Source organism: Ambystoma mexicanum, chromosome 12 (assembly GCF_040938575.1).
Source record: "Ambystoma mexicanum isolate Mex_15411 chromosome 12, UKY_AmexF1_1, whole genome shotgun sequence".
NCBI classification, from domain to species: Eukaryota; Metazoa; Chordata; class Amphibia; order Caudata; family Ambystomatidae; genus Ambystoma; species Ambystoma mexicanum.
The window spans coordinates 1,162,615,930-1,163,641,540 of NC_090936.1; the positions used below are offsets into that span (position 1 = coordinate 1,162,615,930).

Genomic DNA, 1,025,611 nt, shown 5'->3' on the forward strand with positions numbered 1-1,025,611 from the left:
CCCACAGTCCCATATCACACAGGCCTGGGGATTAGGGCCACCCAAGGGCCTAGGGCCACACAGACCCATATCCCACAATCCCATATCACACAGCACTGGGGCTGAGAGCAATGGAGGCCACCTAACAGAGGCTCGGGGCTTAGGGCCAAGCAGACCCAGATCACACAGGCCCAGGGCTTAGGACCAAGCAGACCCACATCACACAGGCCCGGGGCTTAGGGCCAAGCAGACCCAGATCACAAGCAGACCCAGATCACACAGGCCCAGGGCTTAGGGCCAAGCTGACCCAGATCACACGGGCCCAGGGCTTAGGGCCAAGCAGACCCAGATCACACAGGCCTGGGGCTTAGGGCCAAGCAGACCCAGAACACAAGCAGACTCAGATCACACAGGCCCATGGCTTAGGGCCAAGCAGACCCACATCACAAAGGCCCGGGGCTTAGGGCCAAGCTGACTCAGATCACACTGGCCCAGGGCTTAGGGCCACGCAGACCCAGACCACACGGGCCCGGGGCTTAGGGCCAAGCAGACCCACATCATACAGGCCCGGGGCTTAGGGCCAAGCAGACCCAGATCACACAGGAACAGGGCTTAGGGCCAAGCAGACCCACATCACACAGGCCCGGGACTTAGGGCCAAGCAGACCCAGATCACAAGCAGACCCAGATCACACAGGCCCGGGACTTAGGGCCAAGCAGACCCAGATCACACAGGCACAGGCCTTAGGGCCAAGCAGATCCACATCACGCAGGCCCGGGGCTTAGGGTCATGCAGACCCAGATCACACAGGCACAGGGCTGTGGGCCACACAGACCCTAGGGCCACACAGACCAGTATCCCACAGACCCTTATCACACAGCACCGGGGCTGAGAGCCACAGAGGCCACCCCGCAAAGGCTCGGGGCTCTTAGGGCCACACTGGTCCAGACCCCACAGGACCAGGCCATTGGCCCACACAAGTCCATAGCCTACTGTCCCACATGCCCGAGATTTAGGACCAAACAGGCCCATAGCCTGCAGTCCCACACAATTCCACAGTCCCACACAGTCTTTATCTGGCCCAGATCACACATGCCCGGGATTTAGGGCCACACAGACCCCTATCTCACCAGCCCGGGGCTTAGACCCACACCGGACCAGGGATTAAAATCCTGCAGACCCCTCTCACACAGGGCCATATCCCTCAGGCCTCGGGTTCAGGACCACTCGGGGCCTCTCACTGAGGCTTGGGCTTAGGGCCACATAGGCCAATATCCCCTGTAATTGGCCACAGCACAGTGACATTAACATCTATATATGCCAATAGAGCGCTATAGTCCAGGCTACAGCTGCAGCAAAAGCTTTGAGGGGGCGTGGGGAGGGGAGTGGTGCAAGCACTCCTTTCTGTTGTCAGATGGGCTAGAAAATGAAGCGAGGGTATACGGTGAAGGACTCAGGATCCCCGACAGGATGGCACACAAGCTAGGAGACCGAGCAATCGGGAGAAGAGGGAATAGGAGGTAAAATGGAAAGGATGGGTGCTAGAAAAGGTATGGGCACCCAGTGAAAGTGGGGTGCCAGACAATTCTTGGGGAGAGCCAAACAGGAGCCGAGTCAGCAAAATAGCCTTACCTGGTCTCCTGCTTCTGTTTGTTTGTTTGTTTTATTTGTAATGCGCGCCAGACCCAAGGGTAACAGTGAGGAGAATATCAAAGCTTACAATGTTATATAAAATACAGTGTTACATAAAATTACCATGTTACAAAATATACAGTGGTAGAGGGATACATATGTACAGTCTTAACAGCAGGTAGACCAGATCAAGAGATTGAGGAATTGCTATACAGTGAGGCAGTCAGTTATATACAGTGTTAGTATGAATATTTACACATGTGGTATATCTTAGTAATGCATATATGCCTTCAGATGAAGTAACGTGATACAAGTATCTAGCAGTACATTACATATTTTTGTCATTGAGGTGTTTAATAAGATTTGATCTGAAGTGTGGAAAAGATGGTTGGTCTGATCTCAGATTGTGTGGCAGGGCATTCCACCATTTAGCAGCTAGTACGGGAAAACTGGTACCACCAATTTTAGCGAGTTTAAATCTAGGGGTTACCAAGCAGTTGGATTGGGGGTTCTTGTAGGCCTGCTAGAGCTTTTTCTTTTTATTTTATCCATCAGGTAACTGGGAGCAGCATTATTAAGGGCTTTGTACGTCAGGGAGATCATTTTCAGATGGATTTTATTGTCGGTGGAGAGCCATTTCTATTGGTGTCTGAAAGAGGAAATATGTTCCCTTTTGTTTATGCCTAAAGCAGCTCTGAAGGCATTATTTTGTAGGATTTGTAACCTTTTGGTGATAGTTTTGTTTGCACCACTATAAAGGGCATTACAGTAATCAAGTCGGGATAATATTAGGGCTCTCGCTAAGATCATGCAGCTATCGTTAGATAAGAAGGGTTTACCTGCTCTTATTAATTTGCAGGTATATGCTGTGTTGGAAGCTAAGGAGTTGACTTGTTTGGTGAAGGACATAGTAGAATCAAGATAGAAACCTAGTGTTTTAATTTCTCTCGAGACCTTGATGCTATTGCCATCTATGTTGAACATAGAGTAGTCCTTACCTAACTTGTTGATGTTGGCCTGGGTACCCAAGATAATCAATTCGGTCTTATCATCGTTCAGGCAGAGGCCGTGGGAGGCCATCCATGCCTGAATAATGAGGTACACCCTATTCACCAACTCCCTATCCTTGCTGTGATCCCCAGAAAGCGGGAGGAGAATCTGTGTATCATCTGCATAATTAGTGTAGGTGATACCTAGAAGGTCCAAATCATCGAAGAGGGGTTTAGTGAATATGTTGTATAAAGTCGGTGAAACACAAGAGCCTTGAGGGACTCCACAAGTGATAGGTGTAGGGTCGGCTGCTGCAGAAGGGGAGAAGACTCTCATTGTTCTCTCGCTCAAGAATGATTCAATCCATTTGGTGGCATGGGTAGAGAAGTGTGCAGCAGTGTCTAAGTGTATGCAGAGGACCTTGTGGTCCACTAGATCGAAAACGTCTGAGAGATCAAGTAGAAGGAGGAGTGCTGTCTTGCCTTGATCTCTCAGTTCGTCTATTTGGGTCTTTAAATCAATGAGGGCAGTTTCAGTTCCGTGAAGTGGACGGAAACCAGATTGTCTAGCACCCAATAGATTATGCAATTCAAGGTGTCTTTGAATTTGTGTGTAGGCAACCTTGTCTAGTATTTTCAGTAAGAAAGGTACCGTAGTGATAAGCCGGTAGTTGGTGGGGATGAGGGGGTCTAGAGTCTGCTTCTTGAGAAGCGGTAGCACCCAAGATTATTTTAGATTAGCTGGGATGTTACCTGTGGCAAAGGAGGCGTTTATCAATCTAGAAATGAAGGGTGAAAGGTCTCTGGCATCGTCTTTTATTAGTTGCGCTGGGCAGATGTCACCTTTGCAATTTGAAGGTTTGAGGGAGAGAATAATTTTCTCTACCTCTAAGGTAGTAGTTTTAGTGAAGGAAAAGTTATTGGTAGGGTCGTTAGTGGTGTTGTTGGGAAGCAGCTTATCATGGAGGTTTAAGGATTCTTTTTTTAGTTGGATTTTGTTTTGCAATGTGGTAATTTTGTTTGCTAAGGCAGTTTGGATATCTGTACACCAAGTCTGGTCCTTATTACAGGTGTCTGGTGTAGCAATGGGAGACTCAAGTTCTTTCAAAATGGAGAAGAGTTCCTTCATACTGAAGTTAGAGTTTGCAATGCGATTATTATAAGAATTACGCTTTGCTAGGCAGATTTCATTTTTATAGTGCCGAGAGATGTTGGTTAAATTAATTTTGTTCTCCTTGGTTGGATAAAGTTTCCAGTCTGATTTGCATTTTCTTTTGGTCAGGCGCAGGGCTTTAAGTTCTGGCGTGAACCATTTGTTTAGGTGTGCCTTAGGTTTACTTGTTCGCATTTTGAGTGGATCGATTTTGTCCATAGTGGTACGCATGATGTTCTTGTATTCGTTGACCAATACACTAGGGTCAAGGTTGTCTGGCAATGCATTTAAAGTTGGAAAGATCAGGGGAATAATATTACCCACTGTAATATTCTTTTTGTTTCTTGTGGGGCCGGGAGGAGCCGCTTGTGGGGCCGGAATGAGTGGTTTAGTGGTGAGAAGGTTAAAGGACACCAGGGAGTGGTCGGTCCAGGATAAGGGCATAGTAGATGAGACTATGGCTGAGCAGTTGGAATCAGCGATCCAGTCAAGTGTTCTGCCCTTCACATGGGTAGGGGTGTTGACTTTTTGGGTTAGTCCTAAGGTGGTGAGGGTATTGGCAATAGTTGATGCTTGAGCATCTGCCTGGTCATTGAAACCAAGGTTAAAGTCCCCTAGTAGCAGCAATTGTGAAGTAGTTTTGGTGTTGTTAGACAGAAGGCTGTGCAAGTCCCCCTCAAAGGTTCCAAGTGGACCCGGTGTTTTGTAAATTAGATGAATGGATAGAGTTTGGGTATTGTTTATCGGGATTTTTGCAGTGAGAGTTTCACAAGATTGCATGGTTGTGGCAGAGGCTAGGCGTAGTGATAGGTTTATTTTGGATATAATGGCGATTCCACCTCCACGGGAGCCTTCTCGGTCCTGCCTAGATATGGTATAGCCATCAGGAACGGCCAGCATGAGTGAGGGGCCTGCCGCATTATGTAACCAGGTCTCGGTTATAGCAATAAAATCTAGATTGGCTTCCGTAATTAGGTCTGCTAGGTCGATAGCATGTGCCACTAGGGATCTTACATTAAGGAGAGCTACCTTTAAGGAGTGTTCTTCAGGGTCCATTTTAGTTGGGGCAGTATTTGAAGAATTAGTATTTGTCGTAGGTTTACAGGTTTTAATATTTATGTTCACTGGTAAGGAATGAGGGGGATTGGGACGATTGTATATCCCAGTATGTTGGCCTTTCAGCGTGCGCTTTATAGCGGGAAGGGATCTTCTAAGTGGTTTGTAAAGTTTGTTGAGTCTGGCCCGTAATTTGAGGTTTCTCTTGTGAGTTGGAGTGGGCTGCGAGGAGAAGGCTAATTGGCCTGGTAAGGCCTGGTACATGGTGCTAGTATGGTCGGAGTAGTTGAATGCATTACGAGTGGTAGATGTGAGAGGAGGCGCAAGAATTGACTTACTTTGTTGGACTTCAGTGGGGCACTTCTGAGTGCTGAGGGCATGGAGCACGGCCATGGTCAATATAGTGTATATTTTAAGTAGGCATGACATAGTGTAAAGCTGTCACTAGTGACTAATAATGCCACTTGGTGCGAGCAGACTAAAATTACGGGCAGTCTGGGTTGTTAAATGTCAGATGCTTACATGACTAAGGTATGACCAGTCATGGTGGGTACAATGGCTAGGAACATTTATCAAGTGTGGCAGAATCTGTGCAATCGGGATGCCATTCACTAGTGGGGCACAGATTTATAAATTGTGAACAGGCACGTTAAAGGTGCTAGGTGCGATTTATCAAATGTTACAAAATCTAGTCAATCTAAATGACATTTACTGATGAGGGCACAAATCTGCAAGACACAACAGGCCGACTGGAATGCTAAGGAACATTTTAGGTGAAACTAGGTGCAGAACATAAACAAACATTTACCAGTTAACTAAAACAATCTAGGTGCCATTTACCAATGAACTAAAGCAATCTAGGTGCCATTTACTGATAGGGCACAGATTTGCAAGGCACAGACAGGCAAGTTGACATACTAAAGAACATTTTAGCAAGTGTGGCAGAGACTAGTCAATGTAGGTGCCATATACTGGTATGTGCTCATGACTATATAGAACGATCAACCACATTGCAATGCACGTGGACTAGCTGAGCGATCAGACCATATGAGACAGCCGATGCATACATTCTCTCCTCCAAAATACAAAACCCATACATGGTATCTTGCCATCCAAGGATCCACATAAAAAAAAAACTCATGCCCATAAAAGCCAACATGCCCATTCCATTCAGGGCATAGTAGTCCAGTCCTGATTTTCTTTTCTTTGCATTCTGGGATGTGTTGTCCTGGATTCCCCATTATAAACCCTGGACTACTAGTCCAGACTGCAATATGAAAAACCTTAACTGTACTATATCTCAACTGGAATGGGGCATGTTGGCTTGTGTGCATACCTGGTGTAGTGCCCCAACACAAAACCAATTCTTGGTCCAAGCACAGTCAAGCCTAAACCTTTTGCACCCTTGTACACTCAAGAACCCAACTTCAGGAAACCAGAAAAGACTTGGCAAAAACCCTGCAGTGCATCCAACTTTGCATTGCTCAAGGAGCGTCATGCTACACACAGACGACTGATCACCACTGCCAAGTCTAACTGGTGTCCAGTCAAAGTTTTGAAACAATAGTTTCGAATGTCAAAGGTTCTGACACAAAAGTGCCGAAAAAAAAAAGTTTTGAATTTATTTTTTTTTATATTAAAGGGTTTATTTTAATTTTGTATTGTAAAATAAGTGTTTAAAAAAAAATGGAGGTTTGAAGGATGGAGGCGGGGGAAGAAAAAATGAAAAACAAGAAAATCAAAACTTTTTTTTTTCTGCACTTTTGTGTCGGAACTTTTGGCATTCGAAACTTTGACTGTCGAAACTATCACTAGGAACCGTCTAACTACCACAAAAACACCATAGCTAAGGCCAACTATGAAAGCAAAGCCCTCTTTAAAGCCATCAAGCATTGCATCAACCCTCTGCCCTATCCAACCGTACCATACTCCATATAACAATTCACTAACATGAACTCTTTCTTCAACAACAAGATCAGCATGACGTCCCAGCACATAGACACCAACGCCACAACTGACAACACACTATACATCCCATCTTGCAAAACCACAACTACCTGGACACGTTTCAGAACAATACTATGGGAAACGTCACTGCCACCCTAGCATCCCTCAATGCCACATCACACACAGACGACATCCTCCCTGCATCCGTATTCAAGACCCTTCCGACTGACGCTCTCCTCCCTTACCTGGCAATCATCAATGGCTCCCTAACTTAAGGCACCTTCCTCTCCGTCCTCAAAACCAGACAAATCCTCCCGCTTCTCAAGAAACATACTGGACACTGAGCAACTACTACCCCATTAACCATTAGGTAAGGTCCTTGAGAAAACGGTAGCCACGCAACTCCTGGAACATATCAATGCCAATAACCTCCTTCATTTCTAGCAATCTGGCTTCAGACCCCGATGCAGCATGGAAACAGTTATCATCAAGTTGATTGATGATGCCCTTAAATTCTTCAGTGATGGACATTCTTGCCTCCTGGTTTTCCTTCACCTCTTTACAGCATTAGACACAGTAGATCATCAGACACTTGCCAACATTATTCATCGCTGCCTGGGGATCAGCGAGATCATTTTCAGGTGGTTCAAATCCTACCTTGCTAACCATCACAAGTTCATTCAAATGGATTCCTCCGGAACGCCAACTCTACCCATCATCCGTGGAGTTCCACAAGGATCCATCGTCTTCCCCATGATCTTCATTCTTTATGTGGAACCCTCCTGGCTCCCCACAACATTCACACACCAACATGCAGATGACACGCAACTTTATCTCATGATATCCTCCATCAAATACATCCATAGGCTCAAGGCCTGCCTCACATTGATCCAGTCCTGGATGTCCAGTGCTTACCAGAAGCTCAGCCCCTCCATGACTACTGCTGACCAACAACCCTGAACACCTTGACTTCCAGACCTGACTCTCTTCTATGAACCTCAGCTGGCCACTTGTACCAAGTCTCTTAGATTCAACATCGACGGACACCTTTCCTTCAAATCAGCATGTAGGAAGACACAAACAGCGTGGTACCAATTTTCTCTCATGTGGGGAATCAAGCCCTTCATCACAGAAAGCAACTTCAGAAAGCCTCTTCAGATCTGCTTTTCCTCGCCGACTCCCACCTGGCTGGTGGCAGTGCCCTTGTGGAAGGGCTTCCAGCAAAACCCTGGTACCCGTGAGATGTGTCCTGCATGCTGCAGCAAGACTCATCAAAAGACTCCACAAATTCAACCTCATCACCCCGACCCTCGAACTGCACTGGCTCACTCTTGTGGGGTACCAGAAGGAGGAGTCCGGTGCATTGAAGATTTTTCAATGGTTCTTTATTAAAAGAAAAGAAACAGCCTAGCTATCCCTATCGCTAAGGCGATTGCCCCTGCCTAAGAAATTAAAATAAGGGTGCTAGTCAGTCGTCCAAAAATATGTCCTCCGTCCAAAACCTAATTTTATCTGGCCCTATCATTATAGAAAACAAACCTAAAGACTGGAGCACTGTGCTTCTGGTTAAGACGTCCTTTGGCCGAACTTAGCAAGCTTCTTCTCAGGGTACTGCTCAAATAAAAAAACGGGTTTTAGTTAAAGTCAATAAAGAAAGTTCCTTGATCCTCCTTGTACACTCCAAGAGATTCTGTAACTCCTGGTATACATATAAAGTGTTAGCATCCTTACACTTATGGATCCTTCTCGTATCCTTCCTCCAATCCCTTGTATGCTTTTCTTGAGCTTTCTGTTGTAATGGGCTGAATCCTCCAGATTCTATTATATTAATTACTTTTCCAGTGTCTCTTATAGGGCCCTTGAAACCTTCATGATTCCTTGTACTTGGCAATACTCTGGGCTCTCACCAATGTTCACACTTCAGGTTTCTTGGCTCCTGTAACCCACATCCAGTTACTTCACTTGTTTTCAGTTGCCTACCCCTTCTCTGGTCCACCACGCTACTTTCATCAGCAGTGGGCTGGTTCCTGGAGTTTGGCATTTCATTGGGGTGTCTTCCCCTAGTTTCGCTTTCTGGTATCTCTGGTATCTCAGCATCTGTCTCTCTCAACTCGTTCATGTGCTCAAAGCACACAACTGGATCCCTGTGGTCACACAACAAGCAGGACGGTCCTCTCTACCGCATCCATGCAGCAGTTGCTCCACTGTTCACCTTGATGACCTTCCAGCGTGCGTCTCTGATCTTTCGATCCTCTCACGCTACTGCTGGCTCTGCGAACGGGTATTCCTTCGTCAGAGGCTCTCCTCTGCATAAGGTTCTCGCCCCCTCTCGTTGGGTTCTTCATGTCTTTCAGTTTGCTGCCGACTCTTCAAGAAGCGTTTAGTTTCTCTTTGTTGGTTCTGTGAAATCCAGCATCGTCTGAAGCCAAGGAGATGGGAATTGTATTACTGGTTGTTGAAGTTGATACAACAGTAAGTGCAGGCCCATTAATTCCGATGTAAGCGGATAGTGTTTCTCGTATAGGGAGTTCCACATGGGAATGGCAGCCCTTGTCCCCAAGAGGGAAGTCACTCCCAGTGAGGCCCCACTTGCACAGACCCCTAGGGAGGATCTTACTTACAGGGCTCACCTCCCTAGCCTCGAAGGGGGGGTGCTCCCCCTATGGGGATAAGGGATGAATACTGTATTTTTGTCACACTCTGCAAGCACGTTTCATCTTTAAATCGTGCAGCATCATCGATAAGGTTGGCATTCTCAATTTCCCAAGTTATCTCACTGAGAAACTGAGCATCTCTGGAGACTGGTGATCCACAAGAAGTAAGGACATTTGCAGACTTGAACTCTGCCAGTGCAGGAAGGGAAGATCCCAAAGAGAGGGTGTTTACACCCAGTCTCTGGAACCTCCTCCCCATCAACACCAGGCTTGCACCCCTCACTTCTACATTTCAAGAAGGAGGTCAACCCCCTTCTCTTCAAGAATTGTCTCTTCTCTAACATGTAGGTTAACACACTCTCCAATCTCCACCTAATCTAAGACTGGGTGATCTGCTCCCCAGCATTTCCTTCCCTAGTTGCTTGTAGATACATTGCTGCTAAATTGCCTGCTCTCCCCCTGCCTGGTTGTGTGCTCTGCGCTTCTTGTGTCTCTGCTTCTGTCACTGTGTCCTCCCCCCTATGATTTGTGAAGTGCTCTGTTGCTTCCTGAAGCTAGGTCCGTGCTTAATAAATACCCAAATAATAATAATATTGTGGGCACAGCTTCGTGAAAGGAACAACTTACTTACCTGTAACTGTTGTTCTCCAGCATGGGTCTGGCATGGATTCACATGCTCATGAATATTCCCCGTCGTCAGGCTGGGAATCCTCGGAAAAGAAAAAAATCAGTATCAGTTTAGTTTCTGATCGGTCTTTCTTAGTAGTAACCAATCACTGGTTTCTGGGTTATACTGCCCCAGCCAATGACTGCCCTCTCCCTAAGCCCCGCCCCTGTCAGCCATCCTCAGATTTGGTAGCACGTAAAGTGGCAGTATGACCAAGTGAAGAGCCGCAGAGGGGTAGGAGGGAGGGTTCGCATGTGAATCCATGCCAGACCCATGCTGGAGAACAACAGTTACAGGTAAGTAACTTGTTCCTTCTCCAGCATGGAGTCTGGCATGGATTCACGTGCTCATGAATACAGAATACATAGCAGTCAGAAACAGTAATTGTTCCACCACTAGATGTGCTGCTAGCTCACACAGAATAAACGTATGATTGGTTAGCGATTGTAAATGTCACAATTTATCCAAGTCAATATACACAAGTGCTTCTCAAAGGAGACTCAAATAGATATTGAGTTGTTTTATTCTGTTCATTTTCTGTGTTCAATTGTCAGAGTGATTTGCCAGAATACATAGCAGTATACACATGCACAACCACGGGAGGTGGCAAGGCACAACATTAAGCATTACATAAACTCAACATTAAGCAACTCTTACCTCCTCACCAGGCCCACCTTCAGGCGAACAGGTTGCTCAGCACTGCTTGGCCGACTCTGGATTCCTCCCAGGAATCCCGGTCGAGGCAGTAGAACTTCGTGAAGGTGTGCGTCGATCTGCATGTAGCATCCCTGCAGATGTGCAGCACGGGCACACCAGACAAGAACGCCGTAGTAGCAGCGATCGCTCTGGTCGAATGGGCTCTCGGACGGCCGGGCAATGGTCGGTTTGCCAACCGGTGACAGTGCATGATGCAGCCGGAGAGCCATCTGGAAATGGAAGTCTTCGAGAGAGCCTTCCTTTGATTCACAGGTCCAAAGTTCACAAAAAGCTGTGATGTCTTCAGAAAACTGTTTGTGCCGTCCACGTAGAACTTCAGCACTCTAGCTACATCCAGCGAGTGCAAAGTCCTCTCAGCCGGCGACAAAGGCGACAGGAAGAAAACTGGCAACACCAAGGGCTCTTAGAGGTGGAAGTCCGACGGCACCTTGGGCATGAAGGAGGGGTACGTCCTCAGCACCACCCTCGTCTCGTGGAAAGTCAAGTATGGAGGATTGCAGGATAGGGCCTGGATCTCTCCCACTTGTCGTTCGGAGGGGATGGCCACAAGGAACGCTGTTTTCCACGACAGAAATTTCAACGGTGCCGAATGCAGAGGCTCGAACGGAGCCTTCACTGGCCGGAACGATCGCAGCAGTCCCTTCATAAATTCCTTCACCAGGTGATGAGACCACAGGGATGACCATCCCGTAGTTCTGGTGTAACGGGAAATCGCTGCAAGATGGATCTTGATAGAAGCGTGAGCTAGCCCCGCCTTGGCCAGCGACAGCAGGTACGGCAGCACTTGAGGGGCTGTAATTCGCAGAGGGTTAATCTTCTGTGCATGGCACCAGACAGAGAACCTCTTCCACTTGTGTCCGTAGCACTTTAGAGTTGTGGACGCCCTGGCCTTTGCAAGCACCTCCTTGCAGTCCGCCGGGATATCATACCCTCCAAACTCTAGTGCTGCAGGAGCCAGGCCTGCAAGTTCAGCAACTCCGGGTCGTGATGGAGGATGGCGCCTCCTTCTCTGGAGAGAAGATCTGCGTCCGTCGACAGTGTGACTGGGGGGGATGCTGACAAGTCCAGAAGGTCCGGGAACCAGATCTGTCTCGGCCACGCCGGTGCGACGAGGATCCTCCTGCACCGGGACCTCTAGAGTTGATTGACGAGTCGGAGCAGCAATGGCAACGGGGCAAACGCATACAGGAACAGGCCGTCCCAGGGGAACGAGAAAGCATCGCCAATGCTCCTCAGCTGGGGAAACCTGCTGGTGAACCTCTGGCACTTGGAGTTCGTCGCAGTCGCAAACAGGTTGATCTGGGGTTTGCTGCATCGTTGGAAAAGTCGATCCACTTGATCCTGACGCAGCTCCCACTCATGGCACAAGCGCAGCTCCCTGCTGAGTGAGTCGGCAATGACGTTCTTTATTCCTGCTAGATGGAAGGGCACCAGAAACATCCCCTGGGTGACGGCCCAGTGCCACAGATCCTGGGCCTCCTTGGACAGGGCTGCGGATCTGGCTCCTCCCTGCTTCCGGATGTAGAACATTGTGGTGGTGTTGTCGGTGAAGACCCTCACCACCTTGCCCTTGAGGGACGGGAGGAACAACCTGAGGGCCCAGAACACGGCTCGGAGCTCAAGGATGTTGATGTGGAGTGACCTCTCCTCCGGGAGCCAAAGGCCTCTCGTGTGCAGATCTCTGATGTGCGCTCCCCATCCCTCCAGGGAGGCGTCCGTCGTCATCGTCTCCTGATGTACCGGGGTCTGAAAGTCCTTGCCCGCCGCGAGATGCGCGCGGGCGCCCCGCCATCGGATCGCTTGGCGAAAAGCCTCGTTGAGCGGGATCCTGTCTTCGAAGCTGCCCGTCGCTTGTATCCAACGGGCGTCAAGGAACTCTTGTAGAGGACACATCCGTAGCCTGCACAGGCGCACCAGGTAGATGCATGAGGACATCATTCCAAGCAGGGACTTGATGGATCTCACCCTGGCCACGTCCGTGGCCAGCGGGCGCTTCACCTTGCCCAAGATGGCCTTCGTCCTTTCCTCCGAAGGCGAGTCCAATCGCGCCACTGTATCGAGCTTGGCTCCCAGAAACAGTGCGACCTGTGACGGAACCAGGTGGGATTTCGAGTAGTTGATGGAGAATCCCAGGTCTGTGAGAAGCTGGACGGTCTCCGCTGTTTGTTCGACGGCGAGTTCTCTTGTCCTTGAATGGATGAACCAATCGTCCAGGTAGGGGTAAACATGGATCCCCCCGCAGGCACAGCCGCGCCGCCACTGGTGCGAGGCACTTGGTAAAGACCCTGAGTGCCGACTTCAGCCCGAATGGCAGGGCCTTGAATTGGTAGTGCCGCCCCTGGACTACGAATCTGAGGAACCTTCGGGGCCCTTTTAGAATGGAGATGTGGAAGTAAGTATCCTCCAAGTCCAGCGACGACAGGAAGTCGCCCTGCTTCAGCTGTCCCAGCATGTGCTGGAGGGTGACCATCCTGAACTTTTGCGCCTTGATGTATTTTTTTAACTGCCGCAGGTCCAGGATGGGGTGCCAACCGCCTGTCTTCTTTCTGACGAGGAAGTACCTTGAGTATACTCCGGAGCTCGGAGCCTCTTCGGGATGAGCTCGATGGCACCTTTCTTGAGCATCGCCCTTACTTCTAACAGTAGTTGAGGGACGTGACTTTCCTTCCTGGCCACGGGAGGAATGCGGGGGCACTTCTTTAGGAATTTGAGAGTGTGCCCGTGGGCCAGGGCATCCAGCACCCAGCGGTCGGTGGAGATGGACTCCCACACGCTGATGAACTTTGCCAGCCGGCCTCCCAGCGCAGTGCTCAGGTGGGGGCCCGACGCTACGGCCGGTTCAGTCCTGCTTGGAGGCGGCCTTGCCACCTTGGCCACCTTGGCGACGACAGCGGGATCCTCCTAACTTTCCGCGTCCTCTGTAGGCCTCCTGCGACGAGGAGCGGGCTGCCTGGCGGTACGTTGAGGAGCCGCCGCCGGATCCCTTGGAGGCACCCTGTCTGCCTCCGGCGTTCCGAAAGGGCGACCGTCGTTGCTGCAACACTCCCAAGGCCCGAGCCATCTCTGTGTCGGTCTTGATGACCTGACGTGACTCATCTACTGTTTTTCCAAACAGGTTGTTCCCGTCAAAGGGCATGTCCAAAACTCTGGTTTGCACGTCCTGGCGGAAATCAGTTGCCTTGAGCCATCCCCGCCGTCGAAGGCAAACACCGTTGCCCAACTGGCGAAATCCGGTGTCAGTGATATCCGTGGCCACCGTTATGGCATGGTCCGACGCCACCTCACCTTCCTGTAGGATCTCCAGGGCCTCCGCCCTCTTGTTGTCCGGTAGGAAGTCCAGCAGGGGAGCGATCTTGTACCACAGCTCCCTGTCGTAGCGGACCACAATTGCTAGGGCGTTGGCCGCCTTAATTGTCACCGCAGACAAGATCACTCATTGTCCCATGGTGTCTAGCTTCTTTCCCTTGCCGTCCGGTGGGGAGGTCGAAGTTGAAGACGACGCCCCAGCCGCCTTCTTCTTGGCTGCCGCCGAGATGACCGAATCTGGGGTCGGCTGTGCCCTAAGGCACAACGGGGCAGAATCGGGGAACCGGTACTTCTTCTCGTACCGGTCCATCTTGGCAGGCGTCGTGGACGGGTTCTTCAGGAGAGCAAGTCCCTCCTCCCAGATCTTGTCAATCAATGGTACTGCGAGGACAGTCTTCCTCTTGGCCTCGCGCCGCTGATATAGGAAACCTTCCTTCTTCTGTTCCTCCGGGCAGAGCCGAAAAAGTTTGGATGCCCTGGCAATCATGGCGTGGAAGGAGCCAATTTCGTCGGGCGAGGAGGCCCATCCCGTCGTCACCACCGTTGTCATCCGTGCCCGTCGTGGCCGTATCCATTCCCGTGTCATACCTAGGCTCAGCGAAAGGAGGTGAAGGCTAAGCGGGCCGCGAGGGCTGGAACGGCGGGGGGTAGGGGTGAACTCTCCTCCGCTTGTTCAGAGGGCTTCCCGACGGGCCCAGTTCTGTCAGGTCGTCCACAGGGGTGAGGGGCAATCTCGTCCTTATCTCCGTGCATAAGGTTTGGATTGCCATCAAAATGGCCACCAAGTTGTCCTGGGGCTCGGACACTGGCTGCGACGGGTGCAACGGTTGCTCCTCCTCCACGGGAGTCTCGTCGGTGCCATCGTCGCTCTCTTCACCCGCCTCCTCGGGGTTCCCCGCGTGGGACCGGACCTCCTCGAACCTCTTGTTAAGGCCCTTCACGACTTCAAACAGCTCCTCCTCAGAGGCTGTATCCCTCTTTTTCCACCGGGGTCTTCACGGGGGTCTTATCGATGGGCTGAAAAGAGGATTCCCTCCGTGGTGGCAGGGAAACTCTGGGCCCTGAGGTCGCCTCCACTGGATTAGCCTCCACAGGATTCGCCAGGGCCGCCGCAACTCCCTCAATAGAGGCCTTCACTGGGTGGATCAAGGCCTTCACCACTTTGGGCGTGCTTGAGGCCTTCACCTTGGGGGAGGGGTCACCACCTTGCTCCTCTTCGGCTGATACCTTCGAGATCGACAAAGCTTAGCCAGGTTCTCGGATTTTCTCTTCCCCGAGCCAGACCGTTGGTTCGTGGTTGATGGTGTCGGTGAGAGTGCGCTCTGCCTGGCAGCCAAGGAGCCCGACTCTTCGGCGCTCCCGGTGCCCGCGGACTCGCGGTACTTTGCCTTCTGTTGGGCCCCCATCGTCGGGGCGCCCTCACAGGACGTAGAAGACCGCTCAGACTTCTTCTTCTTCTCACCCGCTGAGCCCTTCTCCAGCCAGCTGGCGAGGCGGGTCCTACGATCCCTCATAGTCCGTTCCGACAGGTTCTTGCAAAACGCACAGTCCTTTTCCATGTGCGTCTTGTCTTCGTGAAGGCAGTAGAGACATCCGGAATGCTCATCCTCCTTGAAAACATTCTGTAATCCGCATCCAGGGCAGTTCCTGAACAGCTTGGATCCGGGTGTCGAGCTTCCCTTGTCCTGGGCCATGTCCACGAGGTAGGCCTCAGATCTTCTGGAATCCTCCAAGAAGCGTAACTCGACGAAACTTCGCCCTTGAGGGGCGTAGAAAATTCCAAAACAGGTCCCCGTTGATTGGAAGTAGAAACGGTGGAGCTTGAGGCTCGATTGACCGAAAAAAAGAGATAAAACTCTGAAAAAACGCAAAACGCAGAAAAAGCTCGAGAGCTATAGCACGAGGACTCCCAACACTTGAGTGTGCGGTAAAAATCTGAGGATGGCTGCGAGGGGCGGGGCTTAGGGAGAGGGCAGTCATTGGCTGGGGGCAGTATGACCCAGAGACCAGTGATTGGTTACTACTAAAAAAGACAGATCAGAAACGAAACTGATGCTGATTTCTTTCTTTACCGAGGATTCCCAGCCTGACGACGGGGAATATTCATGAGCATGTGAATCCATGCCAGACCCATGCTGGAGAAGTGTTTTACAGTGGCAATGCTTTCATATATTGTAGACACTGGCATCATAAAAATGTTGCATTATGCTCTTGTGCAACATTGTGATGTGGTATCTATTGGATTTATTCATGTGTTACTCTAGCGCAGTGCTCCTTAAACTGTGTGCCAAAGCCCATTGGTGTAAAGCAAAGTAGTGGCAGGTGAGCTCTGCCACTCAGAACCTGTCTATTGCTGAAGTTTATCCTTTATAAATGAATGAATCAAGGGGCATCACAGATCATGTCTCAACTACTAGCTGTTGTGCTTTCATGAAAGTACATTAAAACATTTTGTAAAGATTTACCTGCGCGAACAACTGGCAAAGTCACTCAAACACTCTGCGACTTGCTACCTGATTTATTTGTTGCTAAAATCGTGGAACTGCATAACAACATCCATTTGTCTAGTCAGAGGGATGCTAACACGGCCCTCACCAAGGAAGAGGTCACGGCTTCACATATATGGTCTCAATTCCATGTGTTCTCTTTGGAAACGGTATCAAATGCTGTTAGACAGCTTAAATCTGCTGCTCCCTCTGATCCCATTCCCTTGGATATACTGAAAGATACCATGTGTGGCATGGTCTCTTGTGTAACTAAGGCCGTTAATCTGTCCTGCCAGTCTGGTTCCATTCTGATGGCGCTTAAACAGGCCATTGTCATCCCTCTTCTTAAGATGCCGTCACTGGACTCTTCTGTCCTGACAAGTTTTTGTCTAATTTCTCTCCTCCCCTTCTTTATGAAATTGTTAGAATCTTTGGTATCTCCTCTTTTTTGGAAACCTCTTGTTTTTTCGACCTCTTCCAGTCAGGTTTTTGTCCGGGGAGCGGCACAGAGAGTGTCCTAGTCTCCGTAGTTGATGACCTGGTTGGTCAGGGTGGAGTGGCAGCCCTGATATTGTTAGATCTTTCGGGTGCGTTCGACACTGTCAACCACTTCATCCTGTTGTCCCGCCTGGCCTCGTGGGTACCTCTGGGCCCATGCTGGCGAGATTTACATCATCCTTGACTGACAGAGGATAATCACTTTCTCTTTCCCCCGTTGTCCTCTCTTTCTCATGTGCTTTCCTGTGGTGTCCCTCAAGGCTCCGCCTTGTCCCCTATGCTATTTAACATCTATATTCAGCCTCTTGTCTGTCTCATCTGCTCCTCTGACTTCCGAAGCTACTCCTATGCCGTCAACACCCAGATTCTGTTCCGTTTAGATCTCAACCATGCTGAGGTGTCGTTGTGCTTGTGTGAGTGCTTGGCGGCCATGAGAGGGTGGATGAACAGCGACTGACTTACGCTCAATTCGGACAAGACAGAGGTTCTGGTGGTTGGTTCTCCTCCAAATCCTCTACTATGGACTCCTTCTTTCTGGCCATCTGTTTTGGGTGACATTCCTATGCCAGTGACGTTGGTTAAGAACTTGGAGGTATACCATTCGTAGTCACTTTCGATGGCCTCTCAGGTTAGTGCAGTCTGCAAAACGAGCCATTTTCATCTTAAAGTGCTTCACAAGGTGTTGACATTTCTGCCTAGTCCTCTACGACCCTTGGTAGTTGTAGCACTACAGTAAGCCGTATTGACTATTGAAACACCTTGTTTTTAGCCGGGCCCATCGGCCTTATTCACCGGCTGCAGCTTTTGCAAAACCTCGCTGCCCGGGGGGGCAACGAATACTCCTTATGGATTTCATATTACTCCCGTACTCTGTTCACTCCATTGGCTCCCTGTGGCCAAGAGGATTGAGTTTAAATCTCTCTGCTTGGTCCACTGGGTGTACTATTGCGAGTGGGCCGTTTATCTTCAAGACAGGTTTGCTCCCTATCTTCCCAGGCGGACTCTTCGCTTCAGCAGCACTTGCTTAGTCTCGGTCCCTAAATGTTTCCTTTCTAGGGTTGGGGGCCGGCCGTTCTCAATTGCTGCTGGCAAGTTGTGGAATTACCTGGCCCATGAAGGGCACCCTTGCCCTTGACATCAGGTGTATTCAGAACCACCTTGAATTCAGGCACTCACTAAAGGCATTTCTATTCTAGGATATTGTTGTGCCTTGTTCTGGATTTGTGTCTCCCAGCGCCAAGATACCCGTGGGTGAACGTGCGCTATACACATTTTGCTAACATAACAAAGTCATTTTTCAAATTACAGGTGAATTGAAGCTAAATCAAGCAATTGAATGGAAAAATTGGAACGTGTGCTGCGATGGATGCCTAATGTATAACATGTTTCAGCTCAAACAGAACAAAACTAAATGGAATGGTTCTACTCTCTGATTGTTTTAGTCACTGCAAAGCACTATGGCCAAGAGTTTGCTGCATCAGTATTGGGTCAACGTGTCAAAATGGATAATTTAATTAAGTCAAAAGATCTACATTATCATATATTTAAAATTCTTTGTGCAGCAATGGAAGCTGAACCACGTTCTCTACTACTTCACACTGAAATACCCTGGATATTCGAGGAAACTTGTTGACGTAAATATTTGAACTTTGTAAGAAAGTTACAGCATTCTTAATTATTCAAAATGAATCAGATTATACAAAGTTGTTTCATGATAATCCCTGGTTGGCCGAGTTTGCTTATATGGCAGAAGACTTTAAACACCTGAATGAATTAAATTGCAAGATGTGAATGAGAATTTACTAGCCTGAATATGAAATAGATCTAGGTTGCAAATATAGCACGAGGAAGTAAAGCGTGGATCACTTGAGATTTTTAAGTGGATTGTGAAGTTGGAAAAGTCTGACAAAGTTAAGCTTTTGCAAGTGGATGAGAAACATTTGATCGTGATCCAGGGATAATGTTAGAATTATTTTAAGGAATCTGCTCCTGACTATTGGGACTGGATCCGCATTCCCTCTGGGGCTGAGACCTCAGTCACACTATTCTTTTTCTTTCAAGATGCAAGTTGGCCGTTCCCAGGAGCAATCGAAGTTTACAAATGAAATTTAGTGGAAGGATGTTCTTTGGCTTCAATTGAAACGTCAATATCCAATTACTTCTTATGAAGCTATTTTGATTCTATTACCCTCTAACAATTTATCTGGATGACCTCGGCTTTTAAACATTAACATCAATTAAACATTTCAAAGGGGCAAGAAGTTTGCTTGGTTTGGACCAAAAACTACGAGTAGCTATTTCCAATATAGAGCGAAACATACAGCAATTGTACTACACAAAGAGTCATGCATGTGTCTCATCAAATGGAACTATAATGAAACAATGCTTTTTTTTATTTTCTATTTATTTTTCAAGGCAAGAGTACATATGCTTTTAACAGTTAATTTGTAGGTATATTATTTATAATTCGCAGGCATTGCACCCGGGTGAGCTGTAAAGTTATAGTGAAGACGCAAGTTGAAAGAATTTACAGCCCACTGCCCTAGTGAACCAATTGTAAATGGTATGGCTGTTTACCCTATTTTTATCAAGAATCATGTGTGTATAACATTTGAACCCATTATTTTGAGCAGTTTCTCGGGCAGAGCCCTGAACGCCCCCAATGTGAATCAGGGCCCTCCCTTGCTACGGCCCAAGCTAATAGATATTAAACCCTCTGCACTGAACATATTGACCAGCCACCATTGACCTTCAATGCTTTAGAAACAGGATGCCCCTCGGCAGAGGCGTCGCTAGGGGCATGTGGGGAGCTATAGCCCTGTTAGAAGCTCAGGGGCTACAACCAAAAGGCTAGCTAGCCCTGAGTCCCGACAGTCCCTTCAATGCTTCAGAAACAGGATGCACCTCGACAGAGGCGTCGCTAAGGGCCTCTGGGGAGCTAATGCCCAGATAGAAGCTTACGGGTCACAACCAAAAGGCTAGCTAGACCCGAGTCCCGACAGTCCCTTCAATGCTTCAGAAACAGGATGCCCCTCGACAGAGGCGTCGCTAAGGGCCTCTGGGGAGCTAATGCCCAGATAGAAGCTTACGGGTCACAACCAAAAGGCTAGCTAGACCCGAGTCCCGACAGTCCCTTCAATGCTTCAGAAACAGGATGCCCCTCGACAGAGGCGTCGCTAAGGGCCTCTGGGGAGCTAATGCCCAGATAGAAGCTTACGGGTCACAACCAAAAGGCTAGCTAGACCCGAGTCCCAACAGTCCCTTCACTGCTTCAGAAACAGGATGCCCACCAGCAGAGGCGTCGCTAGGGGCATGTGGGGAGCTATAGCCCAGATAGAAGCTCGGAGGCTACAACCAAAAGGCTAGCTAGCCCCCAGTCCAGATAATCCCGACATTAGCCTAGTCCCGGATCTTTTCCAGACCTAACAACACGAAGCCGCCCCCCTTCTGTCATTCCAGCCACTGAGGGTGGTGGGGATAACAGAGGCCCGCGCTGCATTTTGCAGGGGGTGCCCTTCACTTGCTGTTATCTCGCTGTGTGCAATGGTGGCATTAGCGAGGCAGGTGCTACCATGCTCAGAGAGCCTACTTTTCCAACTTCGAGTGAGATTACCAGCAGTGCCAGGGCGCAGTGGCATAGTAATGGCATTTCTTGGTAGGAAGCAGGTACTGTGACTGAAATGGCCAGGCCTACACTTCTTTTTTCGTTCGATGTCCACTTGGTTCATTGCCTGCAGGTGAGACACACAGCAGAGCAGAATGCCTGCCATGCAGAGCCTTTGCAATCTGCATATGAATGAGGAAGTGCCACCTGAAGCGAGCAGCAGTGCAAGGAATGTGGAAGGTGCATTTTTGTGTCTGCGGGCTGGTGATGGAGCGGGGTGTGGAGTGGCTAGGGCAAGGGGCATTGGCAATCCTAAGGGGATCTTAAAACCGTGTGTGCGTGCGTCTATACTAACCAGGTTATTGCATTAAAACTAGAAGATGGTATGTTTATTAGAACATAGAAGTCATTATTGACTTCCTCTAAACTCATCTGAATGCTCCAAATGACATGATATGATTGGTTATTTACAAAGTGCTTAATACCCAGAGGTTTCTAAGCGCGGACCCCGGGATCAAACCTGTGTTGCTCTGTGTCGTCTTGCTTCCAAGGCGAGCATGTTGCCCCTGAGCTATCCTCCCGAGACTGCAGTCAATAATTGAGGTTTATGAACATATCGTGTGGGACCCAAACCCAAGTTATTGCCTGAGGAGAAACAAAGAGCCATATATTTGGGAAGTGTCATTATCCCAAGTGATCAGGGCCTCTCCCAAGGTCTACAGGTCTACTAGCCCGCTGAGTTGTGCAACTAAAAAGGAAAGTGAATAATTTGAGGCGGCTGCTGCTGCTCAAGTCAAAATGTTTGCAATGAGGCCTATACCACAGACAAAAGACTGTATTCTAAATATTCTGATTGACAGAGAGGAAGTCTATTAATGCAATCGATATGCTAATATGACAATAATGCCTCCACCAGCAAGATGCGCTGGTAATGGCCTATCAATAAAAGTAATGGCCGACGCTGTAGCAATTAATTACCAGGCTGGATAGGACCTGCCACATCATCTATTATCCAAAACAAAAGAGGTGATGGCTGGAAGGTTTAGAATGAATCCTAACCTCTGGCATTGCTCTGGGCACCCTCCAGACCATCGTTATTTGCCTGCCAAGCCATTACAGAAAGGGGAAAGACCATATGCAAATCAGGCTTGGTCCCACCGCCAAAGGGGTATTCCAGCCCAAACTGCTAGGTCACATCCCTTCTGAACGAGACCACAAGCAATCCCAGACATGTTTCGGCCTCATTGGGCGTCATCAGTGAGGCCGAAACATGGCTGGGGTTGTTTATGGTCTTGTGCAGAAGGGATGTGACCAAGCAGTTCGGGATGGACTGCCCCTTTTGGGATCGATCCGGTGTTCCCCTTTCTGTAATGGCTTGGCAGACGAAGAACGATGGTCTTGAGGGTGACCCAGAGCAATGTCTGAGGATAAGATTAATTCTAAACCTTTCCACCATCCCCTCTTTTGTTTTGCAACAACAGCTATTATAGACATAAATCCTAGCTAGGTTTTATGAATGGACGCTCATAAAAGCACCCATTCATAAAAAGAGATTTGGGCCCAATCAAACATGGCCACTGAGCGAAGAGGGAAAGGACGCTCGAAAACAAGGCCTTTTTCCCTTTCCCTGGGGCCACGAGAACACAAAGGAGCCCGAAGATAACGATGTGCAGTGATCGATGCGGGTACTGGAGCGGCAGATAAGGAGGGTTAGGTGCAGGGGGCAAGATGCGGGGCAAGCAGCAGATAGGGGAAGACTGGGGGTGAGGAGGAAAATTATCAGCCCTACCAATGAATGTGGGAATTATATCTGCAAATAATGCAAGCATTCCCAACAATCCAATGGCTGGGGACCTACAGGCTTCTAATCTCTAATTCCAAGCATTGGGAATTCAGAAGCAGCCTAACAGTGGACAATGCATATGCTAATTTAGCTTTCCCCCAAACTGCTAATAGCCTTATAGGCCTTGGGAGCAGTCATTATCACTTATGATAATATTGGGGCTCATTACGAGTATGGGGGTGTGGGACAAAAGTAGCAGTAACGGAATTACCGCCATTTTTCCTGCTCCACCATACTACAAGAAATGGCCCTGGAGTGGGGGATTTACCTCCAGAATCATGCTGGTGGTAAATCCTCCCACTTTCCGCCAACAAACCAGCAACATCGGTGGTATTACTACAGCGGTAATTCCACCGTCGGTAATGCCACCGAAATCCCCAATGGAATCCTATGGACTCCAAATTAATAGGGACTAACACTGTTACCACCACTTTTAACCTGTCGGTAAATCCACAAGACCAAGTGGCGTTAACGGCAATTCCATTGGGTGGTATTCAAGCAGATTTACTGCCGGAATACCGCCCAACTCGTTATGAGGCCCAATGTCTATAAGGGCTAGGTCTTTAAGGCTCAATTAACAAACAGACGTCATTACTGACCTCCTCTAAGCTATCAGGATGCTTGAATGCGGTCAATAACTCCTGGCATTGACTGCATTCCAAGCTTTCTGATTTCCAAGGCAGAGCGGGAACCAGCCTAGAGCATTTCTCTGCAGTCCAGGAAGGACAATGTACTTTCTGATCCAGATTTGTTTCAACACTACACAGCCTTTCTGGAAGGATCTTTTTGCACAGCACCTCCAGCTTGACAGACAACATACAATTCAATGCATCAAAGCGAAGGCCAAAACTTTGAAAAATGCTTTTACTTTCAAATAGAGAAACCATTTACGCATAATTCATTCTCATGTAAAAAACGTTACAATTCAAACAAGTTGGCAATTAAAACACCTTATAAAGATAGCTTTGTTGTTTAACATATAACAAAATAAATCCATGTTTAATTAAGACTTTTTGTCTATTTGCTTAACTCACAATTAAACTACAAATGTTGGCTTCACCCCCAAAAAATCCAAACCTATATTGCCAATACTACTATGGGCAAAAAGCTTCATAGACATCGGGGTGTGGGGTCATTATCACTTGGGATAAGGACCTTTCCCCAGCCTCGGGCCCTCTGTCTTCTAGTCACTTACTTCCATTTTCAATACATTTTAGTTGGAGATTTGTCTGCTTATTTATATTTATACGTATTAGCGTTTTCTCCATGACAATAAATTCAAACAGTCTGCATTGCAAGGTTCATAGGTTATGTGACAAATCCAGGGTATTTGTCCTTTCTTCCCAGGGGGGAGCCACCCCATTTGTCGCTATGGAGGTGTGCCCACTCAGCAAGACACTCCCTAGGGGTCTGAGCAAGTGGTACGTCACTGAGAGCGACTCCCTTCTCGGGAACAACGACTCCCATTCCCATGAGGAACTTCCAGACCGGAATACAATGTCTACCTATACGAAAGCTGAACAAGCTGTTGTTACTTCTGTTTTGAATGCTACTATTTTGAAACAACCAAACAGTGACTTTTCTTCCATATCTTTGCCTTCAGGTAATGCTGGATCTCGCCTGAACACCAATGTCCAAGAGCATCAACAGAACCCTCTTACTGGTGATATTAATGTGGATTTCCTCAAACTCTTTGGCTTCAGGCAATTGTGAATTTCATCTGAGAGCTATAGTCAAAGAAGGACACACCCTTTTTTTGTTTGTGAAGACTTTTATAAAACCAAGAGGAACTTTGAATCAGAGAGAGACTCTTACGGAAGGAGGAGAACCGCTATGCAGAGGCGAGCCTCCACAGAATCGACGTCCAGGATGGGCGGAGTCACGCAGGGCTGTGGAGCCAGTGGCAGCAAGTAGGGTGAGCAAAGCGCTAGCCGAACGCCTGAAGGATGGTGTTTTTACTAACCAGGAAGACAGTAATAGACACTGAGACCCGATTGTTGGAGGGAGCCTGAGTCCCTGGTCTCCACACAAACATCATACCGTAGCTATTGTAAGAGAGGCATTGTATTAACAGTAAGACAGACACAAATGACCACAGTTCAAGGGTGTTTATTGAACTTCAACAAGGGTGTGATAAATGCCTAACTAATCTTAATCTACAGATGGGAGCAAGCTACAACCATCAAATAATAATAATGCAGTCCTAGTGGAGTCTCGTCGAAATAAAAAGTAACTATACTAAAAAACATATTGCCAATCCTTGCCGCTAAATACGAAGAGTGTGGGATAGTATTCATGAAAAAGAAAGAAGTGTTCACAAAATGATATGTCAGGAGGTTCGGGCCATTGGCTTCCTTTCCCCACGTTTTCAGCACGGGAACAGGTGGTTCCCTCGAGCAAAGCACACACGCTGGCTTCTTCAGCACAAGGATACAGTTCCATTACAAGCAACAGGGCCATCTGTACCCAAGTATTTACTTCTAAAGTTTCATGATTCAGAGGTCCTGATGTACCAACACAAAGTTCCTTTCCTCTTATAAGTATTCAATTCCGGTGATTCACTCTGGTTCCCCCTCAGTCGGGCTCAGATCCCTTTTATATCATGATTGTTACTGTCGATCCCCCTCTTCCAGGCTCAAATCCCCTCTTTTCACAATCTTCAGAGAATATTCTTTCTCGGGTGACTCACGGTTCACCCCGGATCCCCCTCAGCTGGGCTTAGATCCTCTCTTTTTACACAATTAGTCTCCCTCAGCCGGCCTCAGACCAATTTCAGTTCACATTAAATGATCGAAGACTTTCAAATGTGCAGAGGGTTTTGCAGGACCACTTCGATCTCAAAATTCCCTTTTCCCAATTGCCAACCAGTTGGATACCTAACAGAGACCTTTGAAGAAGCACCCATGTGGCGCTGGACCACTCTGTCTACGGTATCTTTCTTGGCCTCCAAAGTTCAATCACTCCTCTGGTTTTCAATTATATTTGCGTCGCACGTCACATACTAATGATGTTAATGATAATGATGTGTTATATATATAGCATCTTAATCCAAAGCGCTTTAAAGAGCACATATTTACATACAATATCACCCAATCGAAATTAGTACTCTTATCGACCTTGGAAGGATGAAGGGCTGAGTTGGTCCTGCCGGGATTCGAACCTGCGACCTGCAGATCACGCTCAGATCGCAGCAGCGAGCGCTCAACCTGCTGAGCTACTGTTCTCTTTAGATTTCTTCATACAATGTTGCTGCTTGCAACCTTGGTTCTAACCCAACACAGGCAGGTCTGATATCAGTCTCTCTGACTCACCGGCTGTGCTCTCTTTACTGTCTTTGCTTTGTTGTAGGAGCCAAGGACAGTACCACAGCGGCAAACACTCCTACCTGCCCTGGCTATCGATACAGGTGAGCCCCAGGTACTTCCGTCACACATTGCAGGTTTCCTCAGCTTTAGTCCCAGATCTTAGTTCTTGTTTTCCAAGGTTAAAAAAAAGTAATGGTCTCAAAAGGTCAAGGGTAGTTCCCTCCTTGCAACCCTTTCTGGTCTCGCCGTTTTTCTCCTCATATTAAACTGTCATCTTGGAACTGCTGCTTCCTTGTGTGCTCTGCCTTGCCCAGAGTGTGCTTTTGTGCTCTGCCATTTATCCGTGTGAGGAAGTGTGTTGGAATTCAGGTGTGTGTAATGATCAGTAATTGCCTGACCTTGCCTGACCAGTGTATTGGGACATGTCATTTATACGGCTCTGGTGTTTGTCTATTTTCACTCACGGTGGGATGTCCGTGAGAAAGTTTTTGTGTCGGTAAGGGGTGTGGGGGCTGAGCTCCTAAGTATCCTAATTGGTAGGATGGGAAAAGGGTGTTACAGGGAAGGGGATACTGTGTCTCACCATCCAGTGTCCCACACCCAGAAGACCCCTCATTCAGGTGATTCTCCTGCACTGGTCCACCACCAGGAACTGGATCCAAAAGCGATGGGCGTGTCCTGGCCACCTGGATGACAGATCCCCAGGGACTAACAGGTGAGACACCTTCTGGTTTCTCACACTATGGAGAGAAGTAGCCGCAGGGAAAGCTATAGAGGTTACGGGAGCCTGAGAAACCTGACGCAGCGCCTACCATTACAAGGCAAGAATATTGTGAGTAAAAGGCTAGGAAAGCTATCCAGGTTATGGGAGCCTGAGAAACCTGAGTGTGCAAATACCCTATAAAAGAAGGATTGAGAATAACAAGAACATTGAAAATAATAGCTGTGGAAGCTATCCAGATAATGAGAGCCTGAAGAACACAGGTGTACAAATACCTGAAAAAAAGGGGAGTGAGAAAAAACAAGAACGCTGTGAGAAATCACCGTAAAAGCTTTCGAGGTTACGAGGGCCTGAGAAACCCGAGAACGGAATAACCCTATGAAAGGGGAACTGAGAAAAAGTATCAATATTGTGAATAATGTCTGGGAAGCTATCTAGGTTATGGGAGCTTGAGAAACCGAAATATACAAATATCATATAAAACAGGAAAGAAAGAAATATGAACATTTTGAACTAAGACCAAGAAAGGCAAAGAAACTGTAAAGCACTGAATAACCAGGGTGGTCCATCGCCCTATAGAAACAAGGTGTGATAAAAAAAAAATCAGATGTCTGATGATTGCAGGACATTGGGGGGTCCCAAACGCCCCGAGGAATGAAAAGACAGAGGCAGTTCAATGTTTCCAAGCCATCTTGGAGGATTTGAATTATTTACATAAAGAAACAGATTTTCTTTAAGGGAACAAGAAGAGATTGAAACATTTAATTTGTGTACAGAGTATCCTGCTTATAAAAGAGGAACTTTCTGATGATTGGAGCTACTCAAGTATGAACTGGGCCAGGCAGAAGCTTTGCTGAGGCTGGTGCCATACCTTTCCCCTTTGTTTAATTAGGTGTTTTCTAAAGTGATGGGGCCAGTTAGTTGGTTAGGAGTCAGACTTTGTTTTGGACCTTTGCATCCATCCTTATATTTTCCTTTGATAGGTAGGGAACTTCGGTTGCAGAAATAGGGCAAGGCAGGAGCTCTCCTTGTATTTAAATAAAATCACATTAAACATGTCACTAAGTCGTCTGACTCCTTCTTCTGGCTCGCCACAGTAGCATTTGAAATTGTACATCAGTGATGAAGACATACAAGCATTGTTGGAAACTTTAGAGCATGGAGGGCATCACTGACCTCCTCTCAACAAATCAGAATGTGCGGAATTCAGACAATAACGTACAATATCGAGTGGATTCCAACTTCAGAAGGAGACAGGGGAAACAACAGAAACCATTTCTTTGCATTCAAGAAACACAATGCAAAATCCCCAGCAAGATTTCTTTTAACCATGAAAGATAACAGTCAATCTAATGCACTAAAGTGAACGCTAAAACAAGCTACAAGGCTTGTGCTTTCATACAGAGAAACGGTTCACTCTTACATTCCAATACTCCCCCGCCCCCCACTTTAACTTTCAGATCCATGCGAGTGCCTGGAGACCATGATAATGTCAGCAGTGCTGGGTGTAACTCCCAATGACCGAACACCTAATGTATGGTCATGGTCAAACACTTTCAGTTCATCTGAAAGTTTACAATTAACATGTTTTCCTATTAAGACGAGGTTCATCACTACAGAAATTGATCTTAACCAGAATGTAAGGTTCAGTGGAGGCCCCCCAGACGCTTGATTTAGGGGTGGCAGGCTTGTCCTTGCACCTCTGCTTAACAGCCAATCAGAATTCAGGAGATGTACATGGCAGGGAGGGGGAAGAGAGAGAAAGAGAGATATCCATGATCATCAGGTCTCTGAATCTCTGTGGGTGAGGCATTGCAACCAGAGAGAAAAACAGAGTAGGGAGTATGCCCCTCAGTTTCCCACCCACACATGCGCTGCATGCTGACTTAGCCCCAAGTCTAATAAACAGCGTTAGTGCCCCCCCCAAAAGGTCTTATCAAGGACAAAGAGAAATTACAGGCCATGCTTGAGGCCTCAAACACTGCTCATCTACTCCTGCTCAGTCACCAATGGGAGAGAAACTCATTTGTAAGCTACAGAAACAGCCTGCGGCCAGCCTGCACACAAGAGCGAGACTCTGGCTCCCGACAAGGAGCCCCATTCTGGAACCATTACTTCTGCAGGACTACAAAATGGTGACGCAACCTTTAACCTTCAGTTAATGCTGTGAAGCATGTCATTTGCACTTGAAATAAATTACAGTGCGGAACCAATTCAAGGATTCAGAGAAACACCTGTCAGTGGGAGATTGGATTTAGAGATTGGCCAATCACTGCCAGGGATTTGGGAAAAAAGGGGGAACAGCTGATTAGAGATCAGATTGGACCATCAGAGAAATCATCTGCCCTACATGGGGTTACAGGGACCTGCACGCAGTGTGACAGACCTGGCTGCCATCGTGAAGGCAGGTAGACGAGGAAAGGAGAGATAGTCCCTTGTAGAGACCAGCAGACTTGAGAGAACCCCATCAGGCCTACATACTCACCCACTGGCCGAGACTAATCACAGAGATAGAGAGATGGGCAAGAGCCTGCTGAGGACAAAATCTCATACACAGGCTGAGAGAAGACACAAAGGGAGTTAGGGGGAGAGGAGACCAAGAGTCTTCTGAGGGCTATATCAAAGACCCTGGCTGAGACAAGTCCCAGAGGCGAATAGAAGACCAACAGCCTGCTAAGGGCTATTTATGAGATGCTGGCTGAGAGACGACCCAGAGGGGAAGAAAAGACCTAGGACCTCATCACGAGTTGGGCGGTAATCCAGCGCAATTTCTGCCAAGCGGCAATATCGTTAGCACCGTGTTGTGCAGCGGTATTAGCGGTGCATCACAAACTGGTGTGAACGCGCCCCAGACTTCGACGGTAACGCTATTAGTGCCCGGCGGGAAACTGCTCTGAAATAAGGGTTCTCGCCATGAAACCGGTATCAATAGTACTGCCGCCGGCAAACACGGTACTAATAACGCCAGTGTAAATTGCGTCACCGCCAGAACGGGAAGCATTGCGGTGGCCATTTTGAAAAACACAATCCATTAAATATCTCCACTTCCTGTAGCCATCCTGACCTGGAAACAAGACAGAATGTCCCAGGAGAGGGTCAGATGCAAGGGTGCCCAAGATCGCCTAAGAAAACCAAAATTCAGCGAGGGGAAGTTGGTGGTGCTTGCAGATGAGGTGGTTGCACATCATGATGAACTGTATGGACCCGGGCAACACAAAACATCAGCCCAGTGGAGGACAGCCATCTGGCATTCCATCAGCCAGAAGGTGACAATGGTGGCCAGTGTACTCCGTGATGGGGATGAGTGCCGTGGCTGGAACGACTTGAGGGGCAGGGTTCGCAGTTTGCTGTCCCAACACTGGTGGGAGAGCATGGCAACTGGAGGAACTGTGGGGCCACTGTCCTCACTGCATGGGAGGAGAAGTGCAGCACAGTGCTGGACATGGAGGACATTGAGGCAGTTAGAGGTATGGAGGCGGGTGGCAGCAGCCTGGAGGCAGGAGGTGAGTCAAATTCCCCTCCCCCCCAGGACATGTGCATGCATCAATGACAGGATAGCACAAGATACCCCAGTGGACAGACCCAGGTCATGGCAATAGGGTGCAGTGAGTGGGTGCCACATCAGCCACCTACCACAGTGGCATGTGCCAGTGCACCAAGGCCACTTCTGTGAGTCAGAGCAGTGACGAGGGGAGCCAAGGGACCCATCCAAGTGCCATGCACTACACACCAGTGCTGGCAGCACAACAGTGCTCCATAGGGACCTGCCAGTGCCATGTAGCAAGCCACCCGAGGAAACAGAGGTATAAAACCACCTCCAATATCAACGAACGCAGTAGAACAAGACGCAGCATGCAACCCTATCCTGGGTACGGAAGCTCTCTGTTATCCAAATATGGTTATCTTGGGCATCTTTAACATCTGATGCAACAAACCTGAAGACGTAGATTGTATGCATCTCAAAGATATTTTGCAAACACACGATCTTCAACTTCTGTCTGACTCAGTGACCCATACTGGTGGTCACTGCACACACCTTATATTATTTAGAGGCATAAACTCACACCATCAAGAAAACATCCCAGTTAGCTAGTCAAATCACAGGGGGGAATCCTGCGGATCCCTCACCAATACCCTGCCTAAAGTCTCCTCCCAGGAGGCCAGGAGAAGGCAGATGCTTCCTGATCCCAATCCTGGGGAAGGGGTAACGCAGGAGGAGCCCCTGGATTTTGACAAGGCCCAGGATAGTGGGGGATTTCAAAGGATGAGACACAGTACTTTTCATGGGTGAAGAATTTGTTTACCCCAAACTTAGAGGAGGAATTGGCGTATTGCCATTAGGGGCAAGACCAAAAACGCGGGTAATGCCATTATTGCAGAAGGGAGGAGGGGGAGCCCATTATTTGCCCTGGCAAACAATGGACCGGGATAACCTAATATGTAGTTTAGCTCCTCTCTTGGCCGGGGCCAGTAAATGGATACAGGCACTAGAGAAAAAGACAGCAAGAGTGACACTGGCCATAGGGGATATGAAAAGTTTGTTTGCGCAATCATAGGAGAACAGGCAGATAGAATTTGGAACCAGGCGGGCTACAAAGAAGTGAAATTGAGCACCAATGCTCATGACGGAGCTCCATTTAATAATTGTCGAGCACATGTCTGGGAAGTTCTAAGAAGCATGTATCCAGACAGCTATGACCTGGGACATTGATGACAAAATGGAAGGAGAAGACGACCCAGCAGAATAGTTAAAGAGAGTTCAGGATTTATAGACACAAGAGACACAAAGGTCCGGGGACGAATGTATACATGTGTTCTATCACATAGTAGTGAAAGGATTGCCAACAGAAGTACAGGCATCCTTAGACAAGATAATGGGCATAGAAGCTAAAGGCTGGCCCGAAATACGAGCCACAATAATACACTACTGTACAAGGAAGCGAGAGGCAGGCAGCGGAGAATGCTGCGAAAGCAGAAAACATATTGATACAAAAGAAGCTGGCTAAATACACAATGGAAAGAGCACTGTTAGTGCCAGACGCTGCTGCCATGGCACCAGCACCGTAGAGAGGGTTCCCCGTAGGACAAGCACCACAACAAGGAGGGTACAAGCAGCCACAGTATGTGCCACAATGGGGAATACTACCACAGGGGAACTACATGAATTGGGGATACTTCCCATACGGGAAGAGGGTTTTCACTGCGAGGAAGAGGGGGGTATCGAGGAACAGGGTATAGGGTCTTTGGAGTGTGCTACGTATGTCAGAACATGGGACGCGTAACACGCATTAGTCTGTTTCTGCAACAGGCAGAGGCGCAGGACAACCAAATAGCGCAAAAGCAAGGACTTCAATGGCAGCAGATAGAGTCCTCCAGTGCAGATAAAAGCACATCAGGGGGAGTGCAGCCCCAAGGAGGAACAACTGACAGTGAGGCAATGGTCCCAGTGCTGACCAAGCCACTCACAGTAGCAGGGGGAACCACAATGGTGCTAGAGCAAAACATGGTGCCCACCTACACAGGAGTCAGCTTGGTCGGAGGGAGTCTCTTTCCCTTCCCTTTCGAACAACACACAGCAATAGGGGGGCCCACAGAAAGTCTCAGCGTGACCAGTCCTTGTAGTAACTGACGACCCCAAAGAGGAACCCAAGGTGACAGTGAAAATAGGACCCAAAGAGTTCTCATTTCTCATAGCTACAGGAGCAAACAAATCCTGCACAAGAGGGAGGATTCCCACTATCTAACAAAGTCATGAATATGCAGGGGTTTTCTGGGGCAGTGGTTGCAGTGCCAGTAACAAAAGATTTACCATTTACTATATGGACGCAACATCTCAGACCTTACTATACTCCAAAAACACACCCATCCACATATTAGGGAGAGATTTGCTCAGTAAATTGAATGCAACTATATCATTCACAGAGAAAGGGACGGGGTGCTCCACGCCCGGCATTTACTATGCCCAGGTAGCAGCTTTTCTCCTGGCAGCATTCGCCCAAAGCACCTTGCGAGCACAGCCAGTATATCACAGCATGTTCCTGTATGGGGTCAAAGTTCCGCTATGATGGGTCGCGGGAATACAGGGGAAGGTGTTCCGACTGGCTTCAGAATTCCTATTCAGACCACAGTGCCAGAAAGATGACTTAAAGGGAAAAACAATGGTGTTACAGTTGGAAGAAGGAGTAATACGCAAAGACATGGTGATTCTGTGTGGCACAGATGATGACAACATGGAATGGCGAACAGTGCTGTGCATTGACCGCACGTTGACAACTACAGGCGTGTCAGACGAACAACTGTTTGCCGATGACAAGGAGTCCAGATACAGACACCATGCCCAGTTCAGATAGTGGACAAACTGGTGCCCATTCTAACACAGTTAGTGAAAAAGAAAAACAAACACACAGAGGGATATCTCAAAGAGGTACCAGATGAATTATGGACAGTGGGAGCTCACAATGTAGGGGTACTGAAAGGGATTAGGGCAGTAAAAATAAAACTGAAACAAGGTGCCCAGCTGCAAAACAATACCCATTGACCAGAGAAGCAGATGAGGGGCTATATTCCACTCTGCACGCATTATGGCAACAAGGCATAATTCAGACATCAACATTCACCTGCAACACATCAATTTACCCAATAAAGAAATCAAAAGGAGGGTCGTGGCATTTCATTCAGGATTTGTGTCCCCTAAATGAAGTGGTAGAAGCAGAGTTTCCTGTTGTTCCAAACCCTGCCCCACAATTGTGTAATATACCAGCAAAGGCAAAATACTCTACACCCTTTCACCCAGATTCAAGATACCTGACCGCCGTCACGTATCGAAGAATCAGGTTTGAACATACTCGATTGCCCGAGGGGTATTGTGAATTACCCAGCATCTTCAATAGAATAATACAAATGGATCTATGCAACATGCAATCATCAAGCACAGTGATTCAATATGTAGTTGACCTGCTAATATGCAGTAAAACAGAAGAAGAGTGTAGAACAAATTCAGTACACATTTTGTCACTACTCGCACAAAAAGGGTACAAGGTGGATTAGTAAACATTGAGGTACTGTCTCAAAAAGGTAGTGTACTTGGGACAAATAATCTCTATTGAAGGGCGAAGAATAATGCCTGAAAGAACACAGGCAATGCATTCAACCGCTCGCCCACGAACAGTGAAGGAAATGCAGAAGGTCCGAGGTTTATGCAATTACTGCAGAGCTTGGGTATTTTATTATGCCCCATTCACTAAACCCCTACTGCAGGGCCTTAAGGAAGCACAGAAAGAGAAGAGGGACATAAAATGGACATCCAACATGAATGAGAGTTTCACAGAACTAAAACACATGCACCAGTGTTAGCAACACAAAACTATAGTGAGAAATTCTATTTGTTCCCGCATTCAGACGGCTCACTGATGACAGCTGTCCTCACAAACGAAGCCGCAGGGGCATCAACCAATAGCTTACTACAGTGGAAGCCTAGACCCAGTAATGCAAGAAAACTTCCCTTGTGATCAATCGCTTGCGGCTGCAGTGTTTGCAAATGAGGAGGCATCAACGATTACCGTGGGGTGTCCTGTAGTACTGTACATGGAACACTCATTATTCGCTTTTCTTGAGAAATCAAAAAGCACATTGACCTCCCAAAGGGCATTGGGACATGAGGTCATACTGACAAATCCAGACATAGAGGTGGTAAGGTGTCGAAGTGTAAACCCAGAAGTCTATCTAGCAGAACCAATAGAGGAAGGGGATTCCATACATGATTGTGTAGCACACATGGACAAGATGGAAGGGGATGTACGGGTAAAAGAAGAAGAAATAGCAGGGGCAGACATGGTCTACATTGACGGGTCCTCAAGTGTTGACCCAGAGACAGGAAGGAGACATACTGGTGCGGCAGTGATATACTGCACAAATTGGTAATATGTAATAGCATCCCAGCAGCTGCTACCATCGCATTATTCAGCACAGGCAGAAGAATTGGTGGCGACAATAAGTGCACTCAAAATGACAGAGGGGCATGCAGCAAATATCTTTTCCAACTCTGCCTATGTCACATTAACTATCTATTCTGGGCTGGCACGGTGGGAAAGAGGGGATTTAAAAGAAGTGATGGTTCTCCTGTACAACATGCAGAACTATTAAGGGAATTAATTGAGGCATTAAAAGCTCCAGCAGAGGTGGCAATACTAAAATGCGCCTTATACGGGAAAACAAGATAGGGTATCATCAATGGGGAACGAATTAGCTGTCAGAGCAGCAAAAGCAACAGCATATTTACCAGAGGAAGGGGGAGTGCTGAGGTCCCCATGGGGAAGAGAAAAGGGTGCCACTGTTCGCAGCAGAAAGCAAGAAGAGTGGGGAGGAAGAAAGGGAGGAAAGTTTCAATATGATCGCCATAGAACACATAATAGAATTACATGGAGAAGTGCCAAAAGAGGGAAAAGAATTATGGATACACAGAGGGTGTTACCCGTCACCAAGAGACCTGATTTAGCAGCGGAATAGCACAGGGAAGCCTGTGATGCCATGAACATTGTTAAATTTTGCTTTAGAACAGCTGCTTGTCCCTACTCATGCATCAAAAGAGAGCAAAGCAGCAGAGCTATGTGAGGGATGGTACGTTCCACACATGCAAGAGCAAGTAGATTAGTTTGTGTGAAATTGTATGGGGTGCAAACAGTTTCTGTCTGGTCACACATTGAAAACCTTAAGGAGAATGATACCACGCCTGGGAGGGCCCTTCCGGCACTTGCATATCGACTATGACAACATGCACGAGAGATGTGCCTCCTACAGGTACCAAATAGTAGTGTGTTCATTTTCACGTTGGCTTGAGGCGGGACACTGTGCAAAGAATGATGCCAAATCCGCTGCAAGGTTTCTAGTGAGGGAGGTATTCCCAAGATGGGGAATTCTGAAGAGATAAGACCAGATAATGATCAGCACTTCGCCAATGACCTCTTTGAGGAGCTAACACATCTCCTGGGAATTAAACAAAACTTTGCTCAGTTTATGGGCTACAGGCAAGCAGGATTGTGGAAAGAATAAATGGCTTATTAAAAGAGTGTCTGGCTAAGCTAACAAATACTTTGTGTCAAAATTGCCTTTCTTTGGATCACCACCTGACTCTGCATGTAATTGTAACAGGAATGAGAATGCATGCGCCTGTCCCTCCTTCACAATCAATTTCAGACACTAACCCTGGATCAGAAACCCTTGCAAAGGAAATGAAAATCTATCTGACTGAGATGACAAATTTGCTTGAAGAGAGTGCACAAGCATTTCCACATACACAGTCACACCATCCGGGGGATTAGGTCCTCTTTCGAAACAAAGTAAGAAAGTGGAAAGAGCCTTGGTTTTGTTGCCCATTTGAAGTAATCTTCTCAACACCCACAGCAGTGAAGATAAAAGAACGTCATGCATGGATTCTTCACACCGATGTTCAACGAGATACCAGCAAAACATTGGGAAAAGGAGGAGTGACTTGACGGGAAGTATAACCCAATTTACATTAACATTTTGTACTATAATAAGGTGTTACAGGAAATCGACAATCAAGATGGACGATGGACAAGGAAAAAGAAAAGGGGCTGGGATTGATGAGAAGAGTGGAGGAAAAGTAAAAAGTATTATACTGTTCTGCATCTTTGGTTTCTGTCTTATTTTTCTCTTCTGGTATTTAGCACATAAGGATAAATTGAGCCCATCAGCTGTAGGTGAGAGGGAAACACACACTAAGAGAAGTGTGGCTAGCACACTGGAATTATTAAACACTGTCGGTGAAGGAGTAGATCTGGCCTCAGAAAATATATGGTATGGGGAAATTAAAAAAGTGGGACGGGGAGCACCAATGATACCTGCTATGTGTGCGCACTGATTCCACACTTCAGAGGAACGCCAAAGCAATTCTTGCCACAAGAGATGACATCAGAAGAGGGAGGGTGTCTGGCACATCTGGCCTTGTGCAGAGCCAAGAATATGTTCCATGTACATACGATAGAAGTAAAGTGGATTGATGAGAGGGAAGAGGTGTATGAAGACAACTTTATACAACTGGAAAACATGGCCCAGGAGGATAAAAAGAAGCACATAGTTCTGGAATATGTAACAGAGGGGGCCGAAAGGGGAAAACAGGTGGCCGCTGGCCATAATAGAATATATTGTAAAAAGTCCACAGGGAATGATGTGCCATGGTGCCACATCAGTCCCTTGATGCAAATCCAGGGTTCAGTGCTACACAACGGGAAAGAGGGATGACACAGTGCCGTGCAGAAGGGTTGTTGTTGGGCTTTGAAGAGAGGGTGGTTGAGAAAATGAATGGTAGATGTAAGAACATTTGGAACAGTTATATACATGCTTTAACGTGGATAAACGAAAATACACGTCCAGAAAACAAAGCCTCTTACACAATATTCTCTATGTTTTCGGGGAAATGGAACAATAAGGCAGGGAATGAATACCAGCTGCAGGAGGACGATAGACTTTGTGGCGTTGCAGAAGGGGGCCTCTGCTGTGATGGACACTTGGAGGGCATGCAGAAACAAGAGCATACGCCCAACTAGCACCAGATTGGAAGGGAATTTGTGCACTGGTGACTCTTCATAACCCAACATCAGTGGTGCCCCGTGCAGACTTGATACCGCTCAATGGGCTGTCCAGGGCTAAGGAGAAAACGGCAGCAGAAGAACAAACGGACCAACAAAAGGTAACAAGGAAGAAAAAGTCCAGTAGTAACTATCTCGGCAAAGTCCACCAAGAGCTTAAAGAACATTCCATCTCATTTGAAACTGTTCAGTTCAGAAACTGTTTTGTTTACTTCTCTCCTGGTACTGGAAGTGCAAGCTGCAGCCAATGCAAAATGGCTGCAGATTACCCACTATGAACTGCTGCAATTGGCAAATGAAACTGAAAAGAGACCCAACGCAGTGTGTGAAGAACTACGGGCTCTACGGTTGGTGACCCTCCAAACCCGTTTTGTTCTCGATCTTATGATGGCAATGGAGGGAGGGGTGTGTCATAAGATAGGCAGCTCATGCTGTACCACAATTCCCACCAATGACATTACGTATGGAACAATCACAAAGGTAGTAGAGGAAATATGAGCAATACACGAGAATGACGAAAGAGGAGCAAGACATTTCATCAGTATCCTGGTTGGATTCATTGTTCACGTGGGGATCCAACTGGCTTGTGGCTATGTTTAAGACAACTGTCTATCTGCTTGTTGCGATCCTCATCGTCACTTGCATCAGTCGTCTGATCATCCAGTGGTGTAAATGCCACCAGCACAAGAAAAGGTATGCAATGTCAATACAAAAAATGCAGGTCAAGGAGGTATTAGGTGGGATACACCCCAGTGAATGAGAGAGAGAATGAAGAAGAAATAATATTTTCAGCAACACCACCAGACTTAAAGAATTACCATGCATTATGGGGGGAGTGTTCACCTGACGGAACAAAAATATGAATTTTTGGGGAATTCTTGGACAGGTACGAGGAAGAGGGTGAAATGACCATGACGCGTAAAGAAAAGGAAAAGGAAATGAAAGGGACAGAAGTATTGTGTTAAAGGTGCAAATTCAGCACCAGATAGGGGGATGCACCTTCCAACTACGGGAGTAAAGAAGATGGGGGTATAACACTGTTACTCTGGGCCGCAGACACACTGTATAAAAGACTTAACCGGGAATGGTAGGGGGTAACGATACATTGGATGTAAACGTGGTCCTGTAAGAAAAAAAATGGGTGAAATCCTCTTTTTTAGTAAGGGGGCTGACTCTAGAGGGTTAGGAGATATACTGAAACAAAAAGAGATAGAGTCATAGGCTACCCTAGACATAGACATGACTCAAGGTCACCACACATTTGCAGCGGGGCCAGGTGACTGCTGGTTCCCAGAAAGGAATGTCACCGTGGACTAGAAGAGTGATAAGTGAACAAGGATTTATTAGGACTAACAGAAAGACATACATACAAAGGGTGCCGTAGCACGTGGAATATGCATGGTCAAGTACTTTGCAGTTTGCATATTTAGTGGGTTAGTAGGCAGAGTGACAGATTATTTGATTTCTTGCATTGTTTTACAGTAGCAATGCTTGTTTGTTTGTTTGTTTTATTTATTTGTATAGCGCTCCAAAGCCAGAGGTAGAAGGGCGCTTAAAGAAGACGGTTACATAATTGTGAAATATACAATTTACAGTTATATGTTTAAACAATATACAATTTGCAATATACAATTTCAATATACAGCCATTTACAGAATATACAGACGTAGTTAAGAAGTGAGCCGAGTACACGTGTGTCTGGGTGGTACTATAGTTTCACATACAGCAGTTAGCCGAGCAGAGGGAAGTGTAGCCAGGTATGCTTCCTAAAGATCTGGAAGGACTCGATAGTTTTAATGTTGAGTGGTAGGGTGTTCCAGAGTTGGGAAGCAAGTACTGTGAAGCTAGCCCCTCCAGCTCTTTTTAAGTGGAATCTGGGCACTGTCAAGCATAGAATGTTGGAGGATCTAGTGGTTCTGGTGGCTGGTTTCATGGTGAATTTATTAATTAGATATGGTGGAATAGGTGATTAAGGGACTTATACGTGAGGCAGATGGTTTTCAAATCAATTTTCTGGCGTATGGAGAGCCATTTGCAAGATTTCCTAGCAGTGGAGATATGCTCTCGCCTGGGAATGTTGAGGGATACGCGCAGTGCGTTATTTTGAAGTACCTGTATTTTGTTAATTATGGATTTGTTAGCACCTAGGTACAGGCTATTGCAGTAGTCCAGTTTGGATTGTATGAGGGCTCTGGCAAGAGTGATACAGCTATTGGATGATAGGAAAGGTCTACTAGCCCTGATGAGCTTGCCGGTGTAGGCCGAGGCTGAGGCGATCATATTGGTTTGTTTGGAGAGGTTGGTGTTGGCATCAAGGTAGAAGCCGAGGGTTTTCACGCTTTTGGCAATAGGGATGGTGTGACCATCGATCGTGATGTTATTGTAGTTAGGATTAAGTTTAGTTAGGTTGCTGGGGGAGCCGGCAATGAGGAGCTCTGTCTTCTCATCATTCAGGCAGAGGCCATGAGAGGCCATCCATGCCTGAATGATGGAGAATATTTCGTTGATCCGGGTGACGTCTGCTTGGTAGTTGTCTGTGATGGTGAGGAGTATCTGGGTGTCATCTGCGTAGTTCGTGTAGGTGACACCCAGACAGTCCAGTTGGTCAAGTAGAGGCTTTGTAAATATGTTGTACAAAGTGGGGGATACACATGAGCCTTGTGGGACCCTGCATGAAATGGTGATGGGGTCTGCTGCAGCTGTTGTTGAGAAAACCCGCATGGTTCTGTTTGCCAGAAAGGATTGTATCCATGTGATGGCAGAGGAGAAGTGAGCTGCGGTGGCTAGGTGGCTGCAAAGAATTTTGTGGTCGACCAGGTCGAAGGCCGCTGAGAGGTCTAGGAAGAGTAGAATCGCGGCATTGCCTTTGTCTTTAATTTCATCAATCTGACTTTTGAGATCAACAAGGGCAGTTTCTGTTCCGTGTTGAGGTCTGAAGCCAGATTGACGTAATTACTAGCAGTTGGTTGGATTCCAGATATCCCTGAATTTGGATGTAGGCGACTCTGTCCAGGAATTTTAATAAGAATGGAACTGTGGTGATGGGACTGTAGTTGGTGGGTATGGCTGGGTCTAGGGATTGTTTTTTCAAGAGTGGGAGAACCCATGATTGTTTTAGGTTGCTGGGGACTGATTTATTGATGAAAGATAGGTTAATAAGTTTGGTGATGAAGGGGGGAAACTCTCTAGCTGCGTCTTTTATGGTCTGGGCGGGACAGCTGTCCCCTTTGCAATTCGAGGGTTTTAAGGAGGTGATGATTTTTTGAACTTCAACCGTAGTGACTTTCTTGAATGTGAAGCCCGATCTGGTGTTGTTGGGCGTTGGTAGGCTAGGGTTGGTGACCTGGTTATTGGAGAGTTGTTGGCGTTTTTCCTCAATTTTGGTTTGGAGTCCTGTGATTTTGTTGTTAAGGGCATTTTGGATGCTGGTGCGCCAGGGTTTGTCTTTCAAGCAAGTGTCTGGTGGTGAATTGGGATTTTCTAGTTCTTTTGGAATTTTAAATAATTCTTTAGTGCAGGACCCTGCCTGGATCAATCCTGGTGTTGTATGCATCTTTTTTGGAGCGAATTATCTCACTTTTATATAGAGAGGATATATTCGTGAGATTTGATTTGTTTTCCGCAGAGGGGTTGGTTTTCTGAGTAACTTAAGTTCGGGGGTGTACCACGAGTTCAGATGAGCCCTTGGTTTATCTTTATGTAGTTTCAGGGGGGCAATGGTGTCCATCGCCTTAGCCATGGAATCATTGAAGGTGTCAATCAGTAGGTTTAAATCAACGTTGGCTGGGAGAACGTTGAGGGTGGGTAGGACCAAGGGTAGTAGGGCTTTGGCAGTAATGCTACGTTTGTTCCTGGTAGGAGAGGCTGGTGCCAAGGGGCATCTTTTGGGTAGTACATGATTAATGTTGATCTCAAGAGGGATAAGCTGATGATCTGTCCATGCCAGAGGTTGGGGGTCCTTACAGGTTGTGTTGCAGTTGTAAGTCGCTACCCAGTCGAGGATTCTGCCCTTTTGGTGGGTGGGGTGGACATTGAGTTGTGCAAAGTCATGTTCTGTTAGGACATTAGCTAGGGATGCAGCAGGTGTGTCGTTCGGGTCCTGGTAACCAAGGTTAAGGTCCCAGAGGATAATAATTTGTGCTGAGGGTTTGGAGTTTTCAGCAATGAGAGATGTGATGTCTTCTTCAAAGACCCCAGGGGGGCCTGGGGGTCTATATATGAGGTGGAAGGTGATTGTGCTTGTGGGGGAAGTTTGCAACTTGGCTGTGAGTATCTCACAGGATGTGAATGACACTGAGGAGGCTGATCTGAAGTCTAAGGAAGATTTGGAAATGATCGCTACGCCTCCTCCCCTGGCGTTAGGTCTATCAGCTCTGAGGATAGAGTATTTGTCCGGGATGGCTAGCGATAAGTGTGGTCCAGACGCTTCATGAAGCCAGGTTTCTGTTAAGGCTAGGAAATCGAGATCATTGGTAAGAATGATGTTGGAGATTTCTGTGGGGTGGGAAGCCAGGGATCTGACATTGAGTAGGGCTCCTTTTAGTGGGGGTGGTATGGGCTTATTAGGCGCCTTGTGCTTCTTGTTGGTTTTGGTATTAGGTTTGGCATTAGGCCTACTTGTTGTAGTGGGAAGCCTGGTGCCTAGTCTGTCGGTGCGGGCTATGAGGTTAGGAGTGAAGGAGGAGGGGGTTGAATCAGGAGGCTTGGATGGGGTAGGATGTTTAGTGTTCAGTTTGGAGTCGTTAGGCTTAGCGTTAGGTCTAAGGTGGCTGTGGGTTGTGTTGGCGTTGGCTGGGAGGCCAGTGTTTATGGGGGATGTATAAGGCTGGTGGTGAATGGGTGGGAAGGGGGACAAGGATGGTAGGAAGGGTGTGGGGCAAGGGATGGGGTGGTGTCTTGGACATCAGAGTTTGGCTAGGCTGTCCTTGTAGGCTATGTAACTGTTACCGCTGCAGGGTACGTTGTCCAACGTGACGCAGAAAGGGAACATGATAAGAGCGAACCAGGTGATCATGGTCTGGCTACGAGGGTGCGTAGTGCTGGAGGCTAGAGTTGTAGATCTAGTTGGAAGAGCAACCCAAGCTATGACTAGCAAGTAGCTAGTTTGAACTAGGTAGGGGGGCAGGCCTGTAGGGCAGTAACTAGATTCCGAGTAATGCACACAAGACAATATTAAAGCCAGAAGCAAAGGTGATTTCCCACAAACCATGGTCAATCCCTTTGGTGTTGCGAGAGAAAGTAGAAAAAGAACTAGACCGAAGTAGTGTCTTGTATTTCCTTCATACCCTTTGTGTGTGTATAACCCTGCTAGTAGTTCTGATGTCAGAGTGAGTGTGGACTGTGTGCTTATGAGTGAAGGTTCCTAACACTAGGTTCCAAAAGAGTCTGTTGGAGAGATAACTGGGTGGTGTGGACTAGTGGGTCTTCTTCTCATTATATGTACTTGAAGTTCATGTACCCAAGACCTATGGACCTACATCTGAAGACAAAGGTTTTCATTACTACAACAGGCTAGAGATGGAAGGGATCATTGAAAAGATTGAGTCCGCAGAATGGATAAGTTCCATAGTGGTTGCTGTAAAGAAGAATGGACATTTAAGTATTTGTGTCAGGATTTGTAGGACATCAATAAGAACATTCAAGTAGACAAGTTCCCATTGCCAAGTATTTCAGAAATGCTAAATTGCTTGAGAGCAGCAAATGTGTTTACGACCCTTGACCTTTTTGAAGCATATCACCAAATAAAGCTAACGGAGGACTGCAGGGATTTGACCGCATAAATTTATCGCACCTCTTGGATTATATAGATATTACAGGATGCCATTTAGACTTGCATCTGCGGCTGCAATATTCCACAGAATGATGGCCATGTCTTTGAGGGTCTACAAGGAATTTTGACATATCAAGAAGACATTTTGGTTTGTCGGGACGGGGAGGAATAATATGAACACGGGGTACAAGAAGTGCTCAATAGGTTTGGATAGAGAGGTCTAAAGATTGAGGAGAGTAAATGCAAATTTGGAATGAAGGAAGTTGAGTGATTGGGTTATGTGGTGAGGAGTATAAACCCAAGCAGATGTAATGAGAGCAATTAGAGAAGTGCCAGAACCTACTAATAAAGATGAAGTAAGGTTGTTTTTGGTGTTGGCATAGTACTACAACAAGCTTGTTTGGAATTGTGCCAGCATTACGTTACCAATCAGATAATTATTGAAAAAGAACAGCAGGTTTGAATGGAATAAGGACTGTAGGCAAGCTATGAGAGTAGTGAAGCAGACATTTGTGATGGTAAAGAAATAATATTGATAGTGGATGTGACCAATGAAGATCTAGGAGCAGTTATGTTTCAATTGATAGGGGGTGAGGAGACAACGGTGTGTCAAGAATTAGAGCTAACTAGCTACTCAGTAATAGAGAAGAAATTACTGGGAAGTGTTTGGGGCCGAGTTACTTCAGGAAACATTTGTGGGGTGGTAACATCACTATACGCACAGACCACAAACCATTGGTGGATATGTTAACTGTAAAAGGTATGAGAAGAGCAACACCTAAGCTTGTGAGGTTCCGCTTGAGGCTAGAGGAGTATGATTATATGGTAGACTATGTGCCAGGGGTCAAGACCCGTGTTGCTGATATTTTATCAAGGATGCCAGTAGATGAGGTGGCAGACAACAATAAAGAGGAAACCGAAATCCTTGCTTTGTTACAAGGGGTAGCGTCTAAAGACAGATGGGGCATAGATTTAAGGAGAGATATGCTGTTGGAACAAGTAATGAAATTCACTAGGGAGGGTGAGAAAGGAAGAATCGTCCATAGAAGGAGGAGTGCTAGCGAGGGGGCAACAATGAGTTCCCCCAACAATGAGAGAGAACATAGCTCAACTAGTGCACGAGGGACACCCTGGGATAACGACCACTAGACATACGGTCAGAGACAGGTATAGGTGGCTGGGATGTGATCTATTCACAGAAAGAAGAGTAAGGAATTGTTGAGCATGTCTAAATTCTCACAAGAGTAGCAAGACCGTGTGTCACAGAGTGGGGGTCATGACATCTCCTAAAGGGGTGTGGAAGCGAGCGTTGCATAGATATTTTAAGAAGAGTGTGTGTTCGGGAGGCACAACAGTATAGAGCAATTCAAGATAAATGTTCAAACATAGTTCAGTAACTTGTAGACGTAAAGAGTTGCTTCAGGTGCAATAGGAAGAAGTCTTGAGGCCACTCGAGACAAAAAGACTACACAAAACACAACCGGTTGTTGTCAATAGGTAATCCTAAAATGCACTCCTCATAGTTATGTTAGGGCCATAGCAAACTTTAAGGTCAGAACAGTGGTTTACCATGGTGATGATTGACCATTATTCTCGAAGGCAAGAGGTGAAAATGACTGTTAGGAAAGATTTCGTAATTGTAGGTAATTTTCCTTCCATGTGGCAACCCCTAAACCTTTTGCTGTTGTTTTTCACCTTGTTCTCGACTTTGCCAGAGAAGTGCAGCCTTCTGCCGCACTCCTCTGGGCTTTCGCTCCTTTCTTACGGGGAAACTGACATGCCCTTAAGACTGTCAGTACCGGGGAATGCTGTTTCCCGTAGTTTCTTTTATCATGTTGCGGCTTTCGTGCAACATGACACAAGAGGGCACTGTAAGCTAAGTTACAGCTCTCTTGGGTCTCTAGCCTTCTACAGGCCCTAGATACTTGTTTAGGATTGTATCTGATCGGTGCAAGTGATTCAGGGATGGGAATGGTGGCAGCGATCGTTTCTTGTGTTTTGAGCTCCTTTTGGCGTTCTAAGCGCGTTTCTCGCCCTTAACCCAAAATGGTGGCCTGGCTCCCAAAATGGCCAGACCACAAGGCTCCTTTGTCCTGTCCGCTGACCATCTTGCTCCCTTCACCTTCCCCAGGTCGAGCCGACCCGGGGCCTTCCTTATTTGGGCATGTACTTTCCCGCGAAACACGGATGCTTTCGCGGGCTTCTACATGTCTTATGTGTGCCTCCAGGATGTGGGCTGGGATGTCTGGTCCCAATACACATCCTGGGTGCCAGAGAGTCTAGGGTGGTGTGAATGCCTGGGACCACCGTGGTCCGTGATTGGTCCACCAATGGTGTGAGTGTTGATGAGCGGATCTCCCATTGGGTCCCCTCCGTTTTGGCGCGAAGGGAACCGTGGATAAGAGGGGGCTGGAAACACCACTACCATGTCGATCTCCTGAGTTCTCACGAACGAAGGAATACAGGAGCCAAGTATCCTGCAACCAAGAGGCTGGACCGAGGAATCGCTGGTGACCCGCTGAAGGACTTCTCCTCTGCACTGCTGTCGCCTTGTGAAACCCTTTTCACCTTTGATCGAACCAGAAGGCCTGTACTGGTACTTCGACCCTTGGAATAGCGGGAACAGCTATTCTCGGCATCTTCACCATCCCCTGCCAGTAAGCCTTCGGAAGCGTCTCTGGGCCATCCAGCTGACTGACCATCTTACACGGGAGTCTTGCTCTGTAACCGCCGCCAGGTTGTGTAGTATTTCGAGTCCTTGTCACTCTCACACGCTTCGTACACTTGGCGTTCCCAGGTCTGAAGTGAGTAGTGTACATTTGGCTCAGATACACACGGCCGCTCCGTTGCCCTGCTGTGGTAACAAACTGTGCGGGTTTCTTCGATTGGGACGTCTTTTTACTCAACACGACGACGAGGCGTTCCCTGCTCTTCTGAACCTGCCAGCTGCTGAAACTGACGCGGAGAAGCCTGGGTCTGCTTGCATCGGGGACCGGTGAGTAGCAAAGCTAGGATCTGGTTGCCCTCCTGCAGGAGCCCATTGCTTTTCCCCGCTGTGTCAAACACCAGCGCGTGCAGGTACTTTTGAGCACAAGGCTCCACTCTTCGGAGGGCTCGGACTTCCATCTAGTTAGGTGCCTCTGAAGGCGAACTGGGTCTAAGCATTATTGCGCACTGCCTGTTTTCCCTCCCTTTTAGGTGGACTACACATTTCGTGCATATAACGCTTGAGACTTGTTGTATTTGTATATATATTGTGTTGATATGGTATGTGTTGGTTTACTATCGTTATATTGTGATTTTCTCGCTACGGTCATTGTTTTAAAGGCCTTGAAATAAATGTGTATATATTTTTAATATAACAACTGTTTGGAGTAGTTTGTAAGTGTTCTTGCTTTGTGTGCTCATTGCCGGCTGTCAGTCACCCTCACCCCTCTTGAGACCTAGTCTTGACCGCCGCGATCGCTACCTTGATTGGTCTGGCTCGTCCAGAGGTTACCCTGTTCCAAGTAATTAGGTTGGCCTTCTGAACTTCTGCGCCACCAGGACAGAGTTCAGAAATCCATCTTAACAATGACGAGAAATATAAGTATATGATTTATAAAACAGTCCCGGAAGTAGCCATAAGTGATAATGGGCCACAGTGTAGAGGGGAGCGAATCAAGAGATCTGCAGAAGACGCAGGCATTACATGGAAACATTCTGCAAATTTCCATCCAGAGACCAACAGAATGGTAGAAAGATTGACTATGGTTATAGTGGAGACTATTGAACAGACCATACACAATGAAGGGAAAGTAGAGTAGGCCATAGAAAGGAAATGATGGAGTATAAGGATGTCACCAAGAGTGGTGACCGATGTCTCACCTTTTAGTTTAATGAAAGGAAGGGAACCTGCCACAACGTTAAGGCCTGTGTGAGTAAACACCTTGGTGGAGGGAGAAGAAATTCCCATGAAAGAAAATAAGAGAGAAACAAGTGAGGAGTTCAAGAGACAACTAGCCAAAGAGATTGGGTGAGGATAAAGAAAGACCAGGTTACGGTCAAGGTGATGTCGACATTTTCTAATCCAGTTTTAGTGAAAGTATTCAAGAACGCCATCAGGATAAGCGATAGTCCTAGATGGAACCTTAATAGAGTGAGTGTGTTTGGCGAATAACGACGTGAAAGTCAACATGGCAGCAAAGGAAGCAATATGGCAGCAAGCTGGCAAGTGTGGGATGAAGGAATTGGTGGGAGGAGTTCCGAACTAGGAGGAAAGGAACGTGTGGAGTGACAGGATAAGAGAGAGCAAGCGGCAACCTTTTGTACAGGAGGGCGGCGTTTCCACTGACGGGCCCATAGGTCAGTGCTCACCCTCTAGTACCTGTAAGACAAGATAGGTGCACCATGTGAGGAATGGGGGTGCAGGATTCACTTACTCCAACACGACTCAATAATGAGGACTCAGTAGTTTCACAAAGGAAAGTCTGTTTAATGACAAGTACATCAAACAGGCAAACAATTGGAAATCAGCAGCGTTGTGATCCCCTGTCTCGCTTCAACTCCCTCGATCTTCATTCAAACAGCAACAGTTATAGTCTAAACTCGTCATCAATGACGTCTAACTCTACGAGTTTGTCATGCAATATAATTGGTTGGAAAAGGTAACTTAAGTATAGGTGCTATATCTGTATATGACAATTGAGCATGCGGATTGGATAACTCTTATCGGGTGGGCATCTACGCCCCTCCATCTACATCACACGTGATAGACATCACTACAAGTATGACGTCCTATTGGTTCTACTATCTATAGGATCCTAGATAACTTGGTCCATTGTGATTGGGCAGGTTACACCCCTAGACATAAATCTCCATTTTAATTAGCAGCATGCAGAATGGACACCCAGGTGCCTTGTGTCCCAATATTCACCCTGCCTCCCTTCCATCAATCAGTACCCTTGGGCTATGTGTCAATTAGTTGGCTGAGTATGACCTTGAATCTGTAGCCTCTTATCTGGAGAAGTTATGGCATCCTTGGATCTGGGTGACATCAGACGTTGGTAACTCTTCGCGCCTGGCTGGTCACATGTCTGTTCACTGTGAATCTGCTTCAGTTTCCAGCTTTTCGTGTATTTGATTCTTCTTTAGCCTCGCCACCTGCCTGGGCCCCCCTTATCTTGACCTTCATGGGGCAGGCTGGTATGCTCTGAAGTTTCGATTTTCCAGCGTTGCCGCTCTCCCCCCTTCCTTGGGTTGACCTCGAATTCCCAGGCATGAGCTGCTCTTTGTTGAATTACGATTCCGCTCCTTCTCCTGGCTTTGGCTGGGATATGAAACCTGGCCTGTTAGGCCTCTGACCGCCTGGGCATACTTCTGCTTTACAAAATGGAGTCGCACTTGTATAGTGTGCCTTATTGAGGTAGATATATGGTTGGTGCTTGCCGCTCTATTCTTCTACTAAGCATTGCAAGCAATATTGTTTTCTTAGCTTCTTGCATTCCAAGCCTATTTACACGCATTAACTGGTTAGCTACTTCCATCTTGTCTCATAGCAACGTTTCCTTACGTTTCAGCATCGTCTCTTTTCCTGTGTCCATTACATCTATTTTCCATAGCTGCTCGCACTGGCGTGCTATCCTTGATAGCCGTTTTCGTTCATCCGCGAGTCTGTCCTGGCCCTTGTGTCATTTCCACTGGCCTTCCATTAAGGCTTTTTGGGTCTCTTCGTGGACCGTCTGTAGGTACTCTTCATTTCGTCTCAGCTGCTGGTATGGTTGTATAAGAGGTTATCATGCAGCCCATGGTTGTCTAGTTACGGGTGCTTCAACAGGTATTGCTCTTCTGATGTACACTGGGCAGAGCTCGAGTGCTGCTCTCTGTTGGTTCATTCGCTCCTCATACATCACATAACTTGGCGAGTACGCTCCTGGTACCTCGACATGGGGGGCAGGGGTGCATGCCATGTCTGGGACCTCCTCTACACTCCCCCTCTGGTCGGTTCATCAACCACTTCTGCGTCCTCCTTCGTATTCATCTTTTTTGGTTCATCAGTGTCTTGTTCGTCATCTTCAGGGTTTGTACACGATGGTGTGAATGTGTGCGTCTTTGGAGTGCATATTTTAACCACACCCTTCAAACTTCCTGCTGTTTTTACATGTTCATCTTTATTCCATGTCATTAGCTGGCATTGTTCATTTGGGCTGCAATAGATCCATTTTCCTTCATACTTTCTTTGTTTCCTGGGATATGTAAACTTTGTTCCTTCTGGCGCAAATTCACTGGCTTTCACAAAGTCTCTTATTTCTTCATCAGTCAGGTCTCTGGGCTTCTATCCTGGTTCAACATCAACCATGATTTTCATCCCGATGGCTTTCTTCGCAGTTTTCTGGCACTGTGTGATGATTATCTTGATAACACAGAATCCTAGCAGTATCATTGCTAGTAAGGCTCCCAGAAACTTGAATATATCCGCCATCCATTGTGGGACCCATGCAAACAGGGCTCCAAACCAGCTGTCATCGTCCACTTCAGCACTTCCATCGATCATCTGGTTCTTTAGGTTTGTCAACATACTTATGGCTTCTGTTAGGATTCCATTTTCTTCATCGTGCGATGGTGCAAATGTGCAACACGATTCGCCGATTTTTGCACAAACATCTCCATCCATCGCTGTGATCATGTCAAGTGCATATCTGTTCTGGAGGGTCATCAGTCTGATTGCTCTCAGTTCTTCTTTGATCGTGTTAAATCCTTTTATAGTGGTGTTGATGGTCTGCAATAACTCCCATCTGGTTTTCTGCAACCATTTAGCATTCACTCCAACTTGGATGTGTGGCAAGAGCATTGTTGAAGTGAGACTGAACAGCCTGTGTTCGTATGGGATTGCATGGAATGCCTCTTCTGATTTGGCAGAAAAGTAATTTTCTCTCTTCATCCTGGATACCAGTTCCACAGATCTCCTTTTCCTTAGATGAGCATCTGCTTTCGGGAAACTGTCCAAATTCAGGTCATTTTTAGGGATCACTAGTGCGGGAACATGGACGTTCACCAGTGTGCATATGCCTCCCCAGTTCTTCGGTAGTCTTATATATGCCTTGCATCCACACGCCCAGTAATGGTCCATAATGACTGCGGTTCCTTGTGTCATTCCTGGGGCTTCAAAGATTTGTCCGCAGTTTACATTCTCTCCCATCTTCCTCGTGCCATTACTTCTGAAGCATAGTTTCGGGCTTTCCAGTGGTACTATTTGCAGGGGTCCCCCTCTGTCTTCGACCCATGTCAGCAGCTTTACCAATTTCGGCGATAGAGGTTTGCATAACCTCTGTGAATTCTCTATTGCTTCTTGGCAGGCTTCAAGGACCATCCAAGCTCGGCAGATTACTACTCCTTCTTCCCATCCATTTGGGGAAACCACTGTTCCCCAGATCTGCATTTGGCCTCTGCTCTTCCAGATTTGAGCCTCTTCTGCAGTTTTCCCTTGAACGTTTAGTCTCAGGTTTATTTCCCATCGTGTTCCTGATCCTTTAACTTCAGGGTTCTCGTACCTGATTACGTGATTCCTGGTATGTGCTCCGTTTCTTGTTTTAATGACCTGGACGTAGTCATCTCCATCATGGTAATCCTTTTCAGTGGCCCATATCAGCGAGGCATCCCTTCCAATGAATTGCCCTCTAGTGTTGCACATTGCTACGTGTGACATACAGTGTGCTGTAGGGACATCAATTTCCACAGCTACAAAGATCTTGGATTTTCCCATGCTGTACGGTAGAAGTTCAGAGACGAAGCATTCTCCTTCTGATTGCCTTCTTCCTACTTCCTTCATGTGCTGGTACCATATGTTGTTTCCGAGATGGGCTGTGCTGTCCAGGTAATCATTGAGTTCATTGTTATCTTCGTGCAGGCTTCTCTTGATTCTCAGCGTTCTTCTGTAGTCTGTAGTTTGCTATAACTATGTCCTTGAATGCGTCTGTGCTGCTTTTCCACTATAGGCGTCTCGTGGAGCAGGTTTCCTTGGCTATATCGCTCTGGTAGGAGAAGGTTTTGCGTTTCTTTTCCTTTCCTTTTGTAATCTTTCATAGATGTTCTGAAACCTTGATAGTCGTGCAGATTATGTGATACCTCCGTCCCCAAGTACCTCACAGGCAGAATATAATCACTGCCTGTGAAGTCTTTGCGGCCACAGGTGAGTGGTAGGTCATCAAGGTGGAACCAGGAACTGCCGAAGAGACCCCTTGAGCGCTGAAAGGAAATAGGCAAGTAATCAAGCAGTGCAATAATGGCAAACAGAATACACAGGTGATATAAACACTGCTTACCTAAGGATGCGTATGAACTGGCAACAAAGGAGTAGAGGGGACTTGGCACCAGGTAGGAAATATGAAAGGGGTCTCAAATGACAACCAGCGGACAGGTGTTATGTTGCAGTCTGGTAGGAGCCAATAAAGTTGTGAACCATGGGAAACACACACACACCAGGATCAAAAGGGAGTCAATCCATGTGGTATCTGTTGAAACAAATCTGTAGGGAAAACCATTAAGCAAAGTCCGAGGTCGGTAGGAGGAAGGCAATCGATATGTCCAAGGCGACGTAACAGTTCAGGGGGCAGAGGCCAGAAACAAAATCCAAAAGATGTCCGTAGTCGTAGGTTTCGAAAATCCAGTAGAATACAAAGCGCCACGCAGTACTTGAATAAGCAGCTGAGAAGCACCGTTTCCGAGTTCTCAGCGGGCTTTAAACAAAACAGCAGCAGTCACGTGACAGATCCACGAAGCCACGGTCGACCTACAGGAGAGTCACGTGATACTGGCTGCCGATCACGTGACACCTAGTCCGTTTTGCCGTGACGATTGCGCCGATAGCTGCGCCAGAGGAAAGGGTACCTCCATTTCAGTTGCCAGAGGAGGGAGGGTCGGTAAACACCTGAACTACCAAATATACTAGTAGGGGACCATTGCCTTTGCCTGTGGAATCGTGTGTGAGCATGTGAGTGTTTAAGGTTCTGTTGGGTTGCGAGTGACTGCGGGTTGTTCCTTGCATCAGTGTGCACCCTGGTCGACGTGACAGAGCCCCCCCTCAAAAGGCCCACGACCCCGTGGGCTGGAGGGATTGTCCCTATGAAAACGGGAAATCAGCAGAGGGGCTTGGACATCACAGGAAGGAACCCGGGAGCGATCCTCAGGACCGCAACCCAACCAATCCACTAGATACATGAGCCTATCCCTGTGCAAACGGGAACCCAAAATAGCACTGATCTCGTAGACATCCGGGGAAGACACAGAGACAGGGGCAGGCGGTACAAGGAGACGGGTAGGAGCAGGGCAAGGCTTGAGTAAGGAAGTGTGGAAAACAGGGTGGATGCGCCAGGAGGGAGGAATAGAGAGGCGATAAGCCACGGGGTTAAGAAACTTGGCGACCCGGTAAGGGCCAACAAAACGAGGCAGTAGTTTGCGACAGCCGGGAATACGAAGATGACGTGTTGACAGCCAGACACGGTCGCCCACACGGTAAGTAGGGGCTTCCGACCGTTTGTTGTCTGCCTTGGCTTTCATTGCTGTCTGGGCCTCACGTAAATGGACAAGGGCATGTATGGTAACTAGATCCTGTGCACAGGCGTTGGCAGCAGGGGTTGCGGAGCCAAACTCGGGAAGAGGTAGTGTACGCGGATGTTGACCGTACAATGAGTAGAATGGGGAAAAACCAGTAGATGAATGCTGTGAATTGTTGTAGGCAAATTCTGCAAGATGGAGTAACCAAAGTCAGGAGTCCTGATATTGGAGGGTCAAGCATCGTAAATATTGTTCGAGGGCCTGGTTTACTCTTTCGGTCTGGCCATCACTCTCTGGGTGGTAAGCTGAGGAGTAGTGTGAATCAATACCCAGGAGTTTAGTAAGTGCCTGCCAAAACCGGGACGTGAATTGCGTGCCGCGGTCTGAGATTATGACCTGCGGTAGGCCAAACAGACAAAAAACGGACTCAAAAACAACCGGGCTAGGGTTGGAGCCGACGGTATCCCGGTACAAGGTATAAAACGGGCCATTTTAGTAAAGGAATCAACTACAACCCAGATTGTATCATAACCTCGTCTGCGGGGCAGGTCTGTGATGAGGTCCATAGTAACTGTATGCCAAGGCTTGGGAGGAATAGGCAAAGGGTGGAGTAAGCATAACGGACGACCCCTACATGATTTACTTTGTGCACATACTGAACATGTGTTTACATAGTGTTCGACGTCACGCCTCATTGATGGCCACCAACACCAACGTTGTAATAGTTCTAAGGTACGACATTGTCCCGGGTGACCGTTGATGGCTGCGTCATGGGACCATGCAAGCGCTTGGTTTCGTACCTCACAAGAGGGAAGAAACAGTTTCCCTTGGATGAAAGGCAATCCCGCCTGAAGTACCACATCCCATTCTGTCAAAGCATTCGGGTGATCGGAAACCCATTGTTTAATGATGGAGATCATGGGAGGGGACGGGGTACACACACAAATGACATGACCTGTGTCTAGTATGGTATCAGGAAACTGAGACAAGAAATCCCCCCCAGGAGAGCGAGAGAGAGCATCCACTTTACCATGGGTAATGCCAGGTCTGTGCTTCACCACGAAGTCGTAGGCTGCAAAGAACAAGTGCCAACGGACCTGTCTACTGTTTGAACATTTTAGGCTGGCCAGATCCTGCAGGTTCTTGTGGTCGGTGCAGACCACTGTCTGATGCTTAGCCCCCATAAGATGGTGTCGCCATGTTTGAATTGCGTACTTGATGGCTAGCAATTCTTTTTCGGTGACCGTGTAATGGGACTCTGCTGATGTCCACTTTCGTGAATGGTATGCCACCGGATGCAGACGACCGGTGGTCGGGCAAGGCTGTGATAAAACGGCCCCCATGGCAAAGGAGGATGCATCAGCTTCTAGGATAAACGGGAGGTCCGGGTTAGGGTGTTGTAGAACAGGGGCCGTGGTGAACCTGGTTTTAAGCGTTTCAAAGGCGTGCTGTTGCTCATGCGACCAAGAAAATGGAACAAGAGGACTAGTCAGGGCTGTAAGCGGGGATACAATTGCTGGAAAACCGGCGATAAATCGTCGGTAAAAGTTGGCGAAACCAAGAAAAGTTTGTAGCTGTTTTAGGGTAGATGGGACGGGCCATTCAGTGATTGCACGGACTTTGGACCGGTTCATGGACAGGCCACCAGGTGTTATGTGGAAGCCCAGAAAATCCACCTCATTGGTATGAAAGATGCATTTTTCTGGTTTGGCGAACAGGTGGTTACTTTTAAGGCGGGATAACACTTCCTTGACATGGAGTATATGTTCCTCCAGAGATGACGAAAAGATCAAGATGTCATCCAAATAGATCACTACGTAAACATCAAGGATATCTGTGAATATTTCGTTGACAAAACGCTGGAACGTCACAGGGGCGTTACAAAGTCCGAAGGGCATTACTAGGTATTCGAATAAACCCTGTCGGGAACAGAATGCCGACTTCCACTCGTCTCCCTGACGTATACGGACCAGGTTGTAAGCACCCCGCAGGTCTAATTTGGTGAAGACGGTTGCCTGCGACAACCCATCCAGCAACGTGGAGATGAGTGGAATCGGATATCTGTTCTTAATGGTAATGGTATTCAATCGTCTATAATCGACACAAGGGCGTAAATACCCTTCTTTTTTTGGCACAAAGAAGATAGGGCTAGCAGCAGGGGAACAAGAGGGTCTGATATGACCTAACTTCAGTGCTTGCTGGATGTATTCCTTCAAAACCTTCTCCTCGGACTGTGACAAGGAATAAACACTACCCTTTGGAATCATAGCATTCGGTACCAAATCTATAGGGCAATCATAAGGTCTGTGTGGTGGCAAACCTTCGGATGTGGCTTTATCGAAGACCATTAAGTATTCGTGATATTCGATGGGAATGCTAGTTATCACTGCCCCCACAGTGTGTGCTGTGGGGACGTCAGGTGCACTGTCAGCAATATGGGAAGCGGCCATAGCGCCGAGGAAACTAGCCGGAGAGGTGGTTAAGTCGGGTTCTGATAAACAGAAATGTTGGCAAATGTCCGATTCGAAAACCACCTGACCTGTTCCCCAATTGATTAAAGGATTGTGTTGTCTCAACCAGGTAATCCCCAATATTATACCAAACTGCGGAGTAGTAATGAGGTCAAAGGACATGGTTTCTTTGTGGATATCTTGGATTACTACTTCCAATGGTGCGGTTTGGTGGACGATTGGACCAGAAGCAAGAGTGGTCCCATCCACCGCTTGCACGGGTTCTGGATGCTTTTTCATTATCAGTGGTAGATTGAGCCATTGTGCTAGTGAGACGTCAATGAAGCACCCAGAGGCTCCGGAGTCAATCACTAAGTGTACTGGGTGGGTGATTTCCTTGGTGGGTTTTAGTACTGCTTGGACTACTATGGGTCTAATGGGATCAAAGCTGGTTCAACGGGGGTTGTTGAAGTGCTCATCCGTACCCCCGATGTTAAGGGCGAGCCTTCTGAAAACCCGTAGTTTTATTTCTAGGTCGGCGGGGGCATTCTTTCACGTAATGCCCATTTATCCCGCAGTAAAAACAGGCATTGTCTGTCCTCCTGCGTTCCTGTTCGACCTGAGTTATGGGACTCCGAATTCCGCCTATTTGCATGGGTTCTGAGGTAGTGGTTGCAGGTGCCAGACTTGGAGAGGATTGATTGAAATGTAACAGTTCAGGGGGCGAGTTCTCAGCGGGCTTTAAACAAAACAGCAGCAGTCACGTGACAGATCCACGAAGCCACGGTCGACATGCAGGAGAGTCACGTGATACTGGCTGCCGATCACGTGACACCTAGTCCGTTTTGCCGTGACGATTGCGCCAATAGCTGCGCCAGAGGAAAGGGTACCTCCATTTCAGTTGCCAGAGGAGGGAGGGTCGGTAAACACCTGAACTACCAAACGTACTGGTAGGGGACCGTTGCCTTTGCCTGTGGAATCGTGTGTGAGCATGTGAGTGTTTAAGGTTCTGTTGGGTTGCGAGTGACTGCGGGTTGTTCCTTGCATCAGTGTGCACCCTGGTGGACGTGACAATAGATCTCCTTTAACCACCATTGGCTTGCCAGTTGCCCAACGCGTGGCTGTGTCGTGGGCTTGGCGCTTGTTCCTTGGGCCTCATTACAACTCAGGCGTTAAGGGTTAACGCTGTCGTTAACCCTTAACGCCTGATTCCAATTTTAACAGCTGCTTTTAGCAGCCGTTAATATCCATGGCGCTAAACCGCCTTGGTGCTAAATACGGCACCGTAATTTACAGTGCCGTAATTAGCGCCTTCCCCACTCCCATTATGCCCTATGGGGCAAAAATGGGAATGGGGAAGGGTAAATGGGAAATGGGGATTTACCGCCCCACTCACCTTGGAATGGGGCGGTAAATCCACCATCCACCATGGTGTAAACATAGTTTACACCATGGTGGTAAAGTTGGTGTACTTACCGCCTGGGTCGTAATGACCCCCCTTGTGTTGGAACTGGTGTGCTTGTTATTACGGCTTTGGCGGGTTTGTCTTTCAGTTCCTCGTGCAGTTTCTTTGCTCTAACTATAAACAGGAATAAATGATTTATCAACATTTGTGTTTTTTCTGTGAATTCTCTTGTGGCTGCTTCAGTCCTTTTGAGTGCTGTCGATATCTCTTTTTTAATCGGCCTTTCGCTTGTTTCTTCTTGGTCGCTTCCACTGTTTTCTGGGACTGGTTGTTCGGTAGGCAGTCTTGCACCCTCTGTTGCTTTTGTTCGAGGTTCTATAGCCATTGACACTTGCCCTGGTTTGTGTGCATCCTGTGGGTGGGAGCGTGCAGTGGTCAGTGCTACATTTTCATTCATTCTGTGTTGACCCTGTCTCCAGCTTTTCTCTTCATTCGTTACCTCAAGTGTGTATGAATCACTGTTAATTACATTTAATTTTAGTTTGTTAACTTTACCATCAGGTTTTCTTGGAACTGGAATAACTATATAGGGTCTGGGTGCTTTTGTGGGACCCAGGCGTTCATTATCTGGTGGGTGCACTGAAATTGGGGCACTTTGTGCACCGATAAAAAATGTAGTTCTGATGGTCAACGACAGAAACACAATGATAATTACTATGCATATACACATAACAGATCTATAACATAGCTGGCAGCATTTCCTTCCAGGGAAGCGGGGGTGCCCCTCTGTTGGTGGTAAAACCAGGTTACTGTTCTGGGCCCCCATTCTGAATATAAGTCTATTGTCACCGTTTAATCCTTTTTCTTACTCCGATTGCGTTGCTCAAGAGTTTGTGAATTACTAAAGTGATGAGTGCTTCTCAAGCGTCCCCCCTCTTGCGGGTGATGATGGCAGTCTCTGGGTACGGAATACAGTTCCTTTGCTAGACTATGGAAAAAGGTTAGGCTAGTATCTTTGACACGTCACATTCATTATGCATATCTACAATAGGTAAAATCCCAGTGCACTCCTCGAATTTGCTTAGTTCCTGAGGACATGCTGGAACCTGTTCAATGGGAAGGAATGAAAAGATGGAACTGCTAAAAATCACACAAAAATAAAATGTTGTAAAAATAAAAATAAAAGTAAACATGAAAAAATAAAAAATAAAAATAAGAAAAAATAGAAGAAAAATAAAAGTAAAAAAGAAAACAAGATGGTGGAGTTCTCGTTTCCGCTCTTCTCGATTTGTCCCGCGGCAGAAAGATAAAGCACTGTCTCTCTGTCTCCTCGATCTGTGCCACAGCGGAAAGTCTCACTGGAACCTCCTTAGGTACTCTCGCTGGAAGTTAGATAGCTGTACCTGGAGCATGATGCCGTGGAGGAGTGTGCCCATGTGTGAGATATTGGCTGGATCTCTGAGGAAGGTGATGACGTCAACATCTGCAGGCCTTAGGGGGGGCGCTGTTGCGCACAACGAAGATGGCCGCCTGAATCCTGAGCTCCTGCTCCAGTACAAGATCCGTCCAGAAAACATCTGTTTTGGAGCCACCTAAGCACCCACAAATGGCATTGTAGACGAGCCGAGGTCTGGTCCCCAACGTCTCCAAGTCCTGGTGGAAATCGGTCTCTGGCACCGAAGTTACGCCGCTCTGAATTTGGCCCGACTGGTGTTGGGAGCGCGATCTGGCTCGGAGTTCTAGGCAGAGGCAACGCGGAGCCGTGGACTCTGGCGAGGAAGAGGCCGAGTGGGGGCGGGGCCATTGTCAGCAGCCCGCGCCTGACTCGCGCCCACGCTGAGCAGCTGCGGACTGAGAGCTGTTCGGCCGTGAAGATGAGGAGACGTTGTGCCCCCCTCAGGTACGATACCCGCTACTCTTCTGTGGCCCCACACCCCGGAATTTGCGGCGGAGACGCCACTAGACACGGCGGTGACAACCTGTTACGGGGCTGCCCGTGGCAGGGAGCCGGCACCTGGGGTGCGGAGGAATTGGCCCGAGTGATCCGACACTCCCGGTGGACGGGAAGCCGGTCTCTGTGTTACGTACGGGCCCACGCCCGCTAAGACATTACATAAATTTACGGAGGCCAAAGCCCACGGCTTCGTGAAGCAGCAGGAGGTGAGGGGCCCCTGTGCCAGTGAGGGGGGACTGACGGAAACGCCCTACTAGCGGGCAACATTGCTCCTGATATTACATTGCACGCCCTTCATCCGTGTAGTCTGCTGCGGAGTCCTTGCCTCCCGGTCCCCATCCAGAACTATCTGTTTGTCGTGGGTGCACATACGCAGGAGATTACACTACCTTTGGCGACTTCAGGCACGGTCGCCCTAGCGCCTGAAGCCCTGTGCTGGTGACCTGGCCGATCCCACGCGCTGGTGGACACCCAGTCATCTATATAGGCACTCTTTGGCGTAAACTGTGGTGCGCCCTGAGTTTTGACACCTAACTACGTGGGATAAAATATCCATCGCTGGTGCCTAACATTGGGCCTTGGTGCCCTGGTACTGGGGTCCCTGCCGGAAAATCTACAGACGTCTTGGGAGCAAGGGGGGTGAGGCGGAGGACCCCTGTTGCCCCAGCTGCAAACTCTGTCGTCCTGATCCAGGTGGCTTCGCTGAATATCCACAAACAACGGGCCGGGCTGGCACCATGGGCGAGCCGCACAGGGCTGGGAAGGGAGGCAAGACGCCCAGTAACAAGAGGAAGGGTCCCATGGATGCATTTACCGGCAGCCAGGCGCCGGACGCCATAACTGAGGTGCACGCTGACGCTAATGAAACCCCACCTGCAGACATTGAAGGACAGGAGGACAAGCTGACCATGCTTGTGGAAAATGGATTCCAAGCAGTGAACATGAAACTGGACGATATAGTGTCTACCATTGGCTCCCTGAAGGCAAGAGTTGGAAAAGAGAGCATACATGTTGATTGATGCAAAAAATAGAATTAGTAGTAACAAAGACGCTATCTCACAACATGGTCGTGACATCGCTCAGTTTAAGGAAGCCATGACTAAAATGCAACATAAATGCAAGGATCTTGAATCTAGATCAAGACGTAATAACATCCGTGTGGTCGGCGTGGCAGAGTCATTTGGGAAAGGCCAAATGGAGAAACAACTTGAACAACTGCTTAAAACACTATTCGGTCCTGAGTCATTCTCCGAACATTTCTTGGTGGAGAGAGCCCACCGTACTCTTGCCCCAGCCCCCAAACCAGGTGCTCCCCCTCGCACAATAATTGCACGGCTGCTTAACTATAGAGATAAGGACACAATCCTGCGGCTGGCCAGGGAGGCTGGTACACTTCAACACGAGGAATGCCGAATACATATATATCCAGACTTTTCTGCCGGGGTCCAGGCGAGCAGGCGATCATATGAACCAGTCAAGAGACTCCTTAGAGACCGCCAGATTCCATATGCTCTGATGTTCCCGGCAAAGATGAGGCTCCAACATGCGGGTAGGGTGCATTTTTTCAAATCCCCGACTGAGGCCACACAGTATATAGAGACTTCCATACCTCTCCCCCCGAGGGGGGGGCAGGCCAGCACAGAACAATAGACCAAGACCCGAGGACTAGGGCTCTCCGGCGACCGGATTGGTCTGTATTCTTATGTAGTATCCACTGCAGCCTTATGGGTCCTACAAGCAGGGCGGCTCCATTCCATGTGACTATTGGAGATTGGAGCCAATCAGGCGGCCATGTGAGGCAACATGGCTACCCCGGGAATGTTCCACGATTGTTTTTGGGTACATCGTCAAGTTGGGGGTGATGATGAGGGTGGGGGGGAGTTAAGAGGGGTTGGAAATGGGTGTTCTTGGTGTGGAAGTTTGGACCACCTGAAGGGGTTTCATTCGAATACAAGGTTGGCTTCGGCCGGAAGTTTGGTCAATGCCAAAACAAGCTCGACCACGGTTATTGAGTGGGTCAATATTCCGCAGTTGATGTGGGCGGTGGGTGGGACAAAGTTGGGGCAGATGTTGTGGTTTCCTGGTGTCAGATCGGGATGGTTTTGGGAGTTTCTGTTTAAAGGAGTTCGATTGTTAAAATCAGAGAGCGGTTGCATGGCAGAATGGCCGCATCACTTGCGACAGGGGCGAGGCTACGGACAGATGATTTTTACAACATGCCGGTATGGCACAGGCTGATAGGGGCTTAGAAGTCAAGCTACTCTCTTGGAATATTCGCGGGCTTAACAACCCGGTGAAGCCGAGGAGGGTGGCAGCATATGTTACACGCCACGATCCTCATATTCTTTTCATTCAAGAGACGCACGCACTGGGTAATGTCAATTCTGCATTCCTGACAACATGGGGCCCCCAGAGATACTACACGGAATACTCAACACAGTCTAGGGGAGTGTTAACCCTCATACACCCCAAGCTGTGCTTTAAATACCACTCCAGTAAAATAGATCCGCTTGGCAGATATGCACTAGTCTGGGGGGAGTTGGCGGGATACCAATTAATACTTGTTAATACATATGGGCCAAATGTGGACGATCCACAGTTCTGTTGTACGATACTTGATATGCTAACTACGTCAGGGGAGGCACTGATAATCTGGGGCGGCGATCTCAATACTATTTTGGACCAGTCCCTTGATCGGTCCTCTACTGCCCCCAGGGCCCCCTCCAGAGCCGCATTGGTTGTGCGGCAGTTGATGGAACAGATGGATGTGGTAGACGCTTGGCGCACACTGCACCCTACTGAGAGGAAATTCACCTTTTACTCTTCTGTCCATGATTCCCATTCACGTATCGATTACTGGTTCATTAGCTCACCCCTGGCCGGCATGGTCACCAGTTGTGAAATACACCCCCGCACCCTCTCTGACCACTCACCAGTAACACTTGGCATTCAGCTGGGTGATGCCCCTCCTCCAGTTAGACGGTGGAGAATGCCCCCGTCATACTCAGGGACACTAATATTTGCGAAGCCCTCCATACTGAGATCACGGAATTTATTGAAATAAAGGAGGGATCGGTAACCACTTATGCTACTCTCTGGGAGGCATTCAAGGTCTGGATCCGGGGTACTATCCTGGGCAAGTCCACGGGTATGCTTAAAGCTGCAAGACGGGAGCTGGGCGCAGTCGAAACTAAAATAGGCCTGTTACAAACTGAATATAGCGCCACACAGGACAAGGTAACACTATCGCAAATGCATGTTGCGTTGAAGGAATTCAACGGGTTAGCCAGCAGGGAAGTCTTATACATGGGCTGCGCCTGCCAAGGCCCGTAGATATGGGGAGAGTAATAAGGCCGGGAAATTCTTAGCCACCATGCTTAAAACAGATAGACATCGGAGCCCAATCCCTGGTATTTTGATACCCACAGGGGATTTGGTTAATAAGGAGCAGGACATTAATTCCACCTTCGCTGAGTTTTATTCCTCCCTTTACTCCAATCATGACATCAAAAGTAAAGAAGACACGTTCCGGTATTTGGAATAGCCTAGACCTCCCTACACTGACCACTGAGACCCGTAACATACTGGATCAGCCCATCACTATTGAAGAAATCATAGAGGCCATTAAATCTCTGTCAGGGAGCCGCGCCCCCGGCTTTGGATGGACTTAGCGCGGAACTATATAAGGAATTTAGGACTGAACTAGCCCCCCTACTGTTAAAGGTGTGGGAGGAGGCGATGGATCAAGGGAACCTTCCAGAATCGATGCGCGAAGCTATTATTACTGTCCTCCTGAAACCCCGTAGACCTGCACATGACATGGGTTCGTATAGACCGCTCTCCTTGATTAATACCGATGCGAAAATTTTCGCCAAGGTGTTAGCCACCAGGCTCCTGCCGTACATGTCAATCCTTGTTCACACAGACCAGGCGGGCTTTATACCAACTAGATCTACAGCTCTCAACCTGAGGCGCTTGTTTAATGTTATGGCACACATTGATCCCACAACAAAGGCTGCCGTGGTGGCCCTTGATGCCGAGAAGGCCTTCGATTCCGTGTCCTGGTCTTATCTCTTCCTGGTGCTTGAACGATTTGGCTTTGGCCGATACTTCATCAAATGCGTACAGCTACTATATACTCACCCGACTGCTAAGGTTCTGACCAACGCCACTTTGTCCACCTCGTTTAGGCTCTACAGAGGTACCAGGCAGGGCTGTCCCTTTTCACCTATACTTTTCGCACTTACTATCGAGCCGATGGCGGAACATATATGCCAGAACCACTCACATAGAGGGCTTAGGCTGACCGCCCCCCCCCAGATCATTTCACTATATGCTGACGATACCCTGCTATATGTCCGCGACCCAGTAGAGAACGTACAGCACATAATGTCGGACATACATGAGTTCTCTGAATATTCAGGGTACAGAATCAATGTTCCCAAGTCCGAAATATTTCCCCTTACGGATTGTACGGGTAACATCGCTGCAATTGCTGGGCTTAGGCCCACCCCGACTCAAGTACGTTACTTGGGTATTATGGTGGCCAGGGACAAACAATTGTTATATACACAGAACCATGGTGAACTGTTACTGAGTTTGACGACCAAGTTCCAAACGTGGGCTAGCCTTCCCTTGTCCTTGTATGGTAGAGTGGCTATTCTCAAAATGGTAGTCTTACCCAAACTCTTATATTATTTTAACAACATTCCGATATGGCCCGGCAAGTCCTTTTTCATGAAACTCAAGTCGCTCGCCTCTAATTTCGTTTGGAATGGGAAGACGGCCAGATTGGGGTGGGATAAGATGGTGGAACCATTCTCACGGGGTGGCATTGCTGCGCCAGATTTTGAACTATATTATCTGGCTGCACAGGCTCAATTTGTTAAACACTGGTTTGACCCTGATCACACATCTCCCCACATCCCCATGGAGAAACATGCTGATCGCCCCAATGACATCAGATCACTTCTTCTTAACCCTGTCTATGGAGACACATGCCCGTTTGACCCGGTATATACAACCATACGCGCCTGGGCCAAGATATATAACAGATTAGGCCTTGAGACCCCCCTATGACCCGGAGGTCCCCCTGTGGAACTTCTCGAGTATATCCCCAACATTTGATAAAGCCATTCAACAATCCTGGGATCCTAACAAGTTATTCACACTAAGGGACATGTTCCCAAATGGCACATTCTGTGAACTCACTGACTTCATCGGGATGGTGGGAGGAGGCCCACTTAAACGCTTTCAATATCATCGTATGAAAACTGCTTTTGCGGCTAGATGGCCATCTTTCCCGTTGGAACCCCAGGTACATGAATGCATTAGGGCAATAGTATCCCCTAATAGTCACAATAAAGGGGTCTTGTTGGTATACTCACTAGTACAAACCCACTCCCCGTCACATAATACGATAAGAGAGACCTGGGAGCGGGATACAGGCACTCAGATTGATGAAATACGGTGGTCACGCTTCTGTCAACTCACCAGATCCGTCTCTATGAACGCGGGGCTACGGCTGATCCAGTTTAAAGTTCTGAATCAGCTCCTCTATGCCCCCGCCAGACTGGCCAAATTTGTTGAGAGTTGCACGGGAGCCTGCCCCAAGTGCAATGCACCAAACGCTAGCCCCTACCACATGTACTGGTCATGCCCTTTGATTATGGAATTCTGGCGGGAGGTGGCAGAACTCCTCGAAGACATAACGTCGATTTCGGAGACCCTGTCCCCCTTAAAGTACTTGCTTGGTGACATTGGTAAGGTGAAAGAAACTACGAGGCGTTTATTTAATATTTCATGTGTTGTCGCCAAGCGCTGTATCCTTAAATCATGGAAGTCTACAACTGCACCATCCAGAGCCAATTTCTTAAAAGACTTATGTTTGGTAAACAACGATGAAGAACTTTTTGTTTTATCGGTCCCGACACAGTGTCGGCCCAAAGACATTTGGTCGCTGTTGCGTATTTATTTGTGTTCCCAGATACCGGACGAGGATGCTACGCCTCTCCCTTCGCCATGATGTGGGATGTTTGATGTGTTTTTCTTGCTACTCTGTATATATGTGCCAATACTGTACATGCCTCAATACCTTGTCAAATTCTTTCTTTAGTGGACGGTCTGAATGCTAACCTGCTCTCTTAATAAAATAAATGTTTAAAAAAAAAAACATCTGCAGGCCTTCCCACCATTTCTGGATAGACTGTGACTAGTCTGAACAGGACATTATGTGCCAGCTGGGTGTCCTCGGGTGACAGGGACATGTGTCCTGTTTTGCTGGGTCCTGATCACAAGCTTTTCTTTTGACTCGAACAGTCTCAGCACTTTCCTGTTGCGTGGATTGCCACTAGGTAATTTAGCTTAGTCCACAGCTGGTTCAAATGTGCTAGGTTTCTTGGTTCTCTGATGAAAGTGCGTGTGTCCGTGGTTCTTCCGACAAGTGCTGGGCACTTCTCGATTATTTGAAAGAACAGCGTGAAGGCGAGTTCATCAATGTCTGCCGGTGGTGGAAGCATTTGTGTCCTTTTCACTGTGCTCGGGTAATTCGGCGAAGGCTTCTGCGATGACAGTCAGCAGTTGCCAGATTACTTTCTTGTTAGCAGGATCTCGAATAAAGTCTGTGACACTGGTTACTCTCCCTACGAGTGACGGATATGATATTACCACTAACTGGAAATAAGTGAGTACATCCCACGTGAGATTTCTGCTGGGAGATACCATAAGTTCTGTAAACAAAGTCTTGACACTGGTTGCTTCAGGATACTGTGTTAAGCTCTCAGAAAAGTCTTGTCTGTAGTTTATCAGTCTTAGTTTTTCACACTGCTTGGGTAACTTGATTCGAAAGTTTGTGTTATCAACGTTGTTGTGGCTTCGGATGCGCTTCTCTTTACCCTGCAACTTTTGATGCACAGAGTGTTCGTTTTATTGTCCTTTATCACCTTTCTCTCTTTTTTCCAGCAGAAATATCCAGTTTTGAAGGCCCCACTTTAAACAGAGTTCTTTTACCTTGATTTTGCTGCTCATGCGTCCTTCTTCCTCGCCATGGATCTTGTCTGCACGTGCTGATGTTCTTCCCCGTTGTCTGTGATTTCTTTGCAGTTGCATGCAGCAGGAGGGCTCTCTCCTATATAGGATTTAATGTCATTTAGGAAGAGCCATGCCCTTCTACCCTGGACTTTGACAGCAGAAGTAGTGCAGTCCTCCACAATGAAAGGGCCATTAAATCTTGGTTCAACCCACCTTTTGCTTGTATAGTTTTGGATTACAACAGCATCACCAGGGAAGACGAGAGGGGTACATAGACTTTGAATTGGATCTGTTTCAGCACCTCCTGCTGTGTTTTGTGTGCGCTGCACCCTTTTCGCCGTCGCTGCAGTTGGCCTGTAATGACAGAGATGATGGATGTCATACAGCTCAAAAATTCCTGCATCTCGGTCCCCAAGACCTCTCTAGTTGGCTGGGCATCACATCTAGCTCTATCTTGGGGGGCAAGAGGGGTCCTCATCCTTCTGCCCCTGACTGTCTCGTGCGGCGTGAGATGATGGTCAGAGCCAGGTTGGTTCTGAAGTGCATACAATGCCAGTGGTAGACAGTGCAGCCATCCCTTTTTTAATGTGAGTTTCAACTTGGCTACCCTCTCCTTTAACAAGCTGTTGCGCCTCTCACATATGCCATTTCCTTCCGGATGATACGCCGACGAGAGCTTGTGCTTTATACCAAGCAACAAGCTGATCTGTTCAAAGACTGCGTTAACAAAGTGAGCCCCGTTATCTGGCCTCATTACCTCACACACCCCATCTAGGGAACACTTCCCTCACCAGAAATTTGGCAGCACAGGTAGAGTCTGGGTTTGTACAGGGACCTGCTTCTATCCATCTAGAGAATGGACACACCACCACAATTAAATACCTGTACCCATTGCACACTTGAATCATGTCGACATAATCGATATGCAAGTGCTGGAATGGCCCATGGGGCTGGGGGATAACTCCAGTCACTACTTTCAATGTGTGCCCAGCGGTAAATTGCTGGCACATTATGCAGTTCACCATGAAGAATGCAACATGCTCTGCCAAATTCGGTGTAAAGCAGTCTTCTGCGAGCGTTGCAGCAATATTTTCTTTTGACATATGAATAGGGTAATGTAATTGCTCCAATGTTATTTTTAGCAGGGCGACAGGCATTACTGGTTTACCAGTGCTGTCTTGCCTCCGCAATCCGTCAGAGGGATTTAAGGAGCACCCTCGACGCTTCCACAGATTCTTCGCCTCCTGAGGTGCCTCCCCTTGGAGCTCCATTAGCTGAGTCTGCCCCATGCTGCTATAGGCCTCAGATGTGGCTCGTGCTACCATCATCCTCTCATGGGTACGTGCCACCTCCACGTCCATGATTGCTTCACTCTTGGATGCCATACGCTTGGCTTCCGTGTCCGCTTCATGATTTCCACGTGACACGAAATCCATCCCTTTGGTGTGGGCGGTGCATTTCACAACCGCTATGCCCACTGGGAGCTGTAGTGCTTTTATCAACCTGTCCAATCAGGCTGCATGTTGCACTGGCGTGGTGTCCACCTGGAGGTAGCCCCTTCTTTTCCAGCGTACTAAGCCTACATGCACGGTAGATGTCACATAGGCGGAGTCACTGTACACTGTTACTTCCTGGTCTGCATGATTCTCAATGGAGAGTATCAGCGCCAATAGTTCTGCAGCTTGTGCTGAATAGTGAGATGGTATTTGCGCACTGACGAGCACCTGAAACTCTCCATTCGCTAGGTGTTTCACCACGGCCACGCCTGTGTATCTTTGTCCATCCTCTTGGTCGATTCTTGATGAACCATCAATGAACACGATCTCAGCATCTGCCAAGGCATTTTCTTTTACCCTGCGGATTTCATCATAGAATTCCTCATAATTCGCACAGTCGTGTATAGGTTCTCCCTCTGTGACTGGCTCAGCTATGAACGTAGCTGGATTTACAGTTTTACATCAAACTATTTTAATCGATGGGTTAGAGATAATCACCTCATAGGCGGATGCTCTCTGAGATGTCAGTGTGCCCTTTGGTTTTTCTAGTACAAAGTCCTGGAGCACCCCATTACAATGGATGATGCCTTCTCAATGGCGAATGCGACGACAGCTAGATTTTGTTCACATGGGAAGTGGCCTCTCATAACCGGGTCCAGACTCCCGCTGTAATACGCTAGGGCTTATACCCCAGCGAGGTTCGTTGAGCGAGTACTGCCATCATAAAATTGCCATCAGTATGTGAAAACAGGTAGAATTCCTCTGCATAATTTGGAATCCCTAAAACTGGGGCCTTAAAAATCGCCCCCTTGAGTTCTGCAAACCCCTTTTTCATTGTCTCAGTCCATTCAATTTTTTCCTTTGTTGCCTCGACTTTCTTCAAAGCCTGAAGCAAGGGTTTGGTATACGAGCTGTAGTCGAAGACCCATGCTCTGACATAATTGCATAGGCCTAAGAAGCTTTGCATTTGTTTTATTGTGAGCGGCTTAGCTGTGTTCATGATAGCTTCAGCCCTTTCTGGGGTTACTTTTTTCCCCTTGTGTGAGATTAGTTGACCTATGTATAATACCTCTTGTTGACAGTATTGTAACTTTTCCTTGTCAACTTTATATCCTTTCTTAGCCAGTATAGTCAGTAGCTGGACAGAATCGCACCTGCATTGCTCTTCAGTGGTGCTGCAGATCAGAATATCATCCACTTACTGCAAAACAACACTGTCCACCGCAATATTGCTTAGGTCCATTTGTCTGAAAGTAAATGACGTCAGATTTTGTGAGTCACGGTGCAACGGGATTGAGAAAAACGCATTTTTCAAGTCAATCACAGTGAAATATTTTGCCTCAGTGGGTATGTTGCATAGAATTGTGGATGGATTAGGGACTAGAGGGAACTCGGCTTCAACAATATCATTTAATGCTCTTAAATCTTGAATTAAACGCCAAGACCCTCCCTTCGATTTCTTGACGGGGTAAATCACTGTGTTACAGGGTGATTCTGTTGTCACTAGGATGTCCTGCTCCATCATGGCAGAAATTGTCTTTGCAATCCCTTCATCTGCTTCTCTGGACATGGGATATTGTCGCGCTCTTCGTAAAATTGCTCCTGATTTCAGTTTAATTTTCACTTCTCCTGCCCCTTTCAGGAGGCCTACGTCATAGGGCCCTGTAGTCCATACAGTGACGGGCACTTGGGCCATGTCTTCCTCCAAGTACTCTGGACGTATCAGTGCCAACATCATTCTCTGTGGTACCTCCCTTTTGATCATTTTGACCCAAAATATGAGACTCACTTCCACCCTTGTCTCTTATAGGTCAGGGTGTTCTTCGAACAGATCGTCATCGGTGACGTCAGTCACTCGATACCCTTCTTCGATGGCGATAACCATGCACCATTGTCTACCTTTGTCATCGTATCCTTCGACCAATGCTACTTTCCCTCGCACTGCGGCAGATTGCATCATTAAGGGAAATACTTGTCCCTCTTCTTCATGCATCTGTATTCTTGGTCTGAATAAAAACTTATCAGGGGTTCTCATTGTTCTGTCTGCGAGGCCTAGCAATCCTGCCATAAGCACCCGCACGCCATATGCGAAAACGTCTGGCTCTAACGGTATAGCCCTCATGGCTATACGTTCGGTGTATGCTCTGATCATTTTGCATACCGTTGAATAATGCATTCCTGGAGTAGAGCATACTATGCCCTCCTCCGTGAACGAGATAGTCATATTCAACTTCGTCATTAAGTCTCAACCCAGAATGTTTACCGGGGTCTGACGTGAATACAATAGGGGTACATTCATTTCGCACTCTCCTACAGAGACTGGGAGCGTGTCTGTAAAGGGAACTCTACTGTGAGCTCCTGTGAAACTCTGAGTATCTATGGCCTCGCCGGACAAGGAAAACTTGCCTTCTCGTATGCACGAGCGCATTGCACCCGTGTCAACTAAGAAGGAATATTCTTTACCCCCTACGACGACATTCACCCTAGGTTCCCTATTAGGGTCTGGTGTCACTGACAGGATAGAGCACATCAGAGTCCCCCGTGAGCTGTCCTATTTCATATATAAGTTTGGCCCACTGTATACTTGTGGATTTCCCCCATTTCCAGGGTTGACTCCCCCTCCGGAGTTAGTGCCCTGAGACGTTTGCGGCAGTACCTGTTGGGATTGTCCCTGTGGCAAGTTCCCCATGTTCTAGGGTTGAACCCCTTGCTGCGCACCTTGCTGCAAGCCTGACGCCTGCTGCTGCACTGTGTGATTCTGTGCACCGCCTTGTTGTGGGATGGCAGGCTGATTCACCATGCCTGTTCCCATTCCTCGTCTATTTTGCCACATGCCTTGGCTTCTGCACACGCGCGCCACATGTCCTGTCATTCCACACAGCCAACACACTGGCGGTGGTCGGGCTATCTGTCCATATGGCGTAGCTGGACTGCCCATCTGCCCATTCTGAAAGCCACCTTGATTAATCTGAAAACCTCCCTGATTACTTTGAAACCCTCCCTGATTACTCTGCCATCCTCTTCCTCTAAATCCCCTTCCCCTCAGGTAAAATCCTGCGCTACCCTGGTTATTCTTAGATGGGTTAGTTGCTTGTTGTGCGCTTGGTTCAGCTGGGCTTGTCAGCATGGCTCCCTCGAGAGCATACTTTGAGAGTTTCTTTTACACCAGCTTCGCCTCCTCACCCGTACGAGTTGCCTCCTTTTTTCGGTTCTTTTCTTGCAACAATCTACAGTAGTGTGCAATTGTCAACTGTATCTCGGCCCATGGTTTGGCTTCTATTCCTACCAATTTCTTGAGCTGTTTTTGCACCGGTTCAGGCAACCCTTGGCACAATATATGGTAGAATACAGGGATAGATTTCATCCAAGACTCATGCGTTTCGAGCACCCATGCGTCTTGAAAATTCTGGATATAAATCAACGGATCCTCTGACTCTTTCATTTTTCGAGTCATTATAGCCCCCATATCGGACGTATCTGGATATAGCGTTCGTAGCGCTTTCCACACTGCTGCTCTACAATTATTAAATGGCGCTCCATCATGGGAAGTGTTAATTATGGTTACCCTAGGGTACCCAGCTCGTTTCCATACATCGTCTGCCCTTTCACCAAGTATGGCGATCAAGAGGCCCTTAATGTCCCCTATAGCTAAGGTGACACCCCCCCGTCATTTTCTCTAACTCATGTATCCACTTCCCGGCTCCCGAAGTCAGCATTGGAAGCTTGTTTTTCAGGTTTTCTCGATCCATGTGTGGTTTTGCTCCCCCCTTTTCTAGCAGCGGGAATTGGAATGCGCAGTCTTCCTTCTCTTTCCCCATAGCTCTCCTGTCTATCGCTGGGGTAGCATTCCTGCATCGCCGTCTACCTGGCAATTCCCTTAATCTGTCTGCATAGGCAGGTGCTGACACCCCCCTCTGACTGTGGGGTGTTCCTTCATGTCGGCCGGACTGCGCGGCAGACTTCGGTGTCCTAGTTGCGGACTTGCTAGCGTCTGCCCATCGTACCCCTTGGTCCCTTGGGAGCCGCTTTTCGCGCCGTCTCCCTTCTTCGTGTGCCTCATTCTCAGTCTCCCCACCAGAGTCAGATTGTGATTGTTCCCAGTTTACGCAACTCCTTGCATCTTCTTCGTTCTGACCAATCTCCAGCCTGTCTAGGGACAGTCCCCTGCTCCCACTACTTCGGGTGACATCCTCGGTGTCATATAGCTGAGTTTTCTCCAAGTGCTCGTCTTCCTTTCCCCCTTGGGAAATTTGTTCCAGCCCCATCTCATCATATATTTTATCAATTGTTTCCCCGATGCTTCTGGTGTTGAAGTAATCCTCAATATTTGTCCCACTCGTACCTGGTACCGAGTCATTTGCAGGAAAGAATTCTTCTATGTCTTCCCATTCTACAACATGATTGGGTTTTTTAACTTCCCGCTCCAAATATTCCAGATCTCGTGCCCTCTGTCTGCGTTCATGTTCTATTTCCTCATCTACTTCCTTGCACTTCCTCGCTTCTTCTCTAGCCTTATCTTCTTCCTTTCTCCTTTCATTTCTACGTTCCTTTGCCCTTCTAACTTCCTCCTCTTCTCTTCTCTTCACCCTCTTCTCACGTACTCTTTGCTCTTCTTCCAACCTTTGCTTATTCTGTCTGTACTAGTCATAGGCTGCCTTCTGTTTGCGATCGAGCTGTTTCTCTAGCTCTTCGCGATGTAGGTGTTCTCGCTTCAGCCTATCCTTCCTTCTTATCCTTTCGTCCTTCATTTACTTCTCCTTTTCTCTCTCCCTTCTTTTCGTCTCATCAGACTTCTCTCTCGGTCTCACATCATTACTTCCTTTTCCATCAAGTTTCAATAATATCTGTCCTCCCATCCATTCGTCTTTTGCGAATGCTATTTCATCTGTTTTACCTTCGCTACCCTTCCATTTCTTTCCCTCTCTCTCCTTAACGAGAGGTGCACAACTCTGTGCCTGGTCCTTCCTTTCATCATTGCGTCTCTCCTTGTCCCTCGGGACTGCAGAGGCAAGATCAATTTCCTGGTCATTTCCTTTATTGTCGTCACTACTGTACGTAGGCGTCTCATATGCGGGTTGCTATACCCCGTGGCTGCCTTTAGTTCCCTTAGCGGGTAGAGTCCCTCTGACTTACTTCCCTCGATGACTGGCTCAGGCGGGGCTGGTGGCGCGGTAGGCGTCTCACCCCCCTCCGTGCATACATTTACTATCCAGTCTGCGGGTGGTTCTTCCTCCTTCGCTTGTTCGAACATCTTCCAAAGTTCTAGAACAGCGAGGTGTTTCTCAAATTTTTTTCCTGTGTATTTGGCATGTAGGTAAGTCGTCATGTGTTGTAAGACGGCTTTAGATAAGGACCCATTTTGTGGCCATGGCATAAACATCTTGTGGGCGGTACCCTTAACCCACTCAGTATTGTACTTTTTAAGCTTAGGTGCATGCATGGGTAACTGCTTGCACAGGTGTGCAAGTGGGTTAACTTCCTCCATTCTCAATTTCGTCACCAACAATATTTATGCAGTTTTTATCCTTCCAATAGTATGAGCGAGCACCAAATACGCAAGCTCCAATTCAATCTTTTCCGGCCAAAATGTTATACTACCACTTTACTCAAGAACATCAATTCATTGGCGATTCCCTCCCAGTTACAGAATCATGTAAAACCAAATTTTATTTCAAACAATCAATGATACAGTTCTTTTTACATTTGACATACAACAGAACACATATGACAGACACTTGACAGACTAGACGGACACCAGCTGGTCATACATATACCTGCCTTCTAATCAATACCGCGCCATGGAGTTTAAACGAACCCCTTTGATGCCGCCTTTAAACGTCACCGTAGTCTAATTTGTCCCCAATTATGTGGGCTCTGGGTTCACATTTCTTCTGACCGCTGTATTAAAGCGCAGGAACAAGGCGAATCCTTACTTTTTTATCTTAGGTGTCCCTCCTGGTATCCTTCATTTTCTCTCGGATGTCCCCCTGGTAACCACTTTTTCCTCTTATACTTGAGTCATTAACCCCTTATATATATATATACAGTCGTCTCTACTTCTGACTATTTTATTTTTTCTCCGCCACCCTCAGTTACCTTTCTCTTACTTGTTCTAATGCCTACAAGACATTTGCCAAAGTAACGAGTTTATTGTTTCACTCACCGCTCGCACCTTTTCCTCTCTGGAACCTCGGAATCACCGTCCCTTCCTCTTCAGCCTCTTGCGGTCGTTTCGTCCGATTGGCTGCCCATGGGAAATAAAAAGGGTTATGCTTGGAAAGCAGGTTCCTTCAGACCCACTGCGGATTTTTTGAAATTATTCTATCATTGTCCAGGGGAAGCTTCTCAGTCTACTCAGCCGGAATGGCGAAAGGACTCGTGATATTGCCTAAGGCCTAGAGTTACTTTGTGCCGTCGGTCTATAGGTGTCTTAGAATTATATAATCAGTAATCGAAGGCCGAAACTATCCTCACTCTACCAAGTGTACAGGAGGGCAGTGTTTCTACTGACAGGCCCATAAGTCAGTGCTCACCCTCTAGTACCTGTAAGACAAGATAGCTGCACCATGTGAGGAATGGGGGTGCAGGATTCACTTACTCCAACATGACTCAATAATGAGTAGTTTGGCAAAGGGAAGTCTGTTTAATGACAAGTACATCAAACAGGGAAACAATTGGAAATCAGCAGCGTTGCGATCCCCTGTCTCGCTTCAACTCCCTCGATCTTCATTCAAACAGCAACATTTATAGTCTAAACTCGTCATCAATGATGTCTAACTCTACGAGTTTGTCATGCAATATAATTGGTTGGAAAAGGTAACTTTAGAATAGGTGCTATATCTGTATATTACAATTGAGCATGCGGATTGGATAACTCTTATCGGGTGGGCGTCTACGCCCCTCCCACTACATCACACGTGATAGACCTCATTACAAGTACGACGTACTATTGGTTCTACTATCTATAGGACCCTAAATTACTTGGTCCATTGTGATTGGGCAGGTTACAACCCTAGACATAAATCTCCATTTTAATTAGCAGCATGCTGAATGGACACCCAGGTGCCTCGTGTCCCAAGATTCAACCTGCCTCCCTTCCATCAATCAGTGCCTTTGGGCTATGTGTCAATTAGTTGGCTGAGTATGGCCTTGAATCTGTAGCCTCTTATCTGGAGAAGTTATGGCATCCTTGGATCTGGGTGACATCAGACGTTGGTAACTCTTCGCGCCTGGCTGGTCACATGTCTGTTCACTGTGAATCTGCTTCAGTTTCCAGCTTTTCGTGTATTTGATTCTTCTTTAGCCTCGCCACCTGCATGGGCCCCCCTTATCTTGACCTTCACAGGGCAGGCTGGTATGCTCTGAAGTTTCGATTCTCCAGCGTTGCCGCACTCCCCCCTTCCTTGGGTTGACCTAGAATTCCCAGGCATGAGCTACTCTTTGTTGAGTTTCGATTCCGCTCCTTCTCCTGGCTTTGGCTGGGATATGAAACCTGGCCTGTTAGGCCTCTGACCGCCTGGGCATACTTCTGCTTTACAAAATGGAGTCACACTTGTATAGTGTGCCTTATTGAGATAGATATATGGTTGGCGCTTCCCGTTCTATTCTTCTACTAAGCATTGCAAGCAGTATCGTTTTCTTAGCTTCTTGTGTTCCAAGCCTATTTACATGCGTTAACTGGTTAGCTACTTCCATCTTTTCTCATAGCAATGTTTCCTTACGTTTCAGCATCGTCTCTTTTCCTGTGTCCATTACATCTATTTTCCATAGCTGCTTGCACTGGCGTGCTATCCTTGATAGCCATTTTCGTTCATCCGCGAGTCTGTCCAGGCCCTTGTGTCATTTCCACTGGACTTCCATTAAGGCTTTTTGGGTCTCTTTGTGGACGGTCTGTAGGTACTCTTCATTTCGTCTCAGCTGCTGGTATGGTTGTCTAAGAGGGTATCGTGCAGCCCATGGCTGTCTAGTTACGGGTGCTTCAACAGGTATTGCTCTTCTGATGTACACTAGGCAGAGCCCGAGTGCTGCTCTCTGTTGGTTCAATTGCTCCTCATACGTCACATACCTTGGCGAGTACGCTCCTGCTACCTCAAAATGGGGGGCAGGGGTGCAGGCCATATCTGAGTCCTCCTCTACACTTTCACGTGGACTTACAGACGCGACAGGATAAGAGAGAGCAAACAGCGACCTCCCACGTGGACTTAGCGAAGTGACAGGATAAGAGAGAGCAAGCAGCAAACTCCCACGTGGACTTAGAGAAGTGACAGGATAAGAGAGAGCACGCAGCGACCTCCCACATGGACTTGGGAGATTATAAAATGCAATGAGTAAACACCAGTAAATGCAAGTTAATTGTAGTTGTAAAGTTAAGATTAGAGATCCCTTATAGTGTTAGTTTAGGATGAAGTGAGTGTTATTAATACTTTACTTTTATGTACTCTCATGAATGACAAAAGATTGTTCGAGGGGAAGATGTGTTGTATTCTAGATTCGAGCGACATGATTCCAGGTTCTAATCTAGAATCTAGAGCATGGAATGTGCATCCCTTGACTCGAGGGCAGTTGGAAAGTTGTTGAGGCAGGAGGAAGGTGGACTTGCTGCAGGTGTAATAAACTACACTTACAAGTGAGAACCAACTCATCTACCATCACCACACATACACCCATCTGTGAGCATCTTGATCCAGTAGAAACCGTTTGGAAATAGTCAACTGGGATGCAGGCCAGCATGAGACTGGAGAGGCTAGCTACAGCAAGGGGTGGATGGCTCAGTTGGCTTCTACTGGATCCAGTTGCTGACATGTGCTATGTTTGACAGTCAGGCAAACTATCCAAATGTCAGAAAATAAATAGGCACCCTTTTTATGCATGATCACAAAAGTATGTTGTGAAGTACACACTTTGTTCATTAAATGTGGAGCACACATACGGTCATGAGTGCGCTTTCCACGCATGCACAAAATTAGTTTTTAAAGAAGACATTGTAGTTTTGTTCCAGTTTTAATAAATGTTTCTTGCTTTCGAAGTTTAGGCTGAGTCGTGCAGTTTTTTTTTTTAATGAAATGCTTCGCAGAGAGGAAAACGCAGACACCCCGTTGCCTTCTGAATTACAGGAAAAGATTGGACACTCCAAGGACGCGGGTGGTGTCACGCCGGGCATTTGCGAGGCACTGGACTCCTGGGGAATCTCACAGCCTTGCTGGGAGTCAGGTCACCTCTGGCTGACCTACATATACCTCCATGATTGTGCACTACAGCCACCCATTAGGCACAAAATAAACGTTTCTAATTCTTCTGCAAGTTACAGGTTCCACCCAAGCTGCAACATGCACGTGACTCACCTTGCTGGCAGGTGGCACAGGGCAGCCATTAAGGTGACATAGACATGTGTCAGCTGCAGACACGTCTTCTGCACCAGCAAGACCGTGTGATGTCAAGTCTGTGCATGCTCCAGGAAGGCAGCGTTACTGTCAGTGCTATAACTCCAACACTTAGTTTATGGGCAGGAGCAATGGTTTATGCCTCATTACATACATTCCATTTACATCCTATAGATAGAACATGACGCCCGAATGCATGAATTAGCGATTTACAGCATTATAGTAATAATAGCTGTGCTTAAGTAGCACACAAAACTGGGTCATCACGAGTTGGGTGGTAACCCTTAAATGCGGCGGTAATACTATTACCGTCGCATTTAAGGGTCAGCCAAATCACAGGTTTGGAAGTATTTACCCCCAGCTCCGGGGGGAAATCCGCCAGGAATTTGATGATTTTCGGCGTTATTACCGTGCGGCAATACCGCCAATGGTAATCGCGTTGAAACTTCCCCATTGGGTCTAATGGGGAATGGGCCCAATGGGAACTGGGGAAGGACCATTCCGCCAAACCCGTGATCAGGCGGACCGGGTGGCGGTAGCACTATTAGCGTGGTCGATATATCGCCCAACTCGTGATGAGACCCTCAGTCTTTGTGTTTCACGTGCATGCACCAGGAAAAAAAAGGACTCCCCCTGGATGTTTTTTCTGGTGGATACTGGGCCTCATTACACGTTTGGTGGTATCCCGCTAGTAAATCCAGCGGGGTACCACCAAATGGTAATAACGTTGCTGCCACTTTGTCTGCGGGAATTACTGGCAGATTACAAGTGGCGGTACGTTTCAGAAATTCCACATTCCAGTGCCATGGGACTCCATAGGAGGAATTGGCGGTATTACAAGCACCAGTAATACCGTCATTTTTTGGTGGAGGGGTGCCGGAGTTACCGGCAGCTCAGGACTGCAGGTAAATCCAGCCACCCCACCAGCAAACCTGTAGTATGCCGGGGCGGAAACGTGCTGGTAAACGTTATTACCGGCTCATTATTTCTGCACCGGCAGAAATCATTCAACAGCCCACAGGGGGTTTCAGGGGGCCTCTAACCTGGCTCTCTAATGCCACCTGGCACTGAAAATGATGTGCCACGGATAGGTAAATGGAGTACACGTGCCCCTCTTACCTTAGTTCCCTGCCATTTTCCCTGCTCCACAGAGGCCAAAAGGTCTAGCACAGGGGTCTTCAATCTGTGGCTCTCCAGATGTTTTGTGCTTCAACTCCCATCATCCCTTACCAGCCTAGTCAATGGTGCAAGATCATGGGAGGTACGCAAGCTCCAGACCGCTGGCCTAGCAGATCAGCCATGATTGCAAGAATACAAAACACAGATCTGAGTTATCACATTGAAGCACTTACATGCACACAGACAGGCGCACATATACATGTAGTATGTGCAGGCAAGAGGGTCAATGGGGGAGAAAATGTATCCATCGGAAGGAGCATATCAGAGATAATTCATTTTCTCAAGTAATGGATACCTTCCTCCGACAGATTCCTCATCTTCAAAGGATACCTTCCTCCCACTGATTCCTCATCTTCAAAGGAAACCTTCCTCATCTTCAAAGGATACCTTCCTCCCACAGATTCCTCATCTTCAAACGATACCTTCCTCCCACAGATTCCCCAACTTTTTTAAAAACACTCACAAGTAGCAATTCTACAGGATGGTGTGCTACAAATCACTAGAACTGGTTAAAGAAGAGACTGCCCAACTCAAATGCCTTTCCCCCACCGAATTAAATTAAACACGAATGCTTCGCAAAACATTAGTTTCACTCCCTTTTCCTGTATGAAAGATTTGCCTTTCGTTCCATTCACTCTGATTCTGCTTTCTGTCTGCAGGTATATTTCCTTAATCGCATCCTACCTTTTTCTCCCAATGCCATTTTGGAGGGGTTTTCGCAACAGTCTAGGATGTCAGACAGAATCTAAGGCTTTCTGAAAGTCTACAAAAAAAAACTGCAAAGACATTTCCTACGCACATATTTACCCACTAGTGTTTGGAAAGTCTATATGTGGTCCGTTGTGCTGTGGTTCGGGAGGGAGCCTGCTTCTCATCTATGTGGAATGTGTTTCTCCAGTAGAAAAGTATGGACAGACCTCCAGTTGGCACCCTGACTGATGTCAAACAATAAAATCCTCCCTCTGTAAAGCAGAAGTGGCCACCTGACTCCTGGTGACCCGGGACCTCATCTCACGAAGGACCTCCTTGTTTAGCAGCTCTTAACGCTCAGGCCTGTAATCCACCCTGGGGCATTACCTGACTGGAAAAGCCCCCTCACCTCCATTGGTTTCTTGCTATCAGCATCCCAGCATACTTACGGGGAAGCTAACAGCTTTTTATTTAAAGGTGAGAAATAGCGCAGTTGCCATCTGTCAACTTAAAACAAAAACTACAAAGCAAGATGTCTGCCAGGGTTAAGGGTGAAGAGAAACACACTAGTCCCTTCTCCCTTTCCATGGGGGCCATTTGTGCCAGGTGTGAGGGGCCAGGTACGGTATGTGGGGCAGGGTTTGGGGGAGAGTGGGTGGGGGAGGTGGGCATTTGAGGGGTGTGTGAAGGGGACGCAGATGCACCTATCTGTTGATTAGCGGGGAATATGGCAGCCTCCCCCTAAGGAGGTTCAGTATGTGGGCTTTGCATGAAGAAAAGCCCCCTTTCCAAGTAGCGGGGTGGTCCCCTGACCTCTCTGTCAGCGTGCTAATGCACATGTCAATCCACCCAGAGATATTCAACTTGGCAATAGCCTTCACCTTACGGGGACTGACAAAACATATACAAATATGTCAAGCAATTCTATGCTTCTTATAGCATGGATACAGATAGAAGATGAGGGCCTTCTGCTGGTTAAAAGCCATTACAACCTACGATCAGTCTCATACAGATGCAGAGGACCAGGGAAAATCAGAAGATGAATTTCCTGAAAAAGGTGAAATTCAGGGACAAGGTCAATAAGGGAAGCCATGCTCTCAACTTAGTTTATCCTTATCTCAAGAATGAGCGAATGGAAGACTTTGTTATTATATGGTAATGATATTTGTATAGCACTAAAACTGTACGGTAAATAAGCGCATAGTAACGAATGAAGGGGTGGTACGAAGAGCGAAGACAAGATGGAACTTACTATTTTAAAAGAAAAGTGTATAGGACTTTTTTCAAAAATCATCAAATTGGGGAGTGAGATAATGCTTTCAGGTACATTATTTCATTCTAGGTCCCCCTGTACTGGAAATATTTTTCCCCCACAGATTTTACATTAAATCGTGGCAGAGTCTCAAGGGTTAAACAAGAAGAGCTAGAGTTCGACTAGGTTTACTGAAGTCAATTTAGGAACAATGTTTGGTGATCCATGAATGCCACCTTAAATTTAATTCTGGAATTCATTTAATTCCGGATTCCTAAAAACATGGCTATTCACTAGGCAGCAAAAAAAGAAACCTACCCCGAGCAAGTGTTTGTTTCCGGGGAGGATGGGGCAAACTTACAAAGAGGGGGCATGTCCCAAACCCAGCAGGACAGTGAGACCAGCAGCAGCGAAAGTTATCACTGTGGGTCGGGGAGAACATTGCTTAATCCAGGGAGATCAGCAAGTGGACACGCGCCAACCAGCCAATGGCGAACCAGGGCCTTCTCAGCGAATAACCAAGCAGGACGACAATACCTGGGGGCGGGGCCTCTGGCCACGCACGGCCCACGTGCCCAAACTCACCGGAACACGGAAGCCGGTAGCTTCCCGTCTGCGTACACAAACGCGCCAGGTTTTACATTCTGCTTCTCCTTTTCCTCCTATCCCAACTCGCCCGTCTGTCATACAGGGCCTAGCGCCAAGAGGCTGCCCAAAATAGCAGAAGCTGTGTTATATAAAACCCAGTTACACTAATTACAAAGTTATGATCCCTGAAGTGCCGGAACAGGCATCACATGCGCGAATACCTTACTATTTGTTTTTAAATCAGAAAAGGGTCCTTTATATTTAGAATTGTTCTTTTCTTCCATACTATTCTTTACAAATTTGACATTCCTCAAATATTTCAGCACGTGTTTCACTGCCGCATCTGGAGCTTCTTCAGGGGGATTTTATGTTTACATTTTTTTTCTCAAATACTGCAGTCATGTTTGGGCAGGAAACAGCCCCAAACTGCTTGTGGTCAAAAATAGGTTGTCCACAGCTCTGGTGGCATTAAGGTGTAACGCTCCCTTCTGTTTTAAACATTAGTGTGGGGGCAAACGCCTTTCCAACAACAGGAGTGGCAGCACAAGTGAGATCACGGCTGCTGTACTGATGCCCAGCACTGCAGCCCCTGTTGCCTTCATGGCTCTTCGGTTAGATCTGCCGTGTCTGCCCCGTGGCCTCACACATCCCACAACCTGAGGAGCAAGCACTCAATCAGCCCCTGTCTGACTCCACAAAATGCATGGCTCATTGTTCCGCTTACGCCTGCATGAAATAGAGCCCATCTTACTACATGAAATAGAGCTAGCGACTGGCAGCTAGGACCTTGCCGCATAGAAAAAAGACCACACCCACCACCATATGCCTTTGTGGCTTGGAAGAGAGACCATGACCATACATGCCAACATTCCGAGGCACCTGGGAGGGAGATTTCGTCCGCGAAATTGGGAGACAAAGTTTCCCATTGGAATGAATTGGGGCTGGAATTATTTTTGGCGGGAGAACGTGAAAAATAGCAACATTTTTCACATAAAAATCGGGAGTCTCCCGCCTAAATCGGGAGGGTTGGCATGTATGCATGACCGCCACCATCCTCACAGCAAGGCCCCCTACAGAAATGTTATGACACCAAGCAAGATCAGGTATCTCACCAAAGCCACTTTTCTATAACACTTGTATTGTAGTAGTCCTTTATATAGCGCCCTTTCCCATTTGTATGGCCTCAAAGCGCTTTGTGGTACAAATGCCCTCGGGGACTCAAGTCCAGGTATGGCAAAGTTCTAAGAGGAGGCTTAAGATGCATCTGTGCATTTGGCCAAGATTAGGACTTAGGAGGGCTAGCGGGGCTCCAGTAAGCAGCCCAAGAGGTCAGGCATGCGGGTGGGTGCTGATGGAGGTCACGACAGAGCACTAGTGCAGGAGACTCGATATGTACCCAGCTAGACCGAAATTTGTCATAGGTTATCGCTGTATTCTAATGGCAGAGGTGTTGAGGCGGATGTATACGAATTGTTCGAACTACAATTGTTCAAATTACAATTGACCTTTGGACAATTGACCGAATTGTGAAGGTCAATTGTTACATATATGCGGGGGGAAACCACCCGCAACCCTCCATTATATATATAAATATATATATATATTACCAAACCAATATATATATATATGTGCGGTCAATTGTGCAAAGGTCAATTCGGACCCTCGACTTTCGGTCAATTTGGTAATTCGAACAATTGTGTTCGAACAATTTGGGTAATACCGTTGAGGCAAGGCTGGTGTTTCAGTGCGAAGCGGTTGTGTGACCAGCTAGACCGAATTTCTCATAGACAAAGCTGCATTTGAGAGTTCGTGGATGGATAGCCGTGCCTGTGGCAGATGTCCACCCAAGTGGTGCATTTATACATGCCTTAAGCACAGATGAAACTTGCTTTTGATGTCGCTGTCTCATCCAATCTTCACCACCTGATCCTACCAATAGTAAGTGGACTTAGTATCTACGCTTCAAGCTGGAGTCCTGTCTGACTTCTGGCTGCCGAGATCCCAGACAAAACCCAGCTATAACCAGCAGTTAAAATGCACTCTCTTGTAACCCCAGTCAGGGTCACAATGCTGAGCTTGCGTGATGTACATTTTGCTGTGTGCATGGGTGGATGAACGGACACAAGCTGCACTCCTGGGTGTGGTGTCTCTACCCACATAATGTGCATACAATTGGTGCCAACACTGCACTGTGCACTTAAATCTGAAATGACGTGAGCGCATTTTTGCAGCTGTGCCAAGCTGACTGGCCTCAGAAATAAAGTGTGTCTTGAGAGTAACCCCGTTTCGTTGGACTTCTAAAAGCTCACATTAGCATTGACACAATCTGTGAGATTTATGAAGACGCCATCTAAACGTTCCCTCATTCACACAGTAAACCGCATTTCTGGAGGCACATTTTCTCTCCCCTCCCACTGAATTCCTACTGGAGGGTTACTTTCCACTCAGTGGAAGGGCACTTGCCTTTGTGCTGTTCTTGAGTAACAAACCCTTTTCATTTGACAATTCAACAGCGATGGCACTGTCACCAACAGGTCAAGCCAGCAAAAGCTACTCCCCAGGAAAGGGGCTTGGACAACGCAGGCCTGCTTCTCAGTTCTTCCCATGGGCAGTGGTTTGTAATCACTCGCTCTAATATAGGGCTAGCCTGATAGCAATATCTATCCCTACCTTGCAGTGTTACTGAGCTCAAGGGGAACCCCCATTCCCGGGCCTGCCACGATAAAGCTCCCAAGCTGCGAAATGCACCATGTGAAACCTTATCTTCCTGGGAGATAGAGGAACGACACTTCATCCCTTTGCGCAAGCCAGACCCACACCACCTCTCATTCCATCTGCTTCAGGGTTCAAAGCTCAATCCAGGGGGTTGCCTCCCCCACATGGATCCCCAACCTTTCACCAATGCTGCTGTTGCCTAGCACCAAAGCATCCTTCAATCATCAGCTCCCATCAGGTAAGGCTTCCCGGGGCCATCCCTCTGGTACCTTCTGCTCTTGGCTCCACAGGCGGAGCATATAGTCTGTGCAAGCATGGTGTCTCCACACGGCCACTACTTCACCCCTCATCACCCACTATGCCCCACAGGTATGCCTTTAGCCGGGGGAAACAAGTAAGTCTGTAAAGATTCTGCATTTGCACCCAGGGAAGGGCCATTAGCCGATCGGGTGCCTGAAACAGCGGGCAAGAATATCCATTCTCCGCCCGCTGTGGCAGCCACCCGAGGCACGGGTGGCACCATTTTGTTTATGTGGGGAGGCCACAGGGAGCCTATCTCTGTTGCCTCCCTACCTTCCACACCCCACCCCCTACCAAATCACCTGCGAGACTGGAGCTTTGAGCTCCAGTTCCAGCACTCCTTCCGATCCTAGCCTCCACCAAAGAAATGAAAAAGGGACTTTGTCCCTTTTACCTATGGCTGTGGGCATCTTTTTTCAATTCTCCCAACCCCCCTCGGAAGATTGGCTGCGCAAGCAGCGCGAATCTCCTGACGGGGAAAAAGAAACAATTTTCACCCCAGACAAACCCTGAGTGCAAATGGCTTTCATGCCCCAGCGGGGAGACAGACATGGCCAATAACGGCTCACAGTCCTTGCAATTGCTTGGGCTGGCGGGCCATTACCACCCATGTCCGCCCCCGGCCAGGGCGTGAAAGCCGTATTACAGTCCAGCCCAGCAGGGGTATCCTCACCAGCACAGCCACACTGCGTCACCAGCCAGGCATATTAGCACCCTCCGCTCTTTAGAATCCACACTGGTGGCTGCCATTTTCTAGATATCCATTGCTCCAGGGGGTGTCATTGGTCAAGCCACCCTAATCAGCAGGCAGCCACTGTCCTGTCCTGCTTTCACCTGCCGTGGGTGGTGTGGCAGGTCGGAAGAAGGAGTCAGACACATTAAGGACATTATGAACTCTACTAAATGAAAATAAGTAAAAATGTCTAACTTTTCCTATTACTAAAGGGATCACCCTGCCTATCTAAAGAAACTAAGGGTGGTCGTCTGTCGCCAGGAAGTTCCAAAGCAAAACTGTCCTCAGTCCAAACCTAACCCTACCTGACCCTACCACTAGTTGAACCAACTTAAATCACAATGACAGCCAAGAAAAGGTCTTTCTTCTCTTGGGCTTCTCGTAGTTTCAGATAGTCTCTGTATGGCAATATCTCTCTCTTGTACTTCAGTTTAATACAATCTTCTTTGGTAAGTTCTGGATATCTATTCCATGAACTTGTGTAACTCTTGTATAACACTTCTGGGTTTGGTGTCCCCTTTAAGGGTATGCTGCATACAGCTTGTTTTGAGATAATTTCTCACACTCTTTTCTTCACTTATGACTCTTTCACCGTCTCTCAATTTATCCTTGGATACTTTGTGTGGGATTGTTTCCCGGTTATATTCCCCCACTCCTGGGTATTCTTGGTTAGTTATTTTCTTGGGTTATCTGGCTCTCTTGATAGTCCTTAGAAGCCATGCTTAGGCCTTGTTTTTCCCACTCTCTGTCTCTTCGTTCATAAGTGGTTTTCCCTTCTTCCTAGGGGATTTGTTTCCAGTCTCTCGTTATTCTCCCTACAGGGTTATTTGCCACATGTTTTATGAGCCTTTCACATTGGCAATCACACAACTTAACTCCTCGTATCTCATCTTTATGACTGGGATGAGTTGTGTTCTTCATAGGCTCTTACCCCGGTGGCCTCCTGCCTTTCCCATGCTTCCCGGTACCTTCATCTACACCGGGAAACACTGCAGGCCTCGGCACCCGCTCAGGTATTCTTCTCGGTTGTCGGTCTTCACATTCTGGAATTTCTGCAGCGTCTTGTTCTCCGCCTCCCCTGAGGCAGCAGCCATCTACGGACCAGGGCAATAGGGAGATTCTCACGCTCCCAGCTGTATTGGTTTCCGCGTTGTTTTGTGGGCGTCTCATCCACAATGAGGCGTTTGTGGTCACGCCACCACCAGCTCTTGGATATTCCTTGCTTCTCAGGCAGCGGTTTCCCTGTTGCTGTTCGCACCAGCTTGTCACTCTGGCGTTCCTTCTCAATTTGAAAGTCATGGACTCTGCGACTGGTCTCTGCTCCGCTTCTCCAAGGTGCGATCACATCAGGTACCATACTCCCTCTTTCTCCTTCCTCCACTCATCTCAGTTAAATATACATGTTGTCTTAAAGAGACATTCTCTTTTCCTTTTTCTGATGGATTTAGTTCAGCATTGCCTGCAGCCAAATATAAAGATGGCACATTCTTCTTCCCAGTAGGCAATCCCATATATTGCAATGTGTTGGGCAATCTAAGGGGGACGAATGCACCCCCCAGCCTCAAAGGGAGTGGCTCCCCATTGGGGAGAAGGGACAAAATACCCTCTATTCATCAGTGGGGAAGAGGGCACTGCACAACCCCACACTTATTTGACTGACAAAAACTTTGATTTGCATATATATGTAGGGAATACCAAATGAGCCCAACAACAGGAGCTCATGGCCTCACCTTTCGACAGCTGGCCATGGCACCTAGAGGTCTTTCACTCTGGGATTGTTTATTTTTGGGTTGGTTGGCACCCACTGGCCTTGAGGTTCTTTGTATGAGCAACTGGTTTGGGTTTTGTCCATTTTCAATATGAACCTCTAACTAGTTTGAGGTAGAAACAGGCTAAAAGATTTCCCAAACTATACAAACATCATGACCATTTTCACCTGGGTGTCCGTTAAAGGGTCCAGTGGATGAACCCCATGGGGGCGGGGATCTGCCATATACACGACCAGCTCCAAGTTGTTCATATTGCTTCCCACAGGCTAGCTCTGTAACATCAATCACAGTTCAGAGCAGGCACTGCAGTGGAGCTGATCCCAATCACCATGGCTCACAGCCCAATTTATTTTCAATTAATTTATTTGATTTCTTTTAGCTCAAACCTAGCTGAAGAGCAGCAGAGTGCTTTAAAACAGAAGTGTGCATTTTATACCGTAGCGCAGTTCTGTTGGTGGAGGGTGAGGTATGGGCACACATAAGAATCTTACACAACCCAATGTCCAGACAGGACTGGTTGCAGATCAGAGGTCCAGAAAGGAACATCCGAGAACCCTGAACAAGGTCCAGAAGAGACCGGGTGAGAAACATTATACGTCCATCAGGTATTGTTGAAAGAGACATGTGTTTAGTGTTTTGCAGATTTGGAGGACGGTGGGGACATTTCGAGCCTCTGCCAGTGTGATGCTGGAAATGCCTTATGGTGGGTCAAGCCTCCCAATCCTTGTCCTACCACTTCTCTGTGTGCGTTTTCTCTATGTTTTCTGACACTGAGGTCCAGCCTGGACCTGTGGCAGTGCAGCTCTTCTTGTTTTCCTTTTGGTGGACAACACCCATGGGATAACCCTTAGGGCAGCCATGGGTGGGGTACACCCTTGTACCCCTTACGTGTGTTTTGGGCATCTATATATTGCCCACAGAGCAGGGTATGGGCTGGTGGCATCTACATGCTGACTTGGCAGTGGCTCTGAGTGGCCTCCATTTTGGGACACCCAGGCCCTGCCATAGGAATCAATGAATTCCTGCAGGAAGGCAAGATGGCTCTTGTGGCCTCTTGGTTTTGATTGCCTTTTACCTTGTTTCCCAAAGTCCTGACTCTGTCCCTTTCTCCCGAGTGGCTGTGGGTGGAAACACCATGTATGTCTGTTCCCTTTCCTCCTGACTGGCTGTTGGGTGGAAATACCATATATGGCCCTGGGGCTGCCTTCTGTCAGACTGACTGGAGCCTTCCCAGAGGTTGTGTGTTGTGGCACACCCTAGGGGTGGAACCTGTATAAATGGAGTCTCAACTGAACTCACATTCTGTGTTATGGGTGTCTGGTTTCTGTGTGTGACACAATGACTGAGACAGCTCTGACAGAAACTGACCTGAATGCAGTGTAGTGTGCTGAAAGGCTGGGTACTTACCCCAATCCACATTCTTTGTAATGGGTGGCAGGGATGAGTGAATGGCCTGAATGCCAGTTAGCCTGATTGACTGCCTGCCTGCATGAATTCCCCTCTGCGTGATTGGCTCACTGAGACTGGCTCAGCCAAGGTCAATAGGGAACAGCTGTGTTTATCTATGGACCTCTCACTTAACAATTGATTCAGAAGCTAAAGTTGCAGTTGAAGCAAGAAGAAGCTGTTACTTGAAGCCCAGTTAGAAGAGAAAGTCTGTTGCTTCATTCTCTTCCTGCAATCCAAAATCTGCTGTGTTCTTCCAAGGACTGATCTAGAGAGGACCTGCAAAGGAGACCCCTCCCGAGCTACGAGTAACCATCCTGCAACCTGCTACTCTTCCTTCAAGTGCCCTGGAAGACAGTCCTGTGTGCCTGTCAACTGGAGAAGGGGTCTTTGTGAGTCCTAAAGAGGAGTGCCCAGGCATCTCGAGTCAAAGCAGTCCATTTGAGTCACCCATGGTCCGGAGGTGCATTTTGTGACAGCTGGAAGCCATTGCTGTCTATCGCCCAGAAGAGAGGGTACCCTGGCATAGTACTGCTGGACACCTGGAGCTGGGAAAGTTCCAACTGCCTAAAAACATTTCAAAGGACATCCATACCATCATCACGGACCACTTTTTCCCGCCGGAGAGAGTCCAGAGTCGCGGAGTGCAGAAGAAGGTCAGTCAGTGGGTTTCCCGCCACCAGAAGCTAACAAAGACGCCCCAAGGGTCCATATTTGGTGAGGGTCCAAGTTCCACTCCTGTGGTCGAGTCCAGGTCACCAGAAGCCATCCAGAGGTCAGTTGTGCGGCTGAAACACTGAAGAACTGAAATTGTGAAGCTGCTTGCAAAGGTGCTTGCTGTTCGTGTGCAGGGTGCAGTGGCAGCGACGGCAACACAGCAGTACGGTCTATCCATAGTTAGAAACACTGATGTCAGCTGATACCCATGCACGCGTATATGCTTGTGAAATATTGAAATGCGTTCTGTTTTGTTGATCTGAAGGGGTAGCCGGCTTTTCGCTGACCCGTAACATGGAATAGCGAACAAAGTGTGCCCTGATTGTGAAGTCCCGCCCCCTCATAGAGTGCCGCCCGCTACTTTTTCTTTAAGTAGCTTTCCCAGGCGCACCTGCGCCGCGCACCGCGAAGCACCAGCAAAGCACTGTTTGCTGTCTCCTGTCTCCGCGATGCGGCTTTGACCTGCTCGGAAGCCTTGCTGTTCGTCTGCTCCTCGTGGCTAAGGAGGACGTCTTTAGCTGGGACACCCATCTGCCTGACCTTGCAGAGGTGAATGGACTTTTTTGTGTATTATCCATACTATCGCCCATTGTGGTTGTGCAACAGGGTTTGTGTATTGTATGGTTGTGCTTAAACTAATGTAACTCGTTTGGTGTTTTATCCCTCCCTTTTCATTTTTTTTTTCTCTCTCTCTGAAAGGTGTGCCCTGATTGTGAAGTCCCGCCCCCTCATAGAGTGCCGCCCGCTACTTTTTCTTTAAGTAGCTTTCCCAGGCGCACCTGCGCCACGCACCGCGAAGCACCAGCAAAGCGCTGTTCGCTGCTTCAGTGTTTTTTTTTTACTCTTTTGGAATCCAATTACTTTTTCCCCCTTGTCCCCTTTGGTACCTGCGTGCATAGTCAACTTGGCATGAACTGATTCTAGATGGGTGAGTTTGTTTGAGCTTTTCTCACCTTGCTCAGTCTTATATTGCATTAACGTGGATTTTTATAATTATTATCTAAACCAAGATTGTTGAGTTTTTCCCGATTGTATAATTTTGTACACTTCTTCAAACCACTGCAACACGCGTGAAATGGCAAGCGGCTTGCGGAGTAAAACCAATGAACTTTTACTCACGTCTTTGAGTATTGACTCGCAGGTCTGCCACGGCCGCACTTCCTACATTGAACCCTATCACCCAGAAATAATAACTCCGGGTACTTTAGGGGAGCCGTTGGTTGTGCCCAAACCTTCACCGCGTGTGGCTTGGTACATGACACTGAAAACTCTCCTTTGGCACTTCCTCTTTCCCATGAGAATTTATATAATTGTGTGGGTCATCCCCAAGAGGAAGCTTACAGAAGTGGGTCTCAATCCCCCCTACCCAATTTATCCTTTAATGATCAATATGAGTCTACCATCAAAACTATGGCTGCCCTTGATGCCCAGGTGTCCTGTGCAATCGGTATATTAACTCCCCTTGTTAATGGATCCTTAAAAATGAGTCAACGGGCAAATCAATATTCAATGGGTGAGAAAAGTTTTGAAAAGGACCTTAACAGGGACAGCCCTCAGGTATCCAACTATGATCGACAGCCTCCATGTCCATCTTATTCACCAGATCTGATAGACGTGTCCACTAAGCCAATCCAAAATGAACCAATGGACGGTGCCATTGATTCTACGTAGAGGGCTTCTCGATCTCCATATACCTTCCCTGTTATGTTAAAAATACTTGATTTATTGGATAAGGGACACGATCTAACCCATCTGGAATTGAAGGATGTTAAAATAACGTTGCATCATCTATGTTCCCAAATGGACAAGATTGAAGGATTTATTATCGCCGCCGACACCCTTAGAACCCTTAATAAGCAGTGTATGGACACTGATCCATCTCAAAGTGAGAAAGGTACCCAATATTGTAATGAAGCACTGCTCTCTTCTCCTCAGATCCCAAATGCTCCTGTCATGCTTCCACAGTGCAATTGTATCAATGAAATTAAAGAACTCAAAACATCAATTGAAGGTATGAATTTGATAATATCTACTCATTTTGCTAAGTTGGACCAACCTATGGACTCATTGGATAGTCCCTCGACTTTGGTGAAAGCTCTTAATGAACAACAGCAGAAAGATAATGAAGGCTTGCCTAGCGATGAGAATTTTTCCTTCTTATCTCGCCGTGCAAAAAAGACTCATTTAAGAGCAGTGAAGCGATTCGCTAAGAGGAGAAAAGAAGCAATGGCTAAAAAAAAACCTGAATAACATGCCCAATACCTTTACATTGCAACCCTTTGATGGTCCTCTGTCTATCCATCAAGAAACTGCAATATTAATTTCCGATGAGGAAAGCATTGACCTTGGTCAATTATCCAAAGAAAGTCAAGAGGCTCTTATTCTAACCCCAAGTATGAATTCAAAAGTACTATCTCGACTTAAGAATAGTGAACCCATGTCTAAAAGATTAGTTGACTCTTTGAAATCGACTTATGTTACATCTCCTAAAGACAATATTCCTGTTAAAGCTTCTCGCCTCGACAATGAAACAGGTAAAAGTGCTAAGGAGGAAAAATTGTCAGAAACTGCCTTCGCGCTACAGCCTAAATTAAATCTGAAAAGTTACTTTCCGATCTCAGGAAGACACTGTACATCTAGGAAGGATCCTGTAAACACACAGCTCAGTGACACCAATAATGTTGAAGCTAATAACGAGTCCACTTTGACTAAAAGTAAATCTTATAGTGCTGTATGTATTGAGCCAATAGGCCCTCAAAGGGTTGAATTGCAACAGAACACTATCAAACATTTGAATACTTTGAATATGGCAAATGGCAAAGGAAAGGTCTGCCAACTTGATATTACTCCAAGGCAAGCCGTGATTCCTTCACCAACTATGTCAATTGACATAGGATTGAGCCCTTCTGCGGCTATTGAGTGCATTATGGGCTCTTCTATCGCTCCGAAAATAATTCACCTAATACAGTGTGAGCCCATAATAACGACCTTTGCTCCTAAGCGAATTTCCATACATGGCCCTGCACTTAGCAGGGTTATTGCGGAAAATTCCAAGGAGGATTTGGTGAAGCTCCCTTTGGAGTTAGATGCAATCTCGAGGAAAATCCTCGTGGATGGCTCTGTAAATGCAGAAACTCAGCTGAAATCACTAACTTCGCTTCCATTCGAGCTCACCACAGTGGAAACGACCCTTCCCTCTCGAATAGAGCAGAAATCCCTCGAGACCTCTCATTATGACATTCTTGAAATGCTTAGGAAGGCGTTATTCGAGGACTCTCTAAAGGTAACTCCACCAATCAAGGAGTATCTTTCACCTCCTTCACAGATGAGCAGGATAGGAAACCCCCCCCCCTACACGAATAGAAGACTCAACTTCTAAAAAATACATCTGAATCAGATAAAAAGCTCTTTCTTATTGGCCTTGAACGGGATATGATCTCAAGTGCTGGGAAGTGAATAAATCGTTCTTTCATTCTAGATCTATTCTCCCGCATTCCGCAATTAAGAATGGTAAAAACAGAAGATATTCTGAGAGTCTCTATTCCCCAATTGAATAATTGCAGAGCTGTATGCTATCTCAACTCTGAGTCCATTCTGAAGTACCTTTGGTTCAATCGAGAGGAGCTAAAAAACCAAGGTTTTAGTCTATTAACCTTTGAATGCGAAACAACTGCAAATGATTTCTTGGCATACATTACTCCTGCGATTGCTGAGACATTGACCCCAAATTTGCCTCCTAAAAATGCTAACAGTAACGCTGACAGTGATTTACAGGCGCTAATGACCCATGTAGCGTCAGCAAAAGGCATACCATGGCTTGCGCCCATGCTTACTGCTATTTTGGGGTCTATTAATTTGCCTTCTACCTCATAGCACCCTGAAAACACGTTATTAAAGGTTCTATCATGGAATACGTGTGGTTTTGTTAATCTCACCACCTGGTTCTCATCACTTTTATATGAGAATCAGCCAGTTATACTATTGTTACAAGAAACAATGAAAACGTGCTCCTTCTCACTTCCGGGATTCACTTCATATTGTATGCCTGCAACAAGATCTCTTCAAGGGCGACCACGCAGAGGCCTCTCAATTTCAATAAATAATTCTGTTAATATTCAATCAAAAAGGATATGGGAATCAACAAGCTTACTTGGTGTATTGTTAGAGACTAAATTGCCTAAATGCTCTGAAATTTTAATATTATCCCTTTATTGGAACCCTGCTGACATTTCAATTGACGCAATGTTAGATGAACTAGATGATTGCTTGGAGACTATATCTAACCAATATCAATCTTTAGAAATAATTATTGGTGGTGATTTTAATTGTGATGTTCGAGAGACAAGCGTTATGGGGTTACTTAAAACATCTAACTTATGAATTGGCAGGGGTGCCAAATTTAGAGATCTATTAAAAGACTGGGATATGGAAGTGGTTCTGAGCAAAGACTCTACACCATATTGTACTTGGTCCCGGGGTACTAAATCATCAATGATTGATTTTATATTTGTTTCTCGAACTCTTTTATTTTTTGCATCACCCCTTCACATCAGTAACATCTCATCTAGCGACCATGCACGCATTTCATGCACCTTGAAATTAAAATGTAAGTTGTTGGCTGTGGAACCAGCGTTAGCACTGGTAGAGACTGATCGTCCTAATCTCTCTATTAGATGGAGTCATTGGCTATGTCAGAAATTTGTTAGTCAAGTTGCTCTTAAAATACGCTCACTCGACTACTTAAATTGAAAAATGGATACGCAATTGATAAATTACCTACCTGAACTGATAAATAATACACTGATATCTTTTAGTAAGAAATATATTACGAAAAATCATCCCCATCCCTTTGACTTCAACTGTAAGTGCCTAAAAAGGGAGAAAAATAAGGCACTTAGACACCTTAAGTCAATGCGGCTGGATGTAATTGCAACTAGGAGTAAGCGCTTATTAATTCTTAAGACATATAAGGCCAATCTTAGGCACTTTCGCATTCTGAAATATAATCGAGACAATTGCGATCTCATACAATCCATTTCATCTCATGAGACCCGATTAATCTGGCGCACAATTAAAAGTGTTGATAAAAAGCTTGTGCTGGATACATCTAACTGTATATCGGATCTAATGTGGCGGGATTTCATAACAGCCAAATTTCAGATTCCAACTAAATTTGAGTCAACTCCAGGTGTAACAATATGTTATAGTAAGATTACCCGTTTAGAATGGTCATTTGAGGACCTGAAATGGGCGATCTCAAGATTATCTTACTCGAAAGCAGCAGGCTCCGATGGCCTTCCACCATACCTCTATAAAACAAATCCTGAATTTTGGGCTGCGATCCTGAAAACTAAATTCGACTCTATTATTAACTCAGGTACGGTCCCTTCTTCTTGGGTATCAGCAAATATCGTTCCAATATTTAAAAAGGGTGATCCGACTCTGCCTAACAACTATCGGCCAATTTCATTAATTGACACAGATGCGAAATTGTTTGCAATTCTTCTCCTGTATGATCTTGAAAACTTTATAGCTAAAAATAATCTCTGCTTGAAATAACAAACAGGGTTCAGGAAAGGCATGAGTACTACCTTAAACGCCACTATCATGGCGCATATGATAGCAGGTACTAGAGGAAAGAATTCCTATCCTGTCTACTTAGCCATGATAGATATGTCAGTAGCGTTTGATAATGTAGTTAGAAATCTTTTATGGACAAAAATGATGAACATGGGGATTCCCAGGGTACTGATCTATTGGTTCATTAAACTGCATACGAACACCTTGTATAAAATTAAAATTGCAGATGATGGCAGAACAACTCAACCAATTCCTACATTTCTCGGTCTGAAACAAGGATGCAACCTTGCGGCAACATTCTTTAACTTATACCTTTCAGACCTTGATGTAGTATGGAAATTGAAGAACCTATTTTCTGTTAAAATTGGGACTCTTCGCCTACAATGGGTTGCTTTTGCTGATGATATTATTATCTTTGACCCCACTCCGGCTGAATTACAAACGAAGCTTCTCCTTTTTGAGGAGTTTGCAATGGCGCATAACTTGACGCCTAATCCAGCAAAAACGGCTATTATGACTTTTGGTAATACAACTAATACCAAACGTTGCAAATGGTACATTATGGAGACTCAAATACCACACATCATCAGTGCAACTTATCTTGGATACAAGTTGTTGTCTCAAAACTCGATCAAGGCATGGGTAGAGACTATCAGAAATAAGACCAGACCTCTTATATCACAACTTAAGATTATATATGCTAAATATTGTAAATTCTCGTTAACACCTCTGATCGACTTCCTGACCTTGAAAATAGAAAGTGTCATCTTGTATTCCCTGGATATGTGTCTTTGTGACCTGAGTTCATTCCTAGATTCCACACAGGGATCCATTATTAAAACTGTAATGCGCCTACCTATGTCTGTACCAAATGCTATAATTCGTCATGAATTGGGTCTAGTCGCATTATCTGGACGCTGGAAATGGCGTCAATTATCCAACTATGCAAAAATCAATCTTCCCCCAAAGAACTCATTATATGAAGATCTGAAGGATATGTTGGATTCATCCTCCTCGGCTTCCTTTCTGCAATACCATTGTAAAATGCACCAATTATTGAATTCTTTAAACATATCTATTGACGAGGTATGCCAGCGCCCTGCTTATGCAAAAAAAGAGGCTCTTTGAAAATGATTGGAGGATGACTGTAGAAAACATTTCGATTTACAAACTGTACAAGGAATACGGGAATTTTGTCAAGTGACGTACACCAAGATATGATCATATTGTTTTATTCCCTTGTAATCATACTAGGAATACTTATATATGTTATAGGATGAACTTATTCCATACTAGGGAAAGAACTGCAAATTGGAAACAGGAAGAGGAGAGCAAATTAACTCAATGTCGTTTTCCATCCTGCAATGAGCCAATGGAAACTATGAAGCATTTGATTCTTGAATGCCCTCATTTTAGAATAAGAATGAATCGTTTAATGAAATTTGTGAATATTGATTTTGAGGAGTGCTTAGAATTTCTTTGGGCTCGTATGATGCAGGGCCTTCATAAACCGCTCATCTTCGAGCTGGTTAGTCTCTGCAAGCATATAGAAAAAGAAATGCTTAATTTTAATTAGTTCCGCGTTCTTAATTGGACAAGACTTCTTTTTGTCTTTGTATTGTAATTAGATGAACCTTTTTTTTCTCTGAAATGTGAATGCAAACTGTAAATTTTATGTTTTTAAAGCGCTTTATATTTTGTAAAGGTTTTTACTTTCATGTAATTGAACCAAAAACAAATAAAAAAAAAAAGTCAGATAACCGTGTAAATCCGAAACCCGACACCAAAAGTGACCTATGCACCTGTCACCACCAGAAGTCATCGAGGGGTCTTAATCTCATCTGCCAAGACTTTAAGGAGCCCACAGCAAGTTTCATCTTCACAGGACTGCTACAGCCTGGGAAATCGCCGACCAAAGGAGAGCACTGCAAAGAGTAAAACTGCTGCACTTCAGAAAGACTTTGGTTCCATTTTTCTCATTGACTCAGCATCCCAGCGGCTCCTTCCAAGGAGGGCCCATCCTCGCGGGGAATCGAGTGAAACCATGAAACTCTGCCACTTCGCCTGCCAAGGCACCAAAGGTACTGTGACGAGGAGGATCATCGTCTAACCTCAGGAGTCGTCCAGGGGTCCCCAATTCATATTGGATTGTGTTCTCCTGTGGCCTCTCAGGTACCTTGGAGTGGCAGAATGTTTTAAAAGAAAGCATAAGGTTATTGTACATTACTGGACTGGGCTTTAAAAGACAAGCTAGGTTACTTCCTAACTTTTCCATAACAGGTTGCCCAGGTGGGGGGGTTCTTCACACGTAATTGTATATATAGTCTAAAGAAAGCATTCTGCCACTGTGCACAATTAACTTGCCTTTCTTCCCTATTCTATGCTGAAACATCTCACTGAAAGCCTATTTAAAACTGTCTGTAGTTAGTGCCCCTATTACCGAATTTGAGTATTGTGTGGTACCATATATAGTGTATATATTTGCCATTCTTTGAATAAGTATTTCCAGTACAAAGTGTTATTATTTAAATGTATGTATATATATCCCTGAATCTTATTTTATATAAAGAAGCTGTGTTATCACCTACATAGTGTGTGGACATTCCTTTGTGGGGGCTTTGGGGATTCGCTGTACTTAAGAACCAGCTTGCATCATCTCCTGAAAGCTTAAGCCAGGCTGCCCGTCCATTGCTACCAAATTGAGAGCCTTGGCTGGGGTGTTCTGTGCCTTTCCCATACCATATAGAGGGCAGAAGTACAAATACCCACTCCAGTCTTTACACTAGTGGCAGCTGTGGGATCACTGGTTTTAAGACGCAGTGTTTAACCTATCTACTACTAAATATCCATACTTCTTTATTAATGTAGTGTTCTATTAGTGTATACTAATAACTGCACTATAAACATTGGAAACTATTGCAAATGGTAAAATTGACCAGGATGAGCTCAGAGGCTCTACCGAGTTCTTGTGAAGTGAGATAAATAGATTTTGAAGTTAAATCCAGGGCAGAGCGTATAGCTGCCCTTGTGGATGTCCAGGTAGATTGTGATACGCATGATGAAAATGGGGGGGCTCTAATTGGGTCTTTACCCCTAGTGAAGTCAGAGATGTTGCCACTAGGATTGCCACCTCTCCTGTCACTTCTATTCCAAAACCCAGCCTTGTTTCTCAGGGAAGTGCCTTGGAACCTGGGTTATTGAGAATGAAACTATCATTTGAATACAAAAGGTTAGAGACTGAAGGTTAGTTGCACGAGGAGGAGAAGTTGGCACAACAAGTTGTACCCCAAAACAGATCTTGAACTCAAAGACAGAGACACTGAATGTCAGAGACTCCAGCTAGAGAAAGCTAGGGTGCAGACCTCAGCAAAAACAGTTGAGTGTGTCAGGTCTCCTGCAACCAAGTTTATGAAAGATTTGGTTGGTTTGCATGCAGGATTCTGATAACGTCCAATGGATGGAAGCATTTGAGATGGCTTGTGGAATCCATGATGTTGACCATAGAGTTTGGTCTAAGTGTTTGTTAAGGAATAAGTTACTTACCTGTGAAAGATACCAATGCTGGAGAACCGGGGTTACAGGTAAGTAACTTATTCCTTCTCCAGCATTGTATCTTTCATAGATTCACAAGCTGTGAATAAATTACAAAGCAGTATTACAACAATACCTATGGGCGGAGGCGAGCTCCCAGCATAACTGTAGACATACCCACCTCACGCAAAAAGGTTCTGCAGAAACGATTGGCTGAGTCAAGATTCTTCTGCAGAATGTCTGTCGACACAGTAGAACCTGGTGAACATATGCACCGATCTCCAGGTGGCTGCACGGCAGATGTCAGGCAGCGGAATTCCAGAGCTAAAAGCTGTGGTTGCAGCCACTGCTCTGGTAGAATGAGCCCGTGGCCTGCCGGGAAAAGGTCTGCCGGCTTGCTGATGGCCGAATGAGATACAGGCCACAATCCAGAGGACTTTGAGAGAGCCTTCCCAGGCCCAGAAGGTCCAAAAGAAACAACTGATCCGTTGTACTTGCGGGTGCGCACCACATCCAGCGTGTGCAGTGCCCGCTCCACTGGAGACGTTGGTTAGCCAAAGAATACAGGCAAACCCACCCCCTGGTTTATGTGGAAAGCAGATGGCACTTTCGCACAAATGTTGGGTTAGGATGTAGAACTCGTCTTTGTGAAACGTTAAATAGGGCGGTTTTACAGAAAAGCCAAGATTTCACCCACTCGTCTGGCCTAGGTTATAGCCACCAAGAAGGCCCTTTTCCATGAAAGATCTTTAATAGATGCTTGGTGCATGGGCTCGAAGGGTGGCTTCATGATTCTTAGGAGTAGCACATTGAGCTCCCACACTGGCGCCGGGCGGTGGACAGGTAGAAAAGCCCGGTAGAGCCCCAGTAAAAAAAACTCCTTCACCAGCTGGTGAGACCACAGGGAAGGCACACCGACAGCACGGTTGTACATAGAAATTGCTGCTAGGTGCACCTTAAAGGAGGAATGTGTTCACCCAGACCGAGACATGGACAGCAGATTTAACAACAGATCTTCCAGGCGGATGGTTTGAGGTTGTAGTTGCTGACTCCTGCACCATACTGGAAAACGTTTCCACTTGTTCTTGTAGCATTTCAAGGTGGAAGGGGTGTCAAGCCCTGATCAGAATAGCTTGGCAGTCTTGCGGAAGGGACAGAGCCCCGAACTCTAAGAAGACAGGAGTGGGTCGTCGGATTGAGATGCCGGGTCGTGGTGCAGTACTGCTTCTTGATTCCTGGACAGGAGCGGTTGGTGCTGGAGCAGCTTGATCAGTGGTGCTGACGAGAGGGCAAGCAGCCACGCAGGGGCCACTAATATCAGTTTGCACTGATGCAGTCTGAAGGTGTGCAGGACTCGAAGCACCAGAGGAATGGGGAGAACGCATAAAGAAACTTCCCTTCCCATGGAAACACAAAGGCATCCCCCAAGCTCTTCGTATGGGGGAAGCGGCTGGCAAAGGTCTTGCAGCAACCGGTTGTCGTGGGTGGCAAAGAGGTCGATCTCAGGTGGAAGGTGGCCCTCAGGTGCTTCCTTTCCTGCCATAGACTAGAATAGAATTATGCGATGCAAAGCACCATCCTTCTGGAAAGCGTCTGCTTCGCCACCAACCTGTCCATCCTAGAATCTGTGTACCTCACAAAAGGTTTTTCCTCCAGTCTAAATTCATTAGTCCTGGACAAATATTAGCTCAAAGGTCTTTTGGGATTCCAATCTGTGAAATGTTTGCTCTGCGTTAGAAGGGCGAGTAGGAAGGTAAAACAAGGTGATCTGGATTTTCTTAGCCAAATGATGAAATTCAGGTACTACTTTGGGAAGGTAGAGAGGTCTCATCCTGAGGGTAACCCCTGGAGGGGATCTGTAGCTTGCTCATCCCTCATGCAGATGTTATGGCCAATCAGAGAAGGGTCTGCCAAGTCCATTGTCTAAGTGGACATGAAAACAGAGGCTGAAAGGGATCCCTCCACCCCCCACATCAGAACTGTTAATACCAAGTTTAGATGCCAGGCAGGCACAATAAACTGGACTTGCAGAAACATATTTGTCAGTCCTTTTACAAATTGCATCACTGTACGCATAGAGAAGAATGAGGTTTGCTCCGCAGAGCGTCTAAATGCGTACAGCGGTGCAAGGTAGCCTTTAACCGTAGACACTTGAAAGCCCCGACGGGGAGGGTCCAGCAAAAAAGATAAGACAGAGCCCATTTTACACAAACATGGGTCTAGCTGTCTGTCTATGTTCCGGCTGCAAAACATCTACCAATGGCAGCTGTATATTGCTTTTGTCACCAGTCTTTATGAAGGTCCCAGTCTCTGTACCTCAGCCTTTCAGAAGCCATGCATAAAGTTTGTGCTTGCCGAGGCTCGTGTTAAGTACCAAGCCTCTGGCATGAGGAAGTAAGTCCACTCTCATTGGAAGAGAAAGGAAGGGAAGATGGCCATGTCAAGAAGGTGCAGGTACTATTTCCTCCAAGTCAGAACGTGGGCCCTGAAGTTCCCCAACCTCATGAGAACATGACGGATGATGGGAACTGGTGGGAATGCAAACGGAAGCAGAAGGTGTTTCTCCTGGGTACAATTCCCTGCAGCAGAACAGTTTGCATTTGCTGTTGGAACTGGAAGTGAACAGATTAACTTGTGAGGTTTCCCAAAGGCTGAAGATCTCCATAAGGCCCTCACTGCACAACTTCTACTAGTGGGAAACAGAACCCTGCCTGCTCAGGTCAACGGCCAATAGGTTCTCTGGCCAGATGGGCTGCTGAAACAGAGACAAGGTATTGCAATGCCCAACACCAGAGCTGCATCGCTTTGCGGAACAAGGGCAGTAATCCCCACACCCCTTATTTGGTTTAGTTAGTGGAAGGCCACTGGACTATCCAATCAGGATCAGTTCACTGTTCCCCCAATTCGGAAGGGAGAAAATCTATAACTTCCAGTGGGATTGGCCGCAGCTTCAAAAGGGTTACATCCAGCTTTGACAACCCGCTCATGTCAGATTGCTCAGTTGAGCTCCCCAGCTTTTCAGGGAGGACCCTGTAACCCGCTCATGTCAGATTGCTCAGTTAAGCTCCCCAGCTTTTCAAGGAGGACCCTGTAACCACAGTCACTTCTGGCCACGGTTGCTTAAAAGGTTCTCTCACCAAGTTTTCCCTGTGTCCCCACCACAAAACGTCATGTGATACCCAGTTTAGGACCTGCAATAGGACTGTCATGTTGCCTGAGAACAGTGATCACTAAGACCTGAGAAGCAACTGAAGAGACTGCATTCTCAAGCGGGCCTCTGGCACCAACAGTATGCAGGAAGCCATGAGGCCTAGCAACCAAAGACATTGTGAGGCTAGCAGAGTGTGGCCATTTTGAAATTGCATGGCCATCTGGAACATACAGACCTGTCCTCAGGAGAGGGACACGCCCTCCCTGATGAAGAGTCCAGGACCTCTATGATGAATTGCAGCATTTGTGAGGGCATCACTTTGGAACTCTTGAAGCTCAGGAAGAAGCCCCTTTTGTGTAACAGGAAGCAGGTCTGGCTGAAATGGTCCTGAACTTGTTCCAGAGAAAATGCACTGATAAGCCAATGGTCCAGGTAAGAAAAGACATGAATCAGCCCCTCCCCTTAGACTGGCTGCCACCTCTGACTACGATTTGGTGAAGACCGTCAGGGCAAAGTTTAGCTAGAGCGGCAAGACCCAAAACTGCTTATGGGCACTGGCAGTCACGAACTTCAGGTACTTCCTGTGATTGGGATATATTGGCACATGGAAATAAGCATCCAGAAAGTCCAGTGACACCAACCAATCCTCTAACTCTGGGGCCTGGAGGATTTGTGTTAAGGTCTACATCTTGAATTTGTCCTTCCTGAGGAACTTGTCTGAGTACCTCAGGTCTAAGATGAAACGCAGTCCTTCATCTTCGTTTGGCATCAGGAAACAGTGGGAGTATCTCATCTGGCCCAGTCCATAGGAGACACTGTTTGTTTGTTTGTTTATTTGATAAAGCGCAACCAAACCTTTAGGTACCTGGGCGCAAGCATTACAAGTACACTTAGAAGCTTAGTTACACTGGTTCTATGGAAAGCCTACTCCAGCAGAAAACCAATCTCCTGCAGGAGCAATGGATCTGGTGGCCAATACATTTGGGGAGGAAGACGACAATCCGGTAGATGCCTTATGAAAGGAAGGCAGTAGCCCGGGGTCACCACTTTGTAAACCCCGACATCCAAAGTAACCATTAAGTGTAAGGCCAGTCTTTCTCCCACTGCAGAGGCATGGGAGAACTGCTCAAAGAGGCATTTATGTAGTTGGATGTCCGGAAGAGACATTAGTCATGACTGCTTGTGCTTCCTTAGCACATCTACCTCTACCTGGTCTAATATGCCTTGGTTGCTCTAGCATAGTGCCCAACTGACCTCTTCCCCTTATCCTGAAGAAGCTGAAATAGCAAAAGGGACATCCTCTTCAAGCCAGCGACGTTGTTTGAGTGGCATGTTGTCTTATTCCACTTATCACCCGCTTAAGTTTTCTCTAAGCTATCATCCACTTTGGTCCCCAATAAATACTTACCTTCAATGGGCACACTGAGCAGTTTTGCTTGGACATCTGGGGCAAACCCCAATGTTCTCAGCCAAGAAAACATCCTGGCTACTGAACTGGTGCCCATTGATGGAGCCATAAAAATTGTGGCATACAGCCCCACATCTAGGATTTGACGCGCTTCTTTTCCATCAGCAACCAGATCAGTAAATGCGTCTAAGTTCTCAATCAGGGAGATAGGGCGCAGCCTCAGATACCACTGCCCATAAAATGTATGCTTCTTTGCTAGGGCACAGCATGCATTAACGGCTCCCCGAGGCAAAATCTTTCTTCGCCATTGCCTAAAATGTCTTCACATCTCTAGGTGGAAGATTTGGGAAAGGTTGCCAACTTTGCTCCAGTCATAGCCACTCGGATAACCGGTCCGAAGGAGCTGGTTTACATTTCTTCACTAGATTTGTATTGACTGCTGGTAGGTCTTTACCAGAGCCCTTCAGTGCCACATGAAATGGAAGTACTGCCTCTTTTGTGGGATCCTTGTTGAGTTGGTCTGTAAGGTCATATCATTAAACAGTCTTGGAGGTGGATCCCAACCTAATGTCTCGGGGACTTTTACTATTGCCCGTAAGCAGTTCACCTGCACCAGGTCAAGTTCCAGGGAGCTGTCCAGTCTGCTTGCATCGGTCAAGTAACTGTCCAAGTCAGCGATTCTAGACCACTCCGAAATAAACTCCCCGGGGAAGTCTGACTGTGCACCATAGGAGGCCTCGAATCTGAATGGATTCAGATCATCTTCTTCATCGGAAATTGTCTGAAAGATTTGAATAACTCCTTTCTTGGCCAACACATTTCAATGTCAAACCAGACTCCCCCCTTCGACGTGGATGGCTCCTTTGAGGAGGCAGTGATAGCAGCATAGAGGAGGGATTGACTCCGACAAGGGGCACAGATTCAAACCGAGCAAGTTCGGTGCTGGGTACCATACCCTAGTTCTTGGGCATGTGGGAGTCAGTTTTTGAGGGCTCCAAGCCTATCTTGGTGATATGGGGGTCAGCCCGGTAGGACCGGTAAGCTCTTGCAGTGCCAACGCTTAAGAAGTCTGAGATGTTTTTGTATACACCTACATCTGGAGCGTGAACTGCTTCCTTTGTTCTGCTGTATCAGTTATAAAAAGGAAAACTTACCCGTCTACCGGTTTGGTGAGCAATCCGAGGAGAAGTCCCTGTGACGTCTTTTCTGTTTTTTGGATGAAGACAACGATGAATGGTGGGACTGAAGTCTGGAGCGAGAGGGTTTCTTATGGTTGTGCTCCTCCTTTTTTGATCTGTTTGGGGACTCTCCATCCTCAGTGACCACTGAGCGCCTGCCCTCTGATGATTTGACCTTGGAAGGAGTGGTCCATGCGGATTCAGAAGTCCAGTACTCCAGTGCTAATTTACATGATCTCTATCTACGGGACTTAATTGGCAAATGGCATGAGCTGCATACTGTGACCTAGTGGCTGATACCTAAACATATGCAGCGAGCAGTCAACGACATTTTTGCTTTGCAGTCTGCACAGCACTTAAACCACAAAGGTTAGTGCGTGGACATTTTTCAGTTATTTTCAAAGAGTTTTCCGACAGGAAACGAGATGATCCACAAAGCATTCCGAGCGCAGTACAAAAAAAAAAGGAACGGAGGTCACGCAGCACTGTGTGAGCTATAGGAGGATGCCAGCCTAATGTCCGCTGTCGACAAGTAGCCGCATAGAGAGAGACCGATGCTCATGGCGCCCTCTGATATTGAAAAGGTTTCTGTGTTCCAACTCAAGCTGCCACTCTCCATTGGAAATTTGTTTTAAAAATGTAGCTGATGGAATATAAAGTTAAAGGACCTTTAAAAATAGCTTTCTTGAAGAAAATTCAAACCTGAAAACATTGACAAAGTGCTCATAGATCAATTACTTACAGGGGGAAAAAATGAAGTGAACGTCTAGGCAAACTGTAAAGCATCTCTAATGAGCTTTCTGGGAGTTAATTGCACATTTCCATTGCAAATAGTGGAAATTATGCAAGATAGGTTTTCAAAATGTTTTAGTTTGGCTAAAGTGAAAACTGCTTTCTCTCGATTGAAGTGTTTGCAAGATTCCAGCCACAGTTGAAGATGTTCTAGGATTATGAAGGTTACTGAAGATACCATGAAACACGTGTACAGGCGCGTATAGATGACTTATCATATCATGGTATAGAATGAAGGGTCTAAACTGGATGCAGTGAATCAAGGGGAGCTGGATTGCCGGCAGCCTTCAAGGTGAAGCGTGCATGTTGTTTGACATGTTTTGCAAATTTAAAAAAAACAAGGACACTGAAATTGACGTATTATTAATTTTTTAAAAGGATTTAAATATGTTTTTAATGGTTTCCAGGATCCCCTTGAACATGCAGAGATGAGCCAAATGTTTATGAATTAGGACAATCCAGTGTTAAAGAACAAATTAGGGGTAAACTTAGTTCTGACGGCTACAATGTCTTCTTGTAAGGTTTGTAACATGTTGTATTGTATTAATTTGTCTCGGCAAAGCAATAAAAGCATATCCATAGTACATGAACAACAGTACACCGGGGGGCTGTGCCGATTTCTGCATCTCTATCGCTTTTCAAATCTCCAACAGAGAAAACTCAACAATGAGGACTCGCCATGTCCCTGCGAGTAAGAGGTTTTGAAATCGGAAGGATCAGAACTTTCATGGGGGGGGCATATAAGTTAGAAAAGTGTCAAACCCATTCGCTCTCAAAGGCCCATTCTTAGCCAGTTCAATGATATCGCTCTTGGCTTTGCGGCACTCCCTGTCATACCAGGAGTTGGCACAAGCAGTTGGGGCCTTTTCCAGCTTGCAGGGGTTAGCAACAAACGGACCCATCTTTTCCATCATATCCTCAAATAAGGAGGTCACACATCCACAGAAACATTAGGGCTGAACATGAGGTCAATCTCTGGCAGCACTTTCCCGTAGATAACAGGTTCTAGGTTATCCTCAACTATTTGCCATTTAATCTTTTTTCTTGCATGCCCATGAGCGACAATATTATGAAGGGGTGGGGGCGGGAGGGGGACACTGACCACAGAACAAGCTTGCTTATTCTTTTAGAACAATGCTCACACAGAGGGGTCTATGAATGCCGTCAGATCGAAGATCAACTTCCATGTACACTAATATGGGCCCGTCACTCATACTCACAAATACATCATCTATGAGGGAAGATTGAATTCCACTTGAGAAGGTGCTCCTGGCCGGCAGGTCGCTCGGCAGTCCCCCATTAGCTGCCCTAAGCTCCAGATTGCTCAGGACTCGGCTGGTACTAGGTGCAGGCTTATGCGAATGCGAGGGATAATCTGCTTTCAAGGTGAGAATAACCCACGATGCATCTTCCTCATCCAACACATGCAGGTGTGGGTGCAGGGGCTCCCCACGAAAATAATACAGGGTTCCCAGCGATATTTCTCCCTGGCCAACTTTACGTTTCAAAAGATTAATAGTGCACCTATCAGGCTTGCTACAGGGTCACTTATAAATGTGAAACACATTTAAGGGCTATACTTCACCACTTGCAGTGCTGTCACTAAAGCGCAACTCCATGCCCCCATTCCTGCCCGCCGCCATTGAAAACCACAAGGGTTCCTCCAGCTCCAAGATGGCCGCTGCCATCATCTCCCTGTAAACCCAGGCCGCACCGATTGCCAGCTTATCCACTCCTGAAGAGGCGGATCCTGATTCGCCGGAAGGCGAAGCCGACCCACAACAAAGGCACGGAACAAAGACACAGCGCCTGTCCTGCCTGTCCTCATTCCAGAAGCCCACCAGCAGACCCGGAGGCCGCACGGAGCTGCAGGAGCAGCTCCACTCACATCTGCCTGCACTGCAGGTAAGCCCAAGGGGCACTAGCATTTACATGCTTTCTCTCTGACCTCATCCGCGCATCGAGTGCATACGGAGCATATGCCCATAATTGCCAACTTGAGTAGCGCACTAGCTACATGAGCCAACATATTTTTAAATATGATGCCACAAGTGGGAAATGTCTCCATCCCTGCCCGCCGCCATTTAAAACCACGAGGATTCCTCCAGCTCCAAGATGGCCACTGCCATCATCTCCCTGTAAACCCAGGCCGCACCGATTGCCAGCAGCCCGCCCCACCAGCTGATTGGGCTCTCCACTCCTGAAGAGGCAGATCTGATTCGACAGAAGGCAAAGCCGGACCACAACGATTCAACTTCAACCAAACTTAAAGTACCACCCCTAAAAGGAGCTCTACTTAATGTCAGATCCCTTGTTGCCCACTCCACAGAACTTGCCGACACCATCCTAACCAATGATCTCGACTTCCTGGCCATAACGGAAACCTGGCTACATGAAGCTGCAGGGCCACACCTAACATTAGCCATTCCCGACAAATGCTCCATCCTTGGAGCCGACAGACCCGATACGCGCGGAGGACTAGCCTTTATTTTTAAATCCTCACTAGACATTAGAAGTCACCTCCCCTACACTAAAATCGTGTGAGCACCTCACAATCAAGCTACAAACTTCTCCCAAAAGTACGATTACCATTCACCTAATATACAGACCCCCAGGCCCGCCGGGTCCCTTTGAAGAAGATATAACCTCCCTTATAGCTGAGAACGCTAAGCCTTCCGCTCAAACTATCATCCTTGGAGATTTTAATCTTGGATACAATGATCCCAAAGACTCCCCTGCATCCTCACTAGACTATGCCGTAGCAGAGCATGACTTCTCACAACTTAGCTCCCAACCTACTCATCAGAAGGGGAGAACTATCGACTAGGTAGCGGCCCACAATTGTAACATTATCTGCAATACCCCTCAACCTCTCGCATGGACTGACCACTACCTTGTGCCCTTTGAGATTAATACTCCCATCCAACCTCTAATAAAATGCCCCACGGCACCCGCATGCCCGACCAGGAACAAGCGTAACATCACTGCTGAGGCACTACTACCTTTGGTCCTGCCCACCCTCAACGCACTCCCTGCTACTGCCAACATCAATCTACTTATCAATAGCTACAACGACACGATGGCCATTGCCACTGATACTGTTGCCCCATTAAAACTTCACAAAGAAAAACCCAGAGCTCATTTGAACTCCTGGTACAGCCCCGAACTTAAAACACCAAGAAAAAAGAAAGCTAAGCTGGAAACACTATGGAAAACCACACCATCTGCTGAAAATAAAACAAATCTAATGAATATCTCCTCACTCTACAAAAGAGAGATTATTCGAACTAAGAAAGAGATTTACAATGTCAGGATCAACCAGGCAGGCTCCTGCACCAAAGCGCTTTTCACTATACTCAAGGAATTAGAAAACCCTAACCCTCCTATTGATACTTGCACCAAAGATAAAACTTGGTGTACTAGTATCCAAAATGCCCTTGCCAACAAAATTGTTGGGCTTCAAACAAAAATAGAAGATAAAGGCAACAAAGTTACCAGTAGCATGCCCACTAACCCCAGTACACTAGCCTGTATCGACTCTAACCCAGGCTTCGCATTCAAAAAGGTAACTATTTTATTAGTTAAAATTAAAATTATAGCATCATTAAAACCTTCTAACTGCAAAGGGGACAGCTGCCCTGCCCAGATCATAAAAGACGCAGCCAGAGAACGATCCCCTTTTATCACAAAACCTATAAACTTATCTTTCTCCACCAACCTTGTCCCTAGCAACTTGAAACAATCCTGGGTCCTCCCCCTTTTAAAAAAAACAAAACCTAGACCCTGCTATACCTACTAATTACAGACCCATCACTACGGTCCCATTCTTGTTAAAAATCCTAGACAGAGTTGCCTACCTGCAATTTCAGGAGTATCTTAAGACAAACCAATTTTTAGGAATTCGTCAATCTGGCTTTAGAACTCAACATGGAACAGAATCGGCCCTTGTTGACCTCAAAAGCCAAATCGGTGAAATCAAAGATAAAGGTAACACCGTCATCCTACTCCTTCTAGACCTCTCATCAGCGCTCGACTTGGTCGACCATAAAATCCTTTATAACCACCTCTCTTCTGCAGCTCACTTCTCCTCCTCTGCTGTCACGTGGATACAATCCTTCCTGGCGAATAGAACAATGAGGGTCTTTTCCCCAGTAGCCACGGCAGACCCTATCCCCATCACATGTGGGGTCCCACAAGGCTCCTGCGTTTCTCCAACTTTGTACAACATATTTACAAAGCCACTCTTCGACAAATTGGACCATCTGGGTGTCACCTACACCAATTATGCAGATGACACCCAGATACTCCTCACCCTTTCGGGTAACTACAACGATGACCTTACCCGAATCAATGAAATGTTCTCCATCATCCAGGCATGGATGGCTTCCCATGGTTTATGCCTTAACGTTGAAAAGACGGAGCTTCTCCTTGTAGGCACACCCAACAATCTGCTGAAACTTAGCCCCAACTACAATAGCTTTATCATCAATGATAATATCATCCCTATTGTCAAAAATGTGAAAACGCTTGGTTTCTACCTTGATGCCAACACCAACCTCTCCAAACAAGTGAACATGACCGCCTCTGCCACGGCCTACACAGGTAAGCTGATCAGGGCATGCAGACCGTTCCTCTCCACAAATAGTTGCCTTACATTGGCCAGTGCTCTTATACAATCTAAGTTGGACTACTGCAACAGTCTTTACCTAGGCGCAAATAAATCCATTATCACAAAACTTCAGGTGCTTCAAAATAATGCTCTACGGGCAGCCCTCAACATTTCAAGACATGAGCATATCACCACTACCAGACTATCATGCAAATGGCTTACTATCCAACAAAATAATTGACTTAAAGACTATCTGTCTTACATATAAATCTTTAAACCAACTAGCTCCGCCTTATCTCACTAACAAATTCACTCTGAAATCCACATTGAGAACCACTAGATCCATCAACACACTATGCCTATCAGTACCCAGATTCTCCCTAAAAAGAGCTGGAGCCGCCAGCTTCACGGTCCTTGCCTCCCAACTCTGGAATACCCTACCTCTTAACATTAAATCTATCGGTTCGTTTCTACCCTTTAGAAAACGAGTTATCAGCTGGTTATTGGACAAATACTAGCGTCACAGACCGTTCTTAAGTGACGCCCATCTCTTGTACATTGTATATTATAAACCTGTAAACTGCTAACTGCATATATTCTGTACACTGTTCGTAATTGCACTTTGTAACTGCCTATAATGTACATGTAACCGTATTCATATGCGCCCTTATACCCCTGGGTCCGGTGCGCCATACAAATAAATAAACAAACAACTCCTGGAGATCATCTGAACCAGTAACCACATTTAAGACAGAAACTCTTGCGCCCTGCTGATCCATAATGTGGAACGTTTTATATTCCTGCAGGTGATATCTGTGAGGGCCTACATCTCCTGTAGAGAAATACAGAATTTCCTTATGAAGGACACCCACTCACTATTTTTCAAATTCTTGGCCAATCCCGCTATATTCCAGGACACCATTTCATCCCCCTCATAATCTCCTTCTGGCACCACCTCTGTCACAGCAGTGCGAGAGGAGAAGGGAGGGTAGGGCCTAGTCACTCAACCAAATCCATGCACACCTCCCTCAATCCCAGTTGCCGAGAGATTAGCAAGAGTGACCAATCTACATTTGCCCAATGGTACTGAATTAGCACCATACAAGGTTTTGTCTGATGCCAATTCAGGACATCTGGCGCTGGTACTTGAACAACACTACATTGTTGGTAGGCTCTAATTTCTATTGTACAGTCGGAGGATAGGATGTAAGATCAATGGCAAAAGCCCTTGCATCACTCTTTTCTCTGAAGTCAAGTCAAATAAAATGGAAAGCACTGTTTCCAGGAAATTGCACCCTAGTACTAGCTAACAAATCTTCCTGTATAACATATAAAACCACACACACAGTGAGACCAATGGATGCACTTATTTGTGAGACCTTCTCTGGTTTCGCTCTGATTTGGAGCTAGTTTCGGTACTTAGTGCAAAAAACAGGACCCACCATCACGCACCCCTTGCCTCTGACCAAGGCCCCTCCCGAACCCCGCAAACAAGTGCCCCTGCGATAGATCATGTGCCCTGGCCCTAAAACCAGGAGCCCTATGGGGAGCACAACCGTGGACAGATCCTTGCGCACGTCTGCCATCTCCATAGTTAAGGTTGGTGCCGAAAAATCGTCTCTCGTTGTTTGAGCCGCCTGGCGTGTTGGAATTGACATGAGTGGCAGTATTATATGCTGTAAAAAACTTGTGTCATGAGAAAATGTAGCAGTTTTAGGGCCCCAAAGGTAAAGAAACCCGGGAGCACTAGAACATGATCTCTGAGGTGCCCATGTAGTGGCCAGGCCCAGCCATGTGTTATAATGGTATGGTAAGGTCCAACATTTATCAAACGCAAAACATATCACCTCTGACTGAGGGATCATGGTGCTGAAACAAGTGGGCCAAAGAGGACCCAAACAGAAAGAGAGCTGAGAAACCTCCCCTTTCCCAACCGCCAAACCTTCGACTCATGGGGGGGAATAAAAATGTCTTTAATTTGTGACGAAAGTCCAAATGTCCCTCAATCCCCTGCAGATTTGAAGGTAGCGAGTTGCACAGCCATGTTGCCTGCATGTCAAATGAGTGGCCTTCACACATCTAAAAGTCGGTACCAAAAGTAAATTAGTGGAGGCACAACGCAGTCGTCTCCCTGGAACATAGCGAATGAGTTAAGCTTTGATGAAATTGGGCGATTGACCATACAATGCGCAATGTTCAATGCACAAAGTCTTGAACAGTATCCGGCTCTCCACCGGCAAACAGTGAGGGCTTGCAAGATTGTCGGTATGCGTTTTCTCCGACCAGCTTTCACCAGAACCCTGGCAGCTGCATTTGTAACTCTCTGGAGTCGTCCAATGGCCACTTTCCGCAGGCCGAGATATAACACATTGCAAAAGACAAGCAGACTGGAAATAAAATCATTTACAATTTGAATTTTGTGTGCAAAACCAAAAAACTCCAACAGACATTTAAGGGACCTCAAGTGAAAAAAGCATACACTGGAAAATTGCGATATTTGATTTTCCAAGGATAATGAGTCCAGCCAGAAGCCTAGATTCTTGGCTTTTTGCACAGGCAATGGACATTGTTATAAAGAAGGGGGCCAAAATGTGGCGACCCAACTGGACACTTCCAATTTCCCAACATTCCCTAGTCGTGGGCTGACTATATGAACAGAACATGTCAACAGCTTTGTCTTCCCTATATTAAACAAATGTTTGTTTTGACACATACAGACACTGACCTGCTCCAGACACTATTTCATCTCATTTTCTGTGATCACAAAATCCTCATGAAGCTGAAAAATTAGCTGAGCGTCATCAGCATAAATGTAGAAACGGACCCCAGCCGACCTCATTTTATGAGCCAGTGGTTTCACATGAAGATGAAAAAGCAGCAGGCTCAGAAAAGAACCCTGTGGATCTCCAGAGGAGATTGATCTTACACTAGATTCAAATGGTGGACAGATCACTACCTGTGATCTGTCAGATAGAAAAGAGGCGAGCCACTTGAGGGCACTATCTCTCACCCTTTAACTACTCAGTCTAGACAAGAGAATATAGTGATCCACAGTGTCAAAGGCTGCCGATAAATCCAATAGGATAAGGACCCAAGAACTCGTCCCACCCCCTGATCAACTGCCAACCTGAGGTCATCTACAGAAGACAGGACACTTTATTAAGTACTAGTGCCGGGTCTAAAGCCAGCCTGGACAGATATGATAAATAGATCCTGAGGGTCTCAGTTTCCCCATAACCTCCAAAAGGTGAGTGTTTCTGATCCATCCAAAAGCTGCGAATAGGCCCCCCACTGTTGGCAGGACTGAGACCGTCGCAAGATCGTCCCGTGGCTTGAGGTCTATTTCCTGAAATTCTTCCTGGATCTTATTTTATCCAGGAAAAACTCACTCAGATTTTCACAGCACTGTTGAGGAGGTATCCTGGTCTTTTAAAATGTCACTGGCTCAAACAACTCCTTCAAAACTGTAAACATTTCCTGAGTTCTATTCAGGTCAGAGAAAATCCAATTGGAAAAGTAACTCCTCTTAGCTTTCCTAATGATTCTTTTATAAGAATAGTGGGCCCACTTCTAGACAGTTTAAAAATGTTCCTCCTTTTTCCGCCACATACTTTCTGCCGCCCTAACGTTGTTTTTCTTCTCTTTAAAGACCGGAGAACCGTTTCTTTTTCTTGGCTCTATTTTTCATTTTCTTCAATGAGCCCAGTGCCAACTGCTCCACTGTCCTAGCGAGTTTATTATAAAATGCCTCCAACAGAACTGCCTTATTCCACTGACTACTCCTCATCCCTGAAATCTAGATTAGGGTTCTGACCACTCCTGGAGCTGTTCTCTTGTGTTTCCTGTTTGTCCTGTTTAGCGCTATTATGCCTATGGGCCTCTGCCCGAGCTCTTCATAACTAAAAATAAATAAACAAATATTTGGTCCAACTGGGGTGAATAGGTCCACATTTGGTTCAACTAGGCTATCCGCAGGATTTATAAGCTTAAAGAATTGTCTGAGCTTATCCATATCATTCCACCTCCCCCTGCCCCTGAATGGGAGAAGGGCTGAACTCCATTTGTTTTGTAAAAAGAATCCCTGTGTGATCAGACCAAAGAAGTGGTCTACCGAATTTGAATTGTCAAAGATGCAGTCTAAAGTGTGGCCAGCTAAAATGAGTTGGCCCCTCCACTAATTGAGCCAACCCTAGCATTCTAGAAGAGCTCAAGAAAGCCTGTGCCCGTACATTTCCCGCATCCTCCACCCAATAGTTAAAATATCCCAGCACAATCAACCGAGGGCGCAGTGGAATCATTTGGGCAACATCCGCCAACTCCAAGTGGAACTGGTTATCCACCTCAGGTGGACGATACACAAATAAAAGATCCACTGAAGAGGAGGCAGTGACCAGACATCTTACATGGAGTAGTTCTGAGCCCTTAATAATACTTTTTCTGGACAGCATTTTAAAACTTGCTCTAAAATGATTGCAACCCCCCATGCCCCTGGACCCCAAGCCTGAAGGGCACTTTGCCACCAATGCAGAGGAATCCAGGGGCACGATATTTTTTAGGGCCGCCATAGTGTGGCCTCTAAAACATGTTTCTGTGATGCAAAGCATGTCCAGATTCATGTCTTCAATCAAGTCATGTAGCAAATACAAATGTTTTTAACCGCTGACCGTGCATTTAACAGTAATGCCCTGATCAACCCTGGAGATAAAACCTCTGTCACACTCGAACCAGCCAGAAAAGGGGCCTGTAATTGTGGATCATGTGCGTCAGAGGTTTTAACTAACTCCAGGCACTTAGCTGCGGGGATGCCCTTAAGACAAACAAGAGGATAAAGTGGTTCCACATTATCAGACCTCTACCCACACACAACAATAAGAAAGGTTAACAACTTCATCTCCTCCAGGTCAGCCAATACAGCATTACACTTACATCCATTGAACCCCACTCTGTCTGTATCCGATATATTGCCAGTGGATAAATTGGTTGAGCTGGGGAGACAAAGAGGGTCAATATGGACTGTGAAACCAAACATTTCCAATGCAGATTGCCCTTTCTTCATGGGGGTATATGTGCTGGTGTTAATTTGTCATTAGCCATGAGAAGGGCAAATCTGTTAGAAGTTGGAATCGTATACTCAGTGATAAAATCCTGAGTGGTTAATCATCGGGCTAACTAAGGTGCTGCTTGGGACAGGAGGAGAGGTGCTAACACCTTTACCAGGAACAGTTTCTTCTTCAGCAAGTTCAGGTATTTCAAAGGGGGCACACTGTGCACACTCAGTTTCACTGGCCCGACGGCCATGGTGACCGTACTGGTGCATTGACACTGGTTACGGAGCGTCCACCATTAGGGGGAATCGGCCTGCATTCTTCATCTCTTCGAGGAAGCATTATCAGGGCTCTTTGAAAGCCCAATAAGTGATGTCATTCCTAAAGGGCTTGGTATAGTAAGCCATTATCCGCCTGTGCCACACATCCAGGCATAATGGGACCAGAGCCTTTGCAAAGCAGTGTCTTCAAGTTTCACACCCTCCGTTGTACACACACCTGACAATCCTGCCCTTGCCCAAAACTCTAGAATCACTATAGCTCGCCCCGCTCCCTCTGTCCCATCTTATTCCCCCTTCACACTCCGGCACTCACGTGGGCCTCCTGATGACTCCCGTGCACATGCACGCTTCACCCGCAACAGAACGCTCTCCAGGTTGCGTGCTTTTTTGCATTGGCAGCTTCCTTGGCGCCTAGGTTATCGGTGGAACGCTACTATGCTTCCGCGTCGCGTGATCAGCACTGTGTGCTCACGTGACCCGGAAATCCACTCACGTAATGCGGCAGCACGTCACGTAACGGGAAGTAATGCCAGAAGCGTAAGTATTTATACACGGCTCTCTGTGTACTCGCTGCTTCACAGCTGTTCTTTGCAACCTGTTTGGTGCTACATGTTCCTTTGGAATTCTTGACTCTTTTGGATTTTTGACCTCGGTTTGCTTACTTGGACTTCGCTTGGATTACCTTACTGGCTTTGTTACATTGGATTTGCCTGTGCTTTGAATTCGGACTGCTCTTTGGACTACAACACAGATTTCCCTTTTTGAATCTGGTTTTCTTTGGAACTTCTTGCTTTCATGCTCCACAGCTACCAAACCACGTTCTTGTCATCAGGTGGTTCTCACGCCATTATTTGGGACTACAGTCTACCTGCCCACGTGAGTCCCGGACCCCTACCTCATAGGTTCATTGACTTTCTCCTGACCCCTCTGGTAAGACCTTTTTCACGTTATTTTGGCACTGTCATTTACTGTCATTTGCTTGGTACTTAATCAGTATTTTCTTGCAGCGGATTGGGGTCCCAGAGGTTCGCGGTTCCGGAGTTGACCATCTCCACCTGTGGCCTCAACGGTCGCACAGGGAGTGACTGAGTTCTCTCTGTGTGGCATTTGGGGACAGAGGACTCTTCTGCCTACACGACATTCAAGTCTCAACATCAAGTTCCTTACCTCAAGGACCGCCTTTCTAGTGGTCATCATAGTGGCAATATATGTAAGTGACCTCCAGGCTCTGTCAGCAGTCAGGCCGTCTACGACTTTTGCCAAAGACAAGGTGTAGCTTCGGGTCAAGGAATCCTTCCTATCCAAGATCTGTCGGTCTATTCTGACCAAATATCTGCCATTGCAGCGTTGGCAAGTGTGGTGGCTTCTCTTTAAATAAAGGGCTTAGTTGTATTTGAACATTTTAAACAGCTATATAGTGGTTATTGTACTGTGCAGAACATATAGGCACAATCAGTTGTCTGAGTGTGAACACACTTTCTTTAAAGAAACGAATAAAGGTACTTAAAAGCATATGCTCACATGCTTGGCTGTCTAGAAAGGTACTGCATTAGTCTCCACAATGAGATCCCTCTCCTGCATCCATCTTTGTGGGGCAGGCACCAAGTGCACAGATCACCTTGGGGTTTTTACCTAACCTTAGAAATATGATTTCCTGACATGAAGGTATTCAAGATGTCATTTCTTTCAAAGATAAAGTGCCACAAGCCTCGTAATCAAGAATCCTGCCTTGGCTAGACCATCACATGCAGTGGCTCAGGTGGCCAAACTATGGACATACACCAGCCATATTTCCCAAATCTCAAACTCTAAATCTTAAGGAACACTCCCGGCAGAACACACTAAAATAAGAGCAACACTTGACAAATCACACATGTCCGATTATTTGACAAAGATAACAGGTGTAAATAGCGCATGTGGCATCATACATCACAAAAGTATAGTTTCTGGTGACACTGTGATCCTGCTGTGTAGATACTGCATCATCAGCAGATGCTGCTCTTTACAGATTTAGTACATGCTTTCAAGATCAACCAATTCAACATCATGTCTGTTCAGTAGCAGGACTTTGATGACAACCTTTGTCAGGTTCCTGTTCGCTTTGGAAGCATATTATGGAAATTATGGAATTATACATTATGGAAATGTACCTCATCAGCACTAAATAAAGAACATTTTACTGCAGCCTCATTCAAATATAAGGTAGCCACTGTCCAAGCTAAAAAAGAACATCCTGAAAGAGCAGGAAGCACCTGCCCAATCTCCTGATACCTGTACTAAAGACACCCTATGGTGCACACATATACAGAATGCACCACAAAATAAAATTACCTTGCTCAAAAATAAAATTGAAATGAAGAAAACCCTAATCACCGCCATCGAGCCTACTCCTCATTGATCAACCTGCCCCAATTTAATTTCACACCCCTCTCTATCAATGAGGTGGCAGCCAATGAATTTGCCCCCTTCATCACTTCTTTCATTAATGCTTCATTCAAATCTAGCATAGTACCTAATAATCTGAAAGACGCCTGGCTAGTCCCTTTATTAAAATAAAAAAAGACTTTAGTCCCCAACAACCCTGCAAACTACAGACCCTTCAAAACGGTTCCATTTTTGTTAAAAGGTTTGGACAAGAGAAGGCCACCAGGGGGCGCAGGCAAGATGGCTGCCTGAGCTGTGAGCTCCGTACCCAGCCCCCGGTAACTTGCGGAGAAGAGAAGGAACAGAGGTCCCATCAGCCACACGACCCCCAGTTGATGCCGCAGGAGTCTCGCCGACACTCCTGGGCCGAGTTCTGCAGCCCGAAAGTTTTCGCGGCCCCTAGCCCACAACTTCGCGCGACGCGCCGGGGGAAGCCGCTGCAGCCGCGCTCCACGCGGATACCAGGAAACTCATCGGAGCACCGAGGAGGGAGCCTACCACGGGGGAGGAGGAGGCCGTGGCAGAGAAGTGCGGAGTTAAAGTGGACAGCCAGTGGGACGCCGAGGCTCCGTGTCCCAGGTGGGCCCCATGTGGCCGTGGCTCTGCAGCCCCGTGGGACAGGAGCCCGGCACCTCTGCCCGTCCCGTGGACTCAGTGGCCGCATACACAGGGATTGATACGGAGCAGTACCTGCCCAGCCCTTGCTTCCAGGCCTATAGAAACTCCGGGGGGGCCAACGCGGGAGCGCACCCCCCACACCCCCCAACTGCGGCACACATTAATAGGGGACATCCGGGTCCCCAAACACGGACCCTCCACCACCTTGGGCGGGCCCCTTGAAAACGCGGCAGCGCGGTCCCGCCAGGCGAGAGCTCCACGCCTCCCCACGTCTCGCGGGCCCATAAGCCGCCTCCCCGGGGGCTAATACTGAACAGTGCCCACCCGGCCTCTGCTGCCAGGTGAATTGATGCGCCGGGGGGCCGACGCGGGAGCGTGCCCCCAACCCCCTGCTGTGAACATTGAAAGGGGGCATCTGGGGCACCGAACGTGGACCCCCCCCCACCATCTCAGCGGGGCCTGAAGCACTTCCACACATAACCCACTCACAGGCGCGGCCAACCCGGATCCCCAAGGCAGAGGTGACAATGCGACACAAGAATCTAGAGAGGCCTCACCCTCCCCCCCCCCCCCCAGTTCGGGCCGTCGCGGGAGCGCACCCTTGATCCTACAGACCGGGGGGCACAAGAAGCTACACACTACAGGTGAGGGGCCCTTTGGGCCAATACCCCCATACCCACCCCTCAGGATTTGAGCCCCCGGGGGAGGGCTACTCAGAGAGAGGCTTGGGAGCAAAGTGCAACACAGAGGACACTGCTCACGCTTGACCCCCGGACAGCCACCTAGGGTGCGTCCTGTCCCGGAGGGCGCTATGCCACGCTGCTACCGCCGCTACGAATCCGCACCCCTCTCGCCGAAGAACCCAGAGATTACCACCACAGGGGCACCTGCCCGCTTCAGGCAAACCTGACCCACACCAGGTGCCAATAACCACGAACAGCGCATCCCCACCCTCCCCCCATCTTGGTGAGTCCCAACACGCCCGCAGGCTAAACAGTGATCACCAATAAAAATCGACCAGAACGAGCACCCCATGAGTTGGAAAGAGAACCTGTCTAAATATCAATTTGTGGCCAACGATGGCACCAGGGTGACCGGGCGCCCATCCACCCCGCCTCCCGACCTAGACACCATCCAGAACAATATCCAGATGATCCTGGAGGAGATACGTGGGATAAGGACTGACATGGGCGCCAAATTGGCTGACCTCACAACCAAAGTCAACACCTTAGAGGACCGAATGGAGGGAGTCGAAAACAACCAGCTCTCCACAGCACTCCTAGAGACTCAAATGGAAGCCAGATTCCAAGAAATGCAACGGCGCGAAGCAGAACTCCGGCTCAAGGTAGATGACATGGAAAACAGGGAGAGGAGAAACAACATGCGCATATTTGGATTAGCAGAAGCCGAGGGTGAATACACACAAGGCCTTGAGGGCAAAGTACACAACATCATAAGGATTGTCATGGGGGCGGATGCCGATGGCGAGATCAAATTTGACAGGGTCCACCGCGCGGGTGTAGGGGGCAGAGGCCCACGCTCAGTGCTAGCTCGGCTACACTATTACAAGGACAAAGCCAAGATCCTAGAGAAAGCGAGGAAGCTCAGCAACATTCAATATGGAGATTCCAGGGTGGCTATTTTTCAGGACCTGTCAGCCCTCACCCTGTTAATGAGAAAGAAGTGTGGCAACCTTACCAGATGGCTTCAGAGGAAAAGGGGTCAGATACCACTGGGGCCACCCCTTCTACCTGGCATTCGAATGATTGGGGGAGAAAAACCACCTGGTGTCGGAAGAGGACATCCAACGGGTCACGGATGACTTAGTGGGTGACCGCGCCGGCTACTCCAGTGGCCGAGAAGGAGAAGCCCGGGACCTCCCACGAGACCCTAACAGACTGGAGAAGCTCAGCTACAAAGCTAAAGTTAAGGGGGCCCGCAAGTTCCAAAAAACCAGACACCCATCAACGACCTCTGAGGGCCACCCAAAGTAACAACAGCACCACCTCCCCGGAGGTGGAGGAAATTCTCCTACGCTCATCGACACCAGGCGGTGTCATTGGTGGAGCTGAGGGCCGGAGCCCCGAGGCACTACGGCTACGCGCCACGTTGGCGCAGTGTTTGGCCGGCAAGGTTGCAGGGCTGGTTGATGTTTGCTTAATGTTAACAATATTGTACAGCGGACAGCACGCGGGGTCCGAGTTTGAGGTTACAGGAAGAGGTGGGGGACCACGGTTCCAAGATCTCACCTCGGACACTTGAGCCGAGGTTTGCGTGGGGGTCATCCCACATGAAAAGAAGGAAATGGGATTCCCAAACACGAAATACCCGGGGCTGGGGTTAGATTCTCTGGTGGTTTGTTGACCAATCCCGACGTCTGTTGGGGGACGTGGACGAACGCCTTACAATGCAGGGGAATGGTAGGGGAGGGTATGGGGGGGGGGACCGGGTCATTGGAAGGACTAATGAAAAGGAGATGATGGAGACACCAAGAGGGGTTAGAGAGTGGGGGGGGGGACTAGTTTGATCGATCCAGAGTCTTGCGCGCTGCCACGGGCCCCACACCAAAACCACACAAAGGAGCAAAGAGAAGTAGACTCCAAAGACGACCATGGTTGAAGGCAAGATAGGCACACTAAATGTCAAGGGCCTAAACTCCCAAAACAAAAGATCACTGACTAGCAACATGTTCCGCAAACAACAGCTAATGGTGCTCTTCCTACAGGAAACCCACTATAAACAGGGGAAAGAATCACCCATCAGAGGTAAGGAAATCGAGTCCAACTTCTGAGCCCATAGAAGTTCAAAGAAGGAAGGGGTGGGGATCCTCCTGAATAAAACATTCCATCTATCAAACATAGAAACCAAGAGAGGTTTCGGGGGAAGGTTCCTGGGGATCAAGGACACCTGCGAAGGCGAACGGGTCACTCTGGCCACCTTATATGCACCCAACTCAGGCCAGATACGGTTCCTGACCCAGATCCTAGGGGTAATGGATGAGTGGGCAGAGGGAGCCATGATACTGGGGGGTGATTTTAATCTCATTAAGGAGCCCAAATTGGACTGGTGGACAGCGAGAGGGGTGGAGCAAAAGGGGGTTACCAAAGACAACCTAGCACTGCAGACCCTCCTAAGAGAACACTTCTGGATAGACGTCTGGCGTTCGGCGTACCCGGGCCCAGGGGGATACACCTTCTACCCCCCCCCCACTACACCTACACAACAATTGACTTGCTCCTGACCTCAGATGAGGGGAGGTGGGGTGGCCACCGTCCCAAAGGTTGAAGCAATAACATGGTCCGACCACGAGTTACTAGTGGCAAGCTGGTCGCTGCCCCTGTCCCCCAGATCGCCACGCTCTTGAGGGACCCAGTGTTTAAGGATTTCTTGAGAAATTAAATGGAGGCATATTTCGAAACAAATGATAATGGAGAAACTGATATGGTGACAGTGTGGGAGGCAGTTAAGGCCACCTTCCGTGGTCTCCTCATGACTGAGGGCGCTAGACGCAAACAGGAGAGAGGACTCATTGAACACAAGTTACGAACAGAGTTGAAGGCCCAACGGGCCAGGCTCAACCAGGATGGGGAAAACAGGGAATCCCTCCTGACGGAAATGAGAGAGAAGAGACAGGCACTGCACACAGTCCTCATAGGGGAGGTGGTCGAGAAAATGAGGTACACGCGGCAGAGGTATTATGAAAAGGGAGACAGGGCAGGAACACTACTGGCACGTAGAGCTAGGGGATGCAGATTGGAGAGGAGGGTCGCGCCTATTGGGGATAGAGGGGGCAACAGGCGCAACAAAAAAGAAGAAATAGTCGACTCCTTTGCCGATTTCTATAGGGAACTCTATACAAAGCAGGAGGGGGAATCAGTGGAGGCGATGCGGGCATATTTGAGGGAGTACCCACTACCCCGGCTGACTGAGGGGGGGAACTGCAGGAACTGGAGGGGGCATAGCAGTGGAGGAGGTCGAGGCAGCCATTAAAAGATTAAAAGTGGGAAAGGCCCCGGGGGGCGATGGGTACAGAGCTGACTTCTACAAACAGTTTCAGTCCGTGCTAATGGAACCCCTAGCCAAATTATTCAATCAAATTAGAAATCAGGACATGATCCCGCCCACCTTCCTGCAGGCCCTCATCACAGTAATCCCTAAAACGGGCAGAGATCTGGCAGAGTGTGGCTCTTACAGACCCATTTCACTCCTGAACCTTGATGCCAAGATAACCTGGGTAAATCCGTGGCATTCATAGGGGGTCACCTATTGGAAACCGAAACAAAATATGTGGAAGAACTCCCCTTCCGGCTGCAAAGAGGTGGGTTTCGACACTTGGGGATCCAGATCACAGCCAACGTCTTCCCTAATAACCGCACCCCACTATGGACAGATGTCAAGAGAGATATAGAGAGGTGGGCGGGACCAGGATTCTCATGGATGGCACGCCTCAATCTGATCAAAATGGTGGCCCTCCCCAAATTCCTGTTTCTCTTCCAGATGCTCCACATCCAGGTGCCCAAGACCACCTTAAATTCAATAAAACACACCTTGTTCAGGTTTTTCTGGGCGGGCAAGAAACATAGGATCTCATACGATGTACTAACGAGACCCAAGGAGGACGGTGGGGTGGGGTTCCCAGATTCCGATACATACTACAGGGCAGCCCAGTTGAGGATCCTCATAGACCATTTCAACCCTGGGACAGAAAAGCAGTGGGTGGCCCTGGACAACAGGTTACTCGCCCCGGTCACGCTTGATGAGTGGCTATGGGTCCCGAGATCACGGGTCCCAAGAAGTGTTATAAACCACCCAATACTGGGAGTCCTGTGGGCTATCTGGAAGGAGGGAGGTTACTACAGATGGCTCACAACCTGGCCCTCCCAGTTGAGCTGCATTTGGGCCCCTCCGTTCATAGATAAAGCGGCCGAACCAGCTGCCCATCAGCAGTGGTACAAGGCGGGTCTCACCAGGGTGGGCCACCTGTGGGGCGGGGGGGTTCATTCATGCCCCTACTGGACCTTGAGGATGCCTTGGGGTTGGGGAAACTGTTACCATTCCGTTACCTCCAGCTCAAGGGAGTTCTCACCGAGCCCTCATGGGGCAACACCCTCAGGAAGGACCTAACAGACTTTGAGAAAATGATCATCTCCACCCGGGGCTCTAAGGGGGTCATATCCTGCTTATACAAACTCCTCCTGTTTTCGATCCCGAGGGACCCCCCACCAGCACGGACGGAATGGGAGAAAGATCTGGGGGAGGCTATAGACGACAAAAGGTGGACGAAGATGGGCATCCGAGCCCACCGTTCAACGACCTCCCCTCAGTACCGACATCGAGCTTTAAAAGTGCTACACAGGTAGCATTATCCTCCACAGAGGATCGCCAGAATGAGCCTGGCCTACAACCCCCACTGCTGGAAATGTCACAAAATGAAGGGTGATTACATTCACATGTGGTGGACATGTCCCAGGGTACAGTCGTATTGGGGAGAGGTCCTGTCCTGGATCAGGGGTGTGGACGGAATCAGCAGACCTCTGTGCTCTTGGCTGCTTCTCTTTGGGATTGAGGTAGGAGATGACCATGAAGACTCTCAGGGGCACATGCTACAGGTCATGCTAGTGGCGGCCAGGTGTTGTTTGACACAAAGATGGAAGAACCCGCACATGCCTGAAGAGAAGGAATGGGTCACTACGGTTCAGGCCATATATGACATGGAGTTCCTAACACATGTTCTCGATGAGTCTAGGACCAACATTGAGGAACTCTGGCTCCCCTTTTTTGAAAAATACGAACGACCGACCTGAAGGGAGGAATCTAAACCTGGAGACATGTTTCGTCACCAGGATATAATGAAAATGATGCCCCACAGACACAAACCAACCTATAAGAGACCTCTTCAATGAGGTACCAACAAATCAAGCCCATGACATGCATGCATAAGATAATCTGACAGTCTGAGTCTGCGAACGAACTCTGTGGGCTTGTTGGACATACTAGAAATCAATACTCGATCACTGGCTAAGGCGCGGTGGGGGAGGGAGGATAGGGGTTATTGTCAAAATGTTTCTTTTCTCTTTTGAAAAAGTACATGGTTAAAACGGTAGACATGATGTAATAACCTAAAAAATGTTAATAAAACTTTATTTAAAAAAAAAAAAAGGTTTGGACCAAGCAGCTTATCTGCAGATACAGCAATACCTTGAAACCAACAATTTGCTAGGACTGAGACAATCAGATTTTAGACCCAGGCATGGGACAGAAACTGTGCTTATCGACCTGAAGACCCAAATCCAGACTCTGAAGGACGTGGGAAAATTAGCTTTGCTTCCGTTACTTGACCTATCCGCAGCATTTGATTTGTTGAATCACAAAATCTTATGCAAACACATCTCATCTGCTGCACACTTCTCGGATCAAGCAAATGCTTGGATTGAGTCCTTCCTTAACAGATCCATGAGGGTCTTTGCACCCTCAGCTTCTACCACACCCACTCCTGTTGCCTGTGGGGTGCCACAAGGATCCTGTGTGTCCCCTACTCTCTACAATGTGTTCACTAAGCCTCTTTTTGATAAACTTCACTATCTGGGGTTCACGTATACCAATTACGCGGACGACACCCAGATACTCAACACCATCACTGGTGATCACACTGTAGACAGCAAGACCCTCAATGACATTTATAGCATTATACAACCCTGGATGGCAAAGCATGGGCTCTGTCTCAACGATGAGAAGACAGAGCTGCTTCTCCTAGGGGCCACAGCCAAACTGAACAAACTGGGTATGCTATTTACGTCATTCAATATCGATGGCAATGTAATTAAAGTAGCCAACGTTGTGAAAACTAGGAATCTACAACAACTCCGCTCTCACGTTAACGAGACAAACTGGTGCCTTGGTATCATCCACAGCTCACACCTGTTGGCTCATTACGGCCTGCTGCCCATATCGGACTACAACCAACTGCATTACAATAGCTAGACACTAGTCCTATTGAAGCTCGATTATTGCAATGTGCTTTACCTGGGCACGTCACAACAAAACCTCAACAAGATGCAAGTCATGCAAAACAACGCTGTTAGATTAGCCTTAAACATTCCCAGGAAGCAACATATCTCCGCATCTAGACACTCAATAAATTGGCTTAACATTAAGCAAAGAATTGACCTGAAAACACTTTCCCTCTCCCATAAGTGCCTTTCCAACCAAGCTCCTACTTACCTTTCCAATACTATCTCACGTCACTCATCTACACAACCTACTAGAACAACCCAGTCACACTGTGTCCCCATTCCACGCTTTAGGCAACAACGTGCAGGGAGGGGTGAGGGGGGGAATGGGGATTAGCTTTCCAGTCCTCGCTGCTAAGAAATGGAATGCACTCCCCGTATCATTGGGAGAGGAACCTTCATTTCTTCTATTCCGGAAAAAGTTTGAAGCTTGGCTCCATGAGCTAGACCTTAATTTGGCTGCATAAATATCCAGGCCTATTGGACACAATCACCACCTATTGTATATATGTAAACCTGCCCATTGTGTAATGTTGACTAATGTACATATGTAAACACTTGTATTTAACCTGTATGCTCATTACCGTACTCCAGTTCTGCATTTTATCCTCCGCTGTAACTTGTATGAATAGCGCCCAGATGCCTCTGGGTTTGGTTGTGGTCTACAAATAAACTAAACTAAAACTAAACTATTATCATGGACTGCTAACTTTTCTAATAGCTTGAGTGCTTAACAAAATAAAATCCGAGTAGTGGCCCAAAGCGCAACAACGTTGATCCAGCAGGACGTGGCCTTTTCGGGGGCTTGGCACGGTAGATCCCTCTTATCCAGTTCTTGACCTGCGATGGCTGTGCGATGGCGATGGCTGCGCTTGGCTGTGTGTGCTTGGTAGGTGGGGCAGTCGGGAGGACGTGGATGGTCTTAGGTGCTGTGGTAGGTGTATACACATGTGTGTTGCCATCATCTTCCCTTCCATATGCTGCACCGCAAGAGGCCTCCTTTTCTCCTCCTCTCCCTGCCACACATGGTGCTCGCCTCTTCCTCTCCAGATCCCACATGCTCAGTAAGGTATCATGCATGTGTGGGTATGGAGCTTTGGAGGAGAATCATAAGGGGTAGGAGCTTGTCAACATCATTAGCCTTTTATAGATCCATAAGGTGAGCAGCCCCCTATACACTTGTATTGCATTTCCTGAATTTGAACTCAATTGCGCTGTCAACGTTGGCACACAAAGTTACTCCAGTGATCACCGAATGCTGCCAAAATATCGTGCATGGACATAAGAACAATGAATGGTTAAAATGTTAAAATGTTAAAATGCAATCTCAAAATTCTTCTGAAAGCAAAAAAACGAAAATGTTACAAATCTGAAGACATTATCCCACCCACATTATTCCGACATGTTAACTGTGCTCCTTCTCCAGAACTGATAAAAAAATTTACCTTTCCATTGAAAATTTAAAAAGCAGAAAAACAGGCAATGTGCCAGCAAAATCCTTGCGGATAACTCAGTCAAAACTCTCTCTCTGGGTTCATTAAAGAATGCGCACATTTCATTGAATATAATTTTATATGTATACAAGCCTGCGTATCAATCTTTTGAACAGTGATTCAAACAATAAACATGTTTTATGTGACTCACAATATATATACAAATATCTTTAACAAAGTTCGGTTGTCAGCCTTTGGCTGTTGGTGTATATGCATGGCTTCTTGCCTTCTTTTTGCCCCACAACTTTCCTGTCCCCCCTCCCCCACGGCCAAGAAGCACCATGCTAAGAACAACCCATGACCTTTAGGTCTTCAAAAGTGCATCCAGTTTTGGGATTCTGGCCCTGAACATTTTTGGTACACCACCTGAAAATATAAACGCTTATGTATACAGGACATACAATATACAGCAACAATTGTTCCATACAATAATGTTCATGCACTATTTTCGATGATTTAGTTCAGAATTAGGTTGGCATTTTTTGTTTATTTACTATCCAAGCGTTTTTGTTATCTCTTATTTAAACTCTGTTTTTTTAAAGATTCTTTTAATCACCTGTCCGAGGTAGCACCCACTATCGGGGTCTGGCTAAACCCACATTTGCACACAGTCTTGGTGTATATTTTCAGCCAATAAGAACATAACTGTTATCGACACTGGCTGACACTTTACCTATATTCGCAATGTGCAGAATTTGCACCAGAATCGACACATGGGAATGGAAGGTATAGGGCGCCACTGGACCGCTCCAACGAAGACTGGGACATGCTCAAGCCACACAAATACAGTCTTGGGGCTCTGCTTCTTGGGGACACATGAAACCCACAGCCAGATCTTTTGGATGCAAACCCGCTCCAGGCGCCTTGCCCGCGTGCTGCTCTCCTGGCATGCATTGAGGAGACACCACCACCCGACAGCAATTCCCATCTCCAAGGGCCACAGTGGATAATAAGCGCCAAAGACACATTTGACAAAAGTCTCAGCATGAAAAAGACAATTTGGAACTCATTGACAATATTGTTTACAGTAAATATTGTTTTTTTGCCTTTTTCAGTTCCATAAAAAATACACCATCAGGCGAGGGATCCCGATTTTGTCTCCAATGCCCTTCACAGCAGTCTGTGTTGTCGCAATCAAATGACCAGATCTTAGCCATGTGTTGGTTAAACACAGTCCACGTTGCGCAGGCCACCATCCATAGTCAACGAACCAAATCTGCAGGTAAAGAAGAGAGGCCATGGAACAGGTTATTCCAACTAAAGCACACTTTATAATACTTTATCTTAACTTTGTTTCTTTTGAAAGTGCCTGTACATGTTAAGTTACTTGCAAGCGTGAGGGTTTCCACATAGTCCCATCAAACAATGATTTGGTGGGGGATTTTATGAAAGTTATGAGTCCCCAAGCTCCAGCATCTCATTTTTGGAAAGCACAAAATGGGTCTGGACTTTGAACTATCCATGACGGCTCGTTTGACAAGAATATTGCTTCTATACCAGGCATCTAAGTGGCTGCAAATCCCAAGTCTCATTCTGCCAGTAACTGAGGCACTTTAGCCAATATTGTGCATTTCTGGAGCTATACGAATGCTAAAACCTTCCCCGCAGCCAGTCTGCACCACTGGGCTGCGCAGACCGCTACTTCTAATGCAAACGCAATGCAGAGAAGAAGTGAAGCAGGAATTTGGTGAAGCTACCCTGCGCGGCCAACCAAACCAACCATGAGCTGCTTGGTAATTGCATGGCCCAGCTGTGACCAATAGGCCTTGTTTAATGAATAGTGCCTCGTATAGCACTGGAAACCACAGTTTTAGAGCAGCTGGCGTAGGCCATTGACATGACCAAACGAGGGTCGGTGCTTACTATGCAGGTACTGGTGAGGCCCCTTCGGTCTGGGAGGAGTGGGCCCAGGAGCGCCACGTACAGGCTCCGATTGGGGACCCTGCTAAACAGCCCTAGTGACATTATCATCATACCCAACACACCAGAGACCTTTCCTCGAGCTTATGCAGGATTTCTGCTGCCTTGGGAGTCATGGTAGGATTTTAGCAGTGGAGAATAGAGCATTATCTGAAGCAAGGATAGGGAAAAGGTTGGATTTACTATGAGCATTTGTCAGGGGCTTTGCCAGACAGGCAACTGGGCGGGGAAAAAGAGAGAGTACACCACGATAAGGGTACAAGATATTTTATTTACAACTGCTATTAGAACAGGTCATTGTACATGCTAGTAGATTCAGCCCCATTGAGATTAATGATATTAGTCTTCTACTGTGAACGTGACCAAAGTATAGAGTGTATTATGGAACTAACTAGCCTCTCTACACCAACTGTTGCCACCCCCCACGTTCCAGCAATACGTATATGTTTGAAATTTGACCTCGTCTCTCATCATAGCTGATACTAACTCGCTTCTTGCCCTACAGTTAGTATGATTGAACTTGCTTGCTACTTGCCTCAGTATATCATCATATTAGCGTCCCACTATTAATACTTGATTTTACTTGCACCTGGTCTTAGCATACCACTAAGTAATTGCCGTATTACGAGTACTTTGATTCTGTCTTTACCTGACCTGCATACCTCCCAGTAGTGCCCTACTCGAGAATTTCTGATTCTGTCTTTACCTGACCTGCATACCACTAGTACTGCCCTACTGCGAGCACCTTTGTTTCTGCCTGCACCCTAACTTAGCATACGAATAAGTAGTGCCCTATTGTGAGTACTTTGATCTTGTCTGTACCTGGCCTGCATACCTCTAAGTTGTGCCCTACTGCGAGTATCTTTGATTCTGTACATGACCTGCATACCACTAGTACTGCCCTACTGTGAGCACCTTTGCTTCTGCCTGCACCTGGACTTGCATACTACTAAATAGTGCCCTGCTGTGAGCAATACTGACTTGGCCTGCAACCTGTCCTGGCACATCACTATAGTAGCGGCATAAACTTAGACCTGATTGCAATAGCCTTCTGTACCTAAGGGCTTATTGCCGTCAATCTGAATATAACTGCAATTTCACCTAGATGGTTAACTTCTCCACCCACAATACCTTAAGTTGACTGTCTCCTGATTTAGTACTCTGTATTGCAGCTGTTGCCTGCATCTACAAACATATTGAGCTGAAACTAACCTGCTGGCACCAAACAATACCTACATTAGTCTTAGCAATTTAAATAAGCGTTCACATCTAGCGGACCGATTTTTTACACCCATAGCGCCATACCGAATTATATTCAACTTTAAGGCACTATGTACGCTACCGTGATAAACCTAGTCTCATTAGTGACCCTAATTACATTAGATCCTTCAGCTAGCTTCACAGGACCTCCTACCCCACTAGCACCTGAATGTAAGATTACAAATAACATGGCAATGACTTCGGGTGGCTTACCCACCTCATCTCAGCCTAACTACCAGACCTATCAACAACTTAAAAGCAACCTGACCCACTCTCATGGTTCACCCAATCCTACTAGACCGTGCAATAGAGTGTCCAGAAACATTAGGCTCCGTTCTAGACTGTCCAAACTATACGAACCACCTACCAGTTCAGTGACCAATATAGACTTTAAGAGAAAAAGCACTCTAGTAGACAAACTACTAGCATAGAAAAACCCAAACCTATTGCCTTATCCTCTCTCACAACGCGCAGCCTTTGCTATAAAAAAAACCTCAACAGACTAAACCCAATATCCTATCAAAGTATTCGGGAGCTACTACTCGTACCTCATCCCCCCCCCCACTGCCAAACAGTTCTGCCCCAGCCCTTAAGGGAGCTCTAATAAACGTCAGATCTCTAGTTGCGCATGCCACAGAGATATCTGACCTTATCCTGGCAGAAAACTATGACTTTCTCGCCCTTGCCGAATCTTGGCTGCACGCAGCAGCATGCCATGCCCTTACGCTGGCAGTTCCTGATGATTACATCATTCTGAGAGCCGACAGATGTGATGCTCGAGGAGGATGTATAGCTATCATTGCTAAATCTAGTCTATCCATGAGACTAGCCTCCTTCTTGGACATTAAATCTTGCGAACCCCTCACAGCCGAAACTTCTCATTGCCAACTACCAAACACACACCCTTCACCTTATATACAGGCCCCCCGGACCCATTGGATCATTTGAGGACGACATCTCCACCATCCTCTCCGATGACCTAAAAAACACCTCACAAGTACTATTGGTAGGGGATCTTAATTTGGGATTTAATGAACCTAAAGATCAACAAGCAACCATTGTTGCCAATATCCTCGCAGTACTTGGCCTCACCCAAAGAGTTAACCTTACCACACATGACAAGGGGAGAACACTCAATTGGGTTGCGGACTACAACTGCAACGCCTCGATTACTGCCATAACCCCTCAGGTATGGACTGACCACCACCTCTTATCATTCACACTAGCAACTAAAATGCCCCCAATTAAAAATATTCTGTCTGCTCCTCCCACACTAACAGGGAATAAAAGGAACATTACGGTTGATAGCATTCTACCCCTTATCCTACCCACTCAACTCATTACCGGATAGTATGGATACTAAAATGCTAGATGAGGAATATAACAAAATTATGACCACCTCACTTGATTCCATTGCCCACTTAAAAATGAGATAAAGTAATCCTAAAATCCATCTCAACTCCTGGTTCACCCCACTCCTGAAAACGCAGAGATTGGTAAAAAGAAAATGCAAGATTTCTTGGAGGCTATCACCTTCCGCTGAAAGTAAAACCAACCTCACTAATATATCATCTCGCTACAAGAAAGAAATACTTTTGGCTAAACAAGAAACTTATAATAATAGAATAGCGTAAGCCAAATGAAGGAGCTATTCGTAATCTTAAAAGAACTAGAAACTGATCCCAGTACAAGACAACTGTGTGAAGGACAGAACCTGGTGCTCTAATATTCAGCAAGCACTAGCCAATAAAGACAACTGTGTCAAGGACAGAACCTGGTGCTCTAATATTCAGCAAGCACTAGCCAATAAAGACAACTGTGTCAAGGACAGAACCTGGTGCTCTAATATTCAGCTAAGCCTGAGCGCGCAAAGGGCATCGTCTGGGTGATTACCTGCTGTTGTGCTGTGGCTGCTACACTTTCGTCGTAGTTTGCAGCCTGAATCCACATCTTGGGCTCTCTATGTGGACGTTGCGGAGGACGCTTAAAGGGGTGTTGGAAAGCGGCGTGTGGAAGGCGGAAAGGCAGAAAAGGGAAAGATCTTCGTTGCGCCGTAGCGCTTCCTGGCCCGCCCCCTCGCCCGCCCCCTGCTCCACCCACAGGAAGGAAGTCCCATTTATTGTTCACCCAGACACCCTTGCGGCGCTAAGCCCGAGCGCGCAAAGGGCATCGTCTGGGTGATTACCTGCTGTTGTGCTGTGGCTGCTACACTTTCGTCGTAGCTTGCAGCCTGAATCCACATCTTGGGCTCTCTGTGTGGACGTTGTGGAGGCCGTTGCGGAGGACGTTTAAAGGGGTGTTGGAAAGCGGCGTGTGGAAGGCGGAAAGGCAAAAAAGGGAAAGATCTTCGTTGCGCCGTAGCACTGCCTGGCCCAGACCCATCGCCCGCCCCCTGCTCCACCCACAGGAAGGAAGTCCCATTTATTCTTCACCCAGACACCCTTGCGGCGCTTAGCCCGAGCGCGCAAAGGGCATCGTCTGGGTGATTACCTGCTGTTGTGCTGTGGCTGCTGGGCTGCTCGCTGCGGCTTCACTACTCTCTGTAGGCAGCAGCCACGCGAGGCCGGATTACGACAAGAAGCCTTGCACAGAGGAGCTGCACGACAATATGAAGCCTGCCGCTGCTCACTTGGATGTATCAGGAACTGGCTTGAGAACTCGCCTTCAGGTAAGGCAAAGATGTGCATCTCTCCCTGAAGTGAATGGAAGTCCTGAGCATGCATTAATAATGCCAGTGCTCAAACAATCCCGCTTACCCTTCTGCACTAAGAAGCGTAAAAGCTTATCTGTGGGGGCAACTACGGCCGATATGGCTAGCGACGAACCTCAATTGTCTGATGTGGTAAAGGAAGATTCTTTGCGATTGGCACCAAAGTCACCTATGGCTTGCACAGTCCCCACTACAGGAGTGACCATGAGTCAACTTTCTATCCCCCTCGCAACTGCGAGATTGCATGAGGATGGCATTGACCAGGAGAAGGTGGCCGATCGAACTATTGGTGAATCAGAAGAGATTAGCCAAACGGACTGTACCGCCCCCCCTAAAAGATCAATCCAAAAGCTCGGGTAAACTAAACCAACCTGCAGGGGATATACTCGAGAAAGCCTCAGTCATTCCTGCTAATCAGGTGCCTGAAAAGACAATGGAGATGTTAGATCCAATAAGCAAACTTGATGTTAGGAATGACTCGCTCAGCTCGATTCCACCTTTAATCTCCCCAAGAAATGAAAACGACTCCTTAAACATGCCAATATGCCGATCAATGAATTAGTCAGCGGTACAATCACATCTAGAGTTAACATATGCAAGAGCATGATGGGTCACTATATTAATCCGGTAGAGGCAACGACTTCCCCTACTCAGACCAGAAACGGAACCACAAAGGGATCTCTACTGCCAGAGACTGTACGGGAAAATGGAGGCCAGTGGGACATAATTGAGATGGGAAAATGGGATAAAGCCCTGCAGGATTCTACTAGCGAAATGGGAGAAATATGTCTACATTCAGAATCCATGGAGAAAACCCCAAAAACAATCGATATCTTCCAGCCATACAGGGAAGATTATAGAAATCAGGTTCCCATGGATAAAAGTATTCAAAAAAACACCCAGATGGGTGAAAGGGACCTGCTTTCAAACGACTCTACAGAACAAGAGATCCCGTCTATGAGTCTACATAAGGCTATATCTGAGACGCCTCATACTATGGGGATGCTCCCCCCTAAGGCACGGTTAGAAAAGAAAGCCCTGATAGATTCCGAAAGAGCCACTCCACCAAGTACCCCAGATACCAACGAAAATATAATGCTGCCGCCAGTCAGCCTGAGTAACTCAAGCTTAGCTAACAAAATCATGCAAGATCTTACTATACTGACGGGGAAAATTGAAAGAGAAAAAAGGAGGAGTTTCTTGCTAATAAGTGAGAGGATGGCAGTACTGGATAAGGAACAAACTAAAGAGATCTCCTTTGAGGTTGAGGCTGAAGGATCTGGGACATTTGCAACAGAATCCCAGAGAGACTATAGCTAATAAAACCGCCTCAAAGATCACCACTTGAGAGGGCAAACCTATGTCTTGAAGACAAACCGAAAAGCTCAAAAATCCAAAGACAACCGTCGGAAACTCAAATGATAACGAAAATGACTCAGACATCACTGTCGGAAGAACAAAATCAGTGTTCAGAGATCTTTTTGAAAGATCAAATCACATATTTAATCAACGACGCTTGCAAACTTGGAAGAGAAAAGGACACGGAACATATCCAACAAGTGGTCATGACTTCGTTGAATATCACACTGGCACCTTTCCTAAAATTGTACGAGGCGATAAAAGATTCCGTTCAAGAGGTGACTACTACTAACATACAAATAAAAGAGGCAAATATACAAACAGGCGTGTCTTTGCGGAATCTGAATATAAGAATGGACAAAGAAGCTGAACAGACCCAGCTTTGGCAATATCGCCTCACCGAATGAGCAAGAAGAGATGCTAATGACAAGTCTCTATTGATGGAGGCGGTCCTGGAGGACTGTAAGTGGATGAGAAGCCTGCACAAACAGAACAAAGATGAGGTCCACTTGGGAGAAAATCCCTGTCGAGGACAAGGTCCCATGAAACTGAATCAAGGCAAAGTGACCCACCCCAAGCAAAGTGAACCTATGCTTCAAGAAGTTATTCTGATTTCCCCCGGATGCAAGGGGGTGGGAAAACGTGATCCAACAATTCAATCAGAGAAATCTAACTTCGCTATTTTCCTAAGTGGTGCTTCCAAGGACCAGTCCCAAGAAAAGGGAAAAGAGGTGGGGAAAAAAAACAAATGAAAATGGGGAAAAAAAACAAATGAAGTTCTAAAACAGAAAATAAATGGTTCTAGAGCATTCCTGAGGAATTTAAGAACACCACCAAGAAGAGAAAATATTCAACAGGCAAAGAAGCCCAGGCGAGAACTGGTAATGGAAGAAATGAATGACTTAGAGGATGAGGATGTAAATGACGTGAGAGCAAGAAAAAACTCTGCTCCTCTAGCTGATGATAAAGATGAACAGATGGAGCAACAAGTAGATCTAAGTGACCTGATTGAGCTCATGGATAAAAATAAGGATGATGAAGAGTGGGAAAGTATCAGCTCATCAGAATGGAAAACTATGGACAATTGGGAGACTGCGGAGATGGGCTCAAATCCCATTGACCGCAATAAACCCCAACGAGATGTCCTGCCTAAGATCGTAAAGGAGTCAGGGAGAAGGTCCAATCCATTGGAAAAAGAAGAGGCTAATGAGGCCAATGACAATCCCACAAACATCAGAACTCTGGAACAAAAAAGAAAGGAGCTAGCTAACAAAGAAAGGAATGCACAAGGTCAACTTGAAAACACCCGACCAAAACATGATGGTAAAAACAGAGACAAAGAATTCAAAGAAGCCAAGGAAAGGCAAAAATTGCCCGCATCTCCCCCGAGGAAAGTTTCTTCTAAAGGATGCTACCTGAAGTTAGAGACTGCATCCAATGGGCCAAGAAGGGCGCTGCTCAACAGGAGCTATGTAATGTTGCTTTGCAATCAAACCTCAGCCCTACGCATGATATCAACTGAGGACACATGTAGTGGAATTCCCAAGAGAACAGAGGATGGATCAAGTCATACTGCATCTTAATTCAAATGACATTAAGCAGAAATTCTTGGAGGCTACTGATATCTTGAAAAAAAAAGGGCTTTCGATTGGCGGAATTAGACGCCGACATCAAACAAAATAATACAAAAATAACAAAGGATGGAAGAAAAGTGTAACTCTCACCTGATTCCCATAGAGGCGCCGGTCTTGACTGGGCATATACCGTATCTGCAAAGGTGATGTGTAACACACGGCTGGCTCTTTGGGCTGGACCTCTGTGCACTGTATGTCTGACTTGAAGGGTAAGATGTCTGCAGATAGAAAATATGGGATTAAGGAACTGGGTTATTGAATGTCTCTCTCTTCTTCCCTTTCTCTTCTCCTGTAGAACCCCATAGGTTAACGCTCTCACCTTAGGTAAGTGAACGCCGTGCTCTCCATCTGCCTCGGGGCAGGGTGCTGTAACCAGTTTCTTCACTGGATAAGGGGAGCAGGCCTCTTGACTTCAGAGGACTGCTGTCCGTCGTTTACTGCACGAACGGTAAGTTTCGAGTAATTCTAATGTCTTTAAAGTCTTTAGTAATGATGTTTCTTGTTTTGCAGGGTTCCGGCGATGGCGGATGCCGGGCTGAAGTGAGTTGAAGATGGAGCCCGTGTGATGAATAGAAGCGCCTGGAAGCACGTAAGTAAGCGCTTGTTGCCTGCTTCACGATGCGCTCTAACTGTCTTTTTATTTTGCAGGTACAAGTTCGGAGCGGCTGCAGGGTGCCGGAATACCCCCTGGGTTAGATGTGGAAAGGAGTAATGGCACGTGAGTATTAAAGTTCCCCAATGTCTTTAAACGCACCTTGTTTTGTCTTTCAGATGCGGGATGCAGCGCCGAAGGCCTCCGGAGCGTGCGAAGAGTTGGTAAGCTTTTGTCTTTCAGATGCCGGAATGCAGTGTGAAGACCTCCGGAGCGCACGAAGAGTAGGTAAGCCTTTGTCTTTCAGATGCCGGAATGCAGCGCGAGGCGTTGGTGACAGCCGATGGACCGGGTAAGTGAAGAGCTGTCACTGAAGACCGTAATGCTAACCTGTTCTTTCTTGTCTTTATAGGTGTTGCTGAAGACTGGATTCAGGATGGTAAGCCTTTTTCCTTAGGCCCAGGATCAGATGCAGAAGACACGATGAGCGTTCTGCTGCAGAGGATGCAGAATAACGCAAAGCAAGATTCATCCATCGGGTGTGGTTTAAATAGCCTCCTGTAGTGCTTAGGTGTCTCCTTCCACAGCCACGCCTAGATAAGAAAAGAGTTCCTGCTTTCCAGAAGAGTTCCAGTGTTCTGAATCTAGGGAGTGGCTCCTGCCCCACCCAACAGGAAAAGTAGTTCCAAACAGAAGAGGATCAGAGGCTCAACTGGCAGGCAAGTAAGCAGCATGGTCTGCTGCAGGTAAGTCCACCCAAGCATTATGAGCCCGGCGCTTCCAGCGCTGGGACTGGGCATATTTATGAGCCTGGTGCCACTGGCGCCAGGACTGGGTCCAAAAGGTCCCTATTGGGACTGGTTGGCACTCGGAACCTGGGTTATGGATCTGCTTCCAAGGGAGTTGGGAAAACCCTGACCTTTTGGAAGCAGAGATCATGACAGTACCCCCCCTCAAGGCCCCTCCCAAACCGGGCTTCTCCGGGGGTTTTGGCTTGTCAGGAAATGTTCGGTGAAATCTTTTGATTAGGCGAGGAGCATGGACATATTCAGCAGGTTCCCAGGATCTCTCTTGGGGGCCGTAGCCTTTCCAGTCAATTAGGTAAAATAGTTTAGATTTGGAGATCTTGGAGTCCAGAATGCTTTTGACTTCAAACTCGAGTTCTCCATCAACTAGGATAGGTTTTGGAGATTTAGTTAGTCGGGTTTGAGGTTGCACGGGTTTTAATAGAGAGACGTGGAAGACCGGATGTATCTTCATGTGCGGGGGCAAGTCCAACTTGACCGCTACTGGGTTTACTATGGTAGTGATGGAATAGGGACCAAGGTATCTTGGGTTGAATGTGCGTGGCCCTATTAGAGGTAGATATTTGGTGGATAACCAGACTTGATCCCCTACTTGATATTGAGGGGCTTCCTTCCGATGTTGATCTGCTCCTTTCTTGTATTGTTCTTTAGCCCTTTGAAGGTGAGAAACAGCTTCCTTAAAGGCTTGGGTGATTGTAGAATGCAGGTAGTCTACTGCTGGTGTTTCAAGATCTTGGAAGGGATCCAACTCCGAGGTTCGAGGGTGACTGCCGTACAAAAGAAAAAACAGGGTTTTCCCAGTTCCCGAATGGACAGAGTTATTGTAGGCATATTCGGCTATCCAAAGGATGTCTTTCCAAGTTTTTTCAGTTTGTTGCAGCATGCAGCGTAAATACTGTTCCAGAGTTTGATTGGTCCTCTCGGTTTGTCCGTCGGTCTGAGGGTGGTGACTGGTCGATAGTCTCACATCAATTTGAGCCGACCGACAGCAACTTCGCCAAAAATGAGAAATAAATTGACTACCTCGATCCGAAATTAGAACCGAAGGAAAACCGTGCAGTCGGACGATGTTTTCGAGAAATTCTCGGGCCAGAGTTGCTGCTGTTGGCAAGCCTTTGAGCGGAATGAAATGCGCCATCTTGGGGAATAAGTCCACGATTACTAGAATCGTATTGTATCCGGAGCATGGAGGTAGATCGGTGATGAAGTCCATAGAAAGCGTATGCCAAGGGCGAGATGGGATGTCAATAGGACGTAAGAGGCCTGCTGGTCTTTCCTTTTGACTCTTGTTTTGGGCGCATACTCCACAAGACATTATAAAGTCTCTGATATCTTTTTTCCAAGACGGCCACCAGAAGTAGCGCTTGATCTTTTCTGAGGTCTTGGCCATACCGGGATGTCCTTCCATTAAAGAATCGTGATAACAAGAGATTACTTTTTTCTGTAAATCTGTGCTGGGTAGGTATAATCGTTCTTGGAAATACAATAAGTTGTCCTTTACTGCAAAGTCCTTTCCCTGCAGATGCCAATTCTGTATGTCTGCTGGAGTTACAAGTTGCCTGGCCTTATCCTTAACTTCCTCTATGGATTCTGTGGCGATTACACCCAGAATTCTTCGTTCGGGAATGATTGGTACAGGTTTAGGGTTGATCAAGTGTTCTTCCACTCCCATCCGAGAAAGGGCATCAGCTTTACCGTTCTTTGTACCAGGTCGATAGATAATTATGAAGTCAAACTCGGCAAAGAATAATGCCCAACGGAGTTGTCTAGAGGATTGGGCTTTTGCGGTTTTCAAATATTGCAGGTTTCGGTGATCCGTAATCACAGTAACGGTGTGTCGGGCCCCCAGCAGATAATGCCGCCAAGCCTTAAAGGCAGACTTGATAGCCAGAAGTTCCTTGTCAGTAATCGTGTAATTGATTTCAGGAGGCGAGAATTTGCGGGACCAAAATGCCACGGGATGCAACTGATTGGTTACTGGGTCCTTTTGTGATAGAACTGCCCCCATGGCAAGGCTTGAAGCATCAGTTTCCACGATATAGGGGAGTTCGGGGCGAGGGTGTTTTAAGATTGGTGCAGAGATAAATTTAGTCTTCAAATCCTGGAAAGCTTGTTCCGCCTCGGTAGACCATTCAAAACGTTTGTTTTTCTTTAACAAGGCAGTGATGGGCTGGACTATTCGAGAGAATTCGGGGATAAACCTGCGGTAAAAGTTAGCAAAGCCTAACATGCTTTGCACACCTTTTACGGAGGATGGTGATGGCCATTTGAGAACTGCATCGACCTTCTTTGAATCCATACGCACTCCGCCAGGTGATAATATGAATCCCAAGAATTCAACTTCAGTCACGTTGAAGACACATTTTTCCAACTTAGCGAAAAGTTTGTGTTGACGCAATCTTTCGAGGACCATTTTCACGTGTTTCCGTTGTTCAGATTCCGATGAAGAATAAACGAGGATGTCGTCAATGTAAACAACAACACACACATCTATGAGCTCTCTGAGGACATCGTTCATAAAATATTGAAAGGCGGCCGGGGCATTGCAAAGTCCGAAGGGCATGACCTGATATTCAAATAGCCCATACTTGGTGCGGAAGGCCGTCTTCCATTCATCGCCCTCTTTTACTCGTACCAAGTGGTAAGCTCCTCTAAGATCCAGCTTTGTATATATGCATGCTTTTCTGACTTGGTCCAGGAGTTCAGGGATCAAAGGTAACGGATATCTATTCTTAACGGTGATCTGGTTCAGGGAGCGATAATCTATACAAGTTCTAAGGTCTCCTTCCTTTTTTGGAACGAAGAACAAAGCTGAAGAAGCAGGGGACTTGGAAGGACGAATAAACCCATTTGCCAGGTATTGTCGAAGGTGAAGGTTCTCAGGCTCGGTGAGGGCATAAATTCTACTACAAGGAGGAGTAGATCCAGGTATCAGGTCTATCTGGCAGTCATAAGACCTATGAGGAGGTAGAGAGTTAGCCTGATCCTTCCGGAAAACATCTTGGTATTCTAGGTATTCGGGAGGTAACTGGGGAGTCTCTGAAGAAATTGCTGCCAGTGCAACACCAGGTGGAGGGTGACAAGTAGAGACACATTCTGGAAACTGGACCGTTCTTGCTCGCCAATCGATCAGAGGATTGTGTTTCTCTAACCAAGGTATTCCTAGAATAATCTGAAACTGAGGGGCCTTGATCACATGGAACACGATCTTCTCCTGGTGTCCATCTTGACTTACTAGCGTCACCTCTTGAGTTGTATGCATTACTGACCCGGAGGCTATCTCCGTACCATCCACCGTAGTAATGACGTCCTTTACAGCCTTGGGACAAAGAGTTAGATTCATCCTCAAAACCATTTCATGATCCACATAATTGCCGATGGCACCGCTGTCGACGTAAGCTTCAATTGCATGTAATCGATCCGGATTATCTGGGCTAATGAGGACCATAGGTATCACGAAATGCGAGGTCACGGAACTGGTTTTCACGCTCGGCAAGAGGACCTCTATTCTTGTCGGGCGAGGTCGTTTCCCTGCTCAGAGTTTGTAACTTTGGTAACTGCAGCTCCTACTGCCTTCTTGGCAGGTTTCACCCGACAGTCTCGAAGAAAGTGCCCTGAGTTTCCGCAATAGAGGCATAATTGCAACTGTTTTCTCCTTTCCCGCTCCTTTTGTGTTAGAGGACCTTTCAGACCCCCTATTTGCATGGGTTCCTCGGAGTCTACTCCTTTGGAAGGAGTTGGCGGTTTGGAAAATACTCGAGCATCAAACTTGGAACGATCGGCCTTCCTGTTCTGCAGTCTGTGATCTATTTGAACGACTAAGTCTATATAGTCCGAACAATCTTGTGGAGGATTCACTACTTGGGCTAACACATCTTTGAGCTCTCCACGTAGACCTCTATAAAACAGCGTAATCCTTTTGTCCTCAGGCCATTGGGTTTCCACTATCAGTCTGTTGAAAGACGCAATATAAGCCAAAAGGTCTTGATTACCTTGTCGCAACGAAAGAAGCTCATTGTCCAAGGCCTGCCCCTGTGAATGTCTTGCGAACAGTTTTTCCATACTGAGCTGAAAAGCTTGAAAATCATGGAGGACCGGATCATCTTGATTTACTAGAGGGATCGACCAGTCTGCCGCATTGCCACTAAGGTACGAAAGCACGAAAGCTACTTTAGCTTGATCAGTTGGAAAGGCTGCTGGCCGGCATAAGAAATGCAACCGGCACTGATTGATAAATACTGCAAACCTCTTTGGGTCACCAGAAAATCGTTCGGGCGGAGCCAGAGGTACATTCCCAGGTAGGTTGATCTGCACTGGATTCATAGAGGATGTAGAAGGAAGATTTCCCCCAGATGCGGGTAACGGGGTCTGTCCGGCTTGTGACTGTAGCAATTGTCTAGCGAGATCATCTGTTCGCTCCTTGGAAATAATCAGTTCCCTTCTTAGAGCGTTCGTTTCCTGACGGGTTGCATGCACTTCTGCCCTTAGTTCCCCAAGTAACTGGGCTAGCTGGTCGGTATCCGAGGTTTCCATAGCGCCTGGACGGGAGTTTTGTGGTAGGCTTTGCGTTCTGTAACGCTCACCTGATTCCCATAGAGGCGCCGGTCTTGACTGGGCGTATACCGTATCTGCAAAGGTGATGTGTAACACACGGCTGGCTCTTTGGGCTGGACCTCTGTGCACTGTATGTCTGACTTGAAGGGTAAGATGTCTGCAGATAGAAAATATGGGATTAAGGAACTGGGTTATTGAATGTCTCTCTCTTCTTCCCTTTCTCTTCTCCTGTAGAACCCCATAGGTTAACGCTCTCACCTTAGGTAAGTGAACGCCGTGCTCTCCATCTGCCTCGGGGCAGGGTGCTGTAACCAGTTTCTTCACTGGATAAGGGGAGCAGGCCTCTTGACTTCAGAGGACTGCTGTCCGTCGTTTACTGCACGAACGGTAAGTTTCGAGTAATTCTAATGTCTTTAAAGTCTTTAGTAATGATGTTTCTTGTTTTGCAGGGTTCCGGCGATGGCGGATGCCGGGCTGAAGTGAGTTGAAGATGGAGCCCGTGTGATGAATAGAAGCGCCTGGAAGCACGTAAGTAAGCGCTTGTTGCCTGCTTCACGATGCGCTCTAACTGTCTTTTTATTTTGCAGGTACAAGTTCGGAGCGGCTGCAGGGTGCCGGAATACCCCCTGGGTTAGATGTGGAAAGGAGTAATGGCACGTGAGTATTAAAGTTCCCCAATGTCTTTAAACGCACCTTGTTTTGTCTTTCAGATGTGGGATGCAGCGCCGAAGGCCTCCGGAGCGTGCGAAGAGTTGGTAAGCTTTTGTCTTTCAGATGCCGGAATGCAGTGTGAAGACCTCCGGAGCGCACGAAGAGTAGGTAAGCCTTTGTCTTTCAGATGCCGGAATGCAGCGCGAGGCGGTGGTGACAGCCGATGGACCAGGTAAGTGAAGAGCTGTCACTGAAGACTGTAATGCTAACCTGTTCTTTCTTGTCTTTATAGGTGTTGCTGAAGACTGGATTCAGGATGGTAAGCCTTTTTCCTTAGGCCCAGGATCAGATGCAGAAGACACGATGAGCGTTCTGCTGCAGAGGATGCAGAGTAACGCAAAGCAAGATTCATCCATCGGGTGTGGTTTAAATAGCCTCCTGTAGTGCTTGGGTATCTCCTTCCACAGCCACGCCTAGATAAGAAAAGAGTTCCTGCTTTCCAGAAGAGTTCCAGTGTTCTGAATCTAGGGAGTGGCTCCTGCCCCACCCAACAGGAAAAGTAGTTCCAAACAGAAGAGGATCAGAGGCTCAACTGGCAGGCAAGTAAGCAGCATGGTCTGCTGCAGGTAAGTCCACCCAAGCATTATGAGCCCGGCGCTTCCAGCGCTGGGACTGGGCATATTTATGAGCCTGGTGCCACTGGCGCCAGGACTGGGTCCAAAAGGTCCCAATTGGGACTGGTTGGCACTCGGAACCTGGGTTATGGATCTGCTTCCAAGGGAGTTGGGAAAACCCTTTTGGAAGCAGAGATCATGACAAAAAGCTAAGGATGAGTTCTCGTCCAGCAAAAAAGAAAAAGCTACTGAAAAAAAGTGGGAAAAAAATGGGACTAGAAAAGGAAGACAAGAGGAGAAAGGTCTCAAGAGACCATGAAAAAGAGGGGGAAAAAACCCCGAAAATTACCCTTAAAACAACAAAGAAAATGTTGAGAAATTGAAAACTTTGAGGTTTACGGTGGACAATTCACAAAACCCAAGGAAGTGTAAAGCTAATGAGAACAAAGTAGGAAATAAAACAAGTGACTGGTCATCTATGGCAAACAGTTGCAATTTAAAAAAAAACAATAGAGTAAGGATGATTGAAATAGATCTATTCTCTGTGCCTCATGGAACACCAGAGGATTTCACCATCTATTCTCGAAGGATAGTTCTTTTCTGGCCAAATACGATCTCATTTCCATTCAAGAATCTTGGCTGTGTGACCCCCCCAGTGTGTGAAGGCTATGAAGTCTATTTCAACCCGGCAAAAAAGGGACCGAAAGGCCGACTATTTGCAGGACTCATTGTATTAAAAAAAAATGGACTGCCCCTTGCAAGTACATGAACATGAAACCCCCAAACCCCTATGTACAAATATTGAAAATAGCATCTAAAACAGAGGAGATGGCCAAAATGCTATTGATTAATACATACTGGAGGGAAAATATGCCTAATCAAGGGACATATCTAAAATCCATCATGAATGCCATTGACAAATCCATGACGGAGGAAAAAGACCAGCTTATCCTGTTGAATGGAGATTTAAACATCAAGCTCCTAGATAAAGGGCGTAAAATCAAAGAAACAGAAAACCTACTAGGAAAAGAAAGTCAATGGACGAAGGAAATGGGCATACATGATATGAGGATGTTAAATAGCCAAACAAAAGGCGACTTAATGGGGGCTAACACTTGACACAGTGGAAAATTGGGAGCATGCCTAGATTATTGCTTTGTAGGAGGAAATACGCTTGCCTGGATAAAATAATTTCTAATAATTAAACAAGTGAATAGCGATCATTGTCTATTAGAAACAGAGCTTGCATGGGATTCAAGATAAATTCTAAGGAGTGAAAGAGCGACGGAAACAGAGGTATCGTGGGGAAGAAACCGTTTGAGACAAAGATCAGGTTCTACCAAAACTGGCGCAAGAATTCAAGGAAGCCGTAGAAAAAGAGGAGGATGTGGTTGATTATAAATGGCTGCTGAAAGCCTTTGTGATCAAGTATGATTCAACCAAAGTGAAGCAGATAAAAAAGCAGCATGCCTTTGATGAACTCAGTCTCCAGACGAAAGTTATATAGAGCAGACCTCAAGCGTATAAAAAAGACAAATAGCCTAGAGAAATGTGAGCTGGTGAGGAAATGCCGACGAACTTATAAGAATTGGTTGTGCTCAACTCGTTATCTAAGAACTCAAAGAGATGCAGAACAAATGCTGGCGGCACTAACAACAAATACGAGAAGTACATGGGATCTAATTAACAACAGAGACCTAAATCAATCGGCTATAGGTGTTAACCAAGTCTCTGAGAAAAACTGGTTTCACCATTATACTGCCCAGTTCAAAGGGAAAACTAATGAAAAAGTAGTAGAGAAAAGAATGGAGAACGCCGTATGGGCGCTGGACTTTGACAGAGAAGACATCTTAATGCTTATCAAAAAATTAAGCTCTTCCAGGGCATCCAGCCCGGATGGCGTTTCTAACAAGATGCTGAAAGAAAATGAGGAAGGCTGGTCTGACCTAATATATGCACTCTTCAAACAAGTAGCGAAAGTCAGACAAATTCCAACTACGTGGACGGAGGCTTACATTGTACCTATTTTTAAAAAAGGAGACCGTGGGAACCCAAGAAACTACAGGCAGATTGCGCTATTAGATTCCATCGGCAAGCTGTTTGCATCTATCCTGTTAAGGGACTTAAAGAAATGGGCCGCTCAAACTGAAATCTTGGATGAGAGACCAACTGCTTTTGTGAGTGGTGTTGGCACTTGCCTCAACTTGTTTCTGATCAACATACTAAAAGCAAAGGCCATAAAAGGGAAAACACCAATCTACTTGGCCTTTATTGATCTCGAACAGGCGTTCGATGGAATAAATAAAGAGCGCTTGTGGCATAATTGAGAAACTGGGGATGTCCAGCGGACCTACTAGAGGCTATTCAGGCCCTGTATACGGATACCTCGATACAGGTGCAAACAACTGCGAAGGGAGGGCTATCTAGGCAGATTAAAACAGCCCGGGGAATCAAGCAGGGATGCGCACTTGCCCCTTTTCTCTTTGTACTATACATGGCTGACATGAAGACATTGCAAGATCGGATTCGTGCCTTTCCCCGAAGGTTAATGGAACCGAGTTACCATGGATGTTATACGCGGATGATGCTGTGTTCATAGATCAGACACCTATAGGGCTCCAGCGAAGGATAGAGGCTTTCAATAAATATCTAAAAGGCAATTACATGAAAATAAATGTAAAAAAAATCCATGATCCTGACTATGAAATCATTTCGTGGAAGGAAAACAGCAGGAAAAATTCAGACGTGGTCATTGGAAAAAGAAAAATTGGCGGAAGTGGATACCACGATATACCTCGGGATAAGAATCAACAAAAACTGCAACAAACAGGCACACTATACCCTGATTCGAGAAAAACTTACAGCTTTGGCCAACCAAGGCATACTCCTACATCGTAGATATGGAAAATTTTCCCTGATGCCGATAATAACCGTAGTGGCCGTCATTACATATGGAGCCGAGGCACTTCTAGCCCTAAGATGGGAAGCCTGGAACCTATGCGAATCCTATTTTTGGCAAAAGATCCTGCGGCTTCCAACTTCGCTACCATTGGAACTTATAAGATCGGAATTAAGACTGCAATCCATTGTCTCATTCGTGACGTGGAAATCACCATCTCTATTTAGAAAGTGTATTCTGGACAATCCATCCCAGCCATTCAGAATCCTAGCAAGACCAGGGGCATCCAATGACGATACAATTCTACAAGATTGGAAAACGAGATATGAAGTAACCTTGAAACATCTGGAGATCTCTGAAGATACTCTGAAGAACAACCCAGATGAGGCCAAAAGAACAAACTGGGAAAAAGATTGGGAGGAAACCCAGGAGAAGAAATTGTCGCAAAACCTATGTCATAATGTCATCTGGGAACGCAAAGCTCTAAACATGCTCCCACCGTACTTGATGAAATTTCCTTCACAACACTATCGAGATCTGCTCATGCGTTGTAGATTTAACATATGGCACTCCAGAGAAATAAAATGGCGAAGAAGGCTTATTGATAAATCAATAGCCTACTGCAGATTCTGCAGAAATAAGGAAAACGTGGAATCTATAAGGCATGTGATGTTAGCCTGCCCGAACCTGACATCGAAACAGCAGATGTACATGGGAAACTACACGAGCAAGATCTCGGAGGAGACTGAAGAAGACTATTGGGAAAGACTTGTTATAGCTGAGAAAGTGGGCCGAACTTTGGATGCACTAAAATTTGTTGAATCCTTGAAATTGGATCAGAAGGATGAGGATCCCGAAGTGGAAGTCATCCACAATTAGGTTGAATTGACTGGTGGACCTGGTCTGGGGGGCTTTATCTACAGAATTTGAATTTGAATTTAACCTAATTTGGGGGAGCTGGACTTCTTAAAGGAAGGAATGTTAAAGGTTTAACTTTGTTTAACCAATAAAACAAAAAAACAAAGAATTCAGCAAGCACTAGCCAATAAAGTCACCACCCTTCAGGACAAAACTGAAAAAAGAAAGCCTCCTTAACCACCACAACCATTCCTAACACTAACCCAGTGCCCACTTAACAACTGCCATCCCGCTTCAGCTTTTCCAAGATCTCCATTCTCGAGGTTGAAAAAGTCATCCTCTCCCTCAAACAATCGAACTGCCAGGGCGATCAATGCCCAGCCCAACTAATCAAGGACGCTGCAAGAGATTTAGCACCTTTCATATCGGAGCTAATTAATGCCCCTTTCTCCTCGGGCACCATCCCAAGTAACCTTCAAGAGTCCTGGGTTCTCCCCCTTCTTAAAAAACAAACATTAGACCCAACCATCCCGACTAACTATAGGCCTATCACCACAGTGCCATTCCTTCTCAAAATCCTAGACAAGGTGGCCTATCTCCAAATACAAAAGTATTTGGAGCTCAGCCAACTCCTAGGATCCCGCCAATCAGGATTTCGTCCACAACATGGCACAGAAACGGCATTAATTGATCTTAAAGTCCGAATCGATGAACTGAGGGACAAGGGAAAACAGCCCTTCTTCCCCTCCTCAATCTCTCAGCTGCATTTGACTTGGTGGATCACAAGGTCTTAGGTAGCCACCTCGATTCAGCAGCACATTTCTTTAAGGAAGCCATAGTCTGGTTCCAATCATTCCTAAGTAATAGGACCATGAAGGTATTCTCACCTTCAGCAGCCGCTGGCCCCATTCTTATCACCTGCAGAGTGCCCCAGGGATCATCTGTCTCACCCACACTGTAGAACATATTTACCAAGCCCCTTTTCAATGATCTAGACCATCTTGGTATCACCTACACCAACTATGCAGATGATACCCAGATTCTCCTACCACTTACCTGGGATTATGACAAGGATTTGGCCTTGGTAAATAGAGTCTACCTCTTCATCCAGGCGTGGATGGTTGCTCATGGTCTATGCCTGAATGATGACAAAACTGAGCTCCTTATCCTGGGTACCACATGCAACCTCAAAAAACTTGACACGGATTACAACTCCTTTAACATCGATGGTAACCCTATTAAAGTCGCCAATGAAGTAAAAACTCTAGCCTTTTACCTGGACCCAACCCTCACTTTCACCAAACAAGTTAACTCCATGACCTCTGCCACTCCATATACATGCAAACTAATTAGAGCTGGCAAACCATTCTTATCTGCGAATAGCTGTATAACCTTGGCCAGAGCTCTAATCCTGTCCAAACTGGACTACTGTAACTCTCTGTACTACGGTGCCAACAAGCAGATTGTTAGAAGAATACAAACGCTCAAGCACAATGCCCTTAAAGCGGCCCTAGGTATAGCTAGGAAAGAGCATATCTATGCGATAAGGAAACAGCATAATTGGCTATCTACCAAGGACAAAATCCAGCTGAAAACTGCTTCACTTACCTACAAATGTTTGAATAACACAGCTCCTTGCCACTTCACAGAGATTCTACAGAAAATCCTCGAACATGCCCACTAGAACAGCCAATACTAATTGCCTTACTGCGACTGCCAAGATTCAAACTTTCCAGGGTCGGTGGTAGCAGCTTCCCAGTTAAAGCAGCACAGCTTTGGAACTCTCTGCCTCCATCCTTGAGAGCTGATCAAACTTACATGAACTTCCGAAAGAATCTAATCAACTGGCTCAAAGACAATGACCAGTAACGCATCTGTGTCCTATCTCACCACACTGTAAAAAGATCTAGATTGACTTCTTAAATGTTATCCTGCATGTACAGTCTTTTTCTTTGCATTGTTTGTGCCTACCATCTTTGTACATCATGTTTTTGTATATCCTGGACTGTATTTTTATATGCATCTATGTAACTAAGCTTAAAGTCTTCTTGTATTCTCCTGCGCCCCGATACCTCCGGGTCTGGTGCGCACTACAAATAAATAAACAAACAAGGAGCTTCAACAGAACACCTCAACCAGATGCCACCTCTACTTTACACTGTCCAGGCGTGCTTGGGCTAAAGGGGCTCCTCTATCCAGTTTCTCAAGGACCTTCACGTCTCTTCTTTCAGGATTAGGCTTAATGGTCTCCCTATCCCTCTTTTCTGTAGTTGCTTTCCACTTTGAATTCATCTTGTACATGTTGCTGAGTTTCCCCAAGTAGTTGTTGGTGCGTGGTATCCTCAGCAACGCTTGGGGGAGTACCACAAGAGCAGTCCTCCCCCCTCAATGTCCCAACAAATTAAATAATTGCCTCCTTCATTTAGGGTCACTTCACAACACCTCATTGCTCCTTGTCTGGTCCTGTTCCTTCTTGGTTGTTCCTCATCCCTCCGGGAGCTTAGTGCATCAGTTCCGAATTGTTCCTCAACCCTCTTGGCCCTCCTTGAACTTTCCTTCTGTTTCAAACTAAAAGCCACTACTGTGCTTCTCCCACTTCCCCCTAGTCTCTCACTGCCACCACCTGCTGTTCACCATCCTCCTCCTCAACTTCCTTTACAAGCTCCTCAGGATATTCATCAACCTGCTGTTTCACCTTCCTTCTCCAAATGCTCGCCAACCTCCTCCTGATCTTCCTCCCCTTCCTTTCTCCCGTTATTCATACACCTCTATGTTCTCATCGCCTGCCGCCCCTCGTCTGCCCTCTATCCTTCAAACCCCTTTCCAACTTCTGTAAGCATCTTCCAGAATCAAAAACTCGCTCCAACCACCTGCCACAACCTTTCCAAGCACCCACACCTTCTAGCAGAGAACCTGGGCTTAAACAGCTCTGTAATTCTTTTTATTTTTTATTTATGTTATATGGTTAAACAATGTCCTTTAAAATTAGAAGATAAGAGAAGAATAAAATAAGATATTACGATGCATATTGCAAGAGGATAAACCCTTCACAGTGACCACAATTCATCAAGATAAAACGGCACATTTTGGAAATTGATCAGGATACTATAAAAAGAGAAAAGAATGTTAAGAACAGTACATTCTCTAAAGTGCACTGTCTGTTTCTAGCTGCAAGTATTTGTAAAGGAGGCATGGTATCACAAGTATGACACTGACAAAAGGTACAATTTGGAAAACCTTTATTAAAGTTTCAATGGGGTTGGAGAAACCCCTACTTTGCCCTATAGCTAGGATGGGAGTAGTTGACCATCAAATGATAGATAAAACAGTCTTAGTTGTGTCCGTCAAATCAAAATGGCCGATACTAACCAAAAACCTAATGCCTGCCCTATACCAGGTACAAAAATGTGAAAAGGGGAATATGTATGCAAAGAAAGATCAGTGTTCAAAATATTAAAAATAAATGTGAGAGTCCACTCTCCTCCCCACGTTGCACAGCACGGAGTAAGGCGGTCCCTGTACGTAAGAGGACATACTCTTGCTCAGGCACTCAACACAATAGGCAGTTCAAAACGTGGATCAAAGCCCACCTGGCCTTGCATGTTAAAGTCTCCTTCCTGGTTTCAAAACACAATTCGACAAACAGTTCACAGCGGCCCCCCTCTGTCGGGCTCAGACCTCTTACAGCAAAAGTTTACGTTGGTCCCCCTCTGTCGGGCTCAGACCTCTTACAGCAAAAGTTTACGTTGGTCCCCCTCTGCCGGGCTCAGACCTCTTACAGCAAAGGTTCACCAAACAGTTCCCATTGGTCTCCCTCAGTCAGGCTCAGACCTTTCACAGCAAAACAAAACACTTCCCGTGGTTCCCTTCCCCAAGCTTAATTCACCTCCTTTAGGGGGTCCCTTCCCCCCTCACCTTCTTACACTTTCAAACTTCTTACACTTTCGAACAGTCGAGCACTGACCATTTCCTGATGTCGAAGACTTTCAAATGTGCGCGGCTCTTTTCTACAGACCTCCGTAGGATCACTGCAACTTTCCAGCTTTCAATTCACAATCCTATGTTATTTGACCCAGTGCTTCCTGGTCTGGGTAGTTCACTACATTATGCACCAAAGTTCCATGTTCACCTTCTACTCTCCCCTTTCCTCAGGATCAATTTCAATCATCTCGCTTTTACAGTTCATTCACTTTATCGCTACAAACTTTTCACCTTATACAGAGACTTTAGAGTGGGCTACTTTCGCCAGACCACTCCGTTACTCCGCTATCGTCACTTCAAGGTTTATTCGCAGGTCTGCATTTTTTCACGTCTCATCTACACACATGCAACCTTCAATTGGGCAATAGATTGTTGCCACTTCAATCTTTCTCCAGCACACACCGGTCTCTCAGGTCCCTTGCCAACTCACCGGCTGTGGGCGTTTCTTTCCTGACTTTATTGTCTTTCAGTTTATGAGTCAAAGTTAGTACCACAGGCTTAGCCTCGCCTCCCCAACTATGCTGTTCGCCTGGCAGGGTCGCTGGCGTCCTTGAAACACAATGCAGCATTCTGATTTGGGATTCTGCCTTCTCCACGTGTCTTTTGCAGCCTTTTGGAGGCAACAACCTCCTGCAGGGAACTCCTGGGTTTCTCCACCTGTGGCTCTCGTCCCTCGGTCCGATGCTCTGCTCCTCTAGGTTTTCCTTTGACCCCGGACGTTCTGCTCTTAGTTGTGTTCCACCTTGCTCAGTGTGTCTCTAGGTTCCGCCTTTTATCTGTGCGAGGAGCGCTAATTGGCATCAGGTGTATGCAGAGTCAAGTGCCTGACTATGCCTGACCCAATTAGCGGGACATGTCCAATGCAAGCCCGTCTGTGCCCATCCGTGCAACAGACGGCCAGGACTACAGGCAGCTATACTCCCTCGCCCTCCTCAATGTTGTTTTTCCTGCGGGATGGAGGAGGCTAGCTAAACCTGCTATGCCAACATGCTCTCAACAGCAATCTTCGCAGGAACAGTTACCCTCGAACTTAATGTTGATGTTACTCAACAATAGATCCTTACAGGTACATACGGCAAATATTTACAATCTTCTAACAGACCTATGTCCTGATCTATTTTTCCTCACAGAGACTTGGCTCCAGGAGGGCTCAGCACCCTCTCTGGTACAGGCCATGCCAGAAGATTTCAGAATTATTAATCTAGATCGCCCCCCACCCCAAGCGGGTGGTAGGGTGGCAATAATGTTCAAATCTGCTCTTGTTGTCACTCAACTTTGTTGTTCTCACTCCTTGGCAATGGACGCTCTTCTGCTGAGGTGTGTGATGTCCCCTGTTTTCACCTGTCATTTCCTGCTGATCTACCGCCCCCCCAGGGCCTCACACTGGATTTCTCGAACCTTTGGTCGACCTGGTGGCGGATCTCCATTTGAAAAACACGCCTCTTGTGGTTCTTGGGGATCTTAATTTAAAATGTAATAAACCAAGGGTTCTTGATTTATTCTTCACTATTCTGTTGGACCTTGATCTCCTACAATTGGTACTTGGTCCCACCCACTCTATGGGTAATACCCTGGATTTGGCCAGCGAAGCGTTGCTATCTGTTCAAGCAGTCGAGCCAGTTCTGTAGGCCGACCATTTTCTGGTAACTTGTAAATTTAAAGTTGGTCGGGCACCTGTTAGGATCCCCCACCACTTGTATGGTCACGTAGATGGAGATCTGCTGGTCTGTCAGGCCTGGTTACGTTAGTTAAAGCTAAGTGCCAAGTGGTTCCAGAAATCTCTCTTGCTACTCTCTCTGGCCTGCTCCTTGAAGCTACAGATAATATTGTTCCTCGGTGGCTTGTTCAACCTCGTCGACTTCCCTCTAAACCTTGGTTCACTGAACATCTCAGAGCAGCTCGTCTCAAACTTAAACAATTGGAGCGTAAATGGTGTAAGGCATATGACTGCAACCTCAGAGATGAGTACAAAGCATGTTCAGTAGCTTATTTCTTGGCTATAACAGCTGCTAAGAAATTGTACTTCACCCAGAAAATTGAGACTGCATTATGTCAGCCCAAAGCTCTCTTCGCTGCAGTCAAATAATTGTCTCTGTCAGACAATTTCTCTCCTATGTTAAGTCCTTCTCAGGACCGCTGTGAATCCTTGTCTCAGTTTTTCGTGTCTAAAATAGAGGCCATTTGCATAACATTCTTGTGTCTGCGTCAGTACTTGCTCCTGAAAGGCAGCAGATAAGCCTATGAAATCTAGCTACAGCGGGAAAATGGTCTTTGTTTCTGCTCTTCTCTGAGGAGATGGTATCCACTGCCATACAACAAATTAGATATGGCTCCCCCCTTGACGTGGTACCATTAGTTACTATGAAAGAGATCTTGCAGGATCTTCTAACGGAACTCACGTCGGCCATAAATGTCTCATGTCAGTCAGGGGTTATTCCGGCTGAATTGAAGATCGCTACGGTCCTTCCCCTCCTGAAAAAACCTTCCTTGGATTCATCTCTTCTCTCTAATTTCTTCCCCATTTCCTTGCTTCCGTTTTCAATGAAGTTGTTGGAATCTTTGGTCTCTCCTCTTCCGTCTTCTTTTTTGGAATCCTCTAACATTCTTTACTCTGCCCAATCAGGTTTTAGGCCTGGTCGGGCACCAAAAGTGTACTGGTTTCGGTGCTTGATGACATGGTCAGACTGGTTGATGCCGTTGGGTTGGGCGCCCTGGTTCTTTTAGATCTGTCAGGGGCATTTGATACTGTAGACCACCCCACCCGGCTTACTCGCCTGTCTCAAATTGGCATCTCGGGCCAGGTGTTGGCCCGGTTTTCCTCTTTCTTGGCCGACCGTAAAAGGTGCCATCTCTTGCCTCTTTTCTCTCAGGCTCTTGCCGCCTTTCCTGCACCCATTCTTCTCAACATTTACATCTGGCCTCTGATCTTTCTCATCCGCTCCCTCGGCATTAGGTGCTATTCTTATGCCAACGACACCCAGATCCTGATACAGTTAGACCTTGATCAAACTGAGGTGTCGTCGTGCCTCCATCAGTGCCTGACTGCTGTTGGTGAGTGGATGAGTTGCAACTGGTTGAAACTGAAGGGGGACAAGACGGAGGTGATGGTGGTAGGGGCGCCTCCTGATCCCGCTCTTTGGGTGTCCTCTTTCTGGCACCGTCTCTTGGTGTTCTTCCTGTTCCTGTGACCAAGGTGAGGAATCTGGGAGTCATTCTTTCATCTTCTCTTTCTATGAAAGACCAAGTGTCGGCAGTGCGTAAAGCTGGTCATTTCCACCTTAAAATTCTAAAGAAAGTGCTCCCTCCATTACCGGCTATTCATCATCTGCCAGTGATTGCTGCCTTGGTGTTGAGCAGACTCGATTATTGTAACTCCCTGTATCCGGATCAGCCCAAGGGCATGATCCAACGGCTCCAACGTCTACAGAATCTAGCTGCCCGGGTGGCTACAGGGTCTCCTTATGGGGCACATATTTCCCCTGTGTTAAGGACTCTTCATTGGCTTCCAGTCATGCAGCGGATCAAGTTTAAGGCTCTGTGCATTGTACATCAGGCGCTGCATGGACAGGGGGCAGAGTACCTCCAGGTTAAATTTACTCTGCATCTCTGCACCCGCCATTTGCGCTCAGCCTCTGCTGGCTTATTGTCGGTTCCGACATTTCGTAGGACACGTATCGGAGGATGTGCCTTCTTGGTTGTCACCGCTCAAATGTGGAATGTTCCTCCTTTGACAGTTAAAAACTAGTCAAATCACCTGCTGTTCATGAGAGCACTCAAAACCTGTCTGTTTTAGTTGCTCTTTGCTTGGCTAATGACTGCTGTCCTCCCTCTCCAGCGCCAAGATACCTCCGGGTGAACGTTGTGCTCTACAAATTACATTAACAACATAACATAATGTGTAAGAGTTAGTATTGTTACTCTCAGTCGGCCCAGTGTTTGTGTAGGAAGAGGGAAGGAGACATCAGAGAATCCTATGAAATAGGAGGAGTCATGGGTAAGGGAAAGGGAGGGATACTGCGTCTTGCCATCGGCTGCCTCACCGCCACTCCGTGAAGACCTCTCACCCAGGTGATCCACCAACACTGGTCCACCCCCAGGGTCTGGCTCCAAAGGCAATGGCTGTGCCCTGGCCACCTGAGATAGAGATTTCCGGGGACTAGTGGGTGAGACACACTTTGGTGTTTTACAGATTGCAAAAATCCAGTTACTGCTAACACCGCAGAGGTTATTCAACCAGCTAAACAACAGTGCCAGTGTCTCTATATCACTCATTTCTAATAGATTTAAAAATCTTTTGAAGTAAATAGATCTTTTACTCAGCACAGACATACAATATGTCACATGTTTCAATTTCTCAATTTGATTTTCCACTTTGCAAAAATGGCAGGTGGCAAGTTTTGGCTACAATAGTCTATATCCAAGCAGAACTGCTCTAGTTGGTATCAAATTCCACCTGTATCGTAGAAAGCAACGTCTAGTTTTTCTATCTGGATATATACCAAGGTATGGAGCAAAAGTTCCAGCTTTTTTTAAGCTCACCTGACGGATAGTGCAAAGATTTGTGGGCATGCATTCCCTCCAGGGTATCAATCCAGTCTAGCCTAGATAATGTCTGTTTCACTTTCCCTGGGTTAGAAACCAGATCACACTCCGATAAACCAATTTCACTAAGCAGAATGACGCAAAATTTGGAATCCTCATTAACATATCCGTCCCCTTTCATGTCTGAGATGTTCTTTAGATCCGCATACAGCGAATCCTTCTTTGGACATAACGTTTTATAATAAAAGGATACACATTTCCAGCAAGCCCTCCATTGTAAGGAGTATGCACCAATTTCAGATCCCATTTCTACTAGCAGTACACATCTCGGTATCCAAAGGGCTTTCCTCCAAATTAATCATCCGAAAATCAGTGAATCTAAAATCCAAGGTGCTAAAATGTCAGTGCTGTATAAAATATTGGGGACAATCTTCCGCTCATAAAACCTCGATATTGGGATTTGGGACTAATGTGAATTGTCCATACTTACGTCAGTTCTGCACAGCCGATTCGAATGTGCGATCATGCGGGCCTCTAGCCTTTCCTTTATGTGGTTTTTGTGCGTTTTGCCAGGGATAGGGAATCCTAGATGAACGAAACTATCGACTTGCTTGATTAAAATGTTCCAACACGTCACTTGATTTTAGGGTTTTAATCCTGGCTCTGCAATGCAGGACCTTAGTTTTATTGGGGTTTACCATTAGAGTGTGGGCCTTGGCAAAGTTATAAAAGGCATTAATCGGGCGCTGCAGACCCAACTGCGAGCAGTCAAATAAAAGACAATCATCTGCATTGGCTGCAATTTTTGGGCTGGTAAATGCAGCTGACAATAAGAAATCACCAATATCGAACATATAGAGGTTGAACAGGCAGGGTGCCAGACCACAATTCTGCCTGGCTCCTCTATATGTCACAATCTTACGTGACAGGGTTCCAAGCTGGTCCAACCTAATTTGCACATTCAACTATAAACCAATGATTAGGTGCAATATGCCGTCTGGGATCCCCCACTTCTTTAGTTTGGCCAACAATAAGCTCCGATTGACCGCATGAAATGCGGCCAAAAGATCAATAGTTGCCAAATACACTGAATCGTATGTCTTATACCAGGCTTGGCCATGATGCAATTTAAAATAAAGCCATTGAGGGAGGTCCCTAGATGCTCCCGGAAGCCCAACATTTTTTTAATCCTACCCAATTTAGTTTGCCAATCCTCTAGATGCACCAACAGCAAGGCCGCAAAGACCTTGTTGTCGGCGTCCAGGATGGCTATTGGTCGATAATCGAGTCTTGGCGTGAGCCTTTTTTGTATATAAGCGGTTGACCAGGATTTAGGGAATTATCAGAAACTGCAATATATTCAAGTAAAATGGACAAGATAATCGCCCAAATACCTGGGTTCCCTTTAAACAGTAGATTAGATTATCGATTTGGCCCTGGGGCCTGAGAAGTACTTCTATAAGTGCAAACAGAGCTTTATAGTGCGCCACCCACACCTGATCAGATACAGGATTCAGTTGGTTTACCGGCAGGACACTCAAGATAGTTAATTAACTTCCAAAATGCCTGGAAGATTTTATTACGTAGTGTTAACATATGCTCAGCGTCTCTCTGGCTTTGTAAGGCACAATTTTCCCAAATCCAATTTTTATGTGTACTTTTCGATAGATGATAGATCGCTGGACCTAGAAATGGCTCTTAACTGGACCCTCCTATCCCTTTTCCTTGCTGCTACTTCAGGGTCAGAAGAATGTGCATGTTTCTTTCCCTGGTGGCAGGTTTGTATTTATCAGTGGAAAAGCAGTACTCTATTAGATTGTCTATAAATCCAGCATAGTTATCCAATGTTAAAGTATTATACTGCCATTCGGAAGATGTAAGGATTAGGTAAGTAGTGGCAGTTACGTTCACACAATCAACTGTGCTGGGATTGTAGAGCACTTGGCTTCCAGCGGTATTAATTCGAAGCCCACTGGAGACACATGCTAAATCTATACACTTTTGCCCTCCAATTACAAACGCAGCAGTCAAACTACAATCATCACTAAATCTGTTGGATTTATATGAAGAGACTTACATTTCTCAAAAAGGCTTCTGCTCACAAACATGTAATCTAACGTGGAGTGGGAAGAACCATTGGACCAGGTGAACTTACTCAGGATGTCATCATCAACGTCACCATTTCCCATAGTGAGGCACATCCCTATAAGATTTTTTTTTGATCATACATGTCCATAACATTCTTTTCACACTATCTGTAGGGGTAATCCCAACTTAACATCCGGGCACAGGCATGAAACATTTATATCCCCAGAAAAAAGTATTTGTCCTTCAGCCCATCTGTCCCTCCAATCATTTACACATCTCAGAATAGGGTCAATAAACACATTCAGGTTACTAAGGCCAGCATGCGAATAGACATTGAATATGAAGATGTCTAGGGTTTACTCTGTAGCGCATCGAATATAAGTGGCCAAAAAGCCAAAGTGGATGTTTAAGCATTCAACCACAGACACAAGTCTACATGATTTCACCCAGGTTAATAGTCCACCAGACGGATGGCCCTGCACGCCTTTTTTGGCTGGCTGAAAATTGGTGACAAAGCTGTCCATTACCGGGACATTCGTGAGCCAGGTTTCTTAGAGGGATGCAAAAAAAATTGGTTCTTAAAATAGTCCTACTATCTAATTAGTTACCAAATTAATATGGCCATGAGTGTTCCAGGAAAGTAATGTTAGCAGACTAGGACTAATGTTAGGCGGAATAAGCGACCCTCTGTCTTGCGCACTGGTACATAACGCATTGGTTATCCACAACCAATCCCTGATCTGTTCTAAAGCATTCACATTATTCTTAGAGACTTGGATCCTGTGATCTTGACCCTTGCTGGAACCCAAGGAGATTACCATCTCATTGGGCAGGGGCAAACCGTGAGTACCATCGTTCATTCTACCATGAGAATAATACCCATCTACATAGGGTGTTAAGTCGAATGCACGAACGGTGGGCACTTAATCCATAACCATGTCAAATATCATCTTAGATATAAAATATATGACTGCCTGACAGTTCTGAAATGATCTATAAAATCAATCCTATCTATGTCTCCCGAAGAGATTGCTCTTAACTTCAGAATCGCATTAAGGAGACACAGGGTATTCGTTTGATTAAGCACCACATGCTTATTTTCAGACAGTACACTTTCCATTAAAACTTTAAAGATCTGGACACTGTTTGAAATGTTCACTGGTCAATGAGGACCCTCTGACTCCATATTCTGGATCTTATCAGGACCCACAGGGAAACATGAATCAGAGTATTCAGGCAGAGGTTCCCTTCCCTTCGATCCTTTTAGGACACTGCAAACCTGATTGGGCTGCTTCCAGGATATTGCTGCTCCCTGTGTCGCTGATAAGTCTCTGTACGGGATTACCCTAATAATCATGGCAAATCCCGGCCTGGTTAAGAGCAGCTTCCCCACTTAACTTAGCAGGGGCAAAAATTGTCTTCTAGCCGCTAAACTATCTTATTTCTCAGATATCCTCCATGCCCAGTCAGCTCTTGCACAACGCCTCTCAAATTCTTTCTTATCTTCTCTCCCCTCCAACTCTGGACCATTCGCTTAACTCTTGTCTCCTTCACCAACATCATCCCCTCCATCTACTCTTCCTCCGGTTACCTCCATTTCTCATTTTGCTACCATCACACATGAAGACATCTCTCTTCAGATGACTCATGCTAATCCTACTGCTGCACCCATTGATCCCATTCCATCGGTCCTTATCTCCAAGGACTATCCCTCTCTTCAATCTCATCTTACATCTTTCGTTAATAATTGTCTCTTAATTTCAGCTTTCCCCTCCGCTTTCAAACATGCTTCCATCGTTCCTATTTTAAAGAAACCCTCTGCCGATCCCTCTCGTTTCTAATTTGTCCTATTTCTCTTCAACAGTGTCTATCTACAAGTCTCCTTATTTGTCTCTAATAACTCTATTCTTCCCCGTTTTCAATCTGGTTTCTGACCTATGCACTCAATGGAAACCGCTCTTCTTTCAGTTCTAAACTCGTTACTTACGAAAACCGCTACTCCAAACATTCTTCTCATTCTATTAGACCGTTCTGCCGCCTTTTAAACCGTTGATCACTCAATCCTGCTAGCTTCTCGGTCTTGGTTTTTCCGGTTCTTTTCTTTCCTGATTTAAATCTTACCTCTCCCAACAGACATTTATTTCATTTCCGCCTTTTCAACTTTCCACTGTATGTACTGCTCGCAATCTGGGACTTTACTTTGACTGTGCCCTATCATTCGAACATCACATTTCTATTTCTTCTCGTGCCTGCCGCTGTAATCTATTTGATATTTCAAAAGCCCTCTCTTTCTTAACTTTTGGTGCAACTAAACTACTCATATCTTCTCTAATCTTTTCACGCCTCTTATTGTTCCACTACACTTTTTGGTCTCCCAACCTCTCGACTTGCTCCTTTAAAATCTGTTTTCAATGCTGCTAGTCGGGTACTCTTGTTTGACCTCGCATGAATCAATATCCTCTGCTCTTCTTACTCTGGGCTGGCCTCATTTCTATGCACAGCTTAAATTCAACTTTCTTTGCTTGGTAGTTAAATCACTTTATGGTCTTACTCCTGATTACCTTTCCTCAATGGTCTCATTCTACACTCCCTCCTGTTCCCTTCGCTCTAGTTCTCAGTTTCGTCTTGTAGTTCCAGCCCCTCCCTGTGCCCAATCATGCTTTTGCACACTTACTCACCTTGCCCCCTGCATTGGAATCTTCTTCCTCTTCGCTCTATCACTACCTATTCCTTATTCCGCAAATCGCTGAAACTTCATCTGATCCAGCAGGGTTGATCCCAGGCTCCCAATGTCAAGCTTCATTTGTTTTCTATTGCATCGTTTTTATAATTTGCTATGTTAAGCGCTTTGGATTAAGGCGCTATATAAATACCAAATAAATACAAATACACTACACTCTAGTCCTTTTATGTTTTACAACACTTACATCAATGAAAGAGAAGAAGAACCAAAGAGTGTTGTAGTACAAAGGATAGTGCTTGAGGCAAGTTTGGCAGGAGCGCTGCAACTGATTTTAGAATGCAAGAAGCGTTCATACAGGACCCCGGCAGCAAGTGAAAAACCAAGTTGTGGCATACAGAGCGGGGTCACCGACTCGATACAGTGAGTAGCAGTTTCCAATCACGGGGGGCGTTTACAGACATAACAAACAAAAGTAAATGAGAAGCCCTGATGACAAGCCCGAGCGGAGACCACACAGGGTCAAAACAATCATACCGTCCATCCCGTGGAGTTGTTTAGAGGATGGGGAAAGACCACCGAGCATGGTCAGAAGAAGTACCTTCTCAGCTGGGGTTACCGACGGGCTGATACAAACCCCTAGAGAGGCTGGACTACGCAGAGGGGCAAGGAAGCAGGAAAGCGGAAGCGGATGAGCACGTTGACCGAGCAGCTGTTCAGTGCGCGATTACCAAGGACACCAAGAGAAGCAGAGTCAGAAGGCTTCATTGATTGGTGTCAACGGCGATAGGGGAAAATCAGCAGCAGAGACCCCTGGAGCAAATGGCATGTCAGACCGCTGACAGACAAACTGGAGTGTGACACTGTAGAGTAAGGTACAGTGTGGGGAGGGAGAAGGGGTTGTAGTTTAGAGATAAAAACCTCTGTTAAAGGACAACCTCCCCAGAATGGGACTGAAGTAATAGGCACTACACAAAAAACAGCCTATCCTTCAACAAACGACCCCAGTACCAGAAAGAAAACTAGTATGGGGAAAGAAGAGGTAAATAACACTTTTGAAAAATAAAAACAGACACCATTGCCTATAAAATCGATGCCTGTAAAGAGAAAGAAGAAGACGATAATTCTTCCTCGTGCCAACAACTGTGAGGAAATCACATTGATGCTATTCAGGAGGCGAGTAAAATAAATCTGCTAGACAGAAGGGAACAAATACTACCAAGGAAAGACCAGGGGATGTAGATTGTCCACGCGGGCACACCAAGGTCCACTTCACAGGGAAGTACATTACTTCCCCAGACATTGGGATAACTAACCAGTAAGAGTTTTACTGACAACTTTGCATGACTTTATTTTGGGAGAACATGGTCTTGTTTGCGCATTTTCGTCCAACAGTGGATATTAAGGTAACAGCGTGGAAGTTTGAATTACATAACCTTCATTGTAGTTTTGACATGAAAGACCAAGGATGAGGATTGTCCCCTTCGCATTGAGTTAGCATCCTGGACTGTCTAATGAGGAAGAAGATCACTTCCTTAAAAAGAGTTACTTTGGCGCCATGATACCAGTTAGAAGGTGGTGCATTCACGACGCAGAAAGGCTGCAGGAATGGAGCAAACATTATTTTCCCTCATAGTAGTGCTGTGGTATTTGAGTGGAAGGCTCAGAATAGGTTTTGACACAGGGCAGTGGATATTATATTTTGACATCCTAACGGCTGTCACATTAGTTAGTTTTGTTGAGGCTTGGGAACCCCTCAGAGATAGGGCTAGTTAGGTGTTTTTCCCAACCGTTCATTTGATAAAAGCATTATGTGCGAAACCCTTATCTGTGTCAGTAACTCTTTACTTCGGCCCCTCACATAAGGTGTCAGGAATGGGATGTGGCCTGGCTGATACACACTGAGGAACCCACCTAATTTGTAGCCCCAAGACGGTTGACTTAGAAGAGATGACAGACGTCTTCTTTTCATGCAGTTTGTCCTATGTCCAAGGACATAGAAAATGACCAGCCCCACTTTCATGGCGTAAGGCCACGAAGGCAGAGCTGGATGGAAAATCCTGTACCCTCTAGCCACCTTAACTTTACAGGAATCACTTTCTACCTCTTATCCTCCTGGGCCATTATGCCGCAGAGAAAAGCTGTAGAGTGGAATAGTTACAATGTTTTCTGTGCTTGTGAATATCTGTTTCCCGCCCGGAACAACGTTCTGATCTCTTTAGAACTCCAGGTAACCTTTCCGCCAATGGGGCCACATTTATAATGCTTCCTGGAGAAAGACTGGAAAAGGGGCAGTAAACTAGTACCCCTCCTGTCCTGTGAGGAAGAAGTCACTTGGGTCTTCTTAAACCTCTCATTAGAACCAATTAAGCTTAAATGAGGAGAAGTAATGGGCACTATTATATATGAGAACCTTTGCAGGTGGGCACCCAATAAGACCCAAGAAAATGTTCATGCTACATGGGAGGTAGTTTGGAAAACGATATACTTCCTCTGTAAAACTTGAGGAAGAGGAAGAACCATTGGGAACGATAAAAACCCCTAACACTAAGAAACCAGGAGGTCCCTCCCATAACCTTTAAGGCCGGAGAGTTATCTTCCCTTCCAACCATTAAACAAGGGGTCCCACTGAAAATTAGAGAGCCCATGTACGATGTGGAAAAGATAACACCCAGCTACTCTCGATTACCCTTGGATGAACCAGATTCCTGTTGGGAAGATTCTGGATTCCCTCCGGGATACTGCCTCAAAAGATGTGACCTGGGAATCCCCACTGACAACAATAAGTCAAAACCACCAGAAAAGGAATGTGAGCAGGTAACAGAGTTTCTAACATGCTATGACGTAGACACTGGTAGCCCTATGGAAACAACCCAAGAAGAGGATGATGACGCTAATGTTAAAGGAAATTCCGAAATGAGTCATCAGGCGGATGACCCCTTCTCTGGCTATCCCAAATATCAGGAGGAAAACAGTAATTTTCCTAAAAAAATAAAAGAAGATCTTCGTCCCAAACCGTCCAGCCACAAACCTGGATATGTGGGCACAGACAGAGCAATACCTATGGTGCAGAAACACAACCACCTATAGGGTACCTGCCAATATAGAAGGAATATTGGGCCCAATTAGATATTGGATGTAAGAAATCAGCAATACAGACATAATTACTACCAGTGGGATGGAAGAAAACAACGATAAGAGAAGTGGACTGTGTACACAGCGATACTCAGGAATACCCTGTGGCTGAATTCCCTATAACCATCCTGGGTAAGAAAACTTTGGTAACAGGCACAGTAATTTCCAAGTTGCCTGTCCCACAGATCACTGAAACTGAAGTTCCACAATGTTCACAGTGGGTCTCAAGTCATACAGATGGAGCTTGGAGAAAGAGCATCAGTGTTCCATGAACTCCCGGATGGAAAACCATCCTATGTGAACAGATCGGCCCTCCTGTCATTTTCTATAGAAGGGGAAGCCACTGAGTTAATGGGCAGGGTATGTGATGAACCTGGGGGCATCATCCCTTGGCCAACTAACAATACTCCCACACTGGGCAAACCATGTGTCTTGGACGTGTTGTCTAATTTTCCCATTAAAGACATTATTGGACCATATCAGGATAAGTATACTGCAAAAGAAACACCAGGAATAAATAGGGGTAGTACTGGGATGAGTAGGCCCTATATGGAGGTGCAAGATAATGGTACACAATGCTCTAGTCCTTCTATGTTTTACAACACTTACATCAATGAAAGAGCAGAAAGACCAAAGAGACAGGGTTGTAGTTTTAGTGGTAGCTGAAAGGATAGTGGTCTGAAGCAAGATTGACAGGAGTGCTGCGACCGGTATCAGAACACGAGAAGCATTCAAAGAGGACACCGGCAGCGAGTGAAAAACCAAGTTGTGGAGTATCGAGCGGGGTCACTGACTCGACACAGTGAGAAAGCAGTTTCCAGGAGTCTAAAGCCAGAGGCAAACAAAAGTCAACCGGAAGCCCTGAAGACCCGTCCGCACAGAGCGCTGAGACTGCACAGGGTCAAAACAATCATACCGTCCATTCCGTGGAGTTGAGAGGACAGTGAAAGACCACCGAGCATGGTCAGAGGAAGTGCCTTCTCAGTTATGGGTTACCAACAGGCTGAAACGAACCCCTACAGAGACTCAACTACGCAGAGGGGAAAAGGAGGAAGGCAAGCGAAAGCGGATGAGCACGTTGACCGAGCAGCTGTTCCGTGCCCAATTACCGAGGACTCCAATAGAAGCAGAGAGTCCGAAGGCTTCATTGATTGGTGTCAACAGCGGCGAGAAGGGAAAATCAGTAGCAGAGACTGGCATGTCAGACCGCTGACAGACAAACCTGAGTGGAATGCCGGAGAGGAAGATACAGTGTGGGAAGGGAGAAGGCGTTGTAGTTTAGAGATAAAAACCATTGTTAAAAGACCCGCTCCCCAGAATGGGACAAGGCATTACACAACAACAAGCCTATCCTTAAACAAATGACCGCAGTACCAAGAAAGAAAACTAGTACGGGGAAAGAAGAGGGAAATGAACCTTTTGAACAATAAAAACAGACACCATTGCCTATAAAATTGTTGCATGCAAAGAGGAAGACGATACTTCTTCCTCGTGCCAACAACTTTGAGGAAATCAAATTGACGCTATACAGCAGGCGAGTAAAATAAGTCTGCCATAAAGAAAGGAACACATTCTTAAAAAACCCTAAAGAAAGACTAGGGGGTGTGGCTTGGTCCCGCTGGCACACTAAGGGCTGCTTCACATGGAAGTAAATTACTTCCCCAGACTGTGGGACAGCCAACCACTAAGAGTTTTACTGACAACTTTGCGTAACTTTTTTTCAGGTGAACATAGTCTTGTTTGTACATTTTTGTTCCACAGTGGATATGAAGGTAACAGTGTGGAGGATTGAATAACAACCTTCATTGTAGTTTTGGCATGAAAGACCAAGGACGAGGATTATCCCCTTGGCATTGAGTTAGCATCCTGGGCCGTCTATCAGGAAGAAGATCACTTCCTTTAAAAGGGGTACTTTGGCACCACAATACCAGTTAGAAGGTGGTGCATTCACGACAAACATTGTTTTTACTTATAGTAGTGTAGTGGTATTTGAGTGAGAGGGTCAGAATAGGTTTTGATACAGGAGAGTGGATATTATATTTTGACATCCTGATGACTGTCACATTAGTTTTGCTGAGGCGGGGAAACCCCTCAGAGACCGGGCTAGTGAGGCGTTTTTTCCCAACCTCTTATTTGAATTAAAGTATTATCATTTGCGAAACCCTTATTTGTGTTCGTGTCTCCTTACTCCTGCCCCTCAGTTATTTCATATGTTTCAGAGGAGGATGAGAAGGATTTTGAACCGATGAATGCCCAGGCTGAAAAAGAGGTGCATCAAGCGAGAAGGTACTAATAATTGCTTCTGTCCTTGGCCAATAGTTATACTGTTATATTGTAAGAATCGTCAGCGAGATTGTCTGGTGGAATGGCTGCGCTGGACTAATGTCTATCAGCTTGGGGGACAGGTCGAGACAAGTTAAGATTCTGAATAGGGTCTGTAATGGACGCCTGAGCGATTGTATAAGCGTGGTAAGGTTTGATACGAATGAGTGCTGGGGATGTTTTCATACAGCGGGTAAGTTAGAACATATGCTATGGGAGTGTATTAAAGTGAGGCTCTTCTGGGAATGGTTGACTTTGATATTCAATAGAGTGCTGAGGATGTTACTTGATTATGATTTTGATACCTTAATATTGGGTGATGATCAGATCATTGATGATTTCACTGTTGCACAGAAAAAGTGGTTGTTTAGGGGCTCTTTGATGGGTAAGAAATTGATCTTGAGACACGAAGTCAACGATTCGTCCCGAGGAGAGCACATGGGTTGATGAAATGTGCAAGATAGCGGTGATGGAGAGAGTTATTTACAGACATCAGAAGAAAAACAAGTTATTTGAGACTATCTGGGGCAGACTTTTGGAATTGTACTAAACTCGGATCCACTGCGAGGGAAGAAAGGGGCGAGTGGGATTCTTGTCATCTGTTCTGTAACTCTTATAAATGTGAATTAAAAAATGCAAAATATTCAAATGAAAGGTAAGGAGAACGAACATAGTGCAAAGCCAGAAAATAAGATACAGAAGAGCAAGTAGGCAATATCTATGTTGGACAATAACTAGTAAAGCATAAATAGCCATGTTAAGGAAAAAAGTCCAAAGTTGTCCACCGGTTTGAAAAACCACCATATTGTAGATGCCAGACATTCATTTGTCTTACATATCCATATGGACAGCCATATGGATATGCAAGACAAATTAATGTGTCTGGCATCTACCCTTAGTTACGGTGGGGTATTTGGGAAGGACGAGAAAACGCCTGATGGAAAACCCTGGAGAAATGAAGTGCTGCTGAATTTGTCTCAGAAGGCTGCACGTGGATGAGGATGCTCTGATGTCAACATGGCGATGGGAGGGAATGGTCAGCCATCATGAAAGCCGTAGACCCCAATACCCTGGGGGAAGATTACACCGGTAGGCAAACAAGACACCAAACTGAAGGCAATGGCACAAAACGTTATGAGTGAAGGAAGGACACGTACACGTTACGGAGCTGCAAAACTTGTTCTTTATTAACAGTTTAACATCAGATTGGTTTCAGCTTCATCTATAAACGACCCTCAGCCAGGGAAGCTCTCATCAACTGCCTTCCCATACAATCAGAACATCCCTCTGCACCACTCTCCAAGTTCTACTCTGTAGCTTAGACATGCAGCCTGGTAACTATGTACACAACAACCCAGTAACTATGGACCCATACCAGAATGAACTTGTGGGTGGAAATGATTAACTATGTACAATCATGTTGGGGCGCATGCAAGCACTCCTACATGCAATTACAGGCACCTCGAACACACAACAACACCAATGTTCTACGAACACTCAGACGTGGGTTCTCGAAACGAGAGAGACATCTTTTAGTGGTCAGGAAATATCTGGTACTAGTTCACCTGTCCTTGCTCAATCTAGGCATCAGAAGCCATAACCCTATACAGCTCCATCCATTTCACACAAAGGGAACAAGGGCTACCTGTGAAAGTTACATTGGATTTCTAACACAGATGCAGTCTTTGGTGTTTCTAAGGCAATATCTGACCCCAACCAACAAGAAGACTTGCACAGGAACAGGGCGTCTTTGGAACACCTAAACTTTGAGAGGCCAGCGATCTCTTAGGTGCATATTACAGAGTCATACCACTCATAAGGTCTCAGATTTTGGACCCATTTGCGAAGCCAGTGAGGTAGAGTCTAGGACTTTCATTCTCTTGTGGTGCAGCTGTACATTTCATTGAAGGTGCAGCTCCCATACTGGGAGATGCAGACTATGGCGGCAGTTCAGTTAGGAGATTAATGCCTAGAGGTAGAGTCATAACTCTTGTCTCATACTTCAGTTCGTTGTGTCAGGTATAAACCAGAGTCCTCTGGCTCTGCTTGCTGCTAGTGCTCTTGGTGTCTGGTGCTACCGTTTCTTTATGTCAGGTCCACAAAGCATTGCGTTCCTGGGAGCAGGAGAAAGTCAAGTGATTGAGATTCAGCAGTGGCCACCAGGTGAACAAAAAGGTGTCACAGGTTTCTTGGTTACATAGTGTTGCTACAAATCCTGTGTCGTCGGGAACAAGGCAAGGCTTAGCTCTCTAAACAGCTCCCCGAAGAGTCCATGGACCAGCAGACCTTCCTCTTTGGAAAGGCGGTGTCTTTTGTACTTCGGAACTTGTTGCCAGGAGCAACAAGGTAAGGATGCAGACACTTTGTTTCTTTGGGGGACTGGAGGTTGAAAAGGCAACTTGTCACCCAATCAAGTGTTTACATGCTTTCAAATTCAGCTTTTGCTGCCTTATTTCCAGTATTTCTCTAAAGTGTGGATTCGAACCCGAATCTAGATATCATTCATAAACGCATCATATTTTGGTTCTGACAACTACAGCTCTTTATCTCAGAGGCAGACAGTAGAATTTGGACTACATGAGGAGTACCGTGGACTTAAGAGTTTGCAATTTGGATTGGACAGGGTGATTAGAAGAAACTGAACAATTAGAAACACCTTGTTGTACATTGCGGACACAAATTCATGCAGCCACAGGAACGTGAGGTGATTTAGAATTCGAGTGGTGCCTCGATGAACAAATCTGGAAAGTGGATCTGAAATTGGCCACACAATTGTCTGTTTGGAGAAAGACTTTTTCGGGCTGAAATACGTGTTGGCTACTAATTAAATACAAAATATTATCACAAGCGAATGAGTTTGTTGACAATGAATGAAGATGCTCACGTTTTTGTGGTGCAGCGCTCTGGTTGATAGCATGTCACTTCTTGCCTCAATACATTTCCGCACAACATGCATTTCGCGCAAAGAATCGCTTTATCAAGAATCCTTTTGTCTATGAGACCATACAGTTTCTGGTTCTGAAATTAGTGTGATAACTGGTGACATATTGAGAAAATAGTCTCTTTGTCTACATCAATTTCACACTCTTAATAGGGTTAATTCAGATGTTCCAGAGGAGGACAAGATTGATTTTGAATGGATGAAAGCTCAGGTTTCTATGTGAATTGACCATTTTTTAAAGGTCTCAACAGAAAAAGACTGAGGCATCAAGCGAGCAGGTACTACAAATCGATTCTGTCCTCGGCCAATAGTAAGACTGCTTTATTGCAAGAATGGTCGGCGAGATTGTCTGGTGAAATGACTGAAGTGCGCTGGGCTAATGTCTGCAGAATTGTAACTCTTCAATCAGCTTGGGGGAAGGTCGAGACAATTTAAGATCATGAATAGGGTCTTTATTGGAGGCCCGAGCAATTGTATAAGCATGGTTTATCTGATACGGATGGGTGCTGTGGATTTCTCATAGAGCGGGTGCGTTAGGTATGCAGCGGTTAGCTATTCCAAGCACCACTAAATTGTGGCCAGCAGTTATTTAGGGACTTTCAGGGGCACCCACTGGTACTGGTGTCCCCCATTGGGCCTTGGGTGACAACTCATCATGAAAAGAATCAGAGAAGTAAGGAGAAATCCCAAATACTCATGGCCTTGTGCCAGAAGTGCAGGATGGCACTATTGATTTCAAATGTTGGTACATGTGAGGTTAGGGGTATCTGGGGATCAAGATGCCTCTTTGGTGGTGGTGGCACTGAATCGTGAAAGGCAGTCCTTGGAGACACCCTTTCTGTCATCCAGGCTTTACTCGTTTAGGAGTGCTGCAGTGAACAACCATTGCTCCACCATTAAATGCTACGATGGTTTCTATGTCCTTTCATCGACAGGTGTTTTCTTTTAAAACACCTGTCCGAGTATCAACGCGATGCCCTAAGATGACTGAAACAATGGTTATTCATATCTGGAAATGAATTTAAAAAAAATGCTTGCCTAGCACTCATTGCAACCTTCGCAGCTGAGATTAAGATGCACTACCATAAATGTAGTGGCACTGTGTCACGTGTTTCCACCATCTAAGAGGCTTTTAAAATTTCTACTAGAGGCTTGTATGGTGGGCGGGGCTATTCCAGGAGAACTATTTTTACAGGTGAAGAAAATGTCATCATTCACAACAAAAAACAAATGACCATCACAAATGCTCACATGAAGTCCCATGAAAAGGTTTTATGTAAAGAGCATACAAAAGTAAACAAAGAAAACGAGGACGAGTATACTTGCCTTTCCAAAATGTGATTGTTCTCAGCAAGCTCTTTAACCACCCCCTGCATTTCTTCCTTCAGCTTCCTCATGCTGCAAATAAACAAATGAAGTTCATCGGAAGAGAAATGCGATCAGCGTGACGGGCAAAGTATTGAAAGAAAATACCTGAAATGCTAATTCTACTAGAGAGATACACTACTGTTCAAAGACATATCTTAGAAAATACCTGAAATGCTTAGGCAAACGTAGAATGCAAAGACCTACATGTTGAAGGACACGGATTTCCAGTGCAACAACTTAGTTTTAAAAAAAAACTGATTTAAAACCTACATTGTTATCAGCCATTAAGACAATGCAACTTAAAGTACAACGTGTGAAAAAACAGGTGGCCATCAAAAACCATGGTACAAAATAAATACTAGCAAAGTAAGGAAAACCCTGGACTACTGTTAGGAGGCAGATAGGTTGTTTAAAGGTCAAAGGGCCAGCCAGAGAAGGTTTAGGGAATGCCTTCTTGCCTGGGAGAGACATGCACCAGAGTTCCTCCCAATGATACACCAATTTATGAGGACCATGTCATGAGCCTGGGGCCCGACTTTTTGGTGCTTGGTATTAAAGTGATCTGCAGGAGGTTACAAGACAACAGTCGCAGTTGTACAGAGATTGGAAAGGCCAGGAGAGATTGAGAAGGATCTTCATGGTCAAGCTTCATCTGCGATCAACTAAACACCCCTCACTAGGGCCATTAAATCTACAGACCTTTCTTCGGTCAGATTCCACAATTGAGACTCTTCTCCGCATCAGGTCTAGGGCTTTAAACGTTATCATTTACCCAAGTTAAGGTTTAATTTCCTGGGGCCTCCCAATTTCGCATTTGTGCAGTTTGGGCCCAATTGGGATTACAAAGTTCCAGCTGTCATTTAGCAAGTACTGGAATTTCTTTTTGCCAAAAGGCATTCCTACCTGGGTTGTAGAGTTGTCCCTTGAATACTTTAACTTGAGGGACACACCAGATTCTTCCTTAACTAAACGTTACTTCACTAATAATCTTCCGAACGACTTCACTGTATTTGCAGGTACGATTTATAGCCATGCTTAATGCATTTAGGGTTTGATGCTGCATCTGTTTAGGGTCCCGGAAGTTGCTGCGCACCCGGCTGAAGCCATAGAAATTGGGAAAGCGGGAATGGAGGATTCAGAGGTTTCTATTAAATGTTTGAATCTTTGGAGGGTGAATTAAATATGGGCTCTTAAGATTGCTCGGTCTCCCCATTGTTATCAGTTAGTTATTCACAGTTTGTCTGCATTTTTTAGATTAAACAAGAAAAAGCAATAACTTGTCCACTGACATATATATATTTCTATCTCCTCCTTTAAGATTGACTGGCTTTGCCAAAGTGGTTATTCTTGCAGGTACTCCGTGGTGGCGACGGAGGAGACAATAGTAAAATAAGCATCAGCAACTTGATTCTTTGGTCCATTGCAAACCGTATGCTCTTTCCAAGCCATACTTTCAGACTAGCTTTGTAGGTTTGATTGATCACATCCAGATTCGGCTATCCTTTAGAGAAGGCATTTTCCTGGTTTGTAGGGTGCCATTAATGTTCTTTACAAACATGTAGCTGAACCCAACTTAAATTAAAAGAATGGCAGTTTAACAGTGCAAACTAGCCAAACAACAAAAGTATATTTGGACTTGATTATAGTAGAGAATAATATTAAGACACTAATACACAGAAACCACGTTGATCCCATCCAAGCAATCTGAAATCTTTAAAAACGCACAGAGCATTTGGTGAGTCAGTGACTCTCTGCAAAATGCAATTATGTCGTCATGATTATGAAACTAGAAGTAAATAGATTTTGTTGATACATTTGCAGAGCGTTAAATCTGCCTGTGACACTCCTGCACCAAGACCAGAAATATCCAGCAGAACACAGGATCAGGTTTGTTACTGGTTTCAGTAATGAGTATTAGTATTACAAGACAGCTTTCAGAACCCTTGGTATTACAAGACAGTTTTCAACACAGTTTTTTGAAACTTTGGCATTTTCTATCAGCTAATTCCCACCTTTCTTTAGACACAAAATACTCCACGATTATAAACCTATAAGTATACTCCATCCACAAAAGAACATTTAGGAGACTGCTTCAAGAATGTCTTTCAAATGAGATTGCATGTATTCACCATTTCAAATGTGGCTTTGTCCTCCACCATTTCAGCTTTTTCTGCATGTAGATATTGTACATTTGTATATATGCAATCAACATAATCAATGAATTGACGGTTCACCATCTTATTCATAGTAGCGACCAAGAACTTAAGTTAGGTCAGATGGGGAGTAATAAGTAAGTTTCTTACCTATAACTCCAGTTCTTCAGGATTGGTATCTTTCAAAGACTGAAAAAGAAAAACCTATCTAATCAAATTTACGATATATAGAGAAACATTCTCATAGGAGAAAGGTGTGGGGATTCCGCTCAGCATGATGTGCGTTTAGAATCTGAAAATGGCCTCTAGGGGTAGGGGATTGCCACCCACTCAACGTCCCATTTGCTGGGACCAAAAGCACCCATCAAGGAGGATGGATTACAAAAGAAACCTCTAACTGATGTGAGAAACTCATGGTGACAACAAGCAAGACAGACACAAGTGGTCACAGTTCAAAGGTGTTTATTGAACATTGAATTCTGTATGCAGGGTGGAAAAACGCCTATTCTGAACCTAAATCTAAGATGGGAGCAAGCGTTGCCCATTAAATGAAAATATAAGGCAGCCCTGGTGGTGTCATGTCAAATCAAAAGGGGCTATACTAAGAGATCTATAGCCAAACCTCACAACAAATACAAAAAAGGTGGTGTGATCGTTCTCAAGAAAAGAAAGAAGTGTTCTTAAATATGTCGGGATGTGGTAGCCGGGGTCTCCCTTCCCCACATTTTGGACACGGGATAAGATGGGAGCTTGAAGCATAGTACAGTCTCTGGCTTCTCCAGCACGAGACGACAGTTCCAATGCTAGATCTTTGGATCGCTGATGGCTAAGTCTTGTTTCCGTAAAAGTCTCTTGCCTTTGTGGTCTGGCGTGTTCAAATAACAAAAAACCACAAAAGTTCCTTTAACAAATGAAAGTTCATTTTCCGCGCTTACTGGGTGAGAGGGTCACCCCTGCGTCTCCCTCTTCTGGGCTCAGATCACTCTTGACTGTCAGTTTTTGGGTGAGGGTTTCACCCCTGAATCTCCCTCGGTTGGGCTCGGACCCCTCCTCACTGCCAACTCTTGGGTAATAGCGTCACTGCCGGATCTCCCTCCTTCAGGCTCGGACCCCCTCTTGCTTTAACAGGATTCAATTCCCTTGGTTTCTCAATGTTCACTTTTACTGTGGCATTCACTTCCCTTTCTCTCACTGCGCTTGTAGATCAAAGTCTTTCGATTGTACGGGGACTTTGCTTGACCCTCTGTATGACCACTCTGACCTATTTCGCTGGCCCTCCTATGGCCTTCTGGTACTTGCAGTTTCTATCATACGGGGCTCGACCAGAGTCTTGTTTTAGCACCCACGCAGTGCAGGTTTGCCTCTGCTGCTGGTGTCCCCTTCAAAGAAATGACAATTCTTTGTCGCTCCCACGTGCGACTTTCAGTTTATGTTGTTTCATCTGGTTTATGCAATACTTAAAACCTTGGGCAGTTACAAACACAGACCAGAATCAACTCACTGGCTGTGTCTGGATGCTTGTCTCAGCAACTGCTTTTCCAAGGTTCTGCGATCATTGCTGCCTCCTCTGCTCCTCCCAAACTCCGTCATTTACCCGGGAGGGGAGCCGGCTTTCTCTGGGCATTTCCGACAAGGACACCCAGTTCCCTGTTAGGCCGGGCAGGTTGCAACCAACAGGGACATTTTGCCTCTGCTTCTTTTGCTGGTTTGACTTGTTGACCCATTTCCTGGCCCTCCAGTCATGCTTACCTATTCCCCTTCAGCTTCAGGAAAACTGCTCCATTCTGTGGCCAGCCTTGCTCCTTCAATGCTAGGGAATGTGGTAGGGATGCTCTGCCGGACTCAGCCTTGCAGCCTCCCTCCAAGTCTCCCCAGAGCAACCACCTTCCTTCTGTCGGCAACCTCCTTTTATACTCCTGGGAGTTCTTAAGTGGCTGCAGGTGTTTGGTCTGGGTTGGGTCTGCCTGCCTTTGTCTGGCCTCATTAATGGGACAGTCTGTTGTTAATTGATGATAGTCTGTCCTCTGCGTCTCAGTAGGCTTTTCCTTGGTAATCTTCATTCCTTTAGGCAACCTCTTCCTCTTTTTTGTCATTTTCGGAATTTGGGGGAAGGGAGAAGGAGTTGAGAGAAAAAGAATAACCTTTAAAATGATATAAAGAAGTTTCAGAGAGAAAATGAGGATAGGGAGAAATGTATTTTGGGTAACTAGATGGAAAAAGGGGATTATGGGAGTTGTAGTTTTTCCTAAGGATTATGGATAAAGAGTGTTTGGACATGTCAGAAAAGGAGGGATGTCTTGAAAAATAAGATTTTGTTCTTTCGAGTGGATAGAGGTAGAGGTGTTAAATGTTCTTCAGTTTGTGAAGAAGAGTGGACTGGGTTGCTATTCAGGGTTACGTAATAGTGTAATTTCCTTGGCTGTTTTAGCCTTCCTTTTTTAGGGTAATGAGCTGGGGCCTGATGGGACTTGTAGGACACCATCCCATGAAAGCAGAGGGAAGATAGGATGGATTGGGGCAAGGTGGGGGTGGGGGATACCGTATTTCGCCTTCAGGCACTCTCTCCCCAGTCCCAAAGGACCACCTGCTCAGGTTATTCCCCCCCCCCCGTACGTCCGCCGCCAGGGTCGGGATCCAAGAGCGATGGCCTTCCCCTGGCCACCTGAACAAAGGATGCCAAGGGACTATTCATGAGAACACCCCCAGGTTTCTCACACTGAGGATTCCCGGCCTGACAGCAAGGAATATTCAAAGCATATGAGTCTATGAAAGATCCAATGCTGGAGAAATGGTTTGACAGAATAAGGTAATTGGCTCTCAGAGTCAGAAATACATCTTTATTGGGTAATGAAATGTCATTATGAATTAATGGTTTTTGGATTTGTTAACAATTCATGTTTTTGGGCGATTTCTTTTAGTGATGCAAAGAAATGAAAAATAAAAACTGATTTGGAACATTTTCCTATCTAATAAATCTCTTAAGTTTTTGATCTCATTCTGTTTATGAGATCTTTCTTACACCTTATTATTAGGGCCCAGATACATTTACCTATACTGGTTTACAGAGGGTTTCCTACGAGGCATCCTGGATCTTCAGTAGGTTCTGTGGCTGAGCCGTCAAAGCAACTCTTCATAAGGTGAAGGATGTTTTAAAGGTACACTAAAGCCGTTTGATTAAAAAAACTCAATACAGCATGGCCCACATAATATATCTGTAAAAAGGAGTAATTAGCTTTTCTACAGGGGGCATAGTGCATCTCGACTCGCCAGTAGATCCATCCTGACCCGACGCGATGCTTGTCGACGCTGGATGGGACATTGTACATAAACGTCACTATGCCCCCGTACCTCAGTTCCCCATCCACCACCCCACAAGCTCAGTCACCGCAGAGGAAGAATTTGGAGATGCAGCTGAAACAGCCACCACTCAGATTTTCTGTTTGTTTTTCAGTGAGGAACAGAACAGTCAGAAGCTGTAGAGAACGGAACAATTATAAAGGCATGACAAGCCAACTAAGAAATCGTAAATGTCATCCTCTCCTAAGAGAAGGTTAGTCATCAGAAACTGCAGGCACTTACATAGCAGGGCTGGATGTTAGGGTGATGAGGAATCTGCGGGAGAAGAATCCATAGAAAGAACATTACTGGTATGTAATTTCTCCTTCAATGGATTGCTTTCTCCCACAGATCCCTTGTCAGATAGACTCCCAAAGCAGTACCTAGTGCAGAGGCAGGATGAAAGTGCCTACACCAGGAAATTCTGCAGAAACGCCCTTAGTAAAAGGGCGTCAGAGCCACATGACACACTCAAGCAGTAATGCTTGGTAAAGGTGTGCACCGACGACCATGTCACCGCCCTGCCCATGTCTCTCACCGGTACACACCTTTGCAGTGCCGAAGACATGGCCATGCCCCTAGTGCAATGGGCTCTGATGCCCACTGGTAGCTCTTTCCCTGCCTTCTGGTAACACTAAAGTACAGAGGGTTATCCACCTGGAAATAGTCTGTTTAGATACAGCCAAGCCCTTTCTAGACAGGGAAAACGCCACAAACAGCTTGTCATTCCTCCTGAATTCCGCTGTCCTTGCTACATAAAAACAAAGGGTCATCTTGGGGTCCAACTTGTGTCCCCTCTCTTCCTTAGAAGGGTGAGCAGGGGGATAGAACACAGGCAGGTCTATGCAGAGGGACACATGGAACGCCAAAATTACCTTGGGCAGAAAGCCCGGCTGCGCCCACAGCGACATCTTTTCCTTCTAAAACCGGAGAAAGGGTTGTTTGCAGTCCAACACCTGCAGATCACTAACCCTTCTGGCAGATGCGATTGACACTAGAAAGGCAGTCTTCAACGTGAGCAACTAAAATGGATAAGAGTGCATGGGCTCAAAGGGAGCAACCATCAAAAAGGTAAGGACTAGGTTAAAGTCCCAGTCTGGGACAACAAAAGGAACGGGTGGGAACTTATTTACAAGGTGTGAGAAACCTGAGGGATAGACCCTGCAGATCTTTTGTTAAGATGGCCAGGGCACAGCCATCGTGTTTGGAACCAGACCCTGGGGGTGGAATAGTGCGGGAGGATCACCTGGACAGGGTGTCCTTGGGACTGCGGGAGGAATGCCCTCGGCAGAGATGCTGTAGTCCCCTCTTTCCGACACCCCCTCAGTCTACATGGGATATGTTAAACCAAGTGCCACGCTACCCCAGCACTTTTACCTAAAGGAAAGAAGGAGAGACTGATGGGAAACCAGAACCCCTGTACCTGCAACCCTACATCCACCTTCACCAATCCAACAATACCCTACCCAATTTTCCCATGATTAACAGAAAACCCTACAACTTCCCAACCCCCCCACACTTTTTTTTATACAAACACTGACACGAAGAGCACGATTGAGAGGATGAAGATCACTGAGAAGAAACACACTCCGACACAGAAGACAAGACTCTTCCCTTTTAACAAAAAACTGTCCCCTTGTCAAGGACAGGCAAGGTCAGGCCTCCCTTGACAATCAGTCTCACATGAGACCTATTAAGCCTCCCCCTCACTATCAAAGGCAGAGCACACAGGCACACTCTGAGCGAGCTGGGGATACTGCACGGAAGCCAGAGGGAGAAAATTCGAGCTGGAGAGACACTGGACCCTGGAGGAAAAAGGACTGCCTGATTGCCGGACCTGCGAGGACAGGGGAGGCTGCAGTGTGGAGAGGGAACTGTACCTCCAGGAAGCCAAACCAGGGGCAGCTGGGGTTACCTGGTGGTTCCCACACCAGATCCCCTCCCCTGGGCAAAGCAGGACAGCCCAGGCCTTTGAGGGGCAGGTGGAGAGACCCAGACCTCAACAAGTAACCCCATAAACTCCTGCAGCTCTGAAAACCGCCAGAATGCCAAAAGTGAGAGCTAGCGCAGTGGGAGCAAAATCAGAATGAACGCTTCTGGGACTGGAAGTCCAAAGACATTTATTTTTTTAACTTTGAGAGGGGTCCAAGCTCGACTGAGGGAGACCACTGGAGAAAACCAAGAAAGAAATGCACAAAGCTGGTGAGCTGGCAAGCGACCCGAGAGACTGGTGTGTGTTAAAGATTGAAGTGGCAGACCTGTGAATGAACTTTGAAGTACAAATATAGCTGTGAAATCAGCGGTACTGAGTAACAGAGTAATCACTGTTAGTTGAAGTGGTCCAGTGGAGGTCTGTAAAGCAAGTCTTTGACATCCGAAAGTGGTCTGAGCCTGACTGAGGGAGACCCGAAGTGTAATAAGCTTGGGGAAGTAGCCCTCTTGCAAGTCTTGTTGAACATTGTTTGAAGAGGTCTGAGCCCGACAGAGGGGGACCTAGGTAAATTTCGTTTTGAGGTCCGAGTCAGACAGAGGAGGATCAACGTGAACTTTTGTATTTTTTAAGGTCCAAGCCTGACTGAGGGAGACTGGCGTGAACTTTTAATTGAACTATATATTGAAGCTGGAAGGAGAGACTTTAGCATGGAAGGCCAGGCGGACCTCGAGCCACGTTTTTGTACTGCCTTTAATTTTAAAGAACCTGAGCCATAGTGCGTCATCCTGTCTGATGGGGCCACCTTTCCCTATGCTGTCCAATGCGGGGAGGAGAGCCGACTCAGCCACATTGATTCTTTATAGTTTTGCACATTATTCCTTTTGCATACACATTTTTACCCACACACATTTTGTTACATTAGAGTAAGGGCTGGAATTAGGTTTTGTTAGCATAGGCCATCTTGTTTTGACAGACTTCACTAGGCCTGTGTTATTTATTATTTGATGGCCGAGCGTGCTCCCATCCTAGACGTAGGGCAAGATAGGCATTCTTCCAACCCCTTTTTCGAGAACGATAAAGGTTTTCCAAACGTATCTTTTGTGTCTGTCTTGCTTTTGATACCATGCTTCCCTTACAAAGACCTTTCAGGAATTGAGCCATAACCAGGATTGTAAAGAAAGACCCTTGATCCAGTGACTTCTTGATAACAGACAAAGCCACCAAGAACCCTTTGACTGTTATAACCTGCAGGCCTGATGAAGCCAGTGCAAGAAGGAACTCCATCACTGAAGGGGTGGGGCAAGAGATGGGATCAATCACACGTTCCCTGCACAACGCCTCAAACCTGCTCCACTATGAATGCCTCCCCCAGTGCACCTCATGCCGGGAATTCCATCTAGCAAAACTACACTTCCTGTTGGATTCCGTGGCAAACAGATCCACCATCATGGTACCCCACTGAGCGAATATCTCCCCAAGAACTTCCTGGCACACCTTCCACTCTTGTGAGACCATGCTCTGCCTGCCCAGGGCCTCCGCTAGACGTTCCTCATCCCCGCCAGATGAACTGCCGCAATGGAGATTTGGTTCTCTAACCAGCCAGACTCACAGATGCATTGCCTCCCTGCAAAGGGAAATGGACCGTACACCTCCTTGATTGTTCAGGTAGTTCATGGCCACCGTATTGCCCATCATGATCAGGTAATGCTTCCCCATGAGAGAAGGTGCAAAGCCTTCAGGGCCAACTTGATCGCTCGCAGCTCTAGCCTGTTGATGTGTTTGGTAAGATTTTCATAGTAATGATAAATCTTCCTGCCCTGTGTCCACCACAGATCTTTTTGATTTTACTGGTGGATTATTTGTCATTATACCTCTGTAAGTGGGAACCTTTTCCCACACTCACAGAATCTTTTACTCTTTTTATGGGTGTCATTTTTAAGACTCTCCATAGTGTCTTTTAAAAGTTATCCTCTAACAACCTTTTGGCAATAAGTGCCTATTGTTGCTGGGTTTCCCTAGGAGCTCCCCTTTCAACTTTCTCTGGCTAACCTTGAGAGAACTACCATTCCCAAGGGTAGAAAGGATCTTTGGATCCCTTTTACATGTTATTTGGTGAAACCAGCACACCCCACCTTACGTTGAGTGCTGTGGAGATACAGTTTTAGCGTGAAAGGGGATACATTGTAACAATTCTGTTACAGGGACAAGATTACCTTTAATGGCTGGTGGCAGTGAAACCTTTTATTAATTTGGTGCACCTTTACCGCGGACTGTGTGTATAGCCCCGGTAAAGGCACCCATGGGTGCAAATTTTACCAAAATGGCCCCCGGTCTTGTTTTTTCGCCATTTTAGTGTTCCTTGTCCTTTGCTGTTCCTTCCCCTGACATTCCGGGTGGGAAATTCCTTTGTGTGATTTTTATCTTCTGCAGGAGTCCTGTGGACTCCCCACCAAGGCCCCAGAGTGTCTGTGAAGGCAGGAAGCAAGGGAGGAGTCCAAAACTCTGCAGCCCTTTGTCTTCCACCCAGAGTTTGAGATTCCAGCTCAAACTGGAAGGCTGGCTGTCCTGCAAGGATTGCCAACCCCCAAAGTTTGAATGTTGCAAGGCTGTTTGATTGGCTGGGTTTCTTATGTCTTCTTACTGAAGGAATTCCACAACCAGGTTTTTTCCTGCAGATCCTTAAGCCTTTGTGATTCCTGTATAGCTATGGGGTGTTTTCTGTGATTGGGAAGCCATTCATCCAGTTCACCCACGCCCCTGTGCAGCCCTCCTAGGGTCTCTTCTATGAAGCCCCTGGACCCTCAACTAACTCTAAAGTTCAGTACTCATCTGTTGGAACAGTCTTCCTTAGGAACTCTGAATTTTGCTACGTAAGAACCTATCTTGACACTGCCTGTTGGACACTAGACCATAGTGACCCTCCTTCGACCACTGAGAACACTCATGCTCCAAGAATAAGGGAATATGTGTTTAAAGGTTACTTACTTGCAAAAGAAGTCCGTTGGCCACCAACTCTGAGAGTGCACAGTTACAAAAGCTCTTACTTACCTTGAATGTGTGTTGCACTATTCTGAAAGTATATATCAGGTTGAGTTACTCACCTGTGAATTGGTTATGCCTCTTCCCCAAAAGTAATGCTGTTGGTTTCACTTTATTATTCCTGTTACGATAATTGTAGGAGTGTCCCCAATTAGGTCTTGCTTCCGCCTACTTGCTTTTAAGCCTGTCCTGAATAAGTCTGCATTAGGTTTTACCTACCTATAATAACTGAGTCATTCATAAAGTGTAACATTGGGTTTTAGCTTCTGTAAAAAGTGTATAGGTTTTACTTAGCTTGAGTAGAACTGTTATCTGTTAGGCAGAAACCTGTGCAGTTCCCTTAGGGAACACTGCAAAAGATTTAGGACTACAGGTGTTAGCAGTAAATCCACTTGGTAGCAGTCTGTACCACCCAGATTTACCTGGTAGCTGTGGCTGAGCAGTCAGACCTCTCTCAAGAAGAGTTAGGCAGTATGCAAAGTATACAGAATAGGCACTCAGACACACCAATACAAGCAAACACTGACCAGAGCTTTGGTATCAAAGTATATAATTATTTATTTAAAAACACACTGTTTGAAACACTCCAGCACTCTTGTAAAATATTCTAAATACAGTTACTATTGTAATATATACACCCCTTTTTCCTTATCAGGTAAGTCACAGTAAAACACCACTTATTTTCATACAGAGGTGAGCGCTTAACTAGATGGCACTCCAATAGTTTGTGAGAAAGGGAGGGAAAAAGACAGAATATGGAAAGGTACACCACTCTCAGATTCAAGAACACTGTTAGCAAGGCAGAAGAGCAAAAGTCACTGGTGAGCCAAAGTCCAAAGGCTAGGCCCACTCTTAGAGAGAGCAGAGCACAAATGCGCCCAAGATCACACAGTTACACTAGGCTTAGAAAGTCTTGCAGAGGGTTCAAAAAGAGTTTAGAGAGGCTTTAGGAAAGTTTAACCAGGGTGTCCCAGGCTAACCCAGGTTCGAAAGCCGGGGGCTTAATCTACCCCGTACAGTCGGTAGCAAGGGAAGCCAGGCGGGACACGGTACCTTTAGTGCGAAGCATCCTCCAGCGGTGGCAGTTGTTCCTGGAAGTCACGCCGTCGTCCAGGGGAAGAGAAGATCTCGACTTGGAGGAAAGATGAAGGTCGTTGCACTACCAGGGAAGAAACCAGCCGCTGAGTTTTCCGGTTAAAGGTGGTACCTTTGTTCGCGGTCGTGGTAAAACGTGGTATCCCGGTTACGGGGTGCTTGGCACAGGCAAGGCGGCCATGAAGTACGCCGGGAAGGCGAAAAGACGGTGAAACTGGTTATCCCCACCAGTCAAAGGAAGAAGACTCTCCGGTGGGAGATCTCCTCTGTCGTTGGGAAAAGTGGTGAGACAGTCCAGCAGGGCTCCACCGGTGGTGGCGTCGTGGCAGGTCGGCTCAGCTTCTCCCTCATCGGATTCTTAGGTCCTGTGGCAACTTCTGAAGTTCCAATCTCCAAAGCCCTGCTTTTATGCAGAAAACCCCCATTCACTCAGCCTAGCTGTCACTCAAACATGCTAAGTGGTGAGCCGGCCAGCTCACCACTTGGGCCAATCAGGACGGAGTGCGACTTGAGTTGCCTAGGCAACTTAGTCCAGGGTGCCTAAATCCCCCTCCACCCCTCCTAAGTACCCCAGACAGAGTGCACCACTTTGGAGGGCTTCTGTGGAGAAGCCCGCCAAAAAGTGGAACAAAGGGCTCGACTTGGGTTGGAGTCACAGAAGAGAACACAAACGCCATTTTAGAATCAAGTTTTGGCAAAAAATACCAACCGGAGAATTAATATTAATTAAATAAACCGGCAGTATGCTCGAGGCTACCGTAAATAATTAAATAAAGATAGTAGCCTAAAACAATGGGAAATCCCATAGGAAAATATTCGCGGTTGAATATAAAAAGTAGTATCCACTGCCAACAGCCAAAACTCGATCAGGGGGGACGGAGACGTGGCCCCTCGACTAAAACCCCGGGGCAATGGAATTGCCCCAGCCAGTACGTCCACAATATGATGGTTTGCACTGGTTCTGTTCAGAATTTAAGACTAGTAAAGTCAATGGTGACTTTACATGCCCTGGGAGACAGTAGTCAGTCCCAGGGTATGGAGTCTATACTGGGGGGTCACTATGACACCCCTGTGTTACTGTACTGAGGGTGCTGTGTAACACACATCACAAAAACACATGAAGCCCTATGGAGTAAAATACCCCCTAGCCCATTAAACACCTCTAGATTCAAAGAAACACACTCAAATCATGTCCAACAGTGAGGGTAAAAGAGTAGAGTCTCACTCTTGGCAGGAGAAAAAATGAAACCCCAAAAATCCAGCAAAGCAAAGGTTAGGAAATTCAGCCTAAGCAGAGAATTCTCCCTAACATTATCCAAAAATAAGTTTCGCGTTATTGCTTCTCTTAGTCTGAACTGAAAAGCAACTGTAATTGAATATTACACCCCACGGTCTAACTCCCCTAGAATAACTGTTATCCTGAATCAGGGTTATAGTTTTGTACTGTTCCTAGTATCTGTGTTTAATCAGAACAGAAAAGTATAATGTCCAGTTGATATGACTGTTATTTCTTGCTGAGCGTCACGGTACAATTGATAGGGTCTACTACCCTGAAATTGAAATTGCTGAAAGTAATCTAAAAGTAACTATTGGTTTTGACTTCCCTAGAACTCCTGTTAGGTGTTCCAAATAAAGGTCTGTGTACCTACAAGCATAGTGTTTTTTTATAATGGTGGTTACACATAATGTGATAGAACTTATTTCCCCCAAGAAGTGTCTGGGCCTACTTGTATTTACATAAACAATTTATTTTTACAGTACATAGTATTTCAGTGTTTGTTTGGACCATTTGTATTTCTTTGTACTGATTCTAAAGCCCTCTCTCCCTCCTAATATAAGCTTCCCTGCTCTGTCTACGGTACCATGAACTCAGGTGCTACAGCCTTATACTAAGAGTGGAGTCTTGTACTTCCTCAGTTGAATGGTTTTGCTAAGCCCTTAGTTGGACTTCAGAAAAACTGTCCTAACAATATGACACTGGCTCTCCATTGGAAACCAAAGGCTGCTGACCTGCAGATCGTCGCAGTGAGCATCCTGATCTTTCAGGGATGCATCCATAACCACCCTTGACTGGGGCCACAGAGGCCAGAAAGGTTCCCCCGCCATCATGTTGTTGTCACTGTTGACCCACCAAGTGAGATCGTCGGCCAACGGTCAGGACCCCTGTGAACATCCTTCATGGTGTTGAGATACTGGGTCCATTGACCCCTCAGTAGCCACTGCAGAGATGGCATTCGCAACCTGGCCTCTGGCACTAAAAAATGCAGGAGGCCTAAGAGGCAGAGGAAGGAGGCCGTTGGCAAGCTGTCGTGGCTCTGGAACCGATCAACCATTTGCCAGACACTGGCAACTCTCTCATCGAGGGGGTGGGAGGGGCTTTCCCCTCTCGAGTGTTCAGGATCGCTCCGATGAACTGGAGCCTCTGCGCTTGGGGTGGTGTGATTCTTCTGAAGGTTTAGTAAGAAGCCCAGCCTGTGTAATAGCAAACAGGTGATTTTGAGGAGAGACAAAACCTACTCCGACAACTTTCCCCGGACCAGCCATTCGTCCAGGTATGGGAACACATGAATGCAGGAGCTCCTTGAATTGGTAGTGCCTGTCCCCTATGAGGAATCGCGGCTATCTCCTGTGCCTCTGGTGGATGGGCACATGGGAATATACATCCTACAGATCCAACGACACCAGCCAGTCCTGCGACTGTAGAGCCTGGAGAATCTCGCGGAGCGTCACCATTGTGAATCCGTCCTTTCTCAGGAACTTGTTCAAGGCCCTATTATGGAGATGAACAAGTTACTTTCTTACCTGGTAACGTTCTTTCGATGGGATGGTCCGACGACGTATTCCATATCTATGACAGGTAATGTCCACAGCTGTGCTGCTTCAGAAAATCTTTGGCGTCTACGTCCTGCGTCGATGACGTCGATGCGCCGTCCCCGAGGACCTCCTTCGACGGCCGACGTCACCCGATGTGATAAGTAGGAAGCACAACGCCCATAGCCTCAGTTATAGTTTTTTCCCAGAACGTGTGCCACCAGTTTTCTGCCAGTCAGACACACAAGGCCTTGTGGAACGCAAGCTGCAATCGCAAAAGAAATTCTGCAGCGGGGAAGGCAGGGAGGGAGCGATATGGAATACGTTGTCGGATCATCCCATCGAAAGAACGTTACCAGGTAAGAAAGTAACTTGTTCTTCGAGGGGATTGGGTCCTCCGACATATTCCATAACTATGACAGACTCCCAAAGCAGTACCAAGCAAGGAAGTGGGAACGAATTTAAAATACAAATTTAGCATGCCCAATCAAATTGCGGAATAGAGAACTGCCTTGCCACAGGCCAGATCTTGCCCTCTGATGGAATCAAGGGAATAGTGACGTACAAAAGTATGTACTGAAGCCCAGCTGGCTGCATCACAGATGTGACGAATAGGAACTCCCCTCTGCAGGGCAGTAGACGCAGCCACTCCTCTGGTAGAATGGGCCCGCAAGCCAGCCGGAGGGTCCTTACCCGCCAAGCGGTAACACTCGGAGATAGCTAAAATAATCCGAGACAAAGTCTGTTTCGTCACAGCTTGCCCCAAACGCTTTCCAGCGTAACCAATAAAAAATTGATCGTCCACTCTGACCGGGGACATGCGCGAAATATAAAAGCTCAACGCTCTCCGAGGATCAAGCCTATGGAGCCTCTCCTCTTCCTTACCAGGATGTGGAGGAGGATAGAACGCCGGAAGAACAACCTTCTGGCTCAAATGAAATTCCGAAACCACCTTCGGAAGAAAACACAGTGAAGGGTGGCTTAACTGAAAGTACCTGTAACTCACTCACTCTGCGAGCGGAAGTAACCGCAACCAAAAACAGTTTTCAGAGTTAACAGCCTCAAGGGGCAAGAATGTAAAGGCTCAAACGGAGCACCCATAAGAAACTTAAGAACAAGGTTCAAATCCCAGCCTGGCACCAGAAAAGGTGACGGAGGGAACACATTAGTGAGCCCTTTCAGAAACTGCGAAATTAAAGGAATTTTAAAATAGGAAGACTCTTCAGACGAGCGCTTAAATATGGACAGCGCCGCCAGGTAACGTTTAATAGTCCCCACTTGCAAGCCCCTGTGGACCAAAGAAAGCAAAAAAGACAGAACCATGGGAATGTCACATTCAAAAGGATCCACATTCTGAACTCTGCACCAGTCGCAGAACTTTCTCCAACGGCAACGGTACAGAGACTTAGTTGCCGACCGCCTGGCCGAGAGCAACACCTCCATCACGTCTTCAGGGAGGTCCCAATCCTTATACCTCAACCTTTCAGAAGCCAAGCGTGAAGATTGAGGGATCTGATCTCTGGATGGAGAACCTGACCCCCCCCCTCCCATGAGAGCAGATCGTCTCGGTAGGGAAGACGACGTGGAGGGCAGATGGACAAGTCTAGAAGGTCCGGGTACCAGGTCCTCTGGGCCCACGCCGGAGCAATGAGGATCATCCGGGAACCGAACCTCCGTAACCTCCGCAGCACTTGCGGGATGATGGGGACTGGAGGAAACTTGTACAGCAGTGGGAATGACCACTCCACCACGAACGTGTCTCCTAAGGCTCCTTTTGGAGGAAATTCCCACAAGCAAAACCTTTTGCACTTACGGTTGACACTGGAGGCGAAGAGATCCACTTGAGGGGTCCCCCAAAGGGCGAAGATCTCCAGGAGAATCTCCTGAGCCAGCTCCCACTCGTGAGAGATCGTGCTCTGCCTGCTCAGAGCGTCCGCCGTCCCGTTGTCGTCTCCGGCCGGATGAACCGCTGAGATCGAAACTTCCTGCTGGATGGCCCAGAACTCGAGCTGCATCGCCTCCCTGCACAGCGGAAGTGACCCTGCCCCCCCCTTTTTGTTGAGGTAGTGCATAGCCACCGTGTTGTCCGTTAGAATCAGGACACTCTTTCCGCGCACAGTCAGCAGAAAAGCCTTCAGGGCTAGCCCGACGGCCCTCAGCTCCAACAGATTGATATGGAGTCTGTACTCCGACGAAGACCAACGACCGCTGACTGTCAACTCGTTGGCATGAGCTCCCCATCCCGTGAGGGATGCGTCCGTCATGATAGTCATCTCCGGCCAGGGCAGCCAAAATGGGGCCCCCTCTATCAGATTGCCCTCGACGGCCCACCACAGAAGGTCCCGGGCTACCGAGGGCGGCACCTGAACAGGGTCCGACGGCCTGCCGGAGGACTGAGACCCTGGAGCTTGAGTGCCCACTGCAAAGATCTCATCCACAGACGAGCCTCTGGCACCAGAAGAATGCAGGATGCCATGAGGCCGAGCAGTCTCAAGAATTCGGATGCTGGGAGATTCTGGGCAAGCTGAAACTTGTGCACCATCTGCTGAATGTGAAGAGCCCTCACCTGAGGAGGAAAACACTGCCCCAGGGACGTGTCGAGCACTGCTCCGATGTACTGGAGCCGCTGTGTTGGGTGTCAAATGGGACTTCTTTAAATTGAGGGAGAAGCCCAGCCTGTGAAGGGAGTGGCAGGTGACGGACAGATGATCCAGGACTTGCTCGGGAGAGCTCCCCCTGATCAACCAATCGTCCAGGTAGGGGTAGACGTGAATCCCCCCTTTCCTGAGATGCACTGCCACCACCACCATGAGCTTGGTGAAAACCCTCGGGGCGGAGGTCAATCCGAACGGCAGGACCCGAAACTGAAAGTGCGAGTCGCCAACGCGAACCTCAGGTACTTCTTGTGCTTGGGATGGATCGGCACATGGAAGTAAGCATCCTTGAGGTCGAGAGACACCAACCAGTCCTGAAGTTGAAGGGCCTGGAGGACTTGAGAAAGAGTCACCATCTTGAACTTGTCATTCCTGAGGAGTTTGTTCAAACCGCGCAAGTCCATGATGGGTCTTAATCCCCCGTCTTTCTTCGAAATCAAAAAATAAGGGGAATACCATCCCTTGTTCCTCTCCGCTACAGGCACCAGTTCTATGGCGCCTTTCTCCAGCAGGGCTTTAATTTCTTGCGTAAGGAGCGGATTCGGACACTTCAAAGAGAGGTTCCCTGGTGGATTGTCGTGAGGCCTCTGCCGAAAAGGAAGACAGTAGCCGTGGGTTATGATCTCCAGAACCGACACATCCGTAGTAATGGCTTGCCACTCTACAAGATGCTGCGCCAGCGTTCCCCCAACCGGCGAACCATGGGACCTGGCCTCATGACTGAGTGGTAGCGGCTGCGGCGTTGCCTGAGGGCAAAGAGGCAACTGCCCGAGCGGCCTTGGCACCTCCAGTACCTTTGTTTCCACCTCTGGCACTCTTAGGATGGCCCCTTTGACTGCTAGCTCCCCTCGCTTTACTGAAGGACGAGTAATAGCGAAAGGAACCTCCCCTCCATTGCTGTCCCCTAGGACGAAAAGGCAGAGGTTGGCGAACTGCAGCGCCCAACGACTTCGCTGCAGCTTTGGAGGTCTGCAACCTCTAAAGGCTCTCGTCAGCCTTGCTGCCAAAAAGGTGTTCACCGTCAAAAGGCATGTTGAGGAGCCGGGACTGCACATCAGGAGCAAACCCAGACTTCCGCAACCACGCAAACCTGCGCCGGCTGACCAATCGGCCTCACACATAGCATCCTTGCCATCCTGAACCATAGCAAGGAAACCATCCCGTTCGTCCCCTTCGGGAATATGATCAGCCGCCAATGCAACACAGTTCCACAGAGTGTGTGTGAAACGAGACAAGGCACATATGGAGTTGGCCGCCTGAAGCGCCATACCCCCCTGAAGAAAACACTTTCTTCGCCCAGCCGTCAAAACGTTTGTCGTCCCTATCCGGAGGGATGGTAGGATACGACTCCTGCTTTGCCGGGGCCGTAGCCGCCTGCACCACCAAACTCTCCGGGGTGGGGTCCCTAGACAAGTAGCACGGGTCGCTACTGGCTGGACGGTATTTTAGCGACAAAGACTTGCCCACTGCCAGGAGACTCTCCGGAGCAGTCCAAGTCGCCGCCACCCTTCTCTGCAGAGCCATATGAAAAGGCAAAACCGGGTCAGTGGGTGGACCGAGATCAAGGATGTCCGTGAGATCATCCTGAACAAACTCCCCTGGGGGAGCTGACTCGGTAACCCGAGACATAAGGTGCCGATATGAAGAATCGGCATGAGTGCCAGGCTCCGACCGACAAAACTCCACCTCCGGAGAGGTGTCCAGTCCACTGCCATCATGCAGCGACTGCCTCAGGTCATCAAACTGGCTATGGCCCGAGATAAGGTCATCTGGAACCGTAACCGGAACCAGGCCGCCATCAGAGCCTGCATCACCCTCTGAAATGTACTCCAGGCGGGGAGAGGAAGACCTTTGTGGACCAAAGCAGTACTGGACCTTAGCCATAGCCTTTCTAGGGGCAAACCCCGTGCCACGGGGCCCCTCCGACACCACCGCCTCGAAAGGCGTTGAGGGCGCCGAACGAGTCAGCGCCGGCGTCGACGGAAAAGGCGTCGAGGGTGCCCAAGTGGACAGAAAAGGCGTCGACGGCAGCTGCAGCGCCGCCAGTATCGGCGGCGTCGACACAGTCCTCGAAGCCAGGGCTCCGAGCGTGCCTCTCGACAACCTAGGCGCGACAACCCCCTCTGAGGCGGAGCCTCGAGAGAAATCGTCGACATCCTCGGCGCCCAGGCGTCGACGTCTTCTTCGAAGACGGCACAGGATCACACGGTCTCGAGCGCGTCGAGGACCGGGACCTGGCACGGGCATGGCGAGAACGGCTACCCATGTCGGGCGGGACCTCTTCCGCGAGCCGTGCCGACCACTCGAGCCCGAAGGCATACGAGCGGTGTCTCTCGACCGGTGCCGACCGACCCCACTCGGAGGCGCGGACGGACCGGTGCCCTGCGATTCCAGAATCGCTAGCATATGCTTCCCGAAGGAAGCCCATTCCTCCAGTGTCGCTTGCATGGAGGGATAAGCGACCCGCCGACGGGCGGAGTCCTCGGAAGAGTACAGGGAAGGCGACCTATGCCGGCGCTTCCTGGAATGCCTCGAAGAGGCGGAGGAGTGGCGAGACCGACTCCTGGAAGGAGACCCACTGGACTTCCCACGATGACGCGGAGAGTCGCCCCTTGAGTCATCCGTCGAAAGCCCCACAGACCTCGACTTCCGGGGCTTAGACACCCGGCCTACCGACAGCTTCTTCTTGCGTTCTCGCAAGGCCTTTGCCGTGAGCGACTGGCAGTCGACACAGTCGTCCGTATCGTGGGCCTCCCCGAGGCACCAGAGGCAGGCGTCGTGCGAGTCCGTGACCGACATCTTGGACCCACAGTCCCCGCAGTTCTTGAAGCCCGGACGCGGGGTTGAAGATGAGAAAGACATCGCCACGAACAGGTCTTCACACAAATCGAACAGGTTCAACGAACCGAGAATTGAAAACAGCAAACTCCAACGAGTCGAGGCGTACCGAGATTCACGAAGCGAACACGTTCACGGAAAAAACGGAACTGAGGCTATGGGCGTCGTGCGTCCTATTTATCACATCGGGTGACGTCGGCCGTCGGAGGAGGTCCTCGGGGACGGCGCATCGACGCAGACGCCAAAGATTTTCCAAAGCAGCACAGCTGTGGACATTACCTGTCATAGATATGGAATACGTCGGAGGACCCAATCCCCTCGAAAATATTATTTGTATGCTTCATCCGCTCTCCTAGTGAGACACCCAACACTGTTTTCTAGACCTCTTGACCTTTTTCTTTAAATCCTGAACGAGTGGAGAGTTTTCCCCCTCATTCATTCTTATGGGCTCTGTCTTTTGGAACTCTGTTCTCTGTGTTTTACCTTTACTATGGAGTCTACTTCCCCCATATCTCTTTTAAGGCATCTGTAATTTACAATTGCACACATCACCTTACAGTGAAGTGCAATTAGGATAGCTATCTGGCATCTGTGATAGTTCTACAATTTTTGTCTTTTTTGACTTGTGCACTTTTGCATTTACTGCGAATGGCTACTAAAGGTGAATAGCACCCTAAGAGGGGTGTGCAACAAGGTTTTCTGCTTGTTACTTGGCTTTCTTCCTGCTTTCTCAGGTCAGGAAATGCCTTATACGGAAATCCCTTTCCGAGGGAAAGCTGTGGCTTTCACAAGCTAACGGGTGTTGTGTATGTGAGCAACGTGAATGGACTGGGACTGTCTGGTCCCAACCCACACACTCTGGTGCCAGAAAGTCTGTTGCTGGGCAGGATTGGATAGCCACTGGCTGTTTAAACAGTGCACATCCTTACTACTGGTGGGCTTGCTCGAAAGCCTGAATCTTGGATTAAACGAGGACTGCTGTTCTTCAGATCATCGTTGGAACCAAGACTTCTATAAAGATGAGCAGCCCACTGAGGATGAGGACTAGGCCGGCAGCCGACTAGCATTGATAGTGTCTCAGTAAAGCTCTGCTCCTCGGTCCTGATCTCCAGAAGGCCGTTTGTTGGTCCCTCGGCCGGTGGGAACAACCAGTCCCAACCCCTCCTCGAGGATTTGTGCCTGCTGAGCTTTCAGAATTGTCCCTGGAAAAACCGGTGGACTGACCAGCTCTGTTCTGGGCTACCAATCTGCAGCCGTCATTCAGAGTAGAGCCTTTGAGAGCTTCAGGTTGCACCACAAGTTTCTGATCCTGCATTTACAGCAGTCCCACAACAAGGGAAGGTGTTCTGGGGCACTCCTGTGTTCACCGCTGTACAATGCCTGCCGTCGCCTGACCATGGTGGCCTTCATTGGATCTTGTCTTCGTGTACTCGGGGTGTTCTGTGGCCGTCTCTCCCGCGGAAGTCTTCATTCGCGTTAATTTGGGTCTTCAACTGGAAGCGGCCTGGAACATAGTCTTGTACATGCGACCAATTAAAACTAAAGTCCCTTGAAACAAAGTATCTATGCATCCAATCGGCCCTCACAAAAGGAACCAAGAAAGAATAACAAGCTTGGAACGAAGTCTGGGCCCTCCAATCGTGGTAGCCAGCAAACGGAGTCAGAGCAGGTTCTGGGGAGAGAAGGCAAATGTACTATCCTCTTGCTTTCTCCCCCTGCCTGCTATAGGGTAATTAGGGTGTTAAGTCCTGACCCTTACTTACTCGGGCCTCACCTTTGGTGGTGGAACTGGGTTGAGTATGCTTCACTAGTAGGTTGGATTGAGTCAAGTACTCATCTGAACTTTACTTGAACTTCTATCTAATTTTGGACGTGTTGCATTAATCATAACCACTGGCACTCCATTCCTGTAATAACCTACCCAAAGAGGTATATGCTTTGGAACTGGTGACTTTTGGACACAAGGCCTCCAACACCCTTAGGGTTGGGCTTTATAAGATTAAGGGAAGCTGTTTGTTGATTCTGAAGAGTTTTGCCTTTCCTCTGTATCTGCCTACACAACTGTATTGTACAGGTTATTGATCCATGTGCACTTCTGTTTCTCCAAAGGGTGGTTGTGCATACATGTTTTATAGGGTTTGTTTGTGACAAAACCTGCCTGTGATTTCTATACGCTTAGTATCTAAAGGTCACATAAATAACTGTATTTTGATATACTTACTGCGTAACTTGAATTACTGGTGTTGCTGTGTGTTGACTCATTGTAGCCCTAGACCACTCTTGCACTTTTCCTGAGACTAAGCCTTTGTTGCTCGCCTACCTAACCTTTATTGGGTTTTGACTAAACTATCAGCGTCTTCCCTGTTCCCCATAAATCGGGTGGTCTCTGGGGTTTTGCCAGTTGAATGTGAATTTTATTTGGGTTTACACATCGAAATAGGCCTATTGAATGAGTTTTCAGATGACTGTAAACATAGGAAACTCTTGTGTATTCTTCTGTGGCATTAGATAGCATGTGTCTGAAGAAATGCATGCCTGGTAAAACATCACACCTCAGAGCGTTAAGCACAGATTAACATTTACCAGGAATTTAACTCCGTAGGTCGGTACATTTTACGGTGGATTTTCGTGGTTTACATTTAGATTTCGATTTTCTCAATTGACCGGGAATAAATGCATATGGATACCTTTTCAGCAAACCCAGATTTGTCGACAGTTCTATCTACCACAGTCCTACGCCTCGAGGGCCTTCTTATGAACACTAATGGGACTCATTTTACCCGTTTGGGGAAGATGAACGCTTAGTCGTTTTCTAACACGTGAGCGTGCAGTTTTCGCAAGTATCTCTGCTGCAGATGTGGTATTATTGGTTTGCAGACATATGTCAGATACAGCGGCGGAAAATCTCTTTTTTATGTTATCAGTGGCTAGATTGGGACCCCAGATATTGTGGCTGCCCAATATTAAAAATGATAATGAATACTTCTACGCTCGGATAGAATGGTCGACGGTAAGTATACAATTAAAATATTCCAAAAATCACTGGTGACACCGAGACTAATATTATAACGAGTCAAAGCACCAGTGCAAGGATTTTTGGAATATTTGAATTGTATACTTACCTTCGAGCATCCTATCCGAGCGCAGAGGTATCACCCCTCTCAGTCATTATCTCTGCTGCAGATGCCACATACCCGACACCAATGGGGGAGCTACAGGTGTCACAGAGGTCTCTGCGGCAGGAGCATTAGTATCACACCTCTCAGTCATTATCTCTGCTGCAGATGCCAAATACCTGGCACCAATGGGGGAGCTACAGGTTTCACACAGGTCTCTGCTGCAGGAACTTTAGTATCACCCCTCTCAGTCATTATCTCTGCTGCAGATGCCAAATACCTGCCACCAATGGGGGAGCTACAGGTTTCACACAGGTCTCTGCTGCAGGAACATTAGTATCACCCCTCTCAGTCATTATCTCTGCTGCAGATGCCAAATACCTGACACCAATGGGGGAGCTACGGGTTTCACACAGGTCTCTGCTTCAGGAACATTAGTATCACCCCTCTCAGTCATTAGGTCTGCTGGAGATGCCAAATACCCGACACCAATGGGGGAGCTACAGGTTTCACACAGGTCTCTGCTGCAGGAACATTAGTATCACCCCTCTCAGTCATTATCTCTGCTGCAGATTTCCAAATACCTGACACCAATGGGGGAGCTACAGGTTTCACACAGGTCTCTGCTGCAGGAACATTAGTATCACAGCTCTCAGTCATTATCTCTGCTGCAGATTTCCAAATACCTGACACCAATGGGGGAGCTACAGGTTTCACACAGGTCTCTGCTGCAGGAACATTAGTATCACCCCTCTCAGTCATTATCTCTGCTGCAGATTTCCAAATACCTGACACCAATGGGGGAGCTACAGGTTTCACAGAGGTCTCTGCTGCAGGAACATTAGTATCACACCTCTCAGTCAGGAACATTAGTATCACACCTCTCAGTCATTATCTCTGCTGTGCATCATCTTCCGAAGAACGAATCTCACTGAAACCTTGGTAAAATCTGCTGGACCACCAGAAGCACGATTCCACTCCTTTAAGTCCCCTCACAAGATTGTTAGACCAAGAAAGGCGTCAATCGATCAGACGACAACCGTTCATCTGGTGTAGTGAAAAGGGCACCAAAATCACAGAGCTGCGAGAAGCACAACATAATCCTTTGCTGGGAGCCCTTTCCGCTTTACTGCTGCTGCAATTTACCATGCAGTGCCCTTTCTTTCATCTTAAGACCAAGAATCCAGAGACGGGGCTGTAGAGGAGGCGGTACCTGTCTTCTCCTTAGTCCCCGTCCCCTTGCCACCATCACGCTGGGATGATAGATGAAGAGCCATAATGGGGAACCCATGCCTGAATCCTTGTAATGATCCTGCACCTCGTTGAGGATATGAGAGACGATATGCACTCAGACAACCCTTCAGAGTGTACCCACAAGCTGACATAGTGGAGGAAAGTTACCAAGAAGGATGCACTTTGCCAAGCTGTCAAAATGCAGCCATGAACAGAATGGATGTGTTGAAACAAAGTCCGATGACAGTAAAAGAATGACATAAAATAAGAACCTATTCTGAAACAATATGAAAATACTTAAGAATGATGATGTAACTGAAGCACTAAAAAATACATACTCCATGATGCAGTACTTATGAACATAAAGAAGAATGAAGGGACTCACTGGTCAATACCTGTAAATACGCTGAAAAGCAAGGTAGAAAGAATACATAGAATCTTGCTTATGAGAGGTATATATTCAACGTTTAGGATGACCATTAAAAGAAAATGGACGACAGCTTATGTCAATCAACCCAGCTACCTAAAAATACGAGCCCAGGATCTTAAAGTGAAGAAGCGGTTTGCCCTTGCAAAATAGAGGAGTACTTTGGCCTTGAACCAAGGATGCCATTTCGAGAGATGGAGGAAAAGCACAAAGGGAGTATATGAGCAGACCATGTGCAAGGACATATTTTCCCAAAGATTAGGAGGAACACGAACATTTACTGATGCCAAATATTGGACAATTAAAAGGGCATGAAGTTAATATGGGATAGCGTGAGCAAGTCTCTAAAGGCCAAAAGGAGCAACTGCACCCAGCATAACTGATTCAAATGGTGTTTAATGCACTGTCAAAATGGACACATTCATGGTCTTGTAACACATGATGAAGAGCTCGCAAACAAGGGCTATTCATTAAGTCTGAAGCTAAGATAATGGTGTACCTACACTCCTGAGACAGTGCAGACTGGCAAGATCAGTCTTCAAACAGAAGACACTGGCATGAGGCCTACCGATGAGAGGATAGACAAATTGGGAAAACATGCATCTCCAAGCACCTGGGTTTTGTTTCTATGTATGTGCTGCTAGCAAGGCAAATGTCAAAGGCTTGATTTGGGTTGCCAACCAATCAGAAAAACCTGCCATGCACTTTTACATACAATGTTGCAAAGTATTATTCCGCTGCCACATTTTCTGCTAGGGCGAGTGTGTTATACCACATGGATAGAAGTAGCTCAGGGTGTGTCCTACAGAGAAGGGGCCGCCAATGAGAAACTAATATTTAGGCATTCTATATGTAGACATGTTCCCCTAATCCAATCCCACCCCTCGATAGGTCTTATGGTTTTGCCATGTAGGATGATGTCATAGATGACGCATCTAGCATTATATAAACTGAGTATACTCAAAAAGACATTGATTTAATGAGTGTTTATTCGCCCTGCTTTACTCCGTTGAGATTAAAGCAGTATTTTACCATCTCATTTGAGTCCGTCTGGTTATTTGGTCTGTGATATTTTATTGGTAATTCCATCTAGCACAGATGGTTCAAGGTGCTAGAGCACAGGGCTCTGTGGCTGCTGCATCATGAAGGCGTTCGTCTGCAACTTCTTCACTGCTGAGGTACTGTATGGCTTGAGGTAATACTGACCTAAAGTCGTTGTGTCTCTCCTGTGTGGCTAGGATGGTGGATTCACGTTTGGGTGTTCGTCCATACCATTTGCCCAGGCCCAACCCCGGAAAACATTGAGGGAGCCTTCTCGGAGGTCCCCGAACCCTTTTACCGACCATAAAGTACTGTAATTGTTATAAGAAGTATCAGGGGAATTATCCTAAAGTCCTACTGGTAGTAAGGCTTTAGTAAGGTATCCCAATGGTTTGCAGATCCCCAACTCGAAGTATCAGTCTGTACTAGCTCATGACCTTGGTAGTGTGGCAGAGCAGTCAGGCTTATCTTAAGAGGAAGATGTGAGCTGTAGTTAAGGACACTGAATCTTAGCTAGACAGGCACAGCAGAAAAGCATTTATACATATATGTATATAAAATATATATATTTATTATATGTACACCAGAATCAGATTAAATACTTCAGTCGTTTACGGTAGAACACTTTGGAATACTAGATAACACACTTCAAAGGGCACTTTCACTTTTGCCTTTGTTTGCAGTTACATTTGTTGCAACGTTAGAAAGGGAAAAGACAAGGTTATCGTATTAGAGGTAATTGCGCACTTATGCAGTTTTCAACGGGTTATACAGTAATGCATTTACTCTGCAGACACACATAAAAGTCACTTAAAGGGAGGAAAATAAGTGGTTAGTGCAACATGAGCTTAGTTCAAGGTTCTTGATATGGTTTCTTCACCTGGCAAGTCTTTAAGTCCAAAAACACAACCCTAGCAAGAGGCAGTTCGGAGAGGGCTTGTAGTCTTGACAAACAGCGGTTTATGAAGAGTTCCTGCACATGTCTTCCAGTGTATAAAGTTATTGAAGTAGCAAGTTAGCAACTAACAAAGGCGACCTAAAAACAGACTCGAGAAGGGGACACAAGCAGCGGCTTGGGTCAGAGGTAAGAGGGGGCTGCCCTGGATACCTCTACGTGCACTCCAATGCTCTGGAGTGACTTCTTTGAATCAGGTAAGCAATACCTTTTTCCCCACAGTACCTTTGGTTTGAAGAAGGTGTTTGTGTTGGCTTCTCCGCAATGTGGCAGCTCTGGACCAGACCTCCGGATTTCTTGGTCTGATGATGGAAGGCAGGACAATGGACGTTGTCTCTCAGCAGCAGTCTCAAGGAAGGACCTGTAGCACAGCTTTCAGCAACTTCTTGGATCACTCAGCAGTTTTGGTGCCTTTTCAGCAGCACCAAAAAAAGACATCGAACACCCAATCAATCCTCTTCGCTTCCTGCAGTCCCACACTCTGGTGAGGGGTCTGGGTGAGTTGGATCGGATCTCTGGAGTGTCCTTACGGGTTCAGCAAAGATTTGGACGGATTCAGCCTTTCCACGACGATGCACTCGGAATGGGCAGCAGGTCTACTGGTATTGGTGTTCTGCAGCTCTGGAAGCTCTTAGGACCTCGGGAGATGGCTTGTTTCAAAGTTCCTCTTGAAACTGGTTGTTCCCACCAGCCAAAGGGAAGAAGACATGCTCTTTGGAGTTCCTCTGTCGCATAGAAAACGGGGTCAGGACAGCAGCTTCACAATGTTGCAAAGGGTTTGCAGGCGTCTCTGGTCGTCGTCTTCTTCGGTTAGTTCTGTTTCCTGTGGTCGACTTGCTTTACACACCAGAAGCCTCACTTAATACAGTTCCAACACACATTCCTCTGGACATTTTACAGAACGGGGCGTTTGGCTGTCCAATCAGGACAGCCAGACCCTGTGAGGGAGCTAGACCTATTCAGACACCCTGGCAGACAAAGGAAAAGGGGGAGCGAGGGGGTGTAAGGCTCCTCCCCCACTTCCTGCCCGCCTAGACAGAGATACCCAAGGGTTCCCACCAAAGGCAAAACACCCCCCCCCCCCGCCCAGAATGGTAGAAGAAGGGTTAACAAAGAACAACCACTCTAGTAATGGCAAAAAAGGGAGGCCCCAAGTTGGTACTTGGGCACCCCTAATATACACTACCGAGGCTATGGACATAGACTGTGGCATAAAAAAATACACAATAGTTGGTATAACACATCCACTGCCACCAGCCATAACTAGGGGATTGTCAATGTGACTAAAACGTCAGAGGAGCAGAGAGAAGGGGAAACTAAGTATCCCTTTGGTAGTCCACTGAAGGTGGGGTGTGCCAATCTCTCAGACTATAGATTTTTGGGAGAGATACTAAGTATCTCTCTAGCTTTACAAACTGTAGTTACTTAAGGATATAGAAAAATAATCTTAAAGGAGGACCTTAGGAGACCCCAGTAACACTGCCCATAAGGAAGATGTGCGCTGCAGTATTTATTTATTTATTTATTTTTGGATTTGTTAAGCGCCCCACGGCCCGGGAGCAACGTGGCGCTGTTACAGAATATTTGATTTGGTAACCAGCTGACAAAAATGGTTACAGGCATAGATCATGTCTATTTGCGATAGGAGTATGGAGTTGCATGGTTACAGTGGAACAAAGTGAGAACAATTGTTATTAACGATAACAGACAGAGATGGTGTTCCGTGGTTACAGTGGAACTGCCTACTTATGTAGTATTGGAGCTAGGGATGGAACGGTATTACGGTATACCGTTAAAGATACCGTGAACCACTTAATTGAACAATAATAACCGTCACATTGTTTATACCGGTATACCGTTCATACTGTTAAGTGTGCTTTTCAATCTGATTTGGAAAGGCTGCAGTAAGCAAGTGCTGCGCAGTCTTGGTAAGGCACTGTTGGATGTGCCGTCTGCCAAGTAGTTTCAGTTTGAGCAGTTTTTAATGCTATTCCATAAACCACACGTGCCTGACACAAAATCAGTGTGTTAGCAATAGGAAGAATAAATACAGTGCCAAGAAGGAAAAGGGTTTACTTTTTTTTTTTAATTTACATTTTTCTTTTAAAGCGTTCACACAGCCCGCGGGCATCGAGGCACTGTTAAAGAAATTGTTTTTGTCTTAGTTGCGTATTTATAACGCGCTTAAACACCCAGAGGTTTCTAAGCACGGACCCGGGGATCGAACCTGTGTTGCTTCGTGTCGTCTTGCTTCCAATGCGCGCACGTTGCCGCTGAGCTATCCTCCCGGGACTTTGGGTTGGCGGCTTTGGGGTTTATATATTTATAATGGATAATGTTTTCTAAACATATGACAATGGGGGATTTCCCTGGTTCTATCATTGAATTTACATATAATAAGTCACACTACAAAATTTACTCATCTCTGTGCGTATTCCCTGCTGCCATACCAAAGGGTAACATGTCCTTGATTACTGAACACCTTTTGGCCCGGAAGTAAACTAAAGGCTGCAACGTAAAGAGAGTGTGCATGTGTGCGTGTGTGTATGCGCACAAGCGTATACTACCATCAGACTCCATTGATCTGTGGCATGTAGGTTATCAAGATGGCAACATGTTCATCTTCACCAGTAGCCAGTGGGGGAGCTAAAAGCCTAAATGACAACCTAAGAAAAGCTATTCAGTTCGCTTTGCCAGTCGCAGCAGGGCTCTCCTCCCCCCCCCCCTCCTCCTCCTCCTCCTCCTCCTCCTCTCCACAAGCGTGTTTGTGTTTGGTGGAAGCAAGGGGTGGCATTTCAGTGGAAAGTATGTTGAAAAGCCCAATTCTGGCCCTGGGTGCCTGGTTTTGTTTGTGATGATAAATCTGACAATGTATGACCTTTTAGAAAATATTTGTTAAGATTAGTTAACTCCACTTGCTATACCACGATAACCATGATATACCGTCATTTGGCAAGAAGGTTATTGTACCATCATAAAGCTAATACTGTGACACCCCTAATTGGAGCATAGTTTAGTTGAATAGTTTGGTTTTTAGCGTTTTTCTGAATGCGAGTAGGGATTCTTCTTTCCTGAGATTAGGTGGCAGAGAGTTCCAGGCTTTAGGAGCTAGGACTTCAAAGCTGGTACCACCAGCCTTAGTTCTGTTGAAGGTTGGGACTGAGAGTTGGTTAGAGTATTTGTCGCGTTTAGGTCTGTGGGATGGGGCTTGGTGTATTCTTTCCACTAGATAGGCTGGTGCTGTCTCGGCGAGGCATCTATGTGTGATCGTGAGGGCTTTGAACGTTATGCGATCTTTGATCGGGAGCCAGTGGGCCTCTTTTCTAGCCTGGCAGATGTGTTCTCTCTTAGGTATGTTGAGGGCTGCCCTGAGGGCATTGTTTTGCGCGATTTGCAGTCTGTTAATGTTGTTTGTGAACGTGCCAAGGAGTAGGATATTGCAATAGTCCAGTTTTGCTCCGATTGTGGCTCTAGCAATGTTTAGACAGTTCTTTGGCGAGAGATGAGGTCTTACTGCATTTATGATTTTTGATGTGAGGGTAGCTGAGGAGGAGATGGCATTGACTTGCCTATCCATGGACAGTGTGGAGTCCAGATAGACGCCTAAGGTTTTTACCGCAGAGGAGGTGGTGATGACTGTGTCTTCGATGATGGAGTTGTACGAGTCATCTAGTTTTTTTAGGGCTTCCTTGGGACCTACCAATAGTATTTCGTTTTTTTCCCCCATTTAGGCATAAGCCATTGGCTGCCATCCAGGCCTGGATGCGGGCATATATGCTTTGTAGGGTGTTGAGGTCTTGCTCATAGTTGCCTGTTATTGGGACTAGGATTTGTGTGTCATCGGCATAGTTTGTAAATGATATGCCGAATTCTTCTAGGTCATTGAAGAGGGAGATTGTAGAGAGTCGGGGAGGTGCATGAACCTTGTGGGACTCCACAGTCAATTGGTGAAGGGATGGCGGATGCTTGGTCAGAGTAAACCCTCATGGCTCTACCGTTCAGGAAGGAAGTATGCCCATAGTAATGCTGCCAGCCTGTGACGACAATTGATTCTGAGCCATCCTGTGTCCAAAATGGACTGCGCCTATAAGTGATTGCTGCCCTGCATCCAAAATTGATTGTGCCTATAATTGATTGCTGCCCTGCATCCAAAATTGATTGTGCCTATAATTGATTGCCGCCCTGTGTCCAAAATTGATTGTGCCTATAATAGATTGCCGCCCTGTATCCGAAATTGATTGTGCCTATAAATGATTACCGCCATGTGTCCAAAATTGATTGTGATTGCCGCCATGTGTCCGAAATGGACTGTGCCTATTACTGATTGCCGCACTGTGCCCAAAATTGATTGTGCCTATAATTGATTGCTGCCCAAATTAATTGCTACCACTCCCCTACCCAAATCCGATTACTGCACTTAATTAACTGCTGCCATCCAGTGATCACTACTGCACAAACTGATTGTGCATATAATTGATTGTTGCCATACTGTTAGCTACCACTCCCATGCCCGACCCCCCCTAATATTAACCATTGTTGTTTCTTGTGCACCTCACCCCGTATCATGGCCAACATTGCACTACCACCCTTTGCACTCATCCCGTCTATGCCCTTCCTTCCATCCTTCTCCACCAAACCCATCACACACTCGACACGCCCTAGAACTACAAATGCAAGAAACCAAATACTAGGCTTCCGTTCCAGATACGCACCTCAAACTTCACAAGCCAACAGTGAAAATAAACAAACCACTGAATGCCTCAAACTGACCGCCAACTAAACCAGTCACTGCACACCCACAATGAAACCCACTTCCACCACCAGGAAACCAGCCAAATGTCAAAACGTGATCTCAACCCCCATGCAACCCCCAGACCTACAATGTGTGCTGATCAATGCCAGATCTTTCCCTGCTCACACAACAGAAATTCATGACCTCCTAACCAACCTTGACCATGACATCCTTGCCATCACTGAAACCTGGCTCCACAATACTGCCGGCCCTGCCATCTCCCTAGCTATCCCACCACTGTGTCTCTTAGACAAGACAGAACACTAACCACAGGGGGGTCCTATATCAGACTTCCAGGACAACCTCACACATCTGCTAGCGGAAAACCTCAAAACTACCACCAAAATTATCCTTCTAGTAGACCTTAACCTTGAAGGATTAGGGTCCCAAGAAGCCACCGCCTGGAAGTTATCCAGGCGGTGGCTTCTTGGGAGAAGTGGGCCGTGTCAGTCAGATGTTTGCAGAGGATCTTGTGGTCAACCAGATCGAAAGTTGCAGAGAGGTCTAGGAGAAGGAGGAGGGAGATTTTGCCCTTGTCCATAGCCTCAAGAAGTTGGTTCTTGAGGTCAAGTAGCGCCGACTCTGTGCCGTGGCGGGGGCGGAACCCTGATTGTCTTTTGCCTAGGATGTTGTGACTTTCTAGGAAAGCCTGGATCTGTATATATATAGCTTTGTCTAGAATTTTCAAAAGGAAAGGCATAGTGGTAATCGGACGGTAGTTGTTTGGGGAGTCAGGGTCAAGGGTGGGTTTCTTTAGTAGGGGTCAGACCCAGGCTTCCTTGAGGGTGGGCGGGACAGTACTGTTAGCAAAAGAGGCATTGATGAAGGTAGTGACAAAGGGGGCAAGTCCGGTAGCACAATCTTTGATTAGGTTGGCTGGGCAGATGTCTCCTTTACATAATGAGGGCTTAGTGTGTTTCTGTTACGCTCACCTGACTGACACGCTGCTGTGACCTCTTCTAAGGTGATGCGCAGGGTTCGGAAGACGGACTGGACTGGGCCCCCAAATCTGGCTTGTCTGGCTCGCAGAAGTATCCTTCTGTAGGCGAAAATAGGGGATTAACTGTCTGCGGGGTAATGCAATCGGCCTCCCACTTTCCCCTCTCACCCTCCTTGAAACCCTTCTGTGATTTCTCGTAGCGTCTCACCTTAGGGTCTGGAAGGACGAGCTCTCCATCCTGCTTCTGATGCAGGGGCGCGTTGGTATCCAGTTACTTCACTGGATTTTCGGATTGGTGAGAACCAAACTTGCTTGGCTTCCAGGTAAGTTTTTTGATAAGAGGTTCCCCTTGTGTCCATGCATTAATGTACTAATGCTAGTGTCTTTTTCCCCATAGGGGCCGGGGTACGGAATGCCGGGGAACAGGCACTGACCTGAGATGAGCGGTGAAATCCTTGTACAAATCAGGTAAGTCTTTAATGAGTGTTTTTTGGTAATGTCTTTTCATTCGCTCATTAACGCTGGTGTCTCTTTTTCCCCTTAGGGGCCGGGGTCCGGAAATGCCAGGATGTGGCGCGGACCCGAAATGAAGAGGGAATGAATCAACAGGTAAGTCTTAACATGGAGATTTAGCTTTCCTTATTCCCTTCTCTCTCTCTCACCTTTTGTTCTGGTGTTTTTCTCCCTAAGCGCTGGGGCGTGACTGCGAATCCGGATGATCGCTGGTGAACATGGAGGCGCCCTGTAAAGGTGAGTGGAATGCGGCGCTGCAGCGATCGACGCAATGAGCTTTTAAATTAATGTCTTCCTTTTCAGGATTGTCGGCGAGATGTCTCCGGGATGCGGATTTAGCAGGTAAGGACTTTTCCTTCTTCTGTTCTCTTCTTCTCTTCCTTTGCAGGTGATCCAGGATGCTGGCAGGCGTGGCAGAAGTCAGGATGCAGGAGCAGACACGGTGAGCGTCCAGCTGCTAGATGCAGAACAACGCGAAGCACGTGTGGCTGTTCGGGTGGGGTTTAAATAGCCTTGGAAGAAGTTCCAGGTATGTATCCTTCCTCCAATCAGGTATGTATCCTTCCCCGACCACGCCCGGATGGTAAATTAGTCCCACAGGTAAAGTAGTTCCTTTCAGGCCTCAAGGAGGCCGGGATCTTGCAGCATGGTCTGCATCAGGTAAGTGCACCCAAGCATTCCCATAATGAGCCTGGCGCCCATGGCGCCAGGACTGATGTCTTTTATGAGCCTGGCGCCATAGGCGCCAGGACACTGTCCAAAGGGCCCCTATATGGGGTTGCTGGGTCCTTCCTTGGGGACTGGATGTCCGTTTTCGGGGACGCCGGGCTTGAACCGGCTCCCCGGGAGCGGGCATCATGACAGTTTCATGATATGTAGGACTTCGGGGATAGTTACTTCCCTAAAGCTAAAGGGTTTGGGTGGGTTTTTGCTGTCGGATGTATTTCCTACCGGAGGGTTGTTGGAGAGGTTGGGTGGCAGTGAGCTGGGTTTAGGCAGATTCTCGAGTTGGGTTTTGATTTTGTTTCTGAGTGTTTTGATTTTGTCTAGCATGGCATGTTGAATGTTGTTACACCAGGTTGCGTTTTTCTCGGTAGGTTGTGCCGATGTGGGGGGGATAGTAAGTTTGTTGTATATGGCGAAGAGCTCTTTGGATTGTGAGTTAGCTTTCTCTATTCTGGTGTTGTATGTGGCTGCCTTAGCTGTGGCGAAGGCTTTTTTATATAGTTTGGCCATGGTGCGGTAAGTCTCTCTAGTGAGAGGAGAGGGCTTGGACTGCCAGGCTGTTAGTGCTGCTCTTTTGGCGGTCTGTGCTACCTTAAGTTCTTCAGAGAACCAGGAGTTAGCATGGAGTATTTTTTTTGGCTTTTTTCCTTTCCAGTGGGGCTATGGCCTCCACTATCTCTTTAAGCGTGGTGTTGTAAGTCTCAGCTAAGGTTGCTGGGTCCTTAGAGGTGGGGCGGGCGAGGGCTGAGGTTTCCAGGAGTGGGAGTAGCCTGTCTACGGTGAGCAGTTTTTTAGATCTGGCCAAGGTGGCTGGTGCAGGTGGGTACGGGTTACCTCCTGTTTTTATTGGGATGGAAAAGTGCAGTAGGTGGTGGTCGGTCCAGGGGCGGGGGGTGTTCGAGCTGATGTCAGCTGTGCAGTTGTGGTCGGCAATCCAGTCTAGGATGCAACCTTTGGTGTGTGTTGGATCGTTCACTCGTTGAGTGACGCCTAAGTCTAGGAGGGCTTTGGCGAGATCTTTACTTTTTGTGTCTTTAGGGTCTTTGAACCCAAGGTTAAGGTCTCCTAAGAGAAGAACTCTCGAATTGGCTTTCAGGTTGTCTCCTAGGGTGTGTATTATGTTAGTTTGGAAGTCTGGGCTTGGGCCTGGTGGGCGGTAGACGATAATCATTGTGATGGTGTCGTTGGGAGAGGGTGATATTTTCACTGATAAGATGTCGAAGTTCTCAGCTTTGTGGGTCTTCAACTGCCTAGCGTTGAGGTTCTCCTTGAGGATTAGTGCAACCCCTCCTCCTTTACCGGAGGTTCTGTCTTGGCGTAAGATGATGTACCCATGTGGTAGGGTTTGGCAGATGGCTGGTCCGGAGGCTTCATGTAGCCATGTCTCGGTAATAGCGAGTATGTCAAGGTCTAGGTCCTGCGTGAGGTCATGGATCTCAGTTGCATGTGCAGTTAGGGAGCGGGCATTAATGAGTGCACATTGAAGCTGTATTTTCTGGTTGTCGCTATGCTTGGTGTTTGTGTAGGTATTAGTTGGGTTGTTGGTTTTGTTGGTGTTGACTTGCGAGGTGCATGTTTTTATTGGGGGTGGTGGGTTCTGCGGGTGTGTGCTTGGGTGGATGACAGTAGTGTCTGGGGCGAGTGGAGCGGATACCTAGATTTTGGTTCCTCAAGTGGACAGGCATGGGTCTAGTGATAGTTTGTGTGTTGGGGTGTGGCTTAGTGGTGGTGTTGTGGGTAGGAGCGCTTTTAGGGCAGTTGATGGTATGCGAGGGATTGGTGCTGGCAATAGTGAGTGCGGGTAAGAACCAAGTGGGTGGGATGTGGCGTGAGCAGGGACCAGAGGGTCCCATAGTCAGTTGTGGGCACTCTTTCTTAGGTCAGAATGGGGTAGGTGGGCCGTTAATGGGATGAGGGTGTGATCAGCTTGAGAGGCTATGTAGTTAGGTGGCTGAGCAAGGGATAGGAGCACAGTATATCAGGCGGACAGCAGAGCATCATATGGTGGCACATCATTGACCATAGCAAGAGCATTCATAGACAGAGTACAGTGTTGCAAATGCAGTGCCTTAAGATGATATAGTTTGCCGAACAGCTCACTGATAGGAGGACCTGGTAAAGGTCTTATCAACGGTGAGTAATCATTCAAAACAATCTAATGGTTTTACGAGTACCTTACAATTGTGTCCGGGATACTAGAGTCCTTTTGGCTGCAGTTCCTTTGGTGAGGAGGGGGGTGAAGCTTTCTGGGCACTGTCACGCACGGATGGGCACAGACAGGCTGAGCCTTGTAGGCGGTGCCTTAGAGGCGGGGTGCTGGCTCACGCCTTCCGGTCGTGCCGGGAGAAGTAAATAGCACGTAGCTGCTGGTTGCTAGGCGACATCAATAAACAAAAGCTCTCTGAAACATCGCGGCGGCCATTTTCTTGTGTGGATCTGGTCCACGCGGCGAATGGCGCAGCAGTGGGGTCTTGTGCTTGCTCTCTCCTCGGAGGTGGCGGTATGAGGCTGGGGAGCAGTGGCAGTCTACCGTGGGGTGAGCACACGGGATGAGGATCACAACGAGGTAACGCGGCTTCTGAGCGGCTGCTGCAGAACTCGTGCTGCGTCTCCGGATGCCGGCTGGGTCCAGGCTGTGGGATCTGATGGCGGGATAGCTGCTCCTGCAGCTATCTCGGGGGGGTTCCTACCCTGTTGCAGTGCAGGTGGATATTAATGCGCGGCAGTTTCTTGGATTTCTTCATTTCTTTGGCTAGGGGGCATTATTATCTCCACGGTACCCCGGTGACCCACAATCCTTTAAGACAGCCCTACATGCGTAACATCGTAGTAGAACACAGAGGCCTTTAAGAGCAATGGAGCAGACAGACTCCATAGTACTAGTAGAATACAACGTATAGAGTTCCAAATGACAAAGCCCACAAGAATGAATGAGTGGAAAAAGGCTCCACTCATTCAGGATTGAAATAAAAAGTTCCAGAAGTCCAGCAGAAAGTGCTGGGGGTCTCACTAGGAGAGGGGATGAAGCATACAAATGATTGATTAATCTCCCTAAAAGTCAGTTTCCCATAAAAGTGAGCAAAAAGCAAGGGAAATAAGGTGGAGGGCTTTACTTGCCTCCAAAAAGTCAGGTCAGAAAGAAAACAGCAAAAAGAAAGGGCATTTCATACAAGTCTATGGGAGGAAAGCAGCAAACATAAAATCTACCCAGACGCCTTGCAAGAGCTATAGCATGTAACACGGAGAGTGACGGAAGAATGGACTCCAACTAAACCATCATTAAATCAAACAGATTTTATTAACTATCAAATCTCGATCAGTAACAATACAAGGATACATCTTCCACACGTATACCCTTTGGTAGAAGGCTGGAGAGACTGGACACCCCGAACTGGCGCAGGTACTCACCCCAGAGTCATTTCCACTAGTGTGTTGGGACTTTGGTAAATCTGGTTCATGGCATGCTTCATTCCACCAGACGCTGCCAACATTTTCTGGGGCATCTAAAAAAACAGGTCATTGGGAAGATTAGCACCGAAATGCGCCCTGGCTTTGAAATGGGAACACATACACACCCACCCTACCAATAGCTGCATGGAAGGCCGCTTTACCTCATTAATATAGTGTTGGTATGTTGACACTTCCTTGTCGACGTCAAAACACTGCTTGCTGAGAGTCAGCAATTGCTTCCTCATGTGATGCATTGTTCTAAAAGGAAACCGAGACTGTTAGCAAACTTGGGATTGGTAAAAATTTACAGCAATAATAAACAGTAGGGTCTCTCAAAGAGGTTTCTGGGGGAGGATATTTGCACCTAGATCAGAGAAAACTACTTTACATTACAGTTTTCAAATCCACAATACAAACCATGTAGAAAACCTATTTTACTTCTTGAAATCACATCCAACTTTGACTAACATAAAACGGAATAACATTATGACAAAGTCAGATTTCATTTCGTTGAGCTAGTCTCTTTAAGCCAATCAGTGACTTTTTTTGTTATTTTTAACAGTAATGTTCTATCCATATTTTGGCTTTGCATAACATTATTGTCATTTAACTATTAAACAAAAATGAATGAGTAAAGGAGTAAGATAACATTCTGTTAGTGTAGTGTACACTTGCAGTGTTTATACAACACATTTATTAGATGTATGCAGGCCTCTTTCACTCTGGAAGGTCTAGTTGTAAGAAACAAAAATGACCACAAAGTATATTAATAATATCCATATACGAGATTGAATTCAAGGGAAGAAGTAGTCCGCAAGTGTGCAGTCCTTAATCGGAGGTTGTCTGGCTCCCTTCTAATTCTCTAGAGTTAGTCCAGCAGGTGACTTTGCTATTTGTACACTTTTTTTTAGAATCTTTATATTAAGAGCACTGCAAAGACAGTGGCAATTCATCAAAGCAGCACACATTGACAAATGTAGAATTAGCCTTTACAATTAGTCAGGTGATTGTTAGGAAAGATTTCATTTTTGCTGCTTTCCTCCATTGGACTTCTACGGGACACCCTTTATTTTTGCTTTGTTTTGACTCTGGACCTTGCTTTTTGGAGGTAAGTTAATTGTTCAGCTGTACTTCCCTTGCTTTGTGCTGATTTTTAGGGGGAGAGACTGGTCAGTACATAAGACTATCAGTGCCGAGAGACTATTCTCTTTATGGATTTCTTGTGCTTTCAGAAATGCACACATCACTGCAAAGTGAAGTGCGGTAGAATGCTGCCATTGCACAGATCTTTGCTGGATCCAAAACCACTTCGAAGAAGTGCAGCCTGCTGACAACCAGAGGACGACTGCGACTGCTGACCTGCACCAACTTCAGTGAAGAACTGCTCTTCTATCTGATCTCAACAAGACCTTTGTGGGTGCTCCGAAACCTGGACATGAGGGAACAACCAGCCGCTTGCCACCAAAACCTGGCAGCCAAAACATTGGTTTTTTATCCCCTAATGGGATTGGTGGGCTGCCAGAAAACACCCGCTGGGAGTGAAGGAATATATAGGGAAACTTTCCTAAGCTCAGAGCTGCTGTTTTTCCGGAGGATAATAATCAGGTCAGGCCATTTTCTGCCGTTGCTGCATTTTTAGGCCCTCTCCCAGCCATACTGGCTGGATGCAGTGGCCTGGGCATAGCTCCTTTTTCGATCCTTGGCTGCTGGTTACCATTCTTGAGATTGCCTAGTCCTGCTATCCGCTGGGGCCAGGCCCTCCATCCTAGGCTGTTTTTCTGCTGTTTCCCGCCAAGGCATACAGCCTCGATTTTAGAAGCTGCTGCTGGAAGGGTGTTGGTGCGCCCCAAATCCGCGCAATCTGCTTGCCTGGGTCGTCTTTGGTCGTCATCACTGTTGTCCTGCTACAGGGGGCGTTTTTGTTAGTATGCCGATCACACTTGACTGCGTAGCCACTGGGGTCTGCAGTGTGCAGGTTCCTCCATCCTCCTGGACCCATCTCAGTCGTGGATTCCACTTCTTGATGGTGGGTCCCACACCACTGAAGGACGATTGGCCTTTTGGGCAACTGTTGGCTCGGGGTGCCAATCCCTGGGTGACCGCAACCTTCATTTCACCCCTTAAAAGGAAGCTGAAACTCACTACGTTGTTTCTCCTTTTGGGAACAATTTCTGGAGGCAACCATTAAGTACTTAACTCTGGGCCCTGGGTTGGTGAGTTATTCCAGATACTCCTTTTCAGGGGTCACTGTGGTCTGCGGTCATTGAGTTCTGCAGGTCCCCGTTGTCAGGTAAGATTTTCATATCAATGATAAATGTTCCTGACCTGTGTGAACCCCAGAACCTTTTTGCTGGACTGGGAGATCACTTTTCCCTATACCTCAGTGAGTGGGAATCTTTTTCCACACTCAGAGTCTTGTACTCTTTTTATGGCTGTCATTTGTAAGACTCTCCATAGTGTCTTTTAAAAGTTATCCTCTTTGACAACTTTTTGGCAATAAGTGCCTATTGTTGCTGGGTTGCCATAGGGGCCCCCCTTTTAACTTGCTCTGGCTAACTTGTGAGAACTACAGTTCCCAAGAGTAGAAAGGATCTTTGAATCCCTTTTAAATGTTATCAGGTGAGACCAGCACCCCCCGCCTTCTGGGGAGTACTGGGGAGATACAGAGTATCCCCTTTCTCATTTTAAATGTAAGATTTATGTTACATGGACACACATTTAATGGCTGGTGACAGTGAACCTTTTTATTAATTTGGTGCACTTTTACCGCAGGCTGTTTCGACAGCCCCAGTAAAAGGCACCCATACCAAAATGTCCGATGTCTTCTTTTATCGCCATTTCAGTGTTTGTCCTTTCTTGTTCCTTCTGCTGACATCCAGGTAAGGAAATTCCTTTGTGTTAACTTTATCTTTGGCGGGAATCCTGTGGATTCCCCACCCAGGCTCCAGAGAGTCTGTGAAGGCAGGAAGCGAGGGAGGAGTCCAACAGTCTACAGCACTGTTTTCCAGCCGGACTGCGAGAAACTAGTTCATACTGGAAGGCTGGCTGTCCTGAAAGGACTGCCAACCCCCCTGCCCCAAGTTTGAATGTTGCATGGCTGTTTGCTTGGCTGGGTTCCTGCATAAAAGTCTGATCCTGGAAGCTGAAGAGGTAGTCTACCACTGGAAGCGAAGAGGAAGATAAGAACCACAGCTGAGACTATTTCCAGCGACGGAGAGCCTGCTATGTAACCAGAGCCTGCTGTAGCACTTCCTTCCAATCGACCCGAGGACTCCAAAAACAACTACCCCAACCCAGAGCCTGGTGAGACCCACTAGACTCGAGAGTACCTGCATTGTGAGCCATCCCACATAGTGCTGCAGCCTTGCCGGGCTGCAATACCCTGGGACCGCGAGCCATTGTGCGGTGCATGATCTTCTGAAATCATGAATCTTGTTGAAACTTTGTGGGCATCCTGCTGGATCACCACAGGCACGATTCAGTTCCGAAAGTCCCCTCACCAGAGTGCTGGACCTTGCAAATGACGAGAATCTGACTGGCGATATTCTGTCTTTTCTGTGCTCCTGAAAAGGTGCCAAATCCACAAAGCCACATCCAGCCGCGAGGATACTCTTGCCTGGAGGCTCCTTACGTGAACCTGCAGCAAAAAACGAATTGCGGAATCTCAATGGAAAAGTAACCACTCTCCAGCCAACAAATCATGTCTACTCCTGGCCACCCTTAACTACAAGGAAGCCATACTCCAGGCAAAAAAAGACGCATACAATAAACGTATCGAACAAGCCAAATCCAACACCAAAGAACTGTTTAAAATCCTAAAAGAACTTGAAACTCCCGTTACTACACCTGACACCTGCACCAAAGATAGCACCTGGTGCTCCAAAATCCAAGAGGCTCTCCTAGGCAAAATTGCCACTCTCCAAATTAAAATTAATAACAAACAAACTAGCCTCCAATCGAACCCTCTACCGATCCTTATACCTACCATAAACTACTCCATCCCTGACTCTCTGACTCCTTTTAGCTTCTCTCCACTCTCCATTCCTGAAGTGGAAAAGATCATCGCTAGCCTTAAACCTTCCAACTGCCATGGTGACCTTTGTCCTGCGCCTATTAAGGAAGCAGCGCACGACCTAGCACCCTTCATCACTACGCTCATCAACTCCTCCTTTAGCTCTGGGATTGTTCCGGACAACCTGAAGGATGCGTGGGTCATCCCGCTCCTGAAAAAACCTACTTTGGATCCCAGCATACCTACAAACTATAGGCCAATCACCACTGTCCCATTTCTACTAAAAATCCTTGACTGTGCGGCGTACCTACAAATTCAAGAATACCTTGAATCAAACAAACTTCTGGGACTCAGGCAATCGGGGTTTCGGCCACGCCACGTCACTGAAACTGCCCTTATCGATTTAAAAACGCAGATCGAAGATCTCAAAGACAAAGGCAAACTTGCGCTATTACTTCTCCTGGACCTCTCGGCTGCTTTTGATCTTGTTAATCATAAAATTCTTTGTCACCACCTCAAATCAGCTGTTCACTTCTCAGACAAAGCCTCTACTTGGATCAGTTCCTTCCTCAATAATAGAACAATGCGTGTGTTCTCTCCACTAGCAGCCGCCCCACCTGCTCCGGGCTCCTGTGGCGTGCCTCAAGGGTCCTGTGTCTCGCCCACGTTATATAACGTGTTCACCAAACCCCTTTTTGATATTCTGGACCATCTGGGTGTCACGTATACCAATTACGCGGACGACACCCAGATACTAATCCCTATCACAGGTGACTACACTACTGATTCCCTCGCCATCTACCAGGTTATCCAAGCTTGGATGGCGCAACACGGACTGTGTCTAAATGATGAAAAGACAGAGCTCCTCATTCTTGGCTCACCACAAAAACTCACTAAACTCGACCCTGCTTTTAAGTCCTTCACCATTGATGGGAATACCATCCTTATTGCTAAGGACACGAAAACCTTAGGGATTTACATTGACTCGACCTTATCCTTGACTAGACAAACTAACTCAGTCTCATCAGCAGCAGCTTATACCTGTAAGCTTATTACTGCATGTCGCCCGTTCCTTTCTACAGCTAACTGTGTGACCTTGGCCAGGACCCTCGTACTGTCCAAGGTCGACTACTGTAATGCCCTTTACCTTGGTACCAATCGCTGTAACTTAAATAAGTTACAAATTGTCCAAAACAATGCGATTAGAGCGGCCCTCAACATTCCCAGGCGCCAGCACATATCTGACACTAGGCGTAACCTTCACTGGCTCTCTATCCCAGACCGCATTTCCTTGAAGTCTTTGGCTCTCACCCATAAATGCCTTCACAACCAAGCACCCTGTTACTTGACGAACAGATTTGCCTTCCATAGTTCCACTAGACCTCGCAGATCGGCCCAAGCCAACTGCCTTGTCATCCCACGATTCAATCTCCAAAGATCAGGTGGAACCAGCTTCCCTATCTTGGCAGCCAAACTTTGGAACTCACTCCCTAATGAGCTGAGAGCAGAACCTTCCTTCCTGAAATTCAAACACCCTACCAAAGCCTGGCTGTCCTCCCAAGACATCTAACACTGCTCACTGCCCTATTTGTACTCTGACCTACCTTTGTTTTTGCATTCTGCTTAGCTTCTCACTGCTACTCTCCTGATTGCAAAATCTTGTAATTCTACTGTAAAAACATTGTTATACTGCCATGTTATGCATTTATCATGTTGTATCCAAGTTATGCGCCCGGTTGCCCCTGGGCCTGGTGCGCTATATAAATAAATAAATACAATACAAAGGTCCTTCCAAAGTCCAAAGGAATCCATCGACCAAGTTTTTGGCTGCAGATCCTGAAGTCTTCCTGCTGCAACTCTTCTTCGGTGCTGAGGTACTGTGTTGGCTTGAGTATTTTACCGACCTTAAGCCTTTGTTTTTTATGTATAGCTTTGGGGTGTTTTCTGTGATTGGGAGGCCACTCATCCAGTTCACCGAGGCCCATGGCAGAATCCTCCTAGGTTGTCTTCTCTGAAGTCCCTGCACACTCAACTAACTTTAAAGTGAATTACTTACTTGTTTGAACAGTCTTCTCTGGAACTCTGGCTTTGCCTGCAACTGAACCCTGTCTCACCCTGCCTACAGCTGGCACCTAGACCATTAGGGTCCCTCTACTGCCTCTGATTGAACTCATGCTATAGAATAAGGGAAGGACTGGATAAGAAAAGGGTCCTGCCTCGAAAGGAACATAACAAGTGTGCAAAAGTTACTTGGAAAAGAAGTTGGTTGGTAACTAACTCTGGGAGTGCACAGTTTCAAAAGTTGTTACTTACCTTGAGTATTGCACTATTCTGAAAAGTATATCAATATATACAGGTTAAGTTACTAGCAGTGAATTGGTTGTGCCTCTTCCCCAAAAGTAATGTTCTTGGCATCATTTTACTATTCCTGTTAGTATAAATGTATTTGTTTCCCCAACCGGGTCTTGCATCCCCTGACTTGCTGTTATTCTGTCCAGAATAAGTCTGCCTTAGCTTATACTTACCTTTAAGTTGCTGATAGCCCCTTTAAAAGTATATAGGTTTTACTTACCTTGTGTTAGCTGCCTGCCATCCTAAAACAAGTTAAAGAGTTATTGCTTAACTCAATTGGTGTTCCACTGATCTTAAAAAGCAACTGTAATAGTAGATTACAACATTAGGTTTTACCTGCCTAGAATAGCTGTTTGCCATTCCCGAATAGTGTTCCTTTAGGTGTAGCTGACCTTGGTCTGCCTGCAGCATCCAAAATGAGTGTAATGAGTTCTTGCTTGTCTTCGACTGTGTTCCACTGAGCTGAAAAGCAGCTGTAATTGTAGATTAGACCAAAAAAGGTCTTACTCACCTAGTATAACTGTGTGTTTTCACAAAGGTAGTAGAGGTATATACCATTCCTTGAATCTGTGTTCCACTATTCACAAAAGTATATTTGCAAGTTAGTTGACTATGTGATTTCATTGTTGAGCGTCACTGCATAACTGACAGCATCTACTACCCTTGTATTACTAAAAGTAATCAGAAAATAATCTATGGTCCTACCTCCCTCCCCTAGAAATACTGTTGGGTGTTCTAAATAAGGTATGTGCTTTGATCTGTGTATTTAAAGCATAGTGTTGTGTTTTATAATGTGTTTATATGCTTTATGATAGTACTTACTTACCCAAAAATCTCTTGGCCTGCATGTATATAGAATAAACCCTTTATTTTTTACAATACATAGTCTGTCAGTGGACCATATGTATGATACAATTCATTTGCACTAATTCTACAGCCCTCGTTCTCTCCTAAGATAAGCCTGGCTGCTGTGTCTACGCTACCATGAACTCAGGTGGCACAGCCTTCTACTAAGAGTGGAGTCTTGTACGGTCTAGGTTGAATGGTTTTACTAAGCCCTTAGTTGGACTTCAGAAAAAAAACTGTCCTAACACCCCTTCTACTGCATTTCTCCATTAGATAACATAGGGGACTGAATCCTGATCTGCTTCTTTGCTCCTTGGGCTGCTGGGTCTCAAACCTCCACTGGATCTCTTATTCTGGACCTCCTCTGGTATCCCCTGGGGTTCATTGCTGTCTTCTTGATACCAGTGGAAAGAAACAGACTTACCTGGCTTTTTCCTATGGGGTACTCTTCTCAACCCTGGAACTCTTAAAAGTGACACTGCAAGGTACTCCTCTGTACTGTGACATTTTACTAGGATCCTCCTAAGGTCTCAGGAGTTCCCCACCAAGCCCTGGATCTTTAGAGAATTTCATTGATGTGAAAGGGACTTTTCAGTCTGTACATTACACTCATTGATAGGTTATACATTGTATTCTTGTATGTTGTTTCCCGCCTTGATGTGTAATATGCCCTTCTCATTGATCGATTGTTTATAATGCGCTTATACACAACTGTTTCAAAGCGCAACCATACATGGGCGGGGAAGACATAGGGAAGACAAGACAAACTATCCTACTAGGCAAGGTACATTCAGATCAAGCAGGAGAACAGAACAGGAAGTATGTTTGGGGGGGGTGGGCAAAGGGGTGACAATAGGGACCCAAGTGCGCCAGTCCCGTCAGAACATGGGTTAAGTGAAGAGATCGTAACCGAATTGCAGTAGTGCTGCGGCAAGTGCAACACCCGGAGGCAAGTGCAGGAGACTGGCGAGGGAGGCTTGGGACCTGTGAGCCTCTGAAGCTACACCAGGCAACCAGTCAGCAGAAGTGGAGGAAGAGAGCGATAGAGCAGAAAGAGGTGGTTAGGAGGGGAGAGAGAAGGAGGAGGCGAGGGACTGTCCATCTAAACGATATCCTGGACATTTGTAGCCCTCCTGGCTGTGTTGGGCATTGTGTTCCCCTGTGCTCAATATCGAAGTGCTATACTGTGTTATATGTGTATAATACTTCATGTACAAAGTAATAGGAAGCCTGCACTAAGTTCTGTTTGGTACCTTTGGATTCTGAACCCTATCATCATTGCTGTGTGTAAAACAGCCTAGGGGTCTTTCTCTTAACTTGCATCTGAAAGCTTATATCAACGGGCACTACCACCAGGTATCGGCCTCCATTTTAGGTTAAAGATCAAGCTATGCCTTTACTGGCCATTTACTGTTTTTTACCTACACTATACTCTGCTTTGTATTCTGCATACTTATTTTTGTCCCCATCATAAATATTTGATGTTTACTTAATAATAAAGTGCATATTTGTACGTATACCAGTGCGGGGTGTTCTTGTGTGGTATCTGCTGGGACTAATTGCACCTCTCTGCCAACCTTCCTCGCTCCTAAAGGTAAGGCCGAGTGCTCTGCTACAGCTACCATTCGAGAGTCTGGTCTTTCCTTTTGGGTGACACTGCTCCACCATTAGGTTAGATGATTACACAGCCCCCACCAGAGGATTGTGCAGAAATCTCCCCAACTCAGACCAAGCACAGAAGACTGCGTTCCCAACAGACTCAGCAGTGGTCCCTGGAGAAATTTAGGTCAGGAGTTAAGTTAACATGCCTGTTCCTTTCCCCTGGCTCTTCACAGGGTCACATGGGCATAAAGTCCTGTCACTAAACTACTCTTTCCTGACTTTGGACAGTGGAGGCCTGGTCAAGGATCCTTTCCTAAGCCCATCTTAATGACTGGGATCAAGTCAGTTTACTTAGCTGAACTTTACTTACCTTTTTGACTCTGTGATCATAACCACTGGCATCATCCAAATCTCTTAATAAACCTACCTGAGAACTATAACTTTGGACCTGATGACTATAGTGAACAAGCCCCCAACCATCTTAGGGTTGGACTCATTAAATGTGAGGGGACCTCTTATGTGGTTATTCTAAGAGTCTTTACTGAATTTCAAGCATATAAGTACCCACTTGCGTTTCACTGGCTATCAAAGTATGTTTTCTTTCTTCTCATAATGGGGAATGTGGTTCTATGTGATTACAGAGAATACATAACAGAGAATGCTTTGTCAGCAAAAACAGTAACAGTGACAAAATATGGATCTTTTGCGGCGGGGGTGCCCACCCTTTCTCTTTGTGCTTAAACCAACCCCATCCCCATCCGTTTTAACCCCTTACCCCAACCACCATATCTATTTTTAAAATGTTTAGATGTTTTTTTCTCTGTTTTTGTTTCTCTGTTATAGCATTCTCTGTAATTGTATTCTCTATTATCACTGGGTACCGGGTAATGTATACATCTATTTTGTAGTAAGTGTGTGACTATGTTTGACTAAAAGCTTTACTTGCTTAGTGTGAATTTTTAAAGGCCTAATAATGTGTACTTACCTGTCTAACCTAATATGTGGTGCTCTCTGTGTACTCACTGCAGCCCTAGAAAACTCACACAGCCCTTCTGAGACTACGCATTGGCGCTCTGCTACCTCACCTTGATTGGGTATTGGCTAATCTCTGTCTTCCCTGTTAACCATAATAGGGTGGAGTTCCAAAATCCTATCACACTACATTGCTTTTAGAAGGTAGGCTGGTGGCAGCAAATATTTCGTGTTGGCTTCACTGGGGTTGCAAGCTGATTTACTGCAATGGAAGCCCCAAGTACCTTTATCTTAACCAATGGGGTGCTAATGGACTTTTTTAAGACCAACTGTCTGCCATTTTGTTTTAGGGATTCCTTTGTTCAGGGAAACCATGGGGCAGGTCTTACAATGCTCATCTTGCCCCACATGGGCTTTTTGTGAACCCAAGATGGCAGCCTTCATAGTGTTTTGGACTGGTAAGACCAGCACCTGGTCATGGGCAGGTCACTCAATTTCATATGGGGATGGGCCTGGGTGTTTGACCCGATTGGCTGGTGGCCAAAATCTTTGGTTTTAAATTCCCCAACGGGATTGGGGGACTGGCCAGTCCCTGTGAGTGAAGGGACATGGAGAGGAAAGTGAAAGAGCATCTTTGTAGGAGGCAACATGCTGACTGTATGAGGGATGAAGGTTCAGTATTTGCTTATTAATAATGCTTTTTAATCCACCAAGAGGTTGGAGCAATCCATGTATACATCACTGTTGCTGTTAAAGTGAACAATCCTCACAACATGAGAGTTGAGTATAAACCAAGAAATGCAAAGCATAGAACAGCTCAAATTAAGGTCACTGAAAAAAAAAAGAAAACGGACTGTGGCCAAGATTTTCACCCCTATGGGCTTTTTAAAGGCTATGTCATGGATGGCCCTGATTATTCATCACATGTAACTTTATCACTTAGGAAAAATGTAATATAATTCTGATGCAAAGTGTGGGTACTGTAATGAACTCATGGTGGAAACAGTAGACCAACAAGTGATCACAGTTCAAGGGTGTTTATTGAACTTTATAGTGCCGTCTTGTCAAAATAAAAAAGGCCTAGACTAAAAAATGACTATTGCCAATCCTTACCACTAAGTAACAAAAAGAGTGTGGGATAATGTTCACCAGAAAAGAAAGACGTGTTCAGGATGGTATGGCTTGGTCTCCCTTCCCCACGTTTTTAGCACGGGACAAGGCGGGACTTCTGAGCACAGCACACTCCTGGGCCTCTCCAGCACGAGGTTCACAATTCCAGTTCAACGATACCAGAACCTTCAGGGGCTAAGTCTCTTTTCTACAAAGTCTCTTGCCTTAGAAGGAATGATGGATCAAAACAAACAAACAAAAGTTCCTTCAGTAATCTTGCACCTTGGGCGATTGATCTTCGCCACTTGGATCTCCCTCTGCCGGGCTCGGATCCTCCTTGCAACTTGGGCTTCCCTCCGTCGGGTTCACTATGGCCTTTCAAATGCAGCTTGCAAAATTCAAAAGTCTTAGTCTCTTTTTAAACAACTTCCTACTGTGGACAGCCCTCGTCTGGTTCAATCTTGCCGCACAATTTTCACGGGTGTATTACTCTTCACCCCAACTCGCAGGCATCCCTCTGTCGGGTTCACATCTGTCGCCCTCACAGAATACTTTGCTTTATCACGATACAGGATTTACTTGCCTTAGTGCTTCCCCTTAGCTTCCCTCCATACTTGCCTTAATTCGCAACCTTCTTTTAGAAAGCAGGGTTTCCCTTCCCCTAGCTTTTCTCTGCCGTCCCTCCGTCGGGTTCACACTCGCCTTAGGCTTGCGTTCAGTATTTTCTCAGGAAGCGAGGGGGTTTCCCTTTTCCTAGCTTTTCTCTGTTCAATGGGTCAGAGACTTTCGATTGTACAAAGGATTTTTTATGTGACCTTTGTAGGACCACTCTGACCCTCACGCAGTCCTCTCCTTGGACCCTCTGGCACTTGCAGTTTCAACACATGAGGGCCAGCGAGAGTCCCTCGACTGATCACACCTACGGCACCTGACCACTGTACAGCTGGCCCCTCTCTGGGCCTTCTCAAAAGTTCAAACACACAAGTTCTTTGTTCTCAAGTTTTTGTGTTAATCTAATGTTGCCACTTGCAACCTTGGGCTCAAACACAGTTCATTTTCCTATCAGCTTCCTCCGACTCACCGGCTGTGTTGAACCAGCTGGTCTGTTTCGTCTCTGGAGTCAAGGATGGTACCATGGTAGCCAGCATGCCTCCCCACCTGTGTTATCTGTGCGGGAGGCCCCCGTGCATCATTGGCACCTGTCACAGCACACACCTGCTGTACACCCCGGTCTTGTAATTCCTTTATCAGAGGCTTTGCGGTCTTGAGTCGAAAAGGGGAAGGGCAACTCCCTTCTCGTCATCCTTTCAGGTCTCGCCGCTTTTCTCCTTCTCTTGAACTGACGGTCTGGAATAGCTGTCCCCTTGTACGTTCAGCCTTGCTCTAAGTGTGCTCTCGGGCTCTGTCTATTATCCCTATGGGGAAGAGAAAGGGCTGTTGGGTGTGTGTAGTCACTGTCAATTGTCAGACTCTGTCTGACCCTTGTGTCGGGACATGTCAGGTAAGTGTCTTTGGTGTTAGTCCGATTTGTTTCAAAACTGGGACACCTTAGCGGCCTTTTTGTTTGTTTGTTTTATTCGTATTTATATAGCGCACAACAGCCCGAGGACATCGTGGTACTTGTTACAGTACAAAGTTAGTTACATGGTCATTAGCAATATATATATATACAGGTTGCAATATAGTTATCAGGAATTATATCCCTCGTAGTCTTCTGGGGATTCTTTTTACCTCGTAGTTCATTAACCTCGTCCTAGAGGGGTTGGTCATTTCGGAAGGGTAAGATTTGTAGGGTTTGTGAAATGAACAGGAAAAATCCATAAAATAGTTAGACAGTTGTTTTGGGGAGGACCAGGATTATTGTAGTGAAATGAAAAAGGGGGGTTGTGAGAATAGTTGTGTTTGGTTAACCCCTTAAGTGCCAGGGACGAGGTATCTCGTCCTTGACATTACGTACGCAGTGCCAAGGACGAGATAGCTCATCCTTTTTGGCTTTTTGTTTTGAGGGATCCCTGCTTTGGATCTAACCCACGGGCTATGTGAGGGGGAGATTCCCCCCTCACTGGCAGGGGGCTGGATTACCTTCAGTTTCACGTCGGCGTGCGTAAAGCACGTCGACGTGAAAGTAATCTTCACTGCAGCAGCCATTTCGGGCTGCTGCAGTGAAAATAGGTGAGTATTCACCTTTCTCCCCTTCGATCTCGGGCTGTATTTCAAGCCGGAGATCAAGGGAGGTGTCGTTGGAAAGGGGAGATTGTCCCCTTTCCAACGACACCCTTTGTAACAGCATCACTGAACGCGGATCGGGCGCAGGGCGCTCGATACGTGGGCAGCAATGTCCTCTAGACACCAGGGAAACGTTTGTGATGTGGGGGGGCGTGGGGGCTGTTTACAGTAAGCTCCCCTCATTCCAACCACCCCACAAAGCATGGGGGCACATATGTGTACAACCTTGGGGGCAGATGGCTGATCATCTGCCCCCACGGAAGGGGGCAAAAAAATAAATAGAAAACGGAAAGCAACAGGGATGGGAGGTGGGGACGCCTGGGATTTTTTTGCCCCCTGAAATGGTGGTGGCCCTCCCCCTCCCACACCAAGTGGAAAGGGGGGCCACCCCTTGTGGCCCTCCCTGGGGGCAGATTTATGCCCCCAGGCAGGAGTACATGAGGTGCCCCCCCATCCAATTCGGAGTCGGGGGAGGGTCATCAGGAATAAGTGTGCAGGCCCCCAAAAGGATGGGAAGGGGGCAAAATAAAAAAATAAAAAACAGAGAAAAAAAATAAAAGGGAATTTTGGGTGGGAGTGGGGGGGGGGGCACTAGCCACCAGGGATATATTTTCCAGGAAAGTGGGTGGGCCCTCTCCCCCTCACCCCAAGGGGAAATGGTGGCACCCCTTGTAGCCCTCCCTGGGGGCAGATAACTGCTCCTAGGAAGGGGCATCTGACCCCAGGGAGGGCTGCATGAGATGCCCCCCTCTTATCTGCCCCCAGGGAGGGCTGAATGAGATGCCCCCCCTGCATTTGGTTTGGGGGCTGGGGGTAGAGGGCCACCCCCCATTACATTAGAAAATTACCTGGCGGTTTAGGGTGCCCCTCAGCCCGCCCTAAAGTGTAGTGTACCATTTTCCATTTCTTTGTCTATGAAACTTGCCTTGGCGCAGAGGGGCACATTGGTGTGCCAATCTGGCCCCGGGGTGCCCAAACCTTATTGCCACACCCACTGGGGGGCCTGTCCCACAATTTTTGGGGGCCCTCTCCCCCGCACCCCAAATGGAGGGGGGGGTGTACCTCACAGAGGCGTTTGTAGGAGGCCCAGGGAGGCCTGCATTTAGTGCCCCCGCCACCCATTTGTGGTGAGGGGGGAGAGGGTCCCAAAAGATTGTGGGACAGGCACCCCCAGTGGGTGGGGCTGTAAGGTTTGGGCACCCCGGGGCCAGATTGGCACACCAATGTGCCCCTCTGCGCCAAGGGGAGTTGGGTTACCAAAGGAAAAAAGTGAAAATGGTGGAACGCATTTTAGGGGGGGCTGTGGGGCACCCCAAAGGGACAGGGACATTTCTAATGGGATGGGGCGTTAACCCACCCAACCCCCACCCGCAATGGAGTGGGTGCCATGTCATGCAGCCCTCCCTGGGAACAGATATCTGCTCCTAGGAAGGGACGCCTGAGCTCAGGGAGGAGTGCAGGACAGCCCCCCCCCCTTATCTGCCCCCTGGGGAGGACTAAATTTTGCTGGTGTGACCGTAGGTAACACATGTTTTATGTTTTGTTTACAGATTTTTGTACGCGAGCAACTGCAACGTTATGTGAGTACTGTTTTTTATTATTCTATGGTTAGGGCCCACTGTCAGTGGGGTGGGTGAGACTGGGGCTTATTGTTGGTGGTGTGGGTGGGAATGGGCCGTCTGGGCAGATATGTTGGTGGGCTGGGACACAATTGCAGGGGCAGGCCACAAGTTGCCCCCATGCCAGCATAACATTGGTGTTTCCCTGGGAGCGGATCCCTCCCATGTGAGTTGTCCGTCTGCAAGCCCAGGCTCCATCTCTGGCTGTGCTACGTTACAGATGTCACCTCCGGGGAGGAATGGGGATCCTGCTGGGGCTCCCTGGAGCTGCTGCTGTGCTTAGGGAATGGCACACCCACATGGTACATGGATGTCCAAGGCCAGGGACATCACCCCCAACCGTCCTGGAGTTGCGGCTAGACTGTATTACAGCTTTTCCCCTCGGGGAGGTATTGGCAGGTTACCAGACATTTGTTCGAAAAAAATTGGTCGACTGGACAAATGGTCGAACCAATTTGGTCGAAAACCAAATGGTCTAATTTTTTATTTTTACTTCTTTTTTGGGGGGGGGGGGTCTAAATCCCTTTTTTTCCCTAAACTACAACCTTAAAAATATATATATTTAAATAAAAAAAAATTCGACCATTTGGTTTTCTACGAAATTACGTCGACCAAATGTCCTGTCGACAAATTCTTTTCAATTAAATGTCCGGACACCGTATTGGCACACTGCAGAGACTCCCTGGTGGGGAGAAGCTGTAACGCAGGGCAGCCAGGGCTCCAGCAAAGTCGGCGGTAATATCCCTGACCTTGGGCACCCTTCTCCCATGTGGGTCTTTGCCAGGGGTTCTGGGTAATAAATTCTGGGCCGAGTTGCGTAAGTCAGACCTCTGTGGATTCCCACGGGTGTCCTCTTTTGTGAAATGCATGGGCTTCCCTGTTTTCCTTGCTGGCTTCGACACCCGAGGCCCAAATCTGTAGGTTGCCCACATGAACAAATGTGCTGTGGCGAAAGGCTAGGGGTTACCAGCTGGTTACCCTTTTCCTTTTGTGCCCCCGGTAGGAGCACCCACACATGTGAGGTACCGATTTCATCGGGACACGTGTGAGAACGCGGGAAGGTAAGCCATGTGTTTTTGGCGCTGTGTTTGGTGGGTGGCCAGAGCGAAATGTCTGAGAATGGTCTTCATTTCCAGCCAATTTCAGAGACATTTCCCTGTGTCCAATCACCGAAACACGTCGCCAACAACAGATGTCATACCTTCTCGCGTTCCCACAGTTGTCCCGACGAGAACGGTACCTCACATGTGTGGGTGCACCTACCGGGGGAGCAAAAGGAAAAGGGTAACCTGCTGGTAACCCCAAGCCTTTGGCCACAGCACATTTTGTTCATATGGGCAACCTACAGATTTGGGCCTAGGGTGTCGAAGCCAGCAAGGAAAACAGGGAACCCCATGCATTTCTGAAAAAAGGACACCTGTGGGAATCCACAGAGGTCTGGCTTGCACAAATCGGCCCAGAACCCCCGGCAAAGTCCACATTTGGGTGTAAAAAACACAATTTCCAGACATTTCACTCTGCTCACCCACCGAAACACACCGCCAACAACAGATCTCAAACCTTCCCGCGTTCCCACAGGTGTCCCAACGAAAACAGTACCTAACATGTGTGGGTTCACCAATCTAGCCGCAAAGGGAAAAGGCTAACCCACTGGTAACCACACAAGGGTTTGGGGAGATAACCTACAGATTTGGGCCTAGGGTGCCCAAGCCACCAAGGAAAACTGGGAACCCCATGCATTTCTGAAAAGAGGGCACCAGTGGGAATCCACAGAGGTCCAACTTGCGCGAAGCGGACCTGAATGTTCATGTGAGGTACTGTTTTCATCAGGACACCTGTGGGAACGCGGGACGGTAGGCCATGTGTTGTTGGCGGCGTGTTTCGATGGGTGAGCCGAGTGAAATGTGCGGAAAATGCATTTTTCCCCCACATTTCGGACTTTGCAGGGGTGTCTGGGTAATACATTCTGGGCGATTTGCACAAATCATACCTCTGTGGATTCCCACGGTGTCCTCGTTTCGGAAATGCATGGGGTTCCCTGTTTTCCTTGGTGGCTTGGACACCCGAGGCCCATATCTGTATGGTGTGTCCGTCTGCCGAAAGTGTGCCATTCAAGTGTCAAAACAGACTTGGGGTTACCTGTGTTTTAGGCTTTCCCCTTGGCGCCCAGGTAGGTGCACCCACACATGTGAGGTACCGTTTTAATCGGGACACCTGTGGGAACGCAGGATGGTATAATATTTGTTGTGTTTGTGTGGTTTTCATAACGTTTTGACCCATTTGCTGGTGCCCTTTGTCACACAACCCTTTCATTTCCCAAATGTGCCCTACATTTAGTCGCTGCTTTAGGCAGCGTACACTTTTATAACCTGCACAAGTTACCTACCCTTGAAAAGGTCTGCCTGTGCTCTTTCAAAAAAAGCATGCTTGCCATTCCTCACCACATTGGTTTCCCGATTTACACATGCCAAGTGTGTCTGTTCAGGCTGTAAGCATAAATCTCCTGTGTACCATAGCTCAGTGTTTGGCTTGTGGTAATGCCTGTTTTGTAAAACACTGCAAAAAATGTGCACTTTCCTAACTGCAAGAGTCGGGGGAATGTAGCGGAGCATTACTTTACTCAAAATTCATAGAAGCCATTGCCGTACCAAGCCAACCATGTCCACCACATACCTTTTTTTCAGTCATTTTCCCGCTTTTCTCCCAATCTATTGCATTGTACTCTACCTAGTTGTTGCCCGACCTACGCAAATCACCCCTTCCTAAACTTGGAATTTTGTCTACTTTTCAGAAATATATGCCTTTCTGTCCTCCCAATTCGGCTTTCCTACCCTTTTCTTCCATTCCGTCCATGCATGTCCAATTGGCAAAAATGGCCAAAATCGCCTGCCTCTCACAAAACGGTTGATAACCACATCAAAATATATTTTTTTTCGTTTCCACTCAACCTGTTCTTGAAAGCCAGGAAATTGGGGAATTCAGCACAGCAAACCATTTGTCCCTAGCTCTTACAGGGAAAAAACACAGGCTTCTTTGTACATCATTTTATTGGCATTTTTTGAAAAAACACAACATTTTTGCCCTTTTTGCTTATTTTCTTTCACCCCCCCTACAGCAACCTAGGATTCCTGGGTGGCGTTACGACTGCCTACATGTGGGGAAAAAAGGAGCCAAATATGGCCGGGATATCTCATGTAACAAAAATGCTACAAGCCATTGAATGGCCACATACCGAAATCACCAAAAAAGACCTTGGCACTGGGGGGAAATACCCATGGTATGATATATGATCGTTTATTTATATAGCGCCTATACACAATGTGTTTCAAAGCGCTTCAAGACAAGGGAGGGAACAAGGGAAAATACAACCACATTCTTACAGGCCATGAACTGTAAGGATGTGAAATTAACTATGGTACTTGGCCTGATGACATTTCAGATAGTGCAAGAATTAAGACATAGATAAGGAAGGGAGGGGGAGAGTGGGAGTGGGAAGGAAATGGAAACAGACAGGGGACTACCGTACTAGGCCTGACGACATTTCTGGTAGAGCCGGAGAAGAACAAAAGGTGAGGGAGAGGGGTGCAGAAAGGGAGGGGAGGAACAAAACAAACGACTATCATACTAGGCCTGACGACATTTCAGATAGTGTTGGAGGGGTGGTGGGGAGGAAAAAAACAATAATGGGAGGATGCAGGAAACAGACGAGGTTGCTATCATATTAGGTCCAGGGACAATTCTGATAGAGTAAGTGCATAGAAGAAAGTAAGGGGAGGAGATAGGAAAAGGGAGAAGGGAAAGGAGGAGAGAACAGAGAGTAAGCAGTCAAAAAGAGTGCAGAAGCAAGAGATTCTCCATGGCACTTAAAGGGTTAAAGCAGACTAGGAGTTCGGGAAATAAATCAGGTACGTGAGAAGAATAACTGGGACTGCTAGGGTAGACAAAAGGCCAGCAGGGATTCTGGGAGATGTAGTTTCCCACAGCAGCAGGGTTTGGATTCCTAATAAGCTTACCAGATGCAGAGGCGTTGATGGATTTGGGTAAGGGGGATTCATTGGGTGGAAGGGAGGTTGATCTAGAACTGCCTATAAAAACTTCAGGGACTTGGTCCTCCTCGTCGTCTTCCCTTATGTCCTACCGCGTCTCACCTGCGGTATTCCCCCAAGCATAACCCGGGTTCCCCTAACAAGGTGATTCTCCCCCATTGGTCCAACCCCAGGACCAGGGGATCCTCCACCACGGGTCCACCCCCAGGAACTGTATCCAACAGAGAAGGCCGTGTCCTGGCCACCTGGAGAAGGGATTTCTGGGCTCTACTCAGGAGAACACCCTTAGGTTTCTCTCAGTACAAAGACGAAGAGTGATGTGTAGTAACTTATCATGGGTCCAGGTCCACTGGAGACAAACTAATTCAGAATCCAAAGTGGACGAAAGATTAATTAGAAAGTACTGCTGCTGGGGGCATTGCTTACGAACAGACAATTTGGACGTGTAGTCCTTCAGCTCGCCCAACAGAGCCTGGTTAAGTTTATCAAACTACTAATTTCAAGTGATATATATATACTTCTTTACCTTCATCAGCGTATTGTATATTGCGGATACACCCGAAGGTATAATAAATAATACTTTTGATGTCAGCGCCGAGAGGTGCTTTTCCCGACATGTTGCTTGTGACACAGCGAGAGACAAACAGTGAAAGAGGCAAGGAGAACAAATGCAAAAATCACCTCATGTCTCTTGGGATTGCCGGACGACGCATCTGCAGTGGCCCGGGCTGATTACACGCTTAATATTGTGCTCCTATTCGTACCAGTGACGTGGTACGCTAGAGAGTGGCTGCTCTTTTTCTTCAGGCCTACTCACTGATGCAATCCATTGTTTTAAATTGATATTTCAGCCACCTATAACTTCAATCTTTCTCTTTCTGCCTTTATTATTACAAATGCAAAAGTTCATATATTACCATATTTTAACTGAAACGGCGAATCAATCTCCACTCACTTCATCGAGAATACTCCATTAATAAGGGCATGGAAAAAAATATTGATGGAGCTTTCTACTATTCAATTTTCCATTTCAGTTTTAGACTCCAGATCTGTGTCCCTTCAAAATGGCTTTAATACCTTCAAAAACGATATCACAACAATTAATTCTAGACTGTCTGAAATGGAAGAAAGTGTCCTTTTCAGAACCTAGATTAGAAGGTCTTGAACAAATGCAGAACAAACTTTTCCATTTAGAAACAGAGGTCTCTAACTTAGAGGAAAGCAAGAGGAGGGATAATATTATGTCATTAAATTCCTGACAGACTGGATTTAGACCACGCTTTAGTACAAATAACGCTTCACAAAGACCTCTCATTGAATGCTTATTATATCATTAACAAGAAAGGAAATGTCTGTCAGCTGCAAAAAAAATCACTGCTGCTAACCTTCCAAGGCCACAACATTATATTCTGCGGGCACTTCTCAAAAGCTACTCAGGGCAAAGGTAAAAGAATTTTGGATTTGAGACCTGCATATGGTAACAGTAAATATGGTCTACTAGAGCTAGCAAGAATGTTCATCACACTTCCACAAGGCATCATTAAATATTTAGATCTGGATGAGATGTATGCTCTCATTAAAGCTCTTCAACCTTCAGAGATGGACACTTCGCCTACTGTATCCTCATCTGATGCGCAATAACCTCTCCATGTTCATAACTTATCTAGCAGTAATAAGTTTAAGCATGGGAATTCTCATTATACCAGAAATAGATTGGATGATACTACTTCTTCAAACCCCTATGATGGATCAGACGAACACAGACATCTAGATCCCCGATAAAAAAGCTTGACCCGGAGGAGCGATGCCAACTAATTGACTATTTTGTCTTTACTTCATAGGTTATTATTGTTGATTTTTTTCTCCTCTAAAATCCTGTTGACTATTTTTGTTCCCCTATACCGATTTGCACCGCTAGGGTCTTGTTTCACGTACGGCAACCCTAATGGGCAACCCGACTGGTTACTGTGAGGATGGAGGTTGCAGGCGGGGGAGAACTACAACTCCCATGTGTCCCAGCAGCAATATGTGCTGGTCACGGGCCACGTACTTGAAAAGAGCCGCACCTGCCCGTGCTCTTTCCTGATTGTTTTGTACATTGGAGGCACAGGCAGGATGCAGAAGCAATTGTGTGATGGAGTGGCCCTTGGGCATGGCAGAGATTCCTTTTGATTGTCCGGGCCGCGGTGGTGATGGCTGGCAAGGGACAGGCCTTGTGACTGGCTTGTGTGCCTTACAGCAACTCGCTCGGGGACACTGTGCTGGTGCCCATTGCAAGTGTTTTTCTTTGTTATGGGTGTCTGGCCACGTCCTTCGCTGAGAAGGGGAAGGTTTATGTTAATGCTGAGCAGCGTTGTTCGTACGCAATCTTGTTGGTTTTCATGCTTGGAAAGCTTTGTGCAGTAACTGAGCATCAATGGATGTAAACCTCACCCTGGGAGTTAACAGGGTAGTGGTTTGGGACTGGACCTCGATTTAAGGTGCAAATCATGAGTATATGAACCCTTATGACCTGGGAGAGTTGGAATACATGGAGGCAACTAGGGCATGTTATATGTTAATGTGAATCATTATGTCCTCATCACACATGGCTTAATGTAAATGTGCATTGTTTTCTATGATGTATGTATGTGGCAATTAACTGTCAGCTTATGTGTTAACGAGCATTGGAGGAAGGCAGGGCACAGGCAGCAGGAGCGGCAGTTGGTAACGGGTGCTGGTACTGAAAACTAGAAAGAGACGTTAACTGGCGCTCAATCAAGGGAGTGGAGTTCATGAAGGCAAGTGTGAGGGTTTTTCCCAACTTCCCCATACCTATCCATTTATGCATCCCTCACTAACCCTGTTTCCGGTTACCCTACATTCCTCCTACCCATCCACAACCTCTCCCTAAACCGATTCACTCCATTGGCTGTCTTGTGGTGACCTGTTTTGTTAATATCAGGGACCCGTGCGCAACCAATGTGGGAGGGTCGTACTCCCTTCGGCTTCCGTGATTGTGAAGGGGTTGCGGATACCCCTCCAGGTGTGACATAACAATCAGCCCCCATACGGGAAGATTAACCACCTAAGCCAAATGGAGTCTCCCTCGCCAGCAGTAGCAGATCTGCTAAATGTTATGCGGGACATACAGGTGGACGTAGCCCAGTGAAGGCAAGACACAATGGCTTTAAAAGCCCATATGAATAGTTTAATTGCCCGAATACCCCATCACAAAGAAGGGGCGGCATCGTCATCTGCGGAAAAACCTACCACACTGGTAGTAAATCATACACTGATTGTTCCGTTGGTGGCACCATTAGCATTTCTCAGGGGATCCCAGGATGTAATTAGCCTTTTTGACTCCGTGTCACCTTCACTTTTTATGCAAGCCAGTTGCCTTTGACACCACACAGGCTATAACAGCGTTTATCATTTCGTATTTATCCGGGGATGCAGCAGCATGGGCATTTCCATTAGTCCAGAAGGAGGACACATTACTGTATAACTGGGATCAGTTTATTACAGAATTTGGGCAATTATTTGACCAGAAACATGTTTAATTGGCCCACGATAAGGAACTGCTGGCATTACGCCAGGGAAGTCGGGACTTGGTAACACATGTGACACAGTTTAACAGACGTCTTATAGAACTCTGATTGGCCAGAAGCAACGCAAACAGTGCCATTTTTATCAAGGACTGAGGGAGAAGTTAAAGAATGCAATAGCACAGCTGGAACCCCAACACACTACTTGTACTTATATGATCGATTTAGCCCTGTGGTTGGACCACAGAATCAGTGACAGAAATGGGGAAAGGAAAAAGGTGGAGTTCCCATTTGTCCGATTAGTTTGGAGTCGGGAGAGCAGTGCAGAGTCGGGAAAGCAGTGCTAAGACAAGTGAGAGTGAACCCATGCAAATAGGAAGCATTCGCGTGGCGCTATCAGTGTAGGAGAAGGAGAAGCGTTTCAAAGATAATCTGTTTGCATTGTGGTAAAAGGGGTAACTTTATTTGGAATTGCCCCAACACGCCCCAGCAGAGAGCAGCGCTTAAATCAAAAGCGGAATCAGGAAACGGTCAGACTCAGTAGTAGACAGAACTACACGGATGAGTCATACGTATGATAGGTTCTCTAATTGCATTGCCAACACTGTTCAGAATAGGACACCTCATTTGTATATATTAATGACCTTGCTGTTTTCCACCTATAAGATAACAGTTTCGGCCATGATTGATTCACGGGCTACAGGAAATTTTGTGGATGCAATGCTAGCCGAAAAATTGAAATTACCTACACAGGCAAAGCAGGTCATGGAAACTGTTAGATCAGCAGATGGGTCCATGTCGGTCTCGGGGCCCATCACTACCCAAACTCTACCTTTTGCACACGCTGTGCTTATCAGGGTATGAGGAAGAGATAACCTTTGATTTAATTGCGGCACCACAATTTGGGGTCATACTAGGGATGCCCTGGTTAGTTGCCCATAATCCTTCCATTAATTGGGTTGAGCACACCTTGACTTTTGATGCCCCAGGTTGTGTTGAACATGTAAGGGAAGGGGCAGGACCGGACAGGTTTTTGGTGGCCCTCCCGGAAGTCTATTCGGAGTATTCAGGGGTTTTTGACAAAGGATAGGCAGAGTCCTTACCTCCACATAGGCTTTACGATTGTGTTGGTGATCTAGAGGCCAATGGCAAGTTGCCATGTAGTCGACTCTACGCTCTGACTGAGCAAGAGAATCAACATCTTTGAAAATATATACATGACATGGTTGGCTTGTGGGTTTATCTGGGTGTCTAAATCACCAGTGTTGTCACCTTTGTTTTTCGGGTCTAAAAAAGAAGGTACGTTGAGGACATGCATTGATTACAGAGCCTTGAACAAAGTGACCATCAAAAACAGATTCCCTTTGCCCTTGATATCAGTTTTGTTAGATCAGGTGAAGTCAGCAGCCATATATACAAACCTGGATCTCAGGGGGGCCTATCATCTAATCAGGGTTAAGGCCGGAGATGAATGGAAGACGGCATTTCGGACAAAGTTTGGTCTATTTGAATATCTGGTGATGCCGTTTGGGTTGTGAAACGCCCTCGCTGCATTTCATGCAGGACATTGAGGGACTACATAGACATTTTTGTAATCGTTTATATAGACGATATTGTGATCTACTCTGAGAACCAGAAGCAGCATGTCCAGCCAGTCCGGGCCATCGACCAACACTATAATGAACCTAGGTTGTATGCTAAATTAGAGAAATGTGTCTCCCATGCTACTAGGGTGGAGTTTTTGGGCTTCATTCTTAAATCACAGAGGTATTGAAATGGACAGCAAGAAAGTACAAGCCAGTGGCCATCTCTGCAGAATGTGAAAGTAGTACAGTCCTTCTTGGGCTTTGCCAATTTTTCTCAGATTATTACACCAGTCTCTCGGTTGCTCCGTAAGGCAAGTCAATTTAGATGGGACACTGAAGCAGAGTTCGTTTTTCAGGAGCCAAAACATTCATTTACTAGAGCACCAATTTTACAGCATCCAAACACAAAAAGATCCTTTCAAGTGGAGACAAATGCGTCAAGTGTAGCTTTGGGGGCAGTCTTGTCACAAATGGATCAAGAGGGCCTCTTACACCCAGTTGGATTATTTTTGCGCAAGTTAACAAGTTGTGACCAAAACTACTCTATCACAGACAAAACTCCCACCGATTACAGCAGCCATTCAGCAGTGGAGGCATTCCCTAATTGGGGCCCCACACCAGATAATAGTGTTGATGGACCACAAGAATCTGCAGTATCTTAAGACAGCCAAGACCCAGAAAGTGCAGTATTTGGAGAGTTTGATTTCGTTTTTACTTACAGGCCAGGGACCAAGAATGGGAAGGTGGATGCGCTTACCAGACAGCAAGCTCCTGAGACACTGGTACATGAGTCACAGCCCATTATCGAGGCCGAGAGAATTGTGGGAGCAGTTACACAGGGTCTGTTGGAGGAGGTAAGGCATAGTTTCAAGAAGAGGGAGCTGCAGGGTTGGACGGCCCAAGACACTTCCAGATCTATTTGCAATTGGTTACCCTATCATGCGGGTAGAATATATCTTCCTATAACCCAGTTGAGAGACAAAGCTCCGTTTTGGTGCAAGGCACACAGGGCAACATAAGACACAGCACATGTTGAGTACATATTTTTGGTTGCCGAATAAGAGTACACAGATACATGACTACATTCAGCCGTGTGACATTTGCATGAGGAATAAGGCAAATCATGGGAAGAAAAGGGTGCTGTTGCAACCATTACCATGGTCCCATCACCTATCCCTGGATTCCATTACCGAGTTACCAAAAGACAACCAGTACGACCCCATGCTAGTGGTGGCCAATTATTTCTCCAAGCAAGCACATTTAATTCCTTCTGTTGGTATCCCAAGGGAGTGCAGGAGTTGAGTTCATGACGGAAAGTGTAAGGGTTTTTCTTAACTTCTCCATACCTATCCATTCATGCATCCCTAGCCCTCTTTCTGGTTACCCTACATTCTCCCTACCTATCCACAACCTCTCCCACAGCCTCTCCCCCCCCCATTGGCTGTCTTGTGGTGACCCGTTTTGTCCATATCAGGGAGTCTGTGCACAACCCTGTGGGAGGGTCATACGCCCTTCTGCTTCTGTGGTTGGGGAGGGGTTGCGGATATCCCTCCAGCGGTGACAGTTACTTACCTTTTCCTGCATTCTTAAAATCTTTTACATATTCAAACTTTGCATTTTTCTTCTTTAACAAACTACTTTATCATCTTCAGTGTTGTCTACCCTATCCTGATGTGTTTACCTCTCCTTCCATTAGCACTCATTGCACTCTAGAATCATTCCTTCATGATATTATACATTTCCATTTGCATATGTTCTTTTTAAATTTCGTGCTGCCTTACAATCTATGTCTTGTCAGATGCTCCTGATCACTTATCCAACCCATCACTGATACGAGAATTAACATTTTGTCAAGGAACATTAAGGGATTAAATAACCCTATTAAAAGGCAAAGAATTCTTGCTCGCATGCGAAGAGTGGAGTAGATGTTGCATGCATTCAAGAAACTCACTTGGAATCAAATGAAGAAAACAATCAATTGGTTGAGTTATGGGCTAAGCATGCATTTTGTGCACCGGCTGTAGGGAAAAAAGGAGGAATTAGTGTTTTAATCCACAAAAGAGTCTTTTCAATCAATCAGTGAACACCACCTCATCTGGTCGCTGGTCCATCATTGAAGCTATTATTAATAAAATGTAATTTACTATCCTCAACATTTATCGTCCTAATGCCCCCGATCCATTGTTTTGGACAAACTTGAAACAAATTCTTTTCATTAAGGCCTTTGATCACCTGATCGCATGTGGCGATTGTTATCAAATTAGTGATTTTACCCTGCACCGTAAATCTGACACCAAATTCAGCAATTCCAAAACGCACAAGCAGTTTATTAATTCCTTTAATGATCTTTCCCTAGTTGATACTTTGCGCTTTTGCCATCCAGATACCAAAGATGTGCTTTCTTCTCCCCTGCTCACAGATTATTATCTAGATTAGATCACATCTTCATTAATTCAAATCTGGTCTCTAATATTCCTCATTCAGAAATTGGCCCGATTGTCATATCTGACCATGACCCGGTTGTCACTATTCTTCAATGGGAACCTCAACTGAATATCACCCCTCGATGGAGATTCAATTCTTTACTACTAAATCATTCATCTTTAATACAACAAATTAATAATTTCTATGTTGAATTCTTAACGGACAATAATGCTCAGGACACCTCTATTCCTAGTAACTGGGATGCATTTAAGGCCACTTTACGAGGTTTCACTATACAACATGTCGCTTTTAAAAAGAAACAAAATAAAAAACTATCACAGGATCTTCATTCAATCAAGACACTTGAAACATCCTATTACAATCATCCCACAGATGAAACCTTTAAAGTACTTCTCTCAAAATTCAATAAATATAATACAAAGTTTGCTCATCCTTGCTAAGAACCAAAGCTATGTTTTATGGGGATATAATAAATCTGGCAAGTTGCGGGCTTCATATCTTAAAAGAAGAAAAGAAAAGCCTATTATTACTTTCGTTGTTAATCACCTAGATATTAGAGTCACTGGTTCACAGCAAATTAATATTGCCTTTTAAAAAACTTTTATTCCCAACTCTATCTATTCAGACTATTCTTAATGAAGGCATCCGTAACTTTGTGCATCAAAACAATAACATTACTGATCATCCGTTAGACCCATCTTTTCAAGACACTGCTATTTTGTAACAAGACATTCAAAAAGCTATTTTAGATGCTCCTGGCAGTGGGCAAGGGGAAGAAAGCAGACTCATCAAAACTCTCACCTCACAAAACGTCAGATGAGAAAGGGACCCTCGCAACTAAAGAAGACCTTCAAGCCTTCATGTCCGACATTAAAGCAGAGTTTACATCCTGAATGACAGAACTTACCACTAAGCTCGAACAAACTGAGCAAAGGGTCAGTGACATCGAGGACAGGATGGGGGAGTCTGAAGACTTAGCCCAAGAACACTCCAACTCACTAGTGGAAGTGCAACGCGCAATTCAGACCCTAATGGACAGGAGTGAGATCCTCGAATACAAGCAGGAATATCTGGAAAACCGCACCCGCCGCAATAACCTGCGCATCCGAGGTGTTGCCTCCTCCATCCCGGAGAAGGAGCTACCCGAGTACATGGGCAATTTTTTCCAGTCGCTGCTACCGAACCTAGATGACACACAGCTGTCACTCGATCGTACCCATAGACTGCTCCCACGTCGGGGAACCGAGTCGGGCTCCCCCCGGATGTAATTACAAGAGTCCACTTCTACACCACCAGAGAGGCCATATCAGTGATAGGTCGCACCCGCGATGAACTATCATTCCTGGGCTCCCCTCTCCAACTTTTCCAGGACCTCTCTCCTTTGACCCTGCAGAAGTGCAGAGTGTTGCGCCCTCTCACACTTTTCCTCCGAGACCAACAGATCCGCTATCGATGGCTATTTCCAAAGGCTCTACAATTCTCACACAATGGCACCCTGTGAACCATAAGCCACCGCGAAGATGCAGCATCGATCCTACGCCCTGGCTCTCCGGGGAGGGGCAAAGGATCCTCCTCTCCCAGCCAAAAGACTACCAAACCGGGCACAGCTTCTCCCAAGCCTAGGTGCGCTCCCTTACAAGAGTACAGAGGAACCGCAAACCTAAATGAAGATCAACAGACTCCTTATAGGACACATAGCATTGGAACTGAGCCTTCTTAAGCTTGCTGCGGACCCCATGCGGTCCATACCCTCCTCCAGGGTGGATGACACTGTTTTCCCCCTGGAGTGATATACAACCACTTCGGCTGATGACAGCCTGGGTGGCGGGGGGAGACACCGATAAGTTAAAATCGGGCCCCTTGGCCAAGGTTCTGGCTCCCCCATTGGAGGCCATTGTTTGAAGTTTATTCCTCCCGTTGGAGATTATTTGAAAAACCTCAGCCTCAGAACCCAAAGCAGCTTGCCCCCCCACGACTATGGCTAAGAGAACCTAGAGGACCAACCCCCACACCTAAAACTGAAGTTCACCACCATAAATGTCAGGGGCCTAAATTCCCCTCCGAAAAGGAAATTGGTCCTGCAGAGGCTGCAGGACGAGGGAACCTCAGTAGCCTTCCTGCAAGAGACTCACTTGATCCGGGCGGACTTCTCCCGCCTGCGCAGCGGACCCTTTCCTCTACAGTTCTTCGCTTCCAACAGCACCAAGAAGGGAGGCACCGCCATCCTTTTCGCAAAGGAGCTGAAACTGCAGGTCCTGGACTCACTACGATGCCAGGAGGGCCGCTTCATCGCAATTAAGTGCATAATTTTTGACCAACTCTACACCCTTATCTCAGCCTACGTGCCGAACGAGCATCAGGAGGGGTTCTACCGAGACTTAGAGGAGTCTCTCCTCCCATTCATTGAGGGTGCAAGTCGTCATTGGGGGAGACTTTAACAGGGCCACAGGCCCCCTCAAAGACAGATCGCACCCCCCCCATCATCCAGGGACCCAAGACTGGCGAAAGACCTGCTCCACCTGTTTTGAATGCTGAATGTCGTTGACACCTGGAGGGTGTTATTCCCGGAAGAGAAGAGCTTCACCTTTTATTCATATGTGCACCGCACCTTCTCCAGAATCTACCTACTGCTAGCCTCCCCCCAGATCCTGGCATTCACGGACATCACCATTGGCCCCCGGTTCCTCTCAGACCATGCTCCAGTCTCTCTGATCCTGCAAGCTCACAACCCAGACCACGCCGCCGATGGAACCTATATGACCCTATCCTGGGTGATATGGCAGTGAGGGACTCCATTGCCAGAACAATAAAAAACGTCTTCATGGAAAACCATGACGAGTATACCTCCCCAGCCAACACCTGGGGCGCCATGAAGGCGGTGCTCAGAGGGGAACCGATCACCCAAGGCACAGCCTTCCACAAACAAAAACAGGCGGCCTGTGCCGTCCTGGAAGCCGAGGTCCGAGAGGCGGAAGCCATTCACAAATGAAAGGGCTGGTCCCCGAAATCCTATAGGCCCTTACAGGTAGCAAGGAAGAGACTGGAGACGCACTACGCTGATGCCACGGCAAACTTACTAAACAGAACAAAACAATGGCACTATCTCAACAACAACAAAGCCAACAAGCTGCTAATAAATAAACTGGCCAAAGTGAAGAAAAGAAATACCATCCTGGGCCTCCGCGATCGTCAAGGGGTGGTCCAATTCGTGGAACGCGAGAAGCTACGCTTGGCGGTTGCCCACCAATCGGAGATAATGACGGCAGTTCCGAGGAACCTACACGAACAACAGTCTTACATTCGAGAGGCAGCTCTCCCACTCTTCACTCCCGCGGCAAGGGAAGGACTCTAATTGCCCATCACAAGCGAAGAAGTCGAGGAACCCATAAAAAGCTTGAAATCCAGGACCCCAGGCCCATATGGGGTCTCCACCCGATTCTACAAACTCTTCCGTTCTCAACTGGTGGCCCCCTTAGCCCGGCACTTCAACTCATTCGCTGCCACCGGGAATATCACCCCCAACTATGCAGGAATCCATCACTGTCCTCATCCTCAAGCCTGGAAAAGTTTCCAAGGACAATAGCTCGTATAGATCCATCTCACTATTAAACCTAGACGCCAACATATACTCCAAGATTCCGGCCAAGCACCTTGCGCCTATCCTCCCCAGTATTATAGACCCAGACCAGACTGGGTTCATAACCCACAGGTCGATGGGGGATAACATCCGTAGAGCACTAGACCTAATAGAGATCACCAATCAGGAAGTGCAACAAATCGCACTGCTGGCCCTAGATGCAACCAAAGCCTTCGATAAAGTGGATTGGACTTATCTACACCTCACCCTTGAGGCCTTCAGCTTTGGCCTGACTTTCCAGAAAATGGTCCTGGCTAATTATCAATCCCCCAATACACGGTTGAGAGTCAACGGCCTCTTGTCGGATCTGATCCCTCTTACGTGTGGAACGAGACAAGGATGCCCCTTGTCCCCCCTACTCTTCGCTTTGGCCATGGAACCCCTGGCCCAACGCATTCGTCGACATCCTCGAATCAAGGGCCCTCAGATAGGCCCCGCCCAGCATAAGATTGCCCTCTACACCGATGACGTGTTGCTGACCATCACTGACATCAAGGCTTCCATGAAGACAGCCCTGGCCGAAATTCAAAGTTTCGCGAGTGTATCAGGTTTTGCCATAAATTTTGCAAAATCGGTGGCCCTACGGGTGGGCCTGGGCCCAGGCGAAAGAAGCCCTAGAGACGCAAAGCACATTCCAATGGAGCGCCAAATCTATTCCATACTTGGGGGTCCAGATCCCCGTCCACCCAGCAAAAGTATACCAGACGAACTTTCCCCCCTCTTCGGGCAATTGGAAAAGGACCTTAACCGCTGGCAGCCGCAGGAGATCTCCCTTTTGGGCCGCATTACGGCATGCAAGATGAACCTCCTACCACGGTTCCTCTACGCCTGCTCCTCCCTACCCACCTCAATTCAATTCCGCTCCCCCCCTGCAGCGGCTGCAAAGGAAAATGATTGACTTTATCTGGAGGGGCAAAAAAGCGCGCATCCGCGACAAACCAAGATGGGCAGCGTGAAATTGGGAGGATTAGGGGTTCCAGACCTCCGCAAATACCAAATCGCAGCACAACTGGCTCACTTTTAAGCATGGGGAATCGCTTCAGGGTGCCCAAAATGGGTGGAGATCGAACAATCCGGCCCCCCCCCTCCGCTTTCTCACGTTTATTCCCTCCGCACTTCACCGGTCTTGGCCAAGCATGCTGATCTCCACCAAACAATCAATGAGGGCCTGGGATTGGGCCGGCAGACAAAAAGGTATCCCAGGGGACCCGAGTACTTTCTCCCCTATCTTTATTAACCCGGCCTTCTCCCTGGGCTCCCGCCCAACGAACTTTAGGAATTGGGTGGCCGGAGGTCACAAATCGCTGGGGCATCTCTTCGAGGGCGACGCCCCTATCACCTTCGAACAATGCAAAGTAGCTTTCCAACTTGCGGAAACAGATAGGTTCACCTACGCTCAACTGAGACATTGGTGCTCCCACCCCCAGACCCGAGCTGCAGCAACACGGGCCCCTGCTCCTCTAGAGCTCACAGTACAGGACCTGCCGACCAGAGGGAAGACCTTGGCCCTTTATAAACTATTGCAAGAGGACCCCTTCTGCAGTAAACCCACTTACATGGCCCAATGGGAGGCGGATCTGGGTCACGTTAGAGGACCAAACCTGCATAGACATCTGGTCGAGAACGCGCACAGCCTCCCCCTGCATCACCAACCGGGAATGTGCCCACAAACTGCTTCTGCGCTGGTACTTCCCCCCCCCCCCACCCTCCGTCTTCATCACTTCCAGCAGGCACTGGATCCGCATTGCTGCGGCCTCCCAGGATCCTATCTCCGCATGTGGTGGACATGCCCTAAGGTAAGGGAGTTCTGGTCCCAATGCCTCGCCGTAATAAAGGATATTACTCAAGTGACAATACCGCTGGCCCCCGAGCATACCTTCCTGGGGATTCTGATCCCAGGCTCTTACCCGATAACAGGAAGGAAGGCAGTGCTGATATCCCAACTGCTGCTGGCGGCCAAAATCACTGTAGCACGTACCTGGAAGTCTGCAGAAGGCCCCCTGACGACCCTTTGGTGTGTACAAATGTGGACATACTAATAGCGAAAAGGTCACGGCAGCCAAAGCGGGCCTTCTTCATCGTTTTACAAACATTTGGGCCCCGCTGCTAGACTATGACCAGAACTATCCAGCCCTGACCTATAAGCCACGCTTGATCGCGAGAGCCCTCCACGTAACCAGCGAGTACTCGTTGCCCGACCCGGCCCTATGAGAGTGGTAGACCAGCGCCATCTGGGGATAACGAGGGCGGTAAAAGGGAAATGCCAATTTATATGCATTTTGGGGGCTGTAAGCAAATGTTCTGTATATGTTCGCCTGTGCGCTGATTAATAAATAAACAAAAGAAAATAATATTTTAGATCTCAAAATTGGTAAAGCCCCTGGACCAGATGGTTTTCCTATTGATTTTTATTGCTCCTTTTCTACTTTGCTATCTCCCAAACTCCTAGAGTTATTTAAGTTAATAATGTTATTAACAGTAGGACATAGTTCTGGTTCTTTTGGAGAAGCATTATTATTTCCCAAAACAGATAAAGATCCCTCTTATGTCAAAAATTATCGACCCATCTCAATAATACATTCTGAATAAAAAATGTTAGCTAAAGTGATTGTTAACAGACTAAATTACATCCTGCCAAAGTTGATCAATATAAATCAAACAGGTTTTATTAAAGGTAGGTTGGCATCCTCCAAAACTAGACTTTTATTGAATGTCCTTTATAATGCACACAAATCTTCTGATGATCATTTCATGTTTGATAGAGTTTCATGGCCCTTTAATTTTTAATCTTTCTTATGGCATGGTTCCAGTCCCACATTTTCTAAATAAATTTAGCTTTTTATACTCCACTCCTTCCACTAGACTTCTTGTTAATAATACTCTTTCCGATTCATTTCCCCATCTCTCGTGGTAGCAGACAAGGCTGTCCTTTATTTCCCTTTCTGTTCATTTGAGCCCTAGAACCCCTCCTCCAAAGCATCTCCACAAATGACAACATAAGTGGTAATTTCGGCATCCCGATTAAATTCTCTGCCTATGCCGATGGCATACTTCTCTTTTTAACAAATTCTGCAAATTCCATTCCTGTGTTAATGACAACAATCAAGCAATTTTCTAATGTCTCTGGCTATAAATTCAATTATGACAAATTGAAAATTCTTTCCTTAACCAGCTCTTGCATCATGGCTGATACTACTCTTTACGGTATGAAATGGTGCCCTTCATCTATTACATACATTGGTATCCTTATTGCCAAAGATATTTTGTCATTTAGATTCTATTAAAATAAACCTAGGGCCCATTATTCTTTATTATTTATCCATGATTCTATTATCATTGCCAGCGACATTCTTCAAAAAAAAAAAAAGAGAAATTATTGTCCAACTTTCTTTGGAACAATGAAGCCTCTGCCCCCCACCCACTCCTAGATCACTCTTAATCTTAATAACAATGCAAATAACTGATTGTGGGGTTCGATTTCCTGATTTTTCTAAATATCAAAAATCCTTTTTACAGATAGATTACTTTATTTCAATCTAATCAACCTCACTTGATTAATGTACCTTCCTGGGTTATTTCAATCTAATCAACCTCACTTGATTAATGTACCTTCCTGGGTTAAGATAGAACACCCAAAATGCCTCTAATCCCTTTTTATAGTTTAATAAATTATTCCTGCTCAGACCTAAACAAGATGTTTTGCAAAAATGGTACTTTGCCGGAATAACCTACCTATACTGATTCTCCAATTTTGTATTCAATTTAATCTTAATGGTACCGATAACAAAACTTTTCTAACCCTTACTACATTAATCACTAAAGGAATCCCTTTCTATTGCTGTGATATTCCCTCAAAATATCTGCGAATTAGACTGGGATTTGCATATTTCACCTGACACTTGGGATATCAATTGGAAACATTGTTTCGCCACATCAACTGCAGCGAACTTGACACAATCAAACTGCTTTATTCTACATAGAGCATGCCTTACCCTTTCCGGAGTTGCAAAAATCTCCAAAACAACTCAATATTTGCTGGTCTTGTCATTCCTTCCCCACCGGCTTTATTCTATTTTTAGTTGCAAATATGTTTTTGCTTTTTGGGAGGAAATCTGGATTTGCTTACGAAAGAAGTTTACTTTCCATGAACCTTTATCATTGTGCAATTTAATGATTGGTGTTTTAGTTATCTGTACATGGTATCTATATCCTCATCAGATTTCTTTAACTTTGTCTGTGAGCCTTTCATCTTATTGATACTAACTGCAAAAATGCACACAAATGATCTTATAATTTATGGTGGAATTCTATTTGTTTGTTTCATAGAATTGAAAAAAAAATGTATGCCACGTCAACCAGGACTCTTCCTAAGTTTAACAGTAAACTGAATGTAATGCTTATTTAGCATAATATATTTCTTTCTTTTTTGTATTTATGATTCCCCCCTATTTTTTTATTATTTGTCTCCAGTTTGTCTTGTCGTCCTCCCCCTGTAATTCTTAGTTCATCAATGCATATTACATACTCCTTACTATTGTTTGATTAATAACAAGCTTTTGTTCTTGGACACTATGCTATGTATCAGAAAATGCTCTCTTCACTATGATAAGTTACATGAAATACTTGTGTACTTAATTTATCAATTTCTTATTATGCTGTTTTGTGCATAAATATACCAATAAAAATGATTCAACTTTAAAAAAAGAAAGTACTGCAGCTCATCGTCATGAGACAAATCCCAAATCAACATTATACATTGAATTGATACAAGAAAAAAGTCTCACCGTAGGACGCAAAAGGTTCTGAATGTCAAGTCAAAAACCACTCAGATCATTTGTGGCCTTACAAGCTGCGGACCCTTGATGATTTCTCAATGGGTAACGTGCAGAGATTATTGGAGTGATTTTCAGCTTGACATAAAAGACCTTGCATTCTTCATTTCACCATCTCTATTTACTAGGTTGGTCTGCTTGCCTGGAACAGTGTTTTCAGGAAAATGCGCTTACCTCTGGACTTTGGGCTGGCGGGTACACATAATACCCACCCTCAGGACACCCCATGGTCGTAGAGTTCAGCGGGTTCCCTTCTGCCTCATTGGTTAACATATTGGGCTGAATCCTGCTGCGTCTTTCTGCAACTTTGGGCTGCTGGGTCTTGAAGCCTCCACTGGACTTTTTTTTTTTTTTGCATTTGTCCGGTGAAATCGATTTTAAGATGAATGCCTGGGGGACAGAGTTTAGAAGGCCACCCTAGTTATAGTGAACAGGGGTAACTGGGATTTTATCCAAACCAATTAAGATAGCATGGAGAGTGGTCAAGTCTAAGTCCCAGGAGAGGCGAGTGGAGTCAGGGGTCCACAATGAGTCCAGACAGTGAGCACACAATGATTACACTTATTAAGTATACAAATACGATATTTATCATAGGCCCCAAAACACACTAGGAAAATGAATCAAACAGGTAATGTTCTCACACAATGCTAAAAATATAAAACATGTATACAGTCACAGTTAGAGCAAAGTGTACAGTTCAAGGAAGCTATGTAGTTAACAATTACGCCAATAGTCCATAGGAATAGGAACCCTCATTTGAAAAGTCCAACCCTAAGTTGAATGGGGCCTTGTGCCCAAAAGTTCACAAGTACTTTTGTAAGCTGGGACAAAGTTAGAGAAATGTTCCAGTGGATGCGAAAATAAGTCCAGAAGACTTTCAAATTAATTTATTGGTGTGTAAAGTAATTTTTGCATATTTTGGTGGGCTTTTGCAACAAGTGTTGCCAAAGCAAAGTATTGTAAAACAAATCAAAGTTCTTCACAAACTTTATAATGGAGGAGATAGGGGCACCGGTAAGTATTGCAATTTCACAGGCAAATGCATGACCATAAAAGGAATTTCCTGACCTGCAAGGAAGGAAGAAGGCCAAAGAAAAAATGGTCAAAGAACAAGTGAACAATCTCGTGGCACGGCACCTTAGGATACTAGCCACAGTTACAAGCCAACCGTGGTAAAGGTGAGAAGGCCAACTAAAAATATGGCAAAACGGGTCAAAATGTAGCTGCTGCCACCAGCCTGTCTTTAGGCACATTTAAAAGTAACCAAAAGTCCTTTCAGTGTAGGTCTAGGGTGATAGAAAAGTATCCCCATTGCACTGCATTGAAAGATACATTATGCATTATGAAAAAGTTACCCAAACGGATAACATGTAAAAAGACAAAACGGAAAATAGTTTCCAAGTACTGACAGTCTGAAGGACTAGTCTGTTTCCCCATACAATGGGCAAAAGTGCTGTGGAGTGAAGCTGAAGGCTTCACTTCACTGGAAAAAGTCAGGACAAGGTGTAAAAACAAAATCAAATGGTTTGGGGGTTCCATAGAATACGGAGGGAAAGTTGCTTCAAGAGAAAACATTCCTAACAGTCGACTGCTTTCTTCTGGGTCCTGTGGGAAGGCACTGGGGCGTATGTGGCTTTTCAGCATATCCACAGGCCAGTCTGCAGAGATAAGGTGCACCTTCATCAACTTTCAATTACTGCAAGAGACACTAGAAGGGAACTACCTGGGCTGTGGAATTCTGCTAGGGCCACCCAGGGTCCCTAGAGTTCTTCACCAAACCCCAGATTTATAGTGACCTTCCCAGATTTATTAGGGATTTTTAAATATTTGTACTACACTCCAGTATAGGTTACACATTGCATCACTCTGCATTTCTACTGCTTCCCTCCTTGGTGTGTAATGCGCCCTTCTATGGACCGTCTTCCTAGAATGTCTATCCTGGACTTTTGTTAGCCTTCTTGGCTGTGTTGGACATTCTACTCCCCTGTTCACCACATTGAAATGCTACAACTCTGCATATGCATATCTAATATGTACAATACTTAATTTAGAATGTAGTAGTAAACTACTGTGTGGTACCCTTGTAGGCTTAACAAGATAGTAATTTCTGAGTGTAATATTATCTAGGGGATCTACTCTTTAACTAATATCCGGAAACCTATATGTTCTAACATCTTCACCAGCTACTGGCTTACATTTTAGGGTGAGTTAGGCCTTAACTGGCCACTTACTGTTTTTACTTACACTCTGCACTACTAGGTGTACTGTGTAGCCAGCATACATATTTTTCCCATCATAAATATTTTATGTTTGACCTTAGAAATAAAGTGTCTCTTTTTTCAGTGTGGCACATCCTTTTGTGGTGTCTCCTGGGACCGATGGTACCCTCTCCCCTCCCCTCCCCTCCCCCCCCCCCCCCCCCCGTCAGCATTCATGCCTGGCTGCTCTGCTACAGATTCCACTGGGGAGTCTGGTCTTTTCTTGTGGGTGGCACCCTCTCCTACTGCCGGGGTAGAGGATTACACAGCGCCCACCACAGGGTCGGGCAAAAAATATCATCAGAACAGCCCATAAAAAACATAAAACTGAGCCAAACAACAGAGCATATATTCATTGCATTCCTAAGAGTCGCTGTCCCATTGATTACCATATTGTCCAACACCGCTTCCCTTTCCCCTTCTCGCCAAACCGTCTATAGGATATAAGGAACTCATGGTAGCAACAGTAAAGACAGCCCCAAGTGTTGACAGTTCAAGGGTGTTTATTAAACTGTATAAATGGGTGAGAAAAAAAGCCTAATCTAAATCTAAAATGGGAGCAAGTGAAGACCATCACATAATAAGGCAGTCCTAGTGGCGTCTTGTCAAATAAAAAGGGCCTGTACTAAAAAAAGAAAAATATTGCCAATCCTTACTGCTATGTTACAAAATAGTGTGGGATAATGTTCACCAGAAAAGAAAGAAGTGTTCACAAAATAATCCAGGATGGCTTAACTGGGTCTCCCTTCCCCATGTTTTTAGCACGGGACAAGGCGGGACTCTAGCACAGCACACTCCTGGGCTTCTCCAGCACAAGCTTACAGTGTGTTTCCAAAATATCAGGGCCTTCTGTGGCTAAGTCTCTTTTACACCAAGTCTCTTGCCTCAGAGGGCCTGATGTACTATAAAAAACAAAAGTAAATGTCAGTAATCTTCCAGTCAGGTGATTTCTCTTCACCCTTGAATCCCCCTCAACCAGGCTCTGATCTTTTTGCAACATTGTCCTCTCTCAGTCGGGTTCACTACAGCCTTTGGTTCAAGAGATCAGCAACTTGAAACATTCAAGAGTCTCAATGTCTTTTTAAACAATGGTTCATTGTGGACATCCCTCAGCCCGGTTCACTCTTGTCGACACAATGTTTATGGGGTGTTACTTTTGCTTTCATTCGCGGTCATTCATCAGTGGGAGTCACACTTGCCTGTTTATAAAGAAGTTGATTTGGTTGCGACACCTTGTGGGATTCACTTCACTTAACTTTTTGCAGCCCCCCAGTCAGGCTTCCCCACAGCCCCCATTCAGGCTTCCCCTTCGCCCCCAGTCAGGCTTCCCCTTCGCCCCCAGTCAGGCTTCACACATTCACTGTTCACACAGCGTTTCCCTCAGCCGGACGCTAACACCCGTTTCACAATGTCAAAACGTTGGTAATGGGGTAAGGACTTTCGATTGTACATGGGATTTGTATGACAACCTTAACTCTATGCTGGCCTTACCTATGGCCTCTTGGTTCTATTATGTTCATTTAAAAAAAAAAGGGGACACGCGCCAGAGTCCTTCGAATGGACGCCCACGGGGCACCGGGTCACTCGACAGCTGGCCTTGCCCTGGGCTTTAAAAGTTAATAGCATGTTGCAGTTTGCAACCTTCGCTCAACACCATACGGTTTGTTTTTGGTTCCCCCTCCGACTCACCTGCTGTGTTGAATGTCTTGTCGTTTGTATCTGGAGTCAAGGTCGGTACCAGGGTAGAAAGCGCATCTCCCTGCCTCGGCGAAATCTTTGTATGGCGATATTTTTGCGGCGATATTATCACATGGAACCGTAAATTGCATCTTCCAGAATCCCTAACCTCCTGTTATCTACCCGGGTACTCCTAGTCATTCTTCTCCATGTCCCTCTGGTTATTTACCGAATTTCCAGTCTACTTTGACAAAACACTACCGTTCCCACAATCCCCCCTCATTTCACAAACTCTACAAAGCTCACCTTTCTGAATTGATCAACCCCCTTCCTTATGAATCCTTTTCCCCATTCTACCCAGTAGGATACTTAGAAACTGTACCCCTCTCCCCCTTTTCCGACAAACACTTTCTTACCCTGTGAAGGACAACGGACTAACATCATAGCTGTTTCCCTGACATGCCCCAACACAAGGGTCAGGCAATTGACAATAACTCCTCGTACCTGAAGGCCCACAGGGATAAAAGGCGGAGCACGAGAGCACACTTTGAGCAAAGACAAATGCACAAGAGGAGCTATTCCGTGATGGCAGTTCAAGCAGAGAAGAAAGTTGGCAAGACCAAAAAAGACAACAAGGAGGGAAGTGCCCTTGTCCTTTTCGACCCAAACCCGCAAAGCCTCTGTGAAAGCAATCATAAGACCGGGAACTGCAGCTGAGGTGCGGTGTAACAGATGTCAGCAGTGCACTAGGGTTCCATGTGATAATATCGCCGCAAAAATATCGCTATACAAAAATTTCGCCATATTTTTGCGGCGATATTACCCCATGGAACCTGCGGGGGACACCCCTGCAACCCCCATATATTTTAAAAGGGAGCGGGGGACACCCCCGCAACCCCCCCATCCATTTACCCCCCGTAAATTATCCCCACCAAAAATATCGCCTATGGCCGTTCCCGACGACTATATGTACGGCGATATTTTTGTTGGGGATATTATTACCTGATACCCAATTTATGGGGTTTGAGTTCCTAATCAGCTTACCAGATGCGAAGGGGCTGTTCGATTCGGGTAAGGGAGATTCAGTGGGCAGAAGGGAGGTAGATTTGGAACAGCCTACAAAAACTTCAGGGACTTTGTCCTCCTCACCTTCTTCCTCGGTATAACACTGCGTCTCACCTGGGGAATTCCCCCCCCAAGCATAACCCCGGACTCCCCTACCCAGGTGATCCTCCCTCGCTCGTCCACCACCAGGGTGGGATCGGAGAGCACCAGCCCTTCTCAGGCCACCTGAAAAAGGGACTCTTGGGATCTACTTGGGAGAATTTCCCCAGATTTCTCATAAGGAGCAGGACATCTTTCTCCCTTCATCCACCCTCCTCCCATTTCTTCTGAAATTTCCCAAGGGCTCCTCTTTGTCTGTATATAAGTGCCTCGGTTGACTTGCAGCAATCCATACCCTGCATCCATGCACACGCCGTAAGTATCTCCCCCGCAACCCATTGATCCCTCCTTGCCACTATCAACCTGTTGGGAAGGAGCCTAGTGCTTTTCTTCATTCCCAAACTTCCCAAGCGCTTTAGAATTAGGCAAGACTTCAGTTAACTGTTTTCTAAGCACTACCGGAGTCCAGGGGGGAGGAGGGTCACAAAATAAAGATAGGTAGTATTTCAAATATAAGGTGCAAATAACCATTGGTTGAAAACGCATGTAAATGTTATTCTGTGTAATTTTAAAATCTCAAAGCACAGTGAATGCAGCCTGTGCTAAAAATAGACTACAGGCATTGCGTCACCAAGGCTAGCTCTCTCAGAGCACACGAAGGGACTGAGCAGCTGTTCCTGTCCATCAAAAGCCAATGCAGACTAAGAATAGGAGTGTACAGATTCAATGCACGACATACACAATTATGAAATCAGGTTTAAAAGAGATTGTAGGACCACATAAAAATATGAGTAAGATGAGTTAAGTAAGAATGAAAATTAGTTATAAAATTGTTTAGTTTTTCCTGGGGGCTAGGCCTCAAGGGTTGTAAAAATCTGCAGGGCTGCAGTGTGTGTCTATGTAAGGTATTAATATGTTAAGTAGCATGGCTGCCATAAATTGCTGTTGATGAAGAAATGCTGGTCGGAAGAATAGCAGAGTCCTCTGCCATTCCACCCAATCCTCATCTTTGTACAGATTAAAGTTTGTTATCCTTGCAAGATAGACTCATGGCCTTAATTCCCTAGAGGAGTGCATTTCCTCTGGTGTGAGCATGCTCAGGGGATACCCCAATATATTTAAGGGTTACAAGTATGGGCTACCTTTCAGTGGTGACCTTGATGTGTTCTCAGTTTCAACCCTGTACTTTGTGAAGCCCCAGGCCAAGTCAGCCACATCCAACTATAGTGACCGGTCCCCTAAATAAAAAAAAAACATGTATCCTGAGCGGTTTTAGTAGAAACCATTTGAAAAGAAATCGTCTCTGCTCACAGAAGGAGGGCGTGGCTCCAGAAAGACAGCCCAGCATGAGACTTTGGAACGAAGGAAAGGCAAGTGAACAACCCCACGTGAGTATACTCTTGCAAGTGATAACAAAAAGGGAACATGCATGTATGATGTGGTGATGTGATGATGTGAATGGTATGGTGATGTGAACAACATATTTGGTGATGTGAATGATATACGAGGTCAATGGAATAGGACCTGGTGATGTATTATGGCATAGGACTTTTGGTGATGTAGTATGAAATAGGACTTTTGGTGATAAGGAATGGATAGATAGATTGGTTTTCAGGTGTTGTGTTGAGGAGTAGATTGGATAAGAGAAAGGGCTATGTATTGAAATTGTCACGTATTTCTGTTTTTCTACTTTTTATAATGGAAAGGGAACCTTAGCATATAAAAGACTGAGATGAAAAGGATCCCCAGCTTAAAAGGACTGGGAGATAAGGGATCCTCAGCCATAACAGGTTGAGAAGGTAGTACCACACATTATTTTTCTTATGACGATAAAAGTAATAAGTGGTATTACAAAAGTAGTGGCTCGGCATAAGGAATGGGCCTGGATTTTAGTCAATTATTTTTTGTATATTTTCTATTGCTGTCTTTTGTGTTCAAACAGGAAGGAATGTGGATGAGTCGCGGTGTGTGTGTGTATGTGTGAAATCTAAGTGGAGAAAGTGTAAAAGAGGGTAGGGAAAAATGTGGGTTGATCTGTATTTTTGTGTAAAACATTATGGAGGAAGAAATTCCAATAAAAAACATGCATAGGGTTATGCCACTGTGTTGTGACAGAATAAATAAACAATTGATAGTAGAATCAAACAAAGGGGGGGGCGTCCTGCTCCTGGCCAGAGCAGGGCTCCCATAACAGAAACATGGTAGAAAAAATGTCCATCTTTGTAGCAGCAAAATATGAAGTGAACAAGTCCCAAAAAAGAGAAGAGATTCTAGATCTCTGTCAATTAGTTGAGGATGTGGAAGATCAGGAAGTTGAATAAGAGATCCAATGTAAGGGGATATACCCCGTAACGCCTAAACCTGCAGTAGGGTATAAAAACCCAGTCTATAAGCCTCTAACGGTAGAAAGAGTGTCAACAGGATTATCAGGATTAGCAACTAGGGGGGGACTCAAGAGCTTTTGCACCTCCATATAACCTATCCTCAAGCTCTAATATGTCCGTAGCATTGGTGTACCCAGAGGGTCCACAAGTAGGCATAGACGAGTTAAGAGCATTGCAGGAAAGGTTGGTCAGGTTACAAGAACCTGACGAAGTATCACCAGAAATAAGGGTACTGGTACAGAAAATAGGGGATTGGAAGTCAGGAGATGTTTCGTTTAGGTTTTACCCTGGGGGAATAAGAAATGTTTGTGTTGAGAAAGATGATGGGCAGAGCGTATGGACGGTCCTGAGACGAAGTAGAAAAAGCAAGGGAAGATGGAGGGGAAGATCAAGGTAGTAGAAATAATGAAGAGGCAGGGCAAGAAGGAGATCAAGGAGAGGATGTAGCGAGAAAACCGTCCCTGCCACAAGAGACAGTGAGGAGGGACAGACCAAGAAATAGACCAGATTTAATCATGGTAGTTCAGGATCAGAAGAATACTAAAAGGGTAGAAAACAAAATGGATATGTAGATGCCTCTTATACATAAAGAAGTAGGGATAACGCAGCATGTGCCATGGCCTCAAATGGACAAAAATAATTTGATTAAAGCTCTCCCCCAGCTGGAGCTAGTAAATGGATCGATGAATTTGAAAAACAAACAGCAGGGGTGGCCTTAGCAGTAGGAGATTTTAAGAGTCTTCTGGTCACCATAGTTGGGGACCAGGCTGGGGACATATGGGCAAGGGCTGGGGTAAGTCTTGCAGATAATGAACATGATGGAGCAGCCTTTGATGAGGTAAGGGTGTGGGCTGCCCTACGAAGGATGTACCCAAATACCCCTGATTTACATTCTCTAATGCAGTGCACAATGGGTGATGAGGACCCAGTTAGGTTTATTCTTAAGTTACAGGAAATGTGGAGAGTTGAGACGGTACCATTTTGCCAATTTTGTTGTAAAGAGGGGACTAACAAAAGAGGTCCAGAAGGCCCTAGATAAAATTGTGGGAATTGAAGCCAAAGAGTGGGCAAAGCTGCAAAGTATAATAGTCCACAATTGTAAGAGAATCAAGGAGCGGGACAGGGAGACAGCCCAAAAGCGGCAAATGGACGAGGCAAAACTAGTGGAAAAGAAACTAAATAAGGTTGTCGTCCAAGCACTAGTGACGGCACCGGCTCAGGGGGAAAGGACAGGAGACACAACAAATTGGGAATGCCACAACAGCGGCACTATGGGATGAAGGAGAACACGGTCAATGGGGTGTGTGGGGGACAGTGCCCCAACCCACAGTGGCAGTATGAAGGCGCACCAAGGGGAAAAGGAGGATTTCAAAGAACAAGAGCAGTAGGCTTTGGGAGGATAGGGCCCCGTGGAGGAGGATTGGGAACATCACAGTGCTGGTGTTGCAGGAAATGGGGGCATTTCGCAAGGGAGTGCAGGAACAGGCCTGGGATGAGATTGAATTTGGGGCCATCACCTCCAGGGCAGGGGTTCCAAGGGCCTCAAGGAAAGAGACAACAGCAATTAGGTGAGGGGGGCAAAACCAGTTCCCTTATGGGGCTAACGGGCAAGGGCAACAACTATAGCAGGGTGAGGGAACACAGTTTAACAGGATGGCAGGGGGAACAGGCGCCCCATTCCAAGGAGTTGCAATGACGGGGCGGCCCTTTTTCTTTTCCTGGGACAAATACATATTCTGATTAGGATAGCCCACAGAAAGCACTCGCATGTCCAATTCTATTGATAATCACACACCCTGAAGAGGAGCCCTTGGTGGACGAGGAAACAGGAAACAGGAAATATATATTTATGGTAGATTCAGGTGCAACTAAATCATGCATCATGGAGGGGAACTTTCCATTATCAGGGAAAACTCTTTACATGCAGGGATTCCCTGGGGCTATTTCTACAGTTCCATACACTGAGGAGCTGGATATTAAAGTGGGAGGGGAGGTAGTACGAGCCCCCTTGTTATATTCAGAGAGTTTCCCTGTGAACTTGTTGGGTAGGTATCTGCTCAGTAAAATAAATAGAACTGTATCATTCACAGATCAAAGGGTAGTGTGTTCAACTCCAGGGATGTGTGTAGCTTAAGCAATGGTAATAGTCAATGCAATAGCAAGGGGGGAGTCAGTAGTTCATGGGGTTCCAGTGGTCCAGTGGTCCTAGATATATTTATTTGTATGGTATTAGTAAAAACAGTGCCTCAAATTGCAAAAAAAGTGTTGGTGAGTGCCTACAGATTTTATTTTGCGACCCATGGTGCCACCCGAGATGGTGGCAGGGACAATATTGTCATTAGATTTACATGGACTAGTAGTGTCAGAAAAAGTAGTCCTGATTGGAACAGGACGGGTGAGAGTGGCGCACAATATTATGTAAAGACCCGACAGTACAATTAAAGGAAATGGCGAATACATAATTATTTGAGGACAGTGAGCAAAATGGGAAGATTATTTTTGGAATCTTCATCCCTGTGGTATCATGGTGCAGTATAGGGAGGTACAGGGCCCCCTGATGGCAGTGGTGACCCAGTTGTTTTTATTTTTTTGAGGAGGACATACAATATGTGACAGCATAATTATGGACTGTTAATCCACATAATGAGGGGTTACTGAGAGATGTGACCCCTGTACAGATTTAATTGAAGTAAGGTGCTTAGCACAAATCATCCAGTATGTGGATGATCGGTTGGTATGTAGTGAAAATGAACATCAGTGCAGGAGGGATTATGTTGCATTATTGCAGCTGCTGGCTCTAAAGGGTATAAGGCAGATACAAAGAAGGTACCATACTGCCAACAGGAAGGACTATACTTGGGACAACTTATTTTTTGAAATGGGGAAACAAATTTATCAGATAGGGCGACGGCAGGATGCACTGCCCCTACACCCAGTACTGTGAATGAAATGTAGTAGCTTTTTGGGCTTATGTAATTAATGTAGGGCATGGATTCTAGACTACACAGTCTACACAAGGCCACTGTTACAGAGTCTCAGGGAAGGACAGAGTACGTTTGAATGGACTGACAAGAGGACTAGACGATTTGAGGACTTAAGCTATTTGCACAGCCCCTGTTTTAGCAACTCCGGATTATATACAGGAGTTTTATTTATTTTCCCACTCTGATGAACGGCTCATGCACTGAAGGAAGGAGACTTATATGTTGATGGGTCATAAATAATTGACATGGGGACGGGACGGAATCACACAGGGGCGGTAGTGGCGTGCAGTAAAGGGGAGAGAAATAATGACCACCCCTGTAGAAAGCGAGACCATGGTTCCATACACAGCATTGCCCATATTACAACTGGACCATTATTATCTGGGGAATTGATCAGCCCCAGGTTTAAAGGGTCATATGAGGTGGTGTTCTGTACTCCTCTTGCCGTCCGCATGAAGGAGTTAGAAATTGGGTGCATCTCTCAGATGTCCGAAGAGCACCTGAGACAAGGCAAAGTTTAATAAGGGCATAGCCAAAGAAGAGCCATTTCTGAGGATTCGTGCCAGGGTGGTGTGCACTGGCACACGCCTGATTTTTTGTTTCTTTTTTCATTTCATGGTTTTTTTCGTTTTTATCTTTTGTCAAATTTATTATCTTTTTTCCAATTTTATTTGTTGAATGTCTATAACCCGGTTGGCCATGGTGGAAAAAGGGTCTCTTTTTCTCTCTCTCCCTCTCCTTCCTTCTCTCTCCCTTTCTTACTTCCTTTCTCTCTTTCCTTCTCTCTCTAAATAACCTTTTTTTCTCCTCTCCAGGAATAAGCAAAGATGGCTGACCGACTTCTCGGTTATGTAGGGACAAGATTAAAACAAAAGTCATTTGTTCTAGGAACTATGTATTTATAAAGTACTATGTTGTTTTGCATGACACTGGTCATGGTTGTTGGGGTGGATGAAGGTATGTCTGTTATATGGGGTGGTCAAATAAAGGGGGGGTGGACAGTTGGAAAATAATGCTAGTATAAATATATCTATGAAAATATATCTATGAATCAAAAATATATCTCACTTTTTGCCGGCCACCCCTACAAGTTTTCTTAGACGAATGAAACGAGAAGTATGAATGACGTTTGATTTATATAAGGGGTTGGGCTTTGATACTATTTCTGACATCCAGAATGTAGAAACAATTGAATAGCTGGTACTCTGATATGCGCATTACAGGAAGGAATATTATCAATGAAAGCGGTTACGTGTGTGCACTTATCCCGCACACATCAGGGGCTCCTAAGGTTTTAGTTCCACAAGCAGTCCCAATTACACAGGCACAATGCTTGGTACATCATGCACTATAGGGGATAAAGGACAAATTCCAGGCACACAGCGTGCAGTCAGGAGCATTGATCTAGATCCAGCGTTATGCAATGCCAACACAAAAATCCGCCAGTGTCTACAAGGACCATTTTTTCCTTGGGATGTTACTCAAATGACAATGACAAATGGCAGGGCACCACAGTGATGTGCCTGGCAGGTGGGCTGATCGAGTACAGTGGAGAAGCTATATCCCAAATAGAGACCACGTGTGCACAAATATGGTCCCAATACATCACAAGGCTGACAAGGATTGCAACAATGAAGAAGCCAGTTCCAAGTACATAGAGCCATAGGCTCAATGAAGGAACAGATCCTGGTGACACAAACACACAGTGCAACCACACTCTTGTGATCCCTGACATGATGTAATGTACAGCAGTGATGATGGATTAATACTGGGTTTGTGGCCAACAAGCCTACTTGCACCTTGTATCTTGGAGGGGCAAGTGTTCACTGGCCACGCTGCACTCAGTGCTACTAGTAATCCTGGATGAACACCTGAAGGGAGAAGAAATGCCTGTTGAGGTGCCAACAGCCACTCTAGCAGGTAAAGAAGCAGAAAGCAGCTTGCAGGTCACAAGAATTTGGTATGCGGCCAGAAAAAGGACGATTTCAACGGCAGGGAAGAAAGAAGAGCTCAAACTGCCTCAAAAGACTGTTCCGCACTGCTGATACGAATATCTGCCAAGTATTGACTTTTTAGCTCAGCAGAGACTTTCAATTTTAATCTTTTTGGCTCCTGGGCTACAAGCATCTGCTGCACTTTTCTACCCCCGGAGGATAACGACAATGGGTCACTATGCCACGTCATCAAGGCAGTGCACAATCTAGGTGTTCAAATGATGAAAGAAGGTGGAGTTCAGAATACAGATTGGCTATTGCTTGCCTTTGATCGAGTCTTGTCATGGCTGGGGGCAGCAGTAAAACTACTGGTGTCTGTGATTGTGTTCTTCTTGGTTATCTTCTGCATGTGCCAATTGGGTCTATGATGATGTGTTCATATAATCCCTAATAGTGCAAAGATGATGGTATCAATTGGGGGATCTAAAACACCTTGCCATACAATAAACAGCAAACTCAAACTAATTATTTCTGGGGTTGTAATTATGTATTTTTTTCATTCCCAAACGCTTTAGAACTATGCAAGACTTCTGTTAACTGTGTTAACTGTCCTAAGCACTACAAGAGACCGGGGTGGGGGGTTGAGGTCACTAAATAAAGATATATAGTATTTAAAATAAGGTGCAAATAACCATTAGTTTAAAACATATGTAAATGTTATTCTGTGTAGTTTTAATATCTCAAAGCATGGTGAATGCAGCCTGTGCTAAGAATAGACTACAGGCATTGCATCACCGAGGCTAGCTCTCTCAGAGCACACAAAGCGATTGAGCAGCTGTTCCTGTCTATCAAAAGCCCATGCAGACTAAGAATAGGAGTCTACAGATTCAATGCACGACATACAGAATTATGAAATCAGGTTTAAAGAGATTGTAGGACCACATACAAATATGAGTAAGATGAGTAGAGTATGAATGGAAATTAGTTATAAAAATGTTTCATTTTTCCTGTGGGCTAGGCCTCAAGGGTTGTAAAAAATCTGCAGGGCTGCAGTGTGTGTATGTAAGGTATTAATATTTTAAGTAGCATGGCTGCCAGAAATTGCTGATGATGTAGAAAGGAAGAGACTGCAGAATCCCTTGAAAGGCAAGAAGAACAGTTTTGGATGAGCTCTGCCGGTATCTAGTGACCAAGTTGAACAGTATATAAAGGCATCCGCTTGCCATCAGTCTGCAGGAGCCAGCCATGGAAGACAAGAACGTTGGTCGGAAGAATGGCAGAGTACTCTGCCATTCCCACCAATCCTCATCTTTGTACAGATGAATGTTCGTTATCCTTGCAAGATAGACTCATGGCCTTAATTCCTTAGAGGAGTGCATCTACTCTGGTGTGAGCGTGATCAGGGGGTACCCCAATAAATTTAAAGGGTACAATTATGGGCTAGCTTTCAAACCCTGTACTGATAAGTTGTTTGATACCCCCTCTACCCCCAGAACTTTTCTGAGAAATTGGGCCCAGTCCATGGAGATGCTAACAGAGGTGGGCCTATTCCCGGTAGCTTATGTGATGCGTCCGAGGTGGAAAACTCGAGAGCTCCAGGATATGCAGAGGTGAAGAATGGAAGGCCTTTATGAGAGACCATACCTCAGTGCCAGCCAGATGGGGGTGCCAAGGGGTATGATTAGGCCACAGATGGGGCCTTAGGCAGAGACGTCTGTTGCAGATATTGGTGGAGCCCTCACCCCTTCCCCAGAGGTGGAAATAGCCCATGGAACCTCTGTCACCCTGCTCGGAAGTGCACAGGTGGAGCGGAGCATCCATGTCAGATTACATCGGAGGGTCCGGGTTCGCTCTTGCACCACTCTCAATCACCCTGGGGCGGCGAGGCCCTCTGTCTGGCCAGATCCACACCAGGTCATTGGCACTGGAAGGAAGCGTGGAGGTGGTGGCAGGGGTGCAAGGCCCAGAGCAATGGGGTGAAGGTCACTAGAGGTTATCCATCACTGTGGACAGATTACGGTACTCCATACAGTGAAGTGACCAGGAGCTGGGTGGTCACAGCACGGCTTGCAATGACAAGCTTCCTCGGAGGCTCAACAGTTGAAAGGCAGCTGGGGCAGTGGCTATTTGAGGAGTTGTTTGAGGGGCCTCCTGGGGAAGGCCTAAGCGGGTTTGGTTTTGTGAGGACCTTGTGTGCATAACGGGGGGGGCACAGGTCATGAGCTCCAGTTCGCAGGTAACACTTAACTGGGAAGTTGTAGTGCGAGCCTAAACAGCGGGGCTTCGTCGTGTGTATTCTTAGATTAACGGCCCACTTGAAAGGGAGAGGGGCGCAACGGGACCGGAACACAGTCCAGGACGGGGGAGGTGATGCAAGGCCTCAGTGGGTGTTCTCAAGGTTGGAGCTCAGGGCTCCTCTCAGCAGAGTCAACAAAGTGAGGTATCGCGTGCGCCCGCCTCCCCTCGGCTCCCCGCCGCAGGCACTTAACTTTGCTGGATGGTGAGGCGTCTTCTGCCCCACCAGGGCCGTGGTTCCTTCGCCCTCCTCCTAGGGGGAAATGCAGGGTCCGTCTGGGGGCAGCTGGAGCGGGCACTCAGGTTCTGCTTCCCCTCCACGGGTAGGCCCTCCTCGACCGCTTACCCCATCAGAGTTGTTGGCTGGCTGTTTTAAGGCTCAGGGCCTCCCAAAACTGGCAGCGGGTGTAGGGGAGGACTGGTCCAAGAAGACCCCCCTCGCCTACGCTTTCTCCCCAGGTGAGGACTATGGGTCCTTTGGGCGTCCCCTCATGCCACCCGGGCCCAGGTGGTGGAGGGTTCACCCACTGGAGACATTGCCCGCACGTATTAATTGCCCACACGTATTAAAATTTAGCTAGGCCTAGAAACCATTTTGTCTGGTAAAGATGGTGTGAGCTCAGCGCACTGTAGCGCGGCCCCCACCCTTGGAGGGTTTCAGTCATCCTTGTTGCCGCAGCACCCTGGCAGATCCGCTGCGAGCACGTTCCCACGAACAAGACGGACATGAGCTGGTGTAATACACTAACATTGTAACAGTTCACCTCCCGCAGTGTATCATCGCTCCCAGCATGACCCGGCCAGCAGGCCTAGGCAAATGAAAAGAACAGTAAAATGGTCGTTATATGCCAGACAATCTTTGTATATTAATGTTGAGACTGTTTGCAAAGGATGCTTTTCTCTCATAAAATCCCTTATATTACAAAAGCCTGTAAGATGTATAATTACAAGAGATCATGCCCCCATGATATAAGCGATGGTGAGCATATACCATTGCAGTTGGGTACTAATAATAACGGCACGCACCGGGAATCTGTTTGTTACGTGTATGACTGGAAAACTTACACCCCATGGGCTCGTGCCATAACTGAACTAATGCTGCTAGAGGACACAAGAAAACGAATGTAACCATACAAAGGGCCCATGTGAAGAATGCATGGGAAGGCGCATGTCATGTGTGCATGTCTAGGCCCCACATGCGCCACCACCGTCACGAACAAGTGACGGGTTACTTTCTATGTTCTCCACCAACCCTAACTCTACCTCACTTACTGCAAATATATATGCATATAACTAAATACTACACTTGTTAAAACATAATGTATGAATAAGGTACTCAGACTGGGTATAATCAAGACACACCCAGCAAAGTTTAAATGCATGTTTTGTAATGTTTTGAATAAGTATTATAGAGTGTTCAAATGGTTGTGATGTCTTTACCTAAATCGGCAACACACGAGGGAAATACCTTTGTGAAATACGTGCAAGGCCATTCCCACTCCCACCCTGCGAAGGCTGCTAAGGCATGAGCGCAGAGACCGCGCCGCGCTGCGTTACCTCCCCCAACTAGATTGGAGCTGCTTGAAAGACTTGTAACCCCCTCTGTAGCACCCAAGGCCACCACCCGCCACCTGCATTATTTACAGCACAGCAGTAAACCTCTGCCTGAACACACGCGCCCCCTCGTAAACCTCACAACCCACCGGACCATCTCGGACTTATGGCCCTGTGCAATCAGGACACCCAACACTTTGACAACACACAGCGGAACATACATTACAACTTCTAACAAGGCAGTAAGACATGTACCGCCCGTCCCAGGCCCCGAAGCTTAGCCCCTCGACCTATGGCCCCGGTCAACAGGACACTGGTAACCATGTCCTGACGTATTACCTCCAGACCCCTCACAAGGTACATTCCTCCTGTGTTGCATTAACCTGTTGTATAACCTATTGAAAGGTTTACTAAAGAAGATAATACTAGAATGTTTGAATGACTGCGGTGTGCACGGCTTAGGGCTAACAAGTCAGGAAAAGACATTCATCTCTGCCACTGGCCGCGATGGCCCCACAACACCGCCTGGATGAACTCTGCCACCCTGCCAGGCCCAGCCCAACCCACGAGGCTGCCCAGTGACGTCTTCCAGCCAAAGCCAACCACATCACAGCAGCACCTATAGTTAGTCATCGCCACCCAATCCCCATGAACTTGTGCCCCCTATAGTGTGTAGGTTCTTATGACGTTTTTTGTAAATATATACGCCTGTCTTTGCTATTGTCAGACAGAGCGCTCTCGGAGTTTGCAGAGTCCTTTGCATGCCCTATTCTGATTGATAAACTCCCATTTACGCTCACCCGCACTCTGTCTTGGCCTTATTCCCATTTTGGGAGAGTCCTTTATTGTCTCTCATTGCGGGGAGGATCGTGCTGTGTGGGGACGCTTGCCTTCACGGGGCAGGCTGGTTGACGAGACCCCACCCCCCCTGGAAACACAGTTTGGACGGAGAGCGCTTGACTCAGAGTTCCGCAGCGAAGGGGGCGGTGCTGCTGTGTAGCTGGTGTGCAGGGCGGAGAGGCCTCTCTGTCCTTGGAGTGTGCGAGCCGGCTTCTGCAGGGCTGCCTCGCAGAGGAAAAAATGCGGGAAGTCCACCTCTTTCTTCGGAGGCTCCTATCGCAGGTTCCATCGAACGCAGGAGAGTCAGGGTTTTTGCAGTCGGTGCCATGAGAGTTCAGGCGGCCACAGGGCGGCTGGGGGCCTAGGTCTCAGTTCCTGGGGGGACAGGGAGGGGCTCAGTCCCTTTCAGACAAGCCCAGAGGAGGAGACCAACAGAGATACTTCACAACATCTCAGCGCCCCCTGGTGGCTCCCCGCTTTTGCAATTTTAAACACATGCAAGAATATTGATCCAGTCCTGATGTCTGTGTGGTTGGCTGATTATTTGCACACATATAATGTTAACAAACTGAGGATCCCTGGGTAACCGTGCATCATACTGTGTTACACTAGACATTTATGACAACAGCCATGATTAAAAGGAAAAAGAAGAGATTGTCATTGATTGGAAGACAATGAACCTGCAATGCAATTGTGTTAAGGCAAAGCTTTCAGAGCAAGGCATCCATTTCCTTTTATACAAAATCATCAACTCACCTCATCCAGTCCTCTGCCTGGTTTGAAAAGGTTTCGTATTTCAGTACACAGTCATCCTTGAACAGAGACAAGGCTTTTGTTGCGTGCAAATATAGTTTCTGTCTGGAAAATGAAAAGTATACAACAGATGTTAAAGTCAGTGGTATTGGGATTACATAGTTGGGATTCCTCTCATCTGTGAGAAAACAAATACACTTTAATTCAACAGCATTTCTTTTCTCCAGTACTACCCATAGATTCCAAATCTTGGTGTGAGGAACCTGAGGGCGTCCTCCCTTCTTTTCCCCAGGAACCCTCCTCTCAGGTGGCCAGGGAAAGGCCACTGCTTTTGGATCCTGACCCTGTGGGTGGATAGGCGAGGGAGGATCACCTGGGTGGAGGGAACTTTGGGAAAGGGGAGAGGACGTTCTTTTTAGATACATTTGTGAGACACCTGAGGGTATTCTCCCAGGTAGGCCCGAGATTCCTCTATTCACATGGCCAGGGGAGGGCCATCGCTTTTGTACCCCAACCCTGGGGGTGGACAAGCGAGGGAGGATCACCTGGGTAGGGAAGTTCGGGGTAATAAATCTGGGAGACACTCAGGCGAGACGAAGTATCCAATTAGGATAACCGGGGGTAAGGAAGACATCTCCACTCCTTAGTATATTCAGGTCTATCTCTCGAATAAGGAAGGGAAGTACATGGATGGGGAAGTACTGGAACCAGAGGGAACAGAATCTGTTTGGCTATAACATCAACAGGTCCTTCCCCAACTCAAAGCAAAGGACGTCTTATCCATATCTGTCCAACCATTCCAAATCTCCAGTAAAGAGATGAAATTGGGAAAAGGGAATTATCCCGGTTATATAAAAATCAAACTGGGTTTTCCCGTTGTCCCCAATTTCAACCACCTTATTACCCTTCATCCAGCAAGAACCCTCACTGGTTTTGTCCCATCTCCCCTCCCCATTTCCAATAAGTAATAGGACGAGGAAGAGGTAATCGGGAGCAATGAGGATTACACATAGAAACAACATGGGGATACAAAGTGAGGCTTACCATCTAACACCATTGAATTGCCCCACTAATAAAGTCGGGCAAGGTCAGGCACATTTCCCCAACTGTGCACACCTGACTCCAATTGTCTCACCTGCAGTATAAAAAGCGTGGTTCTGCCAGAATCAGAGAGCAAGCTGGGGGTGTTGACTGGACCAGAGGGGCCAAGGAGCATAGAGCTACAGGAAGAGAATCCTGTAGGATCAGGAGGGGAACGACATGCCGAGATGCTGGCCCGTTGTTCAGGAGGGGCTGCAGCTAGGCTAGGGAGCTGCGTCCCCAGGAAGCCGGAGTGAGGCAGCCTGTATCATGCTGGCGATGTTTTGTAAAATGCTTGTTCCCCTTGGGACGTGTGCTGGTCCCAAAGAAGCACAGCAAGTCTTTTAAAGTCCAAAACGCAACCCTAGCTAAAACGCAGTTCGGAGCGGCTTAAAGTCTTGAAAAGCAGCAGAAGTCAAAAGTTCCTGTGGATACTTTCTAGTCTTTAGGAAATAACATGCAAGAAGGCTTAACCAACGTTAAAGACCCTATTAAAGGACTCGCTAAAGAGACATAAGCAGCGGCTTGAGTCAGAGGTAAGAGGGGTTTGCCCTGGACACCTCCAAGTGCACTCCAATGCTCTGGAATAAGGCAAGCAATACCTTTTCCCCCAAAGTACCTTGAAGAAGAAAACGTTTGTGGTGGAGGCTCCGAGAAGGTGCAGTTCTGAATTCGACTTCTGGATTCCTTGGTCTGTTGACTGAAGGCAGGACAATGGACGGGATATCTCAGCAGCAGTGTCGAGGGAGGACCTCTGGCACGGCTTTCATCACTTCTCTGGTAACTCTTCAGTTTTGGCACCTTTTCTGCAGCACCAACAAAGGGCGCGATTCGCCGGGTCAATCTTCTTCACTTCCTGCAGTCCCACACTCTGATGAGGTCTGGGTGAGTTGGATCGGATCTCTTGATTGTCCTTGAGGGCTCTGCAGAGATTTGGACGGATTCAGCCTTTCCTTGATGATGCACTTGAAATGGGCAGCATGTCTCCTGGTACCAGGGTTCCGCAGCTCTGGAAACTCACAGGACCTCGGGAGATGTCTCAAATCAAAGTTAGTCTTGGGACTGGTTGTTCCCACCAATGAAAGTGAAGGAGTTGTCCTCTTCGTAGTTCCTGTGTCGCACAGAAAACGGGGTCAGGACAGCAGTGGGTGCTTCACAGTGTTAAAAAAGGGTCTGCAGCTGTCTCTGGTCGTCATCTTCACTTACTTCAGCTTCCAGTGGTCGACTTGATTTTCACTCCTGGAGCCTCACCTTTTATACAGTTCCAGCACATGCTCCTCTGCAATCTCGCTACGCAATTTACAGAAAGGGGTGTTTGGCTGTCCAATCAGCACAGCGAGACCCCCAGTGGTTGCTGGTTCTATTCAGACACTCTGGTAGACAAAGGAAAACCGGGTGGAAACTCCTCACCTACTTCCTACCTGCCCAGGCCTCTGGAGCCTAGACGGGGACACCCGAGGGTTCCCGTCAAAGGCAAAACACACACAGTGGCCTCCCCCGCCCAGATTCATAGAAGAAGGGCTAACAAAGACAACCATGCTATTAATGGCGAAAAAAAAAGAAGGGAGGCCCAAAGTTGGTACTTGGGTGCCCCTATTGTGCACTACCGAGGCTATGGACATAGCCTGCAGTACAGAAATTACACAATAGTTGGTAGAACACGTTCACTGCCATCAGCCATAACTAGGAGATTGTCTATGTTACTAAAAAGACACAGGAGCAAAGAGAAGGGGGACACTAGGTATCCCTTGATCATTCCACATAAGGTTCTGTATGCCAATCTCTCAGAGTATGACATTTTTGGAGAGACACTAAGTATCTCGCTATCCTTAAGAACTGTAGTTATGGTAGGATAAAGTAAATAATATCAAAGGAGACCCTAAGGGTCCCCAGTAACACTACCCATAAGGAGCTGTGTGTTGCAATATTAAAATACAGATGCCTTTAAGACCTATGGAGACAAATAGACTCCATAGGATAGGTAAAATACAACGACTAGAGTTCCAAAAGACAGAGCCCAGAGGAATGAATGAGTGGAAAAAGGCTTCACTCATTCAAGAGTTCAGAAAAAGGTCCAGAATTCTAGCAAAAAGCGCTGGATGTCTTACTAGGAGAGGGGATGAAGCATTCAAATGATACATGTCCCTAACAAGCCTAAATATCCTTTACTTTTGAACTGTGTTGCTTGGAACTTGGGGAAGGGAACCCTGAGGATTGTGTGGAACTGTATTACCTTGAACATGAGAAAGGTAATTGAGACTTTTGTGGAACTTTCTTGAACTTTGGGAAGGGGAGCTGAAGAAGAAGGCTCAGAACTTTGTGTTGATCACTATTTCTTTGATTATTAACATCCCTAGACACTGTTTCACCTTAATTGTGAGGGAGTGCATAGGTTTTGGACACAGAAACTTTTTTGTTGAACTCTTTCCTTAGTTTCGTTCAGGTAGAGAAGAACAAGTTACTCTCTTACCTGGTAACGTTCTTTCGATGGGATGGTCCGACGACGTATTCCATATCTATGACAGTAATCACCACAGCTGTGCTGCTTCGGAAAATCTTCGGCGTCTGCGTCCTGCGTCAATGACGTCGATACGCCGCCCTCGAGGACCTCCTCCAACGGCCGACGCCACTGGATGTTATAAGTAGGACGCACGATGCCCGTAGCCTCAGTTGTAGTTTTTTTCCCAGAACGTTTGCCACCAGTCTTCTGCCAGTCTGACACACAAAGCCTTGCGGAAACATAAGCTGCAATCGCATAAGAAATTCTGTAGCGGGGAAGGTAGGGAGGGAGCGATATGGAATACGTCGTCGGACCATCCCATCGAAAGAACGTTAACAGGTAAGAGAGTAACTTGTTCTTCGAGGAGATTCGGTCCTCCGACGTATTCCATATCTATGACAGACTCCCAAAGCAGTACCAATGCAAGGAGGTGGGAAAATAATTTAGAAAACAGAAATTTAGCATGCCTAATCAAATTGCGGAGTAAAGGACCGCCTTGCCAAAGGCCAGATCCTGCCCCCGGATGGAATCGAGGGAATAGTGACGTACAAAAGTATGTACCGAAGCCCAGGTGGCTACATCACAGATGTTTCGAATAGGAACACCCCTCTGCAGGGCAGTAGAGGCAGCCATACCCCTGGTAGAATGGGCCCGTAAGCCGACCGGTGGGTGCTTACCCGCCAAGCGGTAACACTCATAGATAGCCAAAATAATCCAGCGAGACAAAGTCCATTTCGTCACAGCCTGTCCCAAACGCTTACCAGCGTAACCATTGAAGAGCTGATCGTCCACTCTGACTCGGGACATGCGTGAAATATAAAAGTTTAACGCTCTCCTAGGATCAAGCCTATGGAGCCTCTCCTCTTCCTTACCAGGATGTGGAGGAGGATAAAATGCCGGAAGAACCACCTTCTGGCCTAAATGAAATTCCAATACCACCTTCGGAAGAAAAGAAGGACGAACTCTAAGGACAACCCTGTCCTTATGAAACACAGTGAAGGGTGGCTTAACTGAAAGTGCCTGTAACTCACTCATTCTGCGAGCGGAAGTGACCGCAACTAAAAATACCGTTTTAAGAGTTTTAAGAGTCTCAAAGGGCATGTATGCAAAGGCTCAAACGGAGCACCCATCAGAAACTTGAGAACAAGGTTCAAATCCCAACCGGGTACCTGGAAAGGCGACGGAGGGAACACAGTAGTGAGCCCTTTCAGAAACTGAGAAATTAAAGGAATTTTAAAATAGGAACACTCTTCAGACGAGCGCTTAAATATGGACAGCGCCGCCAGGTAACCTTTAATGGTACCCACTTGAAGGCCCCTGTGAGCCAAAGAAAGCAAAAAAGACAGAACCATGGGAATTTCACATGCAAAAGGATCCACATTCTTAACCCTGCACCAGTCGCAGAACTTTCTCCAACGGCAACGGTACAGAGACTTTGTTGCGGGCCTTCTGGCCGAAAGCAACATCTCCATCACGTCTTCAGGGAGGCCCCAATCCTTATACCTCAACCTTTCAGAAACAAAGTGTGAAGGTTGAGGGACCTGACCTTTGGATGGAGAACCTGACCCCACTCCCGTGAGAGCAGATCATCTCGGTAGGGAAGACGACGTGGAGGGCAGATGGACACGTCGAGAAGGTCCGGGTACCACGTCCTCCGGGCCCACGCCGGAGCAATGAGGATCATCCGCGATCCGAACCTCTGTAACCTCTGCAGTGCTTGTGGGATGACGGGGATTGGAGGAAACGCGTACAGCAGTGGGAATGACCACTCCACCACGAACGAGTCTCCGAAGGCTCTGTTTGGAGGAAATTCCCGCGAGCAGAACCTCTCGCACTTCCGGTTGACACTGGAGGCGAAGAGATCCACTTGATGGGTCCCCCAAATGGCGAAGATCTCCAGGAGAATCTCCTGAGCCAACTCCCACTCGTGAGCAATGGTTCCCTCTAAGGTGCGCGACCGCGCACCTTTGATTCTGATGCCGCGCATATTGTTTTATTTACCGCGCACATCACTTTGCACATCCATTTGCCTGCCCTGCCCTCCCGTCATCATTAGTATGATATGCGCGTGGTTATCCAATCAGGACATAGAAGTGACAGACCATGCTTTATTATGATTGGCTGCCGCAGCACTTGGCTGCACGTGCCGTGCTACTACAGCCAATCAAACACGGCTGTTCCCTCCGCTCCGCCCCCATGCGTAAGGCGTGGCAGTGGCACCTGGCTAGCTCTCCACTTTGGTGTGGCTGTCCACGTTCGTGCTCCAGGCCCCAGATTGTGTTTCAGGACCATGCGCTGTCTGCCAGTGCCACTGCCTACATTTACTGGACTTGGGTGGGATAGGCCCTGTGATTGTTGGCAGCGTGAGCGTGACCCTCTCCTCGATGATTGACGGACAGATTAAAAGGTATGCAGCACAGTAGCGATTGTGCGCCTGGGAGCAGCTGTGGCGCTCCTTTGCAAAACAACATGTTTTACCATTCCTGTAATTTTATATTAAAATGAATCAGTTCCGGAACGGTTTCATTTCAATATAAAATTGTAGGAATGGTAAACCTTTTGATTTTGTTTTACAAAGTAAAGGCGCATTTACTTAGTAAAGCAAAACCAAAGGTTTTACCATTCCTGCAATTTTATATTGAAATGAAACCGTTGCAGAACGGTTTCCTTTTAATTTAAAAGTGAGGAATGGAAATGGGAGGAGCTGTCATGCACAAGCCTGCCACTCCTGTTGTGTCACTCCTGGTGGCAAGTTGGCAACTAGTCTCTACGGTGACAAGTCGACCACACCAGTCTTTTTGTAATCTGGTGGTCTGACTCATCGTCACTGAAGAGGCTTGTGCGTGACAACAGCTCTCAGTTCCATTCCTTGAAAGGGCCCGCCCTTTTTGTGAGCATGTCCCTGGAATTGTTCCAAACACTCACAGGCTCACAGCTGAGCCATGGAACAAGTTGGCACTCCAATTATTAAACCCTATATAAACATTCATTTTAAACAGCCCTGCCTGCTACCACCCATATGTATGTGTGGGGGTGCACAATGCTCTGTATGCTTGAACAAGAACACTTTTATTAAACGGATTGAATTTGTCAGAGATCTCAAAATGAAGACTGAGCAATAACTAGAGGGCTACCCAGACTAGAGCAAGAGTGAACCACAGAGAACGTGCGAACAAAACCACAGAGAGCGGGGGAACAAAACCACAGAGCGTGGGGGGAAGAACGAGAGAGAGAGAGATTGGCAGTGGGGAGAGCGAGAGAGGACTACACAGGAAAAGATCCAGAAAGAGAGAAAAGATGACCATGTGCTTCAATCAAGCACTCCACTCACAGCCAACATCTTCCCCAGTCTGCACTGCAATCTTCAGGCTTCTCTGGAGCACAAAGACAATCTATTAACCCGTGATACAGTGTCAAGGGACACCTTCATAGACGAATCAGGGAAGCTTAAAACAGCTGATCCCTGGTTGTCGCGTGGTGTGTGTGCACGAGATATGCTGTTCTTTTGCACAGCAGGAGGGATCGATTCTGGTCAAGTAAAAGCAGGGCTTCACTTCTAGGAAGATGCTCAGATCAGCTCCAGTCTATTTTTAACTAGTGGCTTACACATTTGAGCACCAAAAGAATATGAAGATGTGAGACTTGGAGGCCAAAAGGTCCTTTAATAGGTCCCTTGTTAACATACTTGCAGGCTGCAGCTCTTTCTAACCCCACAGCTTGGAAGATTGAAATGCACGTAGGTCTGAGAAATTCCAAGTCTATTTCCAACCGAGAAACACTAGTTTGGTTAACCAATGAAATGAGCTTTGAAAACTGGTGTCGATTCAATTTGCAAGTTTAACTTTTATGCTGTCAGGTTAAAATGATCAAACAAGTGGCTTGGGTGCGTGCGTATAGCATGTTCCCATGTCAATCTGACCCCAGGATCCCCCCACCCCTTTAGGCAGCGATGACGGGACATGTTTGCCAACACAGGTTTACTAAAATCGGCGATGGATGGCCCAGGTAATGACGGGCTGCATTCACAGCCCACTTTATCATGTCAGATATGCAGTCTGTGCACAACATTCTTGACAGCACAGCAGCACCCAAGGAAAAGCATTACATTTGCAGAACCAATCAATTCTACATCTTTTTTGAGCTCTCATTTTACACTTGCTTTTGTGCGAGCGTACATGCATTGTCAGCCAGATGACATACTTTTGGTGCACTACTTCCATGAAAGTGGGATTGATGTACATTGTGGAGTTTGGAAAGAAGCAGCTGTAGTATTGTGTGGCTCATAAGGGTAATAACAGTCACTCTTCTTGGCTGCAAAAGCCTGCAACTTCGGATGGCCTGTCAGGTTTGTAGTATTTAGTGGCTTATTAGAGATGCAGAACACTGCTGGCCTGCAGTTGCGGCTTCGATATTGTGGTTGCAGGCTGCAGAACACAGAATTGTTGGTTGGCCATCTTTTTAGGGATGTCTAACAATGATAATGTTGGGTTATTTAAATATAGCACCTATACCTGAACGCTTTACACAGAACATATATACATGATGATGAATCAAACCATATCACCCACTGGCAGTTGGTACTCATTTATTGACCTCATAACGATGAAAGGCTGAGTGTTGTCGGGATTCGAACCTGCGACCTGCAGATCACACAAAGATCACAGCAGCAAGTGAGAGCTAATTCCACTGAGCTATCTTAACAATGCTTAACTACCTCCATGGCTGCAGCCTTGCAGCACATTGCAGGGCTTCAGCGCAGGCAGTATTGGACTGCTTAATAGGGTTGTGGAACACTGCTGGTCTTGAGGACTGCAGTCATCATGGTTGTCCTATCAGGATTGCAGGGGGCTGGGGCTGCAGTATTGAGTGACTGACTACCAACTCCCTCTGCTTGGGCCCACACATGTCAGGGTGGTTAATGTAACCTAACACTCGTGAGAGATCGCGCTCTGCCTGCTCAGAGCGTCCGCTGTCTCGTTTTCGTCTCCTGCCAGATGAACTGCCGAGATCGAAACATCCTGCTGTATTGCCCAGAACCAGAGCTGCATCGCCTCCCTGCACAGAGGAAGTGACCCTGCCCCCCCCTTTTTGTTGAGGTAGTGCACGGCCACCGTGCTGTCCGTCAGGATCAGGACATTCTTTCCTCGCACAGTCGGCAGAAAAACCTTCAGGGCTAGCCTGACGGCCCTCAGCTCCAACAAACTGATATGGAGTCTGGACTCCGACGGAGACCAACGACCGCTGACTGTCAACTTGTTGGCATGAGCTCCCCATCCCGTGAGGGATGCGTCCGTCACGATCGTCACCTCTGGCCAAGGCAGCCAAAATGGAGCCCCCCCTCATCAGATTGGCTTCGTCGGTCCACCACAGAAGGTCCCGGGCGACCGAAGACGGCACCTGAACAGGGTCCGACATCCTGCCGGAGGACTGAGACCACTGGAGCTTGAGTGCCCATTGCAAAGATCTCATCCGCAACCTGGCCTCTGGCACCAGAAGAATGCAGGATGCCATGAGGCCGAGCAGTCTCAAGAACTCGAACGCTGGGAGAGTCTGGGCAAGTTGAAACTTGTGCACCACCTGCTGAATGTGATGAGCCCTCACCTGGGGAGGAAAACACTGCCCCAGGGACGTGTCGAGCACTGCTCCGATGTACTGGAGCCTCTGTGTTGGTGTCAAATGGGACTTCTTTAAGTTGAGGGAGAAGCCCAGCTTGTGGAGGGAGTGGCAGGTGACTGACAGATGATCCAGGACTTGCTCGGGAGAGCGCGCCCTGATCAACCAATCGTCCAGGTAGGGGTAGACATGAATCCCCCCTTTCCTGAGGTGCGCTGCCATGACTACCATGAGCTTGGTGAAGACCCTCGGGGCAGAGGTCAATCCGAAGGTCAGGACCCGAAACTGAAAGTGCGAGTCGCCAACCGCAAACCTCAGGTACTTCTTGTGCTTTGGATGGATCGGCAAATGAAAATAAGCATCCTTGAGGTCGAGAGACACCAACCAGTCCTGAAGTTGAAGGGCCTGGAGGACTTCAGAGAGAGTAACCATCTTGAACTTGTCCTTCCTGAGGAGTTTGTTCAAACCGCGCAAGTCCATGATGGGTCTCAATCCCCCGTCTTTCTTGGAAATCAAAATATAAGGGGAATACCATCCCTCGTTCCTCTCTGCTACAGGCACCAGTTCCATGGCGCCTTTCCCCAGCAGGGATTGAATTTCCTGCGCAAGGAGCGGATCCGGATTCTTCAAAGAGAGATTCCCCGGTGGATTGTCTTGAGGCCTCTGCCGGAAAGGAAGACAGTAGCCGTGGGTTATGATCTCCAGAACCCACACATCTGAAGTAATGGTGTGCCACTCTGCAAGATGCTGTGCCAGCCTTCCCCCAACCGGTTAACCATGGGACACGGCCTCATGACTGAGCTGAAGCGGCTGCGGCGTTGCCTTTGGGCAAAGAGGCAACAGCCTGAGCGGCCTTGGCACCTCGAGTACCTTGTTTTCCACCTCTGGCACTCCTACAGTGGCCCCTTTGACTGGCAGCTCCTCTCGCTTTACCAAAGGATGAGTAATAACGAAAGGAACCTCCCCTCCATTGCTGTCCCCTAGGACGAAAAGGCTGGAGGTTGACGAACTGCAGCGCCCAATGACCTTGCTGCAGCTTTTGAGGTCTGCAACCTCTCAAGGCTCTCGTCAGCCTTGCTGCCAAAAAGATGTTCCCCGTCAAAGGGCATGTTGAGGAGCCGGGCCTGCACATCAGGAGCAAACCCCGACTTCTGCAACCATGCAAACCTGCGTATCACGGTGCTCGCCGCCATGGAACGGCTGACGCAATCTGCCATGTCCAAACCCAACTGAACGGCCTCACACATGGCATCCTTGCCATCCTGAACCATGGCAAGGAAACCATCCTGTTCGTCCCCTTCGGGAATAGGTTGAGCCGCCAAGGAAACATAGTTCCACAGAGTGTGCGTGGAATGAGACAAGGCACATATGGAGTTGCCCGCCTGAAGCACCATATCCCCTGCAGAAAACACTTTCTTCGCCCAGCCGTCAAAATGCTTGTCGTCCCTATCAGGAGGGATGGGAGGGTACAACGCCTGATTTGCCGGGGCCGTAGCCGCCTGCACCACCAAACTCTCCGGAGTAGGGTGCTTGGACAAGTAGCAGGGTTCACTACTGGCTGGGTGGTATTTTCACGGCAAAGACTTGCTCACTGCCGGGAGACTCTCCGGAGCAGTACAAGCCGCCGCCACCCTCCTCTGTAGAGCCATATGAAACAGCAGTACCAGGTCAGTTGGTGGACCAATGTCGAGGATATCCATAAGGTCATCCTGAACAAACTCCCCTGGGGGAGCAGACCATCCCAAGTACTCGGTAACCCTTGACATAAGGCGCCAGTACGAAGAATCGGCATGAGAGCCAGGCTCAGGCCTACAAAACTCCAACTCCGGAGAGGTGTCCAGCCAACTAGCATCATGCAGAGACTCCCTCAGGTCCTCAAACTGGCTATGGCCCGAGATAATCTAGTCTGGCACCGTGTCAGGCACCATGCCATCATCAGAGCCCTCATCCACCTCTGAAATAAACTCCAGATGGCGGTAAGAAGGCCTAGAACTTCAACCAAAGCCATGCTGACCTTGGCCAGAGCCTTTCTAGGTGGTTCCCCCGAGCCACGGGGTACCCCCGTCGACACAGCCTCGAAAAGCTTTGAGGGCGTCAAGTGAATCGGCATCAACGACAGACGTGGCATCGACGGCGTCAACAGAGACATCGAAGGCGGAGCCCCGAGCGTGTCCTTCGACGTCCTGGGCGCCGACGACTTCCTCGGAGGCGGAGCCTCGAGAGAGTCCGTCGACGACCTTGGTGCCACAGGCGTCGATGTCTTCCTCGAAGACTTCACAGGTTCACACGGTCTCGAGCGCGTCGAGGACCTGGACCGGGCATGCCGAGAACGATTCCCCTTGTCAGAGCGGGACCTTTCCCGCAAATCGTGACGACCACCCGAGCCCGAAGGCATGCGAGCGGTGTCTCTCAGCTGATCACGACCGCCCCCACTCAGAGGCGCGGACGGACCAGTGCCCTGCGATTTGAGAATCGGCAACATTTTCTTCCCGAAGGAAGCCCATTCCTCCGGTGTCGCATGCTTGGTGGGGTAAGCGACCCGCCGACCGGCAGAGTACTCGGATGAGGACGGGGAAGGCGACCGATGACGGCGCTTCCGGGAGTGCCTCGAAGAGGCAGAGGAGTGGCGAGACCGACTCCGGGACCGAGACCCACTGGACTTCCGACAATGACGCGGAGAGTCGCCTCTCGAGTCGTTCCTCGAAAGCCCCACAGACCTCGACTTCCGGGGCTTGGACACCTTACCTACCGATAACTTCTTGTTGCGCTCCCGCAAGGCTTTCGACGTGAGCGACTGGCAGTCGACACAGTCATCCGTGTCATGGGCCTCCCCGAGGCACCAGAGGCAGGCGTCGTGCGAGTCTGTGACCGACATCTTGGTCCCACAGTCCCCGCACTTCTTAAAGCCCGGACGCGGTGTGGAAGAGGAAGTAGATATCTTTGCGAAGAAATATCTCACAAACACCAAACAGGTTCGAAGAACCGAGAAAACAACAGAAACGCCAAACAGTCGAGGCGCGCCGAGATTCCCGAAGCGAACACGTTTGCGGAAAAAACAGAACTGAGGCTACGGGCGTCGTACATCCAGTGACCTCGGCGGTCGGAGGAGGTCATCGAGGGCAGCGTATCGACGTCATCGACGCAGGAGCCGAAGATTTTCCGATGCAGCACAGGTGTGGTGATTACTGTCATAGATATGGAATACGTCGGAGGACCCAATCCCCTCGAAATCCCACCTTAGCATATGGTCAATTAGATCTTCTACCATCCTGACATTTAAGTTAATAAATATTTTTTATTTGAACTTTAAGCCAGTTTTCTGTGTCTTGCTTCATGATGCCTCCACAGATCTTACAGCCATACTTTGACTTATGCAGGGCCTATATGGACGATATTGTGATGCACAGTAAGACTTGGGAAGATCCTTCACATCACCTTTACACAGTCATGCGAGAAACCCTAACCCAAGAAAATGTAAGTTGACTCAATCTGCGATGAAATACCTGGGATGTTTTTGTGGGTTATGGCACTGTACATCCCCAGCATGACAATGTCAAAGCTGTCCTTGACACTCCCACACCAAAGAAAGATCTTGGGGCCTTTTTTGGTTGGGTAGGCTACTACTTCCGGTTTATCCCAAACTTCGAGTAATACCCCCCCCAAGACTCACAGATAAACTTAAAAATGCTTAGTTCCAAAAGATCAGGTGGGATGAAGATGAAATCTGTTACACCACTTTAAAGCAGACCCTCTGTCTGAGCCCCATTTCTAAAAGGTAGCTGACTTCTAAAAGAGTTCATTTTACAGACAGATGCCTACTTAACTGGACTGGGAGCAGTTCTCTATCAAGATCATGATGGACTAGAACACCCGCTATTATACATCAGTAGGAAGTTGTTTCCCAGGAGAATAATTATTCAGTTATCAACCTTGAGGGACTGGCAATGAAGTGGCCAATACTCCTCAAATATTACCTACTGGGTCAGAAATTCAGGTTAGTTACCGGTCATTCTCCTTTAGTGTGGATCAACCAAAGAAAAGAGTCTAACCTCAGTCATGCAATGGTTACTGGACCTTCAGCCATATTGTTTCACAGGGCAATGTCGACTTTCTTTCCTGGTTTCCTTGTGAAACATTTAGGTCCAACCCGCCTAGGGGAAGCGTAAGTGAGGACCTTGAGGGCGTCCTCACTTTCCAAACCCCCCTACCCCCCGTAATGCCCCCTTCAGGTGGCCAGGGTAAGGCAATCGCTTTTGGATCCTGACCCTGGGGGTAGATATGCGAGGGCGGATCACCTGGGTGGAGGGAACTAGGGGAGTGGGGAAGAGGACGTCCTTAGGTGAGATACGGTATTCCCCCATTCCCTTTCCAAAACTAACTTTCTATCCCTCAAGCCGGCATATTTTGTCAGCCCTTTCCCATTCTCTTCCTTCCTAAATGTCCCCCAAAATTATCACCTTGACACTGGGACGGGGAAGAGACCAACTAGGAGGACGCATCCTCATTTAGATGATAACTCCAAATTCACCATATGTTGGTTAATACAGACACACATCAGTCAAATACCAAGATGAGTAGGAGACAGCACAGAGCAATGCACACTTCCTTTACAAACCTCCCCAAAATCCACTTTGGTACTGTGACGAAGAAGAGGGCTATGGAAGTACACTGCTGGAATAGGCAGGCATTTCCAGCTAACAGGTTTCATGAAGGTCAGGCAATTGAACTAAATGACCCACACCTGTGGGCCTTTGCCAAGCCCCATAGCTATAAGAAGCCTGGCTGCACAGCAAGAGGGAGAGCACTGAAAGGAACCCTGAAGCGGGTTGCCGACACGTCCGGGAGAGAAGCTGGCTGGAGAGCGAGAGGAGCACGAGCAGTGTTGAGGGACGCTGAGGCAGAGGCCTGCCGCAAGAGGGTCTGGAAGACTTGACAACCCTCCCCGTGGGTGCATGCAACAGGGGGTCTGGGCACTGATACCCTCCAGCGGCCGCAGCACGCCAAGAGTGAGCAGTGCTCGCTCCGGTCTCCACGGAGGAAGAGCAGAGACACAATAAGTCAGACCACAGTGCGAGAAGCAGACAAGAAGCCGAAGGGCCGGTGAGTGATACAAGGGAAACAATCATGCCGGGGCACTCCGGGTGCTTGAAATACTCAGTCTTAGCTATCGAATGAATCAAAAATTATTATAAGCACCTTTGGAATGCAGAATGGGAAAGCGAAGAAACTGAAAGAGATAAGCAATTTTGAATGCTGCATAAAACATAAGCAAGGCATTTTGAATACCAAACAAATTGAAAGACATTGTGAACAATTGTGAATGCTGCAGAAGCAAGTTATGAGCATTTATGAACGGAAACGAGCTGGTGCAAGAGAAAGATAGCACAGAGTAAATTGTCTAAGACACAAGTGTTGGCAAAGCCCAGGAAAACCCAAGAAGGGTATGACAGGAGAAACCAAGTGATGGGCAAAGTTAAAATAGTTCAATAAACTACAGGTTGAGGGAAAACCGGTGTTGGCAAGAGTCCGAACAATACACAAGGTGTAACAAAGTGCATGGTGGCAAACCAGGCCATAGTAAAGTGTTGAAAGAGTAACATTGATGAAAGAAAAAAGTTTAACTATTCAATGAAAGCAATGGACAATTGTGGATGGAAAGCAGATAAGAAGGGGTATCGGTTATGTGACCTATAATGGCTGGACCGTGTGGTCTGACCAGTGCGCCTAGACCAAGGGTCCTTTATCAACGGATGCTTATATGATTTGGAAGTCAAGACATAAACTTGAACCAGTGAAGATTACTAATGACAAGAGAGTTGGGAAGTGTCCCAAGGAACTGTATTGTTTGAAAAGCTGCACGATTTCAACTCTTGGGGAAGGGAACTACAGTCTTTTGTGAACTGTCTTCAACTTGGAAAAGGGGAGCTGATCATAAGCCAAGAGCCAAAAGGAGCACTAGACTTTCTTTTGAACATTGAGTTTGTTTTGTTTTACTCTGCTATTTTATCTTTTCTTCGTGTGTGTGTTCTCATGTGTTTCTCTATTTAACGTATAAATGTTTTCATACATTTTTGTATTGTAGATGGTTTATATAAAACAAATATAAAAATAAAACTTTTGAACATTATTCATTTTGAAACCGACATCCCTACACATTGTATACGGTGAGTTGTAAAGGCAAGTATAGGTTTTGGACCCAAACAGTTACTTGATTTGGACATCGTGACGCAGACTGTCCTTAGTTTTCTTTAGGTAGCGAAATCCTACCTTAGCATAGGGCAAGTTAGGCCTTACTCCACCCTGACTAAGGGAAATAAACCTTTTAAGTACACATTTGAATCAGTTGTCCGTCTTGCTTCATGATGCCTTACCATTGGCAATTGCACTTCGAGCCGGATGATGGGGAATAAAACCCAATGTTTCAGGTTGGGGAGATGTATCATTTTTATGCTTCATCCCCTCTCCTAGTGAGATCCCCAGCAGTTTTTTGCTGGACTTCTGGACTTTTTTCATCCAATCCTGAATGAGTGGAGCCTTTTTCCTCTCATTATTTCTTGTGGGTTCTGTTTTTTAGAACTCTATTATTTGTATTCTACCTGTACTAGGGAGGCCATAGCTCTTAAAGGCATCTGTGTTTTACTACTGCAGCAAACAGCTCCTTATGGACTGTGTTACTGGGGACCCCTAGGGCCCTCCTTTAACATTCTTTTTCTGTATCCTCAAGTAACTCCAGTTCTTAAATCTATAGTCCGAGAGATTGGCACACACCACCTTCAGTGGTGTGCCAAAGGGATACCTAGTATCCCCCTTCTCTCTACTCCTGTGACTTTAATAGTCACACAGACAATCACCCAGTTATGGCTGGTGGCAGTGGACATGTTCTACCAACTATTGTGTATTTCCTATACAGCAGGCTATGTCCATAGCCTCAATAGTGCACAATAGGGGCAAACAAGTACCAACTTGGGGCATCCCTTCTTTCTTCACCATTACTAGTGTGGTTGTTCTTTGTTAGCCCTTCTTCTACCATTCTGGGAGGGGGAGGTCTGTGTGTGAGTTTTGCCTTTGGCATGAACCCTTGGGTACCCCCGCCAAGGCTCCAGAGTGTCTGGGCAGGAAGTGGGGGAGGAGTTTTCCACCCTTGTGTCCTTTGTCTGCCAGAGTGCCCGAATAGGTCCAGCACCCACGCGGTGTCTGGCTGTCCTGATTGGACAGCCAATCACCCCTTTCTGTGAAATGTTGAGAGATTGCAGAGTAGTGTGTGCTCGAACTGTATAAAAGGTGAGGCTTCTGGAGTGAAAAGCAAGCTGACCACTGGAAGCTGAAGTAACCGAAGAAGAAGACGACCAGAGATGCCTGGAGATCGTTTGCAACATAGAAGCAACCACTGCTGTCCTGCGACAGAGGAGCTCCAACGAGGACGACTCCTTCCCTTTGGCTGGTGGGAACAACCTGTCCCAAGACGAACTTTGAAACCAGCCATCTCCCGAGATCCTAGGAGTTTCCAGAGCTGCAGAACCCCAATACCAGGAGACCTGCTGTCCATTTCGAGGGCATCATTGTGAAAAGGCCAGACCCGTCCAACCCTTTGCTGAACCCGTAAGGGTACTCTAGAGATCCGATCTAACTTGATCAGACCCCCTCATCAGAGTGGAACTGCAGGAAGCAAAGAATATTGACTAGGCGATCCATGTCCTTTGTTGGTGCTGCAAAAGGCGCCAAAACCACAAAGTGAACCAAGACGTTGCTGAAAGTCATGCTACAGATCCTCCCTCGAGACTGCTGGTGAGAGATCCTGTCCATTGCCCTGCCTTCAGTCATCAGACCAAGGAATCCGAAGGTCGGGTCCAGAGATGCAACATCGCAAAGCATCCAGCACAAACATTTTCTCCTAAGCTAAGGTACTGTGGGGAAAAAGGTATTGCTACCAGATTCCAAGAAGTTGCTCCAGAGCGTTGGAGTGCACGTAGAGGTATCCTGGGCAGCCCCCTCTTACCTCAGACCCAAACCGCTGCTTGTGTCCCCTTCTCGAGGGTGTTTTAAGGTCTCCCTTGTTAGTTGTGACTTGCTGCTTCAATAACACAAATGGGCCTACTGATCAACACAGTAAACAAAAAAAACTCTATCTCAGACACCCTTGGAGCACTAATGGAAAAGCCCCACACATTTTATAGACATAATAATGAAGCGTTTTTCATCAATGTTGTCAACACAAGAATCTAATGTGAAGACTTTATTGAAATAAAAGCAACAGGGTATGTGCAACATTTTGGTTTTGAAGATTTAAGCAATGCTTACAACAGAAGAAACATTGATTACAAAAAGAGAGAAGGTGTAACACAATGTTTTGTCCTACTTGTCTGTAAGAATGCCCAAATAACCCAAAACTAGGAGCATGGCAAAATAAGAAGCTATTTCTTGCTTGATGCACCAGGGCCACGCCAGGCCCGCTGCAAAGGCGACACGGCACACACAATTTAAACTGTTTCAGCTCCATGTGCCGTGTTGAAATCAACTGCGGCTAAATCGTAATTATTTAAATTATGCGCTATAACAGTGCTGCCGTCTTGTAGGTAAGCTTTGCTTACATTTTTCCGGGCTGTATCCAATCTGTGGGCTATATCAGTTTGTATAGCCTGCAGATTGACCAATCACAAATGTCAAACACCCTCTACAGTGTTTTAATCATTGTTATGGTTCAATAAAACAGGGAAATGTGAAATGCCCACAAAAAGTCACAAAATATAAGGGATTGTCTTTCACCAATATGTATGTCTAGCAAGATGTTTTGTGATGGTAATGAGTGACTTAGAACCTCGCAAAAAATGATTGGAATAATAAGCTAAATTGATGCTTGCTGGAATTATAAATGTTAGGTCATTCTTTTGTTATCAATAACACTAGAAACTGGAAGAAATCCAGAAGAACACTTCATAATTCACTGCTTGTCAAGACTTCACGTCATCTCCGAACTGCTTGTAGCTAGGGTTGCGTTTTTTGGACTTAAAGACGTACTAGGCAAAGAAACCGTCACTAGAACCTTGAAACCATTGAAAACCACATGAGTGCGCAATAACCGATAATAAGATAACATTGTCTTTTCCCTTTCTAACGTTGCTACAAATGTAACCGCGAACAAACACAAAAGTGCAAGTGCCCTTTGAAGTGTATTATCTAGTATTCCCAAGTGTTCTAGTATAAACGTCAGTATTTAAAGTGATTCTGGTGTAAATATAATGACATGCATTACTCACCGTAATAGCATTTCTGATGATTGTATCCGCTTAGATTCCCATGCTGTGCATACTGCAACATATAGTGAAAACCGCGGGGTATTGCATCTTTGTTTCGAAGATCGAAAGGGGACGTCGACAAGGGCATGACTGTAACACTATCCCCAACGTGAAGTGTAGTGTAGTGTAGTGTAGTGTACCCAAAAGCCCTCACGCATCGAGGTCCCTCTGTGTTTTTTCTGCCACGAGGAAGCCTTGCAGTCAGCGTGAAATGCTATTACGGTAAGTAATGCATGTCTCCTGATGCCTGTGGATCTGCTTAGAATCACATGGTGTGCAGAGACTAGCGAGCATTACCCAGAGATGGTGGTGGGATGTGTGAAGGAACAGTAGCAAAGAGATGCACGTCCCACTTGAGACTCAGACCTAGAGTGTGTATCTAGGCCACAGTGTTGTATAAAGGTGTCTGCAGAATTCCAGGTTGCAATGTTTTGCATTTGGAATGAAGAAGAACATTTGCAATGAATGCTATGGTAGCCCCTGTGCCCAGAGTAGAGTGTGCTCCAGGTGTGAAGGGTAGATCTCTCTTGGCAAGAGTATAACAGTGTGATGCAGTTTACGATCCACTTAGAAATAGCTGATTTAGAGACAGGGTTGCTTTCTCTACCAGCTGCCACAGACGAAAAACTGGTTTGTTTTTCTTAGTGGCTTTGTTTTTTCCAGATAGTAGACAACAGCGCTCCTTACATCCAGTGTGTGGAGGCTTCTTTTCGATACGTTAGTGGGGTTCTGGAAAAAGGAGAGTAGTTCCATGGACTGGTTTACATGGAACTTTGAGATAAATTTGGGCGCAAAGAGAGGGTGTGTGCGCAAAACCACCTTGTCTTTGTGAATTGTGACAAATGGGTCCTGAATTGAAAGGGCCTGCAGTTCACGAACTCTCCTAATAGAGGTGATCGCCACCAGTAAGGCGGTGTGGAAGGGGAGTGCTTTAAGGCTAGCCTTGTGCAGGGGTTCAAACGGAGATCCCATTGGTCTGGTAAGAACAACATTCAGGTCCCATGCGGGAGCTCGGTTGGAGTAATCAAGTCTCTTTACCCCTTCCGTAAAGGCTTTAATTACAGGCATTTTCCACTGTGAAACCTTGCTTTGGGATGTGGTGTTCGCCGAAAGCACGGCTAAGTGGACTTTAAGAGAATTGAAAACTAGTCCTGAATCCAACAGGTAATTGGGATAAAGGACAATATCTTTAGGTGAGCAATCAACAGGGTTGATGCCTTTGTCACTACACCAGATGACAAATCGCTTCCTTTTGCTGGAGTAGCACTGCCTGGTGGTAGGTTTACGTGCCTCTGAGTATGTCCATGCATCTTTGAGGAAGCTGGAGGTGCCCGAACTCTATGACATCAGGAGCCGGGCTGCTAAATTGAGAGTTTGAGAGCATGGATATAGTGTCCCCCCCCCACGGTCTTGAGACAGCATGTTGTACGGGCAAGGTAGCTTTCTGGGAGGGGAGTCTGACATTGCTATGAAATGGGGCAACCAAGGCTGGCAGGCCCACATAAGGGCCACCAGAATCATTGTGACTGGTCCCTGGTGCATCTTGTGCACTGTTCTGTTGAGCAGGGTAAGTGTAGACAAATTTCCCGGACCATGTTATCCAACGACAGTTCCCCTTGGAGCGGTTCTGAGGGTACCTGGAAGCGTAATCTGGGCATTGTCCATTCTCCAGAGTGGCGAATAAGTCGTTATCTGGGAAGCCCCATTCTGCGAAGATGTTGAGTACAATGTCCTCCTGTAGCCGCCATTCGTGCTCTATGGGTAGGGGCAAGTCTCTGCTGAGTACATCTGCCAGAAGATTGAGTTCCCCTAGAACATGTTGTGAAAGGAGGAACATGTTGTGTTTGAGAGCCCACTTCCATATGTTCTGGGACAGTTTGGGCAGTCCTAGAGCGTGAGTGCCCCCTTGTTTGTTTAAGTAATACATGGCCATAGTACTGTCTGTGAGGACTAGAACTGTTTTCCTCTGGAGGTGTGTCTAGATGGCCTTCAGGGCCTTGAACACTGCAAGCAGTTCTAACAGGTTGATGTGATTAGATGCTGCCGCTGGGGACCACATGCCGTGCGCCGTCTGTTGAAGGAGGTGAGCCCTCTACCCCATCAGAATTGCGTCTGTGGTGAGAGTGGCTTTTACGGCGGGTGGTGAAGGTTTTCCCCTGCAGAAGGTTTTCCCTTAACCACCACTGCAGAGACTAAATGAGGGCTGCCAAGACAATCACTAGATCGTCCCACTGGTCGCTGGCCTGACATCATTGGCTCGAGAGCCACTCTTGCATAAGGGCGCATGCGCAGACAAGCGTGAGGAACTAGGTAGACGCTGGAAGCCATCATCCCCTACAGTTGATGGCTTTGCGTACAGTCGCGCCACAAAGAAGTCTGAGATCAATGGGTACAGGACTGCTGGTCATTCCCAAACACAGACGAAAATCAGGGCTGGGCAGAGCCTTCGTGGTTCTGGCTCCTCAAAAGTGGAACAGACTTCCTGAGACCTTGAGAATGGAGGAAAATCACTTGGCTTTTAGGAAACGTCTTAAGACACTCATCTTCCAGTAGGAATTCTCGGACTTCCTCTCTTACAGCGTGTAAGGATTCTAAGGGCGCATCTTACACATGGGATAGGCTAGGCTGCATTTGTGTTATGTTCATTGTGTGTTTTTGTCTCAAAGCGCCCTGATGCCCGCGGGCTACCGGCGCTATACAAAACCAAAATACATACATACATACATACATACAGTCACCTGGTCACTGGCTAAATAGTAAGGGATCTGGAACAGCATGTTTTGAACCCTCTCGTTGGAGGGGAAGACAAGGCAGTCTTTGTTCTGGATTAGAGCCCCCAGAAACTGTTTGACTTGATTGGTGTCTAGACTAGATTCTTTCTCGTTGATAGAGAATCCTAGGTTGAAGAAAAGATCTACAGTCTTCTGGGTATTTGTCTGGCATGTTCTGTACGAATCCCCTGTTAGTCGTCGAGGTAAGGATAGACTGGGATGGACTGCCTGCGCGTGTGAGCCGCTACTACCGTCAGTACCTTTGTGAATACCCTTGGTGCTGAGGCAATGCCGAAGGGGAGAACCTTAAACTGATAGTGGGTGTCCCATCATGAAACTGAGGTACTTTCTGTGCACTGGCAACATTGAAATATGAAAGTATGCATCTTTCATGTCCAATGTGGCCATGTAATCGCCCTGCTGCAGCAGTGGGATTATTTCCTGCAGTGTTGTCAATACGAACTTTTGAGGTTTGACATATTTGTTCGTGGGGCGCAGGTCTGGAACAGGGCGCATGTTGACACTCTTTTTGGGTACAAGGAAGTACACTGAATAAATACCCTGGTTTACCCAGGGAAGGGGGACGACTTATATGGCGCCCTTTTTCAGCAGGACCTGAATCTCTTCTAGCAGGATACGCAGGTGTTCTGGTGACAGGCATCTGTTTCTTGGTGGGTGGTATCAAGGTGGTTGGTGAAACTTGATGCAGTACCCATGGGAAACGGTCTTCAATACCCACTGTTCTGAAGTGATCCCCTTGCAGGCGTGGATGAATGACCTCCGACCGGGGAAGCATGGGAGGGGACCTGATCCAGCGAGTCACTTTGAGGTGGAGGCCGGGGAGCCTCTAGTAGTAGAGTTCCTGCCTCTACCCTTGCTGCTATGAGGGCCTCTTTGTTGATATTGGTTGTTACTAGAAATGCCTCGGCCGGAGGACCAGGGGGTACTCCTTGAGTCATATTGTCCATGGTGAGAGCGGGGAAAAAGATTGCCTACGAAAGGACCGGAGTGAGTTAGAGCCTCCATGCTGGTGGAAGGGCTTAGCCGTGATCTGGCTGAGCGACTTTAATGTTTTGTGTTCTTTTTTCGCAGTCTCCAGGGCGTCATCAACAGCGTTCCCAAAAAGGTTGGAGTCCTCAAGTGGTTGGGTGATTAGAAAGGCCTGAGTTTCGGGTTTAAAGCCAGAATTCTTTAATAGGTGTGTCTTTTAAGTAAGATCCCCTGGACTAGGGGTGTGTCCAGTGGTCTCAGCAGAGTCCAGAGTGTTCTTCAAATGTGTTCAGGGTAACCTGCCTGCCCTCAGCCATGACCGCCAGCAAGCGTGATCAAGTGGACTAGGCCCTATTGGATATTGCTGTAACTTGCCAGGAGAGTGGTATTATTTGCGATCCTAGTACAGAAGGCCGCAGAGGCGATGACCCGTTCACCCAGGGCAATAAAGCTTTTGACAGTCTTTGTCCGGAGGGGCTTCTGCCGAAGACAGTGGGACCCCCACCCTTTTCCGATTGGTAGTAACCACCAAGGAGTCCGTTGTAGCATGACCCCTTATGCAGAGTGGGTTGGAAGGTGATGGGCGGAATCATTTTTCAACCCAGGGGATGACCGCCCATGCGAGAGACTGTGATAGCAAGGACGGGACCAGGCGTCTCTTTATAGAGTTCAGTAAGGGGATGGTTTGACTAGCCGTAGGATTTTCCTTGAGGATATCCTCAACAAAGCCTGAGTCTGGAGCTGCCTCATGTGTTGCAATCTGGAAATGATCGGCTGCTCTTTTTAAAATAGCATCTGGTCATCAACAGGGGACAAATCCCTCTGGATCTAGACAGATGTCCAGGCCAGGGGTATGCGTTGGTGATAGCCAAGGGCCCTGATCCCCCGCCTGATCCTGATCCCAGTATGGGTCCTGATCACCTGTGTCATGTGCAAAGGGATTAATGTCCTCCTAGGTATCCTCCTGTGTTGGGTCCTCTGGGACATCTAAGATATCTTCCTGATGTCCCTGTGCAGAGATGGGGAATTTCTGCAGTTTGTGAGGAATGGGGCAGGAGTCCTCTCCCCTCTGTCTTTTGGGTGTAATGCGCCTGTCAGAAAAGTCAATAAACTGTGCCATTTTGTCCATGTATTGTTTAAATCTCTCCCTAGTTCATAGGGTAGTGGCAGAAGGGTCTGGAAATGGAAAAGGTTGCCCAGAAGGGGGAGATTTTCCCAATAAGGCCTCAGAGAGAGGCTGGGGGCTTAGAATGCCCCTCTTGATGAGAGGGTGTGTCCTTGTGCTTTGTGGCTGCCAAAATTATAGCTGCAAGGCTTTCGCAGATTTTCGGCGGTTGAATCGAAGGCCTTGACGCGCCTGCCGGCGCAGTTAGGTGCTTGTGCGCCCTTTAACAGTATCAACGACTGTATGTTTCTTAAGTTGAACACCCGTTCCAGAGGGATGCCCAATTCGGAGCCATGACTGCTGACGGATTCCTCCTCGTCCGAAGTGATGGCGCCAATGGGGGAAAGGCTTTCGGCCTGCATAGCATAGGCCGCCCACCATTTAGTCCGCCTGTCTTTCAACATTGAGTCGAAAGAGCTTACAGGACTTGCATGAGCGCTCGTCATGGTATCGAGGAAGACACGGATTGTATCGGCGATCAGTGTCCTTCCAAGGAAACCTGCCGTTACACGACGGGCAAAATTTAAAGGGCGTCCTCCACCATAGCAGAGGGTAGCGGCAGCCAGACCAAGAAGAGAATAGGAGGGGTAAAGGAAATACATTCTTAGAGAAGAATAAACCCAGGGCCCCACTCTCCCTACTGTAAGGGCCTGGCCGAAGGGTCAAGGCCACACTGTCGACAGTCGAACGGTTGAACAGTTGCCGAGCAGGTGTAGATGTCTTCTGCAGCAGGAAACCCACGAGGCAGTCGTTGAGAAGATTAGTCTGGACCGTAGGTCGTGGGGACAAAGTTAGCAATATAAAACTCTTGCGAGCTCCGCATAGGCGACCAAACTAGGTACCTCGACACGCAAGAGATTTTGGGTACACTACACGCCACGTAGGGGATAGTGTTACAGTCACGACCATGTCATGCCCATGTCGACGTCCCCTTTCGATCTTTGAAAGGAAGATGCAATACTCTGCGATTTCCACTAAATGTCGGAATATGCACAGTATGCGAATCTAAGCAGATCCACAAGCATCAGAAAAATAGATACTTTTAATATAATTATAAGTGTAGGTGCTTTTTTGTTATGCCCGTCTAGCTAAGATTCAGTGTACTTACCTACAGCTCACATCTCCCCCTTAAGATAAGCCTGACTGCTCTGCCACTCTACCAAGGTCCTGAGCTAGTACAGACTGATGAAAAGAGTTGGGGACCTACAAACCACTGGGATAGCTTACTAAATTCTAATAACCAGTAGGATTTAGGGAAAACTCCCCAAACAATTCAGCATCAGTGTCTTTCATAGACTCACATCCTTGGAATTCTGTCTCAGGATTGGGAATTGCCAATATTCCCTGCCCGACAAGGATGATTAGTTAGAAGGATGATTAAAGCATGGGAACCTATGCAAGATATGAATGATGGATACAAGCAGGAAAGATAACTCTGGACACACACTGCTGGGTCACTCAAGATATAAAATACATAAAATTTAAAAAAACAAAACGTGCAATACTTAAATATCGTGAAGTGCCATCGTAAACCAAGAACCAAAAAGGGAACTTCATATTTTTTCCATGGAGGGGACAACATGACACTGTATGCCAGAAAAAGTGGAGAGAAAGCAGAGCATGTCCTGTAACTAGGCTGCAGTGGGAGAACGAGAAGGGAAGCTGTGGAGAATCCCAAGGGACAAACGCAGGATGTCGAGTTAGCAGGTGTCGGATATAGACACAAGCAGCAGCCATGAGGATAAAGCAAGGCAGATACAATCACAATGCTTGGAGAGAGCAGCACCAAAGTCACTGGTTTAGAGGTAGGGGTGGTGAAGGCACTATTCTGATGAACAGGGACACACAATAAGGCCAAGCCAAACTATCTGGGTACTGTGGCTGAAGAGCAAGGCTTAGACTTAGGGGGGGCTTGAGTGGTGAAGGGTATAGTTAAGCACACACCGAATGCTATGAAAAACTATCAACAAACCCTCTTAAAACATTAGTCAAAGACTGGAGACTAATGACAACCCATTGGCTAGAAAAAGGATTTCTATCAGAAGATGACAATGACCATCTATACAATCCTATCCAATTCTAGGCACCATCTATTTCATACCCAAAATTCACAAACCCGTTGACAAGTTTCATTCATGCAGACCCATCATTAACAGTATTGCCTCACTTACAGAACCATTATCACAATTCATAGATACTCATCTTCAACCTCTCGTTACAGGACTGGCATCCCATATCAAAGACACTACACATTTAATTCAACAGCTCAAATCTGTAACTTGGGAGGATGAATTTAGACTAGTGACACTGGATGGCACATCGCTATATACCAGCATATTGCACAAGAAAGGACTGGAGAAGACGCAGTATTTTCTCAAAACAAGGTCTGTTTCATTTCTGCAACATAACGACATGCTACCTGAAATGCTCCAATTCACACTCCATAATAGCTTTACTTTTAATGAACACATTTACAGACAAAATCAAGGCAAAGCAATGGGCGCTAAGTACGCCCCATCACATGCAAATCTATATGTAGGACACTTTGAACTTGAATATGCATGGAGACACAAAGCCTTTACAACTGAAAATAGAATCATCTACTAGGGGCGGTACATCGATGATGTGCTCATCATCTGGAAAGGAAACAAACAACTTGAATATTTTACCTACCTAAATCAAAACGACTAAAATCTAAAATTCACAATAACAGAAAGCATCTCTTCCATCAACTTTCTAGACCTCAAACTGTATATCAAAAATAATTCCATTGTAATACTACATTGCATGTTAAACCAACAGAAGTTAACTCCATACTACATGCAACAAGCAATCATCCTGAGCATGTAATCCAGAATATTCCTTTTGGAGAACTGTTGCGCATCAAAATAAATTGCACCGAACAAGAAGAGTTTGAAAAACATGCACAAGCATCCATAGAACAATTTAAAAGGAGAGTCTATTCCACTCAACATCTGAATAAAAGATATAAAAAAACTGAATCAAGATCAAAACTACTCATTAACAAACCAACCCAGAGGTTATCCTTGGACCGATTCAACGTACAGTTTATCACCGACTACAGCACCAGCATCGGGTCGATAAAAAGAATTCCAACCAAAAATTGGCAAATCCTTACATCAGATGATGACATCACCCCCTTTCTGGACAACAAAGCTTTACTTTTCGCAAAGCACAAAACCGCAATGACTTACTCTGTCACTCACACTTCACAAGAAATAAGAAAGAATCAGGCCTTCCCTAACTGTGGAACCTATCCAAACTCAAAGGAAACGTTAAATGTGGAAAATGTTCAATATGTCAACATTCGATCAATGGAAAAAAGGATATTCTGTTACCAAATGGCATTACTGTACCAATGTCAGACTTTATCAATTGCAATTCCAGAAATGTTATTAATGCTATACAATGTGCTTGCCATTGTGTGTCCAAAAAATTGTGGATGAAAAGCTTGTTCTGGTCATTCCAGTGAAGCGATCTAACACTCGGGGGGCGACCTTAAGCGGGTCCGAGAAATACTGGTGTGCATTGCCGTTCTGGCATTTGTGGGCCAAGCTAAGAATTTTGTAAGCAATTCTTTGCTTGGCTGGCAACCAATGAACTGTAGGAGCCTTTCCTCACTTGCCATGATTTTTGTCAGGCAGACAAGGAAACCAGGCCTGCATGATCAAAATGGATGTCACAAATGTCACCTTACAAGCGTATTTCCTAATTGAGCCCTATTGCTGGGTCATCTCAGAATCTACCTGGTTAAGTCTAGTGTGAAAGGATTCATGGAGCCTGGACTATAAATAAATTACACGTCCCAACCCAAAGTCCAGGAACAGGCAAGCAAAGTTTGAATGCAACAGTGCCCAATGATTGGGTAAAGGTTCCTTCTCGAGTAGGTCTTGCTAAATGTATTTAAATAATGAAGAAGAGAACTATTTATAAATGATTAACACAATTTCTGTGAATTGGTATTTTCCATGAATACATTTCCTAGCACAGTAACCTTGACCAGGCTCGGACTGGCCTATAGGGCAATTCTTGAACCCAAAACGCAAAATGCTAGTGTGGGCCCATTTTTTTTCTTCAAAGTGGCCCACTTTTTTCGGCCTACGTGGTCCAGTTTGATAAGTTACTTCACCATGTGGTTAGTAGTTTTGACGAGTGTTACTGAATAAATGTTCTTTAAAATGCACAATTTGCATCACATTTTTATCAAAAACCTCCTCCTTGGGTACTACTCAAACAGTCTGTTACAAAAGGAATGACATTTGCAACGGTGGACCACTTTAAATGGCGCCCTAGACAATTTTACGCCCCCGTCCGACCCTAACCTTGACTAATACACTGCCACAACCAAGTTAGAGTGGGTCAGGTGCCTCGGAATCTTGCATGAGTGGATTGGAGTTAGGAGCTAGAACAAAGGTTTGTCACATTAACTGAAATTATAGTAAGTACAAAATTCAATGTTTCTCAGCTTACAAGAACAAAAAGGAAACTTACTTGTCAAACTTGTGGATCTGTTCTTCATTATATGGAAGTCCTACAAAACAAATGTAGAGTTTAGTACTTCGCATTTTGATATGATATGCACAATTTACTAGATGTTCTAAAAGTGCACACCCAACATACTCCACTCCCAATGCTATTAGGCTACATTCCACGCCTTCTAATTTACCCTGGTGGTCAGAGGGACTTCTGTTCAAAGTCCTTTGCTTCTCCATCCCTTTTACCACATTTATGCCTGAGGATGATGTTATCGCCGTGCATTGTTTCTAGAGGTAGGCTGGTGGCTGCTAATATTTAGTTTTGGTTTCAACAGTAGATTCACTTCATTATTAGCCTAATCTACCGTTTTGGTAGCCATTGGGGTACGGATCGTTTTTTTTTTTTGTTCTCTGTCGTTTGGTTTTAGGGAGCTTCCTTTATTCATGGAAACCACGAGGCAGCCAAAGATGGCAATTCTACCCACATGGGCTCCAGGATGGTAGTCTTCATCGCAGTTTGGACTGGTTTAGAACAGTACCTGGTATTGGGCAGGCAACAGCATTTCATGTGTTTGGAAATGTTGAGGCCAACCTGGTCGGCTGGCTACCAAAACCTTTGTTTAAAATGTCCTAATGGGAATGGTGTGCTGGTAGAAGCCAACCCCTCTGAGTAAAGGGACATAGCAGAAACCCATTCCTGAGCTTAGTGCTGTTGTATATTTGGTAGAGGAGCCGGTTAGCTTACCTGCTAGATGATTTCTTGCAGTTTCTGGCAATTGCTGCATTTTAGGCCGAGTCATACTGGCTGTGGTCTCGGCATATCTCTAGTTTTTAGTTTTGGCTGCTGGGCGTCCTTGCAGAATCTTTTCCGTCCTGCTACTGGTCCTCATCTGCTGGTGCCAGGCCTTACATCCTAAAACCATGTACTGGGCTCTTTTACTGCAGCTTACTGCATTTTACCACCATGATCCTCCATCGTGGATTTGGAAACTTCCCCCGAAAAGCTGCTGGGGTCCCAACACCCCACCAAATCTGCTAATCTGTCCTGTCTCTGGTCAATATCACCAATGTCCAACACCAGGACAAGGCTGCAGTGTTGAATGACGCAGGTGTTTGACAACGAAAGGGTCTGCCGCGCAGTCAGTGAGTGCAGATGACTCACTCTCCTGTCTGCGGCTGCCAGATAAGAAGTTGTCGGGAGTTGGCTTGCTCTGCGCTTCTTAGCCCTTTCGACTGTGCCTCGCCCCTGACTGCATCATCACCCTACCCCTACGACCTGCCCCTCTGCCCTTGCCCGCGTGCATCCCTTCCCGGTTGATTCCCACCTACACTGCCCCCCTCTGACTCCTCCTTTAGTTTCACCTCTTGCCCCTCCATCCTTGTCTTCCCCTATTCGTCCTCTCCCTGCGTGGTTCCCCCGCATTCCCAGAGTGTGTGTTTTCTGCGCCGCTTCCATCCTTGCCTGCCTGTGCTGCACGTTCCAGACCCGTGTGGGTCCCTCACATTCCTTGATCACGTGCGTTTCCGTGCCCTTTCCACCCTTGGCTATGCTCGCGCCTGAGTGCCCTCAGCCGCGTGGTCCCTTGCATTCCTTGATTGCGTGCGCTTCAGTGCCGATTCCACCCTCTGCTGCGCTTGCGCCTTTGCAGCCTTCACCCGTGCGGCTCCCTCGCAATCTCTGATCGCGTGTGCCTCACGCCGTTCCATCTTTGGCTCGCAAGCCCCTACGCGCCCCCTGCGCATCCGTGCTCCCCAGCAGCCCCCCCCCTGCTTTGTTGCTCTGTGTTTCCTCTTTTGGGCCCCTTTTTGCTTATTTCACTGTTCCTGTGTTTGCGTTCTTAATCTACTGTTATTTGTACTGCCTACCTCCATTTGTTTTTCACTCTTCTTCGCTTGTTCCTTTTGATCACTGTTCATTTATCTAGTCCTCGCTCTGCTGGTTGCTCCCTGCTGTATCCTTCTCTTTCAGATTCCCTCATTTTGCTGTATACTTGTACTGCCTACGTCTCTATGTTTTTGATCACGGTCTCCTTAGGTTCCCTTGATTGATCGTTCTGTTCTAGCCGCTGCTCTGCCTGGTTGTTCCCTTGCTGTGTCCTTTTTCTCTCCGGTTCCCTTGTTCATACTCTCTTACTGGTTGTTTTCACTCTACTTGACTGTCCCTCTGGTCCCTTGCGCCCATCGTCTAGTTAGCTTATTTTACATACCTGTTCTTGTCTCGTTCAGTCTCGTCTGCTTGCACGCCCCTCCTCTTGTGCCCTACCCTAGTGTCTCCCCTTACCTTATACCTTCCCCTCCGCATCTGCCATCTTCCCCCACCTCTGCATTCTTTATGGTGCTCTCGGTTTCTCCCATCTTCTCTAACTGCTTCTCTATTGACACTCCTGTCCTTGTCACCAAGTCTGGTAGGTAAAAGTTCAAAAAGGAAATCCTGGTCTCCAACCACCTATACCAGCGCTTCCCCAGACAGACCCTCACTGACATCCTCTTTTTCGTTACTTCGCCAGACCTATGGACTCCACATATGGTCTCTGTGCTATCTCCTTTTTCTTCCTCTCCCATTAATGGTGGCACCCAGTGGGAGGCCCTCCTGGCCCCCTACCATTCAAGATCATTCATGTTTACCTAAATGGCACCGTCTTAGTCCAAGGCCCTCAGACCAACCTCTTCTTTGATAGACGCTTTCCGCCCTTAAAAATTCCTTTCCTCTCCTGCTGTCCCTTCTCTTCCTTCTCCAGCTCCCTTGCCACCTTCCTATGGCACCCTCTTCCTCCTCCTTGGCTACCTTGCCCTCCCCTTCCTCTTCTGCCCTCCCTCTGGCTCCTTCTACACTTCTGCAGAGAGTACCTCTGACATGTACCCCTCCCAGGTAGTCTTTCACGGGTGGCAACCTTCTCCACATTGCCACTCTCAACGCTCACTCAGCTGTCAAACACTCCTCTGACATCTGCCGCCTCCTGGAAGAACTTGACCTTGATGTTCTCTGTCTCACCGACACATGGTTCACGGCTATGCTCGGTCGTGAGTTTTGACACTCTCCTCCATGGTGGCTACAAGATCCTCTCTGCCCCCAGATCCAACCTTTCCAGTGGGGGGGAGGGGGTTAGCCTTGATCTTCCAGGAGTGGATTCCTGCCTCTATCATTCCTATGCAGGCCTACTCCTCCTTTGAATGCCTGGTCTGCAGGCTCTCTCTTTCTCCTGGCCGCACTCTCTTACTGTGGCCACTATCTACCGGCCACCTGGTCAGGTAACTTCCTTCCTCTCCGAGTGGGCAGACCTCTCCTCCTCCCTCCTGGCCTTGACCACTCAACTCTTCCTCCTTGGAGACCTCCACATGGATGCTTCCTGTCCCTTTTCTGGATTCTTTCGCGACCTCTGTGACTCCCTTTCTTGCTCTATTCTTCCCTCGGGCCCGACTCTCTGCAGGGCACACTCTGGATGTTCTGATCTCCTCAGACCTCCCCCTCTCTAACCACTCCTCTCTTCTGGAGTGAACACTTTCTCCTCTCCTCTTACCTCTCTCGCTCTACCCATCAGGCCGAGACTATCCCCACACTGCCACCCACCTTCTCGGTCATCCGACCCATGAAGCGTGTGTCAGTTCAGGCTTTTGCTGCCACTTTCTTTCCCTCTCCTGCACCTCTGGCTGACTCGCATCCGGACACAGCCCTTTCCAACCTCCACTCTTCTATCTCTGACACTCTTGATGTACTTGCCCCCGCCATGAGGATCCGCTTGAAGCCTAAAGCCAAGTGCAACTCCTGGTACGACTCAGACCTTGTCACCCTTAAACGCAAGGGTAATGTGGCTGAGAGGAAATGGCTGGCATCTTGTACATCCTCTGACAAACTGGCCTGCCGCCTGCTCCAAAGGCAATACCGACTCTCTGTCCTCACTAAGAAAAGAGCTCATATCCAAGCCTGCATCTCTGCGGCATCTAACAACTCGGCTGAACACTTTAAAATCTGCAAGGAGCTGTCCAATCCTGCTGCAGTCTCTACCTCTGTCCCCTCCCAGGCCCTATGCACAGTCTTGGCTTCACAAAACCCAGGACATCCTGTCCACCCTCTCGTCCTCTCCTCCTTCTCGCTCTACTTTCTCCTCTACCTCTGGCCTCCCTGCGGCCACATCTCCTCCTCCTTTCTCTGCCTTTCCTCTGTTCACCCCAGACAAGGTTTCTAGACAAGTCTGATCTATGAAAGTCTTGTCAAAACAGGTTCTTCCCTGTTCATCCAAAACCATATCATATGATAGGTTATTTATAGGTTAACCATCAAGGACCACATTGACACCCTCGCTCCAGCCTTGGCTGACTTTTGCAATCACTCTTTCGCCACTAGAACCTTCCCTTCCCCCCTGAAGCACGCTTATGCACCCTCTTCATAAGAAACCCTCAGCAGACCCACTTCTCTCCTCACATCTCTGATGTCTCTAATAAGTCAAACTACCAGCTGCACCTCCTCAGAGGTATTCTTCCTTTCCTCTCCTTCCCCCAGAAGCTCACTGTCTCCAGAGCTCTGGTTCTCTCTAGGCTGGACTACTGCAACAGCCTCTTTCTAAATCTGCCTGCCTCTACTCTCAGTCCTCTACAACTCATCCAGAGCAGGCTTCAAGCCCAGGGATCATAACTCTCCAGCCCTGAAATCTCTCCATTGGCTCCCAGTGGTAGCAAAGTTCACGTTCAAGACCCTCTGCATTGTCCACAAGGCCTTCTGGGGCCTGGGACCACAATACCTCCTGAAGAGGGATGGGGAATTCATGACAAGGAAGAAGGCCAGGCAACACTGCAATCATCCATTCTATTTTGGACAAATTCCCAACGGACCAATGGTTGAAAAGTATGTCAAGAGATACCCCCTCAGCCAGCCATATGTCCTCAACAAGCCCTACAGACCAGGTGCAGTACGAGTTTACCCCAGCGTGGACGAGCACCAGGCTATGACCAAGAAACCTCCATTGACAGTCTCAATTAAGCGAACCGAAAAGCCATGATTGCGGACGTCATTGGAGACACCACGACTTAGCAGCGTTAGACATGAAGTACAAATGCCATCCGCACTCCGGGACATAAACGCACACCAAATACACGAAGAACATGAGCGCACCGTTCTATAGTTAGAGGACAGGCACATACCCATACTGTCATTGCTTTTATTATTTTTGTCACAAGCCAAATGCAGCAACACAGAAACCGCAAGTAGCAAGAGATCCTGAGCACTGCTTGCAGATACTTACATGCGCATAACCCTATGGAACTGCAGGAGCACCTATGGGATCCAACAGAACCAAGTGTAAATAACCTATGGAGAATGTAGTATAGCATGAACATTGTAGAAACCACATTATAATGGTTTAGGAAAATGACAGCAGGCCACAGGCCTCTCAGCAAGAGCCGAGCTCAGCTGAATTCAGGCTGGACAGGGAGCAAGACATGCGAGACAGGACCCGCAGCCAAGGCCACAAGATACGGATGACATTCCATTCCATAGACAAAGGCACCAGCTGCAGTAAATACGAATAAATCCTCATAATTCAGAGCTGTACAGCTCAAATCTGTGGTCTCTGAACACGTGATCCGGACAAAGCAGACAAAGGACAGCGACTAGCGCTGGAAACGAGAGCCAATCTCAGGCTACCAGATAGAGGACAGCAACAAATATGCTACAATGTGAGACAATGCTGCACCGAACGAAGGAGCACTCTCATAGACTAAGATGGTACACACAAGTTACAATACAGACACAGACATTACCTTGAAAAGGTACACAGAGAGCTGAGAATCTTTGCAGATCCCAGGCATGGGGGCGTCAGCTCTAGCCAATCACAATTCAGTATTCTAGGTGTGGGTAGCAACGGGCAAGAACCAATGGTAAGACTCCCTCCCCCCCACTGCAACATTGTTATAGATAGTGACTTGGGGATGGACCAGGCCAGCCACCTGACATGTGAGGGCCAGTAGAATAACATGTATAGTGTCCACTATAGGTGGCGAGAGGCTCAGTATCCAATTAGGAGGGCTGATAAGTTTTTGAAGACAGGCCGAAGTAATGACGGAGCAGTGATGTAATTTTGCATCAAAACTGGCCTGCGAGCCAGGAGACATTGAGGCGCATGGATTTTCCCTGTTCCTTTACTGATCCCTGTTGGGTGTGTCTGTAGTAAACTGCAGTTTGAACTTGCCGTTGACCTGTCTATCCTGAGAAAGGTGTTGGGCCTTCCGAGAGTCCACAAACTCCTTTTGGCCCTCTGGCATGCCTGGGAGTTTGTCCCAACACTGCAACTCTCTCTTCGGAAATATCTTTCAACTCAAGCTCTTCGCTCATCCACCTCCAACTCCTCCTTGAGGGTCAGTTGCTTCTCCAAGAAACGAGTTGGGGGCAGATCTCTTTTTGGCTGGTGCCTCCCTCTGGAACAGCCTCCCTGCCTCTCTGAAACTTGAGCAGAAGCATCTCCAGTTCCGGAAGCACCTCAAGACCTTCCTCTATGCTTCTGCCTTCTCTCTTCCTCTCCCCTGCTTATCTCTTGTCCGATACTGCACTGGTCACTTGGTTACCCTCTGAATTCGGGTCCAGGTCCCTGCCCGCCCAGTTGCACTCCCGCTCTGCTTCCTGGCATCCCCTGCACTTGTGTGTATCTGCAACCCCACAGTCCCCTTACCTGCACTTACTGACACCTATTGACTGAACTTTTAACACTCGCACTTGCCACCTGTTGGCTGCACTACTTGTTTGTGATCCCGTGTCTGGCACTTGCCCATACACCCTGGCCCCCCCCGCCACTTCTCCTGTCCTCTCTCCCCTGCACTTGAACAATCTCACTAAGCCTAGTAAGATCATTCTTTATGTCCTCCCTTCATTTCCCGTCCCTTGCCTCGTTGCGCCTTGAAACACTTGTGTATAGGCGCGATATAAATGCCTCCTCATATCCTGCTGCAGGGGCTGCTTTGTCTGGTGTGCCACTCAGGCTTGCCTGCTGAGCCTCTGGAGTATGCCATATGCATGTCCCTCGGTGCCGCCTGGAGCCATGTTGGTAGCTGATTCAACTTCCGGATGGTTGGTCCCACTCCTATGAAGGATACTTGTTTTTCTTTTGGGCCTTCGGGTCATCATTGGCTCAAGGTGCAAGTCCCTGGGGGACCGGATCCATCATTTCATCCGCTAAAAATCAGCCTTTATTTACTGGGTTCTTCTGCTCTCCTGGTACAGTGTTTTCAGAAGCCAGTAATGTGTGTACTTATCTCTGGGCCCTGGGTTGGCAGGTAATTTAAGATACTTACCCTCAGGTGTTCCCGTGGCCCATTGGTTAATGTTGGAGTGGGGGACTAATTCCTGCTTTGTTTCTCTGCTCCTTGGGCTACTAGCTCTCGAAACATCTCAGATATGTAAGATTTTCAATTATGTGAATAATCTTCCTCACCTGTGTCAACCCCGGAACTTTTGGCTGGACTTGGTAATTATTTTTCCTTGTTCCTAGGTGAGTGAGAATCTTTTTTTCCCCCTCTCACCTTGTCTTTTACTCTTTTTATGGGTGGCCTTTTTATGTCTTTCTATAGTGTGTGTATGGATGTATAGTTCCCTTTAACCTTTGGGCTGTATGTATTTTACTATGGCAGCACACAGCATCTTATGTGCAGTGTTGTTGGGTTGCATTTGTGCTTCCCTTTTTAATTTCTCTTGCTATCTTTGGTGAACTACTGTTCCCAAGAGTAAAGTGGGATTCCCATCCCCTTTACATTGGATATGTGAGACCAGCACACCCCACCTTATGTATCCCCTTTCTCACTGTCCTGGTAATATGTTTGTTACAATAGCAAGCTCATTTTAATGGCTGGTGGAAGTGAAACTACTTTAGGAACTTTTAATCAATATTACCCGCAGGCTGTCAAATCAGCCACGGTAAAGCACACAAGGGTCACCATTCTGCTAGAAGGGTGGCTTCTTTCCATTTTGACAATTTTAAGTATGCTTGTTTCTTGGGTCTTCATCTGTCGTCCTAGGTGGGGAAGGTCCTGGTTGAAGTTTTGCCTTCGGCAGAAACCTTTTGTGTTTCCCGCTGAGGCTCCAGTACGTCTGTGAAGGCATGAAGCGTCTGAAACTCTGCAGCCCTTTGTCTTCCGAGTTTGCCTGCAAGGAACCTTTTCCTGCTGGGGAGGTGGCTGTCCTGATTGGACAGCCAGCCGCCCCTTTCTGTAAACTGCAGGGAGAATTTGCAGAACTTGTGCTGTAGTTCCTGATAAAGACTCAAATGGGAAACTGCTGACAAGTCGGCCACTGGAATCAAATCCAGAGAGGAAGATGAAGAAAAGACATCTAATTCCAAAGACCAGATAGCCTGCTGTGTAACCAGAGCCTGTTTAAATCCTTCTTTCCAAGCCGCCTGGGAGTCCCAAAGATGACGGCTCCTACCCAAAGGATTGCGAGACGCAATAATTTTAAGGTGGTCTGCATTTAGAGCCATCCCTCGATGTGCTGCGACCTTGCTGGGCTGCAAACCACCAATACCAGCAGACCCTAAGCCACGGTCCGATTCACACCGAAACCTTGGTGGACTCCTGCTGGACCTCCAGAGACACGATTTGAATCCCTGAAGTCCCCTCACCAGAGTGCTGGACCAAGTGAGTAAAGAGAACCCGACCAGTGATATTAATTCTTCATCAGGTACCTGTAAAAGGGCGTCAAATAGGCAGAGCTGTTAGAAGCCTTGAAGAATCCTTAGTTGGAAGCGTCTCCTGCCGACTGTTGTCGCCAGTTCCCAGCCAGTGTCCGTTTCTTAAGTCACCAGACCAAGAATCCTGTGCTGCTGCCTCGGGAAGACTAACATCTCCAAAGCTCATCCTCTTTGCTGAGGTACTGTGTTGGCTTGGGAAATACTGATCTAAGTCTTGTGTTGATCCTGTGTGGATGAGCGGATGATTAGTGTATTCGGGAGTTCACCCATACCGTTTCCCCAGTCCTAACGCAGGAACGCTTATATGGCGGCTTCTATGAAGTCCCTGAACACTTTTCACTAACTCTGAAGCTGATCCTTACTTGTCAGACGAGATATCATCTGGAACTCGACTTTCCTGCATCTGAACCCTATCCAGACCTGCCTTCTGCTGGCTCCTAAACAAGTAAGGTCCCTCTTCTACCACCAAGACAACTCTAAAAGATAAGACTTCTGTCTTGAAAATAGAACGTGTGAAAAGTACTTACTTGTAAAATTATTCCTGAACAAAATAAGTTACAAAGTTCTTTACTTACCTTTAAGTTGCTCAATTCCCCTCAATAACGTATATAAGTAGTTGAGTTGGTATGGTTTTATTATTCTGAAACTGAATGAATGTAAAAGATTACCAATAAGGTTTATCTACATTGAATAACATACTGTCATTCTTAAAGTATACCATTTGGTTTTGCTTCCCCCGATATGCTTAGTGCATATCTAAAATATCTAAAAAGTCTTGAGAGTTATTACTTATCCTAGAGTTGCCTACTGCCCCTCTAAAAAGTATATAGGTCCCTACTTTTGAAAAGTGTGCAATACAATTCCAAGATCAGTAAGAACTCGAGCATATTTTTGAGAACGTGTCCTTGGTTAAACTGTCAATTCCTGTAGTAGAAATAGTGTAATAGTTTATATACCAATAGGTTATATTGACCTTGAATACCTGCTGCTCTTCTTAAAATTGTTCCATTGGGTTATGCTTGAGAAAGGCAATCAGCAGTTCAAGGTAAGTAAGGCTAGTGACGCATGTGTGGCTGTGGGATTGTCTGGTCCCACTCCCCATCCTTGTGCCAGTGGGTCTAGGGGTGGGGCACGAGTGAAACCAATAGTTGTCCCTGATTGTACAACTGCTGGTTGTTTAAATGGGGCAGATCCTTGCCATTGGTGGTCCTGGACTTGCTTCCAGGCTGGATTTTGGATAAGAGGACTCCTGTAGGAATTTCTTCGGCTCATCGTTGGAGCCAAGAATCCCTTGTAGAAGAACAGTCGACTGAAGATCTGAAGACTCCTGAAGAGGCCTAGCATCGCTTCCTGCACCAGGCCCGGTGAAGTTCTGTTGGACTACCTGATCTGCAAACACCGTGTGTGGTGCTTCAACCCTTGAGCTGGTGGGACCAACCAGTCTCAAATTATTTGGGGATCCAGCTATCCTGAGCCTTCGGAAGTGTCCCTGAACCACCCAGTGAACTGACAAGCTCTCCTGTTTACAGCCAAACGTTGGTGGTTGCCAGCTGGTGGTGTAATTTGCCTTCCTGACAAATTTCAGCCTCACAGGTTCAAGGGATCGTGCTCTGGAAGGTCTTTCTCAACTGCACCTGGAAGGACACCTGCCGGCGTCTGTGTGCAGCGGCCGTCGCTGGAACTCGCCTTCCCCGTCCTGTGAAGTGTCCTGAAGGTCTGCACCAGTGGTTTCTGCATTTCTCCAACACCCAGGGTTGCACTCTGCTCCTGGATCCAACCATAAATATCCTTGCACCTGCAACTCCTGGGCAACTCTCAAAGGAACCAACGGCAGAAACCCAAAGCAATGGTTCCCCCTGTCCTCCATAGGATAACATTGGGAACAAGTCTCCCTTTGTCCATTCCACTGCTTTTTTGTCGTCGCACCTCGGCCGCGAAACCTGAAAGAACAAATGTTTAGTTACCAGTAACTATTTCATCTTTTCTCTTGAATAATCACCACCACAAGTATTTTACATGTATCAGATACATTCTGGGGAGAAGCATTGCGACCTTTAGGCACAAGGCTCTACACTTCGTAGGGATTGGACATCTGAAGCTAGGCCATATGTGAGTTGGTTCCATTTTACTGCATCACTTACTTACCTCCTTTTATTCTTACTGCAACACCCACCTCCTTTAATTGATTGAAGTCATTTAATGCATTTTAAGAACGGTGGTGGGCCAAAGGGAGACGGGCACTCGAAAGGCAGGATTCCATTTCTTTTAATGAAAATTAGAAGTAGAAGGCATCACTTTCCCTATCACTAATGGGAGTACCCTACCTATCTAGAGAAACTAAAGGTGCTCGTCCGTGGTCATAAAGTCCTAAAGAAAATATGTCCTCGGTCCAAACTACCCTATCTGGCCCTGCCACTAATGTTAACTAACTTAAATAGACCAGGGGAATGATTTGTCTTCACCTGGTCTCTCCAGTTCATTCAATAATTCCTTTATTGTACGCCCTCTTGGTAGAACAGATAGTCTCTGTGATCAATTCTTGCAGTTCCTCAAGAACACCTTTCTTTGTCGTGCTTTCTGGTCTCCTTTTTAGAATATCCTCCAAGGCAACCTTTCTTAATACTCAGATTGTTCATTGTAGTTTCTTCCCAGGGCTTCCCTCCAGGAATTCTTGATCAGGGTTTTCCTCTTCCCCTTTCTAAGCTTCATTATCATCAGTAATACTCTGTCTTTTGTCTCTTATCTGACTGGGTATGTCCAAACCGTGTTGATTCAGCGCCTCTCTTCTAGGCTTTTCACCTCTGGGTTGAGTATATATTTGATTATTATTTATACAACTCTTGGCTTTGTTGCAATTTGATAGCTCGATCTTTGTCCAAGGACTAGGCTACAGATTCAAGTAACAACTCTGCCCTCTCTCGGTCCCTTGCTATTTGTCTCCAACTCCCATCGCATAACTTCAGCCATGATTCCACCTTCGTGTGACTGGGATGAGGTCTCTCATAATGGTATCTCGGGAGAATAGCTCAGTGGCAACATGCTCGCCTTGGAAGCAAGACGACACGAAGCAACACGGGTCGAACCACGGGTCCGCGCTTAGAAACCGGGTCCGCGCTTAGAAACCTCTGGGTATTAAGCGCATTATAAATAACCTATCATATCCCGTAGGCATCCGCTTCTCCCGGTTTTTGGGGCGTCCAGCCCACCAAGTCCAGCTTGTGGTCATGCCCCCACAGGATTGCTTGCTTCTTTCTCTGTCAACCAGAGACTCTTCCTGCCTCTGCACAAGCTGGTTTTCCGGCATCTCATCCTCGCATTCTCTTCCTCTCCACAAGTTGTGGGCTCTGCGCCTCCTGCCGGTATAATGTTAGGGGGCCCACCCCTGCGCATCAGGTTCTTCTCTCCTCTTCCTCCTCGACACAGTTAAATATGCATCTCACATTAAAGAGACATCCACCTTTTCTTGTGCCATTGGGTTTACTCTTGCATTGTCTTCAGGCAAAGACAAGGATGTCGTATTCATAGGCTTAACAGGTAGTCCAATGGGTATACACGCATTTCACCGCAGTATTTTTCATCGCGTGTTTTTTCATCACCGTTTTAATTTCGAAAAAAACACACTTTTTTTGGGGGAGGGTTAAAAAATTAAATATATGGTTGTGGGTGTAAGGGAATAAAACATTTTTTAAAAAAAGGGGGAGTTTGAGGGGGTAACCCCCCTAAAAAAACAAAAAAACCCCGTGTTTTTCGAGAAAAAAAACGGCGATGAAAAAACCTGCGGTGAAAAATACTGCGGCGAAATAACGTAGAACCGTCCAATGTACAGGAACGGCAGTCCTCGCCTACAAAGGTGGAGTTCCTCCGGTTGAGATTCCCCTTGCCTCAACCCCTAGGGAGAGCTTTGTGGAGCAGGCTTGCCTCCCTAGCCGTACATGGGGAGTGGGGGCTCTCCCTTGGGGAGAAGGGGCGAATACCTGCTATTTGACACAGAACCTATGGTGACTGTAAAGATGTTGATTATTGGAGTGGTGTGATGGTTTCATTTTTGAGTGTGTTTGAGGCCTAGAATAAATATACTATTTTTATTCATTCCAATCTATCTGCTCCTTTTCTATAGCGCCACTAACCCCTAGGCCTCAGGGCACTCACAAAAGCAAACATAGAAGACAATGAAAGGGGAGAACCTATACACAGAAAGGATAGCCATAGAAAATGAATTTTGTCATTTAACCAAGTTCTTCAACAAAGAGGAACGTCTTCAAATGTTTTTGAAAAGAGCAGTCCAATTACTGTCAGCAAGATGTTTAGGAAGTAGATTCCACAGAGCAGGGGCACAATAATCAAAACTGGCTCCCCCAGTTTTCTTCAGGCGAGTACGTGGTTAGCTCAATCGATTAGTGTTATTGGAACATAGGGTGCGTCTGATTCTTTGTTATTCTGGATATTAGATAGGACGGAGCCTCATCATGAAATCACTTAAAGACTGTAACCAAGCCCTCATAAAGCAGCCTCTGCTGAATTGGGAGCCAATGTAAACTCCTGCGAGCTTCAGTGACATGTGCCTGACGCTTCAGGCCACACACGGTGCCGTTCTGAATAATCTAGAGTTTTTTAACATTTGTCTGTGAGGTCCCAATCAATAAGCTGTTACAATCATCCAGTTTAGAGTTTATGATGACAGCTGCAATCATTGCTCGGTTCACATCAGTTAGGAAAGGACAAATCTGTCATAGTAGCTGTGTGTAATAATAACATGTGTGATTTTAGGTGACTCACGTGCCGGTTAAAGGATAACTGGGGGTCAAGAAAAATTCCTAAGGTCTTCACTAATTTAGAGACAAGAATAGTATGTTCAGCTACTGCAAAATCCTCATATTTAGGATCAATCTTTTTCAGTTTGTGTTGAGTGCCTAGAATAAGCTTGGTTTTAGAATTATTCAAGGCCAGAGAATTCCGTGTCATCCATTTTTGTATTACCAAAAAGATACTATTTATCTGATCAAAGTTATCAGTGTATACACCAGACAGGCTTGCTACAATCTGGGTGTCATCAGCATAGTTTGCAAAATACACCCCGAGACCAGACAAAAGATCGCATAGGTGTTTTGAGTAAACATTAAAAAGCAAGGGCAATAAACATTACCCCTGAGGGGCTCCGCAATTAAGAGCAGTCCTTCTAGAATGCGCAGTTCCTTTTACGACATTCATGCTTCTTGGACCAAGAAAAGATTTGAACCATAGTGTGGCAGAGGGAGTGCATCTACCAATGGTAGATAGTCTGTCTGCCAAAAGACAGTGGTCCACCAAATCAAAGGCGGCAGAAAGATCCAGAATCAGTGCCCCATCGCCCTCTTCTATGATACCAGTGATATGCGACTTTAGATCTAGTAAAGCCGTCTCCGTCCCGTGTTTGGGTGCGAAAACCAGATTGCTGGGCTGCAAGGATAGCCTGACCTTCAATGAACGTTTGATATTGCATGCATGCTATTTTATCAAGAATCTTCAAGATAAATGGGATGTTGGTGATGGGTCGATAATTACCGACCTCTTCAGGATCAAGATTTTCCTTCTTCAATAAATGAGTAACCCACACCTCCTTAATATTTTCAGGTACAGAAGCTTCTTGAAAGGAGCGATTTATGAACCTGGTAACCCAAGGTACCAGGGTCGGAATAAACTCTTTAAAGTAGGTTTAAGTTTTTGGACGACTTTCAGGGCTTCCTTTTTAGACACTGCTTTAAATGCAAAGAGTACCGACTCAGAGTCAAGGCCCCTACATTGGGGATGGGGTCAGCTATGTTAGTTAGTAAATGTATTTGATCTTGTATGTTTTTCTGATGTTTTTGTGTCTTCGCTGTAAAACCATCATGGACACGTTGGCGCCAGTTATTGTCTTTGGGTGTCGTGGAGGCAGTAAGACTTCCTGTTAACTCCTGTAAGATTGAGAGTCAGAGTTTAATTATTGTGTGCTTCACTGTGTGGACTCATTGTGGACCGATGACCCCACTCACTCGCCTCAGAATAGCCTTGGAACTGCTCTCCATTGCTACATTTGATTGGGTTTTGGCTAACCTCTCAGCGTTCCCCTCTAGGATGGTCTAAAATCCAGCCAGATTCTAGAAATCCATCTCAACACTCACCTAAGACAATACAGGGTAATTTTTGGGCATCCCGCCATCAGAAGCTTCAGATTGGTCAAAGGTCCCATTTTAGAGAGGAAAACACCCAGTGTGTATTGTGAAGAGTGCTCACAAAGGAAAAAGGGGGTGAACCATTCACATCTCTGGACTTTTATCCTAACTAACAGCACAACATGTATTTCTACTTCTCTACAAAAATAAAACTGGCCCGATACATGCCACATCAGCCTTTTCTAGCTATAACAGCTTCTGTATAGGACTTAGCAAGTTGCATACATGAGATGTACATATAACAAAGTGACAAACTTACTACGTTCTGCTTTGTCCTTTTTGAACTGATGATTAATGTCTATTATACAATTTAACAGCACCTGCAGCCTCTCAACACTGTTGGAAGAAGGATAAGCAGAGAAAATTACATAATAAAGTATTAAGTATGCAGACAAATAATCCAAGCAGTAATAAATGCAACAAACGGCCTACACTAAATACATCAGGTTATAAAAATCAAGCAATGGCTCTAAAGGACTCCATACAGATAATTAACACAAGAGCCTTGAATGGTTGAGGGATTTGGTATAGGGTTAAATAGACAGACTTTAGTTTCTATGCAATTCTACTGAAAGTTCATGGTCAGTAAAATAATGAATTTCACTGAGTCCTCTTTCTTCTATACGCTTGGTGGTGTCGCCCCAGGAAGGGGACAGGAACAGAGCATGGTGTGAGCAGTTTAGGCTGATGATATTTTTTTTAAAAAGTGAAGATCACATGTGCAACCACGGAGATGCTCCCTGCTAGGGATCTGCTTCATGTTTGCTTCCTGCTACATCCGTCAAGCCCCTTAGCAGCGATTCAGTGGGGAAAGTATTAGAGGGATGGCACATGGAGGCAAGGGGACTATGTGTAGGAGTACAGTAGTGACTATGTTGAGTAATCTAGGCGCAGGCCGCTTGCCTCCATAATCCTGGTAGATTGAAAAGAATCCTACACCAACACGGAGGATGGAATTACAACAGAAGAAACATGGCATGAGGACTAGAATGGACATCCAAATAAATGTATTTGCAGGTGTAAGGTGAAGGCCAAGTGGACAAATGTCTTCCAGGAACTTGCTTTTGAAAAGACACTAAGGCCACTTTTGCCTGAAATAGAGGGACATGTAAGCCTTGGGGAACAGAATTGTCCTCATCTTGCTGTATTCTAAAACACAATAAATTATCTTGCTATTGACACCTTAGAGGCTTTGAGCATGCGAAGGAGAAACCTTAAATCTCAAAGAGATGGTCTGAAGACCTTCAATACGTTATGAGTAAAACTGAGAGCACTGCTTACATCAAGGATCTGGGTTATGAAAAAGTCTGGTAAGGAAATCTCTGGGTCCAAGTGAAAGTCTGAAAGAAAGAAGAGTGACTTTTCAGCACCAATTTCTTTGCAGCAAATCTCTTTTGACCATATAGCCGGATGTTCACCAAGGAACATAGTTATCCACATAATCAAGCAGAGATCTAGAGAAGCCATGGGCTTGAAAGGCCTGTGCATCAACAAAGTCGTAATCATGTGCAAGAGCCAGGAGTGGGGGGATTAACAAGTGGAAAAAGTTGCAAGAGATCATTAAAGTGTCTTTTGGTAAACTGATAAACCAGGCAATATAATGAGTGAAGCCTCGATTAAGATCATCTCGAACAGTAGACAAGTCCTACACTAGTCAAGCTTTCTACCTGATTGAGCCAAGAAAGATATGAAGGACAGCACATAGCCCACATTAACCTTAATCCAAGTCCCCTTCCTAGCATACTGTGAGCAAGTAGGCTGCTTCTTGGCTGCTGTCAAGATGGCTACGTTTTCCTGAGCAAGAAAATGTCTCAGATGAAAATAACTGAAAACGATAAGGAGCTCATGCAGAGTGGGTATCGGGAGAATGCAGGAGAAAAACGTGTGCAGAAAGTAATGACAGAGCGTGAAAGAAAAAATTCCAAATGAAGAGTAGCCCTGGAACAGTGCGGGACGAGATATGTTATAGGGAACAGAGCTCAAGAGGCAGTGAAGCACAGGAGAGGGGCAATTGGGAGGGAGGAAATGGCACACACGGGGAAAGAGAGGCAGTTTACGAGATAGTGCTATATTGGCCTTTACACCCAGGACAGAAAAGGGATGGGAGTCGATCTCAGGATACAGCAGAAGTAAAGTAAGAAGGGGGGCCCAGATTAGTCTTCCACATAACTGCCTCCCCTCATAAAAAGTGCATTCTCGCCAAGTGCTGCAGTGTTTGCATCAATGCAAAACACATACAGGTGTAAAGGAGCAGAATTCAATCTGTAAACTAATCCTCTAGGGATATCAGCAGGCTTTCTGTCATCTTCTAACATCGTATCACACAAAACAGGGTATAAGCCGACATGCTTAAAAGCAATTTGCTCCAAACAACTTGGAGAGCAAGGATCAATATAAATGTGTTACCTATTGTGACCCTAGCTGGAAGAACACCCTGACCCTGCAGGATGAAACTCTCCCTAGAAAGCGTGTGGTGATCCACCTATCTAAAAGAGGATAGGTGGAGGAGGGAACTGACCCTACCTCTACAATGATTGATTGATCCGAAAGAGGCCCAGGGGATGTCTGGGCTATTTTCGGGCACAAAACACAGAAAAACATACATGTTAAAAACTAGAAGCTTAGAATTTAAAAAGATAGAACATATGAGGTGAGGTCACACCCGACGGGGGACTTTCCAGCTTTATCACCCTCCGTGGTGTGTGGTTATACCTCGAGAGTTAACTACTCCTATGAGAACCTTAAAAACAATATATCTGGCACCAATTTACGAAATGGGTGCAGGCATTCTTTTAGGATTTAATCCAGGATGCCTTTTCCGATCTTGTCTAGATCCCAGGCATTGCAAAAAAGTCAGTTATTGTTTGGATGGTGTCTTTTCTGTTGGAGACATCTGCTGGGTATCACGTCGACCGGTTTCGATGATATCTTGATATTATCATCTTCTTCAGGACCAATTTCTGATCTTAGAAAAAGCAAAGCCAGGGCTCTGGTGGTAGATAGAAAGGAGACTAATGGTGCCTGCTGTGCACTCCTATTCTTTTAGAACATTTTGAAAAACTCAGCAGTATTTGTTAATGCAATATTTATGTTCAAACAAACAATTGAAGAAGCCACTTACTTTCTGTCATTTGGATGCATGCCTTGGAGATTTTCCCACCCATCAATGAGCAATCCACCAGGAGACAAATGTCTTTTAATATCCAGCAGATTGGTCTCTATGGATCCTCTGGAACTGGAAAGCTGTGTGAGAAGTCATAATCCGGGTCAGCAAACCACAACCAACAGAGAGGGCCAGTCCTCTGCGGACATCACATGTCGCAACCTACAGCGAGGTGCATCACTCACCCTCCCCTACAGTTATCTTCAGCACCCTTCTGCTTACACTGGTCTTTGCCCACAGTTAGTATCAGCACTCAGTTTAGAGCAACCTATGGATTGATAACGATGTTCAGAACTCCATGGCTAGCAACATCATCTTAACCTAGAGTGGGCTTCAGTATTACAATGCCACCTTCCATGTGCTCAGAAATCCACTGCCAGCACTTGCCTTCAATCACAGTGAAGGTACAGCACTCAACATAACAAAACACAACACGAAGTGCCGAAATCCAGTGAGGTCACTCACCCTACAGTAATTTTGAAAAGCTGGCTGCACACACCCTTGAAATACAGTGAGCGGCTGCCAGCACATCTTAACTTAGAGTGAAGTGCTGGCAGCAGAGTGCTGACCGTTTATTATTATTATGGTATTTATTGAGTGCAGACCTCACTTTGAAAAACAACAGAGCGCTTTACAGAGGTGTACAACAATACAGATGCATAACAGAGCACTTTACAGAGCTAACAACAGAACAGATGTACAGTTGGGGTGGGATACAGAGGGGCAGAAAGGAGGAGTACTGCTCAGAGGAGAGGGGCGGGTGGCGTCTAGCGAGTCAGGTGGAGAGAGGGCCTAGGTGTTGAGGTAGAGAGATTCCTTGAAGAGGTGGGTCTTGAGTTCTTTTTTAAATTGTAGGAGTGTGGGGGCGAGTCTGGTGATGACTGGGAGGAGGTTCCATATTCTTGGGGCATAGGCAGAGAAGACTTGTTTTCTGGCGCTTTCCTTTTTGCAGTGGCAGATTTCAAGTCTGCATGTGTCCTCGCTTCTGGAGGTGCGCTGTCCGCCGGAGATGCCATGTTTCTCTGCGAGGTAGCTGGGTGACTTGAGAGCGAGTACCTTATAGATGAATCAGCAAGGCTTGAAGGCGATTCGTGGGTGCCAGTGAAGGTAGATGAGGGCCAGGGTGATGCAGTCGTATCTGCGCAGACCGTTAGTGAGGCGTGCAGCCGTGTGTAGGACTCTTCTCAGGGGTGAAAGGGGGGGGGGGTGACGGGAGGCCTTTGAGGAGTACATTGCCCCCATCCAGACGGGTTAGGACCAGTGCTTGAACATTGGATCTAAAGCTGTCCAGAGGGAGTAAGGGCTTTTTTCTCCACAGGAGGGAGGGCTGATATCAAGCTGTCTGAGTTTCCTTAGCTATGTGTTTCTTGAAGGAGAGGTGTTTGTCAATGTGGAACCTGAGGGACTTGGTGCAAGAGGTGAGCTCAGGTGTGAAGCCCTCAGAGTTCATAGTTGATAGCCAGGTGTGAATGTCTGGGTGTCAGTGTTGTTGGTGAGGAGTAGGAATTCGGTCTTGGAGGATTGAGCTTCAAGTGTGCATTGGACATCCAAGACTAGATCAGCGAGAGGCAGGTTTTGAACCGATGGATGTCCTTGATGGAGTCGATCTTGAGGTATAGCAGTGCGTCGTCAGCGTATTTGTGGATGTTGTGTGTGGCTAAGAGGGCTCCCAGTGGCTCCATGTATAGATTGAAGATCACTGGGGAGAGGATTAACCCTGCAGGACTCCACAGGCGAAGGGTAACATTGGCGATCTAGAGGACTCCATCTGAACAAACTGTTGGTGGTTGGCGAGGTACGACTTGAACCAGTGAAGGGCAAAGTTGCTGATCTCCATGTACCAATGGAGGGTGCCCGTAAGCGTCTGGTGGTCTACTGTGTCTAAAGCAGCAGAGCGGTCAAGTAGAACTAGAAGGCAGGGGTGGCCTTTATCAAGGATGTTAAGGGCATTATTGACCACCTGTATGGTTGCTGTATGTGTCTGAACCCGGGTTGGTAGGTTTGGAGGAGATTGTAGGGGTCTAAACTTACATAAACATCTAGAATTCACTATTCCCAGGTAATCAGGAACTGGAAGAGTTCAACGATTGGTAGAGATACTGTACAACATCTAATAAGATTATATTTAGGAATATTTAGGAACCAGACAGGAAGCAAAGTTACCAAAAGGATAATTTTACAAAAACATGCACATGACTCTCAAAGCAAGACCAGAGAAGAGGACAGAGAAGAGGGCGCGCATATTAATGTTCACAAATGTCTCAATCACACAAATCTCCATACTGAACAAAAACTGCTCAACTCTTCTGACGGATTGAAAAACCATTTAACTTCGGGGCCTACGAGGTAGACTCTGGTATTAAGTGTTGTTAAGGTAAAAACACTATACAAATGAGGCAATGGACTAGGGACAGTAGTCGCATTTTAATGGAGATGGGATGTTTTGCCAGTGAAGGCCTTGGTTTGGTGGGCATGCCATATGGCTACTCGAGGAACAGGAATCTGGAACCTGGGAGATAAGGGTGGAGCAAAAAAACTACTGGGACAAAGCTCTTCTGTGAGCAACTGCCAACTACAGCTTTTGGTGGGTCAATTTTGTAACCCAATCCTGGTGCTGAACAGTTTGGCAAATGCAAATATATTCTTGCAGCGAGAGGCACCTAGAAGATGGATCGTCCAAAATCAGTGACTGAGGTTCGGACTTCATTTCTTCCCTGAATTTGAAACCAATGAGGATATGGCAAAATAACAAATGGCAGGTATGGGTGCTTACGAAATCTTTATCAAGTCTGCTAGCACACAACTGACGGGGGGAGAGCAGGACCAATCTGGTACACCATTCTCTGCTCTAAAATAATATACCTTTACACTATTTAGTATTATTTTCGAGGGCACTGCTGAGACGGACACAAGGGCAACACCGTTTACTGCATTTCGCTATTGATCAGTGGCAGTGCTTACACTTTCAACCTCACTACTGGCTTGGGCAGCAGGATATATTGTACTAATGGGAAGTACTACTCTTTTTCAAAAGGTTGTTATTTTCATGCACAGTGAGAAAACTCATTAACACAATTTAACGCGCCATTAGAAAAACAACTACTATTTACAGAGAAATCTGTCATCAGTGTTATGGTTTCCTGATATGGCTCAACACCAAGCTACACTATTTGGCACTGCTCCCCAACAAAGTCTGATAGGAAAGATTTTCTTTTTAACCTGTCCTGACGTTCTGAAGGGAAGTAAAGACTACAGCTTCACTTCCCTTTTGCTCATGGTTTTCGGGAAATAGTGTTGGTAGGACTAGCCAAGGTCTCTTTTGGAATTCCTGTTTTTTACCAATTGTGCAAGGAGGATACTTTGCATACACTTAACTTTTGTTATGGTTCTTTGGTTACTTTTTATATGTGCCAAAGACAAGCTGGTGGCAGCAGTAACTTTTTTACCATTATTTTACTAGTGCATTTACCGCAAACTGCTACTAAAAGTGGCTAGCATCCAAAGATTCCATTGCACAAGGTTTTTGAAGGTTCTTTGGCCAAAATTCCTGCCCACTCAGGTGAGAAAATCGCATATAAGGTCATGCACTTTCCTGGGAAAGCTGCTGCTGCTGCTTTTGCAGGCTACTGAGCTTTTGCCTTTGTGAGCCAAAAGGCTAGGGCTGGGACTGTCTGGTCCCAGTCCACATCCCTTGGTGCCAGAGAGTCTGCTGCTGGGCTGATGTTAAACCAGTAGTTGTCCCTGACTGGTTGAATGTGGCAGATCCTTTCCACTGATGGGCTTGCTTTACTCAAGTACTGGATAAGAAGGTGACTTCTGCAGCCAATCCTTCAGATCTATGTTGGAGCCAAGATTGATGAGAAGAGCAACCTGAGAAGGACTTCTGCAGTGGACCAGCATCCTCTCCAGTCATCGGCCTAGTGAAGCCCTGCTTCTCTGGCTGATATCCGAAGCTCCAGCCCTTGGACTAGTGGGACCAACTAGTCTCAATGCTTTCTCAGGGTTGCATGCCCCAAGAGTCCTCAGAAGTGTCCCTGGACTGCCCGGTGCACTGGCTAGCTCCCTCGGGGGCTACCTCGCTGCAGCAGTCCCTGTTCCGTGTAAAACCTCAGAACAATGGTGGTCGCCAACTTGTGCCATAAGTCGCCTCCTCACGAAATGTCAGCGTCCAAGCACCAAATGAGGCTGAGTTGGAGCTACTTCTGTGACCATGCGTGGAAGATCACCTGTAACTGCCTACAAGTGGCGATTGTTGCTGGAACTCCTCTTCATCCATCATGTGAAGTATCCTGAGGGGTATTGTGAGAAACCTGAGGATATTGTCCCACGCAGATCTCGAGAATCCCTTATTCAGGTGGCCAGGGACGGGCTGATGCTCCCAGACCCCCAACCCTGGGGGCAGACGAGCGAGGGAGGGTCACCTGGGTAGGGGAACCCGGGGTTATGCTCGGGGGAATACCCCAGGTGAGATGCGGTATTATACCGTAGAAGGAGAGGAGGACAAGGTCTCTAGGGCTTTTGTAGGCTGTATCACATCTACCTCTTCCCCTCAAAGAATCCCCCTTATCCAACGTCCCCTCCATTTCTGATACATCCCCTAGAAGCCCAAGCCCTGTTGCACTGTTGCATTCAGAAACCATGTTTCCCAGAATCCCCGTTTTCCAGTTTTGTACCAGAATACTCCCAATTATTCTTCTTCACGTCCCTCTGATTATTCTTTCATAAACCCCCTGTCTACTTTGACAATACACTACTGTTCCAACAATTCCCCTGCTCATTTCACAATAATAATCCCAATCATTCCTGTTTGTTTCTCAAACCCTACAAATCTCACCTCTGAGTTTAACAACCCCCTCTAGCAAGAGGACTATACTTCCCTACAACACCTTTTCCCCATCCTACCTCGTAGGATATGTGGAAACTCTATGCCCCTTCTTTTTCCAATACGAACACTCTTACACTGTGACAAACGGACTAATACTAAAATTGTTTACCCAACATGTCCCAACCCAAGGGTCAGGCAGAGTCAGGCAATTGACAATAACCACACTCACCTGATGGCCCTCTACCTTCCTTACATGGATAAAAGGCAGAGCACGAAAGAACACTGGAAGCAAGGCCAAACGCACAAGGAGAGAGCTACACCAAACCGGTCGTTTAAACGGAGAAGAAAGGCAGCGAGACCTGGAAGGACGACTAAGGGGGAGTTGCTCTTGCCCTTTTCACCTCAGACCCACAACGCCTCCGAATCCGAAAGGGAAATCATAAAACCAGGAGTTACAGGCGGTATGCGAAGCATCAGATGTCAATGGTACGCAGGGCCTCTGGCTTTGACAACACAGGCGGAGAGGCAAGCTGGCTACCGTGGTACTATCCTTGACTCCAGAGAACAAAGAAGCCAACGGGTTCAGCACAGCCAGTGAGTCAGAGGAGAATGATAGTAAACCGAACTGTGTTGAGACCAAGGTTGCAAATGGCAACATTTTGAACGCAAGGAATCCCAAGACAAAGAACTTGTGTATGTGTTTGAACTTTAAAGAAAGCCCAGTTAAGATCCAGGTGCAGAGGGGTCCAGCGCCACGTAAATGCTCAATCAAAAATCTCTGACCGGGACCTGCTTAAGAAACCACAAGAACCAGAATGCCCTAGGAAAGGGTGGCGTGAGGCGTCAGAGTGTTCCTGTAAGGGGTTATGTCAAATCCTTATAACAATCGAAAGTCTCTAACCCATTGCCAGAGGAAAGCTAGGGGACGGGAACCCCGCTTTCCGATAAGATTGTGAACTGTGGAATAAGGCAAGTGTGAACCTGACAGAGGGATGCCGAGAGAAAGCTAGGAAAAGTTAAATCCTGCTTTCTGAGGACAATGAGCAATACATGAACTGTGTAAGAAGTACATGAACTGTATTAAAGAAAGGCTGTAGTGAACCCGACGGAGGGAGGCCCAAACTGCAAGGTGGAGAATAATACACCCGTGAACACCGTCGACAAGAGTGAACCCGGCCGAGGGTTGCTCACAGTGAGAAGTTGTTCAAAAGGACATTAAGACTCTAGAAAATTGCAAGCTGCACTTGACAGGCCGTAGTGAACCCGACGGAGGGAGGCCCGAGTTGCAAGAAGAATCCAAGCCCGGCAGAGGGAGATCTTAGGGGCGAAGAGCAATCGCTCAGGTGAAAAACCACCTAAGGAACATTTGAGTGATTATCGTCGTGAATCAGCAGGCCTTCTAAGGCAAGAGACTTTTGCAAGAAGGAGACTTAGCCTCTGAAGGTTTGATATTGTTGAACTGAACTGTGAACCTTGTGCTGACGAGGCCAAGACGAGGTGTGTGCTGTGCTAGAGGGTCCCACCTTGTCCCGTGCTTCAAATGTGGGGAAGGGAGACCCAGGCATACCATTTTCATTTTTGAACACTTCTTTCTTTTCTGGTTAACATTATCCCTTACTCTTTGTAATTTAGTAGTAAGGATTGGCAATATTTTTTTTTTAGTATAGGCCCTTTTTATTTTGACAAGACGCCACTAGGACTGACGTATTATTATTTGATGGTCGTAGCTTGCTCCCATCTTTGATTTATGTTTAGATAGTTCAATAAACACCCTTGAACTGTGATCACTTGCCACCATGAGTTCCTTACAGTATGCACCACAACAGCCTGCATTCTTCAACGTTCTGGTATTGCATCTTGCAGTTGGGCCCAACCAGAAGAAGCACTCGAACCCGCAACCCCTCGATTCCCCTTACCCAAACAAAGGACGGAAGATTGTGTCCCCAGCAATTCCCAGATGATCCACAGTGTGACGTGGGAAAAACAGTCAGGGGGTTTAGTACATTTAACTGTTCCTGGTTCTTCCACCACCCCCCGGCCTCCATAGAGTAACATTGGGTACAAAGACCATTGGTCCCCAACTCCATCTATGCTTACACCCTTTGCTCATCGAACCTTGGTCAGGTATCCTACCCCAGGGCTAGCCTTGGGCCTAGCATTGATAGGAATACTTGCATGTCTTTGGACAAATACTTACAATACTTTGAAATAGTTTGGAACCGTTTTAAATCGCCACCACCGAGCCATTACATCCTTTGTGAAAACACCTTCCCTGGAGAAACCTGTACTGGAGTATGAGACGTTTGGGCATTAGGCCCATACATCTTAGGGCTGGCCTTCTTAAGTAAAGGGAACTGGGATTGTTCTGGTTGGATTACATGTATCTGCATCTGATTACTTACCTGACTTACACAGGTAATTATTGATGAATGCATTGTAAGTGAATGTATATATTTGTGATCTATGGTTTTGTGTAATATTAGCTGCTAGTTTCATTTCTTATTGTGGTATTAAGGCCTAATAAATAATTGCATTTCTATACAATGTAATTGTAATTGTTTATTCATTTATGGTGCGCACCGGGCCCGTTGGCATCTGGGCGCAGTGCATGTTAAATATGACATGGACATCAAGTACAGTGTCTAACCTGAATGATTGTGTTACTCTGTATGTACTCTTGAGGCCCTAGACCACTCTCACTCACTCCTGAGACTAAACCTCAGGGTTGATTTTAAAAATCCATTTTAACAATATCTGGGACATTTATGAACAATATTTTATTACATCATAGAAGTGCATGAAACACAAAGTAGTGCAGTCGCCTTTGACGCTGGTTCAATTTGGTCATCCTTAGTATGATTATATTATCACTATATCTGATATTGGAATATCTACTAAAAAATATTACTCAAGTATTTTTGTTAAACCTGTAGAATAAAAACACTTTTCAGGATCTCGAATTATTAAAAGATTCCTTACCCGACGAAATTTGGTGTGTATATCTGAAATATCATCAAATTCAGATGCTTCCATATTGATCTGGATTACATTTGCAAATCTGTGAAAAAGATAGCAGTCAGTAAAAAAGACAAAATACAAACCTCTTGAATATAGTCAGGAATTCAATGCATTTTACGATTAGGAAATAGCCTCTGTGAGGGGGGTCAGAAATGCAAGACGGACACAAAGGTAACTTTTTCACAAGGTTTGCCATTTATTAAATAAAAAAGGGTGGGATAAATGCCTATCTTTCTCTATATTAACAAGGAGGTCCCTGCCTAGCAAACTAAAACTAAAGAAAAATGACTTAAGTGTCCAAACAGTCTCTGACCCTCACACTAATACACACAAAAAAAATGATACAAGGAATGCATAGATCATTTTAGTTCAGCAAAACAATGCATCAATTCAAACAAAGGTTTTGGGCTCCCTTCCCCTGGATCAATTCAGGAATACTTTGAGCACAATTATGATTCAACAAATTTCTATTCAAGGTAACTCAAAAAATCTCTTCCATCCACTGTGTCTTTCTCCTAGAAACAGCAAATCTCTTTTCTGCAATGTTTGTTCACAATTCAAAACAAGTGGTGTTTTCCACAATGTCTTTCTTTCATAACACAAGCTCAAAACCAAAGCAATTGCTCTTTTCTAAATGTCCAACACTTATTGGCATGTCACAACTTCTTCAAATGAGCTACTTTGGTCAGGATAGCAGAGCAACTACTCTTGGTGATGCCACAGCTTGTCAAACAAATGACAAGGTTAGTAAGTTATTTGATTCAACAAAGGTCTTTCCAACACACCTTTTTGCCACAAACATACCTTTTCAAAACATCTTCTTTCCTGGTATACTTGCCTGCCAGGACTAACTTTTAAAAATATTTTTATTGAATGTATAAGGCTAATACAATTAAGCCTTTTGCATACAAAGCATAACACTAAGTACAAAACAGTTAAAACAACAATTCATATGCTACAAATTCAAATGATTGTTCACTGGTAGATACATATACAGATTAATATTATATATATATATATATATATATACACACACACACACACACACACACACACACAAAACTACCTTTCAAATATACATTAGCCCAACAGTGTCCAGAATCTACCTCCATACTTATTCTATGGAATTGGCCCACTCACTTATTTGCGTTTTGGGAGTGTGCATTAATAGCATGCCTTGAGTGCGCTCACAGACATGCTTTGCAACTGCAGTGATCACAAGCGACTCTGCTGCCACAATCAGACCAATACGGATCTGTTACAATACTACCTGGCCATATGCAAAAGCGCTCCTAGCCCTTGATGTGAAGAACAGTTACCTTCTCACATAACGTCAAGACGTGCCTACTGGTTTCTATAGATTTGACACACAAGCGACACCATCTTTTTATTTTCATGGTATGTTCTGCCAGGAGCCAGTATATTCCAAAACCAGCAAGATATTTAATTGAATGTACATGATAAAGCGTCTTAGTGTGAAGGAGCGTGTGTAGGAGCATGTAACTGCATGGCTTATGATATTTTAAGCTTTGTTTAACATGCTCCTCATAGCACCGTTTGTTCTCAATAGATGTCACTCGATCCCCTTCCTGTGACTTGAGATTTAGTTTATGTAAGTAAAAACCAATATCTGCTGCCTCTATCAGGGGCAGCCCAATATTCTCCACATAGTCTTGTTCAGCCAGTTCAAGATGTGCTTCATTATCCATTCAGTAATATACATGTCCTTTGGACATAGAAAATATATCAGGGCTCTCCATAGTGACACTAGCTTAATTTACGTTTAATAATAACTTACTCCAGGTTAGTTTCCCAATATTAGATAAGGAGGTAGTGCCTAGTACCATTCTCAAAGCAGCCAGACGAACAGTCATGGATGAGCTCAGTAGTGCTAGGCAACAATGGTACTTCCGACCACCTCCGAAACTTCTTTACCAATGCGCAGGAATGCTCTGAAAGCAAGCTCCATTGGTCATCTGTTAGAACATCACTTACCAAATGAATATATTGCGCATTGAAGTCACCAGCTATAAATATTCTCCCCTTGGGGTTCTTCAATTTCCATGTTGACAATAATTCTGTCATTGCTTTTTCAGCAGTGAGGCAGTATGTATTCCATCAGGGGGATAATATACTATAATATATATATATATATATATATATATATATATATATATATTTTATTGTTTTCCCTGGACATGTCAGATGTTAATCTACTTTACATTTAAATCACACCAACTGAATTAAGGAAGATCAGTTTACAGATTGAAAAATATTCATACTCTAGAAAATGGGGCGCGCAATTCAAGCCATTACAAAACTACAGTCTTTGTGTAAAAAGGCATCATGCAGTCTTCTATCGTAATGTGACCATGAGAGGGATGCTTGCTTTTGTAGGCGCATTGTGAAGATGGCAGAGTTCCAACATTTGCTCATTGTGGGGCACACAGGCCACTGACTGGTTCTTGATGCTTTGGATTAAGGAGGGAATCCTACACAGTGCAAACACCAGACCAGGTGGAGCTTTTAACCCCAACCGCCTGTCTGGCTCCTCTACCATTTCACGTGTCATTCCTCCTTGCAACGGTTGCTGCTCCACTGGCACTGTAACAGATTTCTGCTGGTTGGCTGGCAAAAGGCGGCAACCGATGTCCCCAGGTTAAAAAAGCCTGCTCCTTAGAGAGGAGCATTGGCAGCATATAGCACACATTGCTGGGGAATTTGATGAAGACTGGGGTGTTCTGCGAGATGTGTGGGATTGCAATGACATCTGGATCATCAGGCAACTGAGAACCAGAATATCCAGGTGGCAGCTTTGTAATGCCTCTGCACCACGGACATCGCAAGTCCTTTTGGTTGGTCCTATCTGCTGGAGGCAGATGGAGCAGCATGTGAGCTGACAGTCCAGTAACATTGGCCTTTGCAGAAGGCTGTAATTGTTGAACCAAATTTGGCATTCGAGCAGCAAATCTTGTGAAAGAGTCTCCATCATAGCCAAAACCACTCAGTGTGAAGGCCGAATCCTGCTTTACAGCTTCCTAAAGTTTATCTATGATGCAATATTAAGTTGGATGACTGCCGCTGCATTTCATAACCATATACATTTAATATTAAAGTGCTTCCATTCCAATCAAAAAGGTTCTTAGTTACAACTGCGAAGCCACTGTCGCAAGATGTTCCAGTATTGTACCCCACTGTCTCGTAACCTTGTCCAAGGCCTATGTATAAGCCACCCTTGGATCTCCCCTTCCGAGCTCTAGTTGCTCACTGAAAAAATATTTGATAACCATCCAATGAGAAGGGAGACATCAAACAGCTTTCTTGTAACATAAATATGTCAGTTGTGTCAAGAGCAGTAAAGGATATTGGTTGTGTAGTGAACAATCTAAACCCCATTTTATTCCACGATAGGAGGCCCAATTCAGAGATGGCCGGTGGTCAAAAGCATGGCTCTTCAGCGGAAGATGCCCAAGACTTGTTGGGCAAAGTTTGCTATCGATTTCGACTACTATCCTAGGTAGCCCAATCTCTTTTTTGAGCAAGCAGGTTTTTGTTACTGCTTTTCCCTCCATGGTATATACAGGGGTCTTAAATCATTCCTCCTTCAGTGTGCCATAATATAGTGCCATACAGTGACCCATAGTATACAACTCAAATTGCATGAGCCTTTCCACCACCATGCAGCTGACAAACTTTACCACCACCCAATTAAATTGGCTATGATAGTCAGCAGTTCTAGTCTTTCAATATCTTGTGACATCAAGACAACTCAATTTGGTGGAACAGTGTCATCAGGTTTCCTCTATTTAGAAATGGGTTATGGCTGGTAGGCTGAATTTGATCAATGAAAATGCATCGTGGATAGTATGCCGATTTATCATGCTGCTGGTTATAGCGGTGGGTCCACGCACATTGGCTATCTTCCAACAAGACTCGTAAGGGGCCTAGTTGGTCCTCAGCTATCTTTGGCCTATAAGTAGGTGAGGGGGTCAGCCCATTATCAGAGATGGGCTTAGACATTGTCCTTGAGGCAACAAACTCAGTTGTCATCTGAGAGAGTTCACTGGCAATAGGCAATCTACATTGTGTACCCATATCAGAATGTATCTGTTGGCCCCTGATGACTTGAGCGTTCTCTTTGTGTGGGTATATTTACACATTTCATTGTTGGCCTAGGTGTGTCACTCTTCAGGAAATTGTAGCCATTTGTCCAAAGTAGCAGATCGTCACTTAAGTGTTTATTTTCAACAACGATATTCCGGGAATTGGCTCTCTTGATCTTCATGGGTGTCCCATTCTGGTTTACATTTGGGATAGCTGCAAATGGTGATGCATTATTAGGTGCTACTGCAGATACTTGTTTTTTTAACGTTTAGACGATTGTTTAGTTTTGTTTCTCTTTCTGCATCATGTGTTGTTTTCAAATGTTTATTGGGGGGGGAGGAGCTGCAGGCTCTAGGAGATTTTATAGCTGGCTGCTCATGCGTAAGCCTTCTTTGATTTGGATCCATAAATGATAGAGTTGTCAGAGAATGAAAGAGGGGTGTTTATCATACTTGGCTTAATTGAAGATTATTCATCCACCTCTTCTACAAAATCCACCTCTAATATTTCTCGCGTCGATCCCCTGTCCACTACACTATTCGCCAGAACCACATCCACGACACAGGCAAAATCCTCTTTATTGCTCTGTTCATTTGCCAATGTGGCGCATAAGCCAAAGATGGCATCCATTGTAACAGCATTTGTGTTCAAGCTTGGCATAAACCTAGAGTCACTAAAATGGTCTTCTAGTATCGTGCTATTTATTTATTTATTTATTTGCATTTGTTAAGCGCACTTGCAGCCAAAAGGCATCGAGGCGCTGTTACAGAATGTGAGGGGAACTTGGTGATTAGCAGAGTGGATGACCATAGGTCTCATAGTTACACATAGATATACAGTGGTATGCAGGAACAGAAATAGTACATAAGTAGAATCACTTTGGGAGGCCTTTTAGACAAAGAGCCTAGTTTTGATACCCTTACGAAAGGCTAGGTGTGACTCGATCAGTCTGAGATGAGGTGGCAGTGCGTTCCAATGCGTGGCAGCTTGGGTAGGAAAGCTGGAGCCACCAGCGCGCACTTTTCGCGTGGTGGGCATCACAATTGTGTTGACATAGCGTGACCATAAGGGTCTTGTGGCCGTGTGCTTGGTGATTCTGTGTGTTAGGTAGGGAGGGGCAAGTTCATGCAGGCATTTGTGGGTGAAAGCGAGGGTCTTAAAGACAATTCTCTGTTTGACTGGGAGCCAGTGAGCCTGCCTCCTGATTTCAGAGATATGGTCTCTTCTGGCGGTACCTGTGGCTGCCCTCAGAGCGTTGTTCTGGACTAGCTGCAATTTGGCAATGTTTTTATTGGAGGTCCCAACGAGGAGGGCATTACAATAGTCTAGCCATGACCCGCTAATTGCCCTGGCAATGGTGAGGCAGTTATGGGGGGACAGGAAGGGCCTGGCGGCGTTGAGGACTTTAGAGTAGTACGCTGAGGAGGCGGCGATAGCATTCACCTGTCTGTCCATGGATAGGTTGGAATCCAGGTAGACTATGAGCGTCTTCACGTAGTTGGAGACCTTAATGGGAATGTTATTGATGGTGAAGGAGGTGTATTGATCTCCGAGGTTGCCCAGCGTCAGTGGGGAGCCTATGAGGAGGAGTTCAGTTTTATCACTGTTAAGGCAGAGCCAATTCTCTGCCATCCAGGATTGGATGGAGGAGTAGATAGAGGTGAGGGTTTTGGTGTCAGCTAAGTAATCTCTGGTAAGTGGGATAAGGACCCGTGTGTCATCCACGTAGTTGGTATATGAGATGCCAAGGGAGTCGAGGATGTTGAACAAGGGCATTGTGAAGAGGTTGTAAAGTGTGGGCGCGATACAAGAGCCCTGAGGGACACCGCAAGTGATAAGGCTGGGAAAGGCGGCTGCTGAGTCAGAGAAGACCTTCATGGCTCTTTCTTGGAGAAAGGAGGTGATACATTGACATGCTTTGGTGGAGAAATTGGCTTGGGTGGCTAGATGGTGGCACAAGGTGTTGTGATCCACCAAATCAAAGGCGGCGGAAAGATCCAGGAGCAATAGGAGAGCAGGTTTGCCTTCGTCTCTGAGAACGTCCATTTGGTTCTTTAGATCAAAGAGGGCCGTCTCGGTGCCATGGCATGGGCGGAACCCGGATTGCCGCAGGCCGAGGAGACGGTTGTCTTCCAGGAATTTTTGGACTTGCAGGTAGGCTGCTTTGTCCAGTATTTTGAGCAGGAACGGAACAGTGGTGATGGGCCTGTAGTTCCCAGGGACCGTTGGGTTGAGTGAGGGTTTTTTTAAGGAATGGGCGTACCCAGGCTTCCTCAAGTCCAGACGGGACATGGCCTGACTGGAAGGAGGAGTTGATAAAAGCAGTAAGGAATGGGGCCAGGATGCGTGCCGAATCTTTGATGAGACTAGCTAGCTGGGCAGGCATCACCCTTACAATTGGAAGGTTTAATGGAGTTTAGCAGGGCAATGACCTCTAGCTCCGAGACATCTTTGAAGTCAAATAGCAGGGAGGGGGTTGGTTTGGCGTGCAGATTGGCTATAAGGTTGGAGAGGGCTTTTTGGGGTCCGTGAATTGTGGTTTGGAGAGTGTTGAGCTTCTCTAACATGGCAGATTGGGTGCTATTACACCACTTGGCGTCCTTGAGGACTGAGGAAGGGGGAGCAGGTGGTTTTTCCAATTCCCTTAAGACGGTGAATAGTTCTTTGGATCCCGACTTGGCATCGGTGATCTTGGCATTGAAGGAGTCAGCTTTGGCTGTGGTAATGTTTGTTTTATAGGATTTGGAGATGGCTTTGAACTTTTGTTTGGTGGCTTCAGAGGGGTTGGCTTTCCATGCGGAGAGGGCAGTCCTCTTTAGCCCAGGTGTGATTTCTGTGGGCATGTACCGGCCCATAAGGCTCACCTGTTAATTATTGATGATAAGCTCTCCGTCCTGCTTGTTGATGGGATCTAGTTCCTTCACTGATCCCCGGTAAGTAATAGTCCAGTCCAGCTGCGACTATGCTTCTCCTGGTTGGTAGTAAGTGTCTCTCAATGTCTCTTGTCTCTTTCCCTTTCTGTTTTCTCTTTGCCTCTTCTCGTTTTATGTCTTTGTATTATTGCTCTCAATATTGTTGTTTATTCCTGAATAATGTTTCTCTTCTGTTTTCTTCCCAATAGGTGGAAATGTGTCCCAAAAGCAGCTGTGGGGCGTGGAACGCAGCCGGGTGGAAGTTGGAGGAAACCGCAATGTCCAACAGCAGGTAAGTGATGGTTTAAAGAAAAGCGTGAGGTTCGGTGGTAGTGCAACCTTAAACTGAATGTCTTAAATGTCTAACCTTGCCTTTTCTTTTTACTTGCAGGTGCTGCAGTCATGGACGGTGCCAAGATGAAGATTTCAGCATTCTCGAAGATTTGAAGATGAGCTGCGGTGCCAAGAAGAAGATGTCAGCATTCCAGAAGATTTGAAGAAGAATGCCAGGATCAACGAAGACGCGCACAGGTGGGAGCAGATTCCCCAGGTGGTAAGTATGATGGCAGGAAGCAGGATTTCCAAAGGTAAGGCTAATCACAGGTGGCGGTGAGCGTTACGCTGCATGGAAGTGCAGAATAACGCGAAACGTCTGCCTCTGGGATCAGAGCAGCTTATATAGCTGTGATCGTGGGCACGCCCATTAGGCCTGGCTTGCCTGCCACACCTAGAGAGTCAGCATGTGCAAGGCAACCCAATTGCAGCAGCCACACCCAAGAGTACACGTGGGGCTACTTTAGTAAATGGAAGTTCCCATGTTAAATGCACTTTTCACCCAAAAAGGAGGTGCTATGTCCATAATAAAAGCATTCTTGTTCCAAATAAATGTTCTTGCTTACTGTTATTCATGCGCCTGGCGCCAAAGGCGTCAAAGGCGCCAGGACTGTGTCCATCCGGGCCCCCTGTGTATGTGGCCCTTTAATGTTTGCGTTCTTGGCCCGATGACCATGACAGATCCCTTTTTCCTGGTATACTTGCTTTCCAGGCAGAAAACTCCTACAAGTACAATAAAACTTGGCAACAATATTGATTCCAAGATTCTCCCCACCAATGTCTCTTGGAAGGAGAGCTGAACAATAACGGTCTTATCTTATAGTCTCTCGACTCTTGGTAATGCGCATTCCAGTTTTCCCCAAACTGAGAACTTGACATGGAAGCATTATTCTCAAAGTGCCTATTAACTATTTCTTCACAGTTTCTTGAGTGTTGGCAGTTTGGGTTACTAGTTTCCCCCAGTTGATATCTCAAAAAGGGAGAGTTGCGCCTTTGACGCCTCTGTATGGTTTCACAGTCTCTTGGCAATGCAGGATATAAGCTTGCCCCAATGGACATCTCCTAAAGAAAGATTTTGTTTGATTGTGGTTTTCTCCCAGCCTCTTGGCTGTTAGCAAAGTTGGGTATAAGCTTTCCCCAATTGTAGTTCCCTATAAGTGAACTTCCGCTCTTGGAACCTTTGCTCTGTTTCTTTAATTGTTCGGTATTCAAATTCATGGGGTTTCTGCTCGGTTTCATTAATTGTTCAGTATTAAAAATTAAAGGGTTGTAACAATTTTCTTCTGCGAAGGTCCCTGGGGACATCTGGCCAACTCACCGGCTTTCAGTATTACCCAAAATGATCGTTTACAATTGCTTCAATGAGCAAGTGACCGAATTTAAAGGGTCACAATTGACCATATATATATATATAGGGTTTTGGGCGGGTTTGGGTGGGGGGTTGCGGGGGGTTTCCCCCCACATATATGTTACAATTGTCCTTCACAATTCGGTCAATTGTGAAAAGGTCAATTGTAATTCGAACAGTTGTAATACGAACAATTTGTATACAACCCGGCTTTCTTTGGCAGCTCCTTTTTCATAGTCAGCTGTTGTGGCTGGCGTCCCGCCCGCTCTCTCTCCTGCTTCCGCGTACCTTCGGTGAACTGCACATCTGTCTCCTGGAGTTCTGACAGCTCGTTGATCTTCCATGCTGCTCTCTCAACAACACGTTGTGCTCTGAGTTGGGAACACGCCCCCTCGTTGGCTTGGCGCCTCCTCGTCAGCTGGGCTCCTTCTTGCTGTGCGTCCTCTGCAATGCTGCTCGCCTTCTCTCTCCATGACGGCATCAGCTGGCTTTCTCTCTGGAGCAGCTCACTCACCTCGGACAGATTCAGATTTAGCTACGCCTTCCACAGCACCTTCTCCATCATCTCCTTCTCCCAGCTCTCATTTTGGGATTTAAATGTCTTGCTCGGGCTCCTTGGTCTGTAACAACTAGACCGCACTTTGGTAAATAGCATTCGGAATATTCACTGCCTCCAGTGCTTCTTCCTCATTCCAGTACCATAGGCATTATGGTTACTAAAGTCCATAATGGTACGGGACTTTTTAGACTTTCAACCGTTTTCTATATTGAGAGTTCTTAGAGTGAGGGGAGGTTGTGAAAAGAGTTTGTGATTTAAGATTATAGCGAGAACTTCTAATTAATGCAGAATTAGGACAGTTCAATGTTTTCATATTTAATTCTTGAACTCCTGAGGCACAAACCTTATTCCGTCTAGATGAGTTTCCATGACCTGTTCTTTGAGTAGTTATACGGGAGAGACGTGGTACATTGATAACATGCCATTAGGTATCTGAGAATGAGGACTCATCCACAAAAGATGAATACGGTGTCTATCCCTGCAGAGTCACCACTTACCCCGAGATATATATATGATACATTACTCAACGTAATCGTATTTCTGATGCTTGTATCTGCTTAGATTCACATGCTGTGCATAGGCCGACATCTAGTGGAAGCTGCGGAGTATTACAGTTTGTTTTTCGAAACTCAAAAATGGGCATCGACACAGGGTGTGCCAGTAATACTATCCCTAGTGTGACGTCCATTGTACCCATGATCCCACACACGTGTAGGACCCTCAGATTGTATTTTTTCTGACATGAGGTAGCATGAGGAGAAGCGTGAGTACAGATAATCCAAGCAGATAGAAAGAAAGGTAAGACTACACGCATCCATGCGCCTTCTCTCAGAGGGGAGGAAGGGTGGGTCGCATGCAAATCTAAGCAGATACAAGCATCAGAAATACAATTACGGTGAGTAATGTATCCCTTCTGAGGCTTGTGGAATCTGCTTAGATCTCATGCTGTGCATAGATTAGCAAGCAGTACCTGAAGAAGGAGGTGGGATGTGAGAAGGGTCATGAGCAAAAAACCGCTTGTCTCACTTGGGTATCTGTCTTGGAATGGGTGTCAATGCAGTAGTGCTGAGTAAAAGTGTGAATAGAGCTCCAAGTAGCTGCTTTGCAAATGGTGTCAAGGGGGACATTTGCAATGAAAGCCAGAGTGGCCCCAATGCCTCTTGTAGAGTGGGCTCTTGGCGTGAAAGGCAGAGTTTTTTCAGAAAGGGAGTAACACAGCTGGATACAGTTAATAATCCACTTAGAGATGGCACCTATAGAGACGCGATCCCCCTCTCTTCCTGTAGCTACGGAGACAAACAGTTGGTCTGTTTTCCTTAGCGGTCTGGTCTTGTTTACATAGTAGAGGACCGCCCTACGCACATCTATGGTGTGTAGTTTCACCTCAGCCGAGCTCTGTGGGTCTTGGAAGAAAGCCGGAAGCTCGATGGACTGGTTCACGTGGAATTTAGAAATAAACTTAGGTGAGAACCTAGGGTGTGTGCGTAAAACCAGTTTATCTTTATGAACTGTAAAGAAAGGATCTTGCACTGACAGAGCCTGAATTTCACTGCCCCTTCCTTTAGATGTAATAGCTACTAAGAAGGCTGTTTTATTAGTCAGCTGTTTGAGACTGCTTTTATGCATGGGCTCGAAAGGTGGGCCCATGAGCTTAGATAGCACCACATTAAGGTCCCATCCTGGTGGTGGGATTGAAATAGGAGGGTGAAGTCTCTTTACTCCTTCCATGAAGGCTTTAACTACTGGTATTTTCCACAATTACACCTTGTTATGGGAGGTGGTGTATGCTGACAGAGCTGCCAGGTGTACCTTTAGTGAGTTAAAGACCAGTCCTGCATCCAGCAGGTGGAGCATGTATGTGACAATAGTTGAAGGAGTGCAATTAACCGGGTTGATTTGCTTATTCTGGCACCAGATAACAAATATGTTCCATTTGTCAAAGTAGCAGTGCCTCGTATTTGGCTTCCTAGATTCTTTTAGGATGTCCATACATCTCTGTGGTAAATTGAGATGTCCAAACTCTATGACCTCAGGAGCCATGCTGCCAGGTTCAATGAGTTGGGTTGAGGGTGTATCATGTGCCCTTGGTGCTGGGACAGTAGGTTGCACCAGCCCGGGAGCCTGATGGGTTCACACACTGCTAGTCTGCGTAGGTGTGGGAACCACGGTTGTCTGGCCCACAAGGGAGCAACTAGGACGAGCGTCATCGATTCTCTGTTCATCTTGTTGACCACCTTCCTGATGAGGGGAGTCGGTGGAAAAGCGTACGCAAACATCCCTGACCAGTTCATCCACAGGGCGTTCCCCTAGGAGTCTGGTTGGGGGAACCTGGATGCAAATCCTGGGCATTGTCTGTTTTCGCTTGTGGCAAATAGGTCTATAGTGGGGAAACCCCACTGAGAGAAGATATCTTCTACGATTTCTCTGTGTAGACACCATTCGTGTTCCTCTGGAAGGGAGTCTCTGCTCAAAGCATCCGCCAAAGAATTGAGGTCCCCTGGAACATGTTGTAATGACAGGAAGATGTTCCGTCTGAGTGCCCATATCCAAAATATCTGGGCAAGCTTGGACAGATTTGGCGAGCGAGTCCCCCCTTGCTTGTTCAGGTAGAACATGGCTGTAGTGCTGTCCGTCCGGATCTGCACTGACAGATTCTGCAGGTAGGGCTTGAATGCTTGAAGTGCTCTGAATACCGCCAGAAGCTCTAGTAGGTTGATAGGATTCCTGGCCACTGAGTGAGACCAGAGACCCTGAGCTGTGTGGTGAAGATAGTGAGCTCCCCACCCTATCAGGCACGCATCGGTTGTGACTACCGCCCGTTTCTCGGGATCGTAAAAGGGTTTCCCCTTGGACAGATTTTCTCTTGTCCACCAGTGAAGGCTTTGTACAAGTGTTGGCGAAACGACCACTAGATCGTCTCAATGACCACTTGCCTGAGACCACTGTTTCGCAAATCATTCCTGCATGGGATGCATGCGCAGGCGTGCGTGGGGGACAAGGTAAATACATGACGCCATCATGCCCAGCAAACGCATTGCTTTGCGTACCGTTATCTGGCAACCGGTCTGATAATGCGGAATTTGCAGTAGTATATTCTGAATTCTTTCCTCGGATGGAAAGGTCAACCCCTCTTGGGTGTCTACGATAGCTCCTAGGAATTGTTTGGAGGTGCTTGGCACCAGACTTGACTTCTTCTCGTTTATTGAGAAACCCAATTCGAAGAGGAGGTCGATCGTCCTTTGAATGTTTGTTCTGCAAATTACTGGGGTCTCCCCTGTGATGAGCCAGTCGTCCAGGTAAGGGTAGACCGGGATTGCCTCCCTGCGTAGGTGTGCTGCCACCAGTACCTTGGTGAATACCCTTGGAGCCGAAGCTATCCCGAAGGGCAGTACCTTGAACTGGTAGTGCCGACTGTCCACCTTCAAGCGCAAGTACTTTCTGTGCGCTGGGAACATGGAAATATGAAAATAGGCATCTTTCATGTCCAATGTTGCCATGTAATCCCCCTTTTTAGGAGGGGGATTACCTCTTGGAGAGTAGTCATGCAAAATTTTTGGGGCTCGACATACTTGTTTGCAGGCCGTAAGTCCAATACTGGGCGCATTGTCAAATCTTTTTTTGGCACAAGGAAGTAAATTGAATAAATATCCTTGTTTACCTGGTGTCCCGGGACGAGTTCTATCGCGTCCTTTGCTAGCAGATTGACGATCTCCTCGAGGAGGATCTTCTGGTGGTCTAAAGAATGCATTTTTTGTCGTGGAGGATGGTTCCGGGGACGCTCTAACAGTTCTATGCAGTACCCTGCGGATACTGTGGACAGAACCCATCTGTCTGATGTGATCCCTTCCCAAGCTTGGGTGTGGTTGGAAATGCGTCCCCCTACTGGGGTTGCGTGAGAAGGGACCCTGAACGGAGCGCCACCGTTTTGGTGGAGGCGTGCCGCCGCTTCTATTGGGGCTTTCTCTACCTTTACCACGTCCTCTTTTATTACCCCTGCCATAACCCTGGGTAGACTGCTGGTTGTTATTGTTCCATGGTGTACCCTGCCCCTGGGAATAGTTAGATCCTCTCTGGGAATTATGTCCGCGTAGGCAATGAAAATTACCATTCCCTCTTTGATTAGGGGGTTTATTGGTTAGTTGGCCTAGGGATTTGAGTGTCTCATACTCATCTTTAGCATTTTTCAGCGCGTCCTCGACCGCCTTACCAAACAACAGATCCGGCTCCACCGGTTTATCTAACAGTGATGCTTGGGTTTCAGCCTTGAATCCAGACTGCCGTAACCAAGCTTGTCTCTTGATAACAGTCCCTTCTGCTATCAATCTGCCAGTGTTATCCGCGGCATCAAAGGTTGCTTTTAAAATGCAACCGGACACGGCTCTTCCCTCTGCGGAAACTTGTGCCAATTGGCTCTTTAAGGGTTCTGGGGCGGAGTCTATGAGTGCCGCGACTTCTTCCCACTGGTGGCAGTTGTAACTGGCCAACAGGGTGGTGGAGTTTGCAATCCTTGCCTGGTAGGCTGAAGTGGAGGCTACCTTCCTGCCCAACCCATATAGTTTCCTGCTCTCTTTGTCGGGAGGAGCTTCGGACGATGACAAGGGTGTTCCCGGCCTCTTACGGGTGTTTGTAACTACCAGGGAGTCCGGCTTCAGATGCCCCCTTATGTATAGTGGGTCTGATTGGGCTGCACTGAAAAGTTTCTCAATCCTGGGGTTCACTGCCCTGGTGAGGTTGGGATTTACAAGTGAAGGGTCTATTCTTCTCTGAATAGACTTAAGGATAGGGATGGCCTGCGTAACAGGTCTCCTTTCTCCTACTAACTCCTCAGCAAAGTCTCTCTCTTCCTGAGCACCCTGGGTTTCAATGTGGAAGTGTTCTGTCGCTCGGGACAGAACTTCATTCAGGAGAGGTTGATTGTCAACCGGGGAGTCGGTAAGCGGGGGTTCTTTCTCTACCAGGGAATCTACTCTGTAGGTCTCCGGGTCTTCCTCTTCCTCTTCTTGGTCCTCATCATCCCCATAGTAGCCCATACCAGTTTGTTCTTCCAACATGCCCAAATATGGGTCCTCACAAAAGGATGTATCCTCTTGATATTGAGAGTAGGGCTGTATATAGAAGGGGTCCGAAGACCGTGTTGGGGCTTCAAACCGGGACTTCTTACTTGGAGGTATTGGATCCTTAGAGCCTGAGGGTGCTGACCCGTCTGGATTATAGGCGAGAAAGTGTTCAGGGTTTTTTGTGTAAAAATCTGCCAAAGATGACATCCTTGACATAACCCTGTCGATGTCCTCACTAGACCATTCTCTAGAACTGGGAATGACCCTTTTAGGGAAATTCTCCGCCTTGTCCTGACTAGACTTACTGGTTTTAGCAGGGGTCCTAGGGATAACAGAAGACTGGGACTTGTCTGTCTGTTTATGTGGAGTGGAAAGTTTTAGAGTTGTCTAAGGAGGCTGAGACTGCTTCCTTTGTTGTTTTCCCCCCTCCCTGTGGGCGGAAGAGTGTTTTCTCTGCCTTTTCGTCCCTCTGGATCCTTCCGACGCCTGGCGTCGAGGTTCGGGGGTGTGTCCCTATCTTTAGAACGTGGAGGTAGTGACTCGGGAGCTGCCGTTACGCGGTCTGCGGGCGCCGACTCCTGGAGTGCGGTCTGGGGATGGAAGTCGGCTTCGTCTTCCGACGATCGAACTTCCGTTACCTTGGGGAGCGATGCACTCTTGGCAACAGTGGATGATTGCCTGGAGTCATGCGGTGATCTAGATCGAGAATGCCCAGAGGACACCGATTCGGACCGTTCTCTATGTGCCTCTTTCCGAGAACTCAATGTGCGCGTTGAGTCTCGGATGGACTTCATGTGCTTTGTGGAAGTGCTGTGGGTAGCGCTTGTGTCGCCGGGGGTCTTCCCCATAGCCGCCCTGCCGGACGACCTTCCGAGGTCGGGGACTTGCTCTCGACTGTCTCTTGATGCCACGTTGCCCTCGCCGTCTGAAAGCACGGCGTCGATGCTATCGCTGAAGGTGCCCTCCGCTGCCATGGCCTCCCGACGCCTGGCGTGGTGGGCCCAACGCTTGATCGGACGGTCCTCAAGTGTTTTCGGTTTAAACCTACTACACGCTCTGCAGTTCGCCTCGGGGTGGTCCCTCGCCAAGCAGAGATTGCACGTGGCGTGTCTGTCAACCCAAGGGTACTTGCGGTTGCACTTGGGGCAGAATTGGAAAGGGGTACCCTCCATACACACCTTGTGGCAGCGGGCTGTTAGGTGTAGGAATAGGTGTCCGGTCATTTGGTCGAAAATAAAAGATCGAATGACCATTTGATCGAATCAAAATGGGCGAAAAAAAGGTCAAATGTTTTTATTTATTTATTTATATATATTTTTTTCCCGTTTTGGTCGCTTAAAAAATATTTTTAATAAAGAAAAAGGAGGGTTGGGAGGGAGCCCCCCATAAAATAAAATTAAAAAAATAAATAAATCGACCTTTTTTTTCGACCATTTTACTTCGATCAAATGGTCATTCGACCATTTGGTTTTCGACCAAATGACTGGTAACCGTAGGAATATATAAGAATGTACTTATATACCAATAGAGTGTAGAGTATGTCCTCCCCCACTCTCCCTACTTGCAGGGCCGAGGCCAGAGGCCTTCCTAGGCCCGGGCCGAGGCCAGAGGCCTTCCAAGGCCCAAATCCGTCTTGCAGCTGTCGACGGTCGATTTCTTCTCGATTTCTTCTCCGGGCCGACGTCGAGTGTGGAAGTTCGGTGACTCGACGTTGGGGTGGAGAATGGGGAAAATATAACGATAGTTTGCAAAAGTATGGCTAATGCCAGGGAACTCCGCGAAATGCTTCTGACCAGTATGACGGAAAAAAACAATCTGAGGGTCCTACACGCGTGAGGGATCATGGGTACAGTGGATGTCACACTAGGGATAGTATTACTGGCACGCCTTTGTCGACGCCCATTTTCGAGTTTCGAAAAACAAACTGTAATACTCTGCAGCTTCCACCAGATGTCAGCCTATGCACAGCATGTGATCTAAGCAGATTCCACAAACCTATATATATTGCCTGCTGTTGAATAATGAATTTATGCTTGAAAAATGATTTTAGATTACACGTATCAACAAAATATCACACTTGGTCCAACCTGTACAAAGACATTCACGTATTTTGTGTGCTTTGTGAAACTTCATCAAGTGATTTTATTCCACAAAAAAAATCAGTGACATTAAAAAACCTTTTGCATAATTCAAGAACTAAATAACAAAAGAGATGCATTATTCAAGCTAACATACAAAGTGACAAATAGTTCATTCAGACATTTGAGAAGTTCATACAAAAAAGGAAAACGAGAAATATGCGAGTGCAATCAATTCGATCAAACATTTACTTTCCATATGTAATTGCGAGAGAAAAAAAATTGTAAATGAAAGAATGGATTAAAATGAACTTTCTTTCAAAGTTCATGAAACAATTTAATGTAAATATGGGCACAGTATTTGTATGCCCATATGTGAGTTTGCCTACATGGAAGTAAAAGTCTTGGTTTTTCTATAGAATCCCCATTTCACATTTGCGATTCTATTGCACGTTTCAGCGTGGTGCCATCAAATTGGCATGATCCAGCCTTCCTCAGGGCAGGTGGGCGTACCCTACGGGGAAGCTGACAAAAATAAAAAGAAGCACACTTTAATACTACTGCCAGGAGTACCTGAAAGTGCTGGTGTATGCCCCATTTAAAGTTTGTCCCCAGGTGTGGACTTGCCCATGGTTTATGCGGTGGACTTCTAAAAGTCAAATCTTCAGTTAATGGACGCTATGTCATCCGGGTGCAGCCCTCATATGGTTAACGAATCCTGTATGGATGTCAAAAAATGAGTGGCAATGAAGCCATCTTATTGCTTGAAAAGCTTGTACAGTAGTAACAGGCTTAGAGCTTAAAAGCTTGAAGTAAAGCTGGTTGGCTTTGGAACGGACCTACCAACGTAGAACAAATATATGTAAAAGTAGCTGATCTAGCAGGTCCGCGTCTTAATGATGGTTTGTTTTCTGTCTCACGGGAGATCCTACTGCCACCGAGTTCGGAAGCGACTTTTAGCATTCTCCGGGAGTCCTATTGAAAATTAGAATACACTCTGTGTTTTCGTGGTTGTGATTTGTCAATCTGCGGGCTATACAAACCAATATAGTCGGTGTAATACGAACTGAAAGGGTTAACGTAAAGAGTTACCGTTCCGTTTCGTATTACACATAGGAAACCAACGTGAGCCACGTAGCCCCGCCCACTCAACTGAAGCAGGAAGAAATGCTTTCGCAAGGAAAGCGCTTCAAAGCGCCAACAAGGAAAAGCAGAATGTTTGTAGAACGTGTGCACTTACCTTGCCCCGACGTCCTCGGTGCACCGTTCTATGGGAATTGCAAACGAAATAGGAGATGTAAGTTGATTGTTCTTTGTTTGCATGTAAAATTAGTGTGTGTCTGCAAAGACACCTTGCAAATGGATTCCTACTCAATTAAAAGGTGCAATGCTTGAAAGGTAAAGGTTTTGGAGTGTATAAAAAAAAAAGACCTGAAATGTATTTAATTAGGACACTGGGCAGGCATACACACACCTGATTTTTCTTCAATGGCATACTCCTCCCACCCAATCACATTGCACCACCCTATAAAAAAACACAAACAAGTCAATGTGACAGAAACATTTATGTGTAATTTGGCATTTTTAACAGGTCTCATTTATTGTACTTTAATTAAAAATTGAGGGTGTTCTAATAGCTTTATAGACCTACAGCGAGGGCCGTACCGGGCGGTATGGTCCCTCATACCTCGTTAAATTCGGTCTTCAGGGCCCATAACGCCAGGTACGGCCCTCGCTGCAGTTCTATAATGCTACAAAAGACCGGACTGTGTCAAAAATGTACCCTTGTTATTTTAATATTGTTTATTTTCTGTGCAGTCAACCTTGGTGTCTAAAGAACTATTTAAAGAAATATTGATATCTGGATTAGGCGGCAAAGACAGCCTACCTTGGTGCCCGCACGGTGGTGTCGGCCTTTCAATCTGGTACATTTCTGTTTATTTCAAAGTGTTGTCGAGACTTGGAAACGGGGGCCTGTGAAGTCTCGAATACACGTTGTGAGGATAACTGAAAAAACGGTGGTTCATCAGTTCTCCCAGTTACTGTTGTGACACGGTGGTTCATCAGTTCTCCCAGTTACTGTTGTGGCACGGTGGTTCATCAGTTCTCCCAGTTACTGTTGTGGCACGGTGGTTCATCAGTTCTCCCAGTTACTGTTGTGGCACGGTGGTTCATCAGTTCTCCCAGTTACTGTTGTGACACGGTGGTTCATCAGTTCTCCCAGTTACTGTTGTGACACGGTGGTTCATCAGTTCTCCCAGTTACTGTTGTGGCACGGTGGTTCATCAGTTCTCCCAGTTACTGTTGTGACACGGTGGTTCATCAGTTCTCCCAGTTACTGTTGTGACACGGTGGTTCATCAGTTCTCCCAGTTACTGTTGTGGCACGGTGGTTCATCAGTTCTCCCAGTTACTGTTGTGACACGGTGGTTCATCAGTTCTCCCAGTTACTGTTGTGACACGGTGGTTCATCAGTTCTCCCAGTTACTGTTGTGGCACGGTGGTTCATCAGTTATCCCAGTTACTGTTGTGGCACGGTGGTTCATCAGTTCTCCCAGTTACTGTTGTGGCACGGTGGTTCATCAGTTCTCCCAGTTACTGTTGTGACACGGTGGTTCATCAGTTCTCCCAGTTACTGTTGTGACACGGTGGTTCATCAGTTCTCCCAGTTACTGTTGTGACACGGTGGTTCATCAGTTCTCCCAGTTACTGTTGTGACACGGTGGTTCATCAGTTCTCCCAGTTACTGTTGTGGCACGGTGGTTCATCAGTTCTCCCAGTTACTGTTGTGACACGGTGGTTCATCAGTTCTCCCAGTTACTGTTGTGACACGGTGGTTCATCAGTTCTCCCAGTTACTGTTGTGACACGGTGGTTCATCAGTTCTCCCAGTTACTGTTGTGGCACGGTGGTTCATCAGTTCTCCCAGTTACTGTTGTGACACGGTGGTTCATCAGTTCTCCCAGTTACTGTTGTGACACGGTGGTTCATCAGTTCTCCCAGTTACTGTTGTGGCACGGTGGTTCATCAGTTCTCCCAGTTACTGTTGTGACACGGTGGTTCATCAGTTCTCCCAGTTACTGTTGTGACACGGTGGTTCATCAGTTCTCCCAGTTACTGTTGTGACACGCGTGTTCACATATATCTTATTTCCTGTACCAGACCGTACCTCTGTATCGTCTGTGTCTTCGCTGGCGTCTGAACAAGACTGCAGGTCTGCATGGTCTGATCGGTTTCCTGTTGTGATCTAAACCTGGATACCTACATAAGAAGTGCAGTTTTTTGGGGTAACCCCTTTGCTGTAAACGTGAGTCTAAATGATTAGCATGTTTTGTAAAAATCTGCCAGATCGGTGCAGTTTCTCCGAATACGGAGGTACTGTCGTGCGGTCATTTTTCTTTGAGATGGCGGGGGTGAGCACTAGAAAAATTCAATAGTGTATTTCTATCATCTTGTATAACCATTTCACATAATACATTTTTTTTTTTTTTTAAAAAACCTACATTTTTCAGATTTCGAACGAAAACACATTGGTACACTTTTATACACCTTGAAACTCAAAAAGGTTCAAAGCAGCCCTGGATTTGCGCTGCTTGGTGCATTGCTGTGAAATTGGACTTTACGCATTACACAAAAACACATCACTGCTTGCAACTGAAATAGTAAAAGCTTGGTATGAACAAGAAAGAAATTAGTGGAATCCACAATTATGTAACATTTGTAAACCTGCTCCTTACAATTTTGCATCAACTGGTTCTGTTAACTACAGAAGCAGACATACCTGCACGCATCTGGCTCCAACTTCTATCTTGTTGGGGGCATGGCTCCACAGCCATGTAAGAGGATGTGTGTTCGTGTCTCTCCTGCTGAGCCCGAGGCATCCGTCGATGTATGGATGTCCAAACCGATGGAACTGCGGCTGGGGGAATATGTGAAGAGCACAAACATGGAAGCATCGTGCGGAAACGAGATGTGTGACTGCACTTGCCGAGCAGAACAAATGCGCGCTGATCCAAGAGCGTGACAAACACAAAGGTGCCAGCGCAAGAAGAAAGCAATGCTTACGGGCTGGAATAAGAGCTGGGCAAGATCGCAACAGGACCAGAGCGCAAGACCCCTATATGAGTGGGAGCGGACACAGCGGCATGCTAAGGACTGCACATACATTATTCTGTAAACACCTGGGGCCCGAGCGAGAAGAGGATCGAGTTTCGTGGCCAGGTGATCCGTGTCTAACCAGCAGGGCATGCACAGCTTCGGCAACAATCCCACCCCTACTGCGATAAGATGGCGAGCGGGGACAGGCATCTGATGCTCAGCAGCCCATGGCTGAAACTAATTGTGCCTCTAAATAGGGATGCATACACTGCTCCGCCTGTGCGACATTGCTGAAAGTGCTGGCTTGGATTTACAGGATGGGGCAGAACGTTGCTTCACCCCAATAATAGCAGGACCTTCCTCCCCCGATGAGAATAGCGCTGTGCTGCACCCATGGATTTCACTGTACGGCGCGACTTCAGAGCGGCTGCGGTAACTGACAAGTACCGCGCGTACTTAATAAACATTGGTGTAATCGATATGGGCAAGGATTAAGATGGTGGCTTGGAGAAAAAAGTGGGGGGTTAGTGGGTGCTGCTGCCACTAAGTTGAACCGAAACTGTCTGATGTGGGGGGGTTTACATGTAGAATAAATCAGTGGAGGCCGTGTGTGAGCCTGTTGGGCACATAAGTCTGTGCTGAAACTGGACGGACACAGCCTCCCCGACGACTGCAGGATGGTGTGACCCTCGTGAGGTCCTGGGCATCGAAGTGAACGCACCAGTGTACAAGCACGGTGCGAGATACGTGGCACCTAATGAGCGAGAGCTCACACCTTAGCTGAACCATCCGGAGAGGACGAGGCATTGCACGCTTACGAGGCTTGCCCATAGCAACATTCGCAGCCCAGCAAGCAAAAGATTATAACAGCTTGCAGGTCCAGGCGGCAATCTCTACCCGGAGCAATACGCGGCTTGAGGTGTAATCATAGCGCCCAGGAATAAACATTGTTGCAGAGCTGTCGAGGGTAATACACTGACTGAGGGGGGAACAAGGATCGTCCGTAGACAACTGTTGTGCTCTGATCAGTTTCGGACGCCTGTACACCGCAGATGAAAGGTCGGGACGCAAGCAATTGTGCAGTGAAAGAAAACACACTGAACGCTTGCGGCAGAGCACAGATACCAGAGTGCTAAGGACTGACAGCGGTAAGGGGCGACGTGAGCAAGGAAGGGCAAGAAGTGAAGAGGAAGTGGTTCAATTGGGAAGTAGAGGCCCAGCCCTGACAGAATGATGGGCACGCAGTGCAACTTGGACTGAAAGGTGAGGAGTGCAGCCCGAATAGAACATCCCGAACATCCCGAAAATACAACTAAAGGCACTGAAAGTTTGATTGAGACAGACAGACAACAGTGGGAGTTATAGTACGTGCCGGGCCAATGGAGGGCCTGACCAGAGCCGGGAACAAGAAAGCAAAGAAGTAACTCCACACTGATAGACACAGGAGTGAAGACCACATGAAAGGCCCTATGTGCTGTAAAACGCAGTGGGTGGACAGGGGTTCGTAAACACGACCACGGGCGAGGCTGGAGAGCACTAGGCTGTGTTACATCCACCACACAGAGGGAGGGCACACCGACAAGCCGGACATAATAATCGAGCAGGCAGAATAAACGCTTACTGGCAAATCCTGAGTGTAACGGAGAAGAACATGGTGACTAAGAGAGGCAAAGCTAAAGGCAGTCAACAATAGAAGAATTCACTAAGGCCCCCTCTGCGCCGGAAGGAGTGAAACCAAAGAAACAGGAAGCGCAAGGGGAAGGGCCCTCGGCACATGCAGACCATCAGGTCCTGGAAGCCATAGCCGAGCTGAAGACGTCCTGGGCAAGCAGGATGGACACATCCATTGCGGAACTGAAAATTGACGCTGTCTGCGTGAATGCAATCTCCTGAGGCAGGATATCAAGAAGTTGAGAGAACGCACAGGGGAGTTGGAAAAGGATGTGGCAGTCAAAACGCATACTAGTGCCGACAATGCTAAAGAAGTTGCAACAACAAATGCACAACCTGGAAACCAGGGTGGAGGAAGCACAAGGACGGGAACGCAGAAATAACGTCCGCATTATCGGCCTGCCTGGACCCGATGAACTATGTGGGGACTATGCTATTGCAGGAAATGGGTGGTGGTGCACTCTCGCAGGGATTTGCAGTGGAGAGGGCACATAGAGCCCAGATTAGACGCCTGAAGCCAGGGTCCCCCCCGCCCCGGCCGCTGATCGCCAAGATCCTGAACTATAGAGATCGGGAGAAGATATTGGAGCATTTCCAGAAAGGTGGGACGGTTAGTAGAGGGTCAGCGACCATCACGGCCTACCCGGACTACACCATTTTTGATGCAGAAGCAACAACTGAATTATGTGTCAGTAAAAAGGAGACTGCAGGATACTGGATACAAATACATGCTACTGTATCCACCGAAGCTCAAAGTAATACACAACAGCAGAGCGTATTTCTTCAACACCCTGGAGTGGCGACAACGTGGTTAGATGCACGGAATTGTCCAGCCGACGCGGATGACCAGATGGAGCAGAACAGATGGGTGAAGACTGGAGTCACATGTGAGTCATGCTACGGACCATAAATGACTGACCCCCTAGAGGGGATGCAAGGCGGTCACGATGAGCTCATGCAGGAGTACAGTGGAAGCATGTCGTTACCCCCGGTAGCTTAGGCTAGTAGTTAGGATATTAGAAGTTTATTATCACCCTGTGGAGCCTGAGATCCAGGGATGGAGCTGGGCATTTGTTTGGGGAGTTGGGGGGCTTGGGGTGAGGGTATTTTTGTTGAAGGGGTGGGGAGGGAAGTTGGGGTTAAGGGAAAAGGGATAGCCTGTGATCATGAGTCAGTTTTGACAGCGAGAATGTGAGCCTGCACTTGCGAGCCAACCGGGAGGATTAATGATCACGAGTTAGTCTTGGAAATGAGGACACAAGCCTGCATTCACGAGCCAAAGAGGAAGATTAATTGAAGGGAAGGGGGGACGAAGGGAGTAGGATATGGGTAAAATGGGTGATCTAAGAATAGTGACGTGGAATGTGAGGGGACTGAATTCCTATATGAAACGTAATAAAGTGATGATATATTTGAAGAGGTTGAGAGTTGATGTGGCATTACTACAGCAAACGCATTTAACTAAGGAACGGATGGGGGTGGTCATACGGAAGTGGAAGGGCACAACCTTGGGAGCTGCGTACTCAGCTTACGCATGGGGGTCCTTAAATGGATTGCAACACATGTCCCGTTTAAACTATTGCAATCTACCATAGATGGAGAGGGTAGAATGGTGATAATTAAAGGATTGGTGGAGAATGTAGAAGTGAACATTGTAAATGTTTACGCTCCGAACCATGACACGGGGGCCTATTTTAAGAACCTGCATGCCAAAATCAGCCCATACATGGATGGAGCATTTATTTGGGGTGGTGATTTCAACTGTACGTTGGACCCGAGGTTAGATAGGTCGGACGATAGACAGGAAAGGTGGGCCCCTTCTGCGAATGCTTTGCGTACCCTATTGCGAGACTTTCAGCTCAAAGATGTATGAAAGATGCAACAACCACAAGACAGGGTGTATTCGCTTTATTCTGCCCCGCAGAACTTATGTACTACATTGGATTACATGTTTGTGGGACCTGACCTACTACATGCTATGATAGAAGCCGAGTATAAAGCCATAGTCCTCTCTGACCATGCACCATTAGTAGTTACGTGGCAGATTTCAGCCCCCAGGGCGAGAATCTCGACGTGGAAACTTAGAGCAGAAGCATTAAAGGATACCGCCTTCAGCGAAAGCTTGAGGAAAGATATAGTGGAAAATTTTCAACTTAACATTGGGAGCGTTAATTCAGCTGGGACGCTGTGCAAGCCGTTTAAGGTGGTGGTGAGAGGGGCGGCCATATAACTATCTAATGGGATACAGGGTAGTATTATGTGAGACCTAAGTAAGGAGAAGAAAGAATTCGAAACCAAACTGCAAGAAGGGGGAGACTTCTCGGGAGGGGAGGTAACCGTTACCCAACTGCAACAAACATGTAGGGGGCACCGGGATAGATTGTGTAACTTGAATTATAAGAAGTATATAGAGAGACAACATGATGAGGGAGATAAACCGGGCAGGCTACTGGTGTGGTTATATAAAAGTGAGACTCCACGGCAGGCTATCAGGGTGGTTAAAGGAGCTGATGGGCAGATACGGGATACCCAGAAGGAGGTGAATACAAGATTTTATGAATATTATGAAGACCTGTATGCAGAAGTGGGAGATGAGGGAGATACAGACAGAGGAAGCATCGACAGAAATGACCCTGCCACAGTTGGAGGCGAGTGAGAGGGAGAGGCTAGAGGCCCCTGTGACGTTGGAGGAATTGGAATATATTATCAAGGCGCTACCCACTGGTAAAGCCCCAGGTGCAGATGGCCTACCAAGTGAGTTTTACAAAGCATTTTTGAGTTGCTCCCTCCCCTGTTGGCCATGTTAACTGAGGCGTTTGAGGCTGGTACGCTACCTACATCCCTTCGGGAAGCAATAATTATTCCACTGCTGAGGCCTAACAAACCGGAGGCGGAGTGCGGGTCTTATAGACCGCTTTTGATGCTTAATCAGGATAGCAAAATATTAACGGCATTGATGGCGAATAGGCTGAAGCCCTTTCCACATCGCCTCATTCATCCAGACCAGTCAGGTTATGTCACGGGGAGGAATATATCTGACAATCTTAGGCGGCTACACCATGTTATAGATCAGACCGACGGGAGTTCCCAAGAAATAGCGATAATCTCATTAGATGCTGTGAAGGCTTTTGACTCGTTCAAGTGGCCATGGCTGCTGGCGGTGCTGAGGAAATATGGAGTGGGGCCCGGTTACCCTAAATGGGTACAGCTATTATACAGTGGCCCGTTGGCTCGGGTCAAAACGGGGACAACTATTTCTGAACAGTGGCGATTGGGCAGGGGCACCCGACAGGGATACCCTTGGTCCCCAATGTTGTTTGTCCTGGCACTTTAGCCCCTGGCGGCATACTTACGTCAGTAGTATGGTGAAGTCGGGATTGATACCAAAGGAGGGCGGCACATGATCTCGATGTATGCCGATGATATGCTGCTATATTTGCAATACCCTGAGGAGAACCTGCAGTACGTCCTGGAAGTAATGGAACAGAACGCAAAGTTGTCGGGTATAACAGTCAACCCCAGTAAGTCCAGCACATTCCCTCTGGGCAGATATGTAGGTATACCAGTGGGTAAGCTCCCTGTGCTACAAATTGGGTGGGTGACAGATACGTTTAGATACCTAGGTATTGCTATTTAAGGTTGAGGTTGAATATAGGCTGAATATAGTTAAGGCAATGACTAACATTAAAAACATTATGATATTTTGGGCCAAGCTTCTGTTGACCATGATGGGGAGGGTGGCTCTGCTGAAAATGGTTGTACTACCTAGGCGGTTGCATTTATTTGCTAATATTCTATACCTGATACAGAGAATACTCTTTGTGGATATACACAGCATGTGCAGGGGGTTTATATGGGGTAAAAGCAGAAACAGGATTGCGCTGTGGAAACTGCAGAACCCATACGAACTGGGAGGAGTTAGACTACCTAATTTTGAGGCCAACTCCAATACGTGGCATGGTGGCTGGGAGAGGAGTCCACATCCAAGACCAGGCTGCTTGGTGCGGACTGTGGCCCCTACTTTTTGAAAGAATGGGTGTGGTTACCAGCTGGAGGGTGGAGAAGTGGGTCAGGATTGTTAGAGGTGGGTAAAAAGGTTTGGCAGAGAGCCTGCCGGCTACTAAGTAATCCGGAGCGTGCTCCCCACAGATGCCGTTAGTGGTGCTAGATGGAATGGACCAACAAATGCGAATAATACTCAGGGGGGACTGGGAAACTGTGGGCATAGTGACGCTGGGGGACATATGGCGAGAGGGTGCACGGATACCATTTGAGGAATTAATAAGGGACTCCGGATAACACCGGGGTCAGTACATCATGTACGTCAGGTTGCTTAAGTTAATTAAGAGTAAGTGGACAGAGTCGGCTATGACGCAGCAGCCTGACACTGTGGTGGAAACGTTCTGTGATGTATCTGAGGGTGGGCATGAAGTCTCCCGGATATACGAGTCGGTGATGACCCGGGTTGGGAAAGAAGTGCTTGGGGTGAGACGTGACTGGGAGGAAGAAGGGGGGAGTTAATGGGAGATGGGTTGTGACACAGAGAACGAGGGTATCATAAAAGGTTTCTAGGAATGTAAGGCTACAACACATTCAGCTGTTCATAATTCAGAGCGTATATGACCCCCGAAAATATAGCTTAGTTTAAAGATGCAGGGCTGCAGACGTGCCCAAAATGTGGAGAAGTGAATGCTGGGATGGCGCATATGTTCTGGACATGCTCGGAGGTTAGGAGATTTTGGGAGGAAGTGGCGTACCTCCTGGCGGATAAAGAGATTATACTTGATAAAGATTCTTTATGGGCCGGGATGCTCGCGGGTTCCCTACACCGTGTAACCTTAAACACGTAAGCAAGCTTAAGGATTTGGCGTATATACTAGCGAAGCGCAAGTTTGCCAGGAGTTGGAAAGCTAAGAAGAGGCCAAGCGCGGAGGCCTGGTGGCAATATCTCCGGAAATTGGCGAAAACCGAAACAACTGTGTGGAAGGAAGCCTCAAATAGGGGAGGGGAAGAGGAAGCACATGCTTTGATAGGCTGGAGACATCTAGTAGCATCTCTATTCGAAAGCGGAGGGGGTGATTCGGAGGACAGAGATTCCTCGCAGGATGACATTGTGGACAAGCCCGTAAAAGTGGCTGCAATGGATGGTAGTGTCGGACAGGCAGTGGGAGGAGGGGACAGTGTTTTTATACATATGATTCAAAAGTGTTGTTTTAATGTATGTTTGTATTCAAACCAATAAAAACATTGTAAAAAAAATAAATTTTATCTTGTTGGGACTCCATTAAATAATCTCATTTCCTTTTAGCGTTGGCTTCAGTCCTTGAGTTGGCTTTGTTCGAGTCCACTTTCAAGTAGGACCTTACCATGCTGATATCTTAACACATTTAAAAATGCAGAAACGTTATGAGATACATTTCTCAGCTCCTAAATGATTGTCATATTTGTGAGGGTTCAGAAATGTGAGGCAGACAACTTTTTGACGTTTTTTCAAAAGATGCCATTTTATTAAAGTAAAACGTTGGATAAAAGCCTCACTATTCCTAACCTGACAAGGATTTCCCTGCCTAAAGAAAACTAAAGTAAACACTAACAAAGGATATCTGTCCCTCATACTTATACATACAATAACTCAATGAAGTAATGCCTGACAGTTCAAAGGCAACAAAAATAATATAACAATTGAATTCGTAATATGACAACCGTCTCTAATTATAATATGGGTAAATTCCCCTTCTGTAGATTCAAGCAGGATTCTGCTCCACAGCTCCAAAAATAAATAAGGAAATCCTGGGTTGTAACCAACTTCCAACACAGTTGTCTGGGACTCCAACTTGACAACAGAAGGTTCCAACACTCCAAGCATTCAACAAAGAAAATGGAAGGTTCTCTTCTTTAAGCAAGATTAATAGTCAGAATGATCCTCTTCACATAAAAAATAGTTTCTTAGTTCATCAATAGCAATGATGATTGTCTTTGTCGGGATGTTTTGTCAAAACGGGGTATTTCTGAAGCAATATACCTCCTCTGCATCAGTTTTATACAATTCTTACTTCAGCACTACAAGCAATGCAAATTGTCTTCGCACTACTTTACAGCACTCACTTCCTCAACTTCTACCTGGTTTACTTCCATGCCAGGCCTACTACTTCAAAGGTTTGCCATTCGGGTATACTCCCCTGACCGAACAGCGATTCGCAATCAGTAAGTGCTTCTGTGGTTAAGATCAACTTATAACAACTTATAACAGCTTTACAACAGCTTCACAATGTTCATTATTCTGCAACATCGACATTTTAGCAACTCTTCAAGGAAAGCAAGATTCACATTGGTGCTCTTTAATACTCCTCTGCAAGTTATGCTCCTCTCCTTCTGAATAACCTTTTCAGAAGGGGAGCTTTCTTGCCACTCATTTCCCCACTGAATAAGTAACCAAATACTGACAAGGATATGGTTTTATTCTGCTTCTTCCTTGGCTTTGGCAATGTGGGTTTATACCAGCTTTTGTTATATGCTTCTCAAAATATGGGCAACAAGCTTCACAGCCGATGGACCTTTCATGAGTCCCCTTCTGCCTTTGGCAATATCTGTTGAATCTGAATTCTATGTCAAGACCGGAGGCTCCCATTATGCTTCTCTTTCTTTATTAACACATTAAAGAAAGGCTCAGCAGCAAGGTATTTTTGTGCACCGGTAATCATATGAGTAAAAACATAGAAAGGGGTGCACTAAACATACAATATAACAAGAAAAACATAACACAACCATATGTCCGTGGGTTTCTGAAAGAAGACTCCATTTCCCAGAGTTCGTCAATGAGTCACCAACATGTGACTCAGTCCTCCAATAGGTGTTCAGATCTCCACATAAACAGTCCTGAACATGAAGTAACTTCCTCTTTCTTTGCTGCTCACAGCAAGAGATAAGTACTTCATGTTTAGCACTGTTTATGACATACTTTTATAATTTAAAGACGTTATTTTCATAATTATTATATGTATTTCATTGTTATATTTAAGAGTGTGCTCTGTTCATATTGATTTACTTTAATTCGTATGATTATTACCTTGCTGTGCACTCCGACGCCAGTTGCCTACTACTGGCCTCGGAGACTGCGTGATACGAAGCTCTGCTTCGCGCGGTTACAGCTGATCAGCTGTCTTTGATCCGCTCGATGCAGGCAGATCCCTCGGCGGACTCGCGCCGGCTTCCCACGATCCTTCGGTGCTCTCCTCATGCGCAGGGGGGCTGACGCGGCCTAGCCGGAACACGCAGCACCGCCCGCAGACCACCAGGGGAGCTCCTGCTCTCTTTGGTCCTTTCCTCAGCATTCCGGCGCTCGAGTGCGCATGACCGTTATTATAGCGGTCCTTGCAAACTCGAGCGCCGCAATCCCTCTTCAGGTGGCAAACAATATTTAATTGCGAATTTCATCGCAGATTCACAGGAATATTCACGCGAGTGACTACATATATATTTAAATTCCCAATCTGCATAAATTTTTTTTAAAAAGGGGGAGAAAGAAATCTCCTGTTCAGCCTACTAAGGACAATAACAAGGCTGAACTGATATTACTGGGCAGTGAGAGAAGGCGTTCTAGAAGCTCAGAAAAAAAAACAAAAGAAACAAAAGCGAGTAAGGTGCCTTTATTTTTATCATGGCAGCGCAGTACTCACCTCAATCAGATCAGGCTTGGTCTGAGGGAGATCCCTACTATATAGATGAGGTGGCAATGGCTAATAGTTTACAGAAGGTACTGGGATCCTCCGTGGAGACCAGTATTAAAAAAGCAGTAACAGACATGCTCATTCCCATACAACATCACCTAGACAGATATGGAAGAGCATTTAAGAGGGACCTCCCCTCCTGGGAGAAAGAGAACACAAAAAAAGGAAGCACCTTACTGAAGGGGGATGTACACCGGCTTGCAAGAGCAAGAGCTCTACGACCCCCCCTCGCCAGCCAAATAACGCCACAGCTGCCATAACGGACACCTTCTCAAGGCTGAAACAAGCATTTATGAACAGGAAGGTAACCCCTTCCCACGAACCCTCTTACCCTGAGGAAGAAATCAGGGGAGATGGACCCTCATGCCCGGAGGAGTATGGACAGGGCACGGAAGACTACCACAATAGGGGAGTCTATGACACTGATTATTCCCACTCTTCATCTGAAGAGGAATTTCAAATAGAGGGTTCAAAGCCCTCAAGTTCAGGGATTGTGGCAGACCCCATCCCCAAGAACGCATCCGGGAATAAGTCTCCTGCAGAAGGGTTGTCCACTCCAGAAGATCCTATGCACCCCAGATCCACCGACTGGGAACCGTCTTCAAAGACAGCAAAATACATTAATTTCAGGCTGCGCAAGCCACTCGATAAAGTCAGGGCCAGACTTCGAGCCGAATGTCCACGTCCGGATATTCCAGACAAAGTTGCTCTAACACCTGAGCTAGATTCAAAGATGATCACCTTTTTAGGTAAAAACGTGAAAGACCCAAGGAAATGCATAGACTGTGCCTTGAAGTCCTGTCAGGACAAAGTACTGGATGTGGCGGGCCACTAGCCAAGATTTCAGATCTAGCAGAAACAGCCAGCAGATCATCTGATCCCATTGACCCAGTGATCCTCTCCAGTTGGGTTCAAAGGTCCCTTTGCCTGCTAGGCAACGCCAATTGTGCTATTTCAGAGGAACGTCGGAAAGGCATTCTATACAAAATAGACGCCAAACTGAGCAAATTAGCGCAGACAGAGTCAGGTCCAACGTCACAATGTCTGCTCTTCGGAGATCCTTTTATGAAGGAAATGGCTATATTTGTCGGAACATTTACAGCATTAGACAAAGCGCAGGCCTCTATCAAAAGAGTCTTCGCATCCAAGGTTTTCTCCAGGGCCGGACGAGGTAGAGGTCGCTCTGCTGGCCGTTACTTCTTCGACAAAAGACCTCAACACTCCAGAAGCCAGCAGAACACCTGGCAAGAACGCTCCGACACATTCTTCCCCTCAAGAGGTAGTGGAAGAGGGCGTCCCTGGAGAAGAGTGGCTAGATACCCAGCCCAACAACAATCTACAGGTCAGTGTACGTATAACAGCACCAGCGCCACAAACACCTATAGGAAGGAGGTTAATAATATTTGCAAATGCTTGGGAAATACCTTATCGGGAGACGCGTGGGTCAGGGACACAGCTCGGGGTCTGCGCCTAGAGTTGTTCGAGCAGCCCATCCAGACACGTCGCCCTACTCCTATAGTAATGTCTCAGACAGATCAAATCGCCTTAGACAGCGAAATACACGCTCTTTATCAGAAGCAAGCGATCCGCCCCTGCTTAACTCAGGGAGGTTTCTTCAGTCCCATATTCCTAGTACGCAGGAAGCAAAAAGTACGCCTGCTAACAAACCTCAAAGCTCTCAACGAATTCATCATTTGCCGCCATTTCAAAATGGAAGGTATACACATGCTCAGAGACCTCCTGAGACCGAACGATTGGCTCATGCGTCTAGACTCGAAAGATGCCTATCTCGCAGTGCTAATTCACCAAGCACACATAAGTTAGCTGAGATTTTCTTGGAAAAATCAGGATTGGGAGTTCACAAGCCTGCCTTTCGGGCTCTCCTCAGCGCCTTGGGTTTTCACCAAGCTTCTGAGGCCTGTAGTAGCTCACTTAAGAGAGCAAGGCGTCCGTCTTATAATTTAATTAGACGACATCATCTTCATGGCCCAGTCACAGCAACTAGTTCAAAAACAGACCAAACTAGCCATAAGCCTGCTACACAGCCTCGGTTTTCTTATAAACTGGGAAAAGTCAGTTCTTCTTCCATCCAAGAACATGGAATTTCTGGGGTTTGTAGTGGACACTCAGAATTCTCAACTTCGACTCCCATCAGCCAAGATCCATTCTACCAAAAGAGAAATACGCAGGATCTTGCAGATGGACCTGTTCTCTCTTCGAGAACTAGCAACAGTGATACTATCCTCCTCCATTCAGGCAATATTTCCCGGCCCCCTACACTATCGAGAATTACAAAGATTGAAGGGCCAGCACTTAAAACACGGTCTGTCTTACTCTCAACTCATAACATTATCTCCTCAAGCGAGGACAGAACTCCACTGGTGGCTCACTCACATGGACGCCTGGAACGGCAGAGCCATTTTTCGGATCTGCTCCAGATATCATCATAGAGTCAGATGCCAGTCGCTGCGGGTGGGGAGCGAGATGCGGCTCCATAGCCACAGGAGGAACTTGGTCCCATCAAGAGCTGGATCTACATATCAACTGTCTAGAACTTCTGGCAGGCTCATTCGCAGTACGCTCTTTTGCCAGCGGCAGAGCAAGTTGCTGTATCTTACTGAAAATGGACAACATTTCCGCAGTAAGGTACATCTATCATCTGGGTGGCACCAAATCAAGACCTTTAGCAAAATTAGCCAAGGATTTTTAGCACTTCCGTCTAGAACATCGGATCTCAGTTACAGCGGAATACCTTCCCGGCCTCACAAAGGTGGTAGCGGACTGGTACTCCCGTCACTCCACAGATTACAGCGACTGGAAGCTCGACAGAGGAGTCTTCCTCCGCCTCCAAGAGATTTGGGGTCCGATGTCTATAGATCTCTTTGCCTCCAGACTCAATACCCAGCTACCAAGGTTTTACAGCTGGAGACGGGATCCAGCAGCAGCGGCGGCAACAGACGCCTTTCTGCAACAATGGTCCCAGGGGATACTTTATGCCTTTCCCCCATTCACCATGATAGAGAGGACCCTGGCTAAGGCCCGTCTGGAACATTCAGATTTAATCCTCATAACACCAGTCTGGACCTCTCAGACCTGGTATCCAGTTCTTCTGGAACTTTCCTCGGATTCTCCAATCCTACTACCCTGATTTCCGGATCTCCTACAAGATCCCTCGGGGCAAAGACATCCCCTGCTTCTCAGCGGTTCTCTGACCCTAGCAGCATGGAGGATTTCAGGGCAAGATGGAGAACTCCAGGCATGTCCCACAGGGCAATCAGTCATCAAGGAAAGCTGGGCTCCTGGAGCACCTGGTGCCGAAGTAAAGGATTAAATCCAATTTCAGCACCTGTAGAAGAGATCTTGAATTTCTTAGCATCCCTAGTCGAAAGAGGGCTCGCCTACAGGACAGTGAATGCATACCATTCGGCGATCTCTGCTGGCCATGACCTTGTCGAAGGAATGCCAGCAGGAGAACACCACCCCGTCTGCAGATTACTAAAGGGTGTCAGACTTACAATTCCGCCCCCATCCCACTATAACAAACTTTGGGATGTTAATAAAGTATTGAATCTTTTCCTGCCATGGCCCCACAATGAAGAGCTATCACGCACAGCCCTAACTGGCAAACTTACTACCCTACTCTGCTTGGTCTCCTGCAGGAGAGTTTCCGACGTCCGAGCCCTTGATCTAGCGGGTAGAAGGTTTTCTCCTGACGGCATTGTATTTCACATACACAGAAGGACAAAATGTAACTCTAGGGTGATCTCTTACCCTGCCTTCGAACACCAACCCAAGCTTTGCCTGGTGAAATGCTTGAAGGTTTACAAAGAGAAGACAGCCTCACTTAGATCCTTCCCCAACGGACAATTACTGATAGCTCTGCGCAAACTGCACAAACCGGTTTCCGTACCAACCTTAGCACGCTGGGTGCGCTGGACACTATCTCAAGCTGGGACAGATACCCGCCACTTCGGAGCCCACTCAGTCAGAGGAGCCATGGCCTCCAAAGCCTTTCAGGTCAGAGTTCGATTACAAGACATCATGAGAATGGCAGACTGGGCAAGCGAATCAGTATTTAAACAATTCTACCTGAAGCCGGTAGATCAGCCGGCATCTATTGTGGTGATTAAGCTTTAAACAAGCATAATGGGAGCCTGCGGTCTTGACATAGAATAAAGATTTTCCATAACAACTTACTAGAAAGTCTTAATTCTATTAAAGACACGGAGGCGAGCATTAACCCACCCAAAGAGAAAATATTACTGTATATTACGCTTAATTGTGATTAAATGTATTAACATGATTTGCTGAAAACTTGAAATATGGTTGTGTTCTGCCAAAATAACTCCATGACATTTTCTCCCACCCCGATAAGGGAACTAGGGATGTAATACGCATGAGGTAATTTTCTGCTCTCTATCCTTTTTCGAAAGCCCCTGCTGACAAGACTGTCTGATCAGAAGTTCGCCAAATTTCTACCAACTACAAGTTATTACCTTATCATCTACAGCCAAGTTTGCAGCCTTCATGTTCAGGACTGCTTATGTGGAGATCTGGACACCTATTGGAGGACTGAGTCACATGTTGGTGACTCTGACAAACTCTGGGAAATTGAGTCTTCTTTCAGAAACCCATGGACATATGGTTGTGTTATGTTTTTCTTGTTATAGTGTATGTTTAGTGCATCCCTTTCTATGTTTTTACTCATAGGATTACCGGTGCACAAAAATACTTTGCTGCTGAGCCTTTCTATAATGTGTTGATAAAGAAAGAGAAGCATAATGCTCGCCTCTGTTTTTTTAATAGATTTAATACTTTCTAGTACGTTATTATGGAAAATCATTATTGCCTTACTCTTGGTTTCTCTTGGCTTGGGCAATGTTGTATGTATTAGCTTTTAATAATATTGCCCCACATGGTTGCTGGGTTCTCAACAAACTCAAACGCTTAGAGTTAGTCATTTGGTTTTGACAAATACGTTTTTAGCGACTTAGTATTGCTTCCACTCATATGTGAGTGTTTGCTACTGGCTAAAAGCCTGTGTTGAGCGCGCAAGCAGTCTCTGAGTGCTCCAGAGTCACCATCAGCTGGTGAACTCACGGGGTAAGGTGTGCGCTTATGATCCCCTTGTGTTCTGCTTCAGTGGCTCCTCTCAACCTGGCAAACTGCTAATCCTGGTCTGCCGTCGTCTACGCCACTTGTAAAAGGAGCTTCCTTTGCTCCAGAGGCTCTTTGGTGCTCGACAGCCACCGTAGACAGACTCTTGGAGAGGAAAGCTTCTCTTGTTTTCGCTTGGTCCTTGGTGCTGTGCAGCATCTGCAAAACCGGTCTTCAGAGGGCAAGCTTCCCCCCCCTTACGCTTTCCACTGCGTTACCACTGCAGTTAAGGCTTCTCGAGGTACATACATCTTTCTCAGTTTCTCGGTTATCTTATCTCTCAAATGGCCTAGGATCAGGTATATACTATTCAGGCCTTTACTTTGCCCCCACCTCTACCACTTTGTGAACACCCCTTCTCACCCAGTGTGTGGAGGTCGTCAATGACTTTGCCTTCCTTCTTGGGTTATCTTCCTCACTCTCCCCACTAATGATTGTATTCCTCCATTATAATCTTCATCAACCTCGTTCTACCTGCTTCTTGTCAGGTGCCCTTTTCTTTTTCTTCTTTCTTCTGGTGGCTATCCTCCTCCTTTCCTCTGTTATTCTCCCTCCTATCCCTCCGACTGCTTCACCTCCTTCTGACGTTCTGCGTTACCCTGATGTTTTTTCTCCGCCGCCTCCTATCTGGTCTTCTCCTCAACTACCTCTTGTTCCTGTCTCCATCTCCTTTGGGCTGCGCTCTCCACCTCGCCAGCACTCCTCCACTCTCGGCACTCCTGCACTGCCACACTTCAAATCCTAACACCTGCAGCTCGCCTCTGCCGTGCCTCCCTCAAAGGCCAGCAGATCTGTCAGTGTCCAGTGAAACTGATCAGTGTCAGCTGTGTGAGAAGGGCAAACGTGTCCGATTGGCTAAGACCCAGGTGACCTTTCAATTCCCCAACTGGCTCGTGTAGCATAGCGCACTGCAGCACGGCAACGCTCATCGAATTTACAAAGCAAATGTCTCCCTCTGCCTCTTCCTTTTCCTCTTCCCTTGGCGCCTGCCCCCATGTTGTCCCCCTTCTCTCCCATTGCACCGGATGAGGTCTCTAGAGTAGTCCGCTCTATGAAAGTCTCCTCCAAGCAGGGGCTTCCCTGCTGCTCTTCCAACACTATTAAGGACATCTGCTCCCTCGCCGCTTCCTTGGCTGACCTCTATAACCACTCCTTTGGCACTAGCTCTTTCCCACAACCCCTCAAGCAATCTCTTGTGCACCCTTTCCTTAAAAAGGCATCTGTAGATCCTTCATGCCCAGCTAGCTATCACTCGATCTCTATCACCCCTTTCTCATCCCTCAAGTGACCCACCAAACTGAAATCGGCAAGCTGCCTCCACAACCACAAGTATGGGTTCAGAGCATCCAGGAGGCACGGAAATTGCTTTCCTGAACACCCATGAAGACCTGCTCTCAAACCTTGATTCAAACTCTCCTTCTGTTCTGACCCTGCTTGAACTTTCTTCTGCCTTTGACACAGTCAATCATGACATCCTCATAAATTGACTCCGATATATCCTTGGCATCACGGACCGGGCACTGGTGTGGCTGACTCCTTCCTTTGACACTGACCTTGCCAAGTGCAATTGGGACCTTACCTATCCCTCCACTCACTCACTACCTGTGGCGTTCCCCAGGGCTCTATTCTATCACCATCTACCCTGCCCCTCTGGCCCACTAGATTGCCATCTTCTCCCCTCACTTCCAGTGCTATACCGATGACAAACAGCTCTCCTTTAAGCTCCCATCTACCTCCTCTCCTTCCTCTCTCATACCAGACTGCCTGACTGCTAATCAGGCGTGGTAATGATTTCTGCCTCAATGCCAGCAAGACAGATCATTCTCATTGGGACACCTGCTCCTTGCTTATTCCCACTCTCTGGCCACCCTCCTTTGGTCCCCTCCCCTCACCTTCTTGTGAGGCAAAAAACCTTGTGGTCATCTTTGACTCCTCTCTCTCCTTCTCCCCTCACATCACGGACCTTGCCAAGAAGTCCACTTCCAGCTTTACCTCCTCAGAGGCCTTCTCCCCTTCCCCCAGAAGCTCAATGTCTCCAGTGCTCTGGTTCTCTCTAGGCTGGACTACTTCAACAGCCTCTTCCTTAATCTGCCTCTTTCTTCCCTTTTCCCTCTTCACCTAATCCAGAATAGGGCTGCAAGACTTATCCTTGGCCTTAAGCCCAGGGACTGCATCTTTCCAACCCTAAAATCTCTGCACTGGCTCCCGGTGACCGCAAGGGTCAAATTCAAGACCCTTTGCATCATCCACAAGGCTGGCTGGGGCCTGGGACCTCTCTACATCTAGCTTTCCTTGTCTAAATACCTCCCTGCTAGAGTTCCATGGTCCTCCAGCAACTCTCTGCAGGTCAGATGCTTCTCCAAGCAGAGAGTGGGAGGTAGATCCCTTTCTTCGGCAGGAGCTTCCCTCTTGTCCTTCGTAGCTCCCCTCAACACTTGCTCATCCCCCACAGTCCCCATTTCGGCACTGCACCCCATCACAACCTCCCCCATTCCAGCCTGTTAGGTAAACATTTGGGGAAGTACCTTTAGGGTGCACTACAACAACCTCAGCCTCCTGGCAATAAGGACCCAACCTTTGGTATAAGTCCAAACTACACAGGTTGGTAGTGTGGCCGAGCAGCCAGGCTTATATCAAGAGGGGTCAATGTGAGCAGTAGTGGAGGTACACAGAGATTCACAGTGACAAGTATTCAAACAAACTCTGATACTCAAGGTTCCTTGATAAAACAATTATTAATTTATTTACCAGTCATTAAAATAGGCCTTCTTCAGAAGGGAGCAATATAAAGCAACACTTAAACACACTTCAGAAATACACACTCTTAGGTTCCTCAGAATTAGTAAAGATCCATTGGGGATAGCACACAGACACTTCCTACACCCTCGGGTATTTGTATTTTGTTTATTTGTATAGCGCACAAGGCCCGAAGGCAACTGGGTGCATTATTTAGTTACAGGCAAGTTACATACAGCCACAATATTTACCTTAAGATATACAAGATATACATAGTTACAGACACAGTATTTACCATAAACTATACAAAATATACATGATACATAAATTAAATGAAGGTGTGCAGTTTACACAGGCTTGGGCAATAGATAAAGTCAAGATAAGAAGCAAAGACAGGCTAAAATGCTGGGATGAATGTTCCAATCAGGTCATGCCTAGTCAAGGGTGGACAGCCAGGCTTTGGCCATATGCTTGAAGGCAAGGAACAAGGGTTCAGCTCTGAGTGGGTTGGGTAGAGTGTTCCACAGCTTAGCTGCAAGGACTGGGAAACTACGGCCTCCAGATTTTTGGAGGTTGAAGCGAGGGATGACAAGGCAATTGACGAGTGCGTTTCTGAGAGGTCTCCCAGCTGAATGAGTTGTGAACCTGTTAGAGAGGTAACTGGGAGCTTAGTTCGTGATACTTTTGTGTTTAAGTGTCAAAGCTTTAAGGGAGATTCTTTGGGTAACTGAAAGCCAATGGAGGTTACGTCTGTGTTCTGAGATGTGTGAGGTCCTAGGGATGTTAAGGGCCGCTCTAATAGCATTATTTTGGATAATTTGGAGTTTTCTAATATTGCATTGGTTGGTGCCTAGATAGAGGGCATTGCAATAGTCAATTTTGGATCGGACCAAGGTCCTGGCTAGGGTGGTACAGTTGGATGGTGACAGAAAGGGGCGGCAGGCTGTGATGAGCTTGCATGTGTAAGATGAGGAGACTGCATTGGTTTGTCTAGTTAAGGAGAGTGTGGAATCAAGGTACATACCTAGTGTCTTAGTGTCCTTGGCCACTTTGATGGAGTTACCATCGATAGTGAAGGACTTGAATGAGAAGTCAAGATTACTGAGTTTATGGGGTGAGCCTAGGATGAGGAGCTCAGTTTTCTCGTCGTTTAAACACAGTTCGTGCTGCGCCATCCAGGCTTGGATGACTTGGTAAATGGCGTTAATAGCTGAGGAATCAGTTTTGTAGTCGCCTGTAATGGGAAAAAGTATTTGGGTGTCGTCAGCATAATTAGTGTACGTGACGCCCATGTGGTCCAATATGTCAAATAGAGGTTTTGTGAAGACATTGTAAAGTGTTGGGGACACACATGATCCTTGGGGGACACCACATGTGACAGGGACGGTTCTGCAGTGGCGATAGGGGAGAAGACCCTCATGGATCTGTTATCCAGGAAGGAGGTAATCCAGGCTGTGGCTTTCTCAGAGAAGTTGGCTGCAGTTTTGAGGTGATGGCAGAGGATTTGATGATTGACTAGGTCGAATGCTGCGGAGAGGTCTAATAAGAGTAAGAGCGCCAATTTTCCCTGGTCTTTTAGCTCTTCTATTTGCGTTTTTAGGTCTAACAGGGCAGTTTCAGTGCTGTGGCGAGGGCGGAAGCCCAATTGCCCTAGACCCAGCATGTCATTGGTTTCAAGGTAATCTTGGATCTGCAGATATGTCGCTCGATCGAGAATTTTAAAAAGAAATGGCACCGTGGTGATGGGCCTGTAATTGGTAGGAATGTTACGGTCCAAGGTAGGTTTTTTCAGAAGAGGAATGACCCAGGCATCCTTAAGGTTATCCAGGACGATCCCCGTCCTGAAGGAGGAGTTAATAAGTGTGGTGATGATGGGTGCCAGGTTAGACAATTAGAGGGCTTAAGGGTGTTGATGATGCGGTCAACTTCAGAGGTGGAGAGATGTGAAAAGGAGAATGTTTGCAGGGATGCAGTATTGGATTTGTCTGTTTTTTTTTACCATTGATTTTAGTTTGGAGCATGGTAATTTTACCCAAGAGAGCCTCTTAGATGTTGGTGCACCAAGTGCTGTCTTTGGAGCAGGTGTCTGGAGGAGGGGCAGGGGATTCCAATTCCTTTAGGATTTTGAAGAGCTCCTTAGTGTTAGATTGGGCAAGTTCAATATGTTTATTATATGTCTCTTCTTTAGCAGACAGGATGGCTTCTTTATAGTTTAGCGTCGCTAATGCCATGCTAACTTTATTGGATTCAGTAGGGTGGCTTCTCCAGCGAGTTTCAAGGGTCCTTTTTTCCTTACGTAGGGTTCTCAGATGAGGTGTGAACCAGGAATTGAGGTGAGCCCGGGGTTTGGGTTTATGTAATTTGGCTGGAGTGATAAGATCTAGTGCTTTTAACATGGTCTGATTGTAGGAGTCTACCAAGACAGTAGGATCCGAGCATACTGAAGAAAGCTCGTTGAGGGCAGGGAGGATAAGTGGGATAAGTTTGTCGCAGGTTATGTTACGGTTGTTCCTGGCGAGTGTGGCAGGTGCGAGGTGCAATGTTAGGGGTGGAGTGGGAGGTTTTAGAGGGGGTGCTAAAGGTGATAAGATGGTGGTCCGTCCAGGCGCATGGTAGGTTGGAATTGACCTTCACGTCACAATTAAGGTCAGCAATCCAATCTAGGATTCTGCCCTTAGAGTGAGTAGGTGCTGTGACACGTTGTGTGAAGCCTAGGTTGAGTAGTAAACTATTGACATCTTGGGCAGATGCATCATTAGAATCGTGTAGTCCTAAGTTGAAATCACCTAATACGATGATTTGAGAAGTGGTCTTAGTGTTTTCGGATAGAGTATAGGCAAGATCCTCGGTAAAGGTAGCTATGGGGCCCGGGGGTCGGTATATAATGTGGACAGTAATAGTCTGGTTAGGTGAGATGGCAAGCTTAGCTGTGAGGGATTCTGCTGATTTGAATTGGCCAGGAGTGGAAAGACAGATTAATAGCTGTTTTGTAAATAATGGCTATACCTCCTACTTTTGTTTGAGCAGTGTTACGATCACTTCCGATGATGGTGTAGCCATCAGGGATAGCAAGGGATAGCAGAGGTCCTGAGGCTGTATGGAGCCAAGTTTCAGTGACCGCTATAAGGTCCAAGTCAAGAGTAGTGATAAGGTCAGCCATGTCAAGGACATGAGCAGTGAGAGACCTAGAATTGATCAGAGCTGCTTTGATAGTTGTTGACGGTTGTGTAATGGAAGGTGCGGTATTGTGAGTCAGTGGTGGGGCCCAGCAAGGGTGTGTCCAAGGGGGGTTGTGAGCATGGTGGTGGGTGGCAGTAGTTAGCTTAGTGTCAGAGGGTTTGGTAGACTGGGTGCTGATAGGGCGATGGTAGGCGATGTGTGACAATCTGTACCCTAGTCTAAGGTTTCTCAATGGTGCAGCGCAAGGTTGGTTGGGTGAAGTTTTCCTGGTGAAGTGTTGAAGTCAAAGCGCTAGATTGTTGAGGTAGGGGTTAGCCAGTAGGGCGTCCATGGTTAGGTAGAAAGGGAGTTGGTGAAGTGCGTTGAGGGTACTGCTGGGGCGTTGTGGGTGCGCAGGAGGGTCCGTGTTAGGTATTTGTTGTGATGCAAAGAAGGATGCCAAGAGAATGTGTTTTTAGTTCTGTGAAGGAGCAGCTATGGGTGAGTTTGGGCAAGGTAATGCTGAGTCTAGATGTGATCTGAGAATGATTAGCAGGCAAAATGCAAGTTGGATGAGGGTGGCTACTACACTTTGGTAATGCATAGTAGCGGGAGCGTAAGAAGCGGGTTATTGGTTACTCAATATGCTAGCACAAGGTAGGTAAGCAATGCAATGGTCAACATAGCAATTGTGGGCACTCAGTCAGTACTGGCAAGTAGCCGTGCGATGCAGTTAAAGGATTCACAGGTGATGAAAAGTGAATAATCGTACCCAGTAATGCAATGTGGAGTTCACAGGGTAGTGTCACAGGGCATATCAGTACAATAAGGGGTTCACATAGGTGGTGCAAAGCAAATGACCAAGCAATGTAATATAGAGTTCACAGGGTAGTACCACAGGGCATTTCAATACAATGCAATAAGGGGTTCATATAGGTGGTGCAAAGCAAATGACCAAGCAATGTAATATAGAGTTCACAGGGTAGTACCACAGGGCATATCAATACAATGCAATAAGGGGTTCACCTAGGTGGTGCAAAGCAAATGACCAAGCAATGTAATATAGAGTTCACAGGGTAGTACCACAGGGCATTTCAATACAATGCAATAAGGGGTTCATATAGGTGGTGCAAAGCAAATGACCAAGCAATGTAATATAGAGTTCACAGGGTAGTACCACAGGGCATATCAATACAAATCAATGAAGGGTTCACAAATGTGGTGAGAAACAAATGACCAAGCAATGTAATATAGAGTACAATGCCATGAGGAATTTACAAGGTGCTGCGCCTGATCACGGCCGAGCTAGAAGGACGGCGAGCCCTCAGTGTGCCAACCATGTACAGAGAACAAATAAAAAATGCATTGCGAGTGGTCGCATAGTCGCTCTAGGTGGCGGAGCATGCGGTCAATATGCGTTCCTTAAGCAGGACGCGAAGCGCTGCCGTAGCAGTGTCGGCGGCAGTATAGAAGTTAGACGCACTCGTTAAGGTCAGGAGCGCTGGCAGAAGCGGCTCAAGTACCCGTAAGGAGACGCCTGGGGCTATGTATGCGTCGGCCAAACTAATAATAAGGGCATACACGATGGCTATCGGGATGCAGCATGTTAGCGCATGGGGGAGGGTGCAAACATTGTGCAGAGTAGCACGGTAAACAACGTGGCATGCAAATCTTCCAAATTTATAGGCAGACTCACGTCACATAAAGGATAAAGAGTCAATATAGATAGCTTGCATCTGAAAAAGAAAAACAGATAGTCTTACTGTAGCAGAATCGGTTGGCCAATGGAGTGGAGTTCTCATTACGGCTCTGTTCCGTTCGTCCATGTGAAGTCTAGGTAACAGGTGCGGGGCAAAAATGGGCAGAGGGCCTTGCAAACAGCGAGGAAGGCTGGGACAGGCTTGGGACAGGAAGCCTTTATTGTCCTGCCTTCGTGGGGGTGCCGGCTCTCACCTCCCGGTTTACTATTGGCCTTACAAGCAGGGCTACAGCCAATCAGTGGCCATATGGAGCTCAGCACAGGAAGACAAAGGTGCTGGTGATCATAAATTTCGGCGGGCAGCCATCTTGGAGTAGTGAAACCTCATGGTCATCAATGGAGCTTCACGTGCAGAAAACAGTTGTTAGGGCCAGTAAAAAATGGACGGTCATATATAAATCGCTCTTGTATGCAGGTAGAGCAATTGTGGCAGCAGATTTCGGCAGAAATTCGGCATCAGGGGGTAGTTCACAATTTTCTTGCTGTTGGCCAGCACATTAAGCCTTAAGGCTTACCTTGCTTCAAGAAAAGAAGTGCCTGGACAGCTTCTCCATTAGCAGGCACTGCTCCAGCAGTGAGAGAAAGGGAGCTCCTGCTCCTTCAGAGGGATAGTGGAGGTGACAAATATCTAGGACACTGTGGACATTAATATGTTACTGTTACATTCCGAGTAGGCTTTGAGAGTGTCAAAAGAAAGTTATTAGAACAAGCACGACATCACAAATATTCTTAAAAGCAGACAAATACTTTTGGACCCCCCCAATGTGTAACAGAGGAGAGAAGCGTCATTCTAGGAGCCAGGCTAAGCCAATGTCAATGGGCAAAAGTCTATGTAGCTGAAGCACTTCTTGCAGGTGAGTAAAAGTCTTTGCACAATGTTCATAGAAGTCTTTAGTGAAAAAGATGAATCAAATGTAGGGTCACAACCCGGGAGACTTGTGAAGTAGAAACAAATCTACACAGAGAGATAAGTTCCCTCAGACTTTACAGTACCTTTAGGTTGAAGAAAAATGCAGCAGATGACTTCTGTTCCTGTGCAGCTCTGCAGATCCTGGTGTTCCTGGGTCTCAGTCGTGGGGCCAAGAGGGAGGACTTCTGGGGACTCCTGCACTACAACGGGACGGTCACCGATGGCAACAGGCAAACTTCAAACAAGTGTCACTTCGGTGTTTCAGCTCCTCGCGTCTAGCGCAATCAGCAACACTGCGGTTCTTGGCTGTTGAGGTGGGCCTTCCTTGCATCTGGGGTCCCGCACTCTGTTGAGGGGGCTCAGGCTCGGTCAGTCCTGCTTCCTGGGAGTCCGGAGGATCTTCCTGGAGCTCTTGGCCAACTTAAAAGCAATGCACACAAACTGGTGTTCCTCTCCCTAGCTATTCGGTTCAAGCAGCAACTCTTGGAAATTCAACCAGCTCTGAGAAGGATGTCCAGGTAGCTTACTTTGGAGTTGATTGGTCCCACCAACTGAAAGGGAGAAGTCGTCCTTGCAGGAGCTTCTCTGTCGATACAAATTTGGAGTTTCAGCACAGCAGCAGGGCTTCACCAAGCAAAAAACTGTCCAGGAGTTGCAGCAGGCGTCCTCTTCAAGATCTTCTTCAGATTCTTTCGTCCAGTGGTCGACTCTGCCTTCCAAGCCAAAAGCCTCGCCTTTTATGCAGGTTTCTCCCATTCATTCCAGCCTAGCTGTCAGTCACCCAGCAGGTTGGCTGTCCTTGCCAGACAGCCAGCCCACCCATCAACTAGGAGTGCTTTCCTGTTTCCTAGGAGACTAAGCACCAGGAGTTTTGGGCACCTCCCTCACTTCCTGCCCCCACTTGTGAATCCCGCCAAAGACAAAACAAACAAAGGGACCAAACCTGGTTTGGCACGCAGAGTAAATATCAAGAAGGACCTAAACAACAAGAAATGGTGAAAAAAGAAGTCCGGTACTGTACTATTTTTGGCATATATCTTGTCCTATCCGCATCAGATTTCATTACTGACAAGTGTGGGAATGCTTAGAAATCAATACATAGGACAAATAAATAAATAAGACACGCCAAGGGGGGGAAATGGGAGAGATGAAGTAAAGTGCCAAGTTGCTGACTTTGTAATTAGAGGAGTTGGATTCTAATCTTTGCTTCCCTTTTTGACCCAGGAGGTTTAACCTTGGGAAATCACTACCTCAGAGTCAGGTTCCATTGTCGGCCTAATGTTTTCACGTTTCCCTTTTTCTGACACTTTGTCTCCTGTGAATATGGGAGCAGAGGGGCACCCATACATTGTGAGCCTTGTCTAAGGGTGCAGAAGGAGGAGACCGACACAGGTGGCATTCTGATTGCTTTAGACATTTCTTTTAAGTTCAAAATAAAAATAAAACACATCTTTCCCTCTGCCTAGGAGGGGCTTGCATGCCTCAACTAAAGTGCTAATGGGTCTGTCAAGATGTCTGAGCAACTTAAATAGTCCACCGTTCTGTGTTACAATGTCCCTATCGTTTCCTTACACTTCTAACTAAACTAAACAGTTGTTGGCACAGTTTTGTTACAAGTCCCTTACCAGGGTGCGTGACTCCCTTCCCCTGGTTTAAATATTTCACAAACTAAAGAAAGGGTTGCAGTTCCTCCAACACTCTGCGTCAGAAAGCTCACTTGTTTTGTGTCCCAGGGGGAAATGACTCCCCTGCCCTGGATCAGTAGCTTGATTATCCTTGCTGTCCCAAAAACCAGGAGAATGACTAACTTCTCAGTGGCTTTCTCTGGCTTTGCTCTCACAGTTTACAACACCAGGGGAATGACTCCCTTCCCCTGGCCTTTCTCAGGCTCGCTTGCACAGCTCCCAATGTCATGGAGAATGTATCCCCTTCCCCCGACATTCCTCACTAGATTTTGACAGACCTGATGGACTCTCATGTCAGGCGCTGCCACAAAGAAGATGGGTGTCTCCTTTTGGTTTTGGGTCCCTGCCGCTCTGTTCTCTTCTTTGTACTGGCCCACTGTGTGTACTCTCCTACCAAGTACAGTCGCAAGGAAGTTGACTAGTATCTTGGTGAGTGTGTCTCGCCCTCCTTTGTCGTCAGTGGCCTTCTCCCTGCCACTGGTGTGAGGGCCTCTCGATCTCAGACTCTCATTATTATACCTGCGGTCCTTGACCCTTCTCTGGTGGTCAACGAGACCTGTTCTACCACTATGATGAGGTAGAGGTAGGCTGTATGCTTCCTGCCCCTGACGAGCATTAGGTAAGTGTTAGGAAAAGATCTACCTTCCTTCCTCTTCACAGAATGTTTATTATGCAGAGTTTAGGCTCACTGGATGACATCATACAATCACAAGCATGGTGGTTCTTAGAAACTCGACACATGGTTACTGTGTCTAAGTAAATTTGTTATCTTTTGTGAGAGGAGAATGTGAGGGCATTAGGAGCCCCAGGAGAGTTTGAGCGGAGAGGAGTTCCCAGAGGCTGGGGGTTGTCTTATGGTTATTACTGAATAAACCCTGGCTTCAACGCCTCTTCCGTGTGGCCTCCTTCCTTAGCGTCCGCCTTCATCTTAACAGATTTCATGACGATGATTTGGGCAAAGAAAGACATCCCCCAGCGGAGCCGCGATCAGCTTTGGCAGAGGGCGCCAGACCAGCACGGGCCCTGAAGTGACAGCGGTTGACGTGTGGATTATCGTCATTATTGAAGTTGAACCACCTCGGTGCCACTACGGGAAGTGTTCATGTGCAGGAGTGCTCCGTTTTGACCTGCAGCTCAGGACAGTGAGGGAAGCGAGCCGTGTGCCGGGCGAGTGCCTGCTAGCCAACGGATAGCAGCACTGGAAGAGGATTTTGGTTGCAGCAGCTGGACGGACGGGTTTCGGCAATATAACGATGCAGAAAGAATATTGTGCCTACCTTTGATGTTTTTTTACTTGACACGCACGCCATTTGTAGGGGCGTGTGGGCTCCTAGTGAAATGCGCCGCCAAGAAATTGATTTCAGCATCCAGAAGGAGGTTCTCTACTCCGCACGGTACCACTACAGGAGGTGTGGGCACGCGGTGCATCTTGGTGGGATGCGAGCTCCCAACAAGACTTACTCCCGAGACGTTGCCTTCTGCATTCGGGAGGAGGACTTCTACGCTGTTGCCCAATCAGGGAAGTGCCTGCGGCCAACACGTCACTTGAGCGCCTCATGGAGCAATAAGGAAGTGACCCAGGCTCAGAGAGAGTCATGTATGAGCAAGTAAATGCAGCAGTGAGACACCAGAGAAAGTGTACCCGCCCCAAGTAGTAAGAGGCGGGGGGACACGGCACGGCTCATACAGCATTTCACAGATTGAGCGCCCAAACTAAGCAAAGACAGAACACACCATCACAGAGGTGATCGGACCCACAGCACGTCTTGTTGGAAGTAAGTCAAAGCTATTGGGCAAGGCAGAGCCAGGACACTTGGGTATCTCTTAAGATTAGAGGGTGCTGCCTGCAGGGACTGTAAGCACAGCTAGGGATATTGAGACTTGCACCAGCATGGTAAACATTCCTGCCCCGGTGTTCTTTCTCTACAGGTCTGGTGAACCCAGAATCAGATGGGCTGATTGGAAAGAAGGCTTCATTAAATATGCCTTGGCAGCTTTTGGAGCAAATTACTCAAATGAAAGAAAGGAGGCACTTTTGTTCCATTGTTTGGGGTCAGCTGGCCAAGAACTGCTGAGGAAACTTCCAGAATCAACGGAGCTAGAGGATGCTGGTCCCTATGAAAAGACTTTGGCCAAACTAGACAAACATTTTATGGTTGATGAAAACATATTAGAACGCTATAAATTTGGCACTAGGGAACAGAAGCAGGGTGAAACCATTGAGGAATTTATAACGGCGCTCAGGGGTTTAGCAGTAAAATGCAAATTCGCACATTGTCAAGATGAACATCCGACAGACTAACTCATGATTAAGTGTGCTAATGACAATGTTAGAAAGAAGCTATGGAAGGAACAAGTTACTTACCTGTAACTGTTGTTCTCCAGCATGGGTCTGGCATGGATTCACATGCTCATGAATATTCCCCGTCGTCAGGCTGGGAATCCTCGGTAAAGAAAAAAAAAACAGTATCAGTTTCGTTTCTGATCTGTCTTTCGTAGTAATAACCAATCACTGGTCTCTGCGTCATACTGACCACAGCCAATGACTGCCCTCTACCTAAGCACCGCCTCTGGCAGCCATCTTCAGATTTGGAAGCACGTGAAGTGGCAGTATGACCAAGTGAAGAGCCGCAGAGGGGTAGGCGGGAGGGTTTGCATGTGAATCCATGCCAGACCCATGCTGGAGAACAACAGTTACAGGTAAGTAACTTGTTCCTTCTCCAGCATGGGGTCTGGCATGGATTCACATGCTCATGAATAAAGAATACATAGCAGTACACACATGCACAACCACAGGAGGTGGCAAAGGCTCAACATTAAGCATTACATCAAACTCAACATTAAGCATCTTACCTCCTCACCAGGCTCACCTCAGGCGAACAGGTTGCGCAGCACTGCTTGGCTGACCCTGGACTCCTCCCTGGTATCCCGATCGAGGCAGTAGAATTTCATGAAGGTGTGCGTCGACCTCCACGTAGCAGCCCTACATATGTCCAGCAGGGGCACACCAGAAAGGAAAGCCGTGGTAGCTGCGATCGATCTGGTGGAATGGGCTCTCGGACGGCCAGGCAGCGGTCGGTTTGCCAACCGATGACAGTACATGATACAGCCGGAGAGCCATCTGGAAATGGAAGCCTTCGAGAGAGCCTTCCCCTGATTGACAGGTCCAAAGTTCACAAAGAGTTGTGACGTCTTCCGAAAACACTTCGTGCGGTCCACGTAGAACTTCAGCGCTCTAGCCACATCCAGCGAGTGCAAAGTCCTCTCAGCCGGCGACGAAGGCGACGGGAAGAACACAGGCAACACCAAGGGTTCGTTGAGATGGAAGTCCGACGGTACCTTGGGCATGAAGGAGGGGTGCGTCCTGAGCACTACCCTCGTGTCGTGAAAAGTCAAGTACGGGGCCTTGCAGGAAAGGGCCTGGATCTCTCCCACTCGTCGTGCGGAGGTGATGGCCACAAGAAACGCTCTTTTCCACGACAGAAACTTCAACGGGGCCGAGTGCAGAGGCTCGAACGGAGGTCTCATGAGCTTGGTCAGCACCACGTTGAGCTCCCACGCCGGGGCCGGAGCCTTCACCGGCGGGAACGATCTGAACAGTCCCTTCATGAACTCTTTCACCAGACGATGAGACCACAAGGACGTCCGCCCCGTGGTTCTGGTGTATCGGGAGATCGCAGCAAGATGAATCTTGATGGACGCGTGTGCCAGTCCAGCTTTGGCCAGCGTCAGCAGGTACGGCAGTACCTGGGGAGCCGTAATCCGTAGAGGGTTAATCTTCTGTGCGTGGCACCAGACAGAGAACCTCTTCCATTTGTGTCCGTAGCATTTAAGAGTCGAGGACGCCCTGGCCTTTGCAAGAACCTCTCTGCAGTCGGCCGGTATGTCGTATCCTCCAAACTCTAGCGCTGCAGGAGCCAGGCCTGCAAGTTCAGCGATTTCGGGTCGTGGTGGAGGATGGCGCCTCCTTCCCTGGAGAGTAGATCCGCGTCCACCGGCAGCTTGATTGGCAGGGGACGCTGACAAGTCCAGAAGGTCCGGGAACCATATCTGCCTCGGCCACGCAGGTGCGACGAGGATCATCCTGCACCGTGACCTCTTGAGCTGGTTGACGAGCCGGATTAGCAGTGGCAAAGGAGGGAGCGCGTAGAGGAACAGGCCCTCCCAGGGGAACGAGAAAGCATCGCCCATGCTCCTCGCCTGGGGAAACCTGCTGGCGAACCTCCGGCACTTGGAGTTCGTCGCCGTCGCAAACAGGTCGATCTGGGGTGTGCCCCACCGTCGGAAGAGGCGATCCACTAGATCCTGCCGTAGTTCCCACTCGTGGCACGAGCGCAGCTCCCTGCTGAGTGAGTCGGCGATGGTGTTTTTTATCCCTGCCAGATGAAACGGCACCAGAAACATCCTTTGGGCGACGGCCCAATGCCACAGGTCCTGCGCCTCCTTGGACAGTGCTGGGGACCTGGTTCCGCCCTGTTTCCTGATGTAAAACATGGTGGTGGTGTTGTCGGTGAAGATCCTCACCACCTTGCCCTTGAGGGACGGAAGGAAGGACCTGAGGGCCCAGAACACTGCACGGAGCTCCAGGACGTTGATATGGAGGGACTTCTCCGTCGGGAGCCAAAGGCCTCTCGCGTGCAGATTTTCGGTGTGCGCTCCCCACCCTTCCAGGGAGGCATCCGTGGTCACTGTCTCCTGGTGGTCTGGGGTCTGGAAGACCATGCCCGCCGTCAGATGCGCGCGGGTGCCCCACTACCGGACCGCTCGGCGGAAACTCTCGTCGAGTGTGATCCTCTCCTCGAAGCCGCCCGTCGTTTGGATCCAGCGCGCGTCCAGGAACTCCTGCAACGGGCGCATCCGGAGCCTGCACATGGGAATGAGGTAGATGCAAGAAGACATCATTCCGAGGAGGGACTTGATGGACCTCACCTTGGCCGCGTCGGAAACCAACATCCGCTGTACCTTGCCAAGGATGGACCTGGTCCTTTCCTCCGACGGGGAGGCCAGAAGGGACACTGTGTCGAGCTTCGCTCCCAGAAACAGTGCGTTTTGCGCGGGTACCAGGTGGGACTTGGCGTAGTTCACGAAGAATCCCAGGTCCGTGAGAAGTTGGACGGTCCTTGCCGTGTGCTCCACGGCGAGCTCCCTCGTCTTGGCTCGGATAAGCCAGTCGTCCAGGTAGGGGTAGACGTGGATCCCCTCGCGGCGCAGCTGCGCCGCCACCGGTGCAAGGCACTTGGTGAATACCCTGGGTGCCGACCGTAGTCCGAAGAGGAGGGCTTTGAACTGGTAGTGACGCCCTTGGACCACAAACCTGAGGAATTTTCGGTGCCCCTTTAGGATGGGAATATGGAAGTAGGCATCCTCCAAATCCAACGACGACAGGAAGTCTCCTTCCTCCAGCTGACCCAGGACGTGCTGGAGGGTGACCATCCGGAACTTCTGCGCCTTGATGAACTTGTTCAGACGTCGCAGGTCTAGGATGGGGCGCCATCCTCCCGTCTTCTTCTTCACGAGGAAGTATCTCGAGTAAACTCCGGAGCCCCGAAGCCTCTTTGGGACGAGTTCGATGGCGCCCTTCCTGAGCATCGCCCTTACCTCCCGGAGAAGCTGAGGGACGTGAAGCTCTTTCCTGGCCACAAGGGGGGACGCGCGGGCACCTTCTTTGAAACTCGAGCGCGTGGCCCCGGGCTAAGGCGTCCAGCACCCAACGGTCGGTGGAGATGGACTCCCACACGCTGACGAAGCTCGCCAGCCGGCCTCCCACCGGGGTGCTTCGGTGGGGGCCCGACCCCACGGCTGGTTCAATCCTGTTTCGACGAGGCTTTGCTGCCTTGACCTCCTTGGCGACGACGGCGGGGTCCGCCAGACTTGCCTCGTCCTCTGTAGGCCTCCTGAGACGACGAGCGGGCCGCTTGACGGTAGGTGGAGAAACCGCCGCCGGAACCTTTGGAGGCGCCCTTGCCTCCGCTGCTCCGAAAGGGCGTCCGTCGTTGCTGCAGAACTCCAAGGGCCCGGGCCGTCTCAGTGTCCGCTTTAATGGCCTGAAGGGAATCGTCCACTGTTTTCCCAAACAGGTTGTTCCCATCGAACGGCATGTCCAGGACTCTGGTCTGTACGTCTTGACGGAAGTCCGTAGCCTTGAGCCATCCACGCCGCCTAAGGCACACGCCGTTGCCCAACTGGCGAAACCCAGTGTCGGCGATGTCCGTCGCAATAGTGATGGCGTGGTCCGACGCCACCTCACCTTCCTGTAGGATCTCCAGGGCATCCGCCCTCTTGTCGTCCGGTAGGAAGTCCAGCAGGGGAGCCAATTTGTACCATAGCTCCCTGTCGTAGCGGGCCACGATAGCCAAGGTGTTGGCCGCTTTAATCGTCGTTGCTGCAGACGAGATGACCCTGCGTCCCATAGCGTCCAATTTCTTTCCCTCACCGTCCGGTGGGGAAGTCGATGTGGAGGCCGCACCCCCGCCCGCTTTCTTCCTGGCCGCCGCGGAGACGACGGAGTCCGGGGTAGGCTGCGCCCGGAGGCACAGGGGGGCCGCGTCCGGGACCTGGTACTTCTTCTCGTACCGGTCTCTTCTAGCTGGCGTCATGGAAGGGTTCTTGAGGAGGGCGAGGCCCTCATCCCAAATGTCGTCCAGTAGAGGCACCGCGAGGACCGTCTTCCTCTTGGCCTCGCGCCGTTGATAAAGGAATCCTTCCTTTTTCTTCTCCTCAGGGCAGAGTTGGAAAAGCTCGGATGCCCTGGCGATCATGGAGTGGAACGATCCAATCTCGTCGGGCGGAGAAGCCCTGGTGGGAGGTGACGACGGTAGATCCTCGTCGTATACCTTGTCGTCCGTACCCGTCGCTGCCGTGTCAGTCCCCGTATCATCCCCTCGGGTGGACGGGGAGGAGGGCTGGACGGGGCGCGACGGCTGAAAAGGAGGTGGAGGGTGAATCCTTCTTTTCTTGGGCGGGGGAACACCAGAAGGTCCCGGTTCAGGATCCCCCGACGGGAGAGGTTCCTCCGTCGGCAACGGTAGTCTCGTCCTTATCTCTGAGCATAAGGACTGTATAGCCAACAAAATGGCCGCCGAGTTGTCTTGCGGCGCTGGCAGAGGGGAATCCGACGGGCGATCAGGGGCCCCGTCGGCACCCTCGAAGATGTCGTCGTCACCTGCGTCGGGATCCATCCCGACGGGCCGGTCTTCTTCCATGCCAAGGCCGTGGCTTAAGACCTCGATCAGCTCTTCCTCCGAGGTTGAAGCCGAATCTACGACGACGCCCTGCCCCCCCCTTTTTCTTCCCCGCCGGGGATTTCACGGGGGTCCTATCGATGGGCACAAAAGAGGACTCCCTCCGAGGTGGCAGGGAGACTCTGAGCCCCGAGGTCGCCACCACTGGTGTAGCCTCCACAGGCTGAGCCAGGGCCGCCGCGACAGTATCGATAGAGGGCTTGGCCGGATGGATTAAGGCCTTCACCACCTTAGGTGCGCTCACCGCCTTATCCTTGAGGGGGGGGACACTGCCTCGCTCCCCCTCCGATGGGGCCTTCGAGCTCGACCGGGGCCTCTCCAGGAGCTTCGCCGGGTGCTCGCCCTTCCTCTTACCCGACCCAGAGCGTTGGCTCGTGGCTGAAGGTGCCGGGGAGGGTGCGCCCTGCCTGGCGCCCGTAGAGCCCGACCGTTCGGCGCTCCCGGTGCCAACGGACTCGCAGTGCTTGGCCTTGTGTTGGACCCCCTCTTTTGACAGAAAAAACGAAGTTTTTGAGAAAAAACGTGAAAAAATAGCACTAACGCTCGAGAGCAATAGCACGAGGATCCCAACACATGAACGTGCGGTAAAAATCTGAAGATGGCTGCCAGAGGCGGTGCTTAGGTAGAGAGCAGTCATTGGCTGTGGTCAGTATGACGCAGAGACCAGTGATTGGTTATTACTACGAAAGACCGATCAGAAACGAAACTGATACTGTTTTTTTTTTCTTTACCGAGGATTCCCAGCCTGACGACGGGGAATATTCATGAGCATGTGAATCCATGCCAGACCCCATTGCTGGAGAAAGAACGCAACCCCTCGCTAGAAAGGGCAGTAGAAATTGCAAATATGGTGGAGCATACAGAGAAATGTATCAATGCCCTTCAATCTGACAAAGAATGTGACCAGTCTCGAGACAAACCCAGATTGGAAGATGGGTTGGTGCATAGACTCTATAGGGCACCACCCAAACCATTTTCAAATGAAAGGTCTAGAAAGTATGAGAACGACAAGAGGGTGGACGAGCGAAGAAGTTTAGATAACAGGGGTGGGGGACGCCCGTGGATGTTGGGAAGAGACACGGGCACCAGGGAGAGGTACCGGAATGTTTAGAGAAGGTGGCAGAGGCATGTCCAGTAGAAGGTGTTTCAGGTGTGGAAGCACGGCGCATTTGGCGATAGACAGGGAGTGTATGGTATGGCAGATAATAGGTTGTGAATGTGGAAGAAAAGGACACTTAGCACGATGATGCAAAAACTTTGCGGGTGGCCAAGTTAATGAGATTAATGTGAACCACGAAACGTACGAGGCTGAGAGTGTAGGCAAGGCAATTGTATTTTCAGTTAATGCTGTGGAAGGGAAAGTGAGAATACCAAAACCCTATACTGATGTAATGATAGAAGATAAATGCTAATTGACAGTGGTGCAGAATACACACTGATCAGTGTCGGAATATGGAAAGACAAATTCCAATGTTGTGCTTTGTGGGAAGATGGGGTTAAGGCGAATGCCTATGGGGATGTACACCCATTGAGATCTTAGGATGTTTTGAAGGAGAGGTTCAATTTAAAGGGAGAATGCTATTTCCATCATGCATGTAGCAAACAAGGGTGGTGAGTTATTGTCTTGGAGCGACCAAGCAGCATTAAAGATCAGGTTGTAAGCAAGTCACCCCGAAGAAGAAGTACTAATGGTGAAGGGAATTGGGACACATTTTAACACTGTGGATGTGATGGATGTGAAGGAGGAGCCAAAACGGGGGTGTTTGAGAGGATTCGTACACAAGATTAGATTAAAGAGGGGAGCCATTCCCAAAGTTGCCAAATTACGGACACAGTACCTCTTGCACTACGCACAGAGGTAGAAAGTGAGTTACTAAAGGATGGAGAGTGAGGGTGTTCTAAAGAGAGTATAAACCTGTGAATGGGTTAGTCCAATGGTAGTGGTCAAGAAGGCCAATGGACAAATTAGACTATGCATTGATCTTAGACACCTCAACAGTATGGTGGTTGCTATGGGATGGAGTTGCCCCGTCTCAGGGTCCTTTTGAGATAGCACGGCTCCCATGGCAATACCGGAGGCGTCCGTTTTAACCACATAGGGTAGATCAGGTCGAGGATGTCGAAATACAGGTGCCGAGGTGAAGGCTTGTTTCAATTCCTGAAAAGCGCTCTCTGCTTCGGCGGACCATAAGAATTTCTCATTCTTCTTTAGAAGGGATGTGATCGGATGGACGATCTGTGAGAATTGTGGTATAAACCGTCTGTAGAAATTAGCAAATACCAACACACTTTGTACCCCTTTGGTACAGGTCGGGGAAGGCCATTTGAGGATACCCTCAACCTTGCGTGTGTCCATTCGAACACCCTGTGGAGTAAACATAAATCCCAAAAATTCGACCTCCGTGACAAGGAAGGAACATTGTTCCAGTTTGGCAAACAATCGGTGCTGATGGAGCTTTTCCAGCACAGCTCTTACATGGCCAACAGGATCTTCCTTGGACTGCGAATAGATGAGGATATCGTTGATGTAAACAAGAACACAGACGTCCAATAGTTTGTGGAGTACATCGTTCATAAATAACTGAAATGCCGCTGGTGCATTGCATAACCCGAAGGGCATCACCTGATACTAAAAAAAGCCATATTTGGTCCGAAATGCTGTTTTCCACTCGTCGCCACTTTTAACTTGTCGAGATAAGCTCTCCTCGAGGTCTAGCTTCGTGTAGATCCGAGCGCTCTTTACCTGGTCGAGTAATTCTGGGATGAGTGGCAGAGGATACCTATTCTTAACCGTAATTTGGTTCAGTGCCCTATAATCGATGCACGTGCTGAGGTCTCCTTCCTCCTTGGGTACGAAGAAGAGCGCTGAGAATGCAGGGGACTTGGATGGACGAATAAATCAGTTCGCCCAGTACTGATCTAGGTAGGTTCGTAGGTGTTTATTTTCTTGCTCTGTCAAGGCATATATTCGACTGCACGGGATTTGGGCTCCTGGTATCAGGTCGATCTGGTAGTCATAGGGTCTATGCGGGGGCAACGCATTTGCTTGTTCCTTTTGGAATACGTCCCGATAGTCCAGATATTCCGGGGGGTAAGTGTAACGCTCACCTGATTCCCACGGAGGCGCTGGTCTTGGCAGGGTGGTAACTGTATCTTGAAAAGTGAAGTGCAGGACTCGATTGGCTTCCGGGGCTGGGCCTCTTCGCACGGTGTGTCTAACTCGAAGAGTAAGATGTCTGCAGGTGAAAGAATATGGGGTTAATGACCTGGGATTGTCGGGTGTCTCTCTCTCTCCCCCTCTCACTTTTCCGTGGAGCCCCAAGGTCAACGTGCTCACCTCAGATAGGTGAATGCTGGACTCTCCATCTGCGTCTGGTGCAGGGTGCCGTTACCAGTTCCTTCACTGGGTTGAAACGTAGGCCTCTTGACTTCAGAGGATTGCTAACCGTCGTTAACTGCACGAACGGTGAGTTTCCGGGCACCTTGAATGTCCTTACAGTCTTTAGGTGCGTGGGCACGTTAGTATGGAATAGGGCTCTGTATAATGTTCTTTTCAAATGGTGCCTTTTGTCTTGCAGGGCTCTTGAGGCGGAAGATGGTGGTTTGAAGAGAGCCGGAGTTCGAGCCAGCGCATAGGAATGAAGCGCTTGGGAGTGCGTAAGTAAGTGCCTGTTGCCTGCTTTCGAAATGCACTCCAACTGTCTCTTTTCTTTTGCAGGTATTAGTTCGGATGCTGAAGAGACTCTGGAAAACGCTGGGGTATTTGCAGGCGCCTAATTGTGGAGGGCGCGATGGCGCGTGAGTAAATAGCCTGCCTAATGTCTCTCCTTTTCTCTTTCAGGTGCAGGAATGCAGCGTTGAAGAAAACCGGAATTCGAGGGGTGCCGGTAAGTAAATTCCCCACAGGAATAATTATGCTTTTGTCTTCACAGGCTTTTATAATGGCGGAGGAGCAGCGCGAAGAGTTGGTAACTGCCGATGGATCAGGTGAGGAAAGCGCTGCGAGTGAGGGTTGCTGTGCTAACCTGTTGTTTCTTTGTCTTTGCAGGTGCTTCTGAAGGCTGGATACAAGAAGGGTAAGCTTTTGTTCTCACAGGTTCAGGATCGGAAGAATGAAGACTGGAACCGACACGGTGAGCGTTCTGCTGCAGATGCAGAATAACGCGAAGCACGTTGCATCAATCGGGTGTGGTTTAAATAGCCTTGGAGTGATGAGGCGTCTTCCTCCACTGCCTCGCCCAGGAAAGAAAAGAGTTCCTGTTTTAGAAGAGTTCCAGTGTTGTATCCAGGGAGTGGAGCCTGCCCCACCCAGGTAAGAAACTAGTCCCGGCTCGTAGAGGATTCCCATATGGCTGGTAAGTAAGCAGCATGGTCTGCTGCAGGTAAGTCCACCCAAGCATCTTTATACATGTTATGAGCCCGAAGCTTCCAGTGCCGGGACCAGTGATTTTGATGAGCCTGGTGCCACCGGCGCCAGGACAGGGTCCAAAAGGTCCCAATGGGGACCGGCTGGTGCCTAGGATGAAGGTTAGAGGCCTGCTTCCAAGGACGTTGGGCTGGTCCTAGCCCCTTGGAAGCAGTGATCATGACAGCACCCCCCCTCAAGGCCCCTCCCAAGCGCGTCTTCTCCGGGGGTTTTGGCTTGTCGGGGTGATTTAGATGGAATTTCTTGACCAGACGAGGTGCATGGACATGTTCTGAGGGTTCCCAAGACCTTTCCTGGGGGCCGTATCCTTTCCAATCAACCAGGTAGTATAACTTAGATTTTGAGATTTTGGAGTCTAGGATGTTCTTTACTTCGAACTCAAGTTCTCCATCCACTAGGTTCTGGGAGTTTGGTCAATCGGGTTTCTGGTTGTACTGGTTTTAGTAGGGAGACATGGAATACTGGATGTATTTTCATATGAGAAGGCAATTCCAATTTGACAGCCACCGGATTAATTATGGCAGAGATGAGATAGGGTCCTAGGTATCTCGGGATGAAAGTGCGGGGTCCTTTTAGAGGCAGGTGCTTAGTGGATAACCAGACCTGATCTCCCACAGAGTAGTGAGGGGCCTCTTTACGGTGTAGATCCGCTCCTTTCTTGTATAGTGCTTTAGCTCTTTGCAGATGGGCAGTGGCTTCTTTAAAAGCATGAGTGATCACCAAGTGCAAGTGATCCACAGCAGGTGTTTCGAGTTTTTGGGGAGGATCCAGGTTAGAGGTCCTAGGATGGGTTCCGTATAACAGGAAGAAGGGAGTCTTCCCGGTTCCAGAATGGATCGAATTGTTATAAGCATATTCAGCGATCCAAAGGATGTCCTTCCAAGGGTTTTCAGTTTGTTGGAGCATGCAACGTAAATATTGCTCCAGAGTTTGATTTGTCCTCTCGGTTTGTCCGTCAGTTTGGGGATGGTGACTAGTTGAAAGTCTCACATCAATCTGGGCTAAGCGACAGCAACTTCGCCAAAAGTGGGAGATGAATTGACTTCCTCTATCGGAGACCAAAACCGAGGCAAAAACCGTGTAACCGAACAATGTTTTCTAGGAATTCTCGGGCTAACACTGAAGCTGGAGGTAGGCCCTTTAGGGGAATGAAGTGAGCCATCTTGGAGAATAGATCCACGACTACTAAAATGGTATTATACCCTGAGCATGGAGGTAAGTCAGTGATGAAATCCATGGACAGGGTATGCCATGGACAGGGAGGGATGTCAAGCGGGTGTAAGAGGCCGGCTGGTTTCTCCTTCTGGCTTTTATTCTGAGCACACACCGCAGGAGATTACAAAGTCTCTAATGTCCTTCCATGATGGCCACCAGAAATGTCTTTTGACCTTTTCCATGGTTTTGGTAATGCCAGGGTGGCCCTCCATTAATGAGTCATGATAACAGGAGATTACCTGTTTTTGTATTTTCTCACAGGGCAAGTACAATCGTCCTCGGAAATATGGTAGGTCTTGATCCACTGAGAAGTCCTTCCCCTTGAGTTGCCAGTCCTGTAATTCTGCCGGAGTTAGGAGTGATTTGACCGTTGTCTCGATGTCTTCAAGGGATTGAGCGCTGACCAAACCCAAAACTCTTTGTTCAGGGATTATGGGTATTGGTTCAGGATTGGTCAAGTGTTCATCTATTCCCATCCGGGAGAGGGCATCTGCTTTTCCGTTTTTACTGCCTGGTCGATAAGTAATTATAAAGTCAAACTCAGCCAAAAACAGAGCCCAGCGGAGCTGCCTGGAAGACTGAGCTTTGGCCGTCTTCAGATATTGTAAGTTGCAGTGATCTGTCATTACTGTGACTGTGTGTCTGGCTCCCAAAAGGTAATGCCGCCAGGCCTTAAAGGCCGATCTGATAGCTAGAAGTTCCTTGTCTGTAATAGTATAGTTGATCTCGGGAGCCGAGAATTTGCAGGACCAAAAGGCTACAGGATGTAATTGGTGTGTAACTGGATCCCTTTGTGATAAAACTGCCCCCATAGCAAGACTAGAAGCATCTGTTTCAACGATGTAGGGGAGTTCTGGGCGGGGATGTTTCAGAACAGGTGCAGAGATGAATTTAGCTTTTAAGTCTTGGAAAGCTTGTTCCGCCTCTGTAGACCACTCAAAACGTTTGTTTTTCTTTAACAGAGCGGTGATGGGCTGGACTATTCGAGAGAATTCGGGAATGAACCTGCGGTAAAAGTTAGCGAAGCCAAACATGCTTTGAACTCCTTTTACAGAGGTTGGTGAAGGCCACTTGATGATTGCATCAACCTTTTTTGAATCCATATGACTCCGTTAGGCGACAGTATGAATCCCAGGAATTCAACTTCAGTTACGTTGAAAAAGCATTTTTCAAGCTTAGCAAAAAGGTTACGTTGACGCAATCTCTCGAGGACCTCTTTAACGTGTTTCCGATGTTCCTCTTCAGATGGTGAATAGACGAGGATGTCGTCAATATAGACAACTACACGCACATCTATGAATTCTCTGAGGACGTCATTCATAAAATACTGGAAGGCGGCCAGAGCGTTGCATAGTCCAAAGGGCATAGCTTGATATTCAAACAGCCCATACTTGGTGTGGAAGGCCGTCTTCCATTCATCGCCCTCTTTTACTCGTACCAAATGGTAGGCTCCTCTGAGATCCAACTTTGTATATATACATGCGTTTTTGACTTGGTCCAGAAGTTCAGGGATCAAAGGCAACGGGTATCTGTTTTTAACGGTGATTTGGTTGAGGGCGCGGTAATCTATACAAGTTCTAAGGTCTCCTTCCTTTTTCGGAACGAAGAACAAAGCTGAAGAAGCTGGGGATCTTGAAGGACGGATAAACCCGTTAGCTAGGTATTGGTCCAGATATTGTCTGAGGTGGAGATTCTCTGGCTCGGTGAGGGCATAAATCCTACTGCAAGGAGGAGTAGATCCGGGTATCAGGTCTATTTAACAGTCATAAGACCTATGAGGAGGCAGGGAGTTAGCTTGGTCCTTCTGAAAGACATCTTGGAATTCCTGGTATTCAGGAGGTAGTTGGGGAACCTCAGAAGAGATTGCTGCCAGTGAAACGTCGGGCCGAGGATAACAAGTGGGGATACATTCAGGAAACTGAACCGTCTTTGCTCGCGAATCGATCTGAGGATTGTGCTTCTCTAACCAAGGAATTCCTAGAATGATCTGGAACTGAGGGGCCTTGATCACATCGAACACTATTTTCTCCCGGTGTCCATCTTGGCTCACTAACGTCACTTCCTGGGTGGTGTGAGTTACTGGTCCGGAGGCTATCTCCGTGCCATCCACTGTAGTAATGACGTCTTTTACTGCCTTAGGACAAAGAGGTAGATTCATCCTTGATACCATTTCACGGTCCACATAATTGCCGATTGCTCCGCTGTCGATGTAAGCTTCAATTGCATGCAAACGATCCGGACGTTCAGGGCTAATGAGGACCATAGGCACCACGAAATGCGAGGTCACAGAACAGATTTTAACGCTCGGCAAGAGGACCTCTACACTTGTCGGGCTAGGTCGTTTCCCTGCTCAGAATTTGTGGTACAGGTAACTGCAGCTCCTACAGCCTTCTTAGCTGGTTTCACTGGACAGTCTCGAAGAAAGTGCCCCGAGTTTCCGCAATAGAGGCATAATTTCAGCTGTCTTCTCCTTTCTCGCTCTTTTTGGGTTAATGGTCCTTTCATGCCCCCTATTTGCATGGGTTCCACGGTGTCAACTCCCCTAGCTAAGGTCTGCGGTTTGGAAAACACTCGGGTATCAAATTTGGAACGATCAGCCTTCCTGTTCTGTAATCTGTGGTCCAATTGAACAACTAGTTCAATATAGTCTGAGCAGTCTTGTGGAGGATTCACAACTTGAGCTAACACATCCTTGAGCTCTCCACCCAGGCCTCTGTAGAAAAGCGTAATTCTGTTATCCTCAGGCCATTGAGTTTCCACTATAAGTCTGTTGAATGATGCGATGTAAGTCAAAAGGTCTTGATTACCCTGTGGTAACGAAAGGAGTTCATTGTCCAAGGCCTGCCCTTGTGAATGTCTTGCGAACAGTTTCTCCATGCTGGACTGGAAAGCCTGGAAATTATGAAGAACCGGATCATCCTGAGTGACTAAAGGGATCGACCAATCTGCGGCACTGCCACTGAGATAAGAAAGCACGAAGGCCACCTTGGCCTGATCTGTTGGGAAGGCTGCTGGCCTACATAAGAAGTGTAAGCGGCACTGGTTAATGAACACTGCAAATCTCTTTGGGTCACCAGAAAAGCGTTCGGGCGGAGCCAAGGGCACATTACCGGGTAGATTGATTTGCACTGGGTTTGTGGAGGATGCTGAGGGATAGTTTCCTCCTGAAGCGGGCAGAGGTGTTTGTCCTGTCTGCGTTTGTAGCAATTGCCTAGCGAGGTCATCTGTTCGCTCCTTGGATATGAACAGCTCTTCTTAGAGCGTTCGTTTCCTGACGAGCTGCATGTACTTCCGCTTTTAGTTCCCCAAGTAACTGGGCCAATTGATCGGTATCTGAGGTTTCCATTGCGCCTGGGTAGGAGTTTTGCGGTGGGCTTCGCGTTCTGTAACACTCACCTGATTCCCACGGAGGCGCTGGTCTTGGCAGGGTGGTAACTGTATCTTGAAAAGTGAAGTGCAGGACTCGATTGGCTTCCGGGGCTGGGCCTCTTCGCACGGTGTGTCTAACTCGAAGAGTAAGATGTCTGCAGGTGAAAGAATATGGGGTTAATGACCTGGGATTGTCGGGTGTCTCTCTCTCTCCCCCTCTCACTTTTCCGTGGAGCCCCAAGGTCAACGTGCTCACCTTAGATAGGTGAATGCGGGACTCTCCATCTGTGTCTGGTGCAGGGTGCCGTTACCAGTTCCTTCACTGGGTTGAAACGTAGGCCTCTTGACTTCAGAGGATTGCTAACCGTCGTTAACTGCACGAACGGTGAGTTTCCGGGCACCTTGAATGTCCTTACAGTCTTTAGGTGCGTGGGCACGTTAGTATGGAATAGGGCTCTGTATAATGTTCTTTTCAAATGGTGCCTTTTGTCTTGCAGGGCTCTTGAGGTGGAAGATGGTGGTTTGAAGAGAGCCGGAGTTCGAGCCAACGCATAGGAATGAAGCGCTTGGGAGTGCGTAAGTAAGTGCCTGTTGCCTGCTTTCGAAATGCACTCCAACTGTCTCTTTTCTTTTGCAGGTATGAGTTCGGATGCTGAAGAGACTCTGGAAAACGCCGGGGTATTTGTAGGCGCCTAATTGTGGAGGGCGCGATGGCGCGTGTGTAAATAGCCTGCCTAATGTCTCTCCTTTTCTCTTTCAGGTGCAGGAATGCAGCGTTGAAGAAAACCGGAATTCGAGGGGTGCCGGTAAGTAAATTCCCCACAGGAATAATTATGCTTTTGTCTTCACAGGCTTTTATAATGGCGGAGGAGCAGCGCTAAGAGTTGGTAACTGCCGATGGATCAGGTGAGGAAAGCGCTGCGAGTGAGGGTTGCTGTGCTAACCTGTTGTTTCTTTGTCTTTGCAGGTGCTTCTGAAGGCTGGATACAAGAAGGGTAAGCTTTTGTTCTCACAGGTTCAGGATCGGAAGAATGAAGACTGGAACCGACACAGTGAGCGTTCTGCTGCAGATGCAGAATAACGCGAAGCACGTTGCATCAATCGGGTGTGGTTTAAATAGCCTTGGAGTGATGAGGCGTCTTCCTCCACTGCCTCGTCCAGGAAAGAAAAGAGCTCCTGTTCTAGAAGAGTTCCAGTGTAGTATCCAGGGAGTGGAGCCTGCCCCCACCCAGGTAAGAAACTAGTCCCGGCTCGTAGAGGATTCCCATATGGCTGGTAAGTAAGCAGCATGGTCTGCTGCAGGTAAGTCCACCCAAGCATCTTTATACATGTTATGAGCCCGGCGCTTCCAGTGCCGGGACCAGTGATTTTGATGAGCCTGGTGCCACCGGCGCCAGGACAGGGTCCAAAAGGTCCCAATGGGGACCGGCTGGTGCCTAGGATGAAGGTTAGAGGCCTGCTTCCAAGGACGTTGGGCTGGTCCTAGCCCCTTGGAAGCAGTGATCATGACAGTAAGGTGCTCGCAAGAACCAGAAGTGCCTTTGCTTTGGTTTTGGGTTTCTGCAAGTACTTAGGATAACAGGTTTTGGCGCATTCTTGTGGAAAGGTTAGCACTCGTGTTTTCCATTCTATTCTGGGATTATGGGTCTACCTGGAACTGTGGTGCTCCAATAAGATCAAAAGAGAAGTCTTTTCGATGACCGTCCTGACATATCAGCATAACCTTTTCGGTGTGTTGCGTTACTGGTCCAGAGGATAGTTGAGAGCCATCCACTGCAGTTACGTTTTCCGCCTGTGATTTATGCTGAAGAGGAAGGCCTATTTGTGCGGCTAGATCCTGATCAATATAGTTACCAACTGCTCCACTGTCGATATATGCCTCCCAAGGCGTGTACCCTCAATGTTCGCTGAGGGTGGACTATAAGTACCGGAATGACTAGGTGTGAGGTCTGAACTGCTTTCTTTATTCCGCTCGACAAGGGGGGCGCTACCCTTGTCGGGCGCTGGAGTTTTCCGGAGCTGAAGCCTGGTCTTGCTCGTTATTGTCCGTTGCACCTACAGTTTTCCTGGGGGGTTTCGTTGGGCAATCTCGCAGAAAGTGTCCAGCCTTGCCACAATATAAACAAAGTTGTTGTTGCCTCCTTTTTTCCACTCTCTGCCTTAGATATGGGGTCCCGTAACCCCTCGATTTGCATGAGTTCAGTTGCTTCATGGGCCTTGACTTGGTTATCCCTGTTTCGCATGTAGACAGTTCTCCCTTCAGTTCTTGTTCGATCCAATTTCCGGTCTTGTAATCTATGATCCAGTTGCAAAGTCAGATTAATGTACTCTGCACAACCTTCAGGAGGATTGACCACTTGGGCTAGCACATCCTTTAATTCCCCACGTAGTCCTCGAAAGAATAATGTGGTCCTTTTTTCTTCGGGCCAGTTGGTTTGTGCAATGAGGCGATTAAAGGTGGCTATGTATGTCAATAATTCCTGATTTCCTTGTCTTAGGGACAATAGTTCGTTATCCAGAGTTTGTCCTTGGGAGTGTCTCGCAAACAACTTTTCCATTTCCTGTTGGAACTCCCCAAAGTTGTGGAGTACTGGGTCATCCTGATCGACCAATGGTATTGACCAGTCTGCAGCACTGCCTCCTAAATACGAAAGTACGAATGTCACTCTGGAACTGTCGTTCGGGAAAGCCCCTTGCCGGCACATAATGTGCAGGCGTCACTGATTCATAAATATTGCATATCTGTTGGGGTCGCCGGTAAACCGTTCGGGTGGAGCCAATGGTACAGCCCCTGGGAGCACCACTTGCACTGGTGCTGATGGTGGCAAAGGGGTTGGGGCGATTCCAGGTAACGGGACTTGCCCCGCATGTGTTTGAAGTACCTGCCTTGCCAGTTCGTCGGTTCTTTCTCGTGCAACAATAAGATCCCTTCTTAACGAATTAGTCTCTTGTCTGCACTTCAGCTCGTAGTTCCCCCAACAATTGGGCCAACTGGTCAGTCTCTGAAGCATACATTACGCCCAGGCAGAGATTCTGAGAGGCTTCGCGTTCTGTTACGCTCACCTGGTCTCTGCGGGGGTGTTGGGGCGCGGTTGGAGCCCTCCCTGGACCTGGCTCCCGTGCACCAGCTCTCTTCCCCAGTCGTTGCGTTATCGAGGACCCAGGGTACTGGTTCTACTCCTGAGAGAGGATGAGGGACGGTGAAAATGGCGTGGTGACGTCGTGATTCCCCTCAATCCTTTTGTGACAGAAGGTTGTGAGCAAGAGTTTGCCCATGCAGGTTCACCTGTTTTGATTGAAAGATGAGCTCTCCGTCCTGCTTTCTTCCAGCAGCGGCGCTGTAGATGGACCTAGTTGCGTCACTGGTGGGGCGGTTTCCGAACTCCTACAGGCGGCCGGAGATGAAGATCCGCGAGGATGGTGCGTCGGAAGAAGATCCTGTGTTGATGGAAGTTCGGGTTTGGTAAGGATGCTGGGCGGCACCCGCGAGGGGCTTCGGATCCAGGTAAGATATGCGCATGGACGCAGAAGGGGAAGCGATAGCAGCGCTTCCAGCGATGGCGTGGCTGACCCAGGTAAGAGGCGCGCGTAGCGGCAGAAGTGAAGCGATGGTGTGGCCGACCTCAGGGTAAGATGCTGGAGGGTTCCGGAGTCTGAGGATACACGTGCTGAAACAGGTAAGGTCTTCTGAACAGTGGTAAGCATTACGCTGCTCTAGCAGACTCACACAAAGCGCCAGCATGCGGGTGGGGCCGGCTTATATAGCCTGGCCCCAGCCACTCTCTTTAGGCCCCGCCATTAGGCCCCACCTTGCCACTCCTCCTGCCTTCTGCACGCGCCTTCCATGCATTGCTAGGGCTACACCCTGTCCAGATGCACGTGCCTTCAACAGTCTGTTTGCACAGCACACTTTATAATGAGATTGGTGCCAGAGGCGCCAAGACTGGGTCCATTGGGACCCTGCAGGATGTGAAGTAACTGGCCAATGACCAGTGGCCATGACATCTCCACACATGGTTACTGTGTCTAAGTAAACTTGTTATCTTTTGTGAGATGAGAATGTGAGGGCGTTAGGAGCTCCAGGAGAGTGTGAGCGGAGAGGAGCTCCCAGAGGCTGGGGGTTGTCTTATGGTTATTACTGAATAAACCCTGGTTTCAACACCTCTTCCGTGTGGCCTCCTTCCTTAGCGTCTGCCTCCCTCTTAACACTAAGATTTGCATATTAATGATAAATCTTCTTAAACTGTGTCAATCCCAGAACATTTTGCTAGACTGGTAGATTGTTTTTCCCTATACCTCAGTGAGTGGGAACCTTTTTCCACACTCACAGAGTCATACTCTTTTTATGGGTGTCATTTGTAAGACTCTGCATAGTGCCTTTTTAAATTTTATCATCTGACAACTTTTGTCACATACTGCCTATTGTTGCTGGGTTGCCCTTGGGGCTCCCCTTTTAGCTTTCTCTGGCTAACCTTGTGAGAACTACAGTTCCCATGGGTAGAAAGGATCTTTGGATCCCTTTTACACTTTATTAGGTGAGACCAGGACCCCCCACCTTATGTGGAGTGCTGGGGAGATGCAATGTATCCCCTTTATTTTTGACTAACATTACTGTTACAGGGACAAGCTTACCTTTAATGGCTAGTTGCAGTGAACCTTAACTAATTTGGTGCACCTTTACCGTGGGCTGTTTCCACAGCCCCGGTAAAGGCACCCATAGGTGCTCATTTTACCAAAATGACCCAAGTCTTCTTATTTCACCATATCAGTGTTCCTTGTCCTTTCTTGTTACCTTACCTCCAGAGCAGGAAAATCCTTTGTGTCAATTTTATCTTCGGGGGGAGACCTCGGTCAAGCCCTCCCCAACTCCAGCATTTCTGTGAAGGCAAGAAGTAAGGGAGGAGTGACTTGAGAGAATCCAGTTCAAACTCGGAGGCTGGCTGTCCTGAAAGGACTGAAACCCCACAAGTTTGAATGTTGCATGGCTGTTTGATTGGCTGGTTAAAAGTCTGATCCGGCAGCTGAATAAAAAGTCAACCACTGGTACCTATTCCGAAGCGGAAGATGAAGAAGCCGCAGTCAAGATGATTTCCAGCAACCGGAGAGCCTGCTGTGTAACCAGAGCCTGCTGTTATCCTTCCTTCTAAGCAACCTCGGGACTCTGGAAATGAGGACCCTAACCCAGAGCCTGGTGAGATCCACTAGACTCAAGAAGACCTGCATTTTGAGCCATCCCATCTCGTGCTGCGACCTTGTGGACTGCAATACCCCAATACCCTGGGTTCTCAAGCCATTGTGCGACGCACAGTCTTCCAAATTCCGATGTCTGATGACATTTTGTGGGCATCCTGCTGGACCTCCAGAGACTTGAATCGAGTCCGAAAAGTCCCCTCACCAGAGTGATGGACCTTGCAAACTACGAGAATCTGACTGGCGATTTTAAGTCTTCTTCTGGCTCCTGAAAAGGGTGCCAAAACCAGAGAGCTGCATCCAGCCACAAGGAAACACTTGCCTGGAGCCTTCTCCTGTGATCCCTGCAGCAAACGTCTTTCCAAAGTCCTGTCTTCCGTCTTCTTGACAAAGGAATCCATCGACCAGGTTTTTGGATAAAGATCCAGAAGTCTTCCTGCTGCAACTCTTCTTCAGTGCTGAGGTACTGTGTTGGCTGGGGTATCTTACCTACCTTAAGCCTTTGTGATTTCTGTATAGCTTTGGGCGTTTTCTGTGATTGGGAGGCCACTCATCCAGTTCACCCAGGCCCACTGTGGAATCCTCGTAGGGTGTCTTCTCTGAAGTCCTTTGACCTTTCACTAACTTTACAGTGAAATGCTTACTTGTTTGAACAGTCTTCCTGTGGAACTCTGACTTTGCCTGCAAATGAAACCTATCTCACCCTGCCTAGAGCTGGCACCTAGACCACTAGGGTCCCTCTTCTGCCTCTGAGTGAACCATGCTATATAATAAGGGAAGGACTGGATAAGAAAAGGGTTCTGTCTTGAAAAGAATAACAAGTGTTCAAAAGTGACTTCCTTGTAAAACAATTTGGTAACTAACTCTGAAAGTGAACAGTTACAAATGTTCTTACTTACCTTGAATGTGTGTTGCAGTATTCTGAAAAAGTATATACAAGGTTAATTTACTCAACTTTGAATTGGCTGTGCCTCCTCCCCAAACTAACACTGTTGGTTTCAATTTACTATTCCTGTTAGGATAAATGTACAAGTGTCCCCAATTGGGTCTTGCTTCCCCTGACTTGCTATAGCCTGTCCAGAATAAGTATGCCTTAGGTTATACTTTCCTATTAAGTTGCTGCTAGCTGCTTTAAAAAGTATATAGGTTTTACATACCTTGTGTTATCGGTGTTCTATCCTAAAACAAGTTATTGCTTACCCCAATCTGTGTTACACTGATCTGAAAATCAACTGTAATAGTATATTACAACATTAGGTTTTACCTGCCTAGAATAGCTGTGTGCCATTCCTGAATAGAGTTCCTTTAGGTGTACCTTGGTCTGCCTGGTGCATCCAAATTGGTGTAAAGAGTTCTTGCTTATCTTAGACTGTCTTCCACCGAGCTGAAGAGCAACTGTAATTGTATATTACACCAAAAAGGTCTTACTCACCTAGAGTAATTATGCGTTATCATAAAAGGAGTAGAGGTATATACTGTTCCTTGAATCTGTGTTTCACTATTCAGAAAAGTATTTTTGAAAATTGGTTTACAATGTGATTAGCTTGTTGAGTGTCACTGCATAACTGACGGGGTCTACTAGCCCTGAATTACTGTAAAATAATCTGAAAGTAACAAATTGTTTTACTACCCATAAATAAGAGTACCCTATACTAAATGTGTTTGAAAAGGTCTGACTGTCAAGACTTGATGGTCGTGTAGACGATGATACCTCCGTCCCCAAGTACCACTTGAGAAAACAATAAGTTACTGCCCGAGCGATCCTTGAGGCCACAGGTGGTGAATGTCGTCAGCCGGAACCAGGAATGCCGGAAGATGCCCCCTCGACCACTGTAAGGCAAACAAGTGGGTTAGATAATAAACACAAACCCAGACCCGAATACTTAATGAATCTACAAGGGGGCTTACCCTGAGTAGTTGGTCGGAACCCAATGTTGGTGTAGGGAATGTTGTCTGAGGCAGCCGGCAGAGGTTGACGACAGGGTGGCAGCCTGGCAAGGCACTTGAGAAGGTGTAGTCACCACCTGATGCAGGAAACTTAAAACTATGAGCCAATCAGGTAGAGGAGTCCTGAATAGTACGTGATCCAAAGAACAGAGTCAAAAGCTGTAACAAAGGGGAAATCCAACAGCAGTCCGATGGGTAAACCGGGGTCGTGTCCAGGAGAAAGCAAGTTCCAGCAAAGGTACAAAAAAGAAAATCCAAACCAATCCGAGAGAGGAGCCGAGGTCGTATCCAGGAGGTGGCAAGTTCCAGGCAAAAGTACAATGAGGGGAAGAACCAAATCAGTATCCAAAAATCAATCTGAGGTCGAGGTAGCAAGGTTAGTCCGTAGAACGCCAAACAGGAATCAGCTGTGAAGCGCTGAATGGCAGTCAGCGAGTCGCTTTTGAACGCTGAACCGCGATCACGTGACCGTGATTCCGTCACGTGACCGAACGTGCTGAGAAGGGCTCCCCAGGCGTCGGAAACGGAGACGTTGCAGGACACCTGTGGTGCGTCTCCACGGCAACTGCCAACGCCGAAAAGGGAAACGAGACAGAAGTCGGCGTTGACGTTCCTGGCCAACTCTTTTCCGGCAGGCCTGCAGGTGAGAGCGTGTCCTGACACGTGTGGGGACCTGGTGTGCTTTATGTGCCTGCTGTGTTTTCGTGGTGGTGGGGGGTCAGGTTTAGGGTGTGTCAGAGGGGAGCGTGGATGGGGCCGTGGGCTGGAAGGGTGTTCCCTGTGGAACTGAGACACCAATAACGGAGCATGAACATCAGAAGATGGAACCCAGGACCGTTCCTCAGGACCATAACCCAGCCAGTCCACCAAATATTGCAACCGCCCCCTAACAACCCGGGAACCTAGAACAGCGCTAACCTTGTATTCCTCTTGGGAAACCACAGAGACAGGACCGGGAGTGGAAACAATGTGTGTGGTATCAGGACAAGGCTTGAGGAGAGATGTATGGAAAACAGGGTGCAGCCTCCATGAAGCGGGGACATTGAGGCGATAGGCCACCGGATTCAGGACCTTGGAGACCCTATATGGGCTGACAAAGCGAGGCAGCAGTTTACGACAACCAGGTATATGTAGATGACGTGTAGACAACCATACCCGATCACCCTGTTTGTATGCTGGGGCATCTTTCCTTCTTTTATTAGCGGCAGTCCTCATCGACACCTGGGCCTCCTGGAGATGGACAAGGGTTTGGGCATGTACGGATGCGAGATCTCGGACACAATCGTTTGCCGCAGGGGTTCCGGTACGTACTGCAGGGGCACCGGTAAGGTCAGAATCAGAAAAGGGCAGGGTACGTGGATGTTGGCCATAGAGCGAGTAAAATGGAGAAAAACCAGTGGACGAATGCAAGGCATTGTTATAAGCAAATTCCGCTAAATGCAGTGAATCAAGCCAGGTATATTGGAATTGCAAAGCCAAACAACGTAAGTACTGTTCCAAGGCCTGGTTTACTCTCTCGGTCTGACCATCGCTCTCTGGATGGTAGGCCGCAGAGAAACAGGCATCTATGCCTAGTAGTTTGGTAAGGGCTACCCAGAAACGTGACGTGAACTGACACAATGACACATGGCAAACCGAACAGACAAAAAACAGACTTAAAGAACATCCGAGCCAATGAGGGAGCAGTAGGAATGCCTTTGCATGGTACAAAACGGGCCATCTTCGTATACGAGACTACCACTACCCAAATCGTATCGTAACCTTGTATACGAGGTAAGTTCCGTTATTAGATCCATTGACACCGTATGCCCGGGTTTCGTGGGTATGGGTAACGGTTGTAGTAGTCCCAGTGGACGGCCCCTCTGAGTCTTGCATTGTGCGCATGTAGAGCATGTGTTAACATACGTCTCCACGTCTCGCCGCATTGATGGCCACCAGCGCCAGCGTTTTAACAATTCTAGGGTACGTCGCTGACCTGGGTGGCCATTGATAAGAGCATTGTGGGACCATTCTAAAGTTTGGTTGCGAGTGTCACTGGTGGGCAGGAACAGTTTTCCTTGAACAAAGGGTAACCCAACCTGCATGACGGGATCCCAATCAGTCAATACCTGGGGATGATGTGTAACCCATTGGCGTATAGCCGTTAACATAGGAGGGGGTGGAGTGCAAGCACACACAACATGGCCTTTACCCAGGAGCGTTTCAGGATATGACGGAAGAGGAACCCCCCAGGTGAACGGGACAGGGCGTCAGCTTTACCATGGATCATCCCAGGTCTGTGCTTGACAAGAAAGTCATAGGCGGCAAAAAAAAGGTGCCAACGGACCCGTCTACTATTGACACACTTCAGTGATGCTAGGTCCTGTAGGTTTTTGTGGTCCGTGTAGACTGTAGTCTGATGTTTTGCCCCCAGAAGATGGTGTCTCCAGACTAGAAACGCGTGTCTGATGGCTAGGAGTTCCTTTTCAGTGACCGTATAGTGTGTTTCGGTCGGTGTGAATTTCCTGGAATGGTAAGCCACCGGGTGTAGTGCCCCGGTGGTGGGACATGGTTGGGACAAGACGGCACCTAACGCAAACGAAGAAGCATCCACTTCTACGACATACGGGAGCTACGGACCCGGATGTTGCAGGACTGGAGCTGTGGTGAACGAGGTTTTGAGGGTGTCGAAAGCTGCTTGATGTGTAGCGGTCCAATCAAACAATGCTGCGGGACTGGTCAATGCGGTTAAGGGGGCCACAATGGAGGAGAAGCTTGCAATGAATCTTCTGTAAAAATTAGCAAACCCTAAAAAGGATTGCAGTTGCTTCAATGTGACAGGGATCGGCCAATCTGTGATGGCTTGGACTTTGGACCGATTCATTGTTAGCCCCCCAGGTGAGATGTGAAAACCCAAGAACTCGACTTCGGCTTTGTGAAACAGACATTTCTCGGGTTTAGCACATAACGAGTTCTTTCTGAGTCTGGTGAGAACTTCTCTGATGTGAAGGACGTGTTCAGCAAGTGTTTGGGAGAATATCAATATGTCGTCCAGATACACCACGACATAAACGTTCAGAATATGACTGAATATATCATTTACAAACCGTTGGGAGGTGGCTGGGGCATTGCAGAGGCCAAAAGGCATCACCATGTACTCGTATAACCCCTGGCGAGAGCAGAAAGCTGTTTTCCACTCGTTGCCAGTGTGCATACGAACTAGTTTGTATGCTCCCCGGAGGTCCAACTTAGTATATATTGAAGCATTGGTCAGTTTGTCTAGCAGGGTAGAGATGAGCAGGATGGGGTAGCGGTTTTTTATGGTGATCGCATTCAGACGCCTGTAGTCAACACAAGGGCGGAGATCTCCCTCCTTTTTCGGTACAAAGAAAATTAGACTGGCCACGGGTGAAGAAGAAGGCCTGATATGACCTAGGTGTAGAGCGTGGTGAATGTATTCCTTCAGGGCCGTTTCTTCTGATGGTGATAATGAATAAATGCATCCCTTGGGAAGCGATGCCCTGTTGATCAAATCGATGGGACAATCATATGGCCTGTGAGGGGGCAGCACCTCGGCAGATGCTTTATCAAAAACTGAATGAAAATCATGATACTCTGGGGGTACTCCCAACATAGTGGCTCCAACCGTATGCGTTATTTCGGGAGGACCACCCTCCACTACAGGGACCAAGTGTAGCCCCCCCAAGTGCCCTTGCGGGGTTGTTAATGTCTTCCTCTTTCAATAAACAAAAGTGTTGGCAAACTTCTGATTCAAAGGACACCTGACTTGTAACCCAATCGATGAGTGGGTTATGCCTTTTCAACCAGGGAAGGCCAAGGATTATCCCGAACTGTGGGGTTGATATCAGGTCGAAGGACAGCTTTTCTTTATGATTGCCCTGGATGATCACGTCCATCTGAGCGGTCTGTTTGATCGGACCGGCAATGAGAGAGGACCCGTCCACAGTCTGGACAGGCTTGGGATGTGTCTTGGTCACCAGTGGCAGGTTCATTGCTTTGGCCAAAGAAATATCAATGAAGCAACCGGTAGCCCCTGAATCAATGACAATATGGACTGTGTGTGAACATTCTCTAGCAGGGTGAAGCACTGCCTGAACGACTACCGGTCTTACTGGGCCGAAGGAAGGAACCCCGGGGGTTGTGAACCGAGCTCGTCTTGTCCCCCGTACTCAAAGACGAGCTTTCTGAAAACCTGAAGTCTTATTCTTCGGGCGCCGTGGGCACTCTTTGACAAAATGACCATTGAGGCCACAATAGAAGCATGCATTGTCGGTTCTCCGACATTCTCTTTCGGTCTGGGTGATGGGACTTCGTAGACCCCCTGCATGCATCCTAACTGTTTGAACACCACCCCATCCGTGCCCCCTTGTGACTGTCTTTTTTTAATATAATGGTTTTGTAGCTTTTGTGGCATGGGTTCACCTGCACCATCTGGCGAAGAGGGCAATGGTTTTGCTAAAAAACCAGACTCCGCCCGACGTTCGGACTTCCGAGTGTCTACTTGGAGGGCTAGGTCTACTAGGTCAGAATATGCATCTGGAAGGGAAGGGACGACAGAAAGAGCGTCCTTCATAGTGTTACGCAGACCCTTGTAGAACACCACAGCTTTCTTGTTTTCAGGCCATGAAGTCTCGGCTGACAATTGGTTGAACCGTGTGATGTACTCTATTAAGGTCTGTCTACCTTGGGATAATTCCAGTAACTCTAGATCTCGGGACTGGGCTTTATACCTGGTGTCAAATACCTTGGCCAACTCGCTCACCAGGAGATCAAAATCGTAAAGGGCCGGGTGATCGTTCTCAAGGAAAGGATTAGCCCAAGTAGCAGCAACACCGGCCAGGTGGGAGAGTAGGAAAGAGGCTTTTGTGGTGGAGTCATGGAACACGAATGGTCGACAAAGGAAATGAAGCTTACACGGATTGATAAATGTGCGATATTTCCTGGGGTCTCCCTGGAACTTCTCAGGTGGTGCCAAAGGAAACTGGGTAGGCAATACCACGGGAGCCGGTGGTGTGGGGGGTATGGAAGGACCCGGGGTTGGGGGTGCCTGGTCACCAAATTCGGCATCAGCCGGTAGCGGGTTGCGGGTGCTTTGGATATTGTCTAAGCGACGATGTATCGCGCTGGTAGCAGCCGCCACTTCGGTTCTAAGGGGTGCAACAGCTTGCATTAGAGCGGCCACGGGATCCCCGGCAGCGGGTTCCATTGTCTGGACGACCAAAAGGGCTTCACAGTCTGTCAAGACTTGATGGTCGTGTAGACGATGATACCTCCGTCCCAAAGTACCACTCGAGCAAACAATAAGTTACTGCCCGAGCGATCCTTGAGGCCACAGGTGGTGAATGTCGTCAGCCGGAACCAGGAATGCTGGAAGATGCCCCCCCAACCACTGTAAGGCAAACAAGTGGGTTAGATAATAAACACGAACCCAGACCCGAATACTTAATGAATCTACAAGGGGGCTTACCCTGAGTAGTTGGTCGGAACCCAATGTTGGTGTAGGGAATGTTGTCTGAGGCAGCCGGCAGAGGTTGATGACAGGGTGGCAGCGTGGCAAGGCACTTGAGAAGGTGTAGTCACCACCTGATGCAGGAAACTTGAAACTATGAGCCAATCAGGTAGAGGATTCCTGAATAGTACGTGATCAAAAGAAGAGAGTCAAAAGCTGTAACAAAGGGGAAATCCAACAGCAGTCCGATGGGTAAACCGAGGTTGTGTCCAGGAGAAAGCAAGTTCCAGCAAAGGTACAAAAAAGAAAATCCAAACCAATCCGAGAGAGGAGCCGAGGTCGTATCCAGGAGGTAGCAAGTTCCTGGCAAAAGTACAATGAGGGGAAGAACCAAATCAGTATCCAAAAATCAATCCAAGGTCGAGGTAGCAAGGTTAGTCCGTAGAACGCCAAACAGGAATCAGCTGTGAAGTGCTGAATGGCAGTCAGCGCGTCGCTTTTGAACGCCGAACCGCGATCACGTGACCGTGATTCCGTCACCTGCCACGTAACCGAACGTGCTGAGAAGGGCTCCCCAGGCGTCGGAAACGGAGACGTTGCAGGACGCCTGTGGCGCGTCTCCACGGCAACTACCAACGTCGAAACGGGAAACGAGGCAGAAGTCGGCGTTGACGTTCCTGGCCAACCCCTTGCCGGCAGGCCTGCAGGTGAGAGCATGTCCTGACACGTGTGGGGACCTGGTGTGCTTTATGTGCCTGCTGTGTTTTCGTGGTGGTGGGGGTCAGGTTTCGGGGTATGTCAGAGGGGAGCGTGGATGGGGGCGTGACTCTGACTTACCTAGAAATACTGTTAGTAAATAAGGTATATGCTTTGGTCTGTGTACTTAAACACATTATAAAAACACAACACAATGCTTTAATGATCTGTGATAGTACTTATTTACCCAAGATTTACCTTGGTCTACTTGTATTTAAATTAACCATTTATTTTTACAGTACATTATGTTTCTTTGGACCATATGTGTACTACAATTTCTTTTACTGATTCTACAGCCCTCTCTCCCTTCTAAAATAAGCCTGGCTGCTCTGTCCACGCTACCATATACTCAGTTGGTACATCCTTATACTAAGAGTGAACTTGTACTGTCTCAGTTAAATGGTCTTACTAAGCCCTTAGTTGGACTTTCTGCCTACTCACACAATCCACCCATTCCTAGACACTCCAAGCCTACCCACTCACCTACCCTCCGTACCCCAAACCATGCCAGCCTACCGACATACCTGCCTGCCTATTCATCCTCTCCAAGCCACATCAGCCGGCCTACATACCCACCCTCCCCAACACCCATCTCTACCTTCGCAACCACTGTATTCCCCAGGTCTGCGTACTGTGGCGGACCAGAAGGAGAAGGACTAAGGAATTACATGTTAAAAGTGTTTAGTTATAACTAAAAGAAAAACTGTCCTAACCCCTGGCAATATTATGAAGAACAGCTTGGACATTTGACTCGAACAATACAGCAGACAGTGTACAGTGAAATGGGAAAAGGACAGGTTATCTGGAAAGGTCACCGCTGTTTCTCCAAAAACCATCCCAATCCCTGAATTTGTAATGCCCTTTATGGTTTTGGCGCACACAGTGCCACAAAGCATCACCCTTGGGTCAAAACCATTTCTAATGAGAATAGAAGGGGCGCTGGAATCAGATTATCTCATGGACACAACGAGTAATAATTGTGTTTTGCATTGTAAAAACTACTGATATTGTTTTAGGTATTCACCACTATATGAACCAATAAATGCTTCTTTAACAATACTTGCACCAATCTGCAGTTTTGTTAGGTGTATGTATAGGTTTAATTTTAAGTAACATAGTGATCAGATTTGCTTAAATCTGCACCAGGAACCTTTCAACAAGGCCTTGATGCTGGAAATGTGGCCACTCTGCTAAGAGCACGGAAGACTTCCCTCAACTGCCTTCCGGTTCCGCCTCAGTCCATGCCAGCCCAGAGGTATGCTCCAATAGGAATGCACACTTTAGGTTTAATATTTGTTGTTTGTTACCGGTAGACATACCAGAGTTTTTTTAGATACATCCAGATAACGTAAGGTTGAAGGCAGGTCTCTGGTTTCAGATCCAGCCAGGACGGCGTTACATCACAAACTATGTCTAATCGGCTTGTTTTAAGCCTATCTCTCTGCCCCAGGTTCTGCAATATGGGCCCTGCATAGCAAATTCTGTGCGCAGCTCCGGTCCTAAAGTGTGCTCAAAGTAATAGAGCAGTGCCCTTTTGAAAGCAGTTATTGCCTGTCTCCCTTTCTTTGCATTAACAGAGACATCTAACCGGTGCATCTAAATCTGCAAACACATCCATCTCTGAAGCAGCCTATTAAAAGGTTTCCAATGAGATTCCTCACCCTATTGATAAGGATTTCGCCAACTCTTTACTAGGTTTTCTTTCTTGTTCCGCCTTAAAACGGATTGCCCTTTCAAAATCTCAGTCGGGAGGCAGGACATAAGGAAATGAAAACCAAACAGATCTTTTGCACATATCCGAAAGAGAAATTTAAATGCCATCTTAAAGTTGAAATTGTTAACTTTGCACAGGCTCAAAGCAGCACCATTTGCCACGATGACTTGCAAATGGAACAGTGTGCCACTATCCACAGTGATAGGCTTGGGATGGACAAAGTGGTGCTGGCTTCTTCATTTATTTTTTCGCAACATGAACCGTCTTCCTTTCTCCCCAAGCCAGACTGTGCTAGCATGTGCATAGTACAGGGGGGGAGGGGTGGAAAGGTTCCCATTTACATTAACCATCAATGGCATATTATAGTCTGTACTGCCAGCTCAACATATACTTACTGTACATTATGTGAATATGGCCACTTGCAGACCTATCTTATGCACATGAACAGCAAACAGACCATTTCCCTTCCGCGGAGCGCTCAAATTCACACCTGAAGTACACAACACACACAAATAAAATGTCTCCAAGGACTCTGCTGGAGATATTTGCTTACCCAAAAGAAAATAATACTCATAACTCTCGAAATTCCATAAAAAGAAAAAGCCAATTACAAACATTTAAAGATAGCATTTGCCGAATAAGGTTTATCGGGTTGAACTCCTGCTTCTAAGAACTGTTTGCAGCCCATAGGTTACATGTTTCAATATAGCAGACTACTATGTATCAGAGATCCATTAAGTGAATACTACTAAAACAGGAATAGTAGTTAACAGAAAGAACAAGAAAGTGTTAGCTGTTTGATCATGCATAGCACTGTACCCTTATTATATGGGGATATTTGCATCATATAAAATGAATGTATTAAGATAATGCTGGGTGTAGTGACATAGGCACGAAGTGCAAACTACCCCACCCCTGCCTGCCTGTCCATCCATCCATCCAACCATCCATCCATCCATCCATCCGCCACCCTATTCCTTTCTGCCTATTCACACAATCCACCCTTGCCTAGACACTCCAAGCCTACCCACTCACCCACCCTCCGTACCCCAAACCATGCCAGCCTCCCGACACACCTGCCTGCCTATTCATCCTCTCCAAGCCACATCAGCCGGCCTACATACCCACCCTCCCCAACACCCATTTCTACCTTCGCAACCACTGTATTCCCCAGGTCTGCCTACTGTGGCGAACCAGAAGAAGAAGGACTAAGGAATTAGATGTTAAAGGTGTTTAGTTATAACTAAAAGAAAAATGCCTCTCTACCCCTATTGCTATGAGGGGTTCCCCCCATCTACAAAGTAATATAAGGGGTGCTCATCAATCAACAACAAAAAAAGGCCGTCCTCAGCCTGTAACAGATCTGCCATCTAGCCCAAACACTATATTCAAATAACAAAATGAGCCCAGGTGATGGCCTTCTAACTCCGACTTTCTGGGGTCAATGTTCAGAGAATCTCACTCTGGAGAAAGTTTCTTTAAACCGCACCAAATAAATAAAGTTTCCCTTCAACTTTTTCAGAAGAGTTTAAAAGGAGAAGTCTCTTTAAGTTAAATGCCCCCTCCATACCCCAACTTAGCCACTTTGTCTTTCCATTCTTTAGGACTTGATCCACTTGCTTGAACCCTCCAAGTTGCCTTGTTTTTTGATTTCCCAAATATCTCTTTGTGGTTATATTAAGACCCCATTGGTTGAATCCTTGAGATTCGCTTCTCGGTGGGGTTTCTCAAATGTCTCATCTCTCTTGTGCCTTCCATGTGCATTTGGCTTTGTGTTTAAGCGTTGTTTTGGTTTCAATATTTCTTTCACATATCCTTCTTGGGTTTCTAAGGCTACCGTAACCCTCTCTCGCTTTCCTGTTAGAGGGGTTCTGCTCGCCTCCCTTCACCCTGGGCAACCCTGGTACCTTTGGTCTCTCGGGGCGTGCTCCAGCAGGTTGACATCCCGTTCACCTCTCTCCGTTTTTGGCACTCAAGAGTGTGCTTCCCAGATGCTGCCCGGCACTGCAGGCTCCTTGGTTCTGGTATGCAGAACTGAGGATTCCTCAGTTGCTTCTTGGACTCAGCGCTGTTTCTCAGTCCTCGACCCACCACAGATGCACTGTGGTCACACCACCAAGGTAGATGGTGTTCCCCATCTCGGTTACTTGTTCTGCTGTGTCGCCTCTCTCTGCGCGGCCTTCCAGTGTCTCTGCTTCCTCGCTTCTCTCCACACTACCACCAGATCTGCGGTCTAATGCAGATCTGTGCCTCAAGGGCATCAATAAGCTAGAGGCTCGCCCCTCTTCTCTCCATTCATAATTCTTTGTCTCTATACTCACGCTCGCGTACATCAAAGGGGGGGTGGTGTTGTCCATCTATAGCTGAGTTCTACTCGTCTCCAGCATTACCTGGAGCCAATAGTAGAAAAGTGTTGTCAGTCTTGGTTTTAAGACATCTAGTCGTAACATTAGTTTCTTCTATTCCCATGTAGGCAGAAGAACAAGTTACTTACCCCTGCTAACGTTCTTTCGATTGGATGTTCCTCCCACGTATTAGTCATCTTTTATATACATATCTCGTCAGCTTTGCTGCTTCGGAAAACATTTGTCACACCAGAGGGTGATGTGCTCAATGTCGTGGCGTCAATGTCCCTTAGGGGTTGCCGACGAGTGTTGACGTCATCAGCAGTACTAATAGCTCGAGCCGCACTCGTTTGCTTCAGTTCTGTTTTTTCGTTCCCATCAATTGAGGAATTGACCAGGTGTGCCCCAAGACCACAAGCTCTCAGAAAGCGTAGAGTGTAAAACACAAATTGTATGGCGGGGTAGACTGGGAGGGGCGATGAGGAATACATGGGAGGAACATCTAGTCGAAAGAACGTTACCAGGGGTAAGTAACTTGTTGTTCGAATGGATTGTGTCCTCCCACGTATACCATGGACCATATGAAGTAGGCCTTTGCAAAAACACCTCTTCGAAAAGAGGACGTGTCTAAACAGTAATGTTTTACGAAAGTGTCCATAGATGACCAGGTGGCCGCTGCACAGATGTTATGTACTGGGACACCCCTTTGCAGAGCCGCAGAAGTTGCCATGCCCCTAGTGGAATGATCTCTTAGCCCTTCTGGTGGTTCTTTACCTGCCAGTCTGTAGCCTTCTCCAATTGCACAAATTATCCATCTGGCTATAGTCTGTTTGGTTACTGCCAGGCCCAATTTGTGGCCGGTATACCCAATGAAGGACTGATCATCTTGTCGAAATTGAGCTAATCTAGAAATATAAAAGCTTAGAGCCCTTTTTGGGTCGAACCTGTGAAGCCTCTCTTCCTCTCTACTTGCATGAGGAGGAAAATAAAAAGATGGCAGTTTTATCTTCTGTGACAAATGGAAGTCAGACTACCTGAGGTAGGAAAGATGGTTTGACCCCGAGGATGACTTTATCCTCATGGAAAACGGTGTGAGGAGGCTTACAAGAAAGAGCCTGTAACTCACTCACCCTGCGGGCTGATGTTAAAGCCACTAGTAGGACTGTTTTCAATGTAAGGAGCCTTAGAGGACATGAATGTAATGGTTCAAAAGGAATGCATGAGAGAAATTTTAATACCAGATTTAAATCCCAAACTGGCTCATGAAATGGGACTGAGGGGTACACGTTAGTGAGACCCTTTAGAAATTGCACAATCAAGGGTATCTTGAAATAGGAGACCTCTTCAGAGGAGCGCTTCAAAATGGAAAGCGCAGCCATGTATCCTTTTATAGTTCCAACCTAGAGCCCCAGATTGGCTAAATGCAACAGGAAAAAAAGCACTATAGGTGTGCCACATAGGAATGGATCCACATTCTTATCCTTGCACCAGTTACTGAACTTATTCCAACGACACCGGTACAAGGAATTGGTTGCAGGTCTTCTATCCGAAAGTGAAATCTCCATTACGTCATCCGGGAGGTCCCAATCCATGTATCTCAGCCTCTCAGAAAGCATGCGTGAAGGCTAAGTGTCTTGACCTCTGGATGGAGAACGCGACCACCTTCACCCGTGAGTGAGGCATCCGTCACTACCGTTATCTCTGGCCATGGTTGCCAAAAAGATTCTCCCCTGAGAACATTGTCCTTGCAAGCCCACCATAGAAGGTCTTGAGCAACTCTGCTCAGAACTTGCAGTAGATCTGACATATTCCCTGAGAATTGGACCACTGAGTCCTGAGGGCTCATTCAAGGGATCTCATTCTTAATCGGGCCTCTGGCACCAGAAAAATGCAGGCTGCCATAAGTCTGAGCAACCTCAGAAAATCGAGGGCATTCTGGAACTTTGTTACCATCTGCAGAATGTGTTGAGCTCTCACCTTGGGAGGCGAGGCTTTCCCTGAGGAAGTATCCAGGACTGCTCCGATGAATTGGAGTCTATGGAATGGTATCAAATGGGACTTCTTGTAATTGAGGGAGAAGCCCAGTCTGTGTAGGGAGTGGCAAGTTATTCTGAGATGTTCCTGGGCCTGTTCGGGTGAACGAACCCTGATCAACCAATTGTCTAGGTAGGGGCAGACGTGAATCCCCCCCCCCTCTCCTGACACTCAATGCCACTGCCGCCATCAGCTTGGTGAAAACTCTTGGGGCGGAGGTCAGCCCAAATGCAGAACTTGAAACTGATAGTGAGAACCGCCAACCACAGACCTCAGGTAGTTTCTGTGCTTGAGATGGATTAGAACATGAAAGTAAGCATCCTGAAGGTCCAATGATACAAGCCAGTCTTGGAGTTGGCGAGCCTGAAGGATCTGAGAAAGGGTTACCATCTTGAACTTGTCCTTCCTGAGGAAATTTTTCAAGTTTCTTAAGTCCAAGATGGGTCTCAATCCTCCGTCCTTCTTGAGAATGAGAAAATAACAGGCACATGCTCTATTGCACCTTTCTCCAGCAGGGTTAAAACTTCGTGTACAAGGAACGGATCTGGAATATTGACAGAGTTGTATCCCGGTGGATGATCTTGAGGCCTTTTTTAAAAAGGAAGCCAGTAACCCTGAGCTACTGTTTCCAGTGCCGAAGCATCTGAAGTAATACCCTGCCATTCATTCAGATGCTGAGAGATTCTGACTCCCACTGAGGTCTTGTGTGTCAAGGCCTCAGAGTGGTTAAGAGGCGGCTGCAGCAGTGACTGAGGGTAAAGATGCCGCTGCTGATTTAGCACCCCTTCCTCGTTCACCACGAGGGAATCTTTTTTCCCCCCCTTTGTCCGGCCTGTCCTCTTTCCTTTCCAAATGAGGAATAGTAACAAAAAGGATGACCCCTCCAGGAAGATGAGCCTGAATAGGGTTGTTTTTGAGGTTGAGGTATGGAGCCTTGAGGGCTGCAGCTTCACCAGACTCATCCGCATTGCTGCCGAACAACCTCAAGCCGTCAAAGAGCATATTGAGTAACCTGGCCTGCACATCCGGCGCAAAGCCCGACTTTCTCAACCACGCACACCTGCGTAGTACGGTGCTAGAAGCCATGGATCTGCTGATGCTGTCAGCAGTATCCAGTCCTGACTGGAAACACCCTCCGATTGCCTCCTTTCCATCCTTCACTATATCCAGGAAGCAATCTCTTTCTTCGCCTTCAAAAATGTGCTCAGCCGCCATGCTAACAGAGTCCCACAGGGTGTAAGTAAATCTTAAAAGGGTACAGGTAATATTTGCAGACGTGATATGATATGATAGGGTTTTTATAACGCGCTTAATACCCAGAGGTTTCTAAGCACGGATCCGGGGATCGAACCTGTGTTGCTCTGTGTTGTCTTGCTTCCAAGGCTAGCACGTTGCCGCTGAGCTATCCTCCCGAGACCTTAAGGTCATACTGCCTGATGTGAAGATCTTACGAGCCCAGGCATCAACCCTCTTGTCATCCCTATCCGGGGAAATAGAGGGGTAGGCAGATTGCCTGGTCGATGAGGCAGCCTGAACCACCAGGCTCTCAGGTGTAGGGTGCTTGGTCAAATATTCTGGATCTATACTAGAAGGTCTGTATTCTAGCAAAGTTCCTGTTTACAGCAGGTCCAGATTCTGGAGTTTGCCATGACCTTCCTTTGAAGGGCTATGTGAAAAGGTAAGACTGGGTCCTTCTGAGGGCCTTAATTCAGGATATCGGTCATATCCTCCTGCTCATAGGTAGGATAATTCCTGCTCCAGCCTATGTATTCAATGATCCTATTCATCAGGTTCCTGTATGCAGAATCTGCATGCTCAGCTTGATCAGGCCTGCCAAATTCCAGCTGTGGCGAGGTGTCAATACCACTAGCCGACTGGAGGCAATCATAAAGATCAGTTATCCTGGAATCCTCAATAAGAAGCTCCTCAGGATGATCTTTTGTGCCATAATGCAAACCAAAGGGAGGAGAATCCTCTTCAGAGGCTAGTTCTTCCTTATAAATTGAGGCCATAGACTTGAAAGTCTTTCTTTGGCGTAGGTTTATAAACCTTGTCCGGCATGGGCAGAGGACTCGAAATGGTCGAAGTGATAACAGAGGCGTCGAGGATGGCTTCGACTATGGTGTCGACAAAGGTTTCGACAATGACGCCGTTTTGCTCGGCGCCGCCTTCGACATTTGTGTCGATAGGGTTGACTCCGATGGAGTCGACAAAGTCTTTGAACGTGTCGACGATTTGCTATTCTTCGGAGGTATTAGTACTCGGTTCACCAGACGATACCCTTGACGATTTCTCGTCGGACCAAAAGCGACACGACGGTTTGACACCCTGCTTTGATAAGGTAGTCTTTGACCTCCCTAAGTCGTCCGAAGGAGCGACCGGGGCATGACCTTTGCGTGATTCCTTCGAGGGGGTCGAGGCCGCATTTTTCAAATATACGCATCATCTCATTTTTGAAAGCTTCCCATTTTCTGGGGGAATCAGATTTGGTTGGGCACCTGATAACCTAAGTAGAGGAATCAGAAGAAGAAGATGTAGACCTATGGTGGCTCTTCTTCGCCTTATTCGACGAAGAAGACGAAGACTGTCTCGACCGATTTCTCGACCGTGACTTTTTTGCGCCGGGACGAGTCCCTTGACTGCCTAGAATTTTTATCCCTCTTCGAAGAAGACTTCGAAGCTGCCCGCCCCACCGCCAGTTTACCTCAGCGCTTCCCAAGAGCTTTCTCCGTCATGGCCCGACAGCACCCTTAGTGGTCGGTTCGGTGTTCGGAGCCCAGACACCACAGGCAGACCCGGTGGGGATCGTAATAGAGATCTTTGCCCCACAGTCATGGCACTTTTTTTAAACCAGACCTTGAGGTCAAAGGAGTGGAAGTTGAAGACATTCCCTTTACGAAAACTGAAGCGCGCTGTTCAACACTCGAAGCGAAAGCTTTTGGAAAAACAGAACAGAAGCCAACGGGTGCGGCTCGAGCTATTTGTACTGCTGATGACAACACTCGACGGCAACCCTCGAGGGACATTGATGCCACGACATCGAGCACTGCGCCCTCTTGTGTGAAAAATATTTTCCGAAGCAGCAAAGCTGACGAGATATGTAGATCAAAGATGAGGAATAGGTGGGAGGACACAATCATTTGAAATTGTGTTCTTTGGAGCGAGTTCCTTAAAGCAATGGGAGTCATTGTCCCATATATGGGGGTCCTTCCCAGTGAGGTGCCGCTTTCTCCGACCTCTAGGGAGGGTCTTGCTTAGCAGACTCCCCTCCCTATCCTCAAAGGCGGTGGCTAACCCCTGGGAAGAAGGGACAAATTGCCTCGACTCTACACACTACCCCACTCCAAACCAGTCTACTCTACCCACCCTCTGCATCCCATGCCAGCTTCTATCCCCTAATTTATTCATACCTGCCTACCCTATACCACTGCTACCTACGCACAACCACCCTATCCCATGCTACGCCTGCCAGATCACCTGCCCTAACCTCACACATGCCAGCAAAACCCAATGTTTGCCTGACCACTCAACCCACCTACCCTACTCCAAGATTGCCTACTCTGCATCCACTGACTCTACCACTGCCAGTCCATTTTCCCACTCTTCCCCTGCCTAAACACTGACAGACCTAAACACCCTCCCGCTGTACCCCACACCATGCCAGCATACCCACAAGCTTGCCTGCCCACCCAAGCCAATCTACTCATTTACTCAAACCCATGCTAGTCAGCCTGCAAACCAACACACCATCTTCCCCAGCCCCAACCCCACCCCTGCGTACCAATGCTGGCCAACCCACCCACCCACCAATCTCATGCCTGCCAGCTCCAGCCCACCCTCAAAACCCAATACACGTTTGTCCCTACCCACAGTAGGCATTCCTAACCCTCCAGCTACCTACCACACTACCCAACACCTGCATCCCACCACCCACCTTGCCCAACCAACACATGCCTACCCTGACGTGCCTATTCCACCTAGTGCTTCACACAGACCATACTAGAATAGTTCTGCTCACCCACCATATCTCTCACCTGGCCACACATTTAACTGAACATGGGTCCATTCGGAAGCCAGTGTATGCTTTGACCGGGGGTCTTTGCCTGGTCTTTGGATACGACAAAACAGATTCATTCGGGATGTTTGCTTCCGGATCTTGACGCACCTTCCAGGAGCAGTATATGTTATGTAAATATGAATGCTCAAAAATAAAAACAAAACCAACTAACCTCTCAAAATTTCATCTGGCTCACTCTAGAACACAGAACATTAAATAACATACCACTGCCACACCAAAACACTAGACCCTCGCATACCACTGCGAACCACACACACTTGGAGGAAAAAAAAAAAAATCCAAGATATAGTACGCATTTACCTACACCCACCGCAAGTCAACATACACCGCCAATGACCGGAAACCAGCACACAGTCACCAGTGTTACCGAATTGAATCTACCAACAGCACATCAAAGCACCTGCATTTTTCCCTCTTCCTCCCACTAACACTACCCCCCCCCCCCCAGCCCTCTTTCTTTTTCAGAACCGCCAGAGCGCCAGGAGAACAAGCAAGTGGTAGGAGTCCATGGTACAATACCATTTAAAAAAAACTGGCAAGCATGTGTGCAAGTTAATGTTTTCAGACAGAACACTAGGCAAATACTAACACTATTTGCTTCTGCAATGCCTGGTTGACTGGTGGGGGTTACATGAAACAGGGAAGGGGGTATGGTGGAGAATTCACATCAGTCTACTCAAAAATAATTCAACACTATACCCTTACAACGTTGGAGCTCTGGCTAAAGTGGTGCGATCCAACACGGACAAAAGTTAAATGAATACAAGTTATCCGGTACACTCAATGATGAAACTGAGCAGAAACTACAGATCAAGCGGACAAGTGCAGCTACTTACAGTTTTGCCGCTTTGTCTAGGCTCCTGTTGCAGAAGTCCAAGTTAAGGGTCATCTCTGTCTTTTTGTGCACTGTTTCATTGTAGTCTTCCTTCATTATTTCACTGTAAAAATCAGATAGGCAATGGGTATCCAAAAACACATTAATCTGAATTTGGGGGTAGAAGGATGAGGTGATATAATATTAAAACAATCAGAATCAAAATAGGGCAACAGACTGAAGCCCAGTGCGCTTGTCTATGCCAAAGGTAATTGATAAGCAAGATCCTAATACAAATGGAAGCTAAGTGCCTGCTGCGGGTGGTTGTGTGTATATGGAACCTGTGCCAAAGGTGTCCAAAGTAAGAGAACATACAAGAAGTTACACAAACACAATGCGCAATTGAAAGGTATTTTTATGCATGAATAAACAGAGTATGAATATAGCCGACACATGTTTCGACCACCTGGTCTTCCAGGCTATTATTCACAAAATAACCAAATCATAAATCGCATACAGATTTGCAGATACATGATTAAAATCAACATGTCATGTATGTGAAATTATAAAAATACTGGTCAATCCACAGAAATGAGGGGTGGAATAATTATTTACAATGAATAAATTAAATAATATGATAATAAGCAACCATATATTCACCAAAACACAGAGGAACAATAGGATCATAGTTGTAATGCATCAAAAGTTGACAAAGGAATTGTAAAGGATACATGATATCATCCCAGTCAGATAAGGATAACCACGAATTATGGGAGAAAGAAAAAACATCTTTATATTAGCTTGTTGGCAATGCAGCTTATGAAAGAGGGTGCAACACTTGCACCTTTACCTTAACAATGAACCCATTGAGGGTGGGCAGCGCTGTTGCACGGCTAACAGTATGGCCGCCGCCTCAGAAGCTCCGGCGACTGTGTCTTTATCTTTTGAAATATCCTAAGTTGTGAGGCCTCCTTCACCCTCTGGAACCTGACAATACGAGTGTGAACTTGCTGCCCCCCCCCCTTGAACCGAACATCTGCTGGCGGCGATGACTGGTGCGGAGTGTTTTGCTGCGACGGCCCTTCCCGGCTCCCACGGTCCAGTTGGGGGAGGGACGGCCTTGCAGCTCATGGTGCGAAGCGGGAGAAACCTCCTGGGGGACAGCGGCTGCATCAGTTATCTTGTGGGGCGATTCCGAACCCATCGCCTGTGGACCGAGGAAAGAGACCGGCCTCGATAATGGAGTGCAAGCTCCTTCTTCGCCCGCGACCTGTCGGCGGAACCGAGGGACGAGAACGGAAGTGGGCTCACTGCAGAGGGATGGCAGGAACAGCACCGGACCGAGACTGTACTCCGGGGCGCAACCCACTGCAGAAGAGGACACAGCGAACGTGGTGCGTGCACCCCCCCCCGATGACCAGGAGGGTCCCCGAAGGACAGCTGGAGTGCCGCTCATCTTAACGATAAGCACAGACAACATCCCCCACGCTTCCACCCAGCCCAAACACCGTCTGTTGCAAAGTCCCTGCCCCGATCCTGAAGGGACACTCCCGGTCACAAACTGTGAAGGTACAGAATCCCCAACCACCGCCAGTGAGCGCATTTCACCAGCGCGGGGCTGCACACCGGGGGACCGTATGAGTACTTAACACACAAGCGACACTAGAGGAGGAGGATCAGGACCCCGGGTGGCTCACTGCACCCAGAACAGACGCACACCTTCAAGCCCTATTAAACCGCATTGAGGGCACACAAAGGCATTTGGAGAAGGGGGAAAGGAACCCTGCGCTCCTAGGCAAGCGAACCTAGACCTAAAAAGCCTGAAAGCAGCGGTTGGGACATAGCGGACCGTAGATGAACCCTGCATGCGACATCCAACACGTGGGGCATTACTGAGGAGTTGCAACTACTACGGCGGAGCCCCGACAAGACTGGAACAGCCCAGTGGCTTAGCTGCCTGCAACGAAGAAGTGGTAACGGAAGATGGGTCAGGGAGAACCCTAACCCATTCTCAATTGACCCGGGAGCACTGGGCACCCTCCACCCCCAAGTGGGAAGGCACCCCCAGAATATATAAGGGGAGGGTCCACCCCTCAAATCAACGGAGTGAAAGCTAACTGGCGCCACAAACTAATTGAGAGCTGTCACCCCATAGGCCCCATTAAGGCCGGTGGCATGCTCCCCACTGTGAAAAACGCTTAAACAGCCACCTTACCCAAGCAGTGCTGCTGGAAGAACCGAGGCAGTAAATAGTGAGATTGGAAGGCGGGCACCCCTGGCTCACTAGTACACGCCAATTAGGGACAGGCTTGGGCCTCTCCCTCCATATCCGCCGGCTGGGCAGCTACCCTGCCCTGGTGAGAGGAAAACAGAGGCTGCATGTCGGATCACTGTCGCATCTGGTTAGAGACACTGCAGCATCCAATCCCAACAACAAACTGACTGAAGCACCTCACAACTACAGGAAACACTCAAACTATGATCTTATATACATAGGCAGAGACATCTGCCACTAGGGAAACTGGCTGCCCCGAGAGTATATCTCACTAGCCTGAAAATAACACTAACGCAGTAATGGTTCGGAGCCAGGCCCAAAAACTTTAACCCTATGGCAGATACAGTTGTGCGGAGAGTACAGCGTGCTGGGACATCCTGGATATCCACTGAACAGCGTAACTGGTACCATCAACGACGACCTCCAAGAGAGCCATTTAGTAGACCGCTCTAATATGGTAAATCCAAAAAAACAGGCCAAGATGGATCAATTTGCACATATGGAACAGTCGCAACCGACTCCCTCTCAGGAACAAACCCAAATGTCATCCCAAATAGACATTGCTACACTAAATCAGACATTACTGGCCCTGAAGAGCAGCAATGGTGACTTGGGGGCCAAGATCGAAGCCCTCATGTGTAAGGTGGACATATCAGCTATACAAATTGATAAGTTGTGCGGATGCATGACGGAGGCAGAACGGCGAATAGGAGATGGAGAGGACTAAGTATCCACACTGCAACGCGAAGTGGCGGATCTGCAACAGTCAGTCAAGAAAGTAATTGGCAAGAATGAAGACCTAGAAGGACGATTGAGGCAGAACAATATCAGGATACTAGGCGTTCTGGAATCAACACAGATAGCCAACATGGAGAAATCTGTGGAAACACTTCTGTTAGCAATCCTGGACAAACCGAATCCCCCCAAACCCTTCAACGCCCATGTTTATGGTGGAAAGAGCACACCTACCACTGGCTACCAAGCCCCTCCAGGGGCCCCAGAGTGCCCGATCATAGCTAAAATATTCAGCTATAGGGACAGGGATATTCTGCTCTGAGCGAACAGAGAGAAGGGGAAACTGCAATGGGGATCTTCAACACTTCGGCTATTCCCGGACTTCAGCCCAACGGTGCAGGAGCAATGCAAGACCTTCCAAGCCGTCAAGAATACTCTGTGCAAGAAAGGAATACAATACGCAATGCTTTATCCGGTCAAACTTAGAGTGCAGCATAATGGTTCAACCACCTTTTTTACCACGCTGGAGTCAGCATAGTGCTTTGCACGGAACCTTCCTGACCCAGGAGGATCACCGAGACATTCCCCCCGCCGGCCCTATGATACTGCTATAAAGCAAGGATAAGGGTCATCCGACCCCCACTCAGACATCGCATAGGTTTCAGAGGAGATGAGCAGAGCCGAAGACCAAAAAACGGCCGTGACCACATGGAGCGATTTGGCCGCCCTTAGTGCTCCGCTACCCGCAACCACTGCAGTATTGTTAAGTAAAGTTACTGTGTGTAGATTCGAGTAAGTGGTGGGAATGGGAGCTGGTAGGTTTTTGTTTCTGGCGTGGGAGGGTGAGGGTGAGACTGGGGGAACGACACTGGCGGTCCTCATCAACAGTTACAGGGGCTGACAAAAGGGACATGGGAGCTCACACACGACATATAGCTCATCTACACGCAGAAGAAATTAACGACGCAGCGCAAATGCCCAACAACATACCACGAATAGATAGCCCTAATATCGACACAAAAGCTGACATACAGCATACACAATGGGTATACCAACCATAGGGGAGAAAACGGACGTGGCACTATCAATACTATCTTGGAATATACGAGGCTTCAGCAATCAGAAAAAAGCCCACTTAGTAGCAAATTATAGTCGAAATCACAAGGTAAATGTACTATGCCTACAGGAGACACATATAGCCAGGGGGGGGACTCCTCCCCAAACTAGCAGATATAAGGACTCTTACACGACACACTCCCGCAGGGTAGCTATTTACATACACGGTTCCGTACTTCTACAAGCTACACGAACAGATTAAGGATGCAGAGGGGCGGTACATCATACTGGCAGGGGAGGTGCACGGCACAGAATTCCTACTTATAAACATCTATGCATCCAAAATGGACTCCCCAGAATTTTTCCATCAGTGCGCTAAACATATCCATACATTTTCAGGTTACAAAATCATATGGGTCGGGGACTTTAATATCGCTCTCACACTAGAAATGGATAGGTCCACAACCACGCAACAATCTCTCCCCCAAGCTCTCAAAGCGTGGGTGTCTATTGCCAGCTAGCATCAGCTGCATGATATATGGCGTGGAGTGCACCAGCTAAGGAGAGAATACACCTTTTTCTCAGGGGTCCACAGCAGCTCATCCAAGATAGATTATATCATTGCCACCTCCAATATTAACAGGCAGGTGTCAGAAGCCACAATACTTAGACCACTCACCCGTACTGGTCCGCATTACCATTCTCACAAGACCCCCAGGACAACAGCGATGGCGTTTCAGGGCCACCGCCCTGGAAGACGTGGCCTTCCATGCAGAGATCAGCCAGGACATACAGATATACTTCCAGACTAATGTAGGATTGGTACCGGATCCTGGCACGGAATGGGAAGCGATTAAAGTCTACGTAAGGGGATGTTGCATTTCAAAAGAAGGCACTAAGAGGGTCCATGCGGGCAATAGAAAGAACTATCTGGGAACTAGAGAATGACCAGGGGGCCCTGGACACCAGAGCTGCGCTGCACCCTGAAAGCTCACAGAGAAGAAGTCCTACAGCTCGCAAGTAGGGAGGAGAGATTTCTAGGTGATCCAATAGTGGCAGCACGGTACGGGGCGGGGGACTGCCCAAGCAAAACACTGGCCTGGGCCATCAAGCGGGAACACCAAACCACATCCATAACAGAGGTTAAAGATCAGGACGGGAATATCATTAAAGACCTAGAAGGGATTAATAACACTTTCCGAGACTACTACAGGCAACTGTACGCATGGCGACCCAGTGCAGGTCATGACGTGTTCGTGCAGTACCTGCATGAGATTGCATTAGGCTGGTTAGATCAAGAGCAGGGGGAAGAACTAAATGCCTCAATAACCGAAGAGGAGATATGGAAGGTGATACTGTCCCTCCCGAATGGTAAAGCCCCCGGGCAGGATGGGATAACTGCGCAATTCTACAAAACTTATGCAGATCTACTAATTCCCAACCTACTGAGAATGTACGAAAGCGCCTTGTCATCAGGTGCCCTCTCGGAATCCACTAGATCAGCATTAGTGACAGTACTCCTAAAACTAGAAAAGGACCCCCGACAGCGAGCGTCATACAGACTGTTGTCAGTAATCAACACCGATAATAAAATCCTGGCCAAGATACTAGGAGACCGCACACTTCCACACATGCCTGCACTGGTCATACCTGATCCTTGCAGGGTTTATCCCAGGCCGGTCAACCCAGAACAACCTGAGACGCCTATTCACCCTAATGCACAACGTGAAGCCGGAGATACCGATGGCGATCGTGGCCGGAGATGCAGCGAAGGCCTTCGACTCAGTTGAGTGGCCCTTCCTCTTCGAGGTCCTCCGGCACTCTGGATTTGGTTACACATATATCATGTGGGTCAGGTTACTGTACACGGCCCCCAGAGCGGCAGTTTGCATGAATGGGGTGGTCTCGGAGTATATTTATCCCTCTCGAGGCACGTGCCAGGGATGCCCCTTTTCACCAATCCTGTTTGCCCTCGCAATGGAACCCCTGGCCTGTCATATCCATGAAATGCATGCGCACCGGTGTATCCGAGTAAATTTGCACATAGTGTCTTTATATGCAGACGACATCCTGCTCTACGTTAAACACCCAAGGCAAAATCTCCCCCCACCCCAAGAAATTGGCAGATTTGGGGAACTCTCGGGACTAAAAATTAACTGGTCCAAGTCCGAGGTACTCCCCCTAACGACAGGGGTGCAATAGGCGGATGTGGGCGATTAATTCTGTTGGTGCCCCCAACGGATACGCTATTTGGGCATTATTGTTTCCACGAGCGTGAATTACCTGTACAGGGACAATTATGTGAAGGTGCTTGACACGCTAGAACACAAAGTAGAATCTGGATCCTGCTGCCAATCTCGCAGGCCACCCCGTATTGCTCTAGCCAAGATGCTTATACTGCCCAAACTATTATACATATTCAATAACGTACCTATATAGCCTATCTTGCTAAATTGGAACCGCATCAAGAGCCACATGACGCGACTGGTATGGGCCGGTAGACAACCCATAATAGCTTACAATACCCTCACCAGACCATACGAAAAGGGCGGACTGGAATACTATGTATTTAAACTACCTGATGGCACAAGTTCAACACATAGCCGGGTGGAAAACGTCCACGGATTCCCCTCTGCATTTCCCTCCTGGCCAGGGCAATCACTAATCCGAACGACCTAATGGGGCTGACCTGGGGCAATAGAGAAGCACCCCCACGATGCAAAATACAACCCATAACTGTGACATACAAAGCCTGGGAACAAATGGGCCGACTACTGGGGGCAGAAACGTGCACCTCCTTGACCTCCCGATATATAACATTATGGGGGTACCACTCACACATGAGAGATCTTTCCAAAAGCACTTTCAGGCCCTGGGGGTCCAGGCCCTGGGGGTCCAGACCCTGGGTGATATGGTACAAGGAGGCCAATTTTTTAATTGGGACAAACTAAAAAAGAAAGGGGGAACAACACTGACACTGTTCCTATACCATAGGTTCAGGGGACTGCTGAAAACAAAATGGCCAGACTTCCCTCTAGCCCCTATACCACATCCTGCACAACAATACGGGAGTAACCAGTTACCAACCAACAAATTAGTCTTGACTATCTATAAATTGATCTGGTGAGGGAAATTGGTGAGAAACGGCCCTGTAAAAAAATCTGGGAATATTTACTAGGAACAGCGATAAGCGAGGAACAGTAGAAAGTTGTATGTATGCAAACTAGTACCTTAACCCTGAATGCGCGGTATAAACTAACCCACTATAAGTTCCTACATCAAGTATACTATTCCCCCCTCAAACTGAGAAAGTCTTTCCCCGAGAGATCATCCTTGTGAAAGGTATGGCTCAGAGCCTGCAGACTTTTACCATGTAGCATGGACTTGCCCGCTTATCAGGACCTTACTGTGGGAAGATAGAGGTAGCAATGACCGAAATGCTGTCCACAACACGGTCATACACCCCCAGAACTGTGGCTACTGGTACTGATTACGGATGGATCTCGCACTGAAAAGAGACTACTGGGTATGGGTACAGCCACAGCCAGATACCTGGTGGCAAGGTCCAGGGGGAAACAAACGCCCCCCTCATTTGCAAGGTGGGTGGAAACTATGAATACATACAAGAAGAGGAAAGCCAGATATGCCTCTACAATTACAACAAGCAGCCGCCCATTTGTTTACTGCCTCCCGGTCTGCCCTTACTATGCTGAGTTTCATCAGATTGCACACACCCCGGAAGCTACCCCACAAAGGACAGCCAATGACATTCATATTGAGCTGAGCAACTCGCCAATGTCGATCGAACGAGTGGGATGTAGATGAAACGCAGGTCCTAGGGGCGGGACCTCTGAACCTTGACTCTGGCCCCTGAGGTGATGGTGGGTAAATGGCCCTTGGAAGGCAAGGACAAGGCCCACTACCAAGGCGATGGACAATGGAATGGATACAAGTTAAAATCGTGTGGTACAGTAGAATGGGCACAGATTGGACGATCATAACAACTTGTCTGGAACTGTAGTGAGAGGGGGAGAGGGCGAGGGAGGGGGGTTTCACAGGGTAATACGCACAATGTGGTTGTTTTCTGATTGTTAAAAATTCAATAAAGTTTTTAAAAAAAACAATGAACCCATTCACTGCATGTGCAACCAACACATGCAACAACCGCGAAAGCAGCAACCATGTCTAAATTTTGATTGGTGTCAGTCCAGACGTGGACTATACATAAAGCCACCTTTGTGTGCAGCGACTATATGCCATGCGTTCTGCTGTGTGCCCAGGTGTCCCATTTTGAATCTAAGGTTAATAATTGCACAAATTTGCCTGTTATAGTACCAAACGTGAACATGAGGTTGGGGCCTACCTGGGAAAGTTTCAAAATGTGCCCTCCTAGTAGTGAGGGTAACTGAGAAGTAAAGGCATCAACACATTTTTATTATCATTATGTATATAGGTTGCGTAATAAACCAATCTATCAAATGAAATGAAGTACTCCTGAAAGTAGTCATGAATAAAGAAAATTGCACGTGAGTCCAACAAAAAGCCTGTTGTATACGCCCGCTTACCCAATACCATTTATAAATGCCGCTAATGCACCCACCTAATCAGTAAACACAATATTACAAATCTAGCATTAACAATCACATATGCCCAATATTCCAAAATGGAAGGCAAACGCCATTCCCAGGTCGGGCTTACATGAAAGTGCTCCAATTTTCATGCCACAAATGCAGAAGTCAATAAACACGTGATGGAATCAAGCGAAGATATCGTTGAGAGACAATTACAAAGGAAAACGCTATTGGGATCCTAGTCAACCTCCATACGTTATCGAAGTAACTCTAATCAATATAGGTACTCATCTATCGAATTAATGGTTTTCAGCCGTCAAGTAAAGAAGCTAACCAAGCCTGCTTCCTGCTTGGGCTTAAATACTGTCAGCACTGGCCAGTTCTGCAAACTAAGTCAGTGGCCTCGGAGGTCTGCCATCTTGGTGGTGGAAACCTGCACCATTCAATATAGACACAATTGTTGGATAATAAATGAGTATCCAATTGTAAAACCCCGGCATAAGACAACTGGAGCATGCATGTCTCAGTGTAGGACCACATCGGAGAAGCACTCTATTTAGCACACGCTGATGTTAACCTGGGCAGCCTGGGGGGTCATTCCACTTGTGGTGGTTAAGGAGTCAACTCTGAAAAACAAAAGTTGTGGCACATTTTTCAGAAAGTCTAAAAACCTGCCCTTCGGTAAGCATACCAAACACACTACTAAGACATTATGAATGGCTTCTTAAAGCGCCCATTGGTAAAGAACGTCTTTGGAAGGGAAGGGTGCGACAGTTATTGAGGAGCCTCGCACCAGCTTCCATTGAGTAGTCATCTGGTGGCTGACCACATGCAGCTCGGGACAGCAGGCAATTCTGAGAATTCTGGTCAATCACAGGCACGGCTGACTGGACCACAACATTTTGTACCTATGGAAAAGTTTTGTCTGCCTACTATTTCTTGTAAAAACCCTCTCTTCTCATTGTGCACAGAGGGCGTTTTGGCCACGGAAAGATGTGTACCTATCAAACCATTTAAAATGAAATAGTAATTTCAGCTCCAAGCACTCCGTGGCTTCTAATGTTGGCACTAAACTGTTTGCATTTTCAGTTTTGATGTTACACCCTATTTGGATAGGGGCACTAATCTGGACCGAAGTGCGGAAGGGCATGTACTCATGGTTATTCCTAGGGACATTGTTGTTTCTCTGGATCAGGGTGCAAGATCAACTAGATCGATCCAATTATTCCCCAGCAAAACGAACGTGGTTAATTTGCAAAGGGATTGGTCGTGGATCTCAGGTGCATTAAGTGGAAGCAATGGTGCTGGACCCTTGCAAGCTCCCTAACACCAAGTCGTAGGACATGTCTTTTCTATCGTGGAACACGCAGGGTTATATTCATCCGTTTACAAATTCAGCAGTGAATCACCTGCTTAAATTTAATTTGTTAATAAATCTAGAAGAAACATGGCTCACTACTGCACCTTTTATTGATGGCTATTATTATTATTATATTTATTCCTTTCAATCTGCCAAAAAGGGATCATCTGGCCGCCCATCCGGCGGACTTCTGACATTGGTTAAATCCACCTGTGTATTGCCCAAGTTGATGTTGGTTTTGGAATCAAGGCAACGCATATTCGAATTACTCCCGACTGTATAATTGACATTCTTGTCGTGCATGTGTATTGGCATGTGGGGTTGGGCAATATTGGCGGCTTTGTAAAAAAAAAAAAAAAAAAAAAAAAAGGCTGTTTTAATGACTGGCTTGATAACTGGGAAAGAGGATTAATTATCTTGTGTGGTGATCTTAATTCCTCATGTTTGACTCCTCTGTCATCAGTGGGTGCTGGAGCGAATAAAGAAGGGAAAGACTATTTTGGACATATTTGGTTTAAAGCATTAACTGGGATTGGTGTAGAAATGTTGAATGGAGCCATCTGTATGGACATTCCGAGCCACTTTACATGGTTCAATGGATTGCGTCATTCAACTTTGGACTATATATTGGTTAAACAAGGGCTTTTGGACAGATGTTTTAAACATCTGCCCAACAGAATTTAGTTACCATTGTAAATAAACTGCAAAGTTTGTGTTGGGGGATCTTACTGGCACTGAACCAGGGTGCATTACAAACAGGTTTAAGAGTTAACGTGGCTGGCAACAGAATCTGCTTGAATGCTTCAGTGAGAAGAGTTAATTCTACTTTTGACAAATCTGTTAACTCCAATTCACAGGCCAGTTTATTATTCTAGTTTTTCAGTGGAACAGTTTGAGGATTCGGTTAGACATCTAATCGAACAAAGTTTGCCCATGCATAAAACAGACCTTAGTGGCACGCAAAGGAAACATGCACACTTATATGATGGGGACGTTGTTCCACAAAAAAGAACTTTGAGGGCCGCAATCAGAGTAACAAATAGATTCTCTGAACTTTGTGTCCGAAAAGACTAGGCACACCATAGAAATTAAACAGGTATATAAAAACTGGTTAAGAGGTCATTGATTCCCGAGGGGTCAGCATAAAGCTGAACATATGCTCTCTATTTTGGTTAATAAAAACTCCCGGGCCATCTGGCAGGTAATAAATGACATGGACTATTTGGATTCTACTAGTTCATTAAAGTCTATGTTGGAATTTACTTGAGTAGTGTCAGGGAGATTTATCATGGTTATGCTTCATCCCCTCTCCTAGTGAGACCCCCCAGCACCCTTTGCTGGACCTCTGGACCTTTTTCCTTAACCCTGAATGAGTGGAGCCTTTTTCCACTCATTCATTCTTATAGGCGTTAGGGAGAATTTTAATGTCTGTGTCAATTCCCTTTAACCTTAGAGACCCTGAGCTCTTTTGCTGGACTCTGGGCTTTTTTAATTTTAACTCCCGAGTGAGTGGGACTTTTTTCTCACTCTCTTGTGTTTTTTGTCACTAGGAATTTTGTGTTTCTTACTGTTTAATGGAGTCTGGTGAACTCCATAGGCATTTGCTGTTGCATTGTGACACGCATCACCTTTTGTGCAGTGCCACCGAGATGTCCTTTGGACTTCTCAATGTTTAACTACATTTTCTTGGGTGAAACACTGTTCCCAAGAATAGTAAAATGACCCCCACCTTACCCTTTCTTTTGTGGGTCCAGCACACACAACCCTATGTGGAGTGCTGGGGGGCAGGCGGGGGGGCGTTACATAGTAACTCCTTTATCCCACTCCTCATATAACATTCTGTTACACTAACTTACTTGAATGGCTGGTGGCAGTGGTTAATTTTTTACTACCTTGTGTAATCTATCTGCAGACTGAATCCTCAGCTGCCTTACAGCACACCCAAAGGTGACCATTTTCCCAAAATGCCCCATCCTTCCCCCCCAACCAGTCTTTTTTTGCCAATGCTTGTCAGTTTCTTCTGGGCTTTTACTCTGTTTGAATCTTGTTTGAGTGCTTTGCGCATTTTGCCTTTGGCGGGCTTCAACCCTGAAGCCCACCCAGGCTCCAGTGTGCCTGTAAAGGCAGGAAGTGAGGGAGGGTCTTGAAACTTCCCTGTCCTTTGTCTAAAGGTGTGCCTGAGTGAAACCAGTTCTGATTGTCCGGCTGGCTGTCCAGTAAAACAGCCACCCTGCTGGGTGATTGACAGACTAGGGCTGTGAATGAATGGGAACATGCTTAAAAGGTCAGATTTCTTGGACTAAAGGGAGAGTCGACCACGGGAGGACAACATCTGACAAAGAAGATGTGAAGAGACCCCAGCAGCACGCGCCCAGACCGCAAAGTGCCCGGTGAAGCCCTGCAGCTGTGCTGACCCAGTTTTCGTTTCGACTGGGAAGACCCGCACAGGAAGACTTCTTCCCTTAGGCTGGTGGGACCAACTAGCCCCACAACAACCTCCATTTTGGTGCAACCCTCGACTTGCTGTGACTTTCCAAGGCTGTAGAATCCCAATACCCACGGACTCCTGACCATCATCGAGTGCATTGTCTTCCGAAGTGTGAATCCGGCTAAAACTTTGTGGGCATCCAGAGGACCCTACAGATGCAGCAAATTCGTCCAGAGTCCCCTCACCAGAGTCCGAGACCGAGAGATCAAGTAACCTCTAACCAGAGCCGTTTGTTCTTCTTTGGTGCTGAGAAAAAGGCACCAAAACCACAAAGAGCCGCTGAATCAAGGAGAATCCATTGCTGCCGAGTCCCTCTCTTGAGTGCTGCCGCAGGAGCCTGACAGACATCCCCCCTTTCGTCACCACAACAAAGCTTCATGAACAAGGGTCTGCTGCACTGCAACCAGAAGGCATTCAAATGGAACAAATGGTTCAGTTCACAGGTACTGTGGGGTTTTGGGTACATCAACCTTTTTGCCATTTGTGGTGCTTCCTACCTTGGGGAGTGCCATTTTACCCTCTTTTGGAGTTGACCTCAACCATGCAGCTTGGCATTCTTCAAGGTGACTCCTCTTGAGTTGCTGTGATTTTCTATTTGTACTGACTATTTAAAAACATTTTCTAAGAACATCAGAACTTTGAACTGGCCCACTAACTTTGGCTGTCCTGACTCCCTAAAGCCCCCCTTTTAAACTTATTGGCTTTGGCCGTACTTGTTCCCTTACAGGTTTTAATTGTTGAACATGATTATTGCTGGGATAAAAGACTTCCTGCATCCCTCTGGGAGAATCTAACTTTTTGTAGAATACCAGTATGCTCTGATCCAACTATAACTTTTCCCTCCCTCAATACTGCAAAGGTGATACAAAATAAGAGTTATTACTGACCTCAAAAGACGTCACTATGTGCTGGAAAATGTATAACATATGAAAGAATTACTCACCTGCTTTATTGTTCACTTTTTGGATTGAATCCGAACTTGGGATTAATGTTACTATTAGTTGCTGCTTTTTAAAGAATGCTTTAAATGTCTTTGTGAATATGTAAATAAATATTTATACTATTAAGTGTGTTAGTGTTTTCTTGGATACCTGTATTTACCGATTTCAATTGTACAGCTCCAGACCTCACGTTACCCCTCTTGAGATACGCCTGGCTGCTCAGTCACACTTGCAACGTGTGTAGTACAGGCCTATGTTAAAAGGTGGGTTCCTAAAACGAAGAGATACATCTTGTGTAGTCCCACACCAGTTGGACTGCATCAATTCCTACCTAAAAATAGGCTCTGTCTTTTGGAACTCTATTCTTTGGGCCTCATCACGCATTTAAGGGGTGGCCTTTTCACGAGTTGGACGCTAAATGGGCTGTTTTACCTCAAGCTTTTTTCTGGGGGTGAAAATCCCTGTTTTCGGCGGTATTACCGCCGGCTGTATTAGCCCGCATTATTAGTGCCAAAAATGCCTCATTGGATCCAATGGACCAATGGGGAATGGGGATTTACCGTAAACGCCCAACCCGTGATCCGGCAGTAATACCGCCGGCCGGACCGGCCGGTGCTAAGGCCATTACAGTCAGGTGGTATTACAGCCGGGATACAGCCCAACTCGTGATGAGGCCCCTTGTATTTTATCGTCCTATGGAGTCTATTTTTCCTCCATAACTCTTAAAGGCATCTGTATTTTATTATTGCATCACACAGCTCCTTATTGGCAAGAGTTTCTGGGGACCTTAAGGGTCCTCTCCTTTGAGATTTGTGTCTATATCCTGGAGTAACTACAATTCTTAAGGATAGAGAAATACATGGCATTTCTCCCAAAAACTTTATAGTCTGAGTGATTAGCACACCCCACCTTATGTGGAGTGACAAAGGGATACTTCCTATCCCCCTTTTCTCTGCTCCTGTGACTTTTATGCCACAGACAAACTTCTAGTTCTGGCTAGTGGCAGTGGAGTGTCCTACCAACTATTCTACCGCAGACTATGTCCATAGCCTCGGTTGTGCACAATAGGGGCACCAGAGTACCAACTCAGGGCCTCCCCCTTCTTCTTTCGCCATTACTTGCATGGTTGTTTTTGATCAGCGCTTCTTCTACCATTCTGGGAGGGGAGGCCTGTGTGTGTGTTTTGCCCTTGGCGGGAACCCGTGGGTGTCCCAGCCTAGGATCCAGAGTGTCTGGGCAGGCAGGAAGTGGGGAGGAGTTTTCCACCCCGTCCTTTATTTGCCAGAGTTCCTGTATAGGACCAGCTCCCACTGGGGTACTGGCTGTCCGGATTGGACAGCCAAATGCCCCGTCCTGTAAATTGCTGAGAGAAATTGCAGAGGAGTGTGTGCTGGAATTGTATAAAAGGTGAGGCTTCTGGAGTGTAAAGCAAGTCAACCACTGGAAGCTGAAGCAAACGAAGAAGACTACCAGAGAAGCCTGCAGAGCCTTTGCAACACTGTGAAGAGACCACTGCTGTCCCGACACAGTTTTCTGTGAAAGAGAGGAACTCCGAATCGGACGACTCCTTCCCTTTGACTGGTGGGAACAACCAGTCCCAAGACGAACTTTGTTTTGAGCTTTCTCCCGAGGTCCTGTGAATTTCCAGAGCTAAGAAACCCCAATACCAGGAGACCAGCTGCCCATTCAGAGTGCATCGTTGTGAAAAGGCCAACCTCGTCCAAATCTTTGCAGAGCCCTCAAGGACACTCCAGAGATCCAATCCAACTCACCCAGAACCCCTCAGCAGTGTGGGACTATGGGAAGTGAAGAATATTGATCACGCGAACCGTATCCTTTGTTGGCGCAGCAGAAAAGGTGCCAAATCCACAGAGTGACTCAATAAGTTAATGGAAGCCGTGCCAGAGGTCCTCACTCGAGACGGCTGCTGAGAGATCCCATCGATTGTCCTGCCTTTCGTCATCAGACCAAGGAATCCAGAGGTCAGGTCCAGCACAGCCACATAGAAGAGAATCCAGCCACAACGTCTTCTTCAAACCAAAGTACTGTGGGGAAAAGGGTATTGCTTACATTGATCCTGGAAGTTGCTCCACAGCATTGAAGTGCACCCAGAGGTGGCCAGGGCTACCCCCCTCTTACCTCAGACCCAAGCTGCTGCTTGAGTCCTTTTACATTAACAGGGTCTCCATCGTTAGTTGTTAACTTGTTGCATCTAGAGACTGGAAGAAATCCACAGGAACTCTTCTGCTGCTTGTCAAGACTTTGAGCCCTCTCCGAACAGCCTTTAGCTAGGGTTGCATTTCTGAACTTAAAATATAACAGCTCCAGAACCTTGAACCATACTAGTATCACACTAACTAACCATTTTCCTTGTCTAAAGTCACTTTTATTTGTGTATGCAGAGTAAATGTCTTACTGTATTTCTTCTAAGAACCGCGAGTGCGCGTAGTTACCGATAATACAATAGCATTATCTTTCCACTTTCTAAACGTTGCAACAAATGTAACCGTGAACAATGACAATCTAAGAAGTGTCCTTTTAAGTATATTCTAAAGTATTCCGAAGTGTTCTAGTGTAAACGTATTAAGTATTTAAAGTGATTCTGATGTGACTATAATAAATATATACTTTTAAATAAATGATAGGTATAAGTGTTACTTTGATGTGCATTACTAACTGGGTTCAGTATACTTACCTACAGCTCTCATCTTCCTCTTAGGATGAGCCTGACTGCTCTGCCACTCTACCAAGGTTCCAGCAGTAGTACAGACTGATACTAAGAGTTGGGGGATCTACAAACCTCTGGGATAGTTTACCAAAGTCTTACCTCCAGGTGGGACTCTAGGAAAACTCCCCTAACAAGTAGCCCATTATACAACCTTATTTGCCTGCCTATTGGCCTTATAGGGAATACGAGTTGGAATTGGGGGCTGAATGATAGTGCCTGGGCTCTCCCTGTTGATTATAGTGAAATTGAGGAGATTATTAGGAAAATCAGTTCCTCGAGGGCCCCAGGACCAAATAAATTGTCCAATATGCTATTTAAAGGTTGCCCTGAGTTATGGTCTGAGATTATGGCTAGCCTGTTTGAGCAAATTGTCAGTTTCCCTCGTCTTGGTCCACTCCCTCTGTCCTACCTATTTTGAAAAAGGGATTGGGATCAGACCCATTTAATTACTGTCCCATTGCCATCCTTGATGCCGACAGCAAGGTCTTCTCGGCCTTGCTGTTGGTGCAGCTTGAGGAATGGCAGCTGAAGACGGGGAGGGTCTCGAAATGGCAGACTGGGTTCTGCAGACACTTGGGCACTTTCATCAATGGCTTTGTTTTAAAAGGCGTTATGAATCAGGCATGGTCTTCCAAATACGATTCTATTTTTTGGCTACCATAGACCTTTACCCCGCGTTTGATGCGGTCAATCAGGGCCTCTTATGGACCAAATTGAATAACTGGTGCATTCCAGAAGGGTTATTGCAGCTTATTATTGGTCTCTATGAAGGCTCGAACATTCAAGTTATATTGGACCAGCAGGGATCTCGTTTCTCAGAAAATTAAGACGTTTGAGTATGAGGCAGGGGTGTGGGCTTGCACCCACCCTTTTAAGCCTCAATATGTAGGTGAATCATTGACTCCTGCTGCTTTTGCCACATGCAAATCCCTGTTTTACATGCAAATAATTCAGTGAATAAGGGCCTTTGGCTTTCTTATTTTGTCGAAACCACAAAAAGAATTTATTAAAGTCTGGTTTAAGACGCGTATGACCAAATTGTTGAATAACATCACGCAAAATTGATGGTAGGTACAGTACATTTTCTTTGATCCCTGCCTGTTATGAGATTTTAGGAGGAGAATATTGTCCAAGATTTTATGTGTGTTGGAAATTCAGGCAATTTGGGTGTCAACTTTCCTACCATCTTTGGAAAGTTTTATTTGAAAAAATCTGTTGAAGGTACCAAATTGTACGCCTCTTGCACTTATTTGATATGAGCTGGGCAAGTACTCCCTTAAAGCTAGGGCCAGATGGAAATTCTTACATTTTTATTACAGAATTTTAAATCCACCTTAAAATTCACTTTACATAGATTTACATATCATTTTAGATAATAAAGGGGATCGTTTTGTTAATGAGATTTTAAATTTCTGCAGCAAAATTGTTTCATCCGCAGTGGAATTGGCCAGAAACGCGGGGAAAGTTAAATTACAATCGCTTTGTCACGATAGGGCCGTCACTATGGAGGAGATGCATGCATACAGTCACTTAAGGGGAGACTATAAAAAAGCTGGTATTCTTGCTCCATATTTAACAATATATCCCCATATAAGAACCAGAGCTCATTTTCTTCATTTTCGCTGGAATTAGTTGCCAACTAGGGAGGTCTTAATTCATCATGGGAAGTTACAGCCCGACTCAAGTATCTATAGATACTGTCAGATGGGGAATGAAATTGAAACACTGAGGCATTTAATCACATTTGCCCTACTCTGATGGCCAAAAGACTCTTATTTTAACCAATATGTTAATTTATTTGCTTTGTGTGATTATGAGTCGGTCTGGCAGCTTTGTCTTTTGGGGAGAACGACTGCTAATGTGAATGCAGTGACAAACTATCTAGATTCTCTGTAAGCCTCTTCGACAAAGGAATAACGCACTCTCAGCACCTTATCTCTTATGAATTGTTAGTTATAAAACGGATTTGTTTGTATTGATTGTATTTTGATATATTGTGGTATTTGCAATTGAATTTATATCGGTTTGCATTTCAATCACAACGACATCGGCCTCATTACGAGTCCACCGGTCCGGATTTAACGTTGCCGATAAAATAATAACGGCACCGTTTACCAGACTGGCTAATTCAGACCTGCGATCTCGGAAACACCATCACCTCGGAGCCACTCCCGCGGTGACAACGCACCCTGAAACCGCCTCGGCGGAAACAGCGCATCGATACACTGACGCCCCACCAGTTACCAGCAATGCGTAACACCGTGCGCATTACGAGTAGCAAGGATATGAAAATGCTGCCAAATAAATGGCGGAAGCACTGTGAACATCGTGGCGGTACCGCCGGCACCGCAGAGATGGCGTTAAATTGTTGCGGTAAGCTGAATCAGGCCACAGGTGCACAAAATGAGGCCGGCTGCACCTGCAAGCATCTGGGAGCCTACAAAAGGGCCACACCCAGGCCACCTCCAAACACAATCATGCAGGCAGCCGCTGTAGCAGCATTTGGTCTATTGAACCTACAGGCAGCACTGCACATTGTGGCAGCAGTAGGGAAGAGGAGGAGGAGGTGGAAAATTGCAAATCCTGTACCCATACCAAACCCTAATGTGCAGCCGGCACGACCCTGCAACTACCCGCATCAGAGCCTCACCCTGGAAATTGACCCCAGGGCAGATACACACATTGTACCAGCCTAACCGTCCAACTATCATGTCCATCCTCACCATGATAAGAGGACGACATCAGCAGCCGCATCAGCATCCGGACTGCAATCCCCCCTCCGCCCTGCTGAAGGTGGTCTCGGTACTGCATTTCCTTGGACCTGGAACATATCAGCACACAGTCGCTGAGCTGCACGGTCTGTCACAACCCTGTCTCTCCAGAATACTAGACCAGGTACTGGATGCTCTGCTGCGCCATGTGTCAGAACACATCGCCCTCCCCGTACCCCTGATAAGGTCATTGCCACCAAGTTGGCCTTGCTGGTATGCCAAATTGGATCGGTGCATTAGACTGCACCCACATAGAGCCGACAGTCCCTCGTGCAATGGAGTTGGTGTACCGCAATAGGAAACAATACCAATCACTGAATGTCCAGATGGTATGTGACGCTGGACAAGTGAGAACCTATTGCAATGCACGTTTTCCGGGGTCAACAAATGATTCGATGGTCCTGCGGAATTCGACATTGCCACGCTACATGGAACGCTATGCAGGACAAAGCACATGGCTATTGTGTAAGTACAACTGCCAATGCATGACCCCTGTGCAAGGGGGGGGGGGGGGGGGGCAAATGCAATGTCCTGGGTATTTGGGATGGTACAACTGCCAATGCATTACCATTGGCCAATGGCATGGACAGTCACCACACCCCACACATCGTATTGCTATACATAACAAAATGCCACAGTGTGCACGTACCCACCCTGCCAATGGAGAAGCACACCCTAGACATGTAGTTGCAGCACAAGGAAGGGCGACATGAGGAAGAGAGTCCAACACCCGCCCAATGCTCCTGTGCTCCCACATTGCACATGATGTGTGCCTACCCGGCATTGTGAATTGACCACAAATTCACAGTGACCATTGACTGAACAATGCCAAATTCACCAACCACACATAAACCCATGGGCATCAACCTGTGCGCATCTAGCAGTTGCCCAATATCAAAGCACCAATGTGACCACCAATGGCCCTGGAATGGCATTGTCCTACAAGTCAGATCATAGGATGCCCCATATGACCAAAGCATGAACCAAACATTATTGTACTGCACCTGGTTCACAAATGGAAACCACCAACACTAACATGCACCCTGGTTTCAAATCCCATGTAGGCGAGGCAGGATATGCACTTGCACCTTGGCTGATGACACCCATTCGAATGCCAAGGAACAGGCATGAGGAGGCCTACAACAGGGCACACATTCGCAGATGTGATAGAGAGAACATTTGGATTACTCAAGGCCAGGTTCCACTGCTCGAGACGATCTGGTGGAACATTGCTGTACAGCCCAATAAAGACGGGTAAAATAGTGCTTGTATGTGCCATGTTGCACAATGTGTGCATGCGCAGGAACGTTCCTCTGCCCCCAGACACAGAGGATAATGGTGATGATGATGACGATGATGAGGTTGACGACGATGGGGATGGGTGCACTCCCTGGCAGGGGTGCCCAGGATGGACAACATGCAAGGGCAGCACTCATTCACAATTTATTCTGAGCCACTCTGCATTCACATCATGGTAATATGTAATGTTGTACGACATTAAATGGTATGTATACACATTGATTCAAGGATGTCCACTCGTTATGTCTTTTTCAACAATGCTTAATTTTCAACAATACAGGCATGAAGGTGAATGAATTGAAAGGGAAAGATATACACCCGTGCTCACCCACCTCCCCAACGTACCCACCCCCGACCAGGCCCAAAGTAACTAACCCCATTACAGACCTCCCCCAGCTTCCCAACGTACCCACCTACATACAGCCAACCCATCCCAAGTGTGCAGACGACAGTATCCATCCCACTATTTATGTCCACGCTTGTGTGCGGATTTGTCTTTCCCAGAGAGTCCGGCCAGCCGGCTTGAGCGCCTCCACGGGCTACTCGCAACAGAGCTTGTGGGGCGGTGCTCGTGGGCGCAACTGGTGATGTACCACCTGGCACATTGCCAAAATATGCCTGCTGCGCCACCAACATTGACTCTGCAATGGAGGACAATGTTATTCCCCTCCCTCACATGCCGTGATAGGGTCACGTTTGTAGCGGCAAATCGGCCTATTGCCCTTGACAGCCATCGCACAGAGGTGGCAGTACTTTCCCTCTGCAGCCTTGCCTCGTCGCGCTGCAGCCTTGCCTCCTCCTGCCTAGACTCCTCCAATTGTTTTTCAACCAGCTGTGTGAGGCTGGCCTGGTGATTCTCTATGCGCTGGAGGATGCGTTGGGTCAGTCCTGCTCTGGCTGGGGGTGTGGGGGGAAAATGGGTCATTGGTGGATGCGTTGGGTCAGTCCTGCCCTGGCTGGGGAGGGGTGGGGGTTTCACACTCATGGGATTAATCTCTGTGTACTTACCAGCATCCGTAGTTGGGCTGACTCCGGTCTCTCCATTACCTACGCCTTGTATGTCACACTGCTACACCTCTCCTCCTATGACTGTAGCCTCAGTGGCGATACAGGCCCTCCACCTGTGCCAGTGCTGGTCTGGCGGTGTGCTGCAATCAGGTTGCGCACTCGCAGCCATAGGTCATCCCACCTTTTGTGGCAATCTTTGACCGTGTGGGCGGTCACCCCGACAGCAGTGCACTTCCGTGCTGCTTCCGCCCAGACCTTCCGCCGCTGCTGGGTGCTGTGCCTCTGGTCAGCACTGAAGAGCATAGGGGCATTTTCCACAATGTGCTCAACGAGCACCGTCAGCTCTGGCTTCCGCGGTCTGGTGGCCGGGATGCGAGATGCCATCGTAGTGGTGGATTTTGGCTGTTCCCAGAAGTGATGTGTCCTGTGGTCTCAGAGGATGGCAGTGGATTGTGGTTGAAATAATAGCGGCCACTCTCCTTGCGGTTTTCGCGATCACGGTATTTCCGCATCCGGTATTTTCGTTTCCGTGGCCGCGGAGGCAGATACGGATATACCACTGCTTTGGTGCATGGATGTCCGTGGGTGTTTCCGTGCAGGCGGAGTCACAGTTTCTGCAATGGTCTGCTGCGTGCGACCGACAACCCGTAATCGCACCTTGTTTCCGCATGCTTGCGGACGCGGTAACGGTGTCACCGCCGTCACGGAAACAACGGATTCCGGACCGGCGGACTCGTAATGAGGCCCATTGAATGTTGTTCTTAATGCTGTTTAAATTGTTTTTTCTTTCCTTAATTGGTGTTTTACATATGTAATCTTGATGTACTGAAAATGTGTTAAAGGTTATTTTCAAATCAAAATTAAGCTGTTTTTATTGATTTAGTAATATCAACATTCTACATTTTGTAGCAGTTTTACTGCAAGGTACAAAGCAACACTGTTAGGGGAGTTTTCCTAAAGTCCACTTGAGGTAAGACTTCATAAAACTATCCTAATGGTTCATAAAACGATCCCAATGTTATGTTAGTATAAGTCTGTACTACTCATGGAACCTTGGTAGGGTGGCTGAGCAGTCAGGCTAATCATAAGAGGAAGATGTGGGCTGTAGGTAAGTACACTGAACACAGTTAGTAAAGTCGATCAAAGAAACACTTATACCAATACATTTATATAAAATATATATTTATTATATAGAAAAGGAAGGAGTTCCAAAAGACAGAGCCCATAAGAATTAATGAGTGGAAAAAGGCTCCACTCATTCAGGATTAAAGAAAAGGGTCCAGAAGTCCATCAGAAAGTGCAGGGGGTGTCTCACTAGGAGAGGGGATGAAGCATACAAATGATAAATCTCCCCAAAACGCGCCAGAAGCAGTGCCGTTTTGCTTTTTCTCCCAGAACATGGCCCAATGCACTGAGCAGCTCCCTTCCTGGTTTACTTTGCTGGTCGATACACGTGTTGGCAAATACAGTACTGAGGACAAGACTATTGTATCAAAACCATAATCATTTACCTAAGCATTGATTAAATACTGAAATTTTATAGTGGACTTTTTGAGTGTTATTAAATTTTGTTTATGCCAGTGCATGCTCATGGAACACACTTGAATCTCATACTGTTAACTTGGGTGCGGGTAACCTATAGTTCCATTGACTGCAGCCGTCGTGTAATTGTTCATAGCTTTAATACTTCTAGTTGCAGTGCACTTTACTTTTGGTCACCCCAAATCTTTATACTATCACATATCATATAAACGCAATTATAAAAACCAACTTAGTACTTCCGGTATACAAACCAAAGCACAACCTTATTAAGAATAGCAATCAACAGTTCAAGGTGAGTCAAACCTAAAGATACACAATCAGAATGGCTTAAAGTTATTCCTGGAGGTCCAGCAGGAGTCCACCAAAGTTTCAGCAGATATAGGCTTGCGGTCCCCTGGTATTGTTGGGTTTGCAGCCCAGCAAGGTCACAGCACGTTAAGGGATGGCTCATTTTGCAGGTCTTCTTGAGACAAATGGGTTTCACCAGCCTCTGGGTAGGAGTCTTCATTTTCGGGACCCCTAAGTCTGATGGAAGGAAGGGTTACACCAGGATCTCGTTACACACCAAGCTCTCCGGTTGCTGGAAATTGTTACAGCCGTTGTTTCTTCATCTTCCTCTTTGGATTCCGCTCCAGTGGTTGACTTGTCAGCAGCTTCCAGGGTCGGAGTTTTTATCAGGAACTACAGCATAACTTGTGCAAACTCTCCCTGCAGTTTACAAAACGGGGCGGCAAGCTGTCCAATCAGGTCAGCCAGCCCCGTAGTGGAAACTGGTTCCTTTCAGGCAGGGTGAAAGACACGTGCTGCAGAGTTTTGGACTGCTGCCTCGATTCCTGCCTTCATAGATACTCTGGAGCCTCAGCAGGGAATACAAAGGGTTCCCGACAAAGACAACTTCAACCAAGGTTTTTCCCATCTAAGACGGCAGAAGACCTAAGAAAGAACAATGATACTTAACAATTGTAAAAAGGAAGGAGGTCACCATTCTAGCAGAATGGTGTCCCTCGTATGCATTACCATGGCTGATTTTGACGGTCTGCGAGTAATAGGACTAAAAAGTTGTTACGTTAAAACCACTGTCACCAGCCATTCAAGTTAACTTGTAATTGTATCAAAAATGTTACCAGGTAAATGAGATACATTGAGATACATTGCATCTCCCAGCACTCCACATAAGATGAGGTATGCTGGCTCACTATATCAAATGTAAAGGGGATGGGAATTCCACTTTACTACTTGGGAACAGTAGTTCACCCAAAAGAGACTAAGAGACATTAGCAATGGGAGCCAAAAGGGGCAACCCAGCCTAAGCCCCAAAAGGTATAGGGAACTGTAACTACAATCACACTATGGAGAAACATAAAAAGGTCACCTATAAAAGAAAAGTTAAAAACTAGGTGAGAGGGGAAAAAGATTCCCCCTCACCTAGGGAAAAGGGAAAATAATCTCTAAGTCCAAACAAAAGGTTCTGGAGTTGACAGCGGCCAGGAAGATTTATCACCAATATGAACATCTTAGCCAACAGTCCTCGGGTCTGCAGTCATCTGCACAGCTACACAGGATACTTGGCTCCTCTTCTGATCTGCTGGAACGGCTGCAGGACTCTTCTTATTCTAAATTCAGATGAGTGATCAAACTGAGCCCTCCAATAGAAAGGATCTGCAGCACTCATGTACATAGGCAGTGGTCCAATCAGGGACAACTGGGGGGCTGACTCCTGCATGCACATCAGAGCCACTGGCACCAGTGTGCGGATTGGGAAAAGACAGTCCCAGCCCACTTCCTGGGTCCATACACACATGGCATGCACGAGCCTGTGAAAACAGCAGCTTTCCCTGGCAAATGCATGACCATAAAAGGGTATTACTGGACTGAGAAGGCAGGAAGAAGGCCAAAGAATAGAATGGCCAAAGAACAAGCAAAGTATCTAGTGCCACGGCCATCTTTGGCCACTAGCCACTGTTGTAGTAGCGAAACACAGATGGCATACTAACAATATAGCAACAATTTCAGAAATATATCTGCTGCCTCCAGCTTGTCTTTAGGCACATTTAAAAGGAACCAAAAAGCCCTTGGGGAAAGTCTGGGTGATACAAAAGTATCCCTAATGCACTGCATTGAAAGATGCTGTGTGTAATATGAAAAAGTTCCCCAAAACAGGTAACGAGTGCAAAACAAAAGGGAAACAGTTTCCCAATACCGACAGTCTGAAGGACTAGTCAGTTTCCCCATGACAAATTAGCAAAAAGGCCAGGAAAGTGAAGCTGAAGGGTTTACTTCTCTGTAAAATGTCAGGACAAGGTGTAAAACAAAAGCAACATGTTTGGGGGTCCATAGAATATGGAGGGAAAGTTGCCTAAAAGGGAAATTTTTCCTAACAGTTTTCAAACTAGTGCCCAAAAAATTGACAAATAACCATTAAAAGAAAATATCTAAAATATGTAGGTCGCCAGAAGAACATAACGCCATATAGGGGATGATCACAAAATGCAATGAAGAAACAATGGTGTAAGCCAAAAGGCCAATGGCCAAATATGTACAACAGTAAATTGTTGTTGGCTACTCACATTAACCATCGTATTCCCTTTCGGGCCAACTCCTGGTACAGCAGTAAAGAGGCAGCAACCCTGCAGGCATAGCATACAACTCCCGTCAAAGCCTGAGGTGAAACAAACTCAGTCAGTACGGATTTTGCAGTCAATCGTATGTTACGAAAGGGTGATCTAGTTGTTAACAAAAGAAGCTACAAACCTACCTTTGCCATACTCGCATCAATATCCAAGTCATATCGCTGATGGATCTTGGGCAGGGTAACTGAAAATAAAAAATAAACATTATTTTAGTGTGGGGAAAAAAGGTCCAACAGGAATATTAACACCACACTTCAGAGACCGTCCATGAACAAACAGTGACAAAGTACATGTCCAACTGTCCTTGCATAGGTTTTAAGAAACGCACAAGTACAACGCCTTCGGTCATATTTTAACATTTTCTTAATCAAACCTCTATCATTTGTCTAGAACACTAACATATCAGGATTAAAGCAATGAAAAAAAATAATGGCTCACTCTGAAACTTAATGCCTATGCCCCAAGAGCGCTGGTGTGTTTATGCATTACCAGAAAGAAACGGGCGTGAATTATTGCCATAAATCAATTTGAGGCCTACATGTAAAATATGTGTTTAACTTGATTACAGTATGGCAATGTAAGTACACACCAGGCAGCACCAGAGATGTGGATTGGGGTTACACAGTCCCAGCCCCTTCCTCTGGCCACACACAGTAACCGCCCCTTAGCCCGGGAAAGCCAAAGCCCAGGAAATGGCATTTCCTGACCCGAGAAGGCAGAAAGGACAAAGAACAAGCGAAAAGCCGTGTGGCGCAGCCATCTGGATTACCGTTGCGCATTTTTGTGAACTGGTACTGATTCCCAGGCCTTTTGAACCTTGGCTTGCATTACTAGATAGACCTTTTGGATTTATTTTACGGATTCTGTTAAACTGGTGCTTTGGGATTTGGTTGCTTTCCTTTTCCTGCAGTTTCTTGTATTTCCCTTGGATTTCATCAGTGTTTTTTTTAAAAACTTATCTGGAGTTTGGACTTGGCAAGAACTTTGGGCTGTGCTTCCCCTGGAACTAGCCCCCAGTGACTTATGCTGGATTCTCCCACTAATCTGCGCCTTGATTGCTGGATCTTTGAGCACCATCCTGATGCTCTGGTCCTGGCAACATTGGTAAGGAAACCCTGGGGAATACCACTATTTTATTGTCAGGAAAAGGCGGGGATGGTTCTGTGATCTTGATCATAACTATCCTTTAACTTGCTGCTACCGTGACCTGACGCTGGAGTTACCCGTTCACCTCTGGTCAAAATGACTGGCTAGGGAGTAAATACTCCCTCTCTAGCTTGTACTTGGGAACACAAGTATAAGTTCACCTGGGATTCTAAATCTTGACATTACCTACAGCTCAAATCCTCCTCATAAAATAAGCCTGGCTGCTCTGCCATTCTACCAATCCTTCTGGTAGCAGAGACTTATACTAAGAGTTGGGGACCTGTATACCAAGGGATGGTTTTATGGAGTCTTACCTCCAAGTGGACTTTAGGAAAACTCGCCTAGCACTTGTTCATGCACCTGCATTTGGGCAACTTTTTACTAACCCATTATCGCCATTTGTGTTCACATCGTGTTGTAGCCACACAATATCATTGAGTTTTTAACGTGATTGTATTTGTATGCTAAAACAATGAAATGCTGATTTGTGTACTAGCACTAGAGGTTGGACTGAATCATTTGGAATAGAGTTGTGCATTCCGTCTTACTGTCCATGTTGCTAATAATATGGTATAATAGGGAGGGGTAGTCGATTCTCACCATCTTGTTTTTTCAGTTACTGTCTGCCAAGATCCATGGAACCGACCCCACTAAACAAAACAATGGGGAGTATCCATTGTGTAATGCACAATTGTTAACAATACACAAATTCACAAAGCAGGACCTAGTCACTCAGTACTGATACTCTCATGGACTGATCAGTTTTCCCATAAGAATGAGCAAAATAGGTGAGGGAAGTAAAGCAGAAGAGTTTACTTAAGGCCAAAAAGTCAGGATAGGGTTAAAAACAAGCAAAAAGAATCGGGGTCCCATAGCAATCTATGGGAGGAAAGATGCAAAAAGAAAGACTTTCCTGACACTAAGATTAACCACCACCAGGCAAGACGATAATAAGCAGTGCCATGGCAACCTAACCTAGTGAGGCATAGTGTCTCTTAGGGGGAACAATCAAAATATTCACCTCTGATGAGGGAATAACCTGGTAAAAATCACAAATACTGAGGTTTTGCCCGAGGTATAGGATGGAAATTACAGTCTCCGACGTAATGTGAAAAACATTGCACCCATTTAAAAATTGCCCACGAGAATTATTCTGTTTTCTGACCCTACCCAGGCACTTTCCCCACGTATTCTAGGACTGGAGTTTGCTTATATAGTTATACCAATACAAGAATATGTTGGGAAGACTCTATAATAACATTTTAAAAAAGACTTTCTTCTTTAACATTGCTCTATGACAACCATCTCACAAGCAGATTACAATGAATTCCGTTTTTTTTGCAGGTTAAATAAATATAAGCACAGCAACAGCCACATTACCATGTTTTTTTTTTATCCCGGTTGTCGTACGCATCATTTTTTTCCTTTTATTAATAGCACCATGCTGTACTTGTCAACAGGGATTTGAAAGCTCAGTGTGTGCCTCAATGTACCATAACACCACCCCCATATTGCCTGAAGTCTTGCTTTACCGCTTTGTTACTCTACCTTGATTGAGTTTAGCTAGATCCAAGTGTCAATAGCCCTCTTTATTAACTAGGATAACCTCTCAGAACCCACCTCCACCCCCACACAAGGCTGGTTCTGAAAATTCATCCAGATTGCATGTATTAGCTATGTTCACTCAACAGATGGGTCTTCAAGATCTTTGATTATAACCTTGGGCTAACCCACCACTTTATAATATTTGTTCGGGCTGACGTTTATCTGTCCCTCCCCTCATCTTCTCCCTTCTCTTTCTCTCTGCTTACCTCATCTCTCTCTGTGTCTCCTTCCCCCTACTGATCTAATCCTGCTTTGCTCGGTTCTCTTTTCCTCCTCTATGCCTCCTTGATGTTCTGCCATAGGCCCCGGGCTTGCAGATGCAGAGGTGAGCTGTGCTATTGGGATTAAGTCAGGCTAGATGTCAGTTCCCGTCTCCAATTGCAGATTCTCGGGGGATCTAAGGGCTAGCCCTTTAGTATCAATGACGAACAACCTTCAGAAAGCAACTCATGTAGAGGGCAATGGTAGAAAGGTAAAGCAGCAGGACAGACAGAAAATGACCAAAATCAGATCAGTGGAACAAGGGGCACCAGTGCCCCCTTATACCATCATGTGTGCTTATGGTCTAAAAAGGAGAATGGGGCAGGCAGTTTGCAGATTAGACGTCACTACTTACCAAGGAGGTTGGGGTCCGTCCAACTTGTGGCACGCTTGTAAAGTCTTCAGTGGAAGACAATTATCTAAAACAAATTACAAACAACTGGCAAGCATGTTCTAACTGATGTATTTAACAAAACATTAATGTGGCTTTGTTCTCCTTGGAAATACCCCAGTCGGTGGTGAGTTAGGGATGGGGGTGTGGGGGGAATTGAAGGGTGCAAAGGAGCATTATGATAATTTTTAAAGTATTCATTATTTGTCAAGTTTGGCGGGTGGGAGGTTATTTTGGAGTGTTTTCTTTTTCTGCATGATCTTTAAAAACAGAAAATTAGATATATATATGAGATAAACAGAAAGGCCTGTTTGTTTACATGAATGACAGTGGATTTGCTTTGTATCCTTTCTTTTTCTCTTTCTCTCTCTTTTCCTTGCTATTTTGCCTTTCCTTTCTCCCCTGGTTTCACTAGCTTTTCTTTCAGAGCCTTGTCAGTGTAAAAAGGGTTACAATTTTGTTCTGTCTCGGGGATACAGCAAATAAAATGTAATAAAAAAAAATAAATAAAAAAACAGAAAGCAACTCATGTCAAAGGGAGCCAGCAAAAGAGCATCAGTGGAGCAGTCTCAAGAGGACGCGCTCAGCAGGTTACAGGCCACTCTGAATGGGACAAAAGCCTCAACACAGGCAACTGACTCAGTCCAACAACAAAGAACAGCAGCAGGGCTGAGAAGCAGGATGTCCCACAATGAAGTCAGACACAAGGGTGAACATCACACAATGCTGCTCCGTTCCAGGCACAATAGGTGCTCCTATTCAGCATGAGTAGAACTCCACTCTATGAGATTCTGGGCAGTCCCGACTGTGCCAGCCAATGTATGAGAAGGAATCGCCTTCAGCAGCTGTTCCCCTGGTCAATGTGAGGCAGAGCTTGGACTTCAGGAGGCCTGTCATAAGCTGCACAGCTTCACATAGGGTCATCAGCGCCCTTTGCGCTCTTCTCGGCTTCTTTAGGTTGATGTCTGGTGGTAGACTAAATAAGAACAAGTTACTTCTTACCTTATAACGTTCTTTCGTCGGGATGTTCCTCCGACGTATTCCTTATCTTTGATAGATCATCTCCCAGCTTGCTGGCCTCGTCATTTTTTTTTCAGTAGAGGGCGCTGCGCGTCGACGTCTCTCGAGCCGATGTCCTTCGACGGCCTCCGTATCGGCGTTGACATCACCACACGTATAAATAGACTTGCGCAGCGTCCGTTGCTCAGTTCCGTTTTGATGTTCACAGTTTTACATGAATTGGTTATTGACCTTGAAGGAGCGTAAACTGCAACAACAAGGGAAGTATTACTGCGGGGATGGATGGGAGGGGCGATAAGGAATAGGTCGGAGGAACATCCCATCGAAAGAACGTTACAAGGTAAGAAGTAACTTGTTCTTCGAAGGGATTGTGTCCTCCGACGTATTCCTTATCTTTGATAGACTCCCATAGCAGTGGTGGGCAATTGGAGGTGGGAGTAAAATGCCATGTTTCCTTTTAGGAATGAACAGAATGTAATACGGCTTTGCCAAACCTAGTCTCTTGACTAGAGGAGGAATCCAGGTTGTAAAATCTTGTGAAGGTATGTGCGGACGACCATGTGGCAGCCGCACATATGTCTCGAACCGGAACCCCTCTTTGGAGAGCCGAGGAGGCTGCGATACCCCTGGTTGAATGAGCCCTAAGATTTTGAGGATGTTCTTTCCCTGCTAGTTTGTAACATTCCAGAATGGCCAAAATAATCCATCTGGAAATGGTTTTTGTTATCGGTAGTCCCAACTTGTGCCCTGAGTAACCCACGAACAGTTGGTCTGTTTGCCTAATCCTAGCAAGTCTGCTGATGTAAAAGCTTAAAGCCCGCCTTGGGTCCAGCCTATGTAGCCTTTCTTCCTCTTTCCCCGGATGGGAAGGCAGATAGAATGAAGGTAAAGTAATTTTCTGAGTGATGTGGAATTCAGAAACCACCTTTGGGAGGAAATTAGGCTTCCCCTGTAGGACAACCTTGTCTTTAGGAAAAATTGTATGAGGGGGTTTACAAGATAGAGCTTGTAATTCGCTCACCCTTCTAGCAGATGTTAAAGCCACTAATAAGACAGTTTTAAGGGTGAGAAATCTTAGCGAACAAGAGTGGAGTGGTTCGAAAGGAGTACCCATCAGGAAATTTAAGACTAAATTTAAGTCCCATAAAGGAACCTGGAAAGGTCTTGGAGGGTAGACATTAGTTAATCCCTTTAGAAATTGTATTACTAAGGGTAATTTGAAATACGAAGGCTCCTACGCAGTGCGCTTGAAGATCGATAGCGGTGCGAGATAGCCCTTGAAAGTGCCAACTTGAAGGCCTGAATTTGCCAAGTAGAGTAGAAAGGATAACACCGTTGGTGTACCACATGAAAAGGGGTCGATATTCTCTTCTCTAGACCAGCTGCAAAATGTGTTCCAAATGCAGCGGTATAAAGACTTTGTTGCTGGCCCTCTGGCCGAAAGCAACACTTTCACGACGTCATCAGGGAGGTCCCAATCCTTGTATCTCAACCTTTCAGAAGCCAGGCGTGAAGGTTGAGGGTTCTGATTTCTGGATGGAGAACCTGACTTCCCTTCTGTGAGAGAAGCTTCTCCTTGAGTGGAAGACGAATTGGAGGGCAGAGGGACATGTCCAGAAGGTCCGGGTACCACGTTCTCCTGGCTTAGTCTGGGGCAATTAGGATCATGGTTCTCTGGAATCTTCTCAACCTGCTGATCATTTGAGGAATGACAGGGACTGGTGGAAACGCGGGCAGGAGTGGAAACTCCCAGTCCACTATGAACGCGTCCCCTAGAGCTCCTCTCGGGGGAAATTCCCTTGAACAAATCAGATCACACTTTCTGTTGGTACTGGTGGCAAACAGATCCACGTGAGGGGTTCCCCAAAGGGCGAAGATCTCCTGAAGGACTTCCTGGGCTAGTTCCCACTCGTGGGAGAATGTGTCCTGCCTGCTCAGAGTGTCCGCCGTCAAGGTCTTCTCTCCGGCTAGGTGAACTGCTGATAGAGAGATTCCTTCTTGAATTGCCCAAAACCAGAGCTGCATTGCCTCTCTGCATAGTGTCAGTGATCCTACGCCTCCTCTTTTGTTGAGGTAGTGCATGGCCACTGTGTTCTCCGTCATTATCAGGACATTTTTCCCCTGTACAGATGGCAGAAAAGCTTTCAGCAAGTGTCTGATTGCTCTCAGCTCTAACAGGTTGATATGTAGTCTGGACTCCGATGGAGACCAACGACCGCTGATGGTCAAGTCGTTGTTATGGGCTCCTCACCCCGTTAGTGAGGCATCCTTGACTACTGTTATCTCCGGCCATGGTTGCCAAAACAGTTCCCCCTTCAAGAAGTTCTTCTGGCAGGCCCACCACTGAAGGTCTCGAGCCACGTTGTCCGGAATCTGAAGGAGGTCTGGCATTCTCCCTGAGAATTGCGACCACTGAGTTCTCAGTGCCCACTGAAGAGATCTCATTCTCAGGCGAGCCTCTGGCACAAGGAAGATGCAGGATGCCATGAGGCCTAGCAACCTCAAAAAGTCGAAGGCTGGGAGACGTTGGGAATTTTGAAACTTGGTGACCATCTTCAGAATATCTTGAGCCTTCACCTCTGGTGGCGAGGCTTTTCCCAGGGAAGTGTCCAGGACCGCTCCAATGAACTGGAGTCTCTGTGATGGTATCATCTGTGACTTCTTTAAATTGGAGGGAGAAGCCCAGTTTGTGAAGGAAGTGGCAGACATAATTTAGCTGGATCTGAGCTTGTTCTGAACATACAGCCCTGATCAGCCAATCGTCCAGGTAGGGGTAGACACTCGGGGCGGAGGTCAGCCCAAATGGCAGAACTCGAAATTGATAATGAGAGCCGCCAATTGCGAACCTCAGGTATTCCCTGTGTTTGAGATGGATTGGCACATGGAAATAAGCATCCTGGAGGTCCAGAGATACCAGCCAGTCCTGGAGCTGGAGGGCCTGAAGGATCTGAGAGAGAGTTACCATCTTGAACTTGTCCTTCCTGAGGAAGTTGTTCAATTCTCGTAAGTCCAAGATAGGTCTCAGTCCTCCGTCTTTCTTCGGTATGAGAAAGTAGGGGGGAGTACCAGCCCTTGTTCCTCTCCGCTACAGGTACCGGTTCTATGGCACCTTTCTCTAGCAGGTCTACAATTTCCTGCAAGAGGAGCAGATCTGGAACTTTCAGAGAGCTGTTCCCCGGTGGATGACTCTGCCAATCGTCCAGGTAGGGGTAGACACTCGGGGCGGAGGTCAGCCCAAATGGCAGAACTCGAAATTGATAATGAGAGCCGCCAATTGCGAACCTCAGGTTTTCCCTGTGTTTGAGATGGATTGGCACATGGAAATAAGCATCCTGGAGGTCCAGAGATACCAGCCAGTCCTGGAGCTGGAGGGCCTGAAGGATCTGAGAGAGAGTTACCATCTTGAACTTGTCCTTCCTGAGGAAGTTGTTCAATTCTCGTAAGTCCAAGATAGGTCTCAGTCCTCTGTCTTTCTTCGGTATGAGAAAGTAGGGGGGAGTACCAGCCCTTGTTCCTCTCCGCTACAGGTACCGGTTCTATGGCACCTTTCTCTAGCAGGTCTACAATTTCCTGCAAGAGGAGCAGATCTGAAACTTTCAGAGAGCTGTTCCCCGGTGGATGACTCTGAGGGATGCGTAGAAAAGGCTGGCAGTAACCTTGGGCAACTGTCTCCAATGTCCAAGCATCTGACGTAATAGCCTGCCATTTCGTCAGATTTTGAGTTAACCTGCCCCCTATTTGTGTTTTATGAAGAGAGTTCTCAGAGCGGTTTGGAGGCGGCTGATGCAGATGCCGAGGGTAAAGAGGCACCTGCTGCTGCTGCGGCTTTTGTGTTTTTACCCCGTCCACCTCAGGTGAATTTCTTCTGACCCCTTTGAACTGGCTGTCCTCTGCCCTTTCCGAATGCGGAATAGAAGCGAAAGGACTTTCCTCTCCAAGAGGTTCCTGAGGGGCGATATGGTGGCTGACGGATTGCAGCTCCTAAGGATTTTGCTGCTGCCTTTGACGTTTGTAGTTTTTCTAAACTGTCATCCGCCTTCTTACCAAACAAAGAAGAGCTGTCAAAGGGCATATTCAAGAGTCTGCTTTGCACATCTGGAGCAAAACCAGACTTTCGCAACCAAGCAAATCTCCTGGTTGTTGTACTTGTCGCCATGGCCCTGCTGATACTGTCAGCAGAATCGATGCCAGTCTGAAGGGATTCGCACATTGCGCCCTTACCATCCTTAATGATGTTGAGAAACGCTTCCCTTTCTTCTCCTTCCGGGAGGCTGTCAGCCGCTGATGAAGCACACTCCCAAAGTGTGTGGCTGAACCTTGCCAGCGTACAAGTAGCATTGATGGATTTCAACGCCATGCTACATGCGGAAAATACTTTTTTGGCCATAGAGTCATATCTCTTATCATCCCTGTCCTGTCGAACAGTATGGTAAGCCGATTTACTACCTGCTGAAGTAGCTGCCTGAACAACCAGACTCTCCGGAGTTGGGTGTTTGGATAAATATTCAGGGTCAGCAGAAGACACCTGATATTTAGCTCATAATTTTAACTGCCGGGATTACCTCAGGTGTTTCCCAGTTTGCCAATATTCTTTTTTTTTTTTTTTTATTTGATTTAATTGTACAAACAATTTTTTCAAAGGTAAAATAAAAAAAAAGTCCAATGTTTCCATAGATTCCAAAGTGGTCCCTTTCAGCCTTAAGTGATCCAAAAGAAGGCACGAAAAGAAAGTCCCTTCCTTGTCCTCCATTTTGACCCGTAATGTTTATCTCGCTGCCTGACCTGTTGGATTCTTTGCGTAGTTCTAGTTGTTCTCAAGGTCTTTAACTAATTTCTGTTATCAAGCTTCCTTCCATTATTTATTTATTTAATCCTTTAAGTCTCTTCGTGTACTCACACATTTTCACACTTGCAGTCTTTCACTTCGATGGAGTTCTTTTTAATCCCCTGGACGTCCCTCCTATTACTTTTATTTAGTTGTTAGCCTAATGTTTTCAAAAAAGGAGGCCACTGCAATCACATTTTTGTTATTTTCTCCTTCGTTAAAGGCTTGCCACCAGTCATCCTCTGTCAGTGTGGAAAACGATTGCATTATTTTTCCTACATAAACTGCTCTCGATGTATTGGTACCTTCACATTTGAGTAGAAGATGTCGGCTAGTTTCTACTATCTCCTCTGATTTGCAGTATCTACATTTATTATCTGATGACAATTTCCTTATAGATAGGATTTCGTTAGTGTGAAGTTGATTTAATCGAAATCTCAAATATGTTCTAGCCAGCTTTTTATCTGGGAACTTTTTCAGATAACCTCTTGTATCATATAGTTTTTTCGGGGCCGTTGGGAAATCTTTCGTCAGCTTATATGATCGCGCTATATCCTCTGTCCTAATCCAATCTGCTTCAAATAGTTTTTTTGATATCTTGACTGGATTTGTTTCAAGTGTCTCTTCCGCGACATCTAGATCTTTCAGTAGCTTCGTATTTCTCAACTTCCAATCTTTTAGTGCCCGAATCTTGTTCATTGTCATCTCGTTTTTCACCAACTCCAAAGGTTTTAGTTTATTCTTCAGTTGGAGTTTTCGATATAGCATTAGCATGTTTCTCTCCTGGATCGCTTTTAGTGACACAAGACATAGCTCTCTCCTTAACACTGGCATAGGTGTAGATTGTGCCAGATTAAGCACTTTCTTCCAGAAATAGCTCTCTAGTTTAATCCACAGTGTGTCAGGTATTAGGAACATTGCATCCGCTCCATAGAGGATTGCAGGGACCACCTTTGCCTTATAGAAGTTGATGACTGCCAATAATGAAAATTTCCCATATTTTTTGTCAATCATCCTTGCTTGTGTTGTTAACTTTTTTATCTTTGTCCATAGCAGATTTTGCATTGTTATTTCTGACTCGTTGATTGACATCATGACTCCCAGATATTTGAAGTCTTTTACTTTTTCCAGTTTTAACCCCTCCGCAAACCAGTTCTGCTTGCTTTGGTTCTTCTTTTTCTTACCTTCCCAGGCCATTATTTTGGTTTTTTCTGGATTTAGCTTTAGGTTATTCTGCTTTAGATATATGATCAGATTCGTCAACTGTCTTTGCAGACCTATCGGCGTGTTATCTATCAAAATAATATCGTCTGCATATAACAAGCGCAATATTTTTTCACCCCCCATAACAGGAGGGAAGCATCTTATTGCCTTCTCGTGTTCAGCATAGTCAGCGATGTATGCGTTAAATAAAGCAGGGGCCAGGGGGCAGCCTTGTTTCACCCCCCTGGAAGTTGGAATTTCCCTCGACAATAGACCATCTTGCCCAAGCCTTACTTTGATAGATGTGTCCTGGTACAATGTTTGAATCGGGCCCATAATCTCTGGAGGGCATTTCATTGCGGCCAGCTTTTCCCATAGTTTGTCCCTGTTGACCTGGTCAAACGCCTGTACCAGGTCAACGAATGCCATGTATACGGGTTGACCGGTCTGCATAGCCTTGGCCTTGATTGTTGTTAGCATCAGTATATTGATCGATGTTCCTGCATTTTTTACAAATCCTGTCTGGAGTGGGTCTCCCCCATTTTTGGCTTTGAGCCATGTTTGAAATGCTTCCAAGGCGAGGCCGCCGTATATTTTCCCAATGACATCCAACAAGGATATTGGGCGGTAGTGGCATGGATCTTCTCGATTTCCACGTTTAAAGATTGGAACCACTATCGCTTTTCTCCATGACGCTGGTACATTTTGCTCCTGGTTGCAGGTTTTAAAGATGTTACTGATCAAGGGAGCCCATATTTCTTGGTGTTGTTTTAGGTCACAATTTGTCATCCCGTCCGGCCTCGGGGCCCTTGAGTTGTTAAGTTTATTGATTTTTGCCAGGATATCTTCTTCCTTTGTTGTGATCTCCCACGGCAAGTCAGTCCCCTTTTTCCTTTTTCGGAGGCAGGCACTCTCTATTTCAGGCAGTGGTGCATATAGGTTGGAGAAGTGGGCGATCCAGGTCCCTTCTCCTACACAGTTTTGTAGGGCGGTAGTAGATGACGTCATAGTTCCCTTTATAAGGGTCCAAAAGTCTCTTGATTTTTTCCCACATAGTGTTTTTAACATTAACTCCGAATCTGCCTGGTAAAGGGAGTGCCTTTTTTGAATTATCCAGGATTTATAGTTCCTATTGGCGCTCTTCCAACTTTCATGCGCCTCTTGTGTATCGGATCTGATCGCCATCCGCTTTAGTTTTCGTACAGTTCTTCTTGTTACTAGTTCCTGGTTATAGGCATGAAGATGATTCATTGAGATCTTTTTGGTTTTGTTTGTCCTCTTCATGTACTTATTTACCAGAAGTGTATAATCCATCGTCTTCTCTGACTTCTTTTTTTTTGTATTGACTTCCTCATCCATTATCCTGGCGTATTTTTCAGAAATCTGCTTTATTGCGTTCTCCGTCAATTTTAACCTGGATTCCTTGATGTTCACATCTATTTCTTGGTTGAAGAGCTGTTGGGGTTTCTGTGAGTTCGCCCACCTTATATGCTGTAAATTGTGATCACTATTTTGAGTCCTTACTATCGCAAAACTGACTATTGTTCCCAGCAGCTCCTTGGACACAAATGTATGGTCTAGTGTCCCTGTTTGTTCCATTCTTTGCCAAGAAGGGATCGTCAGGTTTTTATCTCCTTTGTAATGCCGCATGAAATGGCACCACAGGATCCTCCTGTGGACCTTTGACCAAGATGTCTGGGAGGTCGTCTTGCTGAAAAGCAGGTGAGGGTGTTGACCATCCCATAAACTCTATTATCCTTGCCATCAAGGTTGCATAAGGGGTTTCAGCATGTTCCCCTGGGTCTGGTGTGGCAAATTCCACTTCTGGGGAAGTGTCCAACCCACTTGCTTCCTGTAGGGTTTCATGGAGGTCTTTCAACCTACCTTCCTCAGAGGTAAATTCCTCTGGTGCAGGAGTTGCAGATCCCTGCAACTCAAAAGGTCTTTCTTGATCCGAATCCTCCCCTTCTTCATAAATAGAAGACCCTGGAGTGATCAGGTCTTGAAAATGGTATAAATCCCATTTCCAGAGCAGAAGGAGCCAAATTTGTCATGACTGGCTGAGAAAACATCGACGTGGTCGACGCGGACGTTAAAGGCTTCGAAGCCATCAAAGCCATCGAAAAAGGCGTCGAGAAAGGTGGTAGAGGCCTCGAACTCGAGAGTATCGGGATTCTACTCGAGGTTGTCGACGACATTCTTGTGCTCGAGGCTCTGGGTATGGCCACTGGCTGTGAGGTGGCCGTGGGTTTATCCTTTCTCGGCGTCGAAGACGGCGTCGACTCGACTGACCTGTGCATCGAAGAACCCTTTGATAACTGCGTCGACAACGCCGATCTATGAGTCGAAGGGATCTTCGACGACGGCGTCGAGGACGCAACTCTGCCTTTACTCGAGGGTTTGTGACGCTCTCGAGTGGCTTCTTAAGCCGGGTACTGCGACTCGCGGCTTTTTGATTTTTCGGGTCTTTCACCCAGGGTATCACCCTCAGCAGTCTTCGAGGGGGTCGAGGCCGCTTTCTCGAAGACGCTTAGCATCTTTTTCCTGAATTCCTCCCACTCAGCCTGAGAGCTATGTTTTATGGGGCAGGAGACCCTTTTTGGGCAAACGGAAGACGAAGACGAGGAAGGGGATCTTTGACGTCTCTTTTTTGAATGCTTAGATCTCGAAGAGTGATGGGAACTGCTTCGAGACCTAGAACGAGAATGTCTTTTGTGATGGCGAGGAGACAAATGTCTCGACTCCGCTGAGGAAACTTTCGAAGAAGTTTTAACTGCCTTACTGTCATGTCCTCGGTTAGTTCCTACGACCTTGTCCCGACACCCAGTCCAGTGTCCTATCCCTCCCATTCACCTGTCTCCCGGTGCTCACGTAGGCAACCCCGGTTGACTCGCGCGCTGGCCAAACAAACGCCATACACCCTGCAGTCACGATTGCGGCCGTTTCTCCATTGGCAGTTGCCTTGGAGATTAGGCCACCGCTCGAGCAGTAACACACTCGCTCGTGCTGTTGTGGCCCGATCACGTGACCCGAGGAAACGGTCACGTGCCCCGGTTTCGCGGTCACGTGACTCCGGTTGACATCATGTGACCAGGAAGTGGACGATATTTAAGCAGTGCAGTGCCGGTATCCTACGCTTCACAGCTGGTTTACCAGGAGTACTCTGTTTGACTTTCTTTCCTGTATTGCTTACCTGGCTTCCTTGGACTTGGCTTATGTTTACTGGACTTCTTGTGGATCACGTTTGGATTTGGCGACATCGGCTTTTCTGCTCATCACGGCTCCTGACCCCGGACTGAACTACGGACTTCCTCTGGATCTCGTTCTTGTTTATCCCTTTGGTGTAGACTGCTCTTCCTGGCTTCAGACCTTCGTCTGCAACGGATCTCTGTTGGGCCTCCCTGATTGCACCTCTACACGGGGAATCTCACTCTCCAGTTGGTGGCTGCCACATGATTACCTGGGGCCCTCTTCAATACACTCTCCAGGTGGAGACTGGCGAGGTACACCTATCCCGCAGGGTGGGTCTTTTGCCTACGTGAGTCCCGGAACCATCCTCCCATTCAGGTTTTCCATCCCTTTCATCAGATCCCCGGTAAGACTCTGACTGTATTCGGATTATTGTATGTAGTGTCCTGACTGCTTGGTATCTAATCATTGCCTTTTTCCACAGCTGCCTTGGGGTTCCTAGTACTTCGGTTCCGGATTATCTCCACCTGTGGCCGCAAAGGTTGCACAGGGAGTGATTTAGTGATTCTCCCTGTGCGGCACTTGGGGACAGAGGCCTTCTATATCTTCACGACTCTCAACACAAGACAGACTGTGAAGCCTTGTCGTGCAAGATATGGAGGGTGCCGCCGAAGACCCCCTGGCTGCTGTCATCCAAGCAATCACGTTACTACGAGCCGATATGGTGGCGGCTAATACCGCGGTCCATCAGCGTCTTGACCTGTTACAAAGCACCCAACACCCCTTACCCTTGGACCCGGAGCTCGGAGACGCCCCTCCAGCATCGATACCCCTTGTACACCCAATCCAGACTCCCTCGGCTCCTGTTCCGGTGGTATTGCCTTCTCCCTTTCCTTTGGCTGCCCCAGAAAAGTTCCATGGGGACCCAAGAAGGTTTAGGACTTTCCTTAACCAGTGTAAGTTGCACTTCTTGTGTCGACCCCTTGTTTTTCCGGATCCTACCACCAAGGCGGCATTCACTCTCTCTCACCTAGCCGGCACGGCTGCTGCTTGGGCAAACCCGCTGTTAGAAACCAACCATCCTGCCCTCTATGATTTCGATCAGCTAGTATTGGAAATGTCCCGAGTGTTCGACACCAGGTATAAAGCACAATCCCATGATCTAGAACTACTGGACCTGTCCCAGGGGAAGGGCTCTCTTATTGAATACATCACAAGATTTAACCAACTGGCAGCAGAGACCTCCTGGCCTGAAAGTAAGAGATCGGTGGTATTCTATAGAGGACTAAGCAGTCCTATGAAAGACGCCTTGGCTATGGTACCGTCTCTGCCAGTCCAGTTCCCGGCCCTGGTGGACCTGGCTCTCCAAGTAGACGCACGACGCTCCGAACGCAGGGCTGAGGCCGGGTTTTCCCAAACGGCCAGCTCTGCTATTCCGTCGTCGTCCTCTGAAGCCACCGGTGAGCCGATGCAAATAGGAGGTGTTAGGAGTCCCATCACCTCGAGAGAGAGAGGGAGCGCAGAAGGGCTGAGAATGCCTGCTTTTATTGCGGCTTAGGGGGGCATTTTGTGAAGGAGTGTCCCCGGAGACCCAGACCCAAGAAGCAGGTTTTTCATCCAGCTCGATCCTAGATACGGGGGTAGGATCGAGCTCCCCATACCCTTCCCCGAAAATCGTTCCGTCATTTGGTCAGATCAGGCCCATTCAGGTAGATGCCACCATACAACCTGCCCCTGGGATTATCCACCCCGTGCGGATCATTATCGATTCCGGGGCCTCCGGGAACTATATTGATATCGCTCTGGCTCGGACATTGAACCTACCCCTGATCAATAAACCCTGACCCGAACCAGTTCAAGCAGTTGATGGGACGGAACTCGCTTCTGGTTCCATTAAGCAACAGACCACCCCCCTCGTCCTCACTATCCTGTCAGTCCATAGGGAAATCCTCCATTTTGATCTAATATCCACGCCTCAGTTCGGCGTCATAGTAGGCATACCCTGGTTACGAGAACATAACCCGCATATAGATTGGGGAACGGGACACGTCCATTTCGAATCTGAACTCTGTCAGAACTACTGCCTCCCCGTGGACAGTGAAACAGACACACCAGCATTAGCACTCGGTGCTGTCGCCCAACTCACGATACTGGGCGACGACATTCCCCCTGCCTCACACATAGTGGGTTTAGTCACCGCTCCCATCCCTGTGGCTTATCAGGATTACACTTTGCTATTCGATCAGGGCTCCTCTGAAGTACTCCCTCCTCACCGCTCCTATGACTGTCCAATCGACCTTGTGCCTGGGGCCTTGGTACCTTCAGGCCGCATCTATTCTTTGTCCCTATCGGAAGACCTGACTCTTAAGGAGTACATTGATAAGGCGCTGCGTTTGGGTCACATTCGTCCTTCCAAGTCGGCTGCAGCCAGTCCCATATTCTTCGTGCCCAAAAAAGAAGGCGACCTTCGTCCCTGTGTGGATTACCGTCGGCTTAACGCCGTTACGGTGAAGAACCGTTATCCGATTCCACTCATCTCTCCCCTCCTGGACCGGTTAACCCACGCCTCCATTTATACGAAGCTGGATTTGCGGGGGGCATATAACCTCGTCCGCATCCGAAAGGGTGACGAATGGAAGACAGCCTTCTGTACGCGGTATGGCCTTTTTGAGTATACGGTCATGCCCTTCGGCCTGTGTAACGCCCCTGCCACCTTCCAACATTTCATGAACGACATCTTCTCGGACATATTAGACACGTTTGTGGTGGTGTATCTTGATCACATTCTCGTCTTCTCTCACACCCTGGAAGAACACATACAACACGTACGAGAAGTATTGTCCCGACTGCAAGAACACTCATTGTTTATCAAACCCGATAAATGTCTGTTCCATGTGTCTAACGTGGAGTTTCTGGGGTTTAACATCACGCCTGGTGGTCTGGCCATGAATCATGCCAAGGTTCGAGCTATCCTCGATTGGCCAACACCAAAGACCCTAAAGGCTTTGCAATCTTTCTTGGGTTTCGCCAATTTCTATCGGCGCTTTATCTCTGGGTTCTCTTCTCTCGTGTCGCCTCTTACGTCCCTTACCAGTCCTCTTGTTCCTTTTGAATGGCAGGAGATACACCAGCAGGCCTTCGAGGCGTTGAAGAACGCTTTTACCACTGCCCCGGTGCTCCAACACCCCGATCCCGAACAACCATACGTCGTTGAGGCCGATGCCTCTTCCTTTGCGTTGGGGGCGATTCTGTCACAGGTTTGTTCCACTACAGGGCGGTTGCATCCTGTGGCCTTCCATTCGCGTAAGTTCAGCCCCGCAGAGTCCCACTATACCGTAACCGAAAAAGAGCTACTGGCGGTAATGGACGCCTTCCGAACTTGGCGTCACCACCTGTTGGGGGCCAAACATAAGGTTACGGTATACACAGATCACAGGAACCTGCAAGACCTGGCAGCCTTGAAATGTGTAAACAGTAGACAGGTCAGGTGGCATCTGTTCTTCGCCGCTTTCGACTTTCAGATTAAACACCGCTCTGGTACAGAACATAGCAAGGCGGACGCTTTGTCTCGCTCCCCTGGGGGGGTTTCGTTACCGGTGTTTCCCGACACACTCTTACCCCGGGGACATGTTGTCTGTACATGCACACCCCCTCTGGCACTACTAGAAGACATTCGTTCCTGGGTTCAAAGGCACCCCGATCAGCTGTCAGAATGGGATCCCACCTATCACAACGGTTTGCCATATGTACAGGACCGTCTAGTACTCCCTACCACTGACACCAGAAACCTAGCCCTAGAGTGGTCCCATGACGCCCCGATCAATGGTCACCCGGGCCAGGCCCGCACCTTGGATCTCTTGAAACGATGGTGTTGGTGGCCGTCCATGAGGCACGACGTGGGCTGTTACGTCAACACATGCTCAGTCTGTGCTCAGGGCAAACATCGTAGGGGTCGTCCATTGGGGCTACTGTGACCCTTACCCGTGCCACCAAAACCCTGGCACACCCTGAGCATGGATTTTGTAACCGATTTACCCAAGATCCAGGGTTACGACACCATATGGGTAGTGGTCGATGTCTTCACCAAGATGGCTCAATTCATCCCTTGTCATGGTATCCAGTCTGCCCCTGCCTTGGCCAAGTTATTCTTTGACAACGTTTTCTGCCGCTACGGCCTTCCCTCTGTCCTGGTGTCCGATCGAGGCTCTCAGTTCACGTCCCGTTTTTGGCGTGCATTGACCGCTCTTCTAGGTATCGATGCCCGGTTCTCCTCTGCTTATCACCCGGAAACCGATGGCCAGACCGAGAGAACAAATCAGTCCATGGAACAATATCTGCGTTGTTTGATGCTACAACAACAATCAACCTGGTTCCAGAACATACATTACGCTGAGTTCGCCTACAACAACGCTACTCACTCCTCCACGGGTCTCTCTCCATTTTACGCCATGTATGGCCAGCATCCCAGGGTCCTCCCTATCCCCGACATTTCTCCCACCGAGAACCCTGCAGCAGTAGCCTGCGTTCGAGACATGTCAGCCCTCCATACCCAGGTCCTCGTTCATCTGCAGGAGGCACAGGCATCCATGAAGGCCTCCGCAGACGCTAGGCGTACCATGGCCCCGTTGTATCCTGTTGGGTCCCGGGTTTGGCTGTCCTCCCGTCATCTCCACTTGAAGGGCTGCCGCAAACTCATGCCCCGTTTTGTGGGTCCTTATGTTGTTTCCCATGTCATCAACCCGGTGGCCTATCGCCTGGTTCTACCCTCCTCTTGGCGGGTACATCCTGTGTTTCACACCTCCCTCCTCAAGCCCTGCCCATCCTCGACGCGTCTTCGCCCTTCTCCTGCCCCCGTGTCCCTGGATGCACCTGATGTTTTCGAGATCTCGGGCATATTGGGGTCCCGTTTCCTTCGGGGTCGCCTGCAGTACCTTGTTGACTGGTTGGGTTATGGTCCGGAGGAACGCACCTGGGTCCCCGCCTCGGATGTCCATGCCCCTCGATTGATCTCCCGATTTCATAGGGAACATCCTTCCTGCCCACGGGGTTGTGGGCCTTTGAGGGGGGGCTCTGTCATGTCCTCGGTTAGTTCCTACGACCTTGTCCCGACACCCAGTCCAGTGTCCTATCCCTCCCATTCACCTGTCTCCCGGTGCTCACGTAGGCAACCCCGGTTGGCTTGCGCGCTGGCCAAACAAACGCCATACACCCTGCAGTCACGATTGCGGCCGTTTCTTCATTGGCAGTTGCCTTGGAGATTAGGCCACCGCTCGAGCAGTAACACACTCGCTCGTGCTGTTGTGGCCCGATCACGTGACCCGAGGAAACGGTCACGTGCCCCGGTTTCGCGGTCACGTGACTCCGGTTGACATCATGTGACCAGGAAGTAGACGATATTTAAGCAGTGCAGTGCCGGTATCCTACGCTTCACAGCTGGTTTACCAGGAGTACTCTGTTTGACTTTCTTTCCTGTATTGCTTACCTGGCTTCCTTGGACTTGGCTTATGTTTACTGGACTTCTTGTGGATCACGTTTGGATTTGGCGACATCGGCTTTTCTGCTCATCACGGCTCCTGACCCCGGACTGAACTACGGACTTCCTCTGGATCTCGTTCTTGTTTATCCCTTTGGTGTAGACTGCTCTTCCTGGCTTCAGACCTTCGTCTGCAACGGATCTCTGTTGGGCCTCCCTGATTGCACCTCTACACGGGGAATCTCACTCTCCAGTTGGTGGCTGCCACCTGATTACCTGGGGCCCTCTTCAATACACTCTCCAGGTGGAGACTGGCGAGGTACACCTATCCCGCAGGGTGGGTCTTTTGCCTACGTGAGTCCCGGAACCATCCTCCCATTCAGGTTTTCCATCCCTTTCATCAGATCCCCGGTAAGACTCTGACTGTATTCGGATTATTGTATGTAGTGTCCTGACTGCTTGGTATCTAATCATTGCCTTTTTCCACAGCTGCCTTGGGGTTCCTAGTACTTCGGTTCCGGCTTCGGATTATCTCCACCTGTGGCCGCAAAGGTTGCACAGGGAGTGATTTAGTGATTCTCCCTGTGCGGCACTTGGGGACAGAGGCCTTCTATATCTTCACGACTCTCAACACAAGACACTTACCTCTCTCGAGCTTCCCCTTACGTTCCTTCAAGGCTTTCGCCGTCATGGACATGCAGCCCTCGCACTCCGAACAATGGTGCTCGATTCCCAGGCACCACAAACAGATCCTGTGAGGATCTGTCAACAACATTTTCTTTCCACAGTCTCGACATTTTTTTAAGCTGGACCGTGGAGTCGTCGGTTCGGGTGAGGAAGCCATCGAGTACGAGTCGGTATTCATGAGGAATATATTGATATATTTGACTGAAGAACTGAGCAACAATATTCCGAGGCCCCATGAAGCGCGGAAAAACGGAACTGAACAACGGCCGCTGCGCGAGTCTATTTATACGCGTGGTGACGTCAACGCCGATACGGAGGCCGTCGAGGGACATCGGCTCGAGGGACGTCGACGCGCAGCTCCCTCTACTGAAATTTTTTTTCCGAGGCCAGCAAGCTGGGAGATCTATCAAAGATGAGGAATACGTCGGAGGACACAATCCCTTCAAATGGCTCTTAAGCCCTCCTCCCATCTGCAGGGCTGGGAGATGCTATCCCAACCACCTGCCAATCTCTATCCATGCAACATTGAAAATAACTAGCAGCCATCTTATCTTGGATGGCTAGCCAACTTTCTCTGGTGGCATTTGTTAGGTTAGATTTTAATTTATATGCCAAATCACCTTCACATTTGAGACCCCCCAGCCCTTTTTGATGGACTTGTGGATTTGTCATCTAACATTGCTGAGTGAGTGGGAACCTTTTTATCCCCACTCACCCTTTCTTTTACTCTTTATGGGTGTACTTTTCTGACGCTCCATAGTTTATTTTTGAATCAATACTTTCCTATAACTTTTTGGGCATCTACATTTTATTATTGCAGCACACAACACTTTCTGTGCAGTGTTGCTGGGTTGCCCCCTGGGCTTAACTTATTATTTTCAATTGACTTACCTTGCACAACACATGTTCTCAAGGGTAGAAGGAGATTTTCATCCCCTCTACATTTTATATTGTGAGACCAGCACACCCCACCTTATGTGGAGTGCTGGGTAGATACATGGTACCCTCTTTCTCAATTCTGTAATATTTCTGTTAAAGTAACAAGCTTACTATTATGACTGGTGGCAGTGGACATACTTTACTGACTTTAGTGTTATTCACAGCTGCATCTATGCACAGAAGGGTCACCACTGACACAAAGTAGTGGCTTCTTTCATCACCATTTCTTGTGTGGTTGTCCTTGCTCTGTCATTCTGCCGCCCTGGGTGGGAGAGGTCTTGTTTTGAGTTGTGTCTACAGCGTGAAACCCATTAAGTAGCCCGCTGAGGCTCCAGTGTGTCTGAGGACAGGAAGCATGGCACAATCCCGAAACTGGCCTATCCTGTGTCTTCTGGTGTGCCTGAAAGGAACCAGCTCCCACTTGGAGGCGGGCAGCCACCCGCCCCTTTCTGCAAACTGCAGGGAGAGTTTGCAGAAGATGAGTGAAATCCTAATAAAAAGGTGAGCACCCTGAGGCAGAAGGCAAATCGACCACGGACCAGACGATCCGATGAAGAGGAGACTGCTGTAGCTACTTACAGTTACCGGAAGTATGCATGCTGCGTAACCGCTGCCTGTGTTGACCCCTATTTTGAAGCGACACAGGAGTCCCCAAAGATGACGACTCCGACCCATAGACTAGTGGGACCAATCAGTATCTGCATTTCGAGCCATCCAACCCACGAGCTGTGACCTTCCTGGGCTGCAAACCGCCAATACCATGGGACCTCGAGCCTGAATGCTGTGCAACGTTGTCCAAAGAACAAATCTCGCTGAAACTTGGTGGACTCCTGCTGGACCTCCAGAAACACAATTCCACTCTCTGAAGTCCCCTCACCAGGGTGCTGGACCAAGATAGTGAGGCGAATCCGAACAGTGACAACATTCCTTCGTCTGGTGCTTTAAAAAGGGTGCCAAAATCACAGAGCCATGAGAAGTACAGAAGATTCCTTTGTTGGGAGCCTTTCCTGTCGACTGCTGCTCAAGGTTCCTATCCAGTGTCCTTTCTTTTCATCACCACTACCCTGAATTCAGAGACTGGGCCCTGTGGTGCTGCATCGTGAAGGTGTCCATCTGCAAGGTCTTCTTCACTGCTGGGGTACTGTGTGGCTGAGGGTAACACTTACCTAAAGTCTTGTGTCACTCCTGTGTGGCTAGGGTGGTGATTCTTGTGTTTGGAAGTTCACCCATACCATTCGCTCAGGCATAACGCATCTAAGAAGCCTTCTTCAAAATCCCTGAACACCTTCTACTAACTCTAAAGTCTGTACTTACTTGTTGGATGAGAAATCCTCTGGAACGACTTTCCTGCATCTGAGCCTAACCTCACCTGCCTAACGTTGGCCACTGGACCACCAGTGTCCCCCTTTTTCCTCAGGGATCACTTGTACCCTAGAATACCCCTGAGGAGAAAGGGCTGAGGACTACTGTTTTGCTGTGGCGAGCGAGCGAGGAAGTAGAAGGATTTCCATTCTGTACTGCGAGGTGCGTGTGCCTTTAACAGCATTGTCAGCCAGCTGATCAGCTGACTACATAAGGCCGCCTCGGTCACCCTTGCGGCGTAAAGCTGTGAGGAGAAATGGCTGAGGACTACTGTTTTGCTGTTTGGCGAGTGGGGGTGTGGCCGACTACACGTCTGGGCTAATCATCATTTGAAATGCACTCGACTACAACAACGGTCACTGAAGGCTGTCAGAAAGAAGCGGTATTCACTTCGCCTATGTTAAGAGCTCGCGCACAGAAAAAGTGTGAGTGCAGAGATGACGCAACGACTGGTGACAAATAAAGTAAGTTGCTATTACTCTTGCACTTCTACACCTGAGGCACCTATTGAACTATCTGCTCTTGAGTCACTGAGTGCTGCTGAACTGTCGAAGGCATCCGTGCGCGAAAGGGATGAAAACCCCAGCTTGCCATCTCCTAACGTACAACAGAAAACCTTGTCTAATATACACTCGGTCCGATTAAACACTGTAGTCGAGCCATCCGGGGCTCGGACACCTCACAAGCCAACAGTGCACAATGGATTGTCATCCTGCATGTACATAATACATCGAACTACACCACATAAGCGCCTGCTGACTTACCGTATGTGGTTGGCGTTACGGTCAGGCGTGAAACGGACGGTGCATCGATGCAGCCCGCTTCCCTTCGTTTGTGGGCGTGGTGTGCACAAAACGCTCTTGGTGACGGCACTGGATTCGAAAAGCAAGCAGCTACGACCAATGAAGTCGATGGCCATACAATCGATACCAGAGCCAGTCCTTTGGAACCCATTGGAGCCAGCTCGCCTAGAGCTCACATTGGTGCTAACCCACTGGAGCCTTAGATCGTCAGCGAGTAGCTCTGATAGGTTAAACGACCTGCAACCCAATGACAAAGTGTTCTGTTCGCTGAAATCTGCACACAAACTTAATATTGATGAGTGTTTTGACTCGTCAACATCCAGCTCAGAAGCATGCATTCGAGAAATGGGAGAATTCACTGCTTGCAACAAGGAACGACGACCGACGCAGCTCCTTAGAAGTCGTAAACAACGTGCTTCAGAATTTGGTCTCTATGAATAAAGCGTGCAGTACAAAACAACAGGAATCACTTATTTCAAAATCTAATACTGTGGAGAAAGTGTCATTAAAACGTAATAACACTCAAGTAACAGAGGCCAACGAAGATATATGGGCAAGTGCGTCTTATAACCGCATGAAAATGACTGACAAAGTCGGGACAAAAAATAGACTGCACGACTTATCCTGCTCTCAGTTGATCGCTCAGAAAAGGTTGAGCATTAATATGATGAGAGAGGCTGTATGCAGAGACCAGACAAAGAAAAAGTTGCTACTGTCTTGTACTGATTATCCAGATTCTGATGAGACATCTGACTCATTCATGGAACGTCCAAAAATTAGGAGAGACAGAGTCACTTCCGTGAGGAGGACTTGGATCCCTAAGGAACACCCAGGCCTTGACGCATGCACTCATATGCCACCAATGGCGCTACAAGCTGTGCTAATTTCGTCAATGGCTATTTCGTTAGCACCGTAAATTGTTAAGTGGCCAAAGACAAAATGACACTGTTGATAAAAAACTCTTCACAGAAGTCGCTAGAGAAGTACTTGCCTTATTTAAACATGAGGGTACAACTACAAAAACCGCTGTACAAAGGGAAAAATTTGACGTTAATAGAAGGCCAACACAGGATCCGAATGTAACACACATAGAAAGTACTGACATTAACACAAAGTACATATGCTTAGATCAAACCAGTGAGAATGGTGAACAGGATGGGCTGCAAAGGGGAACAACTGAGCAAAATGTGCATCAGCAAGAAACAACTATTGTAACCTTGGAGCCTAACTCTGACAAAAGAGACATAAGGATGATTACAACAGAAGACATAGCATTACCAAAGACTAATGGTGATCCAACATCAGTGATCGTACCGGCTGATAGGATTGTGTAGGTTTCATTTAACACAGCATTTGAACAAGCTAGAAGCACTGCAAATCAAGCGCTGCTTAATGATCAAGCGACATCTGCCTCAAATATAAATTTACAAATTGATGGAAACAGAAGGGAGGACTAAACAACTACCTCAGTGCCGAATCCAACTCTCTTCCCAATTTTCAACGGTGGGCATGACATGCCCAAAAATCCAGGGCATATAAAACAACAAAAACTCCAGCAATTTAAAAACAAATTGAATGGGGCACGGAAATGTCTCTGTAATATCAAAGTGGTCCATGTACTGGGCAAGGACAACAATAATTTTACCTCAACAACAACATTAAACAACAAGAAAAAGAACCAATTTGACATCCCTTTAGCAAAGCCATTCAACTCAGAACTAGTCGGGACTGACAGCTCCCTGCACGATATCCCTGTCGAGCTCTTAAATATGTCAACATACGATGATACTGAATATAAGGATTTGGAAGACAATTCCACCCCAAGTAGGCTTAACAAACCACTGACGAACAACGAAGTTCTGGGGCTGACTTGAAGGCCAATATAAACGTTTCATCAGAACAGAGAGTGGCCAGAATTGTAGCAGTAGAGAATGAGGGGTTAAGTCAAAATACGGCGAGCACACCGAAGACTGAAGAAGGTCCAGCAAATGAAAGAGTATGCCTCTTTATTGTAGAACTTGACGACCCACAGTCACAGATTTCTCTCCCCTCGAGTCCTGTATTCATGACAATGTACGAAAAAAGGCTGAAGACAAGCGCCAATCGTCAAGAGAACAATACAGGAAACGAGGTGCATAAATTGGGCGAAACGGTTTCCAAGGAAAAGTGGGCGGTCTGCGAAAATGTAATGCTGCACCAAGTGGAACGCAGCAACAAGATAAAAAAAGACAACGGTCCCATAACGGAAACACAAACGTGCTCATTTGAAAAAAACTAAGCACTTGAAAGTGGCCAACAAAAGCAGTGTAGCGGTCAAACTATTGATCGAGAGGTTAGAGTCCACAGTTAACCTGATATTAAATCGTGGCAATAGTGTCAGATTATTACATCACGTGCCAGGACTACGAGCAATTAGCTCTAATGACTTAAAGGATAGTTCCGGGACTTTTTTTTTATTGTCCCTACGGTTCGGCCATGTGTTTTTAAGCATAACTCGGTAGATCGTAGAAAACTTTCCTATGGACCTTACCCGACTTTTCGTCCATTAACGCACTCGAAATCAGCCGCCATTTTCTGATAATCCTATCATTTCCGCCCATCGTCCTGGCTCACCTGCTTTTGCGGCACTAAATCAAATCCCCCGCCCCTGAGCCTGACATCAGCAGACGCGTACCGCCCATTTCCCAACGCCAAAGCACGTTTCGTGTCAACAATCGCTGCGCCTCAGCTAATGAAGTGTCTCCATGGAAATGGCAGGACGCCTCTTTCCTCAATAAGTATAAACAAACCGTTTCACAACACACAGCAGCAGATTTTCGATTCCATTACTCTCTCTGTGTTACTTTGAGTATTCTGTGACTCGTTTCTGTGCTCTGGTCAGCTACCTTCGCCGCTTCTAGGCCTTGTGAACACCTGTACCATCTCTGTAAATTATTTTACTTTCTTTACCACACAATGGCTACAATAATGCCGTATATGTACGAGCCCAAGTACACCGAGCAAGAACTACTGGAAAGGCAAGCACGCGAAAACGATGGGGATTCGGACGGCAGTTGGGAGGACCAGTCAACGGATGAAGAGCCTGGACCATGTCGCATGGACGGCGTCTCCACCTGGTGCACGTGCAATCGGTGCGAGCTAATGCCAACTGAGGAGGAGAACTGCTGCTGCCGTGAAAATTCCGGGTGCTTGGCCTACATTTCGGAAGGCGAGCCAAGTCCGCAATGCATCACCGAGCTGCCAGAGTTCAGGGAAGCCTGCCTCTCACGGACCGTGTTGAGGATGATGATGGTGCTTATGCACGAACTTCGCGGCACTGTTCGTCCGCGTAATCCGAGTAACGAGTAAGTATACTCTGGTTTTGATGTCAGTGATGCCACTACTATGTCATGGTCGTCTCCTACATATAAAATGACATCTACATATCATTCGAATGCATGTAAATTGGTTCCATATTGTGCATTTTCTAGATAGATTTTTTTTCAAAGCAGAATGACATTTTTTACCTGAATCGACAGTGATAAGAAAGTTTTGTCATTTTAATACAGTTTGCATCTTTCGTTTTCACAGGTGGTACAGGCTGGTGGCCTATCGTTGCTTCACTTGGTGGCTTCACGGGAGGCTCGGACACCGCGTTCGGAGAGTAATACCTGCCTGTGCGGTACTTGCCATTAGACAACATTTCCCCAGCGACAGTGGACAATACCGCGGATTTTCCCTGGATGTGCTGCAACCGGAACTTTACAATGTGTAATGTTTATTATTTATGTTCAATTGAAATTAAGATCTAAAATAAAACCCAACATGGTTGTTTTGATTTTTTAAATGAATCTAGTGTGTCTCCATTGAATAGTCTTCCTGTGCCTTGTCTTGTCACACCACATGTCTCCGGCCAGCATCCTCCCTCACGCTGGCCGCCCACCTTCAATCCACATAACCGTTGAACCCATATGCAGCAGACATACATATGTTATTTTGCGGGTTGGCATCAAGCCTCCCGGCCTTGCCTCCTCCCCCAAAAATACTTACTACACCACTTTGTTCAAGCGTTGGCAATAAAAGGAAGGCCATTGGATTTTATTGATACAAAACATGGTTATAGGTAAATAATCAATATGGTTGATCATAATAAATCATCCTTTTGGGCACCGGGTACAGAGATGACCCCCTCTGGCCCGTGCTGCCTTGCCACCACAGGCCAGCCTGCTGCTGACTAACTGCCTAGGCATCCAGGGTCTCCAGGGTGAACTGCACCCATATATTCTCCTGGGAGGGTGAGGTATTTATAAACTCACCCCCCTGCCTTCCATGTACTAGATCCTGCAGCCTGCCTCTTACATGCAGTTAGATGGCCTCTCCTTGGTGAGGCCCTGCGGCAAACGAGTCTTGTCTGCACGACCACCGCCCTAATCCACACCCCCCCCGCCCTATCAAAGGCAGTTCGCACCGGGGTACTTGTGCTGCCAAGTGGAGCTGTCAGGGAGCGATAAAGGCCAAGAGGTGCCAAAGACCATGTACACTTCAAAGTGGTCTATAGAGCATGGGTTGTTGTTCCCATGTCTACCTCCAGACCCCGTGTCTCCTGCCAAGCATCCCCCCTCACGCTGGACGGCCCCCTGCAATCCACATAAGTTTGTCTCCATTCACGAGTCTTCCTGTGTCTTGTCTGCACGACCACCGCCCCAATCTACCCCCCGCCCTATCAAAGGCAGTTCGCACCGGGGTACTTGTGCTGCCAAGTGGAGCTGTCAGGGAGCGATAAAGGCCAAGAGGTGCCAAAGACCATGTACACTTCAAAGTGGTCTATAGAGCATGGGTTGTTGTTCCCATGTCTACCTCCAGACTCCGTGTCTCCTGCCAAGCATCCCCCCTCATCCCCCTGCAAACCGCATAATGCCACGACATATACACGTCATTCATTCACAAACACACCCCTGTTTCGAATTATTTATAACCCACTTCATATTTCTAATGTGAACTTCTTTGCGCTTTGCTAGTCAACCCGTGAAGGTGCTGGTTATCTGCTCTTCGTCTCTGTGAACTTCCGTGACCACTTCGAGGAAACTCGTCAGTTTGCAACCTGTGAACTGCTCCCTGTTCTACGACAAGAAACTACTCTGATCCCTGCATCTAACTGTTTGTTCGTCAAGGTAAGGCCATGTACCATAATCATTTTGCGTCCAATTTCTTTTCGTTCAAGACAGTACATGCAAGTAACTAGTCACATGTTCTGAGTTTAGTCAAATTATTTTTCTATTTTTTTAAAGTTATTCAAATACTTATCCGCATGTGAATAACGTGTATAGTTCCAAGAACCAAAACGAACCTTGCATTGAACCTTTTATGTGTCATTTAATTTTTTAACACATTGGTATTCATAGAGAATTGTTGATCTTTACTTTTCAGAACTTTCCACAATGCCTGCCTGTTCCATTGGCGGTTGCCCTTCGAAGACCCATAATAAATCTGAAGGTACTTTAATGCATGTTTTCCCTAAGACAATAGATCAGATAAGAGAATGGGTCCGATATTGCGGATATCCACCGTCTGAGCTTGAAAGTAGAGTCCTAGAAGTCTTTGCGGACAAGAGGGGTGATCGATACCGCATCTGCAGCAGGCACTTTAGCTCAGACATGTACTCCACATCATTGCTAATAAAGAAGAACACACCGCGAGCGAGGCGAAAATTGCTCTCAACCGCTATTCCCACTCTATTCGTCCACATCCCTCCACTGGTGAGTCAAGTTTACGTATTTATCTCTCGGCCTTGCGGTAGTGTGTAGCATTAGCTAACAATAATTTCCCCATTTATGTATCCACTCAATATGAAGGCGGAAGATTCTCCATCCGTGTCGTTATTGCAGTCATCAGCCACTTCAAGCGCCTATCGGGTAATCTTACTTGGCTATTCTGCCACTGACTTGTTTTAGGCACGTAAATCAATAGTTTTAATTTATCGTGTAATTATTTTACCTAATGGTACACCCTTGTACTCGTCCTCTAGTGTTAGGCGATCCCCTGCACACCAGTCCGACATACAACACAACACTGCTCACATACCCCCAACGTCCCCACCCACGCTTCGAGGCTCAAGTGATGCGGTGAACCCAGAGAACCGACTACTCCGTACCAGCTTTGGTGTACGGGCTCGACTGCAACCCTTTCTGCATTGGCAATTGCCTTGGAGAGCGTATAGCAGAAGGGGCGCTGTTACGTCTCCACGTCGAGCACGTGATCCAGCGTGGCGTTCCTCACGTGACCTTGTTGGACGTCACATGACCCAGAGACGTCACATGATCCAGAGACACACAGTATAAAGGCCTGAGGGACAGAACCACTCATTGCTTCTCAGCTGTCTTCAGACCCTGTTTGGCGTTACACCTTGCTCCACTGTTGCCTGTGATCACGGAACTCTGCCTCGGACTCCTTTGGATACCCCTGTGTACCTTTGCTTGGAACTGTTTACCTGTTGCCGGATTTTGGACTGTAACCTGACTTCTCTTTGGAACTGCCCTTTTTGGTACCTTGCTGTACTTCTACGCCATTCCCCTCCCGGGGATTCGAATCACGCCTCCACGCCTACAGGTGGCAGATCCCACGTCCACGCTAACTCACGGTTCTACTATTCCGGGGACCGTCGCATCATCTGAGTCTCGAACCTCTCCTAGGTTTCCTGGGTTATTCTGACACCAGATAGGTAAGACCTTTTAGATTCTTTGGTATAACTGACTGTACTGTGATTGCCTGATACTTAACCTCATTCCCTTTTGACAGCAGCATCGGTGTTCCAGAGGTTCCGTGGATCTGGGAAGACATCTCTCACCTGTGGCCTCAAGGGTCGCACAGCGGGTTTCTATTTTGTTCCCCTGTGCGTCACTTGGGGACGGAGGTCTCATCGGTCTACACGGCACTCAAGTCAGAACAGACTGAGAAGCCGTATAGTCGTGTTTGACGATGCAGGGATCCACGGAAGAACCCATAGCTGCTCTAGTTCAGGCGATTACAGTATTAAGGGCGGATATGGCCGCCGCGAACGTGGTGATCCACCAAAGGTTAGACTCCATACAGAGTGTTCAGCATTCCCTTCCGGCAGACCCTGAGTTCGGAGATACTCGTCCCCCTACTACACCTCCTCCCTTGGCTAATATTACGGTCCCAACTCCGGTGGTCCTCCCAACCCCTTCCCCCCTGGCTGCACCCGAACGTTACCAAGGTGACCCCAAGAAATTCAGAACCTTTGTTAACCAGTGCAAGTTACATTTCTTGTGCAGACCTCTGGCCTTTCCTACTTCCACTGCTAAGGCCGCCTTCGCCCTTTCCCATCTAGCCGGGACAGCTGCCGCTTGGGCAAATCCCCTGTTGGAGAATAACAGCCCAGTCCTTTATGACTTTGATTTGTTGGTTCTAGAACTATCTCGAGTGTTTGACACCCGATACAGGGCACAGTCTAGAGATTTGGAGTTGTTAGAATTAACCCAGGGTAGAAGGTCTTTGATAGACTACATCACCCAGTTCAATCAGTTAGTTGCAGAGACATCATGGCCAGAAAGCAAGCGGGCGGTTGTCTTTTATAGGGGGTTGAGTAACACCATGAAAGACGCTTTAGCAGCGATCCCTTCCATGCCCACTCAGTTTCTGGAACTGGTTGATCTGGCCCTGCAGGTTGATGCACGGCGATCGGAACGTAGAGCCGAGTTGGGGGTTTCTTCCCATCTTTCTCTTGCCGGTACTCCTGCTTCCAGTACAGAAGGACCTATGCAAGTGGGAGGTTTACGTAGTCCTGTAACAACAACTGAGAGGGAACGTAGAAGGGTGGACAATGCATGCTTCTATTGTGGCACCACGGGACATTTTGTGAAGGAGTGTCCTCGACGTCCCAAGAAGAACCAGGTTTTTCGGACAGCTCGACCTTAGATCCGGAGAGCAGGTCGAGTGTTCCGTCATCATCTCCGGGTACCCCTCTTGCCTTTGCTCGTGTCCAACCCATCTCGGTTAAGGCTACTCTATGTCCCTCTACAGGCCTTCTGCATACAGTCACAATCATCATTGATTCAGGTGCTACTGGAAATTACATAGACATTGATTTAGCCCATTCCCTCAATCTACCTTTAGTGGTAAAACCCCGACCTGAACCTGTTCAAGCCGTAGACGGCTCTGCGTTAGTTTCTGGTCCTGTTAGACACCAAACTGCACCTCTCTTGTTGACCATACAAGAAATCCACACCGAGACCTTAAGTTTTGATTTGATTACCACGCCCCAATTCGGCATCATATTGGGGATACCATGGTTACGCGAACACAATCCGCTGATCAATTGGCAATAAGGCACTGTGCTCTTCGAGTCCGAGATCTGTCAGAACTATTGTCTCCCGATCCATCAACCAACTGACACCCCTTCTCGGGTCTTGGGAGCCTTAGCTCAACTCACGCTGACTGTTGATGAATCAGAGGTTGTGCATTCTCATACTATTGGGGCCTTGGTGTCTGGGATTCAATCTGAGTATAATGCTTTTGCATTGGTTTTCGATCGTGGCTCTTCTGAAGTACTCCCTCCACATAGGCCATATGACTGTCCAATCGAATTACTCCCTGATTCCACTATTCCTTCGGGTAGGATATACTCCTTGTCTCCCTCGGAGGAACAAGCATTGAAAGAGTATGTACAGAATGCCCTTCGTTTGGGGCATATTCGTCCCTCTAAGTCACCAGCGGCAAGCCCTATCTTCTTTGTACCTAAGAAAGAGGGAGATTTACGTCCTTGTGTGGATTATCGGCGTCTTAACGCTATCACAAAAAAGGATAGATACCCAATCCCGTTAATCACACCCCTTATGGACCACTTATCACATGCTTCTATATTCACCAAGCTTGATCTGCGCGGCGCATACAATTTGGTGCGCGTTCGCGATGGTGATGAGTGGAAAACAGCTTTCTGTACTCGGTACGGCTTGTATGAATATCTAGTCATGCCCTTCGGCTTATGTAATGCCCCAGCCACTTTCCAACGATTTATGAATGACATATTCAGGGATATTCTGGATGTATATATGGTTGTATACTTGGACGACATCTTAATCTTTTCTCGTAATCTTGAGGACCATGTACGGCATGTCCGTGAAGTACTATCCCGACTGAGAAAACATTCCTTGTTCGCCAAACCTGAGAAATGTCAGTTCCATAAAACGTCTGTTGAGTTCCTGGGATTCCACATTACCCCTGGGGCATTATCCATGAATGAATCCAAGGTCAAAGCAGTCTTAGATTGGCCAGTACCTCAAACGCTCAAATCCTTGCAAGCCTTTTTGGGCTTCGCCAACTTTTATAGGCGTTTCATTTCTTCCTTTTCCACAATAGTTGCTCCGTCACGGCCCTGACCAGTCCTCAGGTACCCTATCGTTGGCAGAGAGAACACCAAGAGGCTTTTGAGGCTTTGAAAACTGCTTTCACTACCGCACCGGTGCTCCAGCACCCCAATCCTGATCTCCCGTTCATAGTTGAAGCAGACGCCTCTTCCTTTGCTCTCGGCGCGGTATTGTCTCAAACTTGTCCTACAACAGGCAAATTACACCCAGTGGCATTCCATTCCCGTAAGTTTTCCAGTACTGAGACACATTACACAGTTACGGAGAAGGAACTCTTGGCTGTCATGGATGCCTTTCGGGTTTGGCGTCATCTTCTGGGGGCTAAACATCCCATCACTGTATACTCAGACCATCGGAATTTACAGGATCTGGGTTCATTGAAATGCATTAATAGCAGACAAGTCCGATGGCATCTTTTCTTTTCCTCTTTTGATTTTCGTATTATGCATCGCCCTGGTACTGCACATGGTAAAGCAGACGCCTTGTCACGTTCCCCAGGGGGGGTCGAGTTGCCAACCTTCCCCGACACTGTCCTCGGAAAGACTCATGTGATTTGTCTCTGTACACCCTCATTGTCATTATTAGATTCGGTCCGATCCTGGACTAGCAGTCATTCTGACCTGTTGCGAGAATGGGATCCCGTGTATTCTGATGGTTTGCCTTTCGTGCATGAACGTCTGTTCCTCCCCACACCTGACACTCGTAACCTGGCCCTCGAGTGGTCTCATGATGCTCCTTTTAATGCCCATCCCGGTCAAGAACGCACCTTAGATCTTCTCAAACGCTGGTGTTGGTGGCCCTCTATGAAGCGCGATGTAGAATGTTATGTCAACTCGTGCGCAGTATGTGCTCAGGCCAAACATCGGAGAGGCCGACCGGTTGGGTTGCTACTTCCGCTTCCGGTACCTCCTAGGCCTTGGCACACGCTGACCATGGACTTCGTTACCGACCTCCCCAAAACGAAAGGTTATGATTCCATCTGGGTAGTGGTGGATACGTTCACTAAAATGGCTCGTTTTGTTCCTTGTAAGGGGATTCCTTCGGCCCCCGTCTTGGCGGATTTGTTTTTTGAACATGTGTTCATGTTTTTTGGCCTCCCCTCGGTCATTATATCCGATCGAGGATCACAGTTCACCTCTCGGTTTTGGAGATCGTTGACTAAATTGTTGGGCGTTGATACCAGGTATTCTTCGGCCTATCATCCTGAGACCGATGGGCAGACCGAAAGGACGAATCAAACCATGGAGCAGTATCTTCGTTGCCTTATAATGCAACATCAGACATCTTGGTTGGCCGTTTTACGACTTGCGGAGTTCGCGTACAATAATGCGGCTCATTCAGCTACTGGGTATTCTCCATTCTACGCCCTCTACGGCCAACATCCCAAGGTCCTGCCGATCCCTGATGTTTCCAGTTCTTCGAATCCTGCGGCCACGGCATGTCTTAGGGATCTGTCTGCTGTGCATGCTAGTACAGTGGTTCATCTCACGGAAGCAAAGGCTTCTATGTAGGCCCGTGTGGATGGCAAACGTCTGGCTGCTCCTCCTCTGGTGGTGGGTTCTCGGGTCTGGTTGTCTTCCCGTCATCTTCGCTTAGTGGGTTGCAGGAAATTGCTGCCTCGTTTTGTCGGGCCGTATGTGGTATCTCAGGTTGTCAACCCGGTGGCTTTTCGTCTGGTGCTTCCTGGTTCTTGGCGCATCCATCCTGTGTTCCACGTCTCCCTCCTTAAACCTTGTTCCGATTCCGTCCGTCTTCGGACCCCTGTTGCGCCGGTGTCTCTGTCCTCTCCCGATGTCTTTGAGGTGTCGGCCATTTTGGGGTCCAGATGGTTCAGGGGTAGGCTCCAGTATCTGGTGGATTGGAAGGGTTACGGTCCGGAGGAGCGTTCATGGGTTTCCGCTTTGGACCTGAACGCCCCTCGGTTGGTGGCCCGCTTCCATAGGGATCATCCGTCCTGCCCACGGGGTCGTGGGCCATTGGGGGGGGCTATGTTAGGCGATCCCCTGCACACCAGTCCGACATACAACACAACACTGCTCACATACCCCCAACGTCCCCACCCACGCTTCGAGGCTCAAGTGATGCGGTGAACCCAGAGAACCGACTACTCCGTACCAGCTTTGGTGTACGGGCTCGACTGCAACCCTTTCTGCATTGGCAATTGCCTTGGAGAGCGTATAGCAGAAGGGGCGCTGTTACGTCTCCACGTCGAGCACGTGATCCAGCGTGGCGTTCCTCACGTGACCTTGTTGGACGTCACATGACCCAGAGACGTCACATGATCCAGAGACACACAGTATAAAGGCCTGAGGGACAGAACCACTCATTGCTTCTCAGCTGTCTTCAGACCCTGTTTGGCGTTACACCTTGCTCCACTGTTGCCTGTGATCACGGAACTCTGCCTCGGACTCCTTTGGATACCCCTTTGTACCTTTGCTTGGAACTGTTTACCTGTTGCCGGATTTTGGACTGTAACCTGACTTCTCTTTGGAACTGCCCTTTTTGGTACCTTGCTGTACTTCTACGCCATTCCCCTCCCGGGGATTCGAATCACGCCTCCACGCCTACAGGTGGCAGATCCCACGTCCACGCTAACTCACGGTTCTACTATTCCGGGGACCGTCGCATCATCTGAGTCTCGAACCTCTCCTAGGTTTCCTGGGTTATTCTGACACCAGATAGGTAAGACATTTTAGATTCTTTGGTATAACTGACTGTACTGTGATTGCCTGATACTTAACCTCATTCCCTTTTGACAGCAGCATCGGTGTTCCAGAGGTTCCGTGGATCTGGGAAGTCATCTCTCACCTGTGGCCTCAAGGGTCGCACAGCGGGTTTCTATTTTGTTCCCCTGTGCGTCACTTGGGGACGGAGGTCTCATCGGTCTACACGACACTCAAGTCAGAACATCTAGTCTTTGTTTTCAGTTATAATTATTGTTATCCAAAATAATGCAAGTACTGTCTTTTAGGGAGATGCTGAGGAGTCCAACGTATTGACGACAACCGTTGATGTCACTCAGATGCTCGAGGTACGTTTCCGGACAGTTCCATCGATGGAGATCATCAGATCTTGCATTCTTGTAGCGTGATTGTTACACACAATGTTTCTTTCGTTTTTAGCCATTGATATGTCCTTCTGTCGTCACCCGCCTATGTGTCTTCTTTTTTCAATATTGTGTTCATTACTAATGAAAGTCATATGTTTCAGGGAGTCGATGGAGCATTAGTCCAAGAAGAAGGGGGAGCATGCAGTTACGGGTCGGCGCAACAGCTTGCAGAAGTGTGCATCCCTTGATGTTCTTATGCATTTCGAGGTATGGATACTGACAGTTCGATCAAGCGAAATCATATGACGTGATTACATCCGCTATACTTCCTTCTTTATTAACGCAAGTACTATGTTTCAGGGAGATGACAGAGCTTCTTCTACAAGAACATCACCCCTAGTAGTTGATGCAGATCTCTGGGTGGTGACACTTCCAACGATCGAGCAAATCGAATCATATTTACTTATCCATTATTTATTTTAGACAACTGATCATTTGTGCATGTCTATTTAGATGAGCCGTTGACGCCTGCACAAAGTTTATGTTCTTTTTAACAAAATAGAAAACCATACTAATGCAATTACTGTGTTTCAGGGAGTTACTGAAGCATCATCTTCAATAATATCATCAATGGAAGTCTATGAGGAGCCCGAGGTATGGATCTTGACAGTTCCATCTAACTAGATCAACAATGCGTGAATAATTGTCGTTTGAATGTTCTACACAAAGCGTTCATTCGTGTTTTGCTATTGAGATGTACGTGGGTATTGGTCCCCAAGTACATTTTGTGTTTTCGATATTATTATACATACTAATGAAAGTTCTATGTTTCAGGGAGTCGATGGAGCGTCAGTGCGTGATGGATGTGCTTATCATGAAAATATAGTCGTTGCAGCGCAAGAGGAAGTGGAGACATGCACACACGAGTCGGAGCAACAGCGTCCTGATGTTGAAGTTCGAGGCAAGAAAGTTTCAAAGAAAAGAAAGCAAAAGAAGGTTAGTGTCCTGGTCACTATATTATGTTGTTTTTCACTGTTAATAGTTCAATACTGTAAGTTGTGTTTAAACTGAACATCCCTTTTCCAATCTGTCCTCTAGTTGCGAGTGGGTGTACGAACTAGATCTACACAGACAGTGAAGCGATCGAGAGATGTTGCTTGTCAAACCTTTTGGCAGGGACTTGAGACTGGAGATGCATCGTGCCAATGGGAAGAATATGAAGTGATTGACAACGGAGCTATACCACATCCAGCCATTGATAGTGAATGTCCTCCTGGTAGTTCGGATGCAGTCGGAGATCAATTCACAGAATCCACACCCGCAAAAACTAAGACCGCGAGAAAGTTGAAGAAATTGTTTTATTCACCCATCGCCGGATAAGGAACAGATGTTGCAATGGAGGAGAATGAAGTGGACGACAATGAAACACCATCAATATCACTGAACATAGCGGAAGACGATATCAGAGATTCTACCTTTCATGTGAGTGACATGTCCTCAACGTTACAGGCCGAACCAGCTGGGATGCAGAGTGACAGTATAAGGAAAGAGGCCAAATTCATTGTATTCGATAGTTGTTTGATTGATATTATTATTCGGATGAAATGTGGGCATTCGGTTGGTGGGGAAGTATGTGGGGAGCCATTGATTAATGTGACTCGTGCAATTCGAGGCACTAACCTTAAAATACATGCCACCTGTACAAAATATCATCCTTTCTCATGGTCTGCACAACCCATGCTGGGGCAACTGCCAGCAGGCAATCTACTTTGTGCAGCGGCTGCACTTTTTAGTGGTTCAAGTTTTAAAAAGTTAGAGTCTTTCTTTCAGTTTGTGGGAATCCATTTCATTGCGAAAACTCAGTTCTACAAATACCAAACCGATTATCTATTTCCAGCCATTAGCGAAGCTTGGAGAATGGAAAAAATGTCTATTGATAGTACATTTGCGGGCAAACGGTTCAGGCTAGCCGGTGATGGACAGTGCGACAGCCCAGGATTTTCAGCCAAGTACTGCACCTACCACTTTCAGGACATGGAAAGTAAGAAAACTGCGAGTTCGGTGGTCGTGCAGGTGTCACAAAGTACATCCTCAGTGGCCATGGAGAAAGTTGGCTTTGTAGCATCATTGCAAGAACTACAATCGCGGGGAATGGTGATCGACCTGATAGCCACGGACAGACACGTTTCAATTGCCAAGACAATGAGAGAAGAGTACAAAAATATAAATCACCAATTTGACGTTTGGCATCTTGCAAAAACAATCAATAAAAAAATGTCGGCTGCAGGTAAAAAAAAAGATATGCAAGGTATTTCACAGTGGTCCAAGTCAATCAGCAACCATCTTTGGTGGAGCTCAAAAACATGTGGAGGGTCGTTGGAAATTCTACTGGAAAAATGGCGGTCAGTAATGCTACACTGTAGCAACGTTCACCGCTGGACCACAAACCAACATTTCCACAATTGTGAACATGGCCATTTGTCCACAGAGGAGGCACGGAAGAAGAAGTGGTTGATTCCTTCATCACCCACTCACAAAGCCATTGAAAAGATTGTATTTGATAAAACTATAACAAGAGATTTGAGGGGACTCGCGGAATTCTGCCACACAGGAGATTTGGAGGTGTTCCACAATATGTGCCTAAAGTACAGGCCAAAACGATTGCATTTTGGCATGGAGGGCATGATAAATCGGACTCTTCTAGCGGTCTTGGCACATAACCATAATGTTGGCCGTCAACAAAGTAGGACGACCGGAACTTTAGGGACGCTTCGCTACAATAAGGCCTTCACTAAAAGAAGTAAACAATGGGTTATCAAACCAGTGTTTGAGGATATGCAATATGACTTTATTGAGAGACTTATTGTTGATGTCCTAGATAGGCACATACATGGAGTTGTGAACGAACCTGTGCAGGGGACAACTGCATTGCCACCCAACATTGCCTCTGTTCCATGTCCACCTAAAGAAGAGCTCATTGAGAAATACACATCACGGTTTAAATGATTGTAATTTGATTGTCTGTTCTCTCGAGTCTCCTCATGTCGCAGGCCCATTGAATATGTGTAGCTATGTATTGTGTAAATAAAAGTGATTGCTCTGTGAGTCCTGTGAGATGGCCTTACACTGAATGTAGCTAACTAGGAATGTGTGCTCGTTCAAAGTGAAGGTCAGCTGCTTTGATTTTTTCTCGGGTGCCGGAATGGCCCACGACTCAGTATAAGGTTCCATTGTTATTTGACCTTGACAGGCCGGGACCATCCCGAAAGACTTCTTTTTGGGGGTGTGTGGCAATAACGTAAGAAATGATAATGAATATAATTTCAGAAACGAAAGCCATTTAATGTTCGTTCATTAGAAGAAATAACGTCGGCATAGAAGGAGTGGTATTTCGGGGCTGCCCTACGCACAGACACAATGGAAAATGCAAATATAATGTAAGTAACTCTTTAGATGAGTTTATACCGCAATTTAATTACTATACAGTAGCTTTAAAGACGGGTTAAGTTGTACTTGTTCGTTCTATGTGGCATATTGTTTTGTACCGCGCACTATCTTGAGGAGAACCATCTCCTTTTACGGAAGCACCTCAAAACCTTCCTCTTTGCTTCTGCTTTCTCTCTCCCTCTCCCTCTCCCCTGCTACAACTGGTCCACTGTCTGCGACCTCGGTCCTGGGCCCTTCCACTCTCCACCTGCACTGCCTCCCTGTCAACCCCTGCACTGGGGGACTGTCACAGTATCCTACAGCCCCCCCTTGACGTATAATACCCAGTTGCACTGTCCTAGCTATGAAATAATTTCCCGACCTAATATATAAAATGAATAATTTGAATAAAGATCTGATGGTGAGACTAATTTCATTTTTTATGTTTTTAAAACAGGTACATCCTTCATTATTGTATGTGTCACGAGTACCAGACACCGGCGGATGGCTTTTTCAACCGCCAGTTGCTTCACGCTTCTCCGCGTGAACAACGTTACCACCCTGACCATTTTATGGGACGATCGCCAAGTACAAGTGTGCCCTTACGCGGTACTAACGGCTAGATGCAACATACAGACCGTTGTGGTGGCCTAGTGCCTCGTTGTTGGAACAGCCATGCGATTATCAGTGCGACCGAAGAGCTTATTTTATCGTAAACCAACACCCTGTGTACTGCACACGAACATCGCTTGCCTCAAGACGAACTATTTTGGATAGAGAGCAAAGAAAAATGCAAATCGCTGAATATTCTCTAAACATTTGATGTCCAATAAATGTACTTTGCCAAATGTACAATCTTGCTGTTTGCTTTTAAACCACAGTTTCATATTCCGAATTGTGGCGCTGTATTGTGAGATGATCTAAGACCCTGTGTACAGCAAAGGAACATCACGTGCCTCAAAACGAACTTTTTGGAACGTGAGCAAATAAAAATGAAAATCGCTGAATATTCTCAAAACATTTGATGTCAAATAAATGTACTTTACCAAATTTACAATCTTGCGGTTTAATTTAAAAGTACAGTTTCATATTCCCAATTGTGGCGCGCTGTGTTGTGTGAGCTCATCTGTGTTGATTTCCGGGTTCTGTGTGGAGTCGCGTAGAAGACGCCTGGGTGCGTTTGCCTACGCAGCTCAGTCACGTCACGGATAGAGGCGGGGAATATGAATGTTTTGATAAAGTCTGTTTCAGGGGCGGGGGATTTGATTTAGTGCCGCAAAAGCAGGTGAGCCAGGGCGATGGGGGGAAATGATAGGATTATCAGAAAATGGCGGCTGATTTCGAGTGCGTTAATGGACGAAAAGTCAGGTAAGGTCAATAGGAAAGTTTTCTACGATCTACCGAGTTATGCTTAAAAACACATGGCCGAACCGTAGGGACAATAAAAAAAAAGTCCCGGAACTATCCTTTAAAGATAGTCGAGTTCCCAGACGAACGGCGGAACGACAAAATAGTCCTCCACGTAACCTCTACTTTAATAGCAACAACTATTCTTGAAGCAAACGTATCCCTTTTTTCATTGGGCTTTGATGCGTACAGACTTGAAGACGTGCAGCCTGCAATTTCAACATTGAATGAAAAGGATGGTCCCCAATTTTCAGTGAGAACCCCAACGGCGGTGAACCCGCGACTGTCATCTGCGTCTCTTGGACACTGTCCTCATTTGGGATCCTTAAACACCCCAAATTCCTCAAATGAGGCTGAATCATTAAACAAAAAAGTGGTAACTGGAAAGAAACAAGTCTCATTTTTTGAAGAGCAAAGGAACAAGAGAGAAAATAAGCATAATTATACCAGGTCAAAAACACTCTGCAAGTGTCAATGCACCACTTGACAAAAGTCTCAAAGATCGTGACGCAAATTACGAATGGCAATGGCTGGCAGCAAAGCTAAACACCAACGCCCAACAGTAATGCCAGAAGGAGAAAGGACCCCAGACGTGTGCAGTAGCTTCCTGGAATACGTGTGGTTTTGGACATTTGTTTAACACGAATTGGTTGAGTGGACTCCAGATTGTATGCTTGCAAGAGACATGGTTAAGCGACGCACCTGTAGTAACAGAGTTCGATCTGGTACTAAATCCTGCTATCAAACTAAAAAAGGGTTGACCGATGGCAGGATTAATAACTCTAGTAAGGAGATCTTCGGGATTTGACATTATAAACTCGACCAACCACTCGCTGTTTATCCAGGAGACTACTTTCGCAACACTTGACCTGAAGAACAACCTCATTGACCAAATAATAATAGTGAATATGTACTGGAACCACTGCAGAGCAGGAAAGCATGAGTACATAGACCAAGTCTCAAGAAAACTAGATCATCTACTGGAAGGTCAAAATGGGTCAAACATAATTATCTGTGGCGACTTAAATATTGAGTACTTTAATCCTTTGAAAGAGGAAAAAAAAGTCCCCTGCTAGCCATTGGATGGACGAAATGGAGGCAAGAAATCTACAGATGCTAAATGGATGCATGCCTGGCGATATGCCGCCAGCACTCATGAGGCATTGTGTTGAGCAAGGCTCAACAATTGATTACATATTTGTATCCGAAGCATTGCATCCTCGAGTGAAATCTCTAAAAGTCATTTGTAAACAGACCAGCGACCACGATATGCTGACAATGGAAATATTGACCATGCAGATGACCTCAAAGTCGAAATGGTCTCACGAAACTCTGGTAGAAGCAAAAAGAGTGAGACTAAGATTAGACAAAGAGAAAGTTGCTCAACTGTCTAGCCACTACTGCCAAATAGGGCTGGTGTTAGAATACAAACACTTATTGGCACAATTCAAAACTAAGAACGTTGGATCAAAACATACGAATCTTGTACGTACACATTGCTTCGACTTGGAGATACTTAAACAGAAGCGCCTGATGAGATGCCCAATTCGACAAACACATGATTTAGATATAGGGACACAGGCTTCGAAAAAGAAGGCGGCGAGACAAAGGTTTAAAAACTGGCTTAAATCTCACAAATATCGAATGCTACAGAACGACGCCAAATTAATGCTGGCGAGTCTAAAAAACAAAAATACGAGACTTTTGGAGAATCATCAACCATATACAAGCCTCGCAAGAAGCACTACAAACATCCATGGTGTCAGAAGTAGCTTGGATATCTCACTTCAAGGACCTATATAAAGCAAATGTGACGTCAAATGTCCCAAATGAAACAACTCTTACATCTTGGGCTTTAACATTTCCTAAAGGAGAATTTGTGTCAATAATCACTAAAGCATAAAGTTTGAGAGTCCCTGTCCAGGACGGCTTAACAAACTTTACTATTAAACAACACCACAAGTTATGGGCAGATGTATGCGTGGCTTTATTTGACAGAATGAACTTGCCTCGTCGAACACCAAAGTCCTGGAAAACAGCAGTGATCGTACCAGTGTTTAAAAAAGGAGACAGACCGAGCCCTAAAAACTACCGTCCAGTAGCATTACTGGACGTATTAGGCAAAATTTACGCTGCTATTTTACAGCGAAAACTGGTTAAGTGGGCCGTAAAATCAAATCATGTGGATGTTAGACAGGCAGGTTTTGTTAAACAGGTGAGTTGTTCACTAAACCTGTTGCTGTTGAACATGATTAAAATGGAGGCGATAAAATCAGACACACCGGTGTATCTCACCTTCATTGACTTTTCTTATGCCTTTCATACTATCGACAGGGCACTCATGTGGCAAAAAATGCGTGCATGGGGCTGCCCGGAAGACCTAATGGCAGCTATTAAAGAGCTGCACACGGGAACCTCCATTAGAGTACAATTGGATCAAAATGGTATATTGTCTCTGCCGATTAAAACATTTAAGGGAGTAAAATAGGGATGCCCCTTGGCGGCGGCCATATTCAGTCTGTTTAGATCAGATATAGGAACCACTATAGATGCAGTAAATTAATTCCCTCCAAAAGTACATAAATCGCATCTAAGTTGGCTCCTGTATGCAGGCGATCTTATTCTCATGGATCTAACACCCATCGGTTTGCAAAGAAAACTTGACGCCATTCAACAATATGTGACTTTGAACCATCTAGTGATTAACAAAGAAAAGCAAAAATGTTCTGCTCAGAAACCTTAAATCTGGAAGGGTCAGCAGAATAACATGGACCTTGGGACAGGAAGTGGTGCAGACTTCACCCTGTGTAAAATATCTGGGAATGGTGGTAAGTGATTGCATCAATGATGGCCAATGGAATAACGGAGACAAAACGAAAATGCAAGCAACTCACGAGTCAAGCGCTGGTGCTGAAAACAAAATTTGGAAAGTTCTTACTTAAACCGGTGCTGAAATTTTACCATCAAAATGTAATTCCAGTTCTAACATATGGGGCAGAAAACGCCTTGGGATGCTCTTGGGAAGTATGGTCCTCTCTCGAGAATTTTTTTTGGATCAAAGTACTGGGCTTACCTAAAGGAACAACAACGTCTTGCATGAGATTGTTACATATTGGCCCCGTCCTGCAGTACCTCCCGTTTCTCGTGGTTACATACGGGGGCAAGCGCGTTCCAGAACTTCGTTGTGGCTTCGGTATCGGTAGCCAAGGCGTCTGGCCGTACAGCAGAGAACGTCACATCAGCTGAGACGTCCCGTGCGCAGAGAACATGTAAGGAAACTCCGCCCCCTGCACCATAACAGCAGAAGGGACTCAGCGGCTTGTTGCTGCTAATTGTGGCGTTACGTTCCTTCGGTTTCATCCCGTTCCAGTGCTTATACCCTTTTTCCTCTTGATATTTGACTTCCTGGTTCTTCGACCCACCTCTACTTGGATTGTCATTGCCTGTTCCTTCAACCTGATTTTGAACTCTGTTGTCGACTTCAGATTGTCCTTGGATTGCATTTGCTTGTTCCTCCATTCTGATCAGTGAACCCTGTTGCCGAACTCGGACTGTGCCTGAATTCCCGCTGTGCTTTCGCCTGTCTGTGTTCATTACCTGAAATTCATCAGTCTTTCTCTTACGTGTGGATTCCTGGAACTATATCTTACCTTTTCTACATCAACCAAGTGCATAGTAGTGACGCTTTCCAGTGTATGCACCAATCCGTCACTAGTGCGAGCCTCGTGCCGCCCGGGTATATTCTTCCTTACTAACCTTCCCATTTGTTGTTTTGTACCTGCCGTTTTCCTTTCAACTGGTACCCATTTTTCCCTAGGAATCCCACTTATCAGGTCTGTTGGGGGTTGTATCAGTCATAGTCAGTTTGTGGTTATCACTTGTGCATATTCATAGTCTTGGGTTTTCTTGTAGGTTCATCTATAAAGGTCCAACACCACCTCAACCATTGTCTAGGTACTTAGAAGAATTATCTGATTGTTTAAATAACTCCCTATTGCCTAATTGCTTCTAATCATACTGTGTTTTCTTTGTAGCATTGGTTATTGGCGGTGTGTGTTCTCCCGCTCTTTTAGGCGATAGACATCTCTGCTGGTTTTTAATCAAACGGCAGAGAGGTACATCGTAGAAAAGAGCCCCTCATAGAGGAATCCTGAATCACAGAATTCAGGGGAGCTGGAATCATGGAGGCTGAACCCGAAACTGTTAAATCCTACCTCCCTCTGTGAGGTCGTCTTACCCAGGCTCCACTCAGCATACAGAGCGGTGAGTAACAGAGATATGAGCTATTGCTTATATAAATTAATGCTAGAGTTTTGTTGGAGTATTATCTTTGTATCGTAAATCACATGCCTGCGAACGAATTCCGCAATTCGAAATCTTTCACAGTGCCCCCTCCATTACGACGAACATTGTGTCAATGTAGATCAAGAGGTGCGAAAGTATGCTGGCGGAATTCCACATTAAGCCTGAAATGCTCCATGAAAATCCTAACGCAGCAAAAGTAAAAATTTGGTGTGCTGACTGGGAGCAGACGTGTGCCCAGAGAGCTGCATCTAAGATGATGACTGATGCCCCTTCGGAAGCACGTGCATTTGGCAATAATACTCAAAAATACATTGAGTTGTTTCCTGACCCAAATGCAATAAGGTTGTTCATGAGGTTTCGACTAAATGCTTTTAAAACTAAAGAACGCCTCTGGGCCTGGACATGTAATGCAAACTTAAATCCAATGTGTAGATGTTGCGAGAAAGAAAAGGAAACTCTCAAACACTTGGTGTTATTTTGCAGCGACCTTCGAACGGAAAGAACACGACATTTGGGCCCGTGGAGCTTAAAAGTTCCTTCTCTTTGTGCTGAGTATTGGTGGCAACAAATGTTTAATGGAATGGACATGAAATTACTAATACCTCTAACATCTTTGTTGGCAGTAATTGAAAGTCGGTTGACTTTACCCATCCGAATTTAAACTTAAAATAAACAAAAGTAAAAAAAACACCAAGAATCGATGGACTGTGACAAGTCGGGAAAGAGTGGTTGTACACCTGTACATTTGTATTGTATCAAGAATTATTTTAAAGGTTTGTATTTAAACCAATAAAAATTAAATAAAAATAAAAAAAGAATAGGGAAGGACTTCCAAAGTATAAGGCATCTGACTAGAAAATAGAACGAGAACAAGTGTTACAAAGTACTTACTTGCTAAGGTGTTAATATTGGAACTGATTATCTCTGAAATAAAATCAGTTACAAAGTTCTTACTTACCTGTGAATTACTTAATGCCATTATGAAAAGTATACAAAGTAATTTACTTACCTTTGGATTGTGTTCCACTAGTCTAGAAAGTAATAGAGTTGGTATTACTGTATTATTCCAGAAACTAAATAAGTGTAAGAGTGTATTATCAATAGGGTTTTAACCCCCTGGAATACCATACTGCCATTCTAAATGTGTAACATTAGGTGTTGCTTACTGTAGGAAAGGCATGGTATCACAAATATTGACACTGACACAATGGATACAATTTGTAAAATTAGGTGTTGCTTACTGTAGGAAAGGCATGGTATCACAAATATTGACACTGACACAATGGATACAATTTGTAAAACCTTTAGCGAACATGTTGGGGTTTAAGAAACTCCTATTCGGCCCTATAAATAAGATGGGAGTAGTCTCGACCATCAAACGATGAACAAAACAGTCCTAGTGGAGTCTGTCAAATCAAAATGGCATATGCTAACAAAAACCTAATGCCTGCTCCATCTCTTGCACAAAAAGAGGAAAAAGGAGAAAGGTCAGTGTTCAAATGATAATGTGGCTGAACCAGTTCTCCTCCCCACGTTAGGCTTCAATGGCGCAAGGTGATCCATGTAAGCAGGATGACACACTGGCTCGGCTTCCAACACAGTACACAGTTCACAACCATGGATCGAGGCCCGCCTGGCCTTCCACGCTTTCCTTTAACTTTCAAAATAATGTTTCAGCCAAAACGTTCACAAAGGACCCCTCTGCTGGACTAACTCTTATGATGCAGTTCACACAAAGTTGCAAGGGGGGCTTCCTTCCCGAAGCTTAATGCAATGCAAGTCCATCTCAATCAGGTTCAGACCACTTTGGACTGTCAGTTTTTCGAATGTGCGTGGTTTTTCTTATTGACCACTGCAGGACCACTCCTTCTCAACATTCACTATTTACTTTCACTCTTGCTGTTTGTTCGCTCTTTTACTTTAAACAATGCACCTTTCACAGAGACTTTCGAACGGGTTACTTCTTTTCACTGTACCACTCCGTTACTTAGTATCGCTAATATTGCAGCTGTAAGTTCATTCATGGGTCTTCCTTTCATCACGTCTCACCCACACGCATGCAGCCTTAACTGGTGATATGATTTTGCTACTTCATTCACTTTAACAGACACCAGTCTCTCAGGTTGCTTGCCAACTTTTGTGTGCACTTTTCGTGTTTAGCGTTTTATGCTTTTCGAGTCAAGGTTAGTACCACAGGCTTGACCTCGCTTCCCCAACTCTGCCGTTAACCCGGGAGTGTCGCTGGCGTCCTTGAAACACAATGCAATCTTCACTGGTGGGATCTGTCCTTATGATATGATGTGGCATTTATAACGCGCCTGTACATAAGTATTTCTAGGTGCGACAAGACAATGAGGGGGAAACAAAGGAAGGACAAAATAACGATCTTACTAGACCTTGTGTCATTCAGATTGCACAAGTGTGGGGAAGAGGGAAGGGGATAAGTACCGGGGGAGGGCAAGAGTGTGGGGGTTGGGGGAGTGCAGTTAACTCACAAGTGCAGCCAGCGGGTGGCTCATAGGGCAACTGGACATGTAGGAGCATAGGCCCGGGTTCAGAGGGTGACCAGTGCATGGAGCAGTCAGGTGCATCAGCAGGAGAGAGGAAGAGAGAAAGCGGAAGTGAAAAGGAAAGTCTTCAGTTGCTTCCGGAACCAGAGGTGGTCCTGCTCAAGTATGAGAGAGGCAGGGAGGCCGAAGCAGAGTAGATAGATCTGTCCCCATCTATGCTTGGAGAAGTGTCTGACCCTCAGAGTTGGAGGTGGATGAGCGGAGCGCTCAAGAAAGAAGATGTTTTGGAAGAGAATGTTGGAGGTAGAGTGGTCCCAGGCCCCGGAAAGCCTTGTGGACGATGCAGAGCATCTTGAACTTGATACTTGCAGCCACAGGGAGCCAGTGAAGAGATTCCAGAGCTGGCGAGAAACGATCCCTGAGTAGAGGCAAGAAGATCTAGAAGAGCATAGTTACTTACCCCTGGTAACGTTCTTTTGACTGGATGCTCCTCCCACGTATTCCTTATCTTTGATATATCCAATATCCAGTTTCCAGTTTTGCTGCTTCAGAAAATATTTTCAGCAGGGGGGGCTGTGCGTCGCTGTGCGTCGATGTCTGTCATCTCGATGTCGACGTCACTGAAGGTATATGTAGCACGTGCAGCGCCTGTTGGCCTCAGTTCCATTTTTATGAGTGAAGCATTATCTTGTGTCCGACGGTTACTCCCCCCTGAGAGAGCGTAGACTGCAAGCAGCAGGGAAATTCTACTGTGGGGTAGGTTTGGAGGGGCCATAAGGAATACTTGGGAGGAACATCCAGTCGAAAGAACGTTACCAGGGTTAAGTAACTTGTTCTTCGAATGGATTGTGTCCTCTCAGGTATTCCTCTTCTTTTATACGCTCCCAAAGCAGTTTAAATAATTTGGAGGAGTGAGAAGAATTTAGTGTGACATACATTTTCATGGCTGTGTATGTACTAAATGCAACACTGCCTTGCCAAATGCAGATAATTGCCCTGAAGAGTCTAAACTATAATGTTTAGTGAAGGTGTGTACAAACGACCATGTGGCAGCTACACATATCCCTTATTGGAACTCCCCTCTGTAGAGCAAAATTTACCATGCCCCTGGTCGAATGAGCTCTTAGGTGTTCTGGAGGATCTTTCCCCGCCAGTTTGTAGCATTCTGATATTGCCAATATAATCCATCTGTAGAGAGTTTGTTTGGTAATAGCCAAATCCAATTTGCAACCTGAATAGCCCACAAATAACTGGTCATCCGGTCTTAACCTTGTCATTCTGGAGATGTAATAGCTCAGTGCACATTTAGGGGCAAGCCTGTGAAGCCTTTCCTCTTCCTTCCCAGGATGTGGTGAAGGATAAAAATGATGGGAACGTTATCTTCTGAGTGAGATGAAACTCAGACATGATTTTGAGGAGAAAAGTGGGCTTCACTTTCAGTACCACTTTGTCTTAATTACAAGATAGTATAAGGAGGCTTACAGGATAAAGCCTGTAGCTCATTCACCCTTCGGGCAGAAGTAATTGCAACTAAAAAGATGGTTTTTAGAGTTAGCAGACTCCAAGGACAGGAGTGTAAAGGCTCAAAAGGAGCTTCAATTAAAAACTTTAACACAAAGTTGAGATCCCAATCTGGGACTTGGAAAGGGATTGGAGGAAAAACGTTTGTTAGCCCCTTAAGAATTGTACCATTAGGGGTATCTTAAAGTAAGACACTTCCCCTGAAGTGCACTTAAAAATAGAAAGCGCTGCCAAATATCCCTTCATAGTACCAATCTGGAGATCGGGACTTGCCAGATGTAGCAAAAATGATAACACCATTGCACATGTAAACGGGTCAACACTTATCTCTACACCAGCTGCAGAACTTATTCCGACGGCAGCGGTACAAAGATTTGGTTGCTGGCATTCTGGCCGAAAGCAAAATCTCCATTAGGTCATCCGGGAGGTCACAATCCTTGTATCTCAGCCTCTCAGAAACCATGCGTGAAGGCTGAGCGTCCTGATATCCGGATGGAGAGCCCGATCCTCCTCTCGCGAGGAAGACGTATCAGAGGACAGATGGACATGTCCAGAAGGTCCGGGTACCATGTTCTCCTGGCCCAATCTGTAGCAACTTGAATCACGGATTTCCTGAACTTTCTCAACCTTCTGATTACATGAGGAATGACAGGGACTAGAGGAAACGCATATAGGAGTGGAAATTCCCATGCCACTACGAACGCGTCTCCTAGAGCTCCTCTTGGGGGAAATTCCCTTGAGCAGTACAGCTCGCACTTCCGCTTGGCACCGGTCAGGAACAGATCCACTTGAGGGGTTCCCGAAAGGGTTAAGATCTCTAGAAGGACTTTCTGAGCTAGCTCCTACTCGTGGGAGACTGTGCTTTGCCTGCTCAGAACATCTGCCATTTTCTTCTCTCCGGCTAAATACTGCCAACTGGGAACCTTCTTGTATTGCCCAGAAGCAGAGCTGCATTACCTCTGCACAGTGTTAGTGACCCTACATCACCTCTTTTGTTGAGGTAGTACATGGCCACTGTGTTGTTCGTCATTATCGGATATTCTTTCCCCATACAGATGGCAGAAAAGCCTTCAGCGCAAGTCTGATTGCTCTTAGCTCTAAAAGGTTGATATGTAGTTTGGACTACAATGGAGACCAGCGACTACGGATTGTCAGATCGTTGGTATGGGCTCTCCTACCTGCGAGTGAGGCATCCATCACTACTGCTATCTCCGGTCATGGTTGCCAAAAAGGTTCTCCTTTGAAGATGTTCTCCCGTCAGGCCCACCACTGAAGAGCCAGTGAGACTGTGCTCGGAATACGTAGGAGGTCTGACATCCTTCCTGAGAATTGCGACCACGGAGTCCTGAGAGCCAATTGGAGAGAACTCATTCTCAGGCGAGCCTCTGGCACCAGAAAAATGCAGGATGCCATGAGGCCGAGAAACCTTAGAAAATCGAAGGCCAGTAGAAGCTGGGCATTCTGGAATTTGATCACCATCTGCAGAATGTCTTGGGCCCTCACCTCTGGTGGCGAGTCTTTCCCAGGGATGCATCCAGGACTGTCCCAATGAATTGGAGTCTTTGTGATGATATCATATGGGGCTTCTTGAAGTTGAGGGAGAAGCTCAGTCTCTGTAGAGCGTGGCGTATAGCTGAGATGATCTAGAGCCTGTCCTGTGGAACTGGCCCTGATCAGCCAATCATCCAGGTAGGGGTAGACGTGAATTCCCCCCTCTCAGACTCGCTGCCACAACCGCCATTATCTTGGTGAAAACCCTCGGGCGGAGGTCAGCCCAAATGGCAGAACCCGAAACTGATAATGAGAACCGCCAACGGCGAACCTCCAGTATGGTCTGTGCTTGTGATGGATCGGCACATGAAAGCAAGCATCCTGAAGGTCCAATGATACCATCCAATCCTGAAGTTGGAGTGCCTGAAGGATCTGAGAAAGTGTTACCATCTTGAACTTCTCCTTCCTGAGGAACTTGTTCAAGGCTCTTAAGTCGAAGATGGGTCTCAATCCTCCGTCCTTCTTGGGGATTAGAAAATATGGGAAGTACCAACCCTTGTTCCTCTCCGCTATAGGTACAGTTTCTATAGCACCTTTCTCTAGCTGGGCTAAAATTTCCAGCATAAGGAGTGGATCTGGAACCCTCAAAGAGTTGTTCCGCGTTGGATGACTGAGCTTTTTGCAGAAAAGGGAGGCAGTAAACTTGGGCAACTGTTCCCAATAACCATGCCATTCTGTCAGATGCTGTGACAACCTGCCTCCTACTGCAGTCTTGTGAATGAAGACCTGAGAGAGGTTTTGGAGCGGCTGACCCAGTGGCTGAAGGTAAGGCAGCCGCTGCTGTTGCGGTCTTAGTATTTATTCCCCGTCCACCGCAGGGGAATCTTCTTTGTCCTCTTTGAGCTGGCTGTCCTCTGCCCGTTCCAAATGCGGAGAAGTGACAAAATGACCTACCTCTCCAGGGTGTACCCGTGGGGCAGTTTGGAGGTTGATTGCAGCACCAAGGGATTTTGCTGCCGCCTTGGAAGTTTGCAGCTTTTCATCAGCTTTGTTCCCGATTAAATGAGTGCCGTCAAAGGGCATGTTGAGAAGCCAGGATTGTATGTCTGGTGCAAATCCTGACTTTCTCAACCAGGCAAATCTGCGCAACACTGTACTTGCCACCATAGCTCTGTTGATACAACGAGTCAAGACTAGTCTGGAAGGATTCGCACATTGCATCTTTTCCATCCCTGACAATGTTTAGGAATCCGTCACGCTCTTCCCCTTCAGTGATCTGGTCAGCCGCCATGGAAATGCACTCCCAAAGGGTGTGTGTAAACCTTGCAAACGTGCACATAGCATTGGCTGATTTTCAAGGCCAGACTCCCAATCGAAAAAACGTTTTGGGCCATGGCGTCGTAACGCGTGTCGGCCCTATCCTGAGGTATTGCAGGATAGGCATTTTGTCTACTTGTGGAGATAGCTGCCTGAACCACCAGACTCTCTGGTGTTGGGTGCTTGGACAAGTAAAAAGGGTCAGAGCTTGAAACTCTGTGCTTAGATGTCAACTTTTTATTGACAGCCGGAATGGCCTCTGGTGTTTCCCAGTTTGTAGTCGCATGCCTTTGCAAGGCTTGATGAAAAGGTACAATTAGGTCCTCTTGAGGCCCTTAGTCCAAGATATCAGTAAGTTCATCCAGTTCAGAAACTGGTGCATGTCTTGACCACTCCATAACTCTTGACATCAGTTGCCTGTATGTCACTTCTGCGTGGTCACCTCGGTCTGCCCTGCCAAATTCAACTTCTGGTGAGGTGTCTATTCCACTAGCCTCATCTAGGCATTCCTGTAAGTTTCTCATACTTGAATCTTCTGAAATAAATGCCTCAGGCACTGATGATGTTCCATATTGTAAACCAAAAGGTCGGGATTCATCAGAAGATTCCTTTGCATCCTCAAACAAAGGAGAGGGATTTGAAAAAAATCAAGCGTATATGTCTTTTCCAGTGTAGTCATCATATTTGTGGTCAGGGGAGCCAAAATCATCAAGACCATCGACAGCTTTGACGGTTGCGCCAAAGGCTTCGGTACATGTGGCGTTGAGGAGGTCGACGTTCGAAACGTAGATGACTTCTCCAAAGTTATCGGCGCCGATAGCTTCGATGCCGCACCTTCGACCCTAATGGTGTCCTCGAGGGGACTTTTTTTTTGTCGACTCAAGGGATTTTTTGATCACTCTTGAGGAGTCTTACCCACTGGGTCCGAAGACACACGGCTCTTGTGCTTACGAGGTCTTTCGACCAGAGCATGCGTTTTAGGTGTAGTCGAGGGGGACAAGGTCGTGTTCTCGAACACTTACATTCGTAATCAAAACTCTTCCCACTTGGCCGGTTAACTAGATTTAGTGGGGCAAACGACCCGTTCCGGTGAGGAACTTGTAGACGAGGAAGATGACGATCTATAGCGCCGTTTCTTTCCGTGTCTATAGGTCTACGAGTGGTGTGAACCACTTCATGACCGGAAACGTTTGTTCTTTTTTCGACGAGGAGAAACTGCTATATACTCATCTGACTTTTTTCTGCTTTTTTGACCGAGTGGAAGGGTATTTTTGGGTCCTACCTGCTGCAAGCTTCCCTCTACGCTCTCTCAGGTCCTTGGCCATCATAGATTGGCAGTCTTCACACTCTAATGACGGGTGAGTCGACCCCAGGCACCACAGGCAGATCCTGTGAGGGTCCGTCATGGACCTCTTCCCACCGTAGTCACAGCATTTTTTGAAGCCGGATTTGGGGGTGGACGACGCGGAAGACAAAGCCATCTTCATGTTCACTCGAGAAATTATCGAAGAAGTTTATTGAAGATAATCCTGTCAAGGAATGAGGCGTAGCGCATCCGAAGCGTAAGCGTGAACAAATGGAACTGAGGCCAACGGGTGCTGCGCGTGCTACATATACCTGCAGTGATGTCGACAGGGAGGCCTACGAGGGACATTGAGTTGACAGTCATCGACGCACAGCACCCCCTGCTGACATTTTTTTCTGAAGCAGCAAAGCTGGATATTGGATATATCAAAGATAATGAATACGTGGGATGACACTATTCAAAAGAGGCTGTTGCAATAGACCAGCTTAGAGAGGACCAAAGCTCTGGAGACAGTGAGTTTCTGGGGGAAAGTGAGAAAAGGAAGAATACTTCCGACGAGGTGCAGCTGATAGTTTGACTTCTTAGAGACATCTGAGATGTGAGGAGAGAAGGAGAGGGTGGAGTTGAAGATGACACCAAGGCTCTTAGCCTCACAGGAAGGAGCAGGAACAGGGCCCAGAGTGGGCGGTCAGAGAAATAGGAACCGAGGGAGCGGGTGTCCCAATGAGGAGGATCTCAAGTCTTACTGGCATTAAGGCGGAGATCCTTCCTGAATTGTGGCCAGACAGTCTGGTGTGAGACAAGAAGCAGAGGTGGCTGAGGGGAGCCTGAAAGAGAGCAGAGTGTCATCTGCATGACATTGTAAATTGGAGCAGAAAGTAGAGACGCAGTGGGCAAGAGGTGCCAGGTAGTGGTTAAAGAGCCTGGGAAGAGGTTACACCCATGGAGAACACCACAAGTAGAGAGAGATAGAAGAGAAGAAAGACCCCAGTTAGACCCGAGAGGGCCGGTCCGTGAGAAATGTCAACCAGGCCAGGGCTTGATCAGTAATACCAAGGTTGTCCCATAGGTGATTGAGCAGGATGGCATGGTTGACCGTGTCAAAAGCAGAGGATAGATCGAGGAGAATGAGGACACAAGGGAGATTAGAGTCATGATTGAAAAGCAAGTGGTCAAGGGTGTTCAGGAGAGACGTTTCCGTGCTTCTGGCAGCTCTGAAACCAGACTGGTGGTCATAGAGGCAATCCACAGATTCAGTATGTAGATTAAGCTGGGAGACAGACAGCTTTTCCAAGAGTTAGCCCAGGAAAGGAGTGATGAGATTGGGCTATATAGCTCGAGAGGAACGATCGGCCAAGGGCTTCTTTAGAAGGGTGTGAACAAGAGAGTGCTTAAGGGGGAGGGGAAAGTTCCAGTGGCAAAGGAGTGATTGCAAAAATCGGCCAAGGCTGGAGCAAGGGTATTGATCTGGTCCTTAATGGTTCTGGCTAAATAGGGGAAAACCTGACAAGAGTTTCATACATAGGACTGGTCTGGAAACATTGTCAGCGGTAAATAGGGGAAAGGAGGAGAAAGGAGGGGGAGAGACAGCCTCAGACAGGCCAGCTGTGGTAGAGGAAGAGAGGGTGGACAGGATGTCCTGGGTTTTAGAAGTGAAATGAGAGGCCAAGGCCGTGCAGAGAGCCTGGGAGGGAACAGGAGAGGTAGAGTCTGCAGGGGGATTGGCCAGCTCCTTGCAGATTTTGAAAAGTTCATCCAAGTTATTAGATGCTGCAGAGATGCAGGCTTGGATTTAGGCTCTCTTCTTAGAGAGGACAGAGTGTTTCCTGCCTTTGGAGTAGGCAGCAGGCCAGTCTGTCAGGTGGTGCGCCCCATGCCCACCACTTCCTCTCTGCCGCCCTATACTTGCGTTTAAGGGCGGCGATGTTGGAATCGTACCAATAGTTGCACTTGGATTTGGGCAAGCAGATCCTCATGGCAGGGGCAAGGACATCCAGAGTGTTGGAGATAGAGAGATGAAGGTTATGAAGGTTAGAGAGGGCTGTGTCAGGGTGTGAGTCAGCCAAAGGTGCTGGAGGATGCAGAGAGAAAGTAGCGGCGAAAGCCTCAACTAACACGCTTCATGGGTGGGCTGACCGAGAAGTTATGTGGCAGTGCTGGTGTCAGCTTAAAATTATAAGTTTCTCACCGTGGTGACGAACATACTCTTAGTCCATAGTCCCCTTTCCTCCATACTGTATGGGCGTCCCTTCCAAGGGACGGGAGACGGAACCTTTTACACCAGAAAAAACCTTCTTCCCCTTTAAATTTAGAGGCACGCGGTGGTGCAGCCCAGGGAGCATGTGCTGCCCTGACTCGGCCATCCGGCGCCACACCTCAGTCCCCATTGATGCGCCGACAATAGATTTAACATTGCCTAATAACACCAGTATTATTAGGGGGGAGGTTGGTGGGATGTACGGAGGAAAGGGGACTATGGACTAAGAGTACGTTAGTCACTACAGTGAGTAACTTATAATTACTCTTATGTCCCGTCCCCTTTCATCCATACAGTATGGGCAATTGCAACCAATTGTAGCCCCAGGGTGGAGAGGAGACCCTCATTAAGCAAATAGGTTCCTGAGAACTGCCTGTCTGAAAGTCGCATCAGATCTAGAGCCGGCATCCAAACAGTAATGCTTGCAGACAGACGAGGGAGCGGCCCAAGTGGCCGCCCTGCTTATGACTTGCCAAGGGACATGGCGCTGGAATGCAATGGCCGTTGCCTTGGCCCTGACTGCGTGGGCATGCCTGTGGGCCGGGAGCGGCTTGTGCTGGCCCCCATACGCTTCTTTCATGGCAGAGACCATCCAGCGGGATATGGAGGCCTTAGATGGCTGATAGCCTGGCCTCGAGCCTGAGAAAGTGACAAACAGGGCGTCCGACTTGCGGAAGCCCTTGGTCCTGTCCAAGTAGACTTATAGGGCACGCCTGACATCCAGGCAGTGCAGCACTCTGTGCTTCGTCCTTGGGATCGGGAAAGAACGTAGGAAGGACTATTTCCTCGTTCAAGTAAAATGCAGATGGAACCTTGGGCAGAAATGCCGGGTTCGTCCGCATGACTACCATGTCCTTGTGAAAGGTGGTATATGGTTCAGAGGCGACCAGCGCCTGGATCTAGCCGACTCTGCGATCCGAGGGAAGACAGACTAGTAACGCCGTCTTGATGGTGATCAGCCTGATGTCCACAGACACGATTGGCTCAAATGGTTTGTGCACCAGGGCACCCAAGACTATGTTAAGGTCCCCACAGGGTGCAGTCTCTTGATGGGCGGGTAGAACCTAGCGAGACCCGTCAGATGTTTCTTGACAATAGGGATGGAGGAGGAAAAAATGCCTTCCTCCGGGTTCCTGTAAGCCCCAATGGCTGCAAGGTATGTGCGGCAGGTGTCCACCTGTACGCCCAAATGAGTGAGGTGCGCCGAAAAGGAGAGCAAGTCGTCCAAATTGCAGGCCAAGGGGTCAATTCTCTCGGAGTCTGCCCAGTGGCAGAATCTGGTCCATTTGCTTTTGTACTGGGCCCTGGTGGCTTTGCTCCTGGCGCCCTGTATGATCTCCAGATTGGCCTGTGAGAAGCTAAGGTGCCGAAGCGTTACCTGCTCAGGTACCACACTGTGAGGGCTAGTTTCCCTGGCACAGGGTGGATGATTCTGCCCCCATTCTGCACCAGAAACATGTGCTGGGCCAGTCAGAAGGTGTATAGGTGGCACCTCCAAGAGTCTGAGGAGCTCTGAAAACCATGGCCTGGCCGGCCACCATGGAGCTATCAGAATGATGAGGAGTCGGTGAGAGTGGGCGGAAAGGCGTAGGCTTTCATGCCAATCCACTGGAAGTGAAATCCGTCGCCCAGAGAGCCGGGGCTCTGACCCTGCCATGATGCGAACTGGGGCACTTCTTGTTGTGCTAGGTGGCAAAGCGATCCACTTGGGGATGACCCCACCTGTTGAAGATCTCCTGAATAATGAGGTTGTTTAGCTGCCACTCAAAATTGTCTGCTCCCAGCCCGCTAAGCCTGTCCGCTTCCAGGTTGGATTCCCCCGGGAGGTGGGCTGCCGAGAGGTAAATGTTTTCCAGGGCCCATTCATACATGATAGCCAGTCTGCACAGAGGAGGGGATCTGGTGCCTCCCTGCTTGTTGACGTAGTATATTCTGGTCGAGTTGTCTGTCTGGATGAGGACAACCTTGCCCTTGAGAAGTGGTAGGAATGTTCTGAGCGCTAGCCAGATGCCGTTCAGCTCCAACCAATTGATGTGGTATTCCTGCTCCTGTCGAGTCCAGGTGCTGTAGACCGAGAGATCGTCCAGGGTGGCTCCACAGCCCTCGAGTGAGAAGTCTGTAGTAATGGTGGCCTGCGGAGAGGGTGGTCGAAAGGGCTTGGCCGTCCGTAGGTTGCAGTCCATGGACCACCAAGTTAGGTCCGGGTGGGGAGATGGAGGAACGTTGATTATCTCGGATTGCGAGCCCCGCTCATGATTCCATGAGGCTGCGAAGTGCAGCTGAATCCTTCTCATCTTTAGTCTTGCGTGCGGCACGGCTAACAGGACCGCCGCCAGTAGACCCAGCAGATGTTGGTCACCCCTCTGCTGAGGAAGAGGGCATTGGCCCTCTTGATGGCCGTGATTCTGTCCTCCGACGGGGAGACCCTCTCAGAGCACGTGTCCCAAATGAGTCCCAGGAATGTCAGAGTCTGCGTAGGCTGCAGCTGCGACTTCTTGAGGTTGAGTGAGAAGCCCAGATCGTGCAGTGTGTTCATAAGGATGGGAAGAGTGGCAAACCGCTTCCGGAGATGTAGAATTGACGAGCCAGTCGTCAAGGTATGGGTAGATGTGGAGGCCCTGCGCTCTGAGGAGGGCCGCCACAGCATTCATGAGTCTGGTAAGGACCCTGGGGGCTGAGTTGAAGCCAAATGGAAAGACTTTGTATTGATAATGGTAGCCCATGATCCTGAACCGTACGAAAGAACGATGGGGCTGACAAATTGGGAAATGTAGATATGCAGGGGTAGGGAGAGGTTGAGGGTGGAAAGGTCCAGCACAACTCTCAGGCCCGCCTGGTGGTTCTTCTGAATGGTGAAAATCCTGGAGTAAAAGCCAAAGCCTCACTGGGAGGCTGGAACTTCCTCCACTGCCTGGCTCTCTACAAGCGACTGGATCGCCACCAAAAGAGTTGCTGTCCCAACCTGTGGGAGTGGAGGGGAGGAGGGAGGAGGGAGGAGAGGCTGGGATAGGAAGGCGGTACCCCGTTGATACTAGAGAGGATCCCGGGGTCCGTGAAATTCTGGTGCCAGAATTGTGCATGGAGAGCAAGCCTGCCCCCCCCCACCGGAGACATGTGGACCCGAAAGGGATTCTCATGCTTTCTTTCCCTCGGAGGCCGACGCTGAGGAGGGGGGTCTGGAAAAAGCTCTTACTCCCTCCCCCCTGCCCCTTTTTTGCCGTTTGTGAGCTGTTCTTTTTGTCCAGCTCTTCGTCCGTAGAGGAGTGGAAGAGGTCCCCCCCCTCGAACGGTAGATCTAGAATGCGCTCCTGGACATCCGGATTGAATTTCGTTGCCCAGAGCCAGGCTGCTCTCATGTCCGTGGCAATATAGATGGCATGGCCTGAGGGATCGATATGAGCCAGTGTGGATTCCATGAGGTCATGCGCCACGAGCTTGGCTTCAGCTTGCCCCGCCTTAAAGCGTGATTGGCACTGGGTGGGGAGTTCCGGGAGGAAGTCCGCAATTTGCCGCCATAACCTTTGTTTGGCAGCAGCCAGTATGGCATCTGCGTTGGCCTGACAGAGGTGCAAGTATGCGTTGGAGTAGATTTTCTTGCCGTATGCCTCCAAGATCTTCTCCTCCTTGCCTAGCAGCGCTGCAGAGGAGGCGGCTGAGGACGACTGAGGTTTGGAGTATAGTGATGCCGCAGCGATCACCGAGGAGTGTGGCTGAGGATGGGTCTAGAGCAAGAGTGTATCCCCCCTCCATCTGTCTGTACTTGGCGTCCAGGCGTCGATTGACCGGCTGGACCGAGTGGGGCTTGAGCCAACCCTTCTAGGCCAGGGAGACTACATCGGTTTGCAATGGAATCCCCATGTTGGCAAAGGGGCGTTGCGTGAGGACTTCTGCCAGAACCCCCTCTGCTAGCTGTTCGACCTCGGGTTGGGGGAGGCCCATGTACTCCGCCAGGCCAGCAAGACGTTTGTGGAAGGCCCTGGCTGAGGATGGCATGTCCGGATCCTCCTCCTCATCCGTATCCTGGGGATCTGGAGGATCCTGTGGAGGAGGAGGATTAGATGGAGCCGGAGGCTTGGGTACAAGGACCGCAGCCGGAGGCTGAGGAGGTGGCAGAGGTTGCGGAGTTGGCTGTGGAGCCGGAGGAGGTGGCTGCACTGGGGCCTGGGGGCCCAATGGAGGAGTCTGTGGTGCCGCTAGCATTCCCTGATGGCGTCTTTGATGATGACCCCCATCTGAGGAGACCTCACGAGGTCAAGGAATTTTTCAAAGAGCACCTGCTCACTGGCCAAAGAGGTGGCAGGGGGTACAGACAGGGAAGCGGGGAGCTGCTGGAGCCGCTGCCTACCCTGTCCATATGGACGCGAAGGAAAGCTGTCCTGCGCAAATGAAGGGTAGACTGTAGGCCACGTAACTGGTTGAGGCCAGTCCCACCTTGACACTCCTTTGCCGAATGGCGGACGGGTGCCTCTTTCTGGCGCGGCGGCCATTTTGTCGGGCTGCCTGCCATGTGACTGCAACGTGTTGCTCGGCAAGCTGGGCCCAGCATCGTCCAAGACTCTTGTGTGTGGATCACAAGGCCTACCCTGGACCTCGGGCCTCGGCCCGGTAGGTGTGACACCCTCGACCCGGGGGTCGGTAGAGCTGCATTTAGGCGCCCACCTCAGACGTATTGCTGGTATTAGGGCGTAGCCCCTCGGACGTATTGCAAGTGTTAGGGCATAGCCCCTCGGCCATGGTGCCGGTAAAAGGGCAGAGCCCCTCGGGTGTGGACCCGGTACAAGAACCATCCGGTCCCTCATCACTGCATCCGGGAGGATCCGAGGATCCCTCGACCCGAAGGCCGGTAGCTGCAGCAGCCTCGGTACGCGTGCCGGTAGAAGGACCTGGCCGGACCCTCCCGCGCGGTAGTCCCTGGGAAGGAGTCTCTCTTGCGGGGTATGCTGGAAAATATCGGCCCTACCTTCGGCCTGGTTTGATGCTTCACAAAGTTCTTCAGATCCTCTGAAGGCGACCTCTGGAAGAGCTCCCTCCACCTGGCTAGTCTGTTCTTCAGCGCCTTCGAGGACCGTGAGTCACACGCCGAACATGATTGCTAACCGTGGCCTGGGCCAAGGCAACGAAGGCAGAGGGCGTGGGGGTCTGAAGTTGGGAAGAGCCCGTTGCAGGATGGACACCTGCTAAACCCTGTAGAAGTCGACATGCGCCGGGGCGGAGTGTGACACCTGAGGACCGAGTACCTAAATGATAGATAAGACAAAAAAGACAAAGAGAAGAAGTATCAGCGCGTGGAATTAAATGGCCGAATATAAACCCAGGAGCGCTGGTGAATTCGACTGTTCCCGTCGATGCGGAAAAGGGGACTGAGGTGTGGCGCCGGAGGGCAGAGTCAGGCAGAGTCAGGGCAGCGCATGCTCCCTGGGCCACACCTCTGAGCGCCTCTAAATTTAAAGGGGAAGGTTTTTTCTGGTGAAAAAGGTTCCATCTCCTGTCCCTTGGAAGAGACGCCTATAAAGTATGGAGGAAAGGGGGCGGGACGTAAGAGTACTGCAGGGAAGGGAGAGAGGTGGGAAGAAAGGAGAAAGTGATCACTCCAAGAGAGTGGTGAGAGGGTTAGAGAAGGGGAGGTCAGAGGAGATCAGAACATCCAGGGTGTGCTTGCAGAGTTAGTTGGGCCAGAGGGCGAGAGGAAGGAGGAGAGGGAGGGGAAGGGAAGAGAGAGAGGGGAGAGGATCGCAGAGATTGCTAAAGAGTCCTGAAGAAGGGCTGGTAGCATCCAGGTGGATGTTCAAGTCTCCGGGGAGGAAAAGTTGAGAGGTAGATGCAAGGAGCAAGGAGGAGAGGTCAGCCCGCTGAGAGAGGAAGAGGGTGACCTAGCCAGGTGGCCGGTAGATAGTGGCTACAGCGAGAGAGAGGCCAGGAGAGATAGGCATTCAAAGGAGGAGTAGTGCTGCATTGGAATAACAGAAGCAGGGATCCACTCCAGGAAAATCAAGGCTACTCCCTCACCGGAGCTGTTGGTTATGGGTTTGGTGAGGATCTTGTAACCATCGGGAAGGTGTCACGACTCGCTCCCTTCGCTCCCGTTCCCACCATTTGGGGGCATGATTTGGGGTTTATTCCCTACTGGACTTTTCCTCCGAACTTTATGCTACAGTGCTGGGATGATTTGGGAGCGCTAAATCCCTATTTTCCCAGCTACTTCCCTTCCGGATCCATTCCAGGTTTTTGGCAGCCAGCATGCTTCTTTAACCAAATGACTATGCTTCCCAGAATGCCTGGCCCACTGCTCCACCTCCACCCTTGCAACACAAGGTTGGGTGGAGGATAGGTAACAGCTGTGGCGGCAGGTGCAGCAATCAGCACACCCGAGGCGTGTGCTCGTTAAGCAGCTTTAAAAGCCTCAGTCTTACTTCAGTCCAGCGCTGGTCATCGTTTGCAGTGTTCCTGTTATTGACTAGTCCCTGGTTCCTTGCCTTTGTACCTACTTCCTTGTTCCTGTTTTCTTGTTTCCTCCGCCCTGAATTTCGGATTCATGCGCTAATTGATTTCTGCTCCCTTGATTTCCCTTTTTGTCTTCCTCTGTTTGCAGGCAGCAATTCTCAGTGCTTTCCCCTTTTAGATGCAGCCCAGTTTGTCTGTGTTCTATATTTCTTTGACTCTGTCCTTTGCTGCTGTTACCCATTTGCCTTAGCCTTCCTCTTAGTTTAGTTTCCTGTCTTTTCCTTGGAGGGGTAGGGAGGAGTTTGCATAGGTTATTTCGTTTTTCCCTGCTCCTGATCCTTACTTTCTAGAGGATCCATTCCATGTTTTCCACTGCACTTCTGCATTTATTTTCCCTTTGATTATTAGGTGTGGTGTGCGGTTGTAGCTAGCTCCTGTGTGAATGCTTATGTTTTCCTCACTATTTTGTAAACACTATTCCCACTTAGGTATTTAGTTTTCCTTCCATTGCCTTTCGGGGTCCCAGTTTCTTCAACAGGATTCGAGGGCTAGCTGACATTCAAGAGGTTTATCTCGTCCTCGTGAGTACAGTTCTTAAGTTCCCTTATGTAATACCATCAAGAGTGTTAGTACACAGATCCTGTCATTGCTTGCCCTCCACGTGGGTTTAGCGCTGTCAGTACCTGTAACAGCAATTGGGGGTAAGGCGCTTGCCGACTTTCCTCGCGGTCAGGTGCTTACCCCACATCCCTTTTCATATATTGGTTTTGATGTCACACTCTATTTGCACTCCTGGGTTCTAGCATACCTGAGTCGTAGTTCCTGGGTGCACATTTCCCTTGCCATATTCGCTGCCTTTGTACTCGCCTGACTAATCTTGACAGAAGGAGAGTGTCCAAACTCATGACAGAGCTGGCAGTGAACCAAGTCTTGGTAAGATAGAGTACATCCAAATCAAGCTCTTCCAGGATACAGCAGATGTCACAGGAGTGTTTTACAGCTGCACAAGAGTTGACAGTAGCGATGAGGAGCAGGTTGCCACATTTGAAGGACTTCCGGGGCGGGGTACATGCCAGAGATACACCCTGCAGAAGTGTTGGAGGTGTCAGAGGATGGGCAGGAGGAAGGAAGAGAAGGCAGGGTAGTCAGAGAGGGGGAATAGAGCGCCAGAGGGGTGGCAGAGGAGGGAGGCAACAGGATGGCCAGAGAAGCCAGGAGCTGCCGAAAAGGTAGCAGAGAAAGGAGGTGGCAGAGGAGCCTGAGAGGGTTAGAAGGGATAGCAGGAGAGAAAAGGAAGTTGATAAGGCACGGGAAGCATCTATCAAAGAGGAGGAGATTGGCCCGAGGGCCCTGGACCAAGATAGTGCCATTTAAGTCGAACATTAATGATGGTCTTAGAGGAGTGGGAGGGGGACAGGGGGCCTCCTGCCGGGTGCCACCATTAATTGGATAAGAGGATAAAGGAGAGAGAACAGACCATATTGGGGGGTCCGTAGACCTGGAGAGGGAACGACAAAGAGTATGTCGGTAAGGGTCTGTCTGGAGGAAGCACTGGTATAGTATCGACAATAGGGAGGCCTGGGTTGGAGGCCAGGCTATCCCTTTTGAGCTTCTTCCTGCCAGACCTAGTGAGAGGGATAGGATAGTCGATAGAAAAGCAGTTAGAAAAGATCAAAACAAGAGCAAACACAAAGTCAATAGAGTAAACAAGGCACAGAACACAACAGGAACCTAGGAGAAGAATAAAGGCAATGCAAAGTAATGCCAGAAGAACAGTGGAGCACGAGACGGGGTCAGAATAGTACACAATAGATCAAAGAGTGAAGGGCTGAGATGCAAGAGGAAGGAAGGGAAACGAAGGAGGGGGGCAACGGAACAGGTTGCGGGGACCTATGATGTGAGGGAATGCACACAGCTAGAGAAGCAAAAGAGTGCACACGGCCAAGTTGTGCGCACCAAGTTGTGAGCTAAGTATTTGAGCACAGCACAATACAAGACACCCAGATTTGACTTTCCAAAAAGGGGGGGCTACATTGAGCACAGCACAATACAACACACCGAGATTCGACTTACCTGATCAATCACAGCATGTCGATGGCTGCAGGCTAGGTGCTACCACGGCGGACACCTGTCCTCACCCCAACACCAGAGAAGTTGACGTTGTCCGGTGATGGTGGGGATGGCCTGTGGGGGCAGTGGGGACTTCTCCACGTGTCTTTCGCGTTCTGTCAGAGGCTAACGACCTCTAGTAGGGAAAGCCTGGGATATTTGGCACGCTGCTCTCATCTCTTGGCCTGCTGCTGTGCTCCAGTAGGTGTGCCTTTGCCCTGGATGTTCTGGACATTCTCTTGCTTTCCGCCTTGCTCAGAGTGTGTCTTTAGGTGTTGTCTTTTATTTGTGTGAGGAGAGCTAATAGGTATCAGGTGAATGCACTTAGTTAGGGTAAAGTGCCTGACTTTGCCTGGCCTGATTAATGGGACATGGCCAGTACGATGTGAGAGAGTTAGTCTGGTTACTCGCAGTCACCCTCTTCCTCGGCCCAGTGTTTGTGTAAAAAAGGGGGTGAGGGGGTGGGGAGTAGAGACTTCAGACAATCCTAAAAAATAGGATGGGGTAGATGAACAAAAAAGGGGGGGGGAAATACCACACCTCACCATCGGCTACCTCACCCCGACATCCCGAAGAGCCCTCACCCAGGAGATCCTCCCTCACTGGTCCACCCCCAGGTTCTGGATCCAAAGGCGATGGCCGAGCCCTGGCCATCTGAGAGAGATCCCCGGGACTAGTGGGTGAGACAACCTCTGGTTTCTCGCATACCGTTCTCTTATGCAATGTAGCCACATCTGTTTCACAGGGGAACCGGGAAAGTAAGTCGACGTTCCCCTTTTCTTTACCCTTTTGGTGTTCCACAGTGAAACAGTAGAATTGCAGGTCTAAGAACCATTGCATGACTCGATGATGGAGTCCTTCCATTGATTTATCCATACTAAAGGTGAGTAGTCGGTGACAAGTTTGAACTTTCTCCCTAAAAAGATAGTATCTTAGGTGGATGATTGCCCATTTGATGGCAAGGGCCTCTAATCCCAATACAGTAATTCTTCTCACAGTGGAAGAGTTTACGACTGGTGAAGAGGATGGGATGTTCTAATCCAATGTGCATCTGCGATAGAACTGCTTCTAACCCTGTGAGAAGCATCGGTTTGTAACAAATTCTTTCGAAAAGTCTACTACCTCATTCCAATGAATCTTCTGAGGTTCAGCATTCTTTAGTTTGTCTTAACCTGGCCGTTCTGTCTGAGAAATTTGGGATAAACCTACAGTAATAACCAATCACTCACAAGAATGTCCAGAGATCTCACTTGGTCATGGGGGCATCTAAGATGGCTTTCACTTTTTCTTGTTGGGGCTGGACACTGCCATTCCCTACAAAGAAGCCTAGGCATTTCACAGCCGATTGAGGCAGCTTGCATTTGGATGGATTGGCAGTTAAGCCAGCCTCAATGAGGGGCCTCCTAGTAGAAAGTTGAAAAAGGTGGTCTTCCCAAATTCTATTATAAATTAATATGTTGTCAATATAGGCCCCACAGAAATCGGAGTAGGGATGTAATATCTAATCGATGAGTCATTGGAACATAGTTGGGGCCCCATGCAGGCCAAAATGGAGGACTTTGAACTGGAATAGTCCCAGGGGTTTTGAGAAAGCGGTCTATTCCTTATCAGGGCCATTCACTGGGACCTGACAATATCCCTTGGTTAAATCTAAGGTTGATAGGAATGTGGCATTTCCAAGTTTATCTATTAACTCATCGATGCGTGGCATAGGATAGGCAACAGAGGCGAGATAGAGTTAACCTGCCGGAAGTCTATGCAAAACCTCCAAGAATGATTAGGTTTTGTTACCAGCACAATAGGGGAGGACCAAGGACTTGAAGAGGGCTCGATAATGTTTGCCTTAAGCATTTTTTTCAGTTCCTCAACCGCTATTTGTTTTCGTGCTTCTGGGAGTCTATATGTCTTCAAATGGACCACTTTTCCCTTTGGAGTTCTGATATGATAATTGCCATGTACTCTCCCTGGTTTCTCACAGAATACATCAGGGAATGTCGTAATAAGGTTGTTCAAATCAGTTCTTGGGGAATAAGTTCAGAGTTATCGATCTCCTCCGGCACCAACAAGACAATATCGGGGACGAGGTAGCGGAAGGATTTTCTTTCCACTCCTTTAGGAGATTTATGTGGTAAAGGGGAGCCCTTGTTTTCTATCTGGTTGGGCTATTTTATAGGTACAGGTTCCTGTTAGCTCTAGCACCTCATAGGTCCCATGCCACTTTGAGACAAGTTTATTTTAAGAGGTACGCAAGAGGACTAATAACTTCTGCTCTACTGAAAAAGATCTTAAATTCACCCTCTTGTCATAGGTGGACTTATGTTTGGATTGAGCTTTTTCCATACAAGCATGGACTAGACTCTGGAAGAGTTTCATGTGCTCTCATAGTCGGGGTAGCTGTTTGTGAAGGGACTAAGTGCATCTTCTCTCTTTCCAGGTCTCCCAGAGCATGTCTAAGACATCTGCTTTATGGTACAAAACCAAGACATCTCTTGGTTTTGTACCATAAAGCAGTTCAAAAGGAGAGACTCCAGTAGATGCCGGAGGCATCTTTCTTACTGCAAATAGGGACCATGGGATCATGGGATCCCAGTCCTTCCCATCCTCATCTACATAATTTTCATCAAAATCATTTAAGGGTCTTGATAAATCTCTCTACCAATCTGTCCATTTTGGGGTTGGTAAACAGAGGTTCTTAAGGTGGTAATGTGTAGTATTCCTTGACTTCACTCATATAATTGGATCCCTGATCCGTTACAATTTCCTTGGGAAACCAACCCTAGAAAAGAATAGTAGGTGTTTTAAAATTTGATGGGTTGTGCTGTTCCACATGGGGAAAGCTTCTGGGTACCGGGTAGCATAATCAACGATTATTAAAACAAACTTATTACTTAGTCCAGAGGTTTCCAATGGTCTAATGATATCCATCCCCATTTGGGAGAACAACAAGTTACTTACCAACTGTAACGTTCTTTCGACAGGATTTTCCTCCCACGTATTCCTCATCTATGATATTTCTAACTCCCAGCTTTGCTGCTACGGGAAAAAAAATTCAGCAGAGGGCGCTGTGCACGAGGTTGTGGCGTTGCTGTCCCTCGACGGTCTCCGTAGCATGTCGACGTCACCAGTCGTATAAGTAGCTTGTGCCATGCCCGTTGGCTTCAGTTCTGTTTTTTCGTGGTATTATTCGAGGAACACCCAGGCGTGCCTCAGACTGTTAGCTCTTTGTGAACAAGAAGTGTAAATAACGTAAACTGTACTGCGGGTAGGATGGGAGGGGCGATGAAGAATATGTGGGAGGAACATCCAGTCGAAAGAATGTTACAGTTGGTAACTGTCCTCCCACGTATTCCTCATCTATGATCGACTCCCATAGAAGTATTACATTTTGGAGGTTGGAGTACTAATTATTTTCTATCATGCACGGAATGAAGTACAGCTTTTGCAAACAGACCTTGCTAGGAAGAAGAGGTATCTAAGCAATAATTCTTAACAAAAGTGTGCATTGATGCCCATGTTGCAGCTGTACAAATATCAATTACAGGGACTCCCCTCTTCAGAGCCGCGGAAGTAGCCATTCCCTGTGTGGAATGGACACAAAGTGCCTCCGTTGTGTCTTTCCCAGATAATCTGTAGCACTCTACTATAGCCAAAGTAATCCAGTGGAATATAGTTTGTTTGTCACCGCTAATCCCAGTTTATGGCCAGTGTAACCCACAAAAAGTTGGTCATCCTGGCGCAACCTTGTCATTCTTGATATATAAAAACTCAGAGCCCTTTTTGGGTCCAGTCTGTGTAAACTCTCCTCTTCTTTGCCCAAATGAGGAGGGGGATAGAAGGTTGGAAGTGTGATATTTTGTGACAAATAAAAGTCAGAAACTACTTTCAGCAAGAAAGAAGGTTTAACTAAAAGGTAGTATAAAGTGGTTTGCATGAGAGAGCCTGCAATTCACTAACCCTGCGGGCTGATGTTAAGGCCACAAGGACCGTTTTGAGTGTTAAAAGCCTTAAAGGACAGGAATGTAGAGGCTCAAAAGGTATACAAGTTAAGAATGTCAACACAAGATTCTAATCCCAAGTAGCGACATTAAAAGGTATTGGGGGGGTACACATTTGTGAGACCATTCAAAAACAGAATAATCAAAAGGAATCTTAAAATAGGAAACCTCTTCCGAGGAGCGCTTGAATATGGAAAGCGCTGCCAAACATCCTTTTATTGTCCCAATCTGGAGCCCAAGATTGGCCAGATGTAATAGAAAAGATAGCACTGTAGGAGTACCACATTGAAAAAGGTCCACATTCTTATCTTTGCACCGGTTACTGAATTTATTCCAACGACACAGGTACAGAGATTTAGTTGCTGGCCTTCTGACCGAAAGCAAAATCTCCATTACGTCATCCAGGAGGTCCCAATCCTTACATCTCAACCTCTCATAAACCATGCGTGTAGGTTGAGTGTCTAGACCTCTGGATGGAGAACTCGACCTGCCTCTTGCGAGAGAAGATCCTCTGTTTGTGTAAGACGTACTGAAGGGCAGATGGACATGTCCAGAAGGTCCGAGTACCACGTCCTTCTGGCCCAATCCAGGGCAAGAAGGATCATGGTTTTCCTAAACTTTCTCAACCTCCTTATTACGTGAGGAATCACAGGGACTAGGGGAAACACGTGCAGAAGTGGAAACTCCCAGTCCACTACGAATGCATCTCCTAGAGCTCCTCTTTGGGGAAATTCCCTTGAGCAGTACTGATCGCACTTTCGGTTGACTGAGGTCGCGAACATATCCACCTGAGGGGTTCACCAAAGGATGAAGATCTCTTGAAGGACTTTCTGAGCTAGTTCCCACTCGTGGGATACTGTGCTCTGGCTGCTCACAGCATCCGCCGCTGTGTTCTGCTCTCCAGCTAGGTGAACTGCCGACACAGAGATTGCTTCTCGTATTGCCCTTACTCAGGAATCACTTGTAAGAAGGCCTCTGCAAGTGCTGGATCATTTCAATGAGAGAAATCTAGATCAGGAAGGATAATAGGTTCTTCTTCCCGCTTTACCTCAGTGAAAGGTGTTTCATCAGCCTCTCCAAAGCCTAAGCGACTCGGTTTCCTTTGGTTCACTTTCTTCCATAAAACAGGGAAATAGAGCCTTCTCCAGGATTCCCTGTGCAAGTTTGTCCCCACTGTGTATTTCAAATGGAGTTTTGCCATGGTTCTGAAGGAGAACCTTTAGGTCTCCCCGAAGGTTTGGATCTAGGACGCCTGCCAGGACATCTATACCAAGCTTCCAGGCTAGGCCAGATTTGGGGGAATATGTTGTATAACAATCTGGAGGGGGTATTAGGACTAAGACTGTGGGAATCATCACTCTTTTCCCTGGAAGCATAGTGGCTTCTCTGCTGCTACAAATGTCAAAGCCTATGGATTCGTTTGTGGTGGCAGAGGGACCTGAGGCTTGTGACTACATTTCTGGAATTTTAGGGTCTCCCATATTGTCTCAATTGAGTTCTATCCCACTCCTGACACCAAATGTAGGGAATTCATGGTATCACAGGTATTGACACTGACACAATGGATATGATTTGTAAAAACTTTATGGAAAATGTTGGGGTTGGAGAAACTCCTATTCTGCCCTATAAATACGATGGGAGTAGTGTCGAACATCATACGATAAACAAAACAGTCCTAGTGAAGTCTGTCAAATCAAATGGCCTATGCTAACAAAAACCTAATGCCTGCCCTGTCTCTTGCACAAGATGTGTAAAAATATGTAAAAGGAAGTCAGTGTTCAAATGATTTATTTAAATGTATTTATTGTTTGTTTGTTAGGCGCTTATACAGGAAGTAAACACTGTTTCAAAGTCCCCACAGGGCAACAGGAAGGGGACGAGGGGGATGAAAAAACGATCGACATACATACAAAAATTAATACAGATGGCCACTAGGGGCGCAGAGATGTACACTGCTCCGTTAATCCGCACCAGTGGAACCAAAATGGGATCAGAGCCCCCCCCCCCCTGAAAGCCCCAGTGTGAGGTTCTCACCCCTCCCACCCCCCACAACCCGCAGCGCTGCAGTGTGGGGTCCTCCCACGAGCAATCCCGACTTCCAGGGGCATCCAGATTGTGGAGATACACCCTTGAGTTTCCAGGGCAGGGTGAACCTGCCCTCTGAGCCGTCCACGAGAACCGCAGGACACCCCGGCAGGGTGCAGTGGCGACCTCCAGCGTAGGCAGGAGCCCGATTTGACCAGAGGACACCACGCTCATTGGGCTCGCCACTGGCCCAATGGCCTTGGACCCCCAGCGCCTGCCGCCCCACCCCCGGGGGAATCTGAAATTGGATGCTCAAAAGGCTTGTCACAGGCAGACTTCAGAGGAATCTCCCCCTCCCCCACCGAGCTCCGGATCATAATCGTGCCAGTACCCACCGGGGAGCGGGCGAGGGGTAGCACAGCCCCCAGCAGGTACGGCTACCCCCCCCCACAATATTAGTGCACAAGCCGCCTGGGGATCATTAAAAACATTAACCGGCTCGAATGAGCCACAGAATCGGAGCCTGCAGTGCTACAGCAGCCTCATGGCCCCATGGGCCTTGCATCCACGTGGGGCCTGGCCACTTAACTCCTTACACCGGTTGCTACGTGCCAACCAGCCTACAAATTACAGCGCCGGCCCCAAAGCACTGGGCCCTCCTGTGCTCATCTGGCCAATCGGGGGCCCTGGAATAGAACCCAAAACCCGCCACCTGCAACCAAGTTTGCCAGCTTCTTGGCCCCATAGAGCACCATCATCAGACTGGTCTACTGGTTAAAGTGGTACGTAGGTGGGGAAGCCTTAGGGGACGTGCTCCCCTAACCAATTTGTGGAGACTATTATGGGGCTAGAAGAGGCCAAGGCCTACCCACAGAGCCCCACTGAGAGCCAAAAGAATGTTACAGTCCATCCCATCACAAACAAGTGCACCCCTGGGGGCAGCCCCACCCCTGCCAAAGCTTTAAAGGCTCAGAGCCAGGATGCTTCAGCACAGACCACATACCACCCCACAGGATTACCCATGAGCTAGGCATCAGCACTCAAGAATTTCCAATACCATGGGCCTCCCCATCGAGCCCAGGACACCATGCCCACCAATGAGCCACAAGCCCTGGAGGAGGCCAATTCAATGAGCAAAGGCAGGACGGTGCTTCTAGAAGAAATAAGGGGCTTTAGAGCAGACATCACGGAAAGACTTGACAGGCTCAACAAGAAAGTGAACAGCATGGAGGACCGCATTCAGGGTCTTGAAGCAAACCAATCCTCTGTGGGCATCTTGGAGTCACAGATTGACATGCGCTTCTCTGAGCTAGAAAGAAGAGAGGAGAAGTGCGCACTGAAGATGGACGACTTTGAAAAACACTAGCGAAGAAACAATCTTAGGTTTTCCGGTTTCCCGGAGCGAGAAGGTGAAACGCAGAGCGACATTGTGAAAGCCATCAACGATGTTGTTAGGAAACTCTTTAATGAGGGAAACACCAATGAACCTACCATTGAGAGGGCCCAGAGTGGGCAGGAGCTCCCGCGATCCAAGGACAGTCCTGGCCAATTTCCATTATTACAGGGAAAACACAAGAATTCTGGACATGGCAAGAAAGAAGGGCCTGGTGGAATGGGAGGCCTTGCAGATCACTGTATTTCAGGATCTCTCAGCCCTTTCCCTACCCAGAAGGAGGATCTGCGCACCGCTGACGAAATGGCTTAACTCCAAAGCAGTCTACTACAGATGGGATTTCCCTTCTCTCTCCTTCGAAGTACAAATCTCACCTTGTGTTGGAAGAGGGCATAGGCAGAGTATTGCCGGAACTTCTCGGGACGCAGCCTCAACGCCCATCTCTGAAACTCATGGGGGCTCACAAGGTAGCGCAGCGATGGCCAGAGGCTTTGTAGACAGACGCAGAGTCAGGGGTCACAGCAAATTCAAGAAACTGAACCCCGAGTTGACTCCCTCTCCCCGCAACCGTGAGGGGTGGCCCTCTTTCACTATCCAACTCGAGAGGGGATATACCCAGCATTACACCCTGGGGGAATCTGGGGGCTCCACTTCCCACAAGGAAGCTGATTTTGGAGGAGCAGTGGCTTACTCTGGGGAATGTCGAGGGCTCACGATCCAACTAATCCGAAACCTAATTCCCAATTCTGATTTTACCTGTTGCAGTGTTTTTGTGGCGGTTAGCTGTGTTGGGACGTGAGCAGCGAATAGAGCATCTGAAGAGTTGGGCATGGTGGGGGGGAGGGGCTGGTGGGTCAGAGGCGTTATTCTGAGCTTGATAGCCCCAAGGTGGCAGTGTAGACTGCGTTATGGCCCAGCAACGTGGTCAATGTCGCATGGAACCCAGGTGCCAGGTGGGGCATGGTGGCTAGGGAGTTATTTCTGTTTAAGGGGGTTTTCAGGGTTGACATGTTAAACTCATTCCTGATCATTCATCAGGAGTTAGGACTCTTAACGCGAGCCAGTACGAGGCCTACAACAAATGATGTCAGGCACTGCAGAGTCACTGCACAGTGTTTAGTGGAAAAGTCAACAGGCCCAAATTGTTAGAACAATAGGCAATGTGGTTGTGGGTTCTCAACGTAAGAGGTCTGAACTCCCACCATAAAAGATTGCGGACCACACGCAAATTCAACTGCAGGAGGTTAGATATGATGTTCCTTCAAGAGACTCACTTGCAGAGATGGAGAGAACCATCCCTGAAGGCGAAATCCATAGGGGAGGTGATCCAAGCTTCCTGCTTAACCAAAAAAAAAGGTGAAACGGTGGTAGCTGCTAGCAACCTCAACTTTGTCCCCAAAGCGCTTCTGAGGGATACTAATGGCTGTTTTGTGATGGTGAGGTGAGAGGTCACGCACTATGGACTCCATATGTTGGCCTAATGAGGACCAGGTGCAGTACAGGGAATCCATCAGGAGCAAGAACCAGGGGTTTGTGGAAGGGGCCCTGATAATAGGGGGTGATTTTAATATGGTCCTAGATAGGAAAAAAACAGCCCAACACAAAGTACCACATACAATGCTTAGGGGAGCCGCCCGCTTCCAGCAAAACAAAGCAGAACTGAGAGTGGTGGATTCCTATACCCGGGTACGAGACAGGGACCCCCCCTTTCACCTGCTACTCTAAGGTGCATGATTCTTTCTCAAGGATCAACTATATCCTTGTAGACTCCACCCACCAGAGTGGGGTCCAAGAAGCCTCGACAGAATCCATCGCATGGTCAGACCACAACCTAGTGAAGGTTAGAATAGAGGAATTACCACCACATTAACTGGAAACCTGCTGCTGAGGGAGAATGAACGAGCTCTGGGGGTACTGAAAGCGATCAGGGATTACTTTGACTTGAACGACAATGGTGGGGTCAGGATCCAGGGAGTCTTGGAAGCTTTTAAAGCCACATTGAGAGGAGGGTTGATAAGAATGGGAGCAAGGAGGAAAAGAGAAAAAGGAGCAGAGGAGAACGCACAGAGGGGAAAAAAATTGAAGCCCTGCAACCAGGTGGGAAGTTCAAAACTCAAATGTTCCCACGGGACCTAAGAAAACTTCAGGATCATAAAGCCAAACAAAGCCCTATTGGTTGGCCAAACAGAGCAGAAGATGGCTTTCCTCAAACAGAAATATATGGAAAGAGGGGAGAGAGCGGATAAATCTTGGCCTGGTGACTACAGGAACAATGAGAAACAGAAGGGTGGTGGCGATCTACCCGATAGGGGGTAGGAGGCTCCTTGAAGATGCCCACATCACGGAAGAGTTTACTACGAGAACCTCTACAGGTCCGAGTACGCAGGTGACGGAACCCACGTAGATCGGTTCTTAGATGCCCTGTCAATCCCCAGGCTCCCGCCAGACAAAGCGGCAACTTTGGAAGCACCAATCTTGAACAGGAGATCATTGCAACCATAGCTAGTATGAATGGAGGACCGACCCCGGGGGCGGATGGCTTCACAGTCTATTTTTACAAACTGTTTTGATCTACATTAGTCCCCTTCATGATGAAACTATTTAACGAGGCAATGGTGTTGGGCACCCTCCCAAGGCCTATGCTCTTGGCCCTCATTGTCGTCATCCCCAAGTAGGGGAAAGCCATCCCAGTGCTAGTCCTACCGACCCATCTCCCCCACTCAACACGGATGTCAAAATCATGGCAAAGGTACTGGCCAACAGACTCAGTCAACTTATGACTCCTCTTGTGCACGGAAATCACGTGGGTTTCATCCCGGGCCGTCAAGGTACAGATAATGTGCGGAAGATGTAGACCTGATGCATGAGGCCCAATGCCAGAAAACAAGGGCCCATCTGGTTTCCATAGACTAAGAGAAAGCCTTTGGTCGAGTTGAGTGGGGTTATATGGGTAAAGTCCTTTAAAAAATGGGCTTGGGTGAGAACTTCAGGCAGTGAATGGCATCCCTCTACAATGGCCCCATAGCAAGAGTGGCAGTAAATGACAATCTCTTCCCCTCTCCAGCTCTCCAGAGGAATGAGGCCGGGCTGCCCCATTTCCCCTGTACCCTATGCCCTAAACATGGATCCCGTGGCTATTGCAATTAGAGAGAACCCGTAGATCACAGGGATCCGATGTGGGGCAACTCAATTCAAGCGCTTCCTGTTTGCTGACGATACTCAGTTACCTAACCAATGTGGAATGAGCCCTCACCGAACTCCTCAACCAGATTAGCACCTTCAATGGGTTCTCGGGCCTGAAAATAAATACCCCTAAATCGAATGTCATGCCCATAAGTGAAGATGACCCCACCACCAGAGGTAGGAGGACCCTTTGTGGTATAAGAGTCGAATACTCTGCCACGCCATACCTGGGAGTTAGTCTGCCCAACGGCCTGTCACAAAGAGGAGGTGAACTCCCCCTCCCGCCCCCCTAATGGAAAAAATAAGATTGGACCTGGCATAGTGGGCCTGCCTTAGTTGTCATGGACGTATGGTGACTGTGAAAATGAATGTCCTCCCCCGCCCGCTCTACCAGTTTACTGTGCTTTCCGTACCCCTTCCGCAATACTTATTTGATAAACTAAAGTCCATGGTTGTCACATTTGTATGGCAAGGCTAACGACATTAGATACACAACCTTAACTCCATAGCCTGGGGATCTGTGCGAGGATTTGCATGGTCATACGGCAGATCGCACCACTGCGGTGCAGCCAGTGCCCAGGGAGGAGGAGCCCAGGCATTTTCTCAGAGTACTTTTTGTTTATTTTTGTGCCGCACCACTGGCTTTGTGTCCTCTCCCCGCTTCCTGGTTTGCTCCCTCCACCCTCCCCTGATTGGTTCTCCAAAGATCTTATCAGACCCTCCCAGGGTAGCCCTCTGCCTGGCAACCCCTGCAGCTAAGGTCCCCAAGGTAAAGCGCGGCTCCTTGATGGGCATCTCCCACTAGTAATAATAAATAATATTAATTATAATAAGTAATATTAATAGTGTCTGCAGGCGTCAGCTGGGGAAGCCAGAGCCTGCACCCTACCCTGACAACCCTGCCACATTACAGTCTCAGACTTAGTTGTGTCCAAAAATGTCAATGTGAAAGTATTTACAATTGCATTGTGAAAACTAGGCCTTTTTCCCCCTTATACAGGACTCTCAGACTTAGGTTTACTTCTCTTTTCTCCATGGCATTGTGAGAGAATTGCCATTCTGTGGTTTTACCTATTAGCAAAGCATTCATCTAGCAAACTTTCTACCTTTCACCGAGTGCCTGTCGTCTTGTCAAGATTGTCTACTATTGTCTCATCTCTCCCTGTCTCGTCTGTCAGCGCGTCCTTCCCTAGTGTTCTCCCCTCCCGTCCCCCCTTCCTCTTCTCGCCTCACCCCACCTACTCTATGGTGCTCTCTGTCTCTATCTTTTACAACTGCTTCTCTATAGACTATCCTGCTCTCCTCACTAAATCTGGTAGGAAGTAGTTTGAAAAGGACATCCTGGTCTCCAACCCAGGCCACCCTATCGCTGACGCCTATACCAGTGCCTCCTCTAGGCAAACCCTCACCGACATCCTCTTTGTCATTCCCTCGCCAGGCCTATGGACTCCTCATATGGTCTCTATGCTTTCTCCTTTCTCTTTTTCTATTAATGGTGGCACCCGGTGGGGGGCCCTCCTGCCTCCTTCGACTCCTCTAAGGTCATCATAAATGTTTACCTGAATGGTACTGTTCTGGTCCAAGGCCCTCAGGCCAGTCTTCTCCTCTTTGATAGATGCTTACTGCGCCTCATCAATTTCCTGCCTTCTCTTGCCGTCCCCTCTCTTCGCTCCATGGCTTCCTTGCCTCCCACTGCTGTCTCCTCCTTGGCTACATTGCCCTCTCCTCCTTCCTCCTCTGCCCTCTTCCTTCCTCCTCTGCCCCCCCCCCCCTCGGGCCTCTTCTACACCTTCGCAGGGAGTACCTCTGATTTGTACACTTCCCCGATGTCTTTCAAGGGTGGCAACCTTCTCCATATTGCCACTCTAAACTCTCGCTCTGCCGTCAAACACTCATCTGACATCTGCTGCTCCTGGAAGTACTTGATCCAGATTACCTAAGTCTCATGGAGACATGGTTCACGACCACCTCCGTCACAGGCTTTTGCACTCTCCTCCCCGTCAGCTACAAGATCCTCTCCGCGTCCAGGTCCAACCTCTCCGGAGGGGGTGTAGCGCGGATCTTCCCTGAGTGGATACCTGCCTCTGTCATTCCTACGCAGGCCTATTCCTCTTTTGAATGCCTCATCTGCAGGCTCTCTCGCTCCGAGCCATTCCCTTACTGTGGCTGCTATCTATCGGCCACCTGGTCAGATCTCCCCCTTCCTCTCTGAATGGGCGGACCTCTCCTTTTCCCTCCTGGTCTCGACCACTCAACTCCTACTTCTTGGAGACTTTAACATCCACATGGATGCTTCCTGTCCTTCCCTCTGGACTCTTTCGCGACCTCTGCAACTCTCACTCTCCTCTGGCCCGACTCCCTCTGCAGGGCACACTCTGGATGTACTGATCTCTTCAGACCTTTCCCTTTCCATCCCTCTCACAACTCCTCTCTCCTGGAGTAATCACATTCTCCGCCAACTCCAGCACTGCCACCCACCTCCTCGATTATCCGACCCATGAAGCGTGTGTCAGTAGAGGCTTTTGCTGCCACTTTCTGACCTCCCCTCCCTCTATGGCGGACTCACACCCTGACACAGCCCTCTCCATGCTCCACTCTGCTATATCTGATACTCTCGATGTTCTTGCCCCTGTCGTGAGTATCCGCTTGAAGCGCAAAGCAAAGTGCAACCCCTGGTACGACTCAGACCTTGTCACCCTCAAACGGAAGTACAGGGTGGCTGAGAGGAAATGGCATGCTTCTGGTACATCCTCTGACAAACTGGCCTGCCGCCTGCTCCAAAGGCAATACCGGCTCGCTGTCTGCACCAAGAAGAGAGCACACATCCAAGCCTGCATCTCTGCGGCATCTAACAACTCGGCCAAACTCTTTAAAATCTTCAAGGAACTGGCCAATTTTGCTTCAGTCTCTACCTCTCCTGTCCCCTCCCAAGCCCACTGCACGGCTCTGGCTTCTCATTTCATCTCAAAAACTCAGGACATCCTGTCCTCCCTCCCTCTTCCTCTCCCCCCCTCTCCCTCCCTCCCTCTCCCTCCCTCCTTCCACCCCTTCTCCCTGCTCTTCTTCGGCCACCTCTCCTCCCTCCTTCTCTGCCTTTCAGCTGTTCTCACCTGTTCTCCCCAGATGAGGTTTCTAGACAAGTCCGATCTATGAAAGTCTCGTCAAAACCAGTCAATCCCTGTTCCTCCAAAACCATCAAGGACCACATAGACTCCCTGGCTCCTGCTCTCGCCGACTTCTGCAAAAACTCCTTCGCCACCAGAGTCTTCCTTCCCATCCCTTCTGAAGTACTCCCTTGTGAAGAAACCGTCTGCCGACCCATCCTGCCCGGCTAACTATCGCCCAATCTCCATCACTCCTTTCCTGGGCAAACTCCTGGAAAAGCTGGCCATCTCCCAGTTTAATCTTCACACTGATTCTGTTGGTTGTCTTCATGACCATCAGTCTGGCTTCAGAGCTGCCAGGAGCCCGGAAACTGCTCTCCTGAACATCTGTGAAGACCTGCTCTCCAACCTGGATTCCGTGTCCTCATCTTACTTGATCCTGCTTCTGCCTTTGACACAGTCAACCATGCCATCCTGCTCAACTGTCTCCATGATAACCTGGGTATCACCGGTCAGGCCCTGGCATGGCTGACTTCTTTCCTCTCTGATCGACCCACCCAGGACCAACTTGGGTCCTTCCTCTCCTCTATCTCTATCTCTATGTCTACCTATGGGGTTCCCCAGGGGCCTAACCTCTCCCCCTGGCTTTTGAACCAATACCTGGCACTTCTTGGCCACCACATTGCCGTTCTCTGCCCCAACTTTCAGTGCTATGCGAATGACTCAGCTCATTTGCAGACTCTCCTCAGCCACCTCTTCTTCTTTCATCTCTGACTATCTGCCTGATGATCTTTGCTTTAATGCCAGTAAGACTGAGATTCTCCTCATCAGCATGCTCCCTCCTTTCCTTTCACTCTCTGGCCGGCCTCTCTCGGCCCTCTTCCTGCTCCCACCTGCAAGGCTAAAAACCTTGGGGTCATCTTTGACTCCACACTCTCCTTCTCTCCTCACATCTCTGACGTCTCTAAGAAATCACACTACCATCAGCACCTCCTCAGAGGTATTCTTCCTTTCCTCTCTTTCCCCCAGAAGCTCACTGTCTCCAAAGCTCTGGTTCTCTTTAGGCTGGACTACTGCAACAGCCTCGTTCTAAATCTGCCTGCTTCCACACTCCGCAACTCATCCAGAACAAGACTGCAAGACTTGTCCTTGGCTTCAAGCCCAGGGATCGTATCTCTCCAGGACTGAAATCTCTGCACTGGCTCCCAGTGGCTGCGAGGATTAAGTTCAAAACCCTCTGCATTGTCCACAAGGTCTTCTGGGGCCTCAATACCATCAACTCGCTCTTCCTAAATATCTTCCTTCTCAAGCTCTACGCTCATCCACCTCCAACTCCCTCAAGGTCAGTCGCTTCTCCAAGCAACGAGTCGGAGGTAGCCCTCTCCCTTCGGCTGGGGCCTCCCTCTAGAACAGACTCCCTGAAACTTGAGGAGAACCATCTATGGTTCCGGAAGCACCTCAAAACCTTCCTCTTTGCTTCTGCTTTCTCTCCTCCTCTCCCCTGCTGAACTTGTGGCTGAAATTGAAACTGCACTGGTTACCTGGCCACCCTCTGATATCAGGCACAGGTCCCCTCTCCCTCCAGTGCACACCTGCACTGCCTTCCTGGCAACCCCTGCACTTGGGGACTGCTTTTCTGTATCCCTACAGTCCTCTACCAGTATTTGGCACCTGATGTCTGCACTTACCCTTGCACTTGCCACCAGCTGGCTGCATTTTACTCATTGCTCTAATTTATTCTATTTTATTTATTCTATTTGATCCCATATACAGCACTATCCCCTCCCTCTTCCCACCGCACTTTTCCCCTTCCCCTTCCACTGCTCTTGCGCAATCTGAATGACACCTGGCCTAGTAAGATTGTTGTCTCTTATCTTCCCACTGTTCCCCCTCCCTTGCCTTGTCGCGCCTTGAAACACTTCTGTAAAGGCATGTTATAAATGCCGTATCATATAACGGCCTGGGGGAACTCTTGCCCTTGGGGGCTGAAGGGTGCAAAAAGCCCAGCAGTGCACGGAGGTGAAGGCCCCCCGAACGAAAGAGGGAGGATAGAGAGATCAAGAGAAACAAAAATTGAGAGGAAAAATATTCCCTATAAACGAAGCTGAAAGTGCACAGAGGGAGCAGAAGCGAGGCATCGGAGCTCCAGCTGGGGCACCACGTGCACACCAGGAAAGCAACACCACCCCCGGAAGGCCAACGTCCGGCAAAGACAGTGCAGCAGACACCGGACAGACCAGGCACGACAGCGACGTCCCAACACCGCGGCATAGATGGGCTGGGGCAGCGTTAAGATCCAAGCAAAACGTTGCACCCTAGGGCCCTCCGCAACACCCCTGCATCCCCCATCAGCCAGCTGCGAGGACCAGGGCCTCTAATGGCTGAGACGTGCACAGACCACCACGGCCCCACGTGGCCAGAAACACCTAAGCAAACCCTTGTGACCCGGTGGTGCGCTGCAGGAGACAGATCCACAAAACAGGGCAGTACAACAGCCACTAGCCAGGGCGACAGAGAGCCTTACTCAGAGGCACACTCCGTGGAGCCATAGAGGTACATCAGAAGCAGGCACTACAGGAGCACTAACACCTTGGGCCACAAAGGACTACACTCCCATAAAGGAGCGCTACACACACTCAAGATCATCTCAGGCGAGTGTAAGGAAAGCACGCAGCGGGCCCCAAAGTCGAAAGAAGGGCCGAAAGGACAGAGCAGGTTACTTCAGTAACTCGCTTGTGCAAAGAGGGGTTTTTGTCCAGCAACATACCTTGGTCGGAAGCAGAGACTCACGCCTGGGACTTAGTCTACGGGGCTCACCTGGAAACCACAGCAAGCATGCGAGGGAAGAGCCAAAGCGAAGTATTGGTCCAGGCACCCAGAAAGAACAATAAAAGCTAAAGAACAACAAACCCACTAGCAGCGTGGCCTGCCTTCAGTGATAAATATCAGGGGGTCTGAATCCAGCAACCGCACACAAACTCCAAGAATTCCGCTGCACAGGGGCAATCATGGAGTCACCACTCCTGATGGAGCTCCCAAGCATCCCAGGAGCGGATCAAGAAGCTTCTACGAAAGCAGACATCAGGTTGCTCCTGGAGGAAATTAGATCCTTGAGAGGCAGCATGTCTTCCACTGTGATGGCTTTGTAAGACGGAGTTGACAAAATAGAGGACAAAGTGGAAGCCTTGGAAAATTATCAACAGTCAAGCGACTGGTGGAAATGAGAACAGAAGGCTGTTTCCAGGTACAAGAGCAGAAGAACGCGGATCTCGCAGCGAAGGTCGATGATCTTGAGAACAGGGAGAGAAGATCCAATATACGCATCCAAGGCCTCAAGGAAGCACCAAACGAAACCCCAGCAAGTCTGGAAAGGCAAGTAAAAGCTCTAATCAACTCTCTTCACCTCTCCCTCACCCCGGACTTGGAGTTTGAAAAAATACATTGGGGTGGGGGCGGGAGGGCCACCCCCCAAAAGGGCCGCGATCAGATCTAGAAATGTGCCCAAACTACTGTCACAAAATCAGAATTGTGTAGAAAGCAAGAGAACAAGACCACAATGACTGAGGGCTCGCAAGTAAATCTCTATCAGGACCATTCAGCCGCTACCCTCGCCAAAAGAAGAGACAGTCGCCCTCTTACTACGTGGAGCAAAGAATCCGTTACAGATGGGGATTCCCATTCGCACTATCCTTTAAACATGGCAACGAAGAAGTAGTGTCGGCGGAGGAAGTGAAGGGTGTCCTGCAGAGTCTAACAGGGAGGCGAGCAGGTGCAGCTGAAATGGATGAACTTCTGTCGTCCTCAGAACCACCTAGAAGGCCAACAGGCCCATGGCCCAAGAGGGGGCGAACCAAGGGCACAAGGAAGTTTGAAAGATTTAATAGGCCATGAGGGACCGGAGTAGATCCAGTGGTCAAGAACAGAAGCAATACCACTTTCTTTTTTTTAAAAGTATTTCTTCCAGTCACCCTCTGCTAAAGAAAGCAGGGAGTCAGGCGCAAAGGGTGAAGCTGCAAAAGGCAGCCATAAAGTGCACATTATGTTCAATTTAGTTACGGTTTTGGGGGAGTCTCCCTTAGTGTGGCCCTATGGTTCTTACTAGGGTGTTTTCAACCATAAGGAGGCTTTTTTGTTCTGTTGGTTTTTGGGAGTCCAGGGGCAGGGTTGAAGGGGGCTGGCAGGGGGAGGAGGGGAAGAGCAGGGGAAACGAAGGGTCAGAGATCAGGTACCAGGGGTCTTCAGCATGATTCGCACTTCCATAATATGGCACATAGCGCATTGACAAGGGTTACGATCATGGAGAAAGCTACGCCACGTCAACCAATCGAGATGCAACACTCTGCGCCATGTAAGCTTGAGGCACGAATGCAGCTATATATGAGCATCGCCAGAAGATCAGCCAATGGCTAACAATCCAGTTTGGTTTGGGTCTTTAAATGTAAAAGGCCTTAACGCGCACCCAAAAAAGATCCATGCTGTTGCAGGCCTTCGCCCTACCAGGCTTGGATGTCCTTTTTGTACAGGAAACCAAGTACAGGTGGGAAGAGGAGTATACCCCAAAAGGGAGACAATTGGGGGGGCACCATCTGGGCTTCCGGACCAATTAAGAAGGGTGGAGTGGGGGGGCGCTGTTGCGCACAGAGGAAGATGGTGGCTTCTGTGTAAGCTCCGGCAGACTGCGGTGCTGTAAGCCGGGATAATTGCTTGTAACTGTCCCAATTCCCCATGAAACTTGAGAGGAGCCTGCAGTAGCACCCTCGGAAGACGCACAGAAAATTTGAGGCCAGACGGAGAAGGGATCGCCGAGTAATAAGCCCTACAAGATCCCACGGCACGTGGAGGAGCGGCAACCGAGCGCGGCGGGGAGAAGCCCGGATCCAACCTACGCAGGCAAAAAAAAAGCAGGCGAGTGCGCTCACGGGGGGAGAACCGCGGGCGCCCCAAACAACCTAAGTGCCTTCGGACCCTCTCGCGGTCGCCCAGATGGACCGAGAGAGAGGGGAAGACTCCGGTACGCACCGCATCGCAGGAGCCGGGTGGTAAGGCGGACAACCCCCACCTCCCCCCGCCGAAACATGCGACTCGCCCTCAGAACGAATGAAAGCCACGTAGAACGGCACCAAGGGGGCATAAACTGAACACTACAGGCACCGACAGAGGTATTCACAGTGCAGAGTGGGTCCCCCCCCTCGATTTACACGTGCCCCGGAGTTAAAGAAGTAGCACGAACGCTAGGCAAGGCACGATGCAAGAGGCATAGACTGCTGTCTCAACCCTCACGGTGGACAGGCCACGAAATTCCGGAAAAAAAGGTCTAGGGAAAAAGGGTCTGCTGGTAAACTGGTTAACGATATCCGGGCCCTAACCGCACTGGCAATTGGGGCATTCATAGGACATATAAATGCAGCAAATACTCCCACAAGTCAGACGGAACCTCCGGCTAATTTAACGTTGAATTCAACTGGATCGGCGACGATGCCCAAGAACTTTGGCCCCAAAAAGAACAGAGGCACAATAGACAAATATACAACCGCAATCCAAAAAGACACGGCACCAGAGGTCGAATGGGAGATGGAAGCACAGGACAATCAACCCCTTCCCACAGCAATGATGAACCTCCAGGAAGTTTTCACGGCCATGCAGCAGGGCTTCACAACGCTCACTGAAAAACTTGACGGGATCACAGCCAGTGTGTCCACCATGAAAGCACAACTTGACAAGACCACCTCTCGTATGACAGAGGCTGAATCAAGAATATCAGGCACGGAAGATGCCCTAGAAGCATTGAAATCCACAGTTTCCACTATGGCCATTGAACTGGGCACTGTGAAAACCAAATGTGAGGACTTAGAAGCGAGATCTCGGAGGAACAATGTTCGTATTATTGGGGTCCCGGAAGACGCAATTAAAGGGCAGATGGAAAAACCGATAGAAGACCTCCTACGCTTGCTACTAGGGGATCCTGGATGGTCCCCGATGTTCATAGTGGAGAGGGCACACAGATCAGCGGCCCCGAAACCTAAGCCAGGGGCTTATCCGAGACCGATCATAGCACGTGTACTGAATTACAGGGACAGAGACCTGATGCTGAGAACCTCCAGAGAGAAACAGGAGCTGAGATGGGAGGCAAATACAATACGCATCTACCCGGATTTTACGATGGCAGTCCAACAGGAACGGAAACTCTTCAATGGGGTCAAGAAAATGCTACGGGACCGGCAAGTGCAATACGCGATGCTTTACCCCGCCAGATTGAAAATCCAACAAGCCCTTTTTCTTTACAATCCCTGAGGAGGCAGCGAACTTTGTAGAGACACATATTCCTCCGAATAAGGAGCGATCTGCAACTGAGAGTGACTAAGAAGGGGGAAAAATGGCCACATTACCACCAGCACGCCAAGGAACGAAACGGACAACAACAAGGCAGGCTCCACACGGAACTGTACACTAGGGTGCGTCGGAATTCAACTCACATCGACTGCCGATATACACCCTAGACAGCACGATAAGAGCGAGTAACGGGACAAAACCAAAAATGGTTCATCTCCAGTAGCAGCACCGAAGACGCCGCAGCCCCCCCTGTAGAAGGTGCTTAAGATGTTGAAGGGAGGGAAGGGATGGACAATCTATTGCACAGTTGAAGTTTGGGGCACTGTGAGGGTGGGGGCTGGGGGGACACAGGGGATGTTGGGGGTTTGTTATTTACAAAGGGCGGAAAAAAGAAAAAGCATACAGGGGAATGACACGTTTGTACCAAAGCACACAACGGGACGCTACCGGAGCGCAAACCAAAAGGAATACGTTACAGACAATGGGTAAACTAGGCAGAGATGATATGAATGCGATAAGATGGAATGTAAGGGGCCTTGGGTCTAAGATTAAGAGGAGAAAGATCATGGCATATCTAAACAGACAAGCTGCTAAAATCATCTTCCTACAAGAAACACATATTGGTCCAGGACAGACTGAACATGTGATACCCAATTGGGGCTCTTATCAATACTTCACCACGTACTCTAGACGAGCGAGAGAGGTCGCAATACTACTGCATAAATCGTTACCATTCCAGCCAATAGAGGCAGAGTGCGACCCGGAAGGGAGATATGTGCTACTGCATGGTAATCTCTGTGACGAAGAAATTGTCTTCCTAAATATATATGGCCCAAACATAGACCAACCAGAATTCTATGCATCGATCTTCGAGAAACTATCAAGCTTCCCAACAGCTCAAGTTATCTGTGGGGGGGACTTCAACACTATCTTGAATGTACACCTTGATCGCACATCCACTCAATCTAGGACACTAACTAAAGCTGCCCAGTCAATCCTCTCATATATGTCAGACCTGAAGTTAAGGGACGCCTGGAGAGCACTACACCCAGACACGAGGGACTATACGTACTATTCATCAGTCCATGATATGCATTCCAGAATAGATCTATGGCTAATGGACCCGGGCAGCAAGACATGGGTCACAAATTCCCACATTCACCCTAGGACATACTCTGACCACTCTCCGATACAACTAACACTGAGAATCCCAGATAAGACATATTCCCGCCCACCATGGAGATTTAAGCCGGAGGCACTGAGGGATCTAGTTTATAAGAACTCAATGGAACAACACATACAGGAATATTTTGAGTTAAATGAAAACTCGGTCTCCACTCAGGCTACTTTATGGCAGGCATTTAAAGTATGCATTAGGGGGCAATCGATATCCATAGAAGGTGGAATACTGAAAGATATTAGGGGACGGTTAACTCGACTAGAGACACACATAGCGTCCCTACAGGCCCAATATGCGACCACTCCAACGCCCCAAATTAGCTTAGAGATCAAAAACGCGCTTGACGATTACATCGAGGCAGCAGACCAAGAGATCAGATACTTCGATAGACCAGTTGCAGCACGTAGGTATGGAGAAGGGGAAAGGCCAGGAAGGCTATTGGCCAGGACTGTGCGAGGTGAAAGGGCCCCCACGACTATACCCTGTATACGATCAGCGGACGGTGGAGTAACCGCTGACCAGACAAAAGTGAAGGACACTTTTTATGCATTCTACAAAGATCTATATTCACCACAGAGCACTGTCACAGATCCCGAAATAGAACAGTATCTTTCCCAAATACCCACAACCCTCATAGCAGATGCCACTAGGGAATCACTAGAACAACCCATCACTGAGGCTGAGATTAGAGAAGCAATTAAAGCACTCCCCAGCGGGAAATCGCCGGGCGCAGACGGGTTGGGGTCGGAGTTCTATAAAGAATTCAGCCAATTGCTAGTGCCCAGACTTCATGCAACATGGATAGAAGCGATACAAAAAGGAGAGCTCCCAGAAACTACAAGAGAGGCAATAATAACACTGCTGCTCAAACCGGGGAAGCCTCCTGAAGACTGCGGGTCATATCGACCACTCTTTAATAAACACGGACGCTAAGATGCTAGCAAAGATTCTGGCCATCAGACTCACGCCGCTGATGCAATATATGGTTCATGAGGATCAGGCTGGGTTTATAACAGGCAGATCCACGGCAACTAACATAAGGAGATGTCACCACATCATCTCCACCATTCCCCCCGAAACCCAAGCGGTAGCAGTATCTCTAGACATGAGGAAAGCGTTCGATACAGTCTCCTGTTTTCCAGGATAAACAGTGCCTGTATAGCGTTTGCGTGGGGTGGCCACCCGAGATTAAGCTGGAGGTTTATGTCTGACACGTATCCTACGGGTGGACTTATGGCACCTGACCTGGAAGTGTACTACCTCGCGGCACAGGCACACCATGCAACGAGCTGGGCCACATCCTTCATAGACCCTGGCCCCTCACCCCCCATATCAGTGGAGCGTGAAGCAGTGATGGCGCTGCAAAGGATCACTAGGCCGGCCCCCGAGCACTACAACGCAATAAATCCAACCAAAGTCACAATCACGGCATGGGCAAAAATCACGGAAATGTTTGGGGCCAGTAAATTATACCATCCAAGCATGCCAATCTGGGGCGATCCTTATGCACCTCTATCTGAGGAGAGCGTAGTAGCGAAGCACTGGAGCTCGAGAGGAATAACACAATGGGGACAGCTGTTCCTGGAGAAGCAGTTTGTACTCTGGGAAGACATTAAAAACGTATTGGGTAACACAAATACACAAACTTCAATACGCTCTAGTGGAAGACACTTCACGTCGTATGTTCCCTTCATTCCCGAAGGAACCAGAAATTAACATGGCATTAGGCTACATCTACACGGGGGGAACACAGAAGATAACCACCTCAGCGTTATACAAGATTATAATACAGACACGACCGAGAGTGAATAATTCAGCCAGGGGCAAGTGGGAGCAAGATCTGGGACAACAGATTGAGGATCAAGAATGGTCTCAGATATGCTCACTAACCAAACAAATATCGTGCAACTCAAGATTTAAGCTGATTCATTATAAGATAACACATGGGACACACTACTCCCCAGCCAAACTCAAGAAAATATATCCCACCTTGCCCGGCAACTGCCCCAGATGCAACAGTGAGAACGTGAACATATTTCATATGCTTTGGGATTGTATTAAACTGAAACAATAATAGGCAGATGTATGTGGAGCACTGGACATGATGGCAGATCAGCCAATGGAATGGTCCCCGAAAATATGTATGTTGGGGGCGGTGGGTAAGATGAACCCGACATGGCGTAAACTGCTAAATGTAAGCCTACTAATCGCCAAAAGGGCCATACTGATGAGGTGGAAGAATACAAGCCCCCGACCAGAGAAGACTGGAATAAGGACATGATGTGGGCCAATGATAATGAGGAATTGTACATTTAATCTGTGTTACCCCCCTCTAAACCTAGAAACATATGGTTGAGATATAAACAATACCTAACAGAGTTAAACAACCTTGAAACCCCAATCTCTGTATAAATCCCGCCAGCCTTGGTTGTGTAAAAAAGCGGAATGTATGGTATAATGATATGTCCATAACCTCTGTGCAAATATATAAATAAAGTTGTTAAAAAAAAAAAAAAAGAAGGGTGGAGTGGGCTTGCTGTATCGCGCATCCCTGGGTTTGCAGATCACCCAGGTGCACAGGCATATAGAAGGGAGGTACCTGGCAATCAATGGGACGATTCGGCCAAAGAGCAGTCACATTATATTCAGCCTACGCACCCAACAACCAACAAATAGCCTTCAGTCAGGAGCTCTTTGCCTTTCTAGACAAATGGAAAACAGGGGTGCTGGTTTGTGGAGTGGTTTTTAACATGGTATTGGAGCCAGCTATGGATTGGGTGTCGTATAGGGTGGTAGGGTGGGAGCACCCCCGCCCCGCCTCACCCCACCAAGGAGAGGTCTCTTCTAATCCTTGCTGCAAGAACACTTATTGGTCGACACATGGAGAGCATATTTTTATTTGTTTATTTGATTTAATCAATTTAATGATATTTACAAAACAATGTTGAAGAAGGAAAATGCTGAAGAAGAAAAGGGAAGAAGAAGGGGAAAAGGAGGAAGAAGAAGCAATAAAAAGAAGAAAGAAGAGTAGGTGGAGGTAGAGAAGAGAAGAAGATCACAGAGACAAGATGTGTTTTAAAGTCTATGTGGTGGCGATTGTCCAGGTGTTCCTTTCTCCACTCATTAAGCGACCCCACCAGAGTTCCTCCTCCTTTGTGTATGATCCCGAAAGGTGTGGTAGCAAGAATTTCTCGCCTTTTGTCTTTGTTTCTGGACAGTTTAGTAGCTGGTGACGTAAGGTTTCAACCTCTTTTTCATTTTTGCAGAAATGGCATTTATCTTTGTTGCTTAGCCCTCTGAGTTTTAGGATCTCGGTTTCCAGAAGGTTTAGGCCCGCTCTCAAGAACAAATTTCTGGCAGATTTGCTGGGGAACTTGCTCAGGTAGTTTGGAACGATGTTTAGTTTGTTTTGATAAGGTGGAAGATGTCTGACAGATTTCGCCTTTGCTGTGTTGTCCACGGTTTTGATCCAGTCGAGCTCGCCCATTTTCCTCTTTATTTTTTTTTCGGTTGTCGGAGGAGCTCGGCCTGCGAAGCATTGATTTCCAGTAGTTTCCGTTTACACGCTTCTTCCCAGGATTTTAGCGCGCTGCAGCGTGCGCCCACAGTTTGAGCGTATTGAGGCGAGTAGAGGCGGTCGGTCCGGAAGCAGTGTTTTCCTGTACAGCATCATACTCTTAATCTCCGTCTTCCCGCCCAAAGAGAGAAGGCCTAACTCTCTTCTGATTAATAACATGGAGGTTGATTTGGGCAGACCTAGAACCGTACGCCAAAAATAACCCTCCAGTTTCAGCCACAGGGGCACTGGCGTGTGCGGGAGAGCTTCCATTGCGTAGGTAAGAGACGGAACCACCTTTGAGCGATAGAATCGGACCGCCGGCAGCAAAGAAAAACGTCTGAATTTCTTGTCCAGTGCACGTGCTTGTCCCGCCAGTTTTTTTGTTTTGTCCATTAAGAAACACTGCAAAGATGTGTTGATGCTTGAGCAATCGAGAATGACTCCTAAGTATTTGAACTTGTCGACTTTTTCTAGTGGAGTCCCCTCCAGATACCAGGACAGTTTTTCTTTTGTGCGTTTGGCTTTTTCCAGGACCAATATCTTGGTCTTGGATACATTGATGGTGAGGTCGTTAGCTCGAATGTATACAGCCAGGTTGTCTAACTGATGCTGGAGGCCTATGGGGGTCAGGTCCATTAAGATCAAATTGTCTGCGTACAATAGCCTTGTTGTTCTCTGCCCCCCCATGGATGGAGGAAAAGAACGGATGGATTGTTCAGAATCTTTGAAGTCAATGAGGTAAGCGATAAAAAGGGCCGGGGCTAATGGACGGCCATGCTTCACTCCTCTTCCCACTGGAACTTCTGCCGATAATAGGCCCGCTTGATTCAGCCTCAGTCTGAGCTTAGTTTCTTGGTGCAACGCTCGGATGGGATGAGCGATTTCAGTGGGACAATTCCAGCGTCTCAGTTTGTCCCACAGGATTGTTCTGTTCACCTGATCAAAGGCTTGGGCCAGGTCGATAAACGCCAAAAAGACACGTGGCATTCCTCCCAGGACTTTGCTCTTTAGTGCGCTTAAGTACAGGATATGTCACCGTGCCGTTGTTTTTGGTTAACCCAGTTTGAAACAGGTCCATGCACGGAGCCTGGAGTGCCCATCTCTGGAAGTGTTGTATTAGTATTGCTCCAAAGACTTTGTCGATGGTGTCCAGCAGTGCAATGGGGCAGTAATTCTTTGGTTCTTCTTTGCGCCCCTTTTTGAATATAGGCACCACGATTGAGGTAGTCCATGAGGAGGGAATTTGCCTTCAATGTTTGCAGCGTTTGAAGATTGCGCTTATCAACGTAGACCACTCCAGTGGGTTTTGTTTGAGGTCAAAGTTAGTAATTCCATCCGGTCCCGGCGCTCTCGATGGTTTGAGCTTATGAAGAACATTAATAATCTCCTCTTCGTCGGACAAGTCGACCCAGGGATCCAGTTGAGTGCTGGACTCCGTGGTATTTTGCACCAGCGGTGGCTGGAAGAAGGATTTGTAAAAGTTCGTCCAGCCTTCTTCGCTTATTGGGTTTGTTTGTAAATCCTCCGTAGGGGCGGATGTTGATCTTAAGACCAGAATTCTCGCGGGTGGTGGCCGGAGAACAATTTCAGCATGGCTTTCGCATCCTGTTGGTGTAAGTGTAGTTGGTGTTGCCTGATCCAGGATTTGTAGGTTTGCCGAGCCTTGTTGAAGTTGGCTTGATTTTCTAGTGAAGGATGTTCGCGCTGTTGTCTTTTCATTTTCCTCACTAAGCGCCTTTTCTCCACCAGTTCTTTGCTGTACTCATGAGTGAAAGGTTTGTTGGGACGTCTAGTCTTGTTGATTGATATGTAAGGTACCAGGAGAGGTTGGTAGTCTGGTAGTGCTTTGGACAGTGCTCGGTTCCTTCTTTTTGATAGTAGTTCGTAATCTTCATGAGGGAGGTTACCGATAGTTTAAGGTGTTTTTTTTGGTTGTTGGTCTCCACTTGTGCAAGCATGTGTAGTTTGTTCGTTGCGCGGGTCTCCCACTTCAGGACCAGCAGATTGTGGTCGCTGGCCATGGACTTTGGGCTTCGAATTAATTTGTTAAAGCTGCCAGGTGTCTACTTAAGAAAATGTGATCAATGTCCGCATGTGAGTTTCCTCTCTCCCAAGTGGGAGGTCGATTTTCTCTTAAAAACAGGTCCCCAGCGCATAGTAAGTCTCTAGAGGACATCAAAGACAGCCACTTTGATCCCTGGCTTTTTCTCGGGGATACAGAGGAGCGAAGGGCGCAGCTTGCGTCTTGCTGGGGCCAGGTGGCATTTAGGTCACCGCAGAGTATCAAGAGAGCCTCGGGGGAGTTCACGCAGGCTTCGTCGATGGATTGCCCGATCGAGGCTATGAAAGAGGTGTCGCTCGTGACTGTGGGGTTCCAGTAGACGTTGATAATAATTAAGAGCAACTGAGTAGAAGAACCCTTTTCTTCTGAGGGCAGATCCCAGCTTACCACCGTAGCAAGCAGATGAGTGGAGGATTTCAGTGGTTTTTTTTAGGTGTAAGCCGCAGCCACAGCGGATTGCTGTTGTAAGGCCGGAAGACAGACGACCAAAGATCCCTTTTACAGCCAGAGCGCACGCTATGTCGTATCCGTCCATGGTGGGGCGTTCTGTCATCCAAGACTCTTGAAGGCAGACAATGTCGAAACATCCCAGATTCAAATCCCCTTTCTTGGTCAGGTGAAGAAAACCCTGAGTGTTCCACAACCCCAGCGCTATCTCTTCTTTTTAAGCGAGAGGGCCTTTGGTATCCAGGCCCATAGTTGCACAAGTGGCGCTTGTTTGGTTATTTGTAGAGGTTCGGGGTCCTCCGGTTTGGTACATTGGGTGACAGTACGTTGGATCTTGGCCGTTGGACCGACCGGGAATATTCCTATTCCCAGTGGGTCTTTGTATACGTTTTCTGATCTTGGCTTATCCTGCGTGAGTTGGTGTGTGGCGGTCGCTGAGTAAGATTTCGTAATTGCGCCCCGTGTTGGGCCACCTGAAGTGTTTGGTTCTTTGTTAACTTGCTGATTGAAGTCTGTCGAGTCGAAAGCCTCAAAGGTCACTTTTGGCTTGCTAATCGAGTTTGTGGAGTGACAGGGTTTTTGGGACCTGACTAACTCTGCGCTTGGTCGTGGTGAAGTGGGCGGCACGCTCTCTTCTAGTTCGAACAAGTCAAACCCCAGTTTCAGCAGATTTTCGGCCGCCTCGGAGATCCTGGTTTTGACCCAGTTGGTGGGTACGTGTAGGTATGCGTTCGCGGTTTTACCCTTGTGGAAGGGTTCTACCAGGACAATGTCTTTAGTTTCCACTCGTTTGAGCGACGGCACACATTTGAAGAGCTGGAGCACAAAGCCGCGGTTGAGAACCAAGTATTTTTTGTTGTCCGGTAGTTGTTCAATCTTAAAAGGTACACTCTTATTTGGTGTGGGGAGCCAATTTCCGCAAGACACGCTTAGGGCTGGATCTTAGGCCGTGCTTAGTCTTGTTTTCTGTGTTGGAATTTTCAGCGTGCTTAGGCCTGCCGGGTTGCCGTTTGACCCGGGTGGCGTGCATCCATTTCTGCGTTTGCGCAAGGTCTGGTGTGGGGGAGGGGCGGCTTTCTCCACCCTCCATCGAGGGGGGGATTGAACACAACTAGAGTGCCCTTCTCCTGCCTTTTTAAATGAGCGATTTGAGAGTTCCCGAGTGGGGGAGCTGATGGTCGTCGGTCCCCAGGTAGATTTTTTGATGAGCTTCTTGCAGCGAGTTTCCAGAGTCTGAAAGGGTGATGTCTCCTCATCCCTGTGCAGAGACTGACCGCTAGCCTCATGGTCGTCAGAAAGCGGGCAGACGCTAAGGTTGAGTATTTCCTCCTCTTCCTCAGATGCTCCCACCTAAGAGGTGGGGGGGGTGTCACAAGTGAGTCTCTCACCCTCCGTATTTGAGTTTTCCTGGTGGGCAATGATTGCCGATGGTTCGATGTGGAGCGGTTTCCCCGTCCAAATGTGGGGTCTGCCTTCCTTTGTAGCGTTAGGCTCTCTGGTCTGGGTCGGCTGTGACACGGCTGAGTTGGTGGTTGTATTTTGATTTTCGAATACGGCGAATTTTTTGTTTGCATGTGCAGTTTCCTTTACATTTGAATCTTGGGTCAGGTCACAGACAGGTAAGATGACGATCACTTTGTTGTTGATAGCGCCGTTTTTAGTTATCGTACTGACTTGGGTTTGCTCCCAGTGGGCCCTCGAACTGTCGTCACCGGACCTGATGTTTCCGTTAGCCTTTTTGATGTGAAGGTCGACCAGGCGGAAGGGGTCTGGGAGCTGGAGTCGCTGACTGGGGCTCGTGTTGGCACAGGAGAGGGGGTGTTTCTGACTTTTGGTGCCCCTGCCTGGGCGGTCTCCTCTTCTGCCTGGCGTTTCTCCATTCTGCTGTATAACATGTTTATGTAGCCTTCCAAGAAGATAAGACGACTGTTCATCATTGCTGTGATCGAGGTATGGTCTTTCAGGGAGTCGTTTATAGACTCATACAATTTGCAGAATGGTGCGAGAGCCAGTGTTACTGTGGACATAATTAGCCTTATGTCTGTCTTCTTAGCTGGGGAATCTTTAGGGAAATTTCCTGGTTGGTCACTAGAGCGCCGATGTCTCGTAGGACTTGATGGAATGTGGGAGCCAAGGCTCTAGTTCCGCACTGATGCCCCTCGGATTGCAGAGCTGTCGGGGGGCAATGAGGCGGGACTCCTGATCTCTGGGAATACGGTGGCCTGGGTTGGAGGGGGTCCTCATTGCCTCCATGCAGGGCCCCCGCGGTCGCTCCTAGGGAGGCGGGGCCCTGAATGGTGTCGGGGGAGCCACATTTTTCCGTGAGGAGCCCCATCGCAGACGGGGCCGAATCCGAGGGGTGCCGCTCCTGGGGGTTTGGTGTGTCTGAAGCACCCTCCTTGGTTCGCCTGGGGCCCAGCTGGCTTGAGGCTGGGTTGGGGGTGAGCGGCATAGCCGCGAGGGTGGGGGAGGAGGGTACGAGCGGCCTCCCCATTCGTGATCCAGGATTTAGAGAGGCCTTCCTGTGTGTATCCTGGCACCTCGGGGTCTGCAATATACAATCCTCCTCCACGTCCTGTGTGAGAGAAGCGTGCTGTTTTGATGAGAGCGGGCCACCAGGTAGCGGTGAACCAAAATGCCATCCGACTCTTGCTTCCGGCACAGTGCCGGTAAATAAATCTCGTGTGAAGTCTATCGAGATGGCTGGACCCACAGCGGGCGCCCCTCCCGAGTTCTTTATGAGAGATGTTTGGTCTAAAACTACTTTCAAAATCTTAGCATCTGAGAGTTCTTCGCTAACAGTTGTTTTTTTTTTATAGAAAGTTTGCAAAGAACTTGTTACTGGCCGCTGACGCGTCCTCCTTTGGGGACGAATTCTGAGATTTTAGAGACGGGTTTGGCAGTCTGATGCGCGGAGTCGACTGCGCTTTGAGGCCAGATTTTTGTCTCAGGTGGGCGCATCGTTTTCTTCTTGCTGGGACCCGCTTTTTCTTTTGCTGGATGGAGTTTGTAGAGACATGTTGGGATTTGACGTTGCTGCCCGGCAACTGGTCGCTCAGGATGGCAGCTAGGGTGGCAGACTCCGTTGGTGCCCTCTTATCAGCTGTATCCAGCCCCTCCTCGGCCTCCGACATTCCCTCCGGCAGCCGAGGACTGGGGTGGTGCAGGATGGGCACCACTGTCAATTTTGGCGGTCCTGGGTCAGTGTTTCCTGATCTTGTCAGGGATGGAAAAACCCCCTCTCCGCTCTGGCGGCCCCTCCCTTGCCGGCAGAGGGGTAGTGAACGGGAAGAGGGGTGAAGGCGAGGTCCCCGCTGCCTCGCAGACAGCTGACACAGAATCGGGTATTCTGACCCCTTTGCTCCCATGACCTCCCGCCAGAGCCTCCTTACCTTGCGCGGGCGGCGTTTCCTCTCCTCCGAGGGGCGACGCTGAACCCGCCTCGTACAGGACGGGGCTGCGGGCGGGAAGAGGTAGCTTCGTCGGGAGACGCTGATGAATTTCATTAGGTTCCATGAGGGGTCTCCGGGTCCTTCGCCAGTGAACCTGCTTGAGTCCAATTGTAGCGCGGGGCACCTGCCTCACCGCGGTTGGCCCTGCCTCCCGACTCAGGGGAGAAGAGTGTGACGCCAGGGGGGCCATACCTTTTGTGAAGCTCCTTAGGCAGCGGCCCTTCATCTCCAGCTGGGTTGCGTCGAAGTGCTGAGAAAGGAAGAGAACAGAGGTTTTGCTGCCTTTTCCTTTTGCCGCCCTTGCTGCCATAGACTGCAGAGACTGCAGAGACTGCTACTCTGCAGCTACTCCGCACATACTCCTCCTACTCTCCCCCACACCAAACATTCACCCGTATTGAATACATCTTCCTAGAGGCAGCGCAAGTGCGCAACCTTGCGAAGGTGTCCATTGATCTAGTGGGTTGGTCAGATCATGACATGAGCACCATACACCTAGATCTAGGACCGGGTTCAGCCTAGACAAAAGATGGATCGGCAATGACCTGCTATTTAAAGATCAGGTATTTAGGAACTCACTCCTTTCCGAGATTATGGATTTCTTCACCCTTAATGACATAGACGATCCTCGCCGTCCGATAATCTGTGAGGCAGCGAATGCGACGGTTAGGGGTCTACTAATAGCGCAGGGTAGGTTCATGAAAAGAACCAGGCTACTGAGGGAAACATGTCTTCAGAGGGAACTTAAGAACGGAGAAGTAGGCTTAGCTAGAGGGGAAGGAAATCCAGCAGAATCTTTGGCAACCATAAATCAATTAAGACAGGAGCTCAAAGAGTTATGGAGTGAGAAAGCCTTAGCACACCTCAGGTGCGTCAAGCAAAAAGTTTATGAGAAGGGGGATAAGGCCCTCATGCTACAAGCAGCAAGACTCGGGGCAAAGTGCGGGAAGAGCAGTATATAAAAGCAAGAGCCAACAAGGTGAGATGTTAATTAGTTTAGTTTAAGCCCACTGAAATTACAACACAATCTGATAAGCAAGAGTTAAAAGCTGCTCCTGGGTTTCGGCATCACCCAGTAACAAGGAAGGAATGGGAAGATAGTATATCACAGAACAGATCATGCCGCAAAGTAAACGTCCACATGAAAAGCATGCTGTCCCCTTTTGTTACTTATATATGGCCCACTGTGCTTTAAATATCATTTTGACCAAATTTGTATTTAACACATTCCCAAACACACATATTTAATGTCAGGTAGATGGGTTTGTATGGCAACAGTTGGCCTTGCCAGCTCTTCTAGGATACAAGCAGGAGATAAATAGCTCCCACTCCTGCCAATGTTGAACCCTGCACTTGATAGACTGAAGCCCATGCACAGTCGGGCGGTGCTCATGTCACACCGATTGAAAATATTTACCTGCATTGGCCTGGCTTTAAAATGTATTTCAACATACGTGTTAAGTGACCTGAAACAACAGTTTTAAGGCAACTTTCTATGTACCGTTACCTTTTCCATGGATGTACAAGTGGGCACAAAGACCAAGAACAGTAAGGTAATATAACACTTAATATCACAAAAGGTATAATTGCAGTATATGATTACATAATTATGCGAATGCAGGGCGCCTAAGAGAAACACAGCAGTAGGTTGCAGGACTCACCGGGATCATAGATTAATCCAATGGTTGACACCATCTCACTGCTCACTAGGATGATGGGACTCTCCTCTGTGGTTGGAGGGAAATGTTGAGCTTTCCTGGTCGATTCTAGCACCAGCCGCCGCCCTTCATAGATCAGTTCTTGGTTCTCCAATGGAATCTTTGTCTGTTTACAAACCAAATCATGGAAGACTGGAGTACTACAAAAGGTAACACAAACACATACAATTAACTTCATATAATAATTTAACATGCATTGTGCACAGTTCATTTTCCCTAGCACCAAGTTTTGCCTTACAGTGGAAAGGTCTTATCAGCTTCCCAGACATAGTCTATTTGTTGTGTGTGTGTGTGTGTGTGTATGTATATATCATACATTACTCACCGTAATCCTAGTTCTGATGCTTGTATCTGCTTAAATTTGCATGCTTTGCATAGGAAGCCGTCTAGTGGTACATGCAGGGTTTTGCAGGACTTGTTTTTGAAAGTCGAAAAAAGGGACCTCAACAGGGCATGTCTAATACTATACCAAGTGTCAAGTCTCTAGTAGCCATGCTCCTTCACGCATCAAAGTCCCTCACATGGTTTTGATTCTGACATGAGGCAGCATGAAGTCTTTGTGTGAGCACATAAGAAATGTAAGGTATTTGATGTCCATGTACCTTCATCTCTTACAGGGGAGGAGGGGTGGGCGAATGTGAATCTAAGCAGATACAAGCATCAGAAATACAATTACACAGTGAGTAATATATGCCTTCTAAGGCTTTTGGATCTGCTTAGAAACACATGCATTGCATAGACTAACAAGCAGCACGCGGAGAAGGTGGGGGGGATGTTTGAAGGTACAGCAGCAATTAGATGTTTTAATATTGCATGTCCCCCTTGTGAATCTTGTTTGGAATGAGTATCCAAACAATAATGCTATGTAAATGTATGTACGGAACTCCAAGTAGCTGCTTTGCAAATGGCGTCTAAAGGAACATTTGCAATAAAAGCTAAGGTAGCCTCGGTGCCACGTGTAGTGTGCGTGCTCTGGGTGTGAAAGGCAGAGTTTTGTTAGAAAGGGAGTAGCACATTTGAATATCCACTTTGAGATAGCCGACTTAGAGACCGGATTCCCTTCTCTTCAAGTTGCTATGGACACAAAGAATTGATCAGTCTTTATGATTGGCATTGTCTTGCTGAGGTAATACATAACAGCCCTCCTAACATCTAACGTATGCAGGCCTTTTTCTGCCAAATTGGTTGGGTTTTTTAAGAAAGTAGGAAGTTCTATGGACTGGTTAACATGGAACGTTGAAATAAATTTAGGTGAAAAAAGTTGTTGTGTTCTTATCACCACTGTCTTCATGGATGGTAATAAAGGGATCTTAAAGATTGAGTGCTTGAAACTCACGGAGCCTTCTCATGTAGGTAATGGCAACAAGAAATGCAGTCTTGTAAGTGACGTTTTTAAGACAGATTTTATGCATTGGCTCATGGCGGGGACCCATGAACTTTAAAAGTACAACATTTCCATCACATCCGGGAGTTGGGTTTGAAAGAGGTGGGTGTAACCATTTTAACCACTTACCAGAATGCTTTAACCACTTGCACTTTCCACCAGGAAACCTTTGTTTGAGAGGTGGTGTATGCAGATAGTGTAGCTAAGTGGACTTAGCGAGGTGAAAACTAACCATGTGTCCAAAAGGTAAAGCAAATATCGAACAATGTGTGAGGGAGGGCACTCAATTGGTTTGAGGTCTTGAGATCTGCACCAGATAAACTGTTTCCACTTAGAATAGTAGCAATGTCTGGTATTAGGTTTGCGTGCCTCCTTGAGAATGTACATACATCTTTGTGGTAAGTTTAGATGACCAATCTCTATGAACTCAGGAGCCAGGCTTCTAAGTTCAGAGTTTGAGGGCACAGATAATATACTGTCCCCTGATGTTGGGACAGTATGCTGTATGGGCAAAGGAGTTTCACTGGTGAGCAGGTGCGAGTCCCATGGCTGACGTGCCCACATTGGATCTATCAGAATGAGGTTGACTTGTTCCTGGTGCATCTTGTTGATGATTTTGTTAAGTGGTGCTGGGGGTAAAAGCCTAAGCAAATATTCCTGACCAGGTTCATCCACAGAGCGTTCCCCTCGGACCTTGTATGGGGGGTACCTTGACGCATAGTTTGGACATTGTGCGTTGTGCTGGGTTGCAAATAGATCTATGTCTGGTTGACCCCAGTTTAAGATGACGTTGTGTCTTTGTGTACCTGCCATTCGTGTTATAAAAGAAGCTGTAAGTCTCTGCTTAAGACATCGACTAGACAGTTGTGTTCCCCTGGAATGTGTTGAGACAGGAGGAACATGTGTTTTAGTGCCCAGTTACAGTTGTTCTGTGCTAGTTTGGACAGACTTGGAGGGTGTGTCCCCCCCCTGCTTGTTTAGGTAAAACATGGCTCTTGTACTGTCTTCGAGGACTAGGACTGTTTTCCCTTGAATTAGGTGTTGAAAAGCTTGGAGGGCTTTCAACGCTGCTAATAACTCTAGAAAGTTGATGCGTTTCTTTGTGAGTGTTTGCGTCCATTTGCCGTGAGCAGTGTGGTTGAGAAGATGTGCTCCCCATCTTGATAGCAATGTGTCTGTGGTAAGAGTGGCTTGCAATGTGGGGGTTGTGAATGATTCCCCTTGCAGAAGGTTCTCCTTTGTCCACCACTGCAGAGAATGAACTAGGTTCTCAGAAAATTACCACTAGATCGCCCACTGACCATTGTTTGACTTATCCACTATTGTATCGGGCACATGGCAGCCATGCATGGGGTACTATGTCAGTGCAGGAGGCCATCATCCCTAGTAGGGGCATGGCCTTTAGTACGGTTATCGGACAACGGGCTACTTAATGTGGAATTTGATATTAGCCAGTCGTTGAGATAAGGGTACACTGGAACATACTGTCTGCACAGTTGGGCAGCTGCCACTGCGAGTACTTTGGTGAATACCCTTGGTGCTGAGGATATGCCGAAGGGAAGCCCTTTGAACTTGTAATGAGTCATGCCAACTTTGAACCAGAGATATTTTCTGTGCGCTGACAACAGTGAAATATGAAAGTATGCATCTTTCATATCCAATGTTGCCATGTAATCCCCTGTTTTAATAGTGGGATCATCTCCTGAAGTGTCATCATTCGAAACATTTGTGGTTTGACATACATGTTTGCTGGAGGAAGGTCTAGGACAGGGCACATAGTTCAATCCTTCTTGGGAGCAAGGAATTAAGTTGAATAAATACCCTTGTTTACCTCATGAGGAGGGACCTGTTCCACCGCTCCTTTTTGAAGAAGTGCCTGGATTTCTTCTTGAAGAATTTGTTGATGCTCGGGCGACATCTTGTGCTGCCTTGGAGGATGATGAGGCTTGGCTAGGAACTATGTGGCCTTTTGTCATTGTTGACAGCACTCACTTGCATACATGCCAACATTCAGATGCACTGGGGAGGGAGATTTCCACAAGGAAATCGGGAGATGCATATTTCCCCATAGGAATGCATTGGGGCTACAGTTATTTTAGGCGGGAGATCGTGAAAAATAGCAATATTTTTCACCTAAAAATCGGGAGTCTCCCACCTAAATCGGGAGGGTTGGCATGTATGCACTTGTCCGATGCGATCCCCTGCCATGCGTGGGCGTGACGTAATATTCGACCCTCTTCCGGGTTAACATGGGAGGGGACTTGAACTGGGGCGTCATTGCTTTTGGACAGTAGTGCCTTTAGAGGCTGCCGCCTGAGATCTGCCTCAACCTTGCAGAAACCCTCCTTGATAGGCGCGCTGAAAGGGAGTGGATTGCGCTGTGATTTGATATTTGTTTTGGGGGAATGTAGATTGAGAGGCTCCTGGGTAACTTTGGCCTCGAAAAAACCTATGTGTATTGAGACCCCTCTTTGCATGTATGGCTTGTTGGAGCGTCATCTACTGCCTTCCCAAAGAGCACATTATTTCCAATGGGCATATTTAATAGTGTCGCCTGAGCTTCCAACTTAAACCACGACTGACGCAGCCAGGCATGGCGTTTTAGTTTGGTACCCTAGGCAACAATTCTGACTGCATTATCTGCTGCATTGAGGTTGACTTTAATGATGTTATTTGCCACTTGTCCACCCTCATTTACAGTTTTTAAAATCTCTGTACACACAGGTTCTGAAACAGAATTTAACTGAGTTTGTATTTTATTCCAAAGGGATCTGCTATAACTGGAGAACAGGGTTGGGTTATTTGCAGTTTGCATCTGTAATATAGCTGATGTAGCTAGCTTTTACCCCAATGCGAAAAGCATTTTGCTCTCCTCCCTGGGGTGCCTCAGCCGAAGCCAATGGTGTCCCTGCTCTTTTCCAAGTGGTGGTAACCAGCAAGGATTCTGGTTTAAGATGACCTTTGATCAGATGATGCAGGCCTAATGGTTCTCTATTCTGGGGTTAACAGCCCTGGTAAGTGAAGGTAAAACTAGGGATGGTTGTATCCTTTTATATATTGACTGTAGTAAAGGTATACATTGACCTACTGCAGATTTTCCTTCTAGCATTTAGTCTACGAAATCTATATCCTGTGGAACCTCTTGAGTTTGTGTTTTGAAATGATCTGCTGCCTCTTGAGTAGATCATTGTATAGGACTTGATTGTGCACTGGAAGCTGATCAACATTTGGTGGTGATGGAATTAAGAATGGGTCATCATAAATTTGATCATCTGCAAACTGATGATCAACATCAAAGTAGTCGTTAGTATCATCGTGTCTAATGAGAGTTTTGGGTCGAAAAAGCTGGCAGGCGGCACATCATTTTTCAGGGTGATCCCAGGGAAGGCACCGATTGCACAGCTTATGGGTTCCCTTCCAGGCATACTTTTTATGTCAGGAGGGGCAGAATTTAAAGTGAGTGTTTTCCATGATAAGGGAAACTAGAAAGGGTGTATGTAGAAAAAAGGGGTAGTGAAAGGGTGGGCATTCTTTAAGGGACACTTGGCATGCCCACCCCCCTCTCTCCGTACTGTATCAGCCAAGGCCTGAGGTAGGACAAAGCCGCAACAGTGGTCAATGGGGAGTCTCTCAGTGAAGATCTTTGTCCGTCGAACGTGCCATAGAGAAGAAACTGCATTAGTCGAACATGATATTAATTTTAGCAATAACAAGAAATAATGGCTAGAAGTGGGTGGAAAAAAACAATCAGAGGGACTTTGAGACATGATGGACCATGGGTACTATGAACATCACACTAGGGATAGTATTACAGACACACCCCGTCGACATCCCTTTTCGACTTTCGAAAACAAATCATGAAATAGTCCACGTCCCAGGCAATACAGCAGCCTGGGTCGACTTCTTCACCGTTCTCTTTGCCTCCCCAAGATCCTTCGCGAACCTCCAGGTGGAGACAACGCAAACACCTTCAGCCAACCTCTCTGAAAAAGCAGATATAACCGCGGCCATTCAGAAGCTAAAATCTTCAAGCGCACCGGGCCCCGATGGCCTTTCCAACATGGACTTAAAAAAGAACATCATTGAATGGACCAACTTTGTTAGCCTCTTGTTCGAACATTGCAGAGTTACCAGACAGATCCCTTCATCCTGGACCAAAGCTATTGTTATTCCCATCTTCAAAAAAGGAAGTCGAGATGATCCTGGCAACTATCGCCCAATAGCTCTGCTAGATATAATGGGAAAACTGTTTGCTTCCCTTCTTTTGGATCGTTTTCGCCGCTGGGCGATATCGGCCTCCTGTAGTGATCCTTTCCAGCTGGGCTTCAAGAAGAACGGAAGCACCACGGTGAACATCATTATTCATAACATCGTTAAGGGAAAAATAAAACAGGGGGCCCGACAGTGTACGCAGCATTAATTGACCTCTCACAGGCATTTGACAAAGTCGACAGACTGCTTTTATGGAGAAAGTTGAAAAACTGGAATTGCCCGGATGAGATCCTCAACCCTATAATTGCGCTACACACTAACACCACGCTCAGCGTCCGCCTTAACAAACAAGGAACGCTCTCCAAGGAAATCAAAGCCAACAGAGGAGTTAAGAAAGGCTGTCCACTAGCCCCTGCTCTCTTTGTTGCCTTTCTGGGGAACTTTAAAGACTCTGAAGCCAATGTTCGCTGCTTCCCCCCCGAAATTTGGCAACACTCAGCTGTCCCGCATTCTGTACGCCGATGACATGATTCTGCTCGATCAGACCCCCCATCGGTTTAGAACGCCAGTTGGATAACCTAGTAAACTACATGGACACCAACAACCTGTCCATAAACAAGACCAAAACCTAAATTATGATTTTTTCAAAAACTCAGCATTCCACGAAAAACATGAGCTCCTGGTCAGTGAACAAAAAAAAAAATTGAAGTGGTTTCGCACTTCAAATATCTTGGAGTGATCATCGACGGGACCCTACAAGACTAACATGCAACAACATCTGTGGGCCAAAGCCAAAAACTTAACTTCTCAATTGAAAATGGTTGATCGCAAGTTTGGAAAATTCTCTCTGATCCCGGCTATTAACTTCTATAAGGGCAAAGTGGTTCCGGCTCTAACCTATGGGATGGACGCAACGATCAACATGCCTAATTCCTTCTGGCAGAAATTGGAGGGATACATATGGAAAACAATCCTTGGCCTTCCTAACTCCATTCCCATCTCAGCTGTTAGAAGAGAGCTGGGGCTTCTCTCTCTGAGCGCCACCGTTAGCGTGTCTGCACTGGCCCTATTTAGGAAGACTCTCATACAAGACTGCCTCCCTATCTTTAACATTATTGGGCAGGAGTTGGCCTCTACGAACTCTAGGGCTCTTTTGACCTGGACACAAAATAAAAAATAAAAATTGCAAGATCTAGCATGCATGACAGACGACCTTATTTCCAATCCACAAAAAGTAACAGGAAAACTGAAGAACCAAGATTGGATAAACACTACCAAACATCACCTTCCACACATGTACAATAGGCTAAAAATTCCGCTAGCCTACCGCACAAAATTCCCGAATAAAAAGCTAAGGAGCACGTTTTTAAGAGCTCGCCTGAACCTGCTGCATACACGAGAAATACTGGGGATAAGAAACCTTTCAGCCACCAAAGCATGCAGACTTTGTAAAAGGCCAGACTCTATTGAGACAGTCCGCCATATCTTGATAAACTGCCCCTCTCTTAACTTGGAACGCAGCGCCTTTCTGTCACCCTTATGGGCAGATTCTGTCTTGATTGAAGAGGAAACATGGTGGCGCCGCCTCATTTCAGGGGAGAAAACCCGCTGGCCTGTAGCCACGTCCAAACTGATGGAAACCTCCTTCATCAAAATCAATGCTACCGGGCTTGGCCCCACTTCTTCTAATTGCTCGCTCTAACCCATCATTTCGTACAGTGGGCCTGGATCTTCGTGAGGGTGTGTTGTCTCAGCGCTCGTCCTCCGCCCGAGCGATGCCCTGCTTGTACTTTATCTCAATTCTCAGACCCTGCGGGCTCGGATTGTGCCTGAATTTCCCTGGTTTAGCTGTGTCCCTCGCACTAAATGTCTTCATCGTCTAGGTGAAAACCAAAGACTTTTTCAGCTCAGGACTCTTTTCTTGTAAAAATCATTTGTTTTTCCTTGATTATATACAAGTAAATAAAAAAAAAATACTCCACGTGTACCACTAGATGGCGGCCTATGCAAAGCATGCGATTATAAGCAGCTTCCACAAGCCTTAGAAATATATTCATAAGAAAACACCAAAAGGCACACTGGGTGTCGGGAACGGACTCAGCCACACCACAAAAAATATTCAAACTCCAAAATCTTGATTTTAAAGAGTTTATAAATTTAGTATAGAAGGCTGCAGACAACGAGAAAGGAAAATCAAGGTAACGCAAGTAACAAGGTACTTTGACGCATACATGATTTTACTGTTGTACTCACTAGCCTACTGTTTCACTTGAACTTGCCTACTGCGAGGTTTATAGGCCCAGTTGCATCCTATTGATAGCCCATTGCTGCACATTGTAATACCAAACTTCTTCACCATGGTGCGCACCTGCTTTTACTGTTGTATTCACTAACATAGTGCAGCACCTGAACTAGCCTACGGTGATGCTCACCAGCCCAGTAACATCCAATTGGTAGCCCACTGCTGTACCTACTAGCCTATTGTTTGTACCCGAACTAGCCTACTGCTACGCTCATCGGCCTAGTTACATCCTGTCTAACCTATTGCTGGACACACTAGCTAATTGCTTGTACCTGAACTAGCCCACTGTTTCGCTTACCAGCCAAATTGCTCCTCAACCAGCCTACTGTTGTACTCACCTATTGTTGTGACCCTAGCCTACGGGTGTACTGTACTCAGGCTATTGTTTATATTTGAGACAGCCCACTAGTGTGCTCACCGGACTTATTGTCCCACAAACACTGCTAAAAGCACTATGTACAACACCATTTGTCTACACCTACACTTACTGCCTGCCCTACTGGCACTAGGACAACTGACTAGTGTGGTAGGATACAAGGACACTACTCCACCCTTCTGTACCGGGGGAAGTTCTAGTATATCCACAATGGGAACCATACCCACTACCTCCCCACCCCAGATGAACCTTAACGTTCAACATAGCACATCTATCAGACACCCCATGGGACGATAGACACTAAATCTCACCTATATTACCCCGCCATTCCAGACCAACGCCACCGGCATACCACAATCTAAACCCTGGCTTAAGTAAAACCAATCTTCCATGCCTCACTCTTCTAAGAAACATCAGGCTATGCTCAAGATTGACCAGACTCTACGAGCCCCCGATCAGAACTACTATCAATTTATACCCCTCGAGAGAATGATTAGCTAATAAACAAAACACTAAAAACAACAACTAATAACTCCACTACCCCACTGTCGCCAAAGACCGACAGTCATCCTACAAAAACAACCTTTGAGCGAAACCCCTACCACGCTACCTGCCAAAATAGCAAGCAAGTGTAAACCCTTGAACCCTGGGTCTAGTAACAACTTCCCAGACATCAAAGGCGCACTAATCAATGCTAGATCTCTTGCAGCACATGCCATTGAGATAGCAGACTTAATATGTGCCCAAAACTATGACTTCCTAGCTATAACAGTCATGGCTTCATGCAGCTGCTGGCCCAGCCCTCATGCTTATGTCCCCGACAACTACACTATACTCTGAGCAGATAGGATCGACTCCAGAGGAGGAGGAATAGCTCTTATAGCTAAATCCAACCTAGCAATAAGACTGCACCTGCATAAGACATCAAATCTTGTGAATTACTTACTGCTAAACCTCCCGACTCCCAAACGCTCACTATCCACCTGGTCTATCGACCTCCGGGCCCTATCGGCACATTTGAGGAGGACATCTCCATAATATTATCGGATAAGATGAAAGTTACATCTCACCTACTATTACTGGGAGATCTTAACCTGGGTTTCAATGACCCTAATGACCAGCAAGCCACAGCAATTTCCAACGTGCTCACTGAACTTGGCTTCATCCAAAGGGTAACTCTGCCCACACACAATATAGGCAGAACTTTAGATTGGGTGGCAGAATTTAATTGTAATGCCTCAATCACCTCCATAACCCCCCCCCAAACCCAACTATGGACAGACCATTGCCTCCTATCCTTCACTCTCGTGGTCAAAAATCTCACCCCTAAATACAACCAAGTAGCTCCCCAAACCCTTACCAGGAACAAAAAGAACATTACGGCAGATAAACTTATACCACTTGTAATACCCATCCTTAACACTCGACCTGACACTAACTATCCTGCGACATTAGTAGATGAATACAATAATACTATGGCCAAAGCGCTAGGCATGATCTCCCCTTTAAAAAGGAGGAAAAGTAAACCCAGAGCTCACTTGAACTCCTGTTTTTCTCCACACCTCAAAACTCAGAGCTGAAAAAAGAAAATGTGAAGTCACCTGGAGACACCTATCCAACGAGGAAAACAAAACTAACCTTGTTAACATCTCACCCTTATATAAGAAAAAAATAATACAGACCAAACAGGAAACATATAACAGGATTCTCCAAGCAAACTCTAGTACTAAGGAACTTTTTGTAATTTTAAAAGAGATGGAAGCCCTCATTCCCCCCACAGATAACTGAAGGACACACTCTGGTGTTCCAAGATTCAGAATGCCTTAACAAATAAAATAACCCTCCTTCAGAATAAGATTGCTGAAAAAAAAGCTACCATTCTGAACTGAGACACACCTGACAACACCCATACGCATAATACTAAACTGTCCCAACGCTTTCGTTTCTCAAGAGTTTCAATCCTGGAGGTGGAAAAAAATCATCCTCTCACTAAAACCTTCAAACTGTCAGAGAGACAAATGCCCAGCCCAGATCATCAAAGACGCGGCAAGAGTCCTTTCACACTTCATAACTAAACTCATTAATGCCTCCTTTCTATCAGGAACCATCCCCAGCAACTTAAAAGAACTGTGAGTCCTTCCACTCCTCAACAATCACTAGACCCATCCATAACCACCAACTACAGGCCCATTACAACTGTGCTTTTCTTACTTAAAATTATAGACCGGGTGGCCTACCTGCAGACACAGGAGTACTTGGAGTTGAATCAGCTCCTGGGAATCGGAGAATCTGGATTCTGGCCCCAAGACAGCACTGAAACGGCACAGATAGATCTTAAAATCCAGATTGATGAATTTAAGTACAAGGGGAAAACAGCCCTGCTGCTACTCCTTGACCTTTCGGCCACCTTCGATCTGGTGGACCATAAAGTACTATGCAATGACCTGGACTCAACAGCTCACTTTGCTCAGGACGCCATAATATGGATTCAATCATTTTTGAGCAACAGGACTACGAGAGTCTTCTCGACATCTGCAGCAGCAGATCCGATTCCAATTACATGTGGTGTATTCCGCAGGGCTCCTGCGTCTCAGCCACAATGTATAATATATTTACTAAGCCACTATTTGATGATCTGGGCCATCTGGGTGTCACCTACACTAATTATGCAGATGATAGACACATTTTCATACCAGTTACTGGGGATTATGGCAAGGATGTGTTCTTGGTAAATAAAATACACCTCATCCAGGCATGGATGGCCACCCACGGTCTATGCCCGAATGATGACAAAATGGAGCTCCTTATTCTATGGACAGCTCTTAACCTCAACAAATTCAACCCAAAATATGCCTCCAACATAGAAGGTAACCATATAAAAGTTGCCAAAGAGGTAAAAACTTTACCTAGACTCCACCCTCACCGGTCAATGCCATGGCCTCAGCCTCGGCATACACCTGTAAGCTGATCAGAGCCAGCAAACCATTTCTCTCCAAAGACAGCTGCACCATACTTGCCAGAGCCCACATTCTCTCCAGGTTGGACTACTGTAACTCACTGTATTTGGGTGCCATCAATAAGATCCGAATCTTACAAAACAATGCCCTGAGAACGGCACAGGGCATTGCTAGAAGGGAACAGATCTCCGAGGTAACGAGGCAGAACAAATGGTTGTCTATCAAGGCCAAAATCTTGCTCAAAACTGCTTCGCTGACACATAAATGCCTTAAAAATGCTGCCCCCCTGTGAAGGCGTTAATTCACAGGAACAGCAACTGGAGTTGTATAAGAGCAGCACAGAGCATCATGGCAGTGAAAAGATCCATGGATAGCTATGAGGGAGGGACTTGTGAAAATGACTGACAGTTTTGTACCCAAATGACCGGTAAGAGGTTAACTTGAAGGGTCTTTCCTCTAATTGATGGAGTTAATTTTGTGTGTGTTCCAACAGGATTTGGGGACCGGAGAGAAGGAGTGCTACGAGTGGGCATACTTAGCAAATGCCTTGGAAATGAAGTTCCTGCGTTAATCAGTTAAAGAAGTTAAGCCGTGGGCACCGATCAGCTGTGAAGATTATAAGAAGGGAAGTAGAAGGAGAACGAAAAAATAACAGACTTCATTCGAATCCTGGAGGACGGGGGAAGGCTTCGGCTGTGAATGAGAACCGCGTGGGAGAGAAAGGAGACCGCAGTAAGAACAGCTGTTGGAGGCGTGTGAGGAGCAGGTGCTTAGAGCCGCACGAGATTGAGAGAGAGAAAATCGCGGAAGAGGACGTGCGGTGAGCCGTTGCACACCCGTCTGAAGTGAGCCAAGAAGGGGAGACGATACGCGATCTTGACAGGAGAAAGAAGCGGAGACCCCAGCCTACCCGAGCATCGCATATCCTTGAAGTGTGTTATGAATGAAAAAAACAGACTGTTAACCGCATGAGTGCCGGTGTGGGGAGAAATAAGTGCTGAAACCTGGGACAGCCAATTAGTGGCCAACAAAATCATATGAGTGGGTATTACTAAACTAACCCTAACGCTTCAAGAGACAAAAGGCGTCACAGAAGTGAGGATCAAAACTAAGAGGTCAATGAAAGAAGGGCCATCGGAAAAGTATGTTTACTTATCTCGTATCAGAGTAGTCTGTTGGGGACGAGACTAACAACCTCAGCGTCTTCAACTTACTCCTAAATTAGAAGCCTCCTAACATCTGTTGTGGTAGAAAATATAATGAACAAGCAAATGTAACCTCACCTCACACATTATAAATGGACACATTCAGCAGCAACATAAGAAATGAACCTACGGCATAAGGTGTGAGAGTGAAGAATCTTACCCATATAGACTATGAAGAAGATCAAAGGTGGTAAAAGGAGCTAGATGTCCATTAGTTTTGATGAATTAAACAGGTTGTAACTGAATAAAGAACTGGATCAAAGTGCACAGCTTAGCGTCGTTACAGACTTGAACCAATCGTTACACCCTCGTTATCTCGTGGAGAGAATCAATATACGAATTACCAACCGACCCACTAGGACTGCCAACTCAGACTGCTTAGTAGTACCTAGGTTTAAACTGACAAAAGCTGGTGGGATCAGCTGCTCGGTCAAAGCAGCACAGTTAATGGAACTCCCTCCCCCCCACCTTGAGGGCGCATCAAACTTTTCTCAACTTCAGATTTAACACCATTAAAGGGCTCAGGGAAAATGACCACTAACCCTACCCCCCGATTGCCCTTCATCAGCATGTATCAAAGCATCACCATATACCATGCGCCTATATGGCCCTAACTGTTTTAAATCATCTGCAAACGTTCAAACATATTGTACATTAACACTGTAAAATTTTGTAATTATGCATAGTCACGATTTTATTGTATGTATATATTTGATTAGAGATCCCTATTAGCACCTTACCAGGGAACTGTTGTACATTGATTTGTAACCTATGTAACTATCTAAGATCGAAGTGCGCATTACAAACAAACAAAACGCATTTAACACCACACTGGGTGCTTGATCACGCAGCCATAATCCCCATCAATACAAGTTTAAATAACCATTTGTGTGTTACCAACACGTCCCTTCGGGAGGAACTGAATGACCTGCCCATAATGTTCTGCACTTATAGCGGCCATATTGACCGAGTATTAAGAGCGCAACATGCATAAATGGTAAGCAGCCGAAAAGCAAAGTTAAACAAACCTGAACATCAAAAGAGTACAAACAATAACAAGGTTTCAGGACATAAGTTGCCGAACATTAAAATCATATATTGAAAAAAAGCCTTCATCATAAAAAATGTGAGCATTATTTTTTTAAGTACAAATACACAAGTGTGCAAAAATGAAGTAAAGTGCAAACTGCATAAGATTATAAACAGTCTTGGCAAGGCAAAACACGTACACAGTAGTAATCAGAGCATATGCATATATATATATATATTTCCCAGTTACAGAGGGACAAAAACTTGCTGCACTCCCATCACAGAGATTTGAATAAAGAGCTTGATTTTTACAATGCAGTTTAAAAAACAGCTTCCCAAAATGTTTTCATGCCAGAGAGGCTGACTGACGCGCTCACAGTAACTCCTCCCTGTGTTGGGAGTCTATTTACACACCTTCATACAATTAGCAAAAAGTGAAAAGTGAAGAGGCGACTTAGGCTTGATGGTTTAAAATTCTGTCGGCCATTTTTAAGAGGACTAAATGGGTCTTGTAAAGTATATGCACATTATATTGAATGCTTGCGACAAACTTGATTGATGTATATGTATGGGATACATTACTCACCGTGATCGTATTTCTGATGCTTGTATCTGCTTAGATTCACATGCTGTGCATAGGCCAACATCTAGTGGAAGCTGCAGATTACAGTTCGTTTTTCGAAACTCGAAAATGGGCGTCGACACAGGGCGTGCCAGTAATACTATCCCTGGTGTGACGTCCACTGTACCCATGATCCCTCACGCGTCTAGGACCCTCAGATTGTATTTTTCCTGACATGAGGTAGCATGAGGAGTAGCGTGCGTACAGATGATCCAAGCAGATAGAAGATAGATAAGATAAGACTACAAGCATCCATGCGCCTTCTCTCAGAGGGGAGGAAGGGTGGGTCGCATGTGAATCTAAGCAGATACAAGCATCAGAAATACGATTACGGTGAGTAGTGTATCCCTTCTGAGGCTTGTGGAATCTGCTTAGATTACATGCTGTGCATAGATTAGCGAGCAGTGTTAGAAGGAGGTGGGATTTGAGAAGGGTCCTGAGCAAATAAATGTCTTAGCACTACTGCATTGACACCCATTCCAAGACAGATACTCAAGTGGGACAAGCGGTTCTGAGGAAAAGTGTGAATAGAGCTCCAAGTAGCTGCCTTGCAAATGGTGTCAAGGGGAACATTTGCAATGAAAGCCAGAGTGGCCCCAATGCCTCTTGTCGAGTGGGCTCTGGGCGTAAAAGGCAAAGTTTTGTCAGAAAGAGAATAACACAACTGGATACAGTTGACAATCCACTTGGCAATGGCACCCTTAGAGACGCGATCTCCCTCTTTGCCTGTGGCTACGGAGACAAACAGTTGATCTGTTTTCCTAAGCGGTCTGTCTTGTTTACTTAGTAAAGGACCGCCCTACGCACATCTAGGGTGTGTAGTTTAACCTCAGCCGAGCTTTGTGGGTTTTAGAAGAAAGCCAGAAGCTCGATGGACTGGTTTACATGGAATTTAGAAATAAACTTAGGTGAGAACCTAGGGTGTGTCCGTAAAACCAGCTTATCCTTATGAATAGTAAAGAAAGGATCCTGCACTGACAGAGCCTGAATTTCACTGACCCTTCTTATGGATGTAATGGCTACTAAGAAGGCAGTCTTATAGGTCAGGAGTTTGAGACTTGTCTTATGCATGGGCTCGAATGGGGGGCCCATGAGTTTAGATAACACCACGTTCAGGTCCCACCCTGGTGGTGGGTTAGATATAGGGGGATGAAGTCTCTTTACTCCCTCCATAAATGCTTTAACCACGGGTACCTTCCACCACAACACCTTGCTATGTGAGGTGGTGTACGCTGGCAGTGCTGCCAGGTGTACCTTTAGTGAGTTGAAAACCAAACCTGCGTCCAGCAGGTGGAGCATGTATGTCACGATTATGGAAGGAGTGCAATCAACTGGGTTGATTTGTTTATTCTGGCACCAGATAACAAATCTCTTCCATTTGTCGAAGTAGCAATGCCTCGTGTTCGGTTTCCTAGACTCTTAGGATGTCCATACATCTCTGTGGTAAATTGAGATGTCCAAACTCTATGACCTCAGGAGCCATGCTGCTAGGTTCATGGAGTTGGGTAGAGGATGCACCTTCTGACCTTGGTGCTGATCCACAGGGCGTTCCCCAGGGAGTCTGGTTGGGGAAACCTGGATGCGAATCCTGGGCACTGTCTGTTTTCGCTTGTGGCGAATAGGTCTATAGTGGGGAAACCCCACTGAGAGAAGAGATCTTCTACGATATCTCTGTGTAGACACCATTCGTGTTCCTCCGGAAGGGGATCTCTGCTCAAAGCGTCCGCTAGAGAATTGAGATCCCCTGGAACATGTTGAGATGACAGAAAGATGTTCCGTCTGAGTGCCCATATCCAAATTTTCTGGGCATGTCTGGACAGATTTGGCGAACGAGTCCCTCCTTGCTTGTTCAGGTAGAACATGGCTGTCGTGCTGTCCGTCTGGATCTGCACCAACAGGTTCAATAGGTGGGGCTTGAACGCTTGAAGTGCTCTAAAACTGCCAGAAGCTCTAGCAGGTTGATGTGATTCTTGGCCACTGTGTGAGACCAGAGACCCTGAGCTGTGTGGATGAGATGGTGAGCTCCCCATCCTGTCAGGCATGCGTCCGTCATGACTACCGCCTGTATCTCGGGATCGTAAAAGGGTTTCCCCTTGGATAGATTGTCTCTTGTCCACCAGTGGAGGCTTTGTACAAGTGTTGGCGAAACGACCACTAGATCGTCCCACAGACCACTTGCCCGAGACCACAGTTTTGCCAACCATTCTTGCATGGGACGCATGCGCAGGCACGCGTGGGGGACCAGGTAAATACAGGACGCCATCATGCCCAGCAAACGCATTGCTTTGCGTACTGTTATCTAGCGACCGGTTTGATATTGCGGAATTTGCAGTAGTATTTTCCGAATTCTTTCCTCTGAAGGAAAAGCCAACCCCTCTTGAGTATTTAGAACAGCTCCTAGGAACTGCTTGGAGGTGCTGGGCATCAGACTTGATTTTTTCTCATTTATGGAGAAGCCCAATTCGAAGAGGAGGTTGATAGTTCTTTGAATGTTTGTCCTGCAAATTACTGGGGTCTCCCCCGTGATGAGCCAGTCGTCCAGATAAGGGTACACAGGGATTGCCTCCCTGCGTAGGTGTGCCGCCGCCACCGCCAGTACCTTGGTGAATACCATTGGAGCCGGGGCTATCCCGAAGGGCAGTACCTTGAACTGGTAGTGCTGACTGTCCACCTTGAAGCGCAGATATTTTCTGTGCGCTGGGAACTTGGAAATATGAAAATAGGCATCTTTCATTTCCAATGTTGCCATGTAATCCCCCTTTTTTAGGAGGGGAATTACCTCTTGGAGAGTAGTCATGCAAAATTTTTGGGGCTTGAGATACTTGTTTGCAGGCCGTAAGTCCAATACTGGGCGCATTGTCAAATCTTTTTTTGGCACAAGGAAGTAAGTTGAATAAATACCCTTGTTTACCTGGTGTCCCGGGACGAGTTCTATCGCGTCCTTTGCGAGAAGAATTTCGATCTCTTCGAGTAGGATCTTCTGGTGGTCTAAGGAGTGTATTCTTTGTCGTGGAGGGTGGTTTCGGGGACGCTCTAGGAGTTCTATGCAGTATCCTGTGAACACTGTGGACAGCACCCATCTGTCGGATGTGATCCCTTCCCAAGCTTGGGTGAAGATGTAAATGCGTCCCCCTACTGGGGATGTGTGAGAAGAGACCCTGAACGGAGCGTCACTGTTTTGGTGGAGGCGTGCCCCCTCCTTTATTGGGACTGCCTCTACCCCTACCATGACCTCTTTTGTTACCCCTGCCATAACTCTGGGTAGACTGCTGGTTAGTGTTCCATGTAGTACCCTGGCCTTTGGAATAGTTTGAGCCTCTTTGGGAGTTTTGTCAGCGAGGCCGACGAAAATTGCCATTCCCTCTCTGGTTAGGGGGTTTGTTGGCAAGTTGCCCTAGGGACTTGAGTGTCTCGTACTGGTTTGAACAGGGGTCTTAGGGACAACAGAATGAGATTTGCCCTGGCTAGACCTACTGGCCTGAACAGGGGCCTTAGGGATAGGGGACTGAGACTTGCCCGTCTGTTTAGGTGGAGTAGAATGTAGTTTAGGAGTGGAAGTAGGCTGGGACTGCTTACTTTGTTGTTTTCCCCCCTCCCCGTGGGTGGAAGAGTGCTTCGCGACTTTTGGGCCTCATCAGAGCTTTTCGATGCCTGGCGTCGAAATTCGGGGGTAGAGTCCCTGTCTCTGGAGAGTGTAAGGGATTCGGTAGCAGCCTTACCGCTGCCTGCAGACGCCGACTCCTGGAGTGCGGCTTGGGGGTAGAGGTCGGCGCCGTCCTCCGACGACCGAACCTCAGTCACTAAGGGGAGCGAGGCACTTTTAGCAACAGTGGAGGGTTGCTTGGTGACATGAGGCGATCTCGAACGCGAACGCCCAGAGGACACCGACTCGGTGGACCGTTCTCTACGTGCCTCTTTCCGAGAGAGTCTCGGTTGAACTTTTGTTTGCTGGAAGTGGTGTGGGTAGCGCTCGTGTCGCCGGGGGTCTTCCCCATAGCTGCCCTGCCGGACAACCTTCCGAGGTCAGGGACTTGCGCTTGGCTGTCCATCGACGCCACATTGCCCTCGCCGTCCGAAAGTACGGCGTCGCTGCCATCACTGAACGCACCCTCCGTGGCCATGGCCTCTTGTCGCCTGGCGTGGTGGGCCCAACGCTTTGTCGAACGGTCCTTAAGGGTCTTCGGTTTAAACCGACTGCACGCTCTGCAATTCGCCTCGGGGTGGTCCCTCGGCAAGCAGAGGTTACACATGGCGTGTCTGTCAACCCAAGGATACTTGCGGTTGCACTTGGGGCAAAATTGAAAGGGGGTACCCTCCATACGCACCCTATGGCAGCGGGCTGGTAGTGTAGGAATATAAGTAATGTTCCTATATTAATCAGAGTGTAGGATATGTGCCACCCCCCACTCTCCCTACTTGCAGGGTCGAGGCCAGAGGCCTTCCGAGGCCCAAATCCGTCGCTGTAGTCCGACGGTTGAATTTTCTCCGATCCGGCCTCGAGTGTCGATGTTCAGAGACTCGACGTATAGGTGGAATAAACGGGGAAATATATAACAATATTTGCAAAATCTGACTAAGTCAGGGAACTCTGCTCAGTGCTTCCGACCAGCATGGCGGAAAAAAACAATCTGAGGATCCTAGACGCGTGAGGGATCATGGGTACAGTGGACGTCACACTAGGGATAGTATTACTGGCACGCCCTGTGTCGATGCCCATTTTCAAGTTTCGAAAAACAAACTAATACTCTGCAGCTTCCACTAGATGTCAGCCTATGCACAGCATGTGATCTAAGCAGATTCCACAAGCCTTAAAAAAAAAAAAATATATATATATATATATATATATATATATATATATATGAGCCATAGAAAACTAGCCTAAGATGGCCGCCTGGATGACGCCAGGATTTATGGTTTCAAAGCTCCGGTCACATGACCTTACATAGCTTGTTCCGTGAATATGGTAAAAATAAAAGACGACTGATTAGGTTAGGCTGTAACTATTCGCCTGAGTAAGTCCCCGAGCAGGGATGGAACCCGTGGCAAGAATCAGCGGTTTGAGGACTTTGTAAACTGTTCGTAAGTCCATGCGGACTGGTATGCGATTTCACATGATGTTGAACTTTTAACAAGAATAAAGATATATTTCAGCAATAAATATATGGGATTGGGTGCTTTGTTTGTGCTGAGCTAAGGTAGTGGCCACTGATGGGTGGACTACACTACTAGCTTGGCAGTTGTTGGTTTGTTTGCGGTTTTTCTCTTAACCGTTTTCCTACGCACCCGCTGTAGTAGGCTTGAGCATCACCATAAGGGAGTTTGTAGCTGAATATGGGATACATTACTCACCGTAATCGTATTTCTGATGCTTGTATCTGCTTAGATTCACATGCTGTGCATAGGCCGACATCTAGTGGAAGCTGCGGAGTATTACAGTTTGTTTTTCGAAAGTCGAAAATGGGCGTCGACACAGGCGTGCCAGTAATACTATCCCTAGTGTGACGTCCACTGTACCCAAGATCCCTCACGCGTGTAGGATCCTCAGATTGTATTTTTTCTGACATGAGGAAGCATGAGGAGTAGCGTGAGTACAGATAATCCAAGCAGATAGACAGAAAAGGTAAGACTACAAGCAATCATGCGCCTTCTCTCGGAGGGGAGGAAGGGTGGGTCGCATGTGAATCTAAGCAGATACAAGCATCAGAAATACGATTACGGTGAGTAATGTATCCCTTCTGAGGCTTGTGGAATCTGCTTAGATCACATGCTGTGCATAGATTAGCGAGCAGTACCAGAAGAAGGAGGTGGGATGTGAGAAGGGTCATGAGCAAACAGGTGTCTTAGAACCGCTTGTCCCACTTGTGTATCTGTCTTGGAATGAGTGTCAATGCAGTAATGCTGAGTAAAAGTGTGAATAGAGCTCCAAGTAGCCGCTTTGCAAATGGTGTCGAGGGGAACATTTGCAATGAAAGCCAGAGTGGCACCAATGCCTCTAGTAGAGTGGGCCCTTGGCGTAAAAGGCAGAGTCTTGTCAGAAAGAGAGTAACACAGCTGTATACAGTTGATAATCCACTTCGAGATAGCGCCCTTAGAGACGCGATCCCCCTCTCTGCCTGTAGCTACGGAGACAAACAGTTGATCTGTTTTCCTTAGCGGTCTGGTTTTATTTACATAGTATAGGACCGCCCTACGCACATCTAGGGTGTGTAGTTTCACCTCAGCCGAGCTTTGCGGGTTCTGGAAGAAAGCCGGAAGCTCGATGGACTGGTTTACATGGAACTTGGATATGAATTTAGGTGAGAACCTAGGGTGTGTGCGTAAAACCAGTTTGTCCTTGTGGATAGTAAAGAAAGGATCCTGCACTGACAGAGCCTGAATTTCACTGACCCTTCTTATGGAGGTAATGGCTACTAAGAAGGCCGTTTTATAAGTCAGGTGTTTGAGACTACTTTTATGCATGGGTTCGAATGGGGGTCCCATGAGCTTAGCTAGCACCACGTTGAGGTCCCATCCTGGCGGTGGGTTCGAAATAGGAGGGTGAAGTCTCTTTACTCCTTCCATGAAGGCTTTAACCACTGGTACTTTCCACCACGAGACCTTGTTATGGGATGTGGTGTAAGCCGAGAGGGCTGCCAGGTGTACTTTCAGCGAGTTAAAAACCAACCCTGCATCCAGCAGGTGGAGCATGTATGTCACAACGTTGGAAGGAGTGCAATCAACCGGGTTGATTTGTTTATTCTGGCACCAGATAACGAATCTTTTCCACTTATCAAAGTAACAGTGCCTTGTATTTGGTTTCCTGGACTCCTTTAGAATGTCCATACACCTCTGTGGTAATTTGAGATGTCCAAACTCTATGACTTCAGGAGCCATGCTGCTAGGTTCATAGAGTTGGGTTCCTGATGCACTGTTTGACCCTGTTGCTGGGACAGTAGGTTGTACCAGGCTGGGAGTCTGATGGGTTCGCACACCGCCATCCTGCGTAGGTGTGGAAACCATGGTTGTCTCGCCCACATGGGAGCAACTAGGATGAGCGTCATAGATTCCTTGTTCATCTTGTACACCACCTTCCTGATGAGAGGAGTTGGTGGAAAAGCGTACGCAAACATCCCTGACCAGTTCATCCACAGGGCATTCCCTTGGGAGTCCGGCTGGGGGAACCTGGATGCAAATCCTGGGCATTGTTTGTTTTCGCTTGTGGCGAATAGGTCTATAGTGGGGAAACCCCACTGAGAGAAGAGATCTTCTACTACGTCTCTGTGAAGGACCCATTCGTGTTCTTCTGGGAGGGAGTTTCTGCTTAGAGCATCCGCTAGGGAATTGAGCTCCCCTGGAACATGTTGCGATGACAGGAAGATGTTCCGTCTGAGTGCCCATATCCATATTTTCTGGGCAAGCTTGGACAGATTTGGCGAACGAGTCCCCCCTTGCTTGTTCAGATAGAACATGGCTGTCGTGCTGTCCGTCCTGATCTGCACCGACAAGTTCAGTAGATGGGGCTCGAACGCCCTTAGCGCTCGGAATACTGCCAGAAGCTCTAGCAGATTGATGTGGTTCTTGGCTACTGAGTGAGACCAGAGACCCTGAGCTGTGTGGTGGAGATGGTGAGCTCCCCACCCAGTCAGGCATGCATCTGTAGTCACCACGGCTTGTACTTCGGGATCGTAAAAGGGTTTCCCCTTTGCGAGATTCTCTCTTGTCCACCAGTGTAGGCTCTGTACGAGTGTTGGCGAAACGACCACTAGATCGTCCCAATGACCACTTGCCTGAGACCACTGTTTCGCCAACCATTCCTGCATGGGACGCATGCGCAGACGCGCGTGGGGGACCAGGTAAATGCATGACGCCATCATGCCCAGTAACCGCATAGCTTTGCGTACTGTTATCTGTTGACCTGACTGATAATGCGGAATTTGCAGAAGTATATTCCGAATTCTCTCTTCCGAAGGGAAGGTCAATCCTTTCTGAGTATCTAGGATAGCTCCTAGAAACTGTTTTGAGGTGCTTGGCACCAGACTTGACTTTTTCTCGTTGATGGAGAAGCCTAATTCGTGGAGGAGGTCGATAGTCCTCTGAATGTTTGACCTGCAAATTCCTGGGGTTTCCCCCGTTATGAGCCAGTCGTCCAGATAAGGGTACACCGGGATTGCTTCCCTGCGTAGGTGTGCAGCCGCCACCGCCAGTACCTTGGTGAATACCCTTGGTGCTGAAGCTATCCCGAAGGGCAGTACCTTGAATTGGTAGTGGCGACTGTCCACCTTGAAGCGCAAGTACTTTTTGTGCGCTGGGAGCATGGAAATATGAAAATAAGCATCTTTCATATCCAAGGTTGCCATGTAATCCCCCTTTTTTAGGAGGGGGATTACCTCTTGTAGCGTGGTCATACGGAATTTTTGGGGCTTGACATATTTGTTGGCAGGCCGTAAGTCCAATACTGGGCGCATTGTCAAATCTTTCTTTGGCACAAGGAAGTAAGTTGAATAGATACCCTTGTTTACCTGGTGTCCTGGGACGAGTTCTATCGCGTCCTTTTCTAGCAGAATGGCGATCTCCTCGAGAAGGATCCTTTGATGCTCTAGGGAGTGCACTCTTTGTCGTGGAGGATGATTCCGGGGACGCTGCAGTAGTTCTATACAATATCCTGCGGATACTGTTGACAGCACCCATCTGTATGAGGTGATCCCTTCCCAAGCCTGGGTGAAGGTGGAAATGCGTCCCCCTACTGGGGTTGCGTGGCAAGGGACCCTGAACTGAGCGTCACTGTTTTGGTGGAGGCGTGCCACCGCCCTTGTTGGGGCTGCCTCTGCCTCTTCCACGACCTCTCTTGTTACCCCTGCCGTAACTCTGGGTAGACTGCTGGTTGTTATTCCATTGTGTACCTTGTCCCTGGGCATAGTTGCCTCTTTGTGAATTTTGGCCGCGTGGGCGACGAAAATTATTGTTCCCCCTCTGGTTAGGGGGTTTGTTGGTAAGCTGGCCAAGGGATTTGAGAGTCTCATATTCATCTTTGGCATTTTTAAGTGCGTCTTCGACCGCTTTCCCAAACAATAGGTCGGGTTCCACTGGCTTGTCTATTAAAGAAGCCTGGGTTTCTGTCTTGAATCCCGACTGCCGTAACCACGCATGTCTCTTGATAACAGTACCTTCTGCTATCAATCTCCCTGCGTTGTCAGCGGCGTCGAAAGTTGCTTTTAAAATGCAACCAGACACGGCTCTCCCCTCTGCCGAGATCCGAGCCAGCTGGCCCTTAAATGGTTCTGGAGCAGAGGCAATGAGCGCCGCGACTTCTTCCCATTGATGGCAATTGTAACTAGCCAACAGGGTGGTGGAATTCGCAATCCTTGCTTGGTAGGCGGACGTTGAGGCTACCTTTCTGCCAAACCCGTAAAGTTTTTTGCTCTCCTTGTCGGGAGGAGCTTCTGATGAAGATAAGGGCGTGCCAGCCCTCTTTCTAGTGTTGGTCACCACTAGGGAATCTGGTTTAAGATGTCCCTTTATATACAGAGGGTCAGACTGGGCTGCCCGGAAAATCTTTTCAATTCTGGGGTTGACAGCTCTGGTGAGGTTAGGATTCACCAGGGAAGGATCTATTCTTCGTTGGATGGATTTGAGGATAGGGATGGTCTGAGCGACCGGTCTTCTCTCTCCTACAAACTCCTCCGCGAAGTCCCTTTCCTCCTGTACACCGTGGGTGTCGATGTGGAAGTGTTCCGCTGCTCGAGCGAGAACCTCGTTAAGGAGGGGCTGGTTATCAACTGGAGAGTCAGTAACTGGGGCTTCGCTTTGTACTGGGGAATCTACTCTGTAAATTTCCTGCTCATCTTCTCCCTCCTCCAGGTCCTCATCCTCTGCATAGTAATCTGTCCCGGTTTGTTCTTCCATAATTGCAAACTCCTGGTCCTCTTCAGGGAAAACTTGTCCCTGATAACTGGGGAGTGGAGTAGAATATGGAGTGGAGTAAGGCTGAACCTCGAAGGGTTCAGGTCTTTCGACCCGGGGCTTTTTACTTAGCGGGATAGGATCGGAGGAGCCTGAGGGTGTGGCCCCTTGAGGGTTATATGAAAGAAAGTGTTCTGGGTTCTTATCATAAAAATCAGCCAAGGAAGACATCCTAGACATAACCCTGTCTATGTCTTCACTGGACCATTCCCTGGAACAGGGTATTACTTTAGCAGGTGATTTATTTTCAAGGGTAGACTTGTGTTTGCTTGTCTGCTTAGGCTTTACAGGGGTGGAAGGCTGTGCTTTCCGCTGTTTCCCCCCTTCTCCGTGCGTGGAAAAATGTTTTCCCTGTCCCTTGGGGGCCCCAGAGACTTTCGACGCCTGGCGTCGAGGGTCTGGAAAGGTATCTGTGTGCTTCGGGCGTGGGGCCTCACTGGTGTTAACCGCGGTCTCGGTATCTTGGAGCGCGGCCTGGGGGTGGAAGTCGTCTTCGTCTCCCGACGATCGAACTTCCGTTAGTGTGTGTAGCGAGGCACTCTTGGCAAGAGTGGATGATTGCCTTGCGTCGTGAGGCGATCTCGATCGAGAGCGCCCAGAGGACACCGAGTCGGACCGTTCTTTTTGTGCCTCTTTCCGGGAAGTCGACGTCGTCGAGGTCCGGTTGGTCTTAGTGTGTTTAGTGTGTGTTAGGTGTGTAGCGCTTGCGTCGCCGGGGGTCTTCCCCATAGCCGCCTTGCCGGACGACCTTCCGAGGTCGGGGACCTGCGCTCGTCGGCTGTCTTTCGACGCCGTAATGCCCTCGCCGTCCGAAAGTACGGCGTCGCTGCCATCGCTGAAGGCGCCCTCCGCTGCCATGGCCTCCTGCCTGGCGTGGTGGGCCCAACGCTTTGTCGAACGGTCCTTAAGTGTCTTAGGTTTAAACCTACTACACGCTCTGCAGTTCGCTTCGGGGTGATCCCTCGGCAAGCAGAGATTGCACGTGGCGTGCCTGTCGACCCAAGGGTATTTGCGATTGCACTTGGGGCAGAATTGAAAAGGGGTACCCTCCATACGCACCTTAAGGCAGCGGGCTGCTAAGTGTAGGAATATATATAAATGTAACTATATATCAAGAGTGAAGAGTATGTACCACCCCCCACTCTCCCTACTTGTAAGGGCCGAGGCCAGCGGCCTACTAGGCCCGGGCCGAGGCCAGCGGCCTACCGAGGCCCAGATCCGTCGTGCAGCAGTCGACGGTCGATGACTTCTCCAGCCGTCGTCGAGGTTGAGGGTCGACGTTGGGGTGGGGAAGGGAATGAATAAGAATTAAAATTATAATAACATCAAAAGTATGGCTAAGGCCAGGGAACTCCGCAAGATGCTTCCGACCAGTATGGCGGAAAAAAACAATCTGAGGATCCTACACGCGTGAGGGATCTTGGGTACAGTGGACGTCACACTAGGGATAGTATTACTGGCACGCCTGTGTCGACGCCCATTTTCGACTTTCGAAAAACAAACTGTAATACTCCGCAGCTTCCACTAGATGTCGGCCTATGCACAGCATGTGATCTAAGCAGATTCCACAAGCCTCAGAAATATATATATATCAACCGATGTAAACTGTATAACAGAGCACTTATCCGACTCAAACGTGCAAAAAAAACTTTATTCAAGTTAAAAACAGTTCATTATAAACCTATTATCCAGCATGGATTTACAGATTACTCGCAAGGTTAATACTCAATCTTGACGCCATGCGTTCCACCCCTATGCAGTGACTTCCTCAGGCGATCTTCTCCATTATAACATTCTCTGTTTATTTTTCCCTGCACACATCACCTTACTGAGAAGTGCAGTAGGGACACTGTCCCTGTAACTATTGTGCAACTTTGTGGTTACTTGCATGATGTACCCCGGATTAGCTGGTGGCAGGGGATACATTTCTACCATTTTTATCGTCTCGTGCACTTTTGCATTTCATCACTTAACGCCAAACAGCACCATATAGCAATGGCAGTGCCAGGAGATTTTTGACGGTTATTTGGCCATCTTATATTTTGGACTTCCTGCCCTGTCATGGCTGGATTTGCTATATATCGTAATCCTTTCCCAGGGAAAGCGCCAACTTTCCTGGGGAAAGCATTGGTATGCGTCTGTGGCCAGATGTGGGGGCTGGGCCTGTCTGGTCCCAGTCCACATCCATGCTTAAGTGTGTCTGTGCTGGGCAGATGTGTTGGCCAGAGGCTGTCCAGGATTGGTCAGCACAAAAGCCAACAGGGGGAAGCCCTAAATGAACCTGATCCGCTCCTCTCTCACATTCCATGCTTCCAAACTCCTGATCTCCCTTATTTTCTCCCGACTCTTCGGACTCCCCGTCTCTCACCTAACTACCCTAAAATCCATCTACATATCTATCTACATATCTATCTACATATCTATCTATCTATCTTTCAATTCTTCTGTCTTGTCTTCAAATCTCTCCATGACCTGGCACCCCCCCTACCTTTCCTCCCTCCTCATTTTACTCCCCCTCCCGCTCAGCAAACCTCTACCTCCTCACTGTACCCCCTGCCCCATGTGCCTCCTCACGCTTCCGCTCCTTCCAACTCTTGGCCCCCCTACACTGGAATTCCCTCCCGCTCTCCATTCGCTCCACCCCTACCTACTCATCCTTCTGCCACTCCCTGAAAGCCCATATTCTTCACTACCCCCCTCACTTCCATTCCCTACCCCTCCCTCCCCTCCCCTCCTACCCTTGCCCCCCCTCCTATCCCCCATCCTCTCTCCTTCCCCTTTGACCTTAAATTGGTAACAAATACTACTTAAGGGCAATGAGGACACCAGATCACTCCCCTTTGCCACTCCCCCATCCTCTCTCCTTCCCCTCTGACCTTAAATAGGTAACAAATACTACTTAAGGGCAATGAGGACACCAAATACTACTTAAGGGCAATGAGGACACCAGATCACTCCCCCTTCCCTTCCCCTGCACCCTCCCTTACCCTCTCCCTACCTCAAATTCTACACCGTAACTCCCTTCACCTACCCCCCTTCTCTACCCCCCTACCCCCTTGTAAATAGTTCTACTTATTGTTCTTATGACCTGTTCATGTTTGTAAATATGCTTCTCTCACTTTTGTACCTGTTATATTGTAAAGCGCTTTGGCTTAAAGCGCTACATAAATTCAATAAACAAACATGAACCTGATGGTGTTCATGTGGGAAACAACTAAATTTAATTAACAATTGAGACCCCTATCAGGGAATGTGTGCTTGAGAAAAAGATACAGAACCCTAATTGTTAATCCATACAAATTGGTGGTTTCATCCTTTCAAGTACACCACTGATTAATTGAATGAAAAAACCCAACAATGTCACATTCTTATACAAAAATGTACTATCAAGTTCTTTTTATATATCAATACAAACCACTGTTTACTGACATTCAAATGACACCACATAAAATCCAAAATCAGACAAAATTGAACATAAAGTGAATATCCCATATGTGTCTTTTCGTTATGTCTGTTTATTGTGATAAGTTATTACAATAAACAGACCCAGACCAGCACAAAATGTTTCAGTCCCTCAAAAAGTGGGATCTTCCTCAGAGGTGAAAACAGTAGTGGTCGGTGTATGAAAACCTACAGTGAAGGTAAGGAACCCATGTTGTAAACGTGCACAATTGGTGCCGACAACTAGTGGCTCTGAGAAGACTTTGCATAGCTGCCTCTTCATAATTCTGCAGCCATACCTGAATTGCTTGCATTTCTTTGATGATGTAGAGGACACACATTTTCCATTTTGATCTACAGCCTAGATATATATTAGGACATAAAATCGCTTTTGAAAAATGAGTTTCTTCGTACATTTGTATTTTTGGGCCAACTCTGCTCAGTACAATACGTGGCATTGGGAGGCATTTCTTTGGTTAAAGGTCATTTCAGGACTGCTGAAATGGCAAAAATCCAATTAACAGAAATAACTTGTTTAGCAGCGACAGCCATGAAGGAGAGGGGAGTGGAGACTCACAGGAGGCAGGACAATCCCTGAGTAGGGGAGACCACGAGACACCTCAGTTGCACATCTCCTGCCCCGCCCCTATTTACACTCTCTCTGCACTCTATACTGCCTAACCGTCTTTGTGAATGTGCAGTCAGAAGCAATGTGAGACTTCTATAAGCAGCTCCTTGGTGACATGATTGTGCGATAGGGTGAACCAGAGGACCAGACACTGTCCTCCGAACATGCCTCATGTACTTTGCTTGGTGAACGTGCTGTAATTTCAACACTTCATAATGTGCTCTTTCTGCAGCACCGCACTAGCTTGTGGAAATTACAGGATACCATTAATTCCTAAGCTTTTGGCCCATCTTCACTTGCAATGATTTGGAAATTAGTTTTTCTTTGTGCATAGTTTACCTACTCCATTTGTTTGTATAGGAACATGCATATATTGCACAAAGTAACAATGAAGGTTTCCAAGATTGTTAAATGGACAGAAGCAGGACGTTTCATAATCCTTAAGCAAAGTGAAGAGTCCATTTTTCTGCTCTAATAAAATGCCTATCTCACGCTGTGAAGCTGCACATGGCTATGCCACCGACCACAAAGCAATAGGTACTTACTCATCGGACCGGTGGATGTAGATCTTGTGCAGTGTCATTTGCTGCAATGAAAACACATGAATTGGTATTCGATGGAGAATGTCGCTCGTTTCTGTAAAGAAAGTCTCAAAGCCCCAGCATTTGTCTTGATCTGCTTCAAGGATATTGGCCAGTACAGGCGTCAGCAAGCTTTGCAAGCCCCTGGGAGGGAGGGATAAGACAGACAATTAGCTTTGCAAACTGAAGTTTTTTGGTCGTAGATTTTGCTATCATTGTTTTTGTATTTTTTGTTTTTTAGGTAAAAGTTTGACCAATGACTGTTGAGTACATACAAGTACATATGCGCTAGTCTCAACTGCCCTGGTCCCAGCCCTTTGTTGTAGATCGAGGTAATGTGCAGTAAGCCTTGACAGGAATATCTGGGATTGCTCCGTCACCTGATGAACTGGGAGGAAGGTTCCCCAGATTCGTGCAGTAACAAACGCCTCATTTTTTCAGATGAAAGTATTTAAACCAGGACAGGTACACGGACTAGGAGATGGCACGATATTTTACTGTGAAGCCTCTCCAAGCTCTCGATTAATCAACTTGAATTTGTCCTGAACATAGTTGCCTGGCATTGTGCACAGCTTAACTAGTTGCCCTTAAAACAGCAGATCTAATTCAAAGTACTGTTCATAAACCATTCTATTACCCTGGGTCATTTTCTTAAATGGACAAGTTCTCCTGCTAAAATCCCCAGTGGAATTTCAGATTTTGTATTGAGAAGTTATCTTTGTCCCACACTTTACATATCCATTTACATTGCATTTAATTAAACAATTAAAAAGAAGTGTACGAAAAGAAGCAGTGGAACTATGTTCCCTACTGGCCTGCCCCCACGCACAATACAAACCTCAAAACACATGCGCTTGATGTTTAAGGGAACGGTCAGGGGAGTGCACTGAAAGTACAAGTTAGAGCATGAGCCTTGTGTTACTTCTCAAGGCAATGGACTGGAAAGTCATGCCTCAAACATTTCCTATGGAAACCCAGGAACCACAGAGAATAAAACTGCGTGGGACTGAAACATACCTGGAAAGGCTGCAGGAAATTGGCATATCTCGACTCCATTCGATTGGTCCATTTTCTGCTTTCTGTAATCCAGAGATGGCCCCTGAAGGTTTTCCAGTGATTATCTGATACCTTTGGGAGGCAAAGCAAACAATATGGACACAAAGTATTTTTTCACTAGAAATAGACAACAGACATTTGCTTGAAACCAATCTATCTCGCTTGTTCTATACATTAAAGAATAAATGCAGAAGTCTCACCTGCTATGAAGTTGTTTGCATATAGAAGGCATGGCCAACTGAATCATGTGTAAATGCAGCAGTAGAAACCAGTTTGAGGAAGGAAATCTTAGGATCCAAAATCAGTCAACGGCAAAGCCAAGAGTTTGGGCTTTTTTTTATAGTCAACACCATTGGCCATGTCTCAGGGCTCTGGCAGAGGAACCAATGAGGCAGCCAACATGGCTGAAAGAGAAAAGCCTTCGTGCCAGAGAATCATTGCTAAGTTTTGCCATCAAACTTCCAGCTGCTTGCGTCACTTTCAATGATTACAAATTTAAACGGCCAAATTGGCTTTTAAATGCAGCAATATGACATCCACTGCCCCTAGATGACCCCTTCCCCACCCCACCCTTTCCTGTCTGTTTTTATGTTAGGGTGGGGGGTGTTCACTATAAAAACAAAGGTAAATCAATCAGGTAAAGGCTTGTTTGAAAGTGTTGTTTTGGCACCACTTCCAGAGCTCGTACTTTGAAACTCACTGCCAATGCACCCATATTGGCCCCAGAGGTACTTCTTACTATACTGCAGTCACTTGGTTTTCCTTCTTGCCTGATGAGGTAGGTGCAAGCAAGGACAGGGATGAACACATTTTGAACGTACGCACTATGTATAGCTTTTCCCCTTTGCGGACGGGTGGGGCGGCTTTATGTTTGCTAAGTGAACAAGTGCATCTACAGATGATTTGCGGATCTTCAATCTTGATAGTGCATAGCTGCAAAACAGTGCTGGAGGTGGAGGAGAGACAGAAGCCCAGCTGTCTGTATTGGGGGAATGTAGAGTGGGAGGGAGGAGATGGGTGTGCATAGTTCCATTACATGTTTCTACATCTTGACCATTTGGAAAGACAGCCAACCCAAATCTCTAAATAGGCCGCAGAGACCCAGTGCATCTTCCCTGCAGGTCGCCTATTAGGAGGATAGTGGTATTTTACCAAATAGAGTTAGAGGGATATGGGCAGCAGTCATGCAGACAGCACAATCACTCATCCGGGGGCTCTAACGAACCAAGCAATGCAGCCCTGTTCAGTAGTCAAGTGTACCCACTTGCTTCTCCATCTTGTAGGGCCAGAAGAAGAGGTTCCAAACAGCTGCAAACGTTGTGGGAGAAGGAGTAGAGTCACCATCCAAGGAAATCGCTATTAAAAAGGGCAGGACAGTTTATAACTGTCCTACACACTTAACACACACAGGGCGCCCCTTCTTCCTCACTGTCCCGGACATGGTTCCCCCCCCCACATGTTTCTCAGCGTGTCCTCCTACTCGGGGGTGTTCCCTGTTCCCCCAGGCCCTCTCATGATGCCCGCTCCTGGGGAGCCGGTTCAAGCCCGGCGTCGCCGAAAGCGGACATCCAGTCCCCAAGGAAGAACCCAGCAACCCCATATAGGGGCCCTTTGGACAGTGTCCTGGCGCCTATGGCGCCAGGCTCATAAAAGACATCAGTCCTGGCGCCATAGGCGCCAGGCTCATTATGGGAATGCTTGGGTGCACTTACCTGATGCAGACCATGCTGCAGGATCCCGGCCTCCTTGAGGCCTGAAAGGAACTACTTTACCTGTGGGACTAATTTACCATCCGGGCGTGGTCGGGGAAGGATACATACCTGATTGGAGGAAGGATACATACCTGGAACTTCTTCCAAGGCTATTTAAACCCCACCCGAACAGCCACACGTGCTTCACGTTGTTCTGCATCTAGCAACTGGACGCTCACCGTGTCTGCTCCTGCAGCCTGACTTCTGCCACGCCTGCCAGCATCCTGGATCACCTGCAAAGGAAGAGAAGAAGAGAACAGAAGACGGAAAAGTCCTTACCTGCTAAATCCGCATCCCGGAGACATCTCGCCGACAATCCTGAAAAGGAAGACTTTAATTTAAAAGCTCATCGCGTCGATCGCTGCAGCGCCGCATTCCACTCACCTTTACAGGGCGCCTCCATGTTCAGCAGCGATCATCCGGATTCGCAGTCACGCCCCAGCGCATAGGGAGAAAAACACCAGAACAAAAGGTGAGAGAGAGAAGGGAATAAGGAAAGCTAAATCTCCATGTTAAGACTTACCTGTTGATTCATTCCCTCTTCATTTCGGGTCCGCGCCGCATCCTGGCATTTCCGGACCCCGGCCCCTAAGGGGAAAAAGAGACACCAGCGTTAATGAGCGAATGAAAAGACATTACCAAAAAACGCTCATTAAAGACTTACCTGATTTCTACAAGGATTTCACCTCTCATCTCGGGTCGGTGCCTGTTCCCCGGCATTTCGTACCCCGGCCCCTATGGGGAAAAAGACACTAGCATTAGTACATTAATGCATGGACACAAGGGGAACCTCTTATCAAAAAAACTTACCTGGAAGCCAAGCAAGTTTGGTTCTCACCAATCCGAAAATCCAGTGAAGTAACTGGATACCAACGCGCCCCTGCATCAGAAGCAGGATGGAGAGCTCGTCCTTCCAGGCCCTAAGTGAGACGCTATGAGAAATCACAGAAGGGTTTCAAGGAGGGTGAGAGGGGAAAGTGGGAGGCCGATTGCATTACCCCGCAGACAGTTAATCCCCTATTTTCGCCTACAGAAGGATACTTCTGCGAGCCAGACAAGCCAGATTTGGGGGCCCGGTCCAGTCCGTCTTCCGAACCCTGCGCATCACCTTAGAAGAGGTCAGAGCAGCGCGAACCAGGCCAGCGCCTCCGTGGGAGCCAGGTGAGCGTAACAGGCCCCCAATCTGCCCATGTGCTTCCCACCCATCGCTCACCTGTGTCAATCACAGTGCAGGCTCAGTCACATACACACTCACCAGAAGTAAACATGAGGGGTTTGAAAGGACTGACTGGGGGGAGCAGTGGCTGAGCAGCTTGGCGACTACCTAATAAAAGATTTTTTCTTCTTAAAGCAACAGCTCTGTCAGATGTAACCAAGAACAAAAGCTGCTATTCTTAGCTTAGGCTACCAACCATTCTTCTTAAGTTGTCTTCATTTCCCAACACAGGCACATCTGTCGCTCATCAGCTGCATTTGCTGCTGCCCGTGAGGTTTTTGCTCTAGCATATACAGAGACCCAAAAATGCACTCATAATAAATAGAAATGATTGGAGAAAACCATATTTAAGTGTAAAGAACTACAGCAAGAGTTTATTTAGCAAATTCCAAGTAAATACCACCAATTGACATTTCTTTAGTGACCATCTGACCAGTATTCAGTGGGCGTCGTTTACACGTTTTGCAGATAGTACTAGCTCTTTTGAGGAAGAGCTCGACATTGAGTGATCACCAGGCTGCAGTGGTACAAACTTTAGAAAGATCAACCTGCCCAACTGATCGACCACTTAGTGACGAGCAGGAACCCAAACCTACCAGATGAAATAGTGTCTTGCAAAATAACAATGTTTTCAGCCTTTTTCTAAAAACTGCTGTAGAGCCCATTTCTCTTAGATCAGGTGGGAGGGCATTCCATGCCCTAGGTGCAGCTATTGCAAACGCACAGTCCATGACCTAGCTTGATTAGCAGGCTGGCGTCGTCAGATGGTGGTATTGTTTGACATAACAAGCCTTACACTGGATTTCTCATACAACGCCTCACTCAGATAAGCTGGCATGGATCCAGCAAGACATTTATGGGTAATCAATAATAGACGATAATGTATCCTTGCCTCCACCGGGAGCAAATGCAAACTAAGTCTAGCGTCTGGGATATGATCTTTCCATTTGAGTCCGGTGACAACTCCCACTGCACTGTTTTGAATGACATGAAGACGGTACATTCAAATTTAGGAATGCCTACTAAGAGACTGCTACTGCAGTCTATTTGTGACCCCACAATAGCCGTTGCTATCATTTCAGAGTTTGCTTGAGAAATACATGGCTTGAGATGTGTTAACAGTTTTATATAATAGGCCGATGAGGAAACCAAGTTACTTATATGCTCTCTCATGTTCACGTTTTAGTCTGATATGATCCCTAACGTTTTCACCTTCTTTGTCATGTCACACCCTGCCACTGAAAAGCAGTTGTAGCCTGGGCCTAACTTTCTTATTGTATTCTCAGTCCCTACCACCTTCAGCTCTGTTTTTTTCTTTGTTGAGTGCTAAACCATTACGTATCATCTAGGTCTGTATGAGGTCATACACTTTGCTAATGGTTCTTTCATCCTCAAGATATATACCCAATAACGGGATGACACATTGGGCCTCATTACGAGTCAGCCGGTCCGGAAAGAATGGTGGTGGTGGCAAATCCGCCACCACCTTTCTTTCCAGACCGGTTAATCTCGAGTTCTGCAGACGGGAGTGGAAACACCGGCACCATTACAAGATGGTGCCGGTGTTTCCACTTCCCCATTCCCATGGCGTCCTATTGGACGCCATGGGAATGGGCGTTTACCGAATTCCGCCTCTGGAATTACTGGAGTTGTAATGCCCCGGTGATTCCGGCAATCACGGAGGCGGAATGAATGGTAATACGAGTCTGGCGGTAACCGGACGGAATTTCCAGCACTGTTACTGCCGGACTCTTATTGAGGACCATTGTGTGTGATCTGTGTAATTGGTAAAAGCCACGTCATTTTTCTCCAGGAGATTAAAAAAGGGAACCGTACAAACATTATATAAAGAGGGTGACAAACAAGCCCCCCTACAGCACAATTTGTCCTAAAAAAAAACAGTAAGGCGTCAGTATCCTTGCTGCAAACCCTGCACCACCTATCGCTCAAAAAAGAGGTGATCCAGAGAGCAGAGTTGTCTGAAAAATTAGCCACTTCTTTCAACTAGGTAACCAATAGTGCATGTTCCACTAGGTCAAACGCTGCAGATAAATCCAGCAGCATAAGCATAACGGTTTGACCTTTATCCATGGAAGGTAACAGTTTTGATTTCAAATCGAGTAACGATGTTTCGGTACCCTGACCCTGCCTTAAACCAGGCTGCCATTTATTTAAACCATGTGTTCATTCAAGTAAGCTGAACTCTGAATATAAGCCTGCAATCTAAAATTATTTAATGAAATGGTGCGTTAGTAATAGGCCGGTATTTGGCTGCCGTACTGGGACAGAGTCCAGGTTTCTTAAATAATGGTGTAATCCAAGCACTTTTAAACCCTACGTGCACATGGTTTTCAGCAAAAGAAGCATTGACAATTTTACAAAAGGCACTGATCAAGATAGAGGAGCAGGAATGTATGATAATTGCCAGGCAGGTATCCCCTTTACAACTAGTGGGTTTAAGATGGTCAATGATATTCGCCAATTCACTTTGGATAAAGCTGTAAAGTTAAATTGACAATCTAGTGGTTTTTGCACATGTGTCACCAGATCATCAGTGTTAGTTGCCACATCAATATTCATCCTTTTTACTTCAATATCTTCTTTTATCCGATACAACTTCTCCCACATAGCATCTTGGATCAGTTTGCACCAAGCAGCATCTGTCACCAATAGGTTAGAATTCTTCTGGTATGGGGTTTCGAGCGCTCTCAATATTTTAAAGAGTTCCTTGACCTCTGAGACTGCATTATCCTTTCATCAAAAATATTTTTCTTAGCTGCTATGACTGCTATTTTATAAACCTTCAAGCATCGAAATATTTGGTTTTAGTCGCTTTCAATTTTTGTAGTTCATGGATCAGAGATCTGTTTAGGTTTAAGATGTGCCAGGGTATTGGGAGCTTCCTGAAAAGATTGCATATAAAGATTAGCAATGTCCACGGGCGCCTCCAACTTAGTGATCACATGGACCATAGGCCGTAGCCATGGTTCCAGGGCCTTGGGGGTTAATTTCTTTAAATTCCTTACTATGATATTATTTTTGAGTACCAACTCATTCTCCTGAACTAACATCCTGATTAGGATGTCAGCTAGAAAATTGCACATTCCCAAAACATGATGGGCTTGTATGAACACTTGCTGATGTGTGCATCATCGCCATATTTGCTGAGCTAGTAGCAACTGTGTTGGAGAGTGTGTTCCGCATGGTTTCTTTACATAGAACAGGACTGCTGCATTATCTGGGTTTTGGAGGACACTTCTGTTGTAAATTAGTGCTTGAAATCTGCATAATGCTTGTCTGATCATCAGCAGATCCAACACGTTCATGTGCAGAGATGCCTGCTGAGGTGTCCACGTGACCTGTGTGGCAAGAGCCTGGCAGGCTGCACCCCATCCTGACTTTGATGCACCTGCCGTTAGGGTCACCTGCACTGGCGGCTTCAAAAAAAGGTTGTCCTCTCAACAGGTGTGGAGAGTCAATCACCTTAAGGTCTTTAGAAACCATTGGGTAACAACCACTATATCGCCCATTCCCCTGTTGCTTGTGACCATTGGCTTGCTAGCCACTCCTGCAAAGGATGCATCTATACACGTGCACGTGGGATGAAATATGCCCAGAGTTCGAAATGGCTGGCAGCTATTTAACTCCTGCTCCTTCCCTAGGAGAGCCAGGTTAGCTTGAAACTAACAGCAACCAGGTGCCATTTTTGGCACCCTAGACCAACGGGCGCCTTACAAACATACATTTCCAACATCATAGTTGAGTGTTTTAGAATGTAAATAAAGAAGAAGCAAGACACATCTAGGACATTTACATATTAAGGATTACACAAGTTCGATTTGCAGTTCGCTGTGCACCCACTCTGGTTCCGCAGTGTTGGCTGCTGCCTATTGGATGAAGCAGACACCCAGGTGCTGGTTTTAGCTCCTGCTCATCAAATCATTTTCGAACCCGGACCCATGATACCATCATTCCTAGCCATCTCAATGCTTTGCGCACAGTTATGGACTCGTTCGCCTGCACCACAAGGACCCAAATCCTTTCTTGTCATGAAAACACCATTGCATTTTCTGTGTCCACAATAGTTCCAAGAAACCTTTTCAACTGACTTGGCACCACGCTCGACTTTGGCACCTTTAATGAGAACCCTAGTTGGTGAAGGAAATATGTGGTCTTTCGTGTGTTTTCTTGGCATTCGCTGCACCTTTCCCCTGTTATGACCTAATCATCATATATGATAAAAACCATAAGTGTCATGCGACTACAGCAAACACCTTAGTGAACACACAAGGTACGGAAGCAATTCCAAAAAGAAGTACTTTGAAATAATAACTCGTTTTGCATCTCTTCAATTCGAGGTACTTTCCAGGACTATGAAACATCGAAATATTAAAGTATGCATCATTCATTTCCAGAGTTGGCATGAAATCCCCTCTTTTTAACAGAATTACCAGCTGCAATGTTATCATTCTGAACTTTTGCAGTGGTACAAACAGGTTTGCAGGGCGCAGGTCTTACACTGGTCACACTGTTTAGTATTTTTTCAGCACAAGAGAGCATAATGAGTGAATACCTTTGTTTAGTTGTAGTCTGGGGATCTCTGATGGCTTCTTTTTGGAGAAACATTTTTACTTCGTATTTAAGAGGTTGCAACTGATGAAACTACAACCTACTGTTACCATTGATAGATGACGCAGATGTCTTAGAAACTCGAAGCAGTAACCTTGCTGAATTACCGGGGGTGCCCACTTGTCCGTTCACCCATGCATCAGAGGGGATCACAACAATGGTAGATGACCTACTGGAGATACATGGGAGGGACCAGTTTAGAGGAGCTACTTGCGAGAGAACATCTTCCTCTACCTTGGCGTGTCCTTGATGAGCAGAGGTGTACATAGCAGGCGACATGCCTTCCGAGGGATATTGTAACTAACTTTGGGTTCAAAAACTGCAGACGCTGGAAAGTGATGCACCATGGGGAAAGGTTGTACCCAAGTTTTGTCAAAGGGTTTTAAGTGTCTCGGGTCCCTTTTTTGCTTTCTCAAGCGCTGGGTCTGTTGCCTGTCCTAATAGTAGTGCATCATACAACAGTTTATCAATCTCCTGTGTTACATGTTTGAACCCTGTCCCTCGGTGCCAGGCAGGCATTTTTATCAATGCTCCTCACACTATCTGGCATTGCGCTACTTCCAATGCATTTCTAAAACAGCATTTGCAGAGTATTGGCCTGCAAGCAATATTCACTGTACTTGAGCCAGCATGGAGTCAAGTCTTTAAATTAGGTCATCCCACTGCACCCTAATGTGCCTGGCGATTAAGGTTGTGGTTCACCAGTTTTCTCCCAATTGCGTCACCGTTTCTACTTGCATCTTCAGGTGAGTGTTCAGAAATGGCGAGAGGGCAGAGGCTCTTTTTCTAGTGGTTGCGACGAGTAGTGAGTGCGAGGTCGGCTGACCCTGAATACAGATAGGGTTGGAGGGCGCCGGCTTATTTATTTTTCTATTCCTTTGTTAACCATCCTCATAAGGGATGGTTTCAAGAGAAAGCCTGCAATGTGTTTAAAATAACGCATTAGTGGGATGCAGTGGGACATAATGTTATGTTCTTTAAGCGTATAGGCTATAAAAATCAATATCTTCATCAGACTCTGCTTTTGTTCTGAACCGTGCAGCTGCTTTTTTAATAAAGATGTTTAAGCAAAGTGATTGTCTGGGGGAGTATTTGTCAGAAGAGCCTCTGCATCCACTGGTGGATCCCTGGGGTTCTCTTCTGCATCATTCTCTGGGTGCTACTGTTGACAGCCCTAATCTGCACAGTTATCCGGGTGAATGAAATCCACCTTTTGTTTTCATAGCATGTTTGTTGGCTGTAAGGACAATACAGGCTCCTCTCAATCCAGGCTCTTGTGAAAGGGCCATGGGTAGGTGGCCTACCAGGGAAACCATAATGCCAGAACTAACCCAGAAGTAATGTGAGGCTGTTGAGGACCCCCATCCCTGGCGCCCAAGTATGCATGGAGCTGCACATGTACATTGGTGTCTGTCCCGACGTGCATCAGCTACTGTCCAGGCCACTTTTTCCAACTCTTACAGATGGTTCCCAAGAGACTACAGTGATGAGCATCAGCAGACACTGCAGAACTCAGGGAGGAATAATGGTTCCCAGAAAGCAGCACCCTGCAGAGTACTAAAACAACAAGTACCACAATGCACCTAGACCCAACAGACAACACGCCAGCTCGGCACAGGAGGAACTGTATGGTTACCTAAATGGAAATCGACCATGCATCCCTATTCACGAGCTGAATGGGAGACCAAATATCCACCCCACAAACCCCAGACTGGCATCATGGGAGGAATGGGGCAACAGCAGTGGAGATAGAGATGGAACCAGCAGGGAGCTGTCCGTCACCCTAAATCGCAAGTGTAGGGTTGCCGAGAGGAAATGGCGTGCTTCAAGTTCATCCTCTGACAAACTGGCCTGCCGCCTGCTGCAAAGGCAATACCGGCTCTCCGTCCTCACCAAGAAGAGAGCTCATATCCAAGCCTGCCTCTCTGCGGCATCTAACAACTCGGCCGAACTCTTTAAAATCTGCAAGGAACTGGCCAATCCTGCCACAGTCTCTACCTCGCCTGTCCCTTCCCAGGCCCTCTGCACAGCACTTGCTTCTCACTTCATTTAAAAAAACTCAGGACATATTGTCCTCACTCTCCTCCTCTCACCCCCCTCCCGCTATTCTCTGCTCTTCCTCTGGCCCTTCTGCAACCACCCCTCCTCCCTCCTTCTCGGCCTTTCCCCTTTTCTCTCCAGACAAGGTTTCTAGACAAGTCCGATCTATGAACGTCTTGTCGAAACAGGTTCACCCCTGTTCCTCCAAAACTATCAAGGATCACATCGACTGCCTGGCTCCTGCCCTGACAGATTTCTGCAATCACTCTTCGCCACCGGAGTCTTCTCCTTCGCCACCGGAGTCTACCCCCCCCCCCGAAGCACTCCCTTGTGCACCCTCTTCTTAAGAAACCCTCTGCCGACCCCTCCTACCCTGCTGACTATCGCCCAATCTCCATCACTCCCTTCCTGGGCAAGCTCCTGGAGAAACTGGCCATCTCCCAGCTCAATCTCCACACTAAATCTGTTGGTTGTCTTCAAGACCATCAGGCTGGCTTCAGAGCTGCCAGAAGCACGGAAACTGCTCTCCTGAAAATCCGTGAAGACCTGCTCACTAACATCGACTCTAACACCCCTTGCGTTCTTATCTTGCTTGATCTCTCTTCTGCCTTTGACACGGTCAACCATGCCATCCTGCTCAACCGCCTCCGTGATAACCTGGGTATCACTGATCAGGCTCTGGCGTGGCTGACTTCTTTCCTCTCCGACCGACCCTCCCTGGTCCAACTTGGGTCCTTCCTCTGACATTTTTTTCTCTACCTGTGGTGTCCCCCAGGGATCTAACCTCTCTTCCTGGTTGTTCAACCAATACCTGGCACTCCTTGACCACCGCATCTCCGCTCTCTGCCCCAACTTTCAGTGCTATGCGGAGGATACCCAGCTAATTTTCAGGCTACCCTCGGCCAACTCCTCTCCTTCCCATATCTCCTACTGTCTGTCTGCCATCCAGAAATGGTGTGCCGCCAACGACCTCTGCCTTAATGCCAGTAAGACTGAGATTCTCCTCATCGACACACACACTCCCTCCTTCCCTGCAGCTCTCTGGCCGGCATCTCTTGGCCCTCCTCCAACTCCCACCTGCAAGGCTAAAAACCTTGGGGTCATCTTCGACTCTGCATCTCCTTCTCCCCCACATCTCTAAGAAGTCACACTACCAGCTGCACCTCTTTAGAGGTATTCTTCCTTTCCTCTCCTTCCCCCAGAAGCTCACTGTCTCCATAGCCCGGGTCCTCTCCAAGCTGGACTACTGTAACAGCCTCTATCTAAACCTACCTGCCTCCACTCTCCGCCCTCTGCAACATATCGAGAACAGGAATGTGAGACTTGTCCTTGGCCTCAAGCCCAGGGATCGTATCTCTCCAGGACTGAAATCTCTGCACTGGCTCCCAGTGGCTGCGAGGATTAAGTTCAAAACCCTCTGCATTGTACACAAGGCCTTCTGGTGTCTTGGGCCGCAATACCTTCAACTTTCTCTTCCTAAATACCTTCCTTCTCGAGCTCTTCGCTCATCTACCTCCAACTCCCTTAGGATCAGTCGCTTCTCCAAGCAACGAGTTGGTGGCAGATCAATCTTCGGCAGGGGCCGCTCTCTGGAACAGCCTTCCTGCCTCCGGAAACACCTCAAAACCTTCCTCTTTGCTTCCCTTGCTGAATTCCTGACTGAAATTGCACTGGTTGCCTGGCCACCCCTTCTGATCTCTGGCCTAGGCCCCGTCAATTACCCACCTGCACTGCCTCCCTGGCAACCCCTGCACTTGGGGACCATTTTTTTTTTGTATCCCATCAGTCCCCTTACGAGCACTTACGTCTGCACTTCCTTGCACTTGCCACCAGCTGGCTGATTTACGTGTCTTATTATTCCACTTCCCATGTACTGCACTTTCCCCACTCCTTTCCCCTTACGCACTTCCTTCCCCCCCCCTTCCCATGCACTTGCGCGATCTGTATGACACCTGGCCTAGTAGGATCGCTGTCTGTCCTCCCTTTATTCCCCCAACTCACCTGCATTGTCGCGGTTTGAAACACTTGTGTATAGGCGCATTATTAATGCCATATCATATCACTAGAGGGGACCAAGAAGCACTCCCCAAAACCTTTGTAGACAAGGTCTTACTTGATGTAGGAAAGGACTGCCTCCTCCACTTCTGCCATGCATATTGTAATATAACACAAATGTAATATAACTATATTGTAACCTGTATATATACTGCTAATGACTATGTAACTATATTGCAACCTGTATATATATTTCTAATGACCATATAACTAAGTAACTAAGCTTTGTACTGTAACAAGTGCCACAATGTCCTCGGGCTGTTGTGCACTATATAAATACGAATAAAACAAACAAAACAAACAAAGGAAAAAATGAACAAATGAAAATAGTGACTGCATGGAAAAGATGTGACCCGCCTCATAAGGGACTCAGACAGATTGGCCGAGGAAACCAGTGGACTCTAGTAACCTATGGGAGAAGAGAGAATGTTCTATGCAGGAGGGGGCGTGATGATAGGGAGAAGCAGGAGAGGGGTCGGAGAGGAGGACGATAAGCCTAGAAAGCACTGTTTAGGAGCTAGAAGAGGAAGAGAGAGAGAGAGAGAGAGAGAGAGAAAGAGAGAGAGAGAAAGAGAGAGAAAGAGAGAGAAAGAGAGAGAAGAGAGAGAGAGAGAGAGAGAGAGAGAGAGAGAGAGAGAGAGAGAGAGAGAGAGAGAGAGAGAGAGAGAGAGAAAGGAACAAGTTACTTACCTGTAACTATTGTTCTCTAGCATGGGTTTGGCATGAATTCACATGCTCATGAATATTCCCCGTTGTCAGGCCGGGAATCCTCGGTAAAAGAAAAAACAGTTTCACTTTCACTTACAAGCTATTTCTCCTCTAAACCAATCATTGTACTCTGGGTCATACTGCCCCCAGCCAATGACTGCCCTCTCCCTAAACCACTCCTCTGGCAGCCATCTTCAGATCTGGTAAGCACGTAAAGTGGCAGTATGCCCAAGAAGAGCCTTAGAGGGGTAGGAGGGAGGATTTGTATGCAAATCCATGCCAGACCCATGCTGGAGAACAATAGTTACAGGTAAGTACCTTGTTCCTTCTCCAGCATGGGGTCTGGCATGGATTCACATGCTCATGAATAAATAATATAGCAGTACAACATTACACAACTACAGGAGGTGGCAAGGGTCAACAGAAGCAATTACTCCGGAACATGCTCACCTTCAAGCGAACAGATTGCTTAGCACTGCTTGGCCGACCCTGGACTCCTCTCTGGAATCCCTGTTGACGCAGTAGAATCTTGTGCAGATGTGCATAGATCTCGACGTAGCAGCCCTGCAGATTTCCAACAGGGGCACCCCAGACCGCAATCGTACTGGTGGAATGGGCTCTCGGACAGCCGGGCAGCAGTCGGTTTGCCAACCGATAACAGTGCGTGATGCTGCCGGAGAGCCACCTTGAGATAGAAGCCTTGGACAAGGCCTTCCCATGGTTCACAGGACCAAAGTTCACAAACAGTTGAGACGTCTTCCGAAAACTCTTTGTGTGTGCCACATAGAACTTCAGAGCACAGGCAATATCCAGTGAATGCAAAGTCCTTTCAGCCACGACACAGGCTCGTTGAGGTGGAATTCCGACGGAACCTTTGGCATAAAGGAGGGGTGTGTCCGTAGCACCACCCTCGACTCGTGAAAAGTCAGATATGGCTGTTTGCAAGATAAGGCTTGGGTCTCGCCCACCCTCCTGGCAGAGGTGATGGCCACGAGGAAAGCCGTTTTCCATGAGAGGAACGAGAGGGGCCTGATGCATAGGGTTGAAGGCCAACCCCCCCACCATGTACCTCGTCAGCACCATGTTGAGCTCCCACGTCAGGGCAGGAGCCTTCACCGGCGGGAACGATCGAAAGTCCTTTGCGGAACTCCATGATGAGACGGTGGGACGAAAGAAGATCGTCCTGGAGATCTGGTGTAGCGGGAGAAAGCCACCAGATGCACCTTCATAAAGGCGTGTGCCAGCCCCGCCTTCGCCAAGGACAACAAATCTGGAAGAATCTGTGGGTCAGTGACCCTCAGGGTTGATCTTCTGCGACCGGCACCACATAGCAAAATGTTTCCACTTGTGCCAGTAGCACTTAAGAGTAGATGATGCTCTGGCCTTGGAAAGGACCTACCAGCAGTCCACCGGCAACTCGTATCCTCCAGACACTTAGGCCGCAGGAGCCAAGCCCTCAGGTTCAGCGATCCTGGATCATGATGCAGGATTGCGCCTCCTTCTCTGGTGAGCAGGTCCGCGACCACTGGCAGCTTGACAGGAGGCGACAATGACAGGCTGATATGGTCCGGGTACCAGATCTGCCTCGGCCACCCCAGGGCGACTCGTATCATCCTGCATCGGCACTGTTTGAGTTGATTGGTGACTCGAAGCAGGAGAGGCAACGCATATAGGAACAGACCTTCCCGCAGGAAGGAGAATGCGTCGCCCCCATGCTCCTCGGTTGTTGGAACCTGCTGGTGAATTTCTGACATTTGGAGTTTGCCGCCGTCGCAAACAGATCAATCTGGGTTCTGCCCCACTTGAGGAAGATGCGGTCCACCTGATCCTGAGGAACTTCCCACTTGTGGCAGGAGCGCAACTCCCTGCTGAGGGAGTCGGCAATGGTGTTCTTGACTCCCGCCAGGTGAAAGGGGATGAGGTACATCTCATGGTCGACCACCCAGTGCCGGAATACCTGCGCCTCTCTGAAGAGCACTGGTGATCGGTTGCCCCCCTGCCTCCTGATGTAGAACATCGTAGTGGTGTTGTCTGAAGATCCTCACTACTTTGCACTTCAGGGATGGAAGGAATGACTTGAGGGCACAGAACTGCCACCGCAGCTCTAGGATATTGATGTGGAGATCCTTCTCTGGCAGCCGCAGGCCTCTGGCGTGGTGTGGGCTCCCCAGCCCTCCAGGGAAGCATTCATGGTGACTGTCTCCTGGTATGGGGTTTTTTGTCACACTGTGCCCCGGGCAACTGAGTGCACACCCCACTACCTTATCACCTGGCGGAACTCCTCGTCGGGAGGGATCTTGACTGCAAAGCTTCCAGACACCTGTACCCAGCGAGCGTCCAGGAACTCCTGAAGAGGTCGCATCCATAAGCTGCAGAGCCAGATAAGGTAGATGCACGACGTCGTCATGCCGCGCAGCAACTTGATGGTCCGCACTGTGGCTGTCTTCAGTGACAACAGCCGCTGCACCTTCCCCAGAATGGCCGCTACCCTCTCCCCGAGGGCGACCCCAGTCAGGCGACCACGTTGAAACTGGCCCCCAGGAACAGTGCGTTCTGCGATGGAATCAAGCTGGACTTTGGATAGTTCACATAGAACCCCAGATCCATCAGCAGCATGTGTTCGACGGCTACTTCCCTTGACTTGGCCTGGATGAGTCACTCATCTAGGTACGGGTACACGTGTACCCTCTGTAGATGTAAATGGGCCACCTCTGGTGCCAGGCACTTCGTAAACACCCCGAATTCAGGCCGAAAGGGAGGGCCTTGAATTGGTAGTATCTTCCTTGTACCACAAAGCGTAGGAACTTCCGATGCTTCCTGTGGATGGGGACGTGGAAGTGTGCGTCTTCCAGATCCAGCGTCATCAAGAAGTCTCCTTCCGCCAGTTGGACGATCACGTGCTACGACGTGACCATCCTGAATTTTTGGGACTTGAGGTGCTTGTTGAGAAGCCACAGGTCTAGAATGGGCTTCCAGCCCCAGTCTTCTTTTTGACCAAGTAGTATCTGGAGTAGACTCCAAAGCCCTGGAGTTGTCTTAGAACCAACTCTATTGCCCCTTTTGCTAGCATGGAACGTACTGCCTGCAAGAGCGGAGGGATGTGTTGCTCCTGGCAGGTCACTGGAGGGATCCGCTGACACTTGTTGAAACTCCAGGGTATGTCCGTGGGCAAGAGCATCCAGCACCCATTTGTCGGTGGAGATCTTCATCCAATCAGTGACGAATTCCCCCAGCCGGCCTGCCACCGGGGTGCATGGGTGGGGGCCGCGACGTCCTTGCCGGTGCAGGCTTGCTTCGGTGCCAACATTACGCCTTTCGCGGAGACGACTGTACTAGCCACTTCCACTGAATACTTTGGAACGGCCCCTGTAGGTCTCCCAGGTCGAGGAACAGGAGGCCTGACGGTACGACGAGGAAACTCCATCGAAACCCTTAGTCACCTGCAGGACTTTCGGCCGTCGGCGCGAAAGGACGAGCAGTGTTGCTGGAGCAGTGTCCCAGAGCCCTAGCCATCTCCATATCAGTCTTGATGGCTTGCAACGATTCGTCAACGGTCTTCCCAAAGAAGTTGTCTCCGAAGGGCATATTCAACACCCTTGTTTGGACCTCCTGGCGGAAATTTGTGGTCTTCAGCCAGACTCGACGACTGAGGCAGACACTGTTACCCATCTGTCGGAAGCCTGTGTCACTGATGTCCAGGGCCACCGTGATGGCATGGTCTGACGTCACTTCCCCGTCCTAGAGGAGGGAGATCGCCTTCACCCGCTTGAGAGTAGGATAGGAACTCCAGAATCAGGGCCAGCTTCTACTACAGCTCCCTATCGTACCTGGCCAGGATCGCCAGTGCGTTGGCCACTTTGATGGTAAATGCAGCGGAGTAGATGACCCTCTCCCCATGGCATCCAACTTCTTCCCCTCGCTGTCTGGAGGGACAGAGGATGATGACTAGGGATTAGATGGTGTCTTCCTCGCAGTGTCTTTACCCCTGCACTTGCGCGGTCTGAATGACACCTGGCCTTGTAGGATCGTTGTCTGTCCTCCCCCTGTTCCCCCCTCCCTGCCTCGTCGCGCCTTGAAACACTTGTGTATAGGCGTGTTACAAATGCCATATCATATATCATATCATAGCTGCCGACACCACCGAGTCCGGTGACGGTTGCAACCGTAGGCACGTGGGTGCGGACTCCGGCACCCTGTACTTTTTCTCCAGCCTATCCCTCTTGACCAGGGCTGGGCCGTGGCCGGGTTCTTCAACAGGGCCAGACCTTCCTTCCAATTGTTGTCCAGGAGAGGCACTGCCATGATTGTTTTCCTTTTGGCTTTGCCCCTCTGGTAATGGAAACCTTCCTTTTTGGTCTCCATGGGCGTTAGCTGGAAGAGCTCGGACGCTCTGGCGATCATGGCATGAAACGACCCCCCTGCCCCCAATTTCTGGTGGAGATGCCCTCGGCAGAGGCTATCCGCCCGCGGTGATAATGTTGTCGCCATGGCTGTGTCCGTCCCTGTGTCAGAGTCCCATGCGGGGGAAGGCACGTGGGACGGGTGTGGAGGTTGATGCAGTGGTGTTCGGTGGCGCTTCCTCTTTTTTGTCGGAGGTTCGTCCGGGGCCACCGGGACCGGAGCAGAGGTCGGAGGCACCCTTTTATGAATTTACGACACCAACCTGTGCAGGGCCGAAAGGATGTCCAGCGATGCATCTCTCGGGCAGTTGGAGAGGTAGGCCTACCAGGCCCCGCGCAGTCGTCCTCGGCATTTCCGCCATTGTTTCCGCCGTCGTCCCAAACATCCTTATGGATCGTGTGAATGAACACCTGCTCTTCCTCGTCCGAAGAAACATCTGTGCCTTGGAGTATGGCCTTCCGTGAGGCCTCCAAGGCTCCCAGCTTTTTTGCATCCCGAGGGGTCGGATTTGGGACTAGTGACGGCTCTTTTCCGGTGTCTTCTCAACCGCCCCAGCGAAGGCTTACCGCCTCTGTAGTAGGGAGACTCTGGGCACAGTCGGGACTACCTTCACAGGGTCAGCCCCTTTTGCCTTCGAAAGAGCGGCCACCACCATCTCGATAGTCGATGACGATTTGTCTTGTGCCGCCTGGGCCTTCTTCGGCAGGTCAGCAGCCTTCTCTTGCACCCTAGACTTCTCGGGCTTCTCCCGCATTTTAGCCGGGATGGCCGATTTCCTCTTTTAGGAAGAGCGGGATCGATGGCTGGAGATGGAGGCGAATGGTGAGGTAGATTGCGCCCCCTGCCAATCGTGGGACCTGCTTGCGCGGCGACTGACGGAAATTGGAAGTCCTGGGTCTCTACAGACCCGCAAGAGGTTTCGGACTTGATGAAAAGGAGAGGGATCAGGCGTGCATGTGGCCCTGGCAAATCTGGATCTCAAGGTGGTTCAGTGTAATTTGCCAGGACAACCAGCAGATAAAGGAGAATCTAACTGCAGCATAGAGAAACCTTGACAGAGGACAACGCTAATGTAGTGGTGGCTGACAATGGGACATTGACTGGTACTGGACGAAGGCTGATAAGGTCTCTGATGAACAGAGAGGACACAGTTGAGGAACCCCCAAAAGTCAGAAAGGAGGATCTAGGATGTCGGCAGTGAGGATTTGCAGAGTGTTGGAAACAACTGACTGCACCTGGCAGCAAGGGGGTTGTAATTTGAAAGAGATTGGGCCAGGGTTGCAGTGCCCATCATGGTCTGTGCTGAGCACTGCACTCTTTGGTTTAGTTGTAGGGTGGGGGTTGAGCTTGTCCTTTTGATTCTGGGAGGCAGTGAGAGCTATTGTAAGACAAACATTACATGCCTGCAACCCGATGGCAGAAATAAACCAATCCATCACAGTATGGATAATATTGCATACACTCTGTCGACATTCCTTTTCAAAATTGAAAATAAGTCATGTAATACTCTGCACCAACCACTAGATATCAGCCTATGCAAAGTTTGTGATTCTAAGCAGATACACAAGCCTCAGAAACTATTATACTTGGTAATGCCGAATGGGGTGATGAGTTGTGGGGAAGGCCGATATGGCTAAGGGAAGGGTCTTGGTGGATATAGTCTTGGGGATGGGGGTGTGGGGAGGGTTTAGTGGAATCAGAGGAGAGACGATGGGAAGCAGAGGGTGGGTGGTGCAAGGTGGAATTGGGTCACTGCCATACCTTCCCCCAAGGGCAACCACCCAAACCTGCTTATTTGGGTATCTGGCAATCAATTTGATAACCAGGCACCAGACTAGTCATGTGGAAGGTGGATGTTTCACGTATCCTATATAGTGTCCAGCTGGGCAGGAGACCCTGTCCCACCGTTGAATTAGATTACAGATATTAAATGTAATGATGGTTGATGTTAGTGTTCAGGTGATTTTATCATTGGGGTGACAGGTGCTTCTGTGCAAGTGTGGGGTGGGGGGTAGGAGTAGGGAAATTCAGAAACCATGTAGGTCTCAGGAAGGAAATTCTGAGTTGTGTCTCAGTTAGAGGATATGGGTCTCAAATCGACTTTCTACTATGTAGCGAATGGGGAAGATGTAGCTTTGCCTGCAAGTTTGAGTAGTTCATTATAGAATGATAATGCACCCTGTGACAAAGTTAAGAGAAAACAGTATTTCAATATGTTAGACGACATATTCCGGATGTGGTCCTTCTACAGTGGACACATCTGGTAGGTAACACTTTTATTTTTCTGGGGAAGGACACCCTACAACAGGGTCTAGAATGCTAGGTTTCTCAAGGGGGTCCAGATGGGTAAACATGCTAATAAAGAGTTCTGATTTAGGGCGGACCATCATGGTAGATATGAGCAATTAGCCATATCATTGGTGGAAGATAAGTTGCGTCACACACTACAGAGACCCAATATTGGAAAAACCAACTAGTCTGGTATGTTTGGCTATGGATGTGAATGGATTCACAGACAACACGTCAGGTAGATCACGTAGTTTGTGTCAGGCTTAGTATAAACCGACAACTTTGGCAACCATTTTTGGTGCTTCAAATCCAGGAGAGGGGAATTCCCTTTTTCACAGCTACTTACACAATGATGTCTAGTATGACACTGTATTTCTCCCAGAGTCTGACCTGTCCAGGCGTTCTCAGTTATGCTACCTTTCAAGCAGTATCTCGGATCATCCCCCATTAACATTTACGGTGCAGCACATATGGTCAAGACTCGGTTTTTCAAGAAGCTTACTAGATGCTATACCCACAGACTGGAGGCAGAACCAAGATCCCCACATAGATCATTAACCGTAGTAGATGGACCTCCCTCATACAGTACAGTTTGGCCTATACTGACACTTTTTACTAAGAATGTTTCCGGAGAGGAACACCCATTTTGGTTGTAGAGAACCCCCTATTTTCCCTTGCGTGCTGAGCTTATCCCATCAAGATAACAAATTCAATATTTGAAACCATACTTGTGTGTCACAAGGTCTGTTGGTCCGCCACAGAAACCTGAATACATAACACTTGTATCCCTAGTCAAGCTTTTTTTAAGGGAAGGCCATCACACCAAATGGTACCAAACATTTTCACCAAATTTCAGAAAGGGTTCACCTTGATTAATGGAAGAGGACAATCCCTTGTGTTTGATCAAACCTCAATAAGGAGGAGATGAATGACTTTTCCTTCTATACTTCATAAGTAGGCACCATGTGGCACTAGTATCAAACAAGACCCCAAAGTATGATACGATCTATAGTCCACACAACAAGCACTTTTGGGATCAACCCATCCCAATTTCTAAATGTTAGTATTAAGCTAATTGAATAGAAGTTCATTCAGAGTACAACAATGCTCTAGTGAAAGGAGCGACTGGTGGAGTGCACTGAAGCATGATCTAAAACCATAGTACAATCTGCACAGAACGGGAGTCTACAACCTTTGGCTCTCCAGGTGTTTTGACTACCACTTTCACTGGCCCAAGCACAACAGTGAATTGTGAGAGCATGGGGTTCTAGTTTAAAACATTTGGAGAGATGCAGGTTGCAGAGCCCTGGCATTAGGCAACAATTACATCTGGACTGAGTACAGACAAACCACTTCCTGTATGACAGCTGATCGCTCCAACTTTCCTTAGAACAGGAAGGTTGGCAGCATTAATATAAATGCAGCAAACATGCACCCTTGCTTAAGAAAGATCCTTAGTTTAGATTGCATTTGTAATCTTTACTCTCCATTAATCCACAGTTCCATCTAGGTTTTCCAGTCTAGAACCTACATCAGTTCTAGGAGCCCTGCAGAGATCCTCAAAATGTCTAGTTTATACCATAACCTCTTGCAGGTAATCTTATCAAAGTCTTTGATGAGGTCAATGAAGACTCACCCCCAGCCATGGGTGATACAGGTGAAAGTGCCAGACATTGGGGTAAAACTGAGAGGCTCGTTTGAAAGGTACATTGTACAAAGGGAATGTTGTTTCAGTTGCACGCCTATTATATCATTTGTTTTAGAACAACCTTTGCTTTGTTGGGCACTGCCAGGAAATATAATAGTAATCCTGATCGCAACATAGGCATGGCAGCTGTCCCTTCATGAACTGCAGGGTAAGTCATAGGTACCTTTCTCATCAGATTCAATTCTCTGAATACAGGAAGCATCACTATGGATAAAACGGCCAGGAACCTGGGCTTTAACGAGGATATTAAATAAACTAAAATTCCCCTCATTCAAATCAAAATCCCCATAAACAGTATGCAGTTTGAAATGAAATATTGCCCTTTCTCCAAGCATGAGCATATGGTTACATCAATCAATGGTTTCATACTCTAACAATCAAAAAATCGAATTATCCTACGTCAGCCACCCCTAAGCATGCCTGAAATTCTCACTTTCCAGAATCTGGCCTAAATTTATTTTTTTTAAAGCATTTTTTTGTTAAATCACACAACCCTTTGCTTAGTGCCTTCTGTGGTATATCACAATCAGGACATTAACAAGGTAGCATTGTAGCTGGCTTTCTTTTATCAGCAATCACAAACCTATGCTGTCCCTAGGTTCAAGATTCTTGGCCCTATTCTATAAAGGAACAGGCGAAGGTTCCAACTATCAAGATGTCGTTACAAAAATAAGTAAATCCTCTGTCCGGAATCCTATAACAACCTATGTTCTGCCTCTACCACTATAAAATAAATACAAACAGGTACATTTAGGCCCTTGTAAGTGAATGGTGGATGGTTTGTGAACCCCGACCCTGGTGTGTCTTTCTCTATAGGGCTCCTCGGCCCTGTTGCACAGTCTAAACAAGTAAGCTGAATACCCCTTCAATCTCACTCTCTTCTGTACAATTCAATCAAGTCCCATAAGTGTCTAGTCTTCCCCTCTCACGTGGGGACATCTGGCCTGTCACCCCCTGCCCTCCAACTGTCTTCCAGGTAGTCATTTCCCAAGAAAGTTCCTGGCGTTCAGCCCTGCTGGGCCATTCTCAGTTTTTACCCTACGTCTTGGGTTTTAATTCCGTTCACCCTGGCTAGGGGAGTAGTTTCTGTCACCCTAATAAAGCTTTGGTGGTCTCTCACCGGCCTTGGGATTTGGTTTCTCTCAACCCACCTTGGGGTCTTTTCTGTCACCCCACCTTGGGGCTTTGGGGTTGTGAAGGCATCTCGGAGTAAGACACAGACAACATATTCTGAATTAAGCAATATGCCCCGAGCCGCTGGGGCATTACGAGTCAGGCAATGAACTGGGGCCCATAGTTAACGAAGACCTGCTGGCATTACCAGACTGTGTAATGCCCCCGCGGCGAGAGGCATAATGCTATTAGTACCCCGGCCCTCGCCGGGTACTAATTATAAATAAAACACTTTATTAACTTAAAAGTCAGGATGGAAAAAGGCCTAACTTGCAGTATACTATGGTGGGTTTTCCCTACTGAAATAAAACTAAGGAAAGTCTGCGTCAAACAGTTTCAATCCAAAACCTATATTTGCCCTCATAACTAATCTATACAATGTGTAGGGATGTCAGCAACCAACAGAAACAGTGTCCACACAAAGTTATGAGCTCCGTCCAGCTCCCTTCCCCAAGTATAAAACAGTTCGAACAAAAATTCTCAGTTCAGGATAATATAGTTCTAACCAATAATTGGGGTTCCCTTCCCCACGTTCCAAATAAAAGTTAAACACAAAAGCATCTTGAGACTCAGTCCTCAAGTCAATAAATGGGTTAAGTCTCAGAGTTGCCTTCCCCAAGACTCCATTTCAATGTCACAATAGTATTTTCAGTCTTCTTAAAGTTCTGCGCCACACTTGCGCCCTTTTGGTAGGATTGGACTTCGAACAAATATCTTGATTGCAAGATTTCAGAGTTGCAGTTCATTCAGCTTTCGCTTTCAAAGTATATTATTATTATGTACAATTTCCTCCCACTTTGTTATTTAATATGCCTTTCTTTGATTCACTGTTAAAGTTCACCTTCAAAGTTCCATTTGCCCTAAAGTTCAGCATCTAGTGGGTTCACTTGCATTGTTTAAGTTCCATTCACTTTAAAGTTCAGTTTGTACTTGTTTCACTTAAATTCAAACTTCTGTTCGCTTGAAAGTTCAGCATATTTGGATTTTACTTGGATTGAAAATGCATTCATTTCTGAGCTAGACAAGTGGTGGTTTTATTTGAATTTAAATCCCCATATGTAACAGTTCCGCTTATTTACTAAGTATTCATTCAGTTCGGGATTCAAGAACCATGAGGTTCTATTTGTTGAGGTTTTCATTCAGCTCGGCCAGTTGTTTAATATCGTTGTAGGTGCCCTCCGTTACAAAGTATTCTTAATAGTTCAATAGTTAACAAGGATTCAAATCAGAGACCTTTGAAAGCGTGTTCCATCAAACACGTGACCACTGATACAAAGTAATCCTCTACGAAAGTTCGAACAATCACATACCGGGTTTCTCCTTTGATTGAAACTCAGCTGTTACGTTCATGGGTTTTCCAGCCGTGCAGATCGCTCGGCCTTCGGTTCTCTGAATCAGGGTTCCGCCTCCTACTCTCAGGCACTTCTGTGTCCGTTTCTGTATACAGGAGAATGAGTACTGTGAACACCAGGAAAAAGGACAGCCTCTCTGCACTGCTCCCTTCCCAGCTTTCGATCGGTTCCACAGAGCCCCAAGCTGCAAAGCCGCACTTCCATCAACAGTCGCCATGCTTCACAAACACGGTTCCCTGCTGCTTCTCTTGGCCTCTCAGCTGCTGCTTCAACACCAACGCCTCTCTGCCTCTTCATTTGAGCTCCTTTTATACATCAATAGTCCATTGGCAGGCTTCAGGTGCAAATATCCAATTGAACCTGCCTGACTATCATCAAAGGGAAATGCCTGACCCTGACAGTTCTTAGCAGGTATCTTCCTCGTCCCAGTACCAGAGTGGTAAAAGCACCTAGTCTTCAGGACTCCCGGTTGCCTCTTCTTCGTCCTAGTACTGTCAATGGTCATATGAGGAAATCAGGGAACCGGACTTGCAAGAACCCATAAAGGCTAGGGAAGGGTTGATTGTTAGTAGGGAAAGGGGGATACCATGTCTCTCCCAAGGGCATCCCAGTCCCCAAGGACCCTCCACTCAGGTGATCCTCCGCCCAGGTGATCCTCCCTTGCTTGTCCATCTCCAGGGTCAGGAACCAAATGCAAGGGCCTTTCCCTGGCCACCTACGCATAGGTCACAAGGGGAAAAGGAGTGAGAATACCCTCAGGTTTCTCACAGGGTCCAGTCTCTCACCCCTCCTTGGGAACTGGTTTCTATCACCCCAGCTTGAGGTTTTGCTTCTCTCCTCCCACCTTGGGATTTCACTTCTCCCACCCTGCTTTGGGGTCTGGTTCCTCTCAACCACCATGGGGTTAGGATTCTCCCTCCCCGCTTTGGGGTTTCACTTATCTCACTCCGCTTTGGGGTCTGGTTCCTCTCACTTCACCTTGGGGTCTTGTTGGGCCCCTCTCTCGGTTCCCTGGAACAACCGTGTACCATACGGTCCCTTGATGGTGCGTCTCAGGAGTATCTGGAGTTTGGCACTCGTGTCTCAATTTCCTTGGCTTCTTCTAATTATTTCACTTTGGGAGGAGCTTGACTCTTTTTCCCACGTGCTTCCTGCAGGACTCTGTGCCAGACAATGCCACGCTAATGTGTTCCGTGGAGCTCCTCTCGACCGGACGCACGTGGCTCCCAATTTGCCAGGGCTGTGAGCGTTTCCGCAGGCATGGCCACGGTCAGGTCCTCCACACCGGGCGTATGCTCTCACTTTCTTGCCACACCTTCAAGGAGGTGGGTCCCATGCCTCTTCAGCTCCACTTATGTATCCTTCCTGTTGCAATCCTCATTGGCCCATTGTCCTTCCCTCTCTCTGGGGGTGGGACTTCCCACTTTTCTTTCTTTCCCAGCAAGTACTGTGCATACAGAGTGTCAGAAACCATACCAGCCACTCTTACAGGAACTTTCAAGTTGTCATACAGTTTAACTCCCAAGTAGCCAAAAAAGATGTTAGGATCTTGGAATAAGGAGGATAACTTGCATCCCTTTCTAGTGTTCTCTTGTCCTTCAAAGGGAGGGGGGGGGCGGGGCACTCCCAGTAGGATCGTGCTAGCCCTGTCTGCAAGGGGGCGTTCAGCTTAGCAGGCTGCGAGAAACACATGGTAACAACAAGCAAGACAGGCACAAGTGATCACAGTTCAAGGGTGTTTATTGAACAATGAATTCTGCATGCGGGTTGGAAAAACGCCTAATCTAAATCTAAAATGGGAGCATGCGTCACCCATCAAATGAAAAATAAGGCAGTCTGTGATAAGGCAGAGGTAAGGAAAGCAGATCAGAACCAGGGGGGTTTGTTCAGTCTCACTAGACATCACAGCAAGGAGAGAGCAAAAGGATGGATTGTATGGGGCTGTTCCTACTGGAGTGGATGGACACTTTCCTAAACCAATAGGAAGTCAGCTTTTGGGGCTTTAGGTACCTTTTTCTAATCTACTGGTCGTTTTGTGTGTTTTGTTTTGGTTGTACAGGGCCCAGCTGGTCAGGAGGAGGAGACCTGCTACAAATGGGCTTATTAATGCTGAAACCATGAAAAGAGGAAGTAACCTGTTTAGTTAATTTGTTATATCAATGTGAATGGTGTAAATCAACAGACAGCACGTTGGTTGATCTGTTAGTAGGAACTGAGGGCCGGGTCATTTCTCATCTGGCCTGCGGTGCTTAACTGACAAGGAGAAAAGCTTGTCCTGAACAGCTGAGAGCCACGGAGATGTAAGCCCTGTGGAAGACACTCTGAAGCGGAGGCGGAGCTTCGGTCCCAGCTGAGTGGCCCGCTTCCGTCAAGCACCGGACCAGCTGAGAGGCAGAGGCGTGGCGTACTATGCGAAGCCAAACGGATTAGCTTCAGAAGGCGTGTCCTGGACGCGGACGAAGACACTGAGGGAAACGAAGGAAACAAAGCTGTCGATGCAAGCTACAGAGTCGGAACGTGTGGGAGAGAGAACGTAAGGTGGCTATATATATATATATATATATATATACATATATATATAGTTCGCCTGTAACACAGAAAAATAGTCACTTAGTCACTGAAATGCTGAATGGCCTCCAGCAAAAGGCAGTGACTATCTGAAAGTAGTAATGCCAATGAACGGAGGAAAGCAAGGTCTAAACGTTCAGTCCCAAACACATGAATAAGACAGATGGACTTTTAAAACAGGAAGCAAAGCTAAGGGGCCAAATACTCAGACGAGCCACATTAGAAGAAGTGAATAAGAAAACATCTAGAATATGCAAGGCGAGCGAATAAAGGAGAAATCAGGACTTTGAATATGAATTTCGCAATACAGAACAGAGTGTTATTTAAAAGTCTTGTCCCGATTCTTATCATCAAAAGGGATACAATGAAAAAAGAGATCACTCTCTTACCTGACTTGAGTAATCAACCCTGCAGTTTATTCACAGAGCTCAGAGAGTGAACAACCAGCTCTGTTTTTCTAAGGTTCACCCTTATCAAAGAGAGAAAGTTTTGTGCGTTCTTGACTTAAGAAAAAAATAAAAATCAGTTCTGTAACCAAAAGAGTGTTTTGTGTCGTTTATCCCGCAACAAACTTGTGACATTTGGTGGCAGCGGTGGGATAAACACGGAACACCATGGATGAACTAATAAAAACCCTAAGCGAAGGCCAACAATTACTGCAGCAGGCCCTCCAACTTCAAAGCCAACAGGCTCAGGCGGACCGCCAAGCCTTCCAACAAGCCTTACAAGTCCAGCAGGCTCAGTTAATTGACGCTATAAATCGAAGACGACATGCACAGGTGCCGGCCTCAGTCTTACAGAAGTATATGTCTGGAGAAGACCCAGCCCACTTCTTTGTAAATTTCAAACGAGAAATGCCCAGTGGCCAGCAGAAAGGTTGTGTCCCTACATTGCTCCCCTGATGACGGGGGAGACGCAAAGCGCATATCAATCGGTGAACCCCACAGGAGACACTAATTATGGAGATATGAAACGAGTCATGCTCAAGAGACTCGGGCATGATGAAGAGACATACCGGATCAAGTTTAGGGAGACCAAATTGCAAACAGAAGAAACTCCTAAACAGCTGTTGTACAGAGTGAAAGAGCTAGCTGATAAGTGGCTACAGACGGCCACAACCTCTACTGAGGAGATGGCCGAAAAGGTAGTCCTGGAACAGTTCGTAGAGGCACTGCCACTCCCTATACAGCGACGGGTCAGACAACACCATCGGCCCAGCCTTATGGAGGCTGTAAATATCCCCTCAGCCTAATAAAAGGCCAGACAAGGAAGGATGCTGACTTATGCGGCCTCCCCAAAGTTTGGGGGTGGACCACCAAACTCTGTGTCCAGACCTGGAAATGGGCAAAGATGGCCGAATTCAATGATTCGTACGACAGACTGGGATAGTACACGGTTTCGGCCTAACATTGAAGGATCGCCAGCTACAACTATGGCCAGACTCCCCAGCCTCAGTGCCAGAGAGCCCCAATATTTCGAGTGTGGAGAGTGGGGGAATATGGCCTGGCTCTGTCCAAAGCGAAGTAAAGCAGAATTTATGGATGTGGGGATCCTTGAGGTGATTAAATATGCCAACCACCATGAAGCTTCCCCAGTAAGATCTCCATATCCATACACTTCTGAAGCATAGGTAGAAGGTCGACCAACAAGAGTCATGATAGATTCTGGAAGTATGCAGACAGCTGTCAGCCCCGATTTGGTAGGTCGTGTGCCAGAGTCGAATGAGAGTATCCCAATTCAGTGTGTGCATGGTGACATAAAGAGATATCCAACCAAAGAGATAAAGATAAAGGTAGCCGCGGAGCAAATGGATCTGAGAGCGGCTGTGATGCCGGTGTTACCGGAACCCCTACTGGTTGGGTCCGATGTGCCTGATCTTTCTCGTCTTATTCAGATTATTGAAAAAACTGGTTGGAGAATCCTCCATTCCGCGATTAAGAAATTGCTACGCCCACCATCAAATCAAGGAAAAGTCGGATGGAGAAAAAGAAAGAAGCAGAGGTGGATCGAACAAAATATGTACCCCATCACAGTGGATTGGATGAACAGGGGTATAGTTTTCGAATGGCACAGGAACTAGATCCTGTGTTGAAACATGCAAGAGCAGCTGTCGTCAAAAAAACTGTTGGGAAGACCCCCTGTTTCATCAAGGACCATGGTTTGTATTACCGCATTGCACCAGGCCAAGGGGAAGATACAGTCCGGCAACTGTTCGTGCCTAGTAAATATTACAGGCCGGTACTGGAAGTCGCTCACTTGCAAATAGGAGAAGGCTATCTGGGAGTTGAGAAAACTACTCAAAAGATATTAGCAAGATTTTTTGGCCTGGGGTATATGGTCAAGTGGCTCGATTCTGTCAACTGTACTGAATGTCAGAAGAAGAATAGAGCCAACGTCTCGAAAGTCCCCTTGCAAACAATGCCTATTATACTAGAACCATTTCATCGTACTGGAATGGATATACTGGGCCCATTAGATCCCACCAGCCGAGGCCATAAATATTTATTAGTAATTGTGGATTACGCAAAAAGATATCCCAAGGCTTTCCCTCTACGGTCCACTAACGTGCAGCAAATCTGCGATGCGTTAGTTCCATTCATTGCACGTGTGGGCATCCCCAAAGAAATTATTACGGGTCGAGGTACCAATTTTATGTCTACAATATTAAAATAGTTGTGCGAGACCCTTCATATTGACAAAATTAAAACTGCTGTTTAACATCCCCAAACGAATGGGTTAGTAGAGAGTTTCAACCAAACCATCAAGCAGATGCTGAGAAAAACAATTGTACCGGAAGAGAGAAATTGGGACAGGCTGCTTCCGTGGACCTTGATGATGCTAAGGAACACCCCGCAGTCCTCGACTGGGTTCACTCCGTTTGAACTCCAATTTGGCAGACCAGTCAGAACCCTGCTGGACATCTTAAAAGAGGGTTGGGAAGAACAACCAAATCCAGAAGTTACCCTAACTGAATATGCGTCACAGTTAAAAGAAAGAGTGGAAAAACTTCAATCGGTGGCTCAAAGTCACCTTTTGCAAGCACAAGGTAGACAGGAATAGTACTATAATCAGAGTACCAGGATGCGTAACTTCCAGGTAGGCAAACAGGTTCTCATCCATCTGCCTACCAGTGAGAACAAAATGTTAGCATCATGGAGAGGACCATATACGGTAGAAGATGTTCTGGGTCCAGTAACTTATAAAGTTCGTCAGCCAGAGAGAAAAGTACATCTACAGACTTACCATATTAACTTGTTGAAAAAATGGGTAGAGTCGACACCTACGGTTGCAATGATAAATGTGGAAGAAGTGCCAGCAGAATGTCTCCCACTGCCAGGGAAGGAAGTAGGGAAAGAGGTTTTGAATATTAATCAAGAATTGGGTCCGCTTCAAAAGCTAGAACTTTCCACATTGATTGACAGATATGCATAGGTGTTCTCCTCACTGCCTGGGAGAAACACACTAACGTACCATCATGTACATACAGTTCCAGGAACTAAAGTCAGGTTACGCCCTTATCGAATCCCTGAGGCTAGGGTTCAAGCCGTTAATCAGGAAGTCCAAGAGATGCTACCGTTGGGGGTGATGGAGCCTTCTCATAGTGACTGGTGTTCTCTGTTGGTCCTGGTACCTAAACCCGATGGGAGTTTACGGTTCTGCATGGATTTTAGAAAGCTCAATGAGGTGTCTAAATTCGACGCATACCCTATGACCAGAATTGAGGATCTATTGGACAAGCTTGGGAAAGAAGAAGTTTTGACCACTATAGATCTAACAAAAGGCTATTGGCAAATCCCTTTGTATCTGCCTGACAAGGAGAAGAACAAGTTACTCTCTTACCTGGTAACGTTCTTTCGATGGGATGGTCCGATGACGTATTCCATATCTTTGACAGTAATCACCACAGCTGTGCTGCTTCGGAAAATCTTCGGCGTCTGTGTCCTACGTCGATGCGCCGTCCCCGAGGACCTCCTCCGACGGCTGACGTCATCCGATGTGATAAGTAGGATGCACGATGCCCGTAGCCTCAGTTGTAGTTTTTTCCCCCAGAACGTGTGACACCAGTCTTCTGCAAGTCAGACACACAAGGCCTTGCAGAAAACGTAAGCTGCAATCGCATAAGAAATTCTGCAGAGGGGAAGGTAGGGAGGGAGCGATATGGAATACGTCGTCGGACCATCCCATCGAAAGAACGTTACCAGGTAAGAGAGTAACTTGTTCTTCTCCTTGTCAGGCAGATACAAAGGGATTTGCCAATAGCCTTTTGTTAGATCTATAGTGGTCAAAACTTCTTCTTTCCCAAGCTTGTCCAATAGATTGGGTTCTCCGACGTATTCCATATCTTTGACAGACTCCCAAAGCAGTACCAAAGCAAGGAGATGGGAAAAGAATTTAGAACACAATTTTAGCATGCCCAATCAAATTGCGGAATAAAGGACTGCCTTGCCAAAGGCCAGATCCTGTCCTCGGATGGAATCGAGGGAGTAGTGACGTACAAAAGTATGTACAGAAGCCCAGGTGGCTGCATCACAGATGTTACGAATAGGAACACCCCTCTGTAGGGCAGTAGATGCAGCCATACCCCTGGCAGAATGGGCCCGCAAGCCAGCCGGTGGGTCCTTACCCGCCAACCGGTAACACTCGGAGATAGCCAAAATAATCCAACGAGACAAAATCTGTTTCATCACAGCTTGTCCCAAAAGCTTTCCAGCATAACCAATGAAGAGTTGATCGTCCACTCTGACCCGGGACATGCGTGAAATATAAAAGCTCAATGCTCTCCTAGGATCAAGCCTATGGAGCCTCTCCTCTTCCTTACCAGGATGCGGAGGAGGACAGAATGCAGGAAGAACAACCTTCTGGCCCAAATGAAATTCCAAAACCACCTTCAGAAGAAAGGAAGGACGAACTCGAAGGACAACCCTGTCCTTATGAAACACAGTGAAGGGTGGCTTAACTGAAAGTGCCTGTAACTCACTCACTCTGCGAGCGGAAGTAACTGCAACCAAAAACACAGTTTTAAGAATTAACAGTCTCAAAGGGCAAGAATGCAAAGGCTCAAATGGATCACCCATAAGAAACTTAAGAACAAGGTTCAAATCCCAACCGGGCACCAGAAAAGGTGACGGAGGGAACACATTAGTGAGCCCTTTCAAAAACTGAGAAATTAAAGGAATCTCAAAATAGGAACATTCTTCAGACGAGTGCTTAAATATGGACAGCGCCGCCAGGTAACCTTTAATGGTACCCACTTGCAAGCCCCTGTGGGCCAAAGAAAGCAAAAAAGACAGAACCATGGGAATGTCACATTCAAAAGGATCCACATTCTTAACTCTGCACCAGTCACAGAATTTATGCCAACGGTAACGGTACAGAGACTTTGTTGCCGGCCGTCTGGCCAAGAGCAACACCTCCAACACGTCTTCAGGGAGGTCCCAATCCTTATACCTTAACCTTTCAGAAGCCAAGCATGAAGGTTGAGGGATCGGACCTCTGGATGGAGAACCTGACCCCCCTCCCGTGACAGCAGATCGTCTCAGTAGGGAAGACGACGTGGAGGGCAGATGAACAGCCGAGATCGAAACTTCCTGCTGGATGGCCCAGGACTCTAGCTGCATCGCCTCCCTGCACAGAGCAAGTGACCCTGCCCCCCCCTTTTTGTTGAGGTAGTGCATGGCCACCGTGTTGGTCCGTCAGGATCAGGACACTCTTTCCTCGTACAATCGGCAGAAAAGCCTTCAGGGCTAGCCTGACGGCCCTCAGCTCCAACAGATTGATATGGAGTCTGGACTCCGACGGAGACCAACGACTGCGGACTGTCAACTCGTTGGCATGAACTCCCCATCCCGTGAGGGATGCGTCCGTCACGATCGTCACCTCTGGCCAGGGAAGCCAAAACAGAGCACCCTTCATCAGATTGCCTTCGACGGCCCACCACAGAACGTCCTGGGCGACCGAGGGCGGCACCTGAACAGGGTCCGACATCCTGCCGGAAGATTACGACCACTGCATCTCGAGTGCCCACTGCAAAGATCTCATCCGCAGACAAGCCTCTGGCACCACAAGAAGGCAGGATGCCATGAGGCCGAGCAACCTCAAGAACTCGAACGCCGGGAGCGTCTGGGCAAGTTGAAACTTGTGCACCATCTGCTGAATGTGAAGAGCCCTCACCTGGGGAGGAAAACACAGCCCCAGGGATGTGTCGAGCACTGCTCCGATGTACTGGAGCCGCTGTGTTGGCATCAAATGGGACTTCTTTAAATTGAGGGAGAAGCCCAGCTTGTGAAGGGAGTGGCAGGTGACGGACAGATGATCCAGGACTTGCTCGGGAGAGCTCCCCCTGACCAACCAATCGTCCAGGTAGGAGTAGACGTGCATCCCCCTTTCCTGTGATGCGCTGCCACCACCACCATGAGCTTGTTGAAACCCCCGGGGCGGAGGTCAATCCGAACGGCAGGACACGAAACTGAAAGGTCGAGTCGCCAACCGCGAACCTCAGGTACTTCTTGTGCTTGGGATGGATCGGCACATGGAAGTATGCGTCCTTGAGGTCTAGAGACACCAACCAGTCCTGAAGTTGAAGAGAGCAACCATCTTGAACTTGTCCTTCCGGAGGAGTTTGTTCAAACCGCGCAAGCCCATGATGGGTCTCAATCCCCCGTCTTTCTTCGAAATCAAAAAATAAGGGGAATACCATCCCTTATTCCTCTCCGCTACAGACACCAGTTCTATGGCGCCTTTCTCCAGCAGGGCTTGAATTTCCTGCGCAAGGAGTGGATCCGGGCTCTTCAAAGAGAGGTTCCCAGGTGGATTGTCGTGAGGCCTCTGCCAAAAGGGAAGACAGTAGCCGTAGGTTATGATCTCCAGAACCCTCACATCTGAAGTAATGGCACGCCACTCTACAAGATGCTGCGCCAGCCTTCCGCCAACCGGAAAACTATGGGACATAGTCTCATGACTGAGCGGTAGCGGCTGCAGCGTTGCCCGAGGGCGAAGAGGCAACTGCCCTAGCAGCTTTGGCATCTCGAGTACCCTGTTTTCCACCTCTGGTACTCCTACGGTGGCCTCTTTGACAGCTCCCCTCGCTTTACTGAAGGATGAGTAATAACAAAAGGAACCTCCCCTCCATTGTTGTCTCCTAGGACGAAAAGGCAGAGGTTGTCGAACTGCAGCGCCCAACGACTTCGCTGCAGCTTTGGAGGTCTGCAACCTCTCAAGGCTCTCATCAGCCTTGCTGCCAAAAAGATGTTCACCGTCAAAGGGCATGTTGAGGAGCCGGGACTGCACATCAGGAGCGAACCCCGACTTCCGCAACCACGCAAACCTGCGTGTTACGGTGCTCGCCGCCATGGACCGGCTGACACAATCTGCCATGTCCAAACCCGACTGAACGGCCTCACACATGGCATCCTTGCCATCCTGAACCATAGCAAGGAAACCATCCCGTTCGTCCCCTTCGGGAATATGTTCAGCCACTAATACAACACAGTTCCACAGAGTGTGTATGAAATGAGAAAAGGCACATACAGAGTTGGCCGCCTGAAGCGCCATACCCCCTGATGAAAACACTTTCTTCGCCCAGCCATCAAAACGTTTGTCGTCCCTATCCGGAGGGATGGTAGGATACGACGCCTGCTTTGCCGGGGCCGTAGCCGCCTGCACCACCAAACTCTCCGGAGTTGGGTGCCTGGACAAGTAGCAGGGTACGCTACTGGCTAGACGGTATTTTCGCGACAAAGACTTGCCCCCTGCAGGGAGACTCTCCGGAGCAGTCCAAGCCGCCGCCACCCTTCTCTGCAGAGCCATATGAAAGGGCATTACCGGGTCAGTGGGGGGACCAAGATCGAGGATGGCCGTAAAATCATCCTGAACAAACTCCCCTGGGGGAGCCGACCATCCCAACTACTCGGTGACCCGAGACATAAGGCGCCGGTACGAAGAATCGGCATGAGTGCCAGGCTGAGGCCTACAAAACTCCACCTCCGGAGAGGTGTCCAGTCCACTGGCATCATACAGTGACTGTCTCAGGTCTTCAAATTGGCTATGGCCCGAGAGAAGCTCATCTGGCACCAAGCCCTCATCAACCTCTGAAACGAAAGGCGTCGAGGGCGCGAACGAATCAGCGCCGGCGTCGAGAGAATCTGCGTCGACGTCGAAAGAATCAGCGTCGACATCGAGAGAATCAGCGTCGACGTCATCGTCATCGATGGCGTTGACACAGGCCTCGAAGCCAGAGCTCCGAGCGTGTCCTTCGATGACGTAGGTGCCAACAGCATCGACGACCCCCTCAGAGGAGGAGCCTCGAGAGAGGCCGTCGACATCTTCCTCGAAGACTGCACAGGATCATGCAGTCTCGAGCGCATCGAGGACTGGGACCTGGAACGGGCATGGTGAGAACGGTTACCCTTGTCCAAGCGGGACCTCTCCTGCGAACCGTGCCAACCACCCGAGTCCAAAGGCGTGCGAGCGGTGTCTCTTGACCGATCACGACCGACCCCACTCGGAGGCGCAGACGGACCGGTGCCCTGCGATTCGAGAATCGCTAACATCTTCTCGAAGGAAGCCCATTCCTCCGGTGTCGCTTGCATGGTGGGATAAGTGACCCGCCGACGGGCGGAGTCCTTGGAAGAGGACGGGGAAGGCGACCGATGCCAGCGCTTCCGGGAATGCCTCGAAGAGGTAGAGGAGTGGCGAGGCCGACTCCTGGAAGGAGACCCACTGGGCCTCTGACTATGACAGAGTCGCCTCTCGAATCATCCGTCGAAAGCCCCGCAGACCTCGACTTCCGGGGCTTAGACACCCTACCTACCGACAACTTCTTCTTGCGCTCCTGCAAGGCCTTGGCCGTGAGCGACTGGCAGTCGACACAGTCCTCCGTGTCGTGGGCCTCCCCGAGGCACCAGAGGAAGGCGTTGTACGAGTCCATTACCGACATCTTGGACCCACAGTACCCACATTTTTTGAAGCCCGGAAACAGGGTTGAGGACGAGGTAGACATTGTCACGAACAGGCTTTTTCACAAAACCGAACAGTTTCAAAGAACCGAGAAGATTACAACAGAAACTCCAAAGAGTCGAGGCGTACCGAGATTCACGAAGCGAACACGTTCGTGGAAAAAACGGAACTGAGGCTACGGGCGTCGTGCGTCCTCCTTTTCACATCGGGTGACGTCGGCCGTCGGGGGAGGTCCTCGGGGACGGCGCATCGACGTCATCGACGTAGGACGCCAAACATTTTCCGAAGCAGCACAGCTGTGGTGATTAATGTCAAAGATATGGAATACATCGGAGGACCCAATCCCCTCGAAGACCGCTTTTGCCACTCCCAGTTTACAGTGTTACCATTTGGTCTCCATGGGGCTCCGGCCGCTTTTCAGAGACTGATGAATTTGATCAAAGGTCATGAGCAATATGTGGGAGCATATCTGGATGACATTATTGTGTATAGTCAAACTTGGCCGGAACATCTGAAACATCTGGAGGCCATACTGCAGACTTTATAAAAAGCAGGTTTACACATAAACCCGAAGAAAACCTACTTGGCAAATGTTCATACAAAGTACCTTGGATATTTTGTGGGTCAAGGAACTATGAGACCTCAACAGGAGAAGATGGAGGTGATACAACGCTAACAGTTTCCAGTTACAACCAGACAAGTCAGGGCATTCCTCGTGTTTGTAGGATATTATAGGCGGTTATTCCACATTTCTCCACAATTGCAGCTCCCTTAACAGATCTTCTGAAATCATCTGCTTCTCCCAAAAGGGAGTGGCGAACGGAGAAGAGAGAGAAACCTTTCGAGGCACTCAAGAATGCTCTTTCAAACAAGGCTGTGCTACAATGTCCTAACTTTGTTATGCCTTTCTTCTTGCATACGGATGCTTCTGGTACCGGTTTGGGGGCCGTTCTGTTCCAAAATAAAGGAGAAACAGAGAGACCCATTCTGTTCATCAGTCGCAAACTTTTACCTCATGAAATGGGTTATGCGACAATTGAAAAAGAATGCTTAGCTATTAAGTGGGCGATAGAAGCCCTCAGATATTATCTACTGAGGAGGCAGTTCACTTTAGTAACCGACCATGCACCGTTAGGGAGAGTTCTCTGTAAAGGCTAATTTCCCAAACCTAGTGAGTCCCCCAGCAGCTTTGCTGGATTTTTGGGGTTTATTTTTTCTCCTGCTAAGAGTGAGACTCTTTTTCTCCCACTCTTAGACATGATTTGAGGTGTTCCTTTGACTTTGTATGTGTTTTATGGGCTATGGGGTCCTTAACCCCATAGGGCTTCATGTGTTTTTGATATATGGCTTACACAGCACCCTCCGTGCAGTAACCCAGGGGTGTTGTAGTGACCCCCAAACAGACTCCATACCCTGGGACGGACTACTGTCTCCCAGGGCATGTAAAGTCACCATTGGCTTTACTAGTCTCAAATTGTGAACAGAACCAGTACAAACCATCATATTGTGGACATACTGGTCGGGCCAATTCGATTGCCCCGGGGTCTTTTGTTCAAGGGGGCACTGTCCAATCCCCCCCCCCGACCGAGTTTTGGCTGGTGGCAGTGGATACTACTTTTTATATTCGACCGCAAATATATCCCTATGGGTTTTTCCCATTGTTCGAGGCTACCACTTTAAAATAGCCTCAAACACACTGGTGGTTTATTAAATTAATATAAATTCACCTGTTGGTATTTTTCGCCAAAACTTGGTTCCAAAATGGCGTTTGTGTTCGCTTCTGTGACTCCAACCCAAGTCGAGCCCTTTGTTCCACTTTTTGGTGGGCTTCTCCACAGAAGCCTCCAAAATTGGTGCCACTCTGTCTGGGTACCACAGGGGGTGTGGGAGGGGGTTTAGGCACCCTGGACTGGGTTGCCTCGGCAACGCAAGTCGCACTCTTGTGTGATTAGCCCAAGTGGTGAGCCGCCCGGCTAACCACTTACCATGTTTGAGTGACAGCTAGGCTGAAGGAATGGGGGTTTTTCTGCAGAAAAGCAGGGCTTTGGGGACTGGAACTTCAGAAGTCACCACAGGACCTAAAGAATCCGAGGAGGGAGAAGCCGAGCCGACCTGCAACAACGACACCACTGGTGGAGCCCTGCTGAACCGTCTCACCACTTTTCCCGACGACAGAGGAGATCTCCAGCCCAGAGAGTCTTCTTCCTTTGACTGGTGGGGATAACCAGTTTGCCCGTCTTTTCGCCTTCCTGGACCATCTCGTGGCCGCCTTGCCTGTGCCATGCACCCCGGCAACTGGAATACCACGGTTTACCACTACCGCGAAGAAAAGGGTGGTACCTTGTAACCGGGAAACTCCGCGGCTGGTTTCTTCCCTGGCAGCGCAACGCCCTCCAGCTTTCCTCCACGTCGAGACCTCCTCTTCCTCTGGACGAAACACAGACTTGCACCCGCTGCCAGGAACAACTGCCCCCGCTGGAGCGTTCTTCCCATTTTCAGGTACTGTGTCCCGCTTGGCTTCCCTTGCGACACATCATTCGGGGTGACAGTAAATACTCGACTTTCTAACTTGGGTTAGCCTGGGACCTGTTAACTAACTCTTCTTGACTAGATCTCAATCTTTGGTGAACTATTTACAAAGACTCTTTGGGCATAACCCCACTGTGTGATCCTGGACACATTTCGCTTGCTCTCTCTAAGAGTGGGCCTGGCATTTGAACTTCCTTGCTCTCTAGTAGACTTTGCCTAACCTGCCTCACTGTGGTTCTTTGAAAAGTATTGAGATTTGTGTGCTTTCATAACTCTGCCTTTTTCCCTCCCTTTTTCAATAACTTATTAGAGTGCTATCTTATGTTAAGCGCTCACCTCTGTCTGAAAACAAGTGGTGTTTCTCACTAAGACTTGTCTAATAAGTAATCAGGGATATATATATATATAAAAAATGGTGACTGTTGAATTTACTTACCTCTTTTTGTGCTAGTGTAATTTACAAGTGTGTCTTTAAATAAATAATTATATACTTTTACACCAAAGCTCTGGTCAGTGTTTGCTTGTGTTACTGTGTCTCTGTACCTATTGTGTATACTCTATATACTGCCTAACTCATCTTGAGAGAAGTTACACTGCTCTGCCACAGCTACCAGGTAAATCTGGGTGGTGCAGACTGCTACCAATTGGGTTTACTGCCAACCACCTGTAGTCCTAAATCTTTTGCAGTGGTCCCTAAGGGAACTGCACAGGTTTCTGCCTAACAACCGTTGGTATGGCTGTCCCGGAATAAGGACAGAAATCCCAGAGTCTTAAGGTGGTTTTTGTCTCTCCAACCATATGCCTTTCAAACCATCCATCACCCTGGACGTGTGATGGCACAAGCAGACTATTTGTCTTGTGTTCATGCCCTTCCCGAACGTAAAAGCTCAGGAGAGGGGGTCTGTGATAAGGCAGAGGTAAGGAAAGCAGATCAGAACCAGAGGGGTTTGTTCGGTCTCACTAGACATCACAGCAAGGAGAGAGCAAAAGGATGATTGCATGGGGCTGGTCCTACTGGAGTTGATGGACACTTCCCTAAACCAATAGGAAGTCAGTTTTTGGGGCTGTAGGTACTTTTTTCTAATCTACAGGACGTTTTGTGTGTTTTGTTTTGGCCGTACAGGGCCCAGCTGGTCAGGAGGAGGAGCCCTGCTACGAATGGGCTTATTAATGCTGAAAACCCTGAAAAGAGGAAGTAACCCGTTTAGTTAATTTAATATATCGTTGTGAATCAACAGACAGCCCGTTGTTGATCTGTTAGCAGGGGCTGAGGACCGGGTAATTTCTCATCTGGCCTGCAGTGCGTAACTGACAAGGAGAGAAGCTTGGCCTGAACAGATGAGGGTCGCAGAGACGTAAGCCCTGTTGAAGACTCTGAAGCGGAGGGGAAGCTTCAGTCCCAGCTGAGCAAAGGCGTGTCGTGGCCGCGGACGAAGACACCGAGGGAAACGAAGGAAACGAAGCAGACGAGGCAAGCTACAGAACAGGAACGTGTTGGAGAGAGAACGTAAGGTGACGCATATATCTCCCCTGTAACATGGAAAAATTGAAAAATAGTCACTGAAATGTTGAATGGCATCCAGCAAAAGGCAGTGACAATCTGAAAGTAGTAATGCCAATGAACGGAGGAAAGCAAGGTTGAAACCTTCAGTCCCAAATACATGACTAAGACAGATGGACTTTTAAAACAGGAAGCAAACCTAAGCGGCCAAATACGCAGACGAGCCACATTAGAATGAGTGAATAAGAAAACATCTACAATATGCAAGGCGAGAGAATAAAGGAGCAATCAGGACTTTTAATATGAATGTGGAATTTCGCAATACAGAACGGAGTGTTATTTAAAAGTTTAGTCCCGATTCTTTTTTCTTTTAAACTCTGTTTTTTGTAATGTTATTAAAAATCAATAAACAAAACATATAACATTAAACCAACAACATAACTGGCCGTATGGCACTTGGCATAGATGTCATTTCACGTTTTCGCCTCAGAGTGGATGGGGGATCAAGTCTTTTGGACCACCTCATTTCTCATGGCCGTTTTAGTGTTTACTTTTCACGCCTTCCTGTTCTGTGAGCTTATCAAATGGCTGCCCTTCACTGTTTCCCCCCTCCCCTCTCCCGGATTTTCTTCTTCACTGTCTTCTCTTTGTTCAAATAAATTCTGCATCAGAGAGTTCCATGCCATCATTCTCTGTCCCGTTTCCGCCACTCCTTTCTGTACCGCCTTTATCCACACTGCTGTCTCTGTCATTGCCCATTTCTTAAAGTACGCCCACCATACATCTATTTTTGGGCCCTCCCTCGAGTTCCACGCCATTGCTATCCGCCGTTTAGCTAATATGCATAGTAGGTCTGTCATTTTAGCCAGGTGCGCCCTGTGTCTGCCTCCTCTTGGGAAGAGACCCAGCAAGTACAGTTCAGGATTCTCTTCTTGTATTCAGAGTCCACTACTGGCCACTCTCTGTCTAATTTCGGCCCAAAAGACCTGTATCACTGGGCAGGTCCAGAACATGTGTATCATGTCTGCTTGCTCTTCCGGGCAACGGGGCATGTGCGGGGGGCCTCCCGGCATCATTGCGTTCATTCTCTTAGGCGTGAGGTATGCCCTATGCGTGACGTATAGTTGTGCTTGTCTGAACCGTGCGTTCCTTGATACCTTCTTTGGGTATTATAGCACCCTGGACCATTCCTCCTCACCAAGGGGTCTACCGAGTTCCTCTTCCCAGTTCTCTCTGGTGCGTAGCACTTACGAATTGTTAGCTTTTAGCATTTGTTCATACAATCTGGAGGTCGTGTGTCCCCCTTCTGATATGTCGTACCATGCATCCAACTCCCCTTCCATGTCCTCTTGGTCTGGCCACTCTGGCCACCTCTTCTTGATTGTTAGTATTATCCTGTTATATAGGATGAATTGACCTTCGTGTATGTCGCAGTCCTCCACCATGTCCTGGAATTCTGCCCACTGCTTGTCTTTCCTCAAATCTCCAAATTGTGCTGCACCCTTCGCTTCCCATTGGGATCTGTATATTGCAAGTGTTTTGGGATCTGTACCTACTAATCCCGCTAGTGGGATCTGAGCTGAACAAGGGTCCTTGATCTTCTGTAGTCTCCACGCCCTCGCCGACAATGCCATTGCGAGCTTCAGCATGTTTGGTAGGGTCTTGAGCAGGGATTTGTCGAGCCATGGGATCACGTAGATAGTAGGATTTCAGTGCTGGTCGGAGAAGTGTTTTATCTATTGATTTGTCTTCTCCCAGCCATTTAACCACAAATTGCAGTTGCCCTGCTAAATAGTACTTTTCAAAATCGGGCAGCCTGATGCCCCCCTCCTCGTACTCTCTCTGTAAGGTTGTCATGGCGATTTTGCACCTCTCCCCTCCCCACAGGAACCCCTGTGTTATTGTATTCAGTTTCTTAAAGAAGGCTCTGGGTATGGCGTGCGGAATGTTTGTGAAGTAATATAGCAATCTTGGAAGCACCACCATTTTCAGAATGGCCGCTCTACCCATCATCCCCAGTGGGAGTGTCCCCCAGAAACTCATGGCCTTTTGTATTTTATCTAGGGCTGCTAGTGTGTTACGTTTGTGTGACTCTACAGTGTTGTGGTGTATTTCGATTCCTAGATACCGGAAGGAGTGCGGCGCCCACGCCAGATCCATGTCTGGGAGTTCATCCCGGGGCACTCGTTTTAATTCGGCCAGGGGGAAGAGGACAGATTTCTCTTTATTGATGGCAATCCCTGAGAGTCTAGTGTAGGCTTCCGCCGCCTCTAAGAGGCAGGGTAGGCCTCAAGGCGCGGATTGTCCACAAAGAGAAGGATATTGTCTGCATATAGTGAGACCTGATGTACCACTCCATCTATATCTATTCCTGTGTCCTCGTATTCTGCCCTGAGGAACACAACCCATGGCTCCAGGGCCAATATGTATAACATCGGTGATAGAGGGCAGCCCTGCTTGGTTCCCCTGTATATTCTCCATGCTTTCGAGATCTGTCTCCCTGTTTTCACTCTTGCCCTGGGGTCTTTGTATAGCAATCTAATCCATCTAAGAAACCCTTCTCCCATGCCAAAGTGGGCCAAGACACTCAGCAGCCATTTCCAGCTAACTGAATCGAATGCTTTGACGGCGTCTAATGACACTACCGCACATTCGCCCTGTCTCTGGTTTGTCTGTTCTATAACATAATGTAGTCTGAGGAGGTTCCATGGCGTGTTGCGCCCTGGGACATAGCCCGTTTGGTCTGAGTGGATCAGTGTGGGTATCACTAATTTCAAGCGGTTCGCTAAGACCGCTGTGAGTATCTTGACGTCTTGGTTGAGAAGGGAAATTGGTCTATATGACGCACACTCCCCTGGGGGTTTTCTGGGCTTAAGGATCGGCACAATTGTCGTTTCCGACATGCTGTCTGGCAGTTGCGATTCCTCATATGCTTCCTGGTATGTTTCTAACAACTTTGGGGCGATAGTGCTCTTGTATGTCTTATAAAACTCCCCCGGAAGTCCATCGGGGCCCGGGGATTTGCCTGAAGGGAGCTTGGAGATCACCGTCTCCATTTCTTCTACTGTAATAGGAGCATCTAATAGTTGGGCTTGTTCTGCCGTTAGTTTCGGTAATCTTATCTCCGCTAGGGCATCCGGAATGTCTTCCGGTTCCACTTCCGGGTTAGGGGCGTAAAGTTTCTCGTACAAATCAGCGAATAGGGTGTTTATGTGTTCTTGGTTCCTGACCTCTGCCCCCGTTTCGTCTATTAGTACTGCTATGGGGTCTTTTTGTTTTCTTGCTTAGTGAGCCATGCTAGGAGCCTGCTTGGTTTGTCTCCCTCTGCGTGCAGCCTCTAAGTATTTCCCGTAATTTAGCTTCCCCAGTTTCTCCCAGAGTTCCATACATCTTGTCCTTAGTGCTAGGAGTTCCCTGGGTTCTTCACCCGCCCTTTCTGCCCTTCTTTCCTCCCCCTTAATTTCTCCTTCTAGTTTGTCCAGTTCTCTCATAATGGCTACTTTCAGCCCTCCTGTCTTCCCAATCGCCGCCTCCCTTATCACCACCTTAAACGCGTCCCAGAGCGTGGCACTACTTCCCACACTCCCCTCGTTGTGTTCGAAGTAGTCATCTATCGCCACTTGCAAATGTTCCTCCAGTTCGCTGTCCCCCAGTGCCTCCGCTCGGAGACGCCATGTCGGTATTGGGGTTCTCCTATGGGTATACGCCCATGTTGCTAGTATCGGGGCGTGGTCTGAGAGTGTGCGTGCCTTAATGTTAATGCCTGTAAATTCTATTAGAGATTCGGCACCCGTAAATAGGTCATCTATTCGTGTGAATATTCTGTGGGGTGCGCTATAGTGTGTGTACCCCCTCCCGCCTCCGTGTACCTGTCTCCAGACGTCCACCAGCTGCAGTTGTGCAAGGGTTTTCTGGACCTCCCTGGCAGGGGGGGCTGGTTTTCTGTACTTGTCATCTGATCTGTCGAGGAGTGGGTTCAAAGTACAGTTAAAGTCTCCTGCCCAGATGAGCGTAGCTTCCCTATATTGGGCCAATTTGGGCGCTATGTTTCTGAAGAATTCTGTTGCGTCGTGGTTTGGAGCATAGGTATTGGTCAAGCATACCTCTTTATTTTCTAGCATACCATGCACTAGCACAAGTCTTCCCTCGGTGTCACTTTCTTGTTTTATTAGCTGGAACGGTACTCCTGGCGCAATCCATATTAGCGCTCCCCTTGCATAGTTCGAATACGTGGTGCTATAAACTTGTCCTCTCCATTTCTTGCTCATTTTGGCTTGTTTTTCTGATGAAAAGTGCGTCTCCTGGAGCATTGCTATTTTGACTTTGTCTGTTTAACCAGGCGTACACTCTGAGCCTTTTAACATACTCATTGAGGCCTCGCACATTCCAGGTTGCTATTGTTATCTCGTCAGGGTCCATGTGTGCTGCGCTTGTTTCTGCTCTGTCGTCCCATAGCATTCGTTTTGTGCACTGCTCTGCTTATTTTTCTTCCTTCTAGATCTCGGGGTCTTCCTCTCCTCTCCTCTCCAGGGCCACCCCGCCTTTGCATCCGAGGTAACTTCCCATGATTTGTTGCTGTGTGTCTTCTTGTTCCCCACCCTCTCGGGCCATTCTGTGGTCTCTGAAATTGTCTCTCCGATCGGTAGTGCCATGTGCCAGTCGGTCATACTTACTGCTAACCAATACATAAACCATAACCTTTAAACTAACGCCCAGCCACCCAACCCCTGCTCGGGCTTCGCCGCTTCTCTCGCTCTGTCCACCGAGGTGGGGCTGGCTTGCCGCAGCGTGATGCTTCCAAACTAGCATCCTAACTTGTTGAACTTTCTTCTTCAGGGGGGTGGTTTCTTGTGCGATTCTGCTGGAATGGGGCAAGTCGCTCCTCCATCTTGTGCATCTAGCAGGGTCATGTTTCTATATGTTGACGTCTTATTCTTTGGGCTAACGCTTATTTTGTTTTCAGCAAGGCTGATTCTCGTTGTTATTTCGGTTCCTTCGACTTTGCTGGGGGAAGCCCTGCTGATCCATCCATGTGTGGACCTCTTCGGTCGAGTCGAAGAAACGTGATTTCCCTTGGTGTATTACTTTAAGTTTGGCTGGGTATAGGAGCATGTATCTTACTCCAGCTGTCCTGAGGCGCTCTTTAGTTGGGCCAAATTTCGCCCTTTGCTTTTGAACCATCGCTGTATAGTCTGGGTAGATTGTGATCTTGGAGGAGCCCTTCTCAATCACTCCCCCCTCTCTTGAGAACGATAATATTTTCTCTGTGTCCTTGAAATTCATAATCCTGGCAATCATCACTCTTGGAGGGGCACCGGGTTGCGGTCTTTTGGTCAATGCCCTGTGTGCCCTCTCCACCGTGAAGCCCTGGGACAGTTTGCCGGCACCAATCTCTTGGAGTAAGATAGTCTCAACATATTCTGTGGGGTCTCTACCCTCTTCGCCCTCCGGAAGTCCGAGTATACGGATGTTATTCCTGCGTGCCCTTCCTTCCGCATCTTCTGCCCTTTGTTCGAGGATCTTGATCTTCTGTATTACCTCCGACATTTGCGTTTGTGCGACTGCCACGTCTGTGGTGTTTTGTTGCACTTGCTGTTCTGTTGTTGTTACCCTATCCATCAGGTTTCTGGCGTCCTGGCAGAGAAGGCCTACATCTACCATGACGGTGTCGAGTTTGTTTTCTGACGCCTTTAGGGCGCCTATTGCTGTGTCCATTTTGGCCTCGAGGGATGTTTGCAGGGCCGCTATGGCTTCTAGGATCGGTCCATCATTTGTGTCTCCCAGCCGTTGTATTGTGCTTGAGGAGGCCATTGCTGCGTCGGGCTAAATAGATTGCGTGTTCCTGGGTGTTTTGGTGAAGGTTTCTATGCTGGTTTGCTTTGATTTACTTTCCGTTTTCCGGTTCGACATTCTCTCTGGGGTCCAATTGAATGCTGCGTAGTGGTCAATGGATCTAGGTCCGGTCCGCTGTTAGTTGATAGGTGTCCCAGGCTTATTTCCCAGGTCTCCGGCCGTGGGCTTTGTCGTTCGTGTGTCCCAATGTACTTTCCTCCTTCTCCAAGTTAACGCCTCACCTTGTGATCCGCGCAGTTTGTAGCGGGTCTCCGGGCTATGGGGTCCTTATTTATCCTGCTGTTGCGTCCGTCCCGACTCGTGTGGCCCTTGTTGTGGTTTCACAGAGGCGGTCGCGACCGGTGCGCTTCGCTCCCTTGTCGGGGCTCAGGTGGCCTTTCTCTCCACTGGGCTTCCTCGGCCTGGTCTTCCCGCGATGTCCTTGTCGGCGCTCCTTGTTCCGCCTCCTGGGTCGCCCTGGTTCGGCTCCACCACCTCTCCAGAGGGCCCCCGATGTTATGGGTGTTGTTTCCCTCCCTGGTCGGTCGTGCAGCACCTGTGGACTTTTTCCTTTCGGGTTGCGGAGCTCCGACGTTCTTTCTCGGCTGCTCAGGTCCTCGCGCCTGCCATTTTGTTTTTCGCAGGTGGCGCCTACTTTCGCTTTTTTCTCTGCGATCCTTACTCCGTTTTTCATCGGGAGAATCAGCGAGTGCTCTGCTACTGTTCCGACATCCGTATCTGTTAGTCTGGGCTCTTTACCAGTCGTTTTGTGCCCATGTGGTTCGAATCTCTGCAGGATCTCGGCAGAGCTCTGCGATCGTGCCTCCTACAGCATGGCTGCCTAGCCACGCCCCCTTCGTCCTGATTCTTATCACCAAAAGGGATAAAATGAAAAAAAGAGATCACTCTCTTACCTGACTTGAGTAATCAACCCTGCAGTTTCTTCACAGAGCTCAGAGAGCGAACAACCAGCTCTGTTTTCCTAAGGTTCACCCTTATCAAAGAGAGAGAAAGTTTTGTGCGTTCTTGACTTTTAAGAAAAAAATAAAAATCAGTTCCGTTTTCTGTCGTTTATCCTGCCACAAATTTGTGACACAATCCTAGTGCCGTTGTGTCAAACAAAAAAGGGCCTATCCTAAGAAACCTATTGCCAAACCTCACAACGAATACAAAAAAAGGTGTGGGATATTTCTCAAGAAAAGAAAGAAGTGTACTCAAATAATATTATACAAGTCTGCGGTAGCTTGGGTCTCCCTTCCCCACGTTTTGACCACGGGTAAGAAGTGAGCTTGGAGCACAGTACAGTCTCAGACTTTCCAGCAAGAGATGACAGTTCAAATGCCAGTTCTCTGCATAGTCGATGGCGAAGTCTCGTTTCCTGTGAAAGTTTCCTGCCTTCGAGGTCTGATGAGGTCAAATAACAAAAACAAAAGTTCCTTTAACAAATGAACGTTCATTTGCAATGTTCGCTGGGTGACGGGATCACCCCTGGGTTGCCTTCTTATGGGAGTCGACCCTTCTCATTCACTTATCACAGTTTCACGTAGGGTGACTATTTCACCCCTGGTTCCCCCTCTTCAGGGTGCTGACCCTTCTTGTATCGTATTCCGCAAACATATCAATGTTCCTTGACCAAACAACTTTGGTGATAGCTTCACTCCTGGATCTCCCTCGGTCCGGCTTGAGTCTTGCAGGATTTCTCCTCCCGCTATGTCTTAAGGTCTTTTTCTTGGGTGATGGCTTCACCCCCGGATCTCCCTCGGTCGAGCTCGGAGCCCTCTTGACTTCATATTCACTTTACTCTCAATTGTTATGGAATTCACTTCCCCTTTTTCTCTCTCGATGCGGAAGTCGTCCCGTGCTGTCAAAGTGCTTATAGATCAAAGTCTTTCGATTGAACTGGGATTTTGCTCGACCCTCTGTATGACCACTTTGACCTATTTCGCTGGCCCTCCTATGGCCTTCTGATACTTCTAGTTTCTCTTATATGGGGCTCGACCAGAGTCTAATGAATTAGCACCCAAGTGGTGCCGGTTTCCCTCTGCAGCTGGGCTCCCCTTCCGCCTTTTTACAGTTCATTCAAAGTTTGTTAAACTTGGTGCAAAATGCCACTTTGTGCTTCTCATTCAACACATCCCGGTTCTTATCGATTCTGCCCTCGACTCACCGGCTGTGAGGAACAGCTTGGCTGTTGCCTCTTTGGAGTCAATGCCGGAACCACGGGTGCAGGAGTTTCCCTCGTTCCTGCTTATCGGCATAGGTGTACCGCCGACATCTGCTGCAGGATGCTTGTGCCATTGCTCGCGGTCTTAAGCTCTCTTGCAGAAAGGCTCTGCGGGTCTGGGATGAAAAGGGCAAGGTCACTTCTCTCCTCGCCACCCTATTGCTTCCTGCCTCCTTTCTAATTTTCTTGAACTGCTGCAGGTTAGCTGTCTCGTTGTACTGTCTGTAGTGCTCGCCTTCCTCTTACTGCGCTCGCTTGCTCCACCTTTTAACCCTGTGGGGAAAAGGAAGGGCCATCAGAGGTGTGTGTGGTTCAAGTTAATCATCTGACTTTGCCTGACCCTCGGATTGGGACATGTCAGGTACAGAGGCTTAACATTAGTCTGTTTGTGGTGGGCGCAAGTGTTTGTGTCGGAAAAGGGGAAGTTTGAATGTCAGAGCATCCTACAGAATCAGAAGGGAAAGAGGTGTTGTATGGGATCATATCCTTTGCATTTGGGTTGGGGGTGCTCTCGGAAGGATAGGTTTTGAAGGGTTCGTTAAATGGGCGAGAATGACCGGGATGAAGAACAGAACATAGAGTATCATGGGAACGATAGTGTTCCGTCATAGTAGGTTGGGATTTTGGGAAATGACAATCAGGGGGGACGTGTTTGGTAGGGTTTGCAGGGTAAGCAGGAATAGCTGGGGTCGTGACATGAATGAAGGGGATTGTTGGGAATCGTAGTGTTTTGTCTGTACAAGTAGGGAATGCAGAAAATGATAATCAGAGGAACGGAAAGAAGGATAGGGAGTATTCGAATGGAGACCAAAGAAACAAAGATTCTGGGAGTTGTGCTTTTTGGGTGTAATGGAAATTCAGACTTGGAGGATTGATTACGAACGGAGGGGTTGTTTGATCTCGGCTTGAGAGATCTAATGGGAACAAGGGGGGCAGATGAGGTACAGCCCATAAAGTCTCAGGGATCTCCCGCTCATCATCTCCCCTGGTAACATACCACGTATCAACTGGGGCATTTCCCCAAGCATAACCCCGGGTACCCCAATCCAGGTGATCTTCCCTCGCTCGTCCATCCCCAGGGTTGGGAACTGAGAGCACGAGCCCTCCCCTGGCCACTTGAATAAGGGTTTCCATGAGGTCTACTTGGGAGAAAACCCTCCGGTTTCTTACAAGGCTCACACCTCCCTAGTCACATAGAGGACTAGGGAGGTAACCCCTCTCCACAAGGGGGCTTCCCCTTGAGGAGAGGGGACAAATTCCTTGGATTCATCACACTTCACTCTCAAGTCTCCATCCTAGGAGAATTCAAATCAAATTTACTGGGGTGGCAAAAAAAGACTTGTGATCATTTGTCAGGCACGTTAGGATGGCTTTATTCCATAATCCTAAAAGTATGACTATTGTATGGGAGGATTGATCCAAGGGACACCCCTACCCTGCATCCTCTTCCCCCCTATGAAGTCCATGGCTCGTCAGGGGTTCCCCCTGCCACCAGGGCCCAGGTGGTGGGTGGGCCACTGGCTGAAGACATTGACCAAACATGCTGTATTTAGCTAGGCCCTGGAAACCATTTTGTGAAATAAAGATGGTTTGAGCCCTGTGCACCACAGAGCGGCCCCCACCCTTGGAGAGATTCACTTATCCCTGTGGCCGCAGCTCTCTGGCAGATCCGCTGAGAGCCGGTTCCCACGAACAGACGGACATGAGCTAGTGTTAGATACCAACACTGTAACATTTCACCTTCCGCAGTGTATCGCTGTTCCCAGTATGACCCCGCCAGCAGGGCCGGGGTGGAAAAGAACTGTAAAATGGTCCCCTGACAAAAGCAGAGTCCCCAAATACTAATGAGCAAACCACCTGTGATGAAATTTTTCTCCCCATGACCTTTCTGACTGAAAACCTGTAACCTCCATGAAGATGGCAGAATGTGTGCTTATATGACATTCGGGATGAAGTACCCACATCCCTGTAGCTATGCGCAATTGGTAAAAGTGCCCTGGGGTTTTCATGTTATGTGTTTCGCCGAGAAGATTGCACCCCCAGGTCCCATGCCATAACTGAACTAATGCTGCTAGAGTGCAAAGGAAGACAAATACAACCCTATTGGGAGCTCATGTAAGTGGTGCACGAAAATGCACCATAGGTACGTCCAAGCTCACTATGTGTCACTGCCGTCAGTCTTATTAGCGGGTTGTTCCTGCGTGCTCCACAAACCTTACTACTACATCGCTTACCGCACATGTATAGAAATGTAACAAAATGTTGTGGTTGTTAAATACTTAGTGTATAGGTAACGCGTTTGAAATGGCCATGTGAAAGGCTCTAACAATGTCAAAACATAAGCTTTGAAAAGACTCAACGAGTATTGTATATTATGTGAATGTTTATGTCTCTTGCACTTAAATCTGCAACACACAAGGAAAATACCTTCATGAGCATATGCAAGGCCATTCCCTCTTCCTCCCATTGAAGCCTGCCAGACGAAAAAGCAGAGGCCTGTGCTGCTCTGCTCCACCTCCCCCAATTCGGCTGGAGCCGCTTCAAACATTCACATTCCCCCCGCAGCACCCAAGGCCACGGCCTGCCACCTGAATTATTTACAACCCAGCAGTAAACCCCGGCCTTAAAACACAGATCCAAAGGCGCCCTTTCTTAGGCTCCACGACCCACCGGCTCACCTTAGGTTAATGGCCCCTGTAAAATTAGGACACCCAATATTATAGCAACACTACAGGAACACATTCATAATGACTTCTAACAAGACATGATAACTTGGACAGCCCGTCCCATGCCCTGAGACCCAACCTCGCGACCTATGATACCCGGTCAACAGGACGATGGTAACCATGTATTGATGTATCACCAAAAGACCCTACTCTAGCTGCATTCCTCCTGTGTTGCATTAACCTGTAGAATAACCTATTGGAAGATTTATCGGAGAAGATAATATTGCAATGTTGAATGACTGCGGTGTGCGTGGCCTTAGGGCAGAAAGTCAGGAAAGACGTTCATCACTGACACTGGTCACGGCTGGCACAACAACACCGTCCGGATGAGCCCAGCTGACCTGCCCGGCCCAGCCCACGAGGGTAACCAGTGACGTCCACCGACCACGGCAAACCACATTGCAGCAGCACCTAGAGTTAGTCGTCGCCACCCAATGCCAACAAACTTGTGCCCCCTATAGCATGTAGGTTATGACTTTTTTTGTAAATATATACGCCTGTCTTTGCTATTGTCAGTCAGAGCGCTCTCAGAGTTTGCAGAGTCCTTTGCATGCCCTATTCTGATTGATAAACTCCCATTTAAGCTCACCCGCACTTTGTCCTAGCCTTATTCCCATCTTGGGAGAGTCCATTATTGTCTCTCATTGTGGGGAGGATCGTGCTATCTGGGGGACGCTCGCCTTCACTATGCAATCAATAATGAAGGCTGCATGGCTAAAATAATGCACACACTTGGCCGGCGTATCACAGATCTAGATCTAGTCAATTTAACATTCACATAAGCAGTAGTAAACAAGCGTATGGTTTCAGGGCACAACACCAAGCTCGGATTCGAATGATGTGGAACAACTCTAATGTCCGTTTCTGCAAAGCCTTTTTTTGAAGTTGTAACACTAAACTTAGCAAATAAAACACCCATGGCCAATTACGGAGGGTTTCTCCTTATCAACTTACATCATCTCCTTATTCCTGCGAGGCCCCTCAAAGGGTCTGAAGGGAAGGCTGCCGGTGGCAGCATGGTAAAATGTCACGCCAATACTCCATAGATCCACGGTAGCACCATACTTCTTCTGATGGTCTTTCCTCAGGACAGCTCGCTCGTACATGTCGGGATGCTTCAGAGGGGGGAAAGAATCCAAAAATGAAAAAGAGCAGGAAGAAGACATGCATCTTTTATATCACTGATCAAACTAGCCAGTCGATGTGGCACATGACTGTACTATGGGCTGGGCTTAGACATTATATCCCTTGAAGTGGGGCAGAAAATGAAGATGTCAGAGCATTTATGGCACTTAATGTGTAGCGAAAGCGTATCCAGACAAAGAGAGTGACTATTATGGAGAACAAGACAATTCTTTGCAAGCTGGCAGTGTATATTAATACAGGAAGCAATCAAAAAGGGTATACATTGATACATATGAGGAGAAACTTTCATTAACAGAAATGCAGTATATGTGATCCAATAGCTACAGAGATCCACAGTATTTGCACAGTCAATGTCACCAACAAAGTAATCAAACAAAACAAACTCACATAAACCACATGAGTGTTTGAGTAGATTTCCATCTTTGTGCGAAATTCTCTTCAACTGGGAGTCCCCCAGCACTTTTTGTTGGACTCTTGGATTGGACTGATTCTCCTGAGTGAGCAGGAACCATTTACATGCTCACTCATTCTTTTATTCTAATCATGGCAACCCTTTTTACCTCTTTGTGGATCAATGCTTTCCTCCAATTTGAAAAGACATCTACACTTCACTAAAGCACTTTCTGTGCAGTGTTACTAGAGGCTCCTAGAACTTACCTGTGATTGTTTTTACTTTACTTGACAAACTCTTAAAAGTTACCTAAGTAGGGGAATACTTTTTATCCCACCTGTGTTTTATTTTTCAGCATCAGCACATCCCGCCTAAAGTGCAGTGTTGAGGGGATCCAATGTATTCCTTTTCTCGACTCGCCAGTAGATTTTTGGTTACTGTGACAGGTCTATCTGTTTAGGCTGGTGGCAGTGTACCTTTTACACAACATTTTGTGAACTTTCATTGCAGGCTGTCTTCAAAGCTGCGGTAGGGGAACACAAGAGACACCATGTGCCCAAAATGGTGTCTGTATTTTTTAAGCCCTAAACATGGCCTGTCCTTTCTTATTTCTTCTTCAACCCTGCTAGGTGGGGGAGGGTCCTCTTGTCCCATTGTCTTCGCCAGACTTCGCTTGGAAAGCCAGCGAGACCGCTTTGAGTGACTGGCAGGGCAGGGACTGGGAGAGGTAAACCGACACTCCCCTGTACTTTGTCCTGCAGTGTGCCTGAGAGAAACCAGTTCAAAATTGGAGACTGGCTGTCCACACTGGACAGCCATCCCCAAGTTTGAATGGTGCATGGGGTACGATTGGTGGACTCCAGGAGGTCCTGGAGCTGAAACCCACAGTCGACCAATGGAACAGAAGAATATAAAGAATGAAAGAAGACACCAGAAACTTCCAGCGACCGCCAGCACCTGCTGAGTAACCGCTGCTGTCCTAACCTCAACTTCTAAGTGACAGGGAAGTTCCGAAGACTATGACTTCCTCCCTTGAACTTGTGGGGCTAACCAGTCCCAAGACAAACTGCATTATGCACCATACCTTGAAGAGCTGCGACCTCCATGGCCTACAAACCGCTAATACAGCGGCATAGTCTCCTGATGCACGGTTTCGCCCAAATCTTTGTGGGCATCATTCTAAGCCTGCAGTGACCTGATCTGGCTACCAAAAGCCCCTCACCGGAGAGGAGGACGAAAAAATTAGAAGAATCACCCGCTGCAACAACTGTCCTTCAACCAAGCCTGAAAAAGGCACCAACAAGCCAGAACCGAGAAGATCCTTTTCTGTGTGTCCGTCTGCACGAGAGCTGCTGCCAGATCCACGGAAGTCCCTTTCTTCTGCCGTTAAGACTGAGAAACCAGTGACCGGGCCTGCTTTCACCTCACCGCTGGAACCGTCCTGCAGCAACTGTTTCATCACCTGAAGGTACTGTCCTACCCCTGGTACAACTTACCTGTGGGTTGCTCGCTTGATCCCATGATCCTCGGGGCTGCAGATAGCTTTATCTCGCACTCCTCCAGGTCGCCCATTCTGTTACATTGGGGTGGACCACCCATTGTATGTATTGAAATTTCTAAAGCGCGAGCCAAGGCCCGGAGGCATCTGGGCACTGGGTGGGAGAGACCAGTGGGGAGTCAAAAACCAAAACAAAGGCAGCACAAACAGAAAAGTTACAGAAAACTGAACTCCTCAGGTAAAGCTCAGAGTGCCAGAGGCAGAGCGTTCCAAAGCCTAGGTGCTTTGACAGAAAAGGAGCGGCCTACTGATCTCGACTTCTGGAATCGTGGCACAACAAGGAACATTGCCTGGGGGAAGAAGTATATGCTTTGTGGTGCAGAAAAGTAAGGCCGTTAAGGCAATACACAGGACCTTGAACTCAATCAGTTTCCTAACTGGAAGCCAGTATAGTTTACCCAATAACATGGTGACATGGTCAGATCGGGGAGCCTGAAATTCTAAGCGGGCTGCAGCGGTCTGAAAGATCTGAACTCTTTGGGTAAGACAGAGTGGTTGACCTAGGAAGATCCCATTACAGTAGTCAGGAGAGCCTATTGTAGAAGAGGTAACCACCATGGTTCAGCAATTAGAAGGAAGAAAAGGCAGACATTTCCTAAGTAATTTTTATTTGAGAAAACCTGTGCCACAGACTGAGGAAATTTGAGCCTCATGGGAGCCAGAGGGGAGGATTTTTACTCCTAGGCTTTTGACAATAGGACAAAGTGTGGCAGATGGCTGAAAGACTCAGGCCAGCAGGTGGAATTCCAGGACGCGCTAGGGGCGGCGGTTCCAAAGAACAAAACTTCAGTTTTACTGCCGTTAAGTTCAAGACTATTGTTAGCCATCCAAACGGAAACTGCTGTCAGACGGTTGTTCAGAGTAAAAGAAAGATCAGATGTCTGGGAGTCGAGACAAAAGAGTAGTTGTGTGCCATCCACATATGTGTAAAAACGGATACCAAAAGAGGAAGTAAGATCAGCAAGAGGGCAGAGATAAACGATAAAACAGTAAAGGGGTGAGAGAGGAACCCTGGGGGACACCACACGTCACTGTATGGTGCAGCAGAAAAAGGGACCAATGAGACTGTTGACGGTCAGACAGAAAAGAAATAAACCAGTCTGATGTGCCTCTAAAACCTGCCTGTGCCAGCCACTGAGCTGTGGTCGACTGCATTAAAAGCCGCGTAGAAGTCAAGAAGAATCTAAACACCAGACTCTCTGCGGTCTAGCATCAGCGCAAGGTCATCGAGAACCGAAATCATTACTGATTCAGTTCCCATAGCGGGTCTAAACCTGTTTGGAAACAGTGAAGGTCATTTGACTCTAAAAACAGAGAAGGCTGGGGTGTGACTATCACTTCCATAAGTTTCATGATGGCTGGGAGAAGTGAGACAGGACGGTATTTGTCAGGAAGGGAGGGGGTTGAGGTGAGGTTGCTTCAGAAGCAGAGCCACAACAGCAGGCTTGAGAGAAGGAGGGATCAAACCATGTGCGAAGGAATATTTAACAGCTGTAGTAAGTAAAGCAATGCAATCAGATGGTAAAGATTGTAGCAGGTGAAGTGGATGGGATCCGTATGTGAGGCGGATTGAGATGATTTAGTGTTTTGTGCACAGTCTGATCAGAGACTGCGTCAAAGTAAAAAGATTATTTGGGTTTACATGAAAAATCAGCAGTAGATCTGTTGGGACCGTTGGGGGAGATAGAATTCTGGATTTCTGTGATTTTTTTTTACTGGAAAAAAGAACTTATCATTACACGTTGCTTGGGAGCGAGAGGGGCCATGAGCCATGCGGGAGGGGGTGGATAACTCATTTACAAGTTTGAATAATTCACAAGAAGAGCAGGACGATGTTAGAATGAGTTCTGCGTAGAGAATGTGCAGCCTAAATGGCCTTGTCGTAGGCCTGAGAAGCCAGATTATATAGTGTTCATGAGTCAGAATCGTATCTAAGCCTCCATTTCCGTTCGGCCCTACGGACTGCTTGTTTGAAGGGCAGAAGTTCAGATGTGAACCAAGGGGCTGTGGGTGTGGAGCAGCTCGGGGCACATTTTAGTGGTGCTAAAGTGTCCGCCATAGTTGACAGAGCAATAGTAAGAGATGTACAGGGATCAAATTGATCTCCACTGGAATACTTGATTTGCTAAAATATCTTTAAGATGAGATGCAATTTGGTCTGGGGTCTTTGGTCACTGACGCAGACAGGAATGCAGAGGTCCCCTAGGTCTGAATGAGGTAGACAGCGATAAAATTAAGAATGGTAAGATATAAGATATAGCGATCTGACCAAATAACAGGTAGTGGGGTGAAAGTGACTAAAGAGTCTTCTAGAGAAAAAATAATATATAAGGTGTTACCTTTGTTGTGATTAGAAAGCTGGTTGCAGACATGCAGATCAAGGTCCACCATGTCAGCAAAAAGTTTAGCTGCTTGGGAATAGTTATTATCGTTAACATGTACATTGGAATCACCTAGAATAATGAGGTTAGAGTAGGTGAGAGATATCCGCACTCAGTTGTAAGAAATAATTTATGAAATAGAGTGAGAGACATGCAGGGGGCCGGTAAACCACAAGAAAGTGAATAGACCAGTTAGGAGTCGCAGAAAATTGAGTGAGGAGTTTGCAGGGCAAGGTGTGAGTAAAGGGGATCATAGAGCATTCAAGATAAGCAGAGTGTATAAAAGCTACATCGCCTCCAACTGTGTGGCCGGGCCGGTCAAGATGTTTTAGTGTGTAGCCTGGGGGTGTAGCAGCTGTACAAAGTCAGGACCGGATGTTGTGTTGAAGCAGGTTTCAGTCAGAAAAATGTATCAGGCAAGTAAATACTAAGTACATCAAAAATATGATCGCAGTGTGCAAGAGCGGAACGTGCATTTAGCAGTAATCCTGTCCAGTCCTTGCCTTTACAATCTGATAGTGCCTGGAGCCGGGTCTGTGATTGAGGTATTCAGGGATGACCAAGAAGGCAGTCTGAAGTCAGTAGGAAAGAGTACTTTCGGGGGCTAACAAGTTCAGCTCTGCTAAAAATCCTCATAGTGGGGTTTGAAACGGGAAGGACGCAGCCTCAGTTTCCCAGCTTTTGTAGCACAGATATGCATTGTACTCTAACTAGGCCTTCGTACACTGGTCCTTGGGGCAAACCTACAAGGGAACAACCAGATTCCCTTGCCTTTGTAAAACAAACTTTACTTATCTGCAATACTGAAGAGACTCCGGCTGGACTGCGCCATACTGGACCTTTTACCCCGCTTTCCTGCCTTTCCTGCTCTACCCCTGACCACTGAATACTTTGAGGCTCACTTAAGATCGGGTTGGACCCAGCATCCGACCACCCACCTGAGACTGAACGCAGCTTGTTCCAGGAAAATCAGCATTGCGAGAGGGACCAGGCAAGGGTGCCCCTTCTCCCCGCTTATCTTTGCTCTCTCTGTGGAACCGATTGCCAGCAGGATCCGGGGGAACCCAACAATCCAGGGCCTGGAACTTAAGGGGGAATCCTAATAAACTGCCCTCTACGCGGACTATATACTCACTCAAGCAGAGGGGTCCATGCAGGCTCTATGGGAAGAGCTAGAGGAATTCAGGGAAGCCTTGGGGGTTCACGATAAACATTGCCAAGTCAACGTGCCGGACCCCATCAGGAAGCGTCTGCAGGCCTCCTCTCCGATCCCGTGGGCTAAAGCACAGATAAACTACCTGGGGGTCCAGATCCCGTCTACGTCGGAAAACATATACAGAACAAATTTCCCACAACTATCCAGAGAACTCAGAGATGACCTGGGGCGCTGGTGCAAGCAGGAAATCTCCTGGTTTGGCCACATCTCGGCGCTGAAAATGAACCTGCTCCCGAGACTGCTCTACTTCTGCCTGGCGCTCCCCACAACCGTCCCCCCCAAAAAAAAAGCCCTGCAAAAAGACATTCTGAAATATGTCTGGGAGGGCAAGAACCGCGAATTCCAAGACACAATATGCTCCGCGGACCTGCCATCGGTGGCCTGGGTGTCCCAGCCGTGGCCAGGAACTGCCTTGCAGCCCAGCTTTCACACGCTTTTGCCTGGAAAACAACCACCAATCGGGCCAGATGGCTGAAGCTGGAAGAGGACTGGAGCACCACCCCGATTGAAGCACTCCCACACATGAAAGAACGCGATGCGCCCCGGCACATGGGCCCGCTACCGGCAACGGGGAACACAGTGTTGAATTGCAAGAAAGCGGCTCACCTCTGGAAATGCAGGAGCCCGACGGGCCCGCTCACCCCAATCTGGGGCAACCCTGACTTCTACCCGGGACTCGCCCCGAACACCTTCAACAAATGGCAGGAGGGCGCCCTGAGAACTATGGTGGACTTCTTCGAGAACGGGAACCCGCTAAACTTCGAGGAATGCAAGGCCAAATTCTTGGTCCCCGAGATGGAAAGATTCTGTTATGCCCAGCTCAGGCACTGGTTATCCAGCGGAGCAGCCAGGAAACTAGGCGGCAGAGATCTAACATACCTAGAGCGGACACTCACGTCAAACCCACCCAAAGGAAAAATGTCAACCTTATACAAACTGCTCGACAGGTACGACCCCGTCCAAAAAAGAACCGTACATGCTCAAGTGGGAAAGAGACATTGGCAGAACCATCGAGCCTGAGGAATGGAGTCAGAACTGGTCCCGGGCCCATAAAAGCTCTAGATGCACGACAAATAGAGAGGGTGCCTACAAGGTGTGCTACAGATGGTAACGTACCCCAGAGGCCATGAACAAAGTCAACCCGGCCATTCCCCCGCATTGCTGGAGGGGCAGCCCTGACCCGGGCACGTTGCTCCACCTGCTCTGGGCCTGTCCGAAGTCTATGCTGTTCTGGAGGGGGGTCCTGGATGAAATCAAAGGGATAACAGGCCTCACAATCCCCTGGGACCCAGGCATCGTCCTCCTGGGAGCTACGAGAGAGGGCCAGTTTCCGCTAACAGGCCGCATAGCGGTCATATGCAACCAACTCTTGACAGCAGCAAAGATCTCCCTGGCCAGACTCTGGAAGAACCGTGAGGGCCCAGCCATACAAATGTGGTGGTCCAAATGTTGGGAAACAGTGGCGGCAGAAAAAATCACGGCCATAAGATTCAGCAATACCTCCAAATTCGAACAAATCTGGTCCCCCTTCCTGGATTACACAGGGAAATATCCAGGCCTGACAAGACAGCACCACAACCTTCGCTGGATGTCGGAACAGGCCTAAAACTCACACGCCGAGGAAGGCAGAACAGGATAGAACTATGCCCCCAGCAACAGTCGCAGACCTGGCCCAACCTCTTCCCGCGCCCCGAGATCTAGGGTAATCTGGTCTGCATCAGAGGCCCGGGCAAGTGGTACGCTCCACCCCCCCTAACCTGTCAATCTAAGCCATTCAGTTCCCCCCTACACCCCGCTATGGACTTTACCCCCTGTGACTCCCCCCAGAACCCCAAAGACTCCCCCACCGTTGGGCTTCCATGTTTTCGGTTCATGTTTTTCGCTCCGTTTTTTGTTTGTTGTAATATCTTATGCGTGTGCCTACTGTGAAAGGCTTCCATGTCGATGCACTGTTAAGCGTGCATGCATAAATACCAATAAAAACATATTTGGAAAAAAAAAAGATCGGGTTGACTCATGACAGGCTAAAATAAAGTTATTAAAAGTTAGGAATAGCTGGCAAGTATATTTTAGATGGTTTTACTAAGTGATGTATTACTACCAATGTTATTCTAAAGTTACTACAACTGTTTATTATCCAAGGAATACTCCAAAGTTATCTTGCACTATCCTATTGACTTGCTGTATATAATAAATGGCTATTTTGTATATAGCTTCATAGTATATTAGTGTTTTTTGGGAGTAAGTCTATGCTCTGAATTCTTTGTACCTCACTACAGCCCTCCTACCTCACTAGAATAGGCCTGGCTGCTCACCATTCCACCAAACCTTTGTGTGGTTCAGGTCTAAACTAAAGTGTAACCTTGTTCACCTAAGGTGGGCTTTTCCAAGTTCTTTTACAGACAACATGTGTAAAACTCCCTAACAGAGACAAAGAAATGTCTTGTACAAAAGCTAAGAAATAAGCAAGCAAGGGACTCCCAATCTAGGTAACACATGAGGAGGTCTACAACATGTTATGTTGCTATCAAGTTCCTCCTATTTCCATCTGAATGGAGGCGTCATACCGTTTGCATCTGAAGACCACATAAATTGTTATATTACAACAGGACCCATGCATACTTGAAATAGGTATAATAAATTAACACTACTCATAGGCGCTTCGAAGTGGTTTCGTTTTGAGAAGCTTATGTTAAAGAGGTAATTCCTCAGACATACTCCCATGCAGTCAGCCATCCTTGGAAACATACACTATGCAAAAAAGAGAGATTAAGACGGCCCACCGGTAGCTTTATGCCAGTTTCAGTTGTGAGCAGCAATGTTGAAAATAATATATTCTACTATTTGATGCTACCAAGTCGTGCACCAGGCTTGCCCAGGCCCCATCCTGTAACCTTGGCTTGGGCTGCTGGCTACACGGTCTAAGCTCTCCCAACTCTTTTCTGAGTCCTCAGCACTTTGAATTCCCTAAGGCTTAAGGCTGGTAGCCATTTGTAAAGCATACTGTAGGATCCATTTTTAAAAAGAATGGACATTTGTTGCTGTAATATTTCTTATGTCAGGGAGCTATATTCTGCATGCATTTGAACACTACATTTTGTAATGTCTAGTGTCTATTGAGTGTTGGTAATGTAGGGGACGCATGGTATCAAAAGTATGACACAGATACAAAAGATACAATTTGTAAAAACTCTATTAACTTCATAGGGCTTGGAAAAACTCCTACTTTGCCCTATAACTAGGATGGGAGTTGTCTCGACCATCAAATAATAAAGAAAACAGTCTGTGTTGTGTCTGTCAAATCAAAATGGCCTACGCTAACAAAACTTTATGCTGACCCTATCTCTGTTACAAAACAATGTGTAAAGCAGGTATGTATATGAAAAGGAAAATCAGTGTTCAACAAAGAATAAATGTGGCTGAATCAGCCGCCCCCCCCCACGTTTAGACAGCATGGAATAAGGCAGTCTCTATAGGATGAAACACTCTGGCACGGGCTTTAACACAAACAGTTCGGAACGTGGATTGAGGCCTGCCTGGCCTTCCACACTAAAGGCTTTTGTTCCAGTCTTCCCCAAATAATGAAAACAAACCTTGCACTCTTGTGGAACCACATTTGCTGGGGCTCCCTTCCCCTAGATGTTTATACTTCAGGGCTCTCTCAAATCGTGCTCAGAATGCTTTTTGAATGTCAAAGACTTTCGTATGTGCAGGCTTCTTTTACAGACCACCACAGGACCACTTTGATCTGGAATTCAATGATCAGCTTTTCCTCCACTTTCTCTCTGGGTTAACTTTGTTCACTTTCGCTTTTACAGTTCATTGACTTTTATCACCTCAAACAATGCACTTTTCCTGAGACTGAGTGGGCTACTTCTTTTCGGCGGACCACTCAGTTACTCAGTATCACTGATACCACAGCTGTTCTTGCTTTAAAGTTCAGTCGCAGATCTGCCTTTCCTCACATCTCATCCACACCGCCTTCACTTGCGATATATTGTTGCAAACTTCAATCTTTCTTAGCACACACCGGTCTCTCAGGTCGCTTGTCAACTCACTGGCTGTGTGCGGTTCTCTTGCTTTTTTCGATTTCCAATTCACAAGTAAAGGTTAGTACCAGAGGCTTGGCCTCGCCTCCCCAATGTAGTTCACCCGGGAAGGTCACTGGTGTTCTTGAAACACAATGCCGTCTTCGATATTGGGATCTGGCCTTCTCCACCCGTCTTTCGCGGCTTTGTGGAGGCAACAACCTCCTGTAGATAATCTGGGTTTTTTCGGCCCGCTGCTCTCGTCCTTTGGTCTGTCGTTCTGCTGCAGTAGGTTTGTCTTCGCCCCAGAAGTTCTGCTCGTACTCGTGTTCCACCTTGCTCAGAGTGTGTCACTAGGTTCCGCCTTTTATCTGTCTGAGGAGACTAATTGTAATCCGGTGTATGCACTTTAAGTCAAGTGCCTGACTTTGCCAGACCCGATTAGCGGGACATGTCCAGTACGACGTATAAGAGTTAGTCTTATTACTCTCAGTTGCCCTCATCCTCGGCCTAGTGTTTGTGCCGAAAGGTTGGGTGTGACAGCGGATCCTAAAAGATAGGAGGGGTTGGATGTACAAAAAAAGGGGGGGGAATACTGCATCTCACTATCGGCTGCCTCACTCACACTCCCCGAAGACCCCTCCACCCAGTTGATCGTTGACCTTCCCGCACTGGTCCACCCCCAGGGACTGGTTCCAAAGGAGATGGCTGTGCCCTGGCCACCTGGGCAAGAAATCCCTGGGGACTAGATGGTGAGACACCCTTTGGTTTCTCACAGTAGTATGCTTCTTAGCTAAACATAGGTTGGCCTAAAGTGTAACTTGGTAATGAATACATTTTTGCCTTGTTTTTTAAACAGACACAAGTGTCATAGGTGAGATATTACTTACTTCAGTCATCCTTTGCTCACACCGTATTTATCCTCACTGCTTCTCTTTAGGGTATGAATAATACAGTTGTTTCAGTGCATTACTCTTCTCATATTTGTAATATTGGACCACAGGGCAGGACACACGCCCTGAATGACATGTTCACCTGTTCATCAGCAGAGGGAGAGAGGGTCATCTCTTCATTTCCTGAACTTTATGCCTGACTTCTTGCATCAGAGGTGGCTCTAGAGAAGGGCTCAGTAACCTGCCTCCCTACCCCCCAACATCCCTCACCATTGACTATGTCGGTTAGAGTTGTAGTCCAAAATATCTGGAAAGGTAAAAGTAGCAGAGCCCTAAGATAGAGCTGTGCCCGAACACCTGAAAGGGTTTAGACACAAACCACCACCATTTGGAACTGGATAATCAACAGCACATGGGAGGGAATGTGATGACAGCCTTTTCTACATAAACTTAAAGCCCTTCTGATGTTAACTGGGCTTTCCCCCCCAAAGAGCACCAGGCACAATATGCAGGATCTGTTTTCTTCCCCTCCAAACAAACCAATGGTAACAAGGCAAACACTTCAGCTCTCCGGAAATGCCAGATCGGTTTATATTTATTAATGGCTCTCCCTGCCTTAGTCTGCAAGCAATAGGATCTTTTTCAGTAGAGCAAGCGAGCAGATCAGTATACACTCAGTGGACGTAGCTCACGAATTACAACATGAAGGCCATGTTCTGAGAGGTTCTAAGCGGCAGGCTCATATAGTGGGAAATATTTTTTGCCACGCTAGCATGGCAATTGTAGGTCTTGACCTGTTCAAATCTGCCACTTAAGCAAAAATTCTTGGTTGGACTAAAACCTGAGATTTGGAAACGCAAAACCTAGGAAAATGCTGTCTCCAGCACAATGGGCTAGTTGAATTGGGTTGTGTAAGAAAGCTGAGGGTTTTTTATCACTCCTACTCCCCCTGGATCCTCTTCTCAGGTGGCCAGGGAAAGGTTGTTGCTTTTGGATCCTAACCCTGGGGGTGGAGAAGTGAGGCAGGATCATCTGGGTGGATGGTCGTTAGGATTGGGAGTGGGGTGCCCACAGGCGAGACATGGTACCCACCTTACCCTATGGACGATCAACCTAACCCTCCCCCAGCCTTTATAGGCTACTGTAAACAAGCTCCCCTCATTTTCCCACATTTGATCTCCGACAGTACTGGGACGAGGAAGAGGAGTAAAGAACACCAAAAACCCATTTCACCACTCTAATACTGGGATGAGGAAGATTTAGGGTGTCTGAGAAATTATCCTAATACAGGAGGTGCGCACAAGTCCCAGCCATAAGTCTAAATTTGATATGTGTTTAGAGAGTCAGAGATGCTGTAAAAGACGGTATGAGTCAGTAGTGGGGCCCAGAAGGGTAATTTCTCAAAACCCCTTCAAATAAGTGAAAACCAGAAAGACGCAAGGCCTCACTATCTGCGCTGCCACCCTACGTCATAGTCGGGAAGGTATGGCAAAACCACTAAAAGTTACAGGTAATGCTTCTTGAAACACATTGAAACCTCTTGGAGGTTACCACATAAGACATATGATAAAAGTTACACAAGGTTATTCCCAGGTGTACTTTTGGAATACTTGATCCACTTGACAATTTTTAAACAAAGGTTTTTGAAACAAAGGTATTTTTAACGTGTCATGTGTTCCTTAAACAAAAAACCGAAGAACGCTTGGTGAGTATTTCCACATCACAAAGGGACAAGAATTATTAGCTGAAAGGTACCTGATCTGTAGGGCATATGGTACTAGTATGCAAAAGGTTGCATGTTGCTGGGTACAAGATCCATCTTAGTTTCAGAAAAACTAACAAAAATAGATATAGCCAATCTGTTAAAGCAGACAAACCCTGTGTCATAAATCCCCAAAGTATCTTATGAAAAGGATACGGTAACCAAAAAGGATACAATTGATAGGGGTCTTCCGGATCCTTGAATTCACACGATTTGATAGAAGTGATGTCAATTTAGACCTTCCAAATGATACAGCTCTCTGACTGGTAAAACAGGCAGAGAGAAGGATCACTGGAAAGGGCGTGGGAGATTAATAGGAAGGCAGCCTAGGAAAAATAAAGCATAATGAGAAACTATCTCAACTAACCTCTCTGATAAAATGGCAATAATGTAAATTCCAAAACTAACCTGTAGGCTTAGAACTGGAGTATCTACCAAAGTCAATGAAGCAATCCAGGAAAGAAAACCAACGACAAAGGAGGGAAGGTTAGTAAGGGAGACTTATCCCGAACGGCACGAGGCTCTCGCTAGATACCGGGTTGGTGCATCACAGGATAGCGTCCATAGTTCTAAGCACAGACACCATCCTTTTCCACCAAGAACAAAACAAATTGAAATTAGTCCACCTGTTATTTCCTCACAGGTTCAAATCAACCGCGTGCTGGATACACGCAGGACAAGTACACGCAGCAAGGACAGCCGCGCTTGAAGCGTTCCAGCATCCGCGTGGGATTGAAAGCAGAAACTTACACGCGGACAGGAAAACAGCATACAAATGAAACAGGAACCTGCGTGTGAGAAGACACGCTCACAAAATCTGCTGAAGGCAGATACAGGAGATCGCGTGTGAAGGAACACGTCAATGAAGGCCAAAGAAGCAACTGACAGGATGCGAGGACGCAGATGAAAAGTTCAGCTACCAAGACGCCAAAATGTTCAATCAGAAGCAGCGAGCCACGTATCCACGCTGCTTATGAACATTCTGCCGTAAAACATGTGACAATCCTGAATCACGTGAATTCAACGACGTGAATAATGCAGACGTTGTTTTCCTGGTAATACACTAGCAGTTCTATGAGCATAACCCGTTACGCGTACAGACGGAGTTCCAGATCCAGAGGTAAAATGTCCAGCATGCATGACACCCTGCTATTGTCATGTTTATTAACCAGTGATGTGAAAATACTCACCAAATGTTCTTTTGGACTTTACGGTTATGTTTTCTGACTGAAATGAACAAGTTACTTTCTTACCTGGTAACGTTCTTTCGATGGGATGGTCCGACGACGTATTCCATATCTATGACATGTAATCACCACAGCTGTGCTGCTTCGGAAACTTTTTTCGGCGTCTGCATCCTGCGTCGATGAGCGGTCGTCGAGGGCCACCTCCGACGTCCGACGTCATGCGATGTGATAAGTAGGACGCACGACGCCCGTAGCCTCAGTTGTAGTTTTTTCCCCCAGAACGTGTGACACTAGCCAACTGCCAGTCAGACACAAAGCCTTGCGGAACGTAAGCTGCAATCGCAAAAGAAATTCTGCAGCGGGGAAGGCAGTGCGGGAGCGATATGGAAAACGTCGTCGGACCATCCCATCGAAAGAACGTTACCAGGTAAGAAAGTAACTTGTTCTTCGAGGGGATTGGGTCCTCCGACGTATTCCATATCTATGACAGACTCCCAAAGCAGTACCAGAGCAAGGAGGAGGGAAAGAATTTAGAATCAAGATTTAGAATAGCCAATCAAATAGCAGAGCAAAGGACCGCCTTGCCAAAGGCCAGATCCTGTGCTCGGATGGAATCGAGGGAATAGTGACGTACAAATATATGTACTGAAGCCCAGGTGGCTGCATCACAGATGTTGCGAATAGGAACACCCCTCTGCAGGGCAGTAGACGCAGCCATACCCCTGGTAGAATGGGCCCGCAAGCCAGCCGGTGGGTCCTTACCCGCCAAGCGGTAGCACTCCGAGATGGCCAAAATAATCCAGCGAGACAAAGTCTGTTTCGTCACAGCTTGCCCCAAACGCTTTCCAGCGTAACCAATAAAGAGTTGATCATCCACTCTGACCCGGGACATGCGTGAAACATAAAAGCTTAAAGCTCTCCTAGGATCAAGCCTATGGAGCCTCTCCTCTTCCTTACCAGGATGCGGAGGAGGATAGAATGCCGGAAGAACAACCTTCTGGGCCAAATGAAATTCCGTCACTACCTTCGGAAGAAAAGAAGGACGAACTCTAAGGACAACCCTGTCCTTGTGAAATACAGTGAAGGGAGGCTTAACTGAAAGTGCCTGTAACTCACTCACTCTGCGAGCGGAAGTAACCGCAACTAAAAACACAGTTTTCAGAGTTAACAGCCTCAAAGGGCAAGAATGTAAAGGCTCAAACGGAGCACCCATAAGAAACTTAAGAACAAGGTTTAAATCCCAACCGGGCACCAGGAAAGGTGACGGAGGGAACACATTAGTGGGGATTTTAAAGTAAGAACACTCTTCAGACGAGCGCTTAAAGATGGACAGCGCCGCCAGGTAACCCTTAACGGTACCCACTTGCAAGCCCCTGTGGGCCAAAGAAAGTAAAAAGGACAGAACCATGGGGATGTCACATGCAAAAGGATCCACATCCTGAACTCTGCACCAGTCGCAGAACTTACGCCAACGGTACAGAGACTTTGTTGCTGGCCTTCGGGCCGAAAGCAACACCTCCATCACGTCCTCAGGGAGGTCCCAATCCTTATACCTCAACCTTTCAGAAGCCAAGCGTGAAGGTTGAGGGATCTGACCTCTGGATGGAGAACCTGACCCCCCTCCCGTGAGAGCAGATCGTCTCGGTAGGGAAGACGACGTGGAGGGCAGATGGATAAGTCGAGAAGGTCCGGGTACCACGTCCTCCGAGCCCACGCCGGGGCAATGAGGATCATCCGGGAACCGAACTTCCGTAACCTCCGCAGCACTTGCGGGATGACGGGGACTGGAGGAAACGCGTACAGCAGCGGGAAGGACCACTCCACCACGAACGCGTCTCCTAAGGCTCCTTTTGGAGGAAATTCCCGCGAGCAAAACCTTTCGCACTTCCGGTTGACACTGGAGGCGAAGAGATCCACTTGAGGGGTCCCCCAAAGGGCGAAGATCTCCAGGAGAATCTCCTGAGCCAACTCCCACTCGTGAGAGATCGCGCTCTGCCTGCTCAGAGCGTCCGCCGTCACGTTTTCGGCTCCGGCCAGATGAACTGCCGAGATCGAAACTTCCTGCTGGATGGCCCAGAACTCGAGCTGCATCGCCTCCCTGCACAGAGGAAGTGACCCCGCCGCCCCCTTTTTGTTGAGGTAGTGCATGGCCACTGTGTTGTCCGTCAGGATCAGGACATTCTTCCCTCGCACAGACGGCAGAAAAGCCTACAGGGCTAGCCTGACGGCCCTCAGCTCCAACAGATTGATATGGAGTCTGGACTCCGACGGAGACCAACGACCGCTGACTGTCAGCCCGTTGGCATGAGCTCCCCATCCCGTGAGGGATGCATCCGTCACGATCGTCACCTCCGGCCAGGGAAGCCAAAATGGAGCCCCCTTCATCAAGTTGCCTTCGACGGCCCACCACAGAAGGTCCCGGGCGACCGAGGACGGCACCTGAATCGAGTCCGACATCCTGCCGGAGGACTGCGACCATTGCGTCTTGAGTGCCCACTGCAAAGATCTCATCCGCAGGCGAGCCTCTGGCACCAGAAGAATGCAGGATGCCATGAGGCCGAGCAACCTCAAGAACTCGAACGCTGGGAGCGTCTGGGCATGCTGAAACTTGTGCACCATCTGCTGAATGTGAAGAGCCCTCACCTGGGGAGGAAAACACTGCCCCAGGGAAGTGTCGAGCACTGCTCCGAAGTACTGGAGCCGCTGTGTTGGCGTCAAATGGGACTTCTTTAAATTGAGGGAGAAGCCCAGCCTGTGAAGGGAGCGACAGGTGACCGATAGATGATCCAGGACTTGCTCGGGAGAGCTCCCCCTGATCAACCAATCGTCCAGGTAGGGGTAGACGTGAATCCCCCCTTGCCTGAGATGCGCTGCCACCACCACCATGAGCTTGGTGAAAACCCTCGGGGCGGAGGTCAATCCGAACGGCAGGACCCGAAACTGAAAGTGCGAGTCGCCAACCGCGAACCTCAGGTACTTCTTGTGCTTGGGATGGATCGGCACATGGAAGTAAGCATCCTTGAGGTCGAGTGACACCAACCAGTCCTGAAGCTGAAGGGCCTGGAGGACTTGAGAGAGAGTAACCATCTTGAACTTGTCCTTCCTGAGGAGTTCGTTCAAACCGCGCAAGTCCATGATGGGCCTCAATCCCCTGTCTTTCTTCGAAATCAAAAAATAAGGGGAATACCATCCCTTGTTCCTCTCCGCCACAGGCACCAGTTCTATGGCGCCTTTCTCCAGCAGGGCTTGAATTTCCTGCGCAAGGAGCGGATCCGGACCCTGCAAAGAGAGGTTCCCCGGTGGATTGTCGCGAGGCCTGTGCCGAAAGGGAAGACAGTAGCCGTGGGTTATGATCTCCAGAACCCACACATCTGAAGTAATGGCTTGCCACTCTACAAGATGCTGCGCCAGCCTTCCCCCAACCGGCGAACCATGGGACATGGCCTCACGACTGAGTGGGAGCGGCTGCGGCGTTACCTGAGGGCAAAGAGGCAACTGCCCGAGCGGCCTTGGCACCACGGGTACCCTGTCGTCCACCTCTGGTACCCCTGCGTTGGCCTCTTTGACTGCCAGCTCCTCTCGCTTTACTGAAGGATGAGTAATAGCGAAAGGAACCACCCCTCCACTGCTGTCCCCTAGGACGAAAAGGCGGAGGTTGGCGAACTGCAGCGCCCAACGACTTCGCTGCAGCTTTTGAGGTCTGCAACCTCTCAAGGCTCTCGTCAGCCTTGCTGCCAAAAAGGTGTTCACCGTCAAAGGGCATGTTGAGGAGCCAGGACTGCACATCAGGAGCAAACCCCGACTTCCGCAACCACGCAAACCTGCGTATCACGGTGCTCGCCGCCATGGACCTACTGACGCATTCAGCTAAGTCCAAACCCGACTCAACGGACTCACACATGGCATCCTTACCATCCTGGACCATAGCAAGGAAACCATCCCGTTCGTCCCCTTCGGGAATATGTTCAGCCGCTAACGCAACACAGTTCCACAGAGTGTGCGTGAAACGCGACAAGGCACAAATGGAGTTGGCCGCCTGAAGCGCCATACCACCAGAAGAAAACACTTTCTTCGCCCAGCCATCAAAACGTTTGTCGTCCCTATCAGGAGGGATGGTAGGGTACGACGCCTGCTTCGCCGGGGCTGTGGCCGCCTGCACCACCAAACTCTCCGGGGTGGGGTGCCTGGTCAAGTAGCAGGGGTCGCCACTGGCTGGACGGTATTTTCGCGACAAGGATCTGCCCACCGCCGGGAGACTCTCCGGATCAGTCCAAGCCGCCGCCACCCTTCTCTGTAAAGCCATATGGAACGGCAGAACCGGGTCAGTTGGGGGACCAACATCAAGGATGTCCGTCAGATCATCCTGCACAAACTCCCCTGGGGGAGCAGACCATCCCAAGTACTCTGAAACCCTAGCCATAAGGCGTCGGTACGAGGAATCAGCATGAGAGCCAGGCTCAGGCCTACAAAACTCCACCTCCAGAGAGGTGTCCAGACCACTGGCATCATGCAGTGACTGTCTCAACTCGTCAAACTGACTATGGCCCGAGACAATGTCATCCGGAACCTGACTAGGAACCAGGCCATCAGAATCCTCATCCGCCTCTGAAATATAGTCCAGGCGGCGAAAAGAAGGCACCCTAGAGTGCTTGCTCTTAACCAGAGCCTTCCTAGGGGGTCCACCCGTGCCCCGGGGTACCTCCGTCACGAAAGGCGTCGATGGCGTCGAGCGAATCGGCGCCAGCGTCGAGAGAACCGGCGCCGAGAGGATCGGCGTCGAGGAAATCGGCGTCGACATCAGATGCAGCGCCTCCAGAATCGGCGGCGTCGACACAGCCCTCGAGGCCGGAGCCCCGAGCGTGTCCCTCGACGACCCGAGCGTCAACGGCCTCGACGACTTCCTCGAAGCCGGAGCCTCGAGAAAGCCTGTCGACGCCCTCGAAGCCTCAGACGTCGATGTCTTCCTCGAAGACTTCACAGGTGCACACGGTCTCGAACGCGTCGAGGACCGGGACCTGGAACGGGTACGGCGAGAACGAGTCTCCTTGTCCGAACGGGACCTCTCCTGCGACTCGTGCCGACCACTCATGCGAGCGGTGTCTCTCGACCTGACACGACCGACCCCACTCGGGGGCGCGGACGGCTTAGTACCCTGCGACTCAAGAATCGCCAGCATTTTCTTCCCGAAGGAAGCCCATTCCTCCGGTGTCGCACGGCTGTTGGGGTAAGCGATGTGCCGGGCAGAGTCCTCCGAGGAGGACCTGGAAGACGACCGGTGTCGGCGCTTCCGAGAACGCCTCGAAGAGGCAGAGGAGTGGCGAGACCGACTTCTAGAAGGAGACCCACGAGACTTCCGACGATGACGCGGAGAGTCACCCCTCGAATCATCCGTCGACTTCCTGGGCTTGGACACCCGACCTACCGACAACTTCTTCGTACGTTCGCGTAAGGCTTTGGACGTGAGCGACTGGCAGTCGATACAGTCATCCGTGTCGTGGGCCTCCCCGAGGCACCAGAGGCAGGCGTCGTGCGAGTCCGTCACCGACATCTTGGACCCACACTCCCCGCACTTCTTGAAGCCCGGACGCGGGGTCGAAGACGAAGTAGAAGACATCCTCACACGAAGGATTTGCACAAAACGAACCGGTTCGAAGAACCGGGAAGAACAGAACTCCAAAGAGTCGAGGCGTGAACCGAGAATCACGAAGCAACACGTTCACGGAAAAAACGGAACTGAGGCTACGGGCGTCGTGCGTCCTACTTATCACATCGGATGACGTCGGAGGAGGCCCTCGACGACGGCGCATCGACGTCATCGACGCAGGACGCAGTCACCGAAAAAAGTTTCCGAAGCAGCACAGCTGTGGTGATTACATGTCATAGATATGGAATACGTCGGAGGACCCAATCCCCTCGAAATAATATTATTGCCAATTGGTTTAAAATGGAAAACTGCCTACTCATTATATCCTTTGTCTTTTCACCCCTCCCCGTCCCCCTTGCTGTCTTCCTTCTGGTCTTGCCTTGATGCTTTTTATATTTGAACTGTTTATTTTCTTAGTTGTCCAACACTGTTGATGGTTATATTTCTTTTTCTTATGTGGAAACATGTTCATTTGGTTGTCATTGTATGATAGTGATACTTGTTTACGCCCTGAATACAGCCCAGTTAGGGCCCAAACACGTGTTGGCATTTGGCGGTTGTTTAAGGAACACATGACAAATGAAAAATACCTTTGTTTAAAAATAGTCAAGTGGATCAAGTATTCCAAAAGTACAACTGGGAATAGCCTTGTGTAACTTTATCATATGTCTTATGTGGCAACCTCCAAGAGGTTTAAATGTGTTTCAAGAAGCATTAGAAGCATTACCTGTAACTTTTAGTGGTTTTGCCATACCTTCCCGACTATGACATAGGGTGGCAGGACAGATAGTGAGGCCTTGCGTCTTTCTGGGATGAGGAAGATGCCTGCAGAGTACTGCGGGGGTCAGGCATGTCCCCTTAATTATAGAACGGCAAAACCTATTGAGAATCCACACCTGCAACCCATCAAGTGGTTGCAGGTGTATACAGGGAGACCAGTGGAGCAGCAAGGAGAGCGACAGGGAGGCCTGTGTGGAGGAGACCAGCAGGGGACCCTTTTCGGAAGAAGGCATCTGTGGTGGGACCTGAGGAGGAGCGAGGATGCCTGCCCACATATCACAGGGCCCGTGGAGCCCAAGGCGAGTTGGGCCATTAGGCTGCCAAAGGTGTGAGTCTCCATGTCGAAGAATGAGCAGCTGGAGCTGACAGCAAGCAGGAAGAATAAAGGGTGCCGTCCGTGTCTATACAGAAGCAGTGGAGTTCCTGGCGTGTGCAAGCCAGCGCACGGCATGTGAGCAGGGCTCACAGAGGCCGGCCTGCCGGCCTGAGAAACAGAACGGAAGCAGCAGGAGCAGCCGGAGCAGAACGCTGAGGACCTGGGGAAAGCCACTCAAAAACCAGGGCGCTCCTTGCAGGCTGTGCATAAGTCACAAAGTGCCGTATGAATGAAAATCTGAAACTAAGAATATTGAATATTAAACTGAATAAAACTTTATGGGCAACGCTAGTAGCTGATGAAATTCAAAAGGGAAAGTGCCCATGAGAAAGGAACCTACGAAAAAGAGCGCAAGTGTGAAACAGTGCAACAAAAAGGTGGGGCATGAAAAAGACCACCATTAACTGAACTTTATACATGAATACAGTGCGGCAAGGCCAAATACTTGCAAGAGGTGTGTAACAAGTTAGGACAAAGCCAAAAGGCTAACCAGGAAAAGCCAGGAGAGTATAAAGCTGCACACAAAGCCGAGGATGACAAGGAGAAACAAAGTGAATGTGAATCTGTACACAGGAACAAGTACAGAAGAACCTGTGTGGACTGGAGAGCCTAAGGTTTCTGGTTGCGCGACCTGCGAGGGGTGGACCGGGTGGTCCGACAACTGCACCTAAACAAGTGAGCCATTAATTGTGAAAGCCAAATACATTTTGAAACATTCTCGAAGCTAGGTTTGCATGCAATAAATACCATAATAATAATACTACTAGTCACTATATATTCTACAAACAATTACCACACATTTACGCACACTGAGACAGCAGTACCACTTCTACTCAACAACCAATACCTCACCCTTTCCACTCGCCTCCACACTACCCCTCTCCTTCCTTCCTTCTGCTGCTACTACTACTACTGTTTTGGTCGTACACGTCCCCCTCCTCCTCTGACCTCATCCGGCTACCTCCTGTGGGCTCTTCTTTTAGCCTGCCCCTTTTGGTAACTAGTTCACTTTCCCTGCCATCCCGACCGGGGGGGGGGGGGGTTTGATTCTGGAAAAGATTACAAGAAGGGGGCTAAACTCGCCCACTTCTTCCACACAGCTCCACCATGGAACAAACAATGGAGCCCGGGAGGGCAGTGTTCCAGTTTGTGCTCCCGATGCAGGGGATTATGGTAATGTCCTTGTTGGGGTGGGTTGAGTTGTTCACTCTCCGAGCACTGGTCGTCTAAGGGATTTCTCCATACTTGTGTGTGCCTGCTTGTGCTCTCCGGCGGCAGCATGCAGCACTTCCATCTGCCATGCTGGCTTGCAGCTGTACTCTGCGACTTTCTCTTGACAATTAGAGGGTAGGGTCTTGCAGCGCTCGTTTCCCATGGTGCTACAGTGTTTGCCATGTGGTTAAGTTGGGTTCTTGGGTGGTTTGAGGCACCAACAGCTTTTAGTAATGTCTGGGGTTGCATGCTGTGGGTCTTTGGCTACGGATCTACTTAGTATTCTCTCAGCAGCTTCCCAGGTTTGGCACCTTTTATCCAGAAGTAGAAAAGACACACTGACTCACATCTTGTAACTAAGGCATGGTCGGAATTAGGTTGATACTGCAAAAACCCATGCTGGCACAATGAGATGGGGTAGGAATTGGGCCCTCTCAACTTTTTGTTCATCTACCCCATTCTATTTTGTAGGATTTTCCAAAGTCCCAACTCCCCCCCCTCCCCCACCCATTCCCCTTTTACACAAACACTGGGCGGAGGAAGAGGGTGACAGAATAACCAGACTAACTCCCATCGTACTCGACATGTCCCGTTAATCGGGTAAGGCAAAGTCAGGCACTGTACACTTAGTGCATACACCTAGTTAGGTCTCCTCAAACGAATAAAAGGCAACACCTAAAGACACACTCTGAGCAAGGTGGAACACGAGTAGGCGCATACCTTCTGGGACAAAGGCACACCTACTGGAGCAGAGCAACGGACCAAGGGACGAGAGCAGTGGGCCGAAAACACCAAGGGTTCCCTACTGGAGTTCGTTGCCGCCGTCAGACCATGAAAGACATGTGGTGAAGGCCAGATCCCACAAGTGAAGATTGCATAGTGTTTCAAGGATGTCGGATGGCCGAGTTGGGGAGGCGAGGCCAAGCTGGGTTACTAACCTTGACTCCTGAATTGGAAACAGCAAAATAAGAAAGAAGCGCACACAGCCGGTGAGTTGGCAAGCGACCTGAGAGACCAGAGTGTGTTAAAGTGTATGAAATAGCAACATTATATCACAAGTGAAGGCTGCACGCGTGTGGATGAGACACGAAGAAAGGCAGACCTGTGAATGAACTTTGACGTAAAAGGCAGCTGTGTGATCAGCAATACTAAGTAACGGAGTGGTCCGGTGAAAGGAAGTAGCCCATTTGAAAGTCTCTGTAAAAAGGTACATTGTTTGAATCTATAAAGTGAACAAATAAAAAAAATCAATTAAGCGAGAGTAAACGTGAACTTTGAGTGGTCCTGTGGTGGTCTGTAAAAGCCACGCACATTCGAAAGTCTTTTGACATCCGAAAGGGTTCCGAGCCTGAAGAGGGAGACCCGAAGTACAGTAAGCATGGGGAAGGGAGCCTCCCGGCAGGTTTGTGTTAAACTGTGATGTGAGAGGTCTGAGCCCGACAGAGGGGGACCTACGTGAACTGTGCGCTGTAAGGTCTGAGCCCGGCAGAGGGGGACCTTTGTGAACTTTATGTTGCAATCCAATTTTGAAAGTCAAGAAAGAGACTTTAACGTGGAAGGTCAGGCGGGCCTCAATACACGGTTTGGAACTGCTTAGTGTTAGAAACTGAGCCAGAGTGCATCATTGTGCCTACAAGGAAAGCCTTACTCTGTGAGGATTAACATGAGGAGGAGAGCTGGTTCAACTGCCTTTATTCTTTTGAACACCGATTTTTCATTTTGCATACATTTCTCCTTTTTACACTTTCTGTACAAGAGATAGGGCAGGCATTAGGTTTTGTTAGCATAGGCCAGTTTGATCTGACGGACTCCACTAGGACCGTTGTTTATCGTTTGATGGTCGAGACTACTCCCATCTTAGTTATAGGGCAGAATAGGAGTTTCTCCGACCCCAACATTTTCAATATAGGTTTTACAAATTGTATCCATTGCGTCAGTGTCATACTTGTGATACCATGCCTTCCCTACAATTGTTAGAGAGCTGGAGGTAAGCAAACAAAACTTGGCAAGGTCAGAATGGTTCTATATAAATAAGAGCAAATATAGCCATCTTTGAAATATTAGATGGCTGGGAGCAGTAGCAGGAAGGCATAGGAAAGCAGTGGTTTCCCTAATTAGGCGACCAGAAGCGGTCTCTATAAAATATATATAAGGACCACAGAAAAGATGAGGTCAGCAAAAGGAACAAGTTACTTACCTGTAACTGTTGTTCTCCAGCATGGTCTGGCATGGATTCACATGCTCATGAATATTCCCTGTCGTCAGGCTGGGAATCCTCGGTAAAGAAAAAATCAGTTTTAGTTTTGTTTCTGAACTGTCTTCCTCCTAATAACCAATCACTGGTCTCTGGGTCATACTGCCCCCAGCCAATGACTGCCCTCTACCTAAGTTCCTCCTCTGGCAGCCATCTTCGGATTTGGTATTTGGTAGCACGTAAAGTGGCAGTAGGACCAAGTGAAGATCCGCAGAGGGGTAGGAGGGAGGGTTCGCATGTGAATCCATGCCAGACCCATGCTGGAGAACAACAGTTACAGGTAAGTACTTCTTCTTGAACCGGTCTCTCTTGGCAGGGGTCGTGGACAGGTTCTTCAGGAGCTCCAGCCCCTCGTCCCAGATGTCATCAAGTAACGGGACCGAGAGGACCGTCTTTCTCTTGGCCTCACGCCGTTGATAGAGGAAACCTTCCTTCTTCTGTTCTACGGGGCAGAACTGGAAGAGTTGCCTTTTGTTGTGTCCCCTTTGCCAGAGCGCTCTCAAAGGTCTTAGAAGACTGCTCGGACCGCTTCTTCTTCTCACCTGCTGCTGGGCTCTTCCCCCTCCAGCCAGTTGGTGAGGCAGATACGCCGATCCTTCATGGTCCGCTCCGACATGTTCTTGCAAAACGCACAGTCCTTCTCCACGTGCGTTTTGTCTTCGTAAAGGCAGTAGAGGCGTCTAGAATGCTCGTCCTCCTTGAAGACATTCTGCAATCTGCATCCAGGGCAGCTCCTGAACAGCTTGGATCCGGGCGTCGTGCTCCCTTTGTCCTGGGCTATGTCCACGCGGGGTAGGCCTCAAAAATCTTCTGGAATCCTCCAAGAAGCGGAACTCGACGAAAACTTCAACCTTGAGGGGCGTAGAAAATTCCGAAACGGGTCCGCATTGATCGGAAGTAGAAACGGTGGAGCTTGAGGCTCCATTGACTGAAAAAATGAGATTAAACTCCTTGAAAAATCGCAAAATGCAGTAAAAGCTCGAGAGCTATAGCATGAGGACGCCCAACACTTGAACGTGCAGTAAAAATCTGAAGATGGCTGCCAGAGGAGGGGCTTAGGTAGAGGGCAGTCATTGGTTGGAGGCAGTATGACCCAGAGACCAGTGATTGGTTATTAGGAGAAAGACAGTTCAGAAACAAAACTGAAACTGATTTTTGCTTTACCGAGGATTCCCAGCCTGACGACGGGGAATATTCATGAGCATGTGAATCCATGCCAGACCCCATGCTGGAGAAAAATCATCCTCAATTACACCAACTGATAAACATAGGTTCTTTGTGCCTATGTATTTTTAAAAAAATGTCTGATCCGCGTATTCAAATGGCATTCCTGAGACTCAGACTAAACATTCTGTCTACCAGAGAGATCCTTCATATTTCAACACGGATGTGTGAAAAATGTGATGAGAGAAAATCCCAATCAATTCGTCATTTACTATTGGAATACACAGGAACCTAGTCTCTAAGAGTCCGAAGATTTCAAAGATTTGTTCATGATATCCGATCTTTACATATGTTACCTTTTGGGAAAGAGTGGCGTCAGGAAACAAAAGTTTTCACACAGCTGAAGTGATTAATCTGGTGAAAGAGCTGGGTATGGAAAGAAAGCAGATCAACAGAGGAATTTAATAAACATCTGATTAGTTTCACTATATGAACTTGTATTGACTCAACAAGCTCTTATGTAGGTCGTTATCACTGGATTTTGTACCCTGATTCTATTTCTGTTCTCTGCTCATCTTCCTTTTATCTTATGGTGCTTTTTTTTTTTATTATCGCTGCTGGATGTATATTTGTGTTTTAGAAGATTTAGTGGAGCATAGTTAGAGATTGTTGTTATAATCTCTTTACTGTATGTTTTAATATCCTTGATGAATTTGACGTTTTGCTTTGTCTTCCTTTTTTTGTGTAATGTGTAAAAAGTTAAGATCTTGTTTTTGACTATGGCACAATAAATAATAACTTTAAGAAAAACCAAAATAAATAAAACCCCTTGTCCCTGCCTCTCAAGGATGTGAAGGATCAGAGTTTGGCTATTTGCAAATGAAAAACGCTACTCAAATGTTACAAATACTTTGTGCTCTCACTGGCAAAGCATGATCCAAGCTGGTTTTCCTGGAAGTGGAGCTGGGTTTGTAGTTTGAAAAATGTCTGGCAGCAACCCAACAATCAGCCTTTCAGAGTGGATAGAAATCCATCAAGAATTTGATTTTGACCTGGCTGAGCAGTTAGGTCAATATAAAGCTCATTGCTGCAATGGAAAAAGGCACAGCACCTTCCACTGAGAAATCGAGAGGAGGTGGCACAGATAAACAAGGGAAATCCTTGTGGAAGATGCATCTTGGGCAAACACAGGGAAAACAAATGAAGAAGGCGTTATCCAATAGAAAAAAATCAGTAGCCCTTTGGAATAAGTTGCACTAACAATGCATTCATAATTAATATTCATCAAAAGTGTAAGAAAGGTTTTGTGTTACATACACATCACTACTGACACTGTGGTCAGTTTGCACAGAATGTGTGATTGACCAGTGGTTAGAGAGAAGTCCGCATGGCGCATCAAGGCCAAAAATCTTTGGCACCTCAAATTATCACCTTTTCACGTGCACTCCATAAAGATCTGAAGAGTACCCAATTGGTGTCACTGGAGGATTTCAGGAAATCGACTACATTTAACTAGTGAAAGGGGCTGATTGGGGGTCTAGAACGGTTTTCCGTAGGCACAATTTAATGGGGAGAGTCCCATCACTTGCAATGGCAATATCCAACAAAGACCCACTTCATTGCTTTCAGTGGTACCCCCATTTCTGGCTGAGGGGAATAGGGCGAGGTAAACCCAAGTGGTCTGGAGTCAGGATAATTCCAAGGCCTCATCAGGGGGGGAAACATCCTCCTCAACTACAAAATCCAGCAGGGAGCTTCACTGTCACTTTAAACAGCACTGTTAATGACATTTCAGAGACTAGAGGTGCTGCATCTCGACCCTGCCTTCACACACAAAGTATCTCCCGTTCACTGAGCCAGTGCAGTGCAATCCCCTTCCCCATTCAACATGCAAAGAACACAGTTCCTCTAGAAACACCAATTTGGAATCCCTGAGGAAAAGGGAAGCAGGCAGGCCCCGGCAATTCGAAATTCACCAGCTTTCAATGATTTTACCAGCTAGCAGGGGAAAGAAGGGCAGGAAAGAATGGAAGAGTGAGGCCAAGTGAGAGCCAGCTTAAGGGAGTGGGGGGTGGGGGGTAGCAGGTCTCGGGAGATCATGAAAGAAAGAAAGAGAAGGAGAAAGAGTGAGAGAAAGAGAAAGAAAGAGACAGGGGTGAGCCACACAGAATGAGAGACTCCTTAAGAAAGTGAACCTGAGCTGTGCACTTATCAAATATTCTAAGACTGGCTCAATTTACTAACCTAACTCTAGTCCTAGAATATTTGGAGAAAGTTCAGGTAACAGTCGAAAATAAATATGGTTCCAAAAATGTAATTTTCTCCACCATTATCATCACTGGATAACAGCTCGCACTGCAGGAGAGACCGGACCCGGTGAGTTGGAGGCTCATACTTGGAGGAGGGAGCAGAGCCTCATGGGGTGGGAGGGAACTCGGGGCTCATACCAAAAGGAGAATTGTTGTGGGCTCAATCTTAACCAAGATACCAGTGCCTGTTGTGACCTCTACCTGGAAGGAAATCACAGCCAAACAAGGAGTTCATGCTCAGAAGGGACACTCTTAGCCGGGGACAATGTTACTGCAGCCTGATAAACAATAGGGCAAGGGGATAAATGTCTGAAATCTTGCCTGAGTAGGAGTTTGTTGGGACTTTTCTTCTGAGTAGTATACTGGAGAGCAACTCCTTCACACAGGACAAGAGTGTTGGGCACTCACCCTCTTAGTTAATTGCAAGCCATGAGGGTCTGTCTCTGTTCTACTTAGGCTGCCTTCTGTTTCATTTGTTATGCATCTAGGTCCTCTAGGGGATTATCCAACCCCATTCCAAGAAGTCACTATCCCAAGAATAGAAGAGCCACCAGGATAAAGTTAGAGAAGGGATTGAAGGGAGGAGTAAGAGAAGTTTGCATGCTCACACGACACCCTCGGGAATTCTCTTGAAACAAAGGATCCATGTGCAAATGTGTTTCTTGTAAAAACTGAAAGTCGCCTTGGTTAGATGTGAACATTATGATGGATAATGGTATGTCATGCCATATTGTGTCATATATTTCTATGTCATATTGTAATGACATGTTGCTTTGTAGGAAGGCCTCAAAGCGTGTGATTAAGGTGCCAGACAGCCTCTGCATACAGGCTCTAACATTGAATGTTGTCCTTTTAGCCTGCTGTGCATTATTTTACAACCCCAACCCTAATTTCATCCTCTTGCATTGTATTCCAATTGACAGTTTACTAGTTCACTACACATTTTTTGAGTTCATAATATTTGAGGTTTCATTATGCCTTTTTGAATAAATGTCCAAGCGCTTCAAAACATCAGACTACACCCCTATTTTGATCTACGAGGCACACTTCCCGGTAATAACAAGATAAGGTTGGAGGGGTTATACAATGGCTGGATTATGCAGATTGACTCCCATGAGAGCCCAGTCTCAGCCTAAGAGGAGTACTGCCTCGCAAACTACCAGAACTATCCCCATTCATTTCCTACTGCTAAGATGAATTTCTAGAATCTGGCCTAGTGGACCTCTGGCTTCCGAGCCTCTTATAATGGCACCTCTAGGAGTTTCCTTGCTCCTTGCTTCTTCTCGGTTTCCCAACCCATGTTGGGAGTAGTGGTTCTCCATGTTCCTTGACGCTTGATGGTTTTAAACATCCTGGCACCTATCTGATCCTTCCAACAACTAGAGCTCATCTTTGGCTTCTCGGCTTCATTGCTCTAGTGCTCTTCTTCATCTCAGTCATTCTACTACAAGGGAATGAAAGAGCCTTGTTGTCAGTCTAGATTGGATGCTCTGATTTTATATTACAGAAGGATATACGGAATTGGGAAATTAAGGGGTTGGTGTCATACCCCGAGTGGAAAGGGGGATATCATGTTCCAGGTAGTGAGTCCACCTCCCTCCCATGAGGGTTGCCCCCCCCCGCGCCCATATGGTCCTCCCTCAGACAGCCCACGCCCAGGGTCAGGATCATGTAACAGTTGCCTTTCCCTGGCCATATAGGGAGAGAGTTTTCCCAGAGAGGCAGTGATGACGTCGCTAGATTCATCACACAGGATATAATTAGACGTGAACTCAATGTCATCCTTTAGAGGACAGGAGGGGACAAATGCATTGCGGTTACTTACTCCCGACTCAGATTTTCCCAAATCACGTGATAGAACGATGGGGAGGGTTCGCTGGAGGTTGGATGTCCTGCCGTTGGATTTAGTGAGAGGTTTGCAGGAGTTACGGATGCAAGGATTCTTACTATTGGGTCCAGGAGCAAAGTGCAACCCACAAGATGGCGGCAACGTCTTTCCAGGACAGGATCCCTTGAGGCTGGGAGGCTAAAATTCGGCAACAGTTCTATCGACGTAGCGCACTGGAGAGCTGGACAGTTAATCGGGTGGCCCAGGGGCACTTCTTGAGAATCCATCTGCATGAGCCTTCAGAACACGGCCAAGACTAGTTGATCCCGCCAGTCCAGGGGTTGAAGTACCACAGAGGGCGTTTACCGGGTCAGACGCAGGAAGGGATGCTGGGCCTCTTCAGTAAGTTGTTCTACGAGGGATTCTTGGATCCAACATTACATAAATGGCTGCAGGAGTCCTCTTATCCAAACTCCAGCTTGGAACGCGAACACGCAAACACACACACACACACACACACACACACACCCGTCCCGGCCTGCTCGGTGAGAGGAAACGCCACTGACTTACTGTGGTTAATTCTCAAACTGGAGAATCCCTGAAATCCTAATCACTTGTCTCATGACTGGGGCTAGGTTTACAATGGGGCCTTTCAAAAGCAGTGCCACGTCATCCGTGTAAAGAGAGATTATTAGCTTATGTGAGTACAGCTGTATGTTCCTGTGCAGGTGTTCCGCCCGGAGCCTGGATGCTAAATGTTCCATCACCAGGGCGAACAGCAACGGGGGTACGAGGCACCCCTGCCTAGTCCCAGTCTCCATCACCACTAGCTTCGACAAATGACCAACCATCGCATTCTTGGCTTTAGGGGAGTTGTAAAGGAGAGCCACTAGTTGAATAAATCTCAGACTCAGTCCCATTTTGCGCAGCGTATAGAAGAGGAAGGGCCATTCGATGGAGTCGAATGCCTTCTTGGCATCCAGCAAAATAGATATTGCGTGTGCCTGCGGGTCGAGTACGTTAAGAATCCCAAAGAATCTTTGGAGGCCATATGAGGTGGTCCTCCCCAGTACGAACCCTGACTGGTCCACGAGCACCAAGCCTGGCATTAGTAGGCTAAGTCTGTCAGCCAATATGTTGCCGTATATCTTGTTGTCTACGATGATAAGCGATATATACATACAGAGCCATAATGTTAGCATATGCCTCATAGAAATTGGCTGGCAAACTGTCAGGTCCAGGAGCATTGCCCCCTGGGAGATCCCCGATCACCCCTAGTATCTCTTCTAGAGTTATATCTGGATTGAGTCCCCCTCACGGATTTTTATCTAACCAATAGAGACTATGTCCTCCAAATATTGCTGAATGGAGTACTCCCAATGTATGTTTTTTGAGGCATACAACGTACTATAGAAAGCTTGGAAAATCTCTGCTGTATCAGTAGCTATGTATTTAAGCTCCCCATTTAGGTCTTTAGTTAGATCTATCTGCTGTGTTTTCCTGTCTGACGTTTTTACCCTTGCCCCTCGCTATGCTGCTGCACCTGGTGAGTCCTATTTAGATATTTAACTTCCCTAAGTGAGTCACTGAGGAAGTTTTCCAGTTCTTGCCTAATATCCACCAGTATGCGGGTATCTCCCGACGACTGGAAGTTATTCATCAGCCCTTTCCGTCTAGTTTCATTGGCCTCCAACTCTCTCCTAATAAGCTTTAGGATCCCAACTTAATTTGCCAGGCACACAGCCCGAATGAAAAATGTTAAGCTTTCCCATAAAACCCACATACAAGGTTACAGAGCCCACATTGGTATTAAGAAAGAGGTTTATTTCATCCTGCACTTCCTTATGGAAGACCGCATTCTTAAGGGTTTCAGATTTGAACCGCCAGGACCCTGCCCTGCAAATCCCCCACTCAGTGTAGCATTCGACGGTGACAGGAGAATGATCCGAACGGGTCCTAAGGAGAATCTCAGTATCTGATCGCAAGTGTCCCAGTTCTAGAAGCTAATATATAGTCTATCCATGAATCTGATCCATGTACCCAGGAGTGAAATGTATAGTCTTGCAGCAGCATATGCTGTATCCTCCAGATGTACACCAACCCATACACAGTCCATATATCCACTATATTTTGTCTCACCGTAGTCTGTTGTAAAATGCAAGGGTTGGACCCCGTCCATGGCGGGGTCCAGAACGGTGTTGAAATCACATCCCCAGATCACAGTGGCATCCTTACAAGAAGCCAAATGAACGAACACAGTAAAAAAAAAAAAAAAAAAAACAGGTCTTCCACACTAGGGGTGTATGTGTTAATCAGTACAACTTTCATGCCTTCCAAGGACCCGGTCACCATCAAAGCCCGTCCCTCCTGATCCTTCACCACACCAAGCAGTCGGAACTTAAGGGAACTGTGAATTAGAATTGCAACCACTCTGGAATACGTCGAGTAGGAGTAGTACCTATGACACCCCCACTGCGTGGCCCAATGGCTTCCCGTGGCTTGTGTAAGGTGTGTCTCCTATAGAAATGCAATGGTGACACTTCATATAGGAGTAGTTACCTTGTTTTGCTCAGCTGATTACCACCCTGTATATTCCAGGTTACTACCTTAAACTTCATCGGAAACCTTCTGAGGGCTTACCCACCCCGGGTACACCCCTCTGACTGCTAGGGAGTATACCCCACCAGGTGTCGCTCTTCGGGATTCTATTGGTCATCTAACTAGATACGCCAAACAACAACAACAATCACATCCTCAAACCACTTGTAACCCCCTATCCCGCACTCCTTTGAACAGCCCCAACTGGCCCAAAAAGTCCACCACCCACCCCTATCCCCATTAGATTAATTGGCTTCCCTCTGGGTACTAGTACCACCACACACCAGCTAGTCAATAGAAGAAAAACGGTTACTAGAGACAGTAAAACCAGGAGTAAAAACAATTGTCCAATCCCAAGAAGAGGAGAACAAGGAGGAGCCCCTGTTCCAAGTTGAGGAAAGAAAGGCTGATTATCAGTTCAGAGATCTACTTGGCCCTCAACACCATAGTTCTTCCACCCCGCCCCCATCCCATGGCCTCGAGCCACCCCTGGATGTTGTTTTCTCAACCTTGTGCACAAATGAGCTTGAAGCCTCTGGAGACATGAAGATGTGCACCTTCCCCTCATGCTGGATCCGCAGTTCAGCAGAGAATAACAAAATAGTTGATGTTGTCACTGAGCCTGCGCTTAATGCCTGCAAAGGTTCTTCTAGAGGCTTGTACCCTGCCGAGAAATCTGGGAAAATTTGGAAGTGATAGATGTCGAATGACAGTTCGACCTTCAGCCGGGACAGTCTCAATATTGTGCTTGGTCGCTACTCAGAATAAACACGATGATAGGGGGCGGCGGAGGGCCAGACACAGGTCTGGCAGCTGGGATCCTGTGCACCCACTCAACAACCAACATCGAAGAGAGTTCACTTCGTTTAAACACTGTCATGCATATTTTTTATACACATTCTTCCATTCCGTATATTGTTCTGCCAGCTCTGCCTTCCAGATCTTAAGTGAACTTTACTTGTGAGGGTGTCTATCCCGCTAATACCAGCCTTCAGATAAAGTAAGAGCTACTAAATAAAGCCCTCTTGAGCTTCCATGGGCACCAGTGTAGCATTACCATTTCCATGGGGGCGGAGAGGAGGGAGATGCAGCATGGTCTTAGGTCTCTTTGCCACTGCCCTACCCACAAATGACAGCTTGCGCTTTTCCCCTTGGAGAAGTTCCACCACCGCCAAGTCTGAGGCCTGGGGCCTCTTTTCTCTGCCGCCTGCATGGAGGACCACAAGCTGCAGATCGCCACCAATCCTCTCCTTGCTTTCAACTTTGGGGGTCCCAGCCCCTCCAGGCAGGACAGCACACCCAGGGAACTCCCAGCCGGGTGTCCATGGCTCCTGCAGGTTTTTCTTGCCTATACTCCCAGTCTGTCCTTCCCCCAAACTGGTCCTTTTATGGCCTATTGATCGCAGCAGTCCTAGAGGGCAGGCCAGATCCCGCAAGTCTCCTGGCGCTTGATTTACTACTCAGCCACAATTCGTACCAAGCCTTGCCCTCCACTGTTCCGCATACCTGTGTATGTCGAGCGCTTATAGCTCAGGCCAACCAGGATTGGCGCTCTTCCCAGTCAGGGCACAGGGCCCTCCTCCCTCACTGCTTCCAATCCGACACCCAGTGACTGCCTGTAGTAGCTCCTGGTTCCTCCACTGTGCTGTGCCGCACCAGTAAGCACAGCCAGCTAGATCTGGGGCCTGCCCAAGTCACCACTGGAGCCCACCCGCGGATGGGGGGACCCCACCACACCCCAGAAGAGCAAAAGAGTGCAGGCAGGGTCCCCGCTCCTTATGCAGCACTACACAGTTCCGCCGGAGCCACCGACTCGAGCCTGGCACAGGTGCATCATGCCCGCCCTTGTTGCGCCCAATCCGGAGGCTGTGGCACCCCGCCACCCGTGATCAAGGACAGATGGCATGGAGCAGTCCACATTGGAGTGGGACACCCGCAGCTGTGTGACCTCCAGCCGCCACCCGCTGTCCTGTGCAATGTTCCAGGCTCCTTTATGGTTGGTAGTCAAATCCAGAACCACACTATCTTGCAGGCTTAATTATCTGGTTGTGGGATCTCACAAGAAACCCGCCTTGTTGTTCAGCTCTCTAGCGGCCCTCCAGAACGCTCCTCCCCAATCTTCTTATCCTAAATTCAGGTTGGAAGCTAGTCCAAGCCCACCAATGTGAAGGATTTGCCAAATTGAAACCGTGAGCATTGGTCCAATCGGGGACCACTGTGGGTTTCAATCATGCCCCACACCTACATTTTCAGGTGCCCCAGATGTGAAGTGGGATCAGACAGTCCCACCCACATCCCAGAAGCTAGCGAAAGCAGCAGATTTCCTGGGCAAATGCATGACCATACAAGGGATTACCTGACCTAAGAAGGCAAGAAGGCTAAACAATATGGGCACATAACAAGCAAAAAAATAATGTGGAACAGCCATTTTAGGGCAATAGCCACGTTTAGTAGCCAGACGTGGTAAACGCAAATGTGAACACTAAAAATAATGCAAAAATGTAAAGGTATCTGCTGCCACCAACTTCTTTAGGCACATATAAAACATAACTAAAAATACCAATTGTAAAATACCAGGGTGATACAAAAGTATCCCCACTGCACTGCATTGCGAGATGCCGTGTTCTGTGAGAAACCTGAGGGCATTCTCACAAATAATCCCTTAGCATCCTTTGTTCAGGTGGCCAGGGGAGGGCCATTGCTCTTGGATCCCAACCCTGGGGGCGGACAAGCAAGGGAGAATCACCTGGGCAGGGGGGTCCTTGGGGACTGAGGGGAGAGCACCTGAAGGAGAGTCATGGTACCCCCCCATATCTTGCCCCAATCCATACTACCCTCCCTCCCTCTTCTTTCATGGGATATTGTCATCCAGACCCCGTCTTACCCTATAACTTTCCCTCAAAAGGAAGGAAGATAGAGAAACCCAGAGCTAAAATGGTACACCAAACTTTTTTCCCAAAACAGGACACTAACCTTTTCTCTCTTCCCTCAAAATCTAGAGGATATTCTGTAACTAAACTTTCTCATTCCCAGTCATCTACCTCTAATAAGAGTCTAAGACTAGTGAAACTGGAACAAACACCCATTCATTAAAACTGCCCCAATATTCCCAATCGAAGAAATTAGAAACGCCACTCATTCAATATCATACATCATCACACTCTCCCTCAGCCTTTAGGGGGCATTTTCAATCTCATCCCGTTCTCCCCTCCATATTTCCAACATGTACAGGGATGAAGGAGAGGCGATCGGGGGCAATAAAGATTACCCATAGGAACAACATGGCAGATGTAAAACGAGGCACACTATAACATTAGGCTGTCCCATTAGTAGATTCAGGCAAGGTCAGGCACTTGACTACAACTGTGCACACCCGACTCTTCTTGACTCTCCTCTACAGATTATCAGAAAGAACGAGCAGGGAAGTTAAAGGTACAATACACCTTTAAAAACTCACTTACGCAGGACTAAATGAGAGGCATGTCCTTTTAATTGGAGTAGTGTATATATTTTTTGATTGATGGGGCATTTGCTAGGCACTTATACAACAACTAAATTGTGTTTCAAAGCGCCCACAGGGCAACAGGGAGGGGACATGGGATAGAAAACAAATGAATACATTGGAGGATAAAGACAGACCTACTAGGCCTTGTGAGCATTCAGAGCGTGGAAATGCAGAGAGGGGAGAGGCAGAGTGGGGAAGAGGGAGGTAAGTTTGTTTGTTTTATTCGTATTTATATAGCGCACACCAGCCTGACGACATCTTGCCACTTGTTACAGTTAAAGCTTAGTTACTTAGTTACATGGTCATTAGCAATATATATATATACAGGTTGCAATATAGTTACATAGTCATTAGCAGTATATATATACACAGGTTATAATATAGTTATAGTAAATTTGTGTTATATCAATATACATGGCAGAAGTGGAGGAGGCAGTCCTCCACTTGTTAGTTGAGGAGAGTGACCTTGAGGTTGTTGCGGAAGACAGAGATGGAAGTTTCAGCTCTAAGGGTGCCAGGGAGTGAGTTCCAGAGTTTCAGTGCAAGTGCTTGAGTGCCCATGTTTGTGAATGAGCAGCAGATGCAAGTGTCCAGTATAGGAAGTGCTAGGGAACTTTCAGCTGTAATACATAAATGGGTAAGTGCAGGCCTACAGTGGCGAAGGCCAGTAAGTACCAAGGCAAGTGCTGTGTGTAGGCAGAGGCTGAAAATGATTGGGTGCGGGAGGCCAGGGCAACGAAGGACACATAATGGCAGAGCAACTCTGAGATTAGCAGAGGAGCGAAGAAGGGAAGGAGGAGGTGAAAAGGAAAGTCTTGAAGAGCTTCCGGAATTTGAGGAGGTCTGGCTCAGGACGAAGGGAGAGGCTGTTCCATAAGAGGGAGCCAGCTGAGGAAAGAGATTGGCTACCGGCCCTGTATTTAGCGAAACACTTGGAATGCAGTGGCCTAGAGGGAGAGTATTTAGTAAGAGCTAGTTGCAGATAGCGTAGTTCCCAGCCGCAGAGAGTCTTATGGATGATGCAGAGGGATATCAAGAGATTTTAGGGCAGGAGAGATGCAGTCCCTGGGCTTGAGGCCAAGGATAAATCTCGCTGGATTAGCTGGAGGGGTCCTAGGGAGGAGGAAGGTAGATTCAAGAGGAGGCTATTGCAGTAGACTAGCCTGGAGAGAACCAGAGCTCTGGTAAAAATCGAGTTTCTGGGGGAAAGTGAGAAAAAGGAGAATTCCTTTGAGAAGGAAGAGTTCAAAGTTGGTTTTCTTGGCAATGTCCTGAATGTGAGGGAGGAAGGAAAGTAGTCGAAGAGGACTCCAAGGTTTCTGGTTTCAGATAAAGGAGAAGGCGAAGGGGGAGAACCCATAGAGGATGGCCAGAGTGAGGGGAAGAAAGAGGGAGCAGGGGTCCCCATAGGAAGGATCTCTCTCTTGCTGGAATTGAGGAAGAGGTCGTTGTAAGTGCACCAGGATTGGGTGGCAGATACATTCCGGGATGATGGAAGCAAGAGAATCAGCAGGAAGTTTGAAGAAGAGTTCTGTGTCATCTGCGTAGCACTAGAAGTTGGGGGAGAAAGAGGAAATGAGGAGTGCCAGCGGTACAAGGTTAAAGAGCCAGGGTGAGAGGTTGGAGCCCTGAGGGACACCACAGGTGGAGAAATAGGTAGGCGAGGAGAAGGTGCCCAGAATAACCTTGGTCGGACGGAGGGTCAGTTAGGAAGGTAAGCCAGTCCAGTGCCCACTCCGAGATACCCACAATATCATGGAGTCATTTTAGGAGGAAGGAGCGGTTGACCATGGCAAAGGCAAGGAGAATGAGGATAGCTGGAGAGTTGCATCCACAGAGGTGCGCAGTTCACAGGTGTTCAGTGTTGGAGGTCAGGCAAACCCAGCCCTGATCACACACCTGCAGCCCATTGATGCAACAGAGGTGTATAAAAGGAGACTGCAGGGGATCCCATATGAGTCCCAGTCCAATTTTTGTCAGAAGCAGAGTGAGCTTGGGATGCTTTCTAGACCAGAGAAGCCAAGGGGCAGAGTGTCGGGAGCAGAAGGCTGGAGGAGAATGGCGTGCCGATACACTGGCCCGTTGCCTGTGACGGGCTGCAGCGTAGCGAGGGAGCCAGGTCTCCAAGGAGCTGGAGTGAGGCTGCCTGCATCCTGCTGGCAGCATTCAGTGGAATGCTCATTCCCTTGGGACCTGTGTCGGCCCCAAGGGTGTCTAAGGGGCAGGTGGCGAGACCCTGACCTCAACCCTGTGTATCCTGAAGGGACCGGCTGTCAACGCGACGCTGCCCAGTGAGTTTTGTGAAAGTCCATGAGAGAAACCCGGGAGCTTGCGTGTGACTGCAGCAGAGCACGGAAAAAGCACAAACTGTAAAGCGGCACAGAATGAAAAGCAAGTGACAGATTGCAAAGAGGCATCAAACAGAAAGCAAGTGAAAACAGTGTTAAGCGACAAAGCAGGAAAGCAAAAAAAAAATAACCCTGTTGTGAACTTAAAGTCCACTATTGTCCATAGGGAGAAGGCATAGTGGGACTTGTAATGAGAAGCCAAATTATATGAAACAGCCAAAAGGGGTCTGGGATCTGCATATATGAGAAAGTTAAAGGGGTCTGGGACCCATGCAATAAACAAGAACTACTTCAAACACAAGCATTGCCTCAGCCAAAAGGAAGCAAGTATTGTTTCAAGGAAAACAAAGGTGAACAGGAGGGTGCGAGAGAAGCACAAAAGTAAAAGAAAGATGCAAGAGCGAAATAAGTATGCAAGAAGCACGACAAGGAAAATGATCAGAAAGGAAGGTGCCAAGGGCACAACAAGGTGATAGAAGAGAAAGCCAAAGTAGGTGCCAGTGGGCACAGTGAAGTGAAGGATAAAGTGATGCAGGAAGCACCTGAAGATGAAAGGATAAAAGAAAAGAAAGTACAGGAAATACAGAAAGGGGCCAAAGATCAGAGTGGTCACGCTTAAGAGGAGCAAAGGAACCTGGCGTTTTTGAAAAGTTGATTCTACCCCATTAGTAGGTTATTTTGAGAAAGGAACTGTATATAGAGGAAAATGTATATCCTGACAAGTTGAATTTTGTTTTTTGAAACTGAAGCGGCTTAAGCTTGGGGAAGGAAGCCCTGAGAGGCCCAACAATGATAGTATTGAAGGAATTGAAACTAGGGGAAGGGAACCCCAAGTAGTTGAAAGAGGAACTGTGTTATATTTCTTTTGTTCCGTTGAACTTGGACAAGTTGAAGCGTGAGGAAGGGAATCAATACCAAGGAACCAAAAACATTGAAGGTATTTAGGGCCCTATGGAGAAGGTCTAACGAACAGCCCTTTTTGAATGAGCTCATTTTTGTGAAATTGACCAAACTACACCTCGGGAGAAGACTGCCTGAAACCAACCTTTGTTTCCCATTTTCTGTTGAACCACTATTTTTCCTTTTTAAAGACGTCCAAAAGCATTTGTCAAAGACTGAGGGCAAGCATAGGTTTAGACATAGACTAACAAGTTACTTATCTTACCTGGTAACGTTCTTTCGATGGGATGTTCCTCCGATGTATTCCACATCTTTGACAGTAATTATCACAGCTGTGCTGCTTCGGAAAACCTTTTCGACGTAGGCATCCTGCGTCGATACGCTCCCTTGACGGCTTTCGTCGACAGTCGACGTCACCGGATGTTAGATCTAGGACGCACGACGCCCGTAGCCTCAGTTGTAGTTTTTTCCCCAGAACGTGTGGCACCAACCACCTGCCAGTATGACTGCAGAAAGCCTTGCGGAAACGTAAGCTGTAATCGCATAAGAAATTCATTAGAGCGGCAGGCTGGGAGAGTACGATGTGGAATATGTCGGAGGACACAATCCCCTCGAAGAACAAGTTACTTACCTTACCTGGTAACGTTCTTTCAATGGGATGTTCCTCCGACGTATTCCACATCTTTGACAGACTCCCAAAGCAGTAAAACATATTGAGGTGGGGAAAGAATTTATAAATTCATCAATTTAGAATTCCCAATCAAATTGCAGAATATAGGACTGCCTTACCGAAGGCCAAATCTTGCCCATGGATAGAAACCACGGAATAGTGTCTCACAAAAGGTATGGACAGAAGCCCACGTGGCTGCTTTGCAAATACTGCGAATCGGAACGCCCCTCTGTAGAGCCGTGGAGGCAGCCACACCCCTAGTAGAGTGAGCCCGTAAGCCTACTGGAGGGTCCTTACGCGCCAAACGGTAACATTCAGAGAATGTCAAAATGATCCATCTGGACAAGGTCTGTTTGGAAACAGCCTGACCTAAATGCCTTCCAGCATAGCCAACAAAGAGCCGATAGTCCACTCTGACCCGGGACATCCGTGAGAGATAGAAACTCAAAGCTCTCCTAGGATCCAACCTATGGAGCCTCTCCTCTTCCTTACCAGGATGCGGAGGCGGATAGAAGGCCGGAAGAACCACCTTCTGGCTTAATTGAAATTCTGACACAACCTTCAGAAGAAAAGAAGGACGAACCCTACCGACAACCCTGTCCTTATGGAACACAGTGAAAGGTGGCTTGGTGGAGAGTGCCTGCAACTCACTCACTCTGTGTGCGGAAGTAACCGCAACCAAAAATACAGTCTTAAAGGACAACAGTCTCAGCAGGCAAGAATGTAAGGGCTCAAAAGGAGCTCACATTAGGAACTTTAGAACCAAATTCAAATCCAATCCCGGCACCTGGAAAGGTGGCGGAGGAAACACATTAGTTAGCCCTTTTAGAAACTGAGAAATCAAAGGGATCTTAAAATAAGAACATTCCTCAGACGAGCGCATAAATATGGACAGCGCCATCAGGTACCCCTTAATGGTACCTACTTGCAGGCCCTTGTGGGCTAAAGAAAGCAAAAAAGACAAAACCAAAAGGAATGGAACATTGAAAAGGATCCACATTCTGTACCCTGCACCAGTTGCAGAACTTCCTCCAACGGCAACGGTACAGGGATTTCGTTGCGGGCCTGCTGGCCGAAAGTAACACCTCCATCACGTCTTCAGGGAGGTCCCAATCCTTATACCTCAGCCTTTCAGATACCAAGCATGAAGGCTGAGAGACTTGACCTCTGGATGGAGAACTCGAACCCCCTCCCGTGATAGCAGATCATCTCGGTAGGGAAGACGACGCGGAAGGCAGATGGACATGTCTAGAAGGTCCGTGTACCACGCTCTCCTGGCCCATGCCGGAGCAATGAGGATCATCTGGGAACCAAACCTACGTAACCTCTGCAACACTTGCAGAATGACGGGGACTGGAGGGAACACGTACAGCAGTGGGAAGGACCACTCCACTACGAACGCGTCCCATAAGGCTCCTCTTGGAGGAAATTCCCGCAAGCAGAATCTTTCGCACTTCCGGTTGACACTGGTGGCAAAGAGATCCACTTGCGGGGTTCCCCAAAAGGGCGAAGATCTCCAAGAAGAACTTCCTGAGCCAGCTCCCACTTGTGAGACCGTGCTCTGCCTGCTCAGAGCGTCCGCCGCCATGTTTTCGTCTCCGGCCAGATGAACTGCCGAGATCGAAATTTCCTGCTGGATGGCCCAGAACCAGAACTGCATTGCCTCCCTGCACAATGGGAGTGACCCTGCCCCCCCTTTTTGTTGAGGTAGTGCATGGTCACTGTATTGTCCGTCATAATCAGGACATTCTTTCCCCGCACAGACGGCAGAAAAGCCTTCATGGCTAGCCTGACAGCCCGCAGCTCTAACAGATTGATGTGGAGTCTGGACTCCGACGGAGACCAACGGCCGCTGACCGTCAACTCGTTGGCATGAGCTCCCCACCCAGTGAGGGATGCGTCCGTCACAATCGTCACCTCCGGCCACGGTTGCCAAAACGGAGCCCCCTTCAGCAGATTTCCTTCGACGGCCCACCACAGAAGGTCCTGGGCGACTGAGGGCGGAATCTGAACGGGATCCAACATCCTGCCAGAGAACTGCGACCACTGCATCTTCAGAGCCCACTGCAGAGATCTCATCTGCAGCCTGGCCTCTGGCACCAGGAAAATGTAGCATGCCATGAGGCCGAGCAACCTCAAGAACTCTAACGCCGGGAGAGTCTGGGCACGTTGAAACTGGTTTACCATCTGCAGAATGTGATGAGCCCTCACCTGGGGAGGCGAACACAGCCCCAGGGATGCGTCGAGCACTGCTCCGATGTACTGGAGCCACTGGGTAGGTGTCACATGAGACTTCTTTAAGTTGAGGGAGAAGCCCAGATTGTGAAGGGAGTGGCAGGTGAAGTACAGATGATCCAGGACTTGCTCAGGAGAGTGCGCCCTCATCAACCAATCGTCCAGGTTGGGGTAGACGTGAATCCCCCCTTTCCTGAGATGCGCTGCCACCACCACCATCAGCTTGGTGAAGACCCTCGGGCGGAGGTGAATCCGAACGGCAGTACCTGAAACTGAAAATGCGAGTCGCCAACAGCGAACCTCAGATACTTCCTGTGCTTGGGAGATGAAAGTAAGCATCCTTGAGGTCGAGAGACACCAACCATTCCTGAAGTTGAAGGGTCTGGAGGACTTGAGAAAGAGTAACTATCTTGAACTTGTCCTTCCTGGAGAGCTTGTTCAAACCACGCACGTCCATGATGCGTCTCAATCCTCGGTCTTTTTTCAGGATCAAAAAATAAGCGAATACCATCCCTTGTTCCTCTCCGCTACAGGCAACAGTTCTATGGTGCCTTTCTCCAGAAGGGATAGGATTTCCTGCGCAAGGAGTGGATCCGGACGCTTCAAAGAGAGCTTCCCCAGTGGATTGTGGTGAGGCCTCTGCCGGAAAGGAAGACAGTAGCTGTGGGCTATGATCTCCAGAACCCACACATCTGAAGTAATGGCACGCAATTCTACATGATGCTGCGCCAGTCTTCCCCCAACCGGCGAACCATGGGACATGGCCTCATGACTGAGCTGATGCGGCTGCGGCAGTGCCTGAGGGTAAAGAGGCAACTGCCCGAGCGGCTTTGGCACCTCGAGTACCTTGTTTTCCACCTCTGGTACTCCTACTTTGGCCCCTTTGACTGGCAGCTCCTCTCGATCTACCAAAGGAAGAGTAGTATCGAAAGGAACCTCCCCGTCCATTGCTGTCCGCTAGGACGAAAAGGCGGAGATTGACGCACTGAAGCGCTCAAGGACTTTGCTGCAGCTTTGGAGGTCTGCAACCTTGCTGCCAAAAAGATGGTCACCATCAAAGGGCATGTTGAGAAGCCGGGACTGTACATCAGGAGCAACCCCCGACTTCCACAACCACGCAAACCTGCGCATCACGGTGCTCGCCGCCATGGGCTGGCTGACACAGTCTGCCACGTCCAGACTCGACTGAACGGATTTACACATGGCATCCTTGCCATCTTGAACGAGGGCTAGAAAACCATCCCGTTCCTCCCCTTCGGGAAGATGTTCAGCCGCCAAAGATGAACAATTCCACAGAGTGTGAGTGAATCTTGCCAAGGGACAAACGGAGTTGGCTGCCTTTAAAGCCGTACCCCTAGATGAAAATACTTTCTCCGCCCAACCATCAAAGCGCTTGTCGTCCCTATCAGGAGGGATGGTAGGGTACGCAGCCTGCTTCGCTGGGGCCGTAGCCGCCTGCTCCACCAAACTCTCTGGTCGCTGTGAAGCAGGGTGGTCACTAACTATCTAAGCTAACATAACATATTCTCGATAATGCATGCACTAAATAACACTTGTTCAAGGTCTTTCAGTAGGTTGTGTCTCTATAAAAGTCACATATATCTATACTAACAATTACCATTGGATTATACAGGCCTTAGGGTCTTGACCACTATAATACACCGGTTGAAGTGTGGGTCTGTGCTCACAAGAATCTCTGGTATGTGGCATTTGTTATTAATAAGCAACAATATACTATCAAAGGCAGTTCGCACCCGTGGAAGAGCGTTGGCATTTGGGGCTGTCTGGGGCGCGAACGGCCAAGGTGCCAAACAACATGTACACTTCAAAAGGTATCCCACGCCAAGGGGCCATCGGTCACATGGCCTCTTCAGACCCTGTGTCTCCAGCCAGGCCTCCCCTTGAAGCAGGCCGCCCCCCTGCAATCCACATAAGTGTGTCTCCATTCAGCAGTCTTCCTGTGCCTTGTCTGCACGCCCCAGGCCCCTCCATCCCACCCACCCTCTATCAAAGGCGGTTTGCGCCAGTGGATGCGCGCTGTCAGGGGCGCGAAAGGCCAAGGTGCCAAACTACATGTACACTTCAAAAGGTATCCCACGCCAAGGGGCCATCGGTCACACGGCCTCCTCAGACCCTGTGTCTCCAGCCAGGCCTCCCCTTGAAGCAGGCCACATAAGTGTGTCTCCATTCAGCAGTCTCCCTGTGCCTTGTCTGCACGCCCCAGGCCCTTCCATCCCACCCACCCTCTATCAAAGGCGGTTCGCGCCAGTGGATGCGCGCTGTCAGGGGCGCGAAAGGCCAAACTACATGTACACTTCAAAATGTACAAGGTGCCAAACTACATGTACACTTCAAAAGGTATCCCACGCCAAGGGGCCGTCGGTCACATGGCCTCCTCAGACCCCGTGTCTCCAGCCAGGCCTCCCCTTGAAGCAGGCCACCCCCCTGCAATCCACATAAGTGTCTCTCCATTCAGCAGTCTTCCTGTGCCTTATCTGCACGCCCCAGGCCCATCCATCCCACCCCCTCTATCAAAGGCGGTTCGCACCCGGGGATGAGCGCTGGCATGGGGGGCTGTCACGGGGGCAAACGGCCAATGTGCCAAACAGCATGTACACTTCAAAAGATATCCCACGCCCAGGGGCCATCGCTCACATGGCCTCTTCAGACCCCGTGTCTCCAGCCAGGCCTCCCCTTCAAGCAGGCCGCCCCCTAAGACCACGACATACATACGTCATTCATTCACAAACACACCCCTGTTTCTAATACTTTATAAACCACTTGATATGTCTCATGAGAACATCTTTGTGCTTTGCAAGTCAACTCCTGAACGTGCTACCTGGCAACCACTGAGATCTACGCTAATCTGCTCATCGTCGTGCTATCCGTGAACTTCTGTGACCGCTTACAGCAAACCCATCAGTGTGCTACCTGTGGCCACCCACCTATTCTCCTGCAACATACTGCTCTGCTTGCTGAATCCAACTGTTTGTTGGTCAAGGTAAGGCCATGTATCCTAGTCATATTTCGCAGATTTTTAAATTTCTATCTATTTGCGAGTAGAGTACACAATAGTGCTATGTTCATTGGTCTCATTGCTATTGACTTGAGTTTCCATTGCTATGCTATCAATAGATCAATTTATTTTCATCTTTGTCTATTGTCATCGAATTGCATCCTTCGGGGGTCCAGTCTATAATGTAAGCATGTTTCCTTCTCCTGCAAGACAGAACATCCAAGGGACGAGTCACATGTTCAGATTTTAGTCACATCATTTATACATTTCTGCAACTTATGCAAATACTGAGCCGCACATAATGAACTGGTATAGTTCCGGCTACCAAAACAAACCTTGCATTGATCATTGTATGATTCATTTACTTTTGTATCAAATCTTTATTCATGAAGATTGTATAATAATGTCGATATTTACTTTTCAGATTTATCAACAATGCCTGCCTGTTCGATTAGTGGTTGCCCTACGAAGACCCATGCAAAATCTGAAGGCACTACAATGCATGTATTCCTGAAAACTGTTGATCGAATACGAGAATGGGTCAGACATTGCGGATATCCACGGAATGAGCTGGAAAGTAGAGTCCAACAAGTCTTACAGGACAAGAGGGGTGATCGATACCGCATCTGCAGCCGGCACTTTTCCTTGGACATGTACACAACATCTTGGGTAACAAAGAAGAATAAACGGCAAACGACACGGAAATTGCTCGAAAACGCTATTCCCACTCTATTCGTCCACATTCTGCCACCGGTGAGTCAAGTGTCCGGATTTAGCTTTAGGCCTTGCAGTAGTGTTTAGATAGCCGAATGGATTAATTGATATTGTAGGTGTTCTATCCCTTGTAATAATTTCGATATTGATATGAGTGTATAGCTTTTTGAATAATGACATTTATCAATATATTCTTTTTCCATTTCATAACCCACAAACAAAATATGTGTATATATATATATATATATATATATATATATATATATATATATATATATATATATATATATATATATATATATATATATATATATATATATATAGGAACAGGGAACTGTGCTGTATTGAGCATTTTTCAAGTATTCTGTCGCCTTACATGGCTATTTTTAATATTGGCATTTCATTATCAATCATTAATTTACCTTTACAACTTCTTGACTATCCCTTGAATCTGAAGCAAGAACATTCTACATCCGTGACGTGGTCGCAGTTATCAACCACTTCTAGCGCGTATCAGGTAATCTTACTAGGCTAATCCGCTACAGACTTTTTTTTATGCATGTCAAGTAATAGTTTTATTCTATTGTTTTATTATTTTACTGAATGTTTGGTTAGTGCTTTCCAATTGATATACACCTTAGTTATCGTCCACTGGTGTTTGTTTTCAGTTATAATTAGTGTTATCCATACTAATGCAAGTACTGTCTTTCAGGGAGATGCTGAAGCGTCCGCCACATCTACAACATTTCTAGATGTTCTTCACCAGCAGGAGGTATGGATACTGACAGCTCCATCGTTTGATTGTTCTACACAATGTTTAATTCGTGGTCAGCCGTTGATATGTACCTGTGCTGTCGACCCCAGGTGTGTGTTATGTTTTCACTATTGTAATCCTCACTAATGCAAGTACTATGTTTCAGGCAGTTGATGGAGCGTCAACCCCTGCACTTGATGCGGAGCCTGACATTCAAGTAAGTCCAGGGGAAGTGGAAGCGGGACCATGTGTATACGAATCGGCGCAACAGCTTTCGGAAGTGCGCACTACATTTGCAACATCCATAGATATTCTTCAGCAGCACGAGGTATGGATACTGACAGCTCCATCATGCGTGATCATATAACGTGATTCCATTTGCTATACTTTCTTCCCTATTAACGCAAGTGCTGTGTTTCAGGGAGACGACGGAGCTTCCACTACAATCACAACATCCCATTTAGATGATGCAGATGTAAATAAATCGGAGAAATAACTCGATGAAATGTGATATTTAGATTTTCCTTGTTTCTTTTAGACAATGCATCATTTGTGGTTATTTCTTTATATGTACCTGTGCCATCGACCCCAAGTGTGTGTTATGTTTCCAATATTGAAAACCATACTAATGCAAGTACTGTGTTCCAGGGAGATGCTGATGCCTCCTCTCCAATACAACCATTCATGGCAGGCCATGCAGAGCCAGAGGTATGGATACTGACAGCTCCATCGAAATAGATCATCACTGGTCGAATACTTGTCGTTTGATTGTTGCACACAATGTTTAAATCGTGTTTGGCTATTGAGATGTACCTGTGTGTTCGTCCTCACGTGTGTTTTATGCTAACAATATTTTGATACATAGTAATGAAAGTACTATGTTTCAGGGAGACGATGGAGCCTCATTCTGTGCTGTATGCGGATACAGAAAATATAGTCGTTGCAGCGCAAGAGGAAGGGAGGACATGCGGAAACGAATCGGAGCTACAGCGTGCAGATGCTGAAGGTCGAGTCAAAAAAGTTGCAAAGAAAAAAAAACAAAAAAAGGTTAGTTACAAACAGTTAATAACTTTAAAAAAATGTTTGTGCTGGGGACTATTGTATGTTTTTTTTCCAGTCAATTGGACTACACTTTATCTTGTGTTTAAACTGAACATCCCTTTTCCAATCTCTCCTCTAGTTACCCGTGGGTGTCAGAACTATACATACACAGACAGTGAAGCGAATGAGAGATGTTGCTTGCCAGACCATGTACACTATGGAGGAACTATTAATTGAGGCGAGGCGTGTTCAGGCTCGAGATGCTCATGTGCAATGGCCAGAACATGAATTAACTGTGTTTGGAGAATACAGCAAAGTTGCATTGGACCATTGCTACAGTGCGACCGCACCACCACAAGAAGATGATATAAAATGTATTGAAGATCGCTCTGAAGTAGTTGCAGATCAATTCACACAATCTACACCCGCCAAAAAATTGCCACCCAAAAACATGTCAACATTGTTGTGTTCTCCCATCAATGTTGAAGTAGCAGATGTCGAAATGACAGGGAATGAACCAGCCTCAGCATCCATAGACGCATCAGAACTTGATAGCAGCGATATTACTTTCCAATGTGTTGAAATCTCTGCAATGTCACAGGCCAAACAACGTTGACGCAGGATGACAGTCTAATGAAAGAGAGCGAATACATTGTATTCGACCGTTGTTTGATGGAAATTATAAGTATGCTGAAATGTGGGCATTCAGTTAGAGGGTAAGTATGTGGGAAGCCATTGATTAATGTAACTCGTCAAATAAAAGGCAGTAACGTCAAAATAAATGCCGCCTGTCGATTAAATCATAGGTTCTCATGGTCTGCACAAACAATGCTGGGGAAAATGCCAGCAGGCAATCTACTGTGTGCAGCTGCATCACTTTTTAGTGGCTCCAGTTTTAGAAAGTTAGAGGCTTTCTTTCAGTTTGTGGGACTCCATTTCATTTCTAAATCGCTGTACTACATATACCAACGTGATTATCTGTTTCCGGCCATTAGTGATGCTTGGAAAATTGAACAATTGTCTCTAGCAAGGAAATTCGAAGGGAAACGTTTCAGGCTAGCCGGCGATGGACAGTGCGACAGCCCTGGATTTTCTGCCAAGTACTGCACCTACCACTTTCAGGACATGGATAGTAAGAAAATTTTGAGTTTGGTGGTCGTGCAGGTAACACAATGTACATCCTCAGTGGCCATGGAGAAACTAGGATTTGTAAAATCAGTGGAATATCTACAATCAAGGGGAATGCACATCGACCTCATAGCCACGGACAGACATGTTTCAATTGCCAAGACAATGAGAGAGCAGTTCCCCCTTATTAATCATCAATTTGACGTATGGCATCTTGCTAAATCAGTCAGTAAGAAAATCTCGGCTGCAGGACAAAAAAAAGGTTTTGAAAGTATTTTGCAGTGGTCCCAGTCTATCACCAACCATCTTTGGTGGAGCTCAAAACCTTGTGAAGGGTCAGTGGAAATACTACTTGAAAAATGGCGGTCACTGATGCCCACTGTACCAACGTTCACCGCTGGTCAGAAAACCTACATTTCCACCAATGTGAACATGACCCTTTGTCCCCAGAGGAGGCAAGGGAGAAGAAGTGGTTGATTCCATCTTCACCGACACACAAAGCCATTGAGAAGATTGTTTTCGACAAAACTCTATCAAGAGATTTGAGAGGACTGACAGAATTCTGTCACACAGGAGATTTGGAGGTGTTCCACAATATGTGCCTAAAGTACAGGCCAAAGCGCTTGCATTTTAGCTTTCGGGGCATGAAACATCGCACTCTACTAGGGTTCTTGGCCCATAACAGCAATGTCGGACGTGTCGAATCTAGGATAAGGGGTAAAGTAAGGATGCCTCGCTACACTAAGGTGTTTTCAAAACGAAGTAAGCAATGGGTGATCAAACCAGTCTATGATGAAATGCAGTTTGACTTTGTGAAAGGCCTTATTGTTGCTGTGTTAGAGAAGCACAGATATAGAATTTTGGACGTTTCTTTGCAGAGCAGTGATCTATTGCCACCGAACATTGCAACTGTGCCATGTCCACCAGAAGCACAGCTGGTTGTGAAGTACAAATCCCGGTTTGAATAATTGCAATACGATTGTCATTTTGTAAATAAATGTTATTGTACAGTGTACCTGTAACCCTAACCCCTACCTTCACCATCATGGGTGGCGAACAAGCTGGGTGTCATCTTTGAATTCTCCCTATTCACCTCATATATGTGTATGTATATGTTTTTCTCATGTCTCATCTCATGTAAATGCTGTGCACTGTTAACGGAGGGGAGGCTTGCGTATTGCAAATAATAAAACAAACAAAAAAACAATAAATCTCACTTTTAACTCAACTCCTGGGGTACTTTATACTTTCCCTGACCTTCCACCAAAAATTAAATGTCTCCATTTGGGCTGCAAAGCTCGCAGACAGCGGGGACAAAATTGGGGGCCTTAGAACGCGCCAAGCGGGCCTTGGCATTTGGGAGAGAAGCCAGTTTGCATTTGCACATTGTAACGCACTAGATAGAGGGATTCTAAACTTCAAGTTCTCACAGATGCCTTTACTACTGAATGTTGCAAATAAAGAATGCGAAGGACAGCGGCTTTGATTTTCAGCTCGCGCCCAGAAGAGGCCCACAAGTCGCACTGGAAGTATAAGGGTCTATTGTTTTTTGACCTTGAGACGGGGACCATGCCGAAAGAACTTCATTTGAAGGGGGTGCGCAATAACGTAAGAGACGATAAGGCAGAAAATTCAGAAACTAGACCGAGTTTCATTTCTGTTCAGTATACGAAAAATCGTTGTCAAGAGCACGGTCCGATTTACAGACTGCAATACGCAGAGACACAATGGAAATTTCAAATATAATGTGAGTAAATCTTTAGACGCTTTTATACCGGAATGAAGGATTAATGAATGGATACGTGAATAAATAAATGAATGAAGAGCTAGGAAAAGCAAGGAAAATGTGTTCGTGGTGGGCACATGGGCATGCAGGTCCACTGGTCTCACCGATCTCGGTCCTTGGCCCAGCCACTTTTCCCTGCACTGCCTACCTGCACTACTGGACTGTCTCTGTATCCTTCAGCCCCTTCTCCCGGCATTTACCTTGCACTTGCCACCAGCTGGCCCTATTATTTATCTTGTATTCTACTAACCATGTACAGCACTTTTACCCCCCCTCCCCCCTTCCCCATGCGCGATCTGAAAGACACCTGGCCTAGTAGGATTGTTGTCTGTCTGCCCTTGTTCCCCCCCTGCCTCGACGCGCCTTGAAACTCTTGTGTATAGGCGCGTTACAAATGCCATATCATATATCATATAATTCCACACGCATGTAGACTGTCGTTTCTCATTGTGTGTTGGCCTCGATTTATTTTGTTACTTTTCACATTGATTTTAGAGCCGAACATACTCCATTGAACTATCCTTGCAAGCAAATAGTTTCTGATCGGCCGTAATAAATAAAATGAGTAATATTAATGAAGATCGGCTGGCGAGACTAATTATAATTTTTTGGTTTTCATACAAGGTATTTGCTCCCCTTCTGCTACTGTCATCGGTTTGAGACACCGGCAGACGGATTCTTCAATAGACACCTGTAGCTTCGTGTGAACAACTGGAGCACGTTAACCATATTATGGGACGATCGCCAAGTGCCCACATGCCCTTACGCTGTACTAATGGCTAGAAGCAACATATCAACCTAACATATCAACCTTTACGGTGGACTAGTGCCTAGTTGATGGAACAGCCTTGCGGTTCATCATGCTTCCAAAGTGCTTCTTTTAACGAAAAGCAACACCCTGTGTACCATAAAGGAACAGCGCGTGACTCAATATTAACTTAGACGGATTTGCGGATACAGATAAAAGAAAATAAATGGCTTTTGGAGTTCATATGGCAATTGCTGAATATTCTCTAAACATTTAATGTCAAATAAATGTAGTTTACCAAATGTACCGTGTTGCTGTTTGATTTTAAAGTACAGTTTCATATTCCGAATTGTGGCGTGCTGTGTTGTGAGATGGTCTGTGTTGGTTTCCGGGTTCTGTGTGGAGTCGCGTAGAAGACGACTGGGCGCTTTTGCCTACGCAGCACAGAAACGTCACGGAGAGAGGCGGGGAATATGAATGTTTTGATAATGTCAGGCTCAGGGGCGGGGGATTTGATTTAGTGCCGCAGAAGCAGGTCAGCCAGGGCGATGCGGCAAGTGATAGGATTATCACAAAATGGCGGCTCCCTGGTGCCTGTTTTCGCAAGCGTTTAATGGACGAAAACTCGGGTAAGGTCCATAGGAAAGTTTTCTAAAATCGAGCCACTTAGGCTTAAAAAAACATGGCCGACCCGTAGGGACAATAAAAAACATTTCTGGACCATGCCTTTAACAAGGCAAAAGGGAAACATAGTTTTGCAGTACTGATAGTCTGAAAGACTGATCACTTTCCCTGTGACAAAATGAGCAAAAGGCCAGGGGAGAGAATCTGTTCACTTGCCCCAAAAAAAAGTCAGGACAGGGTCAAAAACAAAAGCACAAAGCTTGGAGGTCAACTAAGGAAGTGGGGGTGAGGGTAGTTGCCAAAAGAGAAATCTTTCCTAACACCTTATATGGGATTTCCTGTCCTGACAAGGCAGGAAGAAAGACAAAACTACAATATGGCTAAAGAGTCATACGCAGTGAACGCAAATGCGCACACTAGAAATAACACACACATTGTAAACATATATATATGCTGCCACCAACTTGTCTTTGGACACGTATAAAAGTAACCAAAAATCCCAAGTGTAATAGGCAAGGGTGATACAAAAGTATCCCCATTGCACTGCATTGTAAGATGCTGTGTGCAATGTTAAAGTTACAAAAAAGTAAAAGACAAAAAGGGCAAACAGTCTCTCGGTACTGATAGTCTGAAGGACTGATCAGTTTCCCCATAACAAATGCGCAAATATGCAAAAGATAGCCTTACCATGGCATAAAGCGCTGCACAGCAACAAAGCATCTCAACAAATCTCAAAGCATTCAGGTGACAGTCAAAGCACCGTAACGTAACAACAGAAAGGTGCAAGACTGTCATTGTACACAGAAAGACAGGCATCTGACCTACCCAGCCCGCCCCTCATCCATAGACACATTTTACACAGACTAATGAAATCATCCCTCAGGGATAGCCGAGGCTAGATTTTCTCTATAAATGGTTATGGTTATTGAGTGAAAGGAGGAGGCACTTGAGACCCCCCCTCCCTTATTCCTACGCTTCCTGGGTGGGCCTAGCCACAGCTGCTTCAGGTCCAGGGCCCCGGCCCTGGGGCACTCGTGCGGGAACACCTTCGGAAACCATGACCCCTTTCGTATGGGAATATCTCTGGGTGCTGCAATACCCCCGCGCACATCCTTGTATAGCAAAACCAGGGGTGACTAAGACACCATTTTGAAAATCACAGACTCCATTTGCAATAGTAAATGGCTATTAAAGGATAGTTCCGGGACTTTTTTTTTTATTGTCCCTACGGTTCGGCCATGTGTTTTTAAGCATAACTCGGTAGATCGTAGAAAACTTTCCTATGGACCTTACCCGACTTTTCGTCCATTATCGCACTCGAAATCAGCCGCCATTTTCTGATAATCCTATCATTTCCCCCCATCGACCTGGCTCACCTGCTTTTGCGGCACTAAATCAAATCCCCCGCCCCTGAGCCTGACATCAGCAGACGCGTACCGCCCATTTCCCAACGCCAAAGCACGTTTCGTGTCAACAATCGCTGCGCCTCAGCTAATGAAGTGTCGCCATGGAAATGGCAGGACGCCTCTTTCCTCAATAAGTATAAACACAACGTTTCACAACACACAGCAGCAGATTTTCGATTCCATTATTCTCTCTGTGTTACTTTGAGTATTCTGTGACTCGTTTCTGTGCTCTGGTCAGCTACCTTCGCCGCTTCTAGGCCTTGTGAACACCTGTACCATCTCTGTAAATTATTTTACTTTCTTTACCACACAATGGCTACAATAATGCCGTATATGTACGAGCCCGAGTACACCGAGCAGGAACTACTGGAAAGGCAAGCACGCGAAAACGATGGGGATTCGGACGGCAGTTGGGAGGACCAGTCAACGGATGAAGAGCCTGGACCATGTCGCATGGACGGCGTCTCCACCTGGTGCACGTGCAATCGGTGCGAGCTAATGCCAACTGAGGAGAACTGCTGCTGCCGTGAAAATTCCGGGTGCTTGGCCTACATTTCGGAAGGCGAGCCAAGTCCGCAATGCATCACCGAGCTGCCAGAGTTCAGGGAAGCCTGCCTCTCACGGACCGTGTTGAGGATGATGGTGCTTATGCACGAACTTCGCGGCACTGTTCGTCCGCGTAATCCGAGTAACGATTAAGTATACTCTGGTTGTGATGTCAGTGATGCCACTACTATGTCATGGTCGTCTCCCACATATAAAATTACATCGACATATCATTCGAATGCATGTAAATTGGTTCCATATTGTGCATTTTCTAGATAGAATTTTTTTCAAAGCAGAATGACATTTTTTACCTGAATCGACAGTGATAAGAAAGTTTTGTCATTTTAATACAGTTTGCATCTTTCATTTTCACAGGTGGTACAGGCTGGTGGCCTATCGTTGCTTCACTTGGTGGCTTCACGGGAGGCTCGGACACCGCGTTCGGAGAGTAATACCTGCCTGTGCGGTACTTGCCATTAGACAACATTTCCCCAGCGACAGTGGACAATACCGCGGATTTTCCCTGGATGTGCTGCAACCGGAACTTTACAATGTGTAATGTTTATTATTTATGTTCAATTGAAATTAAGATCTAAAATAAAACCCAACATATATTTTAACAATGGTTGTTTTGATTTTTTAAATGAATCTAGTGTGTCTCCATTGAATAGTCTTCCTGTGCCTTGTCTTGTCACACCACATGTCTCCGGCCAGCATCCTCCCTCACGCTGGCCGCCCACCTTCAATCCACATAACCGTTGAACCCGGTAAATAATCAATATGGTTGATCATAATAAATCATCCTTTTGGGCACCGGGTACAGAGATGACCCCCTCTGGCCCGTGCCGCCTTGCCACCACAGGCCAGCCTGCTGCTGACTAACTGCCTAGGCATCCAGGGTCTCCAGGGTGAACTGCACCCATATATTCTCCTGGGAGGGTGAGGTATTTATAAACTCACCCCCTGCCTTCCATGTACTAGATCCTGCAGCCTGCCTCTTACATGCAGTTAGATGGCCTCTCCTTGGTGAGGCTCTGCGGCAAACGAGTCTTGTCTGCACGACCACCGCCCCAATCCACCCCCCGCCCTATGAAAGGCAGTTCGCACCGGGGTACTTGTGCTGGCAAGTGGAGCTGTCAGGGAGCGATAAAGGCCAAGAGGTGCCAAAGACCATGTACACTTCAAAGTGGTCTATAGAGCATGGGTTGTTGTTCCCATGTCTACCTCCAGACCCCGTGTCTCCTGCCAAGCATCCCCCCTCACGCTGGGCGGCCCCCTGCAAACCGCATAATGCCACGACATATACACGTCATTCATTCACAAACACACCCCTGTTTCGAATTATTTATAACCCACTTCATATTTCTAATGTGAACTTCTTTGCGCTTTGCTAGTCAACCCGTGAAGGTGCTGGTTATCTGCTCTTCGTCTCTGTGAACTTCCGTGACCACTTCGAGGAAACTCGTCAGTTTGCAACCTGTGAACTGCTCCCTGTTCTACGACAAGAAACTACTCTGATCCCTGCATCTAACTGTTTGTTCGTCAAGGTAAGGCCATGTGCCATAATCATTTTGCGTCCAATTTCTTTTCGTTCAAGACAGTACATGCAAGTAACTAGTCACATGTTCTGAGTTTAGTCAAATTATTTTTCTATTTTTTTAAAGTTATTCAAATACTTATCCGCATGTGAACAAGAACCAAAACGAACCTTGCATTGAACCTTTTATGTGTCATTTAATTTTTTAACACATTGGTATTCATAGAGAATTGTTGATCTTTACTTTTCAGAACTTTCCACAATGCCTGCCTGTTCCATTGGCGGTTGCCCTTCGAAGACGCATAATAAATCGGAAGGTACTATAATGCATGTTTTCCCTAAGACAATAGATCAGATAAGAGAATGGGTCCGATATTGCGGATATCCACCGTCTGAGCTTGAAAGTAGAGTCCTAGAAGTCTTTGCGGACAAGAGGGGTGATCGATACCGCATCTGCAGCAGGCACTTTACCTCTGACATGTACTCCACATCATTGCTAATAAAGAAGAACACACCGCGAGCGAGGCGAAAATTGCTCTCAACCACTATTCCCACTCTATTCGTCCACATCCCTCCACTGGTGAGTCAAGTTTACGTATTTATCTCTCGGCCTTGCGGTAGTGTGTAGCATTAGCTAACAATAATTTCCCCATTTATGTATCCACTCAATATGAAGGCGGAAGATTCTCCATCCGTGTCGTTATTGCAGTCATCAGCCACTTCAAGCGCCTATCGGGTAATCTTACTTGGCTATTCTGCCACTGACTTGTTTTAGGCATGTAAATCAATAGTTTTAATTTATCGTGTAATTATTCTACCTAATGGTACACCCTTGTACTCGTCCTCTAGTCTTTGTTTTTAGTTATAATTATCGTTATCCAAAATAATGCAAGTACTGTCTTTCAGGGAGATGCTGAGGAGTCCAACGTATTGACGACTACCGTTGATGTCACTCAGATGCTCGAGGTACGTTTCCGGACAGTTCCATCGATGGAGATCATCAGATCTTGCATTCTTGTAGCGTGATTGTTACACACAATATTTCTTTCGTTTTTAGCCATTGATATGTCCTTCTGTCGTCGCCCTCCTATGTGTCTTCTTTTTTCAATATTGTGTTCATTACTAATGAAAGTCCTATGTTTCAGGGAGTCGATGGAGCATTAGTCCAAGAAGAAGGGGGAGCATGCAGTTACGGGTCGGCGCAACAGCTTGCAGAAGTGTGCACCGCAGTTACATCGTCCCTTGATGTTCTTATGCATTTCGAGGTATGGATACTGACAGTTCGGTCAAGCAAAATCATATGACGTGATTACATCCGCTATACTTCCTTCTTTATTAACGCAAGTACTATGTTTCAGGGAGATGACGGAGCTTCTTCTACAAGAACATCACCCCTAGTAGTTGATGCAGATCTCTGGGTGGTGACACTTCCAACGATCGAGCAAATCGAATCATATTTAGATATCCATTATTTATTTTAGACAACTGATCATTTGTGCAGGTCTATTTAGATGAGCCGTTGACGCCTGCACAAAGTTTATGTTCTTTTTAACAAAATAGAAAACCATACTAATGCAATTACTGTGTTTCAGGGAGTTACTGAAGCATCATCTTCAATAATATCATCAATGGAAGTCTATGAGGAGCCCGAGGTATGGATCTTGACAGTTCCATCTAACTAGATCAACTATGCGTGAATAATTGTCGTTTGAATGTTCTACAGAAAGCGTTCATTCGTGTTTTGCTATTGAGATGTACGTGGGTATTTGTCACGCCCTCTCACATGACCTTTCCCTCTTCACACCTCTCCTCCTCAGGCGCCTCGCGCCATAGTATTTCCCATTCGCACCACCAGCAGGGAAAACACGGCAGGCGGAATACCATGTTGGGCGGTTCTGCCTCGTTTCGCCCTTTTCCGCGTTGGCGTCTGCCATGGCGCCTCTTGCACAGCCGGCAACGTCAGAATACCAGGAAGTGCCGGCAGCTCCAATCGCTGGCCGCGTTGCGCGCCATGCAACATACGCGAGCAGTCACGTGATACGTCACGTGATACCACTCGCCCCTTCAAAAGAAGCCGGCAAACAAGACTCTTTGCTTCACAGCTACTTCAACTTCTACGGAGGACTGTCACGCATTACCCTTGCTCTTGTTTGCTTCGACCTTGGAACTCTTTTCGGATTTGCTATTGGATTACCCTTGGATTTTGGCGTGCTCTCTGATTTTCTGGACATCCGACCCCTGTTATACTCTGAACTTGCTCTTGGATTGCCCTTCTGTTTTGCAACCTTCGGATTGCTTAAAGCCTTGGTACATATCTTGCCACACTCCACGAGGTACTGGGAAGGAGTGCCTATTACATCATTCCAGCTTGCCGTGGATTTCCCTGCGTAGGTTTTCTACCTACATTTCATCTCTACTAGGTAAGCTGGTGTCGCTGCATCTTGTTTAACCCTTTCTATCTATTTCCCATTGCCATTATAGAGTATATTCCTGATTATAACCTTTCCCTTACAGCACTCAGGGGTCCTTCCGGCGTTCTCAATACCAGGCTGACGACAACACTCCTTCCTGTGGCCTCAAAGATTGCTTGGGCAGTGTTTATATTCTGCTCGAGCGGTACTTGGGGACGGAGGCATTTTATAACTGCACGACCATCAAGTCTGACCCACCAGATCAGAACAGACTGTGAAGCCTTATGGTCGTCCAGTTATGGATGTTTCAGCCGGGGACCCTGTGACTGCTTTAATGCAAGCAGTGACATTGCTTAGGACAGATATGGCAGTTGCTACCACTGCCCTCCGCACCGATTTAGCCTCTGCCACCACTGCACTGAACCATCGTCTTGATGCCATGCAAAGCACCCGACATCCCTTACCTGCTGACGCTGAGTTCGGCGATGCTGCCTCATCCCAAAACATCCCCATCACTCCACTCACTTTGCCAGTCCCGTCTGTGGTGGTTCAGACTCCATTTCCTCTAGCAGCCCCTGAGAGGTACCAGGGAGATCCCTTGAAATATCGCACTTTTATAAATCAGTGCAAACTACATTTCTTATGCCGACCTCAAGCTTTCTCTGATCCAGTCTCTAAAGCGGCTTTTCTACTCTCCCATTTGTCGGGTGTAGCAGCCACATGGGCTAATCCGTTTTTGGAGAGCAATCATCCCGCTCTGTACGATTTCGAATTATTGACTCAAGAAATGGCTAAGGTTTTTGACACTAGATATAAAGCCCAATCCAGAGACATGGAGCTCTTAGATCTCACTCAAGGTCGATCTACTCTCATTGAGTATATTACCAAGTTTAATCAACTCGCCACCGAGACTTCATGGCCAGAGAATAAGAAGGCAGTGATCTATTATCGGGGTCTGTGTGGTTCCATGAAGGATGCTTTGTCTGTAGTGCCCTCCCTTCCCTCGCTTTATCTTGATCTGGTAGATTTAACCTTGCAAATCGACGCCAGGCGGGCAGAACGTAAGGGGGAAGCAGGGATATCCCAGAGCTCACCTTCAACCCCATCTAGCACCTTACCCGAACCCATGCAGATCGGCGGGGTACGCAGTCCTATTACACATGCCGAACGGGAGCGCAGGAGGGCAGACAACGCTTGCTACTACTGCGGACTCAATGGGCACTTTGTAAAGGAGTGTCCCCGTCGACCAAGAAACAAAGCTCCGGGTTTTCCGAAGACTCGCCCTTGAGATCAGGGGTTGGGGCGAGTCCTATATCTAATACCTCTGATCTTACTTTTGGCCCCGTTCGACCTGTGGTGGTGCAAGCTTCCTTAAACCTAGCTGCAGGAGTTTCCCATGCAATACAAATAGTGATCGACTCTGGTGCTACTGGTTGCTTTATAGATATAGCACTAGCCAGTGCTCTAAACTTACCTCTGGTCCAAAAGAAACACCCCGAACCAGTTCATGCAGTAGATGGAACGTCATTAACCTCTGGGCCGATCTTACACCAGACAGCCCCTTTGGAATTAGTCATACAGGAAGTCCATAGAGAGACCATGACTTTTGACCTCATAGCTACGCCTCAGTTTGGTGTCATCCTGGGCATTCCTTGGCTAAAGAGGCATAATCCTTTGATTAACTGGGGTACAGGTCAGGTACTCTTTGAATCCGAGACATGTCAATACTACTGCCTGCTTGAGACACCTCAGGTTTCCAGTCCCGCAGACATCCTAGGGATAGTCGCTTCATTAGATATAGAAGACAGGTCCGATTCCCCAGACACACACATGATAGGGGCGGTCACAAATAACATACCTCCTGAGTATTATGAATTTCGGGCGGTGTTTGACAAAGGCTCTGCAGAAGGCCTTCCTCCACATCGATCTTACGACTGCCCCATTGATTTAATCCCAGACGCCCCTATCCCAAAGGGGAGGATATACTCCTTAACCCAAACAGAGGAGCGGGTCCTTCAGGATTACATACAGCAGGCTCTGCGTCTAGGTCATGTTCGCCCATCAACCTCTCCAGCTGCAAGTCCCATCTTCTTTGTGCCAAAGAAGGAAGGGGATCTCCGTCCCTGCATTGATTACAGGCGTTTGAACGCCATCACAGTAAAAAACCGCTATCCTATTCCTCTTATTACCCCGTTGTTGGACAGACTTACTCATGCCACAATTTACACCAAATTGGATCTACGGGGTGCATTCAATCTCATACGCATACGAGAGGGAGACGAATGGAAGACGGCTTTCTGCTCACGACAAGGGCTGTTTGAGTATACAGTTATGCCGTTTGGTCTCTGTAATGCTCCTGCTACGTTCCAGCGCTTCATGGATGACATATTTGGCGATATCCTGAACACATACGTAGTAGTGTATTTAGATGACATATTGGTCTTCTCTTCCTCTCTCGATGAACACATCAAACACGTCAAGGAAGTGTTGTTACGTCTGCAAGCCAATGCACTTTTCGCGAAACCCGAAAAGTGTATTTTCCATACCAGCCAGGTTGAGTTCTTGGGGTTCCATATCTCTCCTGGAGGCCTCTCCATGAATCAGTCCAAAGTTCGGGCAATAAACGATTGGCCGATTCCGACCACACTCAAGCAATTACAGTCGTTTTTGGGTTTTGTCAACTTTTACCGACGGTTCATAGCTGGGTTTTCTTCTATTGTAACACCACTCACTGCGCTCACTAGTCCTTCAGTCCCCTATGTCTGGTCCGAAAAACAACAATATGCTTTCGATTCTCTGAAAACTATGTTTACTACTGCTCCGGTGTTACAACACCCTGACCCTGAACTCCCTTTTGTCCTTGAGGCAACGCATCCTCTTATGCACTTGGAGCTGTACTGTCCCAGCCATGTCCTGCCACTGGTCGGCTACATCCGGTGGCTTTCCACTCTCGCAAATTCACAACAAGTGAATTACATTACACAGTCACAGAAAAAGAACTATTGGCCATTAAGGACGCCTTACAGACCTGGAGACATCACCTTCTAGGAGCAAAACACCAGACGGTGGTGTTCTCAGACCATAAGAATCTCCAAGACCTTGCCTCCCTGAAATGTACCAATAGTCGACAAGTACGTTGGCATCTTTTCTTTGCCGCGTTCGACTTCGTGGTCAAACATAGACCTGGTGTAGGGCATGGGAAGGCAGACGCCCTGTCTCGTTCTCCTGGGGGGGAAATTCTACCATCCTTCCCTGTAACCTTGTTAAGTGATTCTCACGTAGTATGTGTTTGCACACCATCACCTTCATTGCAGTCCACCATACGACAATGGGTCTCCCGATATCCACAGTCACTAACAGAATGGGATCCCGTTATGCAGGACGGGCTGCCCTTTGTACATGGGAAGCTTTTTCTTCCCACGAGTGAAACCAGGAATTTGGCGTTGGAATGGTCTCATGATGCTGCCATTAATGGTCACCCCGGGCAGCATCGTACCCTGGAATTACTCAAACGATGGTGTTGGTGGCCAGCTATGAAACGAGACGTACAGAATTATGTCAATACCTGTCCCATCTGTGCTCAGGGCAAGTCACGTAGGGGCCGGCCTTTGGGTCTTCTTCTTCCTCTCCCGGTTCCTCCACGTCCCTGGCACACGGTCTCAATGGACTTAATTACTGATTTGCCACGCACACAGGGTTTCGATACTATATGGGTTGTTGTCGACTCCTATACCAAAATGGCTCGTTTTGTACCATGTAAGGGAGTACCCTCAGCCCCGGTTTTGGCCAGGCTTTTCTTTAAGTCTGTCTTCTGTCTCTTTGGCCTGCCTCATGTTTTGGTGTCCGATCGAGGCACACAGTTCACCTCTCGTTTCTGGCGGGCCCTCACCTCTCTGTTGGGAATTGATGCTCATTATTCCTCTGCTTACCATCCAGAGAGTGACGGGCAGACTGAGAGGGTTAACCAGTCATTGGAGCAATACCTACGTTGCCTAACGTTACAATATCAGGACGCTTGGCTTAATTTATTGCATCTTGCCGAATTTGCTTATAACAACTCTTTGCATTCTGCTACTGGTTTTTCGCCATTCTTCGCTCTCTATGGCCAACATCCTCGTACTCTTCCTCTGCCAGATTACCCCTCTTCTGATAACCCCGCTGCCTCGGCCTGCGCTAGGGATTTAGTGTCAGTACATGCCCAGACTTTGATCCATTTGCGTGAGGCCCAATCTTCCATGAAATCCACAGCTGACAGGAAGAGGGCGGATGCTCCTGCGTACAAGGTGGGGGACAGGGTTTGGCTCTCCACTCGTCATTTACACATTCCTGGTTGTCGCAAGCTTCTCCCTCGCTTTGTGGGTCCTTACAAGGTGGCCAAGGTTCTGAATCCGGTGGCTATGCGTCTGGCGGTACCTCCTGCTTGGGGAATCCACCCAGTTTTCCATGTCTCCCTGCTTAAACCCTGCCCTGGTCCTACCCGAATGGTTGCCCCTCCTGCTCCGGTCTCTGTTTCTTCTCCTGATGTTTATGAGGTCCAGGGAATACTGGGTTCCCGTGTACACAGGGGTGGGCTACAATATCTGGTGGATTGGCGGGGTTATGGCCCTGAAGATCGCTCCTGGGTTGCTGCTCGAGATGTTCATGCTTCTCGCCTGGTGGCCAGGTTTCATCGAGAGCATCCTGCCAGCCCACGCGGTCGTGGGCCTTTGAGGGGGGGCTCTGTCACGCCCTCTCACACGACCTTTCCCTCTTCACACCTCTCCTCCTCAGGCGCCTCGCGCCATAGTATTTCCCATTCGCACCACCAGCAGGGAAAACACGGCAGGCGGAATACCATGTTGGGCGGTTCTGCCTCGTTTCGCCCTTTTCCGCGTTGGCGTCTGCCATGGCGCCTCTTGCACAGCCGGCAACGTCAGAATACCAGGAAGTGCCGGCAGCTCCAATCGCTGGCCGCGTTGCGCGCCATGCAACGTACGCGAGCAGTCACGTGATACGTCACGTGATACCACTCGCCCCTTCAAAAGAAGCCGGCAAACAAGACTCTTTGCTTCACAGCTACTTCAACTTCTACGGAGGACTGTCACGCATTACCCTTGCTCTTGTTTGCTTCGACCTTGGAACTCTTTTCGGATTTGCTATTGGATTACCCTTGGATTTTGGCGTGCTCTCTGATTTTCTGGACATCCGACCCCTGTTATACTCTGAACTTGCTCTTGGATTGCCCTTCTGTTTTGCAACCTTCGGATTGCTTCAAGCCTTGGTACATATCTTGCCACACTCCACGAGGTACTGGGAAGGAGTGCCTATTACATCATTCCAGCTTGCCGTGGATTTCCCTGCGTAGGTTTTCTACCTACATTTCATCTCTACTAGGTAAGCTGGTGTCACTGCATCTTGTTTAACCCTTTCTATCTATTTCCCATTGCCATTATAGAGTATATTCCTGATTATAACCTTTGCCTTACAGCACTCAGGGGTCCTTCCGGCGTTCTCAATACCAGGCTGACGACAACACTCCTTCCTGTGGCCTCAAAGATTGCTCGGGCAGTGTTTATATTCTGCTCGAGCGGTACTTGGGGACGGAGGCATTTTATAACTGCACGACCATCAAGTCTGACCCACCAGATCAGAACAGAATTGGTCCCCAAGTACATTTTGTGTTTTCAATATTATTATACATACTAATGAAAGTTCTATGTTTCAGGGAGTCGATGGAGCGTCAGTGCGTGATGGATGTGCTTATCATGAAAATATAGTCGTTGCAGCGCAAGAGGAAGTGGAGACATGCACACACGAGTCGGAGCAACAGCGTCCTGATGTTGAAGTTCGAGGCAAGAAAGTTTCAAAGAAAAGAAAGCAAAAGAAGGTTAGTGTCCTGGTCACTATATTATGTTGTTTTTCACTGTTAATAGTTCAATACTGTAAGTTGTGTTTAAACTGAACATCCCTTTTCCAATCTGTCCTCTAGTTGCGAGTGGGTGTACGAACTAGATCTACACAGACAGTGAAGCGAACGAGAGATGTTGCTTGTCAAACCTTTTGGCAGGGACTTGAGACTGGAGATGCATCGTGCCAATGGGAAGAATATGAAGTGATTGACAACGGAGCTGTACCACCACCAGCCATTGATAGTGAATGTCCTCCTGGTAGTTCGGATGCAGTCGGAGATCAATTCACAGAATCCACACCCGCAAAAACTAAGACCACGAGAAAGTTGAAGAAATTGTTTTATTCACCCATCGCCGGAGAAGGAACAGATGTTGCAATGGAAGAGAATGAAGTGGACGACAATGAAACACCATCAATATCACTGAACATAGCGGAAGACGATATCAGAGATTCTACCTTTCATGTGAGTGACATGTCCTCAACGTTACAAGCCGAACCAGCTGGGATGCAGAGTGACAGTATAAGGAAAGAGGCCAAATTCATTGTATTCGATAGTTGTTTGATTGATATTATTATTCGGATGAAATGTGGGCATTCGGTTGGTGGGGAAGTATGTGGGGAGCCATTGATTAATGTGACTCGTGCAATTCGAGGCACTAACCTTAAAATACATGCCACCTGTACAAAATATCATCCTTTCTCATGGTCTGCACAACCCATGCTGGGGCAACTGCCAGCAGGCAATCTACTTTGTGCAGCGGCTGCACTTTTTAGTGGTTCAAGTTTTAAAAAGTTAGAGTCTTTCTTTCAGTTTGTGGGAATCCATTTCATTGCGAAAACTCAGTTCTACAAATACCAAACCGATTATCTATTTCCAGCCATTAGCGAAGCTTGGAGAATGGAAAAAATGTCTATTGAAAGTACATTCGCAGGCAAACGGTTCAGGCTAGCCGGTGATGGACAGTGCGACAGCCCAGGATTTTCAGCCAAGTACTGCACCTACCACTTTCAGGACATGGAAAGTAAGAAAATTGTGAGTTCGGTGGTCGTGCAGGTGTCACAAAGCACATCCTCAGTGGCCATGGAGAAAGTTGGCTTTGTAGCATCATTGCAAGAACTACAATCGCGGGGAATGGTGATCGACCTGATAGCCACGGACAGACACGTTTCAATTGCCAAGACAATGAGAGAAGAGTACAAAAATATAAATCACCAATTTGACGTTTGGCATCTTGCAAAAACAATCAATAAAAAAATGTTGGCTGCAGGTAAAAAAAAAGATATGCAAGGTATTTCACAGTGGTCCAAGTCAATCAGCAACCATCTTTGGTGGAGCTCAAAAACATGTGGAGGGTCGTTGGAAATTCTACTGGAAAAATGGCGGTCAGTAATGCTACACTGTAGCAACGTTCACCGCTGGACCACAAACCAACATTTCCACAATTGTGAACATGGCCATTTGTCCACAGAGGAGGCACAGAAGAAGAAGGGGTTGATTCCTTCATCACCCACTCACAAAGCCATTGAAAAGATTGTATTTGATAAAACTATAACAAGAGATTTGAGGGGACTCACGGAATTCTGCCACACAGGAGATTTGGAGGTGTTCCACAATATGTGCCTAAAGTACAGGCCAAAACGATTGCATTTCGGCATGGAGGGCATGATAAATCGGACTCTTCTAGCGGTCTTGGCACATAACCATAATGTTGGCCGTCAACAAAGTAGGACGACCGGAACTTTAGGGACGCTTCACTACAATAAGGCCTTCACTAAAAGAAGTAAACAATGGGTGATCAAACCAGTGTTTGAGGATATGCAATATGAGTTTATTGAGAGACTTATTGTTGACGTCCTAGATAGGCACATAAATGGAGTTGTGAACGAACCTGTGCAGGGGACAACTGCATTGCCACCCAACATTGCCTCTGTTCCATGTCCACCTAAAGCAGAGCTCATTGAGAAATACGCATCACGGTTTAAATGATTGTAATTTGATTGTCTGGTCTCTCGAGTCTCCTTATGTTGCAGGCCCATTGAATATGTGTATCTATGTAATGTGTAAATAAAAGTGATTGCTCAGTGTACATGCAATGTGTCTATCCAACCTTGTTCATTTGCGCATTAAATTAAACCAAACAGTAATATAAATTATTTTTCAAAAAATATAGAATGTCTCCGTATTTATGGTTCTCTGGGGCTGCAAAGCACGCAGACAAAATGCAAAGATGGAGTGTAAATTTCAAGTCCTGTGAGATGGCCTTACACTGAATGTAGCTAACTAGGAATGTGTGCTCGTTCAAAGTGAAGGTCAGCTGCTTTGATTTTTTGCTCGGGTGCCGGAATGGCCCACGACTCAGTATAAGGTTCTATTGTTATTTGACCTTGACAGGCCGGGACCATCCCGAAAGACTTCTTTTTGGGGGTGTGGTGCAATAACGTAAGAAACGATAATGAATAAAATTTCAGAAACGATAGCCATTTAATGTTCGTTCATTAGAAGAAATAACGTCGGCATAGAAGGAGTGGTATTTCGGGGCTGCCCTACGCACAGACACAATGGAAAATGCAAATATAATGTAAGTAACTCTTTAGATGAGTTGATACCGCAATTTAATTACTATACAGTAGCTTTAAAGATGGGTTAAGTTGTACTTGTTCGTTCTATGTGGCATATTGTTTTGTACCGCGCACTATCTTGAGGAGAACCATCTCCTTTTACGGAAGCACCTCAAAACCTTCCTCTTCGCTTCTGCTTTCTCTCTCCCTCTCCCCTGCTACAACTGGTCCACTGTCTGCGACCTCGGTCCTGGGCCCTTCCACTCTCCACCTGCACTGCCTCCCTGTCAACCCCTGTTGTGTATAGGCGCGTTGCAAATGCCATATTATATCATATCAGTGACGAAGTGGTCCACTGGCGCTCAGGCGGCTCTGAAAAAGCCGGAGGAGAGGGGGTGGGTTACTGGAAATGACGTATAATACCCAGTTGCACTGTCCTAGCTATGAAATAATTTCCCGACCTAATATATAAAATGAATAATTTTAATAAAGATCTGATGGTGAGACTAATTTCATTTTTTATGTTTTTCAAACAGGTACATCCTTCATTATTGTATGTGTCACCAGTACCAGACACCGGCGGATGGCTTTTTCAACCGACAGCTGCTTCTCCGCGTGAACAACGTTACCACCCTGACCATTTTATGGGACGATCGCCAAGTACAAGTATGCCCTTACGCGGTACTAACGGCTAGATGCAACATACAGACCGCTGTGGTGGCCTAGTGCCTCGTTGTTGGAACAGCCATGCGATTATCAGTGCGACCGAAGAGCTTATTTTATCGTAAACCAACACCCTGTGTACTGCACACGAACATCGCTTGCCTCAAGACGAACTATTTTTGATCGAGAGCAAAGAAAAATGCAAATCGCTGAATATGCTCTAAACATTTGATGTCCAATAAATGTACTTTGCCAAATGTACAATCTTGCCGTTTGCTTTCAAACCACAGTTTCATATTCCGAATTGTGGCGCTGTATTGTGAGATGATCTAAGACCCTGTGTACAGCAAAGGAACATCGCGTGCCTCAAAACGAACTTTTTGGAACGTGAGCAAATAAAAATGAAAATCGCTGAATATTCTCAAAACATTTCATGTCAAATAAATGTACTTTACCAAATTTACAATCTTGCGGTTTGATTTAAAAGTACAGTTTCATATTCCGAATTGTGGCGCGCTGTGTTGTGAGCTAATCTGTGTTGATTTCCGGGTTCTGTGTGGAGTCGCGTAGAAGACGCCTGGGCGCGTTTGCCTACGCAGCACAGTCACGTCACGGATAGAGGCGGGGAATATGAATGTTTTGATAAAGTCTGTTTCAGGGGCGGGGGATTTGATTTAGTGCCGCAAAAGCAGGTGAGCCAGGTCGATGGGGGGAAATGATAGGATTATCAGAAAATGGCGGCTGATTTCGAGTGCGATAATGGACGAAAAGTCGGGTAAGGTCCATAGGAACGTTTTCTACGATCTACCGAGTTATGCTTAAAAACACATGGCCGAACCGTAGGGACAATAAAAAAAAAGTCCCGGAACTATCCTTTAAGGTTTTACTCCAGCCTGCAGCCAGCCCCGGCGAGCGCACACAGCAAGCGAGACTCTCCTCCCACATCCTCCCCTCTGCTGTCCACACAACTACTTGGTTCCCATGAGAAGGCTGGCTGCAAGAATGAAACAAAATCCACACTATCACTTGACGTCCAACTCCCTTCACTGACTCAGATGCAACCCAGAACAAGGCCCAGAGCAAGGGCTATCTGTCTCTGTAAACCTGCCCCGCACCCCACAAACCCTGGCCATAAAAACATAACCCTTGTGCACTCTAGGGCAAAGTCAACAATTAAAAAGACCCTTAAAACCAGTGAACCTATTTTTCCTTTGACATGGATAAAAGTAAGCGTGCCACCTCGTCTTGTGCGAAATTATATAAACCTGCTGAAGGCTTATGAGTAAACAATGTAAATACATATACATGTGTAACTGGAAGTTCCTATGCTAACCCACTATATTGAAAGCATAATATAGGTCGACTTATAATGCTGAAACGTTCAGAATACTAACTGCAATATTACAATGGTTAATGAAATATAGATCTGTACATGCTCACACATTGCTACCTCATTCTTGACCAAGCTGAATGCAATTACATGTGTGATGTCAGTAAAGTATAACATAGAAGTTAGTCGCTCCTGGCTGGTATTCTCATAGACCTTTAGCCACAACTTGCACGATCATGAGTAAGTGAATCTCGAGCCAAAGAAATGTTTTATCACATGGTGTCTCCCTCTCCCCCTCTCCCCCTCTCCCCCTCTCCCCCTCTCTCCCTCTCTCCCTCTCTCCCTCTCTCCCTCCCTCCCTCTCTCCCTCCCTCCCTCCCTCCCAGTTGTAAACCAGCCAGCCATGTGTTAAAAAAGTCACATGTTAAGTTTATTTAGAAAGGGTAGTGTGGGACTTGACTGTAATGGGGTCCTTAGCTTGCCTCTGATCACCTTGGCGTCAGCAAAGAGTTATGTTGTTTGGACATTCAGCCCATGAGCTCCCTCTAAGGAAGTGTATGTTTATCATGAAATGTACCTTTCGTAACCCGGTCACCTCAGCCATATACTCCAACATTCCCCTTGTCAATACTGAATGAACACCCCCGACCATACAATGACCCCTTAACCCCTACCCCCGACCCAGTATTTGAATATGTTTGGACAGGAGAGTAACACCTTTGGTAAGGGTTTATAATTCATGTTTAGCAATAAATAAGCTTGCACGAGAGCCTTGTTTTCAACAGGTCAAAATTCTGAATGGATGAGAATGTGTGGCCACAAGGGTAAAATGATGCCACAATAGGATGTCAGAGAACCAACAAAGGATGCCAGACCGATGAGCCCAGGTGAACGTTTAACCCTAAGCAACATGTCATCTCGTCACGTGCCCGTGGACCAATCAACCATCACCGACTGTACTGCACCTATAGCTGCCGACTCTTAGTGTCCAATCCCGATTGATTTTGTGCCCCTTAGGCCACCCCTCTCTTGGACGAAAAACCCTGTATAAAAATGACTTGTAACATGTTTTCTGCAGAGCGCTCTCGGCGTGAGCAGAGTAGATTCTGTTTGCCCCAACTTTAGATAAACAGCCTTTAATCGTACTCTCACTTGGTCTTGGTCTTATTCCCTCCTGGGATGTACCTTTATTGACTCTGTTGGGTGATTTGCCAGCAGTATTGGGGGCGTCTCACTTTCACTATGTATTACAACTAATATTAAAGATGGATATTTTCACTACATTCAACACTCCAACACTATTTGTATTCAATATAAAAATATTTCTACTGCATTAACTCGATGTTACAGACAAAAGGACACTCATTGAAACTATCTTTGATATATCTGAGAAATGTGCGTGTAATGTATAAGTGACTGCTGTGAGGGGTCAGAAAAAGGAGACGGGCACAAAGGTAAAGTTTTTTTCTCATGATGTGCACTTTTATTGCAAGGAAAAGGGCTGGATGAACGCCTATCTTTCCCCAGCCTAATAAAGGCGTCCCTACCTAGCAAACTAAAACTAAATAAAAATGACCTAGTGTCCAAAAGGTCTGGCCCTCACACTAATATACACAACAAAACTATTCAAGGAAAATATGGCTAACTTTTGGTTTCACAAAAGTTTCTCAATTCAAACTTAAAAGTTCTTGAAAGCACTCCTTGTGACAAGGTTGGATTCCCTTCCCCCTGGATCAATTCAGGAATACTTCGAGCACAGTTATGATTCAACAAAGTTCTGTTCAAGGTAAAGTAAAAAGTATTTTCCAACCACTGTCTTTCTCTTGGACACAACAAATGTCTTTTCCACAAAGGTTTGACAACAGTTAAACAACTGGTGTTTTCCACAATAGCCTTCATGAAAACCTAAATGTATTTCTTTCATAACACAAGTTCAAACAAATTCAATTGTTCATTTAGCATGCAACACCTTCTTAAATGAATTACCTTCTTCACATATAATACTTCTGTGAAAATAGCATATCAACTTGCTTGTCAAACCAGTGATAAAGTAAATGAATTCCTTTATTCAACAAAGGTTCTTTTCACCACACCTTTTTGGCCACAAATGTATAACCATCTATTTATTTCTTGGTCCACTCGCCTGCCAGGACTGACAACTAAAATACCTTTGACCGTATTCTCAACGGCCAGGAAGAAAACTCCTACAACTACTTTCAGACTTGATGGCAATATGGACTCCAAGATTCTCCACACCACTCTCTCTTGGAAGGAGGGTTGAGCAATAACTGCACTTTCTAATGTGTATTCCAGCTTTCCACAAGCTGGAAACTTGAGAAAGAAGGATTATTCTCAAAGTGTCTTAGTGGCTTCTAGGCATCTTCTTGGCAGGTGGCAGTTTGGGTTTTAAGTTTGCCACAGTTGAAATCCCAAAAAGGAGGAGTTGCGCCCTTGTCGCCTCTGTATGATTTCAGTCTCTTGGCTGTTGGTTGGCAATTTGAGATATAGGCTTTTCCAAAGGTATCTCTTACAAGGAGATGTATGCCTTAGTTCTACTGACGTTTTCTCACAACTTCTTGGCTGATGGCAATACTGGTTATGAGTTCTTCCCAGTGGTAGTCTTAATATGGGTTTCTCACAGCCTCTTGGCTGTTGGCTGTTGGTAATGTTGCTTATAAGCTTTCCCCACTGTTAGCCGCCTATAAAGGGACCTTACGTCTCTACCACAAATGTTCTGTTTCTTCACTTATTCAGTATCAACCGATTTCTGCTTCGATTAATTAATTGTTCGGTATTCAAAATTGTTATTTTGTAGCAGCGTTTCTACACAGAGCACCCCAGCGTTAGCATTTATTTCTAGCCAACTCACTGGCTCTCTGCGGCAGCTGCTTCTTGCAGTCAGGCATCCAGCCCGCTCTCCTCTTCTCCCGCGTACCTTCGGTAAGCTGCGCATCAGTTTTCTGGTGCTCTGACAGCTCAGTTGATCTTCCGCAGCATCACAGACTTTCCGTATACTACTTTGTAAGCACATTGCCTCTGCAGCTGGGCTTCTTCTTAATACGCTGCTTCCCGCTGCGTGTACTCTGCACTTCTGCTCGCCATCACCATTTGGGGTGGCTTCTGCTGGGGTGCTTCTTTCTGTGGCGACTCCTGCACCTCGGATAGCTTCAGCTTCACCAGCTACACCTCCCGCACGGCCTTCAATAACTCCTTGGCCTTCTTCCTCTTCTTCACCTCCTTCTTGCAGCTGTACCTCATCTTGGGATTTAAATATCCCACGCAGGTGAGATGGTCGGCAGCATTCTGGATTTTCATTGCCTCTGAGCCCTTCTTCCTCGTCCCAGTGCCACTAGTATTATGGGAAGTGAAGTCCATAGAGGATAGTGTGACATTAGTTTGTTCTATGTTACTTCTAGTTACTTCAGACTGCTTTATGTACAGAGAGTTATTAGGATAAAGAGGTTGCAAAAAGAGTTTGTAATTCCAGATTGGAATGAGGATTTCTATTTAAGGTAGAATTAGAACAATTCAAGCATGTATTCTTTTATTCTTGAACCTTTGAGGCATTAACCTTATTCTAGCTATATGATTTCCCCTGACAGGTTCTTTGGGTATTTATGTAGGGGGACTGGTACATTGATAATATGCAATTAGGTATCTGGGAATGATTTCACTTTCATCCTCAGAAGATGAATACTGCATCTCTCCTAGCAGGGTCACCACTTCCCTTTGATAGCCATCGCCCATGTGATCCCCCCCGCCCCATCCCCGATACCACCCCCAGGGTTAGGACCAGGTAGCGGCTGCCTTCCCCTGGCCACATGGGAGGAGACTTTAGGCCGGGGTTTGGTGAGGACTCTGCAGGATTCCTCACACTACATGCAGAACACATGCCCACTGCATAACATGCAAAGTATATCAGCGCCCTCTACTCTAGACAGTTGCACTTGGGGATGAGAAGACCAATTTATAAAGGGCCCTTTAGCATTGCAGCCCACAGAATAGGGCAGGATACCATGGAAAACGTGGTCTAGCTGTGATTCACTGATGTAGCAATCCTCTCTGTGTCCGATACACTGCTTTGCATGGCTAGTACAAGTAAGCTAGTCATCCCCAATAGTAAATGAACAGTCACCTACATTCAAACTACAATTTGTATGCAATATAAGGCTCTTTTTTTTTTTGCTTGGCTCAGAGGATGACTTTCAATAGATCGCAGCGAGGTAGCTGGTCTGCTACTTACGAAACTCTGACCCAGAATCAGGCCGTCTACAAATGATTTAGCACCAGGTTCCCCACGAACATGCAGTGCACTATGGGCGAGAGAGGTGGCCCCCTTCTGTCCACACTCGAGTCCCGAGGCGAGCAGCTCTACGCACCGGCCCAGAGGCCGGCTATCCTAGGCCAACCGAGGCTCCACAGCGCTGTGGTATTGTTACAGTTTAGGGGGGATTCTGACTTAGAGGCGTTCAGTCATAACCCCGTAGATGGTAGATTTGCCCCATTGGCCCCTCAGCCTAGCACATACACCAAATGTCTGAACCTGTGGTTCCTCTCGTACTGAGCAGGATTACTATTGCTACAACACATCAGTAGGGTAAAACTAACCTGTCTCACGACGGTCTAATCCCAGCTCACGTTCCCCATTAGTGGGTGAACAATCCAACGCTTGGTGAATTCTGCTTCACAATGATAGGAAGAGCCGAAATCGAAGGATCAAAAAGAGACATCACTATGAACGCTTGGCCACCACAAGGCTCTTTTATTGTCACGTTTTTTCAGACTGTCTGCCGAAGGGCCATTGATCCCACAGTTCTTCGAGACCATAACAATACGAGTAGGCGCTATACAAATATCAAGTAACATAAAGCTAGAGGGAAGACCAGTATCTTTAGAGACTAATAATTCCGGATACAGATGTATTGTTTTCTCCCAACCTTTTCACTATTTTCTAAACATCTCCAACCATTATGCCAGTCCATAAAGGCATAATCCAACCGTTCCTACTGTGTGATAACATAATAAAATTGACTGGATTAAACCAGTCTGCGTCACGCATTGTGTAAATCCTTGTCTTTGAGGAGACACAGACTGGATACTGGGTGGCCTTAGTCATGACCAAGGGAAACCAGACTGGTCAGAATTTAAAATGCACAAAGCTCACATACCGCAAATCCACCAGGATAAATGTATGCTTTTATTAACTTTTTGGGGGTTTTGCAGAGCGCACTGTTCGCCTAATTCAGGTATTATGTTACCAGGATCAAAAGAAGTTCAGAAGTGTGCGATTTAAGGAAAAGGCAAGATTTTAATATTTTTCATGAAGCAGATCAGATAATGAGAAGCAGCAGATTCGAAAAGTGAGCCCCCAAATAGGATGACGCGCCCAAGCACATTTGATTACAGGAATGTGGAGCGGATGAACAAGTTACTTACCCATTACAAAGTTCTTTCAACTGGATGTATCTCCCACGTATTCCTCATCTTATGATATTTCCATATCCAGCTTCGGGATTTTTTTCCAGCAGAGGTTTCTGCGCGTCGATGACAGTCGACTCAATGTGTCTCGGAGGCCTCTTGTCTCGACGCCATCGAAGGTATAAAGCACATGCAGCAACTGTTGACTTCAGTTCAGTTTTTAAAGCATGCATAGGATAGCCTACACCTAACAGTTACTTCTCCTGAAATAGCGAAGAATGCAATTACATGGAACATTCTACTGCAGGCAGGTTGGGAGAGGCGATGAGGAATACGTTAGAGGAACATCCAGTCGAAAGAAGGTTACCATGGGTAAGTAACTTTCTACGAATGGATTGTGTCCCACCACGTATTGTTCATCTTATGATAAACTCAAGCCGTGTTAGTATTCCTGGAAAAGGGAGTCAGAATTTTCAGACTAATTAATTTAGGAGTTACTTCGTAGGTCTGTGTGCACAGAATGTAGCACTGCCTTTCCAAATAAACCTTCGCAGCTTGACAAAGAGTCCAGATTATATTGTTTGGTAAAGGTGCGCATGGACGACCATGTGGCTGTCACACAAATATCTCTAATTGGGACACCCCTCTGCATGCAGAGGAGGTAGCCATGCCTCTAGTTGAATGAGCTCTAAGACCCTCCGGGGGATCCTTTCCTGCTAATCAGTAGCGTTCAGTTATTCCCAAAATGGTCCATCTTGACAAGCTTTGTTTCGAAATTACCATACCCAAGTGGTCCGTGTAACCTACAAAAAGTTGATTTTGTCTTATCTTAGACATCCTGGGGATGTAAAATGTCCGTGCATGCCTTGGATCAATTAAATGGAACTCAGACACAATCTTAGGCAAGAAGGTCGGTTTCACATTAAGGACCACATTGTCCTTATAGAAGATTGTGTAAGGATGCTTGTAGGACTGAAGTTCACTTACTCTTTGGGCTGATGTGATGGCCACTAAAGAGGATGGTCTTTAAAGTTAATAACCTTAAAGGACAGGTATTGAAAGGCTCAAAGAGGAGCACACATTTTAATTCTCAATACTAGATTGAGGTCCCAAGTTGGGACTTGAAATGGGACTGGGGGAAATGTATTTGTCAGTTCTTCACCATAGGTGCACTGCATGTAAACGGATCCACATTCTTATCCCTGCACCAGCTGCAGAATTGGTTCCAACAGCAGCGGTACAAGGACTGTGTTGCTGGCCTTCTGGCTAAAAGCAAAATCTCCATTAAGTCTTCCGGAAGGTCCCAATTCTTTCACCTCAACCTCTCAGAAACCATGCGTGAAGGTTGAAAGCCTTGACCTCTGGATGGAGAACCCGACCCTTCTCTCTCAAGAGAAGGTCCCCTCTTTGTGGAAGACGTATTGGAGGGCAGATGCACATGTCCAGAACGTCCGGGTACCACATTCTCCTGACCCAATCCGGAGCAATTAGGATCATTAATTTCCTGAATCTCTTCAACCTCCTGATGACTTCAGGAACGACGGGGATCAGAGGAAATGTGTACAGCAGCGGAAACTCCCAGTCCACTACGAATGCGTCTCCTAGAGCTCTTCTTAGGGGAAATTCCCTTGAGCAGTACTGTTCGCACTTCCAGTTGACACCAGGTCGAGAACAGATCCACTTAAGGGGTTACCCAAAGGGTGAAGATTTCCTGAAGGACTTCCTGAGCTAGTTCCCACTTGCGGGAGACTGCTTTGCCTGTTCAGAGCTTCCACCGCCGTATTCTCCACTCCAGCTAGATGAACTGCCGATAGGGAGATTCCTTTTTTTTTTAAACTTTGTTTATTGAGGAAGCAGTTTCACAGCAAGACAATTCACATAAGCAGTGCAACATAACATTATATGATTTCAACAATAATATACATACGGCAGTCAGACAGATATCGTAGTTTAAGGCGACGGGGCAGGTGTTACATCTGTATCAGGCATCAAATCACATAAGTATAGGCGTAATAACGACCATATATCTTTGGGACGACAGGGTGTCGGGACTGATAATACAAAGAGCTCCTCATCATCATTTACCATGCACAAGTCTTTTAGGAAATTGGTTCGGGTAGGTCCAGCAGCAGATTTCCAGTATTTAAGGATACATTGTTTGGCAATTACACATGAGATACAGTCTTCTCGTGGTTTCTTTCACTTTTCCAATGTCACCAAACAGATACTTCAAGGGGGACAATGTGGCCGGGATCGCCGTTATCTCTTCAAGGAGCAGAGCCACCTCCCGCCAAAATTCAATAATAACAGGGCACGACCAGTACATATGATATGCCTCAGCATCGGGGGCGCCACATTTTGGGCATGTCCCAGTGCAACCCTCCACAAATTTAACCAGCCTAGCCGGGGAGTAATGTAGCTGATTCAAGATTTTAAATTGAATCAATCGGAGCCCCGAGTTCATGGAGACAGATTTGGTAAATTGACAATACCAGGCCCATCTCACGTCATCGATCTGGGTGCCCACATCCCGTTCCCAGGATTCCCTGATAGTTTTTTGCGTGAAGGGGAGTGAGACTGCACCAAGGTATATAGTCTCTCCACAGCTCTGATACATTCATGCATTTGGGGTTCCACTGGGAAGGATGGCCATCTAGCAGCAAAGGCCGCTCTCATACGATGGAATTGAAAGCATTTAAGTTGGCCTCCCCCTACCGCATCTATGAAATCTGCGTGTTCACAAAACGTGCCATCTGGGAACATGTCTCGCTTCATAAAGAGTTTATTTGGATACCAGGATCGTTGAAGGGCCTTGTCAAAGGTCGGGGAGATACCAGAGAAGTTCCACAGGGGGATATCTGGGTCATAGGGGGTCTCCGGGCCAATCCTCTTATACATTTTGGACCAAGCTCGTGTGGTAGTGTATACCGGGTCGAATTGGTACACGTCTCCGTAAGTGGGGTTAAGGAGGACAGACCGTATGTCATTAGGACGGACTGCGTGTTTTTCAAGAAGAATATATGGGGGCATGTCGTCGGGATCGAACCAGTGTTCCACAAACTGTGCCTGTGCAGTTATATAGTATAATTCAAAATCAGGTGCCGCAATACCACCCTGTGAGTATGGTTCCACCATCTTATTCCATCCCAGCCTGGCAGTCTTCCCATTCCAGATAAGAGAGGACGCCAGAGTTTCGTGAAAAAGGGCTTACCGGGCCAAATCGGGATATTGTTAAAGTAGTATAAAAGTTTGGGTAGAACCACCATTTTAAGTAGCCAGCCACACCCTTACTTTGCTCAGAGAACCACTGCCTGCCGGCAGAAACTACCGTGCAGGAACGCAATCAGGCGTGTTATGATGATGCTCGTATTTTACGGACATTAGACTTGCAGTAGCACACTGCCTGTTCCGCATTTACGCTCTCCAGCACTGTTACCAGTGCCATTTCCCGACTTGAACTAACCGACTCTACAGAGGTGACTTATCGGAAATGTGAAACATATTAAGCTACACTTAATTTGTTATGTGCATACGCCCGGAGGACGGCCCAGAGAGGGCTGAAACACGTGTTGGCGTGTAGTGTGTCTTTGCTTTTATCAATTAAAAATACTCACTGTATAACCCACGAGAGTGTGGCATTGTGAAAACTTTTTGGTACCAAACTATCCTCAGATTACTGTTTAGTTGGGGTAGCGCAGATTGGCAGGCATTACCTTACCTTTTGTTAATTGTATAGAAGGGGTGCCGAGAAGTTACCCTTCTACGCTCTGCTACTGCTGCTAAGGAACCCCCCCTCACCTCATAATAACTCTGAGTGAACTAATAACAATGTGTGCGCAACTACCCACATAAGGGCCTTGCTTCTCGGATCTTCACTTCACCATTTTAAGTAGGGCCACACGGCCATACAGGGACAGTGGGAGATTATCCCACAGTTGGAGCTTGGTCGTAAGAGTGAGAAATAGTTCACCATGATTATGTGAGTATAGCAGCTGTCTATCTCTGGCCACCATGATCCCCAAGTATCTTACCTGCATGGGGGCTGTTTTTGAACCCTGTAATATTAGAAAGGTCACCTGTGTCAGGGGTCAATGGAAATATTTCAGACTTTGGGACATTGATTTTATATCCAGAGTATTCCGAGAATTTGTGTATATCTGACATAATGTGTTGCACATTTTCTTGTGTGTCTCGGACATATAGCAACGTATCGTCCGGGTATAGTGATATAATTTGGGGGGGACCAGTCATCCTGAGACCTCTGTGCGAGTGGTTCTGACGGATATATTACGCCATTGGTTCTATGGTGAGTGCAAAAAGAATGGGTGAGAAGGGACAGCCCTGCCTGGTCCCCCTGTGTAGTTGAAATGTAGAGGACAGAGTTTTATTGGTTAAGACCTTAGCAGATGGTTGGGTATATAGTAACCGCACGCATTTGATAAAGTATGGACCAAGACCAAACCTATCAAGCACTAGGAAAAGGTTATGTCCAGGAGACGGAATCAAAGGCCTTTTCGGCATCTAGAGCCACTACGGCCGCTTTTGCCTCTGGATCTATCTGTGCCATTACCTTGAACAGTCGCCTCAAGTTCAGAGCTCTAGATTTAGTTGGTATAAAGCCAGCCTGGTCGGAGTGGACCAGGATCGGCATGTATGGTAGGAGTCTGGTGGCCAGCACCGTGGCAAAGATTTTCGCGTCGGTATTAATTAGGGAGAAAGGCCTATAAGAGGCCATGTCTTGTGTTGGTCTGCAAGGCTTCAGAAGGACCGTGATGACTGCTTCGCGCATCGAGTCTGGGAGGACGCCCCCGATTCATAGCCTCCTCCCACACTTTCAACAGTAGTGGGGCCAATTCACCCTGAAATTCCTTGTACAGTTCCGCCGTCAGGCCGTCTGAGCCGGGGGCGCAGCCACCGGATAAAGACTTAATGGCCGCTGTGAGTTCTTCGATTGTGACGGGTTGACCTAGAATGTTCTGTGTCCGTGGGTTAGTGTAGGGAGGTCTAGGGAGTCCAGGTACGTGAATGTGTCTTCTTTGGTTTTAACGTCATGGTTAGAGTACAGAGTGGAGTAAAGATCTGCAAAGGTGGAATTAATGTCCTGTTCTCTATTGAACGTGATCCTGGCCGGGTTCTGTATACTAGCGATTGGGTAAAGGGGTCTATCAGTTCTAAGCATATTAGCCAGAAATCTCCCCGCTCTATTACTCTCCCCATATCTGCGGGCTTTAGCCGGGGCGGCCATGTATAAGACTTCCCTATTGGCTAACTCATTGAATCTCTTAAGGGTGGCGTGAATTTTGGACAGGGTTTCCTTATTCAGCGTGGCTGTTACGCTCAACTGGCTCCCACAGAGGCGTCGATCTGAACTGGACAGCTGCGGTCTCCACCAATGTGACGCGTAGGGCCGAGATGACGGACTGGACTGGCCCAATTAGCTTTGTTTGCTTGGCCCGTAGGAATATTCTTCTGCAAATGGAGAAAGGGAATTAACCACCCGTGGAGTTGAGCGTAAATCCCCCCACCCCAGCTGTTCTCCCCACTGATCACCTTTGATGTCCCCTCTTATAGTCTCACCTGATGGCTTGAAAAGATGAGTTCTCCATCCTGAATGGAGCGCAGTGGCGCGTAGATAACCAGTTGCTTCACTGGCTCGAAGGAATTGGTGAGTTCCAGAACAATATTGACTCCGATATTCCTGGCAAGACGCCATAAGTATGTATTTCGTAAGAGTTCAAATGCCTGACTTTCACTCTTGTCCGATTCATTGCAGGTTGTAGCTTGACCCTACTGAAGAGTTCCTCGTGGCAACCGCAAATATTCTGGTAAGGATTTGTATTATCCAACACAGTTCGATAAAATAATGTTAATATGTAACCTGTTGCTTTCTCCCTTAATCAGGCGCTGAGAGAAAGTATGAAGTCTCGGGGAATAATGCCTCCGGCGGTAAAATCAGGTAAGTCTATTGTGGTGAGGAGGGTTCCCCTTGTTAGTCCCTGTGTTTCACCTTGCTGTCCTTTTGTTTCCCCTTAGGGGCCGGGTTCGGCTAAAATGCAGTGGAAGCTGCGCCGACCCGTGAAGAGGAATAGTAACCCCGGTGGTAAAATCAGGTAAGTCTATGGGGGGTATTCCTCTGTGTATTCCCTTGGCTCACCTTGCTGTTCTTGTCTTCTCCTTAGGTGCCGCAGTGTGGCGGGAACATGCAGGCGGATGCGGTGGAATGTGAAGATGCTGCGAAGGCCGGTGAGTTCAGCGCGGCACTGCAGCAGGTGAGGCGATGCGCATAAAATAACTTCTTTCTTCCAGCTCGAAGGCGCGATGGATCGGGAATTCGGGTAAGGATCAAAGGTATTGCTCTTGTTCTAACCTTTTCTCCTTCTTTCTCCCTTTTTCTAGGAGCTCCAAACTCGAGGCGGGCGTGGCAGAAGACTGGATGCAGACTTGCAGGCACAGTGAGCGTTACGCTGCTGGATGCAGAATAACGCGAAGCGTGTGCTGCTCTTCGGGTGTGGTTTAAATAGCCTCCAAAGTAGTCCCAGGTAAGTATTCCTCCCCAGACCCACCCGAGTAAAAAATAGTCCCTAGGTAAAATAGTCCCTTCCAAGAGTCTTTTGGCTTGGAGCTCTTGCAGCATGGTCTGCATCTGGTAGGTTTGCAGCATGGTCTGCATCAGGTAAGTTTTTATCTATGAGCCTGGCGTATGAGCCTGGCGCCATAGGCCCCAGGACTGCACCCAAATAGCCCCTAGCAGGGGTTGCGGGGCTTGCTTGGGGTAACTTGATGCCCTCTTCCGGGGTTGCTGGACTTGGTCTAGGTCCCCGGGGGTAGGCATGACAGCGGCACTATATTCCATCTGTAACAAGTCTATTGTGGCTTTAGCTACATCCAGTTCCCTTCTCACGGCTTTCAGCATACCCGTGGACTTACCCAGAATAGTACCCCGGATCCAGACTTTAAACGCCTCCCATATGGTGGCATAGGAGTTCACTGAGCCCATATTTAGTTCCAGAAATTCTTCAATTTCAGTATGTAGCGCCTCGCAGACATGGGGGTCCCTAAGGATCGTGGAGGGCATCCTCCATCTTCTAGCCGGAGGTGGGGAGTCATCTAGGATGATGTCTAGCGTTATCGGTGAGAGGTCTGAGAGCGTGCAGGGATCCATTTCACAATTAATGATTGACCCAGAAAGGGATGAACTAGTGAACCAGTAGTCTATACGTGAGTGGGAGTCATGGACAGATGAGTAGAAGGTGAATTTCTTCTCATGTGGATGTATCGTGTGCCATGTGTCATTTATATCAATCTGTTCCATCATTTGTCTAATGGCTAGTGCAGCTTTGGACAGGGCCCTAGGGAAGGTTTAGGAACAATCCAGGGACTGATCAAGTATCATATTAAAATCTCCACCCCAGATTATTTGCGCCTCCCTCGATGCGGACAGCATATCTAGTATTGTACAGTAGAATAGTGGGTCATCAATATTGGGTCCATACGTGTTGATCAGTAGTATCTGGCGTTGCGCTAACTCCCCCCACACCAACGCATATCTACCCAGTGGGTCTATTTTACTAGAGTGGTATTTGAAGCATAGCTTGGGATGTATAAGAGTCAGGACTCCCCCTGGACTGTGCCGAGTATTCCGTGAAATATCTATGAGGGCCCCAGCGTGGGAGGAATTTGGTGTTAACATTGTCCAAAGCATGCGTTTCCTGTATCAGGAGAATGTGGGGGTCATGGCGTGCAATGTATGCAGCGATTTTCCTTGCCTTGACTGGGTTATTTAGCCCTCGAATGTTCCAGGAGAGTAGTCTAATGTTTAAGCCCCTTTTAGCCTGTGTCATAATTGCCTATCGGAACAAGCGTTTGCCAAGTGTATTGCCATTGTCTCAATTGATGCGAGTGTCTTGCTAGAAAATAGCCCCATGATTTTAACTTTATAACTTCCCCAACCATACCTGGCATAGCACCAGGAGAAATCTTTACTTGCTTCCCCCACCAACCCCCAACCGCATCATCAACCCCAACCCGATGATGTATCCCCACAAACATAACTTGGGAAGTCTCCTGGGGGTGTGAGCTGTACTCACGTGACCGACCACCATGGGGGGCTCACGGCCCTACTTCAACATATGGCGGACAGGGCCACCTCGCCGTCAACAGGTTATTGAACTTTATGGTGAGACAGTGTGGAGTAAATCTGGTCAGCCAGCATGGTCCTCCGGCTCCGCCACCGGCTGGGGCGGTAAATTCCGATTCATCTCCCAGCTCCCCGGGGAAGCGGGATAGAGGCCTCAACATACGACATGGCTTCCATAGGATTCTCAAAAAAGTGTGCTTGGCCTCCGTGTTGGATCCACATTTTAGCCGGGAAGACCAGCGCGTATGGGATCTGGCGTAGTCTCAACTGTCTCTTCACTGGTTCGTAGGACCTCCTTAACATTTGCACATTTGTCGAAAAGTCTGGGTATATATGTATCCTGTTATTTTCGTAATATAAGGAGCCTTTCTCCCTGGAAATTCTTAGGATAACGTCTCTGTCCCTGTAATTGAGGAGACGGGCAATAATTGTGTGGGGTGCGATGGGCACGTTCCACAAGAAAATGATCGGAGAAAGCGTCAGGGCCCAAAAGGGATTTCAAGAGGTTTTCCACCTGGTGTTCCATGGATCCCTTGCCGAAGGTTTTGGCTACCCTGACCAGGGAGATTCCTTCTTGAATTCTCAGAACCAGAGCTGCATTGCCACTCTGCACACTGGTAGTGACCCTATACCTCTCTTGTTGAGGTAGTACATGGCCACCATGTTGTCAATCATTATCAGGAAGTTCTTTCCCCGGACAGAGGGCAGAAAGGCCTTCAGCGATAGTCTGATTGCCCTCAGCTCCAACAGGTCGATATGTAATTTGGGCTCCGATGGAGACCAGCGACCACTGATTGTCAGGTCGTTGGCATATGCTCCCCACCCTGTGAGTGAGGCATCCGTTACTACCTTTATCTCCGGCCATGGTTGCCAAAATGGTTCTCCCTTCAAAAATGTTGTCCTCGCAAACCCACCACAGGAGATCCTGAGCAACTCTGTTTGGGACGTGAAGGAGATCCGACATCCTGCCTGTGAATTGAGACCATTGTGTCCCGAGAGCCCACAGGAGAGATCTCATTCTTATGCGTGCCTCTGGCACCAGAAAAATGCAGGCCGAGCAACCTCAAAGTCAAAGGCCAGAAGATGCTGGGCTCTCTGGAAATTGTTGACCATGTGCAGAATGTCTTGAGCCCTCACCTCTGGCGATGAGGCTTTTCCCATGGATGCATCTAGAACTGCTTTTGAGATGGTATCATGTGCGACTTCTTCAAGTTGAAGGAGAAGCCCAGTATGCGAAGGGAGCAACAGGTGGAGCTCCGATGTTCCAGGGCCTCATCGGGGAAAGAGACCTGATCAGCCAATCGTCCAAGCAGGGGTAGACGTGAATCCCCCCCCTCACTTGAGACTCACTGCCCCGCCATTAACTTGGTGAAAACCCTCGGGCGGAGGTCAGCCCAAATGGCAGAACTCGAAACTGATAATGAGAACCGCCAACGGCGAACCTCAGGTACCTTCTGTGCTTGTAATGGATTGGCACATGAAAGGAAGCATCCTTTTTCCTTTTCTTTTTTTGTATTTTCAGTACACTGTTCGATGAGAAACAGTGCAGTGCTTTATTTGGATTTGTGTTTACAGGTATGGCATAAAAGACCCTGATTAAAAGCGTGGAAAGGGATAGTAGTTAAATGTGCTTCGACTACAGCATTATGTACATGAGTCGCATAGTTGTTGCATTACTCTTCAGCTTCATGCAGCCTTCAGACCCTCGATCCCTCTAGCGGTCCTGAAGTATCCTGAAGGTCCAATGATACCATCCAGTCCTGAAGCTGGAGGTTCTGAAGGATCTGAAAAAGTGTTACCATCTTGAACTTGACCTTCCTGAGGAACTTAAGTCTCAAGTCCAAGATGGGTCTCAATCCGCTGTCCTTTTTTGGATTTAGAAAGTACGGGTAGTACCAACACTTGTTCCTCTCTGCTACGGGTACTGGTTCTATAGCACCTTTCTCTAGCAGGGTTAATATTTCCTGCATAAGGAGCGGATCTAAACTTTAAAAGAGCCGTTCCCCAGTGGATGACAGGATTTCTTTAGAAAGGGAAGGCAGTTACCTTGGGCAACTGTTTCCAATGCCGATGTATCTGAAGCAATTCCTCGCCATTCTTTCAGATGCAGTGAGCGTCTGCCTCCCACTGGGGTCTTGTGAACTAAGACCTTAGAGAGGTTTTGGGGCGGCTGGAGCAGTGGCCCATGGTAAAGCAGCCACTGCTTAGGCGGTCTTAGTACCTCTTCCCAGTCCACCACGGGGAATTCTTTTCTGACCTCTTTGATTGGGCAGTCCTCTCCCCCTTCCAACTGAGGGGTAAAACCAAAAGCACCTACCCCTCCAAGGCATGCCGGTGGGGCAGTTTTGGGTCTGTCTGAGAGTAGCACCACAAGACTTTGCTGCCACTTCAGAGGTCTCCAATTTCTCCAGGCTCTTGTCAGCCTTGCTACCAAATATATGTGTGGCATCAAAGGGCATGTTAAGTAATCTGGATTGCACATCTGGAGCAAAACCAGACTCTTAACCAGGCAAATCTGTGCATAACTGTACTAACCGCCATGGACCTGCTGATGCTGTCAGCAGTGTCAAAACCTGTCTGGAGGGATTTGCACATTGCATCGTTGCCATGCTTGACTAGATTTAAACATCTGTCCCTTTCCTCCCCTTCGGGGATATGATCAGCTGCCATTACTACACATTCCCAAATAGTGTGAGTGAATTTGGTCAACGTGCACGTAGCATTTGCGGACTTTAGGGCCATAATTCCCGCTGAGAAAACCTTCTTGGCCCAAGCGTTGTAACGCTTGTCATCTCGATTTGGGGGAATAGTCGGGTATGCATTCTGTTTAGAGGTTGATGTGGCAGCTTGTACCACTAAACTTTCAGGAGTGGGATGCTTTGTCAATTAACTGGGGTCACTACTGGACGCCATGTATTTTGATGTACATTTTTATTCACTGCCGGAATCGATTCTGGCGTCTCCCAATTTGTATTCACTCTCCTTTGCAATGCCACATGAAGAAGGAAGAATAGGATCCTCCTGGGAGGGTAGCTAAGAGGCAACATACTTGCCTTGGAAGCAAGACAACACAGAGCAATAGGTTTGATCAATGGGTCCACGCTTAGAAACCTCTGGGTATTAAGCACGTTATAAATAACCTATCTTATCATAATCTGGGGTCCCTTTATCTCGAATGTCAGTCAGATCATTCCTGTTCGTATATTGGTGTTGGTCTTTTCCACCCCATGTACTCTTACCATCCTAGACATTAACGGTCTATAAGACCCTTCAGCATGGCAGTAGGGTCCGGTCGCCCAAACTCTAATTCGGGGGAAATATCTAGTCTACTTGCAATTTGCAGAGGCGCCTGTACATTTTTTAGCCTTGATTCCCTTGAGATCAAAGGCTCAGGGACCCCATGTGTTCAATATCGAAGACCAAAAGGTCGTGAATCATCCGAAGAATGTTCTGCTTCCACATAAATCGAAGAAAGTGACTCAAAGAAGTCCTTTCTTGGCAATGGTGTCCACTGTGATCCTTGATGGCATCGATGGTGGTGCCGCAATCTTTGATACAGTCAACATCGAGTGCTTCAACACTTTCGACGTCGAGGACCTGTCATGGTCCAATGAGGAGTCTTTCAGCACATAGGACTTCTTCCTGGAGGAAGATTTGTCTCGACCCGAAGGATCCTTCCACTGCTCTCGAGGAGATTTATCTTTGCCTTCCCGGCCCCGACGGTGCATGGTATTCGTCCTTATCTTTTTCGACCTGGGCATGGCTTTCATGAATTTGAGGGGGTCATTTTAATTCTGAACTTCTCCCACTCAGTTGGAGAGGCTGATTTCGTCAGGCATTTAACCCATTTTTGGGAGGAACTCAACGGCGAACTATGGTGCCTTTTCCTCGACCGTTGTGAAGACGGCGAGTGGTGAGAACCACTGCGTGATCTCAATCTGTCTTTTTATGACAAGGAGATCTATTTCTTGACTCGCCTGAAGACATTTTTTGATGGCGTTGAAGGGGATTTTGACCTACCGGCCACACATTTTCCCCTTTGCTCTTTCAGGGCTTTCGCAGTCATCGATAGGCAGGCATTACATCGACATGCAGCGCCCACTTCTGGAAAAATTCTGAAAGAGCTAAAGCTGGATATGGAAATATAAGATGAGGACGTGGGAAGACACAATTCATTTGAAATGTATTGTATTGTACTTATCATTTGCATAGCGCCTTTTACCAGTATTATAGTCTCAATGCGGTGTTAGTGGGAACGGCCTCGGAGGACCGAAGTCCAGAGTGTTGGAGGTCATGGAGTATGATTAGGATTCTTGTGTCCTAGAAGAACACAAAAGAAAGAAAAAAAAATCACTTGGAAGAGGAGATGACGCTATAAACAAGGGTGCTGGACCATGGACAGACCTATTCATGAATTTTGAAGTATTTATAAACGCGCACACAACTAACCAAATCGTATCCTGGCGCATATGGAACAAAGAAATTAAACTTAGAAGGCCAGGAGGACCAACTGTGTAAACAATACTATACAGCAAACAAAAATAATCAAAATCACAGGTTCATTTAAAAAAAAGAGTTTTGAGACCTGCTCTAAAGGTCATCAGGGAGTTGGCTTGTCTCAGATTGTGCGGAAGACTGTTCCACAATCTGGGCCCGGTCCCTGAAAAACACTGATCTCTCCTGGACCTATACTTCATCCTGGGAATTACAAGGAGGAAGTGGTCCTCCGACCTACGAGTAGGTTGGTATCATCTCAGTTTGTCCATTAGATATGCTGGTACCATATCGTGCAGACATCGATAAACCAAACAACCCGTGCAGACATCGATAAACCAAACAACCGGTCTTAAATGTAATCTGATCTTCGACTGTCAGCCAATGTAGTGACCGACGAAGACTGGATGTATGAGTATTTTTTGGTACACCAAAGACCAGTCTGACTCCAGCATTTTGTGCTTTCTGGAGACAATGAATTTGATTACTTGGTGCTCCAGCCAAAAGACCATTGCAGATTTGAATTGACCAGTGCTCCCACCACTACAGCACAATCTACTTTAGGCACGTAGGGTAGGGTTTGGCGCAAGAGGCGGATGTTATAGAATACGGACTGTACCTTGGCTGAGACCTGGACATTGCACCCCAGGTCACTCTGCCAAATACAGCCCAAATTCTTGACCTTGGTTGAATACTTAAGGCTAGCCCCCAGAAACTGCAGAGGAGGGGGACATTTTCCTCCTGCAAGGAGATGTTTATGCCCAAACAGAACCACATCCGTTTTTTTTGGGTTCAATTGCAGCCAATTTTCCTCCATACAGGTGCTGATCTCATCTAGGCAACTAGTGACCACAGCAAGATCTTCCTCTACATCATCAAGTGTGATGTACAGCTGAGTATCATCAGCATAAGAGTGAAACCTGAGATTATACTTTTCCAGGATATTCATCAAGGCACAGAGATAAATATTAAACAGAAGTGGGGAGAGAGCCGATCCCTGTGGCACACCACAACACTGAGAAAGTATTTCTGAGAGGAATCCCCCTACTCGAACACTTTGCTGGCGGTCGGTAAGAAAAGATGTAAACCATTGGAGTGCCCCGGGACCCACATTGATTAGATTTTTTAGGTGATCTAGCAAAATACTATGAGCCACCGTATCAAATGCGGCTGATAGATCAAGCATTACAAGCATGGAAAGTTTCCCGGCATCTCCTGCCTGTAACATGTCATCCCAGACCGCCATGAGTGCAGTCTCTGTCCCGTGCAATGGGCGAAAACCCGACTGCAAAGGAAGAAGTAGGCAGTGATCTCGACAAAATCCTGCAACTGTTTAGTCACTACCTTCTCTAAAATTTTGCCTGGCCAGGAAAGACCCGCAATAGTTGCCATAATCTTCTGGATCCAATCCAGTTTTTTTTTAACAAGGGAGTAACAAATCGACATTTTCAAGGCATCTGGACAAGCCCCTGAGCAAGTGAAAGGTTGACGAACTTAGTCATAAAAGGTGTGAGTTCCAGACAAAGTCGTTTGGCAACCAAAGCTGGCAATGGAAAAAAAGAATCATTTGTGGGTTTAAACTCGGATAGAAGTGGTGTAATATCCTCGGCTGAAACTTGCTTAAAATCAAACTGAAATATTTTGTCCTACATAGTCTAAAGTAGAGCTAGACACCACAGATTCCGAAACCGTATCTCGTTTTCTATGGGACCTAATATTTTCTTGAATATTCAAAATTTCTAACAAAAATTATTTAAACCATTAGCATGATTTACAGATGAGGTCTTCACTGGTGTGTGTGTGCTTGGGTTAATGAAATCAGCAATGGTTTTAAACAATTTTTGAGGATGGTTTATTGCCGATGAAATTTTAGTTGATAAAAAAAGCGATTTAGCTGTAAACAGTGCCTTTTTATAGCTAATTAAAGCAATATTTGCCTGATTAAGATGTTCAATTAATTTGAAGCGGTACCATCTATTTTCGTAATATTTATGTTCCTTCTTTAGCTCCAAAAGCTCTCTAGTAAACCAAGGTTTAGAAGCTTTCTTGGAGACCATATTTTTCAAGGGTGCGTATCTGGTGCAAATGAGACTCATGGCTTGAGTACCTTCTCGGAAAAGAGTATTGCAGTCATTGGACTGAATACAATTGGTCAGTGCTGTACTAAGTTCCAAGCCAGGTATAGCATCCAGATGTATGTATGTATGTATGTATGTATGTATTTTAGTTTTGTATAGCGCCGGTATCCCGAAGGCATCAGGGCGCTTTGGACAAACAAAACACATAACATGACCTCACCCTAGCCTGAGCACGCGTTAAAGATACTCCTGATGAATACTTTCTAACTTTTTTTCCGCATATGTTTAATACTTGCGGAAGTTTCCAATGAACCTCGTGCAGTTCAGTTTTGATATGAAACCGCCTGAGATAATGATCTGTCCAATAAATGGGCAGAGTATCAACCAAGCTGATCCCCTTTCCTCTAGCAAGCACTAGATCAAGACAATGACCTTTTATATGAGAGGGAGTAGTGGCCAGTGATATGACCTCATGTTGTGCTAGGACCTCATGTAACAATCTGGCATCAGATCTAGTAAGATCATCTGTCCATATATTGAGGTCACCAATGCACAATAGCTCTTTGTATTTACTACTAACAGAACTAAGTCATCTAGACCCTTCAAAAAGAGTATAGCAGATCCTGGTGGTCTGTAAATTAATAGAATGTGTACAGAGTGATTAGGATTCAGGGAGAAGGACAAGGTACCCATCTCTGATAGGTTGTCCCAATCAAGGCGTCTCAAGCACTCGAATTTTAAATGGGAGCGATAGATAATAGCTATTCCTCCCCCTGTTTTGCTTATCCTATTGATATTGAAGGCAAGCGTCCCCAGCCAGCACGATCCTCCCCGCAATGAGAGACAATGACGGACACTCCCAAGTCGGGAATAAAGCCAAGAACGAGTGCGGGTGAGCTTAAATGGGAGTTTATCAATCGGAATAGGGCATGCAAAGAACTCTGCAAACTCTGAGAGCGCTCTGTCTGACAATAGCAAAGACAGGCGTATTTATTTACAAAAAACGTCATCAGTACCTACATACTATAAGGGGCACAAGTTCAATGGGATTGGGTGGCGATGACTAGCTATAGGTGCTGCTGCGATGTGGTTGGCCTTGGCTGGAGGACGTCACTGGCCAGCCTCGTGGGTTGGGCTGGGCCTGGTAGGTCAGCTGAGTTCATCCAGGCGGTGTTGTTGTGCCATTGTGGCCAGTGTCAGAGATGAATGTCTTTTCCTGACTTATTTGCCCTATGCCATGCACACCGCAGTCATTCAGTCATTGCAATGTTATCTTCTTTAGTAAATCTATCAATAGGTTATTCTACAGGTTAATGCAACACAGGAGGAATGCACCTTGTGAGGGGTTTGATGGTGATTTATCCGTGCATGGTTACCAGTGTCCCATTTGACCGGTACCATAGGTCGTGGGGCTAAGTCTCCGGGCATGGGACGGGCGGTACATGTCTTTCTGTCTCGTTAGAAGTTATTATGAATGGGCTGTTGTGTGTTACCACAGTATTGGGTGTCTTCGTTGCACCGGGTCATAAGTCTGAGGTGTTCCGGGGGGTTGTGGGGTTTACGAGGGGGCGCCTTGGATTTGTGTGTTCAAGCAGAGGTTTACTGCTGGGCTGTAAATAATGCAGGCGGCAGGCCGTGGCCTTGGGTGCTGTAGCGGGGACTACAAATCTTTGAAGCGGCTCCAGCCTAGTTGGGGGAGGTGGAGCAGCGTGGCGCAGGCCTTAGCTCTCTTATTTGGCAGACTTTGCAGGGTGGGGGGGGGGGAAATGGCCTTGCACATATTCACAAAGGTATTTTTCTCGTGTGTTGCCGACTTTTGGTGAGAACGTCATAAACATTTGAACGTTCTTATAATACTCATTTGGATCACTTGAAAACATACATTTCAACTCACTACATGTCTCTCGAATATAGCCAGTCTAAGCACCTTACTAGCACATTATATTTTAACAACTACAGCATTTAGTAATATGCATATATATTTGCATTACGTGAGGTAGTAGTGTGGTTGGTGGAGCATAGAGAACGAGACCCGCCATTGTACGCGACAGTAATGGCATATAAGGGCTGTAGATATGTACACATGACTGGCGCATTTGCCCGCGTCTTTTCACACGAGCCTCATGTATAGTTGCATTCGTCCTCCCCTGTACTCTAGCAGCATTAGTTCAGTTATGGCGCGGGACCGTGGGGTGTATGGTTTTCAATGATACATATAGAGAATAATCCCCCGGAATGCTTTTTATCATTTGCACACCTCTGCAGGGGTGTGGGTCCTCCATTGCTGGTGTCACGTAAACATGCGTTTCTTACAATAATTACACAATTTTACAGGTTTCTTTAGTAGAAGTAGTTTTATGGAAAGGACACACGTATTACAAGTAGTTTTTGACATTCGTATTTGGGTATTTTTCTGCTTTAATCGGATGACCATTCTACAGTTCTCCCCATCACCCAGGCCTCGCTGACCGGGTCATGCTGGGAGCAGTGATACACTGTGGACGGTGAAATGTTACAGTGTTAGTATCTTATGCTAGCTCATGTCCGTCTCGTTCGTGGGAACGGGCTCACAGCGGATCTACCAGGATGCTGCGGCGACAGGGATAATTGAAACTCTCCGAGAGTGGGGGCCGGGCTACAGTGCGCTGAGCTCACACCATCTTTGATAGACAAAATGGTTTCTGGGCCTAGCTAAATTCAATACGTGTGGGCAATGTCTTCAGCAGGTATACCCTCCACCACCTGGGCCGGGTGGTCTGAGGGGACGCCCAATGAGCCATGGCCCTCACCTGGGGAGGGGATGTAAGCAAGGGGGGGGGGTCTTTTGGACCACTCCTCCCCTACATTTCCCCCCTTTCGTTACTTAAGTAACTAATTCTTTAACTCATTCAATCTCCTACATTCTTCTTCGTCCATAATTGCCTCATCCCATGCTGGTGTGCCTTTTATCGGCATCCAGGCTCTGCACACCCCCCTTAAGCTCTCACCCCTCCTAGCATATTCATCTGGGGTACAGGTTAGGTATATACATCCGCTCTCTCCTTCCAAGTCTACCCACACCTCCTGATACCATTCTAGTATACGGGGCTCTCTGATGGTGGTGTGCCATAATTTGTCTATGATATCCTTGTCATGATACCTAGGCACTAGTTGATACCTTGGTGTATCATCAGTTCCGGTTTGTACCTGCACTTCCTGCATAGTTTGCATTGTCCCACGGGTGTTGCCCATTGTCACCATCATCATTGCACCATTAGGTACTGCGTTAGCACAACATCGAAGACCCACCTGGCATATGCAAAAAATTAAAAGGAGGAACACCACAGCTGGCATCAAAAATTTCACAGTCGTTCCAAGCCATGAGGGGACCCAGGAGAAGATGTTATCGAACCACGTACTGTCTTCTGCTCCACCTTCCATTTTCATTTTTTCTCCTAGGTTGTGTACTGCTTCGATCACATGGGACAGGGAGCCGTTTTCTGCGTCTTCGGAAGGTACGAAAGTGCAGCAGGCACTTCCAATTTTTCGGCAAACACCTCCATCCATCGCCGTCAACAGGTCCAAGACATACCTGTTTTGCATTGTCATCAGCCGTAAAGCCCTTAGTTCCACTTTTATTACGTTGAACCCTTCTTCAGTGTCATTTGCCAGCTGAATCAATTCCCAGCGTGTTATCTGGAGCCATTTTGCGTTTGCCATTGCTTGGACACTTGAGATGAGTGAGGCAAATAATGTTTCTGCTGAGCTGAATAATCGATATCTGTCTGGGATCTGAGCCAACAGTTCTGATGATGCCTTTTGATATGTAGTTTGATGCTCGTCTGTTACGGGTTAGCACCTCTTCCTTGCTCCCGGAAGACAGGACATACATTTGTAACTCCGCAGTCGGCTGGGCTGCACTCTGTTGTATGCGTTCCTGTGTCATTTTGCTCCCATCGATGTGGCTTTCTGGTATTACCATTAGGGCTGAGTGTAGAGTGGCCATTGAGCAGCTGCCACTCCATGACGGGGGAAGGTGCAGGTATGCCTGGTTGCCGCATACCCAGTAGGTGTCCATCAGGGCCGCTGTCCCTTTTCTCAGATCTGGGATGGCGAGGGTCTTGTTACAGTTCTTGTTTGTCCCCATGGAGGTTTTCCCCTCTCCTTTAAAACATAGTTCATAGTCTATTTCGTTCTGTAGTTTGAACGGTTTTTCAATGGCGGTTACCCAAGTTAGTTTTGAAATGTGTTCCTTCCATACTGGTGTGCATGTTTCTTCTATCCATTGCAATTTCTCTGGTGCCACACCTCTCAGTGCTTCAGCTTTACACATTACTTCTTCATCCTTCCACTTGTTGTCCGAAAAAAGTGTTCCTTGTATTACAAAAAATGGTTCCTCCAGACATACCACCCCTGCCGTCTTTGGATAGCAAGTTTTCTCGTTCTGCAGCATTCTAAAAGTAACTCCATGTGCCTGGAAGGTGTTCTTAATCCTGCATAACGTGAGATGAAGGAGACATTGGGCATCTATAATTGGCAACTCTTTGGGTAGCAATACTTTGGGTGTACCTGAAGCATTAGGAATGAGGGAGCAGACATAACAGCTCTCGTTTGTTGTTTGTTTCGCTGTGGCACTCATAGCCGCATACCATTTATTTGTCTGATGGGAGTGTCGTGGGTTTTCCATTCTATCTAATCCTAACCCATAGTACTCATCATACTTCCTCCTTTCCGCTCCCCTTTTTCTTCTGTTATTTCTTTTCCTACTGTACTTCCCGGCTTCAAGGGTGATAGACACAGTAGACCCCCCTTTCTCCTTCCCGCCCCCCTTCACCCAATCATCATATAATATTTCATGTGTTGCTTTCGTTCTTCCATTTTCTTCCATTCTATTATTTGACAATGTGTCTTTAGCTATGGGGGCAGGTTGGCTGGTAGGGGTGTTATACAACCAGGATATGGCGGAGGGGTTTCGGTCGTTTAGACTGTGAGCATTATAATTAGATATCTTTGGCGGGGACACTGTTATTTTGCATTTCACCCTGTAGCTCTTCGTTTTTTATCATGACAGCATTGGATGGTGTTGTATAATAACCCCATACAAGTTTCATCCCGTCCCATACCAAGTAATCACCTTCCTTAGTATTTACACTCGTGGTTGCATTACTTACAGCAGTGCTGTTAGTCCCTCCCCCCTCGTTTATCTCGATAGAGATGAACGCTATTAACCAGTATGTGACCAGGCCAAACATTAGTGTAAAAAACAATGTAATACACACTGATAGTCCACATTCATACGAATATCTGCATTTCTCAGTTAACCACTCTCTAACTCTAGTAAATGTATCCGTTGCAGGCTGCCCGTTAGATGCCATGGTAGTTCCTGTTCGAGATATAAAAGTGCATTAAGTGCATGAATGTACACATTTTGTGGGCACTACCAGTGGCAGTTATATAGACGGGGAATGGAAGCGGGTAGGGTTGCAGGGAAGGGTATTCACAGACAAGGGTGTAAACACGTCATAATTTGATCACTTCATTAATTACATATAAGTCCACAAGATAAAAAAGAAAAAACATTTTTTTTTCTTTTTTTTCAGTAACATCTTAAAAAGAATGCAAGTATACTTATCAGTCATTTTCCCATTCAGGTCCGTTACTGTCACACATACACAAGTTCATATTCAGACATTCTGCTCAGCTGCATCGTTTGCTGTTGTCTGTGCCTCCTCATCTACCTCCTCTTGCACATTACTATATGCTTTTCGTACATCTGTCAAGTGTACCCAGTATTTTAGGCCCTTTACTTTTACTGCTGTGGGCGTGCAGAACACTACCTCGTATGGGCCATGGAACCGTGGTGCATCCCATCGACGCACAAAACTCCTGACATAAATTAATTCGCCCGGCATCAGCTGTAGCTGTTGCTCAGGCTCCGTGACAGACCCTGTTATGTTTCCCTCCTCTCTCGTGAAGGGTGGAGAGAGCTGCTTTGATATTGCGCGTGCTGCCCTTGTCAATTTCTTCAAATAGTCTGTGAACTCTTCTCCCAATATCGCGGCGCTTCTGTGTGCATCTGAATGTTCGCGCAGTGGAGAGTGTGCTGTGCACATTCGTCTCCCAGTCACGATCTTGTGCGTGGACAAATGGTGGTCTTTGCTTGGCTGATTTCTGAGCTCAAATAGCGCAAGGGGCAGACAGTAAATCCAATTATTTTTCAATGAAAAGCATAGTTTTGATAACCTGCCTTTTAACAGTCCGTTCATCTTTTCCACTACGCCATTACTTTGAGGATGATAAATCGAACACAATTTATGTTTTATTCCCAATAATGTAGTAACTTCCTTGAAAAGCTCATTTACAAAGTGAGTGCCATTATCTGAGCGAATAACGTCACAAATTCCCCAGCGCGGGAACACTTCCCTCACTAGGAACTTTGCAGCGCTTCTGGCATCAGGTCGTGCACATGGTCCTGCTTCTACCCACCTTGAGAATGGGCATACAACCACGATCATGTACCGTGCTCCATTACACCTTTCCCCCATGTCCGCGTAATCAATATGTAGCTCTCTGAATGGGCCAATGGGTTTTGGAATTGTTCCCCGGAGCGTGCGTAATGTCATTCCTGAATTGCATATTTGACATGTTGTGCATTCCATCGCTAATCGAGATACGTGCTCCTGGAGGCAGGGCACGAACCATTCTTCCTGTATTTCTGCTGCGATGTGCTGTTTGGTGTTGTGTGCAGGGAAGTGTAGTTGTTGAAACGCAATTTCCAATAACTTGATTGGCATTACCACTTTCCCTGAGTTGTTTTGCCGCCACAGTAAGTCTGTCGCCGACTTGCTGCACCCTCGTTTTGTCCACATCAATTTTTCGTCTGCACTAGCTCCTTCCTGTAATTCTAGTATTTGTGATATAGGCATCATGTTGTACCCTTCTGGGAGCTCTTCGTTTGTCTTGTGCTGCAGCATGTACTCACCAGCTTCATATTTCTGAAAATAGGAAGCCTCCTTGGCGGCAGCGTCCGCTGCCGCGTTTCCCAAAGACACAATGTCTGTGTTGGATGTATGTGCTTGGCACTTCACTATTGCTACCGCAGTAGGGTTTTGTAGGGCCTCAATTAACTCTTTCAACAATTCTGCATGCTGTACTGGTGTTCCATCTGCCCGTCGAAATCCCCTCCGCCCCCATCTCGCTAGACCACCATGTACTGTCGTCGTCATGTAAGCTGAGTCTGTATATATTGTCACTGCGCAACCCCTTGCTGCATGTAGTGCTTCTATGAGCGCAATCAGTTCTGCTGCTTGTGCGGAGTAATGTGATGGGAGGCGGTACTGTACTAGTGTTTCATACTCGCCGTCTTCTAACCTCACCACTGCCATACCAACATGTTTTTCTCCCGTGTCCACATCAATCGATGCAGACCCATCCACGAAGTACACTTCCCCCTCGCTCAGAGCGTTCTCACACACCACTGTGTCCTCCCCTCGTTCTCCTGTGTAAGTTGCACAATCGTGGTCCTGCATGTCCTCTAGTGTGCATGCTTCTGTAATGAATGTTGCGGGGTTCACTGTCTTGCATCTCACCACATGGATATTGGCGCTAGACAATATGATCTCATAGGCTGTTGCCCGCTTTGTCGTCAGTGTGCTTTTTGACCTCTCAAGTATTGCAAATAGTGAATGTTCCACAAACAATGTCACAGGACATCCCATTACTATTGTGGCACTTTTCTCAATCGCGAACGCGGCTGCAGCGAGTGATTGCTCGCACGCGAAATGGCCTTGCATCACGGCATCTAAAGTACCACTATAGTAAGCCAAAGGCTTGTGACTTAGGGACGTCTTTTGTGTCAGAACAGCTGTCATGAGTGTTCCCTTGCAGTGTGAGAATAGGTAAAATTTGCGTCCATAATCAGGATTTGCTAGCACTGGAGCGCTTGAAATTAACTCTTTTAATGATTTGAATGACGCGCTCATTTCTTCTGACCATTCTATTTTTTTATTTTCCTGTTGTGCTTCTTTGAGTGCTTGTAGTAGGGGTCTCGTGTATGCTGCATAGTCTAATATCCATGCTCGGCAATAGTTGCACATTCCCAAGAATTTCTGCATGTTTTTCACTGTTGTGGGTTCTCCTACTGATCTTATCGCTTCTACCCTGTCGGGGATTATTCTTTTTCCATCTTTTGATATCAGCTGTCCCAAGTATAAGACCTCTGTCAGGCAGTACTGTAGCTTTTCCTGGTCTACCTTGTACCCCTTATTGGCCAATAGAGTCAGGAGCGTTGTTGAATCCTTTCTACATGTTTCTTCGTCTTCTGCACACACTAGTAAATCGTCTACGTACTGAATGATCGTACTCTCAACTGATAGGTTTCCCAAGTCTTCATGTAATATGCGGTTGAATATGCTTGGGCTCTCACAGTATCCCTGCGGTAATCTGCAGTGTTCATATCTCTTTCCCCCCAGTGTGAATGCTGTCAGGTATCTACTCTCTTCAGCCAGGGGGATTGAGAAAAATGCGTTTTTCAAGTCGACTACAGTGAAGTGTGATGCCGTTTTTGGGATGCTGCATAATATTGATGCAGGGTTCGGGACCAAAGGGAACTCTTTCTGAATTACATCATTTAGGGGGCGTAAATCCTGTATCATCCTCCAAGACCCTCCTTTTGCTTTTTTGATTGGATAAATACATGTGTTACATGGGGAGTTTGAAGGCACTATTATCCCTTGTGCTAGTAGTGCATCTATTGTCTCTTTTATCCCTTGTTCAGCTTCACGGGACAATGGATACTGTTTCACTCGGGGTAGAATTTCTCCTTGCTTTAGTTTTATTATCACAGGTTGTACTCCATGCAACAGCCCTACATCATGGGGGCCTGTTGTCCACAAATTATTTGGTACGAGTCTCATGTCATCATCAAAGAATGATGGCGGTGCTCCTACCACTGCCATCAGTTGAGCGGGGATTTCCCTAGCTTGAATCAAAATGTCACAGAGCATCGCTATTTCCATTACAATTTCACCATCCCCCTCTACATCTGAAAAGAGATCCTCATCTGTTAAGTCTCTTAGGGCGATGTTGGCATTCGTGCACAGTACTGTACGCCACTCACATCCTTCCATATCTACTCCAATCACCGCAATCCTTTTCGCTGATACCTGTACAGCGTGCAAGTCTAATGATACCACTGACCCTGGTGCTGTGTCGGGGCACACTATGGGGCGGAAGAGGAACTCCGCTGGAATCCTCCAATCCATCTTCCTCAGCTCTGGAATTATGGAGGGCCAATGTCTTTAGCCCTTCAATAAACATTTCCTCGTTTTCCGGCAAACCTCGTACTTCTTGTGTGGTCGTGTGGGCTTGTACTACCAACATTGCACGCAATGGGCATATTCCGGGTGTTGAACACACTATACCTCTCTCAGTGAATGATCTGGTCATGTGGAGTTTACTCAGGAGATCCCTCTCTAATAAATTTATTGGTGAGTGTTCATAATACAGTAAGGGTGTCTTTACAGTCTTACCCCCCACTGTTACGTCCAATGCTTCTGTGTAAGGAACTTCAATTACAGCCCCAGAGAACCCCTGCGTCTCTAACTTCCGGTTAGATAACGGGAACCGGCCCTCCCTGATACATGATTTCTCCGCTCCCGAATCCACCATGAATATGAACTGCTTGTCTCCTATCTGCGCCCCTACCAATGGTTCCTCTGCTGCATCGTAGGTGGTAGATAGAACTGGACACGCAAGTGTTCTCTGTGGGCTGTCCTGTGCAGGGTGTCTCATCGCCCCCCCTTCATTAAAGACACTTCCTGAAACTACTGACACGCCGTTGTAAGGTGCTGGTGCGGGAGCCCCGTTTGCTGTTGTCGCAAAAGGGTTGCCTGACGTGTACTGCATATTGTCATTGTTTTGTGGGTGGTTCTGTGTTCTATACTGGTGCCCCTGTTGTTGCTCATTATTACCTTGGCCTGGGTTTCTCGGTTGTTGTTGTCCCATTGGAAGACCATATGGGCTCCCCGGGTGGGGATGGCCATACTGTTCTACCTCTACCTGTTCTACCTGTTCTGGCTCTGCACTCCCTAGAGTAATGCCCCCATCTTCCGCAGTTCCAGCAACTCCCTTGTGCACCTCTAGGGCCCTGCCATCCATTTCCTCCCATTCCCCCGTACCCCAGTCCACCTCCTCTTCGGCCCCTGTACCCACCTCGTCCCCCTCGAGGGGTCCACTCTTGCCACTGCGGACCTCTGCCTTGCTCCTGCTCGTTCCACTGCCGCTGTCCTGCTCTAGCCCAATTAGTTGCCATCCTACCTTGTATTGCTACCAGCCCCTCCTCCTCCTCATCTCCCTCCCTGCTGTGGGGGAGTGCGGCTACAGCCGCTGCGACCTTCACCAACTTTGTCTGCACTAGTTTTGCTTCTTCTGCCAATCTCTTCTGCGCCACCTCCTTCTCCCTTTCCTTTATTCTCTTACAATGGTGTACTATTATGCTCTGGATCTCAGGCCATCCCTTTGCTTCAATACCTGCTATCTTGTCGAGCGCCTTTTGCACTTCCTTTGGGAGCCCTCTTATTATAATGAAGTAAAATAAAGATGTCGATTGATACCAGGGCGTGCCCGTTTCTGCTCTCCACATCTCTTGGACCCGAAAAATGTAATCCATAGCCTCCTCCCCGTCATTCATTGTACACTGCATTACTGACTGCAAGTCTGGCGTATCTGGAAACGTTTCTCGCAAAGCATCCCACACCCTTGCACGCACTGTGTTAAAGGAGGCCCCGTCATGGCGGTCGCAGTCTAATGTTACTCCCGGGAAACCGGCCTTGACCCATACTCTAGCAGCCTGATCCCCCAGTGCTGATACAAGCAAGCTCTTCACATCTCCTATTGCTAGGGGTACCCCGGCAGTGTGTTTCTCAAAGGCGTATATCCACTTACTTGCCCCTCCCGATAACGGGGGCAATAGCTTTAATAAATTGGCTTTATCCATCTGAGCCCATGGGATATAATTCGGCCTCCCTCCTCCCCTATGTATCAATGGGAGCTGTAGCCTTCCTTTTGTCGTTGCATCTACACTCGTTTTGGCTGCTGAGGTTCCCAGTGATGCCATTTTCCCCACCCTGTTCCTTAATCGCCCCGTCCACTCATCATCCAGTGTTCTCATTGAACATGTACCATCCACCCCTTCACTTCCCCCTCCCATTGCCATGCTCAACCTGTCGCTTTCTTCTAAATCGTCCCTTATATCACATAGTAGTTCCTCTCTGTCCCCTATAGGCCTTTCTTCATTATCAATACCTCCCTCTCGTGTCCCTACTTCGATTATTCGTGTCGGTTCTTCCTCAATTCTGAACAGTATCTCACCTTTTTTCCACCTGTCTTCAAGTGTTCTATTCTCACTCGGCGCTCTAGACGTGCGCCCTGATCTTGCTGCATTAAGTGCTGTTTGTTCACATATGTCTTTTATCCTTGCGAGCTCATCTTTCGCTATTGAGAGTCTTGATTGTAAATCATCTGTTAGCTTTTCTATGTCCACCCTTTGTGTACATGCCTGGGCTCGCTCCCTTGTACTTTCATATGGCGGAGGTGCCGTTGGCAGGTGGGGTGTAGTAGTTGTCAGGGGAGGGACATAAGTGGGGTCACTGTACCCTTCTGCGGGCACAGGCTTGTTTAATATCGGGTACAAGCTTATTACCTCTATTGGTGGCTCTACATTTGACGATTCTTTAGCATCTTTCTGTATCATCAGTGGATTGTCAGTGGTGGATGGTAGGTCAGGATTTAATGCTGGTGCTTTAGGCGGTGGTATCTCTTCAAATAACCTCCAGAGATCTAATATTTCCCTCCTATTGCGCAACTGCTTCCCCTTGTATTTCAAACAAATGCATGTGGCCACCATATCCAGAACACTTTTATCAAATGACCCCCCCTCGGGCCATATCTGGGGTACCCCCTCTCCTTTCAGCTCTGTTATCCATTGGTCATAATATTTCTTAATTCGCTCCGCGTACCCTGGTAGGTTCTTACAGATATGTGATAAGGGTGTTTCGGCCCCCATCTTTGTGTTTTCCTAGTACTTGTGTGTCTCTGTGTGTCCACAATTACAATGTAAACCTATTACCAATATGGGTTTCGTCTTCTACTTCACATTCAATAATGGGCTCCTTTGTGCTCTTCCCCCTGCCTGCGCAATACAAAACTGGCTGTACACAGTCTCTATTCTATTCTCTTTGGGGGGGGGCACATACAAGAGCAAACCATCAGTGATTTTGACAATATTAACCCGGAAATCAAAAAGGTACACACTCACTTCACCTTGTCATTTTTGTCTTCAAGAAGCTTTATCCGGCCACACTTACCATGACCATTCAATTACTATACATTTATAACCATTTTACACACCCACAGCACCAAATTGTCTTCTGACGCATACGAGGTGCCCACACCTCTCTGTAACACTCTATTCACAATTCACGCTGCCCTCCCTTTCCTCCCTAGCCGGCTGTCCCTGTCCGTCTTATTCAGATATATGGATGCGCATATATATATATATATATATATATATATATATATATATATATATATATATATTGGTCTGCTCTTCCCTCCTCTAGTAGGACTCTCTCTCTCTTACTTTCTCCCTAACGTTTTGTACTGATCTCACTTTTATTTTCCCCCCAACCCTAAAGAAAAGAATAGAAGAAATAGCAGTCACTAATATATTCTCTGTGTCCCCCTTTGCCAGACACTTTTATCTTATTATCCACTTCTTCATATATTCCCAGTACTAGTCAAGATAGCACTATGCGGCGCCGCCTTCCACCCCCTTTCGGAGCAAGGTTCCCGTCACTTTTATCTCTTATTCACCTCTTAATCCTAATGGCCATATGCAAAGAAAAAGCAAAGAAAGTTTAGGATGATCCTTAGTAGATCTGCGTACCCCCCTTTTCTACCCCTCTTCGTTCTCTGTCCTAAATTTCTTCCTCCACTCCCTTTACGATCGCTCGCACTCAATACTCACGTGCCCGTCTTGAACCGATAGTCTCCGAAACTGGGTCCGTCCAGGCAGTGTTGCCGTCCGCTCAACAGTCAGCCCCGGCTCCGGCGAGCGGTACTCAAAGGGGATTTTTCAACCGGGATCCCGTACCCTCTCTCTATTGAGTGCGCACTTCTTAGTGTACCGGTCGCCGTTGGCGGGCAGCCTCACGGAGCCGGCGCACCGTGCGTATCCCTTTTCGACCGGAGATTCTCGTGCCAAAAGGGGACGGTAATGTTAGGTCAGGAATAAAATAATAATAATAATAATAATCACGCTTTCGGGGTCACCACTGAAGGCAAGCGTCCCCAGCCAGCACGAACCTCCCCGCAATGAGAGACAATGACGGACTCTCCCAAGTCGGGAATAAAGCCAAGACAGAGTGCGGGTGAGCCTAAATGGGAGTTTATCAATCAGAATAGGGCATACAAAGAACTCTGCAAACTCCGAGAGCGCTCTGTCTGACAATAGCAAAGACAGGCGTATTTATTTACAAAAAACGTCATCAGTACCTACATACTATAAGGGGCACAAGTTCAATGGGATTGGGTGGCGATGACTAGCTATAGGTGCTGCTGCGATGTGGTTGGCCTTGGCTGGAGGACGTCACTGGTCAGCCTCGTGGGTTGGGCTGGGCCTGGCAGGTCAGCTGAGTTCATCCGGGCGGTGTTGTTGTGCCATTGTGGCCAGTGTCAGAGATGAATGTCTTTTCCTGACTTATTTGCCCTATGCCATGCACACCGCAGTCATTCAGTCATTGCAATGTTATCTTCTTTAGTAAATCTATCAATAGGTTATTCTACAGGTTAATGCAACACAGGAGGAATGCACCTTGTGAGGGGTTTGATGGCGATTTATCCGTGCATGGTTACCAGTGTCCCGTTTGACCGGTACCATAGGTCGTGGGGCTAAGTCTCCGGGCATGGGACGGGCGGTACATGTCTTTCTGTCTCGTTAGAAGTTATTATGAATGGGCTGTTGTGTGTTACCACAGTATTAGGTGTCTTCGTTGCACCGGGTCATAAGTCTGAGGTGTTCCGGGGGGTTGTGGGGTATACGAGGGGGCGCCTTGGATTTGTGTGTTCAAGCGGAGGTTTACTGCTGGGCTGTAAATAATGCAGGTGGCAGGCCGTGGCCTTGGGTGCTGTAGCGGGGACTACAAATCTTTGAAGCGGCTCCAGCCTAGTTGGGGAAGGTGGAGCAGCGTGGCGCAGGCCTTAGCTCTCTTATTTGGCAGACTTTGCAGGGGGGGGGGGGGAATGGCCTTGCACATATTCACAAAGGTATTTTTCTCGTGTGTTGCCGACTTTTGGTGAGAACGTCATAAACATTTGAACATTCTTATAATACTCATTTGGATCACTTGAAAACATACATTTCAACTCACTACATGTCTCTCGAATATAGCCAGTCTAAGCACCTTACTAGCACATTATATTTTAACAACTACAGCATTTAGTAATATGCATATATATTTGCATTACGTGAGGTAGTATTGTGGTTGGTGGAGCATAGAGAACGAGATCCGCCATTGTACGCGGCGGTAATGGCATATAAGGGCTGTAGATATGAACACATGACTGGCGCATTTGCCCGCGTCTTTTCACACGAGCCTTATGTATAGTTGCATTCGTCCTCCCCTGTACTCTAGCAGCATTAGTTCAGTTATGGCGCGGGACCGCGGGGTGTACGGTTTTCAATGATACATATAGAGAATAATCCCCCGGAATGCTTTTTATCATTTGCACACCTCTGCAGGGGTGTGGGTCCTCCTTTGCTGGTGTCATGTAAACATGCGTTTCTTACAATAATTACACAATTTTACAGGTTTCTTTAGTAGAAGTAGTTTTATGGAAAAGCCACACGTATTACAAGTAGTTTTTGACATTCGTATTTGGGTATTTTTCTGCTTTCATCGGATGACCATTCTACAGTTCTCCCCATCACCCAGGCCTCGCTGACCGGGTCATGCTGGGAGTAGTGATACACTGTGGACGGTGAAATGTTACAGTGTTAGTATCTTATGCTAGCTCATGTCCGTCTCGTTCGTGGGAACGGGCTCACAGCGGATCTGCCAGGGTGCTGCGGCGACAGGGATAATTGAAACTCTCCGAGAGTGGGGGCCGCGCTACAGTGCGCTGAGCTCACACCATCTTTGATAGACAAAATGGTTTCTGGGCCTAGCTAAATTCAATACGTGTGGGCAATGTCTTCAGCAGGTGAACCCTACACCACCTGGGCCCGGGTGGTCTGAGGGGACACCCAATGAGCCATGGCCCTCACCTGGGGAGGGGATGTAGGCAAGGGGGGGGTCTTTTGGACCACTCCTCCCCTACAATATGCTGAATGGCATAGCCGCCTCGAACCAATTTATGAAAAGTAGAATGGGAAGTATCAATAAACCAAGTTTATCATGCAAAGAAAGGTTTCACAGTGCACGGCTGGCCTCACAGTAGCATTAGGGCACCAAACAAAGTGGGCTTGTGGTGATATGCACCATTTTACTGAAAGCGCTGGTAATTATTTGTTTGGCGCCTGTTGCAATGGGTCGGGTGCCTTTCTCTTAGGTTGAGTAGCTAAACTAAGTTACTAAACCTGCAGGTCCAGCAGGATTTTAAAGAATTTGTGAGTCCCCAATGTATATATGTGGGCCTACTACCAGAGGTACTACTAGTGTACTTGGGGTGGTTTGAACCTAGTTAGTTATTTTCTGTTCAATAATTTTATATCAATTTATTAATAAAATAAATCAGTGAATATTTCTGTTGCCCCATACGTTGCTTGCCAACATACGTTTCTCTCAACTGGGCTTTTCTTGGCAATTCCTTTGATCTTGAATTATAGATCACTCTGTACTCTTTGACTAAGATAAACCAATGGCTTGTTTCATTCCAATTTACCAAATGCTTGGTCTTGGTGCAAGCTCAGTCTCAATTGTCAAGAACTATTAGCTCTTATTGAAAAGTTGCAAGTGTTTCCTCACAATATAGGGAGGAAAATTCTCCCCAGCATTATTCTGCTAAACCAATGGTGTTAGTTTATAAATGAATTTACATACGATTATTCAAAAGGACTCCAAGAAATATTTATTGATTGTATATAATATATGAATGTAAACTGTTGTAATATAATAGCATATAATGTGGGATGAGAGTGAGGTACTTGGGAAATAAAATATTATACACTACCAGAGATAAGTACCAAAGATAAACTAACAGGGGCATGGGAAGAACCAGGGAACCATAAAACCTGGCAAGCAAGTCCCCTACAGGCTAGCACAATGATGTACAGATTCTTGAAGACAAAACCCAACTCTAGTATACGTGGAAGGCTGTAGCCTGGAAGTTGGTACATAACACAGATGGTAGGTATGGTTTGGGAGGAAAAAAAGGAAACAATTTTATCAGCAGGAAAAATATGCAGCATATTTCTGAGGCTTGGAAAGGTGATAGACAAGCATCTGGCCCCCCCTAGGGCTCAACGTTACAATTATTACATATGTACACATGATAATATAACAAAGATTCAGGAGGAAGGAAAGAAATGTAAACCAAAGCCATATACTTTGAAGAATTATTCTAACATTTTAGAAATAGTTACTGTGTACATACGTCAAACTTAATACAGTGTTACTAAGTTTAGTCACAATGTCAAAAATGCATTCCCATTGCAGAATGTAGATTGAAAAAAATAATCAATTAACAATTGGACGCAAGTTTTAAAAATAACGAGTCTTGATCAGCTCCTCACTGGAACCCTCAGGAACAAATGAAAAATGTCTGGGGGCAGGTAAGTACCAGACAGTCAATTCCAAAACAGGCCAAAGTTACACAGGAATGAATGTGAGAAGTTAAAGGGCCATCCCCTTTAGTAGCGACAAGTCTGATCTACCCCACAGATGCAAATTCTGTGACAAGCAACCCCAGGAAGGTCAGGGGAGACCCAAAGGAATGTTCCAGAGGTTGGTAGATGGACCCACGGTCCTAGAGGAAGCTGCAGTATAACAGGAGGCCATGAATAGTACTCTACGGGAATTGCAGTAACGTCTCGCCTCCAAGGAATCTTTAACCTGGACCAGAGGGACACTGGAGGGTCAATGTCTCAAATAATTGGCCACTCCAGGACACAAAGATCGGTATTTACGTCTGCAGTTTTGGCAAAAAAGGCTCCAGCAGCACAAAACGATCCTCTTTTCCACAGGTGTGGTTTTCAGGACTCAATCGCTAGGGACTTGCATCCTGGACCAACTATCTAGAAAAGGAAAAAATGTTTTTTCCAGGACCTCGATCCTCAAGCCTGCATCAGCGATTTCATCTAGGCTGACTACAGGAAGACATAGGAACCTGAAAAGACGACTCATGGCTGCTCAATGAAAACAGGAGGATGGTAGCTCAGCAGCAAACTGTGCCAAGATGGAGGCAATGGCTGGATGTGCCCTCAAACATACAAAAATGAACAAGCGATGGAGTGATGAAGTCTCAGCAATGCAGCAGTGACCAACAGCCAAGCGTATGATCCTGTTGGGAAATGGTGGGCCGCGGCAGTAAATGGCCCAGAAAATTGTCCCAGTGTGGAAGAGTCTTCAGGAAGCCCGGACTAGGCCTCCAGTGGCAACACATGCCAACTGGTATACAGCCAAACCACTGCACTGATTATTGACAAATGGAGGGTTTTAACATGGCAAAAACAGCAGGATGCACAGGAAAACTCTTTCAGCAGGTCGGTAGGCCTACCACCTCAAAGGTACAAGAAAGTAAGCGAGAAAAGCAGAGATAGAATAAAGCGTAAATACCCTTGCACTAAGTGGCTGGGCAAAGGCCAGCCAGCCAATCACTTAAAGGAGCAGGTGGCAAAGCATCAGATGGCAAACCAATATGTTGGGCCACTAGCACTGCCAATAAGCCAAAGCCACCCCGACACAAGCGAGAGGGATAGTTCAGGGACCTACACATTGGCCTAAAACAGTTAGGACCAATATGGGAGCTGCCACTGTGGGCTTACAAACAGCTCAGTGGGTCAGATCAGCCATTGTAAGCCTACCCCGTGGTCACCCTGAACAAATGAATCTCCAAGACACAAAATGGCTGTAAGCAAGTTTTAGAATACACTTAAAAAAACATTGGCAGCCCCAATGGCTACCAAACCTGCAAATTGGTCTACCACTTCAGTGGCAAGTGAATTTCCGTCATCCATATATCGATCTGATGTATGCATGTGTTCACTATTTCTGGAGGGGTCTTGTTAATTTCCTGCAATTTAAGAAGGATGCGTGCGTCACTTGCATAGTTGCTAAGCTTAGCTTAGTTGCTACAGCTGTATGGAATCTATGTTTTGCTTCTCACAGATGTCACCTTTGTTAATAAAGTACTGTTATCATATTGAACAATCCTTAAAGTGTAAGTATGGAATGCAGTTTTTTCAGTTGCTCATGGAGTTTGCAAAATACGAAATAATGAAAGAACATATTCAAAAGCAAAAAAATAAATAAAATTAACCTACCAAATATTCTTCTGTGCCATAGAGTGAAACAAATTGCTCATCATCTTCTAGTTCTCGGGCAGCTCCAAAGTCAGTCAGTTTGTAGACTGACTGGCCATCTTCACCGATGATGCGCATGATGTTCCCTGGCTTGATGTCTCTGTGAATTATACCATTCTCTCGAAGATGATTCATGCCGGCGACTATAGAAAAAGAACATTTCATGAGGCGTGTACTAACACGTCATCAGTTACAAAACTATCCTTTGGCCAATTAAAGATGGCTACAGTAGGCGTAGTGCAAAAGACATTTGTATCATCCCAGCGTACAATTTAAGTGTAGTGTATACAGGTACTTGCATGGTATTGAAGCATGTTAGCTAAACATGCCAATGTACCAAGTGTAGGTGAATACTTAAATACTGTCAACCATGCCTTTTCCAGCAGAGGCAAGTGAAGTTGTGTGCATACATAATGGATCAGTGCACAGGAATGTTGTTCTCGCCACTGAAAACAATGAAGCATCAACTGGACATATCTTTTGTTAAACAAGATGCCAAATGTCTCAACAGTCCTATATTTCTCCTGCAACTCTTGTTTTGATTGGCACATTCTAGCATAAATGAGTTGAACATCCACATTGTGTTGGAGCACCACTGCCAAAGGTTTTAGCGATAGGTATTACCTTCTTGGAGAGAAAGAGTTCCCCACCCCCCGGCCCCACAAGGCCCCAACATTTTATTTATTGTCCCCAACTGGTTCACCTGACTTTTCTCTGATAAGTCCTCATTGGAGGCATCATCAGGGATGCAGACACCAGTTGTGTCACAGAGAGACCCTTGTCCCTCATGCCCAGGGTGGCCCAAAGGTACCCAGCTGCCAGGTGTGAATCTCCTCGTACAGCTGACTGTGTGGGCTCAACTGGTTGGTGGGCAGCCTATGTTTTATTCTAGTGGGATACAGTTCGCTATACCATAGAGGCGTCAGTACTGAAAAAGCTCTGAGTGAACAGAGTACAACAGACAGATACTGAGCGTACAAGACGGTGCGTAGGATAAACATGTAGTCATTTGGTTATGGTTACTTCCTGCTTTGGAGATTGAAGTCAACAAAATCAGATATGACTTGCTTATGAATGGGACTCCAAGCTGAATCCGTACCTGCCAGAAAGCCTGTGAAGCCATCTGCAAAAGGTGACTATGGAAGAACCAATTGACTGGCTGGCCTTCAGAATGTTTGAACAAATACAAGTCTGTGATTAGGGCCTGTGAGAGTTTGCTCCCTTGTTAGCACTTGGTGGTGCAGTCGGAGAGAAGACGCCAACCCAAAGACTAATCATGAGGTTACACTTCTTGAATCTGCAACCTGCCAAGCCCCTTCACTTTCATCCCATTTACAATCGATTTGATTTAATAAAGCATGTTATACTGGTGTTCAGTTTATTTCTAAGCACTCCTGCATTTAGCAGGTCTGGGAAATGGAACACATGGAGGCAATGATTTTGCTAAGATCACAACATTTAGTCAAGTGAGTAGAGCAGAATTAGAATTGGTAGCATTCTCACCAAAATCCTATTGGAAGCAAAAGTGACCGCACATAATTTGACTGCTCAAGGATATCACAGGAAGTGACAACTCCTGATTTCGGACCTTGATCATGGACCCATGAATGTTTGAACAAAATATATATAAATCTTAATGCATTACGGTAATGCATAGAGATTTCACCTTCATGGAAAACACACAGCAATTAACACTCACAAGTGCCAAAGGCATACTTTTTTTTTTTTTTTTTTAAATATTTTATTGATTTTATATTTTAGAAAACAAAACAACACACAACACAATACAACTGTTAATTACTTACAGAAACACAAACGAAATTACGAAAAAACTCCCCCCACCCCCCCCATCAAGCCAGAGCCGGCTCCCTTGTATCCTCAATCGGGGCACCGTCAGGTGGAGCATTGTCCGTATGCCCGTCATCCGAATTCTCAGATTCGTCCAAACCCTGTTGTGGGTTGGTCATAGAGGCCACCAATTGTCGCCAGGCGAGCAAGGGCCCTATCTCCACCTCGCCCCCTCTAGTGACCACTTCAAACCATACCACGGATTCCGCCTCCGCCCACCTCACGAGGTCCGCCCACCATAGTTCCACTCTCGGCCTGCTGGCCGATTTCCAGTTCATGGCAATCCTGCGTTTGGCCAGAACATATGCCAGGTCCCTCATCTTGCTCAGGTGCCTAAAGTGTCTGGGCCTGGGGAAGATCCCAAGCATACACGACCAGGCCGATCTCACGTCCAACACAACTCCCCCACCTGCGAGCTTCATCCTGACCTCCTCCCAAAATCTATACACTTCCGGGCAGGCCCAAAACATGTGTAGCAACCCTGCGTCCACCTCCCCACACCTGGGGCATTTTTGAGTGATCGAGCCTCCAAACCGTGCGATCTTCTGGGGAGTCAGGTAGGCCCTGTGAGTAATGTAGAACTGGAGTTGTTGGAGCCGTGCATTTCGGGACACCTTTTTATGATACCCCAGGACCCTCTTCCACTGACCCTCCGTCATGAGTCCACCCATCTCCTCCTCCCATTCATGCCTCAGTTGGAGCAACTCTTTCCCAGCCTTCGCTCTAAGGAGTTCGTATATCCGTGATATTTCATGCCCGCCCTCTGAGACATCATACATAGTTTCAAGGGTGGCATCAGGGTCATCTGCCAGTGCCGTCACCGGCCATCTCTCTCTTACTCGTTTCACTAGCCTGGCATAGGTGATGTACTGGCCTCTATGCACCCCCGTCTCATCCTGCAACTTTTGGAAGTCCAACGCCTCCCCCTCCTGCCATATGTCCCCGAGCGTGGCCAGGCCCACCGGCTCCCAGTGCCTACGGACAGACTGAAACAGTTGGGAGTCGTTTTCGCACAGGGCCACCAGCGGGACCTGCCGGGATAGCGGTTCTGACTCCCCCATCAATTTCCACGTTCTGTGCCAGACCTCCCATCCCAACCTCAATAGCCGCCCTCTTCCCGTCAGTTTATTCCTTTGTAGCCACACCACCTCTCTCAGGAAGTATGGGGCCGCATCCTCCCGCAGCAACCTAGATTCCGCCGAATCTTCATCGGACAACCACCTGGCCACATACAACAGCTGCCCCGCCAGATAATATAGTTCGAAGTTGGGCAAGCCTATACCCCCTTTCTCGTGCGGGTTCTGGAGCTTCCACAGGGCCACCCTATTCCTGGAGTTACCCCACACGAAGCCCCTACACATACTATGAAGTCGCACAAATAGGCTCTTAGGGATCAAATACGGGACGTTCACGAAGAAATGCAGGAGTCTGGGAAGGACCACCATTTTCAGCAAAGCCACCCTCCCCATCATGGACAGGGGCAATCTGGACCAGAATGCCATGCTGTTCCTGACCCCCTCTATGGCTCTCTCTGTGTTATGCTTGTGTACCGCCTCCGTCCGGTGGTAAATATTTACCCCCAGGTACCTAAACGTGTCGGTCCGCCATGGTATTGGCAACACAGGCAGCCTCTCCAGCGGGACATCCCTGTACCCGCCCAGTGGGAACAGGCTAGACTTCCTGGGGTTCACTGATATGCCCGAGAGGACAGCGTAATAATCCAGTACCTCCAGTACGTACTGCAGGTTCTCCTCCGGGTAGCGCAAGTAAAGCAGCATATCGTCCGCATACAGAGATATTAAGTGACTGCCGCTGGCGGTGTTAATGCCCACCTCTCCGTATTGTTGCCGCAGGCATATCGCCAGCGGCTCCAGCGCGAGTATATATAACATGGGTGACCAAGGGCATCCCTGCCTGGTCCCCCTGCTGAGTTGCCAGGCATCCGAGACTGTGGCCCCTGTCTTGACCCTCGCCACCGGGCTGCTATATAACAACTGGACCCATCTGATATACCCAGGGCCCATGCCGTATCCCTGCAGGGCCGCTTTCAGCCAAGGCCATCTCACTGAATCGAAGGCCTTGACCGCATCCAGCGACACTACCGCCATCTCGCCCATGTCGTCCTTAGTATGGTCGATAACATGGTGCAGCCTCCTATGGTTATCAGTGATATTCCTGCTTGGGACATATCCCGTTTGATCCGGGTGGATCAGCTTGCCGATCACCTTCTTCAACCTGTTGGCCAGCACCGCCGTGAGTATTTTGCTGTCCTGGTTTAGCATGGACAGAGGTCTATAAGATCCACACTCAACAGCCGGCTTGCCTGGTTTCAGTAATGGGACAATCATGGCCTCACGGAGGGACAACGGGAGTTCTCCCTGTTCGTATGCCTCGTTAAACAAGGCCAGCAGTGGCTGGAGCAGCTCCTGCACGTACACCTTGTAAAACTCACTAGGCAGTCCATCCGTTCCAGGTGCCTTACACGTGGGGAGGCCCCGGATCACCACCTCCAGCTCGTCTGAAGTGATAGGGGCGTCCAGTTCCTCTCGCTCCAGGTCATCTAGGGTGGGCAGACCAATGTCTTCGAGTGTGTTCAGGATGTCCTGACTCCTGTCCTCCCCTGTGTCCTCATACAAACGTTTGTAGAACCTGAGGAATTCCTTGTTCACCCCGTCCTGAGTGTTGCGAAGACAACCGTCCTCACCACAGATCTCATGAATAACCACCCGGGGGGACTCGCTCTTGTACAGCCAGGCCAGCAGTCTGCCTGGCTTGTCGCCCCCCGCGTGCAGCCTCTCTGTGTATTTCCTATGGTTCAATCTGCATAGTCGATCCCAAAGAGCACTGCACGCCACCTGAAGGTCCCTCGCCCTAGTCTTGTCCTCCTGAGTGGCATTCGCGAGACGAGCTAGGCTCTCCAGTTCCCTTTCGGTGTCCTGAAGCTCCCTCTCGATACCCCCTTGAAGTCCTTTGGATTTAGAGATGGCCACTCCGCGCACCACTACCTTAAAGGCCTCCCACAGAGTTCCCACAGAGCGCACGCTACCCGTGTTTATCTCAAAATATTCCCCGATGGCAACCCTCAGGTCCTCCCGGAATCCCTCATCCTGCAGTGCCTCCGACCGAAGCCTCCATGTGGGGACCCGAGGCCTAGGGGGTTGGTGTCGCCACTCTACCACCAGGGGCGAATGGTCCGACAATACTCGGGCCCTGTATTCTGCCCCCACTATTTCCCCCGCTATCTCGGCAGTTCCAAACACATAATCCAATCTCGTGTACAAATCGTATGGCGCCGCATAGTGCGAATACTGCCTATCTGTGGGGTGGAGTTTCCTCCACACATCTACCAGTCCCAGGTCTCCCAGCAATGTCCCGAGCGCCTTGGCCGCCGGCGACATTTTCCCTTTGGTATCAGCGGACCGGTCAATTTTGGGATCCAAGACGCAGTTGAAGTCCCCACCCCACACCATCGCACCCCCTACCAGGGGGCCTAGTTTGCCATAGAGGGATCTAAAGTAGGCTGCAGTATCATGATTGGGGGCATACAGGTTGAGGATGTGTACTTCCCTGTTCTCCAGGAGTCCTGTTATCGCCACCATTCTGCCCTCCGGGTCCACTATCGAGTCAAGCACCCGGAACAGCACGTGCGGCGCCACCCAGGTGATAACCCCCTCTAGCATACGCCGAGTACGTGGCACCCACCACATTGCCCTTCCACTTCCTCTTGACCACCTCCAATTTCTCCCTAGTGAGGTGGGTCTCTTGTAGCAGGGCTATATCTATCCGCATCCTCTTCAGGTATAGCATTACCTTGTTCCGCTTGAGGTAGCTATTGAGGCCTCGGACATTCCAGGTAGCTATGCGAAGATTATCCGATGCCATCAGTTCGGTCTATACTCAGCCTCGCCCTCCCCACAATGCTCCCTTGGTCTAACTCTCCGCCGGCTCTTCCGTCCTTGATCCCCATCCCCACTCCCTGTTTCCCAACTACACACCACAGCAAACAACCCATCCCACCCCAACAAAAGCCCAGCTCCATCCCTGGATCTCAGGCCCACCCGCGTCTGGTCTTATCCCGTATTCAAGGAGTAGGACCCCGCGGGGCGTCGCCGATCTAACAGCGACCTAACTAACTAGATATGTTACTACTGGGGACAAAGGAAGCCTCTCGGAGCTCCCAACCAAGTAACCACGGGTAGGCACGCCCAATGGGCCAGCCAGTCAGCACCACATCACACGCACCATATGCCGTATAAATGACTATATTCAAGTCCCAATGTCTCGGCCCCATTGCCCTAGGCGACCCAGCCGTAAGCTACTTATCTTCCGTAGTCTCCGCCTGGATGCCCGGTTCTTGAGGCGTCCAGCCAGTCCATTGCTTCAGTCGGTGTTTCAAAGAACAGGGATCTGTTTCTGTAAAAAAACTTTCAATTTGGCCGGGTAGAGTAGCATGTAGCGATGGCCAGCTTCACGCAGTCTCCTTTTCACCGCCCCGAAATGCATCCGACTCCGCTGTACTTGTAGCATGTAGTCAGGGTAGGCCGTGATCTTGGCCGATCCTCTGTCAATCGTTCCCCCTTTTCGAAAGAATTCAAGAATCTTTTCGCGATCTCGGTAGTTCAGAATTTTCGCGATCACCGGCCGCGGGGGGGGCCCCAGGAGGCGGCCTCCTGGTTAGGGCCCTATGCGCCCTCTCGACTGCAAACCCCTGGGTCAGCACCCCGCCGGTAATCTCCTGCAAAAACATGGATTCCACAAATTCCGTGGGGTCTGGTCCTTCCGTTCCTTCAGGTAGGCCCACAATGCGAGTATTGTTGCGCCTGGCACGTCCCTCCGCCTGCTCCGCTCTGTCCTCCAGGTTGCCCACCCGTTGCACAAGGGCGTGTAGTTCCCTCTTATGAGCAGCGCAGTCTGCCGTGTTCGTGGCCGTCTCCTTCTCAACGGTCCCCGTGCGCTCCGAGATCGCCCTCACATCCAGTCTTAGCAGATTCACCTCCTCCTGGACGGCACCGATCTTAAGGTTTAAGCCTTCCTGCAGCCCTTTCATGGCAAGGCCCAACTTGGTCTCCCATGACACTTTTAAGTCCGCAATCGCCGCCAGCACCTCCTGTATCGTGCCCGGCGACTCTGCGACCGTCACGGGGGTCTCTTTGTTCTTGCCTCCTTCCGTCCCCGAGGGGGACTTGGCGTAAGCCTCCATCGTGGGCTGTTTGGCCTTGGGTTTCACACCTCTCGTGGCCATACTGTTGTATGAGTCGGGCGGGGGCCCGTCCCGCCAGGCACCGAAGGGGAATCACACCACTCAATGCGCAAAGCCTGGCCCACCACACCATGGGGCATCCAACACGCCCAAGCACCCCAGCTCCCAGGCCCACGGTCCCGTCGTCACGGCTACATCCGTTCGGCCCTCCAGCTCGCCGGGCCACCGTGCGTCCTAGGCGGTGCTCACGTGTACTAGTCCCCAAGCGAAGGGACCCGTGGGTCCTGCGCTCGTAATCGCGACGCTGACTTCACGGTCCTCGGTGTTCGCAAAGTGTCGCCGCCATTTTGTCTTGTCCGCCTACTCAGGGCTCAACCCAGTCAATCGCATTTATTTCGGTTCCCGGGTCTCCTAGACATCACAAACTTCCAGCGGATGTAGTGGTGGCATTCCCACACCTGGACATCGATTTCCAGCGTCGGCAGGCCCCCGTGGACGCACCCTTCCATCAGGATCAGAACAGGATCAACGGATCTCCTCCAGGGTGCGATCCTTTACATGGCCGTCCAAGCCACGCCCCCCCCAGTGCCAAAGGCATACTTGATAAGCAATCAATAGCCAGACTAGCCAAATCAAACGGGTTGCAAAGTAGTCCACAATGGATGCTGGGTGAAACATTGAATTTAGACAATACTTGGCACAAAATGATGGTAGAGACCCTAATCTTGATCTACAGTTCCCAGGGACTGATTTAGCCACTAGACCATATTGAGACGCTCCTGGGTTGTCTTTTTGAAGTAATATAGCCCTTTATATGGGTATTCAGTTTGTTTCTAGCCATTGCAAAATTTGACAGATGAAGAAAGGGTAGGTAGAAAGAAATAATATGCCCAGGATTAAAAACCTTTTAGTACAAAAGGGAGATGTGTATATAACCTTTATTCAGTAACTTCAACACTAGGCTACGACGACTTCCTTTCATCCAAGCCTTTTAATTTGATAGATCATATTATACAAGTGTTTAGTTGATTTATAACCACTTCCACATTTGGCAGATTGTGAAACTAAAGCCCAGGGTGATGGTACTATGTCAAAATCACAACATTTTAGTCAAATAGGCTGGACTAATTGTGATTTGCAAAGTTTGCATTGTATCCGCTACAATCTTCTTTGACTCTCCTTTTTTCTGATCCCCTCTCACCTCAGCTGCCCTCCCTTTCCTGTGCATATCGTCAGATGGGTGTGTATAAAGCAAGGGATGATGTGCCTGCTTGAATGTGGCTGGTGCCTTATCTAGGGGTTGGGCACTGGATGGGGGTTGGGCTCGGCCTGTAGGAGGTAGCAGGGATGCACGTGTGGGGCACGGAGGGTGAGGGGGCTATACCTCTAGGGGCAGCACAGTGTGGGGATGTGTGTGTGTGTAGGGCTAGTTAGCTAAAAGGAGTGTGGAGCAATTGGAGAAGGGGTTGGTTAGGGTGGTTAGAGTGTGGAGCTATGCCTGTGGGTCTGTTTATGGTGAAAGTGGCTTTGTCTGTGGAGGGAGAAATTAAAGGTGTGGCTCGATACCAGTGAAATACAATGTTCGGGTAGTCACATTTGTAATTAATGCTACACCAACGAGAAGTTATTAATGGGAAACTAAATTTGTCTCTGCATAGGACATATTTTACAGTGTCCGATGATTCATGTGTAATTCCTTGCTTGGCAGTGAGCAAGTCAATGTGTCACCTTACCTTAGTTGTAGCTGTAGGTTGCTCCGCCGGTCGTCCTTTGGTAAACACGGGCAAACAAGGTACATGAGCTGCCCACAGAGTAGATGCCCTTAGCTGTGGCCCTTTGCTTGCTGGCCGACTGGGCAAGGCTTCCCCGTTAGATGCCAGAAAATGGGCTGTCTGGGTCATGCGGTGTAAGGAATTTATGGTGGCAACAGTAAAGACAGACACAAGTGAACACAGTTCAAGGGTGTTTATTAAACTGGAAATGCAGTGTGGAAAAACGCCTAATCTAAATCTGAGATGGGAGCAAGCGTCGACCATCAATTGAAAATAAGGCAGTCCTAGTGGCGTTGTGTCAAATAAAAAGGGCCTATACTACGAAACCCACTGCTGAACCTTACAACCAATACAAAAAGGGTGTGGATAGTATTCAAGAAAAGAAAGAAGTGTTCACAAATAATATGTCAAGATGCGGTAGCTTGGGTCTCCCTTCCCACGTTTGAGCACGGGGTAAGTTGTGATCTTGGAGCATAGCACACACTCAAGCTTTCCCAGCACGGGTCGACAGTTCTGTTCCAGTCCATCAGGAGCCTCGATGGCCAAGTCTTAATTCCCAAATGTCTCTTGCCTTCGAGGGACTGACGTCTTCAAATATCAAAAACAAAAAAGTTCCTTAAGCAAAATGAAAGTTTGTTTCCTGGTCTCAGTTAGGGTGAGAATTCTTCACCGCTGGGTCCCCCTCTTAAGAAAGTTCCTATCAATATCAAGGCCTTCGGGTTGTGTTTTCCTGGTTCCGAGGGCCCGATAGGTTTACCAAGAAAGAGCGAGCCAACAAACAAACACAAGTTCTGTTTTACGTATTTCCTCGGGTGGTGGATTCACCCCTGGGCCCCCCTCCCCTCTTTGCTTTCAGCCTTCCTCCACTGGGTTCACAATGGCTTTTCCTTCCTTCACAAATCGTAATGTCTTTTCAAACAGTTCAAGTGGACATCCATCGGCCGGGTTCACTCTTGTCAGACTGTTTCTTGGGACTTGTAGACTTGCCCCCTTCTCGTCAACATCCCTCTTCCGGGTTCACTCTTGCCAACTAAACATTAATATTTACTTTCAATGTTTACGGGATTCACTTCCCTTGCTTTCTCATGTGGCGGGATTCATTTCCCTTGCTTTCTTTATAGTTCTTAGGTCAAAGGCTTTCGACTGTACAGGGATTTTCCTCAACCTCCTGTATGACCACTTTGACCCATCTTGGCGGCTCTCCTAGGGCCTTCTGGTAGCTCAGATGGGGATTGACCAGGCGTTCTCGGAGCAGCACCCACGTGTTGATGGCCCCCTTTTGCAGCTGGTCTCCCCTTTACAATTATTCAGTTCTTTAAACTGCACTTTGCCACATTGCAAATTCCATTCACCACAGACCAGTTATTATCGGTTCTCACCTTGGCTCACCGGCTGTGATGAACCAATTGGCTTTCCTCTTTACTGGAGTCGAGGCCGGTACCACGGAAGCAGGAGTCCCCCTGGTTCCGGCTTATTAGCGTCGATCCGCGTACCGTTGACATCTGCTGCAACACACTTGGGCTATTGTCCACGGTCTTGTGATTCTTTCAGCGGAAGGTTTGCAGGGTTTTGTCAAAAAGGGCAAGGTCATATCTCTCCTCGTCAGCCTCTCGATATTTGCCACCTTTCTTCTCCTCTTGAACTGCCAGGTTTCAATAGCTGTCTCGTCGTGCGGTCGGCCTTGCTCATACTGTTCTCTCTTGCTCCACCTTTTATCCCTGTGGGAAAAGGGAAGAGTTGTCGGTGTGTGTGTGTGTGAGATTTAGGTCAACTGCCTGGCTCTGCCCGACCCTTGCGCCTGGACATGTCAGGTATACAGGTTTCACATTAGTCCTTTGTGTTTTATGTTGTGAGAAAGTGCTTGTGTCGGAAAAGGGGAGGGTAGAGTTTGAGTGTTATGCGGGGTAGGAAAGGAAAGAGGGGTTACAAGGAATTAGAACCCCTTTTATTGGTGATCTCAGAAGGGTAAGTTTCATAGGGGTTTTTTAAATGAGGAGGATTTGTGGAGCAAACTGGAATAACCGGGATCGTAATATAAAAAAAAGGGGATTGCTGGAATGGTAATGGTCTGTCGCAATAGATTGGGTGTTCGGGGAAGAATAACCAGAGGGACGTGGAGCTGAAGGATGGAGAGTATCCCAGTGGAAACAAGGATTCTGGTGGTTGTGGGTTTTGAGTCCAATGTGGTTCCTGGGGTAGTTAGCAGATATGGAGGGGACACTGGGTTGGGACAGGAGAGATCTAATGGGAGGAAGAGAGACAGATGTAATACAGCATACAAAGGTTTCAGGGATCCCACTCTCCTCTCTGGTACAATACAGGGTCTCCCTTGAGTTATTTCCTCGAGTACAACCCCGGGCTTCCCCATCCCAGTGAGCCTTTCTCGCTCTTTCACCCCTAGAGTTGGGATCTGAGCGAATCATCCCTTTGTTGCCCACCTGAATAAGGGTTTCCCGAGTTTCGCTATGTGAGATACCCTTTGCTTTTTCACAGCGGGAGGAGAGCGGAACAAGGGGATGCAGGGAGGGAGCGAGGTAGGTCGAGTGAGGGAACCAGGTAGTCGAATGGCAGAAAACCTAACAGAAAAATAAAATCAGTGACAGAAAATTAAAATGGTGTCACATGCTGACAAACTGTTGTACTGGGGTTCAAATGGAAGGTTCATGTAGATCACTGCAATAGAGGATTTCAGAGCTAGTCTCACTGCTGTCAACTTAACATAGATATACAGCTGCTTCTTTGCCAACATCAATTTACCACAAATACTTCCGCTGAGGTTTTCCGGCCCTGAAGAGAGCATCTAGGCCAAGGGTAAAGGTGGAAGACTTTCTGAAGATTTGGAGGCTGTCCATCAAGTCAAAGGATAGATGCCGCCAATGGAGAGACTGCAGCACATTCTCGGATCACTTCCAGGGATACATCTACTAAAGCATCCGCAACTCTGTAGGCTTAGGAGTCCGGGCCATTCAATTCCTACACTTCTGCGCCTGAAGTGATCACTTCATTTAGGCACAACAAAGTTTATAGAAGTCTTTGGTCCATCAAGCAAACAATCTGCTTTACTGTTGTTAATAGATTGGACCAAGATGAACCCAAGAGCCATTTCGCACAGTGGGATCATATCAATTTGTCTTAGCAGCATCGTGAATTATGCAGAGGATTTCAATTGGAAACTGTTTAAAAAGCATACATTTTTTAACCAAATAAAAGCCATCCGATTCTGCAGATGTACCGAAAGGAAATATTAAAAGGTTGTGCATTGGCAACAAGAGTTAACGGGGTAATTTAACGCGAGGGCCGCTGGCCTACGGTAGCATGTGTCTTAAGAGAAGACCCAGTACCAAGGACTGGTAAGAAACATGAAAAAAGACATGGAGCAAAAGAGGTCTTGTGATGAATGCGCTTTGTGTCGCATACTCCCATCCAGTCAATGTACAGATAAGAACTGGTTGGGGCTGGGAGCATGCCAGAGTGAGGTGCCACTAAGGGAAGTGTCTGCCTCTGCATGCCCTCTAGCCCAACAGTGTTTGCATTACAGTGCTGCTCAGCATCATGATCTGGCTCCATACTCTTCTTGCAGACAACATCTGAAAATTCCAAAAGGATGGCAGCAAGGAGACGAGACATAGGAGTAGAAGCCTTATTATGGAGACACGGTCAAAAAATGAAGTAAAATTCAGCAAAAATTGACTTTTAGTAAAGGCACCTCAGCCCCAGATCAGGCACTTTTAGCTGGGGTACCTAAGTGCAAGGTGAGATTATCGAGCAACGCAATACTGTTGGATGGCTCCAGTTTAAAAAGCAGGTTGGACATCTTTGGGTACAGCAAGTACCTGTTGGGAGACCAGACACTTGCAGGCCCGCAACTTGGTATGTCCTTGTACCCCCATATCGTTACATTCATCATTGATCAGAAGTACAGCAAGAGTGTTGTCTGTGCATTAAAGGGAGGCATTTAAAGCAGTAACAGAATGAAGAAGCGCAAGTGTACCTTCACAGGACATTTATAAGAAATGTCTCGACGGAAAATAGCTTCAAATTAATTGCAGAAGGTGGCGAGAGACCAGGCAAGGAGAATCTTGGTCGTAATAATTTGCAGATTCTCTGGGCGATACCCATGAAGGAATTAGTAGGTTTCTTTCCAAAGCTCAGGATAATGTTGAAAGGCCTACTACAGGGCAAGCCTTGTTCTTGGGAGGACTGCCACCAGAGCGTTTCAAAATGTCACTCTTTAAAAATTACAGGTCAGTAGAAGAGAGGCCATTTTAAGGTATTGTTTACAATTCAAAACATTTATCCTGTGCAGGTGTTTGAGCCAGAAGGGCTCACAACGTGGGCAATGGACTTAACCAATGAGGATGGAATGGATTGAAATAGCATTTTAGGGTGCATTTTAAATGTTAATGTATATTGGCCTTACTTTGGTGGGAGAGGGATGAACTACCATCAGACTTTGGGATTTTAGGGTGTGGGTAAGAACACTAGGTCCATTGAAAGGTTTGCTCACAGCCTGTCTAACGTCTTCAATTGTTCATGTAAAATAATTGAGCAAATAATGGCCATTTGCTTCATCACTATCATGATTAACATTATTAGAAAGCAGTCATTTCATGGAAAGTATACACTGGTGCATATGTTAAAGAAGCATGTGACCAGATACACACCGACATCTCTTAAGACGATTAAGAACTCAGATTCTGGCAGCCCATAGGCGTTTGATGGCTCCTCCAAGACTGTGTAGAGGCTTGCGCATGGACAGAACTCCATCACAAGTACTTTATGCCGTGTGCTCGTCTGAATGGAACAAAGAAAATGATACACTTGTTATATGTTGCGCTTTCCAATAGGCTCTTTAAATAGTGCAGTGTAGGTAGAGAGTGAAACATTTTGACAGAACATGTGCTTGTAAACAAGCACTGTGGCACAGTTGTTTGGTTGCCTAATCATGGAAACAGGAAACTACTTCAGTAAACGTTTTCCTGAATTAACCAATTAAACTCATGAAATCAATTCCGGCAGTAAAGTGCCTACATTTAACAGGAACCTGTGAAGTTTTACTCACCGAAATCTCTCCATTCTGTCAACACACATGTTTGAGCAGAGCTAAAAATATTCATGCACACAACTCTGTAAAGCCAACGTGATCCAAACCAAAGATTAATGAAATTCATTCATAGAGCAAGCCTGGTGCACGTAACAATGGGCGCAAATCCTAAAGGTGGAACACTTTAGGAAACTGCTGCTCCATCCCTCTTAGATCAGTCTGTACTAGCTCAGGACCTTGATAGAGTGGCAGAGCAGGCAGGCTTATCGTAAGAGGAAGATGTGAGCTGTAGGCAAGTACACTGAACATAGCAAGTAAAGCACACCAAAGAAAAACTTGCACATACATGTATATTAAAATATATACTTATATTTACACAAAAGTCACTGGTAAATACTAGCAAACTAACCATCATACATATATATACTTCAAAGGGTCACTTCGTAGTTGGTAGTTGCTGAATGCATACAATTGTTGTATGAGTTTGACAGTTCTATTGGTAAAATCGCACACCTACAACATAATACAGTAATTGTATTTTGTCGGCATACACATACAAGATAGTGATTTTTGGGAAGGAAATCAGTTGGTTAGTGTTATCCTAGCAGTGCTTCAGGTTCTAGCAGTGCTTCAGGTTCTAGAGGTAGTTTCGCAGCACAGCAAGTCAATGTCAAAAACGCAACCCTAGCTATAAGGCAGTTCATAGCGGTTTAAGTTCTTGCAAAGCAGAAGAAATCAAAATTTCCTGTGGATACTTTCTAGTCTCTAGGAAGGAAGATACAAGAAAGCTTAACCAATGCTGGAGACCCCGTTAAAGGACTCGCTAAAGGGACACAAGCAGCGGCTTGGGTCGGAGGTAAGAGGGGGTGGCCCTGGACGTGCACTCCAATGCTCTCTGGTGCGACTTTCTGAAATCAAGTAAGCAATACCTTTTTCCCCACAGTATCTTTGGTTAGAAGAAACTGTTCTTGCTGGATGCTCTGCGATATTGCAGCTGTCATGATGCCTGCCCCCAGAGCACCGGGACAGGCCCAGCACCCGCGGAAGCAGGCATCATGCCCTCGGGAAAAAACCCAGCGGCTCCTTTGGACTTTGTCCTGGCGCCTTTGGCGCCAGGCTCATATTGGACATCAGTCCTGGCGCCAAAGGCGCCAGGCTCATAAAAGAAGGTGTTTGGTGCACTTACCTGACGCAGACCATGCTGCATAAAGCCTCAAGCCAAATAAGGCTTAGGAGGGACTACTTTATTAAAGGAACTATTTTACTTGGGTGGGGACCGTGGAAGAATACTTACCTGGGACTTCTTCCAAGGCTATTTAAACCACGCCCGGACTGCCACACGTGCTTCGCGTTGTTCTGCATCTAGCAGCTGGACGCTCACCGTGTCTGCTCCTGCATCCTGACTTCTGCCACGCCTGCCAGCATCCCGAATCACCTGCAAAGGAAGGGAACAAGAGAACAGAAGAAGGAAAAGGCCTTACCTGCTAAATCTGCATCCCAGAGACATTTCGCCGACGATCCTGAAAAGGAAGACATTTATTTTTAAAAGCACATTGCATCGATCGCTGCAGCGCCTCATTCTACTCACCTTACAGGGCGCTTCCATGTTCTGCAGTGACCATCCGGATCCGCAGTCGCGCCCCAGCGCCTAGGAGAAAAAGACAATAACGAAGGTGAGAGAAAGAAGGGAAAAGGGAAGCTAAATCTCCATGTTAAGACTTACCTTCTGGGTCATTCCCTTTTCATTTCGGGTCCGCGCCGCATCCAGGCATTTTCGGACCCCGGCCCCTAAGGGGAAAAAGACATCAGCGTTAATGAGCGAATGAAAAGACATTACCAAGACGCTCATTAAAGACTTACCTGATTTCCACAGGGATTTCACCTCTCATCTCGGGTCGGTGCCTGTTCCCCGGCATTCCGTACCCCGGCCCCTATGGGGAAAAAGACACTAGCATTAGAACATTAATGCATGGACACAAGGGGAACCACTTATCAAAACTTACCTGGAAGCCAAGCAAGTTTGGTTCTCATCAATCCGAAAATCCAGTGAAGTAACTGGATACCAACGCGCCCCTGCATCAGAAGCAGGATGGAGAGCTCGTCCTTCCAGACCCTAAGGTGAGACGCCACAGGGAAGCAAAGAAGGGTTTTGAGGAGGGTGAGAGGGGTAAGTGGGAGGCCGACGCATTACCCCGCAGACAGCTAATCCCCTATTTCCACCTACAGAAGGATACTTCTGCGAGCCAGACAAGCAAGATTTGGGGGTCCGGTCCAGTCTGTCTTCCGAGTCCTGCGCATCACTTTAGAAGAGGTCACAGCAGCTCAAACCAGGCCGGCGCCTACGTGGGAGTCAGGTGAGCGTTACAGCAGCTCTGGACCCGACCTGCTTTCCGTAGTCCGTTGACTGAAGGCAGGACAATGGACGGGGTCTCTCAGTAGCAGTATCGAGGGAGGACCTGGGGACCGCTTTCAGCAACTTCTTGGTTCACTCTGTGGTTTTGGTGCCTTTTCTGCAGCATCAACAAAGGACGTGGGTCGCCTGGTCCTCCTTCGCTTCCTGCAGTCCCACACTCGGATGAGGGGGGTCTGGGCAAGTTGGGTCGGATCTCTGGAGTGTCTTTGAGGGCTCAAAGATTTGGATGGATTCGGCATTTCCACGATGATGCACTCGAAATGGGCAACATGTCTCCTGGCATTGGGGGTCTGCAGCTGTGAAAACTCGCAGGACCTTGGGAGATGGCTCAAATCAAAGTTAGTCTTGAGACTGGTTGTTCTCACCAGCCAAAGAGAAGGAGTCATCCCCTTCCGAGCTTCCCCCATCACACAGAAAACAGGGTCAGGACATCAGTGGTCACTTCACCGTGTTGCAAAGAGTCTGCAGGCATCTCTGGTCATCTTCTTCAGTTACTTCAGCTTCCAGTGGTAGACTTGCTTTTCACTCCAGAAGCCTTACCTTTTATACAGGTCCAGCAAAAACTCCTCTGCAATCTCTCTCAGCAATTAACAGAAAGGTACATTTGGCTGTCCAATCAGGACAGCCAGACCTCCAGTGGGAGCTGGTTCTATGCAGCTACTCTGGCAGACAAAGGACAGGGGAGTGGAAAACTCCTCCTCACACTTCCTGCCTGCCCAGACACTCTTGAGCCTAGCAGGGAGGGTTCCTGCCTAAGGCAAAACACAAACACACACACACACCAAACTCCCCCTCCCAGGATGGTAGAAGAAGGGATAACAAAGAACAACCATGCAAGTAATGGCGAAATAAGAAGGGAGGCCCCAAGTTGGTACTTGGGTGCCCCTATTGTGAACTACCGAGGCTATGGACATAGCCTGCGGTAGAAAAATCACACAATAGTTGGTAGAACACGTCCACTGCCACCAGCAGAACTAGGGAATTGTCTATGTGACTAAAATGTCACAGGCGCAGAGAGAAGGGGGAGACTTGGTATCCCCTTGGCACTCCACATAAGGTGGTGTGTGCCAATCTCTCAGACTATAACGTTTTAGGAGAGCTACAAAGTAGCTCTCTACCAATATGAATTGTAGTTACTCTAGGATAAAGGAAATCATCTCAAAGGAGGACCGCAATGGTCCCCAGCAACACTGCCCATAAGGAGCCGAGTGCTGCAATGGTAAAATACAGATGCCTTTAAGAGCTATGGAGCAGACTAGACTCCAAAGGGCAGGTAGAATACAAAGAATATAGTTCCAAAAGACAGAGCCCCTAAGGCGGAATGAGTGGAAAAAGTCTCCACTCCTTCAGGATTAAGGAAAAAGATCCAGAAGTCCAGCTAAAGGTGCTAGGGGTCTCACTAGGAGAGGGGATGAAGCATACAAATGATACAATCTCCCTAACACTATCAATATGGGTGTTCCCTACCTTTATGAATAACTAAATGTGCTCGTCAGTCATCTGTCCATGACCAAAATGAATGCAACGGCTGTCCAGAACTGAATACCAACTGACCCTAAACAACTAAGGTCCGGAGAAGGACTCCCTTTCCCCAATAGGCATTTCATGCACACGCTCATCTTCTTAATCTTCAGGTTTCACATCAATATGCAACTTTCAAATAGTCTTTTCTGACCTTTCATATAAATGATAAGTTACTCACGGTAGTAACTAACGTACTCTTAGTCCATAGTCCCCTTTCCTCCATACTGTATGGGCGTCCCTTCCAAGGGACGGGAGACGGAACCTTTTTTCACCACAAAAAAACCTTCTTCCACTTTAAATTTAGAGGCGCACCACAGGGAGCATACGCTGCCCTGACTCCGCCCTAGGGCGCCACACCTCAGTCCCCACTGACGAGTCGACAATAGATTTAACATTGCCTATTGATACCGGTATTATAAGGGGGGGGGTTGGTGGGACGTATGGAGGAAAGGGGACTATGGACTAAGAGTACGTTAGTCACTACAGTGAGTAACTTATAATTACTCTTACGTCCCGTCCCCTTTCCTCCATACTGTATGAGCGATTACAACCGATTGTAGCCCCAGGGTGGAGAGGAGACCCTCCCTTAAGCAAACAGGTTCCTGAGAACCGCCTGTCCGAAAGCCGCATCAGATCTAGAGCCGGCATCCAAACAGTAATGCTTGCAGAAAGCCGAGGAAGAGGCCCAAGTGGCCGCCCTGCTTATGACTTGCCAAGGGACATGGCGCTGGAATTCGATGGCCGTTGCCTTAGCCCTGACTGCGTGGGCATGCATGTGGGCCGGGAGCGGCTTGTGCTGGCCCTCGTACGTTTCCTTGATGGCAGAGACCGTCCAGCGGGATATGGAGGCCTTAGTTGCCGGATAGCCTGGCCTTGAGCCTCCGAAAGTGACAAAAAGAGTGTCTGACTGCCCAAGTGAAGTTTTAGGGCACGCCTGACACCCAGACACTGCAGCACTCTCTGTGCTTCATCCTTGGGATCGGGAAAGAATGAAGGCAGGACTAGTTCTTCGTTCAAGTGAAATGCAGATGGAGCCTTGGGCAGAAATGCCGGGTGCGTCCGCATGACTACCTTGTACAAGTGAAAGGTGGTATATGGTTCAGAGGCGACCAACGCCTGGATCTCGCTGACTCTGCAAGCCGAGGTAAGACCGAATAGTAAGGCCGTCTTGATGGTGACCAGCCTGATGTCCACAGACGCCATTGACTCGAATGGTTTGTGCGCCAGGGCGCCCAAGTCTATGCTGAGGTCCCACACCGGGTGCGGTCTCTTGACGGGCGGGTAGAGCCTAGCGAGACCAGTCAGATGTTTCTTTACTATATGGTTGGAGGAGGAAAATATACCCTCCTCCGAGTTCCTAGAAGCCCCAATGGCAGCAAGGTATATGCGGCAGGTGTCCACCTGTACGCCCGAATGAGCGAGGTGCGCCAAAAAGGAGAGCATGTCGTCCAAATTGCAAGCCAAGGGCTTGATTCCCCTGGAGTCTGCCCAGTGGCAGAATCTGGTCCATTTGCTTTTGTACTGAGCCCTGGTGGCCTTGCTTCTGGCGCCTTGTACGATCTCCAGATTGGCCTGTGAAAGGCTAAGGTGCCGCAGCGCTACCTGCTCACGTACCACGCTGTGAGGGCTAGTTTCCCTGGCGCTGGGTGGATGATCCTGCCCCCCTGCTGTGCCAGAAGATGTGCTGGGCCCGTCAGAAGGTGCATCGGGGGCACCTCCGAGAGGCTGAGTAGTTCCGAAAACCATAGCTTGGCCGGCCACCATGGAGCTATAAGAATGATGCGGTGAGACTCCGTGATCTTGCAAATTACCCTATGGCTAAGGGGGGTAGGCAGAAAGGCAAAGGCTTTCATGCCGGTCCACTGGAGGTGAAATGCGTCGCCCAGAGAGCCGGGTCCCTGACCCTGCCAGGATGTAAACTGGGGGCACCTCTTGGTGTGCCAGGTGGCAAAGAGATCCACATGGGGATGACCCCACCTATTGAAGATCTCCTGAATAACAAGGTCGTTTAGCTGCCACTCGCAATTGTCCGCTCCCAGCCTCCTAAACCTGTCCGCCTCCAGGTTGGATTCCCCCGGGAGGTGGACTGCCGAAAGGTAAATGTTTTCCAGGGCCCATTCCCACATGCTGATCGCCAGCCTGTACAGAGGAGGGGATCTGGTGCCTCCCTGCTTGTTGCCATAGTACATTCTGGTCGAGTTGTCTGTCTGGATGAGGACAACCTTTCCCTTGAGAAGTGGTAGGAAAGCTCCGAGCGCTAGACAGATGGCTTTCAGCTCCAGCCAATTGATGTGGTATTCCTGCTCCTGTCCAGTTCAGGTGCCGTGGACTGAGAGATCGTCGAGGGTGGCTCCACAGCCCTCAAGCAAGGAGTCTGTGGTGATGGTGGCCTGCGGAGAGGGCAGCCGAATGGGCTTGCCCGTCTGTAAGTTGCAGTCCATGGACAACCAAGTTCGGTCCGAGTGGAGAGATGGAGGAATGTTGATCATCTCGGATTGCGAGCCCCACTCCCGATTCCATGAGGCCGCGAAGTGCAGCTGAATCTTTCTCATCCTTAGTCTTGTGTGCGGCACGGCTAACTGGACCGCCGCCAGTAAACCCATATGTTGGTACCACCATGCCGAGGTCCCCTCTCTGCTGAGGAAGTGGGCGGTGGGCCTCTTGATGGGCGAGATTTTGTCTTCCGACGGTAAAACCCTCTCGGAGCATGTTTCCCAAATGAGACCCAGGAATGTCAGTCTGCGTAGGGAGCAGCTGTGACTTCTTGACGTTGAGCGAGGAGCCCAGGTCGTGCAGTGTGTTCATAAGGGTATGGGAAGAGTGGTGAACCGCTTCCGGAGATGTAGCCCTGACGAGCCAGTCGTCGAGGTATGGGTAGATGTGGAGGCCCTGCGCTCTGAGGAGGGCCGCCACAGCGTTCATGAGTCTGGTGAAGACCCTGGGGGCCGAGTTGAGGCCAAAAGGAAGGACTTTGTATTGGAAATGGTTGCCCATGATCCTGAACCGTAACATAGAACGATGGGGCTGCCAAATCAGGACGTATAGGTACGCGTCCTTCAGGTCCAGGGAGCACATCCAGTCTCTCTTGTCCAATGTCTCTGCTATAAAAGCTGGCATAACCATCTTGAATTTTTGCAGGGGTAAGGAGAGGTTGAGGGTGGAAATCCAGCACAACTCTCAGGCCCGCCTGGTTCTTCTTCTGAATGGCGAAAGCCAAAACCTTGCTGGGAGGATGGGACATCCTCCACTACGAGCGACCGGATTTCCGCCAAAAGAGTTGCTGTCCCAACCTGTGGGAGTGGACGGGAAGAGGGAGGAGAGGCTGGGATAGGAAGGCGGTACCCCGTGGATACTACAGAGAGGATCCAGAGGTCCACGAAATTCTGGTGCCAGAATTGTGCATGGTGAGCAAGCCTGTCCCCCACCAGAGACACGTGGTTCCGAAGGGGCGTGTCATGCCTTCTTTCCCTCGGAGGCTGAGGCTGGGGAGGGAGACTGGAAAAAGCCCTTACTCCTCCTCCCCCTTTTTGTTGTTTGCGCCGGTTCTGAGATGGCGAGAGGTCCGGTGGCCTGGATCTGCGTCCCTGGAAGCTGCGGAACCCTCCATATGTACGACCCCTTTGCGAGCACTGCGGAGATTGGGTGTACGATTTGGGAGTGGTCTTTGTAAGAATGGATAAAGACTTTGCCGTTTGTGAGCTGTTCTTTTTGTCCAGCTCTTCGTCCATAGAGAGTGGAAGAGGCTCCCCCCTGAACGATAGATCTAGAATGCGCTCCTGGACATCGGGGTTGAATTTCGTTGCCCGGAGCCAGGCTGTTCTCCTCATGTCCGTGGCAATGCAGATGGCACTGCCTGATATATCAATATGACCCACTGTGGATTCCATGAGGTCATGCGCCACAGGATTGGCTTCCGCTTGCCCCGCCTTAAAGCGTCATTGGCATTGGGTGGGGAGTTCCGTGAGGAAGTCTGCAATTTCCAGCCATAACCGTTATAACCATAACAGCCAGCATGGCATCTGCGTTGGCCTGATGCAGGTGCAAGGAGGCGTTGGAGTAGATCTTCTTGCCATACGCCTCCAAGACCTTCTCCTCCTTGCCTAGCAGCGCCGCAGAGAAGGAGGCTGAGGACGATTGAGGCTTGGAGTATAGTGATGCCGCAGCGATCACTGATGAGTGTGGCTGAGGATGGGTCGAGAGCAAGAGTGTATCCCCCTCCATCTGCCTGTACTTGGCGTCCAGGCGTCGGTTGACCGGCTGGACTGAGTGGGGCTTCAGCCAATACTTCTTGGCCAGGGAAGACTACATTGGTTTGCAGTGGAATCCCTCTGTTGGCAGAGGGGCGTCTTGTGAGGACTTCAGCCAGAACCTCCTCTGCCAGCTGTTCGACCTCGGGTTGGGGGAGGCCCAGGTACTCCGCCAGGCCAGCAAGACGTTCCCCTGGCTAAGGATGGCGTGTCCGGATCCTCGTCCTCGTCTGTATCCTGCAGGTCTGGAGGATCTTGTAGAGGAGGAGGGGTAGATGACACCAGAGGCTGGGGTACAGGGACCGCAGACAGAGGCTGAGGAGGCGGTGGAAGTAGTAGAGATGGCTGAGGGGCCAGAGGAGGCAGCTGCACCAGGGCCTGGGGGCCCGATGAAGGCATCTGTGGTGCCTCTAGCATGGCAGGGAGGACTTCCCTGACTCCGTCTTTGATGATAACCCCCCCATCTCAAAGAGCACCTCCTCACTGGCCAAAGAGGTGGCAGGGGGTACCGACAGGGGGTACCGACATGATAGCAGGGGGCTGCTGGAGCCGCTGCGCACCCTGTCCATATGGATGCAAAGGAAAGCTGCCCTGCGCAACTGAAGGGTAGACTGTAGGCCACATACCTGGTTGAGGCCAGTCCCACCTTGACACTCGTTTGCCGAATTCTTGAAATGGCGTCGGACTTGTGCCCCTTTCTGGCACAGCAGCCATTTTGTTGAGCTGCCTGCCAAGTGGCTGTGACTTGTTGCTCAGCCCGCTGGGCCCGGCCTCGTCCAAGACTCTTGCGTATGGATCACGAGGCCTACCCTGCTCCTCGGGTCTCGGCCCAGTAGGTGTGAGACCCTTGACCCGGGGGTCGGTAGAGCTGTATTTAGGCGCCCCACTCAGACGTATTGCCAGTATTAGGACGTGACCCCTCGGCCATTGTGCCAGTAAAAGGGCGTAGCCCCTTGGGTGTAGACCCGGTACAAGAACCTTCCAGTCCCTCGACACTGTGCCCGGGAGGATCCGAGGACCCCTCGACCTGAAGGCCGGTAGCTGTAGCAGCTTCGGGGCACGTGCCGGTAGAAGGACCTGGCCGGTCCCACACTCGCGGGAGATTCCCTGGGAAGGAGTCTCCCTTGCGGGGCGTGCTGGAAAATATTGCCCCTACCTTGGGCCTGGTTTGATGGTCCATGAAGTTCTTGAGATCCTCTGGTGGCGACCTCTGGAAGAGCTCCCTCCAGCTGGCTAGTCTGTTCTTCAGCGCCTTTGAGGACAGCAAGTCACACGCCGAACATGATTGCCAAATGTGGTCTGGGCCAAGGCAACGTAGGCAGAGGGCGTAGGGGTCTGAAGTTGGGAAGAGCCCCTTGCAGGATGGACACCTGTAGAAGTCAACATGCGCGGGGGTGGAGTGTGACGCCTAAGGACCAAGTACCTGAATGATAGATAAGACAAAAAAGACAGAGAAAAAGTACCCGTGCGTGGAATTACATGGCTGAAGCCAAACCCAGGAGCGCTGGTGAGTGCGGCCCGTTCCAGTCGACACCGAAAAGGGGACTGGGGTGTGGCGGCGGAGTCAAGGCAGCACATGCTCCCTGAGCCGCGCCCCACGCGCCTCTAAATGTAAAGAGGAAGAAGGTTTTTTCTGGTGAAAAAGGTTCCATCTCCCGTCCCTTGGAAGGGACGCCCATACAGTATGGAGGAAAGGGGACGGGACGTAAGAGTATGTTGTGTAATCGCTCATTGAGTGGTACTTTCCTCTTTGGAAATAGTTGTTCTTGATTCTTGTGGAATCTTTAGCTCACTCTTCATGAGTTTAGCATAAGCTTTTGAAGTATGGTTTCCTGGAGACTTTTAATTTAGCCCTTCCTGGTTTGTTTGGTCTTGTAGCTTACTTATCCTAGAGGTTTCACTGGCTTTCAGGTTATCATATTCCTTCGCTCTTGTATTCCACTCTTTTTATCCCGGGATTCGCTTTCTCTTTTCCCAGTGCAGCAGTATCCTTGTCCTATAGATCACCCCCTCAGGGATGTCTATTATCTTCCTTTCATTAAGGCAATTCAAGTTTCTTAACTTTACTTACAAGCTGTTGTCATTCCTACTGAGATGTGTTTCTCCTAGTATTTCAATTATATACAGATTTTCCATCGAGGTGCTGCCAGGTGAGCCTTCTCGAGCCCGACCCTCGTGGGACTGTAACTTAGTTTTATTTGCTGCTCTAGGAGGCCCCCAGGCCCTGCCTGCACTGTTCCCTCTCCCTGTGCTCGTTGTCTCCTCTTCCCTCCCTCCTCCAAGCTCTCCATTGGCTCGTTTGCTCCTTTTAACTGACCTCCCCAGGGCAGCCCTCTGCCCGTGCAGCCCCTGTGGTTAAAGGCCCCAAGGCAAAGGACGGCTCCTACAAGAGGCAGCTTCAGACACTGTCTGCAGGTGTCAGCATGGTAAGCCAGTGGCCAGCAGCAACTAGTACTAGTACAGTAGGAGAGGCCTAGAAGCCCGACCACTTAGCATACTTTCCTACACCTGTACCATTTTATTTATTTTACTTGCCTTTTATAGTGCTCACTCAACCCGGGGGCACTGGTAATATGTCTTAGTTGCGTATTTATAACGCGCTTAATACCCAGAGGTTTCCAAGCGCGGACCCGGGGATCGAACCTGTGCTGCTTCATGTCGTCTGGTTTTCAAAAGGCAAGCACGTTGCCGCTGAGCTATTCTCCCGGGACTATACTGTGATTACTTTCCACTGCCTGCCTCTCTCCCACTATACAGGACTCTCAGACTTAGGCGAGTTTCTCCGGTATTTTAACTGCATTGCAAAAGTAGTGTCGTCCTGTGGTTTTGCCTCCTAGTAAAGCATTAATCTAGCGAATTTTCTACCTTCATCTAAGCTCCTGTCGTCTTCAATTGTCTACTCGTCTGTCATGACTACGGGGTTCCCTCTCAAAAGAATTTCCAAAATTTCCTGGGTGGCCGCTTACAAGTCCTGGTCAAGGAATAGGTAGGGTGGGGCTCTTCCTCATCAACCAACATGGCCGCCTGATGTTACAACCACTAGATTGGGCAAGCGGTCTAGTTTTCTGTCACTCTGGAGTACTTAAGCCCCTCCCCCCTTGTTCAACGGCGCTTCGCGTCTTCAGCTGTGTCAGCGGACGCTTACCGCGGTTCATCCCTCTGACAGGAATTCCTCAGTTCCCCTTGTAATCCATAGAAACCCTCTCTGTAGTCCCATGGTCATTGTTTTCCTGTTCCATTCCGCGGCAACAATTCTGTGAACTCTGTGTGGAGTTTGCGTTCGTCAGTGTGTGAGCTGGCGGAGACGCATTTCCTTTTGGTGTTTGGTTTGTGAGGAGATTTTCGAGGCACTCATTCCTGTTCGGTCTCCTTCCACAGCAAGTATTTGTTACCCATTTTTCCTCTATACCGATTTAACGGTTCCTAAAAGGCTAGTGCGCTGTGCACATTGTTCTTATAGGGTGAGTGTATGTTTAACCACTGTATCGTATTAGCCTTACGGAGCTAGGGGGTTGTGAGGAGATTTTTGTTCTAAGAACAGAAGTGTTCCGTTTTTTCTGTCACAGTTAGGTACACTAATTCCACACATTAAGGTACATAAAAGGTTTAGGGTTGTGCACATTCGGTTTTAGACACAGTAAGGTTTTTTCTTGTAAGTAGTTTGTTCCAATACCATTCCTGACTGGGTATATGTTAGGAGTAGCACCTTTGAGATATTTTTAGGATTTCCAGAGAACAACCCTTCCTCTTCAGTCACGGTTGTGTTGTTGAAAATAGGTTATTCTCTTTCCACCTCACCATAGGCATTTATTTATAACCGAAAATTCATATTGGGCAGTCTATCTAGTTTGACCCTTCTTCAGAACATGCACCCCTGCACAGAAACAGGATGGAGAGCTAACCAAATCACCAACTAAGGTAACGGAACTACACAGTTTTTTAAGAATTTGAACCTTTTAATATTTTCACTACATTAGAAATCTTTTCATTCATTTCGTGTGGTAATTTGTTTTTGTGGTATAGAAAGAGAGTCCAGTTGGGATAGTGAACAAAAGATAGCTGCGATCCCTGAGAAGTTCAGAATATCACGTGGTGTCCCTGAGGAGTCTAAGGTAAGCGTTACAGAACGCGAAGCCACCATAAAAAAAGTACTCCGCCTGGGCATCATGGGAACTTCTAAGGTAGACCAGTTAGCTCAACTATTGGGAGAACTTAGAGCTGAAGTCCATGCAGCCCGGACCGAAACCGGTGCTCTTAGAAGGGAACTGGGAATCAATAGGGAACGAACTGAAGAATTGGCTCGCCAGTTATTACAGAATCAGGCGGGACAGGTTCCCCTTCCCCAAGGTAATGCTTCCTCATCAACCTCCCCCTCAGTTCCAGTCCAAGTGGTGATTCCAGGGAATATTCCCTTGGCCCCTCCCGAAAGATTCACGGGGGACCCAAAAAGGTTTGCAGTGTTTTTAAATCAGTGCAGACTACATTTTTTGTGCAGACCTTGCGTGTTCTCCACTGACCAATCAAAGGTTGCCTTTGTGTTGTCTTATTTAGGTGGTCATGCAGCCGATTGGTCCATTCCTTTGGTTAATCGGGATGATCCCGTGTTACAGAACTTTTCAGAATTCCAACGAGAGTTAGAGAAACTGTTTGCTCGCCATTCACAAGGTCAGGCATTGGACAATGAGTTACTGTCACTTAAGCAGGGCAATCAGGAGATGCTTGCATATGTAGCCACTTTTAATCGATTAGTGGCAGAAACAAATTGGCCTACAGAAAAGAGAGTGACGTTTTATCGTGGTCTGCGCAATGAGCTGAAGGATGTTCTCGCTCAAGTTGTCAATCCGCCTGAATGTCTCACAGAATTCATAGATCTGACGATTCAGTTGGATCATCGTCTTCAGGATAGGAGGACGGATCGAGCTCGTCAGGACAGTCGACCCTTTGTAGTCCGTCCAAGAGAACCAGTGTCGAAGTCAGGATTGGATGTTCCCAATGAACCCATGCAGTTGGGCGGAATTCGAGGCCCTATTTCCCAAGCAGAAAGAGAGAAGAGACGACAACTACAGTTGTGTTTGTATTGTGGCAAGGCCGGTCACTTTTTAAAGGATTGTCCAGTAAAACCTTCACGGAAGCCTTTAGGAGGAATTAATCCGGATAAAAAAGAACAGACGGCGGAAAACTCCAGTGCCCGACAAGTCTAGAGGTCCGCTTGTCGAGCATGGAAAAGGTTGCAGCGACCTCACACTTCGTGTGTCCTATAGTCCTTTCTTGCCAGAAGAACCCCACAGAGAGGCATGCATTAGTTGCATACATAGACTGTGGGGCCATTGGCAACTACATGGATCAACATCTGGCTAGTAAATTGGGATTCCCTTTGAGGAATAAGTTGGAAGCTGAAAATGTTTCCGGGGTGGATGGCACACCTTTGGTGTCAGGCCCCGTAACCCAGTGCACTGACCCCCTCATGATGCTTTGCCAGGAAGGGCACAGGGAGAGGATCTCTTTTGACCTGATTCAAGCTCCTCAATTCCAGATCATCTTGGGAATACCTTGGTTGGAGAAGCATAACCCTGTGATCGATTGGTGTTCCCGGACATTGACGTTTAACTCCAAATGTAGTATGTGTTTTTCTGCAGAAGGTTCGAAAAACGCCAGGCAGTTTGAGATAACAAGCAACACCACTTTAGGCCTCATCGGTTCGTTACCAGTAGAATACAAAAGATTCCAGGCCATTTTTCAAGAAGAACGGCAGGCGGAAATTTTGCCCCCGCACAGACCATATGACTGTCAAATCGATCTCATTCCAGGGGCTCAACTTCCTTGCAGCAGAATTTATGCCATTACTGAAAAAGAAAATGCACATCTGAAGTCTTATCTGGATCAATACCTGGCCAATGGGTTTATTAGACCGTCCAAGTCACCGGTGGCATCTCCTCTTTTTTTTGTGCCCAAGAAGGAAGGGGATTTGCGAACCTGCATAGATTACAGAGCACTGAATCAAATCACTGTGAAGAACCGCTATCCTCTTCCCCTTATTTCGACTTTGCTGGATCAGGTGAAGCAGGTACGAATATTCACCAAGCTTGATCTTAGAGGTGCCTATCATCTCATTCGCATTAAGAAAGGTGAGGAGTGGAAAACCGCTTCTCGAACACGATTCGGGCTCTTCGAGTATCAAGTCATGCCCTTCGGGCTTTGCAATGCTCCTGCTGCCTTTCAGTCCTTTATGAATGATATCTTTAGAGAACTACTGGACATCTGTGTGGTGGTCTATGTGGATGACATTCTAATTTTCTCTGCGAACCTGGCGGATCATGTTAAGCACGTCACATCGGTGCTTCAAAGGCTCCAAGAAAATTCTCTGTATGTGAAATTGGAGAAGTGTCATTTCCATGTCCCCGAAATTGAATTCTTGGGGTTCATTCTATCTTCAAGTGGAATCAAAATGGATAACAGAAAAGTTGATGCCATCCTGTCTTGGCCTGCTCCAACTTCTGTCAAAGGAATCCAGAGTTTTCTGGGATTTGCAAATTTCTATAGGCGGTTTATTTCTGATTTCTCTCGCCTAGTTCATCCTATCACCTCCCTACTTAGAAAAAACAGGAAATTTGAATGGACTAATGAAGCTGATGAGGCATTTAAGAAACTAAAGGAACAATTTACTGCTGCACCTGTTCTACAACATCCGAGACCTGATCTTCCGTTTGTGGTTGAAACCGATGCTTCAAATGTAGCAATGGGAGCTGTGTTGTCTCAGCGTGATCCTGGCACCCAAGAAATGCACCCAGTAGCCTTCTGGTCTAAAAAATTCTCCGCTGCAGAATTGAATTACACCATTACAGATAAGGAGTTTTTGGCTATAATTTGTGCCTTGAAGGAATGGAGACATCACTTGCTGGGCGCACGACACACTGTGACCATCTTCACCGACCATCGGAACTTGCAATACTTAAGCTCTGCACGGGCACAATCTTCAAGACAGTTACGATGGGCTCTCTTTCTCGCTGAGTATGATTTTGTTATCACCTTCAGACCAGGAGTGCGAAATGGAAAGGCGGATGCCTTGGCACGAATGGGTAACGGGGAAGAAGCCTATGTGCCGGTGAATCCTGTGGAGATAATTTCTGGAGAAAAAATCCTGGGAGTAATGAACACGACAGACTCTGCTCTTGAAGAATTAAAAATGGAAATTCAAAACCACCTTACGCAGGATGAATTGTTGAACTGGGAATCCAGAGGAGAAGGCTTTACTGTGCAGGAGGGCCTTCCCTTTTATCAGGAACGGTTGTACTTGCCCACGCCACAACTGCAAGAGAAAGTGGTTACCAACTACCATGACGCTCTTTTGGAAGGTCACCCCGGAATCAAAAAGACCATGGAGAAGGTTAAGAGGTCATATTGGTGGCCTACTTGGAGAAAAGATATCATTCAGCATTTGAAAACTTGTGGTAACTGCGCTCAAAACAAGAATCAAAAAAAGAAACCTGCTGGCTTGCTTCTGCCGTTGAATGTGCCACCAACCCCTTGGCACACCATCTCCATGGACTTCATCACAGATTTGCCTCCTTGTGAAGGGTTTGACACGATCATGGTGGTGGTGGACTTGTTCTCCAAGATGGCGCATTTTATAGCATTGAAAGGACTACCATCAGCCTCAGTGCTGGCAAAAACCTTTTTGGAGAATATTGTGAAGCTGCATGGCTTTCCTACGGTGATAATCTCTGATCGAGGAAGCCAATTTGTCTCCAAGTTTTGGAGAAAATGTTGTGAATTGGCTAAAATCGATGTACGTTTGTCCACCAGTCATCATCCCCAAACTGACGGTCAAACTGAGCGAACCAATCAAACCTTGGAGCAGTACCTTAGATGTATGTTACATCAACTAGAAGACACCTGGCTGAACGTTTTGTGGATAACTGAATATGCATATAACAATTCTGTCCATTCCTCCACTGGTTTGAGTCCTTTTTACACCTTGCATGGTCGACATCCACGTACCTCAGTTTACGATCCACCGGAACCGTTAGAAATGCCAGCAGTAAAATCTCTGCATGAAAAAATCACCACTGCCATAGCTCAAGCTCGAGAACAATTATCTGTGGCTAAAGAATCCCAGAAGAAATTTGCTGACGACAAAAGATGTGTTGCACCAGAGTATGAAGTGGGAAATTTGGTTTGGTTAGCCACTCGAAATCTGACCTTGAAGGGATCTAGAAAATTCCTTCCCCGCTTCCTGGGACCTTTTGCTATTGAAAAAATCATCAATCCTGTGGCCATGAAGCTAACCCTTCCAAAAACCATGAAAATCCATTCAGTATTTCACGTATCTCTTTTAAAACCTGTTAATCCAAACACACAAATTTCCGAAGCACCAGCCCCTGTAGTTGTAGATAATGACCAACTAGAATATGAAGTCAAGGCCATCTTAGATTCTAAGATAGTGCGTAATAAGCTATTCTACTTAGTGGATTGGAAGGGTTATGGCCCTCAAGACAGAACTTGGGAACCATGCGAGAATGTTCATGCCCCTAGGGTACTCAGAACCTTTCACCGCAACCACCCGTCCAAACCAGGGAGGGGGGAATTCAGTTTAGGAGGGGCCTTGGGGGGGAATACTGTCATGACTACGGGGTTCACTCTCAAAAGAATTTCCAAAATTTCCTGGGTGGCCGCTTACAAGTCCTGGTCAAGGAATAGGTAGGGTGGGGCTCTTCCTCATCAACCAACATGGCCGCCTGATGTTACAACCACTAGATTGGGCAAGCGGTCTAGTTTTCTGTCACTCTGGAGTACTTAAGCCCCTCCCCCCTTGTTCAACGGCGCTTCGCGTCTTCAGCTGTGTCAGCGGACGCTTACCGCGGTTCATCCCTCTGACAGGAATTCCTCAGTTCCCCTTGTAATCCATTGAAACCCTCTCTGTAGTCCCATGGTCATTGTTTTCCTGTTCCATTCCGCGGCAACAATTCTGTGAACTCTGTGTGGAGTTTGCGTTCGTCAGTGTGTGAGCTGGCGGAGACGCATTTCCTTTTGGTGTTTGGTTTGTGAGCAGATTTTCGAGGCACTCATTCCTGTTCGGTCTCCTTCCACAGCAAGTATTTGTTACCCATTTTTCCTCTATACCGATTTAACGGTTCCTAAAAGGCTAGTGCGCTGTGCACATTGTTCTTATAGGGTGAGTGTATGTTTAACCACTGTATCGTATTAGCCTTACGGAGCTAGGGGGTTGTGAGGAGATTTTTGTTCTAAGAACAGAAGTGTTCCGTTTTTTCTGTCACAGTTAGGTACACTAATTCCACACATTAAGGTACATAAAGGTTTAGGGTTGTGCACATTCGGTTTTAGACACAGTAAGGTTTTTTCTTGTAAGTAGTTTGTTCCAATACCATTCCTGACTGGGTATATGTTAGGAGTAGCACCTTTGAGATATTTTTAGGATTTCCAGAGAACAACCCTTCCTCTTCAGTCACGGTTGTGTTGTTGAAAATAGGTTATTCTCTTTCCACCTCACCATAGGCATTTATTTATAACCGAAAATTCATATTGGGCAGTCTATCTAGTTTGACCCTTCTTCAGAACATGCACCCCTGCACAGAAACAGGATGGAGAGCTAACCAAATCACCAACTAAGGTAACGGAACTACACAGTTTTTTAAGAATTTGAACCTTTTAATATTTTCACTACATTAGAACTCTTTTCATTCATTTTGTGTGGTAATTTGTTTTTGTGGTATAGAAAGAGAGTCCAGTTGGGATAGTGAACAAAAGATAGCTGCGAACCCTGAGAAGTTCAGAATATCACGTGGTGTCCCTGAGGAGTCTAAGGTAAGCGTTACATCGTCTCCCTCTGTTTTGTCTGCTTTCGCCCCGCCCTGTGTCCTTCCCTAGTGTTCTCCCCTCCCCCACTCAATTCCTCTTCTCCTCTCCCTACCTACTCTATGGTGCTCTCTGGCTCCCCTATGTTTTCTAACTGCTTCTCGATCGACTATCCTGCTCCCCTCACTAAATCTGGTAGGAAGGAGTTTAAGAAGGACATCCTGGTCTCCAACCCAGGCCTCCCTATCACTGACACCTATACCAATACTTCCTCCAGGTAAAACCTAACCGACATCCTCTTTACCGTTCCCTCGCCAGACCTATGGACACTACATATGGTCTCTGTGCCGTCTCCTTTCTCATCTTCTCCCATTAATGATGATACACGGTGGGAGGCCCTCCTGGCCTCCTTCCACTCCTCCAAGGTCATCATTAATGTCTACTTGAATGGTACCGCCTTGGTCCAAGGCCCTCAATCCAACCTTCTCCTGTTTGATAAACACTTCCCACGCCTCATTTCTTCTCCTGCTGTTCCCCCTCTTCCCTCCGCGGCTATCTCGTCTCCCACCGCCATCTCCTCCTTGGCTACCTTGATCTTTCCTCCTTCCTCTTCTGCCCTCCTCTTGGGCTTCTTCTACAGGTCTGCAGGGCGTACCTCTGATTTGTAATCCTCTCCGGAAGTCTTTCAAGGATGGCAACCTTCTCTATATTGCCACTCTCAACACTCGCCGTGCTGTTAAACACTCCTCTGACATCAACTTGACCGCAATGACCTCTGTCTCACTGAGACATGGTTCACGGCCAGATCTGTCACAAGCTTTGACACTCTCCCTGATGGCTACAAGATACTCTCTGCGCCCAGATCCAACCGTTCCAGTGGGGGTGTAGCCCTGATCTTCCCTGAGTGGATGTTACGCTCACCTGGTCTCTGCGGAGGCGTTGGGGCACGGTTGGAGCCCTCCCTCGACTTGGCTCCCCTGGATCGGCTCTCTCTCCCTGTTGCTGCAGAGCCTGCTGTTCTGGATGCTGGTATTGCCCCTGAGAGAAGATGAGAGGCAATGAGAATGGCGTGGTGGTGTCATGACTTCTCTCGACCCTCTCGTGCCAAAATGAAGTGTGTAAGCGTTTTCCCATGCAAGGTCACCTGTTGTGTTGTAATGTTGAGCTATCCGTCCTGCTTCTTATAGCCGGGGTGTATAGAGTGGACCTAGTTGCTTCAACGGTCGCTGGAAGTGTTGATCTAGACCGGCTGCGACCAATCCACTTAGAAGGTAAGTCTTTTGGTTATGATTATAGTTCGTTTATTATGTCTTTTGTCTTGATCATAAATAGTAATTCTTGCAATGTCTCATCTCTTCCCAATAGGTGTGAAGTTGCAGATCGGAGTCGTGGAGCGAATCCGGGGATTCCCCTGAGGATGATGGAGCTACCAAAGTAGCTGGTAAATTGGCCTTTATGATAGAACTCTGGTCTCAAGTATGGCGCAGCCAAGCGTTCATTATCTATATGATTTCTAACCTGTTATGTTCTTTTTCCCTTGCAGGAGAAGGCCGGCGGCTTAGAGCGAAGCCTGGATGTTCGGTGGTACCAGCTCCGCGGTTGCAGGATGAAGGTACCGCAAAGGAGAAGAAAAGAAGAGGAGCTCCGACAAGCTGGGCGCCCGGATCAGGTGAGAAGGCGGCTCCGACTCCTATAGTGATGGGATGCAGGTAAGAGGCAGGCACAGCGATGGAGCGGCTGGAATCCGGTAAGATGCGCCTTCAGAGGTGGAGTAGCTGGGTTCAGGTAAAAGGTGTCTTCAGCGATGGATTTTCTGGAATCCGGCAAGATGTCTTCAGAGATGAGCAGCTGGAATCAAGTGGATGCACAGGTAAGGACAGCGGTAAGCGTTACGCTGCAGAAAGCAGAATAACATGAAGCAGAGGCATGTGGCTGGGTTGGCCTTATATAGGCTGGCCCTGGCCCCTCCCTTTAGCCCCGCCTACTGGCTCCACCTTGCCCCTCCCAGGGACTCCTGCATGTGCCTTCCAATGATGTTCTATGGCCACGCCCGGCCCTGCTGCACGTGCAAGGCACACTTTCATGAGCCTGGCGGCAGAGGCGCCAGGACTGAGTCCATTTGGACCCTGGGGGTGAGGAAGGACTGGACCCTTGTCCAGTGGCCATGACAGTGGATTCCTGCTTCTGTCATTCCTACGCAGGCCTACTCATCTTTCAAATGCCTCGTCTGCAGGATCATACCCTGACACAGCCCTCTCCATGCTCCACTCTGCTATATCTGATACTCTCGATGTTCTTGCCCCAATCATGAGGATCCGCCTGAAGCCCAAAAGCCAAGTGCAACTCTTGGTATAACTCAGACCTCGTCACCCTTAAATGCAAGTGCAGGGTGGCTGAGAGGAAATGGCGTGCTTCAGGTACATCCTCTGACAAACTGGCCAGCCGCCTGCTCCAAAGGCAATATCGGCTCTCTGGTTGCACCAGAAGGGAGCCCACATTCAAGCCTGCGTCTCTGAGGCAACTAACAACTCGGCAAACTCTTTAAAATGTGCACTGAGCTGGCCAATCCTGCTGCAGTCTCTACATCTCCTGTCCCCTCCCAGGCCCTCTGCACATCCCTGCCTTCTCATTTCATCTCTAAAACTCAGGACATCCTGTCCTCTCTCTCTCTCCCTCTTCTCCCCCTCCTTCCTCTACTCCGTGCTCTTCCCCTGACCCTTCTACGGCCACCTCTCCTCCCTCCTTCTCTGCCTTCCCCCTGTTCTCCCCAGACGAGGTTTCAAGACAAGTCCGATCTATGAAAGTCTTGTCAAAACAGGTTCACCCCTGTTCCTCCAATACCATCTAGGACCACATTGACATCCTGGCTCCTGCAACCACTCCTTTGCCACTGGAGTGAGTCTTACATTCCCCCCTGAAGCACTCCCTTGTGCACCCTCTTCTTAATAAACCATCTGCTGACCCCTCCTGCCCAGCTAACCATTGCCCAATCTCCATCACTCCTTTCCTGGGCAAACTCCTGGAAAAGCTGGCCATCTCCTAGCTTAATCTTCACACTGAATCTGTTGGCTGTCTCCATGACCATCAGTCTTGCTTCAGAGCTGCCACAAGCACGGAAACTGCTCTCCTGAACACCCGTGAAGACCTGCTCTCCAACATTGATTCTAACACCCCGTGTCCTCATCTTACTTGATCTCTCTTCTGCCTTTGATACGGTCAACCATGCCATCCTGCTCAACCGTCTCCGTGATAAGCTGGGTATCACCGATCAGGCCCTGGCTTGGCTGACTTCTTTCCTCTCCGATCGACTCTCCCAGGTCCAGCTTGGGTTCTTCCTCTTCTCTATCTCTTTCTGTGGTGTTCCCCAGGGGTCTACGTCTCTCCCTGGCTGTTCAACCAATACCTGGCACTTCTTGCCCACCGCATTGCCACTCTCTGCCCCAACTTTCAGTGCTACGCGGATGACACTCAACTCATTTTCAGGCTCCCTTCTGCCACCTTTTCTTCTCTCATCTTGGACTGTCTGTCTGCTATCCAGGAGTGGTGTGCCACCAATGGTCTCTGCCTTCATGCCAGTAAGACTGAGATTCCCCTCATCAGCACACCTGTTCCCTCCTTTCCCGTCACTTTCTGCCCGGCCTCTCTTGGCCCTCTTCCTGCTCCCACTTGTGAGGCTAAAAACCCTGGGGTCATCTTTGACTCCACACTTTCCTTCTCTCCTCACATCTCTGACGTCTCTAAGAAGTCACACTTCCAGCTTCACCTCCTCGGAGGTATTCTTCCTTTCCTCTCCTTCCCCCAGAAGCTCACTGTCTCCAGAGCTCTGGTTCTCTCTAGGCTGTACTACTGCAACCGCCTCCTTCTAAATCTGCCTGCCTCTACTCTCCGCCCTCTGCAACTCATCCAAAACAGGACTGCAAGACTTGTCCTTGGCCTCAAGCCCAGGGATCATATCTCTCCAGGACTGAAATCTCTGCAATGGCTCTCAGTGGCAGCGAGGAGTAAGTTCAAAACCCTCTGCATTGTCCACAAGGCCTTCTGGGGCCTCAATACCTTCAACTCTCTCTTCCCAAGTATCTTCCTTCTAGAGCTCTTCGCTCATCCGCCTCCAACTCCCTCAGGGTCAGCCGCTTCTCCAAACAACAAGTTGGTGGTAGATCTCTTTCTTCTGCTGGGGCCTCCCTGTGGACAAGCCTCCCTGCCTCTCTGAAACTTGAGGAGAACTATCTCCGGTTCCGGAAGCACCTCAAGACCTTCCTCTTTGCTTCTGCTTTCTCTCCTCTCCCCTGCTGATCTCCTGGCTGAAACTGCACTGGTTACCTGGCTACCCTCTGATCTCAGGCCCAAGCCCCCTCCATGCCAGTTGCACACCTACACTGCCCCTCTGGCAACCCTTGCACTTGGAGTCTGTTTCTGTATCCCTACAGCCCCTTACCAGCACTTGACACCTGTTGTCTGCACTTACCCTTACATATGCCACCAGCTGGCCGCACTCTCTATTTATTGTCTTTATTTATTGGTATGCAGTGATAAAATTGCGGCAGAAAATGTCGCCTGTACAAAAAATTGCGGCGAAAATGCTGTGGTTAGACCCATTAAAGGAGTACCCCATTACACCATTTAAGGGGAGCGGGTGTTGCAGGCGTGTCCCCCACTCCACTTAAATGGTATAATGGGTACAGGGGTTGCGGGGGTGTCCCCCGCATTCTTTATATGGATTGCGGCAGCAAAACCACGGCCTTTTTGCTGCAATATTTTGTGTCCACTGCCATTTTTGCCACGATTTTAACACATGGAACCTATTATTTTTACGGTTGTCCTATTTAATGCACTTCTCCCTCCCCCTTCCCCTGCGCTTTTCCTCTCCCCTCCTCCTCTGCACTTGCGCAATCTCAATGTCACCTGGCCTAGTAAGATCGTTGTCTTTGTCTTCCCCCTGTTCCCCCTCCCTTGCCTCATCACGCCTTGAAACACTTGTGTATAGGCAAAAATGCCATATCATAACCTATTGCGTTCCACCACAGATCCACTTTAGCCACATCGGTAGTACAGAAATGGTCCAGAGTGATGGTTCAGGATCATAATGGAGAGTTTGGGGACGGAAATATACCATACTGGCATCATAAATCTCTGTAGACTGGGAAACGCGCACAGAAGTTCTTCCGATATACACGAGTCTACATGTGCAAATCAGCACACACAATTCCCATTCCATCCTCTCATTACTAACCATATGCACTCTCTTATTGCAAGATCCAGCCGCAAAAAGGCTGCCAAAAAAGGCAGAAGCAGCAGCTTACAAGAATGTGTTATGCAACATCAGATTGTGGTACAACATTCTAATCAATTTATTGGTTTCTTCTTTTGAGCTTCCTGTGACCTTGTGCATGTAGTGCTCATCACTATAGATTTGGCGGCACATTTTCCTTCTAAGCATGTGCATGACTTTTATCTGGTTCAGGGCAAAAGGAGAAAATGGAAATAGGATCCCCATACTCCCAAGGGAGGGAGGGAGAACACCTGTGGAGTTTGCACTTCTTCTGATCAATAACCACGACGGCATTTAGTATTGTATTCCAATTAAGAAAGATTATATGAAAGGCCTACATCTTGAACAGTTAGGTTGTCCCTCCATTGTGTAGCTCCCATTTGCAGGCACTATGCATTGGCTTGCTCAGTATGGCTATGGAGGACACCTACATGTTAACATCCACCATAGCCCCGACAAATACCACAAAAGCCCATTAAGGTTGGGAGAGTTCACCTTCCGTGGCTGCTCTACGCAGACAATGTTGTGCTGATCGACCAAACTCCTGTTGGCCTCCAACGACAACTTGACACCTTGCATCGTTACATCAGCAACAATGATTTGGAGATCAACGGAGGGGGTGGGGGGGACAAAAATCTTGACATTTGGCCTCTGCACAAAGGGTCTAAACCGTCATACATGGTTCATAGACGGGGGGAAAAACGAAAAGGTTCAGTCCTTTAAGTACTTAGGAGTGTGGCTGAGCAACTCCGTTATAGAAGCCCCAATGTCTGCTCACCTACAAACCAGAATGAAATTGCTCTCGAGCCAAGCATCGGCGGTCAACAGGAAGTTTGGACGTTTCTCATTAACTCCTACAAGTTCTACAAGGCCAAAGTTGTACCGACTCTAATCCACCGGATCATCTCTGGAACCGCCTTGAAGGGGGTGCTGGAAAAAAAGTCTTGAGCCTTCTGCCTTCTACACCAATGGCCTTGGTCTGGCGAGAGTTGGGTCTCAACTCCCTGAAATACACAGTGAGCTGGAATAGCCTGGCATTGTTCAGAAAATGTCATGAGCAGTCTCGTCCTGCAGTTGTTGATTTGGTCTACAGAGATCCAGATGGGCTCACATCGAACACTGGTAAAAAGGACTGCGGGATCCATGTCCTTGTTGGATGAAATTGGTAGCTCTCTGGAACAACTTCTGGCCAACCCTGAGAGAGTAAAGTGGAAAGCCCAGGAGTACGACTGGATCAAAAATTTAGATCAGGCCAGAGGGTGTAAGCTAGTGGCAGACTTTTCTATTTAGCACATCTAGAGTAACCAAAAATTCTCTGAGTGTTAGTCTAGGACAAAACAAAAAGTACACCTCATTGGACTGCATTGTAAGATGCATTGTACAATGATAAAACATTGCTAAAAGTAGTTACAAAGCTATACTAAGGGAAACAATGATTCTGTCTGTTAAATACAAAAGAGCGTAGAGATGCTTACAAGGCACAGCGGGTAGTGAAAGGTTAGTATGGTCTTATTTATCATGTTTGTATAGCGTCACACACCCATAGGTCTCAGGACACATATAAACACACAGACCAACAACAAACCAGAATGAAATTGCTCTCGAGCCAAGCATCGGCGGTCAACAGGAAGTTTGGACGTTTCTCGTTAACTCCTACAAGTTCTACAAGGCCAAAGTTGTACCGTCTCTAATCCACCGGATCATCTCTGGAACCGCCTTGAAGGGGGTGCTGGAAAAATGTCTTGAGCCTTCCGCCTTCTACACCAATGGCCTTGGTCTGGCGAGAGTTGGGTCTCAACTCCCTGAAAACACAGTGAGCTGGAATAGCCTGGCATTGTTCAGAAAACGTCATGAGCAGTCTCGGCCTGCAGTTGTTGATTTGGTCTACAGAGATCCAGATGGGCTCAAATCGAACACTGGTAAAATGGTCTGCGGGATCCTTGTTGGATGAAATTGGTAGCTCCCTGGACCAACTTCTGGCCAACCTCGAGAGAGTAAAGAGGAAAGCCCAGGAGTACGACTGGATCAAAAATTTAGATCAGGCCAGAGGGTGTAAGCTAGTGGCAGACTTTTCGGCAGAAATCTGTACCCGAAATATGCCCTGTGCTTATTTGAAACTCTTTCCGGACAAAAGAGCCAGGGATTTCTTTCTGTGAACACTATTGAACTTACACCCAACAAACCAAATCAGAGCAATTAGAGGCCAGGTGGAGGACAACTTTGCCGGTATTGCCAGTATCCTGGGACATCGTAGTCCCTTTTCCACTTGATGGCTCAATGCCCTGTCTTGAAAGACCAGTGCTCTAAATACTTTTGTTCTTTTTCTCTGACTTCATTCTGATGTAGGAGAAAGTATAGTGGTCTTGTTTAATGTCAGGTCAAAAAATATCTCACGTTTTAGCAGTGATTACATTTCTGTTGGAGGTTCTGCCGGAGAGTGATCTGTCTAGAAATGTTTTATTTTAATTGTTAATTTTGTTGTTTTTTTCTTTCATTCTTAGTTGTAAACTGGAATGGTATTATTTTATTTTCCAATTAGTTTTGCACAAAAAAAAAGGTAAATGGTTTAGGCAATTTTGATGCAAATAAATAAAACCTAAAATTAAAAAAAAAAACATTAAATAAAGGAGGATGTGGCAGGCAGGACTTGGTCCCACACTGCTTAACACATACCAAAACTGCAAGGTTGTGGGTTAGGACCAACAATTTAGGCATTTACACACATGGGGGGGGGGGGGGAAAGCTAAAACCTATGAAGACTGCCATTCATTTGAATAAATTGATGTTGGATTTACAGGCCTAAGTCTATAAGTGAAAGGTCTGCAGCTGAACCGGGATTGTGCTCCTTATCCACAGTTGAGCAGGCCTGTACTTAACTCCCCAGGACACCATCATTAATGGACCCTTAGAGCACTGAGACCGAATAACCTTTACATTAGATGGAGTAGGGTGCATCGTAGGTTCAGACCAGCAAATGGAAAGTGAAGCAATTGTACACAGCAGTATTAAGTATCCAAATTCACTAGTATCAAAGCGCCAGACACTTTAGCAGAAGAAAAACTGGTTACTATTTTGTCCATTAAGGCCAATGCTGTCTCTGGCAAGGGAAAGTACCACAAGGAGTTAATAAAGCAGATATGCTGATCTGACATGTGCTGATCTGACATGTGCATCGATTTGTACTTACTGAACAGCTCTATGGAAAAAAGCAAATTTTATACTGCGGTCAAAGTCAGTTCCATACTAGCCTCTTCTACCAACTACTCATACATGAAATTGAAAAACTGCCCTGGTAAAATCCCAGGCTCTACCAGCTGTGGTGAATCAAGGTTTTTCCTCGACTCACACAAAACATCTCTCTGAATCTCTGTGGCTGCGAAGGGAGAGAAGCGGCTGGTCCCTTCACTGGTTTCGCAGTGAAGGGACTGTGAGCAGCCAGACTACTCCAGGAGGGCAAGAGGCATGAAGGGGTGAACCTAGGCTGTGCATCCCCTTTCTCCAAGTGAATACCCCAAGAGAGGGGTACGGGAGCCAAGAGATCTCAAGAAGAGGCGAGTGAAGATACCCCAGAAGGGGGAGGGGGGGGGAGTGAAGGCACTCTGGAACAGGAATGAAAGGGAGAAACAAGAGAAACACCTCAAGAGAAATACTCAGAGTGGAGTAAAAGAACGTGTGAAGCCCTGGAGGGAATAGAAACACTCCGGAGGGGGGTAAACAACCGGCACCGCAAGGTGTCAGGAGAAAGACTGAAATACCTCAAGTAAGATTTTATTCTGGCGAAAGACTGAAATACCTCAAGTAAGATTTTATTCTGGCGAGAGTTGGGTCTCAACTCCCTGAAAACACAGTGAGCTGGAATAGCCTGGCATTGTTCAGAAAACGTCATGAGCAGTCTCGGCCTGCAGTTGTTGATTTGGTCTACACAGCCACTACAATAGCATTTAGCCACTACAATATCACCTGAAGAATTTTAGATCAAGTGGAAAAAGCCTGGAACAGAAGCAGCAGCCAACCATCTTTTTAGTTGTTAAACCCTTTAGACATGTGTGTTTGTTTTTCGATAAATGTGGTAGGCTAGTATAAGGTTTGGGCTAGGGACATCATGCCTGGATTCATTCAGACAAGTATATCCTTTACGTGAACATTTGAGTTTTAGAATGGGGAATTATAGCTCTAGAGTTAATTTTCATTATTTTAGTTTATTTTCAAAACTCCAATGGTCGCAGCTTCTCCGCAGCAGCAGCAGAAGTTGGTCACAAAGCCTTCTTCAGACGGGTCCACGGTCTCCTTGCAAGTCTTGCAGCTGGACACAAGTCTTGGCTCCTTAACTTTATTGAGGACTCTCGAGAGTGGTGGGCAAAGGGGTCCTTGAATTATCCTAAAAGCCAGGTTAGAGCAGCAGCTCCCACTAGCCAATGACAGATCTGCACCACACACGCACAACAGCAGTGGTCCAATCAGGACCACTGGCAGCAACACTCAGGCATATCACTCACACACTGGCACCAGTTTGTCGAATAGGACCTGAAAGTCACAGCACGCTTCCTGACAGCAAACACACATAGCCCTCCAGTAGCCGCCAAACGCCTCTGCTTTCCCGGGTACTAGAAGTCCATATAAGGATTTTCCTGGCCTATCAGGCCAGGAACAATGCTAAAAGACAAGATGGCCAAAGGACAAGCGAAAAAAATCGTGTGGCATTGCCATGTTTGACCACTAGCCACAGTTAGTAGTCAAAAACGGTAAAAGCAGTAAGGCTAAAACGAAACGCCACAAAAAAATGGTCAAAAGACACTGCTGCCACCAGCTTGTCTATTTAGCACACCTAGAGTAACCAAAAATTCTCTGAGTGTTAGTCTAGGACAAAACAAAAAGTACACCTCATTGGACTGCATTGTAAAATGCATTGTACAATGATAAAACATTGCTAAAAGTAGTTATGAAGCTATACTAAGGGAAACAATGATTATGTCCCTGTTACATACAAAAGAGCGTAGAGATGCTTACAAGGCACAGCAGCGGGTAGTGAAAGGTTAGTATGGTCTTATTTATTATTTATGTATAGCGTCACACACCCATAGGTCTCAGGGCACACATAAAAACACAGACTAACAACAAGAGTCCGGAGATGAAAGGGGGAGGCAGGGTTCAATTATGGTGCAAGGTTAAAGAGGTAGGTCTGGATCCTTATCTTGAAGTCCGTCAAGGATACGATCTTTCTCATATCGGGAGGAAGGGCGTTCCAGGCCAGGGGTGCCTGAACATTGACTGTGATGCCACCAAAGCCTTTTAGTTTGCATTTCAGTTGTTGGAGGCTCGCCTGGTCGGAGGACCTGAGTGAGTGGCAAGGTTGGCAGACCTTAGTGCACTCAATGAGATCGGAGGGGGCCCTGGAGATTAAGACATTTGTAACTCAGCGTTAAGGCCTTATGAATGAATAATACAATGCTTCACCGGGAGTCAGTGGAGCTCAGTCCTCGCATTAGTTATGTGGACTCGTCTGGCAAGACCCTTAATTGGCCCAACTGCCCCATTCTGGATCACCTGTAGTGCTGTAAAGTTCTCCTGCGGGGTGCCCATGAACAAGCTGTTACACTAATCGAGGCACGAGTTAACCAGTGCTTAAGTCTGAAGGGACATGTTCCTGGGTGACAGAAAGGGGCAAATGTGGCCGAGGAGTTTATTGATGTAGCTACAGGACAACCAGAGAAGGGCAACCTGAGGTTTCAGGGTATGTTCAGCCTCAAACATGACCCCAGGGTATTTACACTTTTTGCCACTGGGATAGTGGAGCCAGCGATGTTGAAGCTTTGGAAGTCTGCGGATAACTTTTCCAGCTGAGGCCCTGAGGCAACAATCAGAAGCTCAGTTTTATCTTTGTTCAAGGCGAGTTCCTTGTTTGCCACCCAAGTCTAGATGGTGCCATTGACCACATTGATGGTTGCAGTGTTTTGCGCATGAATACCCGAGAGCTTCAGGACAACCTGGGTATCATCAGCGTAATTGGCATATTGAACCCGCAGGCCGTCTAGAAGCGTCAGGAAAGGATGGATATAAATGTTAGAGAGTCGGTGAAATACAGGATCCCTGCGGTACCCCACAGGAGATGGGGTATATAAGGACTACTCAGGATACCATTGTACAGGGCCCTTTAAGAGTCCTGGGTTTGGTTGCTGACCCTCCTGTGCTGACAAAAATGCAGAACCAATGGAATGGTCTACTGCAATTCGGAGAGGACGGTAAAGGGCTAAGATCCTTACCTGGATGAGAGGAGCCGTTGGAGAAAGTACCAGCTGTTGGGAGAGGGCCAGCCCAAGAAACATAGCACCCAGACAAAGCCTATGCTGTAACGTGGAGCCAGCACATCCTGGAAGTGTGACAAACATGAAATATGTGGTGGGCAGAAAGGGCTCAGAGCCCAGGGAACACTGTCAAACCCAGGGGGTCTAAGAGCCCCAGGCACCGAAGTCTCCAACAATGGGAGACACACCTCGGCCAACGCGTTACGCCGAAGTGCCCGGTCACGGCAGATGGATGGAGCAGCGAATACAGGTAACAGACAACCCAAAAGCACAGTTTCATGATGAAGGGAGCTGTCGCCTTCCCAGACGAAGAAAACAGACGAAAAACAGGTACGTGTTCATGCCGAGGAGAGGGAGGCAGCTGAGTTTTGAAGGTTTCCAAAAGGGAATAAAGATGACAAGAGCAAGGCAAAGCAACGCAAGGCTCCAGTGGGATAGCCAGAAACCACAGAGTTATTGACACTACGATGTGGTGAATCTGAATTGAATAACACATAAGGGGTTATCAAATGCCAGAGAGCATAATAAACACTCCAAGGGGGCCAACATGAACTGAATAACCCACAAGGGGATACCAGAGATCAGAAGAAACACTTAGGGTGGTGAACCTGAAAGCAATGCTCATGAGGGGGTTACCAGTTATCAGAGAGTGAGTAAAACATTCCAATGGGAGAAGGTGAATATACTAATCCAAAGAGGGGCATCAGAAATCAAAGAGTACACGTAAACGCAGAAGGGGGTGAACCAGAGTTGAAGGGTCCGACTTCTTTTCTTGAACAAGGCTTTGCTCTGAGAAAATACAAGAAGCTTTGTTGTGGACTATACGAATAGGTAACAGACTGACAGTCAGGAGAAAAACAGACATTTTAACTTGATCATTGAACTGTGCGAACAAGCCAAGGCCTGAAAACCAAGAAAGAAATGTTAGGGGTTGGGGGAGTCCTGCACCAACTAGCACAATTTGAATTTTAATAAACTTGAAAGTTTACGTAACATGTCCAGCTGTCCGTCTGCTGTGCCTGACCTACCACAAGTGGTATCAGAAGTGGGATTCAAACAATCCAATGCAGGGTTGGGAACCATGTTAGTTAAGCGCCTGAAGCCCACAGCCAACCTATTCACAAAAGGCCCACCCCAATCCATCGGGTAGGACTTCTTCATTACCAAAGAGGTTGAAATCCACAGTCACTAACAGAAACTAATTCCAACAGGCATTCATATAATTATCTGCATTCTCCCCAAGGAAGCTACCTCAGGCTAGCGGCCAAGTGGGGGTTAGCTTGGTGAGATGATCTTGATGTAGTAGCCAAAACAGTAGACCCAGACTACTGATGAGATTCAAGTGATACTACACAATTCAATAGTCAGAAGTACACAGTACTGGGAGGGGAACCCATTGCCCAAAGGATCTTAAAGCTAGCATTAAGCCTTGCCATACAGGAAGTAGAGGCCCTTGCTCAAGCCACTCGAAGCTCCCTAGGGTTCAGAGAGTCCATTAGCAACCTAAGCTCATCTTGCCCAAATGAGGGAGACAATACTAACAACTTGTCAGATCTAGCTTTTTCCCAGCATAATCATCCCATCCTGGCAGAGTCCTTCAGGAGGACCACCCCAGAGAACAGGGGCAGACCATAACGAGTCCTATATCTTTAAAATAAAATATACAGGTGGCTGTAACGAGAGGGACAGGTCCATAAAGATCCAACTGGTTATACAAAGAAGTCACCGGAGGGTCTTTATGGAGTCAGCCCATTCATCTAACAGCAGGCCACAGGATCAGGTCCCCAATACATTCTATTAACTGGACGTAGATGCTGGTGTGAAAAAGTATGTGGCAACCTGTGAGATATGCCAAGACCTCCACTACCCCAATACCCCGCGCTCCATTGCAGCAGTTATCCATAATTGAGGTACCCTTCTTGTGTATGGTGATGGAAATTGTCCCTTAGTGGCATCCAAATTATGCAATATAGATTGGTGATTCTTCACTACCCTACATTATATCCAGAGGCCTTTCCCTTAACACCAGTCAACAGATATTGAAACACCACTTTTATGGATCGGATCATGCAGGAGGTCAATGAAATCTTAAACATCAAGACCTTGAGAACCTCCGTCTACCATCCCCAGACTGAGGGTCTGGTAGAATGCTTTAAACAAACCTTGAAGATTTGTCAGTAATTTGTTGATGCCAATAGTCCTAATTGATTCCCAATTATCCTGTGAGACTTTTTGCCATGAGGAAAAAACCCCAAACATCCCGAAGGTATTCCCCTTTTCAACACAAGTACGGAAGAGAACACAGGGATGTATTGGATATGCTAAGGGAGACTTGGGAAGAGAGGATGGTAGCATCATTACCTAAATTTAAAACTGCCCACAAGACAAAACATCTCACATGAATGTGGTGAGATAGATTGTAAACCAATATCTTTTGAGTGCACAGGAACAAAAGAATGGTCAATATGAACAACACACTGTAGCAAGATCCTTTTTGGTATGGGATTCAGTCTTGGTTCTCTTTCCAACTTCTGAGAATATGAGGATCTCAAAATGGTATGGCCCATATAAAATCTTGGCGAAGAAAGGACCTCTAAATGATCCGATTTCCCAACCGGAGAGTCGACGCAAAATAAATAAAAAACACATCACCACATCAACTTCTTAAAGGCATGGACAGTAGACCCAGTGGAGCAGAGAACCATCACAATGGCCACCTTGTTGGTAGAGAAAGAACATGAGCTCAGTCTAATCCCAGAGAACTTGAGTGCCACTCAAACGACCACAATGACCTAAGAATCAATTGCCCAAGATATTTTCTCAAAAACCAGAGACGATAAAGAACATTTTCCATTATGTACATACATGAGTCGGACCACAGTAACGGAGGAGAAAGGCTGATCTGGCTGTGGTATTCTGTGCCCGTCAAAATTCAGACCGCCTGCATCATAACTGCTGCGGGGCACGTTGCATCAGTGCGTGATTCGGTCAGAGTTTAACCGGAGTTACGGAGGAGAAAGGCTGAATTTGGCTGTGGTATTCAGTGCCTTTAACAAATCGGACGGCCTGCATCATAACTGCTGCCGGCACGTTGTGTCGGCGCATGAATTTGTCCGAGTTGAACCGGAGTTTGACCGGGGTGAGAGCGGCGAGGGATAACAGCGAGAGATAATATCAGCGCTGATGGAAATTAAAGGCCCAAGGACGAGACGTCAGTAAAAATGGTCTGAAGAGCAGAAAGCAAACGGGCCCAGCCTATAAATATATCAGAGGGGAGTGAAAGCACTGAAATGAATCCCTCTACATTTAATTACATGATTATAATAGCTATGATAATGGAGGAGCAACTGACGATTGAAAAAATATGGACGCCTCTAAATCCTACATCTAGCATCAACGCGACTGCTGTGGAATCTGCAGCGAGTGATGAAAATAAATCCCCCCGGAAAGCATGAGAAACGTTGTGCTGAAAGCAGGGGCGGGACAATATAGAGATCTTAAGGAAGACCACCCAGACTGTACATATGGGAGGCTCCGTAAACAACAACAACACATCCCATCCAATTCGATCTCTTAGAGCAATCCCGACGCATGATGGGGAGGAGACCCGCTTTATGAAGGGGCATGAGACAATTGTGAATCTTTGTGAATCTCAATCTGGAGGAGCCTAGTACTCATGAAGAAGTCAGTTTACAATGTCCGAGGGAGGGCAGCAAACGAAGGACAAATTCCACTGGGGCGCAGAATCACCAAGTTGAATTAGCTGTGCGTATGGCCAAGGACATTGCTGAAATTCAGTTACTAATTGATTGCAAGAGAAGGCAGAGTGAGGTTTTCCAGTGAAATCAATTTACAACGCTGCAGAAAGAAAAGGTTAACTTACAAGTGGAATCAAACGAACTGCCAATTATATCTGCTCATACTCTGGCTAAATCAATGATCCAGAATCAACCATTGATGAACAAAACAAGTCAGGGCCAGCAGGGCCCTGGGTTAAGTGCAAAGAGGTTGCCCCACTCATGTAGCGTAGGCTGAAAGTGCATAATGCTGAACAAAATGTAGCAGCCCGGAGGCAAGTGCAAAAATTACTGGCGGGGGAAGCCTGGGCCCTATAGGCTCTGGAGGTGAATCAGGCAACCAGTCAGCAAAACTGGGCATAGTTAGGCGGGAGCAGGAGAGTGGAGAGAAAAGAGGTTAGCAAGGGAGAGGAGAAGGAGGAAGAGAAAAGGAAGGTCTCGAGGAGTTTCCGGAACTTAAGGTGCTCCTATTGAAGACGGAGAGAGGCAGGGAGGCTGTTCCAGAGGGAGGCACCTGCAGAGGATAAATATCTACCCCCAAATCTCGGTTTGTGAAAACGGCTCAAACGCAGAGAGTTGGAGGAGGATATGATAGTTTATGATATGATAGTTTATTTATATCGCGCCCATACACAAGTATTTCGGGATGAGCGGAGGACTCTAGAGGGAGAGTATTTAGGTAGAGCGCATTGTAGATAGAGCGAGTCTGGTACCAGAAAGCCTAGTGGATTATGCAGAGGATCTTGAACTTGATCCTTGTAGCCATGGAGAGCCAGTGGAGGGATTTCAGAGCCAGAGAGATGCTGTCCCAGGGCTTGAGGCCAAGGATAAGTCTCACGGTTCTGTTCTGCCCAAGACATACATACAATTGAATCTGTATTGGCAAATCAGCATTCTACAGAAAAAGCAGGACATAGGGAGGCTGAAAAGCCGAATCCAGTATTGGAGCAAAGTAAGTCGGTAGGGGAGTCCCCGAGTTCAATAATAGATGAGCAGTTGGAAAACCACCTCCCACATCCTGAAATAGTGGGCAAAAAACTGATTATTTTCCCGATGTTTGCAAAAAATTAGAAAAGTGACCCCGGGAAGCCAGCCGGGAAATCTGCCAAAGAAAACTGTTATGATGCTTTCCCTGATGACAGATGGCTTAGATATGCACTGTGTTCTATGTGATATCATAGAACTATGTTAGCTCTGTTATTGTTTGTGTTCTATTTTATGTCAGTTGGAGAAGTTACAAGGAGGAAGGGAGCCTCTGCATTGCTGGGGGTCTTTTCCTTATCTATTATCCCAATAAACCTTATAATTGATCCTACCTGTCTTGCCCCGGCGTCTTCGTAACAATGGCGACAAGGATGGGATTGTGCTGAAGACACGGAAGACAGGAGACCCCCAGCAACATAGTCGTTGGCCCGCTCCGCTGTGCCCCGGCGTTGATGCGTTGGGCCCGAGCTGCGAAGAGCGGCCCCACCGCGGCTAGTTCGGCTGCCCCCCTGCGCCGATCTCCACGGGCTGCTCCGCCACTGCCCAGCGTCGAGCGGCCTGAAGAGCGCAGGAGCAGCATCCTGATATCCCTCCGTTGGAGCTGCAGTGATCGCTTCGGCGAAATGAAGCGTGCGTATCTCCAGGGTGTGAGGCGATTCCTCACCCGTGCCCTCGCTGGATGCTCCGCCCCATCCCGGGGTCGAGCGGCCTGCTGTGAGGAAGTTCCCACCCGGTGCCACGGACTACGCGGAGAGTCTGATCCGCCGTTCTGCTTTCCCACAGCGGCGAATGGCCGTTGGATCGTCTTTGGAGCCATCTGCATCCATCAAGTAAGTGCGTGCCCGCCTCTCTACCAGGTTCATCCGCAGTCGCATGAGTGTGTCCTGTTTGAAGGCCGAAGTGGACCAATCGATATTGGCCTGTATCCGTGGAAGCGAAGGGGGGCCGGGCGACGTCACTCACCAGCTACCGCAAACCTTCTTATAGAGGCGCAAGGTGAACGAAGAACAGGGGACGGCGTGGTTCGTGGAGCCCGCGTCCTGAAAAGCTGGGCCAATATCAGTCGCCGTCGATTACACATTCGTGGGGGCGCACACTGAAACGAATAACTGTACCGCATTAATGGTAATAGAGGACCATAATGAACATGGAGAGATGCGCCTGATTTAGTGGGTAATCCACCAATAAGCACAGGACATATTCTGGAAAATTACATTTCAGGAATAAGTTTGTGACCTTTCTGACCAAATTATCTGTCCCACCTCGACTGCATCACACACATTGCAAGAATGGCAGCCTTACCGGGCATAGCGGGCCCACCTGTATTCATGCCAGCTCCATGTGCTGCAAAGATAGCTTGGCCCCAATGGCGCAAGGGGTTTATGCACTATGTGAAAGCTGCCGGAGGAACATCGTATTCCAGTGAGAGAAAAGTGGCATTGCTGTTACACTTTCTGGGGTACGAAGGTCAGAGAATCTTTGAAACTCTTCCTCAGATGACTGGAGATGGTACTGGGGATGACATGAACGAATTTGAGTTGGCTTTATTGAAGCTGGACAAGCACTTTAATCCCAAAACCAGTACCATCCTGGAACGATCTAATTTTCGCATGCGAATGCAGGCGCAAGGGGAATCAGTAGAAGACTATGTGACGGCACTCCGGCACCTGGCCCTGACGTGTAAGTTCCAAGTAGCTTTCGATTAACACATCCGCGACCAGTTCATGACCCACTGCCGGTCCAACAAAATACGAGAGGAACTTTGGCTGAGAGATGAGCCGAACCTGGATGAGGTGTTGGATCTGGCCAAGCCGTAGAACATTCTCTGGCATGTGTGGCAAAACTTGCAAAGACGGAGAGCGGAGAGGCCAAGGAAAATAAACCAGTGATACTGAATGCGTGTGAGGCGAAAAACAAAAGAAGAGGAAGAAACAAACAGATGAGTCGAAACCATGCTGAAGAGAAGAAGAGCCAGAAACCAACACAGAAAAATGAGAGGAGAGACGATAGAAAAGATGAAAGACTTTGCTATCGGTGTGCCAGTGCAACACATTTTGCATCTTCCGTGATATGTCCAGTTCGGAAAGCTATGTGCGCGAAGTGCAAGAGAAGAGGACACTTTGCGACGTGCTGTAGGAACTTTCAATTGGGTCAGGCAGGGCAAAGGAAGGTCCTCTATGTAAATGAGGAGGAAGACGGGAGATCATCTGAGGACGATATAGTGATGCCATTGCAAAATGTTATCGTCAATACTGTAAATGTGGTTGCAAATGGTGGGAAGTCAGATGATTGTGAGCGCCCGCATGCTATGTTAACAGTGAATGGTTGTAAAGTATCTATGATGGCTGACTCTGGATCAAAGATTAGTCTGATGTCTAAAGGTGCGTTTGAGAATGAGTTGAAAGGTGTGGTATCTACGTTGTCGGAACCAGACATCAGTCCCGGTGGCTAGAACCACGATAAGATTGAGTTACTGGGATATGTGTGAAGCACCTTCGAGTTCAAGGGCCGCAAATGTGAGGGCAAGCTGTATGTTACTAAGAAGGGCCAATCATTATTGGGATGGAGAGAACAAAAGAATCTTGGCATCAGGCTTGATCCTAATCACCCAAAACAGGTGTTGCAAGTATCGGAAGTGTCCTCATTTCCCAGCAGCAGATATACTTCAGGGTATGGTGGGGTATTTGATGAAAAGTTGGGGAAGGTGAAGGGTTTTCAACATCAAATAATTCTAAGAAGGGGGGAGTACCCCTGTAGTGGCGAAGCTCAGACCGGTACCATTTGCCCTGCGAGATAGTGTGAAGAAAGAGTTGGAAAAGCTGTTGAGGTCGGGTGTGATCGAGAGAGCGGGGGGGGGGGTTCAGTGGCTCTCCCCAGTTGTGATTGTCAAGAAGAGTTCTGGAGATTTGAGACTATGTGTAGACATGCGCGAGTTAAACAAGTGTGTTTTAGTGGACAGGCACCCGCTACCCAACATGAGCGAAATGTTAACCATGGTGGGTGGCGGAAGATATTTCTCGAAGCTTGATATGACATCCGCTTATCACCAGGTGGAATTGGAGGAGGCATGTAGGAATGTCACAGCTTTTGTGACGCATGAAGGAGTGTTTCAATTTAAAAGGATGCCTTTTGGTTTGGCGTCAGCCTCGTCAGTATTTCATAAAATTATGGATCGTCTACTGAGGGGTTTGAAAGGTGTGTTCTGTTTTCAAGATGATGTGTTGATAAGTGGAGCGACATTGGAAGAGCATGACAGGAATCTGGGCAGGGTTCTAAAGGTATTCGAAGAGAGGGGCATTACTTTGAGAGAGGGGAAGTGTAAGTTTGCCGTAACAAAAGTGGATTATCTAGGTCATGAGGTATCGGGTGATTGTATCAGACCCAAGGAGGACATGGTAAATTCTATAAAGAACATTGAGAAACCGAGCAGTAAGAGTGAACTTCGTTCCTTCCTTGGTATGATTGAATTTTACCAAAAGTTTGTAGAGAATTATGCGGAGAAAGTGCAGGAGATGAGAAAGATTTTGAGGAAAGGTGCCGATTTTGTGTGGAGTCAGAAGTGCGACCTGGAATTTACCAGAATAAAGGAAGAGATTAATATGGCTCATCCTTTAGGGTGTTTTGATACAAGGAAACTGTCAATCATTACAGTTGACGCTAGTGAAAGTGGACTAGGTGCCGTTTTGTCCCAAAAGCAGGAGGACGGATCAGAGGAGGTAATAACTCATGCCTCAAGAGGTCTTAAGGGGGCAGAGTTGAGATATTCTGTTCTAGAAAAAGAGGCCCTAGCATGTTTTTGGGCTGTCGAGCATTTCAGAAATTTTGTGTGGGGTGCGGAGTTTGTGATCCGAACAGATCATAAACCCCTGAAAGCTATTTTTGAAAATAAGGGCCTGGACAAAGTTTCACGTAGAGTAGCTGGCTGGGTCACCAGGATGCAGACACATTGTTTTAGGATGGATGTTATACCTGGAAAGGACAATGTACTGGCTGATAGTTTATCCAGGGCGAGAGTAAGTGCTCCGGATGTTGTAGATGATGAAGAGTTGGAATGAGTGTTTGTGAATACCGATGAAATTGTCTCCAAGCAAGAGTGGCTGGATGAGATAAAAAGAGATGAAGCAATCAAAGTAATTCCGTATGTGATGTCCACATCTTGGCCCAGCAAGTCGGAACTGGCAGAAGGGGTGAAGCCATATTGGGAGGTGAATTATCCATCCAGAATTATCTGTTGCAAATGACATTCTATTTAGATAGGGAAGGGCAGTGGTACCTGTTGGCTTATGAAAACAGGTCATAAGTTTAGCACATGAAGGTCACATCGGGATCGCCAAAACCAAGGGAGTGTTGAGGGCAGATTACTGGTGGCCGGGCTTTGATAAGGAAATTGAAAATTGTTTAGCTGATTGTCAGTTGTGTATCAAGAGCGGGAAGGGAATTGTGGCTAAGAAACAGCCGTTGGTGGATGTTGGTCTCCCATCGAGAATATGGTGTGATCTAGCCATGGACATATTAGGCCCGGTAGATTTAGGCTATGGGCGGTGGAAGTTCATAGTTTTGGTTGTTGATTTGTTCTCCAGGTGGGTGGATTTTAAGATCGTGAGGGATATCACGGGAGAAAGTATGATTAAGGTTTTGCAAGAAATATTTGCGAATGAGGGTCTGCCTGAAAGCGTGTTAACCGTTTGTAGGAGGAAGTTTTACAAACTATTTGATGAAATGTGGTGTTGGTCACAAAAAAACCTCCTTATATCATCCAGAGACCACCGGTGTGGTTGAAAGGATGAATAGATGCGTGATGGAGAGCTTTCGCATGGGGGAAGAGTGTGGTTTTGATAAGCTAGCTACTATACAAAGTAGGGTGTGGGCTCTGAGAATGGCACCACATTCTCCAACAGGATTGTGTCCCTTTGAACTGATGAGGGGCCAAAAGCCATATTCCTTGGCATGTCCGCCATGGCTCAGCAGGAACAGAGAGACGGATGTGATTATTGATGAAGTAAGAAAATCACTAGTGAAAAGGAAGACAGAGTGGGTCGTGCGTGAGAACAGGAAAAGAGGAAGGAAAGAATTGCATGTGGAGTGTGGGGATTGGGTCAGGATAAAGAAAGGGGTGGTGAAGCGGAAGGGTGATTCCCTTTATTCTGACCCGGTCAGAGTAGTTGCTGTCATGAAAGGAGCTGTGCGTGTGACTGGAGGGCAGGTGTGGAACCAAGATAGGATTGCCACAGTGAGGAGGGGTCATGAGTGAGGAGTTTGTGTAGATGATCCTGTTATGTAAATAAATTGGAGTATTGATTTAAAAAGAAAAGGGGGGAGATGTGTTATGATGCTTTCCCTGATGACAGATGGCTTAGATATGCACTGTGTTCTATGTGATGTCATAGAACTATGTTAGCTCTGTTATTGTTTGTGTTCTATTTTATGTCAGTTGGAGGAGTTACAAGGAGGAAGGGAGCCTCTGCATTGCTGGGGGTCTTTTCCTTATCTATTATCCCAATAAACCTTATAATTGATCCTACCTGTCTTGCCCCGGCGTCTTCGTAACAAAAACCAGTTCACGAGCATTCTGGTGAAATCTTACAACTTCACCACATGAACCACAACTAGAATTGGATAGAATAAAAAAAACTTCCAGCAAGGAAAAGTCCATCGAGTAAAGGCAATCTCCAGCAAGCTCCCGATTCCGATCCTAGGCCTGTGAAAGATCAATCTGTTATGGAAGTTAACAAGAAGAGATCTCTGACAATATTTCAATTACGAACCTCTCAACATACTATATAGCGGACAGCTTTCAGGAGGAATGTTTTGAGGCTGATGCAGAAATAGGTGGGATTGATAATAAATGGCGGGGATAAAACCGCTTGGACGGGATACTGATTAACCCCACCGAGAAAGATACTTCTCAGACACAGCAAAAAGACTAGAAAAAAAGAATCTGGAGGAAAAACGCGTGGCTCTATTAAGAGAGGACACAAGAAGTGAAGACACTAATAAGCGATTGGAAGAAGAGAACACTTGGGGAAATGGTGATAAGAATACAGCAACAAAATGGAGTGGTTATTGCGAGATTGTTTGGGGTAAAAGAGGAGTTCATCCTAAATAGATCCAATGTACTGCAATTATTGCACTATGGTCCCAGACTCACAAACATCGAGTCAGATGATATTAGAATAGTGCAATGTGTGAAAGAATCCAGGCTGGATAAGGTAATTCGGCATCAAAATTCACCATTGGTAAGATTATTGCTACAGTTTCAGATTTGTTTTGTTTGTTTTATTTATTTCTATAGCGCTCCAGACCCGGGGGTAAAAGGGCGCTTCCGGGAACTGTTATATGGTACAAAATATGCAGTTACATTTATACATTTATCCATATATATAGTTTACAGTTAAAAAGCACACTTAAGTGAGGGCAGTATCGTCAGACATGGGAGAGAGCAGAAGGATAATGCTGGTGTTTATCCAATAACCATCTAATAACCTGTTTCCTGAAGGGTTGAAAGGACTTGATGGATTTGATGTTGAGTGATAGGGTGTTCCAAAGTTGGGAGGCAAGGACCGTGAAGCTGGATCCTCCAGCTCTTTTTAAGGTGAATCTGGGCACTGTTAGGCATAAGGTATTGGAGGATATAGTAATTCTGGTGGCTGGTTTCATGGTGAATTTATTGGTGAAATAGGGTGGCGCCAGATGGTTTAAGGCTTTGTATGTGAGGCAGATAGTTTTAAGGTCGATTTTTTGTTTTATGGAGAGCCATTTGCACGAAATTCTGGTAGTAGAGATGTGCTCTCGCCTGGGGATGTTTAAAGCAGGTCGTAACACATTATTTTGGAGTACTTGTAGTTTATTAATTATGGATTGGTTTGCGCCTAGGTATAGACTGTTACAATAGTCTAGTTTGGATTGTATGAGTGCCCTGGCCAGCGTGAGGCAGCCATTAGAGGACAGGAGAGGTCTACAGGCCCTAATCAATTTACCAGTGTAGGCAGTGGCTGATGCAGTCATGTTAATTTGTTTGGATAGGGTAGAGTTGGCATCAAAGTAGATATATTACCTTTGGGCTATGATCTATCTGTAAGCCCACCAAGAAAGTTGCAACAATCAAACCAAATGGAGGAGAAACAAGGGGTAAAGCGAAAGATGAGCCAGTCATCGACCGATGATAAGAATAAAGAGGAAGGGGACATCCAAACACCATTAGGAGTAGCCCTAAAGAACTAAGGGCTGCCATTCAAGATGTGATATGTTCTATGTTAAAGGTGGCTCTCAATCCTCTGAACACTGAGGAAAGGCAGAATCGAAGAACCACGATTAAACCCAATGCTAAAAACAGTGGGAGACAAAAGCTCTGTCGGGTAATAACAGAAACTAATGGTCAAGGCAACACGAACTGAAACCCTTTCAATTGTGCAGCTGGAATACAAGAGGGTTCTCGCATTTATTTGCGGGGGATAACTGGAGGCTGCAAGAGTATGACATGTTATGCTTTTAAGAGACATGGTTGAGGTTGCCCCTCCCCCCCCATATGCGATGACTATACTTGAATCCAGCAATAAAGGGAACGAGTGACGCTGGTTAAGAATAGTTGTGGATTGTTGGTAGTGAGAGTGGAAAATCCAAACCACTATATCCAAAGGTTAACGGTTGAATGAAAGGGTCTAAAGGAAGGAAGGCTGAAAAGAATAATCATGAATCGATATTGGAATCCAGCTTGAATTAGAGAGGAGGAATTAATTGATCAGGTTTTAATTCTGATGATTCCTAGCAAAGTCATTCACCACACATAATATGTGGCAACCTTAATATTACTTCCCTCATTGACACAGGGGACTTCCTGGGAAACCACTGTTTATCTAAAAAAGCGTCTTTATGGCAGAGGGAATTGAGTGATCAGGGTATCTTTATGCTCAATGGGCAGACAAAAGGTGATACTTGTGCAAATATGACTTAGACTCGAGGGCAACATAAAGCCTGCCTATATTATATATTTGCATCTGCAAATATGATCCCACAAATGGTACGTTTGTCAGTAAAGAGCGTAAAGAGCCACCATCATCTGATCTCCATCATGAGGATAATTTAAGAGTGCCCCCAGTGAATTTAGATGCGAAATTATATATATCTCAATGGAGTAATAGGTTAAAAATGGCTCCAAAGGCGGATTTGGGGCGAACAATGAGATTGAATGCCTGAGTGGAGTCCTTAGCCCCATCTCTCGATTATTCCTGGGTATTAGTGGACTACCAAGAGACGGAGCAAGGAAGACCCAAAAAGGATATAAAGTCAAAACACTCTTATAATCGGGAAGTGGTCATCATGAAAAATAAAATGTGTGCAGACTTGAGGAAATTGGACAGACTGCCAAGAGAGCAGCTGTTGATGTTAAGGGAAAAAAGGAAGCAAAAGTATAAAAATGGGTTGATGGCTTCCAGAGCGCAATGATACCAAGCTGATGCAGAGACTATGTTGGAAGTAGTCAGTCGACAGACAACACGATGCTTATGGGTGTTGCTGAATAATCAGGCACTCCAGGTGGCGCTCAACTTCATCGGTACCGGACTGTGTATGGATTGCCCATTTTACTGCATAGTTTTCCAAAGATGGAACCAAGTAGACGGAAGCTGAATAGGATTCTTGTAGGGAATGGTCCATAGCTTTTGATCGAGAAGATATTCTGGAAATAATAAAAAGGCTTAACAGGTCAAGATTAGCAGGTCAGGACGGAATAACTAAATGATCTATTAAAAGCAAATCCAGAAGATTGGGCAGACGTTTGTATCTCGTTAATTACACGCATAGTGCAGGCTAAGGAGGTGCTACCTTCTTGGAAAATAGCTTAGGTAATAACGATCTTTAAAAAGCAGGATTGGACCGACTCCTGCAGTTACTGACCAACTGCGCTTAGAGATACCATGGGCAAGGTTTTTGCTTCCATTCTTTTGGGGCATCTTATGTCATGGGCAACAAAGAGCAATCGTCTCTTTGTTGACAAACTGGGTTTGTCAGGGGTGTAGGAACAGGCCTTAATCTTTTTCTGCTTTATTTACTCAAAATCAGGGCAAAGGAAACCGAGACAAAGCTATATGCGTTCGTCAATTTAAAACAAGCTTTCCAAAGTATTGATAGGGTGTGCCTATGGCGGAAATTGATTTCTTGGGATTGTCCTATGAATTTGGTAGATGCAATACGCACCCTACATTCACCAACCTCAATTCACGTAAGGCTATCCCAGCAAGGAATATTTTCAAGGAGAATTAGTACCTTCCGTGGCTTAAAGCAGGGCTACGCCATGTCCCCGGCATATCTGAATTTATCGGATTTGGGCAATAGTCAGACATATAAAGGCTTAGCCACAACAATTTAGTTGCCCTTGATCAATCTCCTACCGGCCTGCAAAGGAGATTAGCAGGATTGGAGTCATATATAAAGGACAACTATCTCAAGACAAATGCTGATAAAACAAAAAAGTGACATCTTTTAGGTGGACCTGAGGGAAAGCCAAAATAAAACAGTTTAAATGGCATGTGGCAGCTACCACTTTGGATCAGGTATACTCGCTAAAATATCTTGCAAGTCCTGGTCAATTGTAGCGTCAGAGAATATTAATCGCAGGGAATGCTAAGATCGAAAGTGAAAAGGTGACTGCACAAGCTGCAAGTCTGCATAGAAATTTGGTAAATTTACCATGGAACATCTGATTATTTTTCTAAGCAAAAAGTAGAACCCAGTCTAACATATTGAGCTGAGAATATCTTGCTTGGGAAATCTGGGATATATTGGAGGCCATTTTTGGCAGCAATTATTGCATTTACCATCTAGCTTCCCGATAGCACTAATGAGATATGAACTAGCACTGCAATCTGTAGTTCTTTGGAAATCCCTCAGCCTGTTCGCAAATGTGTATTGGAAGAGGCATTGTTACAATTCAAAATACTGAACCAGAAAAATTCAAACAGGCAGGAAGGGACTGTAATGTGTTTGAAGAAGCTGGGAATCTCGACAGATGTTGAAAGGTAATTCTGAAGGGGCAAAGAAGAAATTGCTACTCCAGGATTGGATTGACACTCAGGAAACAAGAGTGAGATACAAAATAGTTTTCGATTTAGCTCATGAAAGCCGGAAGCCGGGCTATTAACCAGCTTCCACTATATCGAAGAACATTCCATGTCCCAAATTAAGGGACTTTTTCATGAAACTTCATTTGAATAGATTACCTATGAGAGAAATCTTGGTGATAACATGACAAATCAGCAAAACAGAGGCATATTGTAGATTTTGTGGGAATTAGGCATTTATAGAATCATCTAAATATCTGTTGCTTCAATGTCCTTCGTTAGAGATGATAAGAAGTAAAAATCTAGGGGATAAGATTTATACTCTACCATCCCTAACAAAACAAGAATGGTGGAATATGTTTCTAGTAGGTGAGCAGTATTAATTGATCTTTGCAGTAATTACATTTTTCATTACATTTTTCAGATATAGTCTAAAGATGAATTTATTTTGGAGGGGGGTGGAGAACTTTTGATTTTTGTTCTAGGTTTCGTTTTTAAATGTGGATAAGGGGAAGGCAGATGTTGTAAAATATAATGATGGGAAGGGATTTTAAAAAAAACATTTAAAAAATGTAATGCCAGTAAGGGATTTTCAATTAGTTTGTTCTTGATCGATTGTGTTTAATGGCCTGTGTTGGTAAACATGGATAAGTGATACATTAATGAAAGGTTTGTAATAAACTATCATAATAAAACTTTTTAAATGATGTACGTTCATCAATGCTAGTGTGTCAATTTAAAATTATACCACATCCCTGAGGTCCATAGGAAAACTATTGAAGAAGACATCCGCACCCTGGTAAGATTTGGAGTGATAGTACCCTCTGATAACCCCTGGTTGTCCCCAATCGTGTTAGTTGCCAACCCAAACGGGTCTTGGTGGTTTTGTATGTTTTTCAGAAAGCTGAACTCCCTCTCAGTCTTTGATTATTGCCCGATTCCGAGGATTGATGAACTAAGATTTCACTTTACATCTTACAAAGGGCTACTGGCAAGTCCTCCTCAACTCCTCTCATAAAAAGATAATACTGCTTTTTCCACACCTCAGGCGTTGTTTCACTGTCCTGCCTTTCGTTCTTCATGGCTCCCCAGCCACATTTTAGAGACTTATGGATAAAGTGTTCAGGCCCACTGAAGGGATCTCATTCTCAAGCGGGACTCTGGCACCAGGAAAATGCAGGATGCCATGAAGCCGAGCAACCTCAACAACTCGAAGTCCGGGAGATTCTGGGCATTCTAGAATTTTGTCACCATCTGGAGAATGTCTTGAGCCCCTACCTTGGGTGGCGAGCACTTTCCCAAGGAAGTGTCTAATACAGCCCCGATGTATAGGAGCTGTTGGGAAGGTGTCATATGGGACTTCTTGAAATTGAGGGAGAAGCCCAGTCTGTGAAGGGAGTGGCAGGTAATGTTGAGATGGTCCAAAGCTTGTTCGGCAGAATGTGCCCTGATCAGCCAATCGTCCAGGAAGATGTGAATCCCCCTCTTCTGAGATGCGTTGCCACCACCACCATCAGTTGTGGAAAGCCTTGGGCGGAGGTCACCCCAAATGGCAGGACTCGAAACTGATAGTGCGAGCCGCCAACGGCGAACCTCGGGTATTTCCTGTTCTTGAGATGGATTGGCACATGAAAATAAGCATCCTGAAGGTCCAATGACACCAACCAATCCTGACGTTGGAGGGCCTGAAGGATCTGAGAAAGAGTGACCATCTTGAATTTGTCTTTCCTGGGGAACTTATTCAAGTATCTCAAGTCTAAGATGGATCTCAGTCCCTTGTCCTTTTTGGGAATCAAAAAATATGGGGAATGCCAACCCTTGTTCCTCTCTGCTACAGGCAGTGGTTCTATAGCAGCGTTAACATTTCCTGCACAAGGAGCAGACCCGGAATCCTCAAAGAGTGTTTCCCATGTGGATTGGTCTGAGGCTTCTTGATGAAGTGAAGATAGTAGCCATGGGCTATTGTTTCCAGAGCCTACACATCTGAAGTAATGCCTCACCATTCTTCGAGATGCTGAGACAGTTTGCTCCCCACAGGTGAACTGTGACTGAAGCCTTCAGAGCGGGTTTGAAGTGGCTGTTGCAGAGGCCGATGGTACAGAGGCTGCTGCCGGAGCCGACTTGGCACCTCTTCCTCGTCCACCACGAGGGAACTTACGTTGGCCCCTTTGACTGGCCATTCCTCTCGCCCTTCCAAATGAGGAGTAGTGGTGAAAAGATCTACCCCTACACTGTTGTCAGCCAGAATGAAAAGGCTGAGGTTGCCTAACAGCGGCGCCTAAAGACTTGGGGGCCGCCTTAGAGGTATGCAATCTCTCAAGGCTTTCTTCAGTCTTGCTGCCAAAAAGATAGTCCCGGCAAATGGCATGTTGAGAAGACGAGCCTGCACATCAGGTGCAAAACCAGACTTCCGCAACCACGCAAACCTGTGTATCACGGTGCTCGTGGCCATGGATCTGCTGATACTATATGCAGAATCCAATCCAGACTAGAGGGACACACACGTGGCCGCCTTGCCGTCCTTAATAGCCAGGAAGCCGTCCCTCTCATCTTCTTTTGGAATGTGCTCCTACAGAGTGTATGAAAATTTAGCGAGTGCACATGTGGAGTTGGCTGATTTCAACGCCATACTCCCCGCCGAGAATACCTTCTGCGTCCATCCATCTATGCGCTTATTGTCCCTATCAGGAGGATCGGTAGGGTATGCGGACTGTTTCGAGTTAGACTCAGACTCTAGGGAGTGGGATGTTGCGACAAATAGCTGGGATTGCTACTGGAGGGGCAGTATTTTCTTGTCAGAGACTTGTCAACTGTCGGATTAGTTTCTGGGGTCTCCGAATTCCTGGCCACCCTTTTTTGAAGAGCCACATAGAACGGTAACACAGGATCCATAGGCGGACCCCTGTCCAAAATACCCATAAGATCATTCTGATCATAAGGCACTGGCGGTCTGGACCAGCCAAAGTATTCCACCACCTTAGACATAAGGTGCCTATATGAGGTGCCTATATGATTCCAACTGAATCACTAGATCATCCAACATACCATGTCTGGTGCTGCCCAAATATAATCTAAAAAGAGCCGGTGGCTCTAGCTTCCCGGTATTAGCCGTCCAGCTTTGGAACACTCTCCCTCAGAATATTCAGACTATTCAAACCTTGAACAAATTCAGAAGACATGTCATCACATGGATACTCAAAAAAACCTAAAATATTAACTCTTGATACCAATGACCACTAGGTGGTCCGCACATGTATGTATCATCCATCCCATACTACTGATATGACCCATGTATAATATGTATAATGTCTATTATATATATATGCACCACTGTCATTTTTTCCTTGAATGTTTAAATTGTATTCATGTACCTAACTGTCTATAAATATGCCTGTAAACTTTACTATCCTCTGGCGCCCAATTACCTCCGGGTCAGGTGCGCGATATAAATAAAATAAACAAACAAAGAAGTCGGCATGCTCCCCAGGTTCTGGTTTGTCAAACTCCAGCTCAGGAGACGTATCAATCCCACTTGCGTTATGCAAATTGTCACAAAGATCCTGCTTCCTGCTCTCCTCTGAAATTGGGCTCTCCGGCACATTAGGTGTCCCATACTGGAGCCCAAAGGGGGCATCCTCCCCATCCGAATGGCAAGAGGCTTGGAATGCGTCAACTTAGATTTAGCCAAAACGTTCCTAGCAGGGTCAACAGGTCCTGGGGACGGAGCCTGTAAACTAGGCCCCACTGGCATCAACTGCTTCAGCATCGACAATGGTGCCGAAGGCCAGGGCCGGTCTTTGCGTCAGGCAGCCCAGGTGGCTGCCTGACGTCAGTCAGCCTCTAGGGGGCGCTGCACCAGCAGTCCACAGTGCTAGAATACACATGTAACACGTTAGTTTCTTGACATTATAAAAATTAATGTTCCTATTCATTTTTATAATGTTAGGAAACGAACGTGTTAAACGTGTATTCTACCACTGGCACTGCTGCAGGCTGTGACCTCGGCAGTTTATAGTCCATTTGGTGCCCAGGGTGAAACATTAGGAATGCGACCCACCCCGCTCCCCATCCCCTGTGCCACTCCGACCGCACCCCGCGCACCACTCCCGCCACACCCCGTGCACCACTCCCACTGCACCCCGCACGCCATTCCCAAACTACACCGTTAAGGAACTCCTACCCAAAGTCAAACAGTCCGTCACACAAGGAATGAATTGCCATTTGAAATGGTGGGCCACTTTTTACTGGGGCCCCAGACAATTTTATGCCCCAGGCCCACTTAGGCTGCAGATAATGAGGACTGGGCACACCAACCAAGAGACCATGAATATGGCAAAGGATGCACTATATACAACCAACAAAACACAAGGTGCTGAAGTGGGTTTAGAGGCAACCTAAGCCAAAAGGGCAATGACAGGGAGACACCTGAACCCAATAAAAAAATCACTTTAACATTCTTTGAATGGGAATCAAGGGTTATGCTTTGATACAGTAAAGTCTTGACTGTTGTAAGGATACATGGACCAGGATTATTTATTTATTCATGCAATGTTTGTTGGGTACCTGCATATTTATTTATGCAATGTGTGTCGGATAAATAAATAAATTATCCATCTCCATATACCCGACAAACATTGCATAAATAAATAAATAAACCGGTTCGTAGCTCAAAGAATATTTACTCAGCAACACTGGTCAAAACTATTGTCCGCATAGTGAAGTAACTCATAACCAGTGCCATGGAAGTGGTTTAAAGTGTAATTGATATATAGTTTGGAAAAGAAGCAGCATGAAAGAAATAGCGATGCTTTAAACTATTATTTTGTCTATTTTCTGGGCTTGCAGGGACGCACCATGGGCCCAAACGGGTCTCCGTTTGTACCGTGTCGGGGTCCACGATGCGTCCCTGCAAGGCACGCACACTCCCCACAGCCCACTGCACCTCCACTCCCATCCCAATGCCAGCACGAAACCAATTTGTGACTAATGGGCCACCATTAGCACTTTCCTGCCGGCATTGTGATGGAAGGGGCTGGTCTTAGCTGCACGGGGACCTAAAGTGTTTTTATTGGTGTGCTTAGGTCCCCACCCCAAGTGGTGCAAAAGTGGTCAGAGGGAGCCTCTGACTTCTGTAATGTCACGTAGTACTTTTGTACTACGTGACATTACAGTCGGAAGGGGCAGCGCCAGCACCTGACCAGCAGAACTTTCCCCACGTCAATGTGCCGCCCCACAAACTAGGGAATTCCATCCCCTCCAGAGGCTCCAGGGACTGGGGCAATTGCATCGCCCGGGGCTATTGCGCCCAGGGCAGTTGCCTGCTTCGTCCGGGCCAAGAAACAGACCTGGCCTCGGCCCTCAGGCAGGGCAGGGCGATTGGCAAATAAATTAACAACATTTGTTGCTTTATTACATTCCCCCGGCCCCGGGTGGCGCCGGAGCCAGCCAGGCCATGGGCGCACGTGCGGTTTGCCCTCCTCCAGGCTATGGGTGCGCACTGACACTGAAGTGTGGATCGATTGGGGCTGGCTGGTGTTGTCTGCCCCAGCTATTACAGAAAAGAGGAGCGTGTGGGTCACTAAATCCTGAAGTTGTTCCCATCACAAGCACACACTGCCAAGCAGCATCAGAATCAGCAAATACAAACAGTTGCTGCATCCTGCCCTCGCTGATTGGCCTTGTTTCAGAAAACCCGGCAGCAACTTCAGCCTGCCGAGGCAAGCACGCTTCTTTCCGCCTGCTCCAGTCCTCGCAGGTGAGGCCTATTGCTGCATAGGCGTTTTATTTATTTTAAAATGGTATTGCGGAGATGACTTGGCCATCCAAAGAACAGCCTCTGGAGGCCACAAAGCTAGACACTTTAGTCAAGGCTCAAGTAGTCATGAAAAAGGAAGCAAGCACGGGTGGTGGACTCTCCTCAGGAGATCAAAAGGCCGGTTCTCGGAAGACCTGGGCATATTGTCACTGTCAGCAGATCTTAGACAGTTGCACGTTCCAGCGGGGTTGGATTGGTCGGTCCATTGGCCGGGCCAAAATCACTTTGCGGGTGAGGCCCTGGGGGCCGGTACCACGCATGGGCCAGTTTTGGGGGTTACTACGCCCCCCCCAAGTTCCCGCTCCCGAGCACATTGTTTGTCGTTCCCTCTTTCCTGGGCATACACTGCTGACTTTATTTTAGTGCAAGAGTTTCATACATTTCACTGTTCGCTCAGACTTGTCTTATACTCTTCTTTGTCGTTGTGCTTCTTTTGTTTGGAATAGCAATAATGCTAGTATAACGAGATAAACACCTACACCATGGGTGCACAACATACGGCCCGCAGGCCAGTTGCGGCCCGCCATGCCCTTTTGACCGGCCCGCGAGGCACAAAGACTTTCCTAATGGAGGGCGGCCTGTGGCCGCCCTCCATTAGGAAAGTCTTTGTTGTCTTCCGGGCCAGTGAAAACACTGGCCCTCATTGGCTCAGCACACACACGCATCATGTCGCTCCTACGAGCCACGTAATGCGTGTGTGCTGCACCAATGGAGGGCCAGCACTACGGCTGGCGTGGTCCATAAGGCTTGATGCCGGAAGGCATTTCATTCTTGGACCACGCCAGTCGTAGTGCGATTCCAGCGTTCCAGCTTACCTGCCGCTTACCTGCCTGCCTTCCAGCACGTCTCCGGTAAGTGGTCTGTTTGTGTTTGTGTGTCGGGTTTGTTTTGCTTTATGTTTGTGTGTGTTGCGGGGGGCGGGGGTTGGAGGGTGGGGGGTGTGTGTCGGATGTGTATGAATGTTTGGATTTGAATGTATTTTGTGTGTATGTTGAGATGCGGGGTGGGGGGTGTGTAGGATGTGTATGAATGTTTGTGTTTGAATGTATTTTGTGTGTATGTTGAGATGCGGGGGTGGAGGTGTGTGTCGGATGTGTATGAATGTTTGTGTTTGAATGTATTTTGTGTGTATGTTGAGATGCAGGGGTGTGGGGGTGTGTCGGATGTGTATGAATGTTTGTGTTTGAATGTATTTTGTGTGTATGTTGAGATGGGGGGTTGGTGGGGTGTGTCGGATGTGTATGAATGTTTGTGTTTGAATGTATTTTGTGTGTATGTTGAGATGCAGGGGTGTGGGGGTGTGTCGGATGTGTATGAATGTTTGTGTTTGAATGTATTTTGTGTGTATGTTGAGATGGGGGGTTGGTGGGGTGTGTCGGATGTGTATGAATGTTTGTATTTGAATGTATTTTGTGTGTATGTTGAGATGCGGGGGTGGGGGGGTGTGTCGGATGTGTATGAATGTTTGTATTTGAATGTATTTTGTGTGTATGTTGAGATGTGGGGGGGTGTGAATGTTTGTATTTGAATGTATTTTGCGTGTATGTTGAGATGCGGGGGTGGGGGGGTGTCGGATGTGTGTCGGATGTGTATGAATGTTTTGATTTGAATGTTTTTTGTGTGCGGGGTAGGGGTTCGGGTCTGTATGGGTGCTTGTTTGAGTTTGCTGATTTGCGGGGGTGGGGGGGTTCGGGTCTGTATGGGTGCATGTTTGTGTGTGTGCTGAGTTGGGGGGGTGGGGATTCGGGTCTGTATGGGTGCATGCTTGAGTGTGTGTGTGCTGAGTTGGGGGGTGGGGGTTCGGGTCTTTATGGGTGCATGTTTGTGTGTGTGCTGAGTTGGGGGGTTCGGGTCTGTTTGGGTGCATGTTTGTGTGCTGAGTTGGGGGGTGGGGGGTTCGGGTCTGTATGGGTGCATGTTTGTGTGTGTGCTGAGTTGGGGGGGTGGGGGGTTCGGGTCTGTATGGGTGCATGTTTGTGTGCTGAGTTGGGGGGTGGGGGGTTCGGGTCTGTATGGGTTCATGCTTGAGTGTGTGTGTGCCGAGTTGGGGGGTGGGGGTTCGGGTCTTTATGGGTGCATGTTTGTGTGTGTGCTGAGTTGGGGGGTGGGGGGTTCGGGTCTGTATGGGTGCATGTTTGTGTGTGTGCTGAGTTGGGGGGTTCGGGTCTGTATGGGTGCATGTTTGTGTGTGGCTGAGTTGGGGGGTTGGGGTCTGTATGGGTGCATGTTTGTGTGCTGGGGTGGGGGGTTCGGGTCTGTATGGGTGCATGTTTGTGTGTGTGCTGAGTTGGGGGTGGGGGGTTCGGGTCTGTATGGGTGCATGTTTGTGTGTGTGCTGAGTTGGGGGGTTTGGTTGGGGGTGAGGGGGCCATGGGGTGGGGGGTTTGGTTGGGGGTGAGGAGGCCATGGGGCATAGTGTTTGGTTGGGGGTAAGAGGGCCCTGGGGCATAGTGTTTGGTTAGGGGTGAGGGGGCCATGGGGCATAGTGTTTGGTTGGGGTGAGGGGGCCATGGGGCATACTGTTTGGTTGGGGGTAAGGGGGCCCTGGGGCATAGTGTTTGGTTGGGGGTGAGGGTGCCATGGGCATAGTGTTTGGTTGGGGGTGAGGGACATGGGGCATAGTGTTTGGTTGGGGGTGAGGGGGCCATGGGGCATAGTGTTTGGTTGGGGGTAAGGGGGCCATGGGGCATAGTGTTTGGTTGGGGGTGAGGGACATGGGGCATAGTGTTTGGTTGGGGGTAAGGGGGCCCTGGGGCATAGTGTTTGGTTGGGGTGAGGGGGACATGGGGCATAGTGTTTGGTTGGGGGTGAGGGGGCCATGGGGCATAGTGTTTGGTTTGGGGTGAGGGACTTGGGGCATAGTGTTTGGTTGGGGGTAAGGGGGCCATGGGGCATAGTGTTTGGTTGGGGGTAAGGGTGCCATGGGCATAGTGTTTGGCTGGGGGTGAGGGGGCCATGGGGCATAGTGTTTGGTTGGGGGTAAGGGGGCCATGGGGCATAGTGTTTGGTTGGGGGTAAGGGGGCCATGGGGCATAGTGTTTGGTTGGGGGCAAGGGGGCCCTGGGGCATAGTGTTTGGTTGGGGTGAGGGTGCCATGGGCATAGTGTTTGGCTGGGGGTGAGGGGGCCATGGGGCATAGTGTTTGGTTGGGGGTGAGGGACATGGGGCATAGTGTTTGGTTGGGGGTAAGGGGGCCATGGGGCATAGTGTTTGGTTGGGGTGAGGGTGCCATGGGCATAGTGTTTGGTTGGGGTGAGGGACATGGGGCATAGTGTTTGGTTGGGGGTGAGGGACATGGGGCATAGTGTTTGGTTGGGAGTAAGGGGGCCCTGGGGCATAGTGTTTGTTTGGGGTGAGGGTGCCATGGGCATAGTGTTTGGTTGGGGGTGAGGGACATGGGGCATAGTGTTTGGTTGGGGGTGAGGGGGGCATAGTGTTTGGTTGGGGGTGAGGGACATGGGGCATAGTGTTTGGTTGGGGGTGAGGGGGCCATGGGGCATAGTGTATCTAGGGTCAATAAAATATATATAAGTTAATTAAACAGGCGAGATACAATAACTAAATAGAAATAAATTATAACAATGGAAAATGTGTAGTACAAAATGTAAGTTTGAAATGCAAATAAAAATCGTTACCCCTCAAAAACATTCTTTTTCCATGTGTTTAGTACAGATTGGGGGTTTAAAAAGCCTCCTGCCACGCCCCGCCTACCGCCCCGTCCACATTTACTTTTCGGCCCACTATAGCCCTCATGTAAGGTACTTTCGGCCCTCTGTCAAAATCAGTTGTGCACCCCTGACCTACACGAACGCGCTTTGTGAATGATGGTGTGAAGGATGGATGCAAGCGCTGGACCAAAAGCTGAGCGAAGTCTGCACAGCAGCTGGATTGGGAAAGCGGCTCAGCAACTACAGTAGAAACCTTCTCCGTGGACGGTTGGCCCGTCTTCCGTATATTGCAAATACCCAGACTTGTAGGATGCATGCTTCACTTTCTTTGTTCCATTGGGGGTGACATGCTGTAGCATCAATTAATGGCCTCTAAAATACCCTGAACAGTGCAGCTTCCGATCTCCTTTAACACAAACGCTGGGAAATGGCCATGACTAGCTAACGCCACATTAATCAAAGCCAGGTCTCTAAAGGATGGTTCAAGTGTTGGGGAATCACCTGCTCACACTCTGTCGTGTGACCAACCAGTGCACAAAAGATGTCTCAGAGCGTGGGGCTCTTGATGCCACCCATTTCTGCATTTGATACACCAGCAGCTAAACATACCCTGGGGAGGCAGTTCCTTCTGCATAGTCCATTTCTCTCCCAAGCTCGGGACAATGTTCTTTACCATAATAGAGAATGTGAAAAAGCGCAGGGCTGCAAGGCTGAGGTGTGGGGGTGGAGGGCAAAGCGCATTACGCTTGGTGTACACTGGAGATGCTTCCCCTGATACCCGCAGTACTACAAGTCCCATGAAATGAAATTCATCTATACACTGCACAATGTGCAAGGGCCGCTGTTATTCAAGCAGCACGCAACTAGTAATTTGCAAAAAGTAAACTTAACGAGTCCCAAGAAAAGGTCATCTTCCACCCTTCAAGAATTTGATTGTTTTTGTTTTTATGTTGGGATGGTAGACATCGTTTTTCTTTGCGATCTTAGTTTTATGGTGCTGTCGGGAGCTAAAATGAGTGATCACGTAGGAAACATCTAAGAATTTTGAGAGTTCACAAGCATGAACGAAACAAACCCCAATACTTGAACTGCCATTTCTCTGCCGCGGTAATGCACTGCAGTGTGTTTCAATGTAAAGTCCACATTGTAATGTCATAATTTTACAACGCCACCTCTCCAACATTAACATTGGGAGCTATGTTGAATTGTACATGCATGTTAACTCTCTGCATATGTTTAAAGTAGACTTTACCACTCACATGAAGTAGTGATATTGTTTACGTGTGTCCCTCCTAAATATATTTAACTTCCCGTGAAATATTTGATGCAATACATATTGCATAAATGCATGTATTTTAATGCTGAGATAGACGGGCTTGTACAGCTATCGGTGGTATGTTGCTGGTGCTTGTTCTTGGAGGTTTGAGTAACACTGTTCAAGACCAGTTCATCACCCAGTTCATCACCTTTTAAGAGTAGCTAAATGTTTGAGGTCATACGAATGACATTAGTGTAGATCTGAAATTGTTGATTCTCTGACCTGAATCACAGCAGCAAACTGGTCATTGTTACTAAAAAATGAAGAGCAAAAGCAGACTAACATAACCAGGCCTGTTCGGGTTTGACCCTCTTATTGCCGTTTTCTGAGGTTCATGAAATTCAGCAGATGCCAGCATTGACAATTTTGTTAACGCATAGTCCCCACTCCTGCTGCTCAGCCCATGACACATGCATGAGATCCCAGATCAGGGGAGGGGGGCGCAAACGATGCTTCCGGCCTGGGGTGCAATCTGTTGCAAGACCGGCCCTGCCGAAGGCATGCCAGGCGTCGAAGATCTGGGGGTCACCAACGACAGCGTCAATGGCTTCGAAGTTCGAGACAGTGACCTCTCTCTCCTCTTCAAGTGATCCCTCGACACATATTCTCGAGGCCTCGGGGGCTCTCGATGGGAATCATGCCGTGTACCCGGGCTAGAGGGCGGGCATCAGGCCAAGACCGCTCCTTGCCGGCTTCCACAGAAGGCGCAGACGTAGCCTTGCCCTGTCTCTCAAAAATCTTTAGCATCTCCATCCGGAAAGCTTCCCACTCCGCCGGTGTCGATGTTTTGGACGGGCATGTCACCTTCTCTGGGGTACCACCTGACTAAGAGGAAGGTGACCGGCGGTGCATTCGCATCGACTGCTTCTACGAGGACAAAGAGTGGCAGGAACCACTATGAGACCGTGATCGCTTGGCCTTCTTCTGGCGAGGAGAGTCGCTCCTCGACTAGTCGGTCGAAAGCCCAGCCGGTCAGGATTTACGGTGCTTGGAAACGTTGCCTACCTGTAATTTCCCCTTTCGTTCCCGCAAGGCCTTCTCTGTCATGGCTTGACATTTGGAGCAAGTATCCGTCTCGTGGCCCTCGCCCAGGCACCACAGACGGACTCAATGCAGATCTGTTATCGACATCTTGGAGCTGTACTTCTTGAACCCGGAACGAGGAGTCGTCGGGGTAGAAGGCGAAGACATTGTCGTAAACTATGACAATAACAGTACTTGAGAAGTATGAGGCACGCCTAGTTTCACGAAACACACACGTTTGCGGAAAAACAGAATTGAGGCCAATGGGCGCCGTGCGTGCTACTTATAACATCTGATGACGTCACCCTCGACAGAGGCCCTCGAGGGACATCGACTCGATGCCATTGACGCAGGGCGCCCTCTGCCGAACATTATTCCGATGCAGCCAAAGCTGGACATTACATGTCAAAGATGAAGACTACGATGGAGGACACAAGCCATTTGAAATGGAGCATGTTAAACACTGTTTCTTATTGCCAGTCGCCTTTGCTTTTGTCCCCCCCTTCCTCCTTACTCTGATCACCCTACCCCCTCGTCCCCAATTCCCTCCTCTTAACAGGTCAGGTGAGGCCGTATGTATCCCTTGTAAGCCCCGGATTTCCATCTCCCGAACTTCACGATTTCTCCCACGGCCATCCCTTGTCCTGTAGCGGTAGTGGCTGCTCCTATGCGAAATGAGTGCGGGTCAAACCCCAGACCCACCCAAGCCTGTTGCCTCAATACATCTCGGAAATATCATTCTCAATTGAATTTTAGAAGCACTGGACCTGTCCCGGTGTCTGAATAATGGGCCACACGAGCTCCCCCGGATCGTGATAAAATCGCTAAGAGCCGCCACCGGACAGATCACTCTATTCCCTTTGCCTGCCAATTCCACTACTGCCCTTCTCCACTCTTGATCTGTTTTGCACCTCCTCATCGAAATCTGCACCCCGTGAACCCCTTTAAACCGGATATCTGAAAAGGCAAGCCCCCACCAATTCCCCTAGCCCGAATGCCGCGAAAAAGGCAGTCACGAAAATGGCCTTAAAGAGAGTCCCCTTGTAATCATCTCTGCATATCCCTGCTAGTGATAGAACCATGTTCTCTAGCTTCCGAGGGTCTAGCGGGCGCCTGGGGTCCCCTTTTCTGCACCCCCATCCTCCTTCACCCTGCTAATGCCTTTTTTACTTCAAAATCGTGCAACGGACTTGCTATTCTTTGTAGTCCTGCCATGAACCGGATAGCAGCCCCTTCCCCTTTTACTGCCCCTGCGGACACCCCTGTGTCATACAACTGTCCCAGGAAGGCAATTAAGGAGTCCCTGTGAAATATCTTCGATCTGTTACGCTCACCTGGTATGCATGGGGATGCCACCCAGCCCTGGTTGGATGATTTGCACTCTCAAACCCTCTCGCGGTCCCTTGGTAAGGCCTCTGGTTAAAGATGGGTCTGCAATATAGGAGAGCTGGATTCAATACCAGATTGTCTTTATGTTTTCCCACCTCCCTTGGCTTCAACTCCTTCCTCCCCCTTGGGCCCTCACCTCACCTTAATATTGTAGAAGGTGGGTTCTCCGTCCTGCTCCTCGTGGCAGGGGCGCGTAGTTGTGGGGGGCGAGCAGCAACCAAGTTACTTCAATGGTGCAAGGCCCCCATGTGGGAATCCAAGTCTGCTGCGACTCCGTAGGTTTGCTGCTTTACAGTCTTTATATGCAGTTCTTATGTTCCCCTTACTTCGAATAATAATGTCTTGCTTCTTTCCTTTTAGGTACAGAAAGGTATTTTGGAGTAGTCATGCAGTTTGAAGATGAGCATGGGCTGGTAGGCGAAAGCGCGGTGTGCGCGATGCAGTCCGGTGAGTAATGCGCGATGCCCGGCGCTGTTTCGCCTTTTATATTGCTAAACTGTGTCTTTTCTCTCCTTGCAGGTTGCGATGTTCCTCGCCAAGCGCCATAATGTTCCAGCAATGATACTGACCAGGAGATGACTACCCAGGTAAGAATTGTGGGACTTTCTTCATTCGGAAGGAAACGTGAGTAAACGCTTACTAATGCGGTCTTTCTTTCTCCTCTTTCCAGGTTATGGTATTCCAGGATGCATGCGCTGCCGGGTGATGGAGTTCGTACCTTCAAATGAGTGGAACTGAAGTCGGTGATGGATTGAAGACAGGATACTGTTCCAGGTAAGTTTCGTAGTGTTCTTTCTCTCTCTGCAGGTTATTGGTTTCAGGTAAGCTGGCATCAAAGAACTGGACACGGTGAGCGTTACGCTGCCCACAGCAGAATAACACAAAAAATGTTCTGCTGTTTGGGCGTGGTTCAAATAGTCTCAGGTAAAGTAGTCCAGGTAAAATAGTCCCAGGACTGCCACACCCCAAGTAGTCCAGTTAAAGTAGTCCCAGGCCTGCCACACCCAAAGGACTAGACCGCATAGCTCAGTTCCTTGTAACTGAGCTATGTGTGTGCCTCCATGTTGGCTGACCCCTCCCCCAAGTTAAATAGTCCCAAGTAAATAGTCCCATTCTAATGTTGGTATTCATGATGGTTATGAGCCTGGCGCCAAAGGCGCCAGGACTGACTCCAAGAGAGTCTTGGATGAGGTTTTAAGGCCTTTGACCTGCCCCTAACTGGAAAGGCTGACTTGCCAGTGAGGGCCAGGGGCAAGGGTCATGACAGCTCTTCCCATCCCCTCGCAAAACCCCAAGTACTTCTGAAATACGTTTTCACATGCCCTCTTTGTCTTCTTGGCCAAAGATCCCTCGATCAGCGGTGCTAAACTGGGGCACCGAAACTCCATAGTGTGTCGGGAAAAGGGGTTATTGTTGTATCTGCCTGCGGCAGCCTTCTGTGAAGTTCTTGCATCTTAAGACGAGAATGCATCAGCATCATTATTGAACACCCTAGGTACATGTTTAAACCGAAAATGCATCCCTCTGCCATGGCCTGGCACCCCTCCAGTGCCTCTGTATACAGGGGGCCAATACACAAAAATTCAACTATGTAGTGCACCATTTTCGCTCCCCTTACTCTACTCCGTCACCCAGTCCAAAAAGGAGCTAAATGCCTCGAAGTAACTGGAGGAAATGGAGCAAACCATGGGCATGCATTTGTCAAAATAGAACCTTCCCTCCATCTGGAATCCCAATAGTCTATAATCTGCTGGGTGCACTGGCAAACGAAAAGCAGATTAGATATCAGCCTTTGCCAGCAATGCCCAATGCTGAGCCCTTTCATCTGACTTATTGCATCATCAAACGATGCGTACCTCACCGAGCATTTCTCTCCATTGAGTCATTAAATAAAGTCCCTTTTGGAAAGGATAAGTTATGGATCATCCTGAAATTCCCCTTCTTTTTTGGGTCAATGCCTATTGGTGAGCACACGAACAATGGGAACTGCGGCTGCCTAAAAGGACCTTCTACCCTCCCCAAGCTCTTTTCCTTCAACACGGTATTCTTCACTTTTACTGATGCCTGGTGTTGTGGTACTTCTGGTGGTGACAACCCTTTCATTGGAATGGGGAACCCTTCTGAAAAACCATCCACCAGCAACAGTGCTTCCTTGTGCCTCAGGTTACTATTTGCCCACACCCGAAGCACCTCCACCCTGATGGGTGTAGGCAAACAGCGCACCCCTGTTCGCTCCCTACTCGCCCTTTTCTTTATTCTCTGTCCCTTTGCCTTTTATTACATCTTTATTACATCTTTGCCTTTATTACATCTTTGTTCCGGATGCCCGGGCAAACCACAGCCAGAGGTTTGTCCGCCAATGATCTTTGTCTGAATGCCAGCAAGACGGAGATCCTCCTCATCAGCACACCTTCACCATCCTTTCCCCTCACTCTCTGGCCGGCCTCCCTTGGCCCTCCTCCTACCCCCACCTGCGAGGCTAAGAACCTCGGGGTCATCTTTGACTCCACCCTTTCCTTCTCCGCCCACATCTCTGAGGTCTCTAAAAAGTCAAATTTCCGACTGCACCTCCTCAGAGGTACTCTGCCTTTCCTCTCCTTCCCCCAGAAGCTCATGGTATCTCAAGCTCTGGTTCTCTCTAGCTTGGACTATTGTAACAGCCTCTTTCTAAATCTACCTGCCTTTACTCTCCGCCCTCTGCAACTAATCCAGAACAGGACTGCAAGACTTGTCCTTGGCCTCAACCCCTGGGATTCTATCTCTCCAGCTCTGAAATCTCTTCACTGGCTCCCAGTGGATGCAAGGATTAAATTCAAAACCCTCTGCATTGTCCACAAGGCTTTCTGGGGCCTGTGTCCAAAATACCTTCAGCTATCCCTCCGCAAATACCTCCCCTCTCAAGCTCTTCGCTCCTCTACCTCCAACTCACTCAGGGTCAGTCGTTTTTCTAAGAAACAAGCTGGGGGTAGATCTCGGTCTTCGGCTGGGACCTCCCTCTGGAACAGCCTCCCTGCCACTCTAAAACTTGAGGAGAACCATCTCTGGTTCCGGAAGCACCTCAAGACCTTCCTCTTTTCTTCTGCCTTTGCTCCCCCTCTCTGCCCTGCTGATCTGTTCCCTCTTGGCATCATGCACCTGGCCACCCTCTGTCTTTTGGGCCCAGGTACCTGCTCATCCTGTCACCCTCCCGCACTGCCTCCGGGCCACCCCTTGCACTGGGGTCTGTATCTGTACCCATACAGCCCCCCCCTTTTCTTTCTGCACTTATCGGACCTACCCTGTCTGCTGCCTTAAACCTAGCACTTGCAAATTGCTGGCTGCATTACCACTGTTTGTTGCCTTTATTATTTATTTATTGTTATTTATCTGTTTCTCCTCTGCTTCGCACTTGCCACCTCTCCCCCCTTCCATGCACTTTTCCTCTCCCCCCTCTCCCATGCACTTGCGCGTTCTCAATGTCACTGGGCCTAGTAAGATCGCTGTTTTGTTCTCCCTTGCCTTGTCGAGCTCTGAAACACTTGTGTACGAGCGCAATAGAAATAAAATATCAATCAATCAGAGTGTGTGTTGTACTTGCATATAGGTTCTGGTACAGGATTTTGTGTTAAATGCACAACATGCACCTTTTCGGTCGTCCCACCCTCCCCTCTTGCAGGGGTCTGAAAGAACTGCCCTTGTCTGTGTGTCCATGCTCTTGAGACCCGGGCCCTCCCACTTTGTTGGCACACCATGGTGCTGCTGGCCCATAAATCTATCGCCCTTGTTCGCCAATCGAGTTGGATGCTCTCCGGTTTGGAAGCCCTAAACCTTTCATCATAGTTTAACCATGCGCCAAACGTGCACTCGCAATACATGGACATTATTAAGTGTAGGTATGACCACAGTCTGTTGTAACTCAGGATATTTTTCCGCCATTATGGATGCAAACATTGGAAACCCTGTTGTCCAATTCACGATGGACCTCTCCACCTGAACTCTTCTTTCTTTCTTTGCTTTCCCCTTTCATTTCTCTTCTCAGAGTAGTCCAGTAATGAAAATATATCAACACACTTGTCTTTCCATATTTTTTTCCCTTATTTCCATTGGCACGTACCATGTGAGCATACCTGAGGGATTTTAAAGGGGGCTGCTGGTGCCCGCACATCTCCTAACGTCCCTGCTGCCATGACACACGTACATCATTGGCCCAGCCTGGTGGGCTGTGCTTGGACCTGTTCCCATGCTATGCCCTGTCCCCTCATTACTTCCACCGATCCACCTGCTTCCCCCTTGCAGATTATCCAGGCAGGTCTCTGATGTTCCTGCTTTTTTGGCCCTGCCCCATGTGTAACCCGGCAGCAGTAGCTCCCGTTCCTCCTAACTGGCCTGCTACCAGGCTCCCTTCTAGCCCAATGCTTCCAGACCCCGAAGCCCATTGCCCTGCTAGAGTGCCCCCATCGCCATCCTCTCTAGGTAGGTGCCCTCTGTTGTCCTCTTGCATCTCCCTGTTCCTTGATTGTCCTGTGCTTAACTGGCCATTGCTTTCCCCTCGCCCCCATGTGTTCCCCTCAGCTTGCGTCGCAGGCTCCACTGTGGCTTAAGGACTTGCCCTATGCTCCTGCCCTGAGGTCTGCCCCTACTGCTGCAGGCTGTGTGGGCTGTGGGGCACCCCATCCCTGGTAATACTGGACTATTCCCTCTGGGATGCCCCTGCTCCCTCTTGTTGGGCCACCCGTGCTTGCTGCTGGGGTCGCCTCATTTTGCACCCGCACCTCCCGTCACTGGTATTCTAGCTACCACCTGTTCCTCAAACACAGCCGCCAGCGCCTTCATATTTTTTCTTTTCTTTTCCGACGGGAATGCCGCCCATGGTGCAACATTCTTCCTCCGGGGTTTTTCTTCTACCCTTACCCTCTCCCCACTCCTGTGAGAGCTCCCTAGATCCTCCTGCATTATCCCTAGGCAATTGGGCCATTAGAGAATCTATCCCTTTGTTTTGTAGAAGGGTAAACAGTGCTGCAACCTTGCCCGGTCCATGCTTGTTTCCCGACCTTTTGTGCGTGTTATGACTATAGCAAACTGTCCTGATCTTATCCCTACCAGCACCACAACAATGATTGTTCTTTCCCCTCTGCCTCAGTGCCTGCTACCCTCACAGCGCTTTGCTGTATCTTCACTCCCAAGCCCAACTGAAACGAAGCCTCCTACGTTGCGATTTCTGCCCCCTTTACATCAGTATTAAATTACAATGATCGCCACCGATTTTTTTCACATTTTTTTTGCCAACACTTTGTCCCCACACCATCCTCACAACGTTACAAAATGACCCAGCAAGCCCCACTGCCCCGCTCCAGCCCTAGCTCTAGCCCTAGCGCCGTGCACGCAGTCCCTTGCCCCTTCCCGCCCCGCTGCGCACACCTCCCGGCAAAAAACCTTTTACCGCCACGCCACCCACACCCGCCAGTCCCCCGCTATAGCCACTGTCCCCCCGCACCTGGAGAGAGGGAGCCCACCCCGTCCCACCTCCCTAGCTGCACAATTAAAGTCCCACAGGCCCACAGACCGGAGCAGGCACGACGGGTCCACAGCACGCACAGCCCGCGGGAGTCCAACAACGCAGTCTGGGACAAATCCTCTCCCAGAGCAGCCAAAGTAGGTGACCGACAAACTTTCTTGGTGGCAGCACGGCAGAGGGTCCCCGGGACGGCGGCTCGGCAGATGACAAGGTAAAGAAGGCATCCAGGAAGTTGTGGCGACGGCAAGGGCACGGTTCAGGAGAAGGAGAGCTTCTGTTCTATCCCCTGCTCCCTAGGGGTCTGACAGTATTGGTTTTATGGCGGTATGATAACCTTCTTGCCAAAGGACGGTATAACATGGTTATCGCGGTGTAGCAGGTGGAGTTAACCAATGTTAACAAATATTTTCTTAAAGGTCATAAATTGTCAGCATTTTGAAACTTGTTTTTGCACATTTTTAGGTGATCCTCCGGGAATCTAAGGCGGCTGCAGATTTGGTCTTTCATGGCGCTCACCCGTTGATCGCCTTGAATGAAAGAGTGACTAGTGCAAGTGTTACAATGCACATTTTGAGCAAGGAGCTTGCTGTTCACTCACAGGTCATCGCTTTGAAAATCGGCCATGACCTCCATTATTTTGGAACCACATGGCATGGGCATCATGACCCCTCGCTGCGATCTGTCATAAAAGTTTGTTTTCATAACGCTTTATCCCATTAAAAGGGAGAAAAGTCACTCATGTGAGGTCTGAAAGCCCATGTCATTGTGTTTCTATTGTCAAATTGTCATAGCGAAGGCCACTCACCGAAAGGTTGCATATTGATCAAATCACTATAGCTTGTTTAACATCTGCCTGGTGTATTATAAAGGTCTGATGTTGGAGTCACCACTGACCATGTAATCCTAACAGACGGCGTTCAGTGGGCGCTGTTGATTTCTTTCTTGATTCTTGCAATGCATGTTCATTTACCTTCTTAAAGATAGTGGCACAAAAGGTTTTTGAAAATGACAAAATTAAAATACATATCAGCACAAATATGGCCTAGACCACATCACCACAGCCCCATCATTACCATTTTCCCCAGGTCTGAGCGCATTAGGACCCTTGTCATGCGAGTTGAGACTGAGGAATGCTTTCATGGGTGGTGTCACATATCGAGGATAGACCCGAGAAATATCTCACCCCCATTGCACTGGATACTTCAAACTGAATGTAGAATCTGTCCTGTCTGCTTCAGTACAGTGCCATATGCAGAAGGCAGGTGAAGGATCAAGCGAAGCAACAACTCTAGTGCCAATGTGTAAATCTACACAGAGGACAGAGGACAGTGGGGGGTGGGGAGGGCAGTTTTTATATTAGCACAAGGCACTGATAGGCCCAGTGTTCATACAGTCTACAGAGCTAAAGTTTTTTGTGGACATGCATCAGAAGGGCATCCAGTTCATTCCCCACTTTGAATTCAATTCTGGGATGTGTAGTTCCCCAACTTCCAAATTGGTGGGAAAACTACAAATTGGCTGATCTTTAACCCGACTCTACTGATTACAGAGAAAGAGCGCGGTCACAGCATCAAAGCTGCATTTACTAATGTGGCCTCACTTTCCCTATGCTCTTGTCTGCCAAACGCCACATCCCACAGTGCAAGATCCAGAATGCGCAGAACTTGTTTACTACAGCCTTTCCAAATCAGATTGAAAAGCTCACTTAATAGCTGCAGCCCCCAAAAACAATATACCGGTATAAACAACGTGACGGTTATTATAGTTCAATGAAGCTGTTCACGGTATCTATACCGTTATACCCCTACTGCTCCCCTGCCCTCTTTTAACGGCACTCCATGCCGTTGCCACACCCCCGGTCGCCTTCCGGCAGCTGCTTTCGCAGCCGCCCATTACCCCAGCCATCCTGGTGCCTCCCACCCTGCAGCCCCTGCACTGGGGTAGGGGCCCCCGTTCATTGTGAGGTATAGACCCGGATTCCTCCTATGTGACTGCAGCCACCGGCATTCTGAGGCAGACTGGGTTTGTGGTGGCTCCCTTCAAAGGCACCTGCAAAACTGTTTCACTCCGTCAGCCTACACTAGCTCTGGCTAACACGTCAGTGGTCACGAGTACTCAAGTGTGAGGTTCCGACTACTACAGACCTCGTCTTGAAGGGGGGGGGTCCTGGTTACAATTATTGGCTTGCCCAGAAACCCATGTCATCCCTGTTTGGGTTCTAAGAACCTGACACACAAGGCATAGGATGGGCTGCGACCATAGGAGACCTACCCCTCCCCTATATACCGCCTTTGAAGCTAGCATCAGGAGCGGGTGTCGTCGACGACACCCAGGGTCTCTTAATCACTTTCCTCTATTCTCCCACATGAAACCGGTCACAGAACCCCCATTGGATTAGACAGGACACCAGGCAGAGGAAGATTGGAAAGGTGGATTCGCCTGTCAGTCTGACATACACCAGAGAAAGAGCCAACCGAATAACATTTTAGGTTAGTTAATTCGAGCAATCAGGGTTCTATAAAAGAGCCCAGGTCTCTGCCATCAATATCACAGATCTGGCTACTGACGTGCAAGAAGAGAAAGAGAAGGCGTCACAGGGAGAGAACCAGGACCTTAGGATAGACCCGAGGAAGAGAAACCCAAGAGCCTGCTGAGGGCTATATCTCAGACCCATACAGAGACCAGACACAGAGGAGGAGAGCAAGTAAAGAGGCCTGATAAGGACTATATTTCAGACACATGGTGGGAGCAGATGAAGGAGAGAGAAGAATGACCAGAGAGCCAGCTAGGGCTATGTCTCAGGAACACACCATTCCAAAGCTCTGTTAGGTAATAAAAGGTGAGCAAGTCCAGCAGGAGTTGTGGGAGTTAGTAGACAGTTGGCAAGCAAGCAATGGGAGAGGCAGAGAAATGTGAAAAGGGGGAAGGATTGGTGGAGAAAATGTGAGAGAAAGCAGAAGTGGAGAAAAAGTAGTATCAGAATACAGTCCGATGGAGAGAAGGATCAGGAATGAGCTGGACAAGGGAGAGAGACAGAGGAGGAGGATACAGACATACTGTAGGAGGAGGAGGGAGAGGACCGCAATGAAGGCAGTGAGGTGACAGGACTGAGGAGGAAAGAACAGGCAGTGGAGCCTTTAAGACCAAAGCAACTAGGTTATTCTTAAGCTGATGAAGGACAACGGGCCAATAGGAGAAAACTAGACAGCAGCTTAAGGAACCCGGGGGAACTGGGGGGTGCCTTGCAGCGTAGTCCAGGAGAAGGAATGTGAGAACCAGATGATACTAAACCAGCCAAGAAAGACAAAAGTCAAGAAGGAAGCAGTTGGAACATTATAAAGCCCCAGAGACTGATTGACTATTCGAATGGTCTGAGAGGTGGTCTTGAAATTCATAGCAAGAGGGGAAAAACTAAGGATTATGGTCCTACTACTTCCGACCCCACTACTAATGATTCAGCTGACCCCAAAACCTTCTTTTGTGACGAGAAACAAACCAAGAGCTGCAGATTCGTCTCAGTTATTTGTTGACCCCTCAGCCATGACGGTTCCCATTTGAGATGCCTCAAGAATCTCCCATTGGTAATTATGATCCACGAGGCATCATGCAGCCGTGGCAGAAGGCTTAAGGGATTGTGCTACATTCAGTCTTCTAGGCACTAGACTCTGCGGCATGAGCCAAAGTCTCCTTGGTGCTTCTGCGAGCACTGCCAACTGCTCCTGCATTCTCGTTTCAGTTCCCAACATCTCAAAATCAAATATAAAAGAAATTCATTTTTGAAATCCAAGGACAGCTGAGGGCAGATAACGAAATTCCAAAAAGAGGGTTTGAAGTACTCCCAGGCCATATTAAGCATCATCCTGACCTCATCCATTCAGGACTAGGGATAACAAACGCACAGAATAATTACACTACCCACGCCTTTGTCCCAAACTTCGCACTGAGCACACCCAATTTTTCACTTGCTACTGTTGCCAATCAACTCACGGTTTATCTGCACTGGTTAACCCTTGCAGCACGCTCCATTAACCTGGCTGGATTACCGGTGCACGTATGGCAAAACCACGATAACAACTGATTAAGCACTGCCACCGACGTTCCTCTCACGAACGTGCTGCAGCTCCCTGCAATGCACAACGTTACAATCAGAATGTGTTATAACACAGATTAACCACAAAACGGCATCTGTCCCTTTGCAGTAGGAGCACTCCTACCCCTGCTCCTTGCTCATACATGTGACAACTATTGCTAGTCATCATCCCCCTAACGGCTCACTTCTCCCACGGCCACCCCTCTATGCACGCCCTGGGCGGCCAATGGCCCTCTCACTAGCTGTCACAGGGCCAGTACTGCACACAGCCTCACATGCACCCAGCAGGTCGCTTCTAGTGCACCCCTACACATGGAGTGCACTAGATTCCAGCACAGTACTGACAATTCAATCCCAATCGTTCAACCTGTTTTCTTCACAGGGCCCACGCAGAGCCCAGCTGCCTAGGAAACACAGTGCTTGGCCACATCCCAGAAACCCAACAGGGGAACCACTGCTTCACAACCAAGTACGAGTACTTTCTCTCTTCCAATCATTAATATGTTCCAACGCAGAAGTCCTCAATCTAATTCTTCCATTTCTCCTTCTTCCCCCCCTTACTCCACCCACAGATCGCCTGTATACAATTATATGTACTCACATGCGATACCTTGTTGTAATTTTTTACTAAACGTTCGCAAATGTTCAAATTAATTTCAAACGATTCATAAATGCTAAACTCACCACTTTAATCACTGGGCACTTACACCCATGCACTATCTCACAAATACCACCTCCACATTAAACTGGGGTCACATGTGTGGTAATTTTAAACTTGTATCAGCCTTGATAAAGACCTACGGGTCGAAAAACACTTGTCGGCTGACCACCACTGGGTCCAAGAGCCCACATAATAAACAACACAAAAAACGGTGTGGAAAATCCATTGTGTAAAACAAACCAATAGCAAGGTATCCAGGATACTCCCAGATCATCCCCTGTGTGTACATAAAGAGAGTCATTTAGAGTGGCCCACACAGTGGTCTAGATCTACAAAAAGAACATATTCCAGAAAGACCACAGAGAACGACATTGCCCTGTTGGAGAGCATGTGGATTGCAGCACGGCATGTGCCTTCCTACATGTCAAAGGGATGGCCAACGATGAGCACCATCCAATAATAAACGGGAAGCCGCGGGCACAAAGCACAAGAGCAAAGCTCCCGAGTGCTGCCATTGCAGAATCAAGCTTCCCTTAGTCTGGGGGCATGGCGCCTCGCACAGACACCATTGGTGAAATCAGAAACTAGCTTGGGAATAACAGGAACGGGTTAACATTTAGTTTCTGTGGCGGTATGAAGCAGAACAGGTTCCTTCGTAGACTCATCGGCCGTTGGGATCATTCGCCTCCCCTCCCCTAACAGTCTCGGCTGTTGCTGGCAGGAGCTCGTTCACGCGTCGGGGCTGCGCCTCAAGAGAGACCCAAGAACTGCTTCTGAAACCCATTGCATGCTTAGCAGCTGCGCTTCTCTTGTGCGTGAATATTAGAGAACTGAAACTGTGCTGGGACATTTGCAACTGTAAGCCCTCTACACAGCTGCAATTGCAAACACAATGCGTGCCCGCTTTCAATAGAAAGGGGCTCCCTGGTCAGTTATTTTAAAACAAGAAGTGAAACCTAGAAAACCATGTCATACATTACGAATGACAAGAAGTCGGGTCTTAGTGAAGTAATCCGAATGTCAGCACTCGCGTGACACGAGGGAGGTTGGCAGGGTTAGAGGGGACAGCCACTCATCTTCACGGCAGTGCCCAAGTGTCTGGTTTCAGAAGGGAAGGGGAGTTGTGGCAGCTTAAGAGTCGAATTAGAATGTTTGTAAACCCGTTAGATGCTCTAACATCACACAGGGTCAAGAATGCCCATAGCGAGAAAGTGGGTCCTGAAATAAAGTTACTTTTTAAGGTGGAGTATATACACACACCAGGTTTACTAGTTTAATTCGCAAAGTTTTCATTCTGGGACCTGCTGGCTTCCATTCAGGAACTGGAAAATACAGCTACAATGATATACTTTTGGTTAAACAGGTTCATGTAATGCTGTACACATTGTCAGGTTGCTTTAGGTGCCTTGTGCACTTTGCAAGTAAGCGCCAGAACACCGTATTTATTGTAGTTCGTGAAAGCCAAAACACATATTTGTATTAACTAGAGCTCAGTTACTTAAAAATCCGGGCTTCACTGTTTATTAAATTGAGTGATCCCGGGCAAATAACGAATATCACTGTGCCTCAACAGCAAACACTGATGTCTTTAGAAATGATTTGCGCTAGTTACAAAGTCTCCCTTACATTGGGGAAGATGTAGTGATTTTACAGACAAAATGGCCTCCCCTCATGCTCCTCTGTTGGTGGTACCGAGTCTAGTGTAGTGGCACCAGTGCAGCAGAACCAATATTCACTTATTATTATTTATTTATTTGATATGGTTGAGTAACTCAACCTTTCAAAACATGGTAATTACATCTTTACAATTTTCATTTTAAATACATTTTAACAATCATTACACATTTTAATCTTTTTTACAAAATATAAAAATACTTTTTTTTTTTAAATAAAAAAAAAAAGTATTCTATACAACCAAGTCAGAGACTGGATAAGAAAACTCCATGCCATTACATCTTATTACCCCTTTTCCACTATTACAGTGTTTCATTCTTGTTATCCACATCATCTCTACCAAGTTTAATCTCATTTAAAAAACATATCGACGCACACCCCACTGATTTTGAGTATACATGAAATATATACTTCGATAGATCTTCCGGACTCATGTACAGTCTAGATTCAATTAGGGTTTTAAAGTGCTCAATTCTTAGGTGCATTATTACATCACATTTTGTAAAGATGTGCTCTAAGGTTTCCTCCTCAATATTGCAGAATCGACATGTGGTGGTCGCCACTATGTCCTTAGTCCATTTAGCTGTTACAGTTCTCGTATACCATAAATTCAGTCTCAATCGAATAAGGCCATTACGATGGATGGTGGTAGGAGTATTTAGGAGATACAATTCAGTGTTACCATAAGCTTTGTGGGCAAATGGATTTTAAACAAAACTCTTATACTTGTAACACGATTCTCTATTTTGTATCCAATCCATTTCCCACATTTTGCATTTAGCCTTATCTGGATTATGGGTGAGTAAGTTGTCAGTTATGCCAGCAGTTTGCATAATTTTCCGCACCTGCAGCTACCATTGAAGAATATAAACATCATTAGAGTTTTGTATATAACGGGCCAATTGTACAACAAGACCTTTTCTGTTTTTCACTAGAACACATTTCCTGTAAAGCATACACAATTTCCATTTGTAATTCGCATGTAAAGATATTAGCCCTAACTCGTGTCTTATTAGAGCAACGGGAGTGGATGCGGGTAAACATAACAGAGTTTTCCAGTAAAGCCCCTCCTTTTTGTCCCAAAAACATTTGTTTAGGATTAGTTTAGTTTCCGCTCCATATAACACAATTGGCATGGCTTTTTGTTTATAATAGACTAGAAGAGGAGCAATTGAGAATTTGCAATATTTACCCCTGATGATTTTTGCTTGAGATATCAGATTGTTCCATTTTCGGTGTAGGCTGGAATAATAAGGGGAATCAGATAAATGATTGCTAGTGTTTAAGCCCAATTAAACATTCACTTACAGTTTCAACCGTCTCTTCGTACAATTTCCATTCAATTTTTTTAGTTCTGTGCTTGCGACTGCCAAATTGGATCACTTGAGTTTTCTTGGTGTTAATAATCATCTTGTTATGTATTGCGTATTTTTCAACAGCACAAAGCATATTTGTAAGACACATTGGCGTTCTAGATAATAACAGAAGGTCATCGGTATATAACGGCCATTTGACTTCACACGAACCCAACCTCGGGGAGTCAGTTGTAATGTCATAAAGGTCTTTGCCAATGTCAAGGATGAAGAAATTAAAAATGGCTGATGCAAGAATGCATCCTTGCTTAAGACCTCTAAAACTAGATAGAGTCAGATAGACTCCCATCATTGGATAATTGTCACGCCCTCTCACACACCCCATCTCCCACTTCCCCCCCTCACACCTGTCTCTCCCATCAGGCGCTTCTCGCCGTCGTGTTCTCCATTCACATCAGCAGGGGAAGCACGGCAGGCGGGATACCATGTTGGGCGGACCCGCCTCTTTTCGCCCATTTCCGCGTTGGCGGTTGCCATGGTGCCTCCTGCACAGCCGGCGACGCCAGGATACCAGGAAGTACCGGCAGCCCCAATCGCTGGCCGCGTTGCGCTCCACGTAACGCGTGCCAGCGGTCACGTGATGCGTCATGTGACACCGCTCGCCGCTTCAAAAGAAGCCGGCAAACAAGACACTTTGCTTCACAGCTACTTCTACGGAGGACTGCCAGGCGTTACCTTTTGCTTCGACCTTGGAACGCTTCATTTGGACCTGCTCTCGGATTACCCTTGGACTCTGGCGTGCTCTCCGATCTCCCGGACACCTGACACCTGTTTGTACTCTGGACTTGCTTTTGGATTACCCTTCTGTTTCTGCAAACCTCGGATTGCTTCAAGTTTTGCCACGGATCAAGTTCTTGCTCCACCAGGTGTTTTCAGGAGTGCCAAGTACATCATCTCAGCCTGCTGTGGGTGCCCTGCTGTCTGTATAGGTCTCTTACCTATACTCCACCCCTTTTAGGTAAGATGGTGTCACTGCATCTTGTTTGCTCCCTCTGCCAATTGCCTTTTGGGTGTTTCCTTGATTATAACCCTTTGCCTTACAGCACTCGGGGGTCCTTCCGGCGTTCTCGGTACCAGGCTGACGATGACACTCCCACCTGTGGCCTCAAAGATTGCTAGGGCAGTATTTTACATTCTGCTCGAGCGGTACTTGGGGACGGAGGCATTACATAACTGCACGACCATCAAGTCGGACCCATCAAGTTAGAACAATAATCTAATTTGCAGTGTGGTTTGAGAATGTAGATCGATGATCCACTTGAGAAGGTTCCAGGGGCAGTTTTTCATTAGCTTCATAAAAAGAAGTTCCCTGGAGACCGAATCAAAAGCAGTTCTAAAGTCTACAAAAGCCACATACAAAGGAGATTTTGTACAAAGGAGATTTCTCACTACTTTTGCCAAGTCTTTTTCATTATTATGAGGGATGGCATTAAATTTGTCTGCTCGGTAACCTGTTTACAAAGTTCCAGTTGTCTTTCTGTAATATACTGTTCGATGGTCTTGTTTATTTCTTCATGCATCTGTGTATCAATCCGCCCATGGCCATTTTCCTCTGGTTGTACAACCGAGGACAAGATTGCACAAGATGGGTTGGGTTGGGTGGTTGCATTGGCTTTAGGCTCCTTACTTATGGTCGCCATATTATTCACGGATTTATGACCTGCTCCAAATGAAAATATTCCCTTATTCACCACTATTCCCTGCAGCCACTAAATCATCTAAGGGTTTGTAATATAACTGGGATGAGGGTTTCCCCTTGTTTACCACTATTGGTTGCTTTGGTCGATCTATGCAGCCATCATGATACACTATTTCCAAGGCCTCATCATGTTTGTGATTAGTTATTTTCAAAAATCGTCTTGGCTTTGCTTAAGATTTGATAACTTTCTTCTTTGTGGTGAGATTGTGTTTTTTGTTATTAAGAGAAGCATCTGGCAGTTTTCTTATTAAGATGTTAGTTAGCTCTGGTTTGCTTCCTTCACTAGTGAGGTCATATTCAGATAACACAACAGTTGGGCTGGACGCTATGTTCTTCAAACCCTCATTATTGGAGTCAATTTGTAGTTCCGACTCCAACTCTCGACTCCCTTTTGTTGCAGGAATGCATTTGCCAAAAACAAATTGATTGGACTGCACTTGACTTTGGATGCCAGTAGTGGTCAGATGATCGGTTTGCGACTCTGAATCTTTTATGCTACAGTGCCTAAATATCTCAAATTGTGGTTCACAGATTCTTGGATTGGTCACAACCTCTCTTTCCGTAAGGAACAAGTTACTTACCTGTAACTGTTGTTCTCCACCATGGGTCTGGCATGGATTCACATGCTCATGAATATTCCCCGTCGTCAGGCTGGGAATCCTTGGTAAAGAAAAAAATCAGTATCAGTTTCTTTTCTGATCTGTCTTTCGTAGTAGTAACCAATCACTGATCTCTGCGTCATACTGACCACAGCCAATGACTGCCCTCTACCTAAGCCCCGCCTCTGGCAGCCATCTTCAGATTTGGTAGCACGTGAAGTGGCAGTATGACCAAGTGAAGAGCCGCAGAGGGGTAGGCGGGAGGGTTCGCATGTGAATCCATGCCAGACCCATGCTGGAGAACAACAGTTACAGGTAAGTAACTTGTTCCTTCTCCAGCATGGGGTCTGGCATGGATTCACATGCTCATGAATAAAGAATACATAGCAGTACACACATGCACAACCACGGGAGGTGGCAAAGGCTCAACATTAAGCATTACATCAAACTCAACATTAAGCAATTCTTACCTCCTCACCAGGCTCACCTTAGGCGTACAGGTTGCGCAGCACTGTTTGGCTGACCCTGGACTCCTCCCTGGAATCCCGATCGACGCAGTAGAATTTCGTGAAGGTGTGCGTCGACCTCCACGTAGCAGCCCTGCAGATGTCCAGCAAGGGCACACCAGATAGGAACGCCGTGGTAGCTGCGATCGCTCTGGTGGAATGGGCTCTCGGACGGCCAGGCAGCGGTCGGTTTGCCAACCGATGACAGTACATGATACAGCCGGAGAGCCATCTGGAAATGGAAGCCTTCGAGAGAGCCTTCCCCTGATTGACAGGTCCAAAGTTCACAAAGAGTTATGACGTCTTCCGAAAACACTTTGTGCGGTCCACGTAGAACTTCAGCGCTCTAGCCACATCCAGCGAGTGCAAAGTCCTTTCAGCCGGCGACGAAGGCGACGGGAAGAAAACAGGCAACACCAAGGGTTCGTTGAGGTGGAAGTCTGACGGCACCTTGGGCATGAAGGAGGGGTGCGTCCTGAGCACTACCCTTGTGTCGTGAAAAGTCAAGTACGGGGCCTTGCAGGAAAGGGCCTGGATCTCTCCCACCTGTCGTGCGGAGGTGATGGCCACAAGTAACGCTGTTTTCCACGACAAGAACTTCAACGGAGCCGAGTGCAGAGGCTCGAACGGAGGTCCCATAAGCTTGGTCAGCACCACGTTGAGCTCCCACGCCGGGGCTGGAGCCTTCACCGGCGGGAACGATCTGAACAGTCCCTTCATGAACTCTTTCACCAGACGATGAGACCACAAAAACGTCCGCCATGTGGTTCTGGTGTATCGGGAGATCGCAGCAGATGAATCTTGATGGACGCGTGCACCAGTCCAGCTTTGTAGGTACGGCAGTACTTGGGGAGCCGTAATCCGTAGAGGGTTAATCTTCTGTGCGTGGCACCAGACAGAGAACCTCTTCCATTTGTGTCCGTAGCATTTAAGAGTTGAGGACGCCCTGGCCTTTGCAAGAACCTCTCTGCAGTCGGCCGGTATGTCGTATCCTCCAAACTCTAACGCTGCAGGAGCCAGGCCTGCAAGTTCAGCGACTTCGGGTCGTGATGGAGGATGGCGCCTCCTTCCCTGGAGAGAAGATCCGCGTCCACCGGCAGCTTGATCGACGGGGACGCTGACAAGTCCAGAAGGTCCGGGAACCATATCTGCCTCGGCCACGCAGGTGCGACGAGGATCATCCTGCACCATGACCTCTTGAGCTGGTTGATGAGCCGGATCAGCAATGACAATGGAGGGAACGCGTATAGAAACAGGCCCTCCCAGGGGAACGAGAAAGTATCGCCCATGCTCCTCGGCTGGGGAAACCTGCTGGCGAACCTCCGGCACTTGGAGTTCGTCGCTGTCGCGAACAGATCGATCTGGAGTGTGCCCCACCGTCGGAAGAGGCGGTCCACTAGATCCTGTCGTAGTTCCCACTCGTGGCACGAGCGCAGCTCCCTGCTGAGTGAGTCGGCGATGGTGTTTTTTATCCCTGCCAGATGAAACAGCACCAGAAACATCCCTTGGGCGACGGACCAATGCCAGAGATCCTGCGCCTCCCTGGACAGGGCTGGGGACCTGGTTCCGCCCTGTTTCCTGATGTAGAACATGGTGGTGGTGTTGTCGGTGAAGATCCTCACCACCTTGCCCTTGAGGGACGGAAGAAAGGACCTGAGGGCCCAAAACACTGAACGGAGCTCCAGGACGTTGATATGGAGGGACTTCTCCGTCGGGAGCCAAAGGCCTCTCGCGTGCAGATTTTCGGTGTGCGCTCCCCACCCTTCCAGTGAGGCATCCGTGGTCACTGTCTCCTGGTGGCCGGGGGTCAGGAAGTCCATGCCCGCCGTCAGATGCGCGCGGGTGCCCCACCACCGGATCGCTCGTCGGAAACTCTCGTCGAGTGTGATCCTCTCCTCGAAGCTGCCCGTCGTCTGGATCCAGCGCGCGTCCAGGAACTCCTGCAACGGGCGCATCCGGAGCCTGCACAGTCGGATGAGGTAAATGCAAGAAGACATCATTCCGAGGAGGGACTTGATGGACCTCACTCTGGCCGCGTCCGCAACCAGCATCCGCTGCACCTTGCCCAAGATGGCCCTCGTCCTTTCCTCCGACGGAGAAGCCAGAAGCGACACTGTGTCGACCTTCGCTCCCAGAAGCAGTGCATCTTGTGCGGGCACCAGGTGGGACTTGGCGTAGTTTATGGAGAATCCCAGGTCCGTGAGAAGTTGGACGGTCCTTGCCATGTGCTCCACGGCGAGCCCCTTCGTCTTTGCTCGGATGAGCCAGTCGTCCAGGTAGGGGTAGACGTGGATCCCCTCTCGGCGCAGCTGCGCCGCCACCGGTGCGAGGCACTTGGTGAACACCCTGGGAGCCGACCTCAGCCCGAAGGGAAGGGCTCTGAACTGATAGTGACGTCCTTGGACCACGAACCTGAGAAACTTTCGGTGTCCCTTTAGGATGGGAATATGGAAGTAGGCATCCTCCAAATCCAACGACGACAGGAAATCGCCCTCCTCCAGCTGACCAGGACGTGTTGGAGGGTGACCATCTGGAACTTCTGTGCCTTGATGAATTTGTTCAGTCGTCGTAGGTCCAGGATGGGACGCCATCCTCCCGTCTTCTTCTTCACGAGGAAGTATCTTGAGTAAACTCCGGAGCCCCGAAGCCTCTTTGGGACGAGCTTGATGGCGCCCTTCTTGAGCATCGCCTTTACCTCCAAGAGAAGTTGAGGGACGTGATGTTCTTTCCTGGCCACAGGGGGGACGCGCGGGCACCTCTTTAGAAACTCGAGCGCGTGACCCTGGGCTAGGGCGTCCAGCACCCAACGGTCGGTGGAGATGGACTCCCACACGCTGACGAAGCTCGCCAGCCGGCCTCCCACCGGGGGTGCTTCGGTGGGGGCCCGACCCCACGGCCGGTTCAGTCCTGCTTCGACGAGGCTTTGCCGCCTTGTCCTCCTTGGCGACGACGGCGGGGTCCGCCTGACTTGCCTCGTCCCCTGTAAGCTTCTTGCGACGACGAACGGGCCGCTTGACGGTAGGTGGAAAATCCGCCGCCGGAACCTTTGGAGGCACCCTGTTTGCCTCCGCCGCTCCGAAAGGGCGGCCGCCGTTGCTGGAGAACCCCAAGAGCCCGGGCCGTCTCCGTGTCTGCCTTGATGGCTTGAAGGGAATCGTCCACTGTTTTCCCAAACAGGTTGTTTCCGTTGAACGGCATGTCCAAGACTCTGGTCTGCACGTCCTGACGGAAGTCAGTAGCCTTGAGCCATCCACGCCGCCTAAGGCACACGCCGTTGCCCAACTGGCGAAATCCAGTGTCAGCGATGTCCGTCGCAATCGTAATGGCGTGGTCCGACGCCACTTCTCCTTCCTGCAAGATCTCTAGGGCTTCCGCCCTCTTGTCGTCCGGTAGGAAGTCCAGCAGGGGGGGCAGTTTGTACCACAACTCCCTGTCGTAGCGGGCTACGATAGCCAAGGCGTTGGCCGCCTTAATCGTCGTCGCTGCAGACGAGATGACTCTGCGTCCCATCGTATCTAATTTCTTTCCCTCGCCGTCCGGCCGCTTTCTTCCTGGCCGCCGCAGAGACGACCGAGTCCGGGGTCGGCTGTGCCCGAAGGCACAAGGGGGCCGCGTCCGGGACCCGGTACTTCTTCTTGTACCGATCCCTTCTAGCCGGCGTCGTGGATGGGTTCTTGAGGAGGGCGAGGCCCTCATCCCAAATATCGTCCAGTAGAGGTACAGAGAGGACCGTCTTCCTCTTGGCCTTGCGCCGTTGATAAAGGAAACCTTCCTTCTTCTCTTCCGGGCAGAGCTGGAAAAGCTTGGATGCCCTGGCGATCATGGAATGAAACGATCCAATCTCGTCGGGCGGGGAAGCCCAGGTGGGAGGTGACGACGGCAGATTCTCGTCGTAAACCTCATCGTCCGTACCCGTCGCGGCCGTGTCAGTCCCCGTATCATCCCCACGAGTCGTGGACGGGGAGGAGGGCTGAACAGGGCGCGATGGCTGAAAAGGAGGTGGAGGATGAATCCTTCTTCTCTTAGGGGGGGTGGCTCCCAGAAGGGCCTGGCTCCGGGTCCCCCGTCGGGAGCGGTTCCTCCGCTGGTGGTAACGGCAGTCTCGTCCTTATCTCCGAGCATAAGGACTGTATAGCCAACAAAATGGCCGCCGAGTTGTCTTGCGGCACTGGTTGAGGGGAGTCCGACGGGCGGTTAGGGGCTCCGTCGGCACCCTCGACGTTATCGTCGTCTCCTACGTCGGGATCCCTCCCGACGGGCTGGTCTTCTTCCAAGCCAACGCCGTGGCTTAAGACTTCGATCAGCTCTCCCTCAGAGGTTGAGGCCGAATCCACGACGACCTCCTGCCCCCCCTTTTTCTTCTCCGTCGGAGGTTTCACGGGGGTCCTGTCGATGGGCATAAAGAGGACTCCCTCCGCGGTGGCAGGGAGACTCTGAGCCCCGAGGTCGCCACCACTGGTGTAGCCTCCACAGGCTGAGCCAGGGCCGCCGTGACTGTCTCGATAGAGGCCTTGGCCGGATGGATTAAGGCTTTCACCACCTTAGGTGCGCTCACCGCCTTCTCCTTGGGGGGAGGGTCACTGCCTCGCTCCCCCTCCGATGGGGCCTTCGAGCTCGACCGGGGTCTCTCCAGGAGCTTCGCCAGGTGCTCGGCCTTCCTCTTACCTGAACCAGAGCGTTGGCTCGTGGTTGATGGCGCCGGGGAGGATGCGCCCTGCCTGGCGCCCGTAGAGCCCGACCGTTCGGCGCTCCCGGTGCCAGCGGACTCGCGGTGCTTGGCCTTGTGTTGGACCCCCGTCGCCGGGGCATCCTCAAAGGTCTTAGAAGACCGCTCGGACTTCTTCTTCTTGCCTGACGGGCTCTTCCCTTCCAGCCAGTTGGCGAGACGTTGATGGCGGTCCTTCATGGTCCGCTCCGACATATTGCCGCAAAATGCACAGTCCTTCTCCACGTGCGTCTTGTCCTCATGTAGGCAGTAAAGACAAAGGGAGTGTTAGTCCTCCTTAAAGACATTCTGAAGCTGGCATCCAGGGCAGACCCTGAACAGCTTTCCGGGCGTCGAGCTTCCCTTCTCCTAGGCCATGTCCGAGATGGGCCTGAGAAACTTCTGGAGACCTCCAAAAGCGTGGCTCGACGAAATCTTCACCCTTGAGGGGCGTAGACGAATCCGACACGGGTCCCCGTTGATCGGATGAAGAAACAGTGGAGCTTGAGGCTCTTTTGACCGAAAAATAGAAGTTTTTTGAGAAAAAACATGAAAAAATAGCCCTAACGCTCGAGAGCAATAGCACGAGGATCCCAACACTTGAACGTGCGGTAAAAATCTGAAGATGGCTGCCAGAGGCGGGGCTTAGGTAGAGGGCAGTCATTGGCTGTGGTCAGTATGACGCAGAGATCAGTGATTGGTTACTACTACGAAAGACAGATCAGAAACGAAACTGATACTGATTTTTTCTTTACCGAGGATTCCCATCCTGACAACAGGGAATATTCATGAGCATGTGAATCCATGCCAGACCCCATTCTGGAGAATTTTATCTGTTCGTTTAGTTAATAGTTTTGTTTGATGATTAATTTTTGCATCCATGGCTTTGTATAATTTCGCCAAGGATAGTATAGCCGAGTTCATTGCCAAGAGGGTTAAACTCATTTCACCCTGGGCAGTACTTTCCTCCAAGTGAGTGTTATTACGTCTCGTGGCAGTATGTCCTTCCCAGGATTTCTTTACTTGTCTTGGATTGAGTAATACAAAGGATGAAGGGCTTATGGGGAGGTCATTTTTAGAACCTAGAGAGGAATCATGAGCAATCCGAGCACTCTTGTTTGCCAAAATCTTAGAGTCACATGCTCCATCAGACACCTCCATTGATGCCCGATTGCTTAGGTTTTGCATCCTAATTGGTGATAAGTCATCAACCTGCATGAGATCACCTGTGTTAGAGTGCACACAAACCACTTCTTCATTAGAGGACATCCCGGATTGGTTCATAAAGTTGAGAGCATCCTCGTCTACTTGACCAGTTATGTGTGTGTTGTAAAAGGCCTCCCTTAATCTGTGTTGAGCCTCTACGGTACAGACTTCAGGGGACTTTTCAACAATAGTACTAAGTCTATTAGCTAGGTTTTGAATGTCGTTCTCACAGCGTCTACTTTCATTTTCCATGGTGATGTCTGAAATTATGCCTGCACCTTTTATGCACTCAATAAATGGGACATTATTTTTAATAGCATCGATTTCAAAATCCAAACGAGTATTTAGAAAGGTTAACAAGTTTATTAGGCATCACTTTGTTTGGGAGCATTTCACTTCTGCTAGGGTCAGTTGGAGCCCCCAAATTGCAGTATTTACGAATATCACCTCTTCCGTTAATTAGAGGACTTTTGGCTTTGTTTGCCATTTTCTTGTTAACTGTATGGGTTTCAAATGGTTTCTTCTGCTGCCTTGATGGAGTAACCGTGGCACCAACCACAGGAGTGTGAATTACTCTTGATCCATCTTTGACTAATGCTTGCATTCCTGTCTTCAATGTAAATGGCATGGTTTAACTTACTAGAAAATGTGATTGATAATTAATTTAAGAATTTACAAAATTGAGAAGAAACTCCTCAATTGCGGTGTGTTTCCCAATGCACAACTAGGGGAAATTTAGTCCATATAAAATGAGTAAATAGACAAGCAATATACTTAATCATATAAAAATTACTGATTGATGGGATTCACAAGTTCATAAAAACACATCTATAATAAATCACAATTGCTTCAATTCGCCTCAAGGCTTGAGAGTCTGGGTTAAACCGTCTTTCCTTCCCAATAACAGTTAAGTACAACAATGAATCGAGCATGTGTTTCTACAAGTACTGAACCAGATGTTGGCCCGTTTACCTCCAGACACCAGTGCCACCCAGCGCCAAACAGCAGCAAACAGCTCTTCACATGTGAAATGCAGTGCCCTTTACTCCGCAGTCGAGCTTAACGCCGTAAGGGTGACAGGGGCGGGTTTTTTCAAGCCTGATGGAATCACGTGATAGCTCAACCGACCGCCGCAAAGCCCCTCCTCCTCCAGGAAGTACAAACGAGCCGGCAAGAGTCCAGGATGACTCGCAGTGCCGATGACTGGGAAATTAAAAGGAAGTGTTTCCACAAGTTCCTTTTTAGCAGCAACAAACATGCCGCTCGGGCGACAGGGGTGGGTTTTTCAAGCCTGATGGAATCACGTGATAGCTCAAGTGACCGCCGCAAAGCCCCTCCTCCTCCAGGAAGTAGAAACGAGCCGGCAAGAGTCCAGGATGACTCGCAGTGCCGATGACTGGGAAATCAAAAGGAAGCGTTTCCACAAAGTCCTTTTTAGCAGCAACAAACACCTTTTATGCAAACAGCTCCCCGTCTTGCAAGAGGGCTTTTTAATAGAGACAGCAATACGTCACAGTGTATTGAAGGAGTGAGGGTCCAGGGAGACGTACATCCGCATACTCATACCTAGCAGGTCATTGCTGTGAGCTCAGCACCGTTGCGGTCACAAAGGCTGGTTCACTACCTCCTCTGGAGACACAGCCCTGTCGGCTCTTAAGGAGCGTTCAACGAGCAACCAGCTGGCTGGCAACCAAAGTGCACTTGGTTTTTGAGATGTCGCACAGGCTGGACAGTTTGGGAAATCCAAGGGGAAAGCAGCCAGAAACAGAAGCACCAATATTCACTTACTCTTCTGTCGCTGCCAAGCACCAGAGCGGCTTGGGCCAGCCAGAGCGCTGCCTCACAGGAGGAGCAAGTGTAGCGCTTTGCTGAGCCCAGTTAGGATAGGTTATGGCCGAGTGCTTCAGACTTGGGCACCAAGGGAGCCCAAGGGCACAGGGTGATAATAAGAGGGGCCAGGGGAAGGGAGCAGTTACATCATGCAAGGGCACGTTAGGCAGCCCTTGCAGGGAAGAGGAGGGTGAAGCAGCCTGGCGCTGCTTCTCCTTACTCTCCCCCCTCCCAAACACCTACCACACTGCAGGGAACGGGGGCGGCGGGGCAACAATGGGGTACCATCAGGTGCAAGGTGTAGGGCAGGAAGAGAGGTCCAAGGTCACAACTAGGTGTGAATGGCCGTTGGCACCAGCCAGCCAGAGGAGCAGAAAGCCCCTGCAGGCATTGCAAAAAATATAAGCAGAGTCCTGGCACTGATAAACCAGTTCTCTTGGTACTCTGCACGGAGTACCAGCAGTCATTCTGCGGTCGCAGAAGACTCTTCTTTTATAAGCCCGGGCGATGCAACAGGTTGAGACTCAGTTACCCCGGGTAGAGAAGAAATAACTCCAGGCAAAACACCCATAAAAATAATCAATTTTAGGGACTCATTGGAAGCCTATCCCGACAAGGTGATAAGCCAAGCAAAAAAAAAAAAAAAAAAAAGGAGGTTTTACAGACAGGTTTACTATCCTTTTCAAAGGACATGGGTCTACAATAATACCAGATAATCTAAAATCGGCCAGGGAAAAACACGCTATAGTTGAACAGAAAATACAAAAATAATTGAAGCTAGGGCGAATTGGAGGACCACGTTTAAAATGCCTTTTAGCCACTACATATGCTCACCCCTGGGTTTAGTACCCAAAAAAGACACATGGCAATATAGGCTAGTACACCACCTGTCATACCCAAAGGGCAAGTTAGAAAACAATGGGATACCAGCCACAGAAACAGCAGTGTCTTACATACACTTCCAGGAAGCTCTCAGGTTAACAAATAAATCTGGGAAAAATGCACTAAAGGCAAAATTAGACATAGAAACGGCATTTAGACTACTGCCAGTACACGCCAGGTCACAGCCCTGGTTGGGCTTCACATCTGACAATGCGTTTTACCAATGGGTTGCGCAATATCATGCACACTCTTTGAACAATTTAGTTAATTTTTTCAGTGGGCATTTCTAAACCTAAACCCAAGAGCGCAGTTAACTCACCACTTAGACGATTTTCTGTTGGTAGGTCAACCAGGGACTAATCATGCGAGCAAGCACTCAAGCACTAAAAGCGATGATGGCAATGGCAGAATGCTGGGGAATCCCTCTGGCTAAGGAGAAAACATCACATCCTAATACAAACATAATTTTCCTAGGAATAGAAATAGATAAAAAGGCTGGGGAATGCAGGATCTCAACAGTAAAAAGAGATGAGCTACTCAAGAACATCAGAGCGCTTAAGTTGAGAAACAAAGATACAGTCCCTGGCAGGAAGTTTAAACTTCGCTGCCAGGGTAATACCTCAGGGAAAAGTCTTTGCAAGATGTTTAGAAATAAAGACGAGAGGCAGCCACAAACCCACCTACACATAAGGCTACGTAAAGAGGTGAAGAAAGATTTGGTAGTATGGGAACATTTCTTGAGGGATTTCAATGGAAAGATAATATGGCGCACGCCATTGAATACCAGCAAAAAACGGCTACCGTTTACCAATTCTGCAGGAAGCAGAGGCTTCGAGCAATACTGGTGAATGCTTGGTGTGCGGAACCATGGCCAGAACCGTGGCACGCACAATGGCTGACTAAGGACATAACTTTACTCGAGCTCATACCAATCTGGCTAGCACTGCAAGTATGGGGCGACCGCTTGGCTTACTCAGAGTTAACAGCTTGGTCAGACAACATGGCAGTGGTTGGAATCAAACAGAACACCGACCACATGCCTGGCAGTCTGAATGATTCTTAAGAAAATGACCATACTAACATTGAAGAACAATATTGAGTTTAGAGCCAAGCACACAGCCGGCATGGACAATAACATTGCAGATGCTTTGTCTCACTTTCAGTGGGACCCTGCTCCGCAAACTGAAGTCAGAAGCAGACTCCAGGAGGACAGAAATACCCAAAGAATGCTGGAACATACTGGCAGAAAGATGATGAAATCACCTGAGTCAACGCCGGACGACAGGGACCAAGGTGAAGAAAATGTCAGACCAGGCACCTCAAAAATGGGTGCAAACAGAAGCACACTGCAGAGCAGTGACACAGAACCTGCTACGGGGTTATTACTGGGGCTCGCAAAGAAAGCTCTAGCAACAAACACTGCAAAGCAGTATAGCAGGTGCCTGGAAACGGTACTGAAAATTACACAAGAAGCATGTGCAGCTTCTAACAGCAAAAGAGAATACATTTTTAGAATGGGCTTACACTTAAAAAATGAAAAAGGAGTGGGCAAAGAGGCATTTAGCAGCAGTAGCATACTCCTCCAAAATACAAGGGGGATCTGACCCAACCCGCAGTGCATTAATGACATACGCACTAAAGGGGTGGGGAAAGGTAGAGGGAAAGCATAAGGATAAAAGGCGACCACTACATTTTGAGAAACGAGCGATCTTGTTAAAATTACTAGAAACAGTGTTCTCAGACGAATAAGAGGTGCAGCTGTTTTGAACAGCATTTCCATGGAATATTTTGGGGCTTTCAGAGTCCGCAAGCTCATTGCATCAAGCACCAAAGCTGCTGATGGGTTGTGCATGCTAGAGGTCCACATAGAAAGGGAGTACATGGCAATAGACATACAAATGTCAAACACTGGAAGCAACAGGACCAGTACCATTCATTATATTGGTGACTGCATCACAAACCAATATCTGAGGCAGCGTCCCAAGGTAGGAAGGTGTTTTCTGATACATAAAGATGGGAGGGCGCTGAGCCAATTTCAATTCCAAGCGGTCTTCAAAACGACCATTGAGAAAGCTGGTTGGGACAGCCGCGAATTGGGAATGCATTCATTCCGGATAGGCGCAGCCACAGCAGCATGGCAAGGGCAGCTGGGAGCAGAGAAATTAATGCAAATAGGAGGTTAGAAATCCGATTGCTACAAAAGATATGCAAGGCCAGAGCTAATGTAACAAAAGATTTTCCCCCAACAGAACGAGATGGCCCGCTCAAGTCGGCATGGATAATAGGACACTCGTCTGTGTTTAGGACAGGGAGATGGTCCGAAGAGACAAAGGAAAGACCGGCTTTTAAGAACACCATTACATCATGGCGGGGGTACAGGGACCTGTGTTGGGAGGAAATACACGACAGACTGGCAGATTTGGTAGCTTACAGGGACTCCCCTGAATATTTTATAATTCATCTTGGGGGCAGCGATTTGGTGAAGCAAGGCAGGAAGCAATTGCTGGTGGACATATGTACATCATTGGCAGAAATAGCACACAACTGGAAGGAGACAGAAATCAGCTACTCCAGAATGCTACCTAGGAAAACACGGCGAGGGGCTTACTCTTACAAAGCAATTGACATTGCAAGAAAAAAGCTCAACAGGCGGATAGAAAAATTCTGCATTAGCAGGGGATCCATTTTATATGACACGCCACCGTTTCAATAGCGGACCCGGAGCTGTTCCACCTAGACGGGATCCATTTATCTGTCAAAGGGATGGAAAAATCCATGACGAAATGATCGAGAACTTAGCTACAAGAGGATGCAAATAATTCCGTAACTTTTGGGTGGAACATGGACGGCCGAGAACCCATCCAGGTGTGGAGGCACGGGCCAGGTAGATGCCACTGGCCTGATGCCCAATAGATAACCGTTGTTTATCATTATGTGTTTGTTTTGGATCAATAAAGGTATCCAAACGTTTTATGATACTACTGTTTGCAATAAAAACCACAGCCTATTATTGCCAACCATAACATCACGCCTCTGGTCGTCTTTTCACCACAGCACCAAAGATAACAGGTCAGCCGGCTCTGGGCTCAACAGATTATGGATTCTTGTACAGTGCAAATTCTGCCACGTTCACAGTTTCATGACACTTCAGGATCTTCAAGGTAAGGAAGAGGGGGCTGACAGAGGAGCAGGGCAAGGTTGGTTTTTTGCAATTATGTGTGCATAGGGCTCTCTGCAGTATGTACATTTTACATATTTTGGGGATCGCCTGGAGCAGCGGCTATTGTGCACTCTAGGTTAGTAATGTACACAGCTGGTGTTGCCTGTTGAGCCTGCCGGAGAAGAGGATAAGGAGAGTGTGGAGAGCTGGGAGGAGATATCTGTGGTGGGTTGGTGTGGGGTTAAGGGAAATTTAGGGTAGACATGTTGGCTTTCAGGTGGTGTACCTGTGTTTCAGAGCTAGGGTTGTGTCAAAATGATTCGGTTAGAGAGGGGGCGATAGAACGATTGAGGTGTTTTTTGTCGCTATACCTTGTCATTATTGCTTAGCGGACCTTCCAGCAAACTGCTGGTGACCTTTTTAACTTTGCAAACATCACAGTTGATCCCATTAATTTATTTAAATCCATGTTAAACATTCTTTCACCAGCCTTCATGCCTTGGTATGCTATATGATGTGATGTTAGGCTACATCATGTATGTGGCATGCTCCACTATGTTAATGTTAAAGGATATTTATACAGCGCACCATCACCACCGTAGTGGTCCCCTGGCGGATCTGGAAGAAAGGGGGGGTAAATTGGGGTACGTTAGAAGGACAAGGTTTGGAGAAAGAGCATGTGAGCGGAGATGTCCTGTTGGCAGCTTCAGTTTGGTTAACACCGTTGACTGAGCTTTTTGGTGTGGTATCCAGTCTGTGTCCAGCGTGTGCTGTTGTGCAAGGCTCTGTGTCGTTTGTTTGTTGTTGCAGTGTAGTGAAGTGCGTGCGGGGTGCGGGTTTAAGAGGTATGGTTGTGTTTAGTTAGGGTTTGAGAGGTGTATGATGAGGGTGAGGTTTTAGTAGGGTTGGTTATTAGTATTGTCTGAAGAGACTCACACTCATTTTGTGTGTCTTTCAAGGTTTAGATACATTTCTTCCTTCCAGTGATCTTGTTTCAGCATGACGCAAATCTGTCCCTCACCTCTCTGTCCATATGTTACGCTAGTCAGTCTCTACAACTCTATCTTTGTTACTCAGGCTAGCCATTACATCCCAGTCTGTACCTGATGCAAACTGGTCCCCGTGGAACTTATCTAGTTGTGTCGCCTTCCCATACTCAAAGCTCTGTGTGCGACACGGTTAAGTTCAGTTGTTACCACCATGTCCAGATTGAGGCAAGGGAATCTACCCATGTCTCACTTTATTTTTGTTGTTGGTGTCGGGTTAGTCGTTTCGGATGCAAGTCCATCTCCAGGAATTCTGCTAGGGTTTCGTGTATGTCAGTCTAGTGCATTCCATCTTCTACTTACTAGCTTAGATGTGGGTTTCTTAGTATAGCGCTAGTGGTCTCTTTTTGGCTGGCAGGTTTGCTTATATGGTGGGGTTGGTTTTGAAGATGGATGTCTTGTGAGCGTGAGGTCATTGTTGAATAGTGTGGATGCAAAGTTGCATTCGGTTGGTGGTTTGTACATGAGGTCATGTCATGTCCGTCAGGGGATGCTTGGTAGTGGGTTAGGTTGAGAGATGTGCCCGTTTGAGTCATCCTTGTTAGCTATTGTTCTGTACCGATTGAATTGTTGCTCATGGATGGTTCTGCCTTGCATGGTCTCTTTAGTTCTTGAGGGTGGTCCCCTTCTCTGTTGGTTCTCAGTGTTATCTGTAACGTCATGGGTTGTCAACTGACTCTTTGCATTTTCGGTTTTATTGTTTCAATTGTTTGTCTGGTTCCGAGGTCTTGAAGAGCCAGGTTTTGATCAATTTTCTGAATTTTAGGTGGTCTTTTGTGTTTCTCATTTCTTTCGGGGGGTTGTTCTAGGTTTTTGCCGCCAGGTGGGAGAAAGAGGAGCCCCCAAGTTTTTTCCTTGCTTATGGCTTTGGTTCCAGGCAGATTTCGTTGCTTGATCTAAAGGAGTCTCGTCGGCTTGTAGATGGTTATTTTCTTTAGTAGGCATTCTGCTCCCTGGCCGCTGATTGCTCTGCGTTTTATGCAGATTGTTTTGAAAGCGATACATTGTTTGATTGGAAGCCAGTGTAGCATTTTTAGCACTGGTGTGATGTGGTCTCTTCTAGATAGTTTGAGGAGAAGTCTGGCCACTGAGTTTTGGATGCTTTGCAGTTTCTTCAGCAGGCATTCTGTGGTTCTGAGGTAGAGGCAATTGGCGTAGTCGTTCCTTGACATGAGGGTGACGATTGTCAGCGTTTTGTGGGTGAAGGACAGGAATGGTATGGTTCTTTTTGTTGAGTGAAGGAGGAAGAAGCATTTTATAATTATTGTGTCTACTTGTGGTTCTAATGTTAGTGTGTTGTCCATTAGGACTCCCAGGTTTTTGACTCCATTTGATGGTGTGGGCGCAGTTCCCAATTCTATCGGCCACGGGATGTAGGTGTTCTCTTTGGTTTTTGGATATAATCATGATTTCTGTCTTTCCTGGGTTGATTTTTAGGTTGTTGGCATTCATCCAGTCATAGATTTCTTTGAGACATTCTCCTAGAGTTGTGTTTTCTTCTTGTGCATCTTCGATTTTGTAGATGATTTGAGTGTTGTCTGCGTAATTGTACCATGTAAGATTGTATTTTTTGAAGGTCTTGATCAGCGGAGTCTGGTAGATATTGAAGTACAGTGGTGATAATGAGGATGCTTGTGGTACTCTGCAGTCATTCACTCATGGAGAAGACTTGATGGGCTTTATCCAGACAGTCTCTATTCTGTTTGCTAGGAATGATTTTATCCAGAATAGTGCTAAATCGGTTATACCCATTTCTTCTAATCTCTTGATGAGGGTGTCATGGCTTACTGTGTCGAATGCTGCGAAGAGGTCAAGTTGAATCAGGGCCGAGGTTGTGTTGGAGTCAGTGTTTGTCTTTAGGTCATCCCAGATGGATAGGAGTGCCAATTCTGTTCATCTCGCAGGCCTAAAGCCGACTTGTGCTTGGTCCAGCAACTGGTGTTTTTCTACGTGCTCTTCAGTTTATATACGTAGGTTTCTAGGAGTTTTGCCAGGTAGGAGATGTTTAAAATAGGTCTGTAGTTGGAGGTCTTCCACGTCGCCACTTGTGTTCTTAAGGAGTGGTTTAATATGCGCTGATTTGAAGGATCGTGGTACAGTCCCTATTGCGAGCGACCGGTTCAGGAGATTTCTGTAGTATTCTAATGGTGTAAAACCAAAGAGATGATGGTTGGAAGGTTTAGAATGAATCTTAACTTCTGGCATTTCACTGGGAAACCCTCCAGACCATCGTTCTTTGCCTGCCAAGCCATTACAGAAGGGGAAAGACCATATGCAATCGGGCTGGACCCAAGCTACTCCTCACTGATGACGCCTAACAAGGCTGAAACATGTCGGCATGTGACCTAGCAGTTTGAGATGGACTACCCCTTTGAGGGGGGACCAAGCCTGGTTTGCATACGGTCTTTTCCCTTTTTTAATGGCTTGGCAGGTGAAGAACGATGGTCTGGAGGGTTGCCCAGATCAAGGCCTGAGGTTACGATTTATTCTAAACCTTCCAGACATCACCTCTTTTGTTTTCATATTCTAATGGTGTTCCTTGTGTGAGGATCGATTTGTAGCTGTCTGCGGGGGGGTTGGGGGGGTGCATGGGCGAGCCTGCTTTATTTACTAGCTTGATGAATGTCTCTACTGATATTTGTGGGAAGTTTTGAAGTTTTTGCTACAGCTCCTCGTTGGTTCTGGTTGGTTGTGTGTTAAGATTGATTAATCTGTTTTGTATGATTTGACGGATGTTGTCGATTTTATTTTTGAAATGGTCTGCTAGATTGTTGCATAGTTTCTGTGACGGTATTGGATTGTTGTCTCAACCTGGTGGGTTTCTCATTTCGTTTATGATGTTGAACATTTCTTTTTGTGTGTTGGTGGGTTTGGTGGTTCCGTCTTCATAGTGCATTTTCTTTGCCTTTTGAATTTCCTTCTTGTATGCTCGGATTTGCCTCTGGAACAGATTTTGATCACATTCTTTCCTCCATTCTAGTTCCAGCTTCTTGTTTTTTTTCATGGTGCTTAGTAGTGGGGTGAACCATTTTGCCATTGCTCTTTCTTGAAGGGGGGGGGGGCATTTTTTCCGGGGAAATGCTGTCGATTGCATCAGTGATCCATTTATGTAGTAGGTCTGTTTTTCTGTCTAGGTCTGCCTTGTCTAGTTCGGTGGCGGATGGTTTTGTGAGCTCAAGTTGTTCCATTAGGTTGCTCACTTTGATGGCTTTCCAGTTTCCTTTTGTGGTGGGTGGGAGTTTGAGGGGCTGGTTGGTTGCTTTAGTTGGTAGCGTGATCACAAATGGGATGATGAGATGGTCTCTCCAGAGTATCTGTATCGGCGGTGCAGTGGTGATACATTTTTTGTTGGCTAAAATTGCATCAAGTGTGTGTCCTACCGTGTGTGTTGCTCCTTTGACCAGTTGTTGTAGTTTCATGGTTGCTAGTTGCCGGATTAGTGAACTTTGTGAGTTGGCGTGTTTTTCTTCAAACCATATGTTGAAGTCCCCCCGGATGATCAGCTGTTCATGTTGGATGGCTATGTTGGTGATGGCTTCTATGAAGTTGTTGACGAAGGTTGCACCGTATGTCGGTGGTCTGTAAACCAGTATGAATGTAATGTTTGTTTTTGGGTTTGCTGATAAGTGCATGACCATGTATTCGCAGTTCTCGATGTTTAGAGGTTCGTCTGTTTTTATTTTCAGGTGTTTTGAATGCTATTTCAAGGTCTCCTCCTTTTTTTCTTTTCTGATTAACTGTAGGCATTTGAAATTGATGGGGAGGCAGCTTTGGAGTGTGATTTTGTAGTTGTCGTCCAGCCATGGTTCTTTGATGAATAGGATGTCGATACCGTTGTCGCACAGCCGGTCGAAGATCTCTGATGAGTGTTTTGACATCGATCTTGCTTTGATTTGGTTGCAGTGGATTTTTATGGTATGATTTGGGTGTTTTATCATCGGTGTTGTCTTCTGACTGTGTTTTGGTTTTCTTCCATGTAGATCTCCGGTTGTGGTGGTGGTGGTACAGTTGTGTTTGTGTCTTCGAATAGCTCTTCCATGTCAAGTCTTAAGTTTAAGTTCCTCTTCTATATTTTGTGACTGTTGAAGGATGGGTCCTCGTGTTTTTGTGATATATGGGGTTAGGGCGTTGATCGTATTCTTGTTCCCTCTGGCCTTGTCCATTCTTCTTGTGCGTGGCTGTGTACTGTTGTCGGTCTTTCTTGATTAGTTCGTTGGGTTGATTTGTTCCGATGAGTGGTTGATTGCGTGGTACAGTGTTAGGTATAGACTTCTCTCTTCCGCCGGCGGTAGTTCTGTTTTCGATCTTGTTTGTGGGGCTGGGTTTCCGCAGTTGTGGATCTGTGGTGGCATTCAGTTGGGTTTGTTCCCTCTCTCATTTGTCTTTCTCATCGGCCTATTCGTTTTTGGGGCATTTTTGCGTTTCTTGGCAGTAGGTTGTAGAGTTGATGTGGGAGGATTTCTTCTTTAGTTTTTGTTTGGGTTGTCAGAATCGGGTTCCTTGCAGATTAGTCGGTTTATGTTTCCTTTGAGTTTTCTTTGAGGTTGCAGGGGTGGTAGACCACGTGCAGTGCTTTTCCCGGTTGTCTGGATTATTTTTTTTAAATCATTTATGATTGTACGATTGTGGGTGCTTTTCCTGACTGGTTTTGTTCGGTTCTTTGCTTCCTTGCATGTATGATTATGAGCGTGGTGCTGTCATTGCGCAGAGTTAGTCTTTTGTGCCTAGTCCGGCTGTCTCACACGCTTAGTCTGGGGTGAGGCAGGTTTGTCTGGTACAAGCTTGCGGGCTGTCTGGTGGTGTGGCTACCTCGATACCAGGCATCTGGTTCTATATATGGCTAAGGGGAACAATGTGTATAGTTAGTGGCTGTGGGAATGATCTAGTCAGAGTGGAATATAGCTAGGGCAAGCCCTCTACCAGTTCATTAGGGTAAGTTCTGTGTCCTGGAGAGGACACAGAACTTAATGTGGCACAGGATGGTAATCACAGTCTTCTCTAGATGTGACGCACGATAAAGATAATGATAATGCACAGTTCTATCGTTAATGTGGCACTCTTTAGAGTTCTAAAAGAGCTCGAAACCCCAGTCTCCCCGCCAGACACTTGCACAAAAGACAGCAAATGGTGTGCTAACATTCAAGCAGCCCTCCTAAACAAAATCTCTATGCTTCAATCTAAAATGAAAGAAAAGCAGGACTGCCTGAAGCACGACAACCGCTCACGCTCCCCTACCAGACCCACCCTTTCCAACACTGCCAACATTAAACCCTTCACCTTCGCACCGCTCTCTGTCACCGAGGTAGAAAACATCATCCTCAGGATGAAACCATCCAACTGCCAAGGTGACCCGTGCCCAGCTCCCATCATTAAGGACTCCGCCCATGACTTAGCCCCATTCATTACAGCCTTCATTAACTCCTCCTTTAAAACAGGTATTGTCCCGGACAACCTTAAGGACGCTTGGGTGATCCCGCTACTAAAAAAAACGTCTCTAGACCCAAGCATACCTACGAACTTCTGACCTATTACTACAGTACCATTTCTGCTTAAGATACTGGACTGTGCAGCTGACCTGCAGATCCAAAACAACCTTGAATCAAACAATCTGTTAGGTCTCCGACAATCCGGATTTCGGCCCAGACAAGGGACCGAAACGGCTCTATTAGACCTAAAAACTCAGATCGAAGTACTGAAGGACAAGGGCAAACTAGCAATGCTATTACTCCTCGACCTTTCCGCCGCATTTGATTTGGTTAACCACCAGATCCTTTGCAGGCACCTCCACTCTGCTGCCAACTTCTCACCCTCAGCAGCGGCCTGGATCAAATCCTTCTTGAGCAACAGGTCCATGAGGGTCTTTGCACCTTCCGCTGCCACAGATCCCTCCCCTATTCATTGCGGCGTACCTCAGGGTTCTTGCGTGTCACCTACACTTTACAATATCTTTACAAAACCACTCTTTGATGTGCTTGATTATCTGGGTGTCTCCTACACCAACTATGCGGACGACACCCAGATACTCATTCCCATTTCAGGTGACTATCTTGCTGACACCAAGGCCCTCAATGACATCTACCTGGTCATCCAAGCTTGGATGGCCGGCACCAGCTATGTCTTAACGACGATAAGACGGAGCTCCTTATCCTGGGTGCCTCACAACGCCTGAGCAAACTCGGGCCATCTTATCAATCATTCACCATAGAAGGCAACTCCATACGAGTCTCGAAAGACACCAAAACACTAGGCTTCTACCTGGACTCCACCCTATCCTTGTCGAGACAAACTAATGCAGTCAGGTCTGCCTCTGCCTACACATGCAAACTCATCTCAGCTTGCAGACCATTCCTCACCACCCACAATAGCGTCACACTTGCGAGAACACTTATCATGGCTAAAATGTTTTACTGCAGTGCTCTATACCTAGGCACCAGCCAAGAGAACCTATCCAAACTCCAAACCACCCAGAACAATGCAATTCGAGCGGCCCTGAACATCCCTCGCAACCACCACATCTCAGAAGCCAGAACTAGCCTAAAGTGGTTACCTGTGAAGCAGAGAATTTCCCTTAAAACCCTTGCCCTCACGCAGAAATGCCTAGCCAACAAGGCCCCAATCTATCTCTGCAGTCGGCTTTCGCGCCACTCCACTGCCCGACCACCAAGAACTGCACAGACTCATTGCCCAACAATCCCTAGGTTTAAGCTTCAAAAAGCTGGAGGCACTAGCTTCCCTGTCCTAGCCTCTAAACTATGGAACACCCTCCCCGCTACTATCAGAGCCCAAGACTCCTTCAACACCTTCAAGACTAAAACCAAATCTTGGCTCTTTGACCAGCAATAGACATGTTCGGCATCTGTCCTACTTACTCAGCCCGCTTGTCCCCTGACACCATTTCCGGCCTGCTACCTATGCCAACTATTTTAGCTCACACTGGGATACATCCTCTGCGGATCCTAGGGGCACTGAAACCATGTAATATATATGTATAATAATATATATATTCTAATATATGTAATTTGTAAGATTGTTATTATGCTAGTATTTTTAAACCTCTGAATGTAATCTATTCTCCTGTATGCATGTTCTTTTCTTGCAACCCTGTACAAATTGCGCCCTGATGCCTCTGGGCCTGATGGTTTGCGCATTATAAATAAACAAATATAATACAAATACTGGCCAATAATTACAGTCCTCTCTAGATGTGACTCAAGGGAACATCCACAGTTCTGTCTTAATGTGACTCAAGACAATATTCGCAATCCTCTATATGGCGAGTAGGCCAATATTCACAGTTCTATCAGTGTGGCGCAGGCTAGTATTCACAATTCTATCCGAATGCGCCACAGGCCAATGGTCAGAGTCCTCTCCAAATGTGACTCATGGTAAACCCCCCGCCTCCTCCCCCTTAGAAAAACCCTGGGCCCACAATTTGTAGTCCTTGTCCAGGGCCTTCATTCCGACACATCAGACACTCCGGCTGAAATGGGATTATGGTACAATGCAGATGGACATGCACAATGATGTAGCAGCTGCCAAAGTCAACCACACAACACATCACAACTACAGCATTAACATGCTGGCAAGTACCAAGAGAAACATGCACAATGAACTAGCGGCTGATAAAGCCAACCACACACCACATCACAACCACAGCATTACCATGCTGCCAAGTACCAAGAGAAACATGCACAATGAATTAGCAGCTGCCAAAGCCAAGCACACACCAGAGCATTACTGTGCTGGCAAGCACCAACAGAAATGTCCATTTTGCCCTTCACATCTACCATGCTTATGAGGAGTGTCAGTGGCATGATGGGCTTTAAATTGCAACATTTGCTGATAACTTAACACTAGTTAGTTCCCACAAACATTCTGGGGGGGGCAAGACACCCCTCTAAAAATAAGTTTGCACTGCTCCCACGGTTCCTGAAGGTAGCTCCCTCCCCCCACCATTTCAGGGGATAAATCACCCAAAGTTTGTCTAGTTGCACCCCTGCCTGATAAATTGTGACCGGCAACACTCATCCACAGGAGAAAAAAACAGTAAGCAAAACACAGGAAAAGTATCGCTGCACTATTTAAAAGAACAACTTTACTTGTTAAAAAGTATTAGTGGGCAAGCACCTCTTGAAAGCAAACTCCTACTAGGAGTTCTTCTAGCGCAGATTGGCAACCTTGACTGTTCCGGTGGCCTGCATGGGACGTTAAGGGGCATTTTCTAAAAAAGGGCTTTCCCTTGCTTTTTAGAGACTGGGCATGGCCAGGTACCCCAGAGAAGCAGCATGCTGCAGGAAGAAAACCTAAAGCTCAGCCAGCACATATAAAGTATTTTAATGCACCAACTCCACTGGATTCAAAAGAATGCAGTTACAAATCCACAGTGCAATAAAGAAAGTTGCCTTCGGGATCAAGGCACCCCTACATGCCCAAGGGCTCGAGATGTGTTGGTGAAGGGATGATATCCACTTGACACAGCAAGATGACCACAAATGGGCAGTAGACCAACCCTCAAGGAATAGCAGTCTACACCACTAACCATGCACTTTAGAACACAATGCATATATCCATGAAGCTGGTTAGTATCACATGCAATAGAGGATTTGCACACAAGTGAAAAGAACAGGCAAAATGAAGCAATTTTCCAGACAAAATATGCGCAAAACTGAAGAAATGCAACTCATCCCCAGGGACGAGGAGTAAAAGATCCAAGATTCAGGGCAAATCCTGAAAATTTCCGGTGTGCATATAAACCACCAACATTCAAAAGTGCAACTATTTAAATCAAGCTCAATGCAACAAAATGCACGCCAGCATATACTAAATAGGCCGTCAACAAAAAGTAACAAGCGATCTAAACAAGAGACTGAATAGCTTTCCGTAACATACGGAATGAGCTGCACACACAAAACAACCAAAAGAAATATTCTGCAGTGGCATCACTCGCATTCAGTGTACAGACTACATGATTTAGAGCCTCAATTAAATTCACTTATTCAAATATCCAATATAATAATGAAACTATTTTTTTTCTAAAAGCATTGCAATCAAATTTTTCTAAAAAGTTACTCAATCTGTCTACTGTATTCCCAGCCAATAGACCGTACATCTATACTTGTGGGTACATTATGTCCTATAGGGCAGGTCTGGGGTCAGATCACGATCCAGAGCAGCACTTTGATTATTTTTAGTTTGGGCCATTAGGTGGCGCTTGCACCACCTATAAGCCGAAACTATTGCATTAAAGTACAGATCGCGAGAAATGGCATATGAGGATGGACACAAAGCTTGTAGGTGTTTGGTTATTTGGATGCGGTCGAACGGACCGCATTCAAAAGTTTGGATGGACTAAAAGTCTGAAAAATGCTCCCACCAAAGGGTCGAACCACCAAAAGTTTGAACCTTTGGTGGTAGCATTATAGGCAAGTATATAAAATAAAGACTGCGGGGGCTGCAGGTGTGTCCCCCGCAACACCCCGCTCACTATACTTTATAGTATAGTGAGCGGGGTGTTGCGGGGGACACCCCTGTAGTCCCAGTAAAAACAAATAAATAAAAAAAGAAAAAGGACCCTGCAGCGCCAGTTCCCGATCACGGAAGTGAAAGGGAACTGGCGCTGCAGGAAACCAGCGTGAAGAAGAAGGTAAGTAGGGTATGATTATGTTAGGGGTGTGGGTGGGGGTGTGCCGAGGGTGTGGGTGACTATGTATGTGTGTTTGCATGAGAAAGGTGCAAACTTTTGCTAGTCTGCACCTTTCTCATGCGAACGTTCCGGCCGTGGTAAATTCAGCCGCGGCCTGATCACTTCGATTCACTACTGGCATTTTAAAAATGCCCGAAGTAGGGGCGTGGCCAAGAGCGCCATCAACGTGGCCACTCTTAATGGCCTCTGTGGGGAGCCCGCTGTAGAGCAGAAAACAGGCGGTTCCTGTAACGTGCGAAAATCAGAAAGCATTGTTATTGCTTTCGGAACACCCCAGGCACATTGGGGGCTAAAAATGTGTGGTTGTCGTACCTCCTGAGCCCCTGAAATCGATGCGGGAAGAATCTGCCCGCCGGCTTCAGTGACCCCAAGATGGCAGCCGGGCAGCCCGGCGAAGGGGGGAGGAGCAGAGACAACACGAAGAACGAGTGAGACCTAACGTCCCCCTGGCCCAACAGCTTCACGGAACACTGCACCCCGCATGACCGGAGGGAATCTGCTGCCTCCAGACAGTGGGCGCGGAGATCGCAGGGGTGCTGCCCCCACTCACTACGCGGTGAGCGGGGCATCTGCCGCTGCACTGGCTTATTGCAGAGTGCTTTGGGGACGCGCTGTCCTGCTCCCCGCCTGCTCGTCCGCCCCGCCTGATGTCTATCCTTGAGCCCCATATCGGGGGCTCGGCGGCTCCCGATCGGTGCACTCTGCAAGGCGGATCCACACTGCGGAGCTAGCCGCCTCCTCTCAAGAGCCCGCTCCGATCGGAGGTGGCGGCGGCGACACACAAGCTGAGAGCCTGAGTTCAACAGAATTCACCATCGCGCTGCGCACCTCACGGGCCCGCTTTGCCTGCAGCAGTAAAGGGCATCTAGCCCCAAGCACGATTTCTATACCTGGGACCTGAGGCCTGCCTGCATCCGGGGACAGCTGTGGGGCAACAAGCCCCAACTTAGAGCTCAGTGGAGGGCCGGCTGTCCCCCCCCTTACCAATTCCAGGGGCGCCCCGGCCCACCCATCCATACTGCGGGGCTAGCCGCCTCCTTTCAAGAGCCCGTTCCGACCAGGGGCGGTGACGGCGACACGCAGGCCGAGAGCCTGAATTCAAGAGAATTCACCATCGCGCTGTGCACCTCACGGGGCCCGCTTTGTCTGCAGCAGTAAAGGGCATCTAGCTCCAAGCACGATTCCCCCACCTGGAACCTAAGGCCTGCCTGCATCCGGGGACAGCTGTGGGGCAACCCAGGAGGAGCCCAAGTCGGAGCCCAGTGGAGGGCCGGCTGTCCCCCTTAACAACTCCTGGGGCGCCCCAGCCAACCCAACAGCCCACCACTGGCATCCGATTGACTGCCCAAACGCCGTGGGACGGGGGGGCGGGAGGGGAGTCTTCTCCCCTCATGATCACCGCCCTTGGAAAGAAGAACACAACCATCGGGGGCCCGGTGTGGATGAACTGGGACCATGCAACGCAATATACAGGCAACTCTGCAAGAGCACTCTGCCCCAGCTAAAAGGCGCCACGGTGCTGGCCTTCCCCAGGCTCTGCAGGCCCATCAAGCCCCCAGGTTCACCCAACACCCAACACCACTCATGGGGCGACCCGGCCCACTCAGCGACCTCTCGCCCCCCCCTGCTGGGGACACTCCCGGCCGTCCTGCAGCACCAGGGGAAGGGGTCCTGCCCCTCCACCTTCTTTGCCTCTTGGACCCAAACGTACTTCTCTGGAGTCCCAGCACCCATGAGCGGGGAACCCTGGGATCCACTATACTCCCACTTCGGTACGCCTCTTCCCTACCCCCAAAGACCGGTGGGGCCCTCGCCTGCTTACATCCCATTATGGCATATGGGCTCTTGGCTTCTAAGGACACCCAGCACTACTCCTGGGGCGCCCCGGCCCATTCAGCGATTCCCTGTCCTCCGTTGCCCTGTCCAGGGAAAGGGGCATCATGTCTAAACAACCTAAACGCACGAAAAACACAGCCATTGCTACAATGCTGCTGCCAGTGGATAAAGAGAAGAAACAAGACCCACCCAACTCCACGCCACAGACGGGCCAGGAGGGCAAGGAGCACCTTGCAACCAGAAGCGACCTACTGGCCTTTATGGCCGACATTAAAGCTGAATTTAGGTCCTGCATGACTGAGCTCTCGACGAAATTGGAGCACACAGACCAGAGAGTAACGGAGGCAGAACAAAGATTGGGGGAAGTTGAGGACCAGGCCCAAGACCATGCCACGGCTATAGATGGAATCCAGCTTTCCATCAAAGCACTACAAAACAGATGTGAAATCCTGGAATTTAAACAGGAGGACCTGGAAAATCAAGCCCGGCGCAATAACCTACGAATTGGAGGTGTTCCCGCCTCGGTTCCGGATCGAAACCTAACTGAATATCTCGGGGATCTCTTCCAATGCCTTCTCCCAGATCTGGACAAGGCCCAACTCTTACTAGACCGCACCCACAGGTTACGCCCACGCCGTGGAGTGGAGTCGGCCTCTCCTCCCGATGTCATCACCAGAGTGCACATTTTCACCACCAAAGAGGCCATCTCATCAATCTCTCGCACCCGAGACTAAATAATCTTTCAAGGATCCACACTCCAAATCTACCAGGACCTTTCCCTCCTTACTCTGCAAAAAGAAGATCTCTCTGACCGTTGGCTTTCTTCCTTCAGGGCCAACAGGTCCGTTACAGGTGGCTCTTTCCAAAAGCGTTACAATTTACTTATAAAGGCACTCTACGAAGAATTAGCCACCTAGAGGACGCCGCACAAATAATGCATCCACTCTCCCTTGGGACGACCTCCCCGGGGGTCTCCGAACACGTCACCGAAGGGGACCCTGTGCCCCTGCCAAAAGAAAAGCGAAACACGTGGACAAGGGTCCCGAGGGACAGAAGGAAAAAATGACCGTACACTACAGGATGGCGCATAAACAGGAGGCCGGGAAGCAAACATATCGGATATCGATATCCCACAACCTCAGACATTTAGGGTCCGATTTGACGCGACCCCACTTCCCCCTCAGCCGCGGTTCTCCTCGACCCCGACGTGACGCCATGCACTGAAACACCGCAGAAATACCATCATACATCCACCTGAGCGGGCCTCCCCCCGCGGCTCCTGCCCACTTCCGAAGGTAGGTTACACCTACAGATCCTTGGAATGCCAGCCATAGTCTGGCCACAAGTTCTAGCCATGTTGTCTGACCTCTGTTACTTGGCCCAGTTGGCCTGGGGTGGGGTGGTGCCGGCCTCACGATGCCGACCCCCCCCCCGCTAGTTAACACCCGGCCTCCCCGTTGGAGGCAGGGACTAAAAACCCAAGAGCAGGATAACAACCATTCCTACCCTTCCGAGCAATGGCTGACCTCAACCCAACCTATACCTCTCACATGAACCCACCAGAGACCCCCCTCCCCTACTCGGGATCATAGCACTTTGAGAGTCATCTCCCTCAATGTCAGGGGGCTGAACCCCCCCCAAATGTAAATCTATCCTACAGAAGCTCCAGGACGAGGAAGCAGCAGTGGCCTTGCTCCAGGAAACCCATCTGTTGCCAGCAGACTTCGGGCGCCTACGCTCCCAACTTTTCCCTAAACAATTAATTGCCTCGGGTGGCAGCAAGAACGGAGGCACAGTAGCCCTCTTTAAGAAGGGGCTGAACCCCCACATACTTGAAACTAAACTCTGCCCAGAGGGAAGATTTGTGGCGGTGAAATGTCTCCTGCTGGGCCAGCTATACACTTTCATCTCGGTCTACGCCCCGAACACGGGACAAGTCGCATTCTACGAAGCCCTTTCCACCGCCCTGGTTCCCTTTAAAGAGGGCCAAATCATGATGGGTGGGGACTTCAATGGAGTGCCAGACCCCTCGAAGGACAAGTCACACTCGGCCTCCTCCGGAGACACTGCCCTGGCCCTCGGTTTGCTACGATTATTCAGGACCCTGGAGGTGGTCGATTCATGGCGGGTGCTGCACCCCTTGGAAACGGACTTCACCTTCTACTCCTACATCCACAGAACCTTTTCAAGGATTGACCTCCTGCTGCCATCACCACAGGTACTCGGCTTTACAAATGAGGTGTCCATTGGATCAAGAATATTGTCCGATCATGCTGCGGTAACCCTGGAAATCCGCATTTATGACCCCAACCCCCACTGCCCGCCGCAAATGGTCACTGTATGACCCAATGCTGAACGACATGTCAATCAGGGACACTATAGCAATATCAATTTCAAATTTCTTCCAGGAAAACCCCAACGAGGACACGTCCCCGGCCAATACCTGGGACGCCATGAAGGCGGTCATCCGGGGGGAACTGATAGCCCGCGGGGTGGCATACCACAGAAGCTGAAGGCAGACCCGCATGGCTCTCAAGGAAGACTTCCGAGAAGTGGAGGCTAGGCATAAAGAAAAAGGATGGTCCCCCAAAATACAACAAGCGCTCCGAACGGTGCGGATGAAAATTGAGGCGCACTATACCGAACACACGGCACAACTACTAGCGAAAACCAAACAATTTTATTATGTCAGGAACAACAAAGCAAACAAGCTAATGGTAGCAAAACTCGCCAAAATCAAAAAGAACACCACCATCATTGGACTGCAAGACCCCCATGGCACAACCCAATACTCGGAGCCGGAGAAACTACAACTAGCGACCAATCACCTTGTAAAAGTAATTTCTGCACAGCCACGCAACCGGCAGGAGCAGACAAAATACCTGCAGAAGGCCACCCTTCCTCAGCTGAAACTCTCAGCCCGAGACACTCTGGATGCGCCAATCTCAGCAGAAGAGGTCGAAGAGGCCATAAAAACTCTCAAATCCAGAGCCCGCGGACCAGACGGATACACCACTAGATTCTACAAAATCTCCAGGCATCAACTATTACCACCATTGGTGAATCTCTTCAACTCCTTTCGGAGCACAGGCACTATAACCCTTCCATGCAAGAATCTTTCACAATCCTCTTGCCTAAACCTGGGGGGGACCCAGCGAACCCGGCCTCCTACAGGCCTATTGCATTACTGAATATCGATGCCAAGATCTACTCGAAGGTCCTGGCAACACGCCTTTCTCGCATCCTGCCTGACATAATCCACCCAGACCAGGCCGGATTTATTAAAAACAGAGCAACAAGTGACAACATTTGCAGAACACTAAATCTGGTGGACCTGGCCACCCGAAACTCCCAAGGCCTGGCACTCCTAGCCCTTGACGCCACCAAGGCATTCAATAAAGTAGACTGGACCTTTATGAACCTCACCCTGGAGGATCGCAGTTCCGAACCATGGTCCTAGCGAATTACAGATCTCCAAAGACCCTCTTGACAATTAACGGCACCCTCTGTTCCCCAATCCCTCTAACCAGCGGGACCAGGCAGGGGATGCCCGCTATCTCCACTCTTATTCGCCCTGGTTATGGAACCCTTTGCCCAAAGAATTAGACTAAATAACTCCAACAGGGGGCTCCAGGTCGGATCCTCCCAACACAAAGTGGCCTTATACGCGGACAAAGTCCTATTCACCATCTCACAGCCCTCCCTCTCACTGAAACACGCTCTGGCTGAGATAAAGGACTATGGAAGAGTCACTGGCTTCTCCATCAACTTCAACAAATCTACAGCTCTTGGGATAGGCCTGACTCTGTTGGAAAAGGCAACCCTGACCCCGCTTTGTCCCATTCAGTGGAAAACCACGGCGATCCCCTATCTGGGGGTCCAAATCCCGGCGAACCCAAAGGAGGTCTATCGCATAAACTTCCCCCCTCTCTTTAAGGAATCGGCAGATGACTTGAAGCGATGGAAATTACAGAAAATCTCACTAATGGGCCGCATCACTGCCTGTAAAATAAACCTTCTCCCCAGATTCCTGTATGCCTGCTCCTCACTCCCGGTGCCTATCCCACCCCCGGCTCTTCGGGACCTCCAAAGGAATATGCTGCACTTTATTTGGCGGGGGAAAAAAACCCAGCATCCCCCTGAGAACAATGCTGGGGAATGCCAGGCTGGGCGGTCTGGGAGTACCCGACCTACAAGGATACCAGCTGGCAGCACAATTGGCAATCACCCAAGCCTGGAGGATATCCTCTGACCGCCCAAGGTGGGTCTCGCCTTGCCCTCCCCCTACGCTTCCTCCCGCACATTCCGCCACCTATGCGAGAGAGAACCTACTGCTTGCCACCAGACACACCGTGGACGCATGGGACAAAGCGCTAAGGAAAAAGGGGTCCCTATAGGACTGAGCCCCTCATCGCTAATTTTTCTTAACCCAATTTTTTCTCCGGGTATGAACCCCCAGAACTTTAAGAACTGGATCGCGGGGGCCTGGAATCGCTGGGGTAACTGTTCGAAGGGGGGGGAACCGCACACGTTCTCACAATTCAATGAGTCCTTTCAACTTCATGAGACCGACAGGTTTTCCTATATCCAGCTTCGCCATTGGTGCTCCCACCCGCAAACTCGTCTTGCAGCAGTCCGCCCTCTTACAGCACTGGAACTAACCCTGATGGACCTCCCGGCTCGAGATAAGATCTCTGCCCTATGTAAACGTTTCCAGGGGGACTTCCTCACCTCTAAAACCAGCGCCATGGTACAGTGGGAGGCAGACCTGGGCCATCCCATAGAAGACCAGGCCTGGACAGATATATGGTCCCGGGCACACTCCTTAGCTTGCATTACCAACAGGGAATGTGCTTATAAGATATTGCTACGCTGGTACTATTACCCCCTGAGGCTCCACCACAAAAACAGTTCTCTGGACCCGGCATGCTGGAGACAATGTGGACACACGGGGTCCTTCTTCCACATGTGGTGGACGTGCCCACAAGCCCAACAATTTTGGAAACAATGCCTGAACATCATTGAAGATATTACTCAAACGACGCTCCCCCTAGAGCCTGAACCCATTTTGCTGGGCGCTCCAAGCCCGGGAATATACTCGAGGTAAGGGCCCAAAGCCAAGCTCCTATCCCAATGCCTTCTAGCAGGAAGAATAACAATCGCCCGCTCCTGGAAAGCCAAAGAGGGACCTCTGCTGCCCTTCTGGTGGACCAAAATGTGGGATATCCTCATCGCAGAAAAGGTGACGGCGGCAAAGGCAGGGACTCTCCACCGCTTTCAGAACATTTGGGGCCCATTTCTGGACTATGACCGAAAATTCCCGGCTCTCACATCCAAGCCCCAACAAGCCAAGCGGATTCTGGATAGCGGAGACACTTCCGATAAGGGGGGTGAGGCGTGAGGGTGAGCGGACGGAGCGCCAACCTCAAGGATCGTAACCCGGACGGGCATTCAGGGTGAGGATGGTGGGGGTGAGGGGTAGGTGGGGGGTAAAGTGTTCATAATGTGACTAAAAGGTGTCCGGAAAGTCACAGCAATGTACAACTGTATTTGTTTCCTGCCTTGTTCAAAATAAAGATTTTTTTTTTAAAAAATGCCCGAAGTATATCTGTCATCAGCCACTCCGTTCATAAGCATTATGCATGCCCTTCACTGAAGTCCTGTTCAAAACAGGCATTGGCAAAGACAACAGGTTTGGATTGTGTATACGTATTAGGCGTATGCACACTGCTATTAGATGCCCAGGTATTCGCACCATTTTGTATCTGCTACCATCAATGGCCAGTTAGTACCACTACGGCAGTGCCTGGCAAGTGCCTTTCCCACATCTACACAAAAGCCCAAACAGTTGGCATTGCCAATGCTTGTTCTAAAGCATGCCAGTGTACACCCTTCTCGCACATGCTTCTTGCCAAAGCACCACTCTCAGCAGGAAGATTCTACCTCCTTGTTACAGTGGGCTGAAAGGGCAGGCGATACAGAGGCAAGAAGGGTATGAATTAGGTGCACAGTAGTTATTGTGACAACTTGCATTTAACTGAAACCTTAAGTCCCCTTTTGCCCATACATGGGTTAAAAAAAAAATAAAAAAATAAATAAAAGAGCACCCAAAAACAATGAGTGGGAGCCTAAAAACAATGCTAACAAAAGAAACAGAATGAACATCTTAACTAAACTGTGCAAAGCAACTCGTGCAAACTACCTGCCTGAACCAGAGCTAGCGTCCAAGGAGTATTGCTAAATGTGTAAAGAGTCCCGTCCCCAAGGTGCCGCTTTGCAATGGTTCTTAAAAAAGACATGAACACTGAGGCATTTCTCAAAATAACTGTCAGACTGGCTGGGCAACAATACTCCCAATACTGTAGGTGGTGGGGTGGGGCTCTTTTTATTCAGATGATACACTGAAAATTACAACATTGTCCTTTTCTTCCTTTTTTGGTATTCAGCAATTTCTCCTATGGCCAGGTCTTTGCTTCAGACCTCTAGAAAACCGTTTCCTTCTGGTCTCATCAGTAAACCCATGTGTATCCTTCATCCGTCTCTGCTCCTGGGTTCTACAATCGGAAAATCCAATATCACACGTGTGGACCTCCTTCTTGATAGTCCCTCTGCCGGTCCCATTGGCTGTCTTTCTCCCAGACTCCGCCCTTCCTTGGGTTTCTCTTCCTTTCCTTTAACCTATTTCCTTTCGCACTGGTCGGGAGTCCCAGCTCCCATGCCCACTAGATGCCTGGGCACCCTGGCCAGTGTAATGTAATTTTCTGCTATTTGTCAGAAAATTCTATTGGTAGGAAAATCCTACACTGGCCCCCTCTTCGGCTGCAAGAATACCTCCTAAAAGGTAGACCTATTTCCGGCCTCCTCCTTGCAACCAAAATAACATCTGGCATCTTATATCTGTGGTCCTCTACCAATATCTACATACAACTAGCTAAAGTTTCCTACTAAACAGATAGCAGTTATTAATATTTATTGGAATCATGAGGGCATTGAGTCTACTAGATTTTACTATGATCTTGAGACTGTTTTAGACCTCATGAATGAGGCAACTATTGCACATACAATCGTAGCAGGAGACTTAAATCTTCACTGCTTTTCTGATACATGTACTGCTGAATACACCTTAAGACAACGCTGGTTTGCCCTTATGGAAGATAGACAACTAATAATGCTAAATGGAGCGCTTCCTGGTGACGTCCCTCCACAGAGTACATGGAGAAGATGCCACCAGGAAGCGATCATTGATTATGTATATACGGACAGAGAGCTTTTTGCCACTGCGGAGGCGTTTGTAATTAAATCTCAAACATATAGTGATCATGAGATGCTTTATCGTGGACCTTTCATGACCTTTGCCCGGAAATGAGGAAATAGCCAACACACTTGATAATATATGGAGGTTGAAATAGATTTCGACGGTCTGAGGAGAGAATCATTGAGCGAGCTTAATGATTGTACGATATACAATCAGTCTTTATCGGCCGCCGTCAGGTCTTTCCATGAAGTATCCTATGTTGCCGCGCTGCACATTTTTAAAGAACAAGTATCCATGTCTAATAAAAAATAATCATTCCCACAAGCATGTATACAATTTAGAATTGCATGCAAAAATTACAGCCTATTGTAGAGTTAAAAGATTAATCTGGCAGCTACCCCTTGGGCTGCAAGATCTGATGTGCTCAGACGATTGAAGAATCATATACAACAATTGGTTGAAAGTTCGCAAATCGATTTTATTGCAGAAAGACGGAGAACGTATGCTAGGAGCCATTGCTGCCAAGAACTCTGCCTAGATATGGAATCTGCTTAATTGTGCCAGTCATAACACACAGACTCCAGTGCAAATTAATGTAGTCACTGAGCAACATTGGGTCGAACACTTTACTGCTTTATATTATTCACCGACTTCCACTAGTCTCACATGAGAGAAGATCATGCTCTGAAGCCTCCAACTTAACTTTGACAAAGGAGAGATCTTTAATTTCATTCATAGACTAAGGTCGTCCAGAGAACCTGGTCCAGATGACCTCCACTATATCATGTTCAAGCAGCATCCCGAGGCATGGACCAAAGTTCTTCACACCATCTTTATGCAACTTCTCTCGACGAGGGTCTTCCCATTATCTTGCCAAGAGTCCATAATTGTGCCTCTTTTCAAGAAGGGTGATCAGCAATCTCCAGCTAATTATAGAGCGATTGCCTTCTTGATGCTCCAGGCAAGATATTTGCTTGTCTGTTATTGAGAGATTTCAACAACTGGGCCATCAACAATCATAGTCGTGATCCCAAACAGACAGGATTCATAACTGGGTTGGGCACATCAATTAATCTTTTGTCTATTAGTGCTATAAAGGCACATTGGTCAGTTAAGTCAACAGCCGCTATATATCGCATCCATCGACTTTCGGTCGGCCTTTGACTCCATATTGAGAGATCTACTAATGAGAAAACTAGAGAAAGCAGGTTGCCCCCAAACCATTAGCTCCCTGATAGATCTATTGCACACCAACACATCTATTCAGATCTGGTTAACATTAAGTGGAGTTTTGTTCTCGGCAATTCCAACTTTTAGGAGGACTTAAGCAGGGTTGTATCCTGGTGTCGGCCCCGTTCAATTTTTTCATTTCTGACTTAAAAGAAAAATTCACCAGCGTTATGACAGATTCCTCGAAACTAGGTGAAAACATCATAACTTGACTGTTATACGCAGATGATCTGGTGTGCTTATCTAATGCATTGGGTGATTATGCTAAGGAAAACCAATTCATGATTAACTTGGATAAGACTAAGGTTTTACATTGTGGAAAGAGACTGAATGATCCAGCCTCCTTTAAATGGTATCTTCACGAAATGAGGTTGGAAGTTATTCACGAGTATAGAGATCTTGGGGTAAACATGAATGATCATAATCTAGCTCTTCCATATATTATGGAAGTTCACTCCAAATTGGCAACTGCCATTTCTCAAGCCCGGATAATTTGCGCAAAATAAGTCACATTTTCCATGGTCCTGGTGCTTACATTTTATACCCAAAAAATAATTCCAATTATCTTGTGCGGTGCAGAGACCAAATCCTGGAGAGCAGAATCATTCTGGCTTAAAATAGAAGAAAAATAATGGAAGCGTGTCCTTGCACTCCCTCCGAGCCACCCAATAGCGACAATTAGACACAAATTAGGCTTACTGTCCTTACATGGCACCTATGCGTGAAAATTGTGTACATTATACAGAAAATGTCTACTAGCCACGAAGTCGGATTCTCTTCTGTACATGCAATCAGCCTACTTTAAGTGTTCTAGTCACAAATTTATAGCAACGTGGAAGAAGCAAACCATAAAGATATTGCGAGATGCAGACATATCCTTGAACTTCTGATGAATAATCCAGTTTGTGCAGAAAATAAACTCTGGCGAGACGACTGGATCAAAACGCGTCAGACATGCTCTAGCTATACAGACTCAAGAACAATCCTTTTACCCACAAGTAATACTGTGTTCCAGAGTCTTATTTGACAAAGTTCCCTGCCTCGTTCTACAGAAGAACAAGTTACTTACCAACTGTAACGTTCTTTTGACTGGATGTCCCTCCCACGTATTCTTTATCTATGATCAATCCACTTCCATCCTGCTGGCCTCGAAAAAAATGTTCACAGTAGAGGGCGCTGCGCATCGACGTCCCTCGAGTCGGTGTCCCTCGAACGCTCCGTATCGGCGCCAACATCACCATGGGTATAAATAGTCTTGCGCAGTGTCCGTTGCTCAGTTCCGTTTTGAGGTGCTGTTTTTGCCTTGTATGAGATGGTTAATACCCTTGAAGGAGCGTAGGCTGCAAATACAAGGGAAGTTTTACTGCAGGGAAGGATGGGAGGGGCGATCAGGAATACGTGGGAGGAATATCCAGTCGAAAGAATGTTACAGTTGGTAAGTAACTTATTCTTTGAATGGATTGTGTCCTCCCACATATTCCTCATCTTTGATAGACTCCCAAAGCAGTAATGTGTATTGGAGGTGGGAGTAAAACGTAACTATTTTTTAAAAATACACAGAGTGCAACACAGCTTTCCCGAATGTAGTCTCCTGGCTAGTGGAGATGTCTAGACTATACAATTTGGTGAACGTATGTGCAGAGGACCATGTGGCAGCTGCACATATGTCTTTACTTGGAACTCCTCTTTGGAGAGCTGACAAGGCTGCGATACCCCTGGTTGAATGAACCCCGAGGTATTGAGGAGGCTCTTTCCCTGCTAATTTAGTTAGAATTATCCATCTTGAGCTGGTTTGTTTTGCGATAGGCAAACCTAGTTTATGACCTGCATACCCCACTAACAACTGATCTGCTTGTCTAATCCTTGCAAGTCTGTTGATGTAGAAACTCAAGGCACGCCTTGGATCCAGCCTGTGAAATCTCTCTTCCTCTTCCCTGGATGAGGAGGAGGGTAAAATGAAGGGATGAGGAGGAGGGTAAAATGAAGGTAAGGTTATTTGTTGTGCAATATGGAATTGAGACCACCTTTGGGAGGAAATTTGGCTTCACTTGAAGAACTACCTCATCCTTAAGAAAGACTGTATGAGGTGGTTTGCAAGATACAGCTTGTAATTCGCTCGCTCTTCTAGCAGAAGTTAAAGCCACTAGGAAGACTGTTTTAAGAGTGAGAAACCTTAATGGACAAGAATGAAGAGGTTCAAATGGAGTACCCATTAGAAATTTTAAGACTAGATTTAAATCCCACAGGGGAACTTGAAAAGAAGTTGGGGGAAAGACATTAGTCAATCCTTTCAGAAATTGAATGACTATGGCAACTGGAAATGTGAAGGCTCCTCAGCTGTGCGCTTAAAAACTGACAGCTCGGCAAGGTAAACCTTGATTGTGCCAACTTGAAGGCCGGAATTTGCCAAATATAGTAAGAAAGAGAACACCATCGGGGTACTACATGAAAAAGGGTCAATATTCTTATCTCTACACCAGCTGCAGAATTTGTTCCAACGGCAGTGGTATAAAGATTTAGTTGCTGGCCTCCTGGCTGAAAGCAACACACCTCCATTATGTCATCCGGGAGGTCCCAATCCTTGTATCTCAACCTTTCAGAAACCAGGCGTGAAGGTTGAGAGTCCTGACCTCTGGACGGAGAACCTGACCCTCCTCTCGCGAGAGAAGGTCCTCTCTTTGTGGAAGATTAATCGGAGGACAGATGGACATATCTAGAAGATCCGGGTATCACGTTCTCCTGGCTCAATCCGGGGCAATTAGGATCATGGGTTTCCGAAATCTCCTCAACCTCCTGATCACTTGAGGAATGACGGGGACAGGAGGAAACGCGTACAGAAGTGAAAACTCCCAGTCCACCGCTGAACGCGTCCCCTATAGCTCCTCTCAGGAGAAATTCCCTTGAGCAATATTGATCGCACTTCTGGTTGATACAGGTGGCGAACAGATTGGTATTGTACGATCGGACTGAAAAAAAAGGTCTGACCGTACAATACGACCGAAAAATGCTAAAAACCAAATGTTCGAACCTTTGGTGGTAGCATTGCAGGTTAGTAAAAAAAAAATAAAGACTGCAGGGCCTGCGGGGGTGTCCCCTGCAACACCCCGCTCACTATACTGTGTGGTATAGTGAGTGGGGTGTTGCGGGGACACCCCTGAAAGACACAAGTGAAGAAAAAAAAAATAGGGGCTGCAGGGGTGTCCCCCGCAACACCCGGTCACTATACTTTATAGTATATTGAGCAGGGTTTGCGGGAGAAACCCCTGCATCCCCCATAGTATGCAAGTGTGTTCGCATGAGAAAGGTGAAATCTTTTGGTAGTTCGCTCACCTCATACGAACTTTCCGGCCGCGGCAAAAATCAGCCACGGTCGGATCACTTAGAATCAACAGATCCACCCGAGGGGTTCCCCAAAGGGAGATGATCTCTTGAAGGACTTCCTGAGCTAGTTCCCACTCGTGGGAGACTGTTCTGCCTGCTCAGAGCGCCCGCCGTCGCGCTCTTCTCCCCGGCTAGGTGAACTGCTGATAGGGAGATTCCTTCTTGAATTGCCCAGAACCAGAGCTGCATTGCCTCTCTGCACAGTGACAGTGACCCTAAACCTCCTATTTTGTTGAGGTAGTGCATGGCCACTGTGTTGTCCATCGTTATCAGGAAATGTTTTCCCTGTACTGATGTCAGGAAAGCTTGCAGTGCTAGCCTGATCACTCTCAGCTCTAATAGGTTAATGTGTAGTCTGGACTCCAATGGAGACCAACGACTGCTGATGGTCAAGTCGTTGGCGTGGGCTCTCCACCCCGTGAGTGAAGCGTCTGCGACTACGGTTATCTCCGGCCATGGTTGCCAAAACTGTTCTCCTTTCAAGATGTTCTCCCGACAGGCCCACCACTGAAGGTCTCGTGCTACTCGGTCTGGGATTTGTAGGAGATCTGACATTCTTCCTGAGAATTGTGACCAATGGGGTCCTTAGCGCCCACTGGAGAGATCTCATTCTTAGGCGCGCCTCTGGCACTAGAAAAATGCAGGATGCCATGAGGCCGAGCAACCTCAAAAAGTCGAAGGCTGGTAGACGCTGGGCATTTTGAAATCTGGTAACCATCTGTAGAATATTTTGAGCCCTCACTTCTGGTGGCAAAGCTTTTCCCAGAGATGTGTCCAGGACTGCTTCAATGAACTGGAGTTTGTGATGGTATCATCTGTGACTTCTTTAAGTTGAGGGAGAAGCCCAGTTTGTGGAGGGAGTGCCAAACATAATCTAGATGGACCCAAGCTTGTTCCAGGGACACTGCGCTGATCAACCAGTCGTCCAGATAGGGATAGACATGAATCCCTTCCCTCCTTAGACTTGCTGCCACAACAGCCATTAGCTTGGTGAAGACCCTCCAGGCGCAGGTCAGCCCAAATGGCAGAACCCGAAAAAGATAGTGAGAGCTGCCAATGGTGAACCTCAGTTACTTCCTGTGCTTGTGATGGATTGGCACATGAAAGTAAGCATCCTGAAGGTCCAGAGATACCAACCAATCTTGAAACTGGAGGGCCTGAAGGATCTGAGAAAGGGTTATCATCTTGAACTTGTCCTTCCTGAGGAATTTCTTCAATTCTCGCAAGTCCAAGATGGGTCTCAATCCTCTGTCTTTCTTTGGTATTAGGAAGTAGGGGGAATACCAACCCTTGTTCCCCTCCACTGCACAACCGGTTCTATGGCACCTTTCCCTAGCAGGTCTGAAATTTCCTGCATAAGGAGCAGGTCTGGAAACTTCAACGAGGGGTTCCCCGGTGGATGACTGAGGAGTGTGCAGGAAAGGCAGGCAGTAACCTTGGGCAACTGTTTCCAATGCCCAAGCATCTGACGTAATAGCCCGCCATTCCTTCAGATGTTAAGTTAACCTGCCTACTACTGGTGTTTTGTGTGGGGAGCCTTCAGAGGGGTTTAGAAGCGGCTGACGCAGATGCTGAGGGTAAAACAGCACTTTTGAAATGTCCGCCACGGGTGAATCGTTTCTGGCCCCTTTGCCTTTTCCGAATGCAGAGTAAAAATGAAAGGGCTTCCCCCACCAGGACGCACCTGTGGGGCTTATTGGAGTTTGACGAATTGCAGCACTAAGGGATTTTGCTGCTGCCTTTGAAGTTTGCATTTTTCCAGACTGTGATCAGCTTTCTTGCCAAATAGTGAGGTACCGTCAAAGGGCATATTCAGAAGCCTGGCTTGTACATCAGGAGCAAAACCAGATTTCCGGAACCACGGAGCTCATACAGAATAAGAGTAAATATATAACATAAAACTATATACACAAATAAAGTGCATAGTGTGAAGAAAGTGCTATTTTCAAGGAGAGACTGCTGGAAACTCACTGCCAAATCACAAGCTGAGGGGGAAGTCACAATCATCCCTGAATATACTTAAGTCAGTGGCAGGTGATTTAACTCATTCGGGAGAAGGGAATCTCTCAAGTGGGAAAATCCTGGTCAACTGAACAAGTCTGCATGATTTAAAGATAAATTCATAAACCGATTAAATCCTACTAATGCAAATGGCAGGAAAAAAGAAGGTTAATCATTTCCAAATATAGCAGTTCAATAGTTTGAAAAACAAACTAGAGAACCTCACAATACTAAACCCATACTCTAAAACGTCTGACATGGGATGCTATACAACGTAAAGAAACAAAGAAATGTATTTCCCAAAAACTTTTTTGATTCATGTGCAGTGATCCGAGGGGTTGATTGAGGGACCGTTCCCGACATTGCTGGTGGGATTGTGCTTTTTTGTGTGTACTTGTTTGCACATCCGCTGGCCTGACTTTTGTTCTTTATTTTCTGCTAGTGCTGTCAGCAGAGTCGAGACCTGTTTGGAGGGACTCACACATCGCATCCTTCCCATCCTTGATGATATTCAAGAATGCATTTCGTTCCTCCCCTTCTGGGAGACTGTCAGCCGCCAATGAAGCGCACTCCCAAAGGGTGTGACTGTATCTTGCTAGCGTGCAAGTGGCGTTAATAGACTTAAGTGCCACGCTGCATGCTGAAAATATCTTTTTAGACATGGCATCAAATCTTTTGTCGTCTCCATCTTGTGGTATAGTGGGGTATGCAGATTTACAACTTGACGACGTTGCAGCCTGCACAACTAAACTCTCTGGGGTTGGGCGTTTACTTAAGTATACCGGGTCTGAGGCCGACACTCTGTACTTCGCAGAGAGCTTTTTGTTTACTGCAGGGATAACCCTCTGGTGTTTCCCAATTTGCAGTTACTTTTCTCTGCAATGCTGCATGCAAAGGAACTATAAGGTCTTCTTGAGGCCCTTTATCTAAGATGTCTGTAAGATCATCTTGTTGGAAAGAGGGTGCAGGTGTTGTCTACCCCATAAACTCCATAATTCTTGCCATAAGGACTCTAAGACATTTCTGCTCTCTCCAGGTTCTGGTCTGGCAAATTCCGCCTCTGGAGAGGTATCTATGCCACTTGCATCTTGTAAAGATTCTTGAAGATCTCTTAATCTAACTTCCTCAGATATTAGCTACTCTGAAATAGGAACTCTTGTAATCTGTAAACCAAAAGGTCTCTCATTATCAGAGTCCTCTCCTTCCTCATAGATGATAAAGCTCTGAAGTAGTCAGAGCATGGATAAGGGATAAAACCCATTTCAAGAGAAGAGGGTGCCAAATTGGTAGACACTGCTTGGGATAAAGTTGTAGTTGTCGATGTAGACGTGATAGGTCTCGACAAACCTACAAACTGCGTTGCAAAAAATAAAAAATGGCCTTGATGTCGTCGAGAGAATCGGAAGTCTACTCGGTGTCGTCGATATTGGCGACGGCACTTTTGATGCCTTAGATGGGTCCTTTGACACCTCTAGTGCTGATGGTGCATGAGGTATGAGGCTTCAAGGGCCTCTCATCGGGGTCGGCGATGACGACAGACTTGTGCGTTGAAGGCACCTTCGACGATGGTGTCAATGATGCAGTTTTATTCAAAGTTTTATTCAAAGAATTCTTGTCTTTACTTGAGGGTTCATGACGCTCCAGGGTTTTTGTTTGCCGGGTTCGACGACTCACAGTGTTTTTGTTTTTCAGGTCTTTCACCAGGGGTATAACCTCTAGGTATCTCCGAGGAGGACAAGGCAGCATTCGCAAAGACCATAGGCATTTTTTTTGTGAAATTCCTCCCACTTAGCTGGAGAGCTGCGTATAGTGGGGCAGGTGACCCTTTCTGGAGAATTAGAGGATGAAGAGGAAAGGGATCCATGATGGCTCTTCTTAGAGTGTCTCAATCTAGAGGAGTGGTGAGAACCACTTGGAGATCTCAAGCGGGAATGTTTTTCAATGGTGAGGAGATGAATGTCTCGACTCAGCCAAGGATAATTTCGAAGGGGTAGAGGATCTAACGGTCTTAACTTTTTCCAGCTTTCCCCTACGCTCCTTCAAGGCTTTCGCCGTCATGGACATACAGTCCTCAAATTCCGAATACTGGTGCTTTGATCCAAGGCACCACAAACAAACCCTGCGAGGATCTGTTAATGACATCTTTTTTCCACAATCCTGGCATTTTTTTAAGCTGGATCGTGGCGTCGAAGCGGACGAAGATGCCATTGTAGGATGAAGATTTTCGAATAGTTTACTGAAGAACCAGGCGTTGCATCTCCGAGGCTTACGAAGCGCGGAAAAACGGAACTGAGTAACGGACACTGCGCAAGACTATTTATAACCCATGGTGACGTCAGCGCTGATACAGAGGCCTTTGAGGGACGTCAACGTGCAGTGCCCTCTACTGTGAAAAAATGTTCTGAGGCCAGCAAACTGGAAGTGGCTTTATCAAAGATAAGGAATACATGGGAGGACACAATCCATTCGAAATGCGTTTCTTCACCTTAGGTTTAATTTATGGCCTACAAAAGAGATATTGGGAAGACGTAAAGTAATTACAAAGGCTGATCATAAGCAAAATTTTTATTTCAAAAAACATTTTATTCATTGCAAAGTTTTAAACCCAACTTATTTTATGTTATGGTATGTTAAAGGTACTTATATAGTCACCAACGGAATTGGTCCCCAGGCACTCTGGCGGATCTGTAAACAGGAAGGGTGGGTATGGTTAGTCTGGAGGAGGGGAGCACTAGAGTCAGAGAGGTGACGTGCTGTTGGCAGCTTCAGCTCGGTATACACCGAGTGCTGGGCTTTGGTGCTAGTATCCGATCGGGCGAGACCTCGAGTGCTGTAAGTGATGTTTATGTGTTGTTGATGCGGCGTGGTAAAGTGCGTGCAGATTGCTGGGAGAGAGATGGTTGTGTAGCTTTGTGTGGTTTAAGTATGCAGAAGATTGAGGGTTGGGTTAGTGGGGTTCGTGTCCTGATTACGTTACTTTCTGATTCTGTTATAGTTGTATCCCTGTGGGTTGGGTTGATGCTGGTTTCTCATGGGCCGACTAGCTTTGTTGGTGCTGCGCTGACCCCATAGGTGCGTCTGAACCTTTCTTCTGGTGTGGTTCTTGGTTTGGTCATATCTCTCTTCTCTTATTATCTGGTGTGACACTGGTCGGTTGAGGTTTTGAATGGTTCAGGGTCAGAGTGGTGTTGATGTGGTGTTCTGGTGATTTGTCTTGGTGAACCTGTGTATTCAGTTGTACGTTTCCTCTCGTCAGGACTGTCTTTCCGTTGGTTCATTGGCTTCTGTGGGGTGAGCATCCTTGGAGATGATAGTTGTAGTTTTTGTGTGATGGGGCATCGTGCTTCCCGCTGGGTGGTAGGTGGACGGTGAGTAATGATGAAACATTCAGTTTCCCACCCACCGGGTTGGGGCTCGTGGTGTAGTGCTTCCTTTCCCTCTGTCTATTGTCCTTAGGTCTGTTGGAGTGGCTATGGTTTAAGGACCTGGTCCTCTTGATGATTCGTCATAGTATTTGTCTTTTCCTTGCTATGTATACATTCTTTGGTCGTAATGTGGCCATCACCCGGTTAGCCGTTTAGTATGTTGTGGGATATTTATCTGAGGGTTTTTCCCCCATTGATGGCTAGGTGTAGATCGGGTCTCTCTCTACGTTCATAGATGTTATAGTTGTGTGCATGCACCTGTGGATGGTCTTCTAGTTACAACGTGAAGAGCCAGGTTTTGAGTAGTTTCCTGAATAGTAGGTAGTTTCTTGTGTTACTTATGTACTTTGGAAGGTTGTTCCAGGTTTTCGGGGCTTGGCGAGAGAAGGAGGATCCTCCAAGTTTTCTTCTGTTGTAGGGTTTCGGTTCCAGGCGGATGTCAATGCATGATCTGAGCATTCTTGTTGGCTTATAAAGACGTAGTTTGTCTCTCAGGAACTCGCCTTCGTTGTGTACCCCTCTGTGCGTGATGCACATTGTTTTGAATTTTATCCGTTGTTTTATTGGTAGCCAATGTAGTGTTTCCAGCGCCGCTGTGGTGTGTTCTCTCCGGGGTAGTTTCAGAAGCAGTCTGGCTGCAGAGTTTTGAATGCGTTGTAGTTTAAATGTCGTTCCGGCTGGCCAAGTTAAGGCTGTTGGCGTAGTCTACTCGGACATGACTAGGGTGAAGATGGTGGTTGTTTTGTTAGCGAACAATAGGAATGGTAGTTTCCTCTTTGCCGCTCGCAGGAGGAAGAAGCTTTTCTTGAGAAGGGCGTTTACTTATGGCTCTAACGTGAAATTATTGTCCATCAGGACCCCTTGGTTTTTTTTTTTTACAATCGGCGGGGGTGTTGGGTTTGTCCCGAGTTCACTTGGCCAAGGGATGAAATGGTTTTCTCCATTTTTTGTGACAATCATTATTTCTGTTTTGCCTCGGTTGATTTTGAGACAGTTGGAGTTCATCCAGAGGTTTACATCACAGAGGCAGTTTTCTAACGTTGAGTTTATTTCCGGTTTGTCTTGTATTTTGAAGATTATTTGTGTATCGGCGGCGTAGTTGTAGCAGGTGCGGCCGTGGCTTTTGAGGATTCTGATAAGTAGATACAGGTAGACGTTGAATAGTAGCGGGGAGAAGGAGGATCCTTGTGGTAATATTTTGCACAACACGACCAGTAGTTTGAATTGCTGTTATTAAGTTTCTGTTTTCATTGGATATTAATTAACTTGAACACAAGCAGTTTGATTTACTTCTTCAATGCAGGTAGTGTTTAGCTCTCTGAGCGTCCATGAATTATGTCCGTAGCCTCCGGCAACGAGAAAAGCAATGTGTATGCTGTGTGTTGATTTGTAATCCAGAATTTTGCTTCTTACTTCCTATTTTATATGTTATCTTTTGATCTTATGTTACTTCGCATTTATATAGCGCCTTATGTATTATTGGTATGATCTCAAAGCGCTGGTAGGTTGAACGCCCTCGGGAACCGTAGTTCAAGTCAGTAGAGAGAGAAAGAGTCATAAGGTGCATGTGTGCACCGGATATGTGTGCAGCCAGTGTGGTAGTTGTATGATCGCTGCTTCTTAGCGGTAGGGAGGTCGGGTACATGTGCACATGCTGGAGGGATGACGTCCAGATTTGTTGACTTGGTGCAAGAGGGTTAGGTCAGATTCGAGGGTGCGCCCAAGGTTTTTTTATGAAGTAGAGGTTGTTGGGGGATTGCCCATGGACGATGGCCAGGGTAGAGGGTGGGAAGAATTTCGTGTTGACACACACCACGATTTCAGTTTTGATGGGGTTTAAAAGGAGGTGGTTTGTAGTCATCCAGTCATCAATGTCAAGTAGGCAGGCAGTGAGGTCAGGCTGCCAGTTGGGTTTTGAGTTAATGAGCTTTACGATTAGTTGGGTGTCGTCAGCGTAGCTGTAGCACAGGATATTGTGTGAGCGGATTATTTGTGGGATGGTGGACATGTAAAGGTTGAACAGGTGGGCTGATAGGCACGCTCTTTGTGGAACTCCGGTATTGACTGGTCGGGCGGTGGAGGAGAGAGTCAGCAAGGTTGGGAAGGATTTTTAGTTTCTTCCAGCATTTGGGTAGATTTGGAGGTTCTGGTTCCGGTACGGGGAGGAGGCGGGTGAGCGAATGCTGAAAGGGACAATGAAGTGATCGGATCAGATGACAGGGGTCGGGGGGTTAGATGCATCTGGTCGTGGGAGCTGAAGATGGCATCAAGGGTGTGTCCTTCACAATGAGTTGGCCCGTTTATGTGGGTACAGAGGTTAATTGTGTCTAGGCAGTCGACCAGAGAGTGGGTCATAGGGTTGGACAGGATGTCGAGCCAGATATTGAAATCTCCAAGAGTGAGAGTGGGATGGTTTAATTGGATGGTGGCTATCGAATCGCAGAGGTTGCTTGAGAATGGTCTGTCGTAGCCAGGAGGTCTGTAGATGATTAGGAAGCTGTGGGAGAACGTTGGGGGGAGGGATAGTTTGACGAGAAGCGATTCGCAGGAAGGGATGGTTGGCTGGCTGGCGGTGATTGAGGCGGAGAAGTGCGACTTGAAGGCAATTGCTACTCCTCCTCCTCCTCCTCCTCTAGAGGTTCGGTTAAGAGGGATGAGGGAGTAGTCTATGGGGAAGGCTTCATTGGCGATAGGGGACAAGTCGTCGGAGTACCAGGTTTCGGTGCTAAAGACGGTCTGGTTTGTCTAAGTCAAAGATGCTGCGTTTGTTTCTTGCTACAGATCGGGCATTAAAAAGGATGCATCTTACTTCGGTACAGGAGGATGATGTGGAGGTTGCAGAGGTGGAGGTTGGGAGGTGTGGGGGAGTGGGCCAGAGGGGTGGTGGGGTGGGTGGGTGGAGTGGAGTCTGGGGGATGGTCGGTGGTTGATGGGAAGAGTAGGCGGGTGGTCCATGTGGTGGTTGTGGGGGGGGTTGGGCTGGACGGGTGATTGAGGTTGGTTGGAATTGGGTCAAGGGATTCGAAAGTGGGGTGTTGAGAGTTCCAGTTGTGTTTGGTGAGAATTCAAGGGAGAGGTTTATGGCAGGGTGAGGGGGGGGTGGGGAGGGTGGTGGTGATCGAGAATGAAAGATTGAGGTGGTGGGTCGAGACAGGAGTGGCAAGGAGTAATGAGAGATTGAGGAAGACCAGGTGCGTTTCCTTTTCAGGGTTTTTGTTGCAGTTGGAGTGTGAGAAAGGGCGTGGGGGGGGGGGGTCGGAGGGTGAAAGGGATGCGGCTACTGTTCTTGCCAGGGCGTGACGTGCGGTTTTCAGAGAGGGGAAGGAGTGGGGTCAGGGGAGGATGTTTAGGCGAGTTGATGAGAGGAAGCGGAAGGGGGTGGTGGCGGAGCTGATCGTGCCTTGGAGGCAGGTCGGGCTGTTAGTTGGGGGGCCTGGGAGTGCAGGCGTGATAGTGGGCGGGTGGGTGGAGGGGATGGAAGGAGCAGGGGTCTTACAATGGTTGGTTTGCCATCAGGCTCCTCTGGCTTGGTGTTTGGATAGGGGTTGGGTTGGGGCGGGCCGCGGTGGACAGCGAGTGGGCCGAGAATGCGGTGGCGGGTTGGCTGGGTTAGGATGGGGAGGTTCTTCTGTCTTGGGAGTTTGATTGGGGGTGTGGTGGAGGGCAGGATGATTTGGGGGGGGAGGGAGGCGGGCGCAAGTGTGTCCCTTTCAGCAGACCATGGTGGGCCGGGTGGACTCATGGCGTGGATAGGATTGCACTATGCTATGGTTGGCGTAGGATGCTTTGTTCACAGTTTCAACTTTTACTATACCCTATACCACAGGATGATATTATTCACACTTTCTGAATTCAGTTATACCACAGTTAGGGACACATTCCAATTTCAACTATACCACAGGATGATTATTCACACTTTCTAAGTTTAACTGTACCACAGGATGGTATTATTCACACCTTCTAAGATCAACTATACCATAGGGTGAGTTTATTCATAGTTTCCAAGTTCAACAATACCATAGGATGATATTTTCACACTTTCAGTTATACCACAGTTAGGGACACTTTCTAAGTTCAGCAGGACCACAGGAGGATATTATCTACACTTTCTAAGTTCAACTGTATTACAGGGTGAGACTGTTCACAGTTACGCTATTCGGCACACTTTCTATATTCAACACTTTCTATATTCAACTAAACCACAGTTATGCTATTAGGAATGCTTTCTATATTCAACACTTTATATATTCATCTAAACCACAGTTATGTTATTAGGTACACTTTCTATATTCAACTAAACCACAGTTATGTTATTAGGCACACTTTCTATATTCAACACTTTCTATATTCAAATAAAAGCACAGTTATGCTATTAGGCACACTTTCTATATTCAAGTAAACCACAGTTATGCTATTAGGTACACTTTATATATTCAACACTCAATATTCAACTAAAACCACAGTTATGCCATTAGGCACACTTTCTATATTCAACACTCTATATTCAAATAAAAGCACAGTTATGCTATTAGGCACACTTTCTATATTCAAGTAAACCACAGTTATGCTATTAGGTACACTTTATATATTCAACACTCAATATTCAACTAAAACCACAGTTATGCCATTAGGCACACTTTCTATATTCAACACTTTCTATATTCAAATAAAGTTCAATTGTGCCATTAGGCACACTTTCTATATTCAACACTCAATATTCAACTAAAAGCACAGTTATGCTATTAGGCACACTTTCTATATTCAAGTAAACCACAGTTATGCTATTAGGTACACTTTATATATTCAACACTCAATATTCAACTAAAACCACAGTTATGCCATTAGGCACACTTTCTATATTCAACACTTTCTATATTCAAATAAAAGCACAGTTATGCTATTAGGTACACATTCTATATTCAACAACACCATATTTATGCTATTAGGTACACTTTCTATATTCAACACTCAATATTCAACTAAAACCACAGTTATGCTATTAGGCACACTTTCTATATTCAACTACACCATATTTATGCTATTAGGTACACTTTCTATAGTTAACTAAACCTGAGTTATGCTGTTAGGTGCCCTTTCTATATTCAACTAAAATCAGAGTTATGCTATTAGGCACACATTCTATATTCAACTAAACCACAGGTAAGCTATTAGGCACACTTTCTATATTCAACAATTTCTATATTCAACAAAACCACAGGTAAGCTATTAGGCACACTTTCTATATTCAACACTCAATATTCATCTAAAACCACAGTTATGCTATTAGGTACACTCTCAATATTCAACTAAAACCACAGTTATGCTATTAGGCACACTTTCTATATTCAACTAAACTACAGTTATGCTATTAGGTACACTTTCTATATTCAACACTCTCAATATTCAACTAAACCACAGTTATGCTATTAGGTACACTTTCTATATTCAACACTCTCAATATTCAACTATGACCACAGTTATGCAATTAGGCATGCTTTCTAAACTTGGGAGATTTGTGTAGACTATCTAGAAGTGAGAATGCAAGAATTTACAGCAGTAGGGATTGTAGGGTTGAGTGGTAGGGTAGTATGGCGTGAAGCAATTGCTTCAGACCCCACCCTTGACACACTTAACGTTTGGTGGGCGCTGGCTTCCCGCTTCTCCTGCGGATACCTGCAGATACGATCTGGAGCCGTCCTTTACCTCAGGGTCCTAGCCGAAAGAGGCTGCTGGGCAGAGGGCTGCCCTGGGAGGGCCAGTTAAGACCAGTTGGGAGAGCCAGTGGGAGGAGAGGGGGGGCGGGTCTGGAGGCAGGAGGGATGGGAATCCAGAAGAGGGTGTGGGGTGGGATCAGGGAGCTGAGGGGCCTAGCAAGAGTCTTGGGCCCAACACAAACTGGGCCAAATAAAACCTAATGCAAGCAGCTTCTGCCTGTAATACCCACTGTGTTCCAGGTGGGAAAGGAGCCAGTGTGGACAAAACGAGTCGCTAGACTCGCGGCACACACTCACGGACCAATGGGAGGAGGGGGGGCTGGGTCGGGAGGCGGGAGGGATGGGAATCCGGAAGAGGGCACGGGGTAGGATTGGGGAGCTGAGGTGCTTGGCAAGGGTCTTGGGCCCAACACAAACGGGGTCAAATAAAAACTAAAGCAAGCAGCTACTGCCTGCAACACTCACCGTGCACCGGATGGGAAAGGAGCCAGTGTGGACAAAACGAGTTGCTAGACTCGCGGCACAAAATGGAGGACTGATGGGAGGAGGGGGGTGCGGGTCAGTAGGCCGGAGGGATGGGAATCCGGAAGAGGGTACTGGGTGGGATCGGGGAGCTGAGGGGCCTGGCAAGGGTCTTGGGCCCAACACAAACAGGGACAAATAAAAACTAAAGCAAGCAGCTACTGCCTGCAACACTCACCGTGCTCCAGATTGGAAAAATATGTATTTATGTTCAGACCAATTTTATACCTTTATATAGCTTGTGATCCTTTTATAATTGTTTATTGTGCTGTGGAAGGTTTTATTTTTTCCCCCAATACTGTGTTCAAAATCTTTGTTTCATGTCATAAAAATTGAAAGGTTGATGTCTTATTCAACTAGGTCAATAAAAAAAGAAGGAAAAAAAAAAAGGAAATAGATCAAGCAGATGCGATGGTGTAACATCCGGCGTTGGTGACCTCGCATGTGGGTCAGATGAGGTGGCAGTTTGCAGAGTTGGTGCGATGCTACCTCAAGAGTGTCAAGAAAAGAAAAGTGTCTTTGGCAAGTACAGAGTTTTGCAGGTGACCGAGGGAGCCAATAAAGGCGAACGGGGGAGTACCTGGGTTATTGTAGTTAATAGATCTATGTTCTCTCCTTAACTTAGGCAAGCATACTATGTTAATTTGGTGCCTGTGGGCAGAAATGACGCGTTAGTGGCTAGGAGTGGGGGGTGTTGGAGTGGCTCTCTGCAGGTGCTGTTGCAGTGCTCGGTAGCAATTGGGTTGGTGCGCTGTAGCATGCCTACTTTGCTTCGAGGGGTGGACGTGTGACGCATTGGAACGAGTCTAGGAGGCAAGTGAGGGGGCTGAGGGGAAGTGATGTGGTGTTGCTGGCACGTGTGTGAGGCATGGGTAGAGCAGGTGTGCAGCTACCAGCGCAAGGGAGAATGGAGCTAGGTGCAAGAGGCTGTGAGCGAAGGCCAAGTAGGCGGTTCCTTGAGGCAGGGTCTCTGAGGCGTGAGAAGTGAGGTGCCAGTTTGGTGCGTGTGTTAGGGATCTCTGTGTGGGCCGGGTGTGAGAGGAGGAGTTGGCTGTGTGTGGTGTTACAGGGCGTTTCCAGATGAGGTCTGTGCTGTATTGACTTTGGGAGGGGGGGTGTTGGGCTTTGTGTGGCTCCGAAACACGCACCTAGCAAAGAGCCTTTTTTTCCTGGCCGGCTTCGCCATCCGGCTCGGGTAGGTGGGGGGGGCGGATCAATTTAGATGAGTTTACTTCCTGCTTCAAGAATCCAATCAGCAGGTTCGGGCAGGGTGCAGGCTGAATGAGCATCACGGCCCGGTCGGCCATCTTAGTAGGGGGAGATGGTGCCACAGATGAGGCGCTTTCTTCCTTGGGGGATGTATGCCGATGTCCCAGCGTCGTTGCAGAGCACAGCGGAGCTGCAGAGAGCTCCTGTTGGAGTCTTTTGTCCTGGCCTTCGGTTCTACATTTCAGGAAAGAGCTCAAGAACCTCCCGTTTAAAGAATGGCTCCTCCCTAACAACTAGGTCCACACACTATCCATTACCCACCCTACCGGAGACTGTGAGATCTGCTCCCCCCTGTTTCCTCCCCTGGTTGCTTGCATGTCCCTTGATGCCAAATTGCCTGCCTTCCCTCCCTTGTCTGTCCGGTTCCCTCACAGTGTCCTTTCCCTTATGATTTGTGAACCGCTCTGTTTCCCAAAGCTTGGTCCGCACTCAATACCATAATAATAATCATAATTTAAAAGCTGCATGCACAACCAGAAAGATCAGTCAATTAAATACCAATATGGGAACATAGAAATTGCCGGGCAACCAGTCACCCACGGTATGAGCGTGTGAATGGTAAACTAGGAGCAAACATGTAACATTGTGGAAAGAAAGTGGAACATGGAAAGTGGGGAAACAACCTAAACCTTACATGCCTGATCAGGAGCTTTACAGTTCCATGTAAACCTGCTTTCAAGACTATTATTCTATTCAGAAAAGACACAAATAGATCACAGAACTGCAGATGTGAAGAAAAAAACATGACTAAGCATCAGGTATGCTACACCTGTATTATATGTTGACAAATCCAGTACTTCAAGGACGTCAACATTCCCAATTAGAGATCGAAACCCATATGTGCTTGTTGCATCCTTGACAGCGGTTTGTAGGTTTTGGCCTGAAATTACACTGTCCAATTAGGTAATGACAGTTATCTTGTATGGAGCAAACATGAACGCATTTGGAGTTATTTCTGGCCTGGAGATTAGTATCGAGGAATGATATGATGTATGACATGTATAACGCGCATGTACACAGATAGATGGTGATGTGCCCAGTGGGGCTTATTAAATGAAATGGTCATACAGGTAGGAAGACCATGTCCCTTGCATTTCTTTCATACATTATATTGTGTGTTTTTAATATTACTGGTAGATCACAGTAAACGCTCCATACATCTACAAATTATGCTTAATTTATCTGCTGGTCTGTACCAATAGGGTTCGTACTCACATGGTCCTCCCGGCATCCCGACCGATACCCCTAAACTCCCAGACTATGGGAACTGTGTTTATTTATATTACTCCCAATGTACAGAGATGTTGGTAGACGCAGGATCTCGCATAAATACAAACACAAGCAGGTCAAGCCTCATGGTGTCAGCAGGTCGCTGCGGTGCACTTCCGCTTCCATGCCTTGATATATTGCACATCTGAAGCAGAAAACAAAGGAGAAAGGGTAGATGCTCTTCAAACGAGCCCTCGACCACTTTCAGTGCCTAAAATAGGCAAATACGCCCAAAAAAAGAAAAAACTCCCAACAAAAAATAGGAGCCAGACACAGGAGCCTATCCCCAGCTACCTCCCACACAGCGCCTTGAATGGGTTTGGCCACGTAGTGCTACTGGAAGAAACTACTCTCACTGCCCGATCTGAAGCGGTACAATCGGGTCTTAAGGTGCACGCCTTACTAGGTGCAAAGACATTGCTCCTGTTCAAACATTTTATTCACGTTTTGAATAAATACAAAATATGTAGACATACAAAAAAGGTTTGGTAATCTATTGAGTGTCAATCTGAAAATGTATGAATCCATCATAGAACTAAACTGGAGTAACACACATGGACAATCAGAACGACAGCCGTTCATATTAGAAAAAGATCCCGATCATGCATAATCATTTACATCAATGCATCATCAAATACAGGTGAAGAAATGAATTCATGTACACAAGTGTACACAAGTGTTCCTTTCCCCCTCCTTGTCTTGTCGCGCCTAGAAACACTTGTGTAAAGGCCCATTATAAATGACTTATAATATTTAAATGCCAAGAGGTGCCCTATTTGAAATTAAGTGCTAACAGGTGCAAAGAAATTGTTATTACAAAAACATTTATTTTACAGGTTTACTCAATTACAAAATATTCCCTTTTTTACTCTAAAAAATGGTTTACTCTCAAATGTAAAAAATAAGGAGTAAAATACTCCCACTTCAAAATAATATCCGGAGAACTGCATAAAACAGTCATGTCCAGTTGGCAGTTTTGTTGAGTGGAATGGCTGTGCAGTCGGTGAATGTTCGGGGACAGTGAAGAGGTGGGCGAATGTTCGCGGGCATGCATTGGAGGAATGTTCGCCGACAGCGCGGCCACTCACCTCTTCCTCGATGGCGAAGAGCTTGACGATGTTCTTGTGGTTTAGTTTCTTTAAGACTTCGAACTCCCGGTCCTGCACATCATGTGGACGCAAGAAGCTCATGCTGTTGAACACCTTGACGGCGTACAAGTCTCCGGTTTTCTAGAGAAGACAAAAGGTGAATATTAAAGACGCTGGAAACAACAGTGTACTGGTCAGAAAGGGGACATAAAAAATGCAGGGCTTTAACTCAAGCTAGACGATGTGTAGAAGGCTCTATAAGGCCAGCGACCAACACAGCATGAGCTGGCAAAGCCAGCAGTTTGGGCTTTTGTGTAGGTATGGGATAGGACTGCCATAGTGGGACTTACCATCTGGCCATTAGAGGCCAACAGCTGGCAAATGTCGGGTCGATTATGGCAGTTACTAGCAAAGGTCTATCTAATGCCTACAGGGTAACCAACAGCGTGTCCTTAGCTATGCTTAATAGGAACTTAATGCACGGAGTAGATGCAAGGACATGCACATTGCAAACTGGAGACATTTTTATTACACCGAACACCGTGAGCTGTTTTGACACCTGCTGTTAACGCATTGCCACGCAGAAAACTACTTAGAAATAACATTGGCATTACCTTAAGAGCACAGAGCTGGGAGTGGTGGGTAGTGGGTAGGAAAGGTAACATGGCCGTCAGGGGTCAACGGGCAAGTAAAAAGCCAAAGAACACTGTAGTCTGTGCGCATGCACATAAACTATCTCTCCTCTCTTCCCATGCCAACAGCTTCAGTTGTTATGCATCTCTCCCAGTGCCACCTAATAGCGAAACTAAAAACAGGCTCTGTTCCCATGGGTTTGTTATTCTGCATGCAAGGCACAGCATTGGGTTCTGCAGTTTGTGTTATGGGGCTTTGCGTGGAAATTAGCAGAAGGTGCGCATTGTGAGCCTTTCGGCAGCGTTCTGCATACGCCATGTTTATTCTTGATACTGCAGTGAAGCGTTTATGGCAACTCTTTTTCCGCCCTACACTAGATGGCATGCAGCAGCTGAAGTACAGGGACAGCACTGGCCCCAAAAGCGTCGCTTCGGGCTCCACAATGTCTGGGAGGAAGCGGTCTCCTCGTAACTGATGCGTGACGCAGACGAATTCAATGTCGGGGTTCCATTCTATCCAAAGGCGGGAACTGGGGTGTATGACAAGCTTCCTTCGACTCCTTCCTAAAGTGTAGGATGGAGGATGCCAGTCAAGTGAGGCATGCCAAGTTATGTCATGTGGACCTGGTGAGTGGCAGTTAAGCCAGCAAATCGCAGGCAAATAAGGGCTTATCTTTAATAGAAAGAGCCAAACAAAATGTATTGCGCGAATGTTGCACAAGCCGTAAAAAAGTATATAAAACCCAGTGATTTTAGAAGTTCAACGCTGGTGTCTTCTTTGTATCCTGTGATGCATTAAAGATGACGTCTGAAACCAGCCCACATACCGGTCTGCCTCCTTGACTTGTAGCCAGTCTCTGCTGCCTGATCCACAGAAGTCAATGCCCAGGGAGGGAAACTGCAGGGATGTCATTTGGGGGTCGCCAGAGGTCACAAGTGCGACCTCTGAGGTCTCCCTTGCAACCTCTAAAAAAAAATTATATATATATATATATATATATATATATATATATATATATATATATATATATATCTCCTGAAACTGCTTGTCCACCGTGTTTTTCAAGGCAAAATAAAGGACGTATGATGGAGATCCTTCTTTGCATCTGGTGCATTTTTATTTGGGAGAAGAGTGCCGCCTAAAAAGCTGTGAACAGCTTTTCTTTTTTGTTTTCTTTCCCTTCGATATATATATATATATATATATTTGCAATGCAAGCTCCTGGGCTGTAGCCAGCACCATGTGGCTCTTTAATTCTGGAGTGGCTAGCTTTCTTGTTCAGGCCCCTTAAAAAAAGAAGAAAAATAAGAACATGAGGGCCACAAGTCTAACACTTTCAGCACTGAACCTAAATAAGAAAGAATAGGAATGCCAAAAAATGTGTCTTTCTGGAATTCTACACAATAATTGCTAGACTCATTAAAGGTTTATTTCAGGCACACTTCAGGAGGTGAGTCACTGATTTAGTCTGTTCTCAAAAGCCTCAACTCAGCCTTTCATCCTTCTGAGATCGATAAATGGGTACCAACACAGGTTGGGTGATATTGGATGTATATTTCTTCTATGTAAAGCGCTTAAGCTTAAGTGCTATATAATAACACATCATTATCATTTGGTCATGGACCTCTCCTTGCAATCACAGTCATTTGGTAATATGGGCCCATACACACTGATCTTAACGATACATATGGCGATCCATTCAGGTATGAAAGGTACATCACATTATAGTGATATCTAACCATATTTTTCGTAGTGTTCAATGCTATGTGATGCCACTTCCTGTTTTGTCAACGGGTGAAAGGTTGTGTTCCATCGCTTCCCGCGATATCACTTTGGGGTGGGGTCAAATGACATGTGATGTCATCAGGGGTCAAGGGTCATGTGATGTCACTTCCGCTACCCCTGGCATTTTGGTGAAATGATGTCCCTGGGAAACGGGCCCTCCTCTTCATTACGATATGGAGGATTGGGAGATAACTTGAGATAGTTATCTGGGTTTCCTGTACAGGTGCTTTACAATTCATGGCACAGTGCACTACTCATTAGCAATGGCACAAAGTTACCAGAGCAAAATACTGATAATATTTTACACTTGTCAATACTGGTCTGAATGTACCAAATGAAAACTACTGAAGAATCTGGACAATTTGTCCCTTATCCACAGAATAGAACCACTCCATGTGAGGCTAGGGAGGTGAGCCCTTCTGCAAAACTCAGGAACAAGGAATCCCAGTCCAACGAGGAACTATTTGAACTGACTACATTGTCCACTTGCATGGGACTTGAAAAAGCATTTTGTTCTCATATTTTGACTACAAGTACCAGTGATCTTCCTTCCACCCTGTTGGCTTTAGGTAATGCTGGGTTTCATCTGAACATTGCCGTCAAGGAAGTGCACACCTTTTTCGATTGTGACGATGTACTTAAACACAGTAAAAACTCAATGGCGAGAGACCTCCTACCCAGTGAGCGACTCCTATGGAGGGAGAATCATCGATACGCAGAAGCAAACCTCTGTGGATATGTCCTGGAGGGGCGGAGCTACACTAAGCCACGGAGCCAGCAGTGGCATAGCCAAAGCAAGGCCTGCTAGCCTGAGGCTAAGCGGTGGGTGTTCTGATCGAGCAAGAGGCTCTGGTTAGGAGTGGAACGAAGACGGCAAGAAAAACAGTCTTCCCGGTGGTGCAACGCTGAAAATCAGAGAAAGAAAGGAGCCTGAGCTCCCCCAAGGCGGGTGTACCGACAGACGAGTACAAGGTAAGCAAATTCTGACCTTGTACTCGTAATGTGAGGACACCAGTGAGGGGAGAAGAAGAGAGAAAGAGAGAAAGGGAGAAAGGGAGAAAGGGAGAAAGGGAGAAAGGGAGAAAGGGAGAAAGAGAGAAGGAGAGAAACCCATACTGCATATCACATCTGGAGCAGCCGCCAACAGTATGAAAGTCGGAAAGAGTGGAACGGACACACAACCCAAGTAAAACAGAGGGAAAGAGATAGAAACAGGCTGGGGAAGCTTCTCTCAGTATAAGAATCTAAGTGAATCGAATGGGCACAGGACTCTGAACAAGGAAGTGAAAGTAATGTGTGTGCTTTGCACCCAGACTAGGAAAGCGGACACATGAGATTAATTGGACTGAGAACCAATAATCCCTACCAAAGAGCCACCGGACTTTGGGGAGTCACAGTGCCAAAAAGGTAGGATACAGAGAGGTTTGTGCAAAGTGAATCTAGAGGGATTTAACCACTAATAAAAAGCTGAGTGCTCCTGCAAGGGTTTTGTCACGACTCGCTCCCTTCGCTCCCGTTCCCACCACTTGGGGGCATGATTTGGGGTTTATTCCCTACTGGACCTTTCCTCCGAACCTTATGCTACAGTGCTGTGATGAATTGGGAGCGCTAAATCCCTATTTTCCAAGCTACTTCCCTTCCGGATCCATTCCAGGTTTTTGGCAGCCAGCATGCTTCTTTAACCAAATGACTATGCTTCCCAGAATGCCTGGCCCACTGCTCCACCTCCACCCTTGCAGGACAAGGTTGGGTGGAGGATAGGTAACAGCTGTGGCTGCAGGTGCAGCAATCAGCACAACTGAGGCGTGTGCTCGTTAAGCAGCTTTAAAAGCCTCAGTCTTACTTCAGTCCAGCGCTGGTCATCGTTTGCAGTGTTCCTGTTGTGACTAGTCCCTTGTTCCTTGCCTTTGTACCTAGTTCCTAGTTCCTGTTTTCTTGTTCCTCCGCCCTGAATCTCGGATTCATGCGCTAATTGATTTCTGCTCCCTTGATTCCCTTTTTGTCTTCCTCTGTTTGCAGGCAGCATTTCTCAGTGCTTTCCCCTTTTAGATGCAGCCCAGTTTGTCTGTGTTCGACTCTGTCCTTTGCTGCTGTAAACCCATATGCCTTAGCCTTCCTCTTAGATTAGCTTCCTGTCTTTTCCTTGGAGGGGTAGGGAGAAGTTTGCATTGGTGATTTCGTTTTTCCCTGCTCCTGATCCTTACTTTCTATTGGGATCCATTCCATGTTTTCCATTGCACTTCTGCATTTATTTCCCATTTGATTATTAGGTGTGATGTGCGGTTGTAGCTAGCTCCTGTGTGAATGCTTATGTTTTCCTCACTAATTTGTAATCACTATTCCAATGTAGGTATTTAGTTTTCCTCCCTTTGCTGTTCTAGCCTTTCTGGGTCCCAGTTTCATCAACAGGATTCGTGGGCTAGCTGACATTCAAGAGGTTTATCTCGTCCTCGTGAGTACAGTTCTTTAGTTCCCTTATTTAATACCATCAAGAGTGTTAGTTCACAGATCCTGTCATTGCTTGCCCTCCACGTGGGTTTAGCGCTGTCAGTACCTGTAACAGCAATTGGGGGTAAGGCGCTTGCCGACGTTCCTCGCGGTCAGGTGCTTACACCACATCCCTTTTCATATATCGGTTTTGTTGTCACACTCTGTTTGCACTCCTGGGTTCTAGCATACATGAGTCGTTGTTCCTGTGCACACGTAGTTTAATTCGAAGCTATTCACTGTGTGATTTAGTGCACATTTCCCTTGCCATATTCGCTGCCTTTGTACTCGCCTGACTAATCCTGATAGGTTTAACCAGTGGTAAGAAAGCTAAAAAATATAAGAAGACGACAAAGAAATTGTTTTCTTCTCCCCTTTTGGGGAAAAAGACTATCTAGACGACATTCATAACTTTAACCGACAAACTCTGTACGAAGAGTGTTAACTGTGTAAAGACATTCTAAAGGAACTCAGACTGATAAGTGGGCCACGCAGAAGCACATTACAAGGCTATTTGCGCAAGCATCCTTTTTTTTAGTAACATTTTCTAAAGTTCTAGGGCCAGTTAGTAACTTGAAATTTGGATTCAGGATGCTTAATTTTTGCACTTCGACAAGCACCTTTAGTTTTTGGGTTAGAAAGCAGGGAACATCCCTCAAAGCAAGGTCAGGTGGGCATTTTTCTTTTTACTTGAATAAACAAATCTTCACCATGAGCCATTGTAGTCTAAGTCCTTCTGTTTTGCCACACTACCCATGATATGATATGATATGATGATATGGCATTTGTAACGCGCCTATACACAAGTGTTTCAAGGCGCGACGAGGCAGGGAGGGAGGGGGGAACAAGGGGAAGACAGACAACATTCCTACTAGGCCAGGTGTCATTCAGACCGCGCAAGTGCAGGGGTAGGGAGAAGGGAAAAAGTGCAAGGGGGAGGGGGGGGGGGAGTGCAATACAAATAAGTAGAATAGAAATAAAATAATAAATAAATAGGGCCAGCTGGTGGCAAGTGCAAGGTAAGTGCAGACAAGTGCTGGGGGGGGGCTGTAGTGATACAGAGACAGTCCCGCAGTGCAGGGGTTGCCAGGGAGGCAGTGCAAGTGAAGAGTGACTGGGCCCAGGACCGAGGTCGGTGAGAGTGGCCCAGTTGCAGAATCAGTGCAGTTTTGGTGAAGAATTTAGCAGGAGAGGGAGAGAAAAAGCAGAAGTGAAGAGGAAGGTTTTGAGGTGCTTCCGGAACCGGAGATGGTTCTCCTCAAGTTTCAGGGAGGCAGGAAGGCTGTTCCAGAGGGAGGCCCCTGCCGCGGAGAGAGATCTACCCCCAGCTCGTTGCTTCGAGAAGCGGCTGACCCTGAGGGAGTTGGAGACGGATGAGCGTAGGGCTCGGGAAGGAAGATATTTAGGAAGAGAGAGTTGAAGGTATTTAGGCCCCAGGCCCCAGAAGGCCTTGTGGACAATGCAGAGGGTTTTGAACTTAATCCTCGCAGCCACTGGGAGCCAGTGTAGAGATTTCAGTCCTGGAGAGATACGGTCCCTGGGCTTGAGGCCAAGGACAAGGACAAGTCTTGCAGTTCTGTTCTGGATGAGTTGCAGAGGGCGGAGAGTGGAGGCAGGCAGATTAAGATAGAGGCTGTTACAGTAGTCAAGCTTCGAGAGAACCAGGGCTCGGGAGACAGTGAGCTTCTGGGGGAAGGAGAGGAGGGGAAGAATACCTCTGAGGAGATGCAGCTGGTAATGTGACTTCTTAGAGACGTCAGATATATGAGGAGAGAAGGAGAGTGTGGAGTCGAAGATGATCCCGAGGTTTTTTGCCTTGCAGGTAGGAGCAGGAAGCCTAGTACGATTCATATAATGACCTATTGAAAATATCGAAATAGGGGTGCATCCACCCGATGCTAAAGACAAGCAACAAGAAGTTTGACTGCCTTCAGGCAGAGCAGTCAAAGATCAGTCCTAGCGCAGGAGGGCAGGAGGTAGCCCAACTCAACGAGATGTTAGCATTTCCATACCTTTGGTGGCCCTGCTTCCCAATTTCCAGCTGGGACACTCCAAGGAGCAGGGATTCAAATGGTGACCACCTGACCCAAAAAAGTTCATAAACACAGGTGCTGTCGACCCTTCGGGACTCTGTCCTAGCATCAGAAATGCAGCTATGGCACTGGTCAAGTTCAGTTCTCATGGGTTTACTAGCATCAGTCACTCGAACGAGACACCTGGTTGCAAATTACAATTATTTGCTTGCAGGAACCCAGCCTACCTGACAGTCCCTGATTGTGCAGACTGAATCTGTGAGGTATCAAAGTAAGCAACTGCAGTATGTAGATCACACATGCCCTGCTGGCAGTCATTGGAGACCCATTCAGGATTTATTCCACTAGAGGCAGAAGCTTTTCAAGGGCCTAATCCAAAAATTGGCTGAACACCCACTCCCAGCAAAGCTGGACCTAACTCTGCTTTTAATGAAAAGACAGCAGATGAAATGGGGTTACATTGAATAGGGGTACTGTTGGTAAAGGAAATACAGATATACCTTCAATTATTATCAAGCTTCCCAGTGGATTCCTCCTGCCATCTAGGATCACAATATTACTCACGGTTTGTATCCAGAACACAAAAAACACATCTCCTATCCACCTTTATTTGCGGTTTGCAAAGTTGTGTGCCATCACATACCTCACCTGAACGTACGTTATATCTTCTTACCCATTTTCTAATAGGATAGAGTTTAAAACTTTTCAAATCCTATAAAGCCACAGTTGTGGGGTCCCCTCGGTCGTTTGTCAAGGAATTGCTCACTGAAAATAGTTTAACAAACCCTTGATTTCATGGTCTGTGTAATAAATATCTTCCTTCAGAGGAAAAGAGATAAGATATCTCCCCTCTTCATCTCCTACTTCCTCTTCTTGCAACGGTTTTTAGGCATTTGTAATCAAAATAAGAAAATGAAACTGCCCGTGCAGGCTCTAAAGCTTTCCACAACAGAGAAAGGGAAACGTTTTTCAAAAAGCCACACATGCTTTGTCCTCTTCACCTCCATAAAGGTGCTATTACTCCCCATAGCATAATCAACAAATCATTATTTCAAACATGTGGTGGCTCGGGCCACCTGTGCTTTTAACCAAAAGATTCTTAGTGATATGATGGATATAAATCTAAGGCCTTGCAAGTTCTTGGTGGTTACCTGGAATTGGCGATTGGTAATCTGCATCTGAATTTATTGAGGCATGTGTTGTTCACCTCCCGATCTAGGTGGGCTTTTGATGTGGTGTTCTGAAATCTGCTGTGCCCCCAAAAGCTTGGTTTCCTTCCAGCACCAAATTCATGAGAAGTCCTACCTACCCCTCATCCAATGGCTGCATGGATTATACCCCTTTGCCATCTGTACATATTTGACTCCTTTATTTACCATTCCCTCTTGCAGAATCACCTTAGGAGAGAATTGTTTCGCATCTGCCAGAGAACCCTTTCTTTATGAAGGCCCACTGGCCCGGAGTAATTTTATTTTGTATATATATTTTTTTAATTGATCCATTTACCCACTTCAGGCTTTATGATATTGGGAGAGCAGCCTATTAAGTTGGATCCCAAACCAGGTTCACAATATGGTACAGTGGCAGAAAGTTTATGGGTTGTGTGATCAATAGAGGTTTTTCCTTGACTCACACAATGCACACATCTGACTCCCTATGTCGCCATGTTGGGATTGGCGGTGGCCTGACCACACACTGAACAAGTGGAGCAGCTGGTCAAGCCGGCAACATGCAGAGAAATGCGCTGCCAAAATGGAGAGATGAAAAATACTTTTCAAATGTATGAGAAAGGCTTCAGCCTCCCTCACAACTTAGTAGCAGCACAACTGAAATAGTCCAATGGTAGAATTCTTACCTTTCATGTAAACTGGGTTCAAATCCTCATTAAAGACCTTGGGTAAATTGAATTTAAATTAATGACATGGTGAAATAAAATAAACGCTCATTACACAGAGGAATACCTACCACCTACCCAGGAAGATCAAACCAGATAAAGTAGAAAAAAGCCCTTTGTAGCAAAGTTAATTGGAACACTTAATCGACTCAACCGATATTCAAACTGGCCAATGAGGTAATGAACTATTCTGGAAGCGCTATTATGCAAGCACCACCTCCACCAATGGAGAAAACCGACAGTTCAGCCAATTAGGAGTTGGCTAGTGGAGAAAGGACTTTATGAAAGGAGACTCGGACCAGTTTCAAGATGTCTTGTTCCCCATCTCGCTGGTTTTAGGAATAAAAGAGTGAAGAAGAACCTTATGCTGAAGAGGGAGACCTGAGGGAGCCAATCTGAACCCAGAGGGGAAGAAGAGGCCAGTACCCCTCTGAACCAGGAGCCCAGAGGAGCTGGAAATAAATGCTAACATACCAAAGGGGGAAACACCCCAAAAGTTAAAAAAGAAATGGTTGTATGGACCATTTGACCGAATTCGGCCAGTACTAAAAGAATTGAAGCCCAAACTACAAAACAGGAGGAGCAGGGGTTGCGGGGATGTCCCCTGCTCCTCATGTTCGGTATTATGGGCTTTGAGGGTGTCCCCTGCTTCCTTGACATTGGAAGCGGGGGGAATTTTTAAATAAAATTAAAAAAAGAAAAGCTGAAAAAAAAGACAAAAAGGGACCCTGCAGCGTCAGCTCCGACCCAAGTTAGAATAGAACTGATGCCACAGGTAAAGCGGCAGCCGGCGAGAAGGTAAGTGGAGGAGGAGGTTTTGTCTACGCTGCTTAAAGGACATGGATTTGGGTTGTTTGACCGAAGTAAAAATTGATTTTCCTGCAAAACAGTCTACTGTCACTTCTGCAGCAATTGTTTCTACTTTGGTAAACAACCCAAATCCACAAAAGTGGCAAGGCCTCCTAAAGTTTCCCAATGAAGAAAGGACTGTGGGCAGCCAGACTACTACTGATGGGTACGGGGAGAGCCCAGTTCGAACGAGTCGTATAAGATACTCAACCCATTGTTCCAAGTTCCCACAAGAGAGGGTCAGACAGTGAAGATACCCTAAGAGAGGGGGACGAGTCGAGAACCAAGGAGAGGTGGAGAGAGTGCAGATATCCCAAGAGAGGGGAACAGAGTGAAGATACCCCCCCAAGCAGGGGAAGAGAGTCAAGTAACGCCATGAAAGGGGAGAGAGTCAAGATACCACAAGAGGCGAGAAAGAAAGGAAAACCCAGATTGGGGCAACCAAGTGAAAAACAGCACCCATAGTTGGGAGAGGAGAAACACGGAAATAACCAAGAAAGACTTTCTTTGGAACTATGTTTGGAACACCTGGTCATTATTCCAGCACCTGAAGAACTTCCTATCCAGGGGAACCAGAATGAGAAAAAACCTGGTCAGAAGCAGTCAACCATATTTTAGTTGCGAAACCCTCTAGACTTATGCATGTTACTTTTATCTTAGTATAGGATTTGGGCAAAGGACTTTATTAATTCCTGGATGTATCGAAACATAAATACCCTTTTGTTTTTAGAATAGAGAACAGATATCTTAAGTGTTGGGGAACATTTTATTATTTTACTTAGTTATTTTCTTTTAAGCTGGTCAGGAGGTCAGGCTAACAAAATTAAGACCTGTGAACTTTAATGTCCCAGTGTCCGAGTTCTAATTTCGGGCTTACCAAAGTTTCGGCACATACATGCCCATTGTTGGATTAACTGCGTCATTTTAGGACAACACTTGCTCTTAAAATCCAACATAAAAGTGTGACAAAGCTTGTTTCCAGGCCCCGTCAGGGGGAGGAGGGACCATGACCTCTAGAACCACTGCGAGTGCCTGAGCGCATGCAGGAGGATCCCCTCCCAGACTCTCCTTACCTGAGAAGACCGAGGCGCAGCCACATTGAGGAGCCGCTGACTATGACGCAGCAGGACTGGAGTCGGTGTTGCTGCAGGACACCGTCGGAAAGAGGCTGTCTTGCAGCTGAGGCCACAGAACTCTGCTGGAGGCAGCCAGCGGGACGTCTGTCGTGGTAGCGCCGGAAGGACCCCCACCCTCCCGGTGGGAGAAGGTAAGGGAGTCGCCACAAAGCCACGAGCGGCTTAGAGAGAAGCACGGTTCCAGCTGGCAACACCAGCTGGATCCCAGGCACCAAGAGAGAAGCCATTAAACTACCAGGGATTTCATGATTTTAAAAAGGGCCTACAAAAAAAGTCACACTAATAGGTGACAACAGTCTCCTATGGACCGCAGTCATTTCTGTGCCATAAACGCTGCAAGCCGCGTAGCTGAAAAGCAGGCAGGACTTAAAGCCCTTATGATGTCTCCCCAACCCCTGCATGACACCATGGATTCAGATAAATGATTGGACAGGGAAATTTGACCAATGATTGGAAGTGGAGGGTTATTTAAGAAGAATCCTTGAAATAGTTTAGTGTAGGTTTAGTAGGGTGAGGTCAGAAGGATGGCAAAAATACCAGAGGAGGACAGAGAGGCGTGTGGTTGTGGTTGCAGAGACGGGTTCTGTGGAGTGAGTGTGTGAGAGAGGAGAGAGGGAAGTATTTGTAGCTGTTAGAAAGCGGTAGTGACCGTAAGTGGTAGTGGAAGTGGGGATAGTGGTTGGAAGTAGAGGTAGGAATGGTAGTGGTAACAGCATAGTAGAATGGGAGAGAAGAAGTGGTAGCAAGGAGAAGTGGCAGTGGATTAAAGGTGGTGGTAGGGGAGTGTAGTAGTGGCAAAATGGTAGAGTGGTAATAGAGGAGAGAGGTAGTAGTAGGTAGTGGTAGTAGGGAGTGAAGGAGGAGGACATTAAGAGAAGGAAATAAGGAAATATCTAAGTCTGGAGGTAGGAAGGCGGAGAGGAACATTGGAGGGCCAGATGTGTGGTGGGGAGGAGAACACAGTGGGACACCAGAATTGAAGGGCAAAGTGTTTCTGGTGACAGACCCAAACCGTGCAAGTGGCAGCATCCCCCCCCCCCCAACTTCACAAGAACACTAAGCGAAGTTAGGCAAGGGAAAGCTACAAGACCCCTAGGGAGTCAGACAGCCATCGCTTCAGGGAAACCTTAGTCATGAGAAGAAACAGACAGTAGGCATCACCTCACAGGAGAGGGAGAGAGAGAGAGAGAAACATTTCCCCAAGACCCCGGTTGACCCTGAAATCTGGCGATATCTACTAAGCCCAAACAAACACGGATATGTCAGTTGGTGCAAGTGTGACTCATTTAGTGATAGCCAGTCACAGAAGCTATCAGAATTTGTTAATGAGCCTCCTGCTTATGCAGAAAAACAAATTCCTCCTCTGCTTTATCAGTAGATCATGGCTGCATCTCAGCCACTGTTCTCTTTAAATACCTCACATTAGATGCTATGGTGTTCACTTGGTTGTTCACGCATGCGACCTCACTGTTACACTCAAATTGCATCTTATACCATAAATACATTTTTAGCCATACATGGCTAAATGACCTCGCCTTGCCACATACCATTAGAAACTATTACACACTCTGGTTTTATGTCACTGCCACAACATTCTCCTGTGACTATTCGACGACACTGCTTTTCCGTTTGCTTGTACCATTTTTCCACACCCTGCATTAGGTTGTGCTGCCTACCCTGTAATTTGTCCAGCTGTGTTGCCAACTTGCTCTGCTCAGAACACACTACCAAATTCCTGCATCCTCCACTCCTCCACCCAGCCCGGTAGTTTTTCCAAATTAGTTTAAATACTGTGTGTCCCATAGCCATCCCTCCAATGGCACGTTGTATTTGCAGCCAGTTATTCCTTTAATTTAGGGTGTTCCACCAAACCCCTGCTACCCCTTCCGGGTTCATGGTGCTCAAACGCTTGTTTCCTCTTTACATTTCGGAGATCCATTGCTCTTCCTGCGAGAGAACGTCCTAAATGTTACTCCTGTGCTCTCCAACCACAGTTCCACACTCATTACACAACGTCTAGTCATAGGTGTGATCATGTAATACATGCTTGCCTCTTGTACTTGTCCAAACCTTTTAGCACGTTGAATTTCGACATCATACACTCTCTCGCCTAAAATTTCGATAGGCAAATCCAACTGGGTATTTTCTGATCCGTACATGTGAATGGCACATCTACTCGTCAGTCCAAAGCATCAGAGTATGCACCCTTAAATAACCCATACTTAGAATATACACAGTACACATTACGAAGGAAGGTCAGCTACTCTTTAGTTACTCTACAAACCTTGTTGCGGCCTCGATAGACATTTGCTGTGGCTCCTTGGCCCAGTATATCAGATACCAGCCACAGGTAATTTGCCGTGCTCTGCATGGCTGCTTTCTCAGGTGAACCTCCCTTTGAGCTGAAAGAGAAAACACACACATGTAAAACTATTCACTGAAAGTGCTTCAAACACTGACAATTTCTTTATATTAAAACTACACAACATAATTATAATTACATGGTTATGATTTTCCTTTAATATCCATTTCCGTTCCTAGTGGCTTGACTGCTTTTGACAAACTTGCTTCCTTATCCTCTACAAGGCTTGTGGGAGAAATCTTCCTACTCTCCATTGCCCCTCTAGCTCCCAATACTGGCAGTAGAGGGGCAGAAACAGATGTCCACAGATGGAAAGACTCCCATTTGCAATTTGAAGACAGGGAGACCACACTACAGGCTGTCGAGCCGCTGCTTGCAGATACCAGATCATATATACATTAAAGCAAGCTGCAGACAGATACATTGAAGCTTGGTGTGACGATGGACTTGTAGATGCTGGAGACCTGCAAGCAGGATAGGGAACATTTGGAGGGCTGTGGCAAGAAACGCACATCTGCACCTGCAGAAGATAAGCAGACCTGCACAGCAGCCAGAAACAGTTAGAGACATTTACACACCAAGAATTGTACCAAACCCACCAAGCTCCAGTGGGACTCCTTGAACTGGCTCCCAGTTGAGGCACGGATCACCTTCAAAAGCTCTCGGTATTAACCATCAGGCCTACTCTGACATGGGGGCTTGAATATCGCCAGTATAGGGTGGCCAAGTACTGCCCTACTAGCACTTCGTGAAGGCTTGTACTTGTTGCTAGGTCATAGACCCTGTGCACTCCTTTGTTTGGCCTTCGTTTTGTTACTATGGGATCCCTGTGTTAACACTCCTATGGGTCCCTGTTGATGTGTTCTCTGAATTCCTGCGTGTAACCTATTGCACTTACATTTTGCCCCTTCCCCTTGCACTTTCCTGATAACATTTGTGTCTCCATCGTTTACAAAAAGCTGCAATTCGATCAGGCAGCAAAATGGATGGTATGATCAAGAGTGCAGAGCCTCAAAAGCTAAATTGCTAGCAGTCATGAAGTCAGAGTGGGGCAGAGACTGCGCAAGAATCAGGGGAATAAAAATACTTACGAATCTGATGGAGCAAAAAAAAGAAAGTGTATGAACTTAGTTATTGGTATGAACTAAAACTTTTTTTTATTAAAAATGTTTAAAAACACAGTAGAGCATTTTTGCAATTCGGATACAAAAAGGCACAGCATTTAAACTAGACCCCTCTCAAAGAGACAGTGAAATGGCGATATGTATCCATAAGGGAAACAGCTCTGGGCACTGGCACAACACCATCTTCAAATTGGAAATGACAATTTGGGTAAAGTTTGTCAAGCTATTTAACAGCATAATAGCCAGCCATCATACCAACCACACAGAGGTGGGACAGCGATCGTTCAGATTTATAAGAAGGCAAAATGGAATGACCCCTCCAATTACCCCCCAATTTTGTTGATCGACATCCATGCGAAAATGTAAGGCAAAACAATGCTCCTATGACATGAGAATTGGATCATGGAAAATAGGGCCCTGATTTTCAAGCTGGTTTTAGGTAGAAGTCCCGTAAACTAGATTTTTCAATGAAATTTGCTCCACGAGAACTACACAACACTACGAACCCAGAACCTATGTGGTTTTCGTGGCGCTACACACAATATCTGAAGCAATGCCCAGAAAGGAACTATGGAACCGTCTATTGGAGAAAGAAATTCCTATACATTTATTAGCAGCAATTTAAAATATCTACTCTGAAAATTATGCGTAAATTCACTTTGGTACAAGAGGGGAACCACAGAATCCTTTGGCACCAATAGAGGAGTTAGACATGGATGTTTCCTACCACCAACATTTTCTGCTTATATATCAATAAGTGGGCAATGTACAGATGGATGCACCAGATCTACGGGATTACGGGGCGGGGGGGGGGGGCGGGTGGAAATGGCATCCTGCTATGTGCAGACGATGCAGTGTTAAACTGCAAAATCCAGACAGACATCCAAAAGCGTAACCGTTTTTGCAAGCAAATGTAATGATATTGGATTGGAACTTAATTTCCTCAAATGCAAATTCCTTATTTGGTCCAAAAGGAAAATGATAACCTCTGCACTTAGAAGAACACAAAATCAAAAAAAGTTGATCACTATGATCAGCTATCAATTAGTGATTTGTGATGAATCCAACAATGGCCTCCATCCCCCCTTTGTGGCCATGGGATGGAAGCCGCCACCTTATCCTGACCCAGGGGGCGGCTATATGAGGAAGGACAAGCTGGGAGGGAGGCAGGACAAGCTGGGAGGGAGGGAGGTGACTCTGGGGGAAATTACCTGACATCATTAGGGAAAGTCACATGCCCTCCATTACCTTCTAGGGATGTTTCTCCCATTCCACGTGGGCTAATGGCATATTTTAACACTCTCCCTCAACCTCTTACTATATCTACTTTTAGTACTCCCTACATCCTATAAAGAACAGTAGGCTAACAACTGAGACGAGGAAGAGGCAGTGAGCAGGACGACTCCCAGTGAGGAACAGTATTACCTTCCTCAACGCCATCCAAGGAGTCTTGCAACAACTGAGATGAGAACGAGCAATGGAACTGTAAGGGAGGCATGGTATCACAAGTAGACACTGACACAAGAGCTGCATGTTTCACAACCTTTGTTGGTTTTTCAAAGGGGTTGGAAAACTCCTATCTTGCCCTATAACCAAGATAGGACTGATCTTGACCATCAAATGAAAGAAAATACTGTCGTAGTCAGTCTTTAGTCAAATTATAAAAAGACCTATACAAAAAAAAAAAAAAAAACACGAATGCCTGCCCTTACTCATATACAATAAATGTGAAAAGGGATGTACAAATGCAAAACTGAAAAAATCAGTGTTCAAAAGAAATGCCAGTATGGCTGAGCTAGCTCCCTTACCCACATTTGGTAGCACGAGTTAAGGTGGCACACTGGGATCTCGTAACACTCTGGCTTCGGACACAAGAATGCAGTTCATTTCGTGGATCAGAACCTTCTTGGCTTTCCACGAAAAAGTCACTTGCTCACAGTTCAACAAGGTTAGTTTTCTCCTTCATATTATTCGAAAGTAGGTATCCCTCAGTCGAGCTCGGACCTCCGAATCAGTTTTCAGGGGTTCCCATCCTCAAACTTCAATCACACTCTCAAGGCTCCCCACATTGGGTTCAAGCCTCCTTTCAGTTTCACTATCGAAGACCTTCGAATGTGCAAGGATTTGACAACTACCTCAGCATGACCACTTCGACTCCTTTTAAAGCAATACCTTTTTTTTCTACACCAAGGCCTCTTGGTAAATGTAGTTTCAAGCACAAAAGTTGAAAGGCCTCTTTCACCTTCAGGTTTCCCTCTGCCGGGATCAAACCTAATTCAATGACAATAAGTTCCTTTACTCTCGCTTTGCCACTTCTACTTAAATAGGATGGCATACGAGTATTGGAAAAGGGGGGATACCATGTCTCGCCATCGGATGTCTCACCCGCAGACACAGAGGACCCCTCACACAGGTGCCCCTCCCGCACTTCTGACCCCTAGGATGTATATCCAAAGGTGAAGGCTGTGCCCTGGACACCAGAGTAAGGGATCCCCGGGGTCTAGGTCGTAAAAGAACCTTTGGTTTTTCACAGAACAATAAAGAGAACAAGGACCGGTAAACCAATGCAACGGTCTAGTCCCTGGAGACTATGTAATCACGCCGGAAAGTTTAAAGTGGCGTCCGCTACAGCGGACGGGGAGAGGAGAGAACTTCACATGCTGGGCTGCGCACTGCAACCTGTGAAGATGCCAAGGACCACACTAAGGGGAACCACGCAGTGGGAGACAGTGTGGTAACGAGCCCAAATGTGGGAAAGAGAATCCCAGGTACAGACGGTTCGACACCCAAAAACAGAAGGCAGCGGAAACCTTGCACCAAAGAAGGCAACACAGCGAGGGCAGAGCGGCTAACGGGACGCACACTGAGTCAGCAAGTGGAAGAATCCCAGAGTGAGAAGCAACCGGTAAGCACAGGGAAGACACATGGGTTACCATGTTAAAATTAAGGCTTGGGCTCTAGAGTTGGAAATTACCTTGCTAAACTCTGTTATTCATGATTCTTCTTGCTGGTGGTCTTAGGTCGCAAGATCACAGGTTCCTTTTTGAGGTGTAGCCAGAACCTCGTTTGTTTGCTGTGGGTGGTTTCCTGGATATCTTGCTTGTGTTGTGTTTTTCACGCTGTTTGCTGCATTTTTGATTTTTTTATTTGTGTCTTGGTGCGCGGTCTGTTTCCATGTGGATTGTACGATCCACACGGAAACAGACCGTGCACCAAGATACGCAAGGGCCCAACAGGAGCCACTGTATGCCCAGGATTATCCGAACAAACCAGCAAGACCCCATAGGGGCACTGTACAGGACAATAGCCTTGATAAGGACCTATGGGTCGAAACACGTGTCGGCAGACCACTTGGGGACAGAAGAGCCCCGCATGTACTGCATGTGTACCATGACTCAAGATGAATAAACCATTTCACGAATAAAACAATCCAAAACTCGGCAAATAGTGTGGAAAGTCGATTCCTTAAAACACCACAAGTAAGATATCCAGGAAACCACCCACCCCTCAACCCCTTTTGGGTTACCATGTTGCCTGCATGCGTATGCCACTCCGCAAGAATAACAAACTGAAGCCAAGGAACGCAAAGTGCAACCTGAGAGCCCAGCGAAGTGAGATGGGTTACCAGGTTGCCTGACAGAGTGGCGTTTCATGAGAAATGGGTGAGAAATACAAAAGGAGGCTAATGAAGAAGTTAACAAATTTATGGAAAAAACTACAAATGGGTTGTTCAACACATATCCCAAGGGTGAAATAAAACAAAGGAAAATGCCCAAGAAAAACAGGAAAAAGATCCCCTTTTTTTAAAAAAAAGAAACTAATACTGAGAAGAAATGTGTTAAACAAGAGTGGATAAGCCAGAGATGGGCTAATGTAATTTCTTGGATAAAAGGAAAAGTCCTAAAATAAAGTCTTGGAAGGAGAGTAAAACAGGTGAAGTTGAAGCGTGTGAACATTTGTAAGCCTGACTGGGGAAGATGCCCAGTCAGCTGCAAGTCCGGGACCCACATCTAAATTGTGTTAAAGTGAAAGAAGAATACCTAGGCAGGTACATGCCATTAGGATTTGAATCATACTGATGGTGAAGAGAAACCTTAGGGGAAGGGAGCTATTACCCCACCTACTGTGAACACACCAATAGGAGGGAGCACACCTCTTGGGTTCCGAGGAAGTGGACTATTCTATATTTTGAACTTTACCAAATAGTACAAGGAATCTGGGGAAAGTAGCCAGTCCCTGGAACTGTGAACATTGTCCATTTGAATTCTTCCGGTTGGATTTCATCTTTTGTGGTGGAACAGAACATTTGTGCACTGTTGTGAATTAGAGACAATACCCTTTGCACCTTCGAGTACGTTTTTAGAGTGTGAGGGCCAGAATAGGATTACCGACACAGGACGTATATAACTTTGGACATCTTGACAAAGGGCAGACCCATTCGTTTTGGCTGAGGTAGGGAAATACTTCCTAGAATAGGGATAGTGAAGCATTTTCCAACCCCATTTGTTTCAATAAACGTTTATAACCAAAAGCCATGAGTCCGGTGTCTGCATCTCATTCCCGGCTCCTCACAGTATGCTTACTTTCAATACCTGGAAGGGTTCGGGGGGGCTCTGTTGGCACATACCCTGAACGATTCAGGGGTAGAGCAACCTTGCAATCTTTGGGGGTGTCGAGAGCCTGTACTCCGCTGCATTATACGGGACAGACATTTGGGGTTACTCCACGTTAGGACAGTTTTTCTGAAGTCCAACTAAGGTCTTAGTACATTCATTCAACTGGGACAGTACAAGAATCCACACTTTAGAAGTCTGCACCACCTGAGTTCATAGTAGCGTAGACAGAGCAGCCAGGCTGGTCTTGGAGGGAGAGAGGGCTGTAGCATCAGTAAGATTACAATGTATTGTACATATGGTCCAAAGAAACACTATGTATTGTAAACATAAATGGGTTTATTTTAAAAACAAGTAGACAAAAAGATTCTTGGGTAAGTAAGTACTTTCACATTATATATCACCACAATTCTAAAAACACTATGCTTTTAAAAAGGCACACAGGCCAAAGCATAGACCTGATTTAGAAAACCGAACAGTTGTTGCTAGGGGAGTCAGTCTTAACACATTCAGTATAGGGCACACCTATTCTTGGTGAGCAAACCATTGCTAATTTTCTGATTACCGTTAGTAATACAAGGGTAGAGGACCCCAGCAGTTGTACCGTGACACTCAGCAAGGAAATCACATATAAAACCAACTGCACAATATACTTTTCTGAATAGTGGGACACTTATTCCAGGAACAGTAACAACCTATAACTTCATTTGTGAAAACACAGTTATACTAGATGAGGAAAACCTAAGGGTGTAATATACTATTACAGGTGATTTTAAAGATCAGTGAAACACAGATTGAGATGAGCAATAACTTGCGTAACTTATTTTAGGATGGCACACAGCTAACTGAAGGCAAGAAAAACCTATACACTTTTTAAAAGGAGCTATCAGCAACTTAAAGGCACGTGTAACCAAAGACTCTTTTTGTGTCCGTCTAAAACAGACCATGGAAAGCAAAACCCAATATTACACATTCTGAATGACTCAAGGTTATTCTAGGTAGGTAAAACCTAAGACAGACTTATTCTGGACAGGCTAACAGCAAGTCAGGGAAAGCAAGACTCAGTTGGGGGACACTCAAACATTTATATCCCAACAGGAACAGTGACGGGAAACCAACAGCATTACTTTTGGGAAGAGGCACAAACAAACCACAGGTGAGTAATTGTATTGCTCTCCCAGAGTGCACAGACAGTCATAAATCACCACTGCAATTACGGAGCCAATACTTTGAACGCAGGAAGACGCAATAACTTGCAACCACACACCCTTAGAAAATAATGAGCACTTATACGGCTATTTATTCAAAGCTTAGAAGCAACCAGTGATAACATAGAAATATATCACAGAAGAAACAGAGAATTCAAAAGAAAATACATCACCGTGAGCGTAACTGGATTCCACATCTCGCCAGAAGCGGCTGGAAGACCCCGATAACAGCCAGGCCGAGAGCACAACAGCCCACAGGTTTGCCGGACGGAAGCGTCCCCCCTCCGGCTGAAGTCTCACCTGACCGCTCAGGGGTTCCGCATATATGCACCCTTCAAAAGGGGTGGCGATTTCGCAAACCTTCTGGCAATGCACTTGCACATTGATGAGCCACCGTTGGTTGCCAGCTGGGTCAACCGCCAGTAACCTCAAGGAGCAAAGTGCCTCCCTCCTCTAAAAACAAGCACCACGGAAAACAGTCCCATAGCTCCTAGCAAGACATAACAAAGTTAGCTTTCCCAGCAGAAATGTCCTTGACTGCATACCAGGTTTGGAAAGCATGTTTTCTTCAGCATCGTGAATCTAGCTCTTAGCAAAGTGAGTGCAGCTTTTCACTGCGGCCTGAAGTAAATATCCATCATGGCTCCGAGCACTCCCAGAATGCACTGCGCACCAGCGCCATGTTTTAGCTCAAGCATAACAATTCCACCCTTGGATATTTATCTTTCATAGCCTAGTAGCAGAGGAGCCGGTCTCTGAAACCGACGAAATATTAAAACTAAGTTGGGAATGCATTAAATACAACAACAACAAGCTATTATGATAGCTAATATAATGCAAATACAAGCAAAAGCGTAAGGTAGTGTACCCCCAACATCAGGAATCCATGAAAATAACCAATCCCACCAATTCCCAGTACGATCTTGGGACACTTGAGAAATGAGATCCCTCAAACCTCAAATATGACTTTCAATGGATTGTGAATGGTCACTTAGATTGAAACAACACATACCTTCAACTGCGTTACACCCTAAACTATGCTTTAGCAATAGATAATCAACAGCAGCTCTGTTTCGCAAAGTTGCTTTTCTAATAACTTTACTATCAAGGAGTAACTCTTCCAATGCCTGAGAAGTATGATTAAGTCCTTTAACTACTAAACATGCTAATTTAATCAAAGATTTATAACCCCCAGCAGCTAAACTCCAAACTCCAACTAATGAAAGGGTTAGTGCTAGAACCTCAGCTTCTGATAGCAAATGCACATGTGAATCACAATCGGGGGATAGACCCACAGACTCGAAAGTTGACCTTTTGCCTCGAGTAATCGCTGGGTGTAAAGGAAACATCATTAGTCCTAATCGAGTTAAGGCACATGGACCTCCGGAAATGTTAGCTGGAATATAAGTGTATGTGATGTTGCCACATGAAAAGAGCCATCCTGTTGGAAGTTTCACATGATTCAAATGACTGGCAGCTATCACTGTATGATTACAAGACATAGTATTATTCACACTGGTACATGTGCGTGGCACTCGCAAACATAATCGTTGCTCAAACACTGTGTGATTTAGCGGTTTGGTTAAATCGAGCTGTTGGCATTTGCCAATTTCTTGTGCATTGCATGTCATAAGGTAGCACACATCGCCTTGGGTTATATTATAGGTTATAACACGTGTCAAATTTCTCCATTTGCGATCGGTTTCCTGGCAAAACCTGCAGTACTCATAGACGGAAAAAGATTGCCTAATATCGGAATCTTGAACCAAAGAGTCATTGTGTGTGACGCCGAAAATATGCTTTAGAACCAGAACTGGCGTCGGCACTGCTACTAAGCACATAGTCAATAAGGCTTCAGCATTGGGTACATCAGTAAGGCAAAAGTGCGTAATGTTGAGCACCTGTTGTGCCAGGTATATCCACATATTCTCTGTTTGGGTAATCATGGGAGAATGTTTTCGCCGTCCTGTAAATGCCTCTTGCATTACTGGCATCGAGGTTGTTTTCACTTGCGTCTGACGTGTTTGCCGCATTTCATGAATCCATGTCTTCGGTCTGGCTGGCTTTTCGGCATAAGGCTGCTTTTGGACAAAATTACTCATCACCATCAGTATCCCCTTGATCACTGGCACAGATGTGACATTTTTCGTTGGTAGCAGCCTGCTGTTTAACTCTCCCAAAAGGAGTCCATTTAGTACCACAATTACACCAGCCAGACACAGGATCTACAAGGCAAACCCAGAAAACAGATATCAGTGTTGTACATCACTCTCTCGGGTAACATTTGTCTGCGGGCACGTATTGCCATTTCTTTCTACCAGGCTCCATTACTAAAACAACTTGGTCTTTGCCTGATGCAATGACATCTGCGGGCACCGGTTGGCCACTTGGCCTTTCCACCCACACCATCGCACCCCATACCATGCTGTCTCAAGAGCCAAAACCACGATCCCCACAGGTAGTTAACACTGTAGGAGGCTCCCCCTTCTTAATCATGGACAACTTAACGGGAATGATAATCATTTGGGCCACCCGATCACCCTTGTGGATCGGTAACAATTGGTCCCCACTATTCACCAGGATGACTTTGATCTCGCCTTGGTAATTGGCATCAATTAGCCCTCCCAACACTTGAACTCCCTTCAAGGCTAGGCCAGATCTAGGGGTAATCAATCCCATATGCTCTCGGGGAATTTGTACTCCAATCCCTGTTTCAATTACAACAATCCCTCTTGGGTCTAATCTGATTTCTTCATGGGAATGCAAGTCTACCCCTGCTGACTCTGGAGTCGCCCGATAGGGAGCTAAAGAACCCGGGGTAATTTCCCAGTACAATAGGGTTTCTCTGACTGAATTGGGTTGAATCTGTAAAGTAGGAGTCAATAGCCGCATCAAAGGAGTTTCATGCTCATTCAGAGGCCTATTCTTTAGTACTTGCACCGCATCAAACACACGATCACGCCAGCCTGCCAAATTGCCATCTCGAGATTTGCGCAGCTGTTCTTTCAAAAACCCATTCATTCGTTCAATCAGCCCTGAAGCGGCAAGGTAATAAGGCACATGGTAAAGCCACTCAATGCTCTTTTACTGACAATACTCCTGTATTAGTTTGCCTTTGAAATGTGACCCATTGTCACTTTGAATCTGCAAAGGCACTCCGTAATGTAATATGATCTGATCTAACCACCTGATGGTGTTCAGTTTTGTTGCACGCTTGCACGGCAAAACCATCATGTATCCTGAATATGTATCCACAATAGTGCATGCATACTGACAACCTTTACTGATTGGCAGGGGACCGATCTAATCAATCTGCCAAATTTGACCTGGTAGTTTTCCTCTTTGCAATGTACCCCGAACAATCTGAGGGATAGGTCTATGCTGTTGGTGTTGGCACACTGGACATTGAAAAATGATCCGTTTTCACTACCTCTAAAGGAATACCGATTCCTCGAGCTTGTGCCCACTGATAGTAGCCTTTTCTCCAAGGTGCCCACATTTCTGGTGAGCCCACTTGGCCAAACCCTCCAAATCATCTTCCTGAACCTCCGCATCCACAGATGAAATCTTGGTGTGCTTGTCGGCAACAGAATTAAACCAACGTTCTAATGAGTCTATGGCACAATGTGCGTCCACATGATACACAGCGACTTCACTTTGTGATAACATTTCTGCAAAATCTTGCCAAAGTTCTTTTCCCCACAACTCTTTTGAATGAATCTTTCACCCATTCTTTTGCCAGGTTGGCAACCACACCGTCAATCCATTCGCCACTGACCATGAATCCGTGTACACATGACATCGACCAAGGGTCTCTTGTTTGAATGCTTGGTAAACTGCATAAAGCTCTGCAAACTGACTGCTCTTCCCTTTCCCTGACGTTGTCAAAATCTTTTTGGTCTTGGGATAGTACGACACTGCTTTCCAGTATCGCTCAGTTCCCACATATCGGGCTGAGCCATCCGTGAACCAGGCATGCTCTGTTTGCTCCACGGTCAAATCGCTGTAAGGTACTCCCCATTTCACGGGAGACTCGCGTTTTTCAGGCTCTTCCGGTGGTATGTAATCTGAGGGCGGTATGTTGGCTACTTGCTCATGTAATTTCGCAACTCCACCCTTCCCTGATTTGGCTCTGTCTTGAATGTACCATTTCCATTTAATTATGCTGGCTTCTTGAGCATGTCCTATTCAGGGAGCTCAGTAGCCATTGAATGATTGGTATTTCTGGCCTCATCAATACATCATGGCCCACCGTGATTTGCTCGGTATCAACAAGGGCCCAATAACATGCCAGCAACTACTTCTCAAACGGAGTGTATGAGTTACCAGCATCGGGCAACTTACGACTCCAAAACCCCAATGGCATACGTTTCCTGTCCTGTTTCTGACACACACTCCAGTTAGCATAATTGTCCTGTACAGACACATTCAATTCCACTTCGCCTTCCTTCAATGGCCATAAATCAAGCACCTGCTGCACGGTGTCTTTCGCCAAATCAAATGCTTTCTGCTGTTCTTCCCACCACTGAAACTCATATTTCTTGCGTGTCACTTTGTAGAGGGGGGCCAATATCTGCCCTAAATGGGGAATGTGCTGTCTCCAAGACCCAAACAGCCCTATAAACTGCTGAGCTTGCTTTTTGTTCATTGGAGTGGTGAATTCAAGTATTTTCTGTTGGGCTTTTGGCACCATTTCTCGATGCCCATGATGCCACTGAATCCCTAGGAATATCACTGTTTCAGCTGGGCCTTGAATTTTATTTGGGTTAATCTCCCACCATTCCTTCTTCAATCCTTCCATAATGACATCTAACTGGCTTTGCACACTGTGCTCATCCTTGCCCTGAATCAAAATATCATCAATGTAGTGAGAGATTTGTATGTCAGGTTTACACGGTATCTTGTCTAAGTGCTCTGCCACCAGCTGGTGACAGATAGTCGGGCTATGTATGTACCCCATAGGTAACCTTGTAAAGGTGTACTGATGCCTGCTCCAAGAAAATGCAAACTGCTCTGGACACTCTTCAGCAATTGCAACAGAGGAAAATGCATTGGCTAAATCTACAACTGCATACCAGGTCCCCTCAAACTTTTCGACATTCTCAATCAAGGTAATGGCATCTGGGACCGCTGGCACTAAGGGAGGAGTGTGTTTTTTCAACTCACGGTAATCCACCGTCATCCTCCACGACCCATCCCCCTTTTTAATAGGCCAGAGAGGATTGTTCCATGGTGGCGATCGGGCGTAACACACCCGCCTCCACATACTCTTTGATGGTGTCTGAAATTCCTTGTGCCCCCTAGGAATGCGGTATTGCTTCATTGCTACCCGCTTGGTTGCCATAGGCACTTGCACTGGGGGCATCTTCAATTTGCCTACGGTAATGGGTGTGGAGATCAATGCACTCACCCCAAACTGGTACGTTTTGCCTCCAAGTCCCAAAGTCAACCCTTCCAGAATGTCAAAGCCAATTATATATTCAGGTATCGGGACAATCAACACTTGGTATTTCTGCCTATTCAAGTTGCCCATTTTCATCTCCACTTTTGTTTGTACGGCGGGGGTCAGCTCCCCCCCCCCCCCCCCCCCACCCCCCCCCCCCGAGACCTGTAATAGTAAATTGTTTGCCTTTAAATCGTGCTGGATTGCCATGAATCAGAGAGGCCTCCGCCCCGGTGTCTATCAATGCTTGCACCCCTTGCGTATTTCCTGGCCCCCAAAAAATCTTAACATTAACATGGGGCCGCCTATCAACTTTTATGCGAGCAGACGCTGCCGAAGCTTGGCCGTAGCCCTAGTCAAATTTCGAATGAGTGTGACTTGACTCCGCCTCTAGCTTTGCATTCACCACCTTCCTCAAATCAGCGTATGTTGGCTGGTACGGGGAAGGTGTCCCTATAGACCCTTCTTGTTCTTCCTCAGGAGGAGCGGAAGGTGAGGTGTCCCCCTGTGGCTTGGTTACTACCTGTTTCTTAACCTGTTTATAGCGCTTTTTGGCTGCAAGTCCTCTTTTTTTGTATAATTCATACATTACTCATTGCCATCAATTTCTTCTCGTGGCACACCGTCTTTTAACAAAGCCAGAAACATGTCTTTTCGGGACACTCGGGAGTCTCTACTTTCTTGCCTCCTGCCTTCAGTTCTATTCTCACTACGACCCTCTCTCTCCCGTGGCTTGTCATCATTCTTGTCCCACTCCCCTAAATCTGCCATTTGCCGAATGGCATCCACTACCTCATCAGTGGGTTTGCCAGTCATACCTACGAGCAAAGTCATAATTACACTTTTGTATGCGAGTGGCGTAGTTCTAATCACCATGTTTCGAGTTGAAACTGAGAGCGGCACGGCCCCCATGTGTCCTGGGGCATCTACGTGAATTGCCTCTTTCATAGCATGCTCTCTGACCTTTTGAATTGCCTCTTTCAAAGTATACCATTTTGTTTCCTCACTAGGCCAATCTGTGGTAATGGGGAATTTACGGTTACATGCTTGGGCTGCTAGGTGCAACAAAGACACCTGTGCATCAGGCCATTCTCATCAGGGGAGGGCCCTGCCCTTAAGACCTCCTGTACATTGGTGTCAGTTGACAAGGGTAGAAAACGCAGTGATTCAGTGGAATCTACCAACAATCCTGGAGCGCCCCAATCTAGCAACCTCACCATCCATGTCAATAAAGGTTCCCCTGATTTTTGCCTCAAACGGGTAATGATTCCCCCAACCTCCTGCTGGGTGTAATCCTCCAGCGTGGTTAAATCCACAACTCCACCCGCAGGATTCTGCGGGTGAGGTCCGGCTCGCCGTCTTCTAACTGGCTTAGCCGCCACAGTTTCCTGCTTCATTTCCATTTTGGGGTCGGACTCATTTGCGGAACTACTCTCTAGACTGGTTGAGTCAAAAATATCACCATCCCACTTATCCGGGTCCCAGTCCACACCGGCGGTAACGATTACAGCTGGCACCTTTCTTTTTTGACCCCTCCCCGCCTTTTCCTATACTTATACCGGGCTACTCTGACTGCTGCCCTCTCGGCCACAGCGTGATATGTGTCAGCCTTATCTTTAAAAAGTTTCATTTGAATCTGCTGCATCAACGCAGTCTGCCTTTCTGCAACCAGCTCTCTTTCTAATCGCAAAACCTCATTTTTCAATTCTACCTTCATTTGATGTATTTTCCCATCCTCGCCTACCTAATGCAGTGCATTCTCTGCCACGTTCCACTGGAACTTGATGCCAATACACCATTGCATCAGACGGATCAGCATCTCCCAATCCCTGATCCCATGTTTCACTTAGCCCTGCGCTGCATGCCCACGCCTGGGCCAATTTTGTCATGAACTTCAGATCACGCCCCTTTTGGACCTCCTGGTCCTTGTCCCAAGGGGGCTTACATTCCGTACTACTTCCAACATGACCGTCCAGAGCTGAAGCCCTTGCTCGCTCCATGCGTTGGACGCGCCGTGATCTATTTATAGGCCGCGGCTCAGCGCGTCTCAAGCTATTGCAGAGTAGCCTCAGACTTGTGTTCATAGCTTGCGGTATTGTTTCCTTTGTCCCAGTGCTATTACCCGCTCTTGACCCTTTTTCCCCCTTCCTGATTCCGAGCATTACAAGCCTTTCCCAGACTCCCGGATTCCTGGACTCCGCGCTCCCTTGTTAACTCCGGCGATGCCTTCCTAGACGACTATGATGGGTTCATACAGGCCCTTAAAAGGCATGTTTGACCGTCCAGAGCAGGTCTATACAGCCCAAGAACGCTTGCTGGACTTTCAACAGGGCTCCCAAGATATGCTCACTTATGTGACCAGATTTAAACAATTGGCTAAGGAAGCAGACTGGTCCTCTTAGGCTAGTTTTACCCTGTTTAGGAGAGGCCTGAAAGATGAGATCAAGGATGAACTGGCCAGGGTGGCCAGACCAAATTCGTTCCAAGCACTAATGGACCTGGCCTTTCAAATAGACTTTCGCATCCAGGAAAGGAAGGCTGAAAGGAAGAAATCCAAGGGAAACCCACCAAAGACGTCCTTTGAGAACACAGCCAGAACAGACGCAAACCCAAGTCCAGCCCCAGAACCTGAACCCATGCAAATTGGAGCCTTTCGTGGACCCATATCACCTCAAGAGAGATTGAGAAGGATCCATACGGGTTTGTGTATGTATTGGGCTTCAGACAAACATTTGGTCAGGGAATGTTCTCTGGCACCTCCTCGGCGTTCGGGAAACGCCAGCTCCCGATCTTAAATGGAGCAGAGATTCGGGAGAGAGATGTTTGCTCCACATCAATTCCATCCTTGAACTCTCCTGGACAAAACAGTTTGGTATTACTACAGGCCTTCCTGTCACCCTCCAAAGACAAGACCTATCCCATTCTGGCCTTGGTGGACTGCGGAGCTATGGGAATTTTCATTGATCAAGACTGGGTTGTTAGCCATCATATTCCGTACGAGACACGAAACACCATGCAGCCAGTGGAAGCAATTGACGGAAGACCCCTCTTTTCAGGACCCATAAGCCTGCAGACTAAAGAGATCCAACTTTCCATAAACCATCAGGAGCGGATTACATTCGACATCATTAAGTCAGCCGATTACCCCATGGTTTTTGGAATGCCCTGGTTACAAAAGCACAATCCGTATATCAATTGGACAGCAGGATCATTATTCCTGGGCTCAGAGTTCTGTATGTCCCACTGTCTATCCCTGGACCCCTCCTCGATAACTTCTAAAGAACCACCAAGAGATCAAGAAACACCACTTATGGTTTCCAATATCATACAAGTTCCAGAGGCCTATCAGGGATATGCTGATGTATTTTCTACTGCCATAGTCCAAGCCTTATACGGATCCTTCAGCTGGAATTACCTTCGGCAGAATGTTCATTCTTTCCGAACCCGAGAAAAAGGCCCTTCGGGAATACCTAGAAACTAATCTTGAAAACGGCACCATAAGACCCTCGAAATCTCCAGCGGGTGCTTCGTTGTTCTTCGTTCCCAAGAAGGATAGCAAGGAACTCAGACCTTGCCTCGACTATAGAGGCTTAAATCAATGCACCGTCAAAGATCGGTACCCATTGCCCCTGATCTCGGATATCCTGGAAGCTGTGAGAGGAGCCGTAATATTCACCAAATTGGATCTCAGGGGTGCCTACCATTTGATCCGTATCCGGGAAGGAGACAAGTGGAAGACCGCCTTTAGAACACCCTTTGGCCACTACGAGTACCTGGTCATGCCCTTTGGACTAGCCAATGCCCCAGCAGTATTCCAACATTTTATGGATAGGGTGTTCTCTGATATGTTGTTTCTCTTCGTCATTGTCTATCTGGACGACATACTGATTTTTTCCAAGGACCCTCTGAAGCATGAAGGACATGTTAAGGCAGTTCTACAAAGACTCCGGGATCATCACCTCTTAGCCAAGCCTGAAAAATGTTTGTTTCACGTTACCTCTGTGCACTATCTGGGATTTATCCTTAGTCCAGAAGGGATTGGCATGGACCCTTCAAAAGTAAAGGCCATTCTCGCCTGGCCTACTCCCACATCGGTGAAACAAATCCAACCCTTCCTAGGACTAGCTCATTTCTACCAAAAGTTCATAGTCACCTTTTCCGAGATTGTACAACCTATGGACACCCCATTTGTCTGGTCTACATTACAAGAAACTGCATTCCAGCGTTTAAAGACCGAGTTCACACAAGCTCCCATTTTGGCTCAACCCGATACAACTCGACCCTTTTTAGTGGAAACAGATGCCTCTAATTACGCTATAGGAGCAGTGTTTAAGCAGAAAATGGAGGACTATTTGGAACACCCCGTTGCTCATCTTTCAAGAACCTTAACTCCGAGTGAAACGCACTACTCCGTCCTAGAAAAGGAACTCTTAGCCATTCGTCAAGCCTTCACTGAATGGCGACACCTACTTCTGGGAGCCGACATCCTGTCCAAGTCCGTACTGATCGTCGAAACCTGGAGTGCAGGAACAGTCGTCAGGCATGTTGGGCCTACTTTTTTGCCCAGTATCAGTTCCACATTACTCATGCCCCTGGATCACAGAACCTGATCGCTGACGCCTTGTCTCGCCGTCCTGACTACGTGACCACTGAAGATAAAATGTTTTCTCCCAAGATCTTCATAGCCCAAGCAGTTGATCTCCTGGAAGAAGTCCGATCGCAAACCCAATCCTCGGAAATATGGAAGGACATTTCAACAAGGAATCACTGGAAATTAAGAGCCAAGGAAGGCTACTTATTCAAGGACAACGCACTACTCATTCCTACACGGAAGTTACAGCAAAAAATAATAAACCTTTGTCATGACACACTCCATTCCGGGCACCGAGGTATCACCAACACCCTCCGTCTTATACAGAGACAGTTCTGGTGGCTTAAATGAAGTCTTACATACAGCAATACATCTAGGCTTGCATAACCTGTGCCCAAAATAAACATGATAACAAAGGACCGGCGGGTCTCCTTCTGCAGCCTACTCTACCCTCTAAACCATGGGAAATCATTGCTACAGACTTTATAGTAGAGTTACCACCTTCCCGAGGATATACTACCATCATGGTTACCATAGATCTGTTTACCCATTTGGCCCATTTTACGCCACTGACGAAACTACCCTCCTCTTCAGAGCTAGCTGGAATATTTCTGGAACATATATTCCGACTACATGGGCTTCCTTCCAAGATCATATCTGACCGGGGTCCCCAATACATTTCACAATTCTGGAAACACCTCTGTAGGGTACTAGGAATCCAATGTGCCCTCTCTTCAGGATACCACCCCCAAACCAACGGAGCCACAGAACGTGCAAATCAGACCCTGGAACAATATCTCTGATGTTTCGCCACCAAGGTCCAGGATGACTGGTCTCTCCTGATACCCGTTGCGGAATTCGCTTACAACAACTCTGAACACTCAACGCTACAGACCAGCCCTTTCTATTGTAGTCGGGGCTTCCATCCATCGGTTTTACCCTCGGTTCTTCCTTACCCTACACCAGTGCCTACTGTTGACTCCTGGATCGAAACTCTTATCAACATTCACCGGGAGGCTAAAGAATACTTAGAGAAAGCCAGATTACAGACCAAGAGGTATGCGGATTCCAAGAGAAGGCCAGGTCCTTCCTATACGGTCGGTGACCGAGTGTGGTTGTCATCAAAACTACTCCCCCCGACACTTGCGACCAAACAAGCTAGCTCCCCGCTTCTATGGTCCATTTCCCCTCAAGGAGATTATCAATCCTGTCTCATATCGAATCAAGCTACCTGACTCCTGGAAAAGAATTCATCCAGTTTTTCACACATCCCTATTGAAGCCCTACATCCAATCCTCTCGAAAATCCAGTAGACCTCCTCCTCCACTGGTTGACAACCAACTGGAGTATGAGGTGTCCCGGATTTGTGACTCCAGGTATAAGCGGGGCCATCTTCAATACCTAGTGGAGTGGAAAGGATATCCTCCTAGCGAAAGGACCTGGGAACCTGTTTCAAATATCAAGGCTCCTCGCTTGCTCAGAAGATTTCACCTAATACACCCGGGCAAACCTGGAGGAAAAGGCCATCGGAGGAGGCATGCTGTCATGAACTTCAGATCACGCCCCTTTTGCACCTCCTGGTCCTTTTCTCAACGGGGCTTACATTCCGTACTACTTCCAACATGGCCGTCCAGAGCTGAAGCCCTTGCTCGCTCCATGCGTTGAACGCGCGTGATCTATTTATAGACCACGCCTCTGCAGCTCTGCGCGTCTCAATGCTATTGCAGAGTAGCCTCAGACGTGTGTTCGTAGCTCGCGGCATGGTTTCCTTTGTCCCAGTGCTTTTACCCGCTCCTGAACCTTCCCCCCCCCCCCCCTTCCTGATTCCGAGCATTACAAGCCTTTCCCAGGCTCCCGGATTCCTGGACTCCGCGCTCCCAAAACTAAACGCAACCTGGAACCAGATGAGACTCGAGCAGTGCTGTTCAAGACCAGGAGCGTTCGCAAGAAGGCAGCGATCGAAGACACCGGCAAACACCGGACCCAGGTGAGAAGGGGGGGGGGGGGGGGGACTCCTTGACAAATTTATCATATGGACCCTTAGTGCAGCCTGGAATGATAACATCAGAACATTCACTGCCAGCAGTAACACTCTTTTTCCTGAACAAACTACTCATTATTGCAAACAAAACAAAACCTCTTTATATCTATATTTTTCTTTCCACACTGCAATCACTCCCACAAGCACGCACACACCGGCAAAAAGGAGAAGAAAAAAAAAATAAAAAAAAAATAAAAAACAGCTTAACACAGTTCAACACTCACTGCCAAATTACTTTCACTTGCAAGGTAACCGAAGCCTATCTACTTTCAAACAGGATCTTAAATATTTAGAACAATTCATCACAAATATCCTGTTCGTGACGCAAAAATGTATTGCTCTCCCAGAGTGCACGGACAGTCATAAATTACCAGTGCAATTACGGAGCCAATATTTTGAACGCAGGAAGACGCAATAACTTGCAACCACACACTCTTAGAAAATAATGAGCACTTATACGGCTATTTATTCAAAGCTTAGAAGCAACCAGTGATAACATAGAAATAAATCACAGAAGAAACAGAGAATTCAAAAGAAAATACATCACTGTGAGTGTAACTGGATTCCTCATCTCGCCAGAAGCGGCTGGAAGACCCCGACAACAGCCAGGTCGAGAGCACAACAGCCCACAGGTATGCCGGATGGAAGCGTCCGTCTCCAGCTGAAGTCTCACCTGACCACTCAGGGGTTCCGCATATATGCACCCTTCAAAAGGGGTGGCGATTTCTCGAACCTTCTGGCAACGCACTTGCGCATTGATGAGCCGCCTTTGGTTGCCAGCTGGGTCAACAGACAGTAACCTGAAAGGAGCAAAGTGCCTCCCTCCTCTAAAAACAAGCACCACGGAAAACAGTCCCATAGCTCATAACAAAGTTAGCTTTCCCAGCAGAAATGTCCTTGACTGCATACCAGGTTTGGAAAGCATGTTTTCTTCAGCATCGTGAATCTAGCTCTTAGCAAAGTGAGTGCAGCTTTTCACTGCGGCCTGAAGTAAATATCCATAATGGCTCCGAGCGCTCCCAGAATGCACTGCGCACCAACGCCATGTTTTAGCTCAAGCATAACAGTAATATAACCTTACATCTACTTTCTGTTAGAATGGCAAAACAGTTTCTAAGGAAAGAAAGATGTTACATATAGTTTTCAGAATGGCAAAACATTTCTAAGGTAAGTAGCATAACCTTTCATATACTATTACAAGTGGCAGAACACTTTCAAGGTAAGTAAGGAGAGTTACCAAATAACTTTTTACTAGTAAGTAACTTTTTAACACTGGTTATTCTTTTCAAGACAGAACCCTTTATTTACCCAGGCCCTTATTCTATATCACAAGTTCACTCAGAGGCAGAAAAGGGACCCTTGTGGTCTGGATGCCAGCTGTAGGCAAGGTGATATAGGGTTCAGTTGCAGGCAAAGTCAGAGTTCTACACTGTTCAAACAAGTAAGTATCTTTAAACTTTAACTGTGCTGTGATTGATTCTCAAAACTGCGCCAGTGGACAAATCATAGGACTTATTTAGTACTCATAATTTCCTTTTTATTTTGTTTGTAGTGCTCTTAAGCGACACGTGTTTCGGCTAATGAAAGCCTTTCTCAATGCTGGGCAAAAACAACATATTCAGGTACCAGCAGTTATGCAGCCAAATCAATTAACGAATTTCAAAAAGTACAAGTCATAGTATTTTAGAGACAGAAAAGTGTGAGGTCATAGGAAAATGAACATAAAACAATTAAATGCATGTAATTTACAACAATCATTTTGATTTGATTGATTTATTTAATAATGTGAAAAGAGTTTATATTTAAACTTTACACATTTATGGGTAGAAATAAAAAATTAAACCGGACAGAAAAGACCAGGTAAAAATGGGAAGACTGAAAATCACTTAAAATTAAAAGAGAAAAAGAAATTTAAAAATTCGTTATTCTAATCATGAGATTTCCGTGGGTAAAGAAGGATAAAAATAATTCTACATAACAGTGACAAAAACAATATGATGCTACTGTAGCGGAGAACATAAAGCATAGAGCATTGAGTACCGTTAAAGGTTTTATACAATGCGTCATGCAAACGTGTACGTACTTCATTTCATTTCAAGAGGTCAAAGCCTTCCCTTCCCTCAATTAGTTTCACAGGATCACGTATCGTACACCAATGGCCCCCGAGAAGATAATGATCTCCACAAGTCATGCGATAGGAGACGTAACCTGCTGGCCCAATAAGCTATGATGGGATGGAGTTATTGTTTGGGCTAGATGGTGATGCCCAGAGATTTCTCAATGCCCAGCCATATACTGTACATCGCTATGTGAGTTTTTATAGGAGGTCGAATTTAAGCTGCGATACCAAAACCATGGTGCCTCTATGTGATCCAAATTATGAACCACTTTCCCATAGCATAGTTCATAAGTTTTAAGCATAGACGGGCAGGCTGTTAGAAGGTGTGTAGCTGTTTTGTTGGTGTAAATGTTCTTGCACATTCGACGATGTCTTTCGTGTAGCAGTAGATGGTTGTCTATCCACTTATTTGCTTATTTTCAAAAGTCATATCCAGACAGAGAATTAGGGTTGGTGTCAGGGAAGGGAGGATAGTGAGGGGTGGAGAGAGGAAAAAAGACCAACATTTGTTAGATGGGTAAGGGAAATCTCTAAATGCATTGTTTTCACTCATTTTGAGTTATATATGTTGTACGCAACTTTCATATTGATCTGGGTAATAGATTCATTTTGAGATCAAGGTAGTGCAGGCGCTTACCTAATTCATGCCATTCTCGTATTAACCCAGGTCAAATCCCATGTGTCCTGCAGGGATTCATTGATAGAACAACTGCCCATTACTCTGGCATCAGACAGTTGTATATAATTTAACATCAAGTATTTTAAGCAGATAGATTGCGGCGCCCAAATTAAAAGATTATGATCACATGGAGAAATTAATAGGCTAAATTATAAATGTGAGAGTCCATAGTCTGTAGTCTGCGCTTTGTCAACATTGTTTGTCTAATTCCTGGTGAGTTGATAATATATATTATTCTAATCATTTTTCTTCTATCTAATATCCCGGACGACTTTCAATCCGTTACCGTAGGCATACTGGTTATGTCAAGGCACACAGCTAGCACTTGTGCTCACGCGCAGAGAACGCCTACCATTACTATTATTTCTTGACACAACCAGTATGCCTACGGTAACTGATTGAAAGCCGTCCCGGATATTATCTTAGATTTCCCAAAGGTTTAAATACCTTCTCTTGGTGAAACTACTGTTTCCAAGAGCAGTGAACGGAAATTGACTTTACATACATTGTGTAACTTTCTAGACCCAGCACACAATGGTGCTGGAGGGGTTGCTTAGTATCCCTTTGTCTAGTTTCTCATGTGACCTTTTTATGTAACCCTTTTGTACAATTAATGGCTGGTGGCAGTGATTTACTTTTTACTACCATTGTGTTTTTACCGCAGGATGCAATTACAGCTGCAGTAAGACACCTATGGGTGCCCATTTTGTCAAAATGGCCCAAGTCGTCTTTTTTCCCCCATTTCTTGTTGGAAAGGTCCTTCTTGAGATTTACTCTGCGCACCAAACCAGGTTTGTCCCTTTGTGCGTTTTGTCTTTGGCGGGATTCAAGAGTGAAGCCCACCTCTGGCTCCAGTATGGCTGGCAGGGGCAGGAAGTGAGGGAGGTGCCCGAAACTTCCTGTGCTTAATCCCCTTGGTTACAGGAATGCACCCAAAAGGTGATTGGCCGGCTGTCTGTCCTTGAAGGACATCCACCCTGTTTGATTGACAGCTAGGTTGGAATGAATGGGAGAAACCTGCATAAAAGGCGAGGCTTTTTGGCTTCAAAGGCAGAGTTGACCACTGGACGAAGGAATCCGAAGAAGAACTTGGAAGAGACTCCTGCTGCAACTCCTGGACCGTTGGTTTGCCTGGTGAAGCCATGCTGCTGTGCTGAAGCTCAGAATTAGTTTCTACTAGAGAAGCCCTTCAAGGACGACTTCTCCCCTTGGGTTGGTGGGACCAATCAACCCCAAAGTGAACTCGTTTAGAAATCCTCTCAGAGCTGGCTGTACTTCCACTGCTGCACCTGCTGGAACCAAAGTGCCAAGGAGAGGAACACCAAACTAATTGCATCGCTTTTAAGACGGACCCGTGTTTCAGGAAGATCCCCCGGACTCTCTTGAAGCAGGACTGACCAAGCCTGAGCCACCTCAACCAAGTGCTGGACCCCAGATGCGAGGAAAGTCCAGAGTGGTATCCATGAGACCGCTGTGATGCTATTTGCTATAGACGCGAGGAGCTGAAATGAAGCATGCCCATTGCTGCCGCCGACCTTCCCATTGCAGTGCGGGAGTCCCCAGACGTCCGCTCTCTTGTCCCCACGACTGAGGCCCAGGAACACCAGGATCTGCCGAGCTGTACAGGAACAGAAGCCAGCTGAAACCATTTCTTCTAACCAGAGGTACTGTAAAGTTAAGAGGACTTACCTCTTGTGGTGTAGCCTTACTTGTTCTCAGTTGAGACTTGTCTTGGTTGCCCTTGCAGAGTTGCTTGCAGCTTTGCCCCTCACAAGCCTCCCAGAATGCGGCCCTTCAAGTGATTTTATTTCTACAAACTTTTCTACATACATTGTGCAAGACTTTTGAGATAAGCCTGGCTGCTCAGCCACACTACCAACCCTGTGTAGTACAGACTTATACCAAAGGTTGGGTTACCTATTGCCAGCAGGACAAGGTTGCTGTGGTCTCCCAAAAGGGTACTGCACACAATCCTGCCTAACAATAGCTCATCCGCTTTCTTTGCTGCTCTTTTAGCAGATAGGCAACACTTTCAGAACTGGAGGTCAAGAACAGGGCATATTCTTAATGTTGATTGCTTTAAATACTATGGCTCAAGGTTGATGCTGCATGTATTCTCTAGCACTTTCATTGTTTTATGGAAGGGCTCATTGTGGAATAATGTATATATTTTATGTACATACAAGTCTTTGCTTTGACTGTGGTTACTCGTTTTGCTTACATGCATTTTCCTGATTTGTAATGTTTTTTTTTTTTTTTTTAAATATATTTTTATTTTATCTCAACCAAACAACATTACAACGAAACATAAATAAAACACCTCAAACAACAAAACCAAACGAACAAAAAATAAGGCACTGCAATCCCCATCCCTCCCCCCTATGAGCCTGTAGAGTGTCCGCCATCAGTGTCCGTTCCATGCGGTGGGGCCTCATCGCTCTGAAGTCCAGCCGAGGCCGACCCCCGCACCAAACAGCTCAGCTAACAATAACTTCCATGCCGTGAGAGAGCCTATTTCTTCCTCTTCCCCTGCCATACTGCCATCCTGCCACACTGTCGTTTCGGCATCAGCCCATTTTTGGAGATCTCGCCACCAGACCTCCACTCGCGGCTTTTGACATTTCTTCCACCCCATGGCTATCCTACGTTTGGCAAGCACATAGGCCAGATCTTTAAGTTTCTCAACATGTCGAAGCTTACGCGCCCTGGGATACCCTCCCAGCAGACAGGCCCAAGCTGAATCCACCCTAAGTGTGATACCCCTCCCTGCCAGCCTCCGCGCCACTTCACCCCAGTAGGTTGCAATCACTGGGCACGCCCAGAACATGTGTATCATGTCCGCATTCTCTTCGTTACACTTGGGGCACGCCTGGCGTCCATTATCCAGAAATTTGGAAATTCTAAGGGGGGGTCATATATGCCCTGTGCGTAATATAGAGCTGTATCTGCTTAAACCTGGCGTTCCTCGATACCTTTTTGTGGTACCCCAGGGCGCGCTCCCACATCCCATCCGACATCGAGGCCCCCATCTCCGCTTCCCATTCCAGTCTCAGGTGCCCCAAATCCTTCCCAACCTTTGTCATCAACATCTCGTACAACCTAGAGACCTCGTGCCCACCCTCTGATGCGTCATACATTATTTCCAGCGTGGCATCCGGTTCATCGGCCAAAGTAGTTTCGGGCCACGTGCTCCGGACCTCCCGGACCACCCTATGATATGTTACATATTGACCCCTGTGTAGCCCCGACCTTGCCTCGAGTTCATCGAACTCCATCAGGGTCCCATCCTGCCAGATGTCGCCCATAGTGATCAACCCCACTGACTCCCAGTATGTCCGGATAATAGCTCTCAGCTGCCCGTCTTCCTTCGCCAGGGCGACCAGAGGTAACTGCGGCATACACGGCAAGGGGTCACCCATCATCCGACAGGCGCACCGCCATATGTTCCTGCCAAGGGCTAGCATCTTAGGACGCTCCCTCATCCATGAACCGGTCACCCAGATCACCTCCCGCAGATAGAAGGGGGAACAGTCTCTCCCTAGCAGCCTGTGTTCGGAGGTCTCTTCATCCGAGAGCCACCTGGCCACGTATTGCAGTTGCGCCGCAATATAATAGGCCTCAAAGTTCGGCAGCTTTGCGCCACCTTTCTCATAAGAGTTCTGCAATTTCCACAACGCGACCCTGTTGCGCGTGCCGTGCCATAGGAAATTCCTACATACACTATGTAACCTAGCAAAAAACTTCCTAGGTATCATATACGGGATGTTATTAAAGTAATGCAGTAGCCTGGGCAGCACCACCATTTTAAGCATAGCTCCACGATCCATCATCGCTAAAGGCAATCTTTCCCAGAACCTCATGCACTTCTCAATCTTTCCCACAGCTAGCTCAGTATTATGCCTGTGTTCTTCCTCGGTCGTGTGATACACGTCAATGCCCAGGTACCGGAAGGAGCTCGTCGCCCACGGGATCCGCAGCACTGGCAACCTCTCCACCGGTATCCCCACATAACTGCCTAGCGGGAATAGTGCGGATTTCTGAGGGTTGACCGCTATGCCGGACAACCAGGCGTACCTCTCCAATACCTCCAAGATATACTGCAAATTCTCTTCCGGATGTTTCAGGTATAACAGCATATCGTCTGCATACAGGGTTATAAGATGGCACTCCCCTCCCACCTCTATGCCCACCGGATCATACTGCTGCCGGTGGTAAATCGCTAAGGGCTCGAGGGCCAGTATGTACAACATTGGGGACCAAGGACACCCCTGCCTAGTGCCCCTACCTAACTGCCATCTATCTGACACCACTGCGCCCGTGCGGACCCCAGCCAGAGGCGCACTATATAATAGCTCGGCCCACCTCATGTAGCCTGGTCCCAGTCCAAACCGCCCCAAAGCCGCCAGCAGCCACGGCCATCGCACAGAGTCGAACGCTTTAACCGCGTCCAACGCCACTATCGCCATTTCGCTGTCCTCACTGCACCCCCATTCGACCACCCTGTGAAGGAGTCTATGATTCTGAGTAATATTCAGATTCGGGACATAGCCCGTCTGGTCAGGATGGATCAGCTTGCCTATCACCCTCCGCATTCTGGCCGCCAGGACAGCTGTTAGGATCTTGCTGTCCTGGTTCAGCATCGACAGGGGCCGGTAGGAGCCACAATCATGTCCCGGTTTATTGGGTTTGGGGAGCGGTACTATAATCGCCTCCCTGAGCGATTCCGGCAGCCGCCCCACCTCGAACGCTTCATTAAGCATCTCCAGCATGGGCGGGAGCACCTCCTCTCCATACGCTTTATAAAATTCACTGGGGAACCCATCCGCTCCTGGGGCCTTGCAAGTGGGTAGCTGCCTCACAATCTCCTGCAGCTCCTCCAGAGTGATCGGAGCATCCATCTCCTCTCGCTCTTCGTCACTTATCTTGGGCAGGCCTATGTCTTCAAGTACTACCTCTATCTCCTCCCGGCTTCCCCCTTCTCGATCCTCATATAATGCTTGATAATATTCCGCGAATGCCCCATTCACCCCTTCCTGGGTGTCCTCCTCCACGCCCTTTTCAGTGATAACTGATCGGATCGGGGATCTTGGGGTCTCGCTCTTATACAGCCAAGCAAGAAGCCTGCCCATCTTGTCCCCCCCCGCATGCAACCTCTCAATGTACTTCCTGTAATTCAGATTACAGAGCCTGTCCCAGTGTTCTGCGCACCTCTGCTGCAGATTAGTGACCTCCTCCGTATCCATCCCACCCTCCCCCAGCTCTTTCTCCAACTCAATCTCGGCTTTACGCAGATCAGCCAGGACTCCTCCCATTAATCCCTTGGATTTCGCAATGGCAACCCCCCTCATTACAACCTTAAAGGCCTCCCACAAAGTACCAGCCGACTTGACACTACCTGTATTCGCCTCAAAGTAAGCAACTATCTCCTCCCTCATGTCCTCTCTGAAGACTGGATCCCTGAGCGCTTCCGCCCTAAGGCGCCATGTTGGAATTCGCGCACGTGGGGGACAAAGCTGCCATCGCATGACATGGGGCAAGTGGTCCGAAAGGACTCTCGCCCTGTAGTCTATCTGGTCACACTCCGCGACAACGTCCGGAGTGGCGAAAAAGTAATCCAGCCTTGTGTGTAGCTGGTGCGGGGCCGAGTAATGCGAATATTGCCTCACGCCAGGGTGTCTCGTCCTCCACACGTCTGCCAGGCCAAGGTCTACCAGCAGCGCCTGCAGTACCCTAGCCGCCGGGCTGGGCCTGACCACCCTATCATCCGACCTGTCCTCCTTGGGGTTTAGTACACAATTAAAGTCCCCACCCCAAATCACCGAACCCCCCATCCCTTCACCAAGTCTAGTGATCAGTGTCCTAAAGTATGTCGCCGTGTCACGGTTGGGAGCATAAGTATTTATAATACACACTACTTTATTTTCCACAAGCCCCCTTACCATGACCAGCCTCCCATCAGACTCCACAACCTCCCCAAGTAGCTTAAACGGGACGTGTGGTGCAACCCAAACCAGCACACCTCTAGCATAGGCAGAATATGTAGATCCAACTACTGTCCCTCTCCACTTCCTCCCCACCAGTTCCAGTTTATCCTGTGTCAGATGCGTCTCCTGTAACAAGGCGACATGAATCTTTTGCCTTTTTTAGGTACAACATGACCTTGTTACGCTTAAGGTAGCTGTTAAGCCCTCTAACGTTCCACGTTAGTATCCTAAGGTCCCCCATGATTTATCAGTAACTCCCTCCTCCCTCCCAGGTCTACTCGCCTCCCCCCTACCACGAAGACCCCCATTCCCAGTTTCTCTCCCAGGCTCATATAAAAACTGACCCACCCCAACCCCCTAACCCAACCAACTGCCCAGCTCCATCCCTGGATCTCAGGCATCCCTGTGTTCGGTTCTCTCTGGAACCCAAGTAGAGAACCCGACAGGGTATCACCCCACACACAGTGACTAACCTAAACTCAAACTGGGGTACAAAGAACAGCCCCTGGAGGCTCCCCTCCCACACTTCCGTATCCGCGCACACGGACCACGTTCCAAAGTCCTAACGCATACACTTCCATAACAAAGTCACACAAACTATATTCCAGTCCCAATGTTCATAGCCCAACCGGGCCCACAGCGTCACTCATCTCTTCCCGTTCCATCCGCCGTCCGCTCATCTGGCTCCTGAGGACAGTTTGTGCATCGAGCCATTCCATGGCCTCCTCCGGGGTGTCAAAGAACAGCATCTTAGTCTTGAAGAAAACCTTCAGTCTGGCCAGGTAAAGCAACATATACTTGTACCCAGCTGCCCGCAATCGCCTCTTAACCGCCCCAAAGTTCATGCGACTGCGCTGCACTTGCAAGGTGTAATCGGGGTAAGCAGTAATGGTCGCTTCTCCTCGCCGTATGGTGCCCCCCTTACGAAAATGTTCGAGGATCCTTTCCAGATCCCGATAATTGAGGATCTTGGCGATCACAGGCCTAGGCGGGTTCCCCGGCGGTGGTCTCCTGATCGAGGCCCTGTGCGCCCTCTCCACCGCAAACCCCTGCGACAGGGCTCCCCCAGTGATCTCCTGCAGCAGCAAGTTCTCAATAAACTCTGTGGGATTCTGGCCTTCAGCCCCCTCCGGCAGGCCCACGATGCGAACGTTGTTTCTCCAGGCACGTCCTTCCGCCTCTTCAGCCCTACTTTCCAAGTTGCCCACCCGCTGCACCAGGGCATGGATCTCACGCTTATGTGCGGTGCAGTCCGCCACAGTAGGGCCCATCTCCTTTTCCAAAGTTTCCGTGCGCTCAGCCAGGGCTCGCACATCCTGCCTCAGGAGGTTCACGTCCTCCTGCACCGCCCCAACCTGTAGTTCCATCGCAGTTTTCAATTCGGCCACAGCAAGTTGGAGCTTGGTCTCCCACGTCGCCTTCAGGTCCGCGATCGCAGCGAGGACCTCCTGGTTCGCACCACCGGCGGCCATCTCCTTGGTCTGAGCCTTATCCTTGCTCCTGGCTCCTTCCGGGCCGGGCGGCGTCTTGGCGTATTCGTTGAGCGTGGGCTGTTTATTCTTCGCCCTCAGAAGCTTGTTCAACATATCTCAGTCAGGAGCGTCCTTCTGGCCGCGCTCCGGTCCAAGGCAGGGAGGCACTATGCACATACACCACAACTCAGTTGAGAGTCCCAGCTCGCCCAACAATCTCAGGCACCGCTGTTGTCCGGCGCTCCCCCCAGATGGGCAGGGTCGCGCTGCCCCCTTCGTACCGCTGAGAGGGCGCACGTATGCTTTGGTCCCGATCCACCGCTCCTTTGTCCCCTCGTCAAGCGGCGGCGGACATTTTGTCGTCCGTCGAGGTCTCGCCACCAGTGCTTCCCTCGGCTCCTAAGTACACGTGCGCAATACGAACCCGTGTAAAAATGTATCCTCGCGTGCAGCCGAACTTCATGTACACAGTCTTCACAATCTTCGCCAAATCGCAGCGGTCCTTGCGCGGTATCAGTCGGATTATGTACGGATCAGCGGGAGCTCCCGTACAGGCACGTCTTTTCACATGGCTTCCAAGCCACACCCCCCCCCCCCCCCTGATTTGTAATGGTTATGCATTTTTATTCTTTTTTTTTTTTAAACCACCAGCGCTCCCCACCCTTTAGTGCTGGCCGAGAGGGAGGACACAAAGATCATCCTCCGCTGCTCAGAGTTCCCATGGTTGGAGCGCTGCACAGGAGCTGGATGCGTGGCTTTGCTAATTTTCAGAGCCCTTGCACACTGGCCCAGTGCGCCCCAGTTACCTTCGACTAGTGAAGGAGAACCTTTCTGGAGCCGGGTGCCTAAGGGATCTTTTCTGTTCTTGTACTGCCGACAGCTTGGCTCTGCCTGCATTTTCCCCCTCATGGTTTCTCTTTTCCTCACAGTGTCTCATTGTCCCGATGGGCGACCAGACACCCTGCTACAGTGTGCCTACGGTGCTATCAGCGATGGTTTGTGAACTGGCTGTCCACCATGGATGTTTCATGGTCTCGCCACCACCTTCCTACGGGCTCCTGCCTGTTCGGTTTCTCGGCTTGGGGAATTTGACATAGCACTGCCGTCCCACTCTCCAGTATCGTACAAGATTGAAACTTGCGGTGCACCTGGTTTACTCCACCATCTCCAGCTTTTACACAGCTCAGGCCTTCCCTTGCCTGTGCATGCGTTCCTTTCTCTCTTCATTGCTCGGCGAGCACAAGCTATTTAACATACTCGTCCCAGTGGCTTGAATATTTGGATTTAAAGGGACATGTTCTTTTTCTATACGATAATGATGCCTATTAAGTGTTTCTTCGTCCCAGTCTTGGTGTTTCACAGTCTGTTGTATTGTAGAGCATCCAATGAAGGCATGGTGTTTACAGCTTTAGGGAGTTCCTCACAGGAACAAAGTCCTCGTCCCCAAAGGGGGAGGCTCTCCCAGCGAGGTCCCACTTGCCTTGACCCCTAAGGAGGGTGTTGCAGAGCGGGATCACCTCCCTAACCTCACAGGGTTTGGCTCCCCTTGGGGAGAAGGGACGAATTCTCTCGGTTCATCACATACCCTTCCCTCTTCCCCTTATCTCTGTTGATTCCCCTTCTTGACCAATGGGAAAGCAGCTCAGAAAATCAGCATTCCTCTGTTCTTGTCCATTTCGATGTTCAACTGAAAAACAGAAGAGTTGCAAATCCAGGATCCATCTTATCCCTCTGGTGTCTTTGCGTTCGATTTAAATAGCGTGAACGCCCCAGCATAACGTACTTCCAATTCGAGCGCTTCATCTCAGTACATTTGTCATCAGATGGGTTTGATATTTCACAATAACCCAGTTTCAGATTTGGACATTGTTGTAAGCCTACATGTTGGGATTTCACTGGGGTTGTGCCTCCCAATTGCGTCCTTATCCCCAGGGGAGGAGTCCTCCCCATGCGATCCTGTTGCCACTCTGAGGGGGATTCTTGGCTAGCGGCCTCGCCTCCCTAGTCTCATGGGAAGGTATTCTCCCCTGGGGAGAAGTGACGCTATCTGAAGGATCGTCACAGTGACAGCAGCCCGGCATCCATGGAGCCAGGTGCAGCTCAATGGTACAAATGGCAGGCAGTCATGCACATTTACATCTGCCAGTGTCAGTGTGATGCTGGCTCAGATGAACCTATGCAGGAGGGGGGCATTATCCCAATTTCTTCTGTAACACAACTAGCCTGGTGTATACCAATATGCAGGAGAGTGCCAGGCCACCAACTCACTGTCTTGAGCACACACTGGCAAATGACTAATCAATGCTGCACGGTCACCAGTGCCACTAGTGGGGCAAAGAGGCATCAGACAGAGGAGCAAGCAGGACAGTAACCAGATAACAGCCGCGCCAGAGGATTAGAGGCACTGCCAAGGAGGAGTACATGTGCCGAGTGCCAACCTATAGAAGGCTGTGCTGCTGTGTTTGACAAATAAGTCCACCATTTTAAATGTGACTTTGTATGGATTTGCCGATCACTATATTCTATGAAAGACAGTCCAGAATGTTCCATTTGCCACCTATAGCATCACAGGAAAATGTTAAAAAGCAATGAATGATGGGTTAAGAGAAGTAGAACATTTGGGGTCTCATTTCAAGATAGATATTCTTTTGACTGGTTTTCACACTCATTCACCAGCAATGAAGTGGTGGAAGTTGTAACTGCAACCCCAAATACGTTGACACTGTTGGGAGCATTCGTGGGGGGAGGTGCAGTGGGTGGGACAGGCATGCTAGAAAAATGTGGGTCCTGAAACCGATTTACAAATGAAGCACTGAATAAAGGTTTTGGACTGCAATCCTGAGGTCTTCTCTCGGATCAGGATTGGTTATTCCTGACATTCACTTGTTTTCTTTTAGGTGGTTTCCTCTTACCAGCTGTGGCTGCCGATTGTCGCCTGTTGGGCAATTAAACCAATCATCAATGGTGCAGCAGTCAATGGCCGAAAGGGCCTGCCCCCCATTTTGAAGATGGGTGGAAAGGAAATGGCAGCCTGAGGCTCTGCAGTTAAGAACCATGCCTCTTGGTCCAGCATGAGCAGTGTTGTGGGCAAGTGCTCATGTAGTTTGCAAGCTGGTTCCCCCCGGAAATAGGGCTGTGTCCAACATTGTGCTATCAGACTGCTATCCAAGTAGTGTGAGTCCAAACGTCTATGCAATGTCTACATGGGAGGCAGTAACTATTTGTGGGGACGAGCACCAAAAAAGCCTAGGCAAGAAGGCATGACTCTGGGGAATCCCTCATTCACCTCACAAAGTAGCACTTTTCACAAAGGGTGGTTGCACCTGGTCCCCAAAGACCTATGCCCAATCCCTTCTCCCCTTCTCGCTTTCTTCAGCTACCTCTTGTACCTCAGGCTGGAAATAGATCTTGAACACAATCTGGGTCATCGAGTCCGCCTCCTAGACCGGTTTCACATCCCTTACATGATTAAAGATGAGTTTCTTGACAGTGTCAGTTGCATTTGACTTGGTGGACAACGACAAATTATGCAAAGCCTTATCAGCAAACAATTTCTCTACTGACGCTACCCACTGGGTCAAGTTGTTCCTAGCAGAATGCACCTCAAAGAGTTTCCATTGGTGGCGAGGCCGCTGTTCCTATCTCGGTTCCCCTAGGCGTCGCTCCCCTTAAGGCTTCTGCTCATCACAAACTCTCTACAACACTGTCATGATCTCTGCTTCCAAAAGATCAGGACTTGCCCTCGAAAACATCGTCCGACTGCACGGTTTTCCTTCAGTTCTCATTTCGGATCGAGGTAGTCAATTTATTTCTCATTTTTGGCGAAGTTGCTGTCGGTCGGCTCAAATTGATGTGAGACTTTCCACCAGCCACCACCCTCAAACCGACGGACAAACCGAGAGGACCAATCAAACTCTGGAACAGTATTTGCGCTGCATGGTACAACAAACTGAAAAAACTTGGAAAGATATCCTTTGGAAAGCCGAATATGCCTACAATAACTCTGTCCACTCGGGAACTGGGAAGACCCCGTTTTTTCTTTTATACGGTAGTCACCCTCGAACCTCGGAGTTGGATCCACTCCAAGATCTTGGAACACCAGCAGTAGACCACCTGCATTCTACAATCACCCAAGCCTTTAAGGAAGCCGTTTCTCACCTTCAAAGGGCTAAAGAACAATACAAGAAAGGAGCAGACCAACATCGGAAGGAAGCCCCCCAATATCAAGTAGGAGATCAAGTCTGGTTATCCACCAAATATCTACCTCTAAAAGGACCACGCACATTCAACCCAAGACACCTTGGTCCCTATTCCATCACTACCATAGTAAATCCAGTAGCGGTCAAGTTGGACTTGCCCCCTCACATGAAGATACATCCGGTCTTCCACGTCTCTCTATTAAAACCTGTGCAACCTCAAACCCGACTAACTAAATCTCCAAAACCTATTCTAGTTGATGGAGAACTCGAGTTTGAAGTCAAAAGCATCCTGGATTCCAAGATCTCCAAATCTAAACTATTTTACCTGATTGACTGGAAAGGCTACGGTCCCCAAGAAAGATCCTGGGAACCTGCGGAATATGTCCACGCCCCTCGTCTAATCAAAAGATTTCATCGAACATTTCCTAACAAGCCCAAACCCCCGGAGAAGCCCGGTTTGGGAGGGGCCTTGGGGGGGGGGGGGGGGGGTGCTGTCATGATCTCTGCTTCCAAAAGATCAGGACTTGCCCTTGGAAGCAGACCCATAACCCCGGTTCCGAGTGCCAGCCAGTCCCAATTGGGACCTTTTGGACCCTGTCCTGGCGCCAGTGGCACCAGGCGCCAGTGGCACCAGGCTCATAAAAATGCCCAGTCCCAGCGCTGGAAGCGCTGGGCTCATAATGCTTGGGTGGACTTACCTGCAGCAGACCATGCTGCTTACTTACCTGCCAGTTGAGCCCCTGATCCTCTTCTGTTTGGGACTACTTTTCCTGTTGGGTGGGGCAGGAGCCACTACTCCCTAGGTTCAGAACACTGGAACTCTTCTGGAAAGCAGGAACTCTTTTCTCACCTAGGCGAGGCTGTGGAAGGAGACACCTAAGCACTACAGGAGGCTATTTAAACCACACCCGATGGATGAATCTTGCTTTGCGTTATTCTGCATTCTCTGCAGCAGAACGCTCATCGTGTCTTCTGATCCTGGGCCTAAGGGAACAAAGGCTTACCATCCTGGAATCCAGTCTTCAGCAGCACCTGTAAAGACAAAGAAAGAACAGGTTAGCACTACGGTCTTCAGTGGCAGCGCATCTCTTACCTGGTCCATCGGCTGTCACCAACGCCTCGCGCTGCATTCCGGCATCTGAAAGACAAAAGCTTACCAGCTCTTCGCACGCTCCGGAGGCCTTCGGCGCTGCATCCCGCATCTGAAAGACAAAAGAAGGTGCGTTTAAAGACATTGGGCAACTTTATTACTCACGTGCCATTACTCCTTCCCACGCCGAATCCAGTGGGTATTCCAGCACCCTTCAGCTTCTCTAAAGCTCCGAACTTGTACCTGCAAGATAAAAGAGACAGTTAGTGCACATCATGAAGCAGGCTACAAGCGCTTACTTACGTGCTTCCAGGCGCTTCTATTCCTCACGCGGGTTCGATCCTCAACTCTCATCAGCCCGCCATCCGCCATCGTCGGAACCCTGCAAAACAAGAGATATCATAACAAAAGACTTAAGACATTTGAAGTGCCCAGAACTTACCGTTCGTGCAGTTAACGACGGACAGCAGTCCTCTGAGGTCAAGAGGCCTGCACCCTTATCCAGTGAAGAAACTGGTTACGGCACCCTGCCCCGAGGCAGATGGAGAGCTCGGCGTTCACTTACCTAAGGTGAGGGCGTTAACCTTTGGGGTTCTACAGGAGAAGAGAAAGGGAGGAAGAGAGGCACCCAATAACCGCAGTTCATTAATCCCATATTTTCTATCTGCAGACATCTTACTCTTCGAGTCAGACATACAGTGCACAGAGGTCCAGCCCAAGGAGCCAACCGTGTGTTACACATCACCTTTGAAGCTACGGCATTCACCCAGTCAAGACCGGCGCCTCTGCGGGAATCAGGTGAGCGTTACAAACACGTACACAAAACTCATTTTTGCAGCCCTGGATGCCATGGGTGTGATCTATACAAATTTTGCTGATGACACCCAGATACTCCTACCCATCACTGGCAAATATGAGTCTTATTCAACCTACATCAACAAGGTATATGCTATTATCCAAAACTGGATGGCTACTAATAGCCTATTCCTTGATGATAAAACCGAAATCATCATCATAGGCTCCCCGGCTAGAATAAAATCTCTGCACCCCGACTACGGCTCTGTTACCATTGATGGAACACCCATTCCAGTCCTCAGTCAAGTCAAAGCTCTAGGTGTCCACCTCGATTCCAACCTGACCTGGATTAAACATATCAGTGCCCTCTCTTCCTCAATGGCCTACACAGCAAAATTGATCACACTAAGCTGCCAATTTCCGGACCCCTCAAAACGGTCTCACACTTGCCCGGGCCCTCATTTTATCCAAACTAGATTATTGTAACATCCTCTTTCTAGGAACCACAAAAACCAATCTTTCAAAACTCCAAATGTTGCAAAACAGAGCTCTACGAGCAGCCTTAGGTATCAAAAGAAATGAACACATTTCCCACATCCGGAGAGAGGCACATTGGTTGCCTATACACTCCAGAATCCTATTTAAAACGTGTTGCGTCATCCATAAATGTGTAAGTAAAGTAGCCCTGCCTTAACTCAACAACGCTATCTCCCAAAAAGGTTCTACCAAAACCCTCAAATCTGACACCAATACCCAACTAACGATACCTAGGTTTAAAACTACTAGGGCAAGGGGTAACAGCTCTCATGTAACAGCACCCAATATTTGGAACTTTCCCCCCCCCCCATATCAGGAATGAGCCCTCACATCAGCGCTTTAAGAGACTCATTAAAAACTGTCTCTTTAACAAATGCTAACCTAGCGACCAGCTCCTCATGCTTTCTCAGCTTTGCTTACCCTGCAACTCTATCATGATGTTAGTACTGCACTTCATCACTTTTCTGTGAACGCCCGTAACTATTCTTGAAGTACTATCGTTTCTAATGCTTACTTCATGCCAATTGTAAATGCTTACTATATTGTTTGTGAACCAGATATGCCAAACTCTGCTGTAACCTACTCTGTGATACCTCTGGGTGTGGGCATATAACAAATGCTATAAATAAAATAAAATGTTCCAGTAATGTTAGTCTAGTATCTTGGCACCTACATCTACATTACATTCATGAAAGCGATGCTGGCAGGCATCAGCTATCTGGCAGATCTTGTCTCTAAACGTGGCAAGACAGACAGTGGGCGGGGGGTGTATAGGGGTGGAAACAACCAACCGCCACAGGGGCATCAACAATCGCAAACTAGTACTTTTATCCCCCTATATCAGGCCTAGATTTGTCGTGATCCCCAAGCTAGGCACATTCCTTTCTGGAGTTCTGCAAAGAAACGAATATATTAATATTGTCCATTGCATCACAGAAATAATAAACAATATATTCTATGAAGGTTTACAATCTTGTGTCAAGGCAACTCATTTTCTCAACAGCAAAACGATGAAACTAGAAGTCACAGCTGTGAAACCACAGTGTGAAAAAGGATGCCAATAGTGAGAGCCTTAACCACCCCAGCCATCTTACTAGATTTCTATTCTGTTACCTATATATTCTCTTCTGTAACATGCAGGTTGCGCACAGATCTCAGCAAAATGCACATTAACCCAGTAGGCTCACCAAACAGTTATTCCCACAGCAAGGCATTTCTCAAACTTAGTAAAAGGAATGTTTCCATTCGCCCGTACCTACCCCAATCTTTCCCCTCGTAATGGAGAACAACCTAGACACCGTCCTGAAATGGGCAGAACATTAGATATGGGAGCCCGAGTTAAGACAAGCAAGAATGTAAATATAACATAAGCAGAGCCAAAAGGCTGTATACAGGCTGCAGTTGCAACACGAAACCGACACCACATCTCATTGTACACACAATGGGGAAAACTAGTATTTCCTTCCTCACTGCCTTCTTGCAGGCTTATTAAAGTGTGGCCTAATAGTGTGAGAATCAACTGTCTAGGACTAGTGAAATCATGGTTTGTGGACAGCACTGGGCATTTTGTGCCAGAGCACTGAAGCATTTGCAGCTTGTGCACTCCGGCAGGCACAGAGATGGTACATGAACGCACAGGTCTGCTTTCCAGGTAACAGCAAGGTCATATATAGAGTGTGTTATACAAGACATGGGGCACACCAGGAATTCATGAGCCCGATCAGCCCGAGTCATAGGGTCTGGCTTGTCTCTTACAGCCAAATACCAGCTGAGCTATCAAAAGAAAGGCCATGTAAATCTTGGAATCCAAGGCCCCCTAACTGGTGTCCTGCCTACCCCCAACGCAATCCACTAACTGGCATCTTAGTTGTTGCACAACACAAACCCCCATGCTGGTGTCCTATTGCTCCACCACCAAACAAACCCTCAACCCAATGTGAAGAACCAGAAGGTGCCTCGCCCACTAGTCCGCGCAGATCTCTCCCTTAGGTGGCCAGGGCACGGCCATCGCCTTTGAATCCAGACTCTGGGGTTAGACCAGTGCGGAAGGATCACCTGGGTGAGTGAGTCTTTGGGAGTGGGAGAACGGATGGCGAGACGCGGTATCCTCCCCCCACCACCCGCAACACCTTTACCCCATCCTGCCAGTTGGGATACGTGGGAACTTTATCCCCCCCGCCACTTTCCCTTTTACAGCACTCACACGGACAGCCCGCTCTGGAAGAAAACAGATTCACACCCGAGCAGTGTATCTGACAAGTCGACAAGTCCCAGTACTGTGGTCAGGCAATTACTGACAATCGCTCACACCTGACTTCCATTAAACTTCCCCACACGGCTAAAAGGCAGAGCACAAAAGCACACTGAGCGAGGCAAAGCACACAAAGGTACAGCAGTTTCGAGTCAGCAGCTGAACGAGGGGAGAAAGATCGCAAACCAAGAACGGTTCATAAAAAGGGAATTACGCTTGACCTTTTTGGCAAAACTCCATTACTTTCAAGAAACCTTCGAGGCAGAAAGCGTAACACTAGGAAACCCGACTGAAGAGTCCTGTATTGTGTGTCTGAGATACCGAAGGCCCTCCCGCGTGACTGACCAAGGCAGGTAGGAGCAGGCGCTGTGGTATCGTCCTTGGCTCCAAGAACAAAGAAGCGCCCGAAAGATCAAGGCAGCCAGGGAGTTGGGGAGACTGATGCAATACCGGTCTGTGTTGAAGTCAAGGGTGCAAGCGGCAACATTGTATAACGAGCGCTGGAACGAACACGGTTAAACGCGTGTGATGGAAGATGCAAGTAAAGCTAAACTGCTGATGAATGTTTGAACTTGAGAGGAAAGATACAATACCACTGACAGAGTAGTCTGGCACCGTGAATGTGCTCAATCGAAGCTCTCATGTATACCGTCAAGAGAAACAGAAGTAGAACATTGATGAGAACAATTGTCTGTAGTGAATCAAAGTGGTCCCGTTAGGGTTTAAGCAAAACCCATTGCACATTCGAAAGTCTTTGATTTAGATATCAAGAGTGTATGATCCAGTGTCTGAAAAAGTGAGATGCATATTAAGGGGATCCAAGCTTGAACAAGGGAGATCCACATCAAGAGGGTCCGAGCCCGAACAAGGGAGACCAAGTATGAACATTGTGATTAAAAGGGGGTCTCAGCCTGAAGAGGGAGACCCATGATGAACATTGAAAAGTGACACTTGTGCCTGTGAAAATCCTTATAGGAATGGAATTTTGAGACTTTGTTTGTTACGACCCTCTGCAGTAAGAGACCATTATTGGAAAAGAGGCTTTGGCAGAAGTCCTGTATCGTTTGTTTGTTTGTTTGTTTATTTATTTGTATGGCGCACCTTACCCAGGGGCAACAGGGCGCAGGCAAAAGATAATTCGAAGCTTACAATGTTGCAGAAATATACACTTTGAGGTAGTAATAAAAATAATCAGAATTACAGGAATAAAAATATACAAATCTTCATACATACAAAGTCAAATATCTATGCAGGGGTAAATATACAGATATGTACAGGGCTGTTAGAGGCGGGTAAACCTAAAAGAATATTCAGGATTACAGAGGTAATAAGGAATAAGAGGTATACAAGTCTTCAAACATTAAAAGTCAAAATCTATACAGGAGGTAAGTGTACAGAAGTGTGCAGGGCTGTTAGAGGCGAAGGCAGAAACACGAACAAGAGAATCACTATCTATACATAGGTGTAGGAAAGTGCAGCTAAATACAAGGGTTATTGGAGTTAAGGTGACTGATGAGGTGTCTTCTAAAGTGCGAGTATGGTTGGTCAGCTCTTAGGTTGTGAGGCAGAGAGTTCCAGAGCGTGGCAGCTTTCACCGGGAAACTGTTCCCACCAATGGTGGAGAGTTTGAATCTGGGGATTATCAGACGGTTGGAATTGATAGTTCTTGTTTGTCGGATGGAGGACTTTCTCCTTACCTTGTCCATCAGATAGCTGGGGGCGGCATTGTTGAGGGCTTTATGGGTTAGGGAGGCCAACTTTAGTTTGATTCTGTTGTCTGTAGAGAGCCATTTCTGTTGGCGTCTAATGGTTGAGATATGATCTCTCTTATTAATGCCGAGGGCAGCTCTCAAGGCATTGTTTTGTAGGATTTGGAGCCTGTGGATAATGGCTTTGTTGGCACCGCTATAGAGGGCATTACAATAATCAAGCCTAGATAGTATGAGTGCTCTTGCCAGGATCAGGCAGCTGTCATTGGATAGGAATGGTCTGCCTGCCCTTATTAATTTGCAAGTGTACGCAGTGGTAGATGCTAGTGAGTTAACCTGTTTAGTGAATGACATAGTGGCATCCAGATAAAAGCCAAGGGTTTTTACTTCCCTGGATACTCTGATGAGATTACCATCTATGTTGAATTCGGCATATTCAAGGCCTAGTTTGTTGATATTAGCAGGGGTACCTAAGATGATGAGCTCTGTCTTGTCATCATTCAAGCATAGACCATGAGATGCCATCCATGCCTGAATGATGAGATATACCCTATTCACCAACTCACTGTCCTTACTGTGATCCCCTGAAAGTGGGAGGAGAATCTGAGTGTCATCAGCATAATTAGTGTAGGTGACACCCAGATGGTCCAGATCGTCGAACAGGGGTTTGGTGAAGATGTTATATAGGGTGGGGGGAGACGCATGAGCCCTGCGGGACTCCGCAAGTGATAGGAGAGGGGTCTGCTGCTGCTGAAGGGGAGAAGACTCTCATAGTTCTCTCACTCAGAAAGGATTCAATCCATTTGATAGCTTCTGGGGAGAAATGAGCAGCTGAGTCAAGGTGTCTGCAGAGGACCTTGTGGTCGACGAGGTCGAAAGCCGCGGAGAGGTCAAGTAAGAGGAGGAGTGCTGTCTTGCCCTTGTCCCTCAGATCATCAATTTGGGTTTTCAGATCGATGAGGGCTGTTTCCGTGCCGTGTAGTGGGCGGCAACCTGATTGTCTGGCGCCTAGTAGCTTGTGTAGTTCTAGGTATTTTTGAATCTGGACATAGGCAACTTTGTCCAAGATTTTCAGTAGGAAGGGTACCGTTGTGATGGGTCGGTAGTTGGTAGGGATGAGGGGATCGAGCGTCTGTTTTTTGAGGAGGGGGAGTACCCAAGATTGTTTTAAGTTGGAGGGGATACTGCCTGAGGAGAAGGAGGCGTTTATAAGTTTGGAGATAAAGGGTGACAGGTCTCTGGCTGCGTCCTTTATTATGTGTGCAGGGCAGATATCGCCTTTACAGTTTGATGGTTTAAGAGAGAGGATGATTTTCTCAACCTCAAGGGTGGTAGTTTTAGAGAAGGTGAATGAGTTAGTGTGTGTACTTGGTGAGGCTTTGGGCGGAGATGTGGGAGGGTTAGTGAGGTTTAGGGAATCTTTTTTTAGATGAATTTTATTTTGTAGGGTGTTTATTTTATTTGCTAGTGCTTGTTGGATGTCTGTGCACCAGGTCTGGTTCTTGGTGCAGGTGTCGGGTGTGGCTATGGGTGACTCAAGTTCCTTTAGTATGGAGAAGAGTTCCTTCATACTTGAGTTGGAGTTCGCAATGCGGATGTTATAGGAATTCCGTTTAGCTAAGCAGATTTCAGCTTTGTAATGACGAGAAATCGTGTCCAGGATGGCTTTCTTTTCACTGGAGGGGCATAATTTCCAATCAGCTTCACATTTGCGCTTTTTTAGACGGAGGACTTTGAGTTCGGGTGTGTACCATTTGTTTAAATGAGTTTTAGGCTTACTGGAGCGAAGTTTGAGTGGGGCAATTTTGTCCATGGTAGTTAACATGATTTTATTATATTCGTGAACTAGTGTGTTGGGATCTAGATTGTCTGGCAATGCGTTTAGGGTTGGAAGGATAGCTGGGATGATTTTTTCTATTGAGATATTTTTCTTGTTTCTTGTGAGGCAGGGTGGTGCCAGTGACACAGTTGTGGTAGGTGATCTAGAGGTCAATAGGTTAAATGAGACCAGCAAATGGTCGGTCCAGGGAAGTGGTGTGGTGGCGGAGATGACCGCTGAGCAATTGGCATCAGCAACCCAGTCTAGGGTTCTACCCTTCAGGTGGGTGGGTAGGTTGACTTTTTGTGAGAGTCCGAGTGATGAGATCGTATTGGCTATGGTAGAGGCATGTATGTCTGCTGGGTCGTTGAACCCTAAGTTAAGGTCCCCTAGAAGCAGTAGTTGAGAAGTGGTTTTTGCATTGTTAGAAATTAGGTTGTGTAGATCTTCCTCGAAGGTTCCAAGTGGACCTGGTGGTCTGTAGATCAAGTGGATAGTGAGGGATTGGGTATTGTTTATAGGGAGTTTGGCGGTGAGGGATTCACACGATTGCAGAGTTTGGGTCGGGGCTAGTCTGAGAGCTAAACTTACTTACTTTCGATATGATGGCGATGCCACCGCCCCGGTTACCTACCCGGTCTTGCCTAGATATAGTGTAGCCGTCTGGGATGGCTAGCATTAGAGATGGGCCTGCTGCATTGTGGAGCCACGTTTCAGTTAGAGCAATAAAGTCTAATTTGTCTTTGATAATTAGGTCTGCAATATCAAGTGCATGTGCAACCAGTGATCTGGTATTGAGGAGAGCTCCTTTGTAAGAATGTACATCCGTTTTTGCCGAGATATTTGTATGAATGATAGGTTTGGACTTGGTAGAACTTTTGGCTTCGCATTTGGAATCAGACAGGAATCTTCGGGGCGGCTCATGAAGTTTAGAGAGTCTAGCGCGAAGTTTGTTGTTTCTTTCGGTGATAGTGCAAGGGTGGGAGGCAAAAGTTGTGGGACCTGACTTGCAATGATATCTTGGGTAGGAAGGGACAGGATAGTACCTAGTTGTGTAGGTGAGACTAGTGCCTGGCTGGGGAGGGGGGGCTCCCGAGTCAGTATCCTGGATGGGAATGTCTAGGGATGCGGGCGTGGCCATTGCACAGAAGATGAGTAATATAGTTAGCATTTTCTGCAGTACTACGCTGGCGTTGTGTGAGCAGAGTAGGAGTATCAATGTGGGCGTTATTTGAAAAAGGTGGCTTTGTAAACGGAATATGCGCAGGAATAGTGGTAGGCAGCAAAAATGCAGTGGGGTGACACCTAGCTTCAAATAGCACAGTTTGGCAAAAAAGCAGTGGGGTAACACCTAGCTTCAAATAGCACAGTTTGGCAAAAATGCAGTGGGGTAACACCTAGCTTCAAATAGCACAGTTTGGCAAAAATGCAGTGGGGTAACACCTAGCTTCAAATAGCACAGTTTGGCAAAAATGCAGTGGGGTAACACCTGGCTTCAAATAGCACAGTTTGGCAAAAATGCAGTGGGGTAACACCTAGCTTCAAATAGCACAGTTTGGCAAAAATGCAGTGGGGTAACACCTAGCTTCAAATAGCACAGTTTGGCAAAAATGCAGTGGGGTAACACCTAGCTTCAAATAGCACAGTATGGCAAAAATGCAGTGGGGTAACACCTAGCTTCAAATAGCACAGTATGGCAAAAATGCAGTGGGGTAACACCTAGCTTCAAATAGCACAGTTTGGCAAAAATGCAGTGGGGTAACACCTAGCTTCAAATAGCACAGTTTGGCAAAAATGCAGTGGGGTAACACCTAGCTTCAAATAGCACAGTTTGGCAAAAATGCAGTGGGGTAACACCTAGCTTCAAATAGCACAGTTTGGCAAAAATGCAGTGGGGCAACACCTAGCTTCAAATAGCACAGTTTGGCAAAAATGCAGTGGGGTAACACCTAGCTTCAAATAGCACAGTATGGCAAAAATGCAGTGGGGTAACACCTAGCTTCAAATAGCACAGTATGGCAAAAATGCGATGGGGTAACACCTAACAGTCCTGTGGTGCACGTGGGTCATGCACTTTGGTTGCTATTTCCTGGGGTGTCGCAGACACACATGGTGCTGGAGACAATAGGTAGCTGGGAGTAGTGCAGTATTATTGGCCGAAAGTTACCTGGAGTAAGATGGGCATGGCAGAGGGTAGAGTCGGGCATAAACAGGCACAGAAACAGGTGGCAGGTGGCAGCGTTAGCTTACCTGGAGCGGGGAGGGCAGAGTTCCTGGCCCCTGGCTCCTATGGCTCCGAACAGGCTCTCAACAGGCCTTTGTATGGCCTTCGTAGGGCCGCCGGCACATCCGCCTGCCGGCGGATGTAGGGAGCTGGAAATGCGAGGCTTAGCCTCGTTGTGGCGCCGCGATGCGCCCGGCATGCGGGGGACAGGCAGGAAGTAGGACAAGGCCAGGCAGGCCTTCGTTGCAGCTTACCAGCTGTTTCGGGTTCCAGCGATGGGGAAAGGGCTCCTGCCCTCTTCCCTTGGATGGGACGACGAAGTGGGGGCCAGACAGGCTCTCAACAGGCCTTTGTATGGCCTTCGTAGGGCCGCCGGCACATCCGCCTGCCGGCGGATGTAGGGAGCTGGAAATGCGAGGCTTAGCCTCGTTGTGGCGCCGCGATGCGCCCGGCATGCGGGGGACAGGCAGGAAGTAGGACAAGGCCAGGCAGGCCTTCGTTGCAGCTTACCAGCTGTTTCGGGTTCCAGCGATGGGGAAAGGGCTCCTGCTCTGGCTTCTCGTTGTGGCCGAGAAGCCAGAGTGTGTGTGAAGCTCGAACGTGCGGCCTTGGCCCGTGCTGAAAACATGGGGTAGGGAAGCCAACTGCTCAACCGTCCTGACATATTTCTTAAACACTTTTCTTTTTGCATACACCATTGTCCCACACCCTTTTGTATTTAGAAGTAAGGATTGGCAATAGTTTTATTAGCATAGGCACTTTTATTTGACAGAGACTTGATTAGGTCGGTGTTATTATTTGATAGTCGTAGTTTGCTCCCATCCTTAGCTTTAGGTTTCAACCAACCCATTTGAATTTCAATAAACACCCTTGAACTGTGATCACTTGTGTCTGTCTTCACTGTTTGATACCATGCCTTCCTTACACCAAGAACATGAGGATTTGCACGATTCCAGTGCAGCAAAACAAGAGCGGGCCCCTAATTTGTATATGTATTGCCATCACGTGATACCCCAGAGAAGGATGTCTGAGAGGAGCAAAATCATTATTGCGTTACTCCTCATGAAAGTTAGGTTGTGATGTGCAATACATGAATGTCCACTACTATTTGTTGTCGGCCAGAATAAGACGACAGACTAGGGTTTGCCATTTCAAGAAGTATTTATTATAAATAATACGAAAAATTCCTTACTTTGCCTGATCCAAGGGTTTCCCTTACTAACAACTAAACGAGGGTGCCCGTCGTCCGTTTCAAAGTCCAAAGCAAAAGTCTGTCCTCCGTCCAAAAAAACTGTCTATGCTGACTCTACCACTTATACAAAATAACTAAAGAACAGGACAATGGCTCCCTTCTCCTGGGATGTTTTCCAGCAAGTCCTTGTTAGTATATGATCTTCACTTAGCTTCTAGCCATTTCTTTCATCAGTTCCTTCAATTCTCTTATGGGACTTTTCCACTTTCATTTAGTTTTCCCTTGCATTCTCACAGTTCTTGCTCTAGTTGTCTTGGCACCAGCGCTTTGAGACTATAATAATGGTAAAAGGCACTATAAATGGTAATTACAATACCCAAATAGTCTTCCACCCTATTCTTACCAATTGTAGTGGGTAATCTTTCTCCTTCTGATATCAGTTTCACACAGTGTTTATTTCCTCTCGTCTCACTTACTATCTTCCATTTACTTTTCTCCTCACTGAGATCTGTGTAATGTGCCCAATAAATAGTTTTCACTCTTCTTATCATTTAGGCATTCACTGGGAAGAGTAGATAAGAGTCCCTGAATGATTCCCATCCTTTGTATGATATGGTCCTTCACTGGGACAAGTAGGCCGATTGCCAAATAGTTATATTTATTTCCTCCCCTTTACCTTCACCACCATAGGGTTGCGTCACCAGGTCGGCGTTCACTCTCTTTAGCTCGACGTGTCATCAGGACGGCTCTCTTCAGTACATCTTTTCTTCGGTGCTTGTGCTGTGGTATCCTTCTTGCAGCATGGTATCAACACAGAAAGGGGGTTTCTCCTTCCCCCTCCCGACTACCATGTTCTTCTTGCATCCCCATCCTGGGACTTCTAACAAGAGGATACCACTCCAAGAGACTCTCTCCAGGTGCAATGCAACTCGCGCACTCCACCGTACTGACCCCGTTCGGTGAGGTTTTCTTGAATGTCTCTCTTGTCCTTACTTTTATGACGCTGTTCTGGGGTTTCCACAGCTTTTCCTCAGAGTCCTTTCTTTGTGTCCGAGTCATAATCGTTATGGCTCCTTTGGGTTGCTTCGTGTCAGTACCAGACAGGTGTTTGTCTTCTGTTGACACAACACAAAAAGTGCTTATTGGCACAGGGATGGTTCCAAAGGTCAGCTGGGAGAAGGTTCCACATTTTCGGGCCCAGGTATCAAAACTGGAACCTCAATTTAGAAAGTTAATATCCTGGATGACAACTGAATGCTTGAATTCGAAGGTTTCATGTGCAAACAGGCACTGAGGTAGCCAGAGGCACTACATTGAATACATTTCTGAGTCAATTACATCACCTTATGTTGGATGCGATGCATCACAGCAATCCAAATACATCTTTGGGTGATGTGGAAAGGGAGTTCTTTATCGGACGGGAGTCCATATCCACACGGGGGGTGGGAGCTCTCCCTGCGAGGTCCGGCTTACCGCCACCCCTATGGGGCATATTGCATAGCTGGCTCACTCCCCTCTCCCTTACCCCCCACCCCCAAGGAGAAGTGACTGTAATATGTGACGAATCATGGGATTCAATGCATGGAGCAACACAAAATAGTTGTAAACCATGAGTGAAATTTTATTTTAAATAGCGTACACTGAATTGAATCACTTGCAAGGACTTTTGGCAGATAAGGCACAGGAAAATAAAAGGATTTGCCAAGCTTTCATCTGTTCAATCATATCTGGCAATGGGTCTACCTTAATTTCCAGGGCCATGGGAAAAGTGCTGTGAAGATGAACATGTAGGGCAAATCAGTTTGCTGAATGGAACATATCGGGGGGTATCACTTTGTTACAAAAAGGGTAGTTCGTGAGGTCCATCAATATTTTTAACATAGGTTTGACAGGTGAGCGAGCAGGTAACTGTTGGATGGATAATTGGATACATTGATTGATTAGAAGGGAATGGATAGAGAGTGTGAGACTGAAGTCAGCTGAAGTGGATTGTGGGTAGGATGTATGCTATGATGAGAGAGTGATAGGGTAAGTAATGGATACATGGAAAGTGAGTGAGAGTGACGGATGGATTATTTGTGAGTCAGGGGCGCGAATGAATGAAAGGGCAAGTGTTGCATGGATGGATTTGTGAATGACAGAGAGAGGGTGTGAGTTGGATACATGACTGGTTGACTTGCTAAGAGTGAACGAGAAGGTGAGTGTTGGATGGGTGGATGATTGACAGTCTGTATGCACTGGTAAGATTCAGTGAGAGGGTGAGTGGGATGGATTATGAGAAAGGAGGAGAGTGTTGTAAAGATGGATTAGTGAGTGAGAGCTTGACTTGGTTGAAGGAGTGGATGGAATAGTGAATAACAGCGCGATTAAGTGTAAATGGACTGGTTGGAGAGGGCGAGTATTGTCAGAATGGATTACTGAGTGAGAGGCTCTAGAGGGTGTCAAATTTCAAGTTGAAAGCTTCTAAAAAAAATAATTAAAAGAGTGATTTGCCCTTATATGTGTTGTATAATGGACAATTGCGCTCTAGAGTGTTGCCCTTAACGTGAAGGTCTCCTTTGACCTAGCTAGTCTACCCTGAATTATTTAACAACCTTACTTCTAATTTAATGCTCTCCTAGCATTGTAGTGGCTTATTTACCAATTAATTGCATACGAGGGCAACACGTGTTGCCTCTTCTCCACACTAGGTCAAGTTGTGGCTCGGGTGGGCAGGGGGCGCTCCTTTTGGTCGAACTCGCCTTTAGTGTTCCACAGCACTCATTTTTTTACACATCCAATTCCTGGCTCCAACAGCTTTCTCAGCTTTACAGGAAATCCTAATGGCCATCAGCATGAGGGTATCCAATAGGATTGTCCGTTTAGGTGAATGCAGCTCAAGGCCATCATGTATACACATGATTTAACTTTATCACCATCACCACACCAGTAATGGCCTCCATGAAAATTCTGGCAGTCAATAAGGGAAGCTCTTGTCCTTTATTTGGATTACATTTTCTTCTGTTCAAAACACTGAAGACTATACAATCATCCTAACGATCGCCATCACTCTCCCTGATGGTTCCCACTCTGCCCCTTTCCCGCTCTCCTTGGCCCTCTGTCTCTTTCAACCCACACAAACAACAATCTGGCTGCCACCCTGGGTGGGGTCACAATTCACCTCTGCCCATACAAGGCTCAGCCTTAAAGACCAAAACAGACATGTGCACAGTAAAGAAGACAAATAATGTGTGTACAAAGGACAGTGCACGCACAGCTCTCTGCATATACACACACAAATGAAATGTCTACTCACTAGTGCAGAATATACATTTGTAGGGTGTATGTTGGATGGATGTGTAGATTTGGGAGAGAGACAATCAATAAAAGGACATTGTCAAAGGGGGCCCGGAACCCCTCCCAGCCAGGGGTGGGAGGCCTGCAAGGGTTAATGCCAGAGCCAGTCCTACCTCCAAGGTGGACTGTGGAAGCCGAGAGGGTCCCAATTCCTGCCACTCCCCTCATCCTTGTGCCAGTCTGTATCTGTACAGAACCAGGTCTCCAGCCGTGTCTCTATGTTCATAAGCTCATCAGTATCCTTTTGCCTTTTCAAATGCTGGCACGCAAGGAAAAGGGACCAGAAAGACATGAGAGCAGATAGAAGAAACCAAAGCAATTGTTAACCTGAACCTAACCCCAGTGTGCAGGGATCCCGTCACAGCAGCCAATGCTCTAGCTACTGATTTTCTAAAGTTGGGAGTAAAATTATTTGAATCAGGCGAGGTCAAAGGAGGAGGTGGATGGCGAACCATAGACCAGCAGGACGACAGTGGGAGATTGTTTTTGAACAGGTAAGGCATTGGCTTAGGGGCGATGGTGGTTCTGTAGTGTGATGGTGCGCGTTTGTCAGACGTGTTTGTAGAGAAGACATTGTAAGGTGTGAATGTGAGAAGGGCAGTACTGGGTGTAAGGAGGGTGACCGAGTAGGAGTGGGGGGGAAGAGGAGTGCAGTGATGTGGGAAGAGGAGTAGCAGTTTTTTAGAAGGGGGAGGGAGTAGTAGAGTGTGAAGAGGAGGAGTGGTATGACGATAAGTACTTACAGAGCACACACGCACCTTTAAAAGGCACTAGTCGGAGTGTTACATGAAAAGGGTGGAGACAGGAGGAGTGAACATCGGACAGACAGAAAATTATTGAGAAGAGATACAGAAGAGGAGGTAATGCGAGAACAGCGTACAGCGACAGTGAGAGTCACTGAATTAGGTGACTCCCACACAGCAAGTGTAAGGCACTCACCCAACCTCATTAGAAAACTAACCTGGTGCTAGTGTCGGGAGAGTTAGGTAGTCCCAGAGAGAGCTGTAGACAGATATGGAAAAAGGCCTTCAGGCCACCATCGCAGTTCGTTTTAGAATAGAACATACTGAGGGTGTAACAATCGGTAGCACTAACCCATGGATAAGGAAGACTGCGCTGCAATCGAGGAGGATGTGCAAGAGGAGACAGTGAGACAGGCCAAGGACCCACAAATCCTGAAATAAAAATCATTGAACTGTTCTTGAGACTCTGGGTGTTCTGTTCCATCTGTTACCGGACTGAGAGGGTGTGTATTGGATGGATTTGTGATAGGTAGTGAGGGGTAGGTATATGATAAGTGGACTGGTGACAGATGGTGAGGGGAGTGGGAGGGATGAATCATGAGCAATAGAGCGAGGAGCTATAGGAGGATTGTTGGGTGCATGGATATTTGGCCTGTGTAGTAAGCACAGAGGTGGGCACAGGATACTGGATGATGGATGAAATGTCGAGTGAGAAAGTGATTAAAAGGTGTGGGATGATGGACTGGTGAAAGAGCAAGTGACATGTGAGAGAAGCAGAGGGCCAAAGGGATGGCTGGATGGATTGAGCGTGAAAGATAAAAAAAAATGAGGAATGGATTGGTAAGAGAGAAGGACTGATGGATTAATTTCTGAGCGAGTGTGTGCATTGGATGATTTAATTGGTGAGTGAGAATTAATGAGGGTGAGCGGCGGATGGATTTGTTGGTAAGAAGGTGGGTGTTGAATGAATGGATGGATGGATGGATGGATTGCGGGCGAGGGCGAGTGTTGGTTGGATAGATGGATTGTTGAGTGAAAGATGGATGGATTAGTGAGAGTTGTGTGGATGGATTGCTGAGTGAGACCTAGTGAGAGTATGAATGATGGATGCATTTGTAAGAGAATGCATTTGGTTTAAATAGGAGTATGACTTTCAAAAGGGTCTACTTTTGAAAGTTGACGTTTGGAATAATGTACTTGTAAAACAGCAAGGTTACCTTAGAAATATAATTTCTCGATGTCGGTGCCTAAAATCTGCCAAGGCAGAAAAATGTAGTTCCATTTTAAAATATGTTGAAATTTAAAAGAATTGATTCACTTATGCAACTTTTTCAAAAAAGACGTTTTGACGCAAAACAATTTTCAACAAGCATCAGTAAAGTCAAAAGTGTGGGCCAGGGATCCACAGTTTCCAGACACTGCTAGAATGATAGCACTATCTTGCCATAAAATGGTAACAGCTGGTAAACCGTGCTATAACGTAGGCATATTAAAGCTGTGCCTGACAAATTCTCATCTAGGAGCCAACATTGTTGGCTTAGTCAATGCCGGGTTTAGCAGGGGTTCAGTGCAAGAAAGAGTCAAGGGCACACAAACTTCTTATAATTAAATTGGCTGAAGGCACACTTCTTTAAGACCGCTTTATTACACATTATGGGATGATTAAAGCTGCAATGAAACCATTACCTTTAAGAAGACTGCTCAGTACGCAAAGAGCGAGACTAAAAAAGATCTAATGGAGAAGTTTTTTCGGCGGGGGCAAGTAATGGGTGGCAATGGCTGTAGGGACTAGCATGGTCATGGGGAGTCAATTGGCATGGTAAATTACCCAATTTTACCCACAGGATGTGCAACCCTCCTCAAATGTCATCCCTCTCATACATTCACTTTACAGGACAATAGTTCTGGCTTATTGGCAGCACTTTCAGGGCCACCTAATAGTCAAAACTAAAAACAGTTACCCAATTCCATTCTGCAAGGAGCATTTAATCAAGTCATGGAAAAAGACGGACAAACAGGAGTTACCGGCAGGCAGTACTAGGAGTTCCAACACTTCAAATATTTAAGTGCTGATAACTAAATATGCTCCCAAGAACGAACCATGAAAGGGATACTTTTGAAGTATTAGACATTCGTGTAAAAAGGTGAAGAGACCAATATGTTTTCCAATGAAACCCTATACTACTGACACAAACTTAAAAGGCGCTTTCATATGAGCTGACGTCATTAAAACACTGAATACATCCAGTAGACTTGCTCCAGAAAATGTTTCCTTATTTAGCGTGCATGTATTTCAATAATGCCAAAGAGTATGTTATAGTCCACCCTAGAACAGGGAATTCTATACCAACGAAACAAGACTCCACCTTCAACATTTGTGGTACATCTTTAGAAATGCACTTACATGTTAATTTACATGGGCAAAAGCACAAGAACAGAGCATTGAAGATAATGGAACACAAAAGTAATCCTTCGATTCACCGCACTGAATGACCCGTTACTGGACATATCAATCAATAGGAAATGAAGTCTGTAGCTTAATGGTACTAGGTATGAGAGGTGACGGCGCCCAAAGGTTCCCAGGATCACGCTCTCTGCAAGCGAGCGGCTGTTTTTTCTAAATGTGATTTTGGGAATGTATTTACCAGGATATTAGCTTCCTCTGCCCACCGTTTCCTAACTCCCTGCTTCTTTTTCAGTTCTCACCGCGACAACCTACCTTTTCACTAAATCAAAAAGTTATCAGTTGAATTAAATTCTTTCAAAAAGTGTGTTAAATGAAAATAATATTGAAACTTGGAATCCGCTGTCATAACTGGAAATAATTCCAACCCCAGATTGTCTTTCTAAAACACCACCAAATTACAGGTAATAAGGCCACTACTGGGTAGAATTCCAGGATTGAAAAAAATCTGACCTATTTTGTTATTCCACAAAATAAATCAAAATCCACAATTGACAAAAAAATAAATATGAACAAAAATTTGAGTTACCGACATTTAACAATTATTTAATAAAAATGATACGCTTTCAGGTGCAAGAAAGTTCCATCACAAAAAGCACTGCAGCCGACTTCCATGCACGGCACTCATCCATGGCTTGTGTAATGAGGTGATAAGACCAGGTGTGTAGGGGCGAGGCCCAAGTAACCAAAACCTTAATAAAAAGTAAACATGTGAAAAGTTCTCCTGTCAAAGGTTTGCCTTCCTGCGACTCATCTCTGCAGGCCGCCATGGTTGGGATGGTTGTAAGACGATCAAGTTAATATTCACATTTTCCCAGATATCCCCCGTATTAATGGTCCAAAGGTACAACCCTTCTCACAATCTCAATATCCCTTCATTATTATTAATGTCTCAAATGTGCGCCGTTCTCCACAGGATTACAATTGTCCAGACTTGTCACTTTCCCAATTTATTGTTTCAGTATTAAACACATTTCACCCAATTATTGAAGTAGGGAGGGGTGTGAAAGATGTACTTATGGACCCACACACAATATTCATAAATGTTGTGTAACGCAAACAGCTTCCGGATGGGCACCTATCTTGTACAATGGCAATTTAGCAACCACAAGGGTCTCTGCGGCATCGACAGAACGTTGTAAAAATAATAAAAGGATTTTAAAATACATTTTAAAAAGACATTTTAGACATGCCACACGTCCCTCATTTACATTCTTGTGGGCACACAGCAGCTCCTACAAGTCTTTCAGGTTGTGCACTGCCTTCTTACAAATGGGATCCCTCCGCCCACAGGATTCAATGGCAGCTGCGATTTTAACACTAAACCCAACGGCAGGGAAGTTTCCCACATAGGGATGAAAACAGTGTGCATCCTGACATTAAACTTGGTTAGCTGATAGCACCTAATAACATCCACAAAAAATGAAAGGGTTCTCCCAGTAGTAAAAGCAGTCACAGATAGTATCACTCATGAATGACAAAGTAATGGAACACATGCAGTCTACCCGTGGTTTCTCTCAAAGCTCCACCAGCGTTGAGGTTGCCACTCGTCTAACATTTTGTCTCACTTCATGAAAAACATGTGCCACAGTCTATTTTTAGACGGCTAGCAAAACCATTTGTGCAACCTCCTCTCTGTGAGACCTAGGTTGCCCATATGAGCCTCCTAACCCGACTTGGTGGAGCTACCAACGTATCAGCGCTACCAAACACACCTGGATTCCTCCTGTGGAAATGGCAGTTTCTATGTCCCTTTTCATTTGCAATGTAGTGCATGACTCAATTTCCCCCACTGTATTCAATATATTGCACAACTTCATTTTCCAAAGTATTGGGTGACTTAATTTCCCAAATGCATTTTCCTCTGTGTCTTCTGCACTGTGTGGGTGGGGGGGTTGTGGACCCAAGCCATGATCCGTCAACAAAGAACATGTTTCCTACTTTGCTGCTCCAGCTCTCCTGAAAAGCGAGCAAAACTGTAGACTTTTATTCATTCCGACATCTACACTGTTTACATTGCGTCTTTAGGGGGTTTGTGGAATTCTTCCAGCCCTGGGAAAGGGCTCCACCAGTTTCCCCTGTCCACTCCCAGGCAACCAGCTCACGGCCGTTAACAAAGGGGTCACATTCCTCCCAAAGGCCCGTCGTAAACCCTGTTCAGCAGCCTCTTTGAGCCAAGACCCTCCTCAACTACCCAGTGACAGTTGGCTTGCTTTTTACCCCCACCCCCCCCCCCCCGTCAGTCCACTTATTGTGTCCATCATGGATGGGTTGGTGGTTGAGGGGGCTCTGGCAAGCACACACGTGTAATTATCCTAAGTCACCAAGCTAACCTCTCTAAAATTAACCTCCAACTGCAACTTATCCCTGACAACCAAGCAAACAGACTGACTAGTTACCTGCACCCCATCTCCCCTGGCAACCACATGCTGTGGCCCTGCAACCTTATATAAGCCTGTGGCGAGAGAGCTGGAGACCTTTTTTCCTTGGCTGCTGGCGGTGTGGTGTGCTGACGCGGGTTGGGGAAGAGGCTGCAGAGGGCCTTCTGGCAGGTACCCTTTCCCCTGTCTGGCCTTATCCTTCTCCCCTGGTTCCCTTCCTCCCCAACCCTGCTCTATTCTTTCACCAGTGGATCTCCTAGCCTCGGTCTGTTCTTCCCCTTCGTATGAGCATTACGACGTATGTGTGTTCCACTACGTCTTAGCTCCGGCAACGGTTCAGCTTATTTCCAAGTTGGCCGCCGGACCTCCGAAGTTCTTCCTATAATGGCGAGTGCTCAACGCAAGTTGCGTTGCAACCCCGATCGCTCCCTCAGCCTGGGTAAGACACTAGTTATTTAGCCTCCTCTGCCTTTTGCTTGCGCGGATTTATGCTAGTGCCTTTCCTCCTGTGCTCTCTCCCTCCTTTGTCTCCAGCTTGGTTCCCTGCCTCCCGCTGCCTTTCCACACTCCTTTCGGCTGGCGCTCTCAACTTTGGTTCTGTTCTTCCCTGGTCCCATTTGGCTTACTCCCTCTCGCCCCCCCTTGCCACTTCTCCCCCCACTCCCCTCTTACCCGTCCCCTCCTCCCCTTCCCTCCTCCCCCTCTCACCCTTTCCCCTCCCCCCTCTACACTCTCCCCTCCCCCTTTCCCCCTACCCACCCCACTTGCTTAAATAATTAAACCAGTGTATATGTTAAGCAAAAGATGGATACCAAGAAGAACGTTTCTGGCAAATTTGCTTGAGTCCACCAACAGTCAAACCATTCCTGCTTGTTCATGAAAATGGCAGTTAACAGCGATTCTGCCTCTCGTTCACCAGAAGCGCGATAATGGCATTTTTAACACGGATTAACGTGAACAGGGTGCCCTTTTATGTGCTGTACATGAGAATGGCCAGGACTAACAAGAGGAATTCATGAAGGCAAAAGAGCTGTCTTGCGTAAACTGAAGTTTGACGTCATAAAGATGTACCCCACTGAGTCAAATACAATATACTAAAGGTTGGTGCATGCATACATGGAAAGAACATAGACTGATCATCTGAGCCAACACAGAGGGAATACACCTGCCTCAATGAAGGCCATTGTCAAATAGTAGAGGTTCGGGCAACATCGCTGTGCTCTAGGGTGAAAAAATGTCATGTTGTAAGCTACTAGCCAGGCTTAACAAGTAGGACTGCCGAAACGGTGCATTGGGATTTGTGGATTCTAACTATAGCATGTAGCTTTTGTGTTTGTCATGAAGAGTGAAGGAGTATATCCCAGACATACAAATACAAGATTGAGAACATATAAGTGATCTGGATCTCTGTAGGTTCCATTGATAGCGTTGGAATGCTCACATGTTTCTAGTATGGTGAATTTGGCACATACCAACAAGGACTGAAAATGAAGACTGACAAGAGGGCACAACAAGTAAATTTGAGAAAGAATAATCACGTTTCTGAAAAAGATGCGATGTGAGATTTGATGTGTGTTTAATTAAAGTGTAAGGAGCCTGACATAATTTTCCCAATAATATTGCTTCCTTCAACTGTACATTTAAGGCAACAGGTATACTCCAACCAGGACCTAAAGTGAAAAGAAGCTTCCTTAATGAATCCACCCCTGTATATTTCCTAATAGTTCTCCAACACCTTCCAATCTTGCTACCACAAAGCAAGCATCATTATTAGAGACAATTTGGAACTTGTAATCCCAGGATACACTGCCTTCTCTTGCTCTCTTTTGGAACTCTAGTGTACCACACATATATAGCACTAGGACATATTGCAGGCTTTGTTGGCTTTTCTACCCGTCTCAGTCAATACATTCTCAAACAATAGCCCGGTAAGGATGGAAGATACCAACCCTAAAACAGCCAGCATGGCCATTTATGAACACTATCGACAGAGGTTTGCTCACACGTTCACACAAATGTTCACCAATAGGTCATTCACCCCATTAATATATAAACCTGTGAGCTGAGTCCGTTGACACAACTCTCTACTGCTTCACCTCAAGGTGGGCCAACCTTCTTGCTTATCGCTACAAACTTTTGATGTGGTCTTGTTCTACTTTAGTTTTATCCCATGCAGCTTTCAACATTGCTGGCAGCTATTTAGTTCCTGCTTCTAGCCTAGAAGAGCCTGGGTATCTTGAAACCGGCAGCTACCAGGAGCTACCTACGTCTCCCCAGGCCAACTGGTTCCTTGCATACATACATATGTGCAATTAGCTTTGAGAATTTGAGAATATTAACGAAGACGAATTGGGACACAGCTAGTGCATCTTTAAACATAAACATAATGGATCACACATAATGGGCAAGAGGTTAAGGTTTGCCTCTCCTGTAGAAGTTACATTGTGGTGCACTGGGTACACACTTCTGGTTCCCCAGCAGTAGCTCATGTCTACTGGATGATGCCCAACACCCAGGAGCTTCTTTTAGCTCCTGCTCATTGAGTCTTCATTTCTAACCATGCCATGAATTGCAATAATCAAAATTGCCTCGACTCCAACATTTGGTACATCATCAATGTTTAGCTTCAGTCATCTTGGGCCATTTCTTCCTCACTCTCGTTTGATATCTTGGAAAGCAGTCAAATAATTGACAAATGCATGGCACATAACCATCCCTTGATGAATCCAGAAAAGACAAATCCGTACCTCAGAAAAGTCATCCTTAAAACTCTTTCTCCTAAAAATGACCCGATCTACCAGTACCAGGTTTAACGAACTCTGATTGTTAAAATAACCTAGGGTGACCTTGGGTGCAAACCATTCCCATGAACCTGAACTCTCAGCATTCTCCCAGAAAGCTTTTTACAGACTTGAAAACACTTAGCCTTTCCCCAAAAACTCACACCCATATTACCTAAAGTCATCCCCAGATTAGACTATGCAAATGATCTTTACTTAGGTGCCCAACATACTTCATTGTTAGAATCAGAATGCAGCCATTACTCCACCTGGGTTACAGAGAGGCCATGTTACTGGCACGTAAGGCTCTGCATTTCCTACCTAGAGCCTGCAAAATCGCTTTTAAAACCATCTACATTACGTCAAAGTGCTTCACGGAAAGAGACCCAAATTCACCCAGCCAAAACTGAACAGACACATACCCATCAGGTCTGACTCTATAACATTGGTGGTGCCAACCTATTCAAAGAAGAAATTGGGAGGATCCTGTTTTTCATCTCTCACACTTCAACTTTGAAACTCTGTCCCCTTAGATATTGGAACCATCCAACAGTTCCCTCAATTTAAAGGACCCGTAAAGCTTTGCAATTCATCCTTTTATAGTTTTGGCCAGTCGCATGACCACCTCACCTGCTAGGCAGCTGACTAAATAAGCCACAAGGAGAGCTACCCTCACATTTGGCTCTCATATTTCCTTCATTTACTGCAAACAATAAGCTTACTTAGACTCTACAACGCACATGACGAGCCTTCCTTCGTCCTCTCCATTTAGGGTTCTTGATGTGTTCGTGTTTTATTTTCACCCAAGGAGTGTCTCGGCATACACTCCTGACTGCTTGGACTCCAGGTTCTATAATGTCGCATTTGATTAATGATTACTGAATTTGATTGGACTACAACACTTCCGTTTTACGCCCATCCTTAATGATACTCTGTATTCATGGTTAATTTTCTACCACAGGAATGTATAGACAAGTCTCCTTTTTGCAATAAAGAAAATCAGTGCTTGCACTTAGCCATCTACATTGTTGCTTGATTCCTTAAGTAACAGGTGTCCATTGTGGGGTTCATGAAACCCAACCGTGCATTACTAATTAAACACCCCTGGGACAAATAGCCTGTGCCCCACCCTGTCTCTGAAGGATGATTAACCTAAGTATCCAGTGGTTTGAGAATAAGGATTTTGTTCTCAGACCAAAAGGCATTTCGATTTTGGCTCAGGTCAGAAATACTCAGTCTTACTTTCCCAATGCATCAACTGCCGACCCTCCACACATAGCCTCTCTTGGTTGTGAGGTTCTTAGACACTTGGGTTAATGGGCCTCCTTTTTTCTAGATCCCAGGAACTCTCATCAGATGATCGTTTTAACATTACCATTTGGTATAAATACCCCAAAACTCTTTCTGGAACACGTGAGCACATCTCAAGGCCACCACTCAGCCATAATTAGTCTCTATAAATCTACTCAACACACACACATAGAACCATCTAGAGGTGCCTTATGGTGGCCTCTTTCTTCCTCCCCGAGGTACCCTTTCTTACCAAAGAGCAACATCTCTTAAATCCATCCCTGTTTCCAAGGTCATTCAACCATGAGTTATTTCACCCTAAAGTTTGTTACCAGGTATGTTCCATTTTGTTCACCAGTTGACATGCACTTCACCGTTCCATTCCATTGCTTTTCCTTTTTCCACTCCATCCAAAGACTATGCCCTGGTTTTACACAATGGGCGGCATCCCAATTCACTCACCCAGAGACATGGACTCAGAGCTTGGCGATCACTACGGTGGCAACTTGCACAATCTAAAAACCAAACGGAACATAGCCCTTCTCCCTTAATTCCCCACTCATCTTTTGTTAATGGTGCAACCATCTTGAACTAACCCTAATCTAGCTCACTCTACAGATAGTGACGAATTACTGAAATTGAAAAGTAAGAATTTTAGGACTGAATTACTTGGTCATTTTCTGCGAGAATATTTAAAATCCAACACGATACCGGCAGGTCTAATTGTTAGAAACGAACCTTGCCTTTTTTTGTCCGACAAACAATACACGACTACCTTTAGTCAGATTGCTATTAAATGTAGTCGTGACTTCATGGTTTTAATGATTACCACAGCCCAAAGAATCGGTTTGGAAACCCAAAAACCTTTGGAAGTAGAAGAAGCTAAATTCTTATCTAGTACAATTATCACTGACCCAAAGGACCAATTAGACTCAGTCAATAAATTATTTGCAGAATTCAGAGCCACCACAATTGGCAAAAAGACTAAGGGCCTGATTCATGGAAGTGTTTTATAATGATGCAATCCCATAGGAAAAAAAGTTCCATGAATCAGGCCCTCAGAAACTTGTGAAGGATATCCGCGAGTTTAAAATAGATTTTTTTTTCCCCTACACCACTGAAGCTTACCTAGAAGCGATCAATGAACAATCAGCATCAAAACGTGGACCAGGGAATTAAAATAGGGGTGTCTCCTTCTCAAATTCAAGTAGCAGTGGGTCTGACAATCAGTCACCGCAGCACCAACAGCAACCCTTTGGTAACTTTCAACCAAACAATCCTTTTTTAGGCAGAGGAGGATTTGGTATACCACAATGGGGTCCTCCGTGGTTCCAACCGTATGTACCAATGCGGAGACCCTGGGGAAGACGTTGCACCCGATGAATCATATAGAAACAAAAATACCCATCTTCAATCTGCGAAACCTGTGTCTCAGTCCAGCACAAATCTCTGTTTTATCTAAAGGCTTATCATGTGTCCCCATGAGAGGAATTGATTGGTTTTCTATGGAAATGCAAGTGCGTAGATTCCTACGAACCATCAGGCTAAAATCAATCTTTCTTCAAAGACGTCCCGGAGAGAGTTCAGGAGCAGGACTCCTGTCTACGATGTCCTTCAACATTTACACCGCAGGACAATCAAATGTCCAAGGAAATTTTAACCTTTGAGAAAAGGGTTCTCAAGGACTTATCCAACCTCAAAATTACCAATACCAGACTATACAAAAAACATAATCTGAGTTCAGAAGAAAAAGCCCTTACCGAATTGGCATCCAATGAGGCTATTGTGATTAAGCCTGCAGATAAGGGCGGGGGGAATAGTCGTGATGACTAACACCCAGTATTTGGAGATGGTAAATAATTTACTGAATGACTCAGCAAGCTACAAAAAACTGAAAAAGGACCCTTCGAAGGACATCAAAGCGGAAATTGATCAAGTAGTAAAATATGCATTTGACCGCGATTGGGTCACGGAAAATGAATATGATTTTTTAACAACTAGCCAGGGTTGCACTCCAACCCTATATGCACTTCCAAAGGTACATAAAAATAGAAGAAACCCACCTGGACGTCCCATAGTCTCAGGCTGTGGGACAGTACTTGAACCATTATGCAAATTTATTGATACGTTTCTCAAACCATTGAGCATGAAAACAAGGACCTACTTACGTGATACCATGAACACCATTCAAATTTTTTAACACCTAGAGTTTGATCCCAGCAAACATATCTTAGTCACAATGGATATAACCTCTCTATATACCAGTATTCCTCAGACACAAGCATTAGAATGCAAGCTGGAACGCCTGACAGAATCCAATACTCAACAGAGGGTGCCAATCAACTTTATTTTAGAACTGATGGAAATAGCACTATGTAAGAACTACTTTGAGTTCAATGGGAATTTCTTTTTACAGATAAAAGGCACTGCGATGGGTGCGGCTTTCACACCTAGTTTGGTTATTTTATTTATGGCCAAATTCGAAACTGAACACATTCTTTGTGAATCCAACCCATTCCAAAAATCAATCTCACATTGGAAGCGTTATATAGACAACATCATTTTCATTTGGTAAGGACCAGAAAATGAACTCTTAGAGTTCTTCTCCTGGCTCAACCAGATTGATGATAATATTCAATTCACACTTGAACATTCTAAAAACCAAGTCATTTTTCTTGACCCGACTATCGGGCATCAAGATGGACAGCTTAAATGTTGCCTGCATAGAAAATCTAGCGCCAGGAACACATTGCTACATTACACAAGTGACCATCCTCTGCACCTCAAGGACAACCTCCCGTACGAGCAGTATCTCCGCATAAGAAGGAATTGTACTGACATTCATGATTTCAACCAGCAAGTGGATGAACTTGATACGAGACTCAGAGAGAGAGAGGTTATCCTAAAACTCTCATCAAGAGGTCTCGGAAACGGGCACGCTATACGGATCGTGCCCTTTTGCTTAAAACTAAAACACGACAAACTGAGAGTAACAACATGACTTGTGTTCTTACACACTGTACCAGAGCTTTTCAGATCAAGAAACTCATCCGAAAACACTGGGATATTATCAGACTGGATCTACCAGAGGAGCCTCTACCTCGCTTTGCCTTCAAAAGGGCTCCTAACATTCGAGATAAACTGATACATTCCAGCTTCAGTGAAAATCCCCCAAAAACTCTTTTATGGGATTTGCGTTCAGTCAAGGGCCACTACCCATGTGGCTCATGCAGTGCGTGTTCCTTTACAAGAAAAATGAAAGACTTTAAAATAATTGATCAGGTATGGACTTTGCCCAACCTGACCAACTGTAAAACCAAAAATGTGGTTTGCTGCATTGAATGTCCTTGTGGACTAAGGTATGTTGGACAAACTAGCAGAGCAGTGCACATCAGAATTGCGGAGCATCGATCACGCATAAGATGTAAAATGGTCACATCACCTTTGGTCAATCACTACATGACCGCCAAACACTCACCCAATAATGTATCATGGTGGGTTTTGGAAACAGTTAAAAACTCCACTAATATACACAAAAGTTTGTTGGACAGGGAGGCCAGGTGGATTTTCCGATTAGGCACCCATATTCATGGTCTGAAAGAGGAATTCATTCCACCTCTATGACGTTGTTACATTCTTTACTGACATCTTCCATTACTCAACACTTGAACCAGACAGTAGTGGGAATAGTGTTAACCTTTCACTATCCCTTTTGCATTCTTTCTGATTTCCAATCTGGCATTTTTGGAACATTACCAGCTTAGATACCGTTTGCAGCTTTCCTTCATCACTCTTTGGCTTGGCAGTCTTTTTTCACTTGCCTGCACCCATTCACATTTCATACCAGTATGTCAACACATCAGGCTGAACATACATCTTGATGCGTGATTTTTCACATCAGTTTCCTTGTTGTGCTCAGCCGGTTTCGGCGCTCTGCATACTTCGGGGTTCTAGGTTTACCCTCGTTGCGCGACCGCTAGGTACCGCCTTTGGAAATCTTTCGGCCCACAGGGTGTGTTGCTGAAAGATCTTTCGGGATTGGCTGCGTTCTGCGAGCTAATCCGGACGGAGGTGTGTCAGTCTGACACTATCACGTCACAGCTGTGTGAGGATCCCCACACGGCACGCATCCCTTAATACAACGCGTCATCATACTGCAAGCTTAAACATCAGGTAGGCGTGCAGCTCAGCCTTTACTGCCAGACCAACGCAGGCACTTTAACTGACAGCATCAGCTCCAGCAGCATTCGTTCGACCGTCAGAGCTCACTGTAAGCTTTTCTGCAAACGGGCATAGCTACTTTTTCCTTTTGTAGCTCATGCATTTTTTGCAACATTCTGCATGATCTTGACTAGTTTTTCAGTGTAGATTCTTTTCAACTTGTTATATAACACGGGTCCTTTTTACCACCAGTATACTAACAACTAGACCCCTTTTTTGTTCTTTCTTTCTTCTTCTTTCTGCGACGATGGATAGGTATTTATTACCGGACGAGTGTTCCTAAATTGGACATCCCTTTGTTAATAACTTGTGGCAGTCTCTTCTTCGTTTCGAAGTTGGACTTTGGATACTGGCCTTGATTTACTCAGGATGGTTGCCTTGGCTGGAGAGACAAGTAGACCTTCACACTCATGTATATCTCCTCCTTTCACAATTTCTGTTTCTACTGCTCTTTCTGATAGATCCGGTAGACCTAAACATTCATTTGTATTATCTCTCACACTTTTTGACTCTTAGTGACTTTCTCCAGTCACTGCTGCCCCACGCACCACTCCGAGGTCAAGTTTGCGTCAAGAATTTCTGCCTTTGACGAATTCCCCCCACATTCATTTTGGGCAAGGTTCCCCTCATAGGTAGATTTAAATGAGTAGTCCTTTCTAAATTAAGAACTGTTTGGCCAGACAGGTTATGGCCCACAACACTTGATAAACCCAGGCTATGTGTTTCAGAAACATACAGCAAGTCACATTTTTACTTTTTTGTACATATTCATTATGTGATGGATTGTTTTGTCTGCTTCCCTGCAGGGATGATCATCATTTACTCTGCCCCGAGGAAGGCGGGTCTTTAAAGAGGCCCCACAGGTGGCCCGCCGAAACGTAAAAGTGTTCTCTTCTTGTTGAAACTCATTTTCTGTTTCCTACTACATCACCTTTGTTTGAGACCCTTACTTTTGCACCAGAATCATGTGAAATGTTTACATAGGCAGACCTGTACTACTGCATTTATATATTTCTGCATAATCAACTGGCAGACCTGTACTACCGCATTTATATATTTCTGCATAATCAACTGAATTGATTAGTTCACTCTGGCTTTTTTCATTTTTTCAACTTTTTGGTTTCCATTTTCATGGTAAACCAGGACATTCACCAAAGAAGTTGAATTTTGTCGTCTTTATGTATTTGTTTCAGGCATATTCAAGTATTTGTTTAAAGCATAGCATCTCATGTATATGCTGCATCTTAATGGCAAAAGAAGTTGAATTCTGTTGTCTCCATGTATTTATTGAAAATACATCCACTATGTATTTGTTTAAAGCATAGGATTTTGTGTATTTGTTAAATGTATTGACCTTTGTGAAATAAAAAAATTGTAATATATCTTTTGAACAAGTTGTGTTTGGTGTGACTACACATTGATCTACCTCATTGCGCTACCTCATTAGCTGTACCACATTTGGGGCAATCCCCTTTTCATGTTCATACCATCTTGAACCATCATGATTGGGTTCCTGTGCCAGCTCCTTCACAGAATCCCTCTATCCCCTAGGCTATTGCATGGTGAAGGGATGGAATTCCACGTAACCACAAAAGCACGCATCCTTTTTAGTGTACAAATTTACCATTTACAGAGACGATCTCAACCGTTGTCTGAGGTTTCCAAAATCTTAGATCAGTGCCAATTTCTTGACCACCGGTATAGATTATTGCTCTCTCTCTACCCTTGTGTGGTGCTGAAATTTGTTGCACTGCAATGTTCATTTCATGGTGTATCTCATATCCAAGTATTACTTAATGAAACATTTTGAATAATAGCATAATTATATCGGTGAAACACCATTTATCCTCGGTGAACAAAGTATTCACAAGCAAAGCAGTTTTAGTTTTGGCTACTGGGCATCTATGTAAGCGCCTACGAGCCATAAAGATTGTCTTTGGAAGTGAAGATAAACGAAAGATGGCATGTGGGACACTGCCTGCTGGGGTTTGGATTTTTAACCCACTCATTGACCGGCCAAAGCCAGACTACTCCCTCCCATTCACTCCTTGCTCAAAATATGTCCCGATTAGATGTCTTTGTGATAGCTCTGTTCTTTCTGGGCAGTCCTCTAAAAGGTCTCCGCTTAAATGCAGCTATAAAAACTACTGGCGTAGTAAAAAGTTCTTAACCTGGAGTGCCTTCAGCCACTTGATTTATAATCAGTATGCATTTCATTGCACTAAATTCCCGAAAAAACAAGCACTAGCAAAGCCAACAGGTGTGGCTTTATTTTTATTAGTGTTATGGTTGAACCAACCTTTTCACTATGCAATACAAGAAGATAAAATTAAAATCTCAATCATGACATTTTAATTAAGTAAACCTCATACAAAATTCTCTTTACATATACACAAACAAAAAGTAGCAATTCCAAATTCTATATAATTACATAAACCTACGTTATCATCACTATGATTTAAAAAGAAAAGAAAAAAAAACAATCTACATGTACCAAAACAAAATAATGAAGTTTTAATCATGAAACATTTCCATAAGAAACCTTATGGTAACTTAGCCAAAATCGTATTCCCCAGAGGTTGACAGAGGAGATGTAATTAACATTCTGGAAAAAATTAGAAAGGTATTGTTGTTTGCCCACTAAAAATGTACACTTTGTCAACACATGGCTTAAGGGTTCAACAATTGTAGAGTTCTTGCGGAACCTGCATGATATGTCTAAAAGCTCTTAGGATGTGTAGGGCAGGCATGGTATCACAAGTTAGACACAGACTCAATGATTCAAGTTTCAACACCTTTATTTAAGTTTAATGGGGTTGGAGACTTCTGATCTAGTCCTATCTCTATAACGGGAGTAGTCTCGTCAATATCAATTAGTGAAAAATAAAGAAAAGTCTCCAGGTCAGAAACCTTTGCTTGCCCTCATGCTTTTACAATTATTAAGTGTAGGGAAATGTATCAAAACAAAAAGTGTGTATCAAAAGAAAGTCAGGATAGCAATGGAGCTGAACTACAACTCCCGTCCCCAAGACTGAATCACTGGGGTTCTTGAACAGCTCCCTTGGGGTGGTTAGTTCACACAATTCAATCAAAGGTCTGCACAAGACCTTCAGACATCCCTTGTCTGATTTAGCGTATTTCAATATCACACTCTTCCCTCGCCTGATTGTCATGAACTCAATATTCACCATTTCTCAAGCTGCCTTTGCTTATATCAGGTTCAGCACAATAGATCACAGTTCTGGTACAACGATGTTTCAGGGTGAGACATTGACCATAGGCCCCTCAGGTTTCCTCTTTCTCGAGCCTGGACGTTCCTTCAGACAAGTTTACTACAGTTTTCACAACAGGCCACTCAGGCCTCCCTCACCAGAGTCTATTCCACCTGAATATTCCATTCCCCAAACATCTTGGTTATCCTTTCACTTTTACGTCGAAGACTTTCAAAACTGCATAAATTTACTCAGGCCTATGCATGGCCAATTCGACACACTTCATCTTGGGTATTGTATTTTCAAGTCCTTTCATTCAGACGTGCTCTTAGCACCTCAATTTCATGAAATGTTCACTTTACTCCGGGATTCCGCTTCAGTCAGCGTTGGGTCAGGGTTTCCTCCATGCCCCTCTGACACCTGGCCTTCTGCAACACGCCCAGGGAAACAGAACTCTTTGCTGGACACGGCCTGCAGGTTGCAGTCTGCCCTTCTCCGGCTCTCTGGAGACATTGGTCCCTGGCCACCCTGACACCGGGCCAGCACCTCGCCACTCGGCTCTCCTCCGGACTCGCCAGGCACCTTCCTCTGCCCTTCCTGGCTCTCCTGGTCCATTCTGCATCCCCAGCTCGCTCACATTGCTGTTTCTGGCCCCACCTTTTATACCTTGCTCGCAGTTAACAGGAGTCAGGTGTGTATGGTTGTGATTGAGTACTTGACCCTTCCCGACTTCATTAGTGGGATAACCTAGTGTTGGTTGGTAGCAGTCTTCCATCTGTTTCTTAAGGTGTTTTTCAGAGGTAATCCTCACTACTCTTAGTCACCTCTTCTTCCCAGGGTTTGTTGAAATTGGGGAGGGGAAAGACGGAACAGGATTTAAAATATCCCATTAAACCATGGGAAACATCATGTTCATGAGAAAAGGGAAATGAGGGATACCGCGTCTCTCCTAAGGGGTCCTCCTTCCAGATGAGCCTCCCTCGCATATCCGCTACCAGGATCATGATCCGAAAGAGTCCGCATTTCCCTGGCCAACCAAGGGGAGGATTGTGTGGGAAAATAGGTGAGTAAACCCTCCGGTTTCTCACAGATGTTATTAGTAGCCCCCAAGATTTCCTTTGTAGGTATTAAATTGAATCTCAAGTGCATATCGGATGTTCTTTACAGTTGGTCAGGGATTTTTTTTTACAACTAAAGTGGGATGATGTTTCAAATTTTCTCCATTTCCCTAATATGCAAATACAATTTATATATTTGTTTGTACCCTCACCCATAGAGATCCAATAGGATAAATGTATTTTAACCTTATCCGGAAAGGTGATCAGTGTTTCCATAGTAGAGATAATGGATTCCAACAGTGAATCTCAGAAGGAGGTCCACAAGAACAATTCTTGATCAGTTGGTTTCTCCTTGGCTAAATGTAATGCACTAAATAAATCAGGCGGCTTAGAATCTTTTTTATATAAAAGGAAAGGGATTTCCAATTTCCCATAACCGAAAGCGAGGTGAAACCTAGTTCATATCTTACGATCGTAATTGGCACACGATTCGCCAGCTTGAGGACGCGTTTCCAGACTAATCTTTCAAGTTTATCCCAAAAATCCCACTAGAGGCCCCATTATATCAACTCCATAAGTAAGGATAGGAGCCATCTTTGATTTAAAAAAAACTTTAAGACCAGCATTAAAGCACATTTTACGTATCAGATGTTAATTCACTTAGCTGGACTCGCTAGCAGAATACATTTGTCACATAACTTCATATAATAAGCCTCGGGGTCATCTTCGACTCCACACTTTCCTCCTCTCCTCACATATCTGACGTCTCTAAGAAGTCACACTACCAGCTGCATCTCCCATTTATTTTACTGTTATCCTATGTGATGCACTGTCCACTCCTCTCTCCCCTTGCACTTTTCCCCCTTCCCCCACTCCCCACCTCCCCTGCACTTGCGCGATCTCAATGTCACCTGGCCTAGTAGGATTGTTGTCTCTGTCTTCCCTCCGTTTCCCCTCCCTTGCCTCGTCACGTCTTGAAACACTTGTGTATAGGCGCGTTATAAATGCCATATCATATGATATCAAATCGTCATGTTATTGGTGAAAATAGAGAAACACAGGTAAATAAAGGTATTATCTACTTCAAGCGGATAATTAAATAAACTCCAAGTAAGTCTATGGGTACTTCTTGCCATAAATTAGTATCCTGGATTTAGCCATTGATTTTAAGGTCATTGTTCATTGCGTAACCTTCAAGTACATTCTACAGATGTTGTAGACCTATTAGAGTATAGTCTGAGAGGACTAAATCATCCGCGTAGGCCAACTGACTGGCTTGTTTTCCCATTTTATGAGGGAATTCTCTTACAGGAGAGAGGGCATGGCCAATATCCGATATAAACAGATTAAATGAAACAGAGCCTGGGCACACCCTCGCCTTAAACCCACGTACGTGGACACCGGTTTGGATAAGAATCCTTGTGGGTTAAGCCTTGTACCTGCAGATCAGAATGGAGAGAACGCAGAATATTTAAAAGGGAGTTAGGGCAACCCCAATCTAGTGGCTCCGACCACAAAAGAGCCAATACAGTCAGAAGCATTGATTGGACATCCTCATGAAATAAATCACATCACCTTATGAATTGTCAAAAAGATCTAAAACCACAAACATGCCAATTACAAATACAAGTTAAGAAACTCATATTTGTACCGTTACAGATGTCTTTTCTACCACTAAGGCAGAGTGGAATGCCATTTATTTATTGGGTAATTATAATGCAAGATTACATCTCTTTTTGGATGTGGAATGTTGCCCACTACAGTAAAGAAGTTCATGTGTTGACAAAGTGTGTTCTGGTCGCCCCACCCCAATGTGAAAGATATGTGCATTATAAATGATTATGGCATAACAACTAGAGGGTGTTTTACCCTAGGTATATGTTATGTTTTTGCAGGTGATGTGTACAATGCAATTAAAAATGAAAATCATGATGCAGTCAGTCCACATGGCAGCCTAAGGAAAGGTAAATTAATACCTTTGTCTAATTAAATTATTTCTACTAGGAGCATATACAGGAATGATTGATGCTATATTGGCCAGGATGATTTTGAATTTGTATAATCTGTGTGTCTGTGTGTGTCGTGATGCATTAGAACCAGTTAGGATCACTGGACACTACGGATGAAAGAATTTATTAGGGAATTACCTTGCGGGAGTATCCCAGGTCCTAAAGAAGACTTATATCAATGCATAAGTAGCTTTAGAGGATTATTCTGTTGAAACTAGATCTAGGGAATTGGTAGAGTAGAGCATTGAGGGTAAAGGAGGAACGTGATTAAATTGGGCCCTGAGCCATTACCCTCTAGTAAACCAGGTTATAGTTACTGTATTTCATGTTATAGGCAGGCATGGGCTTCACGGTTCCTTTTTTCACACATTTACTTTGTATAGTCTGAATATTTGCACTAGTCGGGTTTACAACTGTCTGCACTTTATCTGTTCTAATGCACTGATTGACCAATTAGTTACAGTGGTCTTTGCAGTGTCCAGTTAAAGGGTGGAAAGCAAAAGGGTCGAGTACATTCGACCGAAAACCAAAGGATCACATTTTTTAAAAAATATATATTTTTTTTTTTTGCTCTAGTGTAGCTTTAAAAGGGTGTTTTTACCCCAAAAACAGGTTTGGGGGGACCCCCCAACAAAAAAATAAAAATAAAATAAATAGATCCTTTTTTTCCCGTCAAATTGCCTCGACCCTTTTGTCATTCGACCCTTTTTTTCGATCCTTTGACCTATAACCGGTCTTAGCTATACCTAGGAATTTGCATAACATAAAGACGGACAGTCTTTATGTTATGCACAATTATTGTGTATACTATGCGATATTTTGAACAAGTCATGTTTACAACTGTTAGCACTTTACTTGTTTTTATCTACTGATCAGCTAGGCTAGTGCCATTCTTATCCTGGCTTAAACCTGTAGAACGATTGTGAACGTATACCTCCATGGTCACCGTTCCTTCACTTTATTAGACCAGACATATGCAGAGGTCTGTTTTTATACCTGTCTGTTGTGAATCAACTTGTATTTGTGGCAGGTATTTATAATTGGCATGCGTTTGTGGTTTTAAATCTTTTTGACAACTCATGAAGTGATGTGATTTATTTCTCGAGTATGTCCAATCAATCAATGATTCCTGCATGAGCTCCAGTACCATTGTTTCTTAGAATTAAATAATTTCTGTCATGAGACACCAGTTTGTGTTTGCACTCCTTTGTAACAAAGTTAGGAGCAATCCATTTAATGAAGTAACCAATTGCCTCTTGAACCCTGACTGATACGCAACATACAACCTCATGGAAAGGGCCCAGTCTTCTAGGTTTTCAAAGGTATAGCTGAAAAATGTTTGCTGGCCACGTCTAGCAAGACTACTGGACGATAGTTAAGTAATGTTACATCTCATTTTTTGTAGATTGGGAGTATATGAGAAAATGTCCAAGAGGGCGGAGTATATCTAGAAGAGAGTATATGGTCGGAAAGCCCTTTTAATAGTTAAGAATGTTTAAATCTTCCTAATGCTTTACCCATGTGTCTTCAGAGATGGGATTTATCAAAGACTATGATTGAGGCTCACTTGAACTGTTTAACAGTTTCCAGACAGATGATAGGTTATGGGAAGCCAAGGAATGAAGCATTAACTCTGAATCCTGAAGCATCTTGCTTTTATACTCTCACCTAATTTGCATCGCTCTGCTTAAACTTCTGAATTATCAATCATTAATTGGGAGCTGTGCAGACGGCTCTCATATCACAACTTGGCTCCATTTTTTCCCCCTCGCGTGAATTAGGCTATCAAACCTATGTTTGTATCATGGAACTTTACATATCCAAGATTTAAAATGTTGGGTTTAAACTTTTTTTTTTTTTTTTTAAAAACAGAAAGCTCTCTGGTGAATACACTTTGCTGAGATCTTCCTTAGACCAATTCAGGGTCAGGACCTCTAAATGAGGGTTAAAATCTCAAGCTGTATATGAGTTCCAAACTAATCTGGTTGTAGTAACATTTATTTCGAACAGTGGAGCCATTCGAACAGGGTTTACAGGGACAGTACTCCATTCTGCCATTGGCAGGCGATCACTATTAGTTCTAAAACCCTGAATGATTTTGGATTTCTCAAAGATTCCCATAGAAACAAACATATAATCCAACACTGAATTTTTACTACACCGTCCCCATGTAAAGTGGGGAGGGATAGCTCCCTGTATGTTGCCATTTAATACCCGAAATCCCTAGGTTTGCATGAGCTCTGTCCAAGCCGGTCCATGACTTATGTGTTCTTTCGAGAGTTATGACCCTATATCACTCTCGAGAAACCCCCTCCCCTTCACAGCAAATACTGTTAAGGTCACCAGAAATTCCAGTATTCATTGAACAGCTAACGGACATCCACATATCCAAAACTGAGGCATATGACCCAGAAATGGATAGTTCTGGCTAAGCATGTGCAAGGCACTGGCATAATGGTACTATATTCCAGTGTCTGACAAACTCCCATTTAAAACCTATATTCATGCCAAAGCTGTTGGCCTTGCAATGGCTCATTTTGGATAGATCTGTACAGGTATGCAAAATATGCCCTAGCCAGGTTTGCAAAAAATGTCACATTGTGTGAAATATTACAAGCTTAGACACATTCACACTTTCGTTTGTGTTACTCTGGGTGCACGGGAGTTTCTGGTGTGAACCAGATATCATTAATGTCTCAAGATTGTTTTTAGAATACGTGGTGCCCACTCTCCACATCAGCAAATATTTTAAGCGGTCAGTCCTTGGATTGCACCAGTCAAATTATGCAAGCAAATCGTGCATCATATACATTTCTGCAATCAGTGAAATGACAGACACACTTTCTGAATAGGTCCACTGCGGTTCCTAAGCAGGAACAGCTTTAATAGGTAATATCAGCTTATCACCTTAAACTAAATACTCTCCCTCCAGATCTTTACATTCCTCCTTAAGCGCTTCGCTAAACAGCGAGCTGGTGGCCAATCTCTGTCCTCAGCAGGTTCCCTCCTATGGAACAGCCTCCCCCCTTCCTCTTCATCTTCATCTTCAGCCAGATCTCCTCAAATTCTGGAAGCTCCTCAAGACTTTCCTTTCACTTCCTCCTTCCATCCCTCCCTCCTAGGCTAAATCCCACAGTTGCTGAGAGTGGTGACCAGGGACCTTATGTGTCTTCCCGGGTCCTGGCTTCCCACACCCAATCGCCCACAGGCTCCACCCCTCCCAGCACTTTGCCTTGGCACCCTCTGGCCTATGTCACCACAGGCCTGCACTTAATTTTTGGCGGCTGACCACTCCAACTAGACACTTATAGCTGCTCACCCCCTAGCACTTCCCTCTTTATACACCTAGTACTTGCCACTCCACCCCTTCATCCCATCGCTCTCTGCACTTGCACGGTCTGAATGCTCACAAGGCCTAGTAGGTCCGCGTCTAGCTTTCCTTGTTATATTTGTTTTTCATTCCCATGCTGCCTCCCCGTTATGCTGTGGGTGGGCGCTTTGAAATACAATTTACTTGATGTACAAGTGCCTTACAAATGCACAATAAAACATAAAAACACAGATAACAATGGATCATTTATGCGCAATGAAGACATTGATTTTACGCTGAAAAAAAAAAGAACGCAAAAGGAAACTGAAGCAGGAAGATAGCTATATGTTTGAACAATATCAAACCACTTTTGTCATGTAGGAAAACTGCAAAAAGCCCTTCTTTTCCAATTACAAAGTCACCATCTTGAAAATAGTAACTTTTCACTTCAACATAGCATTTCAAACTGGTGTTCAGCTTATTATAAAGCATTCCTGTATTTATCAGATAATAAAGCAACACATGGGGAAAATATGTGCCTATGATCACACAACTGCTGTAACCGCAATTAAAAATAGATGCATCATTTCACCAAAATGATATGGAACAAAGACATGACAATGCAACCCTCGATTTCTCAATGCCTGGCAGGAATGGACATGAAATGATCTGCATCACCAATGATGGGCCAATGTCCGCTTTAACAACAATTATTTGAAATGCAATACAATACTGAAGGCATGTGTGAGGAAGGCATGGCATCAACAGGACACTGACACAAAAGTTACAAGTTTCAAAAGCCTATATTGTCTTGGTTTTCAGTGTGTTGGTCCAACTCCTAAATGGCCCCAACGCTAAGATGAGCGTACTCTCGACCAACAAATCATAAAAAAACAATCCTAGTCAGTCTGGTCCAAATTATAAAGCTTATACTAATAGACCTAACCTTGCCCTCCTTCTTAAACAACAAAATGTGTACAAGGAATAATCAAATGAAAAAAGTGTCTCAAAAGGAAATGTCAGAATGGCTCTCAGGAAATGGTTTACAGCTCCCTTTCCCACGTTTGAAGCACGGGGTTACAGAGTTGTGAAAAAGGATAGGTGGACGACACACTGTTCTCCAAGTGACACACTTTAGCTTGTGAGTACGAGTCCTTCAGGTTTCCCTAGCCAGGATCAAACCTGCCAGTTTCACTTGTATCACCCGATAATCGTTACAGGTCTCCCTCAGCCGGGCTCAGACCAGTCTTCTCAAACACAGTTCAACACAGTTCGGTTTTCATAATAGACCCATCAGGCTCCCCTCACCCGAGTCTGGGTCTTCAATGCGCAGTTCACTCAGGCTTCCCTCAGTCGGGCTTGAGCATGTATTGGATTTAAACTCTGCTCACAATCCACATATATCTTTGGCAGACTTCTCTCCTTCGGGCTTGAGCCTCCACACGTTTCTGATCGGCTTCTCACACAGACTTCCCTCAGTCGTGCTTGAGTTCATCCTTTTCCTCACGGTTCCCTTCCCCAAGCTTTCAACACACAAAGCACAGTTTCATTACAATGGTTGAAGGATTTCGAAACTGCAGAGGATTTGGCTAGATCCATGCATGACCACCTGCATGACCATTTCGACTACAGCTAGGCCCGTGCCTATCACACGAAATGTCTCATGGGTAATGTTTCCCTTGCATGTGTCCCTGGGACACATCAAAACTTCTAATTTATCAAGATTCTCTCTTAACTTCATCTTTCTTGCATTCACTTTAAAGTTCATAACACAAGCATTCGGGATCACGGTTCACTTCCTTTTAACCTCCAGCTTCAATTTGCTTTCAGCGCGTTTGCTTTAAAGTTCATCAACACTCCCCTTCGTTCGGAGTTACTTTTGCTATTCGCAGAGCCTTTCAATGCGCTTTGATTCACAGGACCTCTCTCTAGATTTGTATCGCTCTCGCACAATCTTCTTCTCGCTTGACTTCAAACGCGTAACCTTGCTTGTTACCGTTATCACGCATGCCTTTCAGAAACTGGGCTCTCACTACATTCAAGAACTCACCGGCTGGGTTGGGCTTAGCATCTCTGCCTTTTCAGCTAAAGGTCAGGCTTTCCTCGTCGGCGGTCTCACTTCCTCCCCAATACTTTCATTGCCACAGGAGGGGAGCTGGTCACTTTCAGCAACACCAAAGGAATGCGTCCTGTAGCTCTGCAGCTTTGAGCGATGAACCTTATGGGCCCTTTGAAAACTCATTTTTCTCTTGCCAGGCTTTCTCTTGCTCTCTCATGCATTCACCTAGCCCCTTGGCCTTCCGTTTTCCATAGCCTGGTTCTCAACAGCCCTGGCTGAGCCTTTCTTTCTTGTACCTCTCCTCGCTAAGTGTGTCTGTGTGCTCCACCTTTTATCCTGGGCAGAATGGTCAATGTATATCAGTTGTGTGTAGTTAAGGTTGAGTGCCTGGCCCTGCCTGGCCTCATTAATAGGACAGTGCCATTGTAAGGTGCTAGCGTGGGTGTTTCTAGCTTCAGTCCTGTCAGCATAGAGGATCATGGGAGTTGTAGTGTCCCAAGAAATGGGACTGGATAGGGGCTAGATAGGGACAGGGAAAAGGGGGATACCTTATCTCGCCTTCGGTTGTCACTCCCCCACTCTGAGAACCACCTTCCCAGGTGATCCTGCCTCGCTTGTCCGCCACCAGGATCAGTATCCAAAAGCAATGGCCCCACTCTGGTCACCTGAGCACAGGATCCCGGGACTATGGTGTGAAACACCCTCAGGTTTTTCACATATGTTAAACATGGATTGATAATGCCCCAAAACACCCTGCTACCAACTGAACTGATAATCAGATTTGCTAAATTGCAGGGATTACAAAGAAATCCACGGTCCTAGCAAGTACCAACAAGAAGGGTGGTGAGTGCTAAACAGAAATGATGCCCAGGTTTATAAATCACGCCGTCTGGTGACAACGCCTGATTTTTCCACTAAACCACAACCCTCCTAACCAGTCTCTTTAGAGAAAGCGTGCAGTAAAAGCTGGTGTTCAGCTGGTTTCTCAGCTCTCTTAAATTCAACAGGAGTACGATTACATGATTTGCTCAGGATCAAACCGTTTTGCTCCAATAAAGAAGCCGTGATTAGAACGTGGGTCTTGTCATTCCAAAGTTGCCAACTATGGTGTGGTGCTAAATGGCACCTGTCCCTGCTCCCTTTGCTCTAATATTCTAGACTTACTGCAACAGATTATACTGGTGTAAGGTGGATTTCTATGCATTAACACGTTTGACAGATAAGGAAATGCGAGAACAATTAAAGTGATGTGCCCCAGATCAAACACTTTTGCTCAGGTATTGAAGCAAGAATCAGAATTCCTATAATCTTGTTTCAGAATCTGCAGTTTACCCACTCTCTCATTTGCCCACAATTCACTCTTCACAGATGTTCCTGTGGACACACGGGCAGGTGAACATGCACCTGGAAGAGTATGTATATACGATTGTACTGGCAGTTATGGCCACTCTTTCCATAGTGATTAAGACATTCACACTGCAGTAAAATTAACAGACCCTAAACTGAATCCTTGTACTCATACACAAATGAGTGTTTGCTGATGTACCTTCATCCAAGTGGAATGAAAGACATCTGAGGCCAGGATCCCCACTAGGAGGCCTCAAACAAGCCAACACCAGAGCAATTACATGCACAAGTAGTGGATGCATCATAAGGGAAAGACGAGAACCTGCTGCTGAGGGCACAGAGTGGCATGACATCAACTGCCCTAGGCCCTACCAACTAGAATGCCTACCGCTTTAGATACACGCAGATTGGGTTTTGGAGGAACAAACACACCACAACCAGACCACAGACTTGGCACCTATCTCCCCACTTGATGACAAATTGGAAATGAAATGGCCATTAGTACAACACTGTTTAGTGACCAGGAACAGAGGCCTGGACACTGGAGGAAGAACAGTACAGCAGCAGCCCCATGCTAGCAATAGAGAACATCTGCGCAATTAAAGAGGGGCATAGTGCACAGCGCAGATCAGAGGGCAAGGTCAAATCACTAGAGGGTCAAGGAGTTTGGCAGCTGATAAGCAGGTGCGCACAGCTTCAGGGCTGGTATACACTCTGCTTCCGGTAAGGTAGAATGAGCTACAGCCCCACCAGTCTTTACACCCATCACCACAAAGGAATGGCTCGAACATCATCATGAAGGTCCGCAACGGTATTACAATTCTGCATCCCAAAATGAAACCGATAGGATAGCTTAAAGAAAGGAACAACCCCCTTAACCCCAAAGCAAAGAGCCCACTTAAAAAGACCCCTCTCCACACAAAACAACATGGTTATCAAGTGAAACCCCTAAATTAGCAGAGTATTTAGAGGCAGCACAGACTCCATCAAACTAAACAGGACAACTTTAAAATTTGGTAAACAAAGAGGGCGGACAAGTTGCCACGTTTTTAATTTGCACCAGGCTCAAAAACAGCGAAACAAACTTACGCTTAATAACGGATAAGCAGAGACCAGTTTCTCTAATTTTGCCTGGCACCAACATTTTGGCACCAGCAACTTTGTACTAGCCTCCTACCTACCCAACACCCCTTCTACCACCAACGAATGACCAATAGAATATAATTTACCAATAGCAAAGGCCCACTCCAATCTCGCAATTATGGTAACTTCATGAGACAAGAAGTTATTACTGAGCACAGCACCTGTGGTTTAGAGATGTACGTGCCCTTACGTTTCAAATACATTCTGCATAGAGAGGATTTTTTCATTCAGACACCTGTTATTTTACAGTGCAACGAAGCTGATAAAACCGCACAAACCAGCACTATGTGTTAGTAAAAGAGCACCCAGCCACCAAAAACATACTTCCACAGTGGGGTAATGGCGAAATCAGAAATACACTTCGTACCATTGTGAGACGAGGTCATCACAAACATCATCCATGACAGACCGACAAAGCGAAGTAGACGACTCGCCCAATGCTCAGCAACACACGTAGCGAAGACCGCGTCACCGTCCAGGAAGGTTCTTCCTGATGAAGCACCACTGCACAGCTGGCAACCTCAGCTCCTGCCCATAGCCAACTGCCTAGAGTGCAATCCGCCACAGCCATTCTAGATGTAAACATTCCACATTCCATGTACATTCTACCCATCAGGTAAGACACTGCAGGGCCCTCTCTTATCCTCACTCTTCCACAGAGCTCTGATCCCCGGGACACTGAACTCGCTGTATCTCAAAGGTTTAATACCATTGGCAGACGCCTCTGTTACCCAGGCTCACCATGAGGTTGCAGTCTCCCTGTAGCGGGTTTGGAAGACGCACATTCTTTGACTCAACATTCACTCACTTATTCACACACATTGCATGATAGGATCAGAAGTGACCTTCCCGTACATTTTTATATCCCCCTGCAACTGTTCCAAATAGGCATAGGGAAATGATGTTTTCCCCCTTGTGCTTTGCAAATTACACCTCTTTTGAAAATCGGATATACTTGAAAATGCCCAGAACACACTTTCCACCCTCTGCCTTGCGCAGCTGTACATTTGGCGGGAAAAGAGCACCTCAATGTGCACAACTATGATGCATGCACAAATTGAAATGGCCTGTCTGCACGGTTCAACACCTTTTTGGTGCAAGTTAAGCGAATGAGCATCCCATCAGTTGCACAAAACACGTTTTGAAAATCGTGGCACGATGGTTCATCCCCATTGATCACTTCTTTACGCTGCAAGTTGATTTTAGAGTGTGTGGTTCGAGGTGTCAGAGGGGAATTAGGAATGGGAAAGGACACGGGGGAAGAAAGGGGTGCATGGGGTTTTTACTGTTTCTGCAGTCACTAATCCCAGATTTGCTCACGAGCAGGCATTGTGTTAAATAGCATTAGCTCCAGAGCAGATACTGTGATTGGAATCTTTAGCCCCAGAGTACGTACTGTGCATGCCATCATTGTCGCAGAGCAGGTATTGGGTATGTAGTTATAAGCCCCAGGAAATGTGTTCTGTCATATGTAACGGATTAGAAGGTATTTTATCAAACGTCATTAGATCCAGGACAGATAATGTGTCTGGAATCGGTATCCCAGAGCAGGTACTGTGTCTGTAATTATTTGCCCCAGGGCAGTTACAGCTGATGCGCAGGTACGCACTGTATCGAAGTCATTAGCTCTAGAGCAGGTATTGTGTCTGCACGTATTCACTCCAGCCAGAAGACGCGCTGGGCCTTTTACCATTAGCGCTAGAGAAGGTAGTGTCTACTGCTATTCATCAGGGTGTTCTTTCTGTGTCTGCAGCCATTAGACCTAGAACAGACACTGTGCCTGCAATTATTATCCACAGAAGGGTCCTTAGTCCACGATGAAGCACCAAATGTGAACCTTGAGAAATCATTACTTTCAGAGTAGGCACAGGAACTGGAGACAGTGCACGTCTGCAATCATTAGTCCAGGGGAATCATTATTTTCAGAGTAGGCATTGGAACTGGAGACACTAGCACGTCTGCAATCATTAGCCCAGCGGAACCATTACTTTCAGAGTAGGCACTGGAAATGGAGACAGTAGCACGTCTGCAATCATTAGCCCAGGGGAACCATTACTTTCAGAGTAGGCACTGGAACTGCAGACAGTAGCACGTCTGCAATCATTAGCCCAGGGGAACTATTACTTTCAGGGTAGGCACTCGAACTGGAGACAGTAACTTTCAGAGTAGGCACTGGAATTGGAAACAGTAGCACGTCTGCAATCATTAGCCCAGGGGAACTATTACTTTCAGGGTAGGCACTCGAACTGGAGACAGTAGCACGTCTGCAATCATTAGCCCAGGGGAATCATTACTTTCAGAGAAGGCACTGGAACTGGACAGTAACTTTCAGAGTAGGCACTGGAACTGGAGACAGTAGTACGTCTGCATTCATTAGCCCAGGGGAATCATTACTTTCAGAGTAGGCACTGGAACTGGAGACAGTAGCACGTCTGCAATCATTAGCCCAGGGGAACCATTACTTTCAGAGTAGGCACTGGAACTGGAGACAGTAGCACGTCTGCAATCATTAGCCCAGGGGAACCATTACTTTCAGGGTAGGCACTGGAACTGGAGACAGTAGTACATATGTAATCATTAGCCCAGGGGAATCATTACTTTCAGAGTAGACACAGGAACTGGAGACAGTAACTTTCAGAGTAGGCACTGGTACTGGAGACAGTAGCACGTCTGTAATCATTAGCCCAGGGGAATCATTACTTTCAGAGTAGGCACTGGAACTGGAGACAGCATCATATATGTCACTTACACTAGAGCAGGGTCTGTGTAGCAGCTGCACAGCAGTTACTGCGTCTGAGAGCATTAGCCTGCGCAGGTATTATTAGATATGTAGTCACTTACACCAGAGCAGGGTCTGTGTGGTAGAGGCACAGCAGTCACTGCCTCTGCGGGCATTAGCCTGTGCAGGTATTATTAGATATGTAGTCACTTACACCAGAGCAGGGTCTGTGTAGCAGCTGCACAGCAGTTACTGCGTCTGAGAGCATTAGCCTGTGCAGGTATTAGATATGTAGTCACTTACACAAGAGCAGGGTCTGTGTGGTAGAGGCACAGCAGTCACTGCCTCTGCGGGCATTAGCCTGTGCAGGTATTATTAGATATGTAGTCACTTACACCAAAGCAGGGACTGTGTAGTAGCTGCACAGCAGTCACTGCCTCTGCGAGCATTAGCCTGTGCAGGTATTATTAGATATGTAGTCACTTACACCAAAGCAGGGTCTGTGTAGTAGCTGCACAGCAGTCACTGCCTCTGAGAGCATTAGCCTGTGCAGGTATTATTGGAAGAGGGTGTTCCGAAGTTTGGAGGCTAGGACAGGGAAGCTAGTGCCTCCCGCTTTTTGGAGCTTAAACCTAGGGATAGTAAGGCACTGAGTCTGAGCAGTTCTTAGTGGACGGGCAGTGGAGTGGCGCAAAAGCCGACTGCAGAGATAGATCGGAGCCTTGTTGGCTAGGCATTTGTGCGTGAAGGCAAGCATTTTTAGGGAAATTCTCTGCTTCACGGGCAACCACTTTAGGCTAGTTCTGGCTTCTGAGATGTGGTGGTTACGAGGGATGTTCAGGGCCGCTCGAATTGCATTGTTCTGGGTGGTTTGGAGTTTGGACAGGTTTTCTTGGCTGGTGCCTAAGTATAGAGCACTGCAGTAATCTATTTTTGCCATGATAAGTGTTCTCGCTAGTGTGATGCTATTGTGGGTGGTGAGGAATGGTCTGCAGGCTGAAATGAGTTTGCACGTGTAGGCAGAGGTGGACCTGACTGCATTAGTTTGTCTTGACAAGGATAAGGTGGAATCCAGGTAAAAGCCTAGTGTTTTAGTGTCTTTCGAGACTTGTATGGAGTTGCCGTCTATGATGAATGACTGATAGGAAGGCTCAAGTTTGCTCAGGCGTTGTGATGTACCCAGGATAAGTAGCTCCGTCTTATCGTCGTTCAGACATAGCTGGTGCTGGGCCATCCAGGCTTGGATGACCAAGTAGACGTCATTGAGGGCCTTGGTGTCAGCAAGATAATCACCAGAGATGGGAATGAGTATCTGGTTGTTGTCCGCATAGTTGGTGTAGGAGAAACCCAGATAATCAAGCACATCAAAGAGTTGTTTCGTAAAGATATTGTAAAGAGTAGGTGACACGCAAGAACCCTGAGGAACACTGCAATGAATAGGGGAGGAATCTGCGGCAGCGGAAGGTGCAAAGACCCTCATAGATCTGTTGCTCAGGAAGGATTCGATCCAGGCCGCTGCGGAGGGAGAGAAGTTGGCAGCAGAGTGGAGGTGCCTGCAAAGGATCTGGTGGTTAACCAAATCAAATGCGGCGGAAAGGTCGAGGAGTAATAGTATTGCTAATTTGCCCTTGTCCTTCAGGACTTCGATCTGGGTTTTTAGGTTTAATAGAGCCGTTTCGGTCCCATGTCTGGGCCGAAATCCGGATTGTCGTAGACCTAACAGATTGTTTGATTCAAGGTAGTTTTGGATCTGCAGGTAAGCTGCACGGTCCAGTATCTTCAGCAGAAATGGTACTGTAGTAATAGGTCGGAAGTTCGTGGGTCTGCTTGGGTCAAGGGAAGGTTTTTTTAGTAGCGGGATCACCCAGGCGTCTTTAAGGTTGTCCGGGACAATACCTGTTTCAAAGGATGAGTTAATGAAGGCTGTAATGAATGGGGCTAAGTCATGGGCGGAGTCCTTAATGATGGGAGCTGGGCACGGGTCACCTTGGCAGTTGGATGGTTTCATCCTGAGGATGATGATTTCTACTTCGGTGACAGTGAGCGGTGCGAAGGTGAAAGGTTTGATGTTGGCAGAGTTGGAGAGGGTGGGCCTAGTAGGGGAGAGTGAGCGGTTGTCATGCCTCAGGCAGTCCTGCTTTTCTTTTATTTTAGATTGGAGCATAGAGATTTTGTTTAGGAGGGCTGCTTGAATGTTAGCACACCATTTGCTGTCTTTCGTGCAAGTGTCTGGCGGGGAGACTGGGGTTTCGAGCTCTTTTAGGACTCTAAAGAGTGCCTTGGAATTAGAGGCGGCTTGCATGATACGATTATTAAGCGATTCTTTTTTAGCAATGATGATGGCGTCTTTATAAGTGAGGGAGGCGAGGAGGAAGCCGTCTTTATGCTCATCAGATGGGTGGCTTTTCCAACGGTTTTCCGCGCAGCGTTTGGCTTTGCGGAGGATAGCGGTGGAGTGAACCATGAGTTGAGATGTGCTCGTGGTTTAGCCTTCCTAGGTTTGATTGGTGCTATAGTTTCAATAGCCGTGAGCATCGTTTGGTATGGTTTGGTATGTAGTCACTTACACCAGAGCAGGGGGTGTGTGGTAGGTGCACAGCAGTTACTGCCTCTGCGAGCATTAGCCTGTGCAGGTATTATTAGATATGTAGTCACTTACACCAGAGCAGGGGGTGTGTGGTAGGTGCACAGCAGTTACTGCCTCTGCGAGCATTAGCCTGTGCAGGTATTATTAGATATGTAGTCACTTACACCAGAGCAGGGTCTGTGTAGCAGCTGCACAGCAGTCACTGCCTCTGCGAGCATTAGCCTGTGCAGGTATTATTAGATATGTAGTCACTTACACCAGAGCAGGGTCTGTGTGGTAGGTGCACAGCAGTTACTGCCTCTGCGAGCATTAGCCTGTGCAGGTATTTATAGATATGTAGTCACTTACACCAGAGCAGGGTCTGTGTGGTAGAGGCACAGAGGTTACTGCCTCTGAAAGCATTCCAGAGCCTGAACTGTACCGCAAATGAGCTTCGGAGCAGCTACTGGGTCTGCAATACCAACTGCCCCGTGTCATTTCAAAAGAAGAGGTTTAGAAAGTCACGTATTTACCATTTGTAACTTCAATATGCCAGGAGTACAATACAAGGAATGGCCGCTTCAGCCTCTTACTTCACCCAGCATTCCCAGAGGTTGCCAATGGGCTCCCCTTGCCACTAACAACAACAGACGGGTGGGACGGGCACTCACCTGACGCTGCCCGGAAAGCGAAAAGGAGCTTCTGGTAAAGGAAAGCTTTAGGTTGCTTTCATTATCTAGTGACACACAGCCTTAAAGTTCCTACGAGAGCCGATAGCATGGTGTGCTTGTTTAAAAGTTTGCCGACACTTCCTGAAATGCCTTTATGGCGTAAGGTGTCATGACGTCTGAACGTTTTTCACGTGGGACGTGTACGTGTACCTGCGTAGGGAAGAGAATCATGGGTTGGGCAGTTCGTGGCGCTTCGAGGCCTTGAGTTTCGGAGGCGGTAGACGGAGTGCGGGCCCCCGGGGGTTTGGGGTTTGAAAGTTGGAGTGCGGTCGGGCTGTTGAGGGGTGTTGCGCGGGTGGCGGATGCGATTAGTAGTGGCGGGAGAAGCGGAGCTGGGGTCGGGGAGTGAGTTGGTGGGGGGCGTTTGTTTGTGGTGGGGTGGCTGTTGGTGTGGATTGGCTGGGTGTGGTTTGTGGTAGGGTGGCTAGTGGTGCGTGTGGTAGTGTGGGTGTCGCTTGGGTTAGTCGCGGTGGGTTGGCGGCAGCGCGCGGTGCCTCGCCTGAAGCGCATGTGTAGGCGTACGGGCTGGGGTCTCGCGGGTCTGCGCGCCGGGCTCCCTGGGTGGTGTGAGTTTGGGGTGTAGTGTCTGTTGGTGTGGATTGGTGGGGTGTGGTTGTTTGCGGTGGGATTGCGGGTGGCTGGTGTTGGATTGGTGGGGTGTGGTAGTTTGCGGTGGGGTGGCAGGTGTTGTTTTGGGGTAGTAGTTTGTGGCTGGAGGTTCGTGTGTGGGTGTCGCTTGGGTTAGTCGCGGTGGGTTGGCGGCAACGCGCGGTGCCTCGCCTGAAGCGCATGTGTAGGCGTACGGGCTGGGGTCTCGCGGGTCTGCGCGCCGGTCTCCGGGCTCCCTGGGTGGTGTGTGTTTGGGGTGTAGTGTCTGTTGGTGTGGATTGGTGGGGTGTGGTTGTTTGCGGTGGGATTGCGGGTGGCTGGTGTTGGATTGGTGGGGCTTGGTAGTTTGCGGTAGGGTTGCAGGTGGCAGGTGTTGTTTTGGGGTAGTGGTTGTTTGTGGCTGGAGGTTCGTGTGTGGGTGTCGCTTGGGTTAGTCGCGGTGGGTTGGCGGCAGCGCGCGGTGCCTCGCCTGAAGCGCATGTGTAGGCGTACGGGCTGGGGTCTCGCGGGTCTGCGCGCCGGTCTCCGGGCTCCCGGGGTGGTGTGAGTTTGGGGTGTAGTGTCTGTTGGTGTGGATTGGTGGGGTGTGGTTGTTTGCGGTGGGATTGCGAGTGGCTGGTGTTGGATTGGTGGGGTGTGGTTGTTTGCGGTGGGGTTGCGGGTGGTTGTGTGGAAGTGTGGCCTGTGTGTTGATTGGTGTAGGTGGTGCACATCATCCTTTAGGATGGGGAAGCGCCTGCGTGGGTCCGCCCACGCGTTCGTTAATTAAGAAGAAGAAGAAGAAGAAGGAAGAGAATCATGGCGGCCCTGAGCAGAGGAGGAAGAGAGGGGGGCGCACGCAGTTCGTGGCGCTTCGAGGCCTTGAGTTTCGGAGGCGGCAGACGGAGTGCGGGCCCCCGGGGGTTTGGGGTTTGAACGTTGGAGTGCGGTCGGCGTGTTTCGGGTCGGTGGTCGGGCTGTTGAGGGGTGTTGCGCGGGTGGCGGATGCGTTTAGTAGTGGCAGGAGTAGCGGAGCTGGGGTCGGGGAGTGAGTTGGTGGGGGGCGTTTGTTTGTGGTGGGGTGGCTGTTGGTGTGGATTGGCTGGGTGTGGTTTGTGGTAGGGTGGCTGGTGGTGCGTGTGGTAGTGTGGGTGTCGCTCGGGTTGGTCGCGGTGGGTTGGCGGCAGCGCGCGGTGCCTCGCCTGAAGCGCATGTGTAGGCGTACGGGCTGGGGTCTCGCGGGTCTGCGCGTCGGTCTCCGGGCTCCCTGGGTGGTGTGAGTTTGGGGTGTAGTGTCTGTTGGTGTGGATTGGTGGGGTGTGGTTGTTTGCGGTGGGATTGCGGGTGGCTGGTGTTGGGTTGGTGGGATGTGGTTGTTTGCGGTGGGGTTGCAGGTGGCTGGTGTTGTTTTGGGGTAGTTGTTGTTTGTGGCTGGAGGTGCGTGTGTGGGTGTCGCTCGGGTTGGTCGCGGTGGGTTGGCGGCAGCGCGCGGTGCCTCGCCTGAAGCGTATGTGTAGGCGTACGGGCTGGGGTCTCGCGGGTCTGCGCGCTGGTCTCCGGGCTCCCTGGGTGGTGTGAGTTTGGGGTGTAGTGTCTGTTGGTGTGGATTGGTGGGGTGTGGTTGTTTGCGATGGGTTTGCGGGTGGCTGGTGTTGGATTGGTGGGGTGTGGTAGTTTGCGGTAGGGTGGCAGGTGGCAGGTGTTGTTTTGGGGTAGTAGTTGTTTGTGGCTGGAGGTTCGTGTGTGGGTGTCGCTTAGGTTGGTCGCGGTGGGTTGGCGGCAGCGCGCGGTGCCTCGCCTGGAGCGCATGTGTAGGGCGTACGGGCTGGGGTCTCGCGGGTCTGCGCGTCGGTCTCCGGGCTCCCTGGGTGGTGTGAGTTTGGGGTGTAGTGTCTGTTGGTGTGGATTGGTGGGGTGTGGTTGTTTGCGGTGGGATTGCGGGTGGCTGGTGTTGGATTGGTGGGGTGTGGTTGTTTGCGGTGGGGTTGCGGGTGGTTTGTGTGGAAGTGTTGCCTGTGTGTTGATTGGTGTAGTTGGTGCACATCATCCTTTAGGATGGGGAAGCGCCTGCGTGGGTCCGCCCACGCGTTCGTTAATTAAGAAGAAGAAGAATCATGGCGGCAGGAGGACAGCACGCGGAAAGATGTGCGAGTTGTAGCCCGACGGGGTCAGGCGTTTGGGAGGGGGGCGGAGAGCGAGCAGCGAGCTGATGTGGCGGGGGCTGCGTGGGCTGCGCGCCGGGGGACGGGTAGAAAGGGACACAGCAGTTTGTTGTGGGTAAGTGTGTGCTGGGTGTCCTTACTCGCTGCGCTGGTATGAGTGGGATGGGCAATAATCGGGGGGAAGGCGGCAGGACGGGGGCATCGCGTTAGGCCTGCTCGGGATGATGTTTCCAGCAGCAAGGGTACCCTTGGGGCCGCAGTGGTTGGTGGTGGTGTGCCTGACAAGGGGGCCCTTAGGACTGGAGGGGGGAGAAGTGGAAGAAGGGTTGCAAGGGTGATGTTGGTGGGAAAGGGATATTGGGTGAGGGTGGTGGTTGCCAGTGATGATAGTGGGTTGCTGCTCGTTAGTAGCTCCCCTGTGGATTGGAGGTTTGAGGGCAGTGGGGGTTCTTGTGGTGGGCAGCAATGTGTGGGTGGGTGTGAGTCTGGGATTGGGCACATGGAAGCTGAGTTGGATTGGCAGGTGGTTATAAAGTCGGCAAAGCTCGATCAGGATCTTGGTGGAGTTAGCCCTTTTATGGTGTCAGTAAAGGGATTGGATCTGTGCAGTCTGTCCAGGTGATCAGTGGGGGCGCAACTGTTGGTTAAAGGTGTGGGTGAGGTGACCAGGAACATGGCACTGGATTTGGGTGGTTTTGGGAGGCACCCTGTTTCTGTGTCAGAACAGGGTGGTGCTGTGTGTAAGGGGGTGACAAGGAGATTGTGAGTAACTTGATGGAGTTGGGGTTTTTGGTGGTGTGGTGGTTGGGGTATCGAGTGAAGCCTTATGTTCCAACCCCTCTTTGGTGCTATGTCAGGAGTATGGCCATGTGGCGCAATCTTGTAGGAAGGACAGGAAGTGTGGTGGTCCCCATGATAACAAAGATTGTGTTTCGGTGTGTATGCCAAGTGCTGCAATTGTGGTGGTGAAAATGTTGCTTCCTTTAGGGGGTGTGTTACTCAGGTGGAGGCCTGAAAGGTTGTGAATACAAAGGAGAGCCATAACATCAGTTATGCTGCAGCAGTTCAGGAGGTGCTGGTGATTGTGACGGGTAGTCCTGGTGAATCAGGGGGAGGTGGGGGAGGTTCAGCCTTTGGGTGATGGCGGGGGGTGATGGGTGGGGTTGTTAATATCGGAATGGCAGATTTGCTGTGTTTTATTATTGCGGTTATCAATATGATGGCTGAGTGTCAGTCAAAATCTGACAGGTTGCAGGCAGTGGTGAGGGCTGCGGAAAAGCATTTGAAGATTGGATATCACGGATAGGGATGTCCATAGGTTGTTGAGTGGTGGTGACGTCGCCCCTGAGAGTTCAGGGGTCTGAGGTTGGGGCAATGGAATGCTAGGAGTCTGTTGGCGAATGGGCAGTAGTTGGAGTTGTTGATGGTGGGTGATGTTGATGTATGTGTTCATGAGACGTGGTTGAGAGAGGGTATTGATTTCCACTTTCCAGGGTATGTGTTGTTTAGGAAGGATAGAGTGGTGGTCGTGGGGTCTCCATTTTGGTGAAAATTGGTATTTAATATTTTGTTCTTGAGTTTGGTGGGGAGTTGGAGATCATTGGTGTGAGGTTGTTTGTGGGCGATGGTGTATTGGTGGTTTTGAATATTTATAATGTGTAGGCCTCTTGATGTGGGGGCATTGCAGCGTGCCTTGGGGCAAGGCCGCAGGTATGTTTTTTTTTTGTGGTGACTTTAACTGTCACAATACACTGTGGAATAGTCCTGTGACATATGTCAATGTGGCTAGTCTTGAGATGCTGGCTGATGATTACAGGCTTGTTTTATTGAACTCGCCATGGCATACTAGGACTGATGTTCATACAGGTATGAGGTCTTGTCTGGATTTGACCTTGGTATAGGCTCAGTGTGTGTGGAAATTGAGGACGGATGGGGAGTGATCATGGTCTATTTCTGTGGAGGTAGATGTCGGAGTGGTGAAGTTGCCAAGTCCTGCCCAGAGGGGTTGTAACTTCTGTAATTTGGATTAGGTGAAGTTTGGGGAGGGGTGTAGCAGGTATAAGTGTGGTGGGGGCAGGTGGTGCCCAAGGGGTGGGGGCGCTGATTACTGTGGATGAGTTGGATTTGGCTCTGGTAGGCGTCTTTCGGAGTGTTGTGGCAGACCTGGCCCCTGCCCGGGTTAAGCTCGTCCGGAAACCTAAGGTCCCATGGTGGTCATCGGACTGTACAGTGGCTGTTGAGGATAGGAAGAGGAAGCCCACGGAAGGCCATGCATTCTAAAGTGGTGGCAGACATAGTTTATAAAAAGGCTAGGGCACTGGTTCAGAGGGTGATTCGGCATCATAAGTGGGTGTATTGGATGAATTTTTGGGGTACTCTCTCTCTGGTGACACTTGTTTGTGGCGGTTGTAGGCGAGGTTTTGGCGTATGACGGGGCAGGCAAGGGGTGGATCTGGGATTACGGTTAGGGGGTGTGATGTGGTGGATGATGGTTGTAAAGCGGAGGCACTGGGTGAGTATTTTCCCAGTTTGCACAACACAGAAAACTATTCTCTGGTATCTGGTGTCCAGGCGGATGATGTCAGATTTTGTGGTTGTTAATCACGGTGTGCTGAATGCTGTGGACAAATGGACGCCCTGTATGGATATCTCCTTCACTTTGAGTGATTTGCAGGCTGCGCTGAAGGGGCGATGGGGTTCTAGTCCAGATGAGGATGGGGTGCGTTTTATTTGCCAATGTTTGCTGGAGGTGTTGCGGCTGTTTAATGTAGTGTGGGGTAGCGGTACATTGCCTAGGGGGTGGAAGAGGGCTGTCATCCTGCCAATACTGAAGCTGGGGTTTTCTGTAAGGTGATGGAAAAAGATTGTGTTTGGCCACGTGGTGCCCTTTTTGGAGTCGGAGCAGCAGCTGAGTATGTTTTAGCAAGGGTTCTGTAAATTTAGATCAGTGATGGATGCTGTGGTTGCATTGGTGACAGATGTGGAAGAGACCTTTTCCTGTCGGGAGATGGTGGGTGCGATCTTAGTTGATCTGGAGACGGTTTACGATATATGGTGTGGAGGGATGGGTTCCTATTCATGCTGAGAAAGGTGTTAAGGGGAAAATGTATTCTTGGGTTAAGGATTTTCTGGGTAATATTTATTTATATTTATATAGCGCGCAAGAAGCCCAGGGGCATTGAGGCGCTGTTACTTGCAATAACTTAGTTACATGGTACAGGCATGAAAGCGATTGTTAACACATTATGAATACTACAAGATATCGTACTGTTGGAGATATTGCATTGGGACGTATATTATAACATATATGATAAGTATTCGTGCAGGTGTGTCGGGTCTTATGTGAAGAGGGTAGTTTTCAGAGTTTTGCGGAAGGTGGTGAGGGAGGCCTGCCCTCGGATAGTGGGAGGTAGGGCATTCCAGTGAGTGGGCGCGAGATAGGGGAAGCTGGATCCGCCCGCTTTTACTCTTTTTACTAGTGGCACCAAGAGCATGTTGGTGTACGGTGATCTGGTTGGCCTGGTAGTGTAGACGGGGTGGATCCTTTGAGAGAGGTATGCTGGAGCAGTGAGGTGAATGCACTTGTGGGTCAGTGTCAGGGTTTTGAATACAATCCTTTCCTTTATTGGGAGCCAGTGGGCTAGTTTTTCGGCTTCAGAGATGTTCTCTTTTAGCAATGCCTTGGGCTGCCCGGAGAGCATTGTTCTGTATTACTTGTAGTCTCTCTAAGTTTTTGTTGGAGGTTCCTAGAAAGAGTACGTTGCAGTAGTCTAGCCTAGAGCCGGTGATGGCTCTGGCTATGTTGGTGCAGTTCTCTTTGGAGAGAAAGGGTCTGACTGCGTTGATAAGTTTGGCATGATATGCAGCTGCTGAGGCTATTGCGCTGACTTGTCTATCCATGTATAGGCTGGAGTCCAGGTAGACTCCCAGAGTTTTGACAGAGTCGGAGACTGGAATTTTAATGGAGTCAATGGTGAAGTGGCTGAATTGGGCATCTAGATTTTTTAGTGTTTCGGGGGAACCTACCAGGAGGAGTCCCGTCTTGTCAGAGTTGAGGCATAGACCGTTGTCTGCCATCCAGGCTTGGATGGTGTTGTAGAGGTTGTTGAGGGTCAGGGAGTCAGTGTCATATTTCCCTGTGAGAGTGAGGAGGATCTGCGTGTCGTCGGCATAGTTGGTGTAGGATATGCCCATAGCGTCGAGGATGAGGAAGAGGGGTCGTGTGAAGATGTTGTATAGGGTGGGGGAGAGACAGGAGTTTTGGGGTACACCACAAAGTATAATGGTTGGTGATGCGGCGGCTAGGTCAGAGAATACTTGCATGGTTCTGTCTTGTAAGAAAGAGGTAATCCAGGCTGTGGCCTCTGGGGAGAATTTGGCAGTGGAGGGAAGGTGGTGGCATAAGACACTATGATCCACGAGGTCGAAGGCTGCGGATAGGTCAAGGAGTAGGAGAAGTGCTGGTTTACCCAAGTCTCTAGCATCGTCCATCTGGTATTTCTGGTCAAGTAGGGCGGTTTCGGTCCCGTGTCTGGGGCGGAAGCCAGATTGGCGCAGTCCAAGGAGTTTGTTCTCTTCAATGAAGTGCTGGACCTGCAGGTAGGCTGCTTTGTCCAATATTTTGAGGAGGAATGGGACAGTGGTGATGGGTCTGTAGTTGTTGGGGGAGGTGGGATAGAGAGTTGGCTTTTTCAAAAGAGGGCGTACCCAAGCTTCCTTGAGGGAGGCGGGGATTTTCCCTGTGGTAAAGGAGGCATTCACAAAGGCTGTTAGGAAGGGAGCTAGCGCTTCCGTGCAGTCTTTGATAATGGAGGCTGGGCATGCGTCACCTTTGCAGTTAGAGGGTTTGATGTTCCTCATTATGTTGATGATGTCTTTTTCTTGAATGGGTTTGAAGGAGAAGGGTAGGGGGGGGATCCGGGGCAGGTGGTGGGATGGGGATATGGTTATTGGGTAAGGCTTGTTTAGTGGCTAGTTTTTTGTTTTGAGGAGGCTTAATTTGGTTAGCATGGCCGTTTGTATCTCATCACACCAGTCTTTGTCTTTGGTGAAATTCTGGGGGGCAGGAGTGGGTGTCTCGAGCTCCCTGAAAATGGCGAAGATTTCTTTTGTGCTAGATTGGGCTTCCGAGATTCTGTATTCAAAGGATTTGGCCTTTGCTTGGGTGATTGCCTTTTTGTATTTGGTGGATAGGGCTTTAAAGATCATCTTGTCTTTTTCAGAGTGGGACGTTTGCCACTGTGTGAGTGCGGCTTTTTTCTCATTTCGGAGTGTGAGGAGGTCAGGGGTGAACCAAGTTGGAGTGGGTAGTGGGTTTGGATTTGCGAGGTTTGAGAGGGGCAATGGAGTTGATAGCTGCTTTAATGGCAACATCATAGGTTGTTGCGAGTGTTTCTGGGTCTGATGAAAAAGGTGGTCTGAAGGCTGGGCCTTGGAGGAAGGGCAGTAGCCTTTCCTTCGTGAGCTGGTGGGAGCTTCTGGCGAGGCAGGGTGGGAGCGGTTGAGGTGAGGGGGCAGCAGGGGAGCTAGTGGTGAGGATGCTAAAGGTGATGATGTGGTGGTCAGACCATGGGGTGGGATTGTTTCCTGTGATGAGTGGGCAGTTGTGCTGTGCTATCCAGTCGAGTGTTCTGCCCTGGGTGTGAGTTGGGCTCAGGATGGTGTTCTTGTAGCCTAGAGCATTGAGGGCAGAGTCAAGGGATTTGGCTGCTACGCCCTTGCTATCCTGGAGCCCTAGGTTGACATCCCCAAGGAGAATGGCTTTATACTGTTTTTTGAGGTTGTCAGAGAGGAGGTGGATGAGAGAGGCTTGAAAGTCTCCTGTTGGGCCTGGAGGGAGGTAGACAGTGTGTACAGTAATAGTGTAGTGGGGAGAGAGGGTTATTTTGACTTGGAGGTAGTCGCTGTTGTTGTTGGTCAGGGATTTCTCTACCTTTCTGATAGAGAGGCAGTCTTTGGCAATAATTGCGACACCTCCACCTTTGGAGAGGCGATCTTGTCTAGTAATGGAATAGCCAGGGGGTAGGGCGAGGGAGAGCGCGGGGCCGGAGGCCTCATGTAGCCATGTTTCTGAGATCATGAGTAGATCTAAGTCCTGGGAGGTTAGGAGGTCGTGGATGTCTAGAGCGTGGGCATTGATGGACCTAGCGTTAATCATGGCGCATTTCAGGTGGGGTTCAGTAGTGGCTGGGGGGGTTCATGATGAAAGAGGGTGAGGTGGAGGGGGGGGTTGCGCTCTGGGTGTTAGGGGAGATACACAACACAGATTTGACACTGGGGGGCTCATTGTCAGAGGTAGTGGACACATGTGGCATAGCATTTGGCACAATAGCATTCAAAATGGTGGTAGAAGAATTGCATACCGCAGATTTTACACTGGGGGGCTCATTTGCAGAGGTAGTGGACACATGTGGCATAGCATTTGGCACAATAGCATTCAAAATGGTGGTAGAAGAATTGCATACTGCAGATTTTACACTGGGGGGCTCATTTTCAGAGGTAGTGGACACATGTGGCATAGAATTTGGCACAATAGCATTCAAAATGGTGGTAGAAGAATTGCATACCGCAGATTTTACACTGGGGGGCTCATTTTCAGAGGTAGTGGACACATGTGGCATAATAGCATTCAAAATGGTGGTAGAAGAATTGCATACCGCAGATTTTACACTCGGGGGCTCATTTGCAGAGATGGTGGACACACTTGTAGTCACATTCGTTATGGGGGCAGTACAGTAATACGAAGAGTTAAGTACTTTGTTGGTCGCTGTGTTGGTAGTGCATGTAGTGGATGCAGGCTTTGAGGTTTTGCGGGGGAGCCTGGCCTTATCAGCGAGTATAGAGGGTTGTACAGTGCGTGAGCATAGCCGTGTATTACGGGTGCTCGTGGGGATGGGCTGTGAGTTGTCGGTTTGCAATGTACGTGCGCGCAACCTGATGCGCCTTGAGGTACAGCATTGGATTGAGAGAAGCTTGCAGGGGTGGTGCTTCTTACCGTCTAGGCACGGCATCGGAATTGGGCACACGGCAGACGAGCAGCGAAGAGCACAGGATGCCTTTTCTTCTGGCCTTCTCTCGTCGGCTTCGCCTCTCGGCCCTCTCCCCCTCCATTTAAAGCAGGAGGGGAGGGGCGGGCAGGTGGGCCGACGTAACAAATCAGGACCTTGGGCTGCGGCGGTGAACTTCATGGCTCCAGCTGATCCTGTTGTTGTAGCTGGAGTCATGGAGATGCAGGCATCCATCGTAGATGGGACTGAGACGGCTGAACACGTGGCCGTGGGCAGGCTGGAGCAGCAGCCTGCTCCGAAAGTAAAGCAAACAGCTGGTGGGGGCGGAGAAGTGCTCGCAGCGGAGCTGCAAAGAGCACAGGAGGCCTTTTCTCCTGGCCTTCTCTCGTCGGCTTCGCCTCTCTGCCCTCTCCCCCTCCATTTAAAGCAGGAGAGGAGGGGCGGGCGGGCCGACGTAACAAATCAGGACCTTGGGCTGCAGCGGTGAACTTCGTGGCTCCAGCTGATCCTGTTGTTGTAGCTGGAGTCATGGAGATGCAGGCATCCATCTTAGATGGGACTGAGACGGCTGAACATGCGGCCGTGGGCGGGCTGGAGCAGCAGCCCGCTCCGAAAGTAAAGCAAACAGCTGATCTGGATTCCAGCTGGTGGGGGCGGAGAAGTGCTCGCAGCGGAGCTGCAAAGAGCACAGGAGGCCTTTTCTCCTGGCCTTCTCTCGTCGGCTTCGCCTCTCGGCCCTCTTCCCCCTCCATTTAAAGCGGGCGGGGCGACGTAACAAATCAGGACCTTGGGCTGCGGCGGTGAACTTCGTGGCTCCAGCTGATCCTGTTGTTGTAGCTGGAGTCATGGAGATGCAGGCATCCATCTTAGATGGGACTGAGACGGCTGAACACGTGGCCGTGGGCGGGCTGGAGCAGCAGCCTGCTCCGAAAGTAAAGTAAACAGCTGATCTGGATTCCAGCTGGTGGGGGCGGAGAAGTGCTCGCAGCGGAGCTGCAAAGAGCACAGGAGGCCTTTTCTCCTGACCTTCTCTCGTCGGCTTCGCCTCTCGGCCCTCTCCCCCTCCATTTAAAGCAGGAGGGGAGGGGCGGGCCGACGTAACAAATCAGGACCTTGGGCTGCGGCGGTGAACTTCGTGGCTCCAGCTGATCCTGTTGTTGTAGCTGGAGTCATGGAGATGCAGGAATCCATCTTAGATGGGACTGAGACGGCTGAACACGCGGCCGTGGGCGGGCTGGAGCAGCAGCCTGCTCCGAAAGTAAAGTAAACAGCTGATCTGGATTCCAGCTGGTGGGGGCGGAGAAGTGCTCGCAGCGGAGCTGCAAAGAGCACAGGAGGCCTTTTCTCCTGGCCTTCTCTCGTCGGCTTCGCCTCTCGGCCCTCTCCCCCTCCATTTAAAGCAGGAGGGGAGGGGCGGGCCGACGTAACAAATCAGGACCTTGGGCTGCGGCGGTGAACTTCGTGGCTCCAGCTGATCCTGTTGTTGTAGCTGGAGTCATGGAGATGCAGGCATCCATCTTGTATGGTGCACGTTGGGGATTTGTTGTCCCAGGAGTTTCCACAGCTCGATCTTGTTTATTGTGGTGTTGGTTGACCTTACAGCGAAGGTTCGGGAGTGTGGTTGTCAGGTGGGATTTTATGGAGATGATGGTGTGATTTGTGTTAGGGCTAGGGTGGATGGAGTGATTCAAGGAAGGTTGCAGGGAAGATTTGGAATTAATGGAAGCGTGGTGTCATAATTGGGGGTTTTACCGTTTCCTCCTCCTAAAACGACGTGTATGCTGTTTAGCAAGCAACGTAGTGGTGTCAGTTTGGAAGTTTTTGGGTCTGGGTGTCAGAATTTCGGTATGTTGGTGTGCATTTGGATGAGCGCTTGTCTTGGAAGTTACAAGTGGAGAAGATGGCAAAGTATAAAAGGCGCCTTAATTTGTTGAAGGCAGTGTTGTCAGGAGTGGGGTGGAGAACAGAGAAGTATGAAGCGTTTGTATGTGGGGTTGGTCAGGAGTGTGCTGGAGTTTGGGTTTCAGTGGTTATAGCCCTCAGCTGGGTGTTTTGGATGGTGTACAAGCAAGGGTGATGAGGATTGTGACTGGGACAGTTTGCACCCTCCCTCCCCAAGTAGGTTGTGCAAGTGTTGACAGGGATGTTGCCATTGGATTGAGATGTAAATCCCTCAGTGTGGCATCCTGTGAAGCAGTGCCTGGTGGTTAATTGGCTGCATGCCTGTAAGAGTGGGAGAGGAAAGAAGGTACTTTTGGGTTCCATGCAGACATGTTGGTGAAGCAATTGGGGATGGAGGAGTTGTGTATGATGGAAGGTGGAGAGTGGTGGTGTCTTTTTGGATGCTGCATGATCCGATTTATCTGTTTGGATTTGGCAAAGGTGATGGTCAAGATGAGTGGTGAATGGGGGTGATTAAGAGTCTGGCGGTGCAGGTTGTGGGGGAGGTGTGGTGCCCAGGTGTATACGGATGGTTCAGGGATCCGGAGAGGAACAGGGTTGGTATGGCCTGCTTGTATCTGGCAGAAGAGGAGTGTTGGGTGGCAAGGTTGTCAGATGACATGTCCGTCTGCACGGCAGAGTTGATGGCTATTAATATGTGCACCAACTGCATTGCATTGTTTTCTGCCTCCATTTTAAAACCGAATTTGGGTGTTTTTAACATTATCTGTGTACCATCTGCATTGCATTGTTTGCTGTCTCCATTTTTAAAATTGATTTTAGGTGTGAATAGTTTTTACATTTCTCTGTTCCGCTAATCCAAGGGGTCACTCACTTTCCTCTGCGGTCTCCCTCCTTTGGAATAGCCTCACCCTGCACCTTTAGTAGGATCTTCTTAAATTCCAGAAGCTCCTTAAGACTTTCCTCTTTTCCTCCTCCGTCCCTCGTTCTCCCCTCTGCTAATCCCACAAGTACTGAATCGGTGTCCTTGGCCCTTATGCAGCCTCAGGGCCTTGACCTCCCACACCAATTCTTCCCAGCTCCTGTCTAGCCACAGCGCTTTTCATCTGCACACCCTCCACTATGGAGGCTTGCACGTACACCTCCCGCAGCCAAGGCCGAGCAGCAGGCAACATTCCTAGAACTTAGTCTATGGCTCACCCACGAGCTTGGACTCCCCAGCACTTACCCCCTCTTCCCTCTCCTTTTTTTGCATTTGCACGTTCTGAATACTCACAAGGCATAGTAGGTTTGTCCCTCCCTCTTCCCCCACTTCTCTTAAATATGGTGTTGTAATGTATTTCCCACTCTTGCTCCCTCCCTGCCCTGTGGGTGCTTTGATACAGTATTTTCTTATTGTATAAGCGCCTAACAAGCAAACAAATGAATATGGCAGGTAGTGCTTCTGGTTATGGGGAAGCAGTTGGCTGGAGTGGTGGTGTTTGTAGATTCGATGAGTGCGTTGTTAGCTATCAAGGAGTGGAATGATGACAGGGGGGATATCATTATGCTCGTTAGACAGCAGTTGGAGCAGTGTGTTGTGTGTGGGTGGTACCATGGTGGAGTTGGTTTGGGCTCCCAGACATTGTCGGGTTTTGGGCAACAAATTGGTGGACAGGACTGCCTATGGGGCCACGCAGAGGGGGGAGGGTGGATGAAGAAGTCCCCTTGGGTATGGTTGAGGTACAGGTGGTGGTGTGTGGCCGGATTAAGCATATGTGGCAAGATCGGTGGGATATGAATTCGAAGGGGTGGTAGTTGTGTGCAGGGAGGTGTGAGTTTAGGCGTTAGGGGGATGTAGAGTTGGCACGACTGGAGGAAACTATCTTGAATCGCCTTAGGGTGGGACATGCAGTGTTGGCAGGCTGGAAGTGTATGATGGGTAGAGTTGCCTAGGTGGCGTGTGAGGCTTGCGGTTGCCCGGAGATGGTGACTCACTATATGTTGGATTGCGTGTTCAGATGTTTTGAGTTCAGATTAATGGAATTGGGGTGGTTGTATGGGGGTTAACTGATTTTGTTACGATGGAATGAGGGTTGGAGGATAAGCAGAGTAGATTCCTTCTTCAGTTTGTGCGGGAGACTGGGAAGTGGGAGGAGATTTATTAGCAATGGTTGGATGATTGGGGCATATTATCTAGTCGGATGGAAATCGCTGGAGCCATCCCAACGTTTCTGGAGCCACCCCAACAAGAGGAGGAGGACTCCATGCTGTGCACGGGCGGGTATTAGAATTGTTTCGAAACGCCAGGTATATTTACATGCCGTTGGGTTTGTTTTTCCTATTTTGATTTTGGTTGCAGCAATAGCGGGTATTTGTGTCTTTTTGGCTGGTAAGTAGTATCTCCCCACCCTCCTCCCCCCCCCCCCGCACCACAAACAGAAGTGATTTATGGCCGTGCAGCACATGCAGAGGTAATTTCAGGGCAGATGTTTTTTGCAAATTCATCTGCCAGCAAGTCTGATTCATTGTTTGCGTAAGAGTACATGCATGTTTTCAACCTCCAAATGCAGTGGCCTTTTTGCTGTATTCACAGGCTTTCTACAAAACTGTACAGTGTACACACCTTCTTTCTTCACCCTTATCTGTGCTACACGGCTTTCACTGTTTAAACAGCAGTTAACTCACCCAGTTGAAAATGTAGCCCCATTTCGATCCTATTTATACCACAGCCCTGCATGCTTGCTTCTTTTTCTGCAGTATCATATCTATTGCTCGCGCAACACAGATGACAGTTTGTCACCTCAGCAAGGCGGACTTGTGTGTTTGGGTCTTTTTGATTTGAAATAAACTTGCACCCTTCAAGCAGGAGTCTCATGGCATGTATTGCACTGATAGAGGCATATCAATTTAAAAGACTACCATTTGGTTTGGCACCTGCATCCTCTGTGTTTCAGAAAATAATGGATGATCTATTAAGGGGCATACCTGGTGTTCGATGCTTTCAAGATGACATCTTAGTGGCGGCAAGGGATGAAAATGAGCCTGCTTGCAGGGTAAAGGAGGTTTTAAGAAGATTGGAAATAGCAGTGTTGACTGTCGAGGGAGAAGTGTCATTTTTAGGCCTCAGATTGACAAGTAAAGGATTAGAGACACGCCCTGAGACGGTGGATGCTATCCTAGATATCAAATCCCTGTCTAACTGGGATGAATTAAGATCATCTTTGGGCATGGTTGAATTTTCGGCACAATTTGTCGAATTTCTCTGCCAAATATGTAGTTCTCAGACCTTTTGAAGGGGAGAGCAGAGTACTAGTGGTGTGCGAGGGAAGAGGTTTTCAGGAAAATATAAAAGGAATTGGCGAATGCTCCCACACTTCTCATGTTCCTCGTGATGAGAATATATTACTGTGGACGAGTGTTAGAGGCGTGGGGGCAGTTTTATCACAATATAAAAAAGGTATAGAGGTTCCGGTGGCATTTGCATCACTTTCCTTGTCTCTATCAGAGTCAAAGTATTCTACCATAGAGCGCGAGCGTTTGGCATGATATTGGGCATCAATTTATTTCAAGACCTATATATGGGGGATCCTTTACATTATAAGAAGTGATCACAAACCTATAGCACACTTATTTACCACCAGGGGATCGGGTTTGGCTACTCCCAGAATTACCAGGTGGTTGTCAGCCTTACAGAGTTGCAATTTTGTTGTGAAGCTGAAATCCTGTTGCTGACTGTTTTTCCAGATCCCCAAGTGTATGTGATGAGTGGATTACTCAGATTGGGAATACAGTACATGCAGCAATAGTCGAAAGATGTTTGGTTGGCAGGAATTGAGGAGGATACAGACTTAAAGGATGCGATCATTCAAACAGAAAAGTGGTGGCGGTGGGGTAAAGAGATTTCTCCATTTTTGTGTGGGATCTGACAAGAGGGTAAAAGGTCAGTACCTTCTATCTTCTGTAGGGAGCTCATAAAGCGTGCACATAAGGGACATCTGGGAAAAGCTTAACTAAATGCAGACTAAGATCCATAATTGCGGTGGCCACCTATGGATAGCATGATGGAGGAGGTGGTCAGGTTTTGTGCTGCATGCAATGCTAGCGATAAGTCTTTGAAGACCCAGAAAAGTGAGATTGGCAGTGTTGAGATTCCCGAGAGGACATGGGGGGGAAAAGTGGCAATGGACTTCATGGGTCCCATGAGCATACTAGGTCCTGATCACAGATTTGCCATCGTCGAGGGTGGTTATGCTTCAAGGTGGTTCGAGGTAGTTTCTAACGTCCATATCTACTAAGCCGGTTATTGATTTCATGGAAAGATTGCTCACTGTAGAGGGATATCCCAAAGTAATAATTTTAGACAATGGGGTTCAGTTAATATCAGTAGAAATGTGCGACTATATGCAAGCCCATTTCATAGAGAGTCATCGTACAGCTCAGTACAACCCAAAGGCCAATGGTTTAGTGGAACGCGTGAATGCAATGATCAATGAGACATTACAATGGCTACGATTGGAGGAATGCTATACAAGAGATGGTAAAAGCAATTAGGGACGCACAACATGTGCTCACAGGGGTAACGCCATTTAAAAAAATGAGGGGTAGAAAAATGTGCTCATTGTGTCCCCAATGGTTAGAAGTTGACAAGAGGGACGATGATGGCGTGAAGCCCGATATGATATGGCATTTATAACGTGCCTATAAGCAAGGGTTTCAAGGCACGACAAAGTAAGGGAGGGGGGAAACGGAGGTAAGACGGAGACAATGCTCTTACTAGACCAAGTGACATTGAGATCGCGCAAGTGCAGGGGAAGGGGAAAAGTGCAGGGGGCAGTGCAGTACATGGGACCAACAGTAAAAAATAAAAAAAAGTAGAATAACTAAAAGCATGAGGTAATAAGTGCAGCCAGCTGGTGGCAAGGGCAAGTGCAAACATCAGGTGTCAAGTGCTTGGCGGGGACTGTAGGGATACAGAATACAGTCCCCAAGTGTCGGGTGTTCCCAGGGAGGCAGTGCAGGGATGCAACTGGCAGGGGAGGGTCCTGGGCCCGAGATCAGAGAGTAGCCAGGTGACCAGTGCAGTTTCAGTTTCAGCCAGGAGTTCAGAAGGGGAGAGGAGGAGAGAAAGCAGAAGCGAAGAGGAAGGTTTTGAGGTGCTTCCGGAACCGTAGATGGTTCTCCTCAGGTTTCAGGGAGGCTGAGGCCCCAGCTGAAGAGAGTGATCTACCACCAACTCATTGCTTGGAGAAGCAACTGACCCTAAGGGAGTTGGAGGCGGATGAGCGAAGAGCTCGAGAAGGAAGATATTTAGGAAGAGAGAGTTGAAGCTATTGAGGCCCCAGGCCCTAGAAGGCCTTGTGGACAATGCAGAGGGTTTTGAATGTAATCCTCGCAGCAACTGGGAGCCAGTGCAGAGATTTCAGTCCTGGAGAGATACGATCCCTGGGATTGAGGCCAAGGACAAGTCTTGCAGTCCCGTTTTGGATGAGTTGCAGAGAGCGGAGAGTAGAATCATGCAGATTTAGAAAGAGGCTGTCGCAGTAGTCCGACCTAGAGAGAAACGGAGCTCTGGAGACAGTGAGCTTCTGGGGGAAGGAGAGGAAAGAAAGAATACCTCTGAGGAGGTGCAGCTGATAGTGTGACTTCTTAGAGATGTCAGATGTAAGTAGAGTGTGGAGTCAAAGATGAGCCAGAGGTTTTTAGCCTCGCAGGTGGGAGCATGAAGAGGGCCAAGTGAGGCAGGCCATACAGTGACAGGAAAGGAGGGGAATCTCGGTCTTACTGGCATTGATGCAGAGATTGTTGGCGGCACACCACTTCTGGATAGCAGGCAGACAGTCGGAGATGAGAGAAGAAGTGGCAGAAGGGAGCCTGAAAATGAGTCCAGTGTCATCTGCATAGCACTGAAAGTTGGGGCAGAGAGCGGCGATGCGGTGGGCAAGGAGTGCCAGGTATTAGTTGAACAGCCAGGGAGAGAGGTTAGACCCCTGGGGAACACCACAGATAGAGATAGAGGAAGGACCCAAGTTGGAGCTGGGAGGGTTGATCGGAGAGGAACGAGGTCAGCCAAGCCAAGGCCTGATCGGTGATACCCAGGTTATTACCGAGACGGTTGAGCAGGATGACATGGTTGACTGTGTCAAAGGCAGAAGAGAGATCAAGTATGATGAGAACACAGGGAGTGTTGGAATCTAGGTTGGAGAGCAGGTCTTCATGGATGTTCAGGAGAGTAGTTGCTGCGCTTCTGGCAGTTCTGAAGCCAGACTGGTGGTCATGGAGACCACCAACAGATTCACTGTGAAGATTACGCTGGGAGACGGCCAGCTTTTCCAGGAGTTTGCCCAGGAAAGGAGTGATGGATTTTGGTAAATTTGTAGCCCGTTGGGGCAAAGCCAGTACGAGTTGTTGATATAATGCGCATAAAAATACTTTTTGTGTACTTAAATGATGTTCACGTTATTTTGAACCTGTAAAAGTAGGAAAGAAACATGTTCTGACCAGCGATGGTGGACGCTGGATTATGGACCCTGTATCCATTCCGCAACCGCATGTGTTTACTGGCAATAATTAACATAAGGAGCACGAATGATCATGAAGGGGTAGAGTGGTATGATGGCCACTACCTGGTACAACAAAATTGTACACAAACATCATGGAGGCAGAAAGTGTTGGCTTGCAGGAGGTGGTCTTGGAGGGTGCTGTTGGTGGAGGGAGTGATGAAAGTGGGGTGGAAAGGTGTTCAAACTCATCATTTGGAAGGTCAAGGAAACTACCTGTAAAATTCAATGTTTGTTTGTTTATTTGATATAGCGCGGAACCAAACCCGCAAGGGTAGCTGGGCGCAGAGCAGTACAAGGTTACTTGAAGACTTAGTTACAGGAAGCATACAGTTTATGCAGTTCACAATTAAAGCAGAGGTAGGTATACAAAGAGCAGAAAAAAAGGAAAAAAAATAAAATAAAAAATAAAATACAGATCAGTCTAATTGACCAGATGTCATTCATCTGGTTACAGGTGTCGTTTGTCATGCAGATGTCATTACGGTTGTCTAGTATCTATGAGGTGGGAGGTCATACTAAGTGTCATTGGTGCGAATCCAAGTGAGGACTTTTCGCCTGAAGCCGAGGTAGGGTTGGTCCATTCTAAGATCCAGAGGGAGTTTGTTCCATGTTTGCGCGGCTATGACGGGGAAACTAGAGCCGCCAGCTGTACACTTTTTGTATCTAGGCATCACTAAGGTGAATGCGTTGGTCAATCTGGTAGGACGGTTTGAGGTTCTCTTGTGGATTCTGTTTGCCAGGTAGGGAGGGGCTATGTTGTTAAGACATTTGGATGTAAGGGAAAGTATTTTGAGGGCGATCCTGTCTTTGATTTTTAGCCAGTGGATATTTTTCCTAAAGGCGGAGATGTGAGCTCTGTTAGGAATATTTAAAGCTACTCTGATAGCGTTGTTTTGGAGAGTTTGTAGTTTGTCTAGGATATACTTGTTGGAACCTGCATAGAGGGCATTGCAATAATCTAGCTTAAATATGATGAGGGCATTGGCTAATGTAATGCAGCTAGTTTCAGTTAGAAATGGTCTGCATGCTCGGATCGATTTGCAAGTATATGCAGTGGAAGATGCTAGAGAGTTCGTTTGTTTTTTGAAGGTAAGCGCTGAGTCAAGATAAACCCCAAGGGTCTTGACGGCAGGCATCACTTTAATGACGTTATTGTCAATGTTGAATGAGGCATAGTTGGGGTCAAGTTTTTTGATGGTCAATGCTGAGCCAAGGATCAGTAGCTCAGTCTTGTCGTCGTTCAGGCAGAGGCCGTGTGATGCCATCCAAGCCTGAATGAGGAGATATATCTTATTTACTAAGGCCGTGTCTTCCAATGATTATTAAATGTCATAGTACTTGCCTGAAGTACATTTTTGGCATCATCATGCATGTCCTTCTAGGGAAGGATGATGGAGGGGCGGAAGGGTCTTTACTCAGTACATTTATATTCTAGAAGATGATCAGAGATGTCAGTGTAAACCATCCATCATGTTTTTTTTTATATTTAAAAAAAAGGTTTTCCAGTTAAAGCATTTCATGTAATGTAAGGTGTTATGTATGCTAAGTATAAGAGGAAGCATATGTCATATCTATTGCATTGCGCGTGAAATGGCACCCCGCCTTCTAATTTGGAATGCTGTTGCGCGCAACGCAGGTGACGGTTTATTTGTTTCCGTCGCCTCAGCGAGTCCAACTTGTGTGTTGGGGTATTTTGGTTTGAAATAAACTTCTGTTTATTCACCTCAGTCTATGTGAACTCTATTATTCACTACATTGTGTTATGTAATGTGCGTTTCTTGTCGCCCGAAATTTCTCTGTATTTTATCGTGAATATGATGAACCTGAGTCCGCCAAAGCTTTAATGGCACATCCCGTTACCACAATCTCCACTTCAGAGGGATTGTATTCTTTCCATCGTCAACCTCCCCCACTACATGAACAACCTTGCCAGACCAATCCTGTTTTTCCTCATTTATGCATCTAACACCCATCTCCCCTACCGATGTGCCTGTGTTCACCTTGCAGAATCGGGCAAAATTGCCCATAATCCCACATTTTGTACTTTTTCCTCTCCTTGCAGGGCACTGTGGGATTAAGAGCATGTTTTAAAAACCCAAACCTTGGGCAGTGACTTTGTGTGTGCCCTGATCAGCATTGGTACTGCTCCTACTCTGTTTATTACATCTTTTCACTGCATGCACCTTAGGTTCATCATTGGAAATCTCCCCCTTATCACTCTTCTCATTCACCACCTGGATTTTGTCCTTCCCATTTTTGGCACTCACCTCCATGAAACATTTGCTCGTTAGCTCCATTCCCTTAGCAATAGCTAATGCATCTTGTAAAGGAGTTTTTTTTTTGTACCTTCCATAATCTCTTCTGTATTTTTGGGTTAGAGATATGCATCATAAATTGGTCCCTGATGTATTCATCCTCTGTACTAGTGAATTCACATGATGCTAACAAATCTCTAAGATTAGCAACAAATGAGTCCACGGTCTTCCCCCAACCCTTGCTTCCTTGAAAAGAATGTGTACCTTTCTAATACTGTCTTCCATACTGAGCTTCCAGCTTCCTCAGCTTTGCCATACAACCCATCCCCATCACCCTGCCGGCCTGCGCCCCAAAACAAAACATCAGAGTAGAGAACTTCCATTCATCAGAATCTTTCGAAGCCCGATGCTACAAAGTAAAATTTGAGTCTTTCCAATCCTCCCATGGAATGTTTGGTTCTCCGGGCGTTTCCAGACATTTTTGGAGGAGGGTCCAGGTTCTGCATATTTGCAGGATAAACAAAATGGCAAATAGTGATTAAAAGACACCTGAGAAAACCTCCCTTCCGCGAATCCCTGGGGTGCAGTGCAGTGCAAAGATCCCACTATGGCCCTTGGTGATGTGGGTGCAGGAGTGACCTCCCACTGCCCCCCACACAGATGCAGAACCAAGGCTCAAGTTACTAAAGAGAGTGCGATTTTATCCTCTGACCATCAGATGTCTCCACTGCTCACAATACCGCCTATATCGCCTCCCCACACATTGTAACATTAGCCGAATGGTTGGATGAATCCGCCCCCTCAAATCCTGCGATATAGGATATCTGTGACCAGCAGACTGCTGCGACACATATCCAGCATGGAAGACCATTCTGCTGCAGTGCTGATGAACATAGCGACAACACCGACCAACACTCAGACCGGTGCCACTGCAGATATTCTGGTAAATTACTTGCACTTAGAATAATAAAGCAGATAGTTTCCACATTGGCTGTGCCCACGGGCCACGACGTCCGACCCACCTCCCACTCCAACTATCCTGACAGACCCCAGGCTGCTCCCACCTCCCGAACCCAAGCCCAGATAGGGAGGGATAAAACCTTGGGCATGGGCCGCCCTGCCCAATCCACTCCCCGCTGCTGTCCCGAACGGACACATTTAAGGTGTAGAGGATCACAATGAGGCCTCTCAGCACGCCGCGACTGTCGGTGAGCAGCCCTCCACCGTTTTACGCCTTCAGGATCTTGTTCTAAGCGGTGCTGGGGTCTCCCTACACACCTCCTTCGTCACCACTGAATGTAGTGAATAACTGAGTTCATATAGATTGAGGTGAATAAACAGAAGTTTATTCCAAAGCAAAAGACCCCAACACAAGTCTGTCTCGCTGAGCTGACAGAAGTGGAATAAACCGCCCTCTGCATTGCGCGCGTGACAGCATTCCAAATTAAAACTCTGGGTTATTTTTCTGCACTGCTGCACAGGCCCATGCCGGCTTGGAATGGATGCCTGGGGGTTGGGGGGGCTGCTGAGCCCTCCTGCACCGGGGGTGATATATACACCACCACAGGAGCGGGGGATGAGTGTGGTGGCAAGCAGGGGCTCTGGATGAAGAGAAGCAGCCGTAACAGCAGGGTGTGGGAGCGAAACGTCATGAAGTTCCCTTGCCATGAACTTTACCGCTCAGTGCTGCTAGGCAGTGCATTGAACTATACCGGCCAGAGTCTCTACCACAAGATGTGTTTGTCTATCCGCCCCCGCATTTCTTCCGCTGTCTGTCTGGAACAGAGTTCCTTCATTTCCTTGTGTTGTTTCCCTGACTAGATGCCTGCATGTTCATGTATACTATGCTAGTATACAGTGAAAATGCAGACTCCTACCAGGAAATACACGCAGCTTGAACACATGCTTTCCTGCACTTGGATCGCAAATCCAGGCTGCGTAGTTGCTTCCTGCTGCCGCGGCCAGCATCTTCCCGCCCTGTAAGTGATGCCGCTTAGAGCGTTTCAGGCCTTTCCCGCTCCCCTCTCCTGTGGACGAACTAAGGCTGCTGTGTGGGGAGAGGAGTTGAGCAGGGGTGCCAGATCACTGCAATGCCGGTCCTGTTGTGCCCCCATCTTGGGGGAGGGGGGCAAAAAGGAGGGGCAGCGAGCGTGGACTGAAGCACGCATTGTCGTGTTGTATGATATCTGGCTCCCCACTGGCAGATTGCTGGGCTCCAGCAATGTGCCGTGGGGGAGCCGGATATCGTACAACAACGGTTCCCCTGCTTTGGCTGCCCCTCTGCCTTGTTACCCCTCTAGTCCATGGGCCAGCTCTTGCCAGGTCTGAGATTGATTCAGCATCCGGTGTCTGGTGGATCTCGGGACCCGGCCTGCCTCAGCCCTGATCAGGCTTTACCAAGCCAGGCGACTTAATCTTCGCTGTGCTCCTTTCCCTAGCTGTCACTCACTCATTTCCTGGCTCTATTTGCTCATCCCGTTTTATTTCTTCTGTCCTGAAAGGGACACCACAGGAATCAATTAGCCCTAAACATCACTAGGGGGCGCAGGGGCATCACTGTTGAAATCAGGCATTCTACATGCTAGACACATTATTGGATGTACGTTAATATAACGAAAACCAAAATCTCGAACTACAAAATCACGAACACAATGGGTTTGCATTTTGTAATTCAAGATTTTCTTTTGTTGTCCCCCGCAAAACATGTTGCGTATGCAGGGGACATCCCTGCTACCCTAATTAGGTATTTTGGCATACAAGATGTTAGTAGTCCCACAATTCGAGACTTTGGCTGATGCAGGATTTTAAATACAGTATTTTTGTTGAATACCCACATTCTTGTTGTCCAAAAGTGAATTTTACACGTTCATAGGGGAAAAAAGTAATTTCCAAACTCAAACGGTGCTGAAACTTGCATTCACTAGTTTTCTTGGAAATATTTAGTTTTTGTTGGAGCGCCACACCAATGTCATTTGTGTGCCCCTTGCTTTGTGTTTTTATCACAAGTTATGTTTATAAAGATGTTAGAAGTTTGTCAAACTGGTTAATCACACATTCTTCCATTGTACTGACAGCAGTTATTAGGAAATTAAACTGTGGGTTAATGGGTACCAACGTTTGAATTTTCACTTCAGGGGCAAAAATACCCCGACCTCAGCCCAGAATATAAGCAAGTGACCAGCCCAACCCGTGCCCTGACGAAACACATTTTATAGCCCTTCCTTTTTCATAAGCAATTGCAAAAGCATCTCGGTAACAGTCGTCTGAGCCACCCTGGTAGCCATCTGCTATAGAGTGAGTCTATGCATCCGTTGATGTACTGAAAATCGCTGCATTAACAGCAGTGCTATGGGTGCACCACTGCCATAGAAGTGATTTAAAGTGAAATTCATGTATATCTGCCAGCTGTGGGTGCCAGGGCTTCGGCACCACATGCTGCAGACAAGCCAGGGGGCCTCGTGTCTGGCACGGCAGCCACAGCAGTGTTTGTTGCATCTCCAGCACTGTCACCGAACTACAGTAATATCTAAATGGCTATTACTCTATGTATCTGAAAGTTAGCTCGGTAGGTTAAGCACCACTGTGTCAGATTCTACGTAAGATATGTAGATGAATGATTGGAATGCCAGTGGGCTGGACTTCTGAACTATTCTAGGCAGGGAATAGAAAGGGTAAAATGTAACAAGCTGATGCTCTGTTTCTCTCGCTCTCTCTATTATTTTTTTGTCTCTGTGACAGTATGAGTCACGTTTTCAGGTATGCGCACTCTGTCAGCTGGGGTGGACTGGCCTATAGGGAACTTTGGAGATTTTCTGGTGGCACTCGGCACCATAGCTCCCTTTTGTGTGCAGGGGAGGATGTGTGCTGACTGGCAGTGTGTAGTGTGCAAATATTGGTAAGGTCAATCTGGTAGATCTATAATAAAAAAAACTTTCAATTGCAGGACCACAGATTGGCTCACCAATCTATTTAGAACAGCAAAGTCTCCAGCAGCAGTGGCACCATCAAAAATCCTGGCGTCTGTAGTAGTAGGACTTGCCGAAGTTAAAGATGCATTTTTTAAAAACTGTATTTTGCTGTGGGTAAAGGTGGGGCAATTTTAAAGGTATAGTTAGGAGTTACAAACAGTGATTTTAAACCTATTTTTGAGGCTATTCCTTTTGTCATGTCCAGTTTGGGGCGGTACTGAAAGTTCACGTCTCATGTGGGAGCTGCATTTACAGTGCACTGTGTGTAGTCTCCTGGTTCCTCAGCATTCGGTTCTGCTTACAAGCTGATGCCTCACACCCATGAGCTGGTTTTAGCTCCTGCTGATCTAATCTTCATTTTGAAGTCTCGGGTAGACCCATGTTTCCTTGACTGTTAGTTTTCATTAGCAGCATCACTCCAATCATCAGTGTATCAACCTAACCACGTGTGTCCAAGCAAAAAAATCCAGAAAAGCATTTGGCCCAGTCACGCAGGCAGGTAAGGATTTATCTTCCCTATGTACCATTGGTTGAGTAGAAGTGCTGAAGGGTTATATCTGCCCTGTGCAATGTGCATCTAGGTGTGGTTCTTCGCTACCAATCTGTGGCCTAGTCCGGGACCACACTTAAAGTAATTCGAGCTAGGACTTCATGATCTGAACAGGGAGTCTTGTATGAATGTGGGGTGTGGCTTAGTTTTAGTAAAATTTCATTTTATTTTTTAAACCAGTATTTCTGACCCATTTTTGCAAGAGGCCTCACTCCCAGCTCCCCAAGCTTTTACATGGTTTGTTTTAAATCTTTGCATGTGGTGTTTGGCGTTGTTTTTGTGGGAGGCATTTTTAATTTTTGAAAACTTGAAATGTTTTTAAAAACTAACACGGCATACACTAAAGTGGGGTTTTGCAATGTTTTCACAGATTCAGGCTCCTTTTTTTAAATGGATCGTTTTCCTAGTGAACAAAGATGGTAGGAATCTCAAACGAAAAGCAGAAGGAGAGGTGGAAAGAGACAAAAGAAATGCAAAAACCCAGTAATATGACTCTTGTATGGACTTTGAGTTCACACAGATCGCAGTTACGGGAGAAGTTAAGCCGAGCATGTACTTTGTGGGGAATCGCCCAAAAAGCCTGAATGGGAGATTTGGCTGAATTTTGGTTGGCCGAAAGGTTCGACCAAATCCCCCATTAGGTGCTAACGGCTCTATATTGTGAGCAGGGGTATCCCCAACACCCCCCCACCACACCTCCTCTGCACCCTACCTGCAGCAGATCCGCAAAAGCAAAACAAAAAAAGGAAAGGAACCTGCGGCGCCGGTTCCTGAAAGTGAAAGGGAACACTGAAGTGTTCCGCTGCAATGTAAGCAGGGGGGTGGAGGCGGGGGCAAAGTCAAATGTTCAGGGGAGCGAAAACCGACAGTCATTTCGGAAAAATAATCTTCAGTCTTTTCTCCCTCGAACATTTCTGTCACAGGCTTCCAACCCCAATCCCTATGTGGTGCTACATGAGGAAATGACAGCCTGAAGCCAACAAAATTAATGCATCACTTGGAAACAAAACATGCTGATTTAGCAACAAAAAAAGACCAGGGATTGCTTTGTATGGCAGCTGCACGGCATACCAAAGCAAAAATACACTGGTTAAAAAAGTGGCCTCAGTACCTGCAAATGCCTTGAAAGCTTCTTACCACTATCTGGGCAAAAACAAAAAGCCTTTTACAGATGCTGAAAAATTGATTCTTCCAACAATTCTCGCTTTCAACTGGGTAATGCTTGGTGACGGTGCAGCAGTGAAATGTATAAGTATGTTCGACGCCACAAATGGCCACTGCATCGCTGACCTGTCTTCTGATATCCTACAGAATTGATATCACACTTGAAACAGTCTGTTTGCCCTACAGTTGGATGAGGCCACTCACATTTCAAAAGAAACTCATTTGATTGCTTATGTGTGAGGTACTGCCATGGAAAAGAAATATTTGAGGATTTCTTATTTTGTAAACCAATTCAGGGCAAAGCAACTGCATCTGAACTCTTTGATGTTAACAACTTCTGAGGTCCCACTGCCTCAAGTGGGAGGCCTGTGTTGGTATTTTCACGGAAGGTGCACCTTCAATGTGTGGTGCTAGAGCTGGGTTAAAAGCAAAAGTGTTGGCAGTAGCTCCACATATTGTGTGGACACACTGCATGATACACCGGGAAGCTTTGGCTGTGTGCAATATGAGGAATGAAGTCTGAGGTGTTGACTTCTGGTGTAAAGATTGTACATTTTATTAAGATGCACCACACAAGATCCCATTTGTTTGCCAAATTATGTGCAGAAATGGGAGCTGAACATGATGCTTTGTTTCACATGGCCAGGTGGCTCTCCAGGGGAAAGGTTTTAAATCGCATTCATGAACTCCGGAACAAAGTGAGACGCTTTCTCCTGGGCTTAGACCAGACGAAAGCAGAGCCTCTGTGTGATTCACGCTGGCTTGTGCTGTTAGCTTACTTTGGTGACATCTTTGAAAAGCGAACATTTTCTAAACCTCTCCATACAAGGCACAGAAACCACATCATTGGCTATGAACGCAAAAATATTAGCATTCAAGGAGAAGCTGGATCTTTGGAGGAGGTGGGTTGTTGTCGGCATCAACTATGCGTTTCCATTATTAGCACATGCTTTTGAGGAGATGGAATATGTTCTTTCATGTGTTGCTGAACTAATAGGAAACCATTTAAATGCTTTCAGAAACAGTCTCTAAGTACTTTCCAGAGGGCAATTGTAATGATATGACATGGCATTTATAATGCGCCTATACACAAGTGTTTCAAGGCGTGATGAGGCAAGGGAAGGGGAACAGAGGGAAGACAGAGACAACGATCTTACTAGGCTAGGTGACATTGAGATCGCACAAGTGCAGGGGAAGGGGGAAAAGTGCGGGGGGGGCAGTGCAGTATATAGGGGGGTGTGGGAGGGGCAGTGCAGTACATAGGATAACCAGTACAATTAAAAAAAGACAATAAGAATGAATAAAGAGTGCGGCCAGCTTGTGGCAAGTGTCAATGACTGGGTGGTTAAGCCTTTCCTAGCAGACATAGGGGCCCACCTCCGAGTACACCTAGAGGAGGAACTAATGGACCTTCAAAGTGACCGCCTACTGGAGAGCCAATTCAAAAGATTGTCTTTGGGTGGATTTTGTCAAAATGTGTCTGCAGAGTTTCCAACTTTATCCAAATGTGCAGTCAATGTACCTTTGCCATTCAGCAACTCGTACCTTTGCGAGATTGGTTTCTCAGCACTTGCAGCCCTAAAGACTAAATATCGGTCAAAGCTGGAGGTGGAAGAAAACCTGCGGTTGACCATAGCAAAAAGTGAACCCAATATTGACAGGCTAGCTTCTGAAAGACAGGCCCACCCACCCTTCACACTAGTTCTCCAATATGCCACGGCCCAACATGCAAGTGACAGCATTGAGAGTAATCTCAAAGTTGTTGTACTTGAGAAACAAATTGTTACATCAGTTGGATTTCAAACGTTACTGTAGGACAGCAATATTGGCTGTTTTCCGTTTGTGGGTAATAAATATCCAACACTACTTTTAGTCAAGTCCCCTGTGTTGTAGAAAACAATTCTGAATGCTGTGTTCACAAATATTTGTCCTCTATCTAATTTGAGTTATTGCAAGCAATGACTTTGAAATAATTTAATGTTTGGCACCCTGACCTCCGTTTGGGGGCACCATTCTATGCCAGTGTGCGATAACCGTTTGCCTCCGGATAATATGGAGTCCATGTGTAAAAGGGGGGGGGGCCCCAAGCCTGGTCAATTTTTCTTAGAGGGCGTTAAGGGTCAAAAGGTTTGAAGACAACTGCTGTAGAGTGACCATCTTGTTTTTAAAAAGGCAAAAAAACAAATTGCTATCTTGCTCTCACCATTATGTTAACATATATTTTGATTGTAAGTTTAGAATTGCACTTAGATTCTCTTGTCTCTAGGGGACGGTGTATGTACATACGTATGTGTGGGCTTGAACGGCAGAAGCTTAATGTACTAAACAAACCTTCTTTGCAAAATCCCTGGTTGTGTTTTACTTTTTAAAGTGGTCCAATATCCACATGTTTGCAGTGCCCTTGAGTGCTATGTGTACAGTATGGTGCATATACAACTTGTACACATGACCGCACCTTTAGTGGGTACAAGCAAATCATTCGAGTGCTTTACTGTGAAGGAAAGAGTCACACTGGCCCGGTCATACTCAAGATCTGACTGTCGTCTGCTTAAGAAGATTCCAGTGTCACATAACCACTGTGAGAATGTGTCTCTCTTATATAAAGGGCATGTTGGTGCTATGCTTGTAATTTTCAATAAGTTGGCTGACAGCTGCATGCCGATGCACAGCTGCCCATTGGCATAGATTTCCCTTGTGTGAGGATTGATGTGTGGCATGTGGGAAGCGTGTGACTTTTGCAGCATTTTTTATATTGCTTAATTCTGAAGCAGGGTGCCAAAGGGCACAGTTTAGTTTGGCTGGTATGAAAGCTGGTCAAGTTTTGAAGTGTGTGGCAGACGTTGTGGTACCTTGTGCATGCACACACCGCCAGGTTTAGTCTGAGACTGGGGATATTGGAAATGCCCTGATGAATGCGCTCTTCGAAACCTGCCGTCCTGCTTCTGGTGGCACATGGGGCTTTTGGTTGAAGGAACAATCACAATGAATTTGCTTTTAGTTTACAAAAGCTCCAAATTAGAATTGCTGTTGTGTTTCTGTTCTCAGAGAATGGTTGCAGATATTGGCCACCCGAGCTCTCATTTAAGGGAGAAAAAAAGGCTTCTCTAACCAACAGTGGACAGATGCCCCCCATCTATTTAGTTCACTTACATTGCTTTCACTTATGTTTTTGAACACCACCCACTAAAAAAAGTAAAAACTCAGAATACCACTCTCAAAGTGGCATCCATTAATTGTCCAGCAGCTGAAAGATTTGCATTAAAGGTGAGCCTGGACCCCTGGCCCTCCCTTTTCCACCTCATTCAAGCTGGGGAAGATTGTTTACAGTATATGTATCAGTTTAAGATTTGTATAATGTGGCCAGGTACTCTGTTAAACTTTCAAGGTCAAAGCAACCCTAAAGTTCTGTAAAGCTGCCCTCCATAAAAAGCCAACGGTCTGGCATTCAAAGGCTGTCATTTTGTATTGTATTGCTTCTGGATATAATGTTTTCACTGCTGGAAGTTACAATGCTATACCCGTGAAGTAGAGCTCTTGTATTGCTTTTATGCAATTTATTGTAAAGAACTTGGAGAGCTTGGTTACCCCAGTTGATTTTCCATTGCCTTTTCACTTCAGAGTAGGGCAAAGATATGCCCGTCTTTGGACGCGGGAAACTGCGTCCTAATTCCCTCCATGACTCAAGCTGTCCTCAATCTTTGTTTAGTTTATGTTCAATACTTTGGGTAAACTGCTACCTGATTTAATAAATGCAAATGTAAGTTTCAGGGACTCTGGCAGATTCCTGCATGTTCTAGTTATACTTGTGTCCCATTCTCTGTATAGGTTGATGAGGTTCCTGGAGGGATTTTATTGCCCTTCAATGCTGTTTGTTTTTTCCAACCATTACACCTCAGCAGTTAATTGAAGATTGTTTGCCTGTAAACTTAATAACGTATTTATTGAATGCTTGCCTGGGCAAGTTGTGATTACGGTCATTAATTTGAAACAATCTTTTTTGATCATTGTTTATGATGCTCTAGAGTGAATGCTTTTTATGATGGTTGGGAGCCATTTTGGGAAAAAAGGTTTGTCTCTAATGATGGGACCAGTTCATTCTCGTTCGATGTTGTGGAACTTGGAGCTATTTTCTTGCTTTTACGGATTTTCACCAGCCTTGTGTAACAGCAGACTGGCGTGGTAGTGGACAGTTTCTGACCTGTGTGTGAAAGGAGTGCAGCTAATTGCTTTGCTTTTTTAATGTGGGAGATCACGTTATTCCCTTAAGGCAGTAATCTTCAGACCTTTTTATGCTGAACTGCCCCTTGAGTAAAAATATAGTTGGCGAGTCCCCCCAACCCCAACAAGCCACAAATGCTTATTCTCTATTAAATGCATAATCCTGTTTTAAAGAGCTTTGGGCCCCAGTTTGAAGACCACTGCCTTAAGGCCTCTAGCCATTCAGCGGCCCATTTTTCATGGGTGGGACAATTCCTTCCCTTCCCCTTTCTGGTTACACACAATGACTGTTCTACTGATCAGTAAGATCGCTTTTAAACCGTTGCAGAGTAGGGGATAAATGCTCCTACTGGCTGCCCCTCTCTGGCTTTAACACCGTTTCTGCTAAAATGCCCACACAATGTTCCACATGAATAGGTCCATACCTTCATTAGATGGGTGCACCCGACCCTATAAGTAATAGTTTGGCTTATCTACGTTTATCAGGCCGTGGCACATGTGTGAGAAACCATGCCTCTGCAAAATGTTCCCATGGCATGTTGCAGCATTTTAGGTACAAGAGCTCTGCAGTCAAGAATATATTGCCTCTAATTTTATTAGCGAGCAGATGGAAATAGTTGAAGCCATAATGGGTGAATGTCTTGGAGGAAGTTACCAAGCACCAAGAGACTCTTCGCTCACGAATGGGGACACTTCAGGCAGAAACATCCATAGCAAGCCCACTATAAATTAATGGTTTTGGGTACAGACAAGTTTCACAAATACTTTGAGCATACAAAATTGACTTTCTTTTTTTAGGCAATAATTCAAATCATGGCGCTCTTAATGTGTTTTTATTTGACTGACAATTCTCTGTGTATTTGAAAGGTTGGGCAATTTGAGCCATTGGAAATTCCTGGTGAAGTTAATTGTAGATGGCTGAAAGAGGGTCTTGACGAAAGTAGAAGAGAAATTCGTGAAGAAAAGGATTTCAAAGCGGTAGTGCTTTTCCAATCAGCAGGTAAGCAATGTATGTATGTATGTATGTATTTATTTATGTATATGTATTTTTTTTTTGGTCCGATGTTGGGGAGGAGGATATATCTGATGTCCCTATACGCAGGCATTCCCTTTTTTCACACATACATTTGAGTGCTAACCCATGCCTACCACTCTCATCATCTCTATATCCTCTAGAGTAACTCTCTAAAGGATAGATGGCATGCAGGATTTCTCTTATGTTACTAGGCTTTTGTAGAGCGCCTTTTACCATTTGTATGATCTCAAAGCACTATGGGTTGAACGCGCTGGGGGACCGTAGTCCAGGTCAGAGTATGTGTAGCGAGACAGAGTTGTGGGCAGCTGCATGGGGAGGTAGGTAAAGCGCCAAGAATAAATAAGTAAAACAGGGGGTCGGATGGTATCGCGCTGAAGGGGAGTCACTTCACCCCTTTGTACAGATCAACCAAAAAATTCTGTTTTGCTAGTCATGTTCTGATATTTTAATTTGCCTTTTTTATACCTGCAGCCAAGAAACAGTGTATTAAGGCACAGAAGAAATTTGAAGAAATAATTTAAACCTGTTGTGATGTAGAGGGACTAATTCCGGCCTTAAAAAGAGGAGCAAAAGCAGCTACTGGTGGAATCTGGCACTCGGAAGCACTGGCAATCTTAGTGTTGCGTGAACTACAAGAAGATGCAGTGAAAAAAACAAAAGAAAACAAAGATAATTATATTGTAAAAGTTGATGGGTGGAAACTGACTATTCCTAAATTTAGTAATGGCTGTTCACTTGGGTTTTCCAGCGTTTGTGACCTGAAGCCTTTTGGCAGGGATGCCTAGTGGTCTTCATTTCTCCTAGATTCCTTCCTCAGAACCTGCCGCTGTTACTTCACCTGGACAATTGAAAGACGCCGCCATAAACCGGCTGATGTCTCAGTGTAATGTTGCAGTTCCCAAAGATGTAGCGGCACATCAACTATAAAATATTGGACTATCAAGTAACAGTTAATTGTCTGCTATAAAAGGTTTTGTCGGGCAGATGGAATTTGACAAGTTCAACTCTATCACCACGTCTTGTCAACAGTGTGTCCTTGGTACAGTATGACTGTCATGCCTGTTTAGACCATGAATTGACACCTACACGTTCCCCACACACTGAAATGAGGGAGTTTACAGGTTGGTTCGTGACATTGTGGGGTGGATTTGTACACTAAATCGATGCACTTGCTTAACAACATTTGGGTGCTCTAGCATAGAAGGCACAGATGGAAAGTGACAGCTGCAAATTCCCTTGAGGTTTTCCAGTACACTATCCAAAAGTGTAACTAATCTCACCCTATAGTAATACCACCTGTCTTACTCAGAAAGGATACATCCTGGGGTAATCAAAACCCTTTCCCTTAATCTCTTGGAAGTATCATGAAGTAACTCCTCCCGAAGTTGTCTTTAATAATCATTTACAATTCCAAATCCATCCTAAAGCTTGTCATGCAACCAACCTGTAGTAATCCCCCACCCACCCCGAAGTGGTCATGGGGGGTCATCCTGGAGTAATACAAGATTATCACTGGAAGTAATCAGAACTCATCCTGTAGTAGATTCTGTGATAACTCTAGAGTCATCTCATTTAAATATTTTGGCATATACACATATTTCTGGATGATCACACTGAACTAACCATGGATGTTTACGGAGTCACCTGGTGACTCCAGAATGATTCCAGTAATATCTTCCTTTTTTACTTAGGTTTGTCCCTCGGGCGACCATCATGTTACTAAATCAATGATTTGATTGCTGGGGTCACCACAAGTTCCTCCTTTTCCTGCAGACCTCAGATCCCCAGTTTTCCCCGTTCATGTCTATGTATCCAAATGGTCTAGGAGCCAAGCCAACCACCTGGACCTTCTGGCTCCCCTAATGATTTGATCTTGTATCCCCTTCATTTCCACCCTGCTCTAGGGGCTCCTGATCCCCAACATTCTCCTATATCTTAATGGTGTGATCCAATCCCGCCCCTCTATCAATTGTGTGGTTTGAGGGCCCCCCATCAATGTCTGGTTCTCCACCAAACATCTGATCCCCATGGCTCCCTATTTAATTAAAATAGTATAAGCCTAATAATCCCCAAGCATCCATCATTGCCCTTTTCAGACCCAAAAGACTTCTACCATCCTCAGCCCAGTCCGAACTAGGCTCCACGGGTCTCCACGTTAAATCTCTGTGCCCCTTCCCAATGTGCTCCTTTGTTATTCTTGCCTCCTTCAGTCCTAAGGCCGTGCTTCATGATCAAGTCTAAATGAAGTTTGGCATCCAACAGTTATTGACAACTCTGAAAGAGCGCAACGAGAGACGGTAGCCTCACCTGCTACTGGTGAAAAGGATTATCACGCCGCTCCCTCGGCCAGGCTCGGTTTGTGTTCTTGTGCGATAGCAGTTAACCCACGAAGATCTACTGAACGCAGGGTTTCCGAGACTGACAACAGGATGGTCTAATAATTAAGCGTCACAATGGAAGCCATGTTGGGATCAGGCACGCCATTTTCCTGCTTGAACTTTCATTCTGTCAGCAGATGCATTGCCTGATCCAAACATGTCCCCTGATGTTACGTTATCCAGAGTGCAGCTGACTAACAACTGTTGGTTGGTGAGCACAACGCTTTCACACATTTCCAGCCTCTTTTCCACCAGGTAAACACATGCACACAGCTGCTAGCAGCAATTTGTATTTAAGATTTTGTGTTCAAATAATTTAATTTTTAACATTATCAATAGTGTAAGGCATGGTTTCAAACAGTAGAACAGACACAAGTGATCACAGTTCAAGGGAGTTTATTGAACTTCAACTGGGTTTGAAAAACGCCTATCTAATCCTGAATCTAAAGATGGGAGCAAGCTACGACCATCAAATCATAACTCAGTCCTAGTGGCGTCTGGTCAAAATAAAAAGGCCTATACTACCGGCCACCAGGGGGCGCACGGATGGGTTTGCTTTCCGTGTAGGCTCCGCGCAAGGGTCCTGAAAAGTGGATTGAGCCCCCACCACAAGACCCCCCCCCAGCCGAAATAATCACATGATCGGGTGTCAGAGGTGTCCGTGGCACACTGGGAGAAAATTTGGCTTCAAACGGAGATACTTCCCTCGGCATATTCCGGCGCATGAAGTCAAAGAGGGCCTGCGAGCTCCCGCCAAACTTCTGAGCGACTACGCAGCTGTGATACGTGCCGCTTCCAGGGCCTGCCCGGCGACGTGTGCCTCTTCCAGGGCCCCTTGAAGGTACTGTGTAAAGACGCGCTTAGCCCTATAAAGCCCACTAGAAGCATCCACGGCCCCCGGGAGGTTGTGCACACTCCCACTCCCCAAATCGAAGGCCGTGGAAGAAGAAGGCCGCCGGCCTTTGGGTGCTCCCAGCACGGTCCCCACACCACCCTGAGGTGATTGCTGAAGGTGCTGCACTACAGGTGGCCTCCGCTGATGCTTACACTGCGGGCGCGCACTCCGGTCACAGTGGACAGAGATGCCCGTATTGGGACTATTGAGACTACGCGCTCCCGCGAAGTACGGAATCGCTCTTCCTCGCAATACCACAGTGCCGGCTCCCCTGCGCTTGATTGAGTTGAGCAGCCCGCCTCACGTAGAACCTCAGGACCTCGGCACGCCCGGACGGCACCGCTGGAAGCGCACACGTTCAGCGCAGAGCCGCTCATGCCCATTATCCCTCTTGGTGTCTTGTCCCTGATCCTCAACGCGTAAGGGATATAAATACTTGCTGGGCCTGACATCACGTTATTGGAACCCTGAAGAGATGGGTGAAGCTATGCCACGGACACTATGCAATAAGGGGCACGAATAGATCCCTTTTTCGTCGAAAAAGGACTGAGGGTTGGGCCCCTGTTGGACAGGGCGTGTGCCCTACTCTGAACCCATACATACCTCCAAGCTCACCGGATCTAAAAACAGGACTCTAGCTTTCCGTCTGGAGTGCTCTTTGTGCATGAGGAATACCCAGGGTGGTCGTACCCTGTCTGCGAACTGCTGTCCCTCTCCCTGGGGAACTACTCTCGGAGCCTTCTGTTGTGCTACATCGCAGGCAAGTCCCCACTAAAATAGGGCTAAACAAGTAACAAAAAAGAACCAAGTGGTGCTTGATTACACGTGAGACGCTGCTTGTCAAGGGAATTTTCCAAAGCACCTCACTCGAAGCCACGTCTGGCCACCGTAGGACAAAAGCTTGCATGCACAAACACACCATCCTTGATGACCATTCCGGCGTTATAGCCCTCCTACATGCATTTGAGATCTATCTCCCATGGACCCTAAGGGCAAACTGGCGAGATACAAGTTTGCACCAACCACTGAACCTCTGAAGTCTTTCACTGAGTCCAGGATGTCGACGGCAGGGTCCGATGCAGCTGCGACCAAGGCGGACGTCGCTGACCTTCTTACCGAGATGAGGGGCATGAGAGCGGACATTGGCAGCAAAATAGATAAAATTACACAAAGGATGGACAAAATGGATGACAGGCTGGAACAGGTCGAGCATAATCAAACCTCCCTGAACATACTGGAGGCACAAATTGACCACTGCATTGCAGAGATAGAACATAGAGAAGATCTTGAAAACAGGGAGCGCCGTAACAACATACAGGTTTTTGGCGTTCCCGAGAGAGAGGGTGAAACCGAATTTGATCTAAAGCAAACCCTGCACGCTATTCTGAAGCTCCTCTTCAAAGACGAATCGGTGGACGAGCCCAAAATTGACCGTATTCATAGCGCTGGAGGCAAACCAGGAGGCCCAAGATCGGTGCTAGCTCGTTTTCACAACTATGCTGACAGAGCACGAATCATAGAGAAGGCCAGAAACATCCCACAACTTTCATTGGATGACTCCAATATTTCACTCTACCAAGACTTATCATCACTCGCGTTGGCAACGAGGAAGAAGTGTTCCTCAATCACGAAGATGCTAAAGGACAAAGGCATTAATTACCGATGGGGCTACCCGTTCTCCCTCACCTTTGAGTGGGAGGGCTCGTCAATGAGAATTGTCTCAGAAAAAGACATTGTTGACTGTATAGCGGACCTGATAGGTCCCCAGGGGGAGGGCCCCTCCCTGGGTGAATCGAAAAAAGTGAGAGGGCGAGTGGCGCACCAAGGGCCTGCGGTGGAGGAGGATTCAGGAAATTCCAGAGGATGAACAATTCCCAGGACATGGAGCACTAATCTAGATCCCAGAGTGTCACATCAGGCTGCACGACGCATGGAAATGAGGTATGGCTGAAGCTAGGAGCTTGAGCGCCACCTGACAGTGGTTGGTGTACCTCAGACTCATTTGTGGGAGAACTAAACCTCGGCATACACCAACGATGCACCAGACTCTAAGGTCGTAATATTTGTCTAATTGCTTTACTCCAGTCGCACAAGCGGTGAATTTGGACATGAATGCTTGGATTGCCTGCTAGACCTATGAGGTAAAACAGACCCTGGATAGATGCCTAAAATGGGGGTCGGGATTCATATTAACAAGCTGGTTTTGTTGAGTTAGGAGTACATGGTTGGGGGCTCATTGTTAAACTTGTTAATATTAGGATAGGACCGCTTGTTTTGTGGTTTCCATTGGTGGTCCGAGGCCGACTGGGTGATGTTAACCTGGACGGACCGGACGCCGAATGTATGGTGTGGGGGGCGGGGGGGGGGGGGGCGGAGTGGGATGGTAGAACAACACATAGTACACCAGAAGGCAGATCTGGGGGGCGGAAGAACACGAAACGGGACTATGAATGTTGACCTCTTCAGGATTTATTGAGGCCCAACTCAAAAAAGACTAATCACACTCCGTGCTATCAAACATGGCAAGGGCTATCAAGCAGACGATTTGATCATTCATATACTCACACAAAGCTCGAGATGTCTCCTACATTCTCTAACAACACACTACGCATATGCACACTTAATGTAAAGGATTTGAATTCCCCCACAAAACGCTCCATGGTGGCCAGGGAATTCAGGCGGTCCAACATAGACATTCTATTTCTCCAAGAAACACGATATCGAAGAGGGGAGGAAAAACATATTCCATCTCGTGAGGTGGCCTTTCCTTCTGGAGCTCTAATATCACAAAAAAGGGGGGAGTGGGGATTCTAATTCGCAAAGGTCTCAGGATGGTAACTCGAGTCGTGGACGGACAACGAGGGAAGGGCTCTCGTGGTGGTGGGAAACATTTGTGGCACAATTGTCACCCTGGCTACACTTTATGCACCTAATCAAGGGCAGAATAAGTTCCTCCATAGGATTACTGAGAAGGTTTTTAACATGGCATATCTCTTGGTGGAGATTTTAACACATGGATGGATAGTTCAGTGGACAGACAAACTAGGGCAGAGGCACATAATCCACCCATCGCTCGAGATGAAGCTGAAATCAAACTAACCCTTGACCTATATGGTCTCACTGACAGCTGGCGCCACCTACACCCAACGGATAGAGGCTTCACTTTCCACTCCCTCCCCCATGACGCGCTTACACGTATCGATCATATTTTCCTTTCCGATGGCCTTCTCCGGATACTTCGTGTGACAAATATATATCCTACCGCATGGTCAGATCATGACATGGTTGCGGTTGATGTGTGCTGGAACGACCTGGCCCCTCGAAACTCTAAATGGAGATGCAATGACTCCCAGTGGGCTGACTCGGTTTTCAAGGAAACCCTTGAAAATGAGATTAAGCAATTTTGTCTTACCAATGATACAGGAGAGGTCGGGAAGGCATCCGTATGGGAAGCAGCTAAGGCCACTTGGAGGGGGGGTGCTCATTAGGGAATGGGCCCAAAAAAAAGAGAACGTGCTCTGATATAAATTAACATTAGGGAAAAGCTCCACACAGCCCAGAAACTAGCGCAGTCTTTCCCATGTGACAGACCCAAGCAGATGGCCGAAGCCAAACGGCTCAGAGAAGAGCTCAAATTACTTATCGTGGGTAAGACAGCCCGAACCTTACAATATTTAAAACAAAAATATTATGAAAAGGGTGATAAAGCAGATGCCCTCCTGGCGGCTCGTCTTCGGGCACAGAAAGCAGAGAGATGGGTTGATCTTATCGAAAGGACCGATGGCACCCTCACAGATACGATAGTAACATCTCCGGAAGGGATACAGGAAGCATTCGCCGATTTTTGAGGATTTATATACATGCAAATCCCCCCCACCCCTAGGTAGCATGGACACATATCTTAAAGAGGTCCGGATCCCCACACTCACGTCCATAGAGTCCGAATCCTTAGACACACCAGTCACAGAAGAAGTAGCCACAGAAGCCATATAAAACCTAAAGACGAGAAAGGCCCTGGGTGACGATGGTTTCACGCCCGGATTCTATAAGGCGTTCTCTCCACTCATCGCCCCCTTTTATGTATCCTTATTCAATCACATCTTTGAAACAGGCCAGGCGCCCCTGTCCTTTTCCCAGGCCCTTCTCGCTGTCATTCCAAAGGAAGGGAGGGATCCCACACACTGTAGTTCCTATCGCCCCATCTCTCTTCTCAACATCGATGCTAAAATGTATGCAAGAGTCATTGCAGCCCGACTCGAAACATACCTACCACGACTAATACATTCTGATCAGGTTGGCTTTGTCATTGGGAGACAGGGTGCAGACACCATGAGAAAAACACTACACTAGATGCCGAGAAGGCCTTCGACAGGGTGGCATGGGACTTCCTAGAAAGGGTACTAGTTTGGAACGGGTTTGGTCCGAAGCTACGCCATGCCATTACAGCCCTGTTCACATCTCCTACAACTTCAGTGACAGTAAATGGGGGCTACTCACAATGGTTCCCTTTGGAAAGGGGAACAAGGCAGGGTTGCCCATTGTCAGTGATACTTTTCGTGCTATCCCTTGAACCGTTGGCACAGAAATTAAGGCAGGACAGTAGAGTTAAAGGCATTACAGTGGGAGAATGCGAATACAAACTAGGCCTCTATGCTGACGATATACTATTGCACCTAACTGATCCCCTAAACTCTGTTCCGGCTGCGATCAGCATAATCGAAGAATATGGAGAACTGGCCGGCCTCAAAATCAATACCGGAAAGTCGATCCTCCTTCCGATTGACAAAAGTAGAGAAGCTGAGGTGGACCACTAGGAGTAAAGGTCAGCCTCACCACGCTTCGATACCTGGGCATTAATGTAACCCGGGACCTTTACTCTCTTTACGAAGCTAATTTTCTCCCACTATCACTCACCCTTGAAAAGGACATCCAAAGGTGGTCCAGACTCACCATCTCCTGGCTGGCTGTTTAAATGCAATAAAAATGGTGATTCTCCCTAAAATACTGTATCTGTTCCAAATGCTCCCCATTAAAATGCCCCAGGAATACTTTACGAACACAAGAAAAGTTCTTTTAGCCTTCCTGTGGCAAAGCCAAAAGCAGAGAGTCCTCAGATCCTTGCTCCAGCTCCGAATGGACAATGCGGGGGTAGGCCTCCCAGACATAGAAACATCCTACAGGGCAGCCCAACTACATGTCCTTGTCCCGCACGTCAGGCAGAAGTCAGAACCACAGTGAATAAATAGCCCTAGACAATTATCTCTGACCATTCATCCTTGGAGAATGGCTATGGGTTCCGGGGCCCCAATTGCGAAACAGTGTTAAAAATCACCACATTATTGGAACGATATGGGCAAAATGGACACCAGGCAAGAAAATGGCGGGAGTTACGACCTGGTCCTCTCCCCTTGGACATCTTTGGTCACTGGGGATCCGAGATGCAATCCCGGATCCAGGGAGCTTCGAGATATGGTACGATGTGGGATTAGAAAGGGCTGGTCAACTCTGGAGAGACGGCGCCTTTATCACCATTCAGGACCTGCAAGAGGCACTTAGCATAGGTCCGCTCTCGATCTTCCTATATCTGAGACTCAAAGGGGTGATGACTAGGGCGATATGGAACAACAAGTTACAAAGGGATCTCACCCCGTTTGACAGCATTCTCAACACATGTACGAGTTCTAGGGGCCTAATAGGTGCAAAGTACTCGGCGCTGATCGAGGATGATATTACGCCATCCCGCACATTGAGGAGTAAGTGGGAATCAGACATGAGCAGGCAGATCTCACCAAAATTATGGCTCCAAATATGTAGACGAACGGCGAAATCCTCCATCTCTTGCTAATACAAATTACATGCCATCAAGCTGTTGTACAGGTGGCAATATGACCTGCTCCGACTTGCCAAAATGTACCAAGGGGTAAGCCCATACTGCTGGAGGGGCTGTGGGAAGCGGGCCGATTATTGACATATGTGGTGGGGATGTGAGGTGGTCCAAGCTTACTGGACGGAAGTTCTCAGCTGGATCAAGGAGTTGGATGATGACGATAGAGAGAAACATCCACTTTTGATCTTGTTTGGCTTGGTTGAAACAGACATTATGATCATGAAAGCGCCCAAAATGATACAAGGTCTACTGTCGGCCGCTAGAGCTGGTCTCACCATGGTATGGAAGAGAGCCAGGCTCCCTAATAAAACCGAATGGCTGGGTGTTGCCCTGAATATATATAGAATGGACACCCTCACTGCAGTCCTCCATGGGGATCGCAGCTCAGTTGAGAATGCATGGTCGGAATTTCGAGCTAAATATGTGACATAAAAAGAATGTGTACAAAGCGTTTTTACATTTTGAGAGACAATCTAAGTAGTGGTTGACAATGTCTGCTATATCAAACCCGCAGGATCTAATGTGCACGTGATTGACGTCATACAGTCAAAATTGGTTCTGATGTATATATTGGTCTCTTCCAGCCCTTCAGATGGTATTATGTGGAAAAGGGGAGGGAAAGGGTACTTTGGTTTGATGACACTATTGAAAAGTTAAGTGACGTGCAATAGATGCTACGCGTTTTATATACCGTTTTTCCTTATGTGGTATTTCTCATATTTGACCGGTTGCTCGCAAATGTCTATATGCAGAGTTTTGCGCTGAGTTTCAGTCAGCTGCAGTCACCATAGAGAGAGGAGCTACAGCGACTTTGTGTCCTTCGTTTTGGCTGTTTTCTTGTTTCTTTGGATCGTGAAGCAAGAAGTGTGTCTTTAAGGAAAAAAAGGCCAACTTTCCATAAAAAGGCCTAGTCCGCGCGGAGCGCGCGCGGAGTTTCGCGCTGAGTTTCAGTCAGCTGCAGTCCACGGCAGGTAGCCAGCTGCCAGGTAAGACTTCTGATCATGGACACTCGGTCTTTAACTCGCCTTAAAGTGAAAAACAATGTGTTGTCCTGGGAGCGAAATGCCTCTGAATTTGACGACCGCCGAAGTAGACAAAACCTTTCTGACGGTCGATCCAGTGGTTGATCCCAAGATCTGTGACTTGGGAGTGGGGAATGAGCCCCGACTCACAAGGTCCGGCGGCCCCAGTTCTATCGACACTTGTCACTCTTGAGTCCCCTCTTATTCCTCCTCCGCCCTCAATAGTGCCTCCAGTCTCAGTGTTAACCTCCGATAAAGAACCGAATGGACGGTTCCCTGCGGAGGATTGCTTTCAGCTAGCAGTGCCTAACGACGAGGCTAGCCCAGCTTTAGATGTTTCTGGAATAGCGGGAAAAGCAGAGGCAAAGCTTCCCGCTAATGAGCGAGAGCGGATTGCTCGTCCAGATGTCCCATGTGACCCGCGCAGTGCGGAATCTACCAAAAACACTCTGAACGAGCATGAATACACTCAACAAAACATACAACATGTGGGTTATTTAAAGGTTGAAACAACTGCTCAGTCTGCACGCAAAATGAATTTTGATGCTTCAAGACATCTTACAACCATGTGACCCATCATATGGGAACAATGAGGAAGGAGAAGATTCCTTCTATTCCCCATTTAAGGTGACGGACGCCGAGCTTCTGAACTCGGACTCCGTGCGCACTCAAAAAAACCATCAAAACGTTAATATTTCATTTTCGGAAACAGGCTCTAGATCAATCTGTTGCCCACACAGAACCATTTCTTCTGACCCAGACGAGCCATCCAATCATTAATCAACTGGTGAGCGGTATAACATAGAATTTGGACACAATAAATGTTGACAAATTAGTGGCCAACAACAAAGAGAATATACGAAGAGGCATTGCACAATCCACTCCTCTGTTGAGACTGAACAACAATGAAACTGACTTACCCGGACTGGAGGCCAGACTTACTCCGAGGCTGCAAGCCGACTTCGAATCTATGAAGGCGAAGCTAGCAGAAAGTGACTCCAAAGATAAATACGAAAATTGCCACAATAACAGAATAATGTCGACTTCTGAGCAGTTCAGCGCTCTGGAAACAGGAAACGCGAACCTCCAACATAAAATAATCCATCAGGAGCAAAATGAGAACAAAGCTGTTAGCTTGCCGAGGTGGGAGAGGGGAGTCCCCGGATCTCGTCGGTTTCACGATTTTGGAGATGGGCGAGCCGAAAAACTGAGAGGGGTGACATCACGACCAAAGTCCTTGATAAACAAAGGCAGAGACAATGCCCCAAATTGCTCCACTCCCCTAAATGTACACACCGTTGAATCTGTAGAGACACGCCGTGGGAAGCAACTTTTGCCCCGACAAGCTGAACACTGGGATACCAACTGTCATTGTAAGGATAAGGCGGCAAGTCCAAGGGACTCAATCACAGAAACTAAATCTAATCTATCCGTTGCTGCGGCAATACAGATTCATACTAAAGTTTTATCGGCGACATCGCAGGCCTTAATACCTTTCATAAAATTATATGAAAGTGTGAACGAAACGTTACACAACAATGGAGCAATAGTTGGACACTTAGCCAAAAAAATATCATTGATGGAACTCAATCTGAATTCTCAGCAACAACAAAGAACAAATGGACATATTGGGATGGAAGATGGATTAAAAAAAAATATTTCAGCTAATTGAAAAAAATTCAAATGAAGCCAGGATCCAAATGGATGAGCTGTTGAACTTTATGAAAAAGTCCTTCCTGAACTTAAGCCCAGCATCTCCAAACTTGGCTCACCCAGAAAGTGGTAGTCGTCAAGACACAAGTCCTGGTGACCCGGCTGCATCACAATCAACACTAACCGGAAACAACGGCCCAGTTAGTGCACAAGTCAGCATACTCCATCGGGCACATTCTGACAGGCGGAACAAAGGCTACAAAAACGAAAGAAATTGAAACAAAAATTGTTAACCATGAGAAATCTCAATCACACGTAGAACTCCCTCCAACTCCAAGGTATTTGCCTGAGAAAAACCTTTAGGGAAATTGACAAACAAACAACTGTTATTTCCCGTCTTGGAGCCAACAAAAGAGAATGACAATGGAAAAGAAAAGTCAAAAATACTCAATGACTCATCTCCGAACGACAATGACGCAACACAAGCGTCTAAGCCAACAAGATTGAATCCAAATAAGCGGAGGAGAGTCGTTTCAGATTCTAGCAGCGACTCGACAATCGATGGTCTCGAAGAACAACTTGTCCACTTACTCACATGATGTAAGTGAAGAATGCAGTAGCCCTTCCTACAACAACCTCTCCATTGAGAGAATGAATTCTCAGGAAGCACATACTCAAAGCCACCAAAACAGATCTAAAACAAAACCAATTCAAAACAAAACCAATTCAATTACGTCTTCCCGCAAAAAAGGGTGAGAATCGTGCCCCAGACTTTGCGAAGTTCGATAACCAAACGGATGGCGGAAAAATGGTTAATCCCTGCAATAGTAAGGGAAAGCTAGTTACTGTATTAAAAATAAAAAATTGGAGATTCAACACCGAAGACCTCCACCTCTGGGCAACATAATACATCATCAAAAAAATCAAATTGACAAACGTGTTGGCAGATGATATCGATGTAAATCTGAATCGTGGCAACGTAACTCGCCTGTTTCACTCAGTGCCTCTATTAAGGACAATTACCTCTGATGACATTCAAATTGTTGAATATATCTCAGAAGAACGGATCGACCGCGTATTGCTACACGTCAGCTCCCAAGCAGTCAGAAGGTCACTGATGGGCGCAAAGGATGAAATTTTATGCCTTGGTTTCGAGATCTTGGAATATCTCGAGCCGACAAGACAGAATGGAGCAGAAGGCATTGATAGGCGAGAGTCGAAGAGCTCTCTGAGTCACCGGCGCAACCAGATTCGTAAGCACTTGAACTCAAACTCGACTTCTGCAATGAGGAAGAGAACTATACAGCATTCTGAAAAAAAACATTAACTAGACAACGATCGATTGGAAGCCGTCAACTCCTTGATTTCGTTGAACACCAGAGGCTTCAGCCACTTATACAACAACTTCCCAGTGGACCTTTCAGACAATTTCATAATATGCCTGCAGGAAACTTGGATGCGTCAACCTCCTGTAAAAGACGGATATCAAATATTGATAAACCCTGCAAACAAGAACATAAGAGGTCGCCCATTTTTGGTGCTATTGACGCTGATAAAAAATAGGAACAAGTTGGGAAGTGGTGGATTCAACAAACCCAAATGGATATGTCCAGTCAACCCTACTTGAAAGAATAAAAATGGAGCGGAAAAAGAGCATCACACATCTCAACATCTACTATTATTTAACGTATATTGGAACCCTGCAAAGATCTCGACAGGGGCATTCATTCAATCAATAACAACAATAATCGACAAAAATCTGAGGAGTCTCCAAAACCTCTGGATAATCGTGTGTGGCGACCTAAACACAACTTGGTTCAATGGAAACCAACAGAAAAGCAATCTTCGCTGCCACGAAGACCTCAGGGATTCCTCTAGAAGAGCACGATGGACCGAGGCAATGGAATCCAGAGATTGTACCATGGTCAATGGAAACGTGCCTGAAGATTCCCCGCCACAAATTACGTGGTTAAATATGGGGCTAAAGAAAACACTAGACTACATTTGGGTTTCGAACAACGTGATGCACAAATTACCAACCTGCGGATAACACCGACGAATAACAGTGATCACTACCCCTTGAAAATGTCCTGGCAACCTGGTGTAAGCACTTGAGTGGTACGTCCTGTACTCAGAAGTGAATTCTGGTCGTAACAGGCTTAGGCTGAATACAAAACAGATCCGGCAACTAACTTCCGTTTTTCAGTCAGAAAACAAAGAAAGCTCAGATTTCACAAATTACCCAGCAATCCTTCTAAATTTGAGTACGCACCCCTCAAGAAATCTTCCTCCAGTACCTAATCACGAACACACGTGGAGTATCAGCTTGAATAGTGAAAAGAAGAAACTGAGGAAAGGCCTAAAAGATCTGCGATCCAGATTTGGCACCAACAATACAAGTATAATCAAACAATGTAAACAAAGGTACCGAAACTGGTTAATAGCTTTCGCACACCAGCGGGAACAAGAACGCAGTGAGGCAATGCTTTCCTTGATAAGAACACATAACACCAGAGATATTTGGAAATTCATAAATCAAGACCATCTAAATCAAGCCGCAACCATGGCAAATGGAGTACCCGAGGCGGAATGGGTGAGTCACTTCCAGAAAGTATTCTCATCCCATGGTTGTTTGACAGGGGAAGAAAACAACTCCGCTGATTCGGGCTGGGATACAATAGAGACGGTGGACAACATAATATGTGCCATAGCAAAGCTATTGAGCAGCTGGCCCAGATGGCATCACGAACATAATGCTAAAACAACATCCTTATGAATGGGCCAAGTTCATAGCCGAATTGTTCGTGATAATAGCAAAATCTAGGAAAATTCCATCATCCTGGTCTGAGGCAATAATCGTCCCAATTCATAAGAAAGGCAACAGGGACGTCCCTGCCAATTATCGACCAATTGCCTTATTGGATACCATTGGAAAAGTATTTGCAGCCTTCTTACTGAAAAAAATCTCAGCTTGGGCCCTTCAATTTGGGCTAAACGATGTAAGGCAAACTGGTTTCACCAAGGGAGTTGGAACTGAAAACAATCTTTCCATACTGAACCTCCTGAAACTAGAAACTCTGCGAAGAAAAGAAAACCTGTTTCTCGCATTTATAGACATGCAACAAGATTTTGATGGAATAAATCGGGCAAAGCTCTGGGGAAAGCTGAAGAAATGGAACTGCCCAGACAACATACTAAATCCCACAAAGGCCCTGCATGATTTAACCTCTATAAGAATAAGGCTAAACGAATATGGCGACCTTTCTGTACCGATTGCAACAAACAAGGGAGTGAAGCAAGGCGGCCCACTGGCAGCGGTTCTTTTCAAATTATATATCGCGGATGTGACAGGAACACTAGAAAAAACTCATTGCTTCCCTCCCAAAGTCAACGGAAATCCTGTAAGTTGTCTGATCTATGCAGACGATCTTGTATTGATCGACAAAACGCAAATAGGCTTACAGAGGTTATTAAATACGCTGAACATATACATGGAGGAAAATGACCTGAAGATCAACGTGGAAAAAACAAAGATACTGAAGTTTGGCCTTGTTGAGGGTCACAGTAATAAGAACTTCAAGTGGACAATAAACAACGTCCCGATTGAGGTAGTGAATGTGATCCGTTATTTGGGTATATCCTTCAGCACGTGGATAAGAGAATGGAGTTGGGTGACTGAACTTGAAAAAAGAATCAAAACATTAGCTCTACAAGGAGCTAGAATTCACTCACAATATGGGACATTTTCTTTGATTCCAGTACGAACCTTCTACTTACAAAAGGTGATACCAGCAATAACATTCGGAGCTGAGACAGGCTGGAACATTGACTACAAGATCTGGTCAAAATTTGAAGGTCTGTTTTGGCGACGTGCGCTAAGACTGCCTAAATACTTATCAGTGACAGTAATCTGTCATGAATTGGGACTGGAGCCTATGTATGGAGCAGTCAATTTGGAAATCGATGGCTTTGTTGTGAAAGATGTCAATCGAGAAGCCAGAACCGGCATTTAAACTGTTTAGCTCACAAAAAAAAACAAACATGGAAACCTTACAGGAACTGTGGTCTGAAAAAGTAAAAGCAAACATGCAAGCTGCAAATGTCACCATGGAAATGCTATTAGAACGTCCTCAAAATGCCCAAAAAACGGAGACAATGGCTATGGATTGATAACTTGGAAAAATATCACGAATTAAAGACCGCTTTGGATTTGGGGCTGACATCGAACAAGCTGGACCAACTGCCGAAATATATATTTTTTTAAAATATTTTTTATTTTCAAAATAAAACAATACAAACCAAACTTGCAGCATTATACAATACAACCGTAAACATCAATTAATCCCATGTTACTGCACTTCAACCCCCCCCCCCCCCCCCCCAAGAGCTTGTCAACCTTACAGTTCTGTGTACACCTGGTGTGGCCGAGCGTCGCCTCCCTCAGAAGCAGCAGGGTCCATTTCCGTGCCAAACAGTCCCGTAATTAACATCCTCCAAGCCGCTATGTTGCCCACATCTTCTTCCCCACAATTGCCACATGCCTCCTGCCATACCACTGTTTCAGCCTCCGCCCACTTCTGCAGGTCCCGCCACCATATCTCTATTCTTGGCCCATGGCGTTGCTTCCAACTCATGGCTATTCTTCTCTTAACAAGTACATACGCCAGGTCTCTCAGTTTCCCGAGATGTTTGGTGTTCCGTGGTCTGGGGAACCCTCCCAGGAGGCAGGCCCAGGCCGTGTCAATGCGTAGCAGGACCCCCTTATCTGCTAATTTCTGTGCCACTTCCCCCCAAAAGCCTTCAATCACTGGGCAGGACCAGAACATATGTGTCATGTCTGCGTCTTCTTCATCGCATTTCGGGCATGCTTGTCTACCTGCGTTCGCAAACTTGGCTATTTTCTTCGGGGTCATATATGCTCTATGCGTGATGTATAGCTGTATTTGCTGCAATCTAGCATCCCTGGACACTTTCTTATGGTATCCCATGGCCCGTTCCCACATCCCATCAGTCATTTGTGCCCCCACTTCCGCTTCCCAGTCCAGCCTCAAATCCATCAAGTCCTTCCCCACCCGGGTCATCACCACCTCATATAATCTAGAGATCTCATGCCCGCCCTCTGATATATCATATATCGTTCCGATCAGTGCGTCCGGATCTTCCGCCAGCACCGTCTCCGGCCAAGTCTTACGGATGATCTGTACCAACCTTAGGTACGTAACATATTGGCCCCCGTGCAGCCCTGTTTCTTCTCCCAGGTCTACAAATTCCCTAATGGCCCCATCCTGCCATATGTCTCCCAATGTGGCCAGCCCAACTGATTCCCAGTATGTCCTGATAATTTTCCTAAGCTGGCTGTCCCCCATAGTTAAGGCAACCAGCGGCACCTGTGGGGAACACGGGCACGGGCTCTCAATCAACTGGCACGCTCTGCGCCAAATTCTCCACCCAAGCAGCAACATACTTGGGCGTCCATGCAAGTCCGATCTAGGGACCCAGACAATCTCTTTTAGGTAAAACGGGGCGCAGTCCCGCCCAACCAGCCTAGACTCAGGAGTTTCCTCATCAGAGAGCCATTTAGTCACGTATTGCAACTGGCTGGCCACATAATAGGCCTCAAAGTTCGGCAGCTTGATGCCTCCCCTATCGTGGAAATTTTGCAGTTTCCACAGGGCCACCCTGTTGCGGATGCCGTGCCACAGGAAGTCCCTGCATACGCTATCAAGTTTGACAAAGAACTTCCTGGGTATTAGATATGGTATGTTACTGAAAAAGTGCAAAAGCCTGGGCAGGACCACCATTTTAAGCATCGCCCCCCGGCCCATCATTGCCAACGGCAGCTTCTCCCAAAACTGCATACTCTCGCGGATTTTCTTCACAGCCGCCTCGGTATTGTGCAAGTGTTCTTCCTTCACAGTATGATATACATCAATTCCGAGGTAGCGGAAAGACTCAGTTGCCCAGGGCACGGGCAACACCGGCAATCGTTCCAGAGGGACTCCAGCGAAGCTCCCCAGTGGAAACATGCTCGATTTACCGGGATTAACCGCTATGCCGGACAGCTCCGCATACTTTTCCATGACCTGTAAAATGTACTGGAGGTTTTCCTCCGGATACTTCAGGCACAATAACAAATCATCAGCATATAGGGATATCAAATGGTTCTCTCGTCCCACCTCGATGCCAACCAAGTCATATTGTTGTCTGAGGTACACCGCTAGGCGCTCTAGGGCCAATATGTACAACATCGGAGACCAGGGGCATCCCTGTCTGGTGCCTCTACTAAGTCGCCACCTTTTGGATATCACTGATCCCGTGCGCACCCTGGCCAGTGGCTCGCTGTACAGCAGTTTCGCCCACCCCACATAGCCAGGCCCAAACCCGTACCCCTCCAAGGCCGCCAGCAACCACGGCCACCTCACTGAATCAAATGCCTTGACTGCATCTAGGGACACTACCACCATCTCTTCATCACTTCTGTTCCCCTCTTCAATCACCCGGTGGAGTCGCCTGTGATTAGGAGTTATGTTTCTATTGGGGACATAGCCTGTCGGATCCGGGTGTATCAGTTTACTGATGACCCTTCGTAGCCTATTGGCCAGGACCGCCGTCAGGATCTTGCTGTCCTGGTTCAGCATCGACAGCGGCCTATACGATCCACAGCTTTGTCTCGGTTTATTAGGCTTGGGCAGCGGCACTATCAGCGCCTCTCTGAGCGTTTCCGGTAACCGACCCTTCTCGAAAGATTCGTTGAACATCTCTAGCATCGGGGGGAGTATCTCTGCCCTATACACTTTACAAAACTCACTCGGGAGTCCGTCTGTGCCCGGGGTCTTGCAGGTGGCCAATCTTTTCACTGCCTCCTCCAGTTCCTCCAGTGTAATAGGTGTGTCCAGCTCCTCCCTTTCTTCATCACTAATCCTGGGCAGTTCTATGTCTTCCAATGTGTTTCTGATCTCTGCCTGATTTCCGCCCCCTTTGTCCTCATACAGTGCTCTATAATAGTCAAGGAAGGCTGCATTAACTCCTTCTTGGGTGTCTACCTCTTCCCCGTCCTCTCTAACTATCATCCTGATCGGGGGCCTAGGGGTTTCTCTCTTATATAGCCATGCCAGTAGGCGGCCAGTTTTGTCTCCACCCGCATGCTGCCTCTCAACATATTTTCTATAGTTAAGGTTACAGAGCCTCTCCCAAAGCTCCGAACACCGCTGCTGCAGCTCAAGTACTAAATCTGCGTCCCCTCCTGCCTTGCTGCATTCGCGCTCTAGTTGTCTCTCCGCCTTCTCTAGCTCTATCAGAACCCCGCCCTGCAGGCCCTTTGACTTGGAAATGGCGTCCCCTCGCAACACAACCTTGAATGCCTCCCAAAGTGTACCAGCCGAATCTACACTGCCCGTGTTAACCTCAAAGTACCGCTGGATCGCTTCCCTGATGTCCTCCCTGAAGACCGAGTCCCTAAGCGCCTCCGCACGGAGGCGCCATGTAGGTATCAGCGCACGAGGGCGGCCATACTGCCAGGTCAACACTAAGGGCGAGTGGTCCGACAGGACCCTCGCTCTATATTCAATTTGAGTGGTCGCCATCACCACCTCTGACGTGGCAAAGAAGTAATCCAATCTCGTGTGTAGGTGCTGTGGGGCAGAGTAGTGAGAATACTGCGAGGTATCAGGGTATTTCAGTCTCCAAACATCTGCCAGCCCAAAGTCGCCCAGCAATGTCTGTAATACTCTGGCCGCCGGGGTGGGCCGATCAATCCTATCGTCGGACCTGTCCGCCCTTGGGTCGAGAACACAGTTAAAGTCCCCTCCCCAAATGATCGCTCCCCCCACACATGTGCCCAGACGGGTGCATAGGGTTCTGAAGTATGCAGCAGCATTCTGGTTGGGAGCGTATGTGTTAATAATGCAAACCTCTCTGTTCTCTACCAGGGCTCTAAGCATGACCAGCCTGCCCTCCGTGTCCACCTCCTCCCGCGTAACTCTGAGCGGAACGTGCGGTGCTACCCAGATTAGCACTCCCCTGGCATAGGCAGAGTACGGGGAGCCCACCACCGTGCCACTCCACTTTTTCCCCACCAGTTCCAGCTTGTGCCGGGTCAGGTGTGTTTCTTGCAGTAGTGCAATGTCAATCCTCTGTCTTTTGAGGTACAACATGACTTTGTTCCTTTTTAAATAACTATTAAGTCCCCTGACATTCCAGGTGACAATCTTAAGGTCTCCCATTGCAAGTGCGTTTCTCCCTGCCTCCCATGTAGCGATTCCCAACTGCCCACGTGACACAGATGGCGTCTCGGTCCAGTAGCTCCTCATATAAGCTCAAACTCCCCTTAACTATACACACAACAAAACCCCAACTTCCCTCCCCTCCCCCCGCCCGTACCTTCCCCAACATCAAACTCCCCAACTGCTGCCCAGCTCCAGCCTCAGAGCTCAGGCACCCCCACATCTAGCTCCGCAAGCACCGGTCGGTGCACGAAGCCCAGTAGGGTGAGGTCACCCTAATGGCCACCCAACTAAAACTATTGTGGGGTAAAGAGTATCGCCCCGTAAGGCTCCCGATCAAATAAACATTAATCACAGTGTCTTTGACAAATAGAGCAATCATCTGACCTTCTTTACCGAAGGTGTCACACCGACTATATTCAAGTCCCACGAACCATGCCATCTTGCGACGCCATTTTACGCTTCCCGTATCTCTTCCGAGCCCTTTCTGGGCCGAACTTCTGATTCCTGGGGGCATCCTTGCGCATCGAGCCATCCCATGGCATCCTCCGGGGTCTCAAAAAACAAAGTTTTATGTGCATGAATGACCTTCAATTTTGCAGGATAAAGTAACATGTATTTGTGGCCCGCTTCTCTCAGCCTCCGCTTTACAGACCCAAAATTCATGCGACTACGCTGTACAGTCAAAGTATAATCTGGATAAGCCGTGATGTTTGCCGCTCCTCTCGTGATCGTCCCTCCTTTACGGAAGTATTCCAGTATCCTCTCCCGGTCGCGGTAGTTGAGGATTTTGGCGATCATAGGCCTAGGCGGGTTCCCCGGAGGCGGCCTCCTCGTTATGGCTCTGTGTGCTCTTTCTACTGCAAATCCTTGAGATAGGGCCCCTCCAGGTATCTCTTGTAAGAACATGGATTCGGTGAAATCCATAGTGTCACGGCCCTCCATCCCCTCCGGTAGGCCCACGATGCGGATGTTGTTGCGACGGGCTCGTCCCTCTGCCTCTTCCGCTCTGCTCTCCAGGTTGCCCACCCTTTGTGTCAGGGCGTGCAAATCGGCCTTATGGGTGGCGCAATCTGCTGTATACGGGCCAACTTCTTTTCCGAGGGACTCTGTGCGCTCCGCCAGGGCCCTGACATCCTGTCGTAGCAGATTAACGTCCTCTTGGACCTCTACGACCTTGCGGTCCAGCGCAGTTTTTGGTTCAGTGACGGCCAGTTCCAGCTTTGATTCCCAGGCCGCCCTCAGATCCGCAATCGCCGCCAGGATTTCTTGGTTGGTGCACGAAGACGTCGCGCCACTCGCAGCCAGCGCATCCTTACTTTTGGTAGTGTCCTGGCTCGGGGACGTCCTAGTGAAGTCGTCTAAGGTAGGCTGTTTCACCTTCGGTCGCACAGGCCTGCTCGGCATGACTCAGGGAATCAACCGGCTGCTCAAATAGCAGGTGTGTGTACGGTGCACCTTCACAGCTGGGCCACCGTGCAGCTCGCTTCTATTCCTGTCCCGGGCCCTGGTCGGCCATTTTAAGTCGCCCTTTGTTCGCGGCGTCTTTTAACTCGTAGCCACCGATCTCCGTCGCCGTTAATCCTGTGCTCTCCAGAGGTTCACAGTGCGTGGCCAACACCTTCACACACCAGCATGTCTATCGTCGGTGGTCAGTGGTCCGTCGTACCGCACATATTTGCCCGGATCGTTGTAGGATCTCGGGAGCTCCCACAGAACGCGTCCTCCTACATGGCTCTCGTAGCCACGCCCCACTGCCGAAACATTTGAGTAAATTCCGGTCCCGATATCACAGAGATGGTTTTCTGCGTTTAAGAACAAACATGTACAAGACCAGGCAATCATGTTTTGTCCAGCACATTGACAATGTAAAGGATCCTCTTTGTAGGTTCTGTGCGACTCATCTGGAAACGACAAAACATATACTGACTGAATGTCATTTGCTTAAAGACCTAAGAACTCTAGTTCGCTCCACTTACTGACAGTATGGATGAATTGTGGTTGCGAATTTTAAGTGGGAATTCAGTTCACCTGACTTGTGCAGTCATAAACTTTCTGGAGAAAACGGTAAATTGAATGGCCTCCGGAACTTCGAACTTTGACAATTCACAAATGTGAAATGAAGAGACCGATGAGGAAAGTTGATAATAAAAGTTTGTAAGAAACTAGATATTACATATAAATAAAAAATAAAAATATATGATTGTCAAACTTTTGCCTTGGAAACCAATAAAATTCAAATAAAAAAAAAAGGCCTATACTAATAAACCTATTGCCAATCCTTACTTCCAATTTCAAGTAGTGTGGGAAACAATGTTATACAAAAGAAAAGTGTTCAAGAAATATCAGGATATTCAAACTGCTGGCCTCCCTTCCCCACATTTTCAGCACAGGACAAGGCGGCACACTTGAGCTTAGCACAGTCTCTGGTTTCTATAGCACGAGGGTGCAGTTCAAATCACAGTATCGGGGCCTTCTATGTCAGTCTCTTTGCCATTCAAAGTCTCTTACTTCAGAAGGCCCGATGCGACAAATATTCAAAAGGGTTTTCTCCTCAGGATTCTCATGTACAACTTCTTGGGTGATTTTCGATTCACCCTAAGCCCCCCTCTGCCGGGCTCAGACCCATTTTAACACAAAGCTTTCAATTGATCTCGCTCTGTTGGGCTTGGACCAAATCCATGTGCTTTTCCAAACTTTTTATCGAAATCAAAGACTTTAGACTGTGCTCAGGATTTGACTTGACCCATCGCAGGACCACTTCAGTTTCACATTTATTAGTTCGATCTGCCTCCGCCGGGCTTGGACCAACTTTATCTACTTTGATCATTTCTAAGCTGGGTACCTTACAGAGACCTTCGATTGAGCACCCACACAGTGCCGGACCTTTCTGCCAAGGGGTATTGTGGCTTACTTGAAAGTTCAATCACGTAGCAGTTTAACTTCGTTCGCGTCTCTTATCACACACGTTTTAACAATGTTTGTTCCAGTGCTCGCCATACAGTATTGCTGCTTGCAACCTTGGCTTCAACACAGACCAGTCTTGTATCAGTCTCATCAACTCACCGGCTGTGTTGCTTTCACTGAAGCGCCTTTGTTCTTGGAGTCAAGGACAGTACCACAGTGGCTAGAGATTCTCCCTGCCTTGATTACTGACGTGGGAGGGCCTTGGGTCCTCGTTCACACAATGCAGGATTCTTCAGCCTGGTTTCCTGGTCTTACGCTTTCTGTTCGAGATTTTGTTAAAGTAACGGTTCCTTGTTGAAAAGGTCAAGGGTCCTTGCAACCCCCTTCTGTTTCACTGTCTTTCTCCCCTCATTAAACTGCCATCTTGGAACTGCTGTTTCCTTCTATGCTTTGCCTCGCTCAGTGTGCTCTCGTGCTCCGCCTTTTTATCCATGTGGGGAAGTATAATGGAAGTCAGGTGTGAGTGATTGTCGATAATTGCCTGACCATAGTACTGGGACACATCAGGTATACGGCTCAGGAGTTACTGTTTTCCCCTCATTGCGGGCCATCCGTGAGAAAGTGTGTGTGTTGTAAAGGGGGTGTGGTAAAGTTCCTAAATATCCTACCAGGTAGGATGGGGTAAATGTGTTACAGGAAAGGGGATACCCTGTCTCACCATCTGGTCTCCCACTCCCCGAAGACCCCTCACCCAGGTGATCCTCCTGCACTGGTCCACCCCCAGGAACTGGAACCAAAAATGATGGCCATGTCCGGGCCACCTAGATGACAGATCCCCGGGGAGTAGTGGATGAGACGCCTTCAGGTTTTTAACAGTAGTCATTACAGATCTAGTGCTGGAGCCCTCACAGAGAGAAACATAAGGTCACATATTAAATGACAAGATAAGAATATAAAACATAAGTAAGGGTCAAGGGTACAGGTATGCAGGAGAAGCCACAACATACGATTAAAATGCATGGAATGATCCGAAGAAGAATTCAATGACAATAATTGAACCATGACAGACGCTATTACATGGTGTCAGGACAATAAAAATACTTTCTCTAATATAGAGCGGGCACCGCTGGAATCTCTTTTCCACTTAGTAATGGAATGTCTGGCATTTGTGAATGAGCGGATCACAAACTTTGGTCCATTTATTCACTCAAACTCTCAGGTTTTGACCAACCTCTAATCGGGCTGTCATTTTTGCCTTGTCCCAAGTACTGATAAAGATCTTCTCTGAGCTTAACATACTAATTCAACAGGGGGAAAGTGATAGGTATCAAGTCTGGGATGATTAAGCCTTATATTAAGTTTTGTCTGAAAGTTCTCTGAATTTAATATGATTTATATTTTATGATCTACGGACATTGTTAGATGTGTTCATTTGATCTAAATGGATATAGTTAAAGGGATACATTCTGATTAGAGATGACATGATTATTCTTACACCTTGTGTAGCTGCTTTTTTCTTTTTTTATCCTTGTATGAAATTCATGTATGATCAGGATTTATGTAGAATGATAACGTGTGAAGTTTAATTGTAAACTGAAATACACTAAAACATTTAATTAAATAAAAAAAGTGTATTGTTTGTTACAAAAGCATTCAAGAAATTGTTTGTGTGCGGGTGTACTCCGGTGCCTGCCAAAAATGGAGGGTACCATGGATTGTAATGTTGCTACTGCGAAGCGATTAAGAGTAAAAAATAGATGTGATGAAAGGAAGAGTTGAAGTGGAAAGGCAGTTAGTTGAAGAGAACCCATCTTAAGTGAACTACCGAGTGGTACATTACTGACTCTGAAATGATCCTTCTGAGGTGGTGAAGGTGTGTGTTTTGTATAGGTAAGGGTACCTGTAGTGCATTTGATCGGATGAGTGTTGCTCGAAGATCCCTGTGTGCCAAGGGGTGCAGCATTGGGAGGGTTGTGCGGTGGGCAGGGAGACCAGTCATGATTGGTAACGTCATAGTTTAAGATCAAGAGAACGTTGTGCTAGATGGAGGTGCGGGGGTCTCTTGTTTTTAGTTAGAGGTTTGTGTACTTCTAGGAATGTGCTATTGGAGGAGGAGTCGGGGAGGAACTTGCACAAGTAATTTTCCAAATGGTTCCAGATTTCTAAGATCTTCAAGGTTTCTGAGGTGTCTCCACATATTGCTTTTTCCAAGCGGTGAGACAAGCAGATAGAGTTCCACCAGACTCGATGGGTTGGCTGAACTTTATTCTTCAATGTAGTGTTGATACATTGACTGGCTGCTGCTTGAAGAGTATCTAGTAGAGAGATGTGCCTAATATTTAAGAATCTTTCTTTAACATTGGTAGCTAAGGAATTGGTGCAATGGTCTTTCAATGAGTGGATGGTCAATTTGAAGAATAACTACAATATTTTTTGTAATCTTCTCCCAAAATGCAGAAAGTTGAGGATACGAGAAAAGCATATGCTCCATTGAGCCCAGTAGTTGTGCATCTTTGCATCTCCAGCAGTGTGGATTCTCACAAATGTTGGCTTTGTATCCATAGTGCCCTGACAAAGAAAAGGGTTTGTGTTTTACTGGCTGATCTGGAAGCTTTCGCTAGCCTCCTGAATATTTACGTGAAAGTAGAGGTAACTGTTTATATCCATGTTGCCCTCTACCAGTCACCCAGATACTTTCTCCAACCAGTTTGTCCACGCTGTAAGGAGACCCAACTGGTTCCGAGCTTGATCTCCCCCCCAGCCCCCTCTCAGAGTATACTGTCTTGCCTTCATAGAGTATTTGGCCCAAACATACCCACAGCTGGAGCACAGTGAGACCCCAGTCCTTACCATGTTAAGAGACCCATCGGTAAGAAAATTCTTGGAAGAGGTGTTTGACTTTGCCATCACTGACTTCCTGGTCCGCGGGTTTAGGAGTATTTACACTACTAACAGAATAACATATTTCTTCACACATTTCAGGCAGGCAACTATATCTTCAAGCTGCAAGGATCAAGCAGCGCAAGTGGAAATGAGGGAAACAATAAAGAACATTATTATATCATGTCTATTATTTCCAAGTGTTAATGTTAAAGGATATTTGTACAGCACACTGTACCGCACACTATCACCACCGGAGTGGTCCCCTGGCGGCTCTGAAAGAAAAAGGGAGAGGGGTGGGGAAGGGGGTTAGTTGGATGAGCTGGAGAAGTGCAAGAGAGCAGTGATGTGCTGTTGGCGGCCTCGGCCTGGAATTAAGTTGGCTGGGCTTGGTGTTATACTGTTGGGAGACGTGTTCTGTTGTGGTTCATGGGTGCCTTGTTTTGTTGTTCTAGTGTAGTGAAGTTGGTGCAGATTGTTGTGTTGTAGGTTTGTGGTTGTTTGGTTAGAGTTTGAGAGGTGTATGCAGAGGCTGAAGTTGTTAGTGGGTTGGTTAATTGGCATTGCTGTCTGGAAGTGGGGTGCTAGATTTCCTCATTCCTAATCGGTGGGGTATGAGTGTCACTGTGTCTGCGTCCAGAACAGGGTTGTGGGCTGATGGGATTCCTATTCTGGTGAATATACCTGTTACGCTCACCTGGTATCCACGGGGACGCCACCCAGCCAGTTGGTCGTTGGTATACCTTCCCAATGATTCCTTGGTGTGGTCTCGGTGTCAATGGGATTCCGCTTGGTTGTCGGAATCGGTGGGCTCTCCGTCCTGCTCTCTGGGCAGGGGCGCGTTGTCTTTTGTGGGCGCGGGCGGTCCAGTTACTTCACTGACTGCTGCCCTTGTGTCTTTCAGGTAGGTCTTATTGCGATTGATGGCATCGTAATTCTTGCATGCCTTTTCTCTGTTCTAAATGTCTCTTTTTTTATCTCCCTAGGAGCGCAGAGTGTCCGCTTGGAGAACTGGATATGCTGGTTCTCACCGGGAGATGATGGAGCGCTATAGCGCTATGATGCGGTAAGGAGGCGCTTTGCATAGCGCAGCAATGTCTTGTCCTCACTGACCTGTGCTTTACTCTTTTCGTAGGTTGCGGCGAGTTCCCAGCGCAGATGGAGTTCTGGAGCTATGCCGGCCGAAAAGCAACCAACCAGGTAAGTCTTTAAGCGCTTTGTGGTTGTAATGTCTCCACTACCTCCTTTAATGATGTCTTCCTCCTTTCCTCAGGTCCTTCAATCCGGACGGTGAACTCCACCAACAGAGCTGCTCTGGAGCTGCGAGCCGTGAAGGATGATGAATGCAGGTAAGATTCTGCTGCTAACGATGTTCTTGGTTTTTCTGCAGGTCCGGAATTCACCAGGCTCTTGAGAAAGCTGGACACAGTGAGCGTCACGTTGCTAGAAGCAAAGTAACGCGAAGCGTGTTGTCTTGTTCGGGTGTGGTTTAAATAGCCAATGTAAAGTAGTCCAGGTAAAGTAGTCCCTAGGCCACCACACCCAAAACACTAGACCGTATAGCTTGGTTCTAGGAATCAAGCTATGTGGATGCCTCCATGTTGGCTGAAATCCTAAATAAAGTAGTTTCTCAAGTAGATGTCTTTCCTTATTGATGAGCCTGGCGCCAAAGGCGCCAGGACTGGCCCCAAGAGGGCCTGAGAAGTGGATGCCAGGCCTCATTAGTGATCCGAGCCCCGATTCCACCTGGCCAATGGGCTTGCCAGTGGGGATCAGGGCTGAGGGTCGTGACAATACCTTGTTGCCACTACTACCGCTGTACCCTCTACTAACATTCCCCCAACCCGAGTTGGTGGAACAACAATGTCAGGTGGACAGGAGAACACTGCTGATAAGGTAAGGAGAGGTAAGCGCAGTGTTGACAGACATGAAAGGGGTTGACATGTACATCACCGACACTGCTCGAGTGTTTAAGAACATGTGGTACAAATACATGACAAAGGTAGGTAAGGAAACCACCAGTGAGCCGTTAGGTCTGCTCTTTTATCCCCTACGCAACGAGTGCCTCCAGAACGTTCATAGCAACTGAAATACCTGCAGCAAGAGCACAATGCCTAATGTATCTCTCAATGGTACAAACTCGAGAAGATTTCAAGGGAAGACAGCCACACTGAGATGGATGTCTAAAGCAACGTTCCCGTATTAATCTTATTACATAAAGACATGATGAACAATTATTGGCAATTAGATGAAGCTATACAGTGCATAACTGATGATCCAACAAGGGAGAAACAAAGACTATCACCCTGAAGGAACTACCATATCCCTGGACGTGAGTGAGTGAGGGAGAAAGGAGGAGAACCTGGCTGCTGGGAAAGACCACAAATACTAGTGTATGGCCAAATATACACTAAGGATGGATGGCAGGATGGAGTGGTGGGAAGCAAAGCACTGACACTAGCACAGTCACCAGTGAACAAGGTGCAGGAATGGGACACGAGTGGCAAGTTACTGACATGGGTGGAAATTGAAGCTGGTCCAATTACGATAATGCCTCTGAAGACACCAGCACTGTGCTACCAGAATAATGGCAAAGTTGAAGTTGGCAAGAGTCTTGTGTGCAGAAGCACTGAACAACATGCATCTATGAAGGCAGGAACAGCAGTACTGCTGGATCATTACTGGGCTTGCGGATCGAAGGCATACGAGAAGCTGCCACCTGTCTGGGGAGGAGTTTGCTCGCTGGTACACATCAACATGCCTTTGTTGGTCGTGCCAAGGAAGGATGTGAAGCTTGACGACTTCCTGAAAATTGATAATAACAAAAGAAAGAAGAGATCGATCTAAGTAGCACCAACAGCCAAGGCAGATGAGCCAAGCCAGCTGGACTAAGGAGGGTAAATAGAGGCGGAAATTACTTCTCAGTAGCATCAGAAACAGCATTAGATGAAGTTCTGGCAGAACACAGGCTGTTCAGCGGAAAGAAATGTTATTTGCATCCATACCACCATCGGTAACGACGTACACAACGCAAAGCGGTTGCAAATCACTCGCTGGAAGCTGATGGTGACTATCAATTCCACTGTGAATGGGTTCAACGCAATAAAGGAAGATCTCCAAGCAATAAGGTTGGTGGCGCTCCAGAATAGATACATTCTGGATCTGCTCAGAGCTATGGAAAGAGGAGTTTGCGCAAAGATAAGGAGTTCCTGTTGCACATTCATACCTGCCCACGATGAAGATAATGGAACCCTTTCAGATGCATTGGCACAACTGGCACGGATGATGCCAAGATGGAAGATGAATCGAGGGGGGCAGGGAAGGACCATACCTGGATAGCATACCTATGGTCTTGGATGCCATTCTGGCTGCCAGATGGACTAAAGGTGATAATGGGAGCCCTTGTGTCGGCAGCAACATCGATGTGTGGGATACAAATATGCATGGCCAAGTGCAAGAAAATGGCAGAGGAAGCAATCTGGATGCAGATCCTGATGGACGTCAAAATAGGAGGAGCCAAGGGCGAGATTGTGGCAGAGAGGGACAAGATTGGAGAAAGTGTTGCACAGTGCGGCATGTTCCCAACTGAATCAATGAAACTGGACAACCCATTTGATGCAAATTACTATGAAGGGAAGTGGATTTGGTGTAACCTGAAGGAGTGTGCCGTTACGTGACCTGGCCGTTCGATGACCACACAAACTACTATGGTCACCTCGGAGGAATAAGGAAGATATTGCAGCCAAAAGCAAAAGGACTGCTATATGGATGTGGTTGACAGGTCGACCAGATGGCGGACTGAAGAGGGATGGGGAAGCCTCCATCTACTAAATTCATGACAAGGCAAAAGGTCAGAAAACATTGCAATCACCCATTCTATTTCGGATGAATTCCTAATGGACCCATAATTGACAAGTATGTCGAGAGCCATACCGATCGAGGGAAGTCCAGATCTATCCATGTGTGGATGAAGAGCCAAAGGCAGTGATTAAGGGCACCTGTATGGACAGTTTGGAATAAACACCAAGAAGTCATGCTACTGACGTTGTTAGAGACACCACAACATAGAAACGTTAGACATGAAGCACATGTGCCATCCGCACTTCAGGACACAAACAAGCACTTAAATACATGAAGAACACGAGTGTACAGTTCTATAGTTAGTGGACAAATATATATACTCCTTTCTTTTATTATTTTTGCCATTAGCTAAACAGCAACAGAGAAACTGCAATAGACCCCGAGCAAAGCTTGCAGATGCTTACATGCGAATAACCCTATGGAACTGCAGGAACAGCTATGGGACCTGACAGATCAGAGTGTGACTAACCTATGGAAATGGAGCCTGGCATAGACACAGTAGAAACCGCGTTATACGGTTTAGGAAAAATACAGCATGTCGCAGGCCTCAGAGCAAGCGATGAGCTGAGCTGATTCAGGCTGGACAGAGTTGGACCGGCGAGACAGGACCCGCAGCCAAGGCCAAGAGATACGGATGACATTCCAATCCCGAGACTACAAAGGGACCAGCGGCAATAAAATGCTAATAAATCCTCATAATTCTGAGCTGCACAGCTCAAATTCGTGGTCTCTGAACATGTGACACGGCCGAAGCAGGCAATGGACAGCGATCAGCAGTGGGAAAGGAGAGCTGGTCCCAGGCCACCAGACACAGACAAGCATGCAACAAGTGTGCACAAAAGTTACAATGCAGACACATAGGCATTATTATTACCTTGAAGAGGTACACAGTGAGATGAGAATCTTAGAAGATCCCAGGCATGGGGACGTCCGCTCTAGCCAATCATAGTTTAGTACCTTAGGGGTGGGTAGCAACGGCCAAGAACCAATGGTAAGTCTACCATAATGTTATAGTTAGTGACTTGGGGATGGAACAGGCCAGCCACCTGGCATGCGAGGGCCAGTAGAATAACATCTATAATGTCACCTATAGGTGGTATAGGCTTTCTGGAGAAGGGCCCAAGTTGTATTTGGTATTTATTTATATTGCGCACCTAACCCCTAGAGGGGTAGCAAGGCGCAGAGGCAACAAGAGGATTGCAAAGCTTGGTTACATACAAGGAATGAAGTCCAACCGTGGTTACCGTGGTGGACGCGTAAAAGGAAGCAATGCACGCCGATGAGGCATGGGTTACAGAAATATACAATATAAGTAATACTATATGCAATAAATCGGTTGTCTCATGAAAAGTTATCTACACTGAGCAGTTGACAACCTAAAAGTACATACTTACAATCATAGTGGTGGAGCATTAGGGTAGCAAGAGGTTGTTATGTGTCGTGAGTCTTGAGCCAATGGATGGTCTTAGTTCTGAATAGGTGGTAGGGGAGGTCTTCCCTGCAAGGTGGTGGAAGGGAGTTTCAGTATTGTGCTGCTTTAACAGGAAAGCTGTTCCCACCCGACATAGAACGTTTAAACCCGGGCACCAGGAGGAGATTGGAGTTGGCTATTCTAGAGGGGCGAGAGGAGGTAAGTCTGGTGAATCTAGTGATAAGGTATTGAGGGGCTGTTTGGTGGAGGCATTTGTGGGTCAGGGAAACCGATTCGAGGTATATTTTGTCTTTGGTAGAAAGCCAGTTGACAGACCTTCTAGAATCAGAGATGTGGACTTTCTTTGGGATACTGAGGGCTGCTCTTAGGGCGTTATTTTGGAGGATCTGAATTTTGTTCGTAATATATTTGTTGCATCCTACATAAAGTGCATTGCAATAGTCCAGCTTGGACAGGATCACAGCCCTGGCTAGGGTGATACAGTTAGACGGGGAGAGAAAAGGTTTGGCTGCTCTTATGAGTTTGCATGTATAAGATGTGGCGGGTGCCATAGCGTTAGCTTGTTTTTTAAAGGTGAGAGTGGAGTCTAGGTAGAAGCCAAGGGTTTTGACCTCCTTGGCTACCGTGATCTTATTGTTGTCAATTGCGAAGGAGTAGTAGTTTTGGTCTAGTTTGTTAAGGTTGTGTGAGTACCCTAGAATGAGGAGTTCTGTTTTGTCGTCATTCAGGCATAGACCGTGTGAGGCCATCCATGCCTGGATGATGAGGTATACTTTGTTGACGAAGGCCAAATCCTTGTCATAATCCCCCGTCAACGGGATGAGGATCTGGGTATCATCGGCATAGTTAGTGTAGGTGATACCCAGACCATCTAGATCATCAAAAAGGGGCTTCGTGAAGATGTTGTACAGGGTCGGGGAGACGCAAGATCCCTGAGGCACGCCACAGGTGATGGGTGTTGGGTCGGCTGCTGCTAGTAGGGAAAAGACTCTCATTGTGCAGTTATTTAAAAAGGATTGGATCAAGTCAGTTGCCTCTTGAGAGAAGTGGGTGGCTTTTTGAAGGTGGTCGCATAGGATCTCGTGGTCGACCAGGTCGAAGGCAGCCGAGAGATCAAGAAGTAGCAGTAGTGCCACCTTACCCTGATCTCTCAGCTCATCTATCTGTGCCTTAAGATCTATGAGTGTGGTTTTGGTGCCATGTTGAGGCCTGAAACCCGATTGTCTGACTCCTAAGAGATGGAAGTGCTCAAGGTAATGTTGGATTTGTTGGTATGCTATTTTGTCGAGGATTTTAACAAGGAATGGTACTGTAGTGATGGGGCGGTAATTAGTGGGATCACACGTCATGTGATAGTAAAACCGGCCTGCGATCCAAGGAAGAGCGAGATGTGCATGCATTTTTCCTGTGCTGATCCCTGTTGGTTTTGCTTGTAATAAACCAGAGTTTGAACTTTCTGTTAACAGAGGCCTACGTTTATCCTGGGGGCCCTCCAAGTTTGGGAACTTCCAGTGTCCCTCTGGCATACCCGGGAGTCCTCCCCAGCAAACCACTTCACAATACCCTAAGTATCTCGGAGCGGGCACTGGAATGGCTGACCTCCTTCAGTGACCGCCAGTTTCATGTTATTCTGGGCTCCTTCTCCTCCCACACCTCTATCTCCACTTGTGGCATCTCACAGGGATCCAACCTTTCTCCCTGGCTCTTTAACAACTACCGTGCTATGCTTGCACACCACATTTCCACCTTCTCCCTAAACTTCCATTGTTATGCAGATGACACACAACTCTTCTTCAAACTTCCCTCTGAAACTTCTCTTCCACCATCATTCCTGACTGCCTATCTGCCATCCAGTTCTGGTGTACTTGCAATGATCTCTGCCTCAACTCCAGCAAGACGGAGATCCTTTTTATTGGGACTCCTTCTCCCTCGTTCTGTCCATCTTCTATGAGCTCTCCCCCTTCATCTGAAGCCAGAAACCTTGGTGTCCTCTTAGACTTCCCCCTTACCTACATCCCTCTTATTCAGTCCCACTCTCAACTCCACCTCCTCCTTTCCTCACTTCTTCCCAGAAGCTCAATGGCTCTAGAGCTCTGGTTCTCTCTAGGCTAGACTACTGCAATAGCATTTTCTCTAATCTACCCTCTTCTTCTCTACGACCCCTCCAGCTAATTCAGAATAGGGCTGCAAGTCCTAGCCTTGGTTTAAGCCCAGGGACTGCAACTCTCCAGCCCTAAAAACTCTCCACTGGCCCCTAGTTGCTGCAAGGAGCACATTCTGATCTCTCTGCATCATCCAGAAGGCTGCCTTGGGCCAGGGACCACACTATCTACAACTTGCACTCACTACATACTCTCCCTCCAGATCTTTACGTTCCTCCGGCACCAACTCTCTGTGTGAAGTGCTTCGCTAAACAGCAAGCTGGTGACCGATCTCTCTTCTCAGCAGGCTCTCTCCTATGGAATAGTCTCCCCCTTCCTCTTGAGCCAGATGTCCTCAAATTACGGAAGCTCCTCGACACTTTCCTTTTCACCTCCTCCTTCCCCCTTCTGTTAAATCCGACAGTTGCTGAGATTGGTGACCAGGGCCCTTATGTGTCCTCCCGGGTCCTGGCCTCCGACACCCACGCCTACAGCCTCCACCCCCACCACTTTGCATTGACACCCACTGGCCTATGTCACCACAGGCCTGCACTTTATTGGTGGCTGACCACTCCACCTAGGCACGTACAGCTGCTCACTCCCTAGCTCTTGATCCACCTAGCCCTTACCCCCCACGTCCTCATTCTTCTATCTGCACTTGCATGTTCTGAATGCTCACAAGGCCTATTCGGTCCGCTTCTATCTTTCATTATTGTATTTGTCCTTCCTCCTCATGTCCCCTCCCTCCCTGTTGCCCTGTGGGCACTTTGAAACACAATTTACTTGATGCATAAGCGCCTTACAAATCTACAATAGTAACGCTGGGGGACAGTGCGACATAGCATATAATGGGGGAAATGTGTGGATACAGTCTATAAAAATGTACTAAAAGTTATCGCCCCATTCTCCCTGCTTTGTAGGCTGAAGAGCTGTAGGCGAGGCACCAAACATCCTGGATGTTGCAAAGGCATCATCGAGAGCTGCAGGTTTCTTCGATTGTGATCGCCAAAGACTGTAATCTGAAGAGTTATTCAAATAGTATAAGTTGAAAAGCTCAATGATGGACAGTAACTGCGAACCTGGAAGTCTGTGAAATGCGACCAACACAATGGCGGGAAAAGACAATTGAGGACCTTGACTCATGAAGGACCAAGGGTACAGTACATGTCACAGTAGGGAAAGTATTACAAACAGCCAACGTACCTTTTTCAATTTTGAAAACAAGTCATATAATACTCGGCACCAACCACTAGATGTCAGCCTATGTAAATTAAAGCATGTGATTCTAAGCAGATCCACAAGCCTCAGAAATATATAACATATGAAGCTGTATGACTGGGCAGTGGTCTCATGTATCCCATGTCAGGATGGTCTAGCACATGTAGTCTTTTTTTGATGCATTATAGAACTCTTGGTCCTCAATTTAACAAGTTCCTGAAAGCAGTGAACAAAGCCGACAATGGAAGGAATATTCCCCACCTGACAAGGAGTAATGTGGGTCAAGAAATTGAAAAGGTGGCTATTTCACAGGCTCTTATGAGATGTGTGTATATCTTGCAAGTATTGGAAGCCACAAAGCAGTGTATAAAAAACTCAGGTTTTCCCATGACGGGTGTCAAGAAATCTACCAGTCCTGGTTTTTGGGCGCACATAACATTCTGGTTCCTTGGAGACCAGGGTTTATGCATGATGCAAGGGCTCGGAGTCTGCATATTTCTGAGCAACAAGTGTGTAAATGAGGCATTATGTTGGTTGAGGAAGGTGGTACTGCTCTCCATGTCCCAAGTGGGGGTCCAGCACTGGCCTCTGTGCTCTCTGCTCCTGCCCCAGGGTGAGTGACCACTGCCAGCACCCCGCATCATTTACTTTTGCTCCAGTTTTCCTGTGCTCTTCATTTTCTTTTTTCCCCTTTCTTATTTTATTCCCCAATCTCGCCTAATGTATATTTTGGCATGTGCCACGCACTGTATTTTCTTCGATCCTGCACCTGCTTCTTCCCAACCCCCTCCACTGTCCTCACCCTGTAAACCCAGTCCGTAATTGGATGCTTCTTTTACAACTAGCCCTCTTAACCGAAGGCCACAGGGCTGCCTAGCCAAGGCAGCAGGCCAACAGGCAAAGGGCAGCTCCCTTTGCCTGTTTACCTGGCAGGACAAGCTACAGCTACATCCAGGTAAGGTGGTATGGCCGTGGAGTACAGCCATTACTGTGCTCTGATAAAACATTGCCACTCTTTGTTACTACTCACTGCGCCTAACCGAGATGATTGACCTACACTGTGCACTCTTGCTGGCCAATGTGTTGAGCTCGGAATGCCCCTGAGGGCAGGCTGTGTAAGGCATCTAGAACTACTGTGAGGTTTTAGCCATGACCTGACACTAGAACCGCTGTGAAAGTGGCCAGGATAATGCACTCAGAGGAGTCATGGGGTGGCCTGTGTTTCGCACGGGGAGGAACTTTGAGGGCATGCAGTGTTTGCACTCGGGGACATTTTGGGGATGGGCAATGTGTTGCACTTAGATGGAAATTGGGGGTGGGCAATTTGTTGCACCTATTAGGATAGTCTTGTCTATTACACTAGAGAATTTATAGGGATAACATGTCTACTACACTTAGAAGATGCATTAGGATAGCCTGCATATTGCACTTAGCTTGGTATTGCACCTAGAAGATTCATGATGTTAGCCTGTCTATTGCACTTAGAAATCAATGATAGCCAATGAAATGCACATAGAAGGTATATGCGCATAGCCTTGGAATTGCACTTAAATGATATCAGAGGTAACCTGTCTATTGCGCTTATTATACAGAAGATCTGATCACACAGCTACATCAAAAAAAAAGCTCTATCTGAGCCTCAAGTTAAGTATTTCCTCAGCAGTTAGATGAACATCAGCCGCAGGCATGGCGGCTACCCACCTGCATGCATCAGAATGCAGCGACTACAACAAAAATTCAGGTATAGCTGGACACAATGTTTCAGATTCATACATCAGACTAAAAACACAACATCTCTACCATCAGAATGCAGTGACCTATGACAAAATGTGGTCTAGCTGGACACATAATGAGTCTCTCGCCCTCGCGCACTTGCTTAACCCCCTTACCACCCATCCACATGCCTGACCTTAAGGGGTAGCTTACTGGAGCTCGGCCAGCCCACCTAACTCTATAATCGTGGCCAAATGTACACACGCGTTGCATCAGTCTGACAGTGTTCCCATACCTTGGACTTCGGTCGCCCGAGGGCGCTCCCAGCACAAGCGCATTGAAGCCATACTAAATGGGATAAAGGCGCCATATAAATGACAAACTACTAGTACTAGGTTTAGAATGTTCACATTATTCTGCAGTCTGGAAAAGGAGTACTATTGACTTTGGTAATTGTTATATCAGTTCATTACAGTGCTGCTAACCAGTAAAACTGGTAGAAGGAGTTTCACAAAAAATAGATATTTGAATGGTATGGTAAAGGAGGTGTCAGATAGCAAATGGAAGAGGGGCTTCCTGTGATGTTTGTCTAACACTCAGCTGCAGCCTCAACTTCAAGGAGAGATATTTAAGTGGCGCAAAATGATGCTCTCATCAAGCTGCGACACCCGACTGTCTGATTTTAAAAGAGGCTGCGTGCTTAGAGAGAATTACTCAATTGTTGGGTCACGCATTGCAAGCAGGTTCCTTGGCACTCACTGCGATCCCTGCGACAAGTTTCTCTAGCGTGGTGCCCATGTTCGCCACCCACATCCCCCAGGCAAGCTTGATACTCCTCAGCCCCAAAGCCACCCTGGCCTCCAGCTGGCCCTAATTACACCGTAATCTATGCAGGGGACTGTTCTGCCACCATCAGCTAGTGGGCAGTCTCCTCTCATTTCTCGCCAATGTGCATTACAGGCAACACTCCCATCTGTAAAATCCCTTGCTCCCCTAGCATGATAGCCAGCTTAGCCCCCTCTTCCATCTGGGAGACCACCTTCAACCGGTATCAGCGGGTTCGGGTCCGAAGAACTCCAGCCTCCCATGAGTCCTATTTTCTACGACCTGGGGGCACTGTCTCCTGCTGCCTTACTCAGCACAATCACACTTCAGAGCACGCACTCTAGTAACCAGAGCAACACATTAGTTGTTAAACTGCATCTGGGTAGAGGACCTTCTCCAGCATGGGGTCTGGCATGGATTCACATGCTCATGAATATTGCCCGTCGTCAGGCTGGGAATCCTCGGTAAAGAAAAAATCAGTATCAGTTTCGTTTCTGATCTGTCTTTTGTAGTAGTAACCAATCACTGATCTCTGCGTCATACTGACCACAGCCAATGACTGCCCTCTCCCTAAGCCCCGCCTCTGGCAGCCATCTTCAGATTTTTACCGCACGTTCAAGTGTTGGGATCCTCGTGCTATTGCTCTTGAGCGTTAGTGCTTTTTTTCGCGTTTTTTCTCAGAAAAATTTCTCTTTTTTCGGTCAAAAGAGCCTCAAGCTCCACCGTTTCTTCATCCGATCAACGAGGACCCGTGTCAGATTCGTCTACGCCCCTCAAGGGTGAAGATTTCGTCGAGCCACGCTTTTGGAGGACTCCAGAAGTTTCTCAGGCCCATCTCGGACACGGCCCAGGAGAAGGGAAGCTCGACGCCGGGAAAGCTGTTCAGGGTCTGCCCTGGATGCCAGCTTCAGAATGTCTTTAAGGAGGACGAACACTCCCTTTGCCTTTACTGCCTACATGAGGACAAGACGCACGTGGAGAAGGACTGTGCATTTTGCGGCAAAATGTCGGAGCGGGACATGAAGGACCGCCATCAACGTCTCGCCAACTGGCTGGAAGGAAAGAGCCCGTCAGGCGAGAAGAAGAAGTCCGAGCGGTCTTCTAAGTCCTTTGAGGGCGCCCCGGCGATGGGGGTCCAACAGAAGGCCAAGCACCGCGAGTCCGCTGGCACCGGGCGCGCGCGAACGGTCGGGCTCTACGGGCGCCAGGCAGGGCACATCCTCCCCGGCGCCATCAACCACGAGCCAACGCTCTGGCTCGGGTAAGAGGAAGGCCGAGCACCCAGCGAAACTCCTGGAGAGACCCCGGTCGTGCCCTAAGGCCCCATCGGAGGGGGAGCGAGGTGGTGACCCTCCCCCCAAGTAGAAGGCGGTGAGCACACCTAAGGTGGTGAAAGCCTTGATCCATCCGGCCAAGGCCTCTATCGAGACAGTCGCGGCGGCCCTGGCTCAGCCTGTGGAGGCTACACCAGTGGTGGCGACCCCGGGGCCCAGAATCTCCCTGCCACCGCGGAGAGAGTCCTCTTTCATGCCCATCGACAGGACCCCCGTGAAACCTCCGACGGAGAAGAAAAAGGGGGGGCAGGAGGTAGTCGTGGACTCGGCCTCAACCTCTGAGGAGGAGCTGATCGAAGTCTTAGGCCACGGCTCTGGCGTTGAAGAAGGCCATCCTGTCGGAAGGGACCCAGACGTGGGAGACGACGAGAACCTCGAGGGTGCAGACGGGGCTCCTTATCGCCCGTCGGAACCCCCTCAACCAGTGCCGCAAGACAACTCGGCGGCCATTTTGTTGGCTATACAGTCCTTATGCTCAGAGATAAGGACGAGACTGCCGTTACCACCAACGGAGGAACTGCTCCCGACGGGGGACCCGGAGCCAGGCCCTAAGAGAAGAAGGATTCATCCTCCACCTCCTTTTCAGCCATCGCACCCTGCTCAGCCCTCCTCCCCGTCCACGACACGTGGGGATGATACGGGGACTGACACGGCCGCGACGGGTACAGACGACGAGGTTTACGACGAGGATCTCCCGTCGTCACCTCCCACCCGGGCTTCCACGCCCGACGAGATTGGATCGTTTCACTCCATGATCGCCAGGGCATCCGAGCTTTTCCAGCTCTGCACGGAAGAGAAGAAGAAGGAGGAAGGTTTCCTTTATCAACGGCGCGAGACCAAGAGGAAGATGGTCCTCACTGTACCTCTACTAGACGATATTTGGGATGAGGGCCTCGCCCTCCTCAAGAACCCATCCACGACGCCGGCTAGAAGGGATCGGTACGAGAAGAAGTACCGGGTCCCGGATGCGGCCCCCTTGTGCCTTCGGGCACAGCCGACCCCGGACTCGGTCGTCTCTGCGGCGGCCAGGAAGAAAGCGGGGGGGGCGCGGCCTCTATGTCAACCTCCCCGCCGGACGGCGAGGGAAAGAAATTAGACACGATGGGACGCAGAGTCATATTTTCGGCAGCGACGACTAAGGCGGCCAACGCCTTGGCTATCGTAGCCCGCTACGACAGGGAGTTGTGGTACAAACTGGCCCCGCTGCTGGACTTCCTACCAGACGACAAGAGGGCGGAAGCCCTAGAGATCTTGCAGGAAGGAGAGGTGGCGTCGGACCACGCCATTACGATTACGACGGACATCGCTGACACTGGATTTCGCCAGTTGGGCAACGGCGTGTGCCTTAGGCGGCGTGGATGGCTCAAGGCTACTGACTTCCGTCAGGACGTGCAGACCAGAGTCTTGGACATGCCGTTCAACGGAAACAACCTGTTTGGGAAAACATGGACGATTCCCTTCAAGCCATCAAGGCGGACACGGAGACGGCCCGGGCTCTTGGGGTTCTCCAGCAACGGCGGCCGCCCTTTCGGAGCGGCGGAGGCAAACAGGGTGCCTCCAAAGGTTCCAGCAGCGGATTTTCCACCTACCGTCAAGCGGCCCGTTCGTCGTCACAGGAAGCTTACAGGGGACGAGGCAAGTCAGACGGACCCCGCCGTCGTCGCCAAGGAGGACAAGGCGGCAAAGCCTCGTCGAAGCAGGACTGAACCGGCCGTGGGGTCGGGCCCCCACCGAAGCACCCTGGTGGGAGGCCGGCTGGCGAGCTTCGTCAGCGCGTGGGAGTCCATCTCCACCGACCGTTGGGTGCTGGACGCCCTAGCTCAGGGTCACGCGCTCGAGTTTCTAAAGAGGTGCCCGCGCATCCCCCCTGTGGCGAGGAAAGAACATCACGTCCCTCAACTTCTCTTGGAGGTAAAGGCGATGCTCAAGAAGGGCGCCATCGAGCTTGTCCCAAAGAGGCTTCGGGGCTCAGGAGTTTACTCAAGATACTTCCTCATGAAGAAGACGGGAGGATGGCGTCCCATCCTGGACCTACGACGACTGAACAAATTCATCAAGGCACAGAAGTTCCGGATGGTCACCCTGCAACACGTCCTGGGTCCTCTGGAGGAGGGCGATTTCCTGTCGTCGTTGGATTTGGAGGCTGCCTACTTCCATATTCCCATCATAAAGGGACACCGAAAGTTTCTCAGGTTCGTGGTCCAAGGGCGTCACTACCAGTTCAGAGCCCTTCCGTTCGGATTGAGGTCGGCACCCAGGGGGTTCACCAAGTGCCTCGCACCGGTGGCGGCGCAGCTGCACCGAGAGGGGATCCACGTCTACCCCTACCTGGACGACTGGCTCATCCGAGCAAAGACGAAGGAGCTCGCCGTGGAGCACACGGCAAGGACCGTCCAACTGCTCACGGACCTGGGATTCACCATAAACTACGCCAAGTCCCACCTGGTGCCCGCGCAAGACGCACTGTTTCTGGGAGCGAAGCTCGACACAGTGTCGCTTCTGGCCTCTCCGTCAGAGGAAAGGATGAGGGCCATCTTAGGCAAGGTGCAGCGGATGCTGGTTGCGGACGCGGCCAGGGTGAGGTCCATCAAGTCCCTCCTCGGAATGATGTCTTCTTGCATTTATCTCATCCGCCTGTGCAGGCTCTGGATGCGCCCGTTGCAGGAGTTCCTGGACGCGTGCTGGATCCAGACGAAGGGCAGCTTCGAGGAGAGGATCACACTTGACGAGAGTTTCCGACGAGCGATCCGGTGGTGGGGCACCCGCGCGCATCTGACGGCGGGCATGGTCTTCCAGACCCCCGGCCATCAGGAGACAGTGACCCTGGATGCCTCCCTGGAAGGGTGGGGAGCGCACACTGAAAATCTGCACACGAGAGGCCTTTGGCTTCCGACGGAGAAGTCCCTCCATATCAACGTCCTGGAGCTCCGTGCAGTGTTTTGGGCCCTCAGGTCCTTTCTTCTGTCCCTCAAGGGCAAGGTGGTGAGGATCTTCACCGACAACACCACCACCATGTTCTACATCAGGAAGCAGGGTGGTACCAGATCCCCAGCCCTGTCCAAGGAGGCGCAGGATCTGTGGCATTGGGCCGTCGCCCAAGGGATGTTTCTGGTGCCGTTTCATCTGGCAGGGATAAAAAACACCATCGCCGACTCGCTCAGCAGAGAGCTGCGCTTGTGCCACGAGTGGGAACTACGACAGGATCTAGTGGACCACCTTTTCTGATGGTGGGGCACACCCCAGATCGATCTGTTCGCGACGGCGACGAACTCCAAAGTGCCGGAGGTTCGCCAGCAGGTTTCCCCAGCCGAGGAGCATGGGCGATGCTTTCTCGTTCCCCTGGGAGGGCCTGTTTCTATACGCGTTCCCTCCATTGCCGTTGCTGATCCAGCTCATCAACCAGCTCAAGAGGTCACGGTGCAGGATGATCCTCGTCGCACCTGCGTGCCCGAGGCAGATGTGGTTCCCGGACCTTCTGGACTTGTCAGCGTCCCCGTCAATCAAGCTGCCAGTGGACGCGGATCTTCTCTCCAGGGAAGGAGGCGGCATCCTCCATCACGACCCGAAGTCGCTGAACTTGCAGGCCTGGCTCCTGCAGCGTTATAGTTTGGAGGCTACGACATACCGGCCGACTGCAGAGAGGTTCTTGCAAAGGCCAGGGCGTCCTCAACTCTTAAATGCTATGGAGACAAATGGAAGAGGTTCTCTGTCTGGTGCCACGCACAGAATATTAACCCTCTATGGATTACGGCTCCCCAGGTACTGCCGTACCTTCTGACGCTGGCCAAGGCTGGACTGGCGCACGCGTCCATCAAGATTCATCTTGCTGCAATCTCCCGATACACCAGAACCACGGGGCGGACGTCTTTGTGATCTCATCGTCTGGTGAAAGAATTCATGAAGGGACTGTTCAGATCGTTCCCGCCGGTGAAGGCTCCAGCCCCGGCGTGGGAGCTCAACGTGGTGCTGACCAAGCTCCTGGAACCTCCGTTCGAGCCTCTGCACTCGGCTCCGTTGAAGTTCTTGTCGTGGAAAACAGCGTTTCTTGAGGCCATCGCCTCCGCACGAAGAGTGGGAGAGATCCAGGCCCTTTCCTGCAAGCCCCCGTACTTGACTTTTCACGACACGAGGGTAGTGCTCAGGACGCACCCCTCCTTCATGCCCAAGGTGCCGTCTGACTTCCACCTCAACGAACCCTTGGTGTTGCCTGTTTTCTTCCCGTCGCCAGCCGAAAGGACTTTGCACTCGCTGGATGTGGCTAGAGCGCTGAAGTTCTACGTGGACCGCACAAAGTGTTTTCGAAAGACGTCACAACTTTTTGTGAACTTTGGACCTGTCAATTAGGGGAAGGCTCTCTCGAAGGCCTCCATTTCCAGATGGCTCTCCGGCTGTATCATGTACTGTCATCGGTTGGCAAACCGACCGCTGCCTGGCCGTCCGAGAGCCCATTCCACCAGAGCGATCGCAGCTACCACGGCGTTCCTATCTGGTGTGCCCTTGCTGGACATCTGCAGGGCTGCTACTTGGAGGTCGATGCACACCTTCACGAAATTCTACTGCGTCGATCGGGATTCCAGGGAGGAGTCCAGGGTCAGCCAAGCAGTGCTGCGCAACCTGTTCGCCTAAGGTGAGCCTGGTGAGGAGGTAAGAATTGCTTAATGTTGAGTTTGATGTAATGCTTGATGTTGAGCCTTTGCCACCTCCCGTGGTTGTGCATGTGTGTACTGCTATGTATTCTTTATTCATGAGCATGTGAATCCATGCCAGACCCCATGCTGGAAAAGGAACAAGTTACTTACCTGTAACTGTTGTTCTCCAGCATGGGTCTGGCATGGATTCACATGCGAACCCTCCCGCCTACCCCTCTGCGGCTCTTCACTTGGTCATACTGCCACTTCACGTGCTACCAAATCTTAGGGAGAGGGCAGTCATTGGCTGTGGTCAGTATGACGCAGAGATCAGTGATTGGTTACTACTACGAAAGACAGATCAGAAACGAAACTGATACTGATTTTTTCTTTACCGAGGATTCCCAGCCTGACGACGGGGAATATTCATGAGCATGTGAATCCATGCCAGACCCATGCTGCAGAACAGTTACAGGTAAGTAACTTGTTCCTTTCTTCTCTTCTTATCAAGTTCCATCACCGCTGGCACTCTTTATTCTCATCTGCCCACCAATGCTGTGGTTGCAGAACACCCAGCATACGGGTCTCCCAGTTCCCTTTTGGGCTCCTCAATGTTTCTGCGCATTGGGTGCTAAGTTGGAGATCCACAACATCAGGCACAGTCTCTCTTTCAGCTTGGCAGCACCACCGGCCCATTGCTGGGGAGTGAGAGGAGCGAGACACCAAAACATCAAGCACACAGTTCTGGCTCTCTTTCGACTTGGCAGCGCGTCTGCTGTATTGCTGAGAAGGATGGGAGCCGAAACACCAAGCTCACAGTGCTGGCTCTCTTTTGGCTGGGCAGCGTTCTGCTGAATTGCTGAGAAGGATGGGAGCCGAAACACCAAGCTCACAGTGCTGGCTCTCTTTTGGCTGGGCAGCGTTCTGCTGTATTGCTGAGAAGGATGGGAGCTGAAACACCGAGCTCACAGTGCTGGCTCTCTTTTGGCTGGGCAGCGTTCTGCTGTATTGCTGAGAATGATGGGAGCCGAAACACCAAGCTCACAGTGCTGGCTCTCTTTTGGCTTGGCAGCGCCTCTGCCCTTTGCTGGGGAGTGTCAGAATCACAAGAAGCATGCCATTATCTCTTCCCCTGCCGCCGCCTCCTCAGGGATACCGTCTACGTCCTCACTTCAAATCGGCTTGTCAGCCTTTGGTCGTTGCGTTCAATTAGCTCCTCTCTGAACATTCTCCTTATCCCAACAGACTCTCGTATCTTCTCAAACGGAGATGGTCTCAAATTCACCAGCTTACATGGGACGGGGCTTTCTTAAACCTATAGCACGCTCCTGCGTATCACTCGTCACAAGTTACTTGCAGGTCGTACAGTAGGACTAGCATTTATCACATCAGCGTCCCTGTCTCGTGCTGAGGTCTGACTCCTGAACTTCTATCCTACATCTGGTAGCCCTTCCTCTTCTTGCCTAGCAATTTCTGATTCCTGTGGCTAAGCTACGGGGTCACATAGTTACGGAAAGAATGCAAATGCCTGTGTGAACAAGGTGACACTTCGTTGCAGCTCTCCGTCCCTCCATCCATCCATCCATTCAACCCATCATCCTGCCCTTCCCATTTCAAATTTGGATGGTTCCTTACAAGGCTGTTCCTTCAGAAGAACAGCCCCTGTTAAGCCTTTGTTCAATCGCTCTTGACGTCAGGCCATCCTCATCGCTGGATAGACAGCTCATTAGTTACGTGCTGGTCTCTCAAATGGGTCTGCACTTGCAATTCACAAGTTCACATCCACACTTCAGGCCGACTGCCTTTCGTCCTTCTAAGGAAGAGACCTCGAGTACCATTATATGGGACAACATTGCTGGCATTAAAGAGCTTCAACGTGTGAGGTTTCTGGCATGAGGCACTAGATAAGAGCACATGATTACGAGTGACAATAGGTGTGAGGCAATGGCAGGCCAGGAGGAATCACCCCTCCAGCACCACGCTGTGTCCTCAACACCCACAGCTATCTTTTTATTCCATGCAGCGGAACAGTCCGCAAAGCCTTGATGTTTCTCCAGACTCCAGAGGACCTTCACGCAGTACACTTGGCAGGGCCATTGAAGATTTAACTTTCCATGACTGCCCGCTGCGTTGCAGGAGTGGAGTCTGTAAACAGAGCTCTATAGCTTCATGGGCAACTTGCCACCCAGCAATAAACCTTTGCTTTTGTGTTTTTACAATTTGCAGCACAGGTGTAAAGAGCGACTTGCTAAGAATCCCACACTTGTTTGATCAAGTGCCAACACCAGCATTGTGACCAAAGTCCTCCAGGCCAAAATCTTACGCCTTAGACAATATGGCCTCTGTCATGTTTCCAAAAAAATAGGCACCAAAATGTAGACATCTGGAATGTGTAATATGCCAAGTGCCATTAACCAAATATACATGCTTAGAAATTAATGTATGCATTGGTACATAGTTCACATAGCTGTAGTAAACACACGACTGGCTGCCGCTCTTTTTCCCTACTTAAGCAGCCCTCCAGCCTCCTTTCCTTTGCAGATGGGGAGCAGGTGCAAGTGGATCTAGGTAACCTGGCCTAAGCCCTGCCCACCTGGTGCCTTCTTGGTTGCCGCTCTTTCCCTACTTTAGCAGCCCTCCAGCCCCTTTTCTTTTGCAGATGGGGAGCAGGTGCAAGTGGAACTAGGTCACCTGGCCTAAGCACCACCCACAGTCTTGGCCCTGCCACTTCCTTTCTGCTCTTAACGCTTAGAACTAGGGCGTCCGAACCCAAGGGCAGTCGAAGAAAAGGGCAATTCCTATTCAGTCACAGGGTCCGAACCCCTTCCCAGACAGCAGGTAAGCATGCACCCCACACGTGTTTAAACCCTCGGTCCACACAGGCCCTCCCCACCATCATCGGGCAACATCAACTTCTCCGGTGCTGGGATGAGGACAGGTGGTCTGTGGCACAGAAAGCTGTGCATTTGTAAAAGTTGTCTTCTCGTGCCGCAGTGTGTCCCGCTCTCCCCTCCCTGGATTGTATTTAGTGTTCTGCTGCATTCTTCCTTCTTCTAGGTTTACATTTGTTGACTGCTTTGTTCTTTTGTATATTGTTCTGTGTTCTGCTGTGCTCCACGCTCCTCTAGGTTCTCTTTTTAATGACTGCTCTGTTTCCTGATGCCCTGGTAACCTGATTTGCTTACCGGACGGCCTTGTTTTCTGCCTGCTCTTCCATCTGAGCTCTTGTCTACTTAGTCAATTGCCCACTATTGTCTTGTCCCTTTCGGTCTCGTCTGATTGCACCACTCCTTGTATCCTCTCCTAGTGTCTCCCCTCCACACCCCTCTTCCTCTCTGCTTTTCCCCCACCTACTGTATGGTGCTGTTTCTCCTATCTTTTCAAACTGCTTCTCTATCAACTGTCCTGCTCTCCTCACTAAGTCTGGTAGGAAGAAGTTCAAAAAGGATATCCTGGTCTCCAACACAGGCCTCCCTATCGCCGACACCTATAGCAGTGCTTCCTCCAGACAGACCCTCACCGACAGACCTCTTTGTTGTTCCCTCGCCAGACCTATGGATTCTTCATATGGTCTCTGTGCTCGCTCCTCTTCTCCCATTAATGGTGGCACCCGGTGGGAGGCCCTCTTGGCACCTTTCCACTCCTCTAAGGTAATCATTAATGTTTACCTGAATGGCATCTTCTTGGTTTAATGCCCCCAGGCCAACCTTCTCCTCCGATAGACGCTTCTCACGCCTCATCAATTTCCTTTCTTCTCCTGCTGTCCCTTCTTTGGCTTCCTTGCCTCCCCCCTGTGGCTCCTCCTTGGCTACCTTACACTCCTTCCTCTTCTGCCCCCTGCACGTCCCCTGGACTCCTACTATACCTCCACAGGACGTACCTCCGATTTGTACCCCTCCCCGGAAGTCTTTCAAGGTTGGCAACCTTTCCATATTGCCACTCTCAACTCTCGCTCAGCTGTCAAACACTCCTAAGATCTGCCGCCTGCCGGAAGAACTTGATCTCGATGTCCTCGGTCTCACCGAGACATGGTTGGTTCACGGCCAACTCGGTCACAAGCTTTGACAGTCTCCTCCCTGATGGCTACAAGATCCTCTCCGTGCCCAGATCCAACAGTTCTGGAGGGGGTGTAGTCTTGATCTTCCCGGAGTGGAATCCTGCCTCTGTCATTCCTATGCAGGCCTACTATCTTTCGAATGCCTTGTCTGCAGGCTCTCTCTCCTGGTCACTCTCTTACCGTGGCTACTATCTATCGGCCACCTGGTCATATCACCTCCTTCCTCTGAGTGGGTAGACCTCTCCACCTCCCTCCTTCTCTCGACCACTCATCTCCTCCTTCTTGGAGACTTCAACATCCACCTGGTTGCTTCCTGTCCCTCCTCTGGACTCTTTCGCGACCTCTGTGACTCTCTTTCTATTCTCCTCTCTGGCCGACTCACTCTGCAGGGCACACTTTGGATGTTCCGATCTCCTCAGACTTCCCCCTCTATCCCCTTCACCACTCCTCTCTCCTGGAGTGATCACTTTCTCCTTTCCTCCCATCTCTCACTCTCTACCCCTCAGGCCAAGCCAACTCCAGCACTGCCACCTACCTTCTCGGTTATCCGACCCATGAAGCGTGTGTCAGACGAGGCTTTCGCCGCCACCTTCTCTCCCCCTCCTCTGGCTGACTCACCATCCTGACACAGCCCTTTCCATGCTCCACTCTTCTATTTCGGATACTCTTGATGTTCTTGCCACCGTCATGAAGATCCGCTTGAAGCCCAAAGCCAAGTGCAACTCCTGTTAGGACTCTGACCTCATCACCCTTAAAGGCAAGCGCGGGGTGGCCGAGAGGAAATTGCTAGCTTCTTGTGCATCCTCTGACAAACTGGCCTGCCGCCTGCTCCAAAGGCAATACTGGCTCTCGGTCTGCACTAAGCAGAGTGCCCACATACAAGCCTGCGTCTCTGCGGCATCTAATAACTCAGCTGAACTCTTTAAAATCTGCACGGAGCTGGCCAATCCTGCTGCAGTCTACATGTCTCCTGTGCCCTCCTAGGTCCTCTCAATGGCCCTGGCTTCTCATTTAATCACTAAAACCCATGACATCCTGTCCACCCTCTCGTCTCCTCCTCCTCCCTCTATTCTCTCCTCTACCTCCGGCCACCCTGTGGCCACCTCTCCTCACTCTCTTCCTTTCCTCTGTTCTCCCAGGACAAGGTTTCTAGAAAAGTCCAATCTATGAAAGTCTTGTCAAAACAGGTTCTTCCCTGTCCTTCCAAAATCATCAATGACCACATTGACACCCTCGCTCCTGCCCCGGCTGACTTCTGCAACCACTCCTTTGCACCTGGAGCCTTCCCTTCCCCCCTGAAGCACTCTTGTGCACCCTCTTCTCAAGAAACCCTCAGCTGACCCCTCTTGCCTGGCTAACTATCACCCGATCTCCATCACTCCTTTCCTGGGCAAACTCCTGGAAAAGCTGGCTATACTGTTGGTTGTCTCCATGACCATCAGTCTGGCGGCTTTAGCGCAGCAAGAAGCACATAAACTGTTCTCCTGAACATCCACAAAGACCTGCTCTCTAACCTGGGTTCTAATCACCCCTCTATCTTACTCAATCTCTCTTTCCACCTTTGACACGGTCAACCATGCCATTGTGCTCAATAGTCTCCGAGATAACCTGGGTATCACCGATCAGGCCCTGGCCTGGCTGACCTTGTTCCTCTCTGATTGACCCTCCCAGGTCTAACTAGGGTCCTCCTCTCCTCTATCCCACTCTCCACCTGTGGTGTGCCCCAGGGGTCTAACCTCTCTCCCTGGCTATTCGACCAATACCTGGCAACTCTTGCCCACTACATTGCCGCTCTCTGCTCCAACTTTCAGTGCTCCGATGACACTCCGCTCCTTTTCAGGCTCCCCCCTCTGCCACCTTTTCTCTGATCTCTGGCTGTCTGTCTGCTATCCAGGAGTGGTGTGCTGCCAACGATCTCTGCCTTAATGCCGGTAAGAAGGAGATTCTCCTCATCGGCACACCTGCTCCCTCCTTTCCCATCACTCACTGACTGGCTTCAATTGGCCCTCTTCCTGCTCCCACCTATGAGGCTAAGAACCTCTGGGTCATCTTCTACTCCACACTCTCCTTTTCTCCTCACATCTCCGACGTCTCTAAGAAGTCAAACTACCAACTGCACCTCCTCAGAGGTATTCTTCCCTTCCTCTCCTTCCCCCAGAAGCTCACCGTCTCTAGAGCTCTGGTTCTCTCTAGGCTGGACTACTGCAACAGCCTCTTTCTAAATCTGCCTGCTTCTACTCTCCGCAACTCACACAGAACAGGACTGCAAGACTTGTCCTTGGCCTCAAGCCCAGGGATCACATCTCTCCAGCACTGAAATGTCTGCATTGGCTCCCAGTGGCTGCAAGAATTAAGTATAAGACCCTCTGCATTGTCCACAAGGCCTTCTGGGGTCTGGGTCCTCAATACCTCCAACTGTTTCGTAAATACCTTCCTACTCAAGCTCTTCGCTCGTCCACCTCTCTCAGGGTCAGTCGCTTCTCCAAGCAACAAGTTGGTGGTCGATCTCTTTCTTCGGCTGGGGGCCTCCCTCTGGAACAGTTTCCCTGTGACTTCAGGAGAACCATCTCTGGTTCCGGAAGCACCTCAAGACCTTACTCTTTGCTTCTGCCTTCTCTCTTACTCTCCCCTGCCGGTTTCCTGTCTAACTGCACTGGTTACCTGGCTACCCTCTGACTTCAGGCCCCGGTCCCTGCCCACCCAGTTGCACCCCCGCACTGCCTCCCGGCAACCTTTGCACTTGGGTCTGCATCTGTAAACCTACAATCTCCCTACTCGCACTTTTGGACACCTGCTGTCTGCACTTACCCTTGCACCCGTCACCTGCTGGCCACACTTCTTGTTATTGTTTTGATCCCATGTACAGCACTGCCCCCACCTTTCCCCTGGCACTTTTCCCCTCCCCTGCACTTGCGCGATCTCAATGTCACTTGGCCTAGTAAGATCATGGTCTCTGTCCTCCCTCTGTTCCCCCTTCCTTGCCTCGTCGCGCCTTGAAACACTTGCTGTATCATATCATATGATTTCATATTCATATTTAAAGAACTAGAACGTTGGCCGTAAAAAAGTATCACTGCGTCAATAATCTTTACGGAGTCAGGGCAGAGTCTGAGGAGCTGTGGAGAGTGGAGCGGAAAGTCTGTTTACTCTGTTCATCATTCGCTGTGGGTGTGTCTGCCTACAAAGACTCATTCCCCCCGCGGAGCGGGCGCGGAGTCAGGGCAGAGTCTGAGGAGTCAGTAGAACGGAGGAGTGGAGGGGTGGAGGTGTGTAGCCCTCCTGGTCTGACACCCATTCTGCGGTCATAGCCTCAGCGTGAGAATGCGCGAAACCCGCGCTCAACGAAAACTGATCTCTCCAAGATCTACAGCAAGGACTGTTTCTGGCGATAGCCCTTGGGACCCTGCCGTGCACGCACCGTCTTATGACGTTCGAGGTGCGGCTTGTACGGCATCAGCCTCACCACCATCACCATCAAGATTATGCTCATCTGCACGGGCAGCACCTATGCCAGAGGTGAGTGCTTCCCAGCACAAACACTGTGCCACACACAGTAATTGTAACTGTATCGGCAATTGCGTTGACACTTCAAACCCCCGTCACCTGTATACATCCATCGTTGTCCGCTGCTTTGCCGAGTTTCGGGGAGGCAGGCTGGTCTTGTGGGCCTGCTGTGCGTGCCGACGTTGTTGGCTGCGGTGGCAGTGGCAACGTGGACGGCGAAGTCTCCGTTGCTGTTTTGGAGGTCCCTGCCCTCGCCGGATGCCTGGAGCTGTCCGGGGTCGGAGTGGTCGCTCCGTGTGATGCTGATTTTGCTGGGCGGGCGGAGGGGTGGATTCTGCCTGTCACAGAGGGCGCCGTCTCGCGGCAGCCCTGCTTGAGCAGAGCGCTCAGCAAACCTGGCGGGGTCTGCTTTTTGGATGCCGTGGCCGTTTCGAGTGACTCGCAGTTGCGTCCTGGGAATCCTCTTAAGCCTCCAGGAACTACTAGTCCAACTGTTAATGGACAGACAAACACAATTCATGAGTCACCTCGATCCGGCTTCTATAGTGTCTTGGCCTCACCTGGAAACCCCGACATCTCTTCAGCACACAACAGCAAAGAGGCCTTTTCATTTGAGGAACCAGATGTACTTTTTAGAGAAGTTACGTGTGGGATCAAGGTGCCCGTGTGTCTTGCAGCACGACAAGTTGGAGAGGGGTATTGATTTATGTCTGAATAATGTCTTGGGTGGCGCCTTGCCTCTTTTTACATCGAGCTCTGCCACTGCTAAACCCATAATAGGATCTGAGAGAAGAAACTCGATTGAAGTGGCTAACAAACTGCTACTTGACCTCACTCGTTTAAATAAAGAAAGAGCTGTTAAAAATATTACAAACGGTGACCTGGTTTTAAAGGTTCCCGTAAAAAATCATTCTGGCTCCGGGGCGTGTTCCTCTATCACGCAACCTATATTGCTCACCTTGAGGTCAAGCTCATTGCATAAACGAAGGAGGATTGGTGGGAGCGTATCCCCCAGTTTGAGCTGCTCTCAAAACAAGAAACTCAAAAGAAGCTCGACAGCCTAGCAATGCAATGGGTTCACCAGCTACAGTCCTAGCGCCAAGGCAAGCTACTGAAGATACCTCTTGTACAATGGATTCCTCATCTGATCAAACCTCAACGGATTCATCCATAATGGAACGGCCATACCCCAAGATCCGACGACCGGCACACCGTGATAGGCGAATGCCACCACTTGACTCTATAAATCCAGAAGGTCCAAGAACTGTTCAGTACACTAAGGACCTACAAGCAACTATAATTTCCTCTATGGCCCTCTCCATCGCACCCTTCATCAAAATGTATGAGAATCTCAATGACAACATAAAAGAGCTTTCTACGGTGGTTACTGCCATGAATCACAAACTGGAGAGCATGGAAAACAAAAACCTCCATTGTAAGGAAGTTCTACAAGAGCTACACAAAAAAACAGATTGGGCGCTTGAAACACTATCAGATCACGCCAAAAATGCAAACCTAGACAAAAAACTTTTAGCTGAAGTAGCTAAAGAAGCGCTGAGTATCTTTCAACAACAAAAAAAAGAATACGGCTACCAGGGGGTAGTCTCCCCTCATGTTGCACTCCAGACGAAACAGTCACGCGTCATGTCAGTTTCCTCATTTAGTACTGAAAGATGTACACCAACTAACCCACCTGAGAATGCTGCTAGCAACAACAACAATACTGATGCCAATATATTATGCGGGCCTGCCAATGTGCAAAAAGAGCCAATTTTAAGCAATAAGGGAACTCCAGAGTCTATTGTGCCTCATATCGCCACTGCAAACTCGATAGATCTCACCTTGACACCTGAGACAACGGAGAAACTTAAGAGACCGTCTATAAATCCGCATGTTGCCATCACCGCGGTAGACGAACGCCAGCTTAGTACTCCGTTTGCAACTGCTCTAAAAGAGAGCCAGGCGGTTACAAACCTGGCACTACAAAATCCCCAAGGGGCATCAACCTCTAAGCCGACTCTTAATCAAGATCCGTCTTGTTCCCAACTGCAATCGACGTTTCCACCTGCGAGGGTAAATCCTGTGTCTGCAATATACAACATCTTCAAGAAACCAATTGCTGCACAAAAGCCTCCCTCAGCCAACAAACAAACCACAGGTGGTTCACTTAAAAAATCTAAAAACCAACCCGCAAGGAAAGCGAGAAGAGGAATCGACGCTCGAAAATTTTTACGTAACATCAAAACAGTTAACGTAACCGTCAATGGCGCCATCACTAAAGACACCACTATTGGAAAAAAGATGGTCGTAAGCTCAACAAAATCTATGCCATTAGATCTCAAAGAGACATCAAATTGTGTCAGCGATGGTTCCGATGATTTACTGAATGTATCTGTGTATGACGAGGAAGAACTTACCGTCAGAGACAGGTCAGTGGCATCTTCGCAGGGTGGACTTAAATTAGGCTCTGCTGCACCTACCTACACTGATTCAGACGTATTCTTCTGATGCACTTTAATGGCCTCTTGCCTTTATCAACATTTGACTCACAGACTTTCCTTCATGGTATTTCCTCTGGTTACCAACTTGCTTTTACACTATCCAATAGTGTCTTGCTATTTTCAGCTTTAACTTTGTTTGCCAGTGCCGTTTCTTTAACTTCACCTCGTTCGAAAATGCACATCACGTTCGATTTCATTCATGCAAGATTCTCATATCTTTTCTCAGTTCAGCATTCAAACTTCTATGTTTGTCTGCTTGTTCAGTATTTATTAGTTCATCTTTGATCTTCGGACCCATTTATCATTCTTCAAAACTTATTTCATGCTTGGTAATTTATTCAGTATTCAACAGATTACTTTCTGGTCTCCAGACCCCTTCATCGTGTGCTCCTTTTTTGTTCGGCATTTGCTGTCACCCACACCATACCTCTGGTGTGCCCCGGCCTGAGTGAATCTTCCCTGTCACTCACCGGTGTGCGACAGCTCCTCCGGGTGCACTTGTCTCATTCGCGGGTTCTCCTTTGCTCTTCTCACTCCTGCGGAGCTTCGGCAAGCAGCGCTCACTCTCTCGGGTCTCTCATGCAGCTGCCAGCGGCTACGCTGTTCTCCCCATCCCCACACACGCAATGGGTTTCGCTCAGCTCCAAACCTTCTCGAGGTCCACAATGGCCTCACCTTTTTCCTACTCTCTCGGTCCTTTTAACCGGCCCATAGGTTGCCCACTCCACGTCGGATGGCTGCACTCTCCGGCCCAGCTGCTTCCTTTCTATACTGCTGCTTCTCACTCTTATAAACCTGCAACCATTTAACAGGTTGCAGGTGTGAACACAAGTTTCACTTGCCTGACCATAATTATTGGGACATGCCTGACCCTCACAACACTCCTTAGGTCTCTTTCTCGTCCCAGTACCAAGATGGTGAAATGAGTGGTTAGTTTTCACTACTTTTAGTCGCCTCTTCCTCGTCCCAGTACTATCATGGTTTAAATGAGGGATAAGGGGGGGGGGAGACGGTTTACAACAGCCTATAAAGGCAGGGGGAGGGTAAAGTTGGTTTCCACTAGAAAAAGGAGGATACCATGTCTCGTCTGCAGATATACTCTCCCAAATCCCCATGGACTCTCCACCCAGGTGATCCTCCCTCGCATCGCCACCCCCAGAGTCAGGCTCCAAAAGTGATGGCCTTTCCCTGGCCACATGAGAAGAGGATCCAAGAGGAGTAGGTGTGAGAATACCCTTAGCTTTCCCACTATTAGGAAACATCGCCTTTATAATCTATGCGTTGTACAGCTGCCTCAGCCAGGGTTTTCCAGAGGTAGGCAAAGGGGCCGCAAAACAACATCTTGAAATCGGCCCCTATGAGCTCTATGTATCTTAAACCGGGCCTGCATAGGAAAAGTTGGATACAGACAACCTAGATCGTCACTCAGAAGTCATTAAAGACATCCTTCATGTCTGCACATCTATCCAACATTCCTCTTGCTGTAAGATAGTCTATTTTACAGTAAGAGAAATACTTTGTATCTTGCCGAGAGAGCAGGATCAAATCATGTATCCAATCACCCTCAAGTTGTACTTTGTATGTCTTTCCAATACCTGAGCAC

General features: G+C 47.3%; 1 protein-coding gene, 1 long non-coding RNA gene and 1 pseudogene across 2 annotated transcripts; 1 reads left to right on the top strand and 2 right to left on the bottom strand.

Annotated features, from left to right (window-relative positions):
• Positions 1-124,748: 124,748 nt before the first annotated feature.
• Positions 124,749-939,641, bottom strand: TBK1 (TANK binding kinase 1). Its single transcript, XM_069629775.1, has 21 exons — positions 939,499-939,641; positions 857,022-857,139; positions 843,921-844,061; positions 718,306-718,435; positions 704,783-704,964; positions 598,553-598,713; positions 547,903-548,013; positions 546,850-547,029; positions 518,153-518,349; positions 422,482-422,540; positions 422,294-422,385; positions 396,975-397,076; positions 311,045-311,123; positions 303,199-303,320; positions 300,337-300,413; positions 285,234-285,273; positions 257,313-257,414; positions 204,816-204,912; positions 204,613-204,707; positions 167,561-167,632; positions 124,749-125,904 (listed from the first exon to the last, which is right to left on the bottom strand). The coding sequence occupies exons 2-21, from the start codon at positions 857,106-857,108 to the stop codon at positions 125,853-125,855; spliced, it is 2,178 nt and encodes a 725-aa protein (XP_069485876.1). The 5' UTR covers positions 857,109-857,139; positions 939,499-939,641; the 3' UTR covers positions 124,749-125,852.
• LOC138513151 (E3 ubiquitin-protein ligase RNF152-like) lies at positions 313,576-314,072 on the bottom strand (annotated as a pseudogene).
• Positions 939,642-948,571: 8,930 nt separating the features above from the next.
• Positions 948,572-971,904, top strand: LOC138514337 (uncharacterized). The gene is made up of 3 exons (XR_011281913.1): positions 948,572-953,506; positions 970,782-970,914; positions 971,422-971,904. It is a non-coding gene; the product is annotated as an uncharacterized lncRNA (long non-coding RNA).
• Positions 971,905-1,025,611: the final 53,707 nt, after the last annotated feature.

Coding starts and splice junctions, on each gene's coding strand:
- TBK1 (XM_069629775.1), bottom strand. CDS start 857,108: ATGCAGAGCACGGCAAATTACCTGTGGCTGGTATCTGATATACTGGGC. Junction 598,714..704,782: donor ATGGCACAGAAGAATATTTG/GTAGGTTAATTT, acceptor CCCCCTCTGAAG/CATCCCGACATGTACGAGCG. Junction 204,708..204,815: donor ACCAACACTATATTAATGAG/GTAAAGCGGCCT, acceptor CTGTTTTTTTAG/ATGCCCCAGAAAATGTTGGC.